At 37.2% G+C, this 1,153,433-nt stretch overlaps 3 protein-coding genes, 1 non-coding gene and 3 pseudogenes across 9 annotated transcripts; 2 read left to right on the top strand and 5 right to left on the bottom strand.

Moving 5' to 3' along the window:
• Nucleotides 1–155,146: 155,146 nt before the first annotated feature.
• On the bottom strand, nucleotides 155,147–155,275 carry LOC122897463 (annotated as a pseudogene).
• Nucleotides 155,276–184,325: 29,050 nt separating this feature from the next.
• Nucleotides 184,326–675,579, top strand: LAMA2 (laminin subunit alpha 2). 2 transcript variants are annotated; one of them, XM_044249149.1, is made up of 64 exons: nucleotides 184,326–184,490; nucleotides 190,928–191,040; nucleotides 238,013–238,255; nucleotides 286,140–286,319; nucleotides 289,398–289,487; nucleotides 290,446–290,563; nucleotides 296,851–297,029; nucleotides 302,307–302,406; nucleotides 315,150–315,310; nucleotides 327,456–327,596; nucleotides 330,167–330,340; nucleotides 384,742–384,843; nucleotides 386,271–386,482; nucleotides 395,683–395,794; nucleotides 401,353–401,466; nucleotides 405,720–405,847; nucleotides 414,138–414,224; nucleotides 422,290–422,501; nucleotides 428,421–428,527; nucleotides 433,584–433,764; nucleotides 437,001–437,137; nucleotides 448,461–448,697; nucleotides 449,933–450,076; nucleotides 450,779–450,958; nucleotides 451,066–451,254; nucleotides 451,335–451,468; nucleotides 455,480–455,597; nucleotides 462,944–463,078; nucleotides 476,850–476,974; nucleotides 483,479–483,565; nucleotides 486,094–486,287; nucleotides 510,772–510,914; nucleotides 514,784–514,882; nucleotides 537,755–537,866; nucleotides 549,164–549,326; nucleotides 550,794–551,004; nucleotides 558,037–558,153; nucleotides 558,854–559,017; nucleotides 560,297–560,435; nucleotides 580,146–580,248; nucleotides 589,149–589,265; nucleotides 591,133–591,315; nucleotides 592,885–592,890; nucleotides 596,027–596,181; nucleotides 602,996–603,139; nucleotides 604,112–604,245; nucleotides 606,123–606,282; nucleotides 609,260–609,384; nucleotides 614,775–614,937; nucleotides 615,622–615,766; nucleotides 622,946–623,084; nucleotides 625,213–625,224; nucleotides 628,024–628,144; nucleotides 630,766–630,942; nucleotides 634,359–634,507; nucleotides 639,757–639,933; nucleotides 640,081–640,249; nucleotides 650,780–650,892; nucleotides 651,227–651,416; nucleotides 653,404–653,559; nucleotides 662,940–663,093; nucleotides 665,386–665,516; nucleotides 667,418–667,640; nucleotides 675,329–675,579. In XM_044249149.1, exons 1-64 carry the CDS (start codon nucleotides 184,400–184,402, stop codon nucleotides 675,484–675,486), a joined length of 9,177 nt encoding a protein of 3,058 aa, XP_044105084.1. In that variant the 5' UTR covers nucleotides 184,326–184,399; the 3' UTR covers nucleotides 675,487–675,579. The 2 variants fall into 2 exon arrangements, with proteins under 2 accessions (XP_044105084.1, XP_044105095.1); XM_044249160.1 differs by lacking the exon at nucleotides 625,213–625,224.
• Nucleotides 284,919–285,450, bottom strand: LOC122906788 (annotated as a pseudogene).
• LOC122916496 lies at nucleotides 519,409–532,922 on the top strand (annotated as a pseudogene).
• Nucleotides 539,780–539,917, bottom strand: LOC122898300. Its single transcript, XR_006382969.1, has one exon. It is a non-coding gene; the product is annotated as a small nucleolar RNA SNORA8 (small nucleolar RNA).
• Nucleotides 675,580–741,156: 65,577 nt separating the features above from the next.
• ARHGAP18 (Rho GTPase activating protein 18) lies at nucleotides 741,157–935,503 on the bottom strand. Of its 5 annotated transcripts, XM_044249128.1 has the most exons (16): nucleotides 820,488–820,572; nucleotides 805,608–805,864; nucleotides 801,606–801,799; nucleotides 797,380–797,615; nucleotides 793,425–793,488; nucleotides 789,442–789,620; nucleotides 779,798–779,963; nucleotides 777,534–777,625; nucleotides 773,054–773,131; nucleotides 769,526–769,685; nucleotides 767,322–767,404; nucleotides 762,105–762,311; nucleotides 761,167–761,307; nucleotides 748,213–748,337; nucleotides 744,032–744,093; nucleotides 741,157–742,671 (listed from the first exon to the last, which is right to left on the bottom strand). In XM_044249128.1, exons 3-16 carry the CDS (start codon nucleotides 801,775–801,777, stop codon nucleotides 742,580–742,582), a joined length of 1,857 nt encoding a protein of 618 aa, XP_044105063.1. In that variant the 5' UTR covers nucleotides 801,778–801,799; nucleotides 805,608–805,864; nucleotides 820,488–820,572; the 3' UTR covers nucleotides 741,157–742,579. The 5 variants fall into 5 exon arrangements, with proteins under 5 accessions (XP_044105063.1, XP_044105046.1, XP_044105036.1 ...); XM_044249111.1 differs by lacking the exons at nucleotides 805,608–805,864; nucleotides 820,488–820,572 and adding an exon at nucleotides 935,110–935,503; XM_044249101.1 differs by lacking the exons at nucleotides 805,608–805,864; nucleotides 820,488–820,572 and adding an exon at nucleotides 871,127–871,321.
• Nucleotides 935,504–988,983: 53,480 nt separating this feature from the next.
• Nucleotides 988,984–1,034,738, bottom strand: TMEM244 (transmembrane protein 244). Its single transcript, XM_044237734.1, is given in 7 exon segments — nucleotides 988,984–989,042; nucleotides 990,717–990,842; nucleotides 994,361–994,463; nucleotides 995,982–996,038; nucleotides 999,666–999,791; nucleotides 1,011,714–1,011,802; nucleotides 1,034,669–1,034,738. Coding segments are annotated over 7 exon segments (630 nt in total).
• Nucleotides 1,034,739–1,153,433: the final 118,695 nt, after the last annotated feature.

Raw genomic sequence — 1,153,433 nt, 5'->3', positions numbered from 1 at the left:
CATGAACTAAGTAATTAACCAAAATTGGAGGCCCAGGCAGAGAGAGAGATCACAGGGTGGGAAGCTGTTGCAAATACATATTTTATCAAAAATCAATTTGAACCAACTGACCAGTTTATTTAATGGTGACTTTTTTTTTTTTTCTTTTTGACCCTCTGCTCAGCGTCATGGTAATTCCATGGTTGATATGAGGTACTTTTTCCAATCCATACAATCTGTTTCTTTGAGAAGGCTTTGACAGCAAGATCTTGGCAGTATTCCCAAATGACAAAGTCTTTGGTGACAAAGTCTTTCTATCTTTGGAAAGAGTTGTACAGTTTTTGAAACTGTTAAAGTAGCTGAGTGGTACTTGGATTCAGAATAACTGGATAGTATTTTTAAAATATTTTATGTGAGCATAAATATATGAAGTGATAAGGTGAATGAGTCCTGGAAGAATGATAGGAAATTATGAAGTATGAAAACACATAAAACAGCAAAAACTATAAAGTTTTATAAGATATTTTTATATCATTTATTAAAATAATTGGAATAATTATAAATAAAAAGTCTACCATCTGATCAATTTATTCCCATCTCTGCATAGTTTCTTGGCTTTCTGAAATGCAACATATGATTGACAAGAAAATTAATCTTTTAAATAGTTTCTAAAACTTTATTTCCTCAGACTAATATTTCTAAATTCAATCTATCTGAACTTATAAAACCTGAAACTCATTATTTCTTTAGTTATCAGTGGCACAAAATATCCATCACTACTGGAAATAATTAGCTTGCTTAATTGCTGGATTTAATGCTATTCGTTAATTAACTGTTTATCATCTGTCTCTTACATTTGTAGTAATTAAAATTTTTTATATTGTTAAATTTTAAATTGGAAAAGGTCTGATATTCTGGGAAAATAATACAATGATTAATCCCATTGATTAATCTTGAAGTTAGAGTTCATGGATTTGAGCCTACTTGTCTGCTAGCTGTTTACCTTGACCAAGTTATTGAATGTCTATAAGCCTTAGTTTCTTAATCTAGAAAATGAGGAGTAATAATGGCATTTACCTCCAAGAATTATTATGAAGAATAAATGAAAATGGATTACTGATTAGTCAATAATTTAAAAATTTGAATTACTACTAATACATATAGCATATATTATAGATATTAAAAATATCTAGGAAATAATATAAATAAATAATAAATAATAAAATAAATAATATTTAGTTGTTTATGTTTCAAACTTATGTTATATAAACTTGATGTTTATGGAACTTAATATTATCATCACAGTATAATATACAACATTCTCATACTCTAGAATGTGATATGGTTACACAATTCAGTGCATGATATCCTAAGAAAAATAGTAAACTCAATATTTTAAAAACTTATTATTTCTCCTTTGCAATTATTGATCTTTAAAGTTATTATTGGTGACTTTTTTATACTGATGACTTTTGATAAAGTTTTAATATTGCGTAGTCCATCTCTATATCAAAACACAATAACAATAATTTGGGTGAATTTTTGGAGGGAAAAAAACCCATAAATGTTAGAGGAGTTGCCCCTAATAAAATTCGAGATATTCTAACATATTAACATCTCCACTTGGTCTTTCCATCATTCATGAAGCACGTGGTATATGTACATATAATCTCCAAGATAGAGCAAATATCATATTGCCTTTCAACAACAATAAAGTGAATTTAAAAGACATTATTATTATTTCTGTTTATAAAAATATCTAAAAAATGAAGATAAATTATTAGGGTAATTGATAATTTATTTTTTATCACATAAAAATAGCAAAAGACTAAAGCCATTTGTGCCTAATGCCATATTTTAAAAGCAGAAATCTCTAGCAAAAGACATTTCTAGAGACCAGAAATCCATATCAATAGATAATATGACTTGGTTTGTGTACCACATTAGACTGCATTTTTTATTCTTTATGTTACATGTCACACAAAAAAATTCCAGTGAAAGTGACTTAAGGGCCCATTTTTTTGCTTTTTCCTTTCCATTGTCAGTTCATTTGTGCTTTTCTCATATTGATAAAATAGCGGCAGCAATTCCAGTCTTTGAAACCACACATCCTGCAGAAATAGAAGTGTTTTTTTTCTCAAGGATTTAAATGAAAGTCCTAAAGTTTACTTTTTAGAATTTAATTTCTGGCTGGATTCACTAAGGTCGCATCCATTTGAACCAGTCACTATGCAGGAGAATGGAAGTATACCTACTGGCTTAGGTCAACAAACTGCTACTTCCCCAAATTTAACTTTCCCCAGAATACATGAGCCGCATGGTGGAATGGTATATCGACCATTCCAATTGAAATTAATAAATTTAGGGAAGATAAAGAAGCCAATAGGTACCAACTAGATGACTAACAAATGTACTACAGTCACTTTTATCAAAATCAGGAAAAGAATCACAGAAACTAATCTTGAAGCTTTTGTATATACAGCTATACACCTTAAATTATGTCTAGAAATAAATAAAACCACATCTAAGGAAAATACCCATGGATATTCCCGTAATTGCTTGACATTTTTTTCTCACATAGAACCTCTAATCCGAGAGGTTTTACCTACTTTTCTATGTAAAATTTCTTGAAGTTTATAAATCTGGAGATCTAAGAGTCTTAAATGACTATGGTTGTGTGTATTGGGTAATGTGTCCCAAATGAGGGCGTTACCAGGGATGAGAACTGAACACTTGTTTTGAAAATGTACCTTAGCTCTTCATGACATCTGGAAGACACTTGTCATGTGGTTCCATCATGCTCAGTTCAGACAACTTTTCTTCTGGAAGCATGGATGATATTGCATTTTTTTTCCCCCTAAAGATTTTACTTATTTACTTGACAGAGAGAAAGAGATCATAAGTAGGCAGAGGCAGGCAGAGAGAGAGAGAGAGGAGCAGGCTCCCCGCTGAGCAGAACCTGATGTGGGGCTTGATCCCAGGACCCTGAGATCATGACCCAAGTCAAAGGCAGAGGCTTAACCCACTGAGCCATCCAGGTGCCCCTGCATTTCTTGATCTGGTTGAATACTGAATGATTTAAGTATGCCAAAGTATAATGTATATCGGGATTGTACATGGTTTTATCTCTCCCCCTACTTCTCTGATGTCAGCAAATAGTCCCACCTCTTTCTTTCAAATAGACTTCCAGAACTGACAACCAAGTCTAAGGAGGCAAAGAGTTAACATTCTCTTCTGTCTTTTTGGTTTTAGCAAATCACCCTGGCTGAGCTGAGGCAAAACTCCAAGTAGAATGAGCTTAGAGAACATTAAGTCAGTATTACAGCACAAGCTCAGGATGGCTTGTGTTAAAAGTTGACAGTTCCTTTAAATTCTTTAGGGACTGCAAAAGGCAATTTTGTTTACAGTTCAAATAAGTGAAATAAGAGCCCGAACCAAACCTTTTAAGGTTTTAGAGCCAAAATTCTTCAGTATTTTTTATGCATTTTTATCCACATGTCACAACTACACAGAGCAAATAAACATGGGTGTATGTCTGTTTTGGAGGATTAGGGATAAGGAAACATTGTTTAGCCTGGAAAAGATTTTCAGGAAGGACACCTCCATAGTGTACATATCTTCAGGCCAAACCATGCTTAAATTCCCCAGAAAGATTATAGTTCTACTATTTCTTAAAACCCTTGAGAAGGGCAGGCTCAACCCACAATTTGATAGTTGAGATACTGTATACTGTATGTTGATGAAGTCACTGCTTATTCAGGCCTTTCAGGAATTTATTTGCACAAAGGACACAAGACTTAGATGTAGTTTGTACTTGGTTAGGGTGGGAACTTGACACCACGCAGAGACAGACCCATGGACTCTTTCTATAAAGGACTCCATGAACCAAAGGAAGCTCCAGCCATGTTGATTAAATACTCTGGTTTAAAATGTGACAGAGAGAGAGAGAGAGAGACATTTCACTTGTTTATTTTAGCTGAGCAACACAGCATGACACATACATAGTGATAACTGAAGAAACCTCAGTGTCATTTTGTTCTCTAGTGGGTTTATGGCTTTGAAAGCCACAAGAGAAGTTGTTCTTATTCTGAAACAATATTTTCATGGAGGATAAAGAGAGCAGCCCCTATGTGAGGGGCCACTATAGAGTACCTTGGTAGATAGCAAACTTCAGGGAAATGTTGAACTAAGACCAGAAAGTCATTTGTTAGCATCTATGAGGTAACTGATGGTGGGGCACTGGGTGGGGGTGGTGAGTATTTTTCATTGACAGAGAGAATCATGATCCAGAGGTATTTGAAGTATTGCCATTAGTAAGATTATTTCATATTGGAAGAGATGCAGACAAAAGCCCAGTTCTGAGCTCTATGATCTTAAAAAAGTAAATAAACAAAAAGAACAAAACAAAGATGATTCATGAATCTCAAGGCAAAGAATGGTATATTCCACTTATGCTATGTATTTCAAGAGCTATCCCCACATTGTTTTCATTTTAGTTATTTCTGACTTCAGTCATGTAAATAATAGTAAGTTTCTTACTTTAAGTTTGAGGTTAGTTTGATCACCGGAGACATGGAGAATTAAATCAATTAGGAAAGATTCAGAGGTCCCTTTTATGTTATGGGAGGCTAGCATTACATTTGGAAATGTGTAGAGTGTAATTCTTTAGATTGCTTAAAGTCAGTAGATTTCAGAAATACTTACTTGTGAGGAAAACATGTAATGTGTTTGATGGATGGCATGAATGACTTCTCTATCATTGCCCTAATTCTGAAATATTTTTTAATGATTTTAAGTAAAAAAAAATTTATAAAGTAAATTTCAAGTATGTATGTTATACTATAGCTTTTCATATAGCTCTTATTCTGTTTATAGTAGAAATAATAGTTTCAGGTATTCAACCAAGAACCTTATATGGAGCAACAGACATTGAAGTAAAATGGATCATATTTCCTATGAAATTGCTAAAAGAAAAAAAAAACCTATGCAGCTTTAATAATATTATTTTAGAGTATGGAACTAGCTGTCAGAGTTGGACTGGTTCATCAGGCTCTACAATTTTTCTTCTTTCACAATCGTTGTCTCCACCAGCTTTATTCTAAAACTGGTTTAAATACAAGGGAAGGAAGAGTAAAGATCACTTATTCAGTAGATCGAGGCTCAGAATCATCACCATGAGCACTAATCCAGCTCCCACTTCTTTATTCCTGAAAACTGAGATTTTGGCTTGCTTCTGTTGGTAGGGTGCATGAATTAATTAAATGAATTAATTATCTTTATGGGTAGAAACATGTTCTATGAAATTCTCTACTTTGGTAATATCATTAAGAATTCCAATTAAGAAAGTTTGTTATTGTCATTAACTCTGTCCTCTACTTCATATTCTTCATGTAATTGTTCATCAAATTCTATGCTTTTTACCTCAAAAGCCAGTCTCATCTGATTATCTCAATTCTTATTTTCCTAATCTGAGAATTCTATTATCTTTTATCCAGTCATTTGGTACTGTCTCTTCTGGGTTTCCATTGCTGTTGAGTCTCCATTTTTAGTTTGCCGTTCAAAAAACTCCCAGAAGCATTGAAATTAATATGTGCAATGGCAAAGAGTCACAACCCAGATGTCAGACTACCTGCATTAAAATTCTAGCTCTTCCTTTTCAGCCTGACCTTGGGCAAGTTGCTTAACTATTCTGTTTCTTGGTTTCCTAGTCTATAAAATGGGGACAGTAGTTCCTAGTTGCAAGGAATGAAAGAAAATTTACAGGAGGCCCTTAGAAGACAGCATTCTATAATGCTGACGATCATAAAACATGGTTTTGATCTGCACCCTTTGATGACTCTTCTTTAACCAGCCGAGTATATCTGCCCCATGGCATACAGGAATTTTCACAACGATTCCAGGTTACCTTTCCAGGCTTGTCTCTATGTCTGTGAACATACTCTATCTGCTCTGAAATGTATGCTATTTTATAGATGTATACAATATGTTCCCACCACATATTTTCTCATTTTCTCTTTCTAGAATTATCTTGCATTTTTTTCTTTTTTTGATCTTGCATTACTTATTGGTCCAAAAAACCCCATTTGTATTTCAAGGCCACTCAAATTCACCTCTCCTTGTAGCTTTTTCTGACCCTTGCTTTTTGCAATGGACATCATTTGTGTTTTGTCTATATCACCTTGGTTCTGCCATTTCTTTCTATGTACAATAGCCTGATTTCCAATGGTCATTTTTGGGCCTAATGGCAGCCTTTGGGCTGTTGGACTTATTTTGTCATCCTGCTACTCAGTCTACCTCACAAAATAAGAACTGGGAGGAAGAGATGAGTTATAGAAATACCTGGGAATTAACATTCATTGGGAGCAGCCCCTAATTACTAAGTATCATACAATGCTATGTAATGTGGGGATGTGCTTTGCTGGAATAATCTTGAGGTATGTGTTTTACTGTGTTTCCTGGAGAATCTATCACAGATAGCTTAATAGTGTACCCTCTGATGGCTGTGCTCCTTTCTGCAAAAAAACCGTTTGCATTCTAACTCTTGGCTCAGGATCTATTCTTAAAGGAGCTCACAGAAATACACTCCTTCATGTACTTTCCATAGCACTTTATACATACTCTTTCTGTTCTTTAGAGTATTTTATTATAAAAGGTTTTTTAGTTTTTTTCTGTTTTGCCACTTCCCCTGGACAGTGAGATGTTCTAGCAAAGGGTCATATCACATTTATCTTTGTATTTGTGCATTTGTCTTGGGCTGGACTTGGCCCCTCATTGACCTTCAATAAATTTTTCACTACCAAAATGAACCGGAATTATCATTTATGTCATCAAAGTCCCTTAATCACTCTTCTTATCCTCTGGCTCCTCTAGGCTTATGGAGTATTTGATACTGCTTCCATCTTAAACTTCCCTTCGGGGACTGGAATCTTGTCCCTAAAACTCAAACTCATGGCTTTGCCTTCTAATTGATCACTGTTCTGTTTTTTTCTTTTTTCTGTTTCTGATTTCCTGACTTGTCTTTTCTGAAGAAAAAGAAAGGGAGAAAGGAATTAAGAAGGAAGAGGAAAAGGAAGTGAGAGAGAGAAAGTAAAAGAAAGGGAGAAAAGCAGGGAACAAAATGAAAGGTGGGGCTGGGAGAGAGAGAGAGAAGAAAGATGAGGAGGGGAGGAAGAAGTACAATGACAGGAAAAAGTGAAATGGAGATGAGTGTTTAAAGTTCATGTGAGATACTTTTGCTCTTTTCAGTAAGGTAGAAGATGAAATCAACTGATGATATCAAGAAACATGAAAACATATGTTTGAATAGAATGAAGAAGTCTTCAAAACCAGTGGGAAGATTAGTAGTTGGGTAATCACTGATGAGTCAAAGAATTGGCATTTCTTCAATCTACTGATGATCACAGAGCACCTATTACGTACATATCCCATACATAACAAACAGAGTGAGACCATGGCATCTGGGAACTAATGCAACCTTATTACTTTTTATTGGTCTTTTCATTCTCATTTTTTGGCCAAGTTACCTCAAAATGTATATGAATGATACCATTAACCTAAAATATGAAAATACTAAAAAAAAATATAAAAGTGTTGTTAAATTAATGATTTAAGCCTTGAAAGTAGCATCCTTTTGTAATGTATAGTCACTATCAGTGTCAGAATCCATTACTTTACTATTTTGTTGTCCAATGAAGAAAAAAGTACCTCTGGCAATATCTCTTTCTTTATTATCTTTGTGATCCAGAAAGCAGGATATTGAGTCATTGTCCCAAAGCAGAAAAAAAAAAAAAAAAAAGTCTGCTGATTTCTGCTCTGAGCTTTACAATATATTCTAAAGTAAAGTGTAATTTTATAACTAGAGTCTTCTGACCCAGTTTCAGAATCCTAAGAAATTTTAAGCCTATGGCTAAAGTCTTAATCTAATGAGTCAGGTTTAAAATTCAATCATAATGTTACATTCTTCTTTCATATGACATTTCCTTAGCACTTTATCACTTTTCTCCAAAAGATAAGCAATATTGTATGTGAAAATTACTATACACCTTGGACCTTATGAGAAAGTTAATTATGCAATTATAAACAATGCCCGTAATGGGTAAGAAGGTGGATTTGGCATCTGACAGACCTGAAATACATTGAAATATAATTTTTTTTCTCTCAATTATTAGCTGTGACCTCAGAGAATCTATTTAACCTCACTGCATTTTAGTTTCTCTTCAAAAATGGGGAAAATAATGTAAGAATTTAATGAATTAAAAGATAAAAAGCTCAGGGGCATGTGGGTGGCTCAGTTATTAAGCGTCTGCCTTCGGCTCAGGTCATGATCCCAGGGTGCTGGGATTGAGCCCCACATCGGGCTCCCTGCTCATTGGGAAGCCTGCTTCTCCCTCTCCCACTCCACCTTCTTGTGTTCCGGCTCTCGCTCGCTCTATTTCTGTCAAATAAGTAAAATCTTTAAAAAAATAAAAATAAAAAGATAGAAAGCTCATGAAACACTGCCTGGCATTGAGAAGAATTGTTCGTTCATATTAAATTGATATTGAATGGTTGCCTTTCTGTTTGTTTGCTTAAGCTATTCATTATACATTATTCAGCTATCCATTATACCGTTGTGTTATATACGGGAATTCCCTACCTAAAAACCCTGGGGAAGATGGAGTTGATTTTCTCTGTAGAAGTTGATTGGCAGGTATTTATGATGCTCTCATGTCCAGCCTCCTTTCCACGTACTTAGGCTTGGAAACCAAATGCATGTACCTATACTTTGAATTATGGGATAATGATGCAAAGAAATATACAAGGAAGTGAATGTGTTTGGTGGAAGGCAGAGATAACTATAGCAGTAATAACCACCTTCCAGATGCATCAGTGATAGTGAGGAGAGTCCTGGAAGTGACATTCAGAATTGTTAATGGTACTTCCGGTGGCTTGGAATGCTCAGCAGTGGCAAGAGCAGCGTGAGGAGTGGCCAGCTCACAGGGGATGATCTGGCTGCTGCCCTTGGTGTGTGGCCTCTGTCTGGAACACCTTCTGAAACATTCTTTTCTCTTGAATCAGCCAGTGTCATTCTTTGTTGCTTTCAGTGATGATCCCTGACTAATATAAAATTGGGACCAGAAACGGTTGCGATCAGTAAGCCCAAGGGAGAATGGCCTGGGCAGGGAGGAGTACATGAGCACAGGCACTTTAAGAAATCTGGGATTTGTGAACTGGCCTAAAGGCAGAAGAGTTCTAGTAAATATTAAAGGATAGAACGTTGATAGCCAATGGCATGTGGTTCCTGAGCCACTAATTAAATTATCCCCTGGGGTCATCTACTATAGAAAAGTGATTCAAAGTAAGGCTGTGAGAGACCAATGGCTGTTACAGTTGAGTATGAAAGGAAGTTCAGTGAGTATGAGAAATTTTTTTTTTTCTAAATTCAAGGACTCCTTAAAAAGGGCTGGTATGCTCAAATTTCAAAATTCTTGGCTTAAGGTTATAAATAAAACACTGTAAATAAGAGATCGTCTTTGCCCATGTTAAAACAAACAAAAAAAACGTTACCTTTTGTTGCACAGAGCTTTGGGAGAGTGACTGGAATCTAATAAGCACATAATATAAATTAATGATTATTATTATTGCTTATATTGAAATTATCACCTCTATATTAATCGTTTGACCATAGAAAATTCATGTAACTAATTTATGAAACCACCAAAAAAAAAAGGAAGGAGGAAAAATTAGTATGTCTAGAATAGTTTGAAGTAGAATTGCAAAAAGGAAAACAGATGGGCAATATCCAGGAAGAAAATTTTGCTCAGTATTGCCCATCTGCTACTCTTTGCTTGCATGCTTTGCAGTAATATAAATTTTCAAACAGCCAAGCAATATAATCCTCAATCTACTTTAATTTATGTTTGCAGCTCATTGGCTGCTGGCAAGGGGATGGTTAGATTCAGATTTGATGATAAAGCCATATAGTTCCCATGTTTATCCCATGAGAGACAAAGCTGTACAAAAGATTAAAATTAGTAGGAGGCAATTATTCTCCTTATTAATCAATTCTAGACACATTTGGCAGCTTGTCTCCAGCAACAGAAGTGCAAGTCAAATAAAGGTGGTGAGACTCTTTCCAGCAATGTTATTTTAACTGAAAGCATCAAGCTCTTTTTTGGTAAGCCATAACCTACTTTACCTAGGAAAGTGTTAAGATTAGTATTTTTCATATGAAAATTACACAGTTTTCTAAAAGCACCATCAGTATTCCTTATCTTATAATTTAAAGTATGCTTATTCACACTAAAAATAAACAGAAGATTATTTGAGTCAGGAACTAAAATACAATGCATTATTTTTTCTCCTCCTGGGAGAAAAGTTGATACTATTTTGTCTTTTAATAAATGGCCATTCACATAGATCCAGATCAGATGTCAGATGATGGGTTTTTAAGACTAAAGGCAGGACTAAAATAAAGTTTCCATATTTAGCAAGTAGCTACCAGTTTATACAGAAATAAAGATGGTAAGGGATAAAGTCTACATATTACTAGAGCAGATGATCATTTCTCTGTTTTAATCAGTCAATTCAAGCACTAAGGATGAAGTTTTTAAAAGAGTGATTTTTACTTACTTTTAATACAGAAGAGGAAAGTAGATCAAAGGCATTTCCTTTCCTTTCTCTTGATGATTCTTGGTATTTGTAGGGATAGGTATGCTCTAACACAGCCAATAACAACTTTAAACTGTCAAGGTCTGACAACAGCAAATGTTTATATGCCTCATGTCCACCATCATCCCACTCTAAGACCCAGGTTGATGGTATCAGCTTCTCTAGAACATTGCTAGTCCTCATGACATAGTGGGGTAAAGTATGGTGAAGCAAGCAGAGTGAGATATCCTATTTCATTTTTCACTGGCCAAAGTAAGTCACATGACAAGCCAGTGTTCAACACAGTGAGGAAGTGTAATCCCCCCCAATCCTACCCCCCTACCCTACCCCCCGGCAGGGTAGATGAGTATTTTTGCAGTACTTATCACAAATATAACCGGAAGAAGCCTTCTCAAATCCCTGCAGGCTGCTACCTGAAATGTGCAAGGGGAGAAGAATTTTAGTTATAAGTTGGTCCTTTCTCTAATATGGGAAGAGGGAGAAAGGATCAAATAAGAAAAAGAAGCTAAAATTGATTTTTTATCCTAAATGTAATCTCTAGCCATTCCTAAATTACTCTGGTTAAGGTATTTTGAGAATCTGTGTCCTGATAAGAACAGGGTGCTTGAATTTGTAAAGCCTTTTGCTTACTAATTTAAATTAAGAGAGTCTATCAATTCATTTTGTTTCTCATTACCTCTTTTGACATAAATATTCTTTCAGTTGAAAATTTCTGTAGTATTCCACTAGTTATAATGAATCTGTAAGTAGTTTGTCGTTCTTTATATATTGCCTTTTATAATTTTTGCTTGCATGTAGATCATGGAAAAATTTTGATCTCTATTAAACTATGATAGGATATAAAGTAAAATAAGTTGGTGGGAAATTTGGATTCTAAGGGATATTATTTGATACTTAAGATATAAATTTCAACTCTTTTTCTTCTTCAGAGGATCACTGTTTCAGGGAACATCCTATATTCTCAATACTGTAAGTCGAGTTTAAAGATGTATTTTACATTTTATATAAGGGATTTAAGTTTATCTGATACAGAAGTTATATTAAAAAACTAAAAAGAACACATTTTCTTTAAAATGGTAGAAATGGTTCTAAGGTATGCTTTATAAAAATTTATATATAAATTGTACATATATATAGATATATTTATAAATGTGAATTGATTATTCTTTGAAATCTTTCCATTACTTCTGTGACTCTCCTTAATTATGCATTTAAATATCCACTTTCCCTCGGACTCTTTTTAAGAAGAGATGGGTCCCACTTTTGCTTGCCTTCTTGTTCCTACATGAGAGACGGATTAACGCTCCTGCCCTCTCAGTCTTCACTCTCTCCTTCACGAGAGGAGGGAGTGAATAATCTGGTTGGTAAACTGGGGAGTAGGAATAGGAATTGGGCTTGTGAAGCGGAGGCTTTCCTATTCTTGGGATTTGCCTGCTCCTCATAAATAAATCTTATTTGGGTGGGTTCTGTAGGGGTGGGGTGCTTGTAGTTCCCAAGGGTTGACTGTAAGTAGGAAAAATGTCTAACTCTGGGGTCTGGTGTTAAGTTCTCATGGATACGTGGTTGAGCAATGTTCTCCGATACTGTTATCATGTACACTGGTTTTCTGTTTCTCCTCTGCCTTCCTTGTCTTTTAATTGATTCTGAACTCAGGCAAGGAAAGCATTGCTCTTCTTCACACCCTAACCATCTATCCCCCTTTTAGCCATCCCTGTACTTTCTTCCCTGCCGCAGATGTACAGCTCTTCAACACCTGGTTATTCTGTCCAACTTTCATGTTTCTCTTCTCCTGACTGAAGTGAAATTTCTGGAGGTGAGGCTGTGCATCTACAATTTCAGAAAACTGCATGTATTTTTTGGTGTGCTCCCAGGTTAATGAAGATTTTGGTTTACATCAGTTATATTGATTGCATATGTCCTTCAAGTTCATGTATATAGTTTTATTTATGATTTTTGAAAAAAACATTTGCAATTTACTAATACAGGCTATTCATCTTTTTTTTTTTTTTTTTTTTATCTCCCACCACCTTTTATCCTCACTTATCCTAAGAGCTGAAAATTATCTTGTTGATTTTTGGTGTTTGAATTTTAAAGTACATTAGGTAAAAATCACTACAAAAATTATTGATGACTATTTGCATACTGTTTCAAAAAGCCTTACATTGTATAGAAACATATTTACTAGAACAGGAAAGTTCTTCTTTGTTAATTTTGCATCCTTATATGTAATGATTGGGGACAGTTTGGTACAACTAGATTTAAATTTATTTTCCTCATTTTAATCCTAAAAAAAAAAATCTTAAAAATATATATTGCTTAGTAACTTTTTAAATTTAATAAATCTTGGTGAAATTTCCATGCCTATGACTGACTCTATTTCTTTTTGATAGTGGCTTAGGATTCTATAGGATCCTAACATTTTATCCAACCATTTCCCAATAGATAGACTTGAGGTTTCTGATGATATACCATTGTGAATACTCCTGCAACCATCAACCTTGTACCCATTATCTTGTTGTTAACTTGTGCGAGTTTAGGCTTTTTTCTCTAATACTGTCTATGAACTCCTGAAAAACCTCATATTCTTCAAGATAGAGCATAAAATAGGGTTAAGATACCAGGGCATAAAATAGGGTTGTGAGAGACCACTTAATACCTGTGGACCTTTGAAACCAGAGTGCCAACAAAAACAAGTTGGAACTTGGGGAGATTGTGTGGACTTCCCTGCCAAGAGAGCTCTGTGTGCCTGCAGGCTGACACAATGGATATCAAAAATGTAAAAAAAAAAAAAAAAAAAAAATCACTAAATGGAAATGCAGGAGCATTACCTTTATAGACGAAGTCGTGCTATGAGCTGGATGAGTGCCACGAAGGTGAGCACAGGTGGCAGGAAAAACTGCCATCGGGTGAGTGAAATAGGACTGAGGGTGAGCCATCATAGGAGAAGCCTGGGTGCAGGCACTGAGTTTTGATTTTCTAAATGGGAGTCCTGGTACTACTGTATTAGCCCAGCTGTGGACTCTTTCTTTTTCTCCTCAAAGTTTTTATTTCTACTCATGCTTTCCCAGCTTCCTTTGCCTGGAAAAAATAACGTATAAACCTACACAACTTCTGTTTGATATTTGCATTCATCCCCTTATTTATGAATCAAGTATGAGTAATTCATATTCAAGAAACATGGGCTGAGGTAAAACAGACTGTGTTTATGAACCATATGTTTCTGCAAGTGGAATAATTGGGTCAAAGGCAATACATGCTTTGTGAGGATTCTGACAAATTGTTCCCAAAAGGATAATAATAATTTACTATCACATAGTATAAGGATGTCAGTTTTTCTTATTTTTTTTTTTTGTATTTTCACAAGCACTAGCTAGGTATGATTGAGCTTTAAATTTTTTTGATCAACTTACTTTACCCATCCAAATTGAACCAGATTTCCTTATTGTTTTCATTTAGATTTCTAGATAACTATTGAATAAATTTTTCATCAAATTAAAAAAATGTGACTCTGTTCTAGTGTTTATTTGTTGATATCCTTTGCCTAGTTTTATACTGGGTTATTTGCTTTCTCAGTAGTGGTTCATAGAGACTTTTTAAAAACAATGTATATGAACCATGCACCCATTAAACATTTTGAAAAAAAATTCTCAGTCCTTTGTTTATAATTTAACTTTATATGTGGTTTCTTTCTACATGAAATTTTCACATTTTTCTATGATCAATTCTAATTTCTCTCTTGTGGTTCTAAACCTTCTAACTTGTTTAGGAAGAACTTTCAATCTCCCATATTACTAACATATACTCTCATACTTTTATTTATACTTTTCAAGTGCTTTTGTGTTGTTAAAATTTTAATCCATATGGTACTTACTTTTATGTAAGGTATGCAGTAGCAACCTAATTTCAATTTTTCCCCTCAACTGATAGTGGTCACAGTGCCATCCCTTCTCCACTAATTCATGAATATTTGTAAATCTAAGTATACATTATTAAATTGATCTATTTCCTCATTGCTGCAGTGTTTAATTGTCCCTGCTACTGGTGATGGTGGTCATGGTGGTGGTTATTCTTCTCCTCTCCCTTCCCCTTCTCTTTCTTCTTTTTTCTAGTTTCCAAAAGTTTTTTTTTTTAAGATTTTATTTTATTTTAAAGATCTTATTTATTTATTTGACACAGAGAGAGAGAGAGAGATCACAAGTAGGCAGAGAGACAGGCAGAGAGAGAGAAGGGGAAGCAGGCTCCCCACTGAGCAGAGAACCTGATGTGGGGCTCGATCCCAGGACCCTGAGATCATGACCTGGGCTGAAGGCAGAGGCTTAACCCACTGAGCCACCCAGGCACCCCAGGTTTTATTTTTTTAAGTAAGCTCTACACCCCAAGTGGAGCTTGAACTTACAACTCTGATATTAAGAGTCACATGCTCTACTGACTGAACCAAAAGTTTTTCTTTCTTTCTTTTCCTTTTTTTTTTTTTTTTTCATAAATTTGCTTTAGAAAAGGATCATTGATCCTGTTGCTTTCAGATTAGTGGAATGAAGAGCTGTATCTAGGGACATATCAAGTGGTGTCCAAGGAGGCAGATGCTTTGTCTACCTCTTATTTATGCCTCCAGTCTTAAGGACAGACATGTAGTCAACCAATTCTTAAGACTTAAATCATTGGCTGATTTCTTCTTCAGGACTTTTTACTGAATCACTACCACGAATGATGTCTGTGTCAACTTAAATACAAAAGTCCTCCAAAATGGAACCTGCCTTAGAATCTGCTAGATTAGTCACCCAACTTCACTGCATCCAGGCTGTCCCACACCATGGCCACAACAGTCCTTAGTTCCAACCAGCTCCAGAAAGAATGAGGTTAATATAATATTGCTCCAGAGACCCAAAGGAACATCAGAGTCACAAGATGGCATCCCTTTTGCATTCAGACCTTAATGATCTCTTCTATCAGATCTTAATGCCCTCTGTCTTGTTTGATTGTGATGAAGCTGGTGGGGGCTGCTATGCCAGAGCCCAGTCCTGGAAATTTTTTTTTTTTAATCAAATTTTTGTTTTGGAGACTTGTAAGCTTCTTTTCCTTAAAAGAATCTTGGAGTGACAAAGACACTTTTCTTGGCCAAACTTTGGTCAGGACTAAGCCCTGATTTTGGGCATCTATTACCATCTCTGCAGAGTTGGGTTTTAGCAAGTCTCCTGCTAACTCAGTGTAGAGAGACCTCCTATGCCTAATATTTAATCCCCCAGGGTATTTGATCAAATTCCTTTCCTCCAATGCTCAAACCTCAGTATCTGATCACCCTGGCCTTCAGCAAGAATCCTGTTAGTCTGTTTATCCAGAATCTCCCTACTCATGATGTCTCTTCTTAGAAATTTCCTATCCATTTTCCACCTTGCAGCTATAAATCCACATGTCCTTGTGGTATTCAGAGTTGAGGCCAAAATATCTTAGCTGCTTCAAAAACAAATAAAGCCTTTAATAAAAAGATTTATTTAATTTAGAGAGAGAGACAGAGAGAGCAAGCGAGCATGTGCATGCATGCATGTGGGGGAAGGGCAGAAGGAGCGGGAGAGAAAGTCTTAATTAAGCAGACTCTGCACTGAGCGCTGTGCCTGACACAGCTTGATCTCATGACCCAGAGATCAAGACCTGATTGGAAACCAAGAGTCAGGTGCTTAGCCTACTGAGGAACTCCTTGAATCAATTCTTAATTTCCATCTTTAACATTACCAGAATAATTTTTTTTTAACAAGTATCAGATTTCATAAATAATTCTTAAATTCTTTTTTTTTTTTTTAAAGATTTCATTTATTTGACAGAGAAATCACAAGCAGGCAGAGAGGCAGGCAGAGAGAGGAGAAAGCAGGTTCCCTGCAGAGCAGAGAGCCCGATGTGGGGCTCGATCCCAGGACCCCGGTATCATGACCTGAGCTGAAGGCAGAGGCTTTAACCCACTGAGCCACCCAGGCACCCCAATAATTCTTAAATTCTAACTAGCATTAATTTTGAGAAGAATTTATATATTTTAAGTTTGATTCTTTCTTCAAGACATATGATCTGTATGTCTCTATCAATAGATTCTGAGGACTTGCTTTTTCTTTTTCTAAACATCAATTAGAAATCTTTTATTGGGGGGGGCATCTGGCTGGCTCAGCTGGATTGTGAGTTCAAGTCCCACATTGGGTGGGGAGATTATGTAAAAACAAAATCTTGAAAAAAACAGAAGTCTTTTATTTTATCTTTTATAGTTCTAGGAAGGATATATGCCTACACATGCACACACAGGTAAGTAGTTTTAAGATTTAGAAACATCAGAAGTATTACAAACTTAAAAAACACATAATTTAAAAGTTCAATTATTTGAATTTTTAAAACATATTTTATTGATTAATTGATTGATCTATTTATTTGAGAGAGTGCTCACACATATGAGTGGGGGGTGGGGCAGAGGATGAGAGAGAAGGACAAGCAGACTCAGAGCCTCATGTGGGGCTTGATCTCAGGACTCCGTGATGGTGACCCAATCCAAAACCAAGAGTTGACACTAAACCGACCAAGTCACCCAGGTGCCCCTTGAATTTCTTTACATTTATTTTGCAAATTTAAATAATACGCTTTAAATTCTTTTCAGTCAATGTTTCCCATCTTCAATAAGAAAGACTAGAACAAAATTAAAAATGTATGATTCAGAAAGTTAAATGCATATACTGGAAATGTAAATAAATACTTTCAAGTTTGGGGGAGGGTCGATTTGTAGAATCTATACCTCAAAAGTTATCAAAGCTTAAAACTGCACCAAGACATTTGACTACTTTGTCTATGGATTTAGTATAATTTACATGAGATGTCACTTAATGTAAATTCCTTACTAAAAGGTCAATACGTCATTGTAGATACATGGGAAAAGCTTTTATTGGCATTGTATCTTGAAAATAAGACTAAATTTTAAAAATGGAATATCTCTCTTTATTTTATCTAAAAAAAAAAAAGTATCATTTTTAACTGCTCTTATTTTGGGCCTACTAAGGAATGAATCGATAGTGTTTTCCTAGAAGTTTTCTGACAAAGTTGTATAAAAGAATGATAGGAAATCAATTATTTCACATTCGACATTTAAATTCTATGCAGAGTTCGACACAGAATTCTAAAGCAGAACACTTTTGCTCATGCATCCAAGCTCTGTTTGCTAAACATTTCAATCATAAAACCATTTTGTTTAAAGTCTTCATTTTATTACCGTGCTTCCTTCTCTTCTCTTCTTTAAATTGCTAATTTTGAGTAGTCTGGTTTGTGACTTGTGTTGTTCCCCAAATCACTTTAATGGATTTCATGCAGTGTTACAAATTTTGCATGATTTTCATTTTCATACTGCAGTTGATTTACATTGTATTTTTATTGTATTATTTGAAGTCATATCTGATAATCAGTAAGAGAATGACTGACAAATAATTTAGTTTGACATGTAGAGGTAGATATTTCACTTGAGTCCAGGAACTAATTTTAAAATTCAGCTATTAAAATGGACTATTTGGGGGCACCTGGGTGGCTCAGTGGGTTGAGCCTCGGCCTTCGGCTCAGGTCATGATCTCAGGGTCCTGGGATAGAGCCCTGAGTCAGGCTCTCTGCTCAGCTGGGAGCCTGCTTTCCCCTCTCTCTCTGCCTGCCTCTCTGCCTACTTATGATCTCTCTCTGTCAAATAAATAAATAAAAATATTTAAAAAATAAATAAAATGGACTATTTTAATGTCACAGTTACCTAATAATGACTATATTTTTCTCTACCTAACCTCACAATTGTGGGGACTCAGAAAATTTCTACATAGATCAGCATCATACCCTTTTATCATGCAAATATTATTTCCTCATGCATTTTCAGTCAACTTCCTTTTTTGTTACGTATTAGGTATCCTCCCACGTTAGGACCTATGCATATATTCTATTCTTTTACCTGGTGTGTATATTTCACAGCTTTAACTAGTCCTCTGTTGGTGGAAATTAAGGAAACTTCTAATTTTTCAATAGCACAGTGAAAATCATACATAGCCTTTTTTCTAGTGATATGAGAAAATTTCTCTCAAACAAGTTGCAAGTGGATTTGCTGGGCTGAGAAGACAGCTGTTTTACACTTTAATATATTTTATTGTACTTCTCAGTGTATTGACCAATGATATACTTTTGTGGATGGTATATGAGCTCCCTCAATCATGCTTTGTCCAACACTTGAATGTTTCAACTTCTTTTCTGCCAACCTGATGGATGAAAACTGGCATTTCATTGCTATTTATTTTGTGTCCGCCACTAACTGACAAGGTTGTGTGTCTTTTGTGTGGGTATTGCTATTTGCATTTCCCCTAGCTAATATCCTCAGCGTATTTTTTACCTTTTCTTTCCCATTAAGTTGTTCAACTTTCTCTTTGTCACTTAGAAATACCTTCTATATTCTATTTTTTTAAAACAATATTTTTTAAAAATATTTTTAGTTATTTATTTGACAGACAGAGATCACAAGTAGGCAGAGACAGGCAGAGAGAGGGGGAAGCAGGCTCCCTGCCGAACAGAGAGCCTGACTTGCAGCTTTATCCTAGGACCCTGAGACCATGACCTGAGCCGAAGGCAGAGACTTAATCCACTGAGCCACCCAGGCGTCCCTACCTTCTATATTCTAGATACTAAACTTTGGTCTCATCTACATTAACATGTATTTTCTACTTTTCTTTTGCTTATCTGTTATTTTTATTCATTTAATGTTGATATTGCTTATGGCTTTTGAATTTGAGGATGTTAAGAAGGCTTCCTTATCTCTGACTGTAGTTCCTTCTAATGTCTTTCTGATTTTATTTTTAACAGTTTTTTAAAAAAATTTCTTTTCAGTGTAACAGTATTCAAAAAAAAAAAAAAAAAAAGGTTTTTGCACCATACCCAGTGCTCCATGCAATCCGTGCCCTCTCTAATACCCACCACCTGGTTCCCCCAACCTCCCACCCCCCGCCCCTTCAAAACCCTCAGATTGTTTTTCGGAGTCCACAGTCTCTCATGGTTCACCGCCCCTTCCAATTTCCCTCAACTCCCTTCTCCTCTCCATCTCCCTATTTTTAACAGTTTTAACAGCTTCTTCATCCCCTGGAAATTTGACTTTGCAAAAAGTGTGGAGCAAGGAAACCCTGTAGACTCTACCTTTAAACTATGTCCAGAATCTTTTCCTTCTTTCCTCCTCCACTATTACTCCGGTTCAAGCACCATCACAAGCTCTGGATTTATTTCTGCAGTGGACTGCCAATTGATCACCTCATGCCAACACCTGCTCTTGACAGTCTATTTTCAGCACAGCAACCAGAGTCACCTTTTAAAAATGTAATATAGCAATAGCTGCTCTTTTTACTCCAAGTAAAACCAATGTCTTTAAAATGACTACAGTGCTCTGGCTCTATCATTCCCAACTTGTCTCTCTCCACTTTGCCCGCCTCTTCTTCAGTCCCTTGCCATCTTCAAGAGTGCACTGGCTGCAGTTTTTACACCACCCTCAGATTACACACATGCTCTGTGTTCTACAGATAGTAGTGGCTTGCCCTGGCCCATGGGGGTGGAGCTAAGCTGTTGGTGTGGCAACTGCTTCCTTTAGGTTGATGTCCCCACCATGCCTGCTACTCTTCATGCCTCTCCACTGTATGGATACAACCTCTCTCTTACCTCCTGTTTTGAGGTTCCATATTGCACCGACCTTTAAGACAATGGGCACTAGCTATCCGTTTTATTAGGCTCCCGCATGTGCAACTCAGAAGTGTGAGGGGCTGATTCCTACATGATGAAATTTGACAAAAGGGGGATGGGAGAGAGTAGATGAATTCTCCCTTTTCTCTTGTGTTGGAGGCAGAATAGGTTCATGTGATGTCTCTACAACATCTTGTATAACTGAGCAATCAGGGTGCCAGAAAGTCATGTCTAGATCGCTAACACTCTGCCTCAGTTTGTTCTATCTCATCCTCTGTTTTACTCCATTTTCCCGGTGCTCCTTCTTCCCTGCGATTGTACTTCCCAATAAAAGGCTAGCAAAACATGTTTCCTATACAGTCTGTTTTCTAGATACACAAGACTAAGAAAAGTCTCATTTCAAATGTCACTTTTGCATTGAGGTCTACCCCAGCCCCTCATTCACAGCCCTAGCCCCACATTCCCTGACTGCTGCATTTATTACTACCTAACAAGTGATTTACTTAATCATCATGGTTATTATTTTCATCTGATCTCCTTCCCCAGAATAAAAGCTTTATTATTATCATTAATATTTTTATCTTCTTTCCTTCCCCAGAGAAACAGTCTTAAGGCTATAGAGAAACAAACATCGCTGTCTGTTTTATGGACAGCATCATTTCCAACACTAAAGCACATTGAGCACACAATAAGGCCTTCAGTCAGTATCAGTTGAATGAATGAAAGAATGAATGGTGGCATTAATGCTATTGACTAAATGTAACCATCATCACACAACAATGAATTTGTACTTGTCTCTGCTTCTTTATATTATTAGCTGCAGGTTAAAGGCCTGATGTGGTTGAAGCACCTGGGGGCAGTGCTTAGAAGTCTTGTCCTTGGCAGTTTCCAGAAAGCTTGTTGTCTTCTCTTTTGGGCAACTAGGCTCCTCCTACTAGGAATCAAATAATGGTGGGAACCCAAAAGGACAAGTCAAAAAGGAGAAGGAGGGAGAAAAAAAAAAAAAAGATAAACATTCCTTACAGAATTGCATTACATTTATAAATGAATTTGGAGTGCTTCATTATAATGTTGAATAGTCTTCTCCAAGGGTAAGCTAGGGGCCTTGGTAGCTCAGTGGTAGAATTCTTACCCATCAAGAGGATGTTAAAACCCTTTATTATTTTGGTCTTCTTTTTAGGTTATTCTGACTTTTGAAAATATTGTTTCACATATCAGTTGTACACATTTCTCCTTACATTTATTTCTAGATAAAATTTTTCAGAACTTGTTTGAATAGATTCACATTTTCTAATTGATTGTTTTGGGTATATACCACAACTATGTTTATTTCCACAGTATTTTTATATGTATCTTCCTTGCTTTGTCATCATTTGTCATTTTTTACATTTAATCATTAAATTTATTTGGGATTTTATGTACAGCATTTAGTGAAGATATAACTAAATTTTACTTTTTCCAAGTGCTTATCAATTGTCTAGATCTTTATGGCTGGGTATTCCTTTTTTTCTTCTCAATAATTTATGGTGCAAATGAGCATTCATTAAATTATTTTGTATGCTTACACTTGCTTCTAGGCTAGTATTATGTCTTTTTTTTTTTTTTTTTTAAGATTTTATGTATTTACTTGACAGAGATCACAAGTAGGCAGAGAGGAAGGCAGAGGGAGAGAGGGAAGCAGGCTCCATGCTGAGCAGAGAGCCTGATTCGGGGCTCAATCCCAGGACCCTGGGATCATGACCTGAGCCAAAGGCAGAGGCTTTAACCCACTGAGTCACCCAGGTGCCCCTAGGCTAGTTATGTCTTATTATTCCATTCATCCTCTTTCCTCAACTGTATGGAGAAATGTATTCCCTTGACTGTGTGGTGTCTATATGGGATGGCTGAAGTGCCTTCAGAAGAACTAAAAATACCAACTGGGTATTTCCAAGGGCAGTTACCTCAACATATTTGACTGGCACCTGGCAGCCTTCCTGTATTTCCTATCTCAGTTATTAATACAGCCAGACGGCCAGTTGCTCTGATCTGAAACTTAAGAATAATCCTTAAATCCTTATATCCGGTTGGTAAGCAAGTTTTGCTAATTTACTCTCTCAAATGTCATCAAAACATTTTCTCTATTCTCCACTGACACTGCATTCATTGGAGTACTGTGTTCTGTCACATCTCAGTTTAAGTGTCACCTCCTCAGAGAGGGTTTCCTCACACCCTATTTAAAGAAAACTTCATTTAACAATTACCATTGTATCACCTGTTTTTTTTTCTTCATAAGTGCTGTAACAATTTGTAATGACTCATTTGAAGCTTTTTTCTTAATTATTGTGTGTTTCTCCACTAGAATCTAAGTGCCATGACAGCAAGAACTTACCTTCTTGTATTCTGTGGTAGACAGAGTATCTAGTTTCCAGATTATAGTAAGCATAATATAATAATTTATTATAAGAATGAATGAATGACATGATTCCCTCTTGTTATAAGGTTCATTTCCTTCCATTTTCCTTATTTATCTTACCATCCATCCACACTGATAGGATTTTTTAAAATTAAAAACAGAGATCTGATCATGTTGCTTTCCGGCTTAAAATTTTTCAAAATTTTCAGTGTCTTAAGAACAAGATAGACATTAATTTTCTCAGCCTATAAAGAGCGATAGAATTATCTTAATATATTTTAAATGAGGTTTTGAGTAGAACTGAGTGTCCAATATTAGGTCAAAATTATAAAATTCATATTTGGTCTTACATTCTGCATTTTATTTTATTTTTTTAAAGAGAATTTTTTTAAAAGATTTTTTTTTTATTTGATACAGAGAGAGAGAGAGGTTACACGTAGGCAAAGACATAGGCAGAGAGAGAGAGGAGGAAGCAGACTCTCTGCTGATCAGAGAGCCTGATGTGGGGCTCGATCCCACCACCCTGGGATCATGACCTGAACTGAAGGCAGAGGCTTTAACCCATTGAACCACCCAGGCACCCCTCATTCTGCATTTTAAAAAATCTGATTATTTTTTTTCTCTATTTTTAAATTTTTTATTGTTATTTTTTAAATTTTGTTTTATTTTTTTCAGTGTCTCAAAAATTCATTCTTTGTAGAGTTTTAATTAAAAAAACAAATTTGTATAGATTATAGCTAGCCTTTCTTCATAGATGTTTTTGACTTAATATTTCCCATATATTAAATTCTATTTTTTCAATTTCCATGTTTTTTTTCCTATTTTTTAACTTTGTTATTCTTTTTCTATATTTTAGAATCTTAACAGTTAAACAATATCCTTTTTCAGGTAGAGTTATAGAAAGCCCATATCCTGTGGGTTTAGTTTCTCACATGCTCTTCTCCCTTCTCCCTTCTTCTCACATGTTTGTGTGTGGCAGTTATCCAGGAACTTACATTTTAATATCTTTTCCTCTTTAAATGGATATAATTTAAAAATCATTCATAATTGGCATTAAAGTGATGTCTTGGCCATGTAGTTCATTTTTAATAGCTTTCTATGTTATTTTGGCCCTATAATATATTGAGAGTTTTTTAAAACTATAAAGTATAAAACTATGAAGTTCATAAAACTATGAAATATTAAAACTTCATAGTTTTAGAACTATGAAAGTGCTTAGGTGCTTAGGTGACTCAGTTGGTTAAAATCTAACTCTTGGTTTTGGCTCAAGTCGTGATCTCAGGATAGTGAGATCAAGCCCTGTGTCAGCACTCAGCAGGATGTCTGCTTGAGATTCTCTCCTTCTCACTCTGTCCCTCCCCCTAGTCTCTGTCCCTCTTTTCCTCTGAAATTAAAAAACAAAACAAAACAAAACAACAAAAAACCCCACAAGCTATGAAGTTTAATGATATGAATTAATTCCTTGTAAGGTGAACCATAAAATAATATTTCTAAGTTTTTTCTCTTTTTAGAGTTTTTAAAAAATGTATTTATTTGACCGAGAGAGATAGCATGAGCTGGAGGGGCAGAGAGAGAGGGAGAGAAATCTCCAGCAGACTATGCTGAGCATGAAGCCTGACTCGAGACTGGATCTCCCACAACCTTGATATCACCACCTAATCCAAAACCAAGAGTCAGATGCTTAACACTGCACCACTCTGGCATTCCTCTTTTTAGAATAAGTTTTAATAATGTCATCTTGAATTATATTTTGTTCTTAACTGATCTATGCTGTTTTCACTTATATATTTTCTTTTTAAGTCAGTTTTTAAGAATATATAATCAAGATACCTTTTCCTTTGTAGGGTAAGAAGTTTCCTTCCTTGCTGATCAACTCTCTAATTTTTTGACCTTTAATACTGCTTTCTAGTATAAAATGTTCCCACACTTATTGCAATCTAGTATTTTGTGATTAATTACTTAAAGAATACATTTTTGTAAATAAGTACCTAGTTTGTTCATAAATAGCACTAGACTTACACATTATTTATAAGGTCAATAATAAATTAAATAATCTGACATAATTTTTTAGTTTAATAAAAAAAGATTAATTGGGCTAACCACATTATTTTTTTCCTTGTTTTTGGTCTTTCATATTTTCTTAAAGTACAGCTTATAGGGAGCTATTGAAGTATAATTTGAGGGGTGCCTGGGTGGCTCTGTGGGTTAAAGCCTCTGCCTTTGTCTCAAGTCATGATCTCAGGGTACTGAGATCAAGCCCTGAGTTGGGCTCTCTGCTTGGTGGGAAGCCTATTTCCTCCTTTCTCTGTCTGCCTGCTTCTCTGCCTACTTGTGATCTCTGTCAAATAAATAAAATAAAATCTTTTTTAAAAAGTATAACTTGAAATAAAATTAAAAACTGACATATTTTAAAGTCTATATAATTAATATGAAGAGTAATAGAATAGTCTCAGGCTATGATCTTCAATATTGTTCTAGCTCATTACATTTCTTAAATTATTGGGGTAAATCATCATTTTATAGGTATCTAGTCTTTTTTTTATCATTTGAAATGATATCTTTGTGACTTTTGTCGACAGCCATGAGAGACTAATTGGTACTAAATTTATATAAACAACTAGAGTGCTGGAGATATATAAAAATGTTGTTTTAAGATATTAGGTAATAGATAGTACATATCTGTATACTCTGAAAAAGGAGAAAACATTAGATCATTCCAGTGATTGACTGACCCAGCTTTCTCCCTGCAAACTGTCTCTCAGACTATAGTACAGGGAGAGAAAACCTAAGCAAAGCTCAGAAGTTTTATTGAACTGTAGAGATAGAGATCAGAATTTGGGAAGGCAACTTAAATTTGTGAAGCAGAGTACTAGATAGGGTAATTTTGAGAGATAAAGCTCTAGGAATCTATGTGGGAACTCCCCCTGTATTTTTTTACTAAATAGCATACTTGTCATGCAAAAGTTAAAAAACCTGCACAGAATTATGAAGGAATATTCAGCACTGGGAGACATGTCATTTCCAACGAGCCATAGTGAAGAGATATTATTGAGTCCAGACCCTAGAGGGGTCATGCCTTACTAGAAGAGCTAAAGCAAACCTAGAGTAAAGTCTACTTCAGTGATACCCTAACAAAGCTTTAAGAATAACATGGAAAAGATCATGCTAGTCCATAAAACACTTGATTTTGGCCAAAAGGTCAAGAAGCGATTAATTCACAAAACAAAAAACATTTTTCAATAGACAATGACAAAGTTCAGATGCTCAACAGCATAAAATTTATAACACATCATCACTTTAACAATTGACCAATCATTATTAGACACACAGGCAGAAAAATATGACCCATAATCAGAAAAAAAATACAACAGAAATTTAAATGATAGAGATGTCTGAATAAGCAGATAAGAACTTCAATACATCCATTGTAAATATTTTCAAAGAGTTAAAGTTGAACACAAGAACACGAGAAAAGGAAACCATAAAATTAAAACTAATAGAATTTCTAGATTGAAAAAAATTAAATATAAAACATAGAAAATGTACTGGATGGGTTTGAAAATAGATGCCACAGAAGAAAAGGTAAATACAGATAGTGTTATAGGCTGAATGATTATATCCCCTCAAAATTCATATGATGAAACCTGATCCCTAATGTGGTAATATTTGGAGGTGGCACCTTTGGGGGGTGATTGGCTCATAAGAGTAGAGTCCTCATTAATGAGATTATTGCCCTTGTAAAAGAGACTCCAAAGAGTGTTTTTGCCTGTCTGTCATGGAACCTGTTAGGCAGGAGTTGACTTTCACCTGACACTGAGGCTGCCAGAAGCTTGATCTTAGACTTCCTAGATACCAGAACTGTGAAAAATAAATTTCTGTTGTTTATAAGTCACCCAGTCTATAGTAATTTGTTATAGCAACCCAAATGGACAAGACACACAAATACAGTAATATAAAATAAACAAATTGAAGCAAAGAGAGAAAAAATATTTTTTTAAAAAATAAATAGAATGAGAAGTGATCTGAGAAGTAGAGAGGAGACAGAAGATTGTTGAAGAAATTACTTAAATTTTCCCCAATTTTAAGAAAACTCTAAGTTCACAGTTCTAAGAAGCTCAACAATCTTTTTTTTTTCCCAATTTATTTATTTTCAGAAAAACAGTATTCATTATTTTTTCACCACACCCAGTGCTCCATGCAAGCTGTGCCCTCTATAATACCCACCACCTGGTACCCCAACCTCCCACCCCCCCGCCACTTCAAACCCCTCAGACTGTTTTTCAGAGTCCATAGTCTCTCATGGTTCACCTCCCCTTCCAATTTACCCAAATTCCCTACTCCTCTCTAACGCCCCTTGTCCTCCATGCTATTGGTTATGCTCCACAAATGAGTGAAACCATATGATAATTGACTCTCTCTGCTTGACTGATTTCACTCAGCATAATCTCTTCCAGTCCCGTCCATGTTGCTACAAAAGTGAAGCTCAACAATCTTTAAGCAAGATAAATATCAAAGAACTTATATGAAGGAACATAATAAAATTTATGCAAATGAAGGACTACCCAATAATCTTTGTGGGGGGCTTTTAAAGCATTTAATAGGAAGTCATGATCAAACAAAGATGATTCTATTTTTAAAAGAATAAATTTACATACCGTACAGAAGCAGGACAGTTGAAAACTTCCAAAATAGAAACCTGTTTCATACGGCCTTGAAATTCCACATGCTTTGGTTGAAATCAGGAAGCATGATTTACCTATTTAGGTGTGAAAATCTGATGTTACAGTGAACCATCAGGTATGTTGTGGAATGATTTCAGCCACCATTTAGTGATTTTTAGATCAGGGTCTCTTCTGCATATTCTGTTATGGTAAGCACTACACAGTAATCTTAAATTCAGCCAGAATGGAAATGGAGAAAGATAAGAATAACTGCAGACTTCTTGTTAAGAATTATATAGTCCAGAAGACAATGAAACACCTTTAAAATGTTACAGAGGAAAACAACTTCTCAAGCTACATTTCTCTATGAAGAATAAAGGCTAAGTAAAACTTTTTCAGCAAATAAAAGTTAAGATGAATTTCTCACCAAAAGATAATTTATTATTATGGAAAATAAGAACTATTGTGGGGATTATAACATATAGAACGATGATATATAAACAATAACAGTAAAAGGGCAGAGAAAAATGAACGTACTTTTTAACATTCTTACATTATATATGAAGTAATATAATGTGAAGGTATGATAAGTTAGAATCATATGTTATATGCATATACCTATAATACAGGTATGTGTATATTATAACAATGTATGTTATTATTTATAATAATGTTATTTATAATATTGTATATGTATATAGTACATACATGTATACATATTACATGCAGTATATATTTACAATAGTGCGGATAAAAACATAATGCTAAAAAGTAATTATTCAAAAATAAGCAGAAAAAAAGAAAAAAGAGTAAATAATAGGTGGAACAAATAGAAAACATATAAAAAGAACTATATTCAACCCAATTATATCAATAATTCTATTAAGTATAAAGTGGCTAAACCAGAACTCTATGATAGAGCTTTTAGTACAGGAAAACTGTCCCATCTAAATATAGTTTATGTTGTCCACAATGGCTTTTAAATGCTTGAACTGTGGCTATAGTGACTGAAGACCTGTTTTTATTTTTATTTGATTTTAATTCATTTAAACTTAAATTTAAACAGCCATATGTGGCCAGTAATTACTGCATTGAACAGTATATTTCTAAACATTCCAAAAAGATGACAAAAGTTATCAGTCTAGATGAAAAAGCAAGACTCAGTTATATGTTGGCTATGAGAGATATCCTTTATATATAAAGACTCAGATTGAAAAATAAAGAATAGGGGCACCTGGGGGCTCAGTGGGTTAAGCTTCTGCCTTCAGCCCAGGTCATGATCTCAGGGTCCTGGGACCAAGCCCCACATCGGGCTCTCTGCTCAACAAGGAGCCTACTTCTGCCTCTCTGCCTGCCTCTCTGCCTACTTGTGATCTCTTTTTCTGTGTCAAATAACTAAATAAAATCTTTAAAAAAAAAAAAAGAAAAAGAAAGAATGGAAAAAAATATGCCAAGAGAACCTTCATTATCAGAAATATAGAATGAACATAGGAACAATGGAAATTGACTTTAGCAGAAAAACATTAATAAAGAGACATTTAATAGTGATAAAAGATAAGTTTTTGAAGAAGACATTAACAGTACTAATGTATTCATACTGATAGCAGAACTTTATATTACGTGAAGCAAAATCTTACAGAACTGTGGTATGATATTGTGACTTACGAGAAATATATATCTGGTTACTAGATGATCACAGTATATTTCTCACATATATTTGGTCTTGTCCATGGTTCCTCGATCACAACTCCTAAAATCCTTGGCAGTTCTTATGATAAGACAATAAAGTCTTATCATAAAATATGACAATAAATGTGCCTTGTTATTAATAAAGGTGACCTTTAGAGCCCACCCAAGGATGATGACTGGTTGCCAGGAGGATCAACCATGTGATTAATGGGTTGGGACTTTCAGTCCCATCTTCCCAGCCCCCCAGCCTCTGGGGAGGGGGAAGTAGCTGGAGGTTGAAACAGTCAATAATCAATGATTTAGCCATTTGTGACTATGTGAGGAAGTCTCTATGAAAAGCCATGAGAACAGCATTTTGGTCCCTTTCTGAAGACCTTCCATGGTTGGGGAACCATAACACTCACATCACACATGCCATATACCATTATCAAACCAGACTTCGTGTTCCATGGGGACAGAAGTTCTTTTGTTTGGGACCTTGTTCTATTTATCTCTTTATCAGGCTTTTGATTTACATCCTTTAAAATATCCTTTAATGATCTGGTAAATGTGTTTCCTTGACTTCCTTGAGTTCTGTGACCTGCTTTAGCAAGTTAATCTAAAAAGGAAGTTATTGGAATCTCTGATCTGTGACTAGTCGGTCAGAAGCACAGCGACAGCTTGGAGTTTGCATCTGGTATCTGAAGGGTGGTTCTAGGGTTGGGAGGAAGTCTTGTAGGACTGAACCCTTAACCTGTGGAATCTCATGCTATCACCATAGAGTATCAGAATTGAGTTGAATTGAGTTGAATTTTTTGCCTGATGTTGTACATGGGGGAACCCCTGCTTACACTGGAATTGGGTCTAGGTACTCTAAAAGAGGTGGTTTTAAAATACACCCACACAGTTTTGATACTTAATCCTTTAAAAGGTGGAGGCTAATTGTCCATCTCTTGAGTGGGATCTGTATTTTTTAACTTGTTTCTAATGAGTAACATTTATCAGAAGGGATGGTATGTGACTTATGCTACTAGGTCATAAATGGTAATATAGATTGCTCCTTGTCTGACTCCCTCAGACAACATGCTTTAGGGTAAGCCAGCTGCCATATCATAAGCAGCCCTATGGTGAAACATATGTGGCAAAGAGCTGAAGCATTTTGCTGACAACCATTTAAAAATTTAGTCCAGCCCATTATAGCCTGTTGGTAACTATAGTCCTGACTAATGTCTTGCTGGCAACCTCAAAAGAGACCCACCCAAGTGAAGAGAACCATCCAAATAAATTATTCTGATTTCCTGATTCATAGTAATTTTAAAATACTAAGTGTTTAGTATTTTAAGCTTCTAAATGTGGGGAATGATTTGTGGGGAATGAAACAATGATTTGTTATGAAGCAATAGATAACTAATATAAGACCTAAAAGGTAAAATAGAAATATCAAAAACTATAGCTGGAGATTTCAACATTTATCTCTTAGTAATTGATAAGACAAATAAACAGCTAAAGAATAAGTATAAAGAACAATGCTATCAAATAATTTTAGTTAATTGACCTTTATGGACTATTCCATCTAAGAATAACAAGATATAATCATTTTCAATGAATATGGAACTTTCATTAAGATAGATCACATGCTAGAATAAAAAGCAAGTTGCAATGCATTTAAAAATATTGAAATCATACTGAATATCTTCTCTGCCCATAGGAAAACTAAATTAGAAATGAATAGCAATGAGATACCTAGTAAGACCTAAGAAATTTGGAGATTAACAACTGTCTTAATCCATTCTGACTGCTATAACAAAATACCATAGACTGGATGGCTTATAAAGAAGACAAATTTATTTGTCAAGATTTGGAGACAGAAATGCAAGATCAAGGTGCTGGCACATTTTAACACCTGATGAGAACCCACTTCCTGGTTCATACGGGTCCTATTTTTCTGTGTCCTTACATAGCAGAAAAAGGAAGGGGAGCTCTTTAGAATCTCTTATGACAGCACTAATCCCATTTATAAGGCTCCGTCCTCATGAACTAATTGCCTCCCAAAGGCCCCACCTTCTAATATCACTTTAGGCATTAGGATTTCAACATGAATCGTGGGGAGACACAACCATTGAGACCATAGCAACAACACACTTCAAAATAACACACAGGTCAAATAAGAAGCCACACACAAAAAAGAAAAGATTTTGCATTTATTTTTTAAATTCTAAATTGTGGGATACAATAATAGCTACCTAAATTATATAAGAAGATAGGTCTCTAATCAATGAGTTAAACTTCCAGTATTAAAAGTTAAAGAATGAAGTAAACCTAAAATAAGTAGAAGGAAGAGAATTTTAAAGACACAAGGATCAATCAATATAAACAAAAAACAGACAAATAATAGAAGGAAATAAATATAGAAAGAATAGAATAATGAGTAGAAGAATAAAATAGAATGAATAAAGAAAAAATAGAAAAATAAATAAAAATGACAGACATCTATTAAAAAAACCTGATGTAAAAAAAATAGAGGAGACACAAATTACAGTATCAGGAAAAAGAGGTCATCAGTGCCAATCATAAAGACATTAAAAGGATAATAAAGAAATATTATGAATAACTTTATGCCAACAAGTTTGACAACTTAGATAAAATGAATTCCTTAAAAATTACAAGTCACCAAACTGATATAAGATAGAAAATCGGAATCATTCTATATCTACTTAAAACATTGACTTTGTAATAAAAAAAAATTCCCTCAAAAGAGAACTATGGGCCCAGATGATTTCACCAGTGAGTTCTGTCAAATATTTATGGAAAAAATTATACAAATTCTACACAAACTCTTTCAGAAGGATCATATTCCAACTAATTATATAATGCCAGCATTACTTTGATATCAAAATCAGATAGAAATATGATAACTAAATATTGGTAAATGAAAACTAGAAACCTATGAAAGGGGTACTATATCATGACAAATCACATTTTATGCCAGGACTGGGAGATTGATTAACAGTAAAAAATAAGTCACACATTTGTGATTCATAAATCACAAATTTATGCAATCCATCATATCACCCAAATAAAGAAATAAATTATTTATTTAAATAGATATACAAAAAAGCATTGCCCAAATTTAATATGCATTTGTTATGAAAACTCTCAGCAAAAGAAGGGAACTTCCTGAAACTTTATAATAAGATGTATTGAAAACCTCATCATAATTATCATCATCATAGACATCATCATAATAGTCAGTGAATTACTGATTTCCCCTCTGATCAAAAACTAGGCAAAAATATCTACTTTTACCACTGCTATTCAACTTTTTTTTTTTTTAGACTTTTTAAAAAAATTAACATATAACGTATTATTTGCTTCAGCGCTACAGGTCTGTGATTCATCAGTCTTACACGATTCACAGCACTCATCATAGCACAAACCCTCCCCAATATCTGCTATTCAACTTTTTATTGCAAGTCATAGCAAGTGCAATATGACAAGAAAAAAATGTAAAAGCATACAGATTAAAATGGAAGAAGTAACACTGCCTTTGTAGATAACATGATCCTATACATGAGATATACTGAAGAATCTACCTATAGGCTAATTGAAATGACTTTAACAATTTTGCAGAATCCAATGTATAGTACTCAAATCACTTGTACTACTATTAGCATATTAAATTTAATGTGAAACATTAAATTAAAAAATACAGTTTATAATAGCAAAACACAAAACACTTAAGAGGTAAATTTTAAGGTAAATTTTAAGACACACATGTTGAACACTACAGAGCAGTGCTTAGAATAAAGATGTGAATAAATGAAGACAGGCTGTATTAATGAATTGGAAGACTCACTGCTGCTAAAATATCAGTCCCCTCAAAATTAATCTGTAGATTTAATGAAAAGTCCCTACATTATTTTTTGGGGGTAGAAATTGATGAGCTGACTGAAAAATGTATATGGAAATGTAAAGGACTTAGAATAGTCAAAAGAGTTTTGTTTTGCAAAACAAAATTGTAGGGTTTACTCTACCTAACTTTGAAGCTACTATAAAGCTATAATAATAAAGACTGTGATATTGGCATAAATAAATATATTATTTAGAGTCCAGAAATAGATCCACATATGATCAACTTCTGAAAAAGGGACAAGGTAATCAGATGGGGTAATAATGATTTCTCCACAGGTGGTGCTGAAATGAATGGGTATCTGCATGGAAAAAAAGAGTCCTTACCTGAAGTACTTTACTTCATGGCAAACACCAAAATTTACTGAAATAAATCATAAACCCAAATGTAGTAGCTATGATTACAAAATCTCAAGGAAAGAATAGAGAGGATGGTGTTCACCATTTTGGCCCAGGCAAAGATTTCTGAAATGGGACACAAAAAGTATTAAGCATAAATGAAGAAAAAAATCTTCATAAATTGGACTTAATCAAAATGAAACAGTTCTTTTCTTTGAAAGCAATTGTTGGTTTACAAACCAGTGCCGATGGATAGGGGTCAAGGAGAGACAGAAGATAGGCAGAGTACTCCAAGACTGGTAGGTAGTAAGTTTAATGAGCAAGGGAACTTCCATGAGGCTTGTCTTAGGATGCCTTAAGAAGATCTCTATAGCCAGTTGTCAGAATCTTGAGTCTGTATAGAGGTCAGGCATTCCTAGGTTCAGGCATATGTTTTCAACAATACTACTGTCCAGATGTTCTCAACAATACTGCTATCTCAAGGCTGTGTCCTTGAGGCAGCTGTAGTTTTGGGAGGGCAGGCAGAATGCATATTCCAAGGACAGAGGAGGAGCCTCTGGTTTCCTGAATCCATTCCAAAGGTCAGCTGGAAGTCATGTCCTCTTGATGACCTCCTCCAGCATGAGTCAAGAAATTGAAAAGTCAACCCACAACCTGAGAACAATAGGCACTATATAAAGTGTATTAGACAAAGAATTTTTCTACAGAATATATATTAAAATATTACAACCTAACAATAATATAACAAATGAGCAAAAGATCTGAGCAGACATTTCATAAAAAAAGTAATATAAATGCCCAATAAGGACATCAAAACATTTTCAGCCTCATCAGAGAAATGCAAATGGCAGTGCCAGTAAGGTACCACAGTGCAACCTAGAGAAGATAAAATTAAATAGCATCAGTGGTTGGTACACATGCAGACCATCTGGAACTCTCAAATCTTACTGGGGAAGTTTAAACTGATAGAACCATACTGTAAACAGTTTCATAGTTTCTCACATACCCACCAAGTACCCCAATAATATCACTCTTAAGAATTAAGAAATACAAACATATGTCCTTTCAAACACTGTATTCAAATATTCCTGGCAGCTTCATTCTTCATAGCTCAAAACAGGAACAATTCAAATTCCACTCAGGTGAATGTATAAACAACTTGTGATAATCCATGTAATAGACAATATTTGGCAATGAAAAGGAATATACTACTGACATAGAGCAACAGCATCGCCATACCTCCAAAATACTGTGCTAAGTGATGAAAAGACCTTTCTTTTCTTATTCCATTTATATGAAATTTCTGAATAGCTAAAATAATCTATAGTGGCAGAAATCAGAGCAGTGGCTACCTGTCTGTGTGGGAGGCTGTAGAAATTATTGCAAAAGGGCAGAAACATTGGGCAAGTGACAGACTTAATTGGGGCCATTGTCAAATGCGAGTTTACATTTTTAAAAATGTTGTTAAAAGATTTTATTTATTTGAGAGAGAGGGAGAGAGAGTGTGGGTGGGGAGGGGAGAAGCCAGAGGGAGAGGGTGGGAGAGAATCTCAAGCAAACCCCACTGAGTACAGAGCCAAACATCAGGCTCAATCTCACCATCCAGAGATCATGACCTACACCTAAACTAAGAGTCTGACACTTAACTGACTGAGCCACCCAGGAGGCCTGGGAGTTTACATATTTTAAACATATCAAATGGGTGCATTTATTTTGTGTAAATTGTACCTCAATTAGGTTGAAGAAAAATTGCTCTGATAATACTGGTTCTGTATCTTAATTTTTATTAAATAATTTTACATTTTTTCCCCTATGTTGAATCACAAGCAGAGTTGATAGCAGAGATCATAGTCTTATTCTCAAGACTTGAGCCAGACTCCATTTTGCAATTTCCACCCAAGAAAAACACCAAAAAACAAAAAAACCAAAACCCCACCAAAATAAAACAATAACAAAAAGCTATTATAGAGTTTCTTAGAACTAATATTAACAGAACTAAAGAAAATGGATAATATTGAGAGCTATCCATTTCCTTGGGCGTCATTTGACCAGATGTTCTCAATCAGTCCTGGTAGGAACAATACCTCCTTTATTTTGCTGAAAGGAAACTCATAGATAATATCACTTACTTTCAATATAGTATTTAAAAACTCAATATAATGGCTTAAGTATAAAATAAAAGAGGAAAAAAGTAATCTATATAAAACAATGTACATCTCAATACATAAATGTTTGGGTAAAACTTACATTTAGTAGTTTGCCTATATTTAGTAGGCAAAATAGAAGCCTGAACCTATTCCTAGAGTCACCATCAATGCGACAGATGTGTATTGATACTGTCCGGGGGACACTACCATGAACAGACATATTATCAATGATGTGATTTTTCTGAGATGGTAAACACCTCCTGGTAAAGTTCAGAAACACAAAGTATATGATTTCCTCCACTTACATAGTAGTTGCATCCCGGAAAAAAAACAAAACACAAAAAACTGCAAAACATTTTAGGTGTAGCATAGACTTAAATTAGGCTTCAAATATAATTTTTCACCTACATGAATCCCCAGTGGCCCATTCAGAAGTCCCTGGTTAGTAGCATTGTCCCACTCAGTATGGGACAACTAACTCTGGGACCTCATAGTACACTGATGTCATTAGTACTCCCAATCACTGAGTAAGCCAGCAGACAACCTGCAAATCCCATAAAGACCCAGTAAGGAGTTTTCAAGCACAATGGGAACCTCAGATCATAAAAGAAAAAAAAAAAAAAACCAAAAACAATAAAAAAGCTAGCAAGGAGCTGTCATTGGAAGCTGGGGTGGCAGAAAAATTCTGAGGTAAAGAGAAGCAGTTTGGAGCCTGAGAAGAAATGCTGGCTAAGGCCTTTATCCTATTTTAACAAAAGTCCCCTGACTGAACTGAAAACCTTACTTTTAATTTAACCTTTACGTTGGTCATAAGCATTGCAGTGGAGCAATGGAGATTTAAAAATTTTGTTCCACCTTGGTTGTCCTGCCCTCAGTCTATCAAGCAGTAGGTCAGTGCCTTGGCCTGACTTACAGAGGCCCGGAAGGGACTTCAGCCCCCTGATAACTTCGCAGGCACCCCAGGGCCTTTGGGACGGGGCTGTGTCTAGCGTTGGGTCACCTGGGTACACAGTGCCCGCACACAGCTTTGCCAGGCCTTCTCAGGAGGTACATCCACTTGGCTTCTGTCAAGTTCCCAGCTGTGCAGACTTCCCACAAATAATGTTTTCCATGTGTAGAGACTTTACGGATCACAAAGTGCTTTCCTATCAGTTACCTCCTTTAATTTAAAAAACAAGTTCAGCTAACAGATCAAGCTAAGGAATGATCCCTTCTCCGAGGGACGGACGGCTATAGGAAGGGCTGTTTCACCGAGGACCCTTTAAGGGCCTGCGCCTCGACGGCTGCGGGACGAGGGCCTGAGAAAGAGGAGGGAAGGGGAGTGTCCTCTTTCTGCCCCCACCCTCCCGCGGCTGCAGGCCAAAGCCAGGGGGGTGCTGTCTCCTCCTCTTAGCCCGCAGCTGCTGTTCCTTCAGCTCACAAGCCCGGGCCGGGGGGACTGGGCGGCAGCGGCTCCTCGGGCTCCTGAGACTTGGATCCGCTCAGGGCCACCGCAATGCCAGGAGCGGCCGGGGTCCTCCTGGTCCTGCTGCTCAGCGGGGGCCTCGGGGGCGGCCAGGCGCAGCGCCAGCAGCAGCAGCAGCAGCAGCAGCAGCAGCAGCAGCAGCAGCAGCAGCGGCAGCGGCAGTCCCAGGCACATCAGCAAAGAGGTACAGTCGAGGAATGGGCTCTAGATTCCATCCTATGCGGGGATCGGGGCCCCTCACTGGTCCCTTCTTCCAACATTCCCGGGGCAGGGACCGATTTCTGGCTCTGCTCTCGGGTAATTGGGGCGAGAGGCGCTGAGCCGGATGCGAGGACACTTTCAACTCCCTGAGTACATCGTGGTGGGTGTGTTGGGGGGATTGCCTATCTCCCCTCAAAGAACATGAAGCCCTTTCCATTGTTCATTCGTTCTGAGAGAACTTGCTATCGCTTTTACATACTGCCAATTGATTTCCGAAATCTTCCAAAGTGGCAAACTTTTAACCGCTTGAAAAATCAAAAGTTTTTCCAAATCAGATTCCATCCCTGCAGAGAAATGTTTCCCAAGCTGTGGCTCATCTTGGAACTTTATGGAGGGAGGCTGAGACTTTTTTTTTTTTAAGGACTTTGTTTCTAACTATTTGAACAGAGTTTGTAAAGTAGTTAATTAAGTAAGTGGGTTTTTTTCTTTCATGCCAGTGGGACCTCCTCATCTTTTTCCGACTCATCCTATCTCAGGTATCCTTTTTTTTTTTTTTTTAATAGTGTAATTTCTCCTCTGACTTAAATACAGACAAGACTTTTATGTCATGTTTACTTTAATTAAGACCACAGTGACCAGATACACACTTCAGGGGACTTTGGAAAATGGTTTTATGTAATGTAACTCAAATTACTCTCTTCAGAGTGCTGTAGTGTTTTTATGCATATAATTTCTGATGCTCTTGGGAGTCTTTGAAGAGTTATTTTATGATCATGAATTTTGAAAGAAGCACATGTACAGCGTTTTAAAACACAATTTATAATACATCATTTTAGCAAACATTTTTATGAGTGGGAAAACATGTATTAAAGTAAAAAATATTTAAGGTTTGGTTTCAAATATCAAAATATTTACCCTAAGAGTACAGAGTCTGGAGGATAGCAGCTTTTGAAAGTTTTGATGAGACTGAATCTGTCAAAGTTTTGAAATACATGTATCCCTCTTTTTAGTAAACTGGAATAAAGTTATGTCTAACCATTCTGATAGTTTTTATAATCTAACATTTCTAGCAGTACTATTTTATCTTAAAAGGAGTACAATCTTCTTGCTACAATAATAACTCCATAATTAAAATTCCTAGATTAAAAATGACCGTAAGTTCACTATATAACTTTTTTCTTCTATTTTTGCTTTTCCTTCTCTGTGAGGTAAAATGGGATCAGTGTGGCTTAATTAATAGAATTTAAGAGAGTGAGTTTGAGAATATCTCTGGCTGCTGATTTTTAAAAAATACTGCTTTAAAATATTAGCCTTGCTTAGTTACATGATATCTTTTAACAATACGTATTACTTAAATACTGTTAAGCAGCTGGGAGTAAAGAAAAGCCAGGATCAACCCTTCTGTCCCCTTGGAGTGGGGCAGAAGCTAAAAGCATGCAGAAGACGGATCAAGTGGGTCACTGAGAAATTTCCTAGTGTGCTGCCCACCCCTCTCGTTCTCTCTTCTTCCTCTACTCCGTTTCTTTCTCTACTCATCTCTTTTCTCTTTCCCTCCTCTCATCTCTGTCTCTCAGTCTCTTTCTCTCTCTGTATTATATAAGATAAAATTAACTCTGATTTCTGTGGTCCAGGCACTAGCTAAGGTCAATGCAGAAGGGGAAGTTTATACTGCCGTTCTGTTCAGAGATCACTTGAATGATATATACAATAAGGAATTCTGAGCAAAATATTTACAACATAGAATCTACTATAGACTGCTATCTTCTGCATCCTAGAACCTATTAATCTATTATTATAGATCATTTGTGATATATTTCAAGTTTGGCTCAGGGATAAATGGTTGAAAATTGCTAATATTAAAAGTACATGTAAGATATATTTTATAATACCTTAAATTTATATACTGTTTCCTAATTTAAAAATGCCTTGTATACATTAGCTTATTTCACCTTCAACTATTATTATTATTGGACAAATTTTAAACTGGAGGCTTGGAATAGTTGTGACTTAAATTCATGCAGCTGATAATAACTTAATTTTTAACTGCTAAAGACACCTCCAGTGTTGTTTATATGCTAAAGTTCCCTTTTTTATGGTACCAAGATTTCTTTCATTTATTGTGGGGGCCATGTTTTCTTTTTAACGTGGTTCTGTTAAAGCATACTCTATAAGTGAAAATCACTGGATATGAGTATGACTGACCAAGTTTTTGGCTATCACCAACTTTTCTCTTTTTGATTATACTAATGTTGACCTTCTTGGCCAAGCATTGATTGTTTACAATGAGTTCTTTTTTCCCTTATAGTATGGTGCCATTTTATTAAGAATATCGACAGGGGCGCCTGGGTGGCTCAGTGTGTTAAAGCCTCTGCCTTCGGCTCAGGTCATGGTCCCGGGGTCCTGGGATGGAGCCCCACATCGAGCCCCGCATTGGGCTCTCTGCTCGGGCTGGGGGGGGAACCTGCTTCCCTTCCTCTCTCTCTACCTGCCTCTCTGCCTACTTGTGATCTCTGTCTGTCAAATAAATAAATAAAATCTTAAAAAAAAAAATATCGACAAGAAGCAATCATTCTTAAATGTTGTAATTGAGTTAGAAATTTAACCACTTTTTTTTGTTTTTAATTTTTTCTTTAAAATCTTGCGTAGTTTCTCTAGCTCAATGAGTTGTATGAATAGCATTGATTCAGTAAAAACGAAATTCTAAGGAAATTTTTTAACTAGGTATGATTGACAGAATAAAATGGTGTAGTCAAAGTGGTTCTGTGTTTCAGCAAGGCAGTAGATAAAATTTTTTCCTGATATTCTTATGAATAATTTGTGGAAGTGGGAATCTAATGGTAGGTAAATTGCAGCTGATTGGAAGTAGTTTCCGAAGAATATCGTCTAGTGGTTTAAGGTTAATTTGGAAAGATGTCTCTGGGAGTATGATGGAGGTTTTCTTATGTTCATTTGTCCCGGTGATAGCCTGATGGAAAACATAAAATCCAAGCTTATTAGAACTGCTGGTGGTCCAAAATTGATTCATGTGGCTAAACTGGTTAATAAAAGATTCAGGAATTTTGGAGGTCTATATAGCCTGGACCATGAACAGAACCTATGCAGAAATGGTTTTGTTAATTTGTATGCAGGCATTAAATAACTTCATTTACCCTCTTCCGAAAATGTTTTGTTTCCATTACAAATACAGGGATGAGTACAAAAACAGGAGGAGAAAGGGCAGTCTGAATTACAGCAAGTTCAATATGAGCCTATAGTGTGACATGGTGACAGAAAAATGAACTCATAAAAAGACTCATAGAAACAGAGCTGTTGTTCTAGAACACATTGGAGTGCTTCATTGACAAACATAGGTCAATTCAGAGGAGGAAGAAGAGAGTAGTTAGGAGTCTGGAAAGATTTCCAGAGGAGGACTATCTCAACTGAAAACTATTCATTTGGAGAAAGACAGACTTAGGAAATCATAAATGATATCCTGAAATTTGGGGATGGCTGTTTTGTGGAAGAGAGGATAAAATGTTCCTTGTAAATCCTGAACTCAGATCCACAGGAACATATGGCAAAGGGGAAGGTTTGAATTAAATAAAATGAGAAGAAACCTGCTCTTTCTTCTTGCCCCACCCGTTCTGAGCTTTTCAGAAATTACGTGTTGGAGCACCTAACTTCTAGAAATGTCCATGTGTGATCAGAGGTGCGACTGGTCAGGGATGAGTTAGGATGAAATGCCTTTACAGAGACATAGTTAAAACTCATCAAGTAAGTCTCCAGTACTTTTTTAAGCCCCAAATTCTAGTATTAAAGTCTATTGTTTTTGGAGTGCATACTTGCATTTGAACTTCTGAATTCTTAAAGATGTCAAGAAAATATGAAATGTATATAAATGTGTTTTTAGATACCTTCTGGTATCTGGTATCTATCTATAAAATAAAAACATGTTTGAGATGATCCTCACTCATTTTTGGCAAGAACACTTAAAATTTTCATATGGAATTTTTATATCACATAATTGCATGGTTCTGAAACATCCTGTGCTATAAAATATGAGAATGCTTCATGAATTACCTGAGACTTATTAATTTTTTTTGTATCACTTTTGCTACATATGTAAGTTTTGTACATATGTTGGCTTAGTCACTACAGACTGGCCTAATAGTTTAGTAAAAATGGTTCATAACAGAAAAAAATGTAAGGTTAAGAATAAGAACATACTCAACATTAACAATTATATTATAGATGTGGTAGAAGTTTTTTAAAAGATATAAATTTTATATTATATATTTTATCTCACATATCAGTGTATACAAATTGCTGATTGGTCTTATTCCTAAAAGTTTTCTATCCTAGGCTTTCATGCAAAGTAATGAACCAAATTTCCATCAAGAATTGCTAGGAATTATGAAAAAAACTGCACATGCTTTGCCAATTTGTCTCTAATTCATTCTGAAATATGGGATAACTGTCTCCTATAATTTAGTAGCCACAGTTTTACCAATAATAACCAAAGAGTTTATAGCTCTTTGGGATATACCAACTATGACTCTGTAAAGAAAGCATGAGTCTATATATTTATGGCAGAGACTTAGTTAAATTGGAAGAAGAATTTCTGAAGTAGTATGACAGAGTTTTTATACCATTCAATTATATTACAATAGTGATATCTCAAAAAAGTTTACTTTTTGATAGATTTCACATACTTGTATTTTCTTAGTCCCCATTTATTTAAAGCAGATCATTGTCACTATTTTTCTGTTCATACATTTAATAAATTCTGATTATTAATTGACAAAGACTGTTGTGATAGACTTTTCAACTTGTACCTTGGAGACCAGATTGTTGTTCCTCCTTTTAATCCAAACAGATTTAGCATTAAATGATTAAAAAAAAATTCACTGAAACTTTGAGCTTTCATCTTTCATAATTTGCTTTAGAATTATGGGGCCTGAATTCTGGACTACCAGCAAAGAAGAATTGGCAGAATAGGAACAGTTAACCTTGACCTAACCCATGCAGAGCAAGATGAGTGGGGTGGCTAGCTGTCTGAATTAGACAGTGCAAATGCATGCTTGATTTCAGTCAGCATAACTATTTAGTAGGATTCTACTATGTGGGTGTAGTATGGCTGGAAGTTTCCAAGCAGGGTAATAATAATAATAACAACAACAACAAATAATAACTCCAAGTCACCTGTGTAGGTTGCAATAGGTTCTTTTTTAGCAGCTGGAGATTAGGAAAAAGGTCAGGAAGAAAGTGTTGTCACTGATCAAATTGTTTAGGCTTCCAATATACAACATTGGGGTTTAGGAGCATGAGTTTAAACTGGGTAAGTAGGTAGGAACTTAGGCAGAAGTCCAGTTGTGGGGATTGAGAAAACAAAGTAGAGGTTAGAGAAAGACAAAATCAGAGTGTCACATGGCTCTTGAGACTCATGCTGGGCTCCGTGTATACCAGTCAGACAGAAAGAGGATGGGTTCTTCACTGTACCAATTGCTAAGATGGAGTTCAGGAAGTTGTGCAGGAAGTTGGTGGGCATAGGACTATGTGTAATGGAATATGGTTAATGAATGACTGTGTTCAGTAAGTAAAACAGAAAAAAAAAAAATCCCCGCTTTTCTGGAGTTTATATTCTAGTTGGGGTGGAGATGGAGACAAATATGAATATAGAGTGAATAAGTAATGTATGAATACCTATATTTTTAGAATGTAGTGAGTGATGCACAAACATATATACCAGGGTAAGAGGGGTTGGGGTCTAGGAATATAGAGAGATTGGTTGCTATTTTAAATAGAGTGATAAGGGTTGACATCCTTGAGAAGGTCACATCTGAGCAAACCCTTGAAGGTGAAGTGGGCGTGATTCATACAGACACCAAGTTAAAGAGCTGATACCCTTAGTGCAGGGAGCAGGTTTATAAAGGTCTACAGGTGAGCCCAATGCAAAAGGTCAGGGAAACACTGGGGAGCTGGATCATTGTAAAGAATTTGCCTTTTGGTTGGAGGGAGATGGATGGAATTGGAGAGTTTTGAGCAGAGTTAAATGAATGAATGAAACAATAGCTAATATTTCTTTTCCCAGAGAGGCTTTAATCCACTTCACTAGACCAGTAATCCAAATGTAGTATCAGTTGAGATCCATTTCCTCCCCCATACATCTCATTCTTAGAGTATAGCTCAGTGACTCCATTCGAGAGTATTATACCTCAGCAGTCTATCACTGGGAAACATAAAGGTGTTTTGTAAATTTTTCTTTTTTTCCTTTTGGCATCTCCATCCTATTATGATTAAAAGAATTTCAGTATCAGGTGCCTGCATGGCCTAGTCAGTTAAGTGTCTGACTCTTGGTTTTGGCTGCGGTCATGATCTTGGGGTGGTGAGATTGAGCCCCTCAATTCCCCCCATCAAGCCCTGCAGAGTCTGCTTGAGGTTCTGTTTGTCCCTCATCCCCCACCTCATGCTCATGAATTCTCTCTCTCTCTCTCAAATATTAAAAAACAAACAAACAAACAAACAAAAAAATCAACTAATTTTAGTACCTTAAAACAACTGAAGTATAGGGAACTTCTACATATCCCTTCATTTGCCCAGTGTTCTTAGAAATATGCCATTTCTTTCTTTCCTTTCTTTTTTTTTTTTTTTTTTTTTTAAAGATTTTATTTATTTATTTGAGAGAGAAAGAGAGAGAGCATGAGCAGGGGGTTGGGGCAGAGGGAGAGGGAGAAGCAGGCTTTCTACTGAGCTGGGATCCCATTGTGGGACTTAATCCCAGAACCCTGGGATCATGACCTGAGCCAAAGGCAGACACTTAAATGACTAAGCCTCCCAGGTGTCCCTAAGTCATAGATTTCTTAGAGTAATTTTAACTAATGTGGATGTTAAAAACAAAAATATGTATATCTTGGAGTTCTCTTTTATTATTTTCAGTATCAGAGCTAAAGTTTAGATACTATTTTTTTTTAAATTTCTTTTCAGCATAACAGAATTCGTTGTTTTTTTTTCTTTTTTTAAGTTTTTTTTTTAATTTTTTTTATTTCTTTTCAGCGAAACAGTATTCATTGTTTTTGCACAACACCCAGTGCTCCATGCAATCTCTGCCCTCCCTAATACCCACCACCTGGCTCACCCACCTCCCACCCCCTGCCCCTGCAAAACCCACATGTTGTTTTTCAGAGTCCATAGTCTCTCATGGTTCACCTCCCCTTCCAATTTACTCCAACTCCCTTCTCCTCTCTAACATCCCTTGTCCTCCATGATATTTGTTATGCTCCACAAATAAGTGAAACCATATGATAATTGACTCTCTCTGCTTGACTTATTTCACTCAGCATAATCTCTTCCAGTCCCATCCATGTTGCTACAAAAGTTGGGTATTCATCCTTTTTGATGGAGGCATAATACTCCATAGTGTATATGGACCACATCTTCCTTATCCATTAGTCCGTTGAAGGGCTTCTTGGTTCTTTCCACAGTTTGGCAACCGTGGCCATTGCTGCTATAAACATTGGGGTATGACCCAATGATGTACTGATCTAATGACTTCTTTTATAAAATGAACTTTGAAATGTTACTTATTTTTACAATCAGAAACTTATTCTATGTTCTGTTTCAATTTTTATAACTTATTTAAGGATTGCTATAAGTCTTGCAGTAAACTTTGGAGTAAAGTAATACAATTTTGGGCTGACTACATTCTTTTAGTTAGAACAAGAGTTAGGTGGAGAAAATTGCATAGCTTCTCTCTCTCTTTTCTTCCCTCTCTTCCTCCCTTCCTCTTTTAATATCCTGCTTATGAATAAAATGAGGTTTTCAAAGAGATAATTCTAACAAATACAACTTTTAAGAAGATATGGAAGACAAAACTTCACTTAAATCTTATCAAAAGCCAGATAATCACAATCTCATTATAGCTTTGAGGCATAACCTAAATTTACATGGTGAGTTAAAGCTAGACATTTGCTTGTCACAGATACATAATATGGGTAATAAAACAGTGTTTTTTCTGGTCATCTTGAATGTGGATTTTAACATGGAAATCTGATGCTATTTGGTTTTTATTCAGACATGACTTTTAGAAAAAAATCATATAGTGTGTTAGAGGTTATTATTCATACCACTGGCTTTCTGTGACAGTCATAATCTAGTTCAAATAGCAAGTTAATCTACACAAATAAAGAATGACTGAGACCTGAGGAACTATTTAGTGCCGGGCACTTAGGAAAGGCACTTTGCATAACGTTAACAAAGCCTTTCTATGTAAGGTCCTCTTAGTTGACCAACAAGCTGTGCTTCTCTGCAAGGCTCTTTTATATACAACAGCATCTTGAGCACCAAATGATTGAGATTGTTTAATAGTATCTAGCTCGTTGTGGGCATTAACACATGTATTTACCTAGTAGAGTTGTCTAGTAGGTTAATATAATTATCTTCATTTTATAGAAGGAAAATAGATGCCTTGCAACTTGTCAAGGAAAAACACAAAGTCCAGTGCAAGCTTTCGAATTAGAAATTAGGATGGGGTGCCCGGCTCGCTTAGTTGGAAGTGTACAGCCCTTGATCTCAGGTTGTGGGCTTGAGCCCTAGGTTGGGTGTAGAGATTACTTAAATATATTTAAAAAACAAGAAACTAGATATGTTTCTGCTCCCAATTTTTTGGATCCTACATCGTCAACTCTTTTAGACTTTTAAATCCTTCCTTTTATAAAACACCTTGAAATAATCATACCTCCATTTCGGAGTTCAGTTAGTCTAATTAGAAAACAGAATCACTGGGTATTGTGAAAGAACAAGAAAAGTGTTGTCTTTAATGGCTTTTTCGTTTAAATACACACAAAACTATGCAGAAACACACCGATAATGCTTACAATTTGCATAAATGTAAAAATATTTGTCAAATTTTAGTTTTAAATTCTTAGAATTTGGATTATTGGACACTGGACTATAAGAAAGTATTAACTGATTATGGCTTTCCTGAAGTCACCTTATATACATAATGTCAGTGAGCTAGAAACATAATGATATTTATTATAAAATGAATCCTTTAGGGGCACGTGAGTGGCTTAGTGGGTTAAGGCCTCTGCCTTCAACTTAGGTCATGATCCCACGGTCCTGGGATCGAGCCCCACATTGGGCTCTCTGCTTGGCAGGGTGCCTGCTTCACTTTCTCTCTCTCTCTGCCTGCCTCTCTGCCTACTTGTGATCTCTGTCAAATAAATAAAATCTTAAAAAAAAAAAATGAATCCTTTAAAAAAGGTCTATATATATGTGTGTGTATGTGTATATTTATATTTTAGTGAATGAAATGAACATGAACCAAACATGTATACCTGATTCAGAGAAGAATTAATATCAGAATTCCTTTTGAAAGAAAGTAGAGCACTGGCATTTCTGTAAAAAGATCTAAAGAGTTCAATCTGAAATTGAACTTCTCTGTTAGAAAATTTTGCAAACTTCCTACAATGTAGGTGTATGTATGGCAACAATGAGTGTATATGTATGTACCATTTACAGTTTAGAACTCACAGTACCTAGTTAATGTATTTAGTATATTTATATTAGTATATTTAATATACAAAGATATTTAGCCATTTGATTTGTTTTCTTAAATCAGATTTTCAGTTTCATAAAAAATCTTGAATAAAGGAATCTAAGAATTAAATTTGCAGAGAGGTCTAGTTGCCTTTAATAAAAGATTATGAACTACAGAATAAATTATAAATGGGATCATTATATTTTTTTAGTCCAGTAGCTGTATCATTGAAATTCTAAGGTGTACTACATTTTAAGTTGCTTGCAACATATAAAGTTCTATTGTAAAGGGGAAATAAGGTTAGTAGAGTTTGCCACATCGAATATATTTTTTCTAAAGCCTGTATAGCTACCTCAATTTTCTGGCTTATTGCCTGCTATGCCTTTTTCAATTACCCAATAAAGCTGAGAGTATGAAACAGAACATGAAGTAGAACAATTGTCATTTCAGGGAGCTACTTTATCTCATTGGTTTGTTGTGAGGAGTATATAAAACAATGAATATAAAACATGGAGCATCTATTAGGGCCTCAAAAATGTGAGTTTCCAAGATAATTCAAGAAAACTGAACTAAGTTTAAAAACTGTCTTGGTGTCAAGAAATTCTGTCTTAAAGCAGCACTTTTCCTCCAACACTGTGTTATACCAAACTCAGCTGAGGCTGTGTGTGAAGGAATTTGCTTATATACTGGAAAACACAAATGTATGAATTCAGTTTTAACTGGAATTTCTGTTGTAGTGTTTTGCCAGTCTGAACTTTATAGCTTAGCATGCAGAAACTACCTATCAAGATATACCTCTTTATAACTTTAATTGTCATATGCATTCCTCTGCTTTGGAGAGAACTTTGAATAGTAGAAAAAGTGTCTTTGGGAGATGGCAAGAATGGGATTCATAGTCGTGTTATTCCTCTTTTATTGAGATCAAAAACCCAAATCAATGGAGTTTAAATTTCTAGTTAAAGTAGAATTAAATTAGATAATACATGTAAAAATAGTTGGCAGCTAATCAGTAAATATTAGGTCTTCTTTTTCTTTATTGCTTGATCATAAAGCTCAAAAATGATATTTGCAGTACATATGACAGCAGTTTTGCTTAAGAGGAGTGAAACATTCTAGAAGCTTCTTTGAGTAGACCCTAAAAGACTATAGATAGTAAGCTATGTCATTGAAGAGATATGGAAGAATTCTACCAAGGTCACACAACAAATCAGTAACGGAGATAGGAAGAAACATAAGGTCCTATATTTAGCTAATAGTTATGTTGGTAGCTCAATGTGAGAAGTGATTTAGACATGTAACAGGATGGAAATTTTAGCAATACTTTGTGGCTATTTATATTTTAAATATGATATAATTAACATTTTTTCCTAGGAATCTCTCATTTTTGGACATGCATTTATTAGGGTTTGGAAAACTATTTTTTAGAGAAGGGTTTTAATATGTAATAGGTAAGAAAATTGTATAGTCCATAGTAAGTGCTCTATAAAGATTAGTTATTATTTTCAGCAGATGAAATACGTGTCGTCACTGACATCTGCCTGAGTAGAGAGGATAATTCAGTATCTTTGACACACAATGAAAGTTAATGTCGGATGGTCTTCAATGGAAAGTATAATTGAGTTATAGAAAATCTCTCAAAATAGACCCTCTTTATTTGGACTCTTTCTGTTCACTAAGGTTAAAAAAAAAATAGTCTTGGAACACATTATTTAATACCAATCTAGATTGGGAAAAGTTTTAGTGTGTCTTCTTGCACATTAAATCTAATGGTGAAATTCTAAGAAACCAAAGCCCAAACCAAAAACTACCTTAGGAAATCGCATAACTGCAACAGATCTCTAGGGAGACCTGCTTTTATAAACTTGGTAATGTGAGATTTTGAAAAAGCTTCAGACAAAAAAATTTCTTATAGGCCCTTTGGCTCTTCAAAAAATTTCAATCATGCTTAACATGTAATACAACCATCCGGCTTTTCAATCTGGCACATTAGAAAAATCACTGGATTTCCAACTAGAACTCTAGGATACAAGTTTTGCCACCAGCTCTTCAGAAAGATATCACCTTAAAGAGCAGATAAGTCTTCTAACTATTCTGAAGTTCAATTCTCCATCCAAAAAAATATGTATAACGTTCAAATATATCTCCTGGAGATGTTATAAGAGTTAATTAAAATGTACAATATGAATAACATTATTAATAATTCTGTTTATTATTAGAGTAAATTATAGGTTTGGCCAAAGACACTGATGGTTCGTGAAGTTCTGCTTCACCCCCTTCCTTTGATTTTTTTTTTTCCCCTTCCTAGTGGCTCTAAACTGTATTAAGTTCTTCTGTATTGAGAATCATGACACATTTTCCTCCTTTTTTTTTTTTTTTTTGTTATATACCTCCCAGTAACAGAAAAAGTTAATTCATATGGAAGGGAAATATTTTAAAATGCATATCCTATCTTTATTGATTTTGCACATAAATATACTTTATATGCAGACAATATTACATTTAAAAATTCACCGGAGGGGCGCCTGGGTGGCTCAGCGGGTGAAAGCCTCTGCCTTCGGCTCAGGTCATGATCTCGGGTCCTGGGATTGAGCCCCGCATCAGGCTCTCTGCTCTGCAGGGAGCCTGCTTCCTCCCCTCTCTCTCTGCCTCCCTCTCTGCCTACTTGTGATTTCTCTCTCTCTGTCAAATAAATAAAATCTTTAAAAAAAAAAAAAATTCACCGGAGCACCTGGGTGGCTCAGTCAGTTAAGCATCTGCCTTCAGCTCAGGTCATGATCCGGCATCCTGGAATGGAGGCTGCCCTGGGCTCCCTGCTCAGCTGGGAGCCTGCTTCTCCCTCTGCCCCTCCCCATGCTCATAATTTCTTTCTCTCGCATGCACTTTCTCAAATAAATAAATAAAATCTTAAAAAAATTCAAAATGCATTTTCATTCTTGTACAAGATATTTTTTGTCAGGTTTCAAAAACTGATTTTATTCAAGGGTTCCTGATTCGATGCTACCTAAGATAAGCTGAGAAAGTGATGCTGTCCTGCAGTTCATTATCCATTTAGGGTTTGAAAGCTTTAGCTATAATTTTGGACAAAACATTGCCCTTTGAGGCCATTTTCCATATCCTAGGAGATCCATGATTTTTTTTTAATTAACCCATGACTATGTTTGGACTATTCCAAATATAATTCCATAAATTAAGTTAAATTTGGGTCAAGTATATAATGAATCTAGCCTGTTTATGATTTTCATTTATGTACTAAGTGAAAAACCACTCATATTCAGACAAACTTCATGAACAATTGCTATTGCAGAAAGCTAGGAGGGCATTTAACCAGTTAGTTTCTCTTTTATTATTTTAAGCTCTTTAATAATTAGAAATTAATAACATTAAGTTACACACTGATAGGACTGTTTGTCTTTTATTTTTAGCTATTGCTTTATCACCAGTGTCCAGTCTTGCATATGGTGGGCATTTAATTAAATAATTGTAAAATGAATGAAGAAGCCACTCTTTGGTTAGACCCAAAGGGTGCCTTTTTAAAAAATTCCACATGTACTGTTTTTCTTAATGCTTTTATATCTTAGTATTTTTATAAGTTATAAATTTCCATAAGTACTGAAACACAGTGGCACAGATACAGGGTATTGTTGCCAATGACACTTAAGTGACAAATATAATATTTTAGAATGCTTTATCTTGCTTTTAAGATGTACTTTTTCCCCTAAGGGTATTTCAGGAAGAGCTGAGCAATTTTTGAGCTTTGGATGAGGAATGAATATTTCTAGCTTAGAAGTTTTCTGATGTGAGAACCTTTTGGACAAGACTTATAATGGAGAAGATTAAGATATAAGTTCTACTTCAACAAATGGTATTTGGAAAAACTGGTCAGCTATATACAAAAGAATGAAATTGGATGACTTTCTTAATACCATACACAGAAATAAGCTCAGAGTGGATTAAAGATCTAAATGTGAGACCTGAAACCATAAAAATCCTAGAAGAGAACACAGGCAGTAATTTCTTCAAGATTGACTATAGTAACATTTTTCTAGATTTGAGTCCTGAGGCAAGGAAAATGAAAGCAAAAATAAACTATTGGGAGTTCATCAAAATAAAAAGCTTCTGTGCAGTGAAGGAAACAATCAAGGATTCTAAAAGGCAACCTACTGAATGAGAGGAGATATTTGCAAATGATTTATCCAATAAAGGGTTAGTATTCAAAATATATAAAGAACTTACACCACTCAATGTCCCCAAACCAAATAATCCCGTTTGAGAATGGGCAGATGACATGAACAGACATTTCTCCAAAGAAGACATACAGATGGTCAGCAGACACATGAGAAGGTGTTCAATATCACTTATCAGGGAAATGCAAATTAAAACTATGATGAGATATTCCCTCATACCTGCCAGAATGGCTAAAATAAAAAACACAAGAAACAAAAAGCATTGGAGAGGATGAGGAGAAAAAGGAACCCTCTTGTGCTATTGGTAGGAATGCAAACTCATACAGCCACTAAGCAAAAACAGTATGGAGGTTCCTCAGAAAGTTAAAAATAGAACTATCCTACGCTCCTGTAATTGCATTGCTGGGTATTTACCACTAAAATACAAAACCACTAATGTAAAGGGTACATGTACCCTATGGACATGCATGAGAAAGAAAAAGAGGCAAACCAAGAAGCGGTCTTAGCTATAGAGAATAAACTGGTGGTTACCAGAAAGGAGGTGGGAGGGGGATCGGTGAAATAGGTGATGCGGATTAAGGAGTGCACTTGTGATGAGCACTGGGCAATGCATGGAATTGTTAAAACCCTATATAGCACACCTGAAACTAATATAACACTGTATGTTAACCTTATTGGAATTAAAATAATACCTTAATAAAATTTAAAAAAATTGTTTCCTAAAAATGATGTAAGTTCTAGGGATAGAATAGAGAACACTCACACAGGGAGGCTTGGTTAACATGTTTCCATTTTTCTTTGTCTCCTTTTAGCTCACACTGCAATCCTTTATATTTTAGGGGGAAAAAAGCTTTTGAAAAACTGTTCACTAGGCCTCCACAATATGTCAAATAATGTATGTGCTGTGCCCTTAAATGTGATTTCTTTCTTGGAGTTATTAAAAGTCAAAATGGTGACATACTTAATAAAAGATATTTGTAGTCCAAGAAAATTGTCAGCCCGTATTCTTATTTTAGGAATGGAACTCTAAGGCCAGGTGGAGCTGATTTTGTTTCTTAGTACCTTATCCTTATTGTGTAGGACAGAGATTGACATGTAGAGTGATCACAGTAAGAATCAATGATGGACAGAAAGGATGAATACCCATCTTTTGTATCAACATGGACGGACTGGAGGAGATTATGCCAAGTGAAATAAGTCCAGCAGAGAAAGTCAATTATCATATGGTTTCACTTACTTGTGGAGCATAAAGAATAACATGGAGGACATTGGGAGAAGGAAAGGAAAAGTGAATTTGGGGAAATAAGGGAGAGGAAGCATGAGAGACTGTGGATTCTGAGAAATAAACTGAGGATTTTGGAAGGGAGGAGAGTGGGGACATGGGTGAGCCTAGTGGTGGGTATTGGAACACTGGGTATGGTGCATAAACAATGAATCTTGGAACACTGAAAAAAGTAAAATAAAAAAGAATCAATGATAGAATAATAGAAGAGCTAACTTTCAGGAGGAAACACATACTGTTAGGTATTGGGAAAAAATGGAGATAGTTAAGATATGATGCTATCAAAAGTAGGCAGTTAAAATTTTTACTCAAGATAGAATTTACTTTGGGAGGGAGACAAACCATAAGTGACTCTTAATCTCACAAAACAAACTGAGGGTTGCTGGGGGGAGGGGGGTTGGGAGAAAGGGGGTGGGGTTATGGACATTGGGGAGGGTATGTGCTATGGTGAGTGCTGTGAAGTGTGTAAACCTGGTGATTCATATACCTGTACCCTGGGGGATAAAAATATATGTTTATAAAAAATAAAAAATTATTTAAAAAATCAATTAAAAAAAGATAGAATTTACTAAGACATGGAAGAAAGGTGTAAGATCATGGAATGCTAAAACATAATGTTCCAATTAAATGGTTAAATGTAAGTGATGCTTCCAGAAGTTTACCTCCTATCATTTTAAATAGATTATAAAAAGTAATATTCAAGGCTTCCCACCTGTTTCTTTTACAACTTCTCTGTATTTTCCAAGCTCGTTGCTTGGAAAGAATTATCTCTACTTTTTCTAGATTAGTTCATCTTTTGTGAGAAAGATAATTATCTCCCACTGTGCCTTTACTAAGCTGTTTGAGCTATCAAGAAAACTTCCTTTTTCCTTAGCACATCTTAGGTTTCAATGTCCTATCTCTTCTTTTTCTACTTTTAAAATGGAGTTAACAGTTCATTTCGTCTAGGTCCTCACTGGTGAATACACTGTGTCTGATCATTTCTATTGTTATAACCTCCCAGATCATTATGTATAGTATAAAAAGTTATGTCATTTACTTGATTTCTCATTTTTCTTATGTGTTTATGTGCTGATAGGATGGGACAGGTGGAATTTGTGTTGAAATCGTATGTTTGCTTCTTTTTTAACACCAATTGCGGCACCTTGGGATTGAATTCTGTGTGAACTCACTAGGCCACAGCAACATTTTCAATTGGGAATTTACTTAAAAATCCTAGGAATGTGGCATACTCTTTAATTTTTATTCTCTTGGTATGTGTTCTTCATGGATAAAGAGATGGTAAAATGATTGAAAAGATAATAGGAATCAATTAATAAAGAAGTTCTGCAGTCAACTGTAGAATTATTGTCATATTAACAAGTTTCTTTCAAATTAAATATTCCCCCTAACCTAGGAATTAATATTAAACAATTTTTGTGTTCAGAGCTCAACTAATACAACTTTCAGATGGAGCAGATCCTATAAAGCAAATGTCTTTATTTAAGTAACTACATAATATAGTCATGATTTCCATGGAGAGAGAAAATCAAATCCTATCTGATTGTCTTAATTGCAGCCTCCTTTCCACCATGCCATTATCATACGCTTTACATTTGTGTAGCACTTGGCGTCTAGGATGTTTTATCATCACTTCTATGTCTCTACACAAGGCTTTTGAGTATCATGTTGTATAAATGAGTATACTGCCGTGGTTGGAGGGAAGGGGAATCAATACTTAAAATGGATGACTGATAAATAAAAAAAAGATAGAGAATCCCACATTTTCTAAATCCCAGGCTTGCATTTCAATTCTATATACATTTTTGTTCTAATATGAAATGTAACAATTTTTTTTAAAGGGAGAAAACTAATATGAAAATTGTAGCATTATGATATTTATGGATGGTAGGGGTATGATTTTTGAAAATAGAATCTTTGAATAATCCATGACCTGTTTTTTTTTTTTTTATTTAGTCCAGAAATGATGTTTTCTCATGTTCTCCAGAGGAAAACCCGAATTATTTTATCTATGTACTTAAGATATTACTTACTCCTTCCTCTACTTAATTGACATGTTTAATTCATTTTTATATTCCATTTATAAATATGACCAGACACAAATTAGGACATGCAAGTTGTATTGTTTTATATTAACACACACATATTTTCTATCTTTCACAGTGGCTTCGTGTATGGTTTCATATATTAGGGAATTATAAATTGAATTTATGATAATTTGCTTAGTAAAATATTGATGTTAAAATCTAATGTTACTTTGAATATTGCTTTGAGGGCTATGGGAGACTTACAGTGAAATCATCATTTCACCAAGATTTCTTTCTAATAAGTCATTCACCATTACTGGAATTGTATTTTGTGCATTATATTCCATTGACGTAATTTTAAACTTCCATTCTTCTTCACTATAAATGGAATTTCATTATATCTGACTCCACAATAAGTGGGTTACAGTATCGTTGACATTTAGTAGAATTACAGATCTTAGTGTCTTTTTATACTCTGCATTAAAATGTATTATGTGCTCCTTCAATTCTATTTCAAAGAGAGTACTATTGATTTACATAGTTGTTGTATAGAAGACTTCTGTGAAACTCCATCGCTTGATTTCATTGTAGGCTTTTTTTTTCTTCTAAAATCATTTGAAAATATTTTTTAGTGTGTTTGCAACTATTGGATAAAAATGAGATAAAACTTAAGAGATTATAAATATGCTTGTGTGAGTTTTCTCTATTCTCGTTAGCAGTAAGTCTTTATGAAACCTTTGTGGATCTTAAGCTGTGACTTTCTCTTGCAACTTCCTTTTATTTTTATTTTTTTTTATTTTTTATTTTTTTCAATTTATTTATTTTCAGAAAAACAGTATTCATTATTTTTTCACCACACCCAGTGCTCCATGCAAGCTGTGCCCTCTATAATACCCACCACCTGGTACCCCAACCTCCCACCCCCCCGCCACTTCAAACCCCTAAGATTGTTTTTCAGAGTCCATAGTCTCTCATGGTTCATCTCCCCTTCCAATTTACCCAAAAGCACATACCCTCCCCAATGTCCATAACCCTACACCCCTTCTCCCAACGCCCCTCCCCCCAGCAACCCACAGTTTGTTTCGTGAGATTAAGAGTCACTTATGGTTTGTCTCCCTCCCTATCACATCTTGTTTCATGGATTCTTCTCCTATTTTATACTTTATTATGAAAGCCCTTGTAGAAAATTAAGCGTTATATGCAGTGCTTAGAATGCCTTTCTCTTTTAAAGAGTGAAATGAAAATATTTCTTTTGTCTCAAGCTCAGGGGCAGAAGCCTAGTGGGAATAAGCTTTTTTATCTGGAAACTTGTTTGGGACATTTGATGGAGGGGGCTGCTGTGGAGGCTGGGGAAGGAGGGGTGCTGAAAGAGGTAACAAAGACAAGGGACTTCAGTTCTAGGAGGGCACACACTGGGATTGCCTCATCTCTCCCTAGATCTCAGAAGTAGGCATCCAGCTGCAGGTAACCCCTTTTTTGGCTCAGAGGGGCCCTTAAAGGACCAGACCCAAAGGGGAAATATTGCCCTAGAAGAGTCAGAAACTTTAGTTCTAGAAGCATGTCAAGGGTCTGAGACCCAGGAATGAGTAATGCCTGGGCCACATCCACTCTGTCTACTTTGGTAAGAGGAACATTTAAAATTCATCCAGGTCCAGATCCCCCAGTAGGTCTGCACTTGGACCTTACCACTCCTTCCCCTTTCTCCTCTTCCTGCTCTTTTCTGTTCTGGGAGAAAAGGGACACAGAATTTAGTAATGACCTCAAGATACAGCTTTGTATTTCATCATTATGCCACCCACAGTTTTAATTTTTCAGCTTGGTTTGGGGGCATCCTGTTTGTAACTTACAGTAACAGACTTGGAATAGAAATGCCCTTGACAACATTCTTAATGAGCATTTTTAATTCCACAATAAAGTAATTCAGAGAATTGTTTTCCTTTGTATCTATCTCCCAAGATAAGATTATCTGGAGGCCAAATTTCCTGCTGAGTTCTTCGGCATTATTGCTGGGTCAGAAACTAGGCATTTTAACATGAAACATGTTGTTCTGCATCTGGAAGCCAGAATATAATAAGCATTGTTAATTTAGTTAAAAGACAGCTGTTTAAGATTAGCCTTCTTGTATATGTGTGGGAGTTAAACAGAATAATGTCTCTTTCTCAATATGTTTTTCTTTCACTTATATGCAAATTTTAATTGATGAAGGAATTAAGGAACCAAATGAAATATTAAAGAATTTTATAATTTTTGTTGGAAATTAGTTGACCAGTATGCTTCTGAATGGCAATATAAAATTCCAGCAACTAGATAATTTTGAAGATCTTCTATGCTATATGACTTGTATTCTGGGTCATAATTTCCTATAGTATAAACTACTAAGCCAGATAAAGCAACTCTATTTCCAAGATCTACCTTCATGGTAACTATTCTTTAAAACCCTGGCCTCATTGATGCCTTTCAGTGAAAGCACTGTTGTGTTTCAAAATATGTATTTTGATCATTATCTAGGTTCTGCACAGTTCTATAGATGCATGTAATGAGATTTCTTTGGGAAATATGGTTTGTATTTGAGTTTAAACCTCTTATTTTATTTAGCTTTCATAAGCTTTAATCATTTTTCTGATTTTTTTCATTGATTTTTTTTCATCGAAGTAGTACTAATTTTGTGTCAAGCATTTTATTCGCTTTGTTTCCACAATTCCTGAGATCCCTGAAGACTGGTATTATTGCAGGTATAAGTCTATAGTTGAGGAAATCAGGCCTGTCTGATCGTAAGGTAGTTACATAATGACATAAAGTTATCATGTCTTTTTTTTTAAGCAACTGTTTCGAGACATAATTTACATACAGTAGAATTCCCATGGAAGTATAGGGATCAATAAGTGTGTCAAATGTATATGCCCATGTGACTGCCATTCTGATCAAGAAATAGAACATCTCTGCTTTCTCAGAAAGGCCCCACTTGCTCTTTGCAATCTCCTCCTACCCCGACAACCCCTTATCTGATTAGTTTCATCTGTTCTAGAAATTCCTCTGTATGAATCATCAACTACGTACTTTTCTGTGTCTGCTTTTTTTCTCTCAGCCTAATGTCTGAAAAAATCTTCCATGTTTTTGTTCAAATTTTTGTTCTTTTTAATTGCCAAGAGTTTCCAATGTATGAATGGATCTCAATTTTTAATTTAGATGTTGATGACATTCAAACATTTATCAGTTTTTAGATATTATGCATGAATTTGCTATATGCAAGTTATGTACATTTCTTTCTATGAACATATGTTTTTATTTCTCATTTTATCTAGGAGCAGAATTCCTGAGTTGCATGGTAAATATACATTTAATTTTATAAGGAATGGGAAAATATTTTTCCAAAGACGTTGTATCACTTTACTTTCTCAAAACAAAGTCATGATTTTGATCTAGTGAGAACAAACCAAGTGTAAATATTGGACAAGCTAACTTGGGTTGAGGAATGATACTATAATTGATCATTTTTCTTTCTACTCCTTTCTCTTTTAGAGAACTACAAAAAATAAGAGTTGAAGAGCTTTTCTATATGGGAAGATTTTATTCTTTAAGAGGGTTTATGGCAGATTTAAGATTTTTTCTTTTCTTTTCTTTTTTTTATGATTTTGTTTATTTATTTGACAGAGCAAGAGTGCACAAGTAGGGGGAGCAGCAGAGGAAGAGGGAGAAGCAGGCTCCCTGCTCAACAGGAAGTCTGATTCAGGGCTCAATCGCAGGACTCTAGGATCATGACCTGAGCTGAAGGCAGAAAATTAACTGAGCCACCCACTTGCCCCCAGATTTAAGATTTCTATAAAAATTCTACATAGACATAGGAGACAACAGATACACTTTGTTCACCTTTTAAAGCAGGATTAGTTACTTGTTAATTATTTTACAGTATTATGGTCATGGGTAAAGCAATAATAATAATGTGAAAAGAAAAATCCCAATTTATTCATTAGAAAAGAATGTGTTGAACATGTCCTATGAGTAAGAAAAGGTTTTCTATACTGTACATACAGAGATGAGCACGACATAATTTTTTTCCCCTGTAAGAATTGTGTAAGTAGGAAAAAAAAAAAAGAATTGTGTAAGTAGAAAAGTAAATGTTTGTATACAGGGAGATTAATAAAGGCAGTATATAGATGGTGAGACAATCTCACAGAAGTGGTAAATTTGGCTGAACCTAACAGAGGAGCAGAATATTTTTTAATCATGTTATTTTATTTTTTATTAAAATATAATTGACGTACAATACGTTACTTTCAGGTGTACAAAGTAGTGATTTAACAATTTTCTAAATTATGCAGAGCTCACCACGAAAAGTGTAGTTACCGTCTATCATCATACATAGTTATTACAGCATATTCTATATTCTCTATGCTGTATTTTACTCTCCATTACTAAGTTATTTTATGCCTGTAAGTTTGTGCCTCTTAACCCCGTTCACCTATGTTGCCCATCTTGCTTTCTCCTCCCTCTTGCAACCACCAATTTGTTCTCTGTATTTATGAGTCTGTTTCTATCTTTTTGTTTGCTTATTTACTCATTTATTTGTTTTTTACATGCCACAAGTAGCTGAAATTATATGTTATTTGTCTTTGACTTCACTTAGCAGAATACCCTCTAGGTCCATCTACATTGTTGAGATTGTATTCTAGTTTATGGCTGAGTGATATTTCATTGTATGTATACCATGTGTATATTTTCTTTATCATTCATCTATTAATGGACACTTAAGTTGCTTTTTCTGGGCAAATACCCATCAGTGAAATTACTGAACTGTGGTTGGTTTTTTTTTTTAATTTTTTGAAGAACTACAGTACTGTTATCTGCAGTGGGAACTCCAGTTTACATTCCCACCAACAGTACACCAGGGTTCCCTTCTCTTTGCATCCATACCAACACTTTTTATTTTTTGTCTCTTTGATACTAGCTTTTTTGACTAGTGTGAGGCAGTATCTCATTATGGTTTTGATTTGCATTTCCCTGATGATTAGTGATGCTGAGCATCTTTTCATGTGTCAGTGGGCCATTGCTGTGTATTCTTTGGAAAAATGCATATTCAGATTCTTTTCCCATTTTTCATAGATTTATTTATTTATTTATTTATTTTGGTGTTGGATTATTAAGTTATGTATTTTGGATATTAACTCTGTATGGAATATATAATTTGCAAGTATCTTCTTTCAATTAGTCAGTTGCCTTTTGATATTGTTGATGGTTTTGTGTAAAAGCTTTTCATGTTGATGGAGTCCCAGTAGATTATTTTGCTTTTGTTTCCCTTGCCTGAAGGGACTTAGCTAGAAAAAAAAATGTTGCTAAGACCAATGTCCAAGTGATTACTTTTCTTTTAGGATATTTGTGGTTTAAGTTTTAATCCATTTAAGTTTTTTTTTTGTGTGTGTATGGTGTAAGAAAGTTGTCCAGTTCCATTCTATTGCATATAGTTGTCCAATTTTCCAAGCACTATTTATTGAAGAGACTGTCTTTTCCTCATTGTATATCCCTGACTCCTTTGTCATAGATTAATTGGCCATATAAGCATGAATTTAGTTCTGAGCTCTCTATTGTGTTCTATTGATATGTGTGTCTGTTTGGATCCAGTACCATACCATTTCGATAACTTAGCTTTGTTGAATACTTAAAATCTTGGATTGTATTACCTTCAGCTTTCTCAAGATGCTTTCTTTCTCTGAGATTCTTTTTCAAGATTGCTTTGGCTATTTGGGGTCTTTGTCGTTTATATTAATTTTTGGATTATATTTTCTATTTTTGTGAAAAGTACTGTTGTTATTTTAATAGAGATTTCTTGACTCTGAAGATTGCTTTGGGTATTATGGACATTCTAATGATATTAAATCATCTAATCCATGAGCATTGGTGTATGTTTCCATTTGTGTCATCTTCAATTTCTTTCATCAATTTCTTGAAGTTTTCAGTGCATAGGTCTTTTACTTTGGTTAAATTTATTTTATTCTTTTTGATGAGATTATAAATGAGATTCTTTTTTAAATTTATTTTTGTTACTTCATTTTTAATATATAGAAATGGAACAGATTTCTTCAAATTAATTTTGTATCCTGAAACTTTACCAAATTGATTTATTCTAATAGTTTTTTGGTGGAGTTGCTAGGGTTTTTTATATATAGGTTTCTCTCTATATATAACATTCTACATCTGTTATGTCATCTGCAAATAGTGTTAGTTTTACTTTTTTTTAAAATCACTTTGGATGTCTTCTATTTCTTTTTCTTGTCTGGTTGTTGTAACTAGGACTTTGAGTACTATGTTGAATGAAAGTGGCAAGAATAAACCACTTTTTTCTTTCTTTTTTTAAGGTTTTGTTTATTTATTTGATAGACAGAGATTACAAGTAGTCAGAGAGGCAGGCAGAGACAGAGGAGGAAGCAGGCTCCCTACTGAGCGGAGAGCCCGATGCGATGTGGGGCTCAATCCCAGGACCCTAAGACCATGACCTGAGCTGAAGGCAGAGGCTTTAACCCACTGAGCCACCCAGGTGCCCTTAAACCACTTATTTCTGATCTTGTTTCTTATCATAGAGGAAAAACTTTCAGCTTTTCACCATTAAGTAAGATAGTAGCTGGGTTTGTCATATGTGGCCTTTATTATGTTCAGATATGTTTCCTCTAAACTCACTTTGTTGAGAGGAGAGAATAATTTGTCTGGGCAAATATGGAAAAGAACAATTCAAGAGAGGAAGGCATGGGCCATGGGAATGGCTGATTAGAGAAGCAGGAAAGTTGTAACAGGGTTGATGAACTGAGAGAACAGAGAATAAGTTTAGGCTTACTATTAGTGAACAAAGAGGTTAGTTTCTGATGATAAAAGGGAAACTCAAAATTTTGAAAATCTATCCTTCCGAGAGATTATGAACACTAAATTGGAGTTGCCCAGTGAGTACTGAAAGGAAATGCAGAGAATAATCATTGGTTTTGATGAAGTTTGTAAGCTATGAAAAAGGTCATGACTATGTTAGCATTTCTCAGTAGCCGGAGACCCTCATTTTTTATTTTTTTATTTAAAGGATATATATATATATATATATATATTTTTTTTTTTTTTTTAAATTTAAGAGAGAGTGTTTGCGTGTGAATGGGGTGAGGGACGGAGGGAGCCAAATGAAGAGGGAGAGAGAATCTCAAGCAGACTCCCCATGGAGTGCAGAGCCCATTGTGGGGCTTGATTTCACAACCCTGAGATGATGACCTGGGCTGAAATTAGATGCTTAATTGACTCAGTCACCCAGGAACCTCAGTAGCTGGGCACTTTTTTAACGTCCAAATTTCGTATTTTCAGTAATATTTCTAATTTGATTACTTCGGCCAGAAAACAAGCTACCCTATCACTGATTTAACTATTTTTCAAAATGATTTATTTCACTGGTGTATGTTTTCTCTAAATAAGACACATTTGTGTGCGTGCGTGTGTGTGTGTGTGTGTGTATGTAAAAGAGGTTAGTTTTACTCCCTAGAAATCCCAAGACTTTTTATATTGGATGTAAATCTATATAAACTTGAGCTATCTCTTTACTTGTTATTTAAATGATATGAATAATTTGGTTTTACTTATTAACTCAAGATATTCTAATACAAAATTCCTTTTAAAATTGTATACTTGTAACTTAGAGAAAAATAGTGACTAAAGCTACTATTCCCTTTGGAATCTGATTTGTGGGCATTGTCTACACTATATTTTATAACTGCAGTATTAAAGCAATCAGAATTAAGCTCTCAGAGCAGATTAGAGGTACTTACTAGCAATAAAATATAGTAAAAACATGCAAGTCATAAACATATTTTTATGTCATGGAATTATCTCAGCACATTGTTAATCTAAATTAAGTGAGTTTATAATTGAGGTTTGTATGCAAGAAAAGAGAAAATTTATCTGTTATACAGACTATCTATGTTTTTAATATCGCAGATAAAGTCTTATATATCTTCTGAGAATAAGTGTGGGATGCCATTAAATGCAGCTGTCCTCTTCTGCTAGAGTACAAATATATGGCAAACCTAGCCCCAAATTTAGAGAAATAAAAAAAGGATTGTGGGGAAATGGAAAAGAAAAAAATTAGAAGAGAAGAGGAAAGCTAACTTTCTCATCCTTTTCCCCCCCAAGGTTGTTAACCAAAATAATCTAATTGAATAGTTGTGGAAAAATAGAAAGATGGTTTATTCGTATTTAAAAAAAATTAGCCTTGTATGGCTCAAGGTTTGATTGAGTTAACTGTCATGATTCCTAATAGCCACAAAGTTTGGAGATGCTATATTAATTTGACATTTCAAATCAATGGCTTGTGCTCATTGGCCTCCTGGTGTAAACAGGGAAATGAATGGTGCATAAATAGTATTTAGGTGCATTTGATTTTACATTTTAGAAAATATATACACATTTCTTAGAAAATTGGAAGTTGAAATTAGCAAATAAAACGTGAAGTGAGCAAAAAAGAAATACTACTTAAGAGGTGACCTGTAGGGGCACCTGGGTGGCTCAGTGGGTTAAGCCTCTGCCTTCAGCTCAGGTCATGGTCTCAGGGTCCTGGGATCGAGCCCCACATCGGGCTCTTTCCTCAGCGGGGAGCCTGCTTCCCTTCTCTCTGCCTTTCTCTCTGCTTGTGATCTCTGTCTGTCAAATAAATAAATAAAAATCTTAAAAAAAAAGAAAAAAAGAAGTGACCTGTATAATTTAACTGTGTAATCCTCTAATATATGTATGTAATATTTGCTTCAGTTCAGTATAGCTTCAGGCCCCGGTCCCTCCCAGCCCAGTCTCAAGGATACCTGTTTGTTTTTTGTTTGTTTGTTTGTTTTGTTTTGTTTTGTTTTAAGATTTTATTTGTTTATTTGACAGAGAGAGATCACAAGTAGATAGAGATGCAGGCAGAGAGAGGGAGAAGCAGGGTCCCCTCTGAGCAGGGATCCTGATGTAGGGCTTGATCCCAGGATGCTGAGATCATGACCTGAGCCGAAGGCAGAAGCTTTAACCTACTGAGCCACCCAGGTGCCCTGAGGATGCCTAGTTTTGAAATAGCTGTGCGCATCTGAAAAGAAGAATTTGCTTCATTTCTAATTTATTTTACTGTCTTGATTTTAAAGATATACTATCTAGGTAGACAACAAAGCCAGCATTCCTGAACACCTCCATTTCGATGAATCTTAAGTTAATTCTTTTACTCAGGAGTTAAGGTAAATACAGCAAATTCTCTAAAACAAATAGGATTGAACATGGGTTAGTTATTTTTTTATTTCATTACTATTGAATCTAAATATGTTTTCATTTATAATGTCCAAAATGCGTTCTTAAATTTGGTAGGATATTCATATTGTATAGGATTTTACAAAGTTCTAAATTCAATAGGAAACTCATATGGTACTTTTCAAATTAAAGGCAAATTTTTTTTTTTACCATAAACAACAAAAATATTTCCCCCCAAATGTTTTTACACCTTGTGTAAATTACTGATTTTTGAATAACAGTGGGAACACTTAAAACCATTAGTTAGACCCACTTATGAATAGCGTAGCAGTTTGTTGCTAGACCCTACTCCATAGTAGAGATAAGGCTTAGATGGGAGAATAGTTAGACTAATTTGAAATGCTTTGCTTCACGTGAAACTTTGCCAGAATGCCATTGCTATGTATTCAGTATTTGGGCAAGTGCTGAAAATCAACATCTATTTGCTTTTGTCAAAACATTTTGTAAACATTCTACTCAGACTCACATGAAGAAGACAGAATAATGGGGAAAAAAAATACTGGTTTTCTTAAAAAACCTACAGAAACACATACATACATACTTATATACATACATACTTATATATACATATTTTCCCTTTTTAAATTGCTACATATTTTCCCTTTTTTAATTGCTCATCTGCTTTTTAGATTAGTCTGTGGTTGACTTTGAAGAGCTTGTGGGAGTAGAGGGTAAGAGCTAAGGAAAAATTCTACCCAGAGAATTTGTGATTCTCTTAGTATTTTGTGGAACAGCATGAGCGATCTCCTCCAATTGTGTAGAGTAAGTACAGCCCACTGAACAGTGCTTAACAGCAGTTTACCACAAGCCAGTTATAATGTCAGAAGCATCGGAACCTTTTCTTTTCTTCTATATTTGAATAATGATAAATGCCTTCATGCTGTGTGAGAACTATTGAAGTGTGTTTCTCTGCAGGTAGACTTGGCAGTGTCTTATATAACTCTACTCGAAGGGAGTATTACTTAAACAGTGTGAAATACATTGTCTGACAAGAGTTGTATTACAATTTGGAATAATGTTTATGCAAGTGGATAGTCTTCCAGTTATTTGTAGTTTAAAAAAAAAAAATGGACCTCTGAGGCCACAATAATAAAACCCAAGTCTTTATTTGGATATTTGTAGTGAAAACTATAATTATTCTTTGTGGGAGAATAAAGCTCAATGATTAGGCCATAGTCCATCAAATAGGTATGATGAGAGATAACTTCCTTGCTCTTTATTTCTGAAATAAAAGGCATAAAATAATAAGTCACTGTTGTTTTCAAATGTCTAAATATAATTTTCATCAAAATTGAGTATGTACCTGATGGTTGATTATTTGCCTTTGGCTGCTGTTATTTATTTTCTAATTGCTATGCCATTCTTTGCTGTTAGCTTGTCACTATCCAGCTCTCCTGGTGGCTATAGTCCTACTTCAAATGAAAATTTTCAGTAGGGGTTTTGTGTTCCTAGCTGGTCAGCGCAAATAGCCAGGTAACCAAAAAGCATCTTTGGCTAGTAGGAGTATGGGAATGGAAGCCAAATATTCAAAGTCCTTGGTAAATTTTGAAAAGAATTTAATTCTGTTGATTCATATTCTTATTCATTTAGTTTCTAGGCACTTGAGAATAAATGTAATAATCAGAGAGAACTCTAAGTGTAAATACCAATTTTAGCAACTGAAAAAAATTCTATTTGAATCACAGTTTCTGATACATGAATACTTCATTAGTTATATGACTGCTTGTAAAATGGAATATGAAATGCCCTTATAATTGGGAATGGCAATTGAGTACTGAAATCTGAAAAATCTCACCACTCGGATCATGCTTCAGTAAAAAACCTGGTATTTCAAGTTTTGTTCACTTTGTGGTTTCTTTTTTATCCAAAGATTGCGCTTAAGTTAGAATCTTGTTGCATACAACCCCATGATCCTTTTTTTATAGGGCGACGGGGGCGGGGGTTCCAGTTGTTTGGACATTTAGTCTAACAGGCATCACACTACTCTGCCAAGCTGCTGTGTCCTGTCCACAGTGGCTGTAGGGTCAGGCATAGCTTTTCCATCCAACTGCTTTTGCATCCCAACCGTCAGGTAAAAATGGAAACCCATTGGTCCTTCAACTGGACAGTTTCTCTATTTTAATACAAATGATTTCAGTTAAGTCACAGTGAAGATGGTAAGATTAGATCTGATGGGGTGGAGTATTGGGAAGTAGAAATTTTTAAACCTGAGATTTAAGATAGGTGAGGAGTGTTGACCACTCCTCTAACCCAATTGTCCTTGTGTTCACTATTATCTCTTCTCTACTTCAACCCACCTAATTCTTCTTCTTTCTTTCTTCCATTTTCCTTGCTTTGGATTTCTTTACTCTATTCCATGATGTCTCATTATTTCTCCTTACCCTTTTCTTTCCAGAAACAGAACACGAAGTGAAGTCTCCTATTTAAAAAAAAAAAAAAAAATCTGGTAATAGAATAGTATATGCTTATTATTTTTTTCCAATTTATTTATTTTCAGAAAAACATTATTCATTATTTTTTCACCACACCCAGTGCTCCATGCAAGCCGTGCCCTCTATAATACCCACCACCTGGTACCCCTACCTCCCACCCCGCTTATTATTTACTTGAATAATTAGAACTTCATATAAACAAAAACAGAGAAAAATTTCCATCATTCCACACCGGAAGTGAATCAAATAATTTGAAGAATAATAATTATATGGAAGAAAATTCATTTTACTTTACTTCTTTTTAGATATTTAAGATTTTGTTTTATGTTCTCAGTTTAAAAGTAGTTTTATTTTTTTACTTTAATTTCTTCTATACTCCTTTTCCATGTTATGAAAGCTAAACTGAATTTTATTTGTTTTATATATGGCCTATTAACCTTTGTGGAGAAAGAGACTTCCCTCACTTTCTTTAGGATTTGCATATTTTTATATTTGTTTCTGGATGTAAGGAAAATGAGAAGAGCTTGACATCAACATTAGTTCTTCCTCATAGAATTTTGATTGCACCAAAACCCTTTTACAGAATGTGTACCATGTTAAATATTATGTCATTTGCACACATCTATCTCTTTATTTTACTCCCTATCCCTATAACTTCCTGGTTGTTGTTGTTTTTTAATCTCAGTATCCCTCATCTGTCCTCCTTATTCCCTTCCCTTTAACCTCATTGTTACAAAGTGGTATGAGTCAACCCAGAGTTAGTTATTTTCTTGTGAGTGAGAGTGAGCAAAAGTAATTATTTTCCCTAACTCAATGATGTTTCCCAAAAAACCCATCATTACTGTTAATTTTCTAAAGTTATAATTCAGTTTAGGGAAGTAGGAGTTCTGTATTTGATTCTAGAAAATTGGAAATATATGTTTTGAGATCTAAGTAAAGTTGCTAGAAGGAATGTATATATAAACACACATGCACACATATATCCATTCTAGTAATAGTTGTGTTTAACTGAAAATTTAATATATTTCATTATAAAATATATATTGGAGTTAATAAAAGAGAGAATGTTGGAATTTGCACATTTATCATCTCCTTTTCTAGCTCTGCTCCAATAAGCACAATCTAGAAAAGAACTGTCACCCAACCCACTGGCCACTCACAAACCTAGTAAGTCATCCTAATCTTCATTTCTTTCATTCTTATCACACCCAGCATTCCCTTGTAACAGGTGTAAAATTCAGTGTTGTGGGGGAAAAAAAAGCAAATTTTGTATTTCTAGTATAGAACTCGACTTGTGACCCTGAGCCTCTTGTTTGCTTATGGTAACTGACTAGGAGTTTTCAGGTAATTTTAGTTAAATTTAGTAATTTGGGTGACACTTTTTTTTCATTTAAAATTGAGTCATTTCAAGGTTCAGCCTCCTGATCTTTCTCCTGATATGGAATCTAAATGTAGGGGGAAACATGCAACATCATGGTATCAGGACAGGAGGTGAGCATTTTGGATCCTGATTGAATTGTGTCAACATAGACAGTAGATTGCAGTTGCTTCAACTGGTAGAGATTAGGAATCCCTCCTAGTACAGATTCAGTTCTCCCACAGTTAACTTCAGTGTTAGCTTCAACCATATAGTCCATCCGGCCCATGATTTTCTCCTTTGCTGGTCCCTTTGCACTGCGTTCTGGTTATCTTCAGCAGATGCATGGATTTGCACTCTTTTTTCTTCAATAATGGGCTCACAAGAATGTTGGGAGTTTCCTTCATCCCCTTTTGAGAACCATGGAGCTCTTGGGGGTTGTTACTCAGGTTCTCTGCTTGTGCCTATTTGTACATGAGTCATATGCAATAAACTCTTCTGTTATCTACAGGTAGCAATTTTGAATGTTCTGTGTTTTATTTTTGTTTTTTAATTTCAAGATTGATTTTATTTATTTATGTCTTTATTTATTTATTTGAGAGTGTGTGTGAACGGGAGGAGGGACAGAGGGAGAGGAAGACAAACAGGCTCCTTGCTGACTGGGGAGCATGGTGTGGGGCTTATTCCCAGGACCCTGAAATCATGACCTGAGCTGACTGATACCAGGAGTCGGATGCTTAACCAACTGAGCCACTCAGATGCCCCTGGGTATTCTGTGTTTTAAACTTCAATGTACAACTGATGTCAGTCCATCCTGGTACTAATAATGCTCATATTACTACTACTACTGCTGTTACCCAACAAGTTACATAGTAACTGATATTTGCCATGTCCTATGATAAATGTCAGAAATATATTATTTTACATAATTATCAGAACAATATGATGATGTAGATAATATTGTCCTCATTTTGTAGATGAGGAACTGGGGCCATAATATCAAATGACTCACCTAAGTTGTACTTATTAACTGGCAGACCCAGGTAATCTGACATGAGGGTATGCATTTCTAAACCACAACCTCTGCAGGGGACTCCTGTATGTCTGACTTTCCTCTTCTCACCTCTAACAGTTCTTTTGTCCTCTGTGGGCCAAAGCTGGACTAGTCTAAGGATGGTGCTGGCAGATGGATGAACTCATCCAGTGGAAAACATGTTCCATCAGCTCTTAAATACACCGCTGATGCTCACCTGAATTCTGACTTCTAAGATTCAGAAACCGTAGATTTGGGGTCTATATTTGTTGTTCTCTTTCTCCCCTGACCCTAATCTCGGGCTTCCCACAATAAAAGGACACTATTGTATAGTCTAAGATTCAACCAGTGTTGGTCACATGGAAGAAAAACAGAACACATTAATGTTTTAAGTTGTTCACTGTCTACCTCACACTTAAAAAAGAAATCCATTCAGTCTTATTTGTTGCAAATCTGTTAGATGAATCTTATGAAACTGATACTGCTGTGGGTTAAGAATGGTGAATAACAGCAATTTCATATTGTTCAGCCTAATGTTGCATCATCAATTTCCTTGTAGGCTCACAATCATTACAATGATCCAGGCCACCATCACCTCACAGCTAGAAGTGATCACAGCTGTCTTTTAATGGATCTTCCGGCTTCCCGATTCACCCTCTCCCATTTGTTTATTATACTTTAGCTAGAGTAAGCTTTATAAATTATAATAGCACTGAGCCACTCCTCTGTATAAAATGCTGTCATGGCATCTGATTGACGTTAGTATAAAATTCCAGCACCATTAATGTGGTCTGTAAGTCTTGTAGCCATACATCCCAGTTGGTCTCTGACAGCTCCGGCTTACACCTGCTGCCCCTGCCTAATTATTAAAGGACCCCTTTTTTATTCTCCAAAGTGGTCTGTTTCGGTTGATGAATTATATGATCACCTTTACTTATAAGATACCTCATGATCTGGCATCTGCATTTCTCTCCAGCCTCATCTCTCACCACTTTTTAAAGTCATAATCTAAGTTGTAGACATCCTGAACTCCGTTGATTTATGGAGCATGTCATACTGTCTCTCAGTCTCAACTTGGGCCCATGATGGTGTTGCTGTCTACAGCGTTCTTCTGTTAACTCCCTAATTCATGTCAGTTTGTCACACAATTGCATTTATATGCTTCCTGCAAGAAGAACTTCCTCATCTCTAGACGAGCTTGCATTACCCTGTTTTTCTGTACTCATATTTGCTCTGTACCTCCCCAATCAAATCCTCTTCCCACTTAACTGTGTTTTTATATAACTTTTGTGCTTCCTTTCAGACTATTAGTTCTGGCAAGCCAGGACTCTCAGTTTATTCACCACTGTATTCCCAGGGCTTAATAAGTATTTATTGTTTCATAGTGTTGCTGAAACCATACATGTATGTATTGAATGAGTTTATGAGACAAAATTAATTTTAGGGTGACTGTACTTTGACATCTACTCTTGACTTTTTATGTGAATAGACAGATGTTGAGCAAGTAGGAAGCACTATAACAGGGAGAAGAGAAAGGAAGACCAAAAAAGGACCAAGTCTTGAGTATCCAGAAAAGAACAAATGGAAAAAATCCTGAGAGGCTTTGAACTGACAGTTTGGATGGACACCTACATTCCATTTCTGATCATCTGATCCTGGCTTTGCAGGGCTGTTCCCACTTATCTTAGCAGGAGCACTTCAAAAGCTTCCTGGAATCCAGTATATTTTTCTTACCATGTGCAAACTTACTAGAACATCTTATATAGTCACATAATTTTCAGTAAGCACAAAAGGTAATTATGTTTGCATTTGAGGAAGTACTGGACTAAGATAATTTCCTCTTTTAAAAGTTGGTGATAGTTATGTTAAACAAAAACAAAACAGTTTCTGAAATGGTGACTAAAAGTAGGGCTGTCTAAATCCAGCTTATAGCACTCACTTCCAGAATATGAAAGTGGGAAGCTATTTGTAAGCTATTATTGTAAGCTACTATTTGCAAGCCCTTGTCATGGATTGCATTGTGTCCTCCAAAAGATATGTGAAGTTCTAATCTCCAATACCTATGAATGTGACCTTATTTGGAAGTCAGGTCTCTGCAAATGTAGTTAAGGTGAGAGCAGGCTGGGTTAGGGTAGGCCCTAATCTAGTATGACTGGTGTCTTTGTAAGAAGAGAAGGGAGAGAGATACAGGGAGGAAGTTGTGTGAAGATGGAGGTAGAGATTGCAATGATGCCTCTTCAAGCCCAATAGGGCCACTGGTTGAGAAGAGAGAGGTACAGCATAGATTCTCCTTCACGCGTCTAGAAGAGATCAACTCTTCTCTGAGATCTCGATTTTGGACTTCAAAGCCTCTGGAACTATGAGTAAATTTCTGTTGTTTTAAACCACCCAGTTTATGGTAATATAGGTAGCTCTAGGAAACTATATAGTTCCTCTAAAAAGAAAAATAAGTATATTCAATGTATTTGATATGGAGAGATTGGAGCTCGAAATGGTAGAATGATTACAGAAATAATTATTTAGGGTTTAAATGCTTTGCTGTGCTTTCTTATTGCCCTCAGTCTCACTGCTGATTCTTTCAATAACATGATTACAGGTGTCTTCTAGTGGTCTGATCAGTGGCAGGCCATGCTGTAGGAATGCATGACCCCTCAAATCTCAGTAGACATGTATATTACAGAGGTGTAGTCCTCAAGCACGCGATGCCCAGTACAGGTCCATCTGGAGACTCAGGGTTCCTGTTTTGTCTCTAACTGAGCAGGTGGCTTTCGACAGTTGCATCCTCAGAGGCTAATAGGAGGGTGGAATGGACCCTCCAGTTCTTCAGGGCTTCAGCTAGGGAGTCCCATCTACATTTTATTATCACCAAATACTTAGAGGCCCCTCAAAAGTGAGGGGGCTGAGAAGTATAGAGGACCCGAGGGATGTTTGGCATGAACTCTTTCCAAGTATTTCCTTTTTTAAAAAAATATATTTTACTTATTTATTTGACAGAGCAGGAGCAGGGGGAGCTACAGGGAGAAGCAAGCTCTCCACTGAGCAAATAGCCCCATGCGAGACTTAATCCCAGCACCCTGGGATCATGACCTGAGCTGAAGGCTGACACTTACCTGACTGAGCCACCCAGGAACCCCTATCTCTGTATAATTGTAATGGCAAAAGAAAGTTTTCTTCACAATCTGTTACAATTACATGATCTTTTCAAAGATTCTAGCTCCTCCCTTATTTTGGTTTCTCTTTCCCCCTAGTAATAGTCTATTAAAAATTTCTTTTCATATATATATAGCTATTACACAAGTCCTTCACGTCCACAGTGTTGTTTGTCCAGACCAGAACCACTGACAACAGCAATAAAATTCTCCTCCATCCAAAGCCATTTCTTTTTTCCTTTTTTTTAAATAAAAGATTTTTTATTTTATTTGCAAGAGAGGAGGGAGGGCTTGGGTGGGGGAGGGGCTGAAGGGAAGCAGACCCCTCACTGAGCAGGAAGCCAGTCCAGGGCTCCATCCCAGCATCCTGAGATCATGACCCCATTGAGCCACCCAGGTGCCCTCCCGCCAACCATTTCTTATGCAAATGTTCGTTAATGTTCTGTTCTAATATGTTTGAACTGCTTAAGGAGAAGGATGACAGTAGAGGAGGAAATGAGAAGAAGAAAAAAAAAATGAAGAAAACATAAAGAGAAAGAGAACAGAAAGCAGAAAGGGGAGGCATCCACTGAAGTTTTTAGAATAAAAGAAACATCCTGACATTTTAATTGTATTATTTTGTCTATCAACTGAATTACCAGTTACCAAAATTCAAGAAAATATACCCCAGGAGGAAAAAATTCCCTTAAATAACAAACTAAAACTTTACCTAACATTCTCCTTAATCTCTTACATAAAAATCTATATCCTTCCATTAGGTATGTGTAAGAGCTGAATGCACAGGTGGTTAGAGTGCCCCTCTAATTCCCCCCAGACTTCTAGGTGGAGCTCATACAGATGGGTTATTTCCCTGCACGTGGATGTTCATCTAGCTCTAATACCAGCCAGCCACCCTTTCACACCAATCTGATTACAATTGCTCTTTACAGGATTATATCCTTTTTTAGAGAAGAAAATCATTTAATCAGAAATAGCATCAAAAAGCCTTTCACAGAATACATATGCTTTAAGTCCTGTATTCTTAAGATATTTATATGTGTTTGCAAAAGCAATATAGGAATATATTTTAATTTTAAAAATATCAACCCCAGTGTCTAAGTATGGATGAGAGGATAAACAAAATGTGGCATATACATACAATAGAATATTATTTAATCTCAAAAAGGAAGGATATTCTGACACATGCTATACGGTGCATGGACCTTAAACTTCTGGTGAATAAAATAAGCCAGTTACAAAAGACAAATACTGTATAATTCCACTTGCATGAGGTACCTAAAGTAGTTAAATGTAGTGCTAGAAAATAAAATGGGCTGCCCCGGGAGGGGAGTAGGAGGAATAGACCATTATCGTTTGATGGGTACAGAATTTCAGCTTTTGAAGATAAAAAGAGTTCTGGAGATAGGTAGTGGTGATGGTTACATAACAGTATGAATGTACTTGATGCTACTGAACTGTGCATTTCAAAATGGTCAGGATGGTGGGGCACCTGGGCGGCTCAATCAGTTAAGCATCCTACTCTTGGCTTTGGCTCAGGTCATGATCTCGGGGTCGTGAGATTGAGCTCTTCACTGGGCATGGGGCCTGCTTAACATTTTCGCTCTCCCCCTCATCTCCTCATTGCCCCCCTAACCCCACTACCACCTTGCATGTGTGCCTGCTCTTTCTTTCTTAAAAAGTATCAAAATGGCTAGGATCGTAAATTTTACGTTATGTGTATTTTACAATTAAAAGAATTCGAACATAACATTCTTACCTTTGTGTTCTACCCAAAGAAGATCACTGTCTTTATTCTTCAGTTATAAGGTCTTTAAAAAATATATTTATAACAATATATATTCTCATATGGCGGTATATATATATTTTTAATTAGTTTTGTTTTTCACACAGTCCTGTTTTGTGCATCTTTGTTCCAACAATGTTTAAATCCTATTCTGAGAGATGGGACAGGAAATCTTCCCTGGGCCCAAAATGAAGAAGCCTCTCATTCTCTTCTCTACTCTCTTTCTGGTCTTAATTCTTTTGGACCAAGACTCTGTATCAGTCCTTCACTACTGAGCCATTGTGGTGGAATTTTTCATGGTCCAACAGATCTAGGATTTCCACCTATTACTTCTACCATTTCAGTATTGCTTTTCCTACAGTTCTCTTTTATACTGAAGGTTATGCATCTCTCTGTTTATCTAATTTGTCTATCTGGGGAAACGATGGAGTGTTGGACTTCAAAGATAAAATTGGATTTTAATAACACTTCAGCTGTTTTAGGTTTGAATCTGTTCTGAGTTTCTTTAAAAAAGCTTTTTGGTGGTGGTGGGACTAGGATTAGAGGACAAATATTAGCTCTCTTTTAGGTGTCTGATCTATAGATATGAGCAGTTTACAGTTAGTTTCAAGGATCAGAACATCCCATACCCCAAATTTATATCCCCAGAGGTTACTCAAATATTTATGTTATACTTTAATAGTAATATGATTTGTTCTGAGCATATGGAGTGAACCCAAGAGGTAGAATTGGAAAGAGAAGTTTCAAAACTCAAATGCTTTAATAGGCTCTCAAGTTTGATTTGACAAGCTTTGACAGCTTATATCTTGTTTCTTTTTTCAACATAGGGAAATCCAGAATAACAGTGAGATGTTCATGTCTAACCATTATTTAATATGAACATTGTGTCTTGATTAATGCAAGATATTATAGACCATACTTTTGAGTATTTATGCTCCTTTTAAAAATCAGTTACCTTTTCTCAGATAAATAATTCAGGAAGCCTGAACTTTCTTCTCTGTCCCTCCTTTTTTTTTTGAAGTCTATAAAGACCACTTTGCCAATGAGAGATATTTAGTATCATAGTAAAGTTCAGAGTTGATAAGGTATTTTAATATTCAACAGATATAATGTTGTAGTATTATTGGTAAGACTGTGAAACAAATCCCAGTACACTTTAGCTCTGCTAACAAAGATGAAATGGAGAATTAAATATGTAAATGCAGAGTCTGATTAAGGTTGACGCCCAGTTTGAATATATTCATTCTCTAAGGTATAGTTTTGGGTAAAAAATCATCAACCAAACCTAACATAGTGAAGTTGAAAGCAGTAGAACACAAAGGTCTGGTGGACTGTAAGGGACTGAGAATATTCTATGGGTACTGGGAATGTTTCCTCATTGGCAAACATACCAGCGTCCCTCCTCTCTCCTCGACTCCTCACAAGCAGTGGCCTTTAAATTTATTTATTTTTTGTAAGAAATGCATTTAAATTGTGACCAGTTCTTTTTCTCTCTCTAATATATACACACACATACACTGAAAATGTTATAAAATGTCTTCAAGCGATACTTAGACTTATTACATTCAATGCATTCCAGTATTTCTACTCTGTATTCCTTATTTTTAGTACCAGATTTAACCTACTAAATTGAGTTCAATATTCACTCACAGATCATAATAATAATTTAAAAAATCTTCTCCAGTGTGTTTCATTTCATATGTTTGACTTCATTAGGGCAATAATTGAATGTGTGTTGACTGAGTAATGGATCCTTTCATATTTACTCGCATAGACAAGTAAACTGCTTCTTTGAGCTGAAATCTTTCTCCAGATTTGCTTGAAATCCTTCATAATAGATTCACCTCATTACTTCTTTACTAAATGTTCATGTCTGTACATGTTGATGCAAAGGGGAAAAAAGCTCTTAAAAAAAATAGAACTGTTACAATGCCATGCAAAGGATCATTTTGAAGTATGTGCTTATTATCCTAGTGAAAATTAGTAGTCTTCATTTTTATTTATCTGTTGACCTTCTAGGAAAAAGGTACATAAGCTATAAGGTTGTATTAACAAAAAAACTCCTGAAGGATTGAAAATTCATAACTATCACCAGTTTTTTTTAAAGATTTTATTTATTTATTTGACAGAGAGATCACAAGTAGGCAGAGAGGTGGGCAGAGATAGAGAGGGAAGCAGGCTCCCTACTGAGCAGAGAGCCGATAGATGCGGGTCTGGATCCCAGGACGCTGGGATCATGACCTGAGCTGAAGCAGAGGCTTAACCCGCTGAGCCACCCAGGTGCCCCACTATCACCAATTTTAATAATTGAAATAGTAGTGCTCCTTCTTCCTGAACAACTTTGCTAACTCTTTTCTGCATTATTTTTTATCATCAGTAGTTTGTTTTCTTCCAGAAATATGAAGCCAGTAAAATAAGGTCAACATTCTCTCCTATGGGCTCAAGAATGTGGTAAAATCAGTCTAATGATGTATAATTTATAGTCTTATCTAAGCCCATAGATTTAGACATCTCCATCAGTAACTCTAAAATCCTTATTCCTATATTGGAACTCTTCTGTGAACTTCAGCTCCTAATTTTCAGCTGTCCTTTGGATATCCTTAATCATATCTCCCTGCCAGGATATATAAGTTAACATTTGTCTACACTTAACAATTAAGCATTCTCTCTCTGAAGTTCCTTATTCTGCATAGGTTTCCAGTTCTTTTCAGGAAAAAAATGGTCTTCTTTCACTTCCATATTGTTTCAAATTCAACTACACAAGCCCTCATGAATACCTTAAAGTTGAATAAATGAATGAAATTAAGATGACATTTGATTTTAACACTGCCACTCTGCTCTTTAGAAACCATGTGGGTATTGGCAACAACGAGGAGACAAATAACACCAATTAATAATTCTTAAGTTAAAAAATGTAAATGTCATTGTACTCATTTCCTTTCAAATGATTTTCTTAAAAATTATTTTTTCTAAAATCCATTTTGACTTTTACTCCCGTATCTGACTTATTTTGACTTTCAAGCCTGTCTTTGTGACTCTAGTTTTTATGCACTTTAAACAAATAAAAATTACTTTAATGAACTGTTATTTTCAAACTGTTAGTTTCCAAATAGTGCACTTGGACTGTTATTGTAAAATCTATTCTTATTCTTTTCATTTTAGATATATTGCTTTATTTAAGAAAAAATAGCAATTACTATATTTTTTCCTAAGCTGCCTTAAGTGCACCAGTGATTTTTTTTTTTATTGTAATATAAGGACACAAGTCAATGACTATTCTTTTAAACTGTCCTAACTGGAGGCGCCTGGGTGGCACAGTAAGTGTCCGACCCTTGGTTTTTGCTCCGGTCATGATCTCAGGGTTTATTGAGTGTCTCCCCCCTCCCCCTCCGCCCCGCCAATACCCCCTACCTCTCTCTCTCCCTCATATACTTACTCTCCCTAAAAAAAAGCCCTAAGCATTTTTATTTTACAAAATTATACTTAAATATTCCTCCATCTTTTATTATAAAAGTAACCTTCACAGTAATAGCAAAAAGAACAAGATTAGGTCATTCCTCATAACGTATTATAAAAGCTTGGCCTCTTCTGTGTGGTCCCCTTGAGTGATATTCTCACAAGTGGAGCTCTGTGTCATTCGTTGATGCTCTCTGCAAAAAATGCTTTCTGCATTTTTTGCTAATGTGAAATCTTCAATAGGAGTGACTAAGCCTTATGCAAATCTCTATAGTTGTTGTTCCTTCCAGTAGTGATGCCTTGAAGCCTGAGAATCAATCACTCCACAAGTATTTACTAAGAGCTTACTGGTACTCAGGCGTTGAGCTGTTAACTGAAGAGAAGACCAAGACAGGGATATAATCCCTGCCTCAAGGGCTTACACTCACGACAAGACTTACATCCATTACAGAAGAATGTAAGAATAAATTATTAAATTCTAAATTTCACTGTAGAGACAATGAGTGAAAACAATTGAGAAAAAGGAGGAAGCAGTGTAGGACATGGATGATAGAGGAAAGTAGCCCTTAAGTGAGGCTAGAACCAGGATGTGATACTTGGTGACAGCTTGTGGAATCCGACAAGGATCTCCTGGATCCTTGTGGGAAACCCAGGATCCGCTAGAATTAAGATTTCTGACTTCAGAGCCAGGCTGCCTATGTTCTAATTATAGCTTTGGCATTTGCACACTATATGATTCTAAGCAAGTCATGAAAACTCTGTGCCTCAGTTCCTTGACCTGTAAATATGAAGATGATGGTTATAATAAAAATCATATGAGTACCTGTCTTGTAGAGTTTTTGTGAGGATCAGATGAAATTATAGGAAAAAAGAATTGTAGGATCAAATGAAATTACAGGAATTGTAGAAAGAAAGTAATTACTTTCTTTCTCGGGGAGGGAAGCGCAGAGGGAGAAGAGAGGAGCTTAAGCTCCTGATGCGGAGCTTCACCTATGACCCCAAGATGATGACTTGAACCCAAATCAAGTTGGACACAACTGACTGAACCACCTAGGCGCTCCTATGATTATTTTTAAGTAATGTTTTATGAGGTCCTTATAGTGCGAGGGTCGGTTTACATGGCCTATTTTATTTAATCTTTACTACAATCTTATGAAGAAAGTTTTGTTGTCCCAGGTTTCAAACAAAGGAACACTTAGGTTATAGAAGCTGTCACCAGTTAGCACATGGAGGAGATGGTATGCAGATGTTGGGTTTTTATATCTAGCTCACAAACTGAACAGTTCACAACAACATCTCCCTTCCCTAACATGTATAAATGCTTGGATTCCATCAAAATAAGGAAAGATCAAGGCCGTGGACATTAAAGCTTCCAACACAACTCCTCAGAGTATGTTCTTTTTGGTAGTCCTCTTCCTACCCTAGTTAGTTTTTGTTTCTGTTTGTTTGTTTGTAAAAATTCCTGTTTGAGTTTTGTATGTATCATAAAGAAAGCAAGGAAGGTACTGGGAGTGCCAACATTTCAGGATAAGCAGCAGAAGAAGAGCCAGAAGCAAAAAGAAGAGAATTCTGTGATCTGGACTCTGAAACCATTCCATGTCTGGTAGTCTTATTCTCAATGAATGACCCCTGCTACCTGCTCCAGAAACCTCAGAATGAATCCACTCTTTTCTTTCCATCTGTACTGCTTGTTACCTCTTCAGAGTCCAAATATCACAATTTTCCTTGTACTTTCACTACAGACTTTTAACTTGTCTTCTTGCTGCTTAAACTTTTTATTTTGAGAATCCTCCACTCAGTACTAAGTTCAGAGTTATTTTTCAAAAAACTAAAGGTGTGCAACTTTTAATGTCTCTACTCCATTCAGATCCTATGCATGCTCATCACCTAGTCTATAAAAGGCTTTCCTCCGCAATTTGGCTTGGCAAACTCTCCTTTGTCAACACACAAAAATGGGTACACTTCTACCCTCTTGATATTAACAATTTTCTTTTTTGTTCCTGTCTCTGTATCTTAGCCTGTCCTTATCTTGATGTGTTATGATTTATCTTCCTCACTAGAGGTAAGCACCAAGAGATCAACCATTTTTTTTTGTTTCACTGCTGTATCCTTATGCTTAATACACAGCAGCTACTTAATAAAGATGCCTTGAATCAAAGCATGAATCTATTTACAACATCCTCTTCTTCAACTGACTTTGAGTTTTATAAGGTTTGCTACTGCTCATGATTCATTTATTTTTTTTGGTAATTAACAGAATATTTAATACCCAGTACAAACTTAAGCATATGGATAAACAAAAGATTAAATGCATAAAGATTTTAGAGGGAGGCAGAAAGAAAGATATCAGGAAGCCCACCCATGGATGAGAAAGCAAATGGATATTGTAGTTACAGGGAAGTGAGTTCAGAGTGCAGGACATAATCAAAAGCAGAGAACAGGAGGGTCAATAAAAAAAGGAATGATTAAGCAGATTGAGTAGAGACCGGAATAGGTATTTCTCCATTATCTTATTGACCAGTGTCTACTTCTCACAGGCTAATTAGCTCAAGCACCACCTCCTCTGAGAAACAGGTGTTTCTCCTATGCAGATTGTGTTGCCTCTCCTGGTTCTGCTCTGAGCAAGACCCATCATGGCCTTATAAGACTTCTCGTCCCTGTTCTTGCCCATTCTCATCTGTTCTCCTCACAGCAGCCTGAGATGGTTGTCACTCCCCTATTTTAAAGTTTATGGTGGTCTACCATTGTTCTTATAATTAAGACCAAAAAAGGCCTTTATCATTCTGGCATGTGATGGGTTGTGCTACTATTTTTCAGGTGATATGTTGTCCATACTGGATTCCTTTGATTTCTTGAATATGTTCCATTCTCTCCACTGCTTTAAAAAGCCCTTATCTCTGATGCTTCCTATTCTTTGGAAGATTAACCCCACCTCCCCTACTCATTTTTTCAAACTTCAGTGGAAATACCATGTCCTTAGAGAAATCTCATTAGATTGCCACCTACCCCCTCACTAGATCACATTCCCTTGTTAGGGTACTGTTGTTTCCTATGCTCTTCCATTTTTAGCACTCATCATGTATTATAGCTGTTGACTTTTTGAGTGGGTTGATTAGTGTTTCTTTTTTCTCTGCTGTAAGCTTTAAGAGGGCAAGCATATTTCTCTTTTCCTTACCATCACACTCTCTAATCCTTAGCAGACTGTTTTGGCACTGGCAGACACCAAAGAAGCATTTGTTGGAATGAATGGATATTGAGCAAGGGAATATACAGATAATGTATTTATGAATGAATAAAGGATATATCACATTTTTGCCGCAAATATTTTGGTTACCTACCTGGCTACAACTAAGAGTGTATCCTTATCCTGAGATATGACTTGGCAGCTATAGAATCAAAAAGAATATGTTAGATATGCAGAACACGATCATATATATAATATATGTTACTATATACATATAAAAATATAATGTATGTATATTTATAGTATAAATATTAATGAGATATGTGTAATATTTCTAGAAGTACTGGACTACATATTCTATAAAGAAGTCAAGAGCAATGTCATCGAACAAGCATGGGGCTTTTAAGATAAATTGTCTTGCTTTCTTTGGGCAATGGTGGAAAATAAGGCTTGCTGGAGTGGAGAAAGGGAATAGAAAGCTTTCAGAATAAGAAGAACAATTTAGATTAAATGAATTTATCTCAAATTTGGAACAAACACTGACTTAAAGTCTACTAGTTCCCAACCATATAATATGAGATGCTAGGGAAGTTGAGGTAATGAGGTGGGAGAGATTTATTGTCAGCTCTTGAAAAGCAAAATACATAATCAAAATTTGTGTTAGGAAGATTAATCTGAAAGCTTTTGAAAGATGCACCTAAGATAGGTAGTAGATTTGTTGAATGAATGAATGAATGAACAAAATGAAATGAAATGAAAAAGTAGCCATGCTTTTTTATGAACATTCTGTGCATTCTTTTTTTTTTTTTTAAAGATTTTATTTATTTTATTTGACAGACAGAGATCACACATAGGCAGAAAGGTAGGCAGAGAGAGAGAGGAGGAAGCAGGCTCCCTGTTGAACAGAGAGCTCGATGCAGGGCTTGATCCCAGGACCCTGGGATCATGACCTGAGCCGAAGGCAGAGGCTTTAACCCACTGAGCTACCCAGGCGCCCCAACATTCTGTGCATTCTTATTTAGCTTGGTTCTCTTGACTGTGAAATTTGACTTTGTATTTCACTAATTATTTGGTTCTGTAATGTTTTATTTATTTTTTATTATTTTATTTTTTGAGGATTTTATTTATTTATTTGACAGAAAGAGACACAATGAGAGAGGGAACACAAGCAGGAGTAGTGGGAGAGGGCGAAGCAGGCTTCCTGCTGAACAGGGAACCCGATGCAGGGCTCGATTCCAAGACCCGGGGATCATGACCTGAGCCGAAGGCAGTTGCTTAATGACTGAGCCACCCGGGTGCCCCTCTAATTTTTTTTTAAAAGAGATTTTTAAAATACAGTTTTTAAGATTCAGAAACCAAAAAATGACGTGCTAAGCAAATAGATGAGTTTAGAACAGGAAAAAAAAAAAAAGAGTTGGTAAAATATATAAGCGAGAAACGTAATAAGGAGCTTCATTAACAAGGCACACCATTAAATGCGAACATATTCTTATATGTTTGTGTAGGTGGTAGTTTTATTCTGTGTGCCTGACATGCTATCATCTCCTGTATTTTTCAAATACACCATGCTACCAGGGGGTCATCACCTTGTCCACATATTCCTCTGTCACCGAGCAGTTCAGAGGTGGAAGATGAAGGGGGCCAATGTTGGTCTCTGTTCATCTTAGCTTGAAAAGAGCATCTCTTTTCAGAGAAAACTAAAAATTCAGCTATGCTGAAAGTGTTCTACCACACAAGAACAGCAAAACACAATCTCATTAAAACAAGCTCCGAAAACAATTCCAAGATACATGTTTAAAAGCAAACCAAACAACTGAAGCACAAATAGTGTGACCTTCTCTTGACTTCTGCTTTCTCATCTTTATTTATTCAAGATCTGTTTTGGACATTAAGCTTTGTTCATAGCCATAACTTCTGTGGTTATTCACCCATCACATCTATTATTTTTTCCCTTTATTTTTTATTGAATTATTTTAAGTGAAACTTGAAAAAATCTTGATCAACAAAGGTTTTCACTCAGGTGCTTTTAAAATAACTGTATGTCTCCAGTAGCATTTAGAAGTATCTATACTATTGTCATTTAAGTTGCTGCTTTATTGAAATTTTACTGAACTACAGAAATCCTTTTCTTCAGTTTAAAAGGAAAATTAAAAAAAGATGGACAGCATTGAAAAACATTGAATAAATTATTATTCTTTTAATTTAGTTTTTTAAATTATGAATTGACTCATTTAAATTGATTCTAAATTTGTGTATGTGTGTGTCTGAATACTGTTGTCATGAAGATTAAAACTTTTGTTTTCCAGTTGTGTATATTGGGAATGCCAGATTTCTGTAGTTGATGCTTTTGTGGAATAAATGATATAGTTTCAGTAGAATTCTGTAGAGACATGTTTTAATGGGATTGTTCATATTGAGTGTTATTTTAGATGACATTTAAAATATCACTTATATTTTTTTACCCATATATTATAGGGCATATTGAGCAATTATACATCACAATTCTTTAGTTCTCTTACAGTTTTTTAAGATTCTTTTTATCACTGCCTTGGTTGTATTAAGCCCAAGTACTTACCAAAGGGGAACTCACTTGGGTGGCAAGGCATGGAGTTGAGAGAATGTTCTGGAGATCTTTGGACAATGTGCTGGCTAGGCTGTCGTTGATGTGGAAGAGTGCCTTCTGTGGAAGCTTTCCTCAGCCTTGCTCTACAGGACTCTCATTTCATTGCATTTCTACATACTCTAATATATATGTATTTTTTCCTTTAAAAACATAGGCTGTGTACTTTTTAAGGTACCTACATTTTATTAGTCTGTGATCAGAGAATGCGTCTTGGGCAACTTCTGCTTTTTGGAAATAACTCTGATTTTCTTTGAGGGCTTGCATAGAATACATTTTTCCAAACGGCCAGGAGACAATGAGAGTTTCAAAAGTATTTTCTAGTCACTAGTGTATCAAAAAGCAAACAAACAAACAAACAAACACAATATTGGAAATCATATTAGAAAGGAACCACCAAATTCTGTTTATGAATAATGTTGAAGAATACTAGGAGTGCAACTATATGACATAGATGAAGAAGAGAAGGAGAAACGAGTCTACCTTGTCAGAGTACCTATTGCACAGATGTGAAGAAAATCTCAGATGGTCAGATGGGGGCATCTGGTGAAAAAAGAGCCATTGATGTTCACAAAGATTTGGGGAGACCACTTAGATATTTATGATGGCAAACTCATTCGGTACATATTTGTATGATGAAATGAAGATCTCGAAAGCTTTTCAAAGGTTAGAGTGATACGTCTATTGTGATGCAATTTAGTAGTGATATGTCAAAACTCTTGTAATTTGTTTCCCAGAAATTGATCATTTCATACTGCATAGGAACCAGTATTTATAATTCTCAGGGGCTCAGTGAACAGGAAATTCATTAGGTGTCTATCTGTGGTAGGATCACAAAAGAGCTGATGGAATCTTTTTTTTTTTTAGGTCTTTGTATTTACTTTTATTATTTTTTTTAATCACACCTTGAATTTATTACCAGATTTCCTTTTTCTTTTTTTTTTTTTTTTTCTGATGGAATCTTTGATGATTTTTATAGGCATGGTTTCTCAAACAGTGGTGTGTGGTTCACCTGAGTCCAAATCATCAAGGATGTTGAACAATGCACATTCAAGGGGCTCTACCCAGATTAAATGAATTAATCACAATCTGGATTTGAGTACAGAAATGTACATTTTTTACCAGAATCCTTAATGCACACCCAAAGTCTGCAAACCACTGATCTAAAGTAAGAAAGGTAATGGCCCTCGTTTATCTTCTGTTTGCTAAGTTAAATATGGAAAACATAAACTTCCCATGCCATACTTCAGAGGGATATGGGAAAGCAGGTTACCTTTTGAGAAAAGAGTAGACATGGCAGTGAGGGGCATAACATCCTGTCATTTCATGTCATTGAGGGACGGCTGGATGGCAAGTATTTATCATGTATCAGAGCAGGCTGAACAAAGATACATCCATGGTCTTGAAATACCTAAGAGAATACCAGTATGAAGTATATTCATAAATGTGTCTCACTTACCTAAAAGACTTGATTAAAAATGCATTTTAGAAGATTTAATTGTGCCTTTTCCTCTAGTGACCATCTGTTAGAATTTTGAATACCTAGTCATATGAAAAATTTATGTCAGTAAGATATATTTGTTATAGCAAGCTTCTCATTCCTGGACTTTTTAATCAGCATCACTGTTATTAGCTTGACCAACCAGCTTGCCTACTAATCCATCTGATCCATGTCACACTCCTGCAGCTGCGAGTGGGGAACAGCTGCTGTTCTTATTTCATTCTCCTTCTGGCTGTCATGACATCCAGGTACTAATAACTGGGGATAGGCATTTAACTAAAAGCAGTTGTTACAATAGCTTGAGCTTAAATCTCTACTCATTTTCCACAAAATGAAGTTAAAATTAAATGTCAATTTCAATAGCGACATGTAAATTAAATATTTGGGGTTGGTAATTTTTTTATTAAAGAGTTTAATTTATTTTAAAGAGAGAGCATGGAGAGAGGCGCAGAAGGGGAAGGACAGAAAAAGGGAGAGAATCTCAAGCAAACTCTGCTGAATGAAGAGAGAGAAGAGGGGCTTGATCTCATGACTGAGATCTCAGGATTCTGAGATCATAACCTGAGCTGAAACCGAGAGTCGGACACTTAATTGACTGAGCCACCCAGGTGCACATGGAGTTGGTAATTTTTAATCGTGGTTGTTTTTTAAGTGACTAATCTGGATTACTGAGAGCTTTGTGTATACATAATCACTTGTGGGGCAATTTAGGTTATTTAGTTTTAAGGTGACCCCCAAGGATTCCAAAACCAGAGATACAATCCTATATACAGTTAACAGAGCAGCAAAGGGGTGGGAGGGGTGTTAGAGAGGCCTCCCCTGACCCTAGTCCTAGTCAAAAATCTACATAAAACCAGGGCACCTGGGTGGCTCAGCGGGTTAAAGCCTCTGCCTTCAGCTCAGGTCATGATCCCAGGGTCCTGGAACAGAGCCCCACTCTCTACCTGCCTCTCTGCCTACTTGTGATCTCTCTCTCTGTGTCAAAAGAATAAACAAATAAATTAAAAAAAAAACTACATAAAACCTTTGATTCCTCAAAAATTTAACTACAAATAACCTACTGTTGACCAGAAGCCTTACCAATAACATAGTTGATTAATACATACTTTGTATGTTACATGTAATATATATTATAAAGTGAGCTAGAAAAAACAAATCATTAAGATAATCATAAGGAAGAGAAAATACATTTACAGTACTATATGTATATTTATTGAGAAAAGTAGCGTGTAGGTCCACTGGTCAGCACAGGGGATGCTGCGACTGGGAGAATAGCAGCATTGGTGGGAGGTGGGGGGCTGGCCCTGGGATAGCCATGTTCTATATCCTAGGTAAAAGCCGTGGCTCAGCAGTGGTAGCTTCTGGGCAGCCCTCGAGTGGGGATGGCCTGCTGGAGGTGCAGGGTAGCTGCCTCCGTCTACGTGGAGGTGAACACCTGGCCTGTGGTCATCTAGTTTTGGCTACCTGTGAGTGCATTGTCCCTGAAGAAACCATGGGACCAGGACACCAGCGTAGGGAGGGGTCCAGGCCTGGCCTGGGAGGGACCCAAGGCCACAGCTGTCCTTGAAGGGCCCTGGAGCCTGGTGCACAGAGGAGTGGTGGGGGACTGGCAGGGGTAAGGATGGGCACATGGGGCTCCCTGAACAGTGCTGTTCCTCTGGGCACCTTTTAACACTTCAGCCTAGCTTCCTGTCCCTGCCCCCAGCTTGACCTGACCATCCTATTGGGACATCAGGTGACTGGGAGCCCTGGGCCTCCAGAGGCTGCTGACATCTTTGGTGGGGCCTCCCCAGTACTCAGAGGGCAGCAGGCATGACCTCTGAACTAGTAGCCATGGAGACTGGGGTGGGGGTTCTAAGTAAATGCCTTATGACCTTTGCTATCAATTCTTAAAGAAGAAGGCTTGTAAGTTGACCCACCCACTTAAACCCGTGGTTGTTCAAGGATCAACTGTAATCACTTCTCCTTGACTATGAGTGGGACCTTTGAATACGATGGGATGTCAATCCCTTGATTAGGTTACGTTTTATGACAAAGTAGGAGGGAAATTTCAGATATAATTCAGGTGCCTAATTAGATTACTTTGAATTCAAAGGGAGATTATCCCGAGTGGACCTGGCCTAATCAGGTGAGCTCAAAAAGAGCATCTAGGGGCGCCTGGGTGGCTCAGTGGGTTAAAGCCTCTGCTTTCGGCTCAAGTCATGATCCCAGGGTCCTGGGATCCAGCCCCACATCAGGCTCTCTGCTCAGCAGGGAGCCTGCTTCCTCCTTTCTCTCTGCCTGCCTCTCCACCTACTTGTGATCTCTGCCTGTCAAACAAATAAAAAAAAGAAGAAGAAAATAAAAAGAGCATCTAGAGGTCAGAAGAATTCTCATGCTAGACTTGAAGAAGCAAATAGCCATGTTGTGAGAGGGTGCCATGCCAAGGAACTTTGGGGGCCTCCAGGAGCTGAGAGCAGCCCTTGGGTGATAACCAGCAAGAAAGCATAGCTGGGCCAGTGCCCGGTTTGCAGGCTCTGAGCCCCTGAGCAGAGGACCAATCTATGCCAACTCCGAGCCTGCAGAAACTGTGTAATAATAAATGCATTTTCTTTTAAGTAACTGAGTTTGTGGCAATTTGTTATGCAACAGTAGAAACCAAATATATCGAGATTACAAAATATTATCACCAACCAAAAACACATTACTCGAACACTGGATATTTTCTCTCAAAATACATGCAACTCCAGTTTATATAGCCTATAATTATTGGTTAAAAAGAGGATCAGATGATAACAGAGCCGACAAGTTTGAGTGATCATAGGTTTTTTTTTTGTTTTTTTGTTTGCTTGTTTTTACTTTTCCTCCAAATCAGCATCCAGTATGGACATTGCCCACTTTTAATTTTAATTCTCATATTGTAACTTTCTGAAAGTTTAGATTTTCTTGTTGATAATTCTGTTAACATTTGGTAGGTATGCCTCTTTGGATTCCAAAAGTAAAGTATTTAAGAAGATTGGGAGATATACTTTTTAACTGTAGATAAAAAAGGAAAATAGAATGATGATTTATATTTTCTCCCTAATTAAAGCCATTAAATATAAATTTAATGATCTGTACCTTCTGTGGCTTATTAAATTGTTTGGCATCTAGGTGGAAAATAAACTGTTATATCATACATAGCTTTTCTCATTGCAGGCCCATAGGCTTTGTTTATTAATGTTCACCAGCTTTGATTAGGTATTGTCCTGTGCCAAATAGAATGCTAGATATGGGAATATAAGATGAATAAGATTCCAAATCTATAGAATGTTTTAGTATAGTGTGAGGGAGAGAAACATAAAGAAATAGTGTGGCAAAGTATTTTAGCTACAGGTTTGCATATTTTTTTTCCTTAGTTTTCATTTGGATTTTCTGAGCTTCCAATGGAAGCTTGATTTAACTCTTTCATTAAAATTAATTGCTCTTTCTTTATGTCTCTATCTGTAAGAAAAGCACCAAATAAACAGTGGAATCTGATAACATAGTTTTTTTCCATGAGATGCTGAGTGAAGAACAGTATTTTAAACTTGTATATCCAATATACAATCCCAATTTTATATTTTGTACACATATTTATGACATATAAAAAAGTTGGCGGGCACCTGGGTGGCTCAGTGGATTAAAGCCTCTGCCTTCAGCTCAGGTCATGATCTCAGGGTCCTGGGATCGAGGCCCACATCGGGCTCTCTGCTCAGCAGGGAGCCTGCTTCCCTTCCTCTCTCTCTCTTGCCCCTCTGCTTATTTGTGATCTCAGTCTGTCAAATAAATAAATAAAATCTTTTTTAAAAAGAGTTAAGCATCTTGAGAAAAAGATATTTTAAAAAAATTTGGAAGTAAGTTACTCATGAGGTGAATGAAGGGATAAAACCTTGGTGAATTAGGGATAAAACCCCTAATGAGATTGTGGGTAATTAAAAAGATTATATTTTCCTATATAATAAGCATATATTACTTTTAAAGTAAAAATAAACATTTTTTTCCAAAAAAAGATGAGTGAATTCGAAGTGAGGAAATGAGACCATGGTTCTTATATATTTTTAAAAATGTATTGAGAGAGGGAGTGTGCATACTTGAGAGCCCAGGAGGAAGGGGTGGTGAGATGGGTGAAGAGCAGAGGGAGAGAAAGTCTCAAGCAGACTCCACAGTCTCACAACTCGGAGATCACGACCAGAGTGAAAACCAAGAGTCAGATGCTTTAGCTCTCTGAGCCGCTACATGCATGTATGACATATATATTACATATATATATGTAGTATGTACAAATCTTACACACACATATGTATAATATATGTATACATATATATGTACTTGGTTCAACTTGATTGTGAAGGAACAGAGAGAGAAATTGTGGGAGGTGGGGGGAGATGCTGACAGGAGAAACTTTGAGAAGTTGGGCTTAAATATCATCGTAATTTGGGCAGAATGAAGAAATTGCCGGGAAAGGGTGAAGTGCAAAGGAGAAAATAAATAGCACAGGAAGATTTTCCCGGAAGCAGGAATGACTCAGATTTGAACAGGTGACAGGATTACTTTGAGAAGAAGAGAGAAGACCTCTTTTGCAAATGTAGGAGAGGACATTAGAGTTGATGTAGCCATAAAAACACAGAGATGAGAGGGTGGGAGTTTTAAGGGGTCCATGCATGTGGCCCAAATTCTTGCTTTGGATTAGGAAGCCGGGTCATTAGCTAAACTAGAGAAGGATAGGACAGGAACAGTCTTGGGGAGGTGAAGGCTGGGAAAATCTAAACAAAGTACATAACAGGAAAGGGGTTTAATGTCACCGTGGTGATCAGACTTGTGTTTGGATAGGATGGTCACTCTGAGGTTGGGCTACCATGAGCTGGTCTTGGGAACTCTACAGGATTACCAGTTTCCTTCTTCATATGCGGAGATTATACTGCTCCTGTAAAATGCCTTTGACACTTTCCAATGTATACTTCTGGATTATCTTTCTAAAACACAGACTTATTTGTTTTATTCCTTCATCTGACCCAGTCTGTCTGCTCTCATACTCGGCACACCATTGCCTCTTTCCATACATACAGTGTGCATGTGTTTCAGTCATCCCAAATCTGAATATCAGTGTGAAATTACAAAATTATGGAAATTAGAAATTTGGTATTTCCCAGGGCACACTCCAGATCTGGGATAAATAAAGTGAGAATTTTTTAATGTTTTTAAGAAGTAATAATTAATCTTATTTGGTTCTCATGATAACCCCAGTGAGGGCTGTCTTACTTTAATATCATTAAAAATATGAAGAGAAGGTTACTTAATTTCTCAAGGTCACACAGTTCCCAGTGGGAGAGCTGGAACTCAAAACTAGACGAGGCCGAAGGGTCTTTTTTTCCCCCTCTTGTCTCCTCTTGTTCATTGTCTTAGGGCAAACCGGTTGCTCTCTCAATTAAAGTGAAGTAGAGGGAAGAGCGTTTCAAATTGCTTAATGAATTAATCCTGTGGGAGGTCAGAAGAATGCCAGATAACTCACAGGGACAAAGAACACAAGTATCAAAATCAGAAAAAAAGAAAAATTGAAGAAGGGTGGGAACAGAGGAAGGAGGGATGAAGAGACAGTGAAGACAGGAAGGAAGAGAAATATTTGATGAGCTTGTAAAGAACTTTTTTTTTTTTTTTTTTGGCTACTGAATGTATGTATATTTAGATACATTTACTTAAAAAAATCCAATGTGATACATTTATTACTTTAAAATAGGGTAATTATTTTTGCTTTCATTTTAAATGCTTATGTCTTACTTTAAAGTTTTAAAATTTTTATAGATGCAGGTGAAATGCTCAGTTTTCACGAAAATAATCACATCTTTAAACTTAAGGGCATATATTTTATGTGACAGCCTAACATTTACCACCTAGTGTTAAAGATGAACCAATTTGGGGAAAATTAAAAATTCTCCAACAAAAATGTGAACCTTTATTGTTTTATTTCTGATGATTTCTGAAATATTTTGATCCTAAATGAATATATGTGAATGCTACATGGAGAATTTAGGGAATTCAAAATATCACAAAAAATATTTTTTATGTGCTTAAAATATATCAGGTACTGTATACGATGCTTAAAGTTCCAAGACAATGATTGCTGAACTCAAGAAACAGTTTTTAGACAGATGGAGAAATGAATAAAATGAAGTATGACACGATACGAGCTTATTCCTCTAGTGAATGTGGGGTGCACAGAGAAAATGATACCCTGGACTGCAGCCAGGGGAGAAGCTCTGGGATTGGCACAGGCTTGGCAGGAGGGAGAAAGGGCATTGATGGGTCAAGAGAAGTGAGTGCTCTGGGAAAGGGTCATCAGTTTTGAAGCAACTCCTCACTAAGGTTCCAGGAAAGGAGAACACATCATAGGAAGATGGGTGAGGAGCGAGGCAGAGCAGTGCCTCAGAGGAGGCCCTGGGTGGACTTTATTTACAGTGTTTCTCCATCTACACTCTACTCATACTAGAAGTACCATAAGTCTTATGGACATTTTGCTTACTTAACTTTTAGTGGGAAGTTCTTAGTTTTCCAGTCAGTGACATGTGAAGCGCCATTGTTAGAAACTGATTTAGGGGCGTTACAGGGCCATGTTTCTGGGGATGAATACCCTTCTCTCACTTACTAGTTTTGTGACCTCACGCAAGTTACATAATCTCTGAGCCTTGACTAAATTGGGGTAGCAGAACCTTCCTTTTAAGAGTATCGAAAAGGGGGTGCCTGGGTGGCTCAGTGGGTTAAAGCCTCTGCCTTCAGCTCAGGTCATGGTCTCATGGTCTCAGGGTCCTGGGATCGAGCCCCGCATCGGGCTCTCTGCTCAGCAGGGATCCTGCTTCCTCTGTCTCTCTCTGCCTGCCTCTCTGCCTCCTTGTGATCTCTCTGTCTGCCAAATAAATAAATAAAATCTTAAAAAAAAAAGTATCATGAAGATTACATATACATATACCTGTATGTATACATACATATTATTATTTTCCATATATACCTACACTCACTGACATATAGATATGTAGATATATGCATGTGAGGTGCTCAGCAGAGTCCCTGACATCAAGTAAGCACTGAGTAAATATCAGATATTATGATTTAGTTTACTTGAAACACTCACATGGTATAGCACCAAGGACATGGAAAATAACATAAACTTCAGCTATTGAAATTTTGTCAGACTTTTGGGTATTTATGATAGAGAAGAAAAAGAGGGATCTAATAGCATAATATTTGAAGTTCAGCAGATGGTCTCAACCATAATGCGACTCTATTATTATTATTATTATTATTATTATTATTATTTTGGTCTGTGTGACGTTTCACTGATGGCCATTTCCACAGAGCCAGTAAAAAGCATCGACTGTGGAATCAGACAAGTATGAATTTGAACTGTAGTTTTTTTTCCCATCTACTAGCTGTTGACCTTGTGCAAGTGCCTTCAACTCTCTATTTTTTTTAAATCTGTGAAAAAGGGATTCTTTCCTCACAAGATTGTCAAGGGGATTAGATGTGATAACAGGTGACTAGTAGCAGTGGGTGGAGAAAAGTCCTCAATGAATGGTAACTGTTATTAAAAGGCAGATACTACAGGAAATACGGTGCCATTTCCAAATCAAAATCCTGGCTCAGTGTTAGGAGCAATATCCTCTGAAAGAAATCTCCCTCCAGCATGACGTCTAAAATTAAAAGTCTTCATTTATAATGTGTAATAAAGGAGTTATGAAGTTATCAACATATCAAGCACATCCATTGAAGTATAGCTTGAGTCTGAGTTTCGAAGTGATCTATTGTGATCTGAGCGAGAGATGCAAGCCCCTAGGCGTTGATTGTAGGATAAATTCTGCTGGTATTTTCAATCTCTGTCATCAAAGTTAAGTCTCCTTTACAGAGGGAAAACTTTCTCATTGTCCCCAAAGCTCTCCACATGCTATGGAGAGGCTGTTTGTCCATTTTGACTTTCCTGTTTTAAAAATCCTTTATTCTTTTAATTTATTTTTTTAAGTTTCCGTGTTTTATAAGCAATATCAAGCCTCACAACTATTTAAAAAAAAAAACCACTTCAACTCCTAACAATTATTATTTTCTGAATTAGAATATGAAAGACTTTCTTTATATGGAAAATTCTTCCTTATAGTGCATTATATTTTAATAGCTCTTGAAAATTCACCTGAGTGGTCTAGTGTTTATGGTAACCTGGATATTAGCTAACAATAATCGAAATTAATTCCATACATTGCCAACAACAAATATCTTTTGAGCATCTACCATAAATAAGGCACTGTATTAGATGGTCAAGATTCAAATATGAGAAGAGATCATTTCAGCTCTTGACGATCTTAGTTTACTGAGATAATAGGCTTCATTACAAGTAACTGTAGTTGAATTTAACAAAATTAAATTTTGCATATTCAGAGGGTAATTCAGACCTTCTGTAAAAGAAAGAGGATCACTCTTTTATATTAATAGTAATAATAATTATTAACATTGTTGATTTAAAAGGATAGGTAGTTTTTCTTATATTGGTCTTCAGTTGCACATGGCAGAGATGCAAATTTAGCCTCTGTTCACCTTCTGCCCAGAGAGTGTAGAGGAGGTCTGATTTAGCCACTTGTTGACCAGGGGCTGCAATCAGTTCATCAGGACTCTGTCCTCTCTCCTCTTTGTTTACCTTATTTTTTTTTTTTATTAAAGTACAGTTGACCTACAGCGTTACACTAGCTGCAGGTATACAACATAGTGATATAGCAATTCTACCCACCATGCAATTCTGTCACCAGTGTTATTACATTATTGAGTATATTCCCTATGCCATGTACTCCCCATGACTTATTTATTTTATAACTAGAAGTTTGTACCTTATAATCCCCATCACCTTATTTCACTCACCCCAACATCTGCCCCCTCTGGCAACCACCATTTTGTTCCTCATAGTTATGATACTGTTTCTGTTTTTGCTTTGTTTTGTTTTTTAGATTCCACATATAATCGAAATCATATGGTGTTTGTCTTTCTCTCATATAACTCAGCATAGTAACCTCTGGGCCCATCCATGTGTCAAAAATGGCAAGATCTCATTTTTTATGGCTAAGTAGTATTCCATTGTTATATGTATACACCACATCTTCTTTATCCATCTATCAGTGGACACTTGGGTTGCTTCCCTGTCTTGGCCATTTTAAATAATGCTGCAATAAATATAGGGGTGCATAAATCTTTTTGAATGTATTTTTTAAAGATTTTATTTATTTGAGAGAGAGAGCACGAGAGGGGTGAGGGAGAAGCAGAGGGAGAAGCAGGCTCTCTGCTGAGCAGGGACCCCGATGCAGGGCTTGATACCAGGACTCTAGGATCATGACCTGAGGTAAAGGCAGATGCTTAACCAACTGAGCCACCCAGGTGCCCGTTTTTGTTTTGTTTTGTTTTTCTTTTAGGTAAATACTCAATAGTGAAATTACTGGATTGTATAGTATTTCTATTTTTAATTTTTGGGGTAAACTTCATACTGTTTTCTGCAGTGGCTATCACAATTTGCATTTCTACCAACAGTGTACAAGGGTTCCTTTTTCTCCATATCCACACTATTTGTTATTATTTGTTTGTTTTTATTTGTTATTATTATATGTATTATTATTTGTTATTATTATATGTATACTATATGTATTAATAATACACATTGTTATTATTAGAATCTTTTTGATTCTAGCCATTTTGATGGGTGTAAAGGGGTATCTCACTGTGATTTTGACTTGTATATCCCTGATGATTAGTAATGTTGAGCATCTTCTCATGTCTCTATTTTCCATCTATATGTCTTCTTTGGAAAAATGTCTATTCAAGGGTTCTGCCTATTTTTTAATGGAATTATTTGTTTTGTTTGTTTGTTTGTTTTTCCTTTCAAGTTATTTGTTTTTTTTGGTGTTTGTTATAAAAGTTATAAAAGATATTAACCCCTTATTGGATACTTCATTTGCAAATATCTTCTTCCATTCAGTAGATTGGCTTTGTTTTTGCTTTTATTTCCCTTGCCTCAGAAGACATATTCAAAAAATGTTGCTAAGGCAGATGTCTAAACAATTACTGCCTATGTTTTCTTTAAGCAGTTTTATGATTTCAGGTCTTAGATTAGGTCTTTAACTCATTTTGAGTTTATTTTTGTTTGTAATGTAAGAAAGTGGTCCAGTTTCGTTCTTTTGCATGTGGCTGTCCAGTTTTCCCAGCACTATTTATCTAAGAGACTGTCCTTTCCCTCCTGTATATTCTTGCCTCCCTTGTCATAAATTGTGATCTATTAAGGATCTCTCCACAAGGCACCTAAGCAGGCCCTTTCAGGGTTAGATAGTCTTTAGGACTTTAAATCTCAGAAGACAGGTCTCCTACCTCTAAGGTAGCCATTAATCACTGAAGATCCTGCATGGGTTATGTGTCCAACCCTGTCCCTCAGGGACAACAAACCTTGGGTAGCTTAGGTCACATTTCCCTGAATATCACATAGGTAAAACTGCTTGATGTGGGTTCCATAGCTAATAAGTGACAGCTAGGATTAGAAGCTGTGCTCCTTCCAAATGATCATCCTTCTGCTTGAAGTACCTTTCAATTGAAACTGCTTCCTAGTTTGTTTCTTTAATTTTGTGTGAAAAGATATTACCATCATTTTTAAGTAAAAGCAATAAAAAAAAGTCCTATAACATTTTCTTCCCACAAAGAAATTAGCTTTTACATAGAGTGGATTTCATTAGTAGATGTAATCTCGAGGGAGAAAAACAGTTTCTTTAAAATATTAGGATATCTTTTATTATTTAATGTCTCCTGGATTCTAGCATAATTGACAGCCTATGTGGTAATGCATCCTATTCTCCAGATAGGCTCCTTGCAAAAAAACCACAACAAACCTGTGGCTGTATTGTGTAGTCTGCACATAGGAGGGTGTGTGCGCACAGATGTGTATGTTTTATGTGTGTCAGTGTATGTGTGGTGTGTGGGAGTGGGTGTTTGTGTGTGTGTGTGAGAGAGAGAGAGAGGGAGAGGGAGGCAAGAAGAGGGAAAGCATATGTTAGCTTTTTAATGTACTATGATCATTTTGTTGAATGTTTCTTTTTCTATCTTCCAAACTAATAAAGGAGCACTTTTGGGTGTGCTATTTAAAGGAGATGAGCCTTGTTTCTTTTCTGAGGGCACTTTTAAAAGGAGCTCATTTCTTAGATGTTTCTAGTCAAAATGACAACTCTGTGAAATACATTTGCATTATCTTAGGTGTATTTGTTGGCAGTATCCTTTAAATGTTGAGTCTCAGCTGATTTTTTTTCCTGATCTTCAGGAAGTTCAGGGACCAGATTAAATCCTGCAGGTTTTTGTGTTATTGTTGTGCTAAATACCATGTTTCATCTCTTCTGCTTCAGTTCTGTGGGGATGTTAGATCACTGTTGTTTGAAGGTACATTTGAATTTGATGTCTGTCTCCTTGGCCAGTGGATTATTTCCTAATTTTAAAAAAATGTGGCGTGTGCATTGGAGAAGGTACTTACTCTGAGTGTCAAGGTGTTGTCATTATTAGTAGGAGAACACATCTCTCAAAGACAGAAAATATGAGTCTCATAACAGTGCCTTATAATATGACTCTCAAAGGTGGCTCTTATTTTAGCTGTTATGAAACAGGAAGAAACATCACAGACATTAAAGTGTGATATCTACAGTCACCGTAGCATACTATTAAATAAAATGAAGACATGAATATTTAAATTAGGATTTGTTTTTATACTATTTTATTTCAGGAAGAAATTGCAAGCTCTGGAAGTTCTTTGTGCTTTGGTGGAAGAAGAATCTGGTTTTTATAGCTCTTTAAAGGAATATCTGCATCAGCAGGAGATTGCCAACTGTCATCATATTTGATTTTATTTAATATTTCTTAAGTACACAGCAGTTGTTTTTATGAAGGAGGGGTTTGTTGACATTTACATTACTGATTCTTTGATTTAGTTTTTACTCCCAGAGCTGACCTGTCATATGGGATAAATCTATACTACAGCAAAGCTCTGTTGTGAAAAAGTACACAGCCAGATAGAACCCATTTGAATGAAAAAGCTAACAAAATTATAGAAGGGGATCTGTTTACGATCTTTTAAAACAATCCTTTGGCTTAAGGCAGAGAAATATTCTACCACCAAATACTGGATTGCATGAAATGAATCTGTACGCATTCCAGCTTAATTTTCTTTATCATTCTAAGTACTCTACACATGAATTTAAATTTCAGCCCTGTTAACGTGCATTCTTCAGTGTGTCAGGAGAGGAAGATTATGATTTATGAGCTGGATAAACCTATAAGACACAGGTGGGAGCAAGGAAATTACTAAGTGTAAGAATCACTTCACAAGGAAATACTAAATAATAAAATTATTATTGAAAACCTTCATACACATCTTTTCCCCCACAGTAATACGAACTGTCTTGAAAGAGAAAAAGTTCAATGCAGTAATTATTGGAATCATTCTATTTAAGGTAGTGATAAATCTTGTTTGTAGTGTTTTATGTAAGAAATGAGGGCTAATAAAAGTGAAGTCTTACATAATATTTACTCTCTACCAGGAAATATTATGAACTCTTTACATATAATTAATTAATTTTCTCACTGACTGCTACTGTTATCCTTAATTTACACAAGAAAGCAGAGATAGAGGTTAAGTAACACACTGAGCCCACACAGCTGGTAAGTGGCAGAGCCAGGATTTGGGCACATAAAAAGGCTTTAGAATCTGGGTCCTTCGCCACTAGTCTATATGGCTGTGGCAAGTGTGTTATAGAAAATTATATAGAGAGGACAGTCCTAGTTTCATTAAAATTCAAAATAAAAAAGTGAAACTATGTGGAAGCATTCAAAATTAGGAATATTTTTTCAATAGAATAAAATTAATAGAAAATAAAATGTAATCGTTTCATCCTTATGCTACTTTTACCACTCCAATTATGGGTTTTTGGATTCCGTTTGGGCTTCTAAATACAGTTTTTATTAAAATAAAAAGATTTATTTTATTTCTCTCTGACAATTTTGTCAAATTTGAGGAATAAAAATAGAGCTGCCTATCATAGACTAAAGAATTTTAAGCTTTAGTGTTACAGAAACATTTAAAATGCCTCTATTTCTTGGATGAGAGCAACGCAGTGAGGATAGGATGTAAGCAGAGTGCTTCATCAGGAGATCTAAATAGATTCTAGTGTGTAAAAGTTTCGGTAAAGTTTTTTAGGCAAAAAGTAAAAATAATGTCTCAGCTGATCAAAACACCCGAATGCATATGATTCAATATATCATATATTATCATAAATTTCACTGCCACCCTTATAAAAAATTCACACAATTTGGAATGTGGGGAGCAAAAACTGTCAAAAATGCACAGTGCTATATACCATGGTATATATAAAGCCATGAGTACATGGCATCTCAATTTTACTCGGGGGCAATTTTAAACACTATATTTATAATTAAATAAATATATTATGCAGTAGAATAAAATTCATTTGAATTTGTAAAAGATCCAGTCTGACTCCTCAAAGAAATTTCAGAGTTGTGGCTCATAAATGGATGCTATACCACCAGACCCCAGGGTATATTCAATTTATTCTTTTCTACCTGTAGAGATGTTTGGGGGGAAAAGAAGTTTGAGAAACACTGAGTTAATGCAGCTTCCCGTAGATACTCTGTAGATTGGTAGTAACTTTTTGATACTTACTGTGAACCTAAGAGTGGCCATGCTCGTTATTTTTATATACCTTTTATGTACTAGTCTATGTTAATCAGAGAAGATAGATTGATGAATAATGTGGTTAGTGAAGGAAAACAAAGAACAGTTAATATAGAATAAACACAAATTAAAGTTACATGATATTGTACACAGGATAGAATTGAAAAGCATGAGTGCCTAGTAAATTTTTTCATCTTGGTAATTACTGTTTTATGGATTTTTATTCTCTGCCTGTAAAGATAACACATTATGTTATAATATTGTCATCTTTTATTTCTAGTCTGTCCTGTTGTTCAAATTCATGTTCAGACCCCAAGTAATGTTTCAGAAGGCCATGAAGAAGATTTTTTTTTTTAAAGGAACACTGACATGGAATGATGGCAGGGATGGACTTTATGTGTGACTGAGCATGTGTGGAGGAAAGAGAAATGCAAAGTAAATGCTCTGTAAGATACAATGAATAGAAATATCGGAGTGGTGTAACCCTTCCACAAGTTAAAGGTTGCACTTTCATTCTATCTGTGGTCTGAGTAGAATATCTAGGTGGGGACACAATTCCTCAGGCTGCTCTTCTGTTTTTGATTGTGGCACCAAAAGACTGGCCAGGGAGAGAAATGATTTGCCTTCATGGTCTTATTAAATTGGAAAATTTTTCCAAACATTCACTCAAATTGTTGAGTGTTTTTTACAAATAGTTATTAGATGCAAGGCACAAGGCTAATTGCTGGTTGAATATAAAAGGATTTGGACTTGAGTATAGTTCTTGAATAAAATTCTTTATTCTGTGTCCATTGATAAACCATTAAATCCTATAGGTTTATACTTGGAATTGCCTTTTGTCTTAAATTTACTGCACCATGCTTTAAGGGATTATTTGAAGTCCACTGCTGGTATTTAATACACTGTGTCTTCTGTCTTTATGTCATTCAATTGATTTCAAATGTATATTTCCGTTATAGATTTTTTTTTCCTGGTTGAAATATTTATCTTTTAAAAAATTTACTCTGTGGCAGCTGCTCCACTATAATCATTCCCTTTATCCAGACCTCCCAGTAAAGTCAGTGTCTTCTCAAAGTTATGGTTACTTATGAATATGTGAAAGGCACTGTTTTTTTTGGTAAGAAGTATAGAATAATACCTTTTCTCTTGTTTTTAATACTCTCCTCAGTGTTGACCAGTGTTTTAATAATCTTATTGGCTGTCTCAGGTGACTTAGATCTGTTGTCTTTATGAATTCATTTACACAGTATCAACAAGGTTCCTGAGAGCTCATAGCTCAATTTCCATTAAGTATAGTATTTTTCCTAGATTGTACTACTTCATGCCAATTTCCTGCCTATGCTATTGAGAGTTTTTCCTGAAATGTATTTCTTTCTGTGTGTTTGACCATCAAGAAGATATGTGTCATCTGCAAATCTGAGGTTTCACTTAAAAATTTTCTTAGCCCATGCAGGGGATAATTCACTTTATTTTGACTTGGTTCTTTTTATCCCTTCCCTGTTTTCTATTCCTAATCCATTTTATTGCTTTTTAAATTAAATTAAAATAATTAAAAATTTAAATTTTAAAAATTACCAAGCATTCCTTTTTTCTCATTACAAAATATTACAGACCCATACTGAAATTTGGAAATTTCATAAAGGCAGAAATAAGTAATCTCACTAGTCAAGAACAATGTCTTCTAGTATTTAGCATGCATTATCTTTTTATTTGCAAATATACATTTTTACTTATTTGTAATCACTCCTTACCTACCATTTTAAGTATGTATTTCTTTATGGCTTTCAATCTCTCATCTATATTCTTTTATTATCTGAATGTGACTTTTATTCCAAGATTATCAAGTGTTCTTAATAAAATTACCAGGTGAATTAAAAAAAAAAAATCTTTGGAGTACTTAATTTATGAACAGATCCCCTTCCAAAACTTCCAGTTTTTCTGTTACACAATTGTCAGTAGGTTTCAGCCAGATCAGGCTTGGGATAGTTTCACCTTGGTTAAGTTACTTAACTATGTTTATAAGGAATTCAGTTTATTATAAAGTTTAAAAATGCTTACTTACTATTAAAAAAAAAATCAATGCTAAATGTCAAAGCAGTGTTTCCAAATAATTACAGTTGTTCATGTGTTTTGATTTTCATTTTTCAGCAGCTGATCTTTCTGATCTATAACACATTTTTGCATGACTTCTAGATGGTATTATTAAAGTCTCTAGGTTTCTTAAAGCAAAATTCTTATAACTATCATTTTTATGTTAATTTATTTTTATACATTTATTTTGAAAACAGAAGAATAATAGGTTCCTGGGTGCCCATGGGGTTTATATTATTATGAAGTAAAATATTATGTGTACAGTTGAAGCTCATTGTGCTCCTCACAATCACATCCTTCCTCCTTCCTGCAGAGGAAACCAGTTTTAATTTGTAATATGTGGTCATGAATTATTTTAAATAATTGTTATGATAATTGTGTTTATTCTGCACCTTCACCCCCCACCCCCGTTATTATCCTTATAATAGATTTTATAACCTGGAAGTATGAATGTGCTTTAAGTTTTATCATCACCTGCCTGTGGCCCCAGCAAGTTCTAAGGTGTTATACTGTATTCATTCATTCATTTAATCATTCATTCATTCATCTTTGCTTGTTTTTTTACTTTTTTTTTTTTAATTTGAACATAGCAGGTTGACACATGATGTTTCATTAATTTCAGGTGTACAACATAGTAATTCAACAACTAGATATATTTTTGCTTTGATCACTCTAAGCACAAGAGGTTATATGTATTTTCATTCATTTAATTGTATCAAGGAATACCAAAACATTAAATAATACTGAAAAGCTTATGACAAAAAGTTGTAATTCCTCTATCCCTCCTTCACTCTAAGAGGAGTAACTGATCTATCTTAGCTCGTCCTTCTAGCATTTATCTCCAGATTTTTAAATCATATAACAGCCATATCTTAATTTTAAAATTTTAGATACACTGTTTCCTTTCTTCTTATGGAATATGAAGATTGAGCTCTCATCTAGCCCATATGCACACTTCTTCCTGTATCTGTCAACATGTATTTATATTTTGAAGTGTTTAATGTTGTCATTAATGCTGTATGAATATTACTCATAGCTGATCTCTGTGGTGCCCTATGCCTATGTTTTCTTTCCTGTACATTTTTTCCCCTAACAGGAATAATTGACTTTTTAAGAAAAAATTCTTAGTTTGCTATATATGTTTCTCTAATTCTAAACCATGATCTTTGACAGAATTGTAAAACCCCTCTCAATACACTAAATCACACTTGGGACTATATTAGTTGATTTTTTATTTATTTATTTTTTAAAATAATCATCCTGGAACTCTTCACTTCCACATTTTTGTGGATAACACCCTCTGTAGTGTTCCTAGAAAAAGTGAATGAAAAGTAACTCACATGTCTGAAGATGTCTTAATGCTCCCCCTTTTAAATATTATCTGGCCCCAGACTTGATTAGAAAGCATTTCTCCTCAGAATTTTGAAGGTATTGCTTTGAGGCTCCTGACTCACTTCAGCCACCCTGGCATTTTTTGTACACTTGAACATTCAGATTTCCACTTCAGATCTTTTTCACTGACTGGTTCTCTACCTGGTGTGCTTCTCCTCAATATAGCTGCATTACTAACATCCTTTCCTTCCTTAAAAACTGCAAAAATGTACCATTTTCAATGATCCTCCTTTTTACCTTTACTTTATTATGTTATATTTTATTTTATTTTAAAATTATTTATTTATTAGAGAGCAGGGGGTGGAGCAGAGGGAGAGGGACAAGCAGACTCCGATTGTGGAGCCTGATGCAGGCCTTAGTCCCACCACCCTGAGATCATGACCTGAGCAGAAATCAAGTGTCCAGAAGCTTAACTGACTGAGCCACCCAGCACCCCCTCCCTTTATTGCTTTAATTAATTTTACCACTGCTCCTGCCCCCCAGGCATTCTTGATCTCCCTAAATAAGTTCCAGTATTTCTTCTCTTCTTATCCTCTCCAAATCAAATATTTTACTAATGAAGATATTGGATACACCTTTTTGTTGTGTCTGTCTACACTCTCCCTGCTGCTCCTCATTCCCTGACAAAATGTAGACTCTAAAAGGGTATAGATTTGTATCTTACATTTAAAAAAAGGGGGGGGGACATATATAAGGCAACCAGATGTATCCCTAAACATCTGGAAAAGTATATGGTACATGGTAGGAATTTAAAAAAAAAATTGTTGGATGGTTTTCTGATTTCCCGTGTTGAAGTTGAGATGACATGCCAGTTTTTCCCTTCCTACATTTGTGATCACATTTTTTTCCTCTATAAGCTCTTACAATCTCATTCTGATCTACAGTCTTCTGCAATTTGATGATGATAATGCCTTGTGCTGTAAGTTTTATGACCCTGGAAACTCATACCTTTTATTCTTGGGTTTTAAGTTTCATTACTAATTATTTAACAATGTAGTATCAGTCTATGGGTCTTATTTGGATGTCAGACTGATTCTCTAAATTTTCATCTTTTTTTCTAATATTTTGATTTCCTTTTTCTTTTTATTCTATTTTTTCTACCTAGGAAATTTCCTCACCTTTATCTTAAGATATTTTTCTTAGTCTAACTTTATTTTTGGTAACTTGTCTGTGCTTTGAATACCCTTTTAAACATTGTGATATTACCCCTTTCTTCTTTCATTCACGCTACCTAATGTCCTAGTTCTCTGGTGGTATAGAAGAGTTGTTAAAGTTTTTATCCTGTCTTTGCCTTTGTTTACTCTGAGCTCCATTCCCCTTTTCTGACTTGTTTTCTGTCTTTCATGGTAGATGTAAAACGCTTGGGGAAACTTGGCTGTCCAATGACATTTATCTGAGATGCTAAAATTGTTAGATCTGTGGGTGTCAGAAAATCTTGTTAACTCACTCAAATATGATCAAGTTGTCATTTAAATGGGAGACTTCCAAGTAGTGTATCTGTAGACTAATCTATGGATATGCATTTTCTAGTTTCTTACATGCTAGCATTCCTATTTGGAAATAGTGTAAGGTTTAAGAGTTAGAATGACCATAATCACATTATTCAGCATGTAGTTGTATGCTTTTTGTTTTCAATATGGAACCCTACTTTCACCCCTATCTTTTACTGCATAGAGAGTGAAGACTTTCGGGTTCAGTTTCTCTGAAGAATAAATTCCTGGTCTCCTGCCAGGTCAGCAATGGTGTAGCAGCTAGATTTTAGGAAGTTGGTGAGGGCATCTGAAGACCTATCTCATTGTTAAAGACGGATTTTGCAGCTTTGGTTCTTATTCATGCTTTATAAATTATTTGATGCCTCAAATTTCAGAGACTTTCTAGGGCTCAGCAGCTCAAAAACTATTCTTTTTGTTCTGATTTCCTCCTCCCCCTTACAAATACATCCTTGCCCCCGCTTTCTCTACTCTGGGCCACTCCCTCTACCATCTTTCCATCCTCTATGAATTAGTCGACATTTCTTTTCTGTTGTCATCTTCTGTCTAGTTATCGAGTGGCAACATATTTTTTATTAATTTACTCTTACTTTAAAATGTTTCGTAAGCAAGTAGGATTTAAGGGTGTGTATGTAACCATCTGTCATCAAAGCATAAAGTTTTCATGCTTTAATGTGAAGCACAAAAGGATATATTACTTCCATCCCATTACTTTTGAAAGGTTGTGAATCTGAGCCCTGTGTTTTCAATCAAATTACATACAAATAGTGTTAAACTGTTTAATTCCACGTGTGTTACACTACTACGGAGAAGTATATGGTGACTTCACAGATTTTTCAGTGGCAGGGCTATTGTGAGGATTGTGAGGAGGAAGCTATGAGTTATTCTTCAGCTCCATAGAGAGAAAGACAATGAAAGTTGGTCTAAGTACATGAAAAGTTTCGTTGCAAGTTGAATCGTGTTTTTTAATTTACTAAGCAAGTAAAATTTGTCGTTAGCATGTGTTAATAAAGGCAAAGAGTCTTGAGTGATTTAGTCCAAGTGTTCAAATTTGTGTAATAATGACCTCTGGGTCCTAAAGAGGTCTCTGAATCCAAATCAAACCCACAATAATTTCTAAAACATTGTGTATTTAACTGATGGCAGAGGTAAAATGCAAATAAAAATTATTTCAAGGTCAATGGCTCTATTTCCCCTTATTTGAAAGTGGACTCTTCTGAAATGGCAAAGAAAAAGCTTTTCAGCTATCTCTCCTATTGATGAAAGGGCAACAAACAAATATCTACATTTCTCATGCTTCTCAATAAAATAAACTGACAATGAGAGATTATGTTAATTACTTATATATCTTTGTTGTCATTAAATCATTATTTTTTGGGGAAAAAAAAGTACATGGTTGCGTTGGAGAGAAGACTACTGACCTGAGAAACAGATGGTCTTGTTCTGGTACAGTTGTTTCACTAATTGGTGTATTTAGTCTCCAGAGTATGATCACAGATAAGTGCAGGACTAGATAATTTTGAAAACCCCCTCCTCCTATTCTCTCCCTCTTTCTCTGTTGTTGCCTTTCTCCCCTTCTTGATACTAAGATACAGTTGCTGCTTTCAACTGGCTCACATTCTAGGAGTGAAAATATTGGTACAGGTTATTGACAAACATACAAGTAATGTCACATGACCATATTGTTACTACTGTAAAAAGTTGTGTAGAAAACACGGAGGTAATGTGGATTATTTTAAAAACAATTTTATTTCTTACCTAGTAAGGTACCTACCACTTCAAATGTAACCGAAATGTAACTGAAATCCATGTCTCACATGACTGAGATCCTTCACATCTGGTTATCTTTAGACCCTGGGTTGTGTAAAATTCAGGGAGTATTTTCCACTGAGTGCTTTGTTTACTGTTATAAAATCTTAAACTGTTACATCAAAGGAAAACTTTCATCAAAAGAACCTCAGCAAAACCTCAAAACAACCAAACATTTCACTCGTCTGTTTAAACTATCAGCAGAGGCAGCACTGTTATCCCCGCTTATAAACTAACTAGTCCCATCATCGTGGCCCTTCTGAGTATCCTTTTCCCAGGGCCCCAGTTCTGCAAATCACTAATGAACCCTGGCAAAGAGAGAGTTTAGAAACAGGCAAGCCATAGCATTTTCGCTGACAAAACATTTACTGAAGTGCTATCTGTGTGAAGCCCTGGGAAATTCATCATCTGAAGAGTCTGAATTACCATCCATGAAGAAAGTAACCCACTTGGGGGACGTACCTTCCACATTCTCCTAGATTAATTTAAACCAACAGGCAGATGTTTGATATGCTTCTCACATGGCATTCCACATGGTTGTGTTTTTCCTTTTGAGGTTTGAATATGCTGATTACCTTTAATAAGCAGTATCATTCAGTGCACTTAAAAAATAATTTATTTATTTATTTATTTATTTATTTTGTGGAGTAAGTAGTGGGAAAGAGCAGTCATTAGAGACTCGCATCTGGAATTGTTGATCGAAAGGGAATCAAGAGAGTCGAGCCCTGTATTTTTAAAACGGCAGTGATCTCCATTATTACTAAAAGAATCTGCAGGTTATAGGATACCTGACATGGGAAAGGAATGCTTGAAGAGTAGCCAATGATGTTGAACTTCCTGTATTTTCCAACTGACTTGTTTTTCTTACGAAGGCAGCATTTTAGTGAAATTGTGTTTGCTTTTCTTTCGGAGAGGTTCTAATTGAAGTTTGAAGGTTCATTACACAGTGCCTGGGAATATGTTGTCAAATATAATTCACCTCTCCCCTAGTGGATGTTGGCATAATTTTTTAGGACGGGGACTCCAGCGTACTCAGCTGTCCTCCTATTCTGCTCCACTTTCATTCATTGTAGAGAGAATTTCTGCCATGTTTTGAATCTCTACTTTCAAGTGTCAGCACACTGAAGCAAATATGAAAAAGTAGGTTTGAAGCTAAGTAGATGAATATTGGCATTCAGACAACACATGATAGGCTAAAACTTCTGTCTCCTTCAATTATATAACCTTAAGGGTTTCACAGACATAGCCCCCAAAATCAAAGAATATGCTACTTCTTCAAAGTCATCTTCATTTAAGTTTAATCAGAAAAATAAAAATCAGGGGTGCCTGGGAGACCCAGTTGGTTAAGCATCTGCCTTTGACTCAGGACATGATCCCGGGGTCCTGGGATGGAGCCTTGCAATGGGCTCCCTGCTCAGAGGGAAGCCTGCTTCTCCCACTCCCTCTGCTGCTCTGCCTGTTTGTGCTCTCTCGCTCTGTCAAATAAATAAATAAAAATCTTGAAAAAAAAAAAAGAAAAAGAAAAATCAGCAATGTTTGCTCCTATACTTCTCACGTAGCAAGATATGTCTAGTTTTATTTGGGAAATTGAATATACGTGGGGTAGGCTCGGATTGCCCAGTGAAGGAGTCTACTTCAGCGTGAGTACTGTTTTTATTAACAGATTTTATAAACTGGCTTGGTAGTTTCTAGTTCTGTGGCAAGAGCAATCTATCATGATAAACCTGTAACATAAATGTACAGGATACATTCTTGTTTCAAGAGTCTCGAAGAGGAGTCCCCTCATGAACAATTTATATCCGAGGATCATAAAATGGAAGTTCAGCAGTAGCACAAGCAAGTACAGTGAATGGTGTGTCGTTAAGTTCCTTTAAATCATGAAAAAAATATACTTTCAGAGATATATTAATCTTACTCCAAATATATATATTTCTGTAAATAACAATCGGAAGGAAGAGGTTATATTTTTTAGCCGTCCTGAGCTGACCATTTATTAGGAAACTAGGCAAAAGGAGGACAATGGTCTCTGCTCTGAGTGAAGTATTTTGCTGTTAGACACTCGGCAGCAATCATGGCTGTGCTGCTATCATTGTATTCTCTTGTGCATGTTTGATAAAACTCCTTAAATGCTAATATACATTTTGGAAAACACAAACTCTGTTATATTATGTTGTATTTAGAAGAAAATTGGTCAGAGGATATGAATCAATGGTAACATGGTCATCAATCGAACTATTCTGTTTATTTAATTACTCAGAATGGGGTGCCTGGGTGGCTTAGTGGGTTAAGCCTCTGCCTTTGGCTCAGGTCATGATCCCAGGGTCCTGGGGTCGAGCCCCACATCAGGCTCTCTGCTAAGCAGAGAGCCTGCTTCTCCCTCTCTATCTGCCTGCCTCTCTGCCTATTTCTGCCTACTTGTGATTTCTCTCTCTGTCAAATAAATAAATAAAAAATCTTTTAAAAAATCTTTAATTATTCAAAATAGGTAATGATGTGAAAGAAAATTGAGATTTGTCAATTTTTATTATACTCCCATCTTATTTCTTGTATATTTGAATACCTTCACTTTATTCTTCTTTCAGCTCAGATGGGCTATGCTCTAAGGGGCTAGGGAAATGAGAGGTAATCTAGAGTGAATGGATTTCAGAGTTTGAGTGTCTGTAAATAAACAAGCAGTTATCAATGGTATTACATTAATGATAACATTTTTTTTTTAAAGATTTTATTTATTTATTTGACAGAGAGATCACAAGTAGGCAGAGAGGCAGGCAGAGAGGCGGGGGAAGCAGGCTCCCCACTGAGCAGAGAGCCCGATGCGGGGCTGGATTCCAGGACCCTGAGATCATGACCTGAATCAAACCCAGAGGCTTAACCCACTGAGCCACCCAGGTGCCCCAATGATAACATTTTAAGAATGTATTTAAACAGTTTTGGGGCACCTGGGTGGCTAAGTAGTTTAAAGCCTCTGCCTTCGGCTCAGGTAGTGATCTCAGGGTCCTGGGATTGAGCCCCACATGGGCTCTCTGCTCAGCAGGGAGCCTGCTTCCTCCTCTCTCTCTGCCTGCCTCTCTGTCTGTTTGTGATTTCTGTCTGTCAAATAAATAAATAAAATCTTTAAAAAAAAAAAAGAATGTATTTAAACAGTTTAAAAATATCTCCTGGTGAGTTACATTTATTTTAAAATATTTAAAAACGAATCATTGAAATGTTTCCCACTCTTATTCTACCCTTAGATAGCAATATGTGAAACCATCTAAAGTCATTCTTTATTCTGGTTTTCCCTTCAAGGGTAGTTAACAAATTAAAATAATGTAAGAAGTCCTATACTTCTAGTCCCATAGTTCCTCTTTTCTGTTGAAATATAGGTAGCTATTTAAAAGATTAGATACGTAAACCAATCTTTTTTTTTTTTTTAATGCTTAAGACAATCTGACTAATCTAAAATACTTCTTAGTAGTATTAATTGTCAGTAAGGAACATTGAGATCCACAGGTAAACTTATAATAGAAAATTTATTTTTTTAGTAAATTTCTGATACTAAATAGAAGAGATCAGACCTAGATTTTTTAAAAAAAGGCTTTTCAATTAGTAGACTTCACATTGGGTACTACCTGGTATCTGAAATTCAAATGTTCTGATGTACTTTTTGGCTAAGCAGTGGTCTAAGTAATTGGCCACAGATTTAAAAATGTGACTGTCTTAATATTCTGTGTTAGTAGAAGTTCAGAGGTTAGATGCTCATTTAAGTGCAATTGAATCTGAGTTAAATGATTTTTGGAAAATGCACATTTTGTCTACAATTTTTACCTTCTATGAACTTCTGGAAGACTCCTCTGTTGTTCTTGGTTAACAAAGAGACCCTTCAACTTAAAAATAAAAAAAAAAAAGCTAAAACAATACATCAGGACAAAGTTGGAAACAAAGAAAAATAATTTGAACTCAAGGGATTTTCCTTAGCAAGGTCTTAGGAATATGCTAGCTCTTTTTAAGAAAAGAATTGTATATAAAGTCCCTTTAGCTGAATAGATTGAAAAATCCTTATTATTTTGATTAATGATTCAATTGTTATATCCATGCTAAATGTTCATAAAAAGGCATTCATTCACATTTTAAAATGAGGTAAATTAAGGGAAAAGTAGGTCAGTGTGCTGAGACATGAGTTTTTCTTTATCAAATAGTTAATTCTGTATTCTTTTAAAGGAGAAAAGATCAGCTCAGCATATAAGGTACTTGTGATAATGAAAGTACTAGATACAGGAAAACCGCTTTTGTTTTCAATCTAGAATCGATTAATTAAATTTCATTGTAGATGTATTGCATAAAACACCTTTCAAGGGCAAAAATATTTTTCATTACATTCCTAGTTAAGGTTCAAATTTGAATGACTAACTCAAGTGTAGGTGAGGAAATTGTTCAGGCTTTACACAGATTGTTAGAGAAGTAACAAGGTGGTTATGAAAACCATCTAAAAATGTACCCAGGACATTCATTCTCAATCTATTTTTGCTGCTACAAGCTTTCAGGCCTAGGCCTTGTGCAGAGACACAAAGCAGCCTCAGGGAAGATTAGTTACCATCTCCGCCCAACGGGCTTTGTCTGACTGCTAATTAACACATACAGTCAAGTTCTCTACTATTCCCAAAGACTTACAAAATCAAACACTGATGAAAAGAGAATATTAACTAAATCGATTTTTAAAGAAAAAGAAACGCATTTTTTTAAAGGTACAAACGAAAAACATAACAGTCAGTATCAGTTGTTTCATTAAATATTCGTTGAGTAAGATGTCTGTGTGGACCCTGTTAGGTTGATCTCAGGGGCTTTGCAGGAGCGCTCACTTGCTGTAGGTCACATTCAGAGACACACTCCTGACCACTTTTCATGCCACTTATTCCTGTCCGAGACCGTACTGAGGAGACCACCAGAATGTGTACTGACCTGTAATTGAGGAGTATATTTGCCAGACATTTTAAAATTCTCCCTGCTCAAGATTGTAGGGGGATCCCTGTCAATCAAGAGCACGAGGTGTGCCTGGGTTCCCAGAGAGAAGACCCCATTCTCTCCCTAGGGAAGCACAGATTTTACTGCTCAGTGGCTCAGACATGTTAGTCTGAGCTTCGCACTTTAGGTTATTTGTAAATTACTCAATCTCTAAAGATAAAACATTCCTAGTCCCAGGTTCATCATTGCTCAAGGACAACATCCCATACCTTGTGCAAAATCGGTCCTAAACTGTGAGGACCAGTTTTGCTCTTCAAGGATTTGCATTAAAGATACCATTCATTTGGGGTGCCTGGGTGGCTCAGTGGGTTAAAGCCTCTGCCTTTGGCTCAGGTCATGATCCCAGGGTCCTGGGATCGAGCCCCATATCAGGCTCTCTACTCTGCGGGGAGCCTGCTTCCTCCACTCTCTCTTTGCCTGCCTCTCTGCCTACTTGTGATCTCTGTCAAATAAATAAATAAATAAATAAAATTTAAAAAAAGATATCATTCATTCTAGTTTCATTCTAAAGCTGAAATATGTTTATTCACTCAAACAGAAAGATCTCAATATAAGACAACTATTAAGGAAAGGCTTTTCCTCCTGTGTGGGAATAGCTGCCATGCTGACTGGTCTTTATAAAGACTAAAGTGAAGTTGTAGCAACACAGATGTCCTGAATGGGATTGTCTGTTCTGGGCAACTATCTTAGTAAATATATTAGGGTTGAAAGCATGTTCATGTTATTCTTCCATTCATTCATACATTTAACAAGTATTTTGGACTGCTTTTATGTGCCAGCCACTGTTCTAACCAGTGGAGAAAAAAACAGAGTAGATATCTCTCTGTTTTTGTGATTCTTTCATTTTAGTAGGGATAGGTACCGGTGTTGGGGGGGCAGGGGAAGACAATGAAAAGGAAATAAATCAATAAAGTAATTTCATATAGTGATAATGAATGGGAAGAAAATGAAACCGGTTATCTTGATAGTTCATGGGGGTGGGCATCACTTTGGTGGTCAGGGAAGGCCTTGCTGAAAGAGATAATATCTTACCTGAAGTCCCGCTGCGGGACTGTCCAGCTACGAGAGATCTGAGATGCAGGGTATTCCAAATGGATGAAAAATTCAGAAGTTCTCAGAAAATGGATGAAAAATTCAGAAGTCCTAAGATGTGAATGAAAGTCTCATGTGGGGATAACTTCTCCGGTTGGAGGAACAGAAACAAAGCCATGAAGACTAATATGAGCCAGGGTAAGGGTGGTGTGAGATAAAATCAGAAGACATGCAAGGGCCATACTGTGTCGGATCTTATAAACTGTGGGGCTTTGTTTGAATTTTATTCTTAGTGCAGGGAAAACCACTAGATGATTTTGAATCTAATTGTTTTTCAATACTTTGTTGCCCTGCTATTTGGAAAAAATGGATTGTAGGAAGAATTGGAGGCCGGCAGTTATTCCAGTAAAAGACACCACAGAAGACTTGGCCAAATTTGATTTCTATAATTCCCAAACCCTGAAAGAGAGTACTAGGCCTTCTTCCTCAGTTGTTCCTATTCATTATGGGCCAAGACTCCTGAGCAGATACAATTTGAGAACAATTACTGTTAATTCTGGTTACACTTTGGTCAATTGAATAGGATTAATATAACTATAGGGCAGATGACAGAGGGGAAATAATTTTTTTTTAACTTCTTTAGTCTCCATATGATGACAATACCACTTGGTGATAATCACATTTATACAGCTCAGTAGAAATTTTGAAATCTTAGGTTACCTCTGACAGTTCAATTTCTAAAGGCAATTCACATGAATTCCCAGTTCCTTGATAATGTATTTCAACTGTTATATTACAGCTTTCTGTATAGTTTTAGACTTGGGTTAATATTTTCTATATTTTAAAGCAAATTAATATTCTATATGCAGAGGCCATAACACTGTTGCTATTTATATAAAAAAAGGAAAATTAAAAACACTCTACACATGGAAGGCATCATATACTTTGGAAATAACTGATTCCCATGAAGATGGGTTCAGATCTAATGCCGGGTAAAGATCAACACCAAATACCATAATAGCTGATAGTTATTTTGAGGTCTCAAAGGACATAATAAACATCTATGAGAAAACACATTATGGGTAGGTAGTGGTGGAAATAATTCTTATTTTAGGACTAAATAAATTGAGTAAATTAAAGATTCTGGCTTTTAGAGGGAGAAATACATTATTTTCTTTAAAATGTCTAAGTTACAAACTACAAATCACCAGCATTATTATGATTACAAATTATCAAATTTTAAAATTAAAATTGAAATAATCTTCTAAACCCCATGTAATATTTTAGCCACAAGACTTTTTGTTTTATTTTAATTCTTTTTTTAAAATATTTGTTTGACAGAGAGAGAGATAGCAAGAGGGAACACAAGTTGGGGAGTGGGAGAGGGAGAAGCAGGCTTCCCAATGAGCAGGGAGCCCAATGTGGGGCTCAATCCCAGGAACTTGGGATCATGACCTGAGCTGAAGACAGTTGTTCAACCACTGAGCCACCCAGGCATCCCTAATAATCAGTTCTTAAAAGAATGCACACTTATAGTTACTCTTATTATGCTCCATAGTATTTTAAAAAATTTCTGCTGGGATAAAATGGAATCTGAGTTCAAGATGTAAAGGTAGAAATTAAAGTGTGTGAAGGTCCTTCAAATATTCTGTCACTTTTAATAGTTCTCTTCTATATTACTTGACTTACCAATGTTAAAAGTCTGTAAGACTATTTCAGCTGCCTTTGATTTTCCTAACCCCTTGTGGGCACAGTTAAAAAGATGACTTATTTGGGTCTTTCTAACTGACATTGGATAAGGTTCAAAGTTTCAAGTGATACAAAAACAGTTTAAGAATAAATAATATATTTTTAAAAATTCCCTTAGCAGTTTTTTTTCTAAAATTGATTCCTGAATCTCAACATACAAGCTTGCATTATAGAATAGAATATGCAGTTGTTGGAAATCATGTTCTGCCTTATTCTGCTAATTTGTTTCTCTTGTCAGGATGCTTTTACTTAAAACATGTTTTGTGATTAGTGCTAAAATTATCATCTCCAAGTTGATCCTTCCCCGTTGGTTTGTCTACACTACCTGTCTTCTGGTGAAATGAATTAAATTCTAATTTGGAATGACTGTAGCCTACAGCCATGAACACTGATAGCTATGTGTCTCTAAAGAGAAGCGCTAACCTTTGTTGGCATGTCTCTTGAAGTAAGATTCATTTGCAGTAGGGTTGGTTTTATTGGTGGCTGTGTGGGAAGGTTAGAATAGGGGCCCAACCTACTCCTTCTGATCCTGGCATGTGATACCCTCTTTCCCCTTTAATTAGCTGCAGAGGGTATGTGTGACCATGGCTTTGACAATCAGGAAGAGCTCATCTCTTTTGCCCTCCTATGCCTGGCATTGAAAAGGCACAGTGAAGACTGGAGGAAAAATGTTTATTTTCTTACAGAGAGGAAATATTTCAAGCATTTTGTTATCAACATTTATAATTTAACATAATAGTTGAATTAATAATGTAAAATTGAATACATTATTTTAGCAGATAATATTAATATTTTTAATGTGCTTGGTGTTGTCATAGATACCTATCCTACCTAAATACAGTAGGATACTTGCCCTCAAGAAAGTATGTAGTCTTATTATGGACTGAGATAAGAAATGAATGTTGTCACAGGAAAAAATGTATAATTTAATGCTAATATAGAGAACTTAGGCAAATAAGTGATGTGACAATATAGAGGAGGATGGAAATCATTGTGAGGTGAGTAAAGACAGAGAGCATTCTAGAAGAAGTGGCACTTGGAGGATGTGTGGGGATTAAATAGAGAGAGAATAGAGAGAAGACAGGCAGGTCTTCCAGGCAGAGTGTCTAGAAGCAGAGCCTGTAGAAGAGATTTTAGTGTCAGCAATTTCCTGAGGGGGTGCTCTCAGGAGAAACTTGTGACAGCAAAGAAGCAGCAAAGTATGGAAGAAGAAACTGGATGAAGGTGTCCTGTCAGGAGAGACTGAGCCTCAGCCTAACACATGGTGTGATCTGGAGAGAGATCTGCACTACACAAGGGTTTCCTCTGTAAGGACTGGAGTGTCAGGTCAGTCAGTCACTCTCTACCACCAGAGGTGTGGGAATAGAATGAGTGGTATAACTTGTTGTGTGTCCTTGGGCAACATGAATTTCACCCATAGAGGCAGTTCTCAAGAATGGAAGGTTGCCACCAGAAGCCAATAGCAGTCAGCCCTTGGGAAAGGGGTCTGGGCATGGCACCAGCAGAATTTCCTACACTGGGGAAATAATTGTTAGGTGTGAGAGATGAAGCTAGCTTGCTGGGGAATATCCCTTCATGCAGAGTTGTCATGACTTGTAGTTGGTATTACCTTATTAAGCATTAGCTGTTGCTTGTTCATGTTTTGAAAACAATGACAGGGCTTTAAAAAACATCACTTTGTAAAAGATCCTTATCATTCCTTTCTCTGCTGATAGGACAGTAGATTGATTAAGAACACTAGGTTTTGAGTCAGACAGATCTGGCCTCAGACCCTAGCATTGCCCTTGCTGTATAAATGACTATGTGAGTTCCTGAACCAATCTCAGATTGCATGTGCAAAATGTGAGTAATCATGTATGCTTCATAATTGTTGTATTAAGGGCTTTAATCCTTGGGAACCATTCAACATGATGCCTGGTGTATAGTAAGTGTTCAATGAATGGTGTTTAGTAGTTTAAATAAGTCAAACTTTTATTCTTTCAATACAGAATATTTGAGGCTATTGTTGATTATTTTTGAGGGGGTATTGACAAAGATGGGACAGGGGCGAGACATGTGATATGCCTTGGGCACACTTGTGTTTGTAGGATTTGAGAGTGAGTCTGTTTTTAAATTTTATGTCCCAGAGCACTAGCCCCGAAACATCATTGGAAAGTAAATCTTTATGCTGAATTAGAAAAAAAAAATGATACTGGAAATGAAGTTTTATAGATATGTTAGAGCATCCATAAAATCCATTAGAAAGGGAAATATATTAATAATGAAATGATTTTGGTAATACCTTGAGAATAGCTCTAATCCCAAATGATCTCTATGTCTGTGCCTCTTGTAAAGGCTTTTCAATATTCCCTGAAAAGTATTGGTATTGTTTTAGTAATGCTATCGGTATTTCAATTTAATTTTCATATCCTTTTATTCTTGAGATGTTAAATTTCATATCCTTTTATTCTTGAGATGTGAAATTTCAACTGCAAGCATTGAAAATATATAGAAAAATAACAAATTACAAATTAATCAATTTGGTTTTAATATTAAAGCAGTTACTAAAAATAACTACATTACAATGGAAAAAATAGTTTCTGAAGCTGGTAATTCAATAATTACTGCACTAATAGCTGAAGTCATTTTTATGTGTGGTAATCCTAAATCAAAGTCTTCATAGGATGCTCCAGACCTCTTAATAGTTTGGCTCAGGTGCTAATGAATTCAGGACATTAGAGCTCATTTGAGAGCAGGATTCATGATTCCTTTACTGTTCAGTGCTCCTACCTCTCAAAGACATAGCCACATTCAAAAAAGGAGACTGATAACAGAGTTTGACATTCTGTATAATTTTTCCTCTGCCTATCCTTGAATCAAAAAGAACAGGAAGCTATTTTTAAAATAGAAGCTTGATTAGAAACACATTATTTTCTGCCTTTTTCTTTACATGATTTTCTTCAAAAGGCCTTTAAAAACTCCACTGATGATTAAAATATTGAAAGTATAACAGTATTTAGGATATGACTTTTAAATACTTCCTGGAGGGGTGCCTGGATGGTTCAGTTGCTTAAGGGTCCAACTCTTGATTTTGGCTCAGGTTATGTTCTCAGGGTTGTGAGTTCGAGCCCTGGGTCTAGCTCTGTGCTCAGCCTGGAATCAGGCTTGAGATTCTCTCCCCCTCCTTCTCCCTCCCCCTCTGCTCCTAACCCTGGTCTCTCAATCTCTCTCTCTCTTTCTCTTGCTCTCTCTAAAAGAAATACAATCTTAAAAAAATTACTTCTTATAACTATAAACGTGTCTACCTCTGTGGCTTAATATTTGGTCTAATTGTCCTTAGGCAATGTTCGTTATAAGAGTTTGCTGGATTTCTGGGGCGCCTGGGTAGCTCAGTGGGTTAAGTCTCTGCCTTCGGCTCAGGTCATGGTCCCAGGGTCCTGGGATCGAGCCCCACATCGGGCTCTCTGCTGAGCAGGGAGCCTGCTTCCCCCTATCTCTCTCTGCTTGCCTCTCTGCCTACTTGTGATCTCTGTCTGTTAAATTAAAAAAAAAAAAAAAAAAAAAAAGAGTTTGCTGGATTTCTCATAGGAATTTGAGGTTGAAGGAGGGAGAAAATATAGGTGGGTAGATGAAGAAGATAAATAGATTTTTCAGTCTACTGGAGGACTTTGTTCAGACAAGGGACAGTTCATATATAGCATTAACCCTATTATTTTACCTGTCTCCAAAAATAACCACTACAAATGGTCACCAGTCATGGGACTAGATGGAGTCCTTGCTTTGTGGTGGCAGTTCTGTGGGACCATATAGTTGATGGCCCCTTCCCCAGGAGTCTTGAGAATTGCCTTCTAGAACAAATGCAGACTCATATTTCAAGTAAATGCATTTTCCTCCTTCAACACCTTTTTTTTTTTTAAAGATATTATTTATTTATTTTTAATTATTTCTTAGCAAGAGAGACAGCAAGAGAGGGAATGCAAGCAGGGGCAGTGGGAGAGGGAGAAGCAGGCTTCCCCATGACTGGGAGCCCGATCTGGGGCTCAAGCCCAGGATCCCAGGACCATGACCTGAGCTGAAGTCAGATGCTTAATGACTGAGCCACCCAGGTGCCCCTATTCTTCATTGCTTTTAAAGCTTTGCACATGCACCATTTAAAAGGTCTAAATATATCACACAGTAGTAGTCCAATCAAAGTAAGTGGTCAGACACCAACATGCTGTACACAGTACATCAGCTGGCCTGTCCTATAATCCAGGGTATTCCATTTATGCCCAGTCAACTAGCTGGCCTTCTAGTTGCTTTATAAAACATAGACTTGATGGTCAAAGAGCTCACAATAGGACAAAAGCTGCTCCTGCATTCTACTGAAATTGTTGCTTGAAATCATACAACATTTGCTATTAGTTACTAACATCCAATTTCTTTCAAAAGATGTTTTTATAACTTACGAAAAAGTCAATTCTGTATGTAGATAGTATTTTAAACCCCAGTATCCATACCTATTGGGGTGTATATCAGCATGGCAGGAGATAGTCAAAACTGCAAGATAAATGTGACACTGTCTTGTGGAATACAAATTCTACTTAAAGCTTTTGATGAAACATGTGGTAAGAAAAACACTGATTTACATTAAAATATATTCAAACATACAGTGAGATGGTACTGAAAGTTCACATGTAGTTTACAGATAAAGCCCCAAAAGTTAATATTTTCTGGAGGTACTCACTGACATTTTTTTTTGTTAGTACTATTGATACCTGGAAAAAGTTTGAAAAGTACTGCTTTAGACTGTCATTGATTTTGAGAGAAATATTTACAGAATAAGTCAATTAGAAAATCCAGTGGAAATGAGCCTGTAGATTCACTGACCAATCCATCCATCCTTCCATCCATCCATGCAATGTTTATCAAGTCACTCCTATGGACTAAATATTTTGTTATTAACTTTGAATATAAAAATTAATCAAATAAGAATTATATCCACATTATGATACAATCTACTAAAAACAATTTAAAAATAAATAAAATATGGTGAGGTAAGTACAATAAATTAAACAAGATAGAGGAGCATATGACAGAAAAACAACAGATACTTTGAAGAGTTAGGGAAGACTTCCCAGAGAAAGTCACAAAAAAATCTGAGATTTTTCTCCCTCCTTCAACCTCAAATTCCCATGAGAAATCCAACAAACTCTTATAACGAATATTGCCTAAGGACAATTAGATCAAATTAGAATTTGTAGTATGGTTAGTAATGGGTGGATGGGGGAAAATGTTTTAGGCAAATAACTTAGTGTTTCAGTTTATAGGGAAGTTCTAGGTGAGAAAGTGTACAAACTATTCCAGGGACTAAAAGAAGTTTGGAATGTTTGGGATTTAAATGTGGAGACAATGATGGAAGAGAAGGAAAAATCAGGAATCAGGAGTAAAGAGAATGGGGGAAAGTTGAATCATAAGCAAGAATCTGATCATGAACCACTTTGTAAGCCTTACTAAGGAGTTTCAGGAAATCCCTCTGGAGACAATGAGGAAAATGAATCAAATGGATCAGGACAAGAAAATTCATTAAAAAGCTATTGAGGTAATTGAAGGGATTATGATAATGACCTGAACTAGGAAGGTGGCGGTGAAGATGGATGGGCATGAATGGACTGATGGACTTTTTTAGTAGCTTCGTTCAAAAGAACTTGGTAATAGATTAGATGTAAAATATAAGGAAGAAAAGGATAAGCATGAAACTCTAATTTTCAAGTTGGTTAAAAGAAACACAGATTTTGAGGAAAAAAACCCAAGAGTTTCCAGTTGGATATGTTTTTCTTTTCATTTCTGGTGCCTGATAGATACACACATTCAAGTGTCTAAGCAGCAGTTGAATATTTAGAGTCAAAGCTCCAGGGAGAACTCTAGGTGGTGATTATTATTTGGGAAATTTTCACAAAGAAGTAGTCATTGGAACCCAAGGGAATGAGTGATACTGCCCAGAGAAGTTTGTAGGATGAAAAGAAGGTATAGTGGAACACTGTGAAAGACATCAACAGGAGAGGAAGAGATGCTTTGCCTAAGGATATACTGAACATTTTGATTTTTCTGTTTGAGAAATACATTTTCCCCATATTTCAAGCTATTTTACATTGGTATCTTACTAATGAAGAGTGAATCATGTGAATACTATTGACATTCATGAGGATTGTGTCTTGGGACCTTCAAATCTGTAAATAATATCTTGGTACATACGAATCCCAAGATATTCTGAAAATCTTAACTTCATGGGTTTGTGTTGCAAGATATTCTTCAAATATAACACTTATTAAACTGATCCATACGATACCTTTGTGAGCCAATAGAATATATGGCCCCAGATTATTATTCTTGATCTCCAAACTAGGGTTACCAGATGATAGAGTTACCAAATTGAAGACATAACCCATAATTGGCTATTTTTTGCTCTTTGGATATATTCACAGATGCATTCTATTTTGGCAATATCTGTGATGAATATCTTTCTGTCTTACAACCTTTTTCTTTATGATAATCCTTATTTAGAAAGAACTTTACCTGGTCAACTTTCAGCCTCTTAATTTTTTTTTGAAAGTCATATTTTTAAACTATATGAACCAAATTTTGTATATGATAAATCCTGGCTCATTAGCTTCAATACTGCTCTCAGCCTCTGTTGCTTTAGATGAATGATTATATATATATTTTACATTTCATTTGAATTAGGTTTCTGTTGAGACAAGTATTTTCTGAATGTGTCCTCATTTCACAAAATTAATTTATTTTCAAACTCTGTCTAATTTTACCACTGTTTCGATAGTTTTATAGCAGAGGAAAATGTATTGAAACAATTTAAAGACTTTTAAAATTTTTTCCTGTTTGTCAGATAATACGGTTGATTCATTCCCTAGCTATATTGGAACTACTGCAAAATCAATGTTTTACTTTTAAATAAATCCAAATGTATATATTCTGGTTAAATACTCTTAGCCGTTTCAGTTGACTTTCCTTTAAAGGGAACTTCTATTTAAAAAATACACTATTAAATAATTATTTCCTGAGTTATTCTGTAAGAGGGGATGAGTATGAAGTGGCAAGCTGGCAGTAAAATAAGTATCCTAAATGTCCACCAGATTCACTCTGACTAGCTAACTGACTCACGTTAACCAATTTTGAGATTCAAAGCAGGGCCTGAGGAGAATTACCAATGAATGTTTGTAATGAATTATTGGAGTTGGATTGTAAATATTTGAAACTTTACATATTAAGTCCGTGTATGTCAAGTATCCAATTATTTTTTCAGCAGGTTTTCTTTCTTTCTTTTTTTTTTTTCTGACCACCTATCCTGTGCCTTAATCACAGATACTGAACAAAAATCAAACTTGTCCTTTCTTTAAGGGTACTGCTCAGTTTGGCGGGGGAGGGGGAACTAATCAGTCAAACTAACATCAGGATAATTTAATATGAGGTAAGGCAAGGAACAGGGTTCTTGATAGTGTGTCTCCAAGGAATTAGGACCCTGTGACAAACAGCAGTCGGAAGATACTCTCTGAGAAAGTGATTCTTGCAAGAATGAGTAGGAGCTGGATAGGCAGAGTTGGGTGGGCAGAGAGGGTTGGGGAAGATGTTCTGAGAGAGAGAGAGAGATCACATAACCATAGTCTTCTTCCCCTGTACTCAGAGTGCCCTGGAGCCCTTAAAGATCTGAAAATGTCATTGTGACTGGGACACAAAGGTGAGGAAAAGAGAGTTGGAATTGTGGCAGATGTCAAATCATGCAAGGCTTTAAGGATTGTAATAAGGATTTAGAGCATTATACAAATTATGTAGTATTGATTACTTGTCAGGGTTTGACCAACTTATTTTGAAAAGGGCCAGAGAGTAAACCTATTTTCGCAGCTCTTGGAGTCAGCTGTGGTAGGGAAGAAGCAGTCATAGACAACAGGTGTGTGAATGGGTGTGGCTGTGTTCCAATAAAGTTTTATTCAAAAAACAAGTATGGGCAGTACCTTGCATACTCCCTGATTAGATAAATCCCGAAGTTACTGCCTTATTTCCAAGTTTCTCCATTTGAACTGGTGCAAGGATATTTTGGGGACTTTAACAGTGCCTAGTCAGCAAGCATCAATATACTTCATACATTGAAAACTGGGTTAAGAAAAAAATTGGACTCCTTTGATTTTCCTTTGAAGTCATGTCATAAGAAGAAAGCAGCAGGCTGGTTCATCTGCCAAGAGAAAGAGCATAAAAGACAAAATGAAATGCCAGAAACTGGATTACTGGAGGGAATGAGTGCTAAGAAAATGTTAAAAAGGTTTCTTGAAAAGCAAGGATCACTTGGGAGGTGAACTTGTTCAAAGCATGCATTAACTCACCTCTTGCAAGAACAAACTGTATTACAAGGCTCTGCTCCAGCTTGTCTGATATACAGCACCTGTGGTCTCTGTAGACAACAGGCTCTGTACTTGAAAAGGATTGAGTTTAGTGCTCATGCTGTAGAGAATGATATACTGTCATGAAAGTGTTCGGATGAAATCTGGAAAAGCTAAAGAGACTTTTAAAAAGTGAATTTGGCTCCAACTCATAATCACGGTACTAACTTATTTGAGTAATTTCCTAAAAGTTTTTTTTATGCTGAACTGACCAGTTTTCTACAATTTTTATCCAAGTCATATAGGGTATTTAAAAATTGTGGAATTAGTCTGCTGGACACAATTTGAAGAAGGTATTTATTACTCAGGATGGGCTAGGTCATGCTGCATTAACAAGCAAACCCCAAAGCTCAGTGTCTGTAAACAACCAGCATTTTTTGCCCCCACTCACAATACATGTTCATTGTAGTCAGTGGGGGGCTCTTCTAATCATAGTCACTGATGGAGCAGTCATCAGTTCAATTTTGGGGGGCAGTGATAGAAGGAAAGGAATAGCTCTGGAGCAATTAAATGCTTGGTCTAAAGCGACATATGTTCGTTTTTTTCCTCACAATGCAGTAGTCAGAATTAGTGAAAGGCCTCCATTCAACCAGCATGGGCCAGGATATTCAGCCTTACCATCCCTGTGCCAGAAAGCAGAAAATCGGGAATATTTGGCAACTTTGACTGTCACCGACATCCTTATATTTGCATGTGAAATTATTTCATTGATGACTGTTTTGTCAACTTAATGGGGTGGGCTACATAAGAGCAGGGACTATGATGGGTTTTCCTCATTTTCCTCTATCTTGTGTCTGAAATAGTGCCTGGCCCAATGAGGGGCTCAAAAAATAAGTGGGTGAAGTGGTCTATCGAGTTTAGTTCTTAGATAATAGAGTTTGCAAGACAAAGTGTCCCTTCTTGTTGTCAAACTCATCAGGAATGTTCTGTGTAATATTACCCTTCTGTGTAATACTACCCTTCAAGGAGATAGAAAATCACAATTGAAAATAATATCCCCAAATCTCTCTCTCTCTCTCTTTTTTTTTTTTTTAAGATTTTATTTATTTGAGGGAGAGTGAGAGCAAACGAGAGAGAGAAAGAGAGTATGAGCAGTGGGGAGAAGTAGACTCCCTGCTGAGCAGGGAGCTAACTCAGGACTTGATCCCAAAACCCTGGGATCATGACCTGAGCTGAAGGAGACACTCAACTGACTGAACCACCCAGGCGTCGCCCAAATGTATTTCTTTCTTTTTTTTTTTTTTTAATATATATTTATTTGTTTGAGGGAGGGATTACAATTAGGCAGAGAGGCAGGCAGACAGAGAGAGGGGGAAAGCAGGCTCCCCGCTGGGCAGGGAGCCCGATATGGAGCTCGATCCCAGGATCCCGAGATCATGACCCGAGCCGAAGGCAGAGGCTTAACCCACTGAGCCACCCAGGTGCCCTCCTCAAATGTATTTTTAAAACAGATACAGTTTAGGAGGAACTAAGACACATTTTTTAAATGGTCACCTATTTCCTATTGTAATTGGAGAGACTTTTCTCTTGCTGCATATTTAACCTTGGAGGTTTACTCTATTGGTTCATGCTAATCTAAATTACTCTGCTGTAATAAACAACCATCCACATTTTCATGGCTTAATACAACAGGGGGTTTATGTCTCTCGTACTACTTGTCCTATTTTGATTATTAGGGAGGTAGGTAAAGGGGCCGTGCTCCATATAGCCAGATGAGGACTGAAATGAATGGCTGCTCCACTATATGGAACGTTTCTTGTCACTTTGCCTGAGGCAGGGACACCTAGAGGGTCCCATGCATTTTTTTCCTATGCCACTTCTGTCTAATGTGTGACAGTCACTGGCCAGACTCTATCACCTGGCCTTAGCTAATGCAAGGTATCTCAGTGCTGCAGGAGAGCAGGTGGGATGTTTGGAGGGCTCCACTTTTACTAACACACAGATAATCTGGACAGACGTAGTTGAAAGGTCTAAATATTTCTATATAGAAGAGCCCCTTTGCAACTGTGGCAGTTTTAACCTGAATGTGGAACTCACTAGAAAACAAAGGGTATGTTGAGTCCATATGAGATAGAGTAGCTCAGTCATGGTTTGCAAAAAGTATGCATATAACTGATTTGATGATGAAATGAAAGGAAGAATGCCAAAGATGAGACAGATTGCATTCTTAGTGTCATGTCTGGACCTAATAAATGTAGGCTGTCACTTCTGTTATGGTACAAAACAATGAAAGACTGTTTGCTATTAGGAGAAACATTTAATGACTTGATGTCAACAATCATTTCTGATATCAAGTATTAGAACAGTGTAGGAGAAAAATGATTATTTTGCTTTTCTGGATTGGTATCATATACACTAACATTTGGTATGTATTTTAAAATATTTTGCTCGTTGTCCTGTAAACACCTTGACTTTTTGTACTATATGCCACTTGAAATAATAATACTCCACATGTAATGAATAGGTTGCTGATAATAACTTGCCGGGTTCTAGACATTAATACTGAATGAAAGAGGTTCTCTTTAGGATTTAATTTTCTTTGTGGCAAAGAAAGTCCTAGGTTTTGTTTTGCTTTGTTTTTTTTTTTAATTTTTTTTTTTAAGAGGGACATTTCTCATGGAATAATGGGTCATATTAGGTTACAGTGAGGAAAGTTTTGTTTACTGAGCTGTCCACATATCAGTTAAAGGAATTTCACATCTATAAATAAATAAGCTTATTTTTCCATGGTGCCAGAGAGATAATGAAACTTTTATATAAAAATATTTCTACAAGCTGAAATATAACGATTGTTATTCTCGTACTCTGCAGATACTTACAGAACTGTGTGTCTGTTTTAGAATACTGGGGTAGGTGTTTTAATTTTTCTTACATCTTGAGAACTACTTACAACAGCAATAGATTTGATTTTAATATGTATATCTTAAGATGTCTTTGAACCAATACTAATAAAATGAACATAACTCTGGGAAACCAATCATTGGAAAATGTATGATTTTAATTTAAATTTAAATTGGTGCAAGATAGTATTCAAAAGGTCTTAGTACTTATCTTTCCAATTATGGTTGTGATTACCACTTGTTCCAAACCAAGCTGCCTACTACACTTTTGCATATTTCCTGACCAGGTGAAGGGCATCATCATCATTCAGATGGCCAAGTCAGAAACCTGGAGCCATCTTCTCATTCTTTTTGTCCCTCACTGTCATATGTAGTTAGTCCTGTAGTTTTCAGTCCCTAAATACCTCCTAAGACCCTTCCCTCTGCCCTAGTGTTTCTCCATTAATTCAGGCTATTGTAAGCCTATTGTAAAGTCAAGCCATTCCATCTCCCTAGGGTGATCTTTCTATAATCTACAGCTGGTAATATTCCTCTAATTGAAATCTGAAATGGCCCCCCATCAGCCAGGATACAGTTCAAACTCCTGCGAGTTGGATCTCAGTCCTCTCATGATCTCACCCTTGTCTGCCTTCTTGCCTCATTTCCTGTTGCTTGTCTACACACCATCTGAACCTGAGACATTAAAAATGACTCGGTTTCCTCCCAAATACCACATTCTCTCTTGTTGGCTCTCCTTTGTAAATACTGTTTTACTATCTTCAATACAGAAACACAACCCCAGCTCTCAGTTCATCAACTACTCCTCATCTCTTAATTGCTAGTAACTCGTTTCAGGAGCCATTCTGTAGTTCCTGGTCAATTAGGCAGTTGACCTCTCTGGTCTCGTCATAGTCTAGTCTTCCAACATGGCATTTGTCATATATTATCAAAATTGCTGTTTTATTTCTTCACTGCATTGCTCCTTGAGGATACCAACTGTGTCTTGTTTATTCATTTTTTCATACAGAGAAAAATTTTTAAATGCAGAAAAAAGAAATGATAAAATAAATACCCACATTCCTATCTCCTGAAATAACAACATTTGCCATGCCATTTTTTTCTTACTAAAGAAATAAAATACAACTAATCCCTATTTCTATCCTAAATCCTAATCTTCTTCTGCCCTTCTTACAAGCAAATAACATCATGGGTTTCTTGTCATTTTGTTTTCCATTAAAAATACCTTTACATACATATTATGTATCTATAGCCAATATTGTATGTAGTGCATATTTTTCCAATTAAAATTTTTATACCTTTTATAAGCTGCTACTTGCAATTGTATTTTGATATTTCCTTGACATGTATAGATTTCACAGACATAATATTGAGTGAATATACCAAGAGATAGAATATTAAAATTTAAATTCCATCCATTTTAAGAGTGAAAATGGGATATCACTGTTACCTTCATTTGCCATTTGATTAATAATGTGATCAAGCTTTTTCCCATTGGCCAGTCAGATGTTTCTGGCTGAACATGATATTCATGTTTTTCTCCAGAAAATGAAAGGGTGAAATTCCATAGGCTTGAAGAAGTGGGACTGTCACAAGATCCATAGGCAGGCAGCTTAGTCAGAGCCCACTTTACTGTTGAAGAGTGGCAGAAGGAGAAGACAAGGAGGGAAGATGATGCGAAGAAGCTTGGAGTTTATTTTCCAATGATGGGAATTTATTAATGGGTTTTAACTAGGGGAGCAGTTGCTTCAGAGCTGTGTTTGAAACAATGAGCTTGTGAAGGATACTTTAGAGGTCAGGGCAGCAGGGATGAGAGCTGGAGCGGGAAAACAACTGAGAAAAACACTGCAGTGGACCAGACAAGAAATGGTGATGGTCTGAAATGAGCAGAAGAAGTGGAGTCGTGGCTGTGCTTGCCATTTATTTGGGAAATTGAATTTTAGGGATTTGGGTTAGATCAAGTATAAAGATTGGTATTTCATGCTCATAGTATAAATATTAATTATATGTACTTAAGGTATACCACTGATATTAGTTATTTTTCTTTCATTAAACTGAAAAGTAAGGTAATCAGACCCCTATTAAACATTGTCCTGTGCTTGTATACTCAGTGCTAGCACGTAAAAAGCAAGCAGTGAATAAATATAATGGACATCTAGACATGACTACCTGTGTTTTGTGGAGTGTGGTTATTCTTGCCAACTCTACCCTTTCCCTTCCTATCTTTCAGTCATCCTTCCTTCCCCATGCCCAAGGTGTGATTCAGCCATCACATCTTTTTGTTGTGTTTCCTGCTGTGAGGCTGGTGCAATTCAGAGCTACTAGCAAATTCTCATGCTTTATTTGAGGGGATCTCTTCCTGTTCATCAGGCAGACATGTTCTTGCCATGGTATCATCACTGTGTATCACCGATTTGACTAATGCCTCCTTTTTCATAGCAGATGTTTCACAACTTATCTCTCCCCATAAGGATGCGCTTATATGTATTTAGGCATGAAGATCATGAAAGCATCCAGCTTTGAACTCCCTCTGCTACTCTCCCTTTCTCTAAATTTCTCCATTTTTTTTTTCTTTCAAAATGTCGTCACTTTCTGGACACTTTTAAAGGGAAAAAAAAAGTTGTGTCTTACAAATTCTGCAGGATCCAAATAACAAGTTTCTCATAGTAAAAGGCAATTTTTCTATGGATGAAACAAAGTTTCTTTGTAGAGATGAGAATTTAAATGGATTTTTTTTTGCAATGGGAAAGGGAGATATTTTTTACCAGTCTTATTGGTTTCCTTCTGGACTTCTCTAATTATGATAGTCACTTTTGATGGCAACAGATACAGTTTAATTAAATTTTACTCCATTCCTCAGTTTCCCTGGGGGAGTACCTGTGGGTGTGTTTTTATTACAAAACAACGTAAGTTGCCTATCTATACCTTGGGAATCACTTGACTGCATTGCATTAAAACAGAAAATAAAGGTTCATGAATACTTCAAAGTTTACTATTATCACTTTCTTACTCTTCTGTGTAGACCTACAAATTAATTAGTTGGTAGATCTGAAATATGTGTTTTTTATTATGCATTCAAAGGCTATATTATTTTTTAGTCCTTTGATATAAATCTTAATATAGTATCTTATAAGCATAGCTTAAAAAAAAACTCTTGTCCTTAGCCTGTCTCATTCTTTTTAGATTTATGTCCATGATGTGCATGGTTCTGAATGTGGAATGGGTCTCTGTGAAGAAAAGTGGGTCAGATGGTTTGCTTGTGCAGATTGGGGAGAAACTGATAGCTTCCCAGGCTCTTTTGAAGGGCGCTGTTTTAAAATACGGATTAGTCAAGGTTTACGGTGCTGTTACCAGCCTGAACACTTCAAACCACTATGCAATTTTCAAGTAGTCAGTGCTTATGGCAAAATTCTGGTCCTTTGATGTCAGGACAGGAATAGACATTTTGTTGGAAAGTGAGGCAAAAATAGAGGAAAAAACATTGTATGATTCTTTTGTTTTTTGGAGGGGATTGACTTTCATAAGAATTTTTTACTCCTTTAAGATCTAGAAATCTCAGCAAAATGGCAAACCAAAACAAAACAAAACTTCAGAACCCACTTAAGGATCTGATATTAAGCTTCTAATGTTAAAAATAAAATGTTATTTAGAAATATTTTAAATAGTACAATATGAGGAATCCCCCCCAGTATACATTACTCATTTCAATAATTAACACTCATCACCTAATTTTTTTTTCTCATCTGTAAACCCCACTGGATTCTTTGAAGCAGTCTTGGATATTATATCATGTAATCTTCAATCTGCTAATATGTAAGTATGCCTTTCTAAAGACAAGGATTCTTTTTATAAAAACATAATTCCAATACTGTTGTATCTAAAAAATGAATAATTATTTCATATCATCACATAGTAAAGATCTAGTATCTTTACTAGACAAACTAGATAAACATGCCTATTTAATAGAGTAGCTGAAATTCTTATATGAAGAAGAGTTTTCCAACATTAACTCTTTTTTTTTTACCCTCACATAGAGTTCACGTAGGAAAACAGGTCGAATACTTGATACTTTCTCTTTATTACACAGGTTTTAGAAATGATGAGTTGGTTGACTAGTATTCTTTAATTGGTGACCAATTGCTCTTTGTGTCTTAAAGAACTCATGGATTTTTAGCATACATGTTTCAGTGGATTACAGTTACTCTTCTTTTCAGTGCTCAAATTGTTCCATCTTTTTGTCTTTTTGTGGTAGGAGTGTCTTCAGTGTGGTTTCCTAATCTTTTCAAATCAGTGTTCTTTGATATTCTCTAAACTTTCTGGTATATTAAGATGTTGCTGGATTGTCTTGCCTATTTCTTGCTCTAGTCTTAGAAATAGTCATTTCTTTGAGGAATTCTGGTTCCTTTAGTGGGAAATGATACTTAAGAAACTCCATCTGGACCTGTAGAGCTGTTGACTGCTAATCAGGGCTTTCAGGGGATCGTATGAGAAATGTATATTTTTTAATAGAGAAAATCCCTAATGAACTTCTGCTGATATATACATTTACAATTATAGGACTTAGAGTTAACTTCTTTAAATTTTATATTTATATCTCTTGTCTCAACCACTGAAACTTTTTATTCCTAATAACTTATTTGCTTTCATGCTCTCTCCCCATACACACAGTTTCAGAATAATACCAATATTATCCTATATAGTGTAGTTCTGAAATGATTTTTTAAAATATTCTAGTTACTATTTTGCATTTCTGAAACATCCTTCTAGCCATATACAGTTAAATTACTTTTTTTCTTACTTTTTGCCTTTTCTTTTCTTTCTTTCTTTTTTTTTAGAGAGAGCATGTGAGCCTGGGATGGGGAGGGCAGGGCAGGAGGGTGGGATGTGGGGACAGTGGGAAGAGGGAGAGGGAGAGAAAGAATCTTAAGCAGGCTCCATGCCCAGCACCAAGTTTTGCTCAGGGCTTGATTCACAACCCTGAGATCATGATCTAAGCCCAAATCAAGAATCAGATGCTTAACTGGCTAAGATACACAGGCACTCCAGAAATTACTTTTATTTTAAATTTATTTTTTATTTTTTAAATTTTTAATTTATTTTTATTGTTTTTTTAAGTAGTCTCCTTACCCAACATGGTACTTGAACTCATGACTCTGAGATTAAGAGTCCCATGCTCTTCTGACTGAGCCAGACAGTTATCACACCATGTACAGTCAACTTAACTTAAAAAAAAAAAATTCACTTGAAATAGTCATTCTGTAGTTAAATCACAGACTCTAATTACAACTTTGTTTCATATGATTTTTGCTTTAAGAAATTTTTAGATTTTCTACATTGTATAATGATACAAAACATAGTTCCAAAGTCAAATCCATAGTAGAGTATATTCAGAGAAGATTAGACTCCCTTTCTGTCCATGCGTTCTGTTTTTTCTCCCTGATATGTTGCCTTTTTAAAAAATATATATTTGCATTATCTTTTTCAGTTTTTAGGAATATATAAAAATAGATTATTCAAACAATCCATTTAAAGTTTTTTGCTAGTTTTCTGCTGCTATAAGTCATCTTATAATCATTTTAAAATATTTTATATGTTTATACATATATTTTATATTTATATATTTACTATATATTTAAAATATTTAAATATATTTTATCCACTATATATTTTATTACATATTAATATATATCATATATTTATGTATTATTTATATTTATTATATAGTATATATATTTTTTATGTTTTATATATTTTCTGTGTACTTGTCAGTGTATCTTTAGGAGAGATTTCTCGAAGTGTGATAAGTCAGAAAAGGGGTAAACATGGAGGTAAATTAGCTAAATATTGTCAAATTCCTTCTATGAGGAAGAGTATTCTGTAGTTGTAAGACCAATTAATGAGAGTGTATGTTCCTCTCCCCACCCCATAGATTCTCTAGCAAATCATGTGCCCAAACTTTATATTCCAAAGCTTCTTTGAGGTTATATCTAGTAGCTGGTTGGGAAGAGGAAAAGGGGAAACTCAGTATGATGGGAAGAGTCCTAGGTCACAATGAGAGACCCAGGTTCAGTATCTGGCCTGTCAGTGACTACTTATTTGACCTTAGACAACTTAGCCAAGTTTTTTATTTGCCCTATAGATCTGTGATGAAGACTGAGTCAGATGACATTTATAGAATATGTGACAGAAGACCTTACCATGTAGTTACTCAGCATGTAGTTTTAAAAATGTAAAGCAATAGAGATTTTTAATATACTTGGGGGTGGGGTGCCTGGGTGGCTCAGTTGGTTGGGCGACTGCCTTCAGCTCAGCTCATGGTCCTGGAGTCCTGGGATTGAGTCTCACATCAGGCTCCCAGCTCCATGGGGTGTCTGCTTCTCCCTCTGACCTCCCCTCTCATGCTCTCTCACTCTGTCTCTCTCTCTCAAATAAATAAATAAAATTTAAAATACTTGGAAATTTTTCTTTTTTCTTAAAGTCAAAGGAAATTAGTTTTTTATTTTTAGCTTTTAAAAAAACATTTACAGAATTATCAGTATTATCTATTGAATGTTTGGGGAAATTTCTAAAAGTCCCTTGGTGAGAACAGATAAGGGGATATTTCTTACTGGTCAATGATGTTTGGATTGTTATCACCTAGATACCATGATGACCTCTGGCATCACCTCCAGGGCCACAAATCCATGTGCAAACATTAATCATAATAGTTGATATGTATTGTGTTCAAACCTACATGCCAAGCACTTTTCCTGCATTAATAATTATATAGTTATAATTATCACAAAACTATAATATAAGGGTTCTTATTATCTCCTTTTTATCTGATAAGTACAGTGGGGTAAGAAAGACTCAGTACCTGCCCAAGATCATATAACTATTATGGTTCAGTCAATATTTGAAATTGGAGCTGTGTGTGTGTGTATGTGTGTGTGTGTGTTTTGTATATTTGGGTTTGAGGGAAGAAAATATTCAACGCCATAAATAGAGACCAGTTCAGTGCCTAATAGGTAGTGTGGCTATATGTCCTCATTTGCCTGGGACTGTGCCAGTTGATTCTTGATACTTTGATACAATTGCAATAGCACCAACTTTCATTCTCAGATGTCACTGTACTGGTGGGTAAAAAGAGGCTCTCTTTTCAGGCAAGTAACAAACTGATTTAATATTATAGTAGTTCAAAGTGTTTAGCGGGAGCATCTTCTTTCCTAAATTAAAGAAAGACCATTGAAAACACCATCCTCCTGCTGTGTGGTCTGCTGACTTCTTTATTGTAGCTAGGAATTGATTCAACCTGCATTTGTAGTAAACATCCCCTTAGAGCTCCAGTACCTCGTGGGGCTCAGTGTGGGGTTGTAGAGAAGAAAAAGAACAGGCTGCTCTCAACACTAGTCTCCGATTCCCTCCATTTTAACAATCCACATGTTCCCAGGCTTAGACCTGTGCCTGGCACTAACTGATCACGTAATGTTTTTTGACTGATCAATGACCCTTACTTGGTCTCTTACCATTGTGAAAGAAGTCAAGAAAGGTAGCTTAACCAGAGTACTCACCTCAGTTGAGGACTCACCTAAACATGTACTTCCATATTACTTCATTCTCTTGTTTCAGAGAAAAATGGCACTGACTACAACTGGAAATTATGTATGCAACTTTTATCACTACATTTTTTTTTTAAAGGGGGGGGACAGGTAGGCGTAGACGGAGAGGGGGAGAGAGAACATGCAGAGACCAGCATGGGGCTTGGTCTCATGATCCTGAGGTCGTGATGTGAGCCAAAATTAAGAGTTAGCCCCTTATCCTATTGAGCCACCCAGGTGCCCCCTACGTTTGTTTCTTAACAGAAAAGTCAGGAACCTGGGCTAAAGGGTCTATCTACCTAAGTCATTGCTTGGCTTTATTTTATTTATACTGTAATTTTTTTATTTATGCAGGTATTGTTGAGCATTTGATCTGATCATCAGCCCCTGAGATTTTAGTCTATTTAGAGGGCACCACGGAAGCACAAGTGAGAGACTTTTAAGAGTAGACATAACCATGCAAACTTAATGGAGAAGGTTAAAATGTCCACTTGATGTTAATAAAACAGGCTTAGCAATGCCAAAAGGAACACAGAGGCTGTGGAGATGTGATCTAGGGTAAATAACATTTAATTTTCTCTATAAAATATATTTTCAGTAAAAAAATAAAACACAGGTAAAATATTTATTTGGGTAAATGTTTTACTAAGGAAATTTTATTTCTTAAGAAAAACCTGCTAAGCCAGTATGAGACTAAGGCATTGGACTAATGTGTACATAAATGCTACCATGGACATGAGAAGGGCTCAGGTAGTAGGGAGCCTAGTCCTACATAAGCATTACCTAGACAATGAAATAGTCAGTTGTTGGGGTCCTCGTATGTTCTTAGAATTTAGACTGAATTAAGAGCTTTTTTTTTTTTAAATCATAGGATAGAGAAATTTTGTTCTTCACATTTATTTTCTATGTTGATGGAGAATGAATTTCATCTGAGATGAGCCAAAGAAATTGAAACTGAGACATTTGATGTAGAAAAATTAGAAATTTCTTCAGGCTAAAGTTGTTCATTTAAACAAGTCTATTAGATTCAATTTAAATTAATAGGGTACTGAATAAAAACGAAGTTATCCTTTCCTAGCAATTAAGTGAGAAAAAAGGACAAAATTATTTTATGAAGTAATATATATTGAGTTTTGAGAACAGCAAAGAACTATTTGTCGTCATGAAAACATGCCTAGAGAATGGCGATGGTGGTAGTATCTGGATTCAGGTTGCTTAAAAATCATGATTCTCCAGAAGTTTGGATTCTGTTTGCATCTGGTTTCTCTAATTCTATAATATGTAGTTGAACATGCTTATTGATTTTCCAATTTAAAAAATGTAAACAAGTGACTGAAAATAGGGCTCCATCCTCCGAAGTTCTAACAACTGAATGGTAGTAAAGCACACACATGTGAAACATTTGTTCTTACATTATAAAAATTATAAAAACCAAGATAATGTATGAGGATGGAGAAATGCAGGGGGGCATCATGTGAGCTTTTGTTTTCATTTGTTTTGTTTTTTCTTAAGTGCAATCAGGCATGATGCTGTTTATGCTCAGTATATAAAACATCAGTTTATAAAATAGGATTCAAATAGCTTGCCTGGGCTATGTAAGCATAGGCCTTTGAATTTGCATGGAAATACTTGATATACATTTTTCAGCCAGGCTGCTAGAAAGCAAGACATTTTCTTCTCATGCCTCAAGTGCTCTGTCTATTAAATCTGTGCCTTGTGGAGCCATCCTGAGGATTGCAGAGAATAGGTACCAAGGGCTTGGCACATAGTAAGTGCTTGTAAACTGTAACATACTGTGTTTGAGTTCACATCAGGCTTTGTTGATATTTACAAATGCCAGTTTTCTAGATAATTTGATGACTAGAGCTAAGAGTAGTTGTAAATCTATATTATTTAAATATGTTCTCTCTTTATTATGGCGCCTGTTAAAACCAAACACAAAGCTCTAGCAGCAGCCAGGATATCTCACATAACTTTGTCTCCAGTGTTCTGTTTACAGGGCTTCCACCGCATACAGTATGTGGTGAGATTTTTCTGTTTTTCAGGTCCTTGGCCTGGTGCTGTTTTAGAAAAAAATATTATCCTCTTTGGTATTTCTTACTGGCTCCCCGAAGGAAGCAATTATTTTAATTATTGATGATTTAACGGGGGACCATTTTATTCTAACTCCTAGGAATAAAACAACAACAAATGAGATGCTTGGGAAACATCTCATAAATGTGTCTAACAAAGAAAACATACATCTTCAAATATGAATACGCATTTAGAGCCTGGCTGCACTCCAGCGCTCCTAACCAGTTGTTCTGTGCTTCAACTTCCTGTTACAGTAGATCCTGGAAATGGAAGCTCTGGGTCCCCCAGCTAGAGGTAATAGTACCCCATAGAGTTTTGCGTCTTGGAAGAAGTGGACTTCTTTGTGGTGCAGCGATGAAATATTTATCAGTTTGCCTTAAGCCAAGCACATAGGAAAAGACTAGTTTGTATTTTTTTGTTTTGTTTTCAAGTAGGCCCCTTCAACTCTTGTCTCTTGCCTGAATCAGAGAGCTTGTTGTTCGTGGAAAAGGTTTAAGCTGAAATACTTTGATTGTGTGAATGTTTATTACCTAAAAAAAAATGAGCTAAAAATGTTTTTGGGCTGCAAGTGATAACGTGTCAATATGCTGTAAGTCACAATATTATATATTGTTTATATAATGAAGAGGATCTTTCAACCAGCATGCATCCCTACATTTAAAAATTACAAAGACTACGCACAGCTGAGAATGTAGGTATTATTTATTTATTTTTTAACCATTATAAAGGGGACGATTCCATTTTATTTCCTTAGTGTTGCACAGAAGAGTGTGCAGAAGATCCAGTCAATTTAAACAAGTATAAACATAGAGATGATCATTTAGGTTGAATTTTGATTCAGAGTTAATTCTTAGGATTTGGGGTATTGCACAATCTGTCCCATGAAAGGGGAAAAAAAAAATCACCTTCTTGGGATTTTTATTATTTTTTTTTCCCTGAGAAGAGCATCCTGCTGGGAAGCTTATTTATTTATTCTTATTTTATTCTCCTAGATTTGTTTCCCCCTGAGTGTTTTTCCCCCTGACAGTGATGACTGGCTTACAAATAGAAATTTGCATCAACTAACACAGTCCCTTTTCCTTCTACTGTTGATCTCAAAATTGTTCTGCAGTTCCGAAATATGAAACACTATTGCTATTTTTTTTGGTAAAACTTGTGCTCCCCAAAATGTAAATGGATGAAACTGCTACAGTCTATTATGGAAGCAAAAACATTTTCATATTTGCCTTACAGATTTTTTCAAAATAAAATACAGTCATGTTTGTAACAGCACATAAAAGCTCCATTTAGAATTCCCCACAATAAATGGAAGAAGATAAAGCAATCTGCTTCTTATATTAAACAGTGAAGTAAAAAACATGATTAAAAAAAGAAACCTCGGGCGCCTGGGTGGCTCAGTGGGTTAAAGCCTCTGCCTTCGGCTCAGGTCATGATCCCAGGGTCCTGGGATTGAGCCCCACATCGGGCTCTCTGCTCAGTGGGGAGACTGCTTCCTCCTCTCTCTGCCTGCCTCTCTGTCTACTTGTGATCTCTGTCTGTCAAATAAATAAATAAAAATCTTTAAATATAAAAAAAAATTAAAAAATAAAAAATTAAAAAAAACCATCTTCCTGTTTTGTTAGGATATGAAAGTCTGTAATAGTTGCTAACTTCTTTAAAAAAATTCTTTAGGTGAGACTTATGGTTGGCAGTGAAATCTATTATAGAACAAAGTAAAATGATATTGGAATTACATATGTAATTAAATGATGAGCTATTTGGGAAAAGTGACCATTCAAATTTTAATTTTCATAAGTATTTCCTCTGAGCTCATGAGGTCTATACATGTTTTTAATTTCCAGTGAACTCAAAATTCTGGAATTAGGCTCTGTTGAGTATTACCCTGGGAAATACATTCATAGTCTAGTAATTTTCTTTTATGTCTACATTATTTTAAATCAGAGCCTAGATTTGCTACTGTGTTTTATGGACAGAGCACATTTATTTGTGCATTTCTTAGCTCTTTTAATATTATAGCACATAGTTTAAGATAATTGATAGGATCAGCTGTTAAAAAGTTATAATATAGTGATGGAGTCTTGGCATTTATAGATTTGGGATTTACAGTTACACCTCTTTCAGTTTCAGAAATTTGTGAGAAATCTCAAAGGTGTCTAAGGCAGTTTGAAATTTGTAGGGACAGAAATCTGTGCTCTGACTTCAGTCAGTCAGCATCCAGTAAATTAGTCCAGCTGACTACCCAGTATTAACATTGCAATATTGCATATTAAAAATTGTTTGCACCTGGCAAGGTATTGATATACTTATCATTTTTGATAAAAATCTTTTTTTTTTTTTTTTTTTTAACCAGTTCTGGGTATGTGGGTATGGGACTCAGGATTGGTATTTAAAGAGAAGTATATACACATACAACCATACTGCATGTTTTTGTATTTAAATTTAGATAAAATGTCTGTGTTCTGTAGTATCCCATTACCTTAACTGTGTAGTGGAGAGAATGAAGAGTTGAATTCCTGATTAGCTAGGTCAGAGTAGGAAGACACAACTATGTATTTATTTTGTGTGGTAACATTTCAGTTTTCCCTTTGTCCTTTCTGTTTTCACTTCTTACTGATGGTTTTATTGTAGATACTTCACTTACGTCATCTCATTGAATATACCAGTATAAAGAGAAAAACCAACCATAACTGAAACTGAGTCCAATTCTCACTTATGAACAGGGATATCCAAAAGAAGAATGGAAAAAACAAACAAACAAACAAACAAAAAAAAAAAACAAAAGAAGAATGGAAATTTCATTTAAGAGAGCTGAGTTTTTTAAGTAAAAATATTTTGAGCATCATCTGCTGAATATATCATGGGCCCTATTTAATTTCTCTACTTGTCAGTGAGAACCATCCCTGAGACACATCATGAAATTTTTCTGTGGATGAAATCACTTAACCCCAGCAGTGAGTGCCACAGATTATTAATTTTAAATCACAACAGCCACATTTCTATGCACATACATTGATCATGCTACAAACATTCTGACTAGAAGGCTAAAGAGAAAATAGAAAACACCCCTCTTTTTCCATATGGAAATGTCACTGACCAGCAGAAATTGGAAAAATATCCATCAAGAATTTAGATGTAATGTAGATAGGTTCTGACTTTACAAGAGTGAACAGTTAATTTCTCACAAATTTCAGTAACATTATCTTGACAGTGGTTCCTGGGGCCTCTGTGTTGCTAGGCAACTCAAAAGGGGATGGGGAATTTACACTCAAATTTACTTGTATATGTTAGATTTTATACATTTTATATTGGGAATGTATTATATACATCATTACAGGCTAGTTGTACATTTCCATTCTGTCTTTTGTGTGGGCTCCTCAGTAAATGCATGAAAGACACTCTACCTGAATCTTGGCTCTCCCTTTTTTGAAAATTAACATAAACCTAATATATGCGTTGTTCTAGTAGACTATTGTGGCTACATGGAGGAAAATAGGTAGCCTTTTTTGATGTAGGATGAAGAGTTTTTCTTTTAATACAAGCTTTACTCTGTGTGTGTGTGTGTGTGTGCGCGCGAAAGAGAGAGAAGCAATGTTTCCAAAACAAGAACTCTATGAAAGAAAGGAATAGTCTCTGAGTTCTAACTGATTCTTTTCATTTAATTACAATAATTAACAGATACAGAAGAAAACTGCCTAGGCAACTTAAATCCAGTGAATTATTAAAGGTCCAAACTGTGGATATTTAAACTAAAGAGTAAACTAAAGAGCAACTGTAATCAACTTGGGCTTTTTGAAAAATACTGTATGATCTTAAGAAACTGGTGGTATAATTTTAAGTGGTTGGGACAATTATACTTGAAAATTGGAGTGGTTTTGAGAACTGCATTTTAAGAGTTAATGGTATATCAATGCCACAAACCACAGAATTACATATCTGTAACAAAAGAACTTAAGGAATAATGCACAATGGATTGTGATGGCTGAAACTGCTGAAAATTGATGGTCTAAATCAAAAGGAGGATTAGGAATCTTTGTAGGATGATTACACATCTGTAATTTTGTTGGAAGGGCAGGTAAGAAGAGCCGGGAATACTAGGGACTTTTATTTCAAGTAGGACTCCAAGGATTTGGGGGTATATATAATTTATTAACTTGGTTTCCAACTAGCTAAATGGTCCAAATTTGTGAAAGAAGATATTTTTAGTTTATCACACCAGGATTATGGAACCACTCCTGGACAGTAGGAAAGAGTTTACATTCTCCATGCTAAAGGGACACTAGGTGGCTAGAATCTGATACATTTAGTGTCTGATACACTTTGAGTTCCTTACAGTAGTTTGGATCAATATTTAATTGAATGTTTTTGTTTGTATTAGTCCCATTTGATTGAATGTATATAGTTTTATCTTTGAAACTGGAGATAAAACTGAATGTAAGTTTTGTATATTTTATTGAGATTATTTGTTTAATTTGCATTTATTAAAAGAATCTAATGTAATATCTAATATAATCTACTCTGTAGAAATTTAGAGATAATTAAAAAGTATCTTAATGGGTATAGTTTTCTGAGCAGAGAGAATGAAAGGCCTGTAAAAGTTTATCACACCAAATTGCATATAGTCAATAGAAGTTATTTTGTGGTCTACCCACAAAAATAACTTTTCATTGATATTATATGTCAGATTACATATTATTAAACATAATTTTATTATACTTAGCATAATATTATATATACTACAATACTTTTATTACACTTAACATAATACTATATATACTTAAGATTTCTGTAGGATGAAGTTGAGGGGTGTTAATAAGAGCTAGATATTTAGTAGAGAAATCCCATGATTGCTTAGATTTGTGAATCTTCAGTGACATATTCAATTACTTAAAGATCTCTGAATCTCAGAATTCATTATAAATAATATGGTTTAGCATTTTTTGTTATTTAATAATTTAAATCTGAGTCTCCTTTGGCTGAGTTTTTGGGCCCTATCTTTGTTTTTCATGCAACTTTGAACTTAGTTTTCTTAAAAATTGAATTCAGATACTATTTTCCTAATTATATGCTATCATCCTATTTTATTGATTATTCTCTTCTTAATTAGCCAATTTTTATGTCAGTTATGACCAGTTTTTACATAAAAATCATTTACATGGTTTAATATCTCTCTATCAACCAAAATAAATCATAATTAGTACACTTAGTATATACCGATTGTTTTTTTTTATGGATGGCTAAATATTACACTTTTTTCTTTACTGGTTTTAGATTTTTGATAGATATATAGCCAAATCATACTCTTCTCTTACTTTCCGTTTATTCTTTCTATTAATCTGTATATGAATTCATTCTTTGCTAATAATATGAAAGTGAACAAAACAGATAAGTCCTTTATCTTTATGTAGCTTGTAAATCTAATGCAGTAGGCTGTCAATCAATAATTAAATAATGTAATTATATATATGGTAAATGCTCTGAAGGAAATAAACAGGGCAATGCAATAGAAGGAGTTGTGTCAGGTTATTTTAGACGAAATGGTCGGAGAAAGCTGTTTGTGGAGGTGACAGTCTCCCTGAAATTAGAAGGATGAAAAAGAGATGGGAAAATAAGTTCATCAGGCAGAATGATGAACAGGTGGCTAGGCACACTGGTAAGAAGGTGGTGAGTTCCAGAATTGGCTAGTGTGGCTAAGGTAAAGTAAGGGAGAGGCATAATATAATGGGACTCAGGTTTGGAACTGTAGACATGAGCTCGCCATTCACCAGTTCATACCTGTGAGAAGAAGTTCACATTTTCCAATGTGTTTTTATGAATGACGCAGCTTTCTTAGAGAAAGGACTGGTGGGGATTTGTAATGCAGATATTTCAGTGATGGATCATGGCATCATTAAGCCAGGGAGGATGGAATCACAGCAGGCTGGAGATGATGCATGACACCAAAAACCCAGACCTATCACATGGTGCAACAGTGAGTGAGCCGAAAGACAGGTGATGTGGATGCCCAGTCTAGGGGGGGGCAGTGAGAGTGGATGTTTGAGATGGACAGGTGTAAAAGAAGTCAACGAGGAAGTCGAAGACCTGAACGCTGGGGTATGTCACAGGTGTAGATTTCGTGGTTATCCAAGGAGAGGTAGGAAAGAAGATGGTGAACCAGCGGCCATGACTATAATCCCTGACTGGAAAGTGGATTTATGAATGTGATGGGGGATATAGTAGATGGTATAGGCTGATGATAGAAGCTTCAAATTAGCTGAGCTTTTTGGAGGGTGGGAACTTATTTGGTAGTAGCATAAAGCCTCACAGCCAAAAAACCCCACAAGGTCCACATGCAACCTATTTCAAAGTCTTGAAGAGTTTTAGAAAATTCAGTTTCCAAATCAGAGGTGTGTTGATAGTGGCCATTTCCTTTCAAATAAAAGCCTGTCTCAGTACTCACTGACTCACAAGCACATGAGTTTCTGCATAATTTAGCAAGAACGTAGCTCTGTGAGAGCAGGGATCATGTTTGTTTTGTGGACTGTGCATTAGTCTGGGACTAACATTGTCTACTCAGTAAATATAAATTGGCTTAAGTGAATGGACTAAATCATAATCTCAGTTTCTTGTTTTTCTTGCTTTCATTTTAATTTGCAAATTGGGAACAATGTAATTTTCCTCTTTTGTGGCCTTATTTCTCTCTGTTACACGCTATTATAGTATAATGCTCATATTTTCAATACTTTCTAATTATTGCCAAGTTTTATTTTTTTATTTTTTTTTTAAAGATTTTATTTATTTATTTTACAGAGAGAGATCACAAATAGGCAGAGAGGCAGGCAGAGAAAGAGAGGAGGAAGCAGGCTCCCTGCTGAGCAGAGAGCCCGATGCGGGACTCGATCCCAGGACCCTGAGATCATGACCCGAGCCGAAGGCAGCGGCTTAACCCACTGAGCCACCCAGGCGCCCTATTGCCAAGTTTTAAATACTATTAATTAATATCCTGTTGACACTTCATAACATTTTGTTAATTGGCATTTAACACATTTCCCACTAAATGTATTTCAAGATATATTTATAGATAGTGCTTATAGACACCAATTCATTGTAGTTTCAATTTATGGGATCTAAATTTTCAAGTAAAACCTCAAAGAATTATCAAATTCCCCACAGTCAAAATGTTTGTAAAACATCCTCTGAGTTTTCAGACATTTGTTTTGGAAAGGAAAAAAATATATACTGGAGGAAAATTTTACTTTGTTTTGTTTTGAATAAAAACTTTTCTTTATGTTGTGATTTTGCTGTTCTTTTTATGTAAAAATGGTATTTTTTCCCATTTTTTTCTCAGTGATTATGCTGGAGCCTGAGGTTAGATTTGTTAAGACAGTGATTTTAAGTACTCTCTCTCTTTTCTCTCCATCCTTTCTTCCCTTTCCTAGTCCCTCTCCTCTCCTTCCCTCTTCTTCCTTCTTTCCTTTCCTTTTCTTTCTTTCTTTCTCTTGCTCACTCTCCTTCCTTCTTCTTTCTTTTTTTTTTCTTTCTTTCTTCTTTCTTTCCATATAACTCTCACACATTTCATAAGAGGAAGGATGGGTAATTATTAGATTACTCTAATATCTAATCCTTAAAATTTTGAAAACAAGTTTATTAACATTATCTATTGTTCTTTGTTTACTAAGATGATATATAAAAAAAAACTTTGCTTATCTTGTCGAATTTTAATACTAATATTTTACCAAACTGATAGATATTGGTAAATTTTTTTCCTCTCACTACTTTCAAATATTTTTAGTAATTTAATAGTAATCATCTAGTTTTAATCAAATTCTAGTTCCTATGCTAAATTGTAATATTATTATTTTGGAAACATTTTTAATTTGCTCTAGAGGTCTATACATTGAGCCCAAGAAGTATAAACTCAGAGTAAGAATATAAATAAAAAATACACACACATACACACACAAAATTTTTGTTTCTCTGCCTTTTTGTATATTTATTTCACTACCTATTAACTCTTATTATTTCTCGTTTGGGAATATAATATTTTCAGGTATTCCCTATTTTTATACTTTTGTTCAGAAATAAGTTTGACAGTTATTGTACTTTTAAGGAAAGTATATGTTAAGTATGATGTAATTATCCCTAGGTTTTGGAAATAAAAAATTAAGAACTCTAAGATTGAAAAGCAATCATCAATGTCTCTTATAGCAAAGTCTACTGGTAGACATTCATCACAAGGCTATGTTAAATAAATATATAAATCTATAATTAAATAACATTGTGGGGCATCTGGGTGCTCAGTTGGTTAAGCGCCTGGCTTTTTTTTTTTTTTTTTTGGTCAGGGCTGACATGATCTCAGGGTCCTGCCTGGGGAAGGAGCCTGCTTAAGATTCTCCCTCTTCCTTTCTGCCCCTCCCCCTTACGCACTCTTTCTTTAAACAAACAAACAAACAACATTGGAAGCAAACATCACAGACTAGATAAGAACCAACTTGTAAAATCTTTAAAATTCTTCAGTTCTTCAATGAGAACCAGAGACATGTCATTTGTCGTTGTTATCACAGGAAATGGTATTGTTTGCTGCATTATGCTTCGTACAGTTTTAGAGTGCTATTTTGAATTGCTTTTCGTTAGACTGTAGTATCTTTTTACCATTTGTGTCAATAGATATTTTAAGGAAGAAATGAGTGATAATCTTAACTTTATTTTGTTTTGTGTGGATCTTCGAGATTGGGCACTAGGCTATGAGATCTCTCATCTCTCCTCTGTATTCCTAATCTCTGATGAACCCTATTTCACTGAGCTCTCCACACCGTAAGCCACTCCATGCAGCCCTCTTTTAATCACCTTCCAAATCAGCCACTACATCCTGGATGTGTTGCATCTGACATCGTTCTAAAACCCATCTGCTTCTTTCTAGTCCTACAAGCAGTACCTTCATTCAGAGTCTAAATATTTCTTCCTGTGATTTTTTTTTTAAAAGATTTTATTTATTTATTTGACAGAGATCACAAGCAGGCAGAGAGGCAGGCAGAGAGAGAGAGTAGGGGGAAACAGGCTCCCAGCTGAGCAGAGAGCCCGATGCGGGGCTCGATCCCAGGACCCTGAGACCATGACCTGAGCCGAAGGCAGAGGCTCTAAACCACTGAGCCACCCAGGCCACCCATCTTCCTGTGATTTTTGAACAACTTCCTACATCAGTCATCTGCCACCTTCTCCTTGCTCCTCCCCTTCTCTTATCACTCTTGCTTCATTCCCCTGTTTCAATCCCCTGAACTCCAATCTAAAATGTATGTTGAAGTGTTCCATAAGGTCTGCATCCCCTTTACAATCTGGTGTTTGCTCATCAGGACAGTGTAATCCTTGACACTTCTCCCACTGACACACTGTCCTCCTGGCAGGCTGAATGAGCTCCTTAGAGTTATTTTGCAGTGAACTTGCCATATGTTTTGTCTTCATCTCTGCTCTTAAACTTCCCAGTACTTGCATGTATAATATGTCCTCACCTTTTAAGAATTTCCTAAAATTTCCCCTGAAATTTGAATCCCTCAACAGTCACCACTTTGGGCTACCGAGTCTTTGCCTTTCTATCATGTACTACATGAATATTATCACTGAGGACTTCAAGTGTGTGTTTCCCATCACGGGCCTGAGTAGCGTGCAGACGGGCTGAGAGGAAGCAGTCTAGTGGAAGGAGGCCAAGGAAACTTGTCTCTAAGATCTCTATTGGCAGATCAGTGTTTTACTTAGATTATATTTATGAAAATATAAATAACCATTTATATCTACAAATTACAGGGAAGTTCATTTATATTATTATAGGGAAGTTCAGAGAGATTACTGGGGAAAAGCAGAGATGAGGGATCCTAGGCCTCTCTTAGAGTACTACTGTTGCTGTTTCCTACACTGTGGAGTGAGCTCCGGAAAATAGGGACTACGTCGTCCCCTGTGTTCCCTGAGTCCCACATAGTGTTTGCAAATAGATTGCATGCCGTGTACATAGTAGGCTTTTAATGCCTATTAAGTGAATTGGGGATTCTAGATGATATCAATGCACCCACGTTAAATGGCTTTTAAAAAGTAATTCCTCTGTGGCATTGAAACCTATTTAAAAGACAAATAAAACTTTTTTTTTCCTCCCCAAATGACATGTCTGATCTATGCTTTTTGATGAAGATGTGTGGCCTCAAATGGGATTAAACCAAACCACTGCCATGTACATGTAAATAATCACAAGTAGTAGCTGGTCTAGCATTTTATTCCTTAATGGAGGTTTAGTGAAAGGAACCTCTGTGGCCAGTGCTCTTCTGATGAAGGAATAAGTTAGAAATGTTAAAAGCCTGCTTTCTCCATTTTAGGCTGCCATTTTTTTCCCCTAAGAGCCACAACACATTAGGCATACCTCAGATGTCTTTTTGAAATGCAAGAACACAAATGTATTGTCAGTAAAATGGTCTGTGTTGATTAGTTTGTCTTTGGGGTGCAGTAGCCTCATCACTGATGGAGATGCTGCTGGTATTTCCTGAAACCTGCTATGGTATGCGGGCTTTATTGGCTTCCCAGCAGTAATGCTGACACCGATTGTCAGATTTTATGGGCAGTTTTAAACCTAATGAAATACATCCTCGAGAAACTTCCTTCACCATTTCAGTATCTGCACGGTGCGAAAGAAAAGAACAAACATTCACAACACAGGATAGTTCAGGACTGCAATCGCAGGAGATGATGGCAACATGCTTATTTTGCTTTTGCACATGGTGTCATTAACTGCACCATGGGACACTGATGCTGCCTCATACCCTGGTATTAATCTTTGTGCCAAAGCTTGCAGAAGCCCTGCGTGCTTCCACTGACGTAAGTGTTGCTGTCCGTCTTTTTGATCTTAAGATTACGCCTTCAGGATAAAAGGTAATGTGAGCCTGCTGAACTTAAAAAAAAAAAAGAAAAGAAAAGAAAAAATTAAAGTTAGTGAAAGGCAAGAGGTGTTCATTTTTTTCCAGTACTGAAAATGAGGAGTATAAAGCCACACAGGAGACAAGAGTTCTATCACTGTTGGGTAATTTACATACATTATCCAATTTAATCATAACCCTGAGAGAGTTGAAATATCGTTAGTCCTATTAAACCAATGAGAGACAGAGAGGTGTGCTGGTATTTGATCCCTCGTCTACAAGAATCCAAAGATACATCCTTAATTAGTAATTTAAATAGCTATCAAAGCACTTGTTTTACTAAATTTTTATTCTTTATTAAACCTAGATACAAAAAAACCATCCCTATTTTCTACAAGCAAAGAGATGCTGGCAAAAATGTATGTTGAAGAATGTATAATCCTTTCATTTTTTTTTTCTACCTCTTTACATATTCCTGAAATGGTGGTATAGTCAGGATCTATGTATTGCCAGGAACTTTGTCAGGATGGGGAATTACTTTTTGGATAGAATCATTTGTAAGAATTTTCCAAATGATTCACACAGAATCAACTAAATCTTCTGGAAAACATTTTAGAGACCACAAACACATATTGTACCCAGGATGTAGTGTGCTTATTACAGTGTGGTCTGTGATTTTCCTTTAAGCATACAAAACCAAAGACCTAGATTAAAAAAAAAAAAAAAAAAAAAAAGGTTGATTTTAGCACTTCCACTATAAAACAGATACTTTCCTATAAGAGAGTATCTTCATTCATATTGAACATACCAGTATCTTTACCAAGTACAATTTAAAAAAAAAAAAGAAAAAAACCAAGCCCTTGGGCTCTCCTCTGGTGGTGATGGGAAACTGATCTCCCTTGAGGGTCTTTAGAGAGGGTAGATGCTGTCTACCTCAAGAAAGACTTAATATAAAAAATGTTTATAAAATGCTTGAGCCACCTAGAAATAAATGAACTGTCTTCCCACCCAAACCACAGTCTCTCAAGCAGTTAGTAATAATTTCTCTTTTTGTTCTTCTAACCACTTTGGAATTAAGGCTCAGACTCTTTAAAAACTGACTATTGTGTTGAGTTTTCCAAAAACCTCAAAATTTTGACAAATATTACACATTCTCTTCTAATTAAAATAGCTATTTTAAGAAATCAAAATGTGCTTAATTCAAAAATCTGGGTTGAAAATAGATATTTGAACAAGTTCAGAAAAATGAAGAAATAATTTTTTGGAAAAAGTGTGACGTCATTAATTAAATATTTGACCTTTTGTGGCTTCTCAAATGTCCATTTTTAAAAAGATAGAAGCAGATAGAAGGATAAGATATGAATGTCCTTTCAGGACAAGAGGAGAAAAGTAATTTAAATTGCCTTGATACATGTTCATGGATTGTAAATGAGGACTTCTTAAAATTTAAACCCTTGAATATGATATCTAGGCTCAGAGTGAGTCTTTCTATATACAATGCAATTCTGACTGCCTGCCAGCTGTGTTCGGATTTCAGAAGATGACCTTCCCTATAAGCTTTATATGTAACTCATAAAATGCATGGCTCTGGAGAACAATTATCACGACAGGGAGTGTGCTTTCTTGATTATATTGGTGGGGTCCTGTTTCCTACTTCTGTTTTTGAAGGATATTAAAGGTAAGATTAAAAATGTTCCAGTTGTTCTGCTTGCCCGATGGTAACAGTGGAGGAGACGAAATTGATTCTAGTTTATGGCTCCGTGTTTCAAAGTCATTCAGCAGCACCTGTTGGCCGGCAGCTGTTGGAGATTATTGCTGGTTTCCTTGTCAGAAACAGTGTGGCAACAATAATAAATCAGATTTAAACTGGTTACTGAAGGGGTTTGTTTAAAAGACTTAAAAGTCTTTTTTATAGCTGAAGATGTTAATTCTAAGTGGTGAACCAGAATGAACCCGCATATATCTTAGTACCAACTTATATTTTCTAAATCTGGATAGTGATCACACATGCAGTGAAGCCAGGACAGTTTTCTTCCAGAAATACAGCAACATCGAAAGCCTCCCTGCCAAACAGGGTTGAAAAGTTGGGAAGGGTTAGGATATTTCTTTATGTTTTTCTTTATTGTTTTTTCTCTTTGGTTCAGGTAAAACGGAGGATACAGCTCTGGTAATTAGAATTTCATATAGCAAATGTTCACATACATTGTGGATTTGAGGAATTAATTTTCACTAATCTAGAAAATTCTCTTCTCAAGAGAGAAGAGATTTAAAAACTTTCATGATCTATTTAAGTTCAATGTGTCTTTCAATGAATAGGGAAAAGTGACTCTGAGGTCATAATGTGGAATTGATTCCTCTCTTCCTAGCATATTATGATATTTCACAGTAAGGCAAACTAGAAACATTCATGGGTGAAGAGGGAGGAGGGGAAATGTAGTTTTTTACTTTATTATTTTCATGATAATACATAGTTTATGCAATCCATCATTCCTGGTTGTCTAAATATGTGTTTTCCCTGAAGTAAAACCTCAAAAAATTCAGAAGATGTTTTCGGGTTCTTTTGGGGAGGTGAATGATCTAGAGTTCAAGCAAGCATTATATGACTTTTTATTTAGTATACTTATTTCCTATATCTTTACCTATATATACAGGTACATCCATATCTATATATTTAAGTGTTTATTTTTGATATTCAGGTTTTATTTACTTATTTATCTATTTATTTATTTATTTATTTTTAAAGATTTTATTTATTTATTTGACAGAAAGAGGTCACAAGTGGGCAGAGAGGCAGGCAGAGAGAGAGGAGGAAGCAGGCTCCCTGCTGAGCAGAGAGCCTGATGCGGGACTCAATCCCAGGACCCTGAGATCATGGCCTGAGCCGAAGGCAGCGGTTTAACCCACTGAGCCACCCAGGCGCCCCAGGTTTTATTTTTGAGAAAAGTAGGTTTACTCTTGATCTTCTTTATCTAACTGGAGAATAGCCCACCTTGCTCATTTTTACTTTGCAAACCTCCTTGCTATTCTTTTTACCTCCCTCCTACTCTTTCTCTTTAGCCTTAATAGCCTTCAGCTATTAAGGCATATTGGTCTGTTTTCAGAAGAGTAACTGAAATTAACCACATACATCATTTTGATGGCAACTTGGTAGGCACTTGGTTTGCAACATCAAGTCTCTGATCTTTCGGTAAAGGGACTAAGAGATGCTACACACACTCTTCATGAGGAGAAGCCTTTAATTTGGGAAACTTGAGGATACCACCATCCCCGTTCCACGTGAAATTACTGTGACTTGTCTTTTGTGTCTTTTCAAATATTCATAGAGTTACTGTAGGCTCCATCGCACAGGGAGGAGTTGCATTCTGTGCACCTGTGGCTTGTCCATCATTGAGTCTTTCCACACATAGAGAGTGACCCTACTGAGCTTGATGTCAAGACTGAGCAAAGAAAAGACATTCACAGAGATTATTCTTAATATCTCCTATTCTAAGATCACCTGTTTCTCCTACAGCTGCTTACTCCAGGACTTTTAGGGTCAGTAGGAATGTTTTTCAACAATTTTTTTTAAGATTAATTTATTTATTTGAGAGGGATAAAGAGCATGAGCAGGGGGAAGGCAAAAAGGAGAGAAGCAGGTTCTCTGCTATGTGTAGAAAACCCATCCCCTGCCACACCACAGCCACGCCCAGGCCAAAGCCGAGACTCCATTCTGACCCTGAGATTACCACCATAGCCTTCTCTTAATTGAGCCATCCAGGAGTCCCAAATATGGTTCCTTTTTAAAAATGTTTTTGATAGGGATGCCTGGTTGGCTCAGTCAGTTAAGTATCTGCCTTCCACTCAGGTCATGATCCCAGGGCCCTGGAATTGAGTCCCACATAGGGACTTGCTCAGCAGGGAGCCTGCTCTCCCTCTACCTGCTGCTTCCCCTGCCTGTGCTCTCTCTCTCTCTCCAACAAATAAATAAAATCTCAAAAAAATGTGTTTTTGGTATATTTGTTACACATGCCTCATAATTTAAGTGGTAAAGGGAGAAAAATGAGTAGACAGAATTCTAAGTGTGCTAAGGCTCTTTTGCCATTCTTCCCCCCCCCACAATAAATTTTAATTTGGTAACATACAAAAATTGTAAAAACCAGAGTAGGTTCGGGGCACTAGGGTGACTCAGTCAGTTAAGCATCTAACTCTTGATTTTGGCTCTGGTCGTGAGTGATCTCAGGGTGGTGAGATGAAGCCAAGAGTCCAGCTCCATGCTCAGTGGGGAGTCTCCTTGAGATTCTCTTTCCCTCTGCCCCTTCCCCAACTTGTGTGTGCTCTTTCTCTTAAAAAAAAAAAAAAAAAAATATTTTCCCAATAAAGACTAGGTTTAACGTTATTGGATACAGAAAATTTATTGAAAGGAGATAAATAAGACAAGAGATTTCCCTACTATTGCTTATTTTCTTTATTCTTTTGTTCCTTTCTACCCAGAACCTACTTGTAAATTCTCAAGATTAATTTTAGTCATTTCATGCAATTATGTACTGTCCCTTGTCTTTCTGCAGAGCAGAGATAATACTGTGGTTCAAAACTCAGCTTTCCACAGCCCTTAGGGAATATCTTTTTATTATTTTTCAGCAAGAACACTTAAAATTTGTGGAGCTATATTTTGTACTTTCTTGCATTCTTAAATACAGATAGATAATAAATTTACCTATCTCTTTAGCTCATTCACTATTATTGTTCTGATTTGAGTATGATGATCAGACTGCACACTGTTGGTTTATTTAGAATGTTTACCTCTGTCTACACATAATCCTAAACTCCTGTACAATCATCACCCTTAATATGATTCTTCAAAACTGTTTTAATTTGGAGTCAAAATCAGTAAAATTGGTACAATTATTTATGAAAAAAAGGATTCTTCAGTGGATATAATACACATTTATTTACACAATAAGGAGACTTCATTTGTTTTGGGAATACTTCCCATTTCTTAGTGGATATAATACACATTTATTTACACAATAAGGAGACTTCATTTGTTTTGGGAATACTTCCCGTTTCTTAAATATCTACTGGAAATGGTCAGTTACCATTTTTATATGTCTCTAAGTTACTATACTTTCATCAGAGATAATGGACTTTTGTCCTAGCAGAAAGATACAGTGGAAATAATGTTTGCCCACTGAAGAATATACTGTAATGCTTGTTTGGTTGGTTGGTTGGTTTTTTTCATTCATCAAGATGATTGTTCATAAAGAAAAAATAAATATTCCATTGACAAAGTTATGTATTTAAGTTTATTAAATGAAATAAATGACAGTGAAAAAGTTATTTTCAAACCTGCTGTGCTTGGCCCTACTAATTATGTTTTTGCCTATGGAATATAGATTTTGGAGAATTTATTTAGAATCAGTGATACACATGCTATTTTTGTGTGATAAAATATTAAATGTTTCCCTTAAATAAGAAAGTACTGTAATTCTCCTTTCCCCTTCAATGTAAACAGAGCACACTCATTCTTTAAAGAGCAGCAAATTCCCATTTCTTCTGGAAGTATTATTTATAGCCATCGGGCTATCATATAAAATTCACTTTTAAAGTTAAAGCAAATATGGCCAAATGTCTCTGGTCTTTCAACTTTTCTCTGTGATTGGCAATTTATTAAATAAGATTTTGATAAATAGAAAAATGTGGTAGCAAATAAGTAGGTAGCTCTTAAGGTTGTCAAAGAAGATTTTGTGGAAGAACCCAGAGCTGCCTGTTGCAGGAGTCAGAAGAATGCTGCTATAGCTGGAGCACAGAAGATATGGGTTAGTAGAATAGAAAGTCCCTATTCTAGACAACAGACTGTCAGAAATGTGGACAGAGCCCCGAGCACGTAGGGTTTAGGAAATCAGGAGAGACATTTGGATCTTCTTCTAAGTAGGGTTTAAGAAGAGATGTGGCACACTTTTGACTTATATTTTTGAAAAATTTCTTTGACTGCCGTATGGGTAATTTATTTTTCAGGTACAAATTTTGAGGTAGGGAGAACAAACTCTGGGAATCCAGGTGTGATGATGGTTTACATAGGGTAGGTTTCAAGGAACCTAACCTTCATAGGGTAGGTTTCTGCTACCCTTCCTACATAGGGTAGCAGACATGTTATGAGATAGTTTAGCAGGTGGAGTCATCGTACTTGAGTTGAATGGAGGTGAGTTGAATGGAGGTGATGAGAAAAAAGGGAGATGGTTAATATGGTTAGGGAAAGAGAATTAAGGATAGATCCTAGATTTTGGTCTTGAGCGTTATGTAGCTGGTGATATCATTGAATATGAGAGAATAGATTGGGAGGAGAGTAAGATTTTTAGGGAGGAAAGGCTAGAGAATAAATAATTCTGCTTCAGCTATATTGAATTTGAGATATCTTCTAGGCATCTACATAGGGCAAAGTCCTTGAGAAGGTGGGAGAAGTTGTGATACAGATTTTACAGACTACATGGGGAGAACTTGGTCTTTGATAGGAAGAGCATGGTTTCATCTCTAGCAACTGGAGGGAAACTAGTGTCTGGGACAGATGCTTGTAGATTGGTAGATTAGTGTTGTGAACATGAGAGGGCTTCTGTCTCTTTGTTTCTAAGTGCCTGAAAGAGTATGAGGCAAGGCCAACAGTGAAAATAAGGTAGGGGAGAGGAGTATCTTGTGCACTTGAAGAACAAGAAAATATGGATACCTCATCTGTGCCTTTTCCAGTTATCTTACATTTGGCTACTGTGTGCTTTGTACCCTGGCCTGGACAACCTAGTGGAAGCTAGAGCTGTGTTTATCCCCTCTGCACTTTTACCATGTCAGTGGGCAGGTCTAGTTCTAGGTTCTGCCATTTGTGGTTCATTATTCATGCATACACCAATATTTGCTGTGTCAACTTCTTGAGTAGCAGAAACTGCATGTAATCATTGTGACCTTGAGTTTTTCATCATTCCATCATCTGGATTTCAGTTACATCAGAAGAGTCCATATATGGGCTGCCTGGGTGGCTCAGTGGGTTAGGTCTCTGCCTTCAGCTCAGGTCATGATCTCAGGGTCCTGGGATCGAGTCCCGCATCGGGCTGTCTGCTAGGCAGGGAGCCTGCTTCCTCTTACCCCCACCCCTCTGCTTGCCCCTCTGCCTACTTGTGATCTCTCTCTGTCAAATAAATAAAATCTTTAAAAAAGAAAGAAAGAAAGAAAAAGAGTTCATATATAAGTGCTACCTGCCAATGAGATGTCCCATCAGAGACACTGAGATTCTCTGAAGTTATATTTTTGGAGTACAAAGCAGAAAAAGGTGCCCTTGGTCCTGTGCACACTTAACTAAGTAGTTGGCCATGGAAAAATTATTTAGCCTCCCACCTTTAAAAGAAGGAATATAAAAATCTTACTATGAAAAACTAAGGATCTAAGGCTGATAAGATGATAAACATTCAATATTGTCATTAGACTCTACCCAAGTGCAAATATATCAGGTATTATTTTCTGTTGGGGAGAATTATGAAGCCATAATTCTTTGAAATATAACTCAGGAATCTATTCAAATAAGAAATTACATACAATTTATTCCAAAGTAGCTTTTTAAAATAACTGAGAACAACTATACTGAACTCAATATATAGATAATTTATCCATAATAATGTAAACATATTAAGTAAGGGTATATACTTACCAATATAGAGGTTGAAAGTATACATGACAATATCTGAAAGTACAAATCAAGAACACAAATGTTAAGTTATTTTGATCATATTAAATCTCCAGGGTTTGGGGCACCTGGGTGGCTCAGTGGGTTAAGCCGCTGCCTTCGGCTCAGGTCATGATCTCGGGGTCCTGGGATCGAGTCCCGCATCAGGCTCTCTGCTCAGCAGGGAGCCCGCTTCCCTCTCTCTCTCTCTGCCTGCCTCTCCATCTACTTGTGATTTCTCTCTGTCAAATAAATAAATAAAATCTTAAAAAAAAAAAATCTCCAGGGTTCTCCCTCAAAAACATAGAGGTAAGTTTAGGCTGATCAGAATTATCAGTGTCTTTGCCCTGAGATCATCAAAGTCCAGTCTAAGAATCATTGGTGACAAATGGGAGCATAAGAGAGCCAGAAAAAGGACCTTACTTATGTATCCCAAGAAAAGGAAATAAATACTACCTAAATCAGTATTTGCTTCTCTGTATAGTTTATCTTTGTGACAGATTGTGAATGTATTTTTTAAAAATATATTGCTCAATGTAATGATATTCATAAGTGTTTCACTATGAAAAACATTGAACACTTTAGATATGTAATATGAAATATCCCATCTTTGATAATTATTTTTATTCACCATATTTTTGCTAACTCTAATTTGATTAAGAAATTTAATGCCCTAAAAAAATAAATAAATAAAAATTAAAAAAAAAAAAAAAAAGAAATTCAATGCCCTAACACTCTGGAATTTGAAATGTTCTTTTAAAAAAAAATTTTAGTATGTTGTCTAAGGATGGTATCACTTTTAATAAGCATAGTATTCCTTATTGCTCCTAAATAAATCACTTCTTTTTATGTAGTCTGCACAAGGAATGAGAACTGATGCATAAAAATACAGCCTTTTACTTTGCAAGGTTGTTTATGCATCCTGGGCCTGCTTATTTTTGCAATCGTGTGCATTGAAAAATCACCACTTGTATTTTGTAGTCTGGCTTTTGACTAGAGTGGAAATTGGGGTTGGAGACAATGGGAAGTGTGATGTGCAATGTATGACCCTGCATCCAATGGAGAAAAACCACCAGTCTTGTCTACGCTTCAGTCGGCAGGAGGTTTTCTCTCAGTTTGTTTAGAAGAACCAGATCCTGTCATCTGCATGGCATACAGTATTTGACAGAAAAAATTTTCTTTTGCCCTGTGTCGCTTGAATGCTGAATGCCACAGAACTTCCGTCTCGCTGAAGAATAGTTTGAAGTATCCTCTGTGACAATGATAACAGTAAAACTAAATACAACTTTAAATTATTATGCATATTAGGCTAAGAGCTATTATCTGAATGCCAAAGGGAGCCAAGAAAAGTCTCTATGATTCAGATTATACAGAAAAACATTTTAAAGACAGGTATATAATACAAACCACTTTGGAAAACTCTTTGGCATTAGCTACTAAAGTGAATATAAGCAGACTCTTTTCATGCTGTTCAGCCTGAAGGCATATACTCAAGAGAAATGTATTCTCCTCTGCATCAAATACACATCCAAGAATGCTTATAGCAGCACAGTTCAATCTAAAGCATGGAACATACCAATGACATCATAGTATGGTAAAGTATTCTGTGGTATAGTCATATAAGGAATACCATAACGCAGTAAAAAAGAACAAACAGCTACTATATCTGACAGAATGAGTAAATCCTCAAATATATTATTGAGCAAAAGAAATTTGACATAAAAGAGTACATACTGCATGATTCTGTATATGACTCAAAAGATATAATTTATCATGTTAGAAGTTAGGATAATAGTTATCTTTGGGGAGGGTAGAGATAGGAGTAGTCGAGAGGGTGGATTCTTGGGTATGGGAAGTACCTTCTCTTGACCTGGGTAATGGTTATAAAGGCTTTTATTTATGATAGTACACGATAATATTATGATAATACACTATATGGTACACTAATATTTTTATTTGTGATAAATGAAATTATATGAAGATAAATGTATGCATTTTCTCTGTATATTGTACATACAAAATACTATGCCATATTTAATATACATAACTTACCTATTAGATACGTAACATACATACTATGTTGATACTTAAATGTACTAATTTTAAAATATTTTTAAAAAGAAGGAAAATCTCAGGTAATAAAAAAGAGTCCATTTTCTCTTCACTGGAGATAAATAAACCAATTATATATAAGTCATATGGAGAATTTATGTATCTGTTAAAATAAACTACACTCCATTTAGATTTTTTTAATGGATTACAAAACAGAACTTATTACATTTTAGTCTCTTTAGGAATTAAAATGGAAATTTATTTTCTTTTCCTGAACAGTCTTCAAGTATATTAACCATCAGCAAATTTAACATAATTTAACATTATTTTAAGGATTCTATAACTCAAGTCAGTTGAATTTTTCTTGGTTTTCATTAGTTCAACATTTCAACTTTAAGTTAAACTCTTTTATTTTGCCCTTCCTATATGTGACACACTATGGTTTCTATATGATCAATGTTTCTAATATGGCCTCCCAGTTAGAAAATTTTGGACATAAGAGTACTATTGATTGTAGCAAGTGAGTAAGCATGTAAGTTTATAGATTACCTACCTACTGCTCAAAAAGTGCATTATTAAAGGTAGAAGACTGGTATAAATGTGCCTGGCACCTGACAACTGAACTTGGTAATATAAATTCTAGCAAAATGTTAATGTTCAAATGCATGATATATTACTTTTTAAAAACTATTTTTTATAATCCCTTGGGATGCATCATCAGGGAGGATGATAAAGGAGAGACCAAGAGCTGCCACTTACTAGGCATATGTGCCATGTGCCAGGCACGTGATTCCACTATTTTTGTTTGTTTGTTTGTTTGTTTTTAAAGATTTTATTTATTTATTTGACAGAGAGAGAGAGATCACAAGTAGGCAGAGAGACGGACAGAGATGAGGAGAAGCAGGCTCCCTGCTGAGCAGAGAGCCCGATGCGGGACTCGATCCCAGGCCCCTGAGATCATGACCTGAGCCAAAGGCAGAGGCTTAAGCCACTGAGCCACCCAGGTGCCCTCCATGATCCCATTATTGATAATACATTTGCTACCCATGTTTCTAAAAAGAGATAATTCAAACAAGATTTTTTTTTTTTCTGCCTTAGAATGGATGAAACCATTATTTAACCTAGTAATGATCATCTTTTACATTGCTTTAAGAAGCATATACCATAACTCTCAGGGGGTTGAAAATGCCAGGAAATTAATTTTAAATTAAACAGGAAAATTGAATAATATTAACAAGCTTGAAGTAGAACAAAACATTTTTATCCACCCATTCCTAATTCCCTCTCAGTCATGTTCCTTTTAGGTGTCTAATGTTAATATTTTTTAAATTTTATCTTCTGATACTCTAGATAGGCTTTGATTCATATTTCTCAGTTTGTTAATTTTAGGTCCCATCAATTAACAGTCTGTTTTTCTAAATAACAATTTAGTTTTCTTACATCTGATCTTCCTTGACTATCCTAGTATAGTTATCAATTAGCAATAATTAGCAATAATCGCGCCTCGGATAAACCTCATTGGCTATGATACTGCCACTGTGCAAAGCTTATCCTAGTATAGTTATATCACAATTTTATTTTTATTTTTTAAAATATTCTGTTTACTTATTTATTTGAGAAAAATGGAGTGTGAGCAAGGGAAAGGGCAGAGTGGGAGAGAGAGAATGACTCCCAAGCAGACTCCATGCTCCGAGATTATGACCTGAACTGAAACCAAGAGTATGATGCTTAACTGACTCAACCAGATGTCCCATCATCAGTTTTTATGTCTTTTGATGTAATATTCAATGTTAAAATACCTACTGTTCCTGTCTTGAGAACTATCTATGTCCTGTCTTGATAGCTTATTTTTCATTTGTTTGTTTCCTGACTTTCTAATTCTTCTTGCACTTCTTGTACTATTATATTGTATCCCCCAAACATATTTCAGTATATTATTCTAAATATCCCCACTTTTTTTTTAAGCTGTCTCTGCTCAAATTCCTCTGTGTTTTGTTGAATTTGGGGTAATTGCTCCCTAGGCTTACTGTAGTGTTTTCCTACATTTAATTCACAACTTCCTCTTTTTTGGTTTATTTATTTATTTTTTTTTCATTTGGCTGGAGCACATCCTCAAGTAGTTTCTGAAGAAATGTTGAATGGGCAATAAATTTTCTGAGTTTTTTTAAGTTTGAATAATTGTATAAAATGCTAGTCACTTTTAGTTTATATACTTAGTCCTATACGTAGTCCTTCAAGTTTGGATAATTTTTCTCTCTGTGTGTGTTTTAATATAAATTCTACCTCCATTCTATTTTTTTTTTGAAGCTTATATTTATCAAATTTGGCCTTCTTGTATTGTTGATCTATGTCATCTTTCCCCATTCTAATTTTACCCTATTTTTCTTCTGTTTCTCTTTCTCTTTTTTTTTTTTTTTTTCCCAATTTATTTATTTTCAGAAAAACAGTATTCATTATTTTTTCACCACACCCAGTGCTCCATGCAAGCTGTGCCCTCTATAATACCCACCACCTGGTACCCCCAACCTCCCACCCCCCGCCACTTCAAACCCCTCAGACTGTTTTTCAGAGTCCATAGTCTCTCATGGTTCACCTCCCCTTCCAATTTACCCAAATTCCCTACTCCTCTCTAACGCCCCTTGTCCTCCATGCTATTGGTTCTGTTTCTCTTTTATAAGCAATATCTCAACTCTGTCTTCCAAAAGTTGTATTAAAACTTTATTTTAGAAATATTTGTAAGAGTCCATTCTAATATTACTCTATTCTTCTTCTCTTTTTAAATTTCTTCAAGAATAGTAATTGGAGATTTCTTCCTTTAAGAAAAAAAATGCTATCATCAGTCATTTGTATTATCTTTTGTCTTTCAAATTTTTCTCCTCTTTAATCTTGGTTCTTCTTTTCTATGAGATACATTTCATTATAAAAAAAATGCATATATTTATTCTCCTTCTCTTTTTTAAAAGATTATTTATTTATTTATTTGAGGGAGAGGAGAAAGCAAGCAAGAGAGCAGGGGGTGCACAGAAGGAAGGGGAGTAGTAGTAGGCTCAGCAAGGAGCCTGACTTAGGGCTCCATCCCAGGACCCTAGGATCATGACCTGAGCAGAAGGCAGATGCTCACCCAACTGAGTAACCTGGTACCCTGCATATCTTTATTCTCTATTAATATTTCACTGTGGATCTAAAATGATGTGATTAAGGAGTTGATTGAGATGATTGAGGAGCTGACTGAGATGACTGAGAGAGGTGTGAGGAAGGCAACAGGTTGATTAGGTAGGGAGCCAGCTGTTTTTGCTAGGGCGGTGTCAAAAGCAAGAATGTGTAGATTTTTTTTTTTTTTTTTTACCCTCTGGTATCGTGGGGTTTCTTGAGAGAAGTAACCTCCATACCTTTCCATGGGGCATAGATGGCTACAAGGATTCAGGGTTACAGTTGTTCTTGACCACAAATGGAAGAAGTATTCACCTATGTAGAAAATTTTTCTTTCTTTTTCTCAAATTTTGTCTTTTAATAGAATAACATTTTATGAATAACTTTTATTTCACATAAGTGATCCATTGAAGAAAACTTCACAGTTTTAATTCCCTTGGTAACTCTCTGAAGTTTTGCCTTTTGGATGTGTATTTCAATGGATAGTAGGCTGAAATCCCAGGATTTGGGAAAAATCCCAGTTTTAAAATTATAGTCCATTTGATCATGTAGAAACCTGGTTGCGATAGGGCAGCATCTCACGCACCGAGCAAAATGTTAAATTATTGAGCGCGTTGTATTTATTCCAAAATATTTCATCTTTGAATTGACTACTCTTCTATGCTGACTTTTCTTTGCACGAAAGTTAAAATAATTTGGGAAAGGCAAATTATTCAGATGCTGAAATCACGTTGTCATTGATTTCAAGTAGATTATAGGCTGGTAGAATTGGATATATGCTTTATGTAACATTTATTTCTTAAAATTATACATGCATACACGAAATTCTGGAAATAAAAATGTTTAAGTGCTGAGAAGCACTTTTTTTTCCCCTCCTTTTGGTACAAATACACATGTATGTATATATAGTGTAGTTAGTTCTGTACCCAGAAGAATTAGTCGCAGCTTTGGAGAGAAAAGGTAAGAGGAAGAATGCCCTGAGCATCTCTTTGAATAGCTCAGGCAAGAACAAGTGTTATTATCCCAGGAGGAAAGTGTAAGTGACTTTTTTGTAATTGGAAGTGTGTCCTGCCCTGATAAGAACTTGTGGATAAGGAAACAAGAGACCAGTAAATAGCCAAAAGGAAGAAAGAAAAGCTTGCTGTGTTCCTCCACTTAAATATATGTCATTTCTCTGGGGACTGCAGGTTTTACAAAGAGATGAGGACTAATTTGGGATGCTACTTACCTCTGTTTCCAAAAGAAAAACTTTCCTTGAGAATATGGTTATAAGTAGGCCACGGACCAAAAATAGGCCATAAGGCATGCCAGGCAGCTTTATGAACTTCAAGGTTCTAGGAAATTTCATCCATTGGAGAGTTCCTCAGTGTTTTAAACAGTTTTAGAAAGGAAACAACAGTAAAAATTAACCATGCTAGTAGAAATCTCTTCTGTAAGAAATGACTCGATGGGAGAGCCCCTACAGTTCTGATGTTGTTTTGTGGTTGGGATGGTTTGCTCTGGCTATTTTCTTCTCGATTTTTAGTATATAAATAAAATTTTGCAAGGCTGACAAAAGAAAATAAAGTAAGCTTTCGGGAGGCTATAAGATAGCATCATACATTTTTGAGGTTTTTAAGGCTGAGATTCTATTTTGTTTTACTTAAAAGGAATGCTATAATATTGCACATTTTTGCTTATTCATGAAACTCAGAAGAAATTCTGTCCATTGACAAGCTCTCATTGTGTATTCATCACCACACTAAACCCTCATTTACTCTAAAATTAAGTGTTCAGTGATATGCATGTTATAAATTCATTCTCAGTTGTACAATTTTCTTGGTGCCTTGGAAATTGAACTTTAATCACTTAGCCAGAGTCAAGCAAAAATAGTACTTTGACATACATTGTCAGCATGTTCTTAGATTTTGATAAATGTGGGCAAAATCAATAGATAGATACAGGGGAGAGTCCAAATAAAATCATCATACTTCAGAAGCTTTTCTTAATGTAACTCAGAGCTGTAGACTTTTCCTTTGAATAATAAAACAGTTTTGATGATAGGAAAGCATCAACCCTGCTTTCTATTCAATGAAGACGTTTTTGCTGGAGGTAAAATAATAACAAAATAAATATAATCACTAACTTTAAAACTCTGGTGCACTTAATGGTAATGTGGGCCCTAAAATTATTTAGTGCATCTAGTTTAGATATGTGGGAATGCTGGATCCAATGCCAATATCAGATTGGCACTTTTAATTTGAATATTTTCTATAATTGGAGTCCTATCCATCCAGTTTCTTTCTTCTCTCGTAGATATACTTTTAACTTACACCTTATCAGCTCTTTCCTTTCAGAATTACACTTTGCTTAATTCTTTCCCTTTTTAAAGATTAAAAAACAAAAATTTATACACTGCCCTCCTTTACATCCATGTCCACACTTGCTGCCTCATATCCACTCTCTCCTCAACTGGTGACAATCTGCCTTCAGTTTCCACCTCTCTATAAAGATCTTCTCATTAAGTTCACCCTTAATTTCTGAATCCAGTGAAGATTTTTTCCTGTGTTCCTTGAATTCTTTGTGGCATTTGTCATGTCTGAGCACTCCTTTTTTGGAGGACTCTTTCGCATTGACTTCTGAGATGACATTTACTTTGAATTCTCTTCTGACCTCTTACGTCAATCCTTCTGGGTAATCTTTATAAGTTTCTCTGTGTAATTCTTCCATACTGAAGTTCTTCTGAATTCCAAACATTAGCTGCTTTTCAGTTCCACAGGCTTTCTCTGTGCATCTGCAAACATCCCCTTGGCATCCGTTCCAAGTGTACTTGGGAGATTCTCAGGTCTAGACCTTCAACCTGACCTGTTGCACTTTCTGCATTACATACCTGAGTGCCAGTAAAGAAACCTGGAGACCACCCTTGAGCCTTCCTTCTCTTTTACCGCCACATATAATGAGTTCTAAATCTCATTGATTTACCTTCTTATATTTCTTAAATTTTTCTTTTTTTTCTGTGCCTATTAGAGTACTCTTTAATCATGGTTATGTCTTGCTTGCATTGCTAGACTAGCACTCAGGTTTTGCTTTTTTTCCCTAGTTTTACCAACCTCATTCAGCCATTCCTTTAATCTCCCTGCCTTTTAACATATATTATATTGTTGTATTTATATTAGATTGTATTATGTATTTGATTTTGCTTATTTGCTTGTAAGTCATGTACTTCATTATTAGCTCACTATGTAACAATTCTATGTCACTATTATTTTTGTCCTTGTCATTCACTTCATATCATAGTCCTGTTATAAATGCTTAATAATTTTCTTTTTGTGACTAGGTACATGAATAAATATAGTCCAGCTGTTCCAAAGCTAAATGATAATGACCAAGTGAGACCTACACTTTCAGTTTGGAAGGGTTTTTTAGCAGCTACTTTAGCAGCATCCTTGGAGAAGTTCTCCATCTCTTCCTTGCATTTTCAAAGTTGATCTGTATTTAAAACAGGGTAATTCAGAAATTTAATATAGAATTTAAATACAACCTCCATGTTGGGTCTACTGAAGAACTATATTATATACTGAGTACGTGAGATAAAAAAGTTAAATGATGTGTAAAAACATTTAGGAAGCATGATAAGTTAATAGTTTCTAGAGGAAATATAGTATGCCTAAGGCATAGATTCAATAAATTAGTGTATAGTTATAGATTTGTCTAAATAAATTCATGTTAGGTCTTGATAGAAATGAGATAGCCAAACTTCTTTCCATTTTTTATTAGGCAGAAGTATGCTTGAAGCCCATCAAAATGAAGTCCAGGGCCATGTGGAATACTTTCTTCTGACTTGTGAAAATTTAAAAAGTAATTTAGTGCTAAATAGTTTCGGGATTCAAAATGTATAGAAATAAGTATTGCAATGACAGCAGCAGTTCTCATTACACATAATGAGGGCTCATATCTGAGTGAATCTGTTGAAGAGTCTAGTTTGAATCATTAGGAAAAGGGAGAACTGAGGTGTTATAGAATGTGAAAAATCAATGAAATGTGCACCTCTGCTATTTTTACATAAAATAGACCTTTCCCTTCCACTTACAAAAAAGCCATTTTTCCCCTCACTCCTGGATTGCTTATTTATCTGTATTAAGTTATTATTAATTTATTATTGATTTCTAAGAAAAGTACACATATCCATGCACATTGTCTTTACATTTAAAAGTGTGTATTCGGACTTACTACGATATAATAGAAGCTTAAAATATGAATATTATTTTTATGAAGGACTTTTTAAAAAAGAGTTATCTGAAAACTTTATTGTTCTTTCATAAAGCTGGAGAGACTGCATTTTGCTATAATAGAGCTACAATTACTCTTTTCATCAATAGCTTCGTTAGTAGGTCAAGGAGAAATCATCCCTAACAAGAAGAGTCCATGGAGAAAAGAGACTAACCATATCAGAATTGAAATTAAATTGAAAAAATTTAAATCAAGGAAACTATTTTTGCCTCTTTTTGGTATTATGTGCAAATTCATGCATTTTAAATGGGAAATGGGAAATTTCATAGCCGCCGAACACCAGTGATGTGTGCTCTGTGGGCAGGGTGGATGCAGGTACAATATACTTGCGGCAGCCTTTGCTCATTTAAGGAAATTACATTTGAAACATTCTGACTACATTATAGAGCCACAAGAAACTTTACAGTGATTTCCTTTTAGTGGAACAAAGTACTTGCTCTTTTTCAGTCCAGAATCATTTTCCAGTCTTGCTACACTTAACAGGCGGTACAGATCCAGTCATAGAAAGGTATTTGCTGTGCACACACCTGCACACACACACACGCAAAATTTTATTAATACCTGTGTACTTCTTTGTGTGTGTTACACTTACTAGAATTTGTGCTTTACTATGAATATTTACCTCATTGATAAAATACCCTTCACTTACTCTCACTGTATATGGGTTCAGGATTTCATATTTGATATGATACAGAATAGAATGATGGGTTATGTGAAAATGAGATCAGGATATCAATGATCTTTCTATGATACAGAATGAAATAGGGGCTTTGAGCAGATAGAAAAAGTACTTATAATAATTAAATACCTTCATATTATATTGACTAAATTGGTTGAATTTCGATTTCCTTGCTAAGTTACATAACATTTTAATTAACCCAAAGACGTTGTCAGGTTGCAAGTAGTACAGTGATATTTTGCATTAAGACACTTGCATGCTTAGATGTGCACTAAATTGAGCCTAACAGCAAGGATGAATGTAGCAGACATACATTTAGAAACCAACTCCAAGAGTAGAGCTGTTTACAAGCAATTAGTGTATGTGTATTTTATTAGAGAAAGGAGAATTTATTATGAGTGGGGGTGCATTAACTTTTTCAGACATAAGGGTTCTAGTTCCCAAAAAGCTGCATTCATGTAGACAACACTTTAAGCCAGTTTTTAGCTTCCAGATGTTTTCTGATGTTGGAAAGTGAAACACTAGGGTTTGAAGTGGTTCTGGGGACACAGCCTTTCCTGTCAGGGATTCTAGCAGATGCTGATATAATTTAATATTCGTGGAAGACAGAGCAAATATAGAATAGCATCAAATTGATTTTTCAGAGTTTTCAAGCCAGATGTCCCTTGGCATTTACATGGAAGAAGTCTACTCTGTACCACGTTGCATATTTTCGTGTTCAAGTTCTCAGCTATAGTATGTAGTCATTGGTGTTTTGACAGCCATCTGCTTAGGCCTTACTTTCTCTATTCAGCCATAGCTAAAATTGAACATTTTTCAAAGTGGAAAATTCCAGGTAGTCTTGATTATAAGAGAACAGAAAGCTAGTATTCAATATTAGAAATAAAAAAGTGGTATATATCTTTTGCTTAGTAATAACTCCTGTATTGAAAGAGAATGTGTTACAGCCATGCAAAAACAAATAATTTGAAATAATTTGAAATAATTTGAAAACAGATACCCTAGTTCTTATCAATAGAGTTTATTTTAATTTTGTACAAGGCTCTAGCTAGACACCGACAAGAGTTACAGAAATGAGTAACTCCAGAGTGATTATTAGCCCAAGGCGGCCTCATCTTGTACATAACAAGAACTCTATAAATATTTGCTGAATGAATGATAAGTTAATATGTTAGAATCCGAATATAATAGTTTGTAGAAATGTTTACCAATAGCTGATAGGTTTTAATATGTGGAGTTGTACAAACACACACAGATGTATGTGTGATATGTATGTTTATATAGTGCAGGTGAATCAAAGAGTTTGATGAGAACTTTTGAGCACTGACTGTGTACCTTTGAACACCACATGCTAGGCATTCTGAATTTTCAAAACTAGTATGTAATATTTTGTTCTAACGTCATGAGTATATCTACATAGAACCAAATAAAATTTAAAAAATCTTTGAAATGATTAATTTTGTGATAAAATTAATTGATAAGGAGTAGGGAAGGATGGGGAAATTTTTTTAATCAAGAGGATGGATTTTTAACTGATTTTGAAGGTAATATTACATTGAGAACTATGGATAAATCAGAAAAGGCAATTAACATAACCTGGGTAAGGCGGGTAGTGAGATAGTGGTTTTTTCCCCCAGTTTTACTGAGATTAATTGATATACAGTACCTTATGTTTCTGGTGTATGGGATAATGATTTGACTTATACATATTGTGAATTGATTACCACGATATGTTTAGTAGATGCAAAAAAAAAAGAAAAAATATGGCTTTTTACTTATGATGAGTACTCATAGGATTTACTCTGTTAACAGCTTTCACCTACACTGTGTAGCAGCGTTAACTATAGTCCTCATCCTTAGTGCTAATCTAATCTTAGAGAGGTAGTGTTGTCAGATTAAGATAATGAAATCTTTGACTAGAACATGGAGTTTTAACTGAGAATAATGAGACAAATTCAGAATAGATTTAGATAGGGAAGGGGGTTAGGGTCAAATTACGGGCTACTTGGAATACCTAGATGAAACATTTGTATTTAACTGAAGAGTCAGGTGAGAGACATCAGGGGATCCAGAGAGGGCCAAGAACGTAAAGAAAGTGGATTTGAATTTTGAGATTGTCGCCAGCTCAGTGTAGATTAAGGTCTACAGTGTCTTCAGACCTTCATCTGACCATAATGCACAGGAATCTAACAAATAATGATCTTTTCTACCTTGATTAAAAATGGGGCTTTAAACTGCATCAATACTGATCGAAGATAATGTGAATTTAAAGCAGTTTTGAAAAACAAGGATTAAACCTGATAATTAGAAGTTGAAAGAGAAGGATTTATCTCAGCTCCCTCTAAAACAATAGGCACCACAGATTCACATACAAAATACCATGTATTACTCACATTTTAAATGACATACATTTCTATTGCGCTTCGCAGTGTAATTTTTTTGATTCATATTGAAAACCAGACTTTTATGTTGTATTTATGCATTAATTAATTTATCAAACATTTCTTGAACACTTTCTTGAGTCCATCATTATATTAAGCAGATATATTATTAAACAAGTTTTCAATTTAGTTTAGAGAAAGACAAACAAATATTATTACGAGTGTCTAGAAATCCTAACGCCCTAAATCCATCTATCAGTTTCATAAGCATGATTTACAAGCCTGCTTCATTACTGACAGGGTAGACAAAATATATATCGCTAAAGAGTAACACTTTGCTGGGCATGCTTGTGGGCGCCAAGAAAATATATAGCATTCTGAAAATGTTGTTTATATTTCTTGTTTCAACATGTTTGGGACTAGTTAATGTTTACAGTTTTGTGAGTGAATAAATCTATATACTGAAAACATTTCATTCAATAAGTTGACCTTTTTGAGTTTTGAATAAATTTTGCAGCCTGAGGGAAAAAATATGGTCCTTAAATTTAATTTTCTATGTGTGTCTAAGTTGAAGAGCCTTGTATTATCAACTCTTTATTATTATTGTCATATTTTCAATAAATGAATTACCTTTTGAAATAGTCTACTCTTCCCAGTAACTTCTAGCCATCACCCAATCTGGTGACAATCTCGAGATTCAGTGCTAATAATGAAAAACGACCAACCTTTGGCTATCTTGACATGACTGAATCCACCAAATATATATTTCCCTTCCAAAATAATCCAGGATATATTATCTAGATATGATTTTAGATGATACAGTATGTTGTTACATTTATCAGTAGTAAAAAATGGATAAAATATTGTTAGATTAAAGGAGAGAACAATAACTTAGAGAAATGAGCAGATACCAATCTGAAGTTTCATCAATAAAACTGAAGAGCAATTTACTTTGAAAGCAAAAATCTCATGACACTAAAATGAGATGACGGAAAAATTACACTATGTGCAAGTGTGGAGAAAAAAATAGCTTGTGATACTGTAGTGATCTGAGAGCTCATTATGCATCAGTAATGAAGAGTGCTAACTACTATGCAATTAAAATACTAGAGTATAAATAAGAATGGATCATGTGTGGTGGCATAGAAAAACTCAGAAGTGGATGGAATTTTAGTAGAGTGATCCTCTTGAAAAAGGAAACTGATTAAGCATATTTAATTAGAGAACGGTTACACAGCCACCTTCTATAGTATCTTTTTCACAAGAATGTCTCATTTTGGATATTATTCTTATAATAAGATTGATACTCCAAAGACCAGTCTACCCCAGATGCTTGTAGGGATGCTCTCCTTCAACTTCAATATTCTATATCGCAGAGCCCATCAATTTCCCTCTGTCAATTTGACTGCCCGTCAGGATCGGGAACTGAGTAAGTTTTGATGTAGACAACCAGTAACCACTGCAAGTTATAATGAGTCATAGTAATACCTCTCTTCTCTATTTGTGTCCCCAACTCACTGATTCCAGTGAAGACGAAACACTTTTTTAAAGATCTGGAATTAGTGGCAATGGTGTTTATTCTGGGGGGAACTCTAATGAAAATTAGAAACTTTAAAGGTGACTAAACTTATTACAGAATGTAAACTTGATGATGAGGAGCTGTTTCCTTACTGCCTGTTAATAATTGGAAAAAAAGAGACATGTTCCCAAATAGATGAGTTGTGAGAAAAACTGGGGGTAGGGGTGGGGGAAATACCCCCCAAAATCAAGGGAAATTTTTTTGAAATCTTTAGTGAGTGGTAGAAAGCAGTTTTTCAGAAATTTTTGAATTTTTGAAAATCTCAAGTTGACGTTAGGAATGGCATGGTCACTTTTTTCTTAGACCAACCCATTGTAGAGTCTTCTTGCTTCTACCTATTGACTCAGAAGTGCTTGCCTGCTGAAGATGACCTCTGACTCTAGGCTAGAATATGAGTTTTTCTTTCTGCAAGCTGCTGACTCAGAATCAGACCCTTTCTCTAATACCCTTATCTTTAATTTCATCATCTCCAAACCCAGATTCCAGGTCTTTATCTAGGTATGCAAGATAAAGATTAGCTTAATCTGATTTCTCTGGACTCACTTCCACAGTTCTCTTAGCTTCATCTCTGGACTTGACTTCCCGCTAGACTGTCTTTGAATATCTCTGAAATTTTCTTCTTGTTGCCTGCTGTCACCCCCTACTTCTGGTTTTTTATTTATCATATCCAATATGGAAATGTATCATATAATTCTCTTACAGTGGTTTGAAGCTCTGAAGAGAGGTGTCATGCCTGTTTTTTATTCTTGTATAATTACTGCCTAGCTGAGTGCCTTATGCAGTTGGAGGCGTTCAATGAATATGTGTTACATACAGTTAAAGAACTGGAATTGAGTTTGAAAATTCCCTTACCTAGAGAATTAATTACTATTACTGATCTTCCATTATTTTATCTATAAAATTGAGTTTATATTGCCTATCCTATATCTTAGAGTTTCTTGAGATTAAGGAGATAAATGAAAGTATTTTGTAATGGACAGTGCTACACATATATTATGATCAGTGAATTGCACGGCTCAAACAAACATTAATGGTACATGCCCCGTGACAAAGGCGCATGGTTTTTGTTTTTGTTTTAGATCAGATGTTCTAGAACAAATACACTAACTCCATGCAGAATTTCTAAGAAAGAAGTTCAAATTGGTATGACTAAATAAATTCACAGAATCTCATTCACTAGTGAGACTCATTAATTTTAGGAATATAAACTGAGCACCCATTTGATGTCAGTAATTCTATTTGTCTCTGAGAATAAAAAAGATTAATAAGTTTTAGTCTTTGTCTTCAAGGAACTTAGCAATTAGTGGTCATTGAATGTTGATAAAGTAGTAAAAAAAATTTTTTTGACAAAATCTCCTTATACCTGAGAGTTTCTATGTGCTTGGTAAATAAGAAGTATTATTAGCAACACTCTGCTAAATAACTGTAAAATGCTGATTTTTCACTTCAAGTATTTACAAGAGCAAACAGAATATTTGTGAGTTTTCCTGCATATTTATGTGTGTGTTCAAACAGCTGCTAGAGAACAAAGTGTTTTGCTATAAACACTGTCAAACCTCACTTCAAAAAAAATTTGTCTATAAAACAAGTATTTCCATAGATATACTGAAGCTGCGTAGAATTTGCTTTTAAAGCATAAAACAGAATTAGATGCTTGAGTCAGCTGTGGAGCATTTTTTTTATGCAACTCTCATTCTAATTCTTCACCCTGCAAAGCAGGCTGAGACCTGACACAATTTGAAAGTGATAATGCAGTATGAAATGTACAGGGGCAGTCCAGCGGTAGGTCTAACATTAACATTGTATTTATTAGAACAGTACATTTTTATCCTTCAAAATTTTGTTTTGTTTTGTTTTTGTTATTGTTGTTTTCATAGGAAAGTATTGGGGGGGGATGGGTGGGTGGAGATAGGGTTTTGGGTAATACATCAATCAATCAATCTAACTCCTAAACCAAAAATTTACCCATTGAACCAGCCTAATCCCAGTGAGAATTCAAGGTGACTTATAACAAAACACAAAAGATGGTTTTGTGTATTTTCTAAAACAGAAGCTGAGAAACTACCCAGAGGTAGGGATTTGAGTTTAGGAAAACAATTAACAAAATAAACTTTAAAGGAATTAGCCCTTGATGCTAATGTTATCTCTGTGTTGTCTAATCACCAAAACGATGAAAGAACTAAATCTGTGTGGGTGTTTTGTTTTGTTTTCCTTTGTTTTTGTGGGTTTTCCCCCCCTTTGGTATGTTGTTTGTTTTGCTTTTTTCATGTTTTATCCTTTTTATATTTTGACAAAATGAAGTTTTTCACTTCTTCACAAGAGGCACGCCCTGTATGCCCTAAATTCTAAGGTGGATTTTTTCCTTGTGCAGTATTTTGGAACACCTTTTTGTGTCTGGCCCTTGCTGGATTCTGAGAATATGATGATAAACAACGTAAACAGAGCAAACATAGCTTCTTCTGTCAGGGAGCTTCTGTTCCAGGAAGAGAGATAGACCTAGGATAAATAATCACTACATAACATTACAAAATATGATCAGTGCTAGAGAGGAAAAGTAAGGCATAGTCAGGGATTTTAATGGGGATTTGGAAAGGGTTAGCAAAGATCTCAGAGGAAGTACGCTATCAGGAGGAAAAGACTCATGAAAGACAGGAGGTATGAAGAGTAGAGGAAAGTTAAGGAGCAGGGATATCCCGGCTAAGTCCTGAGGGAGGAAAAAGCAGAACCTTGTCTAGAAACTGACTAAAGACAGTTTTCCTTGAATGTAGTAAGAGAATATTGTAAACCAGGATAACTTTGATTTTAAACCTAAATTATAATCCATTAAAATATTTTTAAGAGCAGTGGCTTAATCACATTTGTGCCTTTAGAAAATCCAGTTTGTTTAAAAAAAGAGTCAAAAAAAGGCAGAGGGTAATAAACAGGAGTCCACTTGAGAGGTTCTTGCTGAAGTCCAGATGTTAAAAATGCTGTAATGTGGCCCCAAGTGTTGGTAGTGGCACTAGAGAGCAGATATATCGGAAATTAATTTTGGAGTTCCAGTAGTATTTGGTGGTGGTGTGGCGGCAACAGTGGTTCCTAGCTTTCTGTATAAGGCACCAGGTAGGTAAAGTAGAATGTGCTCAGCAAGAGAGAATTTAGGAGTAGCCAGTTGAGGACAGGGCCAGGTGGGGGAGGCATGCTGTGGGTATCCTGGTAGTGCTGGAGCATAAGAAATCATGAGCTCTGCTTTGGGAAAAGTTTGAGATGTTTGTGAGATGTCCAAGGAAGGTATCAACCAGCATTTGGATAAGGAGGCCTGGAGCTTCAAAAAGATATCTGGCCTGGAGATAGAACTTGGGAGTTGTTGACTCTGCAGATAGTATGTAAATGGCTTCCAAGCAGATGAGATTATTTGGGGAGGAGAACAAAATGAGTAAAGGATACAGGATCAAGCCCTGAGGAACTCTTACACATATTAATAAAAACAAATAAAAAGAACAAAACAAATGAATGTTAACTCTTCTTAACTTTTTTTTTTTCTCTAAAAAAAGAGAAAAAGCCAGGGGGAACACAAGATAAAAGAGTGTTTTAAATCTGTTTCAGGGCACCTGGTGGCTCGGTGGGTTAAAGCCTCTGCTTTCAGCTTAGGTCGTGATCCCAGGGTCCTGGGATTGAGCCCCGCATCAAGCTCTATGCTCGGCAGGGAGCCTGCTTCCCTCTCTTTCTCTGCCTGCCTCTCTGCCTACTTGTGATCTCTCTCTCTCTCTCTCTGTGTCAAATAAATAAATAAAATCTTAAAAAAAAAAAAAACAAATAAAATATCTGTTTCATCACTGGAGATAAGAAATTGTCTAGCAGTCCTTAAAGATCAGGGTCCATGAGGAAAAGCGTCTTTCCTGCTGCTATTGTATGCATCAAAGCTTACATGAGCCCCTTCTGATATTTTTGTTTGAGGGATGCAAATGCAAGCTTATGCCCCTTGCATAGCAATTAGCTTCTAGATTTATCATATTTTTATTTTTACATTTTGAATGGTTAACCGCAGATAGACACAAAGTTTTCGATTTGTTTTCAATGGTACAAACACCTCTATTAATGGGTAATTGCCAATTTAAGGCTCTCCATTTCATTTTCAATGACTTAAAAGTGTTTTTGCATTTCCTTTTTTTGCCTTTTTGCTTCTCATTTTGAGTTTGCTGGCAGACCTGCCAAAGAGACATCTAGTTTATAGGTTTGGTTTTGTAAGCCAGGCAGAGGAGAGCAGATACTGAACATATGTTCTGCTGATATTGATGAAGTGAGGTTGGAAGAAGTTGGAAGCAGTCTATTTCTCCCCAACTGCCACCCCCTCAAGGAATATTTTGGGTATCCTTATGGTAGAACATTCTAAATAAGTATCCTAGCTATAATAATTATTTTTCATTATAGGATTTTGAAAACCTTTAGGATGAGTCAGGATTGTTCTACAAGTAGAACACTAAAAAACAAAACAAAGTAGTTTGTAGATTCTAATTTTACATGGATAGTGCATAAGACTTCCATGCAAAGTGAAAGGACTAGAAATTTTATGATCAGAGCAGTCCACTGGATACTCAGTAAGGATGGAAATGAGAGTACAGGAACCTGTATTTTAGGGACTTGAATTAAAAATGAGATAAAGAATCTTTTCAATCTAGCCTGAGAATGATGGTTTGCTAAATGTGATTTTGATGTTGTTGTTGTTCTGTATTTTAAGAAGTCTTTATTGATCAAAAGTAGTGTGCTCAATTTTCATTTACCAGGAATCGGATAGATAGAGTTGGTTTTGAGAAAAAAAAAAAAAAACTATTTGGAGGAGTTTGAAGAAGTTTGGGTACAAATGCCTTACTTGAGGTCATTGTCATGGAGACACATTGTTAGGCCCCTTCCTGGTGTATCTTTTAGTGTTCTTACCAGAGATCTGGGTTACAATGGCAGTTATTATCTTGTGTATGCACAAGCTTTAGGTTATGACAAATTAATGATATGATCCTATTTTTATAAGATAAATGATACCCTTATGAGGAATTTAATAAAATCATACAGTGCTTGTCAGGGCCAAGTTCATAATGGCCCTCATAGTCCTTAGTCTAGTAAGAATATTTGCTACATAGAGTGATATTGTTACTCTACAAGCAAAACAGGCTTAAGAACCATTGGAGTACATATGGTTACATTTGGTTTATTTTATTTCCAATGATAATGAAAATACTTACATTTTCATTTTAATCTCTTTAGACAGAAGGGTATACACAATTTTTAAAATTCATTCCACATAGGATCATGTACTCTTTTCTTATTTAAAAAGAAGAAAGGAGACCAAACCAACTCAGAAGTCTCCAAAAATATTCTTTTATTTTGGAAGCTGGAAAGGGCAGAACTAAGCAACAGTACAAGACAAATTTGAAAGGCCTATAAATGTGAGTCTGGACTAGAATACATGCTCTCCTTGTTTCTTCTTTCCTTTTTCTTTCTTTCTCCCCCCCACCCCCTACCTCCCCGAACCACTGGATTTAGCATTATTATTATTATTATTTTTTTTTTTTCCAGCTTACAAACATTGTTGTGTCTGGATGGCTATTAGTTCAAATTGGACTGATTTTCTAGTTCTCTAAAACTCTTCATCTGCATCACATATCAAGAGCATTGAGTTACTTCCTGCAGTGCACAGCTGGAAATCATTCTCTTAGGCAACATTTTGTTTTATCCCATTTTTGTTTTATACCAGTGTGTTCCCACACACCCACGTAGCTCAGAATTTCAACAGACAAGTATCTCCTTTTCTTCCTTGATGCCTCTTAGAACATTTTAAATTGGCAGGTTCTCTTTTGTCTTTCAAATACTGAACCACTTGCAAACAGCTCTGTTTGCTTGCATGAATATTTTTAACAAAGCTCTACAGACCTGAAAGACTTAAATGGAAAGTTAGAGACATTCAGTTTCCTCTTACTCTTTGAGAGGTGATAGGGGCTTGGCATGAACAAGCAGGAGAAATACAATGTACCAAGATTAAGATGATTAAAAGGGGAAGGAGAGAGAGACACGTAATGGATTGTTGTAAACAATATGTGATGATTTTTTAAAGTTACTAAGAAATTGACTATATTATATTAAAGAGAAGTCATTGACTGGATGACTTTTCCATAGCAAATTTCTACGTACCACCTGTTATTAATTATGTTAGTGGGGTCTTTGCAAGCTTGACTATAGATGTTAACAAGAGGCATGATTTGAGAAATTAAAATACATATATTATGAATGCCAAAATATAAACATATATATTACTATCTCTGAGTAGTAATAACAAACTGTAATATGCAAGGCACAGACAATGAAGACAACTACTGCACAATATTCATTTAGTTTAATATTTAGGCTGATGAAAAAAAGAAATATAATTTAGAAATTATTTTTGCCAGACTGTATTAGAAAGATTTCCTTTAAAAACATGAGTTAGGGGGCGCCTGGGTGGCTCAGTGGGTTAAGCCGCTGCCTTCGGCTCAGGTCATGATCTCAGGGTCCTGGGATCGAGTCCCACATCGGGCTCTCTGCTCAGCAGGGAGCCTGCTTCCCTCTCTCTCTCTCTGCCTGCCTCTCCGTCTACTTGTGATTTCTCTCTGACAAATAAATAAAATCTTTAAAAAAAAAAAAAAACATGAGTTAGGTTATCATCATTTTAAAGTGATGGTTTACCAAACTTTACACAGTTCAAGGTAATCAAAAAGGAGCACACAAAGAAGAAAAAACAAACAAACAAACAAGAAAAAACCTTCCATTGTGAAGCAGAATTTTTAAAGTGACCACGTCAGATTATGATCATTGTATAAGCATGGGGTCTTTGTGTAAATAATTGTGATGGCTGTCACTACTATTGTTCCTTCACATTTTGTCCTAAAGATGTTTAAGTGAAGCGACTGCCTATGTATCTATTTAGTTAGTTATGATAAAATTACCCTTTTTGTATATGTGCACACTTGCGTGTGTCTGTGTATGTGTGTATTTATGTACATTTGTGGGTGTAGGAGAATGTATAAACATAATGTAGGGTCTTTGTATCCATGTGGCTTCTTGACCAGAAGCAGCAGAAATCTCTAACACTGTTTTACTTAGGCTCAAATGTATTTATCACATAACTTGCAGAATTGTTGGAACGTTCTCAACACAAGACTTGAGAGATGGTGTTTATCAAGGCCATTTCCAGGTTTCACTGCCTAAATGATCTAGTCAGGGTCTTTTTACAGACATTGCCCTTAACACCTTCCTTCTCCGCCACCACTTTTATCTCGGTCACTATTACCTTATTTTTCTTATTCCCCAACCCTGTTCTTCAAGGGCTTGATATGTAAAGCCCCAGGCTGAAGCCCTGTGCACATGCACGTGCCCCAGCTGCTTCCTTATCAGGATACCTTATCTGCATACCCTCTGTGCTAAATACAGTGGCAGTTACTTAGGAATGGAAATAGAGGCTGGATTTGGTCAGGCAAGAAATGATAGATACTCAGTATTTTCAAATCACTTGGGTTCTTTGCATTATTTCACTGAGCTAGAGTGCCAAAACAGAGTCTTAACATTTCTACCAAATCAAGGAGCTGATCAATTTAATGGCTTTGGTTTGCGAGATTTCTTTCTAGAAAGATTACACATATCTGTATCTGTTTCTTTTTATTCTATAAATTTGAATTTGAGTGTTGTTACAGTCCAGTGTTCTCTCTACACTCAATGATGTTATAGAGTAGAAATCCATTTTGTAAAGGATATTAAAGTTTCAGTATGATGAGTGTTATAATAAAATAGCAATGAAGTACTGTGTAGACACCAAGAAGAAAACGAATTCTTTGTGGCAAAGTCAGGAAACACGTCCACAGAGCAGGGATATTTGAGCTGGGTCATGAAAGATGAGTGGGTAGCCCTTGTACAGAAAAAGATATTGTAGAAGGGGCGAGATAATGGATGACATCATGCATGGCAAAGAATTTTCAAAGCACCTGATATAGTTGTAAACAGTAAAGTGTCAGTACACTTGACATGTACAAATAAGTTTAGAGAGGTAGGTTAGGGGCTGACTTTAAATGTCTGGAGGACTAAGGAGTGGCTCCTCTACTCTAGGCGACATAGAGGTCTTGAAAAAAAAAGTGATGTGATCAGACTTAATTTTTAGAAAGATAATTTTCATGACACCATGGAAGATGAACAGAAGTGGAGTTATACAGAAAGACTAGTTAGTGGGCCACTACTGTAGTAGAGGTAAGATCGGATAGGCAATCCTTATATAAAAGTATAGACCGATGAGGAGAGAGAATGTTAAACTGGAGACAAAAAAAAAAAAGTAAAAAAATAAATTGGAAGCAGAAATCTTAGCATGGTGAGAAGTAAGACATATTTGTTCTCAAAGTACCCTTTAACATTTTCTGGTTTCTGTGAAATAACATTAAAGCTGGCTTATGTTCACCTTTTGAGTAAGAATGGCAGAAAACTGGGGGATAAATATAACTGAATCAGTTAGTAATATTTTCATGGTTGGGCTTCATAGAGTCAGCCAGTAATAGAGATGAGCATGTGGAATGGGTGGATGATTTGAATTATTTTTTTTTTAAGATTTTATTTATTAATTTGATAGCAAGCCAGAGAGGGAACACAAGCAAGGGGAGTGTGAGAGGGAGAAGCAGGCTTCCTGCTGAGCAGGGAGCCCAATGCGGTTCTCAATCCCAGGACCCTGGGATGGTAACCTGAGCTGAAGGCAGACGCTTAATGGCTGAGTCAACAAGGCGCTCCTGAAATTCTTTTTTTTTAAAGATTTTATTCATTTATTCATTTTTTTGACAGAGGGAGGACCAGAGCACAGCAGGGGGAGTGGCAGGCAGAGGGAGAGACAGAAGCAGATTTTCCCCTGAGTGGGGATGTGGGACTTGATCCCAGCATCCTGGGATCATGACCTGAACCAAAGACAGACACTTAACTGACTGAGCCACCCAGGCGCCCTGATTTGAACTTTATAAATAAAGAAGATACAACTGACTAGAGGAACTGATTCACAAGTAGCAGTTAGAAGCCATGAAGACGATACTTTTCCTCTTCCAGTGGTTCTTGGGATCCACCAGGGAGAGCTACAGGGTATCACTGTCAGAGGAAATCAAGGCTTCAATTACAATAAGAAGGCTGAAGAAGTGTTTTCTTAAAACAGAGAAATTTGGGAATAAGTGTCAGGATTTACAAAACCAAGATGGAAGTTGGTCTGCGAGGATACATATGGACGGGAAAAGGACAACTGGATAGCACCAGACTGAGGAATGGTGTAGGAGGTGGAAGGAATTTTCCTTTAGAGCAGGGAGGGAAGTGAGGCCAGTGGGTCTCATTAATTTCAATTCATTTGGAATTACAGTAACTGGGTCTGAAAATTAGCAGTGACATTTAGGCTCTGGGAATTATTTTCTTCATTCATAAGATTAAATTCTTATGAGGCTTCTTTGAACTGAATCCTTTTTGCTACCAGATAACAGCCTTCCAGCTCGTCACTAGAGAAATGTCACCGACAGCCACAGAAACTAGTCTGAACCATGCTACACAGCAGATTGCTTACTAGCGCGTTGAAGGCATTCCTCTCCAGCTCACTTGTAGTTCTTCAAAAGACAACATTATGTATTAAATATGATTCAAAGTCAAAGTTCTTCATTTTTATGAACTAAAAGCTGGAAGGATTGGAAATCTCTACAAGGGAAAACAGTCACCTGCTGACTGCTGGCCTGCTGGGGTCTTGGAGAGGCTTTCAGCTGTTTGGCTGATACTATGCTTTGCTCTTGCTTGTTTCCACTCATTCTGACAGGGATTGAAAAGATAGCTTTCCTCTGTGGTATCCAGAAAACGTTGTCACATTTGATTTAAGAGATGTCAATTTAAAATGTTATTGTTACTGGTATTGACAATTTATAAAAGACAAAAGATTATATAAATCATATATATATGTATATCTACATATATGTGTATATGTATAGACAGTTCTATATAGATATTTACATATACACATATATAGGCACATGTAATACTTCTATAGATTCTTTGCCAAATTTTATTGAAATTTCCTCATATACAGAGAAGTTGAAAGAATCATATAGTAAACAGTCATATACTCAGCATCTAAGATTCTAAAATTAGTATCTCACTATATTTGCTTTATTATACATCTATCCATCTGTACATAACTGTCTGTCTTATATTTTGATTCCTTGCAAACGTCGTGCCTCAAGTCTTCATCATGAATATCATTAACTAGAATTCAGTATTGGTTCACTTTATTTTTAAAGCTAAAACTTAAACAGTGAAATGAATAAGTCCTTGCTGGGTGTAGCATGCACTGATTGAGAGTAACCTTCAATAAGCTTTAACAGATGTGCACACTTGTATAATATATTACCATCACCCCAGAAATGGTCTTAATGCCTCTTTCCATCAGTCACTACCCCTCAAATCAACCAGGTTTCTCTATTTTATTTTCCCATTAGATTAGATTTGTCTGTTCCAAAAAGTCAAATAAATGAATAATAGAATATGCACTCTTTTTTGGTAAAGCTTCTTTTGTTTGGCATAATGCTTTTGAGAGTCATGGTGTTGTTTTATGTATCAGTAATTTGTGCTACTTTAATGCTGAATAGTAGTCCCATTTTGTGAATAAACCACAGATTTTGTATCAGTTCTCCCATTGATAAAAACCTGAGCTGTTTCCAGACTTTGTTATTATAATAAGAACTTCCATGAACATTTTGCATATGTCTTTTTCATGGACACGTACTGTTATTTCTAAGTGTGGAATGTGGGGTCAAGAGGTAGGTCTTGGTTTAAATTTATTAAAAAAACAAAAACAAAAACAAAAAATTTTTCTTTTCTAATGTAGTTGTACTAATTTACACTCCCAATAGCAATGAGGTGGTGTTCCAGTTGCTCCACAAACTTTCAAACCTTTGAAGTTGTCAGTCTTTTTAATAATCTGCCACTTACTGTGAAACATAAGAACCTTGGAAATATATAGGTCTACTTACCATGATCTCTTCATCCATCATAACTTTATCAGTTATAACTTTCATAACTTTCATCCGTTTTAACTTTTATAACTTTTATAACTTTCATATGGTTTATCATCATAACTTTCCTCAGTATTACATTAACATACATTGTAATATAACCCTCATTGCCCCCTTCAATATTATAATTTTTTCTTTAAACATTAAAATGTACTTAAAGACTTAGGAAAAAAGTCACTTTATATTCAAGTTTGTTTACACTATTTTTTCTCTCATCTCCCATTTATTATTAATCTCATGCTATGATTTTTTTTAATATTCTAGATACTATATTTTTCAGTTCTAGGAAAAAAAAAATATATATATATTAGTTTCTATTCCTCCACTGGGATTCCTCCACTGGGATTTCCTATTTGTCTTTTCATTATAACCATTTTTTTGTGTGCCTTTGATCATAGGTTTAAAGGAGCTTAAAAATATTTGTATGCTAACTCCAACATTGGGTTGATATCAGTGTTGGTCTTTATTCATTGCTTTTCTTTAAATATGGGTAGTATTTTATTGTTTCTTTGTATGTATAATATTTTTTTAAAAATACTATCTGGACATTTGTGAATGATACATTGTAAAAACTCAAAGATTCTGTTATGTTTTTCTGAAGAATAGTCCTCCATTTTTTATTTTTGTGTTATATCAGTTAGCTAACTTGTGTGGATTCAAACATTAAACTGTAGTCTCCCCTGTGGAATGCAGCTAACTTAGATCTGTGTTTTGTTCTTGTAGCCCAACTTGGAGTATAGGCTGAGCCAAATTCAGTTCTCGTATTAGTGAAGGATTTGGGAAGAGATTATATACATGTTTTTGGTTACTTTATATGGTTTTCTCTTTTCCAGCATTTTTTTCTCAGTTTATTGCAGCTATTGTTGTTCTTAGTTCTGTTCTCTGTTTTTTCAAGATTGTTTAGAAAAAGATAGATGAGAGGAACTGTGGAATTCTAGTTGAGTTTTCACCACTGTGCCTGGTGCAGTCTGAAACACATTCAATATCTTCCTTTTTCTAAGCATATGTATCCTTCCCACCTTACCTGTTTTGGGTGGTTCTCCATTGTTTTCAGGTGTTTGGGGTTTTTAAAAAAATATATTTTGTTCAGAATTCATAGCTATAATCTGTGAAGGGTTTGATTCACTGGGAGCCACTCCACAATTATTAAAAATAGAACCTCTATATGTAGGTTTTAAAAGTGCTTCTGCCCCCTGAAACCAGGGTGTGGGATTTTGAGGTTACAATCAGCACAATTATGCATATGTGTATGAACACACCACAGTATTTAGATTAGCAAATATAGTATAAAAACATCCAAGTAAAAATTTGGTGAGTTTTCTAAATATTTGCCGTATTGTAAAAATTTTCTATTCTTCACATGCTACAATTTAGCTTTTTCTAGATTATTTATTAAATGTCTACATTATATAACAGAATATTATTTTCTGTATAGTGATCATATTCTAATCTCTAATAAAATATATAATAATATAGGGAGAATAAATGTTACATTTTTTTTTCAAAGATTTGTTTATTTATTTGACAGAGAGACAGTGAGAGAGGGAACACAAGCTGTGGGAGTGGGAGAGGGAGAAGCAGGCTTCCTGTTGAGCAGGAAGGCTGGTGCAGAGCTCCATCCCAGGACCAGGATCATGACCTGAGCTGAAGGCAGAGGCTTTATGACTGAGCCACCCAGGTGCCCTTAAATGTTATTTGTTTTTGTTCAGACTTTTTTCATTATGCCACAAATCCAACTAAATTTACTTAGTTTAGATACTATTCAGAAAGAAAATGTCAGTCATAATCGTATGGGTAATGATGACTGGCTTTTATGTCATTAACATTACATGACCTTAAATTGAATTAAGAGGCTCTAAGTCAATACTCTATAAAGGTTCACTATCTATTTGTAGTTCATTTACACTCACAGTGTTTACATAATCTTAACCAAGCCACCCACATTGAATATAGCAATAAATATTGCTCTGCTGCTTTTGAAAGGGAATAAATAGGTACAGCTTAATAGATTTAACATATAATGAAAATGGGCTGCAATCTATAATACAACCTGCTGAAGATTCAATAAAAACTCAGCTATTGACTGACTCTTCAAATTGGTTGTTAGCAACTAATTGGATACCTTCCCTGACCAATATAAATTACTGATTTTTAAAAAAAAATAAACATCAATATAGCTGATAAAATTTCAAAAGGCAACTGTTCTTGGCCACAAAGCAGGGCAATTAAATTGAAAAGCTTAATTTTCTTACATGATCAATAAGTTTAACAAACAAGTCAATGGAAAGAACTGAAAGATAATAAATGTAAATTTTATTAATATCTTTGTTTATGAGTAGAAAAGTCTATGAAGCAACAAAGGGGTGGCAACGGGGCAAGTTGTTTCTTCTATTAAATATGTAAGCTGATAAGCTGAGGGTCAGGTTTTGGCTCTTCTTCATGCCCTGAGAAGAATAAGTCTTCTATATTAAAGGGCTGAGTTCAGATCTTAGTTATCAATCTTACTAAGTCTTATTTTTGTGTGAATTGTTTATCTTCTCTGAACTGCAATTTCTTCATTTGTAAAATGAGACTGATAAGATCTACACATGGGGTGACTGAGCAATTAAGTCCTATCACTTAATGAACATGAAATAGCTTGAATCGGTGTTACTTCTCTACCCGTGATTCTTTTATACCTATGTCATTTTGCTCACATTTTATTCATTTAATTCTGTGTGGTAATTGGGACGTAATTCAATTCTATATTTTCAGACATCACAATCACAATATACAGTAGAAAATTTTCATCTGCCATCTTTCCTTTCTGGTCCCCTTCCATGATTACTCAGAACCGAGAATGTGCTGGTCGAGCCAGCTCAAATCAGGCCCCACACAGGCTGCACCAAAGCAGGGCATGGGGAGTCTTACACATACCTGTGAAACAGAGAAACAGACTCAAGGTCAGGGTCAAAGATGGAACTAGGCAGAGTTGAGGAAGGAAGGAGACAAAGATCACAGAACAAAACTGACAGTGTCCTGGGGCATTAGAGTTGGATGGCCACTGCTTGAGATGCCTTCTGTAAAAATAAACTGGCTTTGGAGGACTTATAGAAGGGGTTGAACTCCCTAAACTTATTCTGCAGGCCAGCAAGACCAGAGGTTTTGACCTGAAAACAGGATGCCTGACATATGTCTTCCTTCTATTTTTCAATTTTGTTCTACACTGTACACTAAAAGCCTGGGAAAAAATCCCACTAAAACAAGTTACTAACAGTGACAAATAGGCAGTGGGTTGTTTTGATGTATATGTGAACCATTATGTATACTCTGTGTAATCTATATGTGTCTAGATCTGCAGCCCTATCTGTATCTGTATATCTTTATACCTGAATCTGTATCTGTCTCTAAACAATCACCTAATCTAACTGGTTAAAACAACTATAGGGGCACTTGGGTGGCTCAGTGGGTTAAGCCTCTGCCTTTGGCTCAGGTCATGATCTCAGGGTCCTGGGATCGAGCCCCACAGTGGGCTCTCTGCTCAGCAGGGAGCCTGCTTCCCCACCCCCCTCCCCCACCTCTGCCTGCCTCTCTGCCTACTTGTGATCTCTGTCAAATAAATAAATAAAATCTTAAAAAAAAAAACCAACTATAAAGTCAATGACTCCATTAGTCATTCAAAATTCACATAAGTTTTCAGAAACAAGTCCATACTCCTATGCTGTTCCCTCTGCCTGCTATGTTCACTCTTCTCTTCTTCCTTTTCTCTACCAGATAAACTACTATTTCCCCTTTGAGATTCAGCTCAGATCTCTTCTCACAATAAGCCTATTTTAATAGTGTTTTCATTCTCAAATCTTTTATGGTATCGAGTATATCATGCTCAGTGCATATTTGGTGAAATAATAATTGTACAGTTAAATGCAAAATGGTGATGAATGACAGAAGAGAAAGACAAACTTTATTTAATTGTGTATCTCTTTCCAATCTAGAGAATAAAATAATGCTTTGGGAATGATCAAATTATTTTAAAATTTGTAATGTGAACCTCACAAAATTGAGGTAGTTTCCAATAAGCCTGCTATATAAGTAAAACTAAAAAATAAAGATAATAAATAACATTTGTATTTACAGTACTTTACCATTTAGAAAGCACTCTACATTTCCTCATGAAATATGTAACAGTATCTTTATGAATGGCTAATATTTTTCTGACCTGTGATCATCTGATCGTATTAGCTGTATTCATGTCACATTGGTAGAATGTCTTATTGAGTGGGGTCAGAGCATACAGATGAGGAAAATGAGGGGGTTGGAGAAATAAACTTATCAGGAAGAATGAATACGATAGTGACTGCAGCTGAGTAAAAAGGTAAGTTCTGTCTCCAAAGTCAAGAGAAACAAAAGTAAAAATGAACTATTGTGACTCAGCACAGCAAAGGAAACAGTCAAAAAACTGAAAAACAACTTACAGAATGGGGGAAGATATTTGCAAATGACATAAAGATAAAGGGCTAGTATCCAAGATCTGTAAAGACCTTCTCAAACTCACACCCAAAAGCAAATAATCCAGTCAAGAAATGGGCAGAAGACATGAACGGACACTTCTCCAAAAAAGACATATAAATGACGAAGAGACACATGAAAAAATGCTCCACATCACTTGCCATCAGGGAAGTGCAAATCAAAACCACAATGAGATATTACCTTATACCAATTAGAATGGCCAACGCTAGTAAGACAAGGAACAACAAATGTTGTCAAGGATGTGGAGAAAGGGGAACACTCTTACACTGTTGGTGGGAATGCAAGCTGGTACAACCACTTTGGAAAACAGTATGGAGGTTCCTCAAGACATCTATAATAGAGCTACCCTATGACCCAGCAATTTCACTACTGGTTACTTATCCCAAAGACACAAAGGTAGTGAAAAGAAGGGGCACATGCACCCCAATGTTCATAGCAGCACTGTCCACAATAGCCAAATTGTGGAAGGAGCCAAGATGTCTTTCAACAGATGAATGGGGAAAGATGATGTGGTTCATAAATACAATGGAGTATTACTCAGCCAGCAGAAAGGATGAATGTCTACCATTTGCACTGACATGGATGGAACTGGAGGAGATTTGTTAAGTGAAATAAGTCAAGCAGAGAAAGACACTTATTATATGGTTTCACTAATATGTGAAATATAAGGAATAATGCAGAGAACCATAGGAGAAGGGAGGGAAAATTGAATGGGAAGAAATCACAGAGAGAGACAAACCACAAGAGACTCTGGACTCTGAGAAACAAACTGAGGGTTGTAGAAGGGAGGGCATGGGGGGTTGGGGTAACAGGTGATGACCATTAAGCAGGACACATGATCTGATGAGCACTGGGTGTTATATGCAATTAACGAATCACTGAACACTACATCAAAAGCTGATGATATACTTTATGTTGGCTAATCAAACATAATAAAAACATTTCTTAAAACAAAATGTTCTGAACATCTGGCAAACATGGAAAAATTGGAAACTCCAAGTAACTATTAGCAGAAGAAAAGCACAAGTCAGGTGGGCCGGGAGGGCGGGGCATGGACATGTTGGAGCAGCAGAATCAGACAGATTTTAGAGACTGGTAAAGTGTGTGAAGGAGGGGAGAGAGAGATCGTTTGGAGTCAACTTTTGGGGATACCCTGAGAGTGACTGAGATGATAACTGTGGTCTTGCACGGTCTTTTGAATTCACTTACCTCTTTGAAGGTTTGAAGCTTTGAAAGTGATTACAAAAGAGATAAAAATTATTTAAAAATCTTTTGTATTTGATGTGCTGTTATTTCTTTCAGTGCAGTTCTAAGATCAACCAGGACCACAAGTTAACACTATATGTAGTTTCATATGATATAGTAGAGAACATGCAGTATAGTGATTAAGAGGATAGACTCTGGAGCAAGATTTCTTGGGGTCAGATCACAGCTCTGCTATTTGCTAGCTGCAATCCTGGGTAAATTACTGAATATCTCAATAAAATAAGGGTATTTATAGCATATAACTCATAAGGGTATCTTTTGTGCAAATTAGTCCAGGAAGATAGAGTGCTAGAACAGTGCCTGCAGAATATTTCCTGAAACATTATAAACATTCAGTAATACCTATAGTGATGATGAGGATGAGGATACAGAAAAAGCAAAGAATATTTATGTGGCCAGTATTTAAAATCCATTCATTTTACAAATATATTAGGTATTCACTCTGTACCTAGGATGTGCTGAGGTTTGAAGATAGGGGAGAAAACACTTATGAACTCAAAACCCTAGGGATCTCAGTAACACATGAGGACATAAGATTTAGTCAATAAAGAACTATCAGGGGTTAAATTAATGTAGACCTACTTGGCATGTGTATAGCGCAGAGACCCCCTAGATGGTTAGCATGTTCCTTATACAAATTGAGTCAAATTATCTTTTTTTTTAAGATTTATTTATTTATTTGATAGAAATCACAAGGAGGCAGAGAGGCAGGCAGAGAGCCCGATGTGGGGCTCAATCCCAGGACCCTGGGATCATAACCCGAGCTGAAGGCAGAGGCTTTAACCCACTGAGCCACCCAGGCGCCCCAAGTCAAATTATCTTTAATCTCAAATGTACTTTCTCCAAGACAAGTTTTTCAGTTAAAGAAGCTTCTGATAAATGTCTTTAATATATTGTTATTGAAAAGAGATCCATAAAATACAAATACTAGTCATGTATGAAGCAAAATTGACACTGAGTTGTAGAACTTGTAGATCCAAGTTCACATGGAATGAAAAGACTTCTCAACTCTACACCAAGTAGGTCTCTGTGATTTTATCTGAGCAGGCTTAAACTTCTATTGTATCTAAGAAATAAGTGGTAGTATGATCATAGACTACTATACTTATTGTTTCTGATAATATATTGCCATGTAATATGGTCTTATAGCACAGAAGACCGTAAAGAATGGTTTTCCAAAATCTTTTCATCATTTGCTCTTTTCTCCATTTTTGTTATAAAGAAATTATAACAACTTAATGCTAAATAATAATTGGAGCATAAAAATGACTACAAAAACATAAATGCAACTTGTACAAAATCTTTACATATGATAGTTTACTACTAGATATAAAATAGCTGAGAAGGAAGAAGGATCTTTTGCCGATAACATGAACAAGTTTTTTTCTTTGGGTTTTTCTTTAAGTGTGTGATAGAGATAGGACTTTCTTCCTAATTAAGTATTAGAGGTTAAAAATTAAGATAGGTTTAGATTTTATATTTAAGACCCAAAAAGAAATGTTCATTTGAGAACACATGCTATTTGTATAGAGTACTTAATTAAGTCAAATATTCAATTTTTGAATACTGATTATTTAATTTTAATTAATGTTCTAAAAAATATTCTATCTTAGCTTCATCTTAAAATGCAGCAAAATCATAACCATGTTGTTTCTGGCCCACAAATCTTTCATTTGTCCTTCTTTTCCAGGTTTATTCCCTGCTGTCCTGAATCTTGCTTCTAATGCACTTATCACCACAAATGCAACATGTGGAGAAAAAGGACCTGAAATGTATTGCAAATTGGTAGAGCATGTCCCTGGGCAGCCCGTGAGGAACCCCCAGTGTCGAATCTGCAATCAAAACAGCAGCAATCCAAACCGTATGTATTTGCATGACACTGGCTAGGCTCTGTAATTGAGAGATTTTGAGTTGAAGTATCATTAAAGTCAAGGGTCTGTGGTCTCCCAAATTTCTAGAATTTTTCTTCCATTGGGAAATGCTTTATACTTCTTCTCTGACATTGTCAGAGTTCTTTATATGTACCATTGTCAGAGTTCTTTATATGTACCAGGTGCATTGCTTGAGGAAAGTTTTCTAGCTGAAGACCTGTGTCAGTCATTAAGTTTACTGCCTCCAGAATAGTATGTGGATGTGTTGTTAATCCAAGCTTTAGTCATTCATGGGCCACTTATGTGCTAGGTACTCCAGTGAAGATCCAGCAGGAATAAGGTGTGGTCCTTCCCTTCAATTAATGAAGACATGGGCAAAAAGTACAAAGTAAAGAATCAGTATAGGGGCCTGAAGGAGAGACAGAAGTGTCACAAATTCAGACCTGGTACAAATGAAAGCTAACTAAAAGAAGGGTTTTGTGCAGAGGTTGGAATCAGATTATGGAGGTTCTTAAACACCACAGGAGGAGTGTTTTAGGACAGGTGTCATACAAAGCCCTCTTGCTGGCTTCTGTGAACTACACGAATATCTCAGATTCATTTATGTATTTATTCAGCAAGCATTTGAACACCTGCTACTAGCAATGCATTGTATTGAAGCATCATGGTAAATCATACATAGCCTTTGACTTAACAGACTTAGAGGGGAAATAGGAGAAGCAGAAAAGTAAAGTGAGTGTTAGGGGAACACGAGAGAGGTTATTTAACTATTCCTGGGAGAAAGTGACCCATGTACTGAAAAAATAAGAGTAAGATGAAAAGTATAAAAGAAAAAGCATGTGCAAGTCTTGGAGGTATGGAAGAGCAGGATACATTCAGTTAATTATGAGTAATTTGATTTAACAGGTAAAGAACTTATATAGAGAAGGAAAGGATGGTGTGCAAGAATTCTAGAGATAGAGATTGATTTGGAGATACACATTGGGAAATTATCAAATATATATATTGGGAAGGTTAGTAATGTAAATACGTGATGTCAATGAGGTGAGTTATAATGGGGATAAAACTTCACAAGCATATTGTTTTAAAATTTGCTTAGTTTCCTTCTCCTTTTAAGTTGCAAAACTTAATAAAATGAAGGAAGCTTTCTCTCACAATCTACATTTTTTTAATCTCAAAACAAAGTTGGAAGGTATTGTGCATTCTTTATCAGAACGGGTTAAAGGGAAGAATGCATAGTCACCTCTCTATTGTATAATTTAGAGATGCTGAAAATATTTTATTTGGAGAATTGGGGGCCTTTGTGATAAAAGTTGGTCGTCCTGTGTATCAGAATATTAAAACAAAAAGGTTAAGGAAAAGAAGGTGACCATCAGAAAACTTCCTTGCCTTTTAACAGCTCTGGTTATTTCTATAATGTAGATTATTATGATATGGGCATAGGAGTGGGGAGCGATGGAACACATCTTACCTGTCTGCTTATTTCTGTATAGAACAATAAGGATAAAGGACCCAAGTCAAAGCCCTGTGGAAACATCAAAAGCTAAGGGAGGTAGGTTAAGTGGAATCTAGAAAGTCAATAAAGAGAAACAGAATCCAAGGAAGAAAGTCAGAAGATTCAAGTACCATGCATGTGAGGAAGGAAAGAATTATCAGGAAGCATGAGTAATCCTCAATGCTTCCAAGAAATTGAGTAAGAAAAGTGCAATTGAGTAAGAAAAGTGCCATGTAGATTTTCCTTGATTTTGACAATATGGGAACCTTGTTAAAGCAGTCAGTGGATTGATGGTGGCAAGTCACACCACAGAGTTGATAAATGAGTGGTAAAGAGGAATGAAAGGATTATAGGAATATTCCCTCAAATATCTTTGATGTGAAAGAGAATGGAGGACTTCGACAGAGGAAAATGTCGTTTATTGAAGGTTTTCAGAGTCAGGAAGCATTTGAGCAAATTTCAGTGCCAAAAGGAAGGGCCAGGAAAGTTGAGGATAAAGTTGAGGATAAAGGTGGGGACGGTAATTCTCTAGAGGTAAAAACAGATGAGTCACTAAACAGGTGGAAAGCCTTAAATTAGGAGACACATACCTTTTAACTGATCAAATCAGAAAGAGGGAGGATGAGTAGAAGCAAATGGAAGGAAATATTTAGGAGGGAATTTTTATTTAATGCTCTTGATTTTCTCATTAAGATATGTGTCTGGGTCTTCTGTTAAGGAAAGAAGTAAAATTTTTATTAACTGCTTTCAGGGAATAGGAGAATTGTTGAGCCATGATGAGAATAACATAAGAATTCCATATGGGGTAAAATGGAGGAATCAAATATTTGTACTGAGCCTCATGGAGTCTTATATATGTAGTGGTTACATATTATAAGTGATGTAGGAAAATATTAATGGGAACTGAAGTATCAAGAGAGGTTTCCAAGAAGGTGGTGAGACTTAGTTGGGCATTAAAAAGACTAATTGCCTGAGATTAGAGGGAAAGGTATTCCAGGAAAGAAGAAAGACAAGAAACTATGTACAGTCATGAGACAGAATAGAAAGCAGATGCAGAGATTGGGGTGGAAAATAATTGAATGGAGACTCTTGGCTGGAAAAATGGATGAGATGCATTTGCGAAACTGAGTCCAAGAGCGACTCTGTCACTTCCCCCTTCAGTCTTGTGTCTCAGTTGGAAGACATCTGCATTTAGGCAACCCCATCCCATAGCTTTATATTGAGACAAAGGTGAGCAGAATATTTTAGTAACTAAGTAAGCTGTAAAGGAGGTAGTCTTTCTGTTTCCTCATTTTTATTTACCTAAAGTGTTCTTTAAACTTACAGTCTGGATTTACTTTGTGTGATTAATTTTAAGGTACCAACTTCATTACATTTCAATTTCCTGTTTTGAAACTAGAAATTTAGAAAGAACAATACCCTGTAAGATTAAGCAACTAGCAATAAACTACATGAAAATATTTTAGGAGAAGTTGGAGCAACAGATGATAAAGTTTTACAAATTCATTGAACAGCTAGAACAAATCTGGCAGGCCTGTACTCAATTGCCATAAAGAGAAAAGGAAACTTGAACTTCCTGTTAATAGATTGTGCTTCCCAATTAAAAACTAGCAGTTTGAAAGATTTACCTCATCAATGATTCCTTTGCCAATTTTCTGATGCAGTTAGTCCTTAGATTGACTTGTGTAGCTCTCCCTGTTGAGGATGTTATAAGTTTCTATCTCATTCTAAATAAGGGACGTATGCCAACAATTAATCAGTATTTGCAAATTAATTATGATTAAACTTTCATAATGGGGATTATAGTTAATTGTTGATTCATCTCCCAGTCTTCATTTTCGTGACTAATTCTCATTTCAATTTGACCTGAGATGGCCGATATCAAAATTTCCAATTATATATCTTCTCTCAGAATTACCTAAGAGCCATAAATTTGATTTGGAAATGTGGTTTTGTGTGTGTGTTTTTCGATCACATATTAAACCCACAGTCTATAAAGAAGTTTCCTGAGGATGTTTAGGGAATGTTTGCTGTGATATTTATTTTTCTTCAGAAGCAATGTCAGAAATATTTCACTCATGGTTCTGACTTCTAATGTGCCAATTTCAGTACCACTGATACCACAAGGGCATTTATCTGATATTTGGTTTTGCTTATGGTATTTGCTGTCGTTATGAAGACCTGACACGTTTCCTAGCTTCAACAGAACAAGTGCCAATTATTAAATACATTCAGCAGTTTTACTTTTCAATAATGAGATAGGATGCCCCATCTCAGTGGACTGCGAATATGAGAAGACTTGATACAAAACAAAATCCATCCAGTTGCTTAGCTGAACTAAATAATTTATCAATAAAAATAGAATATTTTTGTCTTGTCCTGTGCTCTCACATTCCCATAAGTAACTCAAGGACATAAGCCTCTACGATTTTAATTAAAAAAGTCATAATAGGCTATTGTAATAAAACTAATATGGTCAAAGTATTTGCTCTAAAAATGGCAGATTTAGTGAATATGCAGTTTTGAATAAAAATTTTTCTTTTGAAGATGATTTCATTTATTACAAAATTCCTGTTGCATTGAGGACTTCATTTTGCTTGATTTTGTTGTTCTTTTCATATTTTTTATTAAATGCATTTCAGCTCTAATTAAGATTCAGAACAGCGTACATTTTGAACAGATGTATAATTTATTTTATGTATGTGCATAATGGTTAGAATATTAATAGCTGTAATGTTCCTCTGGTAACCATATTAGTTTAGAGTTCTCATCCAAGGTATGTTTACTGGTCCATAGTAAAATGAGATAGTGAGAAATTCTGAATTTTTAATGACAACAATGAACACATTTTAAAGGACTGTTCTTCATTTAGAAATTATATTTCTTTAAAGCTTCTGTTGGTTTCAGTTTTCATTATTTGATAAAATAATAGTGATGGTGTATTAAATGACAGTGAAGGTTACTGTGGTTACTGAAGTTTACTGTGACTTGCATCATTGAAGAGCCGGGAGTCTCATCAATTCCACACATCTCTCATCTACATTTTTTCAGTTTTTTTCCTGAAAATTAATCTGGGAATCACTGCTTTGGAGTGGAGTTTTGTTACCCCTATTTCAGAAATTGCACACACAATTTAAATGAGATGCCAAGGTTAAATACCAAATGGTGGAGCCAGGAGTAACATCTAGCTCCTTATCTTCCAACTCTCCATATTCCAGATCTCGTGCTTTTTTCATCACCGTTATCATCAGAGTGCATGTCTACATTACTACATCATGTAGGCAAAGGGAGGGTCCATGATTATTGCTTGTAGTGATATGGTTTGCTCATTATTTGAAATATTCTTTCCATTTACAAGAAAGATTGTGTTCTAATCTAGAAGGTTACTTTTAGGCCTTTTATTTGAAACATCTCCCCAGAGAAGTAGTGTTAAAAAGTTCTCAAGACTGACACCCCAAGGCATACGTAATCCATAATGTATAGAAGTAGCAGGGAAGCTAGCCTCCAGTTTGTGTACATTTCTGTGGTTAAATATATTGGCTTTCAAGTGAGAATTTAGGATGTTAAGTAGTTTAGTGCAGCCCTTGGGATAGAAATAAGAACATCTCCATCCACCTCCAATCCTGCCATCTTCACCTGTGAATGAGCTGGGCCTATTTAGAAGAGAAGAAGAAAAAAACCCAAAAATCTAAAATGGAATTTTTGTGTTACTTGGAAAATAAGAACAGATTTCAGACAAGAACCCATGACTAAGAACCAAAACAGAATGAGGGCTTTGGCACTTTAGGAGTAATGGCTGCTGTTGTGAGAGGCACAACGCTAAGTTGGAGGAAATGTGAGGTTTGAGGTGTGTAAGAAGGAAAGGGATGTCAAGAAAAGACTGCAGGAGTGGGGTGGGGTGGGGTGGCGTGATTGTCCACCCTCCTGTCATCTGTCTCCAGTCTTCCTTTTAATTTGCACACTGAGTTCTGGTCTCATCTACCTGGAGTAAAGGTGAGGGAAGATCCACATTCTGTTGGTAGGACAGAGTTTCGTGTGCTATTCTCTGTTCTCCATTGAGTTAGTGATGATGGGGATGGGCAAATGCTAGATGGGACGTTTGGAGAATCTTTCATTTTATATAAAGATATACTTATTTATGAGAGAGATAGAATACAATGTGAACAGGGGGAGGAGCCAAGGGAGAAGGAGAGAGAAGATCTCAAGCAGGCTCCTGGCTGAACATGGAGCCCCATATGGGGCTTGATCTCACAGCCCTGAGATCATGACCAGAGCCAAAAGCAAGAGCTGGATGCTCAACAGACTGAACCACCAGGCACCCCATCTTTCATTATATTTTTAAATAGTGCTTAGAAGTTGGCCAGTAAAGGACTGACTGCAAAAAGTCTCATAGGATGGATTTGACAGCATTTTATATTAAACCCATATAACCCCAGAGTTCCCAAGTCTTGGTAATAATGAATGTGTCAGAAGGCTAGATCTTTAAGCACCTTTCAGCCACAATTTAGGATTTTTTGTTTTGTTCACAAAGTGGATGGCTTACTAGAGCTGCCTCAGACAGTAGAGCTTTGCTTCTTTGAATGACTGACACATCCATTAGATCTCAATATTATTTCCTCACACTTAATTTCTGTAGTAATCTTTAAAGTTCCCTATTTGAATTGATGACCAGAGTGTTGAGCACTTCTTCTCTTACAGCCTAACTATTAAGGCATTTCATGCTACCTTATAGAGTGCTGTGGAAAAGTTGGCATTAATGAAGTCTGTTGAAGATATGAATTGCTCTCTTTTTATGTTATTTTGATGTTTGATATTCACATGATGATGCTTTCAACTTAGTTTTTACTTTTTTTCTTTAAAGAAATAGCTATACATTCATTATATGATTTTTTTTTTTTTTTGTCCTTTCACATATTGCTGCTGATTCAAAAGAGAGACACCCGATTACAAATGCTATTGATGGAAAGAACACTTGGTGGCAGAGTCCCAGTATTAAGAATGGAATTGAATACCATTATGTGACAATTACACTGGATTTACAGCAGGTATAGTGCCTTTCTTTTTTTATTGTTTTTAAATCATTTTCCACTTTTAAAGTTGTATCTTGGATTTACTATTTGTTTAGTTAGTGGCTCTTGGGTGAAAGGATCCTTTTCTTATTGCCCTCTGTTATTAATATGAGGCACAAAGGGGCCTCTTCCTTTAGGATATTGTTATTTAGAAATAGTTGACATTTATTTCTAAAGCACAAGGAAAATGAGTTCCCATGAAGAGTTTAGAACTGAATTAGGAGCTGATTCTGTTTTGACTAATGAGAGTGAATGATGAAAATATAGATCAACAAAATTTTACATAAAGAAAATATATTGGTGCCATTTTTAACTTTTAAAATAACACAGTGCTCCTGCTCTGCTCATGGTGTGTGCTCTGAAAGGTTCTTGGATAACAGAGCTCTTGAGTAAATTGCCTCTCATTACTGAGAGTTGAACAAGCTGTGACAGTTGATTCTTAAATTAAACTTGGGCCACTAAACGAGGTAACAAGCCTTGTAGTTGTACAAAATTGATGTTGAAGTTATTAGAGTTTGTGTGGCAGAGGCCTGGGTGCCTTCTACACTTAATCTCTTTCTTCTTTCCATTCACAATATTCAGGTCAGGTTGAACTTACTAATCAAGAATTACCATCACCCCAAATTATTTAGGCTTGAAAATTGGATAGAATCTGGTAAAATGTTGCCATATTTTGCTGGTATTCCAAACACGAAAGCTAATTTAATTGACTGAGGGCTGAGACTGGGGGCGTTTAACTTGGATGGCTTCTATACCTTCCTGTTTCTCCTTCCCTGGAATCAGTGTAGGAAAGGCTCTCAGTCACTCCTCCCATACCCAGTGGAGTCAGAGCAGCAAAACATTGTGGGTTAGTGAAGGTGGAATGGCCAAGATAATTAGTGATAGATACTTTGTATGATTGTAGATGTTGAGAATCCACTGGTGGTCATAGTGAAGGGAGGCACCAGCCAATGGGCTTAGTCACATTTCCAGGGGACCAGATAGCTACCAATCACTTCACATATGGATGCTTTTTGTCATCAACAGGAGTATAATCCCCCCCCCACCTTTGCCCTCCCTGCCAGAGTTTGAGTCCATTTTTTGCCAGGGTAGACACACTCAGGAACTACAAATTGCCGGCTGATGAGTCTCAAAGGAAACCCTCCTCTTACCATCTAGGACAACTCAGGTCCTTACCAAGGTGACAGCAGAGCTCAGGGCTGCAGCTAAATTGCCAGCTGGCAAGGATTCATGTCTACTCATTCTAACAGTTAATGTCAGCCTTGAGTTAATGGCATTTCTCAGGAAGTCTGAGTACTATCAAGGAATAACAGGGCAAACTACAACACTGATCAATCATGCATTAGGTCAATGAAGAGTTGTGCATGAATACCCTCAGGATCCTACCCTCAAAATGCACTTCATCCCTCTTCTGATAAAGACAACTTGGCCCTTTATCAGTCACCATGCTTCTCCTTGTTCATTAGGTTATTGAAATTCAGCCTCCCCAATCAGAAGTAAGTCTGCTGTCTGTTGCTTTGTGTCATGTTCTGGGATAGGGAATTAATAAATAGTGATGGTCACTTTCTCTAGTTAACTCTTGACTTACTCTTTAAATGCACATGGAGCACATATCCACATATCTATATATTTTTAGCATTTTTGTTTTTAAAATTTCTTATTTAAATTCAATTTAATTAACATAGTCTGTAATATTAGCTTCATACATAGAATTTAGTGATAAATAAGTTGTATACAACACACAGTACTCATTACTTCAAGTGCCCTCCTTGCTGCCCATCATGCAGTTGCTACATCCCCCCACCACCTCCCCTCTAGCAACCCTCCATTTGTTTCCTATAATTAAGAGTCTCATGATTTGCCTCCTTCTCTGTTTTCGTCTTATCTTATTTTTCTTTCTCTTCCCCATACTATATTCATCTGTCCTACTTCTTAAATTCCACATGATTGAAATCTTATGGTATTTGTCTTTCTCTGACTGACTTATTTCACTTAGCATAATACCCTCTAGTTCAGTCCATGTCATGGCAAATGGCAAGATTTCCTTTTTTTTTTAAAGGTTGAGTAATATTTGTGTGTGTGTGTGTGTGTGATGTGTATCTCCACTCATCTGTTGACGGATATCCGGGTTCTTTCCATATTTTGGTTATTGTGGATAATGCTGCTGTAATATTGGGGTGCACATACCCCTTCAAATCATTATGTTTGTATCCTTTAGATATATACCCAATAGTACAATTGCTGGGTCATAGGGTAGCTCTAATTTTAACATTTTGAGGAATCTCCATACTGTTCTTTAGAGTGGCTATACCAGTTTGCATTCCCATCAAGAGGGTCCCCCTTTCTCCACATCCTTGCCAATATCTTTTGTTTCCTAGCTTGTTAATTTTAGCCATTCTGACAGGTGTGAGATGATATCTCATTGTGGTTTTGATTTGTATTTCCCTGATGGTGAGTGATGTCGAGTGTGTTTTCATGTGTCTGTTGTCCATTTGTATATCTTTGGAGAACTGTTTGTTAATATCTTCTGTCCATTTCTTGGCTGGATTTTGTTGTTATTGTTTTGAGGGTTGAGTTTGCTAAGTTCATTATAGGTTTTGGACACTAGCCCTTTATCTGATAAGACATTTGGAAATGTCTCCCAGTCCATAGGCTGCCTTTCAGTTTTGTTGACTGTTTCCTTTGCTGTGTAGAGGCTTTTTATCTTGCTGAACTCCTAAGAGTTAATTTTTGCTCTCATTTCTCTTGCCTTTGGAGATGTGTCTAGCAAGAAGTTGCTTCTACCAAGGTCACAGAGGTTGCTGCCTGTGCTCTCCTCTAGAATTTTGATGGTTTCCTGTCTCACATTTAGGTCTTTCATCCATTTTAATTCTATTTTAGTGTATGGTATAAGGAAATGGTCCAGTTTCATTCTTCTCCACATGACTGTCCAATTTTCCCAACACCATTTGTTGAATTGACTTTTTCCAATTGGATATTCTTTCTTGCTTTGTTGAAGATGAGTTGACCATAAAGTTGAGGGTCCATTTCTGGGTTCTCTCTTCTGTTCCATTGAGCTATGTGTCTATTTTCGTGTCAGTACCGTACTGTTTTGATGATTACAGCTTTTTTATTTTTTTAATCCCCCCATTGACTATCTTATCCTATTTATTTATTATTTAAAAAAAATTTTTTTATTGTGTTATGTTAGTTACCATAAAATACATCATTAGTTTTTGTTGTAGTATTCCATGATTCATTGTTTGCTTATAACACCCAGTGCTCCACGCAATCCGCACTCTCCTTAATACCCATCGCTGGGCTCACACATTCCCCCAACCTTCTCCCTTCTAAAACTCAGTTTCCCAGAGCCCATAGTCTTTCATGGTTCATCTCCCACTCTGATTTCTCCTCCTTCATTTTCCTCTATTTCTGATGTCCTCCATGCTATTTCTTAGGTTTCACAAATAAGTGAAACCATATCATAATTGACTTTCTCTGTTTGAATTATTTCACTAAACATAATCACCTCCAGTCCCATCCAAGTTGACACAAAAGTTGTGATATAACTTAAAGTCTGGAATAGTGATTCCTCTAGCTTTGGTTTTCTTTTTCAACATTGCTTTGGCTATTTGGGGTCTATTCTGGTTCCATACAAATTTTGGGATTGTTTGTTGCAGCTCTGTGAAAAACGTTGCTGGTATTTTGATAGGGATTGCATTGAATGTGTGGATTGCTTTGGGTAGTTTAGACATTTTAACAATATTTGATCTTCCAATTTATGAGCATGGAATGCTCTTCCATTTCTTTGTATCTTCCTCAATTTCTTTTGTATGTATTCTGTAGTGTTCAGAGTATAGATCTTTTTTACCTTTTTGATTAGATTTATTCCTAGGTATCTTATTTTTGGTGCAGTTATAAATGGAATCGATTCCCTTATGTCTCTTTCTATTCCCTATGTCGCTATGTATAGAAATGCAACTCACTTCCATGCATTGATATTATATCCTGCCACTTTGCTGAATTCAATGAATGAGTTCTAACAATATGTTGGTGGAGACTTTCAGGTTTTCTACATAGAGTTTCATGTCGTCTGCAAAGAATGAAAGTTTTGACTTCCTCCTTGCTGGTTTGGATAACTTTAATTTCTTTTTGTTGTCTAATTGTTGAGCCAGGACTTCTAGTACTATGTTGAACAACAGTGGTGAGAGTGGACATCCCTGTTGTATTCATGACCTTAGGAGAAAAGTTCTCAGTTCTTCCTCATTGAGGATGATATTTGCTGTGGATTTTTTCATGTATGGCTTTTATGCTATTGAGGTATGTTCCTCTATCCCTACATGGCAGAGAGTTTTTATCAAGAAAGGATGCTGTATTCTGTCAAATACTTTTTTACATCTATTGAGAGTATCATATGGTTCTTGTCCTTTCTTTTATTGATGTAGCATATTACATTGATAGATTTGCAGAGGTTGTACCACCCCGCAGCCCAGGAATAAATCCTACTTGGTCATGGTGAGTAATCTTTTTAATGTGCTGTTGATTCTTATTAACTGTATCTTGGTGAGAATCTATGCTCATTAGGGATACTGGTCTATAATTTTCATTTTTAGTGGATTATTTGGTTTTGGAATTAAGGTAATTAATGCTGACCTCATAGAATGAGTTTGGAAGTTTTCCTTTCATCTCTGTTTTCTGAAATAGTTACGGAAGAATAGGTATTCATTCTTCTTTCAGTGTTTCAAACCTATCAATATTAATTCAACAGATCAGAGTCTACCTGAAAGCCCATTTTACACTGAAGCCATTTTATATTTTTCTAGGTTTGCTTTGCATTCCCCACTCATGCATTCTCAAATGGTATCTAAAGAGTTATGTGGATTTTTTTTCCTACTCACTCTTCTTCCTGTTTAGTTTAATAGCCTTAAGATGAGTGAATAATCCAAGACATCTTTTATGGTTCAGTCTTCATAGCAAGTTGTAGGTTTGTATTTATAAGACAGTACTATCTAACTCCAAAGTCTAGAATACACCTAGTGTAAGTGGTACATCTCCTATATCTCAGGGTGTCACTGCTGCCCAATGTCCTCATTTGCTTTGGCCCCTGCCTACTTCCTGCAAATCAACCTACTGTGTGTTCAAGAGAAAGGCAGCCCAATTTGCAAAAAAATAAATCTTTATTTTTACTTGACTTACAATTTTAATTTAGTCAGTGTTTTGATGATGTAAAACATTAAGAAGGTTTTGTGATATTTTTATAATGGAATTCCTCAAGCAGGAAGAGCTTGAAACCTCTTATTTTGTCTTAGGCTTTGGAGTAACAAACTGGAATGTGTTCCTAGAAATTTTTTAGCTAAGGACAAAGTTGTAGGCAGGCATATTTCAGTGCATTGACAATACAGAAAATGTAGACATCCTTATTATTTATTTACTTCTCACAAAAATCTTAAAAGGGCGGCTGGAATTATGATCCTTATTTAATAGTTAAAGAACACTTAGGTTTAGAAAAGTCAAGTGACTTGGCCTTTTTACAAAGCCTATTTCGGGTGGGGCTGAGAGTTCAACCTAGGGTGTTTGAATCAAGACCCTGAACTATACCAGATTTTTCTGAACTGGGATCTGAAGACTAGCTTAGGGAGGTCAAGAGAACTTTTGGTATATAATGTTAAGGAATCTATACATTGTTTGGATTCTAGAAATACCACACTATGATATCTTGACTTCTGTGAGAGAGTGCAACCAACAACTATTTTGTTGTAAAACAGGAGACCAGAGTTTTCATTTTCTTGTATATTTTAGTATGCCTCTAAAATGGCATAACTTCTGTCTTTTCCACCTATAGCATGAAAGATTAATAGGTTATTCAGCATAAAATGAGCTATTACTCTACCGGGAGTCAAGGACAGCAGTTTTATAATGAATAGGTAAATATCACTAAATGTTTGTTTATTGTTGATTCAGCAAGAGAGTTGACCACTCCTTAGTTCTCCCTTTCATTTTGAGCTGTATGATTTCAGCCAGTGCCAGTTTTGTTATTGTTGATATATGCTTGGCTCCTCTGTGAAATTGTTTTATTTTATTTTATTTTGAATATTCATTCATATATTCACTCATTCATTTAAATTCAAGTTAGTTAACATATAGTACTGGTTTCAGAGGAAAATTAAGTGATTCATCACTTACATATAACAGCCAGTGCTCATCCCAACAAGTCCCCTCCTTAATGCCCATCATCCATTTAGTGCATACCCCCTATTTTCTTCCCCTCCAACAGCCCTCACTTTGTTCTCTATAGTTAAACTTCTCTTACGGTTTGCCTCCCTCTCTGCTATTATCTCATTTTATTTTACCTTCTTTTCCCCATATTCATCTGTTTTCTTTCTTAAACAAAGGGGGCATGTACCCCTTCGAGTCAGCATTTTTATATCGTTTGGATATATACCCAGTAGTACAATTGCTAGGGCATAAGGTAGCTCTATTTTTTAACCTTCTGAAGAAACTCCATACTTTTTTTTTTTTTTTTTTAAGATTTTATTTATTTGACAGAGAGAGGTCACAAGTAGGCAGAGAGGCAGGCAGAGAGAGGAGGAAGCAGGCTCCCTGCTGAGCAGAGAGCCCGATGCAGGACTAGATCCAAGGACCCCGAGATCATGACCTGAGCCGAAGGCAGCAGCTCAACCCACTGAGCCACCCAGGTGCCCCTCCATACTGTTTTTTTGAGTGGCTGAACCACTTTGCATTCCCACCAACAGTTCAAGAGGGCTCCCCTTTCTCCACATCCTTGCCAACAACTGTTGTTTTCTGAGTTTTTGATTTTAGCCAACTATCAGGTGAGGTGGTATCTCATTGTGGTTTTGATTTGTATTTCCCTAATGATGAGTGATGGTGAGCACTTTTTCATGTGTCTCATAGTCGTTTGTAGGTCCTCCTTGCAGAAATGTCTGTTTGTGTCTTCTGCCCATTTCTTCACTGGATTATTTTTGGGAAGTTGATTTTGATGAGGTCTTTACAGATTCTGGATAGCAGCCCTTATCTGATACATCATCTTCAAATAACTTCTCCCATTCCATACGTTGCCTTTCAGTTCTATTGTTTCCTCTGCTGTGCAGAAGCTTTTTATCTTGATGAAGTGCTAATAGTTCATTTTTGCTTTATTTCCCTGCCTCCGGAGTTGTATCTAGTGAGAAGCTGCTGCAGCTGAGGTCACAGAGGTTGCTGCCTATGTTCTCTTCTAGGATTTTGATGGTTTCCTGTCTTGCATTTAGGTCTTTCATCCATTTCAAATTTGTTCTTGAGTATAGTATAAGAAAGTGGTCCAGTTTCATTCTTCTGCATGTGGCTGTTCAGTTTTCCCAAAACCATTTGTTGAAGAAACTGTCTTTTTTTCAACTGGATAGTCTTTCCTGCTTTTTGGAAGATTAGTTGACCATAGAGTTGAGGATTCATTTATGGGTTCTTTATTCTGGTCCACTTATCTATGTGTCTGGTTTTGTGCCAGTACCGTGCAGTCTTGATTATTACAGCTTTGTAATACAGCTTCAAGACTGGGATTGCAGTATCTCTCACTTTGCTTTTCTTTTTCAAGATTGCTTTGGCTATTTTGGGGTCTTTTGTGGTTCCACACAAATTTAAGGATTGTTGGTTCTAGTTCTGTGAAAAATGCTGGTGTTATTTTGATTGGGATTGCACTGAATGTGTAGATTGCTTTGGGTAATAGAGACATTTTAACAATATTTGTTCTTCCAATTAATAAGCATGGAATGCTTTTCCATTTCTTTGTGTCCTCTTCAATTTCTTTCATTAGTGTTCTATCATTTTCAGAATATAAATCTTTTACCTCTTTGATTAGGTTTATTCCTAGGTATCTTATGGTTTTGGTGCAATTATAAGTGGGATCAATTGCTTCATTTCTGTTTCTGCTGCTTCATTATTGGAGTATAAAAATGCAACAGATTTCTGTACATTAATTTATATCCTGCAACTTTGCTGAATTAATATATCAGTTACAGTTTTGATGGAGACTCTTAGGTTTTCTACACAGAGTATCATGTTGTCTGTAAAAAGTGAAAGTTTGACTTCTTCCTTGCTGGTTTGGATGCATTTTATTTCTTTTTGCTGTCTGAATGATGAGGCTAGGACTTCCAGCACTATGTTGAACAATAGTGGTGAAAGCAGACATCCCTGTCATGCTCCTGACCTTAGGGGAAAAGCTCTCAGTTTTTCCCCATTGAGGGTGATATTTGTTGTAGGTCTTTTGTATATGTTCTTTGTGATGGTGAGGTATGTTCCTTCTGTCCCTACTTTTTTTTTTTTTTGAGAGTTTTTATGAAGAAAATATGCCACATTCTGTCAAATATTTTTTCTGTATCTACTGAGAGGATCATATGGTTCTTATACTTTCTTTTATTAATGCATTATATTACATTGATTGATTTGCATAGATTGAACCACTCCCCAAGCCCAGGAATGACCCACTTGATCATGGTGAATAATACTTTTAATATATTGTTGAAATTGATTAGCTAGTATCTTGAGAAATTTTGCATTGGTATTCAGGGATAATGATCTGTAATTCTCCTTTTTTTTTTTTTTTTAAGATTTTAAAATTTTATTTATTTATTTGACAGACAGAGATCACAAATAAGCAGAGAGGCAGGCAGAGAGAGAGGAGGAAGTAGGCTCCCCACTGAGGAGAGAGCTTGATGCGGGGCTCCATCCCAGGACCCTGGGATCATGACCTGAGCCAAAGGCAGAGGCTTTAACCCACTGAGCCACCCAGGTGCCTCTGTAATTCTCCTTTTTAGTGAGGTCTTTAGTTTTGGAATCAGGGTAATGCTAGGCTTATAGAATGGGCTTGAGACTTTTACTTCCATGTCCATTTTTTGCAACAGTTTCAGAAGAATAGGTATTAATTCTTCTAATTCTTCTTTAAATGTTGTTAGAGTTTCCCTGGGAAACAACAACATTGTTGGTTGGGAGATTTTTGATTACTGATTTAATTTCTTTGCTGCTTATGGGTCTGTTCAGATTTTCTGTTTCATCTTGTTTTAGTTTTAGTTGTTTATATGTTTCTAGTAATTTATCAATTTCTTCTAGATTGCCCTGTTTGTTGGAACATAATTGTTCATAATACTCTCCTATAATTGTTTGTATTTCTGTGGTGTTTGTTGTGATCTCTCCTCTTTCATTCATGATTTTATTTGGGCCCTTTCTCTTTTCTTTTTGATAAGTCTGGCAGGGATTTACTAATTTTGTTAATTCTTTCAAAGAAACAACTCATAGCTTTGTTGATCTGTTCTACTGTTTCTGTTTTTTTTTTTTTTTTTTTAATTTCCGTATCTTTTATTTCTGTTCTAGTCTTAATTATTTCCCTTTTTCTGCTGGTTTTAGGCTTTATTTACTGTTCTTTTTCCAGCTCTTTTAGGTGTAAGCTTAGGTTGTGTCTTTGAGACTTTTCTTGCTTTTTGAGGAAGGCTTGTATTGCTATATATGCCCCTCCTATCAACACTTTCTTGTATCTCAAAGGTATTGGACTGTCCTGTTTTCATTTTCATTTGCTTCCATATATATTTTTTTAATTTCTTTACTTTCTAGGTTGACCCATTCATTCTTTAGCAGGGTGTTCTTTAGCCTCCATGTATCTGTGGCCTTTCCTAATTTTTTCTTGTAGTTGACTTCAAGTTTCATAGCATTGTGGTCTGAAAATATGAATGGTATGATCATAGTCTTTTTGTACCGGTTAAGACCTGATTTGTGAGACAGTATGTGATTTTTCTGGAGAATGTCCCATTTGTACTCAAAAAGAACATGTATTTTGCTGCTTTAGGATAAAATGTTTTGACTACATCTGTTAAGTCTATCTAGTGTAGTGTGTCATTCAGAACCATTGTTTCCTTTTTATCTTTTGCTTAGATGATTTTCCATTGCTGTGAATGGGGTGTTAAAGTCCCCTACTGTTATTATAGCATTATTAATAGGTTTCTTTAAGTTTGTTATTAATTGATTTATATATTTTGCTGCTCTCAAGTTGGCATAAATATTTACAATTGCTAAATCTTCTTGTTAGATAAACCCCTTTATTATGATATAGTACCCTTCTTCATCTCTTATAGTCTTTGGTTTAAAATCTAGTTTGTCTGATATAAGTATGGCTACTCCAGATTTTTTTTTTTTTTTTAATGTCCATGAACATGAAAGATGGTTCTCCACCCCTCACCTTGAATTGGACATGTTTGGGGATCTAAAATGTATCTCTTGTAAGCAGCATATCAATGGGTCTTGTGTGTTTAATGCATTCTGATACCCTATTTTACTTGGAACATTTAGTTCATTTACATTCAGAGTAATTATTGATAGGTATTAATTTAGTGCCATTGTATTACCTGTGAAACTGCTGTTCCTGTAGATTGTCTCTGTTCCTTTATAGTCTTTGTTGTTTTGGGCTTCTCTTTCCTTCTCAGAGTCCCCTCTAATATTTCTTGCAGAGGCTGGTTAAGTGTTCTCAAACTCCTTTAGTTTTTTTTGTCTTAGAAATTATCTCTCCTTCCATTCTGCATGATAGCCTTGCTGGATAAAGTATTCTTGGCTGCATATTTTTCCCATTTAGCACATTGAATATATCATACCACATTCTTGTCCTGCCATTCTCCTTGGACAAGTCTGCTGGTAACCATATGTTTGTACTCTTAAAGGTTAAGGACCTTTGTCCCTACCTGCTCACAGAATTATCTCTTTATCTTTGTATTTTGCAAGTTTCACTGTATGTGTTGGTGTTGGCCTATTTATGCTGATTTTTGAGGGGAGTTCTCTATGCCTCTTAGACTTGAGTGCCTGTTTCCTTCCCCAGATTAGGGATTTTCTCAGCTGTAATTTGTACAAATAGACCTCCGGCTTCTTTTTCCCCACTTTTCTTCTAGAACTCTTATGATACAGATATTATTGTATTTGTGGAATTGCTGAGTTCTCTAAGTCTATATGATCTAATAGTTTCCTTTCCTTCTTCTTTTAAGCTTTATTATTTTCCATAATCTTATCTCTTAAATTACCTGTTTGTTCCTCTGCTCCTTCCATCCTCATTGTAATTTCATCCAATTGATTTTGCATCTCACTTACAGTATTTTTTATTTTAGGCTGACTAGTTTTTAGGTCTTTTATCTCTACAGCCAGGTTTCTCTGGGTTTTCTATGCTTCTTTCAAACCCAGCTAGTATTCTTATGGCTTTAATTCTAAATTCTTGTTCAGTTATATTGCTTATATCTCTTTGAGCAAATCCCTAGCTGTGAGAATTCCTCCATCTTGTCATTATGTCTAGGTTTCTGGCTTTTGTGTGCAGTGAAAGTTTGTTATGTTTCCTGCTCCTATAGTAATACTATTTTAAGAAGGGGTCCTGCACTGTCCAGGGCCCAGCACTTCAGGAAGTATGTCTGGTGTATGCTGTGTGCACTCTACTGCTGTGTTTTGGCTGCTCTTTCTCACAGTCAGTCCTTCGCAGAATTCCTCCTTCCTTGCAGTGGGGAGTGTTTAGACCTTTAACTAGGTGTGCTTTGATTTCTTTGTTATGATAAGTTGGGTTTAAAAAAAAAAGAAAGAAAGAAAGAAGCAGCAGCAACAGCAGCCTGCTCTGAGAAAAGGAAAAGGAACAAAAAGAATGAACAAATGGACAAACAAAAAACTTTAAGTCTGATTCCAAAGAAAAACAAAGAAAGGAGGAAAAAAAAAAAGAAGCATGACCCAAAAAAAAGAGAAAAAGAAACAAACCAACGTATGGGCAAGAAACTATAAGCCTGATTCCAAAGTGAGAAAAAAAATAATTAAAAAGGATAAAATACAAAATACCAATAGAAAGCAAACAAGCAAGCAAGCTGGTCGTAGTTCCACCAAAACTGAAGCCAATGCTTTGGAGCATCAATAGACTTGGTACATTCAGCGGTACCTGTGTTGGTCTTCTGGGGATGAGGCCTGCTGAAGTGCCTCATAGTCAGATCTGCCCTGGTAAATATGCCCTTGCTGGGCATAGGGGGATGGGGTTTAGTACAAGTGACTCCAGCCTCCCCTGGAGGTGTTCCGTTTTCTCTGAATTCCAGCTATGCAGCCCTGAGGGGTGGTGGTGATGGCACCACCCTGCCCTCTCATTGCCAGGGCGGGGAACTTGTGGCCAGGGAGGGGAACTTGAAATGACCAGTGCTCAGGAGGCCCTCATAGAAAAGCAAACTGTCTTCCTTCCCCTGTCCGAGGCTTTTGTCAGCTCCCTGCCATCAAACTGTCTGTGCCCACGTTATTGGCTCATCCAGTGCCACAGTTCTCTTGTGTTTTCTTTCCAAATGATGCCTAGGATTCCAAACAATAAATATGAAAGGACCTAGCAAGGTGTAGACACACTCCCTTCCCCCAGCAATGTACCAGGCACTGTTCTGTCCCAGAAAAGCAGTCACGTGGTCACCCAGGTGCCTGATCTATGGTGATGCATAGCAAAAAGCTGCAACTAGGTTATCTGCCTTTTGCGTGTGCCACTGTCCCCCACTGTAGAACTGTCACTCAGTGCCACCTGGCAGGTTTTTTGTCCTTGGAGAGCAAAATACCCTCTTCCAAATGTACTTCAGAAAGGGAAAAATTCTTTCCCAGTGTGACCTGGGGATCCCCACACCATGGTGTCTTGCAGGAACCCTATGCGCTGCTCTGTCTCCCCCTTTCTCCCTCTATCCCTGACTTCTCCCCAAGGAAATGGCTCCCTCCTTACCCTCACAGCACCGCAGCTTTTCTCTTCCCCCATTTACATCCCTGAATCTCACATCTGACACATTCTCTCCCTCTAGTTGTACAGACTGTGTTCTTAATCTTTAGATTAGTTTCCTAGCTGTTCAAAATGATTTGATACTGATTTGGCTGGGTTTGGAGGATGAGGCAAGCCCTGGGTCCCCCTACTACTATGCTGTCTTAAGCTGACCGAAAACACTTCTTAATAAAATTACTATTTTAAAAATAAACAGCCACCATTGAATTTTCTTGATCAAATCTTTATAGATTACACAGGGAAATTCCTTTTACATTTTAACATTCAAGATGAGCTCTAAAAAAGAAAAATAATAATAATTTATTGAGAAGATAATGGCTATTTATTTTATACATAGGTTGTTTTCAGATTTTTATTACTGAGGGATTATTAACTTTTCCCAATTCTGTTATTTACTCACAGTCTATCTTGAGCAAATGATTTAATCATGCTGTGCCCCAATTCCTAGATTAGCATAATAAATATTACAATATCATGACAAGAAATTTGAAGTGATGCTAACAACAAAATAGCAGTTTTGTGTATTGTGAGGTCCTGGTATCAGCATAAACTTGAAGAGAAACTTAACTGCACCAATTTGTACGCAAAAATCCATATGATGGCAAAGAAAAATATACAATAATTTAGAAGACAATAATGAGGACTTGAAGTTTAATAAGTTATCCAAAATATCCACTTTTAGCTCCTTTTCAACCAGGTTTTTACTGCAGTATGTTTTATATCTGATCTCAGTTTATGACTTAAAAAAAAAAAACTGGCCATTTTCTCTCCCTTTGATTTATGTAGGAAGAAAGCAGATTATTAGAAAGAAAGTGGCAAGTCGGATCAGCTACAGAGGGGCACCTTTATGAAAGACTTTGTTAGCATAAATTGAGGTCATTTTCATTCCTGGGTAATCCAGGTATGTCATGAAATTAGTTATGCCCATGTGTAGGAACCTCCTTCACTTTAAAAAAAATTCACTTCTCTTCCTGGTCCATCCCCCAAAACTAAAAATGCATTTATCAAGAAAGATTATTTTACAGCTACAGAGATCTTGACCTAAATATTTTACTCATTTATTTTATAGAGACATATTTAGTGAGTTATATTAACAATGTTAAATGAGGCTTGGAAGGAGGTTGAATTAGCATTTCTTTGCAAATACCGTTCTTTTAGAATCCATGTGAGTAGCATAGAAACATATTCTCTAAACTGTTAATGAAATGCTTGAACACTTTTGTAATAATAAAGCATGAAATATATTGAAGTATTTCAATACTTTCCATTTTTTCATATATTCAGTATTTTTTGTTTAAACATAAGCAGGATGGGGACCCTGGGTGGCTCAGTCAGTTAAGCAGCCAACTCTCGATTTTGATTCAAGAGTTGTGATCTCAGGGTCCTGGGATTGAGCCCTGTACTAGGCTCCCTGCTTAACAGGGAGTTTGCTTGGGGATTCTGCTCCTCCCCTGCTCATGCTATTTCTCTCTCTCTCAAGTAAAATAAAAATAAATCTTTCAAAAAAGAGACATAATAAAGATTATCAGATTTTCAACCTCAAAGGAAAATTGTTATTCTTTAATTGCATATTCTTTCCTGACACTCTTCTTTCTCATTCCTGTTAAAAGAATCTGTTGTTCTGTAGCTTAAAGAACATTAGCTCTGCCTATTAAAGCATGCAAGAAAGAAAAAGTGTGATAGATATAGTTCGTAGTTCATTATTCAGGAGGTTGAAAAGTGTGTAAATGATGTACAGTTAATATCTCATTATCTAATAAGCAAGGAAATGTACACATACCATATCTTAAAAAAACATACAAAATTTAAATAGAGTTAAATATTGTTAAATAGTGTTAAAATTGCTTCTGTTCAACACAGTCTATTTGACGTAAGCGTTTCCTCCTGGAGACAGATCTCTACAAAGGCATTAGCCTACAAAGTGGTCATCAGATGTTTATTTCCCACTGTATACTCCCACTCCATTTTGAGTCCTTGAAGTCAGAGGTTTCTGTTTATTTCCTCGTGGGGGTTGGCATTTAGCAGGAACTCAGGAGATTTGATGAAAGAATTGTCCATGGCTGTTCTTCAAATCACTAAAGTTTTTCTTAGAGGTGTGTGGGTCAGTGCTAAATTGATGAATACAAAACTAACTGTAGAAGAGATTGAAATCTATGCATTCAAGATGTCCTACTTGGATACATCTTGTTTAGAATAACAGAATATAATTAAAATCACTGTTCTTTACCTACTTCAGTTTTTTTTTTCTTCCTTTTAAGATCATTGATTCAATGTCACAAGTAGGATCTATGGTTAATTAGAAAATGTATTCTTCTACTAAATAAATTTATGCTGACCTTTTAATCATTAATGAAGGTGACAACCATCTTTAGTTTCTATATTGTGTAGTACATTAGTTATAATTGTCTTTGCTTTAATCTACATTCAACACTATAGTCACATTGATCTTATTAGTGCAAAATCAGGTTTTATTACTTCTTCCACTAAAGCCTCTAATGTCTTTCCATCCCGCCTAGTGAGAAAAGCATAATGACTCATGAGGATTTATAGGATCTTTACTTTACCCCATTTCATTTCTGGACTCATCTCCCCTCTTCAGTTGCCCTGCTGGTGTTCTATCAGGTCTTAAGGGTTTCTTTGTACTAATTGTTCCTGCCTCAGGGCCTTTGCACTTACAGTACCTCTGACTGGAATAATTTCCCCCAATTTACATTTAATCTTTTTCCTCATGTTCTTTCAGTTATTATTCAGGTGCCATCTTCTTAGTGAGAACCACTCTGATAATACTATTTAAAATTGCAAACTCCTCTCCACTTCCTTGATGTATTTTTCTCCTCCATAAAATATATTGCAGCCTAACTTACTATGTATATGTTACTATTGATGCTTAATGTTGTTTACCTCACCTTCCTAAATATAATTTTCATGGGAGTGGATATATTTGTTGTTGTATTTTTTTAATTGCCATGTTCTAAGCACTTAGAATAGTGCCTGACATATGAGGCACTCAATAAATTTATGCTAAATGAATAAAGGATTAACTGAACAGTGCAAAACAATCTATGTGGTAAGAAACCTATTAAAGCTAAAAATTAAACAAAGGTAATTTTTTACCCAATGAGGTAATCCTATTGTGATATTATGATAAAATATGCTATATATTTTTTAATCTGAATTTTTCTTTAAGTCTCATACTGAATAACACCAAATAAATTTTCTCACTAATCCTTTTCCCATATTCTAAACTTCAGTCACATTTGTTATCCTGTATGACTTTACCATGTTTATAGCTTTATGTAGGAAAAGCAGGTTTTAATAAATTTAACTCTTCTATTGTAACAGAAAAGTCTAGGGCTGTAATTATTTAAATTGACATTTTGTTATTTCTTAGTGAAAAAGAAAAAGTGGGTCTAAAAAGGGGGAAAAATCTACCGTGATGCTATGTAAATAAGAGTATAGACATAGGATATATGTATTTTGATATAAAATACTGACCAGATAAATTCTAGCAACATCATGGTAATGGGAACTTTTTGGAGATACAAATCTTATTTCAAGTAGTCTCAAGCTGACTGCCTTGGGAAATGGTTCTTGAAACTAGGGAATAATAGACTTGCTTATTTAAAAACATAAATAACAATACATAAGGAAAATATCTCTTAAAAATCTGTGGGAAAAGATATGTTAAAATTTTAAAATCATACTAATAGTACTGCCTAAAATAGACTGAATGTGGGCACTTTTTCACAGCTTTCTGATGGTTTCCACACATAAAGCACAACTGCATTTCATCATGTTGGTCTATACTGTGTATTCTCTCATTTTATTCTCAGAATCTAAGTTATATATACATATATATACACACACATATATATATGTAAAATATATATATGGCTTTACTTTATGTATATATGATCTCTGATGTGCTTTATGTACATATACTTTATATATAAATATATAATATGTTAAAATTATGTATATCATTATGCCTATATATGTTTACATATTACATACACATATATTGTATTTTTTTCGAGATTGACTACATATTTAAATTATATGATAGCATGTGTGTTTTAGTTTGTAGATAATACATGTTCTCAATATGACCCCAAGTCTCTGAAATACAAAAATGGCAAGAAGGATGAGATGGGGCTAAGGAGAAAGGAGTAGATGTAATTGGGCTCAAGCTCCATTTCCTGACATACCACTTATCAGTTCATTTGCCTGTGGTAGATTGCCCCATATTTTTGCTCTTCAATTTAGTCACATGTAGAATGGAGCTAATAGTACCACTTCTTGCTGAAGAAGAGTGTTAAAAGGATAAAGTGATGTAATCTAGGCAAACAGTCTAGCATACTGCTGCACATTACATTACTGGATACTCAGTAGATATTAGATCCTAGATGCCTGCTGAAAGTAATGCTAGGGGTGCCTGGGTGGCTCAGTCAGTTAAGCATCTGCCTTCAGCTCAGGTCATGATCGTAGGGTCCTGGGATGGAGCCCCACTTTGGGCTCTCTGCTCAGTGGGAAACCTGCTTCTCCCTCTCCCTCTGTCACTCCCCCTGCTTGTGTGTACTGTCTCTCTGTCAAATAAATAAATACATAAATAAATCCTAAAAAATTAAGAAGTAATGTTAAGCAGAGAACAAATGGGCTTGAATTATAATGGGAGTTATGTCAGAAAGTAAAATGAAAGCTAGTTTAAGCCCAAAAGCAGTTTAATTACTGAAACATTTAAAGTTTCACTCGGCATATTACTTAAGAAAATTATTGTATTTAAATAAAGTAATTTATGAAAATTAATATTTAAGTAGAGAAGTCCTAAAAAGTGTCACTTGGACATTGAAACTCTTTTATGACACTTTCTGTACTATTTTGTTGTTTGATTATATCCTCTTGGTTACTTCAATATTTAATCATTAAGAAGTCATCTTATTCATTACTAGTATGCTCTTTACTTAAAATCTTTATCTGTCTGGTATTATTTTACTTATATCAACTTCAATTTGTTATTCATGGGATTTTAAAAATCTGTTTATTAAAAAAATAAAAATCTTTTGATTCATTCCAACTTTGCTGCCTCCTTCCAATTTAGCTACGGTTTTCTTATAAATACCATGTAGATGAGTTTTGACATTTTATCTAGTCTGACAGTGTCTTTTTAAAAACATTTATTTTCCATGTATATGTATATGTCTAACATGTTTATCAAAGTGAAGTATGTACACGAAAGAGCTGACAAATCCTAAGTGAAAAGCTTGGTGAATCTATGAAAGTACTGCCTAGATAAAGATAACCAGCAACCCCGAAACTACCCTCATGCCTTCTGCAAGTTCTTCTTTCCCCTCTTCCTGTAAAGATGATGAGTGTTATAACTTCTATTCAACAGTGATGCCCTTTGACCCCAGGAGTTTTCTCTCTGCATAGGATGTTAGTTGAAGATCAATAGCTTTAATACATCAAAAGCCTCTTCAGAGTTTTCTTATTTTCTCTGTTTAGTTGAGTAGAGCTTTTCAATAAATTCACCCATTTTCCCTGTATTTTCAAATGTATTGCCATGAAGTTGTGAATGATATATTGTTACTACCTTTTCAATGTATAAATGATCTGTAGTGATGCCCTTTTTCTTAATTCGGGACATTGTTTTGCAAACTTTTTTGTCCTTGACAGCTTTAATAGGTTTTTTATAATTCTATTAGTCTTTTTGAAGAGTCAATTTTTTTTTTTAGAAGACTTTATTTATTTGACAGAGATCACAAGTAGGCAGAGAGAGAGAAAGAGAGAGAGAGAGAGAGAAAGAAGCAGATTCTCTGCTGAGCAGAGAGTCTGACGCGGGACTTGATCCCAGGACCCTGAGATCATGACCTGAGCTGAAGGCAGAGGCTTAACCACTGAGCCATCCAGGTGCCCCGAGAAGTCAATTTTTGATTATTGCATTGAATATAACATTGAATTCTGCTTTAATGTATCTTTTTATCTTCTAATTTGTTTTATTTTAGATAACTTTTTTCTATCTTCTTAAGTTTCTAAATTATCGATATTTTAGACTTTCTTTTTTCTAAATACTTTTATTTAAGGGTGCATATTTGCCCATGCACATGATTTTAATTGTATAATTTAAGATTCATTGTGTTGCATTTTTCGTTATCATGGATTTTAAAATATTTTCAATTTCCATTGTCATTTCTTCTGTGACTTATGGGTTATTTAGAAGTAAAGTGCTTCATTGCCCAACTCTTGAATATCTTTCTCAGCTTTTTGTTTTTGTGTCTATTTTTTCTCTCTTAATTTTCCCATGGTCATTGTATTTTCAATTCTTTGAGACTCAGTTTTTTGAGCCTTGTTTTCATCTAGCATATATGGTCAGTAGTTTTGCACTACTGAGGATATGTTAGAATGCGGATTCTGTAGTTGTTGGCTGTGGTGTTATAAATATGTCAGTGAGTTATGTATGTCTTTGAAAATATATATTGAGACTGTTTTGTTAGGAACACACAAACTTAGGATTGGAGCTGAATTGGTCATTTCCCATATTATTGCTAGCAATAATTCTATCCTTAAGGTTGACTTTTGTAACTTCATTAGGCTTCTGTTCTGTTAGTATTAACATAATATAGTTATTTCCATCCCTCTTGATATCTTTATATTTAAGGAGTATCTTTTGTGAGCATGGTGTAGTTGAATTGTTTATTTAACCAGTTAGACAATCATTGTCTTTAAATTGGATATATAATTTATTTGTGTTTAATATTACTACAGATATTTGGGCTCAAAGTGCCATATTCCTATTTTTTTTAATTGGGGTACTTTGATGGATTATGAAAAAAGTAAGAAAGAATATTTAAGATTGGGATCATCTTGGAAAAACTGGCATGCATGAGTTTGTCAACTAAAGCAGTCCTAAACAAAGTAGGTACAATCCCAAGCAAATAACACCATGTCCTTTATGGAATCTATCCTGAAAAATATATAAATAAAATAATTTTATGATGCATTTGAAAAATGTTAATTGAACAATTGCTACTTGACACTCACTGTTTTTAGCTAGGACATCCAGCCATGAAAGAGACAGAAAACCTTGTTTTTCAGGATTTTACATTCTAATTTGAGGGTGGGGGGCTATGGTATTTTCCTGGGGTGAGAGGAGAGACATGGAAAATTAGGTATATAATTACAATAGTGAAAGTGTTATGGAACAAAAAGAGCAGGATAATATAATAGAAAGTGACAAAAGTAGCTACTTTGTGTGTTCTGTCTATGCATTTTTCAGAAAGTGATACTTGAGCTGAGAATTGAATAATAAAAAGTGCCAGTCATGAAAAAAGCTAAGGTATATATCAGGCAGGAATAAACTTGGTGTGATGAGGAATGGAAAGAAGGCCTGTGTGGCTGGAACACAGTGAACAAGAGCAAAAGTTATGAGATGATGTCCCCAAGGTATCTAGATGTAGTTAGTTCCTGGAGGGAGACGTCAGTCCTGATAATGAGTTAGATTTAATCCTGAGTGTAATAGGAGACCTAGAATGAGATTTAAGTCAGGAATAATATGATTTCATTTATCTTGATAAAAATATTATTCTGCCTGGTAAATGGAGGATGATTGCGGTGAAACACGTGGGAAGTGATGTGGCAGGTAGGAAAGCACTGAGGTGCTCTAGCTGAGAGAGAGAGACAAAGGAGACTTGGACTCTTGTGGTATAAGGAGGGATGGACAGAAGTCATAGGTTGAGATTTACAGCAGAGGTTGATATGGCCAGAGTTGATGGCATAGAGAGAGTGGGGCAGAGATGTTGACTCCTAGGACTTTGGCCTGAAGAAATATATTCTACTAAGATTGTATGGACAGAAGGAGGAGCAAGATGGGGATGCTATGTAGTAAGTAAGGGCTCTTTAACATGCTTTGTTTGAAATGTACCTTATCCCTCAAAGTGGAAACATTAAAAGAAAATTGGATTTATAAGTCTAGAGTTTAGTGGAGAGACCAGAAGTAATGATATGAATTTGGATATCCCTGGCAAGGAAATTAAACACAACACTAAGGCCTTGTTTAAGATCACCTAGAAAGAAAGTGTAGAGTTAGAAGGATGTGCTAAAATGAATCATGGGCACTTCCGATATAGAGGTGACTGGACTAGAGAGGAGAGGAAGGTAAAGTTGGAGGAGCGCAGATAAAAACCTATCAAGAATGAGGGAGTGATCAGCGGTGCTGGTGTGAGCGGGATGAGTTAAGGAACTTTGAAATTGGAAATATCAGAATATAGAAAAACAAACAAACAAACATTAAATTTCAAGGAATGACAGTCTTTTAAGAGATCCTTAATAAAAGGTGAATGACTCCAAACACAGATTTATTTTGGAAACTCCCACCACAGCAACACCTTTTAGTGTTCAGTTTATTTATTTAAATAAGCACATACTGATACTGTAATTTTTGAATTAAGGTAACAGCTAATAAAACTGTACAGAAAAAAAGTAGCATCCTTTACTTATTAGCCAGATTGTGTCTAAATATATAATTTATATGTATATGTATATGTAATATATATTCCCTGTCAAAATACCTCAGTTTTGCTTGCTTTTACAAGTATTTTAATGTGGCTTTTCAGCCAAGTGTGCTGTCAGTAGGTTATGGTAGATTAATCTCAAATTAGCTGAAACAATAAACTGAACTGAAGAAAAATTGGTCTTCTAATGTACTACAGTCAAGGAAATCCAAGTCCAAAACACTAATGAGCAGTTGCCTCTCTGCATTGGGTTATTATGATTATATTAATTTAATAAGTCAGTTTGGGAAGCAAAGATGAATAATCTTCAAAATACAGAGTAAATACTTAATTTAGCTGTCTGCCTTCATAGAGTTCACTTTTTCTGTCCGAAAATCTTACAGTAGTGGGCTGGAATATGTGATTTTCTCTGCAATACTATTTAAATACTATTTGCAGTTTTGTTGCATCCTCCTCCTCACTGCCACCTACTCTCCATTAATTCATTTCACATGCTAAGCTTTTTCATTCATCAATGTTGAGAATAATTTATTTAATTAATGGTTCTGAAACTGTGGTAATCTTTATAAAATAATAAATAGGAATATCAAGAAATGGAGTAATAAGGAAGTAAAAAGATGGGGCACCTGGGTGGCTCAGTGGGTTAAGCCTCTGCCTTCAGCTCATGATCTCAGGGTCCAGGGACAGAGCCCCGCATCGGGCTCTTTGCTCAGCAGGGAGCCTCCTCCCCCCTGCCTCTCTGCCTGCTTCTCTGTCTACTTGTGATTTCTCTCTGTCAAATAAATAAATAAATAATCTTTAAAAAAAAAAAAAAAGATTTTCCACTGATTTTAGAAACACTCGATCATTAAAACTAGCCATAAAATAAGTTCTAACCTAAGATTACCATTTACTTTATTTTTTTATAGTATGTATAATTGAGGCTTCACACAATTTTTTTCATAAATTATATGACATCCTGATGTCATGATTAGCATGGCTCCACCTGCCATTAGGGGACTTCAAGTAGCCCTGCCACCGTTTTATTAATGTAACTAGATAAATATGGGCATGTACGAGAAACAGAGAAGATATTGAGTAGGTGTGTGTCTTAGTCCATTTGGACTGCTATAACAAAAGGTTAAGACTGGGTAGCTTATAAACAACAGAAATTTATTTCTCACAGTTTTGGTGGCTTGGAAGTCCGAGACTTCTCATTGTAGCCTCATGTGGAAGAAGGGGCTAGGGAGCTCTGCGGGGTCTCTTTTCTAGGGCACCAGTTCTAATCATATGGGCTCTGACTTCATGAGTTAATCACATCCAAACTCTCCACTTCATAATGCTATCACCATGGGAATTAGGATTTCAGTGTATGAATTTGGTAGAAAGGTATGGACACAAACAGACTACAGCAGTGTGTTATTCTATTGGATTATGGAATATAGAATACCCTCTGTGATACATAGTACCCTATATATCTTTCTTTTAAGAGAACCTCCTGGGGCTTCCTAATTCATCCCTGAAGTTACCATTTTTTACATTGTGTTTTGATATGTTAGAAAAGTTCCCTTTCTGAAAGCTGTTGTTTTCATTTACATCATTGTATTCTTTGGCAATCAACATAATGTTTTTCACTTTCTTTAAGAAGAGACTCTGTGTTCCTGAGTTACGTTTCATTAAAGATTATCTTTTTTTTTTTTTTCCCCCTTAAGCTCAAGTAGTATTTAACACTTTGGACCATATTTTCCTTTACAGTTAGCCTCTCAGACAGAGGCTATGGTTCATTTTTCTTAAATTTCAGTAAAATCCACATAACATGAAATTTATCATTTTGACCATTTTTATGTTTATAGTTCATCACCACCGTCCAGCTCCGAACTTTTTTCATCTTATGTAATTGAAATTCTGACCTATTAAATAATAGCTTCCCATTTTCCCCTCCTCCCAGCCCCTGACAACCACTATCCTACTTTCAGTCTCTATGAATTTGACTACATATGTCCTATCATTGGTATCATGCAATATTTCTCTTTTTAAAAAATATTTGTCTTTTTGTAACTGGCTCTTTCATATAGCATAACATCCTCATGGTCCATTCATCTTGTAGCAAGTGTCAGAATTCCCTTCCTTTTTAGGGCTGAATAATATTTCCTTGTTGTATATACCACATTTTCTTATCCATTCATCTGTCCATGGACACTTGGGTTGCTTCCACATTTGGGGTATTGCAAATAATGCTGCTATGAACATAGGTGTATGAAAATCTATTTGAGTCTCTACTTTTATGACTTTTGGGGTATATACCCAGAACTGGAATTGCTAAATCATACCCAAGTTCCATTTGTAATTTTTTTGAGGAACTACTGTAGTTTTCCATAGTAGCTCACCATTTTACATTCCCGCCAACAGTGCATAAAGATTCCAATTTTTATGTCCCCTTGCAAAGACTTGTTATTTTCCACCCCCCTCTTTTTTTTTTTTTGATAGATGACATCCTAATGGGTGTGAGTGGCAATGGTTCAGATTTTCTTTTATAATAACTTAAGACCATATGCTGTCAGAAAGAATAGCAGTAATGAGTGCCCATGTAAAATTTGAGAATCTAGAAACATGACAGGTACAAGAATTACATTAAAGGAAGTTAAATCCTGAATAATTTTGCTCAGTTTGCTAAAATGACTCATCAACAAAAGGCCAGTGATAACTTGAAGAGTCAGGAAATACACAGTTTTACTTATTATTGGTATAAATTATGGTTTTTATAATATAAATCATGTAAATATATAGAACACTTGTGTCTAGAAATACAACACAGGTACTTTTGTCTCTAGGGATTAATTACTGGCACTTTTTGACAATCAAAAAGTGTTGTCCTGAGCACTGGGCAAAATGATTTACATGAATCATCTTTTTTTTTTTTTTTTTTTTTAACTCTGTGAGGAAGATGTTGTTACAGATGAGAACATTTTGTATCAAGGAGATTTAACAACTTAATCTGCCAAGTAATAGAGCCAGAGTCCAAATTCAGTTCTAACTGATTTCAGAGGCTGCTGTCTATACTCCAAATAGACATTCATGCAACTTAACAAACTCCTTACCTGAACCTTGCAGTAATTAAAAGCATCAGGACTTGTCTGTATATAGTATATACATTGGCATATATAATGGCATGTGTACATGCCAATAATTGTGATAATCTTACTAAAAACAAAAACACATTAATATAAGGAGTGTTAACTTTAAAAAAAATGCCACCTTTAAATTTAAGCATTTATCAAAAATACTACTAACCTCTGATATATATGTGGAGATATAACTTGAAATATTGAATTGACTCTTTAAGTGTCTGTGTTTCTGATTTTTTCAAATGTTTTGGAAGGAGTTATCACATTATTAAATGCTATTTATTGGTCATCTTAAGTACTTTTAATGAATCATACATAATTTGTGGGTCTTTGGTAAGAAAATTCTTTGGGCAATTAAAATTACAGTAGAGTAAACATTCTTCTAGAAGACTTGAGAAAAATCATCATTGATCCAACTTGGTCAAAGAGATTTCCAGAAGTTTAGATTCTTATTTCTTCACTTTTAGTATGATTCATAGACTTTCCTAAGGAAGGGCTTTTAAACTTTTCTTTGGTAATTATAGTAAAAGTCTGCCTCAGTGTGTCCATATCAATATAACTTCTTTTTGCTTTTATTTTTTTAATTTAATTTTATTTTTTCAGTGTTCCAGTATTCAGTGTTTATGCACCACACCCAGTGCTCCATGCAACTGTGCCCTCCCTAATACCCACCACCAGTGTCACCCAACCCCTCACCCTCCTCCCCTCCAAAACCCTCAGTTTGTTTCTCAGAGTCCACAGTCTCTCATGGTTTTTCTCCCCCGTCCTATTTCCCCCAATTCACTTTTCCTTTCCTTCTGCTAATGTCCTCCATGTTATTCCTTATGCTACACAAGTAAGTGAAACCATATGATAATTGACTTTCTCTGCTTGACTTACTTACTCAGCATAATCTCCTCCAGACCCGTCCATGTTGATACATAAGTTGGGTATTCATCTTTTCTGATGGAGGTGTAATATTCCCTTGTATATATGAGCCAAATCTTCTCTATCCATTGTCCGTTGAAGGGCATCTTGGCTCTTTCCACAGTTTGGCGATTGTGGACATTGCTGCTATGAACATTGGGGTACATATGGCCTTTCTTTTCACTGCATCTGTATCTTTGGAGTAAATACCCAGTAGTGCAATTGCAGGGTCATAGGGAAGCTCTATTTTTAATTTTTTAAGGAATCTCCACACTGTTTTCCAAAGTGGCTGCACCAACTTGTATTCCCACCAACAGTGTAAGAGGGTTCCCCTTTCTCCATATCCTCTCCAACACTTGTTGTTTCTTGTCTTATTAATTTTGGCCCTTCTATCTGGTGTAAGGTGGTATCTCAATGTGGTTTTGATTTGAATCTCCCTGATAGCTAGTGATGATGAACAATTTTTCATGTGTCTGTTAGCCATTTATATGTCTTCTTTGGAGAAGTGTCTGCTCATGTCTTCTGCCCATTTTTTGACATCATTATCTGCTTTTTGAGTGTTAAGTTTGAGGAGTTCTTTACAGATTTTGAAAAGCAACCCTTTGTCTGTAGGGTCATTTGTGAATATCTTCTCCCATTCTGTGGGTTGCCTCTTTGTTTTGTTGACTGTTTCCTTTGCTGTGCAGAAGCTTTTTATCTTGATGAAGTCCCAAAAGTTCATACTCACTTTTGTTTCCTTTGCCTTTGGAGACCTTTCTTGAAAGAAGTTGCTGTGGCCGATGTCGAAGAGGTTACTGCCTATGCTCTCCTCTAGGATTTTGATGGATTCCTGTCTCACATTGAGGTCTTTCATCCATTTTGAGTTTATCTTTGTATGTGGTATAAGAGAATGGTCAAGTTTCTTTCTTTTATACATAGCTGTCTAATTTTCCATATAACTTTTAAAGTACTTATTACATAAAGACATTAAATAGAATTCCATACTCTAAATTTTACAAAAAGAAACATTTCTGAAGACATAGAAAATAAATATAACATTTTAAACACAAGAAATAACACGTTTTTTATATTGTTCTCAAAGGTAAAAAATGAAAGTTAAGGTGCTAAAACAACTTGTTGGAAAAATGAAATATTACTAACTTGTTTACTCTGTATGTCAAATATCTGGGGTTTTTCAAAGTCTCATATCAATCGGAATGTTCTTAAAAACATAGAAACTTGACTAACAATTTGTGCTTGAAATGAAATTTGTACTGCAAGATTGGAGTAAAAGACATCATTTCATATTATATTATTTAAGTGTAGAAATTTATGAGTTCTTGGTAATTCCTTTACACATTTTCATTACTTTTTGAATCTATGTGGTGACTGGCACAATAGGTGCTGAATAAATAGCTGTTGAATTGATGAACAGCTTTGCTGAATTTGCCTCTTTCTTTTTTTTCTTTCTTCTTTTTTTTTTGAATTTGCCTATTTCTGAGGTTTTTTCTTTGTGTTGCTATAATACTACTTTCTTAATTAAATTATTTCCTTCCTCTATAGTTATGTAAATTATTCCTCACTCAGGAATGGGGTAAGTGGCTAATCCAACCTCCTACACTTAACTTTTCAGTAATCTAAATTTTATAAATATTCAATAAACTTAGGATGGAATGTCTTTACTTTTCCAGTAGGAGGAGCCTGTCTTGTAAAAGATTCAGTTTCAACAAAAAACACTTGTAACTTGGGTGCTGAGTTTCAGAAGTTTTTATAGATTTTGGATACTAGCCTTTTATCTGATAAGACATTTGCAAATATCTTCTCCCATTCCATCAGGTTGCCTCTTGCTATGCAAAAGCTTTTTATCTTGACGAAGTCCCAATAGTTCAGTTTTGCTTTTGTCTCTCTTGCCATAAGAGATACTGAACTCTAGGAAACAAACAGGATTGCTGGAGGGGAAATGGGTGCAAGGAGGGGTTAACTGGGTGATGAGCATTAAGGAGAGCACTTGATGGAATGAGCACTGGCTGTTATATGCAACTGATGAGTCACTAAGTTCTACCACTAAAACTAATTTAAAATAACCACTTGTATCTATTGATTACATAATATGGGGATTCTTTTTTAAGAATGCAAGTTATAGCAGATGATATTGTAAATTGTAAAAATAAGATTCTTATGTAAAGTCCTAAATTTAGCTATATTGTCAGTTTCCTAATAATCTTTGAACCTGTCAGAATACTGACCATATTGGCTAGCTTTAATTCCCTTGATTTTCATTTAAAAATCCAGTTCCAAAATAATTTGTGAACGACATTCTGCTATAAAAGTGTAATTCATCAAACATCTTTTTCTTTATCTCTTAAAATCATCACATTTTACCATTTCCAGTATGGTTTAAAATGAGTATTTTTAAATTTAATGGCTTTTCTATTGAACTTTCATATTATTTTTTTTTCATACACATCTTGGGATTTTTACCTAGATTTCATAGCAAGTATAGCTATATTTATGGATTCTTTTCTCATGAACTAACTTTTTGATTGATATTATGCTTTATTGTCTTACAAAGGTTTATTAACAGCATTAATATTTGGGTTTATTTCCTTTCATTTCTCTTCTCTCCCCCCACACCAACACCTAAGCACACATACAAATAGATACACATTTTAAAAAATTTTTATTTATATTCCAGTTAACATACAATGTAATATCAGTTTCAGATACAACATAGTGATTCAGCACTTCCCATATAACACCCAGTGCTCATCACTAGTGCACTCCTTAAGCCCCATCACCTATTTCTCCCATCTCCCCACCACCCTCCACCCATTCTGGCAACCATCAGTTTGTCCTCTATAGTTAATAGTCTGTTTCTTGGTTTACCTCTCTCTCTCTCTCTCTCTCTTTTTTTTTTCTTCTTCTTCTTTGCTTATTTGTTTTGTTTCTTAAATTCTACATATGGGTGAAATCATATGGTATTTGTTCTTCTATGACTGACTTATTTTGCTTAGCATTATCCTCTCTAGCTCCATCCATGTTGTTGCAGATGGCAAGATTTCATTTTTTTTTTTTTTGTAGCTGAGTAATATTCTAGTTTATATATATGCCACATCTTCTTTATCCTTTTGTCAGTCAATGGACATTTGAGCTCTTTCTATAGTTTGGCTATTGTTGGTAATGCTGCTATAAACATTAGGTACATGTATCTCTTTGAATTAGTATTTTTTTTCCTTTGGTTAAATATCTAACAGTACAATTGCTGGGTTGTAAGGTAGTTCTATGTTTAACTTTTTGAAGAACCTCCATACTGTTTTCTAGAGTGGTGGCATCACTTTGCATTCCCACCAACAGTGCGGGAGCGTTCCCATTCCTCCACATCCTCACCAACATTTAATGTTTCTTGTGTTGTTGATTTTAATGTTTCTTGTGTTGTTGATAGGTGTGAGGTGGTATCTCATTGTAGTTTTGATTTGTTTTTCCATGATGATGAGTGATGTTGAATATATTTTCATGTGTCAGTTCGCCATCTGTATGTCTTTATTGGAAAAATATCTGTTCATTTCTTCTGCCCATTTTGTAATTTGATTATTTGAGTTTTGGGGGGTATTGAATTTTATAAATTCTTTATATATTCTGGATACTACACATGTATTTTAAATTGGTAGCATACTGTAGATAAAGTTGTATGTCCTTTTCAACTGTGTTTTGTTAACTGGATATTATATTATGAACATCTTCCACATGTAATTATGTGGTCTTTGAAATTTAGTTATTTAAAAATTAGATCTCAGACATCTGGTCTCATAGATTATGTTTCTGCTTCCAGACCTCCTTGGAGTTGTGGACTCCCTAAAATGTAAAGGTAATATAAGGGAGACAGAACACCTAGCAGGATCTCGGGAAATACCTTCTATTTTATAGTACTTGCATGTATCATAGGAGCAAGTAATGTGCCCTTTCAAAACAAGGTATAAATCAATAATTAAATAAATTTAAAGATGTATTCTATTGTTGCATTATTTACTATCCCTTTTCTTCATTCTATCCATTACAATAATAAAACCAAACCAATCCCAAAAATTCAAAATCAAATATGCTATTGGCTGGTGAATTATAAGGATAGATGGGAGTGAAGACTTTACCCTCAATTAGAAGATACTTACTGTCTAATCTATTTTTTTTTCTGTCTCTCTCTTTCAGTTAAAAGTTTCAAAATAGATCCTCTTGCCACTTGATAGGCAGTGTTCTTTCCCTTTCAAGCTGATATGGAAACAAACAACTTATATCTTGTGTATCAGCTAGGAAATAGATGAAAGTATTGCTACTGATTATAATAACTAATATTTAATGAGTGCTTAACATGAGCTGGACATTTCTCTAGCACTTCATGGATGCTATGTTTTGTAATCCTCACAACTTTGTGATGAGTTGTATTATTATTTCTGTTGTCCAGGTGGCAAAAAAAAAAAAAAAAAAAAAAAAAAAAGAGGCATGGAAAGGTTATGAAATTTTTACAAGTTGCCAGAGCCCATTTATTGCTATACTGAGTCTGTCTTTCAACAACTGCACATAAACATCTAATGAGGCATCCCATATTGTATACCTCAGAACAGCAGTCTTGATGATTTCTCAGCCCTTAACATGCACTTTCCCAGTGACCACCACTCTTAATCCAGTTATTGAAATAAATAAATAAATATAAATAAGAGCTCTGGGAATTATCTTGGATTATTTCCCCTTCATACCTCTTATTCAAGTTCAGCAAACCTGACCTACAAAATATATCTTGAACCTGACCATTTATTATCTGCACCTCTCCCATACTATTCTAAGCCACCATCATCTTTTATTAAGACTAGAACAACCCCCTGAATAGTCTCTTTGCTTTCACATCTCTTCTCATAGCCTAACTACCAAACAGAAGCCACAATAATCTTTGAAAAATAGACATTGGATTTTTTCATCCCTCTGCTCAAAATCCTTCCATGGCTTCCTGACATACCTAGACTAATGTCCATACTCTGTGCCACACCCTGCAGAGCTTGCAGGACCTGGCCCTTTTGTACTTCCCCAACACTGTAGCTAGTCACTGTTATGCCCCAATAATGGGTCCATGATTAAAGGAGGGAGACTGATGTAAAGCGAAGGTCAAGCAAAGCTTTATTTTGCGCCAAGCATCAAGAATCTAACCGAACGTTCGGGGACGCACCTCTTACAAGAGAGGGTGACACTTCTCTGTTTTACAGTCTAGCTTTTAAGGGCAAAGGCCATGCGGTCGGGCCTGGCCATGCACAGGTGACCAATGAGATTGTAACACACCCAGGAAACTCCACGGTGATGCTAGGTGACCAATTGAGTTACAATTTACCCTAGTAGACATTTGACCCAGCCTATTACACCTTGATTGGGATTGGCGCCAAAAGGGTTCCTAAAGGGCTGGAGGGAGGGGCATACTCCTTGGTAGCCAGGGAGACAGTATGCATCCCCTCACTGATCGATGTCTCCACCTGGCCTGACCCACCCTTGTATCTGGGCTTTGTTACCTGGAGCTGGTTTCCAGGACTTATTTTTAAGTGAATGCCCTGGGGGAAGGGGAGCAGGGACAGTTTAAGTGTTAAACAACAAGGTTTTTGTTTAACCTCAATGGAAGCCTCTTGCTAAAATTTAAAAATATAAAATAGGTTCTTACAGTCACAATCTGTTGATCCTGTTTCATTCTCACTATATTGTCCTTGAGATGAACCAAATTCATCCTTACGCCAGGCTCTCTGTACTTGCCATTTCTTCTGCCTTCAGTGCCCTTTCCAAGATCTTGACATAGTGCCGTCTCTCATATCACCAAGGTTTCTGCAAAAGTCACCTTCTCAGAAAACCCTTCTCTGATAACCATCTATTGTAGAAACCTCTACCTAAAATTGTATTATTTATTCTCTTACTTGTCTGGTATAGTGGGTTCCTGGCGAGTGTTTAACAACTGACTCTCCAGAACGTAAAGATAAACAGCCATGATTTATAGTGATAGCCAATTTCCATGATATAAAAACTCCAATCAGGACTGATTTCAAATTTCCAATATGATGTCATATTGAACAAGGAATTGGGAAGAAATCCATACAATCAGCTTTTTTTTTTTTAAAAAAAAAATATAACATTGTGAAAATTTAAGTTATACAACATGTTAGGCTGACACATTTCTATCTTGTAATATGATTGCCACTTAAGTGATAATTAGCACCTCTATCACATTATGTAATTATCATTCATTTTTAGTGGCTAGAATAATTCAATTCTAGTCTCTTAACAAGTTTGACAATTATAATGCAATATTATTGTCTGAATTTGCCATATTGTTCATTAGATCTCTAGGGTTTATTTACTACTCATTGCAGGTTTGTACCTTAAGGCATCTGTCCTATTCACCCCACCCCCATTCCCTGGTAACCATCATTTTATTCTCTGTTTTTAGGAGTTTGGCCTTTTTAGATTCTATATAAGTGAAATCATAACTTGTGCTATTTTTCTCTGTATGACTTTTTTCAACATAATCTGCTCAAGGTTCATCCATGTTGTTGCAAATGACACTACATCCTTATTTCTCATGGCTGAACAACATACAGTGTGTGTATGTATATACATATGCATTCATCCATTGATGGGCACTTGGGTTGTTTCTGTATCTTGCTTATTGTGGATAAGCCTACAGTAAACATGGGAGTGCAGATATTTCTTGAATATCTTATTTTCAGTTCTTCTGGGTATATTCCCAGAAGTGGAATTGCTGGGTCATATGGTAGATCTATTTTAATTTTCTGAGGAACCTCCACACTATTTTTCATTGTAGCTGAACCAATTTACATTCCCGCCAGTAGTACACAACTGTTTCCTTTTCTCCACATCCTCACCAACAGCTGACTTTTGAAAGCTGGTGTAGGCTGGCTTCAGCACATCACGGGTGTATTGCCTGCTTTTCAGAATATAATCCCCAGGAGAAAGCTATGTTGTTATATTTACCTCTGTATTTTAACACTTAGTTTAAAGGCTGGCAGAATAAGTAGCGTGTTACTCAATAAGATATGTAGAATACATGAATCGATGAACTAATTAATGTAACACTTTGTGGGCCTTTAAAATATGTATGGATGTACAGAATTTTAGAATCTATAATAGGAATCTTGGGGGAAAAGGTGAGAGTAATGCTAGTCGAAGCAAATTTGACTACGGGTATAATTGACCTTCCCATCCTTAATCAAGGAACTCCTCCCCACCCCCATTTGAATATTCTCTCTAAACCTTTCTAAAGAGATTACTGAGAATGTAGACATTTAAATGTATTCTATTCCTATTTAAATAATGGCATTTATGTTTAGTCTGCAAAAATTAATCTGAAGTTTTTCCAATATGTTGTATACCTTAAACATTTGATGCGTGTCTAAACTGTTGTTTATGTCAAGAATATCTACAATTTAAATTATGACCTTCTTTTGATTGTGTTATAATTTTAAAGTGACCTAGCCACACAAAAAATTAGATTCAAGAATTTCAGTAGTGATAGGACTATTCTTCACTTCTGTTGATAATGATACTTGATAGTATATTGTGCTGATGGGGGCAGACGATGAGAGAAGAGCCTCCTCCACACAAAATGTGTGTAAAGTCTGCTTCCAAAAAGTGACTGTATTTACTACCTCTGTTTATGGCCACCTGATTGCAAGACCATTCTTATACTCCCTGCGATAAGGAAGGAGGCCTCATTCTTCACACCTCTTGTAGTGCTTTGCTAACAGCTACAGTTACTTTGCAACAATCCACAGCATGTTTGGGCTTAACAGAATCTTGGGTTCATGATGAAACACTTCATTAAACTGTTGTTTATAGTGTCTCTATTTACAGTTATTCCTTCATATTTTCTTATGGTGGAATTGTATAGATGTTCTGTTGTCATCATTCTCTGCTCTGTAGATGGATTCAATTTATAGTGTCAGATTTTACCACTGATGACCTTGCAGCTTTACCAATTGATGTTGAGTAGTGATAGTCAGTCACACTGTTCAAGAAGCCCTATGGGTTATCTCGTATGCTTGGGTATCACACGAGATAGAACTTGATTCCACGTTGGTGAAATACTATGTCTGTTTCCCACAGATATATCATTCTTTGTGATTTATTTCTGGATATTGTGATTAAATATTCTATTAGGCAGTGATTTCAAAATCAGAATAGAATGATAACACTTTGTTGTACTTCAAATGGAAATGTGTATGGGTTTTTTCTAGTGAAGGATCCTATATAAATTAATCATGTTAAGAGCTAATAGGCTTCTCACAGGAGGACATTAGTTCTATAAAGTATCTGAAATTATTTGCTCTTTTTTTTGGACAACTGTGACCATGACTTTTTGTGATGTTTGTAACCTGCCTAGTTGGAAGGATTTCAATGTTAAAAAATTATCCTATGTCACTTTTTAATCATTCCTTTTCCTTTTTGTACTGTAAGCCCTATTTTGATTAGTTTTGATTTTTTTCCAGTGGAAAGGGGTTTGTTTTCTTTTTAAAAGAGCTTTTTATTTTGGTGTAACCAACTAATTAGTCCTACATGGAGAGCTTTGGAAAGTCCATAGGCAGTCAAACTTGACTCCAGGGCAAAACCTTTATTGGTGAGGGCAGCATAGAGAAGACAATAAAATCCTCTATTTACTCTGTGGGTGTATTGTGGATCTTCTTGGAGCTTTAGAAATCCAGCTCTCAGCACTCCATAAGTCATTTCTGAGTTGATATCAGCAAAGTTATACCATGATTTGGGTGCATATCTCACTCAAAAAGAATCAGCATAAATCTAGGCAGAATAGAAAAAATGAAGAATTTGCAGTATGGTTGTTATAAGAATTTTATTATATGTCCTCTTAAAATGGTAGCCTTTCAGACATATTTATCATAACATTTTGGCACTCAGTCTTTAGAAAATGTCTACATAGTTATATGAGTGTCATCTCCTACCCTTAGTTTTAAATCACAGCCAGAATGACATCAGGCTCCACAGATTTCTCATTTTTCATTTCATTTACACGCTTCACACTTCACTGGCAAGTGAGGTCACCTCTTTAAAATTTGGGGTAAAGGCCAGCTTGACAAACTTTGGCAAAATGTTCTCTTTTGCAAATTCTCATTTCAGAGGGAGAATATGTGATTCAGGCATATTTCAGATTGTTTTCTCTCTCTCTCTCTCTCTTTTTTTTTTTTCTAGTTTTATATTATTTTTTTCAGTATTCCAAAATTCATTGCTTTGCACCACAGCCAATGCTCCATGTGATACGTGCCCTCCTTAATACCCACCACCAGGCTCACCCAACCCCCAACCCCTCTCACCCCCCAAACCTCCATTTGTTTCTCAGAGTCCATGGTCTCTCATGATTTTTCTCCCCCTCCGATTTCCCCCAACTCACTTCTGCTCTCCCATCCAAGTACTAACCAGGCCCGACCCTGCTTAGCTTCAGAGATCAGACGAGATCGGGTGCGTTCAGGGTGGTATGGCCATAGACTCACTTCTGCTCTCCATCTCCCAATGCCCTCCATGTTATTCCTTATGCTCCACAAATAAGTGAAACCATATTATAATTGACTCTCTCTGCTTAACTTATTTCACTCAGAATATTCTCTTCCAGTCCTGTCCATGTTGATAAAAAAGTTGGGTATTCATCCTTTCTGATGGAGGCATAATACTCCATAGTATATATGCACTATATCTCCTTTATCCATTTGTCCATTGAAGCACATCTTGTTTCTTCCCACAGTTTGGCGATTGTGGCCATTGCTGCTATAAACATTGGGGTACAGGTGGCCCTTCTTTTCACTACATCTGTTTCAGATTGTTTGCTTGTTAATATTGTCACACCTCTCTGTCAGTGATGAGGGGTGTGTCATCTGTACATACTAATGTCATAAAATGGTTAGGTAGGTTCACCCTGTAGGTCCTTGCAGAAATCACTGCAGAGGCCCCTGGAATTATTTCAGAATTGGCATGCTATTTTTTTTTTAAGATTTTATTTATTTATTTGACAGAGAGAGATCACAAGTAGGCAGAGAGGCAGGCAGAGAGAGAGGAGGAAGCAGGCTCCCTGCTGAGCAGAGAGCCCGATGCGGGACTCGATCCCAGGACCCTGAGATCATGACCTGAGCCGAAGGCAGCAGCTTAACCCACTGAGCCACCCAGGCGCCCTTGGCATGGTATTTTTGATCGCCTGTTCAATTGATTCAAAACTGAGAGTCTATTACATGTAAGGCATTAAAAGTCATTTATAAACTGTTCTGTAGTTTCTACTATTAGCAACATATAACTTAGTTTTAAAACAAGGGCAAGATTACTTCTTTACAAAGCAAGATTAAATTGTTATAAGAAATAGTAAGTTGTTATTTTGAAATATTTTGAAATGGGACTTGAGAATGTGGCTAGATTAAAATTTGAGCTGTGGGAAATATCTGTATTAAATGAGTTATTTGAAATATTCTTAGACATAGAAAGTATTATGCAGAAAGCAAATCAGGCAAACTGGATTTATAAACTTGCTTTATAATTTCCTAGTCATGTGAAGTAGAACAAGTTACTTAGTGACTTGGTTTCCCATAGCTGCCATAACAGATTACCACAGATACAGTGGCTTAAAACAACACAAATATATTAATTTTATAATTTAATAGGTTAGAAGTCTGAAATAACCCTTGCTAGGTTAAAATCTAGGTGTGGATAGGGTTGCATTGATTTCTGGAGGCTCCAGAGAAGAAATCATTTCCTTGATTTTTCCAGCTTCTACAGGCCACCTACATTCCTTGACTCATGGTCCTTTCCTCCATCATCAGAGGCAGAAATGGGTTGAGTCCTTCTCGTGTTCGATTACTCTGACCTCTTTTGCTTTCTTCTTCTATTTTTAAGGATCCTTGTGATTACATTTGGCCCACTCATATTATCCAGATTATATTGCCATCTCAAGGTCTTTAACTATATCATATTTGCACATTAGAAATTAAGAAATGGGGGCGCCTGGGTGGCTCAGTGGGTTAAGCCGCTGCCTTCGGCTCAGGTCATGATCTCAGGGTCCTGGGATCGAGTCCCGCATGGGGCTCTCTGCTCAGCAGGGGGCCTGCTTCCCTTCCCCTCTCTCTGCCTGCCTCTCTGCCTACTGTGATCTCTCTGTCAAATAAATAAATAAAATCTTTAAAAAAAAAAAAAAAAGAAATTAAGAAATGGACATCTTTGAGGGGTCATTATTCTCACTACCATACATACCCTCTCTCATTTTTTTTAAGACTTTATTTATTTGAGAGAGAGAGAGAGAGAGTGAGCTCAAGAGAGAAAACACAAGTGGGGAGGAGAGGGAGAGAAACAAGCAGACTCCCTGCTGAGCAGGGAGCCCAACATGGGGCTCCATCCTGGGACTCCAGGATCATGACCTGAGCCAAAGGTGGATGCTTAACTGACTGAGCTACCCAGCATTTATACACCCTCTCATTTTAATTTCCTAATCTGTTCCTACTTATCTTGTAGGGTTCTTGGTTGCAGAAACAAAGTTCTGCATGCTGAAGTGCCTTGCAAATGCTAGGCTTTAAATAAAATGTAACTTTCCCCAAGGAAAAAAATTTTTAAGAAGTAGAACATTGGGTCATTCTTTTGTTAAGGAAACTTGAATTAAAAAGAACCACAGCAGGTAGACCCATACAGAGTTTGGAGAGAAATTCAGGACATGCTATCTTCTGAAACACTTTCTGTCTTCACTCCCTCTCCTATTGTTTACTTTCCATTTTAGGTGAAGAACTGTATTAGGACACTTTTTTTTTTTTTGATCCCTAAATTATAAATAGTGTCAATACCTTTTTTTCCCCCCAGAGATAAAGAGAGTTCCCCAAGGGGGGAGAACAGAAGTCAAAAACTGTAGAGACTTCAAAGAAGATGAAGATAAAGAAAAAAAAAACATGAATTTTTCAACCAGGTTTCTGGTAACTCTTCTGAAAATGATTAAAGTAGGTGGGCTGCCAGGTGTTAACTAGAGAAGGGATAATAAAGTTATAAACAACAGAGGGTACAGAGTACACTTAAGAAAGTCCCTAAAGAAAAGCAAGAAAGTGGGACAGTATATCAACATGGGAATAGTTCTTTCTATTTCATTTGTAATAGCTAAAATTGAATAAGTGTTAAGTGACTCTGATCTGTTGAAAGAATTCATGAACCAAGATCAGAAAGTTTTATTCTGTCTTTGATTTGTTATTCTACACTGCTAACGTTATATTTCTAACTCTTCTCATCACTACAAATCTTTGCTATTATTCCCCAAATGCTTTGAACTAGAGTGATTCATTCATGTCTGCAATGTCATAAATTGGAGAATGTGTAGATTCTTCTCACCCGGCTAACTATAGAAGCACAAAAACAAAGGCAATGCTGGGTATTTCTCAAGGGTGAATAATTTTTAGAAGGCAAGCTTTAAACTGTCACATTTCTTATTGTCTGTGATTCACACCAATATTGTGCTCTGTGATGGCTTCATTGAAAGGACTGTCATGTTCGATGGGGGACCCAGCCTACCTGCTCTTTTACCAGTAGCTGGTGTGAAAGCCATGCTGTGCCAATGGCTTGTTCACAGGAGGCAGGTCAATCTTTGAAACCATAGATTGTTTCAGATAAGAGAAAAATATGTGAGGAGAGAAGAGATGTGAAGGGCAGTGCTAAAGAGAAAGAAAATGCTTGTCTGAGTTTTACCTGCAGCTAACATTGTTAAAAATGATAGCAACTTAATGAAGCATGAAGTAGTAAAGGCATTAATAAGCTGGGGGAGGACCTTAATTCATTCCAATTTGGGTTCCATTCACTCATGTTACTAGTTTTCTTAAGACTGAACTAAAATTTTGATTCCTTCTAGGCCTCTAATGCCCTTTAGAGTTGATAATTAATTTGAAAGAATTATTAAGATATATTTATTGAGCTTAGGATGCTGTGTAGTCACAGTATAAAGCAGAGTTCACATTTATCAAGATAATAAAGAAAGTGCATTAAAGATTTGCTCAGTAAGAACAAGCACTAAATTACCGGTAGTGCTAAAAACCACTGTGTAGAAGATAATCATTTGTTTATTAAAATATGATGCAATAATAACATTTTAAATTCTGATTATTAAAATTTCCCAACATACCCCCAAAACATTATAGAAGAAAGAATATCATAGACCCACGTGTACCTGATACCCACCTGTAAGAATTAACCCATAGCCTTTCTTGTGGCAATTCTACAAGAATCCTATCCTGCCCTGCAGATTCTTTAGAAGCAAATTCCATATATATCACTCTCTCTATAAATATTTTAATATGTACCTCTGAAGAATGCAACTCTTCTGTAAATAAAACCATTGTCACATCTAAAATTTAGCACTATTACTACTACTTTAATACTGACAAATATCCCTTCAGTATTCAGATTCATCACAGTTACTTCCAAGTTTGTTTTAACAGCTGTTTGGTCGAATCAGGGTGTGCGTGAAGTCACATACTGCATTCAGTACATCTCTAGGGCCTCTCTTAATCTATAACCTCATTAGTTTTTATTTCCTTGCAATTTTTTTCTTCTTTTTTAAACTGAAGTACAATGAACATCCAGTGTTGCATTAGTTCCAGGTGTACAATATAGTGATTCAGCAGTTCTTCACATTACTCAGTGCTCATCAAGATAAGTATACTTTTGATCACCTTTCTCTGTTCTATACATCCCCCTCTTACCTCTCCTCTAGCAACCACCAGTTTGTCTCATTTTCTTTGTCTGTTTTGTTTCTTAACTTCCATGTATGAGTGAAATCACATGGCATTCCTTTTTTTTGACTGACTTATTTCGATGAACATTATCATCTCTAGTTCCATCCATGTTGTTGGAAATGGCAAGATCTCATTTTTTTTTTTTTTTTGTGACTGAATTATACTCCAGTGTGTGTATGTGTGTGTATATGAGAGAGAGCTTCTTTATCCATTCATCAATGGATGGATTCTTGAGTCCCTTTTATATCTTGGCTATTGTAAATAACACTGCATTAAACATGGTATTTTCATTTTCAAATGATCATCTTTTTGAATTAGTGTTTTCATTTTCTTTGGGTAAGTCCTCAGTAGTGGTATTACCGGATCATATGGTAATTCTATATTTAATTTTTTAGGAATTTCCATACTGTTTTCCACAGTGACATATTAATTTGCATTTTCACCACCAGTGCATGCGGGTTTGTTTTTCTCTACATTCTCCCCATTTATTGTTTTCCATGTGTTTGATTTTAGCCATTTTGATAGGTGTGAGGAGATACTTCATTGTGGTTTTGACTTATATTTCCCTGATTATTAGTGATGTTGAGCATCTTTTCAAGTGTCTGTTGGCCATCTGTATGTCTGGAAAAATATCTAATCAGGTCTTTAACCCATTTTAAATTGTATCGTTATTATTGTTGTTAGTGTTGAATTGTAGAAATTCTTTATATATTTCGGATATTAACCGCTTATTGGAGGTATCATTTACAAATATCTTCTATTCAGTAGGTTGCTTTTTTATTTTGTTCATAGTTTCTTTGCTGACCAAAGTTGTGGGGTTTTTTTGTTTGTTTGTTTGTTTGTTTTGTGAAATCACAACTGTTTAATTTTGCTTTTCTTTTCCTTGCTTGGGAGACCTATCTAGAAAAATATTTCTGCAGCTGATATCACAAATCACTACCTATGTTTTCTTCTAGCAGTTTTATGGTTTCAGGTCTCAGATTTAGGTCTTTAATCCTTTTTTTATTTGTTTGTTTGTTTATTTTGTGTGTGATACAAGAAAGTGGTCCAGTTTCATTGTTTTGCATGTGGCTGTCCAGTTTTCCCAGTACCATGTGTTGAAGAGTCTTTCCCTCTTTGTATATTTTTGCCTCCTGTGTCCTAGTTTAATTGACCATATGTGTGTGTGTTTATTTTGGGCTCTCCGTTCTAATTTATTGATCTATATGTCTATTTTTGTGCTGTTAACATACTGGTTCAATTAGTATAGCTTTGTAATATGTCTTAAAATCTGGGATTATGATACCTGCAGTTCTGCTCTTTCTCAAGATTACTTTGGCTCTGGGTTGTTTGTGGTTCCATGAAAATTTTAGGATTCTTCATTTCAATTCTGTGAAAAATGCTATTGATGTTTAAGTAGGGATTGCATTAAATCTGTGGATTGCCTTGGATAGTATGGACCTTTTAAATATTTGTTCTTCTAATCCATGAACATAGAATGTCTTTCTATTTGTTTTGCCATTCTTTCCTAGTAAATAGCAGTATCCTATATAACTGCAATTTTTTCCATGTTGCTTTTCTCATTTAATAATATATCCCCCCATTTAGTACTCTTACATCTCAGGTTTTCTTGGCTTTTCTTGCTTATTCTTCCAAGTCAACTTTAAATCAACTTGTCCAGTTCTAGGGAGAAAAGAAAAGATGTTTTTAATTAAAAAAAAAAAGAAATTTCTTAATATTTATATATAAATTTAGTAAGAGCTAAAAAGTAACTCATTATTTTCCAGAGCTAAAATTTGGGGTTTTCCTTTTTGGAGAAAGAGGAAGAGAAGTCCTTCAAATAGTTGCCCATGAATGGTTAAGCATTGATTAAAACCCCTTTAAAAACAATTTCAACATACAATTGAACATTTTATCTTCAAAGGATTACTCTTAGTCATTTAGTTAGATTATTGTTTCTTAGAAATTTAGAATGGTAGTGTAATTCATTTTAAAATGTATAAATGCAAGTTTAATGTTAGTATATTTAAAAACCTGTTTCAGTTGAGTACCCAGGCTTTCTGTTTCTGTCATGATGCAGGAAGCACTTACCCCAAGTTGAAATTACACATTCGCTTACCTATAATTCATTAATTTGACGCTCAGCAATTATAGTATACACTGGGTGGGAGGGTGAGTGGAATAAATAGGCTCTATAGGACCACTGAGTGACAATTACAAATCATTTTAGTACGTAAAATGACTGTAAATGAATTTGTCTGAAAGAAAGTATAAACAGGCCAGGGGGGCATCCTTCTGGACTTTATCACATTACTCTAGGTTTCGTGAAGTTTGTGCAAATTTATAAGAGACATAAACTTACCCAGAAAGTAATAATTACTGGTATTTCTAGGTTAAATTTTTTTCTTTAAGTTTAGAGCAACACTTAAAACCTTTGCTTTTTGGAATTTGATTTAAGCAAGGTCTAGTAATAGTATTATCAAAATCTGTAGAATAATCTCTTCAGAGCATTTTTAATATTATAATAAGCTACTTCTCTGTAATTGCCTAGAAGTTTTTGCTGGAGAGTAAGGACTCGGTTTCCCATGGTATGATGAAAAAACCCAGTGGGTTTTTTGAGTGAATCCTATATGGTACTCAAACTTTTGATGAATTCCCTGGATTCAGCCCCACTTTTTTTACCCCTTCTGTTCATACCAGCCTCTGTGGGTGGTCTTCTCCAGGGCTACATCAGACCTCTTTTGAGGTCTCAGGTCAAAGAGCAGATAATCATATGAACTGCGTTTATCCACTCAAACACAGAGACATGTGTTCCTATCTATAAAGCTTCCCAGACTATTCTAATGGATACTAAGCCTGGAAACATCTGATTCTTAGGACCTTTCTGTTTCTGAAATTGTGTAGCTCTCAATGCTTTCTGAAAGCCAATATACCTGTATAGATAAATGAGAGAACTTGACAGACTCATTAGTAGAACTAAGAATACAGATAAGTTTTTAAAATATATCAAAGTTGACATTACAGCATTTAGAAATGCTAAAATCCATAACATTGGCAAGAGCAGATGCTAGAATATGGCAAAACCTCCTCAAAATTAAGCAGTTTTGTTAAGTGAACAACTGCTATAGGAAGTACACAGACAACAATGTGGGAGGGAGGCAGGGGGCAACAGTGAGCTGATGTAAGATAACCACATGCTGTCTTCTTGAGAGATTAGGAAAGAAAAAATGGAAGAGAGTAATTTAGTCAAGTCCTACTAGAAGTGTGAAGTGTCAACCTCCATGGAGAGGGACCTGTATTAATATTTTTATAGGTATCATGGGGATCAGGCCTCTAGGAAGCTGAAATTCTATGGCCTTGTTACATTAAGGAGCCATGCTTTGACCTAGCTCTCTTATCTGCATACCAGTGACATTCAAAAGTCTCAATAAAATTCACGAAATGTAGTGCTCTTTGGTAGCCTTTTCCTAGATCTGTGATTCTTCTGAACACAAAGCAGCTGGGATACAGTGGATTCCGGAGAGTCATTGCAAAGAATATTCAAAATAAAAATCCAGACCTAACAATTCCTGTGTTAGAGATTAGTGGTACATGTCAGACTTATCCACGTGGGTTATAGGTGAGCTGAGATATTCAGATAGTCTCAGATATACTCAGATATTTTGAGATAGCCAGAGTTACTAGGTTGCTCACTTCAGTCTGTGAGGTTTCCTCTTTTACCCCAGTGCTATTCCAGTGTCATCTTATCTCAGCCGTGATTGTAAAAAGCATTGCTACATGTGGTGGTCATATATGACTTGTTAGTTTGGGACTGAAGGATTCTTCAGAAAGATTTTGTCCTCCAATTCTGCTCTATGAGATCAAGTTCTTAATACTCTGTGCATGATAAAAGGAACATCTAATTTAATGCTGCATCGGCAAAGTAATTACATGATATTTTGCTAGGTGACATATGAATGGAATATGAAATAAAAAGCAGTTATCTCTGTTACAGTAAAATGTCAAATATTTGATATTATTTCAAAAGTTATTTGAATTTTTTTAAGGCATGAAGTTTGTAAAAAAATGTCCACTAACAAAAAGAAAAAAAGTTGGGGTATTGTGTGTTGCAATATAAGGTTCATCAAAGCCTGGCTGTCGTAGCATTTTTGTACTTCTTATAATGAGGCATTTGCTTTCCTTGTTGTACAGCACAGATTAGGGTTTTGTTCATCTGGAAAAAAAGGTTTTATAATTACTGATTTTTGATGAGTCTTTTTATGAAAACACAAGACATAATTAATAGAAGTGACTTAGGTACATGAGAGAATTATTCTATGAGAGTCATTAAAATTTTGTTGTACTTAGAACATCACTGTTAAAATTTTATGCAGCATTCTCTTATGCCTTCAAAGAATACTTCTATTCATTGTGTTTTCAATAATGCTGTCTACCACATTTCAAAAAGTTTATTCAAAATACTACATGCCAACTAATTTAATCAATTTTGCATGAAATGTGAAAGAGTCCATAGAAAATAAATGAAAGAGGGATATTGTTTTGAAATGGGGCTCTTCTCTAATATTCTCTACGGCAGTGCCCACTTTTCCATGTCACTTAATGCTGGCTGTTATACTGAATTATGGAGAGAATCTGTGGGTTTTCTAGTATAACTTTGTTTCATGGATTTCATCTATTATTCCAGAGCCACCACAGAAGTTCCAAAGTCATAAATCCACATTGTAGCTCAAAGAAAATTTGGCCTCTTCCTATATTTGCTTGCTGAACTGCTTTCTGGACAAAGTTCTTTATCAGTTACCTCAGTGTGTATTTATTTTTATATTGTGTACTTGTGATACCTAAATATGCCTTTTTACTTCTATTTTTGTGTTCTATTAAAAATACCTTTGTGCAATTTATTTTTTTCTGGATGGAAACTCCCTAATTTAAAATATTTATATAGATTCTTTTCCAAAAACCATGCAGTGTTTTGTTTTCATCATCTTATTATGTCTTCCATGGTTTTGATGTTGGAAAATAAACACTGTGAAACAAAGGGTAAAAGAGTTTAAGTAATTTTCTCGGCTCATAGAGACATACAGTATGATGAACAACACCCAATGTCTTGGTTCCTGCCAGTGAGAAAAGATGCTGGTGTTGACTGGGAATCAAGATATAACAGGAAAAAATATGTTACGCTAACAGAAGTAGCATGGTAATGTGTTGCAGAGACTGGTTATGCAACTAAATGTAATTAATATTGAATGCCCACTGTTTCAAAAGAGTTATTGTAAGGATTGTAACATCTTCAAAGATATAAAGCTATAATATCTGCTCTTTAGGAGCTCACAATTAAGTTGTACTTTTTTTCTTAATCATTTTACAAACCTTGCCACAAATACTTTAGGATTATCAGAAATTGAGATCAGGGCTTTATGTCTATGGTAGAAAGAACTATCTCCATGTTATATCAGATTAACCCAATTGGTATGTTCTTCACTGAATTTATATATAAAAGATTCCACATACTTCAGTTGTTCAATATGGAGTGTCTAAGAGAAATAATTCCTTATGAATAAAATAAAAAATGCAGAAACAACAAATATTTCAGATAAGGATGAATAGATTATGTTCCATCTTACTCCTACTCTTTTTCTTTCTCTGATAGAGAATTTGGTTTTAATTTTTCTTTCTTTTAAAAGTAACTTTATTGGAGCACCTGGGTAGCTTAGTGGGTTAAAGCCTCTGCCTTAGGCTCAGGTCATGATCTCACAGTCCTGGGATTGAGCTCTGTATCGGGCTCTCTGCTCAGCAGGGAGCCTGCTTCCCCCTGTCTCTCTGCCTGCCTCTCTGCCTACTTGTGCTCTCTCTCTCTCTCTTTGTCAAATAAATAAATAAAATCTTTAAAAATAACTATCAAAAACTAAGAGATATATTTTCATACATTAATATAGCTAGATATTGGATGGAAAGTCAAATCTCTCCTCCTCCTGGAGTCCTTATTCTCAAACCTCAGAGGTGGTAATAGCTTTAACATGTACATGCATGTTCTTCCCCAAAATATCAAAGCACATACACACATACATAGATATGTGTGTCTATTTGCACTTACACTTATCTGTGTCCCTTTGTAAATATAAATTCATGATATTTTCCACCTGGACTGATGGGCAATAAAACAGAACCATCAAAGCCTGACCAATCCAAGCAGATGTCTTAGTGGTTCCTCACTATACTGAGGTTCACAAGATGGGCTCAGAGGAGAGGAGGCTTTTGGGAGGCTTGGGCAACAGTGATTTACCAACAAGTACAGAAGTTTTACTTCAGAATTTTAATAAATAGTTTTTCCACAACTGTGCTTAAAAGGCCAATACCAGCCCTATTTTCAATCATTTGATGGTTCATGTTCCCCCTCACAGTGCACCTGTGCCCGTGTTCTTGTAAAGACCACAAAAGCCCAGCATCAGAGTTATTTATGTTGCCCCTTCTCTACCAGGTTTTTCATATTTTAAAGTTTGGTCCCTTGGAGTTGACCATGGACCATGGAGTTGACCATGGACTACATGCATTAATGAAGATCTCATGTCAAAACTATGAAGCGGTTGAAGTTTATTTCTAGAACATTCCTTTCACAATTCCCTCTGTTGTCCAGTGGGTCCTTTAGTCAAATTTTAGTGGGTCCATCCTCCCACTCAACCATTTCAGTGACTTTAATTATGCATAGCTTAATGTTTTTAGGTACCCCATATTTCATAGTACTTAATAAACAAAAACATATCATGTTGCTTTATTATTAGTGTACTTTTTATGTGTCTCTTCATTACAATATATTATCAACCCATGGATGGTAGGACTATAATTTAAACTGGTTTATATCTATCTTTCTTCCCAGGGCATTGCATATAAATGTCACTTGATAATGTTTGTGCATTATTCCTTCAGACTACATTGGTTATGCACTATCACAAAGCATCTGGAACGTTTACTTTTTATGCCTTCATATTTAAGTAGATTTCAAAACAAAGGATTTTGCACATTCCACTCAATTGTCACTCTGTTGATATATAGTAACTTCATGTCTTTCTCTTTATTTTTCTTTTTTTTAAATACATATTTACTTCTTGTACAGAAAGTGTAATCAACCTTCACTTAATATGGTCTAGTTTCAATCTGTTGTCTGCAGATCTTAAAATTTCTTCTCCATTATTTTCCTTTTGGGGGTTGTAGAATAGTGGGCATTTGTTGAATATTTACAAGTCCTTTGCCAGGTAGTTTGCATATATTATCTCACTTAGTACTGTACTTATTACTTATCTTAATTTGGAGGAAAGGAAGCTAATGTTAGAAAAGTAAAATCATCTGTTCAAGGTCACATAAATGCTAAGACTACAATTTGAATATAGGACTGTGCCTCTAAAGCTCTGTGTTTTTTGTTTTTTGGTTTTTGGTTTTTTTTCTTCATAAGAGCACTTAATTCTACCTACATGGTACTTTTCTTAGGGTTAGGTGATATAAATTAATATATTTTCTAAACTCTCAAACACATACCCGCACATGGAGTTTCTAACTCATACTTTATACTTTCTAACACAGTAAGGTGAATAAATTGGTGTGTAATGAATGCTTTAGGTGATCATGATTATAATGGAATTTTAAAAATCAGATGAAATGATGTCAATGATTTGTTAGAGACCTAAAATCTAATCTTAACCCATTTCCTTTAAAGCCATGGCTGTCAAGATGAAACATCTCGTTTTAGCAAAAGGTATTAAACATGAACATGTAACAGTAAAATCATTTCAGGGAACATAATAGGGTTATGGAATAAAATCTGAAATAAAATCTACTGTAGCATTAAGCCTTATTATTTGCTAAAAAATGGTGAGAATCCTATGGAATTCAGAGTTGCCTATTGTTGTCGTCACTTTTCCCCAGGTGTTCCAGATTGCATATGTGATTGTGAAAGCAGCGAACTCCCCTCGGCCTGGAAACTGGATTTTGGAACGCTCGCTTGATAATGTTGAATACAAGCCCTGGCAATATCATGCTGTGACAGACACTGAGTGTCTAACTCTCTACAATATTTATCCCCGCACTGGACCACCATCTTATGCCAAAGACGATGAGGTCATCTGTACTTCCTTTTATTCCAAGATACACCCCTTGGAAAACGGAGAGGTAAGAGGAGAAAACTCACCATAAGTACATTTAAGTAGGCCTGTCAGAAAGATGTGAATATATTAGTAATTAATGTCAGGGAGATTTTAAAATAGGATTTAGCAGAAGTACGCTTAAATGAGTTATTAAATTAAAAGGAAAAACCCAAGGTGATTGGAATTTTAACTACCTTCATCCAGTATGTGTCTCCCAAACCCAATAAAGATCAGAAAAGTGGAAATGGGTTTAAGTGAGAAAGTCAATGATTAATTTCACATAAAGAAACTTTTTTTGACAATGAGATTATTAATAATTGGATAAAGACGAGACTTTCACAGAAGCCTTAGATCTGTGTGTACTCTGGTCTCAAGAGGGGGACAAAAGAGGTGAAATTTAGGGAGAAATATAGTTTATATGAAGGGCCTAAATGAAAGGGAATTCTGTTGGGTTTTGCATGTTTTTTGATTCTCATCACATAAGGCTAGAGTTGGGCTGTTGTTTGTTTGTTTGTGGTCAGACTTCTTATTACATGCTTAATTCAAAAGTGTTCAGCTTTTCTGTAGTGTCTCGGACCCTTCAGTTAAGATTTTACATTTATTCAAACTATGACTTCACGTGTTACCATCTGTGTGATCTCGAGCCAGTGACTGAGATCCCTTGTGCCTCAGTTTCATCTCCTAGAAATTGGGAAAAGTAATAACAGCTCTTATTTCATATGATCATTAAGAAAATTAAATGAATTATTACATTTGAAGCAGTACAACAGTGTTGACAGACCTGTACTAAATGTTCTGTAACCATTAACTATTTTTATAGTTAAATAATGAGAAGAATAACCATTATTGTTCTTGGTAGTAGGAGTCAGTTACTCCTCTCAAATACCCAAACCTTGACTTAGTGATTCTCTTGGATTCCCTAGTATTTCCCTAATTTGTCTCCCTTCAATAGGTGTACTCTGGCTCCTTTTGTCCTACATGCTTATATACATCTCAGTTTATGCTCAAATCTGGTTGTTGCTCCGCACGTGTACACTGGAAGCTAGTATCATTTTTTATATTCACATTTCCAATAAACCCATATTCATATTCTCTTAGGCCCACGTCAGTCAGTCGAGGGTTATCTTTTTCAACACTTTACAGAAAAGTTAGATTTTTGACATAAATTGATCACACTCCCTTTTGGCACTATTATTCTATGAATGTATACTAGTGCCTGACTGAATTTAAAATTCCATGTTCAAAAATATCAGTTTCGGGAAAGAAAAATTCCAAATGGTGCTCTCAGCAGAAATTTCAATCTGCCAAATGACAAGGAGTCAAATGCAGTGAGTCAAACAGCTGTTCAACCTGCTTTGTGCCCAGAGGCATCCGGGTCCTGGCCAGATTGGCCTGAGTATATGGGAGTAGGGAGGAAGTGCAGAGATAATATATTTGAGTTGAATTTTTATTATTTTTCCCCCGGATCTAGTGCTTACCGGAAATAATAATTATCTAATATTTATAAAGCTATTTTTTTACCTTGAAAAAATGGTCCAATTCAAGAATTGGTTAAACAATATAAAATGTACCTACATGGATATATAATCTACAAGTTTACATGCATATCCCCAAAGCATGCTCTCCCTACATTGATGGTGGTTCTCCATCCTTTAGACCATGTCAGCCTGCAACATGGAACAAATACATTGTTTGTTTGCTTAGCTGGCTATATTGTTTTCATTCCTAGACATTCACTAGAAACCCTTGGCAATGGTGGCTATTAGGAACAGGTTACTCAAATTTCTCCATGACATTTAAGTCTATTTCTTTCTCATAAGAATGTGGATTTTATTGGGGAGGGTATGTGCTTTGGTGAGTGCTGTGAAGTGTGTAAACCTGGCGATTCACAGACCTGTACCCCTGGGGATAAAAATATATGTTTATAAACAATAAAAAATTTTAAAAAAAGAAAAAAGAAAAAAAAAAGAATGTGGATTTTAGGAAAAGAAAGTAATTCAAAATATTTAAAATGCAGTGGTAGTATTTAAGAGTAAGAATTAAATTCAGACCTCTCCTAAAATACCTGTCTCAATATATATAGCTTTCTCTGTGAAATATGTTATTTTTTGGAATAAATGGATCCAAGGAAGGTAGGTGAGATATATTCTTCCAGCTCACTGATAAAAAAGCTGAGATAAGAATCCAGGTGTCTAGGCCCCCTGACCTTCCAGATTGATGTTTCTTACATATTCTAGAAAGACTGGAAGTTGATTTATTTTTTTCTTTTTTTTTAAGTTGGTAATTGATAAACTCATGAGTTTAGAGGAGATAGAGATGCTGGATCCACAAGTAGAAAGAGTCCTAATTCTGATTTGGACTAATTCACAATATAGAAGAACACATATGAGATTAGAAAACTGGGTTCTGGTCTTACATCTAGTTTTTGTTGGATCTTGGGCTGGTCACTTAATCTTTCTGAGAATGGATTTCTTTAATACATGAATTAGTTTAATATATAAATTATCCTAGGACATCTTTGTGTTTTAAAGTAATACGGTTTTGGAAATCATCTACAATATAGCATGTGGAAATATTCTAAAATTTTTGGATGTTGGCCTCCAATATTTCCCAGATCAGTGACTATGAAATAAATCTTACTATTATTAACTTTTCCTTGCAAAATGATGCTTTTTAGATACCACCTGAACCTGAAATATAATTATTAGTGCTTATGTTCAAAACTTCCCAGAGAAGTGAAGTCATATTCAAGTAAGAAAAACAAACATACAAATTACAAAATTTGTAAATGCAAAATATATATGCATGTGTGTGTGTATGTGTGTGTGTGTGTGTGTGTGTATACACACACACTTATAAATCCTACAACAGAAATGTTTACAGAGAGTGACAAAATCCCCCAGGTGAGCCAGGGGAAGATCACTTCCCAGAATAAAGGTAAGCCAGAAACAACTTCTGGTATCTCACAATTTCAAGGCCAGTATGCAAATTTATTTTCAAAATAAAGTACGGGTTAAACTAGGCATATAACAGAGTTTACCTCTAATGTTGATGGATATTTTTATTAGGTATAGAATCGTAGGGTTGCAGCTTTTTCTCTTGTAGCACATTTGGTCATTTTCTGGTTCCCATTGTTAATATTAGAAAAGTTAGGTATTGCATAATTATCTATTTTCTGTTTTCTTTGATTACTTTAAAGATTTTTATCTTTGTTTTTCAGTAGTTTTATTATGATGCTCCATATATGCACTCCCCAATACAATAGTCACTAGCCATGTGGAGTTATTTAATTTAGATTTCATTAACTCAAATAGAATGAAAACTCGGGTCCTCAGTTGCACAACCACATGTCAGGTGCTCAATAGCCTGATGTGACTAGCAGCTACCACACTGAATTATGCAGAATAGAACATTTCCATCATTGTACAAAGTTTTGAGCAGTGCTAATATAGATACCTTTTTATAACTGCATTAAGATTTATTTGGTTGGTATATTTGCAAAGTTACATCTTTCATCAGCTCAGGATATAATTCAACCATTAACTCTCCAAATACTTTTCCTTTCCATTCTGTCCCCTCTATAAATACAGTTAGTAATTTGGAATTTCTCACTGTATATCTTACACTGTCTTTTGTATGCACTCATCCTTTTTGCCTTTGTTCTTCATTTTAGATATTTTCTCTGGCTTATTTCCAGTTCACTAATTCTCTCTTTAGCTATATAAATTTGGTATTAAAACTATTAATGAGATTCTTAATTTCATTTATTACATTTATCAGTTCCAGGATTTATCTTTTTGTTTGTTTTGTTTTGTTTATTTTTCAGATTTTTATTTATTTATCTGACAGAAAGAGAGGCAGCAAGAGAGGAAATACAAGCAGGGGGAGTGGGAGAGCAAGAAGCAGGCTTCCTGCTGAGCAGGGGACCCGGTGTAGGGTATGCGGGGCTCCACCAGGACCCTGGGATCATGACCTGAGCCAAAGACAGAAGCTTAACAACTGAGCCATGCAGGCGCCCCATAGAATTTATCTTTTCTTTTTTTTTTTTTTTTTTTAAGATTTTATTTATTTATTTGACAGACAGAGATCACAAGTAGGCAGAGAGGCAGGCAGAGAGAGGAGGAAGCAGGCTCCCTGCTGAGCAGAGAGCCTGATATGAGGCTTGATCCCAGGACTCTGGGATCATGACCTGAGCCGAAGGCAGCGGTTTAACCCGCTGAGCCACCTAGGTGCCCCTAGAATTTATCTTTGTTTCATTTTCAAATAGTTCAGCATCTAGTTTTATATTGAAGTATTATATATTTATATATATATTTAACAAGACTATATTTACATTTTTAGTATTCTATCTTTATCTCATTGAGCATAAAGAGACAATTATTTAAGAGTTTTATTTGATAATTCTATTATCTGGCCTCTGTGAATGTATGTTATCTGATCTGATTTTTTTTAATGATTCTTACATCCTCAAGTTTCTGATTATTTTTGCATAACCGAAGGTATATTTTTAAATGTGTACGTAGAAATAATTTGAGACCTAAGATATTGTGAGGATTTTCTGATGCTTCTGCCAGGCAATGGCAGTACAGATGACCTTAATAAATATCAGATGAGTTACTTACGTGTGGAATTTAAGAAATAAAACAGATGAACATAGGGGAAGGGAAGGAAAAATTAGTCAGAATCAGGGAAGGAGACAAACCATAAGAGACTTTTAAGTCTGGGGAACACACTGAGAGTTGCTGGAGGGGAGGTGGGTGGGGGATGGGCTAAGTGGGTGATGGACATTAAGGATGGACTTGATATAATGAGCACTGGGTGTTATATGCAGCTAATGAATCACTAAATTCTACTTCTGAAACTAATCATACACTATAAGTTAATTAAATTGAATTTAAATAAAAAATGTAAAAAAATACAGTTTTAGTGAGTAAAATTCCTAGGACATAGATGATTCAAAGCTGTGCTGTAACCCTGTAACAGCTGCTTTAATTCCAGTTTACTTAAGGCTTCCTGTTTTTGGAGTCTAAACCAAAGTATGTGGGATTTACCAAAGTCCCACCCATACAAGTCCTGTCTTTCTAGTACACTAAGGCCAACAAAATGCTGCTTATTCTCTCAGCCATGGCTTCTAGACAGGGAAATGCCCACCAGATAGAAGCTGTCACAATATGCCAATTACCTCTTTAGACGTCTTTCTTCTTGATATTGAAAAGGTGATTTTGTACCCTCTTGATAACTCTCTAATGACTTTAAGTCAATGTTTTGACATTTTTCTTCACTTGGTCCAGCTGTTATCATTGGGTGTATTAACCCTAATTACAGACTCTACCATAAAAAGAAACATAGTCTCATATGCATTTTTTAAACAAATGTTTTGGAATCATTTTAGATTTACATAAATGTAAGAAGAGTGTAGAGAATCCCCATGTCTACTTTACCCTGCTCCACAAATGTTCATGCCTTACAAAGCTACCATGCATCTGTCAAAAACCAAGAAATTAATATTGATACATTACCTTGATACACTGATACATGATTTCATTCATGTTATCATTAGTGTCTTTTTTGTTTTTTGGGATCCAGTTTGGGATATCCAACTGAATTTAGTCATTGTATCTTCTTATTCTCCCCTGATATATGAAAATTTTTTAATCTTCCCTTATTTTTCCCTATCACTTTTTATAAAAATAATGTTTATTAGCATGTAATGTATTATTTGCCCCAGGGATACAGGTCTGTGAATCATCAGGCTTATACATTTCACAACACTCACCATTGCACATACCCTCCCCACTGTCCATAACCTAACCACCCTCTCCCTACTCCCCTACCTACCCAGCAACCCTCAGTTTGTTTTATGAGATTAAGAATTTTTTATGGTTTGTCTCCCTCCTGATCCCATCCCTATCATTTCTAAGAAGACTGGTCAAGTGTTTTCTGACGTATTATTCATTTTGAATTCTCTCGTGTTTTCTCATGATTAAACTGGGCTTCTGGGGAAGAATATCACAGAGGTGAAACACCTTTTCCCTGTATCATGCCTCTTTCTTTGTATTTGTACATCTTTTGTCTATTTCCTTTTAATTGACTTATGAGTCTTACTGTGATTTTTGTTTTGTTTTGTTTTTGTTTTTTTGTTTTGTCTTTTCGAAAGAGAAAGGTGGGGAGGGGCAGAGGGAGAGAGAGCATCTTAAGCAGCTCCATGCCCAGTGAGGAAGGGACCTGATGTAGGGCTCAGTCTCAGGTCCCTTGAAATCATGACCTGAGCCAAAATCAAGAACAAGACACTTAACTAACTGAGCCACCCAAGTGCCCCAGTCTTATTGTGCTTTTAGGTAGATTTTTTATTAGTGTCTAAATATTCGCTATTACTGGAAATACATTTTTTTGACTAAGTGTTGGTGATCATTTGCTCCCAGTCCTTCACAGTACCCTTTAAATATAAATTTAAGTCAGAGAATAAAAGAAGTAAGAACAAAGTATTTTTAAGACCCACCCATGAAACAAGGCATTATAAAATAAACATATCTCAATTTTATCACACTAATTAAGTAATAATGTTTATGTTATAGGTATAGAATATTTATAGAAAATATTTCCTATAACAAATATCAAATCTGTGTAGTCTAAGGTTTATTACATTGTTACTTGTCTGGAGAATTTTGGGGATGTGTCAAAATGTTTAGAAAATTTTAGAATATTATACTACAGTTGAAAAGTCCATCGTTTGAGACCTGAATAGTACCTTAGGTAAATTCTTCATTGGTCTATTAAAATCCTTTAATAGTATCTTTGAGTATCATAGTCCTCAACTTCAGCTTCTTCTGTATCTATACTTTAATACTGCCCTTTGTCCATGTCATTATTAGAAACTATTTGACTTTTCCTTCTGATCTCTTGAATTTTAGCAACATCGTCTCTGCTTATTTCTTTTACTTGATTTGTTTTTCCAGCAACCCCCACTCTTTTCCCTCCACTCTCTGCTCTGGCTCGGTCCCTTCTCTGCCCTCTACTTCACATTTCCTGAAAGAGATAAAAATATGTTGATCATGTGGATTCACCAGAAGGATACGTTAGGGCATATATTCTATCCCCTAGACAACTAGATTCAACTACTTCCAAAGAAGAGATTAGTCCTGCTGTCTAGCATCCTGGGCTTGCACCCAGAGGGAGAAGAGTTCACTCTGAGCTATGAGATGATCAAGTCTCAGGGCCTGCCAAAAGAGAGATAATAGAGGACAATGGAGGTATAATAATTTGACCTAGTATATTGTTACCCAAACTGTAAACAGAAGGCTTTGAGCAAAAGCCTTTATGAATTTTTATTTTAGAAAAATTGTTTATCAGTAATGCCAAGAGAGGGCTTAGAAGGCAGTGCCTTGCCTTGTTTTGAGAATGATCCTGAGCTTCCTAATAGGAGTTGTAGGGTATGAAGCAACAGACTCCAGGGGCCCTCTGTTACTCCATTACTTTGAGGCCAAAGAGAAAAACTTTGGTGGGAACATCTACATAGGTATACTTCTCGGGTGCAAGAGGGAGTCAATTCCATCAAGAGCTATTCACTTAAGTGTTGCCTTTGCTGGAAACATCTCTCCCAAGTTGCTTTTGAGACCTGTTAATAAGAACCGCCACTTAGAGACACTGCTAAAGACCACGCTTGCAGCACTTGTCCCCCCCAACCTTGGCTTTACTTGGACATCATCACGGGGGGCATTTGCAAGAGCTATTTCTTGGTTCAGGCTTTATAATTCAGTAGATTTGGGAAGGGTTTAAGAAACTGTAGGTATTTTTTAAACAAGTAGTCCTGGTGATTTTAGTGTTCCTCCTCCTCACTTATTGTTCAGCTATTTCCAGCCTTCCCAAACCTTGGAGAAGAAATGATCATCAGCTATTTATGGAAAGACTATCAGTCATTCTAGCTGCAATACTTCTAACTAAAGAGACTTGTGTTTTTCTTTCAGGAAACATGATTGGCTTTGCCTGACTGAGTCTCTGGGTGGGTTCAAGGTGGGTAAATAAAATTTGAGCTGTAACTAGGTTGTGGATGGCTGAAGAAGTGGCTGAAAGAGGAGAATCACATAACTACTATTGACAAGGATAGGGCACTACTTTAGGAGACCTAGGATTAAAATCATCATAAATTATTTTCTTTTCTATGAGATTCTCCCCTTTCTCCAGCTGGGATTATTCCTTTTAATTTCTTGGGGTTGTCAGTAGACTGCTAACTAAATATGCATGGTTACCATAGTAATTTTTGCTTCAATTTCCTCATACAGAGGAAAAGTTATTTACATATGATTTCCTCTCCTTACCAGTCTTCTGGACTGCAACTCAAATGGAACTTAGATTAACTTTGATTCTGCTTTTGAAACATGGTAGGCTTACATAAAAATCCCTGAGAAACCATCATTAATTCTTCAAGAGACTTTTTTTTCCCCTGTAAACTATATGTAGAGCTTTGATACAATTCTGATTTCCTATGTGACAGAATTTTATATACACAGACAGAATATTTTTCTTCCTCTTTTCATCACCTGACATTATGGTGGTTCTTAGAACTGCAAATATTGGAGGATGAAGAAATGAACTCAATCACGTATTTAAAACTGTTTCTGAGATCGTTCTTTGATGTAGTATTGTTGAGACTATAGCATGATTGTCTGACTCAGTTTTGGTGAAAATGAGGAACAAGCCTTTCACAATTATCCTTGGAGTTGTTTCTTTTAGGAAAAGCATCCAGATACCACTAATTTGTTATGAATAGAAATTTAGGGAAGTACTTATTTAGGGTTTCAGACTCCCTTTCTCTAAAAATAATTCTTGTATTGACCAATATGGTGCCAGTTAGTATCTTGAACAACATGAGAAAGTACGTTATTACAGTGAGGTTCACCTGGCATCTTCCAAAACAGCAATTTTCAACTCTAGTTAGAATACACAGAGTACTTGAAATATTTTGGAATTACACACACATAAAGTTCATAATTTATTTTAAAAAAGACATTTGTAATAAAGATTAAATTGAAACAAATGTGTTCTTCCTGTTGATCAGTTTATAGTCTCCCCTAGCAGTGTTGTGCTTAGAAAGTATTAGTAAATCCTTGTCAAGTTAATACGCTATTATTGAAAAATCATGAAGGCCAGAGAAATCAAGCAAGAATGGCATCTTGAGGAGGTAACACCAAGTTATAACATGATATAACACCAAGATATAACATGGCAAGTTATATCAGTGTTATGGAAGAGAATATATCAAGATGTGTTAAAATGAATAAACAGAAGAAATTTATCCTTCTGTTAAGCTAGGTTAGGTAGCACAGGGTTGTAGTAGAAGGGCTAAAGTATAACTTGCTGTCTTTTAGGGTATTCACTAGATTTGGCTTTCAGATACAGCTTTGCCATTGATTAAACATGGCGCTCAGACAGATGAGTATCCGGTGTGTCCCAGCCAGTTCACCTGATATAGTAAAGATCAAAGTAGGTCCTTTATGATACTGCCTCCTTTGTCTGCAGATTATGAGTCCAAGTTCTCTCGTTCAACCATTAATATTGGCTTAAGCTCATCCCTGGTTGTGATGTGTCTGAGCTGGCTTAGCTGGCTTAAGACTAGGGTGCATGGAAGTAGCAGAGCCCTGCTCTGCTGTTTTGTATGATCAGCACTGTGGGCGGGGGGTGGTAACTAAACAGGAATGAAAGAATAAGCAGTGCAATATCCATGAGCTTGCTGGAGTTGAAAGACACAGAAGAATAGATGAAGGTCTCAGGTGCTGACATGGGTTAGTCAGGGGCCTGGGAGCTTATGATAAAAATAGCTAACATTGATCGCACGCTTGTTTTATGGCAGGCACTACTCCAAGGGTTTATAAGTAAAAATTCATATGTGCTAATACTTATTTTATAGTTGAGGGAAATGTGGTATAGAGAAGTCAAATAATTCTCCTAGGCTTCCAAGCTAGTAATTTTTGGAGCTATGATTTGAACCCAGTGTATCCTCTGAGAACCAGAAAGGCACAAGAACAAAAATTTTCTTCTGTGTCCGGGGTTTTCTTGGCAAATCTGGGCACTGCAAACCCAAGAGGCCACCTCCTAGCAGACTCTGCTTCTCTCCACATGGGTTCGCACAGACCTGGGATTGGGCTGCTGCCTTGATTTTAGTTTGGAGGGATTTAATCTTTTAATATTTTATGTTATGAAAAAATTCTGCACTCTCCTTTTTATCTTTTTGATAGTAACTTACTTTAAAGAGTAGACTTTTTTGAAATTTGCATTCTTAGTTTTGTAATCTTTTTTAAATCTTGATTAATTTTTAAACCATTTTAATGATTTTTAATTTCTAGTTTTAAGAGTTTTATCTTGGTATATTTACATTTATCATATATTGTTTTTCTTTTTTAAGCTTTATTCCTGTAAAATTTCTTTTATATTATCTCTTATACACACACACACACATACACACCCCTACACCTGTAATTATTGTTTTTAGAATTTGATGGGTTCCGGGGCATCTGGGTGGCTCACTTTGTTAAGCAGCTACCTTCGGCTCAGGTCATGATCCTGAAGTCCTGGGATTGAGTCCCACATCTGGCTCCTTGCTCTGCGGGGAGCCTGCTTCTCTCTCTCTCCCTCTGCCTACTGTTTTCTCTCTCTCTCCCTCTCTTTCTCTCTCCCTCTCTGTCAAATAAATAAATAAAATCTTTAAAAAAATTTGATGGGTTCCAATTGTATTATATACTTGTCAGAATTGTTTTCTTGTTTTTCATTTTTTTTTAAATCTGGCTTTTATATCTCAAGTAACTTTTTAAAATAATTTCATCAGTTTTATTGTAGTTTATATTTTATTTTTAACTTCTTAATTTTTTAAAAGATTTTGTTTACATATTTCACAGAGAGAGAGAGAGAAAGAGAGAGAGAAAGAGCATAAGCTCAGGGAGCACAGGCAAAGGGAAAAACGGGCTCCCTCAGCAGGGAGCCTGATGTAGGACTCGATTCCAGGACCCTGGGGGATCATGACCTGAGCCAAAGGCAGATACTTAACCAACTGAGCCACCCAGGCGTTCCTGTAACTATACTTTAAAGTATTTTACATTATTTTTGATCATTTTTTTAAAAGATTTTATTTATTTATTTGACAGAGAGAGATTACAAGTAGGCAGAGAGGCAGGCAGAGAGAGAGGAAGGGAAGCAGGCTCCCTGCTGAGCAGAGAGCCTGATGAGGGACTCGATCCCAGGACCCTGAGATCAAGACCTGAGCCGAAGGCAGCGGCTTAACACACTGAGCCACCCAGGCGCCCCTATTTTTGATCATTTTATTTTGAGGTTATTTTGAGCTTATTTTGTACTTCTATTATTTAAATACTATTCTGCATGTCTTCATTTAGTTGTTTTGGTACATTGTGTTCACATGGCCCACAGGAAGTGAGATCATACAGACCACAATGAGGGAAACCACACTAAGAGGGGCCTTGTATCTCTTATCCCCCAGTTTAGATCGTTAGTAGCCCTTTCAGCTGTCTGAAAGGAGTTCCTCTAGAACTTAGAGTTTCCCTTCAAAGCTGAACCTCAAAAAACTGATAGCAATGCAGAAGATCCACTGACCAATAGAACTCTCAAGATAATACTATAAATTTATACACATGACTGTGAAAATTCTCCAGGATCTTAAAACAAGTTACTCTAAAATTTTACTGTATGAAATGGCTAAATAGTGAATGAATATTTTAAACACATAAGGAAGATGGTACAGGTTTTACTAACAGAAGAATCCTCAAAACATATCTGGTTTGATTTTAATAAGAATCACATTTCAGGACACCTAATAGAAACTATATTAAGACAGTTTTAGAAAAAAAATATTAATTATAATTTCTATACATCATGGCATTAGCTATTCCATATAACTTGCTTCCAGGTGTGGTTATAGACTAAGTGTTCTAGACTGTGTCCCAGAGACTACCCCATATTAAATAGGTTAGTGACAAATGGGTAAAAGTAAGATACTCACCAGAGTATCTTAGGGGCATAATTCACTGATTGTACATGGGTGTCTTAGTTCAGTCTGCTATAACAAAAACACCATAGACCAGGTGGCTTAAACAGCAAACATCTCTCAGTTCTGGGGATAAGAAGTTCAAGATCAAGGTGCCAGGATGTTTGGGTCCTGCTGAGAACTCACCTCCAATTTCCACACGTGCTAGAGAAGGCAGAGAAAGAAGCTTTTTAGTGTCTCTTCTTATAAAGAAAGGCACTAACCCTACATTATGAGAGCTCTACCCCTGATGACCTAACTATCCTCCAAAGGCCCTATCTCCAAATGCTGTCACATTAGGGTTAGGGTTTTAACATATGAATTTGGGTGGGACACAAATAGCTCATAACAGTGCGTTCCTCTCACAAACAACAGAGTATTTCAAGCATCATACAGGTGTTTGTTTTCAATCATATGCTTTAATGCCCCATCAAAAGCCCTCCGAATATAAGAAACTTTTACTTATTTTTCCATTTCCGTAAGAAAATTCACAGTGCTATACTAGATAGACTTGAGATCCATCATAATAAGTTACTTTTTAAAATAAAATTCTCAAATATCCTAATACAGTAATCCTTTTATGAAGCCTTTAAAATTGACTATTAACATCAATAATAAAATTATATTCTTTTGAAAATAGTTACCAATTTCATCCACATTATAAAAGAGGTAATAGAAAACAGGGTTTTAAATAACTCTGAAGCAATTCATTTCACCAAAGTATAGACAATTGTTTCAAATATTACATTTGGCAGAGATACAGCAATTCCCCATCATACAGGTAATTGTATTAAAAATATTAAGGAAAAGACCAGGTGAATTATTTTTTGGGTTCATCAAAACTTTCAAAAATTTGTGTTCTTCTTTTATTTTGATTCATGATAATTCTTTAAAACTGTTACTTTTATTATCAGTTAGGTAAAATCCAATCTGGACTTAATTGACATTATGTATCTCATTGTTAGAAAAAAACCTTAAATTAGCTAACCTCTTAGTCTTTTAGACATTTCAAAACTTTGTTAGTTTCGGGATGCCTGGGTGGCTCAGTCAGTTAGGTGGACATTTCTAAAACTTTGTTAGTTTTGGGATGCCTGGGTGGCTCAGTCAGTTAAGCGGCTGCCTTTGGCTCAGGTCATGATTCCAGCATCCTGGGATCGAGTCCAACCTCAGGCTCCTTGCTCGGCAGGGAGCCTGCTTCTCCCTCTGCCTCTGCCTGCCACTCTGCCTGCCTGTGCTCTATTTCTCTGACAAATAAATAAATAAAATCTTAAAAAAAACAAAAAATCAACTTTGTTAGTTTTGATCACTTTATATTTTAGACAAGTCATATTTTTTGTATGAAAAACAGTATTTTCATACACTCCACTTTTGGTCAGTGCTAAAATCATTATCATGTAAGGAAATTCGCAAAGGATGGAATAAGATTTAATATTATACAGAACTTATAGCTTATACATGTACTAGTTATTTTATTCCATGTAAATATTATGGAGATATAAGTGCATGAGTATTTAATTATGGTAGCACATTATAGAAGAATTTTGGAAAAGTTCGACTTGTTATATTAATTGCAACTTATCATAGGAAACACCTATGTTAAAGTTCTCTGAGCTGAGAATTATAAATGTTGTCAGTTATTTGAGCCTCATTTCTGAAGCATATTGAGATTATAAAATTATGAAGTAGGAATAATATTTATTGTGTACCAAAAGAGGGAAAAATAACTATTAAATGTGCTGGACTTTAGAGGAAGCATTTAAGAGCACTGAAACTCATCTGTGTCTTTTAAACCCAGGAGTGAAGTCCTGAGCAAACATTCCGTGATGGAATAGCAGGTCATGCTTGATTTGATGATGTCATAGGGGCTGAGCTTTTCGGTTAAAATGTAACCTCCATGGAAAGGAAGAGGATTAGTGGGTTAACTATTATTACTGTTACAAGTAATGTTGACTGTAATAATTTTGTATATAGTACTTCATTGATTACAAAGCATGTGTCAAACACTCTGCCATCTCACCTTCACCAAAGCCTTGAGGACGCTTGAAGCCAAGTATTTTTTTATTCTCATTTTGCAGGTGGAGGTTAAATAACTTGTTTATGGTGGTATAGTGGTGAATGTTCAACATTAATCTCTGGTCCAGGTCCAGTTCAAATCTTCTGATGGCAAATCTCATAATCACTTCATTTCCTAAACTGAACCCTGGGGTCCAATAAGACATCTTCTAAATATGTATTTGCCATTGGTCACAAGGGCTGTGTGACACTGTAGATAATTAAGTGCCATCCCCCATCTTTACTGAGAAGAACCTAAGGGTATATCAGAAAATCACTCTCACATGGGAAAGATAATCTATTATTATCTTTATTGCAGAAGTATACTTGAAAATCCAACAAAGGATCTTGAAGCTAATAGAATAAGCTCTGAAACTATTTCTACGCTAGAGCCATCGTCAAAAGTCCTTGAGACAAATAACCCAGGAGTGGAATGGTTATGATTGCACTTTACAAGCAAACCTAAATAGATACCAGGAGTTGCTTTATCAGGTCCCCTGCTGTGAAATAAAACAGGAGGAAAATCTACAAAGCATTCTAGCCTGAGGATGTGTACTATTTTGTATCATGGCAGACTGACTGCAGCCAAATATGTATTTTCATTGAAAATATGTAAATGAATAACTTTGCTGAATTTTGCTACCTGGGACTCACATAAGACATGCAATTTAAATTCTAATCATGGGTAGCAAAAGTCCTATGATACTCATTTTGCAAAGGAGAATGCCAACCTTGGCAAGATTACAAGTTAGAAAATTATATTCCCCTTGTGTAAATTTGCTCTTCAGCTTCCTTCAGTAAGAATTATTTATTTTCTTATTCAACAGATAAGTGCCTTCTAAAACCAAGCCTACTATTAGGTTGAGCCATGTGGAATTGCCAATATTTGACTATTTTTAGACAATAAATATGCAGTTTCATATGGCTTAAACTAATATAGGCCAAAGCATGAATAGAAATATTTGCAGAAGTTTAAATTGACCTCAGCATAACCTCACCTGTACACATTATTTTAGCAAAAGCATTAAAGGGAAATTGAGTCTCTTCAGCGAAATTAAAGTTTATAAGTATAAAATTTATACTAATTGTTTTTTGAAGGTTTTTCCTTACTTTGTTAGTGATATGGGGAATATTAAGCTAAAAATGGGTCACCCTATGTTTGTTTCTTAAATTTTGGTGGAGGGGGTAATAGCAAATAGCATTTTCATATGAATAATCAGGCATTATTTAGGAGCCATGGAGAATTATGTGGAAGTTGAAGGTATATTAGTTACAAGTAAGAAGTTTGGGAACCAGGTTGTTTTGGCTCCTAGAGTGTACAGCATATATGCACACGTCTGTGTTTTTACATCTGTACATTCCAGTACCCTTATATGTGCTGAATAATCAAATGGGTAGACAGTAGTTGTATTGGAAGTGCTAGCTGCCACTTTCTTAGAGGCATTTCAAATATTTTTTTAATTTAAATTCAATTAGCCAACACATAGTACACCATTAGTTTCAGATGTAGAGTTCAGTGATTTGTCAGTTGCATATACATCCAGTGCTCATCATATCACGTGCTCTCCTTAATGCCCATCACCCAGTTACCCCCTCCCCTCACTCCCCTCTCCTCCAGCAACTCTCAGCTTGTTTCCCAGAATCAAGGTTCTCTCATGGTTTGTCTTCCTCCCTGATTTCTTCTCATTCAGTTTTCTGTCCCTTCCCCTATGGTTCTCTGCACTATTTCTTATATTCCGCATATGAGTGAAACCACATTTCAAATATTTTTAAACTTGACATCTAGTTTATAGCAGTTATTCACTATTTTGTTCAGGATGAATTACCTTATTGCAAGACTATTGGTGAAAATTTTTGAAAATTATGTTAAGGGGGGAAGATCTTTTATTGTTTTTTTGAAGAGAAAAATCATAGTAATGATTTAATTTTGCTATTTCTTATCTTTACATTTGTTCTATCAGTGGATGAAAAACATTGTGTTCTTCCTTCTTATGATTTGTTATGCTCATTCCATTTATCTTATAATAAGATAAACTCCAGTGTTGAATTAGCTGTGATACAGTGGCTCACACATTAATCATTCTTAAGTAAATGCATTATTAAAAAGATAGGAAATCAAAAATATGGCTGGAATACAGTTTCAGTTCAACCACCAAATGACTTGGTATTACAAAGAAATGTTATGAGTTTATGTAACCAATCAGTAGTGCTCCGGATTTAGCTCCCCCCCCACCCCTTAACAAACACTGAGCACCACCTGTGTAGCAAAGTCTATCTCAGGTGCAGGGGACAAAGGACATTATATTTGGGAGGGATAAGATAGATTAATAAATCAGGGAAAACATCTTAAAGTCTTGGACAAGGTTGTAAAGGCATGTCTAGGACAGAAAAGCCTTGGTTACTGGGGATTGATTTAAAGGAGGGAGGAAGGAAGAGACAGGGACAAAGAGATATTGAGAGAGTAAGAAAATGGCAGGGACCTGGTTGGGGAACGTGAGGGTTGCCACACAGGAAATGTGAAAGCAAGTGATGGGATATCCATTGTGTTCAAAACAGTTGCTTGATTCACCATGATTTTTTTAGTTATTTAGTTACTGCATATTTGAATAAGTTGAGTAGAGAGGCTATCTGTACAGAACTATAAAATAGTTTCAGAATGAGAAAATTCAATTTCATTTTCTTTATTTTGGGGGGGGAGGGGTGAAAGGAGAGGGCAGAGAGAGAGAGAGAGAATCTTTTTTTTTTTTTTTTTTTACTTTTTTAATTTTTTATAAACATATATTTTTATCCCCAGGGGTACAGGTCTGTGAATCTCCAGGTTTACACACTTCAAGCACTCACCAAAGCACATACCCTCCCCAATGTCCATAACCCCATCCCCCTTCTCCCAACCCCCCTCCCCCCAACAACCCTCAGTTTGTTTTGTGAGATTAAGAGTCACTTATGGTTTGTCTCCCTCCCAATCCCATCTTGTTTCATTGATTCTTCTCCTACCCCCTTAACCCCCCATGTTGCATCACCACTTCCTCATATCAGGAAGATCATATGATAGTTGTCTTTCTCTGCTTGACTTATTTCGCTAAGCATGATACGCTCTAGTTCCATTCCTGTTGTCGCAAATGGCAAGATTTCATTTCTTTTGATGGCTGCATAGTATTCCATTGTGTATATATACCACATCTTCTTAATCCATTCATCTGTTGATGGACATCTAGGTTCTTGAGAGAGAGAATCTTAAGCAGGCTCCACGGATCATGAACTGTGTTGAAATTGACAGTCTAGTGCTTAACCAACTGAGCCACCCGGGTGCCCTGAGAAAATTCAGTTTTAAACTACACTTAGGAAAAGACTCAAACACCTGCCTTACAGAAACATTTCACAGCAACAGCTTTTAGAGGAACAGAATTTCTCCCTGTATGATATTTATGACTAAGTGCTTGTTAAAATTAAAAAATAAATAAATAAGGGTGTTTATCAGCACAAGGAATAAAAGCATTTCGGTTTTTTGGTTTGTTTTTGTCTTTGCTATAGTTTGTAAGATGTATCTTGTTTTTTAATACTCTCCTCTGACAAGTCTCATGTCATGGGAGATTCACTTTGTAACATAAGGAACCTGTTACTAGAGTTGCAATGTGTAGTCCTTTATTTTTTCCTAGTGTTTTGGTCAGTCTTTCTATTGAGGTAGCTTTGTAAGAATTCCCCAGGACAAGCACGGGGTAATATTTGTTTCTATATTACCATCACAGATGGAGTGGGCTACCTGGTAGAATATGCGTTCCATGATAAAAAAAAAAAAAAAAGCATACACATTTTCCTTGAGACAATGACTAGATGAAAGCATTAGAGAACTGATGGAAAAGAGAGAAGGGGTAGAACTATAGAAAGAAAAGCCAAGAGCAAAGTAACCCATTTTGCCAGCAGTTACATTATGCTGTCTGGGTGCTGGGACCTAGTCTTAACTAGTCCATTCCATTAAGTAGCTGATGCTTGCTAACAAGGCTGAACTACTTATGTGGATGATGTTAAAAATAGGCAAGGAACAGATAAAAGCTCCTCTCTGTGACCACAGAAAGGGTATCTCAAGTTGGACAGTGGATTGCAAATGATGTTCTCTGGAAGCTAAATCATTAATTAGGACAGTAGCAAAATGAGGGCAAATGGTGTCCCGGACAACATAATGTGTGTAGACCCATCTTCTTACCCACAGAGCCATGCAGCTGAAATTTGTCAAGGCTCACTAGTATCTTCTAAGCTCCCCAGGGAGGGGAGCCCCAGATTGCAGTCACCCTCAGCCCTGCCCTGGTTAAGGCCCTATATTAGGACTGAGAGGAGAGATGGTTCTGGGCATTTTATCCCTAATTCTGGAAAAATTGCACAGTTGGTGCCTAACTTTCATTTCTAAAAATAGCACAGATAATTTTTCATCCCAATGAAATTTTTATTTAAAGAGGAAACAAAGGTAGACTATAGAGAGGAGCTAATGTCAGTGCCTCTGGTGATACTAAAATTTCTTTTACAATAATAAAAGAAATAGTATCTTCAGGCCCTTGAGGTTTCAAAATTGGAAACAGATCAAATAATGACAAAAAGGATATATATATATATATATATATTTACACACATATGTGTATATGTATGTGTGTATATATATATGGGAGAGGGAACTGTAAAGCATAAGGTAAATGCAAATCAAGGTTGAAAAGATACAAAGCAATTAGGTCAAGAACAATCAGTAAAATCTGTTCCAAACTAAACAATACTTTGATATTCTGTTGTGGAACAAGGACTTGGGGTTATTTTGAAAAATCACATCACTACGACTCCGTCCAGAACTCCCAGCTGCAGAAAGAGAAGTAAACAAGTCATCCTGTTGGAAGACTGCAAGGTTAAAGAACAAGCAAAGACGGAAGCCTCAGTGACATTCTTGTTGCTTCCCAGTGACATGATTATAGCTCATATAATTCCCTAAAGGAAAACTACAAAAGGATGTTTCTAGAGATAGGAATACAAATACCATTTGCTTGTATGTTTTAGAATCAGATAACAAGAATCAAGATTAGCTAAAGGAGGTTGTCTGTATTTGCTTTCAGAAAGTATTTCTATATCCTGTATGCAGTCATTTGACACAGAATTTTTCCTACTGCCTTTTCATAGATTATCAAGTGGCTGAAGGATGCTATTTAATAGGCATTGCTAAAAGCTAGGTATTGAGTCCCTTGAGGGAGGGAACAGTGACTGACTTCTTTTTGCATTTCTCTACTCCTCAGCTTCCATCCCATAAACATATGTGTAAAGTCTTCCATGCCAACAGCCAAATCAGATCATTCTTGCCTGGGAGTAGAAAGTGGGACTTGAATTACCTAGTATGACTATCCCGATGAATCAGCCAGCTAGCCTTTAAATTCGTGACAGAAAGGTAACACTTAAGAATTTCGTAGGTATTTTCATGTGTCATTTATGCATGTGCTGGGGTGACAGCGAACCCTCAGGAAAATCAAGGACAAAAAGGCAGTCAGTTATTTTGGATTCAAATATAAATATTCATGAAAGAACATGAATGGACAAAATGTATATGCACCATAATAATTTTTATTTAGTCCCTCTCATCTCTTGGGATACCTAAGAGATACATACTGTTTCAATTCAAAATAACACATAAACAAAATGCTACAGGGGGGAACAAAATCTTATCTCAAATTCTGTGCATTCATTACTCAAATCAAGAAACACTTCTGTATCCCCAGTCCATCATTTAAGAGATCACTTTGCAAAAAACAGTGAGAGAACCACTGTCCTTATAACAACGCACAAAACCAAATTGGTGTCTCCACTTTGATTTCTCTTTTGAAATTAATCTCCAGTTTGATTTTCTTTTGCCTCTGGTGTCCTAGAGGATCATTTGGTAGCATCTGGATAATTTTATGTTAACATCTGGAATTAAGATTTTTTTTTATTTGTCTGATGCATATAGAATACTTCTGTAAGAACTGTATTTTCCCCAGCTGCTGTTTATTCATTTCAAAGAGACATGGTTAAGTGAGTGTAACAGCCTTTAAAATTCCTGAGGAAATACAAAGCATGTTTAATACAAAGTCCTGCCAGTCTGTTCTCTTTCCTACCAGCTTTTCCCATGGCAGAAGTGGTAGAGAGCTGCATGGAGGGAAGAATTTTGAATGGTAACAGGTGGTGGAGTTGAGTGCATGGACCTTGGAAGTCAGGCCTGTTTTGGAACCATTAGACTGTTAGTCAGTGGCTGTGTAACCTTGGGCAAAATCTTTGAAATTAGTTATTTGATCTCAAAATGGAGAAGTATAAATACATGCCTTCCAACATAGGTCATACTAATGAAACAATTTACATCAAATATCTGGCTCAAGGTGGGGACTTAATGAATGGCAACTCTTACTATCATTTATTTTAATGTATTATGTACAGAATGCAACTTCTTTTCCTGACTTTCTAAGGCTTTTATTATGTGACTGGCAGTTTGGTGATTTGTATAAGGCTTTTCAGAGCTGCAGCTGAATCTTGTCTTTTAAAAAACTTACTCTTTGAGTGGAAGGAGACGAAGGACTCAAGCTGGCTAAAGACATTGTAGTGGAAGCCAGAGAAAACTTCCTTTGTGAGCTTCTCTAGCAAAGACTGTGAAGTGTGTGTGTGAAGAAACTTGACTGTTCAAGCCTTCGGAATTCACAAACATTTAAAATAGTATCTATAAGCTTCAGCTCCTGTTGTGGTGGGAATAAAAGAGTTCATTGCCATAAGTGAAATGTTCCAAATGTTGTGAAACTCTTCTTGGAAGAGGCTAAACGGCTTGGTTTATCCCCCACCCCCCAGTTATTCACCTTCAAAAATAAAATTTGTAATATTTAGTTAGAGGAATACACTGAAGGTTCTGAATACAGCTTTGAACAGTTCCAGAATCTCTTGCATGTTGTTGGGATATGTGTAGAACTGATGCAATTAATGCAAAGGGTTTTTCATTTACTTGATTTTACAACTTTTGATATTTTTGTTTTTTTTTAATTTTTTGTTTTTTTTCATTTTACATTCACAGATTAGGCATTTTTCAAGGCAACATGAGTTAACAGTTTCAGAGAAATGATTTTAATAACAGGGATTTCACATATTGAATCTGAAAACCCAATAATTTTCTTAAGTATATACTTTCCTGTGTTCTTAAAGAAATTGAGGGTTTGTAGATCGTCTCATTCTTTCCTCTTTCCCCAATACTTAGCAGGGTTGGTATTTAATAGTACTAGATAATACTATGTGAATGAATGAATGAATGAATGAAGAGATGTCAAAGTAAATGAATTTATTACTGTTATTTATACAAAAATATCCCTTTTGTCTCCACTTATTCCCAGGAAAATTATCAAGGTGGCATACATAAGAAAACATGTAAAACTGACAAAAATGAAAATTTAACTGAACAACAAATTAAAGAGAAATGCGTATTTACTGCTCATCTGGATTAAGTTACTGTAGTTTAACTCTTAATTTAATTTGGAATTTTTAGACAATTAGGACAAAAAAAGGAAAATGTTAAATTATGTAGTTTCCTTGTCTAACAAAAGAGAGCATCCAAATTTGCAAAACAGACATTTTCTTGGCAGAGAATTCTCAGAGAAAATTTTAATGAAATCCGTATGTAAAGACTTCAGATAGCAAAAAGTACAAGATTTTCAAGGATAAAACTAACACAGAGAATAATATCACTTGTTTATTTCTACCACATAAGAAAACTAAGGATATAAATTTAAAATTTTCACTCAATGATGATCTGTGAGTCTCTTAGCAACTAAGATAATATGATTTAATTCCATAACTTTGTGATAATATAACTCAGGAAGGAGCCTGGAGGATGGATGGGTAGTTTGTCCATCTTGATGTCCCTCTCAAATGTCAATGCAAAGGCAAATCCACAGGACTGAATTACTTACAGGGACTTAAGCATCAGTATTCCTTGTTGCTGTGTAGTCTTCCAGGTGATTACCATAGAGAATGTATTTCTAACCAAATGAAGAGCTAGCTCACCACCATGCAGAAGTGCATTGTTGGGAGACCTGTGGTTAGAACATTTTACCCAACATTCATTTTAAGTAACAATAGCTAACATTTAATGATGACTTGCCACATGCCTGATACCATTCTAAGTGCTTTGATTCTCTTAGCCCATCAAACTTTCACAATAAATACATGTAGGATATATTATCAGTGTTCCTGTTTTATGAATAAGGAAACCGATGAGCAGTATTACTTTGCTCAAGATTATATAGTAATAAATGGCAAAGCCAAAATTTTAAAAGCACAGCCTGAACACTCAGCCATAGGCATGAGCTTACCCTCAACTTGCCTATGAATTTATATCAGCTGTGGACTCTGCAGAATGGATACTTTACACAGTTTCATGGAGTACAGAAGGACATGAACAGTGATAACAGGAGCAATAACTAAAATCTGCTTGCTTTAACTATTAAAGAACATCAGTGTGACTTCCTGCCAAGTATCCGATTGTGAGGAAATTGTATTGTGATCAGCAGGCTAAAGTGAAGACAGTAATAAATCCTTTGAAGTAGGTGAATGAATGGATTAACCTTTCGCATGGTATCAGATGGGAAAATAGAGCTCATTTTATGGAAGTGGTTGTGGTCTATGGGAGAGGGCATTGGAATAGACAAATGGATGAAATCAGGGTTTAATTTCCCACTCTACCTCTCATATTCTCTTCGACTTCCTAGGTTCTACTTTGAATGTACCTTCTTAGAGACTTGGTTTTTTTAACCTGTAACTTGGTTTAAAATTTTTGCTCTCTCTGTCCCCCACCCCCAGCTTTGTTGTGATGCCAAATAAAATACTGTAAGTGCATACCCCAGTGGATTCTAAAGCAGTCTACAGATGCCCAGTGTTCACACATACTTGCCGTGGGTGAAAGACATGCATCCAATTAATGTACAAGCTGTACCGAGTTATTTTAGTTCAATTAAAAAGACAAGTAGCTTATCTATAGGCCAATTTCATGGCATTTCAAGTTGGAATTTTGTCTGTTATAAATCTGTTCTTAACTACTCTCATTCAGTCTTTGAGGAAACTTTAATAGACTGGAATATATTCAAGAGTAGATAGGGTCAAAATCTCTCTAAGAGTAAAAAGCTAAGGAGAAACTTTTGAAAGCCATGAGGAGTACCTTATTGTTTTTAACCATGTCCCTCAAGAATGGAAGTGAAGCCAGGACCGGTAGTAATGCTGATGGGTCGTTGCTCCTAATGGACAATGCGTAAGAGTGAGCGACCCAGTCTGAAATTCCTTCAGGGAACAAAAAGTCTTATAAACACTTAAAGTTTTGTTTTAATATTTTTGAATAACACTTAAGAAAGAAATGGTATAAAATTATATAAAGTAATTATACGAGGAGAATTGCACCATGATCAGTAGGCCAAAATGGAAGACAAGAGTCCTTTTTCTCCCTCTGTTCTTTCCACTGCTGACGACTACTAATAGTTTGGTATGTATCTTTTCTTCTAGATATTATTTTTAGTGCATGTATGAGAAAGTGTATAGAAGTGTATTATGTAGTCTGATTTTTCTCACAAATAGAATTATCCTATACATAGTGTTTATGATGTTGCGGTATTTTTCCCCACTTCGGTATTGGTAGATTTACATTGTTTTTATTTTAATTGTCATGTGCTACTTCACTGAAATGTGGGTGTCCTAGAATTTATCTAATCATATCCAAACTCTTGGCCTCTTAAGCTATTTCTAGCTTTTCATGATTATAGGCAATTCTATAATGGACCTCTTGTATAAACATGTTTATGTTCTCCCATGAATATTTCTGCAACTAAGTCTGGTAAGAAGAATCTTAGGTCAAAGGACATATACACATTTAAAATATAATTTCCAGTATCTATATACTAATGTCATAAACAAGTTTTATTTATAACCAGAAACTGTCACATTCATAAGAAAAACAAATATGTTCAGAACATTTTTTTAAAGTTGTCAGAGCAGATTTCAGGATGTTCCAAGCCTCAGTCTCTCAGATGTATATTTTGGTGCATTCAAGGGAAACAAACAAACAAACAAACAAAAAAAAGAGAAATTAAATAAATATCCAAAATCACATTCTGTCTACCTCTCTATCCTCAAGAATTTCTGTATAAGAGTCATCTTTGATACAGTAAGGTTAGATTGAAAATTGAGTTTTTTAAAAATGTTTGAGGATTTCTGAACACAGTTAGCATTCACAGTGTAATCATTTGTAAAATTTTAATAGTTATTATTCAAAAAAAAAAAGAAAAAGTCAGATTCAAACAAAATAAAACAAGTAAGCTTTGCTCCACGGAATATTGCCATGCATAAACATTGACACAATTGGACTAATGAATTTTTAAACTTACAGGATTTTAGGAGAATCAAAGTGAGTAAAAATGTGCAATTACTGTGTAAATAAGTATATGGGATTTTAGATGAAAAAATCTAAAAAGTGAAATAGTTTTACAATGTTTACTAAAAGATAATAATTAGTATGTTACAAAGCATTTGACTTTAGATATGATCTATTTGTGCTTAGAAGTCAGAACCTTCTTTACAGGTGACTTCACTTCTGTCTTCAGAGCTATTTTGTTTAAAGGCTATTTATCCTCCGTCAAGTGATCCTTCTAAAGCTTTCCAGTCTATCTGTTCCGGTTGGGTTGGGAAATCTTCCAGGAAATTATTATCCTCCAAAGTCTTTTGCTATTGCATTTGCTGTGACTTAGAACACAGGCAAACTATACAGGAAAAGTAGAAGTGAGCACTCTAGAATACAAAGGTACCTAATGTCTTATGCCACTTCCTTACTGCCTTTAATAAAAACTTGTTTCTAAATTGCAAGGATTTTTTTTTTAAACCACATAAATCAGTGTGCTCCTTCAGGGGGACTTTTCTAGAAGACTTTTTGAATACTGAAATGATTAACAATATCTGAAGCAAAATTGCACAAAATGTCTGGTGTGGCAATTGTGGGTGGGAATACTAGAGGTCCCCTGCTAAGTGCAAGACAAAGACCGCCTTCCCCATTGTCCCTCACCATGATGGTGGGGCCTGGGATGTGTTTTCAGAAATAATTACTTGCAGAGCACTTATAAAAACCCATGAATCACCCTCTTCACTGTGCTTGTTCCCTTTTGGGAAGTTTGTCTAGAGGCTGTTAAATTGGGAGATTTACCAATCTAGTAAGAAAAATATTTACTACTTTTTTGAAGACCTCAGAATCTTTTGCAAATAACTCTTTTATTACAAACCCCCTTGATGCTGTTGTTTACAATGCAATTTTACTTTGTTAGTTTAATTTAGCATGAGTCACTCCTATGGGTTAACAACTTTCTCTTCCAGTTATATCTAGCTATATCATTGAGTTTTCAGTGACGTGCTTGCCGCTCCAAAGATTTCCCTGAAGTTTGCACATGAGAACTAGCTGAACCCCATGATACCTGGAGGTAAAAGCTGGAATCTCTGGGAGGAAATGCTAACAAGTAACCTCAAAGCCGGAAACTATATACTTTAGAAAAAATAAAACCATCTTGTTAGTGACTCTTGAGATAAGATTAGAACCTCTAATACCGTTATAAATGGGTTTTAAGAAAATTATATTGGAGCCTCTGCAAACTTCGGAAAAGGTCGTGGAACAAAGAAATTATAAGGCAGCAACAAATTGTAAATAATATATTTTGAAGTTATAATTAAAACTAACCAGAGTCAATTTTCTGAGGCATTGAGCTATTAAAGATTTATGAGTTGCCTAAAATCTCAAATCTTTCCTGAGGTAATCGCTTCAGTGGACATAAAGGAAAGGTATCTTATTTGCTGCTTCACTGCTTAAACCAACAAGAAAAAAAACACATTTGTGATTATTACTCATTATGAGGATGTTTATTGCAATAACAGTTAGCCCTGAAAATTTTGGGAGAAAAGATCACTAAATGTTGTTTTAAAACTAAAACTTACAATTAGCAAAACTTACAAGTTACCCTAAACCAATTAAGCTCTACCTGGATATGTAGGTAAATATCCTACAGAAACTTTAGGCTTCCCTCTGTATAGATCTTTCATCCTATCAACTGATCATTTTTAAATGATTAATCGAATATTGAAAGGAATCTTTTTTTTCTAATCACATTTGTGCAACCAACATTCAAAATAGGATTTTTGAAAAAATCTTATATCAGAATTTATTCCATTTGTCAAATGCTCCTGTCTGAAATGGCACCAATGTAGACTTCTGAGTTTCTGGATTTCTTTTTGGGGAGCTTCAGTGTATAAATGTGCTCATTATCCTAAACACAGCCTTATTAATTCTTGCGGCCCAAAGTGAAAATTCAGGGAAATAGAACCCAGAATGCCTTCATACTATTCTTTGCTTCACGCCTTTGGAAATCTGTGGGAGGCTTTACAGCACTAGACGGAACACTGGGAAATAGGATTATATATAAAGTTTACCACCAGATTTTTTCCAAATGGTGCTTATGTGAGCACTTGTAACTTGTATTTTTATGAAGATTGAATGCTCTCTGGGTTTGCTGGTTGTGCTGAGTGGTTGTATCTGTGGCACATTCATTCCCCGACTCGGGTTGGTATAGTCCAACTTACCCACATAGCCCCACCACATGCATTTACTGTGGGTCTTGAATTCTGGGCTCTGTCGCTTTCTACCTGTTTGCTCATGGGCAAGTTCACTAACCTCTCTGAGCCTGTTTCCTCATCTGCAAACATGAAGAACAGTAATATGTTCTCGATACTTACAATTAAATGAGATAAACCTGAACGATAAAATCAGCATAGAAGTGCCATATTTAAAAAATATTGCAGCTTAAAGCCATCTAATTCATGTGATGTTTCTTGAAATAATAGTTACATTTTGGTTCCTGGTTGAGATCCAAAAGCTTAGGCCTGAATTGTCAGATGGCAAAACTGATTGTCAGATGACAAACCTTGGCCAGTGGTTATGAATTTTGAAACCAGAGGCACTGATCATCTTTGTTCTGGACTATCGTTTCAAGGCTATTATTTACCAAGCGAACAGCCTTAGCAAGTGAAGTTAGTGTCTCCCTGTGAATCAAGGCTCGGGTTTGCATATAGTCTTGGAAGATACAGATGGTATCTCCCCTGGGGTCTGCGGGGGGCATGTGTGCTTTTTGCGGAAAGTAAAAGATTTCTTTACACTAGAGTTTCCTCATCCGTAACACAACCCCCTGGAGTGCACATATCCACGGATCCTGGATCCTTGATTTATGTCTCTGCAGGATGGAGTCTCTGAACCTCCCACACCAAATACACTAATCCTGTGAAGTAAGGAATACAGTCATTTGACCCTGTTATAAGAGTGTCACATGTTTTGCCAGTAGCCATAAAATTATGTCAGGCTGATTTGTTATCTTGAAAATCAGGTAATATTTCTGACCCTTCCTAGTCTTTTTTTTTTTTTCCTTTTTAAATAGCTTTGGGGCACCTGGGTGGCTCAGTTGATTAAGTGTCTGTTTTCAGCTTAGGTCATGATCCTTGGGTCCTGCGATCGAACCCCACATAGGGTTCCCTGCTCAGGAGGAGTCTGCTTCTCTCTCTTCCCCTGCCCTCCCCCCACCCTCGCCTTTACTCTCTCTTGAACACACTCTCTCTGTCAAGTAAAATATTTTAAAAATAGCTTTAATAAGACATACTTCATATACCACAAAATTCAGAAATCTAAAGTATATGGCTCAGTAGCATTTAGTATATTCATGGAATTGTGCAACCATCATCATGATCTAATTTTAGAACTTTTTGGACATCCCCAAAAGAAACCCCATATCCATCAACAGTCATTTCCCATTGCCTGCCTTCCCTCCCTTTCCCAGCTGCTTTGGGCTGATGTTTGAGGGTAGGAGGGGAGGGTGGAAGCAGGATCATGGTTAAGAGGGCTTTGTAGCACTTAGCGAAGGTGAGAGGTGTCTGTAGAGAAGCTCTATTTTAGAAGTACAGCCAATAGGATTTCCTGACCAACTGCATCTGCCAGAAGGATTTGCTGATGGATTTTCCATGCCATGTGAGCAAATGAGTAAAGGATGAGTTGGCCATTTTTCGTCTCAGCAGCTGGAAGGATTAAGTTGCCATGCAGTGAATTGGGGAAGACTGTGGGTGTAGCAGTTTTTGAAGGGGAGGAAAAAGAGTTATGCTTAAATGAGATTAAGCTGAAAATGTCTGTTAGACATTATAGTGAGGTTGAAGAGACCATAAATAGTATCCTAGAGCTCAGATGAGAAATACTGCTTAAAGATATGAATTTGGGAATTTAGAGCCATGAGACTGCATGAGATCACCCAGGAAGTACAAGAAGAGAAACACTCCTAGGACTGAGTCCAGGGGCACTTGACCCTGGAGAGGTCAGACGGATGAGGTAAGACTAGTCACATCAAAGAGCAAACACACAGTTTTGGACAGATATTCTTGTGAGAACATTGCAAGTGTTACAGATTCTCTTTGTTGCCGGATGTGGAAATAATCTTCCAGGAAATGTACGCTCAGAACTTGATGTGATTTATATAATAGGCAACTGACTATTTGCTAATTCCATTTGCTTCCTAAGAGAAAGAAAAAATAATGATAAACAATTATAGGAGAAGGGGCTTCAGACCCATCAAGAACTAGACCAGGGTTTTCCAGGTAGGGTGTAGAGAAGGCCAAGCTCTGGTATATATCAAGCAAAAGCGAACAAAGGAGTGTATACTGTTTTATGGGACTTAATGGACATATAAGTTCATTTATGATATTATAAAAACCTTGCTAATTGAATTTTACATATTGAAAAGAAAATGAAGTACCCACCACTTCATTCATATCCCTTGCCTCCTACTATACATGCCAGAACTCCAGAAATACTTTATTTTTATGTAAAACTAAAGTGGTATCTTATGGGTTGCCAAACCTCTGGGTGAAACTAAAAAAAAAAAAAAAAAAAAAAGTCAATCATCAATGTTTATTATTATGTGGATGTTTGATGTCATAGAAATAATAAATCATAATTAGCATTTCAATTTGTCAAACAGATGTTCATTGAAATACAAACACAACCTATTCTGCAAGCTGGAAGGACATTTTTAGGTGACCCATAATTGTTCTGCTTCTCAAGTTAAAAAGAAACACAATTTATTAACATAATCCATTCAGTGGTGTGTAAAGTTAGGGTGTATTACTTTATAAATTTGAGATTTTGCACTGAAATGATAATGTGTTGAAATTGATTTCCCCAGTTGTATTTTAATTCTATTAATGACTGAAAACAACAGCAGGCAAGATTATTAATTAGACTTAGGTTTCAAGTATTTTCATATTTTCCCCAGGTTTGTTTGCATTTTAACTCTAAATCTTTTCTCATAAGTGACATTGACATAGTAAAATCCTGTCCATAGTGTATGATTATTTGTCTTCAGTGGGCTGCAAGGATTTGATTTTATGAGTGAAAGGATTTCTCAAGTAAACTATCTCTGGGCCCCAGTTCCTTTCCCAAATCTTTAATATTTCCCAATACTTCCCTGTGGTTGATCCTAAAGTATATTGCAGCTGATAGGAGTCCTGGAATTCTGGGTGGTAGAGGAAGTACGCGGGCAGGCTCTGTAGCTGTTCCTTATTCTATTTCCAGCTTGCATTTTCTATTTTTATTCTTTTAATTTCTGTGACCTATTTTCCTTTCCCTCAGTGATCTTTGTTTTTGAAATAGTCTTCCTCTTACCACTTAAGGCAATTCTCAGGAATAATGAAAAATATGAGGAGTATTAAAATGGCTAGAGATAATGCAATATTGCTATAAATAGTGTACCGCAGAATAATCATTTTGAGAAGGAACAATACTCAGTTGGAGTTATAAATTCTAGGATGCTTATTTTTGAATTTTTGAATTGTTCACTAATTTGTTGACCGACATATGTATTTGCATTTTTCCTTGAAAAAGAAATAAGATTTTTGGCATATATGTATTTCTCTATAATTTGTGTAACTTGATATGATGTTTATGTCTTAAGAGAATTTTTTCCTTTTGCTTTGTCAGTATCATGTTGTTTGTTAAATATACCACTGGAAGGAAATAGGAATTAATAAATGGGAGAGAAGAAAGTCAGGTGTATACAACACCTGGTGAATTAGACTTGAGAATAAGTTGAATTTTTATTTAAAAAATACTTTAGAGACTCAGTAAAAGAATTTTAAAGAAAGAGGGATATAGATGTAGCAGTAAGATGAAGGATTATTTTAAGTCCAAACACATTACTGGAGGATAGAAGGTCATGAGATACATTAAATTATGTATAATTATACTAAAGAAGAAAAGGTGAAAAATAGAAAAGAAGGTGAATTATCAGAAATGAAGTTAGAGAAGGGACAGAATATTGATCAGATTTTCAGAAGAACTTACAAAGAAATCCATTCCATACTAACACTAGTCATAGGTCAAGATTTTTCAAAACCAGATTTCTAGGGGTATAATCTAGTACACTGTGAATAAAGGTGGGCTTTGGCACATGGCCATTGTGGTCTCTGGCCCCGTGCTACAGAGTGAGATGATTGGAAATAGAAAAGTCTATACATCCTCTTTCCACGAGGTAATCAGCCCCTTGTGAATGCATATAAATAGGAATTCAGATCTTCTAACTGTGTTTCCAATGGTACTGCCATACCCAGACCTTTAATAAGGAATGGTGTCTCCTATTAATGTGTCTGTAGCTTTAATTCACAACTTATCAGACTTAAAGATACTGAGAAATGGCCCAGATGCTGAAAGTGGTAGGATATGGGAGGCCAGGAAAAGATGAAGGGCAGGAAAGTCTGAGATGAGTGAGACGTGGAGAGATTGAAACCTTTGTGTTCTGACCCATAAATATTCACTGGAGTTACATTCTACCTTCTTTTCCAAGGAACCACATTCACAGTGTTACAACCACAAAAGGCAACATGGACAGTCATGACATATACTTATTGTTAACATTGTATAGATGTCATTATTATAAACTACCTTCAAAAGGGATTGTTAGCTTCTTATTGTGGAAATAAACATAGCAAAAGGGAAGAAGAAATGAAACCATCTTCTTGCCATTACTCATTGGAGCCAGCTTAGAATGAAAACAAACCCAAACACTCTTAAGCGCAGCAGCAACATTTATAACAATTTTCCCAATTTAACTTTTTTTTTTTTTTTTTTGCTAAGGAGAAACAGTTGTATTTTTGTCATTAATAGCAAAGGGAGCAGTGCCTAAACAGCCTATTATAAATTCTTCTGGGAAACCGTATTACAAATAATTGAAAACAAACCTGATTCAGTGAACTTGGCAGCAAATGTATAACAGAAAGCAATTCAGCCCCGGCCCCTGGATGATTGATTAAATGTTTGATTCCCTTTACCTTTCATTCACACTGTGTTTGTCAAGAGGAAAGAAAAAAGGGAATGTTGTGAACCAAAATCCACTTTAGACAAATAACTTACAATAATGATCAATGACCTCGTATCAGCTGTTTATTCATTTTTTTCCAGCTTTAATGTTTCTAATATTCACGAGTCTGCATGAATTCCTGCAGAAAATGAGAACCTGGCTTTCAGCATGTCCCCACCCCCTGCCAGCTAACCGGCATCACGAGCTGTATCTGAGCTTCTTTGAGGCCAGGGCCCTGCAGCTTCCTGTGGTCAGTTATTAGTGTGAGTCCAGCAAAGGAACAAGAACACTGTGTACTCAGTAAATCTACAGAAAACTTAATCGCCTGGTTGTGTGGGAGGAGAGGTCCCTTGGTGCACTCTGTTTCTTTGAAGGGACTGGAGATCCGTTGGTGCTGTACAGATGTCTGGGCTGTCCAGAGCCAGTATCCTATAAACCCAGTAAATAAGTGATTACAATCCAATACTGTACAGACTAATGGGAGGAAGCTGAACTCAGGAGCCTGTGGACACAGATTGTGTTTGTGGGGCTTTTGCTCCAGAAAGCATTCAATGTTCACGCTGAGCCTCCTGGATGAAGCCCTTTTTGCAAACCTTGATTTTTTTGAATGTTCTGTGCACATCACAGTGTGTGCTGCGAGCCCGGTGACTCCCAGGAGATCTTCAGTATGATGTCAGATTTCCAGAGTGTCCCTTCCCATATCCCATCCTTTTCTTCGTCTTTGTCTTCTCACAAACAACTGCCCCCGTGTCAGGGGTTCCATAGCCTTTTCTAACTGAACCTTTGTGTTGGTACCTGCTCACCTACAGTGTCGTCAGTGACCATTGTGTCAGCCGATGGAAATACAGGCCATCCCCAGAGCCACAGCCCAGCCCGGAGCTGAAGGGGATGTGACCTGGCAGCCGTCTGATCTTTCTTTGTCTTTGTCCCTGGTGTGAAATTGGTTATAAGTAAGAAGGCAAAATTCAGGCACATGTCCTACGCTTCTTGATGCCTAATCTCCCACAGATGGGTATCCTTCTTAGCATTTCCAGAATCATCTTTCCATTGTAGGAGGGAACCTTGCCACCACTGCTTACATTGTCTGAGGCTGTCCAGGTGGGTAATAGGTAATTTCTATAAAGGGTGCAACACATCCTGCTTAGCAGAGATACACAGAACCATCTGTATTATTTTTTCTTACTTTCTCAAGAGTAACAACAATGGGCCTTAATGGTTTTTCCTATGTGCTAGGCATTTTTCTCTTCAGGTTTTATGGATTATCTCTTTTAATTCACCAAACAGCATGTGAAGTTAGTGTTTGCCTTTTACATAGGAAACAGAGACACAGAGATGACAGTGCCTAAATTCATAAAAGTAGTTAGTAACAGAGCCAGAATTTGAATCCAGGTCATCTGTCCCCAACATTAAAGTCTTAAACTGTAATTATCTATCTGAAAACACACAGAGACACACATATATACATACACAATTGTGTGTGCCAAGCATCAGGCACAAGCTTAGCCAAAATTAGGAAAACATACATGTACAGACATCCTTACCATCTTATAAACAGACTCATTGGTACTCAGATTTAAAAACCCACTGAAATAAAAATCCCCCAGTTATGGAAAGAAGAAATTTTGTTCTGCAAAAAAAAATATTAATTTTTTTGTTTATTATTTTACTCTTTGTGCAATGAAAAATCAGAGGGGAAACCTGTAGTTTCCTCTTACAAAGCTAAACTAGAGGGCATAAAAACACATGATTTCACTTGAAAGCCTAGAAACTTGACCAACCATGGATGTACAATTTCACTCTAAAGGTAAAATGAAATGAAGCAGGACAAGAGCTTAAGAGAGAGACAGAGAAGGAGTGAGAGAGGGAGAGGGAGGGAGTGAGAGGAACAGAGAAGTTAAGGTATGGATGGGGAAGAAGACAACAAAAAATTAATAACGTGAAAGCAAAAGGAAGATGAGAGAGGAAGGTGGCAAAGAAGGGAGCAGTTAGAGAGTGAGCCTGCCCCTAAATTGGTGAGAGTAGGGAGGGGATAGGCAGGTGTCCAAGGGTGAAGGCACGTGGGCAGCCACCACAGGGAGTCCAGTTTGCAGACATATTTGTGAGGGATGTTAGAAATACAGGTAGCCTAGGGGACATGCTCAATCCTGAGAACCTTGTATCTATGTTCAGACTCTTCTCTTAAATATTAGTGTGACTCCATAATCTAAAGTTGTTTCTATCTTGTTGTTTGAAGTAGCACCTTTCAGAACGATAATCTAGTTGAGGTCATCAGTGATCACCCCAGAATGCTGCTTTTTTATGGGAGAAAAAAATCGAAATAATGTATTTATACACCTTTTCATTTATGTACTTGCAACACACACACACACACACACACAGACACACATACAATTGCTCTCTGAGAAACCCTTGAGTCAGAGAATAAGAATGGAGGAGAGAGACTGAATTTCTTTGTCAAGCACGCATCTAGGTTTTGTTCCAATCTAATGACACAGGATCTGGCGCAGTATTTAGACTTCCCGGTCCAAGATTTTATTTTAATTTTAAACAAGTGTTCCCACACGAGGTCTGAGTACAAAACAGGAAAATGTTGCTTAAGTTTTCCTTTGTGCTCTTATTATATGTCTTTCAAGTGTACTGATTGTTCTGTCCTACCAATGTGGGTCACCGTACTCTCAGTTGCTTTTTTTTTTTTTTTTTTCTGTCTGGGACTTTCTCTGAGAGCTCGCCACAATAAATAAAAGCATGTTAGTTTCACAGATATTTGTTTTTGTTAGTAACATGTTATTTTCCCTTTCTTCCTATAATCTGAGGTTTCAGTCTTTCCTACTTAGTAGATTTTACTATAAACTATAAACTAATTATTTTGCACACCAGTCCATGGTTTTTTACTTACTCAAATACTTAAATACTAAACCTGTCAAACCAATTTCATTTATTATGATGTTAGTAAGACCTTGGGGATTGTTAGTTCTTTTCTGGATAATTGATGCTTGAGACTTCAGCTCTCAGACATGTTCTGGTTCTGGTTTTGAGCTTTGCATCTGTTTACCAGGAGGATCTCTCTTGCTATGGTTCAACGCCAGGGGATGTTAACGAGGTCTAAGACTGGCCTTAGCTTAGTGACCCTTTGTCCTTAGGCGAATTCAGGAGGTGGGGCCTCCAATCTGGTGATGGGTCCAATCTGGTGGTGGTGGGTCCTGAGTGGGGCCCTGGAGCATGGTTCACAGTCTACCTCAGAAAGTCCAGAGTGGATAAAACTACTAGGATAAAATGGATCCAAATTTATAAAGAAAAGCCAAGAGCTGGGGAAATCAAACAGTAGAGATAATTCCAGAGTCCAAGAGGACAAAAAAGAGAAAATGTAATTAGGATCCTTGTGTCAGTCACAGATCGGACCAGAATGGAAGAAAAAGAAAATAAGAGAATGGAGAGAGGTGCATGGAAAAGTTCTGTCTGCAGTGGTGAGCGTCTTGTTGCTAGGAGTCTGCAAACAGTGGCTCGATGGCTGGCTGTTATTTCTTCAACAAGTGCTCACACAGCCCCTACTCTGTGCCATGTTTGAGCTATGGAGTTCCACCAACAGTGTTAGACTGGAACTGGAACAAAGCCTAGCTATATGAAGTTAGCCCTACTCATTAGAAGGTTCATATCTGTTTTATCTTCTTAAAGAGATAATAATAACATCAACTTCAAAAACAGCTGTTGCAAGCTTTAAGTGACTTACTACTCTATGAGTTGGTATACACAGATCACGGGCAAGAGTGTCCGTATTCAGTAAGGACAGAGTGATAACTATTATTTTTGTGCAAGGTACTATATATTGCAAAGACATTTCTGAAATAGCTATGAACTTGGAACAGATGATTAATGAAACTATTCTCTTAGTCTCTCTTGGGTTGAGCCACACCCCAAACAAAATTTGGAGCAAAGCAAATGTTAGAGGAAAGTTAGAGAACTTTCCTTCTGGTGACTTTCCCTTATGGCCTGCTCTGAAGTGACTCCTCTTAGATTCTTTCCTGGCTATGAATTTCAGATGATGTGTGTGTCCCTATATAGTCTGTGTTTGACAGCACAAAGATTTAGTAATGGCATGTGCCTTTGATAAAATTTAAATGAGAAGCTTTCAAAAGAGACTGAGAAAACCTATTTTGACAGTTCTTCTTTTATCCTTGCAAATATTAACTATTTCAACTAGAAAAAGAAAAACACAAGTAATAAAAAATTTTTAACTTGGAGTAGTTTTAAAAGTTATTATTTGAAAAGAATTATAAATTTTTAAAATAGATGTACAATGAGCACCCCCATGTCAAGGTTCTTTCAGAGCAAACAAAAAAGGGTGGGGGGAGTTATATTTATATTTAGTAATAGTTTTCTCTCTTTGAAAATTTTGGTGACTTAGTTGTCATTATTGCTTTTATACATCATGACCAGTGGGAATGGTATCAGGATCTTTCATTCAGTTATGATGAATTATAGTTCACCCATCTGAGCATGTTTCAGATGAAGGTAACTTAAGCTCATTTTGAGAAAGTGGATTAGAGATAAATGTTTTGCTGGATTGCTTTGAGTTGCACAAAGCAAGAAGACCACCAGAAACTTTTTTTAAAAAAGGACCACACCAGTTTTGAGACTTTGAGAAAATCGAAACTCCTAAAGCAGCGACTTTGCTTCAATTTTTTATTTTTCTAAGAAAGTTTACCCTTCTATGTCCATAGGAGTCAGATGGTGCTGCAACATAAGATGTGCTGTGGATGGAAAGGATAAGTAACCGATACAACGTGAGAGAGAGAGAGATGAGAGGGAGAAACCAGTAGAGAAGCTATGCAAACCTTTGGAGTAAAAAAAATTTTTTTTTTTTTTTATTTATTTGAGAGAGAGAGACAGTGAGAGAGAGCATGAGCGAGGAGAAGGTCAGAGAGCGAAGCAGACTTCCCATGGAGCTGGGAGCCCGATGCGGGACTCGATCCCGGGACTCCAGGATCACGCCCTGAGCCGAAGGCAGTCGTCCAACCAACTGAGCCACCCAGGCGTCCCTGGAGTAAAAAATTTTAACTAGTTTCACAAGGAGAGAAAAAAATAAAAAGAGGATAAATACTCTTTGGAGAGAACTGATTTTATTATTATGCTATAACTTATTCATGACTATTGTTTTAATAGTGAAGAATTTGTTTAGATGTCATGGAATTATGAAAGCTTTTATCCCGAAATGACAAATGTAAGAAATGTAATTCTAAGAAGAAGGAGAAGGAAAAAAAAAAAAAAAGAAGAAGAAGAAACAAAAACAGTCTACGTTTTAGGGGCATTTAGAAGCAAGTAGGTGTCAAAAGTAAAATATTGTCTTACAGGAGAGTAAAAGACCGGTTAAGATTAAGTCAAGGGTAGAATAGTCAATGATACAGTCATATTTGTTAAATGGTTCATTAAGCTGACATTTCCCTGTATTGAAATAGGTTAGTTGAGGAAGTTAAAGTCACACACAGTCCTTGACATTTTATATATTAGAATATTACTTTTCAAGTAGCTCAGTGGTCATTAACCATGGAGAGTTGTTGTTTTGCTTAGGTTTGTAAAACGTGAAACTTATAATGGTATGGGCTACTTATTAAGGACCTTCCAAACTAACTCACTGCAATGTTCTATGCATGGAAAAAGTGTTTGCACTTCTTTTAAGTAAAAACATTGAGATACCTGAAGGGATGCACACCTTTATACAAGTATATCCTATTATTTTTCTCTTCAGTGATGGCTCTACTAGTATCTTAAATAATTGTCCATTGACTTATCCAAATATTAGAGCTACAGAGACACTCATATGTCTTTTTAGGTACTTGGACTATTGCAGCTCTAGTGAGATTTATTCAGTTATGGTAAGCAAAATTCACACTAGAATTCTTGATGTATATACAATAAATGGATCTTAAAATATAGGTAAAACACATACAAAATCAAATTTAAATGACATACATAACACTCAGTTTGTGACTCTTTGAGGAATTAACTCATTTCAAGTTCTATCATAGTCTCTAATATTTGGGCTTTGTTATTGATTTATTCATTCAGTAAGTAATTATTGAGAGTCTACTGTGTACTACTCACTATGTTCAAGACTGAAACTACATTGGAAATAAGACAGAGTTCCCATTCTCATTTTACTTACAGTATAGTAGCAGACACAAACAAGTAAAAAGGCAGTGATAATAGGGAAGAGTCCCGGGAGCTCAGAGAACCCACAGGAGGGGCTCCTAGACAGGACATGGAGGTGTTGGTGGAAAGTCTTCAGCTGAGACCTGAAAGGTGTGTAAAGTTCTATCTGTGTAAACAGGGAGCAATGAGGAGACAGAAAAGGAGCTTGGAAAAGGAGCCCAGAGATGAGATAGACCATGGCACAGAAGGCGAAGTGAAAATGACTCAGTGATTTGGTATTTAGTAAGTAGCCAATAAGTATTTTCAAATAAATGACTAAGTGAATGAATGAGAAATACTGAAGTATGAAGAGGCAGACCAGAGACAAAGCTTTGTAAGCATATGTTATAAGCCTTCAAAGTACTTCATTTTCTGGATGCACAAATGAGCAATGTTTGAATTAATAAAAATAATCATAAAAGTGCCAGCTCTTAGTTGGAGCAAATAACAAAATGTGGAGTAAAGGAAACTGGAAAGAGGACTTCAATAAACTGTGTCTGATAGAACTAGAAAAAAATGGACTGGAAAAACATTGATTCCATAATGCCCCATTTCCTCATTAAGTCTCTAAAGATTCTTGATAGGAAAGTCTCTAGTCTGAAATGTTTGAATGTTTTATTAATTTGTATTATAAATGATATATTATGCCTCATAATTATCTAAAGTATTTTTATTAGCTAGGCTTTAATTTTCATATGTCATATATTTTCATATTTTTGAGACTTTAAAAATAATGCATTGATTTGAAAAGGCTTTAAAAAGTTGCAGTGAAACTTTTTGATAAGGTAAGCAAGGTTATATGTAAGTAATGAATCAATAAATTCTATACCTGAAATCAATTTTATCATATGTCAACTAACTAGAGTTTAAGTAAAAACTTAAAGAAAGATAAGGAAGGGTATTTTTAAGTATCTATTCAGTACTGTATAATAAAACCAAACAATTTGTAAAGATGATTATACAGTTTAGTAAAAAAAAAGTTTCTACTAGAAACAAGGTACCGTGTAACTTTGAATTCTTATTGATTGTTACTGCATGTCTGTGGAGTTTAAGGAATTTATGATTTTAAGATAGTTTATTGTTTTTCATGTACTCTTTGTAAATAATAGTACATCAGCTTTATAAGTTGGACACTGAGATAGCCAGATACAATTTGCACACACCAGTGGATAAGGTCTACCTTGGTCTGGCTAACAAAATTGAGTTAAGTAGATCTTAAGTTTAAATACTTTGTCTTGGGGCGCCTGGGTGGCTCAGTGGTTAAATCCTCTGCCTTCGGTTCAGGTCATGATCTCAGGGTCCTGGGATCGAGCCCCACATCGGGCTCTCTGCTCAGCGGGGAACCTGCTTCCTCCTCTCTCTCTGCCTGCCTCTCTGCCTACTTGTGATCTCTGCCTGTCAAATAAATAAATAAAATCTTTAAAAAAAAAAAAAAAAAAAAAAAAAAATAATAAATAAATAAATAAATAAATACATTGTCTTATGATTCGGAAAAAGCACTTATGTATTTTCCTCAGCTGAGAATAATAATCTGTCAAAATGAAATTTTGGTGTAATAGAGAATAAAGTTAACTAATGTTTAACTAATATTAAAAAATGTAGTAGACTTAGGTATAAGGAAATCATGGATCAAAGCAGTTAATTTCCTAATTTTCTCTAAATCAACTTAGCTCAAAATGCTTCGGCAGAACATGATACAAAGGATTACTGACTTTAATTTCATTTTGTGGAAATAGCGTACTCAAAGATTTATTCATCTGATGTGAGAAAAATCTGACCATTTTATGAAATTGCTTTTTAGGTAGAAAGCTAGTTGAATTTGCTAAATATTTAGGATTTATGTAAGTTTCATGAATTCAGAAATTTTTACTTAGCACTTATTTTTTGCTAGATACTCTCCTATATGCTGGGGATTATATCAATTAACAAGATTCCTGAATTCTTGGGATTTATGATCCAAAGAATGGAGAGAAATAATCATTATGATAAATAGGCAAAGCATAATCATGGTGAGTTAGAGAAAAGTACTAAGGAGAACATTGAAGCAGGTAGGAGGAATAGTACAAGTCAGGCAGAAGTTTGCACTGTAATTAGATAGTCACTGAAAGACCCACCAAGAAGACCTCATTGAAGCAAGGTTAGAAAGAGATGAGAAACCAAGCGTTGCAGTACTGGGGAAGAGAACATTCCAGGCAAGTGAACGAACCCCTTGAGAGAAAATCCTGTCTGGAATGTTCTAGCCAAGATGGCAGTCTGGCCAGAGCAATGTGAATAGAGAAACAGCAGGAAAAGAGCTCTCGAAGTTAATGTTTTCTTTGGCACTGTTTCAGGGTGGAAATGGCATCGAGGTAATTTAGGATCTCATAGTTCATTGCAAAAATTTTGGCTTTTATTGGTTGTGAAATAGAAAGGCATTGGAAAGTTTTAAGGAAAAGAATGATGTGAGCAGAATTATATTTTCAAAGGTGTTTTCAGAAAGCTCCCTGAAATGGATGCTGACCTCAAGAATCTGCAAGACAGTTGTTGGGGCACCAGGTGAAGAGGCGTCACTGAAAGCTTTTGCTCCTGTTCAGGAAATGATGACTTATGTGCAGTCTGCTAATGATGAATGTGATTATGGCATGGGGCTCAAGTTGGGAATGGACCTTCTTTGTGGTGGTTCACACTATTTGCAGTTAGTTGCTGGCCAGCTTTTGCTTCTAGCATGTGATCTGTTGAAGAGGAAACTCTGCCGAAATTGCTAGAGATCATCTGGCAAACAGCAGTGAAGAGAATACAGACCAACTTTGCAGCATAGTGCGAGCTGGCTCTGGTGCACAGTATTTTACATCATTAATATTAAACTTGTGATTTTTGTTTTTAGACAATACAGGGAATAAGTCAATGGAAACATTTACTAAAGACTAAAGACTAAAAAACAAAAAAAACCACAAAAACAAAAAAACAAACCTCAGCTGCAATGGCTGCAAATACACTGTATAGAAATAAGAGTGGTGGTAGGGAAAACTGCTGGGAAGTTACCGTGGTGCCTGGGGCGGCGGGGATGGGGGAAGGTGATGAATGTTTATTCCAATATGGTTTTAGGGAAGGTGGTAAGAAGCGTTTGGATGCTGGATATATTTTGAGGGTAAAGCCAAGAGGATTTAGACAAATTGGTTGCCCAAAGACAGAAAACAAAAGCAGTGAAACAGGACTGCAACTTGGAGTCCTGAGTAGAGGAAAGGATGAATTTTTTTTTCTTTTCTTTTAATTTAGATTAAATTAGCCAACATACGGTAAATACATCATCAGTTTTTGGTGTAGGGCTCAGTGATACATTAGTTGCATGTAACACCCAGGGCTCATCACATCACATGCTCTCCTTAATGACCATCACCCAGTTTCCCTATACCTCCACCACCTCCCTTTCCGCAACCCTCCATTTTTCTCCCAGAGTCCAGAGTCTCTCATGGTTTGTCTTTCTCTCTGATTTCTTCCCATTCAGTTTTCCTTCCCTTCCCCTATGATCCTCTATGCTATTCCTTATCTTTTCTTTTTAATTTAAATTCAATTAGCCAACATACAGTAAATCATTAGTCTCAGATATAGAATTCAGTAATTCATCAGTTGTATGTAACACCCAGTGCTCATCTCATCACATGCCTTCTTAATGCCCATCATGCCATGACCCCCTGCCCCCACTCATCTTCCCTCCAGCAGCCATCAGATAGTTTTCCTATAGTTGAGTCTCGTATGGCTTGTCTCTCTCTCTGAAGACTTCCCATTCCGTTTTCCCTCCTTTCCCCTCTGATCCTCTGCCCTGTTTCTTATATTCAGTGAGGTTAGGAAGATTGTGGGGATGAAGATCACCAACTCAGTTTGAGATACCTATTTGGCAGCCACATCAGTATACTGGATTCTGCATTCTGACCTTTAGAGGAGAGGTTAGGCCAGGAGATACAGGTGTGGGAGACATCAGTATAGATGGTCTGTATGTATGTATGTATGTATTTTTGACATGGGTGTGTTTTACTTTCATTAATCATAAAAAGTTATAGATGGTATTTACTTCGGTGAGTTTTGATGGGATCTACTTACTAAGTGATGGGATCTCACTTACTAAGTGAGTACGTGTGGGTAGGACAAGAAAAAAAGGCCAAAAACTCGATACTGTGAAGCTCCAATATTAGAAAGTCAGAGAGGAAAGGAGGGAGGTAGTAAGCAGTGAGGGAGAGTGAGAAAGGCAGCCGGAGGGATAGGAAGACCAGGACAGCGTGGTGTCCTGGAAATCATGGGAGTAACCCATTGTTTTAAATGCTACAAACAGATCAGGTATGGTGAAGACTGAAAATCGATCACTTGGGGGTTTCTCTTGACCACCCAGAGCCAGAATCAGAGCCTTTACTCTGCACTGGAAACACAGTGACGAATTATTGCACTATCTCCTTTTCCTAAGATTCACACAGCTCACCCCCTTTCTCCAAATATATGCTTTTTTTTCTCACCGGATAAAATAAAAGTGATTAGGCTCCCTTTTCCAAGTTAATAAAATCTTACCCTCCATCTCTAAAACATTACACACACACACACACACACACACACACACATATATACATATATATATATATATATACTTTTTTAAAATTCTGGAGGTTTTTCTTTAATTAGTTTTTTAAACAATTATATTGGATGATTGAGAATTCTGCAGCAAGGTACTTTGCTTTTTTAAAATTTAATTAATTTATTTTTTATTGTGTAATGTTAGTCACCATACTGTATACCACTAGTTTTTGATGTAGTGTTCCATAATTCAATTTTTACATATAACACAAGTGCTCCAAGCAATCTGTGCCCTCCTTAATTCCCGTCACCAGGCTCACCCATTCCCCCCACCCCCTTCTCTTCTAAAACTCTCCATTTATTTCCTGGAGTCTGTAGTCTCTTATGGTTCCTCTCCCATTCTGATTCCCCCCTTTGTGTTTCCCCTCTTCTAGTGTCCTCCATGCTATTCCTTATGCTCCACAAATAAGTAAAACCATATGATATTTGACTTTCTCTGTTTGACTTATCTCGCTCAGCATAATCTCATCCAGTCCCATCCAAGTTGATACAAAAATTGGGTATTCATCCTTTCTGATGGCTGAGTAATAGTCCATTGTGTATCCATACATCTGTTGAGGGGCAGATCTAAATCTAAAGCAGATGCAGTAATATAAATAGAGAAACATAATAATAAGGGACAATTATCCATACTAGAAAATTGTTTATTTGCTGTGAAAACTATTTTTAAGTTGTATTCTAATCATGAAAATAAAAGCACCATAGAGGCACAGAGATCTGATCCATCTGCAAAGGAGATGTGATTTAAATAGTATGCTTACAACTAATAAAAGCAGAATTATTTGGATGGGTAGAGTATAATATTGATTTAGACATTTGGTTATTAAAAAGATATTTCTCATGAGTTTTTACTTTCTTTTTATTTATCTGTGAGAACTAATTTCAAAGAAGAGTGCAATTTTAAAATCTAAAAAGCCGGCTGTTAATCAGGCTAATATTTTCAGCTGGAATGAATTCCTTTGACAGCATGAACATATACTCTCCAACATGTCTGTAATGAAAATCATTTCAGAAGACATCACACCACCACAGACTTCCCACGGCCTCTCAGCAAGGCAGCGGTGGTCTTAAGGACTGACACTTTTCATCTTTTTGAAGAGAGACACCCTCCAGTTGTTACCCTCCCCCAGGAGATCAGGAAGTATGTAAAGCTGTCCCGTGGACTTGGAATTACATAGCAAAGTGCCAGTGGACATAACCTATCTAATATTAGAATTTATTTTGAAGGAGAGTGGGAAAAATGACGGAAGAAGGCTGCACACAACATGGCCAAACAGCTGGTTTTATATTCCAGAAACAGCTTGGGACTAACTCTACTCACAAGATCTCTTGGCAGAAGAAATTGATGAAAATACCAAAGCTGTGAGGAGAAGTGTTCTTTTGCTGAATCCTTTATGTCACTATCATAGGGTGAATAGGTTTATTAATCTAAATGAGAACACGTGCATAATTTTTAAAGTTCCTGTATGTTTAAATGAGGAACTTACTGATTCCATGTACAGTACAGATATGGCTCCCACAGCATCCACACCAAATAAAACCTTAATAATTTTCAGAAACATGAATCCTGACATGTGATGATGTTTTCCTTTCTTCCAAATAGCACTTTCGGAAGCAATGAAGGGAGAGCTTGATAAGATACAAAAGTAAGCATTAATCCAAGGGCATGGGCGATTTCCTGGATGCCAGAATCTCTAAAGGGAACTCATTTTAATTGCTTCATCCATCTATTTGTTCTATCTTTGCATTTAATTGATACATTCTTAAGTAATAGAGACAACTTAATTTTAAACCTATTTCTGGCTCACCTGCTAGATACCAGAACTGTGGAATATGCAAGACCTACTTAAGTCTTCTAGAATTTCCTACATTAGAGGGAGGGTATTTGGTATAGTGAGATTCAGTGTTTTAGAATACTTTGCCTTCTATCCTTCTCAAATGTGTTAAGTGAATTTATTCTCTACTAAATATCCAAGGTAGACTCAGTTAGCTGGAACATTTCATATTTTTATCCTGAACCATTTTGAATTTATTCTTTGTGGCATCAGAATTAGTTTCTCGTCTCAGAGTTTGCTATATTTATTTTTCTAGTGATTCGGTAGTTTATTGGCAGTCAGTTTGTAAAATCTCTCAGGGATTATCTAAATGCAGGATGTTAGGAATGGAAACACATATCATTGCCTCTCCTGTCAAAAAACATAATTAACACACATGATTTATCGTCTTGAAAAAGTAGATGAGAATTCCATTGGGTGACCTCAAGTCACAGTTGTTCAGTGTTGGTACAGACTGTGGTGTTCTGGGACAGTCCTCAGCCGAGCACACATTCTTCTCTGGTATTCCTGTCTCTTTAGCCTCCTGTAAGTGTGTGTGTCTGATTGTGTGTGTGCGTGTGTGAATCTGTCTCTCTCTCTCTTTCTCCGTGTATATGTTTTCTGCCTAAAACCTGCCAGTTTCAAGGTTTTTTTTTAAGCATTTTGGTTTATCACATAGGGAGTACTTCATTTACCAAGGAGAGAAAAAGTAAAAATACTATATTTCTTCCTTTGAGTATATCAAGAGTTTCCTCATTCCTTTTTATCATGCACATAATTCATTATATAGATGTATAATTTATTTAATCAGTCATGCATTATTGACAGATATTAGATTGTTTCTAGTCTTTTGCTATTACCAAAAAATCCCATCGGATTATATATAATATATGTAGGATGTTTCCCAGAAGTAGAATTTCTAGGTCAAAATTCTAGGCATTGGTAATGTTGATAGCTTTGCTGAGTTCACCTTCCTAATGGTTTGTGCCACTCATGCCTGTGCATGTCTGAGAATGCCTGGATCTCCTAAGTCTTGCCCTAAGGGAATATTACAAGTATTTTGAGGTTTTGACAGCATTACAAAATGAAAAAAGTTTATTACTGTATTTTAAATGAGCAGTTGTGGAGCTCCTGGTGGCTCGGTTGGTTAAGTGTCTGCCTTCGGCTCAGGTCACGATCCCAGAGTCCTGGGATGGAGCCCTGAGTCAGGCTTCCTGCTCAGGGAGGAGTCTGCTTCTCCCTCTCCCTCTGCCCACCTCCCAACTCATGCTCGCTTGCTCTCTCTCAAATAAAATCTTTAAAAAAACTTAAATGAGGGACGCCTGGGTGGCGCAGTTGGTTGGACGACTGCCTCCGGCTCAGGGCGTGATCCTGGAGTCCCGGGATCGAGTCCCACATCAGGCTCCCAGCTCCATGGGGAGTCTGCTTCTCTCTCTGACCTTCTCCTCGCTCATGCTCTCTCTCACTATCTCTCTCTCAAATAAATTAAAAAAAAAACAAAAAACAAAAAACAAACTTAAATGAGCAGGCCTATTATTATGAGTGAGGTTCACTGTCTTATTGGAAGCTTAACAGCCACTAAGGAGTAGTCCCTTTATATTTTCTGTGTTTTTGTGTTAGTTGCTGGTTTTTTTTTTTTGCTGTTGTTGATTTATAGGAACTCTTCAGGTATTAGGAAAATAATTTCTTTATCTATAATAGAAGTACTTTTGATTCTATCAACTTTCCCTCATCAGAAATTCTCTGTTCTCATGAGATAACTGTGAGAGAATATGGGCTTTGTGCATCTCGAGAGGGTAGTTCTTTGCTAATTTCTCCATTTTTTACATGATTAGTTTTTTTTTGATTTGTGATTGTTTTTAATTATCTTAAGCCTTATCACATAATTTACAAATTTGTGCTGATGATGTATCTCCCATTTTAACCCTTGTAACGAGTTGGCAAAATAACCATTACCAATCATACATATATGGTATTTCCACAGTTGTCTCTCTGAATAGCTATTTAGAAGACAATCCTGAATTATAACTTAGTCTGACTTAGTAGATAATTCACAAGACATGTCTGCTGTTATATCCTGTCACACTGAATTTTAAAAGCATCTGACCTTAGATATCTATAAAATGAGAAGTGTTAAATACTCTTTATTTAATATTATACATAAACCACACTAAAATGCCTTTCATTAAGCAAAAGGCAACATTTTAATGCAGGAAATTTTAATTAAATTGGCATAGTTAAGAAAAAAAAATAGTGGACACTGCCAGCTTTTCTTCAACCCTTGCCTTTAACAGGCTAATGAACACAACGTGAAACACAGCTCAGTCTTGCTGGTTCTGAGACAGTGAAGGGACTTCCTCAGTATTTAAATATATTAATATAACCAGTTATATAAATCTAAATATAAAACCAATCTCCTATAAGTTTAGAGATGGCATTTACCACCTCTGTGAAAAGCTGAATATTACTAATCAATTCCGATCATATTTTTAAAAGGGGAAAACTGACAGCACTTGCTGAACCAGAATTACTACCAAAGTTCAAAAAGCTGATCATATTCATTTAACCACAAGCCAACCTTATTTAAATCAGGACTGTCCAAAAGAAATATTCTATCGGCCATTCATGATCTGAATTCTGGTGTATGAGATCAATTGAACACATAAAAAAAAGTCATGAAACATTTTTGTTTTGCAATAAATAAGGCAATGGCCAATTATTACTCCTTAGTAGCTTTTTTTGAGATAAGCTATCAAGTCTGCTCTTTCCCCTGTCTTCTTAATGCCAGCGAAGATCATTTTTGTCCCAGGGATGTACTTCTTGGGATTCTCCAAATACTCCATCAGTGTCTCCTCTCCCCAGGTGATGCCTTTATTCTTGTTGGCATCCGTGTAAGAAAATCCAGGGGCCTGACCGGTCTTTCAGCCAGATAAACCATGGAGATTTGGCCCAGTCTTGTTCTTGCCTCCCTTTTCCACGGTATGGCACTGGGCACACTTCTGAACAAAAATCTTCTTGCCCTTCTCAACATCACCCATTTTTAAATCGCTCTTTCCTAGCGCGCGAAACGAAGGTGTCCGCTCACAAACCGGACGTCCTGCTTTCTCTACATGATTAGATTTTTATTTCTTCTGGTGTTAATTGTGCTAAATTATCCTCCTGAAAAATTTACCTTTCAATTCAGGTTTCAATGCACTTTCATAGAGTATATTTTTTCATAGAATATGTTGAATCTTTGGTAATTTTTTTGTCTTCTTTCTCTCACTGTGATTGTGGATTTGTCTAGTTTTCTTCTATGTGTCAATTTTTGCTATATATGTTTAAGGCTGTGTAATTAGATACTTTCAGCCTTAGAAGTACTTTAATTTCCTGTATTATCTGAAATTTTGTAACTTATTCAAAAACCAAGTTTTCTGGTTTCCCACTATATACCAGATTCTTAAATAATTTTAGGGCATAACATTTTTCAGAAAAAGAAAGACTGACCTAGGATTTTATGGAAATCCTAGCAAAATCAAGTAGAGGCAATGCCTTAGAACAAAAGAATATAGGGAATTGCAGTATGTAGAGAATGCCTAAAATATAAACAAATGACTTGCTTATACATCTATTAGAAAATCCATAAACTTCCTTAATTACTTCACTATATTCCAGTGAGTAAATATCAACCAGCATGTGCCTAATTGGGAGGCATGAAGCTTAATTTTATTTTCCCAAGAAAAATCAGAAAAAGCCAGATATTTCATTTTTGGTAACCTTAATTGTTAAATTGTTTCCCGTATTGTGTAGATTCACATCTCTTTGATCAATGGGAGACCAAGTGCTGATGACCCCTCTCCTGAACTGTTAGAATTTACCTCTGCTCGCTACATTCGCCTGCGATTTCAGAGGATCCGGACCTTGAATGCTGATTTGATGATGTTTGCCCACAAAGACCCAAGAGAAATTGACCCGATTGTCACCCGAAGGGTAAGTTATGATGAATCCTATTGCGGCCTGTAAGTGATATTGGTAATTGTTAAGTAACATTTAAAAGTCCCTTTCAGTGATTCGTAGGAGTGGCTGTTGCCAGACACCTATTGAGCATAACCTCCCTTTGTTCAAAGTCAACCTCTGCCCTTTTCCGATATGGAGCATTTCTCAAACTTTTTAACACTTCTAAACTTTAATTTCCTTATTTGTAAAATGAGCATGACAGTACCTAGTTCATCATCTTATTTTTGATGACCGAGTTTGTTATTGTCACTTGAGGGGATCTGAACTCCTATCACAATTGGCACTGGGGGGTTACTACAGGAGGTGCTATGACTTTGAAATATTTTTGACCACAGTCTTTACTAAGAAATGTATTTTCTTTCATAACTCAGTACACACATATGCACATACACATCTCAGTATGTCTTACACTTTAATGTGAATAGAATTAGCTGGTCATATTGTGGAAATGAACATTCTGACTTGGTAGGTCTAGGGCAGACTTGTAAAACAGTAATTCTAACAAGTTTTAGGTGATGTAAGTGTTGCTGTTCTGTGAACCATTTTGCCCAATCAAATAATTTAACTTTATGTTTCATTAATGAATTGCAACCCATAATTTTAAAAAGTGCTACTGTGGGGGGAAACCAATCATGTACCCTATTTTATTGTCTTTTATAAATAGGAGATCAGGGGGAAGAAAGGTGATGGCATCCCTTTTAATAGATCTTTGAAAACAGGAGCTAAATGCTGTTTTCCAGGGTTAACCTAAAATTTGTGGATTATGCCATAGGTGGGCTGATCACCTGGGACAAAAATGATATTTACCACTGAAATGGTTATTTGGATTCTATAAGATAATGTACTCTCATGATTACAAAATGTTATATGCATATTAATTAAAATTTGTATATAGTCCAATACTATCATTGTAAATTATCTTTAAAGATAGGTGGGTAGATTAAAATAATTAATTACCTATATTTACTAAAGTAATAATTGCCTTTTTTCCTACCTAGCACTCACCACATCCCTAGTTTATGTCCCATTCCTGAGAAGCTGCTGTACAACTAAGACATTGTTATAATTCAGCTATAAATCCATAAAGCAAATCCATGCTAAGAGAATATCTACTTTATGACTAGAGGTGAAAGCTGAAATCAGATTATAGAGAGAAATGGAGATCGTGAGACAAAGCACTTAATTCTAGAATGATGCACTTCGTTCTAAAAGGTCTGACTATTCCACCAGTTACAAATGGCTGAACAAGCAGACTGAATATCAAAGGACACCACTTTTCACAGTTCATGAATACCCCTTATGTATATTTTCTTCTCATTACTTAACTTACCCACACCTAACCACTCCATCATCCCAAAAATAACTTTTAAAGTTTGAATATCCCCGTACAACACACATTGGATGTTTTAGTGCCCTGCATTTTCCGAACCTGAAATAATTTTATCTTGCACTACATTTCAGCATATTGTAAATAATCTTATGCAGAAATATTATTTTACTGAAATGTTTAGATTCTTTACATGTTTAAAAAATCACCTTTAATTATCATTTTGACATGACTTAAAAATATACACTGAGGAAGACTGAGTAATTTTGAAGAGAAATTTAATCTTTTCCGACAGTATATCTAATGGAGGAAAAAAAAACCAATGTAAATAAATATGTTCCTTTTATCATCTTTTGCAGAAGGCAGAGGGGGGGTTGGGATGCACATCTATTATTTATAACTTCATTGTACACGAGCCTTTAAAATAGTGCAATAAAATGCAACATAAAAATAAGCTTTTTGAAAGTGCTCAAGTTCAGTAAACACTACATATAAATTTAAATATATAAAAATAGGATATTGAATTTCAGCTCTTCATGACTCAAAAGTGAAGCATTAGGCATTGATATTTAAAGAAAATTTCCCAGTTTTAAAAGCATCTGCAAAATACTATATCAGCTTTCTGACCAAATATCCCTATTCGTATCTATATTATTAAGAGATGAATTTAGTGAAAAGCAGACTTTTGCATTCCTAAATTTCTGGCAAGTTTCATTTCAAGTTCCAGGTCTAAGTATATCAAAAAACAAAAGTGACAAAAAATATTATAAAAGATACTCTATATAAACAACAAAAATAAATAGGAAAAAAAAGAAGTAAATGGAAAAAGGAAATTTGTAGCTAGGGAACTCAGATTTATATTTACCTATTTATTCTTGCTGGGTTTTGTAATGTGAATAATTGGAATAATAGAACTATTTACCACTGAAATGGTTATTTGGATTCTATAAGATAATGTACTCTCATGATTACAAAATGTTATATGCATATTAATTAAAATTTGTATATAGTCCAATACTATCATTGTAAATTATCTTTAAAGATAGGTGGGTAGATTAAAATAATTAAAAACATAACCTTATGTTAATTTCCAATAGGAAAGTAATCATAGGGACTAATTTTAACATAATAATGAAAAAAATAGCAAGTGTCCCTCCCATGTAGTTTACTCCTTATGTTATGTTAAATCAGTCCTGCAGTTCATTACATTTTATTTCCTCTTAATATAGTTAAGAAACGTTTTGTTTTGAGCATGATTTCCTCTAAATATGTTGAGTTTCTTCAAATCCATCGCGTAAGACAGTCCGCATATTGTTAATGAACACTGAGCTTCCTATAATGGCAATAAAGGGAGTTTTCTTTCACAAAAGTGCATAAAACAACTTTTATGAAGAGTAATTGCCCTGACCAACCCCCACCCCGCCGTAAAAACTTGCTCTCAATAGTAAATACTCCAGCACAGACTTTGTATGTCTGTCGGAAGGGAATTTCTCAAATGCCCCCCCACACACACATGTAAATCAGAGGCGGTCTTTCTCTAGGCTCTGATCACAGGGCAAGGAGTTAACTTGATATTTTTGTGAGCCCTCCATTGTTCCCGTTGTTCCCTCTGCTTCAAACTAAGGATGAAAGCAGAAAGTAATGTTTTTAAGCGAATGTTCCCTTTTGTTACTTACACCTTGCAGTCATCTTAACAGGATTTCTCTCTGGATTGCTTTTTGCAGTATTACTACTCGGTCAAGGATATTTCGGTCGGAGGGATGTGCATCTGCTATGGTCATGCCAGGGCTTGTCCGCTTGATCCGGTGACAAATGTATGTATATTTATAGGATACTTAGCAAGATGAAACTCTCAACTGTCAAATGCTTCGTGAGCCGCTTTGCTGACAGGGATGCTGTGAATGGGTGTCAGATCCTCACTTAGACGGTGTAATAGAAAACCATGCCAGGGTGAAATAGAGCCAGCAGTTAGGATGGATAGACTTTGAAGTCAGCCACTACAGTATCAGAAAACGGATTAGTTGGGATTTTTTTGTTGTTGTGTTCTTTTTTTCCCCCAAAAGCCTCCCAAACTGGTCTATTTTGAAACCTCTCTAGCCATGACAGCCTGCTGTATGATTTAGCTTTAGAGGATGCCTGCCATCAGTCAACCTGACCATTTCTTTTAAAAAGTTTTTATCAAAGAAACTAATGCAAACAAATGAAAACTGCGCATGGAAGTAAGTAGGAATGGCCGCGGAACCGGAGGCTGCAGTAGGGCCTGGGCAACAGGGTGCAGAACTGAAGAGCATCTTCAAGAGAGTGATGAAACCACCGGGTCGGAAAATGCTAGAATGCTTTCGGCTTGAATTTTTCATTAATGCCCTTGTATTAAATAAGCACCACCTAAAAAGAAGATGAATGGATATCTGTTTTTCTCAGTCATAAACTGTTAAAATACAAAATCATCTATTGTATATTATAGGGAAGAAACATATTCAGTAGTAAGATCAGTGAGCATAATTACTTATGTAAGGATTTTTTTTTCTCCCTTTAAAACCAGGATACAAATGGTATTTCTCTCAAAGCTGGCTTTCTGACTAATGCGTTATAATGTTACTTCCTAGATCCACTCCTTAGGCTGGTACTTCTTCCTTTCCAGATGGACAGGAGTTTCACATTTTGGCACCTGTGCTCAGAAAAGTTCTCTCTTCCTTCTACCTTCTATGGAAAGCCCTTACTTAATGGTTCCAAAAATACTAAAATTATGATTTCCCCCCAATTTTTGACTAGAAATCCCGCTGTGAGTGTGAGCATAATACATGTGGAGACAGCTGTGATCAGTGCTGTCCAGGATTCCATCAGAAACCTTGGCGAGCTGGGACTTTTCTGACTAAAACAGAATGTGAAGGTATGATCCCTAGAATTCAATGTCTGTTCTTCCTTTTCTGGGACACAGGTAATATAAGCATGTGGTGATTTTAGGTAAGTGCACGTTTCCAGTTAATGTATTTTATTCAAGGCAATAGCTGGTAGGCTCTTTTATCCTATGGTTTTACTCAGTTTTGTTTTGTTTAATTTGATAAAAATTACTAAACACCTAGCCTTTACCACTGTGTGGGAATTACGAGAAATAGATAAAAGCGTAATAAAAGCATACTTTTTACAAAAGTACACTTACTGTCATCAGAGTAAATCTTAAGCTTATAGCATTATATGAACACACACACACACACACACACACACACAGAGTTGACCTCAAATAATATGGAGGTTAGGGATGACAACCCCCACACAGTCAGAAATCTAGGTATAACTTCTGATTCTCCAGAAACTTAATAATTACTAATTATTATCTGCTGTTGATCAAAAGCTTTACCAATAACAGTCAATTAACATGTATTTTATATTTAATATAATGTATAATATACTGTGTTCTTACCATAATACCTAACTTTTTCATATTTTTATATTCCTAGGCTACATGGATCATTTTTAAGTTTTTTAAATGGTCAAAAATCCCCCCAAATTTTTCCAATATATTTATTGAGAAAAGTCTATGTATATGTAGATCCACACAGCTCAAAAACCCATATTGTTTAAGGGTCAACTATGTACACACATACACACACTCCACTAGAAATGCAAATAAACAACAAAACCTACACTATATAGAGACTAATTTTCTTTTTTTTTTTTTAAGATTTTATTTATTTGACAGATGGAGATCACAAGTAGGCAGAGAGGCAGTCAGAGAGAGAGGAGCCCAATGCAGGGCTCGATCCCAGGACCCCAGGACCACGACCTGAGCTGAAGGCAGAGGCTTAACCCACTGAGTCACCCAGGCGCACCAAATTTTCTAATACATTTATATGTTTGTAAAATGGTTCTGAAACCAGTAGAGCTCCAGATTCTTCTGCCTTCTCCCTTTGTAGCTCATTCCCTAGTAAACAGCTCTAGCATACCAATCATCTAATGGAGGAAGAAACAGAGGGGAGAGATTACACCTTTCCAACTAGAACTATATCGTTACCTAAAAGACAAAACAAAAACACTCTGATTCATTAGTTATACTTATTAAAGTATACTTATAAATTATACTTATTAAAGTCTTCCCATTAGCTGGGAAGAATATGAGACTAAAAGGTAACAGAGAAGGCAAAAGAATCAAATTTATAGAAAAATATTTATTTTAATAGTAACAATATTTTAAATGTATGGTTTCTCATTAATAATAATATAAGATACTAATATTAGAAATGACACCAATGATAATCATTAGCATAAACTAGGCTGTAGCAATTATGGGATGGTGACAACCAAGAAAAAAAGCCAGTGATGAAATACAGTAAAACAACTGGCTGTGAAAACACATGTCAACAAACACGCATTCATACTTGAATGTTAGCACTTTTGAAGACAATTGCATATGTCCAGTTTTTTCAGAAGGGAAATACTCAAGAAGTATAGCAGATGACTTTGTAACCTAAAATTGTCAACTGGCCCAGCGTGGTGATAGGGATGTTAGAGACACCTGCGTTCTGGAGATCTGCTCAGGCCAAGATGAGACCTAAAAACAAAGACTTGTGCTGAGCTATAAATACAAAATAACCAAGATGCCCAATTTAGTTGAATTCAAATATTAATATTTTATTGAGTCCTAGCTACATTTTTTTTTTTTACTTTCATAAGTATATATTGCCCCCAAACAGGCTTGGTAGACATTTTAACCTAATACCAATTTTGTATATTTATTAAAAAGAATTTTATCATGTATCATGTGTCAGTTATGGTAGATTCTTAAAACTATTGAATTATAGCAAACATTCATCATAAAATCCCCCCATCATAAAATATTTTCTTTTGAATTTTTAAGATTCTGCATATACTAGTATACTATCAATGTCTTGAGTCCCTCCATTTTCTGTACTCACCTTTTTTGCCCTTTTATAGAAAAGATTTACTTACTTATTTTAGAGATGGGGAGGGGCAGAGGGAGAGAGAGAATGGCAAGGAGACATCGTGCTGGGCACTGAGCCTGATTGAAGGCTCCATCTCACAACCTTGAGATCATGAGCTGAGCCAAAACCAAGAGATGGCACTTAACCAACTGAGCCACCCAGGTGCTCCCTTTTTTTTTGCCTTTTGATTTGTGTCTGCCTGGTTGTGAAGATGTTTTGTTAGAAATCACCCATGCTTACTGAGCTATAGCTGTAGAAATGGGCCACCACCCCCCACTGTGGTAAAAGGAGCATCCAGAGTCCCAGCTTTTGTTTTCTTTGCATATCTCCTACCCCCTTCCTGACCATCCCTCAGGTTCTCCAAAGCTGCTCCCAGTGAAAGCAGACATTCATTCCTAAGAGTGAACTTAAGTGCAATGCCACTCATGTTCTCAAACTTCTTTCAATTTAATTATATTTCTCTTCTTCTGGTGAATATCAGCAATCACAAGTGGGAGTAGCATTTGAGGGCAGGTGTTCTTCCTGTTGCCCCTGAAATTCTCCCACACAGTTCTAATTTTATAAAGTGATCTGCAAAATCCTTTAGTACATCCACTTGTGTATGTGTGTTTACACAAGGAAACAAAAAGTTTAGCTTAAATTTGTGAGGAACAGGGATGGGTAAAGCAATACAAAAGCACATCACCACTAATTACTATATATATAATTTTAAATAGTGGAATTATGAAACAATCATCTTTTCTCATGGAACAGATGGAAGGCGGTATTTCCAAATTAAAAAAAAAAAAAAAAAGTTGGGGCGCCTGGGTGGCTCAGTGGGTTAAAGCCTCTGCCTTGGGCTCTGGTCGTGATCCCAGGGTCCTGGGATCGAGGCCTGCGTCTGGCTCTCTGCTCAGCAGGGAGCCTGCTTCCTCCTCTCGCTCTCTCTCTCTGCCTGCCTCTCTGCCTGCTTGTGATCTCTGTCTGTCAAATAAATAAATAAAATCTTAAAAAAAAAAAAAAAGGTTTTCTTTTTGTCCACAAATTGGACACAAGAATCCAAACCTTAGAACCTTGCATAAATATCATGTTTTTGGCAATGCATACATTCCTAAAAGCTTATATGAAAATTTTCTTTTCCAAGTTGAATTGTGTTCCAATCACCTTAAGATATAGAAAACCCCTTCTGTAACATGACAAATCCTTCTATGAAATGAATAATTACCTATTAATTCATTTGAGTTTAATTTGGATTTTCATCAATCTGGCTTACTGAAGGCAGTATATATCTCTAAAAAGCAAAGAATATTTCTTCCCTTGCTAAGCCTATACTAAAGACCATTTCTATCATGTGTCTTAGTTATTCTGTGAAATAGCAAACTGCTGATGGCAGAGTGGAAAATTGCTCTTTGTGACTGGGAACCATCCGTGTTCTCTAAGGCTATGCATAGGGAACTTTGCAGGTGCAGTGCCTTTAAAAGAGCCATGGGAGCTGTAGGCAGAGGGCCCTGGCATGGAATGTGAAAAGCAGGGCTCCCCAAGCATCCGTGTTTTACCTACTTAGCTCACAGTTATAAATACTAAATCTAAATAATGTGTGAATCAATTTGCATTCCTCTATATTTCCCTTTACTTACACTGGAAGCAGAAATCTTGTCTGTTTCTTGCAATATATTTTTACAACAGGATTTGTAAGAATTCTTGTTATTGTCCTAAAGGTATAAAACCGCTTATAATACTTAGAGATTTATATTTATGACTATAGGTTCCCTAGAAAAAAGTTTGAAAACTTTCCATCAGTATAGCAAGAATCCTATATTCTAAACCAAAGTCAATAGACCAGGGAAAGTATTTGCTACAAACAAGACAAGGAGATAGTATTCTTACTATATTAAGATGTCTTCTATAGCAATAAGAAAGAATTAAAAAAAGAGAGAGATAATTCAATAAACTGGTTAAAAATGAGCAAAGATTCAAACAGGAAAAGAAAAGACTTAAAACCATCTAAAGAGATTCTCACACTTACTCATAATAAAAGAAGTACCAATTAAAACAATGAAAATACTCTTTTCAATTTGGCAAAACTTACCATTCATTCACATAACAAATACCTGAATGCTTACTATGTCCAGGAACAAATAAAGAGGGTTGATAATACATAGTGTTGGTGAGGCTACGGTTGAATTTTTATCATATCTGTTGGAAGGAAAGTAATCTGACATCACATTTTTGGAGGGAAATTTTTCAAGTTAATTGAAGTTGAAATTTGACTTGAAATTACACTTGTAGGAATTTAGCCTAGAGATGTGGTTGTATAGTAGCAGGACTATTTCTCGTGTCCCAGCCATTCCACTGGGTGTTTTGCACTCTCACAACATCCAGAAAAGGGAAGCATAAAAATGTCACCAAGTGGGGCACCTGGGTGTCTCAGTAGGTTAAGCATCTGCCTTTGGCTCAGGTCATGATCCCAGGGTCTGGGATTGAGCCGCATGTTGGGCACTCTGCACGTTGGGCTCTCTACCCAGGGGGGAGCCTATTTCTCCCTCTCCCTTTGCCTGCCACTCCCCCTGCTTGTGCTCTCTCTCTCTCTGTCAAATAAATAAATAAATCTTTAAAAAAAAAAATGACACCAGGATTTAAATTTTCTTCTCAGAGTCGCTCAGCTGGCAAATGGGAATCGGTATGACATTAGAACCCCCAGTCTTTCCCTACCTCCTTGGGCTCCTATTACCTACTCAGTGTTACTTATAAAAGAGAAATCTGGAAACAATATAATTACCCATTAATAGGGTATTAAACACCCCATTCAAGAAGTACCCTGTGTAGCCATGTAGGAAACATGCTAATAGAGAAAGAGCTATACTTTTTACTGTTAGTAAAATTTGGGAATAGTTCAGAACAGTTTACAAATGTTTCCCTTTGTGGGGTGGGAGAGACTAAGCTGTGTGCCCCACACATAAACCTGTATACACACATGCGCCCCTCCACACACGTATGTGGAAGTCATGTAAGAACACCTGAGAAACTCCGCATCTGTGGAAGGAGAGTCTGCATATTTTTTTCCCTAGTACCCATCCTAAAATAAATTTTACCCATTTATTTTAAAGCCTTACCCAATTCTTTCTGGGGGGATAATTTTTTCACATCTCTAAACTCCTATAATATGACATGAAACAGAGAAGGAGGAAGAAGAGAAGGGGATTGGAAGACAAGGAGGATCAAGGGGAAAGGGTATTGGAAAAATCAATTAAGAACTTATTTACAAGGCATTGTGTTAATGATTCTGCAGGCATTTTCTCACTTAGTGCTTTTAAATATTCCAATCTGGCAATTACCGTTGGCCTCTCCATGTTTCGGGAAACAGAGCCTTAGTGAAATTAAGAAGTTCCCTATATCACATGACTAAGTACCAGATAGCCATGACTGGTGCAACACAGTGTGATCTCAGGCACTAAGCAAACTGGCTCTCATTTTGCCCTGGTTCCTTGGCACTTATGATAGAGTTCATCTCTCTTATCAGATAGAACTTGAAGGAATTTGCCAGTGTTAGTCCTGTAGACTCAGGAGCCTGAATTCAGAGTGAGGTTGGCAAGACTGATTTGGTTAGTCTATAATTAGTTCACTTCTGTCTCCGTCCCTGGTAGATGAAAAGAGGTTAATATGAGCCCCTAACTGAGAAAGCTATTTTGAGAATTAAAATCTATGGCAATAGATATAAAACACTTAAAACAGAATGTAGAATATAAAAAAAAATCCCAAGGTTTAGTTATCATCAGAAGTGTAAAAAAGCAAATGTGTCGTAAGTGTCCTTTTTTACCCATAGGATCTAACACTGAGATTCACATATAATAATTACCCATTGCAGATTACCTGGATTTTAATCATTCAGTGCCATAGGTCAATAATTTCTTATTTGTTATAATAGGAAATTACTGGTTGAACCATGAGGAATTTCAGTTTTATAAGATAAAGTCAGTCAAATATCGGCAATTTCATATGATTCAGCTTAATTTATAGGTTTTAATTATTTCAAGTTCTATTAAAAGGTATGAATTTATTAATACATTCAATAAACCCAAATACTTTCTGGATACTTTATATATATATATATATATATATATATATATATATATATATACATACACTAATGCAACATAATTTCTCATAGAATATAAAAATGTTATATAACAGAAAATGATTTTTCAGTAAATATGAAACCTGAAATTAATGTTTATGAATTTATTTTTCCCTAATGCAGCATGCAATTGTCATGGGAAAGCTGAAGAATGCTACTATGATGAAAATGTTGCCAGAAGAAATCTGAGTTTAAATATACATGGAAAGTACATTGGAGGGGGTGTGTGTATTAACTGCACTCAAAACACTGCTGGTATAAACTGTGAGACATGCATTGATGGTTTCTTCAGACCCAAAGGGGTAAAGTATGCTTTTTCTTTCATAAAGTGTTATTTTTGGCCTTTTCATACAGAGATGTATTATATAGAAAAATAATTTTGAAAGCTTCTTCTCTTAACAGTTTGACTGCAAATCTGAGAGGTGACTAGGAATGTTTCAGAATGGAAACTGGATAAATCTTTGAGGATGTGGAATAAAACATTTCCATCTCTCTAGAAAGTTCTGTTGTGCCCCATTCCTGTCAATCCTCACCCCTTGGCAAACTGATTGTTAGAACGTTAAATTAGTTTTGCCTCTTAGTGAATTTCATGAAAATGAAATCATAAAATGAATATAATTTTGTTTTCTTTCTTTCACTCAGTATAACATTTAAAGAGTTATCCATAGTGGGTGCATCTGTAGTTCTTTTTTTAAAAAAAAATAGTACTGAGCTTATTATTCATTTGCGTGAACGTACTACAATTTTTAATCCATTCTGTTGGTAGGTATTTGTGTCATTTTCAGTTTCTGGCTAGCTCCTATAACACTGCTTATATTAAATAAAATATGACCACAGAAAGACATATTTTATGTAAGCGTGTTTGTGGTCAAGTTTTATTTACCTTGCTTGCATAAGTATCTAGGGATAGAATACTTGTTTTATAGGATATTAATATATCTTTATATGACTTTATAAGAAACTGCCAACATTTTGGCTAAATAAGTAACAGTATTTTACCTATTCACCAAAAATGTGTGAGTTCCAGTTCTTCCATATAATTTTTGATATATGTTTTTTTTTTAAAGATTTTATTTATTTATTTGACAGAGAGAGATTACCAGTAGGCAGAGAGGCAGGTAGAGAGAGAAGGAGGAGGAAGCAGGCTCCCTGCTGAGCAGAGAGCCTGATGCGGGACTCGATCCCAGGACCCCGAGATCATGACCCAAGCCGAAGGCAGCGGCTTAACCCACTAAGCCGCCCAGGCGCCCTAATTTTTGATATTTGGTATAGGACTGTCTTTCTTGTTAGCAATTCTAGTGGGTACAGCATGTGTGGAGAGTGGGTATTTGGCAATCATCAATCATTCCCATCAATGCTTGGTGCTACCACAGATCTTCTATTATAACCTTACAGCTGATCCCATTTTGCGTGTAATTTCCTGTTAAGTGCTTATTGTCTATTCCTATATCTTGTATTGTGAGCTTTCCCTTCAAGCCAAAGTATTTTTTTTTTAATTCCAGAAACATTATAATTTTAGCTTTCAGATCTATGCCCCATCTCAAGTAGATCTTTGGATGTGGTATGAAACTGTGATTGAGATCCACATGGTTAATGTTGTTCCAGAACCATTTTTTAAGTTCCTTGTTTTCCTCTTCCTTTCTCTCTCTTTCTTTTCCTCCCTCCCTTTCTTCCTTCCCTCTCTCTCTCTCTCCATTTCTTTCTTTATTTTTTTCTTCTTTCTTTCTTTCTGAGACAGAGAGAACAAGCAGGGGAAGAAGCAGGCTCCATTGGTCTAAGAGACCAATGCAGGACTCTATTCCAGGGTCCTGGAATCATGACCTGAGTTGAAGGCAGACACTTAACCCACTGAGTCACCCAGGCATCCTCCCGCCTTTTTTTAAAAAGATTTTTACTTACTTATTTATTTATTTATTTATGATTTTATTTTTATTTATTTATTTGTTTATTTTAAAAGATTTTATGTTCTTTTTCTCCTTTAAATTGCTTTGAGGCAGGGCACCTGTGCTCGCTTGCTCTCTCAAATAAATAAGTAAAATCTTGAGAAATAAATAAATTGTTTTGAGGCATTTGTTGCAAATCATGTGGTTTGATCAGGTGGGTCAGATTCTGGAGCCCTAGATCTGTCCCATGACAGATCTATGTCCCATGTTTGTCCATCCTTGTATTAATAGCATGGTATCTTGACGAATTTACCTTGAATAAGTCTTGAATTCAGAAACATAAGTACACTAACTTTAGTCTTCCTTTTGAAGATTATTTCGGATCACAATTTCTTTTCATATTCATGTACAAATCAATGACAGAAATATTAGTTGAGAGTCTTATATAGAATCTAAATTCAAGTATGGAGAGAACACTAATATTGAGTCTTGTAATCAATGAACATAGTATGTCTCTCCGATTATTTATATGTCCTTTAAATATTCATAGCAGTGTTTTTAGTACAGAGATCTTGCATGTCTTTTGTTAGTTCTCAGTGTATTATAAAAAATAATTTTAAAATTGTTTAATGTTATTATCAAGATTTTCAAATATTGATGTTATATCCCATACCTGAGTTCCTTTATTTGTCCTAGTGATTTTAAGCTAGATTATTTATAGGCTTGCTTTACGCTGTGTTAGGACAGATTAACAGTAAACTCAAGGTGGTTGTCTAATCTTGGCTAACTTGGTAGACAACTCCAATCTCTGTTTACTTGATGGGATACAGACTGGAAAACTCTACTTCATCATTGAGCTTTCTAGCTGTTACTTTTTGCTGGATTATTTGGAGTCTACTGAATGGATGTAAGATTAAGGGATCAGTTAAGCATTTGAAGGGTGTCGATATGCAGATTCTGGTGCTCCCCATCTTTGAACATAGATCTCAACTAATTTTTTTTTTTCAAACTCAAATTTGTCTAGGTTCTGCCTGCTTTTGATTAATATTCCAGGCCCTTAAATATTTTACTTTCATTATTTTATCCAGAATTAATAATTATCTGAGAGTAGATTAGACCATACAAGACACTGCCATGATCAAACCTGGAGACATCATATTTTTATTACAAGAAATTAAGTGAATTGGAGCCTAGATTATGGGGTTTTAATACTTATAAAAATAATTTTGTGGGGTGCCTGGGTGGCTCAGTGGGTTAAAGCCTCTGCCTTCAGCTCAGGTCATGATCTCAGGGTCCTGGGATCGAGCCCCACATCGGGCTCTCTGCTCAGCAGGGAGCCTGCTTCCTCCTTCACTCTCTGCCTGCCTCTCTGCCTACTTGTGATCTCTGTCTGTCAAATGGATAAATAAAATCTTTTAAAAATAATAATAATAATTTTGCTACACTATATGTTAAAGATTTAAATCACTCAAGTGCCAAATATTTGGGTAGAAGTCCATTTCATTTTTTTAAAAGTTTTATTTATTTATTTGAGAGAAAGATAGAGCTCCTGAGAAGAAGGGGCAGAGGGAATACGAGAGAAGCAGACTCCCCACTGAGCATGGTGCCAACACAAGACTGATGATATCATGACCTGACCTGAAATCAAGAGTTGGACGTTCAACCGACTGAGCCTCCCAAGGGCCCCAAAAGTCCATTTCATTTTTAAAGATAAAAAAAGAAAAATTTTTTGCATTGAGGTTTTCAGATAAATAACATCTCTACAATATTTTAAAAGTTATTGTTCTGAAATTTGATTTAAGATTTACTTACTAAATCCATATACTTAATATTTAAATCAAATATATATAATGTATTGTTCATTTTGAGTAATCTAAATTATTTTAATTGTTATTTTAATAAATATTTAATAAAATTATTTTAATAAATTTAAAAATCATGTGCAAAGTTGATATATTTATAGGATCTCATGTTAGAAGATTTCCTGGTCAGCAATCTGGCAAGTTTCCCCAGTTACCACAAAGAGAGATAATCAATTAGGGGACTTTGATTTACCCAAGCTTATCACTGGAATCATAAATCATATTTATTACAGCCAAGTTTCATTGAAAAGAATTTTTTTTTTATTTTAACCCACAGAGGGTTTTTTTTTTCATTTTTTGTTTTCATGTCTTAGTGTTTTGTTTTGTTTTGTTTTTTTCTAGTAGGAGAGCCCTTCTGCCATCCCTACTCTGAAACTGTTACTCATACTTCAAGCTTCAGTCTAAATTTCACTTCCTGTGAAACATTGTTGACTTCATTGTGTTGTGTTATTGTGCCCTAATGCTCTGTTTGTATGTCTGTTTTATCATGCACATTCTACTTAATCAGTGTCTTCCAAGCTTGTTATTCCTGTATGCTTATTTAAAGCAGACACCAGGCATTACCTATCTGTGCTTTGTGCAGTTCTTACTTCATAATGGGGAATGAATAAATGTATCTTTAAAATGATTATTTTAAAACTGATCTATGAATATAGTTGATTGATATTCTATCAGAAATGTAAATAACTCTAGTTATAACACTTTGATTTATATTAGTAAACAAGTTTCCATTTCTAAATGAAGCATAGATATATACATATGTCTGGCTACGTTTTATGGGGGAAGTGTATATATTTATGTGAATAGACTTATTTATATGTAGAGAGAGACAGAGAGAGAGCATGTGCACAGTATTTAGGTATACCCTAGGCAAATGCTTTTTTTTTTTCCTTCTTATCCTATTGCATCTAGAAACCAAGTGTTGTAATTACAGCATATTTTCACAGTCTAGGTTTGTTTAATTAAAATATTTTAGCATTAAAATTAGTTGTATTGAATAATAAATCTGAGGAATCTTATCAGAACATTTATTTGTTCTTCCTTTTAATTTTAGCTTAAGAATGTTACTATAGTTTTTACTGATATCCTCATATCACAAGGAAGTAGAGAAGTTAAATGAGGCCATGTAGTCAGCACCCACACTGAGATACGAGCTCACATTTTTCTAATTGTGGAGACGGTACATTGTGTGCCCTTGGCTGACGCTGCCTCTCAGGAAGCCAAATGGTTAATTTGCCTACTTAATATTATCTTTTTTTTCAGCACCAAATATAAATTTCTGTTTAGTCAGTCACATCATAATCAACATGAACAAACTTCCTAAAAAGTAAATTTGGGGAAATTACTAATTTTGAACTGTGGTATAAGAAAAGAAAAACATACACAAAAAACAATCAGAAGAATTTTGTTAAGGAATATATATATTAGAGACTATCAAATTTTTTTGTTTATTATAATGATACCATGATTATAAAAAAAAAGATGCATCCTGAAATGTCTAAGGTTTAAAGTACTCTATCTGAAGTTTTCTTTAAACTTCAGCAAAGAATGAAAAATCATGAAACTCATATGGCCGAATCTTGAGAATTCCTGAATATAGGTAGCAAATAAATACAAGTGTATTTTACTATCTGTTTTAGGTTTGTGGCTCTATTTAGAAGAAGGGATTTTAGAAATTGCAAATATATATTGAAGATAATTTCCTATACTGTTTTCTCCATATAATTTATTATTATGTATTATTAAATTTATTTTGTCCTTAAAAGTTTGCCAAATTAAAAAATACTTGTGTTTTTATTACATTTGACTAAGAGCCCTTTAATATTCTTGTTAGGTATCTCCAAATTATCCAAGACCATGCCAGCCATGCCATTGTGATCCAATTGGTTCCTTAAATGAAGTCTGTGTGAAGGATGAAAAACACGCTCGACGAGGTAAGAGCAAGAACAAAGAACTGTTGTTCTGATAAAAGGACAATGAAAAGCCAGATATGATTATTTTTAGGGTAATATTTTACAGTAAATTTTACTTAGTAATTTTATTCTCATATCTATCAATGTTCCCTCCAGGAAGCAGTTTTTTATTCATCTCAATAATTATTTCCTGTAAATTAATTACAACTAATTAATTATGCTTTAAAAGCAAAAAGAGTTGAATAATTTATTTTGCATTATAAGCATATGTGTGTATATTCATAGTGTATATTCATATATATATATTTATATAGCTATGCTTGTCTATCTTCTGGTTAATCAGAAATCTGTGATATATGTAGTTTTTTAGTATCTCGTTATTTATTGAATTGTTTATTGTAGTTTCTGTGGTTTCTAGTGTGAAAAGACAGCATTCACTGAGGGATGTATGTGTTGCAGGGGAAGGAGAGAACAGACTTCTTACACTGAGATGTAGTCCATAGTACAGAAAGCAAAACGTGTACATAAAGGACTAAAAATAGGTAGTTGTCATAAGTTAATGAAGGGAAAGAAGCTGATAGAAATTTAAGCCAAATACTTTCTTTTAGGATTGAACTCATGATGCAGTCCAAACATTGAAGAATCAAATGCCAAAATAACTCCTTGATAAAAAATGTCAAGGAGCTATGTCCAGGAGAGTTGCTTGCCAAAGTTAAGTAGAACATTAGGACATATCTGAAACAGTTTTTTTATATCGCTAAGAGTGGATTCTTCTCTTGGGAAAAACTAAAATAAATCATGGTTACAATATAGGGTTTTTCCTCCAATGGCTTTCAAGTTAAAACACTGGCAATGTTTCTTTGGCATGGCGTAGCTTACCTACTTTCTTTATAAAATGATAAGATTAGCAACCTAAGCCCTACAGTCTTAAATCTTAAAAGATTAAAACTCTGATTATTTTAAATCTCAAATGGTGAATTATTGAGGTCGTTTTTCATTTTATAGCTCCTTATCTTTTTGTAGTAACAACTAAATCATGTTATTTTCAGTAATGTCTTTTAACTTTTTTCTGTACTTATTTTTTTTTACTTTTTTTACTTTGTAAAGAAGTATATTATTTTTGAAAAACTGATAAAATATTGAAAGGTAGAAAAATAAGCATACAATGCAGTGGTAATTCATTATAAATACTCTTATTAACATGTTTATGCTAATTTCACATGAGTTTTTCCCCAAACTATTGAGTATTTTTCTGAAATCTGGTTTTAACACCTGAATCATTATTATGTGGACATACCATAATTTATTTACCCACTCAACTTTATATAGCTATTGATATTGTTTCTAATTTTGTTTATTGTAACCAATATTTTAGTGAGGATTTTTGTGTATAAATATTTTTCAATTATTACAAAAACCATACATAGTAAAAACAAAGTTTAACAGTAGGGAAGAGAATAAAATAAATAGCAATAGTATCCTCTTCGATTTATTCATCCCACAATCTCATTTTCAAATTTAACCACATTGGGCCATTTCTTCTATTAAGTTCTGGAAAAACACATCTTCCAGACAATATCTAAATAATATTCTTAGTACTTTCATCACCATTAAATATTGCCCACTGACTCTCCATCTTAAAAAGAAATGTTTCATTCATTCATTCATTGATTCATTCATTCCTTTTCTCCACTATTTAGTCATTTTTCTTAAGTACGGTATATTTATCATGTTAAATAAAAAGTTTAAGTTATGATTTTATGATTTTATGATCCACTAAATTTAGATTCCTCTTTTGAGGTCCTACTAGGTGCAAGTCCCTATACTCTCCACTGGTCTTCCAACTCACTTGACAATGTCTGCCAATTGCATCTTTATCTTTTCAAAAATCATAGTTATATTTAATTTGAGACCTAATTCTTCTAATTTTAAAATTGAAATGTAAGAATCAAAATTTATAATTAGATATATATTACTCAATATAGACCTGAGTTACCAAATTAGACACATTTCCCATGATACATTTTTATCTTCATGTTTAGCTTGGTGATTTCTTAGGAAAGAGTCTAAGTTACAGTGTAATGCTTTGGTCTTCTTAGTATGAGTAACCAGATAGTGGGAAATGGTATTTTATGACATTAACTTGATTACTAAAAAACTGATTACTTTTGGTTTAAGGTGATTTCCCCCCCAAAGATTTGTAAGAGTGCTTTAAATATGAAAAACAACTGTATGTTAAATTTGTTACAAACATTCCAGATTTTGTGTCTCACTAGTGTTAAGATTATTTTATAAATGAAACTTTAAAATGTTTTATATAATCACCTATTACAACTTAAAGAACTTTAGTTATAAAACATTATGCCAAGATTATTGTTTTAATATTTTAATTGAATTTTTGATATGCCTTTAGAATTCTAAAACTCTCATCTATTCCAAGATCAGACAGATGTATTCATTTTCTTAATTCTTATTATTTCACTTTTTTAAACTTAGTTTCTTAATCAGTATGGAATTTATTTGGCATATTTTATAAAGAAAGTTTCTAGCTATATTTTGTTTTTCCAGTAGTCTCTTCAAAATGATCTATATTTAATACAATTTTTTTCATTAAACATATTAAGTATATTTATTTTATATTCTGTATCTTTTAGCAGCATTCTCTGCTGCTAAATATATATATAGGTATATATATATATATATACCTATATAAGCCTAATCCTGGGGGCTGATTTTTCTTCTAATTTATTCATTGGGGCTCTATTTTCTTGTGTGTTTGATGATTTTGTGTGTGTGTTTGTGAGTACACATACATGCACATACTCATGCATGTCTGTGTAAAGGTTCTAGTTTATCCTTTTAGGATCCTTGAGTTTGTATAATCTCTGATACTATCTTCTAACTTGAGTAGTACCTACAACTTTTCTTTCGTTCCATAAAGACATGCTCAGTTAATTAGTCAGTCAAATCCAGGAAAGGATACTGGCTAAGAGATAACTTATTTCTTTAGAATATCCTCTCTCTCTCTCTCTCTCTCTTTTAAATTTTGTAGTTTATTGTAATTTTGTAATAAGGAGTTTCCTTATTTTCAACCAGCACAGTCATTCTGTCTGTCTGTCTCTCTTTCTGTCTGTAACTTTATCCTGTGTTGTCATATATTCTGAACAAGAGGGGATGTTTGGGCATCTAGTTCACAATATTACAACGTTACAACATATAGGATGTTAAGATAGACATTGTCGTTATATGGAATACATCTACACTCAGTCTTAATGGGGATTTTAACACAAGAAGTGAATGTTAATTTCTTGGAATGCTTTTCAGCCTTTATTGAAATTACTAGATTTCTTTTTCATTTGATTTATGAATATAATATGTTAAAATATATTTTTAATATGAAACAATATTTAAATTAACAGAATAAAATCTTCTTGGTCCTTATGGAAAATCCTTTTAATGTACTTTAGGATTCAGTTTGGTGTTTATTTTATTTAGGATTTGTTCATCTGAATTCATATGTAAATTGGTTTTGTCTAGGACATCTGCTAGCTGTGCTATCTTGGCAAACAAATTAATTTCTCTGTGCCTTAGTTTTCTCATCTGTAAAATGGGAAACATTATAGTACTTATCTCATTTTGAGGTTTTGAGTATTAACTAAATTAACCCATGTATCATATATAGTGCTAAGCGTAATAACTAGCATAAAATGAGTGCCATTTAATTATAAGCTGTTATTAGGTTTATTTAGGGCTACCTTAGTTAGATTTTGATACTAAGTTTTACTAGTTTCATAAACTAAATTACATAGCCCTCCATGTTTTAGATACTCTGTTAGAGTTTCAAGCTTTGAAAACACTGTAAAAACTAACTGCTACTAAAATACTTTTATGATAATCTTTGACCATTTGTCCTCTTTTGATATCTTTGATTATTTTTAAGTTCTCTTTTACCTTATTTTCTTTGTTTATTTTTCAAATCTTCCTTCTTTCCTGTGGTATTCATTTGTTTTTCTCTTTTTTTTCTTATAATTACATGGATTAAATTTTAATTTATTCACATTTTTAATGTATTTAACCTTTGGTTACTGTTCTTTTTTATATCTCATAAACATTAAGTTCTTTTCTTACTGCTGTTTTATATATACTTAGAAAACTATTTAATCACAATTGAAGTCTTTATTTCTCTTTCACTCAAGAGTTAAAAGGGGAAATATTTTTCATTTTTAGAGTGGTGGAATTTTGTATAAGACTTTATTATCATGGTTGATATTTCATATTACCTCAATCCTAATTTATAATGACTTTTATTACACATACAGAAATAGTAATTTATGTTAAGAAAAGTAGACATAGATTACTTCTGCTTTGGGAAATTGAGCATTTTTGTAGATTAATGAACTACAATAAGTATATATATACAATATGATGTGTAATTCAACAATAGTAGATGATTCATGTTTTTCTATGTCTTTTTTTTCTAATTCATCTATAAATATTAGAAAGGAATAGGTTAATGTCATTCTCAGCCACTAATTTTTGGCCACTTTCTCTTTGAGCCCTCAAATCTTTTGTTGTCTATCTATATATTTTTGTACTTAAAATTAGTGTTCTTATGGAGTATGAATATAATATCTTAAGTCGTGTTTTTTATTTTATTGTCATCATTGTAAAATGAGGTCTTGTCCAAATGAATCTATTTTTTTTTAAAGATTTTATTTATTTTTGAGAGATAGAGAGCATTAGCACAGGGTTGAAGGGGAGAGGGGCAGAGGGAGAAGGAGAAGAAGACACCCCACTTAGCAGGGATCCTGCCCTGGGGCTCAATCCCAGGTCCCTGGGATCATGACCCTAGTCAAAGGAAGACAATTAACCTACTGAGCCACCCAGGAGCCCCTTAGTGAATTTGTTTTCATTGGATTCTACATTGTTCATTACTAATATTACAACTCTATATGCTTTCCTAATGTAGATTTACATTCCTTTTTTTTAAAAAACTTTCTTACCATTTTGCATATCTCTTCTAAACATTATACACACATAGTTTTTGTTTTGTTTTTTATTTAAATTATTTTTATTAACATATAATGTATTATTTGTCCCAGGGATACAGATCTGTGAATCATCAGGCTTACACATTTCACAGCACTCACCATATTACACACCATCTCCAATGTCCATAACCTAACTACCCTCTCCCTATCTCCCCACCCCCAGCAACCCTCAGTTTGTTTTGTGAGATTAAGAGTCTCTTGTGGTTTGTCTCCCTCCTGATCCCATCTTATTTCATTTTTTCCTTCCCTACTCCCTATCAACCCTGCTCTGCCTCTCAAATTCCTCATATCAGAGAGATCATATGATAATTGTTTTTCTCTGATTGACTTATTTCGCTCAGCATAATACCCTCTACTTCTATACATGTCATTGCAAATGACAAGATTTCATTTCATTTGATGGCTGCATAGTATTCCATTGTATATATATACCACATCTTCTTTATCCATTCATATGTTGATGGACATCTAGGTTCTTTCCATAGTTTGACATCAAGTTTCTTTCCATACTTTCCATAGTTGTAGACATTGCTGCTATGAACAATCGGGTGCATCTGCCCTTCAGGTCACTACATTTGTATCTTTAGGATAAATACCCAGTAGTGCAAAGGCTGTGTTGTAGGGTATCTCTATCTTCAACTTTTTGAGGAACGTCCAGCTATTTTCGAGAGTGGCTGCACCAGCTTGCATTCCCACCAACAGCGTAGAAGGATTCCTCTTTCTCCTCATCCTCTCCAACATCTGTCATTTCCTGACTCGTTGAAATTTTAGCCATTCTGACTGGTGTGAAGTGGAATCTCATTGTGGTTTTGATTTGTATTTTTCTGATGCCGAGTGATGTGGAGCACTTTTTCATATGTCCGTTGCCCATCTGGATGTCTTCTTTGCAGAAACGTCTGTTCATGTCCTTTGCCCATTTCTTGATTGGATTATTTGTTCTTTGGGTGTTGAATTTGGTAAGTTCTTTCTAGATTTTGAATACTCACCCTTTATCTGATATGTCATTTGCTAATATCTTCTTCTATTCTGTCAGTTATCTTTTGCTTTTGTTGACTGTTTCCTTTGCTTTGCAAAAGCTTTTGATCTTGATGAAGTTCCAGTAGTTCATTTTTGACCTTGCTTCTCTTGCCTCTGGGGATGTGTCTAGGAAGAAGTTGCTGCATCTGAGGTAGAAGAGGTTGCTGCCTGTGTTCTTCTCAAAGATTTTCATGGATTCCTGTTTCACATTGAGGTCTTTCATCCATTTTGAGTCCATTTTTGTGTGTGGTGTAAGAAAATAGTCTAGTTTCATTCTTCTCCATGTGGCTGTCTAATTTTCCCAACACCATTTGTTGAAGAGACTGTCTTTTTTCCATTGGACATTCTTTACTGCTTTGTTGAAGATTAGTTGACCATAGAGTTGAGGGTCTATTCCTGGGCACTCTATTCTGTTCCACTAATCTATGTGTCTATTTTTGTGCCAGTACCATACTGCCTTGATGATGACAGCTTTGTAACAGAGCTTAAAGTCTAGAATTGTGATGCCACCAACTTTGGCTTTCTTTTTCAACATTCCTCTGGCTATTCAAGGTCTTTTCTAGTTTCATATAAATTTTAGTATTATTTGTTCCACTTCTTTGAAAAAAATGGATGAGATTTTGATAGGGATTATATTAAATGTGTAGATTGCTTTAGGTAGCATAGACATTTTCACAATATTTCTTCTTCCAATCCAGGAGCATGGAATGTTTTTCCATTTCTTCATGTCTTCCTCAATTTCTTTCATGAGTACTTTACAGTTTTCTATGTAGAGATTCTTTGGCTCTTTGCTTAGGTTTATCCCTAGGTATCTCATGCTTTGGGATGCAATTGTAAATGGTATCAACTCCTTAATTCCTCTTTCTTCTTTCTTGCTGTTGGTGTATAGAAATGCAACTGATTTCTGTGCATTGACTTTATATCCTGACACTTTACTGAATTCCTCTATGAGTTCTAGCAGTTTTGGAGTGGAGTCTTTTGGGTTTTCCACATAAAGTATCATATCATCAGCAAAGAGTGATAGTTTGACTTCTTCTTTGCCGATTTGGATGCCTTTAATTTCTTTTTGTTTTCTGATTGCCGAGGCTAGGACTACTAGTATGATGTTGAATAGCACTGGTGATAGTGGACATCCCTGCCATGTTCCTGACCTTAGGGGAAAAGCTCTTAGTTTTTCCCCATTTAGAAAGATACTCGCTGTGGGTTTTTTATAGATGGCTTTGATGATATGGAGGTATGTACCCTCTATCCCTACACTTTGAAGAGTTTTGATCAGGAAAGGATGCTATACTTTGTCAAATGCTTTTTCAGCATCTATTGAGAGTATCATATGGTTCTTATTCTTTCTTTTATTAATGTATTGTTATCACTTTCATTGATTTGCGGATGTTGAACCAACCATGCAATCCAGGAATAAATCCATTTGGCCATGGTGAATAATCCTTTTAATGTACTGTTGGAACCTATTGGCTAGGATTTTGGTGAGAATTTTTGCATCCATGTTCGTTAAGAATATTGGTCTGTAATTCTCCTTTTTGCGTGGTCTTTGTATGATTTTGGGATCAAGGTAATGCTAGCCTTGTAAAATGAGTTTGGAAGTTTTCCTTCCATTTCTGTTTTTTGGAACAGTTTCAGGAGAATAGGTATTAATTCTTTTTTAAATGTTTGGTCAAATTCCTCCAGGAAGCTGTCTGACCCTGGGCTCTTGTTGGGAGATTTTTGATGACTGTTTAAATCTCCTTACTGGTTATGACTCTGTTCAGGTTTTCTATTTTTTCCTGGTTCAGTTTTGGTGTTTATATGTCTCTAGGAATGCATCCATTTCTTCCAGATTGTCAAATTTGCTGGCATAGAGTTGCTTATAATATAATTGTTTGTATTTCTTGTTTTTGTTTTGTATTTCTTGTTCTTGTATTTCTTTGGTGCTGGTTGTGATCTCTCCTCTTTCATTCATGATTTTATTTTGGTCCTTTCTCTTTTCCTTTTTGATAAGTTTGGTCAGGAGTTTATCAGTTTTATTAATTCTTTCAAAGAACCAGCTCCTAGTTTCGTTGATTTGTTCTACTGTTCTTTTGGTTTCTAGTTCATTGATTTCTGCCCTGATCTTTATGATTTCTCTTCTCCTGCTGGGTTTAGGCTTTCTTTGCTGTTCTTTCTCCAGCTCCTTTAGGTGTAGGGTTAGGTTGTGTATTTGAGACCTTTCTTGTTACTTGAGAAAGGCTTGTATCAGTATATATTTTCCTCTTGGTACTGCCTTTGCTGTGTCTCACAGATTTTGAACAGTTGTGTTTTCATTATCATTTGTTTCCATGGATTTTTAAATTCTTCTTTAATTTCCTGGTTGACCCATTCATTCTTTAGTAGGATTCTCTTTAGCCTCCATGTATTTGAGTTCTTTCTAACTTTCCTTTGTGATTGAGTTCTAGCTTCAGAGCATTGTGGTCTTAAAATATATAGGGAATGATCCCAGTCTTTTGGTACCAGTTGAGACCTGATTTGTGACCCAGGGTGTGATATATTCTGGAGAATGTTTCATGTGCACTAGAGAAGAATGTGTATTCTGTTGCTTTGAGATAGAATGTTCTGAATATATCTGTGATATCCATCTGGTCCAGTGTGTTATTTAAAGCCTTTATTTCCTTATTGATCTTTTGCTTGGAAGATCTTTCCATTTCAGTGAATGGGTTAGCGTCCCCTGCTATTATTGTATTATTGTTGTTATGTTTCTTTGTTTTTGTTATTATTTGGTTTATATCATTGGCCGCTCACATGTTAGGGACTTAGATACTTAAAATTGTTAGTTCTTCTTGTTGGATGGACCCTTTAAGTATGATATATTGTCTTTCCTCATCTCTAATCATAATCCTTTGCTTAAAATCTAACTTATCTGATAATAAGGATTGCCACCCCCACTTTCTTTTGATGTCCATTAGCATGGTAAATTGTTTTCCACCCCCTTACTTTAAATCTGGAGGTGTCTTTGGGTCTAAAATGAGTTTCGGGGCACCTAGGTGGCTCAGTGGGTTAAAGCCTCTGCCTTCAGCTCAGGTCATGATCCCAGGGTCCTGGGGTCAAGCCCCACATTGGGCTCTCTGCTCGGTGGGGAGCCTGCTTCCCTCTCTCTCTCTGCCTGCCTCTCTGCGTACTTGTGATCTCTGTCAAATAAATAAATAAAATCTTTAAAAAAAATAAATAAAATGAGTTTTTTGTAGACAGCATATTGGTGAGGCTTATTTTTTTTATCCATTCTGATGCCTTGTGTCTTTTGATTGGGACATTTAGCCCATTTACATTCAGGGTAACTATTGAAAGATATGAACTTAGTGCCATTGTATTGCCTGTAAGGTGACTGACTTACTGTATATTATCTCTACTCATTTCTGGTCTACTACTTTTAGGCACTCTCTTTGTTTAGAGGATCCCTTTCAGTATTTCCTGTAGGGCTTGTTTGGTGTTTGCAAATTCTTTTAATTTTTGTTTGTTCTGGAAGCTTTTTATCTCTCTGTCTATTTTCAATGACAGCCTAGCTGGATGTGTTCTTAGCTGCATATTTTTCTCATTTAATGCTATGAATATATCATGCCAGTTCTTTCTGGCCTGCCAGGTCTCTGTGGATAAGTCTGCCGCCAATCTAACATTTCTACCACTGTATGTTACAGACTTCTTGTCCTGAGCTGCTTTCAGGATTTTCTCTTTTTCACTGACTTGTACGTTTTACTACTAGATGACTGGGTATGGACCTATTTTTATTGATTTTGAGGGCAATTCTCTTTGCCTCCTGGATTTTGATGCGTGTTCCTTTTACTGTATTAGGGAAATTCTCTGCTATAATTTGCTCCAATATATCTCTTCCCCTCTCTTTCTTCTTATGGGATCCCAATTATTCTAATATCATTTCATCTTATGGTACTACTTATCTCTTGAATTCTCTCCTCTTATGGTCCAGTGGTTGTTTTTCTCCCTTGCTCAGCTTCTTCATTTTCTGTCATTTGGTCTTCCATATCACTAATTCTCTTTTCTGCCTCATTTATCTTAGCAGTAAGACCCTCCATTTTTTATTGCACCTCATTAATAGCTTTTTTATTTCAACTTGGTTAGATTTTTGTTCTTTTTCCCCACCAGAAAGGATTTTATTTCTCCAGAAGGTAATACTCTAATATCTTCCATACCTTCTTCGGGCCCAGCTAGCACCTTGATAATCATCATTCTAAACTCTAGTTCTGACATATTACCGATGTCTGCATTGATTAGTTGCCTAGCCATCAGTACTGCCTCTTGTTCTTTTTTTTGTGGTGAGTTTTTCCTCCTTGTCATTTTATCCTGATAATAATATATGCATGATAGAATAAAATACTGAAAGGTTAGCAAAGACCCCAGAAATATATGTACACTAAAATCAGAAGAGACCCAAAACTAGGGGGAGAAAAAAGGGGTAAAATGAAATAAAAATTATATATATATATATATGTATATGTATAGATATATATTAGACTGGTAAATAGATCAGAGCCACCCACTTGATTTTGGGTGTATTTTTGTCTCTTAGAAGATACTACCTTCCAAAATTTTAAGGAAAGAAAAATGTATATATACACAAAAATAAGGGAAAACATGATGAAGGGATTGAATATGACTATAAAGATGAAAAATTTTTTAAAAAGTCTATAAAAGGAATTTATAAGATAAGTTGGTTGGAAAAAGAAAAAAAATATGAGGAGAGACTGTGATCAGGCTGGAGACTAGAACAAAGCCATGTGCTAGATTTAGGGTATATTTTGATTTATTAGAAGAAATTGTATCCCAAAATTTTAAAGAGAAAAAGTCTATATGTATACAAAAAATAAGGTTAAATACAATGAAGGGATAATATGTGGCTATAACAATGAAGATTTTGTGAGATTTTTGAAGATTTTGAAAGATTTTTAAAAAAAAGTTATTGTTAAGATAAACTGGTTAAAAAACATTGAAAGAGGAAAGAGGAAAAGTAAAAAAAATACATATATAATAAGAAAAAAATAAAATTAAAAAATTTAACTTTGCAAGACTGAAGTATCATGGGGAAAAAGCCATGAATTCTATATGTTGCTTTCCCCTAGCTGTGGAGTTCCGCTGTTCTCATAGTTCAGTGCACTTGGTCTTGGCTGGATATTCTTGCTGATCTTATGGGGGAGGGGCCTGTGGCTGTGATTCTCAAATGTTTTTGCCCGAAGTGGTATTGCACCACCTCTGCCAGGGGCCAGGCTAAAGCAATCTGCTCGAGTTCGCTCTCGGGATCTTTTGTTCTCTGAATGCTCTCCATACTGCTTTGGATAATGGGAATGAGAATGGCGGCCTCCCAATCTCTGGCCCGTACGAGCCAAGAGCTTGTGGCCCCACTCCTCAGGATACCCTCAGAGAAAACCAGTCAGTCCCTCCCATCTCCCTGGTCTCTTGCCATGCTCTGAGCTCACTTGTCCTGTGACTGAATGCTTTTATTTCTGGCACACGGCCCCATTTGGTGTCTTCAATCCCAGCAGATCCTTGCCACGCACTCCCTTGCCTCTCCCTATGCAGGAGAAAAGAGGAGGTCTCTCTGGATCTGCCACTTGTGGGGTCCCTGCTCAAAGAGCAGTGGTCTGATTGTGACTTAAATCACAGCTTAAGGTAACCCCAAGCTGAGAGCTCACTCCTTGGCTGTCTCTGTAGTCGGCTTCCCTGCTCCAATATCTAAGAGCTCTGCCACACTCAGACACTTTTTGTGTCTTTCTGTGACCCCATGGATCCTGAGAGCACACTGTCCCCACAAGGGTTCCACCCTCACTTACCCGCTGGAGAAATGCCCTTCAGTGAAGTAGACTTCTAAAAGTTCTCCACACATAGTTTTAACAGAAGCAGTAAGACCACGAACATATGGCATAAGATTAGCATGTGGGTTTGACAGTCTTCTTCCCATCCTGCTGTGTGTTTCCCCTTGTAATGCTTCTTTCTTCCCTCCTTTCCTTTCTTGTGTGGGCTATATTTTGCTGTTTTGCTCTTACACTCTTCCAGATTTTGAAAGTCAATAACTTTACTTATTCATCTGCATATTCCATTTTTTTAATCAAAGAGAAGAATAGAAATTGTTTTTTGATGATTTAAAAAGGAAAAGTAAATTTAAACTGCTTTCATTTTTCTCTATATCTTGTTCTCAAAATATCTATTCCCACAAATTGTCAGTCTTTTTGTTGTTCTTATACCCAGTGATGTCATATTTAGATGATTGTTGTTTAATTTTTGGCTTAAGCTGTATATTTTTACCCACCAGGCACTTTTTCCATCTCATGGTAGTCTAAACTATGAAGCAACATGTATCACAGGTTGCTGCTTATTCTTTGAGTATCATTAATCAGCTATGAAAATAAGTCCTTGATCATTGTGACAGTTTTTCTGTGGCCTCAATTTTGGTAGGAGCTTCAAGATTTTATCTTTCTTTTTTCATTCTTTATATTTGTAAAGATTTGTAAGAGATGCTGTGTTAGAGACTTGTAGTCAACTTTTAATTAAACCTTATATCCTTTGGGTTTAACTTTTCTTTATTAGTTTTTGTGTCAAAAAAGAATTATAAATATTACTATCATGAAAACTTTAGGAATTTGTGTGTGTTAATATGTGGTTAATATGTGGTTGTTGTTGTTAATATGTTAATTTGTTGTTAATACGTGGTTTGTCGTCCCATAGGTTTGGCACCTGGGTCTTGTCATTGCAAACCTGGCTTCACAGGCGTGAGCTGTGACCGCTGTGCCCGAGGCTACACTGGCTACCCAGAATGCAAGTCATGTAACTGCAGCGGTGCAGGGAGCACAAATGAAGACCCTTGTTTTGGACACTGTCACTGCAAGGTGTGTTGTGTTTGCTGGTAATGTCTGCTCTCAAAACAGAAGGTCCTTTTCCCTTTCTTTTCTGTTCTCTTCTGTCCGTTTGACATTAGGTCAATTGTAACAGCTTCTCCTATAAATATCCCCTATCTATCCTACCATTGGCCTTCCTCTTAAGTGTCATTACAACCAGGATGTCCAGACATCCACCATTTGTCTAATTCTACCAGCTCAAGAAGGACCAGTCACTCTAGGAAGAGGTGTCACTTCATAGCAAAAACCCCTTTCCCTCATTACCCAGCTAGTCTGTAAATTGAAAAATAGCATTACAAACAGCAGCAATACACTCAAACCTTCCATAGCTTTGCATCTACCTCTGAAAATAATCCTGCCAAGGGTTACATTCTAAAAAAACATACGTTTTAGGTAATCTTTTGAAGTTTAGACCCAGATTGTCTGAAAATACTATATTCAGATTCTTCTGTTTTATTACCAAAAATGTAAGAAACCTAGTGGAATTGATTAAAGTCTCAATTTTTCCTCCTAAGAGTACTTTCAGAAATATGACTTTATTTGTGGTACATACTCAGCTAATAGCTCATCATGTGAACACTGAGGGAGGCATTACAACCACAGCTTGTATGCATAGAGGAAACAGAGGCATGCACAAGTCTAAAATGACAGAACTGATTTTATTTAGCTGTGCTAATCAGTTCCAAAACACTGGGGTTAAGCTGTGTTATCTACATTAGTTGACAGAATACACTGAAAAAGTTAGAATGCCATACTGATATAAAAATGAATGTTACTTTTTTTTTTTCCTTTGCTCTCAATCATGGTTGGAACCTTTTTAAGAACCTTTATTAAATCATTAGTCTTATCTAGGAAGCTATAAATTACATGAAATTATATACTTCCATTTGTTATATGTTTATGTGCATATAAACATTAAAGTATAACACAAGAGGTAAATATTAGTATTAATGTGAAGTGTATATTGATTGGGACAAGAATGTCTGACATAACAGGCTAAATATTATAATAGTTACATAATAAGTGTATCTGTATCATGGGTCATTTAGGTGTTTTTTCTGCCTACTGAAACTACACAACTCCTGTCTCTGTAAACTGGCAGAAAGTCCATAATCTATAGTAAAAACTGTCATATACTGGAACATAGTAAATTTCCTAGATATAGGACATTTTATTCCAATATTACTTGAAATAACAAATTGCTGTAGCACAGACCAAGACTGTGTTGCTGTCTGTGTATGATCACTTGTTTAAGGAGACCTCTGCTCTTCACTCTGTGTGTCTTTTTGGACAATCCTATAGGCTTAGTTCATCTTCTCTGATATTTACCAAAATGTTGCTTGTGTGCATTTTATTTCTCTTACAAAACTCCACGGAAATCTCTGAGTTTTATCACTTGTTCAAATAAAGGACAGGCAAAGCTGAGCTTAGAATGGAAGGGAAATCTCTGCAGTCTCTAGAATACAGGACATCAAATGGGAAAAAAGAAAAGGAATGTTTTTATATACCTACTGTTCATACACTGGAAATGTCTAGTATTTGCAAGGAAAGAGTAACAAGTGAGGGAAAGATGCAGGCCTCATTTTTTTCCTTTCTTTGGTAAATAAAGAGAGAAAGGCTAGAAGAAGAGCTATAGCCACTAGGAGGACTCAGAGGGAGAACTTGAGCCGCTGCCTGCACTCTGCTAGCTCTCTGTCTGCCTCTGTCTTATACTGAGCAATTACAGTCCCAGTTAAGAACCATCCCTTTTGAGGTGCCTGGGTGGCTTAGTGGTTAAATGGCTGCCTTGGGCTTGGGTCATGATCCCAGGACACTGGGAATGAGTCCCACATCAGGCTTCCTGCTCAGCAGGGAGACTGCTTCTCCCCCTTCCACTCCCTCTACTTCTGTTCTCTCAACATGTCTCTCTCTGTCAAATAAATAAATAAATATATATTAAAAAAAAACAAAAAAGAAGAACCATCCCTCTTACAAACACATCTGAAGCTCTACACAGACAGTTAAAAGACAATAAATAGCAATTAAGAAATAATAAAAGAATAAATAAGTAAGTAGCATCATTAAAAGAGTTGCCTTTCAACTGTGTGACATTTTAAATAGATGACTATAACCGCTTAGATAAAACTTAATGTTTTTTTTTTTTCTTTTAGGATAAAAACTTGCAGAAAACAGATTTCAATAGACATCCACATAGTTTTAAAAATCACTAATTATATGCATACAGAATGTGAATTCTATCATAATATGCATGCATGTAATGCACTATAATTAAGTACCTATAATCTCTTGTTTAAAAGAATAATAAATACACAGTATTCCAACAAAATATGTATGCAATTTAAATACTGAACAGACATTTATTAATGTAGAGAGAAATGTGGAAGGCCATTCTTTTTTACAAAAACATGATGAGACATAAGTGTGTCTGCTGGTTATTTGAAACAATATGGATCTATTAAAATGGTATTTAACAAGTAATACTTCATTGAGAAGCTGAGATACTGGAGACTTAAATTCAAATAAAATGGTATCAATATAAATGCTCATTTCCAAAATGCGTATTAACCAGTAAACACGTACACATTTATTTGGTCACATTATAACATGTAATTTTTTTTTTAATAATTTTCATTAGGAAGAAATTTTGTCCTTACTGACGTATGTAGATACTTTAAGAAAGCACTTGGTTATGAAGTCTTGGGCCTATATATACTTCTATTATAAATTTTAAGTGGGTAACATTCTATCAGGATATACTGAGAAAAAGGGACACCACTTCTTTCACTTCCAATACAAGTATGCTGGATGAAACAGAGTAAATAAATTTGTAATTATGTTGATTCGGAAAGAGAAGGAAATTTCTATATGTCAGACCCAAAAGAGAAACCTAAGTTAACAAGAATAAGCCCAAGCAGAGCTGAACAACAAAGGTCATGGGGTGGGGAAGTAGGACGCTGGTCCTAATCTACAAATGGAAATAAGGTTGGACGTTTTAATGGCCTCTCTAGGACTTGACATTGAGTTTTGTACTCAAGGAAGGAAATTAAAATTGAGTTCACTTACGCTTAGACTCTAGAATTGTCCCCTTACAGTGAAACAGGCACTAAAAAATTCCACCTGCAAGCTGGTGGTGGCAACAGAAATTTTCTTTCTCCTTTGGGGCTCTAGGCGGGGAAAAATTAGTGTGCAGTGAGGAAGCAAACACCCAAACCTCTGTACCACATGGGAATGGGGTCAGTTTTATTCTCCCTTTATGTTAGAATTCTTCAACATGTCAGGCAAGTGGTATTCCCACAGGAAAGAAGGTGCCGCCTCAACTGATGATGAACTTGCCATAAAGCAGTACACTGCACAATAGAAAAATAACTACAAAACAAAATCAGGAGCCACAGAAGTCAGAATATTTGTACACCAAGAACTAGAAGAATAATATAGTTTGCAAGAATTCATATAAACAGTAAAGTATATACTTTTATTGTATTAATCATAAAATACATGAAAATGTATAATCATAAAACATGTGAAGATAAAAGAATAAAAAAGAATGAGAAAACAGTACAAAATAGGGTCCTATATTAAAATAAATAAGCAGCTTTGGAAAATAATTCAATATCATTTACTTCTAGAAATAAAAACTGTATACGGTTGAAATTTAAAATTCAGTGAATGGGCTGAGCAGAAGATTAGAAACTGCTTAATAGAGTATTAGAAATGCAGACTTGAGGATATCACCTATTCATTGACGTAGGAAGTAAAGACATGAAAACATGAGATGCTAAGTGGTTTGGCTCATAGAAGGATAAAATTTAACAAAAGTAACAGGAGTTTCCAAAGAAGAGACTAGATGAAACAGATGAGAAAGAATATCCAAAAATGATGAAAAGAAGAATTGTCAAGAATTAAAGAAAATTCAATATTTTCTATTTGAGGAAGATAGAAAAGAAATCTACTGCCTAAGCTCCCAGTAGGCAACTTGCCCATGAGTCAAGATTGAGAGAAAAAGTCTTATATGTGTTAGATATGTTTTTATTGCATATATCATATCATAATATGTGCAAGAGACAAATATCATGATGTGTGTTTGCCATTGTCAGTCCAACTGTATTGAAAATACTGCTTGATGATGTACATTCTTTAGTAAGGAGAATATTGAAACCAGAAGAGCATTCCAGTGACTCAAAGAATGCAAGAATCTGTCTATAAAAAACAGTAGCATTTCTATGTCAGGGATAACCAATTAGAAAGTAGAATGAAAATATTCCAAATAGGAACAAAAACTATATGATACTTAGAAATAAGTATTTTTAAGTGGAGATACTTTTCAAGAAGATTATTGAAGAATATAGGATAAAACTTTAAATGGGGAGATAGCAAATAATATTAAATCCTGGTGAAAACCAAGAGAAATGCTGCTGTCATTTGGGTAAATTAATACTATGACCTGAGGAGTACAGTAGGGTATCTGGTATCATTAAGATAATGAAGTCTGTCACTCAACAACTCCACATCTAGACATTCACGCTAAAGAAACTTGTACACTGTGCAGAAAGAAGCAAAGAAAAGATGTCCACCATATACATAATTGTTTTAAAAATTAGAAAAAAATTGGGCGCCTGGGTGGCTCAGTGGGTTAAGCCGCTGCCTTCGGCTCAGGTCATGATCTCAGGGTCCTGGGATCGAGTCCCGCATCGGGCTCTCTGCTCAGCAGGGAGCCTGCTTCCTCCTCTCTCTCTCTGCCTGCCTCTCTGCCTACTTGTGATCTCTCTCTGTCAGATAAATAAATAAAATCTTTAAAAAAAATTAGAAAAAAATTGAAATATCCATATATCAGTAAGAAAAATGAAGTGCAATACACTCATGAAATATGATAAAAGAGCTGTTCCAGTGAAAATAGGTCCTCATGCCTAAGCATTGATAAATCTCAGAAACTTCAGGTGAGGTGAGGAAAACCAATGTCATTGTGCTGTCATTTGTGTGACATTGTAAGACATAAAACAGTTTCATATTGTGTGGACACACACTTACATAAATTAAAGATTTTTAAATACACTGATATCTAGAATTTCAGAGACTAGTTAACTCTAGAGAAAAGGGGAAGGGACTAGGATAGACATAAAGTAAAATTCAAATATGCCTAAATATTCCTTTAAAATATATCTGAAACACACATGAGAAATGTTAATAGTTTTCAACCTCAAGGTTATGGGTAGTGGATAAATGTCACGTGTACTTTTCTGGTGCTTTAAAATAATTCCTAATTTAAAATTTCTTTAATCAAAGAAAAAAAGATTTCCTAATTTGAAAAGAGGTAAATGAAATTAGTATGTATCAACTGCTATCGATTTTACAGATATTCTGTTATATCTGTTATATCTTGTTTACTCAATGATATTAGTGAACATCATCCTCATTATATTTCAAAATATGAAAACAATGTTAGCTCAAGACATGAAAATACTTACTAATTTTTATACATTATTAACATTTTTGAAATTTCTCTATCTTCTTGTGAGTTACAAGAGGGAAGCATTCCCAGATATATAAGTCAGTTTAATGTAAATGCTGGTCGGACTTTTGGTATTTATTTAAGTGCCACATGCTAAAAATTGGGCTTTTGAAGTTTGGTGTCATGTTATCCATTCAAAGGCCGTTGGATTACAGACTCTGATACATAATATAAACTGACCTTGATCTAGGTTGTAACATGTGCTTTTATTTTATCAAAGTCTTATAACAGAAAGATAAATAGTGAAGTTAAAGATTAGAAATCAAAGTGTGTATTTTCGTGTGCTTTGCTTTGGGTTTTCTACTGCACTTTCCATTAAGTCCTTACTGGCCAACCAGCTTATGTGATCTGACCTTGGGTTATCTTCCCAGAATGTTCTGGAGCTTCAGTTCCTGTCTTCTAGCCTGAATTACATTCCTTGGGGGCACCAAGCTCTTTCTGGAATTTCAGAGTCTATTTAGAAGGGTGGGAAAACCTTACCCCTGGCCCTGGCCCTTTGCATGCTAGGCAGTTTTCAAGGTTCTTCTTCACTTTCTTAGCAAAGCTGGGATCCTGGTTCCCCTGATAGAAATCATTCTCCTGCAGTAATCACTTGTAACATCTTTGTCTTTTCCTTTATTATCTTCTTATAACTTGCAACTATTTAATATCAGCCTCACTTCTGTTATTTTTTCCATCAATCAATAAGAAGCTGACAGCGACTCATACATAAAAAAGAAGGAAGAAAGAAAATGAAACAGTTGCAGAGATTTGAAAGTTACTAAGATTGGTTGATACCTATTTCTTAATCTATAAAATGATGATATTAAATCTTTCTTGCCTAACTCTCAATAGGTGTAATTATAACATCGAAGCCTTTTAAAAGTATAAGGGATCATCATAAATACGTAGTAATCACATTTTCTGTTTATTTATATTTCTTTTTACGAGTAGAAGTAAGTTTCTACTCTTTTCCTCTAATGGGATTTGCATGGTGTGTGCTTAGATTTTTATTGGTTTTGTATTTCCCTTTCCTATTTATATATAGCAGTGATCACCTCATTAATTTATTAGGCTGGAACGCTGGGTAATTCTACAAAAGGTGTTCAATTTATATGTTTGATCCTGAATCTAAATTACAGATGTAAATTTCCTAGCATGAGAAGTGCATTCCAGAGTTTGTCTCCTGCAGCAGCGACAGTTGAGAAATACTATGTTATTCAATTTTTAATGTTAAAGGCTAAATAAACTTGTGTGAAGTGAGAACTAATTTTCTTCTATTTTTCTTCTTGCTTCTAACCACCAACTACTTATTATTTAGCCACGGAACAGTGTATTTAAAGAGTAAGCACTCAACAAATACTGCTAATTAGCTAATTATCCTTCTTTTGTTAACTTCTTTTAATACTTGGATGCGTTAGAATGAAGGCCATAACAGAGGAAAATCTGTAATTGACTACAAACGCGCCCCAAAAAACAGGCATGACTACAGCATTTCTGGAGCAATTATCACAAAAAATAACTTAAATGTCACTGGAGATACTCCGGGTAACTTTGTCAATAGAATTCCCAGTTGACTAACAATCACGGTTAAACATGTACCACTGGAGTTGTACCTAATTTATAAGAAAGCGACTTCCTGAGAATGGCTACAGGGAAACGATCGTGACTCTATTTCTCTAGAGAGAGCCTTTGCCGAGGGAACTCTAGCAAAAAGAAAATTGGTGTCAACCCAACAGTGTCTGACTCTAAGAAAAAAGAACCTAGTAAGGTTTTTCTAATTAAGCTTTGTTTTTAGAGAAAAAAACTGCCGAAAGAGAAAGGCCAGTTATCATAAATATTTTGTAGGGTAGACCACAACATACCTACTTATGTACTCAGCTACATATGTGCAATAGGATATGTATCTTAAGCACACATGTCTCCGGAAGGGGATGAAAATTGGCTCTAATAGGGGTGAAAATACCGTTTTCATTTTATGCATATGGACACAGTGTACCTGGACACAAGAGTATCAAGTGAGGATGGTATGAAAACAAAATAGGTAATCAAAGAGGCTCCTTAAGGGCTTGAAAATAAAAATCAGGCTGGGAGGCACTGGTCTAAAGGGAAGAGGCACTGTTTATCATGAGCCTATCTTCATCAGATTTGATGAATGAGTGAGTAAAAATAGCAAGTAAGGGAACACTAAACAATAACATAGGTTTTATCAATAATTTGATACTGACAGCATAGTAAATTAAACTGCTCAAGGAACTTACCCATAAAGCAGAAGATTCACTTTCGATCTGAGAATCAAAAATCCAAATCAGAAAGATCTTCCAAAAATGAATCAGGAATATAACCATAGCCACTTCATGTATGGCATTGTTGAACCACAAAGAAGTCTTGAAAAAGTAGTTATGTACCTTGGAACCCATAAAAAGAATTGAGAAGAAAGCTGCCAAGATGTTCTATATGATCAGGTTACTAGAAGGTGGGGAACTGGTCTCCCTAGAAGTTTCAGTAGAAGTCCTGGAACACTATGCCTTTGTGTTTGAATTGTGCCACTCTAAAAATACATTAAATACCAAACTGTGATGTTTTCCCTGTTTCAAAGCTAATATCATTTGAAAGAAAACTTTGGAAACACAATCCTTAAATATGAAATTACCTAGATATACTCTCAAGGAAGATTGGAAAAGGAGGAAGGAAGTAGAACAGGCAATAACTAATTTATTCTCTGCAAGTTGAGGCATGACCAGAAAGCAGAGCTCTAGTGATCTAAAAAGATTTTATCCTCAATTCATGTTCCTGTCAGCTTTGAAAGGCCCTTTTAATTAAGCCATGAGGACAGATACATAAATTGGTACTGTATCCAGCATATTTACTATTTAGTTTTGGCTTAGTATTTGTCTACTGTAGAACCTAAGAACAATCAGAACCAAGCACTTTTCAATCCAATGAACCCAGCTACCACCCACTCAAGAAAAAAATGTGGAGCAGACTCAGGACTAAATAAGTAGGAGTCTAGCAACTTAAAGCTGTGGCATGAAGCTGACATCCTATGCAGTCATGTGTAAGGTCTATGGGGATCTTACAGAAGTTGATCGTTACTTGTGAGGAGGGTTGAAGTAAGCATGGTGGTGTAGAATAGGATTAGCTTGAAGACCTATAAAGAGTTCTAAAATGTTTTGGTTTGAAGATCTGTCACAACAAAGCAAAACTATCACTTTGGGTAGCCTGTTTTTCTAGGTATAAACATCCTATAATCTTTACTATAGTGTGTTGGGGGCCCCCAAGACCACACTCATTATCAGTGATTCACTAGGAGGACTTGGAGAATTCTGAAAAGTTTCTGTACTCACCCTAATGGTTTATTACAGCAAAAAATATATAGATTAAAATCAGGAAAGACAGGTGCATAGGAAAGAGTCTAGAAGAAACCAAATGCAGACTTCCAGTTATCCTCTCTCAACGGAATCATACAGAAAGTATTTATTTCTCCCAGAAACAATGTATGACAATACTTATGAGTTATTCCAACCAAGGAAACTCACCCAAGTCTTGCTATTCTGGATTTTTATTGGGAGGTCAGTCATTGAGGTATGAAGCTCTTATATGACTTGACCCAGTCACCTGTTCCCCAAGAGATCAAACTGATACATTGTGACTCAGGGCCCCAGGTAGACAAAACTATGTATTCACCATAAATGGTACTGTAAGCTGATAAATGTGGTGCAATGTCATGGGGAAACAAAACTAGACATTCACCATAAATGGGATTATTAGCATAAACTGTCTGATGTGACCCCTGACCCCAGGTATACAAAGACACTTTTATCAAGCAGAATATTCCAAGGGCTTATAGGTTATCTCCCAGGAGCTAGTCAAGCAATGGTCTTTTCAGGTTAGAATATGCAGGGTTTGAGCACTCCAGGCCTGTTGAATTAACACTTCACTGCCCCATATGGTGATGAAAGGGTACCAGCGTCTTGTCTTTCTTAGACATTTTACCTCTTCCCGGCAAATTAGGTGCATCAAATATAGTTCATTTGATTTACCTCCTGCTGAATGACCTATAATGATTTACCAATTCCTGAGAGAAAAGATCGATATCTCAGAGTAGCCTTGAAAGTTCATTATATGAGGGCAAAGACACTGGAAGCCAAGTACCAAGTGCAGACCCTAGCACGCAAGAACTATTCAGTGTGTCTGTTTTGAAAAAATAAATAATGAATGAATTATCTACCCTTTGAATTAGTTCTTGTTTCCAATCTCTTTGCTAACCATGGGTCTCTCATTTTATCTCCTCCAACAGATTGAATTTTTAAACCGTTCTTCAAAATTACAAAAGGGCAAACGATGCCACTCCTGTCACAAAGCCTCCTTAAGTCTTTGTAGCACAATTAGTCCTTCCTCCTCTGTGTTCCCATAATATAACTGATTTCTCAGAGGCACAGTCCTGTTCCACCAAGCATTATAGTGGATTGTAAATGTATCATTTTACCTGGCTCTAGATGTTGACTTTTAAAGACAGAGACCTTGACTTGTCCATCTTTAGAGTCCCTAGAATTCCTACTCTATTGCGTTGCTTCAGGTTATTAATTAATTGAATATTGAAATTATTTAATCCTATTTTTTCAAGGTTATATTACCAGGCAAAAACAGAGATAAGGAAAATGTAATGTCTAAAAATTTCAAATTGTTGAACTTAGTCCGAATCTCAGAAAAGTGGTATTACAGGTTCAAAATTAGAGTAAATGAAAAGTAGATTAGACCAAGTGCATAAGAGCACAGTCTACAGAAAAGCTATAGTGTGTCCTCAATGGAATAAGCTAAATTACACTTATAGAGATGTTTCATCTTTCCTGCCTATATACTCTTCTGAGGACTCCCAACTTCAGAGCTTTGGGGAATTATTTGTCACCATAGGTCTGAAATTAGTTTGATTAGTTTTGCTGACATCAATCATATGAAAATATCTGAAATCTACTTTAGAAATAAAAATTAGCAAGAATGTCTGTGGCAATAATTCAATTTGTGTATTTATCAAGTTGCTAAAAATTGACATTTGAAATGGGCCAGGAGACAGCCCTTTGTTTAGGTTCCCAACAATATAGAAGTGACTGTGGTCTCTTAAGTGGGTCATAGAAATTAAGAGTCAAAAAGTTAATTTCAAATAAATTATTCTCTCAGATATAAGCAGAAACCTCTTTATTTATTCTTATAATTTTTTTTATTTTTTCACACTCTTGTTCTTTCTCCTATTTTTTTTTCCTGTGTTCTCAGATCTTAACAACCCTCTATCTTCTGCCCAATCTTGGTTTACTAATAAAAATAATTATATTAAACATCTACTATGTGCATAACTCTTTGATGTGGAAAACCAACCACCAAGAAATTTATTTAAACTTAGTAAAATTTTGTTTATCTAGTGCTCAGTGTTATAACAGGAACTTCAGCATTTTCTGGTAATGTAACAGTAAGTAAGGCAAGGCTTCTACCTCTGAATAGATTATGGGGTATAACTAGGATATGCCTAGAGAGAACAAGCTCAGAAGATACAGCTATGTGGTGGTGGTTGTTGTGATATATTATGATATATAGCTGGTATATAACTAGAGAGAACAAGCTCGGAAGATACAGCTATGTGGGTTTTTTTGGTGGTTATAATAGAGCAATGTACAAAGGACTATGGAGCACAGGTGAGAGAGAAGTTCTCTAAGGAGAAGGAAAGTTTCAGAATTAAGGTAGTGAAGGAACTCAAGGAAGAGAAAAAATGTGGAGCAAATCCAGGTGTAGGGAATACTGAGAATCTCTTCCTACAAAGCAAGGAGCCTTCATTTAGAAGTTACTAGTTAAGATTAACTGTTCTTTAAATTGAGAAACTGAAGCCTTCCCAGTTTTTCATTAGATAATCAGCTTTCCCTGACCCGAGTCCACAGTATAGGCCCATTTATAAACAAATGATTTTTCAGTATGTTGGGACTAGGATTAATGATACCAATCTGGAGAGCAGTCACCGCACGAGATTTATATTTCCCATATTATTACTATATGATTAACTGGCTACACCAATGTATTAAAGAAACACTGTGAAAATTAACCAAGAAAACCTTTCCTCTTTTCTTGCTTGGTTGCATCAAGGAAATCTATGGCCGTTTACTCCAGTTTCTCTCCCTGTCAGGTTCTCATGGTTGTCCCAAGTGTTTGTTTTTTTAATATATGTAATATGGAAAGTATTTTGTCCTCTGTATATTGTCAACATGCTGTTGCACATCCATTAGTTTAATTCTCTAATTTTATCATATATCATGTGTTCAAAGAGGAAGTGGTTCAACAACAGAGGTTGTGAAGTAGCCTGTGCGCATTTTAGTCAGTGAAACTCACTGCTGTATTTATCATGGCATTTACACCACACTCTTGATACACATGAAGATCAAATTGTAGCTTTTACGACAGTAGATCAGTATCCAATATCCTTTCGTGTCAGTGTGGCTAGAAAGGAGATAGCTTAACAAGGAGATTTTGAACAGATTAAAAAAAAAAAATCCTATCTTTTAAATATGGTTGAAGGGTAAAATGAAGAATATCCAGTTTATAATTTCCTTTCATGGAACTAATAGAGATGGTTTTTATCTTGAAGGGTATCTCTGTTTTTATTTGTAGGAGAATGTTGAAGGTGGGGACTGCAGTCGCTGTAAAGCCGGCTTCTTCAATTTGCAAGAGGATAATCATAAAGGTTGTGATGAGTGTTTCTGTTCCGGAGTTTCAGACAGATGTCAGAGCTCCTACTGGACCTATGGCCATGTAAGCAATAGCCTTTTCATTCTATATGCTGCTCAATAGAACCTCCTTGCTATTGTTCTTTTGTAATAAATTTTTAAAAAAAATGGTTTTCTGGTAGTAAGTTTCTACTTACCATTATCATGAAGAAGGTATTGAATTTTCTTTCAAATGCTATTTGTGTATCTTTGATCAAAGACTTAAAGCTTTTGTTTGTAACCATGTGGAGCCCGGAACCTCTTAGAAATAGTAAATATTCGTCTTTTCAGTGTCCATGATTACTTTGAGAAGCAGTAATGGGATTAATGTGATTATAACCCCAAGGGCATAGGATTCAATTGAGAAAGCATCAGATAGGCTTTGCAGAATTATGTATTCCATTCTCCAATGTTTTTGGTATACAAATTAAGAAGGATTGCTCCCCATTGCCTTTTCAACTCTGCACAGACTGTGGTTTGTGTCCTGATAGAGGATGTGCGGAGAGGAAAATGGGACCCTCAGGGAATTTCAAATAGCCGGAATGGCAGCTCTTAAGACTACAGAGTAGCCAGATGCAAGCTGGAGAAAGAGAAGCCTAGAGGAGAATGAGAAACTCTACCGCTAGGGTTGCGAATGCTAAGTTAGATTCTTATACTTGGAGAACCACTGGGATATTTTATCAGGGGAGTGATAGGACCAGGGTTGTACTTTACAAATATCACATTTGCAGTAAACTACCTTCTAAACACCCCTTCAACTTTAATCAGATAAGGAATACTTAACATAGCTACAGTATTCTTTTATGCCTGTATTGCTTTTTTTTTTTTTTAAAGATTTTATTTATTTATTTGACAGACAGAGATCACAAGTAGGCAGACAGGCAGGCAGAGAGAGAGGGGGAAGCAGGCTCCCTGCCGAGCAGAGAGCCCAATGTGGGGCTCCATCCCAGGACCCTGGGACCATGACCTGAGATGAAGGCAGAGGCTTTAACCCACTGAGCCACCCAGGTGCCCCGGATGCCTGTATTGCTTTTATGTCAAGTCTAAAATACCATGAGTGATTTCTGATTGTCCTCTCATGTCTAAATCGGAATCTGTACACTATTAAATGTATTTGCTTTCAGAGCAGATTGTATAGAACCAATAGCAATTAGGCATCTAGCCCACTTCCCCTCCTGTTTGTAAAGTTTCACCCCACTCTCTAGACTGTTCCATTAACATCAAAGTTTCATGGCCAGCAGAAGAGCAGAACTGACATTTAGCCTTGTTTCTTAGCAGTTAGGTCCAAATGATATTTGTATTTAAGTAAGCCTTCTGGAAACACCTTCCTCTGAATCTCACTGTGCTTAGAATCCCTGAAGGATGATGTTGGGAAGAGAAGGAAGTAACACATTTCTTAAGGTCTAGTCCCAGCTGCTCCACAATTTTGAGAGGTGGAGAATCAAATGACCTCTACCTGAAAAAAAAATTTAAAAATATGTTATCCACATATTCTCATCATCACTATTCTGCTCCCCATCACCTACAACACCAAGCCACTCACACATATCTAAGTGGGACCCTGGTAGCCACAAACTTCTTTTTTTTTTTTTTTTAAGATTTTATTTATTTTTTTGACAGAGAGAGAGAGAGAGATCACAAGAAGGCAGAGAGGCAGGCAGAGAGAGAGGAGGAAGCAGGCTCCCTGATGAGCAGAGAGCCCGATGCGGGGCTCCATCCCAGGATCCTGAGATCATATCCTGAGCTGAAGGCAGAGGCTTAACCCACTGAGCCACCCAGGCACCCCTTATCTTATGTTTTGTCCCAACTAGGTAGGGCAATCTAAATCAGAATTGTAGCTGTATGCTCTTCCCTCGGCCGGAATGTAAAGATGGAAGAGCAAATCATCATGTGTTTCCTAATTTTTCCTTTAAGGCTCCTTCCTTTTCTGGGCCAAAGATCTAGGCTATGAATTCCTACAGCACTTCAAACCCCACGGGAAGGATGAGGTATAGTATTGTGAGCTGTGGCCATAGCAACAGGCTAGTGGATTCAAATGTCCTTAAGCCTCAAAACTGAAATTTAATTAAATGAAAGGGGTAGAAAAACAATGCAAAGCTACCTTTCAGGCACTTGCATATTTTATCTCTTTTCTTCCTATGTTTTACAAATACATATGTAAAACCTTTTGTAATTATTTTTCTCATAAGCAATAGGAAATTATTAGTGGAATGAAAAATATGCAGTTTAGAGCCCAGCTATCTGATAATTTATATAACAGTATAATCCCTGTGTAACTCTGAACAAATTTCTGTTTTTAAAAAAGAAGTATTTGGAGTCATAACTTCTTAAAAAGCATTGGATCAATAAAAACCGATGGTTAGTTACATAGTACTATCCAAAGTCCTAGAATCAACAAGAACACAATGAGACTCTATGATGAGTGCATATGATAAGTTTCACATTTTCCACAGCTCTCCTATTTTTGTAAACTTGAATAGTTTTGTTGTTGTTGTTGTTGTGTTGTTGTTTTAAGTTCCAAAGATTGGACGCTATACAGAATAGGAAAGAGAAAAAAGTGGATGTGGTTTTTGGTTTTGTTTTTCTTAAATAAGATGATCGTGTGTTTTCTTAAAGATACAAGACATGCGTGGCTGGTACCTGACAGACATCTCTGGCCACGTTCAAGTGGCTCCCCAGCAGGATGACTTAGACCCGCCTCAGCAGATCAGCATCCGCAGTGAGGAAGCCCACCGTGCCTTGCCGCAGGGTCACTACTGGAGTGCACCAGCTCCGTACCTGGGAAACAAAGTAAGTCCGTGCAGTGCCAGCTTCTTGCTGCTTTGCTTTAGCCAATCAATACAGAGAATGGGTTTTATTAAGTATTTTTTTATTTTTTTTTAAGATTTTATTTATTCATTTATTTGTCAGTGAGAGAGAGAATAGGCAGAGCGGCAGGCAGAGGCAAGGAGAGAAGCAGGCTCCTCGCCAAGCAAGGAGCCCAATGCAGAACTTGATCCCAGGACTCTGGGATCATAACCTGAGCCAAAGGCAGCAGCTTAACCAACTGAGCCACGCAGGTGTTCCTTAAGTATTTTTTTAAATAAAGGTCGCAACAAATTCGTGGTGCATCAGGCAGCCAGAAGCAACTAAATCAGTTGAAGTTGGATGTTTCCCCCAGGCCCGCTGGGGGAAGTATGTATACCAAAAGTGAATGGTCTATAGCATCCTTAATATACAACTTTACACAGTTGGTGTTCTATGCTAACTTTTTGGGGGGGACGGTGGAGGGAGGTAGTGTCTAAGTCATTTTATGTTTTTTGAATGACTGAATATACTGAGGAAGACTCTAGGATATTTTTGCAAAAGCTTGAAGATGCTTTTGTGAAACAAATGATGAATATTGGAAGGAACTGTGTTGTGTTTACTTGAAATAGCTGTTTTTTCTAGAGTTGTCCATGGTAGGATACTTACTGAAGTTTTCCTCCTCTGTTCCTATTTTATTTCAAAGCTGATATTCAAGACAGCTAATTTTTCTACCTTGTATGAATGTTAATTGGAAATGAAATTTATTAGATAACTAACTTAATACTGGCCATGTTGCTTATGCAAACAACATATTTTCTGGAGCTCAAAAAGAAAACTACGCTAAAAGAAGTGCCAGATTGAAAGCATCTTTGTTTTTAAAGCCCACTGAAACATAAATAAAAATATACACAGATAAACAAATGCAGCAGCCTCAGAAATGCAGGTCGTTTTTGTTTTTATGTTTTTTTTTTTTTTTTTCTTTTGTGGATGAACTCTACCTAGGTAGAGGCCTTTGCTTTTATCATATTATTTTATTTTGCCTAAGAGTTTGTCAGAAACCATATTTGGTATAGTAGTTCTGAATGGTCTGCTTGTTCTGCAAAAGTTAGTACCTTATCAGCTGATAGTTAAATTACCTACTCACACCAGAAATTGTAACAGTGACAGAAAACTCCCTTAGCAACTTGATGCTATGTAAGCCTCTGAGTTTCACCTATAAGAATACAGTGATGTTTTTGATGAAATCTTCATTGACAAAACAAGCAAAATATATTTATTATTAGTGGTTCTCTTGCACAGAGTATGAGTATCGAGAAAGAAAAACTTAGTAGTTCACATATTCAGTGAATGGGAACTGGTGGTTTTAGCTGATTAAAAAAAAGAATTTAACTAGTGGCCAGCTTCTTATTTTTAGCAGACTTCTAAATGCTATTATGAAAAATGTGTTAATGAATAAAACATGTTTTTCAATGAATATGTACTTTAAAAGAGACAGTGTATATGGCATAAAATTCTACAGCTGTAATAAAAATCCGATTAAACTTGTATTTGTAAGGCCTTTTACAATGAGAACTCATTCTATCCTGTTCTATTTTTGAAACTCCTGTATTCCTAACAAGAATAAAATAACATAAAACAGCTTAAAATTGCTAGAAAAAAAAGATAAATATACAAACTGTTAAATATTTTGCCCCTGTTTTGAGGAGTTCAGAGAAGAGCCTTGGGTCAAAATTGGAAGTGTTTCAAAGGTCTTATTTTTTCTTATAGTGGTGAAATTTATTTAAGAACAGCTTATAATAGAACATTCTTTATGGCTTTTTCCATATTTTTTATTCGGTCATATGCTTTTTCTTTCTGTTGGCTGAAAATCAAACTGACATAAGGAGAGCAAGCAAATCGGATACTAAATAGCACCAGAGCAAAGAATTTGGACATCCTGTTCCTAGTTGTTGGTGCCCAAAGATAACTTCCTTTATCCTGGCTGAACTATTTCTTAGAACCACCCACAATGAAGCACTTCCAATTCCCCCACAGATCATTTCCACATCAAAAAAACTGTATTTGCCTGTGCTTCGACTTCCACTCAGTGAACAAAATAATGGTAACAGGGTGTGCAAATTGTTTGAATATGGAAGACATTTTTTAATGTAATGTGGAAGCCCTTGGTGGTTTACTGTCAGATATTTCAGTATGAATGAAACAATTTGCCTTAATAACTGAACCATATAAATTTTTGATACTACAATAATACTGCAAGCTCTCACAAATTACCTCAGTGCATCTTAACTGCCATGTCACATCACGTAAATTATAGTCATGATGACATGCTTAGTGTGGTTGATTTAATATCTTGCTAAGGAAATGGAAAATTGCAGGGCCTTGTTTATAAATTCAATAAAGCCACTTTCCTAAACAGTTGAGGCTAAATTCTTTACCAGTAATTGCTGTTCAAATCAGAGCCATTGCCAGAATCTGACAGAAATAGTATATCAAGAAACTGGTGCATCTGCTTTGATACTGAATTTCATTTACATCCATGACCAGGAGGCTGTGGGTATATCATCCCTCCTCCGCTTTTTTAGTGTTAATTCCTAAGTCAAAAAATATTTATGGGATGCTATTAGCTTTGCTAAATATTTGTATGACCAATTTTCAAACATTTTCCAAATCGCTTAGTTATAAGGCTACTTAAAACAGAAGGGAGATGGGCTGCTATATTCTAGTATAATGAAGTTGCCACATGGCATCCTTCCTTTTTTTAGAAACCTAACTCCAAATAATGGAACTGCTCCCACATGGGATACACTTTGCTGACATTAGAGGTCCAGCCCAATTGTGATAAAACTCAAGCACACTTGCCAATTTAGCGAAGGAAGATTTCTTAGCCTAAGAAACATTTTTACTGGCTGCAGACTCTTTCTGGGATCATGAGGCACACAGAACTGGATGTCAGTATGTGGAGGGATAGTCCATTAGCCTGGAAGAACACAGCACACTTTAATACTGCCAATCTAAATATTTCCTCTATCTCAGTTATGCATTAATTCTTCAACAGCAATCTTGAAAGTGTTGGGTGTTTTTTTTTTTTCCCCCTCATATATGGGTCATTATTTAGCACAATTGGCACAATCCAGTGTTAATTCCCCCTCACCCCTCACTCAAGAGAGTCAAAGAGGATTTAGTCAGGCACCCACAGGGTTGTATACTATGCAGCATTTCATTTTCAAAATGCTTGGCAAGAGTTAATGCTTGGTTGTAGGGCATCGGTTTAAGCTTGGGACTAGGCAGGAATGGAAGGGACTAGAGGATGGCATCCTGCTGATTTGCTACAGGCTACAGCAACTATTCAGAAACAGTTTGGGTATTTCGGAGTTGGAATAATTTACTGCTTTAGTAAACTAAGTGCTATTGGAACATCGAAATAGTCGTTTACTTAAGGTTACCCTAGTGGTCTGAAATAGTTAGTGCAGCTTCCAAAAACAATTCTCTCCACATCTGTGAAGTTCCCTGAGAATCTGGCTTGGCCTGTCTACTGTTCCCACGTTACCGTTAAGGTTTACAGTCCTGTCTCGGAGCATTATTAAATTAATCTTACGTGATTTGTTCTTTACAGAACAATGCTTGTTTTCTACAACACTTCCTTGCCTTTTTCTGTTTCTAGCTTAGGGAAGCTTGTAAATGGTTTCATGTCGTTGCCAAGAGTACCTAAAGCCTAGCTTAAGATGCACATTATGAGCCTGCTGACAAAATAGCATCTGGCTTCTAAAAGTAATCTCTGGTGCTTCTCTGTTGTGCTTGCTTGACTTTCAGTTCTGTCGCTTGGATCTCAAATTGAAGCTGTGGATTTGAAGGAGATTGATGTTTTAGATTCATAAGACAGGGTGGTTCTTCTTGGCACATAAAAGGAGCTCAACAAATACTTTGTGATTGATGCTCCGTGCTTAACAACAACAACGGAAGTAGTTTTGATTAGTTTGTTCAGAAATGACTCTTGACTTAGGATTTATGTCGGGGTTGAGAAATGACTTCAAGCATGATGAAAAAAATTAGAAACTGATAAGCATGATCCCTTCTCCTCTCAACAGCAGAATGTATATTTGTGACTTACAGTTATTCAAAAGTAAAGGTCAAACCCGATCTCCCATCCTTAACTTCCTCCAGTTCAAGCCTTGGATTAAATTGATTAATTGAGAAGATACTGTGTAGGTGGAGAATGGCATGGCCAAAAAGGTAAATAGGACAAATCAACTATTATTGAATTTTTATTTCATAAATCAGATCTCATTAAGAATGATTTGGCAGTGGAGAAGTGTCAAGAAGATTTGCTGCCTAGAACTAACCAAATGAAGTGTTAGGGGTATATGAAGAAATATATTTATTAAAAAAAAGGGGCACCTGGGTGGCTCAGTGGGTTAAGCCTCTGCCTTCGGTTCAGGTCATGATCCCAGAGTCCTGGGATCAAACCCTGCATCGGGCTCTCTGCTCAGCTGGGAATCTGCTTCTCTCTCTCTCTGCCTGCCTCTCTGCCTACTTGGGATCTCCGTCTGTCAAATAAATAAATAAAATCTTAAAAAAAAAAAAAAAAGCCGAGAACTCACTTGTTGCCTGTAGCTATGGTAAAGTCTGCTATGCAAAATTATGCCAAGGTCCTGTCAAGGACTCAAGGTCTCACAAACTTACCTAATCTTATCTTAACAGTATCTTGATATTTTTCCTGATTAAATGGATAAAGCACTAATTTTAGAATTCAAATTTTGGCATAAAAGAGCACTTTAATATTCATATGGATCATTTTGTTTGCAGCACCTTATAACAAAGTGCAGTGGGGACAAAGCACCTGGGTGGCTTAGTGGGTTAAGCTGCTGCCTTCGGCTCAGGTCATGATCTCAGGGTCCTGGGATCGAGTCCCGCATCGGGCTTTCTGCTCAGCGGGGAGCCTGCTTCCTTCTATCTCTCTCTCTGCCTGCCTCTCTATCTACTTGTGATCTCTCTCTGTCAAATAAATAAATAAAATCTTTAAAAAAAAAAAAAAAAAAAAAGATCAGTGTTTACAACTGAGCTACTGAATATGTACCAGATAGGCGAGCATTCAGTTTAACAGCAAGGAGTTTACTTAACAGTAATATCAGCCTCAGTTAACTTTGGGATATGATTGCCAATAAAAGTAGTCCAGGTCAAGAGAGGTAATGGTTATATAGATTCTGCACAAAAGATGTCAACTGAAATATTCAACTTGTGCATTTATGCTTTCATCTATCTTAAGATACATGACCAAGGTTATCAGCTGATAAGCCAAGATATCCCAAGTAGTATGACACTTAAGACTGGAATCCAGATGTGTTAAGCCCTTTTCTACTAGTTTTGTTTTTTGTTTTTTTTTTCACTCCGTTATGTTATGAGTATTTGTAAAGCGTTTGACTTTGGCATAGAAATGCTTAAGCAGCTTATCCAAAGGGAAGCATAAGGAATGAAACAATAAAGATATGAGTTTATATAAATGCAAATTAATGAAATAGAAAACAGATAGCAATAAAGAGGTCACAAACCCAAAAAAATTGTTTTGTTTTCTTTTGTTTTTTTAAGATTTTATTTATTTATTTATCAGAGAGAGAGAGAGAGTGCACAAGCAGGCGAAGTGGCAGGGAGAGGCAGAGAGAGAAGCAGGCTCCCTGCTGCGCAAGGAGCCCGTTGTGGGACTCGATCCCAGGACACTGGGATCATGACCTGAGCTGAAGGCAGCGGCTTAACCCACTGAGCCACGCAGGCACCCCCAAGAAGTTGTTTTTAGAAGAATTACAAAGCTCTAGCACAATTTATAGGGAAAAAAAGTGGGTAAAGATATACATAAATGATTTTAGAAATGTAAATATGGACATAACTAAAATTACTTCATAAAATAAAAAAAAAAGAAAATCATGAAAACTTTACACACAAATTTAGTTACTTATAAAAATAAATAAATTTTTAGAAAAATAAAAATTAATAAACCTGGTTCAAAGGGAAAATCCTGGAAATCATATCAATATTAAAACAAGTGAATTAATAGTCAAGGAAATCTTCCCAATAAGAGACCACCAGGTCTATTTTGTTTATGGGTAATTCCAATCACTATTCAAACCTAAAAAAAAAAAAGAATCAATCTTATACAAGTTTTCTAGAGTATAGAATCATGGGGATTACTCCTTGAGCAATTTTATGCTTGATATCAAACCTTCAAGAGAGGTATGAAAAAGAAATCCCTATCCAAAGTCACTCATGCAAATAGATCCTAAACAAAGCATAACTAGTCTGAATTTGTAATGTATAAAAATGGCAAAACAAAATTGACCACATTGCTTTTGTCATAAGAGTTCAGGTTGGTTAAATATCAGAAAATCAGTTTAAGTAATTGGCCATATTGACTGACTAAAGAGAGAGAAAAGTAAAATGATTGATCTCAGTAGATGCAGAAAAAGAAATAGGTAAAATTAAATGATTCATGAGGTTTTTAAAAAAATTGCAGGGGCACCTGGGTGGCTCAGTAGGTTAAAGCCTCTGCCTTCGGCTCAGGTCATGATCCCAGGGTCCTGGGATCAAGCCCCACATTGGGATCTCTGCACGATGGGGAGCCTGCTTCCTCCTCTCTTTCTCTGCCTACTTGTGATCTCTGTCTGTCAAATAAATAAGATCTTTTAAAAAAAATTTTAAAAAATAAATAAATAAAAATAAAGAAAATTTAAAAATTGCAGAGATTGGAAAGGCACTTCTTTAGCTGATGAAGAGTATCTACACAAAAAAGAATAGCAAATATTTAATATAAAATGTTGTAAGACTTCTTTAAGATCACAAACATGAAACAATTTTCACTACGATCACTTTTATTTAACATTGTATTGGAAGACCTAGATGGTGCAGCAAGATAGGAAATGAGAGATACATGGAGATTAGAAGGGAAGAAATAAAACCACCATTTGTAGATGATAGGATTATCTGTTTTGTGAACTCAAAAGATAAAATATAAAAGATAAAATATTTAATAAATGAATCAAAAGGGGAACTGTATACAAAATTAATTTATGAAAGTCCATTGTATTTCTTTACATCAGCAAAAAACAGTTCAAAATACTTTTATAATCAGTCCTTTATAATAACAAAAAATATTAAAAGTGCCAATGATTAAATTTATATGGAAAAGCAAAGGAAGAAGAATAATTCGAGAAAATTCTAAAACAAAAACTGGAGATGGATTTTTAATCAAAACTTTTCTGATATAAAGACTTAGGACTTATTTTAAAAAGACAGAATAAGACAAAAGGCAATTCGTGTGAAAAAAAGATAAAAAATGCAAAATAGATAAAATGGAACTGAGAAGGGAGCCTAAATGACTCAGTCAGTTAAGCATCAGGTCATGATCTCAGGGCTGTAGGATCAAGCCCTAAGTGGGGCTCTGGCTCTCTCTCTCTCTCTTGCCTTCTCCCACACTTTTCCTCCCCTTTGCTTTTGCCCAGCCCCTGCCCAAATAAATAAATAACCCTTAAAAGAAAGAAAGAAAGAAAGAAAGAGAAAGCAAGCTGAGAAAAAAAGCCCAGAATTATCCCATGGATACTTGATTTTTGACAAAACAGACTTTGCAGGTGATAATGATACAATAGGGCATGTAATAAGTGCTATTCATGCATTGGTTATCTAAAGACAGAAGAAAAAAAATTTGCATCCCTACATTATACATAAAAATAAATTCTGATTAAAGCAAAGACTGTAATTTCAAAAATCATTCTAAAAATGCTTATCAAAAATAATACATTGGATTTTTTTGCTTCTGACAATAACTGAATAGTAGAATCTCAATTTACCCACCTGCCTTAAATAAGAAAACTTAAGAAAAAGTGTGAAACAACAATTTTTAGACACTAGACAACAAGTTGTATGGGGTCTGTGGTCTCTGAGAAAAGAGAAGCAAATGAAGTAAAGCTTACAACTGTCCCAGATTATTGCATGGGTGCAGTTCCAAGTGTATGGAGGGAAAACCCAATTATCGGGATTTGAAAGGTAGAGACTGGAGGTTAAGGAGGTTAGAAATCATGGAACAGGATATTGGAGAAAAGGGATATGGGGAGAGAGAGGGAGAGAGACAAACAAACCAACAGATATCCAGAGAGAGACGTGCAGAGAGAGAGCTGTAAAGCTATAAGCAAGACCTCCAGCCTGGCTCAGTATTGAGATGGAAGGGAGAAGATCCCTGAAGGCTGGTGAAAGAAATACCAATAAGTAACAAACGGAAACAATTCCTGGAGCTAACACAGAGGTGGTAATAGTTCATTTTCCCACCACCTAAAATGGACCATCTTCATAATGGGAAGGACGTCAGGTAATGTGCTCAGAGACTGTCTTAGTAGAAGGATTAAATTAGCCCGGGGATTACAGACTGCTCTAAATTCACCCTAACAAATCTCGAAAGCAAACCTTAAAAGAAATCAACTTGTCCCAAGGAAAATAACTGCATGCCAGAGCAAAGTCCAATATTACTTAATTACAACAAAATCCAACACCCAACAATGTAAAATTCAGCATGTCTGGCATCAAATAAAAAATTACCAAGCATGTGAACAAGCAAGGGCAGCTGAATCATAACCAGGAAGAAAATCAGTCAATGAAAACAGACCTTAAAATGATAGGAAATCATGCCAAAGCATATATGAATTGAATTAAATGAAAAAAAAAAAAAGAGGAAGACAAAGAGAAAATCTTAGAAGCAGTCAGAGGAAAATAGGTACAACATGTATAGAATAACAAAGATAAGAAAAATAGAAGATTCTTGTCAGCCAGGATGTGAACTAGAATATAGTACACAGATATATTTTTTTTTTAAAGATTTTATTTATTTATTTGACAGAGAGAGATCACAAGCAGGCAGAGAGGCAGGCAGAGAGAGAGGAGGAAGCAGGCTCCCTGCTGAGCAGAGAGCCCGATGCGGGCCTCGATCCCAGGACCCTGAGATCATGACCTGAGCCGAAGGCAGCGGCTTAACCCACTGAGCCACCCAGGCGCCCTAGTACACAGATATTTTAAAGTATCAGAGGGAAAAGAAACAACAACATACAAAAAAGTCAATCCAGAATTCTTTAGTAGGCCAAAATATTCGCGAAAAGGTAGGCAAACAAAGAGTTTTTCAGAGAAATAAAGGCTTAACTACGTTTTTTCACCAACTATACGTAGTTAGAAGAAATGTAGAAAGTTCTTCTGGTGAAAGGAATATGATGCCAGAGGGAAATTTGTTCCTACGATATGAAATTAAGAGTATCCAAACAGTATAAAATAATGTTTTCTCCACTGATTGCTCCCTAACACAGGACCTCAGGCTAGTCATCTCTTTAGCCCTGGGCTTAACACAGTGGTTACTGAATAATAACAAGACACACAGACTTAAATAGAATTTCAAGTACCCTTGATATACAGTTTTCATTGAAATTATGAAAAGGCTGTGCTATAATAAGAATGTAAATGTTCTCCCTTCTTCAACCTCCATTCCTCATCTCAAAACCGAAGAAAGCAAAATCAACACCAATTTGAAAGAGTTTCAATCAAATCTTAATGTAAAACTACATTTTTTTCCTCCATTTTTATTAATAACACTTTATGGGTATTCTATGTGGAGCTCAGTGGAAAAGCACAGGGAACTGATGAATTGTTGATTTTGATACAGTAGCTCAAGTTGGTAGGGAAAGGTGAGAGACAGATACGTGTTAAGAAGAAGATGTCATAAAGACACAGAAAGGATGGCCATCTAGAAACCAAGGACAAAAACTGGAACAGGTTCTTCCATCACAGCCCTTGGAAAAGACCATCCTGCTGACTCCTTGATCATTGGCTAGCAAACTCCTACATTATTTTCTTTCTGCCTTTTCATGAGAATTGATTGAAGGGGATTAATTAAGTAAGAAAAAGTCATGGTCAGTTATTTTTAGTGTTTTGGTCCTTATGCCTTTCACAGATCTGATTCAAATTCCAGATATCTACCTTATTAGTCTTATGATCTGGACACATTCCATAATTTAGTTGAGTCCTTCATTATCTGCAAAATGAGAGTTCCAGCTTTAGAATTATGCAAAGCCTTCTAAAATGCCCTTAGCACCCAAAAGCTGTTCAATAAATGCCAAGTTCCTCAGGACTTTATATAACTGTGCACTGTAGGAATTTATATCAGAGATAGTCTGTATCAATTAAAGATAGTCTGTATCAATTAAAGATGTTTGTTGAAGAACACTCTATCCCCTGTTTCCTACTGTCTGACGGAGCATCTAGTGGTGGTAAGGGACAAGATACCATTAAAGATAAAAATGAACAATCACAGAGAGTTAATTTTAGCAAATAAATAGATTATATGAATTAAGCAGTGGGTTTGCAGATGTGAAGAAATTTGATCAGTTAACTAGATATTTGAGAAGCCTGCAGAATGTTTTATACTTTATCTCGAATGTACCAAAATAAAACTAAAAATCATCACTTCATGTTATTCCAAGCAAATGACTTGATAAGTATCTCACTATTCCTGCTTCACTGAAGGCCTAGTATGTAAAGGAATTTGCAATTTCTGCCCATCAGTAACTGATTAGAGAAGTAAATTTTATAAGCATGATAAACGCAATCAACAGCCTACAGCTATAATATCATTAAGGTGATCATTAAGATAGATCCCAATTCAATAATATTGGTGTCCTTATAAAAAGGGAAAATTTAGAGACAGACCCTCGTATAGGGAGAATGTCTATGGGAGCATGAAGACAGCCAGATACAATCCAGAGAGGGAAACCTAAAACAGAGGCTTCTCCCTCAGCCCCAGGAGGAACCAACCCTGCCAACACCTTGACTTAGGACTGAAATCCTCCAGCACCGTGAGAGAATGAGTTTCCGTTATTTAGGACACTCCATGTGTCCTATGTTCATATGGCAGCGCTAGCAAAAGTATACAACTGATAAGATACCAATTCTTTTTTTAAAATTCCACATTTCCTTCTTATAATTTGCCGAGACAGAAGGCTAATCTAATATCTAAAGAGGTTATTGAAATTGATGAGAAAGGCCAATAGTCCAACAGAAAAATGGGCAACAGATACAGTTTATAGAAAAGGGAATGTATGTTATATGACTTAAACGTAATAGAGTGATGTTTGCCAATTATTACTCCATGAAAATGGAAAGATATGAAACAGTGTTTAACCTGACTCAGTATGATAACTACACCAGGAAATCATTTGTCATCCATTTTAGGAAAGAGGAAAAAAAATGGATAGCACAGAATTACTGAGACTTTAAAAAGACAAAGATCCTGAGGCACTTTGGTGGCTCAGTTGATTAAGTGTCTGGCTCTTGGTTTCAGCTCAGGTCATAGTTTCAGGGTCCTGGGATTGAGCCCTAACTCAGGTTCTGCTTGCAGCTCAGAGGCTGCTTGAGATTCTCTCTCTCTCTTTCTCCCTCTGTCCCTCCTGCTCATGCTCTCTCTCTCTCTCTCTCTCAAATAAATAAATAAATCTTTAAAACAAAAGGGGGCAAAGATCCTTATATATTGGTAGTGAGGATATACATAGATGCAATCCAAGAAAACCAACTTAGAAATCTTTGCCAGAGTTACAAATGTACATGTGCTTGCATATTTCCCTTCTGGAAATTTATCCTACAAGTGTATATAAACATAAGAAATGCAAAGTCATTCATTCATAAATGTTTTTGGTGCCCATTAAAATGTCTTTCATTGAGAGACAAATTTAAATAAGTTGGAGTAAATACATGTAACCAAATGCTATAAAATTTTAAATAAGGAAAGAAATTCTAAATAAGCTAATATGGAATGATCCAAAATATATTGTTAAGTAATTTAGCCTGAAAGAAGAATAGTATATATTTGCTCACCTTTTGTGCAAAAACTAGTGGAGAACAAGAATATATATTTACAATTATAAGGTTAGCTGTTTAGAGTCACAACTAGCATTTGAATTGAGGGGAGTTTGCCTCTAGAGAGTGTCTATGCCCTCTGTGAACAGATTATCAAAGATGTAAAATAAGGTATTTTAAGTAGAACAGTCTTTATTTTTAATTTGATCTGTTATAAACTATTGCTTCTCTATTCTAGACTTTGTTGTAAAAATTACTGCTTTAATGTGATCATTTAAATAAGTATTAAGTGTCCCAATCTTACAAGCTAAAAATGGGTTGACAAGCTTAATTAATCACAAGGGTTGGAATAGTACACTTATCTTTCCAGATACTTTCAGGAAATTCCATTATTGTCAGCAATGCCTACCATAGAAGCATAAAGTTCACATTTTTATTCCTGAGGTTTTCTCATCACTTCCAGCAGTAGAAGTTGAGTCAAGCAGGTGCTGTCTTACTTTACTTTGTTGGAAGCTCTTCTATTACCCAGGTCTCTGATTCCATTTAGTTGAAATCCAACATTTGCCACATGGAAAAAGGAGCTATGTGATAAGACCCCAATCTGAAATGTGATGAATTATTAAACAAGTAGTTTGTTGGGTGATTGAAAATTACCTGCAAAAGAGTGCTTATCTCCTTGAGGCACGTCAAAAGCTAATGGAATTGAGCCAATTAGACTGACTGTCTCTTCAATGAGTTGTGACCTCTCGATGGTAATAGCTTATTATGATGATAAATGAACCCATCTCTCCAACTGAAGCCTGAGTACACACTTCAGCAGTTTCCTTGAATCATGAGGCCATTACCTTTCAACTTGAGATCGACAGCAGTGACAACCGCAGGAGCAGAGAGCATGCATGACTAGACACAGATGATTGTTTTACTCAGATGAATATATTTACAGCTATTTCCAAAGAAATGGGAACTCTTGTATGTTGAGTGTTCACACCTGAAATATTTACCAAGTGACGTTTCCCTTAGTAAGAAGAAGAACTACTTCCTGGCTACCTCATCATTTTGAGATAACAGGTTTTGCTTCCTTCCCCTGCCCCCCCACCCCCGCGCCCAGTTTTTGTTTGCTGCTTTCAATGTTTGAATTCCTTATTCTTGTGGTCTCCTGATGGAGTAAAATTTCGGAATAAAAATATTTTCTTTCATTGAAGATGTTTGTAATATACACACAAGCATATATATATTTTTTAAATTTAGGAGTGTATGTCTTTAATTAATTTAATCTTATTAAATTCTACAGCTTATATTTCATGTGGGCTGGGGAAATCGCTCAGACTCCTTTATTTGTAGACAACTTTCGTAAAAATTGTTGGTTTAGGAATCATGCAAGTATAAATAGTTTAATTTCTCATTTTTTATTTTCAAGAAATGCCAAAAGTTCTTTAAGCAGTTATTGAAGCTTGATATGAATTTTCTTTTTCTGCTGTAGTGATATTTTGGTTTGAAAAGAGTTAGTGGAGAAAGTGTTACTGCATCTATAACATAATACGATATTCCATTCCTCATAAGTATTAGACAGATGTGAGCTGCCAATTTCCCCCCCAAAAATCTGTTGACCAAACCAAATTAAGTTTATGAAGGTACTACAGTAAGGGGAACACCAGCCACCTTGACAGAGTGTTAGTAGTGTCTTAGAGGGTAAACATGTGAGGAGGATATTCACTAGTTTTAAGGGAAAGGTTGGGTAATTTCAACGTGATTTTTTCACAGAAGGCAACTGGGCAGAGTTAATGATACCGTTGCCTTGGCTTTGTCAAAAATGAGTAAGAGTGAGACAAGAGTCCTGAAGTAAATGTTGAAGAGCGTTTAGTTAGTCTATGAGCGAGCCAGCTTGGGTGGATCACAGCCTGTGAACCAGGTTTTCTTGGAGCTTGTTTGGAGAATGGTTTAAAATAGGGGTTGGGAATTATGCTTATTCTTAGCACTAACACAAGAATAGGGGGTTGTGTTGGCTTTCGTTCTCAGAGAAAGGATCTGTGTGAGCATAATGTAGTTGACTTGTTTTCTTCTGTGCCATTTGTTTCTCCTTGTATAAAGTAGAAATAGTAATACCCACTTCACAGAGTTGTTCAAGACAGTGCCTTGTGATAAATAAGAAGCACTCGGTTATTTATGATTATCCTTAACTCCAGAAGGACCTAACTGGAAGTCAGACAGTATTCCATTGAAATTTTAGAAAGGCTATATACACATAGGAGGGAAGGAGAGAAGGAAGGAAAAAGAAGAAAGGAGACATGAAAGAAAAAAGAAAGAAAGAGAGCAGGAAAGGGAAAGGGTAGAAAGAATCTCTTCATATTTATTTAATTTTTAGTGTATTTTAATTTAGAAAGTAACGGTCTATTAGGATCTCTCTCCTTTAGTCCAAATTTATCAAGAGGTAGTCTGGTCTTTGAGTAAATGCCTTTCCTCCAGTTTTCATCTGGGGCTGGGTACGAAGTGATCATCAGCCTCGGTGTTCGGGAAGTAAGTCCTTTATGATGAAATAGCACTGGAAATAGCCGACAAGCAAAAAGCTTTATAGGCCATTGAAGGTCCCTGGAGCCATTTGCTGCTTTAAGCTTATTTTTACTCATCATCACAGGAAAAGAAATAAGCAGAGCATTGTTCTTCTTATATCAAATAGTTTTAAATGAAGATGTGATGATTTCGTATAAAAGTCAAAATGCTTTATTTTGCTTTTACTTTCAAAACACGGAGAGAGATACAATTTGATTATGTTAATATTCAATCATGATGCTGCTCTTGATCCTAAACTCTTTCGAAACTTTACACAGGAAACATTGGAGCAAATTTACTGTATGTCACTCTCTAGCAGATATTTGGAGGATGATGGGTAGAATGAGTGTTTGAAACAAGAAACCATCTTCGGTTGTGCCAAACACGTGAACTCTGTGCTGGGTGAAAGACGTTGAGGCCAAGGCAGGTTCAAGCTGTCCTGTGGAGAAACCTGAGTCAGGTAGATCCTGTAAGACGTAGGAGGAACAGCTTTGATTCCATGTGCCTGACACGCAGTGCCATCTTTTCACTTAAAGCAGATATGTCAGGTTAGAAAGTTCAGACTCACCAATAAGCTAGCCTTGTCTGAGGTCTAGTTATGGCCACAGTAGTCTCTCAAGTCTGGTGCCCCTCTACATCACGTCACCTCTTTATAGCAAACAGATTATTGACCCCCTCCCCATTCCAGATTCACTTAGTCAGAAGACCTGGGGGAGATGGGTGGAAATCTATGCTTTAATAACCTCCCCAAGTGACTCTTGACCCGTAAAATTTTGAGGGCCACTCATTTATGACTCCTTTGAGAAACTACTAATGATGTGCTAAGCATCTCTAGAGGGTTCCTGAACTTAACATTCCCAAGACTTAAAACAAAACAACAAGAAAGAATCATGTGGCATGCCTTAGTCTGAATTCAGACGTTGACTTTCTTGCTCAGTAGTTTAACCTATACAAGGAAACCTTAAAATAACCCCTTCTTTTGTCACCACAAAATATGTAAATCTGAATCTATTTACCAATCTCATTACAAACAGAAACACACCTATAATACACACAACTATACATACTCATGTAGGAGAAAGTGAATCTTAGAAGCCATTTTCTTTCTTTTTTTTTTTTTTAAGATTTTATTTATTTATTTGACAGAGAGAGATCACAAGTAGGCAGAGAGGCAGGCAGAGAGAGAGGAGGAAGCAGGCTCCCTGCTGAGCAGAGAGCCCGATGCGGGACTCGATCCCAAGACCCTGAGATCATGACCTGAGCCGAAGGCAGCGGCTTAACCCACTGAGCCACCCAGGCACCCCGCCATTTTCTTTTTTAATAGGAAATCTAAGCTGTACTGCCATTAATATTTGAAATAAGGACACTGGACAGGACCAGCATATAACATGGGGGTTGGGGACACTTTAAGATTCTAAAGAGGTTCCAGCTCTCCCTGAATATGGGTTAACAGCTTTGCCATGAGAGCTCAGCTAGCCCAGTAGATAGTATAACCACAGGCAGACCCTTCCCTTCACTGGGCCTCCATTCTTCACTGGTGAATTCGGGGGAGCAAAGGTTATAGGACCTTAGCAGCAGAAACTGTTTTTCAGACACAGTCTTAATCAGAACATGCAAAAACAAGAACAGTGGTTTAGGTGGGTGACAGGACAGTGCTGGGTGTGGTAGGATAGGCAATGGTTTTGATGGCAATGGTGTTGCTGGCAGAATTTGTTCTGCTTATAGGGAGTGACAGGGTTAGGAGCTCTGTCTTTATTGACCTCATCTGCAGTTAAGAAACCTAGGATTTGGAGAAACATGGTACAAAACCAGACCAGATGAATTAGAAGGTCTCCTGCAGATTTAAGTTTATGATTCTAACACCAAGGAGAATCATGCAATCAGCTGACTCCTAACAATGACATAGTAACTCTATAAAGTATAATAAGGTGACTACATGACATTAATTGAAAAGAAACAAATGTTTCTCAGCTGAGCTATTGTCCATATCCAGATGCACTGATGATACATAAGCCCAGACATAGAAAATCTGAGATGTGTCAGAGCAAAGCTAGTAAAATGATTCAAGACACTGAGCAGTTGCTGCTCGGCCCACATCATTTCCTACCTAGATTAAAGAAAAAGCCATAGAACTTTCATTCTACCTCAAGCTTTCCCAATCTAATACTTAACTCACATGCCTGATCGAGGTAGATCTTTATGAAACTCCAATTTGATTGCCTCAGTTTCCTGTTTAAAAAATCCTGTTTCCTTAAGGATTAAGTGAAAGCTCTAAGACCAGTCCGGACTTGTAGCTCAGGAGGAAACCTGGGGTCCGGCTAATAAAATGCCCATCCATATCCCATACTCTCTTGTACTTTCCTATTTCACGGTTTTTATTTTTTATTTTTGTCTGAAATTCGCTTCTCCTGTTTTTCCAAGTGACTAACTTCTATTCATCCTTCAAAATGCAGCCCAAGCATCGACTTCTGTAAGAAACTTCTCTCAGTACCCCTTCTACTACTACTGGCTGAATCAGACCTTTCCTGAGTTCTTCCCCTGAGACTTCTGACCACCCGACATGAGAAATAGTCCTCCCTAAACTGTAGCTTCCTGGGGGAAACTAGATCCTGTTCCCTTATGGCTAATGATGATGAACATTTTTTTCAGACACTTCGGAAAACAGTGTGGGGGCTCCTCAAAAAGTTAAAAATAGAGCTACCCTGTGACCCAGCAATTGCACTACTGGGTATTTAACCCAAAAATACAGATGTAGTGAAAAGAAGGGCCACAAGCACCCCAATGTTCATAGCAGCAATGTCCACAATAGCCAAACTGTCGAAAGAGCCAAGATGCCCTTCAGTAGGTGAATGGATAAAGAAGATGTGGTCCATATATACAATGGAATATTACTCAGCCATCAGAAAGGATGAATACCCAACTTTTGCAACAACGTGGATAGGACTGGAGGAGATTATGCTGAGTGAAATAAGTCAAGCAGAGAAAGTCAATTATCATATGGTTTCACTTACTTGTGGAGCATAAGGAATAGCATGGAGGACATTAGGAGAAGGAAGGGAAAAATGAAGAGGGTGGGTATTAGAGGGGGAGACGAACCATGAGAGACTGTGGACTCTGAGGAACAAACTGAGGGTTTTAGAGGGAAGGGGTATGGGGGGATGTATGAACCCGGTAGTGGGTATTAAGGAGGGCACACATTACATGGAGCACTGGGTGTTATACATAAACAATGAATCTTAGAATACTACATCAGAAACTAATGATGTACTGTATGGTGACTAACATAACACAATAAAAAAATAATAATTTTTAAAAAGGATAAAAATTTTAAAAAATATTCTGTTCCCTTTTGTCCCTGTAGAGCCTAGCAGAATGCTCTGGATAGCATAGGAGCTTAAAAATTCCCTGTTGGGTGAATAAACGCATTTTCTGAGCAGATAGTAATTATTTTTGTTTCCATAAGATAAACTAGAGGAAAGAGAAGTAGAAATGGCCCAAATTAAAAAAAAAAAGAGAGAGAGAGAGAGAGAGAAAGAAAGAAACCTTAGAGAAAATACTTGGTTGAATTTTTTTCAGTTGCCTGTCTGAGATTAAAAAAAAAAATCTGGATCATGTAAGGTCATGTCCATTCAGCACCAGGCGAAGGGCCCAAATAGTCTGCCAAATTCTTTTCCAGCTCTCAAATTTTATGAACCTGATAAGCAATATTGTTTGGGTAATAGTCTTCTTCTTTGTGAACTGGGAGGAAGTTAAGATGTTTTGAATATTTACATGGAAACAAAGAATTTCAGAACTGGAAAGAATTTAGGCCATATTCTGTGAAGTGGTTTGCACACTGTGTTCTGTGTGGTCCTTCTAGTGCTAGGGCAGGAGGTATGAGAGAAAAGATAAAGAACCCCTTTTCCTTTCCAACCAGAGTGCCTTTATCTGTTTTGCACATTGAGAATACCTGGAATGGAGTATGGAAACTGAGATCCTGAGGGATTAAGTCACTTAGACAAAGACATAGAGCTTCTCCAGAGATCAGGCTGACATTAAGTTTATGACCCCCTGATTTCCACTGTAGATCTCTTTCCATTTTTTCTTTGCAAGGCAGAGAAAAGAGTAGGCTATTTACTTTACAGTCAAGGTACATTAAAATCATGACTCTTGTTTTCAGACAACAATTTAGAGTTCATGCCTTCAAATTAAAGAAGTTTGTTAACCAAGTTTAATTTGCTTTCACTGGGGAAGCAGCTGCCTTTCAAGATAATAAAATAAACACATGTAATAATATTTGGTCAGCTGCAGCTTTTAATTTAAACGTTTGACTTAGTACAGTTTAGTCTGCTGGATTCCAAAATGTTCTCTGCAAGAGAAATGCACGCATTTTAAAGCATGTCAAATGTTTATTAGAGTGTCCTACATCTGGCTGTCTTTCTAGCTCTCTGCATCCCCTGAGCAGACATGACTTTGCTTTGGCATATTTCCCAGTAGACTTGTTCCTTTCATAATCTAAAATTTTTAGAAGAAATGACAAATAGAGTCTACGTTCTTCTTTACTATCTCCATAGTTTTGCCTTTCCTAGAATGTCATGTAGTTGGAGTCATGTGGTATGTAGCCTTTTCACATTGGTTTGTTCCACTTGGTAATATACATCTAAGGTTCCTCCATGTCTTTTCATGGCTTGATAGCTCATTTCTTTTTAGTGATGAATAATATTCTATTTTCTGGATGGTAGTGGTTTATTTATCTATTCACCTACTAAAGAACATCTTGATAGCTTTCCAAGTTTGGATGATGATGCATAAAGCTGTTATAAATACTTGCATGCAGGTTTTTATGTGAACATAAATTTTAGTGAGGATCTAAGTTTCCAACTCCTTTGAGTCATTTGGAAAGAGAATGTTTAACTATGTAAGAAATGGCCCAAGTGCCCTTCTAATGTGGCAAGACCAGTTTTCATTCTCACTAAAAATAAATGAGAATTCCTAATGCCCCACATCTCTACCAGGATTTGGTGTTGTTAGTGTTTTGGACTTTGGCCATTCAAAGAGGGGTGTAGTGGTATTGCCTTGTTTGAATTTGTGATTCCCTAATGATGTATGACATTGAGCATCTTTTCATATACTTATTTGCCATCTGTATGCAATCTTGGGTGAAGTGTCCATATTTTTAAAACTAGATTGTTAATATTCTTATTGTAGGGATTTAAGAGTTCTCTGTGCATTTTGATTACAAATTCTCTGTCAGTTATGTTTCTTGCAAATATTTTCTCCCAAACTGTGGCTCATTTTGTCTTTCTCTTGATAGTGTCTTTTTCAGAGAACATTATTTTGAATTTTAACAAAGTCTAACTTAAGCAAATTTACTTTCACACGTCACACCTTTGGTATTATATCTAAAAAGTTATCACCAAACCTGAAGTCACCTCATTTCTCCCATGCTGTCTTCTAGGTTTTTATGACTTTGAATTTCACATAATTTATTTTGAGATCTATCATTTATTTTTAGTTAATTTTTGTGAAGGGTGTAAGGTCTATATCTAAATATCTAGATTTTTCTTCTTTTTTTTCTTTTGCATATGTATATCCAGTTGGTCCAGCACCATTTGTTGAAAAGATTTCTCCATTGAACTTTGCTTCTTTTTTTCTTTTTTAAGATTTTATTTTATTTATTTGACACAGAGAGATAGCAAGAACAGGAACACAAGCAGGGGGAGTGGGAGAGGGAGAAGCAGGCATCCACCCAGCAGGGTGCCTGATGTGGGGCTTGCTCCCAGCACCCTGGGATCATGACCTGAGCTGAAGGCAGACACTTAACTACTGAGCCACCAAGGTGCCCTACCTTTGCTTCTTCATTAAAAATCAAATGACTGTATTTGTGTAAGTCTGTTCCTTAGCCCTCTATTCTCTTCCACTGATCTATTTGTCTGATTGACACTATACTGTCTAGATTACTGTAGCTTTATAAACAGTCTTAAAGATTGGTAATGGCAGCCCTTCATCTTTATTCTCCTTCAGTATTGTCTTGGCCTATTCTGGGTCTTTGACTCTCCATATAACTTTAATATTAATATGTTGATATGTACAAAATAACTTGCTAGGATTTTGATTTGGGATTGCATTGAATCAATTCACCAAGTTGAGAATGGATATCTTAACAACATTAGTATTTCTTTGCATGAACCTGGGATATATTCTGAATTAGTTCTTCATTGATTTTTTTCATCAAAGTGTTGTGGTTTTCCTCAAACTCTTGTACGTATTTTGTTACATTTGTCCCTAAGCATCTTGAATTTTTTTTGGGGGGGGGCAAATGTAAATGATACTGTGCTTTGAATTTCAAATACATTTTCATTGCTAGTGTATAGGAAAACAATTGACTTCTGTACCATTTTCTTCTTTAGACAGATGGGATCAAATGACTTAGAAATTAAATATGTTGCTCTAGCTGCAGCGACTATCTTGAAAATTCTCCACTTTGTTGTGAGAAACAAAACCTGTGCATCTCAAGGTTATGGGTAGCATGCTGCCTACAAAGCCCTTGCAAGACTTATCATCTAAAAGAATGAATAAGGTCCCAAGAAACTATTCAAGTCAGAGTTTTTAAGTCCTAGTGAATTCATACAGCGTTATATGTAGTGTGTGAGCTATAAATGTAGCCTACTACCAAACTTCAGACTTAGACATTCCCCTGTATCTAGAAGTTTTTGTTTGCTTGTTTTTAAACTCTAAAAGAAGAAACTAGAGATAATGTTTATCCATTCTATGGCACATGATTGTGTTTCTGGAGATGCTAGGATGCGGAGGGGTATATCTTCAGCCCAGACAAAATGTATTTCTGAAGGCTCTATGGTATAATAGCAAATGTGATGGTGTCATTGTAGATAATGCTGCTATAAACATTGGGGTTCATGTATCCCTTTGAGTTAGTATTTTTGTAATTTGGGGGTAAATACCTAGTAGTGCAATTGCTGGATAGTTGAGTAGTTTGTTTGTTAAATTTTTGAGGAACCTCAATACTATTTTCCACAGTGACTGTACCATTTTGCATTTCCACCAACAGAGCAAGCGGGTTCCCCTTTCTCCATATCCTTGCCAACACCCATTTTTCTTGTGTTGTTGATTTTAGCCATTCTGACAGGTATGAGGTGATATCTCATTGTGGTTTTGATTTGTATTTTTCTGACGATCAGTGATGTTGATAACTTCTCATGTGTATGTTGGCCATCTGTATGTCTCCTTTGGAAAATGTCTATTCATGTCTTCTACCCATTTTTTAATTGTATTCTTCATTTTTGGAGTATTGAGTTTTATATGTTCTTTTTATATTTTGGATACTAACCCTTTTTTAGCTGTATCATTTACAAATATCTGCTGCTATTCCATAGGTTACCTTTTAGTTTTATTGATTGTTTCTTTCACTGTGCAGAGCTTTTCATATTGATGAAGTCCCAATAGCCACATTATGGAAACAGCCCAAGTATCTATTAACTGATGAATGGAAAAAGAAAATGTGATATATAGATCCAGTAGAATATTATTGAGCCATAAAAAAGAATGAAATCTTGGGGTGCCTGGGTGGTTCAGTTGGTTAAGTGTTTGCCTTTGGCTCAGGTCCTAGAGTCCCAGGATCAAACCCAATATCAGGCTCACTGCTCAGTGGGAAATCTCCTTCACCCTCTCTCTCTAACCCTGATCCTTCTCTCTCTCACTCTACACATACATTCTCTCTTAAATAAATAAATAAAATCTTAAAAAAAAAAAAGAATGAAATCTTCTCTTTTACAGTGACATGGATGGAGCTAGAGAGTATTATGCTAAGTAAAATTTTTAGAACCTAACATTTTAGAACATAGCAATTACTAGCTATAAGATTGTAAAGAACTTCTTTCACCTTATTTTTTTTTGCCACTTTAGCTATATAATGAAGATTTTAAATGCTACTTCCTAGAATTATCATGATGATTTCATTTAATAATATAAAACATCTGGTATGTAACAGGAACTGGACAATTCTTTACCCCTTTCCTTCACTTGATATTTCCAGGAAAACAAATAACTTGACTCGGTATCCAAAATTATACAGTGAATTTCGGTTGACTAAATCTGGAGGAAGAGGTTCTGTCACTTTATTTCCCCCCCCTTTATGTTTTCAAAAGTACCTATGAAAGAAATAGAACCATTGACTACCAACAAATTGCAGCCTCCTGATCAGTACAAGCAAGGGCAATAATGGTGGTCTATACCCTGCTGTGCAGGACAAACATGAACTCAATGTATGACAGAAATCAGGAGTCAGAAAGCAAATTCTATGTTACAAATTATAAATAAGCACAAAACAACTATGAAACAGTCTCTAGTTAGAAAACTACTATAATCTGCGGTTAGATTGTATGGAATAAGCATAATTTTAGAGATGGCAACTTTATTGTTGATATTTTATTAAAACTATTCTCCTTTGTTTTCATGTCAGTTTGAGGATAGAAGACTATCCTAGAGGGCAAAACATGCCTTTCATACATTAAGATTGCCTAGAGCATATTCTGGTACATTATATAAATATTAAGTAATCCCTATAATTAAAATGATGTTCCTTGGAATGAGGATGGAGACACATTGTTATCTGAATAGCCTTAAGCTAATTTTAGTAAGTAGATTTTTACTTTTCTAGAATATGTAATGAATAATGCTGTGTTACAAGTAAGTATTAATTAATGGTTGAAATACAAAAGACAATTTGGGGGGGATTATGTAATAATCTACATTACAACGAAAGGTATTTCTCATGATAAAGGCTAGTCAGGCTTGAATCATGGAAGGATATATGAGATCCACTTTTATTCTTGATGGAAATTATTTTCTCAATACAGTGAATAATAACTTAATAAGTAATAAAAGAATACTAATATTAAAGTGCAATCTTAACATTTTATTTACAAGGCATGAATTTGGTTGAACAATTAGAAAATAAATTTATTGAGAATACTTGGAAGACATTTTTATTATCAGAAACACATAATATACGTAAATAGGAACTAAGTCCTTAATTTTGAAATTAGATTTTGAAGCAAGAAAATAAGTGCTCTTAAAATACAGGTAATACAGGAGCACCTGGTGGCTCAGTGGATTAAGCCTCTGCCTTCAGCTCAGGGCATGATCTCAGGGTCCTGGGATTGAGCTCCACATTGGGCTCTCTATTCAGCGGGGAGCCTGCTTCCCTCTCCCCTCTCGGCCTGCCTCTGCCTACTTGTGATCTCTCTGTTAAATAAATAAAATCTTAAAAAAAAATACAGATAATACAAAGAGTGTGATTTGGATACAAAATATGTATTTTTAGAATCTTATGTCCTTAAGTTACTTTTTTTCATATACAAATCCCAACATCTGGTTTCTATATCCAGTCTATTAGGTTTGTAATTATGTCAATTATATGAATGCTAAGTCATTTGGTCAATCGTAGGAGGGTTTTTTTGGGCAATTACCTACTCTTCTTGGTGTTAAATTCAGCCTTCCTTTAAGTTAGAGAAATGAATGTCAATAAACTACCTGTAGTAAGACACCACAGTAAAATGGGTAACTCTGCATTGTTTTACCTTTCTCCTATAAATGGTGTTTGCCATAGAGGTCATCTGTTACCAAGTTGTGAGTAAATTCAAACCTTTCTCCTTTTAAAATACTCTATTCCTATTAAAACGTAAGATGTTTCCTCCTTCGAAACCAGACTGTGAACAGATCTGGTTGGATTCCTTTTAAGTATTTCTCATAGAGAAAAAGGAAAACAAATTTAAATATCAGTTTCTAAGAAACTATAGGATGTGATCTCTTCTAGACTATCATCCATGAATAAGTACCAGCTTCCTCTTTTGAGCTCGGGGTAATTCAGCCTCTAACTGAAGAGGTGGTTCTTAAGCTCAGATACAAATGGATCCTGTGAATTTTCACAAAATATTTTTCAAAGTCCCTTGAGAAAAATAAACTCAGGCCAGTAGCCAGCATTTTATGTTTCGGAAGACTACATATAAACCTAGTACAGGCAAGAAGCATCTTTCATAATTTGCTTCTTAGAAGTGTACAAAGGTGGAAATAATGGTCACTTATAAACCAGCCAACATTATCCCAAAGCCAAAAGCTCTTGGTTCACATCAACAGAAATCATAGTTGTTGTTTTCAATCAGTAACACCAAATTTTTATTGTGAAGGGGTCATGACATGTTCTAATATAAATGTAGAAACTATGAGTAATGAATCAAGGCTTAAAGCCTTGAAACATAAAGTGTAAACTAGATTAAGATGGATAATATCCGTAAAATCATTATTGCAGATGACATTAAGAATAAGCTTGTTATTACCACAGATGGCATAGCAATTAAATCAATATATCAAAATACAACCATACTCTTATAAGTAATGTAATAATGACATTCATTTGAAATGTCTTATTTTATCATGAAAAAGATTCATTTGTGCAGTGTTTTTCCTCCCCTCAACTTTAATCTTCTTGGTAAGAGGGACAGCGTTTAATTTGTCTAGTGGTAACCCTCCCTCTTAATCCTGCCTTTGACATAATAGCTATTCAGCCATATTTACTGTATTCAATTGAATTTTATAAATCTGAGTTTAAAATGTTCATTATATATACAACATACTGGTGCAAATTATAAAGCCATTTTTGAAAACTGGATAAAGCATATTAAGTTGTTAAAATTCTAGAGGAAGAAATGTGATTAGATGTGAACTACCTCCACAATATAAAATAGTGATAGGCTCCAAGTTAAAATAATGATTATCTCATTTTTCAGTACATTTATAAATGTATATTATAATTCTGTACTTTCTAAAAATTGATTATAATAAAGAGATCCTGGCCGTTATAAAATTATCATCTCATCATAGGTAAAATAAATGAGAGAATTATGGCAATTCAAATAAAGAAAGCATTTAAGTTAGAAAAAAGAAGAACTTTTACTTCTAAAACATCTTAGTGTTCATTTTCTGTATTTTGTGTTAAATTTTAATTTGTCGATGTTTAAATTTAGATATATGTTTAAAACTCTAATCATCTTTATTAAACAGTAGTTATTTATTGTTAAATATTTATATGTAAAGCCAAAAATTTATAACTTAAGAGAAGTGAAAAAAGTACCTATGTAGAGTAGGAATTTGCCAATTATTCCTTCAAGAATTTCTGGTAATTTGCTAGTTTTCATGAGTTTAGGGTAAGATACTCTAATAATGCCTTAAATCATTCATGTCAGAATATGTGACTAAAAAAAATATTCTAATTTAGGAGTCTTCAATAACCCAGGAAGTGTGTAATCCAAATAAGTGTTTATAGTAGGAACTTTAGAATTTCAATATACATGTTTTATTTAATCTAAAAAATATTCAATGTATAGATTGTTGCTAACACATTCCCTTGGTGAGGTACCATTCTGAAGATGTTCTGAAGGAAAAATTAGCATTTACAAGGTGAGAGGATTTGTAGTAATAACATCACTTGCTCATTAACTGAAATATTATGACATATTTTACTATAATTTTGCTCAGCTAAGCTGGTTTATACGTTATGTTTCCTATTTTTTTTTTTAACTAATGAAGATTCAACAAATGAATGCATGTTTTTTGTTTGTTTTTTTATTTTGGTTTTGGGAGGGGGCAAGGGGAAGAAAGAGAGAATCTTAAGCAGGCCCCATGCTCAGTGCAGAGTCTGATGTGGGACTTGATCTCACAACCCTGAGATCATGATCCTGAGCCAAAATCAAGAGTCAGATGCTTAATCGACGGGGCCACCCAGGCACCCCAATCATGGGTTTAATATATATTGCTTAAAAAGAAAAACTACAGTGAAGATAATTTAATATGTATCCCTTAAAAGAAAAACTACATGAACATAAAAGTAAAAAACAAGAATATACTCATGCTTATCATGACTCTGTGTAAGAGCTGTTCTGCTTCACAAAATGAAGAGCAAGTAAGGACAACATCAAACCTGACAAAAAGTTGGTCAATGAGTGGGAACTTGCCTTGCAAAATCAGCTTTTATTTTACAGAAACAAACTTGAAAAGAATTGTTCAGAAAGTCTCTATCATTTTGTGGCTCAAATTCATGTTTATTTATCATCCATGAATACACTTCTCTGCACTTTGGAACTAGAGAATGGAATTTTCTAACCTGTTTTTAAAGTCTGATTAACACTAAGTGTTAAATGGAACTTAGAAACAGAGCTTAAAATTTCAGTACTTACTAATATCTCTATATAGTAAGCCAACATTTTCAAAAATAGAAGGACATTTTTAATTATGTTGCTCTTTCTAAAAGAGTATTATATTGTTGAGTAAAGAGGAGTTTTATATAAAAATTAAGTAGTTTAAAATAGTGTTTCATTTATTTCTCATACTTTAAGCTTTTATCTTTGTTTTTTAAAAAATATTTATTGTCACAGCATATTATATAATATATAAATACATAGTGTATAGATACAACATGTACTATAAATGTGCACTCTCATATATAAAAAATTTATTGATAAAATTGTAAAACCAAAAGTCTGGTAACCCCTGCTCTAAGTAACTGAGCAGTGTAGTAAATCCAGTCATGAGAAAAATCTTTGAAATAGATGAAGTTTATGTTTCATGCATAATTAACATTATTCCAACTGTGGCTCTTATTCTCCTGGTGGTCATCTGGGATTCTCTTACTGCTCTTAATTTTACCATTATATAGTCTTAAGTGCTCAAAATAGACATTTAAGGAAAGTACTGTTGCAAACTACCATTTGATGACTGAGGTATGTATTCATTGATTTCTACTATTTGTCAGGAACATTCCAGTCTGTGAGCACTGAATATGACAGACAAAAGTTCTGCCCTCCTGGAACAGTTCCTTCTAGTTAGAAGAGAAAAAAAGTTGGTTAGAAAAGTGCATAAAGTATAATCAGATGATTGTAAATGTTAAGGAGAAAAATAGAGCATGGGAGGGAATAGAAAGAGTGACAGCAGGTGGATGGTGCTATATAACTTTAGCTAAGATAGTTATTCAAAGAACTGAAGATGATATAGGAGCAAAGTATATGGATAGCTTGGGCAAGAAGGTCTTATGGCAAGAGGAAAACAACTACAAATGTGTTAAGACATGAGGATGCTTAGTATGTCAAAAACATTCAGTATGGGATGAGTGAGGGGGAGAGTAGAAGGAGATGGGGAGGAGGAAGATATTGTAGAACTTTAGACCATTGTAATTTTTCTCATATTTTTCTCACAGTGAAATGGGAAGCCACTGAGGTACTTTAAGCACAAAAGTTTGTTTATCTAACTTGTGTTTTAGCAGGATGAACATGATTGTTACATTGATAACAACTAGAAGGGGGCAGGTTCAGAAATTGGGAGACCAGGGGCTTTGCAATCATTGGGTTAAGCAGATAGATTGCTTAGGCTAGAGTGGTATCAGTGAAGGTAATGAAGGGTGATTTGACTGTGGATGTATTTATAGCTAAAGCCAAAACACATTTTGACAGTTTGGCTGTGGAATATTAAAAAATGAGAGAGAGAGAGAGAGAGAGAGAGAGAAGAGCTAAGGGTGGCTTCAAAGTTATCGACCTAAACAACTGAAAGAATAGAGTTGCCACTTACTTAGTTAGAGAAGGCTGAGAAGAGCAACTTTTGATGAAGATCAAGAGCTCAGCCTTGCTAGTTTATTGTTTAAAATGCCTTTTAAACATACAAGGTGATATGTTAAGATGATAATGCCTACAAGTCTGAAGTTCAGTAGCTACTGGGAGAGATCTGAACTGAAAATTAAAAAGAAATTAAGAGAACAGATGTCATTTAAGCTAGGAGACTAGATGTGATAACCAAGAAAACGAGTAAGGGAAGAGAAGACAGACCTGAGGATTGAACCTTGCAGCCCTCCAACACTTAGAGGTTAGAGAAGTGAGGACGAACCAGGATGGAGACAAAAAAGGAGTAGCCAGAAAGGTAGAAGGAACACCAGAAGAATGGTATATTGAAAGCTAATTAATCATAGGGCTCAACTTTGTCAAATACTGTAGTCAGTCAAATAAAATAAGGAATGAGAACTGACCATGGGTTCTAGCGATGAATGTAACTGGTGAGTTTGAAAAGTGTATTTTCAGTAGAGTGATGGGGATAAAAAATTTGGTTGGTGTATGAGAGAACAAGGAGGAAGATCTGAAGACATCAAGCACAGACCCCTGTTTCTAGGAAGAAAATAGGACACACATGTTTGTCTATGAACTGAAGTGGTGCTAGAAAGCACTGGAGTTTTTTGTCGGCATTTACTTTCTTAAAAAAAAAAAAAAATAGTGGCACCTGGGTGGCTCAGTGGGTTAAAGCCTCTGCCTTCAGCTCAGGTCATGATCCCAGGGTCCTGGAATTGAGCCCCACATCGGGCTCTCTGCTCAGCAGGGAGCCTGCTTCCTCCTCCCTCTCTCTCTCTCTCTCTCTGCCTGCCTCTCTGCCTACTTGTGATTTGTATTTGTCAAACAAACAAACAAACAAACAAACAAACAGAAGAGAGTTGGGCGTGAGGCTATGGAAGGAGAGTTTGGAGTTTGAAGAAGAAAAAAGAAAGTATGAAGTAGCATCCAGGATCATAGGAGAGAAAATGTACCATGCAGTATTTCTTCAAATGTGTCCAACTCAACAGTTGCAGGTGCAGAGAAGGTAGAGAAACAGATTTAACTCTAGTGTGGATTAGGCAAGAGAGTACGGTGAAACTAGAGAGGGGCAAAGAAGTCGAGGCTACATACAAAAGAGATTAAAATTACTGACAATGGACTTTGATATGGTGATGGAAAAGCCTCAGGCTATAACAATTTCTCATTTTTCTTTTTTTCTAATGTTATTAATATTTTAGATTTTTTTTTATGGGACTATACAAAGTATTGGAAAGTATCTAGCATCTGGGGCACCTGGGTAGTTTAGTCAGTTGAGCATCCAACTCTGGATTTTGGCTCATGTCATCATCTCATGGTCATGGGATAGAGTCATGTGTCTAGCTCAGTGCTCACCAGGAGTCTGTTTGAGATTCTTTTTCTCTCTCTCCTTCTGCCCCTCCCCCACTCTTCTGCACATGCATGCTCTCTCTCTCTCTCAAGAAAATAGGTGATTTTTTAAACTAAGGTTTTGAGAGAGAGCCAGCAAGAGAGAGAGAGAGAGAAAGAGAGCACAAGTAGGGTGAGGGATAGAGGAAGAAGTAGACTCCACCAAAAACTACCAGAACTGATAAATAAATTCAGTTAGATCACAGGATGAAAAATCAATAAGCAGAAATCTGTTGCATTCCTATACAGTAATAATGAAGTGGCAGAAAGAGAAATTAAGAAAACAGTCCCATTTACAATTGCACTAAAACAATAAAATATCTATCAATAAACTTAACCAATGTGGTGAAAGCCCTGTACTCCAAAAACTATAAAACACTAATGAAGGAAGTTGAAAATGATACAAACAAATGGAGAGACATTCCATACTCATGGATTGAAGGAACAGATACTGTTAAAATGTCCATACTACCCAAAACAAATCTACAGATTTGATGTAACCCCTATCAAAATACCAACAGCATTTTCCACAGAAATAGAACAAATAATCTCAAAATTTATATGGAACCACAAAAGTCCCTGAATAGCTAAAGTGGGCAAGAAAAAGAATAAAAGTGGAGGTAACCCAATCCCAGATTTCAAAATACACTATAAATTGTACTAATCGAAACAGTGATGGTACTGACAAAAATAGACATATCAATGGAGCAGAATAGAAAACCCAGATATAAACCCACACTTATATAGTTAACTAATCTTTGACAAAGGAGGCAAAGGTATGCAATGGAAAAAAGACACTCTTCAAAAAATGGTATTGGGAATAGTGGACATCTACATTGAAAAGAATGAAACTGGACCAGTTTCTTATACCATACACAAAAATAAGATAAAAATGGATTAAAGACCTCAGTGTGAGACCTGGGACCATAAAAATTGTAGAAGAGTAGTCAGTTCTCTAACATTGGCCATAGCAAAATTTTTCTAGATCTGTCTCCTCAGGCTAGAGAAACAAAAGTAAAAATACATTTATTAATACTACATCAAAATAAAAAGCTTCTGTGCAAAAAAGGAAACAATCAAAACTAAAAGTCAGCCTACTCAATGCAAAAGATTTTTGCAAATGACACATCTAATAAAGGATTAGTATCCAAAATCTATAAAGAGCTTATCCAACTCAATAGCAAAAAAAAAGCAAAAAACAAAAAAACTCCTAAATAATCCAATTTAAAAATGGGCAGAAGACATGAACAGATATTTCACCAAAAAAGACATACATATGGTTAACAAACACATGAAAAGCTGCTCAATGTCATTGATCATCAGGGAAATGCAGGTGAAAACTGTAATGAGATATGCCCTCACCCCTGTCAGAATGGCTAAAATCAAAAACACAAGAAACAAGTGTTGACAAGGCTCTGGAGAAAAAGGAACCCTGTGCACCTTTGGTGGGAATGCAAACTGGTGCAGCTAATGTGGAAAACAGGAGGAAGATTCCTCAAAAAATTAAAAATAGAAGTATCATGTGATCCAATATTTCCACAAGTAGGTGTTTATTTACCCAAATAATATAAAACACTAATTTAAAATAATATACACATCCCTATGTTTATAGAAGCATTTTTTCATAATAGCCAGTATATGGAAGCAAATCAAGTGTCCATCAACAGATGAGTGGATAAAGAAGCTATAGTATATATACAATGGAATATTACTCAGCCATAAAAAAGAATGAAATCTTGCCATTTGTAACAACATAGTCTACGGCCATACCACCCTGAACGCGCCCGATCTCGTCTGTAACAACATAGATAGAGCTAGGAAGTATAACGTTAAGTGAAATATGTCAGTCAGATAAAAACAAATACATGATTTCACCCGTATGTGGAATTTAAGAAACAAAAGAAATCACAAAAAGAGACAAATAAAAAGGTAGACTCTAGATATAGAGAACAAACTGATGGTTACCAGAGAGGAGGCAGGTGAGGAAATGGGTGAAAAAGGTGAAAAGGGTTAAGTATGCATTTATCATGATGAGCACTGAGTAATGCGTAGAATTGTTGAATCACTATATTGTATATCTGAAGTTAATAGACACTATGTTATCTATACTGGAATTAAAATAAATTTAAAATAAATAAATGGTAAAATAATAATAGTAATTGAAATATATCAAGTATTAACATGTATATCTGGAATGTATTAAGTATTCATATACATACCTGGCACCATGCGGATTGTTTTACCTGAGCTATCTGATTGGATCTTCACACAGTGCTCTGAATTATGTATTATCATTATTCCTACTATATAGCAAACAGTATTAAGATGTGCTTAGTATTGGGAGAATGGAGCGATGTTTTGCAGTATTATAGTATGGCTGTTCATTTTTCATCTGTATATGTTGACATCAAGTTGTTTCTAGCTACTAATGTAACACTGTAGAGCACATCCTTTTTTTTTCCAGGCATAAACACATTTTATCCCTTTGTCCTATAGTTCCTAAAACTGCTCATGCACTTTCTTCAAATCTTCCCCTTTTACTCTGATGATTAAAATTGAGAGGTTAGACTTTCTTTTAAAATGAAAAGCAAACCAACAGAAAATATGCCATCCCAAATACTGTTTAGTGCATCTTAAACATAAAATAATTCAGTTGCTTAAAGAAAATTATCAACATCTGAAGTGCCATGCATTAAATATTAGTGACATTTACTTACAAAGGAATAGATATCATCTACCTCTATATAGTTGCCATTTCTGTATCAGTACAATATATACAAAGTTCCAAATACATAGCACAAAAATGATGTAGAAGGAATAGTGGTCACTAAGTTCCTGTGATTGAAAGTGTATCATACAATGTTCTTTCCTTTCAGCACAATAACCTGAGAAATATAGCTATTTAAAGAAGACATTTTCTTGTTTGGCAGAATATTATGATTGCAGAGTATATGTACAATATGGTCTTAATTTGTGTCTATCTGTGCTAGGCTTGGGAAAATCATTTTAAGTTTTACTTAATTTATTTTGGAGTTTAACTCTTACTTTTGACATGATTTATATTCTAGGGAGATCGCAGCTTCTTCCTGCTTGAAATTCAGGAAAATGACATTGGATACATAAACCAAGGATATGCTCTTATTATAGCTGTGTCTGCTAGGGCTACAGTCCTTTTGTTAGAAACCTGCCAAAGTTTTCAATGCAAGCTTTCCTTTTCTAGGTGTTATGATTTAATCTGGTAGCTTCTATTGCTCCCTAAAAACTGTACAGACCTGGAACCATAATCTGTATATGCAAGTATGCAAATCTATATACGCAAGTTTCTTTTTCCTTCTCCTTGCTTCTCCTCCCTAAAATATTTTGTTTTTATTATTCAAAATTATTGTCACTGCAACTGATTGCAAATTGTAAATAAAAAGAAATTCCAAAGGGTCTCCTTTGGAATTTCTTTTTATTGACATATTGGTTGGCTGGATGATGATCCCTTTTTTTTTTTTTTTAAAGATTTTATTTATTTATTTGACAGAGAGAGATAACAAGCAGGCAGAGAGGCAGGCAGAGAGAGAGGAGGAAGCAGGCTCCCTGCTGAGCAGAGAGCCCGATGCGGGACTCGATCCCAGGACCCTGAGATCATGACCTGAGCCGAAGGCAGCGGCTTAACCCACTGAGCCACCCAGGCGCCCCGTGGATAATGATCCCTTTAAACATGTCCATGTCCTCATCCTCAGAACCTATAAATATGTGACTTGACATAACAAAAACAACCTCACAAATGTGATTAACTTTGAGGACCCAAAAGTTATCCTGGATTGTCCAGATGAGCCCAATCTAATCACGTAAGGCCCTAAAAGTAGAAGAGGAAGGCAGAAAAGGGAGTCAGAGTGATGTGACAGTGGAAGAAGAGGAAGAACAGATTCAAAGCCTGAAAGGGACTTTGTCCATCATCGTTGTCTTTGAAGATGGAGGAGCCCATGAGCCGAGAAATGTGAATGAGCTCTAGAAGCTAGGAATGGGCATTGACCAATGCCCAGTAAAGTGATGGGAACATCATTTCTACAACTACAAGAACTGAATCTGCCAACAATCTGAATGAGCAAGAAAATGGATTCTCCCCTAGAGCATCCAGAAACAAATGTAGCCCTGCTGACACCAGGATTTTAACCATTATACCTTAGTGAGACCCTTGTTGAAATTCTCACCCATAGAACTGTGAGATAACTTTGTGTAACTTCCAGCTGCTCAGCTTAGTATGTAAGCAAAAAGAAACAATTACAGTATAGATGGATACTTGTATCTTTGGATAGAGGAAAGTGGGAGTTATTTTTGACAAGACCAGGAGGAGACAATGAGATGAAAAAAAAAAAAAATAGAGATGTCATGGGATGTGTCCCTTTTCTCCTATCCCCTCCTTGTAGGGCCTTGAGAATCTGGTGTGAAGCCTCACTTCAACAGGGATAAAGGCAGAGGACTGGAAGTGAGGGTGATATTTTTGTTAAAGATGTTGTGAGAAAGATTGTGACACAGGGTGAAGGTAAGCCCACTCTCCCCCATCTGACTGAGGGCCAAAGCAGCTTTGTGTGAAGCTGTGTCCCCACTCTGGCTCCTGACAGCCACATAACAGAAAGATTTATTGATGAGGAACTAAACTGGATTTACTTTTGAGGTGTAAAGGGGCCTAGGAATTTTTCTTACTGGATATCATTGTCAGGGAGTCTTCATGTCTGTCCATGGATTTGTGAGGCCGGGGAGTATGTGCGTTGTGTTAAATACTATCATTAGAGTAGTCTCAAGTAATTAATGTCCAAATATTAAGCCATTTTAAATGAGGTATACATAATTGTGCACATACAAATGGAAACCCAAAAAGTGAATCATTCATCATAATAATTCTACCAGTCTAGCTATTTGTTATCATTGAGAAGACACTCAGAGCCCACCTGGTCTTGCTGACCTTTATGAGTTTTTCACTTAAATCACAGAGACAGGGTGTTGAAAATAAAACAAAAAAGCGGGAGGTAACTTGAAAGAAGAATGTGTAGTGGTATTTCTTCTCCATACACATGTTACACAGATCTTGCTCAACCTAGGATAGGGTTATGTCCTGATAAACCTATTTTGAGTTGAAAATATCATCGGTCAAAAATGCATTTAAGACTCCTAACCTATGGAACATCATAGCTTAGTCTATTAGCTTAGCCTAAGGCCTACCTTAAACATGTTTAGAACTCTTACATTAACCTACAGCTGGACAAAATCATGGAACACAAAGCCTATTTTATAATAAAGTGTTAAATATTTCATGTAATTTGTTGAATAAAAATGAAAGGGAAAAACAGAATGGCTGCGTGAGGACGGAGTAGTTGTATTGGTTGTTTAATTGTAATCGTGTGGCTTACTGGGGCCTGTGACTCCCTGTTGCTACCCAACATCATGAAGAGAGTATTGTACCACATATTGCTAGCCCAGAGAAAAGATCAAAATTCAAAATATAAAATGCAGTTTCTACTGAATGCATGCATATCCCTTTTGTACCATTGCAAAGTCAAAAACTGTCAAAAGACAAACCATCATAACTCAGGGGCTATCTGTATTGGGGCTATATTTTGTAGTAAGAACTCCATTGACATGGATATAGTTTAAATTGGATCAGTAGACTTCATTAAAGCAACAAACTGTTTACTTAAGAGAGTACATTTATGAGTAGTTGGGAAATCAAAACTGCATTTTTATAATTAAGCTATATTTATGTGAATAAGTTAAAATTCATATGCTCATTGTTAATTGCTTATGTACTTTCATGCAATGTACATGCAATTCAAAAGTGAATGTACTTTATGTACAAGTGAATGTACTTTATGTACATTCACTTTTTTTATTTAGGAAACTCAATTACATAGAATGTATTTTAAATATTCAAGCATTAAACCACCTAGGTCATATACTAGGAAACATAAAACTCATCATTGATTCTGTGTCTTTATGAAATTATATGTATGGGAAAAAATTGCCAGTCAACTCAACTGAATTAATCTCAGGCTCATTTGTAGCCCACTACAGATTGTGGCCTATGTATTTGAGTGAACAAAATGCAATAAATTAAGTTAGTCTTATTTTAGTTTATTTTAGACATAAATGTGTGACTTAAAAGAACTGGAAGTAAATTCTTAAACATGTCTCAGAAATGTTAAAAAGACAATTTCATAATTTCAACCTTTACAAGAACTTACTGACTCATGTGAAAATGTTTCACATTCACTTCTAAATGTTCGAACTGATGTGAATGACAAGCAAGAAAATTCCAGGGACTAGGAAGCTTAGAACTAACTGAATTAGAATAAAAGAATCATTATGTGTTTCAGTGTGTTGAGTTTGTGGACAAAAACATGGGTTCTTTCCAATTGTTGTGCTGCTAGAGCATCCGTAGTTTGGGGTTGTTTTGCTTTGATTTATCAAGCTGTGATGAGAAACCAATGAGCTTTAACAAGATGGCTCAAAGATCCTCTGTGCTCTTTTTCCCCTCACTTGTTGTGTATGTGAGCACCTCTGCAAAAGAGCAAACTTGGCTTCTCCTCACCTTTTTCACCTATTGACAAAACTACCACACTTCCCTAAATTTCTATTTTTATTTTTTAAAAATAGAGATTTTGTAAATTCTACCAAGAGAGAAATACATAATTCTCTTCACTATATCCTTGGATTTGTATTTGCTTTAAAAAGGGCCAAGCATAACATGGAGCCATATGTAAAACTAAGCTTATTAAATTACCTAGTAATAATAAAATTATAACAGAATTTTATTTGGTCAAGAAAAATGATCACATTTTCTTGAATGTCAGGTGTCTAAAAATAAGACATTAGGAAAAGTTAATAAAATGATGAATGTGCTTGCCTGATGATAATGATACACTTTAATATTTCTTCAATTCTCATTAGCTAAATATAATGTAACTCTAAAAATGTCTACTATGATACTAATTTGTTAAAAATTTATATCCAACATATCTTGCATAAAGAATACTTTGCTTGGATATTCCTTATCATTTTTAAACTTTTTAATATATTTAAAATATATTGTCAAATTTGACCACTTTTTTGGAAATAGTGAAATTCCTTGGCTGTTTTAAGTTGTTTAATTATTTTATTCTTTTTTATAATTATTTTATTCTTTTTAAAATTATTTGATTCTTATTTTTAAGTAAGTAAATAACATGATTAAACAGGGAGGCAATTTTTTCTTACTAGTATATTTTCTTAGAATAGGTTGCTAATTAGAAGTGCTCCTATTTTCATCTTATACTTATGAAACTATTCAAACCATTAGGCTTCCCCCAGCAGTTCTTTGTTATTATTGAAGATTATAATAACATATCATGAATTTCTTCTTGCATTTGAATATTCATATTACTGGATACTTTTTATTGCTATGCAAGCAAACAGTGGTAGTAGTAATAGACTTTGATGCATTCCTCAGTCTCTGAAATGTGAGGAAAGAGGAGGTAAACATTTAGCAAATAAATTGTACTAAGATTAAAAACCAAATAATAGTACTCTCATAATCTTATATTTATAAATAGGGCCTATGCCAAAGGAATATTTTAAAAATTAGTCTCATGAGGGAGAGACCAGATACACTCAGGCACACACACACATTTTTCAAACATTCTCAAACCAGAAAATATTTAGTTTTTATTCTGTGACCACAGCCTGGTCAAGTATAAATTAAAAAAAAAAATTAGACCACTTAAAAACTTGAGAACATGTTATAAAATAACTATTCTGGCCACAAGAAATTAAACTTAGACAACTATTATTCTGGCAACAAAGTATCAGAAAGCCAAAACTCTGAGGTGAAGCAAAAACTCTAAAGTCTAAATGCTGAGATGCCTGAGTGGCTCAGTCAGTTAGCGTCTGCCTTTAACTCAGGTCATAATCCTGGGGTCCTGGGATCTAGCCCTGCATCAGGGTCCTTGCTCACTAGAGAGCTTGCTTCTCCCTCTCCCTCTGCTGCTCCCCCTGCTTGTGCTCCCATGCTCTCTCTGACAAATAAATAAATAGAATCTTAAAAAAAAAAAATAAATAAAGTCCCAAATGCTTTCATTATAAAGTGAGAAGTGTAGGAAGAGGAATAGAAAGAGAAATTAAGTAACAGTTCTCTCTCTCCCCTCATCTCCCATCTGAGAATAATTATTTTATTCATATTTGTTCATCTCTAGATCTTTGGAAATATGTCAGTTTTAAAAAACATGGATTATATATTGAGTAAATGTTTAGTGAATGAATGAATTTAAAGAAGAAATTTGACTCAGAAAAGCATTCGTGCAAAGCCATTCTATTCCGTGCTTATAAAAATAATGTATAAAACGATGACACAATTATAGCTCCAAAGAAAGATCATTTAAGAAAAGCCAAGCCTTAGAACCACATAGCTTTTGACTGGAGGTGGCTGAACTTACTAAACCAGCCAATGGTGCTTAACCCATATTTGAGAGAATTAAGATCTTCTAAGAGTTTTCCAGTTATTTTTTGCTGAGTGACAGACCACCTCAAACTTTATAGTGCGTGTTAACTATTTTAATATGCCTACAAATGTTACAGTAAGAAATTTGGACAGGGCATTGCAAGGATAGGTACTCTTTCCTCAGTAATATCTTGGGGCCCAGCAGAGTCAACTTGAATGGTTGTGGGGAGTTGAAGAAGCTGGAGGCTTCTTCATGTACACATCAAATGCCTGGAATACAATAACTCAAAGGTTGAGTTACCTGAGACAGACAACCAGACATTGCATGCATGAACAGTACGTGCAGTTTGGGTTTCCTCCAAGCATGGTGGCCTCAGGGTAATTGGCAGTATGGGGCTCTAATAGCAAATGTCCCCAGATAACCAGGCAAAAGCTCAATGGTCTTTAATGACCTTACTTCGGAAGTTGCACACAATAATTCACAGGTTAAACCAGTCAGAAACCTACCTAGATTCAAGACAGGAGATAAAGACCCCAATGACACTCAATAGGATGACTGACAAATAATTTGGGACCTTGCTTTAAAATCATTATAACAAAATAAAATAGAACAGAAAACATGTTGTTCTAAGCAATAGTATCTAAAAATCCATGGAGTCCTAGAAGTGAAAGCCAACACCCAGAATTTCTGCCATTATTTGCAATTTGGCCTTGGACAGATCGTATATAATCTCTGGCCATGTTTTCTTAATGGTAAAATAAGTGCTTTGGGGATTAAAAACAATTAAGTCTTTTGATAGGTGAGAAAATAAATGAAGTTAGTAAGATTTCCAGTTAATTTCTGTATATATGATTACTTTCAGAAATACTGCTTAAGTTCTAAAGTGATACAAGGTTGTTTATATTATTGAACTACTGCTTATTTGCTATTGAATAAATGACTACCGAAAATCAGATGGTGATGCATGTAGGTTTTTTATTATGCACTTTTAGTGAATTTCTAAGAACTAGCTAATATTTTAAAATGTATAATTTCTAAGCATTACATGAATAACCTAAATGGTATGATTTAGGAGATGAAGGTCAATATTTTTATGTCTCAGGAGCCAGAGCATGGATTGACTCAAGGAGATGATTTTCATCTACCTCAGTTGGCGGGGCGGCGGGGCAGCGGGGGCGGGGGTAGGAGGTCCTGGTAAATGGACCTAAAAGCTTTTGAAGTTTTGCTGTTGCCATTTACAAAGTATACGAACTACTGCCTATTTAATTGAAAATATTTTATATTAGTTTAATAGCTGGAGAGAACCTTCCATTTTAACACAAGTTTTATGCATTTCCACATACCAATATATAAATGGTAGCTCAATGAGAAAAACTGATGAAGAGCTTGAAAATTAATGAGACATAAAAGCTTTTGACTCTGACCTTGAGATGCAGTTTGGTATTTAGGATGTTAAATTACTTGCCTTCTTTTAAATGGAGAAACAGCTGGTCTGTGTGGGAGGGATGTTCAGTTATGATTGAGAAGAAAAAGAAACAACAGAAATGTTAAAACCTTTTAGAAATAGTATATAAAATGAAATACACACTACAAAATTCAATGCAATATGTTAAAGTTCACAGAATGCATGGATGTTGCCCCCCCACCAAGAAGCATACAGTTGTTGAGTTGATATAAAATACATGAAGAAAATAAGTGTCCAAAGCTGCATAAATATGACACCCCCATGAGAGTATGAGAAAGTGTTTCATGTTGTGATTGATAGGACTGCTTTTATGGCCCTCTTTGAACTCTTAGCAGGAACTTTGGAGTGTCCTGAGGGTCTGTCTCCTTTATATGGCAGGAACTCTGTTTTCTTAGAAAATAGTAAAGAATACTATCTGTATTCCCTTTGTACCTACAGTTTATGGGAATTGGGGATCTTAGTAGAAAAATTACAAACTTTCTCATATAGCTTATGAAAAATGCTCAGCTTCATTTTGAAATTTTGGCCATTGTTTTTCCTTGACTTAATAGTATAGTTTTCTTTTCTTTCTGTCTTTTTTTTGGGGGGGGCTTTTTTTGTTTGTTTTATGGTTTTTATTCAGGGAAGTCATAGTCTGATCTGCCTTTAGTAAATGCCCCATGAAACTTATAGAATTTGGTGAGGACAATTTATTCTAGTGATTTATCTACTTTCTAGTAGAAACAAAAAAAGAATGAAGGGAAGAAAAATCTAAAATACCATGTAATATGTTTACTTGAGTGCAATAATTTATGCATATTACAGGGTTACGGTACTGAAGCAAGAAGTCATAAATGTCTAGTTGAAATTGTATGATCTGATAGGCACGAGATTTCTGTTGTCATTTAGGTCAGGAGATTTTAGAACTAAAGGTATCAAATAATAAAAGTGTGAATATCTGTAGTCTCTAGAATGTGTTAATAAATAGTACATTGTATAAATCTTAACACAGTAAAAAAAGCAGGGAAAGTGTTGGAATTTGCACAGTAGAGATGAGTAGACGTAGAGTAGAGCTCACGGAGACAAATATTTGTTCAAAGTCATACTTCCATGAGATTCCCATGAGCTGAGAATCATGTCAGCTCTCTTTACTTCCATAGTCTATACTTTGGATTTGACTTCATTCTTAAGGAACAAATACTTTAAAAATTATACATCTGGTTTGTGCAAGGCTGGCTAACACTCAGGTCTGATCCCCTTTTCACTGTGTTTTCTCAGTATTCCTCCTTCAGAAACCCCAATAAAAATATTTTAAGGCATTCTTTATGAAACACACTTCCTAATATTTTTCAGGTGCTTAAATCACAAATATTTGACTTCTTTTAGATATTCCAGATAGCAATGCTGATTCTATTAGTCATTTCATCTGATAAAATTAATTTAAGAATAAATAATATCAAAAGGGTAACTATCATGTATTTTGGGTTAACTTATTTTCTCTATTTCTACATTTCTGTTTTAATATAATATATATATGAATATTTATACACACACATCCACATACATATATATAATTTTCCCTCACTTTACACAAATGGTTACATGACATACATATTATAAAAGCACATTATATTTGTTTTACTAAATATAATCAAGATGATTCCATATTAATGAACAAAGATTTTCTTTGTGTGTGTATGTATGTTTGTGTGGTATAAATTTATTTGATTGGTTGGTTGTATTTTGTTGAATGGATGCACCCAAGTTTGTTCAGCTGTTTTGGAAGAAGCTAAACATTGACTTTCATGTTTGGCTTTGAGGTTCAAATCCTGGCTTCACCACCTGTCAGCTTTACAACCTTAAGCAAGTTAGGGAATCCATCAGTGCCTCAGTTTTTCTCAGCTTTAAGGTGAATGTGATAATAGTAATATACCTGTTACATCAGGCTGTGTGCATATTGTTTGGGGGATTAAAAGAGTGAATGTATATAAAACCACTTTGCAGAGTGTCATCTCCATCATTACCCTTATTAATATGTCTGTTAGCAATCACTATTAATGGACATTGGTCTATTTTCAATATTTTTCTACAAACATTGTGCAGTGAATAATCATGTGCCTAGCTATATCCCATATGTGCAAGTAGAGCTGTTGGATAAATTTTCAGAGCTACAATTGTTATGTCAGAGTGTACATGCATTTGTAATTTAAATAGACATTACCAAATTGACCCCATAGATTTTGTACCTACAGCCACAAAGGCATGAAAGTACTTGTTTCCCTAATCCCCTCACTAATAGAGTACACTGTCAGACTTTGAGATCTTTACTAGTCTGATGGGGAAAAAATAGTGTTTTAGAAAAGTTTACCTTGTTTTCTTATTATTAATGAAGATAGTATATTTTCATGTTTCAGCAACCAGAGTATTTTTCTTTTCTACACAAATACTTTGATTCAAATTAGCAAACCTATTTTGAATTTAGTGAGTTCTCACAGTAATTAGGAGGGAAAATGAAATAATGTTTCATGAAATTCTGCATGCTGGTTATAGAACATGGAGAATAGGTTTTATATGGTTCCTCTAGTGAATTCCTTATAAAAACCCTTGAAGGTGGTATTTTCATTCTTTTTTTGACATAGCACAGAGTGACTCCAGAATTAAATTAATTTGCTCAATGTCACACTGTAAATATATGGACTGAGATTCTCGGTCCATATTAGTCTCTAATAGTTAATCTTATTCTGAAGCACATGGTCTTTGTGTTATAGACACCTTGCACACTGAGAGTGAGTGAGAATGTGTGGAGTGTGTGTGTGTGTGTGTGTGTGTGTGTTTGAGAGATGTCTCGAGGGGGAAGTATTTTAAAAAGTAAGCATAAATCAAGAATACATCTCAGTATTGCCAAAGTAACAGTGTAACTGTAAAACTTAAACTCTTGAGGCCTCAATTTCCTCATGTCTACAATATAATAACAATAATCATAAACCTACACTATAAGATTTTTGGAGATTCAATAAAATGATGTAACAATGTTATTTCAATTCTAAAGTTCAATATAAATATTATCTGGATTTTTGTATGGCTCAGTCCCCCTAAATTTTGAAACATACCATATTTTTATGTTATCTGTATCTTGCTTTAAAAAAGTGGTAAATGTTTTTATCTTCAAGCTTAAAACATCCAGATCATATTGATGTGTCCCAATGATATGGTGGTAGTCAGAGAAACTTGCTCTGAATAGTTGAAAAATTTTGGAGATTGTTTTTCAAAATGGCAACAAAAACAGAACAATGGTAGCAACTGACCTTTATTAAACATTGATAAAGTATCAAACACTATTCTAGATTGTTCATTTGAGTTCTCACAACACCCCTATGAGTCATTTACTATTGCATCTTCTCCATTTTCCCGATGGCAGACTTGATACAAAGAAAGATTAAATAATTTGCTCTACCTAGTTACACAAAGCTAATAAGTGGAGATCTGACTACTCCCTGCTTTCCCAAGAAGACTAGCTCTAGAACCTGTACTCTTTCGCACTATGCCATTCCGAATTTCTGAAATGTCTCTGCAAGTACTAGTCTCTTAATGACATATGTTGCTCTGTCACTTAAGTATTTTATCTCTAAAACCACAGAGCAAGGAACAGAGATATGTAAAGCTAATTACTATCTTGGTACTGTACAATAGAAATTGAAAAGAGTTACCCTGATACTTAATTAACCAACTATTAGTAAATTAGCTGTAAAATTTAACATGGTGGAATTGCAAATTGCCGGTGATATCAAATCTAATCCAAACTCTTAGCAGATGTTGGCATTCTTTCTCCAACACCCAGACAGTTGGACCTCTATTCATATATCTATAGAGATATGGACACCCTACAAAGCTCATTCCATTTTCAAGAGTTCTAGATATTAAAAGTTAATTTTTATGCGGGATCAAAAAATATCTCCCCCCACTTCCTTGTATGGACTTCAATTTTATGTGACAAACAGAGCAAGTTTTCTTTTTATTATACAAAATAGACCCTTAGACATTCGAAGAAAACAATCATGATTTCTCTATGTCTTCTATTTTTAAGGTTAAAGATCTCCATTTCCTTTCTAAACCTCTTGTTCTGCTTTTTGAGCCATCAGCATCCTGGTCACACCTCTTTGGGTGATCTCTAATTTGTCAACTTCTCCCTTAAACGGTGGTGTCAAGAATGTGCTCTGACTAGTTATAAGCATTTGGCTCATTGCTTCCTGGAATCTGTATGCTAGGTGTCTTTTTAATACAGAGAGTACATTGTTTGCCAATATATCAGAACATAATCGAAAATGTATTTGTAACTTATAAAATATGTATTAGTGGGTGCTGGAATTTACACTATTATCCTAGCATATAGAATCTGGTGAAAAGTAATGACATATAGTTGCTGTATGTGTGTAAATGTCTAAATGACTTAAATATTGATTTTTCCTTCCAACTTCAGATCAAACTTCCCAAATGCTAAAGGGCCTTATTTTAAAATAAACGCACTTAAGAGTTTGCCAGTCAGCAGTACGGTAAGTTCCTGCAGTAGGCTCAAATCACCAGAAAACTCAAATAGACGTATTTCCTTTAGTCTGTTTTTAGGACTGACAAAAATAAGAATAGAGAAACCAATAAAGGCCTATTCAAATAACAACCGGCAAGTTATCTCATGAGGGTAGTACAAATTTGTCCTGGTTTTTTATGCCTTCTCCATCTATAATACATTGAAATGATATATGGTGTGGAATTTGATTAAAATTCAGATGATATTTATGCAATATCTACTGTCTGTAAGATGCTTATGCAAAGTACCATAGGGAAACATTAAAACATGAATAAGGTCTGAATCCTGCCAACAGTGTGATCTCTTCTAGAAACCCTAGGATTGCAAAGTACATTTAGAATCATGAAATACATATCATTATGATTATATTTTTAGTGTGAAGTTTGTATGTATTTTAATTTTGAAAATTATCCTTATTAAGAGAGTATGATTTACAATATTTATTGACTATATACTATGTGCTAGGTACCAAGTGAGAACTTTGTGTATATTTCCTCATTTCACCCTAAGATCAAACTTCACAGGTGGGTGTAATTCAACTCATTTTAGGGAAAATTAGTGGAGACTCTGAAACCATAAATTCCCAAGGGCCATACAACATTTAAAGGCAGAACCAGAATCCAAAACCAGGTCTGAAAAATCTTCAGGAATGAACTTGATCTTTTGTGTGATTTATATCTGATTTCCCCATTAACAGACATGTTAGATAACTAATGCAGATTTTTATCTGTTCATTCTGGAGGATGACACTTGAATATATTTTATTAGGCTATTGGTTCTCCTCTGGGGTGTGACTTAGTTTCCATTGCATCTTTGGGAACCTTTTCTTCCCAAATTCATAACCACCTTCTACTGCTGTAATAAAGAATCACCTGCCGAGTTCATGAATAAGGGAAAAGAGGTAAGAAAGAGTCGTAGATCAATTTTGAATGAAAAATTGTATTCCAGGACTAGCATTCTGGCATCTGCCTTTGTAGGAAGTTGACTGTTATTTCAAAATAACCTCTGTTGAACTAACATAATCTGGAATTAGTTGAGCTTATTTAAGCATACAGCCCTTCCAGCCATATTTAATATTCCTGAAAGTATAAATATTGAGATTGCCTATGGAAAGATAGAAATTCTGTTTATAACAGAATTCTGTTTATTCCTGCTTTTGCAATTAGAAGGGAAAGGCTATACAATAGCCATATACTATGCAAAGTTAATAATATTCTTACAGGACAAAATGCTTAAGCACTAAGAGAGAGTTAGCTAAACTTTGAATTGAAATAGAAAATAGCATTATTGATCTCCTTTTTACAGTGTTCTTACAAGTTTTTTTTACCAGAATTTGTGTGCTTAAGTGTATAAAATATGTATATTCATTTATCATTTATTTGAAAATAGTAAGCCTGTTTCTCTTTAACTTAATAGAACTTGGATTAAAATGTATGTTGTTATTTTAACCAACATTCATGTTGTATGTCATAAGCATGCAGTTTTCTGTTTTCTTGGCAGAGAACTTTAAAAAAAATATTAAGTTCCTAGTCAGTAAGAAACTTACATATATAAAACCATAATTTACAGCTTATTTGATTAGATCAATGCATAATTATGGATTACATGTATTTTTTTGTACTGAATATTTACACATAAGTTAATCCAACCCATAGCAAGAGTACTAATGGAACATTCCATCTAAACTTAAGTAAGTAAACAGAAGACAAGCAGCTGTTGCAAAGATCCTGTTTTTGAGTCTGGGCCTGATAACAAAAAATAGTTTGGAGAATTTGGCTACTGCCATTTACTTACATCTGTTGAGATGGTGTTATTTCAACTCAACACTTATCAGTGCATGTCACAAAGTAACGAGTAGTTCTCTCAGTCAGAAAACCTAGAGGAAACACTAAATCTTAATATGTTTACGGGATACCGTACTCCATCATCTTCTATATGATGGTTAGCAAATCTTTTTATGGAGTGTTTATATTTTTAAGTGTTCCCAAATGGATTTAAGTGTTTGTAGAAATATGTGAAGTTGGGGGGTGGGGTGTAGGAGGGAATAGTCTGTTTGTTATATTTAAAAACTTGATCTGTTTAATTCTGGCCCTCTTGTTATATAAGTACCACTAACAGTCTGGCTTTCAGTTAAAGCAGAAACATTCTTACCCGATCAAACCCTTACAGTTCCATTTGCTTTGAATCATAACTGAGTATAGAGAACGTAAAATCAGGCCTTACTTTGTTACATGGAAGACATGAAGCTTACGCTGAAGAGAGGTTGACGTTATTTTATTTTTTACAAATTCATATAAGAAGCTGATACTGATTTCTCCATTAAGCAGTTAGGAGACTGGGCTCCAGGGACATTGACTAGTCAGTTGGTGTCACACTCCGAGAATATCTCTGATGGGTGCCTGTCATAAAACTGCTCTTGGCACAGTCACATTGATCATTTTCATCCCTATTTTGGATACTGAAGAAATTTAGCTGATAACAAAATACAAAGGAATGCAAAATTATCGAGTTGGATGTGGCCATGTCTAATGGTGAAAAAATAACCAGAAGGAGGACGCGTTGGAGCTGGCAAGGCAGGGAAGAGAAGGAGAAGAGTGGGGAGGAGAAGGGGAGGAAAAAAAAGAAGGAGATTGATAAAAGGAAAGAAGTAGGCAGGAAATCCAGGCAGATAGGAAGAAATGAAGGAAGGGACGAATAAAGGCAGGCAGGCAGGAAAATCCTCAAGATTTTCCTCTTTGTATCTCCTAGACTACCTAACTTGGCCTTCCGAGCCAATGTTTCCAGAATGCATTGTTTCTGTTTGACCCTCAAAATTCGTACTCCTTTTTCTATGCATTAAGGTGATGTGAATTTAGGACCTCCTATGTAAATTATGCCCATTCTCTAATTTAACATCCCCTTACACACGTTCTAATTAACAAACTTTGAAAGAAGAGAAACATGCTCTTATCTCAATGTTATAAATGTACAGAAAAATATAACAAAACATGAAGTTTTGTTTTGATGTTAAAGGAGAGTTCCATGAAGAGATGCATCAATATACACTTTGGAGGGAGGGACACATTTTCAGAGTTTAAGGCTATGGAGCTTCAAAACCTAGAAAAATGAACCACTCGCCATGTTTGTGATGCTAAATTGAAATTAACATATACATTTCATTTATCCTGCTCCATATTACAAAGACTTTTCCTCTCTGATTTTTGTATATCCCTCCTGAAATATTTGCTCTGGTTAGTGAAAGTAAATGTTAGATTTTACACCCCATTTAATGGAATAAGAGAGATGATGTTCTAATAGCAGACAACCGAATAATCCAACCCTATTTTAAGAAAGAATTTCCCCCCATATATAGTATCCACCATAGATCACCCACCCTTCACCCTTCAATTCATATTTCTTGAGATTGGGGGTAGGGGAGGCTACAACACAGGTAGCCTAATACTAAATACTGATGTAAAGCTTAGCTTTATGAATTACCTTTAGCCTTTTCCACTCATGAGGGAGAACTTTCCTGCCTCATTAAATCTTTAATGCAATGTGCTGCATGCACACTACATTATTATGTGTGACATTAGGTTATATATCGCATAGTAACTGTAATGTTACTTGCAAACAAGCTGTTTCTTTCCCCTGAAGGTAGAATTAAAACAGGTACTCGTGGGAAACAGCTACTTATGTTGCTCTTTTCTTAATGGGGTGAATTTGAGGATCAGGAGAGTGAAGGACTTAGAATTAACCATCGCTGGGAGTGAATGACTCCTTTTCCTTGCAGTGCCTCTCAATTTGATAACTGAATCTTCTTGAAGAGAATTTTGCTTAATGGATATAAAGAAAGGCAAAAAAAAAAAAAAAAAAAAAAGAGGGGCTCCTGGGTGGCTCAGTGGGTAAAGCCACTGCCTTCGGCTCAGGTCATGATCCCAGGGTCCTGGGATCGAGTCCCGCATCGGGCTCTCTGCTCAGCAGGGAGCCTGCTTTCCTCTCTCTCTCTCTGCCTGCCTCTCCGTCTACTTGTGATTTCTCTCTGTCAAATAAATAAATAAAATCTTTTAAAAAAAGAAAAAAGCCCCCCCAAACAAAAAACACAACACTAGGTCTTTGGAGACCTTCATGAAATGAGCTATTCTCATTAAATTCACTTTCTCTTTGTATTGAAAAGGAACACAACTTCATCTCTGATAAATATAATCTATCCAGTAAACGGGAGAATTTCTAAATGTGAGCTGGAATTACACTTACTTCTGTCTGTGGAAAACTATATTTCTTTGGCCAATAGAAGAGTGACAGTTTTGTTCCTCAGTAGCGAGAGAAAATGAAATGTTCTATTGGCAATACAAGCAGTGCTCTAGTGTTGGCCCCAAAATGGATGAATTTGAAATTCTCAACGATAAAATTTATAAGTTGAGTCTACAGAGTCCAAAATTGTGGAAAATTGAAGTTATACATGGTACACGTAACTTACCAATGTGGTGGGACGTGTTGTTAGAACGCATTCTCCAGCATTAATGGATGATACAGTTGATGCAGAGCTGTTCCTGTTTTAGAGTCCTTTAACTCTCTTATTTGCTGTGGTTGCCCCTGAGTCTTTGAGAAGACCACTGAGAAACCCTTTTTTCCTCCTCAGTCTTCTGACCAGTGAGACAATAGCCAACCAGAGAAAGAAGAGCAGCATTTTTTTTTAAGATTCTATTTATTTGACAGTCAAAGAACACAAGTAGGCAGAGAGGGAGGCAGAGAATGAGAGAGGGAAGCAGGCTCCTCATGGAGCAGAGAGCCCGATGTGGGGCTTGATCCCAGGACTCTGGGATCATGACCTGAGCCGAAGGCAGAAGCTTAACCCACTGAGCCACCCAGGCACCCCAAGAAAAGCAGCATTTGAATAGTCAGAGAGCTGCAGGAGTGAGAATTTCAGCAGGAAAATGAGTTGAAGCAAATCAAAGTAGGAGAATGGGTAGATACAAACAGAAGTAAGTCAGAAGTCCCAAAACTTCAATTTGTGGTACGGTACTCTTACTATCTTTGTTTTGTTATTGTTGTTGTTGTTTTGCAGTATCTCCTAGACCAATTGAATATGCCACAATAGTGAGGGCCAAGCAACTTAACAAATATTTGCATTTTAACAACTGAGCAACCACCTAAAAAGATAATGCACAAAAGTTCAAGCAATATAATAATTTTTTTTTCCCCATAAATAACTAGGATGACTTACTAAAGGGGATTTGTGTACCCACCAGGTAATATACAATTTGTTAAACCTAGAAACAAGTTTGCTATCTTTAATTCCTGTTTCGCACTGATTTTTGTACAATATTTGGTTTTTATCACAGCATCCACTGAAGACTTCCCTTGACAAAGATACAGCATGGCTGAAAGTGCAAAAACAGAGCTTGATGTTTTGAGAATATCACTGAAAGGAATATAAAGTTTTCCCATGTTAAAAGTGTGAAGTACCTCAAGCTAGTTGTTTGTGTGGTATCCAACAGATACATAGTATTGCTTATGTTTCCTTTAAATATTGACAGTATCCCACAGTGCCTTTGTGAGTTTACCACAGTGCCGTGGGCCACCTCTGCACAGAGCTTGTGAAAAGGGGCTAGATAGATCCTAGAGAGTATTGAAACTCTGTAGAAACTTGAATGAAATGTAGAAACTTGAATGAAGTGATCCCAGGACCACTAGAGGTCCTTCATTAGGGGAGGCAATAACAGAAGTAATGAGTGAGGTTAGAGAATTGAATTCAAACATTTAGTGACTACTTTCACTACTAACTGTGATGTAGTAGTGAAAATAGAAAGTTAGACAAGAAATATTTCACTAGAATAAGATTGAGACTAATTTAATACAAATAACACAGAGAAAACAATATTATGTTGTACCTATGGTTTCTAATTTGAAATAGAGAAAGAAAACAATTGACCTGACCTAGTCATGGAAGTTGGGAAAATAATCAAGTTTGTTTTCTGGAAAGATCCAGATAATAAGATTAACTGGGTATATTGAGTGTTTCAGACATTATTAAAAAATCACTCAGTATAAAACTGTCATAGGCTGAACTGTATTCCTGCCCCTGAATTCATATGTGGATGTCCTAACCCTCAGAATCTTAGGATGTGACTATTTGGAGAAAGGATTTTTAAAGAGGTAATTAAATTGAAATGAGGTGGGGCGCCTGGGTAGCTCAGTGGGTTAAAGCTTCTGCCTTCAGCTCAGGTCATGATCCCAGGGTCCTGGGATCAATCCCCGCATTGGGCTTTCTGCTCAGTGAAGAGCCTGCTTCCTCCTCCTCTTTTTCTCTTCCTGCCTTTCTGCCTACTTGTGATCTCTGTCTGTCAAATAAATAAAATAAAAATGTTTTTAAAAAATTAAATAAAAATAAATTGAAATGAGGTAGTTAGGGTGGGTACAATTCAATATGACTGGTATCCTTTTAAAAAGAAGGAATTAGAACACAGATGAACACAAAAAGAAAACCATGTGAGGACACAGGATAAGGATGGCCATCTATAAGCCAAGAGGAGAGACTATAGACGAAACCACTTCGCTGACGCCTTGAACTCAGATTTCTGTTGTTTAAGGACCCAGTCGGTGTTTTATTATGGGAGCCTGAGTAAACTAACACAGACACAGCACAGCACAGGATAGAAGATACAGATTGAGGAACCAGGTATAAACATAGTTAAATCTAATGGAGGGGGCACCTGGGTGGCTTAGCTGGTTAAGCATCTGCTTTCCACTCAGGTCATGATCTCTGGGTCTTGGGATGGAGTACCATGTTGGGCTCCCAGCCCACTTCTCCATCTGCCTGTTGTTCCCCACCTGCTTGTTCTCTCTTCTGCCTCTTTCTCTCCCTCTCTCAAATAAATAAATAAAATCTTAAAAATCCACTAGAGGAAAAAATAGTCAATAAGAAACAGTAACCAAAAGAGTAAGAGTCTTGGAGACATCCATACATGGAGTATAGAATTAGAAAGAAAAATGTATCTACAAATGAGACAGTGATACAACCCAGTCAGAGGAAGGAGTATCACAGAAGTTTGGTGCAATAGAAGAAAAAGGAGTTGAGAATTTTAAGAGTGATTACACGCCACATACAAATAAAGACTAAAACTGAACCAAAGGTTCATTCGTGGTTGCTAGATAAAGCTGTAAAATGACCTTTCAAGAAACTCTTTTAATGGAGTACTAGGGGTGAAAGGATGCAGTAGGTAAAATAAGAAAGGTTGGATGGGTAAGGATAAAAAAAATGAATGCAATATCCTATATCTGAATTTGACAGTGAAAATAATAAATAACCATAGATCATAGATAATACTTAGGAGAGACAATAAAGTTGGTTGATGATTGGCATTTCTGTGTATATTGGATTTGATGGAGAGATTGGGGATTGGGATAACAAAGGGATTATAGGAGAGTGGGAAAGCAAGGACATGGAAGAGCCAAGTGAAGGTGATATTTGTCATATGGAGTGGTGGGTAGATGGAGAAGAGGCAGAGACTTCTTCATCCAAAGCTATAGGAAAGGACAGTTTATACTCTGAATAGTCTCACAGGTTTTTCCCCCAAATCCCAATATCCCTTAGAAAAGAAGATGCTATCTTATAGTTGACTCATTACAAAGACTTTCATATAATGGTGTGTACTTGTTGGGAAAGACAACTTCTAAACCGTGGTATGGCGTCTTAAGCAATCCTTTTTGAAAGTAACTTAAATAAGGAGTTGACAAAGCTGCCATATAGAAATGGCCATACGCCAGGGTGGCTCAGTTGGTTAAGTATCTATGTTTGGCTCAGGACATGATCCCAGGGTCCTGGCACTGAGTCTCTGCATTGGGCCCCCTGCTCAGCGGTGAGTCTGTTTATCCCTCGCCCACTGATCGATCCTCCCTCCTCTCGTGCTTTCATTCTGTCTCAAATAAATAAATAAATATCTTAAACAAAAGAAAAAGAAATGGCCATAAATAAATAGCTTTAAAGTGAATGAAAAAGACAATGATTCTAATACTATGGAAATTGATATTTGTGACTCAGAGAAAAAAACAAAGCTAATAACATCATCATACATCTTTTTAAAATGGTCTGCTTCCACATAACGTAGGTGGAAGGAAAATGGATTCGCTCATGCAGATTTTTAGATGATTCAAAACTGGTTCTAACAGTACCGAAGTATAGGTATCAAAGATACATGGAAGAGTTGGGGGAAATTTTGCTTTATTAAATGTGAGTGAAAAGTCAAGTTTTCATTTTTATTACTATTATTATCATAAGCCCTCAGAAGAACAGGTTGAATTAATTCTACTCCTTAGTTCTTGTTTTATATTATGATTGACCTGCCGAAGGGCCCTTTCTTTTTCTGTATTTGTTTCTTTTTCCCATTTCCATCCTCATTCTTCCCTTATTATTTTATATGTTATTTTACTTTATAATTATTATGAGTAGGTATAGAAACAACATAAACAAATGAAGTGTTGTAACAAATCAAACATTTTTCTATTTCATCTAAAGCCTCAAAAGCTTGGATATTCTGGGGCTCCTGGATAATCTCAGTTGGTTTTATGTCTGACTCTTGATTTTGGCTCAGGTCATGATCTCAGGGTCATGTGATCAAGTCCCCAGTCCACCAAGCTCAATGCAGAGTCCCCTGAGATTCTCTCTCTTCCTCTCCGTCTACCCCTCCCTTGCGCATGTGTGTGCATGCTTTTGTGCTCTCTCTCAAACAAATAAATAAATCTTTAAAAAAGAAAAAAGCTTGGATATTCAAATTACACTCCCTTTGGCGCTTATGAGAAAAATAGGCATTACCTTTCATTCTGAGTTCCTCACATTTGTGTAACTTTAGATTAAGAAATTATGAATTAAAATTGATCTTTTTTCCTTTTCTTTTAGGGGAACACATTCCAATAAATAAATAAATAAAAGCATGTTGTCCAAATTTTAAATGATCAAAATATATTTGGAAGCTCAAAAGTTTTTGCAACATTATAAATCTACATCCTGGTGTTTTTCCCAAACTCCAACCCTAGGTCCTACAAAATATTTTTATAAATGAAGAAAATTCTAAATAGTTCAGTCTTTGAAATCTATAAAGCATTCTTTCCTGCTTCCTGTCTAGACTTTTCTCATTGAGAAAATGGTCTGGCTGATTTTGAACAAGTATGCAAGGTAATATTTAGGATGCTTATCTTAATAGAACCAAAAACCTTTTACATAGATTCACCCTTCATTACTTACAATACTGCCAAGTGCTATAGTCCAGGCAGATATTTATTATTTTATATATGAAAAGACATTAGAGGAGTGCTATTTCTCAGTGGAACAGGGGAATAAAAGTTTTCTGAATACCAGTTCCTACTAGAGCTCCATGTAATGAGCTCTTAGAAGACATTGCAGAGCTGCAATTTGGAAACCCTGTTTAATCAGCCATGGCAAGTTATGTGCCATTCCCCTCGAACAACTCTGAGAGGAATCCGGGTTCCTCCTCCTCCATCCTGTGCATCGCCGGGAATTGCTTTGTGGTCGGGGTCCGCAGTAAGAGGCCATGGAGAGCCAACGGCTGCTGAGCTGGGGCTCTGTGTGTCAGCATGGAGGAAACAGCAGAATACAAATCATCAGCTTTGTTTTATGAATGTCTTTATTTACAATGCTGGAGTGGAATTTTTAAAAAAGGACTGCAGTATTTGCATCGAATCTGTCACTCAAGCTCCAGTGTTGATTCCTGTCCTATAAATGATCTTGCTTTCCTATTTTTTTTTCCCTTTCTGCAAGGTTACTGTCAATGTCAAAGATGTAAACCTCAAGCATCCATTATATGGGACTTGGCATGCATAGTGGAAGAAAAGAAGTTTGTTTAATGAAAAGGGATAATAACATTCATTCCAACAAAGTATATTTGATTGCACAGGGAAAAGCATATCTTCCTTGGGAGTTTTGATTGAATTGTATCATAATATAAAATTTGCTGCTACTCTTGTTTTGCTCTGACCCACAGCATTTCCAAGTTTAGCTTATAGTCTATGGAAAGTTACTGTCAAATGGAGTGATGTCTTTGTTGAAAGTGTTCATACCAACAGAAAGTGAGTGACCCTCAGGGATGGGTAGAAATCTCCCAATTTTGACAAAGATCCTTCTCTGCTTGGGAATTGTAAAGCTTAAGTTATAGACGAGGAAAATGACAGGAGGGGCTGTGTTTGGTTTCATGGAGCTTAACCTATTTCAGCAAGCCTGCGATACTGGGAAAAACAATACATGAATTTATATTTATGTCAGGCTTGCTGTTGATGGGTAAGGTTCCTATAAAGGTTACTGCTAAAGAAATGTCTATCATTCTCACTCTGCACTCCTGTAATTTCTGTTTCTTCCAAATTCTACCCTCTAGAACAATAAAATGATTTAAAAATAATAAGTAAAATATGAGTTAATAGCCCATCTCCTATCTTGTAATGATTACGTATCTCCTCTGTTGTAGCTTACAGCAGCTGGAGGACAATTGACATTTACCATATCATATGACTTTGAAGAAGAAGAAGAAGATACAGAACGTGTACTCCAGATTGTGGTTATCTTAGAGGTAGAGTATGGAGCAGATCATTTATGTTCAGCTGTTTCACACTCTTAAGTTATTCCTTACCTGATTGGTTTTGACATTAATTTACATGTGACATAGGGAATCTTTTATCTTGGGAAATTTTTTTATGCCCATGTTATGTTTCACCCTGAGATATATCTAAAAGACTGAGCATATTCATTAGGTTCCAATGATAAGGTAGACCCTCAGACCAGACTTAGAATTTAAAATAAAAACATACTGACCATATTCCCAAGATTAGAAGTATGATCAAGTGTTTAGCCAAATGCTGATTTACATAGTTCAATTTTTTTCATCTTTCCTTGCTTCCAAATAGATTTTATAATCTACTTCTTTGTTTATATTAGGCAGAGGCAAATGGGGAAAGAAACTGTTTATTTAGATATAGTTAAATCTTGACTTCAAAACTCTTAATTTAGATAAGAAAGACATAGGAGAACTGCTTTCAGGATTTGTGGGCCATGGACAATTTCAGAATGCTGAAGGCCTAAAGATATCTTAGAGGCTCTCTGCCCCTTTTCTCATACTCTTCCTCCAACACTCACACAGTCTCAAAAGCACACACTTGCATGCACATTTGTGATTCCAAATGGATTGATGTTGATTTAGTACCATGCCTTGTTGTTCTTTGCCTTGAACATTTCATGCATATAAATCAGTGACAGAATTCTTCCCCTAACATACATATTTCCAATATTAGGTGAAAAGATTTGGGTGATACATATTACTACATATATATGTATGCATGTGTGTGTGTCTATGAAACTAGAAGTGTGTCTAGGAATTCCTTCAAGATAAAAGGGATTCTCTAAATGTAAAATGTCGTGAAGTTCTATATTATTAGTATAAATGAACTCAGAGAAGAAGGATAACCTAAATGCCATAGGTCAGTCCATACATTCCCTGTAAGGATGCGTTATCTTCTTGGGAACACTAGAGTCCAGAGCTTTTCAGGTTTGTTTTTGTTTTTCCATAGAGAAAAGTTATTTCAAATGAAAGCTTATGACACTAAAATGTGGTAAGTTTTCTTCCCTATTTTTCTATACAACCCACATTCACCATAAAAAATAATATATTTGAAATATGCAGTTACTGCACACTTGCGTAAAGTCAAAGTATTTGTAATCACACGTTTATGTATGAGTTGCCAAGAATCTTTCAGTTAATGGTGGAAGCAAGGTCATGCATAACAAATCTTATACTTAGTCCTTCATCTGGTTAAGGCTAACAGCTAATTTGCCTTCTCTTACTTTCAAGTATGCCAGAAATATACTGAATGAAAGGAAAGCCAACCTGGAATTAAAAATCTACTGAGAATAAGTCACTAAGTGGCAAATCCAAATATGCATACTCTTTACCCTTTAAACCTTTTACACTTTTGCCCTTTTGTACTTTATTTTTCCCTTTAGGGAAATGACTTGAGAATTAGCACAGCCCAAGATGAGGTGTATCTGCAACCGTATGAAGAACATACTCATATATTGTCACTTAAAGAAGAATTGTTTACCATTCATGGCACAAATTCCCCAGTCAGTAGAAGAGAGTTGATGACAGTGCTTGCGAATTTGAAGAGGGTCCTCATACAAATCACGTACAGCCTTGGGATGGATGCCATCTTCAGGTAAACTCAAGAATTACATCTCCCAGTGTTGGCACAATTCCTTTAGACCAAACAGGCCTTCGGTAAAAAAGTGACTTTGAAGTCTGTAGGTTTCCTTCAGATAGTAGATAAGAGTGGAGCACTAGTTTTCTGAAAGGCGTTTCTAGTAAAACTTTAAAATTGAAATACACAGAGGGAATGTGTTTTTGGAATGTGTCTTTTCTAGTAATGACAATTCCTTCACAGTTTGGCCAGAGAGTGTGATGAAAAATAATCCACATTCTGAGAAATTCTATACTGGAAATTAAAATCTCCATTATGATGACTCAGATTGTGGGAAACTAAAGACGTATAACTCCAGGGTAGTCATATTCAGAAAGTAGTTTGTAAAGTATTTTCTTCCATGAATTGATTAACATGTATCTAGCTTAATAGTATATACTTTGTAATAAGAAATCTAAACATTTTCCTCTAAATAAACACAAGTCTCTTTATAAAAGGCTGGGATGGCTGTGTGATGTAAAGGAACAAGTTTGAGCTTTGGAGCCAACCTAACTAGGAATTCAGTGAGCTCAATTGCTTATTTTATGTGTGACCTTTGGCAAGTGATTGGTCCTTGCGGAAACTTGGTTCCTTCGAGTGTAAAGTGGAGATTATAGTGTCTACCTTTCAGGGTCGTTGTGAAAATTATATGTGGTAATTATGGAAAGTGCTCATTAACTGGAATTGGTTGTTTTCCATTCTTTTCTTTAAAGAGAGAACTTCTGACTGGAACCAAACATGCTCATATCTGACTAACTGTAGGCTGCTATGCTTTTCATTTTAAAAACAGTGATGTATTTATCCAATGAACTGTGAACTTCAACTATGTCTGAATGAGCTATTTTCCTGAATACACACAAGATAGCATGCCAACTTCCCCCCAGATGAGATTGAGTTAGATGATGAAACATAACCCGAAACTGACAACATGACATAATTAGAATCAAAGGAATGTCCCCAATACTGGTTTACCTACAGGAGGGTATGTTTTTTGTTTTTTGTTTTTAATACTGATGTTCCCCCACTCCCATCATTTGCTCATGCTGCTGCCTAGTTTGTCTTTCACTTGTACCATTTCAACTAAGTGTAATCATCATTAACATCTCCCAAAGGAGAGGACTGCAGATTCATAAACAGAACTATTGTCAAACAGTGTACCTCTTTTGCATAGGCAATTCTGCTGGAAGCGGGGTTAAAATGCCATGAAGATGTGAAGCAGCACTTAGGAATTAATTATGTTTTCTCCCATTTAGTAAATAGAGATTGTCATGATGTTTAAACAGTACAGAGAGATGAGTCCTCTGGCTTTCAATGTGAATGACAACCAAATTGACAAAAAGCAGCTAGGGGGCTTATTTATTTTTGTCAGCCTTGCTTCTCAGACTAGTTAATCCAAAGGCATTTCCTCCTGATTTATATCAGGTAATTTCAGTGTCTACCGATCAAAATCATCAGCTTCATTGGATGCCTTGCGAAGTGTATGAGTGGCATGTTCACAGAGCAAGGGTACGGGAACAACACTGGAGCTAATCCAAGTAGGTGGCTGCTTTCTGCAGCCACGTTACCTAGAGCACTGTCTTTCTAGAAGGAAAACCAAGGTCAGATTTGAAATGCTTACCCATTTCAGGTAAACAGTCAACCTAAATCCCCACTCCATGAACTTGTTGTATTTTGTTTCTCTTTGATCTCCAAGTGGATTGAGTCATATTTGTGAAACATCACTTGAATTGATTTCAACTTGTCTTGCACAGTAGGCTTCAGACCTGGCATCCAGCTTGTATGTAAGCACGAGTAAATTGAAGCCATCCCCACAAAACTTGGTGTTTTTGTGGTATGTAAGGAAGATTTATTTCCCTGGTAGTTCTCAGCACAGGGGACTTCCCTTCCTCCAGCTGTGTGGTTAGATGCAGATGAATAGTTGAAGGAGAACTAGCTTGCGGGTCAGGATTTTGACTTCTGTTTTCAATTCAGCTATTTAATAGTTGTAAACACAAGTGTAGCTTTGACCTCTTTGAATTTCAATCACCTCATCTGTGAAATACAGAGGAGGACAATTGCCTTGCCAACTTCCAAAGGTCACCAGGAGAATAGAATTAGAGGGCTGCAAAAGCATTTTGCTAATGGTGAATGGGCGCACAAATTGTAAGCATTTCTATCTGACCTTAGTCACTGCAAGCAGTAACATTTTCTCCAAGTACCATTAAGACTTTGGAGACATGGAGAATAAAGCATACAGTGATAGCTCCAAAATGGTGACAATTTTTACTGTCATTCTTTTCCAGAATGCTGAGAGGCTCATACAATAAAATTAATTGATTTCTTTCTCCTTGCCCTCATTGGTAAGATGAAAATAAAAACAGAAAAATTTCATCTTTCTGTTAGAAAGAGAAATTAACCTAACCAAATCATACATCTTTCTCCTCTAAATTGTCTAAATGTTAGCTTTAGTAGCACCCTTGAGATTTAACTCAAGCCAAGGAATCTGTTCAGCTTTTCTTAAATATCTCAGGTGTTAGCTCTGTGTTTTGTTTTTTTTTCTTTTACTTTATGGCAGACATTAGTTCAATTCATCAAAATTTCCAGTCCCCTCCCTTTTTATTTTATTTTATTATTTACTTAACTACTTTTAAAATCTTCATTGAAGTGCAGTTGACATATATTATCATTAGTTTCAGTTGTATGACATAGTGATTCAGCAATGATACACATTACAAAATGTTCACATTAAGCGTAGTTACCATCTCTCACCATACAAAGTTATTGCCATAATATTAACCATATTCCCGATGCTATACTTTTCATCCCCATGACCTGTTGATGTTATAACCAGAAGTTTGTACCTCAGTTCCCTTCACTTACTTTGCCTATCCTCTACTTCCCTCCACTCTGGCAATCACCTATTGGTGCTCTGTATTTATGAGCCAGCTTCCATCTTTGTTGTTGTCATTTGTTTATTTGTCCCTTTGCTCTGTGTTGCAGATTCCACATATAAGTGAGATTATATGGTATTTATCTTTCTCTGTCTGACTTTTTTCATTTAGCATAATACCCCCTTGGGCTTCCTATGCTGTAACAAATGGTAAGATCCCATTATTTGTTATGGCTGAATAGTATTCCATTGTGTATATATTACCACATCTTCTTTATCCATTCATCTGTTGTTAGACACGTAGTTTGTTTGCATATATTGACTGTAGTAAATAATGCTGTAATAAACATAGGATTTTTACATCTTTTTAAATTAGTGCTTTTATTTTCCTTGGGTAAATACCCAGATCCAAACAACTCCTTTCGTAGTATTATATTTCCCTAACCTCTGAGGGTGGATATGGTCATATGACTTGGTTTGGCCAATGGTACGTGAGTGGGAGTGAGTTCCCCCTGCTGCCTTCCTCCCTCTGCCCCCGACACACACACACAAGAAAAGCATTGAATTGCTAGTATGAGACTCTCTGGAGCTTATCCACCTACCAGAAGATAAAAATTACCTGAAGTATTGACAGCAAATAGAGGTCAGCCACCCTTAACCATCACTCACTCAGAACTGTGGAGGATTTTGCATGAGTAAACTTTTTGTTTTCTGTTAAGACACTAAGAATATGGAGTTGTTACCACAGCATAATTGAGCCCCCATCATAACTTTATCGTGATATACTTTATGTGTTTTTATTCTTTGAAAGTGAATTCAGAATTGTTTCAAGGCAAGATATCTTCATATGACTTCATATGAGTAAATGTGTGTTGGGGGGTTGTACCAAAAACATTACACAGAATTTATGTAATAAATAATCTAGAAAAACTCTTATAAATAAAGAAGCCTCTTGATGATTATAGTAATAGTGTTGATAGATGCATAGTACACATCTACCTTTTGAAATTAATGATACAGGTATCATTTTTTGAGGAAATTATACTGATAAAGCCGTTAAAATTTTAAAAAAATTATGCAACTCACTAGGTGTTGGGCTCTTGGTAAAGGGTTTAAACCCACCTGTGTTTCCCCGCTATTGTCTTGGACTACCAGCCAAATCAATTCTGTAAATATTGGATTCATTCAGTCTGCCAGCATGACAGCATTTACTCAGTGCCTTTTATATATATCTAAGTCTCAGTCTCCTCCTCTGTATAATAGCAGAAGCAATGTCTAACTTTCAAAATTGAAGGCTAGGTGAGAAAATCATGTACCAAAAACACCTGACACACTATTTAGCAATATGTTGGGAGACAATGTAGGATCACAAAATGATCATTGGTTTTGTAGTCATGCTTGGGTTTGATTCTGTGCTGCACTGTTGGTTAACTGTGTTATCTTAGACACAACCCTTCTCTGAGTCTCAGATTCTTCGTTTGTAAATGCAGACAATAACACAATTACCACACTGCATTCGCTCATAGTTAAATGAGATGTCTGTCAAGCCCCGTTATGGCAGACACTCAGTAAGCAGTAATTATTATGATTTGGTTGTTCTAAGCTAAGCAAAGAGGATATGATGGTGGATAAATGATCACTGAATTAAGAAAAGGCATACTCCAGAATGGAAAGCAGACATGTGCATTTACGGTAGTATAATAAACAGTACATTAGAACTATGCACAGTACATACTGGTAGAGCTAAGAAGGAAGAGATGAATTATCATATTATCATTTAATATAATGTCTGTGAATGGCTTCAGTGGAATCCAATCCTGTCAGTTATTTCCCTTACTTGATGGGGAGCTAAAAATGATGGTAGGAATGTCTAGGTCTTGTTCAGATGGCCCACTCAGATATTGCCTGGGCCACTAAATGGCTCTTTGCCTTTTAAGGAGTGGAGTAATATTTATCAGTTCCCCCTGAGTGGTGCTTGATGGAACTTCCACAAGGTAGAGACTATGGGAAGTTCTGAGTCATCATCTTAGGTTTTGACAGAAATGAAATAGAATAAAGCACCTGAAACAGCAATAAAATTTTCCTCTGGTGGCTCGCCCAAAGTTACATTTATTTAAGTAAAATTAAATGGATGCCTTTAATAGAAAAAAAAAAAAGATAGGAAAAAATTATTTGAAAGAATTTTATGATCATAGTTTCATAGTTCTTATTGCTTCAAAGAATAATTTGTTTTATATATTATTGTTACTATTATTTTATTAAAGCTTAACCTATCTAGCTCTGGTGGAAATATAGTGAAACAAAAATACTGAGAATGATTTTTAGGTCAGTAACAGGATAATGTTTCTGATATGATTCTAAAATTTTCAGTACAAGCTTATATAATTGTGTCTTTTCTCTTCATCATCTTATCCATATTTCCAAGTCATAAGAATAAAGGGAAAGAGCCAACTAAAGCATGTGACTAAGTTGACAAATCTTTGATAGTCCATGCACTTCTAAAATTTAGTACCTTATTCCTACCAGCATTATGTATTTAAATGAATGCAGCCTGGTATCAAGAAAAGAACATGTCCATATTGAAGGGGGAAAAAAAACTGCAGCCTTCTTTATGAGTAACACTTAAAACTGTTAAACACATTAAAATCCCATTTACCAACAGCAGAACCTGATGAACATTGGGTCTGCTCAGTGAATGCTAATGTGGGATATTGCTGGGAAAGATGTTTGAATGTTGAAATTTCTCATAGCTCAAAATGGTTACACAGATTAAGGAGAGGAACATCTGTTGTTCAAAAGACAAATGAAATTTGGCAATTCATTGGAAATATTTTTGTTTTTGTTCTGTTATATGTTAAATTCTCCCTTAAAGTAATCTATTAGTCACTTTTCTATTTTAAAACATTCCAATACTCAATTTTATATTGAAAATCCTAGGACTGTATATACGATTGACCAGTCTACTGTTTAGTAAATTGTGGCAGTACTTTATGTGATAGTAAACTAGTATAGCAATCCTGAAATCATCTAATTCTGAAATTAAAGTGATCAGAACTCTAAGTCAATCTTGTGACAGTCCATTAATTGCAGCCAATAAGATGTCACAATTTGTTCTGTTGTGTTCTGACCTCTGACCTCAAGTTCTAACTCTAACATTTTTCTATTTATTTATTTATTTTTGCCAGATCAAATGAGTAATTTGTCTTTTACTTCTCTGACTTTATTTATCTGGAGGGTTGATATTAGGCTTTAGTCTATCATTTATTTGGGAGTATGTTAGTATTTATAAAACAACTACATTCCATTCACCTATTCATTAACCTACCCATTCATCTATCCATCTATCAACTATCCATCTATCCATTCATCCAATCAACAAAAATGTATTGAGCATGTATTGAGATGATCTGGTGAGGTATACAGATGACCCAACAGGGTCTTTATGAGAAGTAGCTCATAAGCTCATGTCGACACAAGCGAGTACTCTCCTTAGTAATTCAAACCATATGTTGAGTGGTATTTATACAGTAGAATATTACTCTGCCATAAAAAGGAATGATACCCTGATACATGCTACAACAAGGATGGACTTTGAAAACATACTAACAGAGAGAAGCCAGACACAAAAGTTCATGCAATGTATGACTCCAATTATATGAAATATACAGAATTATCCATGTTAAATCCATGGAGACAGAAAGCAGACTTGTGGTTTACCAGGGTTACCTTTCTACCAGAAAGGCCAGAATAGAAAGTGACTGCTTAATAGGTATAGGGTTTTCCCACGGGCCGGTGAAAATGCTTGGAACCAAATGAAGGTTACAGGTATACAACACTATGAATGTACTAAATGAACATGTTAAAATGGTTAATTTTATGTTATATGAATTTCACCCCAGTGGAAAAAACAAAGAAGAATTGCCAGTGATACTTCTTGTCCACGTTTACTTGGTGGTGGTTAGAAAATGAACATTTAGGGATTTTCCTAAAAATCTCTACATAACCTGAATATTGTAAGAGAGTGATTTTTAATACTTAACATTTTAGGACCTTCTACTAGGTTGTCCAGACTATACCCCCAAGAAGAAAGCATTGAAGAAGCAGTGTTCAATGAATTAATCTGTGGCTAAAGATAAGTCTCTTACCTTTAGTAGATACCAGTTAGTACTCAGCACCCAAGAAGATTCCATCCAATTGCCTTGATTTTTCTTTTCAACTTCTTGGTTATGTCTGAGGTCATACACATTCCAAGGTGCCATCAAGTGTCTGGTATTAGTAAAGGGAGACTAAACACAATAATTACTTTAATGTATTTTTTTTTAATTTTAAGTAGACTCCATGCCCAATGTGGGGCTTGAAGTCACAACCCTGAGATTAAGAATCTCATGCTCTATTGACTGAGTCAGCCAGGTGCCCCAAAACAGTAATATTTTTAGAAATTTATTAGCTGAAAAGTTTACAATTTGGTTAAAGTTTGTTACTTTTGAAGATTCATTAAATGAGCCTATTAGCTTTGTTGTCTGGATTGATTACAGCATAGATTTCCAAATCTCTGAAGTTCCTTGGTAAACATGAATCACTGATTAATAAAAATCTACCACCACTCTTTTGGAAAGCAACTGAAAATGCAAGAGTTGGTTACATCTTTCTTACAGTTAAAAGAAGGCACATAATGTTGTGTTAGGGGAGGTTATCAATCATTTTAAGAAATAATACTTACCACTAGTCAATAGCCATCAATTTTGTACCCTTGAAGTTTACTTAAAATTTGTTTTAATATATTAAAATGGCAAAAAGCTAGATTTGGAGATTCAAGTAGTATTTCTTGTAGTACTCCTGTAGATATTTTCTATACCCTCTCAACAGTCAACAAGAATAATGTTAATAAAATGCCTACTATTTAATAATCACCTACTATGTGTTATATGTTAAATCAAGAACTTTATATTCATTCATTATATATTCATTGTATTTCATTTAATTTTTAAATCAAGCTTATGATGTATGAACTCTTATATAATCTTCACTGCATAGCGGAGAATACTGAGACCTAGAGAAATTAATAATTTTTTCTAGGCTACAGGACTGGTAAATGTCAGAGACAGGGTATGAGTCTTGGTCTGTCTGACTCCTGAGTCTGTGTTGTTAATAATGAAGCTTTTAAAATTTCTTTTATGGAAAAAAGCCAATAAGACAACAATAACATTTATTTAAATTGTTAAGTTTTCATATTTTTGGAAAGAAATATATATGGGAAGTACATAAACACATAATGTACATAAATGCCACATATAAAAATAAAAAGCAAATATAATGACATTTTTCAATTTGGCCAAACCAGCTTTTCCCCAAAATAATGAGTGACTCCAAATCACTCTGCTAAAATCACTGGATTATACAGAGTGCTGATGAAATGAAAACCACAGATACAGAGAACAATGCCTTTAATTGAGGCCAAAAACAAATTTAAGAAAAATAGCACGTGGAAGTTTCACCTTGTATATAACACCCAGTGCTCCAGTTGTATGAAAACGAGAATCTTGGAACACTACATCAAAAACTAATGATGTACTGTATGGTGACTAATATAACATAATAAATTTTTTTTTTAAAGAAACTTTTACCTTTAACTATCAGTATGCAGATTTGTTTCTGAGAAAAAAGAAGTCAGACTAGCTTCCTTCTTTTCTTCCATCTTACCTTCCAATTTATTTGTTTATTTATTTTTAAATTTTTATTTATTTGACAGAAAGACAGCCAGAGAGGAAACACAAGCAGGGGGAAAAGCAGACAGAGGGAGAAGCAGGCTTCCCACTGAGCAGGGAGCCTGATGTGAGACGCCATTCTAGGACCCCGGGATCATGACCTGAGCCAAAGGCAGAAGCTTAACCAACTGAGCCACCCAGGCACCCCTTTCCTTCCAGTTTAAAAGCTCGCACTGGATAATTAATATTGTCTTCTTTCGATTTTTCTAGTTTAAATATTAAAGTGAGTCGAACCATCATGTGAATGTTTTCTGTTTTAAAAACACCTTCAACTGTGTTATTTTAAACTATCTCCTCCCAAAAAGGAAATAAAACACATCCAGAACTCAAGACGGGAGCAGGAATGTTCTTGTACCTTTTCAGCATTCGAGAGTGGGAGTGCTGGCAAGCACTTTGCGCTGGACAGACTTAAGGAATGACCAGAGCTTCAAGTTATGGATATTTTTGGGCTGTCTTTCTCAACACAAACAGTTTACCTATGTTTCCATTCTTATTTCTCTAGGAGTCCTCAAGCTATGTACCGTCTCTTTTCCTTCCCACTATAGGTTAGGCTCGGTGGGCCTTGAATCTGCGGTGCCCTATCCTACTGACGGAAGCCTCGCCACAGCTGTGGAAGTTTGTCAGTGTCCTCCTGGATACACGGGCTCCTCTTGCGAAGTAAGTTTGCAGGAATAAATTCTCAACGCATTCCAAGTTCCTCGCACATTGCTTTCAATACACTGTTTTATAAGTAGTTTCGCTGTTCCATCAGTGATTGCACAAATAAATGATAGTGTTTTCCTTAAAGAAGAAACTTGAGTGTCTGCCAAAAATCATGGCTTTCAAATCGAGTACTGCTCACATTATGTCATCTTGAAATGATGTTTCTGTTTTGGATATTTTTACCTTACGACAGCTGAAAATCTGATCATTTCCTGAGTGTTTATTTCCTATTTAATTGGTTGATAAAATAAGATGAATGATAGCAGAATCATATTTAATATTTCAAAATAATTTCCCTTCATTTCTATCTCCATACTTACCAGGAATTCGCACTGTTTTTTTCCCCTTGCCTCCAGTTTTTAATCTTGTGTATCACACTCCTTCTCTACTTTATTTCTAAGAACACCAAACTGCAAGCAACTGAAGGATGCAATCTTTAAAATGCCAAGAATATAATATATGGAAGAAATACTTTGATCTGGAAATTTTCCTACATGGCTTTGATTTGCTTAACACCTGAAATTTGAGATATTTGTTGCTGCCCCAATATTCTAGTTTTGTAGTAAGATTAACATTTCTTATTTAATACCACAATGTGTCATTTTAAAGTAATCATTTTCCTATACTTATATGTATTTTTTTCAGTAGTTTGAAATTGGCTTTACCTAAAACCTGGTCAAAAAATTTTTCTGATAGAGGACATGGCTTGCAGATAAATAGAAGCTTAAATTCTTTAAAAATGGTGCCTTTAAGGAATCATTTGAGTGTACCAAGATGTTCCACTTCAACACACTATCCCATTAAACCATTTATAGAAATACTCTAGGCATTGCTCTGTTAGTTCTTTTGTGCTCTAAAATAATGCATGCTTTTAGAGGATATACAGGATTTAGAGTCATATTCATGACAAATGTGTTTTCTTTAACGAGGCTCGGATTCACCTATCTAGAAATAAAACTAAATGAAATTCATTGACATACTTGATTTTTACAAAATTCATCTAAAGAAGAGAAAAATAACTGTGGAAATAAATTTGTTCTGTCAACCTAAATTTGATTTTACATTTAAAACACATGCTGTATTTGATGAAACATATTCTTTTATTAAGAGCCTACCAGTTTTTATTCAAGCCAGAAAGCTCCCTTTGAACCTTTAAGTTCCTATTTCAATTGGAATAATAAATACCTTGATTCTATTCTTCCTTTAATACTTATTCCTAGATTCATTATTCCGTGTACTCTTCTTCATCTTTATGAGTGCCAAACATCCATTGATATAAAACTGAATATTAGAATTGTTCAGTTGGCTATGTTTTTTGCTTATTCGTTCCTCTCTTCAAAGGTATTTATTGTGAATCTTTAGTAAATTCTGTACTAGATGCTGAGGGGATTATCTGGAAGGTTACATCATAATCCCTGTCCTTAGAGAACTAACCATCTATTTAGAGAGCCAGAACAAACACCTATGAAAAATTGGATCTCAGCACTATATAATTAAAGGACCGGTAAGTGGTACAGAATGTAAGTGCAATAATCATTGAAAGAGATGAGCAGTTCCAATACAGCGCAGTGTCACTGAAAGTATCCCTGCGTGCAAAAACCTCAAATTGGATGCTAAATTAATGGTAACAATTAGGTAGAAAGAGAGAAGCATGAAAGAGTCAAAGAAACAGAGGAGGGAAAGTGAAAGCTTCTTGTGATTCTTACACAATAATTGTTTGATAAATAAAGGTGTTTGGAAGCCCATAAAGGAATTTAGTTGAATCAGGAGAAAATGAATTCTGGAACTCCAGGATTTCTCTCTCTTTCATTTTTTCCATTAACAATTCCTTCCTTTCCTCATCAAAAGGCCCAATTTTTAGACTTGCTATTATTCATTCCTATCCTTTCCTGATTTTATTTGCTTTTTATTGAGTTCATAAGGCCAGTCACACTAGCTTTGCTATCACCAATATCCACAAACCACTTAAGAGCTGAGTAAATTACAAAGACTAGAATGTCATAATTCTTGGTTGCCAAAAAACAGGTCAAACCTCTCGTTATAATATCATTCTCTTTTACTTTATTTGGGGCCAAAATGTTGATTTAAAATCTTGTTTTCTCATTTCTACCCAACTTCTCATAAATCACTCCACAGTTTAATCTTTCAAATATTTTCTAACTTTCCTGGTACCATCATAATTCATTTCATTTCACAGGTGAGACAGGTGAGCAAATCAAAGCAAAATGGGATACTGAAAAAGAAGTACTTTAATTCAAATCTTAGCTTTCTTTTCTATAAGATGGGAATAATATTAACTATGTCATGAAAGTGTTAATATATTTTTTAACTGATACTGATAATCATATATTTTGATACAATCAAGACCCTTGATATGAATGATAAGGTGATGAATAATACAGATATGGTCCCTGCCTTCAAGGACATTACCTTGAGTGGTGGCTAGATAATATGCCAGAGAACAAATTTAAATAAATGTAATAAATGCCATGAAGAAAATTCACAAGGTATCTTGATACAACTAAAAGGAAGAGTGTTGGAGGAGTAGATGAGTAGGGCTACTTTATGAAAGGTGGTCAGGAGAGGCTCTCTGAAGTGGAAATATATAATCTGAGTGTTGAAGAATGAAAAAATCAGCTTCGTAGAAGAAGCTGGAAGTGTATGAGGAGGGAGTGGAAAGGAGCTTTTTGGAGTCCACAAGGACCTGAAAGATGGCAAAGATGCCTAAACCTTAGTAAGAAAGGGAGAGAGTGATATGAGACATGATTGGAAGAACCAGACCATTCAGAGCGTGGCCTGCATTATAACAATGTAGGATTTTATTCTAAGTGCAATAGAAATTGATGAGAATATTTTAAGGTGGGTAGTTGCATGATCTGTGTTTTATTATATAAGGAAGTTTTTATGGCTCCAGTCTGAAGAACACAAAATAGGAAGGCAAGAATGAGAGGAAGAATAGTTCATATGCTACTGTGGTAGAGCATGCTATGATGGTAGACTATACTGTTGTGGTTGGTTGTAGGCTAATGGCAGAGGATGGAGAAGGATATGGGTTTACTCTGTATATATTTTGGTGGTAGAACCAGTAGGATTTATTGATAGTTTACATACCAGGGGAGAGTTTAAAGAACTGAGGAGTTTAAGAATGAGTCATAAATTACCAGCTTGAACGATTGGATATGATGTCATTTACTGAGCTGGGGAAGACTGGGGAGGAAGAGCTGTGGGGAGAGGACAGAATCAATAGTCCATCTTAGAAATACAGGGTTTGAAAAGTGTAAAGTATAGATGTGAATGTACAGTTAGAATATGCAGGTCTTGAATTTGAAATACCCTTCGGGTCTAGAGATACGTATTTGGAAGGGATCATCAACCAGGGGACTGAATAAAATTACCTAGGAGACAGTGTGATGAGAAAGAGAAAGTGATCAAGAGAAAAGCTCCTCGGAACTCCTGACAGTGAGAAGTTGGGTTAAAGCGGAGGAGCTAGCAAAGAGCTACGGCGGAAGTGGAACTGTGATATTGTGGAAATTGAGAGAAGAGGGCATTTGAAGGCGAGAGGAGTCAGCTAAGCCATGTGTTGATGAGAGGTCAGGCAATCATAGAATTGTCCACTGGCTTTGGCTACCAGAGATGTGGTAATATAGCCAAAGTGTTTTAACTGAGTGGCGACAGCACAAGACAGAGCAGAATGAAATGAAGCATGAGAGTGAAGTAAGGAAGAAAAGACCTTTTTATTAGTTATACTAAAAAGAAAAACAGGTGGGTAACTGGAAGTTATGGGATATTAAGGAAATAATTTCATCACATTAGGGAAGTAATTTTGTCACTCTAGTTAGTTAATTTTTAATGCGGATACTGGATCATATTTTTGAGCTGATAGTAGTGATCTGGTAGAAAAGAGAGCTATTATTGTTGCAGCCCAGAGAGAGAGAATACTGGAAAGACAACGATAATGGAATGCAGATTACAAGTATAGTAATACTCCTTTGAGAGGCGTAAGAATCTCACATGCCCCACCCCATGGTTCTAGAGGAGAAAATGGCGAATGGAGATACAAATGGAGATATTGTTGATGCTTTTGTTCTCAATGAGGATGTGATATGAGTAGTACATTTGCAGAGTATACAGAAAGCTTACGAATGACAATTCAATGAATATATGTCCTAAAACAGTTAATCAGTTATCTCCCTGTTATCAACACCCTTAATTTCTACCCTTTCTGGGTCTGCTGCTTCACCAGTTTTTAGAAATACATATTACAGAAGGATATTTCTTCTACAACGAAGCTAGGGTGACAAGGACTTTAATGAGGAGAAATTATAAGAAAGGGATAGAAAATCAATACCTTTTTTGTACTGACCAAATTGAGAGGAAAGTCATTTTTGCTTCCCTTTCAGATGTGAAGTATCAGCAGACCCTTTTTTTATGTGTTTGTTATTGATGTTCATTTAAGACTCTTCATACCCTGAGGCAGAAAGAACATTTCCAACAGTACACAACACAATTTTCTATACTTTATTACTTTAGTGGTTTTTCTCATTTCCATTTTCAACTGGAAAAAAAAAGGGAGGTCTTTTCATGATATATTACGTTATGGTTAACCATCCCGTAATATAATAAATAACCCACAAAATGCAGTTCTAACAAGCTTCTAGAGGGCAGTTGTGTTTGCCGCCCCCCCCATTTTGCATCCTGTACAGTTCATATCAACCCCCATGGAAGGGAAACTTCATCAAGGTTGATGGTGGACCTAGAGTTGGCACTGACACCAAGTTCTAAGACCCAAATATTTCTTTGAATCAGAATTCCATTTTTGTATGATACAGTATTCCACACTTTAAAAAGGGAATGATGAGTATAACTAGAGTTCTGGTAGAATAATGCAATAAAATATCAAGGGAATATATGGTAAATAAATCCTGAATTATTTAATGTCATTTGGAGAAAATGTACTAGGATGTGGGGAATTGAGAAGGAAAGAGGTGAATTCTTCATGTATAGAAGTCAGCTGTGTATGTGATCAAATATTGGGGGCGGGGGGCACTACCTTTCTTCCAAATGATTGCCAGGTGACCAAGTTTAGGGCAGTTCTATGTGGGTAAAGGAACACATTCCAGGAAAATCGACATTGATTGGGATGACATTAGGTGCTCTCTTTGGCTGAGGTTCTCTGAAAGTCCTTTTGTGTCTGCTGCCTTTTTTCAGTAATTTTTCTCCTATTTTCCTATCTGTGCTTTTTACTTTGAGACTGTCACATTTCAATTCTTTATATCTCTTCTTTATTTTACTATTTCAGAAAAGATACCAAGTTAATGCTTCCTCTAATCTCATACCTGCCAGTAACACTAAGGTCAGTAACAAGTCCCAAATGTCAGATCTAGCTCTGTAACAATGTTTCAATAATGGCAACACTTTGGTGAGCATGTTTGCTGAATTTGCTACTAAAAAGGACAAAAAAACAAAATTAAAGAAAAAAATCCCTGAGACTTGGAACCCTACCTTTCTTCCAGTCTTGTTGGCCTCAGCACAGACGAGTGAATGGAACTATTTTTGGTGGCATCTGTGAACCATGTCAGTGCTTCGGTCATGCTGAGTCCTGTGATGACATCACCGGGGAATGCCTGGTAAGTGCTTTCTCCTCTGGGTATGCTGACTGACAAGGCTAAAATCAGCTTAGTAGGCCCTGCAATTCAACTGTTACCAGTGGGACAAACTCTTGAGTTAAGAAGTGACTCAACAGGAGTCTTTATATTGAACTGAGTTGACAGCTGACAATGCTCCTTCATATGTGGTCTCCCGGACTAAAAAGTATTAGGAAATGTTTATCCATAGTAGTCTAAGAATTGAATTAGAATTAGATATATTATAATAAAATATAACGGACTGGGATACCTATCTACCATGAAGATATATGGCTTCAATCCCTTCCATAAATCGATCAAAGATAGTCTGTATTTCTATAACAGGAAATGATTTGTATCCCCATATCAAAATATAAAATATAATTTTTAAAATAGACATAATTCAGTTTTTTCCACAGTGAAAAAAATGAAGGTATGCTGCGTGTTTTTTTTATTTTAAAATTTCAACAATTAAGTAAAGAAAAAATATCACATATAGATTAAGAAATAATAAATATATGTGGTACATAGTCACCAGAGCCTCTTGTCCTTGCTACAATTAAGTCTAAACTTTTCAGCAGAAGAAAATCTCTGCAAAGGCCAGACCTTCCCATCCTGCTAAGAAACTTCTAGATTGGAGAATGTATGCTACATAGACCATTCTGGTGAACTCAAGGGCATGTTCGTTTCATAATGTCTGACATGGCATGAAGCTTGAAGCGACATTTCTCATTTCATCAGTCTTGCAGAAACACAATTTGAAACAGTGCCAATTTAGGAGGATATCATATTCTCATTTCCCTGTAGAATTTAAAGCAGACTCTGTTATCTCTATTTCTTAATATTTTCTCTTCCTCTTGCCCAGTTTTACCCCCTTTCTCATCCACCTAAAAGCTTCTGGGAAAAACCCCAAATGAAAATTCAGGGCTTTTGTTTTGATGCAATTTGGCATTTAGATTTATTGATGCTCTTTCTGTTTTCTTTCTACAAGATTTTGTTTAATTGCATCGCAGTATAAAGCATGGTAGCCTTAATTTTTGGATCAGTAGATTTTCCTACTAGAAAAATAGAGAAACTAAGCAATTTTCATTTTAATTATACCACACGTCTTTTAAAATGTACCATGGGAAAAATGTTGAGTTACCTTTAAATGCTTTGCTAACATGCTTTAGGTACTATTCAGCCCAAAGCTGATATGGATTTGCTTTATTTAAATCTAAAAAGACAAACTAAACAGATCACAATACCAGACTTATAATGTTTTCAATAGTCCTAGTTCATGTTTAGTTGATGAAGAGTAAATCAGATCATGCTTTTGGTCCATTTGGTTATGTGATGTTTCTGAGAATGGAAGCCCTTTTTTTTAGAATAAAATAGTTTCATTCAGCATAATTTGGGGAGGAAGAAAGGAGGGAGCAACAATTATCTGAGATCTTTTGTTGAAATCTTGTTTATTGACTCCGTTTCATGGAGAAAAAAATAGGAGTCCACCTTCAAATAACAGAGGGAATCCTAGGGATTTCCTAGGATTTCCTAGGATTCCCTAGGATCTTCCCAATAGAGATCTTGCAATAGAAGAAGAATCTGGTGTTTTCTCGGTTTTCCATTATGGCTGGTTAATATGTGATCATGTAAGAAGATACTTAGGGAGAATTTCAAATGCCTTTTATCTGAAATTATGTTGATAATGAAGTAAGTGCTAATACCCCATTTTGAGCATATTGTTTCTAATATGATTCGCAGAGAAAAATATTTGTTGTGCATTAAAGACCTTTTTAATGTTTACTTAACATGCATTTTATCTCCTTTTTTATTATGTATTTTTCCCCTAGCATTAAACAGAGAATTAATGAAATTTACAGGTAAACTGCTTTTCGATTGGCTTGGTCTGAAATATAATTAGAAATGAACTAAATTTTTTTTTTTATATCAGATCAAAATCTAGACCTCTGTTATAGTGTGGACCTATATCAAAAGGTCATTTTAACTTAAAGTACATTTGAAGTGACCCAGGAAACATTCAAAGCCACGTGGGAAGATTGTATACTTGCCCCTTCTCATTGTTATTGTCGTAAGTGCTATGAATGGAAATTTGGAAAGCATTTTAGATCTGGACACCTGTGAAAATATCCAGCCCATCAGAGAATACTTCTCATCTTTTTTCAGTTCCGATTTCCACTGTACTGTTGTCTAATGCTGTTTCATAGGCTCACTTGCAAAAACACTCAAGTGTGAAGACTGATTTTATGATGTCCTCTAGAAGAAATAGGACATCAGTAAATATAAGCAACTTGTAGATGTTCTTTTTCTTTTAGATCAGTAGTTAAAGAAAAGGAGGCTGTCTGCGTTATGCAAGATTTTCAGTGGAATTTCAGAAATACCCCTTGAAACATGGTTAAGACAATCAGTTTCATGATCTTGTTTTTTAAAACACCTAAATCTTCGAAAGTTATAATTTGATCATGACAATATGAAAGAATATTGCAAAAAATACACATTTTTTTTAAGTAATAGCCAACCTTAGTTAAGCTTGAGGTTGAAAGGAATTAATACAAAGGAATTAATACTGAAAGGAATTAATACAAAGATGAAGTCAAAGAGGACAAAGCCTTTCTTCACATTGGTCCGTGTTCTCTACACTCCATCTGAATACGTGCTATTTAGAAGTTAGCCTCTGCTCTCTTTGAAAAAAGACTTGCTATATGTATTTGAGAGAGAAATTAAAGTACCTTAAAGAAAAACCTATTTTCAAGTATCACCAGATACTAAAGAAATATCTTTTCACTTGTAGCTGATGAAATTGTCATGGGATTTCAGAGCTTGAAAACTTAATAAATCATAGGATTTAACTCCCTCATTTTACAGAATGTGAGAGATTCAGAGCTCTAAATGATTGGATTTTGATTTAATATCTTCTACTCAATAAAGAAGTTGTCCCTCTCCCCAAGGAATTTAACAAGTTCCATTTAAAACCATGTATTTATTTGTATGTTTTTATTATCCATTAATTAAATGTAATTAAAATGAGCTTCTTTAAAAAATACACTGATGTAATAATATTTCAGACCTTTCATTAAATTAGGCTGGTCTTTCCAGTGGTCATCCAGATTGATAAATAATTTGCTTTATCCTTAAAGGGAATTTACATTTTCAGTATTTCTTCTGCATATTTAATTAATGGTCATAAAGATAAAGATTTTGTACCCCTAAGCTCTGATGAACTCGTTTTAACATGAGAAAAATATTTTAATTTTATATGGTTATAAAAATAAAAATGTATTTAAGTCATAATAAATCCATATTGGACATTTTTTAAAAGCAATTACATACATTTTATTGTGCCATTGGAGGGGAAACATGGTGCCAAAACATAAAAATTTATCAAATTGTGCTATTGAAAGCTTTATAGACAACTCCAGTGTTTGGTTAACTGGATTGTTCACCCTTATACCAGCCTTTTGTAAACACAGCCTGAGTTGATAAGTATACTTTAACTAATATGAAGAAATCTAGATATAAATTATTGTAATTTGATTTTTTTGGAAAGGACATTGGACCCAAAATTACTACTTTGTAGAAAAATGCCATTTCACTTAAAAAAAAAAAAGTTCTGGAGAAATTATGTGCCTTGTGGTTTCATTACATATTGATGTGTTTAAAAATCTTTCAGTATTCTCATTGTTTAGTTAGGAGCCAAGCAGGCCCCTTATAGATGTAATATGTTAGTGTATTGTCCAAATCATCAGAGCCCACTGAGGTCCAAATTAATCACTGAGATAAGAGCATCATTGTCCCAGAGGATTTGTACGAGTAGCCACTGTTCTCATTAAATCTACAGTTTTAAACTGAACAATTGGCTTTTACCTAGAATCAGCTACAATTTCTATTAAATATATATATTATTAGGACTCTGTAACTATGCATATGTAACACACATATGCACAATCACATGTATTTTCTATGAAAAAAATTGAAAACTAACAGAAAAAGGAAATAAGATTTGTATGATGAAAAAAATTATTAGGAACTTAAGTTGTTTTTTGTTAAGTATGCATATGCTGAAACTGATATGCAGTTTATAAGCTACATATTAGATTAATTTTCAATGCTATTTCCCAGCTGCGAAATTGACTATTTAATGAGGAAAACTCTTCTTCCTAACAGGGAATAGACTAATAACTCTGTAGATCTATTTTTGGTAATATGTTGATGCTTGAGACCGAAATAATAATCTTTGATGTGCATTTCTTCCTCAGAACTGTAAGAATCACACAGGTGGCCCATACTGCAATAAATGTCTCCCTGGTTACTATGGTGATCCTAGTAAAGGAACCTCTGAAGACTGTCAGCCCTGTGCCTGTCCACTCAATATTCCATCCAATAAGTGAGTAACCAACTTACTTCTCTAATGATTTGGGCATCCAGTTCTGCAAGCACATTTTTGATATAAAATGTTTCTTTCTCTCGTCACACATAAATAAATAATAAATGTATGCATGAATTTCTCTGGAAGGTAATATGAGTTTTTCTAAATATAAAATATTTAAAGTTACTGCTAGTTATTCGGCAGAATTTTTAATATCTTAGTTCTAGCTCTGGTGATTTAATATCTAAGCGACAGTACTCAAATAGAATTTCTAAAATAACTGTAAAGGACAGACCTATTTTATACAAACGTATATACATGCCTACATGTACACACATACACACACACATACACATATCTTCATACAGTAATAAAAAGACCACTAGTAATGGGCAGCTGGCTGACTCAGTGGTAGAAGAATGTGACTCTTGATCTTGGGGTTAGGAGTTTGAGCCCCACATTGGGTATAGAGTTTACTTAAGTAATTTTGGGGGCACCTGGTTAGCTCAGTTAAGTGTCTGCCTTCAGCTCAGGTTGTGATCCCAGGATCCTGGTACTGAACCCTGCATTGGCTCCCTACTCAGGTCATGATCTCAGGGTCCTGGGATTGAGCCCCATATGGGGCTCCCTGCTCAGCGGGAAGTCTGCTTTTTTCCTCCCTCTATCCTTCCCTCTGCTCATGTTTGTTCTCTCTGTCTCTGTCTCTCTCTCTCAAATAAATGAATAAAATCCTTAAAAATAAAATAAAACAGGCTGCTATATTCTAGATATAGCAACATAAGTCCAATAAGGTGAATATTACCCCATTTAACAGATTAAGAAAAATTCTTCAAGTGGAAAAATAGCATTATGGAACCAATTTTGGAGCTAGAATTCCTTGATACAAATTTTGAGTTCTATACTTTCTGGCTGTGTGACTCCAAAAAAGCTACTTAAACTCTTTGCATCTCAGTTCTTCCAACATTAGTTGTGATAATAGGACCTTCTTATAGGGTTGTTGTGAGAATTATGTAAATTAAAATTCACCAAGCACTTGAAACAATGATTGGACATGATGAGTCCAGTCCAAGGACTGATTATTATTAATTTGCTCAGAGTCCTAATATTAAAGTATCAGAGTTAGAATTTAAGTTTCAAGTCAATGTGTTTTCCAGTCCTCTGCAGTCCACATTGAGAACTTCCTTGAAGAGCACACTGAATTTTAAGTGATACCGATAAAAGCAATTAAATGGAAAATTGGGTCAATATATGTTAGTGATCAAAATATTTCCAGAGTTCAGGGCATGAGCCTGGATGGACACAAAACTGAAGATCCTTTGGCAACAAAAGGTGTCAGAAAAAGAAGCTAATAGGAAATATACTGGAAAATAACAAATATAGAACAATTAAATTTCTTCATAATCTATGGTTAATCAGTTCAGTGTTGGCCATAATATGGCACAGCTCTTGCTTGCTGGTGTACTTGTAAAAGGGTTAGGCCACAGAATGGAGAACCTGCTCATTCACTGTGGCTGAGAGAATTCTCCAGAACCATCCAATATACGCAAAACTCAGTGTTCAATGCTCACTTTCACTGAGGAAAACAGAGGGACCGCGCATTTGGCGCCTCACTTCTTTTGCACTCCTTCTTTGTCAGGCAAAATGTCACAGTCACCAGCAGAGCTATCAATCCAGCAGAGCTGCCATTGACTGTACAGTGTCAATCCTAGCGTAATGCATTTGGAGAATTATGTAATTGATAGGATACGTAGATCTAATGGACTTATCCTCAAGTCTGACCAACATTACTATAAATGCAGAGGGACCATTAGAGAACTTTGCTTGGGTAATTATAGGCATTCATGGCCCATCCTTCTCTGTTTGCTGTGCTTCTACTTTAATTTTAATAATGGGTTCTAATTGTGTTCCGGAAAGGAAAGAGGATGTCCACATCACCATCCAGCAGCAACAAAGGGATTAGGTCCTAGTTCCAAGGATGGTATTTCCTCAAGTATATATATTCCAATTTTGTAAAATTATGTAGATCTTGATTTAAAAAAAATAGACAACTCCATAACATCTGTGACACCAAGTATTTAAAGATCCTGCAATTTTTGAGATGTTTCACTTATATTAAATAATTATTAAATAATAATTTTATCTTTAGAACAGAAAATAGAATAGCAACCAGTTTTAAATTCCAGCTTCAAATACCGCTTTTTTTTTCTTCCAGGTAGAAAGAGGAGACAGTGATAATCCACTTAGTTTAAAAATGCTAGTTTTGGGTTTAAAGTTATAAAGACTTTTAAATTTAAAACAACATGAAACAATAAGATTGTTTAGCTGTGCAATTGTGATTAGAAAAATCCTCCGTAATCTAATGACCTGAAATGCTTTATTTTGAAATCTCTAAATAATGAGACAGGGAAACTCTCCATTTAAAAAATTTTTTTCAAAAAGTCATTACTATTATAATCTGAGTTGAAAACTCTGAGGAATAAATTGAATGTTCACAAATAATCCAGAAGGTGGGATTCAAATTTTCACAGGTTATTAAAAAAAAAAAAATCAGCTAAAGATCGCTGTAACCTTCATCTAGAAGTATAAGGCTTAGTGATAGTTTTGCTTTGGTGATTTATCTATTTAATCCCTGATCATAAATCTTATAAATCACAAGCATTTTGGCTCTAAATTTCTTAGATAATATTGCTAAATAAATCAAATATGTAAGGAGATAAAGATAAATTGGTATAATTATTATGATATATGAATACAGACAAGCATATAATATTTAAATTATACATATATATCAACTTCATCAACTATTCAGTGTCCACTGTTTGCTTAGGCCTCTCATCTAGGTGATGTATATATTTTAGTTATAGATTGTAACTAGGTAGTGAAATTTATCTCTAGAGAAGCAAATAAATATGCAAATATTTCAAATGTTTTATACTCATTAATTTCCAGTATCACATAACTTATAAATTAAATATAATATGAAAGAGACACATGAATGTCTGCCCTTGAACACTCAGAATGTGTTTGAGTAGATAATATCACTGAAATCATTTGTATAGTAAAATTCAAGATATTCTTTGCACAAGACTGGACAGAGGGTAGGCCCTCAATAGTGGCCTATTTACTACTACCGTTTTGAATACCACTTCTTTGTGTGCATCAGGAATGCTAGAATTTCAATTTTTAAGAGAATGGAACACTCCTAGAACTGACTTCAAATTATTGCTGTTGTAATTAGTACTTTTTAAAAAAAGATGTTTATTTATTTATTTAACAGAGAGAGGCACAGCAAGAGAGGGAACAAAGCAGGGGGAGTGGGAGAAGGACAAGCAGCCCCTCCCCACTCCCCCCCACCCCCGCCACTGTGCAGGGAGCCCCAGGGGCGGCTAGATCCCAGGGTTCTGGGATCCTGACCTAAGCAGAAGGCAGACGCTTAACTACTGAGCCATCCATGCGCCCCATGTAATTAGTACTCTTAATAGAGAAATAAAACTGTTCCAAGACAGAAGGTAAATTGAAGAAAATACTCAGCAACATTCTTTAGAAATCTTTGGGTGTGTTAGATGTTTCAGAGCACTTTTGTACACATTGTTTTATGTCGCCGTGAGCAATTATGATGTATTTTACCAGGCCATCGTATGAGAAGGGAGAGCTAAACTCCAGAGAAATTAAATGCCTTGATCATGATCATTACAGCTTGCTTGTGGCAGAACCACTATTAGAACCCATATATTCTGATTCACCTCTCCATGCTTCTTCCAAGGGGGCTATTGAAATAAAAACAATTACAGAGACATTGAAGAGAAGCAAGAAAACAAAAGGAAAGAAAAGAAAATTAACACAACTTCATGTTAGACACACTGCAAATATTCCTCATAGGAAAGGATCCCAGGGTTTGGCAACAGTTATGCTAACACAAATGTAAGGGATTAGGCATGATGAGATAATGCAGGTTTAATTAACAAGTAATGAAATACCTTAAAATGGAAACAAATCAACATATTTTGCCAAGAACAATCTAAAGTGTTATTAAATGGCAGCTACAGTTTATTGTGGCACTTTGTGACGTGCTTGCTTTCATACTTGATCAGTGTGAAAGGCTTTACTAGGTCGATCATGTTCTTTCATTTTGCCAAATGAGAAACTCAAGTTCAGAGGACAGAGAGCATCCAAAGATATAGAAAATAACCCAGTTCTAATGACAAAATTCAGGGATGGACATTAAATCAGATTTCATATCATCTGATTATGATATATGAATACAGAATAAAATTATTAAATTAAAGGTAATTAAAGAAATACATGTGTTTGCTCAATGGTTCTCCTGAGAATTAAGACAGAGATCATTGACCTGAAAGAAGAAAACCTTACAGAGATACTTCAGAATTTCATGGGGTCCAAACCACAGTCACCATGTAAAGGAGTTTTCCCTTTGTTTTTCTCCCTTCGCTCTGTGTCCTTTACTCCTTGGGCAGCTGTGACTGGTCATTCTCACTGCCCTTCCTGCACCTTCCCTCTAAGACACACAGCATCTTCTTCCTTCTGGGTTTTCTTTCCCTAACCCGAATGTTCCAGGTTGCAGTTGGTTAGCAGGAGTCCTGCTCCCCTATTGTATACACAAACGTAGAAGACGCCCTGATTTTATGACCCTGATTTTATAGTGCTGGAAATTTCATGCTGGTGCCGAAAGGGGTGGTTACTTCATATCACATCACAGTCCCAAGAGGTGGTGCAGTTCCCTCTTGCATTAGCTGTGAGAAAGTTCAAAGCTATATGTTGACTGCCACTTTCAAAAGAACATACCTAATGATATGTATATATTTTGTGTTTTAAATATACCCTTGATTTTATCTAATTTTTAAGTGTTTGTTCTCTTGAGCCTTAAAGTACCATTTTATCTTAATGTACATATTTTGACAGGTAGAATTAAATTCTTTTTGGAACAAGGCCAGTTGTATTTTTATGTATATATCCATGTGTGTTAACACAAACACCTGTATTTGCATAGATATTCATATATATATATATTTATATATATATATATATATAAACATACACAGATTACATACTTATAAATGGATCATTATAAATCTAAGAATCTATAAGTGGAGAAAGACAACTATCATATGATCTCCCTGATATGAGGAAGTGGTGATGCAACATGGGGGCTTAAGTGGGTAGGAGAAGAATAAATGAAACAAGATGGGATTGGGAGGGAGACAAACCATAAGTGACTCTTAATCTCACAAAACAAACTGAGGGTTGCTGGGGGAAGGGGGGTTGGGAGAAGGGGGGTGGGGTTATGGACATTGGGGAGGGTATGTGCTTTGGTGAGTGCTGTGAAGTGTGTAAACCTGGCGATTCACAGACCTGTACCCCTGGGGATAAAAATATATTATTTGTTTATAAAAAATTAAAAATTAAAAATTTTAAAAAAAATCTAAGAATCTATGTTCAGCCATTAAAAAGAACTATTTCCATGTGCAGATCCTTATTAGGTAGTCGACCAGTAGCTTCTCATCTTCCTCCTATTTGTCGAAAACGCCTGCTGTTCTTAGATCCCATGTGTCTTCTGTGGCATGAAGTGGATAATTCAGGAAGCAGAACACAATCTCTCTTCTGATGTAGAGCTAGCCAGCTAGAGTGAAGTGACATAATCTTGGAATCACTGGAAGTCAACAATGATCTTACAGTTCCCTCTTTCTGTCACAGAATAGTTAGCTTCATATTTTGGCCAAAATCAGTGTCAAGTTGCTTGCTACCTTTGCCAAAATAAACTCTGTAGACATTTTCTGTTGTACATGTTTAATTCCCATTCTCTTTTTATTTTTGTTGTTGAATGTCCTCTTCCCTATAGTAGTAACTGTAATTATAGCGGCAAGGGAGGAAACCTTCAGTTTATGTTGTTCAAAGAATATTGAATCACAAATACATAATTTATGAGGATGTTTTATTTAGATGCATCATGTCAAGTGATGTATTACCAAAAGTTTAAACTTATTTAATTCTTACCAGTAGAATGAATGCTGGCTGGTTACAGGGAAAGGAGAATGTCAAATTAGAAATGAGAAGTCCAATATATGTTTATAAAAAATAAAAAACTAAAAAAAAAAAAAAAAGAAGAAAAGAAATGAGAAGTCCTAGATTCCACACTAAAGGCTCCTAGATATTAGCTATGACCTTGGGCAAGACAAATGATGCCTGCCCCAACCTGCTTATAAGATTTTTGTGCAAATGTGATAAAATTATTTGTAAAAAGTCCTCTGAAAATGTAGAGAGCTAGTCAAATCCAGTATATTGTTATTCCTTATTTTTTTTTCCTGAAAAATTACTGATTTTTGTCAGTAGGTGCATTTTACTTTACTCCTGTTGGTTTTAACTGACACATGAGTATATTTAAGAATTTGAAATCTATTTTATAGTTTTAAAGTGTCAGAAACCCTGTCAAGCACCTTTGACATGACTTATGATAAATTGATTTAGGATTTTAAAAAATAATTGGTATGGTTTTCTTTCAATCACTGGAGTCCCATATGAGTGAGACCTGGGGCTTTTAGTTAGAGTCATTTTGTCCCTAGACAATGAGACAGTTAGAGAATGCCAGTTTTAAAATAAGACATACATGTATTCCAGAGATTTGTCAAAAATCCAGTCTCCTCTTTTATGTCTGGAAACAATAGCAAATCATGGGGTGAGGAGGGGGAAAAAAAAAATCTATTTCCATTTTTACATGGGCCTTGTTTTCTCCTATCCAGTCATTCACCTGCCAAGAAAATCACTCCTGGGGAGGTCCTTTTGGGGGCAGGTACCAGGCTGCTCTCCAAAAGATAGCCCTCCTCTCCCTGAGCACAATCTGGTTGACTTGGTTCCGTTGCTTGTGGCAGCCTCCCCAACCCCTTAACATGGTGTTCTTTTATCCGGGTGATATTTGTAATTCAAGGTAGCCCAACCCAGGCTTCCCCCCAACATTACCTCAACAGATTCATTTTGACTTTTCCACTAAGTTGAAATGTTTTAAATGATAGAAGTCCTTGGTTCTAATAGCTTGCTACTACCAAAAAAAAAGTGATTATTAAATCTTTGCAGGACTGCTCTGAATTAAGCCAGAGGAGTAATATTCAGAAATGGTACCTGTGATCTGACCTGCACAAAAGTCAAGGAAGGATTCCAAAGGCATTCGAGTGTCAGGAGCAGAACGAGATCAGGACTTGCAGCGTTTAATTTGTTGTTCGCTCATTAACATTCATTTAGCATCAAGCAAGCCTCTATAGAATTGTCCTGTCATATATAAAACAGAAAAATAAGTCTATTTAGGGAAAATATAATGGGAGAGAGACTAATGGGGGACATTTTATATTAAAAAGGTAGAGCAGCAGAACTCACAGAATTCAGAAGCGTTGATGGCCTTTCAGAGAACGAGCATGTCAGTCTTGGGGTAGGAGTTCACGCATGAGGGGTGCCTCTCACAAGGCAAAGAAGTATGTCTAGGCTCGTACATGTTTTTGAAGGCTGGCATGTAATTCTGTAATCAGTCTGCTGGATCCTAATTTGGTCTTCAGATCCATTACTTCAGACCCAAACTGGAAATATGTACAAAGAGAGTGATCAACTTCAGAACACCAGATGTGTGATGGCAAGGTTTTGGGGGATGGCTTAGTTGATTGTATTTTTAAGCAGAATCTGCATGCTTTGTCTCTTCTGAAAACATTTTGAAAGATTTCACCTGCCTTAATAGCATCCCCGTGGGTCCACACAGGCAGCCTCTTACGCATACGCACGCATGCTTGCACACGTACCCGCACACCCACACACACCTCCACACACAGTACCAGGACTGAAAGTAGGAGACCCATCACAACCACCACTACCACCACTACTTCCAAGATCACATATTGAGTTTTTTCAGGATCTCTAACAGAATTTTCTGAGCTGCTTCAAATTCAGAAGGATTTTGGCTAGAAAGAAATTATATGATGCCATGTCTTGCCAGGCCTGGGCAATCCGTACAAAACGACTCTATAGTGCCACTTGCTCCTGATGATCACAGACCCAGAACAGTCAAAAGTCAGTTAATAACATGCCACAAGGCTCCTGCTCTCCACTGGGCTATATTCCCGTCTGCAGAAATACAATGTCATTTCATCCTCGATTGGCCAGGCCCTCATCTCCATCTGTGAGACAAGAATGACCAGCCTGTGTACCCTTTGTCACAGCAGTCCTGGAGACACAGAGATGAAAACATGCTGCTAATGACTTTGTGTATATGCTTCTTCCTTGTCTCTGTTGTTCCCCGACAACATCAACACAGCTTTAGCCCAACGTGCCATTTAGACCGAAGTCTCGGAATGATCTGTGATGCTTGCCCTGTTGGGTACTCAGGACCACGCTGTGAGAGGTAAGCATGGACTGCACCGTCTTTCACGAGGATTTCTACCTTGGGAGGTATAAAACCACAGGCATTATCATCCTTCCCACTATTTCAGAAACGCCGCCACACTTGGCGAGGTGAAATAAAGTTTCTCACTGTTGTACTTGTCAAACACATGCATTTTATTTTTATAGTTTATTTATTCTCTAGAAATTGCTCTATAAATCTCCATTCACTCAGAGAGTGTTTGATGAATGTTTTAATCTTAAAGGTTAAGCATTAACCTACAATCTTTCTAGAAAGTACTGCTCAAGTGGAAAGTCATGCACTTTAAGATTTATCTCACTGTCCATGTTGGCACCATTTATTTTTCATAATTAGTTTTTTGTTCTTAAAATGTGGCTTAAATGTGTAGTTCATAGTTCAGCAAGGGGTCCATAATTTACCTTAAATGTATTTGAAAATAGAAAGAAAACGTGATTTATTATCATGATGTCTAGCCTCTTCTAATTAATTCTAAGCCTGTATTTTAATTCCTGTTGATTTTACTAGGTTGTTTTGCAGTGAAACCAGGAATATTATTGTATGTAATTTGTGTGGGGTTTTTTTTCCCCTGAAATATTTTTGAAGGAAACGTTCTTCTGTATTTCAGTCCCAGTATAAAAATGGCACAAAATTCTCCCATGGTATCATTGACAAGTACACCAACATCTCTCCAGTTTTAGCCCTGGGAGTCATCCCTTTTGCTGCCATTACTGGGGGATGCGGGAAGCAGAGGAGGTGCCCTGACCTGCTTTTACCAATTATCACCAAGGCAGACACCACAGAGGGCTATTGCTGCCTCTCCTTTCCTGTCCTCTTGTCACCCTAGTTCAGCCAGGGTGCATAAAGTTAATGAAGCAGGACCCAATCACCAGAAGAGAGAATAGAGTTTAGCCAATAGCTAGCCATCTGTGTACGAGGTGCCAGGGACGGTTCCTAGCAGCAGCAAGCATGAGTGAGCATGGCAACATCTGTAAATGAGTAAAGGAAGAATAGAACTGAAACAGGGAGGATTTATATGCAACTGAGGAACTGGAGGTCTTTGTATTAATAAGAAAAGAAAAGAAAAACCTGGAGGATACGTGTATATTACTTGTATGTTACTTACTATAATCGTAGGACACATCATTGCCGAAGACAGACTTACATCAAATGCCTAACCCCCTGGCTCACTACGGGCAGTCTTTTTTTTTTTTTTTTTTTTTTAGCAACTGGAAAATGATAGCTGCTCTGTCACACAATGCCATTAAATCACTTATCTAGGTGAGCATAGTCTCTGATGTATTTATGCTTTGTGCTCTGTATTTTCTGTACATGGTAGACAACCCTTTTTGAACCAGGTACAGCTGAACGTTCTGCATTTTATTTAACAAAACATCAGTTTAGCAACTATCATGTGCCAGGCACGGGGCTTGAAGTAGGATACAAACAGATGCCTTGTACTGTCCTTACCTTCAAGCAGCTCACATCACTAAAGTGAACGAGAATGGTGGAAGGTATTCTGGAGACAATTCTAATCGGAATAATCAAAGTTGCTGAGGAAAGAAATACCTGACAGTGAGCATGATTTTCTGCTTAAAATCTTTATTAAGCGGCTTTAAAAAAAAAAATGGAAACGGACATATGCTGCTTCTAAAATGGCATATCTTTTCTCCAGTTCAAGTTTTTTGGTCAAAAATCATCTTAAATTATTAGAATAGAAGATGGAATATTGTTTTTTTTCTAGCCAGAATTTAGAATAGGGTTTTCCAGGAATATTTAGGGTTTATCATTTCTGTGTATTCATATGAGCTCAGAAGTCCATGATTAGAGGAATTCAAAATATTAGGGGAGACATTTTTGAGGATGTGCAGGGTGAGGTGGAAGGCGAGGCAAGTACAGCTCAGAGGGAGAAGAGGAGCCTGGTTGCATTGAAAATCTTGTAATCAAAACTATTCTGCAAGTGATTGGTGTAATCAGTCTGTGCACATCATCTACATAAAATCAGCATTTGGAAAAGTAGAGCAGTGTTTCCCAAACTGTAGATGTTTTTGAAATAGAGTTCCATGATCACATAAGTATATGAAGTATCTCTTAGCATGTTAAAAGTTCTGACATGTCCTGGATGGAAGACATCTGTTTAATTACTTTAACTCAGCATTTTCTTTTCTTTTCTTGAAGTGGAGCTGACACCCAGTGTTAATTAGATTCAGGTATACAACGTAGTGATTGGACCACTCTACACATTATGCTAGAACTCAGCATTTTCTAATCTTGTGTGACTATATATTATATATATATATATATATGCGCATCTCAGACTCAACTCAGGTGGTGGACAGGAATTATAACTTTATATTCTTTATCTCAATTTAATTTCTATTTTGAGACCAAATCTCTATATGTGGGAGCTGTGAGAGCTTAGAAACATAATTTCAGTCAAGTATACTTTAAATTCACTCAATGTTATATGTCAGTTATATCTCAATTTAAAAATTTTGGGTTTTTTTTCCTTCCTCCCCATCTCTCAGGCTTGAACCAAATTCTAACAAGCTTAGTTAGAACCAAGAAACCTGAATGCGTGAGTGAGTGAGTGAGTGATTATGTGTATGGTACTGTTTGTGTGTCTGTGAGTGTATATGTGACTATGAGTGTATGTGTGTATCTGTGGCTATGAGTGTGTCTGTATATTGCTATGGGTGTGTGTACAACTATGAGTATGTTTGGCTGAGTGTGTGGTGTGTCTCAGTGAGAATCTGTGTCTGTGAGTGTGTGTGTCTGTGTGACTATGTGTGTGACTCTGTGTGAGTGTGGGTGTATGGCTCTGTAAGTGTATGTGTGGCTGTGAGATTGTGTGAGTGTGTGGCTCTGTGTGTATGTATCTGTGTATTGTGGGGGGCAATGTACAGATGGTGGTCCAAACATCCAAGGATGTTTCTGCCAACCTCTTCCTTTTTCTGGTCCTCCCAACTGCCTTTCCCTTCAGGTTGAATTAGTCTGCACTACTTCCATACCACTGGTAGGGGTGTGGGAATCATTCTGCTGCCTTCACTCTCCTGGGACCCACCAACACTCTACTCATCTCTTCTCCATCTGCCTTTTCTAACTTCATCCCATTTTCTGTTGAAGATGCATTGCAGCAAGAGGGGCCAAATTCATAGAAACTGTGACTTCTGAATCCCAAAGTCCAGAAGATTCCTGGATTTTCTGCTTTCATCCTTGTCAGATCTTTTCACTCAGTCATGTAGCACAAGATGGTCTTGCTGCTAGAAATGAGGGAATAGAAACAATCATGAAAAAGAGAACGGCAAAACAAGATATGACAAAATATTAACTAATTTTTTTTTAGTTGACTCACAATGTTACATTAGTTTCAGGTGTACAACATAATGATTCAGCAACTCTATAGGTTATCCTATGCTCACCACAAGTGAAGCTCCCATCCGTCACCATACAATGCTATCACAGTACCATTGACTGTATTCCCTATGCTGTGTCTTTCATCCCTGTGACTTATTCATTCCATAACGGGAGGCCTGCCTGTATTTTCCTCTCCCTTTCAACCTCCAGCCCCCACCCCTGAGGGCAACCATCATTGTGTTCTCTGTGCTTATAGTGTCTGATTCTGCTTTTTTTTTTTTTAATTCATTTAAGATACTGACTGATAGTCTATAACATGTAGAACACTAGTTACACTTTTCAGAAACTTTTTCTGGGGGCCCAAGCACACATACTTTCAGATATTGCTGCTTTCCTCTGGGGAATATTTTAAATAAAAGAGAAACGGAGAGAGAATGAGAGAATGAGGTATTCATCATGGCACTTTTCTAAGATTCTGGGCATCTGTCACTGTCAAGGAGGAGAAAAGATAGAAAAACAAAGAAAATACCTTGAAGGGTAAAAAAGGATGAGTGTTGGAGCATCAGGAAAAATTTAAAAGAACGTGGAGAAAAAGTGAGCTAAATGCTGGTCACATTTGCTCTACTGGTCACTAAGCTACTTCCAGAATCTTATTCTGAAAGTATGTATCATATATATCATACTCAGCAATATATCATACTTAATGGAGAGACACTTAAAAAGACTGTGGCAGGGCGCTTGAGTGGCACAATCAGTTGAGCATCTGACTCTTGGTCTCAGCTCAATCATGATCTCAGGGTTGTGGGATCAAGCCCCATATGGGCCGGCTCTGAGCTCAGTGGGGAGTCTGAGGTTCTCTCTCCCACCTTCTTACACCTCCCCTCCCCCCACACACAAAATAAATAAATAAATCTTAAGGAAAAAGAATGTGGCAAGTTGACCCAGTAGGATATATTGGACCACGTGAAACTTAATGAGGTACAGGGACCCCCAAAGCCCTGTCCCCTTCCTAGCTGGCAAATTTTTAACAGCTCCTCATGTAAGGAGAGAGAGGTCAAAGTTAAGACTCATTTCACAATGGCCACTGAGAATGCAGAAGGTATTGGAACCCAATTGCTTGTAATTCGGAAAATTCACCTATAGTTTTATACGTATGATTCATATTCTAGGTCAGAAAAAATTCTTATTGCTTTTTAAGTTTCAGTTCCAAAATCCTATTTAGATATTCTCTGCTTCATAAATTCCTGACTTTGAATTGAGTCTAATTGCCGTATTACCATGATACTGCTGAGAATTTCTACTCATGCCTGAGTCTCCTTGAGCCCTTGAGTCTCAGACGTGGAGTGTATAGTCGGAGAAATAGAAAAAGCAAGATGGTCATACTTAACTCAGTAATATCATTAGCAACATTGTGACTCCAAGTAAGGTTTCCAAAGTCTGCTCCTATGTGGTTGTACAGGTTGTAGAATGCACAAAAATACTCAGCTGAGAGGGAGTTTAGGAGCTTACAACCCGGCTGCTCAGTACGTCCATTCTCCGTTTTTCTGCGTATGCTCAAAGAGGACCCTTTTCTTCTCCTAATTTGCAGAAAGGAACCACATAAACAGGCAAACCCACCCAGTCTTTAACTGATTTGGTCACAGGGAAAGTAGTAAGAATGCATACCTATTGCATAGCCACTCCAGCCACCCTCCTCTGTGCCTTCACCAATACTGTTCCTTCTGCAGCCCTTCCAGCTCTCCACGTGAGATTCACCCTGCTCAAGTTTTCCAGTTCAACCCTATCATCCTGAAAGTGTCCTTGATGATTCCTAATATGAATTGGTTGCCCTTTTCTGTGCTTCCGTGAGGACATTGGCATATCTGCAGTAGCTCCCTGCTACATTTTTAAGTACGTCTTTCTTCTCCATGGGCAGCAGCATCAAGGTTGTGCCTTATTTATATTAGCCTGATGAAATGTTCCATAGGTATTTGAGTAAGGGCAGGAGAGGAAAAGAGTGAGAGCTTTTCTAGTATGCTCATAGATATCGAAGTACTGTGTTTAGTCTATAGGTACTGACTGAGACTGTAGGCCACATATTTTAGCCAAAAGTTATTGAAAAAAATGATGCAGCGGAGGAAAAGAAATCTTGCCAGTGTTGCTCTGCACTTCTCATTGCCATTTCTCTTCACTTTTGCTATCTTCCCTCTCCCTCTGTCATCTCTCACTGTCTAATATTGTTCCTGAGTCATCAACAGAAAGTACCATATTACATAATGGCATGTGGCATCTAGAATCTCATCTACATTAAAGGTTCTCTTTCTAAAATATTGCAGTTTGGTATGAAAAAAGTTAGCATATGTGGAAAGAAACAGTGACTTTGTATTGTCAGGATGTCCATCTGTAGCAAGGAATCCAATAAACTGCTAAGAAGCGTCCTCATTCTGCCTTACATATGAAAGTGAGAGACCCTGAGATTTCAAATTACAATTAGTTTTTGTAGAGTGAAAAACTGAGAGGCTGGCAAGGTTTAAAGGGCTGTTATTCACACTAATTTTAATTAAGTGACTCCAACTTGATCAGACTATAAAACACTTATTAACAAAAGTTATATGATTAGCAGTATTATAGTCCCTGACCCTAGAATTACATTTTAATTTCTACTGACACATTTTTATGTCTCTCAAACTACTATGCTATATATGGAAACACACATGCATATACATACCAGTAATAGAACCTGAATGCACACTTTTTATAGAGCAGCATATGAATTATCTATCATGTATATTCAGTATGCTTTCTTACATGTTCTACAATAAAAAGGAAAAGATGCTTCTTCTCTTAGTCTACTTGATTGTTATTATTTTCTCATGAACAAAGGGTTCCTTTTTATTGTGGAAGAATTGGGGGCTTACTAATTGGTATCCGTGTTGAGAAAAATTCCCAGATCTTATTATATAATGCCATCTCTCCTGAGAGCAGTAAGTCATTTTGAGGAAACTGAGCTGAAAATAATGGGTTTTCGTTGGCTGCGATAATGATCATTGTATATCATTATTCTAGTGGAGCAAAGTCTGTCTGTTAATGGTAAACAAAATGAGATGAGAGTATATGTGGATGTGATCATAAGCTCTGCATATCAAGTAAGGCAAGGAGAATTGGATTAAAATTCAAAAGTGTCTTCCTATTATCTTTATGGAATACCACTTCTGAAGAGATTGTGGGGAAATTATATACACTAAAATGTTAGTTCATATTTTATAGTAGATAATTAATAAGCAATTATATTTGTGGATGATGTATTCTTCCAAACAATATTTATACTATGGCTTTTGCAATTTATACAATATTTTGTGAATATAATTAAAACTAGTAATCTCATTTTTAAAAATTATGGTAAAAGGTTAATCCTCTAAAAAAAAAACAATTATTATGGCACTTTTAAGTGTTCTAGAAAACTCAGAGTCATTAATGACTTTGGTCCATAGTTGTGATGTTATTAAAATACCCTCACATGATGTAATGGATTTAAATAATTTCTATTTTGAATGGTAGAAAGCATTTCTCTACACAGTGGCTTATATATCTGCAAGTCGATGAGCATAAAAGTAGTGTACTATTGAAATGATATTCTCCCACATTGTTTTTGTTCCCCTTCAATTTTGATCTTTACCGCAAAAGACTTTTTATTTTGCTAAGATGGCACAGATGACAGAGCCAGCCTGACTGTAAGACTAGAAAGGCCCTGTTTTGCTTCTCCTTTGGCAAGTGTGGTTTAATATGAAGCGTGAACAAATGTAACTGAAAGAGAAGACAGAGCAGAATATAAATAGATGCCTCCTGAAACCCTGTATCTGTGCATCTGTGACATTAAGTCGCATTTTGAAACAACATATGGATAAAGGGAAATTTAATACTACAATTTTAAAATCATCTCTGCTATGCCTCATAAATAAACAAATTTTTTCCCAATAATATGTAAAATAGTATTTAGTCCTTAAAAAAAAAGAGAGAGGGAGAGAGAGAGACCTAGAGTTTGTTAATACGAGTTGTGGGCACAATTAAGCATCACCTTACAGCTTGTTACCCCAAGATGCTGGCATACCTGCTTCTTGGGAAAGGCTCTTCAGTGAAAATCTGCCTCTTTATGGAAATGCAAATATATACAAACCTTTTATTAACACAGACATACCCACAGCCCCCATCTGAATAATAATGAGACTCTTTGGAGTCACAATTTTCTATTTAATAAATTCTGAGTTCTCACTGCTGAATTTCCTTGCAAGTCTGTTTCCTCATAACAAGCTTTTGTTACAACAACAACAAAAAATGTGAACCTTACATATTTGTACAGAAAACAACCAATTGGAGTAGATACATATGATGTGTTGCACTACAAAGGCTTTCCAACATGGACCTGGATTCCTCCGGAGTGCCAACAGCAGATTTCTTATTATGCTTTGGTCTCGTCTTCGGTGCCAGTGACAAGATTTTTTTTTTTTTTCCTGGCTGAAATCTAATTACTAGTGGGGCTGGCAGGATTTCATCTTGTATCTACACTACAGTTATAGAAAAACATTTTTTAATCACCTTGCATTCGAGAGAAGGAACACTTAAAAGGAAAGCTTATCATCCTGGGAGAGGGTAGCGTGAAAAATATACAAACATTGCCCCCAGTGGGTTTTGTGAGTTCCTCCCAGATACTCACTGATGAAATTTTTCCCCGTAGGTGTGCAGAAGGCTATTTTGGACAACCTTCTGTACCCGGAGGATCATGTCAGCCATGCCAATGCAATGACAACCTTGACTTCTCCATCCCTGGCAGCTGTGACAGCTTGTCTGGGTCCTGTCTGATATGTAAGCCAGGTACAACAGGCCGCTTCTGTGAGCTCTGTGCTGATGGGTATTTTGGAGACGCCGTGGATGCAAAGAACTGTCAGCGTAAGTCCTGAACTACTGAACTACTGACAGAATTGATGCATTGCACCTCAAAGCAGCTGATGAGTTCTTGATTGGGGATTGGAGGGAAGGAAATGAGGTGGATACATGTATCATAGAAGCAGAGCCAGTACACAGAGTCTGCACCTCCTAAAATATTTCTTTGTACGAGTAGAGTCCATCCTTTGAAAATTGCTGCCTTGTCAAAGGGTTGTTGTTTTTTAAATGACGCACAGATTTTTGTAGATGTGTGCAATGAAGATTAGTAAAACAAACTTATGCCCACAATAGGAGAGAAGACTAGAAATTAGGTAAGCCCCATTTATCCCTATTGTGTATCTCAGTGATAATCATTTTCTTAAAATGAATTTATCTGTCCCTGTGATTGCTTTGGTACCTGTTTATAGGTGTTCATCTGTTATGCTTTCACATGTGAACTTTACATTCTTGCATTTCATAATAGGTGTAAAATTCTGCCCATATTTCTATGCAGTGGCATTTGTAATTGTTGAATGATTGACCTTCACCTTAAGACTATTCACAGGATGCTATTTCCGCATTTCCTTTCACAAAATTGGCTATTGTAGGGCCTCACCCATGTTAATCAGTACATTTCTCCTGTCACCTCCTCCTCCTTAGCTGTCTTATTTGACACTGCATATAATTTACTAATGCTTCATATTAGCAGTAACATAATAGGCAAAGGAAAGCTTTCTGTGCAGAATCCAGTGGAAGGTGAGTCCGTGTCTGCACCTGAACAATTTTATACCATCCTTGACTTCACCTGCTGCCATAATCTGTAGGTAGGTCAGGTTATGATATCCACAGTTCACTTCTGCCCACTTCATCATATAAGAAGGGGTTCTTCCAGTCATTCAGTTGGGACCTAGGAGCTGTAAAATTATAGAAACCACTGTAGTGTCTTGTTATTGTCCCTGCTCTAAGCACCAAAGACCAGGTAGGAGACCCCATTTCAATAACAAATGTGCCTTTCTTCTCATAGGTTTGGAAGATGAGTGCCAGATTTTTGTACTTTAAAAATGACAGTTTGTTAAATTAAAAACAAATCACTCTCATACTCTGGTCTCTTCAGATCAAGTAAATATTTCACCTTTTATTAAAAAGCCACAAACAAAATCCATAAATCGCTCTCTAGAACAATAAGCATTGATGACTATCACCTATAAATTGGAATTTTTTTAAAGCAAAATTTCCAACAGGCACATTGTAGGTTTTCTTGTGTAAAATCATAGGAAGCTTAAGAAATTCTCCCATTCAAAGACATTATCTAAGATCTACAGTTTCTAGCTACGTACCCTGGACAAGACCGTTGGCCTCATGGAGATTCAGTTTCCTCATTTACATAAAAGGTCATGATTTTGTGTGGGGTGGGGGGGCAGGGGGGGAGGGGGGGATTAAAGGATCTAGCCACAGGGAGTACCCAGTGCCCTGCTGCAGGGGTGGGGGGTGGGGCTGGGAGGCTCATATGGTAGGTAGCTCCTTTGGCAGTAGTGCTCGTGGTAGTTGTATCTGTGGTTGCCTCATTTTAGGGCTCTTTTTCTATCTTCCAGTAGTTTCCTCAATAAAGTTGAGGAGATCTTTCTACTCATTTTATTGTGGTAAACTGGGGATCTGTGGAATAAGAACATGTAGGAGAATATGGTATAAAAACATTCTTAAACTATCACCAATTTTTATACCACTTGCCATGAAGTACATATAGAAATGATTAGGGTTTTTAATGTTCTTCAGCATAAGAAATATAAGAAATATATTATCTATTTTTATAATTTTTCATATATTTGATAGCTCATCTGTGCATAGGTAGTAAACCCTCAAGAAGAGAAAATTCATGATAAATCATTATTTTAGTTTTCTTTAGGTTTGTTCATGGAAAGTATACCACTACAAAGAAATACATTTTTTCTTTTTAAATATATATGTTATAGTTTGGGTCATATATTTCACTTAAAAATGCTAGTGCTTCTATTTTTAACTTTTTGAGAAACCTCCATACTCTTTTCCAGAGTGTCTTTACCAGCTTGCATTCCCACCAACAGTGTGAGGCAGTTCCCCTTTCTCTGCATCCTCGTTAACATTTGTTGTTTCCTGTGTTGTTGATTTTAACCATTCTGACTGGTGTGAGGTGATATATCATTGTAGTTTTGATTTGTGTTTATCTGATGCTGAGTGTACTAAGAATCTTTTCATGTGTCTGTTAGCTATCTGGATGTCTTCTTTGGAAAAATGACTATTCATGTCTTCTGCCCATTTCTTAACTGGGTTATTTATTTTGGGGGGTATTGAATTGATAAATTCTTTATAGACTTTGGATCTAACCCTTTATCAGATATATCATTTGCAAATATCTTCTCCTATTTCATAGGTTGCCTTTCAGTTTTGTCAATTGTTTCCTTCACTGTGCAGAAGCTATGTCTCGATGAGGTCCCTATAGTTCTTTTGTTTCCCTTGCCTCTGGAGATGTATCTAGTGAGAAGTTGCTATGGCCAACATCAAAGAGATTCCTGTCTGTGTTGTCCTCTAAGATTTTGATGGTTTCATGTCTCAGTTTAGGTCTTTCATCCTTTTTTAATTTATTTTTGTGTATTGTGTGAGAAAGTGGCCCCATTTCATTTTTCTGCATGTTTCTGTCTAGTTTCCCCAACACCATTTGTTGAAGAGACTGACTTTTTTCCCTTGGATATTTTTTCCTGTTTTGTTGAAGATGAGTAAACCATATAGTTGTAGGTCCATTTCTGGGTTTCCTATTCTGTTCCATAGATCTGTGGATCTGTTCCAAAGATCAATATGTCTATTTTTGTGCCAGTACTATACCATCTTGATGATTATTACAGCTTTATAATAAAACTTGGAGTCCAGAATTGTGATGCTTCCAGCTTTGCTTTGCTTTTTTTAAGATGGCTTTGTCTCTTTGGGGTCTTTTGTGTTCCATAAAAATGTAAGGATTGTTTGTTTTAGCTCTGTGAATGATGCTGGTGGCATTTTGATTGGGACTGCATTAAATGTGTATTTTTTTAGGCAGTGTATCTATTTTTTAATATATTTAGCTGTTTATTTTTTGCTATATTTATTGCTATATTTAGCAATATTTGTTCTCTCATTCCATGATCATGGAATGTTTTTCCATTCTTTGTGTCATCTTCAATTGCTTTCCTAAGAGTTTGATAGCATTCAGAGTACAGATCTTTTACCTCTTTGGTTAGGTTTATTCCTGGGTATCTTTTAATTTGGGGTACAATTGTCAATAGGATTGATTCCTTGATTTCTCTTTCTGCCATTTCATTACTGGTGTACAGAAATGCAATAGATTTCTGTACATTGATTTTGTATCCTATAACTGCTTTTGTTATTTTATTTATTTATTTATTTATTTAATGTTTTTATTTATTTATTTGACAGAGATTACAAGTAGGCAGAGAGGCAGGCAGAGAGAGAGGGGGAAGCAGGCTCCCCACTGAGCAGAAAGCCCGATGTGGGGCTCAATCCCAGGACCCTGGGATCATGACCTGAGCCGAAGGTAGAGGCTTTAACCACTGAGCCACCCAGGCGCCCCCTGCTTTTATTATTTCTAAGGTGATGTTAATTTATGGTAAATTTAATCCTATATTCTTCATTCTAAGAAAAAAATAACTTCTAGATTATGTGGAATCTTAAAAATTGAACTATAGTATATATGAGATTCAGATAAAGAAATTAAAATTATATTTTAAAAGGAAGTATGGGGAAAGATGGCAGCTACACTTGTAGTGAACATAGTATAATGTATAAACTTGTTGAACTACTACGGTGTTCACCTGAAACTAATGTAACACTGCATGTCAACTACTCTCATTTAAAAAAATATTAATTTAAAAAAGAAATTAAAAGTATATTCAACATTTCTACTATCAAATGAAATAGGTATTTACAGAAAATATTGTGTTAGCTTTCCTCACATCCCTGCTATCGAGTATGCTTTAGCGATTATTCCCTAGGGAAAATCACAGCTGCTAATGGCCACCAAACTTGTATCAAGTTAGCAGAAACTGAAGGCCAAATTGCTGGGAGAAAAATCCAGCCATTTTTAGGAAAGCAGTAAAACTAAGCAGAACCTTGAGTCAGATGAACAGGAAAATAGCATAAACAAATGGAGTAGCTATTTATAATGTATTTATAAGTTGTGCTCAAAATCAAAGTATCCAGAGACACGAGGCATTGCACAAAATTTACCAAAACCACCTATGAATATTCTAAATTCCTGTGTCGTCTCCCCTTGTGTCAGTGCATTTATAGGTACCATTGAAAATACACTTGTAGAGTACAGAGTGAGCCATTAATTATGTTCTGTTTGTGAAAACACCATTTAATTTTTAGACTGATTTTTTATATATCTCAGAATAGCATCAAACAACTTCATAACACAGAAAAGACAAAAGAGTACTTAAACCAAATGTATTGAAAATAGAATATAAGTTGCAAAACAAAGTGACTTTTAAAAATTATAATGGTATTTTCCTAATAGACTTAACACAGTGTTTTCATCTTATACTCTTTTTAACTGGATATATTTGACATATAACATTGTGTAAATCTAAGGTATCCACATGTAACTTTGATATACCTATATATTACAATATTACAATATGATTGCCACTGTAGCAATATTTATTCTATTACACAATATACACAATATTCTCTATATTCCTTATACTGTGTATTAGAGCACTATAGCTTATTTACTACTTATTATTTACTACTTGCAAGTGTGAACCCTTAAACAACAGCAGTTTTATGCCCCACCATCCATCCCCTGGTAAACCACCATTTTACTACCTGTTCTTTATGGGTTTGATTTTTTTTCAGATTTCATGTATAGGTGGTATCATGCCTTAGCTGGCTTTCTTTGTCTGACTTATTTCACTTAGCATAATGTGGTCAAGGTCCATCCATGTTGTTGAAAATGGCAGAATATTCTTCTTTGTCGAGACTGAATAATGCTCCATTTATATACACCGCACCTTTTTCTTTTTTTCAATCCTTTCATCCTTGATGGACATTATTTCCAGATCTTGACTATTGTAAATAGTACTGCAGTAAACATGAGAGTGTATATATCTCTTTGAAATTCTGTTTTCATTTCCTTTAAGTATACATCCTGTAGTAGGATTGCTGGATTGTATGGTAGTTCTAGCTTGAATTTTTTAAGGAAACTCCACCCTGTTTTCCCAAGTGGTTGGACCAATTTACATTCCCACCAACAGTGTGCAAGAGTACCCTTTTCATCACATTCTTGCCAGCATCTGTTGCTTCTTGTCTTCTTGATAACAGCCATTCTAATAGGTATCAGGTGATACCTCATTGTGGTGTTGATTTGCATTTCTTTGGCGGTTAGTGATGTTGAACCTCTTTTCCTGTGTCTGCTGGCCACGTTGATGTCCTCTTTGGAAAAAAGGTCTGCTTAGTTCCTCTGTCTTACATACTTTTCTAATCTTAAAGGTGTGTGTGTTTGTTCATATACGTGTGTCTATATACACACACAATAGATATAAAATAATACAGATTATATAACATTTATAATTTACTCTCAAAATTGGGATAATAATGATTACAGTAATGTTTTAACAACATATTATATGCCAGGCATTATGATATAGCTTTATATGTATCATCACCAAAACTCAATTCCAGCGTTACCATCTGGGGGATATTATTATTATTATTATTAAGATTTTATTTCTTTATTTGACAGAGAGAGATCACAAGCACGCAGAGAGGCAGGCAGAGAGAGAGAGAAGGAAGCAGGCTCCCGGCGGAGCAGAGAGCCCGATGTGGGGCTCGATCTGGGGGATATTATTATTTAGTAAGCTTCTTAATACTCCAGGAAGTGTTTTCCCAACCACAGATCACTCTTGTTTTTTGCAGCTTGTCGCTGTCATGTCAATAGCTCCTTCTCTGAGCGCTGTGATGCCAGGACGGGACAGTGTGAGTGCAAACCTAACGTGCAGGGACGGCGGTGTGATGAATGTAAGGTAAGGGGCAGGAGCTGATGAAGAATCACTTCCTCCTGGAAAATGTTCATGAGCCTTCAACGATGTGCATAGTAAATATATGGAGAGAGGAGTTCAGGATCATCCAATTCTTTATGTACCAGCACTGGGATAATCGAAATGTTTTTTCCAAAATAGAAAAAAAAAATCCTGAACTTTAGCTTTTGACCTTCAATGTATCTTTCCTTGGCAGTGAATTTGTGGAATATTTGTGCAATTCAGATGTTTTTGAAACAAATAGCGCATCATTTTAGTCCCAGTCTATGGTGAGTAAAACACTCTTTGCTCTTACGCTGGCAGAATGAAATGCATCATACCCTTTGTTTTTAGCAAATTCTACTTAACTGAAGTTTCCAGTAGAGAAGCTAATCCACATATTTTTAGAGACATTGTTTTTTCTAAAAGGAAATAAAAGAGTCCAAATATGTTGCTCTCTGTTCTTGAACATATCACCCTGCCTTCCGGATGGCAAGCACCTTCAATCCCTCCGCGAGGGCGACGGAGTCACACTACCTCTTTCTTATAAATATGTATTTTGGTGATAAAGACTGTTCAACAGAAGAAGCACTTCTCAGATGGCAAAGTGGCCTCTCTGTAGTCAGTTTGAGAATATCATCTGCGTCAATCTCCTGAATAATATCAAATGCTTTTTTGTTCCTTTGTTTCTTTCTATTTTCTGTTGGCTTTTAAAGCCCAGTATGTGGTGGGAGCCAGAGAAGCAATTCTGTGTGCTGTGTGACTGCAATCCCGTTGGCTCTGTGACGCCGTGGTGTGATGGGACAGGAAGATGTGCGTGTAAATCTGGCTTCGTAGGGCGACAGTGCCACCTCAGCATGCAGGCACAGCGGCAGGAGGAGCGGTCACAGAGAGCGCAGCGGGTGCTGGGGCCTCCTCAGAGGTGGTTTGTCAGCAGCTCCAGCGGGTGCCCTCGGGGAGCCTATCGGGCCCCCGCTCCGGTAATCCCCGAGGCAGTGCATGGCTCATGCCTCCGCATGTTGTGTTCCGTGTGCTGCAGCGGACTTTACCCGACGGCCTTGCTCCCCAGTCGTGGTTGCTCAGTGTGCCAGCTGTAAATGTAAACACTAGGCAGTTCCTGCTTCCAGCCTTGCCTTTGGAAGGAGGTATATCGGTGTATTTTTAAAAAATATTTTATTTATTTATTTGACAAAGAGATCACAAGTAGGCAGAGAGGCAGGCAGAGAGAGAGAGAGGGGAAAACAGACTCCCTGCCGAGCAGAGAGCCCAATGTGGGGCTCCATCCCAGGTCCCTGAGATCATGACCTGAGCCGAAAGCAGAGGCTTTAACCCACTGAGCCACCCAGGCACCCTTATTGGTGTATTTTTAAAAGTATATTCAAGTTTCATAAAAGTCTCAACTAACCATGGATCTGGAAAAATGAAAGCTTATTTGTAGAAGCCTATGATCTTAGAAGTGGGAGGAATTACAGGCATCATTTGGAGCAAATTGACTTCTATGAATGAACAAATAAAGGGAAATCTAAGCAGAGAAAGTGATTTTCCCAAGAAAATGTAGCCCATTGGTTTGTTATCCTGGTAACATTTCATCATAATTGATGGCTTTGAGACTTTTCCACATCATAAGTTTGCCCATAGTTACCACAAGTCACACATTTTCACATCCGACAAATATACCACATACATAAAGTAAGGAAGCTTGTTTTCTACTACAGAAGTTTAGCACCCCACTGCCCCCATCTTAAAAGGCAAAAGAAAGCAAATACTGAGAGGAAGAGAGGAAGGGAGGAAGGGGAGGGAAAGAAGGAAGAAGGAGGAAAACTAGGTCCAGGACCCTGCTGCAGAGTTACAGGTCACAAGACTTGCCAGAAAAGAATGACAGCCTGTGGGGGGAGCAGCAGGAAATGGATAGAAGAAGGTGAGAGTAATGGAAAAAGCAAAGGAATAGAAAAGGAAAAAAAAAAAAAGCATTATTTCTAGGTTCTTTGTTGATATTTTAAGAACACTAGTTCTGACACCCGACTGCCTCAGGTCCAATCCCAGTCTTACCACATCCTAGCTGTGAGACTGTTCCTTCACTCTTTCTGTAATTCACCTGCTTCATCTATAGTGGGACCCATTGTGTAGGGTTTTTGTCAGTTGGATCCTTCAAGAAGCAGATGTGAAGAGATTTTGGGAGGAAATTCCTAAAAAAGATGAAGGAGGCGAGAGCATGACGAGCAGGGAGACTTCTCCTGTGGTGCAGCCCAGATGGAAGTGAAAGGAGAAAAGGAAGGATTCTTCCAAAATGCCAAATGCTTGCCTGGCCAAAGGGTAGTGCCCGAGCACCCTTTAGCCATTAGAGAAGCATCCTGGATTGGGCAAGAAGGCTCTAGTAATTTATTGTCATCAGTCTTTGACTTGGAGAAGCACGACCTGGGGTGAGCTCTCCAGTGGATCCACAAGAGAAAAACTGGAGGATGTCAGCCCACCGTGTTCCCACTGCATATTAAATTACTTGACCTTTCTGGGCCTCAGTTTTCTCACTCTGTTGAAAGGTGATGGAAATAACTACCTCCCGGGATTGTCTGGAGGATTAAATGAATTCATGTTTGCAAAGGGCTTCAGAACAATGCTTGGCACCCAGCAGGCACAATACATAAGTGCTCATTGTCATTATTACCCCAAGTGAAAATAATTTCTAGGAGTCCATCAGACTTCTCATTGACACTGGGTAGGGCCTGTTTCTCATGTTCATTCTACCTCATTAATCTCGATTACTGACTAGGAATGTCTACTTTTTTAATTTGTTTACTACAAAAATTTTCTCTAGTCTCTGAATTAAATTTTTTTACATTAAATTCATTAAAATTTTGTTGATGAAATTTGTTTCTATAGTGTAACTTAGCTCTTCAAAGTTACATTATTTAAATATTTGAAAAGTATGGTAGAAATATTTTTTCTCACATATTTTTTACATAATGAACTTTGAAATTTTCTTAATAACTATGACTTGAAAGTTTATTTAATACTGTATAGATATATCCATTAAAGATACATAGATATGCCAAGTGAAAAAAAATTTAAGAAATAAAGATGAACTTAACGTATTTTCTCTACAATTCAGATATCTAAGTTAAGAAAATTTAGGAAATATATGCAAAATACTTTGCATAAGAAATGCAAATATATTTATGATTTGAATTTTAAAAACAATTTTAATGTAGTATATTCTAGCCTTTTTTTCTATGTACATATATTTCTAGTTGTGTGTGCCTGAATGGTATGTGTGTTGTTAAAGGTATATAATTGGAATAATAGTGTGTATATAATTTTGTATTCTGCTTTTTGAAATTTTGCATAATGCTATGTTCTAAGCATATTCCTATCATTAAAACTGTTTCAAAACAGGATTTTAATGTTGGCATATTATTTTATAGCATGACTGCTATAAATTTAATTTAATTCATTCAACTTTCTAACACTGAGAAGTTACTCTCATAAATAATACTGTAATGGGCATGCTCATACTTTAACCCATTTTCTCAATTTCTGATTATTTCTCTAGGTCAGGTATCTAGACTTCTACAGCTAATTGCTTTTTATAAATAAAAAGCATATATGTCTTAATCTTTCCTTATCTAGTGAAATTTAATTTCAAAATTGTATGTTAAGCCATTTGTTAGAACTGATACTTTCTTCATTTATTTTTTAAATTTTGTTTCAGTTATCAGTAGAGTTAACAATAGTTTCAGGTGTACAATATAGTGATTCCACAAACACAATTTCTTCTTTAATAATATGATGACATCTGAATTTGAACTGGAAATAAAAATAAAGCCAGCAGTAAAGACAAAGATTAAATGATTATTAAAGTCTATCAACCCATTTTATACTTAAAAACCAAAACTGTTCTTAGCTATACTCATTTTAAGAGAGTAATTTTCAGTGTGATTTTGTTTTCTAGAACTGTTTTTCATACTGTTAACAATAATGGCAAGAATATATAATGAGCCTTATTTGTTTCTCTTTGGGTGGCTCCCATTAAATAGCAAGATTTATTCATACCAGGAAGTAACTGTTAAGTCTAATAATCCCAAATAGGAATTATTTTTTACAAAGAAGTAATTACCAAGACTAATTTCCCAGATTAAAATACCATAATAATGTGACACACTTCATATTTTAAAATACAACCCTGTTGTACTTTAAGTAGGATATGCACTTTTCATTTTTCTAGTAGAGGTAATTTTTAATCCATCCACACTTTCTAACATCGTCACTGTAGGTCAGATAACATGTACTTCAAGCCAAAGCTGGTAATGAAAACCGATCATAGAAAGTTATTTGTTATGCACAGATAAGAGATATGCCTAAGAATAACTCAACAGAGAACAAAAGTTTTCTTTCATCTACCTAATCTGGTGCTTTGACGTGTGCCCTCTCAAATCAATTTTAGTTGTTAAAATGAAATCCTAGAAACTAGATGTTCATAAACCAATTATTTTGTCAGCATAGGCATAGATCTCTAAGTTATATCTATAATGTAAGCCCTAGAATGATAATTAGAAGTATTTATGGAGAGATGACAAAAATTAGATCAAATATTAGAGGAAAAACATTAATTTTAACTGTAGGCTTCTGGTCAATAATATCGAAAACATTTTTAACAAGCAGAAGGAGTTCATAAGGTCTCAAATTAATCAATTCAGATTATTAGGAATGAAACAAGTAAATGTTTCACTTAAAATGTAAGTAACACCCCCTAGATTAGTTCCCCACATTGCTGTTAAAATCTTGGAAAGTATAGGAAAGACTGGAGAAAACATAGAAGACAGGAAGGATAATACCCTAATTCTGCTGTAAACTCTGATAAAATGTTAAAATAATCATACTCTTCTTTTTGGATTTTGTAGAAAAGAATCCATTAGTCAAATTACAACCTCATTGTCCTAACATCAGTGAAGAACCTCAACAACCCATAGGTTCCTCTTTCCTACCTTACCTTTCCGTGTTGTGCATCTTGTTTCATAATGAGTTAATTCATTTAAGTTTAATTTTTCTCTTTCCTTTTCTATGCCAGCCTGAAACCTTTGGCCTACAATCGGGGAGGGGGTGTGTTCCCTGCAATTGCAATTCTTTTGGGTCGAAATCATTCGACTGTGAAGAAAGCGGTCAGTGTTGGTGCCAACCTGGAGTGACAGGAAAGAAATGTGACCGCTGTGCCCGTGGCTATTTCAACTTCCAAGAAGGAGGCTGCACAGGTCTGTAAATAAAACTAAGCCCTACACGTTCATTCTCTGGTTTTGGCATTTTGGCAACTGTAGCAATTTGTTCCTCTGCATTCCCAGAGTTGAAAGCAAAGGCACCTTGACAACAAATACATGATCCAAAATATTTAAACTAATAAGTAATGTATATTTATTTTAAATAAACTAAAAGTATATTGCAGTGGGAAACATTGCCCTATAAATAACAGCTTGCAAGTACTCACAAAATCCATCAGCAGGTCTCAATTCTGCTGTATGCCTCCCTGTCTGTGACCGCCAGTCACTCACTCAACGGCTGCTATAGCCTAAAAGTCAAATGTTCAGTTTTTCTTTTGCCAGCATTCTCTTTGTTTAAATTTCACTCTCAAGTTAATGCAGTTCAATGTTCCCTTTCCCTATTGCAAAACTGGTACAAGGATCAGAGAAGTGAATACCATTTTCAGGTACAAAAAATACATTTTCATCTACTTTTATGTTCCTTGAAATCTATGATGGTCCAAGAAAGAAACAGATTAGTGCTAGGTATTTGCTAGTTCTTGGGGAAATGCAGGAAGATTTGTAACCATGATTTCCCACAAGAAGTGTTCTCATGTTCTTTCCACAAATCATGAATTAAGAAAATAGGAATTAGCATACTACGGATGAAAGTGAAGATTGAACATTAGCCTTGATTTATATGCCACTAATTTGGAATTGACTCTTATTCCAACATTCACTAGGTGAGTATCACCTTTGCTTACTAAACTCACTCATTCAACACTGATGCTACTCCTCTCAGTACCATGATAAATGCATGGTAAGATTTTACAAAGATTATTGACCATTGTAGCAAATTTATGTAAGAAGTGGCAGGAATAATATCTCACATTGTTGTTGTTTTTTTTTTTTTTTTAGATTTTATTTATTTATTTGACAGAGAGAGAGAGAGAGAGTGAGAGATAGCAAGCAGGCAGAGAGGCAAAGAGAGTAAGGGAAGCAGGCTCCCCACTGAGCAAAGAGCCTGATGTGGGGCTCCATCCTAGGACCTAGAGACCATAACCTAAGCTGAAGGCAGAGGCTTAGCCCACTGAGCCACCCAGGCACCCCTTTTGAATTGTTTTTAAAACCATACCTTTTGGATATTCTCAACCACTTTCAATATATACTTTGTATCATAAAGATAAGCCATTATGTTATTCTGAAAGTTATAACTGTAGATCTTCTAAGAATCTATATATGATCTCTAAGTCAATATCTATATATACTAAAAATTAAAATGCTGTATTTTAAAATATATTGCTCTTTTTTAAAGATTTTGTTTATTTATTTATTTGAGAGAGAGAGAGAGAGAGCCTGAGCAGGAGGAGGAGCAGAGGGGAAAGAAAATGGGGGGAGGGGAGAATCTCAAGCAGCCTCTGAGATGAGCACAGAGCCTGAGGCAGGGCTCAATCCCAGGGCTCTGAGACCACAACCCTAGCTGAATCCAAGAGTTGGACCCCCAACCAACTGAGCCAACCAGGCACCCCTAAAATTTACTGTTCTTTAAATCCAACTCTTAGTAACGTGTTCAGTTAATGTGATTTAATGTAATGATACTGTGCATTCAAATACATTCACTACCAGAAATTGTAAGACAGAGAACATTATCCAAAATCATGAAATGGGGATAACATTAAAAATGCAAACTTAGTAGCATTCAAATCCAGAGAAATAAGATAGAAAATAGCCCCAAACAGACAGGATAGCATTCTGGTTGAGGATATGACTTCCACCAAGCAGCTTGGATTGGTTTAGTGGCTCCCTGGGTAACTAGTTATGTGACTTCAGCTGAGTGACTGGGTCCTGCTGTCTCTCTACAAAATTCATCTATTTAATCAAGAAAACAATGACATCTAGCTCATGCTTTGTTTTTTTTTAGAATTAGTTGAGTTAATGGCTTTAAAATATTTAGAGTACTGCCTGGCATGTAGGCATCATGTAAGTGTTTATCACTATTATGATTATTATCAGTATTTAATAGTATTCTGAATTGTGGCAAACATTCTGTTTGGGCAGGGAAAAACTAGCTAATCATTCAAATCTTCTCCCTACTCAGTTTTATGATTCCTCTGAGGAACTGCTTAAAGAATTTTTTTTTGCTGGTAATGAATAGAACCATCCCAAGACTTTTTTTAGCACATAAATTTGAACATAATGTGAACTATTTTTCTTCTTGATAAATGGTATATACAAACTAAGTCCTTTGGCACGAAATTATCAACAACAATAATAATAACAAAAACAATAGCTAACCTTTATTTGGTGTTTATGTCCAGTATTATACTAAACATTTTTCACAGCTGATATAGAATGCTGTGAACAATGATAATTGTGATCCCTTAAAAACTGAACTTACTCAAATATTCTAAATGTATTTCATTTAAAGATTTAATCATCATATAATCAATACAAAGTTTTCTTAAAATATTCGTTTCTTCTGTCTTAAACCGAATATCTATGGTATTTCTCCCTTTCACTTCAGTTTGAAACACTGCACTAAAACATACTTACTGAGTCAACTGTAGCTAATAAGTGGCATACGATGCTCATCTTAGGTGAGTTTGAAGCGCCTCTGAAACAATTTTTTTCAAATCTTAGTTTTGCATTCTTTGAAAATTTGTACTCTTCATATCACATAGCTAAGAAAATGAAAAATCTATTGAAAAGAACGGGCTGGTGGTAAACAAAACTCAAAAATATCTTCATATACACACACAAGCACACACACACACATAACTCATCTGTTTTAAATTTTTACAATATCCTGATGTATGGCAATTATAACTATATACCTGATACACTGAGTTTCAGAGGGCTGTTGCGCTTACTGGTTTTTATTGCAAAAGAGAGTCATCAGCAGGAAGGAAATATTAATCTATACAGCATAGAAAAATTAGTTTTGAACTTAGAATAACTATAGAACAAAAATTTAAACTTTATAGTATCTAGATACAGTTAGCATAGGATCTGATATTCCATTTCTTTCTTTCTTTAAACTTAGTTGAAAAACCAAGAATATGTTACTTTTTGAAATTATTAAAAACAATACCATATAATTTTATTGATCAACTGTTCTGTGGAAAATACTGTGATATACAAGATAAATGAGGATCCTTACCCATGATATGGAAAATAAAACAGCACAAATTCCCATATAAACTCAGTACTTTCTATCAGATTTTTACTATTTTCCTATTCTTTCATCCATGAAGCTTGTGCCTGTTCCCATCTGGGAAATAATTGTGACCCAAAGACTGGTCAATGTATTTGCCCTCCCAATACCATTGGAGAGAAATGTTCTAGATGTGCACCTAATACCTGGGGCCACAGCATCACCACTGGCTGTAAGGTGAGTTAATTGATTGCTTTATTTTATCCAATCATATTTTAAGAAATTTATTTTGTTGGGCGCCTGGGTGGCTCAGTGGGTTAAGCCGCTGCCTTCGGCTCAGGTCATGATCTCAGGGTCCTGGGATCGAGTCCCACATCGGGCTCTCTGCTCAGCAGGGAGCCTGCTTCCCTCTCTCTCTCTCTCTCTCTGCCAGCCTCTCTGCTTACCTGTGATCTCTCTCTGTCAAATAAATAAATAAAATATTTAAAAAAAAAAAAAGAAATTTATTTTGTTAAAGCTTTATAGGCGGGCATTTCAAAGCCAATACTATATTTTAAAACAGTATAGAACTATCAGCAAAGAGTGATTGCAATCACTATCTCACATTTTACCTGTGGGAGATATGATGAAGTAAGTACACATTTATGAATCTTCATTCATGATTCTTACCAAAAAAGAGGGAAAATTATAATAAAACCAGAAATAGCAATAACTTCATACCTAAGCCAGTGAACTATCTGCAAAGTACAAGGAAATTAGGAACCAATTAGTGGAATTCGCCAAAAATCTATAGTAATTGCCTCCCCCAGTTAGGACTAGGTTTTAATTTTTTTTTAATTTTATTTTTTTCAGTGTTCCAAAATTCATTGTTTATGCACCACACCCAGCGCTCCATGCAATACCTGTTAAGTAGGTTTCAGTTTTTAAGAAGCAGTTGAGAGGATTCTGTGGAGTCCTATTAACAGCCTTGAGCTTGAAAGACTCCTCATTTTGCCCATGGGCATACCATAGAACATGGCATGAGCAGATTCCATAATGTTATGTTATATATATAAAGGCTGTTGCATTTATATCGGTGAGAGATGATCGAAGTGTGGACCCAGTCGGTGAGTCTCCAGGAAGACGGAGTGGGCTATGTTACGGCTGGGCTGACTTGATAAACTCATAGATCTGCAAGCTAGACGGTTTTTAAGGGCGAGTCCTGGGATTTGCTTTTCAGGAAATTAGACGATATTATTTACTGCTAGAAGGATTATAGGAGACTCAAGTTTAGGTAGGAAAGTTGATGAGTTTAGGATTTTTGTCAGTGTTTTATGAAATACTAATTAAATACAACTCACTTATTTAAAGTGGTAACTTTTGATCAGTGATTATAGTTGTAGAACCATGCCTTGTGTCCCCTTATAGTCCACTTCCCCTTACCCCTCAGTCAGCACCAGGAAACTACTGCTTCTCCTTCTATCACTGTAGTTCTGTTACTTCTACAAATAAATAGAAATTGAGCCATATTCCATGTTGTTGTTCGAGTTTTGTCTTGTTTGCTCGGGGGAGTATTACTTTTGGTCTGGCTTCCTTTACTTCGTATAATGCCTTTGTGATTTATCCACATGGTTGCATATTATCAGTGGCTTATTATTTTTAATTGGTATTTTTAATTTTAATTACATTAGCTGAGATTCTATGCTTATGTATTTACCATTTAAGGGGCAATTTGGATCATTTCCAGTGTGAGGTTATTACGAGTAAGTTTGCTCTGAACACAGTGTATAAGTCAAAAGTATAGGTGTAGATGTATGATTTCATTTCTCATCACAAGAATACTCCACATCCCTCCCAACACTTCACTGGGGTGTTTATTTACATCTTTGCATTGCTTTAATGTCCAATGATATTGGGAATAATTTTATTTATTTTCCATGTATATATCTTCTTGGGGAAAGTATCTATATAAATCTTTTCTATTTTGGATTATTAGTTTTCTCAGTAATATGCTATAAATGTCCTTTATGTATCCTAGATATAAGTCTTTTAACATATATATGGTCTATAACTGTTTTTTCCCACTATATAGCTTGCATTTTATTCCCTCTATAGTATCTTCATCTAATTTTTATGAAGACTAGTTTTTATTGTCTTTTCCTTTCATGGCATGCTTTTTATTTTCTAAGAAGTACATATTCGCTTAAGTCAATATCTAAAGATACTTTTCTTCAAGTTTTAGAGTTTTGGCTTTTACATTTAGGTCCACATTTCATTTTAAGTGTTAATTTTTCTGTATGGTTTGAGGTAATGGTTACAGTTCATTTTTAAATGGATATCCAATTTTTCTAATATCATTTTTTTAAAGACTGTTCTTCCCCATTGAATTACTTCAATCAAAATAAAATGACTGTATATGTCCTTCAGACATTTCTGAACTCTATTCTGTTTTGTTGACCTATGTCTGTCCTTGGACTAATACAGTACTGTCTAGATCACTGCAACTTTCTAGCACAGTGTGAAATGAGGTGGCATAAACTCTCCAATTGTTTTTCATTTCCAATATCTTTTGAGTACATTGGATCTGTTGCATTTCCATATAAATTTTAAAGTAGCTTATCAATTTCTTTATTAAAAGCCTTCTAGGATTTGACTGGGATTACACTGAATCTATAGGTTGAATTGGGAAAAATGAACATTTAAGAATATTGTATCTTACAATGTATGAATATGATGTACTTTTTAATTTAGTTGCCTATAATTTTTTTCTTAGCAATGTTTTATAGGCTTTGGTGTGTAAGTTTTATACATCTTCTGTTAAATTTATCATTGTGCTTCATATTTTTTTTACAAAATGTTATTTGTTTCATTATAAATGCAATTATTTTTATGTTTAACTTTTTATGCTGCAACATTGCTACACTTATTCTAGCTATTTTTGGTAGATTCATTAGGACTTCCTATGTAGACAATCATACCATCTGCAAATTGAGTTTTACTTCTTCCTTTCCAACCTGTATAAATGTTGTTTCACTTTCTTGACCAATTGCAGTAAAATGTTGACTTGCACAGATGGGAGCAAATAACCTTGCCTTATTCCTTACGTGAAGTAGAAGGCATTCAGTCTTTTACAATTCAGAATGTTGGTATGTTGTTAGCTGGGTTTTATTTACAGATGCTCTTTATCAGTTTGAGGATATTCCTTCTATTCCTAGCTATTAATTTTATCAAGAATATATGTCCAATTTTAACAAAGTGCATTTTCTATATCTATTAAGATGATCATATGATTTTTTCTTTTTCAGCTGTTAATATGGTAAATCACATTATTTGCTTTTCAAATGTTGACCCAACTTTACAATCCTCAGATAAATCCTGCTTGATCATGAGGGATCATCTACTTTAAATCATTTTAGATTATGTTTGCTAGCATTTTGTAAATGATCTCTGGGTCTCTGTTCATAAGGAATATTGTTTCATAGTTTGGGGCTTTTTTGGTAGTTTAATATATAATTTTGTTATTGGGGTACAGCTGGCCTCATGAAATAGATTGGGAAACTTTCTCATAGTTTATGAAGGAGTTTGCATAATTAGTGAAAAACAATAAAAACAAAAATACTTGAGAAAAAAGACAATGAGACCAAAAACTGGTTCTTTGAAATTATTCATTAAATTGGTAATACTCTAAGAAGATTGATCAAGAAAGTTAAAAGGGAGGAAAGAAATAATCAAAATCAGGAATAAAAGAAGGGACATCGTAAGGATCCTGCATACATTAAAAGAATAATATGAAAATAATATGAGCAACTTTAATTAATAAATTTGATAACTACGCAAAATAAAAATTCTTTCTTTTGTTTAGAGTTGAATTTTCTCTTGTGTTCCAGGTTTCTTAAGATGAAAGCTTAGATTGTTGATTTGAGATCTCTCTTCTTTTCTTTATTGGTTTGTTAGTCACCATACAGTGCATCATCAGTTTTTGATGTAGTGTTCCAAGATTCATTGTTTACATATAACACACAGTGCTCCAGGCAATACATGCCCTCCTTAATACCCATCACCAGGCTCACCCATTCCTCACCCTCTCCCCTCTAAAACTCTGTTTGTTTCTCAGAGTCCACAGTCTCTCATGGTTCATCTCCCTTTCTGATTTCCCCCCGCTTCTCTCTTTACTAATACAAGCATTTCATGTTATAAATGTCCTCCCAGGCACTAATTTAGTGGCATCCCACACATTTTGATATGTCGTTTAAATTTTCATTGTTAAAATATTCTTACTTATTTTATTATTTATTTGTGATTCATTGATTAGAAGTATGCTATATCTTTCTGTTACATCTGTATTATAATACATATAACATATTTTGTATAATTTCATTTCTTTTGAATTTCTAGAGATTTGTTTTATGTCTTACAATTGTGTCCACTTTGGTTAATGTACTAGCAAATAATGTGTATACTGGTATCATTGGATGAAATCTATAAAAGTCAATTATCCTTAATAATTTTTATGTGTACATATTCTATCAATAACTGAAAGTTTTAATGCTTATGATTTGTCTCTTTTTTTCTTGAGTCCACTCAGGTTTTGATTCATGTATTTTGGAGTGATAATGTTACTAGGTGGATACTCATTTAGGATTATTGTATCTGTTTGAAAACTTGTTGCCTTTATGAATATAAAATGTCCCTCTTTATCCCAAGTAATGTTTCTTCTGAAAATTTTTTCTGATAATCATATAGCCATGGTTCCATCTTTGTTTTGTTTTGTTTTTTTTAAGAAACTTTTTTTATGATGTTCAGTTAGCCAACATCTAATACATCATCAGTTTTTGATGTAGTGTTCAATGATTCGTTAGTTGTGTATAACATTCAATGCTCATCACAACATGTGTCCTCCTTAACACCCATCTTTCTTTTGATTGGTATTTGTCTGGTTTACATTTTTCCAAACTATCATTAATTCCATCTCTTTTCTAATATTTTAATGTTTCTTTTATATAGAATACATTTAAATCTTTGTTGTTGCTCTGATCTTAATTGGATTATTTAACCTTTCCGTTTAATGTAAATATCAATATCATTGGGTTAAGTCTACATTTCACTGCTTGTTTTGCCTTATCTGCTCTTGCATTCTTTTTTTTTTCTTCACATTTGACTTATTAACTCTAAGTATTTTATGTTTTTTGTCTTTGTCTAGTGATGTACATCTTAACTTTTCATAATGTATCCTAAAATACTAATATACACTTTATATTTAGCATCTTAAAACTTTATAAGAGTAGACCTCTAATTTCCCTTTTTTATCCTTTGTTACTCCCTTTCTTGTCCTTTGTCATACATTTTACTCCTATATATTATATATCCTACACTATAATCTTGGGATTTTGGTTTAAATAGTCAGTTATCTTTTTAAAAGGCAAAAATGCTGCTTTCCTGTTTTTCCACACGTACCAATTCCCGTGCTCTTCATTCCTTTATTACAGACAAATTACTATTTCATATCATGTTTTTTTCTTCCATTAGCTACATCCCAGTTATTGCTATTATTACTTCTAGTATTTCAGGTCTACTGACAATGATTATTTCAATTTTGTGTGTTCAAAAACAGTATTTTTCCTTCAGTTTTCAAAGATATTTTTTCTAGGTTTAAAATCCTAGTTCCTGGTTTTCAGCAATTTGATTATGCTGTCTTTTTGTGGTTTACTTGTTTATTTCTCATGGGGTGAGTTGCACCTGTTAGATCTGTGGGATCACAGTTTTTACTAAATTTGGAAAATTTCCAGCCATTACATCTCCAAATACTTTGCTGTTCTTTTCCTCCATGTCTCCTTCTGGAATTCATTATGTGTATGTTGGTCCACTTTATATTTTCCACAGCTAACTGAGATTGTGTTTATTTTTTTCATTATTACTTTTTCTGTATTCTTCATTTTTGATAGTTTCTATTGTTAAGTGTCCAAGTCTACTAATATTTTTTCCTGTGGTGTCTAATCTGTTTTTAATATAGTTGGTTATATTTTTTTTCATTTCACATTTTTTATCTGTAAAATTTCCAGTTGGATATTTTTATATCTTTCTTTTATTTCCTTATATTCACATTTCCATTTATTCTCTAAAATATTTAATAATATTTATAAATATTAGCTTTTACAATGATTGTCTGCTAATTCCACAGTTTTTTTTATTTTAATACTATTCCTAATCGTTGATTTTTCTTCTGATTATCAATCATATTTTTTACTTCTCTCCATGCCTGATAATTTTGACTTAGATGCCAGATGTACATTTTTCATTGTTGCATATTGGTTTTCACTGTATTCCTTTAAAGAGTATTGAACTTTACCTTGGCAAACAGGTTAATTACGCACTGATACTTGGACCTTTTTAGGCTTTGCTTTTAAGTTTTTGGTTTAGTTGAGTTTTGTTTTGTTTTAGAGAGGGTCTAGAGCAGGCTTTAATCCAAGGGTCATTTAGTTCCACTACTAAGGGGCTAAGTGCATTACTATGTCTTTCTACTCTGACTGTTGGGAATAGGAATTATTTCAAGCTTTCTGTGAGTTCTAGGAATTTTTTCAGCTTATGGCTTTCCAATTTCTTTTCCCCCTCATCCACATATACACTTATCCCATGATACACAGATCGGTACTCAGCCAAAGATTTAAAGGACCTTCTGCAGATTTCTGGAATACTCTCTGTGTATGACTTTCTCATTTTTAGAAAAATATTCTATTGGCCCCATCAATTCTATCTCAGCTTCTCCAAACTCTGGGTTACAGCCTAGAAAATTTTTCCTGCCCTGCTTCATTTGCTTTCCTTCTCTAGAAATCACAGTCCTGTGCTTCCTGGCATCCACTGTCTGATAATAGTTGTTTCTTAGTTTTCATTTTTTAGCTTTTGGTTTTGTAGTTTGACAGCTTAAAAAAAGAAGATAAACCATGTAAGTGCTTTAAAAACTAAAAGACTGTTTAAAAAGAAGGAATGTTTTTTCATATTAAATGCAAGACAGGCACATATTGCATGGAGCACTGGGTGTGATGCATAAACAATGAATCTTGGAACACAGAAAAAATAAAATTAAAAAAAATTAAAAAATAAAACAAGACAGAGGTCAAATAAGATTAGGGTTGACTGTCCATTAAGAGCACGAAATAAGGTCATTTTGATGTTACTGAGAATCATTCTAATCAGTCACATTGGGCTGAGAAATATTATAACATGATGGCCAAATTTGGCCTGTTTGACTCCATAGTAGTGCCCTATAGAGCTGTAAATCATTTCTTTTTTCTGCTGACTTAGCACACATGCAGACTCTAATCATCTTTACATATATGATAAAGCATTTGAATGCACTGGTCCAGAATACATAATCTAGAGGAAAATAAGAATATTGATGATTGTTCAAGGATTAGTCATATGATTAAATAAAAACTATATAGGACACATTTTTTTTAGTGCCAATAGCACTGTTAAGTTTCAAGTACATTTTTGGAAACAAAACAAAAACTTCTCAAGACTTCCAAAGCTTTTTGTGAGTATGAACAGTGCTGTCAGTTTCTATGACTGACTTTTTGCATGTTCAACTATGAATCCAAGCATCTGTCCTATCCCTCGGACTCATGAATAAACCCTAAAGAAACTTAAGAGGGTTCCATTCTATCCACAAAATCCTGTGATGTGGCCAAATCTAATAATCTCCTGAAATTAAAGCTGATGCCTTTTTAAAAAGGTTTTATTTATTTATTTGACAGAGAAAGATCACAAGTAGGCAGAGAGGCAGGCAGAGAGAGGTGGGTGGAAAGCAGGCTCCTTGCTGAGCAGAGAGCCCAATGTGGGGCTTGATCCCAGAACCCTGAGATCATGACCTGAGCCGAAGGCAGAGGCTTTAATGCACTGAGCCACCCAGGCACCTCAAAGATGATATCTAATCAGGATATAAATCAAAATGGAATATAGACCAAGTTTTCTTTAAAAAAGTAGTTCTGTGTTTGATACCATTATTTTTACTGGTCGTTGAATAAACATTATGTTGATTGAAGTTGATTGAAAATTTTTGATTACCTTGAACCACTGTTAAAAATCTGAATTTCTGAATAGCTACACACTTCATCATTATTAACAATTACAAAAAAATTCATAGAGTCCTCACAAATATTTATGAGCATGTACTCTACTACTGAAAAATTTGGGTGATTATAATCTCAATGAACAGTGATTTGAGATTTATAGCTTCTTTTTCTTTGTTCATGGGTAATTTCTCTGTGCTGAAGTGTGAGCATACACATCATTTGAGCTTTCACTGGAATAGAATACAAAGCCTGCCATCTTTCACTAGCAGGGGAATAGTGCATAAATCCTCTATTGCTAAACAAACATTACATCTAATTATGATTTAAGTTTGATGTTGGCTATAGTGCTATCTAAACATATGGTTAATGGTCCCTTTTATTCTCGACTATAACTTCCTGAATAAACTTCCTGATTTGAAAAGGCCCCAATGTCTACTTGGACTGTCATCTAGTCTTTAAGAATTAGTGCTTTGGTGTTATATAATAAATTGGGTAGCAGACATTTCATATTTTAGTTAAAGGATAAGAATGTCTCATGAGACATTTTAAAATGTATTGCATGACTATAATTTCCATAACATATCATACTTTTCTGTTTCTGATTGTGGCCCATTTTCTTTAAATGAGTCAAAGAAAAGTCATTTAGGTGAAAGAACTAATTATTCTTATTTTTTAAAGATTTTATTTATTTATTTATTTATTTTAGAGAGAGAGAGTGAGAGAGAATGGGTAGGGAGAGGGACAAGTCAGACTCTACACTGAGCATGAAGCCTGACACAGGGCTCCATCCCATAACCTCCGAGATTATGACCTGAACCAAAATCAAAAGTCAGTGCTTAACTGACTGGGCCACAGAGGCACCCCTAATTATTCTTATTTTGAAATCTCATTCTACATCTGATGTTCCTATAAGGATGAGTTACTTATGGTGACAGCAGTGGGTTATACTATGCTTAGGAAACTATGTCCATGTTTATAATTTAATAAATAATCACATTTTGGATTTTTGGGGTTAAAATAACTTAGAGTAGCATTTTTTTCCCACTGGATAGCACTGAAGAAAGAAAAATACTTAATCATAAAGACACCAAAAATAATAAGGCCTAGTGATTATTTTAATATCAGAATCTGTGAAGGTATTTCAGCAAACATTTGGACAGGAAAGAGAGGATAGATGGAAACTGGTGATTGTACATCACATCCTAGAAAGAGTTGTCTCATAAGTAGACTACTGTTGGCAAAAGCAGAGGCAGAAATATCCCTGGTAGTAGTGGATATAGGGATTAAGCTGCACAATGAAAGTGTGAGAAATGCAAAGGGATATCCAGCCAGACTTGGATCTGGGAATCTGGCAAGTTGTAATGCATGTAAGTCTGCTATAGAGCTACACAGATATAGATCTGAGAAGGATAGTATAACAGTACCAAAAAGAATCCAGTCATTCATGACAAACAAACACCGCATGGTGGAAAACTCGGACACAAAGAGAGATGGTACCCATGTGGATACCAAGTCAGGACTTCCTTGGAAGACAGAAGCTGTAACAGTTATTTAAAAAGGGAAAGTATTGGGGCACCTGGGTGGCTCCATAGGTTAAGCCTCTGCCTTCGGCTCAGGTCATGAACTCAGGGTCCTGGGATTGAGTCCCGCAACGGGCTCTCTGTTCAGTGGGAAGCCTGCTTTCCCCTCTCTCTCTGCCTGCCTCTCTGCCTAGTGGCGATCTCTCTTTCTGTCAAATAGATAAATAAATTAAAAAATAAATAAAAAGGAAAAGTAGAATATAAAGAATTGTTAACTGGTTAAAGGAGCTTAGTTACTCAAAAAGCATAAAAGAAGGATATAGGGAGACCTGAAGTAACAGGTATAAAAGAGTAGCTACTATTTTTAGGCTGAATGAGGGTGAACAGAGTTTTTGGACAAGGGCTGGTCTGTAGATGCTGTCCACCATTGCTGTAGGATATGAGCATCCTGGAGCTACTTGCCATGGTCAGAGCACGTGTGCAGACCAAAGCTACTCAGAAAGCTGCCAGTGGGGAGAGACTGGCCAGCTGAGATTCTCTTTGGACTACTTGGCTCTCATACTAAAAAGTAAAATAATAATAATGACAATGGTAATGATGAACCAGAAACTAGAACAGAAGACCTCAATGGCCTTATTAGGTCTCCCCAGGACCCACTCTTGACTAAGCTTAACATTTTGCTACCTAATCACAGAGAAATGTCTACAGGGACCAAGGAGAGTATCATCAAGCAGGACAAGGAAGGAGGGAATTTAGAGCTCAGAGACAGTAGATTGATCTTTGCTACTGCTGATCTCTGAAAATCATTTATTCCAAGATCCTAAATGGCATTTTAAAATGTGCTTGGCATTTTCATTAAATCGTAATGAGAGATGAGCTCTGTAAATCAAGAGCAGAAAGACTTAAAGAATATAGGACGAAAAGACACACAGAGGAGCACAAATTGAAACTGAGGGAGGTGAAATAAATTATTGAAATTCAGTTAAAAATGCAGTAGTGTAATTAAAAATGCATTGGTGGCAAATACATACAATGGAATTTTCACTGTGGAAAATGCGCACTATAAAATGGTCAACAGGTCTGAGTGGCAAGTAGGAAAACGGCTGCAGAGAACATGAGGATATCACAGACTGGGCAGACAGACCAAAGCAGTGCAGTTTGAGAATTGTAGGTGATCCTGAAGAAGCAAATGGGAAAATGAGGACAGAAGCAAAAACCAAAAATAAAATTAAATGAAAAAATACTGTTGTTCTCAAACTGAAAGAACTCATCAGATTCCAGTATATTAGTAAAAAGACTCAAACTTTTAAAAATTCTAGCAAAATTTTGAATTACGTAAATAAAGAGAATAATCCTATGCAGGCCTAGGAAGAAGAAAATAAGTTACCAGCTAAGCACCTCAAATCAGGCTTGTCTGCAAAACAAAATGCCAGAAACCAACATTCTAGCTAGATGTCACTTTCGTGAGTTCTCTTGCCTTCCCCAAATCTAGTTTGGCGCTCTTGGTATGTTCTCAGAGACTTCTGCACTTCTCCTATTATATAATTCTTATTTCGTTTTGCTGTATATGTATTTACTCGTCTCCCTCTGTTAGACTTTGAGAGAAGTCTCTTTACAGCTTAAATTCTGTAAAAATGAGATCATGAGGTAAAATGACTCTGGTCTAAAGTTCAGTCTTCGAAACAAAAAGTGGTTGAGGAAAACCCTATCTACCTCCTCCTTGCCACAAAGACAGGAAAAAACCACGCATTCTCTCTCTTATTCAATAGGATTACGGTTTATGGACCCTCATCTATTTTAGTAAATGCAGGAAGCAGTTTTAATGTTATGTTCATTGGTGTTTCCCAAGTGACTAAACTAGCACAGTACAAAGCATGTAATAGACACATGATGAATATGTGTTTAATGGAAGCATAGAAACATTCAAATTAAAATTTTAAGCTATTTCCCATGAAGTGGTGTTAATGGTTGCTGTTTTTATCTCCTCCATAGGCTTGTAACTGCAGCACAGTAGGATCCTTGGATTTCCAGTGTAATATAAACACAGGCCAATGCAGCTGTCATCCCAAGTTCTCTGGTGCCAGATGTACAGAGTGCAACCGAGGTCACTGGAATTACCCTCACTGCAGTCCCTGCGAGTGCTTTCTGCCTGGGACCGATGACAGGACCTGTGACTCAGAGACTAAAAAGTGCTCCTGTATTGATCAGACTGGGCAGTGCACCTGTAAGGTGTGGTTGTCAAAATACACTAAAGGAAAAACCTTCCCTGGGTTCTCTTTCCATTGCCCACTTTTGACTTCACTTGGTGGTCATGACTCATGCTTCACTACATTAAAGAAATAGATAAACAAAAATTCATTGCCAGACACAGTTTTTATTCATATATGTTCATTTGCGTACAGATAAGCACCACTCTCTAAGAACTTACTTTCAACCCAAATCCAACTTTATTTCCAGTCTATAGAGATGATATATTTTTAATGATAAAGTGAAATTTTTCTTTACATATTTGCTTTGCTTAAACAAGAATAATTTGGGAAGGAAAAAAATGAATGTTCTCTTAAGCATCATCAGAGAAAAATCATAGATAGATAATAGGGCTTCTAAAAAACCATTTCTCTTCAAATTAATCCATAATCACTGTACACTGAAAAATATATTTACTGCTGCGGAAGTTCAGTAAAATTTCATCACATATAAACACTGACATAACAAACAGTGACTACGTGCAAAATTCAGCTCATTAATATTGTTAAATGATGTAGAAAAACAGCCAATTAAAAAGGATAAGAGGGATTTTTCCCCCTTAGATATTTCTAAAAATCAGTCCAAGGATAAATGCAGTGAATACTGTGTCAGAGGTATCTTTTCATGAAAAAAGTCTATGCTAGAGGGACGGACAACATAGGAAAATGAAATCCAGAAAGTGATTATTAAAATAGTCTTCCAAATTTAGGGAAATGGCAGCATTTGCCATTGAAGCCTCCAGACAAAACACAAAGTCCAATGCTGTATTATTACATATTATAATTATAAATCGTATTTAATATGCACTTGGTGTACATATATACACTGCAGAATGATAGTTCTATAAGCCTATATTTTAACACCCTGTCTGTTTTTTACAACTTTGTATCACACCACTGGGAATCAATGTCTCTATTTTGCTTTTGAAATTCTCCTGACTCTTTCCTATTGTTCACAGAGGATATTAGGAAATGTGTTGTTTAGATCTTAAAACCAATACACAGTAGCCTCTGCAATGTATTTACGTATAAACAAAGCCCTTTTTAGACTTCTGAAATCCTAACAATGAAATTAACTTAATTACATGTGCCATTTGAGATGTAAGTCTCCTACTCAGTGTTTCTTTTTGGTTAATTAAGAAGAAGCATTACTCATTCTCAAGCTTATTTTTCTCATAATCTCATTATGGACCCTGAGGAACTCTGCTCTCCCTTCAGGTGAATGTAGAAGGCATCCACTGTGATAGGTGCCGGCCGGGCAAATTTGGACTTGATGCCAAGAACCCACTTGGCTGCAGCAACTGCTATTGCTTCGGGGTTACTACCCAGTGCTCTGAAGCAAAAGGACTGATCCGCACGTGGGTGAGTAAGGAGCCGCTGAGCCATGTAATGGTACAATGTCAGTTCCTGCTTGTATCTTTCAGCCAGGCACTGAGGGATAGGATGCAATAGGAAAACAACTACGTAAGCCTTTCCCATGTGCACATTTAGAACTGGGGCCTGTGACATTAGACAGTTGGGATAAATGCCGTTTTTTTTTTTTAAAGTCCTAAAAATAACTCACTTATTGTTGATAAGGAAATAGATGCCGAGGGAGAAAGGAGATGTTGCAACTGAGGCATTATAGTCTAGGGATGGGCAGAAGCTGCATCCTGGAGAGTGAGGGCCCTCCGAGCATGAATGCGGGCACGTGCTAAGGCAGTCACGAAAACCAGAACTTGTTGCACGTTCCCTCGAACCTGCCTTAGAGAATCGCAGCCTTTTAGGGGGGCAGCGTGTTCATTCCTACTCTTGTTTTTCTCTAACTCTTCCCACTTTTAAGTTCTACCTTTTATTAGTGTAAAAGACCAATTTTCGCAGATGTTGTAGTTCTTACTGTGCAAACAAGGCAGAAAGACTCATCCCCTACCCTGGTGGTTCATGTGGCACGAGTTTTGTTTCTCATCAGAACACCTCCTCAGATCAAGAGTGGGGCTACAGAGAGACACACTGTCCCTAACTTGGTTTTCAAGGAGTGCAAAGGATTGGAGCTTAGCCCCCTGCTGTGTTTTGATGCCCTTGTAGGTGACTCTGAAGCCTGAGCAGACCATTCTGCCCCTGGTGGATGAGGCCCTGCAGCACACCACTACCAAAGGCATCGTTTTTCAACACCCAGAGATTGTGGCACACATGGACCTGGTGAGACAGGAACTCCGTTTGGAACCTTATTATTGGAAACTTCCAGAACAGTTTGAAGGAAAGAAGGTAAGGACGAGAATTTTGAAGTCATAGGAGAACAAAGTAAGATATGTTTTGGAATCATGCCATTTGGGGCTTTATCTGACATCTCACTACTCATTTTATCTTGATAGTTGATGGCCTATGGCGGCAAACTCAAGTACGCAATCTATTTTGAAGCTCGGGAAGAGACAGGTTTTTCTACCTATAATCCTCAAGTTATCATTCGAGGTGGTACCCCGACGCATGCTAGAATAATCGTCAGACACATGGCTGCTCCTCTAATTGGCCAACTGACACGGCATGAAATCGAAATGACAGAGGTGAGCTTATTAGTTTGGTGCAAGGATGCCAGTGGTTTTGCGTTTAGTTTCATCAAAGTGGTTTCTTTTCCTATTAACAGAAAGAATGGAAATATTATGGTGATGATCCTCGAATCAGTAGAACGGTGACCCGTGAAGACTTCTTGGATATTATATATGATATTCATTATATTCTTATCAAGGCAACCTATGGAAATATCATGAGACAAAGCAGGTAAACTGTAATAGAATCAAAGTTCAATTCTTATTTTAAAGTCTATAGGTAAGATCAGTAAGACACCTGATGGAAAGATTTAGAAGTGTTTGGTTTGGGAGTGTGATGATAGAGGACAAGTCAAGGATGGCTTTCAGGTCACCTGGCAGAAGAAACTACTGATTCCCACCAACGTAAAATAGGATGAGAGGATGTTTAAGTGGGGAGAAAACATCAAAATTACCTTTGACCGGGAACCTGGGTGGCTCAGTGGGTTAAGCCGCTGCCTTCAGCTCAGATCATGATCTCAGGGTCCTGGGATCGAGTCCCGCATCAGGCTCTCTGCTCAGCGGGGAGCCTGATTCCTCCTCTCTCTCTTCCTGCCTCTCTGCCTACTTGTGATCTCTCTCTGTCAAATAAATAAATAAAATCTTAAAAAAAAAAATTACCTTTGACCTGGTGAGTTTTCGGTGCCAGTCAGAAATTCAGAAGAAAAAGCCCTGCAGAGTAGAGATAGATAACTGTTGTGCTATAAACAGATTACAAGATTGCTGAGAAAGTAACCCCCTTCAACCTTCTGGGGAGCCAGGCAAGGTCAAGTTGGTCTCGTCTTTTCCAACTGTGAGCAATTCTCAAGGTTCATCCCAGTGTGCCCTACAATATTTTCCCTTTCACTGTGCATCATTATGTGGAAAGATTGGGAGTCACACAAAATGAAGAAGAACAGAAGAATAGTAATAATAAATGTGATGTCATGGAAGCCAAAGGATAAGAATATTACAAGGGACTCTAGTTTTCTCTAACCCAAAGAGGCCAATTAAAATGAAGCTTTTGAGACTGACACTTGGGATTACAATGGTGCCATTCATCATACCAATTTCTGTAGAATACTGGAGCAAATCTCAAAGTTTTAAGCTATGAATGAGATACAGCGACACTAAGAGTATGGGTATAGACTATTATTTTCCATGAACAAAAATATAAAAGGGAGGAATGAGATAATAAGGAGTAAACATGTTCACAAACCCTGAGGGAAAGGGGTTTATAGCAAGATATACATCAAAAAGAATAGGATAAAGAAAAAGTAGATAATGGAGAAGCCAGATTTCAACATGAGCACACATGATCATTTTCTAGAGCGGAAGGGACAATTTAACCAATGAGTTAAAATGAGGAATTGCTCACATGTAGCTAAATTTCCTTTATTGGAAGCAGAAAGTTGAGTTCCGACACATGGTCTCACTTTCTCTGGCATGTCAGTTTCGCTATCATTTTCTGCTTGAAAACAGTATTATGTAATAAATTTGTAGATCAGTTTAGAACAAAATAAAACAAAGTAGTTGTGAAGTCCCTTATTGGCAACCAGTGAATATATACATCCCATATTTTGGATGTTTCGACTACACGAAACATAGATTTTTGTTCTTTGTTGCAAAAGATCCATATCGTTCTTCTGATTGTACCATAAGTAGGGACTTTGGGTAAGAGAATAAATCAAAAATCAAAATTCACTTTCAAATTTGTATCTCTTTCATGCTTTTTTCCTATTTCTCACTTCTAAGATTATTTTATGTGAAATAATTTAAAAATAAAGGCATGCATCAAAAATATACTGTCATTAATATCATTAATTATATGAAAATATCAAGTGTAAATCAGGTGGCAGAAGCCAAGGCATGTTTGTATGTCCTGGAAGACAGCAGATAAATTTGTGAGGGTGGAAATAATTATTTTGCAAATTCTTCCATACCACAGTGAGTTTGGTAGCACGTGGAACATTTGGTAAGTGGAACTGATAGAAAATATATTGTCATCCGTTTTTCATGTTACTTTCTTTGCTTCCCTCATACTGATTCCATTTTATGGGGGAAAGACCACCTTTATTTTGGTCTTCCCCCACCCAGCCCCATAAGTCCTTTCTCTTATATGATTCACAGACCTCCCTAAAAAAAATTCTTTGGTTTAAGAGGTCATTTTGTGAAGCTTAAGGATCAATAAATAAATACATCACTTGTTCGAAGCTTAATAAAAATTAAAGCCATTGTCTATCAACAATAAGAATAAAGAAAGCAATGGATCAGCACTTAATTTTCTAATGCAGTAGAATTGTGACAATATATAGTCAAATATAGTGAAATATATATATTTATATATAGCAAATATATAGTCATATATGTGCTTATATATGCATATATATAGTCAACATATAAAAATATATATATAGTCAATATATAGTGAAAAATATATTTGAATCTTTCCTCTAAGATAGTTGGAACATAACCCTGCATCTTTGTTCAGTTACAAATAAAATAGTCTCAGAAGCAGAGCATTTGAGAGTTTTACATGTAGTTTGAGACTTACATAATGTCAATTGCTGACATTGCCTTTTTTTCTTCACTTTTGTCTTCTCTTACATTCAAGGATGTAACAACTTTGCATTTCAGTATTTACTTAAATAGAAGCCTGAGTTAGCCCAAATCCCTGATTCAAGCAAAATAATTGCTCTTTTATCCCCTGAGAAAAACCAGGTGCATTGCAGAAATATCTGTTGTTGACACACAATTCAAGTTTTACTCAGTTTTTTAAATACTCACTAGCCTGTTGTGTGCGTGCGTGTGGGAGAGAAGGGAAGATGATGTTAGCAACTCCTCATGTTATGAAATACCACACGATGCCGACAGAGAGGACTCACGAACAAACCTCAAGTGACCTTCTCACTCCCACAGAGAATCCAGGGGGACATGAAGGTAGAGTCTTCCTTACAGGAGAGGCGTGGTTTGTTTATAGATCAAACAGCTTTGTGAACTAGAAGGAGGGGAGAGTGAAATCTGAATTTTAATTGAACATGTGTTTCATAAAGGCTGGCTGATCTTCAGAGTGCAGATTACAATCTACAAAGTCAGGGTGTGCATTCATAATTCATTGTCAATAAAACCTACCTATGCTTGTTATAAAGTTTATGATTCAAGCTCCTCAAGCTATTGGAGGTGACTTTTGGTGAAGAAAAACTATTCATTTTCTCATTTAAAAGTTTATTTGCAGAACATTTCATGTTACCAGTTAGTCAGTCATGAAATAGTCTGAGTTTATGGACCGCATATATTTTTTAATGCTTCATATCAAGTGAATGTAAAAGGTAACAACATTTTCACTAGGAATATATTTTTTTCAACTATAAGGACCTTCCTACCAATAGGAAGGCTGAGTTAAGTTAGTTGAAGGATTTATTTAATAAAATGAACAAAGTCACTAATCTGAAAGTTTCCTTATCCTTTATCCAGTAAGATCAATATTACTGGATTATCTTCAATCGTTGTTTTCTTTACAGTTTTCTAAAGTTCTTGAAAGGACAGCCAGACTCAAGAGGAAGAAATCGGGCTAGTTCTAAATTAAAAGCAATTTCACTAGTGACCACGGGAGATATTCTAATGGGGAATGACCTTGGTTTGTCTGTTTGAAGGAATATAAATGTCTAATTAATTGCCCATGTCTACCTGAAGCCACTCACATTTTAAAATGTGGGGGAAAAGATCCTTATAATAACTTCTCCACAGGACATCAGACATCTAATTTACTAAACTCCTTATGATTTATGTGAATATTTTGCTAATGTGTAATCCCAGCCTTTGAGGAAGGCAAGATGCAGGGATATGATGTTGCGTGTGAGTCCCTGGATTTAGGCAGCTTGAAAACCATAAGACAGGCTTGAGGTTATTGTCAAAAACCCAAGAGGGGCGCCTGGGTGGCTCAGTGGGTTAAGCCGCTGCCTTCGGCTTGGGTCATGATCTCAGGGTCCTGGGATCGAGTCCCGCATCGGGCTCTCTGCTCAGCAGGGAGCCTGCTTCCCTCTCTCTCTCTGCCTGCCTCCCCATCCACTTGTGATTTCTCTCTGTCAAATAAATAAATAAAATCTTTAAAAAAACAAAACAAAACAAAACAAAAACCCGAGAAGACTCTTTTTGTAGGATTGGGTGTTTACGACATGAGCTTAATTTACTGGTGTGATAATCTAAGTATACTCACTGTTTGCAGGATTTCTGAGATCTCGATGGAGGTAGCCGAACAAGGAGGCATAACAGCGGTGACGCCTCCAGCTCGCTTCATAGAAAGATGTGATTGTCCCCCAGGCTATTCTGGTTTGTCTTGTGAGGTAAGCTGACTACTGCTAACCTGCATAAGCTCAACTCACCTAACCAGCCAAACAGAAATAACTTCCAGAACTATTCTGGGTGCAATCAGTTTTCCTTGTTCATTGCATATCCTTAACCTATTTTTTTTTAAACTTCCACTCACAGCATGAAACACCATGAGCTGAGTATGGTGTTATTGTGACCTAGAAGTAGGAATCACATCTGAAGGGTAATATTTGATGAAAATTAAAAGATTTGTAAAAATACAGAGCTGTTAAGAAATAAGAATGTTTTCATAAGGCACCTTTATTATATCTGAGCCATTTTCTCACCACCTCTTCTGAATGGCTAAAAACATTTAAGCTGCAGTGATTATGAGATAGGATTATATTGGGTTTTGAAAGATTGTTTTTATATGGAACATGACAAAACACAGGCACTGAATAGCAGACTGTTCCCTTCAACATAAGCTTCTCAGAAGGACATGTACTGTTCCCACAATGCCACTATCATCCAGTCGTTATATATTTTTTTAAATTGCTTTTGCTCTCTGAGAGTTTCCCCTGATTATCTTTAAAACTGGCATATTTTCAAGACCTTTATCCTCTGGAAGTCTATTTGACTTTTGCAAATATTAAGTATTAATAGGAAGAATATAATATAGGGGAAAGAAGAATAGATGGGAAACTGGCCTGAGTTGGAATCTTGACTTCACTATCTACCAGGACTGAGACCTTGCACGATTTACTAAAACTCTTTGGGCTTCAGCTGGTAAACCTCCAAGTCCTTTACTGCCATCACACTCGTCCATCTCCTGCAGACCTGTAGTCCTCCCCGAAGTGCAACAACCAAAAGCAGAGGAAGGGCAACCAAGATCTTCTCCAGCCCTGCAGTGGAGATGCCTTCCTGGTAGGCACATTGATTGAGGCCCATGGCATAGCTGGTTAGATATGCTTAATACCTCTCCCACCAGCAGCTGATGAATCATATGAAGACAAAATGAGCTATGGCCCTAGAGCACTATTACAGTAGTAGTCAATGCTGGTTGATGTTAATAGTATTATTGTGGAATAATTAGTTATATATCCATGCACTGATTTCTTTATAGAAAACAGTATGCATCTTTTGTAAACAGGATTTGATGAGTTTTATTGAGTATGGCTCATAAGGCAGGTGATGGCACCAGCTCAAAACTAAAGTAACTTAAAAATAATATAATTTTCTGAGATGTAGCGTGCTACAATGAAAAGAAAAGGAGTTTGGTTTCAGTGACTCCTCCCTAGCTCCATAGCTGGGACAGGGCATTCAGGGTTTGTTACTGGCCCAAGTAAAAACTTGTAGAATCATCATGAGGATTGATTTAAATGAGAACATGTATTGCATGGAGCACTGGGTGTTATACATAAACAATGAATCCTGGAACACTACATCAAAAACTAATGACGTGCTGTATGGTGACTAACATAACATAATAAAAAATAATAATTAAAACAAATATGTGTGTGAAAGCCCTATTATAAACTGAAATGCTATTCAACTTCATTACTGTTATATAAATTCCATGTTGTTCAGAGAACAATTTCATAAGAACAACTGCAAATATCTGTGAAACATACTTGGAATAATTTTATAACTTTGTGGCTGCTCCAAAAGGCAATATTCATATGACTGTGTCTATTTTGATGTAATAAATAATCAAATAATCTACCTCATTTTGAAATCATAACTCCTACCTATACATATAGGCACTTGTACACATACATATCACAGTTAGATGCGTAACAAACCAAAATACGCATATGCACACACAGCGTAGATGTAAACAATGAGACTGTGAATGTGGCTGCCTTTCCAAAGAGCATGAAAGAGTTAAAGGAAGAAGACAGAAAGAATTGAGATTTTTCTACACAAGTGGAATTTTTTCCCAAGAAGCATATGGCTATACCTTTGGTTTACTGTTTGACCTCGGTCAATTCTTTAATTGTTATAGGCCTTCTTTGCTCTATAGTTATCCAATCTATAAAATAATAGGTTGGGTTTGTAGTAAAATTCTCTGGTTCTGCTATATTATTTAGCTATGAAAGGTACTGAGTAAGTAGTCAAGATTGATCTTTAACCATCTTGAAGAGAAAGCTATACCGCAGCTATATTTTTTTCTGCATGTATTTAAAAAGAACACTGTTCATTTACAAATAAAATATGAGTAGAGTAGCAAAGTATTTTAATGCAGTCTGCCTTCCATTCCAGATTTTAAATGTTAAAAACTCTTTTTGCTGTGATTGGTAGGCTTTTTCAATAGCATATTCTAAAACATGCTTTTCCATTAATCTTGGTAATTTTCCATCATTATGTGAAAATACATATTAGCACAAATAAAGAAACTTTAAATGAAGAAGATTAAGAAAACTAGGAACACATACAAACCAGCATCTGCATTGGTGGCTTCACCTATGTCCTGTGAATTTCACTTAAGCTCCTATTTACAGACAATAATTACAGTAATATCCTAGTGTTGAGATTATGGGGATAAAGGCCTATCTCTCATAATAAGGTGCCTGAGGTGTTCTCCACATCCCATTGCTTCTAATCCATTATACATCTTATTTATAATTCATCTTGATTCTAAAGTGTAATTACCCAAGCATAAAATCTAATCATCGAAGCAACAGCTAAGGACAGTTCTGAAATAATACCTCCCATTCCAGTAACATATGCTTTGGGTCTTGAATACACAAAGCAATTCCTTTACAATATTTTTGCCAAATGTATGATATTCTAGAGACATTTGTATTTACAAGCTCTTCATTTCCTGTTTTCACCCAAAATGTGGTTGCAAATAAATAGAATTAAGTGTTAGTTATGGCCAATAATAGCCAATTTGAAGACACTTACCCTTTGCCTGTTACCTGTCATCTCATGATGCTTCGGCATCCTGTTCATTGAGAATGTTAGTTCTAGAAATACGCGTTTATTACAACCTATGATTTAAAGTAAAGATCAGATTACCTTTAGAAGTCAAATAAAGACTCAGTTTTCTTACCACATTTGTTGGTGTGGGAGCCACTGAGATTATAGCCGGTTCTCACCATTGTCTGAGTTCACATGATTGTCCAACTGACTTAAACTGACCTAAACTCAGGTTAGGTTGTATGTAGAACTGGAAATAGTCAGCAGTGAGTATGTGGTTCTGTATAATTAGATCATGTTGATCAAATACTTGCAGATGATCTTTAGATCATATGTTTGCAGTTCAACCTCTCTCTCCTCACCCTCATGTTGTAACAGGGCTTCTGGCTCACCGTTGAATGGCTGTTGTTACTGGGTCACCACTGAGAAGCTGTAACTTTTGGTTAATAAAAAATAATTTTTTATATCTCCCCTAAATGTACACCTATTATCAAGTCATAAAACTCAAAAGACAAAATAGTGAAAATAGACATTTTTTCTTCCATATGCACATTTTTCTTGGGATACCTTTTACCAGTTTTATTATACATGGAAGACCCAAAGATTGCTTTCATGTGCATAAAAATATTAAGGCACATGGTATGGATAAGTAGGCAGACATGGATATTCTGTTACCCAATGCAATGTAAAACAGTTACTGCTGTTTTTATTTTTAGTCTGTCTTCAATGACTGTACTTAAAAAATTATCTGGAATAGAGGCATCTCTGTTGATTTATTGTATGTGAAGCTCTGAACATACCTTACCTTCTTTAATCCTCACAACAAGCTTATGAAAGAAAAACCCAACTTACCGTTTACTGAATGCTTACTGTATCCTGCAAAACACCAAGCACTGAGTATGTATTATGATCCCCATGTTATGGATGAGGAAATGGAAGCCCAGGCAAGTTACAGAAACTACCCACAACCACACAACTAGAAAACAGCAAAACTGCAATTTGAGCACGATTAAGTCTGTTTCAAAAAACCTAGATGGGCTTACATCCTTAACTCTAAGGTTCTCCAACATCTTCATATCCCAGTTGAGGAAACTGAAGCCTGCAGTATTCAACACCTGCATAAAATCATATTAGTAAGTGATAAACAAGAATGAAACTGAGGATTGCCTGATTGTGAAACCCCCATGAGGATATAAGATAGGGTTTCCACAGGCAACAGGCACAAGTGTTGTTCTTGTTAAAGTCTGAGGAGAGAGGTGGGAGATGTTGTGTAACTCTGCACCTGGAGCTGTAGGTTCTCTATTCTCTTTGTCTCCATACTCTCACATTTTTATGCAAATGAGATTTGAACATTTTGATGAAATGCCATATTATGAAAATAAAGATAGAAGGACAGCAGAAGACAATTGCGCTATGAATAACTCTAGCACAAGCAAAGAGAACTTTGTGAAAGTTTGAGTTAGGGAAAAAGGAACAGTGTTTATTTGTTTTTTTTAAATTCTCCATTTGTTTCAGAAAGGATTGTAGCTAGGACTTGAAAAAATGCTATTATCTTTCCTCTTTTTATTCGGACTCAAGCATGATCATTTCATAAATGTTGCCTCAGTTCACTGAGAACATTTGATATTGAAAGACTCAAAAATACCAAAAAGTGGAAAGAATAAATACAAAACAAATCCAAGAAAGGAGGGGATTAAGATGGAATAAATATATCCAATTCCTTTAAAGAGTGTTTTAAGGTTCTAACTCTTGCATTGTCTCTTACTTTGCCAACTTAGGAATCTGATCTACAGTGTTAGCACTAAAAGATTCACAAATCATCGGAGTTAATACACCTGCTCATTTTTCGGGTGGTGAAAACCACATTCTCAATGATGCCATGCAACTTGCCTGTATCCCTTAGAAAAAAGTTAACTTGTAAAATCAAGGCTTCCGTATTCATTTGTGTCACAGTCTGTGTCACAGCCCTTTAAAAGGCACACATTACTCGCAGAGTGAGGCACGTGCCAGTGATTCTCCATTCTGACTGCTTATTACACCCATCTAGGAGTTTTGAAACAAACCCTGACCCTACTCTCTCCCCATTTAGTGAGAATTTCTAGAGGTGGTTGTACCTGCGTGGCTCAGTTGAGCATACGACTCCTGGCTTCCGCTCACGTGGTGATCTCAGGGTCATGGGATCAGGACCCACAGGAGGCTCCTCACCGGATGGGGAGTCTGCTTGAGATTCTCTCTCTCACTCTGCCTTTCCCCACTCTCTCTCTCTCAAATAAATAAATAAAATCTTTTGAAAAAATTAAAAGTTAAAAAAAAAAAAAAAGAATTTCTGGAGGTGGAGTCAGGTGGCTTTTAAAACTCCTCGGATGATTTTATGTGCATCAGGGTTGGGAACCACAGAGACAGGTCTAGAAGCTTCCGTGCAGAGCTCCACTGGGAGCTCAGGTTCAGACTCCTATCACAGGTGCTTTTCTGCTTCATCCTGCTCTCTTTCCTGGGAAGAGTCATGGTAATAAGGGTAATTGGGTGTGTTAGAGTAAACTTCACCTGCCCACTGACCTTCAGATTTCAGTTTATAACACTGAATTATATGTAATTCCTCAATGAAAATTCCTATTTCTGAACTTTATTCTTCCTCTGAGACTTGTTTTTTTTTTTTTTTTTAAATATTATTTATTTATTTATTTGACAGAGAGAGAGAGATCACAAATAGGCAGAGAGGCAGGCAGAGAGAGAGAGGAGGAAGCAGGCTCCCTGCTGAGGAGGGAGCCTGATGCGGGACTCGATCCCAGGACCCTGAGATCATGACCTGAGCCGAAGGCAGCGGCTTAACCCACTGAGCCACCCAGGTTTAAACTTCTTTTTGAGGTATAAAATGGAGCTACAAAAACTCTCTGTGTGATTTTCACGTTTACACACACAGACACAAACACATAGACACACATACACACCAAAGCAAATACACCAGTAAGATAACAATAATTATATAGGTATCCAAGGATGAAATCCAGGTAAAGAAAATCCAGTTTTATTCTTTAATCAGCATATCAAAGAACGGGAGCAACTCATACTGTGAAATATCTCTAAATATACTTTGAGTGGTTTCTTCAGTTTCTTAAATTAATTCCTCAGCCATAATTTCTAGACCTTATTTGGTAACAATAGAGCGATATGAACCTTGATTTTAAATAATATGAATAAATATTAAATATATGTTGAAGTCCACCATAAGACAAATGAGACTCAAAATATTTTGAATACTCTCCCTGACTTTCTTTATCAGCTTGCTCAAAGGGATATTATTTAATCTCATTAAAATTTCTTGTAGGCTGTGATAAAAGCAGAGAGACTCAATTGAATGCTAAATTGAGGTACTTTTGCAGTATCTAAATCAAAATAAGCGAGGGAAGACTGACTATTGATCTTTTTCTTTTTCCAAGGAGCCTTTTTGCAAATACAACTCTGGAGGACCTAGGCCACAACCAAAAGAAAACAGGGGCATTAGGAAGTTCTTAGTGCATATGGTTTTTTCCTGCTTATTCAGCGATCATTCTTCCATCAATGGGAGTAAGATATGCTATTTAAAAAAAAAAAATTCCTACATAGCCAAGATGTTAAAACAGACCCTTTATAAACTTCATTAGGATCTGAGGAACTAAGTCTTACTTCTCACTCATAAATCAAACAATGTCTAATAAATGCAGTAGCTTTGCATATCAAGAGGACTGAGCTTGGAACCAAGACCACTCTCATTACCTCTTCAGGGGCTACAGGCTTCCTTCCTGAAAGCCAGAGATTTTTTTTTTTATACATTTGCATAATAAACCCGAATGAAGATGGAAGTCTTGATTCTGCATATGTCAGCTTTGCCAGCAGTTTTCTGTTTGCTCTAGGATTTTTATTGCAAAATGAAAAAAATAGATCAGGGAAAGATAAATTTTATTGGTGGCCTAATATTCCCAAGACATGAGGATTTTAAGTTTCTTGCTTTTATCGTCTTTAAATTATATCAATATAAAAAATGCAACCATGACACTTTTCTATTTATTTAATACTTCTCTGAGTCTCATTGGACATTAGCTAGTTATCCATCAAGCATAGCAGAAGCAGATTTTAAGTTGTCAAGGACATTGGAATTCTCTCTGTAGTCCAAATGACAATTTTATTAAAAAACAAACCTCTTTCTCAAGAAAAAGACTATTTGAAGCTTTTTCAGATTGAGTGGTATATGTAAATGACAGTTCTCCTTTGCCAAGATCTGAGGTCTAGGATGCCTTCTGTATACGTTAAGAACCACACAGAAATACACATTAGGAATCAAAACTGGTCCTTGTGTTTAGAAGTGATGTTGCCTTTAATTCAGGTAGAAGGAAAGAAGTCCTTTTTCACCACCAAGGAACCCAAGTATTGCTAAACCAAGATTCATAATTAGACTGTCCTAATTGCTTTCCTTTTCTTTTAGACATGCATGCCAGGATTTTATCGCCTGCAGTCTGAGCCGGGTAGCCACACTCCTGGACCAACTCTGGGCACCTGCGTTCCATGTCAGTGTAATGGACACAGCACCCTGTGTGACCCTGAAACCTCCAAATGCCAGGTATTTACCTGTGTCTTTCTTGAATAAGGTCCATGTGCTCATTTATCTTTACACATGTTCAGAGACCATGTGCAGAGGCGAATGATCTAAGTGACAGGGAACTTGTGTGTGTGTGTGTGTGTGTGTGAAATAAAACATGGGAAAAAAGACATTAACCATATTATACATTTTTTAAAGTAATTAAAAATTGATCATTGGAAAAGCCACTGCTCATGTCAAGAAATAAAATATTAACAGCAGTTTAGGAGAACACCGAGGACACTACGATTTATTTAAAAATCATATGAGGGTTTTTTTTTTCTGATTACATGCAAAAATAAACTTACTAAAAATTTGGAAATGATAGAAAAATTTTGAAAAGATAAAAGTCACCCAAAATTCAACTAAACATTTAATATTTTAGGTATTAGAGTTCTATGAATTTTGTGCATGTGTTTATACATAAGATTTATATAATATCATAGGTGCTGTTTTATGTTCCGCTTTTTAAATGTACCTATTCTGAATGTGTTAGGTTGCTTGATGTTCTTTGAAATGTTTAGTCTTTGATTAGATAGCCCATAATTTAACCACTTCCCATAGAATTCCAGCTACTCTTTTTTTGTTGTTGTTGTTATATTCTTGCTAATAGCCTGCCCTCTAACACTGCTAATCTACTTTGAAACAGTCAGGACTCTCAAGAAATTTAGGTTTGCCATGTCACCAGACAGAGTTACCCAGACTCTAATCCTCACACAGGTCTGGACACCAGATTTGCTAAACCCGTTTCCCACCTCTGCTCATCTACTGAAACCCCTCCAGTGAGGCTTCTGGAACTCAAAGTGGAAACTCAGCAAATTCCGCTACATATTCTCCCTCTTCCTTCAGTGTTCTCTTCATTTTGCTGTCCCCGACATACTGCTCCCCCTAGAGCCTTCCAAGGGGTAGCTCTTGCCTCACACTCTGCATTTACCGGAGTCTGAAAGGAAGCAGGAGTCCTTACTCCCCACCATCATTTCCCTATCATCTTCCTTTCTCCCCCATTACAACACATGGCTTTGAATCACATGCCCCTATCTATTTGCCCACCACACCTGCTCATCCCTGTTCTCTACTAACCCTCAGGGCATCCACTTCATTCATTCCTTGAAGATTTTTCCTCTTTATCATTGCCATTCTCTCTAGCACTATTATCATAATCCTTCGAGATTTTAGTGTTCATGACATTAACTCTTCCATACCCTTAAATCTGCTTCTTGTCCTCACTCTATAGTGCTGCTCCTGAACTTATCATTACAAGAAAGTGCAATGCCTCCACAGTCCCAGGTCAACTGTCTTCTTCTTCAGCCATCATCTGTTTTCTCTCCAGTTCACTTCTTCTTGATACATCAGTGCCAACGTTTTTGGTGTCACCGTTGGTGCTCACGTCTTTTCATTGCTCCTTGGCTCCCTCAGGTCCTCCCCTTCTCAACCAGCTTAATATTCATGACCCCTCTTTAGTATCACTTCCTTATAATGTTCATTTCTCTGGCAACTCCTTTACTTGTTTTCGTTCAGTTAATTCTAACACTCATGACATCCTCCGGCTCCATACCTGTGCCTTCTAAGCTGAATGTGGCTGCTGAGAAACAGGCAACTATGCTGTCTAGTCTCACCATAAATCGATGATTGCTCACTTCAGGTTGACCCTTTGTGCTACTCTGCAATTATATCACTCTACTTCAGTCCATTCCCTCTCCCACATTTCTGGATGATTATTTCATACCTTCTCCTTCGAGCCCTCAAACCTCCCCCAACCCTTTTCCAGCCTTACTCTCAATAGATGGTCATGCTTTCATTTCATTGAAAGATTAGAAGTAGTTGGAAGAGAACTAATAGAATCCCCCGTTACCACATGTACCCACCATTCTGCATCTGTGTGCAGTTACTCTGACTCTTCATCATTTTGGATGAGCTTTTCTTGTTTCTAGACCACATCTGCGCTTATGCTCTGGATCCCAGCCCTTTCTCTCACTCAAGGGCATCATTCTGCCCACCCCTATTTCCTCTTCTCTCTTGCATCATCACTTTTTGTTTCTTCTGATATCTTAAAAAAATAATAAAAATGTGGAAACAAATAAACAAACAAAAAAACCCAAAAATAGAGGCACCTGGGTGGCACAGTTGGTTGAGCAACAGACGCTTGGATTTTGCTCAGGTTAAAATCTCATGGGTCATGGGATCGAGCCATGTGTCTGGCTCCATGCTCAGTGGAGAATCTGCTGAAAGATTCTCTACATCTGCCTCTCCCACCATGTGCATGTATGTGCACATGCTCTATCTCTAAAATAGGTGTATGAATTTTTAAATATTTAATTTATTTATTTTAGAGATTGAGCATGTGCAGGGAGAGGGGCAGAAGGAGAGCAAGAGAGAATCTTAAGCAGATTCCAGAGTGAGCACGGAACCCCACTCAGGGCTTAATCCCAGGACCTGAGATCATTACTTGAGCCAAAATAGAGTTGGATATTAAATCATTTGAGTCACCCAGGCATCCCATAAATGGATGAATCTTTAAAAACATAAAATAAAAAAAATAAGAATAAAAACAAACTCTCTTGACTTCACTTTCCCTATTGACTTCTACTACTTCATTCCTCTCCTTATATACAGTGAGGAGTTATTTATACTCCTTCTGTAGTTTCCTCCATTCTCTCTTGAATTACTAAAATCAGGCTTTTACCCCTGCCACTGTACTAACCAGTTAACTAATATTCAGATATCAGTCTTCATCTTTCTTGATCAATCAGCAGCATTTGCTACTTTAAATCATCCATTCTTTTTTTTTAAGATTTTATTTATTTATTTGACAGACAGAGACCACAAGTAGGCAGAGAGGCAGGCAGAGTGAGAGAGGGAAGCAGGCTCCCTGCTGAGCAGAGAGCCCAATGCGGGGCTCGATCCCAGGACCCGGAGATCACGACCTGAGCCAAAGGCAGAGGCTTTAACCCACTGAGCCACTCAGGCACCCCTAAATCAGCCATTATTCTTAAAACTTTTTGTTCACTTGATTTCCCTGGACATGCTCTTCCAGGGATTTCTAAATCATGTGACTACTCCTTCTGTCTTCTTTGCTAAATTTTCCTCCATACCTGAGATCTACATACTGGGGGTCCTAAGATTTAATCCTTGAAACAGTTTGCTTCTCTAACTTATACTCATTTGCAAGGTTATCTTACCCAAGCACATGCCTTTCAGTACCTACACTGAGAAACCATGTTTCTGTGATTAAATTTTAGACCAGGTATTTAATCTCTCTAGAATTTATCCTGGTATGAGGCAGTATCTTTCTTCAGATATATATTACTTTTTTAAAATTTTATTTATTTTACTTATTTTATTTAAATGCAATTTGTTAACATAAGTATATCATTAATTTCAGATGTAGAGTTCAGTAATTCATCAATAGCATATAACACCCAGTGCTCATTACATCATGTGCCCTCCTTAATTCCCATTACCTATTACTTTAAAGAAACTTTTATGTATTAACATTTCCTTTTCTCCTTAATACATCATAGTATCTGAATTTATACAAATTTGTTTTATCCATATTAAGATATGCTTAAAGGATCATCTATTCTGAGCTATTAACCTTCTAGCTCTTATTATAGTGCTCTGATCAACTTCATTTTATACTAAGTTATAATATCTGGCAAAGTAGGGGTGCTTGGCTCAGTCTGTTAAGCATCTGCCTTTGGCTCAGGTCATGATCCCCAGGTCCTGGAATCAGGCCCCACATGGGGCTCCCTGCTCAGTGGGAGTCTGCTTCTCCCTTTGCCTCTCCTCCACCCCCCCTCCCCCTACTCATACTCTCTCTCTCTCTCTCAAATAAATAAAATCTTTTTTTAAAAATATGGCAAACTAAGGCCTTTCTTCTTTTTCTAATTTCTTGACTAGATGTAATTATGTATCCTTCCAGACAACATTCTGATTCACAGTTTCAATCTCTTCACCAAAAAATGTTACTGGAATTTTTATTGGAATGACATTAAACCTATATGTAAAGAATTGCTGTTTTTTTTTTTTAAAGAATTGCTGTTTTTACACTAATCAGTTATCTTCCCTCAACCTCGGAGTATAATATTCTTCTCCATTCAAAACATTTTGTGTCTCACAGTATACTGTTTTTATTATTACCTATATAAATTACACGTTTCTTATATTAAACTTATTTCAATATATCTTACATTTTTACTTCAATAGTGAACGTTACATTTTTTTCTGTTTCGATATATTTACTAACTTGTCATTACTGATAAACATTAACAGAATTGATTTTTGATCTCCAACCACTTTTTTAGTTTTAGAGATTTCTCAGTTGATTCTTTCAGTTATTTTTATATTTATAATAATATTATTTACAGATAGTTATAATTTTGCTTTTCCTTGCCAGAAGGTGTACCTGATATAATAGGTTATGTTTTTGCCTTAAGTCTTCTAAAAATGTTAAATAGAAGGGTAATTAGTTTCCTATTTTATTCCTAATTTTAATATGAATGCCTCAAGTCTTTTGTCACAAAGTATGATGCTAGTGGTTAGCTGAAGATAATTATTCTTTACCATGTTTAGAAAACTTCTTTTTATTCCTGACTTAAGGATACTCCCTTTCAGTCAAGATAGGATATTAAAACTGATTATGGGCTTGTGAGGAGTAGAATAAAGGTAAAGATGCATTAAAGATATGCATTTTAGATATGAGCATATATTTCTTTTTACCTTAAACAGAATGATGAATGATATTATTGACTAGATGAATAACTGAATAATATTAACTATCCTTGAATTCTTGAAACAATTACTATATGCTCAGTGTAATAGTCTCTCTCTAATCTGTTGGCTTGTAAAATTCAATAAATAATTTCAAGAAAAGGGATTAATTTATATATCTTAAGTGAGAATTAAATGCATTGTTCTTCCTTCTTATGTAATCTTCACTGGTATTAACAGGTTATGTTTAATTCATACGATTTTTGTTGTCGTTTTAAGATTTATTTATTTTGAAGAGAAAAAGAGAAAGTGTGAGTGAGGTAGAGGGAAAGAAAGAATATCAAACAGACTCCATGCTGAGTGTAAAGCCTGACACAACACTCGATCTCAACACCCTGAGATCATGACTGGAGCCAAAATCAAGAGTTGGACCCTTAGCTGACTGAGCCACCCAGGCACTCCCATATGATTAATTTTAAAACATTCATAAAGGATACCGTTTAACTTCATTTTTTAGGATAAAAATTGTTTATACTGTCCTCTTTAGAACAATTGGTTATTATAGCTATTTTTGTGCTATAGATTTATTTTTTTGAGATATCCCCAGATGAAGTAAAAAATAAATACATGTGCACATCAGACATGGACAGATAGTATAAGTTGCTATGCTCTGAATTCTTATATTTTCCTTCAGGGAGCATGTAACTTTTGAATTTAGGCAACTTTGTTCATCTTTGTAATAGCCCCAGGAGACATATAGGAAATAGCTATTATTACTCTGATGCTATAACTGAGGGAAACTGAAGCGTAGTGATTTCTTTGCTATGTGTAGTATGGATCCCAGTTTAATATGAACACCATTACACAGAGCAATGCCCTCAACTTTGGGTCAAGTGATCATAAGCATGACTGTGTGGTCAGACTCCTTTGGTTCCAATCCTCACTTCATCTTTTACGGACTGTGGGAGACCAGTCAGTTATGTCACATCAGTGGGGTCTTAGTTTCTTCATTTATAAAATGGAGATAATTATCGTAGCTACTCAGAGTTTTTGTAAGGATTCGATGAAATATTGTATAAAGGGTACGGAACACTACTTAGTGCATGGCAAGCTCCAGAGAAGTGATAGTGATGACGATGATGAAGATAGTAATTATCCTACCTGTTATCCACCATTTATAGTCCAGAATCAATCGGGTGATAATTAATCAAAACATGTAAAAATCACTATCAGTGCTATGCTAGAATTCCCCACTTTTTTTCTCATATCTTTCTTCAAAAATATGGAGTAGAGAAGAATAACACTATAGAAAACTTTACAGTCTAAGTATTTCACCTTTTAAATAAAATCCACATTACTTAGTAACTATTCTCTTCATAATTCCTAATAATACTTATCAGAGAACTGTTGCTTCACTCTAGGCATTAATATCTCCTACACATAAATATGTTACTACTAATAGCCCAGTACTATTGTCCCGTAAGGAAAATTTTCCTTAAGGAAACGTTTAAGGAAAGTGGAAGAGCAAAACCTATGTGGTATTGAACCCCAAGCCAGGGGGAAGCGGAGGTGAGGAAACAACTGCCATTCAGGATACACACATACACCTAGTAGATAATCTCAGGTAGTAGGAAGGTAGATAGGTAGATAGATGATAGATAGATGGATGGAGAGATATACAGATAGGTAGATAGAAAGATAGCATTTCCAAGTTAATATAACACACACATCTGTATCTGTCTATATCTATATCTACAACTCTCTGTATATATAAACCCTGTGGTTAGTATTATTTTTGAAAAAATTTTAAAGGGAATGTTGAATTCTCCTCAAGCTCAGATAACTATTTGCAGACCAAATAATTTGTGAAAATATTATTTTCATTCTATCATTTCTTTTTTTTAAATGAAAAGGAAAAAACAATCCTTGTTGATCAGCTCTGTTGTCTGAAACCACCAGCCTCTGTGATTAAGTAGTTAGCCCTATATTTGGTAAACAGACTCATAACTAAAATCTACTATTTTTAAGGTACTTTATAAACCCTACCTTACTGAATTTATCTAAAAATCTGACTAAAATAGGGATTGTTAGCATTGTATTACAACTTTGAAAATTAATGCTTAGAAAATTTAAGTAACCTACAAGAGCCTTAGCTAAAATGTATTAGAATCAGGTTTCAAATCCACTATAAAATGCTATCTACAGAGTGTGAGAGAGCATAAATACACTGTTATCTGATTAAATGATTTGATTTTGAAGGCTTAGGTGAATTCTATCTTAGAGTACTGATAAAATCTGCAGCATGGAAAATATTTGCAAAAATCATGAAATATGAAATTTACCATAGGATGAAATGCCACTCCAGGTTTATAAAGGAAAGTAAAATGTAGCAAGCATTGTTTTTTTTTTGCAAGCACTGATTATGATCTCCAGTAAAACTTAAAGATTGCTTACTTAATATCTGTCAAGTGTAGAAAAAATAAGTGCTCATTAGAAATCAGTATAGGTTCACTCAAAATAAACATATGAGACTTATTGCTAGGGTTACTGTATGTAAAATATCTGAGATCCTTCCTGAATCCCATTATGATATTAAATTCATCAGAAAGTGTGATATATCATATCTCAAATTCAGCAAAAATAATAATAGCCCCCAAATGTTCTACCCTATTTACCTATGTGCCAGGCCCAAAGCTGATCCCTGTAGATAGATTTTTTTTTCTCATTTATTCTTATAGGAAACTTATATAAATAGAATTGTTCCCTCTTTTATAGTTGATAAACTAATGCTGACAGAAATTAAATAATTTGCTCAAGTCATAAGCCAGTAAAGATCAGATCTATGATCCAAACTCTGGTTTGTTTAAATAGGCATTTGATAGAATGTTTCTTGATATTTTCACAATCAAGTTTGAAGAGATGGGCCAGATAGTAACTTGTTAACAAATTTGATGACTGTAGAAGGTTCTCTGCACCCAAGAATGTGTGCTGGGTTGTAGATTCACATCTCCAATGATGAGACATAGGCTTTGTGTTTCAGCCAGCCCTGTTCAAAATCGTGATCAGTGATTTGTATGAGATATATCAAAGAAAGCTGGAAGTGTTACCTAATGTATTAGATGGTGGTCAAGAAGCTAAAAGAGGGGTTCCTGGGTGGCTCAGTGGGTTAAGCCGCTGCCTTCAGCTCAGGTCATGATCTCAGGGTCCTGGGATCGAGTTCCACATCGGGCTCTCTGCTCAGCAGGGAGCCTGCTTCCTTCTCTCTCTCTCTCTGCCTGCCTCTCTGCCTACTTGTGATCTCTCTCTGTCAAATAAATAAATAAAATCTTTAAAAAAAAGAAGCTGAAAGAGCCTGACAGGTAGACATCTGAACCACAATTAACAATTAATATAAAAGATTCTGAACTTACATAGGCTCATTTCATTCTTCTTGTTCATTCATTCTTGTGGCACTTAATAAATATTTCCAATGTGCAGGTATTGCAGTAGCTGACAAAAAGATACTGAGATGAAGAATGCAGAGGACTTGCCCTCTAAGAGCTTATATTCTAGTGTTTAGGGAAAGAGCAGAGGAAATGATGTGTAGTAACAATTCCTGTGAAACAGGAGTTTTTACTTGACTGGGGAGTCATGTATACAAGATCCAGATCAGGGAAGGGAGTACAGTCACTGTATTTTCAAATCACAGGTAGAGACTTTAATATCTGTTTTAAGAGAAATTCTGAGTGATCAAGATTATTAAATGTTTAACTTGAAGAGATTTAGGAAGTAATTGTATTTTATAGATATTTGAGGACTTTCCTTGAGAAATGGTAATTAGACTTAATCTTCGTAGCTTCCCAGGGTAGAACTTGGATCATTGACTGAAAGTAAGAATGAGATGTGTTTTCATTCAACATGAAGAAAAACTTCATAGCTTATAATTGTACAAGATGAAAAGGGCTGCCTTATAAGTATCCATTCATTCAATAATATATTGAAGAAAAAGTGGGTAGGCATCCCTTTAAAGAAAGAGAGCTAAGTTAAGCAACTTCTCACCTCAGATCTAAGGTTCTATATAATATTAATGTTATATTATTTTGATTTAGTAGAGGAATATATACCACCAGTTTTCCCATGTGCAAAAAACCCCTACCAGTATCATATATTCTAATCTATTATTGAAAAGGTACTAGAAAGTATACTACCACTTGAGAATATAATTAAACTTCTTATCAGACATCTAAAATACAGAATATTTTCCTAGAGATTAATTTCTATACAAGGTGAATATTGTGCTTCAAAGTAGACAGGAAAGTCATATGAAAGGTCTCTGTCAAAAAGTTTCAAAAATAGCATCATGATTTATGTGTTGTGTTTGTGGACCTAAACAGAACATTTGATTTTGTTAACCAAGTTTAGTATGTCAGCAACTCTGTAAAAGATTGACTGTCCAGAGAAGGCTAAAATATTTACTCAATCTGTGAAGAAATTATATAGAGTTGTAGGTATAAGAGCAGCAAACCATATTTTTGTATCTCTGTATTTCTGGTAATGATCAACATTATCGTTAAGTGTTTTGAGTCAATTATTAATGTTATGTTAGGTTATGTAAAATAATTCATTATGCAGTGTGTTTATTTTTAAATGCAAAATGCTGGGACATCTGGGTGGCTCACCCAGTTAAGCCACTGCCTTCAGCTCAGGTCATGATCCCAGCGTCCTGGAATCAAGTCCCACATCGGGCTCCTTGTTCAGTAGGGAGCCTGCTTCTCTCTCTGCCTCTGCCTGCTTATGCATTCTCTCTCTCTCTCTCTCTGACAAATAAATAAATAAAATCTTTAAATGCAAAATGCTGATAATTGTATAAGATCCTGCCTATTCTTTGGGGACATAGTTATTCACTTAACTGTAACATATGTTCTTAAAACACTCTCCAGCTAACTCACAATTTGACACCTTGCTGAATGATTTAGACTGGAATTTATGGGTAATTTATCTCAGAACCATTATCTCTTGCCATGCTGTTCTTAAATATGGAATGGCTATTTTATTGCTAAAATACTGGTTCTTTTGGATGGCCGAACAAAAGAAGATCATGGTACTTATAAAACCAATCCTAATTCAGAATACAACAGATTATCTTGTTCTATTAATCATATTTCTATAAAGTTATTAGACTGAGATTTGGCCTTTTTCATCTTAAGGAGACCGACCAGTTTGATCTATACTTCCTATATTGTACATTCAGCCATGCAGAATAGTCATCAAATGACTACCATGATTCAGTCTAGTGTTGAGCTAGAAGGAGCATTTAGCCCAGACTTGGGACATCAGGGAAAGTTTATCAGAGAACACAACATTTAAAATGTGAGCTGACTTGAGTAGCTGCTAATCAGGTAAGTGGATGGCTATGCATATAAGAAGTCCCGGAGGAAAGAGAGAGCATGAAATATGAGAATTTCAAATGGTCCTCTATGGCTTTCACACAGCATACAAAGGTGGCAGTGGCTAAAGGTAAGGCTGGAGGGGAAAGCAAGCAGATGAGAAAGGTATTTCTTGCCATGCTGGAAAGTGTATAATTCATCCTGAGGGCAATGGAGAACTAGTGCAGACTTTCCAGCAAGAGAAAGGCATGGTTTGAAAAGCTCTATAGGATGATCATTCTGATTGCAGTGTGGGGAAATCATTGCATTAAAAAAAATAAAATTAGGGGCGCCTGGGTGGCTCAGTGGGTTAAAGCCTCTGCCTTCGGCTCAGGTCATGATCCCGGGGTCCTGGGATCGAGCCCCACGTCGGGCTCTCTGCTCAGTGGGATCCTGCTTCCTCCTCTCTCTCTGCCTCTCTCTCTGCCTCCTTGTGATCTCTGTCTGTCAAATAAATAAATAAATAAAATAAAAAATAAAATAAAATTAGAAGCTGGATCTTTAGCTAAATTCTGTTCCAGCAAGCCAGGTAAAAATGAGACTAGCCCGATAAAAAATAGTAGGGACAAGGAAGTAAACAAACAGAGAGTAATAGAATCATGGAACACACTGATCAAATAGGCTCTCTGGGATGAGAGAGGCCTTTCAATAGTTGGCTTGGGCAATTGAGCGAGTGATAGTGACCCCAGATGAAATGGACAATACAGAAGTATTAGCAGGTTTAAAGAGAGATGAGCTTAATCTTTGATATTTCAAATTCAAGGTGCTTTTGTTATGAAGTTAAGATCTATCCAGGAAGCATTTGGAAATGTAAGTCTAGAACTCATTAGAGACATCTGGCCTGAATATATAAAATTTAGAGATTTTGGCAAATAGGTGATAACCAAAGTCATAGTAATGGGTGAGATCACCAATGTAGAGTGTGTAGGGAAAAGGTGAGAAAAGAAAAAAAAAAAAAAAGAAGTGAGAGCCAAAGTAGAATCAAGAACCCAATCTTACGACACAGGAAGGGAAGAAAGAGTCCATGAAGGAGCATAAGAGACAGTAGCCGAAGAGTTAGAAGAAAAATCAGCAGACCATACCATTAAAGAAACCATAGGAAGAGAAAATTCAAAGAGTAGCCAGAAATATTAGCTGCTGCAGAAAATTCATGTATCATAAGGACTTACTATTATCATTAAATTTGGATTTATCAACAAAGACCTTATCAGTGAGCCTGGAGTCAGGGTAACATGAGAAGACTTTTTTAAAGTGGGGAGTGCTGAAGGGAGATAAGGAAATAGAGATCAGGAATGTAAACAATGCTTTTTAAATGCTTATCAAAGATAGGATGGAAATTTCCAGAGATCTGAGGCCCCAGAGATATTTTTGAGCTAGAGAAGTCTGGGCCAATCTCAAATGCTAATAGGAAAAATGAGCAAAGAAGGGAAAAATGCAGATGCTGGTGAAAGGGGGAGGCAGAAAGGCAAGGAATCCAGTTTAGGAAGAGAATCACTTCAGACAAAGGACAAACACCACTTCCTGTGGACAGAAATAAATGTTAAAAGGATGGAAAGTACTGCAAGACAGATGGCAAGTCTTTCACAGGAATCTGAGGGAACACTCGAATGAGTGCTTCCTCTTCTCTGAAAATAGGGGACTGTCGTCTGCTGAGAGGTGGAGATGGAGCATATTTGAAGTAAATATCCTATTATATAAGAAACTGGATTCATTTTACATTATTATAAAAGACATCTGTAAGTGGTGTAATGCATTTTCAAATATAGCCCCCAAATGTAAAAACCAAAACAATGGCCTAAAATTCATCATGGTAATGTCATGATTTCACCCTATGCAAGAGCAGAAACTCTGAAAAAAAAGTCAAGAGAAGTCTTAAAAAAATTTATAATTCCAGTGTGGATGAACTGACCTCAGTTACTGTGTGTTACGATGACCACACATACAGTACCAAACTTTGTCTGGCCATTAGAACACACATGAAAAGTAAATATGTGCTTCTCTTTTGAATGAAGCCAAAAGCCCAGCATAGGGGATGTGGGCAAAGTTCACTATGGAGCCTACAGGTGTCTCTGTAGCTCCAGCTGAGTTGCTCAGATCAGTTCCATAACATAGACAGCTATTTTATTACTGACTTTTTTGCTTCTCAACTTTTCTTCTGAGATCCTTTATAAGAAGTCATTTTTATAAACCACTCCAAACCCTGTGTTATAAAAATCAAGCAAAAACGCAATCCATATTCCTCCTTTTTCCTCCATTTTCTCAACTCCCCAAGTCAAGTATCACATTTCCTCTACATAACAATCAGTATTGCATTCCTGCTGCCTTGTTTCTTATTTGGCATTTTTTAAACTAATTTTCCCAAAGTAGAAGTAAATTAGTATAGAGTTGGATGTCATTTTACCTTTTTCTCTTGCTTGATTCCTCTCCGTGCCTGACATATAGCTCTCCCTAAGTCCTCATTGCATGAATTATTGCAATGTGTTAAGTATAATTTTGCTTTATGGGAACTTTAATTACAAAACTACACAGTTTTCTGAAACTATTCTCATTTTCTTTTGGAAATGTCTTAAAGCACATAGCCCAAGTGCCTCTTGCTATGCAAACATGAAAAAGAAAATTTTGACCTGGGATGCCTGGTTTCAGATTGGGTCCCCTCTATTTATAAAAAGTTATCAAAATCTGGCAAGAATTAGATGGATAACATTAGTAGTAGTAACATTAGTAGTAACATTAGTATAGTAACTGGGGTGACCTTTGTTCTGTTTTGTTTTTGTTTTGCCTCTTGTTGCCTCTTAAAACATATATGCTTGGTTTGGTTTCAGAAAGTCCATTGACAGGCATTCTCCAAGGTCCCAGGATTTTTAGTACTTATCTAGCACCATTCTAGAAGAAACATAAATGGCCAGATAATGTAATAAATTATAGAAATGTGTGAAGTAGGGACACCTGGGTGCCTCAGTTGGCTAAGCGACTGCCTGTGGCTCAGGTCATAATCCTGGAGTCCCAGGATCAAGTTCCACATCAGGCTCCCTGCTCAGCAGGGAGTCTGCTTCTCCCTCTCACCCTCTCCTTGGTCCTGTTCTCTCTTTCTTATTCTGTATCAAATAAATAAGTAAAATCTTTAAAACAATGTGTGAAGTATGTTCCCCAGATTACAGTAAGAGAAAAATTTACACAGAGATTGATACAGGAAAAAAAAAAGAAAGAAAGGAAATTCTTATTGTCAGTATAGCTATGACAGCCTGATATTGTTTTCTTTTATGAAAGAACTTCTTTAAAAATATGTATACCAAGAAACGCCTGAGTGGCTCAGTTGATTAAGTGTCTGACTCTTGATTTCAGCTCAGGTTATGATCCCAGGGTCATGATCTCAGGGTTGGGAGATCGAGGCCTGAAGCAGGGCCTGTGCTGGGCATGGAGAATGCTTAAGATTCTCTCTCTCCTTCTGCCCCTCCCCCAACACCCCGCGGCCCCACACACACCTCTCCCTCTCTCTCTAAAGTATATATATATCAAGAACTCCTTCAATGATATGTGTATGTTCACAGGAGAACACATACTATAGGTGAAGAGCTGTATGACAAATTACATTCTAACTCTCAGTAAATAAAAACAAACTTCTCTCTTTTCCTTTACAGAATTGTCAACATCACACTGCTGGTGACTTCTGTGAACGATGTGCTCTTGGATATTATGGAATTGTCAGGGGATTGCCAAATGACTGTCAGCAATGTGCTTGCCCTCTAATTTCTTCCAGCAACAAGTAAGATTAAGAAATATTACCAAGTTTCCCAATCAGTAGTACCATCTGCGTAGCACACGGGCTTCTAGGATTTAACTATTTTTTTTCCATATAGACGAAATCTCTGTTTAAGATAAACATTTTTTTAAACAATTTAAAAACATGACAAAAGTGAGCACATAATGCTCTGTGGTTTATTTTCCACTAGAAAATAATGAAAATAGCTACTGTCCCAAGTAATTAATATTAATTAAAATGGAAATACTAATATTGACATAATTTATGTTTATGCAATAAGTGATACATATGTACACATGTTTGTAATTTTACACACTTTTATAAGTATCTTGTATTTGCATATGGTTCTGACACAAACTCAACTATGAAGGATTGTTTAGGTGCATATTTTGTGACTTTGGTGACTCCTTCCACTTGCTTTGTGGGTTTAATTCACAATTTGTAAGGAATTATTAAGAAAATAATTGAAAAAAATAGCTAAAGGAGGGTGACTTATTTTTACACTCCAAAATAAGCCCATATTTCCCAGAATCACAGTCCCATTCTGTTAAGATGGTCTGAGCTTGGTACCATGGAAACACAGCCATAAGGGGAAACAAAAACCAGAATATCTTATTTCAGTGCTGTCTGCACATTCTGCACTGGTTTATCTATTGAAGAAAACCCTTGTTGCAAAGTCTGTCTATACTTGAAAGTATAAGTGATTTATAGACTTCAATCTCTCCCTGGTAGGGCAGTTTTCTCCTCTAAGAATTTACTTTTGAAAAGAATATAGGGCAGTTTGTTCAGAATTAGAATCCTGGACTCCTTTTCTTGAGTATATGAGAGCCACAAAGCAATTGAGATAGATGATTCCCACCTGCTGACTCAGTTTTTTAATTTTCCCCTTCATCATTGGCTTTATATACATTCTGAAAACATTTTCATGTAAATTGTCTCCCTTTCTTCTGAAAGCTCTTTTTTTTTTCTGCTTATGAGAATCAAAGGTATTTTTTTCAAATGTGAATTTTTAGGCAAGTGGGATATAGACGAGGATAAAATACATGTTCTTTTTGTTCATGCAAGCACCAAGTGGTAGGTGTATGAAAAATAACATTATTTCTATTTTCCTTTCCCTAAACTCCCTCTGATGACTAGATTTAAACAAAAGAATGTTATTTATTATATTGTTATTAAAATGTGAGTCATTGGATTAGAAAGATTCAGTAATTAACTGATAATTTCTTTGATAACAATGAAGCATAACATCTGTTGAAAAGGCTCACAATAAAATGTGTCTTAAGGGAAGTCAACCTAAATGTAAAGGGACTTCAAAGGTACAAATACCACACTTAATTTTGGAATCTTCAGGAACATATTGAATGAAGTAGTAGCATTTATAATAGATCATAAACAGTAGATTAAACGGTTTTTACTAGTGGAGATAGCAGGAAATTACATGAACAAAAGCTTAGAAAATAGAAAACACAGTTCTTCATGTTTAAGAACTAATAAGTAAGAGTTTGGAGCATGGAGTTCAAATAGATGAAAATGAGCAGATCAAATGAACAGGAGAATGGAGGCCATGTTATAGAAATCCTTGAATACCCATCTAAGAAATTGCTATTTAATTCTCTCTGTAATGAGGAAACACTGCAAGTTTTTAGTTAGAACAAACAAACAAAAAGGTTAATGTGGCCAGAGCCACACTTTAGGAAGACTATTAGGAGAGAGCTGTGTAAAATGAATTAAAACAGGCAAAGAAAAAAAGCAAAGAGTGCGATTAATATAAGCTATTGCACAAACTTAGGCAAAAGATAATGAGAATATAAAGGTAGGTGGTGGTAACAGGAAGGGAGAAGAGGGGACAGGTGTGAGAGCACTATTGAATGCAGCTCTCCAGGAGTGCTAACTAATTAGACATGAGGAGTTCAGGCCAGGCAGGAATTGAAGCCAAAGGTTGTTAGCCAGGTTGACCTCAAAAATGGTAGTGCGATTAACCGAAATAGGGAAACCAGGAAAGAGCTGCTCCAGAGGATAGACAATTTATGTTCCAAATAGGTTAAAATTGATATGAAAGATCTGTCCAAATGGAAATATGCAAATAGCTGCAGAAAATGGAAATAGAATTGGAAGGGCAGATGAAGGAAGAGATATGTTAATAAATGAATTAAAATTGAATAGGATTTCCTGGGGTTATGTCTCCCAAGGGGATCGTGTGGAAAGAAGGAAAGACAGAATTCCCTACACTAGAGAAACCAGAAAAGAAAGATGAGCCACAGGGAGGCAAGGGAATGGAGACCACATGGCTAAGGATACCCCCAGGGAGAAAAGCAACTGCTCTCAGAGAAGTCTGAGTATACAGGGGAGCCATGACCTGTGAGGGTCACAGAAGAGTTTTGACAGTCAATCCAGGAAAACAGACGTTATGTTACAAGGATGGCAGTTTATAGCTTTCAGGGTTTTCAGGAAGGAAAAAGAAAGAGTGCTACCTTGATCGGTTAGCAGGATTAATAGAAAGGTGTGTTTTCATTTTTGTTTTCTGTGATTTGTATAATTTAAGTACATTTTTATGGAAAGGACCCTCTAAGAATCAAAATACCAAATCCAAGTGGCTAGTTCAATGGTTTTCAAACTTTCTTAACTGCAACCATTGTAAGAAATCATTTTTTAATATCCTAAGTTGGTACATGCAAAACTTCTGTGTATATAATATAAAATATGTTTATAAATATGTATATATCCTGTAACTTTTATTCAATTTCATTCTCCCACATTATTAGAAGAAATTTTATTCCAAACCTACTAGAGTGATTTCATGACCACTCATATGACCACCTAAAGCTTGGCACATCATTTAACAAAGCAAAGACCTGTGTGTGCTCAGAAGGGAAGAGTTAAAATACAAAGCAAAGAAACAAGCCAGGGCAAAGAAGAGAGGCCCTTCTTCCCAAGATACAAAAATAAATTCTGACTATGGAGGAAGCTGAGATCCCCTCTTCAGTGGCTTGGATCTGAATGAAAAGTAAGGAGTAAGTCATGGTTAGTGATGATTAACTCCCTTCCCCACATTCATTTTTCAGTATTTCTTACCATGACAAACTGTCAACTACCATGACAGTGCAGTGTGGCTCAGGGTTTTCTGCCACCTACTCAAGGAAAAGTTAGATACTTTTCAACAGAGTAGAAGAAACTGTAAGCCCTCTGGAGTCTGACCGCTTTTCCCCTTCAATGCCCTCTCTTCCCTTCTATAATGTCACGTCGGAGTACCCTGTTCTTTCCCAAACACGCCAGCCATCTTTTGCCAGACAGAGAAAGACAAGAAACTGTGTGGTTTCATTTACATTGGGAATTTTTTTTTAAAATATGGTCTCATAGAAACTGACTGTGGATGGTGGTTACCAGGGTGTGGGGAGTGGGGGAAATTGGGAAAGGCTGGTAAAAGGATATAAATTTTCAGTTATAAGATGAATGAGGTTTTTTTTTTTTAATATTTTATTTATTTATTTGACAGAGAGAAAGAGAGATCACAAGTAGGCAGAGAGGCAGGCAGCAAGAGGGGGGAAGCAGGCTCCCTGCTGAGCAGAGAGCCAGATGCGGGGCTCTATCCCAGGACCCTGAGACCATGACCTGGATGCAGGGCTCAATCCCAGGACCTGAGACCATGACCTGAGCCAAAGGCAGAGGCTTAACCCACTGAGCCACCCAAACACCCCAACATGAATGAGTTCTAAAGATCTAGTATATAATACGGTAGTTGATAATATTTATTATATTGAAACATATTATATTGAAACTTGCTAAGCAAATAGAACCTGTGTCCTCACCCCCCAAAAAAGGCAGGTATGCAGGGGTGACAGATGCATTAATTAATTTGTACATCTATGTATATCAAATCATCCCATGCATACTTTAGTTATAATTTTGCTTGCCAGTTACACTCCGATAAAGTTGAGCAAAACACAGGAGGTGCATAATATCAAGCAGTGCAAGTGCCTTCACGGAAAATAAAGCAGCTTCAGTGAACTGAGAGTGGCTGGGGTGCCCTGTTAGCCAGGGGCCTCATGAAGAGCTTTGTAAACAAATGCTTATGCAGAGACGAAGGGAGTAATGGAGAGAGCCACATGACTGCCTGGACAAAGATTAGTCCACCAGAGGAAAAAGCATGTGAGTACACTGTCCTGGAGACTGGCCCATGCTTGGCAGACAACATGGATCCAGGGCAGCTGGTGCAGAAGGAATGGTGTCGGGAGAAGCATGACCAAGGTATGTTTCAGGGAATCTCCAGTGGCTAATGAAATGTCCTAACTGCTAACAGTCTTCCAATAGCAAGGGGTGCCTTGGAACAGGGATATGCAATGATGTTAGCGATGGCAACAGGAGCAGCAGTTTCAGGTAGAGTGGATGGGGAATGTGAGAGAAAGGAGACAGCTGTGGCTTATGGCCAAACAAATGGAAGTACAGAATGATCATGGTTGAGACAGGGAAAATTATGGAAAGGTCAGTGGGATTGTTTTAGAGGGGGGAAACTCAGTTTTAGATCTGTTAGGGTAGATGCAAAAGTTTTAAGCCTGAATGAGATCATTGAGGGGAGAGAGGGCAGGACAGGTTAGGAGAAATCTGAAGACTGAAGTGTAGGGCACATAAAAAGGTCAAGGGCATGATGTATATTCAGCAAAGGAGACTGAAAAAGAACAACCAGTGAACTGGGATAAAGACAAGAAGAAGGTGGGATCCAGGAAGCCATTTCATCTCTATAGTATCCACAGGAACAACACAGACTAGCAGACTCTAAATCTCAGAAACTCTCTTGAGGCAAATTTGGAGTTAGCAGACATAAGGAAATGTCTAAGACGGCCGCCAACAGAAAAACACAGGATTTCTGAGTGGCCCTGCAGATAATATGGGAATGGAGGGTAGATGAGGGAGTTGTGAGCCGAAAGAATCAACTCTAACTTAAAGTAACTTGTGATCCCTGTACCCTCCTTCATAAGTCCTTACATGTGATTTAAGGAAAGGATTCAATATACCATAATATCATAATTCAGAAAAGTTTATATCTACTCTTCAAGGAGAATTATAACATTCTTGCATAGTAATTGAGACAGATATATTACTATAAAGGATTATAATTTAATTAGGTTGGCTCTCTAGAGTTTCACTTGAAATGTCTAAAACTTGTTTCCAAGTGCCTATATATATACATACATATATACATATGTGAGTTCAAAATGTGATATATGAGTGTGTGTATGCGCACGTATGTATGTGTGTGTACAGATTCTCTCAGCATCAAGCTTTAACTGAGAGAGCTAAAAGCTTGCCAGAATGTATCAATTATGTATTTGTGGATCTATTTTGCAAAGGCAAAAAAATAAATTTGTTGGATAATGAGTTTGTGAGTAGTAGATCAATTTGTTCACGTACCTCACAAAGGTTAGAGTTTATGACTCATTCATGTACTATTGATTCCATGCACTAGAAGACAGTTAAAATAGGGTCATCATGGCCCCTGACTGATAGGAGCTGTGGTCCTGGTCTATACACAACATATCTTTTTCAACATCAACTTCTTTAGCAGACCAACACAAAGAAAAAGAGTGTTCCCAGTGTCGCAGTGCTACCATCTTGCAACAAATGTGTTCTTTTTCTTCCTTCCAAGTTTCTGATGCATCATACAGTTTTATCTAGTGGGAATTCTGTACTTACATTTGAAAGAAGTTTGTAACAACCTAAAATTACATGTTAGTACAGGTTAGTTTTCAAGTCTTGCTAATTGTTTCTTTTGTAGAGAAAGATGATCAGAAAACCTGGCAAAGCCTGGCTGGCTGTGGTCTATCAGTTCCAGAGTGAGAACAGGGCAAGTTATATAAGACCTACTTAGTAGAAAAGATCATAAAATTGTCAGAAAATCTTATTCATTTTCATGTAGAGAGCTTTCCCATCATTCCTCACACAAAATCACATTCCTTTGTGTTTAAAATAAATTTAATTTTAAATTCATATGTAAATTAGAAAAAGCACTCTTACTTTATGTGAAATATTTACTCACAGTTCATGTGTTGAAGGGCTAGTGGCAATTTGGGCTGAGTTTTCAGAAATAAATTATATAGCTTCTAGGACCAGTTTTTTTAATTGAAAAATAGTAATACTTATTCTGCTATGAGACAAATGTGTGTGAATGCTACTCCTATTTTTCTTTCAATTCATGAAAAACAGGACACTTGCCGGATGTTTAATATTTTTATGGTTGCCATATAATGATTAATATTTCAAAATGTTTACATAGTATGAGGCATTGCAAATTCATTAAGAAACAACCATATTTATTTGTCAACTATTATTGGTAATATTTTGTTGTGATATCCTACTCTTGACTAGAAATGTATACATAAGTATAAATATGCCATTTATAACTACCCCCAAATAAGTTCCAATCATCTGGATAATGGACAAAATTACTTAAATACATAAAATTAATAGGTTAAAAGATTTTTTTACCATGTTTTTTTTTTCTTTCCAACTCAGTTTTAGCCCTTCTTGTGTCATGCAAGGCCTCGATGATTACCGTTGCACCGCTTGCCCACGGGGATACGAAGGCCAGTACTGTGAACGGTATGCAGTCATGAAACCTAGAGATCATCTAATAAAGGATCACAGTAGAAATGTAGTCATTATTTTCATAATTTATTTTCATTTTCTCTAATAGTTCATATGCTTTCCACACTTATTTTTTATTTTTATATCTGTAGAAACATTCTCCGAAGATAGTCATTTATTTCCACCATATATATATATATATACACATGTATGTATATATATAAAAATGTGCTTTGGTATACATGGTTAGGCTAATATTCATTTCATGCCCTTGTAAATACCAGAAGGATGATGACTAAAAGCATCCCTGGACACCAAGGCTGTTATCTGAAGTAATTTATGAAAAAAAATGTTCAGTAGTATACTACATTTATCTATGTAAGCATGTAAATATCTATGTTCCCACTATCTATGAATACAGGTATATAGAAAAGACTGGAAGGGTACAGTGAAATGACAGTTACTGTCTTAAGCCAAAGTGATTATAGAAAATGTATTTTTTTCATATCCATTAATGTTTAATCAATAGGAGTTGACAGTTCATATAGCTTATAGATGAACAGGGCATATATTATCAAATATGAATGTCCTGAATTATTTTTGCAGTTCTCAAATGTTGTTACAGCTTTACTTTCATCATCTCCAACATATAAATGATCAAATTATATTTTCCTGAAAAATTGCTTTTATTCAGCTAATTAAACCAAAGGTCTTGGTTAAATTTTTATTGTAACTTTCCAAATGAATTTGTTCCACTTCTGAGAGCTTCTTAAATCATTTGAATCACCTTATGACCTGCCTAAGCTCATCAGCTCAGGTCTAAAATTGCTTACATGTTTTGAGTGTCCCTGTAATGTAGGAAACCCCTCCCCATGTTTTATCGTTGTTACTTTTGTAATTAACTCTTCGAGCATTTAATCAATCTCAGTCTGCTTAGAATAGAATTCTTTCACCTGCAAATATTAAGAAATAATTTAAGTAGACTTATTTAAATGGTCGAGCATTTATAATCTTACATTGAAAATAAAATAACAACTAAAACCACAAATGTGTAAAAGCTTAGTTACGGATAACTTTTTTTTTTTTACATTGCCTTTTCTTTTCTTTTCTTTTTTTTAAATTTATTTATTTATTTGACAGAGAGAGATCACAAGTAGGCAGAGAGGCAGGCAGAGAGAGAGAGAGGAGGAAGCAGACTCCCTGCTGAGCAGAAAGCCTGGTGCGGGACTCGATCCCAGGACCCTGGGATCATTACCTGAGCCGAAGGCAGTGGCTTAACCCACTGAGCCACCCAGGCACCCCTGCATTGCCTTTTCTTACCAGCACAAGATATATTAATTTTCACAATTATCTGTGCAAATTTCCACTGAAGGTAGTTTGGGATTATCTGCCTAATGTTTGTAATTTTTGGCTTCAGCCTCCTACTTACTGTCTCTCAACTTCCTCCCATGCTTGTCTCTGGAACAAAAGCTGTGGGTGTTGATTAGAGTTAGCTGACCGTATATATAATTTATTGTCCAAACCGGGATATTCTAAGGAGAGATAGGAAGTGTTTTAATAATTAAACTAGGACAACAGGTAATTTGGGACCATTCTGGGCAACCCAGAGCATATGGTCCTGCTAGAATCTTGTTATTACCAGGTTTCCAGTAACATAACCCACAGTGATATATATTTAGGTGAATGGATGTATGAATGAGTGGAAGAGTCAATGAATTGATTTCATATTGGGTTCATCCAGTTGGATTTTCTTTCTAATATCTCAAATTAATGTTACATAAATTATTTCCATAACATTAACCCACTTCAAGATGGAATCTCCATCTTGAGGATGATATGATAGAAAGACCAGTAGAGTTAAATAGAAAATCTAATAGTTTATTGCCACTTAGCTTCTTTTTGTTCAAAATTAGTGGGATGAATTATTTGGTCATTTTGATCTTTAAAATGCATGAGTCTAGGATAGCCCAGGTGTCAATATATAATTTTATTTATTTATAATTTTTAAAAAAGAAGACTTCAAAGCAATGTTTATGATCTAGAGTAGTGGTAGGCAAAGTGACCCACAGAATTTGGCCCATTGCCTGATTCTGTATGGCACTATAAGCTAACAATGGTTGTTACAGGCAAACGTTTACAATCAGTGTGATGATAGGAAGCACTAAACTTGACACTTTAATAAGAACTTCCTTCTTGTTAGTACATTGATTTTACATTAATACATTACTATTACAAAGTAGTTTGTACTCAAATATTGTTGTTCTTGTTGTTATTATTATTAATAATTTGAATTCCATCTTGAATTCCATCAGCAAAAAAAAAATGCTTAGAAATGTATTTATTCCTCACTGAATGGTTTTGATTGCATCTTGATCTGGAAAAGTATAAAATCAGTACTGGCTAATTCTTTACAAGAAAAGTGTACTGGCTCCTGATCTATTGACTCTTGGTATCACTTTGGTTCCATCCAACACAACACAAACACAATAATTGAGAGACGTGACATATTATTAATCCTCTGCTTTTTTACTGTTTAAATTCAGATGTGCCCCTGGCTATACTGGTAGCCCCAGCAGCCCTGGAGGTTCCTGCCAAGAATGTGAGTGTGACCCCCACGGCTCGCTGCCTGTCCCCTGTGACCCCATCACAGGGCTCTGCACATGCCGCCCCGGAGCCACAGGGCCGAAGTGTGACGGCTGCAAGCATTGGCATGCACGCGAGGGCATGGAGTGTGTGTGTACGTACGCTAACTTCGCCATTCATTCTGGGGGCCCTTTTCCACTTCGGTCTCGTTTCCAATGAGAACTACTGACTCTTTTATTTTTTCTTTTTCTGCAATAGCTAATGCTACTCGTCATTCCTCCTGACACTATCTATCTACCTTATGCTGTTTGCCTGCTGTTTTTGTCTCTGTCCCATGGAGTCCAGAAGAGCTGAGAAAATCCTCAGCATGCTTTAGTCAGTGCACAGAAGACCTACGACCAAGCTTCTAGAGGCATATTTTATTTTATTTTCTCCAGCTCAGAGTTTGCAGTTTTACGCAGGGTTGGCATAGGCTCTATGACAGATTTAAAGACCTGGGTTCATTCAATTTTTCAGAATCCTCCTGAATTTGTAATCCACTGGACAGGCACTTTAGGCCTTGAATTACAACTGACTTTTCTTTCCTAGCTTGTAGGGAAATCCACGGGCATACTGCTTCATAACTTTCTCTTGAACTGCAGATCCTGAAAGCAGTGACAGTGAACTCAAGTATTTTTACTCACAGGTGCAATAAACAGAAAACAGTGTGCTTTTTTTTTTTCTTTGAAACTGCTGCTGCTGACTTTAGTAATCCCATAGGCCATGTAGAAAGTACATTGACTATCAGTAGTTAAATATAATTAGATTATATAAATTCTAATCTAAAATTAGGTTATTTATAAATTTAGGAGGGACTGTTACATTCTTTTTTGTCTTGAGGGAATTTACATTAGTGGTCTTAATTCTTTTTAAAAAATAGAAATATAAAATATTTGAGTAGCTTTGATTTTAATACTTACCTATTTTAGTGTATTTATGCATGCCAATATTTCTAGTTTTCACATCTTATGTGTGTGTTAATCTTAATAGAATTTTAATTAGAATTTTTATTTGTGTTCCAATTTTTTAAGAGTAACCTCAAAAGCTAAGGCTGGTCAGCATGGATGTGTGTATGGATGGGTTTGAAGTATAATCAACATACAAAGTTATATTAGTTTCAGGTGTACAACATAGTGATTCAACAATTCTGCACATTTCTCAATGGTCACCGTAAGTGTAGTCACCATCTGTCACCAAATGACTATATTCCCAATGCTATACTTTTCATACCCATGACTTATTTATTTTATAACTAGAAATTTGTACCTCTTAACCTATTTCACATTTCACACAACCCCCACCACCTCCTTTCTGGCAATTATTAGCTTATTCTCTGTATTTAAGTGTCTAGTTTTTCATTTTTTTGTTTTGCTTTTTAGGTTCCACTTACAAGTGAAGTCATATCATCATTTGTCTGACACATATCACGCAATACTCTCCAAGTCCATCCATGTTGTTGCACATGGCAAGATTTCATTCTTCTTTATGGCTGAGTAGTATTCCACTGTATACATATACCACACCTTCTTCACACATTCATCTAAAACGGACATCTGAGTTGCTTCCATAACTTGGCCATTGTAAATAATGCAATAAACATAGAGGTACATTTACTTTTTGAATTAGTATTTATATTTTCTTTGGTTAAATACCTAGTAGTGGAATTGCTGGATTGTATAGTATCTCTACTTCTAATTTTTTGAGGAAACTCCATACTGTTTCCACAGCAGTTACACCAATTTACATTCTCACAAACAATGAACGATTCCTTTTTCTCCACATCCTTGCCAACACTTATTTCTTGTCTTTTCAATTCTAGCCATTCTAACAGATGAAAGTGGATAGATCTTGCATCATGGTTTTGATTTGCATTTCCCTAATGACCAGTGATGTTGCACATCTTTTTATGTGTCTGTTGGCCATCTGCAGGTCTTCACTGGGAAAATGTCTATACAGGTCCTCTGTCCATTTTTAATTAAATTATTTGGGAATTTAATTAAAAATTAAATTTTTTAGAATTTAATTTTATTTATTAATAATTTGAATTCCATCTTGAATTCAAACTGTTGGGATTGAATCCCAACAGTTTATTTTTGCTTTTATTTTCCTTGCCTGAGAAGACATAGCTAATAAAATATTCCTAAGGCCAATGTCAAAGAAGTACTGCCTGTGTTTTCCTCAAGGATTTGAGGTCTCACATGTAGGTCTTTAATCCATTTTTCGGTCATTTTTTGTATGGTCTAAGAAAATGGTCTAGTTTTATTCTCTTCCATGTAGCTGTTCAGTTTTACCTACATCATTTGTTGAAGATACTGTCTTTTCCCCACTGTATAGTTTTGCTTCCTTTGTTGTTGATTAATTCACCATATAAGCCTGGGGTTTTCTTTGAGACTCTTTATTCTGTTGCATTGATCAATGTGTCTATTTTTGTGCCAGACAATACTGTTTTGGTTACTACAGCTTCGTGATATATCTAGAAATCTGGGATTGTGATACCTCTGTTCTTCCTTCTCAAGATTGCTTGGGCTATTTGGAGTCTTTGGTGGTTCCATGAAAATGTTAGTATCATTTGTTCTATTTCTATGAAAAATGCTATTGGTATTTTGATAGGGATTGCATCCAATCCATAGATTGTTTTGGGTAGTACAGACATTTTAACAGTATTAATTCTTCCCATCCATAGGCATGGGATGTTTCTTTGTGTCACCTTAAATTTCTTTCATCAATGTTTTATAGATTTTAGAGTACAGGCCTTTTACCTCCTTAAGTTTAATTCCAAGTATTTTATTATTTTTGGTGCAGTTGTGAATGAGGTGGTCTTCTTAATTTCTCTTTCTTCTACTTCATTATTAGTGCATAGAAATGCAACATATTTCTATATATTAATTTTGTACCCTACAACATTACTGAGTTTATTTACCAGCTGTAGAAGTTTTTTGGTGGAGTCTTTAGGTTTTCTATGTATATAGCATCATGCCATCTGCAAATAGTGACAGTTTTAGTTCCTTCTTACCAATGACTACCTTTCATTTTCTTCATGTCTGATTGCCATGGCTAGGATTTCCCATACGATGCTGAATAAAAGTGGTGAGCATGGACATCCTTGTCTGTTCCTGGTATTAGGGAAAAAGTTCTCAGTTTTTCACCAAAGGGAATGAAAACCTGTGGGTTCTTCATGTATGACTTTTATTATGTTGAGGCATATTCTCTCTAAATAAACTTCATGAGAATTTTTATTGTGAATGAATATTGTATTTGTCAAATGCTTTTCCTACATCTATCAGAATGATCCTGTTTTTTTTTCCTTTATCTTATAATGTGATGTAGTATTCTGATTCATTTGTGAATATTAAATCACACTTGTATAGTTGGAATAAATCCTGCTTGATTCTGGTGAATGATATTTTTAATTTATTATTGAATTTAGTTTGCTAATATTTTGTTGAGAATTTTTATGTTCATCAGAGATATTGGCCTTTTTTTCTTTTCTTTGTAGTATTTTTGGTTTTAATATCAGGGTAATAACCATTGGCCTCATAGAATAAATCTGGAAGTTTTCTTTTTACTTCTTTTTTTTTTTTAATACTTTGAGGCAAGTAAGCATTAACTCTTCTTTAAATGTTTGGTAGAATTCATCTGTGAAGCCATCTGGCCTTAGACATTTGTTTTTTGGGAGGTTTTTTGATTACAGATTCAATTTCATTACTAGTAATCAGTTAATCAGATTTTCTATTTCTTCCTGATTTAGTTTGGGAAGGTTATATGTTTCTAGGAATTTATCAATTTCTTCTAGGTTGTCCAATTTGTTGACATATACTTTTTCATAATATGCTTTTATAATTCCTTGTATTTCTTCAGAGTCCTTCATTTCTGCTTTTGTTTATTTATTTGGGTTCTTTTTTTTTTTTCTTGATGAATCTGGCTAAAAGTTTATCAATTTTGTTTATCTTTTCAAAGAACCAGTTCTTGATTTCATTGATAATTTCTGTTGTTTTTTCTTTGTCTTATTTCTGTTATAATCTTTATTATTTTCTTTCTTCTACTACCTTTGGGCTTTGCTTTTTCTTCTTTTTATAGTTCTTTTTTAATCTTTTGTAACATTTTTTTTATTACTCTAGCTACATTTTCTTTCTTTTTACTTAAATGCAATTAGCCAACATATAGTACATCATTAGATATAAAGTTCAATAATTCATCAGTTGCATATAACACCCCATGCTCATCACATCATGTGCCCTCCTTCATGCCCATCACTCAATTACCCCATCCCCTAATCCACCCCCCCTTTAGCAACACTCAGTTTATTTTCTATAGTTAAAAGTCTCTCAGGTTTTCTTATATTCCACATATGAGTAGAACCATATGATGATTGTCTTTCTCTGACTGACTTATTTCACTCAGTGTAATACACTCCATTTCCATTCACATGGATGCAAATTGTAAGCATTTGTCCTTTCTGATGGCTGAGTACTATTACATATATATATGTAATATACATATATATGTATATACACTATATATATATAAACACTTCTTTATCCATTTATCTGTCGGTAGACATCTCAGCTCTTTCCTAACTTTTCTATTGTGGACATTGCTGCTGTGAACATTGGGGTGTAGGTGTCCCTTCAGATCACTACATTTATATTTTTGGAGTAAATACCTAGTGATGCAATTGCTGGATCGTAGGGTAGCTCTACTTTTAATTTCCTGAGGAAATCCATACTGTTTTCCAGAGTGGCTGTACCAGCTTGTATTCCCACCAACAGTGTAAGAGGGTTCCCCTTTCTCTGCAACCTTGCCAAAATTTGTTATTTCCTCACTTGTTCATTTTATCCATTCTAACTGATGTGAGGTGATATCTCATTGTAGTTTTGGTTTATATTTCCCTGATGCCAAGTGATGTGAGGCATTTTTTCATGTGTTGGCCATCTGGATGTCTTCTTTGGAGAAATGTATGTTCATGTCTTCTAGCCATTTCTTGACTGTATTATTTGTTTTTTGGGTGTTGAGTTTGATAAGTTCTCTGCAGATCTTGGATACTAGCCCTTTGATACGTCATTTGCAAAACATCTTCTCCCATTCTGTAGGTTGCCTTTCAGTTTTGTTGAAATTTTTTTGCTATGCATAAGGTTTTTTTTTCTTTCTTTATTTCTTTTTTTGTTTTGTTTTGAAGAGTTTATTTATTTGTTTTGACAGAGGGACCAAGAACAAGCAGTGGGGAGCAAGAGAGGGAGAAGAAGTACATTCCCCACTGAGTGGAGTGTATGATGTGGGGCATAATCCCAGGTCCCTGGGATCATGACCAGAGCCAAAGGCAGACGCTTAACCAGCTGAACCACCCATGTGTCCCTGTGTAGCTTTTTATCTTGATGAAGTCCCAATAGTTCATTTTTTAACCTTGTCTTTGAAGACATGTCTAGCAAAAAAGTTGCTGTGGCAGAGGACAAAGAGGTTGCTGCCTGTGTTTTCTTCTAGAATTTGTAGGATTTGTAGATTGCTCCAAGTAGCATAGACATCTTGAAAGTATTTTGGTCTTCCAATCCATGAGCATGGAATGTTTTTCCATTTCTTTGTGTCTTCCTTAATTTCTTTCATGAGTACTCTATAGTTTTCTGCTAATAGATCTCTTGCCTCTTTGGTTAGATTTATTTCTAGCTATCTTATGGGTTTTGGGGGCAATTGTAAATGGGATCAACTCCTTAATTTTTATTTCTTCTGTCTCCCTGTTCGTATATAGAAATGCAACTGATTTCTGTGCACTGATTTTATATTCTGACACTTTACTAAATTCCTATATGAGTTCTAGCATTTTGGGGGTAGAGTCTTTGGGTCTGCCACATAGAGTATCATGTCATCTATAAGGAGTAAGAGTTTGACTTCTTTGCTGATTCAGATGCTTTTCATTTCCTTTTTTTGCCTGATTACTAATGCTAGAACTTCTAGTACTATGTTGAACAGCAGTGTTGATAGTGGATATACCTGCCATGTTCCTGACCTTAGGGGAAAAGCTCTATTTTTCCCCATTGAGAATGATATTCACTGTGGGTTTTTCATAGCCTTGATGATACTGAGATATGTACCCTCTATCCCTACACTGTGAAGAGTTTAAATCAAGAAAGGATGCCATACTTTGTCAAATGCTTTTTCTGCATCTATTAAGAGGATCATATGGTTCTTCTCCTTTCTTTTATTAATCTAGTGTATCACATTCATTGATTTGCATCCCACTTCGTCATGGTGAATAATCCTTTCAATGTATTCTTGGATACCGTCCTGTTAGTATTTTGGTGAGAATTTTTGCATCCATGTTCATCAGGAATATTGATCTGTAATTCTCCTTTTTAGTAGGGTTTTTGTTGGTCTTGAGATCAAGGTAATGCTGGCCTCTTAAAAAGAGCTTGGAAGTTTTCCTTCCATTTTGACTTCTTGGAGAGTTTAAGAAGAATAGGTATAAATTCTTCTTTAAACGTTTGGTAGAATTCCACCAGGAAGCCTTCTGGCCCTGGGCTCTTGTTTGTTGGGAGATTTTTTTTTATTACTGCTTCAGTTTCCTTGGTGGTTATGGATCTGTTCAGCTTTTCTCTTTCTGGTTCAGGTTTGATAGTTTATATGTCTCTAGGAATGTGTCCATTTCTTCCAGATTGCCTAATTTGTTGGCATGTACTTGCTCATAATATGTTCTTACAATTATTTGTATTTCTTACGTGTTGGTTGTGATCTCTTGTCTTCCATTCATGATTTTATTTGGGTCCTTTCTCTTTTCTTTTTGATAAGTCTGGCTAGTGGTTTATCAATCTTCTTAATTCTTTCAAAGAACCAACTCCTAGTTTCATTGATCTGTTCTACTGTTCTTTTGGTTAGTATTTCATTGATTTCTGCACTAATCTTTACTATTTCTCTTCTGCTTAGTTTAGACTTTGTTTGCTGTTCTTTCTCCGGCTCCTTTAGGTGTTAGGTTAGGTTGTTTGAGACCTTTCTTATTACTTGAGAAAGGTTTGTAGTGCTATATACTTCCCTCTTAGGACCACCTTTGCTGCATTCCAAAGGTTTTGAACTATTGTGTTTTCATTTTCATTTGTTTCCATGAATTTTTTAAATTCTTTAATTCCCTGGTCGATCCATTCTTTCTTTAATAGGTTGCGCTTTAACCTTCATATATTTGAGTTCTTTCCATATTTCCTTTTGTGATTTAGTTCAAGTTTCAAAGCACTGTTGTCTGAAAATATTCAGGGAATAATCCCAATCTTTTGGTACCAGTTGAGACCTGATTTATGACCCAATATTTTGGAGAATGTTCCACGTGCACTCAAGAAGAAAGTGCATTCTGTTGTTTTACGATAGAATGATCTGTATATATCTGTGAAGTCTATCTGGTTAAGTGTGTTATTCAAATCCCTTGTTTCCTTGTTGATCATCTGCTTAGATGATCTGTTCATTGTAGTGAATCAGGTGTTAAAGTCCCCGACTATTTTATTATCACCAATGTATTTCTTTAAATTTGTTATTAATTGGCTTATATAATTAGTGGCTCCCAAGTTAGGAGCATAAATTTTTATAATTGTTAAATCTTGTTGTGTAGACCTTTTAAGTATAATATAGTGTCCCTCTTCATTCCTTATTATATCTTTGGTTTAAAATCTAATTTGACTGAAAAAAAAGTTGCTACCCCAGCTTTGTTTTGATGTTCGTTAGCATGATAAATAGTTCTCTAAACACTCATTTTCAATCTGGAGGTGTCTCTGGGTCAAAAATAAGTCTCTTGTAGACAGAATATGGATGGTCATGCTTTTTTATCCAATCTGATACCTTGTGTCTTTTGACTGGAACATTTAGCCCATTTACTTTCAGAGTAACTATTGAAAGGTAGGAATTTAGTGTCTGTAAAGTCCTTGTTTCTGTAATTGTCTCTGTTTCTTTCTGGTCTGTATTACTTTAGAGCTCTCTCTTTGCTTACAGGATCTCCTTTAATATTTTTATAGGGTTGGTTTCATGATCACAAATTCTTTCAGTTTCTGTTTGTCCTGGAAACTCTTTATCTCTCCTTCCATTCTGAATGACAACCTTTATGGATAAAGTATTCTAGGCTACATGTTTTTCTCATTTAATACCCTGAATATATCAGGCCAGCCCTTTCTGACCTTCTAGGTCTCTGTGTATAGTTCTACTGCAGTCTAATGTTCCTACCCTTGTACTTTAAGGACCTCTTATCTCAAGTTGCTTTCAGTATTTTCTCTTTATCTCTGAAATTTGCAAACTTCTCTATTAAATGTCAGGGTGTTGACCTATTTTATTGATTTTGAGGGGAGTTCTCTGTGCCTCCTGGACTTGAATACCTATTCCTTCCCCAGATTAAGTACATTCTCAGTTATGATTTGGTCAAATATATATTCTGTTCCTCTCTCCCTTTCTTCTTCCTCTGGGACCCCAATAATTCTAATATTGTTTCGCTTTATGGTATCACCAATTTCTCAAAGCCTTCCCTCATAGTCCATTAGTTGTTTTCCTCTCTTTTCCTCAGCTTCCTTCCTTTCCATTATTTTGTCTTCTATGTCACTGATTCTCTCTTCTGCCTCATTTACCCTAGCTGTTAGAGATCCATTTTTGGACTGTGTTTCCATAAAAGCATTTTTAATTTGGCCTGATTAGATCTTATTTCTGCACTAAGAGATTCTCTAATGTTTTTTGTACTTTTTTTTAAAGCCCAGCTAGTAACTTTATAATCATTTATTCTGAATTCTAGATCTGACATTTTATTTATATCCATATCGATTAGATTGATGGCAGACAGTATTACCTCTGGTTCTTTCTTTTTTGTGGATTTCTCCTTCTAATCATTTTGTCCAGAGACTAGATGAACGAGAGTACAAAATAAAACTATATCCACACACTAGACAAATCTGAAGAAGTCAGAAACCAAAAAAGGAAAAAAAAAAAGAAGAAGAAGAAAGGAAAGAAAAGAAAAAGGAAAATGTAGGGAAGGAAAGAATATAATCTCACAAGTGGAAAAAACAGGGTGATACACTTGATCCTGGGTGTATTTTGGTTTGTTTGTTAGAAGACACTAAACTGCAAAATTGTAAAGAAAGAACTTATATATATACAAAAATGAGTATAGTGAAAGGAAGCCAGAAATTAAAAATATACCTGTAAAGTGTAAATATCAAAATGGGGGTGCCTGGGTGGCTCAGTGGGTTAAGCCTCTGCCTTATGCTCAGGTCATGATCTCAGGGTCCTGGGATTGAGCCCCACCTTGGGCTCTCTGCTCAGCAGGGAGCCTGCTTCCTCCTCTCTCTCTCTCTCTCTCTCTCTCTCTCTCTACCTGCCTCTCTGCCTGCTTGTGATCTCTGTCAAATAAATAAATAAAATTCTAAAAACAAACAAATAAATAAATAAATATCAAAATGAAGATTAAAAAAAGTCTTTTTTTTTTTTTAAAGATTTTATTTATTCATTTGACAGAGAGAGATCTCAGGTTGAATTTACAGGAGTTCAGAATGATTTGATAGATATCTACCTCAATCCAAGGGACCAGATAAATGCAGGTCCTCTACTTTCCACCATCTTCCCTCTATTCTATTTCTTTTAGTTCTTTTCACTGTAAAGAACTGTTGCTTATTTGAAATTTCTCTTGTTTCCTGAGGTAAGCCTTTATTGCAATGAACTTCCCTCTGAGAACTGCTTTCACTGTATTCCAAGGATTTTGTACCATCTGTTTTCATGTTTATGTGTCTCCATGTATGATTTTTTTTCCTCTTTGATTTCTTCATTGATCAGTTCATTATTTAGTAGCATATTGTTTAGTCTCCATGTATTAAGGCTGGTTTTTAAAATGTGCCAGAAAAAGTGAAAACTGAGTATGTATGCTAATATGTTTTTTTTTTTTTTAAAGATTTTATTTATTTATTTGACAGAGAGAGATCACAAGTAGACGGAGAGGCAGGCAGAGAGAGAGAGAGAGGGAAGCAGGCTCCCTGCCAAGCAGAGAGCCCGATGCGGGACTCGATGCCAGGACCCTGACATCATGACCTGAGCTGAAGGCAGCGGCTTAACCTACTGAGCCACCCAGGCGCCCCTAATATGGGTTTTAAACCATTTTTTCAATGTATTTCTATCATCTTTAATAAAAGTATATCACATTAAAGTAAAAGTAAATTTCAAGGTTGAGGAGAGAGAAAGATTAAATGTAATACATGATATACATGTACATTGTCATATTCATTTATTGGTTATATGCATATACATTCTTTTAATATTATATATTTTAATGATAATTATAGTATACTTCTAATATAACCAAATTAGTTTTATTATTATTTTCAAGTTATATTATTGACATTGATGTACTTAACTAGATAATATATCGATGCTCCAAATACAAACACTAATGTAAACAGTCCTTGAATTTTAAATCATTGATTTTCTTAATTATCTAGAAGTAAACTTGAAATACATACACCACGTTTGATGTGCATCACCAAAAAAATACAATAACACATTAAAGACTGTGAGAGATAAAATAATGAGATTACTTTCTGATCATTTATTTTAAAGGGAGTTGTTATTCTTCCCATCAACAACAGTGGCTCTAAGTTCTTATTCTGTTGATGATTAATGCTTTATATATGTTTAAATAGCTTTATAAGAAAACTCATTAACAAAATTTTAAAAAGCTCTTTTTTCTCCTTCACATCAGTGAAATTTAAACCCCCCAGAGTCCCAGGTGGTAGCAAAGGTGCTAGTCCTTCAGTGACAGACTTATTCCAGCCTTATAAAGTTCATTTGCATTTTTCTTGTTCCACAGAGAAATGTACATCCCATTGTTATACATGATATTCAGGTCAGTTGCTATATTCAGGAAATTTAATATTCTTCTATAGGATTAAATAATGGATTTTTTTTCCTATACAAAAGAAGTGCTAAGTTATGGGGATTTTTTTATGTGTACATTTTTTCTTAAGTGTTTATAATTACTTTATAAATATTTCTTTTATATTTTTAAGATATTTATAAGAAATATTTTATTTTGTAAATACTATGTAGATTTTCTTCTGAAACATTAGTGATTTCTATTTCTAGTAATGTTTACTCTTTACCCTTTATTAGATTAACTGTTAGAATTCTTGCATAGATTATCTTTAGACTTCTCTACTTTTCTCATATTTTAAAATTTCTTCTGTTTCAGAAAAATATGCCGTATTTCTACTATATTGACCTTTCCCAGGACTCAGTTTCTACTTCTAGTTTTGAAAGAAGATAATTAATCAAGGACATAACTGACTTATCTTCAAATCTCTTTTTAAGATCTTTCTATATCCTTAAGCTAAATAAGAGCAAAATATGAAAGAATGATTCACCTGGCCTGTTTGATCTGCAGAGTCTGTTTTAACACATGTGACTATAGTAGAATTGTGTAAGGCCTGTGGGTGGGTGTGGATTAGGGTAGTTTGGGTAGATGAGCCTGGTTTTGGTAAGAGAATATGTATGTGTAGTAAGAGAAATGTCTTCTGAGAAAAATCTCTTCTGAGCTTAAAGCACATGTTACATTGACAAATCAAAGAAATAAATTCATGCTGCTTGTTAAGATGGTGCTGACTATAAAAATTAAAATATTTGTCCTATTATGTCATAATTTAGCACTCTGGTTAGTAGCATCCATTATATAGTTAATTTTTCTCTCTTTGATTAATTCGCTAGAAAACATGACTTAATTTGGCCCACATTGTGAATTTGTATATTTTTAAAAATTTTTTAAAAACACAAAAAATGGTGTAGGCATGATCATTTCATTATCTCAAGAGAGCTGCATACCTGTGGAAAGAATTTATATACCTCCTGTAAAACTAGTTACACAATTAATTTATTTAACAGAGGATATGAAATTGTGCTTTAGAGATTGTGCAGTAAGAGCAAATGCAGAAAAAAAAAAAGCAAATGCAGAAATTATGGAAGAGTTTCCCTAGAGCACCTAAAAGACTTATAGCTGCCATGGACAATTGCCAGTGAGCAAGCTAGGATTTAATGAGACCCAAAATGGTAGATTTCTTGTGAGACATGGACTTTTATACATAGAATTTCCATTACTGTCATGAGGAATTTATACAAATAATATATGCCCTTAATAGGTAATGTTTAGACAGTTGAGCCAAATTCAACCCACCAAGGTTATCAACCTTCCCAATCTGAATCAGTGCCTTCCTAACCAATACTTCTCTCTTCAGATTCTAGGCATTCTCCAAAGCCCCTTTTACCACACCTGTTTAATCATAATAGTGATTCCTTAAATGTTCACCTGTATTGAGAGCTTACCATTTATCAGACACTATATTTAGCACTTTATATGCTTTTAAATGATTGTAACGTCCCTATACACTATTGTTGCCACTGTGTGATAACAAAACTGAATTAAGTGATTTAAGTCACTGTATCTTATAGTGACTTTTCCATAGAGCTATGATTTGAACCTGGGTGTGCCTTGCAAATCTTACTTTCTTTTACACTGACTGCCAATTCAAGACACCTAAAGCAGACATGGTTTCCCCAGTATATTCAATATTAATTAACTCAGCTCTTTATTCATTTACTTTTTGTGCTTAAAGCCCATGCTACCTCAATAAAGAATAAAGATAAAATAGGCTAAAAGATGAAAAATTTTAAATTATATAATGTTAATAGGTACATACTTTCCCCCATACTAACTGTTGAAACTCTTTCCTCTAAGATTTAAAATATTATGGTGGTTATATAGGAGTTATTATAGATTTTTATACATCAGGGATTGTCAAGTAGAGTCCTACTTTCTATGCAAGTGAAAAACACACTAGCTAGGTGCTCAGGTTTCTTTCTAAATCATTTTATTTTTTTCTAATAGGAATAATTTGGGGTAACTCTCTGTGTCTTCTTCCCTTCCAATTGTTGGTGAGTTCTGAAGAGATATTTTTGTTAGACTTTCCAAAGCGGGAAGGACTTCTTCTTAGTACATTAGGTTAATACAAATTCAATGTCCTCTTCCAACCCTCATTCACAATTTACATCTCATTTTATAAAATGAGAACAATCACCTGCCTTTCTGAAATTTGAGAATGAGCAAGAAAGACTTTATTTATTTAACAGTAAATTTCTGTATGGTGAATCACAAAACTTGGATTTGTTCATGTCCTATTTTCTACAGATCAGTAGTTAGTACAAAACAACTCATGTAATGTTTAAAATAGATTATGAGTAGCATAGTAAAATATATTACTCTTACAGAGAACAGAAATTAAAATTAGGGGCTGTTGGCAAGATGTTATTCCATGAAGAGTACCTGAAATAGCATTTTGTAAATATCAAATTGATACTTCCTATTTTTATTCATTGCCTATGAGATAATAAGAATATAAGAGCTTAATTGCTTATAGTCATCTTTATAATATAACATTTTTGGTAAGGTTTTGCTTGCCAGTGTTGCAAAACCAGTTATGAAGTGTGTTTTTTACCTGCATCCTAGCTAAATGTGATAGTGCAATCTAATTTTGTAAAATATGCACTTTTCAGCCACTTGGTGAAAGTTAATATCTGAAGTTTTATCCTACCTTGACACTGATCTTCAGAGATAGCCAAGATTATTGTTTTTAGTATCTGGTTGCCAGCAAGTGTCTTTTTTATTAATTTTTAAAAATTTTTAATTTTTTAAATTAATTAATTAATTTATTTTTAGCCAGCAAGTATCTTATCACAATAATGCAGTGACCCTTGTATATTATCACTAGAACACTGTTGTACTCTTATAAATCAAAGATGATTGCTAATGGCAATTATTGCTCCCTATAAATGAGAGCAGGAACAAAATAGTGCAATGGGGCTGATCACAGTAAGGAAAATGAGACTTTCCATAATAAAAGATGACGATAAAGCAACAGTGGACCTCCAGGTGCTGTTTAATGAGCTTTGGCTTTGCTTCTGGGACATGGAATCACCCTTCATCCTTACCTCTTAAATGCCATTCTCTTTCTGCCCCCATTTAATCCCCAAATGCTACTTCCTATCCAAAGGCCAGTATATCTACTCTATTTTTTTGCAACTCCAAGCTGTGGCATGTTAAACAAATCTGGATGTCCAGAATCTATAAAATCAACTTCTATTCACCCTGTTTGCACATTATCTGCATCTGTTTTGTTAGTAAAAGATGCTTTGAGTTTTTTGTCAACCTTCTTAGCATAGGTCCAGGATTATAAAATTGTAGAACAGCAACCATCATTCTGATTCTAGGTAATTTCCTACTTATTGGCACTCAGTCCCAGTGATTTGATTATCATATTGAGAAAGCCATTCTCATAATGAAAGAAAGAGTTGAGCTGTTTTGTTTTCTGTCATGCTCTATTTTAAGAGTAAACTCCATTTTATATATATATATTTTTATTAACATGTAATACATTATTTGTTTCAGGGGTACAGGTCTGTGATTCATCAGTCTTACACAATTCACAGTGCTCATCATAGCACATACACTCCCCCATGGCCATCACCCAGCCACTCCATCCCTCCTATTCCCCTCCACTCCAGCAACCTTCAGCTTGTTTCCTGAGATTAAGAGTCTCTTATGGTTTGTCTTCCCCTCTGGTTTTACCCCGTTTCATTTCTTCATCTCTTCCTCCATGATCCTTTGCCTTGTTTCTCAAATTCCGCATATCAGTGAGATCATATGATAATTGTCTTTCTCTGACTGACTTATTTTGCTTAGCATAATACCCTCTAGTTCCATCCATGACATTGCAAATGGCAAGATTTCATTTTTTTGGTGCCTGCATCATATTTGATTGCATTTTCTTTATCTGTTTATCTGTTGTTGGACATCTAGGCTCTTTCCATAGTTTGGCAGTTGTGGGCATTGCTGCTATGTATATTGGGGTGCACATGCCCCTTTGGATCACTACATTTGTATCTTTGTAGTAAAAACCCAATAGTACAATTGCTAGGTCATAGGGTAGCCCTATTTTCAACTTTTTGAGAACTCTTTATACTGTTTTCAGAGTGGATGCACCAACTTGCATTCCCACCAATAGTGTAGAAGGGTTCCCCTTTCTCCGCATACTTGCCAACACCTGTCATATCCTGACTTGTTCATTTTAACCCTTCTGACTAGTGTGAGGTATGAGGTGGTATGTCATTGTGGTTTTGATTTGTATTTCTCTGACCCCAAGTGATGTTGAGTACTTTTTCATGTGTCTGTTGGCCATTTGGATGTCTTCTTTGCAGAGATGTCTGTTCATGTCTTCTGCCCATTTCTTGACTGGATTATTTGTTCTTTGAATATTGAGTTTGATGAGTTCTTCATAGATTTGGGATACTAGCCCTTCATCTGATATGTCATTTCCAAATATCTTCTCCCATTCTGTATGTTGTCTTTCCTTGGCTTTGCAAAGTTTTTATCTTGGTGAAGTCCCAATAGTTAATATTTGCCCTTGCTTTCCTTGCCTTTGGTGATGTATGTAGGAAGAAGTTGCTGAGGCTGAAGTCGAAGAGGTTGCTACCTGTTTTCTCCTCAAAGATTTTGATGGATTCCTGTCTCACGTTTAGGTGTTTCATCCATTTTGAGTCTGTTTCTTTGTGTGGCATAAGGAAATTGTCCAGTTTCACTCTTCTGCATGTGGCTATCTAATGGTCCCAACACCATTTGTTGAAGAGACTGTCTTTTTTCTATTGGACATTCTTTCCTACTTTGTTGAAGATTAGTTGAACATAGATTTGAGGGCCCTTTTCTGGGCTCTCTATTTTGTTCCATTGATCTATGTGTCTATTTTTGTGCCAGTACCATTCTGTCTTGATGGTTACAGCGTTGTAATAGACCTTGAGGTCTGGAATTGTGATGCCACCAGCTTTGGTTTTCTTTTTCAACATTCCTCTAGCTGTTTGGGCTCTCTTGTGGCTCCATACAAATTTTAGGATTATTTGTTCCATTTCTGTGAAAAAAAGTTGATGGTATTTTGCTAGAGATTTGATTTAAATGTGTAGATTGGTCTAGGTAGCACAGACATTTTCTCAATATTTGTTCTTCCAATCCATAAGCATGGAACATTTTTGTGTTACTGTGTGTCTTCCTCAATTTCTTACATGAATATTCTATAGTTTTTTTGAGTACATATTCTTTGCCTTTTTGGTAAGATTTGTTCTTAGATATTTTATGGTGTTGGGTGCATTTATAAATGAGATAGATTCCTTAATTTCTCTTTCTTTGTCTTGTTGTTGGTGTTATCAAGCTTATTAATTCTTTCAAAGAACCAGGTCCTAGTTTCATATATATATATATACACACACACACACACACACATACATATAAAAATAAGGTTAAATACAATGAAGGGATAGAATATAAAAATGAAAATTAAAATGATTTTATAATCATTAAATGAAATATAAAAATGAAAATTAAAAATGATTTTAAAAAAAGAATTGATAAGAAGTTGGTTGCGAGGGGAAAGAAGAAAAATCTAAAAAATAAAGAAATAGAGAAATAAATAAAGAAAATTTTTAAAAAATCAATTTTGAAAGACTAAAGAATCATCGAGAAAAATCCATGAGTTCTATGTGTTGTACTTCCCTAGTACTGGAGTTTTGCTGTTCTCATTGATGGGTAAATTCGGTCTTGGCTGGATGTTCCTGCTGACCTTCTGTTGGAGGGGCCTGTTACACTGATTCTCCAATGTCTTTGCCTCAGGTAGAATTGCACTGCCCTTGCCAGGGGCCAGGCTAAGTAATCTGCTAGGAGTTGCTCCTTGGTAGCTTTTGTTTGCTGAAAGCTTTCTGTATAGCTTTCGAGAACAAGAATGGAAATGGCAGCTTCCTGATCTATGGCTCCAGAGGAGCTGAGAGTTCAGGGTCCCATCCTCAATGTTCCCCCAGAGAAAAGCAGTCAATCAGTCCCTTCTCCCTGGTCTCCAGCCACACTTCATGCTCACTTGGTCTGTGACTGAGCATTTCTGTCTCTGGCCCACGACCTCATTTGGAGTCTCTAAACCCAGCAGATTCCTGCAGTGTGCTCCTGTGCTGCTCCTCCCGGGGGAGAAAGGGGACTCTCCCGGATCTGCCACTTTTTGGGTCCCTGCTCCAAGAACAGGGGCCTGACTGTACAATGGGTCACAGTTATGGCAACCCTGAGCTGAGAGCCCACTCTTTAGCTCAGTCTTTGCAGCTGACTTTCCCACTCTGATTCCTGGGAGTTCTCCCACATTCAAGGCACCATCATTCTTTTTGTGACCCTGAATGTCCTGAGACCACCATGTCCCAGAGAGGATTCCACCCCTCACTTCACCATTGGAGCAATGTCCCTCCACCGGACCAGACATCTAAAAGTTCCAACTTTGTGCTCCCCTACTCTATCCCTTGTCTATAGGCAGCTGATGGAGACTCCCTCCCCCACAGTCTATCTTCCTGTATCATTTCTTCTTCAGATCATTTCTCCATCTGTCCTACCTTCCAGGAAGTGTTCGTTTTTCTGTTCATAGAGTTACTGCTATTCTTTTCTTTGATCTCTTGTTGAGTTTGGAAATGTTCATAATGGTTTGATAACTAGCTGAATTCCAGGGGCCACATGAAATTTAGGTCTCCTACTCCTCTGCCATCTTTGAGCCTAAGAGTAAACTCCATTTGATTACAGTTTTTACTCTGTGAGATCCAAGATTCATTGACCTCAAAGAGCAATAGAATCATAAGATCTTCAAGTCAAAGGAAGTCTAAGTAAGATAGTGTAATTGCCTTTTCTGTGGCATCCTTGAAGCAGGCCATCTTCTGATGCCAGGAAGCATGCTGTCATGATGTGTCTCCAGAAGGTTCAAATCCTTGGCTGGCCACATACACGTTGTGTGATGTCATTTAGTCAACTCTTCTAAACTTCATTAATCATCCATCAAATGGAAAAAAAAAATACTATATACATGTATGTGAAGTACCTAAACAAATAGATGCTCAGTAAATTCTAGGCATTATTAACATCATGGTTAATATTTGACCACTTTTTACCAAAAATATATTTTGTACAGCTCATCTGTTTCTGATGAAATATTTGTTAGTCTGATATGGTTTTCTGTAATTCTGTCTCATTCTAGGCTCTTCAACTCACTGAAAACCCCTTTTATGACCACCTTATATTTTCTCCTAAGTTTTCACATGGCAGTATTTATAGACTCATATATATAATTATTTTGACTATTTTACTCATCTTTTAAATGAGGATTTTTTTTTTTTTAAAGATCTTATTTATTTATTTGAGAGAGAGAGACAGTGAGAGAGAGCATGAGCAAGGAGAAGGTCAGAGAGCGAAGCAGACTCCCCATGGAGCTGGGAGCCTGATGTGGGACTCGATCCTGGGACTCCAGGATCACGCCCTGAGCCGAAGGCAGTCGTCCAACCAACTGAGCCACCCAGGCGTCCCTTAAATGAGGATATTAATAGCACTTTATAGAATTGCTGTGAACAGTAGATAAGATAATGGAGGCAAGAAAGAACATATTGCCTGCTATGTAATGAATATTATATAGATAAAAGTTACTATCCCAGTATTATTATATTATAGTGCTTACAAAAGAGTTACCCTTTTTTTGAACAGTTATGCCATACTTAAACATATTGAACTTGTGTTTTATACATATCTATATATACATACAGGTATAAACAACACACACTTATGTACAGCATTTAACATATATATTAAATAAAATTTATACAAAATATTTTTAAATTAAGTTAAAATAAAAAATTTATATTATGTAACATATATAAATATATTTATTATAAATGTTTATATTATGTATTCTATATAATTATACTTACATATTACATGATATATTAAGTATACAAATTATATATAATATATAAAACAACTTGATACATGAACAGGTTCATCAGCTTCATCTAAAGCCTACAGAATACCTTTCCCTTTACTCAGAGAAAATAGGCAAAAAAAAAAAAGCCTTCTTAATCAGTTTCAAACCAAATTTTTATTTTAGAAGATATTTCTACACAATAATAAACCCTAAATATATCCCAATCTAAAAGTTTCTTCTTGAAGGGGAAAAAGAAAGGAGAGAAATATAAAATCCATATCCTAAGAATTATGAATGGCCTTCATATAAAAGAGTTAAAATAAACATGAATATAAGTACACAAATTTTGTCTTTTGTTAGAAATGAATATTTACTCATTTATCCCTATTTTATTAGAGCAGACAATTTATGTATCTTTACCTAAAATTGGTTAATGGGTTTGGCCTTTTCAAAAACACTCAATGCACTCATTTCAGCATCAGCTTCTTTGGTGTGGGCGTAGTGTGTGACTTTTTTTGTGACAGTAAGCCAGTAGTTATTATGCATGAGGGACTCTGGTAGAAATGCAGTATTTTGTACTAATTGCTAACAGAAAGATCTGTAATATCAGCTGCATGATTTGTCCTTTACATGTGCCTAGCTATAACAATCTGAATTTAGTACTGCATTTGTTAATATTAGACACAAATTTATCCTGACACTTTTATAGGCAAAGCCTCAGAAACATTTAGTCATGTAAAATATAATCATAGTCTTGAAATATTTGCTTTTGTTCCCATGCCGATTAGCCAGGATCTCACTTTATAACCTTATCTCTTGCTGAATAGAATGGTTGGACGAGGTTCTTTGGGGGTCCTGATTATAAGATAGGTATTAATTTTCACTGAGCAGTTACCGCACCCTTATCAAAGAATAACTGTTTACATAATGTGAATATTCTATGTCTCTGTACACTCTTCAAATCTTCCCTCTCATAGTAAATTAAATGTGGTTTTAATTTAAATCTGTGTTTTTGCCAGACAGTCCCGACTTTTTTTTTTTTAAGATTTTATTTATTTGACAGACAGAGATCACAAGTAGGCAGAGAGGCAGGCAGAGAGAGAGGAGGAAGCAGGCTCCCTGCTGAGCAGAGAGCCCGATGTGGGGCTCGATCCCAGGACCCTGAGATCATGACCTGAGCCGAAGGCAGAGGCTTTAACCCACTGATCCACCCAGATGCCCCAAGTCCATACTTTTTGAGGACAAATAAAAGTAGCCTGTGGTATAAGTAAAATATTTTGTGTCAGAATAAAATAGCAAGCCATTATATAAAAGGCACATTTCCCCATGTGTTTATTGTCTAACTGCATGAACTAGACTTACACAGAAGCTTTGGGAAAATCCCCATGGCTGTCATATCTATCCATAAGTCTTTCTGACCCACTTGGACAGATGTTAGTGTATTACTTGGAGCATACTATAAAACTTACCTTTCACTTAGGGAAATGCACTTCTACTTTGTTCATCAAAAAGCAAATACAGAGACCATGAGACATGGGACAATAATAGACCTTTGGACACAGAGACATAAAATGGGATGTATGAGTCCTTGAAAGAGCAATTAAATACTTTTTTATTTCAACAACTGAAGATGAGGAGCCAAACAGATGGGCAGGGGATTGAATGAACAAGAGAAAAGTCAGTATTCATCATGTTTCTTGGCATTCTAGCTCACCAATTTACTCTGTAGTGTATTACAGTAAATCAGATCTAGTTCTGCATTCCAGTGCTTGATTTATTCTTATATGAAGTAAAAACTTAGAAAACATTTCCCTGGAAATTTCTGGAGCCACCAGTGAGGAACCTCTAGCTACACTATTATCAGTGACCTGATTCAATTTCTTTTTGGAAATAGGTAGGTTATAAATTATAAATACCTTAGAGAAAGGGCTAGCAAAAGATTCCTGAAGAACACACTGCCCTAAAAACCATGGTGAGACATCCTGTTATGAAATATCTCTCAAGATCTTGAAAGTAAAAACAGCATATTTTTTGCTTATATCCTGGGAACATCTGCCCAAAATCCATCTTCACTAGAAGTTGAATGGAACTTTATAACAATGATAAACTTGCCCTCAGTGGGGAGGAACCTTTGTATCCTTCCTAACTTTTAATAAAATTAAGAATTGTTACTAATACTTGTTCTTAGCCTGTGAATTGCTACCTGTAATTCTGATCTGAATTTGAATTCTAAATCATATTTGCAAAATTTGGGAAAGTGCATTAGTTATGTATTGCTGCCACTCCAAAATTCAATAGCTTAAAACAACAACTGGATATATCCTCGTTTCTGTAGGTTGACAGTTTGGGCTGGACTCCAATGGATAGTTCTTTTGTTACCATGCCTGGGGAGTCTCAGATAGCCCCAATCACATGATGGGGCCTCAGCTGGAATGGTCAGGTCTCCTTTCTCTTGCTCGCAGCTGCCTCTCTTCCTCAAGAAGACTCATCTGGGATTATTCATAAGGCAGCAGGGTTCCAAGAATGTGAAAGCAGAAAATGTTGAGCCCCTTGAAGCTGAGGCTCAAGAGTCATACAGTACTCCTCTGAGACACTCCTTGGGTCAAAGTGTGTCAAAATCCAACCCAGATTTAAGGGATGGGAAACAGACTCTACCTCTTAATGAGAGAACAAGAAGGAAGTGGTGTTGCTTTTAATCCTCCCCAGAACTGACCATTGCCTTTATCTGGTCAATAACCCATCTGTGCTTCTTTCTTGATAACATTTTGTAACTTTTTTCTTCCCCTCCCTTCCTCCATTCCAATAACTCTTTCCTGGTTCAAAACTAAATTACCTCAAAACAAACAAACAAAGAACCTGAATTACTTTTTACAGGTATCATCACAGCCGTATCTTGACATTAGTGAGACTCCGCCTCTCCAGTCACATGACAATTTTCTCTTACCATTGTTTTTATTCTGTTCTCCTGTTCCTCACCTATCAGCGTTGTTCTCCATTTCCTTTCTCATGATCACTTCCTCCCATTTAGACACTTCCTGTTTGACCACTCTTCTCTCACTCCCTCCCTTTCCCTTGCTACCTCTCTTTTTCCTCTCCTTCTAGTACTCTGCTCTACTCCAAAATATTTTTTGTTCTTCTTTCACAAAGATAGCAGTAAGCACATATTTTTTTATTATGCTTACTCTGTGCGAGACACTATCCTAAACACTGTGACCAAAGGTGTTTAAGGTCTCTTCTCTGGTGTGGAAGAAGCAGTATATAAATAAAGTAATAAGATAGCTCAACACACATGAGTGTTAAGATAACAAGACCAAGGGAATGCAGTAGTGACTGGTGGAGACAGTCATTTCTGAGTCATCGTGGCCTTCCTCTATGAGGAAGTGACACTTGAGCCCTTGATCTGAACATCCAGGAGCCACATAGGGGAAGGTGCAGGGAGAAGTGTCCAAGGCAGTGGAGACAATGAGCAAAATGACACCTTTGATCTTTAGGATTGAGCATTCCTAAAGCTTATCATCTGCAATGGTGGTTCAAAACCCTAGCTGTATGACAGAACCATCTGTAATCTTTAAAAAATCCTGATGCCTTGGCCTTACCCCAGACCCAATAAATCAGATGCTCTGAAGGTGGGGGTGGGAAGTACCTGGATATCTGTATTTTATAAATCCCCACAGGATATTAATGTACAGACAGAACTGAGACCAACCAACCTGTAGCAGTGCTTCTCAAACATTAACATGTGTAGGTCACATGAGAATCTTTGTAAAATGCAGATTCTGAGCCACAAGATCTGGAGTGGGTCCAAGATTGTGCACATCTAAGAAACTCCCAGGTGATGGAAACGCTGCCAACCTCAGTACCCCCCGAACTGTGTCATACAGACAGAAGTATTAGCGTTCACCTGAGACAAAAAAGCACATTCTCAGAGAATCGGAAGCCAGCCAACTCAGTTGCCCCTTGAATCAGAAACACTGGGGGTATAGCTCTCTCCTGTAATTTAAGAAAATTCTCCAGATGATTCCGAGACCCACTAACGTTTGAGAACCAGACTGTGTCTTGATGTTTAGACAGACTCAATTCAACACCTAATTGTGTTGCATGTTGTGTTCCCTGTAATTGTTTCACGTAGACAGGTGTGTTAAATCTTCTTAAGCACTCGCATTGAACTGGGAGCAGGAAGGCACAATGCTCTATTGTCTTTACTGAGTTTCCATGCAGAGCAAATTCCCTTTCATTCCCCTTAGCAGAAGAGGAAGAGAATACAGCTCTAGTTCCACATTTGGGCTCCTGCCTCCAAAGCCTCTTTGTTCACTCAGCTGGCGAAGCTCCTGCAGGTGACACTCTACAGTTGCAGGTAGCACCTGTGCAGGGCTGATTTACTGAAAGCCCTGCTGGGGCGGTTGAACCCCTGCGTAGGGATCTTGTAACTCACTTCTAACTGCTGTCCTATCAAAAAATCACCCACTGTACTACTTCTCTTTGTTTGCAAGCTTTAGTTAATGGCTTCCTCACCATTAGGCAGCTCAGGGGAGTGCTATTGAGAGGACTAATTAAATTCTTGACAGTTTGGGGCATGGTCCAAAGCTACTCCAAGTCTTGGTGTTTGCCATGTTACGCATTTACCTCTCTTCTCGTGTGCATAGTTTTGATACCTCCTTCTGCTGAATATATGCCAGAAATTAAAACTGTCTACATGAATGCATATCATAAATATGGTAGCTTGTGCTCCTTGGCATGGAGAAGCTACACCTCATTGCTCTGTTGCAAAGAGTTAGGGAAAAAAAAAAGAACTGAAAACTTCAAACTGAATATGTACATATTTAAAATCCAGAAGAATTTGTGTACTTTTATTTTAGAAATTCTATTGTTTATGAAATTAATCTAATAGTGAAAAAAACTATCAATTTTTTTTCTCTCTACTTACTCTACCAACAGTCCCCTTCCACCACACCAAGCTTGAATACTCGCTTTTCCTAATTATCGAGAAGATTATACATAGAGCATTAGCACTTCTGGCTACTTAAGGAATAACATTTTCCTGGCCCTTAGCAATTATTTATCCACAAGACTGAATGAGGTAATTAGCAAAGCAGGAATTTGTGGGAGTGCGTGTAATGATAGGCAGTAACGTGTTGAAAGGCTAAAGAGGAAAAGTTGGCAAGTAAGTCAGTAAGTAAATAAATCCATACATATCATGAGCCAAAAAACACAAATTATAAAAAGATAAGTTCTTTCTTTTGACTTTTTTTTTTTAAATAATTCTTTTCAGTGGATGTCAAGTGGAAAAGTTGTACAAATTTGGGATAGGCGGCATCCATGGTACGTGAAACACTTGAAGACCCAATTACTATAAATGCTCTCCAGGGCACTCCCGGGGAGCAATATTTGAATACAGTTTTAGACACAGGAGCATGGTTTATTCTCTAGTTACAGATGTCCTCTAGATTGCTTATGTGGGAATTGCTGAAGCATTTCTAATGTTCTGTCCCGTGTCTTACCTCTCGTACTTCTGCAATATGCTTATCCCCCTCAAAATCCATTTGCTTCTCCTCTTTGGTTCCTCAGCTTATGTCCCTGTTCCTATCTCAGCTTCTGGTCAAAGGCATGTCTTCTCGTCTGTTGGTCGTTTCCTCTTTTTTCAACCATCATCTATTTGAAAGTATTAATTATCTAAGATGGGTAGTGTCATCTCTCACGGAATTATACGTGGGCCATAAAATATTTCATAGCTGAGATCTTTGAATATCTGCTAGGGATGCTTAATGGAAATAAATATTCCTTGTTGTTTCCCTTTCACAGTTTGTGGAGATGAATGCACGGGCCTTCTTCTTGGTGACTTGGCTCGCCTGGAGCAGATGGCCATGAGTATCAACCTCACTGGCCCACTACCTGCCCCATATAAAATGCTGTATGGTCTTGAAAATATGACTCAAGAACTAAAGGTAGGTTGGAGCAGTAATGTCAAGAGCCCAGGAAGAGATGATAGAAGCTTCCCAAGGGGCAGTGGCCATAATTGCAAATGTTCTTCCCATTGCCCCAAATCAAAGCAAGCAGCCAGGTGGAAATTCAGAGACTTTCTAAACCAGTGTTTTTGAAATTTGAGTATTATACTATAACAGATTGCTATTAAGGGAAAGAGGCTTATGTGCCCTCAGTGCTTGGCCTAAATCAGCTTTATTATGTTATTTAAATATGTACCAACATAAAATCAGGTATAGTTCCCTATACTTATAGCTCTATAAAATCAAAACACATTAATCCTCACAAAAGCCTAAAACACCAATAAAATAAAAATTAAAAACATTAATATAAAATAACAGATGATTTTTGTTGAGAGCAAATTGCTGCTTGCGACAGGAATATGCCCCTAACTACTTCCACACAGGTTCTTTCATCAGTGTGTATGTTACATGTAACCCCTACTGTTCCACGGTATGAACTACAGAGCCCCTCGCAAGGGGTCCTTGGCATCACTTGAGAAGGTCACATGATTTACATGTTCAGTCCACCACACAACCAGACATGCGTGCAGAGGCGGGTTTTGAGATCAGGTGGCCAGATCCATCTCTCGGGGGCCCAGCCTGACTTCCAGAAACGCTTACATTAACATTTAAGCTTCCTGTCAAAATGAAAACTCAAGATTAAAATTTTGTACTAGAGAGCTAGGAGACCTTTGAAAACACTTCACTGAGAACTAATTTGAAAAACACTGTTCTAAAACATTGTTAAAACTTTTGGTAGTGGGTGGGAGTGGAGGAAATGTTAGGGAAATTGAGATTTCATCTGATGAAAAAAGAGGGAAAGTGACTCCAAATACACCATTGGTCAATGATCACGTAGTTTTGAGAAGTCCTGGAGAATTTCGGTATTGTGCTTGATTCCCTGGGAGTTTTACAGCTCCTATGCTGTGGTCACTACCCTCAGTCTATGTGGTTATAGCAATAATTTAAGAATCAGGAGAATCGGGGCGCCTGGGTGGCTCAGTGGGTTGGGCCACTGCCTTCGGCTCAGGTCATGATCTCAGGGTCCTGGGATCGAGTCCTACATCAGGCTCTCTGCTCAGTGGGGAGCCTGCTTTTTTCCCTCTCTCTCTCTCTCTCTGCCTGCCTCTCCGTCTACTTGTGATCTCTCTCTGTCAAATAAATAAATAAAATCTTTAAAAATCTTTAAAAAATCTTTAAAAATCTTAAAAAAAAAAAGAATCAGGAGAATCATCATGTGTTTTACACATTTTTGACTTACCGTATTGTACAAAGATTGGAGAAACAGGTAATATTCAGTTACCACGGGATGCATTATGAATGAGAGTGTAATTCATGTTGGAACTTGAAGGATAGACACAATTTAATAGGCAGAGAAATGTTGGCAAGGACGGTTTATTCACTAGACACTGGAAGACACTCTTCTAGGGAGTATATTTTGTAATCTGAACCATGGCCTTCAAGGCAAGTATTATTAGTCCTATTTTCCAGAAAAGGAAGCCAATAATGATGACAGCAAAAATAACTAACACTCATTGATTAGTATCTCTGTTCAAAGCAATTAACTGACTAAAGCCTTACATGAATTATCATACATAAATCTTATAGAAACTCCAAGAGGTAGGAAAGAAGAACTGTATCATTCATGTTTTTTTCAGGTAGGGAAACTGAAATATAGAAAAGTTACATATGGAACCCAGGATCACACAGCTATTCAATGCAGAGCCAGGATTTGAGTAGGGAAAGGTACTATGACCCTAGGGCCGGGAGAATGAAACTACCTTTGTCAAGCTCAGAGAGAGAGAAAGTAACTTGCCTGGAAAGGCCCAGCCCAGCTTCCCTGGCCCTGGGCTTGTACTCTTGCCATGGAGTCTAAGAGAGTGTGTGAGCCAAAGCAGAACTGTGAATTCACAGGACTTGTCTATCAGACATGAGAAGGCAGGCAGGCTAGTAAAAGTTAAGGCTAGAAACTTGAGTGGGGTAGGGTGATGTGAAGGACAACCTTGAAAGCTAGACAGAGGAATCTTGAGTTTACCTTGTAGTAACAGGAGTTTTAATAAGGAAGATGCTGACTGGATGTTTTCCTTAGTCCCCCCTTATTCATTCTTTCATTTACCCATGGTCAGCAATGGCTCACAAGCAGATGATCCTCCTTCTGACTTACCATCAGGTCAGTAGTAGCCTCATGTATGCCACAGTGCCTCGCTATGTAAGCATTTCATCATCTCACATCATCACAAGAGGGGTGCCTATAGTCCAGTAGCATATTTTGAGAGAGGGAGAAAGTATAGTCACATGATTTTTATTATAGCATATCTTTATAATTGCTCTATTTTATCATTGTTAATCTCTTATGGGTCTAATTTATGAATTAAACTTTATCCTAGGCTCATATGTATAAGAAAAAAACAGTATATCAGGGTTCAATAGGATCAGTTTCAGGCATCTACTGGGGGTCCTGGAACATAACCCTCCAAGGATGAGGGGGAACTGCTATACATAGGAGGATTACAAAGAGAGGAAATTGAACTAGAAAAGCAAATACTTCAGTAGGACATAAACAATTTTGAAAATACTACCTAAGCACCAGATGAAGTAGTGAAAGGCCCTAATGGAAGAGCTTTTCATCTGTGACCACCACCTAAGCCAAGAGATACAGTCTTCTACCTCCTGAGCGCTGGCTGAGTGTTGGTCAAAACCACCTTGATTTTCCTTCCATTCCAGTCTTCCTTGAATCTGGGTTTGTGTCCTTTTTTTACAATTTACTTAATACCTGGGTACTTGGGATCCTATCTTAATATTTTAAAAATAGTAAGCAAGTTATTTTACCTCCTTGTTTATTTCCTATCTCTGTGTTAGTGCTATCTGGTTCCAGCCTGAGATCACTGAGAAAAGAGTTGAGGTTCTGAGCTCATTGCAACAAGGCAGACACTGCCCACCATGGGGCATGTGGGCATGTCTCCAAAGGTCATAGAAAAGACTCTGAGTATTTGGGTTTGTGCTGGGTGTTCTGGGGTAGCTTTAAAGAAGCAGGGGTTTGGGCTGGATTGGGTGCTATTAGGAAGTGGGGGTAATGGATGATTCTAGTGAATCTTATGGAGAAGGAGGGAAGAACACAGGTTAGCTAAGCTATAATGACCAAAGGGACAGTGGTCACTCAGATTCAACAGCAAATGGATCTTTGGTATCTTTGAGACCATGGCTTTGTCTGTGCTTAGAGAAGATTGTGACGTGATCTTATTTTCTTTCATAGATCCCTGTCACAGGGTGACCTTGTCTAATGTTACTGTTCTGTGACATTGACTATGTTCAACAAGGAAATTGGCCCCTCTGTGAGTGCCTGGCCAGGCCCCCTCCTCTCTTTCTTTTCTGTAAACTGTATCTCTGTTCATTGAAATGGGAACCTTGAAAAATTGGGCAGAGTTCATCTTGACTCTACCCCTTACTGGCCATGTGATTTTGTGCAGGTTTTAACTTTCTTTGAACCACAGTCTCCTCAGACACAAAACAAAATAACATTTACCTCATAGAACTGTTTTAAGAATTAAGTGTGTGTGTGTTGGGGGGGACCCTGGCACATACTAATTTCTCAGTAAATGACTGCAACTTGCATTGCTTGCCAAGATACTCTGCATAGCGCTGGAGATATATAGATATAGATACATATATCTATGTATCTTTTCTAGTTGAACCAGTTTCCTTATCTTTTCTTGGAAGATAAGAAGAAGAAATACTTTGTATATAAAGGAAAACTGTTGTGTTAAATGTGCAACCCTATGATCACTGCAAAACCATTTACTAAAATGTATATGGGATGAAATCTTTTTCAGCACCTGCTCTCACCTCAGCGGGCCCCAGAGAGGCTCATTCAATTGGCAGAAGGCAATCTGAACATGCTCGTGTCGGAAATGAATGAGCTTCTGACCAGGGTAAGTTGGGAGGGTCATGAATCTCCTTACAGCAGATAGATCATGTGTATTAAGGAAAATTACATCAAATTTCTGAAGTGCAAATCTTTTTGTTTCTAATTCCCAATTTGGGGAAGAAGTAGATGTATCTTGACCTGATACTTCTGCCTCAAAGAAAATCCTGAAGCTCGGTAGCATCTACAGAAGTTGTGATTCTTGGGCAGTGTCAAGGACAAGGGCTAAAAATATCAGTGACAGTGTATTTTGAAAATTCTATCCAGTCACACATAAAAGCTTTTATCAGTTTTAAATTCCAACAACACTGTCTTTGACTATGTAAGGAAAAAGAAAAACAAATGAAAATACTTAAAGGCGCTTTGATCTTATCACAGGATATTTGCATTTGTATAGAAATACAGTCGAAATCAGTATTTCTAACAAAAGAGGAAATCTTTATTGTGAAAATCCAAAGTATTTAAGACACTTTGAAAAGTTAAAATGTAAAGTCCCTGTTACATTTATCGGACTTTTTTAAGGAATTAGGTGTTTTAAATTTTAAAAAACCTGAAGAAGGTCATTTCTTTTTGCTGTTAGAGAATGAAGAAAACAACACAAAGTCCGCCATCTTGTGGCCAGAAAAATGTATGAGCAGAAAACAGGCCTGTAATTTAGGGATCCAGTTTGATTATTTAAGAGCTTTAAATGATGAAGAATATTGAAGCTAGAATGTCCTTACATATTATCTAGTTCATTTTTTTGTTTATTTGTTCAAGAAGAAATACCTCAGGTCGTGACAATGAAAAGAATTACCACTGGCCATATAATTCACTAAACTCAAGAGACCTAAATAGAACCCAGTCTCCAGGGGCACCTGGTGGCTCTGTCAGTTAAACTTCTGCCTTTGGCTCAGGTCATGATCACAGGGTCCTGGGATTGAGCCCCATGCCGGGCTCCCTGATCAGTGGGGAGTCTGTTGAAGGCTCTCTCTCTCTCTCCCTCTGCGCCCCCTACTCCCATCTCGCGCACAGGCACTCTCTTTCTCTGTCGTAAGTAAATATGTATATATTTTTTAAGATTTTATTTGTTTCTCAGTGGGAGAGAAAGCACAAGCAGGGGGAGAAGCACGCAGGGGGAGAAGCAGGCTTCCCACTGAGCAGGGAGCCAGACGTAGACTCGATCCCTGGACCCTGGAATCATGACCTGAGCTGAAGGCAGACACTTAGCCGAGTGAACCACCCATACATATGTATGTAGATGTGTGGAGGGTAATATGGGACAACTGCATGCAAATATGTAATAAAACATGAAATAAAATAAAGGAACAAGAAATGTACCTGAGAAACATAAATGGAATGATTTAATCTATTTAAGGGTAATTAGGGAAAATTCCATGGACCAGGAAGTGTTTCATTTATTCATTCATTTTATTAATACTTATTGGGCAGATACCATGTTCTTGGTACTCTGTCAAAATGACAGACACTGGGAATAGAGGAATAGGAAAAACTGACATAAGCATTGCTCTCAGTGATTTGATTATAGCTTAATTATTTAAACCTAGAAACAAGAGCTATTTTACTAGAAATTTCAGACCTTTATAATGTCTTAGCCTACATCTTTTTTATCTTCTCAGCAGAAACTCCCATACTGAATAATTTTTTTAAAATAGGCTTCATGTATTAGAGAAGTTGAAGGTTATAAGAAAAGTTGATTGGAAAGTACAGATAGTTCCCATAAACCCCCTAACCCTATATATACATAGCTTCCCCATTATTAACACCCTCACCCCAGAGTGGTATGCTTATTACAATAAAGCTACACTGACAATCATTGTCATTCAAAGTTCATAGTGTACTTTTTGGTTCATTCATGGTGTTTTACATTCTTTAGGTTTTGAGAAATGTTTACTGACATGTGTACACCATCATAGTATCATACAGAGTAGTTTCACTGCCCTAAAAATGCTCTATGCTCCACCTACTCAAATCTCTCTCCTCTCAAACCCCTGGAAAAGGGATCTTTTTATGGTCTCTATAGTTTTGCCTTTTCCAAAGTACCACTTAATTGGAATCATACAGTATGTAGCCTTTTCACATGGGCTTCTTATACTAGGTAATATCCATTTAAGTTTCCTCTATATCCTTTCATGGTTTTATTACTCATTTCTTTTTTAGTACTGACTGATATTTTCCGTTGTCTGATTGTACCACAGTTTATTTATCCATTCATCTGCTAAAGGACATCCTGGTTGCTTCCAAGTTTTGGCAACATGAGTAAAGCTACTATAAACATTTGAGTACATAAGTTTTCAATTCATTTTTGTAAGTAACAAGGAGCTCAATCAGTGAATCATAAAGTAAAAGCATGTTTCGTTTTGTAAGAAATCACCAGACTGTCCTCCAAAGTGGGCAGTGCCATTTTGCCTCTCACCAGCAATGAATACGAATTCCAGTTGCTCCACAACCTCACTAGCGTTTGGTGTTGTCACTGCTTTGAATTTTTGCCATTCTGTTATGTGTGTAGTTGTAGCTCCTTGTTTTAATTTATAGTTCTCTAATGATATATGATACCAAACATCTTCTCATATGCTTATTTTCCATCATTTGTGTATCATCTTTGGTGAAATGTCTGTTCAGGTCTTGCTATGGACTGTTTATATCCCCTCCAAAATTCCTGTGTTGAAATTCTAACTGCCAGTGTGTTGATAATAGGAGGTGTGGCCTTTGAGAGGTGATTAGGTCATGAATGGAATTAGTACCTTTACAAAAAGAACACTTATAGAAAAAAATATTCTTTTTTTTTTTTAAAGATTTTATTTATTTATTTGACAGAGAGAGATCACAAGTAGGCAGAGAGGCAGGCAGAGAGAGAGGAGGAAGCAGGGTCCCTGCTGAGCAGAGAGCCCGATGCGGGACTCGATCCTAGGACCCCGAGATCATGACCTGAGCCGAAGGCAGCGGCTTAACCCACTAAGCCACCCAGGCACCCAGAAAAAAAGATTCTTTTCTGCCTCCTGACCTTATGAGGACACAGTGAAAAATGATACTAGGAAGTGAGTTCTCACCAGACATCAGACCCATGGGGGACTTGATCTTGTGCTTTCCCCCAAATTCCAGAACTATGAGAAATAAACTTTAGTTGTGATAAGCCACCTAATGTATAATATTTGGTTATGGCAGCCCAGATGGACTAAGACAAGTCTTTTCTCATTTCCTTTTTATTTACATTGTTTGTTTTCTTATTATTTAACTTTAAGAGGTCTTTGTCTATTTTGGATCATAGCCCTTTATCAGATATGTCCTTCATAAATATTTTTCCCCTGTCAGTGGCTTGCTTTCTTATTCTCTCTCATATCTCTCACAGTGCAGAAGTTTATAATTTTAATGAAGTCTAGTTTATCAATTGTTTCTTTCATGTATTTGACTTTGGTGTTATATCTAAAAGTTGTCACCATATTTAAGGTCATATAGATTTTCTTCCATGTTATCTTCTAGGTGTTTTATAGTTCTATATTTTACATTTAGGTCCAGCATCCAATTTCAGTTAGTTTCAGTACTATTTTTAAATAAATTTGTTATTTTAGATTTGTTATTTTAGAATTGTTTTAGATTTACAGAAAAGTTTTAAAGGTAATATAGAGATTTCATCTATATTCCATACTCAGTTTCCCCTACTAATTTCTTGGTACAGTGTATCTGTCACAACTAATGAATTAATATTGATCCATTATTATTATTTTTTTTAAAGATTTTATTTATTTATTTGACAGAGAGAAATCACAAGTAGATGGAGAGGCAGGCACAGAGAGACAGAGGGAAGCAGGCTCCCTGCTGAGCAGAGAGCCCGATGTGGGACTCGATCCCAGGACCCTGAGACCATGACCTGAGCCGAAAGCAGCGGCTTAACCCACTAAGCCACCCAGGCGCACCTGATCCATTATTATTAATAAAAACTGTACTTTATTCAGATTTCTTCAGTTTTCACTTAATACTTAACATCTGTATTATTCCAGAATCTCATTCCAGGATACTGCATTACATTTAGTCATCATGTCTTTTAGGCTATGGACTGAGATTTAGACTTCCTTGTTTTTGACGATTTGGTAGTTTTGACCAGCTCATGTATTTTGTAGGATGTCCCTCATTGGGGCTTGTCTCATGTTTTTGTGGTAAGTATAGAGTTATGGGTTTTTGTGTGAAAGGCTAAAGAGGATAAAGTATGATTTTTATCATTTTATCATTTTTATTATATCAAATTAAGAACCCATGTAATCAGTGTGTCTTATTATCTTGATTACCTGCCAAGGTAATGTTTACCAGATTTGTCCACTGTAAATTTACCCTTTTTCTAAGACCATTTTTATCTGTGCATTCTTCAGATTTTATAACACAAAAAGCCTAGAAATAAGACTACTGAAAGCAAAGATCTCTTCATTGAAGTGGGGATGAGGAGGAAATGAAAATCCTCATTTATTAATTAAACTTGTCTCTATCACATTTATAATTAGAAACATAAATATCATGGAAACTTTAAATACTCAAGTCAACATGATCAATTCTTCCCTTGTGGTCAAGCTGCATGAAAATCAAAAGGTGAATTGATACATATGGAATCATCACAGAAGGCTACATTACGGAAATATCCAATAGTATTATCCTGAGACCACCAGTACCTTAATCTCATGACCTTGAATGATCCAGCATTGGATATGGTGGCCATGACTTTCATGGCTACATTAGAGGAGACATTGCCTTAAATTAGGAGCCCATATAGGAGTTACTTAGGGCCAGGTCTCACTTCCAAAGGTTGTGATGTAATTGTTCTGAGGGGGGCAGTAAGTGCACTGGGATTTTCAAGAGCTCTTCCAATGATTCTGATGTCAGCCAAGGTTGAAAACTGTGAGCTTATACTCACCTGATAATTTCAGCTACCATTCTGCAGGAGAGTTCTTTCACTGGTACAGCCAGTCTTTTTTTATTATTAATTATTTTTATTCACATATAATGTATTATTCGCCCCAGGGGTACAGGTCTGTAAAATGTCAGGCTTCTACATTTCACAGCACTCATCATATCACATACTCTCCCCAGTGTCCATAACCCAACCACCCTCTCCCTACCCACTTCCCCCAGCAACCCTCAGTTTGTTTTGTGAGACTAAGAGTCTCTTATGGTTTTTCTCCCTCCCAACCCCATCTTGTTTCATTTTTTCCTTCCCTACCCACCAAGTCCCCCAACCCCGCCCCTCAAATTCCTCATATCAGAGAGATCATATGATAATTGTCTTTACCTGATTGACTTATTTCACTAAGCATAATACCCTCTAGTTCCATCCACGTCGTTGCAAACAGCAAGATTTCATTTCTTTTGATGGTTGCATAGTATTCCATTGTATATATGTATGACTGCTTCTTTATCCATTCATCTGTTGATGGACATCTTGGTTCTTTCCATAGTTTGACTATTGTGGACATTGCTGCTATAAACATTCGGGTGCACATGCCCCTTCAGATCACTACATTTGTATCTTTAGGGTAAATACTGAGTATTGCGATTGTTGGGTTGTAGAGTAGCTCTATTTTCTACTTTTTGAGGAACCTCCATGCTGTTTTCCAGAGTGGCTGTATTCCCACCAGCAGTGTAGGAGGGTGCACCTTTCTCCCCTTTCTCCCCATCATTTCCTGACTTGTTAATTTTAGACATTCTGATGGGTGTGAGGTGATATCTCATTGTGGTTTTGATTTGTATTTCTCTGATGCCAAATGATGTGGAGCACTTTTTCATGTGTCTGTTGGCCATCTGGATGTCTTCTTTGCAGAAATGTCTGTTCATGTCCTCTTCCCATTTCTTGATTGGATTATTTGTTCTTTGGGTGTTGAGTTTGATAAGTTCTTTATAGATTTTGGATACTAGCCCTTTATCTGATATGTCGTTTGAAAATACCTTCTCCCATTCTGTCAGTTGTCTTTTGGTTTTGTTGACTATTTCCTTTGCTGTGCAGAAGCTTTTGATCTTGATGAAGTCCCAATAGTTCATTTTTGCTCTTGCTTCTCTTGCCTTTGGCAATGTGTCTAAGAAGAAGTTGCTGCAGCTGAGGTTGAAGAGGTTGCTGCCTGTGTTCTCCTCAAGGATTTTGATGGATTCCTTTCTCACATTGAAGTCTTTTATCCATTTGGAGTCTATTTTTGTGTATGGTATAAGGAAATGGTCCAGTTTGATTCTTTTCCATGTGGCTATCCAATTTTCCCGACATCATTTCTTGAAGTCACTGGTTTTGTTTTGTTTTGTTTTGTCCATTGGACATTCTTTCCTGCTTTGTCAAAGATTAGTTGACCATAGAGTTGAGAGTCTATTTCTGGGCTCTCTATTCTGTTCCATTAATCTGTGTGTCTGTTTTTGTGCCAGTACCATACTGTCTTGATGACAGTTTTGTAATAGAGCTTGAGGTCCAGAATTGTGATGCCACCAACTTTGGCTTTCTTTTTTAACATTCCTCTGGCTATTTGGGGTCTTTTCCAGTTCCACATAAATTTTAGGTGTTTTTTTCCATTTCTTTGGGGGGAAAATGGTGGTATTTTGATAGGTATTTTATTAAATGTGTAGATTGCTTTAGGTAGCATAGACATTTTTACAATATTTGTTTTTCCAATCCATGAGTATGGAATGTTTTCTGTATCTTTGTGTCTCCTCAATTTGTTTCATGAGTACTTTATAGTTTTCTGAGTACAGATTCTTTGCCTCTTTGGTTAGGTTTATACTTAGGTATCTTGTGGTTTTTGGTGCAGTTGTAAATGGGATTGACTTTTTAATTTCTCTTTTCTCTGTCTTGTTGTTGATGTAAAGAAATGCAACTGATTTCTGTGCATTGATTTTATATACTGACACTTTACTGAATTCCCGTATGAGTTCTAGCAGTTTGGAGTGAAGTTTTTTGAGTTTTCCACATAAAGTATCATATCTTCTACAAAGAGTAATAGTTTGACTTCTTCTTTGTCGATTCAAATGTCTTTTATTTCTTTTGTTGTCTGATTGCTGAGGCTAGGACTTCTAGTATCATTTTGAATAGCACTGATAATAGTGGACATCCCTGCCGTGTTCCTGACCTTAGGGGAATAGCTTTCAGTTTTCCCCCTTGATAATAATATTCGCTGTGGGTTTTTCATAGATGGCTTTGATAATATTGAGGTATGTGCCCTCTATTCCTACACTTTGAAGAGTTTTGATCAAGAAATTATGCTGTACATTGTCAAGTGCTTTTTCAGCATCTATTGAGAGTATCATATGGTTCTTGTTCTTTCTTTTACTTATATATTCTATCACATTCATTGATTTGCAGATGTTGAACCAACCTTGCAGCCTTCCTTGCAGGAATAAAGCATTCCTTGCAGGAATAAATCTTACTTGGTCATGGTGAATAATCCTTCTTATGTACTGTTGGGTCCTATTGACTAGGATTTGGGTGAGAATTTTCACATCCATGTTCATCAAGGATATTGGTCTGTAATTCTCCTTTTTTGGTGGGGTCTTTGTCTGATTTTGGGATCAAGGTAATGCTGGTCTCAAAAAATGGGTTTGGAAGTTTTCCTTCCATTTCTATTTTTTTGGAACAGTTTCAGGAGAATAGGCATTAATTCTTTAAAAGTTTGATAGAATTCCCCTGGGAAGTCATCTGGCCCTGGGCTCTTGTTTGTTGGGAGATTTTTGATGACTGCTTCAATCTCCTTACTGGTTATGGCTCTGTTCAGGTTTTCTATTTCTTCCTGGTTCAGTTGTCATAGCTGAACAATACATATTGTTGAATAATACATATTCCTCTAGGAATGCATCCATTTCTTCCAGATTGTCAAATTTGCTGGCATATAGTTGCTCATAATGTGTTCTTATAATTGTTTGTATTTCTTTGGTTTTGGTTGTGGTCTCTCCTCTTTCATTTATGATTTTATTTATTTGGGTCCTTTCTCTTTTCTTTTTGATAAGTCTGGCCATGGGCTTATTAATCTTATCAGTTCTTTCAAAGAACCAGCTCCTAGTTTCATTAATTTGCTCTACTGTTCTTTTGGTTTCTATTTCATTGATTTCTGCTCTGATCTTTATGATTTCTCTTCTCCTGCTGGGGTTAGGCTTTCTTTGCTGTTCTTTCTCTACCTCCTTTAGGTGTAGGGTTAAGTTGTGTACTTGAGATCTTTCTTGTTTCTTGAGAAATGCTTTCATCACTATATACTTTCCTCTCAGGACTGCCTTTGCTGTGTCCCAAAGATTTTGAACAATTGTGTTTTCATTTTCACTTTTTTCCATGAATTTTTTCAATTCTTCTTTAATTTCTTGGTTGACCCGTTATTCCTTAGTAGGATGCTTTTTAGCCTCCAAGTATTTGAATTCTTTCCAACATTCCTCTTGTAATTGAGTTCTAGCTTCAGAGTATTGTAGTCTGAAAATACACAAGGAATGATCCCAATCTTTTGGTACCTGTTGAGACCTGATTTATGACCCAGGATGTGATCTATTCTGGAAAATATTCCATGTGCACTAGAGAAGAATGTGTATTCTGTTGCTTTGGGATGGAATATTCTGAATATATCTGTGATATCCATCTGGTGTGTCATTTAAAGCCTCTATTTCCTTGTGGATCTTTTGATTGGATGACGTGTCCATTTCAATGAGGGGGTTAGAGTCCCCTACTATTACTTTATTATTGTCAATGTGTTTCTTTGATTTTATTATTAATTGGTTTATATAATTGGCTGCTCCCATGTTAGGGGCATAGATATTTAAAATTGTTAAATCTTCTTTTTGGACGGACCCTTTAATCATGTTATAGTGTCCTTCCTCATCTCTTATTATAGTCTTTGGCTTAAAGTCTAATTGATCTGATATAAGGACTGCCACCCCAGCTTTCTTTTGATGTCTGTTAGCATGATAAATTGTTTTCCACCCCCTCACTTTAAATCTGGAGGTGTCATTGCATCTAAAATGAATTTCTTGTAGATAGCATATCAGTAGGTCTTGTTTTGTTTTGTTTTATTCGTTCTGATATCCCGTGTCTTCTTACTGGAGCATTTAGCCCATTTACATTTAGGGTAACTATTGAAAGGTACAAATTTAGTGCCATTGTATCCCATAAGGTGACTATTACTGTATATTGTCTCTGTTCCTTTCTGATCTACTACTTTTAGGTTCTCTCTTTGCTTAGAGGACCCCTTTCAATATTTCTTGTAGGGCTGGCTTGGTGTTTGCAAATTCTTTCAGTTTTTGTTTGTCCTAGAAGCTTTTTATCTCTCCTTCTATTTTCAATGACAGCCTAGCTGGATGTGTTCTTGGCTGAATATTTTTCTCATTTAATGTTTTGAATATATCATGCCAGTTCTTTCTGGCCTGCCAGGTCTCTATGGATAAGTCTGCTGCCAATCTAACATTTCTACCATTGTATATTACAGACTTCTTGTCCTGAGATGCTTTCAGGATTTTCTCTTTGTCACTACAACTTGTAAGTTTTACTATTAGATGATAGGGTGTGGACCTATTTTTATTGATTTTGAGGGCAATTCTCTGTGCTGCCTGGATTTTGATGTGTGTTCCTTTTACTGTATTAGGGAAATTCTCTTCTATAATTTGCAGCAATATACCTTCGGCCCTTCTCTCCCTTTCTTCATCTGAGATCCCAATTATTCTAATATTGTTTCATCTTACGGTATCACTTACCTCTTGAATTCTTCCCTTGTGGTCCAGTAGTTGTTTGTCTCTCTTTTGCTCAGCTTTATTCTCTGTCATTTGGTCTTCTATTTCACTAATTCTCTCTTCTGCCTCATTTATCCTAGCAGTAAGAGCCTCCATTTTTTATTGCACCTCATTAATAGCTTTTTAAATTTCAATTGGTTAGATTTTAGTTCTTTTATTTCTCCAGAAAGGGATTTTATTTCTCCAGAATGTGTTTCCCTAATACCTTCCATGCTTTTTTTGAGCCCAGCTAACACCTTGATAATTGTCATTCTGAACTCTAGTTCTGACAGTACTAATATCCATATTGATTAGGTCCCTAGCCATCAGTACTGCCTCTTGTTGTTTTTTTGGTTGTTTGGGTTTTTTTTTTTGGTGTTTGTTTGTTTGTTTTTGTGGTGAGTTTTTCTGCCTTGTCATTTTATCCAGATAAGATTATATGCACGGGAGAATAAAATACTAAAAGGCTGGCAAAGACTCCAGAAAAATGTATGCTAACTAAATCAGAAGAGACCCAAAACTGGGGAGAGAAGAGAGGGGAAAAAAGAAATAAAAATTTTAAAAATTTTAAAAAGCATATATATACTTATTAAATACACACACACACACACACACACACAGGTGAATATTATAGAGCCAGCCACTTGATTTTGGGTGTGTTCTGGTCTCTTAGAAGAAACTACCTCCCAAAATATTAAAGAAAGAAAGAAAAAAAAAATATATATATATATATACACACACACACAAATAAGGGTAAACACAATGAAGGAATGGACTATGACTGTAAATATGAAAATTTCAAAAAAATTTTTTTAAAAGAATGGATAAGATGGTTAGAAAAAGAAAAAAGAGAGAGAGAAGAGAATGTGACCCAGCTGGAGACTAGAACAAAGCCATGTGCTAGATTTAGGGTATATTTTGATCTATTAGAAGAAATTGTATACTAAAATTTTAAAGAAAAAAAAATCTATATGTATACAAAAAATAAGGTTAACTATAATGAAGGGATAAAATACAGCTATAACAATGAAGACTTAGAAAGATTTTTTTAAAAAAGTTATTGTTAAGTTAAACTAGTTAAAAAAATTATTAAAAGAGGAAAGAGGAAAACTTAAAAAAATGGAATGAGAAAAAATAAAATTAAAAAAATTAACTTTGCAAGACTAAAGGATCATGGGGGAAAAGTAATGAATTCTCTGCATTGCTTTCCCTTAGCTCTGGAGTTCTGTTCTTGTTGATCGGTGAATTTGGTCTTGGCTGGGTTTTCTTGCTGATCTTCTGGGGGAGGGGACTGTTGCCATGGGTCTCACATGTCTTTGCCCAAGGCGGAATGCACCACCCTTGCCAGGGGCCGGGCTAACGCATCTGCTCGGGTTCACTCTTGGGAGCTTTTGTTCCCTGAATGCTTTCTGTAGACCTCTAGAGAACAGGAATGAAAATGGCAGCTTCCCAATCTCCAGCCTGGAGGAGCCCAGAGTTTGCAGCCCTACTTCTCAGTGTGCCATCAGAGAAAAGCAGTCAATCCCTCCCATCTCCCTGGTCACCGGCTACACTCCAAGCTCACTCAGCTTGTGACTGAGTATTTATATTTCTGGTGCACAGCCCTGTTTGGAGTCTCCAAACCCAGCAGATTCCTGCCACAAGCTCCTGCACCACTCCTCCTAGAGAAGGAAGTAGGGGGTCTCTCTGATCTGCCACTTGCGGGTCCCTGCTCAAAGAGCAGTCCTTTGACTGTACCTTGGATCTGGTTTAAGGTAACCCCAATCTGAGAGCTCCATCTCTGTAGTCAACTTCCCTGCTCTGATAGCAGGAAGTTCTGCCACACTCAGACACCCCTGATCCTTCTGCAACCCTGTGGGACCTGAGACCACACTCTCCCCACAAGGATTCCACCCTCACTTAGCCTTTGGAGCGATGTCCCTCAGAGGTGCAGATTTCTAAAAGTTCCAATTTTGTGCCCGGCTTGCACTGCATGCCGGGAGCCAGCCCCTCCCCCTCCCCACGGTCTATCTTCCCGTCATTTCGGATTCACTTCTTCACATGTTCTACCTTCCAGAATGTCGTCAGTTTTCTGTTCGTAGGATTCCTGCTCTTCTTCTCTTCTATCTCCTGTTGAGTTTTCAGGTGTTCAGAATGGTTTGATAACTAGCTAACTGAACTCCTGGGACCTGATATCATTTCAGTCTGCTACTCCTCTGCCATGTTGCCTCCTTCCGCATAAAACTTTTTTTCACAAAGTGTTATGAATAGTTGTGAAAGCACTCTCTTATTGGGGAAATCATCTTTTAAAATAGCTTAGAATATGCTGATCCTTGAAGAGCTTTATGACTTCTGAATAATTAAAACGTTATGTTTTGGTAGTTGAATAGACTGATCCTTGGTCCAGCTGATGGTAGAATGCAGGGAGACCATCCAGTCTTTTTGATGCTTTTTCTTTTCTTCTTTGTTTGTTAACTAGTTGCTTTATGAATAATGCATTTGTTAGATTTGTTAAAGCATTTGGTGAGTCTCATCCTACATAGCTGGTGTAGGAGCTTGCCCTTTCTCCTACAAGTGCTTTTATATTTTATGCTCATTTTTTCTCTTAGAGCAGTCTAGTTCTCTAATACTGTGATAAAGAGAATCACATTCCTCCCCGAACTAACACTTAACATACATTTTGTATAATTTATAGCGCAAATATTACATAGGCAAAATATTACATAATCACATATCTCTTTCAGTGTATTTTGATTTATTGCCATCTGATTTCCCTCTTGAAATGTAAGTTTCTTGAACATAGGAATTAAATTCAGCATATTTGAACTGTCCTACAATGTGGGTAACTACTGAGATGCTTTTTGATGCCAACTCCTCATACCTCCATAGCTACTGTTCTTAGTTCTCTCTTCTGTTTCACAGCCAAAGTTTTTGAAAGCCTTGGAGACAGTTCTGCATTCACTTCTCACTCCACTGCAATTTAAATTTCCTCTCCAAGCTTGCTACTAAAGCTATTTCTAGATGATAACCAATGACAAGTTGGTCATTAAATCCAATGAAAACTTTAATTTACTTGAACCCACTTTAGCAGTTGTCATTTTTGACCCTTCCTTCCTTCTTGACCTATTCTCTAGTTTACTCTTAATTCTCTGTCCTTTTATTCTCAGGCTCTTACTCTGCCCATCCCTTAAGAGTTGGTTTTCTTGGGGTGCAGTCATCAATCTGCATCTTTTCTCACTTGTAAATTCTTTCTTTGGGCTTTAATTGCTATGTATATACTGATGATTCAGAAATCTATATTTTCTTTTTTTAATATTTTATTTATTTATTTGACACAGAGAGAGATCGTAAGTAGGCAGAGAGGCAGGCAGAGATGAGGGAAAGCAAGTTCCCTGCTGAGCAGGGAGCCTGAATGTGGGGCTCGATCCCAGTACCCTGAAACCATGACCTGAGCTGAAAGCAGAGGCTTAACCCACTGAGATACCCAGGTGCCCCCTAAATCTATATTTTCAAGACAGACATTATTCTGCTTCAGTCCCAAAAACCTAGCTGCTGATTGGACATCTCAAGTTAAACTCATCATCTTCCTCTTAAAATCCATTCTTTCTCCTGTTTAGAGCATCTCAGTAATTTGTCCTCCAATATGTAGTCAATTTCCCCCCCCAAATTAATAAGTTACCCTTTACTCTACCTTCATTTTCAACCAAATCCAGTTCAGTTTCCTTGTATGATCACTCTTTCTAAGCCATATCCAACTCCAACCAATTATTAATCATATGACAGAGTAAACTCCAAATCATGGATCTCATCATGTCACTCTCCTTCAAATTCTACAACAGCTCTCCATTTTGTTTAGTATGACATATGATGCTCTTCCATTGTGATCTGATTCTTGCTTAACTGCCCAGCCTCATCTTTCTGGTTATCTGGACCCTGATGCATTTAACATATAAGCCAGAAAGCTAGAAATTTTTCTTGGTCCTTTATCTTTCTCATGGGCCTCCCACTTATTCAACCCATTACCAAATGCAGAGGATTGCTCTTATTGTACAGATCTCCTCTCCACTACCCAACTCTCATTCCAGCTCCATAATCTTTAGTTTGAAATGACCACAGTGGCTTTCTAGCTACTACTTCTGCTTTTACTCTTGTTTTCCTTCCACTCTGTTCTCTACAGTGTATCCAGAATACACTTTTGCTATTCCAGATGGGAAGATGTCACCTGAGTGCTTAAACTCATCCTCCCAACTTTTCATTGCTCTTAGGTTAAAGCCTCAAATCCTCTTGCCAGCCGCGTCTCCTACCTGTGCTTCTGGCCATCTGCATTCCAGCCATACTTCCCTTCAGTTACCTCATCCCACCACAGCCTTTCCACATGTTTTTTTAGCCTTTGAAGTAAATCACCTTCTCCTGTATCTTGTTAACTTCTATTCATTCCAGTTCACCTTTCAAACCTCAGCTTATGGAACCCTGCCCTCTGAGAGACATTTTAGGTGTCTTACACTACTGTCTCATACTACTGTACTTTTTCTTCAGTTTGTAATTATAAACTTATTTTCATGATCACTCAACAAATACTTCTCTACTCTATCAGACTATAGGCTTGAAAAGTGCAGGAGGTATGTCCTTTAATTTTTTTTTTTTCTCACCACAGTGTCACCGATGTCATGCACACAGTAGTTCAGTAATTTGTTTAATTAATTAACTGTGAATAATTTAATAGCATTTGAACAACTAGATGACAAGTAGAAAAACTCAAAATAAGCACTGATTTTTTTTAATGTCTCAAAAATACACTAAAATCAGGCATGTATTTATAATTATATTCAGTTGGATGTTTTACTTCTTTGATAATCATCTCCTAAATGTTTATCCATAAGGTAAGAATAATATGTAATAAACTGAACTATATAAAATATCAGAATTCAGCTTTATTTGCATTGTCGTTTACTGCCTATTTAAAATCAAATTTAAATCAAATTATTTTGGAAATGATGAACTACTTTTTAAATGACTTAAGTGCCAACAATATTGTATGTTTACCTTATTTATAGTGTTAAGAAGTTAAGTTGTCAGCAATGTTTTTTATTTCTGCTATTATATTTTAAAAGAGAGATAAAGAGAATATCAAGCACATCACACTTGTTCAGTTTGTAACTCTTAAAACTAACACCTGAACTATTTAGGGAGAAATTGTATAGAAGTCACTTATTACCATTCCAGAGAGCCACCTGGCTTCTCCCTATCGCTTTCTTTGTGTATTGCCTAATAGCTTGCCCGAGGAGTACTTCACTGACACTTAGATATAGAAAACTGGTAGTTTTTGAAGATGACCCTTGAGAATATCACATAAATGATTAGATCTGAAATTTAATTTTAGCAGGAAGCCATATAAGTCTGCAAATGCAAAAGCGAATGGCATCTAAGCAATGTTGTCTATTCACTAGTTAGTTTTGCCCCATTAAATTCTAGTTTTAACATAAAGAAAGCAGAAAATGAAAGACACTAGTAATATCCAACCAAGAAAATTATGTGCAAATTTCAAGAGGCACAGTGAGAACTGCTTGAACTAAAGCAAGAAAGTAACAGCTACATTGTTCAGAAGTAAATTAATGCATGCCTAATGGTAATGCATGCTGTCTAATATAAATACTCCAAAAAAAAAGGAAAAAGAAAAATAGAAGGAAAAAATACCCAGCTTAGTGAACTTGAATTTAAAAAAAGATAATCAAAGGTAAAAGAGATACACAAGGTACTGCTTAAGGTATCAGTTAGAAAGAAACACTGGAAAGATTGTAGAACTGAGGTAAGAGGATTTAAAAATAAGAAAATCAAAGATAGAGAATGAACGGAAGATTGTACAACATAGTAGGATAAATGAGAAGACATTTGTCAAATACTCAAAGGACAAGATAATAGTGAACAGGAGGGAATATGATTAAGGCATAGAATGGCAATTTAATAAGATGCAAGGAGAGCCAAACTGAATCAGACAGAGAGCTCCTATCATGTAGTAGTTAGCATTCATCTGTAACATTATCAATAGCCTGTCCTGGGTGAAACTGATTGTCATGAATTTCACCATGATATGCTATCTATCACCACTCTGCATAGGTGATCGTGCATTTGTCATAGGCTTCCTTTATGGAGTCTCTCATGGGTGGTTTTGACAAGGGTGACTCTTCAATTTAATTACTGTGTAATAAGACATGACTTTTAAAAATGTCTGTATATGATGTTCTGCCATGGATTTTTAAATATATTAATTTACTAAAGCCTTAAGGTGATACACTTCAAGTACTACCTGAGCTCAAGCAGCATCCCTCCTCCCATCCAGAAGGCTCAACTTTTTCATGTATTTTCCTAGTCTTCCCGGATATTAGCGTAATATAAGTTAGTGCTTGAAATGGACAAAATATAAAGCTGAGAGAAAATTTGTGTTTTGTCCCCAATTCCCTGTCTGTATGAGTTCAGAGGAGGCACTTACCCTCTCCATAACTACTCTTTCGTCAGTATAATAACAGGGATTATGCCCTCTGTGTATCTATAAAGGCAGGACGAGTAAATGAGACAAGAGAATATTACAAGCCCTTCTGAACACACATATCAATCCAGGGTGTGGTTGAATCTGACATTATCACTCACCTTTTAGAGAGCTAATACCATGAGTCAATGCCTTTTTTTTTTGGCCAGGAACCTCACATTTCCTCCGCTTCTGGAGCACCGCCGAGAGGGGCGGCTCTTCTTATCTTTGCAGGGGAAGGCTACCTTCTCCCACAGTAAGCACTGTGCTGGCCCTAAAGAGTTCTGCCTCATCCCAACCCCAACCCTGCCCGCACCCATGTGCTCTTTGGTGTGTAACTGCAGGTTAGTGTTTAATGACCATGAGGCCAGTGACAAGAAAGAAGTGTAGTTGGGATGGAGGGTCTTGTGCCTGGCTGTCCTCCTAAACAAGCTTCTGAAACAAGGCTCTGAAAAGCACTCAGAAACTGCCCAGCTATCCACATTTACTGACAAGCCTAGCACCTGGCAGAAGGCCAGTTTACATGGTATTGGGAAGGCATAGAGATTTTTTTTTGTTGTTTGTTTGTTTGTTTCCTCCAACAGATGTTGGAACTTCAAAGGGATTTGTAGCTAACTCAATATACCAGCTAATCACTCAATATCTACTATGCCTGGCACTCTGAGGAATGAATGAATAAATAAATAAATAAGACCTAGCCTCAGCCCCAAGGACAGAGATAGACAGACATGGCAAAACACCAAACAAAGTAATTACTCAACATCGTCATGAATGGTGGTAATGATAGTTGTTTTTAAAAATCTAAGAAAGGGTCCTACCCAGTGGCCAGCAGACCCAGTGTGGAGCTGCCTGGTTGCACCAAGCACGTTACCCTTCAGACAGTTCAGCAACAGGATTGACATTGACCTTAGAAAGACAATGAAGTCACCAAAGAGAAGGTTGAGTCTGAAAAGGGAGGAAGATGTCTTTCCTATAGTAGGCCAAAAATTAATTTATTCTGGCAAAGTCCTCCATGATGATACTGGTCTAAAAGTATATCAAGTTGATGAAGAAACCTGGAGGTGCTTAGGGTGCCAACACCTAAAGCTGTCACAGCACAGTACCAGCTACAACCCAGCCATCACATCCTGCTATGGCACCACTGTTAGCTCCTCCCTGGTGTGGACTGTTGCTTGGGGCCCCACCCATGCCCCTGCTTCAGCTCCTTCTCCCACACCTGCACCTCTCGGGACAGTGAAACAAGAAAACCCTACAGAAAAGACAGCAGAAGCACCAGTGGCTATAAGCCCACCATCAACAAAGGGTACATCAGGAGAGTGTTCTTGGCCAAACTGTTTGAAGACGCAACAGGTGTATGTGTGTCACAGGGCAGTCTTATAATAACATGGTAACCAAGATCATGCCCATGGGTCATGAAGGCCAGCAAATGATTGCAGCTCTGAGAGTCTGTTCTAACTACCCTGACAGAGTAGTGGTGCCTCTTTCTGTGGAAATCCTGGAGATAGAGAAAGTCAGACTGTGGTTGATTCCCTCCTCAGCAGCTAGCACGAGGTCTGGCTCCTCAGTCTTCAGTGGCTGCAGCTGCAGCAACCCTACAACAAGTTCTGGAGAAGACCATTTGAATTCCTATGGATCAGCCTCAGTTTCAACAGATGAGACAAATGACTCAACAGAATCCTTTTCAATGCCTCTAGCATTGCGGCAAGAGGCCAAGAACATTCTCAACTCCTGCAGCAGATTAGCCAAACCCAGGAACATTTGATTTTGGTGTTAAATGGACCAGGTTAAGAAGTAGGTGGGTCGGGGCGCCTGGGTGGCTCAGTGGGTTAAAGCCTCTGACTTCAGCTCAGGTCATGGTCCCAGGGTTCTGGGATCAAGCCCCACATCAGGCTCTCTGCTCAGGGGGGAGCCTGCTTCCTCCTCTCTCTCTGCCTGCCTCTCTGCCTACTTGTGATCTCTGCCTGTCAGGTGAATAAATAAAATCTTTAAAAAAAAAAAGAAGTAGGTGGGTCACGGAGCTGGGGGAGCCCAGATGGGGAGGCGACAGTGGTCGAATTGCAGTAGGTGGAAGTGAGTCTGTGAGCTACACTCAATGAGCACCTCCAGACTAAGAAGCCACGGAAAGATTAAAGGCACTAGGATTTCCTGAAGGACTTGTGCTACAAACATAGTTTGCTTCTGAGAAGAATGAGAACTTGGCTGTCAATTTTCTTCTACACCAAAACTTTGATGAAGTTGGAAAGGGACTTTTTTTTTCTCTGATGTTTCACAGCAGGTCACCACACTGCATTTACTGGTTGTTTCCGATGACTTGGGCTCCTATGCATGATAGCTGGTATAAGGTAGGAGGTGGTTGGTGGTGGGGATACAAGGCAGGGGTAAATACGTACACATCTGCTGCAGTTAGCAGATGCCACAGATCTGTACAGTGTGTAAAATTCATACAAATCAATGTCATATTTTGCAGGTCTCTATTTCTTCTATAAAATGTGAGGAAACTTTTCCTAGGTTTCACTTTTTTTTTTTTTTTAGTGTATCGAATCCAAAAATTAAGTGTAATGCCCTGCTTCACATTTCTTTGACTAAACATTGATTTCAGAATGTTATGTTGGGTGCCTGGGTTGCTCAGTAAGTGTCAGACTCTCGGTCTCAGCTGAGTTCATGATCTTGTGGGTTGTGAAATCAAGCTCTGCATCTGGCTCTCCAGTGGGCAGGGAGTCTGCTTGAGGTTCTCTTCCCCTGCTCATGTTCTCTCTCTCTCTCTCTCTCTCTCTCTCAAATAAATCTTAAAAAAAAAAAAAACTTTGCTACCTAAAATCTACAATCTCTATTTTGGAGCAACACTGGAAAATAGCTTTGTGAAATTAAAAAAAAACTATTGGAGCTACTATAAACAGAAATGCCAAATTATTGATAGTTCCTGCTGCTTCAAATATGTATAAAATTAACATGTAAGAAAGCCTATTCTTTCAAGTTAAATGCCTGGGGCGTGGGGGAGAAAAGGGGGACATCTTAAAATGAATACTGCTATCTGATCACTGACTTTGAGACCCTTCTAACATGATTGGAGGAACTGCAAAAATAGAGATATCTTCCTGTTTACATTTTTGTGGGTTTTTTTTTGTTTTTTAGTTTGTTTTGAGGGAAAAAATTGGTAGGTGTTTAATTACTGTTTGCTTCATTGTTGTGATGCAGTGAAAGTTTTAAAATCATTGCGTGTTTGCTTTGGAAGTATCCCTTTGTGAGATTTAGCACTTTGGGGCCAACAGAGAAATGCAGCATTAACTCTCCTTCCCTTGGGTTTCTGATGTTTATAAATATTTTTCCTCATTAGATAAAAATGTATGACCATTGATGTCATCAGGATGATACTACTTTCAAAAAGAGAAGGAAGGCAGAAGTATAATACAGAATCTTTTATTGCATTGGAAAGAAAGTGAAGTCTTTGGAAGAATTGGAAGATGCAGCTGGGAAAGTTCTTTGAAAGATATATAATCACGATATCCCATGGCATATTAAAAGAAAAATTTTAATAGGAAAGAAAGAAAAGGGAAAAAATATAATAAAGCATAAGCCAAAATAATCAAGGATGGCTTCACTGAGAAGGTTGAGTTGGAACTGACTCTTGAAGGCTGGATTAATTTTGGTTAATTGGAGAGGAGTTAAGGAACAACATTATAAACAGGGAGTGTTCATAGAAAGGCAGGCAATAGGAATGGTAATAAGGGACACCTGGGTGGCTCAGTTGGTTAAGTGTCTCCTTTTCAGCTCAGGTTAGGATCCCAGGATCCTGGATTCTGTCCCACCTCAGGCTCCTTGCTCACCGGGGAGCCTGCTTCTACTCTGCCTGCTGCTTCCCTGCTTATACTCTCTCACTCTCTTTCTCTGGCAGATAAATAAATAAAATCTTAAAAAGAGAGAGAGAATGGTAATAAGATTAGCAAGATTCATTAGGTAATTGCTTAATCACTTATGGAACATTCATTGAATATTTTCTCTCAGGCATCACACTAGGACACTAGGAGCTGGATATAAAGTGATGAGCAAAGCAGATGAAGTTCCTGCTCTCCTACAGATTACCCTTTGTGAGGGAGGTTACCGATAAATAAGGGAGTCCTAAGTAACTCTAAAATGCATGGCGCTATGACGAAAATGTTCTGTGGAAAGTCTGGAATCCTGGCTAGGCCCTAGAAATGACCACAGCTAGAAGGGACACTGAAGCTGAAAGATGACAGAAGACAAAGGAACCAGCCATTGAAAGGACAGAGGGGAAGTTGATTCCAGGTAAAGACAGCAGGATCCCAGCCTAAGAAAGGAAGAGTTTAGCATATTTTTACATACTAAACAGAAGCGGGGGAGGTTGATTGCGTAGTGTCTTCGTGATAACTCTTCTAACTTGTTTCTTACCATGGATCATTTAGAATTCTTGACATCTTACTATTGCAGTGTTCCTATAATCAGTACCAAGTTTATTAATGATGACTCATATATTGTTGTATAAATTAATTAAGGAAGAAGAATTAAAGGCATGACCAGTTCATGATCATCCAGAATTTAAAAGAGGCAGTGCCTCCGGCTTGCATGGAGCACTGTGTGTGGTGAAAAAATAATGAATAATGTTTTTCTGAAAATAAATAAATTGAAAAAAATAATAATAAAAAAAATAAAAGAGGCAGTGCCTCAATATACATTTATTTTTAAAAAATAAATGCTTTTGGCTATGCATCAGAATTTGTAGCCTTTCTCATGTGAATATGTAAGTTATGATCTTTTAGTAGTATAAGATATTGATAAAGCAAGGAATACATTTTAAGTTAAATTATAATGCACACCATGTGTGGCACTACAGTACTGGTAATACGTTAATAATTTAAGATAATAAAAGTGACCATAATGTAGATCAAATCCCTTAGTATAGTCTGTGATATGTGAAAATAGGAGTGATCTTGTAGAGTACAGTCAGTTCAGTCTAGATAAACATCTATAATAGCTTAGAAGGCCAATATCTTAAGCAGCTGACTTTGGTAATTTTCAAATAACATTTAAAAAGTTGTAGGTATGTGTATATGCATGTGGAATGTATACATAAAAAGTTACTTGACCAATTGGTTAGCACCCTCCAAATAATTTCGGATATTTACTGCAGACTATTAAGAGAGTTTTTTTTTTTTTTAAAGATTTTATTTATTTATTGGAGAGAGAGACAGTGAGAAAGAGCATGAGCGAGGTGAAGGTCAGAGGGAGAAGCAGACTCCCCATGGAGCTGGGAGCCTGATGCGGGACTTGATCCCGGAACTCGGGGATCATGACCTGAGCTGAAGGCAGCTGTCCAACCAACCGAGCCACCCAGGAGATTTTTAAAACTTGCCATGGATCTTACCCTTTCATCTTTTTATTTGTGATGGTAACACTCACAGGTTGAGAAACTAGTTGATGATGGTTGGCCTTTATAGTCTACCTTTCATGTAAAATCTTGAAAGTGGTCAGGAATTAAACCTCTTACTGCCCCCTGGGAAATCAAAAAAGGCAATATAATTTCTATAGCATCTCTTACGATGTTCTGTGTTGGCCAGACATATAGTTCTATTTTAATTTCTATCTAAAATCCACTTACGTGTAAGAAAAAATTTAGAATCTCTGGGCATGTCTAGAAGGCAAACACTATGTATGGGATTAGAGAGAATTAATACTCTGCCAATTTGGAACTTTCTCAAATTATTTTAAGGCAGTTTGTAATTCTTTGATCCATTATCTATAGTTAGATTATCTTTATCTTTTTAGTTAAAAAAAAAAAAGTCTATTAGCATATGCACATGCATCGAGAGAGAAACTGTACACCTACTTCAAGGTGCTCTAAACCTTGTATCTTTTAAGAAACTGAATGTTACACATGCCCCTTTTATTTAACTAAATATAGCATATCTTAACTATAAACACGTTAAATGGATTCCTTTGTGTTATGTGGCATCTTCAATGTGAAGGAAGGTGCAAATGCGTGGGTACATTCTTCGGGAGGTGAAGCTATTTGTGGAGTTGTTTCACTTTGTTGACCATGATGTGTGGTACTGTGATTAACAGCCGTCTTTTCTGGTGATGATGTATGGGAAGAGTTAGCCTTTATTCTTCTTTAATGTTTTCCTGGCATCTTTAGAGTGTTATAAAATAAGCATTTACTACTTAGCAGCTAAGCATTTCTCCTCTTTGTTTCTTTAATTAACGTATTGATCTAGACTGCATCTATAGGATCAAGCTTATTGAGACAGACTGCCTGGGCCTCCTCCAGAGATCATTGCTACGCTCCACACTTTTTCAGTAAATAAAATATGGACAAAACTGCAACATGTGGAGGCTAAAAAATCCATTAAAGACTTTTGGCAACTCTACCTCAAAGATACTTCAAAAATAATTGTGTTTTATCGCTTCTTCTGTGTCATTGCATAGAGCAAGGGTTCTAAAAAGACCCAGTACAGCTCTCTGATTTCCATTTAATGGAAGAAGTAATAAAGTTTAATTGTATACTTGAGCACGGGGTGTCATTTCCAGTATATCTGATCAATAATTCATCGATTGCCTTTGGCTCAGAGTTATATTTGAAGGAAAATGTAGCTAGTGGGAGCTTATCTCGCTGTAGCTTCATCATCTCAATTAATTATGCTTTTCTTGAATTTGGATCATTAGGCTACCAAAGTGACAGCAGATGGCGAGCAAACTGGACAGGATGCTGAGAGGACCAACAAGCGAGCAGACTCCTTAGGAGAATTCATTAAGGAGCTTGCCCAGGATGCGGAAGGTATTAGAATCCTTTAATTTAATCATTATGTCTCCCACCAGAAAAATAGAAAAAGGGATTACACAGGACTGGAATTTCCCTAGTAAGAAATGCCATTTCTCAATCTGAGGGTAGGGTCAGGTTTTGAAAAATACTTTGGTTGGGATTGTCAAGGTCATGATCTGCGGAGCATCTACAATCTACAGTGTTAAATAAGGGACAACAGGCAGTGAGTTAGTCATTATGAGGCCAGGGTCTTGGTGAATTGAATGTGGTCCCTTGGGAATGCCTTAATTTTTGAGCAATGGCTATTATGAATAGATAATCAATAAACTTATGCTTTGCTATTGTTTGTATTCAAAACTACTGGAAAGATTAATTTTTTAAAAAGCTAATTTTATCCTTTTACTCAGTATATTAAAGCAGCCCTTTAGTTTTTCAAAATGGCTTTTAAAATACTTGGTTTCAGTGAAAATCTGTTGCTTAGAGTCTGGACTTGCTATATTACCAGAAGCTTCACTGCATTTAGTCCATAATTCTAAAGGAATTAGTGCTTGACATCTACCGATGTGATGGAGGATCAAAGTAGAAGCCATTTGGGGGCTAAACCCCAGATTAAGAACTCTTAAAGAAGATATTTTAAAAAAACTCTAAATCATAAAGTTTCTATTATTAAACAGTAAACAAACATGCAGGTTTAAAAAGTAGGAAAAATACTTTGGGCTTTTTCTTTTTAAAACATTTTGATTACTCTATAGTGTTACGTGTTTTAGATATTTTGCTTGGAAATATAACCAAATAAATCATGATGTGAGATAACCTTCAAGGCAGATCCTGACAGGTAATTCTTAGGGATCACTAGCCAGGAAGAGAGAGAAACTCCTAAAGATGCCCCACTGCAGGAAGCAACAGAGTTTTAATCTGAGGCGAAACATATCAGGATCTGAAACAGAAGTTACACCTACTACAAAATTCTTAATTAACTCATTATGGTTTATCCTCTGCTATATGGAGTTTTTTGTGCTTTCCCCAGTTTTATTTCCCATTAATGTGACTTGAAATGTTCTCCACACAGCCCTCACAGAAAAAAATCCCATTACGGGTAAAACAATTTCTGCCTGGATCCGTGAAGGCAGTGGTCAAAACCCAAGTAATTTCCCTTTTCCTTCTACCTCAATCTCAAGCACTCAATATTTATAGCCTCAGTACTTATAGCCAATCCTGGAAACTTATTTTGAAATTATTTCAATCAAATATCCATGCTTGGAGGAGTCAAGATGGCGGAGAAGTAGCAGGCTGAGATGACATCAGGTAGCCGGAGATCAACTAGATAGTTTATCAATCCATTGCGAACATCTACAAATTCAACAGGAGACCGAAGAGAAGAACAGCAACAATTCTAGAAACAGAAAATCGACCACTTTCTGAAAGGTAGGACCAGCAGAGAAGTGAATCCAAAGCAACGGAAGATAGACCGCGGGGGAGGGGCCAGCTTCCGGCAAGCCACGGAGCAACGGAGCACAAAGTCAGGACTTTTTTTTTTTTTTTAATTGAAAGCCAATAAATTTTTATTTAAGGAGTTTTTACATGTGATTCCTTCCACTGCCAGTCACTGCTAATCACCATAGTTCCTCCAAAGTTAGAATCATAATCTTCAAAACAGCCCTTTTAAAAAGAACTTAATCAATCCACGGTTGTCACTGTCACTCCAGAGTTCTTTCAGCTGGGTTTCTTGTATCTCCATTTGAATATGGACATACTTTAAGAACTCTCCACCTGTAATCTTTGGGATCCAATGTCTTTACTTCAGGGCCCTGTTTAGGGTCTGAGTGTGGATCTGCCTGGTTCTCAATTTCAAACACCCTAGAAAAGGAGAAGCATTACTTCCTCTTGAAAATTATCTCAAGCTGAGCAGTATGAAAAATCGTTAAGAATACTGTTTCAATAAAAATACCAGGTTTAACATGCACGAAGCCAAGAAAACCAACGATGCCAGATACTGAGTTTCTATTGCATTGTCCTTTGAACACCCAGCAGGAATGAGCTGCTGAGGGCAGATACCATGCAGTGTGAAAAGTCAGGACTTTTAAAAGTCTGCTCCATTGAGGGACATCGCTCCAGAGGCTAAATTGGGGTGAAGCCCACGTGGGGTCAGCATGGCCCCAGGTCCCATGGGATCACAGAAAGATTGGGGGTGTCTGAGTGTCACAGAGCTTACAGGTATTAGATCCGGAAAGCAGCTGCAGAGACAGAGCTGAGGAGTGAGCTCTCAACTCGGGGTTACCTTGAACTGGTCACAGGCTGGGTGAGCTTCGAGCGCGGCCAGAGGCCAGTTACATGGGAGTGATTGAGCGCTTGTCTCTGAGAGCACACTGAGGAGTGGGACCCCAAGCTCTCGGGTCCTCTAGGCCAGAGATTGGGAGGCCGCCATTTTCATTCCCGTCCTCTGGACGTTACAGAAAGCGTTCAGGGAAGAAAAACAACCGGAAGCAAACCCGAGCAGATAACTTAGCCCAGCCCCTGGTAAGGGCGGTGCAGTTCTGCCTGGGGCAAATACACTTGAGAATCACTACAACAGGCCCCTCCCCCAGAAGATCAACAAGAAATCCAGCCAAGACCAAGTTCACGTACCAAGGAGAACAGCAGAATCCCGAGGAGGAGAAAGCAAAGCATGGAGTTCATGGCTTTCTCCCCATGATTCCTTAGTCTTGCAGTTAATTTAATTTTTTTCTTCCTCTAAATTTTTTTTAACTTTTACCCTTTCTTCTTTTAACATTTTTTAGCTAGATTATCTTAACAATACCTTTCATTAAAAAAATAATAATCTTTTTGAACCTTCATTATTATAGTTATATTTTATCCTTTATTGTATCTAACTTTATTTTTTGTATACACATAAGGTTTTATCTTCTAAAAAATTTGGAGTACAACTTCTTCTAATAGATCAAAATCTGCCCTAAATCTAGCTCCAGGCTTATTCTAGTCTCCAGCCTGAGCAAAATCTCTCCACTTTCTTTATCTTTATTCTACCAACCAACTTACTTTATCAACTCCTTTTTTTTTAGAAATTAAAAAAAATTTTTTTCATCTTTATAGGCATATTCCATCCCTTCATTGTGTTTACCCTCATATATATTTTTCATTCGTTAAAATTTTGGGAGGTAGTTTCTTCTAAGAGACCAAAATTCTCCCAAAACTAAATGGGTGACCCTGTTCTAGTCACCAATCTAATAAATACTTATTTTTTTCTTTTTTATATTTTTTTAAATTTGCTTTATTTTTTATTTATTTTTTTTTTTCTGAACTTCTTTTTATCCCCTTTGTCCACCCCATGATTTGGGGTCTCTCCTGATTTGGCTAAAGCGCATTTTCCTAGGGACTTTGCCACCATTTTAGTATTTTACTGGCTCCTTCATATATTCTTATCTGGACAAAATGACAAGGCAGAAAAACTCACCACAAAACAAAGAACAAGAGGCAGTACCGAAGGCTAGGGACCTAATCAATACAGACATTGGTAATATGTCACATCTAGAGTTCAGAATGACGATTCTCAAGGTTCTAGCCAGGCTCAGAAGAAGGCTGGGGTGGCAATCCTTATATCATATCAATTAGACTTTTTTTTTTTTTTTAGACTTTAAGCCAAAGACTATAAGAAGAGATTAGGAAGGACACTATATCATACTCAAAGGATCTGTCTAACAAGAAGATCTAACAGTTTTAAAAATCTATGCCCCTAACGTGGGAGCAGCCAACTATATAAACCAATTAATAACAAAATCAAAGAAACACATCAACAATAATACAATAATAGTAGGGGACTTTAACACTCCCCTCACTGAAATGGACAGATCATCCAAGCAAATAGGAAATAAAGGCTTTAAATGACACACTGGACCAGATGGACATCACAGATATATTCAGAACATTTTATCCCAAAGCAACATAATACACATTCTTCTCTAGTGTACATGGAACATTCTCCAGAATAGATCACATCCTGGGTCACAAATCAGGTCTCAACCGGTATCAAAAGATTGGGATCATTCCCTACATATTTTCAGACCACAATGCTCTGAAGCTAGAACTCAATCACAAGAGGAAATTTGGAAAGAACCCAAATACATTGAGACTAAACAGCATCCTTCTAAAGAATGAATGGGTCAACCAAGAAATTAAGGAAGAATTGAAAAAATTCATGGAAATAAATGATAATGAAAACACAACTGTTCAAAATCTGTGGGACACAGCAAAGGCAGCCCTGAGAGGAAAATATATAGCGGTACAAGCCTTTCTCAAGAAACAAGAAAGGTCTCAAATACACAACCTAACCCTACACCTAAAGGAGCTAGAGAAAGAACAACAAAGAAACCCTAAGCCCAGCAGGAGAAGAGAAATCATAAAGATCAGAGCAGAAACCAATTAAATAGAAACCAAAAAAACAATAGAACAAATCAACGAAACTAGGAGCTGGTTCTTTGAAAGAATTAATAAGATTGATAAACCCCTGGCCAGACTTATCAAAAAGCAAAGAGAAAGAACCCAAATAAATAAAATCATGAATGAAAGAGGAGAGATCACAACCAACACCAAAGAAATACAAACAATTATAAGAACATATTATGAACAACTCTATGGCAACAAATTTGACAATCTGGAAGAATTGGATGCATTCCTGGAAACATATAAACTACCACAACTGAACCAGGAAGAAACAGAAAACCTGAACAGACCTGTAACCAGTAAGGAGATTGAAACAGTCATAAAAATCTGCAAACAAACAAAAGCCCAGGGCCAGACGGTTTCCCAGGGGAATTCTACCAAACTTTTAAAGAAGAATTGATACCTATTCTCCTGAAACTGTTCCAAAAAATAGAAATGGAAGGAAAACTTCCAAACTCATTTTATGAGGCCAGCATCACCTTGATCCCAAAACCAGACAAGGATCCCATCAAAAGAGAATTACAGACCAATATCCTTGATAAACACAGATGCGAAAATTCTCACCAAAATACTAGCCAATATGATTCAACAATAAATTAAAAGGATTATTCACCACGACCAAGTGGGATTTATTCCAGGGCTGCAAGGTTGGTTCAACTTCCGCGAATCAATCAATGTGATACAACATATTAATAAAAGAAAGAACAAGAACCCTATGATACTCTCCATAGATGCTGAAAAAGCATTTGACAAAGTACAGCATCCCTTCCTGATCAAAACTCTTCAAAGTGTAAGGATAGAGGGCACATACCTCAATATCATCAAAGCCATCTATGAAAAACCCACAGCAAATATCATTCTCAATGGAGAAAAACTGAAAAGCTTTTCCACTAAGTTCAGGAACATGGCAGGGATGTCCTTTATCACCACTGCTATTCAACATAGTACTAGAAGTCCTAGCAATCAGCCTCAGCAATCAGACAACAAAAAGAAATTAAAGGCATCCAAATCAGCAAAGAAGAAGTCAAACTATCACTTTTTGCAGATGATATGATATTATATGTGGAAAACCCAAAAGGCTCCACTCCAAAACTGCTAGAACTTGTACAGGAATTCAGTAAAGTGTCAGGATATAAAATCAATGCACAGAAATCAGTTGCATTTCTCTACACCAACAGAAAGACAGAAGAAAGAGAAATTAAGGAGTCAATCCCATTTACAGTTGCACCCAAAACCATAAGATAACTAGGAATAAACCTAACCAAAGAGGCAAAGAATCTATACTCAGAAAACTATAAAGTACTCATGAAAGAAATTGAGGAAGACACAAGGAAATGTAAAATTGTTCCATGCTCCTGGATTGGAAGAATAAATATTGTGAAAATGTCTACACTGCCTAAAGCAATCTACACATTTAATGCAATCCCCATCAAAATCCTATCCATTTTTTTCAAAGAAATGGAACAAATAATCCTAAAATTTATATGGAACCAGAAAAGACCTCAAATAGCCAAAGGAATATTGAAAAAAAGCCCAAGTTGGTGGCATCACAATTCTGGACCTCAGACTCTATTACAAAGCTGTCATCATCAAGACAGTATGGTACTGGCACAAAAACAGACACATAGATCAATGGAACAGAATAGAGAGCCCAGAAATAGACCCTCAACTCTATGGTCCACTAATCTTCAACAAAGCAGGAAAGAATATCCAATGGAAAAAAAGACAGTCTGTTCAACAAATGGTGTTGGGAAAATTGGACAGCCACATGCAGAAAAATGAAATTGGACCATTTCTTTACACCACACATGAAAATAGACTCAAAGTGGATGAAGGACCTCAATGTGAAAAAGGAATCCATCAAAATCCTTGAGGAGAACACAGGCAGCAACCTTTGGCCTCAGCCGCAGCAACTTCTTCCTGGGAACATCACCAAAGGCAAGGGAAGCAAGGGCAAAAATGAACTATTGGGATTTCATCAAGATAAAAAGCTTTTGCACAGCAAAGGAAACACTTAACGAAACCAAAAGACAACTGACAGAATGGGAGAAGATATTTGCAAATGGCATATCAGATAAAGGGCTGGTATCCAAAATCTATAAAGAACCTGTCAAACTCAATACCCAAAGAACAAATAATCCAATCAAGAAATGGGCAGAGGACATGAACAGACATTTCTGCAAAGAAGACATCCACGTGGCCAACAGACACATGAAAAAGTGCTCCACATCACTTGGCATCAGAGAAATGCAAATCAAAACCACAATGTGATAACACCTCACACCCATCAGAATGGCTAAAATTAACAAGTCAGGAAATGACAGGTGCTGGGGAGGATGAGGAGAAAGGGTAACCCTTCTACACTGTTGGTGGGAATGCAAGCTGGTGCAACCACTCTGGAAAACAGCATGGAGGTTCCTCAAAAAGTTGAAAATAGAACTACCCTATGACCCAGCAATTGCACTACTGGGTATTTACCCTAAAGATACAAATGTAGTGATCTGAAGGAACACGTGCACCCAAATGTTTATAGCAGCAATGTCCACAATAGCCAAACTATGGAAAGAACCTAGATGTCCATCAACAGATGAATGGATAAAGAAGATGTGGTATATATACACAATGGAATACTATGTAGCCATCAAAAGAGATAAAATCTTGCCATTTGCAACAACGTGGATGGAACTAGAGGGTATTATGCTTAGTGAAATAAGTCAATCAGAGAAAGACAACTATCATATGATCTCCCTGATATGAGGAAGTGGAGATGCAATGTGGCGGGTTTGGAGAGGTAGGAGAAGAATAAATGAAACAAGATGGGATTGGGAGGGAGACAAACCATAAGTGACCCTTAATCTCACAAAACAAACTGAGGGTTTCTGGGGGGAGGGGGAAGGAGGTGGGGTTATGGACATTGGGGAGGGTATGTGCTATGGTGAGTGCTGTGAAGTGTGTAAACCTGGCAATTCACAGACCTGTACCCCTAGGGATAAAAATACATTGTATGTTTATAAAAAAATTTTTTTAAAAAGTATCCATGCTTAAGGATAAATGCTGGGCCATGTTTTCCATAGACTCTAGCGTCAGCACTGCTCATTGGTTCACTCTGCCATGTACCCACTATCCAGTCTGTGCACTGCACAAAGGCACCAGGAAGGGCATGTGGAGATGGGATTTCATCCAGGTTTTACTCACCACCCACAGTCCATCCATCAGAGAAAAGGGTTAGGTATCATCAAAGGTGTCTCCCTTCTCTAAATTATGCATCTGTCAGGCAGCCTGGTTGTGTCTGTCCAGACAGGACAACTTTTTCCTAATTTATATGGAAGTCCATGTGGGATAGCTGTGCTCCTGTACCAGGGAGAAATGTGGACATTGTTCCCTTCTTCCGGCAGCTACTGAGGTAAATGGTAACACACATGATATGCATAGCCCTTTATAAAAGAACTTTAGCAAAACTAATCCAACTGTTAAAATTTCCTGAATGTTTAAATCTGAACATGCCAGAGGCAAATGAAACCCTGACTGAGATGTTTATATGTATTACAAGTCTTGGCAGTTCAGGAGATTTTTCTAAAAGAAAACTCCCCAAAAGCCATGAGTGGGTTATACAACATAACCACACCCATTTTTTTTCTCTTAGAACTATACTAATTGGGGATAGTATCAGTACTTTTAGGTTTTATTAGTGACAATAAATTGCTGTGGGAAAAATGAATGTGTTTTCCTGGCATTAATCTAGTTTTATTTTTAAATAGATGGGATACCTTACTCCCTCTATCTTCCATTATAAGTAATGATCTCTTCATAGGTTATCAAAGTCTATTAATCTAAGGCATTCTAATCTCCCTATAATTTTGAAAATCTACTTTGGTATAACTCCAGATTAGATCACAAATACTCTATATTTTGTTCCATGAACTACTAGAATTAATGAGTGAACACACACACGCATACACACACACGTATGTATACATAAAAACAACTCATAACATTATCATATGTACTAAGGTATATACTAGGGCTTAATAAATGCTAGACATCTTCTTTCCTGTTTCTCAGGTCATAGTAGTATTTGTCATTCATGATGAATTTATCCATCAGAGGATATTTTTTTGGTTCAGCATGAAAAACAACTTTGTTTCTTCTGATGGATTAATGTATTTGTATGTTACAGATACTGTATATGTCTTAAGTGTCCCTTTTAAATTCTCTTCTATGCTTTGGTTACTGAGATACTATTAATATGTCTTTGGATTTACATTATTTTTTATCTTTACTTCATTTCCTTTTATGTTAATTTTATCTTGTTTTTAAAGATATTTCAAAACTACTTAAAATTTTCTCTGAAATAAAGTAGAAATAAGTAAATTTCAGAGCTATATTAATGTCATAATTATTTTCAATTCTGATGAACATGTACTGAGCTGATAGTGTATACCTTTGAATCTAAAAGACTGACATGTTCATCTTCAGTTTAAAAATATTCAGAGAATTTCCAAATTAATATAAAAGGGAGAAATCACATCTCTCCTACTAAAATGATGCTTTCTTTTTTAATGCAGTATCAGTTTGCTAACATCATTTTTGTGTGACTTAATAATTTCTTCTAGTTGCTTACCTAGTGCTTTCATTTTTGAAAACATGATGTTTATGTTTCAAAAGATATAGCCATCTTATTCTTTTCCTTTCCTTTCCTCTCTCTTATTCTTTTTCCAGCAAGTTCTTCTCTGCAGAAGTTTAGTTTTGAGAATAGACCACAAGTGAGTCTGTATCTCTCACATTACCCCCTTAGAATTATGCAGGCCCAGAACCTAATTCAATCAAATTTCAAAAAATATCTCTAATCAAAGTTCTTTTATATACTCACTTTATAAGAGAAAAAAATAACATGTAGGCCCAGGACCTGTATTCAATCAAATCTCAAAAAATATTTCTAATCAAAGCTCATTTATATATTTGCTTAATAAAAAAACCCCTACACCTTTAACAATTTGAAAAGTGGGATTTATGAATGCAAATGAGGTCAGTGGTTAGTTACATGATACAATTAGTTAAAATCAACATACTTCTACCACCTTTCCTGAAATCTAAGAAGTATAAACCTTACATTTTAATAATTAGCATTCTGCCATAGTTCTCACAAATACTACTGGATCAAGGAGCTTTCTAGTTAATCAGTCCATCATCACTGTTGTTCCTTAAGAAACACAATGCAGCCTAAGTGATAACTTAGCAACTGTAGTGGTGAAATCTTGAGAAGGTTCTTTGGTGTGTGTCAAAGTAGGACTATTAAGGAGTTGACAAAGAGCAAACTAGCCTCCCTGACTTCTAGGAATATGGCACCTGAGCAAAAATTTCTACCACAGGGTTAGGAGTGGCCATGTTTTTTCTCTAAAACAGCTTATTTAAATTGTTCTGCAGATTGGATTATGACTGTCAGAATAAGTGGTTGACGGCAGCAACTTTCTAACCAAATACCTTAATCATGAAAAGAGAATTTGAAACATGCATTTTGGGAAGGGTAAAATTCAAGATCAAAACCCAATTCCTTCTTCTAAACCATGATTTTCAAACTCTAGTGTAGAGGAGAAGCCGCTGGCAGGCTTGTTAAACCAAGGATTGCTAGACCCTAACCCTAGAATTTTTAGCTCAATAGGTCTGAGGTAGGGCCTGAGAATCTCCAATTCTCGTAAGTTCCCTGGTGAGGCTGATGCTGCTTATTTGGGGACCATAGTTTGGAACCACTGTGTCACACCCTTTGTGGAGGCTCTGTTCAGCCAGTATGCACCTATTAAAGGAACCTGGAATAACTACCCTTGGAACAACTCCAACCAGTGCTAATCAGAAAAGTTTTTCCAAGAGTAGAAGTGAATTTTCAGTACTCCTTATGCCATGAATGACATCTTAGGATATAGCATGGAATAATAAAAAATGTCTCTTGGCCAATGCAGGGCCTTATTCTAAGGACATTCACGGGTGATATTACAGAGATAAGGGATTGGCACACGAGAGTTTGAGAAAACACCTCCCTTCACCTTGTTAAGTTAATGCATCATAAAGCACAATTCTGGAGAAGTTGGCCTAAAACCAATGGTAGAATTGCATAAATGCTTCAACTCACCAGTTTTTCTGACTTTTATTTGAAATAGGATTCTTTTTTCAAATGAAACTTGCCCAGAATGCTAACCTATCCAATAGGTACTTGACAGAATAGACATTGTTTGTAGAATATCTGAAGCACCCAGAGAATCCTTAAATTCTGAAGAGCCCAGTTTGAAGCTTTCTTTATTCAATGCATAATAAACACAGACTCTTACAATGAATGTTCTGGCTAGAAGGTAGCTTTGAGCCCTAATGTAGAACCCTCATCCCAAGTCCCGTGCTTCCTCCCTCATTCCTTTAAACAGAAACACAGAATGGTGTGGAAGAGCGAGGGCAGGTTTGTTTTCAGAGACCTCATCACTGAGAGGTTTGTCTGTGCTCGGTATTTGCAAATTGACTGAATATGTTTGTGTCTTAGCAGTAGCACAGACCTTGTGTTTTCATCTTCCAAGGGGTAGGCTTTGTGTCTCATTGTTTACTTCTTACTTGAAGAAGGTTTGGGCCATTTCTTTATTAGCATGTTTTTCCTTGTGAGATAGAAACACCATGCTTCAATTACTGTGCCCCACAAAGGAAATATAATTGGACAAATATGTCACCTTTCCCTGTTTGTTAGGGATCGTTATTAACTACCTCTCTGTTCCCAGCAGGAACACCCATGGCAAACTACATTTCATTTGGAGATCGTGGGGAAGAGCAGATGCTTGCTGCCATTTTTGCGTGTGGCACTTTTGTTTACTAATTTACAAAATTTGTCTTACCCCCTGCAGCTGTAAATGAAAAAGCTGTAAGACTAAATGAAACTCTCGGAACTCAAGACAAGGCCTTTGAGAGAAATTTGCAAGCGCTTCAGAAAGAGATTGATCAGATGATGGCAGAACTGAGAAGGAAAAATCTAGACAAACAAAAGGAAGTTGCTGAAGATGAGTTAGTGTGAGTAGATGCTTTATTATTTTTTCATTTGATACAGTGAGCTTTCCAGATTGCTAACAGTTTTCTAAAATTTTCATCACACTTTTGAGTAGAAGAGACTTCATTATTTTTTACTTAGTTATTATTTATCTTGTTCTAAAATGGATTAAAAGCATGTTTTCCTATATTTAAACAATTAAATGAATGATCTTTTCTAGTGCTATCCCTTCCATAACTAGGACTTGCTTTATTAATCGCTTGCGTTAGGGACTTTTAAACCATCAATAGTTTTTTGTTGTTGTTGTTTTAATGAAAATATCTCTGGATAAATAAAGTTGTGAATTTGGCAATCCATTTTGTGCATTTTGTCATTTTAGGAAATGATGAATAGAAGAGTCCTCAAATAATAAATGCCTACTACTTTGAATTTAGGGCTGAAAATTTGAGATTGAGAATAATAATTGTGATTTTACTAATGCAGATGAATTATGTGACCATATATTCAGTAAAAAATAGCTGTTTACTTTTATAGTCACCTAACTTCAAAGTGATGATATTAATACTTAAATAACATATATGTTATGAATAGTATCAGCAACACTTGAGAACTTGTTACACATATAAATTATTTTTATAAAGATTTTATGTCTTTATTTGAGAGAGAGTGAGCATATAGCAGGAGGAGCAGAAGGAAGAGGGAGAAGGAGAAGCAGCCTTCCTGTGAGCAGGGAGCCAGATGTGGGTCTCTATCCTGGGTTGCTGGGATCATGACCCAACCAAAGGCAGACACTTAAACCACTGAGCCACCCAGGTGCCCCTAGACATACGAATCCAGAGATTTGGGGATGGGACCAAGCAATTTGTTTTGGTAAGCGTGTTGGGGATTGTGATGCCGGTTAGCTTGGGAACTACTGTTATCCAAGTGTTTGGTCTTTTTTTAAAGGCTCCGAATATTTTCGCTTTAGGAAAACCATTAAGTTAAAATCAGGAAACTCCCAGATCAGTCAGCTGAAAGAAAAAAGAAAAGTAGATCAGCATCATGATATTGTATTAGCACATCAAGAATGGTTCTGTTCACAATTTCTAAACAAATATATCAATGTTCATACCTTATATTCAAAGTAATGGAGAAAATGTATCACTGTGGTAACACTGGGGGATTTTGGGGCGGGGTATGTGAAGTGGATCATAAAATTTACTTTATCAGTCAGATTATGAGAAAAACATGACTTTCAAATTTAAAATGCTATATTACTAATACACTTTAAATGTGTGTATTTTTGTGCTTTAATATTAATTATAAATGGTCTTACCACTTTTCAGGTATCCATTTTCATCTTGATTTAGTATAGTCAATCTGCTTTAAATCCTGTCTTATTTTTCTGTTCTTTGAATGCTAACATCTTTTTGTAACACAGTTTTAATACCAATAAACCATGAGGCAATGATAAGGGCTTATTGTCTGTTATTGGGCTGGGTTGCTTGCAGAGCTGCCGAAGGCCTTCTGAAGAAAGTGAAGAAGTTATTTGGAGAGTCCCGAGGGAAAAACGAGGAAATGGAGAAGGGTCTCCAAATGATATTGGCAGACTACAAAGACAGAGTTGATGATGCTTGGGATCTGCTGAGAGAAGCCATGGAGAAAATCAGAGAGGCTAATCGCTTATCTGCAGCCAACCAGAAAAACATGACTGCTTTGGAGGTGAGTCTTAGGGATTCTCACCTGAATCTGTAGGGATGGGGTAGAGGATTGGGGGCTGAACCTGGCTGATTAGTCAAGTTGATGCACATTTACCCAAATCAAGAACAACTCTGAAAGGAAACTTCTAAAGAGCAGAACAGGTAATGATCTTTTTTTTTTTTCAAGAAAATTCAATGACCATTTCTATAGAATCAGATAAAATTTAGAAAACAAAATCTTAAAGATTCTGAGGACAGTGTGATATAATGGGACCTACATCTTAATGACAACTTATCACTTTCTAGAGTGGCAACTGAATTCTCAAAGCTTCAGTCTTCAAGCTACCCAAAGAGTGCATTATGCTAGAGCACACCCAAGGTATCTCTGAGTACTGATCTCATATGATTTGGTAGCCCACACACCATTGTTTAAACATCTGGCTGCCATTGGTCACAAAAGTGTCAAGTATTCCCTAATGGAATCTGGCACATGGAGAGTCCAGTGTTTGGGAAGATTTTGGTTCTCTTTTTCTTTGTAATGTGTTCTATGCAAATGAAATTTTAAATGGGACCACCATGAACAGATCAATTCAGTGATTTTTCCCTCTTTTTCCTCACAGACAAGAGTAATTCTCTCCTCGAGAAATGATGGGCAGCTTCTGCCTTTTTTAGATAACTGAGGAGGCTGGAACTAAAATAGATTCTTCCTTTTCTTCTTCTTCCCTTCCTCCCTCCATCCCTTCCTTTATCTTCCTTCCTCCCTCCCTTCTTTCTGTCCTTAATACTTGACGTGGCAAATTGAGCAATTTTCCCGAGAAAATTCAGCACATTTCACGGTACAACCTGGATTTGGTATTGAAACAACAGCACGGTACAACCTGGATTTGGTATTGAAACAACAGCAACAATTTCTCTCCAGGAACAAACCTACCTTGGCTGTTTTCAATGTGTTTAACCCCAAAAGATCTGAAAACAGCAGCAGACCTCTATCTCTCCTAGTGTATCATCTCACCCTCAACTATAAATGAACACTCTCTGGCATTTATTATGCTCAAAAATGTTATTGAATGGTGGTTGAATAGAACAAATCTGGATTTCTTTTCATCTCCTCATTTCTTTCCATTTTCCTTTAGATTAAAAAGTAAAAGATTAAAGATTTTATTTATTTATTTGCTGGGAGGAGGGCTAGAGGGAGGGGGAGAAGCAAGCTCCCAGGTGATCAGAGAGCCGGATGTGGAACTCTGTCCCAGGACCCTGAGATCATGACCTGAGCTAAAGGCAGATGCTTAACTGACTGCACCACCCAGGCACCCTGATGAGTTAACTTTTTAAAATGTTTTTCCCTAGTCCCTCTTCTGGGATTTATCCTTGTCATTCTGATGGAAGATTGAGGAGGTTCACTTTTTTCTTGACTGAAGTACCTAATCTTACCCAATTTGGAGTTGACTGACATGCTGGAAATATTAAAGAAAAAGTACTATCTTGTAAGGCAGGATGCTGGGCTACTGTCATGTCCCCAGCACCGGCATGATTCATCCTGCTCAGTGACACACCAGTGGTGTAACTTACCCAGAGGTGCACCTCTCCATTTTATGGCAACAGTTTAAGAAATTAAAATTACCTGTGTGGAAAGCATAATAAGCATTTGGGAAGTATTTCAAGAAGAATTATAGTGGCTCAGTAAATGGTCCTTTCAGCTACTCCTTCCTTTTAGTGATGTTTAAAACCAGGAGCCATCATTCTTGGGCGCCCCTAGAGATGCCTGGAGCTTATGTAGTCAGTGTTGCAATGGATTCTAAGCAGTTCTTTCTGTATTTTCATTTTGTGTGTCATGCTTAACTAAAGGCTTGTTAAAAACTTACTGGAGTAAATAGAAAAACTGACTAAATGACCATGAGTAAGACACAGCTTACTTAAGATTGCAAGGGCTGATTAGGTTGCTTACCAAGTTTCCTGGTAGACCAGCTAGCTGAGAATCACCTGAAAAGTGTGTTCAAAGGCAGGTTCCCTGAGCTCCTACAGAATGTGTCTTTTGGTTAGTCTGGGCTGTAGTCCAGGGTTCATATTCTAAAACTCTCCATAGGTTAATCCGTTGTGCATATTGGTTTGAGAGTGACTGATACAGCTTATTATTCAGTCAAACAATGGTTACAGTGTATTTTGTACAGTGTATTTGTGCCTGTGTTCATAAAGAAGGTGCTATAGTTAAGGCCCAGCTCAAAAGTTATTTTTTTATTTTAAGGAAATAAGCTTTTTTTTTTTTTTAAATTAAAAAGGCTTATTAAGCCCCTACAAGTTCAAGAAATGTGCCAAACACAAAAATTGATTATATCAAAGACTGGTCCTTATGGTGTGGTCCTTAGAACGGTAAGGTGAACATCAGCTAGAAACTTGTTAAAAATGCAAATTCTTGAGCTCCATCCTAAACCTACCAACTCAGAAACTGGGAGTGGAGCACAGCAACTTGTGTTTTAAAAATCCCTCCAGACATTTGGATGTAGCCTTAAGTTTGAGAGCCAGTGATATAAAGAATAAGTCGCCATCTCTGATGGCTTCAGGTGATTTGTATTTAGTGAGAGGTACACATAAGTAAGTCACTGTTTATACGCTACAGTAATTATCATAGAGGTAAGCAAAAAAAGGGAAACTAAATCACCTGTGGGTTAAGGAGAGCTTCACAGATAACATGATAAATGTGCTGAGTCTTGAAGGAAAAGCACTACTTAGTTAAAGTAGAAAAAAGAAGAACATTTCAAAAACATGGAAAACCATTTGTAAAGACATGGGGGGTGGGGAAAGAAAACACAAGACATTTGGGGGGAATTCAGTTTATTGATAGGACTAGAATGAAGACTGCATGGGAACAAATCAGGGATAGAGCGCCAGAGAAGACAGACAAGGTCCAGAACTTGAGTCATGAAAGACCAAGTGCATTCTGAGATCAAGTTAAGGTATTTGAGTCTTATCCTGAAAACTATCATTAACAATTGAAATACTGGGGTCATGGATTAGTTACATTTTGGAAAATGTGTGAGTGGTTTATATAAACTGGAGAATTAGTTTTGTGTTAGGAAATAGTGCAGTATAGGGTTAGGAAAGTAAGCAGTAGTAATATTAAATATCTGTCATACCTATCACAGCAAGGTGCTGTTGGTAACCATGATGTTTGACATTAACTAGGAATGATTCCTGGCCTCATATACTTTACAATTCAAGCAGTTGAACCTTTCACAGTACATAATACTGTGATTAATATGGGCTAGGAGCATCTGCAAAAGAGTCACAAAAATGATGGCGTCGTAGCAGTGTCTAAGAGAAGTGTTGGAGTCACATGAGCCCAAATGCAGAAGTCTGGAAGCGCAAGGTCATCCTACAAAATGTCAAAGAGAGCCGTAGAATTCATTGCTCAGCTCCAGAAGTGTGTGGCAGGAGATGACTCTGGAAATAGCATTTGGATTGTAGAAGACTTTGAATGCAGCCTTCCAGAGGGGCACGGGCTTGGAGGGGAAATTCCAGAGATGCAGAGAGAGTAGAGGGGACTGTGCACCTGGTGGACCCTGAGATTATGAGCTATTCAGTTTTGTGAGGTAACATATGCTCAAGAGTCAGTCCCCAAATCGATCATCAGAAGGTTGCCAAAGGAAGGATTCAGAAAAAATAGTTAGTTGCTAGATAGGCAGGGAAATAAACTTTTGGGTATTCTTAATCCTTCTACCACACCCAGAAAGGTTTTCTATTTACAGAGCTCTGGAATGAATTAAGATCTGATTAGAAGTTAAAAATAGAAATATAATCAACTTTGATCTTAAGTGGAAAAACTTAATAGTTATGCTTATAGCATACTTTGGGAGAAGAATTCCCTTTATTCATGGGCTCCCTTTTTGTTCCTTGAAGCTTCCTACCTTAGGTATTTCTTATCTTAAATCAATCTCTATCCATTCCCTCTCTTTATTTACATTTGTGGCACTCCGAATTATTTTTAAAATATTAGTATATTAATTTACTCATTCATTTACTCCCTCCTCCAGGCAAGCCATGAGGAACACTTCTTTCCTGCCCACTGTACCCTCGGGGCCAAGAATAGTGTCTGGCACAAAGACAGAACAGATTTTTTTTCCAGTGAATAAAGTGCCATAAAGGAAAAAAAAAAGTTGCATCAATACTTTCATTAATATTTGGGAGCTCCAAATAGTTCGGAGCTAGATTCCATTAGTGTCTAATTTGAAAATTAGCCACCTCTGAAATCTCCCTAGTCTCTGGATTATCATTTCTGCTTTAGGATGATAAAGAACACGTTTTTACCTCTGCATAACAGTTGGTTCCCTAAAGTGACTCAAATAGAGCTTTTAGGAAGATTCTCATTCACTACTTAATTGAAATCAGAATGAATTGAATTGAAATTAGCTCTTCACCTAACTTATATGTGGAAATATTCTCTCCCTCCGATTGGTACAACATTTTAAATTAGCTTGATTCATGAATACAAACAAGTCAAGTTGAAAAGATTATCAAGTGTCAGAATATAGCATGACTTTAAATCAGTTCATATAAAAGCTAGGGGTTAAAATTGATAGTTAGGGGAAAGAATGTTAAACCCTTGGAATAAGATATGACTTGTAAACAGCAACACCAGGAGTACCCTACCTACCTGTGTTGTCCATGAATAAGAACAGTATAGGGAGACTTTCTCTGAGTTAACCAGGGGTGGGCCTAGCTGAATGATCCAAGTGTCACCAGTGGAGGAAGTCCCAGCAATGGACTCTAATTTCATTTATTCATTCAGAAATGTTTATGGAGGAAACTTTTCTAGGTCCTGAAGGTACAGTGATACACATAGACTGTCTTTATGGCATTTATATTATAGTGAGGGAGAGAGTCACTAGACCAATGAGTATATAATATGCACGTAAAGTCTGGAGCATGGATTACTATATATACTAAGTGATATGTTCAGTGATCTAGCATGGTGTATTCAGTATGTTATGATTCTTCGGTTATGTACAGTTCAACAGGCTGTGCATTTCCACTGGTTCCTATCCTGTACATGCATCTTATGATGAATTGGTGTCCCTGATTTTCGTCAAGTAACAGTGCTTTCAGCAACTCCCAGAAGAAGCAATCAAGATGGTTCAATTCACAGAAAAAATAAAATAATATTATCTATGTTTCTATAGTTTGTGGCCACCCTGTAGAATAGAATTCAGATTAATGAGGGCTAAGACAAAGAACAAAATAAAGTATAAGTTAGCAATTGTATTGTGCTTACTGTATGCTAGGCAGTGTTCTAAGCCTGTTCTTCTCAGATTGTGCTCTGATCACCTAAAGTTCTTGTTAAAATGTAGATTCTGAGTTGGTAGTTCTTGAAAAGACAGATTGTGTATTTCTAATACCCTTCCAGGTGTTGCTGCTCCTGCTGGTCAATGGGCCACATTGGAGAAAGGACAGACTAAATAACTCGCCGAAGTTTTGCATAGCTCGTGGATGGGTAGAGCTGGGATGCGGTCTCAGGCAGGCTAGTGCAGGCATCTAGTTTGTAATCACTGTGCTGCGGCATGTAGAAAATAATTGGGATGAGGATGACTGCTATTTTAGAGAGGTGGTCAGAGAAGTGACCAGGAACAGAGTGTGGAGGAAGAAACAAGACAGAGGACTGGGGGAGAGCTCATGGGGAAAGGAACTGCCACACGAGGGTCACAAGTCAAACCCAGATGTGTGTGCTCATAGCCCATTGAGGTGGTTGGTGAAGAGACAGGAAAAGAAGGTATGAAATCAGTGTTGTCCCAGCGCAAATAAGACAAGTGATTTCCATAAGAGGAGAGACCGTGCTTTGATACACCAAGACCCAGCTTTATCATTAGCTAAACCAGGGCCCAAACCTCTACTGCATAGTTAGTAGAGCAAATCATTTGTTCAGTTTCCTATTATTTGAAAAGGTGTTAAACACAGGACCTCATGAGTTATTGTAGAATTTAATGATAAATAATCTGGCACATCTTGAGATATAAATGAATATAAAACTAACATTATTATTGGGGCGCCTGGGTGGCTCAGTGGGTTAAGCCGCTGCCTTTGGCTCAGGTCATGATCTCAGGGTCCTGGGATCGAGTCCCGCATCGGGCTCTCTGCTCAGCGGGGAGTCTGCTTCCTCCTCTCTCTCTGCCTGCCTCTCTGCTTACTTGTAATCTCTCTCTGTCAAATAAATAAATAAAATCTTTAAAAAAAAAAAAACTAACATTATTATCTATATAAAGACATAAAATGACAGTGTTTTAAAAATGGATGCTGTTAAATGCACAAGTGATTGAGAAAAGGAGTGAGATGTATCAAGGGGAAAAAAAAGAGAGAGAGAGAGAAGAGGCAAGGTACACGCCAAAGAAAAATAACAATATTTCTCTCTCGTTGATTTTACCCTTCTAGGCTAGGAATGAGTTCCATGTAGTTTTGAGACAAGCTCCCAGCATCAAGGAAAAATCAGAGCTTGCTCTCTTTTTATGGAACAGTCCATTAAATTTATTCTTCCATGTGTTCGTTTCTCTTTTTTTGAAAAGCACTTCCCTTAAGTTCCCTTAAAAGTCTCACTTCTTCCAATTTTTACAGAACTCCCCTAGACTAAATCTGCTTATGTTTATGCTCACAAAGTACTCATTTGGACCTTGATTCTGGAATGTAATGTCTAGTTCCAGTGTAATTCAGGGTGCTACCACATGCTCAGGAATTTATATTTGGCACTTACACTGGAGTTTAAAATGGGTGTCCATCTTGCTTCAAAAATAGTTCTTCATTCCTCAACTAACATCACATAACTTTTCTTCTCTTAGATGACTTTCTCACACTGGGAGGAAGAAAGTATCTAGATAGGCATATAAATAAAATAATTCTTGAAGGACCAGCCAGGTAGTTGATATCATTCTCATCCAGCCTCATCATCAACCCAAAATGCCTTGTTTGCAAATCCTGTATTTAGTCCCCTCAGGGAAGTCGGAGGAAGGAATACCGGGCTGGATAGGGTTTCGTCCAAAGGGCATTTTGATGTTTTGTTCATACTGTACTACAGAAAAAGAAGGAGGCTATTGAACGTGGCAAACAACAAACTGAGAACACTTTAAAAGAAGGCAATGACATACTTGATGAAGCCAACCGTCTTGCAGGCGAAATCAACTCAGTCATAGATGTGAGTATTTCATAAAGCCAAAGTTAAAAGAAAATAATAATGGCATATGCTTTCATAAGTGGGAAGCAGTGATAAATCTCAGCAACGTAACCAAATACTATTTTTTTTTCTTGTGGGTGTCAGATCGTTTCTGCTTGATTGCATTGTGACCGTGTGAGCTCTTGGCAACAGTTAAAAATCCACATTGTTCTCCCAACAGACATGATTGCCTGTGTGAGAGTACTCACAACACTCCTAGAAACCTTTATTTTTTCTCCATAGTGATGAAGGGCATTTCTTGTTCCCAGGATAGCTCTTAAAATCTGCTTCAATATTTATATAACATTGGTTAAAAGAGAAATGTAAACCTGTAAGCAGACTTTCAGTACAGTGCGTAATGCAGTAGACACTGTACTATATGGCAATAGAAACACATATGGTCTTAAAAATTCTAATGACTATCATTTATGCATTTATACCTACGAAGAAGCATTTTCTTAGAAAAAGATAGTTAGGTTCTTCTTGGTGTAAATTGGCTCCATGTATTTCCTAATCTCTCTCATTAAATAACAGCTTTTATTCTGTATTCTCTTTTTGCTATATTAGTAAAATTGAAGTTTCATTAAAAAAAGCGTGTGTAATTTTATCTCTGAGAGAAATTAGTAACGGAGAGGAAGCTTGGATTCACTTACTTAAAATGCCCTCTCTTCTTATATATCAGTATGTTGAAGACATTCAAACTAAATTGCCACCCATGTCTGAAGAGCTTAAAGATAAAATTGATGACCTTGCCCAGGAAATAAAGGACAGGAACCTGGCTGAGAAGGTGTCCCGGGCTGAGAGCCATGCGGCTCAGTTGAATGACTCGTCTGCTGTCCTTGATGGGTATGTCATTTGTTGGAAATGTCTGTGTATCTTGACACTTGTCCAAAAGTTGTGACGAGCAGAAATGGTAGAGCATTTCTTTCAAATCTTGATTTCTCTAATTAGGAACATACGAGCTACATGGCCTTTCTGTGGGAGAGCCTAATTAGGAGGGTCTGGGCAAAGCTCCACTGAAAGCAGCATCAAAAGTCTGAGTTAAAAGTGGATTCAAATAAGGCTGGGTAGGGGGAGCGAACATAGCCCTAGGCTATACTAAGAAAAAATACTTTCTGTTCTTTATTAAAGAGAGCACAACACTTGCTTTATTAGCGCTTTAAATAATAATGTATAAACACCCATTCTGCTTCAAATTCTAGTTTTATATTTTTAATGAAATCAAAACTATTGCTAAAATAGTGGCTTCTGACAATGTGGTCCCATAAATAGTGTTTAAGTCTTTTTTTTTCCTTTTTCAAATTCCAGGGAAACACTATATATTCCCCTGTGAAGTAACAACTCACTATAGCTGGGACTCTTAATGGGTCAGAGGAGGGAGGGTCAAGTGGCAAAGTGTGTTTGACCTATAAATCGCCTTCTAGGTATAACTGGTATGCTTCTGCTAAAATTTTGGGATTGTCATAATAAATATCAGTCCTATAAACCCCAAGAATAATTGCCTCAGATCTGTTATTTAATATATAACATGTATAAAGGCTCTATTCCAAGACTCAATATCACTGATACAAAGGAGAATATTGATGTTTGAAGACCCTGGCCACAATTTGGGCACAATTCATTTTATAATAAAGTTTTGCCAATTGAGCTTGTAAGCTAAAAGTCCACAGATGCAGGCTCCAGGTCCTTAGTCAGGGATGTGTTGGCTATGTAATCTGAGACAAGTCATTTAACCTTCTGAGATTCATTTGTCTTCATCTGGGCAGTACACCGCCCCTAAAGAGATTGTGTGAAGTTCATTCCAGTACTATGGTACAGGTGCTCTCAAACATATAGCATGCTTTACAGATGACCTAAAGGCTCATCTCCCTGCTCACAGTTGCCTCGTGCATGTGGTTGCAGAAATTTTTGAAGAACGCTATGGGTGTTTAAAAATATATTGGTCGTATTTCATAGCTGAAGTTTAAATTGAAAACTATAATACAATAAGTAGCTACCTCGTTATGACTTGGAATCATGGTGATCTTGGCTGTGATCCTTTGGAAGTCATATTGGTTATAAGTGGAATGTTCTTCATTTGAGTACCAACTGCTCTGATGTTCTTTTTTGGGGGCAATCCCAACAGAATCCTTGATGAGGCTAAAAACATCTCCTTCAATGCCACTGCAGCCTTCAATGCCTACAGCCATATTAAGGACTCTATTGATGAAGCTGAGAAAATTGCCCAAGAAGCTAAAGGTCTTGCGCACGAAGCTACAAAACTGGTAAGAACTGAATAGTGTTATGTACTAAGAATGCAGGTCAATTCTTTTGAAATAAGGGTCTGAAAAAAATTGCTCAAATTTAAATGAACTCAGGAAAAATCCCAGCAAATTAGAATATTTAGTTTGAATTCTTTTTAGAGGCTCCTTTAAAATCGTATCCAAAATAACTTTCAGTGTGCTGTGATGCTAGAACTCTTTTCTCAGTTTCTCGCTGCTTTGCACTACTCATGAGGGTCTTGAAATTATTGCAGCAGCCCCCACAGCTTTTTGCCACCAACTCACAGAAGACAAACAGTCCAACATAAGACTCTGGACAGGGACATTTATTGCTATTGTTCCAAACATCATAAAAAAGAAAGTGCCCTGAAAATTAACACCACTGCTTATACTCACCCACAACTTGGTTACATGCGAAGCTCGACTAGGAAGCATACATTTTACAAAACACGTGAGATCCTATGCTTCTGAACTATTTATACCATTTGTATCAGTTGGAACTGGGTACCTTCAAAGGACCATTTGGCTGCTGTCATTCTTCAAAATACATTTGGAAATAATATTTCAGAATTCAGGGGCTGAGTATAGCACCTTATCTGAGTATCTTTAGTACTGAAAAATCTTCATTCCTTCCATGTAGAGCAACATTTTGTAAATAAGTTATGTGATACACCTTCATAATACTATTTGAGGCTAAAAAATATTTCATGGGAAGAACATGCTGAGTTAAAATGTTCTGAACTAAATGTTCTGAACTCCTTTGGTCTTCGCATCAGAATTTCAGGGGGAAAAAAAAAAAACTAGATTGGACCTTTGTGGATGAAGTATACATAAATAATTAGTGTTAAAGAAACAGATCAATGTTTTCTCTGCTTTGGTATGGGTCACAAAGTGTTTTTTTGCGATCTCTGGGATAATAAAGATATTTACCACACTCTTAAAAAGTTTATAGTGTGGTCATAGTGAAAAAGTCATATTCCATCAGCAGTTACTACTGTTTTGGTTCCTCTGGAATAAGTGATAATACCATATGTTGGGTTTATTTCTTATTCAAAAGTGTGATACAGTTTTTGCAGAAACTTCCTTATGCCTGGTTATCTTTTCAAAATGAACTTATTTTTCAAATCTAAATTCTTTATCTTCTCATCTTCTGTTTTAAAGGCTGAGATCTCCAAGTTCATCATTTTTATGTGACCTCTGCTTTATTGTAGGACCATTTTTAGTGTCTAGCACTGTACCTGGCAGATAGTAGGCACTCATGAGGGAATGAATGAATGAATGTTATTCTAAGTAATGTTTTTCACCTCTATCTATAATCATTTGTACCAGTCAAAACCTCACTGTTGTTATTGCTTCATCTTCATAAGCTTCTAACATTTTTTGTTATAGAGCTGTTTAATTTCACCCAAATCTAATACTGGCACTTTATATGTAGAATGCTGTCATTTTTATATAGGCAGAAAATGTTCTCTTTCCTTAACACTGATGCTTATACATGACAGTCTAGTCAGCCTCAAGCATAGAGCTGGGATGAACCGTAAGACATTGCCATATGTCCTCTTGTTATCATCATTCCTTCTCTTTTTTCCGTATACCACATAAAAAATAATTAAATATCTGAAAAAGTACAAACTAAATCCTAAAGAGAGTCACTTATTGATTAAATGGCTATCTGTAATCTCAAAGACTTGATTTGTCCAAGAAAGTTTATTGGACTGAACAGAAAGTTTGTTGAAACTTTCCAAACAGAATAAATAAAGTTTTAATTTTAATATCCTAATAATATAGTTCTGTTTTACTTAATAAATATATTTGCCAGTCATTAAGTTGACTAGAAAATATATATATTAAGTTGAGCAATTACATCGCTAGGACTAGCATTCTGTGTATGTAATATCTGGTATTACTGCTGGATAAACGTAGAACAATGAGACTAAGTTCATTATTTATGTATGAAAGAATTCAAGGATAAAAATACAGAAGAGTACTTTACTGATTTGAGTCTCTCCCTAAAAAGAAGGAAAAATGTTTTCAGTGGATCAGAAAGAAACGACAAAGAAACAAAGCAGGAATTTACATGAGGAGAGATAAGACCTGTTAGACAAACAATAAAACAGCCAATTACTATTATGAAGAAAATGGATGTGAAATAATGTGAGAAGAAAAAAAAAGTATTGAGAATAACCTAAGGACAAAAACAAATGAATGATAGAAATAACCTCAAAGTATAATTGACAGCATTTTGAAAGCAACTTCCAATTTTAAAAATCTGCTTAAGTTTACGTATTTATAATCACACACACACAAAATCAAGAAGGTCTTTGAAAGGAAAATATGAGTGAGAGAAAGTCGGTCATTTAGCTAAGTAATAAGCAGGTGGAGGTTTTATACAATTAAAGACTGTTGAAGAGCATTCCTCTATAAAGAGTAACAGGTACGTGTCTTGCATACATCATTTATTTAAATATCGAAATAAAGTGTTTTGGAAATGTAGACATTATGAAGAAACAAATACTATTTTTCTGTTAGTGTCAGGTGGAATAAATACTATAAAGCATCTGTTTTCCGACACACAGTCTCCAAGATAACGTCTCATTTAGTACTTCTCATTGGTGGGTTCAAGGAAAGGAAAAGGGAAATGTGTCACTTAGAAAAGAAAATGTGAAGATTATTTTATTCTAATCTTAATTGCTTTGGGGCTATAAAGAGTCCTCTGATGCTAAAACAACAGAAAATTAAAACTTTTTAAAAAAAAATTTCTAGATATGTGAACTTAAAACCTATGTTATCAGCCAGATCAGGTTTTAGAAGTAAGCAGACAAATAGATTTCTTATGCTATTGGATGCTTGGAATCACCAGCAGAGGCAACAGACTTCTGGCGCATGAGGTCCTTTGCATTTTCTACTGGAAAGGTCTTAGGTACCGTGCACTTGAATCTGGTGCCTTCCAATAACAAACAGCAGCAACAGTGAAAAGAAGGGTTATATAGAGTGAATTCCATAGTTCTGGTTCTCGAAGATATCTCTCTTTCTCTCTCTCTCTCTCTCTCTCTCTCTCACACACACACACACACTCACCAGCAATATTCACTAATACACTCTAGCCCAGGTTCCCCCTTCTCAATTAGTGTCAGTGTTCAGTCTGATCTTCACAGAATGAGCATTAGAAATAGAAGAATTTATACTAGGTTTCAACTCTAGTACACTGTGTTCTTTCTTTTTAGTCTCCAAATTCAAGTTCTGTTACTTGCTACAATTACTCATCATTTGAGGGAGCCATAATTCTAAAAATCTTTAGTGTGGTATTTTCCAGATATTTCTAAAAAAGTAATATAAAATACAGAAGAAAATGAAAGCAATTTGTAAGTGACATTTTTTTTTCATAGAAACAAGAAGAGTGAAGTAGTAAAAAACAGTGCTGCATAAGCAAGATGTAGGCTTTAGATAAACTACAGAGATGAGGGAGAAGTCTAAAAAATATATATTTTATAGAAGGAAGTATACCTAGGAATTAAGTAAGTTTAAAGCCTTGATTCTAATAAATACAGGAACTGCTGTTGTAAGTGATTTTTTAGTGTTTATTCCTTTAACATGAAGAGAGTAGAAATCCATAGAAACCTCAAAAGAAGTTTTTTTATTGCTTTTAGGGTCAAGAGTCTAAGAAATGAACTAGATTTTTGTAAATTTACTCTTATGTGGCAGATCAGTGGGGAGAAAAACCCTGATAGGAAGCAAGGACACTAGATAGGAAAGCCAGAGATTTCTGACAATATGTAGCCTGAGTTGATTCAGGTCGATCCTGATGTTAGAAATTCATAGAAATGCTAAATAAATTATAACTCCCCAAATTTAATGCATACTTCCTATAAGAAAGAAGAAACAAAAGAAAATCTAAAAGTAAAGAGGGAGGTTAAAATAAAATGGCACAGTCTAAAGCTGCCACTTTAGTGGCTCAATGCAATTGGAACGTAAATATGCATCATAGTATCTAGGGGCTGGGATTTTAAAGACCAGGTAGGGAGAGAAGTTACCACAGATATCACCTTGAACCTCTAAGAGAAGTCTCTAATTGAAGTATACAGAAGCATGAGACTCTAGAACGATTATCTTCATTGATGAGCATTCATACCTTGCAGCCCAGGAACATTCTGGAAGCTTGTTTCTTTTCATGCTTCCAGTTGTGAAAAAATGTCTTGTAAGATGCTAAAGTCACAAGCCTATGGATTGACGTCCAAATTTATACCATCCATATAGTATAAGACTTTACAAGCTGAGAAATTAATGGCAGGGATACTAGTCTTTCTTTTTATTTTTTTTTCAAAGATTTTATTTATTTATTTGAAAGAGAGAGAGAGAGAGACAGAGTGAGAGAGCATGAGAGGGGAGGTCAGAGGGAGAAGGAGACTTCCCACTGAGCTGGGAGTCTAATGCAGGACTCGATCCCAGGACTCCGGGATCATGACCTGAGCCGAAGGCAGAGGCCCAACCAACTGAGCCACCCAGGGACCCAGGGATACTAGTCTTGGCTCTTGAAACCTCTAGGGCATCTGGGAAGATACAGAGAACTACTCTGTTCTGATATACTATAAATAATCAAGTAGAAGTGAGGGTAGACTGGCAAAGTACTTAACATGATCCTGAGATTACTGAAAAATCTGAAAGAGAATTTAAAATTATTTAAATATTAAAATTTTAATGAATATAAAAGAGGGATGGAAGAGGGACTAAAGACTATGGAAATTTGTAAAAGAAGCAAATACAGTTTCTAAAAATGAAAAATATAGGAATTAAAATTAAAAATTGAAGGGGAAGGCCAAATAGCACATTAGTAAGAGATGAAAAGAGAATAAGTTAGAGTTGACTTGTCCAGAATGTAACAAACATGGTAAAATATAAGAGGATTTTAGGAGGCAAGGAATGCGCATTGCAAAAATGTAAGTCTATGACTTACATTGCAAAAATGTAAGTCTTACCAAAACCTGTAGACATAGCCTTTCCAGAAATTGAAAGAGTGAAAATAGGGAGGAGTAATGGTCAAAGAGATACTGAAAATTTTCAAATATTGGTGAAAAACATGATTCCCCAAAGTAAGGAAAACCATCCCATTAAATAAAAATAAGTCTGCACATGAAAAGATAACTGTTAAACTTACAGAAACCAAAAAGAAAAAGAAAACAAAATCTTAAAATAATCTAGAGAGAAAATGCAGATTATCTACAAAGGAATAAGATTTTACAGTTAGCATACTTCCCACTGAAGTCACAATGGAAGCACTAATATGCTCATGGTATATTATATAATTATATGATATGATATGCCACTCAACTCAGAATTCTGAGGACAAAATAATGGCATCTTCAGAGAAAAACTGAGGGTTTACCAACTATAGACTCCCATTGAGCTACTATAAAATACACTTCAAAAGGAATGTCAACAAAAGCAAGGAAATTGGAGATTAAGGAGACAAAGTGAACAGAGAAATAGTAAATTTGTACAACTTAAGCATAGTGAAAATTTTAATGAAGATAATTACTAAATGTGTGTAATTGTTTTAAATAGTTGAGCCAAAAGAACAAGAGAGCAACAACAGGAAAATGGACAGATGGTCAGAGTTAGAAGTTTTTAAACTCTGAAATTTTGGGAGGAGAGTTAAAGAAAAAAACTGATTAGATTTAAACTTCGTTAAGTATATGTATTAAACATTGAGGATAATCATAGAGGAGTAAAAATAACAATGTTAATCAGAGTTTTCCAGAGAAACAACCAATAGGATGTATATATATATATGTATGTAGAGAGATTTTGAAATTTGTTTTAAGGAATTGACTCACACCACTGTGGGGGCTGTCAAGTGTGAGTTCTGCAGGACAAGCCAGCAGGATGGAGAACCAAGGAAGAATTGATGTATCAAGTTCAGAGACAGTCTGGAAGCACAATTCTTTCTTTTTAGGAGGATTTCAGTCTTTTCTCCTAAGGCCATCAACTGATTAGAGGAGGTCCACCTACATTATGGAAAGTACTCTGCTTTACTCAAAGTCTACTGATTTAAATGGTAATTACATCTAAGTGATACTTGCTTGACCAAAACCTGTAGACATAGCCTCGCCAGACTGACACACAAATTTAACCATAACAAACAGCTATACTTTCCAAATAAGCGAAGAGGAAAAAATGTGGAGAGTGGAATTTTCTATCGATCCTATAAAAGACAAAAAAAAATAGAAAAAAAGAAGCCAAAAAAAAGGTAAATATAAAACATGAAATATAAAATTTAATCAAAATACAGCAGACAGAGTAATTATGACTAGCTGCCTCAAGAAATAAGCCCTGAAAAATCAGTTGCTTACCACAATCCAAATTTCTTTCTCATATCCTACCCAGTGTGTCAGAAAACCCTTCTCTGTCTCATAGCTACACCATACCGTGGAGCCTCTGAGGCAGGAAAGAGAAAGACAAAAGAGACATGCCTGCTCTTCCCTGCCTTGGCCTGGACTGTTTCTGGTCTGTTGATCAAGAATAGTCACATACCTCCATCTAACTGTAAGAGAGACTGGGAAAAATAGGCACATAGAATTTTTGATGAGCATTAACTGTCTCTGTTTCAAGCTGCCTTCATAATAAATGCAAACATTAAAATTACTAGTTAGATGATAATAATATTTATATTGGTTTAAAAATGTTGAACAAATGCAGCCATCAGTATATGGTGTATACAAAATATACCACTAACTCTAAGGGTACAGAGAACTGAAAAAGAAGGGAGGCCAAGAGATAAACCAGGCTAACACTAATCAGAAGAAAGCTGGTGTACTAATACTACATAATAAAAATAGGCTTTATATATTTTTTAAAAAGAATTATGAGAGATACCATCATCACAATTTAATAAAAGGATCAAGTTAGCAGGAAGATTTTTAAAAAATTGAACCCACAGAGATAGAACTACAAAGCTAAGAATGAATAAAGGCAAATGTTAGAATGAGGAAATCAGCATATCTATAATAATAAAGGAGAATTTTGTCATTTCTCTCTTAAAAATTGGTAGGTCAAGTGAAGAGATATAAGGGTGCAGATATGGAAAGTACACTACACAAGTCTGCGTTAATGGTCTTCTAGAACTCTGTATCGAATAGATAATTCTATATGCCCCATTAGATAAAGGAATCATGAAACTTAAAAAAAAAAAGGAGAACCATGAACTTGATCACAAAGCAAGTATAAGTAAATCCCAACACTCCAATAGCACCTAGATTGTAGTCTCTGATTGCAGTGCAATAAAATTTTAAAAATTATGCTTATTGTTCCCCAAAAGTGTTTTAAATAAAAATCACACTTTAAAGTAATTCATACATCAAAGAAAAATATATCTTGAAATTACAAGAACAAAATATGTTGTAACAAAATGGAAATAAAACTATGCTTCACATCCAGTGGCACTAAAAAGGCAAGTGGAAGTTTGAAATGCAGTTATTAGGAAAGGGTGAGAACTGAACCCAATTATCTAAAGTTTCTGCTCAAGAAGTTCAAAATAATATAGAAAGAAAGGAATAAAAATAAAAGCAGAAATTAACAGCCTAAGGAAAAGATTATTAGGAAGCTGATTCTTAGAGTAAGAAGGAAGAACAGGACTAAATAAGCAGAGTTCACGCATTACTTACACATATGGACAGGATTAGGAATGAAGAGTGGGACATAATAAGAGAGATAATATAGATTTAATATGGGTATACTCAAATATATGAGCAACTTTTTAAAAATAAATTTGAGTGCTTGATGAAGTGGAAAATAAATTTAAATGTACTCAGAAAGAGTAAACCTGAGTAGAAGTCTAGTCATTCAATGAGTTGAGTCAGTTGTTAATCCACCCATAACAAAATAATAATGTCTACCAAAATTTCAAGGATTCAATATCCAAAACATTCTACAGAACAGAAAAACAAATATTCCCTGGCTTATTTTATGAGTCTGATATAATCCTGATGGCAGAATGCTGTACGAGACAGGATCAGAAAGCAAAACTGTAAGTCAATCAAAAATAGAGATATGAAACTTTAAATAAAATATTATCAAACCAAGTCCAAATCTATATTTTTAAAGATCTTGACAAATGCGTAAAAACTTAATATTATTCAAATATGGTTGATGGGGATACAGGTATCTATATTAATTTCTGTTCCTATCAGTATAATTAAATTATTTCCTACTTAAGTATCTTAACTAAAATGAAGGAGGAAATTGAACATCAGTTCTGCAGGAGGAGCTGTCCTGAAAAATATAAAGAAAGTGGTTCTTAAAGGTTCCCGGAAATTAAAGAAGCAACCCTTACCCTTCACACCAACAAGAGGTCCTACATTTCTCCCTTTCTTTTAAAATTCATGATTGCATGCATATTTTATTTCCTTTTAAATTGAAAAGAGAAGCAGGAAATTTCAAGCAACAATCAATCTCCTGACCTAACTTTGCTCACCTCTAAACTCACACCCCCAGGGACAATCTTTGCTAAATCTTCCAACAATTTCTTCTCCTTCTCTCTCTCGGTATTATCATTATCATGCTATCATGTGATTTATTACTTTAGGGCATTATCTGTTTTCATTCTCATGACTGACTTTCATCCTCCGCCTAACCTGTGGTTTTTGAGCTGGGTTGTCTTCAGGTTCTACGTGCCTCCTTCCTGGCTTCTCCGCTCCTGAGTCAGTTGAGGACCCAGTGACTGCAGTGGGTCGAAAGGGAGGAAGTGTCTAATGACCCATGCTGATGTGGTGAGGGTGGCGTGTCTATCCTGCTAAAGTGAAGATTCCTCTGCTGAAGTTACACACATTGTCTTACCTCCTTTTCTTTACATCGTATTTTGAATTCCCTCCATCTCCCCTGCACAGTTTTTCCTTTTATCTAGTCTCTTGGTACTGTTTCCTGAGAACAGTATCCTTTGCTCAGAATTCAGGTGTTAATTTTTTTTTCTTTTTCAAAATTTTATTTAAATTCAAGGTTGTTCACCTATGGCGTAGTTTTCGTCTCGAGGTAGAACTGAGTGAAAGTTCAGATTTTAAACGAAGTAATTTCTATGTCTGAGGAGTCTTTTGCTCTCTTCCTCGATTTTACTTCCTCGTGGGAGGGGTATGATTGAGGGTCTCCCCTCACCCATGCAGCAGTTGGAAGAGTCAGAAGAAGTCATTCCCAATGGGTGAGATACACCGGGCCACATGGTGTGGCTAGCAGTCAGCAGGCCAGTTCCCATGCCCCACTGTGCAAATCTTTGGGTCAGACGCAGTCCTCACAGCCCCAAGATCCCTGGGCTTTGGAAGCTGTCTAGTTTCTCTGATTGCCCTCTGCTGTGCACGGTGAACTCCCACGCTATTTCACTGTGATGTTTTGGTTTTTTCCTATTTGCTTTTTCCAGAAAACAATGTTCCCAGAATTAAAATGTAAGCTGATAGTAGACCCCCTAGTGGACAGAAAGGTGTAGCACCACAGCTGGCCCCCTGAGTATTTTGCTCTTCACTATTTCTCACCCAGGATCCCGTGATTTTCATACAGGTAACACCCGATACACAGTAGCTGATCACTAAATGCAGGTTGTCAACCCTCCCATCTCCAAACACTAATGTCAGAAATCTAGAATAACCAGAGTGCGTCGGAGTTTCAGAATTCACAAGATATTGGTATGGTCACGAGATGTAGGAAAGTTGAAGAGAGGAGACCATTGCAAAGGAAAAATAAAATTACTTTCTTTCCCTATTTAGTTTGAGATAATGTCTGAATATCTGTTTGAATGTACATGTCATGTGGGATTTTTTTTTAATGGGTTGGAATTAGGTTCTACTGGTGTGCTAGAATTTCTCAATCAGGCTGGGGAAAAAGATAGCAGGATACAATTTGGGAATTAGAAGATCTGCCTTCAAATTGAGTGCTTTGTAGGATCTATTCTGACCCACCCCCTGACTTGATTCTTATGGTAAATATAGTCCATAGAGCCCAAATCCTTTCATGTGATTTAATATTTTATCTCCAAATATGTAAGATCATTGCTTACTCCTCATTGACCTATTTATGGTACTTATAAGAGGTACTCATGAGCTACTTAGCCACATTTTACATTTTCTCTTTAAATTTTTAAAAATTGTGACCATATATTTAATGTACTTAATGTGTAAATAGCATTACAAAATACAACACACAGGGTAACCAGAGATAATTAGAATTCTTACCTGTCCACAAACTAGCAATAATCATTACATGTTTTCATTTGTCATGATAGTAAAAATAATGCATTGACTTTTACCTAGATAATTTATTTTCCTTTATTAAAAGTTTTCCTTTCTTTCCTACTATTATTCTGTCCTTTAATATTATTAATATTATTCCTAATAATTTCTTCTTATTTATTAGTTTTTGAGTCCTTATAGTAGCAAGATTCCTTGACATCATTGCTATTGGTGTATAAATCATAAGGGTAAACACTATGAATCTTGCAATAGTATGATTAAACATTAAGGCATTTCTAATGAGTGTTTGTTTAAAAATGTGGTCATATCTTCTCTTCAGTCTGTCTTATTTAGTATTTGCTTTGTATAATTGGATGAACCAAAATGCATAAAGAATACTTGCCAGGTCATTTTTGAGTTTTTATTTCCTCCATAAAGGACTGTGCAAATATTAGCAGAGTACATATTGCATTCCAAAGGCTCAATAAAATGTGGTGTTAGTCAAGTCATACATGATAAATCACATTTTTTTGTGATTTTGTATTTTATTGTGTCAGCCACTGTTTTAAAGTCATTCACATAGTCATTTTAACTTTTTATTAATACCTACAATCATTGGGGGTGACTGGGTGACTCAGTCGGTTAAGTGTCTTCCTTTGGCTCTGGTCATGATCCCAGGGTTCTGGGATAGAGCTTCATGTCAGGTTCCCTGCTCAGCAGGGAGTCTGCTTCTCCCTCTGCCTCTGCCATTTCCCCCACTTGTGCTCTCTGGTCCTATCTCTCTGTCAAATGAATAAATAAAATCTTTTAAAAATATATCTACAATAATTGGAATTTAAATTTTATATCCGTGTAGTATTAATGGGAAAATAACATAAGCTCGTAATTGATATGACAATTAAATCTGCCGATAAGATTGGTGAACTTATTTTCTCCATCAGCAGTTCAGCAACTTATCTAACAACTGAGTGATTCACACAATAGCAAATATGAAAAAGTCAGTGAGAATCAAAGTCACGTAGAAAAATATTGAGTCAGTATGTAAAATGAGTGTTCATTAAGCTACCCTGATTTTAGTGATTCTCTATGTATATGATATGCTCATTGGAGTCAATAATTTAAAAAAAAATAGATTAGAAACAAAAAAACAAACTTCTGTTTTATGACCCAGCTTTAGACATATTAAAAATTCAGGGCATAAAATGTTAAAAATCAAAGGGTTTGTATCATCAGTCCAAAACATGGCGACTCCTTGGGGGGATGCTATAAGGCAACGTATGTGAGAATTATTTTCATTCAAGACAGTTGTGCTCTCAGACTCACCTTTTAGGGTTTCCACCTATAAGTGCAGTTCTCAAGAGGTAAAATGGCCATGCTGGATTGGACTTTGGACATTAACTAGAAAAAAAAATTAGGTCCTCTGAGCATGTTCTCCAACTCCATAGATGCTTCTCTATTGCTTTGACTCCAAATCAAGATTTCTTCTACTTTCTGCTCATTCTGCCCCCATCAGCTTGTTCACTTCCTGCCTCCTTGCCGTAGGCTAGTGGTACCCACAGGTGCTGGGGCAGGGACTGTCAGGCTGTAACTGGTGAAAATCTATTCTCACTTAGTCATAGATTTTTAAATTCTCTCTTGATTGTCCTACTCAGTGTTCTCATCAAGCTGAAATTTCCTAATCACAAATTCTAAACTTGCAATTTTGAGGATTCCTATTTCATCCCAGTCTCCTCTGTATGCTCAATGGCTGTCAGACTTCTGCAGAGATTCATCTAATCTCATTCCCGTCTTAGGGCATAGTGTGCGAACTACAGAGTGTATCAGGATCTACGGTCTTTCCACAGATTTCTGACCAAGGCCATCTCCCTGGGTTGTTTGTTCCTCACTTTTTATTTACTATTTCATTTTAATATCCTGTAGTATTTTTAAAATATAGGTCCTATTAAAATAGCTTTAAAATCAAGAATAGTGATTTCCTTATTTTAAAATAATGATTTTTAGTCACAAAAACAGTTCTTAGCTGTTACAGAAAAGTGGAAAATACAAGCAAAAGGAGAAAATATAAAATGTGCAAAAGTCCACCAAACACAAATTTTCACTTTTATAATGTTTATCTGCACGAACTTTTTCCTGTGCAAACAGCGTTTTTGCAAATGGATAATTTTTACATAACTGTTTTGTAGCTTAACATATAATTGTATCTAGTTATTATCACATGTACATTTTTTCAGAATTCTCGAAAATTACATCTTTTACAATGTGTATAGGATTAGATTCCACCATTTCTTCTGAGAATTTGTTTTATGAGAGTAAGAAATTTCTCCCTGATTCTTAACAACAGTCTAACATACCTGAATATAAATTTCTTCTGATAAACACCTCATACAAACACATTACATCTAATCACCAGCCCCTATATGTGTCCCTGCACATTCTGAACCATTTTCTTTATTAAAAATTTTTTTAAACTTAAAATCATTTAGGTTATGTAATATCTTTGCACAGTATCTCCTTTAGAGATACACAGGACTTGACTTATCTTTTAAAATAAATTATTTCGTAAAGAGGGAACAATGGAATAAGTCATAAACCATGCTGATGAATTTTCAATTACATATCTAACAAATAAAAACAAAAGCAAAAAGAAATATTCTACATCTGTCCTTAGAGCCCAGTCTTTCAAATGAATTCAGAAATTCTGTCTCTGATAAACAAGTTATTTGAGGACCATTTAGAAAAGTAATAAAAGTATAATACAGATGGTAATATAAACAATAAGTTCTGTAATGCTTTTTTCTTAAGATTTTATTTATTTATTTGACAGAGCACACAAGCAGGGGGAGCAGCAGACAGAGGGAGAGGGAGTGAAGATGTAGGCTCCCCACAGAGCAGGAAGTCCTGATTCAGGACTTGATCCCAGGACCCTGGGATCAAGACTTGAGCCAAAGGCAGACATTTGACCAACTGAGCCACCTGGGTGCCCCTAAACAATAGCTTTTAACTTTGCTCTTTTATATAATAAATCACTGGGAAACAGGTAGACCATCCTGATAAGCTTAACTTCAGGTCTCATATTCACATCTTCTTCGCCTAATAGATCTTCCTCTGTCAATAAAACACTGTCATATTTCCATGCTCCATTATGGTAGCAACCAATTTCTTTTTTTTTTTTTAATTTAATTTTTTCTTTCAGTGTTCCAAGATTCATTGTTTATGCAACACACCCAGTGCTCCATGCAATACATGCCTTTCTTAATTCCCACCACCAGAATCACCCATTCCCCCATCTCCTTCCCCTCTAAAACCCTCAGTTTGTTTCTCAGAGTCCACAGGCTCTCACAGTTCATCTCCCTTCTGATCTCCCCCACTTCACTTTTCCTATCCGTCTCCTAATGTCCTCCATGTTATTCTTTATGTTCCACAAGTGAAACCATATGATAATTGACTCTCTCTGCTTGACTTATTTCACTTAACATAATCTCTTCCAGTCCTGTCCATGTTGATACAAATGTTGGGTATTCATCCTTTCTGATGGCTGAGTAATATTCCATTGTATATATGGACCACATCTTCTTTATCCATTTGTCTGTTGAAGGGCATCTTGGCTCTTTCCACAGTTCGGCTATTGTGGACATTGCTGCTGTGAACACTGGGGTGCATGTGCCCCTTCTTTTCACTACATCTGTGTCTTTGGGGTAAATTCCCAGTAGTGCTATTGCAGGGTCATAGGGGAGCCCTACTTTTTATTTTTTGAGGAATCTCCACACTGTTTTCCAAAATGGCTGCCCCAACTTGCATTCCCACCAACAGTGTAAGAGGGTTCCCCTTTCTCCACATCCTCTCTAACATTTGTTGTTTCCTGACTTGTTAATCTTTGCCATTCTAACCAGTATAAGGTGATATCTCAGTGTGGTTTTGATTTGAATTTCCCTGATGGCTAATGATGATGAACGTTTTTTCATGTGTCTGCTAGCCATTTGTATGTCTTCATTGGAGAAGTGTCTATCCATGTCTTCTGCCCATTTTTTGACACGATTATCTGTTTTTGGGGTGTTGAGTTTGAGGAGTTCTTTATAGATCTTGGATATCAGCCCTTTGTCTGTACTGTCACTTGCAAATATCTTCTCCCATTCCGTGGGATTCTTTTGTCTGTTCTTCACAGTTCAGTGAGGAAGGCAGACTATCTCCATCTTTGGATAATCAGAGCTTACTTTGGTGCTTAAGACAGCTAAAAACTTTTGTTGGCTAAATCAATCAATTCCTTCATCTATTAATCAGTGACATACTTTAACAAGAGTTACTGTGAATATATAGCAAATAGTAGAAAGGTGAGTCTAACATGTACTAAAAGCTAATTAAATGCCAAGCCCTCTGTAAAATCTTTGTAGACTTTATTATCTCATTTTTTTCTGTATCTTTCCTTCTCTAAAAATATCTTAAATTATATCATATTTTCTATAAATAAGTAATAAAAACCTACAGCAGCCTATGTATAATATTTTATTGTGTATGATGTATTTTCATAAACATTTTTACATAATTTATATATACACATATATACATGGAAAGAACTTATTATTTATAAAAATACAGTTTTTAAAAAGCAAAAAACAACATATCTTGCAACTCTAAGAACCTCATTTATATTTCACATATGCCATAGACACAGCTCAGAAACTCAGATGCGATGCTTATGAATATGTATGAAGTATAATTAGCTTGGAAAGTGCTGCTTCATCACCTGTCCTGATATTGTTGATGTGCTTCGGTGACTTACTAAGCAAAGCTGGAAAGGAACTCTGCAAATTCCAATGAGTTGAAACAGTTCCATTCATCCATAACATGTTAGTAGTTTTCATTCTGTTATCATATGAAAGGCTGGTCTTTTAAACCTGGGTTGTGGATATACTGTTTATGACTGACAGTTATATGTCATCAGCCCTATATTTCAATATTTTGGATGCCTCTTGGAACACTGAAAACCTATTCCTCCACATCCCTTGAACGCAAACCTCTCATTTCCACTACCCTCGCCTGAAATGACAACTCTCTTTTTTCTAGCTTATACGATTATAATAGTATAATGAGTATCTCCTTTTTCTCCCACATACCTGCCCATTCATCTTCCTGGACTAAAGCGCTGTCCATACAGTCTTACTCAGAAGCTTTCAATGGTTCCATGTTTTATATTGCCCAGTGTTTTTAGCCTGACATTCAAGTTTTCCAGAAATTGACTCTAACCTACATAATAGCCTTAGTTCTTCATACTGCCCTTCATAAACTGTACAGTCCTTTACAACTGAAATACTTGTTCTGTTCTCCATGCATCAAAATTTCCTGCCTCCTTAGGGCACTGTGTGGCTCAGTCTGTTGAGCATCCAACTCTTGATTTCAACTTGGGTCATGATCTCAGGGTCCTGGGATCAAGTCCCATGTCACACTCCATGCCTGGTGGGGAGTCTGCTAGAGGAATCTCTCCCTCTCCCTTTGCCCCTCCCACAACTTGTGCTCTCTGGCTTTCTCTCTCTCAAATAAATAATAAATAAATCTTAAGAAAATTTTTCTTGCATCCTTGCCTTTCCTTTCCTTACCCAAGCAAGAAATGGTTGAACAAAAATCCAGGAAGAGGGGCACCTGGGTGGCTCAGTGGGTTGGGGCCTCTGCCTTCGGCTCGGATCATGATCCCAGGGTCCTGGGATCAAGCCCTACATCAGGCTCTCTGCTCCACGGGAAGCCTGATTCCACCTCTTTCTCTCTGCCTGCCTCTCTACCTACTTGAGATCTCTGCCTGTCGTATAATAAATAAAATCTTTAAAAAAAAATCCAGGAAGAAATCACTGACTTCCTGAAAACTAGGAAAGACTAGATGCTTGGGAGCAAAAGAGAGGACATTCATAAATGCAAAAAGATGGGAAATTAGAAGAAGGAAGTCTGTCAGGAGATGGACTTCAGTTAGGGGTCATTCATGTTGTAGTATAAAGGTGCCAAGGTCCAATGGAAGATCAATAAGTTGGTAATCAGACTAATCAGTAAAAAGTCAATATCCGGTATCCAGTATCAGGAATAAAAGAGGTAAAATCAGTACAATTTCTGTATACAATAAAGAATTTTAAAAGGTAGAGAATTATTAATGACTTTATGCCAGAAATTCAACAATTTGAATGAAATGGACAGCCTTTGAAAATTTCCAAATACCAAAACTCAAAAAAAAATAACTTGAATGCCCATTAAAGAATTGAATTTGTGCTTAAAAAACCTTTGTGTGTACACACACACACACACACACACACACACACATTCAGCCCCAGTCGATTTCACTGGTGAATTCCAACAAACATTTAAGGAAGAAGTAATAAATTCTTCAGAGAATTGAAGAGAAGAAAATATGTCCCACCTCATTCTATCATTCTATGAGGCCTGTATAAATCTAATACAAACGGAAGATATTATGAAAGAAAATTATAGATCAATATCCCTCAGAGATGTGAAAATTCTTGACAAAATCATTACAGATCAAATCTAACCATTTATTAAGATAAGTTACAAACTAAGGGAATGTATTTGCAAATTACATGTCTGATAAAGGATTTGTATCCAAATTATGCACAAATACCTTTTAAAATTTAGTAACCACAAACAACTAAATAAAAATTGGGCAAAAGATTTAAACAGATGGAAAATAAGCACATGAAGAGGTGCTCAAGATTGTCACAAGGAAACTGCAAATTAAAACCAAAATGTTACACACACCTATTAGCAAGTATAAATTTTAAAAGACTGACTACATCAAGTACTGCAAGGATGTAGGAAAACATAATTCTCCTACACTGCTGGGGGGGAATTTAAAGTAGCGCAAATAATTTAGAAAATAATTTGGTAGTTTCTTAAAAAACGTAAACATACTACAATATCATCTAGCCACTCCACTTCTAGGTGTTCACCCCAGTAGAAAATGAAGGCATATGTTTATCTAAAGATTTATACATACGTACACCTTCAACTCAGTTTCAAATGGTCAGTGCTGGAGATGATCCAAATGTCCATCAAGAGGTGAATGAGTAGATTGGGACATATCCATTTAATTAAAAAAGGACCACATATTGATACAAGCACAATGTGGACAAAGGTTGAAATAATTATGCTGAGTGAAAAAAAAAAAAACAGACAAAAAAGAGAACTAGATGAGCCCATTTATATAAGATTTTCTAAAATGTAAATAAATATTGATGGAAAGAGGAGCAGTGTTTGCGTAGAGATACAAGGAAGGGTGGAAGGGAGAAATTAAAAAGAAATGAATAGTTCCTCGATCTTGATTGTCTTGATGGTTTCTTGGGTGTCTATATGTCAAAACTTACCAAATTATAAATTTTAAATATGTGAAGCTTACTTATACCTCAATAAAACTGTTGGAAAGTGGAAAAAAGCAGATAAAAAAATTGATATTGGCCACCATTGTCCATAGTGCCGCAATTTCCCTGCATCAGACTTTAGCCTCTTTCCGTGTTGTCTGACCCTTTTTCCTCTTTTCCTCTCACTTCATTTGATTATTTTTTTCCTTGCATCAAATCAACTTTCTCTCCCTCCTTTACCCCCATGACTCACTTTGCATATCCAAGATTAACTTTAAAATTGTGGTTGTTAAATGCTTGCCAGTTTATATTCTTATCGAAAGACATTCACATCTCAAAGCTGTGGGAAAAGCTGTTTTTCTTTCTTCCTCCCTCCCTCCCTTCCTTCACTTTTCTCTTTCTTCCCTCCCTCCCTCCCTCCTCCTTCCCTTCTCTTTCTCCCTTCCTTCCCTCCCTTCCTTCCTTTCTTCCCCATCTTTGCCTAATTTCACCTAGTACTCTGAGTGACCCGTATCACTGTGGTGACTCAGGATCATCAATACCAACATTAATTATTTTACTGCAATAACATTGGCATCTACTGAAATCTACTTTATCCCTATCCAAATTGATCTGGACTCCTGAGCTTTACAATTTTTTCTCACCTGATTTCTTCTCCTTCCTTATTGTAAGATTGTCAGCTATCACTTCTGCTGTTTTCATGTGCCTAGTTAGAGATCTTTGCCCTTCTTTCTTTGTAACTTCCTTCCTCTGATTGCTTTTGATCCAGAGAACCTGTAACCAAAAGAGTAAGAATGGTGTTTAGATTTGGAACAGATAGAACCTGAGTACATACCTAAGGCTTGTTTGTTTGTTTGTTTGTTTTTAGTAAGGTACACTGCATTTGTGCCACTTATACTGATATTCTTCCCCCCCCTTTTTTTTAAGATAAATGACACTTTGTGTTGTTAGTATATCTAATTTCCAAAGGAAACTGTAGGACTAAAAATTTCTTGTTCTCAGTTGAAGAAACTGTCCATTTTCCATAGAATGATTTTCCAGGGTTGTCAGCTCTTTTTGCAAATGCCAGCTATATATGCACAATGTCCCTTTTTATTTATGTAGATGTATCCAATATGTCCTTTTGTAGATATCTTAATATTACATAATCAATCTGTTCTGTGAACAGTAGAGCTGTTAGTATAACACCTGAAAGTAAATTTCACCACAACAGTCACAGATTTTATGATCTTTCCTAGTTTAATGCTCAAATAATGTGACTGATAAAAAATAATGTGACAGAGGCTTCACAGGTGTCATTTGGAGAGTTATGTCTGGGATAACCTGAATTCAGTTTTATAACTTGAACAGTAGGTTTAGCATTCTCTAGCTCTTCTTGCACCTGAAATAATTTTTCCAATTTAAACTTAACACATAAGATCCTATTTGATTTATCTCTTGGTATCAATGTATTATGTGATGATTGCTGGAAAGCAAACACTATTAAAATGGATCACGGGACATTAAGTTAAATGATCCCTTTCCCATATCATTCTTCTATCTTTGTGTCACCTTTTTTAATCCAAACCCCAACAGATGCACCTTTGCTAGGAGATGATTGTAGCTCTGAGGTGGTTATTTGCCATCATACTTGGAGACATGTTTTCAAAAGGAGCGATGTTCTTCCTCACTGGAAGAGGACAGTAACGGCTCCTCTACTTATCACACAACTCAAGTAAAATGTGCTTAGGGGTAAAGTCAGTGGATGTGTTCAGTTCTTAATTTGCTTGACCGTTCTCCAGCATTCAATACTGACCAACTCTGTCTTTGCAACACTGCCAGTCATCATGCTTTGAGCCACTTCTGTATCTCTTGGCTTCCATGATATCAAGCTTTCCTGCTTTCTCCTTGCCCTCTAGAGTCTCAGTTTTCTTGCCAGTGCCTCTTTCTCTACCTGCCCCTTAAACATTGAGATCCCTAAGGTTTCCGTTCTAGTTCTTCTTCTTTCCCAATAAACAGTCTCCTGACTTAGTTGCCAGTATGTGCTGATAATTTATGTCTACGTCTGTAGCCCAGAATGCTTTCCTGAAGGTAAGCTCTTTACACCAGCTGCCCACCAGATAGATCTACTCCATAATTTTGTGGGTTTTGATATGTGACACTTCTTTTTCCGTCCACAGGCAACAGGTCCTCAAGGTTCACTAAGGGAAGGTGCCAAAGGCTCTCTTCAGAAAAGCTTTGGGGTCCTTAATGAAGCCAAGAAGTTGGCAAATGCCGTAAAAGGTTAGTGTCACCTCACTTTGTTATTATTTTCACAACTGATTGTAGTTCTATTTGGTAGGATATTTTATTACACTATTGGAAAATTGGAATTGTTTCACTAGGGTTTTTATGATGCTTTTTATTATTGGGATTTAATGCAAGTAAATTATTTCACCAGTTTTATGACATTTTATCATCACGTCTCATTTTGCATTGGGTAATATTTCATAATTTTTAGACCTAATTTATATAACATCATTTCACTTATAGCTGAAGTACAGTGACTTTAAAATTAAAGTATAATGAGTTTTAAAGGGTACCAAACCCCACTTGTTTTGGCTTCAGAAATGACAGTCACAAAGTAATGAATTAAGCAGATATAGTATAAATGTCCTTATGAAATTTTCAATTTGTTAGTGGTCACATTTCCTGAAAAGTTTTCACACTTTTTAAATACATTTTTCTTGTATTTTCTTCCTAATTCAATCATCAAAGTGCATAAAATATCTCCTCTAATCCATTAAGGGTTTTGTATTAAAAATGTATTACTCAATATAGCTGCACTCTAGGTGTTATTATATTTATTATTTTATTCAAACATCTCCTGTTTCTCTCTGCAGCCTCACCCCTTACCATTTTCTGGCTTGTATCCATCTCCCCAAACTTCCTAAAATATTCATGGTCCTTCCAAAACATACTACTACTATTCCAAACCTCCATATTTCAAAGTGTTAATCCTTCTCTTTGGAATGCCTCTCCATCTTTCATTCTTTTTGATATAATTACCTTTTAGCAGACCTTCAGGGTTAAGCTCAGATGTCATCTTCTCCAGGAACCTCGACACCCCATCTGAACTACATGCCCTTTCTCACTGCCTGCCTTTCTCACAGACTTGTCCAACTGCAAGCCTGTACTTAGATTCCATCTTCTGGAGGACAGACACAGGGTCTTCTTCTTTTTTTTTTTTTTTTTTTTTTAAGATTTTATTTATTTATTTGACAGACAGAGATCACAAAGAGACAGAGAGGCAGGCAGAAAGAGGAAGGGAAGCAGGCTCCCTGCCGAGCAGAGAACCTGATGTGCTAGATCCCAGGACCCTGGGATCATGACCTGAGCCAAAGGCAGAGGCTTTAACCCACTAGCCACCCAGGCGCCCATGGTCTTCTTTTTAGCTTTGTTTTTCTAGGGTCTAATTTCACAGGGACTGGCTTAAATCAGGCAAGAAGCATATTTTTGAGAAGAATGGAATGATATGGGTCTTTACTAACTTCAGAAAGAAAAGAAGTTTTATAAACATTTATATTTGTCATGCTTTATCTGTGGTCTCTAATAGAGGCTGATGGGAAATTACTACTACTGTTGTCCATGTGATGGTATTTGGATAGTAAAATGCTTTGGACTGTGTGTCACAGGAGGAAAAAAAAAAAAACCCTGTGTACACAATTTTGTGGAGGAGCTTGCTCTTATTCTAGGGCCACTCCTTCCCATCCAGTGTCTTTGCGCAGAGCTAGGAAGGATTAAGGTGAGGTGAGTGAGGTTAGGTTGTACAAGCACAGGGTTAGTCCTGTTTTATTTAAAAGTTTACTATTTTGTTCATCATTAATCTTTTTTTAATCCATTTTAATTTTTTTAAATACTGCATTAAAATATTTTTGATTACTGTTTTGGTGCCCCTTTAAATTTAATACCTGAGGTGAATGCCTGAGTCACCTCACCTCACTCCTTGCTCTGCCCTCACCTCTGTTTCCCCCAAAATACTGGCATTATAAAAATGGAGAAAGAATTCCATTTTCAGAGATTTCTTTTTTTTTTTTTCGGAAGAAAAAAAGAAATCTAAAGACAGTCCTGGTGGAAAGGGTTAGGAAACAGAAACGTTCATTATTTTAAATGTCTTTTTTTGTACTTCAGGTAGTACATTATTTAAAGTAATGGAACCCCACAAACTACTCAAGTAATAATTTCTCCAAAAATCCAAGCCAAGGCTCTGACGGAGATGGGAATGTTTTCTTGCTACATTATGACATTCCCCTGATTTGTGGCCAATTACACAAGTTATAAAATGACTGTTAATCAGGGAAATGCCATATATTACCACTAGGAACTGCTGAAATAGGCCCTACAGAGCAAAACTCTTGACAGCAGCTATTAAAATAGAGATTTAGTCATTTCCCTTTCTCTGGTGCCTGGAGTTAGAAGGAATAAAAATGGTGAGGCCAGTCTTCCCTCCATATTTCTAATTTTTGTTATTTGGTTCAATTCAGTATAATCCGGTGAGTTCAAGCTTTAGTCATGAATGACTTAGTGCTGCTCCCTGCCAGTTTTATACTGTCCTTGCCTTGAGGGAGTCTGAACTTGCCAGGAGCAATCTGTTTTGCTTTTTAATTTTTGAGTATACATTTGTTAAAAGTCAATTTGCCCTTGTATGCTGTTGAAATTTGAAACCAGTCTACATTGCACTGATTGAATGTCTATGAAGGTAAAAATCATTTCCTTGATGGATATGGAACTTGGGACAAATTGATGATCAAGAGAATTAGAAGATGAATTAATACCAGCAGGTGAATTAATGCTCCTTTGCCATTGACAAGAGAGCTTGTCAGTCAAACGGCCAGTTGGGGTTCTCATGGAATGTGTACAAGGCAAGGAATGAAGCAGAGGTTGGTATATTAGAAACCTGAGAATACTAAGATTTTACAGTTTTACACCTTTATATAGAATAACTTCTCAATATTATTTACTTCTCAATTTAGCCCTAATTTCTATCTTCACCCCAATAAGTGAAATCATTCAATTTCCTATGACCCTGCAATTTCACTTAGGAACAAATAGATAATGTTTCTATAAACTGGATGACACTTCTAAGAAATAGTAAGATCAGTTTCTGAACCCATAGACATCGACTCAGTGAATTGCATGATATGAGGTACAGTCCAGCATGAAGAACGATACCAAAATTATTCCACTTATTATCTTTTATCAAATTAATCAGTGCTCTTTTCCTATACTGGGATATTCTAAACACCTTATCATTCAGTCCAGGCAAGTGTATGAGAAAGATTCTGCCTTCATGAATTTTGTTAATACAGTAGCATTGATTAACCTGGTAAGATTCTGTTGTTATTTTAGATTAGAAAAATAAATAAATAAATAAACAGGAATACCGCAATGTTAAAGTATGATGCAAGAGTTAAACTTTTCCCAAAGCCTTCTTTCATTATTAAAGATAGACTCCTTTTGACTTCACATACTACCGTTTGCCAGAATCAGCCTTTATGAAGATAGGCATGTGAAAGACAAACAAAATCTATTTCATGGACAAGAAATAATGTTGGACTAAATGGATGAAATCAAGCTTGGATATCCTAGCTGACTGTAGTCTGGAGAACAAAAGAATCTTTCCCCACAGATATTGCTGATTCCTCACACAGAGCTGTACTACCTCCTTTGGAGTGTGAATCAAGAAAATGAAAATAATAAAACCAGATTGGAGTTGGTTTAGGAGTTAAAATGGAAAGTGACAAAGTAGTGGCAAACATACAAAGGTAGGAACTATTGGACCAGACAGTACTTGTCAAGTTCTTTTAGAATACCTTGCTGGCCAAAGCACAATGAGTCTACAGACCCACAGTCAGGCTCCAGAGCTTATCCTAGTGGAACTATAAGTGGGTTTCAATGTCTGTCCATTTTGGTTTCTCATTACATTTGTTGAGGAGAGGATTCCCCTCTATTCTGGTGTATAAAGTCTTTGGAGATCCTGCGCCAGAGAAGCCCCCTTTCCCTCCTCTCCTCAGACTTCTCACTATGACCGTCTCTCTAGAGGAAGGAAGAGTATATTCAGTGGCAGCTGATGGTTACTGAGGGCCTCTCAAGCACTGTCCCCATGAGGAACAAGACTGAATTTGACCATTTGGGATCAGGACAAGGTTTCTCAGAAACATGCCTCCCTATAAACCTGCCGACTAAGTGATCTCAGAGATTCCCATGCATGGCCACTCTAGTGCATGTGTCTGGGCAGAAAAGTCAGTGAGAGATAGGACACATTCCAAACTTGTGACAGCAACGGGAGAAAGGGAAGCTTGGGAGTAAAGTCATGAAATAAGGCTAGGAATACAAAAAAGTGGCAAAACTGGGCATAACGGTCTCTTCAAGTCAATTGTCAGGAGGCTGGGGACAGAATCCAGTCCTCACTTTTGCCTGGCTTCCTTCCTTAAGCAGCACTCCTGCCTTCAGCAAGGTCCCAGGTTCCTGCCCTGGGTTGTGGGGTTGACTTAGGGGACAGACTCTTCGGAAATTTAAAAATCTGGAAATATGAAGCAGGTAAAGGACTACATAGGTGGGTGAAAAATTGTAATAAAGAGACTTGAGGTAAATTGTACCTCTTATGTTCTTAAACTATCCCAAAATGACAATATATAATATAATACAATAAAATTGAAAATTGTGTAAAGCAAACACAAATTACATAATTTAAGTTTGGCCACCTCACATGTCTAAAACAAAATCATTTGCTTTGAAGAAACACCAAGAATCTGAATGCACCACATTTGTATAGTGGGACCAACACTTTAACCCACATTAGTCTGGCTACAAAGCTAAGGCTTTTACCCTCTGCTGGGCAAAACCACTGGGCTTCAGCCATAGTCCAGAAGGTGGCACAGTGATGGTCATGATCCTAACACATAATTGGTAAATGAATAAGTGGTTGAATAACCAAGTGTAGCCAAAATCTCTCATTATCAGGAGGGTCACAATCAAGATACTTTATGTGACTTCATGCCAATCCTTTGCCTATTTCAAACCGTCTGCTTCAGAACTACACAGAGAAATGCTGCAGAGTTTAATCTGGTCTCTAGTTCAGAAGGTGCCTCGACAACAAAACATGAAATATATTTGTAACAAATGGAAGTTATGTGGATTAAATTCTTCTTTTACAAAGAAATCCTAAACAGAGGATATTCCTTCCTGTTTTGGTAAGAAGCAAATCCAAAGTGGTAAAGATTTCATCAGAGTATTAATTCACAATAAGGCAAATGTCACAATATTCAAGGAGTTCACTGCAAAATATTATCTGAATGGCAGTTTGGCAGGAGATTCCATTTAATCAGACCCATTTAACAGCCTTTCTATGAATTTCACCCTTGTGAATGAGAGATTCTTTCAAGGTATTTGTTTTGTGCCTAAACAAAAAATAAAAATTGAATTTGAAGAACTTAACTAGATGAGTTTCTTTTCTTAAGATATTATTTATTTATTTATTTGAGAGACAGAGATAGTGAGAGAGAGCACAACCAGGGGGAGCAGTCGGCAGTGGGAGAAGCAGTCTCCCCACTGAGCAAGGAGCCCAACGCAAGGCTCGATTCCAGGATCCCGAGATCATGACCTGAGCTGAAAGCAGACCCTTAACCAACTGAGCCACCCAGGCGTCCCTAGATGAGTTTCAATAGTCAAAGAGAATGTTTCATTAAAATCTATAAAAAGCATTCTTATATTTAGTTGAAACCTGTTTCAGCATCATTGAAAACTGGCAAATACACCAGCGCAATCCTCAAGCCAGTGTGAATTATTTTGTTACCATTTACTGCCTGTTGTAAATCCAGCACTTTCCCATACATCCACAGACTTATTTCTCATATCAGTCATATGAAGGGAGGCACTATCTTTATTTTACACATGTAAAAAGGGAAAGGAATGGCATGTGAACCCACCTCGTCTTCCACCTCTGAGTCTTAAGAGGAGTCCGTTGCACCACACCACAGTTTTAACAACAAGAATTTTGTACAAGAAGACATTATTGATGATGAAAGAAGTGACGCAACAGCTTTATTTTGAGATATTACATCACATAGTTCCAAGTTACCAGTTCTGATTTAACTGAACTGTAATTCATAATCAGCACGGCGTGGTAAATGAGTAAATATGTGCTCTGAGTAGCAGTGACTTACAACCCTGGTGGGTTTCAGTTTGAGTCTGTCTACCCTGCACAGTCAGTGCCTGGGAAACATAGGAACTGCTATCGCCAGGAATGTTCACAGTCGACCCTTACTGCTCTGCTTCTTTCTCTCAACTGTACGAGCTCTGTGTCTGCCGAACCCATTGACTTTGGTGTTCTAATATGTGAGGACAGGATGGAAAAGGGAGAACCAAAGTGGAAAAAGCGTGTGTGTGTAGCTTTTAAAATTTGGTGGGTGTGATACCTGGAGAGAAGTTAAAGAGAATGTCTTCACTACAGCTACTGGGTATGAGAGCTGAAGAAGTGAGAGGAAATCCTATAAAATGTTGCTATGAATTATAAATCGGATCCTTCTCTTGTTCTCCCAAATTTACAACTAAAGGATCAGGTTGGATGTTCTTTAACTATTAATAATTCTGTTTCTTTGGTCATGTTACAGTTCAAACTAGGCCAAATGCCGTCTCCCTTACATGTCAGCTACAGATACACTGGGCCTCATATCTCTTTTCATTTAAAGCCGAGTTTGGAGGGCTGCTTTTTTGAGCTATTCATTGCTATAATTTCCCAAGTATTCCATTTTGAAATCCACGGTAGGTTTCTGTACACGCCTTCTACTCACCTAATTCTATTGACAAAGCTATGAAGTGTTGAGATTTGGCTTTGTGAAATTCCAGAAACTACTTCAGAAAAAAATTATCACAGTGTGGGAGAGGATCCATCAAGAAGGAATCCAAATCTAATAGGTGAAACCTAGAAATCCGAGTGCGGGCAGAATATTCACATTCTGACCTCCAAGTACAGAAAGCAGAGGATCAAAATTACTGCTTTGGAACTTGAAAGACAGAAGCAACAATGTTCTTCAGATCAATCTCTCCTCTGAATAATTATCCTGACTGTTCAGCCAGTATTTGCGATTTGAATGCATGAAATAATATAAACCAAGTGATGCCCTTTAAATTAATGTTTTTTTCACTGTACACGAAGATCTTGCTTGCCAGACCAGTTTGAATGCTTCATTATTTAAAAAATCAAATCTAATCAAGAAGCTAAGAAATAAAATTTGTACTGTTCCCTTTCCTTAATTGATGAAGATGTCCAAGGCAATATCAAAAGAACAGCCCTTTATTCTCAAGGAATTCATATAGCGATCACAGTCATAATCAGACTGGCTTTCCCTCTGAAAGTAGACTTTCAATAACCTATCCAAATATTTTATTTTAGTACAAACACTAAGAATAACAGAAGTATTAAAAGAAAGATGAATCATGATTGACAGAGGAGAAAATCTAATTACTTGGAAAATATATTTTGAGGCACTTAGAACTGAAAATAATAACATCTTAGTGACTGAAATGGACATATTGATGTTTTTGAACCATGCTTTGCTAGGATATTTTATGCTTTGTTTTTCAATGATGTCAGGTCTTTGGCTTGGAGCTTAAAGGCAGATGTGTTAAACTGTAGTATGTGCTTACATTACTATTGTTTAACAGTGCTTTAATCTGCCTGCCTATAAAAGCCTTCTATGAAATGAAGTGGATCATTAATTAATATGTTCAGTCCTCTTTTTCACATCCAGAATACTGATAGCTAAGAATCCTTCATCCATCTTCCTTTCCCTTTGCTATTCTTTCTGGATGAAGGCCGATAAAGGCAGGGATGCTTCTCTAGCTGACAGTGGTCTGCTCAGTTCCCCTGAGAAGCCAGGTGCGCTGCCTCTGGGGGAGTATGCGGACAAGCAAATCGAGACCACTCTGGCTCCGTTGTGTGAGACCTAGTCTCTCCTGCTGCCCAAGCTGGGTACCAGGAAAGTGATGAGAACAACAGTCTTAGTGTTGACAATAACAAGTTGCCCCAGTTCTGGTTGCTTTAGATGTTTGTTAATTGATTGATTGACCGATCAATCAATCAATCTGTCACTCTTTTAAATAAGAGAATAGAACTATCTGCCCAGAGGAAGCCCAACCACCATGGTGGTGCTCACGCCACCATGAACTCCCTTGCTTCTTCTGTTCCTGGTTTTTACCTGCTGTAGGTACCATCAGGGTTCTCTCGTATGTTCTTCTCCACCCGCCCACTGCCATATCCCACCCTGACAAACTTTTGTCTCTGTATCACCATATGTATTGTGTCCCTTGTTTGTTTTCATGAAAAAGATCTTAAGGATCTTTTTTTTTCTCATATCTGTACCTCCAATTAAAGATCTCATGAACATTCTGGAAGATACACATTGATGTAGTGTCACAGGTATATCTGTTTTGGCAATGTTAAAAACTAGTGGAATATAGCTAAAAAATTTATACTTGTAATATTGAATTATCTCCAGTAGGTGATTTTTTTTAACATTAAAGAAATCATGCTAAGGTAGCAAGAAAAAAAAACCTCTGAAAAGCCTATTTGAGAGCAATTTCTAAAATATTGTTCTCTATATATAACAAAAAAAACCATTTTATCAGAAATGCACTGAAGTTTTTTTCATTCATTTTCAACTATGTATTAATGCGATATTTACCATAGTTGGAAGATTCTACTTAACAATCATATCTATTTGAGATTTTTAAAAGCTAATCCTGTGATCCATTTTGGTGATGAAATTTTTAAAATAAGTAACATTAATGGGAATAATGCCAAGAGTGCATCATTACAAATGCAGTAAGAGATTGATTCTTTTGCAGTTTTTTTCTCCATAAAAAAACATAAAATTAAGTCAGATACATAACAGACACCAAGAGGAAAACATAGCTATTGAACTTGTTGAAGAGTGAAATGGTCATTTCATAAACACCTGTTTTATATTATGGTCTGAGATGTATGTAGTGATAGATGCTAATAAATTAAAGGAATTAAATCAATTCTCCTGCATTTTGTAAAACTTATATTAAAATAATCTGAAATTATGTATCCATATCAGAGATGTGTAAACTCTGAGATGATTAAAATTGTTTCATTCTTTTTTGTTTTCCCTTCACAGAAAATGATGACTATCTGAATGGCTTAATAACCAGATTAGAAAATGCAGATGTTAGAAATGAGGATCTCCTGAGAGCTTTGAATGACACTTTGGGGAAGCTGTCAGCCATTCCAAATGGTAAGCATTTGGGACATTGCTAACTGTGTCAGCTGACCTGAACTATTAAAGAATGTTCTAACGTTTATCATCTTTTCTGACATTACACTTGGACTGTTGTCAGGAAATTAGATATTGGTTTTCTTACTTGTGAATTTTTCTTTGTGAGAATGAGAAACTAAGCCATACTCTCTCTCCTCGGATTTTTCTTATGCTTTGTTATCCTAGAAGACATCCATTGGTAGATGTTGCAAAAAGGAAAATATAACCATCTTATATACTTTTCTTACATGTGTCAGCCCAGGAAATCTTCTTTCTAGTAAGATTCTTCTTATTATTATAAATAATATTATTTGTAATCTCATGTTAATGGGAAAGTATAGAATCGCATGGGTACCGTTCTCTACAATGTTGTTCTACTACAAACTCACAGGTGATTATAATACCTACATGACAGAGGAGAGCCTTTCCCACTTCATTCTTTACTTCTTTTTCTTGTTGTTGTTGAGTATGGTTGACACACAATGTTACATTATTTTCAAGTGTTGAACACAGTGATTCAACAAGTCTATAAGATTATACTATACTTAAGCTCAGTTGTAGCTCCCATATGTCCTGATATGACACTATTACAGGATCATTGACTATATTCCTTATGCTTGATTTATTTCTATGATTTACTCATTCTGTAACTGGAAACCTATATCTCCCAACGCCTCCTTCACCCATTCTGCCCCTCTCCCCACAGCCCTCCCCTCTGGCAACCATTAGCACATCTTTCTTGGCAAAGTTCAGTTCCTTAAATGTTTCATCTTTGAAAACATCAACAGCTGAACCATGTCTGTAATATCTTCTTATTTATTATAAGTGCTCGAAGTTATTGTTTGGTATTAGTTCCTGAAAGTACTATCCTTTATATTTTCATAATGTGATACGATAATAACAAAATCTGCTAATGTTTATTGAGTGTTTACTCAATATGTGTGTTAAGTGTATGTAATCCTTATAGTAATCCTACAAAATTAATAGTGTTCTTCCCATTTTACAGGGAACAAGCTGAGACGCAGTATCATGCTAAGGCAAATAAGTCAGTCAGAGAAAGAAAAATACCATGTGATTCACTCGTATGTGAAATTTAAGAAATGAAAGAGAATGCTGAAGGCCATTGTTAAAAGTGGCATGTATGAGATTTGAACCCCACAGTTTAACTTCAGAGCCTGTGGCTTTAACCATTAATCTACACATACTAGTAGGCACCTATATGTTCAGTATATGTTTTTATACAAATTATGATCAAGTAAACTAAACATACATTTATATAACACTGGAAATATTAATGATTTTTACTTTTTTAATATTAAAAAAAAAAACTAACTGTCCAGGATTGCTTGTCATCTCCTTCAGTAGTAAGGACATAATAGAAAATTTCCAATGCTAAAAACTAATATAAGTACATAAACACATAGTCTAAAATACCCAATAGAGTCTCTACCTTTAAGCTGAAGTACATTCATTCATCATTCACCTTTTGGAATGTTCAAGTTAAATCTTAAATCTATTTTTGATGAAACTATGACTTGGGGATAAATTTCTCTCTGTAATGTGTTTGGCAGCAAATTACAGTATACCCTTATACAATGAACATTTAGAATAATCACTTTGCTATCTTAGGAACTAATCAGGTATTCATAGCAAAGGTCCCTGAGAAAATTTAATTTAGCTAAAAAATTACTTCATTTGCTATAATCAAGTGAGACAAAGTTCAGCCTCTCCCTCTGTGCTTGTGTCCCCGAAGTGGGCCAGCCACAGCCTGCCTTTGACTGGCACAGAGTAAGCCACTAACTCTGGACCCTTTGCTTTTGTTCCCCATACCCTCCCCTGCTAACAGACACAGCTGCTAAACTGCAAGCCATTAAGGACAAAGCAAGACAAGCCAACGACACTGCAAAAGACGTATTGGCACAGATTAAAGATCTCCACCGGAACCTTGATGGCCTGAAGAAAAACTATAATCAATTAGCAGACAGCGTAGCCAAAACAAATGCTGTGTTAAAAGATCCTTCGAAGAACAGTAAGATCTCCTTTTTCACTTTGACTATGTCATGTGCTTCTTCATACTATAAAAGGACCCTAGACTCCTAACTCTTAGAGGGAGAGGAGACCCCACAGTGATGTTGTCTGCTCTCCTCATAGACTAGGCTCAGGAATGGAGTGGCTGCAGCTCCAGAGCTAGAATCCAAGTCCCCAGGCCCTCTCTAGTGCTTTCTTCATCCACATTTTGTCCAGGAATTCTCAAAGTCTGCATGATTTTTGGTATAGGGGTGCCACATACTTTTTTTTTTAATCCTTCAGTGTAATTGAAAATACAGTTGTGCTTGTGAAATTACATTCTCTGAGTTTGTGAAGTTCCATGGAACATAGAGGTCAAGGAGCACACTTACCAGCAGGCCCGTTAGAACAGGATATTAAAATGTTATCAACCTGAAACACACTAGAATTTAAAAATATTAATATTTTATTATTTAAATGTAAATATTTAAATTACTTAAATATTTTCAGGAAATTAAAGTATCTAGTTTATTAAGAATATTTCTTCACATCTTTTGTATATTTCATTCAATTATATCAAGTTAATAAGGATTTACTGAGAAAATATGGTAGAACTTAATATAATGATAATTTAAATCATTAACTGTAGTCAATAAGCATTATGATTTTTATCTTTTTTCCATCTTATGCAGTGATGCAACATTATCTTAGTATGTGATTTCACCAAAGGAGATGCTTGATTTTTTTGTACTTGTCACTCTGAAGAGACTAGCCCTCTGTTTATATACCAACATTTCCATTGGGTATCCAAATGTTGCTAGGGTGTAATAACAGAAACAGTTATTGACATTAGGTGTTCTGTAATTCGGGTGCTGATTTTTCAGCACCATTGCCTCAAAAGCTAATGATGCTACAAAATAATAAATACTACTAGCATGATTCGTTAAAGAGCAAGGAAAAGTGAAAACATATATAACATGCATTTCAGGACTAGGGAGGATTTATACTTTGCCATTTCTTAAAAAAAGAAAAAAAGGCCATACAATCTTTTTTTTTTTATTTTTTCTTATATAAACTCAGAAATAACTGCTGTCTGTCGTTCAAAGATTCCATCCAAATAAATGGTTCCAATGCATGCCAGATCACAATATGTATGCCCCCAAGTGAAAATAAGTTTTAAAATAAATATAATTCTCTTATTTTACAATTGATGACACTACTTCATTCAATTTCATATTGATTCTCAACTGATAGTAGTCTCTTCATAATATTTTTCTCTAACTTTTCGATCTTACACTCCATCTAGAGATAGTTACCTGTAATAGTAATTAAACTGGGTCTGTTTTCTATCTTATTAGAACATCTTAGTACAGTTTCTTTCAGTATGAACAATAGCCTGCTAACTGACATGTGTTTGTGGATTTTTATTTAATCACAGTTGTTGGACTTAAAATAGGATGCATTGGTAATTAGCACCTATTGTGAAAAGTACCATTTTTTGATAATCACTGCTTTATAAAACTCATAAAACTATTTCCTCATGAATTTTCTCATTTCTTTTTGTTTTGCTTCCATATGAAATTACCTGCAGAAATCAGTATGTATATGTTTACCGGCATACTTTTCCGTAACTTTAAGCTTGACTGCCTATTGCAAATGCTTCAGCTTTGCATGTTACTGTGTTTGGGTATTGCTTTAACCTTCTAGAGCTATTCTTTATTTCTGTCACATATTATTTATGTCACAGTATTAATACTAGATATATTTTAAAACGACTTTTTTTTTTCCTTTGCAAAAAGTTCGCTTATAGATGTATTTGATATAAAATGCTTTCAATTATGTTATAGAAATCAGTGAAATACCTGTATGGTACCAATAGAAAAATGGAACATAGAATTCTTCTATAGACTGAATTGAATTGTGATTCTTCTGAGAACACAGATTCAGCCACTGAAGTTCAAAAGACTTCTTTGCAGTAGGATTAAAATAGATTAAGTATACGTTGTTGTATCGCTTCCTCCCCCACCCCATGCCCATTTCCCTCCCTCTTATGAATAATTATTCTCAACTTCTAGAGAATTATACCTGGAGAAGCACAAAATAAAACTAATAAAATTAGATCTTACCAAATAAGTAATTATTGGGATATAATAATATTCTCTCTTAAATATCTCATAGTTTAAATTCAAAGTCAAAAATTAAACTTCAGAATGGAAAATAATAATAGTAAAACCAACATATTGAAACCTGAGAAATACAACCAAGGCTGTCTTCAGTGGAATATGGGTGTGATTATATTACTAAACCAGCACTGAAATAAGCAATTTAGGTAATCAACCCTATAAATGAGACAAAATAAAAATAAGATGAAAAAAATGGATGAATTAGAAAATGAAAAATAATACACTTGATAAATACAAGAGGTGAATCCTTAGGAGTGTAAAGATAAAATATTTTTAATGCTTGGCAGACTTGACCCAAGAATAATAAAACACAAATGGGCAAAGTTCTAAAGGAGCTATAACTAGATACAGGGGGGAAAGGTAACACATAAGAACGTACTTGTCAAAATATGCTAGGAAATTTTAGAGCCTAAAAGAGATTGATAATTTTCTAGAAAAACATTGAATAATCATAATCTATATTGAAAAGTGATTTTAAAATCTATACACTCAAATAATTATAGAAGAAAGTCACAAACTTTTAAAAAGCACTATTTTTTTTTTTAAAGATTTTATTTATTTATTTTACAGAGAGAGATCACAAGTAGACAGAGAGGCAGGCAGAGAGAGCGAGGGAAGCAGGCTCCCTGCTGAGCAGAGAGCCCGACGCGGGACTGGGTCCCAGGACCCTGAGATCATGACCTGAGCCGAAGGCAGCGGCCCAACCCACTGAGCCACCCAGGCGCCCTAAAAAGCACTATTTAAGAAAGTATCAGACTCATTATCACAGAGGTTTTATTTTTAAAACCGCCAAGAAGATAATTTCCAAAAGACTTCAACTTCTCCAGAAGATAGAAGGGGGAAAAAAAAGAGAGAGGGAGGTAGGAAACCTTTGGATTTCATTTGGAAACATTTGATAAGAATATGAGAGCTTTCAAAGGAAAGAATGCATTCTTGGATGAAGCTGAAATAGTCTGCTTTACCCTTTTCCTTTTTCCCATGAATCCAATTCTAAATAGTTTTTTTCTTAATTCTAGGATAATTTGTAGAATATCAGGATAATATTGGGGAATTAAAGGAAGGAAAAAATGGACAAATGGTTTATTAAGAGTATTCAGAACAAAAGGGCAACTATGTCTGCTGAATATCCAGTTATGTAGCAAGAGCTTTGACCCCAGGAACCTGCATACCAGGCTTTGATCTAGGAACTCTTTTAATTAAATTTAATAATACACTTATGTCCTTTTAAATACCCTTACAGTATTTTTCATATTTATAAGCATGAGTTCAAAATACTCAATTCAAAGCATAGTTTAAAAATAATTTCCTGGGCTCCTGGGTGGGTCATTCAATTATGCAACTGGCTCTTGATTTTGGCTCAGGTCATGATCTCAGGTCTGCAAGATCAAGCCCTGCCTCGGGCTCTGCTCTGGGTACAGAGCCTGCTTAAGATTCTCTCTCTCCCATTCATGCTACCTGTGTGTGCGTGTATGTGCCAAATAAATAAGTAAATAATACACAAGCAAGCAAGCTTTGAAAATCATAATGTCCTTCCTTTTGAGCACCTTTGATTCCTTCGTGAGGATTAGTTCTCAGTGGTTCACTGACTACCAGAGTGCTGATTGTTCATAGCTAAGCAAAGCGCTCAGCCTTGGTCCTTAAGCAGTTTCCCTTTTTCATCAGAGTCACAATGACAGAAATCAGAACAATACATGCTCAATCAGATAATAAACGGCATAGTTTAGGTAAGATGACCAGCATCCTTGAGATAGAGTAATTGATTTCCATCTGTCATTTGCCCTCAAATGTACCATCAAAAAGCTCATGCTGAAAGTCTGTGGATCAATGATAACCTTCAGTTATTTTAGGGTTAAACCCCTTTGGAAATCATTGATATTCAAACTTTTTTTTTAACCCATAAGAATGGCCATTTAATATGGTTCAACCTAATATAGAGATTAGGATAATCTGTTCTTCTTCAAAATGAAAATGAACTGCAGCATGAAAGATTTAATTAAATTTTAACATAGGCCTTCAGTCTAAGGGTTGTTCAACACCAAAATGTTTTCAGAAGACATTTTGATAGCTTCCCTCTATAAGACATACAAAGACAGACCGTGAGAAAAAGAAAGAAAATCAGTTTGGGGTGAGAACCCTGATTTAAATACGGTTCTGGCTTGGACAGATGAAGTGACATTTTAAAACACTTTCATTTCCTTGATTCTGTGACTAAACTTCTATAAAGGTAAGCTTTGGGCCTGAAGCTAGAAATTAGTCATCGAATTAAGGTCATCATATTCTTTACCTTCAATGCTAACGTTCACCTTGATCACAAAACCAGAGTGTTGGTCCTCCGTCTCTAACCCCTCCCGTTTGGCTTGCCTGAGTCCCAACGGAAATTTTCCATTTGCCATCACACACTGTGCTTCTGCAATCATGGCCCTGCTTTATCATGTGGATAAGATGAGAGCCTTTCAATTATTTAATGAAGCATACTACTATTTTCATGTGTGTGTGTGTGTGTGTGTATGTGTGGTGTGTGTGTGGTATGCACTCATTTTTTCAATGCAGTTGCAGATGCTGATGCCACTGTGAAAAATCTAGAACAAGAAGCTGATCGTCTGATAGATAAACTCAAACCCATCAAGGAACTTGAGGATAACCTAAAGAAAAACATCTCTGAGATTAAGGAACTGATAAACCAAGCCCGGAAACAGGCTAATTCTGTAAGATCTTTTTATTTAAAGTATCAGTGATTGATTGTAATTTGGGGTATTATTCCCAGACGGAATGCCCTCCCCCACCATGTATCCTGTTGACTGATCGCTGGCTATTTTCCTTTATCCTGAAGCAATTTTATGGGGAGGGGAGGAAAAAAAGGTTGTTTTTTTTTCCCCATAAATTTCAAAAGACATCTCATAAGACGAGTAATCACCACTGGGGCACCTGGGTGGCTCCGTGGGTGAAGCCTCTGCCTTTGGCTCAGGTCATGATCTCAGAATCCTGGGATCGAGCCCCACATCGGGCTCTCTGCTCAGCAGGGAGCCTGCTTCCTCCTCTCTCTCTGCCTGCCTCTCTGCCTGCTTGTGATCTCCGTCTGTCAAATACATAAAATCTTTAAAAAAAAAAAAGAGAGAATAATCACCACTTCCTGTTTTAGAAATGGGAATTTTGGTATATGTCATCATTGTTTGAATAGAGTAGCACAAATAGCAAGAATGGAAATCTTACTATTGTATGTTTAAAAGGCATGGATACTTTTTATAAAAGCAAAAAAGGCCAACCAGCGGGGTTGTATCAGCAATGAGTAAACAAAGTTATATAGAGTAATAGCAAAGAACAGCCATTATTCTCTGTAGTTTTTGTCTGAGTACAACACCACAAATTATTTTGGTTATAGTTTCTGCAGGTTTGTTTTTGTTTTTGTTGTTTTCTTTTGTTTTGTTTAGTTTTTGGAGGGTTTTTTGAGGAAGAATAGCGAATATCTTACTTGTATCAAAATTTGGTTCTTTACTAACCCAATTAGAAAACTCATAAGAGAAAAGAACTTTCTAGAAGATAGCAACCTGGTGAACCCGGGTAGAATTGCTAAGTACCAATGTGAAACTTTATCTAAACTAATAAATTTCATCCCATGGTGACTTTAGAAATAGAAGGAAAAAAATAACAGTTTATATTGTCAGGTTTAAATAAAAATCTTTTTATATATCCAAGTTTTCTGTCTCGAAAGTTCCATTTTCTGAGCAACTTTGAAACTAGAATGACCAAAAATGCCCTTTCTTAATCCATCAACTTATAATTTTTTGAGTAGTGGCCAGGAATATGAGACCCAAGGAGCAGTATATCATTTCTCCTCCTTATACATAGCTGATACCTCTAAACAAGGTTAAGACAATAAGTTCAAGGTGCACTTTAAAAAGGAATTCATGCCTGACTAAGGAGAAATTTAGAAAATGATAAATTCATCAAGGTGATGTACAGAAGCTCCAAGTGAAAGAAGCAGATAGGGTTGAGAACATATATATATTGAGTTACAATCTGAAAACCAAGTGGGCAGTATGATGACATACAATTATTGTACATATGAAGCACAAAATGAAAAGAAGTAGATGTTAGTTTGAGGTTTGGGATTTTAGCTAAGATTTAGCCCATGTAGAAAAAGCATCTCCTACATTCAAGGCAACTTCTACTTACATGGTTTATAACATTATAGAAGAAATAAGACATGTACATAAATAACTCCAAGGTAATGCCAAATAGTGTGTTACATTGCCTGACCGATGGGAAATGCTATAAAGTTCTGAAAGAAAAGAATTCCTCTAATAGCAGCCAGAGGATTTCCCAAAGATAAGAATTTGAGCCAGGCCTTGAGTGGGTGGGGAAGTGCTTGATTTGGATGGGGAGAGTAAGGAAGGAGAGCATTCTGAGAATGACCAAGGCAGAGAGAAAAGGAAGTTTCAGGCTTGTCTCATGAGCAAGTGGTCTAGTTTTCCAGGATGACTGGTCAAGAGAACATTGAGCTGGAAAGGTCCTTGGAGGCCAGGTCTAGTTAGGCCTTGGGTGGCAAAGTAAGCAATTTCATTTAGCCAGAATGGTTCCTGAGATGAACCTTATTAGTGAGGAGAAGCTGAAAGTTCTCAAACAAGAAATGTAATATTCTCAGAGCTGTGTTTTTTTAATATGAATTTGGAAGTTGTTTGGGGTATAAATGAGAGGAAACTAGGAACAAGACAACTTCAATAAGAGTCCCACCTGTAGCAGGTGAAAGTAGCAAGAGAAAGGGAGAGCTTGTGATATCACTCCTATCGTTTGCAATGCTAATTAAAAAAAAACAATAATAGTGGGGCGCCTGGGCGGCTCAGTGGGTTAAAGCCTCTGCCTTCGGCTTGGGTCATGATCTCAGGATCCTGGGATCAAGACCTACATCAGGCTCTCTGCTCAGCGGGGAGCCTGCTTCCTCCTCTCTCTCTCCCTGAATCTCTGCCTACTTGTGTTCTCTGTCTGTCAAATAAATAAATAAAATCTTAAAAACAAAAAACAAAAAACAGTAACAATAAATATTCTCTGGAAAACCACACACTTAGCCTTATTTTCTTAGTCATCATGTGGGGAAATCTGGTCATTCTTATTATTTCTTCTTGTAATGAAATCTAAAAATATGCCATATATTCATCAGTTTTCTGTGCTCCCTCCGACCCCTCTCCTCCCCCAGGGAGAAAGAGAAAATTCTGGCATGTTAAATACATAAAACCTGTCTCAAAACATAAAATGAAAGACAGATATAAAGAAATGATACCAAAAAGTAACCCTTGTCCATGCCTTTCAAGGAAACTTTCAATCATTCTTTTGAAAAGGAAGTTAAAACAAAGTGTCTTATTTTTTATAAGATGTTAGAAATATGTAAGCAAGGCAATTTTTTTTTTCAAGTGAGTTTTATACTAACTTAAGATGACATTTGCCTGATTTTATAAATGTATGTGTAGCCTGGCAGTAGTGTCTGGATGTGGTCCTGACACATATTCAATATGACCAAGAAATTAAAGACATTTCTTTGAAAGTAGCTTTCTTTAGTTTGTTGACTCTGAAATGGAGCAGATGATACTCTTTTGAAACAAATGACCTAGTTACGGGATGAGAGAAATGCAGTGAAAATCCAATAGATATAATAATGGGATCCTCAATAATGTTTAATTGAATTCATAATGATTCATTGGTAATGTTGTATGAGGAATGCCTTAGAGATAACCAAGGCTTAGTGATTTTTGTTTAGAAGTCTACAAAGGGCTCACATTAGAAATAACAGTAATTGATAGAACAAAACATTCTAAGACATGTTTGTGTTTCAGAAGTTATTCCCTTTTCATGAGAGGGAAGTGTCCTAGCAGCTTCTTCTGGAGAAATTTATAAATACTGCATTTTGATTTACCTGTTTTAATTTGTTTAAGAAGTCAGTAATTGGAAATCAAAATACAAGGTATTTAAAAGGAGAGATTAGTAGGTATGGACTGGTGACCAACAGTGCGGGCTACTTGAATTTTTCAAGTACTGAGGGTATATTCAAAACCACAAGCCAGAAAACAGAAAATCCAGAGAGTTTTTCAAATAAATGTGTAAGAATTGAGCAATAGGCTACTTTACAAGATCAACTGCTGGCATTTAGATCATAACAATGTCATTTTGTTCAGAGAACCCTATTTTTTAGATATGTAAAGTATGCCATAAAGTAGATTAATTTTAACTCCTACTGCCATTAAATATCCTTCGTTTTAAAATGGCTACTCTCTTAGACTTTCAATTCTCAGATACGGTTTCATCAGTTCAGTTTGGCTTCAGTACTCAGTGCTCTGTCATCCACACTTTGGTAATCCCCTTTTCAACACACCATCATGTAGGTCCCTATCACTTCTACCAGGTGTATCCAAGCAAGGGCAGAAACCAATCCTGTTACCAAAGAGTCATGTATTCCACCAAATTCATTATTTCTTCTCTAAAGAGCAACCAGGGAGTATTATTATATTATATTATTTTTCTTTTTTAAGATTTCATTTATTTACTGGAGAGAGAGAGAGCAACAGAGATAGTGAGAGAGAACACAAGTGGAGAGGAGAGTGTGAAGCAGGTTCCCCACTGAACAAGGAGCCTGATATGGGGCTTGATCACAGGACCCTGGGATCATGGCCTGAGCCAAAGGCAGATGCTTAACCAACTGAGCCATCCAGGCACCCCACACTGTATTCTTTAAACAAAAATAAATTAGTTTTGAAAGTTAGTTGTGATTAAATTAGCCATAATACAGCTCAGTGGCCAAGCCCATAAAGCATTTGTGAAATAAAGATAAAACAGACCCCACACACAGTTGCTTTTGATTACTAAGCCAACCCCACTAGGAATTTGCATATGATTTCCTATAGCTCCTATAGCTCAATGTACCACTCAGCTCCGCTCATGAATTCCAGGCAGACCTTGACTTCTTCTCCTTGATCATCTTGTGATGTCAGTGGTGTTTTTACCCTGCCTCCGATACTGAATTTGCTCAGTGTCAAGGCCTTTCCTGATGATGGTTTTGGTTTACTTGATGTCAATTCCTAAAACTCACCATATCCTATACCTTTTCCTGAACATTAAAAGCATCTGAAAGCAGCATTTCCCCTATCTGCCCTCTACCATATTATTTTTCTCTTGTTTTGCTCTATAACTTTTTTTTTAAGATTTTATTTATTTATTTGACAGACAGAGATCGCAAGTAGGCAGAGAGAGAGAGAGAGAGAGAGAGAGAGAGAGAGAGGAGGAAGCAGGCTCCTCACTGAGCAGAGAGCCCGATGCGGGGCTTGATCCCAGGACTCCAAGATCATGACCGGAGCCTAATGCAGAAGCCTAACCCACTGAGCCACCCAGGCACCCCTGCTCTACAACTTTTATCTCTAGGCCCTTGGATAACCCTTTGTATAGCTGCTATTCTACCATGTAACACTTTCTGCCAACCTTCACTGCACATGTGCCCCTGAGTATGAACATCCGGCGTATAAGTTGCACATTTCCAGCAACTCATTTTGATTCACCGACTCTCAGCACCTTACGTGGAAAGAAAATCCCATCGTTTGTGGAGTAAAGACCTATCTTCCTGGTGGGGAACCACACTTACCAGGAAGACTGTCTCCCCCAGAATGCAGAGCAAACACTCTGGGTACCAGAGTTATAGTCTGGGTCCCAACCTTAGGAGGAAGACAAGGACAAGGAAAACAGTCTAAATGGTAGACTTTGAGGTTATTCTAGCCCTGGGCCACCATCCTGGGCTCCATTAGGCTGGCCCCTGTTTCTTTCCAGTACGTGTTTCCTCTGCAGAGGATGCAATTCGGTTAGCAGATGAGGTGATGAAACAATAATGTACAAATGCATGACATCTGCAGAGTCTGCAGGAAAGGCAACAGATCTGCTGCATTCCCAGAAGCTTTCAAACACATATGAATTTACATATTCATCAGAACCATAAACCCCTCCTTAGCTTTCTTTTTAAAACTTAACCTGTTTTTCAAAACAGAGGATCATAGGGGAAAGGAGGGAAAAATAAAATAAGATGAAATCAGGGAGGGAGATAAACCATAAGAGACTCTTAATCATAGGAAACAAACTGAGGGTTGCTGGAGGGGAGGGGGTTAGGGGGCTGGGGTTACTGGGTGATGGGCATTAAGGGGGGCACATGATGTAGTGAGCATTAGGTGTTATATGCAACTGATGACTCCCTAAACTCTGCCTCTGAAAATAATAATACACTATATGTTAACTCATTGAATTTAAATTTAAAAAAGGTTTTTTTCATCCAGCACCTCTTCAATGTAGTCTATACCACCCTTGGGGAGGAGTCCAGGGGCTGCCTATACCCATTCCCTAATGAGACTTTTGGAGATGCTTCCTGTGTCGCCATAATATAGAGACTGGCTGTCTTGTCTGGAGTCTGCGGTACCCTTCATGGGAGGAGCAATAAAACCAGTAGATTTTCTTCCAAGTACAAAAGCTATCTGAGTAGCACAGAGTGCTAGAAAATTCAGGGCTAGTGAGAACCAAGAGGAGTCTTTCTGAAGCTGAGCTTATAAATCAGTGGCAAAGGAAAGTTTTGCATCTTTCCCTGCCTCTGCTTCCTCCTTTGAGCACACTCATGGAGCAAAGCAGCAGCTTCTTCCCGAGTTCAAGCTATGCTGAAAAATGCCCCTGTGATTGTAAACCTGAAGCAAAGGAAATTAAATCATATAATCAACTAGTGTTATTTGTGGTTGAAGAAAGGCTCCCTAAATGTAAGTAAGAATCGATATGAACAGTTTCATTTCTGTTCACATAGGAATTCCTTTCTTAGCAATTTATAGTAATTTTAAAAATACTAGTCAGAAGAAAAAGGAGCTGTTAAATACATTAGTAGGGATAACCATTGAAAATTATTTCCATTTCATTTCCTGGCAACTTAATAAAAAGGTATAATTTATTCTCAAATGTATGTCCTGAGTGGCATGATTAATATTCTTCGTATTGTCAGAACATCTAGAACAAAATCTATTTGGCCTCTTCCAACTGTAAGAACATGAGAGGGTAGGTAATTTCCTCTTGAAAACAGAAAGAAAAATGGTGTCCTACTTTAAGTGATACTAGAATCACCAAAATTTGAATTGTAAAATTTCATCAAACAACCTTAATGAAGATCATTATCATTAGCGTCATATAAAATCACCTTTTGGAAAATGTCCTCACATTCATAAAAGAGGAAGGTATGAAGGTAAGAATTTGTTAGTTGCATGCTTCGAAAAAGAGTAACATGGTAACAAGATATGGGACTGTGAACAGCTTATTGTCAAAATCCTGGCGGGAAGCTGATCATCCGTGCCCTCCTTAATGAGTATAATGGTGTCTGCATATGGGCATTTAATGATTCTATTTGATGATAAAAAAATAACTTCAAAGAAGAGATGATGATGGTTTTGTGGTTGTTTGGGAAGTACTTCAAACTTGCTGAGAGATTTAGTCTTGGTTCTTTGTACCTTGTTTTCCTTGAAGATCAAAGTATCTGTGTCTTCCGGAGGTGACTGCATTCGAACATACAAGCCGGAAATCAAGAAAGGAAGCTACAATAATATCATTGTCAACGTAAAGACAGCTGTTGCTGACAACCTCCTTTTTTATCTTGGAAGTGCCAAATTTGTAAGTTTGATGTTCAGCTTCTTCAGCCTCCTGGATATGTGAATACACAGAGGTTAATCTTCATAGTAAGGGAAATGTATAGAACCTAATAACGTGGTCCCAAAATTGTGTGATGTAGCCTTTCAGATTTGAAAACCTCTGAATCTTACCTCACAAAGTTCTGAAGTGTCAAATTAAGTTAGAAGAAAAATGAATATTTAAAAGAAAACTGTTTGCAGTATTTAGGCACATCTGCTTTCATTTATGAGTAGTCAAGCATTTATTTAGAATTATGTTTTCAGATCTGGCTATTTAAGAAGGAGGACTAAGAGGAATAAAGCTTTGTTTTAAAAAGTTTCTAAGAAATTACAACTTCCTACCACTGAAAAGTCTTTTGACTCATGCTGAATTTATGACTCAAACTGAGAAACCAGAAGTTGTTATCTACCAATACTGCCCCCCAAATTTTTCATTCCTTTTATTTGGACATTTGACTCATTATGCATGAGAATCTTCCAAAATGAATAAAATTTTCAACAGACCAGTCATCACTTAAGTCAATACTTGTTATTCATTTGAGACACTTTAGGTAACCTTGAGCTAAAGAAAAAAAAAAATCACAGCTGACCCCTTAAAAATGTCAGTGTCCTTGGTAAAAACAATAATGAATTCTACCTCCAAATATTTTCTTTTGTCTCTTCCACAAGAACCAGAATGAGAAAAGACTTTTGTTTCAAAAGTAAAATTGGTTAAATTAACACATATGCCTCAGCAGTATGGACACTTGTGTTGCCTTAGAGACAATAATAAAACATAAGGATTGTTTTGTATTGTTGGGAATTTAATAATAGATTGTATTGTTTGGGAATTTTTATTGTGACACTTCTAATTATTTCACATATCTATAGATAGCACCTTTTGAAAAGAACTCTATTGGCCTCCTTGGGCTATCTGATATCAGATAACTGTTGTTTTTGTGTTTCTCTGAACCAGATTGACTTTCTGGCTATAGAAATGCGTAAAGGCAAAGTAAGCTTCCTCTGGGATGTTGGATCTGGAGTTGGACGTGTAGAGTATCCAGATTTGACTATTGATGACTCTTATTGGTATCGTATTGAGGCATCAAGGTAACTAACTCCATAAACCTTATAAGACAGTTAAATGACAGAATTTGGAAGTAACTTCCCAATTTATAAGAAAATCTTCTTTCCATTTCAAGGAGGTCGCTACGTATGCATGTGTACAAATTTTATATATTATACGTACATGTACAAATGTGTTTTAATGGGTGTCTTTGTAGTATGCTTGAAACCTACACACCTCACACGTATTGATCTGAGTGTCCCGTCCATTTTGGACTATTCAGCTGGTTGTGTCATAGCCGTGCTGTCATACTCTCAGACATGCTATCTCCCCTGAAGAAGGAGCCCTAAGACTGGCCTTATTACGCACAAGCTAGTGTGTGAGGGCTGCCACTCATGCTTAGCTCCTCTTCTGGTCTACACAGCAATCTTGCCTACAGGCAGGTGCATATCTAAATGCTGGCACAAATATATAAGGTGTTGTATCCACGCTGCTTAAAATGGTTACAGGATATTGATTCATTCTGTCTGAAGCTTTGATTCCATTAACTTCTAGCAGTGTGAAGACACCATAGAGAACCCATTCCTGTCCTCAATCCTTTCCCCTTGTTTCCTCCTCTTCTTTACCTAATTCTCAACACCTATGAACCCCAAAGCAGCTAACAGTTAAGAGAGTATGTATAGTTAAGGGCTGGGTCCAGAGCTGGATAGAGCAGTTGTTGAATACAGATGATGGTACAGAGAGTTTTACTCTGTGTTTGTATACGCTTACATTTTTTCATCATAAAAGCTTAAAAAGAAACTTAGTAAGAAGCAATATTTTTAGTTCCTTTTTAAGATCTTCAGAAAAGAAATGTGAGCGAGACAGAGAGAGAGAGAGTGAGTGTGTGTGTGTGTGTGTGTAGAGAAAGAGAGAGAAAGCAGCAGACAACATGCTTCCATGCCAGAGAGTAGGGGAGGGATTAAGTACTTTTGTGACTTTAAGAACATTTATATTCACAAGGGTCGATTCTTTGATCAGAAGAGATACATTCTGGTAAGATGAGGAAGAACCTTACTTGACAAATTCATTCTCTTGTTTCCATGTGCTTCAGTTCATACTGCACCATCAGAGACAAAAAGATTACCTAAGTGAGGCAGCGGAGAGAGACAGAGACACTCAAGTTTTGTTATGACTGCCTGTCCCAGAAGACAGACCAGTTTTTCATATTTCACAACTCACAGACATCAATCACTTCAGAAAATGAAATGAAATAATAATAGCTTCCAAAATCCTATTAATTTAGTGTAAGACTGCAGTTCTTCCATACATTTGGTATACACAGCTATGAAGACGAGATGTTACACCGTCTACACTGAGATGGGATGCCAGCAGTAAAAGATGCACAATCCAGGAAGACTACTTCAGCAAATTTGGAGCCAGGATATAACAAGGGATTTTAGGAGAAATGATGCAGCTTATCATGCAGAAGGGTGACTCATTTGGGGTTCACTTGCTGAATTAAATTAGACAAAATGCCCAAGGAAGTAGTACCAGCTCGTTTAAAGAGCATGTGCTGGTAAACAGTAAATTGTTTTGCAAGCCAATGGGAACAGGCCTTCTGTTTAAGCAGGGGCCATTCCATACGCTCATAGCTGCTGTGTCATTTCACCTGGACTCAACTGTGCAGGATCAGACTCTCCTGTGGCTGACCGGTTCTGGCCAGATCTGCCAGGACACAGCCAGCAAAGATCAGGCTCTAGGTCTGATTTGCAACTTAAATGAATCCAGATCTTTGGAAGCTCAACACCCAATTAACTCTTAGATACTCTGCCACACATCCCTACATTTCATACCTTTAAAAACTAAAGTTACTGTAAACGTGGTATGTGTTTTATGTTCTGCATTTTCTTTCGCTTCATTTCAACACGCGCCCCTCAAGAACTGGGAGGAATGGGACCATTTCAGTCAGAGCCCTGGATGGACCCAAAGCCAGCATCGTGCCCAGTACCTACTACGCAGCATCTCCTCCGGGATACACCATTCTTGATGTGGACGCCAATGCGATGCTGTTCGTTGGTGGCTTGACTGGGAAACTGAAGGTAGTGTGTTCTTTCCCATGCTTGTTTATTTCATCTCTGTCTACAGTTCCTGATAGAATTGCTCTGGGGGAAGGCATGATAAAGCTCTCCAAAAACTCAGCAACTTTTTACTTAATTTGTTTATGAAAACATACATTTCTTTTGAGTAAGGATTTTTTCTTCTTTCAATATCCAATCTGCAAACACATTGTTTTTAAGCCTGTGTGTATTTACTTAAAACAGTTGTTTTGCCCTTATCTGTGGCACCAGTTTTTTCATAGTCTTGTTTTAGTTGCCTCAAGAGCAAAGTGTTTTTTAAATATACCCCGTTTTCTGAATCAGTTTATGATTTATTGATATGAAGTGCTATAAAGTTCAGACTCACATCTAATTAAAAGATTTATGAATACCTTGGGAAATACCACAGGAATCATAAGCTTTCAAATCATGGTCTGATTTTTAAAGTTTTCAAGTTGCTCTTCTCCTTATTCTTCTAGAGCAATGCACTTAATATTCATAATTGCTTCATGACAGGTCCTTGTGCATTTCAAATTGCTAAGTGCCTGCATTTTAAAGGAGCTCATGTTGATTAAATGAAATTAGGTGTTGGAAAAGGACCTGTAGGTGAGATGCGAGAGCACAACCAAATACGACGGATAATCCTGGGCTTGTCAGAATCATCCTGGGATGAGATTAGTCAGTAAATGTGAAAAGCCAGGGTGACCCCAAATTTATGAGAACTCAACCTTCATATAGAGTGAGGTTGTTTTATTTGCTTTGTGTATGAGATGTGACTCTAAACTCTTGGAATTGATTCTACAATTACACACTAAAACCATCCACATTTCTTAGAACCGCATATAAATATACAATGGTGCATGGTAATATATAGTCATAGTGCCAACTTTCTCTCCTCCCTAGGAAGATAAATATAGGGGTAGCACAGAGTAGTGTGAAAACCATGAATTTTGAAATCAAATCCAAGTTGAATTCCCTGCTCTCTCACATAATAAAACATGACTTTAGGCAAGTCACTTAGCCCTTTGGGCTTCAGTTTTCTCAACTAGAAAAGGGAGTTAAACTATCTACTTTGCTTTGGGGACACCTGGGGTGCCTCAGTTGAGCATCTGACTCTTGGTTTCAACTCACGTCACAATCTCAGGTCCTGAGATGGAGCCCCTGCATGGCAGGCTCTGTGTTCAGCAGAGAATCTGCTTGTCCCTCTGCCCCTCCCCCGTTAGTGTGCGCTCAGGTGCTCTCTCTCTCTTTCTATCTCAAATAAATAAAATCTTTTAAAAAATACATCTGCCTTGCCATGAAGGATATAATAATAAACCCTTATAACATACTATAACCCTATGGTATGCCAAGTAATATTATAAGTAATTTACATGAATTAACTTACAACTCCAAAAGGTAAGTAGTATCCTCCTTGTTTTACAGTTAAGAAATCTGAGTCAGAGAAGAGTTAAATGACTTGACCAAGGTCACACAGCAGTTAGTGACAGAACTGGGATTTGAACACAGGTTAACAGGCACAAAAGCCTCCACTCTTAGTCACCACGTTTCACTGCCACGGTGAGTGGTGAGAGATTATGTGCATAAAATGTACAACAAATGCCTAAGACGTGGTAGTTACATCTTAAATCGCATCTCAAATAATTCTTATTATTATTCAGTTGTCACCAGATGTAAAGAAACTTCTCTTCTGCGAGTCTCAGGGTAAAAGAGCAGACGCCTGAAATCTACAGAAAATCTTCATTTTGGCCAAAAGTGTCAAGGCTCCTGCTGTATCAGAATAGAAACCAGAAGCTGAAAACAAGTAACTAAATCAACATGCTGATGAAAATTCAAAGGAGCAGGAGAAGATCCTAAGTCTAGTTTTTAGGATGCGAGAAGGAAAAGCAAAAAGCCAAGAGAATCCACAAGTAGAGTAATCAACCTCTAGAAAAGAGACTCCAGCTGATAATGGAGAATTCCAAGGGCCGTTCTGACTTGTAAATATGAGTGGCTTCCTGCAAGGCAGGAAGATTCCTCGAACACAGCAATAGAAAGATGCACATGTTGAGTTTAACCTGATACTGTAACTACAAACGTTAAGCTGTTCAAGAATCATCTTCCCACATTTCTTCCAGAACCCAAGTTGTCAATACATTTTCTTAACCCTTGATTACTCAGATAATTGTGGCCTTTGGGAAAGCATTTCTAAAGTTATAGGTACCAGAATATAGAATTTATCAGTAATGTGTCAGTGCCAAAAGAAATAGTTGTTTAAATTACAGCAAGTTTCTCTAGAGTGGACAAGGTCATTCCCCTCCTTCATGACTGTGTTATATATCAAGCTTAAGACCTTTCCCTGTGAAAGTGACACTGGAGCTGTCATTCAACAAATATTTATTGAGCCCTAATAGGCTCTGTGCTGTGTATCCGCAGACAATCACAATATGGTCCCTTCTCTTACAAATTCACTGTTTCCCTTCATTCTCCTGCATTAGAAACCTGCTTGGGTATAGGAGGAAATGAAAAATTGGGGACAGCACTATCCTTAAATTGTCTACATATAAGCTTTTTTCCCTCTGTGTAGTCAATATGTGTGCCTTCTCAAGATCTTTGAAGAGATGTCTCCTTAATCGTACATGAAGACTAGCATTAATTAAATGTCTAGGCACCGGCTGTGGTTCCATAAATAAATAACCCAATTTAATACTAATAATCCAACCCCAAGACAAGAAGATAGAACCTCGGAGTGGATAAACAGCTCACCTCAAGTCAGAAGCTAGGAAGTGTTTATTTACAAATGGTGTTACCAGGGGTAGCACATAAATAACCAGGGTCTGTGAGGATAGAATATAGTTAAAAGATGAATAGATGCAAACCACGAATATCACAAAGAGTAGACAATAACTACCCCAGATTTCACGGCTAGTAACTCTCCTGGATGCTCTAAGACTCCTTGTGAAATTGTAAATTCTAACAAATTTCACGTTTCTCTCTGCAGAAGGCAGACGCCGTACGCGTGATTACGTTCACGGGCTGTATGGGAGAAACATACTTCGACAGCAAACCTATAGGCTTGTGGAATTTCCGAGAAAAGGAAGGTGACTGCAAAGGATGTACTGTCAGGTGAGCTGAAATGAGAACTCCCCTAAGGTCTGGCCTGTGCCTCACAAAATCTTTAATTTTGTTGTGCAATATTCTATTATCGTGCGGATGGTATGGAGTGGAAAGGATGGGACTATGTCTCGGGGGTGATTTACCATGAAGCTGATAAAAAGGTCATATCCTTTCACGCATTTGTACAGGAAATTTCCAAGGCCCTGGGAGGTACCCTGGCAGTAGTTTCAGTGTTTCTGTAAGATCTACAAGGAAAGGTATTTTCTACTCAATCAGTTGAAACTACACTCTCTTTCTATCCCAATTTCCCTCCATGTCCAGAACCAGGAGGTTTTTCATGGCTGTAGCTCTGCTGTCATCATAATTTCTTTTTTTCTCAAAGAGAGTTTTCCTTGAACTGATTAACCTTCAGGTGTCACGGAGCCTGGATTCACTCCATTTATGTTTATTAAAAAATATAGAAGCCTAGGGCAAGTTTTATCTCTGACGGAATTTTCCAAATGCCACATAGGGTCTTGGCAGCGTTTCAGGGGTAAACCCACTGGACTCGAAGATCCTGCTTAAGTGGAGAAGGATAAGAAGGGACCAAGATAGGCCAGGAGAAAGGGCCCTAACACATCATCAATTACTACATACAGGTTAGAGTTTAGGAATCTAAAATACTTAACAAGCAGACCAACCTGAAGAGAGGATATAAAACAATTAGCTAGAAGGAAGGGTTTCTCAGCATAAAAAACTTGAGGCCAGCTAATCAACCAAGCCTATTAGAACTCTAAAATTTAAATTAAATATCTGGATGCTTAATAGACACACCTAGCAACTCCAAATCATTAGATGCTACGTGGGTCATATTTTTTATATCCAATTTAAAGAGCACATGCACATTGCTAGGGCCCCAGATTCCCCATCAAGGTAGCAGAGAACACTTTACTTCCAGTTTAACTTCCAACACTTTATTTCTGTCATCATGGACTTGTCAATGCAGCATTGAGGACAGTTTAAAAGCCTAACCCATTCATAGTTTAGAGAAGTTTGGTGAATAATCTTCAACAAAATCTAATATGGAATGTTTTCTATAAAATGTTTTCAATACAACAAGGACAATGAGATTCCTTCACATTAATATCCCCCTACTCAGAAATTAATGCCAACTTTTCCCTCAATATTTATTTGGTAAATTCATAAAAAGGATTTTCAAAAACCTATCATGAACAAAACATCTAAGGATTTAAATGTCCACTCAGCAGTGCATATAATGTGTTAGGACTATCACAGGCTAATTATAAATTCTGCAAAGATCTTGTACCTTAGTATCTAGAGTATTATATGAATTAATATAATTATAATAGCATATATGTGTGCATACACACATACATACACACATTTGTAGGATATTTTTCAGGTGTCAGAGATTCACACCTAGAACTTCCTGATACAGAGATAAATACAGTCCAGGGCTAGCAATCAAGTAATTTACAGAGAAGAAAAAACAAACCCTAAAATAGTTAAAATACAAGGAATAATCAAAAATCCCTTTAAAAAAGACACTCTCAAGGGCACCTGGGTGGCTTAGTGGTTAAGCATCTGCCTTCTGCTCAGGTCATGATCCCAGCGTCCTGGGATTGAGCCCCACATAGGGCTCCTTGCTCAGTGAGAAGCCTGCTTCTCCCTCTCCCACTCCACCTGCTTATATTCTCTCTTTCATTGTGTCTCTCTCTGTCAACTAAATAAATAAAATCTTAGGGGAAAAAAAAGGCACTCTCAGTATACTATGATTATTCACATAGGGTTAGATCCGCTTCATGTAGGAGGTAGCTTTTGAGGTGGACGATGCCATGGAGTAAGACTCCAAAGGAGGGGCTAGCAGATAGAAGGTGAAGGGCATTCTAGTCCCAGGGACCAGTGAGAGCAAAGGTAAGAAGGCTGGAAAGCCAGAGTATTTTAGGAAGGGACAAGTAAAATCTGTTCTGCTTCATAGAGGTGAGTTCACTCGGGCAGGATTGGCGAAGGGGAGAATGATGTCAGTAGGTATGGAAGTCAGGTCTATATAGTTCTTTGCAGTGTGTAAAGGTTTTGCACCACTGAACAAAGGCACCTGAATGTAAAGTCTACTGACACAACTGAGTATACCAAGCTCAAGCCTGCACACACTGCCTCTTTACCCATGAACTTGCCCTTGGTTTGGCCAAGTACCTTGTTTTAGAAGTTCATTGTTCTGTTCTCCCCCAGACATTGTGCATTTTACCACCTCTGTCATTCAGCACTGTCAACCCTTCCTTAAGCTCCTTGCTATCAAGTTACCTTCACCTATTCCTTTGAAGGTAAAGTTCTATATTTACTGAAAAAATTCTCCAATTTAAATTTTATAGCATATCTTTTTGAATTATGCTGCTATTTTGATCAAGACTATGATTGTTTCTGTGAGTGCTCTGATTATAAAGTTGTATAAGTTTTGAGTGACCAGCACCAACACTGCTTTCCCATAAGTCTTGGTATATATGTGTAGGAATAATTTTTATAGAACTCCTGGTGTTTGTTAGGTGGTGTTCAAGAGAACACATAGCACATTTTAACATAAAGACCCATCGTTCCAGTTTTAGAGCAGAAATGATTATATGTGGGGGATGTAAAAAAGAAGATTGTAAGACATAGACTAAGAACATGTAGATCTTAGACTGTCCATTTTAGAAATTTGCATTTATTCAGCAATCAGAATAAAGGAAAGAATTGTTGTTATGCTTTAAAAAGAGTTATCTGCCAGGACAATAAAAAAAGAAGTATATCTTGTTTTTTCTTAAACTTCTAAAAATCACATTAAAATTAAAATAGAAAAAAAATTGTTGCAAGTTTAATGTATTTAGCTCAACATTGAAACAATGATGAAATGTACTACATAAACCCCAATATACATCTAGCTCTGTAGTTAACAAGTTACATGTGGAAGAGTGTGGCTGTTCCAAATAACATAATGAATCCTTAATAACTTGACCAGACATCAAGTTTCAAAAAAAAAAAACAAAAGGAAAGTTTGGCAAATGTTAATTATAAAAATTATAAATGTATATTGGTAAATGTATTCAAACATGAATAAGAACATTCTAATATAATGTTAGAAGTTGAGATATTATAAACTACACCTGGAAGGAGTAATTTTTTTTTCCATATCTCGAAGTCACCAAGTTAAATCCAGATGTACTTGGGTTTGGCCAATGAGTTAAGGGAAGTAGACTGATCTAACACCTGTGTATTTAGCTGGTCCCAGCACAAAACCCTTCCCTGAAAATTTGCCTTTTGCTTGAAAAGGAGAATCTTATAAAATGCTGAAGTAGGAATAGACCATAGAAATCATTCATGGATCTCTTTTATCTCAAGGTGACACCCAAAAGGCTAGGTAGCTTGCAGCAGGGTCTCAGTGAGATTCCACATCAGACCTCAGGGTACCTGCCATCTACTTGGCTATTCTTTTATTCATGTTGAAGGAATTAACAGATTAAGGACATAAAGACATCAAGTTATAAACATCCCAGAATTCTTATACCAAAACAATTGTGTGGTGAGATTTTGTGTTTGTTGGTTTGTTTGTTTAAATTATAAATAACAGGGGTGCCTGGGTGGCTCAATTGGTTAAGCAATTCCTTTGGCTCAGGTCATGATCTTGGAGTCCCACGATCAAGTCCTTATCAGGCTCCTGCTCAGCAGGGAATCTACTTCTCCCTCTGGCACTCTTCCCTCTCATTCTCTCTCTCTCTCTCTCTCTCTCTCTCTCTCTCAAATAATTAAAATCTTTAAAAAAATAAAAATTAAAATAAATTATAAGTATTAGTGCATTGGGTCCAAAGCATCCAGAAAACTCTCAACAGTGACTTCCACAACCATCTTCAGGGCTGTCAATGATAGTGTGACAGCATATAATGCAAAACCTTAGTATTTGAGAATTTCTCCTTAGTAGACTCTACACAACATTATCTTCTCTCTAATGAAGTGACCCAGAAATTAATGGATTTATCATAATAATGAAGAAAGGCCAAATCATAGTCACTTTACTCACTACCAGTTATACAGTTAATAGCCTGATTTAGTTCCTCAAACTTTCAGTTGGCACTTTGCAGGAATATTGAAAAGCATTTTTTACGTTTATGTTAGAAAAAAATTCTGACATCATCTGATCTTATTCCAAATTATATATAACTTAAAATTACAAAGATCTGACCATGCGTGATGTAAAATAAGACTCTTCCCTTCTTTTTTTGTCTTCAGTTTTATTTCTCTCTGATCCAGGAACAGAGAGAAAGCCCACTTGTCTAAGATGTGGAACAGTTTTTCCTTCATGAACCTGTTAATGTTCATACGCTATCATTTTTCTCATTTAGCAAAGATATCACGCAAATGATATTCTAGGCTCTTGTTATCTTACAAAGACATTGTTATAATATTTCTCCATATCTCCTCTCTACCCTTAAGTTAACATAACACTCCAATTTCAGAGATTCAAATATATGCTAACATGCAGATTTTTAAAGTTTTAAAAACGCTCCACAATTTGAGACTTATTCTGTAATAACGTCATTGTGTGGATTGATTGATAGATCATAGGTAACTGCATTTGAAAAAGAAATGTTCTTAAATGTTATTTTTACAAGATTTTTCTTAGATAGTTCTTATTCAACCAACACTTTCATACAGTCTCTGTGAGGCAATCTACTATGCTAAAATCTCCTTCATTCTATATAACCATAATCTATTATGAGCCATGTGCCCCCCTTGTGCTGAGTTTGTGCCCGACATAGAGCCTGGCCCATAATCTCTAGTGGGTCTTATAGAGCTTCCAATCTATTAAAGAACAATAGATAACCACTGAAACAGATAAAGGCATCCTTTATTGTCTTAATCTAATTTGTCCCAGAAAAATCTATTGAACAGCAAGTAATCAGGGGATAGGGATCTTTATTCCACTTGGGTTTTTTTTTTTTTTATCCCTATAACTCGAAGTTTGTATCTTTTGACCACCTTCACTCATTGCACCCAAGCCCCCCTCATTATGTTATGTATATGCGAACTGTAATAAGACAGTCTCAGTCCGTCCAAAACCCCGCCACTTCACACCACGAAGGCATACTTAAATACCAGTGTAAATACCCATCAAGTATTTTAGTAGAATATAAAGCATTTAAAACATCAGTGACTTAGTTATTGAACATCAAATAAATCCAGGTAAGAGATGATTGCTACTTGGTCTAGAATGATGGCAGTGGAGATGGAGAGAAATGGAAAGATTTAAGATCTATTTGGGATAGCTCCTGTCCTCTAACAGCTCACAATCAAATCTCAGAAGATAATTTGATGTGTTTAATATTGACGGATAAAGCAGAAATTGGTTCATGTGAAATGTCTCTCTTCAGTCCTCAGGTTGAAGATAGTGAAGGGACTATTCAGTTTGATGGAGAAGGGTACGCATTGGTCAGCCGCCCCATTCGCTGGTACCCCAACATCTCAACTGTCATGTTCAAGTTCAGGACATTTTCTTCAAGTGCTCTCCTTATGTACCTTGCCACACGAGATCTGGTAAAGACATGCGTGACTGATCTTCCATAACTAAAATTGTTTGCCTCTTTTCCATAGGATTCTAGTACAATTATCAGTTATTGTTAAATTTTCAATTATTATTAAGAGGATTCTAGGATGCTGTGTTATAGCCAAGAGTAGGTGATACAATGAAAATACGTAACATATTTTCATTGGTAAATTCAATTACAGATGCAATTTAATTATTTATTTTCAGTGCAGCTCCCCATATAATCCTTTAAGAGAAGCACCCAGTAGAGTTTCCTTCAGTATGGAATCATGCAGCGGCAAAACTACTCCCTTAGTCTTCTTCTAAAGACTTAAGTTGAAAGATGGTTCTAAATGTCCTCATTGTTTTTTCCAGGTTAATATTTCTTAGTAAATTCTTCCAGAGAATGTACCTTTTAGTTGACTTAATATGTTTTTAAAGGAACCTCCTTTATTCTCCTGTTGTATAAGGATATATCCTAGTAATGTGGTTGTGACAATTTGCACTATAATGTCATACCCACAAACATTCACAAAGTAGTAACACCAATTCTGTTTTCAAAATGGATGTCATTTATGGATCAGCATATTCAGTAACTTAGCCATAAGGCCCTGCTATAAACCACACACACAAAAAGTGGATACCCATATTTTTCTGTGTATTGAATCACTGGTATATTTTTACTTTATTAATAGAAAGATTTCATGAGTGTGGAGCTCACTGATGGGCATGTAAAAGTCAGCTATGATCTGGGCTCAGGAATGGCTTCCGTTGTCAGCAAGCAAAACCATAATGATGGGAAGTGGAAATCCTTCACTCTGTCAAGAATTCAGAAACAAGGTGAGTTTCTATAGGAATAGTGCACTGTGAACCTTAATCATGCTATCCAAACTCTGTGTACCTAATCATGAGGAGGACCTTGTCTGTAATTTAGGTACTCACGAATTCTGCGAAAAATGGATCCCGTCATTTCTTTAGCTTAGATTATAGGTGACTTGGGTTACACATGACTGATTGAAGAGCCGAATGGTTCTCTGTCATTTTCTTTAGAAACTGAGAGCTTAATTTGAAAGCATAAAACTGTCCTACAACTTGTAAAATTATATCCTGTACTAGGTTTGAAAAGGTTGTGTGCTTTGCTTTCCATCTTGTTTTACCAAGATGTTGCCTTTAGAATGGCCCACTCGTCGAATTTGTAGGGGTGGTAACGCAGCAACTAGGTCTTTGCTTTTTAAAAATGCCAAACTTTTTTATGTGTGCAAGTAAGGAATTGGATAATAATAATGTAACATTTTTACAGTCCAGGAACTCATTAAAATATACTCACAAGCATTACTTCATTTGCTGATATAAGCAGGTATTTTGTTCTGGTGTTAGAGAAAAGGAAACATAGGCTCTAACTTACATGAGGTCAAAAATGTATCTATGTCAGCTCTCATAACCAAGGCAGAAATCCAAATCTGTTAGGTCTTCGTGTGCTGCTACTGTTATTTCAGTATAATTCTCCTAATTCTGTACACTGTACCATTACCAGTATCTGCAAATGAAATTTGATCCTTCTGTTTATAAAATAAAACCTAATTAGTTTTGACCAGACCAGTGTGACATCTCATGAGAATTTCAGTTTAACATTGCACCACCGGTCACTTTCTGCATTTAACAATTAGCCAGTAAACACCCACCTACTATTGCACCAAACCTGAGTGAGGTCTGTGACAAGTCATTCCCTTCAAGGAACGTGTCATCTACAAGGGAGATAGATCAGTACGTAACTCAATGGTGAGAGGATAGAAAGCAAATGGCTATGTCAGAATGGGTACAGTAGGCTAGGAATCTCAGGACACAGATGTTGAAGTCACACCCAGAGGTCAGCTCCCTGAGGAAGGGCCCTGAGGCACAAGCAAGAGTTGAGGGCTTCACTGGATGGACAGCACGTTTGGACATTTCAAGGGGCTGAAAGTTGTGTGAAAGCCAAGAGGCCTCAGAGAACATCATCCGTCATTTTCCAGTTGATCTTCCTTGGAACGTGGAGGCTTGGAGAAACTCTTCCCATTTTAACAAAAACCAGTTAGCGCTTATAAAAGCTGAGTTCTGCCTTATACATTGTTGCCACGTAAGGGAGACACAGGCATGTTTGCCTGGGAGATGCTCCGCAGAATAGTTAAGAAGAATGTTTAACTCCATTTGACCAAACATTTCCCAAACTTTACAATCTCCAAAATCTCTCCATTCCTGCAAGACCAGCATTCTGCTGAACACATTTTGGGAAATGCTTTAATTCATGCTGAGGAGTGAGAATTTCCCATCCCTTTCTGGGTCCTTCTAGCCTGATTCAGAATCAAATTGACATGAGATAGATGAACAGAACAAAATCAAATTAAATTTTGTGCAGGCAGGGAATACACACACACACACACACACACACACACACAGAAATTCAACAGACAGTCAGGCAAAATGAGATATGTAGGTCATTCTGAACTAAGAAGAGGGTAGGGGTCTGGGACTTCAAAGGGAAGAATGCAATTTGTAGGAAGATAAAAACAACAAAAGAGGATAAATGATTGGTAAATAAATGTTGGTTGAGCCATTCAATGGATAAAGGGGCTTTGGTCAAACAGGCCTTGCTGTTTTTCCCAGTCTACCATTGTTCACAGTATCCTGTAGTTATCTGTGATGATATTGCTCTGCCTAGGGCAGGTCCTCTACCTAAATTCTTTTTAGACATTGGCTGGGAAGGTAAAGGGCTCTTCCCCAATACTGGTTTTCGTTTGTTTGTTTGTTTGTTTTATAACTTTTTAATTTTTTTATTAACATATAACATATTATTAGCCCCAGGGGTACAGATCTGTGAATCGCCAGGTTTACACTCTTCACATCACTCACCATAGCACATACCCTCCACAATGTCCATAACCCAACTACCCTCTCCCTACCCCCCAACCCCCGGCAACCCTCAGTTTGTTTCGTGAGATTAAGAGTCTCTTATGGTTTGTCTCCCTCCCGATCCCATCTTGTTTCATTTATTCCTTCCTACCCCCCAACACCCCCAACATTGCCTCTCAACTTCCTCATATCAGGGAGATCATATGATAATTGTCTTTCTCTGATTGACTTATTTCACTCAGCATAATACCCTCTAGTTCATCCACATCGTCGCAAATGGCAAGATTTTATTTCTTTTGATGGCTGCATAGTATTCCAGTGTGTGTGTGTGTGTGTGTGTGTGTGTGTGTGTGTGTGTGTGTATAAAACATCTTCTTTATCTGTTGGTGGTGGACATCTAGGTTCCAGTACCCAATACTGGATTTTGATGGCTTTTTTTTTTCCTTACAAGGTTTTGTTTAAATTCCAGCTAGTTAACATACAGTTATTTATATTTATTAGTTTCAGGTGTAGAACTTAGTGATTCATCACTTACATCAATACCCCAGGGCTCATCACAGCAAGTGTCCTCCTTAATACCATCACTTATTTAACCCATCCCCCCACCACTTCCCCTCTAGTAACCTTCAGATTGTTCTGTATAGTTAAGAGTCTATTTCTTGGTTTGTGTCTTTCCCCCTCCCTGCCATGTTCATTCGTTTCTTGAATTCCACATGTGAGTGAAATTATATGGTATTTGTCTTTCTCTGACAGACTCATTTAGCTTAAGCATAATCCTCTCTAGCTCCATCCATGTCATTGCAAAAGGTTTTGATTGCTTTTTAACTCAAATTAATCTTCATGTCAAAGTGGTCCATCTTGGGGTAGCCTGCCCCTGGCCTCTATAGTTACAAGTAAATCCATAGCCTAACAGGATGAATGTTGTCAAAAGAATTATTGGATGAGGCTAGAGATAATAGAGGCCAGTTCATAAGGGGTCTTGTGAACTAAGCTAATAAGTTTCAACTTTATCCTGAAACCTGTAGGGAACTACTAAGAGTTTTAATCAAGGATGTGACAAGATCAGATTTGTGCTTTAGTAAAGTTTCCTTAGAAAACCTTGGAGGGTAGATTTATGACAATTTCAAGTGCTACTGCAGTCTGTAGTAAACCAAGTGAAGAGTGAGGAGAAGGAAACCATGAGAATGGAAAGTAAAGAGTAGAATGGAAAGATATTAAGCATTTTACAATCAAGGAGCTTTGTGATATATTCAGTGTGGAGGACAAATGTTTTAAATGGGAATGTCAAGAATAATTCCTTTCCTTTCCTTAAATAACAAAAATAGTTTAGTGTAATCACATGGTATTGAAAATAAAAAAAAAACAAAATATGTATTCTGGAAAAGATTCTGAGTTCTATTTTGGACATATTGTAGAAAAGCACCCTTAATATCTTTAGCAGCGTAGGCAAGCTATGTAATTGGCAGGCGATCAGTTGTGTGTACCTGAGGTTTAGCAGAGCTGTAGGAGAGATAGACAGTTCAGAATCATCATGCCATTAGTAGTTAAAGCTGAATAGGGATGAGAAGAGTCATTTCTAGAGTGAGGTGATCCAAAGCCCTGCAGCAAACAGCAGTATTGAAAGGGTATAGTAAAGGTAGATCCCACAAAGGAGGCTGTAAAGAAATAATCAGAAAAAGGAGAAATGAGGAAGCTAAATTTTCAGAAGATCAAAGCAAAGGCAGATTGACCAGTTAGGTTCAAGAATAGTCCAAGCAGGAGATGAATGATGGCTTGAAATAAGAGTTATAATGGGCTTTGACACTAGGGAAATGCAAAATAAATCCACAAGGTGATACCACCATACAGTTACTAAAATGCCAACAGTTAAAAAGACTGAACATACCCAGGGCTGGCAAGTATATGGAGCAAATGGAATTCTTACACTCTGCTGATGAGGATGGAAAATGTATAGCCACAGTGGAAAATAGGTTAGCAGTTTCTTAATAGGTTAAATGTATGTATGAACCAGCCATTCCACTTGTAAGCATTCACCCAAGACACATGAAGCATATATCCATACAAAGATTTGTACCAGGATGTCCACAGCATCTTTATTCATGACATTCAAAAAAACAAAGAAGTAACTAAAACATCAATTAACAGGTTAGTAGATAGATTGTATGTTGTCAGAATGAAATATTATTTAGCAATAAAAATTAATGAGCTCTTAATATGCACACAAAATGGATGACTAGCAAAAAAAAATCTTAGCCAAAGAAGGCATATGTAAAGGAATACATTTATGTCAAATATATAGAACACATAAATGAACCAAGAGTCACAGAGAGCAGATAGAGGCTACAGAGGATGAGGTTATGTAGGAAGACACAGGAAGGAGGGATGACAAAGAGGCATTGGAAGACTTTTGGGATGATGCATAGGTTTAGTATTTTGACTATGTACTGGTCTCATGGATGTAGACATATCTAAAAATTCATTAAATTATATACTTTAAACATAAGCAACTTATACTATGTCAATCACAGTTCGGTAAAACCTTTTAAAAATAGGGTAGATATCAGTGTTAGGAGATGAAATTAGGGCTGTTGACTGATTAAATGTGGAATGGTGAGGGCACAGGCAGGATGAGTCTCTAATGTAGGAGTCTGGGTGGGCGTCATATTGTCACCAAATAAATCATATAGATTCAGGAGTAGAAAAATAATCATTTTGACTTGGAGTATGTTTAGTTTGAAGTACTGAGAAGGTATACAGATGATGCTGCCTCATCTGTGGAATGTGGGTTTCTAAGCAAAAGTCAGGTCCAGGCATATATATTTCTGAATTGACAACATATAGTAAGTAGATATAAACTAGAGGTTACCTGAATGGCTAAAACCCGACAAGTGGCCAAATGAAGACACATTAGGGAATAGAACACTTTAGAAGTGTTCAAGGAAATTAGTCACAGAGAAGGAAATTGAGAATGAGGCTGGAAAGGTACAAGAAGCCAGAGAGCCTGGCATTATGGAAGCCAAAAGAGGACATTTCCTGAAGGAAGGAATTGTGAACAATATCAAATACTGCATAGACAGGGAAAAAGATAAAGACCAAAAGACTCCACTGGGTTTGGATGTGGGGGGGTCCCTGCAGATTTGAGCAAGATTAGTTGCTTGGAGCAGTAGGATAGGAATTCAAATAAGCCTCCAGCCATGCGACCCTTCCTTCTTTTTAGTGCCCAGGTTAGTTGTTTTATATGAGTTGTTCTTAGGGGCGTTATAGAAGCACTGTCCCTGGTAATTCAGAAACATTCCATCGGGGACATTGGGCACCTTCCCAAAGAGTCAGTTTAGTAGATCCACGGCCACCACGTGGGGTGCGCCATATCTCTCAAGTGCGCCAATATGGACACAAGATGGAGAATGATCATTCGATTTTCACTGAGCTGAGAGAAAAAAAAGGAATTACCAAAGTAACAATTCACTTACAACAACTCAGCATTGATTACAAAATACTTGCTAAGACCCTACTCTTTGTCTAGTATTTAATAAAATCCTTATTTCCCTGCTTACCCATAAATGATGTCTGAGCTCATCAACTCTGAAATCTTATGTGAACAGCTATTCTGTAAGGGGAAGAAATAGGGCAGGAAATAAGAGCAACTGTTAGCATTTCACAGCAGAACCCACTTCGTTGCTCTCGAAGGAGAGAGTAAAGTCCTTCCTTTAACTCAGTAAAAATATGCCATCCTGTGTCTCTCTGCTGGAGCTAACACTTGGGCCAGTGAGTTTCAATTCAAGGTATTTTCTGCTCTTTAATCAGTTTTTCTTAGAATCGTTTCTAAAAATGCATATATTCACTCAGGGATAAGGGGGAGAACTACCTCCAGTCACTGGCTTGCCTGTGATAGAGAGCAGAATCTCATTTTCACAGACACCATTAAAATATGCACCAGATCTGTAGAAAGAGGCTATTTTCATGTCCCACTCAACAGCTCCATATGAAAACTTCTTTGCTGATCTGGATAAAAAGGAGTATGTTGAAAAAGTCTTAAAAATGGTTTTATAATTTTTTTTAAATTTGAGCCACTGGTCTGATCAAAAACACATGTGCAAATAAAATTAATATATATATTAAAATAATTAAATTTTAAATCTTGACTTGCTAAGTATTTTTTAATTGGACAATTATTTAACAACTTTTTTTGTTGTTTGTTTTTACAAAGCTCTACTTTGAGGATTTGAGGTATTCATTGGTTTGGTATTTTATTTTGATCATTTATTAATAAGATAATTATGTTTGATTTTATTGAAGATACTTTCTACAGATTACAGTGGAATTTTAGAGTTTGATATTTTTCTTTGTCTTTCAAAGAACACTATTCTAAAAGATGATGTGTTAATTAAGGGGAAAAATAATGCTCCATGGTCAAATAAATTTGGGAAATACTTATTGCTCTATATCCCCCTGTTGGAGCATTACATTGAATATTGGTATGTTGAAAGATCTGGGTAGTCTTAAAATTAAAATACATATTTAATTTTGCCTAACCCAATGTTTGTCATATTTATTTGAACCAGGAACATCCAGGAATCTAGTGTTCCAAAGAATAAACATTTAGAAATACCCTCATAATCCACTGGTTCAAATAGCCATTTTCAGACCCTTGCTAATTCAGATTCAATACCAGGCAAAGATTTAGAGACCAAATCTGTCATGTTAATGAACTGATGCCTCAATATTCATCCAGGGTCCAAAATATATAAAGCAGTTAAAGGCTGGGCCTAAGCAAATATTATGCTGAGAAAGCACATAGTTCAGAAAGAGTCTAGCCTGACTCTTAAAAATGAAGGGGAGAAAATCAATGAGATAAGGGGTTCCTTTCTGCTTTCTGAACAAAACAGTTTAAACAAGGAAATGCCTCTCTTCTTTCCTTTGCCTGACTGTTATTTTTATGCCCTTTTTGTGGCTGGTTTAATAATTTATTTTATCAATGTCATTGTTTCTGCAGCTATTAAACAGATGTGTATAGTACAGATGCTTGAAAACATCCATGTCAATTTGAGAATGAAAATAAATTTATCTTGAAGTAACAGTGATTATACAGATGTGGTTGGTCTTTCTCAAGTAAGCATTTTCTTTCCTTTACAGCCAACATATCAATTGTAGATATAGATTCTAACCAGGAGGAGAACATAGCAACTTCATCTTCTGGAAACAACTTTGGTCTTGACTTGAAAGCAGATGACAAAATATATTTTGGTGGTCTGCCAACACTGAGAAACTTGAGGTAATTTAGTGTATATTTAGAGCTCAGGATTAAGTTTTAATTAAATGGCCACTCTGCTCACTAGAGTTCTGAAGTTTAATTACAGCAGGAATGTCACATAACCTTTAGTTGCAGAAAGGCTTAATTAAAAAAAAAAAAATTCATGTTACATGTTAGAACAACACCAGGATTTAGAATCCCAAGGATTAATTTGATCTCTTTGTTGAAGAGATGGATGGAAATCACTGTTTCCCTCATAGTCACCTGATGAAAAGAATTATAAAAGTAATTAAAGGTGGAAACTAGAGTTGAATGTGCATCTTGTAATTGTCGTTCTCCTTGCACAGTCGCTGGAGGTAATGGCGCACTGACACTACTTAGTGTTCTAAAAATCAGTCAGTGTTCCAGGATACTGTGGGTATAACCTATTTTATTGCTAAGCATTAGCATGCTAATGGTATGTTGGAGCTTTCCCATATGCCTAATGCTAAGGCTATATTAGGTATTCTCGCACCCATGCCAACATTTTTTTTTTTAATTTCACATATGTTTTATAGATAGCAGGATGGGGAGATAAAATTAACTCATAGTTTAATTCAAAAAATAAATGTAAGTAACTAAAAAATCTCAGAAAATGTTTCATATGGTATTTAATTAATTTACAGCTTGTTGTAAAACATCTCATAAGAAATAAAAGTTATAAAGCACTTGATGCTCAATAAATGTTAATTGAATTTAACTAGAATGGAATGAATTGATTTGAGTAAGAGTTTGCTGCAAATGCAGACTACCATGTTTTAAGTTTTTGTTTAGTTTAGTTAGTTTGTTTTTAGGGGTTATAAAAGTCCTATCTCGGTGTTTCTACTCTAAAAAGACACACCACAATTGAAGGGCATGTCATAATAATTGAGAAGTAGGGTAGTCAGTTTTCCTATCTTCCAAATGAGTGGAGGAATTTTAACCTCATTTTATGACAGCTAGCATACTTGGTGGTTCTCCTATTTTCCAAATGAGCAGAGGAATTTTAACTTCATTTTATGACAGCTAGCATACAAACAGTTTTACTCTTCTCCCTGTCCCTAAACTCATAGACCAGGCAACTAATTACCAGTCTTTCCAGGTTTACATTAATAAGCTTCATGAGGTAGATAAACTGATTCTACATTCATCCACACTATAACGTACTAGGAATGTAAACTTAAAGTGTCTGGTCGGAAAAATCATTGCAGAGCAAATATATTTGAATAGTGACATAGTGATTGCTCAAAAATCTATGTATTCAGTCAACAAGTGTTTGTTGAACATTTATTCTGTGCCCATCGGAGGGATCCAACAGTTCCTTAAGTCTAAGATCTATTTTGCAAGATCATTAAGTAAATTCCCTATAAGTGAATTAAATATAGCCAAAATAAAGCTATCAAGGTATTGCTTTATGTATTCTAGTGATGACTTGGTTTTAATTACCATAAGGTGATATTTAGGAATTATCTATAAAGGTGTGTATGTTGACTACGTGGAGGTGGGTTTATGTATTGGTTTTCAGACTACTTAGCTAATGAGTCTGTCACTAAGATGTTTTTACTTGCACAGTTCAGCATTTTATAATATTTCTATGGCATGGCACATTATTCCAATAGAGTCTTTACACATATATCTGTGATTAAGCAAAGAGCCACGCATTCATAGTTTGCTATTATTTTGCCCACAAACAGGATCTTAATATGGTGAAGTTCAAAAGATGAGGTAAACAGAAAATTATTTTTACATCTATTACGTTTAAGCTCCTTGAGAGGCAATGCTCATCAGCTACTCAAGAATACTACGGCATAGCAACGTGTGCATTTTCTCATTCATAAACTAGATTAAAATTAGTGTTTTTCAAAACAAAAATTAAAATTAGTGTTTTTCAAAATGAAAATTTTCCCAAGAGAATAGTATGGATAATGGTCATTGGATTCTCATTTCACTATGATCAAGGGCCTATGTCTATCTTCTGTTCTGTTGATTTTGTTACATTCCCTTTTAAGATCCCTGTGAGATATTTTTTAAAAAGACTTGTGATTAAAATTTATTGTTTTACTAAACAAAAATGCAATTATGATTAAATCGTGTTTTGTTTTGTTTTGTTTTTCTCTCCCCTTTGACCTAGTATGAAAGCAAGGTAAAATTTAAATTATGCATGCCTTCCTCAAGTGCATGGGTTGGGTAAATGTGGCTTCTTAGATAAAAGCAGTGGAGAAGAAGAGCAACACCTGTATAGCTTCATTCCTAGTACATTTCATGAGCAAGTAATGCATTCTGAGAGTCCTCATGCTGTCCTTTACTTACAAAGATGCTGCTGTTTCACCAGCCACAGCCATGAGGACAGATTTCGCTCCGCTTTTCTCAGTGACCCGCGCACAGTGCCCCCTGGCGCCGATACGCAGCAGCACACACGCAAAGGGCAGCTGGTCAGGTTTAGGGGCACAGCGTAGTTCCGTGGAACAGAACAAAGTATCCTGATGGGTTGAATCCTGGACCCCGATCTCTGTAGCCCCATGCTTTCTGCTGAACTACCAGCCTGTGCTCCCAAATGCTCACCACTGCCTTGCTGCTTTTTGCCAGCCTGCAAATGCGCACACGTTTACAGGGCCCTTGCATCACTTGCAAAGCTGCTTATCTATCGTTGTGTTTATTTAGAATGATCTATGAAATCAGATAAAAAGGAACCTCTGGAACTATTGTACCTAAAACAAATATTTGCCTTAATGGTGAAGAGATTTGTGGACAGGCTCCCCAGCTTCCCAGGAGCATTGTAATTCCTGTTTGCAGCTAAGCATTAGCATGAAAGTTATGAACGGCAGGCCTCGGTAAGCGGCTGATCAAACCCCAGAGATGTGCAGGGATGGCACACTCTGGCTAGAGCCTGGTGCTTTGGTATTTTAGAGCCTAACTATGTCATCCTTCTGGAAAGGAGCTAATACAGCTGAACTTGTCCAAGAAACTTTTCAAGCAAAGGCCAGACTTCTAATACCAGAACATAGAATATTCAGAAATGAAAGTATATACCAAAAAATAATCCAAGTTGTTCTATTACCACCTAGCAATGAGCCCAGTCCTGCTGTTTGCTGAGATGGCTCCAAGGCAAAGGCTGGCTTTCAGTGGAAGAATATAAATGTATATATAAATATAAAAGAATATAAAACTCTGGAGTGACACTCTGTCGCTTTGTAGGCAAACAGAGGAAACAGAGGCCTGTGGTTACCATTAGGAGGCTGATCTCCATATGTGATTGCTTATCCCCCGTGCTTTTCCTAGCATCGAGCCGCTAAATCATCATGTTTTGAAACAGTTCCTTGTATGTCCATGAAACAGTGGAGTACAGAACTTTGAGAAGTGACTTACTTTATTGATAAGACCTCTGGAAAAAATGGCAATAAATCGTTCATCCTCTAGAGGAGAATGAACACCTGGAATGAAATTCACCCAATCCTTTCGCTTTATAAATAAGACTCTAAGCAAGATCCTCACTCACCCTCCAGCTGGGTATCTTCTTCATAACAACCAACTGACTGAGCAGAAGGACAAGACCTTGGGAATAAAGGGAAATGATCCAAGAAAATGAAGCAGTTCCAGAGACAGAGAAAAAAAGAAGCAGAACAGATACCTGGCTTGACATAAATCACCTGCTACACTTGCCAGGGTTTGAGTTCCTTTCTCACCTGTTTTTCCTCTTGCCCTGTGTTCTATATTGAGGCAAAAAAGGGAATCCTGTCATCATGGGACCATGAGGAGAGAATTAATCATTATCCAAATAATTACCTTGATGTTGGTTGGACGGGTTTTACAGATGCTTATTAACAGAAAAAAAAAGTATTATTTTTTAACCCAATAGACCTGTACTATTATTCAATAGGGTAGCCATCAGCCACAGTGTTCAGTTTCAATTAAATACAATTAAATAACAGTGTTCAGCTTCTCATTGGCATAAGCTTCATTTCAAGTGCCAATAACCACATGTGACTAGTAGCTACTAATTTGGAGAATGCAGAAGGGAATATTTCCATCTCCACAGAAAGTTCTCTTGGACAGGACTACTCTCAACTAGCCAAAGAACTATCATCACTGACATTATGCTAGCTACTGTTTATTGAGCACTTACTGGGTGCTAGTGTGTTTGCCTTTTCCTAAGAACTAAAGAATAAAAAGAAAACAATCAAATGTGATTTGGGTATTAAAGCCATTTTTAATCTTATTGGGAAAAATATATGTTCTGTACCTTTGGTGGCTTCATTTTGTTATTGCACCTCTATAAAATAAGGACTCTGGGGTCAGTCTGTAAATCCAGCGTTGAAGCATTTTTCTGCATGGTGTAATCCAAAAGGATGTTTCCTAGGCTTTGTTTTAGTTAAAAGCTTTAAAGAGAAATACAATATTATCTTAATCTGCAGCTGCCCCTTGTCCCCCTAAAAAAGTCTGAATGACAAAAATATTTTCTTAAAATAAATGAGCCCAGATTTTTTCCCCTAAATTTTGAGCAAGGTTTTTTTTTTTTTTTTTAACTTTTTTTGGTATGTAGTTTTATTATGCTGCCTATACAATTGTCTACTCCTTGGTACAAAAAAAAAAAACAAAAAAAAAAATAAAATAAAAACCTTTTCATTACGCATATGAAACATTTAAGAAATCCGTTAATTCCTGTACCTTGAATTTAAATTCTGTGCTGAGATTATTTAAAAGAGAGCAGGAAGAACTATATAAAGATTCTTTCTGCAGGATGGGGGTAACATGCACTTAATCTAACCAGTACATAACAGAAGCCGAGTTTGCTGGGTACGTGTGTGCCCGTGTGCATGGGTCGAAATACGTGTGTATACCGTGTGGCCGTTTGCTGTATATGGCTTTTGTCCCGTAGTCACAAACACTATACTGCCATTTCCCTCATAAAGTTGCTTTTCTTTTTCATGTAACTTTTCAACAGACCAGAAGTAAATTTGAAGAAATATTCTGGCTGCCTCAAGGATATTGAAATTTCAAGAACTCCATATAATATACTCAGTAGCCCTGATTACGTTGGTGTTACCAAAGGATGTTCACTAGAGGTTGGTTTGTTTTTAATGGCTTCCTAACACTTTTGTCTCTGATTTCATCTACTTAGTTTGGGGACTCTTACAGGGAGCAGTCCCTTGTTAATATATTTTAAATTCCTACCGATCCTAGTCCTAGCTATGCTTAAATAACAAAGCAAGATTGAAGCACTTCTATAAATTACCAAAATCGCATAAATGTAGGAAATGGTGTGATAAAGACCCAATATTGTGAACCAATTCCCCACATGTGTAATACTCCATAGCATGCATTTTTAATTTAATCTCTCTTCTGGTTCTCTCTTCATTTCCCATACTACTTTTCCTTTTTCCTCATTTCTGTCATCTCTTTTAGATTGATCTTATCTTTGTGGCTTACATGTAACATTATTAGCGGCCTCCAATTTTTTTTCCAGTTTTTCCACATTCCACATCCGCGTTACACAAATAACAAGTAGCCATTTACACCATAAACATTAGTGCATAACATCTTGTCTAGTTTGAAAGTTTGAAAGTCAAACCTCCTTTTCTTTGAAAATGGTATGGATTAGGAACCCTCTACAAAGAACATCATTGACAGGACCGCAAAGTTCCCTGCTGTCAGGTATCTTCAGTAACTTTTCTTTGTTGCTGAAGCAGCTCCTGAGTTCCATTTAATTCCTCTGCCCTGACTCTTCACTGGGGTCTGACTCACAACAGAGAGAAACACACGTCCAGCTCCACTCTCTTAAAATGTCCATAAGTAAGAGCCAACAGTCGTCAGGAAATACTAGGAAGAAGTTTATGGGCATCCTAAAAGTTTGGGTTTTTTTTTTATGTTAAATATATCATGTTTATACATTTTAGATTACCTTGATTTGACAGAACTATCCATTTTAGTGTTTTCCCCAACTGGAATCACTGTAAGGTATGGCTGTAGAATGCAGGGAAATGAAGGGAGAATGAGGAGAAAGAAAAAGTGAATCCATCCCTGAGACATCAGGGGTCAAGGCTGAAACTGAACATTCAGGGTCTTCATAGTTAGAATCTTCAATTTAGAATCAGCCATAGAGATCCGCTGTGAGAAGCTTGGGGATAAGAAATAGGGAAATACAGAACTGAAACTAAGGATCCACACCGGCTTCTTTAAGAAAGTTTTACCGAGACTTTTAATCTTCTGAAGCCTAACTTTTATCCGTGTCCAAAGATATATGCATGAGGATGGAAAACTGTCCAGAAAATGAATAGCCTGTATGTGTGAAAATGATAATTCTGTAAAGGCACTTTTCAGTCACCAGGAATTATTTTACAACTGAAATATGAGGCAGAAATGATGTGGATAAATATTGAAAAGTCTGCACAGTAGTTTTATCTGAACTACCCAAAAGTCTATGATTTGAAAATTGGAAAAGAAAATAGATGATACATTTTACAGTACTTATGTCACTTAACTGGGCCTGGAAGACTGTGGGGGGAAATGTCCTCTGTGAGAGGATGCCTTGCTTTTGCTCCAGCAAAATCCAGGACTTTTATTTATTTTTTTTTAAAGATTTTGTTTATTTATTTGACAGACAGAGATCACAAGTAGGCAGAGAGGCAGGCAGAGAGAGAGGAGGAAGCAGGCTCCCTGCTGAGCAGAGAGCCTGATGCGGGGCTCGATCCTAGGACTCTGGGATCATGACCTGAGCTGAAGGCAGAGGCTTTAACCCACTGAGCCACCCAGGTGCCCCAATCCAGGACTTTTTAAATGAGCATTTGAAGCCCTCAAAATGACCAGCAACATGGGCTTGCTTAACTGAATCCTAGCGCATTCCTGCAATGGAATGTCCTCCTGCCATTAAATGTGATGAGAGGATCTGTTTTCTGAGAGAGATAGCTACTACATATGCAGTGAAAGAAAGAATTTACCAAAGAATGTGCCTGTCAGGATTCTGTTTAAATATGGAGGGGAGGAGAGAGTAAGAGGGCAAGGTTATGAAAAATAAATGAAAGAATGCATGCGTAATGAACAGGTGAATGAATGAATGAATGAATGAATGATAAAAGCTATATGCTTCTACACAGCTTCAAGATGGGGTGATTTTGGCTTTCTCTCCATAAACAATTAGTTGATAGATGGTATCCAAGGAATTATGAGAGTGTTTTCCATAGAGATTTAGAAAGATAGATTTAGACCAAAAGAAAATGTTGTCTGTCAGTGACAGTCATTTGTATTTTAAATCAAAAGTGCTCAAATAAAAGCAGAGATCAGGGGCAACTGGGTGGCTTAGTGGGTTGAGCGTCCAGGTCATGATCTCAGGGTTCTGGAATGGAGCCCTGCATTGGGCTCTGTGCTCAGTGGGAAGCCTGCTTGAGGATTCTCTCCCTCTCCCTCTGCCCTTCCCCTGCTTGCTTGCGCTCTCTCAAATAACTCTTAAAAGAAAAAAAAAGGAGGCCAGAATTTTTATTTCAACCCAATCTGCTCAGAAAGTTCAGTTACACCTGGAAGTATGTCTTCAGTTGCTCCCAAGCTCTCCATGTAACTGTGAGTTTCATGCTTTCCCAAACAATTTATTTCATGGTGACCCTGAATGCCTGGAGGAGGGTAAGTGAGACAGAGAAATTAACTTAAATTTTCATTTCTGATCTTTTCTTCTGTTTTTCCCTTTTACCCACAGAATGTTTACACAGTCAGCTTCCCCAAGCCTGGTTTCGTAGAGCTGGCTCCTGTGCCCATTGACATAGGGACAGAAATCAACCTGTCATTCAGCACCAAGAATGAGTCTGGGATCATTCTCTTGGGAAGCGGAGGGACACCAGTACAACCTCGGAGGAAACGAAGGCAAACTGGACAGGTACCCTCAGACCTCGCTGATGTTGCATTTTCCCTAGTACTTATATAAAACAGTTATTTTATAAGGAGTCTGGTGAGACATTTAGGTTGTATAAATTGCCTTTGTATTTTTAGATTTGCATCATTTATTTCCACTCTCGTCTTTTTTATGGCAGTTCTCTCCACGAGGATTTTCCTTATTGGTCAGCTCTAGGTGTGCAGATACTTGTATTTGCACCTATATTTCGTATGGGCTTAGCGTATCTATGTTTAAGGAGAGAAAGCTTAAAATAAATTCAGATTATAATACTCTTCTCTTGTCTGAGGGTCCAATTACTTACTGTATCTGTAGATATTCTGCAAAGGTCCCTTAAATTCTAATTTGAATTCCTTCTAGGATCAATTTCTCAGTTTTGCTAGCCGATGTGATACAGTCTATTGAAGTCTGACCCACTCCAGCCTCTCTGGACACAGAGAAAATGAACTTGGGGTAGGAGAAGGCAAATAGAGCCCAACCCACGCAAGCAGAGACAGTAGCCTAGGCTCAGGTTCACTCATGACCTGAAGAGAAAGCCCATAGAGTAAGGTGTGAACTTCAATTTTCATACCCCATAGCCATTTGGTTCTGTTAAAAGCAATCTCTAAGGCATCATAACTCTTTACTGCCTTGATATCCCTCCAGCATTTTTGATCTTATGTTTTTAAGTATATGTGTTATTCCATTCAATCTTGTTTTTCTGAGTGAAAGAGTTTATAGAAATTATCTAGGCTGCCATTACCAAAGAATGGAATGCTTTACAAATATGTACTTAAATATGCATGCATCCTTATAAACCAGGCTGTGTTGTTTGTGATTTTATGTGTTTTAAAAATCACATTTATCCTTTAAAACCGAGTAGTCAGTAATATGGTTGACCCTTCAACAATGTGGGAATTAGGGACACCAACCCCCTCACTTGGTCAAAAATCCACATATAACTCTTGACTCCCTAGTGACTTAACCACAAAGAGCCTCCTATTCACTGGAAGCCTTGCCCATAATATACTCACTAGAGTAACATATATTTTTTATGTTATATCTATTATATACTGTGTTGTACACTGTACTCTAAAAGTAAGCTCGAGAAAATAAAATGTTATTACATCATAAAAAAGAGAAATACATATACAATACCATGCTGTATTTATCTAAAAAAAAAATCCACATATAAGTGGGTCCACACAGTTCAAAGCCATGTTATCCAAAGTATTATATAATAAATCTTATTCTTCTCCTCCCAAAAATAAAGCCTAAACAAAATAAATTTCAAAGGTGTATAACCACGAGTAACTTGGGTTATCTCAAAATAAAGAGTATTTCATTATCAGAAAATCTAAAAACTATATAAATATCTCAATAGCTGCTAAAAAAATTGGCAAAAATTAATACTCATTCCTGATTTAAAACAAAAAAACAAATATAACAACATGGATGGATATTAGAAATTGAAGAGAAATGAGGGGAAAAATGTACTACACACTGTATGATGCCATTTTTACAGACTTCTAATACAAGTAACACCAAACAGGCGCTATTGGCCGGCTCAGTTGCTAGAGCACGTGACTCTTAATCTCAGGATTGTAAGTTTGAGCCCCACTTTGGGTGTAGAGATTACTTAAAATCTTCTTAAAAAGTAACACTAAACAACATATTGTTTACAGATATATATGTGAGTTTTCAAAAACAATTTTTAAAAAGCAAGGGAATGATAAACATAAAATCCATGTTAGTGGTTACCACTGAGATGGTGAAGCTGGGGGATGGTTTGGGGAGGAAACTCACAGGAGATGCAATGGGTTGTTTCTTAAATTGGATGTAGTTTTACTGGTATTCATTTAATTGTACAGTTGTGAACATGGCTTCATGATTTACATGTATGTCTCTTATATTTTGAGGAATGTATCAAATAGTCATAATAAAAATGTCCTTTAAAGTAGGGAGGGAGGAAAAAGTGTTATTTTCTCTCATTTTTTAATACACATAATAAGCACTGAATATCTATAATATTTAAACTTTCTCTTAAATGCCTTCTCTTTAAATCCTGAAAAACAAAATTATTTTCTCACTATTATAAATGATAAGCTAGTTATAAATTAAAGGACCAGATCAAACATTCTGAAGTAGATTTTCACTGAAGGTTATGTGTTTCCTAGGTCATTGTCAGATGGTTAAGCACCACCCACTGTCTCCAAATTTCTCCTGCTGGACACTAAGAAATTGGACTTAAATCACCAGCTTTCAGGATTGGTCTTAAAATAGACCCATTAAAACAATTAAAAAGAAAATATTAAGCATTGTAATGCAAAGTAAATTGGAAATAATACGTTAATGTTTCAACATTTTAATGATAATAAATACTCTTTTTTTTTTTTTTTAATCTCAGTCAGTGCTATTTAAAAAAGGAAACAGTGTTAAATAGTTCCTGTCTGTTGTAGAACCAGTACTGGTTACACTGACATATTTGCTTTTCCAAAGCTAAAGTTTTGATGCCATAGGGTTATCTGTGACTGTTCTGCCAAAGAAGTTCATTATCTCAAACAATCAGTCCAGCTCAGAAAATCTTAATGGAGTGAGTAGTTTGCAGTTGATTACCCCTTTGGTGGACGGTAAGCACTAGTCCAGATCCTCTGGACCTTCTGTGTTGGACACACACTGCCTAGATGATTCAGTAAGTCATCGATAATATTCTGATGTTGGACTGAAACGGTCTCCACCAGCTCAGGTGACCCAGGGAGGATGGAGAGATCTTTGTACAGCACGTGTTCTCCCGCTCCACAAGAAAGGGAGCACGCATGGCTTCGGCTTTGGGGATGAGGACTGCATTCAGGCTCCCTGGGGTTCATAATCTGATCTCAAAACCATCCTGGTTGCTATAGTAACGGTAGCAAGAGGAAAGCAGTCATGTTTGTGGATGAAAAATTGTCTTCCTTCTCTCTAAGTGTGGGAGACAGGTTACACGTGGGTGATAGCAATCTATTCAACCAGCTCCGAGAACAAATTGGAGTCTAAACACTCAGAATGCCAGGAGATGGGGAGTCAGATCTGAGGTCCGGACGCGAGCTGTCCGCTTGCGAATATAAGGCAGAGAGGAGGTATTGACACCCTTTGTTTCCAGTGGGTTTGGTGAGTTAGAGACCCCCGTGCAAGCACAGCCGTTACCTGCAGCGTGGCAGATCTGCTTTGCAGAGACCTCTGTATCACACATCTGCTTTCCACATCCTCTAACAAGTAAAAATGGTCGATGACTCAAAAGCTATTTCCAGCTCTAAGAAAATATTGGGTCTTAAGGTCCCAGGTAAGATCTCCGAGCCAAGGAATCTGCAGTTCTGTCCGGGAACCTGTAAGGCTGTCCCGGTTGAGACCTGTCCTTAACCTTCCATGACCCCTTGCTCTTGCAGGCCTATTACGCGATATTCCTGAACAAGGGCCGTCTGGAAGTGCATCTCTCCACAGGGACACGAACGATGAGGAAAATTGTCATCAAACCCGAGCCAAGTCTGTTTCACGACGGGAGAGAACATTCCGTTCACGTGGAGAGAACGAAAGGGTAACAACGGCTCTAGACAACTTATCCTGACTCCCATCCACTCCCCTGCTCACACGACTCTCTGGACCTTTGCGCGTGTGGTCCTACGGTGCATTGCAGAGCTGTTGAGCAGCGTAATGTCATCTTCTTGACATTTCATACTTCCGGGAACCTCATTTAACTTGGCCCCTAGGAATTCTCTTCACGTTTTTATTCAGTGCAGTTCTCCACTCTCGCTTTGGAGAAACCGACTGCATCTTCTGAAGCTGTAGATAAGAAAAATCCCTCCCTCCGCACCTCTCAAATATTCTCCTCTCAAATAAGGTATGTGCAGAGTGAGGCCCACGGAGGAGCTCAGCTGGAACTGGCCACCTTTGGCAGCTGCTATTTCGTTCAGGTTCCAAAGCAGTTATGGCAGCTGCTTAGAAACCTGTCACAGAGCCAGAGTGTGGCAGGCAGCTGCAGGACCTCCTGAGAGCCGCTGAGTGCGTGCCTCATCCCTGCACCCTCCCCCCAAGACCAAGGGGTGCTGGGGTCCCTGCAGAGTGGCTTCAGGAGGGAACAGAGCCCCAGAGAAAGACGGGAACAGGCTGCTGTCCCACCTCCCCCGTGCACGGAGGCTGCCTTTCTGAGGGGCCAAGAGAGCACTTGCTTCCCAGCCCTGAGTCACAAAATTGGCAATACCCGCGTCATAAACTGATCTCTCCTTTCTCCAGAATTCTGGGGCACTTAATATTTCCTTTATTGGGTAAGTCGTCTGTATTTTCATTGAAATGTTGTATGGCAACTCAGGTAATTAATTTAGAAGGACAGTTAGAGAAAAGGAAAACAGAAGCCCAGAAACTTCAGCCCTCGAAGACTTGAGCAAGCCATTTCATTAGACTGAAGACATAGAAAAGACCTGGAAATCAAATGTGAGAAACCTCAAGACACAGAGAATATTTTTTAAAAAACAACAGTAAGAATGTATAGCAATCGTTCAGTGAGCAGATGCTATTCTATATAGACCTATGTTTTCTAATTATCCTCTTGTGTGTAGAACAGTTTAGATAAGTAATAAGAAGGCTTTATCTTCTAAGTAAATGATAAAGCTTTCCTTGGCTCTCTTTTTTTTTTTTTTTTTAATAGAGAGCATTAGGTGGTGGGCTGAATTGATACTAAGCTTTCTTGCAGAATGTCTACCAAGTGAGATGTTTAGAAACCATGATTAAGAAAAATAAGGGATGGATGTTTGGACAAACTAAGAACTTTTCCTAACCTAATAGCCAGATATTGTGGACATGGTCTCTGAGAAGGAATGCAGACTGAATTTTCTCATTTGAATCTTAGAGACCTCTCTAAACTATTGTTTTATGTGTCTCCCAGACTAGATTTCAGGTTCTTTGCAAAACGTAAATCCTTCTCATTGTCAGAAGGACTTTGTAACATCTTTAAAATTTAGAGAATCTTGATAAACAAGTGCAGATTTGAGAAATATGGTTGACAAAAGGAGTCATCCAGAATAATGTTATTTTGTAGAGAAAGTATTCTGCCATTCCCCACTGCATTACGATGTTGTGCTAAGGTGTCCTTTTAACAGGTGTCTCTTCAGGAAGGGCATTTTATTATGCCAACTTCACAGCTGTTGGCCATTAATCCAACCTTTATTTGATTAAGTTCGATGCATAGTACATCCCTGAAAACTGGTCATTCGGTTAATTGACCATATAAACAAACAGTTTTGCCATTCGATGCTAATTAAAGGATAATGCATTGGACGTATTAGTGGGTAGTCACTGAACTCTGTGGCAAAGCAAGAACACATTTGCTACCATAATGTCTCGTTCAAAACTCTGAGGTCAAAACACAATCATCACCTATCCTTTAAGCAAGTGCTTCAATTAACTGAGTAACCAGAGATCGCTAACGACCCTAAGAACTTCACCTAGAAACATTTTTTAATGCTCCATGCCTATTCTGTGGCACTCCCTGTGTCAAACACTAGACACTTTCTTTTAACACCAACATCTGTGCTCGCCAACTACCTACTCTTACCCTTTTGTGTGACTTCAAAGATTGTATTATTTCGCGTTGATTATGATACTCTTGTTAATTTGGAAATACTTGCTTTCTCCCAACACTATTCAGATCATAAATGTCAATTATCACTTCTTTTCCTAAAATCCTGGATAAGACAGTAATTTGAATACCACCTTATAAAATGATTGGATTTTTATCAAATGTGGAGGCAAACTTTTCAAGATTGTTCTTGTCCTATTCTATCTCCCTCTCCCTCTCTTTACCCTCCTTCCCTCCCTCACCAACTCCCCTTTTCTACCCCTTCCTCTGCAAAAATTTCACTTAAGTCACTTTGATGTCTAATTCTGTGGTAATCCAGTGATCCCTGCTTTCTATAACTGTTTTGCCCTCTGACCCTTCTGACCCTGACTCCACCTAAATGGCCAGTACAGGACAAAAGCATTAACCCCTACAAGTCTGGAGTAGATGCATAGGCAAGTATTCTCCTCTGTGAAAGCATTCTTCATACAGGTACAGAATTAGGCTGAAAGCCACAAAGTTAGATCAAATATTCCATGAATAATTTGGGATTTCCAGAATGGGGATCATGATTTGGACACTGCAACCCAAGTATTTTTTACCATCTGAAATATATTCAATCAAGACAAAATTACAAGGTTCCCTGGGTGGCTCAGTCAGTTAAGCATCTGCGTCCTGATTTCAGCTCAAGTCATGACCTCAAGGTCATGAGATGGAGCCCTGGCTCGGACTCCATGCTCAGTGGGGAGTCTGCTTGGGATTCTCTCTTTCCCTTTCTCTCTCGCTCCACTCCTCCCCCTTATGCACACTCACACAGACTCATGTGCACGCTCACTCTCTCAAATAAATCTTTTTTTTTTAAATTGCAGATTTTGTTCTTCATGTAAATTACAAGTGTCTAGGCACCTACTTCTCTTAATATCTTCTTGCACATATATAACCCAATTGGTGGTCATTGGAAAACAAACGCTTAGACCCATATTTCAAACAAACAAGAAACTGAATATTAGAAATGAGATGTTTAATCATGAAACTCCAAGAATCAACTGTTGAAGTTGTAAGAAGATATAGCTAACTTGTCATAATACTAATAGTAATGTTTCTTATAGTGCTTTTTGCATATAATAGGTCCCCAGTAAAGAGTTACAGAATGAATACTTAAAAAAGAGGAAATACACCAGAATCATAATGAACACATTAATAATGTTCCTCTTTACAAAAGAACTAAATGCATAATCTAGTTTGATGCTCCTAGAATGTAAAATACAAGCAGGATTTAGCTATAGTCTTCCAGCGATGCCTTTATTAAGTAATATAGCTTCCATCAATTCTTTAATTAATGTTTTCCATGGCTTAAAGTAGGTATTTTTATCCTCGTTTTATGAATGAATGAAGTGAGATTGAGCAAGATTAAAAAAATGGTCCAGGTCACACAGTTAGTAAGCTTCTACACTAATACTTAGTTCCAGTATCTTCCTTCCGGAAGCTCATTCTCATTCTCTATCTCCCCTACTGTGATCTAGTAAGAAAGGACCACTGTAATGGTCCTTGGGGCAGAACCTGATCGGAGAGTCTACATCAGAACCATGAGGGCCTCTGGCTCTCTAAAACCTAATCGAGATCAGAGATTTGCTCTTTCTGAACATTCTTTAATAGTGGCTCAAACCCCTCATTAAAACTCTTAAACATTGCTATGTCATGTTAGTAAGAAATTGCTTTTAGGGAAAAAAAAAAAAAAAGGTGTTGGGGTTGCAGGGCTGCTTCTCAGTGAGTCACACATGCCCAGAAGTGAGTGTTTTTCTGAAAGTCTCTTAAACCACTCACATTCTTAGCAATAAAGTTTGAACCTTCTGATTTTTGCCAACACACTCTTCCAGAGTCTGGTAAAAAACCAATATGTCATTTCCCCCCCATGTCCTTTGAAAATAAATCCAACCTGCTCCCTCTATACCCCCTGAACAATGACATTTTGAGCACCGATGACATCCTTTTTCTTCTTCTTCTTCTTCTTCATTCTTTTACATCTGAACCATCTCAAAGTGGACCAGTTCCTCAAGGCCATTTCAGAACATCTTTGCCCTGGTTTACTATTTGTAGTTCCACATGTGGTTTTTGGTTTTTATAAAATCAAGTGAGATGACATTTTAGGACTGAGTTTTCCATCTAAGTATTTGGTTTTCTGCCCAGATATGTAGTAAGTTTTCAGTAATCCATTCGTGATCCTCAGGCTAGTGACTAATACTTACTAATAGCCTTGTGCTCCTTGCGTGGGACTGAAGTTCAAAATCTTCCAGAACAAAAGAAAAAATGCCTTTGGTCATTTTCATCATCAGAACTCTTTGTCTGCCTTGATTCTTTGCCCCAGGATCCAAGGATTGTTGTGAATAAGTAGCATGAGATTCTCAATGACTAGTGTGTGACTTATCTCTCCTAAGCAAATTAGGGAAATGAATGAAACACTCACTAAGGAAAATCATTGCAAGGAACAAGTAGCATGATTCTCTTGCCGGCCTCTTCTATTCCAAAAGCTAGCAACTGGGGCTGGATGCCTGGATGGCTCAGTTGATTAAGTGTTTGCCTTTAGCTCAAGTCTTGATTGCAGGGTCCTGGGATCTGCCCCATCTCAGTGTCCCCCTCTCAGTGGAGAATGTGCCTCTCCCTTTCCCTCTGCCCCTCCCCCCACCCCTGCTTGTGTGCTCCAGCCATATTCTCCCTCTCTCTTAAAAAAAAAAAAAAAAAGCTAGCAGCTATGTTTTTTATAAAATGCCCTGTAAGTGTTTGCTGTGGTGTCCTGGGACTCTCGGGAGCAGAGTTTGTCCCCCAGCAAGGAGATAATAGCTATCACAAACCAAGAAATAAAGAACCAAAGAGCATATGCACCCCCTGCTGTGCTAAACCCACTGAGCCTTATCAGATTCCACATAACCACACTGTACGGAAATCTCAGCTCTACAGGCTTCTGTGTGGGGCCGCTGTCACCAACAGAACCAAGGGTGGGCGTTGCAGGCCCACCATCGCCTTCTTAGTCACCTCTCAGGAAGGTCTGACGAAGGAGGCAGAGGGACTAGATGCTGAGAAACAGTATCTTTAGCTTAGGGGAGAATTCCTAATTCTCAAGGGCTGGCTCCCTTAAAAGCTCCTAGAGGAAGGGGGGAGGGGTAGCAGGAAAGATTTGACTTTCCAAGGATACTGGAGTTTTGTGCTTAATTCTGCTTATTTTCATTGTTTATCAGCATCTTTACGGTTCAAGTCGATGAAGACAGAAGGCATATGCAAAACCTGACAGTAGAACAGGCGATCGAAGTTAAAAAGCTTTTCGTTGGGGGTGCCCCACCTGAGTTTCAGCCTCCCCCACTCAGGAATATTCCTTCTTTTGAAGGCTGTGTATGGAACCTTGTTATAAACTCTGTGTAAGTACATCTGTTGGCTACTATTTTTTTTTTTTCGTATGAGGATCATCTACACTCTATCTAAAACCAAGGCAAGGTGGGGAAACAATGAAGAACTTCTCATTAGAAAAATAATAAAAAGTACGTAATTTTAATTCATTCCACTAGCCCCATGGACTTTGCACAGCCTGTATCCTTCAAAAATGCGGACATTGGTCGTTGTGCCCACCAGAAGCCCCGTGAGGAGGAGGAGGGGGCCGTTCCCGCTGAAATAGTGACTCAGCCAGAGCCAGTACCCACCCCCGCCTTCCCTATACCCACCCCCACTGTGGCACATGTAAGTGTTTATATCCTATTGCTTTCTAATTTTAACCTGTATTTTTAGTTGTTTTCAGAGAGAAGATAATTCAGGATAGCTGGTATGGTCTACTTCTAGAATCAGAGGGAGGGTAACTGGTCTATGAAAACCTGTCCTCCTCACATCTTCCTTGGATTAATTTTATTTACTTATTTGTTCTGCTTAAATTTCCCTCCCTATAAAATGGCATGTGTTTTCAGCTGAAAAGTTAGCATAGCACAGAAACGTCTACGGAATCAAAAACAAGAACCCTGTGTCATATCAACGCACGGAGGCAGCCATATTGATTTTCAGTCCCTTTTATTCACATTTTAAATAGTAGATCTCATAGCATGTATATCATTTGGTATTCTGTTTTTTAAAACTGGTAATACATAATTAGATATCATACAAATGTGTGTGTCTGATTATGATGCTGACGGGCCATGTCCACAGACCCAGAGAGGGTCTCACAGGACCAGCCAAGAGAGTCCTTGGCTTCTTGAAGGACAGAAATCAAACATAAGCCAGCAGGCAGTGAGAGTGAGAGCAGAGTTTACTGGAGATACAGAGAAAGCAGATATATTCGGAGCATCTGGGAGACTCAAAAAGGAAAGGAGTATGAGTCTCATTTGTTCGGACATGGGGGTTTTTTACTGAGAATTGTGGTCCAATGTACATGTTCTGTCCTCTCAGGCATCCAGGAACTGGTTAGAACAAAGACAAAGGCCCAGGTGTTTCCCCTTGGAGCCAACAGGCCCTGGCGTCAAGGTGTCTAGGCTGGTGATCTGCAATACAAAAATGATAGCTTTGTCTGGTCGTTCCTACCTGGTCCTTCCTTAAATGTTATCTGTTCTAAAGAAATGATTAACTCTTTGTCCCTTACAAGGGGGGCACAGACTATTTGCATCCTGAGGCACATGCAGAGTGGTTGCGGTCACAGTTCTTAGTGAGGAGAGAGGAGCAAAGGAGCAGAAAGGAACAAAAGCAGATTTTTATAGAATCCTTCAGTTTCCCTAACTCAAGGACGTCTGTGTCTGTGTGAGTGTGTGTATGTGTGACACACACAAAGAGACACACAGGTTATTTCGTTGTATGGGAGGTCATCATTTCATTGATGAGAGCATGGGTCCCTGAGTAGACAGTCTGGGTAGCAATGCCTGCACTCCAGTCTACCATGTGTATGAATTTGGGGAAGCTACTTCGCCAGTCTATTCCTCAATTTCCTCATCTGTGCAATATTAATACCATGTGAGTCTAAGAGTTAACATGAAGACTTAAAAATAATGTTGGTTAAATGCCTACTATATAGAAAACATTTAATAAATGGCATAATTACTATATAGTGATGATCATAATGACTGCTTCTAAGCTCTTACTGTGTGCCAGTCACCACCTAAACAATTGGCATTCAAGATTATATGTAATTGTCATAATGGCTCTGGGAACGATACAACATCCCATCTTTAGTTGAGTTGATAAGAATTATCTGGCCTCAGTCACCCACCTAACCACACAGCCAGTAAATGGCAGGATGGGAATCCCAATGGATTTTCATCTATTAGGTCTAACTATACAGTCTGGCTTCATATGACTGCACTGCTCTGTCTTTACAATTTATTCTCTTTTTTCCTCATCATGGGCCATTTAGAGTGCTTCTAGAAACCATATCTCCCTATACCAAACTTTCTTGTTGTTTATGTTCTTAAAATAGATTCTTGGATGGATAATTATAAGACTAAATGATGAACATACCTAAGGTTCTTAAATTGTATATCTGAATTGCTTTTTCCAGCATTTCCATCAATTTACATTTCCTCCACCAATATATCCAAGGGGGTGGATCTCTCTATATACTGAACGGCACATGCATCCTATGTATCATGCTTGTCAGTGGGTGAGCAGAACATGCTGTCTTGAGCAAAGAATTTGAAAACCCTTGAACATCTCATTTTCTTCCTTAGTTTCCATGATGGAACTGGTTGTTCTGTAGAGTAGTCTGTGCCTTGTCACTAGAAATATTTTGAGCTTATGGCTTCTCTAGCATTTCTTCCAGGATTTGAAAATAGCAAAGTCCTTACACTTTCAGTGAGCTCAGCATAACATAAAGACTTGTCAAATCCCTATGTTGTCTACCTAAAACTAACGTGACATTGTATGTCAATGATACTTCAATGAAGAAAGAAAAAAAATAGCAAAATATTTTCCCCCAGGGTAAATAGTCAATAATCTCGGCAATCTTCATGTGACCTAATTTCTTTTTTTTTACATTTTTTAAAAGATTTTATTTATTTATTTGAGAGAGAGAGTGTGCAAGAGAGAGAGCACAAGTAGGGGGAGTGGCAGAGGGAGAAGGAGAAGCAGACTCCTTGCTGAGCCGGGAACCTAGCGCGGGACTCAATCAGAGGACCCTGTGATCATGACCTGAGCTGAAGGCAGACACTTAACCAACTGAGCCATCCAAGAACACAATATTTTATTTTATTTTTTAAAAGATTTTATTTATTTGAGAAAGAGAGAGAGACAGAGAGAGCATGGGTGGGAGGGTAGGAACAGAGGGAGAGGGAGAAGTAGACTTCCCCCTTGAGCAGGGAGCCCAGCATGGGGCTCGATCCTAGGATGCTGAGATCATGCCCTGAGCTGAAGAAAGATGCATAACTGACTGAGCCACCCAGGCACCCCCTCATGTGACCCGATTTCTAATTCCCATATATGCACTGATCAATATTCTTAAGTTTGAAATATACCTTTCAAAATGCGGCACGTAGAATAGACTATATTCTTCAAAGTGCCCAGTTCAGGGGACAGCAGTACCTCTCATTCCATTGGTCTGTCCTCATATTTTGTACCTGAAAATACTTCAATGTTTTATTTATTTTTTTTAAAGATTTTATTTATTTATTTGACAGGCAGAGATTTCAAGTAGGCAGAGAGGCAGGCAGAGAGAGAGAGTGGGGGAAGCAAGCTCCCCGCTGAAACAGAGAGCCCGATGTGGGGCTCGATCCCAGGACCCTGAGATCATGACCTGAGCTGAAGGCAGAGGCTTAACACACTGAGCCACCCAGGCACCCCTACTTCAATGTTTTAAACTGATGGATCCCGCTATTAGCTTATCATCAGGTCCCCTATTCAGTCAACCACAATCTTGGGGGCCTTTGAACCACTCGAACTTCTCTCGAGTCAGGTGTCTAAACCAGACCATCTTGCCTTGGTCCAGTTAATTGGTGGAGAAGCCTGCGGACCCCCGGGGATCACCTTTCTTTTGAAAGGGCCCACACAAACTTTGTTTTATAGGGAGTCTCAAGCATATCTATCTCTCCGTGGTTTCTCAAGATCACATCTTTTCCCTTTTTCTGAAAATAAAGATACTTTCCCATCTGGGACTGGAGATTTTAACTCATTTAAGTTTTCCTGTAACCTTCTGTTCTAATTCCAATTTCCATTTTCTCTCAGCAGTGTATGTTTTAACTTCTCTGAAACAGAGCATGCACTTAGACAAGACAAAAGCAAAAGAGAAATGGAGTGACAGTCCTGAGGGCTCGTGTACAAAGACTCAGAGAACATCAGGGCTAGGAGAGAATTGAAGATTCTGACTCTTAATTTACACATGGGGAAAACAAAGCCCTAGAACATACCTCATGGGCTGTGATCACACACATTTTTGATAGTTGGCACTAAAACCCAGGTATCTAAATTCCAACAGCTATCTCCCCTTCTTTTTTTTTTTTTTTTTAAATTTATTTGACAGACAGAGATCACAGGAAGGCAGAGAGGCAGGCAGAGAGGAGGAAGCAGGCTCCCCGCTGAGCAGAGAGCCCTATGCAGGGCTCGATCCCAGGACCCTGGGAACATGACCTGAGCTGAAGGCAGAGGCTTTAACCCACTGAGCCACCCAGGTGCCCCGGTATCTCCCCTTCTCTTGCACATTATAGTTACTTATGCCATGTGGTCATAATTACATTTCTTAGAATTTCCATCCCTATTGAGTTACATTTTTACAGTTTCAGATCCTGGAAGTATACATATCTTTTAATTTGATTTCTTTCTCTTATTTTAGTTCTTTGTGTGGAGAGAAGTGTCTGCTTTTTAAAGGTGACTAATAGTTAGAGGTTTGACAATTTATAACAAATAATCTTTTAAGAGCCTCCTAAATGAAAAAATGAATACGATATCATCATTGCTAGCAAGGGAGAGATGGAGAAGCAGATCTGAGGAATCAGACATTAATGTAAGTGACAGAGTGAGCAAGTATGTGTGGAGGTCAGTCAGGAAAAGTGTGGAGTGTGGGCTACAAACTCACCCCACTAGCTTTCAAGATTGAAAATTGGAAACATGGCAGGGTCTCCCATTAAACTCCATTCAAACAAAATGATTAGTGGTACCTAGAAGTGTAAAAACAGGTCTATAAGATGCAAATTTTAATATGTCATCACACTCTTGTACATAAAATCTTTCCGTTGAAATAATACAAAATGATGATGACATACGACATTACGTGACATGGAGAAAACAGGATATAAAACCATACACAATGCATAATCACATCTACATCAATAGATAGAAAAACGCATTAAAAAACCCTTGCAAGAAATATATCAGATGCTAGCAGCAGATGGAGTATGGACTAGAGATGATTCTCATCATCTAAAAAAAATTCTTACATGTATTTTGTTTTCATAACTTTTTTAAAAAGATAAATGGAAAGGCTTTCAACCTTTATTTCTCTGCAGCATCCCATTGGATAGCTGATTTCCCCTCTGAGCAAGTGCGATGTGGCAAATGGCCCCCCTCAACCCCTCCAAGTTGGGGACCACTAAGGACGCATACTGAGCCTTTACTCCAGTGATCTGAGAACTGGGCTTGCCGGTCTGCCCTGCCATAGCCCACCTACTTTTACTCAGCGGACTCTGACAGGTTACCTGTCCTCTCTAAATGTAAGATGACCCATTGAAAAATAAGGAAGATGCTATCTACCTGCAAGGATTATTCTGAGGGAATAAATGATACAAAGCACCCAGCACATTGTGTGGCTCACAGTAACACCCCATCATTCTTCTGTGGGACTAGTTAGCCTGTCACACTTTCAGTGGGAGAGCAAATGCCAGGAAAAGAAGACAGTGAGGATTCCATGTTTCAACCATTTCAGACTCCAGTAGTGACTCCAGTCACATCATTTTCCATTCTCACCATCTTCTTCCTTTAAAAAAAAAAAAAAAATTATTTATTTATTTGACAGGCAGAGATCACAGACAGAGAGAGAGAGAGAGGAGGAAGCAGGCTCCCCATGGAGCAGAGAGCCCGATGCGGGGCTCAATCCCAGGACCCTGGGATCATGACCTGAGTCGAAGGCAGAGGCTTTAACCCACTGAGCCACCCAGATGTCCATTCTTCCCTTTTTAAAATCAGAATTTAGACTGTAAGAATGTAGTTAAGAATTCAAGCTTCCAAGTTAATCCCTGACATAGGAATTATCCTCTCTTTGTTCTAGCAGAGCAGACAGGAACCATTCCCTATTCTCAGTTCCTTTCTTCTCCTTTACACCATCACATCCCTCTCTGCCAACATCTTACACCATGAGCACAGCATTCGCTAGACCCCAGCGCCCTTTCAGAGTTCCCTGAGAAAGCCCCGCCCTGTGAAATGGACCATGTCAGCCCCATCATAATATATGCCAGAATGTCATTCATCAGACGACGTTGTATGTACCTTATCTCATTTGATAGTGTGGTAGCCCATCTTTCCTTTATGCTTTCTCTTCTTCCTTGGCCCATTTAGAGCTGCATTAAATATGCCTACATATTGTATTTGTGGAGATTTCTCAGGGAGGATGGTGGGTGTGGTTAGAGAGGACTGTAGACGTCTACAATCACCATCTGCAGATGTATATGGTGTTTAGACCAAGTCTTTAGAGCCAGCATGGCCCATGCGGATGTATATGGTGAACTGGCTCCATTTTTTTATTTGAAGCTCATTGGAAAGTTGAATTTTGAACCTTGAAATCTGAAATGTGAACACTAGAAATAGCCATGAAGAGTTGCTGTGCTATGAAAGGCTTTGGAGAGTTGAGGGAAAGAAGCAGCAGAGAAGGAAAGAATAGACCAAAGGAAAGCTATTTCTCTAACAGCTTTAACACTACAACTTTAAAAGCTAAGCACAGTCCATGCCAAAGGATGAATCAGTTGGATACTGATACGTATTTAAAGGGAAAACCCCTATTTTTCCATACCACAAGAAAACTCTGTTCGGGTGTTCGGGTGTAAGGATTACTGCAAATGCCCAATATTTACCAGAAGAGCTCGCATGCAGGGTGGTAACATAATTCACTTTCTCAATAAACAGCTTGAGCAGGGATTTTTTATTTCAGAACATTAAAGTCAGTGCTGTAAAAAGTGTCTTCCACTTAGTATTCATCCATAAAAAGGAGCATCACAAAGAAACCTCCAACATCTCAGATGTGATTTTAGCCCACATTTGTTAGAGGGATTACTGACTCGTGAAAGAAGAAAATGATGCAATTTTTATGATCATTCATCACTCGTTGCTTTCAAGAACAAAGATGCCAGTTTTGATAAATGCAATTTAAATCCCTGTTCTCACCAATCTGAACTCAAGGAACGCTTGCATACCAGCCACAGGCTACCCTGACGCCAGTAACTCATGTCCAAATATCAGCCAACAAACAGCAGTTTGGAAATGACCACTGCTTTATTTTGACCTGACATGGAGTAACTGTGAGGTGAAAAAGTTTTCACTGTTATCCATTTGCCTACGTGCGGATTCCCTCTCCCACTGGGCCACTGCTCTGATCAGCACGCGCACTGCCACCATCAGACTCCGCCTCCATCCCCCAGCAAGTCCCGTCCGCCCACAACTTGTCCTGGGACAAGCAGCACACCATGTTCTCCAGATCACATTTTTCCCCTTATGCACTAGCAGTACTTCAAAGAATCGCCACAAGGTGGCAAGATTGTAACGTCTTGAGATTGATGAGCCTGTGATTTTTTTTTTTTTCTTGTTGTTTTAATACATTTCAAAGACAACTGTTTCCAAAATAATGCAGGTAAAGTATCACCTCCATAGAGATGATGCCTTCCCTCAAGCTCACATTAGCTTGAAGGAGGAATCTGTCTTGCAACCATCATTCTTTTTAAAATCTTCTTTGGAAGGGCACCTGCTTGGCTCAGTTGGTTAAGCATCAGACTCTTGATTTTGGGCTCAGGTGGTCATCTTGGGGTGGTGAAATTGAGGAGCGCCCCCCCCAAAAGACTCTTGTTTACCAGAGAGTCTGCTTGTCCCTCTCCCTCCCTGTGCTTGCACTCTCTTAAATAAACATATAAAATCTTTTTAAAATTTTAAAAAAACAAAAATTTTCCTTGGAATTATCTCATTAGAAGACCCCTCTTCTTGGGGCGCCTGGGTGGCCCAGTGGGTCAAAGCCTCTGCCTTTGGCTCAGGTCATGATCTCAGGGTCCTGGGATCGAGCCCTGCATCTGGCTCTCTGCTCAGCAGGGAGCCTGCTTCCCCCCTCTCTCTCTGCCTGCCTCTCTGCCTATTTGTGATCTCTGCCTGTCAAATAAATAAATAAAATCTTTAAAAAAAAAAAAAAAGAGAGAGAGAGAGAGAGAAGAAGAAGAAGACCCTCTTCTCATATCCCTCTTCCTTAGCTTGGATTTTGCTAGGAAGCAGATTGAAAAAATAAGATCACCTTATTCGTGTGCAAAGCACAGGGCACTTTCTGTTCCATCTTACAAATTCCCTTTAAGATATTAGAGGGGAGAAAAAGATGCTTGAGCAGCAGGAGGAGCAGCTGGACCTTGTGAGGGGCACTAGGGAATAGAGGGGAAAGTAGTCCCAGGCAAACCACAAGGGTCTGTGTCCCAAGTCAGGCCTGGTTTCAGACTCACCCTGGGGAAAGTGAGGCAGAGCAGGCAAGATCCAGTCCTTTTTGTCTTTAACCAAGTGAGAGGAGAGGGCTACACCTGCACCAAAAACATGACCAGAAAAGAGGCTGGGAAATTGTCTTCCCATTTAAATCCAAAAATGCATACGTACAAAATTCTCCTCTCCTAGCATTTCTCAGTCTTCTTCCAACTGCGTATTTTGTGAAGGAAGGTGATAGATGATTTATTCAAGAAATATCCTTAATATTCATCCTATTGAAAATTGATAGAAAACCTCAATTTGGGTGTCCTTAACATACAATGGACTTAGCATATGGGATTTAAACTTCGAGGTTACTGAGTAGAGTGACCCGTTTGTTACCACTCTTTTCCACAACACTGGACGGTCTGAGGACACTGTTTTATTAGCCACCACTTTTACCTGCTGCTCAAGGTCTAATTGTTACAAAAATGAGGCTGGGGCCCCTCGGGGAGGTAGTCTTTTTCCTCAGTTTCCAGTGGCCATGTTATGTAGTGCTTCTTACTCTCACAAAGTCCCTGTCCTTTCCTCATCAAAGATTTTCCTAAAATAACGTAAGTAGAGTCTTTAGCCTCTTGAAGATCTGACAGGTTGTGACAGAAAACTGCTGATCGGCTCAGGACCCATGTTGGAAATCTCTGTCCAGCCCATCAGCAAGCAAGCTTCTCGTGGCGTTGAGGCAAAATACATAAAGACCAAAGTTCTCCATGACCTACAGCTACTGCCAATAAAATACCTAATCTCTGTAATTCCACTTGGATCATTAAAAATTCTATTAGAAAAGTTCAATTAATATTTATATGTAGTAACAAGACAGGTGACCACAATGTTTAACAATAACAACCTGCTGGTGGCTTTCTTTTCGGCCACATGTCATGGTTCCCTAATTCCTCAGCATCCACTGACCTTTCCGATTTCCCAGATTTCAGAGCTGGCAGGTTAGAGATGTTTTAGCCAAATTTTGCCCCAGAGGGACTCACAGCAGGGAGGATTCTCTTAGAGATTTCAGAGGAGGACTGCAGGCCACTAATGTGGGTGCCAGGAAATAGGGTAAGAGGCTGATAAATGATCCCAATTCTATTAATGACATCATTGCCAGCTGAGACATTAAGCTACCAAAGCCTTTCCATTTGGGCTGTTTTTACAGGCAGTGTAATAAGAAAGGGGCCACATGTTGATTCCAAGAGAGGCCATTCAGCTGTGTGAATAAATAGCATTTTCCTGATCTACCCACTGGGTTTTTGCATATCCGTGTGAATTTCTGCCACAATCTGCTCTTTATAACTGACCATCTCCTGGGGAAGCAAGAAGGGAAATACTTCCATGAAGACCAATTTTATAGCATTTCAAACACTTAAAGCCTTTTACCTGCTGTGGCAGAGTGCTCCGTCTGACTAAGCTCCAGAGAAAAGAGAGCAAGGCCTTTCCTCATCAAGTAAGAATGTCCTGTGCACTGATGATTCATCTCATCTTCTATTTGAGAAGAACATTCTGCATCAAAAGCCTGCCTTGGGCGGTTTGGGAACCTCTGCTGAGTCAGCGTTCACTGGGGCACTGGCCCATTCTGAGCTATTAAGTGCAGATCTTAAAAACAGATGTGTTGTTTGAGAGTATGCAGGTTATTTATTTTCTCATGTACGGCGTGTTCTCAAAGCCTGCAGAAGCAGCCTGTACTTCAAGTGCTTTTGTGAAAACAGAGAACAGAGGAAGGAATTACAACTTCAGTCATTTGAGGAGCCTTGATTATCTACTGAGCTAAGGGTAATGCTGGCCAAAGACAGTCCAGCCAACCAGGACTGGCTATGTCATTTGCAGGGCCGGGAGCAAAATGAAAATACAGGGCCCCTTTTTCAAAAAAGTATTAAGAAACTCAAGATGGTGACAGCAGAGCATTAAACCAAGTAAGCCAGCCCTGCGCCGATCTCTCCCTCCTAAGAGCCCCAGGAAGTGGATCTTTGAACAGTGACAGTTGAAATGGTATATGGTAGGTTACATTAAAAATGTACTGGGTTGCCTAGCAACTGGCTCAGGGCCCGAACGGCCTGACTTGCAAGTTTAGATACACCATCTTGAAAGTCTAAATTCATGGAAGCCTTCTAGTAGAGTGATAATTTTCGAGAAAAAGTAATACAGTGGGAGAGAGAAATGGGGAGGGCCAGAAGGAACACATTTTTCTACTCTTCTAATTTGGTGGCTAGTTTGTCATTTTCTCCATCCCATCTTTGAAGAGTATAACTCTTCGTAAGTAAAGTAAACCTGAAAAAGAAATTCCAGTTTTTTTCATAAACATCAACAGTTTGATTTTTTTTTTTTTCCTTAGAGGGTAATGAAAACATGAACTGTTTCATAAATATTTGGGGGCACGTTGATTTGGCAAGTCAAGGGCGCAGTATAAGAAGATGGATTCCCACTCACTGAACATTTCACAGGAAGTGCCTACTATGTAGTAAAGTACCGAGATATTTAAGAGACCAGTTTTCCTCTTAAGGAGCTTCAGTAAGATTACACAAGAACATTAAGCGAAAATAGAAGAAACAATTAGATAACAGGATTAAATTTTTAAAGAGCGGAGTCCATAATCTCCTCTTTCTCTCCTGGATAATTTTGCAGGGTCCTTGTGGAACAGAATCAGAACCAGCTCTTTTGATAGGGAGCAAGCAGTTTGGGCTTTCAAGAAATAGCCACATTGCAATTGCCTTTGATGACACCAAAGTTAAAAATCGGTATGTATTTTTCCAAGATATTGGGAAAGAACTGATAAACACAAGGACTGAGAATATGCGCTGATTCAAGTTTTAATCAACTATGCGTATTCATTAACGCGGTAAGCCTTTTAATTCACAGAGTACAGTAGAGAATCCAATTCTATTGTCCTGAGCCCGAGGAGCTCGGGTTTGGAAATCAGCAGGAAAAGTGGATTTGGAAATCACCTGGAAAGTCCTCCTCTCAGAGAACGTTTTACTGGCCTTTATGAAAATTCACCCACGGAGGCAACTTAATCTCAGAATAAGAATGCTTTTGTTTCTCTGTTTCATTTTGCACGCTTTCATTTCCCAGCCTCACAATCGAGTTTGAAGTGCGAACTGAAGCTGAATCTGGCCTGCTTTTTTACATGGCTCGGATCAATCACGCGGATTTTGCTACCGTTCAGCTGAGAAATGGATTGCCCTATTTCAGTTATGACTTGGGAAGTGGGGACACCAACACCATGATCCCCACCAAAATCAACGATGGTCAGTGGCACAAGGTAATAATAGCCCGTGGGAGGTCGGCAGTGTCCCCTGAGGGGGAAGCTGGGTGGCATCCTTTGGCATTCCCCTGGTGCAGATACAATTTTGCCAGGGCCGATCCTGACTCCGATGCTACTCTTATGCTGCTGAGGCTAAAATTAAAGCTGGTACCCCAGAAAACAGCCCAACCTTGGGAAGTGTAATCGGACCTGGGCAGGTTTATGTTCAATCACTCACAGGCTTCATCATGGTACCACAAGATGCCATTATTGCTATACAGCTGTGGTTCCCAAACATCTGTGCCTCCCCACTGCAGCACACCCCCCCACCCCTCAACCGCCCCCCACCACCACCAGGTCGTTGAAGACATTTTTGCTACTCTCAGTGAGAAATGGGAGACGATGGAGCATGTTAATCTTAAAGCTCTATGTCTTCCATGTAAAGGAGTAATAGTTACTCCGAGATTGCCTTTTCTTCCTTTTGAGGTGCTAAAATGGCCTCTCTTTTGTGAAATAATATTTGACAAACTTAAAAGTTGGTAAACAAAAATGGGCACTAATACTTGGGTTCCCCTCCCCCATCATACCCCATACTGGTCTGTGAAAACCAAGAGTCTGAAAATCTGCTGGATCAGGTTTAAAGGGCTCTAGGGCTGCATTTCCATCGATAGCCATTTGGAACAACTTTTGAAACATTGGCCTTACACCCAGAAACTGGTACTATTATGGGCACAGAAGGCTCATCTGCCAGTTTACTGTCCTCTTTGGCATGACTGCAAATAGATAATATACTGCCTGATGAAAACGAAAACTCAGAATTTCTTTCTGCACCTGTGATCGCCTATTCAGTAAAGCTTCCCTCGGCAGACCAATAAAATGTTTAATTTTGAGAGTTTGATATTATTAGGTGGTGGATTTTATATATTAACATACTGTGCCTTGGCATATCCTATAGAAAGGCAGAGAACCTGAAAAAATACAATAAAAATGCAAAGTCAATCAACTTGTTATCTTGGAAATAAGAAACGGAATCTTCCTGTTTGCCTGGGAACTTATAAGTGGCAAATACAGATCTTCATGAAGGAGCTCTCATTAAGGCTCATTCTCCTCTCTGGCTAATAGAATAAACTGGACACTTGAAAAACTGACATATTGTTGGTCCACAATGCCTGTGGGATTAAGAAAGGAGGGATTTATTTTTGAAGATTTGTTTTTTTAACAATTGCTTCCCAAACCAGAATAGGTAAATGTAAAATGAGGTCTTAATTATTCTAAGCCTGATGTAGATTCATTTTAAACCATTGTTGTACTCCAGCATTAGACTGGGTCACTCGTTCCTTTCCCTAAACTCAGATTCAAGTTTTTTTTTACACCCAAGCCAGTCTTGACAGCCCCGATTTTGCCCTGCCCCCAAAGAGAATTCACCCCACTACTGAAATTTCAGCATCAGGGAGCTGGCCATCTTCCTCCCTCCCTTTGTACTGATCAAGACTGCTGTGGAAACGGATGTGCAGCCTTGATGTGCTCCTTCCATTCTGAGGGAGAAGTGCCTATTAAGGCAGAGGGACATAGCAGGTCTGAAATTGTATGGGGTGGGGGTGGGTGGAGAGCAGGCTTCGCTCAAACGAATGCATGTTTAAAACCAGACATGATTTTTGCAACCCACTTAATTCAAGACAGGGCTCCCAATCGGCAAGGCTCCTGGCAACACGCATGCCTCCTGATACATGGGCTCCCTTGGCAACCTCTCAAAAAGTCTTTAATCTAAAACTCACCCAGGATGATTTTGTACCCTTTTGGAGATGGTAGTCATGGAAAAGACAGAGTGTGGAATAGTCTGTAAAAACTGGTTTAATTTCACTTATGGGTTTCACACATATTAGGCACTTAGTAAATTCTTTCATTTTTTTTTCCCTGACAAAGATCCAAAAAGTTCCTACATTTACACTCTGCGTAATTGAAATTTATCCTTGATTGGCTTTAAGGACTCCTCTTCTTTTTGTAGATTAAGATCGTGCGAATTAAACAAGAAGGAATTATTTATGTGGATGATGCCTCCAACAGAACCATCAGCCCCAAGAAAGCGGATATCCTGGATGTTGTGGGAATGCTGTATGTTGGTGGGCTACCCATCAATTACACTACCCGAAGAATTGGTCCAGTAAGGGTCTAATTTATTCATTGTGTGTGTGTGGATTAAATAATTACTTGAGTCATGTATGTATGTTCAATTATTAGATCATATTGGCCCCTGACCACTTAGAGGTGAATAGGAAATCGTTTTTTCGGAGAAGTGACAGGTTTCCTAGACAGATTTGACTAGGAGAGGTAATATCACCAAGGAGTGTGGACCCTGTAGCCAGACTCCCTAGGTTTGAACACCTACTTAATTATTAACTAGCTGTGTGGTCTGCAGCAAGTTATTTAATTTTCCTTTGACACAGTTCCTTCTTTTGTAAACTAGGATAATAGTACCAAACAAACAACGTTACTCTAAAGATTAAATGGGGTAATACACTGAAAGTGTTTGGGAGAGTACGAAGCATATAGAAATACTAGAAAACAAGGAAGATAGTGTTGATAATATTGTTTCAGGACTAGAGATTTCACAAATATTGAGAGATGCAGTTACTTAAACTGCATTTGTGCAGTATTGCACTGCAGTGTTTAGAGTACAGTACAGGATTCAAAATTTAAAGTTCTCACGTTATAAACCAGTGTTCACAATGTGTTTTGTCGGCCTATGTGTCCTGGTTTCCTTTGGAGAGCATGATTTTAAGAAACAAAGGGGGATCAGTGTTTTTGGAGAATATATTAAAAAGAAATGTATTACATTTCTATACTTAGATCATGTGATAATGCAGCACTGTTCTTCATCAAAGACCTCTGTTCATCATCGTTTTAATTCTCAGCCTTTGGCTTCCCTTGTGGGTGATCAGGAGTATGTTCCTTTCTTACTTTTTGGATATGCTACCCAGGCCTATCAAAATAAGAGTCTCTGGAGGGTGGCAAGAGTGATTATCATGTGTCCCTAAAACCAGATGAAATAGAGTGGAGCACAGTATGATTGCATTATTTTTATGGCCCTTAAACTCTAAATGCTTCATGAAAACTTACAAGTTCTAAGTGCATGTGCTTTTTCTTAGAAAAGAGTTCACTGCTTTCATTAGATTTTCCTAAGGAAGAAGCACTAAGCCGAACTTAATGCTCCTTCCCAAATGGAATTGGAAATTAGATTATGACAAAATGTATATTTAGTAAGGTTACTAAACTATTAATAGAAACATATGGGGCTAATTAAAATTTTATTTAATTGTATAGTTGACACACAATGTTGCATTAGTTTCAGGTACACATGTATTTCGACAAATTTATGCATTATGCTATGCTCCCAACAAGTATAGAACCATCTGGCACTATACAACGCTATTGTGATATCATTGACTATATTCCTTATGCCATACCTTTTATTCCCATGACTTCTTCATTCCATTCATGGAAGTCTATACTTTCTGTTCTTCTTCACCCATTTTGCCCATCCTCCAACCTCCACCCCTCTGGCAACCATCAATTTGTTCTCTATTATTATGAGTCTGTTTCTGCTTTTTGTTTGTTCATTCATTTATTTGTTTTGGGTTCTTTTTTTTTTTTTTTTTTTTAGATCTTACATATAAGTGAAATCATATAATATTTGTTTTCTCTACTCTATTTCTTTTAGATAGTACCCTCTGGCTCCATCCACTTTGTCACAAATGGCAAGATCACGTTCTTTTTTATGGCTCAGTAATATTCCATTATATTTAAATACCATCTTCTTTATTCATCTATAATAGACTTAGCTTGCTTTCCTGTCTTGGCAGTTGTAAATAATTCTGCAAAAAACATAGTGTGTGTGCTTGCCATCTGTATGTCTTCTTTGGAAGACTATCTACCCATATCCTCTGCCCATTTTTAATTGGATTATTCTTGGTGTTGAGTTGCATAAATTCTTGATACATTTTGGATATAACCCCCTTATTGGCTATATCATTTACAAGTATCTTCACCCATTCGATAGGTTGCCTTGTCATTTCCTTGATGGTTTCCTTTACTGTGCAAAAGCTTTTTATTTTGGTGTAGTCCTAATAGTTTATTTTTGTTTTTGTTTCCCTTGCTTAAGGAGACATATCTAGAAAGATACTGCAGTGGCTGATGTCAGAGAAATTACTGCTTCTAGGAGTTATATGGTTTCAGGTCTCACACTGAGGTCTTTAATCCATTTGAAGTATATTCATGTGTATAGTGTTACGTGGTCCAGTCTCATTCTTTTATATGTTGCTGTCCAACTTTCCCAGTAACCTTTTTAAAGAGGCAGTTTTTTCCCCATGGTATATTCTTGTTTGTTTTAGATTAAATGACCATATAAGTGTGGGATTATTTCTGGAATCTCTGTTCCTTTCCATTGAACGATGTGTCTACTTTTGTGCCAGTGTCATACTGCTCTGATTACTAAAATTTTGTAGTATCCTTGAAATCTAGAATTGGTACTTACAGCTTTGTTCTTCCTTCTTAAGAATGCTTTGGCTATTTGGAGTCTTTTGTGGCCCCATACAGTAAATTTTTAGTATTATTTGTCCTACTTTTGTGAAAAGTGACAGGGATTGCCTTGAATCTGTAGTATTTATTTAACAGTGTTAATTCTTCAATCCATGAATACGGAATATCTTTCCATTTGTTTGTGTCATCTTTAGTTTCTTTTATCAGTGCATTACAGTTTTTAGAGTACAGGTCTTTTACCTCATCAGTTAAGTTTATTCCTAGGTATTTTATTCTTTTTATTGCAATTGTAAGTGGAATTATTTTCTAAATTCTCTTTCTGCTACTTTTTTAATTAGTATATAAAAATGCAATTAATCTCTGGGTGTTAATTTTGTATCCTGTAATTTTACTGTATTCATTTCTTCTAATAATTTTTTTGGCTGAGTCTTTAAGGGTTTTGGGGTATTTTTTGGTTTTTTTTTTTGTTTTTTTTTAATGGTATGTGATTTGCAAGTAATGACAATTTAACAATTTAACTTCTTCCTTACCAATTTGGACACCTTTTATTTCTTGTCTGATTGCTGTGGCTAGGATACTCAGTACTATGTCGAATAAAAGTGTCAAGAATGGACATCATGGTCTTGAACCTGATCTTAGAGAAAAGCTCTCAGTTTTTCACCCTATGTACCTTAATTCTGGGTTTCTCATATATGACCTTTATTATGTTATGTTGAGGTATGTTCCCTCCTAACCCACCTTGTTAAGAGTTTTTATTAACAGATGTTGAATTTTATCAAGTGTTTTTTCTGAATCTATTGAGAGGATTAAATGATTTTTATTCTCCATTGTGTTAAAGGTAGTATATGTTGGTTTTTGAATGTTGAACCATTCTTGCATCCCCAGAATAAGTCCTATTTGATTGCATTTTTAATATGCCATGAAATGTGGTTTGTTAATGTTTTGTTGAGGATTTTTTGCTTTTATGTTCATCAGAGATAATTGGCCTATAGTTCTCCTTTTTTCTGTGGCATATTTGTCTGGTTTAGGTATCATGGTAATGCTGGCCTCATAGAATGTATTTGAAAACGTTCCTTCCTCTTCTACTATTTAGAATAGTTTGAGAGAAATTATATATTAATTATATATCTTCTGTATATTATATTAACTCTTCTTTAAATGTTTGGTAGTATTCACCTGCAAAGCCACCTGGTCTAAGACTTTGTTTGTTGGTAGCTTTTGATTACACATTCAATTTTGTTACTAACAATTGGTCTCTCCAGATTGTTTGTTTCTTCTTCTTTTTTTTTTCTTTCTTTTTTTTTCCAATTTATTTATTTTCAGAAAAACATTATTCATTATTTTTTCACCACACCCAGTGCTCCATGCAAGCCGTGCCCTCTAAAATACCCACCACCTGGTACCCCAACCTCCCACCCCCCCGCCACTTCAGACCCCTCAGATTGTTTTTCAGAGTCCATAGTCTCTCATGGTTCATCTCCCCTTCCAATTTACCCAAGGTCCCTTCTCCTCTCTAATGCCCCTTGTCCTCCATGCTATTTGTTATGCTCCACAAATAAGTGAAACCATATGATAATTGACTCTCTCTGCTTGACTTATTTCACTCAGCATAATCTCTTCCAGTCCCGTCCATGTTGCTACAAAAGTTGGGTATTCATCATTTCTGATGGAGGCATAATACTCCATAGTGTATATGGACCACATCTTCCTTATCCATTCATCCGTTGAAGGGCATCTTGGTTCTTTCCATAGTTTGGCAACCGTGGCCATTGCTGCTATAAACATTGGGGTACAGATGGCCCTTCTTTTCACGACATCTGTGTCTTTGGGGTAAATACCCAGGAGTGCAATTGCAGGGTCATAGGGAAGCTCTATTTTTAATTTCTTGAGGGATCTCCACACTGTTCTCCAAAGAGGCTGCACCAACTTGCATTCCCACCAACAGTGTAAGAGGGTTCCCCTTTCTCCACATCCTCTCCAACACATGTTGTTTCCTGTTTTGTTAATTTTGGCCATTCTAACTGGTGTAAGGTGATATCTCAATGTGGTTTTAATTTGAATCTCCCTGAGGGCTAATGATGATGAACATTTTCTCATGTGTCTGATAGCCATTTGTATGTCTTGATTGGAGAAGTGTCTGTTCATATCTTCTGCCCATTTTTTGATGTGTTTGCCTGTTTCGTGTGGGTTGAGTTTGAGGAGTTCATTATAGATCCTGGATATCAACCTTTTGTCTGCACTGTCATTTGCAAATATCTTCTCCCATTCCGGGGGTTGCCTCTTTGTTTTGTTGACTGTTTCCTTTGCTGTGCAGAAGCTTTTGATTTTGATGAAGTCCCAAAAGTTTATTTTCGCTTTTGTTTCCTTTGCCTTTCGAGACATATCTTGAAAGAAGTTGCTGTGGCTGATATCAAAGAGATTACTGCCTATGTTCTCCTGTAGGATTCTGATGGAAGATTGTATACTTCTCAGAATTTGCCCATTTCTCTAAATTGTCCAATGTGTTTGCATATAATTTTTCATAGTAGTCTCTTTTTTTTTTTTTAAGATTTTTATTTATTTATTTGAGAGAGAGAGACAGTGAGAGAGAGCACGAGCGAGGAGAAGGTCAGAGAGCGAAGCAGACTCCCCATGGAGCTGGGAGCCTGATGCGGGACTCGATCCCGGGACTCCAGGATCACGCCCTGAGCCGAAGGCAGTCGTCCAACCAACTGAGCCACCCAGGCGTCCCTCATAGTAGTCTCTTATAATCCTCTGTATTTCTGTGGTATCAATTGTTCTGTTTCATTTCTGATTTTATTTAGGTACTCTTTTTTTCTTGGTGAGTCCAGTTAAAGGTTTATCAGTTTTGTTTACCTTTTCAAAGAATCAGCTCTTGGTTTCATTGATTTTTTTTTTTAAGATTTTATTTATTTATTTGACAGAGCACAAGCAGGGGGAGCAACAGGTAGGGAGAGGGGGAGAAGTAGACTCCCTGCTGAGTAAGGAGCCTGATGCAGGGCTTTATCCCAGGACCCTGGGATCATGACCTGAGCAGAAGGCAGACACTTAACTGACTGAGACACCCAGGCACCCCATGATCTTTTCTATTGTTTTGTCTCTTTCATTTATTCCTGCTCAGATCTTTATCACTTCCTTTCTTCTCTTCACTTTTATTCTTATTTGTTCTTTATCTAGTTATTTTATACATAAGGTTAGATTGTTTACTTGAGATTTTTTTTCGTGAGGTAGGCCTATCAATTGCTATAAATTTCCCCCTTAGAACTGATTTTGCTGTGTCCATTGTATTTTCATTTTCTTTTTTATTAAGATTTATTTATTTATTTATTTGACAGAGATCACAAGTAAGCAGAGAGGCAGGCAGAGAGAGGGGGGGAAGCAGGCTCCCTGATGAAACAGAGAGCCCGATGTGGGGCTCGATCCCAGGATCCTGGGATCATGACCTGAGCCGAAGGCAGAGGCTTAACCCACTGAGCTACCCAGGCGCCCCTTCATTTTCATTTTTAATACCTTCAGTAACCTGATGGTTGTTTAGTTGCAAGCTGTTTAGTGCCCACATTTTTTTTCCAGTTTTTTCTTGTGACTTTTTTTTTAGCTTTATACCATGTGACCAGAAAAGATGCAAATGATGTCAGTCTCTTCAGTCATATTTTGTGGCATAACATGTGATCTATCCTAGAGAATATTTCATTTACTCTTAAAGAGAGTGTGTATTCTGTTGTTTTGAGATGGAATGTTCTGTGTATATTTGTTATGTCCATCTGATCCAGTGTGTCCTTCAAAGACACTATTTCCCTATTTTCATCCTGGATGATGTATTTGTTGATATAAGTGGGGTATGAAAATCTCCTGCTATTATTGTATTGCTGTCAATTCTCCTTTTATGTCTGTTAATATCTGCTTTATGTACTTAGATGCTATGATATTGGGTGAATATATATTTACAATTTTTATATCCTTTTGCTGGGTTGATCCCTTATCATTGTGTGATGTCCTTCTTTGTCTCTTGTTAGTCTTTGTTTTAAAGTCTGTTTTGTCTAATTGTAGACACCCCTGCCCTCGCTTTTTTTTCCCTCTTCTATTTGCACCACATAGCTCTTTCCATCTCTTCACTTTCAGTCTGTAAGTGTTTCTAGGTCTGAAGTGAGTGTCTTGTACAAAACAAATAGATGGATCTTGCTTTTTTTACTCATTTTGCCATTCTCTGTCTTTTGATTGGAGCATTTAGGTCATTTATATTAACATAATTAAATATGTACTTAATGCCATTTTGTTAATTGCTTTCTCATTGTTTCCATAGTTCTCTATTTCTTTCTTCTATTGCACTCTTTGTGATTGACGACTCTTTGTAGTGTCATGGCTGGCTTTCTCTTTATATTTTTGTGTATCTATTATATGTTTGGGGTTTGTGGTTGCCATGAGGTTCACATGTAATATTCAAGTACATAGCAGTCTCTATTGATCACCATTTAAAGTCAAACATATTCTAAAGGAAAATATTTACTCCCTCCTCCACACTTTATGTCTATGCTGTCATATTTTACCTGTTTTTATTCATAGTTTTCTTACATCTAATTATGCCCTTACCCTTCAAAGAAGTCCATTTAATATTTCTTACAAGGCCACTTCAGTGATAATGAACTCCTTTTTCTCTCCTTCAATTCTGAATGATAATCTTGCTGGGTAGAGTATTATTATTAGTTACAAGTTTTATTTTTCTTTCCACACTTTGAATATATCATGCCACTCCCTTCTAGCTTGCAAAATTTCTACTAAAAAATCAGCAGATAGACTCATGGGATTTTTCTAGTACATAATTTTGCTTCTCTCTTGCTCCTCTTAAAAATTCTCTCTTTATCTTTAATCTCTGGCATTTTAATTATTGTTTAGAACTATCTGTGTTTCTAGAACCTGGAAGCCTATTTCCTTTCCTTGGTTAAGGAAGTTTTCTGCCACCCCTATAATGCAAATGTTTATTTGCTTAATGTCGTCCAAGAGATCCTTAACCTATCCTATTTTTTAAAAAATTCTTTTTCCTTTTTGCTGTTAGCTTAGGTGTTTTCCATTACCATCTTCCAAATTACTGATCTGCTCTTCTGCCTCTGTTTATCTCCTATTAATCCCTCTAATGTATTTTTCATTTCAGTTATTATATTCTTCAAAATTGATTTGGTCCTTTTTATATTTTCCATCTCTGTTGAAGTTTTCACTGAGTTCTTCTCCACTCTTCTCTCCAGTCCAGTGAGTATCTTTACGATCATTAGTTAAAACTCTTCATTAGGCATCTTGCTTATCTCTGTTTCATGTAGTTCTTTTTCTGAAGTTTTGTCTTGTTCTTTTGTTTGGAACATATTTCTGTTTCCCCATTTTGCTTGACTTTGTGTTTCAGAACAGCTACTTCTCCTAAATTGTAAGGAATGGTCTTATGTATGGTCATCCCCTGTGCAGACTGTGTGTTCCTGGTGACTCTTGCTGGCTGGCATGGGCTTGGGGGTCACAAGGCACTCTGTGCTGGAGCTGAACTGAGTGCTGGGGTGGTCCTGAGGTTCTGTGCACAGAGGCTATTCTGATAGGACAACTGAAGCCGAAGTATGTACGATCCAGAGTTCCCAGGGCTCTCCGTGCTGAGGACACCCTGGCAGGACAGCTATAGCAGGTATAAGCTGGGGGCCTTTCTGCAGAGGGGGCCATCCTGGGATGGCTAGAGCTGAAGTTGGATACAGGCTGGAGAGTCCTGGGGTGCTCCCCATGGGGGGGTCCCCTAGTGGAATAGCTGGAACTGAGTCAAGCATGGCCTGGAGGTTCCTGGGGCACTCAGTGCAGGGAGCACCCTGGTGGTGCTCAGTCAGGCATCAGTCAGAAGATCGTGGAGTGGTCTGTGCTGGGGATGCCCTAGCATGCCATCTGGAGCTGAGGTAGTGCAGGCCTGAAGTGTTTCAATATGCTTTGCTCCTGTGTAATCTTGGTGTGACTGCTGGAGCTAGAGGGAGCACTGACCAGTGGTAGCACTGACCAGGTGTGTATTACCCTGGGGTCACCTCAGTGGGACAGCTGGAGCTGGTGTAATCTATGGGCCTGGGGCTTCATGGAGGCAATAGGCCAGCAAGGGCTCCTACTGTGCTCCATGCTATCAACATGGAAGGGGAACAGGAGCACCGGGGTGGCTCAGTTTTAAGCATCTGCCTTCAGGGTGCTGGGATCAAGCCCCACATCAGGCTCCCTGCTCGGTGGGAAGCCTGCTTCTCCCTTTCCCTCCACATCTCACTCTGTCAAATAAGTAGATAAAATCTTTTAAAAATGTTTAAAAAGGGTAGAGGGGAACATAAACCATGGCTCTCACTAGACCAGACCACTGATCCAGAGAGTTCCAGCAGCTCCCCAGCCATTTGGCAGCATTCTGGAGCTGAACCTTTTAGGTACTAGTTGCTCTTTTTCTGTAGAGGAATCTGTTCTCAGTCCCTCAGCACTATCCCTCACCACTGCTATTCATAGTGTTGGGGGTAGAGGTTCCCTTCATTGCTATATCTCTTGCCATTCTCTTTACCATTTGTTGTGCTATGCTTCGATTCTTCTACGGGAGGAATTGCTTCAAAAGCAGTTATAGATTTAGTGGGTCCACGGAAGTGAGTTCAGGATCTTCCTACATCACACCATCTTGGACCAGATCCAGCATAAGAGACTAATTAAAAGTTATGATATTCACATGGAGCACATAGTTCTGCAAACCAGAGGTCGCATTAGAGATACAGTGTACACTATTTAGAATATCAGAACAATCTAGACACAGGCAAGATACATCCTAATGGAAAAGCACAGCTCAGGATTCTCTGTACTTTTTGTGGGGAGCTTGGGGTGATAGTACAGCTCCAGGTAGTTTGGGGGCTACCTTAAGACAACTGGCCAATGATTGCAAGTACACAGCATCCCCACAAATTGCTGAGTTCCATATAAAGGCAAAGATCTGGTAAAACCTGATATTTGTTTTTTTCTGACCTGAATATTTAGGTGACCTACAGCATTGATGGCTGCATCAGGAATTTCCAGATGGTGGAGGCCCCTGCTGACCTCGAACAGCCAACCTCCAGCTTCCATGTTGGAACATGTTTTGCTAATGCTCAGAAAGGGACATATTTTGATGGAACAGGTTTTGCCAAAGCAGGTAAGGCACTCCCATTTTTTTCCTGTTGAATATTAAGTATGTACCAGTATTAACTTCTTGCTTATAGGGAAAATAAAAGCCCTAGATTTCTTAAATTAGTATACCTAAACCAGAAATAAAAATGTACAGAAGTAATAAAAATGTCAAACATTAAGGTATCTTATTCTTAGGCAAACTAATAGAAAAAAGAAAGTAAAAGGCTATTTGGAAAGTTTATTTCATCTTCTTCCCTAGAGATCAATATCAAAATAAATTTAGTTCTACAAGAAGGTCTGTATGTTTACACATGTAATTTATCTACTTTCCAGTTTTCCCTGTCTACCTTTCTGAAAATGAGATAGCATTTTTCTTTCTTCCTCTCTTCAATTCTTTGTGAATCTTCATGTCATAATCACCCACTCATACACCCAATACACACATACTAGTGTCTATGTCTCATTGATGGTGATGATGGCTCGTCCTTTTCCCCTGACTTTAAGGATCTGCCCCTTCTAGTGAGCATTTCCAGACTAAGTCTGGATCTCTGATATTAAATGCACAATTTGGAAAAAAGGAAAGAAAATAAATTCTATATAATAACCAAAAAAGGCATTAACATAGACTATTAACATAGCCTATTTAGTCCTAGGGTTACCATAGATACATGCATTTATTTTTAGAAAAGAATTAATGCACACATAAAGAAATCATAAGAAGTCAAATAAAAAATATTTAAAACTATAAAAGACATACAAGCAATTTTCTGTGGATATTTAGAAGAAAAATTAGTCTTGGTTGGGGAAATCAGGAATTACATTTGAGTTAGGCTTTAAAAGTGAGATACGTACTCACATGCAAAAATTTTTAGAGATGGAAGGGCAGGGCCCTCGAACAATGAGTAAAAGTGGGACATTTCACCTATAGTAGAAGCAGAAAAGAAATTAAAAAAGGATACGTTAAACATTAAAACACTGGGAGTAATGATGAGTCCAATATTGCACGTGCAGTGAAAATCCAGTCTTCCCCAAGAGTTCTGCAAACTCACAGATGGCTGGTATTCTCTTAGTCAAATTTGATGGCAAGTTTCAGTGGTTGATATACTGACTTGCCATTCTGCCTGGGCTCTTTTGGTTCTGGATCAAACTGGACCAGAAAATGAGGAGCTTCCCCAATTTCCAACAACTCCTGCCATCCCCTCAACAGAGAGTGTAATACAATTTATGTAAGACTTGGACAGTTAGAAAAGTTTATGTCACTGGAAAGATACAACTTCAATTAAACCTTTAAAAACTTTTCAGCTACCCAATCACTGTGGCTTTTGCTGGCCACTTCACTCTCTCTGTCTTCAGCTGAACTGCTTCATGTTGTTCCTTACTTCTCCCTTTCAGGGATAAAAACAAGCACTTTCTGTTTTATTTTGCAGAACAATTGCTTCTTTTTCTCTTGAAATCTGCTCCAAATCCACCTGTTCACATTGCAAAGCCATCAAGGTTCTGAGTAGAACAACAAGTTTTTCACATAAGCGACACTACCCTTCACGAGAGACAATTGTGGTTACACACAGCACTTATTTCTTGCCTAATAAATAGAAGACATGCAGAAAGTTTCCATGAATTCTTCCCTAGCACTCCATGCACTTAATGTGGTCTAGCCTGCTCTTAATGAATGATTTTGTTTCTAAGAGGCAGGTCTTAAATATTCTCTAAATGATTAAATAATGTATCAAATATAGGAAATTATAGAAAAATCTTGCCTGGATGAACTGGAAACATCTATTTGTGTCCCAGATTCTATTCCTTCAAAACTGTGCTTGTAATTCCTTTCTTTATTAATAAAATGGGAAAGTTGGAATCCTTTCAGATCACTGTGGCACAGTAATCTTAGAGTGACCTGGTAAAATCTTACTGAATAATCACTGAAATACTTGACTTAATCTAACAGTAGGACTTCTATCATAACCATATAGTGCTATGAGATTCTTTGAGTTAATCTCAGTGTGGGTTCACCCATTTATTTATTCAACAACTATGTATTAAACCTCCCCGTGTGCCAGATACTTTGGTAGGCACAAAAATAAAATTGCCCTCCCAGAACTTACATGCCAGGAGGGAAGGCAACCAAGAAAATAAGCAATAACTATAAAGTGTGTCATATGATACAGTAGTTGGAAGTATGGGCCATAAGAGAGTCTGAAACTTATTATAATAGACTAACATCTGAACTGAAATCTAAACCATGGCTTTGTACGAGTTTGAATTAACAATCCCTAAACTATAATTCATGATTTAAAAAAAAAAAATCTTCATTTTACAGTTGGTGCATTCAAAGTAGGATTGGACCTTCTTGTAGAATTTGAATTCCGCACAACTAGAACCACTGGAGTTCTTCTGGGAATCAGCAGTCAGAAAATGGATGGAATGGGTATTGAAATGATTGATGAAAAGGTGAGTGTCAGTTTTCGAACTGTTTCTGATTTCCTCACAACAGTGTTGTTCATATATAGGAACCTCTTTGTGAAGCCCTACTCTGTTCTTTGTGGGGAGAAACTAGATTATATTTTTCCATCCTTTTAGATTATCTCTAATGTGTGTTTTCAGCATCCTTACTCTGTAGACCAGTGTAAACTCTTGATGTGCTAATTCTACAGTAAGCCAACTGTGTTAACGAATAATGGGTTAGATGGTTTTAGATCTCTCGCTCTTACTGTGTTGTTAAAGGTACATGAATACCCTGTATGTAAAACTATAGATTCCAATGGAAAAAAGAGGAGAGGGTCTGCATTGTCTAAAATCAGTCTTTGCCTCTACTAACCCAGTAGGCACTTCTGAGAAGTCAAGGTGGCCAACTGACATACCACTTTCTCAGTGGTTATTTGAAAGGATCTTGATACCATTTCAAAAAAGTGCAGATTTATACTAAATTTATATTAGTAAAACAAATTTTGTCAATTTGCTTACAATGGGTAAGCTAATTCTAAACACATCTCCAGTCCCTGGCTGCCTTTGAACAGCATCCTGCAACGAAATGACCTGTGTATATACTTTGTACAGGCAGCAGGTAAAGAGGCAGACAAAGCAAGAAGTTACCCAAGTTTTCTCTCTGGCTCTTAAATAGGAATCATACTACATCTCTGGTCATATTTCCACTCATACAGTGTTGTGGCCTCCCAAGAAGAAAGACGATATGGTAACCTCAGATAGGCTTTCCATTGCCTCCTCTCCCCCTCCTGTCTTTAAACCATCATCAGAGGCAAAAAAGAAAAACGTGAAGGGGGGAGGCTAATAGCTTTGCAGATTTTCAAACACCTTCACTATATCTTAGAGTAAGCTTCATTTCATCACTTGCTTACAACCACTGTTATTATCAGTTTGTTGGGGTAACAAGTTCCAATACGATGCATGTGTATTTCTCACCAAGTCCTGCTATTACAAACTCTGCCCAATGTAGTAAAATCTTAATCTTTACATTACCATTTAATTTACAAACTTTTCACCTATTGCAGTTTGTCATCTTCTTTTTAAAACCCTTGTGTCTTTCTTTTACCTTGTCAAATGTGTTGCCAGACTGACTGTTTTTAATGTTTCAATATGTTTCTTTCCTTCATCAGCTTCAAAAGAATTCTGTCATCTCAAATTTCAGGGACTGTGCCATGTTACTGAAAACAGATTTTTCTCATTTAAACATGAACTTCCAATCTAAATTTTTCATTGTTAAGAATTTAACTGGCCTTCTGGCTCAAAGTCTTTGGCACTGTGACATGAAGCCTGCCCAGGAAAGTAATTGATGTTATTCTCAATCCTGCATATAAAATGGAATCCATGAAGGAAAAAAGAATATATGCAATTAAAACATCAAAAGCTTACATTTAAAAAAAAATAATCCTCTAAAATGAATTTGTAAATCGAATGAATGAATCACTCTAAACATCTTTTAAGAAATTTTGTAAGGTTCATTAAGAACTCTCACACTCTATAAAGATCTATGGTAGGATTTGTCCCTGTGCATATGAGGTCCTTTTTTTTTTTTTGGTCAGCTAGCCTCAAATTATATGTCACATTTTCTGAAAGCAGAATTATTATGAGTCTCACACATCTTGCCTATTGCTCCCAATAATGCCCAGAAGCAAAAAACACAATTTGTGACTTCTGGTTATTAAATTTGTATTTTAACTTCGGCCAACATTTTTTTTTTAAGTTTTAAAATGCCCCAGATATATTCATTTCTAACTCTTCTGGCTGATGACTCTCCTAGAAACATAACAATTTTTGCTATGTGAACCATCATGACATCATGATACCTTTCTGATGATACCATCTGTGACTGTTTGATTTCCTACATAACATAGCTTATGTTTCATGTGGACAATGGTGCCGGCCGATTCACTGCTGTCTATGATGCTGGGATCCCAGGGCATTTGTGTGACGGAAAGTGGCATAAAGTCACAGCCAACAAGATCAAACACCGCATTGAGCTTACAGTAGATGGGAATCAAGTGGAAGCCCAGAGCCCAAACCAAGCCTCTACATCAGCTGATACAAATGACCCTGTGTTTGTTGGTGGTTTCCCAGGTGAGTCTTATCTACTCCATCAAGAATTTCTTTGCTGTTACTGGATTTAAAATATTTATTTTTCTGTAAATATGTCCAAGAATGTGTGCTTAAGTATACTTCCTAGCTTTAGAATCTATTCCCATAAATAACACCTTACCTAAACTTCCAGTGCGTAAAATGAGCATATTACTTATATAAACCACATGGGACTGAACTTTACATGATAGCCCCCAAAGTTTCGTTCATGGGCAGATGGGGGCTAGAGGAAATGAATTTGGCTTATAAAAGATATGAGGCATTTAAGAGCAATGAAGGCCCGAGTTGGTGTTCTTTCTGATTTTTTGAAAATTACCAAAGGAATCATAAAATGTAATGGAACTTATTTCCTCAAGTTCTGGAAATCATTGGGTTAAACCAGCTAATTTCCCCCTTAGGTTATTATAGAGTTTATATTACAAAGAAACCCAAGCAATAAATCTGCATTCAAAATCCCTAACCAGCACATGAATTATAACATCAAAACCACAGAGAGTTACCAAAAGTGACCATAAACAAGAGTGCCCAACTTGATGAGAAATAACCCAACTGCCTCTTTACAAATACAGCTATAACACATTCTTGGAATGGTCTTTCAGCATTTTGGCAAGAGAAAAATGGTTTCTCTATACATAAATTCCCATTTATGTAAAGCTCCTCTGCTTAACAAAACAAGCAAAATGTATATTCAGAGGTGGTTAATGAAGAAAAAGATACAGGAGCAATGGGGACCAGTTCACAACTCCTTTTTCCAAAATTGCTTCTAAGTTTGAAAAGAACCTACTTCCGCTTCAATCAGGATAACCCCCAAATATTATGAAAGAGACAGTGTATTTCTGCATTCATGGTCTATGAAATGGGATCCTAGTTAGCACCTGCAAGGCCTGCTGAAAGAATGGAGTTTCTTCTTAGCAACAAAAACAAAATCTGTGTGAGTTTTCAACCAACTTAACATTTGGGGATGTATTTTTACAATGTAAAAAACTAATAAAGTCACCATTAAAAGCCCATATCCTAATTCAGGTCAATTGAATTCTTTCATTAAATCCCATAATATATCACAGCTATAAATTTATTCATTCCAAACCAAATTGCTATCTTAAAATACACAATTCTACAGGTCTCCAGATTTCAGAACACATAACTATAGAAATGCTATAGGTTTAACTGTGAGCAAAGCTAAGAACAAAATCACTAACTTTACCTAAAATGTCCAGCTAACAGCTGACTTTAAAACATTCCCTTAAAAACCTTTCAGGGAAGATGGCAGAAAAGACTCTAAGCTCACCTTGTCCCACAGACACACTAGATAACATACACATCGGTGTAAATAACCCAGAAAATGAACTGAAGACAGGAAGAAAAAACTCCACAACTAAATGTAGAGAAGAGGCCACACTGAAGAAATAGGAAGGGCACAACCCCAGTGAGGAGCTGGGTTTGCCATTGGCAGAAGGGAGGGAGGGAGCTACAGGTGTGGAGAGAGGAGAGAGTAGACTATCACACTGGAGGGTCTGCATAGGGAAGACAAATTCTTATAATATCTGGCTTTGAAAATCAGAGAGGCCAAATTTTGTCACTTCTTAACAACCACTAGTAGGATGTAAAGCCTGGAATGTTAAAAATCAGCAGACCTGACTCTGGGAGAGCCAGAAGGATGGTAAGAAGTCCCTACCCATAAAGAGAGAGCACAAGAAAGATCCTGGGGCGGGGGGGGGGGGAACAGCAAAGAAACAGCAATTTAAAAAACACGTGGGACATAGAAGAGGGAGTTATTTACTGTTCCAGAGAGACAGAGATTGCTAGGAGACTATTCCAGGAAAAAAGAAGCCAACAGATGCCGTTTCCCTCCCCTGTCTCCCACCACAAACACACAGCCATCAGCAGGAACCAGGGCAGACCCAACATTCATTACCTAACTTGCTTACATTAAGCCCCATACACTCCAGCCTGGCCTGCTTCAGTCTTGGCTCTGTGACCTCCCTACCTCCAAAGACCAGCACAAACATTGCCAACGCTGCATCTCCCAACTTCATGCTTTGCAGGGCCTCCATGCCAGCAGCAGTGGCCAGTCACAGAGGGCATGTGTGGCTTGTTAAAACTGTGCACCCTGCTTACCTGCATTTGGCAGATTGGCGTGGTCACAGCCACAGAGGCACATTCCCTCTGGCAGGTGACCAGCTCTGCCTTGTTAAAAGGGCATACTCACCCACTACTTTTGAGAGCAAGAGACTTAGCTGACTTTCCTAACACAGAGATACAGAGAGTTAGACAAAATAAGGAGACAGAGGGAAATGTCCCAAATGAAAGAACAGGACAAAATTACAGCAAGAGACCTAAGTGAAATATAGATAATATGCCTGATAGAGAATTTACAGTAATGATCATAAAGGTACTCACTGGACTTGAGAGAACAGTGGAGAATATCAATGAGACTCTTAACAAAGATTTAAAAAAAAAGAACCAATCAGAAATGAAGAACACAATAATTGAAATTAAAAGTACCCTAGATGTAATAAATAGCAGATTAGCAGAAGCAGAAGAACACATCTGCAAACTGGAGGACCGAGTAATGGAAAGTAATCAACCTAAGCAGGTGAGAGAAAAAAAAAATTATGCAAAATGAGAATAGACTTAGAGAACTCAGTGACTCCATCAAGAGTAAGGACATTTGCATTATAAGGCTCTCAGAAGAAGAACAGAGATAAAAGGGGGCAGAACACTTATTTGATGAAATAATAGCTGAAAACTTTCCAAACCTGGGGAAAGAAACAGAAATTCAGACCAGGAAGCACAAAGATCCTCAACAAAATCAACCCAAGGGGTCCACATCAAAACGCATAGTGATAAAAAGAGAAATTTAAAAGAAGCATGAGAAAAGAAAATAGTTATATACAAAAGGAAATCCCATAACGCTATCAGATTTTTCAGCAGGAGCTTTGCAAGCCAGAAGGCAGTGAATAATATATTCAAAGTGCTAAAAGGAAAGAAATCTGCATCAAAGAATTTTCTGTCCAGTAAGGCTATTATTCAGAATAGGAGAGAGTTTCCCAGACAAACACAGGTTAAAGGAGATCCTGACCACAAAATCAGCCTCCAAGAAATGTTAAATGGGACTCTGAGTGGAAGGGAAAGACCATAGATAAGGGTAAGAAAAGTAGGAAGTACAAAGCAGTAAAAATACGTGTATCTGTAAAAATCAGTCAAGGGACTCACAGAATAAAAAGATGTGAAGTATGACACCATATGCCTAAAATGTAGGGAGGAGAGGAATAAAAAATGGATTTAAACTTAAGTGACTATCAATTTAATATAGATTGCCATATGCAGATGTTATGTACAAGCCTATGGTAATCAAATAAAATACCAGTAATAGATATGCAAAACAAAAAAAGAAAGGAATCCAAGTATATCACTAAAGAAAGCCACTTATGGTGAGAAAAGAGAACAGAAAGAAATGAACAGAGATCTGCAAAAACAAATAACAAAATAGCAATAAATACATACCTATCAGATATTAATTACTTTGAATGTGAATGGACTAAATGCTCCAATCAAAAGACATTGGGTGATAGGATGGATTTAAAAAAAAAAAAAGATAAAAAGCAAGATAAAAAAGCAATATTTATATGCTGTCTATAAGAAATTCATCTGAAATCTAGGGACACCTGCAGATCAAAAGTAAGGGGATGGAGAAACATTTTTCATGCAAATGGATGTGAAAAGAAAGCTAGGGTCGCAATACTTATATCAGACAAAATAGACTTTAAAACAAAGACTGTAAAAAGAGACAAAGAAGGACACTATATGATACTAAAGGGAAAATCCAAAAATAAGATATAACAATGGTAAATATTTATACACCCAAATACATTAAAAATTAATAACAAATATAAAGGAAATAATAATAATGCAGTAACAGTAGGGGGCACTTTAACATTCCACTTACATCAATGGACAGGTTGTCTAAGTAGAAAATCAACAAGGAAAAAGTGGCTTTGAATGACATAGGGGACCTGGTGGATTTAACAGATATAATCAGAACATCCCATCCCAGAACAGTAGGATACGCATTCTTTACAAGTGCACATAGAACATTCTCAAGAATAGATCACATATTAGGCCACAAAACAAGTCTCAACAAATTCAGAAAGATCCCAGTCATATCATGCATCTTTTCTGACCAAAATGCACTGAAACTAGAAATCAACCACAAGAAAAAGTCTGAGAAGACCACAAATACATGGAGGTTAAATAGCATGCTATTAAACAATTAATAGATCAACCAAGAAATTAAACAAGAAATAAAAAAATACATTGAGACAAGTGAAAATGAAAACACAATTGTCCAGAATCTTTGGGATACAGAAACAATCTCTGGGATACAGTGGTCCTAAGAAGGAAGTATATAGCAATATAGTCCTGTCTCAAGAATCAAGAAAAATCTCAAACAACATAACCTTAAACCTAAAGGAACTTGAAACAGAACAACAAACCCAAAGCCAGCAGAAGAAGTGATAAAGATTATCATAGAAATAAATGAAATAGAAACTTAAAAATATATATATAACAGATCAATGAAACCAAGAGCTGGTTCTTTGAAAATTAATAAACCATCAGATTTTTAAAGAAGACTCAAAATCAGAAATGATGTTTATACCACAGAGATACCAAGGATTCTAAGAGAATATTATGAAAAACTATATCCCAACAATTGGACAACCTAGAGGAAATGGATAAATTCCTAGAAACATATAACCTCCCAAAACCGAGTCAGGAAGAAATAGAAAATTTGAACAGACCAATTACTAGGAATAAAATTGAATGAGTAACCAAAAAATTCCCAACAAACAGAAGTCCAGGACCAGATAGCTTCACAAGTGAATTCTACCAAACATTTAAACATTTAAAGAGTTAATGCCTACTCTCCTCAAACTATTCCAAAAAACAAAAAACAAAAAAACTATTCCAAAAAAAAAGAAGAGGAAGAAAAACTTCCAGATTCATGCTATGAGGCCAGGATTACCAAAGCCAGAATAAGACTCTACCAAAAAAGAGAACTGCAGGCCAGTATTGCTGATGAAAATAGATGAAAAAATCTTCAGCAAAATGCTAGGCATCTGAATGAAACAATACATTTTTTAAAAATCACCTCTATAAAGTAGAGTTTATTCCCGGGACGCAATTTTGATGTAATAACCACAAGTCAACTGGTATAACACATTACATCAACAAGAGAAAGGATAAAAACTATAGAATCGTTTCAATAGGTGCAGAAAAAGCATTTGACAAAGTACAACATCCATGTATGATAAAAATCCTCAACAAATAGGTTTAACCGCAACATAATAAAGGCCATATGTAAAAACCCCACAGCTAGCATCATGCTCAATGGTGAAAAACTGAGAGTTTTCCACTAGGTAAAAAACAAGACAAAAATGTCCACTCTCATCGCTTTTATTCAACATGGTACTAAAAGTCCTAGCCATAGCAATCAGGTAAGATAAAAGGAATGAAAGCAATCCAAATTGATAAGGAAGAAGTAAAATTTTCACTATCTGCAGATGACATGATACCTACATATAGAAAACCATAAACTCCGCCAAAAAACTACTAGAATGGATAAGGAATTCAGTAAGGTCACAATACAAAATCAATGTACAGAAATCCATTGCATTTCTGTACACTAATAATGAAGTGGCCAAAAGAGAAAATGAGAAAACAACCTCATTTATAGTTGCACAAAAAATCAAATACCTAATGGAGGTTCCTCAAAATGTTGAAAATAGAACTGCCCTATGACCCAGCAATTGCACTACTGGGAATTTACCCTAAAGATACAAACGTAGTGATCCAAAGGGGCACGTGCACCCGAATGTTTATAGCAGCAATGTCCACAATAGCCAAACTATGGAAAGAACCTAGATGTCCATCAACAGATGAATGGATCAAGAAGATGTGGTATATATACACAATGGAATACTATGCAGCCATCAAAAGAAATGAAATCTTGCCATTTGCGACAACATGGATGGAACTAGAGCGTATCATGCTTAGCGAAATAAGTCAAGCGGAGAAAGACAACTATCATATGATCTCCCTGATATGAGGGAGTGGTGATGCAACATGGGGGCCTAAGTGGGTAGGAGAAGAATCCATGAAACAAGATGGGATAGGGAGGGAGACAAACCATAAGTGACTCTTAATCTCACGAAACAAACTGTGGGTTGCTGGGGGGAGGGGGGTTGGGAGAAGGGGGGTAGGGTTATGGACATTGGGGAGGGTATGTGCTTTTGGGTAAATTGGAAGGGGAGATGAACCATGAGAGACTATGGACTCTGAAAAACAATCTGAGGGGTTTGAAGTGGCGGGGGGGGGGTGGGAGGTTGGGGTACCAGGTGGTGGGTATTATAGAGGGCACGGCTTGCATGGAGCACTGGGTGTGGTGAAAAAATAATGAATACTGTTTTTCTGAAAATAAATAAATTGGAAAAAAAAATCAAATACCTAGGAATAAGTTTAACCAATGAGGTAAAGACCTATATTCTGAAAACTACAAAACATTAAGAAATTGAAAATGACATAAACAGATGTAAAGATATCCCATGCTCATAATTGGAAACACAAATATTGTTAAAACTTCCATAATACCCAAAGCAGTCTTCTGATTTAATGCAATCCCCATCAAAATGTCAACTGCATTTTTCACAGAACTCATACAATCCTTCAAATTTATATAAAACCACAAAAGATTCCAAATAGTGAAAGCAATCTTGAAAAAGAAACACAAAGCTGGAGGTATCACAATTTCAGATTTCAAGTCATATTACAAAGTTACAGTAATCCAAACAACATGATACTGGCACAAAAATAGACCCACTGATCAATGGAACAGAATAGAATATATATATTACATATATATATATGTAATATATAGATTATATATAGAATATATATATATATAGAATATATATATTACATATATATCATATACACTGAAATATTACTCAGCCATTAAAAAAGAACGAAATCCTGCCATTTGCAGCAACATGGATAGATCTAGATAGTATAATGCTAAATAAGCCAACCAGAGAAAGAGGACCATATAATTCCACTCATATGTAGAATTTAAGAAACAAAACAAATGCACAAAAGAAGGGAAAAAAGATAAGTCAAAAAGCAAAAATGCAGATTCTTAAATATAGAGAACAAACAGATGGTTATCAGAGAGGAGGTGGGGGGGATGGGCAAAATAGATGAACAGGATTAAGGGTACACTTATCTCGATGAGCACCAAGTTGTATATGGGATTCTTGAATCACTAGGTTGTACACCTGGAAATAATGCAACACTATATGTTTACACTAGAGATTAAAAATTTTTTAAATTTTTAAATTTTTAAAAAATTCCATTAACAAAGAGGCGCCTGAGTGGCTCAGTCTTTAAGGGTCTCCTTCTACTCAGGTCATGATCCCAGGGTCCTGGGATGGAGGCCCACATAGGGCTCTGTGCTTGGAGGGAAGCCTGTTTCTCCCTCTACCCCTCTCCTTCCTCATGTTCCCTCTCCCACTGTATCTCTCTCTGTCAAATAAAAAAATAAAATCTTTTAAAAAATACCTTTAACATAGAAGCTACATTTTAAAACTGAGCCCATTTCTCATTTTTTTCAGATGGCCTCAACCAGTTCGGTCTGACAACCAATGTTAGGTTTCGAGGTTGCATCCGATCTCTGAGGCTCACCAAAGGCACGGGCAAGCCACTGGAGGTCAATTTCGCCAAGGCCCTGGAGCTGTGGGGTGTTCAACCTGTATCATGCCCAGTCAACTAGACAAATAAGTTTAACTCCAAGAAAGGTCCTTCAAGTATATCAAGTAAAACAAATGTATCTTACCTATATCTGCTATTAAAACTAATTTGTGCATGTGTATTGAATTCTTTCTGTACTCGGTGCTAATTCAGATCCCAGACTGAATTTAAATTCAAGTTTCCTCAAGCCCATAAATATTAAACCGATTGTTTCATTCTAAATAATTGCTTGTTGTGTGTGATATTAGAAATGAAAGACAAATTAATGAATTTGCAGCATGACTTGGAATCCTCTCAAGAAGAGCTCAGATGTTATTTGTGAAGGCAACTTTTTTGTTTGTTTTTACTAACTCCTATTAATACATCTACCATCCTTTTTCATGTACGTCAGTCTTGGCTTTCTGTTCAGGCCACTGAAAACAATAGTGGTTTTGGCTTGTTTGATTGGGAGGAAATCAGCTCCTTTACTCCCTATGTTTGAGAAGGCATTAGCAAATCATTTCCCTGAGGCAAGTTCATTAACAGGAGTTTAACTAGCCAGATGAGTGAATACTTTTTTATGCCGAGCATATATTTAGAGAGTATAGATCAGATTCAGGCCAGAGAGCTTAATTACTTGATTTTCTTGTTTGATAATGATTTATAGGCTTTGGGGAGACCCCAGAACCAAGTTCCAGAATGACAATTAAGCACACATTTGATACTACAGTGTTGACACTCTGGGCTCTTCCAGTTTGCAGTGAATATCACAATATACATAATCACAGAGGAATAATACTGATATGCATTTTTACTTACCAGGAAACAATAAACCGAAAATGTAATAGCAATACCTCCCTGAGTCTTTTTGAGTTGTAATATAACCTGACAAATTCATTTCCTTAAAAATGTCTTTTTTTGTTCTTCTTTGATCCACTGTTTAAATCATCTTCAAAAGGGTCTGTGAGAAGACCACTCTAGATTTTATTCATCAGCTTAAAAAGGAAGTGTTTCATTTGCCCTCTTCAGTAGAAATAGATGGAGTCTAACAATGCCAATCCTTCAAAGGAACAGTTCACATGGTAGCTTCAGCAAAAGAATAATAATCATTTCTGACAGTCCTATCTATGAGGCAAAAGAAGGTGTTGTTTCTAACGGAGGAGATATCTAAACACTCTTAGCATTTCATCATTGACCAGTTGCTTGTTACCGTTTGCCTACACAGCCTCATTCTAGAGCAAGTGATTCTCAACCATGGCTCCATTTTGGAATTACCTGGGAAGCTTGATTTGATCTAGGATGTAGCCTGGGCATGAGGATTTTTAAAAGTCTTTCCAGGCAATCCTGAAGTGCCATCAGGAATGAGAACCACTGTTCTAAAGAAGAAAATTATCCACTGTGCCTCAAGTTGTAAAGTCATCTGAGAAACCATTATTGACTTTGTTTTGGCCGTTTTTTCACACACAAAAATAATATTGAATCAAGTTAATGCCTTTTGAGCCATCTTTAAACAATAAAACTCTTTGAAAACCAAGGTGTTTTGAAAGTGAAGGTGTTACTTCTGCACTGAACACTGATAAGATTTGGTTTTATCTGGAAAATAAGTGGATAAAAAGAAATAAAGATGCTAAGTTCCTAAATTAAAAGTTAATGCTTTTCTTTCCTGGAGCCTGAACAGAAAGAAATATAACAAATTTGAAATAAAGGTACCTAATTTATACTCCTGTGAGAGTCAAGCCCTGCTAAAGTCAATTTGTATATGAATACCTTAGAATGGTAGAGTCCTCGGGGCACCTGAGTGGCACAGTTGGTGGGGTGACCAACTCTTGGTTTCAGCTCAGGTAGTGGTCTCAGGATCTTGGAATTGGGCTCTATGTCAAGCTTTGCACTCAACATTGATTCTGCTGGGGTTCTCTCTCCCTCTTCCCCTTCCCCTACCCCCTGCACACTCCTATGCACTTGCACTTTCTTTAAAAAAAAAAAAAATTGGTGGAGTTGGAAGCGCCCTTTGAAATCAATAAATACAGTGATTCTTAACTTTGCTAGACATTGAAATTGCCTTGGGTACATAAGAAAAGAATCAAATCTGGGTATCACTCCAGACCTTAAATCTCTGGATAAGGCCCTGGTACTGGCATTTTTCTAAACATCTCTAGCTGATTCTAATGTGTGAGCAAGGCTGAGAACTCAGGTTTCTACTGCCTCCATATTTTATGGGGAGGTACTGGAGGAAACCTACGGAGAGCTGATGGTGTGCTCAAAGTCCCACATTAGTTAAGTATGCCAAAACAGTCCTAAGAAAGCTAATCTGGACCCAAGCAGAATTTATGGAATCAGGTTCTGGCTATATGTGTCCCATACGAAATCCCTATTCCAAAATGGATCATGAATTTGTATGGACAAAGTTTGTCCAAATTCTAAGATGAGAAATAAGGAAATTTTAGGAACAGGAAAAATTTCTCTAGCGTATTTTAAATAAATTTTCTACCTCAATAATCAGATTCTTAGCCCAAAACAAAATGTTTCTTTCACCCAATCTTATCCCCTCAATAATTTCCCCACCTCCTTCCACCCACAGCAATCATGAAGAGAGCAGAATACTTTTCATTTATTTTTCCAACACCCACTCCTCCCAGGTTGCCAGGCTTCTTTAAGAAGGTGCTTTGCACTTCAGAAGAAAAACATTTAGGAGGGGAGTTTTATTGAGGTTACCATGGTGAACACGGCTGACAAAGGAAAATAAGGAACTGAGCAGATTTCAGCCCCAAAGCACTAGAACACTGCCAGACACTTAAAGCTTCAATTAGTGGTTTTAAAAAATCATAACTATTTTCTCCTTTGATTTAGCCTATTATCTCTAACTATAGAACTCTCCTAGATTTTCTGCTTAACAACAGAGGAACTGACTACTTAAGAATGGAAAATCTCAATTTTATGTTAATTATTTGCTGAAATATTTGGGAATGAATTGGTATCTACAATTATTATGGAAACAAAGCAATAGTTTTCACAAGTGCTGAAGATAGTCTTTCACTACCACTTGCAAAAGATACGACTTCTTCTTGATGCAACTTAATCTCTGTTTTTCAATGTCTTGAAAACCTCTGTTGAATCAAGAAAGGTACAAACTTAATGTACTGTCCTCATTTGCTTGACAGAGATTAGGGCATCTTCAGAACCCAGCGGGTACCTGCAGGGAAAGAATGCCTCCGGCCGGGCCTGAAATTCTCTTATTTTGGAATCTTGATAATGCACGTTAGTTAGTGCATTTGTGCCAGATACCCAAGTGAGCAGGAAATTTGTGTCCATTGTCAAAATGAGAGCGTTATGACACAGTGAACTGTGGTCCCCCTTCTCCAAACTCATTTGTTGAAGTTCTAGCCCACAGTACCTGAAAATGTGACTGTATTTGCAGGTGGGGCTTGAAAAGGGTCATTAAGGTACAATGAAGTCATGTGGGTGGGCCTGCTCCAACATGACAGATGTCCTTATAAGAAGGGAAGAGACATGGGGTGCCTGGGTGGCTCAGTGGGTTAAAGCCTCTGCCTTTGGCTCAGGTCATGATCTCAGGGTCCTGGGATCAAGCCCCGCGTCAAGCTCTCTGCTCTGCAGGGAGCCTGCTTCCTCCCCTCTCTCTCTCTGCCTGCCTCTCTGCCTACTTGTGATCTCTCTCTCTCCCTCTCTGTGTCAAATAAATAAAATCTTTAAAAAAAAAAAAAAGAAGAAGAAGAAGGGAAGAGACACAGGGAAAAGACCATGTGAAAACACAGAGAGAAGATGGCCCTCTAAGCCCAGAATAGAGGCCTCTAGAAGAAACCAACCCTGCCAACATCTTGAACTCAGATACCTAGCCTCCAGAATTATGAGAAAATAAATGTCCGTTGTTGAAGCTCCCTATTTTGCGGTACTTCCCTATGGCAGTCCCAGCAAACTAACACAGAGCTTTTCTGCATACATACATACATACATATATACCACATCAGAATATTCTATTTCCTTCAGAATGACCTGTACATCAGAGAAACCAATTATTTTGAAGAGTGGCCATTATCACTTACATAAATGAAAAGAAAAAAAATTGAGACTAAAAAAAAATAGAACTCACAACATACTTAAACAGAGGAAGGTATTGTTATATGTGCCTAGGGATATTAGGAATAGCTACAGAGTAATTATAAATCAAAGAAATAATGTTCTTCTCAATAATACCACTTATTGAACTTTTCAGAAGAATGGATTCTCTGGAGAGCTTTTCTGGTTTGTATATTCAAGTTTATAGAGAACTACTAATTTACCCTTGGACAAATCAAAGCCCTGCTTTATTTCAGAAAGTTGTCTCTCTGGAGTTCAGCCCCCTGCAGGGACATAGCTAATAATATAAAAGGTGGTAGAAGTGGAGGTGGTGAGAAGTAATTAGATTCTGATATATTTTGAAGATGGATTAGTGTTTCCTGCAGGATTGTCTATGGAGTATGAGAAAATAAGGTATGGATAACTTCTGATCATCTGAAAGAATAAAGTAGCCATTATTCAGAGATGGGGGTTGTAGTTGAAGTGGACTTTTTACAGAAAGGAAGACCAGGTGATCAGTTTGAGATATATTAATTTTAAACTATCCACTAGGTATCTTAAGGACATTGTATCATAGGCAGTTGGAAAATGAGTCTGGAGTTCAGAAAACAGGTCTGAGCTGTAGATAGAACATGGGAGTCATCAGAATATTGATGTTATTTGTAGCCACATGACTGAATGAGATCACCAAGGGAGTGAGTGTAGACAGAGGACTATGGACATGCCAAAATTATGTGTATTAAGAGTATGGGTATCATAAAAATTACTCAGAACTTAAAAATAGGAAAAAGAAAGTATTGTTCTTTCAGTGCATTACTGGGCTTGACTTTCTATTGACTGGACTATTTTACAACTCTGTCTGGTTAAAGGTATCCTATAGGTTTTTGTCTCAAAGAAATGTAAATAAATTGTCTGGTTGAAGGTAACAATTTTTTTCTAACTGAATAATCTTATCCTAATATCCCTTTATGTGTGTGTGTGTGTGTGTGTGTGTGTGTAAATTCTCAAATGTGCTTTAGATGTGTTCATCATCTTATTTCTTCCCTCATTGAGTTAAATAAAATCTTTGACATGTGTTCACATTATATTTGCCTGAGAGTCATAAATACTTAACCTTTTGAAAATTTTACTTCAGCAGGGCAGAAGGGGAGGAGGAGGAACCAACTGAATATGTCCTGCTTAAATCAAAACCAAAAATCAAGTCACACAATTTGTTCACTTAAAAGTGAATTTTCTCAATTCCCTAACGCTATGTTTTCATTGCTACATTTCTTGGGAAGTAATTACTTTAGAAACTTAAATAATATTAAGAGAGGAAAAAAAAGCTTAAGAAAAGAATTACAGGGTTGCCTACATGGCTCAGTTGGTTAAGCATCTGCCTTCAGCTCTGATCTCAGGGTCCAGGGATCAAGCCCTACCTCGGGCTCCCTGCTTCTGCTTCTCCCCTTGCATTTCCTCTGGCTCTCTGGCCCTTTGGCTGTCTGGCGCTCCTGCTCGCTTGCACTCTCTCTCTCTCTCTGTCTCTGTGGCAAATAAATAAATAAAATCTTTTAAAAAAAAAAAACAAACAGTTAACATCTTCTTTTTTCACTTTTTATTGATAATTTCTCTCTCCTGCTAGTTCAGCCTCTGATTTTTACACACACACACACACACACACACACACACACATCCAGTCTTACCTATTTAATAATGTTGGAGCCAGGAACAGATTCTTTGTGGCCAGATACACTATTGACTTTAAAATTCCTTTATAGAGGCTCTCTGCTCAGCAGCAAGCCTGCTTCCTCCCTTTCACTCTGCCTGCCTCTCTACCTACTTGTGCTCTCTCTCTGTCAAATAAATAAATAAAATAAATTAAAAAATAAAATTCTTTTCTAGAAGTGTGGCCTAAACTTTTGACTCTCAAACTCTTGTATATAACACCTAATCATAAAAACATGCATATAATCTTTTAATCATTTTGTTACTTTTGAACTACATAAGATAAATCAAACACTTAAATTAGATCAGTACATTAAAATCCCTTTAGACAATTATACAATATTTTCTAATAAAGTCCGTTATCTTACCTATAATAGAAATCAAACTGACCGGTAAAAATCACAAAAGAAGTATTGGAATAGACTGACTGAATTTGAAGAGTATGTTTTGAATTAGCTGACTTAAGCTATGCACCAACCCCAGAATTCATCAAAGGTACTCTAATAGGCACTTTAGAGAAATGGGCAAATAAGCTCTAAAACTAAAATATCAGGGAGGCCTGGGTGCCTCAGTTGGTTGAGTGCCCAAATCTAGATTTCAGCTCATGTCATGATCTCAGGGTCCTGGGATCGAGACCCATGTTGGGTTCTTTGCTCAGTGGGGCATCTGCTTGAGATTCTCTCCCTCTCCCTCTGCCTCTGCCCGTTCACCACTCTCATGCTAACAAGCAGGGGGAACAGGAAAGGGAGAAGCAGGCTCTGTGCTAAGCAGAGAGCCCAATGTGGAACTCAATCCCAGGACCACAGGATCATGACCTGAACGGTAAGCAGATGCTTGACCGACTGAATCACCCAGGTACCCCCCAAATAAATAAAACTTTTTTAAAAAAACTAAAATATCAAGGCACCTGGGTGGCTCAGAGGGTTAAGGCCTCTGCTTTCGGCTCAGGTCGTGATACCAGGGTCCTGGGATCAAGCCCCGCGTCAGGCTCTCTGCTCAGCAGGGAGCCTGTTTCCTCCTCTCTCTCTGCCTGCCTCTCTGCCTGCTTGTGATCTCTCTCTATCAAATAAATAAATAAAATCTATAAAAAAAAAAACTGAAATATCAACATTAAAGACTGCTGACTGTAGATGGAGTAAGACATGCCACATATACAAAACAGGATGAATAAGAAAAACACATAATATCAAGTATGAGCCCCAAATCAAAACTGACCAAACGATGCTACAAATTTCAGGTGACAGTATTTCATCAAGATGTATTTTGCATTGGAAACACTATAGAGTATTTTCAGGGTTAAAACTGTCAGGATTTATTTAATTAAATAAATGAGTCTTCTAAGAGGTATCAAATAAACCCAGCCAGCCTTTCTATATAAACAGATGGAGATGGAACAAGAGAAGGAGAGAAAAAGAGAAGGACTGAGACTTTTCTCACTTTGAAGGCAATTTCCACTTTAAATATATAGTAAAAGTAAATTTATTGATAAATTCCTTTTGTTGGACCTTAATATACAGAATTCATATTAATATTTTGATTAAAATTTCAGCAGTGTTGTGGCATCAAAAATGGATCAAAACCATATGCTCTAATGTTTGCAATTTTTATATTTTTGTAGTATAAAACATCAATTGGTTCATTTTAACATTTTTCATTATTTATTTCTCAATTACAATTAAAAAAGTTTTCCACTACTACATGAAGTCACTTCTTAAAAGTTGAAAAATATTATTACTGCACATAAATTAGTGCCGGTAAGTAAATAGTGAACTAGACAAAATTTAACAATTTATTTTTTCTTACAAATTGGTTTCTAATTTATTAGAGATAATTATGATATACCACAAATAATTTTTTATCAGATGACATAAATTAAGAATCTGATGAGGAAAATTTGCACAAATTAATTTCATTACAGTCACAACATCAAGGTGCCCAGCATCTCTTTATTGGGTAGTAAACCTACTGAATAATTGAAAACTTAAAGTAGGTATTATCAGAAACAATAATGTGAGGATAAGGGGCGCCTGGGTGGCTCAGTGGGTTAAGCCGCTGCCTTCGGCTCAGGTCATGATCTCAGGGTCCTGGGATCGAGTCCTGCATCGGGCTTTCTGCTCAGCAGGGAGCCTGCTTCCCTCTCTCTCTCTCTCTCTGCCTGCCTCTCTGTCTACTTGTGATCTCTCTCCGTCAAATAAATAAATAAAATCTTTAAAAAAAAATAATGTGAGGATAAAAGAAAGGGGATTAATATGGAATTTTTTTCAGGGAGATTAAAATAACAAATTTATTAAAAATTATGTAATAATCTAAATAATATTGGTTTAAACCAATGTAATGTATATAATTACACTGAATTCCTAAACCATGCCAGAATATTATATTTAAAAGTATAGGATAATAAATAGCTTCACAAATGTGATTGTTCTGACTCTACTAGGTACCAATGGGTTCAAGTGTGTCCAGAAGCTCATCTCTACAGTAATGATAAAGAAGAGTCATGGGAGGGTGCCTGGGTGGCTCAGTGGGTTAAGCCGCTGCCTTCGGCTCAGGTCATGATCTCAGGGTCCTGGGATCGAGTCCCGCATCGGGCTCTCTGCTCAGCAGGGAGCCTGCTTCCCTTCCTCTCTCTCTGCCTGCCTCTCTGCCTGCTTGTGATCTCTCTCTGTCAAGTAAATAAATAAAATATTTGAAAAAAAAGAAGAGTCATGGGAGAACAAAGTTCTTGAAGAAATAACTGAACAAAAATACAACAGGAACCAGAGATATCAGGATCCAGATATTAAAATCAAAGGAGCCTCTTTAAATTAAACATTGTCAAAATCCCTTTTCCTTAGAAGACTATGGAGAATAGACTCCTATAAAATAAAAAGACAAAGAACTATTTGTTTAAATCAACCTTTCAACTAAGAATAAATTATTCCCATGCTCATGGATTGGAAGAAGTAATATTGTTAAAATGTCTGTTCTATCCAAAGCAGTCTACAGATTTAAAGCAATCCCTAAGAAGTTATCAATAGCATTTTTCATAGAAATATAACAAACAGTCCTAAAATTTACTGTATGGAATCACAAAAAAAAGCCCAAATTGCCAAAGTTATCTTGAGAAAGAACAAAGCTGGAAGCTCTCAGATTTCAAGATACACTATAAAGCTATAGTATTCAAAACAGCACGGTACCAACACAAAAATAGATCAATGGAATAGAACAGAAAACCCAGAAATAAACCCACTCTTACATGGTCAATTAATCTATGACAAAGAAGGTAAGAATATACAATGGGGATAAGACAATTTCTTAATAAGTGGTGCTGGGAAAACTGGATGGCTACATGCAAAAGAATGAAACTGGGCAGCTTACACAATACAAAAATAAAGGTGAGTCCTGAGATCATAAAACTCCTAGAAGAAAACATAGGCAGTAATTTCTTTGACACCAGGAACAATTTTCTAGTTGTTTCTTCAGGCAAGGGAAATAAAAGAAAAAACTACTGGGACTACACCAAAATAAAAGCTTTTTGCTTGATGAAGGAAATCATCAAGGAAAAAAAAAGGCAACCTACTGAATCAGAGAAAATATTTGCAAATGACATATCAGCAAAGTGTTACTATCCTAGATATATTAAGAACTTCTACAACTTGACACCAAATAAAAACCCAAATAACCCAATTAAAAAATGGTCAGAGGACCTGAATAGACACTCTTCCAAAAAAGCCATACAAATGGCCAACAGACAAATGGGAACATTCTCAGCACCACTAATCACCAGGGAAATACAAATTAAAATCATAGTGAGATATCACATTATTCCCATCAGAATAGCTATAATCAAAAAGACAAGAAATAACAAGTATTGGTGAGAATGTGGAGAAAAATGAACCCTTGTGCGCTGTTGGTGGGAATGTAAATTTGTACAGCCACTCTGGAAATTAGTATGGAGTTTCCTTAAGAAATTAAAAATAGGGGCGCCTGGGTAGCTCAGTGGGTTAAAGCCTCTGCCTTCGGCTCAGGTCATGATCTCAGGGTCCTGGGATCGAGGCCCGCATCCGGCTCTCTGCTCAGCAGGGAGCCTGCTTCCTCCTCTCTCTGCCTGCCTCTCTGCCAACTTGTGCTCTCTGTCAAATAAATAAATAAAAATCTTAAATAAAAAAAAAAGAAATTAAAAATAGAACTATCACATGATCCAGTAATTCCACTACTGGGTATTTACCCAAAGAAAAAGAAAGAACTAATTAGAAAAGATATATGTACTTCTATGTTCATTGCAACATTTTTTTAAAATAACCAAGATATCGAAACAGCCCAACCGGCCATTGATAGAAGAAAGGATAAAGAAGTTATGGCATATATATATACAATGGGATATTACTCAGCCATTAAAAAGAATGAGATCTTGCCATCTGTGACAATATGGATGGACCTAAAGGGTATTATGTTAACTGAAATAAACAAAAAGCAGAAACAGATCCAAATACAGAGAACAAACTGCTGGTTGTCAGGGGGTGGAGGGGTGGGAAGAGAGTGGGAGATGCAGGTTTCCAGTTTTGGAATGACTAAGTCATAGGGATAAAAGGCACAGCAGTGAGAATATAGTCAATGGTATTGTAAGAGCATTGTGTGGTGACAGATGATGGTAGTAGCTACAGTTGTGGTGAGCGTAACACAGAGTTGTCCATTCACTATGTTGTGCACCTGAAACTAATGTAACGTTATGTCTTAACTATACTTTAATAAAAAAAGAAATGTTAGGGGCACCTGGGTGGCTCAGTCAATTAAGTATCTGTCTTCAGCTCAGATCATGATCCTGGGGTCCTGATATCAAGCCCCGCATCGGGCTCCCTGCTCAGCGGGGAGTCTGCTTCTCCCTCTCCCTCTGCTGCCTCCCCTGCATGCACTTTCTCTCTCCAACAAATAAATAAAATTCTGAAAAAAAAACCTTTTTAAAATAAATAAGAAAAATTTTTAAAAAGAGTAAGTTATTTCTTAGCATCCATTTCACACACTGAGACAAAGTAATGAAAGTTTATGCAACAACTGTAAAAACTCATACATAACAAAATATTGGGGAAAATAATATTCTATTTTGTGTAGATTTTTAAAGTCATTCCAAAGGTAAAAGGAAAGTACATTTATTGAACTTATGGAGCTGTAAAAGACATGTATTCCAGATTTATTCCCCTTGATTCTGAAAAGAAGTCCCTACATTTTTGGAGGGCCTATCCCTTCCACTACCTCTGCATCAGAAACGGGTGCCAACAATTCAATCAGGAAATCCTATCACATCCTCTGATCTACAGTGACTGGCATACTCAGGGATCCAATTAGATCCAGTGAGTTTTCTGTGGGGCTTCTGCGAAAAGATATGCCCCTCTTCCAAGTTAATGCATAGTGTGCATAAGGATGTGACAGCCGGGATGGTTGCGTCCAATTTGCTACTAAGCGGAGAGCGCCCACATCTGCCAAGGGACGTCAGGATGGAACCCAAGGATGAAGCTGGTATTGCAAAAGGCAGAGTAGATGGGGTGCCTGGGTGGCTCTGTGGGTTAAAGTCTCTGTCTTCGGCTCAGGTCATGATCCCAGAGTTCTTGGATCGAGCCCCACATCAGGCTCTCTGCTCAGCAGGGAGCCTGCTTCCTCCCTTTTCTCTCTCTGCCTGCTTCTCTGCCTACTTGTGATCTCTCGCTGTCAAATAAATAAAATCTTTAAAAAAAAAAAAGGCAGAGTAGAGAAATCATGTCTTCGGTGAGTTAACTTCAGCTGAAGACTGTCACAACTCTGTCCTATTCAGTTACGTGCACTAGGATAATTTTTTTTATTATTATTGTTAAAGCCAATATTAGAGTTTTTCTCTCACTTGGAACATTCAAGTCTTACTGACAGACATGCTAACTATATGCTACCCTATATACACATTCTCCAAGTTAATCCTCTCAACAGCTGTTCTGGCATCACTGTTATCATTCCCATTTTAGATATGAAAAAACAGAGGCTTTAAACAATTAAGGGACTTGCCCAAAGTCACCCAGGCAGGAAGTCTGGAACCATGAATTTTAAACTGAAAACATTCACATAAGGCTCAATACTTTCTGAAAGGAAAGTCTTATTATTATTATTCTTGCTTATATTATTATTTATTATTATATTTATTATATTATTTATTATTATTTATTATTACTTATATTATTATAACATATTATTTTTAATAAGTGGAATTTGAAGATTAAGTTTAAGAAGTAGTTATTGTGAGCCCAGTGCTGTTCTCTTTGAGAGGAGAGGTAAAGCTATCATTCCTGAAATTTCTTCCCACAAATACTTTAAAATCCTAGAATATATAGTCACTATTGAGATGAGAAACATATATCTTTTCCAACTTTCTCAAGTATATTAAGACTGTCAAGCCAGCCAAATCAGAACAAGAGTATTTATTACCACAATATCAGGGTTTTTCATGGAACGTAAGGAAAGAACAAAAGCCTGACCTCATAAGGACGTGCGATCAAGGATAGATAACCATCGGGTTCTACCCCAGCTCTTTCACCTGCATCTGTTTCCCATCACGTTGCTGCTCCAGTCTTCTCTCTCCAGATGGAATCCCCTGTTAGGACGGCATGTAAATAGACAACTTCCAATTACAAAGTTATTTTCAAGGAACCCACAGAGAAGGACTAGCTGTTCTCCATCCAAATGTTAAATTCCCAAAAAGAAAGTATGATGGGCTGGTCAGGAATAAAGTGTTGACCTCTTGTGATCAAATCAATATTACATGGAAAGGATTGGTTAGTACAAACATATCTGTGTAGTAACAATACTCCTTAGTGGCCCAGAGGTAGGAGCAATTATGGAGAATAGAATTACACCAGAAACCCCAAAATCTGTTCCACTATAGCACAGAAGCAAGACAAAACCAGAAAAAGTCAGTGCTCAATTTGGGGTACACAGAAGTAAAGGAGAGAAGGGACCTTGTGGGGTTATCAAGAGAGACTTTGAGTCCCTGGCAGGACTTTAAGATTCTAACTCTCATCCCATTTCCGATCATCAACTATGATTCCACACCCAGTTTCAGTGTGTAAGGATTTTTTCCACATCAGCTAATAATTCTCAGAGACCAGCTAGCTCTCCTATGATTTTATACAATTTTGACTTTGTCTACCTGGAGATAGCATCAGATCCCACAGGCTAAGGGCTCAGTCCTTAGACAACAAACTGTCCCTCCAACTTTAGGTGCCAATCATAAGTACAGGATGTCACCTGTGCTTATGACCAACTGGCGATAGATCAGAGGTTCCAATGGCCCTCTCCTTAGGTTTGGTTAACATGCTTGAGTCACTCAGAGAACTTAGGAATATTTTGCTTACTAGATTACTTTTTTATTATGAGAAGATGTAACTCAAGAATATCCAGATGGAAGAGATACATGGGACAAGGTATGGGGTAAGGTTGTGGAGGTTTTATGTCTTCTCTAAGTGGGCCACTCTCCACCAATCTCCAAGTGATTGCCAACCTGGAAGCTCTCTGAACATGACATTACATAGGCATGTATGATTAATCATCAGTCATCCGTGACTGATTCACCATCCAGCCCCTCACTCCTTTCTGGAAGTCCAGGGGTGGGAATGGGTGGGGTGGGGGGACTGAAACTTCCAATCTTCTAAGCACAAGGTTTGCTTTGGTCTCTTGGCAAGCAACCCCTCATTAGGTTACCTAAGTGCTTTGAAAAGTCACCTAATTAACATAATAAAGGACACCTTTCCTGTACTTATCACTTAGGAAATTCCAATGGTTTCAGAAGTTCGGTGCCAGAAATCAGAGGAACACCAAATGTATATTTCTTCTTATAAATCACAATATCACAGATTTGAACTTGGCCATGAGGGATTTGGGATGGAGAAGGAAAAGTAATACTAATAGGGAAACCCGAAACCTATATCACATTTTAATAAAATATTTATCAACAGAAGCTACACTGAAAAGAAATAAATTGTCATGTTGAAACTAGAGATTCTCTGATATTCCCAAAGAGATTTTTAAGAATTATGTGATGTTTCTTAGAATCTTTCCAGAAGGACAGCTGATAAATGAATTTCTAAACTAGGTACCGGTTTTGAAATGAAAGTTTTATCACTGCAACTAAAAAATACTTAGTCATTGATTAAATGATAATGAGTTTTTAAAATTCTTCTTCTTTCTTCCCCTGCTTCTAAACAACCTCATCTGCTTGATAAATCAATCTAAATTGCTCCATAATTTAAAGGCCTAGTGTCTACTCAAAATGTTTGGTTTCTGTGTTTATTGTAGCCCACATAGTGCAAATATGAAAAAAAATCTAATTTTCTTAATGGAAGGGCTATAATTGACTCACCTAATGTATTTCTGAAAGATTAATAAAGGTACTTTTCCTCATGGCAATAACCACAGACATTAAATAAAAATGTTTCTCAAGAGCGAATAATAATCCCAGTGACCTCTTTCTCATTATCTGCAAGCCCTTTATAAACTCACACAAGACACTGGATTCACAGTCATCTCTATTGAACTAAACTAGATTGTTTTCCCTCTCAAATGAAATAAAAGTTGTAAAACTTATATAATGACTTTTATTTATTCTCTCTAAATCCAATATCTCAGAAGTGAGAATTTTCAAATTCTAAAGTGAGATACTAATATTCATAGCATATTAAGTTATAAAATACCTCATCTACCTTTTATTTTTAACTGTCTTTTCCCATTTTCTCTGCCTTTCTACGCTCACTCTCCTCAAAAAAAAAAAAAAAGAATCAAAGCTTAATAAATGCCAGATTAAGATCAATAGACATGGCTGTTAAAAATAAGAAAAAGAAACAAATGAACAACAACAAAATGGACAAAAAGCAGACTCATAAAGAACAAACTAATGGTTACCAGTTGGGAGATGGGAGGAATGGGTAAAATAGGTGAAGAGTACACTTTAAGTGATGAGCACTCAGTAATGTAAAAAACTGTTGAATCACTGTTATACGCCTGAAACTAATATATGTTGTATGTTAATTAGACTGGAACTAAATAAAAGAAAAGTTTATTATTATTCCTCTTTCATCTAACACCGAATACTGCATCTTATATGTAATACATTGGCTAGGAGCTGGAGACATGCGGAACAAGACAAGGGGAATCCTTTATCTCTTCCATTCTTGTGGGAGAGAGAGGTAAGTAGGGCAGTAAAATAAATAAATAAACAAACCTTGCAATAAGTGCTGAAAAGGAAACAAGAAACTAAACCAGAGAGAAACAATGGGAAGCAACTTTAGAATAGGTATTCAGGGAAGGCTCTTTTGAGCAGGTGATCCTTATGCTGATATTTAAAAATGTGAAGAGAGAATTATGTAAACTGCATATGCAAATGTGTGAGGAGGCAGAGCATCATGTTGGAAGGCAGTCCAAGCAGAAGGACTAGAAAGTGCAAAGACCCTGAGGTAGGTCAGATATCTTCTAGGGCTGGGAAGCAAATCAGTATGGCGAGAAGATAGCAAGCCAGTAGAATGGTAGCATGAACTGAGTTCTGACAGTGACAGAGCCACATCAAGCAGGGTGTTATAGGCCACGGTTATGAATTTGGATACTGGTTGGGGCGCCTGGGTGGCTCAGTGGGTTAAGCCGCTGCCTTCGGCTCAGGTCATGATCTCAGGGTCCTGGGATCGAGTCCCGCATCGGGCTCTCTGCTCGGCAGGGAGCCTGCTTCCCTCTCTCTCTCTCTGTGACTGCCTCTCTCTCCGTCTACTTGTGATCTCTCTCTGTCAAATAAATAAATAAAATCTTTAAAAAAAAAAAAAAGAAGAATTTGGATACTGGTTTAGGAATGATGCAAAGTCACTGAGGACGTTAAACATAGGGTCTGATTCTATTTCTGCTGCTGCTCTCTGGAGATACTATTAGAGGGGCCCTGGAGTAGACAAAAGAGGATCTTGCAGTAATTCTGACAAAAAGACAATGGTGGTTTGAAGTAAAGTTTGTTTATAGAAACAAAGAAGAGGATAAACTCCAGAAAGTTCTGAAGAAGCAATTGGTCTTACAGATAGACTGGGTACATGGAAGGTGTCTGAGGGAGTAAGGAGGGAGGGAGTATCTAAAGACAGCTTTTAGGTTTCTGATTTGAATGACCATGTAGACAACCAGATGTCATTTCCTAGAATGACATCCTAGGGAGGGTAACAATTAGATTACTGTTGGCTAAAGAAAACCCAGTAATTTGTTTTAGAACTTATGAAAATGTGTTATCTGATATAACCAAGAAGTAAGCGGGGCAGGATCCAGGTGCTGTCCTTTAAAGCTCCAAGTTTACTTCTCTGTGGTCCTCTGAGCTCTCTCCTGTTCCTTACATAGGATCTATCCTCAGCCACAAAATCTGTAGCAGTTTTAGGCATCAGCATTTAGAGAGATGGGAGTGGCCATCTCAATCATTGTCTCCTTCCTAGCAGTGAAGAAAGATTTTTCTGGGAGTCTTACAGAAGTCCCTATGCAGGTGTTATCTGCAGAATATGACCACCTGAACCCAGCTGTATGCAAGGAGAAAGTGATCTCCGTATCGTTTTGTATTGATCAGGATATTTCCCTGAGACTGAGGACAGAATCCTGTCTCCAAATTAAGTGAGGAAGGTGCAAATAATAAAATAAAATCAGAACCTAGTAATTTACCTAAATGTCTTGCAAATGTATGTTCACCCAAAACCTACATAAGAATGTTTATACCAGCTTTATTCATAATTGTCAAAAATTAGAAGTAATCAAGGTATCTTTTGATGAACCAAAAAACTGCGGCATAGCCATATATTTGTCAAGGAAGGAAATGGGATTTCAAGCTATGGAAAGACAGGAAGGAATGTAAATGGTTAACATTTCTTAGTGAAAGAAGCCAGTCTGAGTATGGGATCCTAACTATGTGACATTCTGGAAAAGGTAAAACTATATAGACATTAAATAGATTGGTGGTTCTATTTTTAGCTTTTTGAGGAACTTCCATATTGTCTTCCATAGTGGCTGCACCAGTCTGCATTCCCACCAACAGTGCAAGAGCCTTCCCTTTTCCCCACACCCTTGTCAACACCTGTTGCTTCTTGTGTTGTTGATTTCTGCCATTCTGTCAGGTATGTGGTGATATGTCATAGTAGTTTTGATTCGTATTTCCCTGATGATTAGTGATGTTGAGCATCTTCTCATGTGTCTGTTGGCTATCAGTATGCCTTCTTTGGAAAAATGTCTATTTGTGTCTTCTGCCCATTTTTTAATTGTATTATTTTTTTTTTGTTCAGGTGTTGAGTTTTGTAAACTTTTTGTTTATTTTGGATACTAACTCTTTATTGGATACGTCATTTGCAAATATCTTTTCCCATTCTGTAGATTGCCTTTTAGTTTTATTGATTGTTTCCTTCACTACACAGAAACTTTTTATTTTGATGAAGTCTCAATAGTTTATTTTTGCTTTTGTTTCCCTTGCCAAATGGGACCTATCTAAAGATTGCTATGGCCAATTTCAACAAGATTATTGCCTGGGTTCTATTTTAGTATTTTTATGGTTTCAGGTCTCCCATTTAAGCCTTTAATCCATTTTGAATTTATTTTTGTGTATGGTGTAATAAAGTGGTCCAGTTTTGTGGAGTTTTTTGTTTGTTTTTTGTTATTTATTTATTTATTTATTGCATGTTGCTGTCCAGTTTTCCCAACACCATTTATCAAAGAGACTGTCTTTTCCCCACTGGATATATTTTCTTGCTTTGTCAAAGCAAAACACACACACACACACACACACACACACACACACAGGAATAAAATAGAATGAAATCTTGTAATTTGCAATGACATGGATGGAGCTAAATGAAATAAGTTAGTCAGGGAAAGACAGACATCATATGATTTTACTCATATGTGGAATTTAAGAAACAAAGCAAATGAGCAAAGGGAAAAAAGAGAGAGAAAGAGAGAGAGGCAAACCAAGAAACACACTCTTAACTATAGGGAACAAACTAGTGGTTACCAGAGGGGAGGTGGGCAAGGATGGGTTAAATAGGTGCTGGGGATTAAGGGACAAAACAAGCTGTGATGAGCACTGGGTGTTGTATGGAAGTGTCAAAGCACTATGTCATTCACCTGAAATTAATATTACACTGTATATTAACTAACAAATTTAAATAAAAACTTAAAAAAAACCGGGTGCCTGGGTGGCTCAGTGGGTTAAAGCCGCTGCCTTCAGCTCAGGTCATGATCTCAGGGTCCTGGGATCGAGTCCCGCATCGGGCTCTCTGCTCAGCAGGGAGCCTGCTTCCTTCTCTCTCTCTGCCCGCTCTCTGCCTACTTGTGATCTGCGTCTGTCAAATAAATAAATAAAATATTAAAAAAAAAAAAAACCTTAAAAAATCCCTCAGTGGTTGCCAGGGTGTCAGGGAGGGGGAGATGAATAGGTGGCATGCTAGGGATTTTTAGTGCAATAAATCTATCATTTGATACGATAATGGTGGATACATGACATTATCCATTGGCTAAAGCCAACCATGTACTGCACAAATGCAAACAGTAATGTAAACTATGGACTTCCATTAATAATAACTTATCACTTTTGGTCCAATTATTATAAATGTACCACACAAGATCTTAATTGTAGGGAAATACTGTGGGTAAGTGGGGGGCCAAAGGAGGACTGTATGAAAACTCTCTGTACCTGCTTAGTCTTTCACAAAACCTTAAATTACTTGAAAAATCATCTAGTGAAGTAAAATAAAATCAGAGTTTTGCCAGCAACACATATAAGACGAGCAGAGGTGCACAGGTGGCTAATAGTGTCTATAATGGAGGAGGGAAAGAACTCCTGTTCCTTTTCATACATATTGAATTTGAGATGGGAAGCATCACATGAATATGTTAAGTAGACAGTTGGATGTATGAATCTGACAATAAAAGGAGAGATCTGGGTGAGATATGATGAACCTGGGAGGCAAGGACTCAAGAATCCATGGAAATCAGTAAGATCTAAGGAGAGAGAGAGGGTTCCTATGACCAGGTTTAAAGAATCAACCACATTTAGAGGTTGGACATATAGGAGCTGATATCAACAAAGGAGAATGAGAAGGAACAGAAAACGAGATTCTCAGGAAGATGTGATATCAGAAGAGACAAGATAGGAGAGTGTTTCAAGATACAGGTAGTGTTGATGTGTTTTTCAAAGATAAACTGAGTAGACAACATGGTGACCTTGACAAGTGTTGCTTCTGTAGACTGGTAAGAGGAAGAACAGGTTTGAACAGTGAATTGAAAACAAATTAAAGAGAGAATTCTAGTCAATTAATTTTTTCCTATTTTTCTGTAAAGAGATTATTCTGTGTTAGCCCCGTGTCTTGCATATAAATTTGTCCCACTCACCAAAGGAGTAAAATGAAATAAGAACATTAAATTATGTGAACATATAGATGTTGACACAATTCTGGTAAAAGATGCTGGCACACTGAACAAGCTTATACCACTCCATAAAAGGCACTGGTTCTCAGAGAGGTACAGCTCCAGTATCTGTGGTCAGTTGGAATTATTCAAATATAACCATATGTCAGAGTTATTTCAGAGTTTCTTTTAGAAGTGAAGGAAACATTATGGCTTGGTGAGATAGAAAAGAAACCTACCTAAAATGCTGAAGACCAGAGTTTGCTTTTCACCACTTAGATGTTTGATTTTAGGTAAATCATTTAAACTCTTTGAACCTCATTTGCCTCATGCACAAATAATAATACCCCTCTTCTGTGCTCGACCCAAAGGTTTTGATTTTTTTTCACCCTTTACCTCTTCTTTTCTTATATGATATTGAACAAATACTTTTCCCTAGTGGTTCTTCAATTATACTTCTTATTTTTATTCTTTTTTTTTTTTTTAAGGTTCTTCTTAAAAAAAATTTTTTTTTTTCTTTAAGAGAGAGAGAGAGAAAATGCCCATGTGAACAGGGTTGGGGAGGACCAGAGGGAGAAGAAGAGAGAATCTTAAGCAGGTTCCACACCTAGTGCAGAGCCCAATGCAGGGCTTGATCTCACAATCCTGATTAAAGTTAATTATTTAACCTGAAAGATATTCAGCCTCAAGTCTAAATTTGATTCATTAAAAAAAAAGTCTAAATGAACTTAGAATGCCTCATCTTTATCTTTTCCATCTTTTTTTTCTTTTTTTTTTGAAGATTGTATTTACTTACTTGACAAAGAGTGAGCATGCACAAGCAGGAGGAATGGGAGCAGGAGAAACAGGCTCCCCACTGAGCAGGGAGCCAGATGAGATGTGGAACTGGATACCAGGACCCTGAGATCACGACCTGAGAGACGCTTAACCAACTGAGCCACCTAAGCACCCACATCTTTTCAATCTTATATGTTTGGTTTTTTTTAATAGTGTGTCATTTCAAAAAACAAAACAAAACAAAATAGTGTGTCAGTTCTACTTTATTTCCAAACTCACCAAAATTGGGTTTGGGGTATTTTTTTTTTAATTGTTGTTTTGGGTTTTTTTTTAATCTTTTATTATTTTTTTTAATTTATTTTAGAGAGGAGAGAGCAAACACACATGCATATGAGTTGGGGGAGGGGCAGAAGTCATCCCAAGCAGAAACCACACTGAGTGCGAAGTTCAACTTGGGGCTGGATCCCCTGCCCCAGCAGATCAGGACCTGAGTTGAAACCAAGAGTCCCACTCTCAACCAACTGAAACACCCAGGCACCTGGGTTGGTTGGTTGTTTTGTTTTGTAAATACCTCAGTTTTAAAACTTTTCTTTGTTTACCATTTCTTCCTGGATTCTACTTCTTCCTTCTGATTTCTTTGGTTTTTCTTGTTGAGCAATATTATTTAAGTAGCTCATTCAGTGAGCGTCAACCTCTTTGTTTTTAAGTTTGCTTCCCTCTTAACATTGAAATCTAGAAGTCTAAGTTAACTTTTTTTCCTCAGCACTTTGAAGATATAGTTACACCACCCTCCTTTATCAATTGTCACTGATTCCAAGTCTACTTTTATTCTGATTGGAATTCTTATAAATTTTTAAATTCTTATAAATTTTCTTTCTTTTTTCTCTGGTTGTTTTTAAATTTTTTTTTTTTATGATAATCTGTGGTTTCACTACAGTGTATTTAGTGAAGGTTTTGGTTTTCCTTGTGCTGTTCCTAACTCAAAGGACTGTTAAGGTATTGGAAAACTTTCTCGCAATTTGGGGAAATTCTCTAACATGTATCTTTATTGCCTTTTCTAAATTCTTCTATTCTCTCCATTTGAATTTTACTTATTAAACTATAATCTTTCATTTTATTTTCCATAGCTCAACCTGTCTTTCCTACTTATATGGACATATCCAGGCTTTTGAGAACCTACAACTTACAAAATCTGGGAGTTTTTTAAAGGATGGCTATAAAGGATGTCTGGGTGGCTCAGTGAGTTAAGCATCTGACTCTTGGTTTTGGCTCAGGCCATGATCTCAGGGTCATGGGCTAGAGGCCCACATTGGCTCTGTGCTCAGCAGGGAGTCTGCTCTAAGATTCTCTCCCTCTGTCCCCTCCCCCGCTTGCACTCTCTCTCTCAAAAAAATAAATAAATCTTTAAAAAAGTAATAAAGGAAGAATACAAAATATGAATAGAAAATTAGACATGAAATGAATTTTTTGAATGAGAAAGATAAAACACAAATTACAAATTGTAACAAGTATATTGAAATAAATGCTATAAATATAACATACTCTAAAAATCTATAGTAACAGTTAATGTATATTAACTGATGGAGTACCTCCATAATACCCGTTTTCTCCTTCATTTTTGGATACATATTCTTCTATGACAATAATTATATCATATTTTTTTCAGTTGAGGAAGTAGATATTTTGGGCTTGAAAGACAAAATATATTCCACCCCAAAATAGGCCACTTCGGTACATTCATTATTCTGAATTAAAGTTATTTAAGAAATAGCCAGTGTAAGAACTGATACTCTGACTCTCCTTTTTTTCCTTAAAAGCAGGAAATAAATCTCCCATGTGAGGGTACCCTCCATATACCACCAGGGTAAAGGGCATCCACGAGGATGCCAAGGGAATCCACGGCTGAAAAAAGTGTATAAACAGAGCTGTTGCTTCACTAGTTTGCTACCCTAAGCCCAATCCCCATTGTTTTGTCAATTTTTCATAAATGTATTGTTTCTCTGCCCAAAAAGTATGAAAGCTGCCTGCTTTGGTCATTTTGGGGAGTCTCGTGTTTTTTGGGGCTCCTGTATGTATGCAATTAAATTTGGGTTTTTTCCCCTGTTACTCTATTTTTATGTCAAGTTAATTATTAGACTGGCCAAAGAACCTAGAAGAGAAGATTTTGTTCCTACTGTTTATTCTCTAGTTTGAGTCTTATTATTGATAATTTGTCTTTAAAAAGGTATCCTTTAAGGGCCACAACTCATCATTGGTAATATCTGTGTTTAAGATTACTATCAAATTTGGGGAAAACCTCTAGGAAGTTACTTTCATATATAAACTATAAGAACACCTTCTGACTCTAGATGTATAAAACTCATTCTTGGTTTTGGGGCCTGAGAAGATGCCAGAATAGGAGGACACTAAGTGCACCTTGCTTCATAAATATACCTAGATAACTTCCACAACAATGCAACTACCCAGGAAATACCCAAAAACTGGAAGGAGAGACTCTCCACATTTAAACCTAGAGAGGAGGCCACATGGAAAATGATAGGAAAGGCAGAAACTCAGGAACAGACACCATACCAGGCACCCAAGACAATAAGAACCTACACTGGGAAGACAAGTTCCCATAACTTTGGCTTTGCAAAACAGTGGGCCTTAAGGTCATGAGTTTTTACAATCAGTGGGGCCTAAATCTGGTACTTTAAAAACCATCAGGATGGGCTCTGGGAGACTGGAGGGTGATAGAAAACTGAGTCCTTGCCATTAAAGAGGTAGCATAACAAACAACCTCACTGAGATATAGCACAGAAACCCAGTTTGAGAAGTGCCTGGGATAAACCAGAAAGTGTATTTATTAATCTCAGAATGTGCAATGGAGGAATAATGATCCTTAGGAGATCTTTCCAAGAACAACAGAGTTCATGGTCACCATGTCTCTTCCTCCAAACCCCAACTCCCCTTCCCTAGCCTAGATACTAGGACACCTACAGAAGCCAGTGAACACTTCCCACCTAGCTTACTAACACCATATCCCCTGCTCAAACACTCTCTTATGGATTTGCCTCATCCAACCTGACCCACTGTTCAGGAGTACCTCCAAAGTGGTGTCTGATGTGTCTCATTCTTTAAGCAGCCCCAGTAGTGGCCAGCACCACTCCAAAAGTGACTCTCACCTTGGGGAAAGAGGAAGATAACCACACACACTGGCTCAACTCTAGCCCTAAAAGTCATCTGGGGGCATGTATATGATTTGACTACCAGTCCCACCCACTAACAAAAACCTCACAGGGGGAAGAATAAAGACCCCTGGTGTTTGGAGTCACAGACAGACTGAGGACAGACATTGGATCTGTGGGCCCTCCACACCAATGAAAGCCTCTCAAGGAATAATACAGCAAGAGACTGAGGGCAAGCATCTGGTCTGACCCAATTACAAACCAAGGTGGCCCCAGACTGACCCCTTAATAGCACAAAAAACAAACCTTGCCCATAAGAAGCAAAGAGGCCATTGCAGCTGACTGGACTAAAGGCAAATGCAGGTCAACCACAACAATAGTGCATATGCAACACATGCAGGAGATACTTCTCAAGCTCCAGGGTCTGGTGAAGAGGCAACATTGCACTACAGGAGCTCTTCTTCATAAGGCCAATGCAATCAAGACCAAGAAACATGGCTGACTTTCTCAATACACAGAAACAAACACAGTGAGCTGGACAAAATAAGGAGACAGAGGAATTATTCCCAATTGAAGGGAAAAAAAAAGACAAAAATCATACTAGAGCTAAATGAAGTGGAAAAAACCATATGCCTGATATAGAATTCAAAGAAATGGTCACAAAAATACTGGGCTTGAGAAAATATTGGAGGATCTCAGTGAAATCTTCAACAAAGAGATAGAAAATATTAAAAAGGACCAATAAGAGATAAAGAATTAAATAACTGAAATTAAAAATACAGTAAGGGAATAAATAGTAGACTAGAGGAAGCAGAAAAATGGATGAGCTAACTGGGAAGAAAGAGTAATAGAAAGCAACTAAGAGAAGCACCTGGGTGGCTCAGTGGGTTAAGCCTCTACCTTTGGCTCAGGTCATGATCTCAGGGTCCTGGGATCAACCCCTGCATCAGACTCCCTGCTCAGCTGGGAGACTTGTTGCCACTGCTCCGGCTCTGTCTGCCTCTCTGCCTACTTGTGATCTCTGTCTGTCAAATAAATAAATAAAGTCTTTTAAAAAAAAAAGAAAAGAAAAGAAAAGAAAGCCACTAAGATGAGCTGCAAAAAGAAAAAAGAATAATAGAATAGGTTATGGGAACTCAGAGACATCACCAGGCATAATAACATTTGCATCACAGGGATTCCAGAAAGAAAAGAGAAAAGGTGACAGAAAATTTATTTGAGCAAGTAATAGCTGAAAACTTCCTTAAACTGTGGGGAATAAAGCAAACCATCCAAATTCAAGAAGCACAGAGAGTGTTCAACAAAATTAACCCAAGGAGATCCAAACCAAGACATACAGTAATTTAAATGGCAAGAAGTAGTGACAAGGAGAAAATTTTAAAAGCAGTAGGAGAAAATAGTTACAACAGAAACTCCCTAGGCTATTAGCTAATTTCCAGCAGCAACATTGTAGGCTAGGAGGGAGTGGCATGATATTTTCAATGTGCTGAAAGGAAAAAACCTCCAACCAAGAATGCTATATCCAGCAAGACTATCATTCAGAATAGAAGGAGAGATAAGTAATTTTCCAGACAAACAAAAGTTGGATTTATCACTACCAAACCAGGCTTATAAGAAACATTAAAGCGGACTCTTTGGATGAAAATAAAAGGTCATAATCAGGAGCAAAAAAAATTAAGAAAAACAAAAAACATTAAGAAAGGAAAAAAATTCACAGGTACATACAAACATCATAAAAGTAGTAGATTAATCACTTATAAAACTGGCATGGAGAGGCACCTGGATGGTTCAGTCAGTTAACCATCTCACTCTTGACTTTGGCTCAGGTAGTGATCTCAAGGTCATAGATTGAGCTCTATGTTGGGTTCCCTGCTGGGTGTGGAGCCTGCTTAAGATTCTCTCTCTTCCTCTCCCTCTGCTCCCCACCAATGCTCATGCTCTAAAAAACAAAACAAAACAAAAAACTGGTAAGGTGGTCAAAGTACAAAAGCAGGAAAATCAATTATAATATTCAAGGAATTCACAAAATAAATGGATATAAAATATGACATCATTGCATGCAGTATGGAGGAAGGAGTAAATATTTAGTGCTTTTGGAATTGGTTCAAACTTAAGCACCCATCATCCTAATATAGACTGCTATATGCATTGGATATTACATCTAAACTTAATGTTAACCACAAAACAAAAACCTTTAATAGAGATGCAAGCAATAAATAGAAAGGAATCTAAGCACATTGCTAAAGAAAGCCATCAAACCACAAGGGAAGAGAACAAGAGAAGAAAGAAACAGATAAGGAAACAAACAACTAAGTAACAAAATGGCAATAACTAGATACCTACCAATAATTAATTTGAATGTAAATGGGCTAAATTCTTCAATCAAAAGACATAGGGTGACTGACTGGCTAAAAAGCAAGATCCATGTGTTTTGTGGGTTTTTTTTAAGATTTTATTTATTTGAGAGAGAGAGAGAGCATGGGCTGGGAGAGGGGCAAAGAGAGAAGGAGAAGCAGACTCCCTGCTGAGCAAGGAGCCCGACGCAGTGCTCAATCCTAGGACCTCAGATCATGACTTAAGTCAAAGGCAGACACTTAACTGAATGAGCCACTCAGAAGCCCCAAAACTCGTTTTTATGTTGCCTAGAAAAGATTCATTTCAGACCTAAAGATGCCTGGAGATTGAAAGTGAAGGGATGGAGAAACATTTATTATGCAAATGGAAATGTAAAGAAAGCTGGGATAGCAATACTTACATCAGAAAAAAATAGATACTAAAACAAAGATTGTTAACAAGAGACAAAGAAGTAAACTACACAATCATAAAGGGAACAACCTAACAATAAAATATAGCAATTATAAATATTTATGCACCCGACATATAAACATCCAAATACATAGTGCAACTATTAGTAGACATAAAGGATGAAATCAGCAGTAATACAATAATACTAGAGGACGTTAACAACCCACTTACATCAATGGCTAGGTCATCAAGTTAGACAATCAACAAGGAAACAGTGACTTTGAATGACACACTGGACCAGATGGATCTAAGAAATATATTCAGAACATTTCATCCCAATACATTAGAATACACATTTTTTTCAAGTGCACATGGAACAGTCTCAAAAATAGATCACATGTTAGGCCACAAAATAAGTCTCAACAAATTCAAACAGACTGAAATTATGGCATACACCTTTTCCAACCACACTGATAATGAAACTAGAAATCAATCACAAGGCAAAAATCTGGAAATAGCACCAATACATGGAGGTTAAATAACATGCTACCAAACAATGAATCAATCAACCAAGAAATCAAACAGGAAATCAAAAAAATACATGGAGAGAAATGAAAATTAAAATACAATTGTCCAAAATATTTGGATGCAGCAAAGGCAGTTCTAAGAGAGAAGTCAGGTATGAAAAATTATATGACAACAAATTGGACAACCTAGAAAAAAATGGATAAACTCCTAGAAACATAGAGCCTACCAAAACTGAAACTGGAAGAAATAGAAATTTAAAGACTGATTACAAGCAAAGAAATTGAATCAGTAATCAAAAAACTCCCAACAAAACAAAGGTTCAGGCTCAGATGGCTTCACAGGTGAATTGTACCAAACATTTAAAGAAAGGTTAATACTCTTTTTCTTAAACTATTCTAAAAATAAAAAAGGAAGGAAAACTTCTAAATTCATTCTATGTGGGCAGCATTACACTGATATCAAAACCAGATAAAGACACCACAAGAAAAGAGAACTATAGGCCAATATCTCTGATGAATGTAGATACAAAAATCCTCAACAAAATATTAGCAAGCCAAAACCCAAAAAACATTTAAAAAAAAATCATTCACCACAATCAAGAGGGATTTGTTACCAGGATGCAGGTGGTTCAATATTCCCAAATCAATCAACATGGTACATCTCATCCAAGAGAAAAGATAAAAACCATATGATCATTTCAACAGATGAAGAAAAAGCATTTGACAAAGTACAACTCCATTTATCATTTTTTTTAAGATTTTATTTATTTATTTGACAGAGAGAAATCACAAGTAGATGGAGAGGCAGGCAGAGAGAGAGAGAGGGAAGCAGGCTCCCCGCTGAGCAGAGAGCCCGATATGGGACTCGATCCCAGGACCCTGAGATCATGACCTGAGCGAAAGGCAGCGGCCTAACCCACTGAGCCACCCAGGCGCCCCTACTACTCCATTTATGATAGAAATTCTCAACAAAGTAGGTTTAGAGCGAACATACCTCAACATAATAAAGGCCATATATGAAAAACCCACACCTATGGGCGCCTGGGTGGCTCAGTGGGTTAAAGCCACTGCCTTCGGCTCAGGTCATGATCTCAGGGTCCTGGGATCGAGTCCCGCATCGGGCTCTCTGCTTGGCAGGGAGCCTGCTTCCTCCTCTCTCTCTCTGCCTGCCTCTCTGCCTACTTGTAATCTTTCTCTGTCAAATAAATAAATAAAATCTTAAAAAAAAAAAAAAAAACCAAAACACCCACACCTAACAACATACTCAGTGGTGAGAAACAGAACTTTCCCACTAAGGTTCAGAAGAAGGATGTCCGTTCTCACCACTTCTATTCAACATACTACTGGAAGTCCTAGCCACAATAATCAGACAGGAAAGAGGAATAAAAGATATTCAAGTTTATAAGGAAAATGTCAAACTTTCACTATATGTTGATGACATGATACTTCATATAGATAATCCTAAAAAAAAAAAAAGGAAAGAAAATCCTAAAGACCAACAAAAAGCTGCTGGAACTGATAAAGGAATCCAGTAAAGTTGCAGGATATAAAATCAATGTACATTGCATTTCCACACTAATAATGAAGCAGCCAAAAGAAAAAGTAAGAAAACAACCCCACTTAAAACTGCACCGAAAATCATAAAATATCTAGGAATAAACTTAACCCAAGAAGGTGAAAGACTTGTATTCCAAAAACTATGAAACACTGATGAAAGAAATTGAAGATGATGCAAAGAAATGGAAAGATGTTCCATGCTCATGGGTTGGGGAAAAAAAATACTGTTTAAATGTCTCTATTATCCAGAGCAATCTACAGAGTTAAGGCAATCCCTATCAAAATACCAACAGCATTTTCCACAGAACTCTGAACAAACAATTCTAAAATTCATATGAAACCACAAAATACCCTGAATAGCCAAATCAATCTTGAAAAAGAAACATAAAACTGAAGGTATCACAATTCCAGACTTTATTACAAAGCTTCAGTAATGAAAAGTCAGAGAAAGATGAATACCATATGATTTCACTCGTGTAGAATTTAAGAAACTAACAAAGCAAAAAGAGAAAAAAAAAAACAAAAATAACCCAGACCTTAAATACAGAAAAATGGTTTTCAAGGGAAGGTGGGGGTGGGGAATAGGTGAAGTAGCTGAACGGGGTTGATGAGCCCTGAGTAATGTATAGAATTAGTGCATCATTATACTATGTACAACTGAAACTAATAAAACACGGTATGTTAATTATGCTTGAATAAGAATACAAGAAACGGAAACCTTGTTTTAGTGCCTCAGTGACAGGGGCTATAGGACATTTTCCTATCATAAAACAACCACTAGCCTTGCCTTTCTGTGACATGATGCCTGGTATTTTGTCCTAGTGGTAGTAAAGTATTCCTAGAAGCTGTTCCTTCCTTAAGATCCTCACAGTAATGTAGCAACACAGAGAAGTTACTATACACCACATAAATACATCCCACCAAACACAAACCAAATATTCCCAAGTCAACTTTCCCACAGATATACATAGCCGTCCCAGTGCTAACCAACATGCAGAATGCGGGACAGGGACGCAGAAGAATGGAAAGACACAACAGTGTTTTTTTTTTTTTTTTTTTAAGATTGTTATTTATTTATTGGACAGAGAGAGAGATCACAAGTAGGCAGAGAGAGAGGAGGAAGCAGGCTCCTCACTGAGCAGAGGGCCCAATGTGGGGCTCGATCCCAGCACCCTGGGATCATGACCGAAGCCGAAGGCAGAGGCTTAACCCACTGAGCCACCCAGGCGCCCCAAGACACAACAGTCTTAACCAATTGTAGTTTAAAATCCCACTTTTGCTAATTTTATATAAACCTGTAACAATGTAAACAGGTAAGAAGAGATATATTTCTCCCATGCAAGAAGGAGAGAGACTACAGTACCATTATTTCATGATAAATTTGGTAGAGTTTATGTATTTCCCATTTCTTTATCTCCTTCCATCATATTCTAATTTCTTCACTTCTCATTTGCATTTCATCAGTTTTCTTTTTGTTGCAGTTAAGGTACCATTTATCCCATCGCTTCACTTTTTCATTTCAATTTCTCACTTCAATTTTTCATTTAAGTTTTTTTCAATTTTTTAATTTCTAAAATTTCCATTTTGTTGTTCTCATACTTTCTCCTAATTTTTATTTACCTTTTAAGGATTTTATTTATTTATTTATTTATTTGAGAGAATGAGAGAACATGAGAGCAGGGAAAGGGGAACAGGGAGAGAGAGAAAGAGAATCCCAAGCTGACTCCAAGCTTAGCTCAGGAGCTCAAGGACCTCAGGAGCTCTCAGGACCTCAAGGACCTCAGGAGCTCTCAAGACCCCAAGATCATGAACTGAGTCAAAACCATGAGTCATATGCTTAACTAAGTCATCCAGGCAACCCATTCCCTTAATTTTTAAAAAACAGTATCTTATGGTCATCTTATACATTCAATTTCTTCTTCTGTATTTCTAAGCATTTAAAGATATTTATATTTTAATTTATTCCAAGTTTCCCTAATATCTATAATTCCTTGAGTAGGAATGCTCCCAACTTCTGTGCCACTTAACAACTTCAGGACGGTAAAGTACCTTAAGTGTTTTTAGTTTTGGACTATGTGCCCATCATGAGAGTCTTACGTGCCCTGGCTTATGGAGGCATCCCCATGAGGCAGTTCTGTTTATCTTTGTGAACAGAGCTCAGAGCTCACTCTACCACATATGCTGCCTGAAGCCTCAGGCCATCTCTGCACTGGTATTGAAACCCATTCCCCTTGTTGCAAATAGATACGGCACAATTGACCATTTAAGCAAATAGAAGATTTGGGGGGTAAATGCTGCTATCTTCCTGTAGGTGGAGGTAGGTAGCAGCTGATACCACACATGGCCGCAAACATACACCACATGTATGTAACCTCAATAACTGATGGTGTGTCACCAAGAAAGCAAGTCCTGAACCAAATTCTGCTCACCAGCCCACCCACAAAAAAAAAGGAAAACATTTATTAGCTAGGAAGTACAAAAATAGTTACATGCTTGTGGTCTTTGCTTTGTAGCACCTTGCATGAAAAGCTTGCTTTAATAGAGAAACAATATTTTCATGGCAAAACCACCTAAACTCACAGTCAGATGAGATGACTAGATCCCATGAACTGCTGGAACTTAAACTGATGGCTGTAGACCTCAAGGACTACAATAATTGTAGAAGTCTCCTGAGCTATCTGAAGTTTTATACTTTGAACCTTCACAATGTTCCTAATCAAACGCGTCAGTCTTGAACATGGCTCATTTTGCCAATTAAGAAATTATTTCTAACACCGCTTAAACTAATAACCCTTCTGGTAAATAATTTGATACTATTTGAAATGCTAAGCACCCACAGGTAACAGTACAGATTCTTGATGAAGGTACTTCAAATACGGACAAGCCATACCCATCTCTGTATTTGTTGACTTCAGTCTTCATATTACAGAATAGGACCTGGAAATGGTCATCAGCACCTCCTAGGATCACATTGCAAGAGCATCCTGACTACTTTCAGCCTGAGAATTCCGATGTTCAACGCTCCTCTTAAATGTGGTGGAAAGTACCAAGCAACCTGGTGTAAGGCAAACATAATCAAGGAAAACACGACTCTTAAAGCACAGAGATAGACATTCTAATTCTGTTTACATGATTGCAAAGATTTCCAGCAGCTATTTGGCTGATGTTAACATTTTAATCACCCATTGTGTTCTTATACATGTGCACAGTGTTCGAGGTAGGGTTCCTCCATACTGTACTTCTATGATTCATCTTTCATACCTAAATTCCAGGTTTCATGTATTCTTTTTACATTTAATCTTACAACTTTCCCTACATAATATCCATGGAGTTTTGGCTTCTTTTTTTTTTTTTTTTAGAATATTCATTCTGCCATCTGGGTGAACAGATGGATGGATGGATAAAACATCTAACATTACTCCACTCAGTAGACCATGTTTTACAGTCAGCAATGCTGTCCTAAAATTATTTCAAGCTCTGGATCCTGCTTCTATTATTTCCCTGTCATTGCCCCACTTTCTCTCTTTTTGGATATTAAAAGTAGTCACCATAAGTAGCCAAGAAAACTGCAATGAAGAGAAAAGCTTACCATGAAGAAATAGTAATTTACGAAATGGTGCCCTAGTGGCCTGGATTATTACAGACTCCCAGGGAGCCTACCTCCCTTTGGGGCAGCAGCATATGCAGTAGGAGAAGCTGATTCAATGCATTTTTGATTCTGCATCCTCTCCTGATATAGGGTGTGCTATAACCAACTCTGCTAAGGGATCAAGTTTCATGGAACATGTAATGATATCACAGCAGGACCTGAGCAAACAACAAATATTAGAGGTAGCTAGGGAAAGCAAACAATTATGGAAAGTTAAGGATCAGAGAGAGTTCCTAAGGCAGAAAATTCTTCCTGTTTCAGGCTTGAGTCTAGGGAAACATAAATACAATGGTCTATTGTACAGCTGTCCAACAGTAATGGACTTTGGTCACTACCAGCCTGGGAATATGTGTACCAGGCAATCTTAAAAGTAATTCAGTTGATTATTAGTCCCTGAACTCATCCTATCATTCTAGGTTAAATAATAATAGTAATAATAATAATTTTAAGTCCTGCATGCAGTAAGCTTTTAAAAATTTTTTACACTCTAATTCCTAGAAAAATAGAATGTGATAAGGGATACAGTATCAGATTACTCATCACTCAGAAGCTCTTGAGGGATTAGTGTTATTCTGTTGGGTATCTGAGACCAGTTTCAATTAAATGAATTATCTCCCTAGAGATAAGTTTAACGGGTGTTAAAGACTTCATTTTTTATTCAGTGATGTTTTCTTGAAACTTTAAGGTCTCTTGTGTTTGTATTGAAACTCTAAAATTAGTTATATTTCCGAATTGCCCTAAATAAAAATTAGCTATAAAACCTACTAGAGTTCTCTTTTTGTTGTCTTTATTCCTATGGATGTCCCGTCTATATCTCCAAAACCTTCCTACTCCAAATTTTCCTTTCATTTTCTTTTCATTTCATATTTACTTTTTCATATAATGAAAACCTGTTTGTTAGTTTTCTGGTGATATTTATTCCATACTTTCTCTTAATAAAGTGAACATTCAGAATGAGAAAAGAAATCACTACAGATTTTAAAAATGCTCACAAAACCAAATGTTGTAAAGAATACAACATTATTATTAACTGGCAATAAGGTTATCATTTCTTTTTTAGTTTTCTTCATTTTTATTGCCTTTTTCTTTCATAAAATCTATACATAACTTAAAATTGACCATGTTTTTAGGTGCTAATGCACCATTTGTCAATTGTCTATTTGTCTATTGCTACATGCTGACCAACTCCCTCATGGTTCCTAGTTCATGTCTGAAAGATGCTAGTTGAATTCTCTTCTAAGCAAAAAGGAAATCACTTCTTCTCCCTTCATTCTGGATTATGTTCTTCATCCTCTTTAGGAGTAGTGAAAGCAAAGAAGCTGAAAAATCAATCCTTGTGTGCAGATCAGAGGAGCCCAAATCAAATAGAACTCGAAGCTCCAGTTCTGATGGCCTTCTTGCTATCCCTCCCAGGGTGCTGTATTACACAGTGAGAACATGGTGCCTGAGCCATGGGACCTCCTGCTGTGGCAAACATCTCACCTGCAGGTTTCTTATCAGGGTAGTAATGACTATAGCTGCACTGTTTTGTGGGCATGGGAATGTATCAGAGCAGGGTACATGGAGGGGAGATCTTTAGCTCAGAAAATGACAGACCAACCAATCTACCACATCTGCCAAAGAAGAGGTCCCTTTCCTCAGTAGATGATGAAGTATAGGTTCTGATTTGATTTCAATTGACTAGAGTCCTATTAAAAAGACTAGATTTCAGTTTTCCTGTGTTAAGACTAAATGTCTTTTTCTTTTGTGCTGTTAAGAAATATACGCAGAAGACAAATAAATACGAAAACTGTGCTGACCTAAATAACTATTTGCCTCGTCTTCTACAGATGTAATTTGAAGGAGCTGATAAAGAAACTAGAGTCCCTTAGAGGCCTCCGTGTAATTACAAAGGAAACACTCCAGAAAGCTAAAATGGCAAATATATTTAAGGTAATTCCCTGTGAATAGACTTTGGCCGCCACCATCCATTTTATTATTGCTTTTCTAAATTGCTTTCTTGCTGTTCTCTACCAGAGCCTCAGATCAATCTCTGGGTATTGTTGTGAGGGCTTGTCCAAAGTAATGACACCTGGCACAGAGCTGTAATTGTTTTATGTGCAGGGCATGTTAGGCTGTGCACTAAGTCTTTTTCTTCATTAAGAGACTTTGAATCTCATAGTTGGCTCTAAGCACCAAGAGGGCACCTTGCAGCAAACATTTTAGTTTAAATAGAATTTTCTCCAGAAAGCAGGGAGCACAGGGTCACCCTCATTCAGAGAATGAGAGGTGGTAGGGAGACATCTAGAGCACAGTGTGAGTTATCAATATATTACCTCTCAGCTCCAAATCCACACGTCCTTCCATGCTCTGCAATAACAGAGACAATTTCTGCAGATCTCTCTCCTTTGCCAGCTGGCCCAACGTTTGTCAAGAGAGTGATGCTGGACAAGGCAGATGCTTCTCTGCCTGGTTTACAGTACTGAGTTTGTAGGGCTCCTGCAGTGTGTGTGATTTTCTCAGCAACGCCTGTAGGCCAGCAGCAAGTGACCCCTTTACTGGAACACCCCCCTCAGACATGTCCATGACCGTAGGTCTCACTGAGGCTGGATTTTCAGCACGTCCCCTTGCCCCAGGCAGTTTCCTAGGGGAGAGCCAGTGCTTAGCACCTCTCCAAGAACAGTTTCCCCACACATACCCCTGGACAGACTTCACAGAAGAAGGTTGGCAGATATGGCTTCTCCCCTTAAACAGCTCTCCCAGACCTACAGTCTACAGAGTTCTGAGGCATAGCACCACTGCCATGAGGACAGCTTCTCCCAGCACTCTAGAGAGAATACGTCTAACGAACTTCACATACCCACTGAGCCACGACAGCGCCCTCTCCAGGAATGTCTGCATCTCCACCCTGGGAAACGTGGCATTCCGCTGGGGTGCTCCACCTCAATGCCAGGGGTGATGCTACTGCTACCATCTGCTATTCTTGTATTTCTTAGCATTCTCTTGGGTCGGGTTTGCCAATCCCCCATTACTGAAATCCCCTGTTAATTCTTTATGTTGAATTTTCCCTATTCAATTTGTTTTCTGTTTCCTATTGGACACTGGCTGATACAGTCCCTCAGAGGGGCTCTCAGTGTATCATAGAAAGAAGAGTAGCTTCACCCCTGGCATTTCTGTCCCATGTACCCATCTTCCTAACAACACCCTTGCTTCCATTGGCTGCCCTCAGCAAATGGTGATAACTGGCCTACACCCATTGAATGCTAGCCTCCTAGAGACTCCTACCTCCCTCACTTCAAGTTTCCCCACATCTCTGCCATCTTAGACACATCTAAGGTGGGTAAGAAGAATCACTTTAATTTCTACATGAAATGTACTATGGTAAAACCTGTACACTGACCTTTAAAAAATTCACAACTTGATATTTTATAGCAGATACTTGAATAGAACTCTGACTTGATCAATATTGCAAATTGCCAAGTTAGTGAAAGTCCTGGGAAATCATGCTGAGAAACAGCAGAAATCTGTTCATAATGTGAAGGTCAGTCAAGAATTTCTGAATTGCATTGGACAGTATCACAATCAAAGTAACCTGATCTTGACACTGTAATCCATCTCTGCCCTAGCACACAGAAAATCAGTGCTCATTATGTCATTTTCCACTGCATGACCAGAACAGTGACAAATTGACTTCCCATGATGACTTTAAATAAAAGAAATGCACAGTAAAACTCTAGTCTAACAGTCTAGAGATAAGTAAGACATTACAGTTAGAGGTTCTGGGAAAAAAAATACTACGATTATGTCTTTGGTCTGATACCCCTAGTGGCCTTTCTCTTCTTGGCCCAAATAAAAATATGCTCTGATTATTCCTATAGTTGTAGGTAACTTTTTTTTTTTAGCTTCAGGTGTACATCGCCATGATTTGATATTTTTATACATTACAAAATGATTCCCACAATAAGTCTAGTTACCATCTGTCACCATACATAGTTATTGCATTGTTGTTGACTATATTCCCCATGCTGTATATTACATCCTTATGACTTATTTATTTTATGAAGTTTGTAACTCTTCATCTCCTTTACCTGTTTTGTCTGCGTCCCAACCCCTCTCTACTTGGGTAACCGGTAGTTAGTTGCTTGTATCTATGAGTCTGTCTCTGTTTTCTTTTTTCTTTTTTTAAATTTTCACATTTAAGTGAAATAATAAAGAATTTGTCTTTCTATGTCTCACTTATTTCATTTAGCAAAGTACCCTCCAGGTCCATTTATGTTGTCACAGATAACAAGAGTTCATTCTTTTTTATGGCTGAGTAATATTCCATGGTATATGCTGTACCATCTCTTTATCCATTCATCCACCAATATACACTTATGTTACTCCCATATCTAGGCTAGCTCTTGTAAGTAATGATGCAATAAACGTGGGGGTGCATGTACACTTCATATTTCAGGTCACTTCAATCTTAGTTAAAAAATCATCTGAAAAATTAAAATCTAGGCATAAAATATGAAGCAAACAATGGATTTTTGTTCAAAAGCAGAAATACATGACCAGATTCTGTTCCCCAAGCATGCCACAAAAGGTGTAGAGTAGAGCTGGGTGTTTATATTTGAAATTCATTCATTTAAGAGTATGGCACAAGATCTGGTTCCTGAGGTCTACACAGATACTGTACTGAGGCTTGGCCTTGACAGTGTTTAGAAATACAGGTTTCATTTTTAAGTCTGTTATATTCTTATTGATCCCCAATTCAATTCACCTCAGGCACGTCGGGCTCTTCACACTTCTCTCCCTGCCCAAGGGCCCACAGGGAGGCATCCCACCTGACACAATTGTGAAGGGCACCATTAATAGAAGATACACTTGAGTGCCCCTGGAATGGCAGAGGGACTAAAGCAGTCTCACAGAGGGGATAATGGTAATGGAAGGCAAAGAAGAACAATCTGGAAATTACCCATTCAGACACATACTTCCATGGAAGGGGACAGGTTCCTCCTCCTATTAACCATCTACTTCCCTATATCTAGGACTTCATTTCTACAAATCCCTTTGAATAAGGCTGTTCAGTTGGCAAATCTAATCCCCTCTCCTTCCAGATAGCAGTATTGAGAAGCAGCCATTTTGTCATCCTCCCAGCAGAAACCATTTCTACCAGAAGGGAGAAGAAAAAAACTGTGTGAATGGGGGCAGCAACTCACAAAAACAATAGCCCCTGAGCAAAGGGGTACCCAATCCTGTCTTTGTTCCTTCTCCCTGCTTTCTCAAAAATCTGCTGTCCTTCATACCATAGCTTGCTGGCCCTCTGGTCCAAACAACCTAGTATCTGTACCTCTTAAAGAATAACTTCCCATTTCCCCCTCTCCCCAGTCCCTGGCAACCACCATTCTCCTTTGTCTCAATACATTTGACTATTCTAGGGCTCTTAACTCTTTCAGATTCCACCTCATACAGGGGGAGGGAGTCAGTGAGTGCTGGTATTTTTGTGGCTGTCTTACCACAGTGCCTTCAGGCTCATCCATGTTGTGTCATGTGTCTGTATCTCCTTTGTTTTTAAGGCTGAATAATATTCCCTTTCATACGTGTACCGTATTTTGTTCATCCATTCATCTGTTCATGGACACGTTGGTTGCTTCCACCTTTTGGCTCTTGTCATCAATGCCACGGTGAACATGGGAGCACAGATCTCTCTTCACAACTCTGTTTTTGATTCTTTGGGGTATATGCCTCCAAGTGGCACTGGTGCTTCATAGTGTTTGTTGTATTCTTTGGCAAAACTATAATTATGATGAAATCTTGATTTTCTTTCACTTCCTAATTTAATCCTGCACTCATGCAGCTCTTCCTGACTGCCGAAAAATAACCCCGTCAATGTCTCTCAATTCATGACGAAACATTAACCTGAATAACCATCATGGTTTGCTCAGGACGATCCCAGTTTTAGCACTGACGGTCTAGGTCCCAGGAATCCCCTGAGACCTGGGCAAACCAGGACAGTGGGTCATCCAACCAGAAAGGGACTCATTAGGGACCTTGCGATCCCACAGTACCTCTTTCGTCCATTCAATCTCCTGCTCTGCTGTTGACTATTTCACAACTACACACTCCCACTGCCTAAATTTCCAACACTTCCTCTCTCTCCTCACTTTCAACTGATGACCTGGGTTCCCACTGCTTCACTAGAACCTTTCCTAGGTTCTAGGAAAGAACCTACCATCCAGAAAAGAACTTCCCAGATTTCTACCACCGCCACCTTCCCACTGGCCGGCATCTGCACTCACATCCATTAACTTCCCTCCTAGTATGCCCAAGGAACACTTGTTCCTCCATCCATGAACTTCTCCACAGCCAGTCCCTCTCCAACTACATCCCATTCCTTCCCATCTAGCCGTTTTGTGAACTATATCCCATTCTTTCTGTTAGAAGATAAACCAAAGCACATTAAAAATTTTAGGAATTTTTGAGCAAACATTGATTCTAGCTGAGCAGCATCATACTGGCAGTGGAAAAGCACTCTTGAGGAGAGCCAGGGGCAAAGATTTTATAGAGAACACAATCAAAGCCAGAAGATTATTTGATTGGTTATAGTTTAAACTACAACATTATTTGGGAAAGCCTGGTTAGCTGCTTGTGAGTGGTAGTTATTCACCCTGAGGCATTTATAGGGAGTGACTCTGGTTTAGGTTTTGGCTTGCTTACATAGGCTACCAAAGTAGTAAAGTTGCCTTGGTCTTATGACCCCTTCATTTGCTTGCTTTAAAACTTCTCAGTTCATTGCTGGAAAATATGTCTCCAACAATTCTCCCCCTACCTGCACCATCAATTTCTCTGTCACTGGGTCATATCCTTTCTGTTATTTCTCCCATGTTTAAAAAACAAAAGAAAAAAATACTTTCCTTTGGCCCACTTCTCTTTCCAGCTATCACCCCATGTCTCTTATCTTCTTTACAAGCAAAACTCTCTGAACGTATTTTCACATATCTCCTCTAATTCTTCTCCTCTTCCTCTCTCTTAAACCATCTTCAACCCAGCTTTCCTCCCTGCCTGCTATTAAATCTCTTCTTGTCAAGATCACCAACGATCTCCTTGTTGATAAGTTCAATGATTAACGGTCAGTTCTCCTGTTAACATTTGATAGGTTACATCTGATAGGGTAACATAGTTGTTACACTTTTTCATATGGCTTTAGGGTGCCTCTCCCTGAATTTCTTCCATCTGTTTCATTTTTCCTTGACTTCTTAAAAGCTGAAGTGTTCTGGGTCTATTTTTGGCTCTCATCTCTTTTCAACCATACTCAGTTCCTTTGGTGATCACACTCAGTCTCCTGGCTATAAAGATGCTGATGACTCAAATTTACACCTTCAGGCCAGACCTCGCTCCTGAATTTCAGATTCACATGTCTTAACTGCCTAACATCTCCACTTGGAAGATAACAGAAGTCTCGAAAATAACATATTCCGAACTCAAACATGATTTCTACCACTTTATTCCCCTACTTTCTCTCCCTGAAGTCTTCCCTGTGTTAAATGATGGCAAATGTATCATCCCCAGATTCCCAAGTCATAATCTTTGGAAGCATTCTTAAATCTTTTATTTCTCTCATGCTTCATATTCAACCCATCAGAAAATCCTGTTTGCTCTACCTTCATAATATACCCACAGTTGCATTTTGCTTGTGAATTTCTGCCATTCTGTATGTGACAGCTGTAACACTTGCCTGGCACTTCTTCTTGGCAGTTTCTCTCCTTCAGCTTCAGTATTTTCAAATAATAGAAAAAGAAAGAAAGCTAATAAATAAAAGGGCATGGTGTGGGTGTGAAATTCTAATTGCTCCTTAGAATGTCTTTGTTTTCAAGGAAGTTATGCTTAGAAACACAAACACGTAATAGAAAGAAAAATTAGAAGCAGAGTAAGACAACAGATCTTATACAACGGTTGAATACTGTGTTCTGTACGGAGTCTATCACATTCAGTGTTTAATGAATGTTCACTGACACAAATAATACTCTCTTATATTCATATAGTGCCTTACCATGTGCAGTGCTGTTAAATGCATCTCATAAACCTGTTTACTTTTTACAACAACCCTATCATTCAGTCAGCCCTGAAGTCCTTGTGGGCAGAAACCACTTTGTACCCACAAAGGCTAGCACAGGGCCTGGCACTGGTGGTTGCCCAGGAAATGTCTGTTGAGTGGGTGGACTCATTGACATGGGCCAATTATCCTTATGTCACAGATGAAAAAAATAAGATCCGATGACTTGCTCAATATCATGGAACTAATGAGCAGTCTTCTAATTCCTAAATCAGTGTTCTCCCAAATATTAGATTTAAAGTTTCTTAGAATTTTGGTTTCCTCTTCTTTATACAGAATAAACTTTTTTTTTTTCAGAATAAACTTTTAAGAGGATTTTTAATTGCCTAGTATTATGTTCTTTCACTACCTTCCAGCTTAATCTAAGTAAATATCAGTTTTCCATTATTTTCAGTCACAGATAAACCTAAGAAAACAATAATACAGGTATAGGCTCCTTGGTGACTCAGAGAGTCATAAAGTGTCCATTTACTGCTTTCAGGAATATCCTACTTTATTTGGGTTAGGCATGCTGATTATGCTAAAGCGATAGTATTCTCAGAAAACATATATACCCTGTATATAACTATCTATTAGGGGAGTGGGAGTTAGAATAGGAATCATATAACAATATTAACTCTGAGTTTCCAAATGCTCTCCCCACCAACTAGCTCACTTCTACCAAATTATTCTCTTTAATGGTTACTCCTGAGTCACCCTGTCACCAAACTCTGACATCTTGTTTCATTCACATGGAAGCATCTAACTAAATATATCTAGATGCTTTCATGTGGGGTATGGTATTTCCTCTCCAATTACATATATATCTTATTGATAAGCTTCATTTCCAGATCCCCACCTCCCTCTGATGTCTTCTAGGTATTGAGTTCCCAGCTACCAGGCCTAGCTTTATTTATCCTATCCATTTTGCTCCCCAAAGCCTCCCCTTTCTTTCAGTACTCTAAGGCAGTCTTACACTTCTTCATTTTCATAAAGCCAAACCTCTCAATGGCAGCAAATAATTAAGTTAGAAACCTACCCCCATGCCAACTTGTTTATAACAACAGTGGTATCACCCACTTCTAATAGTATTACTTCTCCTTCTCACAGTACTCATAAAATCTATCCAAAAATACCTAAAATACTGCTTTTTAATTCACAGTCACATGGTACAGACTTTAGTGTCGCCCTCGGCCCGCAAGAACGACAACCAGCCTGGTATGGTGTTAATGCTTCGTCTCTTTATTTCGACAACTTTCTTAGCTTATATGTGTCAGGGTGACCAATAAGGGGCCAAACAATGGAGAGAGCCAATGAGAGTCCTGTTACTATGCTGATTAAATTTGAAACAGCCAATGACTATGTCCTCCTTTAGGCGGGCTTCACCAGAAAGTTCGGTGTTCACTTGCAGCGTATTTTGCTGGCAGTGAGCCAAGCGCCATCGTGTAATGGTGGGGACTTTCCTGGCCGGAGGCGGTCCCCGACATCTCCCCTTTTTTTGTTTTATGGCAGAGATCGTGCCTGTCTTAGGTCGTCAGTAGCAGAAAACATCCTTACCCATCATCAGACACAAGATATCGATGATCTCTGTCCTGTCTTAGGTTGGTATGTTTCTCTACTGATCTTACCCCTCTTTGACTACAGATCTAGCATGCTTAATCATATCTGGAGAGATGTCCCAGCCTCTATTGACATAAGGGCTTGTACTATAGCTCGGCTCTGCTCTCGCTGCTGTGTTCTCCATTGGCGAACTTTTCTGAATAGAAGCAGAATGACAGCAAGGAGGAGGACAAGAAGACCAATTGTGCCAGCCCATTGTTTGGTAAAGTGGAACATATTGCTGAATGTTTGAAATAGCTCTGGGTGGGAAGCTGGTTGCACATGCGTACTCGTATGAAATTTTGAAAATCGTCAGACCAAGCACCCTGCAAATACTGGGAGAGCTGTTGGGAGACATTCTGTAAGTCACTCATATTAGTATAGGCTATGGGAGTTACACAAATTGCCGGGAAGGGTGCTATACATCCCAGTCCCAATAGGGCCCCCAATATGTCCTCTTGTTCTTGAACCAAATCCACTCTCTGGTTGACTATCAGGATTCCTGCTTGCAGATGTGCATTGATCTGAGTCTGTGTTTGAAGGGCAGCTGCATTCCTTCTGCAAGGGTGTTCACAGCTTCCGCAGTGGGTCTAGTTGTAGCAAGCGAGACTGCTGCTGCTGTGGCAGCTGCTGTAGATATAGCCAATGCTGTCACAACGGCGGCTGTGATACCAAAATCTCTCTTCTTTCTGGATAGCACCACCAGTAACTTGTCCTCTGGAATGAAAACTGGGATAGGAACATGGGTAGGGATACGCATAATCACAGCCAGCTTGAAGGCCGTGACATTCCAGCACTGGGAAAGATAGCAATTCTTAGTGCAATTCAACATATCATTCAGCTCGCTAGCATTTGTTACGAGGAAAAGGAACGGTGGCGAGACCCATATGGGAGTGGGCTGATAAATAATATTATTGGGACAAGACACATTAACTGTTGTCTCAAAGGTACCAGAGTCATTTTGTTTATAAGAGCAGTTGAGGAATTTGCCACCATTTAACATGGACACTGCTGAGATATCAGTACATGCTCCTAGCAAGTTACAGACCTGCCATGCATCAAAGGGAGAGGAGGGAATATGAGAGAAGAGTTAGTCACTGGTAAAGGATATAGCCATGCTTTAACCACTGCTCACAGCTCTCTGGCTTGAGTCTGCCGCAGGAGGTGTAGCATCCTCAGAGTTATCATCAGCATCTTCAGCATCATGACTGGTGTTCGGAGGCAAGGCTGCACGCACCAGCCGCTCTGGGATCCAAATTGGAGCCTCTTTTTCCTGTGGAAAAACACATACAGACCCCCTACTCCATACTAACACTGGATCTGGTCCATTCCACTTTCCTGTGAGGATGTCCTTCCAAAGTACTAAAGGCTTAGGGGGAGCAGCAGCAGCACTTGCATGTCTGTCTGCAGCTGATTTACCTGTTTTGTCCAAAGTTAAAAAAATTCAAAATAAAGAGAATGGTGTTGAGCTTATCTTTAGGGGACCTGAAGGTGTCCCCTATTCCCCCTTTTTGTTTATAAAGCGCATTTTTTATTGTAAGATGCGCGCGCTCCACAACACTCTGTCCTTGTGGGTTATAGGGTATTCCATGTATCAAGTGAATGTCAAGTTGTTGTAGGAAGGCTTTAAAGGGTTGTGAGGTGTAGGCTGGACCATTATCTGTCTTTAACTGGCATGGCTTTCCCCATGCCGCGAAAGCCTGTAGGCAATGGGCGATAACATCTCTGGATTTTTCCCCCGTATGCACTGAGGCGAAAATTATTCCAGAGCAGGTATCTACAGAGACATGAACATATCTTAACTTTCCAAATTCTGAAACATGTGTGACATCCATTTGCCATATATGATTAGGTAACAGACCCTTAGGATTAACCCCCAAGGACGGTGCAGGTAGTAAAGTCACGCAATTTCTGCAAGAGACTACTATGTCCCGTGCCTGTTCTTTTGTTATGTTAAATTTGAGGCGAAGAGTTAAAGCATTCACATGGAACAGCTTATGATAATGTCTCGCCTGTTGCACCCGGTCCTCAAGGGCAAAGACAAATTCTCCTCTGGTTAAGGAGTCTGCTAACCGATTACCTTGTGTCAGGGGGCCTGGTAAGGTTGTATGAGCTCCTATGTGGCCAACATAAAATGGAGCCTTCCTGTCCCAAACTAATGTTTGGATTTCTTGTAATGCCTTAGAGATAGTAGACCTGGCATTAATAGAACCCACATTTTCAATGATAGAGACAGCTTGCACCACATATCTACTATCTGATAAAAGGTTGAAGGGTTCTTGACGAAACATTTGAAATGCTTTTATCACTGTGAGCAGCTCGGTTTCTTGGGGAGAGGAGCTTTGAAATAGGGAGGTCCAACTCTCTTCTTTGGTAACTATAGCTCCTACTCCTTGCTTAGATCCATCAGTGAATATAAGCCTTACATTACTGAGGGGGTTATGGTGAGTGATCCTAGAGTATATGATTGGATTGGATAAACTGAACTGTAGCCATGGATGTGATGGGTAGTGGTTATCAAATTGAGCGCACGTTATAGTTATCAAAATGGCCCAGTCATCATCACAGGCTGCTAGGCACTTTATTTGTTCCTGCGTATATGGTGTTATTATAGTATCTGGTTGTTTATCAAATGCTACTATACTAAGTTTAATCCCTTTAAGTATAATTTGTGCAACAGCGCTTCGGTACCAAGGCAAGACCTTCCCTGGAGAGTGGGCCAAACTAACCCATGATATGGGGCCAGATTGCCAAAAAACTGCAGTGGGAGCTCGTTTTTCGGCAAGGACACAAAATAGCAAAGGTTTGGAATAGTCAATTCTGTCTATCTGAACAGCTTCTAGCCTTTTCTGGATCAGATTGATGGCTGCTTTTGCCCCCTCAGTCAACTGATGAGGAGAGGTGAGGTTAGGGTTTCCTTTAAGTGTCTCAAATAAGGGTGACAATTCCTGATCAGTGAGTTTTAGATAGGGCCTGATCCAATTGATATCTCCTAACAATTTTTGAAAATCATGTAATGTGTTTAGGTGATCCATCCGCAGGGTTATCTTTAAAGGTCTGACTTCAGTATTCTCTAACCTAGTTCCCAAATACTCTTTAATGGGCGTCATTTGGACCTTTTCTGGTGCTATGTGTAATCCGAATTTCTCAAAATGTTTGAAAAGAAAGGAAAGGGCCTTCTCAATATATTGTTCTTCTTTATGGCACATCAGAATATCATCCATATAATGATACACAATGTGTGGGGGAAATTGTGTTCTCACCTCCTTCAGGGCTTGATCTACATATAATTGGCACATTGTAGGGCTGTTGGCCATGCCCTGAGGCAATACCACCCACTCATAGCGTTGATCCGGACTAGAATGATTAATGGTGGGTACTGTGAAAGCAAAACATTGGGTGTCCTCGGGGTGCAATGGGATGGAAAAGAAACAATATTTAATATCGATTACCACAGAGGGCCAACCAGAGGGCAGGGCTGAGACTAAAAGCAGCCCCAGCTGTACTGCTCCCATGGCCACCATCCTTTCATTAACCGCTCGTAAGTCATGTAACAATTGCCATTTCCCCGACTTCTTTTTAATCACAAAAATAGGCGTATTCCATGGTGATGTGGAGGGCCGAATATGCCCGGCGGCAAGTTGCTCTTTTACCAACGTGTGGGCAGCTTCACATTTTTCTTTAGGCAGGGGCCACTGAGAAACCCACACGGGTTTACTGTTTTTCCATTGAATTTTTAGAGGTTCAGTGGCCCCTAAGAAAAACCCAGCCCCGGCCCACCTATTCTTTGAGAGAAGTAATTAGTCAAGGGAATAGGTTCAGGAGTGCCCTGCAGCTGTTTCCCGAGATCTCCCGTTCCAGGATAACCAGACTTAGTCACTAAGGCTTGAGCTTCCTCACTATAGAATAATTCTGTAGTCAACTTCAGGTTCATTTGGGCCAAAACATCCCATCCCCACAGTGAAATGGGAATCTTAAGGACATATGGCTGCACAAGTCCATGGTGGCCTTCATCATCCTTCCATGGCAGTGTAGCTGCACTGCACATGGGGTTATGCGCAATCCCTAATCCTCGAAATGTTTGATCAGCCTTTTGCACAGGCCAATCCTTAGGCCAATCAGCTTCATTGATGATACTGCGATCCGCTCCAGTGTCCAATAAGCCTATGAATTTCTTGCCTCTTATCCAAAGAGAGTAAAGGGGTCTATTTTCCATGCCTAGCATGACGCATGCTAGAGGAGCTCCAGATGAACCGAAACCCTTTTGTTCCCGTGTAACCTCATGGCTTCCAAAAAGCTTATGACAACTAGGCACAAGCTATCTTATCACCTGGACTAATAGCTGTAATTCCACGTGGGGAAGATACCAGGATTTTCACCGTTCCTTTATAATCAGCATCTATAACTCCGGGGTGAACAATGAGTCCTGATAACGCCATGGAGCTCCATCCTAGCAAGAGGCCCACGGTGTCCTCAGGTAATGGACCCTTAAAATCTGATTCGACTACCTGGGTCCCCATCTCTGGAGTCAATATGAGTCTGGTGGTGGCACGGATGTCCAATCCTGCACTCCCTGTTGTGGCTCGCCTTGGCTCGTCGGCGGATAATGCGAACGAACCACCTGTTGGAGCACCCCATAAATTTGAGGGCCCTGGGGTGTGGGGCCCCCCTTCCCGTTTTCTGACCCTCTTGGAAGCAGAGAGTTTCCTCGTATATCCCTTATTGAGTGACATTCATTTGCCCAGTGGGCACCTCTCCCACATCTTGGGCAGATACCTGGTTTTTTAGGCTCTTAATAAGACACCTTTATTTCGGGGCACTCACGCTTAAGGTGTCCTGGCTCCTTGCAGTAATAACAAACTCCAGGAGTACCCCTATGTTTATATTGTTGAGCTCCCTGTAATCCTTGTAAACCTTGAGTGATAGCTGCAGCCATAACCTGCCCTTGAATAACACTGTCATTGATATCCCTGCAAACTTTAAGATATGTACTCAAGTCTTTGCTTTTCCAAGGTCTGATGGCTTCTTTACACCACTTATTAGCTTGCTCATAAGCCAGCTGTTTTATCAATGGCATGGCTGCCTCTACCTCCCCAAATATTCGACCAGCTGTTTGCATCAGCCTCGCTACAAAATCAGCATATGCTTCATTTGGTCCTTGTATTACCTTAGACAGCTGACCCTGTAAATACCCACTGCCTTGAATTGTTTCCCATGCTTTAGTGGCCGCCGCAGCTATTTGCAGATACACCGCAGGGTTGTATTGTATTTGGGCCTGCTTTCCCATGTACGGTCCCATTCCCATTAACATTTCTAGGTCCCACTGAGGATTTCCAGCCGCTGCATTATGGCGGGCAGTGTCCTGTGAGTATTCTTGCCAGGCTGTTTTCCATACTAGATATTGCCCTCCCGACAAGGTTGCGCGGGCTAGATTACCCCAGTCTTCAGGGACTAAGTTCATTCCCGCTATGGTCTCCAACAAAGATACCGTAAAGGCTGCCTGAGGGCCATACTGCATGACTGCTTCCTTTAATTGCTTAACTAGTTTAAAATCAAGAGGCTGATGATACCGCTGGTTGTTTTGGTCCTCTAAAACTGGAAAGGCAGAGGCCAGGTCATGATCTCTCCAGCTCGAAACCCTGCCACTACCGCATGTGGTGCAGCAGCTACAAGCTCCTTGGCACGCCATAGGATTATACGGCGGAGGGGCACTAGGCGTTGCTGGAGTCGACAGTTTCAACTGTTCAAACTTGGAGTGCATTTTACGGTCTAACTCCTCCCCTGACATTTCTTCTTCCTCTTCACTAGAACTACCCCCCTCTGAGGCACAAGAAGACCGCTCCTCTTTCACTTCCTCCAATGCCTCTGCTCCCTCTTGTAGAGCTGATTCACATTTGGGTTTAGACCCCACCAGGCATCCCTGGACTAAGGTCCATATTGCCAGGGTCCCGGGTGGCAAAGGCGCTTTATTGTCCTATCTCTTCAAATCCTCCCCTAAGTGGTCCCATTGAGGTATGTTTAGCAAGCCTTCATCTAGGAACCATGGAGCCGCCTTTTCCACTGTATTCAAAAAGGCCCAAGCAGTTTTTGCTTTTAGTGGAGTTCCATTGGCTTTCAGCAGGTCTTTTTTTTTTTTTTTTTAAGATTTTATTTATTTATTTGACAGAGAGAGATCACAAGTAGGCAGAGAGGCAGGCAGAGAGAGAGGAGGAAGCAGGCCCCCCGCTGAGCAGAGAGACCGATGCGGGACTCGATCCCAGGACCCCGAGATCACGACCCGAGCCGAAGGCAGCGGCTCAACCCACTGAGCCACCCAGGCGCCCCTTTCAGCAGGTCTTTTAAGGACCCTTCCAACTGCACTTTAGATACTTCAGATCCCATTATGAACACACAGACAACAGACGCGGACGTTAAAGACACTAACACACACATTAACTTTTTACGCACATATACTTCAGTTGACCTTTACTCCCCGCTTTACCACGGAAGAAAATCCCGGCTCTATGGCCGCCTCGCTTCTTGTTGCGGTCTTGTACAAGATTCCCACCACTTTAATCGTGGTCCTTTAAGAAAATCCCGGCTCTATGGGACGCCTGGGTGGCGCAGTTGGTTGGACGACTGCCTTCGGCTCAGGGCATGATCCTGGAGTCCCGGGATCGAGTCCCACATCAGGCTCCCAGCTCCATGGGGAGTCTGCTTCGCTCTCTGACCTTCTCCTCGCTCATGCTCTCTCTCACACTCTCTCTCTCAAATAAATAAATAAAATCTTTAAAAAAAAAAAAAAAAGAAAGAAAATCCCGGCTCTATGTCCGCCCCGCTTCTTGTTGCGGTCTTGTACAAGATTCCCACCACTTTAATTGTGATCCCTTCCCCGCTTACCTGCGTTTTTTCTCCTTGCAAGGTTTACTTACTCGTTAATGATTCCCGGGTCTCAGCACCATTTGTCGCCCTCGGCCCGCAAGAACGACAACCAGCCTGGTATGGTGTTAATGCTTCGTCTCTTTATTTCGACAACTTTCTTAGCTTATATGTGTCAGGGTGACCAATAAGGGGCCAAACAATGGAGAGAGCCAATGAGAGTCCTGTTACTATGCTGATTAAATTTGAAACAGCCAATGACTATGTCCTCCTTTAGGTGGGCTTCACCAGAAAGTTAGGTGTTCACTTGCAGCGTATTTTGCTGGCAGTGAGCCAAGCGCCATCGTGTAATGGTGGGGACTTTCCCGGCCGGAGGCGGTCACCGACACTTTAGGAAACATAAGAGAAGAGTGACAGGAAATTTCAGACAAAATGGGATAATGAAGATGATTAGCAAGCCCCATTTTAGGGAGCCAGGGCACAGAACTGGTCTCAATGGCCATTATATGATGTTTTCTGATTATGTTCAATCTAAAGGCAGCTTTGGAATAATCAAGGAACAGTTATGCCCTATAGGTTAAGTCATCTTTGCAAGAGAAAAGAACACAAGAACTAAGAAAGTGTAATTTCTAAGGAGAAATTTATAATACCTTAATTTTCTTTAGATTTTATATAATCTTAGACTACTTTTTAACAGATAGTAGACCACATCTAATAAGCCCAGAAAATGTATTTTACCTTCTTTCTTAACATGAACTGATATATTTTTTTAAAAACTTAATAATTTAAAGATTCTCATGTATCTTAATGAAGTAGGAAAAGAGCTGGTGGTTCTAAGTTTTTGTCAAATCTAAAATTTACTAGTGACCGTGAATAAATTACTTTGCCTCTTTAAGCCTAAATTTCCTTATCTATAAATGAATATAACATTATCTGTTTCCTAAGACTATTGTGAGGAATAAATGAAATCATACATGAAAGGATTTCAAAAAATATGAAGGGGCAAACATCTGATAAATGTTATCATTCAATTCCAGCAAAAGAGCAGAGTAAAACAACCTGTCAGATGAGGGAGGAGACAATACCACATACACTTGGGAAACCCATTTCCCAAACGGCAAATTTATTCTTGTTTCTAGTCACCATACTGATTTTTCACTTTTTTTTTTTTTTTTAATAAACTCTACACCCAATGAATTCAAACCAAGATCATGAGCCACATGCTCTACTGAATGACCCAGGCAGGTGCCCCTGATTTTTCATTTCTTAAGGAGGAGATATCTTCAAAGATAATCTGTGGAGATTTATGGGGCTCTGGAAAATGATACTACTGCGGTAAGTATAAGAAAAATAAATGCAAATGCTGACACTTAAGTGGACTCAATATATTGCATTTTGTTAGGGTTAATTAAAGAAAAAGAAACAAAAAATTTGATGTAAAAATGTAGGGTTTTTACAGAAAATTAATATCTTCCTCTATGTAAAAATAGGTAACTAATTTTCTTCTTTTTTTATTTTTAAGATTTATTTATTTGATTTTAGAGGGGAGAGGGGCATAGAGAGAGGGAGGGAATCTGAAGCAGACTCTATGCTGAGTGCAGAGCTCGGAGTTTGATCTCATGACCCTGAGATCACAACCTGAGCAAAACCTAAGAGTCAGATCCTTAAGTGACTACGCCACCCAGCAGCTCCTAGACAACTAATTTTCTGAGGTAAACTATATTATATTTTCCTACACATGTTCCAATCATTTCTAACCTAGAGTTCCCAATCACCTGTCATTTTTTGTATTTTAATCTGCATGGGGGAGCCTCTGCATGTCCCCAGTCTGCTTCCACCCTCTATGCTTTCCATTTGCTTGATCATTTAAATGCCATCCACATGCTGTCAGCTCCAGTCCAGATCTCTCTTGATGGACAGATTTTATTATCCAACTGCCACTCATGACCTCCACTTGGATGTCTAACAGGACTCAAACTTAACATGTCCCTGATCTTTGCCCTCAGTCCTACTTACTCAGTTTTCCCCATCTTTGCTAAAGACTATTCCATTCCCCCTCCGATTACACAAAACATATTGGAGTTGCACTTCCATATCCATTTGGCAGGAAATCTTACTGGCACCACCTTTTAAAGCATATCCAGAATCTTACCACTGCTCACCAATCCCACAGGTACAACTTTGAATTGAGCCAACAATATCTCTTGCCTAGGTTGTTACAACAGCCTTCTCACTTGTGTCTCTACTTTCATCCTTGTTATCCCTATCCCCACCCTACCTCTGGATTTATTTTCAAAACAGTGACAGAGTGATTCTTTCAAAAACCTGCTTCAGTGCATTTTTAAAAAGTAGCCTCCATATCTGGTGTGGAGCTTAATGTGGGACTTGAACTCACAACACTGAGATCAAGACCTGAGCTGAGATCCTAAGGTGAAATCAAGGGCCAGTCACCCAACCAACTAGCCACCCAAGCGTCCCTTTAGTACATCTTATGCCTTTGCTCAAAACCCTTCAAGACTAACCCTCTTTATCCAAAGAAATACCCTATAAAATTGGCTCTACTATTATGTCTCTGACCTCATTATCCTACTACTCTGCTCCGGCCTATTTTGCCTCAGCTGTACTGGCTTCTTGTCATTCCACAAACATGCCACGTACATCCCTTTTCATGGTCTTTATACTGGTTTGTCTATCTGCCTGGAGAATGCCCTTTCATATGTCCATATGTCTAACTCTTTCACATTACTCATTTTTTCACTGACTCTCATATTGACCACCTCATTTAAAATTATAATTCTCCCATTCTTTTTTTCCTCTCTCTAAATACAAAGCACTTATAATTCCAACAAGCTATTTATTATTTATTTTCTATCTCCCTCTGTTAGAATATAAAGACCATTAAGGGCAATGTCCAAAGTAGGGTGCCCAGTACTCAATAGGTATTTGTTGAATGAATGACTTCTATTTCTTGGTTATGAAGACTCTTGAAAGTTGAGTGTGTACTGTGTTAGTTTCTTACTGCTACTTTAACAAATTACCATAAACTTAGTGGCAGAAGACAACACACATTTATTCTCTTAGTCAGAAGTCTAAAATCAAGTTGTCAGCACAGATGTGTTCTTCTGGAGGGTTCAGGGAGAAGCTGGTTCCATGCCTTTTTTCTGGCTTCTCGATGTTGCCTATAATCTTTGGCTCCTAGTCCCTTCCTTATCACTCCAACCTCTTGCTTCTGTTGTCACATCTACCACTTGCTTCCATCTCCTGCCTCCTTTCATAAAGACTCCTGTGATACCTTAGGGCAACCCAGATTATCCAGGATAATCTCCCCATCTCAAGATCCTTAATTTAATCACTTCTGCAAAGTCTTTTTTGCTATATAAAGGAACATTCATAAATCCTGAGGATTGCGATTGGACATCTTTGAGAGGTCATACTTCAACCTTCAAGCACATGAGGAAGATGCTTTTCTGGGTTGGTATGTGAAACAGAGCATTATCAGCCAGCTGCTGAAGAGACATGATAAAACTGCTGTATTTCCAGTATATCAGGCACAATAAGGGATAGCCAAACAGAAGCTCAGGCTTGTTTTCAGATAACTCGAAAGCCAGACAATATGATCTCTACTTGAATAGGCATATACTAGGGATGCCTGCATGGCTCAGTCATTAAGTGTCTGCCTTCTACTCAGGTCATGATCCAGGGTCCTGGGTTCGAGCCCCATTGGCTCCTTGCCTCTTCCTCTCCCTCTGCCGCTCCCCCTGCTTGTGTTCCCTCTCTTACTGACTGTCTGTCAAATAAATAAAAACTTAATAATTAAAAAAAAAAAGAATAGGCGTATACTAGAGATGGGAAGACAACCCAGCAGAAGAGGGCTAGAGAAGTTTTGAGTTAAGAGGTGACACACAAGGCTGAGAACTTAGTCAGGGGTAAGACATAACAACTCTCCTAAACCACATTCAGGTTTCTGGACCTGGTTCCAAGGGAAACTGGAGACCCCTCAGGGGACTTACACAAGGAAGTGGCCTGATCAGATTTACATTTTAAAGCCTATCACTCTTGAAATAATGTGGAAAAAGAAAGTGAGAGTGTGAAGACGTGCGAAATGACCAGTTGGGAGAACGTACAATAACAGGTGACAGAGGTTTGCTATTATACTAAGCTGTAGTCTCTTTTCTGAAAATGAAGATCGTATTATGACCAGCCTTTCCTGCGTCTTACAATGATCCACTGAGCACACATCTAAAGCAGTGAGCTGACCGTGCAGATTGTACTGGCTCCTGCGTTGTAACACTGAGTCAGACTTCAGCTGCCTGTTCCCATCACAAAATTACAGAGACTGCTTCAAAGGAAGGAAAGGTACTGATTATATCTAACACAACATATTTAAAAAACAATAAAATATTGACACAAGCACGGTGAGATAATCTGTAGAGATAGTAGCTAACCTCTGCACTGTCTTATGAGGTCTGGAAGACACATCTGTCCAATACCTCTTGCTAAAGGAGATAAGACATGATTACGAGCTCAGAGAGAATGTTGGCTCCTGGATTTCGGTGACAGTGAAACGAGAAACAAAAATCACCACTGGGACTCTTGGCTGCCGAAGACCAAATACTATGAAAATGAGCAACGTAGATCATTCTCCAAAGTGTTTTTCTTCATGTCCCCAAGCAGTGAGCTATCACAGTACTGTGTGTGGAAGCGTCGATGTGGGCAGGACACATGGCTTCAGGTCCTGTCTCTGTCACTTACTAGGTTTACCAGTGGGAAAGTCACGTGAACTCTTGAGTCTCGGTGACTCTGAAAATTGAGATAATTATAGAAATACCTCACCATGGTTTCAGAATTTAAGGAGAAAATGCTTATCAAGGGCTAACATGGGAGATGAACTAGAATAAATACCCAAAGGCCTCTGTTATTACTAATGTTATTTATTGCTCTTTTTTTTTTTAATTTGACAGACAGTGATCACAAGTAGGCAGAGAGGTAGGCAGAGAGAGAGGGGGGGGGAAGCAGGCTCCCTGCTGAGCAGAGAGCCAGATGCAGGGCTCGATCCCAGGACCCTGAGATCATGACCTGAGCCGAAGGCAGAGGCTTTAACCCATGGAGCCATCCAGGTGCCCTCTGTCCTTTTTTTTTTCTTATATGTTCATCAGTTTGATACCTTTCAAAGAATTGCAAAGAGCACCGTGAAAGGTAAGGGAGGCAGAAAAGAGGCCATCAAGGAAGCAGCACAGGGAATGTTAGGGTCAATACCAAGTCATCTTTATCAAAGACAGAACATACTCGCCTGTGACTCAAGCATGGATGGAGGAATTGTGTTGCAGTCAACGTGCGTTAGCCAAGAGCAGCCTGAGAGCAGGCAAGGGTAGGTGAAGGCGGGAGCCAAGGGGAGAATGACAGGATTGATGTGCTGAGAGCAGCTCATCTCCTAGAGTGTCTGGCTCCCTGTCACCAGGAATCTGACAGCACACGAGGAGGAGGATAAAAGGGAACACTGGCCATACTCTTGGGGCTGCAGCTGTCCTCTCTGTGAAAGCATAGGCACATTCACCCTCCTTAAATGAAACGTGGGAAGAAGCTGTCTGCAGCCTTCTCCAGAGGGCATTGTTGGAGTATGAAAAAGAACCACTTAAAAATAACAAGACCGCCATTGTCAACAAATGAAATTCTGCAGATAATCTCATTAGATATTATCAAGACCCAGAGAGCCCAGGTTTCCGAGCTTTCCAACAGATTTGGACTGCCACAGCTTTTAAGTCGCACATGATTAGACCCCCTCAAAAAATAAATAAAATAAAATAAAAGATAATCTAATTCTCCAAAAGCAAAGGGTAAGTGTAAGTCAAGGATAGGAAAAAGAAACATGTCTACATGACCAAGCCTTGTCGGAATGGAGGGGAACTGAAGAATCGCTTACCTGACATTCTTTGTTTTTGATGCCCCATAAACTCAGGCTGGGCTGAGTGCATTTAATCCTATGGAAAAGAAGTACTTTCGTTTCATTTCAGCAAAGTACATTAAAGGAGGCACTTAGAATGGCTGACATAAGATGAATTTAGCAATTTTCAGAACTAAGAAGGATTAGATGTCTTTGGCAGACTAGACAAGATTCATTACGTGCCACCCTCATACGAAAAAGATTTTACCTCCCCATTACCCACCCTGATTTTGAAAAACCTCCCCTTTCTCTGCTCAGTCCCCACGATGGGATAAGGAAACCCTAAGTGTCCCCAATACAACCTCAGTTAGGTGTGGAGACTAACAAGAAGATGCTTGCTCTAAATTCTAAAGTCCCAGGAAAAAAACAAAACAAAACAAAACAAAACTTGTCCATCTCAAATCAAGTGTCCACTCTTGGTCCAATTAGACATGGCAAGTCTCACACCACAAAGATGCCTCAGGGAAGGGAAACTGGAGATTCAATAGGGATCCTAAAGTGTGTCCAACTTACCTTTTCCTTCTCTCTCTCTCTCGTTCCCTACCCATGGCCACAACACACCACTTGCTATTCCTTCTGCTTCCTTTTTCTGGGCCTCCTCATGATTTCCTCAGAACGGAATGCCCTTTTTCTAAGATCTAACTGTTGGAAAAAGAAATCAGACACAGGCCTCAAGAACTTGATTTGGGAACTGGTCAGAATACATGCTCAGACTCCCAGATCTTAAATTAGATTTTAGTCTGGGAAGCTGAAAGGACATGGATCGTAGTAAAGGTTACAAGATGATGTCCACTTGGGGATGTTCAGAGTGGGGCTTCTCTGGTATATGTTGGTTCCTTACCAGAAAACACATGTGGATATTGACATATGTCTCATGGAAGCCTGGTATTAGGGAAGTTTGAGTCTTTTAAATCCCAGCCAGGCATTTGGAAATCATAGCATTACTGCCTTAAAAAGATCACCAGTGCTATATTGTTGAATTAGTCCCAGCTGACATAATATCTCATAAATAGAGTCACAGAATGCTCGCTGGCTGTGAACGATCTCTTATCTCCAGAGCTACAAGTACCCTTGAAGGTACTAAGCATGACCGTCTTGGCCTGCCAGGCACCATCTCATGAGGATGTCTCTTCTCTCTCCTCTGAAGTGACATAGGACTTAAACACTGTGGTTTTACCTCCCAGATTGGTTTGTAAACATTGTGCCCTACGTTGAGTGGTATGCGCTCTGTCATCAGTTTCAATCCCAATGCAGCTGCTTCACTGAACTTGCTGGAGAAAGCTCCTCACTGACAAAACTGGGGACAAAAATATCACCCTCTTAGAGGGACTGTGAAAATTAAATAGCAATGTATATAAAACACCTGACACATGGCCTGGTATGAAGGAAGTACCCAACAAATGCTAATCACATCGTTATTTCCTGCAGGAGCAGGCTGTATCCTATTGACATTTGAGTATGTTGTCTGTATCTACGTACAAAAATAATAAATGAATTAAATAGAAAAATGGCTATGTGAGGACATTGCCTCCCAGCACCTGACCCAGAAATCTGCCAAATGCCTAATGGGGTGACACGGACCTCTTCCATGATGACAACTTTAAACACGACAAAGATACCAGCTTCTTTAAGCTAATTATGCCTTGGTTGTGGCTAAACCTGCCTGTCTTCTTTGAAGCCTTTTCAGTATCCTACTTATGTTACATGTGCATAAACTCGAGGTGTTTATGAGCCCCCAATATTCACTGATCACCTACCATTTGCCAATTACTGCATTAAACACTGCAGCTACCAGATGAGCAAAAGAAGCCTGTGTTCTAACGTGTTGACGGTCTCATTCCTGGATAAATTATCTACTTTAACACTTAGCTTAATGCTCGCCGCACATTCACCAATCCACAACTCATACAACATAATGATTTGTAAGGTTTTCACCTCTTGGTCTTCATATTCTTGAGCTGGAGAATCATGATCTCTTCCACAGGGGATGCTGCCACTACAAACCCAAGTGCAGACTTGCTCTGCTTACATTAAAACAGCATCTCCCCCACTGCCATCAACATAGCTGATGTTCACTAGATAAGGTGTACAAATTTACACAGTGCATTCACAGAAATGGCCACACTTACAGTACCTGGACTTCGCATAAGAGCGGGTTTACCAAAGCTCCATGGAGTATAGTCTCTGCTGGGTTTGGGGTTTTTTTCTGTATTTGATAAGCCTACCTTTTGCTCAGTTTGCTTTTTGGCCACAAAAAGATCCCTGGGTCTTTGTCTTCATGGAACAATCTTCAGAGTGTCTGCCAAGTTTCTACTGTAGGTTCAGACCCAAAGCAATATATTTTACTTTTTAAATGTGAATTAATGTTCCTCCTAAATCTTTGTCTTTGTACTTACCATCCTTGGAGGTCATCTGCTACCTTTGCACCCATTCAGAGATATGCGAGTTCTTCTAACCGTTTGAGGTCAGATACCAAAGGATCCTCAATCTGGAATGATCGTATGTTGTCCTGAGGCTGAGAGGTTTTTTGGTGCTTTTTGTTGATCGTATGTTGTCCTGAGGCTGAGAGGTTTTTTGGTGCTTTTTGTTTGTTTTACTATTTTTTTTATTTACTAACCACATATCTCTGGAATCTTAGTCATTGTATTTCTCTACCTAGAAAGTTCATTTTCCTTATTCTTTATTATTACCTCCATAATTCCCTAACCAAATGAAGAACAGTTCCATAAAAATTGCATTCAGATATACCCCACATTTAAATACATGTTGTTTTTTATAAGTTTGAGAAACCACATTAACATCTCAAATATATATACTACTCTCCAAATACTCAAGTGCTTCTTAACCCACATTTGGCCTAATTTTCAGGTGATGTCACCAGTCCGGTGCAAAATTAGGTCTGCAGTGAAATACCGTATCTATTCTGCTGTGTCAGTGCCCATGCCACACTGGTCATTAAAATTTGAGACTCACTCCTATGCCCATGAGTTTATTTGTATGTATTTTTGATATAGGATGTCCCAGTTTTAAATATTGTGTAACTTTATAGAAAAGGACAGATAGTCAGGAAACCTCAAGTTGAATGCAAAATAGCTGAAAAGGAATTCCTAAAAAAGGAAATCCTCTTTAGCAATTCCTACACTCAAATCAACAAGTTAAAGGAGATGGAGAGGATCATCATTATTCTAAACACTATCTTCCCAAGGATGGACAATCTATATTTCTAAGGAAACTGTCTTTGTTAAATAATGGCCTCTCAGTTCAAAAGAACTCAAGAACACCTAGATAAACAATATGGAAAAAAAAAAAAACAGGAAGATTTCTTGTTTTAAAAAAATCAAATTATTCAAACCCAAACTAAGGAAAATATTTCCCACTGGTGATAATGATGACGCTGATGCCAATGACATTTATATTACTTACTATGGGTCAGGTGCCCTTCTATAATATTTATATTAAATATTTACTACACATTTATTTTCATTTAATACAAAAATGTCATAAATCTAAGTATCCTATGTAAATAGATTAAATATTATAGATCCACATACCTATTTCTATAATAGAGGAACAAAGACTATATAGAGCTACCTTTCCTGATTTTGCGAATTCACAATATATGACACATAATTAGATATAATTACCCACAAAAGGTAAATTAAAGCAGTGAAATACAACTTCTTCAACCATGAAATTAATGAAAGTTAAAGAAAATAGTGGTAGGGAGAAGACATTGAGATTATCAATTGACTGCCATTGATAGAAGTACATAAATAAGTACAACTTTCCTAAAAATCTGTTTGACAATATATACAAGAACCTCAAATATTTTTATACTCTTTTCTCAGTAATCATTTTCCGGCATACTTCTCAGAAATTGACAAAATGAATTACTGTAACAACTGAGCTAACAAATCAGTATATGAGTCAAATTGTTCCAAACCATTTGCTTTCAACAATTATGAAGAAGGACCAATTAGCTGGTAGATCACAAATAATTTTGGTAAAGATTACTTTTTAGCATATAATGAACTTTAAAGGAGTTTTAAAAACTGTATCACTGCTATAACTAAGTTTTAAAATTCTAATTTACATGTGTATGTTAACTTTCTCAATGCCTACATATTTATATATGTAAATAAATAAATAAATAAATAAATAAATAAATTGAAAAATAGAATTGAGTTAAATTTATTAGGAGTAAGTTATATCTACCTATTGACAGTTAAGAAAAAACTAAGAACTTTTTCTCACTAAGAACCCCATTTTCAATAAAATTGAAATTTTGTATTTATTAATTTGTATTAATTTGTAATGATTTTTGTTATTTGATCTTTTACTTCAATATATACTTACTGTGCTGCAGAGAAATGTAATTAATCTATGCCACTGAATATATTACATTAAGATAAATTTCTAAGGAGGAAGTACAATGGAAATAGGAAAAAAGCAATGATGCAGAATTTCTTGCTATTAACCAAGAGCTTTTATGTATTTTTTTAAAAAACAGATAACTGTATCAAATCACTATGGCACTAAATTTTACCTGAAACATGATAAAGTATTAGAATTCCTTCACAGTTATTTAAGCTTATGATAAAAATTTTAGTTTCCTATGTAAAAATATGTAGTACTTTGTAAAAATCATTTTAGAGGGTGAGTAAAAACTTGAACAGAATTATATATCACTTCAACACATTCTGTTTCTCAAGAATTAAGATTTGGAAATGAAGCTTATAACACTTGTCTTCATCTTGTTTCAGATAGCATCATGTTTTCCAATTTATCTAACATATATTTCCCAGGTTTTGCTATACAGATTATAGTGGGCAGAGCAATGACTCTTATTACATGCAGCAATGCAGAAAAGCAGTGAGAGAGAGAATGATCTCTTCCAACCAAGGGTATTTTCAAAGTGCTGCTCACATGGGACAAACTCAGTATATCAAATCATCAGCCTCTTGGACACCAGCTTCCAAACAAGCTTATTTTAAAAGCATCTGCTTTAAAGAATCAGACCTATAGATATAGAGAACAAACTCCTGGCTGGTGGCGGGGGGCAGGTGGAGGTGGGAGAGGGATACAACGGGGGAGGGTGAGTGGGAGACCCAGGCTTCCACTGTTGAAATGAATAACTCATGGGAATAAAAGGTACAGCATAGAGAATACAGTCAGTGATATAACAGCATTCAGTGGTGACAGATGTTAGCCACAGCTATGGTAAGCATAGCATAAGGTGTAGAGATATGGAATCCCTATGTTGTACACATGCAACAAATGTAACACTATGCATCAACTATATGGAAAAAATGAAGTAATGTTAAAATAATCATTGCCTTTCAATTTAGGAAAGAGCCTTAAATTTAAAAATCACAAAAACAGGGGCGCCTGGGTGGCTCAGTGGGTTAAAGCCTCTGCCTTCAGCTCAGGTCATGATCCCAGGGTCCTGGGATCGAGCCCCACATCAGGCTCTCTGCTCAGCAGGGAGCCTGCTTCCTCCTCTCTCTGACTGCCTCTCTGCCTACTTGTAATCTCTGTCTGTCAAATAAATAAATAAAATCTTTAAAAAAAAAATAAAAAAAAATCACAAAAACAAAATTAATGGCATCTCATAAGGACAAACAACGTTCTTAGGGATTTTTTCACGTTTATCATGGTAAGTTTTCTTCAAAAGTTACTCAATTATTTTGAGTATTATTTTAGATAATAGGAGGCAAGATGTTCTTGAATTAACTATAGAAAGAAATATGGGTAATATTAAGTATCAGGAATTACGTGTGAAAACTATTTTATGATCAAGGCCCTCCCCTCCACTCCACCCAGACAAAATATGAAAGGGAAAGAAAAAAAAGAAAAGAAAACCGCAATAAACCTTATTGTTTTGACCCTTCCCCAACAATCCCAACTAAATTCATAGCTTCTGGTTCCTATGTACATCTTGGCCTATTACAATGGGCTTCTGTCTTCCCATCATTCCAAAACAACTTGCTTTCTAGAAGGTCAGCCAGCCCTGCACGTGTAAACTTCAGCTTTATTGGTTTCTACTGGGTCTTCATCTGGTTCACTTCTCTCAATTATTTGACAAAACTGACCATTTCTTACTTGTTAAATCTCTTGTCTTCCCTGACCTCTAATTTTTACTCTTCTGGATTGAACCATCCCTTCTAAGTCATCTCTTCTATTTTGCATCCCTGAAGTGGTGGGATACTTCAAAGTTGTTCTTAGCCCTCTCATGGCCCTACATGTCCGGGGGATGATTCCTTGGCTCCAATGGCTTTAACCATCACCCCCAAGCAAATATGTTTTAAATATATATCTCTCAGGGAAATATTTCTTAAAAGAGACCTCATTTCTCTTTAAGCTTTTCATACATCTCAAGTTCAACATATCCTCATTGTCTCTCCCTATCACACTCATAATACTCCTTTCTCTCTTGCCCCAATCCCTTCATTCCGAACCAGTACTTCCCATTCTGGGGTACAATGCAAAACACTATCATCTTCTCCCAAGGGTCTTTTTTTTTTTTTAAAGATTTTATTCATTTGAGAGAGAGAAAGAACATAAGAGCACAAGCAGGGAGAGAAACTGAGGAAGAAGGAGAAACAGACTCCGCATGGAACAGGGAGTCCATTTGCTGAGAATACGTTCCCTATCACCAGCCCATATTAATGGTATCCACAAATCTAAATCTGGTGTTCTCTGGCCATGCATCAGATGATTGATTTTTACATCACTGACATATAAAGCACAGTGTAGCAGATAGCAAGCACTGATATATTTGGAAAGAAAAGGAGGAAATTGAGAACCAATGGAGAACCATTTTTTTTTCTGAACCTTTCAAATATTCCTTATAATAACATTTTCTAAGGAACTCACAGTATATTTTAAGGCATTATCTAATAATGTCTAATAATTTAAGAATAAAGAATGTTAATCCCTTCCCCATTTTTAACCTGAAGACAAGTTTGAAGATGAAAGAGGCATGTCCTAGAATGTGTTCCCAGGTTCTTGGACTAAAGGTGATGCATAATCTCCCAATAGTTAATTCTTCCTATTCTCAGAATTTTCTCTTGCCTAAAAGAAACTGGGTGATACAAGCAACCAAAGCTAAGATGCCCTAAGAGTTCTCATATTGAAATGAGAGTTTTAAAGACACATGTAATGATTAAATCACTTCCTTTTTGTGAAAGACTATTCTCAGGTGAAAGATAGAAAACGTTAACTGATCTGTTCAGAACTGGGCCACTCTCTGCGACTGTCCTTATGTCCTTCAGTCCAGGGTTAAGTTCTTTGTTCACTTTGGCCCTGGCTGAAGGGGAATGGGACTTAAGGTAGAGATTACATGAAAGCCGCCATTTTGTAAAAGCTATAGGAGATGCCACAAGAACGGAGATGTTCACATGCAACAAGGGGTGAACATCAAAAGAAGAGTAAAGACAGCGGAGAGTAGACTGCTTTCTCTGAAGCTTATCGGAGTTCCTTTGGTTGAGAAATCAAGACTTGAAATCTCAAGATAAAAAGCTCGCTTTTGACAAAGTCAGTGAGTACTGGCTTTCGCTGGAAATATCAGAGAAGTGGCTTTTCTGGCAACCAATTTGTTTTCCTTATTACTGAACGCAGCTATGTGTGAAAATAGCTCATGAAACCCTTCTCAGAAATCTTAAGGAGTTTAAGAAATAGATACATGGAGGGAGGGGAATTCTAATGTTTTATGTAATACCCTTTGTATCAGAGACAAGTTACACCATGTAATGCTTCAGGTTAGAAGTGAAAAAGAAGCTGGATGCCAAGTCCAGATTCTAAGATGTCAGGCCAAGTGAAATGGAAGGAAAATTACTATTGCTAGATTAAATATAAAATTTGAGAAATCACAAACCCAGAAAAAGCAAAACAGTGGAGTGGGACCTCTGTCAGCAGGAGCAGCTAACACCAACTGCAGATGCCCAGGATTATCTTTTGGGCAAGCAAGGTATCAGGTAAGAAAAGAAACTAGGTAAGAATTTGTTTTCTTCTGGGATCTGGCCTAAGGGGACAGGATTCTTTGCATCTCAAACCAGTTTGTTTTCCTCTTGGACTTCCTGGTCCGAGATGCAGAGAGAATTCTGTCTCCCAGACCAGGTTACTTTAAATGAGACAAGTCCAATTTAAAATTGCTTTCACCTTTAACTAGAGAAAACTTACTATGGAATTATTTTTGCCCTTTACAGTATCACAGTTACCCTGACAAAGTATTACAGCCAGTGATTTCTAGGTGGAAAAATAATATGACTTTGAAGTCAACATCCCCGAATGAGATAGCAAATTATATTGTATCTGATAATACTGACTGCTATACTCTTAATAAAACTAGTCATGCTGCTGGGCCTACTGTGCCCTTTTTATGAATTGATTCTGTAAGCTGCCAAGAAGTAAATATTCCTATTATTTTCATTATACAAAGTAGAAAATGAGATCTAAGTGACTTATCTTAGGTCACATTAGCCAACCCAGGTGGTCTAGCTCCAGTACCCATGTCACTTCTTAATGTATTATATAATTGCATAAATTCCAAAAACTATTTAGCCCAGCATTCAAGGCCCTCAGTACACCACCTACTTCTGCTAGCTAATGTCTCATTTGTTTGCTCCCTTGCATCGCAGAATTTTAAGATTTGTCCAATACTCACTCTTGGATTTCTCTCTCATTCTCTCTCAACCTGGCTATAATCTGTCTTCCACCCTATCACTTTACTGAAACTGCTCATCAAGTTGGCAGTGACCTCTACATAGTAAAGCCAGGGGGTCAATTCCCGGCCATCTCCTCAGGTCAGTTGTAAGTAGGATCTGACATGAAAATTTCTCTCCTCTGTTTGGTTGCCTTTCTTCTCTTGGTCACTGGTACCTCACAGTCTCTTCATTATCTCAAAGGTCATTTCTTTTCAGTGTCTTTGCTGGTTCCTTCTCCTCTTCCTAACCTCTAACATTAGACATCTCCAAGGCTCACCTCTTGGTGATTTTCTTTACTATATTCACATTCTCTCCTTTGGTGATCTCAGGCAGGCTCATGGTTAAAGTTAAAAGTCCATGTAGATGCCACTGACCCTAGCCCAGACCACTTTCCTACCATCTGCACAAATAACTGCTTATTCAACATTGCCACTTGGGTGCCCAACAGGCATCTCAAATTCAACACACCCACGATGGAAGTCCTGAATCCTGACTCCCTCAGAATACCCAATTTGCCTTCATCTTCCCTATTTCTGTGGTTGGAAGCTCCATACTTCCAATTGCTCAAGTAAAAAATGTTGTGATTTGTCTTGATTCACAATGCATTTTCTTTCTCTCATACCAGAAAGCCTACAGACTCAACCTTTAAAGCTATATCCGGAATCTGACCACTTCTTATCACTCCAGAGCTACTACCCTTACCAATGGTGCCCGGTTTCATTCTCAACACGGTCTTAAACAATGAATTATAGTTGTCCTAGCACAAAGCGTTGATCTCATCACCCATCCCTATCCCAAGGTCACCTCTCTGATCTCATCCATTAATCTTCCCTGCTTCACTCCACTCCAGCCCTACTGGTACCCTTGCTAACCTTCGGTAAGCCAAGCAGACAGCGGCTTTGGGGCCTTTGTTATAGTTATTCCCTCTGTCTGGAATGCTCGTCTCCCAGATCGCCACATGATAATTTTCTCACTTCCTTCAAATCTTTATTAGAGGTGCAATGAGAGATTGTTTACTCCAACAGGGAACCTTTCTCTCCACTTGGAATCTCTCTGCATCTCAAACCAGTTTGTTTTCATCTGTTCATCTCTTGTCTGTATCTACTCCACTTATATCCTTCCAACATATTAGATAATTCTACCTATTAAATCATGTTTACTTGTTATTTTGTTCACTGATGTATCTCAAGGGTAGAACATATCTGGCACATATCTGTAAATGCCCAGTAAATGCTTGTTGAATGAAGAAACAAACACATATACACTAACGACAGATGTCACTATGCCTTCTTAATCTTTTTTTCTTTGCTGGTTCATGGTCTTTCCTCTTGTCTTGATCCTTCTGCTTGAGATAGACATCGTCAAAATGTCTCATCTTTGGTTCAAAAAAAAATCCCTCAGCTCTCTCCCTCCCCATTCACAGGTTAAGAATAGAAGCAGACTAATAAATGAAACACAGAAACTCTTAAATTAATTATTACTTACAATTCTCCAAAAACAGTGATTAAAGTGAGAGATCCGTGATGTTTCTACCGAACTGCCTTTAAATGCCTGGCACTGAGTCTCCACCATTTACCTCTGAACTCAGGTTCACTTTTAAACTTCCCATAGTTTAGACGCAAAGGAATCCCTGACCAATACTGCCACCTACCGATCAAGAGGATGAGCAATCAGTATGAGAGAGAACAGGAAATCCAGTTTAACAAAAATTAGGAAAAGAAAATCATGAAAAAGTTCATGAAGTCAGTAAAATAAATCGCTTTTCCCAAAGAGTGCTAGCAGGGAGTCTATGTTGAACTCTACAGCAGCAGTGAATATATATTATAAATAATTATAACCCATTTCAGAAGAGAGGAAACATCTTTGAGATATTAACAGGGCAACACATCTTCTATCATAAACGAGCTCTTCAACTTTTCAACAGTAACTCTCTTAAGAATTAAAATGTCTGAAACTCTTAACAAATATATTTGTTGCTTTTTTTTTTTTTTAAGATTTTTTTCTTTATTTATCTGACAGAGATCACAAGTAGGCAGAGAGGCAGGCAGAGAGAGAGGAGGAAGCAGGCTCCCTACAGAGCAGAGAGCCCGATGCGGGGCTCGATCCCAGGACCCTGGGATCATGACCTGAGCCGAAGGCAGAGGCTTAACCCACTGAGGCACCCAGGCACCCCTATTTGTTGCTTTTATGGTTCCTCACATACAAACAAAAATTAATCCACCACAAGATTTAAAGTTCATTAAGAAAAAAAAATTACAGAAAAAACATTTGGGTTAATTCCAGGCCATTTATATTTGAGGCTCTACACTAATAAGTTACTCCTCTTTAGAAATGTAGAGAGACCTCTTTCTTGATTGTGTAAAAGCAACATTGTTCAAGATCAAGGATTATGGGTCATGAGTTCTAGGGACTTAAAATGTAATGGCATCTTTGTATTTATTTACCAAAATCTGGCATTCTTTTCATCATCAAAAGCCTCTTGTGTCTGCCCCCACCCCACCACTGCCATCACCAATACACATACTGGGGGAATAGAAAATGGTAAAAAGTAAGTTGACATATGCTTTAGAAGGTCATTTATCTAAATCATTATATTCACTCTTCTTTTTTTGAAGTTGTGCAACCCTATAATGTATTAAGCAGTTAATTTCAAGTTTATATCATTAATTGCTTTCATTAACTTAAACTATTACTAAAACATTTAAGGAAATTAATATATATTGTCAAAATCAAAAACAGAAGACAATGTGTTTTTGAAAAATCCTAAAGAACAAAAGTTTGCCTAAGGAAAAAACTAAGGCGGGAACAGTTTTTTATCTTGCACATGTCTTCCCAATTTAAACATTACACAGGAGCAACAGGAACAATAAAAGAAGTGGCTTTTAACAAAAACACAAATACAAACAAAAATGTAGTACATTCATAAACATAGAGGATTAAAAGTAATAATTCAAAGAGAAGATACTTTAGAAAAACGCTTTTAATTATAAAAATTTTTTAAATAAAAAAGCAATGGCACAAATCACAACAATGTTATTTAAGTGATCATATCCACAGGCTGCTCCTATAATTACAGGCTAAAAATTTACGACTGTTCTCATTAACAGCATTTTCCCTCCTAACTGGAATGACATCAAGAGCTTCTGAGAATGTGTAATTTTCCCTAAAATACTACTAAAAGTATCATGAACACAGTGTGTGCAACACTCATTTACATCACCTTTTATTTACTACACGCTAAACTCATAAAATATTGAACATTTCTCACTTCTTTTCTCTAATTTACGGTTCAGAGGCTCATCTCTTGTCACAATATGGTTTGTACATTAAACGCCCTGGGAATAGTACTTTCCACAGCATTTTAATAAATTTACTCTGATTATCTAAAATACACAAACAAAAACTTGTTCATATGACTGTGTCATACCCAGAAAAAAATAATGCTTCCTGCAGCCTTCTTTAGGAATTAAAAAGAAAAAAATAATCCCTCTTTCAGGAGAATGCATTCTTAATCATTACCGGATTATACTATCATGCATATTTATACGAATAGGACCATAGGTAAAGCCAGCTAAGACTTCATAAATTTCACTCAGGAGAATACAGCATACATGAAGTGATTTGGCTTTCACTCTTTTGTTACCCATAATCCAGTTATTCCACATGGATATATTTTATTTATTCTTAATATAGAATTATTTAAGAGTTCAGTAATGGCGGTTTCTGACCATTTATTTGCTTGATCGCCGATACGGTTCTGCACACATACGTCAGATGAACTGAAAACAATGCGAATCACTTCGTGTGATACAACAGCAGGGAGAAATGGGATGTTATTGTTTGAACAAATGATTCAAAGGGAGGAATATTAATATTCGCTGGTGACAGGAGTACTGTTGAATTCGGTCTATTTTAAGATGCATTGTCTTCACGACTTGCCAAATACCTGGTATTTGTGATCTTTTCGGTTAAAAAGCAAACCTAGTTGGGGAAAGGCAGACGTGAGGAGGAGAAAAAGGAGAAGAAGCACGTATTACCATGTATATGATTTTAGGGGGAAAAAAAAAAAAGTGAGAGGGAAGAGAGTATGTTTTCACATAAAACAAACTGTCATATCCGGGCACCTTTCACAGAGTCTAAGAGCCGCCAAGCTAATTAACCCCTTTTCCTCTGACTCTAGAGATCTTTTGTTTGCTCATCGTATTATTAATGAATGTAATTCTGGCAGCAGCACAAATCTGTAACTTCTTAAGGCTTCAGAGTGTCACTATTCATAAGTTGGGTACATGTGAACAATAGAAGAGTCCTGCCGTTTCTTTTATTTGCTCTCTTGCCCCAGCAAGGAGCCTCGGGAGGTCCTCATGGTTCTCTGCAGCTTCAGTCTCCTACGATGGCTTAGACTTGATGACCCACTCGGCGTTGGGATTGAGCTGATACAAGTCCTTCATGTAAGTGTCGTCGTCAAGGCAGCGTTCTCCTATCAAAGAGACACTGGATGAGGCAGAAACGGTGCAGAGGCTGGGATGCAATATTAAACTTACTCCTCACGGCTTAACTCTGAAATCCTAGACTTCAAAATAGGTCTCATCCTTTCCCATCTCCCAGAACATTATAAGACTTGGCCAAAATACTGCAAAAGTCAGTTTCATAGGCTTTCTCTAAAGGAATGGGTTTCAAATGAATTTAGGAAGTTGAAAATACTTTGTGTGAAGGGCTCTGCAATGGCTCCTTAAAAGCTTATGCACCTTTATTAAGAGCGGCAACAGTCTGGGGTCTAAGTAAGAAACAATACTTCATTCCCAATATCTAAGAGTAAAAATGCAAGATCAAATAAATAAATAAATTTTATATATATATATATATATATATATATACACACACACACACACACACACACATATATATTTAAATAAACTTTGCTAACAGAGTTGACATTTCCAGGCTTCTAACAGAGTTGCAGTTTATTTTTTATTTATTTTTTAATTAACATATTATTAGCCCCAGGGGTACAGGTCTGTGAATCGCCAGGTTTACACACTTCACAGCACTCACCAGCAGTTTATTTTAAGAGTAAGCCTTCATATGCCCATGTTCAAGTTTCAGTATTTACTAACAATTTTGTGTCCCAGGCAACAACTCCACAAAACTTAAAATCTTAAAATATTTTCAATTATTATTCTGAATTAAACACTATTTCATTTATTTAAGTTTCACCTGTACCATTTTCATGGCCCAAAATAAAGAGAAAATATTACTTTAAATTTAATAGAGGTGAGTACAACAGACTGGTAACTGGAAATGGGCATCTGAAATACAAGGCATGGTAAGAATCAATCCATTCATTCTATTTCTATTCCTTAAGTTACCAATGTGCTTGTATTCGTATGTGTGTATATCTGTGTTGGTCTTTGTGCGAGTGTGCATTATTTAGAAGGCAATCAACAGTGGCAAAAATAACTTCTGCTTTCACTAAAAATATCTAGTACTGAGCCATAATAAAAATGTAATCCTAGCCTTAAATAAGCCCAGCTACTTCCTTTATTAAGATGTGACGTAAGCATATAAAAAAGAAAGAACTTTTGAAAAAGTTCATTACCATTCTAGAAGCTCCTACTATTTTAAGGCAATTTGCCCTTGCTGAGGTTTAACACAGATGGGCATTTGTATGGAGGAGCTCAAATAGAGTCTGAAAAGTCGGGAGACCAGAAAATTCATCGACTATCTAAAGCATGCTATATTTAACTTCTGATTTTTTTTTCTCTTCAAAGATATAAATAATAACCATTGGCAATGTCAAATCAGCATATGTAACACAGAGAGAAACAAAATGTGCTTACCAATATTTCCTCCAATTTCATACAAAAAAACTTCTCCTTTCTTAAGAGTCTGGGCAATCCCACTATTAGGGACAAAACAAACTGATTAGTTCTATCATCAAGCAGCTTGCAAGTAAATCACTTTAATGTGCTTGGGGAATTCTGGCTTGTATGGGAAATTCATAACTTAGACACACTGTAATTATCTAACGTTTGTATTTTCCCATCTGTTAAGTGTGCCAAATAGGTAATAAAAATGTCACACCTGTAAATTAAAATAAACAAATGGACTCATACATCTGAGGGCAAAATAATACATCAGCATCTAAATTTGTAAAATCAAAAAGAAAAGTAACATAATGTTGTAGCTGCCAATATAATTATCAATTTGATCAACTACTTTGCATAGGGGCCAGAAAGAGCCTCCTAAAACTACAAAAAGTAATATTTCCACCTCGGTTTTCACACTGCATTTATTCAGTAAGTATCTATCATGTGTTTGCTGACAACTGCCCCAGCATACAAGATGAATGTAAAGAATAGGACATGGTTCATAACCCTTCCGGTGCTGGCCATTCAGGTACAGGGGTTACACATACTCAAAGTAGGAAGCAAATAGTCATTTTGAAGGTTTCAAAAGGAAGAGATGCATTTACAGAGTTACGTTCTTCAAAGAATAAACTCTTCTAGAACTTTGGGTTCAAATAATAAAAATCAGTAAAATTCAGTGGTTTCCAAAATGCTGTATACAAATTGCCTGAGAAACCTGCTAAAAATTCAGACCCAGAGCTCTAGAAACTGATTTTTTATGTCTAGATCAAGCCAAAGAATCAGTTTTTCAAATGCTCCTAGGCAGACTGTGATGCACAGAAGGGTTTGTGAACCACTTCTGTAAGGCCCCGAAGACCTGGAACTGTGAAGAGAAAAGCAGATCTGACTTTTATTCAAACCATTACATATGGCACAGTAAAAGCTCTCCTAACCCACCGATCCCATGACTCTTCCGGGTTATCCAACTCAACTACTCTGCTGTCTGGAACATGATAGACACTTGGGGCTGCACACGCCCCCATAGTTAAAAGCCACCTGCCGAGTTGTATGCTAACCAAGAGACAGCTCCCTTTATTCCAAACCGGTGTATGCTTGTTTTTAAAATTAAATAATAATTATTTTATTTGTAATATAGCACGTAATGCAATAAACTTTGAATATAAAAAGAGTCATTATTTCTATGAAAAGTAAGCTGAATGTTTTGGGAGACTTGTGTGGGGGGTGAGAATGAATTAGATATTGCTCTCAGATTGTTTCTCCAGTATCTGTGTTCTTGTTCTACTTTAAACACACACACGCACACGCACACGCACACACGCGCGCGCACACACACACAAAACTGGATTTCCTGGGAAATACAAGCTTTGCATAATGCTAATGAACAAATCCATAATTAAAGAAATGGCAATAGCCTTTTTAAAAACTGGTGAGTAAATGTGAAATTTATTGTATATTCACTTTATGTCATTCATGTGTTCTTGTCTTTGGTGAAGAAAGTAGGGGAGGGAAAGGATGAGGGAGGGAGGGTTTCCAACTGCCCCTGGGCTGATGGAATGTGAGTGGGGGGAAGAAGAGAACGTGGTGGGAGAGAACATATATATAAACACTTATGGAGAACTTCACTTATATGGCCCAAATAGATAGTGCTAATGCACTTCATGGTCATTTTCCTGGTTCATTATGACAAGATTATAATGCAAGTCCTGTTATGGTCCACTCTTACAAATAAAAAGCTTGAGACTTAAAGAGATTATAAATCTAGCTTAAAAAGAACCAGGAAAAGCTGGGGCACCTGGGTGGCTTAGTGGGTTAAAGCCTCTGCCTTCAGCTCAGGTCACGATCCCAGAGTCCTGGGATCAAGCCCTGCATTGGGCTCGCTGCTCGGAAGAGAGCCTGCTTCCCTTCCTCTCTCTCTGCCTGCCTCTCTGCCTACTTGTGATCTCTATCTGTCAAATAAATAATAAATAAAATCTGAAAGAAAGAAAGAAAGAAGGAAGGAAGGAAAGAAAGAGGAAAAGCTGACATCCATTAAAGCTGGATCCAAATCCTCTGCCTTCAGCATCCCCAAGCATAGAGAAAGGAGCTGAGGAATGTTTGGGGGTGGGGGGTAAACAGTGGACAGAGATGTTTACCAGATGTCCCTCTGGGTAGAGCAGGATAGGGCAAAGGGAGGAGGTAGAAAAACAGATTCCATTCCAGGGGGCAGCAAATGCTTACTTAATAACAGCACCCTGAGCAGAAAATCTAAATATGCAGAGAATTATTGTCACAAACCTGGTGCTTTCTACAGCAATCGTGCTATACCCTAAATATTATAGTCACAGTCGACTCCATAGTCACCTCTTCCATCATCCGCAAGGACAGCAATAAACGTAGACTCAACTGAACACTTGGGTCCTTAGAGTAAATGCTGTGTAAATTAACTATGTCTAGGCTGAAAGACCTGCTTAGGCATCTGAAGTCTGGCCAGACGATCTTCAGGTAAGAAGATCTGGGAGAAGATGGGCAGTTATCCCTGGTGAGCAGATTGGCAAGAGTTGGTATTACTAGGTCACAGCAGGAAGCAGAGAGGAAGTGGACTGATTTCATGAAGCAGAGACACCCTTTAGGGAGCAAAGACCTGTAACTGCTTCAGGGCTTTATTTCCTAAAATTCCATCTCCTCTGAGACTCTGCTCCAATGGCCCCAGATCCATGACGGTTGCTAGACCCTGGCTTGTAGGGAGGGTGTTTAAAGGGCAGCCTTTGGTAATGGAAACCACCATACATTTGGAATTTAGCTCCACCACCTATCAAATGCATGACCTTGCAAAGTCTCGGTTTTCTTCTCAGTAAAACAGGAGTAGTACTAGTGCTTACTTCGCAGTACTGTTGAGAGGGGAGTTGGTGCTGGCTTACCGAAAGCTCAGATACGACCAATAAGCTTCTTTTCTATTTCCCCACCATCTGTTACTGCTCAGGCTCATCTCTTCTCCCAATTTATAAACCCTGAGGGAAGAGACTTTAAAATACATCTTTATACCCCTTCTGACATCTAGCAGAGGGCCTTAAACAGAGCAGAGGCATATTAAATACTCGTGGTACTGTATTCACACTGGAGAGGTTTTGGCAGAAAACTTCACTGATGCCCTTGAACGTTACAATGCAGACATGACATTCTATCGAAGACTAATTCATAAGCTAAGAGGCCAGTGCCCCAGATATCCCTTTTGAAAAGTTTAATTTTCAATGAGCAGAAATGAGGGAAGAAATCATTAAAATAATAACTTCAGTTTAAAAATAATAAGAATTACTAGTTTCTGATGTAGTATAACACCCAGTGCTCCATGCAATATACACTGTATGGAGACTAACGTAACATTAAAAATTTAAAAATAATTAAAAAATTAAAAAATAAGAATTAGAAGGATAAAAACTGAAAACCTTGTTAAAGGTTAAACCTTTTACTTGTTAAACCTCTAAAATTTAAGAAAAGCTATTGTAAGATGTCAAAGAAAGCATATGCTCTAATATTATCAGGAATGCCAAAGGCTACCAGAAGACTCCTCCTACCCCAGCAGCACCAGAACAGATGAGAAGGCTCGGTTGTCCCTAACAGGGACAGTGTGCTCTGTGTCCAGAAGACCTCAAAGCTCCGGGGACTGCCTGTCCTCTTTCGATTCTTCAGACCTTGCTTTTCAATTTCAGCATCTCTTTCTATTAATTATATTTCAGAAAAAGTTGTATTTTGTTTGTTGGTTTTAATCCCACTGTATCTTATTTAGTTATTTTCCTAACAGTCCCCACAGAGTAATTAACCTCCAATCCACACCTTCTGGAAAGAATATTGAGTGCTCTCATGTGCCAAGCCCATTGCAGGCACAGTGAAGGCAAGCTCGGACAGCCTGAGCCCAACAGGGTCAACTTGCCCACCAACTACCTCACATGAACCCAGCTCGTTCCAACTGTCTAATTACTAAGTCTGTTCTTCTTTTCTGTGGGGAAGACAAAACGGTGAAGTACCTCCCATCACCCCTAGTTTTGTGTGTGTGTGTGTGTGTGTGTGTGCACGCCTGTGTGCATGTGCATGTGTGTGTTAGAGGGGGAAGGGAGACCGCGCACATGAGTGTGTGAGTTATACTATGCAATGATTAAAACAAAACAGGCCTCTACCTTTCTTGGCTGAGAAACCTGGCAAGTACATCACTGGCTTTCAGTTCTTCTGTTAGCTGTATTGCCATGGAAACTTTCGAAAGATGGGGAGCTTGCACTCGAATCACTCCCTCAGGAACGTCAGCCTGCAAAGCAATGATGACACTGGAACAAAGCTGGCAGCAGCTGGGACATGTAGCTCCGTACAAGGCATTATATGGGAAGTGTGCTTAACTGCTACGCATTTCACTTCACTACATAAAAACCTTAACTACTGTATAATGCAATTTGCTAAATTACATCAAACCTCAAATATCCTCTTAATGGTGATAGGGGAACTTTATAATGCCTATGCAGTAATGCTTAATTATTTTTAAAGATGTAAAGAATGACAGCAATAACCATTACTGCCATATTAAGTGCTGATTTCTGAGTATTATCTACTAGAGAGTGCTTCTTCATGTAGCCATTTATGAAATTGAATCAGAAAGAAGTTACTTTGTGTGCTACTGCAATGTATGCATTTAAAAAAAAAAATCTTCCCATGCACTGACCAAATCTGACAGAAATTTCTGTTCCTGAGCATCCTTGAAAAAAACATAACATGCTTTTCTATCCATCTGTAGCATGTCTGCTTCTGGCTTGGCTGTGAGGCTTACACTGGGACCACACACTTTGAACTTCAGATGACCAATTCCAAATCTTATGCCTATAGATGTTAAGAACTGTTTGGGTGTTTGGTGAGATGTCCGTGAAAGACTTTGAGGACTGCAATATCAAAATATCGTCTAGGGCATTTGAAATACCAGGTTTAATTAATTCCTAATCCTTCCACTACAATATATAGTAATTTATTATTTACAACTATATGTCATGAACAGACCTTAGGACAAAGAGCATGCACAAATTCTGCTTAAAGTGAATAATACTATAAAACTCTGTTTCATTAAACTGAAATTTACCAAGTATTAACTGAGAATCAAGCATTGGGCTAGGTCTACTTACCTGGGAGATAAGTAAGACAGAAGTCTTTTAGTACCCACTATTATTTTGTGCTCACAATACTTTATTTTTTTTTGTAATGTACATGATCTTACCCCCACCCCAACATAAAGCATGGATATACCATGAATAGAATTAAGGTGATTCCTCTCGAAGTTCAATAAGAACAACATGGCTTTAGAATCAGATCACATCAAAAGGGAGGTGGTTCTGAGAGAGCTACACTTTCTTCTCAGTAACCTGTGGAATGTGGTGCAAGAGTAACAAAGAAGCGGTACTCATCCAAGACCACACAAGGAAGTGTGGGATCATTTCAAACCATGGCTTTGCTCCCCAAAGTGCATAAGCACCTCTTAAATCTGTGGAGACATGGCAGAGGGCCTCACACCCATGTGCGAGACTCTGCTGTCCTCCCCTGAGCCCTCAGGGAAGGGACACAGGAGCATTCCTTCCAGCCAAAGACCGACAATGCTTCCAGGAATGCCCGCTGGCCATCCTGGTGGAAGAGAGACCCCGTTCCTAACGTCCTTTAACTTCCCTTCCTGAGGGTTATGTGCTCAACCCTATCCCTGAAGGACGTCCCAATCCCAGTCCATTCCCAGACCCCTCGACACCTGCTTCCCTCCCATTCAGCCGGCCCCTGGGCTTGCTTTGCTGACTTTCCATTTTGGGGGCATATATCTTGATCTGATAACAGTCTAATCTCTCACCTCTGGCTCTCCCCTATGATGCAAATCTAACTTCCTTTTTTCTTTGATTCTGTGACAATTTATTTTCATTTCTAACACTGAAAAATGAGCTTCTTCTTACAATGGATGGGGCACCTTCAGGTGGTCATGTACCTTTTTTTTTCTTTCACAAGCCGGGATTAAATCAATGGTGTATCTTCTAACTCAGGGATCATGCTCCATGCCCTGTTGCCTTGGGTTCCGTCACTAACCTAGATCCCACTGTGCTCATTCTACCTGCTGGCCTGGTCTCACCTGTTTGTTTCTTCCTAGGAGATGGAAAACAATAAGCTGGCAGAAAACACAAATGTTGGAGCAGAATTGTAATATCAACAGTTGAAGCACCAAGTCTGTGTCCATAAAACCCTAATCCACTTTGTCCGTTCAATTAAGATACAATTATTGGTATTTTGGATCCTATTAGTCTATTATTACATTATGGAGGGCCCTGAATGGCAGGCTAGGGTTTGCGGACACCCAAATACTTCACACTCGTTTAAGAACGAGAACTACTTAAGTCATAGAACCAGGTATCCTTACATACACATTTTCTTTGGCAAAAAAAAAAGTGACAAAAACTGTCTCCCATAATTACATCTTCTCCAGACCTAAAATATCAAAAAGGCAGGCAACTCGAGGTTGACATATAAAGTGAAGTAGAAGTTGGAGCGCCTGGGTGGCTCAGTCATTAAGCATCTGCCTTTGGCTCAGGTCATGATCCCAGGACCCTGGGATCGAGCCCTGCATTGGGCTTTCTGCTCCATGGGAAGCCTACCTCTCCCTCTCCCACTTCCCCTGCTTGTGTTCTTTCTCTCACTGTGTTTCTCTCTGTCAAATAAATAAAAATTTTAAAAATCTTTAAAAAAAATAAAGTGAAGTAAGAGGATAATAATTAAGTTTTTGCATTTAGAAGGTCCCCAAGAAATGAGTTACAAAACCCAACTGATCTGGAAAAAATACACTGCCAGAGAATTCAGGGACATGATAACCTATCTCTGCTCCCTGCCTTCCCCCACCACACTGTTCCTGCACTACGTTCTATGGTTTGGGTTAAAAAGGCCAACTGAAATTTGCTATGAACACCCAGGCTTTCTTATCTTTATGTATGTTCTACTCCTCTCCTGTGATATCTTCTAGCCCAACTCAAATATATCAAACTCCATAGAACCTGCCACGATCCACAGAGTCAAAAAGAATTTCCTCCTTCTCCTGAAACTCGCTTATGATGGGATTCTACTACACGACACCTGCATGCTAGTTACATACCACACAGCTGAGTCACAGCTGGAGACTCGTCTGTGATGGGATTCTACTACACGACACCTGCATGCTAGTTACATACCACACAGCTGAGTCACAGCTGGAGACTCGTCTGTGATGGGATTCTACTACATGACACCTGCATGCTAGTCACACCCCACACAGCTTAGTCACAGCTGGAGACTCGTCTGTGATGGGATTCTACTACATGACACCTGCATGCTAGTCACACCCCACACAGCTGAGTCACAGCTGGAGACTCGTCTGTGATGGGATTCTACTACATGACACCTGCATGCTAGTTACACCCCACAGCTGAGTCACAGCTGGAGACTCGTCTGTGATGGGATTCTACTACATGACACCTGCATGCTAGTCACACCCCACACAGCTGAGTCACAGCTGGAGACTCGTCTGTGATGGGATTCTACTACACGACACCTGCATGCTAGTCACACCCCACACAGCTGAGTCACAGCTGGAGACTCGTCTGTGATGGGATTCTACTACATGACACCTGCATGCTAGTCACACCACACACAGCTGAGTCACAGCTGAGACTCGTCTGTGATGGGATTCTACTACATGACACCTGCATGCTAGTCACACCCCACACAGCTGAGTCACAGCTGGAGACTCGTCTGTGATGGGATTCTACTACACGACACCTGCATGCTAGTTACACCCCACACAGCTGAGTCACAGCTGGAGACTCGTCTGTGATGGGATTCTACTACACGACACCTGCATGCTAGTTACACCCCACACAGCTGAGTCACAGCTGGAGACTCGTCTGTGATGGGATTCTACTACATGACACCTGCATGCTAGTCACACCACACACAGCTGAGACTCGTCTGTGATGGGATTCTACTACATGACACCTGCATGCTAGTCACACCCCACACAGCTGAGTCACAGCTGGAGACTCATCTGTGATGGGATTCTACTACACGACACCTGCATGCTAGTCACACCCCACACAGTTGAGTCACAGCTGGAGACTCGTCTGTGATGGGATTCTACTATATGACATCTGCATGCTAGCTACACACCACACAGCTGAGTCACAGCTGGGGACTTGTCTGTGATGGGATTCTACTACATGACACCTGCATGCTAGTCACACCCCACACAGCTGAGTCACAGCCAGAGCCAGCCAGCAAACATTTATGGATTAGATGTATTTCTCAAGAATACCTCTAAGACAGCGATGCCAACACAGTAGTTATTTCTCTAGAATAAAATAACATACACCAATGTGTATCTCCTAAACAGCAAAAAAGGCCACCTTAGGAACATTTTCTAAAATGTTTCTAAAAGAAACAAGTAGCCTCCATCTATCGCATGGTATTTCCTCTCCTACTGAAAAGAGAGGAAGGAAGGAATTAAAGATGTTACAAGAAATACTTCAGTCACGTACTCCCACCCGCAGGGAGTCACCAGTCACCTGCTTGAGGATGCTGCCACTTTTCCCAGAAGGCCCCCAAGAAGAACTGAAGGCCTCCAGGACTGTGGCCGTGGCCCACAGCTTCTAAGTGAGTTCAGAGATTGTGCTTGAGAGAGCATGACCATGCTTCTCCTTAAAACACCACACTGAGGTCGGTGTAGTGTTGGGGGTTACACCCACGCACAGTCCACGTGACCCAGGAATCCAGAGTCTCTCTGATAGGGTTTGGAAGGAAGAGGTTCAGGGACAAGCTTCTGAGGACACTCAAGAGTTCCCATGGCTGTGTGATGTGTCACGGGATCGCCGTATCGTGGCTCTTGCCAGCAGATGGGGACAAGCATTGGGGCCAAGTTCCTTCTGGCTGTGAAACTACACTTTCTCACACCTTCCCCTCAGTGAGTAGGGAGAGAAGCTAGGCCAGTTCTGGATCAGCTTTAGCCCTTCCCAAACTATGGACTATACTGCTATTTTGACTCCTTTCCCATAGAACTGGAGTATCAGTGCCTGTGGAAACCTTCCCTCTGGGCCAACAATGGCAGAGTGCCTTTCCAGGTTGACTGGCCACATTCCCTGACGACTAAGGAGACTGTTCTAGTGGGGAAGGTGTGTGTGCGATTATGTGTGTGTATGTGGGTTCATGTGAGCATACAGACAGGAATGATTCTTGAGTGTTCATTTCTGTTGTAACGCTATCCCATCCAAATATTTGCAATAGTGCACACATAGAAGGGTGTGACTCACCTTGAATCTGCCATGCCCTTCACTGTTGGAGAACTGTGTCTAACTGACAGATAGAACGATTAAAGACGAAGAGTTTAGAAGTTGTTTCTGGAAAATTTTCCAGAAAACTTGACAAGGGTGGCCAAATGATATTTGCTAAAGACAGTAAACAAGAAATGACGCCAAAGCTCCAATTTAAATGGTGTATGACAACCACCATTAAGCATCAGAATCATGCTGTATCAAATACTCTAGCTATTAGTATACTGATTACACTGAGCTGCCAAGCTTTGAAGAGAAACAACATGCTTGATCATTAAGCCACTCTGTTCTTAACTTGAGCTATAGTAATAACTGAATCTGTGAATAGTATAATCTTTGTAACCTTCTTGTTTTTTTGTTTTTTTGGTTTTTTTTTACTTAACAGCTGTGACTCTCTTATTTTTTTAATGTATTTATTTTTGGCATGCTGGTGAGCTGAAGTTAAGTGATATACAGCAAGACTAGAGAAGAGAAATATTTCACTAACACACCATCAAAATTAGTCACAAAGGATTTTACAACTTGCAAAATAATAATCTCTTATGCATACAAAAACTGTTATAATGGAGAAAATAATCTCATAGGGTCCTCCGATGTTTTATATATTGAACTAAAGTATATTTTTAAAAATAAGATTTTATTTCTTCTTATTTGGTCAAATAGAAAATGATTTTAGTATTTCTTTGTAACATGTAGATGAAACACCACATTGCTTGTATTTTTGCACTCTAGAAATTCGAGGTCAGACCTTTAAAAGTGATATTATTCCTTCTATTTGTCATTAAAAGCTAAGTTAAATGTAAAGCTGACATTTTTAATGCTACAGAAAAATCTTTTATCATCAAAAGGGCCAACTGGAAATACAACTTTCTTAAGAAAAAGAATATAACACATATTTTAGGAAATTAAACAAGGACATTTTAGCAAGGTATCTTAAACTAAAATGGCATATTCATCACCTTAGTCTGATTGGAGATGGAAATATCGAAGGCATTCTCCACTATCTTGAACTGCCTAAGTCCTGATTATAACTGGCTCTTTATCATTCAAATGCTTAAACTTTTATCCAACTCAGATTCAAAGACTTTTAAAGAAGAACCTGAAATAATTTCTAAAGTAGGATGCATTTAATTTACAATGAAATTAAGTTGATATTTTTCTCTTTTAACTGGTATTTTTTGCACTATAAAAAAATCACAGAATATCTTAAAAAGAAACAAGATTTTGTGCTTGATATTATAATTTGATTTTCCATGTGAGTCCCCAAGTAAATCCAGACACTGTTTCCAGACCTAAAGCAGATGCTTTAAACAATACCTACAATGATGTTCTGAGCTCAGAGCTGTTAAGTGAAACCAGAGATGGAATTCTAGACAGAGTTGTGACCAAAGCCATGCACCTCTAGCTATAAGCAACACAGACTCAACATTACACTGCTGCCAACTCTGGGATTCTTCTGGAGAAGAATGGCAGAAAGCAGCAGCAACAGATTTCTTTTCCATGCCCGAAGCCCTAAATGTTAAAATGTTATAAGATCATCTTGGACTTTTAGCAAGTCATGTAAGCTCTCTAAGAATTGAGTTCCTCAACAGTAAACTAAGGGTGTGACGTGAGATCATCCTAGGTTAAAACTGAAGTTGACCACAGAGGGAACATTCCCTCCACAAATGAAGGAAAATGTGAGAAACTCGGTTTATTTTGTAAAATCTCTTTCTCATAAATGTACAGCTTCCCAGGGTGCCTGGGTGGTACATCAGTTGAGCACCCAGCTCTTGGTTTCGGCTGAGGTCATGATCTTGATCTCATGGTGGTGAGATCAAGCCCCATGTCCTGTTCTGTGCTGGGTGCAGTCTGCTTGGGATACTCTCTTCCTCTCCCTCTGACCCTCCTGGTCATGCTCTCTCTCTCTCTCTCTCAAATAAATAAATGAGCCTTTAAAAAAGTACCACTTCCCTTTACTTTGAAAGATGAGCCTGAATGACAAATGACGATAGAAAAATTATACAGATCGAAGTCCACAATGAACTTGAAACCTGCATGATTCAGCAATTTATAACCAGCTGCTCATCAAAGCTGCCCTAGATCCTTATTGGGCAGAGATGCAATTTGAGGTAATTATGGGGGAAATGATGGAATGTCTGTGATTTCCTTAAAAATACTAAAAGGAAACAAGTTATGGGAGACAGAATGGGATGAGATTAGAAAAACAGGTTTGATCATTGGTGATAGGTTTATGGAGTTCATATAGTACTCTGTTTTCATGTATAGATAAGAAAAATTCCATGATACAATTAAATATATGTTTATACACACATACATACCAAATGGTGGGGGATCATACTTACAGTTTTTATACAAGGTTTTGCTCTGAGAGATTCTGACTCAATGGGTTCAGGGAATGGCCCAGTCATGTTTTATAAAAAATACTTCTACCAATGACTCTATAGCAAACTTTGGATGAGACAGCATTAATCTGGTCTTACCCCTCATTTTATAGAGGAAAGAAAGGCCCAGAGAGATAAAATGATTTGTCATTAATGTCTCACTAATGGCAGAGCTAGAACCAGATCCTCAAGCCACACGACTTCTGGTAGATGATGTGGTGTGTATGCATGGGTACACAGGCTTGTGTGTGTGTTTGTATGCGTAATAGCAATCCCAACTGCAAGTTGAAGGCTATCACAAAATGATTATGTTTTTGTTGTTTTCACCAAGTGTTTCCTCCTGCTGCAATTGATGTGTCTTTAGTACTCAAGAAAGTCACATTTGTATCAAGCAATTAATACACTGTAGTCATTAAAAGCATCTGCCTTATTAAGTAGATTATATCCCTTTCAACCTGGTTCAAACTATTAATTTATCTAGTCAAGCAAGTCTCAAAAGCATGAATCCTGATTATGTGTAGTTAAGAATAACAGCATGCAGAATGCTTTAAAAAATATTACCTTGGTGAATTTTCATGATCTACAGTCTCTTGTCCTCAATGCCTGGCAATCTGGCTTCTTTCATCAATAGTTACTGACAATGCTTTGGAGAAAGTCAGAAGTGACCTTTCAAATGCAAAATTCACTGGACCTCTGTCCAATGTTTACCTTCCTCAACCTCTCTCTGGCATGGGGTACTACTAACCAAACTCATTTACCTCCCTGGTCTCTCATCCTGGGCTTCTAAAGACGCTATAATCTTCCACTTTCTCTGACTTCCTATTATGTCTTGCCTCTTTTACCAGCTCCTCTCCCACGGCTCACCACTAAAATATTGGTGTCTGTGGCTTCAAGGACAATCTCTATGCTAAGTCCCAAAAGCACACCTCCAGCTCTGGCTGCCTTCTGAGCTTCAGGCCCATGTAGCCAAAGTACTTTCACACCGGCAAGTCAATTACAAATGTCCAAAACTGACTTTCTCATCAAAGCCTGTTCCTTTTCCTTAACGCTTTCTCTCAAGGATAAAATCACCCAAGGTAAAATCAGCGAGTCATTCTAGATTTCTCCCCATTCTACATTCTTCATATCCAATTTGTTTCCACATCTGGTGGGTCCTCGTGGCTCGCATTTAACACTGTCTTCTGGTGCCATTGCTGGGTGTTGGCAGGGCCCTGGACTGTTTCAAGCTATCTATTAAACACATGTTAGTAATGGCAGAATACATGTTCACTCTGTTACTCCACACTAGCCCAGGACTGGGGTACATACCCTTTTCAGAGTTTTTCTGTCCCCCATAAGGAAATAGAGGCTAAGAGTAAAGAGACCAGATTTAAGGTCCTCCAGATTCGGTTTCAAATTCCAGCTCCCCACTTCTTATCCAGATAACCTTCAGTAAGTTATTTAAGATTGCTGATCCTCACTTTCCTCATCTATAAAAAATGAGACAATAATACCGTATACTTCAATTAAACTGCTGTAAATATTAAATGAGATGGATGTTTGCAAAATGCTTAGCACCGTGCCTGACCTCAGGACAATTATCACCCCTTAGGAATATGGCAATATTCACGGATTTGTAGCTTTTCTTTAACATACTAGGAATATCTTCCAATGTCAATATATACATTTATATTTCTGTGATATTTCACTACACAGATATACTATAAAATATGTTAACTGATCGTATCCTTTTGGGACTATTTCTAATTCTGGCCGGAATAAAGAATATGACAATAACCTAAGCATAACTCTTTGCACATCATATTGTTCCCATTGAAGGGATTTTTGAATACAACGAGGAGCATGCTTTTCAGGCCTTGGCCAGATGCTAACTAACTGCTTTCCGAAGGGATCCTACCATTTTATACACTCCCATCAGCAATGAAATTAGCTGGCATCTCCCATGTAACCTGCTATTTTTCACTGCTCCAAACTTTCCTTCATCTGATAGCACAGCAATTTTTAAATTTTAAAATGCAAATATAAAAATTTTAAACTTTAAAATGCGCCTGGATGGCTCAGTCGGTTAAGCACCTGCCTTCGGCTCATGTCATGATCCCAAGGTCCGGGGATCGAGTCCTGCGTCAGGCACCTTGCTCAGAAGGAGCCTGTTTCTCCCTCTGCCTGCTACTCCCCCTGCTTGTGAGCTTGCTCTCTCTCTCTCTCTCTCTCTCTGACAAATAAATAAATAAAACCCTTAAAAATGCAGAAATAATCCTGTAGCTCCTAGGGTCAAGACTTCCCTCAGCATAGAAGCCTGCCTCCCCCTAGAGACCCACTCTGGCCTTCCTTCTGCCCCTGCCACTCCATGCACCTCAATGGCCCCTATGACCTCATTTTCCCACCAAACACCCTCAAACATCCCTACTTTCTTTTCTAACACAAATCTCACACTCAACACACCCTAACTGAAAACCGTGATCTTCCCCATTGAAGGAGCAACTCTGTCCTTCCAATTTCTTGAGCCAAAAACCTTGGAGCCACTTTTTACTTCTTTCTCTTACAACTAGTATCACTTCAACTCGAAGGAATTCCAATGGCTCTAACTTCAAAAGACACAGAACCTGAACACGTTGCCTCCACTGCTAATATCCTGGTGTCTCACTTGGTTTAAAACATTAAGAATATCCTGGTCTCTCCTCTTTTATGGTCTCCCCATCTATGCTGGCTCTCCTAGAGTCTATTCTCAACCCAGTAGTCTAAGGGAGCATTTTAAAACATAGATTTTCAAGCCTTTGCTTAAATCTTGCAATGGTCCCACTTTGCTCAGGATCAATTCAAATTCCTAAAAGACGGCCTACAAACACTACATCCCTATGTAATTCATTGGTCCATGGTCCCCGTGATTTCATCTCATACTCCCGTCCCCCTTGCCAGCTCCGCTGGTCCTCAAATACCCCGAGCAAGCTTCTGCAGGCTTCAAAGGCTTTTGACAGACTACTCCTTCTGTGCTTCCTGAGAAAAACATCTAGCACAGCTCTCTATCCCTCCTTCATGTCTTCATATAAATGATACCTAGACTACCCAACTGAATATTGCAAGGGGCTCCTTCTCTCAATCCTCTTTTGTCTGTGCTATCTTTATTATTTTAGAGCACTTACCACATACTAACATACTAGGTAATTTACTCATTAATTCTTATTTACAGAATTTAAGCTGCACAAGAACAGCAATATTCATCTATTTAGTTTAATAACGTCTTTCTGGTGGCTAGAGCAGTGCCTGGCACATGATAGTCATACACTAAATAGTTGTTTAGCAAATAAATAAAATATCCCAGTAAGTCTTGTGGTCCATAATTTCATGCTACATATTCAAAGGATATGGGGGGCAGCGGGAGTAAGGAAACACAAACTACCAAGACAGAATGGGATTGGGCAGCTAATCAACAAAGTAGATGGCCCATGTTCCATCCAATAACATCGTTGTTTTTCTATAATCGCTTTCTGTGCATTGTTATTCTCCCTAACAAAATGACAGTACCTTGAACAAAATTCTGGCAAATGACTAAAATTTTTCAACCAAAATGACAGGTCTAATGAACCACCATCACGGGTCATGATTACCTAGGGGCTACCATTCTGTCAGGAGGCCTCCTCGGCCAGTGAGACTTCTCTATTCAATTTGCTGCCTACATAATACCTACACGTTCTTCACGTCTCAGCTCTGCTTCCCAGGGAAGCCTCTCTCATGCCCACTTCCTGTTTTGTAGTCCAGGGTACCCCAGGCTACAGGATTTACTCCCTGAGTAATACTTAATACATGAGTAAATCCAGGTTTAAATTCCAGGCCTTAAAATGGCAATGTGGCCTCTAACTAGTACAGAAATAATTCTCAGACCAAGTCTCATCTAATTAACTCAAAGTACAAACTAATGAAATCCAAGTTAACACAAATTCTCTATAGATAACAAAATCATGTCAACGTCTCATATCCAAAATACAATTTTTTAAATTATTCTGTCTATGGTTTCATTATTTAAAAGTACAGCAGCCTAAATGTTTCCTCAGACAGATAATGTACCTCAGAGAATCATGTTATAAAAGACAGGGCTATAAAGTCACCTAAGTTAATATGAATAAGCAGAGCTACAAAGCAAGATGACACATATGTATAATGGTTTTAGAAGAAATAAACTGTTCTAAGTTAAACAAAAATGGTACACCAAAAATCCTTTCTAACCCATGACAATACCAAGCCCTTTCTCAAAAAAATATAACACAATTTACAATTCCCCTTTATTAAACTTTATGTTCTTAAAGGTACTTAAAATGAACCAAAAATATTCATGCCAAAAATACATTATTTTGTAATGGTGAGAGCCATAATATAGAATATGTATTATATATAAGATACATATCTATCCATATTTATAGAATATGTATAGTTATAGATATATAGACATATTTATATTTATATTCTATATTATAGAATGTATATATTTTTAAGTTATAAATTATTATATATATATATATTTTACAATTACTGGTTTTCTAAGTAGGCCAAAGCCCAAAAAACCCCAAAAAACAAAAAACAAAAACCACAAGCTGATAACTGCACTTCCATATTATTCCACAAGATGTCAGCATGTAACCGAATAACCTCAATGGTGGTGTGGCTAGAGGGGGTTGTCTCCACCATAAACAGAACAATAGAAAACCTTTCATTTCAGGATCTTAAGTTAGAGCTTTGGTAAATGTGTTCCATATATGTGTTTTCACACATATTTTATTATTTTAAACCTATTCCTTATATTCCTACAGCAGGTTGTAAATGGTGGTATTTAGGTATTTCCTTTTAAAACATCTCAATTCTTTTCATTCCAACATAAATCTCACCAAATTCTTCACATGATCTGATGAGGAACTGTTTCCATACTTACGGAAACCCACAAAGGATGCTAGGCATAACCAACCACTGACCTATATGCTGATCTGAGTTTGTTATTTTTCCCCATTTTACAGATGAGAAAATGGAAGAAAAAAGATCAGTGGTTCACACAGGGACTCTTTACTGCGTAGAGATTACACATTCGGTGGGCACCTGGAGTCTCCTCAGAGTCCTTTGTGTGTGTTTGTGGGAGGGTGTGTGTTGAGACACTCTGGTCTTGTTATTTTCCTTTGTTCCCCATTAACAGCTCTTATGCTGAGTCACCAACACCTGAGCAACTGTTACTACTGATTGTTCATAGGAGCACAGTTACCCTTATTGAGGCCTTTAACTTAGCATTAGCAAAGGGCCCAGTAAGTGTGTAGAAAGTTCTACTACAGAAACATACGAAACTCTTTCTCGTGCACATGATCGTAAAAACAAAAATCTGCATAAATACATATCTTCAAGTTTTTCTTACATCGCTTGTATTCTTATCTTGCTTTTCATATTTCTCTCGGTCATAAGCCATTTTCTTCAGCAATTTCTTCATGGCTTTTTTGTCTTTTCTATGATTTTCACTGTTTTGCTTCCTCACTTGGTTGACAATAAACTTGGGAATCTATGGAGAAATAAAATTAAGTTTGGGGAGAAAAGAGAAGTGGTTAAATTATGAACTATGGAAATAATTATCTTTATGTTTTAAATGTGGAGAAAAGTCAAGGTTTTGTCCATATCATAAGACTAGGCTATTTTCCATGCACTATTCATTAAATATGCAAAAAATGCATCATAATATTCATTCACTATGAGTACAGAGCACGTACATGAAGTAATTTACCTCCCATTGTGTAAGTGAGGTTCAAAAAGAGGCTTGGTAATGTTCAAGGATGTAGTGGCCACTTTCTATTCCTTATATGCCAAGATTAGAGACTGCCTGAGGTTTCGGGCATTAGGGTCACGACCTTGTCGGCTGCTCCTTTAGCAGCCACCTGCCAACAACCCAGCTTTTAGCCAACCTGCAGTCCCTTCTACAAACCAGCTAGCCTCACCTCAAAAGAGAAAGAAAAACTCACCAATAAAAGCCAATGGGGTTCTAGCAATAATCTAGGAAAAATTGATCCTCAGAAATTACGTTAGCAAAAATAAATATTTTAGGAGTTAGCAAATTGAAACAATGAAATAATACTGTTATTTTAAAAACTGAGATTTAATAAGTGGACATTATTTTATTTTAATTCCAATGTCGTTAACTTACAGTGTTAGATTTGTTTCTGGTGCATGGACATCCTTTTTATTTTTTTAATGACACTTGCAATCACCTCTATTGGCTTGCTTTTTTAGAAAATCTAAACCTAAAATGACTTTAGAAACTAGATATCACCACTCATTAACAGAACTTAAAAAATATATACTTACTGTCCACAGGACTTGTTGACACTTAATCAATAAGTGCATGATATTAGCTGTCCCAGCTGCCATGACGAATTCTCGCTGTTCGTTGGACTTCAAACCCAGTGTGTGACACATGAAGAGATTCGGGGCCATGACCATGGCTACATTCATGGTTGTCATCTTATTTTTCTCTCTATTGTCTATTACTCTTTGGAGAAATTCAAGCAGGGCCTGAAACAGAAAGGACTCTTCTAGATTTGTGTTTTCATGAAGATAAGAGATGGAGAAACACTGCGGTGTATGGGATTTTTTTACTTGGTTAAAAACAAGTAAGTTGGGCATAATAACCACAGTTGGCTCGCTACGTTCAGTGGGCCTCAGCATCAAAGCTTCTCCATTCGGTTAGCACCCTGAGGTGGTGTTTTGTTCTGTGAAGGGCTACGGCACAGGGGAATGAGGCAGACAGGAACCCATCTGAACCAGGCAGTGGGGAGAGGAATGGAGAAGCGTCAAACATAGGGCCTACGGAGCCATGGAGCACTGAAAAGCAGTTTCAGATATCCTACAAATATTCACTTGCTTCAGGAAGTGCTTCACTTTTATCTTTAGGGGTTAAAAAAATCCCCTTAGAAAGGCTCATTTAAGCTCAGTTTCATTTGCTTTAAGGTACTCAATAGCTAGCTGACAAGAAATCTAGAAAGAATGGAGACTATCATGTGGAAGGATGAGGGGGTGAACAGAGACCAAGGAAGAGTTTTTGAAAACTGAATGTGTAAATAAAAAGGAACTTTTCGCCAGAACAGGCTGTTTTATGCTCATTTTGATACCACCCACCGCCCACCTCTATTGCCGACACTCCTGGGTCCTCTGAGCCTGCGCTCCGTAATAGCCACAGGCAACTTAGATCGCCATTCTCCTGACAGGACTTGGGCTTTAAGTTCTTCTTTTGCCTTCTTTCTTGAATTAATTTTGGTCTAGACCAGTAACAACAACAATACAAGTATTCGATGTTCTCTAGGGGTGAGGCCTGGTTGTAAGCACATCATAGACATCATCTCACTTAATCCTAACTGGAGAGAGAAGCTATAATTATCTCCCTTTTACAGATGAGGAAATAAAGTGTAAGAGGATTTAAATAATGTACCAGAGACCATAGAGCTGGCAAATGGTGGAGAAGGTCTCTCTGGCTTTTGCTTCTGAACTCTTTTTTTTTTTTTAATTTTTTATTTCTTTTCAGCGTAACAGTATTATTTTTTCACCATACCCAGTGCTCCATGCAATCCGTGCCCTCTATAATACCCACCACCTGGTACCCCAACCTCCCACCCCTTCAAAACCCTCAGATTGTTTTCAGAGTCCACAGTTCACCTCCCCTTCCAATTTCCCTCAACTCTTAACTACACAAAGAATCGGGGTTCCTGGGTGGCTCAGTGGGTTAAGACTCTGTCTTCAACTCAGGCCATGATCTCAGGGTCCTGGGATCGAGTCCCGCATCAGGGTCTCTGCTGATGAGGGAGTCTGCTTCCCCCTTTCTCTCTGCTTGCCTCTCTGCCTACTTGTGATCTCTGTCAAATAAATAAATAAAATCTTAAAAAAAAAAAAGTACAAAAAGAATCATGTTTTCATATTGAGCTTAAAATCCCAATCAGAAAGAGGTCAAATAAATGATACCGAAATAGAAAAAGAAAGAAACAAAAAGAAGCTGTTCATCTCTCCCAAGATTTTGGGGGGGGGGGGAATTCCTATGTTAACAGGTGGATCTTAAATCAAGTTTAGCTGCTATATAGACTTCAAAAATTTGAAACAAACTAAAGGCACAACCTCAGTATCTAACCATAAGATTTATGTATCTAATATCTGGTACAGCTCTCAGAAAGCTACACTGTAATCCAAGCATAAGGTTATATAGTAACAATACCTTCTCAAACGAGGACAAAAGATTAATTGGTGAGGGTTGGGGGAAAAAATTTAATTTTGTTCCAGAGGCCAGAATAATTAGTCAGGGAGCAGTGTATCTCTTTCTTTACAAAGCATAAATTTTAGAGATTAGGTAATAAACCACCTTAATCGTGGTGCACATATGCAGTAAGATTATTTAAACCATTATTTAAACCATTTGAATCAGAATATTCAAATGTGTATATTTCTGTGTATGTAGATTATGAAATTTAAAAAATGTTAACCTGGCCCTTACTGAAAGCACTTCATCTTCAGATATATTTTCTCTTTACCTGAAATAGAAGAACTGACCTTTTTCAAAAAATATCTGGGCACGTGGGTAGCTCAGTCAGTTAAGCGTCCGACTGCTGACTTCAGCTCACGGTCATGAGATTGAGCCCCACATTGGGCTCCACAAGGGGGCATGGAGCCTAGTTTATGATTCTCTCTCTACCTCTCAAAAAAAAAAAAGTATCACTAGTCTCTATTTCATAAGTCTCACTGGATCTATTCCCTGAAAACCAGTTTGATTTCCAACACAGTCATTTATTAGCTAGGAGAGATCTTAGGGTAAACTTCTGACAACTCTGTCCTTTAAATTCTTCCTACTCATAAAACAGGAATACTAATCTTCCAGCCTGCCAGGACTGAACAAGACAATGTGTACAGCTATCTTCCTAAAAATATAAATAAATAAATAAACAAATACCAATAATTATATTAATGCAGATATGCGGATACTGGTCTTCGTTGTTCCTCCAAGTAAAAAGTATCCAAATATACAATAATCCAAGGTCAAAAAGATCCCCCCCAAGCAGTTTGTCTAGACATCTGTCTCTTTAGGCTTAAAGTAGGACATGGTGCCTCCTAACCCTTCAGTGTGCCGTAGTTACAGTCTACAAAGTTTATACACCTGATCCTGTTCCTCCAAACAGCAAATGCAAGAGTGGCATTAGGCTCATAAAAAACTGGAGAAGTTTGCATTAAGCTTCCTGAAATTATCTTGTGACAGAGTTTTCCTTCACTTTGAACTAAATGTAAGTGGTTTATTTTCTTGTACATATGGCATTTCTGTTTCAATGTTTCTATTATTAGAGTTCTAGTTTGAAACATCCATCAAGGCTAGCTAATTAAGCTCTTAAATAAAGCTTAATTATTAAATTTATTTTTTTGCATTTTCCAATATTTTATTCTAAATGAGTATTTCCTTCTTGATGCATACAATTATACTCCTAGTAACCTTATATGAAAAAATTAAAGCTATTCTAAAATTTTAAAAAGTATCTCTTTCAACAGAATTTTCAAAAGAGTGTGCCGGGGACTCTGAAGGCAAATTCTAAAACTGAGTTGTAGACCAGCCTTGCCCCAATAGACACCATATTGGAATAAATGTTTCCTCTCACAAATATTTGAACTCATTTGAATGCAGACATGTTCTAAGTAAATCATGTGTCTTTCAATGCCTGCCTCATACTGGTCAGTCACAGAGCTATCACGGACAGGTACCTCTATGTGAATAAGAAAAAGATGGATTAAATTTCTCTTTCAGGGCTCAGTGTCAGGGCATAGTTGACAAGAAGACTGGAAATCAGTCCCCACGCTGTCCTATTTCAGCCACGATCTACCCTTACACAGCCAACTCTGGTCACACAATGTTCAAATGTAACCCTTTCTGGTGCTGGCCTCCCTCTTCAAAACACCTCCACCTAATGCACAGCCTTCTCAGCATGTAACAATCGGTGAAGCAAAAGAACTTTTTTTTCCCCTGACTTAGTAAAGGGAATAACTCTTTGGAAGTTCTCCTGTAGAAATGCAGGGATTTTACTCCAGTAATCCTCATAAACTCTTTCATCCAGAAAAGTTCAGTATTAACATTCAATTCCTTGAGCCGAAAGAACTCTCACCTAGTTTCAGTTCAAGGAGTCTTAATGAGGTACAGGAAAAACTTCCAAGATTTAACAACTGGCTTTGTTTTCTCGACATGAAATTTCTTGGCATGATTTTTCATTTTAAATAGAAAGAAATATAGAGGGTAGAGGGGCAAGGGTTCTGCCACTGGCTATATAAAAACAATTTTTTGAGGCAATGACAAAACTTAAGGTAACTACTCTTTCTAAACTATATTTTAGAAGTTTCCTTTTTCTTTTGTAAGTTTATAACTAAACCTTTACAACTACTCTGTAAACTTTTGCTGTTAAGAAAATAAATCAAGGGACGCCTGGGTGGCGCAGTTGGTTAAACGACTGCCTCCGGCTCAGGGCGTGATCCTGGAGTCCCGGGATCGAGTCCCACATCGGGCTCCCAGCTCCATGGGGAGTCTGCTTCTCCCTCTGACCTTCTCCTCGCTCATGCTCTCTCTCACTGTCTCTCTCTCTCAAATAAATAAAATAAAATCTTAAAAAAAAAAAAAAAGAAACTAAATCAATATGGAACAATCCACTGATTATTATAAAAGCCTCCAATAATGCTTATAATGAATGGTATTAAATCATATAGACCAAATCACTTTGAAATGCTGATGTAAATCAAAAACTCAGGGCAGCCATTAGAGAAAGTACTAGAACTTGTTTGAGTCAGTCTATCTTTTGGCTAACCAAACATTTCAAAAATCATCGTTGTTACTTATTTCAAACTCTACTGCTTAGCACTACAAATGTAACATCTTTAGGCAACAGTAGGTTTTATTTGATGAGCCTTACAACTTTCTTTTTAAACATCCATTTCTTTTTTTTTTTTTTTTTAAAGATTTTATTTATTTATTTGACAGAGAGAAATCACAAGTAGATGGAGAGGCAGGCAGAGAGAGAGAGAGGGAAGCAGGCTCCCTGCTGAGCAGAGAGCCCGATGCGAGACTCGATCCCAGGACCCTGAGATCATGACCTGAGCCGAAGGCAGCGGCTTAACCCACTGAGCCACCCAGGCGCCCTAAACATCCATTTCTAACTTACATGTTCATTAATTAAATTTGGAAAACATAGAAAAATAAAAAGGAGAAACCAAAAGCACCCAAATTTCCATAAAAAAAAAAAAAATGAACCTCACTCACTGGTTTCGGTAATGGCATTCCAGCAAAAATTAAACTAATAATACTAAAAATTAAACTGATAATACTATTAACATGACTAGTCTAGTACATACACTAGTGAAGAGTTAAAAACTTCCATATTTATCTTTAAAAGTCGGTCTTTCCTTTAGACACTTAACTAGGAACATTTCCATGAAAACATCACTTTGTTTTACCAAATAATGAGAAATTACTCCTCTGAGTTCTGAGGGATATTTAACGTAAATGAATCTGCTGACCTTAAGTGTGTCTCTGTTTGCATCAGGCAGGAGGATGACAAGAAGGTTCAAAGCCTGTAGTTGTTGCTTCCTGGTTGGAAGATCTGCAGACAGATTAAATAAATCGGAACTCTTTTCTTTACCAAACATTTTTTTTTTACTTCCTTTTTTCATTTTGTAAGGAAAAAGTTATTTGGCATAAACATCCCTGTGAAATTTAAGACACAACAACTGAGCAGCGAGCATTCTTGAGAGTGTGTTTAAGAGAGATCAGGAGAAGCAGCTGCTGCGTTAGAGCTTCCTCTCAGAATGCTCACTTCCAACTGTGATCATATGATGAGCGGCCTTATGTTTGCAGACACACAACAGTGCTTTGGAAATAATTTTAACTTCTGCGTGATAATTATTCCCCAAATGAAGAGACACAGAAAGTTAGCCCTTCCACCGTATGGTATGAGGGTGCCTCTGTAACAGTGAAGGTTGTTTCTTCACCAGTGAGTGGACAAATCATATGCTAAGAGTTCACTGATTCCAATAGGAAGAAGTAAAATGGAGCCTGGAACACAGTAAGTGGTAGATAAATATCTATGGGATGAATTAGAAAATCAACCAGTGATGACTGAGTCAAAGAGGTACACGATGATCATTGACAGTTATCACTTTTAGTAACTGTCGACCCACGGAAGTAATACTCATGGATATTTGGAATCGTTCTGGTACCTTGTTCCTAAGGAGTGGATTTGTCCTTGAATCCATATCCAAAGAATGTATGCAAAAGAGCATAACTTAACCATTACAAATATTTTAAACACAAGATGATTTTAGTCATGTCTCCCCAAGAAATTCTGAAGAAATGTTATGATATGAGAAGATACATGAGAATCATCTTAATATTACATGCTTTAGATAAACAATGGAGTATTACTCAGAATATGCTGGAAATAATGGAATATTACTAAGTCATAAAAATAGAAATCTTGCCATTTGTGACAACACGAATGGATCTTGAGAGCATTATGCTAAGTAAAACAAGACGAAGACAAATATATGATTTCACTTATATGTGGGATTATAGAAAAACAACAACAACAAAAATCATCTTATAGAGACAGGACAATTAGTGGAAGCTAGAGTTGGGAGGGGTGTGGGCAAAATAGGTCAAGGGCATCAAAAGGTACAAATTTCCAGTTATAAAATAGTGAAGTCATGGGGACATAAGGTACAGCATGGCGACTACAGTTGACAATATATTACATATCTGAAAATTGCTAAGAGAGTAGATCTTAAAAATTCTCATCACAAGAGAAAAAAATTCTGTAAATATACATTGTGATGGATGTTAACCAGACTTACGGTGATGATCACTTCACAATACATAAAAATATTGAACCATTATGTTGTACAGAATGTTGTAGTTCAATTATATCTCAATAAAAAACATTTGGAAGGACCCAGAAGAGTTCTGGTGGACACTGTAGCTCACCATAATCATCAATAGTGGCACCTTTTCCCTCTCAAGGTGTCCCAGTTGGGAAGTTAAAGATATGGTCATTAGAATGCAGCGATGGGATTTTTCCTTTTTTGATGGCCTCTGGGACTAAAAGGAATAATCACACCAGTATGCAAACCTTATAAGATCTCTGTGTTCATTGGAAAAGAATCAAGAACTATTCGATACATTAATTTGGAGCTTGCACAATACCACAAAATGGCAAGGTAGAAGAAGTCTGTATCCCTCCTCCAAGGAGGCAGCCAAATAATTTGTTCCACGTTTCTGCATGACAATTTCAGAACTTCATTTTTCGGGAAATAGTCACAGACTCTGCTCATCTCCTTGTGCGTTTATGATAACTGTTAATCCACAGCTTCTCCATAAGTGTTGCTTTTAACACTTGGCAAGAAAAATGTATCAGATCTTACGTGACTCATTCTATTAGACAAGAAATGCGAAGTTCCAGGTTTTAACAAGAAAATATAGTGCAGGGCTCAATGGGCATGCAATTAATCTGTCCCTGAGGAGAACATCCTGTCATCTGTTTACTCAGAGATGTATATTTGTAAAGGAAAAGGACAACAATGTATGGCATTTGAGCTGCCGTTGACAGAGAGTCAATATGTCTCTCCGAATGTATCCAGTTATACTTTCTGTGAGGCAAAGTGTCATTAAAACAATTAACATGGATGGCACCAGCACATGGGCTGCCTCAAAGAGAGACGGCACTTACTCTGGACGGCCTGAAAGGCTTTGAGATATTCTACACTGAGCAGCGGTTGGGGCAGCTCCCGGATGAAGAGCTTCAGCAGGCTGGCGGCATCATGCTGTTTGACACTTTCCCAATTAAAAGTCCCTTCATAAAACTTTGCTTCCAGTTCTTGGCAAAGATTCTGAAAGGCAGAAGAAAAAAAAAAAAAAAAGGCAAGAAAGAAAAGCTACCAGTAAGTGCATTTTTTTTTTCCCTGCTGAGAGTGTGATACACTTCCCACTTTCCAAGAGATTCTACTCTGTAGAAAAGAATCCAAAAGTACTAAAGGCCAACACTTCTCTGTCACTCAGAAAAATACTACTCGGCCAAGTACACTTTTTCCGTGACAAAAGATAGCCAAGGCCACAGAATTCAAAAACTGCATACATTTTCCTGCATCTGCAACAGACCGTAAGCGGTCAAGGTTTAATCAGGAAAAGATTAGTTAAAATCATCATTCTGTGTGGGAGCTTTACTTCAGATGCTGTAAGTTTTCCTTTGATTTTAAAACTCATCTTTTAAGGGCCCCTGGGTGGCTCAGTGGGTTAAAGTCTCTGCCTTCGGCTCAGGTCATGATCTCAGGGTCCTAGGATCAAGCCCTGCATCAGGCCCTTTGCTTGGCGGGGAGACTGCTTTCCCCTCTCCCTTTCTGCCTGCCTCTCTGCCTATCTGTGATCTCTGTCAAATAAATAAATAAAATCTTTTAAAAAAATAAATTAAAAAATTATCTTTTAAAAAGTCTGTTTTAAATTATTTAGAAGTACATTACATAACAAAATACATAATCAATCTCTGGGCCTAACGTAGGAGGCTACCTCTTGGTTAGTCACCTCTGGGAAATGGAAAACCAAATTCTAAAGCAAATGAGGCCTGAAAATACATCAGCACCTGTCTTGGGTGCCTGAGCCATAAGTGGCACAGCCATCCGGCCACCAGCTGCAGAGAACAGTGTGAGTCTCCGCAGAATCAGAAATACCTAGTTTGTCTACCTCAAGGACTCTACAAGATCTGCCAGACAAATTATTAGTAATCAATTTAGTTTCACAATTACGATTTTCCAAGGACCTTTTCACTGTGGCCTAAACACTATTAGGTGAGAAATCCTTTCAAGTTTCTGTCACTTCCTTATGTTGAACTCTTCTCCCAAAGATTGTTCTTTGTTTTTCTTGGGAGATGAATTTATTACACTTTCTCTTCCCTACACAACTCCATCCCTCTCCTCCAGTTATTTCTGTAATTGGTGAAATACATAAAGGGGGGTAGGGGAAAGAGAGGTGAAGGGAGAGAGGAATGAAAGAAAGGAGAGAGGGGAGGAAGGGAAGGAGAAGGAGGAATAGAAGAAGGAGAAAGAGGAGACAGGAAAGGGAGAGGGAAAAGGGAGGGGGGAGGGGGAAAAAGGAAAGAGAGAGGGGGAAGGAGAGAAAAGAGTACAAAAAATTGGGTGGGACAGAGGAGAAAGACAGCCAAAAATTTTGCATATTATCTTTAAATTATGTGTAATGGATCAGCTGCTGCATAATTTGGGATGTGACAACAGGCCAGATTGAAGAGTTGAGCCAATAGAATCCACTTAATTGACCTTCTTAGAAATTACATTTAGCTGAACTCAAGCTTCTGCCAGCTATCCAGTCAAAAGTGTAAAATATGCTTTCTTTTCTTTTTTCTTTTTTTTAAGATTTTATTTATTTATTTATTTATTTATTTTGTTTATTTATTTGATAGACAGAGATCACAAGTAGGCAGAAAGGCAGGCAGAGAGAGAGGGGGAAGCAGGCTCCTGGCCAAGCAGAGAGCCCGATGTAGGGCTCAATCCCAGGATTCTGGGTTAATAACCTGAGCTGAAGGCAGAGGCTTTAACCCACTGAGCCACCCAGGAGCCCCTAAAATATGCTTTCTGTTCACCACTGTGTACTCAAGTAAATGTGTTTATGACTGTTAGGCGTTGGCCCTTACAGTCTGCTAATCAGTGCTGTGACCAGTGGACTCAGAAGGGGTATTCTTGTCCATGTGGGTACTATGAAGTCACGTGACCAGCTTCTGAGGGATTTGTTCTCGAATGCACCTCTCAACAGGACTTACCTCAGAATCCCACATGACGCCTGTGTTTGACTGTTGGTAAAATCGCCCTAAATGTTAACAAGTGGAATGAGACAATGGCAGCTTATCAAACTCATGCGGGCCCCAAAAGGGTTTCAGGGACCTCTGTGTACTAACACCGAACCCAAGGGACACAAGCTGAATGAACTGTGTGAGCAGTCGCTCCATGCAGTGAGAGCCTAGTAGGCGGGAACTAGCATTCCACAACGAGGAAACTCATCAAAATAAGCAGGGGCTGTAAACTGTGCAAGGTCTCAATAGTAATTCCAATCCTGGCAGCCCCACGGCCACAGTCACAAGCCCGGGGCGTGTGCACCCACCAACAGTCTGTTCTCTCTGATCCAGCTCTAAAAATGTCATACAGAATAGGTCTTAAGGAAATGAACAGAAAAAATCTCTTTGCCCTGTCCTATTTTCGAGTGGATTTGCAAATTCAAGAAGACAATAGGTTGGACAAAGGCAATCATTTGCGCCACCTCAGTTGAGTTTAGAGGGTCAGAAGCTGAATTTAGAGGCTTCGGAGGCTGTTAATGGCAGTTAACCAAAGCCTTCTCCTAGATACGTTCTCCAGATAGAGCTACAGTTCCAAGCGTGAGGCCCCTGTAAAATGCAAATCCCCCGGGGCACTTATGTATTATGCATCCTCTGAAGGGTAATTCTACCTTTGCTGTGCATTTACTGGATGCTTTATTCCCTAGAGCAGGAGCTGGGCGCCAGGGAGAAAGGAGGAAGATACCAGCATCCCAAGACAGTGGGAACAAAATGCCAGCTTGCCAGAAAAGGTGGCAGCGGGAGAGAGAACGGGAAGTCTGGGCATCGCCTTGCCTCTTTCACAAGCCAGACTCGGGCTACCCTGCAGTGGGTGTGACAGGAACGTGAAAGTCAGGAAAGGAATTGAGGCAAAGTCTCATTTCCTCAGTTCCTATAGACGGGTATATGGAGACGAAAGTCACATCCTCCTCTTCTGCTCACCTAGTAGAGTTTCTCATCCACATTTTTTTTTTAAATTCAATTGCTATTAATCACACTGACAAAATCTATCACCAGTCCCTTATTAATATTTTGACTCATTGTGTTCTCTTTTCACCAGAAGGATGGAACTACTCTCGGCTTTTGCTTGTTGACTTTTGTTCCTGTTTTACCTCTGCACAGCAGAGAGATTAAAATCATTTGCTTCTCCATCATAATAGTTTTATAGTTAATACAGTGATTTTGAAGAAAAATGAAAACTTACAACCATCAGCAAAGACTCCAAAAAAAACGAAATGTAAACTGAAGGTTCAGAGGTTTTGTCTTTATATTGTACCTACTTGACTAACAGTGGGGGAAGAAGGGGTTGGGAGAAGTTAGCTTTTAAAACGAGAAAGCGTAACTGAACAATCAAGGGTGACATGAGTAGAACCAAGAGATTACCTTGATTCTACCAGCAGCTCCAGGTATTCTCAAGAGGCCTTCGGTTTCCAAACCTCCCTCTTCAATTCGGGAAATCAGCTGTGTATAAACAGAAGAACATTCTGACTTGAGGATTCCTAACAGGTACAATTCCAAATTGAACATCTGCTTCACACAGAGATAAATGATTACAATGATGGGTAAGCAGGCTTTCATGAAGTTTTGAATGCTACTGCACTAGCACTAGCCTTTCAACCAGAAAGTCTCAAAACTTAACTTCTAATTGAGAAGAAGTGGGGTCTTATTCTCCTTTGTTACAGAACTGTAATTATTTCACACAACAGCTGCTGTACTCCAAACAAATGGAGACTGAAGCTGTTCACTGCTTAAAAGCAACTAAGACCATCCGTGTCTTCTGCTTTTCCAGAAACAGACATTCGGCAATCAAATAAATCTTATGAAATTCCATTATTTGCACATTTACATCTCATTTTTAGTTTGTTTAAAAGACTTGTTTATGGTATGAAGGAGGGGAAAAAAAAAAACCCTGTTTGTAAAAATTCATTTTTAAGCTTTGCAGCTTTTAGTGGTAAACCAAGACAAAAAATAGTTCTTGTTGAGGGCTTCTAAATCATTTCTGATGCCCAATGAATATACACAGATCTATCTCTAGAACTCCACTAAAATACCAAAAAAAAATTTTTTAATAATGCAGAAACCCACAAAAATAGGCAAATGAAGAAATTACAATGACATACTGTCGGAAGCTAGGAAGATGATAAAAAAAAAAGTGGTTAGTTTCTTGGCCGAGTGATCTTCCAATTGAAATATGTATTCCCTGGGAAATGCACACAGGCTTTATAGGGGGTACTCTGCTATTTTAAGGAAATCAATTTCTTTGTCCTCAGGCTAAATATAAGGCAATTACTAGCATCGCATAGGTTTTCCTTCCTACCACCCATCCCCATTCACCACAGCCTTCTACTTTATAAAAGACAGACCTACTCTTCACTCATCCCCAAACTTACTATAATCTCTCTGCACACCCTAAGACATAAAATCTTCCAGAGTGCCAAAGGATGTAAAATTTTATTTTTTATTTTTTTTCAGGGAAACCTCCTTTAATGATTTACCAAGGCTCTATAAACTACATAAAGCTGTTTCTTCCATGCTTATAAAAGTGTCTATTAGGAGCAAAGCAAGGTATCATAAAATGAGGTCTTTTGACCTTTGTCTAGATGTTCTGAAATCAGATATATTGTAGCGTGGAGACACTGGAAGCGAGGCAATTTTTCTTTAATGACCTCATCTCTCCTATCCCCGGATTAAGGCCAAAGAATGCACGGATCTTCAGGGAGTCAGGTAACAATAAAGCGAAGAGTAGTCTCAAAATTCTCCTGAGGATTTATTATTAGATAAAGTAAGAACCATCTCTGACCAGTCAAAGCAGTGCATGATTTTTAAAAATTCAACTGGAATGTTTTCCAAGACTCCATTTTTCAAGGTACACTAGATAATGAACCCACAGCTAAAAAACTTACAAAAGCTATTTTAGATTAGATGGGCATTACTCAATAAAGGATTTAAGACTAAACTTAACAAATAATACCATGCAAAATTTTTCAATGTCTGAGCATTTTTCATTTTTATTTCATCTTATAAAATGTTTAAAACGTTCCATTAGCAAAAAATAAAATTCTTTGCTGGCTACTAGAGCAAATTAGTTTTTCACAATAGTACATGCCTTTCATTTTCATCAAATACACAGGATAAATGGAGATTTCTAAACAACTGAATAAGAGTAAGATCTGAGTCTTTATATTCAAGTTCTTTTTATTCCTCTCAAATGTGGAATACTAGTATCCAATAGAGAAATGTATATATAATGCCTGAAAGAATGTCATGTGGTTTTTCATATTTCTCACTTTAAAAATAATATTTTTGGCCACCACATTATATTTCATTATTAAAATATAAATAAGAAATACTTTATAGCTCTTTTATTTTCAAGACTTAAAAATGGAAAATAACTATATAGTTCTATATATTTTAATCATGCTCCTTTTTAGTAATTTATCTTATATGACACATTGCATAATGTATCAGTAATGTTCACAACATCTCCTAAGAAGGATTATATGCTTATATGAATTTATGAACTGAAAATGAAGTCAGAAGTTTGACACAAAGTGTCTTTGATTTGGCTGATTAGTCTGACAGTGAGAATAGCATTTGCTAATTTGTTAGAAATTTTCTATAGATAGAAATTAAAAGTACTTTATTTTCCTGATGTTTTCTAAGAATATGGTTTAAACAATGTGCCTCTGAGCAAAAACAAAACAAACAAGAAAACAACACATATAATTTACAGATCTGAGATAAGCTTTGTTAAAACACTTTTTTGGGTATAATTCTTAATAAATGAGTAAAATCCTCTAAAAACTGGTGATAAACCTTTTTGCAAATGAGCGATTTCCAGTTCTTTGTTTTGTACAAAACTGAGAAATACCTAATTGAGGTGACAGTTGCTCATTGAAAAAGTATTTTTCAATGCCAGATCACTGTCATTTTTTTGCTTATAATTCAGAGGGGATGCATATAGATGAGTGTTATCTGACAGTAAACTCTTTATACCCTCTTTTATTTTTTGTGTGAACAAGAGTCTTTAAGGCTGTTACCAAACAACTTCAAACTAGTTGGAAGCCCAAGTCTTCTGAATATTGAAGAGACCAAAAAGGTAAAATAACTACACAAACAAAACAATTTCAAGAGAAAATGACATGGGACTGCGTGCAGCCCTCAGCCTGACCAGGAGACATCTCTGAATTTTTGTGGAGACCAAAATGGACTCTTCACTGATGTGATGGTGAATTTGATAAAGTCAAGCATGACACATCATTGGTTTTTGGTCAAACGCCAGTCTAGATGTTGCTGTGAAGGTTTTTTTTTTTTTAAGATGTAATTAACATTTAAATCGGTACATTTTGAGTAAAGCAAATTACTCTACATGACGTGGGCGGGTTTCATCCAGTGGGTTGGCGGCCTCAGCAGCAAAGACTGAGGTTTCCCAAAAAAAGTGGCAATTCTGATTCAAGACTGCAACACGGAAAACCCACAGGAGTTTCCAACCTACAGATTTTGGACTCAATACTGCAGTATCAGCTCTTGCCCAAGTTTCCAGCCTCTGGACTGCTCTATTTCAGACTTGCCAGCCCCCACAATCACATAAGCCAATTCTTTAGAATGAATCTCTTTCTATGAACATGTGTGAACGTGTGTGCGTACACACGCGCACACACACGCACACACACACACACACACACCCCTCTTACTGATTCTGTTTCTTTGGAGAATCCTTACCCACTTGGAAAAGATGCTGATGAGATCCTTGCCTTGCACAGTCATCTGTGGTAGTATACATTTTACTTAATTTAAGTAAATTACGTTTACATTTTACTTAATTTACTTAAATTAATATGAATATCTGACCCACATTTGTCAGCACTTCCCAGCTCCTCACAGGCACGGCGGGCAACTATCCATACAGACACAAGTTCTATAGGCAGTGGCTGGCAGAAGCTGGTGAGAAGAACAAACTCAGCAGAATGTAGCTTATCAGGAGAAACAATGAGATACATGTTTGGAAGCGATGGTGATCATGAGAAATAACGGGGCCCGAGGTTAATAGGTAAGACAGCTGAGCATGGGTTTGGAATAGTAGAATCAGTCCCAAGGAGCTTGGGCTTTGTATTGAATGAGTTGGTTGAGCCGGTTGATGGGAAAGTTCCCACTGCCACTCTTCCTATCCCCAGAGCTTCCAGAAAGTGTGACGTGCTGGGGTTGCTACAAAAAAATCTATAGCTCGGGTAGTCCATGACTGATCTGCCTACCTTCCTCACTGCACATTCCTGCCTTTCGTCATGTATAATCTGTGTTTCTGAACAAGGATGGCTCAGAGATTAGACTGAAATTTTTATATTGCCACAGATAATCCCCTTATGAATAACTGAGTGTTGATGACACCAGTGACTTGATAGTTTAGCAATCACTTTCTTATTCTACTTTATGGTTTCTTGCCTACTTTGGAAGTAGGCATTGGCAAATTAAATTGGACATCCTCACTGTAAATAGGAAAGCTTGGGAAACACACACAGGCATGAAATATTCATGAGGATTCAATTCCCTAGAAATTTATAAGCAGTTCCCGCTCCCGTGTATTATAGAACTGAAATCTCAATTATACAAAGCTAGCTAATATAAGACAGGAAAATGATGCCAGGTAATCACAGTTATAGTAATAACACAGAAAACATCACCATAAAATAAAAATTATGAGCCCTTGAAACAAATTTGTTTCCTGAATAGAAAATCAAAGTACAAAATAAAAGAGCACATCAATTGGAAAACTATATTATAATATTATGAATGCCAAAAAAAAAAAAAAAAACTTCTATTAGTTCAAGTATGTTCTCTCTGTGCTGACCGATTTAGGCCTACTTACTTTTTGAAATATCAAGGGTATTCGAGTTCCTGGTACTTTCCTCTGATCTTGTTCTAACAACACTGTCAATGGAATACAAAAAAGGCCGGAATCTGCAACAAAAAAATAAAACTTCTTAACTTCCATCCATCTATAAAATATTAATGCAAAAATATTAAGGCATCGGATTTCTGATACTGTCATTCAAACTAATAACTATTTATTGAGCACCTATTAAGTGAATGACACTGTCTAGCCATTAGGTCCACACATCGCCATAGGAAAATCTTGACCCTATCTTATATAGCAATCTAGCAAGGAAAGACAGCTAAATAAATGATTGCAACGAATCACCAAAATGATTAGAGAAGTTATACTGTCATGTAAGAGAAATAATGCCATGGGAGTATGTGAAATATACAAATAACTTACTAAAGGTAACAAATTAAAAGTTTTGGCTAAAGCAAATATTACTTACTCATCTCTTTCACATGTAACTGACATTTAACATTCTATATATAATACAGCAAAACAGAAATGTTTGCTCTTCGAGAAAACAGTCAACCTCATGATCTTGTTTTACAAGAGTTTTGCTTTAGAAAGTACAGACACTTGGTAGTTCTTAAATTGTGATTTGTAGTTTCATATATTTGGGAACAACTCCAGAAGAACTGAAAGGTAATAACTTAAAATTTTTCTAAATTAAATCCTATGCCTTCAGTCTGGTGTGAGCATAACTTCTGCTTAGTACCTCCTACCCCACCCCCATCACTGAAGGAACAATTAGCACAGAAGTGTAACACACGTCATCAGGGGAGATGTAAATTATTTGTGAATAGGAAACGGGGCTTTATATTGTGGAATGAGGACCTTGAAAACTGACACTCAATAGAGATGCCAATCAAGAGAATACCAGTAACCTAATAATCTGTAGCTTAAAATTGTCCAAAAAAATGTAATCTTTAAAAATGTCAAGAGTCTAGTTTATGAGATGAATATATTAGAGGAGCTACAAAAATATTTAAGAAATGGAAAGAAAATCTATTCTGTTAATAGTTCTACTGTAAATGAGAATGGCTTAATACTTCTCTCTCTACTAGGAAGCAATTCTAAAACACAAAAAGCCTCTCTAAGCCATTTCAAAAGTCCTAAGCACTGAGTCACAGCTATTTAAATTATATTTCTATTTTATATTTGGAAAAGGCTTTGTGACAAGCTTCTGAAAAAACATCTAAAGTCTTTCATTATCCATAATGGCCTTGCGGAAAATCAGAAGCACCATTTAACTCAGAAATTCACCATCCCATGCCTTAAGCTATAATACTCAAGAGGAGCTGAGCACAGAATGGGGTCTTCTGGGGCCCAGCATGGGAGAGAGGACCTTGAGGGAAGGTATACGTCAGTCCTACAGAGATTTTGCCTCTATAACTTAAATCAGGTGAATATGTGTCTTTATTAATGTTACCATAGCAACTCAGTAATCCTCATTCTTGGTGTTTCTTTAGGAGAGAACTTAAAAGTTAAATAAGAAGCCAGAGATTCCTAAAGAGTTAAACTTTGTTAAATTAATAGATAATTATCTGAATTTCTAGACCAATAAAATCTTGGATAAAAACTAAGAGGTGTCTGTTTTCTGTAAGATTATAAAAAATAAAGTCTGTCTATGTAATGGGTATAGCAAGTTGCTTACAAAAGAAAAACTACATATATCCATGAGGAGTACAAGTTGGTGGTATTATGTGCCACAATGGCATTATTTTCTTAATAGACTGAAGAAGGTTTTTGCAAAACAGTTATAAGTAGAATGTAAATGAGCAAAGGGACAGGCTACTAACTACTCTATGTACTTCCCATCAAATAAATAAGCAAAAGCAATGAACTAGGATCAACTATCCTAAAGTCATTTTTCAAGATCTCATTTTGGAAAAAAAGAAGTTTATGTACCAAAAGTATTTCTTACATGTAGTTTTCAAAGGAGAGTGCATTTGAGTTAAGATTCCTCAATACAAAAGAAGAAGAAGAAGAAGAAGAATCTTTAATTCAGAATTTCCTTCCAAGGTAATTAAATACTTTATTATCTCTTTATTTTTTATAGTCTAAGAGAACAGTCCATGTTTATCAAGTTACAAAATTTTTGAAGGCAATGTTTTAAATTCTGAATTTTAGAAGTATTCAAGTATTGGTTTATTTTGTAGGTATTCCCCCCGCCAAGAATACTGCTCAGAAGCCAAGTTCATCTTTGCTTCTTTTGAAGTAAATCCAACGGTTTTTCATTTCAAAATTACCTTTTGTTTTGATTTTCACAGCTTTTTGTTGCTTCAGTTCAATACCCAATACATCATAGAGGGCAGTCAGCTCAATGAGGGCTAAACGGCAAACTTTCTTCATGTCCTGGGGTGCTAGGTCACCAATCCGGGTGATGCCTGTTTTGTCTTTTGGGCATCTGAAATTCTAAAATAAGTACCATTAATAGATTAAGGATTTATAGGGTCTAACCCCATTTTTAGTGAAACAAAACAAAACAATTACTATAGAAAGAAGCTGTATTCAGAGTAGTGACTATGAAAGCCATGGCAAAATCACTTCAGTCCGAATGAGGAGCCATCTTGTCATGTTGATGATCCTTAAGACTGAGGGGAGTCAGTACATGAAGTCCAACAGACAAAGGGACCAGCTGTGGGCCAGGTGTACTAATCCCAGTGACTGAGAGCACAACAGAGACAGTACAACTGAAGGAGAAAAAGAACTCTAGTTACTGACCTTTGACAATAAAGAAAGATTAGGAGTCCAGAGAAACCATGAGGAGGAAGAGGAATAGTAGCCATGAGTGAGTACTTAGAATGTGCAAGGTACACTTTACCTATGCTACTGTCACAAATATGTAAAATATGATATGAAATATTGAATATTTATAACATAATATATATTATAACGTTGTCCTAGAAGGTCTGTATAGCATTGGGGTGGCAGGGAGAATGGAAGGAATAGTAACAGCATGGACTTTAAAGCCAGAATGCCTACCAGTCATCTTGCTACCAACCAGCTACTAACAATCTGGTAATTGATTAACTACTCTTTCTACAAAATGGCAGAAGGGGAGGGGGGAGGAAGAAGGAGCAGGGCATACCCAGAGGGGAGAAGAATGAAGGCAGAACAGATGGTGGAGAGCAGGGAGAAGGTGGGGAAGAAGGCCACCGAATTCAGAGGACTGTTGTGGGGTTTAATGCCTGGCACTTCCCTAGTACCTTTATAGGGTTGCTATTATTATTACTTACAGTGCTAAATAAAGAGACTTAGAGATACTACTACTACAGGCAAGTAAAGTGGTATTTTGTTGTTTTCTGCCAATATTTGCCAATATTTCTGCCAATTTATTGTTTTCACCAATATTATCTACTACCTATTCAGCCACTTTTAATATTAAATACATTAAATATAAAGAAACAAACCACAAAGTAAAAACATGAATTTCTCTAAGACACTAAATGCAAATTATAGTCCCACTGTATTTACTATGATCATTCTCTAATGGTTTGATTAAAAAAGTGTTATAAAGGCTAGATCTTTTGGGTTTACCCTTGACTTCCTCATTTAATGGTCAAGGATGTTTAACTGGTTCCCTTTTACTCCCTTTACTTTGCTCATTTTTTCACCATCTGATTAACACTTCCTGGCCTAAAATCTAGTACAAAAGACATGTCTTCAAGCAGCCTTTCTAAAAGTCAGATCCAGGGGACCAAGAAGTTACATAATGCCATTTCAAGGAGCCTATGAGGTCAAAACTATTAATAATTAATCCTAAGACATTATTTGCCTTTTTCACTCCCATTCTCTCATGATTGCACACTGGAGTTTTCCAAAGGTATAAGATAGGTGCTTTTCCAACAGATTAAATACAGACGTAGATGTGAGAATCCAACTGACTTCTACTGAAGTAAGATGCTAGGAATGTTGAAATGTAAAACCATGGCAAATTAATAATTTGTTTTAGAAAATAGGGCTATTTTTCATTAAAAATGTTATTTATGCTAACTGTAATACTGTACTTCAAGTGGATTAATAATTTTTTAATTTCTCAATTTCAATTTCCAATATGGTAAATACCCATAGGTATAACTGATATAAACAAAACCTCTACTCCCACTATCTCTGTTGTTTACTTATCACAAGAAATAATTCCTTAGTCTACATATTCATGTTCCATAGTTCAAGAACACAGGCCAGTGACAAACTTCCATGGAACTCAATCCAAAGAAATTCTTCACATTCCAAAATCACAGAAAGCAGTCTTCTTCCTCTCCTCAAAATCGTTCATGAAATCCTAATTTCTATAGAACTATGAGTATGCTTTCTTTCTTGGTTCAGCTACAAAACACTTCCACAGAGCTGGACGACCAGAGAGACAACAGAGGCCCCAACAGCAGGAAATCAGATTCTTGGCCAGAACGCTGCGTATCCAGGGTTTTGTCGAAGTGCTGGAAGCCGTGGTAGTTACTGGCCTCAATACCAACATCCTTCCTGATTGGTGAAACAAAAGCTTTGTGAAGTCCTCCATGCTTTTTAAGAAGCTAACAGGGTTTTGAGACCAAATTGTTTAAGTATCATTGTTTTAGTGCATATCCTAAAGCCTACAAATTTTGGTAACTGAACAGCTAAATCCTTTCCAGCAAACTCCACTCAAAGAGAGAACCTCTTTACATAGTTCTTTACAGAAACTTCTTCTATAGAATCTGCTATAGCTTCAAAAAGAGTTCACTATAGGAGAAAATAGGTCTTTCTTAACTTTTTGCAATATGTTTTTTTTCCTGATGAGAATATGAAATAAAACAGCAATTAACATCATTAAACATCCAGTCTAAGTGAATTTCCAGTGTGTTAATGGGGCAGCACATGGGGATGAGAACTTGGAGCCAGAGCACAGGTGGCCCATCCTGTCTCCATCCCTTATGAGCTATGTGGCCTTTGGCAAATTACATCACCCCTGCGCCTCCTCAGCCACGTGACCTGTAAAATGGGAATAACAACAGAACCCATTCAGAAAGGGTTAAGTGTTACTACTACTTTTCTTCACAGAGCTTTTCAATAATTTCAAGACCTCATGCTTTCCTCTTCTCCTAAATATTACTGTAAGGTAAGGGAAAAAAACAGCACTCTTATTTGATAAATGGTCTTTTGTCATATCCTGCAAAAGTCCCCACAGATGAGAATTATTATAGCACATTCTCAGTGGGGAATTGAGACTTACTAATAGACTAAATATGGCCACACAGCCAGTGACAAAATAAGGATGCAAATTCAGATATTCTAGATGCTAAATTCAGCAATAACCATTCAGCTCTGCTCCATTTTCTCTCTCCACCACAGCACGCAGGGAGGAATCTGGATTGCTCAGTAGTGATAGAGGAACAGGAGCCCCTCAAAGAGAAAAGCCAGGTCTTAATCATTTCCGTAGCCATACTGGACCACAGGCCTGCTGCACTGCAGGTGTTCTGATCCAGGCTACTCAGTGAGCAAAGATATACACCCTACAGGGAGGAAAGCCCAGAATCAAGCTCAGTGAGGTATGGAGCCACTGGCTGGATGGATCCCCACTGAGCCTCACGTTCAAAATCACACAAGACTTTTCACATTTTCTTCAGGTCTGGTCCCTGAGTTCTGCCCATTGCATTGTTTTCTAAATGGCTGAACCAATCTTATTTACCAACTTTTTTTTTTTTTAAGTTCTAAATGTTTTATTAAAATCAGTTACTATTGATCTCATAAACCAAACATATGTAATATAATTCTTTAAAGCATTAGCCAAGGTAAATGTTTAGAGAAACCTAAAATAATACTAGTTCAAACATTTGATTTCCCTAGCAATCTCTGTCATGAGCTTTATTTATTTATTTATTTAGCATTGTGCTTTAATAAAAGGAGTTAGTTCTTTATCCCAATGTTTAATTCATAGCAGCAGCTTTTAAATATTTATGAAGTTTCCTGTCATTTTTGTTTAGTTAATAGACTGGATGGTTCAGTTCATTGGCTAAGAGAAGGCAATGCAATTTCAGCAAAAGAAAGGCTCTTTGCCTTTTGAAAAATGTGCTTCAAGAACGAAGTGAAATAAAATTTTTCAGAAATTATAAGGTCATCAGATCCCATTTGTTACCATAAATTAACCAGGTAGCTCTCTCAGACCGCACCCCTCTTTTGTGGATCTCACAATACAAAGGGCCCCTTAGGTACTTCATCAGTAATGACAGACACTGATGGACTTGACTTTAATATGTTAAGTCACTTATAGCCTCAACTTGGAAAGCAAGAGAATCTATTCTCACCTGATCAATTTCCACAGATGACTTTTTTTTTGATCTGCTAGAAAATGCATTTCTTTCCTAAGATTTTTCTACGTGTAAAATGTGATTTTTTGACAGTATTTCATTCATTGTTATTTCCAGAGGATGAATACTTTTCTAGACAAATGAACTTTAAAATTTACCTTTTTATATTTCTTGCATTTTTTTTTTAATGGAGAGCAAAGAGCCATAATTTAACCTTTTCTTGACAACTAAGGACCACAGCCTAAACATCTATTTTGGTATTGTGTACAAATGTGTATTTGCTATCGATTTTCAGTGTCTTCATTCAATCCCGAAACGCCACCTCTTCCACTGTCCTTCAGCTTCCTCCAGAGGTGTTCTGTTCTCTAGCAAACTGCCACCGTGGGTCCGCATGCCTAGTTTTTGGCCTTTCGTAGCCATGAAACGGTGTTACCAGAAAACCAAAGTCATTATAGAACAAGAATTTACTTGAATTAAACATAATTCAGTAAGAATCCAAAAGATACTAAATGAAGACTTAAGAATTAAATATAGGATATAGACTTAACCAGTTATAATTTTAAAATTATGATCTTAAAAATTTCTGCATTAAACCCTTAATGTTCAGTCTCCAAAGCAGGATGAAAGAGTATTATTAAATTTCTCTTGTATATTATGGACCCAACAATTCAGAATCTTATTTATATAATATCTCAAGCTATCCTGAGCAAGTTGTCAGCAGCACCAATAGAGTCACTAAACTCACACCTAAATTAAATGCATTTATACCTTCAGGGCACATTAAGTGGAGTCAACATGGTCTTCCAGAAAAAACTCCAGATCCAAAAGCTGAGTCACTGAGTCATCTAAGCCAAGCCTTAGCATCCCATATAGAGTCTAACCTGTTTCCCTGTATGAGAAATAGGAATTGAAATATCTACCTCATAGAGATCATTTGATAAATAAATACAGAGCATATTTTCTGAGATACAGTAGGTACCTAAAACACAGTAAGTAGTGGCTACATTTTCAAACTGAAGCCCCTTAAAGGTTATGAAACCTGAGCTCCACATTTAAGAGAAATTTGAATCTGCTGTGAGAGATCATAAAGAATTAACAAAGACTACCCGATGCTGTACGAAAAAAGGAAATGAATGAAAAAATGAAGTGAACAGAGAACAATGTATTTCATAAAGCTTATTGCTTATTTACAGAAGCAGGGGAGCATAGAGTAGAAATGGAATTTAAGGTTTATCTGCTTAGACACCTGCCTCAGAGCGATGAATATAAATATTCATTCCATCAACCATGCTGAGGACTTGTGAAAAGCTTACACACCCATGCCTTCCAGAAGACATATGGATAAATGGTTGTATAGATGAACAGATGCATATATGCAGAAATAAATACAAGAATACATTGACAATAATTTTCAAAAGCATGGCATCCTAACAGCTTAAAGTACTGTAAGATATACTGTATCTGATGTAAATTCACAGCCAGAGAAAACCTAATAATAAACTTAGATGCTGAACTAGACCCCAAAAGATGGGGTAAGATTCCTTGGTAAATAGAGAACAACAGAGAGGTAAAAAAATGGTAAGGTCATTTCAAGCTTGGGGTACAACATGAATGAAGTCTAGAAGAGAGGTCAGCATAAATGTTAAGCAGAGAATGAAATAAGAGAGTAAGTCTTAAGTCTCTGAAATAGGAACTTATACTTCATTCCACTTTTGAATTAACAACTTAAAAGTCAACAAGTCTTCATTTTTTTTTTTTTTTTAATTAGACTCTCCCATCCTTCCCTTACAACCCCTTCCATCTGTTGAGATACAGACTGTCACTATTCTGAGAGTCTGGGACTGTAGGTCATCTCTTCAAGTCAAATGGTATGTATTCCTCTACTTTTCCCATTAGGTATATAAATAGATTCCTAATAATATATGGTAAAACTTGGAAACAACATAGATGTCTACCATTAGGGAAATGGTTTAATAAATTTTGATGCATCTTCACAATAGAATATGATGTATCTATAAAAAAGAATGAGAAACATTTCTATATACTACTATGGAGTGATCTCCAGAATATACTAAGTCAAAATAAAAAACTTCTAGGTTGAGAAAAGTGTGACTGTGGGCTACCATTTACCTAAGAATGGAAGGATAAACCATAAGATTCAAATGAAAAGGAGTTTACCTAGAAGGTAAACTTACCTGTGAGGGGAGAAGGAGAATAGAAAGTGAGGGCTCAAAGACAGAAGCCAGACTTTTAATACATCTTGGTTTTAAATCCCACTTCTGAACCACAAAAATATTTTACATGTTTACAAACAAAATTGAATTTCAAAAAAGTAATGCCTAAAAATTGAAAATAAAATGAAACCATTAAGGCAACCCAGTATTCAGTTGGTAGCTTAACCATATGGAGAAGTATTATCCTATGCAAGCTCAAGCACAGTAATTTTATTCTTACAGTCCTTTTGGGGTAGATCTCAAGGACACAAACAACTGACGAAAAGAAAAACAAGTTTAAGCTGTTTTTCTAGTAAGGATACTGTTGATAGCAAGGGGTAGTATTGTTATTTGGAGAATACTGGGCATTAACTGAGGATATAACACACAGGTAATTATATGTGTTCTAATTATATCACCTGGGGTATCCGGAGAATGACTATTCTCAGAATGGAAGAAAGAACATACAGATGTACTTCTTGCCTCGGGAAAGGCTTTCAGCAATGACCAACCAATGGAAAAGGAAAAGTCCCAGATTCCTGATCATAGTTACAAAAGTATGCTTTTACTAAATGGAACCACGGTCTCTTGGAGAGACAGATGATTGTAGATCTAGAGCAGAAATTGTAGCAGATACACATGGGAAATTGTGTCTAGGCTACATCTATGAGCTAAATTCTATTTTTGCAAGAAAATTAAAATACAACAACACTAACTGTTCACTAGTGAAAGACGCTAAGGAATCAAAACAATTAACAATGAAAAATAAACACAGTTTTGAGAAACTTTTTCTTAAAATAAGTATTCAAGTTAATAAATGAATAAAAGAAGAAATGAAAACATCATCTTGTCAACATTAATAAATGAATGGATCAAGCATTAATTAGCAGTGGCTGCTAATTTCAAAAAAAGAGAAAGATGATCAGATATTTTGTGTCTCTTGATACATAATCACATATGAAGTGATCCTGATTAAAAAGAAAGAAAGAAAACACACTGAACCGGATAAATCTATAGTCAGACAATGTAAAAGAAACAGAAGAGCATGAGGAATTATATGGGAAGATTCTCGACAACTCAATCATCAGGTTTCTTCAACAAATAAATGTTGAGGGACAAAGAGGGAAAATAACAGATGGAGAAAGAGAGGGAAGGAGGGAGAGACTGAAAGTCTCAAAAGACAGATCGACCAACTGCAATGCATAAACCTTCTTTGGATCTGGATTCAAACAAATCTGAAAAAAAAATGAAATTTGTAATACAATTTGAAATTTAAACACTGGATACTGAAAGTTAAGAATTGTTAGCATTTTTTTAGGTACAGTAAGGGGAATCTGGGCACATTTTTAAAAACCCCTCTTTCAGAACTACATACTGAAGTATTTATAGATGACAATATATAACTCAGAGATGTGTTTCAAAATAACACAGAATGGAGCACTGTTTGGGGGTACGGAGAGGTGAGGACTAGCCATGGATTAATGAATGTTGGGGCAAGTGGGAAAGTACTGGAAAGTTCATTACACAATTTTGTTTTGTTTTCTTTTTGCAGAGTGTGAATTTCTACAAAATAAATAAATACATGGAATTTTTTAGAAGACTTTATTTATTTGACAGAGATACAAGGAGAGAAGGAATACAAGCAGGGAGAGTAGACTCCTGCTGAGCAGGGAGCCCAGATGCGGGGCTCCATCCCAGAACCCTGGGATCATGACCTGAGCCGAAGGCAGAAGCCCAACGACTGAGCCACCCCAGGCGCCCCTAAATACATGTATTTTTTTTTAAAATGTAAGACATGTTTTGTAGTAACAAGAACACTCAGTACATGGAGCTTGGTTTCTAAATACTATCTGCTACTAAAAGAAACCAGGGCTCCTTGAAGAAATGGATTCCCTCAAGTCGGGGAGAAGAAAAGTACAAAGCGAGCCTGGGAGCATCTTATATAAGAAAGCAAAGAAGTAAAAGAACGAAGGCATGTTAAAATGATACAGGAACCAACCTGAAGGGCTCCCACGGGTTAAATTTAGACAAATTTTAAAGAAAAACAATAATGATTTATAAAACACTGAAAAAAGGTAGCCCTCCATCCACAGTGATTTTCAAAAACAAAAAGAGAAAAGGAAGGGCAATCAACAATTACAGAAGATTGCCAACCACTCAAAATAGAAGGAATAAGAAAATTAGGAATAAAAGAATAAGAAAATAGGAAAAAATAGGAATAAGAAATAGGATAGGAAAGAGAATAGGAAAAAAAGGAATAAGAAAATTCTCAAACACAAGTTTAATTACTATTTCAGGCAAGAATCACAAATGTACGGTAATACTAGTGGGCAATGGGTTGTTACTGACGATTAGAATATCCTCCCAGTCCTAAGGATCACAAATCAGTATTAACTGCACAGAGGGAAAGTTATCTTTCTAACAGGGATATCTGGTGAACATCTCCCTAACCGAGAGGTCAAATTTCCATCACCAATAAAGGGACCATGTGACTCCATGACCCTCTTCTGATGATGCAATCAGACATCAACCTTATCTTGCAGTAGTTTGGCCAAAAATGTGTAGCTTGAATCCAGTCATGAGGAACAAAGTCAGAAATCTGATTTCCACTCTTCAAAATATTAAAGAAAAAGCAGGGGATGTGATCTAAATTCAAGGAAACCAGAAAGATACGAACTCAAATGCAATATTGGACCCCTATTTGAATTCCAGATGGGGTTGGAGAAGATGGAAGCTATACATGACAATATTGTGGCAATTGCGAACATTTTAATAAACCATATGTAAAATATAATTATTGTTTTGGTGTTCAATTTCTTAAGTATTATAGCAATGTTCGTATGTCTTTGCTAAGCTTAAAACAAAACAAAACCAAAAAAATAGAAAAAGTTGGGAGAGAGTGCCTGGCTGGCCCAGTGGGTAGACCATGGGACTCTAGTAGGTCATGAGTTTAAACCCCACATTGGGCATAAGGCTTACTTTAAATAAATAAATAAATAAATAGTGAGTGGTGCCTGCGTGACTCGGTTGAGTGTCCAACTTTTGGTTTCAGCTCAGGTCATGATTTCAGGACCGGAAAATGAAGCCCCACCCGCGGCTCTGAGCTCAGCAGGGAATCTGCTTGAGTTTCTCTCTCCTCCCTCTCCCTCTGCCTTCCCTCCACATTCTAATAAATCAATCAATCTTTTAAAAAAAGTGAGTACGTAGCTGACAACACAACATATAAAAAGATAGATGCAGGAGGAGAAAAGCAAAGGTTGTAAAATATTCATTGTTAAATGGGTCTACGTGACTCCTGCAGGGGTGTTTGCTGTACTCTTCTTCCAGCTTCTCTGTGGATCTGAAATTTCCAAAATAAAAAGCTGATGAGTGAAATCTGAATAGTGTACTACGTACAGATAACGGAGCATCACAGTCTTTGCTCTTCTGGGCCTTCTCCTTGGAGCTCTCTTTCTGATTGACGGCTTGCTCTGCAAACGATACATCCAGGTTGATATCGGTTTCAGAGGCAGGTGCCTCTTCAGGAACCAGGGGAATCAGCTCTTTTTTACCCACAACTAGGCTAGATGCCTGGTCTGGGACAACAAAAAACAAAAAAACAAAAACAAAAAGGTTCAATTAATATATTTTATTTCTTTTTTTACTTCTTTACTTCTTTAAATCAACTACATAAAAACCTTTGGGGAAGATATTATTTACTATGGTCAATAATTAATGGTTATTTTAAAGGCAAACATTTACCCCAAGAATCCTACCAATGGTGGATGGAGGGTATAGGAGGTATAGAAGCCATAGTTCAATTATGGAATCTGTCTGTGAGGTCACAGTGCTTAAACTGGGTCACAGTCCAACATGGATAGATGACCTCAAACTCTGAATAAGAAGCCTCACAAAAATTTAGTAGACTTAATTGTTGTTTTATTTTACAATGGGAGATGAAAAGCAAAAGCAAAAAAAAAAAAAAAAAAGGTGGGGGGAGGGGATTTCAAAGAAGTTAGTTTTACTCTCTCTTAGAACTAGTAATACACCATTTCATTTTCTCACGGGGAAATACATTACTGGAATAGACTTCTTCCACACCCTGTGTTTCTTTTCTGGAATGTTATTTACCTATCAGAGGAAGAATTCCAAAATAAGAGTTAGGGCCAAACACTTGCCACAGAGGGAGTCGGGTCTGGAAGTACCTGGTACAGGAACCAATAGGCTTTGTACCCAATTATATCAAAGACTATTGAGGTTCTCACAACTATAAACCTAGTCAAATAAATTCTGGCTATTTACATCAACATTTCAAAGGTATATAATAAGTTCAACATTTTTTGTCTGTTGTTAATCTCCTAGGAAAGAATTAACACTGGAAATCCTTGTTGCCTAAAACACCAGCTTTAGAGCTTTGGAGAAAATAGTTCTAATTGACACAATTTGTTAATAAGTTTTTGGTTTAAACATAACTCACATTAGAAAAACCTTGGAACCAATGACAGGATTACTGGGGGTTTTTTTGTTGTTGCTTTTTTTTTTCTCATTGCAGACTTTTAATTCATGGTGAGCCGCTCTGAATTACAAAATAAACTTACATAGTGCATTTACACACTTCTGCACTAACACAGCAAGGTGCTAGAAGGTCAAGTTATTTTAAAAATTCAATAAAGGCATGCCATATATGTGTATGTGTGTGTGTGTGTTATTAACACTGCTTCCTTCAGAAAAATCTGTTTATAGTCATTTAAATTTTAAAAATATGTTTCTGTTTCACCCAATAGAAAATTAGGAATAAACATAACTCTAGACTCATTAATTCCGTTTGATAAGCAGGGCAGGCTTCTGGGCATGTGACTGACTTGTGAAGTCTCAGGCCTCAACCCTCCTGGGTTTAACACTCTGCTGTTGCCACCTTGGAATCTGAGCAAGAAGTCCCACATTTGCAGTTTTCACTGGGCCCTGCAGACTACCTCAGTGGCCTGGTAGCATCTCCTAGTTAAGAGTAAGTAAACACATACCAATGCCAATTCCAAAAATAAGAATAAATGTGATGTTCCTTGATGGTAATTACCTACTGCTACCATCTTTGGCACATTTGTATATTATTTATGTTGCTATTCCAATAGCCTGTGACATTTCTTTTAATTAGAATAACTAAACCATTTTACAATTAATTTTTAAAGTATTAACTTAAATGTCAAAGCGCAATTTTAGTTTTCCTTCTCCACCGGCTTCCACTGCTGTATGTTTTACTGTGAATATGTATGTTGGTTTCCTAGGAAACCAGTTTAAAGGGGGGAAAAAATGATTAGCCATTTTCTTAAATTAGAAGCTACCTTTCCAGAAGTAGTGTGTTTATGGACAAGAATTTTAAAACTACTCTTTTTTCTCCCTCAATACTGCCATATCACCACTGCTCCACATAGAAAATATCCTGTGTTGGTTGCTGGAGGGGAGGGGTAGAGGGGTGGTATGTGGTATGGTATGTGCTGTAATGAGGACTGGATATCATAGAAGACTGATGAATCACAGACCTGTAACTCTGTTTAAAAAAAAAATGCTCTGTGCTAATTTCAAAGCTGAGTAGAGAAATTATAATTAAGGTAAAATATATTTACAATATATGAATTTCCTCCCAACTGTGGCAAATATTTAAAACAAAAATCAAAAAACCTAGAGTATAAAAGCCTGAGTTCAAATGGTAGATCAAGTAAAGGTAGACAGTAGGAAAAATAGTTTCATTTGTAGGCACTGCTGCAAGAAACAGATGGTAAATTTACTAATAAAAATAATCTATGAATCAATGATCTACTCTCATAGAGAAAAGTTAACAGAGAATTCTGACATAAACCTTTCGACTCTTAAAGTCCTAAAGTGTAAATAGTATAACTTCTTTATTCTCCTTTGGTTTTGAAGTGAACAATAGCCCTGGGTTATAAATATTTTACACAACTCCTTAGAGTTTTTCAACTGTTCAAAATATTCCAAAGTGCCTTTATTTTTATTTTATTTTTTTAGTGCCTTTATTTTTAAAAAGAATTATCCCTCTTTCACTGAAATCAAGAAATCAAGAGAAAATAAGTAAATATACATACTAAGATGAAAGTTTGAAAAATTATTTGGGCATTATTAATGTTTCTAATTGTATGTATAAAAACAGTGGGCCATTGGCATAGAGTTTTATAATTTAATAAAAAGAATAGTACTTAGCCAATTAATTAATTTGAAATGGGACAACCCTTACAACATTAAGACTTCTGTGACTTTTTCATTTAGAATAAATCTCTTTCATTGAACATATATAAAAACCCAAGTGTAGGAAACAGACATAGCCATGTCTGTGTCCATACACATACACGCACACGATTATTTACTTATTTCTAAAGTCAAGGGGTACAGGAGAGAAGTTCTTAAAAAAGCATGGTAGGAAAAATAGAGATACTGATGTTCCAAGACTCCAAGACATCCCATGTAATCTTGGACTAACCCGATAGTGAGGAGAAGGCAGGAAACCCTTCCTAGTCCTCCCCAAGTCTGCCTTACACTCCTCCCCTACTACCTCTAATCCCAGTACAACACTATGAATGGTGTGGGCACTCCAGGTGCCAGGTCTGAAGATCATAAACAAAACAAAAGGACAAGTCCCTGAGCCAGCATCTGGCAAACACAGACCACCTCTGTTAACAGTTTTTAAATAATACAGTACAGATTAAATTTTTAAGCTTCATTTGGAATACTTTTTTCTTTTTGCAAATAAGGGAGAAAGCTAAAAATTCTTTCTTGATTAACTGCTAATGAAGTCTTAATACTTGTTTTCACCCATGCCATGAATTTCTAATTCGTTTCAGAAATAACAGGTATAGAAGAGAAAAAGTATGATAAGAATGATAAGGAATTGCTCCCAAAATTATTTTTTAAGTTTTTATAAACTTTCTAAAAAGGAATCCACTTATGAATTAAGAACTTATCGATTTCAGAATGAAACTCCAAATTCTTTGGCTCCACTCAGTAGCTGTATGGCCTTGGGAAAGGCACTTAATATCTCTAAATCTCCATATCCTCATCTGTAAAATGGGTTCAGAACAGTATCTACTATGTGGAGTTCTTGAGTAAATTAAATTAGGTAAAATAAACATCTTCACAAAGTACCTGGCACATGGTAAACAGTTGGGAAAATTGATTAGGCATAGAGATGTTTATACAGAGATGCACAAACATTTAAAAAAAAAATCAAAGGCCCACTATATTTCCAGGCTTATGTAATTATCTACTTGGGAACTTTGTATTAGAATTTTAATAAAATTTGCTTCCTAGAATCGAAGGTGAATGTTTTAAAAGGTTGTATCTGCTTGTTATGCTAATAAACAGGAAAATACAAGAGAACAGGTCCAACATACCATCTTTTCCTTGATATTTATCTTCATTTGTTCTGACTGACTGTGTGTCGATGCCATCTGGAGCCTAAAGATAGAAAGTAAGCCAGTGAGTCATCTCCAACTCACAACCGGGGAAATGGTATTGTACATAATTCCATTACCAGCCTTCAGAGTATAAGAAACATACTCAGAATTGTAACCACCACAGGAAAAAAAAAGTACTATATTTATAATCAACAAGCAATCATCCAACAAATATTAGGTTGCCCCCAATTTGTAGAGACATAATACTAACCCCTATAAGGAACATAAAAAACACTAAGAGTCTTTGCCATGGGTGAGTCTGTCTTGGGTGGCTCACTGGGTTAACTGGCTGACTCTTGATTTCAGCTCACATGGTATCTCAGGGTCCTGGGGTCAAGCCTAACCTCAGGCTGTCAGGCTCTGTGGTCAGCGGGGAATCTGCTTGGGGATTCTCACTCTCCCTCCGCCCCTCTCCCCACACTCTAATAAGTAAGTCTTTTAAAAAAAAAAAAAAAGTTTCCTTGCCATCAAGCACACCACTATTTAGTTGAGTGGTAACGACAAGCTTAAAAAAACTGCTAATATCTAGTAACAGAGTAGATAAAGAAATTGTGGTCTATCCAGACAATGAATATTATTCAGCAATAAAAAGAACTGAAGTACTGATACAAACTGTAATGTGGATGAACCTTGAAAACACTAGACTAAGTAAAAGGAACCAATCACAAGACAGGATTCCTTATCTACAGAATGTGCAGGATAAGCGACTGAGATAGAGATACAAAGTAGACTAGTGGTTGCTTAGGGGTGAGGAGGGCAATACAGGAATGACTGCTAATGGGTTTCTTTGGGGAATAATGAAAAAGTGCTAAAACTGACTGAGGTGATGGTTATAAATCTGTGAATATACCAAAAATCGCTGAACTATAGATTTTAAATGGGTGAATTAGATGGTATTTGGATTATATTTTGATAATGCTGTTATAAAACAAAATTGCAAGTTGACATGTAGGAAATAAAATCAAAATTCTTCAAATTAAAAAAAAAAAAGCCACTAATAAATGTGAGCTAAATTAAAACTAAATTACCAAGCAGGTAATATGAGCTCAGATCGTCAAAGAAACTCTTTTTTGAAGGGGTTGGGGCAGTGACACCTGAAAATAAAATTGTAGACCTCCAAGGGTTTATAGACAGGAGAACATGGCTGGCTCCCCTCGCCAGGAAGTGCCGCCAGGTAATACTTCCTCCTTCCAAGAAAGTCTTCAGAAGGAATTCAGGAATCAGGAAAGGCAGTCTAGTTCAATCATACACAGAGGTAAGTTTGAAAGAATTATTTTTTAAATAATCACTCTATTGGATTTTTATCTCCAGTCAAATGAAGTGTTTGAAAGGATGACAAAAGCCTTCATTTCACCTCATGCCGTTGACCAGAAAGGACTCTCCCCTTCACCGGCAGCTACGAAGAGTCTAGAAAAGCATGAGCCCACTGGTGCAGCTCGTAGAGGACAGTATATAGTGACTACTCAATCACAAAAGTGGCATGAGGGTCGTGATGCTACTTCAGCTCCCCTCAAGACAGAGCAAATACCGTCTTCCTCTCTCTGCCCACAAGCCTGGGAAGGCCAGCCCTCCACAGCACAATGAACACAGTGAGCAGAGCTAATCTTCCATACGAACACATATTTTGGAGCATGCGGTCAGAACTGTTTTCCTTAGCAAATGAAGATACCAGTGCCGACGGTATTCCTTTCTGTATAATATTTCCTCATGTCAGCAAGGGCTTCGTGAGGAAGCATTTTATTTTATTTATTTATTTTTAAGATTTTATTTATTTATTTGACAGACAGAGATCACAAGTAGGCAGAGAAGCAGGCAGAGAGGGGAGGAAGCAGGCTCCCCGATGAGCAGAGAGCCCGATGCGGGGCTCGATCCCAGGACCCTGGAATCATGACCTGAGCTGAAGGCAGAGGCTTTAACCCACTGAGCCACCCAGGCACCATGTGAGGAAGCATTTTAAAATGGAAGAGCCAAATTTGTACTTCTTTGAGAACAGAAGAACTGCAAGTGAAGATGTCTGGCCCCTGTTTCCTTGAGGAATGGGAGACGTATCTCTAATGGGTGGCAGTGTTCTGATTAAAGGCATGCAGTGTTCGCAAATTAACGTGATTTTAATTTACTTGTGCTGTTTCTCTCTTAATGGTGCCATCAGATGATACAATCCACCCATTACCTAGGAATCAAACCATGTGGCTTAGATATTACCGAGAATTTGCTGAAAACTGCTGCTTCTAGCAGTGAGTAGCAACATCCTCTTGGAGACTGGCAGGAATCCCACAGCAGACATTTTACTTAGACTCCGTTCTCTCCCCCTCCCCCTTTTTGCTTCCTCTTAACTCCCTTAGGGAGGGTTCTTTAATTGGGAAGGAAATGTCATAATACTGTATTTCCTTACCATTCGTTTTCCTACATCTGGAAACCTAGTCCAGTCCTTCAACCCCAGTGGCTGTCCCAAATAACCACTGGGTGGTATGCAAGTGTTTAACTGCCTCACAGCAGCGAGAGACCTGCCTCGAGCAATCCAGTGACCCCAAAACTCCTATCAAATAGACTGGAGTTGATCCAAAATTGCCTATGCAAACAGAGTAGCAATCTGAAGCCATTAAGGATTTCTCGGAAGAATAAAATGTTTACAGAAAGAAAACCTCTATATTTAAAGAAAGATACTTTAAATACAAGGTATTTTTCTTTTTTAAGAATCATATGATTTTTGGTACCCTTCATTTGTAGTATAAATAGGATATCCTGTTCAGATAACTTAATATCAGAATCATATAGGGAAACCCAAATACAACAGGACACGCAGTGGTTAAAGGCACCTACTTCAAAGTCACACAGATTTGGGTTTACTATCTACGGGACATTGAGCAAGTTACTTAAAGTCTATGAGCCTCAGCCATAGACTGGAAATGGTAATCCTCATTCGCAGGACAGCTGTAAGGATTAAATGAAATAAGCAAGCAAAGTAGTTAGCACAGTAAGTGTTCAGTTGTGGTGGCAGGAATTAGTACTACTATCGTCACCGTTCAAGATTCCTTTTGTTTGTTCTCATTCCAAAACCCTCCTGGGTTTCTAGGCCAGGACTATTCAGTACACCTAAGAATAATCCAGAATGTAAATCCAATTTAACCTTAAGAATACCATTTAATTCAGCTAACTTTTTTTTTTAGAAGATTTTCTGATAAAGGAAGAGATTATATTAATTTACATTTTGTGTAAGCTCCTTGCATCCTCATAGATGAGTACAAAACAACCCACCAAGAGGTTGTTCTAAGCAACCGAGGTCTCTCACTTTCACCATGCCTGCCCTGTTATCTCTTCATCCATCAGCCCCACAGTCTCCTCACCGATTCCAACAGCTTCCATTATAAATTAATCATCCTGACAAATATTTACTCAAATCTCCTACATGCTAGGCACTATGTTAAGGACTCGACACAAAGGGGAAGTTATTTCATATTTCAGGGTTCCTGCTTTCTAATTATACTGCAGTTAGCTCCCTCACCAACCCTCCCCCCCCCACACACATACACATGCACACAGACTTCAGTTCATCCCCAAATGAGTCTCAGGAAAGGCAAATATTCAAACAGGAGTTAATAACTAAGGAAGAATCCCTTACCTCCTACTTTTCTGTAAGTAACAGTCAGTAGTCAGGACAACTAACACAAGGATTATCACACTGAATTTTAACTTGTTTAATTTTCTGCCCCAACAGTGTAACTTCTAGAAGACAGGGACTAGGTCTCTCTCGATCCCTGCCAGCACAGAGCTTTAGTGCCTGGTATACGAGTGCTCATTAAGTTTTTAATTATCTGAATTAAACTGGATTGGCCTAACCGGTTCAAAGCCTTTATTCCTTTGCTTTAACATCAAAAAAAAAAAAAAAACCTACTTTTTCTTTTGACTCTCTCTGTTGAGCAAATATGTCTCTGACGTCAGGAATCTGGTACTGTTTGTTTTTTTTCCTCAAGGTCTGGGAGACTGTCTCTACTCGTTTCTGAACAGCAGCTGCCTGGGTCCGAGTCAGTGTTGACAAAAACACCATGCTTTCTTGGGAATCTCCAGCAGACTCTCCGAAGAGATTGGACAAACCAGCTTCCTTAAGCCACTCTTCTTCCAGTTCTCCCTCTAAAGGCAGTAGAGAAAAATGGGGTTTAAAAATCACAAGATATGAAAACTTTCACATTTTTTAAGCTTTCCAAACATGCTTGCTGACATTCTTCTGCTGAAGTCAAAATGCAGTGCTAAGAATCATTATCTGAAATTGGACAACAGCCATCAACTCCCGCCACAAAGATATCAAATTTTAGATCCATTTCGTGTATACTCAATTGAAAGTTTTAAATGACTTCACAAGTGATTAACCTCTATAACATCCCTGCTGATTAACTAGGGCAAGATAGTACTGCTCCCTTTCTGGAGATGAGCAAGCAATGAAAAGATAACTTACTTCCATCAAGTTACAGAAGGAAGTCAATGCTGGAGATATCCATTAAAGCCTTGTTTCTTGGCTTAAATTCAGCACTGCCCTAGAGTCCAACAGTGATTGATGGAAAGGCCTGTTTTCTCTGTTCACTGTAGCTGACATGGACTATTGCAAAGAAGTAAAGAGTATCTAGACATCAGGAACTAATCAATTTCAAATCAAGTTTTTAATGCCCATAGTAAGCACATCAGATTCACATTTTTTACAAATTAAAAAACAAAGCACACTATTTTAAACAAAAAAATATAGCTTATTATAGGAAACTAATTACATAATAATTCAAAACACTGAAAGCAGAAAGTAAACAGTAAAGCAAATATTGTATAAGATCTATGAAAATTACAGAAAAACAGAAAGATAACAGAATAGATTCCCTCCAAGCACTAAGTTTATAGAGGAAAGTGAAACACCGATGACCTGAGACCTCAAAGACCTTCCTCTACACACCACTTCTCCACGTTGACAGCCACGTGACTTTGGACAAGTCACTCAGCCTCTCTGTTCTCCCATCTGCAACATAAAGAATAATTGTCCTGGCTGCCACGTAACCTTGAATGAGAGAACGTTCCAAGGGAGGAGCTTTGTGGAGCTCTATTACAGCCTCTGTATCCTTCCACATTGTATAAACTCCTTGAGGGCAGAAGTCTAGTATATCCTCAGTTTTAAGAAACATAAGGTAGTGCCAGGCATTCTGCACACTGGGTAATAAAAACTGTTTATGGACGATAAAAAGCCAGCCACTATTATGAATACGATTAAGGTAGAATGTGGTATACATGTATGAAAACAACCTGCTGGGGCGAGGGTAGAAAAAAAAGCAGATATTGACATGCTAGGAAAAGAAAACAAGATCTAAATACAGAGGCACTTGACCCATTAAAAAGTAGAGGTAAAATTCAAACCATTTAAAGTCAAACAAAAGGCACGGGCCTTCTTTATAATCACATTATGAACAACAATCTATAAATTCATTTTATTCTTGGAAAATTATGAAATAGATAATGACACACGGCTATGTATCAGACCTGAATGCTATTTTCTGGGAAATATTTTCTCCTTATTCAGCAGACCACAGCTACGCTGCTTCCATCCTGAAACTCTGAGCCCGAGCATTTGGGCCATGCACTGATTATCACAAGTAAGCTCAACTTTACAGGAAAATTAGAAAGACTGAGAGTAAAATGAAGAACCCAAACAAAAGAATGATTTGACTATAATTTTATAAATCTAAGAGACATTAAATTATCTTGACAAAGTCCCAAAAGTTCATTTTCTCTTTTGTGTCAGAGACAACCCATGGAATGGGAGAAGATATTTGCAAATGACGCTACAGACAAAGGGCTGATATCCAAGATCTATACTGAACTCCTCAAACTCACACCCAAAAAAACAGATAATCACATCAAAAAATGGGCAGAAAACATGAGTAGACACTTCTCCAAAGAAGACATGCAAATGGCTAACAGACACATGAAAAAATGTTCATCATCACTAGCTACCAGGGAGATTCAAATCAAAACCACACTGAGATACCACCTTACGCCAGTTAGAATGGCCAAAATTAATAAGACAGGAAACAACAAGTGTTGGAGAAGATGTGGAGAAAGGAGAACCCTCTTACACTGTTGGTGGGAATGCAAGTTGGTGCAGCCACTTTGGAAAACAGTGTGGAGATTCCTTAAGAAATTCAAAATAGAGCTACCCTATGACCCTGCTATTGTACTACTGGGTATTTACCTCAAACATACAGATGCAATAAAAAGAAAGGCCATATGTACCCCAATGTTCATAGCTGCAATGGCAACAATCGCCAAACTGTGGAAAGAGCCAAGATGCCCTTCAACAGACAATGTATAGAGAAGATATGGTTCATATATACAAGGGAATATTACGCCTCCATCAGAAAAGATGAATACCCAACTTTTGTATCAACATGGATGGGTCTGGAGGAGATTATGCTAAATGAAGTAAATCAAGCAGAGAAAGTCAATTATCATATGGTTTCACTTATTTGCAGAGCATAAGGAATAACATGGAGGACGTTAGGAGAAGGAAAGGAAAAGTGAGTTGGGGGAAATCAGAGGGGGAGATGAACCATGAGAGACCATGGACTCTGAGAAACAAACTGAGGGTTTTGGAAGGGACAGGGGTGGGGAGATGGGTGACCATGGTGGTGGGTATTAAGTAGGGCACAGATTGCACAGAGCACTGGGTGTGCTGCATAAACAATAAATCTTGGAACACTGAAAAAATGAAATAAAATTGAGGAAAAAAAAAGAAACATGAAATTAAGAAACGTCTCCAATTTTTCTTTTTAAAGTATTATTGGTATTTTTTTTTTTAAAGAAATGTCACAGCAAGGGGGAAAAAATCTATGTATGTAGATTCTCTTTAACAGTTCAGTGCTAGGTCATTTGCATAAGAAGTACTCTGCTGAAAAGGAGATCAGTATTAGTGGGTTAATAGGCACTGACTCTTTATTGGGGCATGCTGATCAACTGACACCAAAAAACATACTTACAAACATATGGGTGGCACAAGACAGAGAAAGAAAGATAAAATGGGATGCCTAACTGGCTTGGTCAGTAGAGCAGGCAACCCTTGATCTCAGGGTCATGAGTTCAAGCCCCATGCCAAGCATGGAGCCTACTTAAAATAAAAATTTAAAAAAAAAAATTTTTTTTAAGAAGAAAGCAAATATAATAGATGCCAGAATTGGTCATCAAAAATTTAGTGACTGCTTGAATTTACGAGATTGAAAAAAAAGTATAAATTTTAAGGGAGAAAAATGTTTTATATGTTTCTTCTATAATAACAAATATAGTAATAGAGATTGTGGGAAATATAGCTAGAAAGAAACTGGAGACAAATTATGGAACAAACAGAAGAAAAAAGCAAATATGGAGGCTGAAAATGCTAATGGCATACACTGTCCAAATCTATACCCACAGGCTAGCTGGCTAAACCTGCAGCGTTATACCCAGTCGGGGGTACAAAATGACCAGGGCTGAGAAAGGTCCAAAAACCACCAGAGGGGCTGGTAGGCAAATCTTCTTTTCCTTCTGGAAGGACATGGTGAGGAACAAGATAAGCATCTTCAAACATTTGAAAGGTTATTCCGTAAAAAACAGAACTGGCTTGTTCTGATCTTCCAAAAGCCAAAATGTCCAAGGTAGAGGATGACAGATTGTGAACCAATGAGATAAAGTACATCAAGACAACTCAAGGTGACTGACCAACAGAAAAACAGCATCACTGCCAAGTAGTGAGATTTCCAGTCACATTTATACTCACTAGAGAACAATCGACCTTGTGGCTAGAATACCACAGAATGAAGGTTAGATCACTTCAAAGACCAAGTCGAATCCTAGGGGGTCTATGAAACGGTAAGTCTAGCCAACAAGATTCTAGCCATCTCTCAGACCAAGTGAATTTATTTACTCATGCTACATAAACGTGGCTGCTGCATCCATAGATCTGTTGCAAACAAGTAATTGTCAAGTTGAAACAACTAGCATTATCTTATTTTGGTTGTCTTATCTTTAATTTTTGTTGAGGCTGCCGTCCCCTTTATCCCCATGTATCATCTCCCAGAAACATGCACACAAACGAAGTTTTATTTTAGTTACTACCATCAGGTTCTTTGACAATGACCACTTCTTGATCTTGTCTGTTTTCACTTGATTGCTCGATATTTTCTATTTCCGTCCAATAGGGCTCCATAGATAGTTCATCCAAAGAATCCTGAGAGCTTGATCGGTCAAATGGCGGTTTTTCGCGAACTTTGGTGATTTCCTGGTTCATGGTATACTGACCATACTTGCGGCTGTAAATTCAAAAGGAGACATGGTTCATTTTAATATATGAGGAAGTAGTACAAATTCTAAGACATCAGGGTACTGACTTAACAATTTGGAAACTCCATAAGTTCCCCTTAATAAAACCGAAGAGATATATATTTTGAAGCTATTTACCTAGAGATACCAATAATTATAATATGCCTGCAGAATGAACAAAAATTTTCACTAGCCAAAAAAAAAAAAAAAGGCAGTGTGATAAACCATTTTTCCTTTCCATTTTATGTGAATTATTTTAAGATTTCTTTAAACCTATAACTGTTCTTAGAAAGCAACAGGTTAAATCTTGATTAGAGCCCATTAGTTAATTGAGATTTTTTAATACAGCATTTCATATTTGTCATTTATATCTACAAACAAAACTCAGTGAGCCCTTACATAACAAATATCTGCAATCAATAAATGAAATACTATTTGAATTTCTTTTTATTTTTGGAACCAAAACATAAATAGGAGAATGTCATATTACATTTGCTGTTATATCTTACTATAGAAAGCAACTCTTAACCTTTGTTTGAAAATGTGCCCATTGCTGATATGCATTTTAAAATATGGCAAAACATTATCGGGAGAAAACATTTATGGAAATTCTGAATAAATAGCTAGGAATTACCTCTTAAATACTGATCTCAAATACTATCTATGAAGAAAAGGATAAATTGAGTAAGTGAAAGTATTTTTATGACTTGAAGTTAACTATATTTTTTATAAGTCACATCCCAAATACTAAAGTGAATTAAAAGATGCTATAATAAATAAGCTTATATGTGTGTGTGTGTGTGTGTGTGTGTGTGTATAAAATCCCATATACAATAGAAATACTAAATTTTTATTCTAATTCTTTTTTATATTCAGATGGGGAGCCTATTTAAAAAAAGAAAATTTTGAGTATGGCACTTCCTCTTTGTATTCAATTTTTTTTTTTTTTTTAAGATTTTATTTATTTATTTGACAGACGGAAATCACAAGTAGGCAGAGAAGCAGGCGGAGAGAGGAGGAAGCAGGCTCCCTGCTGAGCACAGAGCCTGATGTGGGGCTTGACCCCAGAACTCTGGGATCATAACCCGAGTGAGCCAAGGCAGAGGCTTTAATCCACTGAGCCACACAGGCACACACACACCCCCTTTTTTTAAATATAATTTGAAAGGCGTCTGGGTGGCTCAGTTAGTTAAGCATCTGCCTTCAGTTCAGGTCATGATCCCAAGGCCCTGAGACTAAGGCCCATACTGGGCTCCCTGCTCACCAGGGAAGTCTCCTCCCTCTCTCTTTGCCCTCCCTGCTCATGTTCTCTCTCTCTCAAATACATAAATATTTTTTAAAAGAAAATATAATTTGAGTGGGGACAATAATCAGGGAACTAGAGTTTTGTTATTCTAATTTCAAATTGCTCTTTTATCTCCCAGGAGGATGTTAAGAAATAATACTCTGCTACACGGGTTTTCCTACTACACATATGAAAATAAAAAATACCATAAAACAACATTCTTTAATACTATGTGAACACTTTCCACATTTAAACTGGCCTTTCCCATAATTATTTAAAACAGAAGGATTTAATACTACATAACGGAGAGGGTCACTAAACTTTGGTAATTTCTACCTGTTTAATTCCAACTGGTTTCTTAGAAAAAGCAAAACACTTGCTTGTTGCTACAAATGAATACAATATAACTGACTACTGAACTGTAATATGCTAACAGGCCAGTTTTGCTCCTTTGAAGATGGTTCTCCCTGCCCTACTTAGGAACTTGAATAATGCAGGTTGCATGAGTGAACAATCGCTCTATCTCCCCAGTAGAAGTCTGGGGTGGTGATGGGTTGGCGTTAGGAGTAGGGCCAGCAGGAGGAAGTCTAAACATATTAGTGTGTTTCTCTTTCCTTCAGTCTCCATTGTCCATTGTTTGCCTCCCCCATCCCTTAATTCAAGGGACACTTCCTCCCTCCCTACCCAAACCGTCCTGTTTACATCCCTATATCCCATCCTGGTCCTTTGGCCTTGCCCCACTGGCCAACCTTCAACGTTGTCATTTTAGTGACTCTTAAATTAGACTCTTAATTTATCAGACTTAATAAATTAGACTCTTAAATTTAGACTCTTAAATTAAAATGTGAATGGGAAAGCTATCTCTCTCTTAAAAATAAAAACTTCAGGGGTGCCTGGGTGGCTCGGTGGGTTAAAGCCTCTGCCTTCGGCTCAGGTCATGATCTCAGGGTCCTGGGATGGAGCCCCACATCACGCTCTGGGCTCAGCAGGAAGCCTGCTTCCTCCTCTCTCTCTCTCAGCCTGCCTCTCTGCCTACTTGTGATCTCTGTCAAATAAATAAGTAAAATCTTAAAAAAAAAAAAAAAAAAAAAAAAAACCTTAAAAAAAAGAACATAAATTTTATTTTTATTCCTGTGATAGCAGCTCAACCTATCCACACATTCTATTCCTTAATCCTGCTTTACCAGGATCGTTAAACTAATTGACAGAATGTCTACCAGATTCATTTTTGGTTTGCTTTGTGTCAAATATGTAGATGCCCCATCCTTGTTTTTGTCTTCTTTCCCATTATAATAGAAGACTGTGGTCGACCTAATTCCTATCTCCTGCAACCCTCAATTCCGTGGGCGACCACAATAAATACTGTGGAATGTGTGAAGTGTAATGACCGATGCCAAATAATTTGGTTTATCTGTTCACAGAAAAGAGGTGCAGTTGAACGAAAAGTACATTAAGCTTCTCACTTCTGAAGGAATGTGTTTATTCTGGCAAGAATTTTCCAGTAAATTTCCATTAAGATAGCATGTGCAGAAAAATGCAAGGGCATTGAGCAACAGCATTGTTACGTAAATATACCTTCTATATCAAGCCCTGCTTTCAAAACAGGCAGAAAGCAAAAACCTAATCGCCTAGTGCTAATGAATAGACTCAATATTTTTACTTTAATAAGATTCAAAGCTGAATAGGTTTTTTATAATAACCTGATGATACAGAGTCATGGAATGGAGGATTTTTTTTTTTTCTTTTTTGGATCATTGGTAAATGTTGGAAGAAAATGTTTTCTTTTTTAAACATTAAGCGTATGGGGTTGGAGAGAGGAGGCAAGCATTCAGTGGTAGACTGCCCTCCTTAGCGTGCCATAGATGTTACATTTTCTCTAAAAATGTAGCTGAACGTCTTAAAATTACAGTTTACATCAATAAACCGGTTGTGTCACTTCTTTTCTTAGAATGTACTCTACTTTTGAACCCCAGACAATGGCTAAAAGTGTGGCCCTTCTTAAAACTGTCCTGGTTCGAAGTCCGTTAACTCATTCCTTTCTTCTGTTTCTAGGACTACGTTATCTGATACCATATCTATTCTCCAAACTGGGTTCAAGATCATAAAGTAACATCTGCTAGACATAATGAAGTGCAGAGCAGAAATATTTTTATATTCCCAAAAGACCCAAGCCAACAAGTGGTGCTGAAATTAAAGAAACACGCAGTTTGTACCACAGGCAACTACCAATCACCCTCTCCTGACTTACTGGCAAACAACTGTCCTATGTTAGTCTTCCTCACTTGCCCTCCAGAATCCCATGTGCCAATCATCCTAGGGCCACTCTTCAGAGACTCTCACATTTCTCACCTTTGACAGCTCTAAGCATAGAACTAGACACCGTCATCTGAAAGAAGTGGCTTCCAGCAGGCTGCAGACTTGTGCCCTGTGTTGCGAGCATTCCCACAAGTCACAATATTTTCGCCATGTCTTTTTTTCCTGGGTACTAACATTATTAGCTAACTGACACTTACGGGCCTGCGCGGAACGAATATCCCGTCTTTTTCCTCTTGCTTGCATGTTCTTACACTGGGTTTAAAAAAAGTGGGGTTTTGTTCTATTTTCTTGAAGTATATTTTTCTGTGATATTTTTCCCCCGGTCAGTGAATTTCAGACATAGTGCTACTATTCCTGCCTCTTTTTTATTTTGTCATAGAGAATGTTAAATTGGTCTGACGCAGTTTGTTCTTTTTGGGGAGGTGGACAGTGCCATCCATTAGACTGTGGTCTGCTGGAAAAAAAAAAAACAAGCTGATTGATGATTAATCCTAGGACCAATGCAGGAAAATGACACGCAGTTCTATGGGGCTGGGAGTCTTAAGTACCAATGACTCAGGTTCTACTTAACTATCTCTATGATTCTGGAAAATCATGTGACTTCTCTAACCCAAACTTTTCCTACCCATAGAATGGGAAGAACACCAGTGTAGCCTTGACTGCTATGTGTCGTGAGTTACCGAGTGAGAATTCCTCCTGAAACGCCTCCTAGGTAACCATAAAGAGGGCTTGCAACCTAGTACCACTGTTAAAATGTAAAACCGCTAACTATAAATAACTATCCCTCCCATAGTTTAATAAGGTCACCTTTGCCCTCTTCTAAGGTTCAGAAAAATTACTCAACCTTTAGGACAGAAATTCTTGAACAGTCCTGGTCTCAGGACTCTTTTATACACTTAAAAATTTTCGAGGACCTCCTAGGAGCTTTTGTTTTTATAGGTTATGTCTAATGATGTGTACACTATTAGTTATTAAAGTTGGAAAGAATAAGTAAAATACTAATTCATTTAATGAGAATAATCAACATCTTAACATAAATAACTTCTGGGAGGTGGGGGGAGAAAACTATTTTACATACAAAAAAAAAAAGTAGTGAGATGAGTGGTATTGTTTTATATTTTTTGAAACGGTCTTTAATGTCAGGCTTAATAGAAGACATCTGGATTCTCACATCTGCTCCTGCAGTCAATCTTTTGTGATACTGCACATCACGTAGTCTCTGGGAAACTCCACTGTGTTCTCACGAGAGAATGAGATTGAAAAAGGCCAATACAGTCTTTGTGTTATTATGAAAGCAGTTCTGATCTCCTAGACCCCTAAAAGCGTCTTGAAACCCCCAGGTGTTCCAGGACCACACTTTGAAAACCACCGTTCTAGGATTTCTCAAAAACAACACCTAATGGATCTCAAAAAGCACATTTCAATTCTATGGGCAATGCTCCAGAAAGCCTTACTGAAAGAAAGAGCCATGCTTTCCTGGTGACTCTTGACCTACCTCTTTGTTTATTTTAGTTTAGTTTTACAGCCTTTCATCAAAACTGGGACTTAGTCCAATGATATAACCATATTTAATTTATATTTCAATGACAAAAAATAGAACATCATTTAAAAACCCCTGCCTTGCCAAAGTCTTTCATCATTTGCTTTTATTTATCATGTATAAGGGGCAGAAATTCTCTCTAAGCTTCCCTCTGAACCAGTGCATTTGAAAATGTGCATTTACCTTAACACTCCTTTGTCACCCATACCTCTTCCTCAACCATCTCAAGGCAAATTTATTTGAAACTAGGATGTTTCTTTGAACTCATATTTAACTATGTGGTCCAATCTCTACTTTCCGTACCCCTTCCACCCCATCAAGAGTCCTCTTGCTACACCCATCCGTCTGTGTCCTGTTCTGACCCTTCTAGAGACATTTTTATGGCCCAAAGTTGCTTTCTTCAAGTCCTTTGATGCTAGGATTCAGTTCTGTTTGTTTTACTTCATTACAAGATCCTCTCTAAAAGAACTACACTTTCTTTCATGTTCCTTATCCCAACATTCATTTCCAATGCACAGAAAGAAGTGACTGCATTGGGAGACACAAAACAGAAGAGTAAGGTTTATTTTTGTTCCATTTCTTGTTCTGTTTTGAATGCACCAAAAACAACAATAAAAGTTCTTACACCATAACTTACCATTAACCATAATGACCAGGATATTTTAGATAAAGCCATATTTATTGAAGCATAAACTTTAGAATGTTAACGGACCCTAGGGATTTAGACCTATCCCATCATTTTCTAGATGAGGTAATGAGGCCCCAGGGTAAAATTTTCCCCAAAGTCACCAAGTAAAGTGACAGTAGAGCCAAGATTAGTGTCCTTACTTCTTCTTCGGTAGTCATTTTATTATAGCCAAATAGAACAGAGAATTTACTTTTTTTTTTTTTTTTTTTTTGCATCAGGCGCTCCAATCTTCCTCTTCGTACAGCACACAGCAAAACCCAAAAGTGATCATGTTGCCACAGTCTATAATTAACATTTTTAAACGACCAGTGTACTCATCTAGAGAAAAAAAGCATTTAACAATCAAACCATCTCTCTTTAAAACCAAGAGACATCTTTGCCAAGGCACTTGCTAGAATATGCTTTGTGTCACTCTGGGATGTGACTTCAAGTACACCTGTTTTTAAAACACTTTGTTTTGAAGAAGTTGGAAATTTTTCAAAAATGTTTAACTCACTGTGCTTCTCCATTTATATTATCTCTGGGTTAAAAAAAAAAAAATACAAAGAAAAGAAAACGAAAACCCTGTTTCTGCTGTGTGGATTTTTCTTTCAAGGGGCCAGTGGCATTAAAGAAGTAATCACTGCCATCAGGAGATGGTGAAGCTATTAATACTCTGTAATGGCGTGTCCATCAGAATACACTGAATTTGAATGACTATGAAGAGCTGCAGTCTATGAATGACCTAAGTCATTTTTTACCCTAGGACGTGAATGCCTACTATTGTTCAGCTGAAGCAGTAATTATTAGAAGTGGTGCTGACATCCAGGAAGAAAGAATACTGAGGATGCCCAAAGGCAGTAAGAAGTTGATTAGAAAGCACTACCCCATGGCCTCTCCCCACACCCAGGCAGCCTTCAGAACCCAAGGGATCCCACATCTCTTCTATCCATCCCAACTGCTATAGTTTTAATAATCTATTGAAGTCGAATTTCAGATTTCAAGTAAATTTACTTTTCCCCTTTGTATATATTACCCCTTTCCTTTGGAGAGAGGGTGGGCTTAAAATCCATCATTATTTCTTTCAGCATTCTTTTTCTTTAAACAGAGGAGTCAGTATCTGTACAGCACATTTTAGTCTCCACAGAGCATCCTCCACATTCCAAGACACAGCAAAACAAGGAGTGAAAGGCACGGATTACCCTCTATTGACACAACGTTGCCTAAGCAGAGCTGAGGAGAGAAGCCCCCTCAGGCACCCTGTGAAGAGATAGTTTTCAGAACTTGGCTTTATCACTTTTACAGAAAACTAGGGCAAAAACAACTCATGTGCGAACCATGCTAAAGGAACAGGGATACAGGCGGCTGCCACCAGCCCATCTGGTGGAAAGGAGTGAGGACACAGGAGCGAAAGGCTTGTGGGAAGGTCAGGGGTCAGCCAAGGCATATAGGAAGAACCCCTTTGGTTTCTCCATACAGACACAGGCAGGGTACACAAAGGGGAACTCACAGGCCGTGGTTACAGACACAGGCCTTTCCTCTTTCAGATCTGGTTCTGTGTGGAAGTGAGATCCCCTGGGTTCCTGAGTTTCCCAAGTATCTTTCAGGAGGCACGTCCTCTTCCTCACTCAGAGGGACAACTCAACAAGTAACCAAATGGGAGGCGCAGAATCTCAACGCCAAAATCATTTTCCCAGACAAGGGTAGAGAGATTTGCTGTGGGGCTTGGACATAAAACATCAAGATCTTGGAACAATGGCACACAGCACATCAAACTGAGTTTCATGTCTACACTTCATTCCGTTATCTACCCGCATGGCTTCCATCTACCCACAACATCTCTACTCCAGGACGCTTTCCTTTTCCTGTTCTAGTTAGCAGTAGAGCTACCTGGAGATTCGCCCCGAGAATCCACTCTCACTCTGGTCTTTTTTCCACTTGTTGGTTCTCAATGTCCTATCTCGGTACCTTTCTCCCTGGAGGTTGGAATGAAAGCATTTCCCTGCTTCTTCGGTCTCCCCACAGCCCTTACCTCATCCTGCACTATGATGCTCATTCCTCGCGTGTCTACCACTACACCGTGGGTTCCTTAGGGCGATAATTTGTGTTTTGTTTTGTTCACCTGAGTATCCCTAAATTCTGCAACTGCTTGCCCTAGTAAAGGCCTATAAATAGTTTAATTATTAATTAATTGTTCAGTTACTGCTGCTGCCTCTAAAACCACCACCTCCTTTTAATTTCTAAGGTGGTTTTTATTTAATTGCACAAAGCTACAAAGGAGCAAGACAGGAACATGAAAGGTAGATGGTGAAGAAATTAGTCATTAGGAAACCCTAAAAGGCAATTAATAAGTAATTATTCTATGCCTCTGTAGTTCTTGAATGTTTTGTTAGAAAGGAGCCTTCCTTATGAGGGAATAGAGGTTACAAAATAAAGACCTGATTTCATATTAAACTGTACCTGATATTAAATCATAAATAAGCACTGGTTTACATTTTATTAAGCTCACATCTCCTACTTCTATCCTGTCAACTCAATCTCTCAAACAAGTTTTAAAATACTTGTTGAATGCGTAGCTTATGTCAGGTACTTTATCAGAGATGTCTGTTCAAGCAAGCTACTCAAACATTTGTCACGAGATAGATTATAAATGACACCAACACCAAATAAGGGTGGAATTTTCCAGTTCCTCACTAAGCTTGTGGCCCAGACAACTCTCCGGCATGAGCTTCTGGGTCATGACCTTGGCTTTAGCCCGGTACCGAACACGCCTCAGGTTGTGTGGTTCACCATTCCTTCCTCAGACAGAAACTCACTTCCTCTCGGTCACTGCTATCAGCTCACCTCCATCTCATGTCCCCCACCACTCCCGAAACAAACATTTCTGTAGAAACCAATAATTTGAGGTCACCTCCATAGCCATCCTGGGTATCCCTCCCTCTCTCTCCTGCTCTGTCCCTCACAGTCCTTGTGGGCTTCCTGGAAACCCACTCACCAGCCTGTCTGTAAGGCTGTCTATTCCTGAGATGGAGGCCAGCTTCCTCCTCGCTACTGTCTAATACCTGGTTCTTACCATACAACAGTCATTGATTTCAACGGTAGTTATCAGCATCCCCAACTTTTTGTCAGACTTTTATCCATTTATTTTTATGACTTAACAAATCGAAGTTTTTGCCTTTTCTGCCTCAAAGTTGTGCTCCTCTTCTCTTTCTGAAGAATCCTTCAAGCTCTCAACACATTTCCAAAGGTGAAATGAAGAAGAGGATTCACTGACAAAGGTCCAAAGTCCTCTCATCCTCCCTGATACTCTTGAACTTGTCATTCAAAAGCTCCCTAGCAAGCCTTGTACCGGACAGAATCTCATCATTACACTGTACCAATATGCCTTAAACATACATTAACATACGCAGATAAACTTACACCAATGCGCAACGGTCATATACGAAACTTAACAATGTACTTCGGAATCTGGGATCCGGGAGAGATGTTCAACCGTTGGCCAGCTGACAGACTACAACTTCCCAATATCATCGAGTAGGCTGCTCTTGATACAGTGCCTATCATCACACAGGTACTAACAGAGTATTTGTTGCTATAATGCCGAACTACGAACTTAAGTAGTTTGAATTTAATGTTGGAATAGTAAGGAATATAATATTGGTTTTACTTACTGCCTAAGGGCAAACCTCTTGCCTTTCATAAGACTTTTATATACATATTAACATCAACTTCCTATGCTAATAAAAACATGGGCACAAGGCATAGTAGGATTTAGAAAAAGAAAAAAACGTGTTGGACAAGGCATAGCTCGAGTTAAAAAAAAACAAAACACCTTTTGATAATAACTAAAGACAAATACTGGAGCATATTCTGGAAAAAATGTGGGCATTATTATTAAACTCTTCTTGCTTCTTTCTGATTTCATTTATTTATTTTTGAGGGAGAGAGAAAGAGAAAAAAAAATACAAGGTCACATGAGCTGGGGTGGTGTACAGAGGGAGGGGGGAGGGAGAGAGAATCTTTAGCAGACTCCACACCCTGTACACAGCCCTACACAGGACTCAATCTCATGACCCTGAGATCATGACCTGAGCAGAAATCAAGAGTTAGACGTTTCACCAACTGACCCACCAGGCTCTCCTCTTTGTGATCATTTATTGAAATAAGATAGAGAAATCATCTCATATTTCAGTGAGGCTATAAAAATATAAAACCAACCCTCCCCAGCTGGCAGAAGAAAGGCCACAGACACTGGAAGAAAATGTTAAAAGTGAAAGGATCTCTTTGTGTTTATGCTATATACAATAAACAGGAGGAGGATATGTATACATTATTTCACAAGAACATTAATGAGTAGTAATGAAACAACTGAAAACAGCAGCAAGAGTATGGCAAATACTTGGGTAAGAGAAAAGAAATCTGCTTCACGTAGGCTACAACCTGCAATTTTATGGAGAGTTCTGAATGACCTTCAGATGCCATAATGTTCTGCAGATAAGTACTGAAGGCCAGGAAGTATTTTTATAAGCCAGGTGCTAAAAGTCAGCTCTGCTGAGGAGATGGAGGAGGTGGAGAAATAATTTCCAGCTAATCAAATAATTTAGCCAAGCTTAGAAACAATCCATCCATACTGTTTTCACTACAGGTCTTCTGCAATCAGTTACAAAGTAGAGTATGTGAATATTAAGGGGCAATTTTTTCCTCTTTAAATGAGATTATCTAAGACCCCTTTTTTCCTAGTAGGTTTTAGAATCTCAGCTGACCCAACACAAGACATGTGAGTGCAGGAAACCTGAAAGACATATGAGAAATAAGAACACAGGGAACTAAAGGGCAATTCGAATTGTAAAATACTGCTTGTGGAGGGGCATTTTCAGCCTAACATCTGAAGAAAAACAAAACAAAATAAAAATCCCACTAACAAACATTAAGTATTTTCAGTAAAAGCAACTGAGCTCTGTTTGCAGGTCAGCAACAGAGCTCAGGGGGCAGTGAGACCTAATGTGACCATGAGGGATAGGTAAGGGTTTTACGAGAAGAAATTAAGGGAACCTTCAGGGGTTGAGCAGAGGAAATGCAGAAGGTAAAGAAAAAAAAAATTTAATATGAATACATAACAAAAGCTATTCCTTAACATTACCTCATCATCCAGCAGAGCCATGGACCCACTGAGCTCTGGTAAATGCCACCCAGAGGCACATCCAATTCTCAGAGGGTTAAATCCTCCAAACTGCAAGTATATGAATCTGGCCTAATTTAATTGCTGTCTTGAAAGGAATCTGAGTCTCCTGCTCATCACCAGGCTTAGGCTAGCCTACTTTTTACTTATCACTTGTGTGGGGCAGCAAAATTCCCACTTAACCAAAAGCAAAATGGCATCTGGTTCCAAAATTCCGCTTCATGCAGGAATTTTTTTTTTTTTAAAGATTTTATTTATTTATTTGACAGAGAGAAATCACAAGTAGGACAAGTAGGCAGAGAGGCAGGCAGAGAGAGGAAGGAAAGCAGGCCCCCTGCTGAGCAGAGAGCCCGATGTGGGACTCGATCCCAGGACCCTGAGATCATGACCTGAGCTGAAGGCAGCGGCTTAACTCACTGAGCCACCCAGGCACCCTTCATGCAGGAATTTGAAATGGGCCAAGAAGTCCACAAGAAGTTAATGCCCTAGAGAGTTCCCTCCCTGGACATAACCAAGGCCACGGGCACTCTGTAGAAACTGATACTAAATCAATGTTCAGCTCGAGGACTCCCACCTCTAGTCTTCCACTGCCATCCCTCTTGCTCTCTTCTACCCTACCCATTGCTCCAGTCCTGGGTTATCCTTTCTGCATATTTCCTACAAAGAAACAATCCAGGTTGACTGATTTCTATTTTTTTTTTTTTTCCCCAAAAGGCCACCTGCTGGACCACCTCTGTGAATCCTGCATTCTGCACTACCCAAGGCTTCCAGGACCTCACATCCCAGCTGGTCTTGTACCAAGGATGCCCGTTGCCAGAAAAGAGTGGTAGAAGACAGAACTCTTGTCTCAGGAAGGTAACTCTGTAGAAGAGATTAGCCAATGAGCTACTGAACAAATAGAGCCTCTAGACACCAGAACAGAGTCTGAGTAAGTTCTAGAAGGAGAATATGAAAGGATGAAGGGGGTGTTGTTCCCACCAGAGCAGAAGGCAGTATTTGTGCAGTGAACACCGAAACACTCAGGATGAATGATGGCATCAAAGATGAACTTCCTTTAGTATCTTAAGTCTTTAAGAAAGACTTAAGTTGTCAGATAATTTATATTAAAGAACCACGACTAAGAACTGTTTTCTGTTGTTTTTTTTACTTTTATTTTTTTTTTTTTCATCCAGGTGTTTGAGGGCCAACTATTAAAGGTTCCCACCTCCTGGTGCCTTGGCTGCACAGTCAGTTAAGCACCTGACTCTTGGTTTCGGCTCAGGTCATGATCTCAGGGTTGTGAGACTGGGCCCCATGTTGAGCTCTGCACTCAGTGTGGAGTCTGCTTGAGATTCTCCTCTTCCTATCCCCCTCCCACTCCTACACATGCTCTCGCTCTCTCTAAAAGTTAATAAATTTTATTTAAAAAAAAAATAGGTTCCCACTTCATAAACAACTTCAGTTATTTGCTGAAGCAAGTTCTATAAAGTAAAATGCATAGGTTTTTATAAGAAACACTTGTGAAGCACTATGCATATGCCAACTATCCTAATACAAGAACGTTAATTTCAGGGGTACCTGGGTGGTTCAGTCAGTTAAGCGTCTGCCTTCAGTTCAGGTCATGATCCTGGGTTCCTGGGATGGAGAGCCATACTGAACTCTCTACTCAGTGGAGAGTCTGTTTCTCTCTTTCCCTCTGCTGCTCTTCCCTCCCCTATTGCTCATGTTCTCTCTCTCAAATAAAAAAAATCTTTAAAAAAAAAAAAAAGAATGTTAATTTCTTAATCCAATAGCTTTATGAATAAAAATTTTCCTGGACAACAATGCTTACATTTATTAATTGATCTTCCTTCATTACGGATATCAGAATTCTGCACTTATGTTTTATTTTTAAAAATCCCTGTGACTGGGTGCCTGGGTGGCTCAGTGGGTTAAGTCTCCACCTTTGGCTCAGATCATGATCAGGGTCCTGGGCTCAAGCACTGCTTCAGGCTCTCTGCTCAGCAGGGAGCCTCCTTCCCCCTCTCTCTTTGCCTGCCTCTCTGCTTACCTGTGATCTCTCTCTCCGTCAAATAAATAAGTAAAATCTTTAAAAAAAAATAAAATCACTGTGACTATAACTTAATAATGATATCAATCCCCATGATGAAGTGTATTTTCCATTTCAAGTAGTAAAGTAATACTAAGAAGAACAGTGCAACATGAACAAAGTCTGTACTTCAGTGTTTTGGTAGAATGATACTCCAGAGCTTCGGTTCCTGCTTATTAATAATAAACCGATCGCAACATTGTGAGCCACACATTCGCTCAACAAATACCAACTGCCCATTGACTGCAAGGCACTATTCATGTGGGTACCAAAGAAATGCAGGACTTCCCCTCCGATCCTCGAGAGACACGCATTCTGAAAGTGGACATAAGTCGCATCGCCAAATAAGACCAGGCAGCACTGGCCCCGCGCTGAGTGGTGTTGCTAGTAGGTTGCGTCGTGGAGCTCACTTCCGGTGAAACAAAGACCCAGATGCCAGAAAGTGTAAGAAATCTTTGCAGCACAGTGAGCGTAGGTAAGCAGGAAGATTGAAATCTCTTGCTATACCTCATTCTAATTTTATAAAGCTCTCCCCAGAGCCAACCATGTCTTCCTGTTATGTGATTGGAATTTACTTCCCTCTAATTTAAGCCCATTTCCTCTGAGCAAATAAAGGATTAATCAGTGTCCTCTCTGTATTAACCCCTTTGCTGGGAATAGTTTTCAGTCCTTACTATATACATTGATGAGACCACCAAATAGCATTCCTTTACTTTTTCTGCCTACAGTTTAAACGTCCATGTCTTAGACATATACCCTATCGCACACATATTTGAGAGCATCTGAACAGTGAAAAACTACCCACAGATAACTCGGTTTCATTCTAAAAATTTCCCGTTGGGCCTTTTGCGGATTTGGCTTTTGCCTGCAACTGAAACCTCCAAACTGATGTTGATTTTCGGAACAAGAACCTTTTTAGGCCCATATGGGTGGTCCTTGGCACAGATACCAAAGTTAAAAACCTAATCATAAATGTTTTCTCCTCACCGAGGCAAGTGAGCACTGTTATTAATTGCTTTCCATGGTTCTGCTTTTTTTAAAAAAGCCTTTGCTGATCATTTGCATTAATATTATGCTAATAAAAGTAAGGGAATGCTAACTAATTCAGTCTCTTTAGTAATAACTAAAGATCAGAGAGAGAGAAAGGTAATTTGCATATTTTCATGATTGGAGCGAATTGGCATTTAAATACTCATAACCATTTTTGAAGAGAAATAATAATACACGTAGGGCCAGCCTGAGCAGGAGTAATTTCTCCAGTGGAACCATCGAAAACCTAAGTATTTCAGGATACATTCTGCTTGACTATCAGATGACAAGGATGAGCCTTCAAACACAGGGCAACCATCTGCATCATAAATACATTTCAGTTCCTCTCTGCAGAAGGAATTCATTTACTGTTGAAGGCCATTCACTTCCACTTCTGACTGCTTATTCCTCAAAAAGCTCCCAAGTATCGTGAGAACAATGATTCAAAGAAGATCTTTCCATCTGCACTGCATTAGGCTGCAAGACAGCCCCTACGGCAGAAACAGCTTTTGCATAATTCATTGTGCCATTTTAAACCCTAATCAGGGACTTGCAATAAGTTATGGAGAGAGGAGAAAAGACAAACACATTCACTGGCTACTTCCTAAGCATTTGCCCAGTCCTCACTTCGGGATACCGCTCTGTGACTCAGCGTGTGCGCGAGTGTGTGTGTGTGTGTGTGTGTGTGTACTTCACCTTACGCCCAGTAGGTTCTCACTCCCTCCTGAAGAGCTGTCATCACTCCTAGGTCATATTAATGTCCCAAGAAAGAATATTTCTTAGGTTATTATCACAGGACAGTTTAGGAAAGAAGATTCTACCAGCAGACAGAAGTTGGCCTCTCTCCAGCTCGGCTGTTCTTTGTGTGAGCCTGACAGATAACTCACTCTACAACGTGAAGAATAATATCTCACATCTCTTCCAATTTTAAAAATTAGATAACTCTAATCTGATTTTCCACATGTAAAGCCTTAATTGAACCTGCCACTTTGCCTTAGTGTTTCATTTTCCAAACCAGGGCAAAATGAGGTGGTGGGGAAGGGCCTCTCTGGGTCCCCCACTTACCCATCAGCCACAGAGGCGTCTCTTTGATTTGAGATCCATTTAAGAATGCACTAGAAAAAGTATTTTATGACTACAGAAAATTAGAAAAACAACTGCCTTGGGCATCTCAAGTCTTAAAAACACTTTTATAGAATCCTTAAGCTTTAAACACTGAAAAATTAATTAGGCAGAAGTTTTTAATGTTGGTATGCAACGTACATGATTTTGATCCAGCACAAGTAGTGAGAAACTATGTAGGAAGTAGAGGTGAGGACATGGATTGCAAGTTTTATAATAAAATTTATCACTTTCCGGGGCACCTGGGTGGCTCAGTGGGTTAAAGCCTCTGCCTTCAGCTCAGGTCATGATCCCAAAGTCCTGGGATCGAGCCCCACATCGGGCTCTCTGCTCAGCAGGGAGCCTGCTTCCCCCTCTCTCTCTGCCTGCCTCTCTGCCTACTTGTGATCTCTGTCAAATAAATAATTAAAATCGTTAAAAAAAATTTATCACTTTCCATTTATTACTCCACAGACAATGGTAAAAAAAAAATAAACATTGAGTTTTCATGGATAGGTGACACTAATATACAGATGAAATATGGTAAAGTCCCTGAGATTTAGTTTGGCAGTTCAGTAAAGAATCAAGAGAACACTCTCAAAAGACATTACAACTTAAAAGCTGAGTTCAGTAGTAGTATATTTAAATGAATTTTTTTTTTTTTAACATAAGCTCTGTGCCCAACATGGGGCTTGAACTCACAACCCCCAAGATCAAGCATCATATGTCCTACTAGCTGAGCCAGCAAGGTAACCATGATTTTATTTTTAACTAAATAACTCATAATGATTGAAATTTTGATCCTAAACTTTAAATACTTGACTGAATCTTGGGAAGCACAGTTGGAGGGTGGTAGGAAACCTTCTCATATTATTTTAAATGTCACAAATTCTTATACAAGCATTGCTACCCAGCTAAAATAAAGGCAAGCCACAAAATTAATTTAAAAATTTTCTAGTGGCCACATTAAAAAAGGAAAAGAGAGAGGCACCTGGGTGGCTCAGTTGGTTAGGCATCTGACTCAATTTCAGCTCAGGTCATGATCTCAGGGTCATGGGATAGAGCCCCACAACAGGCTCTGTGCTCAGAGAGGACTCTGCTTGTCCCTCTCCCTCTGCCCCTCCCCCTGCCTACTCACTTCACTCTCTCCCTCACTCTCTCTAAAATAAATAAAATCTTTAAAAACAAAAAGTAAAAAGAATCAGACAAGTGTAATAGTATACTTAATTTAACAAAATATACCCTAAATATTATCACTACAACATGATCATAATCAATATTAAAATTATTAATGAGATCTTTGATTCTTTTTTCATTCCAAGTCTTCAAAATCCTGTAACTTCCATTTGCATTCAGTTTGAACTAGCCATATTTCAAGAGCTCAACAGTCACAGGTGGCTGGTGGCGAGCCTCTTGACATCGAGGCTGCAGAACGAATGAGACAGCAGGCAGGTTCTCTTTGTATAGCCCAATATATACAAGTGATGTAATTCCCCCTCTTTCCCACATGCAAAAGTCAATGCCTGCTTGTCTATAGAACATTCATGTTTTCATGGACTCAGAGAATATTTAGTGAAAAACTACTTTACCCCACACTATGCTAAGATATTAGAGTTCAGACACAGTATCTCAGACACAGTAGATGTAGAATTTAGTAGACAAAAAGACCTGAGCAATGGGATCTCCAGAAACAATTGCAAGTGATAACTGCTACGGAAACACAGATTGCCAAAGTCTTAAGCCCTAGGTTGGTGACTTGGTAAATATTTCACACCAGAGTGATGGGAGCTGGATCCTGAAGACTAAATGGGACTTTGCTAGGGAGAACAGGACAAGAAAGACATTCAAGGCAGGATAACCACATCAGCAAAGCAAGAGAAGACTATCCAGTGAGGCTGGGAAACTGAATAGACCAATGCAGACAGACTCACTGACATGCAGGGAGTTGCAACTCATTGGAAGGGTTGGGGGTGTGTGTTAGGCACTGGGGGGCAAAAAGGCTACCGCCAAATTGTGCTGGACATTGCCTGTCCTCTAGAGACACGTGAAATGCAATGGTAGAAGGTTTTTAAACAAGCAAATGTCCCTACCAAATTAATGCTTAGAAAACAAAGTTTAAGAAGTAAAATACACAGAGACAGCCTGATGTTACAATGCTCTGGAGTCTAGGGGTCCCTGGGAGATGGTAAGGATTTGATTCTAGCGGTATGGGTAGAAGGAGAAGTGAAAGGACAAAGTTGAGAAGTTTCTTCCAAGGAGACTCAAAGTTAACATAAGTGGATGAAGGAAACAGAAGACATCAAGATGATCATATAGTTTTTTCTCTGACACGCAGTGGACAGCTGTCACTCACTGGGAGAGAGATGACAGAGCAAAGAGCAGGCTTGGCAGAACACGTGTTCAGTTTGGATGTGCTGGATTTGAAATGTAAGAGACGCTTCGCTGACTTCAGGATTCGTATGGCTCACACCCATGTTCTAGGAGTTTCACTTGCCTTCACAGTCTTACTCACTGGTCCTTTGGTACAAAGCATGTTCCCAGATCCAGCAGCATTGGCAGTAAGCTTGTCAGGAAGGCAGAATCTCAGACCCCACTCCAGACCTGCTGAATCCCAATCTGCATTTTACCAAAACTGCCAGGCAATTTCCATGCATATCAAGTTAGAGAAAAACTGCTGGAATATCTGAAAATTGAGATCAGGAGCTCATGAAAGAGGGACTGACCACTGACCGAAGGGAGGATCGTTTTAGAAGTCAGCAGCACATACCTGAGTTGAACCACGGGGGTAAAAGGGAGTGTACAGAAAACAGAGAACTTTAAATAGGACAGAAGCTGTGTGCTGAGGAGGAGGCCACATGTTTGGAATGAAAACAATCAACATAAAGGAAAACAATGGTGCTCTCTTCTTCAGTCCATTTAATAAAAACTGAACCTTCACGAGGAAGAGGAAGAAGAGAAAAAGGAAACAAAACCATTAAAAATAATGAAAGAACCACAATGGTGAATCCCCATTAAAGCTATGAAGAACTTCTATTTATGATTAAGAAGAAATCATATTAATGTTCCTTAATATTCAAAAATACTGAACAAATTTGTTGAAAAACAAATCTGATGTGAGTGGAGGCAGAATTCAATGGACACTTTGGGGTCACTTTGTGCTGGGATAGAGGTGACCTGAGAGAGTGACAGAATCAGGAGGCCGGGATTCCGGGCAGGGTTCACTTCATCCCACCACACCAGGCAAACATCTCACCCCCAAACATCTGCCCTGCCCCGCCCCCCCTCCCTACCCCACCCCTCCCAACATGCCTGTCTCCTCAGCCTGATAATGAGGGGGACTGAGAACAAGACCTTCTCCTCTAAAGAGATTTCTGGCTGCGACCGCCTATTACTTACACTGGTAGGAAGGTGAGACTTACTTATGCCCTCCAAACACTCCCTAACAAGAGCATGAAGAATATTCCATTCCCCACCCTCAGCCCGTCCCAACTACCTCATCCCACCATCTCACGCAGGGAACAACTTTCCTGAAGTTTCCTCCAGACTCCAGCAGCTGTGCAGAGCTGATTTCAAGTCCACCCAGCGCTCTTCTGTGTCTTGTTTCCCAGGTGACACTGACGTCGCTGCCTGGTGTTGCCACAGACACACACCCAGAATGCTAAGGCCTTGCAACCAAGAGCCCCTCCCAAGACCCGTGCCAGCCACTGCTCCTCTCAATGCCTCGCGATGGCCAAATGATTAAACACCACTGTGTGCAATTACCATCCCATGTATATCAAGCCTTAACTTTTTTATATGTATATACATATATAATTATTATATATAATATATATTTATAATTTATTATATTATAGAATATATAATAATTATATATTTCTATATTACATCTAGAATATATATATATATAAATAAATAAATATTTTAATTTGGTTTTCCTGCAGGTCACAGAAGCAAAGCTAGGAACAGCAAGCTGTGCTTTTATGTGGGAGCCAGTGCCCATGAATACAAATACGGCAGAAGATGAAAGTGCAGCAGACGCAGACAGGCTGCTCTTCGAAGCAGCAACAGCAGCCCCCGTCTGAAGGGCCCAAGAGGGCACGACGCCTGCTCCTGGGTAACTTGGAACAAAACTCACTGTAAACCCGACCTCTCCTTCTGGAGTGGGCGCAATTTGTCTTCTCATCCTCTTGCCTTCGATTAGGCCCCAGTATGGATCTGAAGACATGTTTTGTTCCTCCAGTGCAAATACCCTTCCCATGAGAACCAGAAAAGCCACCGCAGCATCTCGTCCTGTAGGAAGCTCTGCTCTCGCAGCCCGGGGACCTCAGCGGGTCTCCTTCGGCTAACACCCAATCCACACAGGAAGCCTTGGGTTTCACAGCGCAGGGGTTCACGGGCACACCCGCCCCGCCACAGGTCCCAAAACGCAGCTGGTTTGGTTAATGTCAGGACACCCACACTGATAAAAGACTCATGTGACTCTTCCTCCAGCCTTCATCCATCTGCGTTCTTCCAATCCCAAGGGGCACGAGAAGCACTTTTAACAGCCCACTTTGAATTCCAACACATCTCGGCTCCCACAGAGACACTTAAAGGGTCCAAATCTGCTGGGAAAGGGGGGATAATTCTCACGCTGTATTTCAAATGTAATATTAAACATTCTCTACCCGTCCTGCACAGTCGCTCCATGAGAAGAATAAAAAAGGAGTGTTTGATAATTTGCCAGGAGCAATGATCTCAGCAGTAAGACTATGAGGTGGTCACCAGTATCCTCATCCCCATCTCAGGGTTAGAGAAACTGGAGCTTAGTGAAATCAGTCAATTTGACCACGAAAAGCCAGGCTACACCCCCGTAGGGCCCCCAGGACACACCCGTGCTCTTAAGCTCTAAGTCTCTACATGATTAAAGCCTCTCAAACCTGTCCTCAAAAAGGGCAATTCAAATTGTAGTGGAATTTGGAGCAGGAACGACCCTAGCAATCACTAGGTCAAATCATTCTCAAATCTATCAAGCCTCGGGGTCAGCACAGGAGAGGAACAGCAGCAATCCCCTATAATTATCAATGTCCTTACACACCTACACAATATAAAAATGATCCATTCCCTGTCTAACATGGGATTTTCTTTTTTAATATTTCTAAACATTTTATTTATTTATTTGAGAGAGAAAATAAGCAGAGAGGAGAGGGAAAAGCAGGCTCCTTGCTCAGCAGGGAGCCTGTTGCAGGACTCCATGCCAGGGTCCCGGGATCCTGACCGGAGCAGAAGGCAGACGTTTAACTGACTGAGCCACCCAACCACCCCAACAGAGGCTCTGTTAAGAGACAAAGACAAAGAACTGAGTTCACATCCTTTGCTTCCGAGGCCTCGTAGGTCCAGCCCTTAAGGATTCAAACATGAATATGGCAGAGCAGGAAAACTGGTGATGTGTCCAGTGGCATACGCATGGTTAATAGCAGTGCCAAGTCTCTAAGAAAGTTTCTTGATTCTCAGTCAGTAAGTAAATAGCATAACCAAGTACCTTCCATTAGGACAGATGGTATTATGACAGAGAAAACACATTACTCTTCAACTTTATCACTAGGGCAATAAAGATGGGCAATAAATAGTCTTTTATTGATACTTATTTTCCCTCTGTGAACTTTGACAGCCCAACCCACTGATCCTTTGGCTGGTCTAAAGACCAACTAACTACAGTGATAGTACTTCACATATAATCTCCAACATCTTCCCACTTACTGAAATATACTCATCTGAAAAGGGAAAAAAAGCTATTCACACTAAAACTAAAACTTCAGCAGTCCCCACACTGGGAGCCCACAGGCTAGACCTGGCTGGTAGAGGTATTTTGTTTGGTCAGCAAGGTGTTTCCAACATTGTTAGATTCATTTACCACATCTTTCTCTTGTGGCGTTTTCTCTGGGTGGGCAGCAGGTACAGTGAGGCTGGCCCCTTTGATCAAGGGATATACTTCCAGCTTGACAGAGTTCCCACTAGTGCTACCAGGAGGTTATGCTATCTGCTGGTCCCTGTGGTTATCTGGTTCGCGGTCTCCATTTTACTGCATTAATATTAAGGCACTGAAATAACGGGACCCCATTATTTCAAAGCCATCATGGGTGACGGATATACGAATTCTGCATCAAAATGGGGCTCATTCTATCAAGAAGAAAGGGACCGCAGCAGGGTGAGTGGGGAGATGAACTGGAGACTGGGTATCATGATTCTGGTCCTTCCTCCATGAGTACAGTACAGTATCGTTCTGATCAATGCACCCAACCTCGACGGATCATGGTTATTTCCTCATTTGTAAAATCGGAAAGTTGGAATGGCTACTTAAGATTTCCACACCCCTCTAAAAACATCCTGTGAGAGGTCTCTGATTCTGATCGTGTACAAATAAATGTATTTTTCCCAGAAGGAGGGGTATTAATAAAAGGGGCACCATGAAAGATTGTAGGAGCCCCATAAACTGGAGTTTGATATGTTATATCATTTTCCATGTGATCTTAGGCAAATTATCTAAAACTCTGAGAGTCAAAGCTTCCTCCCCTTCATTCATCTACTCAAAGTGATTTATTGAGCATCAACTACATATTAGGTACCTTCTAAATGCTGGGAATTCCATGGTGAACAAAATCAAGTCTCCACTCTCACAAAGCTTACATTCTGGTGTTAAGGAGACAGAAAATAAACAAAAATATTTATAACCTATCAGCAAGGGATGGGATGGGGAGGGAATGCTATGCAAATAAATTAAGTGGGTTAAGAGGGTGGGGGAGGGGAGGGTGCATGTTAGAGATGGGAAGAGAAGACTTCTCTGATGAGACACATGACCAGAGACTTGAATGGAGTTGGGGTAAGGGATAATTAGCCATATAGATATTTGGGGATAGATTGTCCCAGATAAAACACACAGGGGTTACTAAAATGTAATGATGTGACAAGCAGAACTCTTAACAGAGCAGTGATAAGCTCCTTTCTCCTCCATCTCTTCCCCTTCTAAAGGGGCATAGTCTTCAGGACCTGCTGCCACCCTTTGTATTAGCACCAAACATATGAAAGCAAAGCAGGTCAAGGACGAGAAAGCCTCCCCTCTAATTCATGTTAAACCACTGACAACCTATGCCTGTTAAAGCCTGTTTTTTGACAGCCAAGTCAGAGAGCCAAATCGTTCAACTGCGTTTTGCAGAAAATCCTTTCATAATAAAGTATATTCCCAAATACATACAGGTAGTAAATATTTAAGTTCTGCTCTCCTTAAAGGACGGGTGGCAGAGTATAGAGGTTAAGTGCATAGTCTCCTTATCAGAAAAGCCTGGGTCACATCCCAGCTCCCTGTTTGCTACCTGTATGACCTTGCTCAAGTTACTTAGCCTCCCTAAATCTCAATTTTTTTCACTGTAAATTGGGGCCCCACATCACTACCTCCTTTCAAAGTCAGAGTGAGACTTGAATGAGCTTATGTCCACAAAACACAAGAAACTTTCTCGGCTTAAAGAATAGGGCTCAATAATGTGTATCTATTTCTAACAGAGTTTTTGATTATAAGCTACCGATGTCAGCTCTGATTAAGTCCAAGATAATTTTATAAAAAACCTACTAGGAGGTCCCCAGAACATCCTGCAGCCAAGAATCATGCCCCCAAATCAGGCCACAGACTGGTCCAAGGACACAGTGGAGGATTAGGTGACGCAGCTCACACTGCCAATACCCACTAGACCCTGTCCCACATTTCAGTGAAAGGAGAGCCCTGCCTCCCACCTGGCAGAGCTCAGAAAGGAGTTCCCTAAATCAGAGTGGATGCTCCCACATTGAGCGGCCAAAAGAATGGCAGGTGTTCAAGTACACCACTATCACATTCTCATTGAACCCCTTTGGAGCACCCACTAGTTTGTTCACACCGCTTCCCTCACCAAGGAAGCCCCCAGCACCCCCATCCTAGAGGTTCGCTGCCCTGGGAAGCCTTCCAACCCGACTTCGGTACCTGCTTCCTCTCTTCCCCAGCTAATTCTCTTACAAGGTACCTCATTATAAACTGATTTACACCTAGACTATAAATACTCATCTACAAACAGACACAAATCCTTTTGGGAGCACATGGGGTAGAGATTAAAAACAAATGCACATGCAGTTATAAATAACACTAGCTGGTGCACTAGTCATTTCCTGTGTGTGTGTGTGTGTGTGTGTGTGTGTGTGTGTATCTCAATGCACAAAAGAGGTTATAACTCCTTTTTGACAGGAAACACCATCCTTTCCTCCTGTACCTGTTGGAAGTCTTATTTCCTGTTCTTTGCCATGCTGAATATTTCCTCCCTTAAGTCTGAGAGGAAGAACAGTTTTTATTCTGAGGGTCAAAAACCTAATTTACACACAAATATTCTTTTGTTAAGAAACATAGATTCGAGGGACTCGTGGGTGGCTCAGTGGGTTAAGTCTCTGCCTTCAGTTCAGGTCATGATCCCGGGTCCTGGGATCCAGTCCTACAAAAGGCTCCCTGCTCATCAGGGAGCCTGCTTCTCCCTCTCCCTCGCACTCCTCTTCCTTGTGCTTGTGAACTCCCTGCCCCCCAACAAATAAATAAAATCTTTAAAAAGAAAAAAGAGAAATAGACTCAAACTCCCATACAGAATGGAGAAATTAATCAGTGTCAATTTCAGAAAAATAATGAAACACTCAAAAATTATAATAATCATTTTTAAAAAATCATTTTTACTTCTTAGTTTCAGATTTTAAAAAAACACTATCTCCCACTCTGAAAAGTGGGAATCGCACACTGCCCCAATTTTACCAAGGGGGGGAAAAAAAAAAAAGCTTTTCCCCCTCATAGAATAACATCCCCATCTTGTGGGCACTACTGTTTAATGTTTTCAAAAGTCATGGTGACATCTTTAGAGCTATGACGTCTCTATAGTTTTCAGGGGTAAATAAAATTAAACTACAACCCCTATTTGGTCTATAAACCAGATGGTCCCTAAGACTTTAATAAATGCTTTCTGTACAGAGCACCTATAAATTTAAAATAACTAAAAACCTGTAATACCGAGTCAGGCATCAACCAGATCTACAGAAAAAGAAATATATATTTAGATCCACAGACACCTAAGGAGAAAGTCTTCCCATGAAAGGGGTCTCTTCTTCCAGTGAGTCACAAACACATTCAGGAAACCTCTCTTGAGATCCAGAGTGGTTTGCACAGTATTGGCTACTATCATCAGGTCAGGGTCTGCCAAGCAGAAGGCAATATATATGTGAAGGGCAAAGAGAAACTGACAAGAACCCAGTGGTTCCCAGCAGGCTGCTGGCCAAGGACTAGAGACTGATCATGTCTGCCCAGGCTCCTAGCCAAGAGGAGGAAGGTCACCAGGCATCCTGAAATATGTGTGTGCAAAAGAGGCAAAAAACAAGAAGGGAGAGGCAGGTAGAGAGACAACGGAACACTGGAAAAACAAGAGGAGGAAGTATCATTGGTATGCTTTCTTCCAGGGGAAAAAAAGACATGCACATCTGTTAAAAAAGAAGTGCAAACAGAGAATGAGAAAAGAGGCGAAGAACAGTTCCCATCTCTCTTCTCTTGCTGGCTTTCACATCCACCCCTGGGAATTTGAGCACAGGGGCAACATGCAGACACCACAGACATTGGAAGTCCCCTAGTCACTACCTACCTTCCTTTTGGAATTATCATACAACAAGTTTATTTGGTGTTGTTACATTCATTTTTCCTCATTCCTTTTCTAGAGGTAGAGGGAATTGTGCTTTTCAGGCCAAGACACGATTGCAACACACTGCTTTTCACCATCATCTATTTGAGAACAACCTTTTGGTTATTGAACAAAGTCATCGCTGCAGGATAGAGCCCGTGGGCACTATCAATGTAGCAGCTTCAACCATTCAACCTCAAACCGTCGGTTTATCCAAATATTCACCCCAAACTACGGAAAAACATTTTACAGATTCAACAGGTTTTGTCATCTCCAAATTCTCTTCTAACGCTCTTTGGAAACCCTAAGAATAGTCAGTACAGGAGCAATCTGGCTTTTATTCAGTCTCCAGACCCTGGTCTCCAGACCCTTTGGTCTGCCATTCAGGAGTTGGAAGCTGAGACCCTGCGAGCTCTGCTCCAGCTTCTCTCCCCACTCTGGACTCAACCTACATCTTCCTTCAAAGACCTTACTCTGTTCAACAGCACTTGCCAAGCCCATCTGACTCAGGCACCTTTCCTTTCCCACGTGCCTTGTCTGCACACTCCTCATCCTATCTCACACTCCCTACATTCCGTGACATCTATCACGAATACATGATACAATCCCAGATTCTGATAGGAGTCCTGTCCTGAGACAGTCCAGTGCTATGGGGACAAGTGCAGCCTTGAATCCAACAACCCTATCACTTGCTGCATAGAGAGCCTGGGGCAAACTGTCTAACCTCTTGGAGCATCCCTTCCCTTACCTGTAAAATTAAGCACAAATATCTACCTTGCATGGCTTATGAAGACTAGAAATAATATATGCAAAGGGCCAAATATTACACAATAGAGACCCAAGGGGCGTCTGGGTGGTACAGTTGGTTAAGCATCTGACTCCAGGTTTCGGCTCAGGTCATGTATCTCACCGTCATGAGATGAAGCCCACACTGGGCTCTGTGCTTGAGATTCTGTCTCTCTCTCCTTCAGCCCTTCCCAGTTGTGCTTGCTCTCTTTATTAAATAAATTAAATCAATCAATCAATCAATCAATCAATCCTTGGGGGAAACAAAAAGATACTCATTCAACTAAGATCATGATTCAAAAAGGAAACAACACTAAGGACTTCAAGTGCAGAGAAATACAGCCATCACAAGAGGGGCACCAGCTTTCAGTCCTTAGGGAGCAGGGGCAGTGCCCTTCTCTCCCTCCGTGAACTTAGGGTACCATCCACTGTGCTTCACATTTTTTTTTAATTTATTTATTTGACAGGGAGAGAAAGAACACAAGCAGGGGGAGCAGGAGAGGGAGAAGCAGGCTCCCAGCTGAGCAGAGAGCTGGATGCGGGGCTCCATCCAAGGACCTTGAAAAATGACCGGAGCCTAAACCAAGAGGCAGATGCTTAACTGCCTGAGCCATCCAGGTGCCCCCACTGTGCTTCACATTTAATGGCACTTTTTAAAAAACAACAGAAAAATATGACTAGAATAATATGCACCAAAACATTAACATAATTATCCTCAGGCGCTGGCGTTAGAGGCAATTTATTTACTCATTTTTTAAATTTGTGCTTTCCTCTATTAACTCAATTTTCTAGAGTGAGCAATATTACAAAAGCCATGCTCAGTGTATTCAGTATCTCACCATAAATTTGGAGCCCCAACCCCCTTACACATCGCATACAGAAGTTGTATCAATTGTTTCCATTTTCACTCGATTTTAAATCTATCTATCCTTTCAAACTTCATCTAATTTTTCTCCTCAAGCACCTACATTAAACAACTGGACTCAAATAGTTGTTAGTAAATTTGACTCCAGGAGGGCCTGGGTGGCTCAGTCAGTTAAGCGTCTGCCTTCAGCTCAGGTCATGATCTTGGGGTCCTGGCATCCAGCCCCCACATAGGGCTACCTGCTCAGTGGGAAGCCTGCTTCCTCCTTTCCCTCTGCCCCTTCCCTGCTCATGCTCTTTATCTCTTTCAAAGAAATAAAATCTTTAAAAATTTTCGAGTCCAAAAATATCCCCTCAGAATTTCACTTGTGATCACAGCGAGCATTGGGTATCAAGTTCAAACTTTCTCTAGTTTCAAACCAAGTTAAAAAAAAAAAAAAGCCCATGGTCCCTGAATGGGTAAAAACTATGTGGTCTATATATACACAAAGAATAGAATACTACTTAGCCAAAAAAATAATGAAATCTTGCCATTTTCAACAACATGGATAGATCTAGAGAGTATAATGCTAAATGAAATAAGCCAGAGAAAGACAAATGTCATGATTTCACTCATATGTGAGATTAAAGAAACAAAACAGAAAAAAGAGACAACCCAAAAAACAGACTCCTAACTACAGGGAACAAAGGGATGGTTTTTCCCAGAGAGGAGGAGGGTGGGGGGCAGGGGGAGGCTGGGGGAAACGGGTGATGGAGATGAAGAAGGGCACTTGCTGTGATGAGCACTGGGTGTCTAGGGAAGTGCTGAGTCACTGTATTAGAAACCTGAACGCTTGTGCACTGTTGCTGGGAATGCAAATTGGTGCAGCCACTGTGAAACATTATACCGAGGTTCCTCAAAAATTTACAAATGGAGGGGCACCCGGCTGGCTCAGTGGGTTAAAGCCTCTGCCTTCAGCACAGGTCGTGATCTCAGGGTTCTGGGATCGAGTCCCATGTCGGGCTCTCTGCTCAGCGGGAAGCCTGCTTCCTCCCCTCTCTCTCTCTCTCTCTCTCTCTCTCTCTCTGCCTGCCTCTCTGCCTCCTTATGCTCTCTCTCTGTCAAATAAATAAATAAAATCTTTTAAAAAATAAATATATAAATAAATATATAAAAATTTACAAATGGAACTACCCTATAATCTAGTGATCTCACTATTGGGTATCTTCCCAAAGAATAAGAAAACAGTAATCCTAAAGGATATGCGCATTGCTATGTTTATACAGTAGCCAAACTATGGAAGCAGTCCCAACGTCCAGTGAGAGACGGATGAATAAAGAAGTTGTTCTCTACATATACAAGGGAATATTATTCAGCCATAAAAAATAAAATCCTGCCATTGCAACAACATGGATATCTTGAGAAACTATAAATGCTAAGCAAAGTAAGTCACTCAGAGAAAGACAAATACCATATGATGTCATTCATATGTGGAATTTAAAAAAACAAGTGAACAAGGGGTGGGGGGGACATACCAAGAAACAAAAACAAAAACCCAGACTCTGAATGACACAGAACAAACTGAGAGGAGGTGGGTTGGGGGATGGGTAAACTACGTGACAGGGATGGAGAGTACACTTATCTTGATAAGCACTGAGTAATACATGGAATTCCTGAATCGCTACATTGTATATTTGAAAATAATATAATGTTGTATGTTACCAATACTGGAATTAAAATTAAAAATATAAATTAAAGGGCCGCCTGAGGGGGTTCAGTCAGTTAAGTGTCCAACTGTTGATTTTGGCTCAGGTCATGATCTCAGGGTCATGGGATCAAGCCCCACATCGGGCTGGCTCTGTGCTCAGAGCGGTCTGCTTGAGATTTTCTTTCCTCCTCTCCTTCTGCCCCTACCCCTGTTTACTTTCTCGCTCTCTTAAATAAAATCCTTAAAAAAGATATAAATTTTAAAGAAAAGGAAATAAACCCAAGAAATCCAACACTGTATTTTAAAGGAGGTTTCATTATTTTGACATTTATATTTTTTCTTATGGCAGGTATCTATAATCACTTGTAGTTTTACTCTTTTATGTATTCTTTCATATACTATTCAAGTTTACAAGTGGAAGATAGAGAAATTCTCCTTTTCAAACTGAAGTGGCAATAGTGGGCCTATTGAAATAGAAAGGAAGATTGCAGATCATGGGTAACTTTCTTCCTGCCTTCCAGTAGAGGACCTTCACGATAATGACTGACGGTTCCATGTCATAATGTAAAAAAATAAACTTCCAAAAAAAGGGGATACACACTGGAGGGTAGCTAAATTATTTGAAAAACTTCCTCCACCATGTACTTCATATTAAAAGGAGAATCATCCAGATGAAGCTAAAAAAATGAGTGTGAAGTCATAACTCCTATATTTTAATGCCCTCCCCTCCCCCCCTCCTCTGCTGTAGGCTGCCAAACCAACACACACTCCTCCCCCCTCACCCCATCTGCCTACAGCAGCAGGAAACACTCTCTCCCCAAGGACCCATCATGCGCTTCCCCTCCAGATAGATCTCAACCTCTTCAGGACTTCCTGGATTCACACGGAGTGGCTGCTTTCCACTCAATTCCAATCCTGATGCTGTCACTTTTCAAGATTTCCCAGTACAGAAAACCTACCTCTTCAAATCATAACATTCACAGAGCCACAGTGTTTCAGAGATGGCAGAAGTTAGAAACTCTGAAACCTCTCTAGTTAAGTGGTTCTCAAACTTAACAGACTTGCTCTTAAGAGAATACATATTTTATCGTCTCTGCCTTTACTGTAGTAGAGAGAAATTTTGATCATAAAATTAATAAGATACATGTGTATGTGCATATGCCCTTTTATCATAATATTAAGAAAAAATAAATTTAAAACATGATATATTTCAGTAAGTGGATGTCCAGATATTAAAAGACATACGGAAGTAGTCAACTGCTTAGATCTGCTTATAATGAGTGAGTTTAGATTGGGGGGACAAAAACAAGATCAGAAAAATTTCCCCTTTAAAAAAAAAAAAAAAAAACAGAAAACAAGAGATCAAAAGGATCAGTGGCACATGGAATTAAACACTTGAGTTAAGGTAAGCATAAATGAGAGGGGCCCGGGTGGCTCAGTCAGTTAAGCATCTGAATCTTGATTTTGACTCAGGTCATGATCTCAGGGTTGTGAGACTGAGCCCCTCGTGGGGATCCGCACTCGGTGCAGAGCCTTCTTGACCCTCTCCCCCTTCTCCTCTGCTCTCTCTCTCAAATGGATAAATAAAAAAATCTTAAAAAAAAAATTAAAAAAAAAGATAAGTAGAAATGAAACATTTTTACAGGACATTCTTCAGAAATGCCAACTGGGTCATTCTAAAGGCATGAAGGCCACCAGACCATTCTGTGTTAGGCAGGACTGTCCTGAAACCGCAGGATATCTACCACGAGGGCAGCCTGCCCTACAGACCAGGAGATGGTAAAAACAGCCCCACCCATTTTCCAAATGCCCTTTAGAGGGCAATACTGCCCCCACTGAGAAGCACAGACACAGTTCCACTCTCTTCACCCTCATTTCGTCTTGGAGAACACAGAGGCCCTGTGAGGCTAAGTGATTACACTCACAGCAGGTTACTCACAATGACACAGCCGGTTTCAGAAACTAGTATCACAATCAAGGCATCTGCACTTGTTCCCCTCCCCTCTTTCTCCTGCCACTGGCTCAGATTTTTCACCCCTACACTCTGCCAGTCATCAGCCTGAGCATTTCAACAACTGTGTCACTCTGCCCCCACACCTCACACATCCACGCCCACCCCCAAATTCTGTATGCTGACTTGTCCCCACTGTACATCATGTCTCATTCATGTGGTCACAGCCTAAGCTTTACTAACTCAGATCACAAAGATTTCTAATTCAGCATTCCCCATCTTGAAGCAGAGCCAACCTCCTGGCAGTCTCTGGGACCTTCCAGCTCTCAGCCAGCTCATTATGTCAGCTCCTCTCCTCCCCCACCTCCCTCTCAGTGCCCAGGAGAACCCATTCCATGGGGCTCCCTCTGTCCAGCCAGGCAGATGTACCTTCAGTCTTATTTTAATGCCCCACTTACCCTGTGGGCTTTTTCCTTTCCTTACTTCATAAAAATGGGAAGTATGTTAAAGTCCACACCTAAGCAGATCTGCGATCCTTCATATTCATCAACTTCAATATACCTCTATTCAAAGCAGGGTGTTCTTACTGATGGCTTGAAAATTTCTTTCAATGGCTGCCCCAAATCTGCTGTAATCCCTGATCTAATCCCCCTACATTGTCAATGCCTACTGTTTGCCCAATAATCAGGCAATAAGTTACGAGGATGCCCCCTGCCGATGTCTCTGTTCATGCCCTATGTCCAAGAGAAATGCCCTCTTGAGGAAAAAGGAGGTTTAGATTTCCTTCAGAATCTGGTTCCTGTTAATATCCTCAAGGAAGCCTTCAAGCTCTGGCCCATATTGATCTCGAAATTCTTCAATTACTGATAGTGTCAGATTATTTGCAGAGATGAACGCCATCTTTAGATGACCTAGTCAAATCACTGTATTGTTCAGATGAAGGAACTGGGATCCATGGAGGTAAGGAAACAGTCTCCTGTCCTAGAGCTAGTGGTTTTCAGACAGGCTGCAGCTCCATTCTGTCCCTTCCTGCCCACTTTCTTTCAAATACACCTATGAGTAACATTTACGCAACTTTCCCCATCTTCTCTCCACACCCCTCCGAAAAAAATAAAAAAACTTTTTTTGTTTAAAAACATGCTTTTGGATAAATTTAAGATTATTTTACTTTGCTTCATACTGTCATTCATTCAGTACTTAAAATGGAAATGTGCTTATTTGTTACATATTTTCATACTACATGGAAATTGCATGCAAATATCTAGTTCCTATTTTCCCTTGTTCATTTCATTTTGGTTTTTTGTTTGTTTGTTTTTTTTTAAGTCAAAACCACCTCCAGTTTGCTTTCAAGGATAATATAGCCATGCCAAGTGATCTTAAATGGAGCACCCAAATGAGTATTTCAAATAAAGCTTTTTTTTTTAAAGTTTTATAACATTTGGTTTCCAACCAGGTTTATTTTACATTTGTTTTTCCTCTATTTTATAACTATATAGGAAGGATGAAGTACAGAAAATCATAATATTGAATCTGAAATCATTCTTAAAGTTCCACGGTGTGGCTTGCTTGCCTTAACCACTATTAATTAGTCAGCAGTGATTCACATAGCTCAGGATAGCTGTCTCCTTGCAATTTCTCAGCCCTCAGTCATTTCGGTGATAAATGCCTTAAATGACTGGATTATTTCCATTCTTTCCAAAAACTTCTTTTCACCATTTGCTTTTTTAAAATTAATGTGCCATCCGTGGGTTCGTTTTAATGGTATCTGAAGATAACCAAGCCAAAACCCAGAAGAACAACCCATTTCAGACATGCTGGTAAATATCACTCTCCTGAGTGCACTTCGTCAGCCTTAAAAATCTGATGTTTCGATCCTTTGAAGAACTTCTATCCTTCGAAGCTATTTTATGCTCTATTTTAAACACAATCAAAATGTGGAAAGAGAAAGTGATAGTCTCCCGAAGCCACTCAACTGAATGACAAAATAGGAAAAGGTTTCAAAGATACTGGCTCAAATTTCATTTTCTTAATCTCCAGACCCACAGAATAATTCACATTCACTCCTCTCTTTGAAAGAGGTTTTTAGTCACTGATCTGTTTTTAGCTTCTTCTCAACCCTGCTTCAAGCTTTTCATCTCTCCATCATTAAGGAAATGCACCTTATTGAAGTATTTTATAAACTGTCTAAAAATTTTCAATTACCTATTTTTATCTGCATTGAGAAGTGTTCAGCGAAATTCTCATTACAACCATCCGCTATGGAAGCAAACTAGTGTCAGATGCTAACTAAGCAGGTGATACTCATGAAAATCTGTAAAACATGTCTCTGACACAAAGCAGCGAGGCCACAAGCTGCCTGCATAGCTCTATTATTAAGTGTAATCTTGAATATGTCACTTACCTCTCTGACCTACTTCTTTCCTTATAAGTCAAGGGAGTAGCAAATGTGAACATCAAATTTATTTAAATTTCCAAACCCTACGGTGCTAGGAAATTACCAAACAAATCAACATTTTTCTGTTACATGCCTAAATGAAGAAAATGTATTTTTCTTAACTACACACACACACACACACACACACACACACACAGTTGGCCTCTCATGAGAGCTCAACTATGACTCTCTTTTATGTATAACATCAGCACACCATTGCATATTGCAATTGAATCTATAAATAATCCCTTTCGTTTTCATAAGGTGTCACTTCTACTTTTCATTTTTTAAATGTTGACAAAATTGCTAGTAAAAGAGCAAAATAGCCAAGAGGGAATAACAATCACAATGACGCCAGTAGTTTGCCCTTACTGAGCTCTCACCGTCAGCTGAACTTGGCTTAGCATTTGCATGGTGTTTTTGCATTTCCTTCTCACAACAACCTTACTCTTCTGATTTGCCAGTTGAGGAACAGAGGGACAAAGTGGTTAAGGAACTGGACAAGGTTATACTCTATGCAGAAGACCTGGATCTGGACATGCATCTTCCGCTCATGCAGGCGGTGAACCCCTTCACCTTCCAACCTCGAAATTAAAGAGGCTGAGGGACAATATGAAGGTTAGTTCAGTCTGACAAGGGCTACGGGTCCCTGGAACTCAACGTCCACATCTACAATGAGAATGGATGTTGGAGCAGCTTTAGCACTCCACTACCTGGTGGTGTAACTGGACAACTCCATGTAAGTATTTACCACAGACATCTAAAAAGGTTGGCATTTCTCTCAGGAGCTTCTCTCCCAGCACAGCTACCTGCTGCTCTTTTCCTTAATTTATACAAATGGATCTATAATCAAGGAAGCAGCCTTGGTTCCCAGACCTAAGAGATATGAGAAAGTATTTCAGAAGGAATGAGAAACAGAGAATTTTTTTTCCATACCTCTTGTTTCTTTTATGATATGGTCATCAATCCCCTTCCCTATGTCCTGAGGACTACCTGTACTGCCAATCAATGGCTCTCAATCCCAATCCAACTCCCACTCCAAGTTCAACCAACAGCTACCCACACCACCCTATGCCACTCCACTCTGCTTGTGCTTGCCCCACCACTGAAGAAGCAATCAGATCCCATCTAAGGACTGACCAATAAGGGGCCAGAGTTTTTTTGTTTTTTTGTTGTTGTTGTTTTTTTTTTTTTTTTTTTTTTGAGAGAGAGAACACATGCACAAGCAAGCGGGGGAGGAAAGGGGTGGGAGGAAGGAGAGAAACTCCATGCCCAGCATGGAGCCTAACATGGGAATCAATCTCAAAACCCTGAGATCATGACCTGAGCCAAAATGAAGAATAATAGATGTTTAACCGACTCAGCCACCCCAGCGTCCTGCCAGAGACCATTTTTAATGGCAGCTCTCATTTCTGGTACAAGTATAAAACAGATCGACCCAAAAAACCCTGGTTGATACCACTGAGGTCGGGCACTTGATGTGGTATATCAAGTGTGAGGCTCTGATTCTCTCCTGGCTACACTCCAGAGGGTGTTGCTGAATGGTGAGAAACATGGGAGAGAATGGAGAGAGCAGATGAGGCCAAGCTTCCTCACACCTGACATGGTCAGTCAGTGTTTCTGTGGCAGACGGGAAATACAGCTATGGCAATTGTAGTTAATGTTTGCTTACACATGAAAGTGGTAAGTACTGTTCATTCTGCTTTCTGACCACCTGTAAGTGTTCAATCACACACACACACCCACACACCATGAGCTGCAGAGGGACCAACAGGTCAAATACTACCTCTAGAAACTATAGCATGGAGTCATCCATTAAATACAGCTTAAGGTACTCCTTGAATCTTCACAAGTGTGTGAAACCACCAAACTATCCCAAATCAACCAGCAACTCAAAAAAAAAAAAAATTGTGTGCATGCCATGAACCTGCTTATCATGTCCTTGCCATCTCCCAAGTCAGAGCTCATGTTAAAAATAGTCCTTTATGATCTTTTATGAAGATGGGCTCATCTGTGTGGTTCCAAATAAGTACTATACTTTGTAGAATTTCAATATTAGACTGTTGCAGTAATATCCCCCCCCTTTTTTTTTTAAGATTTTATTTACTATTTGAGACAGAGAAAGAGAGAATGAGCAGGAGCAAGGGCAGAGGGATAAGCAAACTCCCTGCAGAACAGGGAGCCTGACATGGGGCTCGATCCCAGGACCCTGAGATCATGACCTGAGCTGAAGTCAGACATTTAACTGAGCCACCCAGGTGCCCCTGTTGCAGTAATACTTTTCGGAATGCCTGAAAAAGAAAAGGCATGCAGCAGGCACTTTACTTAAAAACACTCATCAGGGATTCCAGGTTCTGTTTCTTCCATCACCAGCTGTGTGTGAGTAACCTTGACCGCCATTAAACATTCATCACTTGGGGGGCGCCTGGGTGGCTCAGTGGGTTAAAGCCTCTGCCTTCAGCTCAGGTCATGATCCCAGGGTCCTGGGATCGAGCCCCACATCAGGCTCTCTGCTCTGCGGGGAGCCTGCTTCCTCCTCTCTCTCTCTCTCTGCCTGCTTGTGATCTCTGTCTGTCAAATATAAAAAAATAAAAAAAAAAAATTCATCACTTGGGGTGCCTGGGTGGCTCAGTCATTAAGCATCTGCCTTCGGCTCACGTCATGATCCCAGGGTCCTGAGATGGAGCCCCAAATCGGGCTCCCTGCTCAGCGGGAGGCCTGCTTCTCCCTCTCCCACACCCTGTTTATGTTCCTTCTCTTGCTGTCCTCCTTCTCTGTCAAATAAATAAATAAAATCTTTAAAAAATAAAATAAACATTCAATAGCAACTGTAGGTTCTGTTCTTGGTTCCATTACCAGCTGATTGTGGGTTCCCTCCGACCACCATTTTAGCTCCCAACCTCTGTCTGCTCATGTGGAAAAAGAGTTAAGCCAAATGACATTTGAAGTCCCCAGGTTTAAAACGTAAAAGCATCATCCTTGAAAATTATTTAAGAAACAGTTATTTATCTGAAAACAGATGAAGAACTGCTTGTGCCTTTTTTTTTAATTCAAAAGTGGTGGGGGCTGGGGGGAGTACCTGGTGGCTCAGTCAGTTGGGCATCCAACTCTTGAGCTCAGCTCAAGTGTTGAACTCAGGGTCATGAGTTTGGGCCCTGTGTTGGGCTCCACACGGGGCATGGAGCCTACTTAAAAAAATTTTTAAAAAGGAAAATAGAGTATTCAGAGGCAATAATGCCACTGAATTTTTGTATCTCTGAACCAAATAAGTAAATCACAAGGCCAGATCTGAAACTCTATTAAGAGATTATCAAGGTCCTAGTGCCAAAGGTTTAATTTAAATAGTTACTTTCACTAGCCAAAATATTTATCACCTTTTTTACTCATAAAAGCCATACTCACTTTTAATTATGAGTAGCTAGTTTTAGCTGTTCTGGTGAACTCTTAGTTTCACTAAGCATAACGACTTAAAAATTCTGGCTCTAAGAGAAATAAGGCCCTGTTTTAAAGCGCTTAGAGCCTACCTCTTTGTTAGATTAGACGTACGTGGCTATTCTTCAAACTCCTAGAGCCAGCCTAAAATCAAATGTTGAGTGCTTGGGGAGTATTCGTTGACAGACAAAAAAAAACAGCAATGATGAAAACACTGTTCAGAATCTTGTTACTAATAAGAGAGAGACTCTCTGGTTCTTTCCCTGGACACACATTCCCCATCTTCCGGTCTCTTCCCAAGGCCATTCAGGATTTGCTTCTTCCTAGGACCATGATTCTCTGTCCCTGCAAAAACCTTTGCTTCCAAACTCCAAAACTCCATCAAAGCTAGGAGTAATTTTAATGTGAGAAGGGAAAAAGGAATACAAGATAGCAGGAGCTTAAGGATAAAACATAAAACTTCTGTATGTGGAGCACCTGAGTGGCTCAGTCAGGTTGTCTTTGGCTCAGATCATGATCCCAGGTCCCTGGGTTGAGCCCCCACCCAGGGCTCTCTGTTCAGTGGGCACTCTGCCCTTTCCCCTCCCACTCACACCTGTGCATGCACTCTCTCTGAAATAAATAAAAACAAAACAAAAACTTGTGTAGGAGTACTATCCATATTTTGTTTACCAATTATGTTTCACATTCCCACAAAGTAGAATTAAGCCCATGGAGATAAGAAAATGAAAAGGTCATCTGTGTATACAACAACACTAGGCTCCCCATGGGGGAGGGAAGGCATTCCCAAGGGTGGGAGAAGGCAGAATCAAACTATACCCCACTGAACCCCAGGGATCCATATAGGTGGGCCCTTTCCCATCTCTCCAGCAATGTTTACACAAAGCACGAAATAAAATTCCACCTTACTTCTCTGGGCATGTATTTGAACCTAAATATATCATTGGCTGAAAAGCTGCAGTTCTCCATCAGCCTTTCTTCTAAATCCAGGGTGACGCATCTGTGCTGAAAAAAACTGTACAGGTAGGGGCGTCTGGGTGGCTCAGTGGGTTGAGCCGCTGCCTTCGGCTCAGGTCATGATCTCAGGGTCCTGGGATCGAGTCCCGCATCGGGCTCTCTGCTCAGCAGGGAGCCTGCTTCCTCCTCTCTCTCTGCCTGCCTCTCTGCCTACTTGTGACCTCTCTCTGTCAAATAAATAAAATCTAAAAAAAAACCAAACAAACAAAACTATACAGGTAAAGATGTTGCTTACAGACATCCAACGCACTCAACAGAGGCCCAGAAAGAGGCCGGAGTCACTGATGAAACTCCTGCAACCTACACATCTTCTGATCACCTGCTCTGCACTAGTCTCTTTTCTAGGCACTGGGGATACAGCAGTGAACACAACAGACAAAAATCCCTGTCCCTGTGTAGCAAATACACTAGAGTTTGGAAAATGAAACACCTATAAAAAGGAACCTGGGGAAACACCGTGGAAACTTTAATATGGACTGCGTAGTAGACCATAATTATCGCTGGTGTGACCATAGTCTAGTATAGTGGTTTCCAAACTTGTCTGCACGTTGACGTGCTGGGAGATGCAGCCAGTCCATCAATCAGTCAATCCAGATGCCACGGACCTATCCGAGAATTGCAATTTAATTAGTCTGGAGTATGGCTTGGGTTTTGGAATTTTAAACTTCTTTAAAATTAAACTTCTGAATCGAGATGTCGGATTTATGTGTATTCATTTGTCACTTTAAAACATTTCTAAGTGCTGACATATTTCACCAGAAAAGTGGGGGAAACGGAATCAGTCATTGTGTTCATTAGATTGTCTTAGAGAAGCTATTGTTCCTGAGTACAAGATTCAGCAGTTCCCAAGCACAAAACTACTTCCAGAGGCCAGGAACGGTTCAAAATTCACCAAGTGAATTGTTCATTTGAGCTTCCTACAATCATTTTACTATAAACTCCTTTTGTTTCAGCACTTGTTTTACAATGTTTTTAAAAGTTTTAGTTCAAAACCATCCCATCTTCGAAGGAACAGTGCCTCACTGATGTTATTCTGAGTATCAACTGCTTCCGTAGAAGGCTGGAGGCACAGAATACATTTGGATTTTATCTATACTAATCCAAAAAACACACTTCAAAGTACATTTTTAAACAAATCTTTACATTTAATCTGCCCTAATTTGCCTCTTTCTCCTAAAGATGTAATGAAATGTTCCAATTAATATTATAGAATCAGTCCATTCTCGTGCCATCTGTCATCTGGACAGCTATTATTCATAAGGGAAACTGTCGTTATAATTCATTATTTATATCTTACCAACTTGATTTTTTTTTTCTTGGCAAGAACATAAAAAGGAATAGTGAGAAATATAGCTGGAAAAGCAGACTGGAGCCCTGATTAAGAGACGGCCACACTTAAGCATGTGCTCATCTGTAAAGTGCTTACTAAGAACCTACTAGGCACCCAGCCTTGTAGATAGCATCAGGAACAAGCCAAACAGGTTCCCCAGTGTGGTCATGCTGGGAATACAGACAAGCATGCATGACACAGTCAAGAATGTTGCTTCAGGGCGCCTGGGTGGCTCAGTGGGTTAAAGCCTCTGCCTTCGGCTCAGGTCATGGTCTCAGGGTCCTGGGATGGAGCCCTGCATCGGGCTCTCTGCTCAGCAGGGAGCCTGCTTCCCTTCCTCTCTCTGCACCTGCCTCTCTGCCTACTTGTGATCTCTGTCTGTCAAATAAATAAATAAAATAAAAAAAAATTAAAAAAGAATGTTGCTTCTGAAAAGTTAATAGGATGATCAGAATTAAAATAAACTAGACTAGGCTTGCATCAAAAGTGTAAAATGTACACAATAAAAGGAGATTCTTTCTGGAAACTAAATTTAATGGTATCGTCCTCCTGGCCCAGCTGCTTTCCATTTCACTTTTCTTCTCCCTACAGCCCTAGTTCCATGTGGCTGTAAATTACTACAACCTAGTGGCTTAAGATCTATTCTTTCATAATGGTGGAAGCTAGGCATTCAAACTGAGGATCACTGGCACCAAGGTGACAATGAAGCTGTACTCCCTCCAGATCCATTCCTTGCCTTCTCCCAGCATCTGTTGGTAGCAGCTTTCCCTGGCTCTTGTCTCAGGATGCATGACTTCAGTCGGGACCTGCATTTTCACGTGGCTTCTGGGCGTGTCTGTGAAGTTGCCCTCTTCTGTCTTTTCTAAGGATGATGGTGATTGCATTTGGGGCCCGCCTGGATAACCCAGAGCATCCTTCCATCTCAAAATCCTTAAAGGAATTGCATCTCCAAAGACCCTTTTTCCAAATGAGGTAACATTCACTGATTCTGAGAATTAGGGCCTTAAGTCTTTAGGAGTCTTTATCAGAGGGCCACAACCCACATAGAAAGATAAAGAGAGGGAGAAAAAGAGGGGAGAAAAGCCAGCTTGACTATAAAACAGAGCATTTACAGTGTGCTCTGTTCCAAACACATCTGAAGAGTTCTCAGGCTTCTCTATACAGGTCCCGAAATGCAAGGCTGTTTGCTCCTCTGCTACATCCGTGTATTTATAGGGATAATTTAGTTAAATGAGATGGGAAAGGACCATACACACTAAAAGTAATATTTACCATTTTTCTCTCTTCTGCCTCCTTAGTCATAACCTCAAATATCTTGGCAAAACAGCTCCTTTAAGTTTCACTTACCCATTTCAGGACTCTGGCTTGTTTCTTTACTATATTCAGTATGGGGAGAAAGAGCCCAAAAATGTTCAGCACGGCACCCCACACAGAGCTGGTTCTTTGGAATCTTTAGAACCATAGCTCTGGTGGAACTCTGCAGCCAGAACTCACCTAGTCTCTAGAATAAGAAAAGTGACATGGGCATTCATGCTGGGGACATTCAGTTATAGCCACTCTTTTAGAACTACAGAAGTCTTGGCTGCAGATACTTAAGTCTAAGGTCAGGGGAGCCCGGCTGGCTCAGTTGGTAGAACACAGGACTCTTGATCTCAGGGTTGTGAGTTTGAGTCCCATGCTGGGGGGTAGAGATTACTTTAAAAAGGAAAAAAGTCTAAGGCCAAAATCATATGGACAAGAAGAGTAGAAGAGAGAAACCTCCAGATTTCCAGGAAAAGGAAAAAAAAAAAAAAGATTACTGTCAAATCACCAAGGAGGTATTACGCCTTTTGTACTTGAGCAATTCCACAGCTTGGAGGCTAGGCCAAATCTTTGCTTTCCTGACCAAGCCATTTGACTAGAACAATAGCACAGACCAACTTAATCCTGCCCTGCCTCATTATCTGGTCACCCAGATAAGGAAAAATTGTTATTCTAGAATCCACTAAGTCAGTGATCCTTAGCTAAAATTCTCATTCAGAAGTATTTAAGATTAATACATAAGGTCGAACCCGAAAAATGAAAACATTTTGATGTAAAATATTTCATATGAATTAATAACAGCGTGTATACAAGCCCCATCTCCTTTCTTCCCACTCCAGACCTGCACCCATACATAAATGCTTAGCCTCTCAAGCAGGAATAAAGACACACCTCATATCCTAGGACACTATTACAAATATATCTCCACTTTATTTAAACTAATAACATTTTTTGCTTTCATAAAAAGATTAAACAAAACATTTCGCTGTTGCAATTGGCTGAAAATACAGCCACAAGAAAGCAAACGCAAAATGAATAGTAAACTAAAACCCACAGTTTACTCAAGGGTTACCTCATGTAGGGCAAGCACCATGGGACAGTCTAAAGACATAAAAGAAAAAAAATTTAAATTTCACTCTCTTGTGCTCTAAGAGTATGGTGAGCAATCTCAGGGCTTACATAATCTATATATGATAATGGATTATCATTTGTCGGCTGGCCTCAGACAGCGATGTGACAGGCAGGAGCTACCTAACGGGTACTGTGTCTCCTCCACTCTCGCATCATGCAGTATCTTTCCTCGGCAGTGAAAAACCTGCATTCTCTTACAGAACTCGTTGTAACTTACTAAATTTAAAATGCAACAATTGTGCCCATAGAACACACTGAAATTACAGAATCACAGAATTTTTGAAAGGCAGGGCCCCTGGAGATCATATGAAAGCAGACACTCCATCAATCCCTATCATACTTTCTGGACCAAAGTCGTCCTGTCCCTCCTCTCCCCTCCCCAGTTTTGGCTGAAGCGAGGCCAGGACAATGTTGGTGTAAGTATGAAGGCTTGTCAGATCACCACCAAGAGAACCCCAGCTCTGGAATATGAAGCAATCTGTCCAATTTCTCTTTGCAGAGCCAGAATACGGTAACAGGACTACTGATGCACACTTGTCTCATTTCCATGTGGCCTTGGGCTACTTCCCTTTGGCCTTGGGCTACTTCCCTTTCTGGCCCAGTCCCCAAAGCGACAGAGGAGGTCTAGGAACCAAACAGCAGCACAAGAGGAGTGAGACTCGATCTGCCACCAACACGGGGTGCAAAGGAAATCTCCTGGACAACCGCATGCTGTTATGTGTGGACAGCAGTGGAAATACGGATCGCTGATGCCCGTGTTTGAGAGTCAGATTCTTTCATATTTGGGTAACACCTTAAGCTGACACCTTAGGGACACAAAGAAAGATGATTGTGCCTGCGAATACTGTCACATAACCAGCAATCGTGGACTGATTGTACAGCATGTACAGGGCATGTCTCACATTAGTGAGATGTGGAGATGTGGGGATAGAGAAAACATCACGTCCGGTGCTTTTATGGTTAACATTCTAGACACATACAAGAAATGTACACCTGTAGCTGAGAACACAAGGGACTACACAATAAAACACAAAGGAGAATGTGGTGTTCTTGAAGACCTCGCTTGCATAAAGCATTTTATCAAGGAAAAACATACTCATAATAACACATTTTTATCAAAGGACATAGCTCGATAATATTACTATCTCCCATTGGCTGTTCTATTTATCTCTCTCCTGCCTCTGCATCCCCTTTCCTTTTTTTTCCTTTTTTCTATGGTTTAAAGTAGTTATTTCCAGTCTTGCATACTCCAGGAAAAAGAAAAAAATCACTTTGGGGTGAAGAGAATCCACGCAAGAGTTGCAAACTTTTTATTTGCCAAAGAACAGCATTTTCAAAAACGCTTTCACTAGCTGCATGCCAGCAAAGACACTTAATCACATAAATGAAGGTGATCACATTCATTTCAGTATAAGCCACCAATATCAAAGCCTTTCATATTTGGTAAGAAGTGTGAATCATAGGGGCATCTGGGTGGTGCAGTTGGTTAAGGGTCCAGCTCTTGGTTTCAGCCCAAGTCGTTATCTCAGGGTCATGGGATTGAGCCCGCACGGGGCTCTGAGCTCAGCACAGAGTCTGCTTAAGACTCTCTCACCCTTCCCCCTCAGCCCCTCCCCCCTCAAATAAATCAATCAATCTTAAAAAGAAATACATAAAAAGAAGTGTATATCACAGAGCAAGGAAGACACCACATAACAAACTGGAGAGAGAAACACTAAGGGACCAAAAAGTAATGAAGACCAGGCTGGGGATGATAAAGGGGCTCCCTGCTTCAGGTTCTCACCAGGGCCAGCCCAGTTTACGTTTAACAACGCCATACAAAGAAGCAAGGCGTATCTCTGTCTGCGAAGCCAGGAGTGGATGAGGGGAAGGAGGACCGCACCAAGAATCTTAAAAACAATGTTGGGAGAATTGGGAAGTAATACAGAGGTGTTACCATGGGAGGGGTTTTGCTCAGAATGCAATGCTGAGAAAACACCGGTGAGAAAATAACTTTTTAAAGTGTGGATTGGAAAGTGCAGGAGCTAGAGGCCAAGAAAGAGGCAATGACAGCGTGAGATGGTTGAAGTACAGATTAGGGCTGGAGCAGCTAATAAATAAAGTGCCTATCTGAAAAATTTTGTGGGGCAGGGGCACAACAAAGCTCAGTAATGGGCTCCTTGAGCAGGCCTGGGGAGGGAGAGGTCAGTGATGACTCAGATGTCACAAGTGGAGAAAATGCAGGCCAGCAACAGGACTGCCAGTAGCACAGAGGAAGTAAGAGAGGAGGAAATGATGCATAAGATAGCTAAGAACCACTATAAATAGCTCCGTGTCTGTGGTCTCTCCAGCAAGAATGCATGTGTGAAAGAGTCTGCATTCTACATCTTGGTTAAAATTTAACTGGGAAAATAACAACCTATTAATGACACAAACTGTTGCTTTCCACAAACTGTTGCTTTAGCATGAATATCTAGGAATGTGCCTGTAGGGGAAAAAAAAAATACCAAGGGAAAGTTAAGCTCAGTAGTGCCTAGCTGTGGAGCAGTGGTATAAAGGACCTTTCATTTTCTTCTTTGCACTTTTATTTCTCCAAATTTCCTCTAATGAGAACGCTATTTTGCTGGTAGAATTTTTGGAACTTCTTAACTAAATAGGTTAGAATGCTGTGTGTTCATTTCTAAGTTTCTTGGACACACACACACACACACACACACACACACGACGTGTCCACCTACTTTAGATATCATAGAGCTTTTAGCATACTGGGAGCACTTCAAAACAGCACGAATACACCCACAGACGTTAACGGTCTGCCATCTGGTAACTCTTACATACGCCACAGGTATCAGAAGTACGCTGATTCACCACCATACTTCAGCCACGCAAATCACTAAAGCCAAGAGATTTCTGCCCACTATGTAAGTTATTTAACCTAAAGTCTGACACTCCCAAGGACCAATCTCACAAAGAATTTTTCACTGAGATCTGTTAAAAAAAAAAAAAATCCTTCTAGAATTATGTAAGATATCAGCCCTTAAGATTTTCTAGTATTAAATAAGGCACCCCATGGTGATAAAGAAGTGAAATGGATATTTCCAAAGAAAATTGGGCAAATCCAACATGCAGGGTCACTGAAACAGACAACGGTCATTATTCCTCCCCCAAACCCCGCCCATGGACTATGGCCAGCAACAGTGATTAAGACAACAGGCTCTGGAAACCAGACTGCCAGCATTCTAAGCCTAACTCTACTACTTTCCTAGTGTGTTGCCTTGAGCAAATCTCTTAACCTCCATGCCTCAGTATCCTCAACTGTAAACAAAGACCATGATGACCCACCTTCATGATACTGTGAAATATACAGGAGTCAAAATTCATATACAGGACATTGTGAAGCACACACTACAGTACTAGGCAGTGACAGGACACTGTACAGAAGTTAACCAGTATCTTTTCACCCTAGAGCGAGGTGCTGAAAAAGCCTCATCTTTCTCAAAACGTATACTTAGATGCAACCAAAGACTGTGCAAATGATGTTGGAAATCATTGGACAGTTTTGCTATATTCAAAAATACAAAGTTACTTTTTTCCTTCCCACTTCCTCTTATTTTTCCTCCCGACCTACATACAGCGATGAACACATCCGATACTGGAGTTCCGCAAAATTAACGGCATCCCAAGAGTAAGAGGCCTGGATGGGTTTTTTTTTTTTTTCCTCCAGCTATATCATGCTTCTCCCTGCTCAAGCCCTCCCCTAGGACACCAAGAAAAATTCTTTACTCAAAAACCCAATGTGTTGACAACGACTTTTAAAATCAAAAGCAAGCTGACTCACTGTGAAGAAAAAAGTCTACAGTAAAGGAAAATTAAATAAATGTATATTTCACAAAAGGCTCTAATAACTAGATCTCCCATCGTGCAACCCAGTCTCTAGGAGCCCACACTCTGATTATTTCCTCAAGTCACCTATTGGGATAAAAAATCTTTTCTCAGCAGGGCCAACCACTTAGGGACGAAGTGTCAGCACAAACTGAAATACATACTTCCATGAGAGCCAACCCCTCCCAACCCCCAGCTGTGCACATGCACGTGAGCGGACACACACACACACACACACACACACAGTGTTAACTGCTATCTCCCTGGACCATGGTGTCCCCTATATTTACCCTCTGCAGACTGGGTTGCTCATCTCCCAGATGAGAGCTTGTCTTTTCCCAGTCATTCACACAAGCTTTCTGAGAATTCTACTTTCTATTATTAGGGACCCCTAGAAAGCCCACCCGCCATTCTGGGCAATGACTTTAGCTTCTACCTTAGCACGCTAACAGTAAGATGTCAGGCCAAAGTTTCCCCTGTTGGGTAAGCTGGCACATGCCAGAGGCGTATCCAAAATTCTCTTGGCTCCTCATACAAAACTAACTTCTTTCAAGCTTGGCCTTTTCTCTGGGATACCAAGAAAGCCAACCACCTGGATAGTCCAGCAAAATGTGGCCTGAGAACTTCCCAAATTCTCAGATTTTCAACCTTAAGTATTTATAACAAACTTCTGCTTTTCTCCAGATTCCCATTTCTTTCAGAAGTCAGGGGAGTTGCCTTGTCAACTTTCACTAAATCATCTCCCTTAAAAAAAAAAAAAAAAAGATTTTTAAGATTATATTTATTTACTTGAGAAAGAGGAGCATGAATGGGGGGGCATGGAAGGGGCAGAGGAAGCAGGAAAAACAGACTCCCCAACGTGGGACCCGATCCCAGGACCCTGGAATCATGACCTGAGCTGAAGGCAGGTGCTTAACTGACAGAGCCACCCAGGTGCCCCCAAAAAACATTCTTTCTAAGCACATGGTTTCATCACTTTAAGATGCAAGTGCTAAGGGCATATTATGCTCAATTGTTTGGCATCGGCTTGTCTATATCACACCCTCAGGACTTGCAACTCTAGTTCACAGGTCTTGGAGAAACTGTAAACTACCACAGTTCCCCAGCTTCCCTATTACTGGGAATGGTAGAAATTACAAATGCCAACTCTGGGTATGCAAAGGTCTGAGCGTCTACTGACAGAGTTTGCGGCTGAAACCTCTCTCCCAGGGAGTTAAGAAAGCGCTTCCTGCCTGTCTGGCACTGACAAGCCCTACTCTCTTTCCTCGAATATCGGGCAGTGTTCCTCAGGACACCCCAGGCACAGGCTCAAAGCCCACCAGAGTAGATCACGCCTAAGGATGTTTCTTTCGTTCTCTTTTCTGAGCTCAGGAAGGAGGCAGACAAGCATTTTGTTCTGGGAAGGCAGACTTCACTATAGGAAATGAACTCGTAGGTAGGTACTGACATTCACAGGAAAAACCACCCTTCCTTCTCCCCTCCATCTTTACCTGTGCTAACCATCTCATGTGTGGTCACGTAGCTCACGGTGCTACATTCACACTAGGACAGATGGAGAAGGCTCTCTCGGATAGCCAAAGAAGTTCAGTAGGGACCAAACGTTTTTCTTTTGTTGCAGTGAGTTTATGTGTTTTACCTAATTTACTCTTCATACCACCACTGAGGCACAGAGGTCACAACTTGCCCAAGGTCATATAAGTAGGAAGTGATGGATTCAAGACATGAAACCATGCTGTCACACAATCTAGAACTCCCTCGTTTCACCACAGTGCCATTACATTATACCTTTCTCAGCTCAGTAGATCCAAAGATCCATGGCCAGTTGGGTATTCAAAGTGGGAAGGTCACAAGCTAACACTGGTCAAAAGAAATCCCAGTTCTTCAGTCAAGATTGAGCCTTGAGGCTTGCCACAAATTGGCCTCAACCTCCCATTCCAGCCGTCCCTTCCACCTCTCTCCAGCATCCTGTTCTCTAGCCAAATTATAAGCCTCATACAATCAACACCCACCTTAGTACCGAAGCGGAAACTTTCCTCTAACCTACAGTCCTTTTAGCAGGACTTAGAATCAAATTGACAGGAGACAGATTAACAGGAGAAAATCAGATTCAATAGGTGTGTATCCACACAGGCCTGAAAGTCTGAAGACAATGAGGCAACAGGATGCTTATAGGAGCTAAGGAGAGGAGTAGGGACCTGAGGATACAAAGGGAGAAAGCTCATTAGCAAGAAGGGGAAAGGAGATGTTTGGAAAAACAAGGTTGCCCTAATATGCAGATGAGTTCCTTAGGTAAAGGGGAGTCTGTTAATTGCTTTCTCCCTGGTACAGGCTCTTTTTTCCAAAGTAAATTTAGGCAGCCAAAGGGGAGGTAGAAAGCTTTTCCTGCATTTACAGGGTTTGGGTTACTTTTAATTCAAAATAATCTATACCAAAGTGTCCCATCTTAAGGCTAGCTGCCCTCGATCCCTACAGGAAGCTCCTTCGCCTCAGAATGCTCTTTCCCCGAAACCAAATCCTACCTAAACCACTCTAACAAGGTGAAACTTGAAACTTGAAACTTGCTCTGATCCTCTTAGTTGAATGTAAGATGTCCTTCCTCTGAAAGTACCCATAACAAGACTGGGTTTTCGTGACCTCTACTACAGTGATCGGGACTTCCTGCCCTGTAGCACGGATATGTGATAGGGCATGTCGTCCTTAGTAGAGATTTGCAAACTCCCTGCAGGGGGTTAGCTCTGAATAGCACGGTGTGCATGAAGCATAAGACAGAATGCAAAGCTCCCATTTGATCAACTTCAAGGAGTTAGGACAGCACAGTTTGCTTGCTTGTTTGCCTGTGTTCTAAAGATGTCCCCTTGTTAACAACCGCTGCACTAGGTAATGAAAACAAACGTAGCTACTACTGCTAATGAGGATCTCATCTTGCGGAGATTCAGGAGACTAAGGCGAAGTGCACAGCATCTCGATACTGTCCGATATAGGGGTGCCTGGGTGGCTCAGTGGGTTAAAGCCTCTGCCTTTGGCTCAGGTCATAATCCCAGGGTGCTAGGATGGAGCCCTGCATCCCGCTCTTTGCTCAGCAGGGAGCCTGCTTCCCTTCCTGCCTCTTTGCCTACTTGTGATCTCTGTCAAATAAATAAATAAAATCTTAAAAAAAAAAAATACTGTCCGATATAAAAATCTTTTTTTCTTTCTACCTCCTTGAAGATCTCAGTGTCACAAGACCAAAAAGAGGTAGATTCTCAGTACTTCCTTAACATCCAAAAACATATGTGCTTTTCTTCCATGTCTGGAATTTACAGAGCAAACAGAACCAGAGCGGCTGATGCTACGTTTCCCACTGCTGCCCCCTTCCCAGCCGAGCCTCTGAGGTCTCTTCAGCAGCTTGGGGATGAATGAAAGACGAGAAATCTGACAGCTGAAACTCAAGGATTCTCCTCTCTGATGAAGAGGAGAGTGGCCCCGAGGAAGCAGAAATCATGTTCTTGCATTTGAAAAACATCACCATAAGACTTGGAGGAAAGCCAGAGGATGGTGCACGTTATTTTGCCAGAGATGCCCCCTTTTGGCACAGTTTCAGAAATCACTGCAAGTGTGAAGGCAAACAAAGCACATACATATAGAAATCTTTCTGGTCCTCCGTGTCATCCCTCAGAAAAACTACACGTTTCCATTTGCTTCTCATGGGGACTTAAGAAAACAGAATCCCTGGAAAAACAATTCTTGCCAGACCTCCCTCACTCCCGGTGTCCCAGCCTTCAAATTTCTATTTTGATTTCTGGAACTAGCAGAGGTTCGACTATTTAAGTCAACTTGTCATTTAAGTTTAAAAGGGGACTAGTTAGTGTCTGTTTTTAAAATGATTACATAAACTGGGGCACCTGTCTGGCTCAGTTGGTAGAGCATGGGACTCTTGATCTCAGGGTCCTGAGTACAAGCCCCATATTGGGCCTACAGTTTACTATAAACAAACCAACGAACTAACAGAAATTTAAATTATGAATCTAATGCTAGTAACCAGAAAACATGCTTGCTTTACCCAAACAGTCCATTTGTAACATTTTATTCATCATGAAATCAATACAATTTCCTGTACATGTAAATCCACATGTACACGTGTATACAAAATAATCTGCATGGAAATTATAAATGAAAATAAGCCAAATGACTTATTCATAAAGCACAAATATCATCCTCACATATGTGCAGTTTCTAAAGTGGCACATGCTGTTAAAATGGATAAAACCACTGCTTACCAGATATAATCCTAAAAAGGTGCTTACCAGATATAATCCTAAAAAGGTGATACATACTTAAAATAAAAAAGTCTTAAATATCTGACATGGCTGATGCCAAAATGGGATATATTTACCTTAGTGTCAAGTAATCTATCCCTACATACAATATGTAAATTCCCCAATTAGAAAATGATTCATGTTTCAAATACAATAAAACATGACGACAAATCAGACAGTAAAGAAACAGTTGACTGTTTACATTGCTCTCAAGGACAATTTTAGAATCTGTAGATAAGGCTCATTTTCAAACAAATTAATACTATCCTTGTTCACTTTTTAATGGAGATGTAACGCAAACAAAATATTAAATAGCATAAATTCACCTTGAAAATACTGACGCATGGGAAAGAGGATACATATCTACAGTTAAGCACTAGGTAGATTTGTAGCATTTACTATTCCTCTCCAAAAGAAGGAAAACATTTCCTCCTATGATTTCATACATGTCACAATTTAGAAGATTAATTAGGTATCAAATCAATCTTATATGCTTTCACAACATTTGGAAGTTTTCTTAAAATCTCCAAAACTGTAAATTCACTTTTTATTCAATATAAACTACTTTTGAGTTACTGAAAAAAAAAGATGCCAGTGATACGCAAAAACACAGTGGAAAAATCACTTTGCACTTTCAACATCTGTGTATTAGACACCATGTAAGCTGTTCTTTGATGAGTTATGTAAGACGTGTTCTATTACAACACAAAACCCTCACAATTTAACAGGCTGTTCAATCATGACTTTAGTTCACTAAGAAAAAACGAGGTGGGGGAAGAAGTAGGGAGAACGTGAGGTGGAGGCAAGGCAGTGAATGACCGAGAAATGGTCACCTACAGTACAAAGATACCAACACTTTCCTTATGCCAGCTGATAAAGGACTGCCCAGACTTTGGCCCTAGCCCTTATCAGCTGAGGCCCTAGGCACCCTGGCGATTCCACTCAAAGAGCCAGCAGATGGGGATGGGGGCAGGGAGACCTTGAACAAAGCAGACCCCTTGCTCTAGCCATCACTGCGATAATCTCTCTCCACCCTACAATGAGTTCTGTGAACTTCCCAGTTTGCTCAGTAAGCTGGCTTTTCCTATGAAATTCACCTTTTCAATAATTCCTTCAAGATGCTTGGATTTATTGGACTATCCGGTGGAAACTGGAAGACTGGCTTTCTCCAGCCTTTCAAACTCACTGGCCAAGGGTTCCCAGGTCAAAATCTAATAAGAGACATTTTTCATCTCAGGGCTATCAATTAAAAAACAAAAGAAGGGGGCGCCTGGGTGGTTCAGTGGGTTAAGCCACTGCCTTCGGCTCAGGTCATGATCTCAGAGTCCTGGGATCGAGTCCCGCATGGGGCTCTCTGCTCAGCAGGTAGCCTGCTTCCTCCTCTCTCTCTCTCTCTCTGCCTGCCTCTCTGTCTACTTGTGATTTCTCTCTGTTAAATAAATAAATAAAATCTTTATAAAAAACAAAAAAAAAAACAAAAGAAGGTACATCAGAGCGGGTGCTTCCCTGGCCGCATACCCAGGAAGCATAATGGACAGGGTGTCGACTACCCGCCACACACAACAGCAGCAAACAAATGGTCTCTGGCAAACAGCTCATCCATGTAATCACACCCCCCCGCCCCGCCCCCCCACCCTGCCATAGTCTACCTTCAGGCCCAGAAGGCTGCCAAGTGGCCACATACATGCCTCCCTGTGGCCAAGAGCTCCAGTAACTTCTGTGAGCACCAGCATGATGCTTCTGCTGCTGGTCAGCCTACAGCCACCTTCCTGGGTCCTTGGCCGGTCCTGCAGCCCGCCTCCAGTGCCTCGGGGGCCCCAGGCACAGCCTCGGGGCTGACACAACCTGACACCCTGTAAGGTGACAAGAGCCACTGTCCATCACTTCCACAACTGCTCTCCTCTTCCAAGCTCTAGGCCTACTTTCTTTTTCTTGACCCTGAAGACCCTGAAGGCCCACCTCTCTTCCCTAGACTGAGACCACTGAGCCCACCAGTCTCATAGGAGGGCTGGGCCGCCCCGGCTTTTTTGTCAATTTTCTTTGTATATCGTGAAAGGTTTACTCTTTACAAAATGCAGGCTCCCTTCCCTCCTTCTCCCCAGGGGGGCAGGTTAGGAGGAGGTGAAGCCGGCCTCAGGAGGCCTCCTTCTCAAAAGCACTCCATCATGCGTGGGCTCCTCAGAGGCACACAATTCCCTTCTTCCTTCCCTCTCTGTTCCTCCCATACTCGGATCTGCACACTGGGCGCTTAGATAAGACCATTCTGTGCAAACCATTTGCCTGGGTGCAGAGACAGAATGTGATGTCAAGTTGCTCAAAAAGGCACAGACCGCTCATAGACAAATAGGAAAGCAGGCAGACCTCCCCCAAAGAACTCTCCCTGGTCAAGCGACCTGGGGATGGCATCCTAGGAAAGGGCGAACACTCGGAGAGGACACAGAATTCTGTTTTTGCTAAGATTAGCGATTTGTGGCAGCGGGACATTTACAGGAACATGTCATGCGGGGACACCTTGGCCTGGAAATCAGCTATTTATAAAACAGGTCTAGGTTTAGGACCAAGGATTAGGCAGTCCCAAACCTGCAGCTTTCTGGCAAGTTTCAAATTACTTTGCCTACAAAGGAGAAGCTCCAGAGAGGGCTGTGGGGAGGTGGTCATTTGGTTAATAGTTATAAACTGAGAAAACCTGTTTGCTATGAAAAATACCCACGGCTAAAAGATAGTTACAAGCATATGTTCCCCAGCCAGCCAACCCTCACTCACCACCGTTTTAAATATCTTCAGTAATTGAATCAAAAGTGCTTTTGAAACACCAAATAGGACATTTTATTTGGAGACTTTTGAGTCTGTGGTAGGTCAAGGCTTTAATGTCCTTGCAGCCCCTTGAAGTATTTGAATGCCTTGAATTGTTTCTTAGCAACTGTGAGAAATTCCACACTTTCACAGCTAGAGAGAATGCTCATTCGGATTTCAGAGGAAATTTCTCATGCAATAGAAAGGGTCCTAAGACCATCTAGATGGCCCTGTCCTATGTCTGAGGCAAAGGAAAAACTGATTATTCTCCTTTTCTAGAAAACTAGAGCCACTAGGAGCGCTTAGGAGGCTCAGTCAGTTAAGCATCAGCCTTTGACTCAGGTCATGTTCTCAGGGTCCTGGGATCAAGCCCCAACAAGCTTCCTTGTTGAGCCTGCCTCTCCCTCGAGCTCTGTGCATGTTCTCTCGCTCTCTCTCAAATAAATAAACAAACAAATAATCTTTTTAAAAAAAGTACAACCACCTAATGGCAAAGACCATGGTGGTGGTGGCAGTGGTGTTTTCACAGAGGCATGTCTTGTTACTGTGTCATCCTGCCTCTGAGAGATTCTCAGAGCACCTGAAGCCAGTTTCAGGTTTATAAACACCCGCTGAGAGAGAGAGAAAAGAGCCCCCCCCTTTCCCCCCTCCCCCCTGGCTTCCCCACCCAGGGCTTTCTCCTCTACTCTATCTACAGGAACCTTCCTCCCCCGTGAACCCCTGTGGCTCCTACTACATCCCTAGCATGCCCAGGCTACTGCTTTAAAAGACCTGGATCAAGTCTGCCACGGAAGAAATCCTTCCCGAGAATGAAGGCCTCACAGTCATTCAGACACACATGCCTTAAGAGAGAAAAATGAGAACTGCACTTACTCTACGCCTCTCAGGAGAGAGACAATGACCAGGCTTCACCCTGGAACTGGTCTGCGCACCGTGTGATCCGAGACTAGTTATTCCACGTACATGAGCTGCCTTTTGTAAGAAAAGGATAATAATTCTCACCTTATGAGGATTAAACAAATTCCATTTTAAAGGGCTCTGCACATAGAGTACTCAATAAATATTTGCTTTTCTTTTCCTCTGTGATTTAATTTGCCCCAGTTACATGAATAGCTGACCAGAAAATGCCAAGAGACACCTCAAGGCCACACAAAATTATTTACTAAATGGAAGAATTTAGTAAAACTATTTATTTACTCCTTCATTGCAGCAGAGGGTATCTGAGGGCCTGAAAGTAGCTTCAATGATCTCCCGAAGTAACTATTTTATTGTCAGAATTGCTTTAGACTCCAGATTGGCATAACCTTATCTCAATATCAAAAAGGAAAGGGTTTTTGCTATAAACATGCCCACAAACTACTAATCAAGTGTTCTACTAGAGTTTAACTTCCCCTGTCTATGATTCTAGAAACCACATTCCGTGTACAAAAGTTGGAGCAAGTCATCTCTCCGAATGGCCAAGTGGTAAAGACACTGGCGCCAGCCTGCCTACGTCCGAATCCCAGCTCTGCCGCTTACCAGTTACCTTATCACTTGTAAACTGGGGCTAATCCTGCCTACTGCTTGGGTTGTTATGAGGAGTCAATGAATTAAGCTAGCCTCTCTAACTTACCGGTAGTAATCCTGACATGAAGAAAACCGATGTTCTGCAAGAAAACACGGAGATGGTCCTATTCCTTGGAATGGAAAAAGCAACATATGAGGGTCTTGGATAGACCCTCATATGTTGCTTTTTCCAAAATGTAACACGCAGTAAACCTCCAATACATAATTAACAAATCATGTTACGTGGAACATGCTTAAAACACTGTTCAACGAAAATCAAATGATTAGTAGGGTTAAGTGCTGTTTCTAGGCAGTGACACGGCACATACCCCTGCAGTGACACTGGATATGTTTTCCAAGATGGCCACATCATACTACAAATGTAACTCAAGATATTTCCCCAATATATGTGTTTAAAATGACATACTGGGTTTGGAGGCATACATACACATTTTCCCCATCAACACATAAACTAAAAAATGTTGTATTAAAAAACTTGCGTTCTGTAAAGCTTGTATATTAAGAAACAAGAAACCAGGGTGCCTGGGTGGCTCAGTGGTTTAAAGACTCTGTCTTTGGCTCAGGTCATGATCCCAGGGTCCTGGGATCGAGCCCCACATCGGGCTCTCTTCTCAGCAGGGAGCCTGCTTCTCTACTTGCCTCTCTGCCTACTTGTGACCTCTCTCTCTCTGTCAAATAAATAAATTTTTTAAAAAAGAAAAGAAACAAGAAACCTTCTTACTATGGAAACATGTTCACCAAGGAGAGATTCTGCAGGGTATGACTGTATTGGTAAAATGAATTGTGTCCAGCAGAAGCATGATTTAAAGAAGTCTCCTTCTCCTCCTCCTCTCTTTCCTTTTTCCCCCTCCTCCCCTTCCTACAAAAAAGCCCAAAATGTATGACTAGTTCCAGGGGTGCCTGGGTGGCTCAATAGGTTAAGCATCAGACCCTTGATCTCAAGGGTCATGAGTTCAAGCCCTGCACTGGGCTCCTTGCTGGGTGTGGAGCCTATTTAAAAAAAAAAAAAATTGTCTCCATATTACTAATTCCAAAATATACAATTTTTAACCTTGTTCTACATATAAAGAGATAGCAATATTTTGAGATTTCACAAAGTGTGTTCCCTAGAACACTGGTAATAAGTGTTGTCCAAAAGAGAAAGAACTTCTAGGTCAAATAAATTTGGAATATGCTTCTTGCTACAAATGTTTTAGGAATTCATAATGCATGCTAAGATATTACATGCTATAAGACATCTCATAGCAAACGTGGCTTACGCCAAAACATTGCCACCACAAACCCTTCTTATTTTTTCTAAGTTTTTATTTATTTATTCATTTAGAGAAAGAGAGTGCACATGCATGAGTGGGGGAGAGGGGAGGTGGGAGAGAGAGAATTCCAAACTGACTCCCCACTGAGCACGGAGCCTCACTAGGGCCTCAATTCCACATGCCTGAGACCAGGACCTGAGCTGAAATCAAGAGCCAGATGCCCAACCGACTCAGCCATACAGGTGCCCCTACACAAACCTTTTCTAAATGGAACACCTAGTGTCTAGATTCTGTACACAATTTCAGAAACAGAGAGCTAACACTTTGGCTTATTTATTGAAGAAATCTGCTTTACGCAGATTAACGAAGTATTAGTCTCTACTGAAATGTGTAAAAAGCTATTAGAACGGGCTTTTCGTTTTAAGGACACCTAACGTGGACTCTGCTTTCAAGTTTCAAGCTGCAAAGTAAGCTGAAAAGGGATTAGTCTCTTTCTTTCGCCTGAAAAAATGGAAATGATACAATTTCAATCCATCATCTAGGGACGGGAAAGTGGGTGAAAATGTATTTCTCCAAAACGATTCTAAAAATCTTAGGAATTCAGTGACCTGACAAATAAAGCATTACCATCAGTTGTATAGACAAGTAATTTGAATGTATGCAGTAGGTTCTCACAAAAACAGGAGCAGCCCTAAGTAGAAGATATGGAGTATTTTTAAAGAAAGAGAAACATTGTCTACTCTTAAAGTACTGTTTAAAAAATCTTTTTCCTTAAGAGAAACACACTCCACACTCTGAGTTCATAAGGTGTCCTGGCCACTTATCTTCCTCCTTGCTTTGAAGAAAGTGTGGCCAGAGGCCAAGAAAGTTTAGTAATATATTAGTAAAGCAAAAGTCTCTAAACAGGAAAAGAAATCCTACAGTGATGCTGTTTGGTTATGTTAAGTCTCGATGTTCGGAGTTACTGGACAGTCAAATGTAACTAACATACTGGGACTAGAAAAAACAAGTGGCTCCAACACTAGCAATTAATTTCAATAGCGCCTCTGGGAGGTTTTCCGTATGTACGATGTGATCTCAAAAATATTATGTACTCCAAAACACTACATCTGAGCCCAACAGCCCCTTGGAGAAAATACCATTGGATGTAAACAAACAAGGGCCTTTGGCAACTCTGGCGATATGGAAGAGAGGGAACACATTCTTTACAAGGATGCAAAGGACATTTCTCAGCACTATATTCCTCTCAAATTCAAATTCACTTGTGCCTAAAATCAGATTCAAATTTGGATCCTATTTTGAAAATCAGTTTTTGAGAATCGAGTTTTGTTTTTGTTCTTGTGTAAAAAAGAAAAGCCTGTATAATAAATTGTCCCCCACACAATAAAATCTAACCCTCCCAAAATATCAAATATCCGTCAATTCACAAATATAGTTGAATGCCTATCACATACAGACCACTGGATCCATCTAGTGCTTACTATAAGAAAAAATTAAGTTCCCCCTTAAGGCATTCACAGTCTATGAATATAAAAAGATTCTCTAAAATAAACTTACCTAACAAGGCAAGACAGAAGGATAAATACACAAAGAATGTGTATATACTAGTGAAGAATTATAAAAAGTCAAGCTCTAGGGGACAGAGATTTCTGTGTAAAAGTATTAGGCAGTAAGACCAAAAGGCAGGGAGGGCCAGGCACAGACTGGGATGTTATCGGAGTGGTTTACTCTCAAAGATGGCCTCCCTGCATGCAAGCCATTGCCTCACTAAGAGGTAACGCTTATTCCTCCATGCTCTTGGACCACAGCTGGCCTAGGATTAACCGGCCAATAGCATATGGCCATGTGGCACTGAGTAATTTCCAAGACTAGGCTCTAAGAAGCCTGGCAGGTTCCCCCTTCATGTCCTGGAAGGCTCACTCTGGGTAAGCCGGCAAGAGTGTAGGAAGTCAGATCCGCCTACTACCCCTGCCAGGAGAGGAAACCCACGCTAGTCATGCAGAGGAGAGGCTCACAAAGAAATGACCCACCAGCCCAGGTACCAAACCTGTATGTGAAGAAACCTCTGGTGAAGTCCACCCTCAGCCCACCCCGCTTAGCAAACTTCAAATGCCTATTAAATTTATTTTAAGCCACTAAATTGTGGGGTGGTACATTATAGAGCAACAGACAACTGAAACAACCACCTTGATTTTTAGGAGAGAGGTCACAAATCAGCGGTGCTGGAGTCAGATCCAACCTACCAGCAGGATATTGCGGGGGGCTCAGTATTTTTTTTTTTATTTCTAACTAAATTTTCTACCCAAACCCACATTTTTCTGAGGCATGTACTTTCTAGTCATCCTCTTCATTCGATTATTATATAACCGGCCAACCCTCTCTTCTCTTTTTTTCTTTAAGATTTTATTTATGTGGGGCGCCTGGGTGGCTCAGTGGATTAAGCCACTGCCTTCGGCTCAGGTCATGATCTCAGAGCCCTGGGATCGAGTCCCGCATCGGGCTCTCTGCTCAGCAGGGAGCTTGCTTCCTCCTCTCTCTCTGCCTGCCTCTCTGCCTGCTTGTGATCTCTCTCTGTCAAATAAATAAATAAAATCTTTAAAAAAAAAAAAAGATTTTATTTATGTATTTATTTATTGGGCACGGGAGAGTGGAGAGAGAGGGGGCCAAGTAAACTCTGAGCTGAGGGCATTTCCCGATGCAGGGCTTGATCCTACAACCCTAAGATCATGACCTGAGCCAAAATCAAGAGTCAGATGCTTAACCAACTGTATCACCCATGGCCCCCCCCCCACTAATTCTTAAGTATATAAATCTTGGAATTCTTAAGTATATAAATCTCATCTTTAAAATCCAGAGCAAAGCCTTAATACACTTATATGATCACCTAAACACGTCCATGGTGATAACATTATGTGATTAAACTATAACAAGGAATGACTCAAACTGTTGTAACTCAAAAGAATTTTAGTCTGCAAATATTAAAATATACATATATACTCATTTTCAATAAATTTTAACAGTTAACAGTGGTTGTTTTAAGAAAATGGAACACTATATAAATTTACTTCTACCTTGACCCAAATAACTTCTATCAGATGGTGGATTGCATCCTTGACCATATTATTTGGATCAGAGAGAAATAACAGACACACACTTAGTAACTCTAGTAGAAACATTAATTATAGACTAAGTTGATCGAGTTACATGTTTCTAGACCACCTATAAATAGCCCAAGTTCCTTTCAACTTTCAGTTGCCAATTTACCTTTTCTTACTCAAACCAAATTTCAATTATTCAACAACAAATTATTTTACAGTTTTATACTTCACACCAGAACTTCCTAAATAGGATACTGAAAAAAAATTATTTTAGAATCCATCTGAATTATATCAGAAATTCCCTCAGAGCAGGAATTCTTTTTTTTTTTAAAGATTTTATTTATTTGACAGAGAGAGATCACAAGTAGGCAGAGAGAGGGGGAAGCAGGCTCCCTGCTGAACAGAGAGCCCGATGCAGGACTCGATCCCAGGACCCTGAGATCATGACCTGAGCCGAAGGCAGAGGTCCAACCCACTGAGCCACCCAGGCACCCCCAGAGAGCAGGAATTCTTACATTTATTTTATTCCAGGCTTATCATTTACACCCAAAAAAAAGACCTTCACAGCTTAGCTAAAATATCTATTAAAATGTTTAAAATAATTCAAAATTTAACATATTAACATACTAACATATAACATATTAACATATCCTAATACCTTTCTAAGTTACCTGAATCTTTCTAGGTAAGATTTCAATTTTATGCTTATCAGTATCATTCCTATGACTTTCCTCAGATGATATCTGATAGACAGTAACATGCAGAGATAAACCAGATCCCTACAGCCCCGCCACCCAAACCAAAACATACATGTTAATAAGAATCCAGTATCCTACCACATAATTCCAGTTTCATAGCAGCATGACATTAATCCATTTCCCACTTAATCATATTTTTTTCTCACCTGATTCAACTAGGATCACAAGAACATATATCAATTTCCACCTTCCTAACTCTTCCAAAATAAATGACAAATGGAAACAAGAGCATAATCCCTAACAGAAGACAGGCACATGCATAGGAGATGTGGAAAGTTTTTTTTTGCAGGGATGTGTGAAGCTCCTGTGGGCCTTGCAAGGCACACTGTCCTAGACTAAGACAAACCCACAGGCAGAAAATAAATACGTAAGTAAAATTTAAAAATGCAAGTCTCACTTCTCAATTCATAAAGGTCCTGAGAGGCACCAAAGAAAATATTGAGCAGTAACCACCAACTTAGTTGAAGATTTTATTTGAGTTTGAAAAATGTATTTGGGAACCTGTTGTTGGAAGCTCAGAACACATTTTCCCCATGGCAACAATGCTACAAATAAATAGTGTGTTGAGTTGTGTGGCTAGTGAAAAGAAATCTACTAAACTATGAAATGCCACAGTTGGAGAATTTACAGCCTGTGCAATTTAAATATCATTTATGCTATCGTTTCCCCACGGGAAACAGCTTCTGCCTTTCTAACGGGTATCCGTCTCTCCCCTCCCACAGATTCACCCTCCCATTTCTTCCTTTAATATCGCTACTTCCACCAAAAAGTCCCCAGTCTCTCAGAGGTGGAACCAAAACCATCTGCTCTTGTGAGCCTTGGGTGAGCAGGAGCTGTCGAGTTTTTAGCAATTGGAAATGCAGGTGCAGGGAGGGGTTGGAGAACTGCTGAAGAAGACAGTTTCTGGCCTAGGGCCCAAGGCCCAGTAGGCATTTAAAGTAAATTTATTATGTATGACACAGATGAAGAGAACAACCAGCAGAACAGTTTTCAAATTTGTGTGCTAAATGGGAAAGGGGATGGGGAATTAAGGCAGGGAGAACACATTCCCCACCCCCAGATCTGTGCCATGGATATCATACCCTCAAGAGACCTGCTCCATGAAACATCACTTCCTTTTTTTTTTTTTTTAAAGATTTATTTATTTATTTGGGGGTGCCTAGTGGCTCGGTCATTAAGCATCTGCCTTCAGCTCAGTTATGATCCCAGAATCCTGGGATCAAGTCCCTCGTCAAGATCCCTGCTCAGTAGGAAGCCTGTTTCTACTTCTCCCACTCCCCCTGCTTGTGTTCTCTCGCTCTCGCTGTGTCTCTCTCTGTCAAATAAATAACTAAAATCTTTAAAAAATATAGGTATTTGCTTGAGAAAGAGAGAGAAAGCAAGCACATGGTGGAGAGGGACAGAGGAAGATGGAGAGAGAAACTCAGACTCCATGCTGAGCATGGAGGCTGATGTGGGGCTGGATCTCATGACTCTGAGATCATGACTGGAGCAGACACCAAGAGTCGAGGCTTAACCGACTGTGCCACCCAGGTGCCCCCATCTGTTATGAAATCATCAGTTGTTCATAAAGCACATACATACAACGTTAAGGGGGAAAAAAGTAAAAAGTATTCTTTTCTCAAATACTTTGCTTTAGTTAACAGTAACATATCAATATATTTACCTGTAAGTATTCAAATAATGTGAAGTCAATTTGCTCTTTGAGAAACATAAGCAAATATGTTCCTTCCTCTATATGAGATGATTTCACGTATTAAGAGTAATAAATGATTTAGAAATGTACATCTGCCCAAATTATAAAAAACTACTCAAAACAGTCACCTGAGCCCAAAAAGGGGTCAATACCTTTAAACCCTTAAGATATTTTTTGTATTCTTAGGAGTCATTAAAATTATTATAATCTGAGATATTTTCATAACTCATTCCACACTTATTTTTAATTTTTTTCATAATTATTTTTAAAATCAAGAAGTTACACTGTCTACCAAAGCAAACATACTTTCCCCAAGTCATTTACAGATCAATCTCAAAAATGCTTTCTAAGAGCATTTCCAAATTAATTCAGCAACAGATAATTTGACTGTCCTACATCATCATAGAAAAATTGTTGTGCATTTAGTCAAGCACTCTTCTAAGTACATTACATATATTAACTCATCCAAATCTCCTAACTCTTGAGTTAGGTATTTTTTTCTCCTGTTTGCAGAAGGGAAAGAAAAAACTGAGGTCCTGTGACATTTAACAACTTGTCCAAGGTCTCCCAACTTTTAAATAACAGAGCCAGGATTCCAAGCCAGACCACATAGCTCCAAAGTCTGTGTGTATAATCACTACACCTTATTTGCTCTCACACTCATTCATTCATTAAAACTTTTATTACCTTCCTGAGGCACTTTGCTAAGGCCTAGGCATAAAGAGACCAAAAAAAAAAAAAAAAAAAAAAAGGCAAGGTCTCCAACTTCAAAGAACTTACATTTTGGTACACAGCAGAAGTAAAAAGCAAATTAAGCCAAAAAGTTCAGTATGACAATTCTAATTAAGTGAAATGTCTAGGGAAATTCTAAGATATTGTTTTAAGAAGGATTAAAGTAATATTCCTCATCTACTTTTTTAAAACTCTCAAAAGCCTCATAGTTGATCTTTATAATTAACCCTGTGAAGAAGACAGAACATTATTACACCCATTTCACAGAGGAGGAGACAGTGAAAGGTAGGATGCCCTCGACAGCTTAGTAAAGATGCCGTATCCCTTCTGAGGTCTGCTCTCCCCACAGAACCTGCTTCACCAGAAAGACCCTCAGGGGTCAAACCATAAGAATCATAGGCTTCCTGAGGCAGCTCAAGAAAATTAACCCCGCACTTCGAGTCCCCTTTCAAAACTTTGAAACTAGGAAATAGAGAGATGATCAGTTTGCTATGAGACACAAGTTGATAGAGGGCAACAAGGCTGGGCATCCATTAGGATCTGAGCTCGAGTTTAAAATGATGAGATAATAAAGCCAGCAGACAGAAAAGAACAAGAGAATGTCCAGAGAGAGAGAGAGCAGACATACCACATGACCCCTCAGTGAGAGAAAAAGACAGGCAAAGCCTCCTCTCCCCAGGAACCAGCTGCTTGTAATAAACCTCATTTCCCTAAGGACACTGAAGGGTTCTCTGCGAACCACCAAACAGCATGAGCAAAGGACATGACGTCTCGCATTCTCGCTCAGCACAGAAATTCAGATACTTAGTGCACTTGAGTTTGGAAGAGATTCCAGATGTAGTAACTGGCCACACCGGTCTCCATGGTTTCTGTTTACTTCTTGAAAAAAGCGGGACAAACTTGGCAGGCTCACAGCAACAAACATAGCAGTCAAAAGAATGTATCTTCCAGATTATCCAGACATCATCCCTTCTGCCCCATCTACCCTAATTCACTCCCAACACCTTTATCCGTCCCCACTCTCCGCAAGTAGGGAGATTCGTGCTTTATCTCCTATCGAAAGAGCAAAGAAGTCGAGAAATACCAATACCCGCTAAAACCTTACAGCAATTTCTTCTCAGTATTTGTTTGAAAGGAAGCATCTAGATCAGAAGTCATCTAGAGGAGAGAGTTCAGGAGAGAATTGCATCACACCTAATCTAGTGCCCCCATGTCCCCAAACCAAGCATGGAGAAGGTGCTGTTTAGGCCTTAAGTTTCTGCTGTTCCAAGCTCTCTCCCAGGAACACCACAGGGTGACAAGCAGAAAGGCTTTTCAGGATGCTTGGGCAGAGCTGGATGAAAGAAAGGCAGGAGAGAAACATGAGAGAAGGCAGCAAAAGGAAGTAAGACATCACGAATCCATGACCACGGAGCACAGAGAGCCCCCGACTTTCGACAATGCAGGCTCAGCCCTCTAAGATGCAGGTCTTTTTTCTCATGTGTGAATGCTACTCATGTGTGCAGATGACAAGGAATTTAAAGAGGAAAAAAAATAAATAATTCATTTTGGAGGTCCAATTGCTAAAACAACTAAAGCCTAATGGGCACGCAATCTGGTAGCGATTAAGTCCATCATTAATCACATCAATTTTTGTGAGGTCGTTTTGGGGCAATACTCCTGAAAGCGAAAGCAAGACAAATACCAAGAACTTAAAACATAAAAAGAACGTAAGCCTTTATTTTATAAAAGATTTTATTTATTTTATTTGAGAAAGAGAGAGCAAGGGAGGAGCAGGAGAGGGACAAGCAGACTCCCCGCTGAGTGCAGAGCTTGATGCGACATAAGGGGCTGGATGCCAGGACCCTCTCATATCATGACCTGAGCTGAAATCAAGAGTTAGCCGTTTAACCAACTGAGCCACCCAGGGGCCCCAAGAACATAAACCTTTCAATAAGCACAATTCCCACTCAGAAAAGAGAGACAAGAGTAGACCGTACAGGTAGACAGTGAAATAAGTGTCTCATGGAAAACAAAAGGTTTTTGGCAGGGCCTGGGTTTTTTGTTTGGTTTTGTTTGTCTTGGTTTTTGTTTTGCAAGTGGTTAGGGGAGAGGTTCTTGAGATTTAGAAATTCTCATATTTGAAAGACATAAACCTAATATAAGTCCCACGAAGATCACTTTGGACAGGCCCAAAGAAATCACAAACTTCACAAATGAGGGCAATTAAAAGGCAACTATCAGGGTCACCTGGGTGGTTCAGTGGGTTAAAGCCTCCGCCTTCAGCTCATGTCATAATCCCAGGATCCTGGGATTAAGCCCCACCTCGGGCTCTCTGCTTAGCAGGGAGCCTGCTTTCCTCCTCTCTCTCTCTCTCTCTCTCTCTCTCTCTCTGCCTGCCACTCTGCCTACTTGTGATCTGTCAAACAAATAAATATTAAACAACAACAACAACAACAAAAACCTTTAAAAGGCAACTATCACATAACTTTAAATAAAGGTGAGAGCAGCCCTTTGGAGTATGAGGTGTGTCTTCTAACAATTCAAGAGAAAATTATAGATAAGGCTTCTAAACTACACAGTAAAGAAGTTTTCAGAAAGTACTCTAATGTCATGAAATGGATGACTAGATTGATCTAGAAGAAGTTATCCATATGGTCAGGTAGAAAGCGCATTTGGGGGCACCTAGGTGGCTCAGTCAGTTAAGCCTTCGGCTGAGGTCATGGTCCTAGGGTCCTGGGATTGAGTCCCCCATCAGGATCTCTGCTCGGCAGGGAACACTCTTCTCCCTCGGCCTCTGCGGCTCCCCCTACTTGTGCTCTCTCACTCTCTCTCAGTCAAATAAATAATTTTTTTTAAAAAATGCAATTGGAATGCCCTAAAAGCTAAAGTGAGAAAAAAATAAAGAAATGTTATTTCACTTACTACATAGCTGCACTATCAAAATTCTTGACCATCCTTTTCTTCACCAAAAAATACACATAATTTTAGATAGTTCAGAAACATAGATGAGAAAAACTTTACTTATGATACAGTACATAGTTTTTTTGAGTGCCATGTACTCACATAAAAACTTGGAATGCATCAAGAAAGACAACCAGTTCTTCCCTTAACACTTCTTTGAGGAGAAAAAAAATAAATTTCCAAGTTGTAAGTTCAAAACTGAGCTTCGTATCTTACCAGCCCATCCTCTTTCCACTATAGAAGCCTTCCCCATCTAAATAAAATGGAGTTGCATAGGCCAAACCTTGCTACAATTTTTATTCCCATTGGCTCATGTACCAAAACCATCAGGAAATCCCAAAAGCTCTACCTTCAGAATATTTCACCGCCCACCAGACCTACTACCCAAACTGAAACCTTGGTCAAGGCTACCATCACCTTACCCTCCTGAGTCATGTGCCTACTTCTATAGTCCACAATCTACACAACAGCCAGAGACACTCTTCAAAACCAAAACATGCTCTCTCCCTCCCGTGATCACTAGCCTCCCCGATCGCTGGCTTCCCATCTCACTTTTTGCAAAAATTAAATTCCGCAAGTGGTCTACAAAACCATCAGATAGATCTACCTGCCCCACCAAGTTTTCTCCTACTCAGAGCCACTGGCTCCCAACCATTCCAGCTAAGCAAAGCTCTTTGCTCCTCTGGGGGCTTGCTCTAGGGCTTACTCCAGGCTCATTGCTTCTATACCTCCTCCATGGCTCTACCTTAAAAGCTCTTCCCCCAACTCTGGTCCCCAGATATCTGGCAAGGCTCACCTGCTGCTAAGGCATTCACTTTCTTACTCTGTGCCCCACTCCACCACCACAAACAGATGTTTGTCTGTTTTTTTTCCCCCATTACAGCCCCAGCTCTTGGACAACTGCCTGACACACAGTAAGAGCTTAGTAATTATATGTGGAATGACTGAGTGACCAAATGATTACATTATGACATAATTGTATAGAACCACGAAATGGGTAGAATTTGAAAAAGTCTAGAATTAAACAAACATGTGAAGATGGCTACCCTCTTCCACTGGGCACACCAGGCAGTAGTTCTTAGAGGAGGAGGAAGGAAGTTTGGGACCGCAAGGAGTCCAGCTGCCTAAAGAAGACCTGCCCACATTCCATGTTGCCATAAAAGTCAGTGTTTACAGACCTCTGTGGGGCCCATCAATGCCCCAAGGCAGGTTCACTCAAAGCCACTGTCACTAGTTCCAATTCTCAATACTGCTACACATCAAAAGGACATTTCCAAGGTCTTTCGAACATCAGAGGCCTGAACTTTTACATTATGGTTAATTTTCAGTTATGCCAATTTCAGTTAAGCACATAAATCATGCCCATGTTTCAGAACCCATGACAAAACGATACTCGTGAAAATGCTCCTGAAATGAGGAAGAATGCTTTATATGCCACAAAGCTCCATCGTTACCTTACCTAATGTTAGAGAGAGTAGCACCTGGCTATAAAAGCAGACACTGTTCTGTGAGCTTTACAGGGAAAGGCCCACTTGGTCCTCCAATGAAGCGAGTACTATTAATTTCGGTTTACAGGTAGAGAGTTAAAGAACCCCTCCGGGGCCATACTGCTAATGAGCTAGAGAGCTCGAATGTGAACCCAGCCAGGCTGGCTCCCAGCCTGGGGTTTCGGAGCCTAGTCACCATGACACACTGCCCCTTGGTTCTGCCCAATTCCAATGGTCTGCAAATGGGATCAACAAAACAAAACCTTACATGATGAATGCCATATCTTTGTCCACAGAAGACATAAAATACCTGGAATGTCAACTGGAGTTAAGAGTTTCAATAAGAAAATATCATCTGACATTAATAGTTATCAAATATTGATGAAAACCTGAGATAAAGCAAGTAAGTTTTTCTCAAAAAGTCAGGGCAGGGCTGCCTGGGTGGCTCAGTGGGTTAAACCTCTACCTTCAGCTCAGGTCATGATCTCAGGGTCCTGGAATAAGTCCCACATCAAGCTCTCTGCTCAGCAGGGAGCTGCTCTCTCCGCGCCACCCCTCCCACCCCTACTTGTGATCTCTGTCAGATACATAAATAAAATCTTAAAAAAAAAAAAAAAAGTCAAAAGAGGGTGTGCCTGGGTGGTTCAGTCGGTTAAGCAGCCGTTTTCAGCTCAGGTCATGATCCCATGGTCGGTCTTAGGATCCAGCCCCACGTCAGGCTCCCTCCTGGGTGGGGAATCTGCTTCTCCCTCTCCTTCTCTCTCCCGGCTTGTGCTCTGACTCTCTCTGTCAAATAAATAAATAAAATCTTAAAAAAAAAAAAAAATGTCAAAGGAGGGACACCTGGATGACTCAGTGGGTTAAGCCTCTGCCTCCGGCTCAGGTCATGATCCCAGGGTTCTGGGATTGGGCCCCACATCAAGCTCTCTGCTCAGCAGGGAGCCTCTTTCCCCCTCTTTCTCTGCCTACCTGTGATCATTCTTTCTCTGTCAAATAAATAAATAAAATATTTTTTTAAAAAAGTCAAAGGAGAATAATAAAAGTAGACAAAATGCAGTTTTAAAAACTGCTTTGCTAAAGCAAACAGTAAGAAACCGGCTTGAAAATTAACAAGTAAATACTCATAAATACAGCTAGTCATAAAAAGTGGCTTCCTTTGGAAATATCTGTGTATAAGTCAGTCAGAACAACTAATGTTAGCATATTTCTTCAAATCCTAATGTTTTAAGGAAGAAATAGAACAAAAAACTGAAAACAGGATTCTGTAAATATTTGAGAGACTCTAACCAGGAGGAGGAGGAATTCCTTAATCAGTCATCCAGTGAATGTATCCTGATAAAGAGGGATAATGGAACGGAATGGAATGGAAGGAATTTTAGACTAAGAGATTACTTACAAAAATACTAATTCCCTACTACCCCAGCTTCTCCAAAGACCAAAATAAAAGTAAAAAAGACTTGATTAGGCAAAGCTAAAAATCAAACACATTCTATAAATATCCTAAATCATATACATAGCCCTTTATACTTTTCAAGTGACATGTATGAGTTCATCTTATTGAACAAAACATTCGATTAAATTGTTCAAAGTGCCTATTATTTGGAAAAGACATAATCTTGCAATAAGCCAAATTAGACTCCCAAGCTCCCTTCACCAACTGATGAACAGGTGGGAGAGAACAGGGTCTAACTTGGCCTCTTTTTCGGTTTTGTTTGTTTGGGTTTGGTTTGCATTTGAAGAGCTTTTTAAAATAGACATTCCAACCATCAACCCTCCCCTCAGAGCAGCTTCCCAGTGCTTAAGGTCACCAGGTGACCAATCTGATCAGAGTGAAACCCCTGTGGGCCTGGATCCCCTTTTTCAGGGGTCACTCCTGACCCCATCCCATCCTTGAATCGCTCCCTGCCTCCATCCAACCCCCTCCTCCTCCTTCCCTAGTAGTATCTCAACCCTTCCAGGCCCCAAATAACACTGAGCTAAATTATTTCATACCTAATGATAAATTCCATTAAAGACTGTCCCTTCCCCCTCCTTCCTGCCTTTCCCCCAAGCCCTCACACCAGGCCTCCCATCTTCTTCAGCCAATATAAAGAACTGGCTGGCTGGCTGGCTGGCTGGCTCAGGAGTGTTTGGGACTCTTGATTTCAGGGTTGTGAATTCAAGCTCCACACTGGGCATGGAGACTACTAAAGAAGAAAAAGAAAAAAAAGTCCCCACAACTCTAATTCAGTGGTGAAGGTTTGGGGCCAGTATGGACAAGCAATATGGCAGCCCACAGGGGAAGCCGGTGGGAACGGACCTGGTGCTGTGGCCCCAGGGGGAGCATTCACAGCACCTTCAGCTGCTACCCCGCTGCCTTAGCACCTCCAGATTCTGCTTCAGCATAGTCTGAGAGGACTCTGTCCAGTCTTTGTCCTCTCAACCCACTCAACTACAGGCCACAACAACAGACTGCAAAACTCCAAATATAGAATAAAGCCTCCAAAACTAAATATGCAGTCCCCTGGCAAAGGCCTAGAACCATCGGCCTTGCAACACCCTAATAATTCCTGGGGCTTGAGGACTCAAGGGGAAAACGAGAGGTTTGGATTCTATGTCCTGAAGTTTCTTCCTACTCTCAAAACCAAGAACCAAAATTTGGCTCAAATACCCAGGCCACTCCAGAGTAAAGTCAATGCAGAATGAACTAGGTTTGTACTATTCTGGCAATTATGACTCTGATGTGGACTCCCAGTTAGAGAAGACACAAGGCTGGTGTTAAAGGCTGCTTACTGCTAAAAGATCACTAATACACTGGTAAACCACAGAAAAAAATGAAAGTACTCAATGATCTCACACAAAACACTAAAAGTGACAGAAAATAAAATGGGAACACATCTAAAGCACAAGTAGCAATTCCCTTTTCTCTCCAAAAATGAATTCAGTCAATGGAATACATACTGTGGCAGCTATGTGAGGAAAAATTCTGGTCAGCCTTAGAATCTAATAGAGTACTACAGCCATTCCTTTGATTTATATTCCCCTCCCCCACTTCTGAGGGTTTTTAAACAAATGAAAGAAGGCATTATTTCAGCTGTAGGCATAAGCATAAGTCATATAAGAACAAAGAAGGTTTTATTATCACACTTAACATCAAGGAGGAAATATGCTTACCGACAACTAATTGAGGTTATGTTACATTACCAGGTTAAGCATTCACTTTTTGCAAGCTTGTAAGCCAATATTTACTATTTATATCGAAGTCTGGAGGTAAAAATGTTCAGCTAGGAAGAAGGTCATTAATAAGGAAAAAAGCCCTTGAAAAATCAGAACAAAGTACACAGAGAAAAAGGTACTCTTTTTGCCTCAGTGGTCTATAGAACACTTGCCCTTCTGCGTCTAAAGTGAGTCAACATTAACCACATTTCACTCTGGCCCCAGCGAACTACCTCCTGATTAAAGCAAACAAACAAACAAATAAAAAAACGCTCCTTTTTGAAAGTTCTGCCCCATGCTCACACATACACAAAAGAATGTGAAACACACTGCCACAGGCCAGTGTCTTGGGCTTTTTGCCTAAGAAGTTTGCTTTCTGCGAGAAGAGGGAGGGGGGGAAATCCTGCACTCTAACAACAGACTCTACAATGAACAGCCTCGTTACTTGTTGGCACACTTCCCCAACTAGCAGTTCCAACGGCTGTGCCTTGAGCCCATTCAAGAATTCCGTGTCACAGAAGTGTTTCAAACACAGTCATTTGATCTTTCAACATTTGCAAATGCACCTGCTAAGCAGCAAGCCTGACAGCCACAGCCCCAGTTCCTTCCCATCCATCTTCACCAGGAGTCATAGGGGCTACTGGAGGCGTGGACTAGAGGAGACGCAAAGTACACAAACCCCCCCGGGCCAAACACTTCTTCCGCAGCAGGACATTAGGCTTTCCGTTCTCCCGGCACCAACTTCCCTGTCACTTTTTTCCTGGAGCAGGTAGGAGGTTTTGTTTTGCACCGGAGCTTTCCAACGCCGGGGCTTACCTTGCGGTGGCTTCCTCCCCTCCCTTGCCATGGTCCCCCCCCACGGCCTGGTCCTTGCCGCTGGGGTGGTAGGCAGTGAGGACAACTCCCTGGGAACTGGAGAGCCAGTTCATGGTGACAGAAGGGGCATAATTTCTGCGATCCTGACACGGAGACGGGGAATGAAGTTCCTCGGGGCTGCTCCGCTCATTAGCATTGGCCGGCTCCGCCTCCCGAGGCCGGTGACTGGCAGGGGAGGGGCGGGGCCTCGCCGGCGAAGGGCGGGCTGGCCGGCTCTCCAATGAGAGCAGCTGTGACTCAGAGTATTGTTTCAACTCGGGGCAATTCCAGTCCCGGCGGCTTTAGTTGAGGAAGGGTGGGGGCGCGGTGGCGGGGAGAGGGGTATTGCATTTGCCCCCAGCCCTGAATCATTTCGATGAAACTGCCGGGTTGTGAACTCCGCTCATTGATGCGAGTACAAGCCTTCTTGGTCAGACAACAATGAGTTACTACAGAGCCATCCCCTCCACCTTCCCAATTTCTGTTTCCATCTGATAATTTCTGCCACTTCATGTAACATGAGTAAGGGCATTTCTTAACCCCTTCATGTTCAGTGTCAAAATGAACCAAAGCAAAAACCAATGAGCCGGGAGCAGAAGTGTGCAATACAGGTAACAAGCAAAGCTTTACCTCTGCGTCTGGTTTAAAATGTCCACGTGGAATGATTGTGCATCCTGGAACCTCATCTTCTTTCACATAAAAAGCCAATGCCAACTTTACCCCTTGCTTTTGTCAACAGACCCTTCCAGGCTAGAAAGAAACATCTACCAATACTCTGTTAAATGTTACAGCTGAGAATAGCAGCCGTTCTTAGCATTTGCTGAGCATTACCATATGCCAGGCCCTCTGTGACATGTGATTCCCGAGTCCTGTCCCTTCAATTCATTTCAATTGACTCTCTCTCTCTCTCTCTCTCTCTCACACACACACACACACACACACCCTACACACCCTATCACCTAAGAAAAGTAAAGCTGAGGGGTCAGGTTAAGGAAGTTCTCTTGGCTAAGAAAACACATTTGTTCTGTGCCACAGGCTGTCTTTGAACAGATCTCTAGACTAAATTCCCTTCTTTTTAACCAGCATGCTGTTCTTTATCTTGTAGATTAGGAAACAAGCTCAAAAGTTATGAAACATACAAGGGATGTTCCTGTTCTTTCTCCCCCTCAAAAATATGGCTACTCTCTTCTCCATACCCAGGAGCCTGAACTGGATTGTTGCTGATCTTGGTGATCTATTAGTCGGTGTATCTAAGATTTCCTCATAAGCAAGTTCTCAACATCATCATTCCATAAATGTTCTGTTTACCCTTTTTTCATTATTTAAAGTCATCGTGAGAAATAAGTACTTTATTCTTACTTATACAGTCTTAAAGTATTTTTAAAAAATTTTAAACCCTCACTTCCCTGTCTACAGTGAACTCTTACTTACAGAAGTCTTTCTAAAAAGTGTGGGGGGAGGGGGTATATCTGCATCCCTCCCCCTCCACAACCTTTGCATTTCCACCTCCAAAGGCTCTACCTGCGGTCTTCTTTCTGTCTTCATTGCCTGAGTCCCTACTGGGCCCTTATAGTTAGGTCTTAGTTCTAATATTACAACAGCCCTTTTAGCAACTTCTTTGCCTTCTCTTCTAAATTATTTTGCACATTACAGTTGACCCTTGAATGATATAGATTTGAACTGCAAAGATCTACCTATAAGTGAAATCTTTTCTATAAATACAGTAAATATATTTTCTCTTTCTTATGACTTTTTTAGTCTTTTTTTATTCAAATAGAGTTGGCTCTTCCCTATGAATTTTTTTTTAATTTTTTTTTCTCCCAATTTATTTATTTTCAGAAAAACAGTATTCATTATTTTTTCACCACACCCAGTGCTCCATGCAAGCTGTGCCCTCTATAATACCCACCACCTGGTACCCCAACCTCCCACCCCCCCGCCACTTCAAACCCCTCAGACTGTTTTTCTGAAAAACAGTCTGAGGGATTTTTTTTTTTTTTAAAGAGAGAGCAAGTAAGTGAGAATGAGAGTGAGCAAGAGTGGATGGAGGGCAGAAGGAGAAGGAAACGAACACTCTTAAGTAGGCTCCACACCCAGAGCAGAGCCCAGCATGGGCCTTGATTTCATGACCCTGAGATCATAACCTGAGCTGAAACCAAGAGTTGGATGCTTAACTGACTGACCCATGCAGGTGCCCTTTCCTCATAATTCTCTTAATTTTATTTTCCCTGACTTACTTTATTTTAAAAATATAGTATATAATGCATAGAACATAAAGTATGTGTTAATCAACTATGTCATTGGTAAGGATTCAAGTCAACAGGAAGCTGGTAGTAGTTACGTTTTAGAGGAGTCAAAGTTATATGGGAGTCTCTGATTGCAAGGATGAGGGTGTGGGATCAGTGCCCCTAACGGCCACCCACCCCTAGTTGTTCAAGGCTCAACTGTATTATCACATCCAAGCACAGCCCTGATGGTGTCTCTCCTTGCTTAAGAGCTTTCACTGGCTCCCCTTGGCTAACAGAACCAGTTCCAAACTTTTTGAGCAGACCACTGAACATTCCTACTACCTTATCCACATACACACCTTCCCATCTCATCTGTCTGACACCATTCCCTCTGTTCCCACTGTCATTTTTGTTCTCTTCCTTCCACACCTAACAGAATCCTTCCACATAGTAGGCCTTTTTTTAAAAGATTTTATTCATTTATTTGATAGTGAGAGAGATCACAAGTAGGCAGAGAGAGAAGGGGAAGCAGACTTCCTGCGGGACAGAGAGCCCGATGCGGAGCTCAATACTAGGACCCTGAGACCATGACCTGAGCTGAAGGCAGCGGCTTAACCCACTGGGCCACCCAGGTGCCCCATAGTAGGTCTTTAACAAATGTTAACTGAATAAAAAACTGAATTTCTTGTGTCCTTCAGAAGATTACTGGGACTCCTTGGTGGCTTAGTTGGTTGAGCATCTGACTCTTGGTTTAAGCTCAGATCATGGTCTCAGGGTTGTGGGACTGAACCACAGGGCTCCGACTTAGTGGGAAGTCCGCTTTGAATTCTCTCTCTCTCTCTCTCTCACCCTCTTCCTCTGCCCCTCCACCGAAGCTCACTTGCTCTCACGCTCTCAACATTTTTTTTAAAAAGAAAGATTACTAAACATTTTAGTCAAAATTGGTAATACTGAGGCACCTGTGTGCTTCAGTCAGTTAAGCATCCAACTCTTGATCTCAGCTCAGGTCTTGATCTCCCGATCATGAGTTCAAGCCCTATGTTGGTCTTCACACTGAGTGTGGAACCTAGTAGAAAAAATGGTAATATTAAACAGTTGATTGGGAATACTAAACAGAGTGAAGCTATGATGAAATATTGAAGAGTTAAGGCAAAAAGAAAACTGCAGGAAGAGAGGTGAAAGGTAAGTCAATTAGAACATATGAGTTTTGTTTTTTTAATGTCCTTATGTATGTAAAATATAACATGAAATATAATATATAATAATGATTAATACCCCCACAGTCACCATTCTTTTTTTAATCTGTCTTTCCTCAAATACAAAAATGGACAAATCATCACCTTCTACAATTACTGGTAGTAGGCCGTACATTCTATCTTTAGAAATACTTTTCCTGTCTGTTTTTCTTGCCAACCTACTCCTTCCTTGCCCTTAATTCCCTGGACCTCCTTTTTATCTTCTTCCTTTATTTTTTCTGATTTTCTTTCTTCCTTTGCTATATCATCAAGCTGTCAGTCACACATACTCACTGGTAGCCATGAGCATTACCATTTCTCAAGAAAAATTCATGATAGAATCTTTGCCCAGTTTTAACCAAAATGATGATTAAGTTGTGTCTTTGTCTAATAACATTCTCTTCACTGGTTTAATTACAAATAAATCACAATATACACATTAACATATAACTATTTCATAAATTCAGAATAATACTTGGGTTGCTAATAACCATGGTTTTTTAAATTTTTATGAGGCAGAAAACGCGGCACAAGTTGATTTACATAGTTTCGTGCATAAGATTGAATCCTATTAATTTAATTGCCATGTACATGTAAATCCTCTTGGCTCTTTTTTTCATCCCACTAAGCCCTGTCATTACGAGTTTAAGGATATTGCTTGTCACAGGCGACAGTGGTAGAGTTGTGCGCATGCGCGCGCGCACACACACACGCATACCATGCCCTAGTGCACGTGGCCTCAAATACAGGCTGAAGTAGATATAAAATGATTTTCAGATTTTCTTATGACCATCACAGAAGCAAAACTCACTACCAATATGTCCCCTTGAAAATGCTTTTCTTATTTCATACCTTAAGCCCTTCCAAGTTTTAACCAGAGTCCTCCGTATACCCCATCACCCTTCCTGCTAGAAGCAGATTTTATGGGGGGAAAAAAAAAACAAAAAACAAAAAAAAAACTATTTTCCTCCCTTCTGCAATCACTTTAAACAAACACTGAGAACCTAATGTCCTTGAAGATGTTAATATTCCAGGCTATTGATTGCATGCCAAACACTTTCCTGTTATGAAACATCTTACCAAGTAATTAATAACATCAAGACAGTTTAAACATTCATTTCATTCATTCTCTTTAAATGGGACATACTAGATGGCATAAGGAGGAAGAAGGAAGCTGTGACTTTTCAAACCAAATAGGTTGTTAAAAATAGGGTAGAGATAGTACCGTAGCCTCTGACAATTTGACAGTTAATGTTAAAAAAATAATGGAAAGAAAAGTTATTATATTCAGTGATTGTAATATGAAAAAGTTTACTAACTGGTTTTCATATTTTGATTTAGGGGCCTTTTTAGTAGTATGGAATTAAAACTGAAATACAATCAACATATTTGGGACACCTGGGTAGCTCAGTCGGTTAATCGGCTGCCTTCAGCTAGGGTCATGATCCCAGGGTCCTGGAATCGAGTCCTGCCTCAGTCTCCTTTCTTAGTGGGGAGTCTACTTCTTTCTCTCCCTCTGCCTGCCACTCTGCCTGCTTGTGCTCTGTTTGTCAAATAAATAAATAAAATGTTTTTTAAAAGATTTTTAAAAAGAATCAACATATTTATCAATAAACAAAATTTATCAAAATTTTCTGTCATTTCTATTGCTTTAAATGGAATTAACTAAGGAGAATGTGTACCCTCAAACACTGTCAGATTATTGAAAGCCTATAAACAGACCCAAGGCCATGTAAAAACTGACCTTTCAATTGGCCAAGTAAAATTCAATTTACAATAATATAATAAGAACTTGGATAAATTAATCAACTGTGAAGTTAAAGTTTTATGTAAGTGATAAAAATCAGATTTACACGCTAGCACAGACTAATTAAGAGTGTTCCAATCTCCCCTGCCTGATGTTTTATTAAGCCTTTGTATGAATAGTTCTTGTGAGCTTGCAAGAAAGTCAATTCTGGGGGAGCCTGTGTGGCTCAGTGTGTTAAAGCCTCTGCCTTCGGCTCATGTCATGATGTCAGAGTCCTGGGATGGAGCCCTGCATCGAGCCCCACATCGGGCTCTCTACTCAGTGGGGAGCCTGCTTCCTCCTCTCTCTCTGCCTGCTTCTCTGCCTACTTGTGATCTCCATCTGTCAAATAAATAAATAAAATCGTTAAAAAATAACAAAAATAAAAAAAATCCTATTATCAAAAATAAAAATAAAAACCTATTATCAAAACTTGCCTAATCTGGAAATTAGCCAAGAAAAGAAGATGTAATGAACCTAACTTTTCCTTTCGTTTTTCTCTTCATTGCTGAATACAGTAAGACCCACACTGCATACACTTCCAACAGGAAGTATGAAGTCAGGAAGACTGGAATGTATTCTCTGGAGGGAAGTATGTTCTGGATAGGTAGTATTTTGATTGTGAATAAAGGATCAATTTGAAACATCTGGAACTGTATCAATACCCAGGCTTGCCTTAATACAAAAGCCTTGCTGAAGTAGATTATGAAGAACACTTATTTTTCTCATAAAGTAAAAAAAGCCAGTGTGACTGGGGAAGACCTGATGAAGTGGAATATCTGAGGAACTCAGGTGATTTGTGGCTTGGAGAAAAATAAGGAAGTAGAAGCTGTAGTTCTACTGGGAAAAAGAAATGGCGGTTATCCACTCCATAATGAAAGCGGATCTTCTAATATGTTAGTATAACTACTCCAGAAACTACTCTATTTTTCTTGACCAAAATACTTGATAAAACTGCACAGAGATAGGTCATCAAAGAAGAATTTCTATTTTGTGAGCCATTGGGGAAATTGTTAAGGCTAGAAAGGACTTCAAGAATGATGAATCATAATTTTCCTGGGTGGGGGGAAAAAACGCAAAACCCTGTTACCTTACTTGCAGATGGAGCACCTAAAATGTTGAGCAACACCCCTGGGTTTTGCTTCTCTGGTGAAGAAATTAGATTCAAATGTCAAGGTAGAAATTAGATTTACATGTTGTCTGCAAGTGAGCCCCTGAGGGCAAAAGCAAGGCCTCTAGAAATAGGCAGGTTCTCACAGTGATAAGAGTTTGGGCCTTAAGCACTGTCTTTTCAGAAAGAGGTGTAAAGAAACAGTAGAAAAACATCAGTATGCTTTTGATTACACATATCTTCCCTAGTTTTCCAGAGGATGTTGACCTATGTCTAATTCTATTTCCTGGAGAAGTTTTAGTTTTTAAGAGAAAAGAATAACCCTCAAAATAATTTTAAAGAGGTATTTAATCAGGGAGTTAGGCTCATTTAACAATAATTCTAGCTGGCTAGTTGAATGAGTAAATCTTTTCATTTTTAAAGATATAGATAAGCAGAGTTGTTTTAGACAAACAGCTAACATGCTAGCAGAGATCAGAAATTGAAATACTAGAGAAATGTTTGAATGCCATAAATGAATGCTGGTGTAGAAAGGATCTACTACTCAATTTTGCCACATGCAAAAATCTCAGGAGAACCCTTTTTCAAGTTTGCCTCTACTTGGATGAATGGGACAGTAACAAACAGTCTTTGACTTCCTAACATGACTTCAACTCAGGGCCTTAGAAGATTCTAGATAGGCCTGCCTTAACATAGGCTGGTGTCTAGCAAGTTATATGAATTCTAACTTTCTCTGCTACTACTACATCTACGTACCTCTGGGAATCAGCATTTTCAGGAATTTCAAAATGAAATAAATTACATAAAATAAATTATATATATAAATGTATAGATATATACATTTACAAAATACACAAATATATATTAATTATATATATAAATAAATTATAAAAGAAAATGTACATATTACTTTGTGGAAAAACAGCCTTTCATTAAATGATGTTGGGAAGAATTTACTTTGTTTTCCATTTGACCATTTTATTCCTTGGAAATAATCATTATTATTATTTTTTTTTCCAAATAAGTGAGTCACGGTTCCTGGTTTTAAAAAAATTATACCATATTCTCTCAATTCTAAGACACAGTTTTAGATATCAACCAGGCTATTTCATATGGTGGCAACACTTTTATTTCCTAAAACTCTACTACCTTGACTTGTTTTACAATAAATGGCAATCTAGTATCATGAAAATATTCAGTCTCTGCAAATTTTTGTATAATATACTTACTTCATTGGGTATGATATATGTGCTTCATTGGTTACAATTTACTTATTTCATTGGAAATTTCTGTGTGAAAGAATAAATTTCTAGTGAAAGGAGTAAATTATATGCAAATTTTTCAGTATAATTGTTTGTACTGATTTTTTTTTTGAGTTAGAGTCTATAAATTTCAAAACATTCTCAATATGCCTCCACAAAAAATGGAGAACCATTTTCACCCCAATGCCCCATACCTCACTCTGAGAAAGTTCTCCTTACATTAGATCTTGGCTCTGAACTGTTTGTGTTCCTGAAATATTTTCTGAGAGTTTTCTGGGAGTTTGTTTGTATTCATTCTATTTAATAATTTGGCTAGCTAGTTTGTTACAAAACCTCAAAGAACATAGCTATACTCACAAAAAGTGTGGTCTCCTGAAATTTTAAAACCTAAAATTATAGGGCTGATGTTGTCTAGAGGTTATCTATATCTCATCCAAATGACTTCTTTTGTAGAAGCAGCTGCTCTAAGGAAAGGAAGGTTACACAAAAGCTGCTCAGGCAGATGGTAACAGAGCCAGGACTCAAAGATTTGAGGAAGACAACAAATCCTGGCACCAGGATACTTCCTTGCAGTCCAAATGGCTCAAGTTCAGAGACCGCCTCAACACACAGTCCCTGGCTCAAAGTGTCTATTGTAAGAACTGATGTCTAGCTCTTTTGAATCGCTTCTAAATAATGTCTCCAAAATGCCTACTTTACCCATCCCCCCCCAAAAAAAACCCCATAATGTTCTCTACTATTCAATTTTAGGGAAAAAATTAGAATTTCACTACTTAGGGCAGAAAATACATTCTTTTCCATCAACCTATCTTCCCACTATGCTTCATTTTTTAACATTTCTTTAAAAATATGTAAGATACCTATTTTCCTTTCCTGATAATAAGATTATATGTTTAATATCAGATGTCAAATTCCTACAGGTAAGGTTAAGTAACAACAAACACCATAAAAGTTCTTTCAGGCATCATTCTTTCACAACAAAATAACCACAAACAGTGTAGAGTAGAAATATTTGCAAGGAACAGCTTTTATCATAAATTGGCATGAGACAGAAGAAAAGCAGGAAGAGAAGTGCCTCTGTGTGACAATGTTAGATTATTTTTTCAGCGTTTCCGCACACACACAGTCTATCACATTGCCTCTTCCTCTTAAACGAAATTAGTTTTTCAAAATGTTTCCGACGGTGAATATAACTTGCTGAGTTTTTTAGTTTAAATCCCACTCTGATGTTCTGGTTATTTATACCACTATAAATGATCAAGGATTCGAATCAAAGCAGTAGGTCCCCATTTTTGGTCATGAAAATGAGACCTATATCAGCATATCCCTTACTGTGTGTCCTCCCCTGCAAAAACGAATGTTTGTCTTCCCTGTAAAGATCATCAAATGGTGAAGCAATGACTAAGTCGCTTAGAGAAAACAAAGGGACAAGGGCAGAGCCCTCTAGGAATTGCTTTCTTTCAAGAGAGACTATGCTCTCAGTATTGCCTGCACTCTGAGCACTCACATATTGGAGGGATATAGAGAGAAGCTGGATAGTGTTGCCATCAAACATAACAAAAATACTTGCAAAGATTTTCAATCCAGAGCAAACTTTCTAGCACCTTGATGTGATCTGCAGGCACAAAAGGAGCCCTCTGGAGATTCCCTGAATGTCCCAAGAGCACATATATGGCCTGCTGGGCCCTTGGAGGGACACTAGTAGTTGCCTCTCAAAGAGCAAAATTTTCCAAAAGCCTGTGGTTTCACCACTGAAGTCACATGTGGGGTCATACTGCATGGCCACTGGCTCACTTCAAACAGATAACCTGAGGGAGGTTCAGGTGAGTCAGACACAACCCAGCCCCAGGAGGGTATCTTTAGTTAGGATGGACAAATACATATGTATTCGTAATAGAAAGCATTACATAATAACTGCAAAATACACATACACACACACACACACACACACAAATGCCAAGGGAACAGCTAGAACAACTAAAAGGAGGTATACAATTCCAAGATGGATGAAGATTTCAAGGAAGAGGGCGCGACCCAAGTAATATGTATGTGTGATTTTCTTCCCCCCAAGTTTTCACTATTAAACATTTATTATTTTACAACTAGAGAACTTGCTAGTAAGTAGCCATCAAGTAATAGCCATCCGTTAGGTCTGTAATCAGGCAGGGTGGGGCAGGACTTTCCACTGGGGAAGGGAGAACAAAAGCAGAGAATCTCAGAATCCCGCTGACTGCTTCCCCAAGTCAAGGCATGTTCACAGCCCCAGCGCTAGGAGGAATGCAAATCAGGGAAGGGGAGACAGGAGAGGAGGAAGGAACCTACAAAAATATAAATCCGTGCCAGATGTTTAAAGACTTCTAGCGCCTTGCAAGTATGTAGTCTCTATTCCACAAACAGCAAGGGATAATCAGACTACTGAGCGAGATAGTAACATAATCAGCTCTACCAGGAGAAAGAACACTCCAGTGGCTGTAAATAGCATGGAAGGCAGGAAAAAGATGAACAAAGATCTGTGCTCAGACCCTATCAGTGAGGAGGTGCTGTAATATTCCTACAGAATTACAGCGGAGGCAGCCCTGTGTGTTCTTCATCTTTCCATTCTTCATCTACATTCGCAGTCCATACTGGAACGCAGCCGTGGCAACGCACACAGACAGGACAGTACAATCTTCAAGAACCTGGCAGATGTGTGGAGGCAGGAGCAGAGAAGGGAGGAGTCCAAAGTTACCCACCATCGCTAACCCTGGTGACTCAAGAGATCTAACAAATGGTTAAAAATAACTAGGAGAACCTGGGTGGCTTGGGGATTGAGCCTTTGGCTCTTGATTTGGCACAGGTCATGATCTCAGGGTCATGGGATAGCCCTGCACTCAGCCTGGAATTGGCTTGTTCCTCTACCTCCCCACACTTTTGCTCATGAGTGCCCGCTTTCTCTCTTAAAGAAAGAAAGAAAGAAAGAAATCAATCAATCAATCAATCTAAAACAAATACAATACAAAACAAAACTCAAAGACAGGCTCTCATGTGTTCCCACAATAGGAAAGCCAAAAGCAACATTTGGCCATGAAGCACCTGGAGATAGCAGGGAGGTCAAGAAAAAAAAATGATAGAAACTTTGTTTCCATACTTAAAGTTTGGGATTCCCTAGCCAGCCCTCCCCAAGAGAACTAGTAGTCCCAGAGTGTCTTCCTGTGTCTGCCTCCTTATGGAGTATAGCCTTTACTCATTTCACAGTGGCCCTGGGCGTCCACTTAGAATACTTAAGCCTGAAAACTGTTTCAGACAATAAATATTTTAAATCAGGATAAAGGACTGAAAAGGAAAGGAAGAAGAAAGATGAGAAAGGTGAATTTATTGAGCACATATCAAGTTCCAGACACCACTGGCTCAACTCTTTAAATTTGCTTCTCTCTCTCAGTCCCCCATTTTCCATACAGGGTCTCCAAGCTTTTAAGATCCATCAGTGCAATGCCCACACCGGCCAGCCAGCCAGCCCTAGAACAGTCTGGAAGCAGACCAGGCTCATTCAGAAACCCAACTGCAATTTCAAACAACAGACACCCACTCATCTCCTCTTCATTTAAGTTTGATATTTTATTCCTCAAATAAGATTATTTTCTTGTTATTTGATCCATTTGCAACCTAATTAAAAATGTGATTGCCAAATAGGAAAGAGAAATGCTGAGGTGAAGAAAAGAAAACCCTGTAATTAAAAATTCTCAGACAAAACTGAGAAAGCATAAAAGCAATTTCCACAGCTCCTCTGTGATTCCAGCCTGGATTAGGCCTGGAGGTCTAATATCCACTGTCTGTTTGGTCTATCACAGGACAGAGATGATAAGTTGCTTTTGGTTTTGTACCAAGCCCTGAGGTTTTAGGATTGATCTTTAATTTCAATGCATCATTTCATTCTAGCCAAACAAAAGAAAAATATGAATTGATTTATGGATCACAGTATTTTTCAACATTTGGTTTATACCATCTTGAACCAATTTTCTGTGAACAATGAGACAAGGAAAACATCTGCTCCCAAAAATGTTAGGCCAGGTGATATAATATCCTTTTCCCTCTTCCTTTTCCTCTTCTTTAAATAGAAACCCATCCTTGTTTACAGGATGAGGGCAAGAGGTAAATTCCTTTCCAAAAAGGATGTAGTTGAGCGACATTGTTATTAAGGTATTGTGTAAAATTGTTACACGTGCTGCCTCCAGAAATTTATTAACAAAAAAGTAGCTAAGCTCTCCCCTACGTCAATAGTTACCTGTGAGAAGCCTAATAGAGCTAGGGGAATAATGGAAAATCAAAGGCTCCAGGGAGGTCTTTCTCTTAACTCACTCATGCTGCTAAACCTCTGTTTCTAAACCTGTAAAATGGAAATTACACATTCTTACCTGACAGAGCTGTCCCGAGGTACAAATAGGCTGATGGAAAAGGTAGAGAGAAAAAAGGAAAGGCATTCAACTAATTTTCTTCATTGAATGCCTTTAGTGCAAAACCTTAATATGAATACTTTATTCCCATTATACAAATGAGAACACTGCAACCTAAAGATTAATGTCAGGCCAAACTCTTTGCTCAGGTTTAAAAACAAATAAATAAAAGGGAAAAAAGGCAGAACCAGGATTCACAATAAAATTCCTCTGATATAAAAGTCATGCTTTCCCCCATTAGCCTATCCTTGTATAAAGCAACAGATACATTATGAAGGTGAAATTTGTTTAACCAGTGCTTTGCAAACTAATGAATGGTGAGTCAAAAACGGATAGAGTTCTTAGATATGATAAACTATAATATACATATATATAATATATATGTATATTATGAACACCACTAACTCTAAGTTGCATCCAAATTTCAGAGATGTTTAAATGTTCATGAAATACACATTTTAGAATCAATAAAATACAGAAATAGAATAATAAAGTAGAACTAATTTTTTTTAATTTCACCAAAAGTTCACAAATTTGTTTCTTTAAAGATCAATCAGGTATTTCAAATTTTTAATAAATGATTCTGATACAGTCATGTAATCATGAATTTATATATTTATTTAACTACATAGTTGTGCTTAGCACTGTCTCAACCCTCAAAGACATATTACCAAAAAATAACAATCGGGTTGCTAAACATGTTATCCGAAAATAGCAATGTTACCTAAAATAGCTATCAAGAAAGTGCTCAGGGTATGGAAGTAGAAGATTGCAAAGGTGGGGAGGAACACAAAGCAAGAGAGTCGCCATCTCTTTCAGGGACGAAACAAGTTCTCAGTCTTCGTGGGGAGCACGAAGGCTAAGTTACTCGCAAGCAATTACCTTCTTATCTCTCTGAAAATACCTGGCTTCAGAGGCAAAGTTCTCATCTTTAGTATGAAAACCCCTCTCTGGATATATGTGGTCATCTGTTTATCTTTCTTCATCTTTAAAAAGGCTCATGGCCTTCCAGAGTGACACAGAAGTCCCAGCAGTGGGGCATGGTTTCATTGGAACCTGCCCAGGCCTGGATTCTTTCAGACTTCACATTTCCCCACCTGTACCTATTATATTCCCTGGCTTGTTTGATGGGCTCCAGGAAAGACTCTGGGACTGTCCTTTGGCTGACTTCTACTTCAGCATTATTGCAAGCCAGTCCTACTGGAAGAACTTCTGGGTTTTCTAGGAGTGCACATGAGCCTCCCAGGGAAGTCCTAGAAACCATCTGATGTACCCTGGGATCACTTGGCAAGGATATGGCTCACTTCCTTTTAGATTTCTGGTTTATGCCAAAGACTGAACTTACTGTAGCCTGAAAGATTTCAGAAATAAACATTTTTCAACAGCAAAACCACTTACCTGTCCCATTGATTGGTACTGTAAACTTTACATTCATTAGTAAAAGAGGAAATTTCCTAAATACCTGTTGAGTAGAGCGTAAAATTCCCTCTTAATTCTCCACTTCCTGGATTCACGTGAGGGTCACTAGATTGGCCCCAGAATATCACTCATGGCATAAATACTGTCAGTTCATTTGTTTATTGTTCTATGAGGATGTGTTCCTTCGCTACTCATCAGTTTATTCATTCAGCAAATACTATGGGCCGCACCTAGTAGGGTAATGTACTGTAACTGTAGATGGTAATAAACTGAAGAATGAGATAATGAACTTGTGAAAAGCTAATGGGTCCCAATTCTTAGATCCACCAATTGGAAAAAAAACAACAACAACCATTTATTAAATGCCAATTATATGCTACTCTGCTCTATTTCATTTGTATGATCTCAGATAGCCTCACTTCTTTGCTTCTCTTTGACAAATGAAAAAACAGAAAGATGAGTCAGAAAGATTAAGCAGTTTATGAGAGAGAGAACTAGTGGGGTTCACATCTGAACCCAGGTCTCCTGACTTCAAATCAATCATACAGTCACAGTCTTTTTACTAAGGCATGTTGCTCGCAGCATCTGGTGAAAGGAATATTTGGGTGCTGTTAGAAGTTCCCATCTCAAGCAGATTTGCATTTTGTTGGTTTGAGCATTACTGCATCATTAATGGAAACTGAGAGCACAAATTACTAGCAGCTGAGCACAGTACTAGAGCTATAATACTCGAAAGACTATGATGTCATTCAGCTCTCATATTTATTTTCACTTGACAAAAGAAATACCATGGATCCATATTTTAATCACCCAAGTGTGAGCTAATCTTATCCTTTCCAGGGAAAGTGAATTTATTAATATTTCTCAGACTTTGTCTATATGTAAAGTTATACTATAGTCCTTGGAACCTCGTAACAATGAATCCTGGTTCATAACAAAGGATTGTTCCAAAGGTGACACAGATAATAGTTCCAATCACTAAACCCCCTTGGATTAGAGTCAGCTCTGTAGCAAAACCCTGGTTACTTGTTTACTTTCCTTTCCTCTCTGTACCCTATCCTACTCTAAGATGGAGTGGAGGCTGTTCTTCCAGACATTTTAGTTAAGTGTGTACTGTAAGACATATCCATAGCCTAGCATATTAAAAAGTAAAAGCCTTCGTTTCTCACAGGGAAGAACTAGGAGATATTAATGTAGATCTCCTTTGGACAGTCAGTAGAGAGGCTGAGTTACTGAAATAGGACTAGTGCAGCGGTATATGGTAATTTCAGCTAGAACATGCTCCCAAGAAGGATGTCTGGCCCTCGAGTCTGCCACTCATCCTCTTAACACTGAAGTTATTTATTTTCCTGACAACTCCCTCTCCTACACACACACACACACACACACACACACACAAACACATCCTATACATTTATAGGTCCTTGAAGTACTCTCAATATATGATACTCTCGGGGCGCCTGGGTGGTTCAGTGGGTTAAAGCCTCTGCCTTCGGCTCAGGCCATGATCCCAGAGTCCTGCATCAGGCTCTCTGCTAAGCAGGGAGCCTGCTTCCTCCTCTCTCTCTGCCTACTTGTGATCTCTGTCAAATAAATAAATAAATAAAATCTTGAAAAATATATATATGATACTCTCAAAATTTGGACAGAGACACTCATTAGTATTTACTAACTGGATATGCTGAAGTACCCCAGTTAAAACCACTGACCCAGCCAAGGACATGAGTAAAAGCTTCAGCAGTCCAGCTTCCCCACAGACGGGCTGGAGGCATCAGTATGAAGGCTGAGAATGGCATTCTAACCACATGCTATAGATTTTGATCCCTGCTACAACAGTTGCTTGTCTGATAAAATAAATGCTGGAAGTCTGTGGTAAAAATAAGGTCTTGTATTGAATCAGTCATTGTTAATACAACCCTATATCACCCATGAAGCCATGCCAACTATGCATTGTGAAATGGGAAAGGAAAAAAAAATCATCATTTTGTTGTATCCTTTTACCTTCCTTTTCCCAAAGAAAGCAGAATCACGATCACACCAGAATTGACTAATTTGTCAATAGTCTCAGCCAGTCTTGATCTTCCTGAGCTTTGGGATGTGTGATAAAAACGCAGGGAGAGAGCAAAGTCCGTAATTCCCCACAGCACAGCATTAAACCACCACCAGCGTCACTAATCAACAACCATAATTAAGCCTAATTATAAATTACAAGTATCTAATTTTAGAAGACCTTTGCTTTATAAATCCTAGACATTAGAGACATTATTAACTTAGCTACTTGAAATGATGCCAGGACCAGAAACCTTTCGTGCATTTTTTCCTCACGTATCTAGAACCAGTCCTGTAACTGTCATCCTTTACCTCGGGCTTCCAGGGGTCAGCAGCAGTGACCATTTGGTAAGACGGGAGCATCTCTGAGAAGCGAATTGTATGCTACTCCCCAGATCTCTCTTCCTCTTACACCTGAAACATCCCTTTGGGTTTTAGATTTTTTTTTTTTTTAAGATTGATTTATTTATTTGTCAGAGAGAGAGAGAGTGACCTCACAAGCAGGGAGAATAGCAGACCGAGGGAGAAGCAGGCTCCTTGCTGGGCAAGGAGCCTTACACGAGATTTGATCCTAGGACCCCAGGATCATGACTTGAGCCGATGGCAGATGCTTAACCGAAAGAGCCACCCAGGCATCCCATTTTGGATTACCTTTTAATAATCTTGAGCCCCTGATTTTTGGTATGAATAGTCCCAGGAAATGTGGTATATCCAAGCCCTATCAGTTTAACAAAGAGCTGACAAAGGGAGGACCCTGACAGGAGAAAAGTGTCAGAAAAGGAGGAGACAAGCCTTTTGCAGACCATACCTAAGTGCATGTCAGAGTCCCGAATACATGTAAGCCCTTGCTCCTAGCTTTGATCCACTACCACTTATATTTTGGCTGGGTTTGAACACTTCTAGTTAGAACTGAGACAACTAAAGTTGTATCTTTGCCAGGTAAAAGTACTGGGGTAAGAGAGAAAGGAGAACCCATGACAGGTATTCAGGATAGGACGCCCAGTGATGTCCCGCTGAGTTTTTGGACTTGGAAAATGAAGGGTTACATGGCACATGGGGACTTCTGTTCTCCTTCCGGCCCCAACCTCTCAGGTCTGTGGTTTGTCAGTGCAGGACTTCCCCTGACCGTGTGACGGACCGCACTCCCACACTGGCAGGTTACATCGAAACGATGGTGCCTTATCAACTGATTCAAGACAGTGTCCCTAAAATCCCCGACCTCTAGAGCTACTGGATGGCAAGAGTGACAAGCAGCCAGAAAGGTTTGCACCTGTGGCCTTCTACTCCTCCAAAGGCCTTTGGAGGAAAATGCGGATCATTAAAGGGAGCTGCAAGGTAGCAGCTTGAGCAAAGCTAGTGCCGCTCTTTTTTCTAGAACGTGGGTGGTGATGGTGCTATTAGCCATTCCTGACAATCCTAGGATGCTGAACAGGATGCATATAACAAGTACAATGGCTCGATGGCCTTGCTGCTGAGAGAAAGGGGGCACAGTGGGGACTTGCTTTGGGAAAAACAAAACAAAACAAAACAAAAAAACACACAAAAAAACTAGTAACAGGGGTTCATTTTCCTATTTACTATTTAAAGTTAACTTTTCTCAAAGCATAGCAGCAGCATGTATCGTGTGGCTGTGACTTGATCCTGACGTTTCTTGTAAATGCAGCTATCACAGCACCTGCCATTCCCGCTACATTGCCCCCAGCGCCTAGAAAAGGGGTAGCCAATCCTGGGCAGCCCTGCTCTCTACCATCCACCTCCAGCCAGAGCGATGGATTAATCCAGGGGTATTCATGTTAAAAAGAACAGTGGCTTCAGGGGATCTTAGAGAACGTAGGCCCCCAGAACCCTCCCACCTCTAGTGATTCTGTGATAATATAAATCCTCTATATAGCACCATTTATTATGTCTGCTTACTGTGAGCTAGGCACCAACTAAGTGCTCTTCACAGCTCACCTACTTTATTTTTTTTTTAAGATTTTATTTATTTATTTGAGAGGCAGCGATCACACGTAGGCAGAGAGGGAGAGAGAGAGAGGGGGAAGCAGGCTCCCCGCTGAGCAGAGAGACCAATGAGGGGCTGGATCCCAGGACCCTGAGATCACGACCTGAGCTGAAGGTAGAGGCTTTAACCCACTGAGCCACCCAGGCACCCCTCACCTACTTTATTTTTTATAACAGTGCATGGTATCACCTCCACTTTATGGATTAAAAAAAACAACAACAACTAAGACTCGAAGGCAGGTTTACAAAGTTTCTGTCTTGCCTATGCCTTTGAAAGTCTTTTTAGTTAAAACATGTACCTGTTTAAAAATTTTACACAAATTCATAGAGGGCGAACCAAACAAAATCCTATACAACCAGACTGAAAAGAAAATGAGATAGTTATTTTGATAAGCGCTCTATTTTATCAACTGATGGCTTCACTTTTTACTCTGCTTTTTAAACTGCCAAATCAAGTGAATGGATTCATTATTTTAAACACAATGTTGCATAAATCTTGATGATTCCCCTGACAAACTTCTAAAAAGATGTACGGCTGGGATGCATTGGTATTAGAATCAGAAGCAGCCGTAAGGGAACTAATCTGTATGTGGGGCTCCGTGTTAAAAATGCCTTAGCCAGGGGTGACTCCGCTTCAGAGGGAAATGTTTCTCATCTACCTGTCATTTCCATCATGCATTAATATGAAAAGGCAATATTTTTACCAGTTATCATAAAGAGGTGAACTTTTAGCTTTAATTTGGTTGCCACCTGCTGGCTAAAAGACAAAAATCCTCCCTCTACAACAAAACCAGCTTGGTTACTGAGGACAAGTGTAATATAACAAACGAACTCTCTATCAACTGCCAATCAAGTCTGGGTGACATCAGGTTATTTTCTAAAGGGAAACTAGTATTTAGTGTTTACGGTGCATGAGACGCTAGAGATCTATTATTACATATAAACAGCCCCCAACCATGTGGCTGGTCTAAGTATCAATGCCACTCTTTTAGAGAAAACAGCAGACTCTGGACTGCACAACCGAAGAGTGGTAATGAATTCAAAGCCAGGTCTCGCTCAGACATCAGCTTTTCTTCATCAACCCACGATCTTTCCATTATGCTGTGATTCTCCTCTACGGCTGCCTCCAAGGAATCCCATACTATATACAAAGAAAATTCTGATGAGTTGATGCTTAGAAACAGAGCTACAACTCACTGCCTCGAGTCACAAAACCTTTGTGCTGTTTCACAGTTTGAGAAGAGACAACCCAGATAAACATTTTGTAAACTTGGCAGGAAGACCCAACAATGATTAGTCCAAGTAAGGGAGAATGACTATACTGTGAGAGCCATCAATAAAAGCAACTTCAGGGGAGGAGAAAAAATAGTGGATTCTATTTCTACTTTTCTAGAAAAGATTTTATTTTATTTTATTTTTTTAAAAGATTTTATTTAATTTGACAGATAGAGATTGCAAATAGGCAGAGAGGCAGGCAGAGAGAGAGGGAGGAGGAAGCAGGCTCCCTGCTGAGCAGAGAGTCTGATGTGGGGCTTGATCCCAGCACCCTGGGATCATGACCTGAGCCGAAGGCAGAGGTTTTAACCCACTGAGCCACCCAGGCGCCCCCAAAAGATTTTATTTTTAAGTAATCTCTATCCCCAGTGTAGAGCTTGAACTCATAATCCAGAGATCAAGAGTCACATACTCTACCAACTGAGCCAACTGGGCGACCCCAAAAATAATCAATTGGAAATTATAATTTCAAATATTCAATCCTTCAGCCAAAAAAAAAATTTTTTTTAAAAAAGGAGGGTTGGGTATTTTTCATTCATCCATTTAGGAAACAGTCATCAACACATCCATCTCCTTGGTACCACCTGTGCTGGGTGCCAGTGGGACACACATACAGCCTACCTCCCAGCCTCAAGGAGCTCGTGATCCATTTAGCCAAACACCAATATAAAGAGAACTTCTGTACTCCAAGCTGCTTTCTCAAGCTCCTTTTTCATCTACCATCTCATTCCTCTCTGAGAAGCACTAGGCACTATCTTTAAAAACAACAATGGCTAGTGTTTTGAGTGCTGATTCTAGGCAGTGCTCTAACTTCACAAATGTTAGCCAACTTAATCTTCATATAATGGCATGTGATAACTGCAATCTTTGACCTCTCTTTTACTCATGCAAGGGGACAACTGGCCTAAAATCACAGAGATCTCTTCAGTAACACAACAGTGTTCAAACCCAGGCACTTTACTCCATAGTTTATAAAGACAAGGCTATACAGCCTCTAAGAGATAGAGGATTGTCCTGGTTTCAAGAATAGGAACATAAAATTCAGGCAACTTATCAGATGTCATACAGGTAAGCAGTCAGCAATGGAACTTGCTCTCCAACCATTGGTCCAGTTCTCAACTACTACCATCCTGTTCTCCTGAAAAAGGAATAAGGATACAACAAGCATGGAGAAGATTCATCCACATCAACTAGAGTAGTTCAAGGTCAGGTTTTGGGAACAGAATCGGTAATGGTGATGGAGTGGGCCTATTCCAAGTGAGGCTGCTTGGAGGCCATGAGTGATCACCCACTGGGCTGTGAACTCCTCCTCTGTCTTGGTAGCTCTAAAGGGCCTGACCCAAAGTCACATTCTGTGGGGAGAAATGATTAACTAGACATCTCAGATAGACCCTATGCTTTGAGGAAAGACGTGAATGCCCATTACATGGTTTATCAAACTAGAATATTCACCAACTAATCACCAACTTTGGGGGAAAATTTAAAAGTCAGCTTTACATTCTGGAATCAATTGGGAAAATACAAGAATTACAATCTACTCCAAACATCACTCCAGAAGGAACACCTATACAAAATCATTATTCTCGGATGAAATATTACTTACAAGTTTTGGAAGGAATAATATTATTTAATAACCATTTCTCACATTCATCTAATACTGGTATAATTAGAAAATACAGTTATAACTAGTATTTACCACAAACCAAAATGCTGACACTGAAAGCAGTATGTATATAACGAGATACACAAATTTGGAAAATAATCTGTACAGAATTAGAAAGGCAAAGCCATGGCTAATTGTCACTGACAAGTAGACCTAAAGGAATTTGTTTCTTCTTCTTCTTCTTCTTCTTTTTTTTTTTCCTTTTTAAGTAGGCTCCATGCTCAACATGGGGCTTGAACCCATGACCCCAAGATCAAGAGTCACATGCTCTAAGTCAGCCAGGCACCCATCTTCTTTGATTCATTTTATTCAATTTCTCATGGAATTAATATTTATAAAGCTCCATGTTTTCTTCCACTCCCTGCCTTTATGAAGGCTACGGGGGAACGTGGGGGAAGAAAAATGCAAGTGGAGAAAAGAACAATATACTCTGGTAAATGTAGGTGATTCCATAGAGAATTTTACAAGTGAGTTATCATTTTCATTGTTCTAAAAATCTTTATAATCATTGCCAATAGCTTGAAGGTAGATATATCATGCTCTGTCCCTAAGCTAAATAAACTGTATTTGTTTTAAGCACTAATGTCACATTTCAAGAAAAATGTGTACCTAGAGATGACGATTGGGATGGTATAAAAATCCCAAATGTATGAGAAAAAGGAAGTAGGGATTCTAGTCCTCAAAAGGAAAAAAATATTCAGAAACAATAATAGCAAACTTTTTTTTTTTAACTGAATGTGTATTATAGACCAGGCATTGTGTTAAAGAGTTTACATGCATTATCTCATTTATTTCTTACAGCTACTCTACTAGATATTATTTTACAAGGAAACCAAGAATTAGAAACATTCACCCAAGATCACAAGCTCACAAACGGAGAAGGTAAAACCTCTCTGTAGGTCTGCCTTACATTAAAACCTAACATCTAGTTCAATCTGCTATAGTGACTAAAATTTAAGAGACAATGTCCCAGCCTCTCTTTTAGAGGATGTTGTTCTTGTAACACTGTGGCCATCACCTGGGAAATATGACTTTAGGTAAATCATCACCTCAATACATGACTGTCATCATCTATGGGAGTTTGGGTGATTTGCTAAAATCTCCTATAGTTCAAATTCTGTAACCTGAAATATTGGAAAATATATTGAACAGAGAATGTATTTTGTATTGGTCTAAATGGCAGAACTAGAATGAATGGGATGACTCAGTGACTGACTAGATATATCGGTGTTTCTGGTACACCTCAAGAATAAAATGGAGAATCTCAGCATTAGAGAATATGCAAATGAAAATACAAATCTCAAACTTATTCAGTGTTGAATACATCCACACTATAGCAGTACAGAATATTCTTTCCTAACAATGGTAAAGTAGAACCACAAGTAGACCTGGAATTCAACTATTATAAAATTTTAAAATTATATTTTGTATTTTCTATTTATTTACTTATTTATAATTTAATTATTTATCTATTTAAATAGAATTTACTATTCTATTTATTCTGTATTTCTATGTATATTTCTATTATTCTATATTTTTACTCTATTCAAGGTAATGTCTTTTCTTTTTAAGATTTTATTTTTAAGTAATCTTTACATCCACCATGAGGCTTGAATTAATCACAATAGTTCATATTCCATAGACCAAGTCAGCCAGGAGTCCCAAGGCAGTGTCTTTCTTTTCTTTTCTTAGGCTCAACTTTGTTTTTACGTATCATCCTTTTCATGTATTACCAAATTTGGTGTGCTAGCACTTTGTTAAAGACTTTTGCATCTGGTTTCACAAGTAAAATAGGAAAATATGCTGTAGTAGACAAAATAATACCCACCTCCCAAAGATGTCCAGAGTCTAGTCCTTGAAATCTCTGAATATGTTACATTACACAAGAAAGGGATATTAAAGCTACGGGTAGAATTAAGGTTGCTAATCAGCTGACCTTAAAATAGGGAGTATATATCCTCAATTCTAGGTGGGCCCACTGGAATCATAAAGGTCCTTAAAAGTGAAAGAAGAAGACATAATAGGAGGTCAGAATGATGCAACAGGATACGAATTCAACTGTTATTGTTGACTCTAAAGATGGGAGAGGGGACCAAGAGCCAAGGCAGGCTCGCAGTCTTTTAGAAGCTAGTAAATGCAAAGATTCTCCCAAGAACTTTTGAAAAGAAATGCAACCTTACTAACACAATTTTAGACCAGTGAGAACAGAATTGGATTTCTAATCTAAAGACTGTAAGTCCATTTGTTTTAAGCCACCAACTTTATTGTAATCTGTTACAGCTACAATAGAAAACTATTACATGAGCTTAGGTGGAATTCCACAAAGAAAAGCAAATAATCATATTATCATATTAGTTTCTTATAATATCCTTCTCAGTGTTTGATACCAAGGTTCTTGTGATTTCAAACAAAATGTTGACCATTCCCTCTTTTTCTCCTATCTCAAAGAATTTGAAAAATACTCATTTTTTCTTAAGTGTTTTGTAAAATTCATCACTGAAGCTATCTGGGCCAAGGGTGTTCTTTGTGTGAAGGTTTTGCTTGATTTGTTTTTTTAGGTAAGCTATACACCTACCAAAGGGTTTGAACTCTCAAATTAAGAATTGGCTTAAAAAATTCTTAGGTTATATTTTTAGAAATTTATTTCAAATAATTTTCAAATACATTTATATTAAGTTGTTCATGAGATCCCTTTATCTAATGTCCTTACAATTTATGGTCATGTCATTTCTTTTTCTTGATACTGTTTTTGGTGCTCTTTTCTTACTCTTAGTATTGCAAAGAAGTTACTACATCTCATTTGTCCCTTTAAAGAATCTACTTTAGGATATGTAATTGTTCTTTACTGTATGTTATTCTTTGTGTCATTAAATTTATATTGCTAGCTTTATTTTTTCTTCTGTGTTTTGGCTAAATTTTCTAGCCTTTTTCTAGTTTCTCACCTTAGATGCCTAGCTCACTGATTTTCAGCATTTCTTCTATTCTAGCATATACATATCAAGCTATCCATTTCCTTCTAAATAGGACTTAAGTTTGCCTGTATCTCACAAATAAACAATACATAGTATTATATTTTTATTATCATTGTAAAATATTATATAATTTTAGATTAGGTCCAAATATTAGAGTATTTATTTCCAAACATAAGAGCTTTTTCTAGTATTTGTTGTTGTTGCTGTTCATTTCCAGCTTATTTTTATTGTGATCAGAGAATTGAGTAGGATTTGAATCCTCTGAAATTTTAGGGAACTGTCCTTGATTCAGCATACAGTCAATTTTAATGTTTTGCATATACTGAAAAGAAGGTCTATGCTGCATTTGTTGGGACCCATATATTCTTATTAAATCAGTTTTGCTGATCATATTGTTCACATTTTCTACACATTTATGGTGTGTGTGTGTTTTAATCTCCCTGCTTATTCTAGTAGTTATTCAGAAAGATATGTTAAAATCCCACCTTTGGTTCTGGATTTGTGCATTTCTCATTGCAGTTCTATAAATTTTATGTGGCAGTTACTTCTTATTGCAAATTAATGGACTGGTATTTTAATCTTTACTTCAGCCTTCTGTGAGTGTTATTTGGATAGAGTGAATCAGGCTCCTAAATGGCCCAAGTATCCACAAGAGTCAGAGGTTCTCAAACATTGTGCCCTGGGTCCCATTGTGACTCTAGTGAAATTTGTGAGCAATTTTTCAGGACAATGTTTTTGGATGCATTGAATAAATACAAAAACAAGTGAAATTACTTTAAAATGTAGTTGACTAAGTGCTAAAAAAAATAAATTTGGAGGACATACCAAAACCAGTTCTAAAAGTTTACAGCAGTATATAGCTCTATCTTAAGAAGCAAGAAATCACCAAAAATTAACCTTACAACTAAAGGAACTAGGGGAAAATAGGAACAAAGCCCAAAGTTAGTAGAGGTAGGAAATAATAAAGATCAGAGAAGAGACAGACTAAAACAAAACAAAAACCAAAAATGAAAATAAAAACAATTAAAAAAGACCAATGAGACTAAGAACTGGTTCTATGAAGACAAAATTCATAAACCTTTAGCCAGATTCATCAACAAAAAAGAACACTCAAATAAATAAAGCCAGAAAAGAGAAGAATAACCAACACCACAGAAAAATAAAGGACCATAGGATACTACTACGAAAAATTATGCCAACAAAATGGACAAACTAGAGGACATGGATAAGTTTCTAGAAACATATAATCTACCAAAACTAAAGCAGGAAGAGATAGAAAATTTAAACAGACTGATAAGTAGCAATAAAATTGAATCAGTAATCAAAAAATTACCAACAAACAGAAGTACAGGACCAAGTAGCTTCATGGGTAAATTCTACCATTCTTCTTTAAAGAAGTAGTACCAATTCTTCTCAAATCATTCCAAAACATAGAAAAGGGAGGAAAACTTCTAAATCCATTCTACAAGGCCAGCATTACCATGATACCAAAATCAGATAAAGACATTCAAAAAACAAAAAACAAAACAAAACAAAAACTGCAGGCCAATATCCCTGATGAAAAAAAAGTGAAAATTCTCAACAAAAAATTAGCAAATGGAATTCAAAAATGTATTAAAAGGATGATTCACTATGATCAAGCAGAATTTATTCCAGGGGTGCAAGGATCATCAAGCCAATATACACAAATCAATCAACATGATACATCACATTAACAAAATAAATAACAAGAACCATATAATCATCTTAATAGATACAGAAAACACATGACATAATTCTACATCCATTTGCGATAAATAAAAAAACAACTCTCAACAAAGTAGGTTTAGAGGGAATACACTTCAACATAATAAAATGCCATATATGAAAAACCCAAATCAAACATCATACTCAATGGTGAAAAACTGAGAGCTTTTCCACTAAGAACAAGACAGGGTGTACACTCTCACTACTTTTATTTGACTAAGTACTGGACTTCCCGCCCACAGCAATCAAACAAGACCTGAGAGGCATTCAAAATGATAAGGAGGAAGAATGCCTGGGTGCCTCAGTTGGTTAAGCATCCAACTCTTGATTTCAGCTCGGGTCATGATCTTAGGGTTGTGGGAGCAAGTCCCACATCAGGATCACGCTCAGTGCAGGGCCTGCTTGCTCTGTTCCTCCCTCCACTCACACTCTAAATAAAATCTTTAAAAATTTTTTTAAGGAAGAATTAAAATGGTCACTGCTTTCAAATGATAAACTGAATATATATGGAAAACCCTAGAGACTCCATGAAAAACTTTTGAATAAGTGAATTCAATGAATTTGCAGGATACACAATTAGTATACAGAAATCTGGACTTCAAGGGAAGATGGTGGAAGAGGAGGATCCGGGCTGAGAATCATACCATAGATACACCTAGATGATACCCACATCAGTGTAAATAACCCAGAAAATGACCCAAAGACTGACAGAACAAACAAGTGGTAGGGAGAGACAGAGGGAGAGAGAATGAAGCAGACTCCCCACTGAGAAAGAAGCCCAACATGGGGGGCTTTATCCTAGGACACAGAGATCATGACTTGAGCCGAAGAAAGATGCTTAACTGATTGAACCACCCAGGTGCCCCACCACCTGGAATTTTAAAAATCATTGAGCTTGGCTATGGGAGATCCAGAGGGCAATGGGAAACTGAGTCCTTACCCTGGAAGAGATGGCACAACAAACACCACCACTGAGATATAGTACAGAAGCAACAGTTTGAAAGATGCCTGGGGTGTACAGGAGAGAGATTTGTCTGCTAACCTCAGTGTCTGTGCTGGAGGCAAGGGGATCTTTGGAATACTTCAAGAACAAATGAGCTGGTGGGTACCATTTCCCTCCTTTGTGTCCCAGCATAGATACACAGACACCTGTGAGAAGCAGCACAGTGTGAACACTCCCATATACCTTGTTAACAGCATGCTAACTCTTGCTAACCCCCACACAATTCAGCAGATCTGTGCCCTCCGAACCAGCATCAGCTCCAAGTCCCCTCTGACAGTAGACTTGTGCAAAACCTGCTAATGCCATGTGCCCCATCCCATGCTCTCCTATGAACCATTTCCTCCCAATCGGCCTCCTCCCACAGCAGACTGGCACAAACCTTGCTAACACTGTGCACACCCACATTCTCCTGTGGAATTGGCAAGAGTCCATCTGAAGTAGTGCCACAAGTGTGGCAGGGTGCAAGCAGCCCTGACTGGCATCAGCACCACCTGAAAATGACTCCTGCCTCCAGAACAAAAAAAGATAACCACATACACCAGTTAGACTGCAGTCCAAGCAGTGGGCTGGGGCAGACATCTGCTCTGACTACAGGGCTTGCCTGCCAATAAAAGCTTCTCGGGCAACAACACAGGGACAGTGCCCTGTAGTTCAGTGCTACTGCATCTCTGGCAAACAGCTGGTCTGCCCAACTCCAGCCCAAGGTGTCCCAGACTGGCCCACTTACAACACAGGGACAAAACGCTGCCCACAACAGGTAATGAGAGCCATTGCAGACAAGTAGATTGAAGGTACATGTGGGAGCACCACAACAGTAGGGCACACAACACACACATACACAGGAGATACCTGTGAAGCTCCAGGTTCTGATGAACAGGGGTCATTGCACCACAGGCACTATAGGACCTCTTCTTCATAAGGCCATTACTTTTATGAGTAGGTGATGTAGTTGACTTTCCTGACATATAGAAACAGACACAGAGAGAAAAAATGAGGAGACAGAGGAATAAAATGAAGGAATAGAACAAAATCAGAGCAGGAGAGCTAAATGAAATGGAGATAAGTAATATGCCTGATAGAAAATTTAAAGTAATGGTCATAAAGATACTCAATGGAGTTGAGAAAAGAGTGGAGGACTTCAGTGAGCTTTTCATCAAAGCGATAGAAAACAAAAAACAACCCACTGAGCCACCCAGGCGCCGCTGCCTTCGGCTTGGGTCATGATCTCCGGGTCATGGGATCGAGTCCCGCATTGGGCTCTCTGCTCGGCGGGGAGCCTGCTTCCTCCTCTCTCTCTCTCTCTGCCTGCCTCACTGCCTGCTTGTGATCTCTGTCTGTCAAATAAATGAATAAAATCTTTAAAAAAAAAAAAAACAACCAATCAGGGATGAAATTAAAAATACACAAGACAGAATAAATTGCAGACTAGAGGAAGCAGAAGTATGGAGACGCGACCTGGAATAGAGAGTGAGGGAAAGCAATCAAGCTAAGCAGGAGAAAGAAAAAAAAAAAATACAAAATGAGAATAGATTACCAGAACTCAGAAACAACATCGAGTGTAATAACAGTCACGTTATAGAGATCTCACGAGAAGAGAGAGAAAAAGGGGCACGAAATATATTTGAAGAAATAATAGTTGAAGGGGCACCTGGGTGGCTCAGTGGATTAGGGCCTCTGCCTTTGGCTCAGGTCATGATCCCAGGGTTCTGGGATCGAGCCCCGCATCAGGCTCTCTGCTCAGCAGGGAGCCTGCTTCCCTTCTACTCTCCCTGCCTGCCTCTCTGCCTGTCAAATAAATAAATAAAAATTAAAAAAAAAAAAAAAGAAATAATAGCTGAAAACATCCCAAATTTGGGGAAGGCAACAGAAAGCCAGGTATAGGATGCACAGAGAGCCCCCAGCATAAACAACACAAAGAGGTCCACACTGAGATAGGTGGTGGGTATTAAGGAGGGCATGTATTGCATAGAGCCCTGGGTGTGGTGCATAAACAATGAATCTTGGAATACTGAAAAAGTTAAATTAAAAGAAATGTTAAAAAAAAAAAAAAGATACATAGCAGGGTGTCTGGGTGGCTCAGTGTGTTAAAGCCTCTGCCTTCAGCTTAGGTCATGATCTCAGGATCCTGGGATGGAGCCTTGCATCAGGCTCTCTGCTCAGCAGGGAGCCTGCTTCCCCCACCCCCCGCCTGCCTCTCTGCCTACTTGTGATCTCTATCAAATAAATAAGTAAAATCTTAAAAAAAAAGTTAAAAGAAAAAGATACATAGCAATTAAAATGACAAAAAGTACTGAAAAAGAATTTTAAAAGCAGGATGTGTAAAGAAAAACAGTTACATACAAGAGAAATCCCATAAGGTTATCAGCAGATTTTTCACCAGAAACTTTCCAGGCCAGGGGAAAGTGGCAGAATATATCCAAAGTGCTGAAAGAAAAAGCCTGCAACCAAGAATACTCTATAGAACAAGGCTATCATTCAGAATAGGAGAGATAGTGTTTCCCAGACAAACAAAACTTAAAGGAATTCATCACCACTAAATGAATCTTATAGGAAATGTTAAAGGGGCTCTGAGTGGAAAGGAAAGACCAAAAGCAGCAGAAAAATAAAAAGCACAAAAGCAGTAAAATTTTCTATAAAAATCAAAGGATACACACACACACACACACACACACACAAGTAAAGTATAACACCATCTACTGAAGATGTGGGGGAGAGGGAGAGGAGTAAAAATTTAATTCTTTTAGAATGGGCTCAAACTTAGGTGACCATCAACTTAATATAGACTGCTATATGCACAAGATGTTACATATAAACCTAATAGTAACCACAATTTAAAAGCCAGTAATAGATACTCAAAAGATAAGGAGAAAAGAATCCACGTGTATTACTCTAGAAAACCACCAAACTGTGAGAGAAGAGAGCAAGAAAAGAACAGCAAACGACATAAACAACCATATAACAAAACGGCAGTAAGTACATACCTACCAATAATCACTTTTAATGTAAATGGACTAAACACTCTAATCAAAAAATAAAAAGTGATGAAATGGATAAAAAAGCACGACTTAGGGTGCCTAGCTGGCTTAGTTGGTAGAACATGTGACTCTTGATCTCACAGTCATGAGTTGGAGGCCCAGGCCGGGTGTAGCTATTACTTAATTTTTTTTTTTTTTTTTTTTTAAAGCAAGACCTATGTGCTTGCTTTTTAAAAAGCAAGACCGATATGCTGGCTACAAGGAACTTGCTTCAGACATAACACATGCAGATGATTGAAAATAAAGACATGAGAAAGCATTTATCATACAAATGACAGTGAAAAGAAAGCTTGGGTAGCAATACCTGTATCAGCTAAAAAAAGACTTTAAAATAAAGACTGTAACAAGGGACAAAGTAGAACACACATATTCATAAAGAAAACATAAAGAAGATATAACTATAAATATTTATGCACCCAACATGGGAGCACCCAAATACATAAAGCAGTTAATAATAAATATAAAAGAAGTATTCAATAGTAATACGATGATGGTAGGGAACTTTAACACCGCAGTTATATCAATGGGTAGATCATACACACAGAAAATCAAGAAGGAAACAGTAACTTTGAATAACATTGGACCAGATGGATCTAACACATGTATTCCAAACATCCCTTCTTTTTTCAAGTACGCATGGACTATATATTCTTTTCAAGAACACATGGAACTTTCACCAGAATACATTATGTTCAGCCAAAAACAGGCCTCATTAAATTCAAGATTGAAATCATTTCATGTATCTTTTCCAGCCACAATACCATGAACTTAGAAATCAATAAGTAAAAAACATAAAAAGACCACAAATACTTAAAGGTTAATTAACATGTTACTAAACAGTGAATGGATCAATTAAGAAATCAAACAGGAAATTAAAAAATACATGGAAATAGATGAAAATAAAAACACAATGGTCCTCAATCTTGGAGAAGCAGCAAAAGCAGTACTAAGAGGGAAGCTTATAGCAGTTTTATAAGTCTACCTCAAGAAGCAGAAAAAAATCTCAAAAACCCTAACTTTATACCCCAAGGAGGCTAGAAAAAAAAGAATAAGCAAAACCTAAAGCCAGTAGACAGAAGGAAATAATAAAGATTAGAGCATAAGTACTGGAATAGAAACTTAAAACAAAACAAAACACCAAACAGTAAAACAGATCATTGAAACCAGGAGCCGGTTATTTGGAAAGATTAATAAAATTGATAATCCTTTATCCAGACTCATCAAAAAGAAAAAAAAAGAGAGAGAGAGAGAGAAACTCAAATATCAGAAATTAAAGAGGAAAAATAACAACTCTCACTACAGAAATACAAAGAATTGAAAGAGGATATTATCAAAAAGTATACAGCAAAAAATTGGACAACCCCCCAAAAATGATTAAATCCTCAGAAACATATAACCTCCCAGAACTGAAACAGGAATAAAATTTGTACAGACCAATTACCAGCAATGAAATTGAATTAGTAAACAAAAAACTTCCAACAAACTAAAGTCCAAGAACAGATGGCTCCACAGGTGAATTCTGCCAAGTATTTACAGGGTTAATACTTATTATTCTCAAACTATTCCAAAAAACAGAAGGAGAACTTCCAAATTCATTCTATGAGGCCAGCATTACCTGGATACCAAAACCAGATAAAGATACCTCAAAAAAGAAAACTATATCTCTGATGAACATAGGTAAAAAAAATCCTCAACAAAATATTAGCAAAGCAAATCCAATGATACATTAAAAAAAATCTTGACCACAATCAAGTGGAATTTATTCTTGGGATGCAAGTTTGGTTCAGTATTTGCCAATCAATCAGTGTGATGTATCACATCAATAAGGGAAAAGATAAACACCATATGATCATTTCAATAGATGCAAAAAATAGCATTTGACAAAGTACAACATCCATTCATAATAATAACCCTCAAGCAAATTGCTTAGAAAGAACATACCTCAACATAACAAAGGCTGTATATGAAAAACCCACAACTCACATCATACCCAATGGTGAAAAAGTGAGAGCTTTTCCACTAAGACCAGAAACAAGATCAGGATGTCTACCCTCACCTTTATTTAACACAGTACTAGACATCCTAGCCACAGCAATCAGACAAGAAAAAGAAATAAAAGGCATACAAATTGGTAAGGAAGAAGTTAAATTTTCACCATTCATAGATGACATGGTACCACATATAGGAAAAACTGAAGACTCTGCCAAAAAACTACTAGATCTGATAAAGGAATTTAGTAAGGTCACAGGATCCAGTATGAATATACAGAAATCAGTTGCATTCCTATATACTAAAAATGAAGTAACAGAGAAATTTAAAAAAAAAAAACATTTCATTACAATTGCACCAAAAATAATAAATACCTAGGAATAAACTTAACCAAGGTAGTGAATGACCTGTACTCTGAAAGTCATAAAACACTGAAGAAAGAAACTGAAGAAACTGATACAAACTAATGGAAATTAGTTTGTATCAAACATCAGAATTTATATAAATACAAAATTAAAATTTATACAAATAAAAATACAATCCAAAAAACTTCTGAACAGCAAAGGAAACCATTTTTAAAAAGACAGTCTACTAAATGGGAGAACATTTTTTTTTAAGATTTTATTTATTTATTTGTCAGAGAGAGAGAGAGCAAGAGCAAGAACAGGCAGACAGAGTGGCAGGCAAAGTCAGAGGGAGAAGCAGGCTCCCTGCGGAGCAAGGAGCCCGATGTGGGACTCGATCCCAGGACGCTGGGATCATGACCTGAGCCCAAAGGAGCTGCTTAACCAACTGAGCCACCCAGGCGTCCCTGGGAGAACATATTTAAATGATATATTTGATAAAGGGTTAGTGTCCAACAAAATATATTAAAAAACTTCTACAACTCAATTTCAAACAAAACAAATAGCCCAAGTAAAAATGAGAATACATGAGCAGACATTTCTCCAAAGACCTATAGATGGCCAGCAGACACATGAAAATTTGCTCAATATCAATAATCATCAGGGAAATGCAAATCAAAGCCACAGTGAGATATCACCTCACACCTTGTCAGAATGGTTAAGACCAAAAACAAAAGAAACAACCAGTGTCAGCAAGGATGTGGAGAAAAAGGAGCACTCATGTGCTGTTGGTATAGCCACTGTGGAAAACAGCAAGGAGGCATCTCAGTAAATTAAAAATAGAGTTACCATATGATCCAATAATTCTACTAATGGGCATTTGCCTAAAGAACATGAAAGCACTAATTCAAAAAGATCTATGTACCCCTATGTTTACTACAGCCCTATTTATAATAGCCAAAGTATGGAAACAACCCAAGTGTCTTTTGATAGATGACTGGATAAAGAAGATGTGGTATGTGCACAATGTTATATTATTCAGCCACACACAAAAAAGGATGAAACCTTGTCACTTGCAATATCATGGATGGATCTAGATAATATAATGTTAAGTGAAATAAGTCAGAGAAAGACAAATACCATGATTTCACTCATATTTGGAATTTAAGAAACAAAACAAGGAAAAAAGAGTCCAACCCCACCCCCCAGACTCATAAATATAGAAAACAAACAGGTGATGACCAGAGGGTAGGTGAATGGGAGAGGCAGTGGAATAGGGAAAGAGGATTAAGAGCACATTTATTGTGATGAGCACAGAGTATTGTATAGAATTGCAGAATCACTGTATAGTACACTGGAAACTAATATAACTCTGTATGCTAATGATACTGGAAATTTAAAAATAAATGCATAGCAAAAAAAAATTTTTTTTAAAAACCTGTTATACTTCTATACACAGATAGTGAACTGCCAGAAAGAGAATTAAGAAGCAATCCCATTTACAGTTACACCTGAAAGAATAAAATACCTAGAAGTAAATTTAACCAAGGAGATGAAAGATCTGTACTCTGAAAACTATTAAGACACTGATGAAGTAAACTGAAGACAACACAAATGGAAAGACATGCCATGCTCGTGAACTGGAAAAATTAACATTGTGAAATATCCAAAACAAATATCTAAAATATCTAAAACAATCTACAGATTCAACATAATTCCTATAAAATTCCAATAGTAGTATTCACAGAACTAGAAGAAATAACCCTAGAATTTGGGTAGAACCCCAGAAGACTCAGAACAATTGTCGAAGCAATCTTGAGAAAGAAGAACAAAGCTGGAGGTATCACAATCTCAGCTTTTTTTTTTTTTTAAGATTTTATTTATTTATTTGACAGACAGAGATCACAAGTAGGCAGAGAGAGAGAGGAGGAAGCAGGCTCCCTGCTAAGCAGAGACCCCGACGCAGGGCTTGATCCCAGGACCCTGGGATGATGACCTGAGCTGAACGCAGAGGCTTTAACCCACTGAGACACCCAGGCGCCCCACAATCTCAGCTTTTAAGATACCCTTCAAAGCTATAGCAACCAAAATACTGTATAACTAGTACAAAAATAGAGTGATCAATGAAACAGGGTAGATTGCCCAGAAATAAACCCATGCTTATACAGACAATCCCTGACAAAGGGGGCAGAATATATTATGGGGAAAAGACGGTCTCCCTTACAAATGGTGTTGGGAAACCTGGACAGCTACATGCCAAAAAATGAAGCCAAACCACTTTCTTACATCATACACAAAAATTACCTCAAAATGGGTTAAAGATCTAAATATGACACCTGAAACCATAAAACTCCAAGAAGAAAACATAGGCAGTAATCTCTTAGACACTGGTCTTGGCAAAATTTTTATGGATTTCTCCTCAGAATTTTTAAAATTTCTCCTCAGAAAAAAAGAAAAAGAAAACAAAAGCAAAAATAAACTATGGGGACTCTACCAAAATAAAAAAGACTTTTGCACAGCAAAGGAAACAGTCAACAAAATGAAAAGACAACCTACTGAATAGGAGGTTATATATTTGCAAATAGGTATTTGCAAATAGATATTGCAAGGCCTTTCCAATCTGGTGTTAATACAAAGAACTTATACAACTCAACATAAAAAATCAAAACCAAAACAAATACTCTTAATTGAAGAATGAGCAGAGGACCCTAATATTTTTCCAAAGAGGATGTACAGATGGCAAACAGACACATAAAAAGATGCCCGGGATGCCTGGGTGGCTCAGTTGGTTAAGCAGCTGCCTTCAGCTCAGGTCATGATCCCAGCATCCTGGGATCGAGTCCCACATCGGGCTCCTTGCTCAGCGGGGAGCCTGCTTCTCCCTCTGCCTCTGCCTGCCATTCTGTCTGCCTGTGCTCGCTCTCTCTCCCTCTCTCTCTCTGACAAATAAATAATAAAAAAAAAAATCTTTAAAAAAATTATATAAAAAAAAAGATGCCCAATGTCACTCATCATCAGAAAAATGCAAATCAAAACCACAATATTACCTCATACTGGTCAGAATGGCTAGTGTCAAAAAGACAGGAAATAATAAGTGTTGGTGAGAATGTAGAGAAAAGGAAAGCCATGTGCACTATTGGTGGAATGTAAATTGGTGCAACCACTGGGGAAATAGTCTGGAGAGTCCTCAAAAAACTGAAAATAGAAATATCTACCAACCAGCAATTCACTACTGAATATTTACCCAAAGAAAGCAAAAACACTAATTCAAAAAAACATTTGCATCCCTATGTTTAGTGCAGCATATTTAAAATAACCAGACTACAGAAGCAACCTAAGTGTCCGAGATAGATGGTGTGTACACACACACACACACACACACACACACACACACACAGGAATATTATTCAGCCATAAAGAAAGAAAGAGCCCTTACCCTTTGCAAGAACATGGATGGAACTAGAAGGTGTTGCACTAAGTGAAACAAGACAGAGAAAGACAAATACCATATGATTTCACTTACATGTGAAATCTAAAAAAACAGAAATGGATTCATAAATACAGAGAACAAGCAGGTGGCTGCAGGGAGTGGGGGTTGGAACTGACAAAATAAGCAAAAGAGATTAATTTGTACAAACTTTCAGTTATAAAATAAGTCACAGAGATGAAAATACAGTGTGGGGGAAAAGTTAATACTATTGTAATAATGTGTTATGGTAACAAAGTTTATGGTGTTGATCATCACATAATGTATAGAATTGTCCAATTACTACATTGTACAACTGAAACTAATATGCTGTATGTCCACTACCCTCCAACAATAATTTTAAATGTTAAAAAAATTGTGATACTGTAACACAATTCTTTCTTTACTGATGCTTTCAATAATAAGACCTAAATGGTGGTTTTTATCACCTCCAAAATCTCAGGCTAATGACAAGCACAAGCAGTTCTTCAAGATCTCTGCAACTGTCATGTGATATGAAATATCTGTGATATTAGTGAAAAAGTAAGATTCTGTTAATGCTATAGTGGTTTACTGCCTATACTCTTACCAAAAAGGAAATGTTCAAGATCAATGAGACATTAGTGAAAACGAATTTGCAATATTTTTTTTCTGCTCCAATTCACAGGGACACTGAATTCTCTTAAGAGGTTCATGTTTCTGGACCATAAGCTTAGAACCTCTGCTTCAGATTGTCACATCAAAGGTGGACCTTTCAGAAGGTGCTTTAATGGTGTTCTCACTTCTAGGCCACTAATTCCTGCTTATGCAATTCTCATTCTTGTATTTTCTCCCCCCTTTCCTCATTCTTGCTAGTTCTCATTCTTCAGTTTATAATAAAAACAAATGCATAATTTTCCCCATCCCTCAAGCATCTTTTTCCCCAACTTCACTATTTTAGTAAATTATGTAATTTTTTTTAAGAAATAGGACTGTTTTCCTTCCTCAATCCATATAGCAATGTATTTCTATTATTGCATTTATCATATTATGTTTGGCCTTATGGATATTGGTGTACTAGTCTTACCTACATTATTAAATGATAAGTTAGTATAAAGCTTTACTCAGCTTTGTATTTAATGCAGTATAAATATGTGTTCAATAAATGTTTGTGTACTTTGTAGCCAAAGAGCCTTACCTTCTAAAATTTTTTATCTTTAGACACTAATTGAGTAAATGGGGGAAAAAAACTGCCTCTGACATTTCCTTTTTATTGTCCTATTTCTTTCTTGAATTACCTAAATCTAGATGAGATCCTGATTTTATTCATATTATCTAATTTAGATGCATATCTAAATTTTAAGTGGAAACCACCTAAATGCCCATTTATAGAAAAATGGACAAACTATGGTATTTTCATACAATCAACATTTTTAAAATTAGTTTTTGATATACAAAACAACATAAGTGCCTTTCAAAAGCATCATATTAAGAAAAAAACCAGATAGCCCAAAAGATAGCCAGACACAAAGGCATGTATGCATTTCATTTTAAATCAAGTTCATTAATGGACAAAATAATCCATGCTGATGGAAATCAGAATAGTGGGAGTGGCAGGATCTGACTGAAAAGAGCATAGGGCACCTTTTGGGATAATGGGCTTGACTTTATCTTAATCTGAGTGGATGGTTACACAGGTGCATACATCTGTATTCATTCATCAAGCTGCATACTTAATATGCTTCCATTTGCCATTGGTAAATTATACCTCAAAAGTTAAAGGAAAAACTAGCTGCAGTATATGTAAGAAAATGTACTAGGCACTAGTCCATGCACTGATGATAGAGCAATAAACAAAACTGTGTGATAAAGAAGAGAAAAAATGAACAATACATTGTGATTTTAAACTTCTTTGACCAGAGTAAAATACACAGCTAACGTAACTTGAATGACAACCTTTTGAAAGGAGTCCTTGTTGATTTCCTATTTTTATTATAGCTTAATGTCTTTATTAGCACATTTTCTTAATATACAAGTAGTAAATGCTCATTTTAGAAAATATAGAAATTCCAAATAAGCATAAAGAATATTATTTGCCCATAATCCCACCACAAAGATTATTCTCTTTTTATAATGGCTAAATAAATTATTTATTCTATTGTGGGCTACATGCAAGTTAACAAGGAGTTTCTAACCATAAATTCCAGGATCCCTTTAACATTGAAATTTTCCATACTGATCAATTCATCTCTCATTAAAGAAACAAACAACAAAACAAGAAACTCAACTGGGACAGATATTATGTATAGCTTTTCACAACAAATAAAGGAAATAAGGATCTATGCACATTTACAAAATAAATTTCAATCACATTAAAAAAATACACTAAGTTGGATGGAACATTCTTGGCTTTGAGGATCCTTGATTTTAGTCACTGGTTTTGGAAATTTTCAGTACGTAAAGTGCTTATACCCAGCCTTATAGAGACAATGGGGCAAAAACAGAGTCAGTCTTAAGAATAAAGTGTTTCCATAGGTCCCCATGGCATGCAGCAGCAGCATTTCCCAGTCAGGAGTGGGAAGAAAGTCAGGCATTCTCTGGTCAGTGTATTTAGAAAACAAGCTAGCGTCACCTTGGGTGGCTCAGTCAGTTAAGGATCCAACCCTTGATTTTGGCTCAGGTCATGATCTCAGGGTTGAGATCAAACCATGCTTTGGAATCCATGCTTGTTGTGGAGCCTGCTTAAGATTCTCTCTCTCCCTTCCCCTCCCCAAAATTATTTTTTAAAAAATAAATAAAAAATAGGAAACAGGCTATGTCATTTCTTACCCTAGGAAAATTTACACAGTAGAGTGACACTCCCAGATGTCCTACCATGGGAAACAAAAACCTTCTTTTTGTTAAACATTTCCAAACGTATTTGCCTACCTAAGCCACACTTCCCCACTCTCAACAACTAAGAATGTCAGAGTAAGGCCACACCTTGGAAACACTAGCATTATCTGTTCATCATGATGATCCCCGTTAGCTTTCCACCCCCACCTCTACATTCTCCTAGGTACCCCAGACTTCCACCACGGCAAGGCCACTGCCACTCCCTGTAGACACCTTGGTGTCTCACGAAAGCCATACCTTGGAACACGCCATTTCCAGAGTGGGGACACGCTACTCTCCTTCAGAATCCTAGCTGGTAAATGCATTTTCATCCTTCACACTGCTCAACTCTCTGCCTAGTGAGGGAGACAGGGCCAAACCTTCCTTTAGACTTCCATCTTCTGGTATAATTGACATCATCACGGGCCTTTCTGCAGTAGATTATATTTTGTCCTTTGTTAAGGGAGATGGGCAGATGGGTTCGTCACAAATATTAGCTCAACAAATGGTAATTGAATAGTAGATTACGACACCAGCTCTTTTCACAGAAGGGAATCAAAATGAAATAACTGTTAGATGAAGGTACCTATATTCTTATTTCAGCAACTGATTTGTGGAGGCAGAATTCCTACAAAAAAGTATCCTTCGGAATGGCTCCAGATTCCTCCATTTTTCATCCAGTGGGAATGCAAATGGTTTTAATGGCACTAAAGTGTATGCTTAAAAATGGTTTTTTAAAAAAGCAATCAATTTTATATTCCATATAACTTGCCACAACTTTTAAAAAGCAAATGGAAATATGAAGTATTTATACTCTCCCCCCTCTGATTGTTGGGCGAGGAACACCATTAACTACATTAAAAAAAAAAAACAAAAAACAAAAAACAAAAAAAACCAATTTCTTTGGAGAAACCAGAAATTTTAAGATGTGTTGAGCTGACATTGAAAACAAAACTGAGGGTAACAACAAACAAAACCAGAAGTGAAAAAGTCATATATGCAAAGATAGGAATTTTTATTATGTAATTAAAACACAAAGAGCCCGTTAACTAGAGAAAACAAAGAATCACTTCTACAAATGAAAACCCCATTAGTCCCACTTAAGTTGCCAGGGACAGCTTACAGCTCACAAGTGACTATAAAGTAAGTCCACCGGCTTTACAATAAAACACATTCTGATACCCCAGAAGAACTGTCTATGCGAGAGATTTTTATGTGGCTCATAAGCCTATTCCAAAGGATATTCCAGTAGAGAGGTTGCTGGCGGACTTTGATCCAGGACACGCTTGTAATAACAGGACCCCAAGGCATTTTCTCATAACTTTTCTTCAAAGCGGACAACACTTCTGGTTTGTTTTAGAATAATCTATGCTAACTTTATAGGCAAGCTACTTTGTTATTCTAGAATCTTAATCAAAATCTCCAGAATTTATAATATATGCAGAAAAATCCACTACATTTAAACTTTAATCCATTATTCACATGACTTATAAACACACAGATCAGACACACTCTGGTACTTTTACTTTTGCTATCCCTAAAAATAAAAGACTTTTGAAATGGGCTTAACTAAGACTTTCCAGGTTTCCCCTATAAGAAGATAACATGTAACTATAATGAAAAGTGATCAGTGAAGAAATACAATTCGTCCCATACAATGTACCAACATCCCTAGATGCTTTCCCAGAAACAGTTAAAGCTTTGCAGGTAAACAGTAATAACAACCACTTTGTAGAACACAAATAATTCTAAAATTTTCTGTTCATATTTTGTAGCTATTTTCTTAAACGTGAAAAGACAAAGAAAATGATAAAGAAAAATGATAATCTATTTACTTTCATGATTTTGCAGGAAACAGTAAGTTTAGTATATTCTCTCACCTTTTTTTATTGAAACCAAGGCCAAGAATTTATGTACTTTATAGTCATTCCCCCACAATCTGCTATAGGCTACACACTGAATTAATCTTTTCCCTTACTTTTTGCAGATTGATAATCCAGGTTTATAAATGAGGAGAAACCAGTTCATCTAGAAAAACTAAGGACAGCCAAGTGGCCACCAGCTGCTTCCTCTTTGCCCCACTGAGCAATTAACAAGCCTCTGAGCTCTAGGACACTCACTGAAATCACCACCTCTCATCTCTGTTTTTTGCTCTGACCCCTCGAAGGCTATCCAGAGACGTAAACTTTGCAGGTATCTAAATAAATAATGAGATGAGTATTTATCAATTCTGCATGACCTTTCATGCTTGTTCCCTCATCATGGGAACATAACTTTCCTCAAATGACTCCAGGATCAAGTGCCATTTTATTGCTGCTCCGTGATCTGCTCCTAAAGCCTAGTGTTGAGATGCTGACACACGGACTCCTCAAAACAACCTCCTCCCTGCTCATTTCTCTGCCTGGTGCCATGGCCTTCTCTCCATGGCATTCTAAACTTGAGTTTTTGACTCATTTCTCTGTGGATTTCTTGGAGTTGACAGTTTGTTTTGGACTGTGGTCCTGGCCCATCCCTCCCAGTTTGGTCAACTTGCCCCGAGCTTTGACTCCTTAAGTGCCAGATGCCCAATAACAATCAGCCTGTTTTCTAGCTGACTCGATTCCTGACGTTGGTGCCCCCAGCCTGTCACTCTCATTGGGACTTCTAGACAGAATAACCCATAAAGTAATGAGCACGCATTTATTTTGCAGCAATGTTCCACGCTGCTTTGGCAGGTGGGAGAAGGAGGAACCAAAGATGTAGACATCATGAAAAGGACTCCAACTCCAGAAGTGACATATACCAAGGGGAAGACTACACCTTCTTAGCAAAATGTGAGCCATGCAGGAGATTCACTAGAGCTCTAATATTTGACATACTGAATAAGGTTGATCATCAAAATATCAGTAAAGGCAAACGGGAACTGGTATCAGAACACTGTATATTATTTAAAGTACACAAAATTAGGGCACCTGGCTGGTGCAGTCGCTTAAGCATCAGACTTTTGATTTCAGTTCAGGTCTTGACCTCAGGGTCCTGGGATTGAGCCCCAAGTAGTTGGGCTCCCTGCTCAGCAGGGAGTCTGCTTGTCTCCCTCTCCCTCTCCCTTGCTTTAATAAATAAATCTTAAAAAAAAATACAAAATTAGTAAATTGGGTGCAAGTTTGGTCGTTCTCAACAAAGCTTTTTGTTTTCTTCATACAATCACAGATTTAAAAGAATCTCTGAATATCATGGGGTAATGGTGGAGACATCACCGAATGGCATGGAAAGTCTCTACCATTTCATGCCAAACATGTATACGTCACTTCTCCCAACCCCACATACAGCCCCCTGGCAGAACCAGAATGCTGGAAACCTGCAGGCTTCTGTCTAGGTTGGTGAAGCTCCCTTTTTACCATCTGAGTTACATAGGATATGACCAAGAGCTAGTAAGCTATTCAGACTAGTTGGACTTGTTATCTTAATTAAGGACTCGAACTACATATTATTCAAACTGGTGAAATAGAAGTTCAGAAAGAACGGCTTCTATTAAAAAGCAAACCCAATGCCTTGGGAATCCTATACAAAGGCAGCATGCCAAGAAAAATGCTGGTGCATTAGGTAACAGGGAGAAAGCCATTAAAAAAAAAAGAAAGAAAGAAATAGAGGGAAAGGGATAGAAATCCAGAATTCTAGAATTCTACATTAAGAAGAGATTCTAAGCTCTAGTATCATAAGATTCTTAGTTTTATAAAACACACCTCAAAATACACAACACCCATATGTTTCTATACGATTACACACCAGGTTGTAAATAGGGATTTCCTGTTTTTGCAGTATTTTGAAAGCAGTCATGGGAGCAAGAGGAGAGAAAAAAGGCTATGAGAAAAAAGTTACACAATAAACAACACTATGTATAAAAAGAATCACAAAAGGATGGTCCTTAAACTATTAATAGTAGTTATCTTGGAACAACTTTAGCTTCCAAACATTTCTTTATGTATTTAAATATTTTATGAGAGCTTTACATAATCACAAGAAAAAAGAGGCTACTTTTCATTTTGGAATTTTTGTTCTTTTGGTTTTTTTTACTATCAAAAAAAGAGAAGAGACCATAAGACTAATTTTAGGGGGGAAAATCAATAATGATACATTGCATGAAAATTACTTTTGGTCTTTGCTGATCTCTTCTTACAGCAGAGAGAAGGGACCACACCTCTACCACCCACTTCCCATCACCCAAAATTCATTCTTCAAGGAACCAAGTGATCTGTTGTTTTAAACCTCTTCCATTCTCAGTTGGCAATACTTGACCTCAGCTCCACATTTTCTAATATATACGTGTTTGTGTGTAGATCTCTCAGAGCCCTACTTGTAATTTCCAAGTCAGTTTGCCCTCTGGTGGATTTTCAGTATTTAACCTTGAGACAGTGTTTCATTCAAGCAATCTGTATTAGATATCACAGTTTATTGTAAGCCTCTGACAACCCAATAGATAGGGAACATCACATAGGAAGGTGTTAATTGCAAGGGTTAGGGGACATTAATTCCAATGATGTATTCCCACATAAGGGAAAAAAATCCTAGGCAAATCTTATTTTTTTTTTAAAGATTTTATTTATTTGAGAGAACACGCATGAGAGAGCACCGCAGGGATGGGGAACATGGAGACAGACGTAGAGGGAGAGGCAGGTTTCCTGCTGAGCAGGGAGCCCAATGCAGGGCTTTGATCCTAGGACCCTATGAACATGACCCAAGCAGAAAGCAGACATTTAACCAACGAAGTCACCCAGGCACCCCACCTTAGCAAATCTTTTTTTTTTTTTTAAAGTTCACCTAAAAGAAAAAGCTAATAGGGAACAAATTCTCAAAGATAAATTATAATTTTGTAAAGAAAGACAAATACCATATGATTTCACTCATATGTAAAATTTACAGATGAACAAAGAAAGAAAAGAGACAACCCCCCCCCGCAAAACACACACACACACACACACAAAAAAAACACAAAAAACCCAGTTTCTTTAAATACAGAGAACTGGTGGTTGCCAGAAAGGAAGTGGGAGAGCTAAGGAGGAAATAAATAAAGGGGACGAATAAGAGTGCACCTATCTTTATGAGCACTGAGAAATACATAGAATTGTTGAGTCACTATATTGTACACCTAAAACTAATGTAACACTATGTCAAATAAAAGAATTTTTTTTAAAAACCAAAACTTTATTATAATGCAAACTAATAATTCAGCAAGATCTGGGACCAGAGAGAAGAACCCAGCTCCTCTTACTATGTTATGTTCTAGCAACTCTTTGGAGTTCTTGGGAAGTGACCATTCATGTATTCTTGAACACTTTTTTCTAACATTTTCCCTTTTCCAATAAATCTCAATCCTTAGATTTCAGTGCTGTTTAAAAACAAACAAACAAACAAAAAATACAAAACCACAGCTTTTTCACAGTATTTTTTCTTCTCTAATTATTTCTTAGGCAGGTAACCTAGCAGTTCCCATTTACACATATGATGTGTATCAAATCCTATACCTAAGATTAACCTATATACAGGGGGAGTTCAGGCTCACAGGAAGCTACCAAACTTGTGTTTCTATGTTACAGATATAAGTGGTCAAACTGGAATTTGGACATATCTGGAACCGCCTGGATTCTACATGAGAGCAGGTGCAATGTGTCCAAGATAGGGAGACGAGTCCTCCAATCCTCTGTTTTTACTAATAGCTCAATTAATCCAAATCTTACTTAGGAGCAGATTCTGCAAGTTCAGGTTTACCGGGCTAGAGTTCCATCACCTTGGTTGTGATTCTAGAGCTGTTTGATTCTAAATTTCCCCGAAGGGCATCTGAGAAATAAAAATGGAATATTCTTGAGCAATGCTGGACTGACATCAATTTTCCTAGTCCACTGCAAAAACACATCCAGGCACTTGGAGTTAAAAGGATCACAACTGAGAAGAAACCTTCCTGATAGGGTGCTTTCACTCACACCAGACTGTAATGGAAGCCATTTCATTAAGAGGCTCCTGGCGGTAGAAACTGGAGTGTCTCTCAGTGCTGCTGCTTGGCTTATGCAAGAGTCTTGACAGACGCTGATCAGGCATGGCTGTCCTCAGCCTGTCTCAATAATTCATTTAGTTTTACTTTCACTTACACAAAAACACGCACCACACAAGTGTATTATTAAAAGTCACTGCTATATTTAATATTAACATCAAGAGTATGTATTCTAAGCCCAACAAAAAATACAGTTATTTCTCACTGGGAAGAAAATATGGTTAACTCCACATACCTTTTCTCCTGGAAGTAATAATGAGATTATTCAGACGCCACGCAGTCTGTAACGCATGAAACCAGAACTTTCAGTCTCAGTGTCAAAAGTAGAAGTCAAACACAAAAATAACTAATACAGCAGGATTACACAGTTTGCAAATTCTCTGCTTTCCATTATTCTTCCCCATATCAAGTGACTGTAAAGACAGGCAACAGGGTGGGGGAGGGGAGGAAATCTGAACTTGGGCACCAGGAATCCTGGATTCTAGTCCTGACTCTAATACTAACCTGTCAGAGGACCACAGACACGTGCCTTAATTTCTCTCCTTACTTTCCTTACAAGGGGAAAGGGAAGAAAGGTGAACCCAAGAACTTCTAAAACCTCTTCCAGTCTAACCCCCTCCAATTCTAGCTTCTGTGTTGAAGACCATGACCCAACCTATAATAATACTTCCCTACTTTAAACTTTTTCTTACTTGACACTTTTATTTGGAATTTTTGGTATCATTGTCCAGCATCCTCTTTAGAGAGGCTGGGGGGGAAGACCACTCTGTTGCAGGACTGACCAAACATCTACTCTTACTTTCTTCCCCCCAGTTTTACTCAAATAATCAATATACGGTATCATATTAGTTTAAGGCACACAGTATAATGATCTGATAGATGTATACATTGTGAAATCAATACCACAAATTTAGTTAACATCCATCACTTCACAGTTATATTTTTTCTTGCAATGAGAACTTTCGAGATTTACTCTCTTAGCAGCTTCCCAGTAGACCACACAGTACTGTTCCCTATAGTCACTGTGCTATACTGCACATCCCAAGACTAATTTATCTTATGCTTGGATGTTTGTACCTTTTGACCACTTTCACCCATTTCCTCCACCCCCAGCAATCACCTCTGAAGTACTTTTTTTATTTTTTTTTTTAAAGAATTCTCACATAAGGGGCACCTGGGTGGCTCAGTAGGTTAAGCCTCTTCCTTCAGCTCAGGTCATGACCTCGGGGTCCTGGGATGGAGCCCCACATCGGGCTCTCTGCTCAGCAGGGATCCTGCCTCCCTCCCCTCTCTCTGCCTGTCTCTCTGCCTATTTGTGATCTCTCTCTCTGTCGAGTAAATAAATAAAATCTTAAAAAAAAAAAAAGAATTCTCACATAAGGGAGATCATACAGGCACTTTGAAGAAATAGAGAACTGAGGAAGGAGAGATGGAGAATGACCAACTCCTGGGTGCAGTGAAATTTGTGGTTCGTTGATACAGTTGACAAAGGATGTTATTAGACTTTTCAGAATTACAAATGAGGTTAGAAGTACTATTTGATATGAAACAGATTCTATTTCACAATAATTAACAAGGGGAAAACGAAGCATGCTAAATCACATCAGAAATTTCCTTGGGCTCCGCAAGGAAGAATGTGAGTCGCTTTTATTGCTTTTCCTATTCCTGTGCTCCTGAAGCAGGAGGAAGAGCCTTAGTCATTTGCAATTAATTACTCATTGAATTTTCTGAGCCGTGATCATCTTTCCTTTTGAGCTTTCATCTAAGTATCTCTAAGAACTTTTGAATATTAATTATACCAACAGTGTCCTGAAATAATTTGGGGCTGTGATTAAAATTACATGCCCTACATTTGTTACTCTCTTCAGGTGAAGCTTACCCAAAAAAAAAAAAAAAATCTTAGAAGGTTAGAGCTTAGACAGATGTTAATACCCATCAGGCCCCACTTCACGTTTATAGATGAGGTTCTAAGATTACAGATGTTAAGGGGCATGCCGGATTTCACCTTGCTAGCCACAAAGCAGACTCAGCATACAGTAAACCACATCCTCTTCTCCAAGGCCTCACTTGAGCTTGTGCCACAATAACATACTTCATACTCCTTTTTTACCCATTCACCTGAGTTACTAAAAAAACTAACTTCCAGATAACTTTCTTAGAGACAAGGCCAGCTTGTAGGTGGGAATGGTCTGGGAGCCTAAACATATTTTTCCTTCCTGAAATGTTTGATATTTGTCTCACCTTTTCAAAATGAAGGTAATTACCATGAGGTCAATTATCTCCATGTAATGAGTTGCATATAATTTTGGAGTTAGAGGAGATAAATTATGTTTGAGCCCAAGAAAGCAGCCTCCAAACATCAAAAAGTCTGCTTGATCTGGCTGGTAACATGACAGCTGGGTTCAAGCATTAGGCTACCTGTTAGGGGTCATGATAACTGGTGAAGTAGATTTGGTACTGTTTTGGTTTTTTTTTTTTTTTTTAAGTGATCTATAGTCCCCAAGGTTCTCTGGGAAGAAGAGGCCACCGGGGTGGGAGGTAAGGACACGAGAGTATAACTGAGAGAGAAATAGGGCATCACTTAAAGCATATCTAAAAAAATTCCAATTAATGGGGCCCTCAGGTGGTTTAATTGGTTAAGTGACCAACTCTGGGTTTTGGCTCAGGTCATACCTCAGGGTCATGACCTTGGGGTCTGAACTTGAGCCCCACATCCGACTCTGCTCAGTGCAGAGTCTGCTTGAGACTCCTTCCCTCTTCCTCTCACTCTGTTTGCCCCCTTCCCCACTGTCCTTCTCTCCCACATAAATTAAATCTTAAAAACAACAACAAAAATGCTTTCCTGGAAAGAAGAAAAATAGTAGAATTAAAGGCATGCCTCATGAGTGTCTTTGGTCTTCACAACTGCATAAACCAGTAAGGGCTGAGGGCTTGGGCCAAAGATAGTCCAGTTATTTTGAAGCATGTTTTAGAGTTACCTTATTGGGTACTTACCATGTGCCTAACATTTACAACCATTTGTATTAGCTCATTTAATTCTCCCAATAGTTCTGTGAGGGGGACTCAGTTATTATCCCCACTTCACAGATGAGAAAACTGTGGCTTAATGAGATAGAGTATCAAGCACAGGGTCACATGGTTACTGAATTGGAGGAGTCGGGTCTGAATCTTAATATCCAGCTTTGAATATCCATGTGGTCTTCTTTGAGGTAAGTGTGCCATTTGAGTGTCAGACTTATACCATGGTGTGGACTAGTTGGAATAATTTATTAGATTTGAAAGAGAGAAAGAGAGTAAGCAAGCAGGTTGGGGGTGGGGTGGTGGGAAAGTCAAGCAGACTGGGCTGAGCACGGAGACCAACATGAGGCTTGACTCCATGACCTTGAAATCGCCAGCCAAGATGAAATAGAGTCAGTTGTTTAACTGACTGAGCCACCTAGACGCCCCTCCAGGGAAGCTGTTTCTAAAATTAACATACACTAGTGTACCCCTTCTCAATGTATTATTTGAAGGTACAAGGCTGAAACTCATATTTCTGTCCACCATTATTTCTCATTTCTTCAGAGAAATCCAGAAAATGTGGTAAAATGGTATCGACCTGGGTCACATAAGAGAATCTAACCTGAATAGTTCATTCTTTATTTTTACCCTTGTAATTTCTTTCCTTTGTTTTCCACCTTGTACTTTATTCTATCTCATGAGGCTCTGCAACTCCTCAAAGAAAGCATAGATGATCAAAAGAGAAACAAAATAAATTTGGTAATATTAATATTCAGGCTAATAATTTAGTACTAGTTAAAAATATAAACTAATAGAGGCCAAAGTCTAAAAGCTTCATGACCCCACAAAAGATCTCTAGAAATAAATATGTACCCTTTCTGGCTATTTTCTTGTGCCTTGCATAATGTCACAAGCCTGTGTTCCTGGTAACATATATTGTAATGTCCAAAATAGCATAGAAATTCATTTTATAGAGTTCACAGGAGTAGTTCTTGACTATACCTGCTTTTTCAGATATTCAGTTTAATTTAATTTTGCTACAGTAGAGCCAGAGTTACTTAAACGAAATAATGCCAGATTGGTTTGGTTAATGTTCTGCCAAAAATAGAGAACTGGTTTTCTGTTAGATTTATCAAAATTCTACTCCAAATTGGAGATAAGGCAGAGTTTTGTACTGGCAAAATATCAGGTCAGGTGTTCCTTCTGTTAGTTCTCGGTAGTCTGAAATCCGCAATGATTCACTTCAGAAAATGAATTCTACCGCAATTAGAAATAAGGGTTGCATGTGTCCTATAAATGTCTTCTATCTCTTTTGTTCTCGTGCGCCATCTAGTGTTGTTTAAGGGAATATTCAGCTAAATTTTTATCCTTCTGGGAAGATGAAAGCCTTAGTGTGGAAAGAGACCATTTAGTCCAAAGCCCTGCCCTCGTTTTCTGCATGAGGCATTCACCCTGCTCTATGGAAGTGAAATGCAGATAATTGCTGATATATATGGGATTTGATTGTATTCTAGAATAGTGGGGGACATAGTATCCTGTTGACTGACTTTATTGTTCATAATCATATGAACAGTTTCAGTGGCACACAACTGAGATTACACAATATTCGGAATAGAAACTTAGGCATTACAGTGCGTTTGGAGACAAATAACTCTAATTTGGGGAAGGTCATACACTTCACTCAGACTCAGTTCCATCACCTGTAAAATATACATCATTATATCTATCATCACATCTATCTCAGGGGGCTATTATAGAGAAAGAAAAATGGGTGCAGTCGCTAGTAGAGTTTATGGTTATGGATGTAGTCAGCTAGTGGCAACTATTTTTTTTTTAAATCTTTATTTATTTGACAGAGAAAGAGAGATCACAAGTAGGCAGAGGCAGGCAGAGAGAGAGGGGGGAAGCAGGCTCCCTGCCAAGTAGAGAGTCTGATGCGGGGCTCAATCCCAGGACCCTGGGATCAAGACCTGAGCCGAAGGCAGAGGCTTTAACCCACTGAGCCACCCAGGCACCCCTATGTGGCAACTATTTTTTTAAGATTGTATTTATGAGAGAGAGAAAGAGGAACCAAGAAAGAGGGACAAGCAGACTCTGTGCTAAGTACAGAGCCTGGTGAGGGTTCAATCTCATTGCCCTGAGATCATAACCTGAGCTGAAATCAAGAGTCGAAGGATTAACTGAACCACCCAGGTGCCCCCAAGTGGCAGCCATTTTTTAAAGATTTTATTCATTTATTTGACAGACAGAGAGATATCACAAGTAGGCAGCAGGAGGGTGGGGGGAAGCAGGCTCCCTGGGGAGCAGAGAGCCCAACACAGGGCTTGGCCAGAACGCTGAGATCATGACGTGAGCAGAAGGCAGAGGCCCAACCCACTGAGCCCCCCAGACCCCCAGTGGCCACCATTTTTAATATTGTATGAGTATCCCTATAAAATGGGCTTCTCATAAGCCAATATTTCATTGGATCAGCTCCCATCTTGGCAAGTCAAATTTGGATCTGTAGAATAACTAGAGGATCCTTTCTACTAGCAATCTGCCTCTGGTGGTATACTCCGTATAGTGTAATGTGTGAGATTAGTGTTCTAGTGCTCAGGTAGGTCTAAACCCCACCTTCACCTATTGGCCAAGTGACCTCAGACTTTCCACTTGACTTCTCTGTGGTAATGTTTTAACACATGTCATATAGTGATGATGATAATACCTATCTCATTTTTTTTTTTTTTGGTGAGGATTAAATGTGTTGCTATATGTACCTGACATATAGCAAATGTTTTATAATTTCTGTTAAGAACTAGCTATAACTTAAAACAAGTCATTTATTTGGTACAACTGCTATCACACTGTCATAGAACTGATATTTAACTAAACCTAAATTTTCAAAAAAAGATTAATATAGAGGTTGATTTCCTTCATCTGAAATAACTAGGAACATTTCTATATTTTAGGTGCTTCCAATATTATTGTTTAAAAATGTCCTCTTGAAAGATCTGTTTGATAGAAGGATTTCTGGGTTGGGTTGTTGTTGTTTTTTTTTTTTTTTTTTTGGTTGGTTTTGAAGGATGTGTCTTATATAATAATAATTTCCCAGGGTACCGGGTGGCTCAGTTGTTAATCGCTGCCTTAGGCTCAGGTCATGATCCCAGGGTCCTGGGATTGAGCCCTGCATCAGGCTCCCTGCTCGGAGGGAAGCCTGCTTCTCCCTCTCTCACTCCCCTTACTAGTATTCCCTCTCTCTCTGTCTCTCTCTCTCCCAAACAAATAAACAAATCTTTAAAAATAATAATAATAATTTCCCCCAATTTCTTCCTCTATGCAATATAAGTGTACCGAATGCTTATCCCTATTGTTTACTCAATCCCCAGGACAGTGCTTCCAGGGGAAGGGCATGACCATTTTCCAGAATGTACTGATGAGGAACTAAAGCCTTTAGAGAAATTTAGTAACTTACCCAAGTTTACAGAGCTGGTGTATATGGAAAACAAATAAAACAAATGAAAAAAACCCAGCCAGAATCCCGATCAGGAATGTTTATAACTACTATGTAAAACGACCTTTCTACTTAAAAATGGTTGAAACCAGTTTCCGTTAACACTTCAAAGTGAAATAATCCCCTGATCCTAAAGCAAATTGTTATACTTCTCCAAGTCCCTGTTTCCCTCCCATATAGGATGACAATGATTAGATCAGGTGGTCCAAAATACCAGAAACACCAGAATTTAAAGCACATATTTTTTACTTAATACATCTGGCTGATGAATCTAGAAATGTATTTATTTAAAATTTAAAAATATGGGGCGCCTGGGTGGCTCAGTGGGTTGAGGCCTCTGCCTTCGGCTCAGGTCATGATCTCAGGGTCCTGGGATCGAGTCCCACATCAGACTCTTTGCTCAGCAGGGAGCCTGCATCCCCCCCCCCTCTGCCTGCCTTTCTGCCTACTTGTGATCTCTGTCTGTCAAATAAATAAATAAAATCTTTAAAAAAATAAAATAAAATAAAATTTAAAAATACATCTACTCATAATTTTTCTGTTGTATTGTCTAATTGGTGTTCTAAAATTTAACAATTATCAGTATCAGTTCAACAGAAGTTTAAATTTGATATTATCTAATTCAGAATTCAAAAAGTATAAGGATATCTGTTCTTATGCATAAGGCATTTTAACTCTGTATTTAGTCATTTTGATAATATCCAAATTTTCTATAAGCCCAGAATTTTAAAACACCAATTATCCCACATGATCTGACTTGCTAAAATCTACAATATATTGGGGCACCTGGGTGGCTCACTGGGTTAAGCCGCTGCCTTCATCTCAGGTCATGATCTCAGGGTCCTGGGATGGAGCCCTGCATAGGGCTCTCTGCTCAGCAGGGAGCCTGCTTCCCTCTTTCTCTCTGCCTGCCTGTCTACTTGTGATCTCTCTCTCTCTCTCTCTCTGTTAAATAAATAAATAAATAGATCTTAAAAAAAAATCTACAATGTATTAAATCTGTCTGAAAGATATAAAATATGATAAAACTGGTTTGTTGACTTATTTCACATATTCTCTCATTTTATAGTATATAAATATTTAATGGTAAACATGTCACCTCTTTAATCATTGGCCAGTCTCAATCTCTGTATTTTGGTAAACACAAAACAATGGGGAAATCTGCCACAAGTCAACCTGAATATTAGCAGAAGAAAACATTACCTGCTGGCATTTTGTTTTTATTTTCAAGTCAGCCAAACGTTAATAATAGAAAGAAAAAATACTTAATTAGTGAAACTTACATTCTTCTTTTCATTTATTTAAAAAAAATTTTTTTAAGTAAGCTCTACGCCCAACATGCAGCTTGAACTCACAGCCCCAAGCTCAAGAGTCCCATGCTCTCCCTACTGGGCCAGCCAGGTGCCCTGAAACTGACATTCTTTAACGCTCAGTTAGTATATGTTCAATAATTGGAAAGGGGCTACTTGCTCTTATGGTACTGACATGACAGCACTAATCTAGACTAAGCCCCCATACATCGTCCCATACCGCCAAGCCTATTCAGTGGCCTGGCCAAGTATGTAAAATCAGTAGTGGTTCATAAGAAAAAGGAACTGAGCCTATGACAAATTAACAGGTTACTGCAGAAATTGTATTTGGTGTAGAAGGAAGGAAAGGGAGGACTCTCCCCATCCCTGACCATCAACTGTGAGCTCTACAGTCTTTCACATAATACTCTCTGCATCCTCTTCACAGCACTCACAACTCTGACAAGTTTATACAGGCTGTCTCTTTCCCACCAAAATTCAGGTTTCCGGACATCAGGAAATATCCTGCCTTCTCACTCCCGTGTCCTATTGTCTCCAGGAGCACCTGACACATTAAAGATGCTCAAAACACAGTTACTGAGTAATGAATGAAAGCAAGCAAGTGGTTAAACAATGACCTTGTGTTTCTACACATTCTTTTTTATCCCTTGCTATTAGTTGTTGTCCTTTCCATGGCTCCACCATGGAAATTTCCTCTCGCCTTGGTTAACAACAATGCCTTCGTCTCAACACTCTTCCCAGCCAAGGACGGCCAGGGATTATTTGGAGTTGAGCTATGAGAAGTCCTCTTGAGCCCGAGCTCTAAGGATATCTGCACTTGAACAACACAACTTTCCTTCTGGGTGAGAGACTTGAGAACAGTTCCACCTCTCTTTATGAAACTTCTAAGGTGTTTTTCATAGACTAGATGCTTTCACTGAATAATGTTAACTTTGCAGTCTCTAGCATGTCCAGAGTTACAAGATTCTATACATATGAAGAGACTTACCTCTTAGAAGCACCGTCTTTCATGAAGGGATGTATATTGTAGCCACCATTCTGACCCATGACTTGGGTAAGATGTCCTCCTACATGGGATCCTTGCTTTCTAAATGACAAGCCAACATCCAACAGACAAGCTGACATCCAACCCACAGCTACCTGCAGACCTCTCTGCTCCACCCCAAGCCTCCACAAATCTGTAGTAGTTCTGGCAAGGCCCCATGCAAACTGCACATGAAGGCACCAGGCTTACCATCAGGCCTTCCATATTCCTTTCCCCTTTAGTTACTTCCACTTGGAAGTAGGCCTCATGTGGCCAAACCTGGGGAGGGGGCAGTGACTACAGTAGGTGCTCTAACATGGTTGTAAGGCCAACCTTCACCTCATGCTTTGGGAGTTAAACTGCACAACGCATCAGATCCCTTCCAATGGAGGCATAAGCAATCAGACAAATGGTAGCCTTGTTGGTATCATAGAAGTATCATCGGGGACCTGGGTCTGTTATACTAATTTTAAGCCCAGCCATGCCCTGCTGTCTTCTAAACTGCACTTGTTGTCATTTGAATCAGGCCCTTTTTTATTGACAACCCAGACAAGCCCGAAACCTATGCCCCCAGCAGAACAGACCTACAGACCTTCCAGAGCTCTATGGGAGAAGACCATACTCCATGCACAGGCACAAGAGTACCCAAGAAGCTTTTTGAATTACAGATCCCTGGTCTATCTTCATATAGAAAATTTTGATTCAGGAAAATTGAGGTCAAGCCAGAGAATCTGTACTCTTTCAACATTTATTCATTACCCCTACTTCTACCCAACCATTCAAGCAACCGCCTCATGGTTTCTGAAAAACACTCATTTTGGGAATCCACTGACTGACCTAGACTGCACTCCTATGAGCAATTCGAAAAGCAACACTATCTAAGTCATTTTGCTCTCAGAACAAGGGGAGCACTCCTTCTTTCACTCATTCATTTGCACATCAGGCACCAGGCTAAAAATATGCAGGGAAATAAAGATGAAAAAGATACAGTTCCTGGGGGCAGGGCTAACTTCACTACTGTGGGGTCCAGGACAAAATGCAGGGTCCCTTGTTCAGAAAGTAGTAAGCATTTCAAGACAGTGACAGCAGAGCATTAAACCAAGCATAGGTCCCATCTGAATGTGCACAAAGCATATTCATATTGGGAACCCCTGGACGTAAAGGGCCTTCCTAACAGCAGTGCAGAAAACAACTACTCATTTTGCTCTCAAAACGAGAGCTCTGAGCTCTGCCTAGGTCACTGGCCTTGTCTGTGTGTAAGGCGGGAATCTGGAACATTCCCACCTGAGAAATGACATTCAAACAGACAAAAAGTGATGAGATAACTGAAAAACACTCATCATCATGAAAGAGTCTCCATTTCAATAAATTCTTGTAGTTGAATGAGTAGCCCTAACACTTCCAATGAAGGAGCTTAAAATAACCACAGAATAATGAATTACTATTCTCTATTACTTTCAGGTTTTCCTGGGTACTGCTATTTTCTAGAAGCTACAAAAATTAGTACTTAGGAATAAAGGCCCCTCTTTTTTTTTTTTTAAGATTTTATTTATTTATTTGACAGAGAGACACAGCAAGAGAGGGAACACAAGCAGGGGGAGTGGGAGATGGAGAAGCAGGCTTCCCGCAAGCAGGGAGCCCAATGTGGGACTCAATCCCAGGACCCTGGGACCATGACCTGAGCCGAAGGCAGACGCTTAATGACTGAGCCACCCACGTGCCCTTTAGGGCCCTAAAGCCTCCTCTTTGTAGAGCTGACAGAGGCATAAGTAAGTGATATTCATGAGTTCATGAAAAGGAAAAAAATTACAAGTCTTCATTTCTACTTTGCTCACAATATCTTCCCAATATTCTTTCTAATCTTCTAAGGAAATGCCAAAAAAAAAAAAAGAAGTGAAAATTTTCATTCAAGACAGCCAGTTTGAAACTTGATTTAATTCAAATGCACTAAATAAATGAGCTCTTCCATACTTTAGAACATTAGCCTTGTTAAGTCATTTGTCAAACTCATATTCTGACATTTCACGTGAGTAACCATCATGATTTCATAATATAGAATTATGTAGTTTAAGACATTGACGACTGCTTTGTTGTAAGGATTTGGGGATCTATAAACCCAAATCTAGGTATTTCTATTCCTATCCTTTTAAAGGTCAGAGAGAGGGCAGAAAAAAGTGCAAACCAAAAGCATGACCAAAAATGCCTGTCCCTTCATAAACACAGTACTTCAAAGGTCTTTGTACGGCTCATGACGGTTGAGGTTACTACATTAGCTGTCAAAGTGCCAAAGACTCGGTTCTTCTACATTTACTATTTCATGGTTGCTTTGCTTTATTTGCATTCTGACATAATACTCAGCTTCAGAACATTACAAATAGCAATCAACAGAATTAAAATGAACACAGCTTTATAGCATGCTGAAATTGTGGCTAAGGGGGACAAAGTTCTCTGAGCAAAAGCACATATGGAGGAATGGGGCTCTGTGTTGTTTTAAAGACACCTACCCAGATGTTAAAGAATGTGTTCCCCCCGCACACAGAGGAGGAAGAGTCAGGAAAGGAGACTTTCCATGCCATTTCCAGCAGGCACTTGTATACTTCACCTTGCTATCGTGAACCCTTAGGTCACGGAATAGGAGTTGTTCATGCCCCTATTCAGAATGAAACCTCACTTTCAAGAAAAGAGGTAAAGGGAATCATCAGATACTGATTTAAAATTAATTTTACTCAGGGAAAGAAAATTTACAAACTCACACATCAAGTTTGCTAAGGAAAAGAAAAAATTATCTACTAAATTGAACACAGTGTACTTTTTGGACTTTTTTTTTTTTTAAAGTCCACTGATAAATGTAACGTACATACACAAAACCAGATTCCAGTTTAGAGTTTTTAAAACTGAGAATATAACGAAATCTGTATCTCACTGTTATTTCAAGCTTTTTAGTCAAAACCTCTTAGATACACCTTAATCAGCAAAGCCCATAGTATAGTTTCAAAAGCATGTTGACTAAATAAGTTTTCTTCAAAATCATTCTTTTTAAAATACAGACCAATGCTGGGGATTCTGACTTGGTAAGTCTAGGGTGAGACTCAAGCTTTTTTTTTTTTTTTTTTTTTTAATAAAATGTTTTTAAATTCACTAGATGATTCTGAAACAGAGAGCTAAGTCTCAGGACTCTTGTTCTAAACCAATGGTTCTCAAAGTCTGGCCTCCAGGCCAGAAGTATCAGCAACATCTGGGAGCTTGTCGGTAAGGCCCCTTCTGGATCACCACCCAGACCTACTGAATTAGAACCTTACTGGGGGAGGGGCGCACACTGCAGCTTAGCAAGCCCTCCAGGTGATTCTGATTCATGTTCAAGTTTGAAAATTGCTGTTTAATTAAAAAATAAGGCCACATCATTTGTCTTGTAATGCCTAAAACAAAGCAACCAGACCTTTCAGCAGGTTTTCTTTTTATAGTTTCTTTATTCAACACACAAATCAAAATAAATCTCAGAAATGTATTTCTCCCTAAAAGAACCTAACAGCTGCTACTTTGGACATGTTTCTATAAGCAATCACTCTGACTACCTTGAGCTCAGCCTCCAGCTCCTTTCCTGGGTTAGGACAGAGGTCAGCAAACTTTCGCTGTAAAGACCCAAAGAGTAAAGGTTTTCAGCCCAGCAGGCCACATGGTCTCTATCATAGCCACTCAGCTCTGCCGTTTACCATGCATAAAGGACGGGTGTGGCTGTGTTCCAATAAAACTTTACTTACAAAAACAGCTGTCAGGTCAGATTTGGCCCAAAGGCTATAGTTTGCTGACCCCTGAGTTTAATAAATAATGGCAGACTAGTTGGGGGAAGTGGACTGTGGAGAGGAATGAAACATACCATCTCTCACCCAAGAATGCATATTCTCTCATGAGCACAGACTTAGCCAATCTGGAAGCTATTCCAGGTGAAGGAGAACAGGCTAGAAAGAAAAAGTGGCGTGTCTCTTGTTTATTTATAACTTATTCTCACAGAAATACTAATTAGGTGCATTCTAGGTGCCTGGCACCAAACATCAAAACCCTACCCCCATAAACCCAAGTCCAACAGAAGAAAAAATAGAAATTGGAAATAATGCCATGTGAGACAGCCACACAATGAAATATTTAGTGTTCCAAAGAATGAGCTATTATGTCATGAAAAGGCAACAGGAAAACAAATACATATTACTACCTGAATGAAGCCACTTTGGAAAGACTACATACTGTAGGATTCTAACTATAGGACATTGTGAAAAAGGCAAACGATGGAGACAGTAAAAAGATCAGTGTTGCCAGGGATTAGGGCAGAGGGCAGATGAATCAAGAGAGCACAGTGCACTTTAAGGGCAGTGAAACTACTGTGTAAGATAGTATACTGGGAGATACATGCATCATAGATTTGTCCAAACCCACAGAATGTAGGAAACCCAGAGTGAACCCTAAAGTCAACTATGGACTCTGGGTGATGATGATGTGTCAATGGAGGTTGAACAATTGTAACAGATGTCTTCCTCTGGTGAGGCATGTAGATAATGGGAGAGGCTACGCCTGTGTGGGAGCAGAGAGTACCTGGGAAACATCTTGACTTTATTTTGTATTTAGAAGTGCCAAAGATTTTTTAAGAAGTCCATTAAAAAGCAATATTCTCTACCATAGAGTGAAAAAGAGATCTGATCGGAATATCAGTAGAGGGATAGTAGAATGTAAAAATAACGCCAGTGAGACATCTGATATGATAGTGTCGTTCTAATCATGACGGTTTGATTCCATTAAGTCACAACCTGACCCATTAATCCATGGACCTCAGCTCATGGTTTCAGGGCTCAATGTACTAATTGCATAATGAGCGCACAAGGCTGAAGAAAGAAGCCTGGTCCAAAGACCCCCCCAAACTGTGTAATAACTGTAATAATGACCCCAACCAGCATCCCCCTTTTCTCCCATCATGGCCTCTCTCTTTGTAGGTATCTTGCCATTAGGCTGTACATTCATAGAGGGCAAGTCCATACTTTATTCATCCTTGGGTCTCCAAGAACTAATGCATCGGGAACATGGAAGGCACACAATAAATACTGTATTATAACAGGAAATGAATAAATTGCCGTTTATTGAGTGGCCACTAAAAAATGCTTTAAAATGGATCAGATTGCTCTGGGAAGATATAAGGGATGACTGACAATCCCTGAAGGAGCTATGAAACAGACAGTAGCAGGTCCAGGCCTCTGGGAAGGAACAGGATTATGCCACTTGAAGAACAAGGAGAAACATATTCCAGGTAGAGGAAACGGCAAGTGCAGAGGCAAAAAGCTGAAGACTAAACACTGAGGAAATGAAGAGAAAATCAATATAGCTGGCCCACAGGGTAAACCAGTGAGGAAAAGGAGATTAAAAAAAAAAAAGAAAAAGATGATGAAGGAAAATTTAGATGATGTACCTTATGTCTGAGAAATTCCGAGATTATCCAAACATACGGCATTGTACCATATAATCTGGAAACTGTTATGATCAAATACTTGAAAGTAGAAAGTCCCAATAAATCACTCTCACTGTAGCACAGAGGCCCGAATCAGGGGTTATTGCTGGAGCATGCTTAATGGACACAGTGAAAGAAGCTGACCACAAAACAGTGACCAGTGGAATGGGTAGAAGAAAAAAAAATTGAGAGGCTTTTCTGATTTTGCATAGCTATTCTTTCCTATTAGATGGGGAAGAAAGAGCAAAGGAAGATTTCTCCCCTGTCTCACTTGGGAGACTTTAGAACAGGTAAGATCCTTACCTGAGTCAGGAGACAGAGCAGGAGAAGCAAGCAAGCTTGGAATAAGACCCTATTCTTTTGTGGATTTGTTGAACTTCAGACATTTGGGGAAAGATAAAGTATAGTCTCAAATGTTTGTTTAACAGTGTAACTTACATGAAACCACTCTGAAAACTTGAAAACACAATGCAAACTACTAATATTTTTAACAGTAACCAATATGTGATGCACCTGTAAAAGGTAATGCATGTCAAAACCAGAGTAGGGGTCAAATGGTCACATTTTTAGGGAGCCACAGAAGAGGAATGCCAGATTGCCCCCCTACCAATAAGTACCTCGGGGAAGTGAAGGCCTATCAACACATACCTAGAAAAATAAACGTCTGGTCCTCTCAGCTGTAAGATTACTCTTGGCCCAGGCCACGACAGGCCACGCCTCCCTCCCAAAATCACTGGACTAATGTTAGTGAAAAATAGTCCAGAAACAGCTAGAAAGTTCTAGTACCATCTCCTCAAAAGCAGGGAGAGTAAACAACACAATTTACATCTAAGTTCAAAGGGTCAAATTCAGCTTTCCTAATCCCAAGGGGTGTCAAGGAATTGATTTGAGACAAGGGAGGGGATGGTTTATTTTTTAAGATTATTTATTGAACAAGGGGGAGGGCCAAAAAGAGAGAGGAGAAGGGGAGGTAGGGAGTGAGTGGGGTGGGGAGAGAGAGAGAGAGATTGATTCTCCTACAGACTCTCCCCTGAGCTTGGAGCCCATCACTGGGCTTGATCTCATGACCCTGAGATCACCATTTGAGATGAAACCGAGAGTGGGACACCTAAACAACCGAGCCACCCTGGCACCCTGGCAGGGGATGGTTTATTAAGACAGCATTCACTGCAGATCATAGAGCCCCAGGATCTGGGGTACAGTGAAATATTTAATGAAAAAAGAAGGGACTGACTCTATGGCACAGAAACTGATTGTTTCATTCAGACTTAGACATTTTCTAGTTTATTTAAACCTACAGCTGTTTTATCAGAATACCCAGAATAAACTAGTTTCCTAAAAATAATATACTGGCTTCGAAAAGGATTCAGGCAATAGATAACAAAAATATTCCATGTCAAATTGAGTGGTAAGATTGTGGAATATTTCATTTCTTTTGAAAGCAGGTCCCTGTATTTCCCAAGTTTGCTATAGGACACCTACCAAATATATTATAGGGATTAAACTTCGGTGGTAGGATTATGATTTCATACTTTTGGGAACATTTCTGTGTATTTTTTAGGTTTTTCTATGGCAAAAATACATCACTTCTGTAATCAGAAATAAAATGTAATTTGCAGAGGAAAGAAAGTCATTCATGCCGGCTTCTTCCTCCTTGCCTCCTTAGTTCAAGCTACTTATGACACCTCCTGTCTGTGACATAAATTCCAGCTTTCTCTCTGGCCCTACGGTGACTTCTCCATTTAGCAGCCATCGTGCTCCTTTAAAATGTAGAGTCCTCCAGTAGGTTCGCTGCACAGAGAATTCATCCTCTGCAAGACCCATGCACCTGGCCCTGGCCTATCCCTCCCTCTGATTTTATCTCCTAATTTACTCCTCCCCCCACACCTGTCCCTAATTCCTATCCACTCCTACCCCTGTCCACCACCACACCTTTCCCTAACCCTCTCCCTCCCCAATGCCTTTCTCCTCCCAGCCATACTGTTTTACATCTGTCTCTAGAACAAACCAAGCAACCAGGAACAGATCCTCAGACTTCACCTCCATACTCGTCCCAAATCAAAGGCTGTCTCTTCAGAGAGGGCTTCCCTGAGTGCCCTTCCGGGAGACACATTCCATACTATTTCTTGTTCTGCTCTTCACAGCACTTACAAGGACCTGGTATTATTTTATTTATGGTCTCCCTCCCCATTTGAACCACCATCCTCTCCCTTTATAAACCCCTTGAGAACTGGAACCTTATTCATCTTGTTCAAACATCTGTCCTGAATATCTCCACAGAGCTTGTCCTATAGATGCACAATGAACTTTGGTAAGGGGGTAGGGGTTATCAGCTGGCAAAATTTTATCTGCACACTGCCTTCAAGTTTATTTTATGCTGTATTTGAGGAACTGATTAAGATGACACATTTTCTTTCTCAGCACACCATGACATCACCATTGCTAGACTGTGTGATATACGGAAGTAGAAGCAGAAAAAGAAGGTTATCATTCTTCTTTCCTATGCTTTTCCCAGGGGCTACTTGGAACTGAACTAAGAGATTCGCCAGGTTAACTCTGCAATGGCTTACAATTTTTTTTTTTTTTTAACATGTGCTCTAACCAAGACATTCAAACACAATAGCGCAAGAAACTTCAAGATAAAGGAGGGAGTGGAATGTAGATACCTGTATATTCCCAAAAATGCAGATATTCAGATAAAAACTAGATTTGTACTCTTATCTTCCCATTGCTGAGCTACTCAGCAGAACACAATGTCACAGAGAAACAAAACCAGACCTATCCTCACACCTTAGGATGTCTTTGTATTCCCAAATTAAGTTCCTGGCAGTGACAATCTGAAAGTTGCTGGCAGGCCTAGAAGCTAACTATGCTCTTGAAAAAGGCCCAGAATCCCTGGGATTTGGTACATAAATATATGAAGTCTAGAACTAGTTTGATGTCTCGCTTCTTGTCTGGATTCCAGTTAATATTGAGAAATTCTAGTTCTGTATGGTTAGTTATCTTCTCCTTAAGTTGCTGAAACCCAAGCTAAACATTGTCCTAAATAATGGAAAACACGTTTATCAAATCAAAAGCAATCAGTGACTGACCCCTTTCATGGCCCTCAAAGATAGTTGACGAGCTCTTTTTAAACTGCCACAGAAAATCTGACAGGAGGGATAGCTGAGAAAGTTCCATAAAATTATTAAAATGAAAACATTTCTATGTGGCTCCTCTATCGAAAACATGTGAGATTTATCCTGATCGAGGTTTTGAGAATCAACATGTTGCAGCTGAAGTGGGTTCGAATCCTAAACACTACTTGAGCCTGTCTCCAAAACAGGGGTAGAAACGGAGAAGCAGATAGAAGTTCTTATTTAATGAAGGAAAAGACTGGAACACATACCTACTAGGGCAGAAGTACTACCACTATTCGATTGTTAAGAGGAAAAATGAAATTCATTACATTTCAAGTGCTTCCTTCACAGACTGAGGGAGTTTGTGACTGCCCACCTGTTTCCTATCTGATATGGAAGAGCCATTAGCACTGGGTAGTGAGACAGGGACAGGTTAGTAACAGATAATAAAAGGGCGGGATGGCCTACCACCATTCTCAACTCTTCTAAAGGGGAACACAATGACTGGCACTGGGATCCACAGGGGAGAGAGGAGGAGAAGAAACCGAATGGCCTACCTAATATCCAAATGTAGAGTAACTTTGTTTCCTGTTTTCCTGTTTTCTTCTTCCAACTGATCATTAAGACACTGTACCAGGCGATGGCTGACAGGAGTCCTGAACTTTCTGTCTAGCTAGAACCAGAATGATCACTGCTAATTAGGTAGGGGACAAAAACACCTCTCAGAAACCATCCCACAGAAAGACACCAAGAACGAGAAGAGGCGGGCCTCCGATGATAGTTTCTCTCAATAAAATCCCGGGTCTTTTGGAGCTTCTGAAAAGGGCGCTTCTTACGTCAACTCCACGGAGGGACACCGGGACTGGTGCTCAGCTAGTGTGAATCTACAAACATGAGAGGCCAGACTTTTACCCTCAGAGTCCCTGGGCAGCTTTTGTCTTCCCACAGGTCAGCTGTGAGTTCAGAACTTCGGGGTGTCAGGACTGTATAGAGCCGTGAAGTTTACACCAGAAAAGGGAGGAAGAGATGGATTTCTCCCAGTTCCCAGGCTCGTAATGGGACTTTATAGAACTCTGTAGAGTTCTTCTGTAGAACAAAGCCTGTTAACTCAAGGCAGTTGGTTCCAGTCCCTACACAATAAACTCGAAATAGGAATGTGTAGGTCTGGGTGGCCTAGCTCCCTCACACTTTCGTACTAGAGGTTGTTCACTTGTTCAGAGTTAAATGGGCCCACGAGGGAATGCATCACACACACCTGTTGTTAAAACGGAAGGTGGCTTTAGGGGAGGATGAAATAGATGCAGGAAATTAAGGCACTCATCGTGATAAGCACTGAGCCCTTTGTAGAAGTGTTGAATCACTATACTGTACACCTGAAACTAATATACCACTGTATTTTAATCATACTTGAACGTAAAACCTTAATTAAAAATTACTGACTAAACATCACCCCCTACTAAAGAAGGCCTTAAAAGCAATAATCTGTCCAGAAATTCTAACTTTTTTCCAAATATTTCCATTATTTCCTTATCTTTTTCCTTCCTCTATGTTTGGGTCCTTTGCTGTCATAGAGAAACAGCATACTGTTTTTAAGTGAGTTATTAATAAATTTATCTCTAAATTGAAGAAGTAAATTTAACAGCTGATTAGAAAGAAAACATTTTTCTACCCCATTTGATTTCCATCACTCTATGTTATGGAATACTTGTGGACCTCCTCTTGCTTAGTAGGTTGGGGTTAATTGAGAAAAGAGACCCTTTCTCTCAAAACCTCCAGTTTAATTAACAGTAATGAAACTGTAGCCACTATTCCATGACATTTTGGACAGTTTCTTTGGTAGTGCAGGGCTTACATTTATTTGAATGCTCTCTTTATGTTGTGAAAACTTTCTTCTTTTACATGAAGATCCATCTAAAGATGTTGACTCCAGCTTTCACCAAAAATATCATTTGCAACCACGAAGTTGATTTACATGTTTTTTACTCTTTAGCTGATGCCTCTGTGGAGAAGCTATCCTATTCAACACCCAAGGACATGAAGGGTGCTAATTTTTTTTTTTCTTTAAACTTGTGGACTCCTAATCATCTCTCAGGAGTAAAACGCTGAATATTTTGTTTTTACAAATAACCTGATACCTGTAGTATGAATGTTTCCTTTCCAGTCCGCTGAAGTTCAATGCTGAGCAAGGTTGATGTTGAATCTTAATATGACTCTCCCTCGGCTATAAGTGAAATTTAGAAATTTCACTTACATTTTCATTTTAAAAAGGCTGCCAATTACAACATCCACTTGCCTATATGTATCTGCCTGGAATATGCCAGATTTTTTTTTTTTTTTGTACTTTTAACATCATTTTGTAAACAGAGACCCAAATTTTACCAAGCAAGTGGGGGACAGGGATAAAAATAACAAGAGGTAATAAAGAACACTGACGTTTATTTCAACTTCATCCTGTAAGGATTTTTAAAATCACACAAAAAGTCCTTTTTCTCAGTTTTCGTTAAAAGCAAACCTGCAATGTGAGAGCAAGGCTAACAGTTACAAAACCCTCCCCAGCTGCGGATTTCAGAGCTAGCAAAAGCACTGAAAAGAGAAAAGCATGCAAAGGAACCCCCCCTTACCTGAAGTGAAAGCAGTACACCAGCTTGGTGACTACTGTAACCATCTTTCCCAAGTCAAGAGCCGGCAATGCCAGAGTGACAAGAAGTGAAGAAGGACGCGAGGCTTGGAGCCGCTGCCAGAATCTTGCCAGGGTCCTTTCTCCCGGGACACACCTCCCCTCTCTGGCTCCGAAGACAAGCGGCTCTCGCTCGCCCTTCACGGTTAATCACAAGCCCGTCGTTTCTGCTCCATCATCCAGCAGCTGCTGGAAGCACCGGCTGCAGCGTGCACGCCGGGGTGCTGAGAGGAGCCCCGCGCGGAGCAGGCGGAGTGCAGCCCGGGAGGGCCCAGGGCTGCGCGGTCGCAGCTGACGATCCTAAAGCCGCATGTTACTGGGCAGAGAGCAGCTTTCCAGGAACGAGGACCAGCTGCGGCACAGCCCCGGCACTTCCCGGAGCCCAGGACAAGCCGGAGCAGGCGGGGAGCTCAGGAAGCCGCCCGGCTACTGAGCATGCTCGGCTGGCCCAGGCGCGGCGAGGGCCTGTCAACCGGTGACTTCTCTTCCTGATTTGAGAAGGGGAGAATGCAGAAGTGTGCAGGGGTGAGATTGAGTGGAGGTGATTTCGTCAACGTGGAGATGACCTGCTCCCACCACCCCCCAAAAAAGAGATATATTGCATTGCAATTAGCAAATATTATCGATTAGATTGATAAAGATGTTTGGAAGCTATCAGTACTGTTTAGTCTTTCTGCACAGTTAAGCTGTCTCTGGGGTCAAGTATGTAGTGTAGGCAGTGAAAGGATTTTAAACCTAGAAAATCATTGTCACTCAAAGGTTTGGAATGAAGTTGCCTGCATTTGAAAGTCTGAGTAAGCAATGTGTCATAAATCAGTTGACATGTACACAATAAAATCTGCCTAAAGACAAGGACCTTCTTAAGAAAAACATTTTATAAGGTGTACAATTTTTGAGATTTAAATGTTAATTTATATCATAATAACTTACATTTTGAAGTTTAAACCTTTCAGATGGCAAGCTTCAGATACCAGGGAGTGTTGCTTATTCACGACTGTAAACACAAATCCTTTATCGGTGTTTGGTAAATGACAAGTACTCCATAAATGCTTGCTAGAAGATGAGTTATGGGTTAATCTGTAAATGGCATAGGCAGGCTGATGTCCTTGAATTTGATATGAACTCTTAACCTTCTCAGCTTCGTGTTTTGGGCAGAGCAAGTATTTGAAAATAGGAATACACAATGTTTGTGTAAGTGTCCAACACATAAGCAAATTAGTTTTAAAAATGATTTTCATTTTCGTGTTGTTGTTTTGTGTGTGTGTCTTCTTTTCTTCTCTTTCCAGCCCTCTAAGATAACTCTTAGGCAGCTGAGCCAAACCCAAAGCATGTTCTCTCTGCTACTGTTGAAACCAGGGACATTGACTCTCCATGGTTTTGCAGATAACAGAATTATTTCATTTTGAAAAACTTTAAGCCAGTCATTCCTGCCAAGTCTGTGGAGGATGATTCCAAGAGGCACTCATGGCTCAAAGCTAGGCCTGTGAAAATCCATACAGAATACATGGGTTAGCTGAGAGTCAGGTATTTCTGGAATCCTTACCAGGTATTACCTCGGCCCATTCATACAATCCCTTAGGCAGGAAAATTCCCTCTCTCGTTACTCCCCCTTCCTCTATCCTTCGACCACCTTTTCTTAAGTTAAGAGTCCTTGTCTCCTGAGTGCTTCTTGAGTCCAGAACATTTCCTAGCTCCCCTCTCCTATGTCTCTCCAGTGCAAACTTTTATAACCAGGCTTCCTGGATTGTCCTCAGCTAAATCATGCCTCACCTACCACCAGTGGTGAATTTTTTTTTTTAAAGATTTTATTTATTTATTTGACAGAGAGAGATCACAAGCAGGCAGAGAGAGAGGAGGAAGCAGGCTCCCCACTAAGCAGAGAGCCTGATGAAGGAGTCGATCCCAGGATTCTGAGATCATGACCTGAGCCGAAGGCAGAGGCTTAACCCCCTGAGCCACCCAGGAGCCCCCAGCGGTGAATTCTTTAAGGACTGAAACAATGCTGGCTATTGGCATCTATACAGTTGTCTACATTTGCACAATTACTTGTTTTTACATGTTTTCAGATTAGTTGAGGTACCCTAGGGAGTCCTTCTAATTGTACTGATCAATTACAAAATTGGCGGAGTTAATTTAGGGATATTTCCTAAAAGTGATTCCAGAAGGAAAAAAAATAATTTTTTCAATCAAGCCAAAGACTTCATAGCTGGAAAAGCAGATGTAGGCCTATTTGTGCAGACCTGATAAATATAGATAACTAGGGTAGAGTAGTTTGGTCTTTAATTCCTGCTTCTCTACCCCAAATAGTAATAGAGATGGAGGCATATCTATCCTTACCATGGGTCCTATGGATACACACATTTTATTTCATAGCAAAGACTCCTTATACCGTCTTTCTCATTAATGCCCTACATTTTTTTTTCTTTTTGCTATTCATCATTTTGCAGTGAATCTTGTTCTCAAAAACTACCCAACCAGCCCCTCTGTTTTAGTCCCTATCATATGATCTCCCTGATATGAGGAAGTGGTGATGCAACATGGGGGCTTAAGTGGGTAGGAGAAGAATAAATGAAACAAGATGGGATTGGGAGGGAGACAAACCATAAGTGACTCTTAATCTCACAAAACAAACTGAGGGTTGCTGGGGGGGAGGGGGGTTGGGAGAAGGGGGGTGGGGTTATGGACATTGGGGAGGGTATGTGCTTTGGTGAGTGCTGTGAAGTGTGTAAACCTGGCAATTCACAGACCTGTACCCCTGGGGATAAAAATATATGTTTATAAAAAATAAAAAATTATTAAAAAAAAAAAACCCCTACCCAACCACTCCCTCTGTTTTAGTCCCTTACTCTTCAATTCTTTTTCCATACTTCCCCTAAATTCTCTTGCTAAAATTCCTTTATCATTACAGTGAATTTTGTTAGGTGTCTTTGTAAGTCCTCCCAGGTTTCTCCTAGTAGATCTCCAATTATGATTATTTATTCATTCATTAAATAGTCCATTTGCCCAGTAATACCTTGACTGGTCTAACTGGTCTAATTTCCCACACCTTCACCATTCATTGGTTAAGAGATGGGTATGTGACCCAATTTTAAGCCATAAAGATGCTAAGAAAGTTTGCAACAGATGTCAGAAGTGTTTTTATTTTCTCATAAGTGAGAATTATGAAAAACACTAATGTCTCATTTTCAAACAGGTAAGCATGCAGCCCTTAATGTTACTGGGAACCATTCTTCTACCTTGAAAAGATGGTACTTGTAAAGAACCAATGCTGGGGGCGCCTGGGTGGCTCAATGGGTTGAGCCTCTGTCTTCAGCTCAGGTCATGATCTCGGGGGTCCTGGGATCGAGCCCCCCATCGGGCTCTCTGCTCGGCGGGGAGCCTGCTTCCCCCTCTCTCTCTGTCTGCCTCTCTGCCTACTTGTGATCTCTGTCAAATACATAAATAAAATCTTAAAAAAAAAAAAAAGAACAAATGCTCTACAAAGCAAAAGGCAAAGATGAAAAACCCAGGTCCTTGATGAATATCATTAAACTGATCCACCTACACAAATGTCTTCCTTACCTCACCTCTTGGAATGTGAGCCAATAAAATCTGTTGAAAGGCACTTTAAATAGTCAAAAGCCTCCTGCCTGAGATAAACTTTTTTTTTTTAATTTCTTATTCAAAATCCTAAAATGATTAAGAAATAACTAAATTTCTTAGCATAGCATTTGGAGAATGTTCTCCTGGTCCCATTCACATCTGTACATTTGTTTCCCATTATTTTTGGCTAGGCATTTTACATTTAAGCTACTAGCTCTAACCATGTCATTTGCTGTCCCATAGCACAGCCTGTCTTCGTCCTCCATTTTCTCCTACCAGTAACCAACTCTTCCTTCAAGGTCCAGATTAAAAGATGCTTTATCTGAAGTGGATTTTCAGAATTAATATTTCAACCTTCTATATTTTCATACATGTCACGTGTACTTCTGTGTGTAACTGTGGGTCCCTCAAGAAGCCGAGCCAAGATGAGATTAAATGTGCAACAACTTTTTAAGGAAAATATCTGAAAAAACAAAATAGAAAGAGAGCTGGACAAGACGGGGAGCCATCAGACTACAATCAAGTCTGACCCTGAGTGGAGAGAGAAGGAAGGGAGGAAGCTGGATGTGGTGTAGTTCTGTGGAAAGTTCAGCGAGGCTGTTGATGAATCCTCAAGCCAAAGTCTTCCCTTGGAGGGATCCAGCTTCTCCCAGAAGTGAGCTGCTTCAATATCATTGACACCATGAGTGGTTGCCTAGGAGAAGCCTGTAGGATATGGGGCTTCAACAAAAGAGATGTGTGACTGTCAGGGCATAGGAGCTGTGGCCTTAGTCAACTATGCTCTCTGTGTCTGGAAGGGTAGAAGGCACTTTCCCATGGCTGCTGTGCTTTTCATTTATCGCTCATTCGATCTTGTCCTACATTCTATCTGTCATATAGATGAGTCTCTTCACTAGATTATAAATTTAAGGGCAGGAATTGGGTCCATCTTTGTCCCATTATATGTTTCACATAGTAGGATCCCAGCAGATTGTTACTCTGTTACTCAAGCTGAATTCTAGAATATGTGGCCTCAAACTTCTGTAATAATAACTCCTTACAAAAGTAATAGGGAACGGGGCGCCTGGGTGGCTCAGTCAGTAAGCATCTGCCCTAGGGTCAGATCGTGGTCTCGGGGTCCTGGGATCGAGTTCAGTGTCAGACTCCCTGCTGAGGGAGGGAGCCTCCTTCTGCCTCTGCCTCCTCTGGTGCTCTCTCTCCTCTCTCTCAAATGAAATAAAAAAATAATAGGGAGAATGCTCCCCTAAAGTCTATGAGAATTTGCTTCCAGAAGATATTAAATACTATTCCATGACTAATACTTTTAAAGAGAATGAACAGTCTCAGTCCCCTGGCTACTAAACCCTGCAGGTCCACAAGTCTTCACACAGAAGTTCTACTCTGAAACTTAAGGGCCACGAGGCAGGGAAGTTGAGTACCTGCTGACTAATGCCCCATTTTTCACAAACTCAATCCCCAAGGCCCATGGATTCCTGAACTTTTAGGTTATATTTATAATGCGCTTGGGTTCTTGACTGGGAAAATAAATTCCTCTGCCAGGTTACACTTTGTACTATTTCCTCAACATTCATTTTTAGGTGATATGAGAATGAATCTTTCAGGTACCTTTTCCACGCAAAAATAAGTTAAAAGTGATTCACTAAAGGGGGGAAAGATTAGAAAAATCTGTGATTACTGAAGGTAATTAAAAATTATAATTAAGCAAAGAGGAAAACATGTAAATATAGGTATTTTGGCATATCATTACACTCCATGTTAATAGTGTCCTATGTATCGTTGTTAATTTAGGGTCAACCAATTTACTTATGGTTAGATAATAATAGTAATAATAATAATAATAATTAATAATAATACTTATAAGTCAGGGTCCAGTAAGGAGGCAGAAACCTCAATAATTTGAAAAGAGAGAGCTTACTATAAAGAATTATTATTGATTTTCAAGGAAAACTATTACAATGGAATAAAGAGCACTTTAAAGAATATCCTGTAGGAGACTAGGGCAGGCTGCTCTGGAACAATGATTATTTGGAGTTAAAAGTAATCAAAACCCTGTAAATGCAGGAAAAGCTCTCTTGCCTCCCCATAACTGTCTAAATTTACATAGAAAAGGAGAGTTTGCACCAGGAGCTATTAACAAAGGCTTCCCTTTACCTAAGAAACTTATCTGCATAATAGGACAACTTGTTTTTCCAAATACCTCCTTTCACCTTCTTGCTAATGAGATTTCTTCTCTTTGTATCCTCAAACCACCCGCCCCCACTTAGCCCATACAAGCTTCCTGTTGCCTCTTTGTCTTTGGAATTTCATGTCTGTGTGGATTTCCCATATGTACACCCATTAAATGTGATTTTCTCCTTTTAATCTGTCTCATGTCAATTTGATTCTAAGTCCACCTAGACGGACCATAGGTCAGAGGAAAATTTTCCACCCTGACAACCCCTAGGCTGAGGGGGTACCCTAGGAAGGAGGTCCTCCCTGAGACAGGGACCCAGCCTTTTTAGCATAGCTGTTGCCCACTGGAGGGTAGAGGAATTTGCTGCACTTCCCAGGCCACAGTTGGTCCACACCAGCGAGCTAAGGCTGATGGGCATGAACCATAGCGGCTCATAGGGATTCCCATGCTGGAAGCTTCCTGCAGCAGTGCCAATGAGCTAAGCCTAGTATAAGGATCTCAGCATTGCGCACTGGGATACTGACATTTACTGGGAGGCTGTGTCCAGACGCTGCTGTTGAACAAAGTGAGACAGATACCAGCTGAACTTACCAGAAAAGTCACCTGTAAGAGGTTGAACTCTCTGAGTAAGAGGTTGAACTCTCTGAGCACCCACACAATCCAACTAAATCCACAGGGTAAGAGTGCGCCACTGAACTTCCTGATTTCAGGCTAGCTGGAGTGCCTGCAGAACTCATCCGGGAGACGTTGCCTGGAGATGGCGAGCTGCCCCTGGATGATGGAGAGCCTGCTCCTATGAACGCAGAACTCACCTGCTAACACCTGGGGGGTACCGCTGTACTTACTGCTAGAAAGCCTAGTGAGACACTTTGGGAACATACTGCAAAGGTTTTTATGGGAATGTTGCTGAAACCTATGAGCTTCCCTTAAATGCTCTGCATGCCAGCCTAACACTGGAGAGCAAGAACAATGGAACACACACTTCCAGGAGTCCACAACCCAAGAAGGGACCTCCCTACCTCCTGCAGTGTCCCTCCAGCACCCTCTACTGACTAAGTTTAACAGATAGCAAGAGACAAATGTTCCGGTGTCACAAGCAGGCAATGAAGGATGGATTGGGAGCTGAGAGATAATAAATTAATAACTGACTGGCACGGTGCTTTTGTCAAAATCACTACTTTATATTGAGATTATCTCTTTATTCATTTATCTCTTCCACAGGCAGCACATGGGTGTCTCAAAGGTAAGGATAATTTTTATATTTTATGTGTAGCATTGTGCCTGGCACATACTGTGTGTTTAACAAACATTTGTCAAAATGTAGTACTGCATATATAAATATTACATCCTGCAATAAAAGACTCACTTTGTCTGACAAGCATTGGGTCTACCCAAATTTATTTGGCATGAAGGGAGACCATTACTTTCATTATTTGGAATAATGCAATAGTGTTAATTGACACATTGCTCACCTGTAAAGTCACCATTTTCTAAAAAAGGGATTTTTGTAGTCCCTAGGAATTTTGGTTGGGATTTACTGACTGGAAATCCTCCTCCATGAATCACTAGAGAGAAAGAAACCTCTTCTCTTTATAGGCAGATTATTCTATGCAGAAACTTACTGAGAAAATGAGAAAAGTAATTATACTTGTAAGCTACATGATGTCCACCTTACATAGACACTAGTAAAATGGAAAAATAAAAACAAAATGATTCAGATATATAACAAGTTCATTGTGCTTAGGTATGCATCAACAAGATCCATTTTTTGGTGATGTTCTAATTAAAAGACTAATTTCGTCTTATGTTGAAGATAGTATCTGTACTCAATGAATCTGGGAGTTGGATTGAGACATGAATTTACTTAGTTAATATCAAGTAGTAAATCAGTGCCTCCTATAAAACAGGGACCAAAATATAACTAAGGTATAGACTTAGCTATTGTAGTAATGGGACCCAATGGAACCCAAAAAATACAATGACTCAGAAAAGATATAAATCAATTTCTTTCTGGTTTTTATGGGGTAGATTTTGTTCCATAAAGCCTTCCAGGACTCAGGTTCCTTCTTTCTTGTTCTTTGACCATTCCTTAGAGTATGGTCTTGTCCCCATGGTAGAAAATGGATCAGTGGGGCGCCTGGGTGGCTCAGTGGGTTAAGCCGCTGCCTTCGGCTCAGGTCATGATCTCAGGGTCCTGGGATCGAGTCCCGCATCAGGCTCTCTGCTCAGCAGGGAGCCTGCTTCCTCCTCTCTCTCTGCCTGCCTCTCTGCCTACTTGTGATCTGTCTCTGTCAAATAAATAAATAAAATCTTTAAAAAAAAAAAAAAAGAAAAAAAGAAAATGGATCAGTGGCAAAAGTCAGACCATGCTTTGCTATCACACTGGCTTAGGGATTAAATGAGAGACACAGCAGCTGTTTATCATGAGTCCATCCAAAAAGATGATTTTGTAAATCATCTCTGCAAGGTGAGTGTTTTTATTTAGTTCAATGACAAAGCGAGGGCATCTTCAGTTTCCCAGAGCGGTCACTTTTTAAAAATTTGAACAAAGATATGCTGTGTTTATATTGTCTTGAGCAGTGTCTCTTGGTTCTAGCCACCTAAAACAGAAAAGAAAGTGGAGGATAATAATTTATATATTATAATAGATACATATTATATATCTATTATAATATAGTAATTTATAATCCCCTTGGAGAGAAATGATGTTGATGTTATACTTCCACGCAATTCCCTTGACTAGGGACTCACATGGTCCTAACTCTTCAAGGCAGAATGGGAAACGTAGCCTCTAGCTGATTGGGGTTTGTCTTAAAAGGGAGGGCAGAAGAGAGAAAGAAATTTAGCAGTCTCTACTACACAGAAATCTTTACTCTGATAATATTAAAATTGTTGCTTAGTTTTAAATACTTCTCACTTTAGAAACATGTTGAATACTTCTGTAATATTAGCTATTCTGAATATGTTAAATGGTTAGAGAATTGAGGTCAGCCTTTATAGTTCCTATTACCATATTTCATTAAATTAATATATATAGTCCACTAAAAAATATAAATCATTCACCTTTACACAATAAATTATAGTATTGTGCCAGGAAATAAACAAGCATATTAAAAAATAAATTTTTAAAAATTGGATATTTTGGGCGCCTGGGTGGCTCAGTGGGTTAAGCCGCTGCCTTCGGCTCAGGTCATGATCTCAGGGCCCTGGGATCGAGTCCCGCATCGGGCTCTCTGCTCAGCGGGGAGCCTGCTTCTCTCTCTCTCTCTGCCTGCCTCTCCATCTACTTGTGATTTCTCTCTGTCAAATAAATAAATAAAATCTTTAAAAAAAAATAAAAAAATAAAAAAAATAAATGAAAGACAAAAATTATTTAACAACAGCAAAAAGTACACCAATATGGAGGAATGGGCTATAACATCATTCATTAATGTTTGAAAATTCTCATCCAGGGGAAAACAAAAGATATTAAGAACTAATAGGAACAAAGATACAATGTAAAATTGTTTTAAAATCTCACTCTGATACAGTTAGTTTGAGTGAAAAAGTAATGACAGTAATAACCACAATTGAAAAAGCAGCATAAAATATTATATGATGATAGTTTAGAGACCTATGCAAACAAATGTGAAAACTTGAAATAGATGATTTTCTAGAAAGGTTAAAAAACAATAATTAATGACCCCAGAAAAGAGAGAAGACCTAACAGATGAAAAACCACACTAGAAACTCAGAAATTAATCAGATAAACTCCAAACAAAAAATGGTCCCATGGATAATAATATGTTTCAAACTTTCAGTGTGCAAAGAATTTCAGTGTTACTTAAATTGTCTCAGATACAGAGAAAGAAGGTAGTCCTCTACATTATTCAAGGTTCTCCAGAGAAATAGAATCAACAGGATGTATGTATTAGTCAGCTCAGGCTGCCATAATTAGATACCATGGACTAGATGATTAACTAGAGCCTGGAAATCAGAAATCAGGGTCCCAGCACTGTCAGGCTCTGGTAAGAGCCCTCTTCTTGATTTACAGATAGCTGCCATTTTGCTGTGTTCTTATATAATGGAGAACAATGATGGAGAGAGTAAGCTTTTTGGTGTTCCTTCCTTAAGGCCACCAATCTCATCATGATAGACCCACCCTCATGACCTTAATCTAAACCCTGTTACTTCCCAAAAGTCTCATCTCCAAATATCATCATAGTGAGGGCTTGGGAGGGTTGGGTGGAGCATACAATTCAGTCCATAGCAATGTACATGGGGAGGGGGTGAGAGAGGAGAGAGAGAAAATGTTAATGCCAAAATCCTACACAAAATATTAATATATAGAATTTAAGAGAACATTAATGGTTATGTAAAATAATATAACCAAGTGGAGTTCATTGAATGAATGCAAAAACAGATCAAAAATAGATATTTAATCCCATTTATAGGTCAAAGGATAAAAAGAAAACAAATATGATGATCTTAATAAAAGCTTAGTAGGACCATTTTTTTCTGGCGGGAAAAACAGAAAAGGGGGTCTTAGGCGCCTGAGAATATCGAAGAATCTCTGAAATGACAGAGCTGGAAAATGAGACTCCCTAATTATGTGTCTAGTTTAATACAAACCAAGTTCACACCTGCTCTATGTACAAAACAGATAAAAAGAAACACAGCAAGGGCTGTGATGATATAAAATAGCACCCAATCTCCAGACTGGCCCATGAGTGGTGTGTGCATAGGGCCGACCATATAGCATCGCTTAGATTTGAAAACTGAACTGACAGTAGAACCACAGCCCACGAATTGCAATAGAGCTTTCAATCTACGTTGACCAATTCCAGTCAACATTGTCCACAGGATTTTAAGAGGACCCAGAGTCTCACAGCATAATGTTCAAAATACCCATGATCCAACACAAATTTATAAAGGGTGCCAGGAAAAGATACGTAAAGGATAATATGTAAAAGACACATAAAGGAAAAGATACATAAAAGATAATCATCAGGGACGCCTGGGTAGCTCAGAAGGTTAAGTGCCTTCAGCTCAGGTCATGATCCTAGAATCCTGGTATTGAGTCCCACATCAGGCTCCTTGCTCAGTGGGGAGCCTGTTTCTCCCTCTGCCTGCTGCTCCTTCTGCCTGTGCTCCCTCTCCCTCTCTCTCTCTGACAAATAAACAAAATCTTGAAAAAAAAAAAAAAGATAATCATCAGATGCCAACCCCAAGACAATGAGATATTGGAATTAATGGACAAAGACTACTACTCAGGGATGAAAACAAACAAGCATAGTGAAGTATGCAACAATGTGATGAATTTCAACTGCATATGTTAAGTGAAATAAGCCAGACTCAACGGAGTGGGATCTGTGTGATCCCATTTATATGGCAGTCTGGAAATGCAAAACTACAGGGATGGTGAACAGATCAGTTATTGTCAGTGGTCATCAGTAGGGAGTGGGATCCTCCACAAGAGAGGGGCACAGTGGAATTTTTTGAGAAATGGAACTGTTCTGTGTGACTCCATGACTCTATGCATTTGCCAAAGCTCAGAACTAGACAGCGAATTGTGTGAGTTCACACTTTGTATATTAAAAAATTTTCAAAATATTTTAAAAAATTGCTCTGTTTTTCTACCCAAAGAATAATTTAACTGTAATGATCCCACTGTCTTATATGCGAATATTGTCCAGAATGTTCATGTTCATATCACATTGTTTTTACAGCTACAAACTGATCACTGTATTTAGTGTTTTATATACTCAATCCCCCTTTTTAATGATTTACCAAAATGTAAAAAATGTTTTTTTCCTTCTCACATCTTATTGCCTTCTGCAATTACTGTTCTTCTGAAATGCTTTCCTTAAATAATTCATTCAACAACTTTTGTTAATAGTAAATTCCCTCAGGTTTTATTTATTTTAATAGCCCTTCATTTTGACCTTACATTTGAATAATAGATTGAATCTAGCTTCTCAGTTATTTTTCTCTGAACATTTTGAATATATTATTCCACCATCTTTTTGCTCCTAATGATGCTGTTTGTAAGTCGGTTTTTGGTGCCTCAGTGCTTAACATCTTCCTGTTTCTGACCTTAACTGATTACTTGTTTGACTTACAAAGGGTGGATTCCTATGTACGTTAAATTTGGAAAACTTCCTTATATCCATTATTTAAAACCTTGCCTCTCTTATATTCTCTGTAGTGTCTTCTCATGGAATACCAGCTATGCATATGTTAAACATTCTCATTCTCTATGTCTATTCACTACTCTTTCACAGCATCTCTTTTTTAATTGTGTTGCTTCTGGGATAGTTTTCTCAGCAGAATCTACCAACTTGCCAAATCTCTTTCTATACTCATAAATCTTATGTTTAATCCATTTAGTCGTTGTTAAATTCCAGTGACAATTTCTTTTCTACGAACTTGGTTTTTTTCTTTATAAAATTTGTTTGGCAATTTTCATAGTGACTTATATAGTTTTCTTATGTTCTTGTTTGTTTAGTTTATAATACCTTAATTATTCAAACATACCTAATTTATGCTATGTACCCGATAACCCTATTCTTGGGGGTAGGGTCCAGTCATCTTTTTCTCTGCTAATGTCTTTCATGGTAGATTTTGTCCATGTGTGTTTCACAATTTTAGATTGTGAGCTTATCTTCCCAGGACTTTATGGATGGTAATCCTTGTGACTTGATCTGAGGTATCTTGGGATTATAACTAGTCTAGAATGAAAATTTATGTTGATTTATTGGATATAGTTACCAGGCAACAGATGGTGGTAATTCACATCTCAAACTTGTGTGATCGGGTTCATGATTATAAATTTTCAAGGGATTGTCCATTTTTTTCAACTAGAGACTTAGCTGAGTTTTTCTTGTCACGTACCTACGATGAGGATGGGTAATTTTTAGTCCACCCTTTCCCATATGCGTATATGAGTTCTAACGCCTTATCCTTCTGTAGGACCAATTCCCTACATGCTATTTCAGTATGGATTTATGCTCAGTTAATTTCCAAGCCTCTAGTTTATCAAGAGTGTAAAGGGTATGGGGATTGAGTATCAAGCTTCAGTAGCAACTCACAAAAACAACTTGTTTTTGTGGTCAGTTTCCTTCATGTTTTTATCCTTTGAAGATTTTCCTCTTTCTTGTGAATATTGTTGTGCGTATCAAAATGAGGTTTGCTATATTTATAATTTCTATTATATTTTATAGGAAAGATTTTCAGTTTATCTTTACTACCTTAATTTTCAGGAAGCCTTTTTTATATGATATTAAAATGCATTAATTTTCTCACATCTTTCAATCTCCTCAAAATATTTTGATATTAATTTTGAAGATATTTTAATGGTTTTGGTTAAAGATGAAACCATATAACATGACCAATAAATAGTTAATGTTAAAAGACTAAAATGCTGACATTAGTTTAATAAACAAAATGGTAATCTAGAATTTTTGCAGCTGATTTCTTTTAAAGAAAACTGTGAACACAGAGATGATTAGGAAGGGATAATTGTGTAAATAACTTGAATTCTTCTCAGGCAAAATTTTTCATTATGAGAGTCTAATTCTAGGAAGAAAATTGACATAGAAGTTTGAAAGTCCAGTGTGCTAAATTAATGGTCCTGGATGTTTGCTATGCATCATCAATTCTTAGAGACATAAAAATGATTTAGTTAAATTGTTGGCAGGGCTTCAAGGAAATGAGTAAATGCTTTTATGACTGATGGTAATATAAATGGGTACCACTTTTTCAAAGAGCAAAAGGGCAATATGTAACAAGATCTTAAAAATATATTTATATTATTAGACAAAAGTATGCTACCTCTGATTATATAGCTTTCTTCCATTTTTATCCATTCATTCCTTTCTTCCTTTGCTCATTGGCCAATAGTGTTTAGGGAGCCAATTATGTGTAAAATATTATGATTATTTGGTGAATAGAAAGATAATCTAGACATGATTCTTTCCTTTGGGAAACCACAGGCCTAATTATCTAACAGACTTCATCTCCTACCTTACACTTATACCTTGCCCCCAAGGAGAAGCATTACATACAAAGATATTAAAGGCTTGATAATTTATAATAGCAAATTTTTTCTGTATAAGTTGCTCTATCACTACAAAGCAATACAATAAAAACATGAATAATGAATGTGTGGAATTCTGTTTCTTCTATGAGGGAGTAATAGAGTAAAATTAACTTCCAGCCATAAATATCTAAGTAGTTGAAGATTATAGGGGAAAACTATTTTTAAACATTGGAAAACTGCCAACAGAGGACTGTAAATTCCGACGTGAAAAAAACTGATGTTAAATTTACCATCACCTGTACTTTCTGCCAGAGGTAATTCTCTGTAGCATAGGTAAGGGAAATTTTAAAAGGTCTGACAATCATTCTGAATTGGGTAGACCAAGGTTGATGGTCTAAGAGGATGAATTGAATAGAATTCATGGACAGCTTACCCTAAAGAAAGAAGGTTCACACACAAAAAAATCTCCAGAAGTCTACAATAGGGAACCCTTGAGTCTTTATCTGAATACCAAGGTGTCCAAACATAGGGGGAATGCGCCTAAAGCCAGACAAAAATAGCTTTCAAGAAAAAAGCAATTATTGAGAATTTGAAAGACAGACAATCCTCAGAGACATAGAGTCAGAAATTATTGAAGTACTGAATGGAGAGTTCTCATTGAAAACATGAGACTAGAAGGACTATACCTTAGAAGTAGAGCAAAATTGTTCTTAGAATAAAGTTTACTCTAAACTTAAAAGAGCTTAAGAACAAATCTCACAAGGAATAAACTTATCTAATGGAAATTTGTCTTCCAGAAACTAATCAAATGTTTTTTGAAAAGTACAAAAAATCTAGTAGTCAATGATATAAAATTCATAACATTCAACATTTTCTTAAAATTCGCTAGATGTGAAGAGGGAAAATGTAACCCTTAACCATGAGAAAGTCAGTCACTAGAAATAGAAAAGAAATGACAGAGATGACAGAATTTGCAGAAAATTATATTAAAGCATTATTGAAAATATGATACAAATGTTTGAATATGTGAAAGAAAGTAGGATCATGAGGAGGAAAGAAACTGAAAGTGTAGAAAAACAATGAAATTCCTAGAGATGAGAAACACAATCTTTGAATTGAAAATACAAAGGATGGAATGAACAGCATATTTGACTTTGCAAAAATAAAAGATTAGTGAAATGAAGGACCTAGTGACTATCTATTCAAAATGGTGTACTGGGGTGGGGAGGAGGGTGAGGAGAATGAAGTACAGAAAGATAAAAGAAAATAATAACCAGAGCACAGTGACATGAGGAAAATTATTGGTCTAACATGTTTGCATTTTGAGTCCCAGAAAGGGCAGGATAAACAACAACAGCAGCAACAACAACAAATCAACAAAAATTTCCAAATTTGATGAAAACTGTAAAACCACTAATCTAAGAAATCCAACAGACTCCAAATAGAAAAAAATAAATCACACCATATAATATTATAATTAAATTGCTAAGAACCAGTGATAATGAGAAAATCTTAAAAGCAACCAGAAAAAAAAGGCATGTTACATAAAAAGGAATGATGATTAGAATTTCTGCAGACTTCTTGCCTAAAAACAATGTAAACCAGAAGATGATGAAGGGACATCTTAAAGAGCAGGAGGAGAAGAGGATACTGTCATCTTAGAATTCTTTACTCAGCGGAAAGAGTTTTCAAAAATAAAGGCAAAGTGGAGCACTGGGTGGCACGGTAGATTAAGTGTCTGCCTTCTGCTCAGGTCATGATCCTGGGGTCCCAGGACTGAGTCCCTCGTTGGGCTCCTTTGAGCAGGAAGCCTTCTTCTCCCTCTGTCCCTTACCCTGCTCGTGCTCAATCTCTCTTGCTTACTCTCAAATAAATAAAATCTCAAAAAAAAAAAAAGGCAAGGTAAAATCTTTTTTAGATGAGCAAAAGCTAAGAGAATTTATTGCCTGCAGAACTTCATTATAAAAAAATGTTAAAGGAAGTTCTTCAGGTAGAAGGGGAATAATGCTGGACAGAAATTTGGATCTATACAAAGGAGTAAGGACACCAGAAATTGTAAAAGTATGAGTAAATATAAAACACATTTCCCCATTTTAAAAAGAATCTAAAAAAAATTGATGCTCTGAATAAAAAATAATATTGTGGATTAATAATATATGTAGAAGTAAAATGTATGTAACAGTACTTTCCTATAAGGGCTAAAAAGGCAAGATGGAAGTATACTATAATAAATTGTTATTTGGAGGTATACTGTGACTAACTTAATATGTTGTAAACTCTAGAACAAATACTTGAAAATACATTAGTGTTAATAGATCAATAGAAAAATAAAATGGAATCTTGAAAATTATTAAATTAATCCAATAAGGAAAAGAGGTAAAAAGAAATGAAGATCAGAAAAGACAAATAGAAAACAAAGGGCAAAATGGTAGATTTAAACCAATGTATTGATAATTTCTATAAATGTAAATGGCCTAACACTCCACTAAAAAGCAGAAATTATTTGATTAAATTAAAAAAAGACAATTATATGCTTGAGTGTGAGAAAAACTTGCTCTAAGTATAAAGACATATGACACTTCTCTTTTTCTTTTTAAAGATTTTTTTTATTTATTTGAGAGAGAGAGAGAGAGTGAGTGCCTGCACACACACAAGTTGGGTGGGGGGGAGGGGCAGAAGGAGAAGCAGACTCCCTCTGAGGAAGAAGCCTGATGCAGGGCTCCATCCCAGGACTCTGAGATCATGACCTGAACTGAAGGGTCTTAACCTTAACTGACTTAACTGACTGAGCCACCCAGGTGCCCCACAAATGACACTTCTACCAGGTAAAAAGTGAAATGATGAAGAGAAATATATCATGCTAACATTTTTCAAAAGAAAGAGAGATATTTTTCTTTTTTTTAAAGATTTTATTTATTTATTTGACAGAGAGAGACAGTGAGAGAGGGAACACAAGCAGAAGGAGTGGTAGAGGGAGAAGCAGGCTTCCTGCTGAGCAGGGAGCCCAATGTGGGGCTTGATCCCAGGACTCTGGGATCTTGATCTGAGCAGAAGGCAGACCCTTAAAGACTGAGCCACCCAGGCACCCCCTAGAGATATTTTTCTATTAGCTAGATTGCAGAGCATGGAATATAATAACCAAGGATAAAGGTGGTTATTTCTTAATGATAAAGAGAAATATTTTTATGTTCATCAAGAACATATAAAATTTTTGATATATTCATTTAAACTCAGAACTTCAAAATGCACAAAACAAAAATTGATAAACCTGAAAGAAAAAATACAAAACAACAACTATACTTCTCTTCCACTGTTGAAAGTACATAGACAGATGGTCATAAGGATACAGAATACTTGAACAATGCTATCAGCCAACTACACTCGACAAATAGAATACACATTCTTTTCAAGGGCAAATGGGACAGTCACCAAAATAGATTATATTCTGGGCCATATAACAAGTTTGTTTGTTTGTTTCTTTCAACTTATTTGTTTATTTGAGAGGGAAGGAGGTAGAGAGAGAACATGAGGGTATAGAGTGACGTGTCGGGGGGTAGAGTGGAGTAGGGAGGCTCAGGTGGGTTGGAGGGGCAGAAGCAGACTTCTGGTAGAACAAGGAGATAGACATGGGGCTTGATCCCTGGACCCTGGGATCATGAACTCAGGCAAAGTAATAAATTATGGTATATAAAATCAAAGATATTAAACTGGAAATCAATAATTGAAATACACAGGTAGAATTTAAAAACAGATTTCTAAAATTCTAATAACCCATGAAACAAAAAGAAGTCACAAAGATAATGAGAAAATTTTTGAACAAAGTAAAAATTAAGATCAACATCAAAATTTGTAGAATGTAGTGAAAGTAGTGCTTAGAAGAAAACTCAGAACATTATACGTTTACAGTGGAAGAAAAGAAAGATCTGAAATCAATTATCTAAAACACCACCTTAAGAAACTAGAAGAAGAGTGAATTAAATCTAAAATAAAGAGAAGTAAAGAAGCAATACAAATAAAAGCAGAAATCAATAAAATAAAAATGAAGACAACACAGAAAATCAATGAGATCATTATTTTTTAAAAAGATCAATAGAATTGCAAACTTCTAGATACATTATTTAGGAAAATAGAGGAGAGATGACAGAAATTGTCAATATTCAGAATGAGAGACACCATTCCATGTGCTACAGATATTAAAAAGGCAGTAAGGAAATATGATGAAAAATATAACACCAATAAATTTGATAACTAAGATGAAGTAAATTTGTTCATTGAAAGAAGCTAACAAAACCTACTCAAGAAAACATAGATTACATGAAAAGCCCTACAGATGTTGAAGGAATAAAATTCATAGTTGATAACGTCCCAAAAAGAAAATTCCAGGTTCAGAAGTTTCTTGTTGAATTTCATCAGGCATTTAAGATACAAATAATCTAATTGTAGCAAACACTTCCAGAAATTAAAAGAGGGAGGAATGCTTCTTAACTCATTTTATGATACCATCATTATCCTGAGACTAAAATTAGACAAAGACATTATGAAAAAAGAAGACATTTTAATATCCCTCATGAACATAGACTCAGAAACATTAGTAGAACACTTGCAAAAAAAAAAAATTTAGCAATGTTTCAGAAGGCCATCATGATGCAAGTTAGGTTCATCCCTGAAAGTATGGTTTAGCACTCAAAACTCAATTCACCACATTAACAAACTAAAAACAAACGAAACTGTCATTTACATACACCAAGAAATTCTTTGTTTTCTTTTATTTGATTTTATTTCATTTATTTGGGGGAGAGAGAGCATGAACAGAGGTGAGGGGAGGGGAAAAGGAGGGAACAAGCAGATTCCCCACTGAGCAGGGAGCAGGGAGCAGGTTGCAGGACCCAGACCCCTGGGATCCTGACCTGAGCTGAAGGCAGATGCTTAACGGACTAAGCCACCCAGGTGCCCTAAGAAATTCTTCATTTAAACCACTATTGTTCCTTTTATTTTTTTGATGACATGGAATGCTTTGGGAAAAATGGACAGACTTCAGCATGGTATAAAATGTCCAATGGTGTTTGTGTAAAAACCAGAAATGTGTATTGAATACATTAAGTACTCACAAAATTCAATAGAACACTATTTTTATTAATAAAATTCATGTGATTTTTAAATCAGTAGAACTTAAATACAGATGATAGCAATAGCTAAATCAAGAAAGGAGATGATACACTGCCCTCAACATCACTATGACCTATTATGACTCCTTTTTTTTTTAAAGTATGCTATCTGATTTCTTTTCCATCTTTTTTAATTGGCTAAAATGATAACATAAATATAACTGATATTTGGACACTTACAAAATTAGCAAATTTCTGTAATTATTCATTAACAGGTTTTTTTTAAACTCCTCTAAGTGAAATGAGATAATTATTTTAATAAAGTGCTTTATTGCTATGATTCCAAAGATAAATTGCCCTCAGAACTGGAGTGACCTAAGGTCGTCAGTCAAGAATTTTTCTGCACTGAGGCAGAAACTTCTAGAGACGGGGTACTGGGTAGCTTACAAAACAATTTAGGGTGTCCTTATTCTATCTCACGTCATGTGTAATGTCAGAGAACGAGAGTGAATTTCACAAAGGCATTAGGGTCACAATCTCTTCAGTCCCTTGAGAACTATTACCTAGAATGTGACATGTAAACAAAACATTAATTTCAACAAAGCACTGACTTGAGATGACTCATATCCTCTAGTAATTAAAAGAATTATTACCGTTTAAGAAAAAACACACTGTTGTAGCATTTGGGGAGAAATTTTATTAATGTTACCTTTTTTAGGTGGGAATCTATGAATGAAACATTGAGTGGTACATCATTATCACTATAATTCGTAATTATTCGTATTATTATTACCACTTGAGGAACTAACCTTTTAAGTTGGGTATCAAGATGCAAGCTAGGGCGCCTGGGTGGCTCAGTGGGTTAAGCTGTTGCCTTCGGCTCAGGTTGTGATCTCAGGATCCTGGGATCGAGTCCCGCATCGGGCTCTCTGCTCAGCGGGGAGCCTGCTTCCTCCTCTCTCTCTCTGCTTGCCTTTCTGCCTACTTGTGATCTCTCTCTGTCAAATAAATAAAATCTTTAAAAAAAGATGCAAGCTAACTAGATTCTCCCTAGTTGGTGTTTGAATCAGCGGTGAAGATACAACAGGTAGGAAAGAAAGCATAATGAGTTGCTTCAGATACAGAGGACCATGAGTTCCTGCTAAAATGCTTTATTGGTATCTGTTTGCAGAAGCATATATCTCCCTTCATAAATACTTTCCAGATGATTCCTCTTCGTCGTAATCTAAAATATGCCCGTTTCAAGAAAAAATGTGAATGGGGTAACATCTTAACTAAAAATGATATCATACTACCATTTATTAAGAACCTAAAATGTAAAGCAGGCTACATATACTATTTATAACTATCACAGCATCCTCGCAAAGCAGATAAATGACCTTCCTTGCAGCAGAATGCAAATACTTCATCCATTCTGCATCTTGAGTCTTATTACAGTCTCTGCCTCCACATAACTAACTTGCTGTCCATTCTGTAACTTTGTCCCTGTGTTTCGCAGTCAGTTTCCTCTCTCCTGACTCAAAACATTGGCTCGGCATCTTAGTTATGTCTTGACTTATTTGTAGGCTCCCTTCAGTTACCCCTCCTAGTGTAGGCTTGCCCTTTGCTGGACTTTTCCCAATCACAAGTAGTATTTGTTCATTCAGTAAACTGGAGGACAGGTCTGTCATCTGTTTAAGAAAAGTCAGCTCCACTCCTCCATTCCATGTGGCTCAGCAGCTATCTCTCACTTACCCTGAAGAAATATTAGAGGCCTGTCCCCTGGAGAGAAGGTTTCTGGACTGGAGACACCCAAGCACAGCTAAGAAGAAGGAGTGATAGAGTCCCAGTTCTGGCTCTGCACTCAGCAAGGAGTCTGCCTGTCTCTCTCCCTCTCCATCTGCCCTTCCCCGTGCTAATCACAAGTAGTACTGGCCATCCAGTTTACTGATTTGGCCTTAAAAGCAGGCCAATTAGAAGATATAAGGAGATTGGATTCCGAGACCTGGTTATTTTATTCTCCACTCCTGGAGTGTTGAAAGCCAGGTGTTTGTTCATAAGGCAGGAAGTGCAATGGCCTCCTTTTGGAAAACTTCCTGGCTCCAGGAAAAGTCCTAAAAATACCATCATTGTAGGCTCCATCATTAAAAGGCCCAGTCAGATCTCATGACAGATGAAGTTCACAATTTGTAAGCCCCGCACATGGACCCAGAGCTTCTAATCATCCCTCTTTCACCAACACACACAGACAAGCAAGTGTTAACAAATCTGATATGAAAGATAAAGACAAAGGGGCGCCTGGGTGGCTCAGTGGGTTAAAGCCTCTGTCTTCGGCTCAGGTCATGATCTCAGGATCCTGGGATCGAGCCCCGCATCGGGCTCTCTGCTCAGTGGGGAGCCTGCTTCCTCCTTTCTCTCTCTGCCTGCCTCTCTGCCTACTTGTGATCTCTGTCTGTCAAATAAATAAATAAAATCTTAAAAAAAAAAGAAAGAAAGAAAGATAAAGACAAAAGAAGTAAGAAAGGGGAGAAAAAAGAAAAACAGAAACCACTTAAGAGACATATATGTTAAATAGGAAGAAAAAACCTACCATTAATATTGTCAACTGTGAATAACCTTTATTTAGTTTTAATAATGTACAACACTGAATATCAATCCAAAAATATCAAGCCAAAATTATGATACAAGAGTTTTGGGGTGGAGGGGATGGCACAGGTATATATATGAGTAGGGAGCAGAGAAAGGAAGCCAAGTCCTCATCCCTTGCAGCGGGAAGTCAATAGGAAATGCCTAAAATTGAAAAATAGCAAAGAGTAGCAATATACCATATTAGCTGGGAGATAAATGCCTAAATAATCAGTTAAAATTGGTGGTGGTAGCTGCCTTTAGGGAAGTGACAGAAGGATGAATAGGGGACAGCTCCTGGCCTTCATAACAAACCTCGTGAAAACTTTTGTCACTTTCTGTACATGTATCACTTCAACATATTTTAAATTAAAAATAGAGGACAAAAGAAAATAAATAGCAGCCAAAAGTTATGTATTAGTAAGAAAATATTTTTAGAAGTCTATGCAAATGTGTTGTAGGCTTGACTTAAGATCATGCTGGAGGTCATCTCAGAAATGGACAGATGAGGGGCCTCTGGGTGGCTCAGCTGGTTAAGAGTCTGCATTTGGTTCAGGTCATGATGCCAAGATCTAGGATCAAGTTCCACACCAGGCTCTCTGCTCAGCCAGGAGCCTGCTTCTTCCTCTTCTTCTGCCCCTCCCCTGCTTGTGCTCTCCCTCTCTCACAAATAAATAAATAAAATCTTAAGTAAAAAAAAAAAAAAAAAAGATGAGCTATCAATTGATTTCTAAATTTTATACTATTGCAATCAGAAAAGATTTCGATGGATAACTATTTAAAAGTCATAGCACCTGAAAATCACTTAAATGTGGTTGTCTCTCTAGCTGGGGAGAAGGAAGCATCCAGGATGACTACTCAGTAGCTGGCTTAAGCAGCTGGGTGGCTGGAGGTACCATTTGCTGAAGGAGAGGATCGAGAGGGAGAAGCAGATTTTAGGAGAGAATAATGAGTTTGTTTCTTAGGAACTGTTTAATTTCCTTATATATATTTTTTTTTAAAAAAAGAAAGATAAAAAAATGTAGGGCTACAAAGTTGTTGGATGTAAAGTTCTAGAGTTTAAAACCCATAATTAAGCTAGATATAGAGGCAGGAAAATTACTGACAAAAAATGATAAGGCAATGGGTGTGTATTTTGTTTTCTTGGCTACTGTCTCTTCCTCTTCCTCAGAGGACCTGTGAGGACACTCAGGCGTTTTGGTTGGGACTCACTCTGCGCTATACCTACCACAAGCATGGGACCCAGACTGACTGTCTAAGTACCCCATCACTCTGGCCACAGTACTTGGTTCAGGGTGAGCGTGTGCCCAAGTGAATTCATCAGAACTCTCTTGGGAAGAGCAGGAATAGATACAAGAAGAATGTAGGTCTCTTCCCTTCTAGAATCCTGGGCCATGTATGTCTGGAGCTGCCAGTGACTCTCCTGGCTCTTAAGAAAGCCTGGCTGAGAATGAAGACAACATTGTGGAAATCAGGGCCAAAGAATGGAGAAAACAGTTTCTTGCTATCACTAGTCACCCTCCTGGATAAAGCTAAGTTTCATCCTTGGAAATCCCTAGGCATGTGAGCTGATAATTTCCCTTCCTAAGAAGGTTTGGGTTGCCCCTGACAGTGTCTTGCCTTGGGGGCAGGAGTCGGTAAGGTTCCTATATAAGAACGTGAGGGGTAAAGTAGAAACATTATCGAGAAAAGTACCCTGAAGACCTTGGAACCAAGTAGATGAGAAGTTGCCAGGGGAGACAGAATAGACACTGCTGGGTAGATGACAAAGAAGGTAAGGCAATTCCATGAAAGTCATGAGAAGACTGTTTTTTTTGTTTTTTGTTTTTTAAGATTTTACTTATTTATCTGAGAGAGAGAGAGCAGGAGCAGGGGAGGGGCTGAGGGGGAGGGAGAGACAAGCAGACTCCCTGCTGAGTGAGGAGCCAGATGTGGGGCTCCACACCAGGACCCGAGATTATGAACAGAACTGAAGTTAGACACTTACCCGACTGAGCCCCTCAGGAACCCCAGAGAAGACAGTGTTCTAAGAAGAAGAGAGAGATCAACAGTATTAAACACTGCCCAAAGTCAAATCAACACCTTGAAAAATTAGCTTTGGCACCATGGAACTGCCTTGAAGATGTTGATGAGGACAGTTTTTGGTAACGTGGAACCTGATGGAAATGGTTTGAGGAATGTGTAGGAGATGGAGAAATTGAGACAATGAATAGAGACAACTCATTTAAGAAGTAGATTTGTAGAAGAGAGAGAACATAGATGCTAGCAGGTGACAGGTCTAAGCAGTGTTTCTTCTTGTTTTTTTTTGTTTGTTTGTTTGTTTTAAGAAAAGAGAAGCATGAATATAATTAAATAGTGATGGGACAAACCTAATAAGAAGAGATATATTGAAGTAATAATAAGTAATAAGAAGAGAGATATTGAAGTAAAGGGATCTAATAATTTGTGATGAGAAATCCATGAAAAATCAGGAGAAGTGTGCTCAGGAGCAAAAGTAGAAGGGGCACTTAGATAAGAAGTCAGAAAGTGGAGACATGGAAGGGTACAAAGAAGTTAATTTTATAGGTTTGGTGAGAGAGTTCCTATCTTATGAATTTGTTTTCTTCATGAAGTAAGGCTGAGAATGAGGAGGGGTAGAACATCTGATTAAGGCAGACAAGATCTGAAATAGTCACTGGGCTAACAAGAACTGTTGGCAGGATTGTTGGTGGGGTTGAGCCTAGATAGCTTGAGTCATGAGTTTAAAGAAGTAGGCTCTGCTGTGTCAAAGGAGTTGCTCCAACAATGGGGGGCAGTCAGGGTGCCAAGGTTGACATAGAATGGTAGTCACTGATTTTCTACAACTTGGGGGAAGCAGAATGACTTCCTTGGGCATGGAATTTCCTTCTTTAGAAAACAACCCATCTATTTTTCTTTTCTTAAATCTGAGGTTATGTCAGAAAGAATCAATGGAGCTTATTGGTTAAACAATGGGATAGAGAGTGGAAGGATAAATTTTATATAAGGAATAATGAAAATAGGTATCAGACAGTGAGCAATTTATTTTATGATTCATTAACGCATTTAATCTTTATAACAACTCTAAAAAGTAGGTTTATTGAGCCCATTTTATGGCCGAAGAAACCAAGACTCAGAATTAGTGGGTTGCCTAAAGTTTCTCAGCAGAAAAATGGCCGAAAGACTGTTGCATCATAATAGAAAAGCACAGTGTCTGGTATCAGACACATATGTAAATCCAGTTACTTCACGTTCTTTTCCCCATGGAAGAGCTACATTTGTCATTGTGTTTGGTCCCAAATATTTCTTGGGCCTTGGCCTCCCCCTTCATAGGGCCCCTCAGATCACAAACTTCTGTGAAGAAGGACATGGTCACTGCTTCTGTCACTGGCGATCCGTGAGGCACTCAGTGCTGACATGGTAGGACGCAGAATCCTAAACGTCAGCTCTGGGGACTGACACTTTTCATCCTTGGGTAAACACTTCACATCTCTTTTTTTTAATATCCTTGAGACAAATGCTGATGCCACTGGATGCCATGAAGTTTTGTGCTTTGTGTCGCTGACACTGCTTCCCAGTGCACTGAAGACTGGGGATGTGGAAGCACTCAGGAAATAGAAAAGACAAATTAACCAGTTTGTTAAAACCTTCCTCTCAGATAAAAAGAAAGTGGTATCAAATACCCATATCTTTTCCTAGTCTTCTGCATTCATGGCATTCCTAAGTAATTCGTTGTTGCACGTGGCATGATGGCGACATTTTGTAGTAGTAAACAGTGTATATTACTCTTATATTCATGAGTGTATATATCTATATTTATAACCACGTAAGTCTAGATGTGAGCAAAGCAATATCTAAATTTTCTAAATGATGACTAGATGGACATTAAATGCAGGAATTGCAAAATAGTATTGTTCTTGTAAAAGTATTTAATGAGAGTTTATTAATTTTTACCAAAATAATCTAAGACTCATTTAAACAAGTCACATTGAAATTTGTATTGTTATAATTTTGTTCTGCTTTTTAGTTTGTATAGACCATTCTGAATACTTTAGAACAGAACATTTTTTAGAAGATTTTATTTATTTATTTATTTGAGAGAGAGAGAGAGAAAGAGAGAGAACTCGAGCTGGGGGAGGGGCAGAGAGAGGGACAAAGGGAAGGAGAGATGCAGACTCCTGACTGAACAGGAAGCCTAACATAGGGCTCAATCTCATCACCCTGAGATCCTGACCTGAACTGAAATCAAGAGTTGGATGCTCAACCAACTGAGCCACTCAGGCACCCCCATATAAATAAACTTTTATTTTACATTTTTAATGAAAATACATTCAAATTAAGTTCTCTTTGAATATAATTGCATTTTATTTCTTAATCCTTTAGGTTAGTGAGAATGAGTTCATGCTGAGATCATAAGAGAAATAAAAAATACCAAAGTAGAGCTCAGGGGGAAAAAGCTGAAAAACATAAAGAAATAGCAAATGTTCAAAGAGATAACTTGCCTAGGTTTTTAAAAACTGGAAACAAAAGTGAAATTTATATTGATCATGACCCACATAAAATTTGCAAACAGGACATTATAAATTCTTTATTAGATTCAGATTTAATTGTTGACCAAAATAATGCAAATGAACTAAAATTTTTTTTTAATTTAAAAAATATATTTTATTTATTTGAGAGAGAAAAAGCATGCGAGAGAGAACAGCAGGCAGGCGGAGCAGCAGGCAGAGGGAAAGGGAGAAGCTGACTTCCTGCTGAGCAGGGAGCCTGAGATGCAGGACTGAATTGCAGGACCCTGAGATCATGACCTGAGCTGAAGACCAGCTGCTTAACCAACTGAGCCACCCAGGTGCCCCTAAAATTATTTTTACTAGACAAACAACTTGAACAAATCAAATGAAATCCTTGCAATTTTATATAAATTAGTGAAGATAGTACTCTGAGAGACAGTGAAAATCATTACATAATGGATAGACATTTACACAATGAAAATATTTCATAAAATTTTCTTTAATAACATTTACATTTTGTAAAATTTTTGTTTCATTCCCAAACATATAGACTGCACATAACTTTATTGGCGATTCCTCAGCTGAGCAGTTTCTAATTAAAAATAGTCTAAGAGCTACAATGACCTGATATGACATTACTGCTAATAGAACACAAATTATGAGAAAATCCTGATTTTAATAACCAAATGAATATTTTTTTTTCCTGGAATGAAGGCAATAAATAAATTATATAGAATACTTAATAATGATTAATGAGTAATGAAATGTTTTCATTTTGTTACTCATTCAAATATTTCCAGCAATCAACAAAGCACCCAAACTTGTCTAACAACAATAAAATTACATTTTCTTGAAAGCTTCTTCTCTTTTAGTTATATAAAATCATGGTTCACATATTTTGAAAAACTTTATTGTCAAGATATTTTTGTCAAGATAGGGAGTAAATATGCTGAGCTTAACAGTTTGATAACTTGATTTTAACATTTAAATTAGTTACATTGTATAAGGGTCTTCATTTGCACTATTTCCACAGATAGTTGAATAGTTAGCCTTGGGCTAGGGACCGGTCCACAGTTATTAAGTCAGAATCCATTAACTTAACCACATTAATTTAACCATCATTAATTTAACCAAGGGATTCAGGAAAACTACCCAATAACCACCCTTAATACCGCACCAGGATCATTTGGAAAGCAGCAATGCAAGCAAATTAACCTAGGAGATTCAGCTAGGGTAAAAGAAATCAGAAAGGAAGAACGCATATAAGATGATCTCACAATCACTGGCTCACATCAAAACCTTCATGAAACACTGAATCAAGTTGACAGGACTCCTTACAATTTTCACCTGGAAAAGGTTTGGGCAAATTATTTTTAGATCATATGCAAATCTGGAGTCGCAATAAGTTGCTTATTTATTTTTATTTCCCCTTCCCCCCCAAAAAGAAAAGAGGGGTGCCAGGATGTGGAAGCAATTGTTCGAGGGCATGCTAGATGTGTCTTAGTGGAATCATCTTCTCATTGAAAAATACCCCAACCTCATCCTATCTGTAATGGAAATAGAGTATTTCTTTAGTGCCTATAATGGAAAAAAATTACAGCTGTCAAAAATGATAGCCTGGACTACTCTTATAAAGCATTTCCTTAAAGCTGTAAATCACCAGCGTTAGCACAATGTCATAAATTTTCTTCTCATTCCTTTTCTTTTCTTCTCCCTGTTTACATTTCCCCTCCTCTTTATTTCTTTTTATTGTTCTCCTTATGAATGTTTATCCATGCTGTCATTTTGAGTAATACTTCTCATTAAAAATTTAAACTTATTCCTCACATTTGAACGCATTAGCCCTCAAAAATTTGGGGTCCTTGTGTAATAGTAATTTCTGTTTGGATTTAAAACATGTTCAGGGGAAGGATACTTTCAGTTCTGGCATTTGAGAGAGTTTTTACCGTGATTAAAACATGTGTGATGATATTTATTGGGATTTTTATATCAACATGAAAAAATAAGAACAAAGAAAACAAAAGAGCAGCCTCAGTGGAGAGCACTGGTTTAGGTCAAATAGACCTCAATTTGTGTGACATTGGACATTGGCTTAATCTTCATACAACTGAATCTTCTCATCTGCCAAGTGGGTATAATAATGTTCCAATCTCATAAAGATGTGAGAATCAAGGAAATTTATCTGTGTCATGTACTTAGAACTGTGTGAGCTGCATTGACCTTCTTTTATAAAATAAAGGAGTGTCTTAGTGGAATAAGAGATACCCACAATAGAAAATGTAGATAAAATAGTCTTCTTCCCTTTTCTCTGCCATCCCCCACTCCATTAATAGTCTCTCATATGTCCTGCCCCCAGATTAGTTTGGGAACCAGGGTATTTGCAGTCCTTTCTAAAACTACACAGAAAGATCCCATACCCTTAAACTCCATCTTGTACTTTCATCACTTAATATTTTATCTTGAATGTCTTTCTCCATCAACACCTATACATCAACCTCATTCTTCATAATAACCGTGTCATGTTGCACTCCATAAATGTACTGTAAGTCATGTAACTGATCTCTTTTGCATTTTTTGTTTTTGTGATTGTTTGTGAGGAAAAGTCCTAGCAGTAGAGTTTCTGAATTAGTCCCTGTGTGTTTTTTACTTAAGTGAAGTACTTTGCTGAACTACCCTCCCAAAAAATTTGCACTAATTTACGTATTGATATTTTATGTATTTGGATACAGTCCTGAAGACGTGTATATAAATATGTTGTTTGAAATAGTTTTTTAATAACTAAATGTACCGGGAATATAGTTTATGTTTTTGCAGGGTCCACGACCCTTTTTGATCATTTCAGAAAAATGTGGTTGATGTGCATTCAAGAAAATGGTCATGTGCAGGCATATTAGAGGAAACCCGTCTATGGTAGGCTGAACAGTAGTTTCCAAAGATGACCATATCCTCTCCTTGATTTTCACCTAATGAAACTTGTCTCTCTCTCTCTTGGACTTTTGACATCCCCAAAGAAGATACTGAATTTGTGTTGTGTTAAGCACTGTTTATGGTCATTTGTTATAGCAGCAATAGGAAACTAATAGACCATACATGTATCCCAGATGAGGCTCCAGCTATGTGGGGACTTGCAGTGTTGCAATAGATGAGGGCATAGTGTTAGAAAGCAAAATAAAACAAAATCCTTTAATACACAAAGCAATAGAAATGTGAGCAGGCCACTCCACTTCACCGGTCCTCCCATTGGCATAGCCCTAAGCATCTTGATGGAATCGCCAGTGTTCCAAGAAGCAGATTAAAAACTACTGCTTTAGAAAGTGAAATAAGCTTTCCTCCATGATTTGAGAATGTATATATAAATCATATCTTTAAAAAATATGTATTTTTCAATTAGTAAGTATTTATTGCCGGGTACTTCAGAGTAGCTACTGTGCTAGACCCCAGGACACAGCTCTGAACAAGATAGACTTAGTCCTGCCCGCAAAGGTTACAGTGTAGTAGTGAAGGTAGCCAGTTTCAATGTAATGTGACAAACGTTTTGATGGGGAAAGACTAGGGAGCTGTGTGGATGCATAGAAGAGGCACTGTCGGTAGTCTGATATAAGGAGCTGTAACATTTGGGGAAGGGACAAACAAACAAACTAAGAACAAGCAGAGTTAGGTAGCCAAAAAAGGAGCCTGTGTAGCTGCAGAGGAAGGTGTGGGGTAAAGATAAGAGGCATGGCATGTGGAAAATCACTCTTTTAGAAGGCACAGCATTTCTAAAGATATAAAAGTGAGAGAGTGGGATAAATTTGGAAAACTACAGGTAGTTCAGCATGGATGAAACATAGAATACCATGGAAAAATGGAAGGAAATGAGGCTGAAGCTCTTGAGGGGTCTTGCCGTTCAATCTCTAGTCCAGGCAGAGACACCCCAACAAATCTAGGAGGGAGATCCATTCAAATTTAGGAGATTTGCACTGGCCAGAATATGGAGGACAGATGAAAAGGCGTAACACTGGAGGTTATTGCAGGCATCAGGGCCAGAGCCGTAATGGCAATGGACATAGACCTAGGAAGATGAACTGAGTTATTTAGGTCACCTGCTTGATGGGTGGATATGTGGGGGATGTGGCAAGAAGAGAGAGAGGACTGTAGAAAGATACTCAGATTCCTGGTTTGACAAAAAAGCCAGGAAGCTTCCGTCCTTAAGTGCTGAATTTGAGGACCAGTAAGGTTTGTCTTGGAGAGGTCTAGTAAATGGATGCATAAATAGATCTTGAGCCCCAGAAAGTAATTTGGGAAGGAGCTAGAGATTTGTGAGTTACTACTTTATAGTTGTTAAGTGTTAAGTAAAGTGAAGGGAGTGAATAAAATCTCCCAGGGAGAGGGTGTGAGATGGGAAGAAGGTTCAGGACAGGACCCCGAGGAAAACAAATCTTAAGCAAGGAATGAAAGAAGAGAAGTCCACCAAGAGGCTGAAGAGTTGCTGTCAGGGAGGGAGAAAGAAAGGCAATCAAGTGTGAGAAAGTGGTCAGCCTTGCTGATGCAATGCCATGCAAGGTGTAAGTGAAATTGTTGCTAAAAATGTCTCTTGATTGTACAATCGAAGAGGGTCTTAGGCTTCATTAGAATAGTTCAGTAGTGTGATGATTGCAACAGATTGAAAAGTGACTGGGAATATGAAATCCAGACCCACATGGAAGGAGGATCCTCAGATGAGAGAAGGAAACATGTCCCATTGTAGAAGAAAGAAAGAAAAGATGGATGCATGTGTGTTTTTATAAAGAGAACCTTTAGGCATGTCTTTAAGTATTAGAGAATGATTTTCTGATACCTAAATTATAAGAAAGAGCAATTAGAACTCTTGAGTTGTCTCCCAGGACAGAAACAGGATGAATGAGGAAACTAAGGAGGAACTTGCCAATAATTATAGATACTCAAAGTGGAAGACTGGTGTTAGTAAATTGTTAGTTCTTGGTCATCTGTATGATTGAAGTGGAGACAATAGCTACTTTAATAAAGAGTAAAGAATAAAATGGAGGGTAAGGGGAGGGTAGGAAAGAATTAACCCCATGCTTTCAAATACTCTTTTCTGTCCTTGATATTCAACTCTGTAAACTACAGGAAATCTATTATATATTGAGTACTGCCCCTCAATTCCTTTTTACTAGAGTACTGTCCAATTGTTGTTGGTAAAAATTTCATACTGTAGACTCAGCTTCCAGATCCAGAGGCAGTTCCAAATATATCAGACCTAGGAACTGCACTGCCTCCAGAGGGGAGAATGGAAAGAGTTTTTTGACCCATGCCTAGTTTTCAACGTGTCTGATTGAGCCATGTTGGTTCCTGAATGGCCATGACTCTCCTCTTAATTGTCATATGCGCCCCTTACAACTAAGCATCTTTTCATTTGTTACTGAGCACTTGCTATTCTTCAGGCATCATGTTAGGTGCAGAATGTATAATAATGAAAGTACATTCCATAATGGTAGAGTTTTGTCTGAAAACAGTTCACTAATGTATTCCTAGCACCTAAAACAGTACCTGGCACAATTCATGTCTCAATAAATATTTGTTCAATGAATGACGGACTCTGTCTTTAAGTTGCTTGAATCTAATGTATAAGACAAACATACAATAATGACCATTTCAGGATAATGTTGCAAGTACAGTTATGGAAAATTGCACCGGAAGCACACAGAGAAGGGGCACCTTCCTTGGCCTGGAATATTTGATTTCCCAATCAGCATTAAAGTTCAGCCTGACCTCAAATCTGTCAATATTTGCCATTCTTCTCTACCTGTAAATCTGAACCATATCACTCTACCCCAAACCACTGGCTGGGACTCTAGTTCAATCAAGCTACTTCCACCATGATGACCTTGAATGGATATTTCTCCTAACAAGAGGTAGAAATTACATCTAGCAGGCCATAGTTTTTAGAGAGGTATATGTCAGTCACAATTGTACCTTATTAAACATTGTGCTTTGAACAGCTAGACAAGGTCTTAGAGGCCGAGGCATGTTGCCAAGACAGTGTCTCTAGGACTGTCTACACTTCTGCCCTCTATGCTGGCTGCCTTCGAATCCCAGTATGACTCACAAGGTGTTCAAGCAAGTTCTCTAGGAATTAACAACCCAGATGCTAGCCTAGATCATTCCCTCTCCCAAACGTATTACTACAGTACAGAAATGTCATCACAGAGAGTCGGAGAGAAGTATGCTGGAAAGCGCATGACTCTGAGCCCCAGAAAGCTTCTTTGCTTCTTTTGTATAATTTTGGACAAGTCACTTAAATTCTCTGATTATCCATCTCTCTTTCCTTTTTTAATTTTTTCCCTATTTTTAAAAAGATTTTATTTTTAAATTTCTACACCCAACATGGGGCTCATACAACCCTGAGATTAAGAGTTGTATGCTCTACTGATTAAGCCAGCCAGATGTCCCCCATATTTTTCTGTTTTTACATATCAGATTCACAGAAAATTTGCAAAATAATGCAAAGTGTTCCATATACCCTTTATCTAGATTCCCCCAATGTTAACAGCTTCTAGTTTCTTTACCCTTTTCTCAGTCTCTGTGTGTGTACTTGTATATGCACATACCATACATATCAAATTTTTCTGAAATGGTTAAGAATAATTTGCAGGTACTATGCTCTCTTTCCCATAAATACTTTAGTGAGTATTTTCTACAAACAGGGAATACTTTGTTTTCAAACAAGGAATTCTTTAATTACAGCACAATGATCAAAATCAGGAAATTAACATTGAAACACTAGTTATTATATAATCTATGGACCTTATTGAGATTTTGTCAGTTGTCTCGGTAATGTTCTGTATAAAAAAGAAAATCCCAGATTATATCTTTTATTTATTTTTTTAAAGTGAAGCATAATTGAGATCTAACATGATAGTAGTTTCAGAGGTACAGCATAATGATTCAACATTTGTACGTATTGTGAAACATTCACCACATTAACTATTTACCATCTGTCACCACACACATTTACAACATTATTTCTTGTGATGAGAACTTTTAAGATTTATTTTCTTAGAAGCTTTCAAATTTGTGACACAATATTATTGACTATAGTCACCATGTTGTACATTACATCTCCATGACTTTCTTACTTTACAATTGGAAGTTTGTACCTCTTGATCTTCAACCATTTCCCCCACCCATCAACTCTCCTTCTCTCTGGCAATAACCAATCTGTTCTCTGCATGTATGGGTGTTGTTTTGTTTTGTTTGTTCTTTTTTTTTTTTTCTTAAGATTCTAGATAGAAGTGAAACATGGTACTTGTCTTTCTTTGACTTATTTCACTTAGCAGAGTAACCTCAAGTCCCTCCATGGTGTGACAAAAGGAAAGATCTCATTATTTTCTATAGCTGATATTTATATATCTATATAGCTATATATCTTCTATAGCTGATAAATATAGTGATATTTAATTATATATGTATATTATATCTTCTTTTTAAAAAATATTTATTTATTTGACAGACAGAGATCACAAGTAGGCAGAGAGGCAGGCAGAGAGAGGAGGAAGCAGGCTTCCTGCTGAGCAGACAGCCCAATGTGGGGCTTGATCCCAGAACCCTGGAATCATGACCTGAGCCAAAGGCAGAGGCTTTAACCCACTAAGCCACCCAAGCACCCCCTGTATATCATATCTTCTTTATCCATTCAACTATTAATGGACAGTTGGATTGTTTCCATATCTTGGCTATTGTAAGAATATGGCAATAAACATGGAGAACATAGATCTCAGATTACTGTTTTTGTTTTCTTCAGATAAATGCCCAGCAGTGAAATTGCTAGGCAATGTTGTTATTTATATTTTTAGTTTTTTCAGGAAACTCCATACTGTTTGCCATAGAGACCACATCAACTTACATTCCCCTTAATAGTACATGAAGGGAACTCCCTTTTCCCTACATCTTCATAACACATTTTATTTCTTCTTGTTTTGATAATAGCCATTCCAGATGTGGGGTGATATCTCATTGTGTTTTCAATTTGCATTTCCCTAGTGATTAGTGATGTTAAGCATTTTTTTATGTGTCTGTTGGTCATCTGTATGTCTTCTCTCGGAATATGTCTATTCAGATCCTCTGCCAATTTTTTAATCAGATATCTTTTTTAAAAAATATTGAGTTGTATGAGTTCTTCATATATTTTGAAAATTAATCCCTTGTTGGATATATGATTTGCAGATACCTTTTCCCTTTCAGTGGGTTGTCTTTATTTTGTTGATGGCTTCCTTCTCTGTGAAGAACCTTTTTAGGCTGATGCAGTGCCATTTGTTTTAGGCTGATGTAGTCCCATCTGCTTTTTCTGGAGCCAGATCCAACAAAATATCATTAAGACTAATGTCAAGGAGATTACCACCTAACTTTTCTTCTAGGAGATTTATGGTTTCAGGTCTTACACTCAAGTCTTTTTTTTTTTTTTTAAAGATTTTATTATTTTATTTGACAGCGAGAGATCATAAGTAGGCAGAGAGGCAGGCAGAGAGAGAGAGAGGAGGAAGCAGACTCCCTGCTGAGCAGAGAGCCTGATGCGGGACTCGATCCCAGGATCCTGAGATCACAACCTGAGCCGAAGGCAGCGGCTTAACCCACTGAGCCACCCAGGCGCCCATACACTCAAGTCTTTATTCCATTTTGAGTTAATTTTTGTATAAGGTGTTAGATAGTGATCTAGTTCCTTTCTTTGAAACTTTGTGGCTGTCCAATTTTCCCAAAACAATTTGTTAAAGAGACCCTCTTTCCCTCGTTGTGTTTTGTTGGCCCCTTTGTTGTAAATTCATTGACCATATATGCATGGGTTTCTTTCTGGGCTCCCTATTCTGTACCATTAATCTATGTATCTGCTTTTGTGTAAATACCACACTGTTTTGAATACTGTATCTTTTTAGTATAGTTTTAATCCAGTGAATGTGATGCCTCCTCCCTGTCCCTGCCCAGGACTGCTTTCGCTATCTGGGACCTATATCAGTTCCATACAAATTTTAGATTGTTACATTTCTGTGAGAAATACCATTGGATGTTTGATAGAAATTGCATTGAATCTGTAGATTGCTTTGGGTAATATCAACATTTTAATAGTATTAATTCTTTCAAATCATCTTTTCAGTATCTTTCCATTTATGTGTGTCTTCAAATTTTTTCCTCAGTGTCTTGTAGTATACCAGCCTTGGTGTACAGGTCTTTCACCAACTTGGTTAAATTTATTCCCAGATATTTTATTCTTTTTGATGCAATTATAAAGGGGATTTATTTTCTTAATTTCTCCTTCTGATAATTCATTGTTGAGGTACAAAAATACAATAGATTTTGTGCCCTACAACTTTACTGAACTCATTGATTAGTTCTAATTTTTGGTGAAGTCCTCAGGGTTTTCTAGATTTAAAATCTTGTCTTCACAAATAGTGACAATTTTACTCCTTCTTTTTCAATTTAGATCTCTTTTGTTTCTTTTCCCTGCCAGATTGCCCACATTATGTCTTTTAAATCTTTTTTAATCTGGAAACATTTCTGAGTATTTCTTTGAATTTTATGAAATTGGCATTCTTGAAAAATACAGCCCATTTATTTTATAGAATGTGTCTAAATTTTGGGTTTGACTCTTATAACCTTAAGATTAAATCCAGATTATTCATTTGTGGCAGGAATGCCAAGATGTGGTGCTGGTTTCTTCCTGGTGCATTATAAAGGAAGTGCATGCTATTAATTAGTCCTGTTAGTAGTAATTTTAACTTGGATCTCTTGTCTAAGGTGGTATCTGCCAGTTTTCTGTATTTTAATTATATTATACCCTTTGCAATTAAAGAGTGATCTTCTGGGGATATCTTTTTCTCCTTAAACTAGATGAATCAATTATTTTTATGATGGCTGGCAATGGCAATTTAAAAATTCTATCAATCCTTCTAGATTTATGAGTTGGCTTTCTCCTGCAAAGAAGAGTTTTGCTTTTTTCCCCAGTTTGTTTGCTTGCTTTTTGGTTGATTTTACTCATGGAATCTTATTTTATTAAGAGTGTATAACCCCAGGATGCCTGGATGCCTCAGGGGGTTAAGTGGCTGCCTTCAGTTCAGGTCATGATCCCAGGGTCCTGGGATCGAGCCCTGCATCACTATCTCTGCTCAGCGGTGAGAGAGCCTGCTTCTCCCTCTCTCCCTCTGCCACTCCCCCTATTTATGTTCTCTCTCTCTCTCTGTCAAATAAATAAATAAATAAATACAATCTTTTTTTTTTTTTTAAGAGTGTATAATCCTTAAATCTGCTATCTTTAGTTTGATACTCAAATTGTCCTGGATTTTGACAGTGGGAGCTCCTTCAGGCTGGTTCTTGTGTCTTGCTGATATCCCCATCCTCTTTTGGTTACTTTCTTATATTTTGGCACCACAAAATGTTTCAGGCTTATCTTATTCTTTCTCTGATCCAGTCCTTAATCAGCCATTCCCTCAAAGAACATTGCTTTCTTTTAGTGAAGAATCGTATTTAGAAAACAAGATCTGGGCAGTGCCTGGATGGCTCAGTCAGTGAAGCTTCTGCCTTTAGCATGAGTCATGATATCAGGCCCCTGGGATCAAGCCCCACATTGGGCTCCCTGTTCAGCAGGAGTCTGCTTCTTCCTCTCCCCCCTGTTTCTGCTCTTTCTCTCTCTCACTCAAATAAAATAAAATCTTAAAAAAAAAAAAGAAAGAAAGAAAACAAGATCTGGTGCTAAGTGTTCTTATTGCTATTATAGTTTTGCTGCTTCTAGTCATCTTAGGGGATAGAACTGGGAGATATACACATAGCATCACACACACACACACATGCATGCACAGTTTATCATATCATATATACATACAGTGTGCATTTATATGCACAAGACATGCACATATACATATACAGATCCATACATAGCTATACCCATTCATATCGATTTATATCCCCATAAGTTCACACTAATATCTACAGTTCCAGTTCCACACATCAGGGTTTCTTCTATCATTTCCCTTCTGCATTTATTGTTATCTTCTACAACAGTGAGAAATCTGGCTTTTACTATAAAAAAAAGTGTGTGTGTCTGTGTGTGTGTGTGTGTGTGTATATGTATGTATTTAATCCTAGAATATATAAAAAGTAATTTCAGAATTACTAACCTATGTTTCTGGGGAAAAAAGCAGCAACTATGGTCACTAATTAGAGTTTAATATCTTGCATGTTTATTTTTATATATGAAGTTTATTGATATATTTTATTGAGATTGAGTTCCACTTATGAATTTGCATAGGGGACTGACAATTTCATAATGGTGAGACTTACCATCCAAGAATAAGATTGTTTCTCCACTTGTTCAAGTTTACATTTACGTCTTTCTTTTTTTTTTAAATTTTTTAAAGATTTTATTTATTTATTTGACAGAGATCTCAAGTAGGCAGAGAGGCAGGCAGAGAGAGAGAGAGGGGGAAGCAGGCTCCCTGCTGAGCAGAGAGCCCAATGCGGGGCTCAACCCCAGGAGCCCGAGGCTTTAACCCACTGAGCCACCCAGGCACCCCTACATTTATGTCTTTCAAGAGTGTTTAAAATTTTGCTCATATAGGTTTTGAACATGTATTTTTAACTAGAGGGTATTAAACTGAGAGAAATAAGTCAATCAGAGAAAGACAATCTATTCTTAAGTATTTTATCTTCTTTGTTGCTATTGTAAATGAGGTTTTCCCTAATAACACCTTCTCTTCCTGTCATTTTTATAAATAATTGTTATTGATTTCCATTTGTTAATTTTATTGCCTGCTAAATTCTTTGGCTGTTTATCATTAGTTGTCTAGAGTTTTCTGGTTATAGGATTGTAACACATGCAAATAGAGATAACTTTTTTTCTTCTTCAATTCTTATACCTCTGATTTCTCTCATCTAATTGCTTGACTGACATTGCTGGCACAATGTTGGTAGCAGTGGAAACAGTAGCCAACTTCTCTTTGTTCCTCTTCTGTAGTGTTTCCTCTTAAGTAAGATGTAGCTTTGGGACCAAGGAATGTATATTTTATCATCTTAAGAAGGTATTTATCAAATCCTATTTTTTTAACTATTTTTATCAGGAAAAGGTGTCAGTGGTTTTCAAGAGCTTTTCTTTTCTTTTTTTGACATCTATGGACATAATGATATAATTTTTCTTCTTAAAAATTTTGAATGGCACATTATACTAATAAATTCTCTACTTTTAAAACAACCTTGTATTCCCCAGATAAATTTTACTTGGTTGTGTTGTATTTTTTAAATGTGTTTTAGATTCTTTTTGCTAATATCTAGAACTTGTGTATCAATATTCATAAGTCATATTGGGTTGCAATTTTTTCTCTTTGTACTGTCCTTCTTAAGGTTAAGTGTTAATGTTAAACTTGCTTCATAAAAAATTAGGCTGTTTTCCTTCATTTTCTTTTTTTTAAGATTTTTATTTATTTGACAGAGAGAGAGAGATCACAATTAGGCAGAGAGAAGAGGGGAAGCAGGCTCCCTGAGGAGCATAGAGCCCGGTACAGGGTTCAATCCCAGGACCCTGAGATCATGGCCTGAGCCAAAGGCAGAGGCTTAACGCACTGAGCCACCCAGGTGCCCTTGTTTTCCTTCATTTTCAATGCTCTGTAACATGTAACAATGGAGCATTGGGATTATGTGATCTCTGAAGTTTTGGTGGTGTTTTTCAGCTCTCTAGCACAAAATGAGATCCGTTATAATATTTCCTTCCAGAGAGTTATGAAATCAATTGTTTTGATGAACTTGGAAATGCTTTGCAAATAGCACATCACTAGCCATATGTTAATTATTATAATATGGGTAAGAACAAAGTGTAATGCAGAATGGGTAATTGAATCTGGCTCAGTTGGGAAAGAGATAGATACTTAAGAAGGTTTCATAGAAATTGTGTCTTAGTTCAGTTTTGAAATAAGATTTTATTGAACTAATAAGTAAATAGTCTAGGCAAAAGAAAGAGCATAAGAAAAGACATTGAGTTTTATGACTGTAAAATTTACCAATTTTATGATATATAGTAGTGATAACAATAGTTGACACTTCTACATATCGTTTCTTTGATTCTAAGTAGGAGATAGGGTGGGTGTTATCTCAGTCTTAAGGTCACAGAGAGAAATGACTTTATGAGTAAGCGACAGGTCCTGGCACAGAATGTGTGTTTAATCAATATTTGGAGCATTTTCTGATGATACAAAACTACAGTAGAATGTTCGGGGGATTTTTTTTTTGGTAGTTCCTTCTGTTCCTCTATTATTATACATTTCATAATTGAACAATTATTACCAACATGTAGTATTGTTTTATAATACTATATTGTCCACTCATTGTTTCATTTATGTTTACTTTATATTTACAACTAACCTATAGCTCCCTTTGCTAGGTAGGCTACATATTTGCTAGTTAAACTTCTTATTTACAAAAACCCAATTTTCATTCTTGTATTCTATTTCCATCAAGTAGCTCATGAGTTTCAAGGGAAGCTGACACTCTTCTTCAACTGCCCTATTCTCCAATGGTGAGCTCAGATTGTCTTATGCCAAACAATGCATCCCATTGCTCTGGCCACAGTGATTGGTTCAAGACACAATGTGAGCCCATAAGACTAGAGATTTCTGGGAAAGAAACATCCTTGCTCTGTCCCACCGTGTCTAACAAGGAAGAACAACCAAATAGGAAACATGAGGTGAAACCTGACAAGAATGGAGCCTCTACAAGGGAGCAGATGAGAAAATAGAGAACAGTAAACTAAATGTTAAGCTACAATTTTAAGCCTTACCTGAAGCCAGCATAGTTTTAGATTTTTCAAATATGTAAGTGAATAAATAACAATTTCCTTTGTGACCAGAACTCATTTGTAGGAAAAGTATCAATTAATAACCATGAAAAGGAATTCACATGACCAATCCAAATGACAAAGTCCAAACTTTGTACCACTTATCCAACCCTTTTCATTACATAAGTTGGAACACACACACAAAAATTAACATTTTAATTTAAACTTTCATAAAATTATCAAATCAGATTCTGTTTGGATTTTATAAGTGATCAGAAAAATACCCAAGTCTTTATACTTTATTATATTTCATTTATACAAATACATTCTGTAAAAATTGAAGTGTGTTTAAGCCTGGCTTCATAGGGTCAAGCAATATATTTGTCCTCATAGCAAAAGAGAATCACATGATGATGACTGAGCTTCCCATGATGATGATGAATTTCACCTATGTTTATTTTAAACAATATGACATATAATCTACCTTGTTTGTGTCATGATATTTTGAAGCTGTATTTGGAACAGAAATTCCAAAGAATTAGAATCTTCAGTGAGTCGATAAAACTAGTAAGTTTTCAAATTATGACAGACCCCTGTGAATTGTCTTTTTATTATAATAGTTTGATCATTCATTATTAACTTTAGATTCACAGGCAACATTAGAAATGCTCTTTGAAAGAGGCTACCTGAGACTTAACTTCATATGCCCAGTCACTAAGTATTTCCATTTGAAAATCCTATTTTCATCAACCTCATAAATTTAGTCATTAAAGAACTTCATTAAGTATGTGCAATGTCTTGTGCAAGCTCTCAACATCATTCTCCATGGGGTACAATTAACAGGGAAATGGAGAGGCATAACTGTTGGTCAGGATGTGGGGGCACAGTCACCTTCATGTGTTGTCAATGACAGTGCAAATTGACATTGATGTGCCATTTGGCCACGTCAAGCAAAATTGAAAATAGACTTTGATTATATCAAATTTTTATTTAAGGCATTTATTCATTTAGTAAGAAGTTATGTTTTATAACTATTTAAATTTACTTTTCCTTGATTTTCCTTGATTTCTAATATGGTTGGATATCGTTTCATAGGCATATTGGCTTTCTTTCTTTCTTTTTTTTTTCTTAACTTCCAGTTCATATTCTTTTTTTTTTTTTTTTTTAAGATTTTATTTATTTATTTGACATAGAGAGACACAGCAAGAGAGGGAACACAAGCAGGGGGGAGTGGGAGAGGGAGAAGCAGGCCTCCTGCCGAGCAGGGATCCCAATGTGGGGCCTGATCCCAGGACCCTGGGACAATGACCTGAGCTGAAGGCAGAGGCCCAATGACTGAGCCACCCAGGTGCCCCCAGTTTATATTTTTTGTTCATTTTTTGTTAGGCTACTTGTCTTTCTTTCTTTCTTTCTTTTTCTTTCTTTCTTAAGTATGTCCAGTGTGGAGCCCAGTGCAGGGCTTGAACTCACAACCTTGAGATCAGACCTGACCTAGCTGAGCTCATCAGTAAAATGCTTAACCAACTAAGCCACCCAGGTGTCCCTGAGTTACTTATATTTTCTTACTCAAATGTACAAATGTTTTCTATATTCAGATACTATTCTTTTGTATTTTTATAAACTACAAGTAACTTCACATTGTATTATTTATGTTACTAGATACATCTCCAGAGGCAAGGGAAACAAAAACAAAACTGAACTATTGGAACCTCTTTAAGATAAAAAGTTTCTGGGGTGACTGAGGGGGCTCAGTCCATTAAGCATCTACTTTTGGCTCAGGTCATGACCATGGGGGTCCTAGGATTGATCCCTCCATGGGGCTCCCTGCTCAACGGAGAACCTGCTTCTCTCTTCCTCTGCCACTCCCCCTATCGTCCTCTCTCACTTGTGCACTCTCTCTCTCAAATAAATAAATACAATATATTTTTTTAAAAAAGATAAAAAGTTCCTGCATACCACAGGAAACAATCAACAAAACTAAAAAGCAGCCCGTGGAATGGGAAGAGATATTTGCAAATGACATATCAGTAAAGGGGCTAGTATCCCAAATCCATAAAGAATTTATCAAAATCAACAATCCCAAAATAAAACATCCAGTTAAAAAATGGGTAGAAGACATGAACAGACATTTCTCCAAAGAAAACATAAAAATGTCTGACAGAACCATGAAAAAATGCTCAACATCACTCATCAGGGAAATACAAATCAAAGCCACAATGAGATACCACCTCACACTGGTCAGAATGGCTAAAATTAACAACTCGGGAAACAACAAATGTTGGTGAGGATGTGAAGAAAGTGGATCACACCATTAGTGGGAATGTATTTTTTTATATTATTTTTTTAATTAAAGATATTTATTTATTTATTTGACAGACAGAGATCACAAGTAGGCAGAGAGGCAGGCAGAGAGAGAGAGGAGGAAGCAGGCTCGCCACTGAGCAGAGAGCCTGATGCGGGGCTTGATCCCAGGACCCTGAGACCATGACTTGAGCTGAAGGCAGAGGCTTTAACCCACTGAGCCACCCAGGCGCCCCCATTAGTGGGAATGTAAACTGGTGCAGCCACTCTGGAAAACAGCGTGGAGGTTCCTCAAAAAGTTAAAAATAGAACTACCTTATGGCCCAGCAATTCTACTGCTAGGTATTTATCCAAAGGATACAAAAGTGTTGATTTGAAGGGGCACATGCACCACAATGTTTATAAAGGCACTATCCACTATAACCAAAACATGAAAAAAGCCCAGATTTCCATTAACTGATGAATAGAAAAAAGAAGATGTGGTATATATAAACAATGGAATATTACTCAGCCATCAAAAAATGAAATCTTGCCATTTGCAACAATATGGATGGAACTAGATGTATTATGCTAAATGAAATAAGTCAGTCAACAAAAGACAAATGCCATATAATTTCACTTATATGTGGAATTTAAGGGAAAAAAAAGACAAACATAGGGGAAATGAAGGAAAAATAAAATAAGATAAAGACAGAGAAGGAAGCAAACCATAAGAAACTCTTAAATATAAGGAACAAACTGAGGGTTGCTGAAGGGAAAGTATGTGGGGGGATAGAGTAATTTTTCAGTGCCTTTTAAATATACTTCAGTATAATTTTATAAGTTTTACACATAATTGTTTAGTTTTATTCCTGATAACTTAAGATTTTATTATTATATTATTTATTTTGAGGATGGGGGAGGAGAAGTAGAGGGATAGGAAGGAGGAAAATCTTAAGCAGTCTTCATGCCTAGTGCAGAGCCTGATATGGGGCTCTCTCTAACAACACTGAGATCACAACCTAAGCAGAAATGAAGAGCTGGATGCAAAACTGACTAAGCCACTCAGGTACCCTGATTTTATTGCTATTTTAAAAAAGATCTTTATTTGAAATATTTTCTAATTGGCTCTTAGAGCCAATTCATAAAATTCATAGGGCCAAAAATTCATAAAATTTCATAAAATTCATAGAGCCAAAATTCATTTAAAAATGATTTTTTTTATGTTTATCTTGTTTCCTACAACTTTGCAGTATTCTTTCAGGGGTTCTAATGGAGCTTTGTGGCTCCTAAAAATGAAAAGTTTTCATTCACTTCAGGTTCTTGGGGGATATCCCAAATGACACACCCTGGGTGATTGGAATGGGGGAAGGTAGATTAACCCTTTCATGGGACTGAGACAGGGAGGCAAGCCAAGGTCTTTAGAAGGTTCTGTACCTACAGAAACACCTACAATGATCGTCCATTAACCGCCCATTCTAGGTAGAGTGAAGCTGTTGATATGCAACTAGATTTGTCCCAAATCTACCGGTGACTTTTGCTAACCTAGATTGTCAAAGGCAGTTTGTTCATAGTTCTGCTCTTGGTGCCAACATCCTCCTTTATGACTGGAATTTTCCAAGGTGGCTGAGATCCACTGCCGGCTTTGGCAAAAGTCTTCCTGGCATTTTCCAAGACCAGAAGCAGGCATTAATCTACTTGGGAAAGAATAATCTTGCCCCAAAACCTGGTACTGAAGGATGGAATAAAGAAGAGGTGAACAGTAGTCACTCACTGCATCAAATAAATATAACAGTTCCACAGTGGAAGGATGACACACCTTGGGTTAGAAAGCCCACCTTGGTCCTTGTATCTGTCTATAAGCAAGTACTTGTGTCAGCACACTTATCAACAATGTCAAAAATGGTATGTTGTATTCAGTGCTTACCATATTGTACCATTCTGGTAGTATTTTTCAGGAAGTTTTTAAAAGCACCAAATACTAATTTTTCTGCCTAGTGCCAGCCCTCATTCTATTAGTATCTTAGTCACCTTATTACAGTACTTTCCTAGAAAGAGATGCCTATAATTTACAACTAGGTACCACAGACACCCTCATTACAAGACTGGCTGACTACTTCGGATTGCTAGAAAAGAAACTGCAAGTCCAACCCGATAGCTCCGATATAAATCTTAATTTACTAAAATTCTTTTTTAGTGTCAAATAAAAGACTGAAAATATCTGATCTAAAAAGACTGTAAGAGCAAATTAAGAAAATGTTATAAAACATTTTGGAGGAAAGCAAAGACGGTAGTTATTACAATGGGATCAAATATATTTGCCAGTCTTCTCTGGAAACAACCACTTAAAACCTAAATTATTCTCAGAGCTAATTTAAGTTCTCAAACCATTCAAGATATAGAATGATACATGGTGGTGAAAGCCATGGTGACCATAAAAATAGTTACATAATATGGTATGCCATCCCTCATCCAATTTCTATGCAGTTTTTTCCATGACTTTGTTAATCCAATTGGAAGCTGATAGCTCGTAATACACTGTTACTAAAGTGCTCCTCACAGTCTGAAAACATGGTATTAGTCATCCAGGGGAAGATCAAGAGGCCTTTAAAGGGAAGGGAAAGAGGAGCTAGGTTTCCAGATTACACATTTCTGTGATTATTTTTTTTTTTTAAAGCGTGGCCAGCACAGTTCCACATTTAACAGTTGCTGATACTAGACACTCATGAAAGGACAAAAAAAAAAAAAAAAAAAGAGAGAGAGAGAGAGAGAGAAATCAAATTTCAGTCATAGCTCCAAGACAGAAGTTACATTTTTTATATGAAAGAATATATAAACACCAACACATTGTATATGACTGAACAATGTACACACGGCCTTTGCGTATACTGGCCTGGATGACAAACCCTGGGCTTTCTATACACTTTCTCCTTTGGTTCATCCTGAGTTCCAGCAAACTGGACTGGGTTCCATTCCCATTCCCACTTAGACTTTGCTCATTCACAGTGCTCTGAAAAATGTAGTACATGATGGAAAATGAGTTTTCATAAGCACCTTTAAGATTGTTTGGCAACCAGTACATTCATACCAGACCATGGCGGAGAACATATTCTCCCCGATACCAAGATAGGTTCTGGTTTGTATATTTCCGTCTGTTACTATGGAACTGATGGGTTACTTTAATCCTCTGAATTCTCAGTGGAATCAAACAGTTGATTATCAGAGAATTGTGGACATCAGATCTAGTGATAACCACGGAGGGAAGCATGTCCTTTACCTCTAACACTTCTTTTTGTGAATGGATCTTTCTATCCTTCATAATAACTTAAAACTCAGCCTGATTGGGGCACCTGGATATCTCAGTTGGTTAAGCATGACTCAGTTTTAGCTCAGGTCATGATTTTCAGGGTCCTGAGATCATTCCCCACATGGGGTTCCATGGTCAGTGGGGAGACTGCCTCTCTCCCTCTCCCTTTGCCCCTCCCCTCACTCCTGCATGTGCAAGCTCGCTCTCTCTCTCTCTCTCTCGTGGGCTCTCTCTCTAAAATAAATTAATAAATCTTAAAAAAAAGAAAAAACTTCAGCCTGATTGGGAGTTATAATATCTGCAGATGGTACTATTTTCCCCTTGTAAATGGAAAGGAGAGAGATCTACATTGTCTAGTACAGCTACCATTAGTTTAAATTTAAAATAATTAAAATTAAATAAAAAAAAATCCAGTGCCTAGATCTCTGTAGGTATATTTGAGAGCTCAATATAACATGTAGCTAGCGCCTATTGTACAATTCAGCACTGATCTAGAAATGTTCATAGAACATGGAAATGAAAATTTTTGTCATTGCAGAAAGTTGTTGGAACAAACACTCTAAAACATACATACAGCATTTCCTTTCCAGCAGCAAAATTTGGCCATGAGGAGAGATTAGATGTCTTCTGATGAAGTGAAGATTTTGCAAAGCCATTTAGGAAAGTTTAGGGTGATAACCAGTAGAAACATGTGAGGAGAACAAAGGATAATTGTTCTCCAAGTAACAACATGGATTTTATTTTGATTGCTGGTATATATTCTCCGTGATGAGAACCTGACTGGTATATTGGGCATTTTTAGAGGCTCTGTGGAGATAAGGTGAGGAAGAAAAGAGAGACCTAGTCATTGGCAACAGATAGTGACAAGAGCCAAGATGTCTAACAAGGGGATGAGTAAGCGTGCTGTGGTGAGTGACATACAGCCCTCTTCTCCACCTCCTCCCAAAATCTCGTATAAAATACACATTACTCACCAATACCTTGGGAGTTGAAAATGTTTTTCTGAGTCTGCTCTAACATGAGTCTGGTGAGGGTGTAATGTGTCCAATTATGTTCAGCTTAAACATTTTATTCTCTTGCTACTGGGTATCCTCTTTCTCCAAGGGCAATCTGTGGACGTCTTTTCCTTTTGACACTAAAGACTTTGGCTGGATCAGTACATCGATCAATCCCACCACAGGTGTGCAAGTGTTGGACACGTTCCCAAAGTCTTCCAACATGCAACTAATTTGAAATGAACTTGTTTTTTCCTTCTCATTTAACAAATATTTATGTGCACATGATATGTCTGATACGTCCCCAACCCTATTCTAGTTGCTGGCTATAGGACATTGAACCAGCCATATCCCTGCCATCAAACAGCTTAAATCTCCTCTTCTTTGGGCTGTCATCTACTCAACAACAGTTAAAAACATAACAAGTGCTAAGTATGTTGCTTTACCTGTACTTCATTTGATCCCTTCTAGTGCCAAGCATGACAATCCCAAGACCTAGCAAAATATTTGTGGTCTGGTTAGAGGAAAGGAGAGATAGCTGTGTAACTGGTGTCCTGTACCCAGCAGACATTTGATCTATATTGGTTGTTAAAGGCTACTCCAAAAGTAGGATGAAATGAAATTCCTCTAAATTGGAATTGGTTTACTGATTATCTTAATTTAGATCTCAATGATAGAAATAATTTTGTTGTAATAACTGAGGCATTGATATGCACTGTAAAAATATCATTTTAATAGGCATATACTAAATAGTGTAAAAATGAAAACTTTGGAATTGGAGGAGTACAGCAAAATTGGGACTATAGTCAAATACGGACTGCGTAGGAGTAGAGGAAAATAGATACATATTAAAAGTATAAAAATGGGGACGCCTGGGTGGCGCAGTTGGTTAAACGACTGCCTCCGGCTCAGGGCGTGATCCTGGAGTCCCGGGATCGAGTCCCACATCGGGCTCCCAGCTCCATGGGGAGTCTGCTTCTCCCTCTGACCTTCTCCTCGTTCATGCTCTCTCTCACTGTCTCTCTCTCTCAAATAAATAAAATAAAAAAATCTTAAAAAAAAAATTTAAAAGTATAAAAATGACTATTTTTGTGTCGGAAGAGTTAGTTGGAGGAGTTAGTAAAATAGGGCTTTTGGTGGGAGAATAAATAAGTTCAGACTTTCTGAAAGGCAATTTGGAGATATTTTTCAGTAATTCAAAGACATTTATCCTATATGACCTAATAATTTCACTTCTAGTGACCCAATTTAACAAAATACTATGAATGCAAGTGAAGGTCTACCTATTTACTCAATGTGAGAGAGAATTATATAGAACTTAAGCATCAAAAAAAAAAAAAAAACTTAAGCATTGATAATAAAGAAATGGCTGTTGGGGCACTTGGGTGGCTCAGTCAGTTAAGCGACCGCCTTCAGCTCAGCTCAGGATCCCTGGGTCTTTGGATCTAGCCCTGTGTTGGGCTCCCTTCTTGGCAGGGGGTCTGCTTCTCCCTCTCCTTCTCTCCCCCCACCCCACTCATGTTCTCTCTCTAACTCAAATAAATAAAATTTAAAAAAATAAATGGCTATATAAGTTTTTATTCACCTATATTACACACACATACACACACACACACCAAATTCTGAATTGAGATTATGAATTATCTTTATTTTCTTCCTTCAACCTTTTATATTTTCCTATTTTTCACAATAAATAATATACTACAATGATAATTTATAAGAGTGCTAATACATAAGAGATATACAGGAATAATAAGAGATAATGAGCTCAGTTTTAAATAACTATGATACCAGCTAGATTAACAAACTGATACTTTGTGCAGGTTTAATTTAAGGTAATTATTGGAGTAATATTTTTAATTCCTTCCTGTTTGAATTATTGGTCATATGGAAGAGGGTGAATTTTCTTCATCAAGAGGAGACACAAGTTCGTAATTAACTGTGTTTTTAAGGATGCTTTGGTCCTCTTGTTACTAAGTACCAGAATATTTAGATAGGATAAAAGAAAATCTAAAAGAAATCACTAAGATAAGTAAACCATAATACTTGGAAAATTTGTAACTTTATTGTCCTCTATTTAAAATGTGAAACATTCTCACATTTTTACATCTTTTATGAAGCCTTTTTTATGTAGTAGAAAATTTCCGTAGAAGAATTACATTATCTTCATACGAACCAAACTTTCCTCCCTTTTCTGAGATTTTACCACAACCATATTTATGATGCTCTTGTTACAGATTTATTTACCTAGCAATTCAGGTTTCCAAGGTTTACGGAGCAACAACTTTAGGAAATGCCTTTGTTTTTCCTTAAGATGTTTGTGATAAAATTCTCTATTTCATAGTATATATGTTTGTATTTCTTTAAATAAATGAATTTATTTATTTATTTACTTACTTATTTACTTATGATGAGGGAGAGAGGAGGGGAAGGGCAGAGGGAGAGAAAGAATCTTAAGCAGGCTCCATGGCCAGTGCAGAGCCTGACATGGAGCTCAATCTCATGACCTTGAAACCCTGACCCTGAGATCATGACCCTGAACTCATGACCTGAGCTTAAATCAAGAGTCAGATGCTTAACCAGCTGAGCCACGCAGGTGCCCCATTTGCATTTCTGTAGAATAATCCTCATAGATTTATTTATTTTTTTATTGTGTTATATTAGTCCCTATAGATTTAGAGTGATAGCAAACAGCTTTTGAAATTATCAATTCAGGTGCTAGGGTACATTGGCTTAACAAAGCCCATTAAATTGTAGATCAGAGTAATCTTTACACTAGAACTATGAAAATAGTCCTTGTTTATGTAAATTTTGAGATCTTTATCAGCAAAGGTAAATATATTGTTCATTCATTTGGGAAATAATTCTTTAAAGTAAAACATTATTAAAAGAATATGCAAACTGATTTACATTATACCACAGTGGTGTAATAACTGTAAAGGATGTTTATGGAAAGGTTATGCATGACATAAAAGTATTACCTTTTAAAAAATATTTAAGTAATTTCTGGGTAGGATTTCACCTTCTTATGATTCTGTGAGGGACACTGGAAAAGTATGTTATGTGGGCATGACTCTTGGTCTTTGAATTAATATACAGTTCAAAGCAAGAAAAGCTAAAGTGGATATTTAGTTGCTGTGTCTGATATACAATATATTTAAGCTAAAATATGTACTCTAATTATATTTTTAATTTTTGTGTGTCAAGTTGTGTCATCAAATAGATAATGATAATCATTTTAATGAGTAAGAGAAGAAAACCACAGATTATTCTTGTGATCAGGAGGAAAAAAAATAAAGAGAAGGATTCACACAATAGTAATTACCTGAGCAGATGGATTCCTAATCCTAGAAATAAACATGCTAATTAAGCTACACTACAGAATGACAAGATATTATGGTCTTCGGAGTCTGGAGAGATTGTTATTCTAATTTACTAGTGTAACTTAATTCTCAATATATTAAAAAGTACTTAATCAACCAAATCTTTTTTTAATTACCAAATTTACTTAGGCAGTTTTAATGTTTCCGCAAATTTCTTCCATGTGTGAATTTCTATAGGGTCAGACTTTCTAATCAGTGATTCACTGTTTGATATTTGTATTTTTCATAGAGCAGGACTGAGTTTTGTTATATATATAACAAGATACTCTTCTGCATGCTGTTGGTGGGGTTTTAATTGAAGAATCAAAGATCATAATGCTGACCTGTTCATAGCTATCCTATGCTGCCTTCCTTTAAAGATGAAAGTCTCTATTAATAATAGGAATTTATAATGGTTTGATTTAGATGAGCTACATATTTTGTTACTTCTATGACTAAATATTTTGGAAGAGAATAATGGGAAGATTGAGAATAATGGATGGAAGACAAAAGTTTGTGGAAATAAGTAAATATGAGAAAGAAACAAGGAAGGAAGTATCATTATATTCATATTTACATATGCATGAGAAGTTTGAATTATCTAACCAGTAACTGATCAACACAAAGTTGTTTTTGGAACGTTGTCTGGAATATAAATAATTAGCTTGACATTTTTTATTGGTTGGATGCAAATCTTTATGGAAGACATAGATCTTTTTTTAAAAGATTTTATTTTTAGGTAATCCTACACCCAACGTGGAGCTCACAACCACAACCCCAAGATCAAGAGTCACATTCTCTCCAAATGAACCAGTTAGGCAACCCAAGAGAAATAGATTTTAGAGTAAAAAGAGTCATCTAGGAAAAAATTCCAGAGCTGGTTTAATTTAGTTTTTAATTGTTTCCTAAAATGTTAGTATGTGGAAATATATGGATGGAGGGGAAGTGGTGTATGTTATTTTCCTATCCTTTTTCCTATATTTATATTTTAGTTGTAAACATGGTATGCACTTCTTCTATATCAAAAGGTATTTTAACTACATTTAAAAGTGGTAAATATTTAAAACAATTAAGTAAGTGTAATTCGCCTCAGTTTTAATCTAATTCAACAAACATTTATTGAATAAACATAGGACTGGCAATACAGAGCTATATAACCTTAAAAAATATCTGGTCCAACCACTTAGACCTTTTACTTCAACTGTGGTCCATGGACCAACAGCACAGGCATTTTCCAGGAATTATTAGATATACAGAATTTTAGGGGCACCTTGGTGGCTCACTCAGTTAAGTGCCCAGCTCTTCATTTTGGCTCAGGTCATGATCTCAGGATCCTGGGATCCAGCCCTGCACTGGGCTCCATGCTCAGCTTGAGGATTTTCTCCCTTTTCCTCTGTCTCTCCCTCTATAAGCTCTCCCACTCTCTCTCTCTTTCTCTCTGTCTTTCTAAAATAAATAAATAAATCTTAAAAAAAGAAAAAAAGATATACAGAATTTTCGGCTCCATCCCAGCCCTTCTAAACCAAAATCTGCATAGTAACAAGATTTCCAGGTGATTCAAATGCATACTAAATTCTGAGAAGCACTTTGTCATAAGAACACAATCTGAGGAAAGAAATAGACACGAATATTTTTTAAAAGGTAATAATTTTGCAAGCAATGTGCTACCAGAGAAACAAAGACTGTGCGACAGTAATAGAATCTAATTCTGCTTATAGAGATTTGTAATCGTTTTAACTCCATTCTCTTCTATGTTATACCTTCCACAGGATACATCAGCATTTTCTAAGTGTGTCCCTGGGTCAAATACATCTGAGAAATGGTGCACAGCTTTGAGATGCCCTGTTCATAATAGTATGTTAAAGATTTTGAGAGGTCCCAAAATAAATGTCTGTTTTACGTAAACCCAGGAATCCACAATATACTTAAACAAGCAACTTTCTAGTATCACCTTGCGTGGTACTATTAACATACTACAGAACTAGTGTTCTATGGAGAGCACTTTGGTAAACACTGCCTTTTATGAATTGACAACATTTGGCTTATGAATCCCTTACTCGGATTCTTCTGCTCTCCATTAACATCTCTTTTTCTTTTTATAGTTATCAAGGATCTAGAATAAATTCAATCTTGAATATAGGTGTGAACAAAAAATACAATTTAACTCCAACACAATGTATATAATAATATAGAAATTTTGAGGCAAATTAATTCAGCTGTTCTGTTAAAACTCATCCAGATCTGGATAGATAAAGCTGTCTTTGAACAAACAGTATGCAAAAGCCTGGCCTCCACATATCATTGAAATTAAGCCGGATCCTGCAAGTAATGAAAGGGGAGTTTTGGTTAACTACCAATAATGAATAATTCATTGGTGAGATTATGAATAAGAACAATTGTCATGACTAAAATAATGTTCCTGAAACTGACACAGCATTTGAAAGAGGGTAGTTTATAGATTCAGCTAAGAGACAGTAGGTATATATTCTGTGCTGATAAATTGTCGAAATTCAAAACTTCCTTCAGGGAATAGATGCGTGGTTCTGTCAAATTAATAGTAAGGAGCTCTTAAAACTCAGAAATTCAAAGGCAATGGAGTCAAAGCACATGCCAACAGTTTTACAATTCTCAATTCTTTTAGCTCTTCAGACCTGCCATTTGTTTGTGTTGTTGTATTTAAAAATATTTCATAAAGTATTTTCTCTCTAATTATAAAAGGAAGATATGCTCTCCTCTAACTTGGAAAATATTTTTTAGTGTAGAAAAGATTTTGAATACAGAAGTCTACCTACCTGGGCTGTTTGGTTGTATGAGAACACCTTTAGCTCTGACTTCATTGACCCAATGATTCTTCTTTTTTTAAAATATTAATCCAGCCTAACAGGGCTTTCATAAATCTGTTATTCCTTGTGTGGCAGTAACAGTGTAACTCCCATGAAAGGTAAAGGTCCCTGAGGTAAGAGCCCCTAGTGGATCAGAGGCTTGGCAAGATTGCACAATTTCCTCACACAAACGTGTACATCCAGTGTGAAACCAGGAGATAAAATTTCCAATATGTTTAGTCACTATTATTTTGTATCTAAATTTTTTGACTCAAAGAAAATCAAAGAAGTTTACCTCAAACATCATTTGGCAACCCCTTTTTTGTGTAATCTAACCCTAGTTCTTAAAGCCGAAATAGTGACCAAACTATTTTAGCAAATTGTAGTGGCCACTCCAGTATGCCAACACCAACTCTCCTTGTCATCAAGGTGGCATGTGCTAGGTAACTGAATTGCCTAGGGCTTAGTAAATTTTGGGGTATTGTGAGGAAAATCCAAGGGATAAGTTGTTTTCATTTCTACTTATACTGGTAACCTGTCTTTCAGGTATCTTCTTTCTGATTCATTAAAAATGTGCATTTTTGAAAGCATCATGCAAAATAAAATAGTACATTCTACATGTGTTTCCTGTATGAACCAAACAATATTAGGGAAGAGTACACACTAAGACTTATGTATATGTAAGGTAAGTAGAACACTAACCTGTAGTGAAGGGAGCTAATGAGTAATATAAATAATACTGACCTATTAAACAGATAACTTAACTTTCAGGAAAACAATGTGGTGAAATGTTGCCTTTCCATTTCTCATCATTAAGCTTGACAATACTTAAATAAAAACTATTGCTAAATTTACTGAAAAGGGGAAATGTAAAAATATCTGTGGTCAATACCTAGCTTAAGCTAAAGAAAAAGCTTTAGAAAAGTCCACCTCAACTTGGTTAGTTTTGTTACTAGATGTATAATTGATGAATTCAGTTGTTCCACTTGTGGGGAGAAAAAAGTAAATGAAATTAAATAGTGCTACGATAAAAATAGTAAGATTATTCATGTTGAAAGAGAACCAAAAGAATAGGTCACAAATATATATTGTGTTTTATTCCCTATAATTGTAGAATTAAAATATATTTTATTTTATTTTATTTTTATTTATTTGAGCAGTCTTCTAGTCCAATTACCTGACTCACATAAAAATATTTTGATGCTCCCACTTTACGTATAAATTTTATGCTGAACATAATATATATACACATCCGTGTATAATATATTTGGATATCATGTGTATATACCTAAAGCAGCCCACCAATGTGATGTCAAGGGGAATTCCAACATAACTGGAAAAGAAAAAAAAAAGAAAGTGTTGTTCATTTTTTAAAATGCATTATTTTTTACACATGAAGAAATATTTGTTTTGTCAGATCATATCCACATGACAAAGAGAATTTTTTTTCACATTCATGAAATCAGCTAGCCCCAAAGCTATACTTAGATCATAGTTTACAAAGTCATTTATTAAATAAGATACCTGAAACTCCTCCTCTAGGAGATGTTAGGATGTTATGAATTGTCAGGTTCTTGGGTCAGCTCACAGAATTGATTTGAGTGTTATATAAAAGATAATCCTAAGGCCATCCCGAATTCTCAACACCTGACTTTCTCTGGAGTTCTGAGCCACTTCACTCTGAACTCTGTTTAGCTGTATTTATTAAGTATTTTCTATGTGCCATGTGTTAGACAATTACCTTGTAACTTTTCTGGGTCTGGAACCTATGCCTTGTCTCAACCTTGAAGATTCAGCCACCCTATGCCTCAGAGCCCTTTTGCAAATATCCCATGGTCGTCTTTCATGTAAACTTAGCCCCCAAGTAAAATAGAGAAATTGAGATATGGGGTTTAGTAGTTCTGAAAGTTACTAAAGGGGAGTGTGTGTCTGGGGACAAGGAGATTGATGCACGAGAATTCTCTAATAATAGTGATGCTAGGATGTAATAATTCACTGGGAAATTGTGTATTCTTAAATTGGAGACTGATGAAGTCATAAGTAGACCACAGCACTGAAAAAAAAAAGAGTAATTTAAGTTGCTAATAAAAAAAAATAACATTTAATTTTAGCTTGTGGTTGATTCCCACCCATCATTTGACTAGTACCTTTTTTTTTTTTTAAATAATGGAAGATAGGAAGGGAGAAAAGTTATGACAGAAGAGTAAGTTTTGAATAGATAAATGAAAGAATGGATTAAACTGTCATTTATTGAGTAATTATGATCTGCTTAGACACTATGTCAGACAATTTCTCATTCTCATGGAAATGTCCCTAGGTCTCCCTGCTCCATAGAGCAGGCAACTAATGTGAATGATGTTGTGACTTCCCTTAAGACTACACACTTCATAAAAAGGTAGGATTGGAATTTGAATCCATTTTCCTTTGACTCCAAAGATCGCAGGAAGAAATAAAACCCCTTGTTTAAGAACATAGTATTCTTGGTAAAATAACTATTGTTGGAAAGTTCGCAAGCCTGCCAGTATGGGTTTCCTTGGGGTCCAGTTCCCAGTCTTTGGTCAATTTCTGCCTCAAGGAAGGTTCTGGAAGAAAAGTATTCCGAACGGAGGCAAACTGTGTACAAGCTTATCCCAAATTTGGATAAGAACTTTTTAACATATTCTGTCCCTTAATAATCCTTTGACTCACAGAAAAATTACAGTATATAATTTGTTTCACATTCTCTGTATTTACCATTATTAAAGAAATTTTATTTTTTTCGAACATGAGAGAAGAATAGGAAACATCTACATTCAGTACAGTTTTGAATCGGAAGATGCAGCCAATCAAAACCACTCCCAGGAAGTACGGAACTTAGCTGGGGAGAAGGGTGGGGAGGGAGGGAAGAACTAGCATCAGTTTTGATGATTAAGCCATCAGAGGACACTATGCTAACAAGTTTTACTCTTGTGAAGCAATTTAGGTACAAAATCAGATTTAACATATTTTCTTTGTTTATTTTGCTTACCAGCGGAAGTGATGACAACATGGAGAATAGTTACTGAAACAGCATAATCCCAGACCCATTCTTCTACAACTAGAACGAAGAGCAATCCTCAAACAAAGTAGGTGACTTGTGTTGAGACTAGAAGAACTGCAAATAGAATAAGGAATATAATTATTTGGGACTTAAAGAAACTAACAGTTCTGAAACACAATTAGTAAGATTGTGCAAAGAAATTTTGGTAAGAATTTCCAAAATATCCCATCTCTTAACAACCCCCAAATTTGGATAAGAACTTTTTAACATATTCTGTCTCTTAATAATCCTTTGACTCACAGAAAAATTACAGTATATAATTTGTTTCACATTCTCTGTATTTACCATTATTAAAGAAATTTTATTTTTTCAGTGTTCCAAGAGTCATTGTTTATGTGCTTATCAATTTAAAGGTAAAATTCAATGAAGAAAAGTTACTATGTAACCAATACATGCTGGTCTGTAATTAGATTTGCAACTCTCTATTTAATCTATATTAAAAACTAATAAAAAATTCAGTTCTGAGTTTTCAGAAATGAAAAAAGAAATGTAAGATTTCAATGACTTTTAACATTTCTTTGGTCCCAATTATTGCCTTTCTTGGAAACGAGTTCCTTCGTGTCTTTATAACAAAACGGCATGTTCAGATAGTCATCTGGGACACATAACGAATAACCCTGGATGAAAGGAAGCCTCAAAAATGAGTTGTGTGGATGGAGACACTCTTCTATATCCACTCAGTTGTCTCAGAGTGGTCTCCACAACATGTATCAAGAGCTAGTAACTTACAGGTCAGGACCACAAATCTCTAAGAGCCTTGAACATGTGAAGGGTCAATGTTTAACGTCTTGGCTTTGATATGGATCTTTAAGACTATCGTGGTTTCAAAGGAGAGACCCATCAAACATGTGCAAGATATGTATGTGGCATACTATCAAGGTCCCTTTGTAATGGCTTGACTTTCTGTAAAAATTATCTTTCTTTTTTTAATAATAATGCAGCAAATGATTAGTATGTTCTTATAATTCAGGGATCAACGAATCTAGACAGGCAAACTCTCCATTTTTCAAAGCAAGAGGTAAAATAATAATATTCTATCCTTTTGTGCATAAATAATTTTATTAACCAGCAAACCAGTGATTGTTTTGTGCTGAGCTAGGCACTAACAAGTGAGCAAGTCCCAAGTGCCATCCTTTTGAAAAGCCTTACAGTTACTGCTCCTCAATTTGATTTAATTTTACTTACCGGGTTTTAAAAAGTTGGAGGGAGAATTCATACCAACTCCTTTTTTATCATATGGGAAGAAAGTTCAGTTCAGCATGTCCTGTTCCCTAAAATTGAAGCTGTGGAAGGAACTCCATTGCTGTTTCATACTGACACCACCTCTTCCCAACACGTTTTCACTTCTACCTCTATCAGTGGCTCACAGAGCCTCCAGATTATTATAGGGAAATGGAGATGCCTGTTTTATCAGGATTGACAGATTTTATAGGTTAACTCACAGCTGCTTGAAGACATTGATTTTAGTCTTGAACAAGCTGTATTTGCATATATTGATGAAAAAGGGTTATGCTTTGTTTATAATATGAAAGAAAGCCTGATTTAAAAGAAGTAATACAAAATTTAAAGTCAGGATACCAGTGTTATAGTCTTGCCTTTGAGCTTAGGAGTTATAAAACCTTGAATACAATTTTAACCTCTGGGTCAGTCTTGTTTTTTTCTCTATAATTGGGAAGTGAAGTGCTTTCTTATCTACCTCAAGAAATTGTTGGGAGGATTTTAATTTGAAATGAAAGCAATTTGTAGCCCATTTTCTGCCATGCAAAGGAAAGATATTAGTAATCAAAATGTCTTAACTAGACTTAAACTTTCCAGTGTCCTTGCTAAACCTATTCTCCTGGGTGATGAAAATCATTGAAACAGACAAGAAACTTGACCCTAACTACATGCCCAAGGCTCTGAGATTACTCTTACACTTTATCTCTGAGATTAAAGTCTAAATTCTCAAAGTAACAACTTTGAAGAGTTATGGCAGTTATCTCCCCAAGCCCAAAATTAAAGATCTAATGGGCTAAGGCTTTATTGATATCTTTGTACAAATGTTAGTGTTTTGTGAGAGGAGAGAAGAATATAAACTGTGCCAGACATCCTGGGATCTTCACTAATCTCCACTATGTAAAAACACAGCCTTTCCAATAAGCTGTGTCATTCCTATCTTTCATGGACTGACCCAAAGGCAAGAATTAAATACTAACAGTTGAGTTTTCAATCCCCTCCCCAAAAACACACATATAGCTCTTACTTAACTCTTTATTGTGACTATTCCCTTATCAACTGTGGACAGTTTTGATAGAAAATAAGTTAATTCTATCTTCAATAGGAAAGCATATAAAGAGAAACTTAAGATGGACTGTTAGACCTCTTGTGTCTCATTAGAATGAAAGTCTCTTTTTCCTAACATATTCCTTGTCTATCTAAAATTCAATTGATAATAGTACCAAACAAGGTTACCCATTTGAGGAGGTTGTTCTAAAGCTTTTTAATTTGAATTCAGTAATTTTAACTGACCAAGTTTCCTGTGCAAGTCATATTAAAAAATCTGGTTTCTCTGGCTTGAGGCAATTTTTGTACATTTGCATATCTGTTCCAAAAAAAAAGTCCAGTGGTTTTCTAAAGAATTGTAATGTTTAAAAAATCCACAATTTATTAAAAAAAAGAGTAGGAAGAAATTTGATAGACTGTTAAGAATAATTTTGTTTAGAAAGTAAGTTTGTGATTGAATTTCTTCTTTTTCTACTCTCTACTTGTGGGTATTTTATAAGCTTTCATTAATTTATGTGTATTATTTTATAATGGAAATAACATTAAAATCTCATTTTTCTAAAGATGGGATGAACTCACCGTGAATCCCCCCAAACAAGTATGTTTGACATATATTCAATATAAGTAGCTGTTATTATTAACATATAAGACTTATGAATACAGTAGGTATTAATTAATAATTATTTTTTAACCAATATTATGAATTTTAAAGAGATAATTTTTTTCTTAGTATACTCTCACATATTACTTTTCCTTTGGAACATTTCCCCCCTACTTTGGAAAGAAAAATCAAGCTAAGCAGAAATGTACAAAGCAGAAAATGAAAGTCCTCTGTCATCCCAGCTGGGAGATAACAGTTTGTTGCATAATTCTCCAGATTTCTTACCACTGACACCATGTATTTTACTCTGTTCTACAAAAATGAATAATTACACTACACAAACACTATCGTCATCTTCATTTTCCATGCCATATCTCATGAGCATTTCTCTATATCAGTATATTAAATCAGTCTTCTTTGAAAAATATTTAATGTACAAAAAATATACCTATAAGATCACCAAACAGAAATTCCTATAATAATTCTATTCATTTATTCCACTACTCCATTGTATCCCATCTTTCAGGAATAGCCACTTTAAAATTTGGGATGGCATTTTTCCACATTAATTTTTGAAGTCAGATATAAGATACAGATGGCTGAGAAGAAGGCTTGATATGTTGTAAATTTTTACAAAACAAAAAATATTTTGTTTTTTTGAGGCATTTAACTCGCTAATTGACAAAGATGGGAAATTAAAACCAATTACCTTTATAATTTGTGTTGTGCCATGAGGGGTTTGTTTTGAAATCAAATGGTGCCAGGACATCCAGCTCATATACCCTGAAGATGTTACAAATGAGAATAGTTTACTCCGGGGGAGGCAGTTCATAACTTCCCACATTAAGGCTTTGAATATTGCTCTTCACATGATAAGTCATTAGCTTTAGCCACCTTGTGGCACATGTAGAAGCTGGCAGCCAAATAATCTTTTTAATTCTGTTGTCTTATTTGTCTAGTGAAGTCTCCTGGGTGGGGGGGTACTTAGCCCTTAGCTATCATCTTGAAAGTCCTTTCCATCAAACATGGGAAGAGGACGTAACCCAATCCTGTGGCAAGAGCATCAGCCCGGAAATCAACCAGACCCAGGTTCTAAACCTGATGGGGTTGTGAAACTGGGAATTCAGGCAAGTTAGTTCCATTAGAAGCTGAACTTTCATGTCTTCTCTGTAAATTGAAAAGGTTAATCTCTGAGATCTCTTTTGGTTGTAAAATCTGAGTCTATAAATATACACCCTCTATGGTGCCTGTTTGTAGTTGTGTGCAGCTGGTCAATCAGTTAGCTGCCTCCTGGAGCTTTAAGGCCCAAGAACTTAAAATTCCTCTCCTCTGAGTCACGTTAACTACAAATCCCTGAAATCAGGCTCAGAGAGCCCTGAAGAGTCTTAGCTCTTCCCTGCTCCAGGCATGGCTTCACTGTCTCCAGTCCCAGGAAGAGCTGAGGCTGTATGTGAGCACAGATGCTTCCTCAGTGGGTTTGCCTGCAAGCATGCTGAAAAACATTATTCCCATTGCAAAACTTGGTATAATTATTTTTGGTTACTAATCTGCATATTGAAATCAAAGGGTCCTAACTCCTTTCTTGCACCATAAAATTAAACTATATAAACACTCGACTTCTGAGAAATTATTTGTAAATCTACATAATGTATTTCAAGACAATCAATTTATTGGCGACCTAAATTTGTAGAGGCAAAATGCAACCATAGCAAGACAAAAAAAAAAAAAAAAAAAGCTCTGAAAAAAATGCTTCACATTTACATAGAAACAATACTGAAAATACATATTTTACTTTGTCTTTATAGTAACTCTCTTTTGCTCAATTACTTCCATTTGACAAATGAAGACAATTAAGAGAAGCTCTATGGCTTAGTTAAAATCTTTCCAGAAAGTAAGAACCTGGGCTAGAAGATAGGTCTCCTGATTTGGTACCAAGAGGTATTTCCAGTACATATTAGAAAATATTTAAATTGGATGTAGATTATCTCTAAATCCCCTTCTCATTCAAATCTGCTCTGTTTCAATACCAGCTCAGGGAGTAAGAGCTTCACTTTCTTTCCATCACTATCTTCCAAAGAAGAGGAGCAGTCCTGTCTGGTCCTATCCAACCACATCATTTCATGGTTGTGGCTTTTATCATTTCGAAGATGACACATTTGCTATCTTTCCTTTAAAAAGGTGTGAAAATATACCATTTTTAAAATATTGCACCGTCTATTCCATAAAGGCACATTGGGTGTCAAATATAAACTCCTTTCAGATTCACTCTTAGCTTTTTAATTCTGTTGGAAAGCAACTTACTTGAGCATCATGCCACACGTGCCCAGAACTGCGTAGTACATGGTATAGAAGAGGATCACACATACAAGAAGATTCTGCAAAACAAGCTGCAGAGAACACAAGCGTGAGCTCCAAGAGCCTAGGCTTTCTCATACTGTTGTTGGTAATGAGTCTGACAAACAAGAGACGATGGCCGCCCAGTCCATGGTGTTGGCTGGCTTTGTTTTGCTTGGAGACCCATGGGGTGGGAAGGACTTCAAAGTCCACAAGGAAAGTTTCTCTGACTGGAGAGGCTAGCGTGGTCCACATTTGCACCAAGGATTAATGCAGTAGAAAAATCCGTATCACTTGCCTTCCCTCTCCCACAACACACTTCCTACATGCTAACATTTACAATTGAATTTGACAAAATGATCATAATTACAGCTATCATAATAGTCAAAATAGGAGAACAGCTGAGAAATTTTGAAAAGTATGAACAAAAAAGTACATAATAACACAGTAATAACAGAACCTGTGTGCAAGAGTTTACAGAGCTATTGACTAAAACACAATAGATGGTCCTAAAATGGCCTCTGCCACATATGAGACTTTGGAAGAAAGCGTTGTAGATTAATGGGGACCAGATGGATTACTTAACAAACAGTGTTGTGAAAATTGTCTAACTTCTAGACAGAAAAGCCCCATTAGATTCCAGTCTTGTACCAGACACCAAAATAAACTTGAAATGGATTAAAGGCTTAAATGCCAAGAGGTAAAATGGGATAAAATATTTGCAATATATATTAGGAGCAAAGGATTGATATCCACAATACATAAACACATACAAATGAAAAAAGACTCACAAACCAAGAGAAAAATGGACAAAGTATATAAATAGGCAGTTCACATGAATAAACATTTAAAAAGCCAATAAACAATTGAAAATGTCTGAACCTCACTATTAATCTTCTGAAATATATTCTTATGAATATAATAAAAATGTCAGCATTTCACATGGAAATTTTCCAGTGTATTCTTTTCTCTTTTTATCTTTTCAAAAGTCTTCTTGTTTGGTCAATACTTAAACACTTTAGCATTATTCGTTTTCTCTGAATGACCAATTCACCAAATTTATCTGATCTTTTAATTGGCCTAGGCACAGAGGAGCCCTCCACTAGATGCAAGAAGAGAAGAGAGTTAGCACAGAGCACACCACAACCATTTGGCTGAATGGACTAAGTTTACAGACTTACCAAAACTTACTTCTTCCTTTTTTTTTTTTTTTTTTTGTCTTTATGGAGCTTATATTTTTTTCTCTTATTTTTTAAAAAAACTTTATTATGTTATATTAGTCACCATATAGTACATCACTAGTTTTTGATGTAGTGTTCCATGATCCATGATTTGCTATAACACCTAGTGCTCCATGTCAGACGTGCCCTTCTTAATACCCACCACCAGGCTCACCTAACACCCCATGCCCTTTCCCCTCTAAAACACTCAGATCAGACGAACCATGAGAGACTATGGACTCTAGGAAACAAACCTACTTTTTCCAACTATTTAAAAATGGGTGAATTGTCTGGCCTAAGCGAACCAGAGGAAACCAGGACTAAAAAGTTCTAACACCTTCAGGATTCCAGCCCCCCAACCCCCGCACACCGCTGTCGTCCCTAGCCCCTCCTACTCTTTGCCTGTAGTCTTCCCTTGGCCAAGTCTCTTCTCCTTGTGCCCATCATTCTCATCTCCCTTTTACCCTTCTGTATCTCCCACTCCAGTTTCCCTCCCTCATGACCCTTTGTCTCTTCCTAGCCTTATTCTTTTATTTATCCATTTATTTTATTTTATTATTTTTAGTTGAAATATATTTGACATAAAATATTGTGTAAATTTAATGTGTACCACATGCTGATTTGATACATTTATATACTATAATTGGGTGCCATTGTAGTGATAGTTTGCTCTTCACCTTGTCTCATAATTATATATTTTTGCAGTTGGAACAATTAAGATCTAGTCTGTTAGAAAATTTGATGATTATAATACAATATTGTTGTCTATATTTTCTTATTCTGTGCACTCAATATCTAGGACTTATTACTGGTTGCAAATTTGAACGCTTAACACCTCAATCTGTCTTTAATGCCTGCATAGCCTTGTCATTTCATGATGGCTGACACAATCCTTTTTAAGGGAATAAGTAAAAGCATGAGATCTTCTCATAGCTCTCTTTCTTTTATTAGAGAATAAAAATCTTTCCTAGAAACCCCCATCAGATGTCCCAATATGTCTCACTGACCATGACTTGGGGTCATGTGCACACATCTTTAACAATCACAGACAAAGAGTAAAGGGGTCTACCATGATGGATTTAGAACATTGGGACTTTGCTCCCAGGGCTTAGCACCGATTGCTATAAAATAAAAATTATTAGCAATTATTAGCAAGGAAGGAAAAAGGGGAGTGGGATCTACTACAAGGTAGGCAACTCATGATGTCTTCCAGGTGGTGGAATCAATATGGAAACATTGATTTGTAGAGAAGATTTTTTAAAGGTCAAGAGAATATGTGAAAGTTTTACCTAAGTTGAAGGTTCAACTTCCATGCCCACATTTTTTTTTTAAGATTTTATTTATTTATTTGACAGAGAGAGAGATCACAAGTAGGCAGAGAGAGAGAGGAGCAAAGGATTGATATCCACAATACATAAACACATACAAATGAGCAGAGAGCCCAATGCGGGGCTCGATCCCAGGACCCTGAGATCATGACCCGAGCCAAAGGCAGCGGCTTTACCCACTGAGCCACCTAGACGCCCCTTCCATACCCACATTTAATGTGCCCAAATTCCCAAATGTAGGGATAAGAATCTGCCAATGGAAAATGGGTATGTGGTAGGGAACAACACTGGTGCTTCTACAGCCTTAAAAGCTTCTTAAGGGTAATGTGTCCTTGGGATTGCTTTACTCTTTATTCTACTTATTAACATCAATTTGTTTTTCTTTTAATTTGAGCATTAATAGCCTCTAGTTGAAATATTTCTAGATGATTCCTATATTTTAATTCAATCTTAAATAAGATAAATAATATACAGTTTCTATACTAATATACTAACATGAAATTATTTTTCTTTCTATGTTAATATAAAAATTTAAATATTTTAAAATACACTCACTTGCTTTAAAATTTTACTTTTGTAATCCAGACATTTGTGATACATATGTATAAGACATTTGTAGCTATTCTTTTAAAAATGAAATCATAATTTATGGGAAAACATATTTATTGACAAATTTTACATATAGGTGTGTCTACTTTTCCCCCAAATTTACAAAACAGTATAAAACAGTATACATAAATAAAATTACACATTATAAAGTTATTTTAAAAGAAATGCTTTGAAAAGCAAGGCCTAATTTTTAAAATAATTACTTTTTTCCCACTTGAATACTATATTTAGATTTTCAAATAATAATTTTCCTATGAGCAAATTCAATTGCCTCTAGTAATTTCTTCCTATAATCTCTACTCTACGCAGCTTGCAAACGTAACTTTCTAAAAGGTAATCAGACCATGATATTCCCCTGCTGGATATCCTCCGATGGCCCCACATCATCAGGATTCATTCATCCATTCTTTCATTTGACAAATAGTCACTGGACTGAGTGGCAATGCAGAGTGAATGGGATGTGGTCCCAAGCATAGAAACTCAACCTGGCAGTGTTTTTCAAATGGATAAGTATCAGACTCACCTTGAGGCCTGCTAGGACACAGATTTCTGGGCCCCAGTTCTGGAGTTTCTGATTCAGTAGGTCTGGGATGGGACCCAGAAATTTGTGTTTCTGAGAAGTTCCCAGGGGATGCTGGATGCTCTGTTTCTATGACCACACGTTGAGAACCACTGATCTAACGGCAAGAATGATGAGTTGACAGATAGCTACCTACAGAGAGAGCTCTGGTTGGGGGAATTGACAGAGTGCTGCTTTAATATTTTATTTAGGCCAGTATAACCCAACATATTATACTGTCAACTCATACTAAAGATTAAAAATTATTAATGAGATGTTTTATGGCTTTTGTTCATACTACATTTAGAAACTCGGAGTACTTCTGACAACACAACTCAATTTTGACTAGCCACCTTTCAAGTGCTCAGTAGCCATGTGTGGCTAACAGCCACTTTTTTAGACAAGGCAGTTCTAACCACTGCTATTGCCTTTCCTTCCAACCTCATCCCCTCAACCCCATCCCAAATGGTTGATAGTGTAACTCTATTTGCTATTTATTGTTGGATTACTATGTCTCAAGCCCTATCACCATAATTTCTCAATTCATCCACCCTTCCCCATTCCCACCATGATGTGCACACATGAAAACCTTTGTGGATATGTGGAACTATCATCTGCATTTCACAGATTTGGAAACTGAGGCAAGAGAGGTTAAACTTAGCTCAATGTCCTATCTGTGGCAGGGCTCCAGCTCAGAGCAGCTGGATGCAAAGCTCTTCTTTGCCCTGTACTGTCCTTCCTCTCACCTGCTAGGTTCTTGATAGAAGAATTTTGAATAGGCAATTCTACTTCAACACTTTCTTTTTAAAATGATGGAAACTGATTCTTGACTAGGTTGAGTGAATGGCCCAACATCATACATTTATTTAGTGACAGAGACAGAAAAATAACTGTATTTAACTACCAAAGGAAAGATAATGCTACCCAAATGACTGAATATATAACTTCATTATGATACAATTATTTTTGTACTTCAGGAAAAACTAATATACAAGAATCAGAGTTCATAGAAGTCTAGATATTTAGCAAGTGCCAAAGTCTTTATTATTCCTTCAAAAAACATATTTGGGTCCTGAACCAAATAAAGCATAAAAAATATGACATTTGGCTCTTCGAACTTGACTGAATATCTGATGATGTTAATATTTTAGGGTGTTACAATGATTGGAGGTTTATCATATGTAAATACAGATCATTATAAATGCAATTACTTTATTAAAGAGCCCCCATGTTGTTTTATTTATGCATAATAACAAAACTATTTTGAGAATAGAATATATATGCATAAGTCTACAAAATGTGCAAATTTAGGATATGGTAAATACTTTATAATTTGCTTTCAAAAACACTGTCTGCTAAAAGTCATCTTTACACTGCCATCTTTTTTGATGCAAAATATTGTGATGCCATCTTTCCTGCCATTGCCCTAAAGACAAACTCTTTTAGTTTGAAGTCTCTGAATGGCCCAAACCAGAACTAGTAGATCCAGGTGGTGACTTCTGGGTTTCAGAGCTTCCGTGGAGCCTGAGTGCCCCAGCTGCGTACCTCATTCGACTCTCCTGCCAGTTTCCAAACTGGTTTGACTGGTATAGGAGTGCTGACAATACTGACTCCATCTTTGGGTCTCCATCTTGTTCATGCCCACCCAGTGACCTCCCTCAGGGCTATGTGGAGGTTAAAGCATGCTCGGACCAGAATGTGGGAAGGCTTGTTTGGATCTCCCCTTGGGTGCACAAATGGCGCCATGTTATATAACTACCCTTTGCTCTATAAAGTCTGTGGGTGAAGGTCTGGCCTCGGTGGCACATAGCAGTGTAGCACCTGGATTGTTACTCACCTGATCCCCATGGTCAGTAGGTTACCCGGCATAGCACTCAGTGTGAATGTTATAGAGTGGCTTGTTTCATTGTCGGTCTCAAAGAAACTGCCTGGTCTGGAAGAGACTTTGTTATTCCTTCTCCACCTTCTAACTCTGGGCTTAATTCAGAAAAGGAAAACCTGAGGGCACCTGGGTGAGTCAGTTAAGTGTCAGACTCTTGGTTTCAGCTCAGGTCATGATCTTGCGGCTGTGGGATCCGGCTCCGTGTTCAATGCAGAATTTGCTTCAGATTCTCTCTACACCACCATCCCCTCTGCCTCAAATAAGTAAAGAAAATCTTTAAGAGGAAAAAAAGGAAAATTTCATATTCGTTCCATTCTTCTGGAGTCAATAGCTACCTCTCATCCTTCTCTTCATTATTATCTTTTGAAATTTTCTTGTTATGTCATTTCATAACACCCCAGAGGGATCTCTTCCACATATCTTATGGTATTTCTTCAAGGAATTAGCTAAAAGATATGGAGTCTAATTGTTCTATGATACTTAACCCCATTTTATCTGGAGGAACGGGGTGTGTCCCGTATGCTCACTAATGAGTATCTGGTCTGGTTCCTGGCACACAGTTGACTGACTCATTACAGTATTAAGGGTTGAGGGAAGCATGGCTGATTTTCAGACTGCAGATGAGTTAAGGAGTATCCATTATGACAGGTCAGGCAACACGGAACAACACCTCATATAAGAGCAGTCTTGGCTGAACAATAAGATGGTAATCAGTCACCAGATAGTTATGGAGTGTTGACATCATGCCCAAAGTTATCACACAACAAACAATTAGAACAAATAAATATATCCAATATTTACATGACTGTTTAAAGTATACATGTATAGATTAGCTTACCCCTCAAAATAAACAGTAAGATTGACCTAGGATAATAATCACCTCTTTTCAGATGAAGAAACAGAGGTTCAGAGAAACAAAGTGATGTTCTCAAAGCTGTTGGTAGAAAAGTTGCAATTTGGCATCATGTTTATTAACTCCAAGTCAGAAAGTAAGTATTTTGGTTCTCGTCATGAGGGCAAAACTACTTCACAGAAGGGAGATAACCTTGGCTGCGCAATGACACAGAGCTGTTAGTAAGAATCACAACGAACGGTCCACACTCTTCATATTTAAATCAGTTCACACGACCTATATGTGAGTGGTTTTCAAATTTCATTATTCTTAAGAAACACCCAGTGTTTGCCTATGAAAATACGAAATTCCTCACACTCCATGTCTAATGTTAGCATTCTGTAGATACTGGGTAGAGCTCAGGTAACTGGATTTTAATGATCCTCTCAGATGATTCCAGTGCAAACAACTACTGAGGACGTAGGAACAAGTCCAGGTGATAATCAGAACGTGGGTTTCTCCTATAGTCTCCTCCTCAGGTAGAATTTCTAAACGGGAATTGGACGAATAGCTGGGAGACCCGGATTCCTGAGCAAAATGGGCAAGATGGATGAGAGAGAGATTTCCAACAGGAACGAACCAATACAATCTTCTACTTCACAGATAATAAGGAAATGCGCACTGAAACAACAATAAGACACCATTGTTCTCCTGTCGGCAAGATATATATTTTTTTAAAGAATCACTTGTTCTGGTGAATATAATAGACATTATTCTAGACTGCTGGTGTGAGTGGAATTTAGTACAAGTCTAATGGGGAGCAATATATCAATATGTGGTTTTCAAAAGTGTGATTCTGAACCTAAACACATATTTCTGGTAGGAAATAGAAAAGTCTTAAAGGTGTCTGTCTTTACATGGTGAAATCATTGATGATCTCTCACCCTTTTTTTCTGTATTTTATAAATTTTTAATGGAAGATGGAGACCTAGTTTCTAGCAGTAACAACTTATATGATTACAGGAAAGTTACTCCGAGTAATGTTTTTATCTGTAAAATAAGGCAATACTGTCTTTAAGCCTTGGGGGCTCATTATTCTGTGGAATGTCTAATGTAAACTATGGACTATGCAGAAAAATAGATATGCTCACAAATATGCAAGACGTGGTGTGCAATGTCAATGTTCTCACAGAACCTCTGAAGTCCATGCATGGATCCCAGGTTAAGAATCTCTAATCTTGGGGTGCCTGGGTGGCTCAGTGGGTTAAAGCCTCTGCCTTTGGCTCAGGTTTTGATCCCAGGGTCCTGGGATCGAGCCCCACATTGGGCTCTCTTCTCGGCGGGGAGCCTGCTTCCTCCTCTCTCTCTGCCTGCCTCTCTGCCTACTTATGATCTTTGTCTGTCAAATAAATAAATAAAATCTTAAAAAAAAAAAAAGAATCTGTAATCTTAATGGATAATTCCAAGTCTAACTAAGTGCACTTCAAATCCTAGCGGGAAGAGAGTATCCCCATTCCCATTAGAAGAGCTAGAGACCATCAGTCTGGTCATCGTATCTACAGCTAGGGCAGATGCTGAAAACTCTAAAAATATTATCTGTAGCATTGGTACTCTAAGTCATATTTCAAATTTCTATATGTTCATTAGACTCCTCTAGTTGAAGGGATCAGAAACGCTCACTCTCTTAATGGTGATAATGGAAACAGTGTCGGAATCAATTAAGGGAACTGTCTCAACAGCTGTTCAGCTGCACTTCGCCACCCACCATTCAGCGGCCACAGGAACTCGGTAGTTAGGTACACTGTGAGGTTGGAAATTAACATGACCACACCGAATTTCCCTGTTGGGACGAACCTCTTCCTGTCTTTGTTTCTCTCTTTATTTCTTCTTTCAACTCTTCTCCCAGTTAACTACTTCTCTCTCATGGGCAAACACACACAACAAGAACTTGATTTGATAAAATAATCACTATCTGATATATGCACCTGAGTTGGATAGAGCTAAATGAACGGGGGCTATTCCACCAATGACTTCACCATGCATGGGTGGCCATCTTTGAGTCAGCTGAACTTCTCTAAGGCACCAGGGATATCCCGTTAGAGATTTCACCGTGCACAAAACATGGGGACCTATGTAAAAGGCATCCCACAAATTGGGTTGAGGGAAGGGTCAGTACACCCAAAAACTTCTCAGAAGGACAAGGCTGCTGGCTTATTTCCTGTTATTAAACTATGAATAAGATAAACATGGGGCAACCAAGTTCAGATGTAGGCTCTATTAAAACTAGTACCATAAAGTTGGTTATGAGGATTGGGGTAGTTCTGGGGGTGGGGGAAGATGAAACAAATTCTCTTGTTTCCAGGTACTGGTTAACGGTTTCCAGGTATTGGTTAACAGTTTTCAGTCAGTTCGGGTCTTCAATACTTCTCTAATCTCTGAAGTTCAAAAGGATCGCAAATACTCTAGGACCTCAGTTGCCTTTTTGGTTTTCTAAATCCCAGCTATTATTAAAATAATACACATTCATTAATTCAGTCCCCAAAGTATTCAGCGCAAAAGATAAAAATATAAACAAATCTGACTTTGAACCTAATGGTCATTGTGGAAATTTTGGAATACATAAAAACATGAAGCACCAAAAAAGTGAAAATCACCCATAATCCATTATTCAAGCAAATCTCAGTTAAATTGCTACTCGGAGCTGTCAGGTTCTTTTTGTCAACATCTATACCTTCCAGAGATTAAAAGTAAGTGGAGGCTTTTACATTTCCCTCCCATACCCTCGACTCAGTTTCTAAAACCTGCAAATCTGATAGGAACTACAAACATCTTAAGAGTGTTTGTCTTTAGATGCTGAAATCATCTAATGATGATATTTCCTTCTTCCTTTTCTACATTTTATAAATTTCTAATGAAAAATAAAAGACTAGGATTCTACATTGTATGCTACAATCATAGCAAGTCATTCATTCTTAAAATTGTGCCAAATATACAAAAATGTATTAGCCGATAAACCTCAGGGTATTTATACAACCTGCTTTTGAAAATTTAGGGAGTTCCCACTCCCTATCAGCACTTTTGATAAATACTTCGTGTTTGTCAGATTTACTTGGAGGCTATTGCAATGATATCCCGAAGTCAGGATCAGTTACGCTGACCAAATCAGTCGACAAATTTCTTCATGAAGTGTGTGTGTGTTGAGGGAAGGGATAGTGCTTGTGGAGGTGGTGGGAGGGTGAGGACAGGGACAGAACAAGAATATGGGTTCTAGACCGGGGGTGCTCCTGTGATGGTATTTAGGTGGCCGAGCTTCCCAGATTCGGATATCTTGTTCACGTAAGGATAATGACAGGTATTCAATTTTGCATACTTTGAACAATGCTCATTTCATCAGTAAAAAAATAAGTTCTTTCTTATGCTCATTGACAAAGTCTCTGGTATGGGTTTCATTAATAACTTTTCTACTGCCTGAGAAGAGCTTCAAGTGTGGATTCCTGATAAGGATATTTCAGATGCTAATCAACAGCTAATAGAATGCAGATTGGCGTTAATCTACACACACATCTCTCACACTGCATTATACCGAAGTATTTTACATGAAATACACATTTTCAAAATAAGTCTTTTTATTAATATTCACATTTTTGCCCCCTTAAGTGGCTTAAAATTTAACTACAGCCTTTGCAAAAATGTTGAGTAGGGAAACTCTGAAAAGGTAATGTGAAATTGTAACATATTTATTTCTCAAGGACCGGAAGTGAAAACAAAATTTTCAGGGACGTCAGGTATTTTTTTCCCCAAACTCTCAAAAAGAGCAAGGACAGTTCCTATATAATTACAAAATTATTATTATACACAAGAAATTTTACATGGATACACAATATTATTTACACAGAATTCATATTCAAATTTCCTCAATTGTCCTTAAAATCTAGAATTAATTAAATTTTCACGTTAAGTTCAATTGTCATATCTCTTTAGTGCTATACATGAGATTTGTCTGATGATTTCCTCATGATACTAATGAAACATTGAACAGTACATCAAAAACAAATGATGTATTACTCAGTGGCTAACTGAACATAATAAAAGAAAAAAAAATCTCTGGGGAAGAATTCTAATTGGTAATCTTGTATATTTCCCACTGTATCTCATGAGGAGACACATAGTATTATTTTGTCTCATCATGGGTGATGGTCAGTTTGATCACGAGGTAAAGGTGATGCTTGCTGATCTATTTTATTTTATTTTTTAAATTTATTTTATTTATTTTTTATTTTTATTAACATATAATGTACTCTTTTCCCCAGGGGTACAGGTCTGTGAATCATCAGGCTTACACATAGCACATACCCTCTCAATGTCCATAACCCAGCCACCCTCTCCCTACCTCTTACCCCCAGCAACCCTTAGTTTGTTTTGTGAGATTAAGAGTCTCTTGCAGTATGTCTCCTCCCTGATCCCATCTTGTTTCATTTTTGCTTTCCCTATCCCCCAGGACTCCCCGCCCTGCTTCTCAAATTCCTCGTATCAGAGAGATCATATGATAATTGTCTTTCTCTGATTGACTTATATTGCTCTGATCTATTTTAATTGCAGTATTTATCCTTTGTTATTAATAAGTAATCTGTGTGGTGACACTTGAGATTATGTGAATGTCCTGTTCCCCCCAAACTTTTCTATTTACTGACTTTAGCATCCATAGATAGACTTTGAATCAATTATTTATGTTGGTGTTATAAAATGGTAATTTTCTCAAATTTTTTTTTCTTCTACATATTAGTATATTCTTTCATAGAGAGATTTTCCTTCTTACCTTGAATTTGTGTATTTATTATTTATTCATCTATTTTTTGGTAATTTGTGAGGTTTCTTTATTTTCCATGTGTTATAACACACTAATGTCATGCTTCTTGTTGATGATACTAAGATTGTCCAAAATTTGAGCACCTATATTTCTTGTGTTCTTTTCAGACATGCCCATCATTTTCTTTGTATACCCTTGCCCTTGTATGTCTTCTGTCACACAACTTGACGTTCCAATGAGATAGCGCCTTTTAAAACTATATTTCTTTTTTTTAAAGATTTTATTTATTTATTTGACAGACAGAGATCACAAGTAGGCAGAGAGGCAGGCAGAGAGAGAGGAGGAAGCAGGGTCCCCGCTGAGCAGAGAGCCTGATGTGGGGCTCCATCCCAGGACCCTGGGATCATGACCTGAGCCGAAGGCAGAGGCTTTAACCCACTGAGCCACCCAGGCACCCCTTTAAACTATATTTCTATATGTATTTTTGCCTATCTGTGAGATTTCTATTCTCTTCCAATGACTTCTCTGTCTTTCTATCTATTCAGAGATCAATATCACACTGTTTTAATTATAGAAGCTTTGTAGTATGTTTTAATATAGGTGCCCCCACGGTCCTTTGTTAGGGATACTATAGCTATGTTTTATGTTTATGTTTGTTTCCAAATAAGCTTCAAAATCTACTTGAATATCTTCGTAAAACAACTTTATGCTATTTTTATTGGGATAATATTAAATTTATTAGTAATATGGGAATAAATGATAGCTTTATAATGTTCACTCCTGCTATTCAAAAATAAACAAGATCCCCCAATTTATTCAAATTTACTTGTGTATCTTTCAAAAGCATTTTAATTTTTCTTCACATACCTTTAACACACTTCCTGTTAAGTCTGTTCTTAAATAAATCCTACTTTTGTTACTAGTGTTAACAGAAGATTTATCTTGTGGTATCATCTAACTAGCTATTGCTTATGTACATAAAGACTTCTGGTTTGTGTTTTTAATACTGTATCACTTTACAGAATTTACATAATTTTTTTATTATGTTAGTGCTTTTAGTGATCCTCTTCTATTGCTCAAATACACTACAATATCATCTGTAAATATAGTTTCACTTCTTCTACTCCAATTCTTATGGCCCCGTTGCATATTGCAACCTGATTGCATTGGCTAGAACCTCTGTATCATGAGACTCTTCATCATAGGAAACAAACTGAGGGTTGCTGGAGGGGAGAGGGGTGGGGGGATGGGGTAACGGGGGGATGGACATTAAGGAGAGCACATGAAGTAATGAGCACTGTATTATATAAGACTGATGAATCACAGGCCTCTACCTCTGAAACCAATAATACATTATGTTAATTAATTGAATTTAAATACAAATATTTTAAATTAAACATTCTAATAAAATTTATTATTAAAAATAATAATTTATTTTCATATAGTAGTGGAGTTAGTGAGTATCCTTGTCTCCTCGTTCTTGGCCTTACTGTGTGAATGCTTCTAACAGCCTCCATCGAGAAATACACTGGCTTTTAGGACTGCAACGTGTGTGTTTGTGTGTATGTTGTTATAGACATATATTGTTACCAAAGAAGAAATAATCAGTTCCTCTTTTATTCAGTGTTTTAATCAGTAATGGTAGTCAACTTTTGTCAAAGGCCATTTCAGCATCTATGAAGATGATTCTATGATTTTCTACTTAGATTTACAAACATGGTAAATTATGTGAATGGATTACCTAATACTGAACCACCTTTACATTTTTGGAATAAATATTACTTGCTCATATTGTATGTTATTTAGATTTTTACTTTTATATTCCTAAGTAAGATTGAACTATAGTTTATTTTTTGTATGATCTTTAAAAGGTTTAGATGACATAGTAATTCTTGTTTTATAAAATTATCTATGGCTTTTCTTTTTTTTTCTATACTCAGAAATAATTTAAGTAGCATTGGGGCATATGATCTTTGGAGTTATGGAATTCACCTATGGGAATTCTGGGTCTAGTTCTTTTATAATAACTTTCTCTATTTATTCTGTGAAAACCGGAAACCCTTATGTGATTTTGCAGAGCAGAATGCTACCATTAAGTAGAAGAGCTTTACCCTTCTCTACAGAGCAAATATATGTATATTCTTCAAGATCTAGTTCATATATCATATCACGACTCCATCCCTTACTGTAGGACAGAATCGATCCTTTCTTATTTCTTCTGCATCCACAGCATTGTGCATATTTTTTACATAATCACATTGTTTGTAGCATTCCTATTTAGAGAGGTTCCCCTTTCTCCAGATTTTCAAAGAGAGAGACATGGATTTAATCGTGTTTAATTCTTCAGCCTCAAAATTATTGTTCAGTTCTTGGTTAGTAGGCAATAAATTTATTTTGAGTAATGATGAGTGAAAAGAACTAAAAATAATAATGAAATTTCAGTTCAGTATGGTCTATAGTCTATTTGTAAAACAGGTAGATTCCAGGATCAGAAACAGTAGGGTTTCTTTTCCAGTTTCTCATTGGCAGGTCTATGACATTGGTCAATTACTCTGTGTTTTGTTTTATTCATCTATAAAATACATGTAAAATCTCATGGAGGTTTTGTATTCAGAACATGTGTAAAACTCCTAGCATTGGCTACTGTATGTACTCAACAGATCATAACTTGCCCTATTCCTCCCCGTGTGAAAGTTTACTTTTTAGTTCTTTGGGCAATTCCAGAGAAATCATGAAATACGGCTCTCTCACTTGTAGGACCACAGTGTCTGATCCAGACTTCTGATAGTTGTTCCCTTCAAAAGTATCTGTATGGATGAAATTCTCTAGTTCATGTCAATGGTCACATGCAGGAACAGTGTTTCTCTGCCATTTTAAAATTCAACATTTGCTTTACAGTTGTAACTTTGCATTTAGTTCAATGTAGTTATGAAATATGTATCCTATTGGAGTTCTGAACAACAATACATTGTATTCTCAACAACAATTTAGCAGTCCTCATACCTGGGCTTTCTTCCCAGTTCCTGTGCTGTTTCCCCAGACAGCAAATTAATTAAATGGCCTTTGGCCATGGCTCTTTCCCTTGAGTCAGCTTTTCTCTCACTTAAAGTATATGGACGGGGGGATTTAATTAGCCCAATGCCTGGCACATTGCATACACTCAATAAATGTTTGTTAAGTCTTGGAATTCTCTTTGGATAAAGGTCACTTTTGCTATTACTATTAATTTATGAGTATCTGAATAGTTCCTGAGATGATGATACTGACAATAAACAAGGACTTAAGGAAAGTTAACTCATAATTTACAGGGATGTATCATGAGATCGACTTTTCAGTAACTCACCAATTTTGAATGAATTCAATGTTGGCTTAATGTTCTATAGCTGTGATTTGACACAAAAAGCTCTGGGATTCTAAAAAATTGAAGACCTGCAGCAATTACCTGAATATTTACACTGGAAGGAGAGTGTGTATATGAGCGTGTGTGTGTATGCGTGTGTGTGTTTAAGCCCAAACTAAATATAGAGTCCTGATTCTTTATGTAAGCTACTTAAGGAAAAGTGTATTACCTTTTAATTTTTTTTTCTCTTCAGTAAAAGTTATTATTGCTTGTTTAATTCCCAAATTCTATATAAATTATGAATAGTCTAAAACACTTTTAAAATAAATTTTTAAAAATATTTTCCCTGAAATAATGTTTTTACTGACCTAGAAAATTTTTCTTAGCTGTTGCCATACTTAACATTTCTAAGTGATGATGTATGTTGTGATGATGGCAGTGAGCAGAAAAAGCTTGAGGAAACACACACAGAGCTGATATTTTACTAAAATGAATGGAGCACTAATTCATAAAACGTAATTTAATTTTTAAGTAAAAATCTGACTTTCCAGAGTGTCATTCTCTTAAGGCTAGATCTTTATAGGCCCAAAGCCTATATGAATTTACACAGCTGCTTTGAGGCTTTGCAAATTTCCTTGTTTTAGGTGCTTTGATTTTTTTTAAAGGGGTATTTTTATACTGAAATAGAACACAACTATTAATACTAGCCTCAAGGGAAAAAGAAAATAACAAACGACCAGCTTAAAATGTTTCAATACTTCTCCTTTAAAATCTTGCACATCTTTTAGAGGTTGGAAAAATTAAAGCCATTCCCTGCCCCAAAAAAGAGGAAAGACAAACTGTCATGAGTTCGGAACCCGAGAGGCTGAGGTGCAGGTGTTCCTTCTAGAAGGTTTGCCTGGGAGTGACACAGGGTCTGCTAAACGCCCCTTATCTGAATGCTTTAGTATCTTTTCTTGGGCACCGGTGTCTCGAGATTGCCACCATCACCCCAGGATGCCAGGAGGGCTGCAGAATGTTTTCTGCCTTAGCTCCCAGCCAAAAGTGAAACGAGTTGCCTCCTGACAGAGACACCATTTATAGAACGTATTTGCTTACACCCGTGGGAGGCGGTTACAGGAAGCCAACGCCAAGAAGTCATTCCTCTTTACCTTGCTCGGAGCGACTCTGGTCTGGAGAGCCATGGGCGCATCCTCTGTCAGAAAGGTGGCGAAAGGCACGCTCTTCCTACTGACGACATCTGGAAGAAGAGACAATTGCCGCTGTGAGCTTTTCAATTACTCCCAGAGACGAAGTGTGAGACGCAGCCGTGCAGGATGATTGGATTACACAGAATGAGACAGAAGCCATCTGTGAGCCACACGTAAGCTGCTGAGTGCCAGGACGAGCACCCTTCGGAGACGACCGAGTCCTCATTCCATTCGTAGTTTGGTCAAGTTTGAAAGATGAGTTGATTGTTTTTAGACGGCGTTGCAAATAGGAAGGGATTTGAAATACTCCCTGGCTGTAGGAGCAATGACTGTCTCCTACTTAAATTAGAAACATGGATTTTCGGTTAGGAGGTCCCGAGACGGTCTCCAAAGAATGCTGCTGGCATTCGTGTTGAAGCATGGCCCGTTCTCTCGCGCGTTGGGCCTGCTGAGGAAAGAAATCATTCGCCCCTTCACGTCAGGGTGAAGCAATACATGAGTTCTGGTTTGGGGTTGGAGAAAGAGAGTGAGCCTCGTGCTGTACAATACAGGCCTGTGCCCATCAGTGACGGGTTTTCACGAATTACCAGGATGCATGTGATACTGGAGCTCTCCCTCTCTGTGCCCTGAGGCTCTGGAACGAGTCCTTCACTTCCATCACCACATCTTCGGACGGGCACCAGCTTCCAACTTATAGATGGGGATTTATTTGTTTTGGGGTCCTTTGCCAATGATAACACCTTCTTTGCCTCTTCTCAATCAATCACATTCTGCGGTACATACCCCCATTCAGAAGAGCATGGGCTCTGCTAAAAGGGAAAAGATTGTCTTAGCAAGCCCAGGGTTTGGTACCTTTCTTATGGAAATATTCTTAAATTTGACTTTCCTGGCGCCCAAGTGGCTCAGTCCTTAGTTGTTGGCCTTCCGCTCAGGTCCTGATCCCAGGGTCCTGGGACTGAGCCCTGCTCAGCAGAAAGTCTGCTTCTCGCTCTTCCCCCTGCTTGTGTTCCCTGTCGCGCTGTCCCTCTCACTCTGTTAAATAAATAAATAAAATCTTTAAAAAATAAAATAAAAGAATAAATTTGACTGTCATAATACATATTATTAATATTATCAATGCTCTTGTATTAATAGGACTTGGATAATTCCTTTGGTCCATGGGTGCCCTGCACGTCTGTTTGCATTATGAGTTCTTGCAGAAGAAAGTCCCTTTTGCCTGTCAGTAGGTTTGTAACAGCACCCAGGATCTGCTGTCAGATTTTGGCAAATGGGGAACCCTCAGTCAAGGTTTGACTATTCCAGTCCTGTGCTTTGCCCTGCTTGTGGCAGCAATGAGTGAGGCTTTCTTCCCGAAAAGCCCAGAGAGAGCTTCCTGGGAGTCACAGTCCAGTACAGAGTAAAGGACCTATGCCTCCAACACTTTCAGTGTTTTGTATACAATGCTATTCCATCAGAATTATTCAGAATTATCCAAACCTATCCTCTCACAAAGTTGGCCTGGTACACTAGGAGCCAACACGAATTTCAATAATAACCACTCCACTGGATTAAAATACTGAAACATACTAATCCTCTATAATGACACTAGGAGAAGTAGGTGGCCAATGAAACATACTGTGTGGAGATGGTGTGTATGTGTGTGTGGTTCCACCTAAAACAACAAATATCTTTTATTTGAACCACTACTATGATCTCTCGTAAGTGGAGAGTATGATATAGAGACACACACACACTCAATAGCTCTAACTCTGTTTTCCAAGTTTGCTATTAGATGGATAAAATATATCCACGTGTAGTATTATAAGTATATGCGTGTGTATTCCTTCTCATTAATTCATTTCATTACATCCATGTGGAAGGTAAGGAATAAAATGTGGAAATCTTTTCACATTCTTGTATTCTGACTTGTGTCCCTTGTTATTTTTTCACGTTTGAAAGTAATCTTCCTGTCCCTTTGTGTAACTTGTATTCAGAGTTCTTTGCTGAAACCCAAGTTAGAAATTTCCTTCATAGTAGAGACATTCAGAAATGTCGAGGTGTTTAGATATTTTCAAGACAATGGTATATAATTGAGAGCTGCTTTCTGATAAAGTTAGAGGAGAAAATATGTTCAGGTTCATGATCCTGAATCTTCTGGGCCAGATATGTTTTCAAATTCAGAAAATCTAAAATTTTAAACAGATAATAGAATCCATATAATACATTACATCATATGCCCAAGGGGTCTGGAACTTCCTTCTGTGTTCAAACACATTGTTTGAGCAGCTCAATGTATGAATATTCACCCCACAGGGGATAAATATGTTGGTTTATGTCAGGTTTTGATACCAAATTAGTTCAGGTCAAGTAATATTCTACCACCCTAAGAATGCTAAAGCATAGTTTTCAGAAATTTTAAATTTAAGGTTGATAGATAACAAATTATAGACAAGTACCAATTTAATCATAAGAATCTGAAGACTGAAGGTTGCCTGTCTGGCTCAATCAGTGGACCATGTGACTCTTGATCTCAGGGTCATGTGTTCAAGTCCCACACTGGGTATAGAGATTACTTAAAAATAAAATCGTCAAAAAAAAAAAAAAAATCCAAAGACGGCTGTTGATGACAGAATTGCAAATACAATTCAAATACAATTTTAAATGATATGATGAAGCTGGAGATGCTGCTTTAACACCATCATATTATCCATAGGAAGTAAAAAAAAAAAAGTACAATTCCTTTGCTCCCAGTGTCAGAATTAAATGAAACTGGTTCCCGCTAATGCTTCCTGCTCCTTCTATTTTAGCCAGCTTGGCTTTGGAAGCCTGGTGTTGTATATTTTTAGTTTGACTGATTTTCTCTAACCCATTTCTCCCTTTCACGGCCTCCTACCACATCTGTTGTTCAGCGTGTTCTTGAAATTAAAATAAAGTACTCTACAGGATATCTCTAAATCATAAAAACATATTAAGAACAAATAGGCTCTATTTTCTTTCAGGGAGCCATGGAAATACCAACCCAAGTTGAGGTAAATTTCTTTCTGTTTATAGCCTTCATGGAGTTTCCTTTAGGTTTGGGCCCATGTTAAAGAGAAGATACATGGATACATGCATAAGTACACACTGATTTCATTGTTTCAGATTTACTAGGTAATAAACTGTGTCTTGAAAGGTAAAGTCACAATAAGGGACAGTAACTCTAAACAGTTATGGCACAGAATCCAAAAACAGTTGGCACGAGCAAGTTGTTATGTCCATATTTCCTCCCGTAGACTTAAGCCAGGGCTACTAGTAACTGTAAAGGTGGACACATGAGTTTCACTATCTCTCGATTCCCTACTTTTAAGCTGGTTGACCACATATCTGGCCCTACGGACATTAAAGAGTGGAAGAACATTGGGAGAATGAAGGAAAAACATCTGGAGAGAAGATACATTGTATCAACCTGAGATAATGCCTGGAAAAGACACCTACAACTTAGGGCAAATTCAATACAGTGATTACAGAGTTAAAATAAATACCGGATGATAAACTTAGAGTCCTGACTCAAAGAATGCGAACTGGATCTTCAGTAGGAAGGGGCTCTAGAGCAAAGAGGAGAGGGTGGCCATTCTGAAAAGAAAAATGGAAAATACAGAGGAAGTGAAAGGAAGCCAATGACAGCATCTTTGCCCGAAAGGGAAAGAGCCCAAGGCCACTGAGGAATGCTGGTTGCTGGAGGCCTCAAAGGATGAGCCAGAGAATCGTATTTTGGCTCAAAATAAAATAGCACTGTTCTGGAGCAGCGGCATGGTCGATAAAGTCAGCACAGAAGGAAAATTATTCTAATTGCAGTGTGGAATCAAAGACTTACAGAGAGGATAATGGTTGGTTTATTGGAAAAGGCCTGGGATTTAAGTTTGTTTAGATCTACAATACGTGAGGAAGATTCGATTTCTAAACACACGTTGGTGACAAAATGGGCTGTCCCAGTGAGAGGGGCTGAAGAAGAAGGCAAAACAGAGAAGAGGAAAAATGGCTTCCAGGTTTTGACAAGAAACCAAGGTGGTTGTGATGCTGTTGATAAGAATGCTGAGTGAAATAAGTCAAGCAGAGAAAGACAATTATCATATGATTTCAGTCCTATGTAGAACATAAGGAATAGCAGCGGACCACAGGGGAAGGGAGGGAAAATCGAATGGGAAGGAATCAGAGAGGGAGACAAACCATGAGAGACTCTGGACTCCAGGAACCAAAATGAGGGTATGGGAGGGAGTGAGGGGGTGGGGGGATGAGGTGACAAGGGGATGGGCATTAAAGGAGGGTGTGTGGGGATGAGCCCTGGGTGTTAAACACAGCTAATGAATCGTTGAATACTACATCAAAAACTCATGATGTCGTAAAAAAACAAACAAACAAACAAACAAACAAAAAAAAACTCATGATGTACTAAATGCTTGTTAACTGAACATTAAAAAAAGGAGGGAGAAATTAAGGAAATATAAAATTAGAAACAATGTAGCAACGTATTGGGAGTCAACAGGTGACGTTTCAGGGCCTGGGCAGGCTTCAGGGGGCGTCAGAGTCACCTGAAGTGCTTGTTGAAGTACAGGGGCAGGAAGTCGCCCTTGGAGTTTCCCATTCAGTAGGTCTCGGATGGCCCCAGGACTTGCATTTCTGGGTATCACATGTTGAGAACCATTACTTTAAACCACATACTCAGGGACATCTGGGTGGCTCAGTGAGTTAAACATCTGACTCTCAGGTCGTGATCTCAGAGTCCTGAGATGAGACTAGGTGGGGAGTCTGCTAGAGATTCTCTCCCTCTCTCTGTGTGCATCCCCTTGCTGTGTGGGCTCCCGCGCTCTAAAATAAATAAATACATCTTTAAAAATCCATCAATCAGTCATGTACTCAAAGGTACATCCAGCGATGATGGAGGCAAGGATGGAGGGCTGGGGCCAACGGCACAAATGTGGGAATTATCCACACCCAAGTCATTGGTGAAACTATGTTGTGGGGATTTCTGATTTACAGCACCTTCCATCATTTTTATGCTCTCTATCATCTGTTTCCTTAATTATACTGCACGCATTAAAGTGAAATAAGTGTTGGGTCTCTGGCAGCTGGAATAAAAGGGACTGAATGTTTAAGAAATAAAAACACTTGTTCTGAAAATAGACAAGGAGCGCAGAAGGGAAGATTCAAGCATAGCTTTTGAAGGAGGCGACAGAAAGAGATTCGGCAGCAAATTGCAATCAGGCGTTTCATGGAGGTAGGAAGAAGGACCTCTAGGTGCTTGACAGTCTACTGGAGAAATGTCCTCTCCCTCTCTGTGAAAAAGCAAAAAGGCAGAAAGTTTGAAAGGAAAGTTAATAAGTCTACTTTGTATTTTAATTATTGTCAAGTACCCAGGTGCTTCAGTGAAGAGTTTCGTGTACATATAAATTACTTCTGTGCCCTAGCATATTTGCAGAAATCTAAATGAGATGTTGTTCCATTTAAAATTTAAATAACTCCCTTGAGAAAATGCCAACCAGATTGCTTCAACTAGAAGCCAATGCATAAACATGTATTTGTTATTTACTTGTTAATGTGTTCGGCATCTTTACGTATTTTGGTTTTTTTGCAGAAATCTGAAGTCCTCTGTAATGTGATTTGATGACCCTAAAATGAAGTAGAAAGAACTAAGCAAACAATATTATAGTAGATGCAGGGGACTATTGAGAGGCCCCCCACCACCCGTGCATTTCAGAGGTAATGATTACAAAGTGTGATATTCCATTGTTCCAAAAGAGTTCAGACGTGCATCAGCTTGCACTGTTTGCAAAATGGCAGATTGTGATCCACAAGTGCAATTTTTTTTTTTTAAATGGTGACTCAGCTGAGGGAAGTTCGCCTGAGACCTAAGAGCTCTGAGGGCGATTAAGGGGCGCCCTTGGCTTTGTTCAGCAAATTCAGGCTGACTCAGCCTCAGTCCTGGCAAGGCGGCAGCTGCTGGCAGAAGTGTGCAGGCATTTTACATGTTGTCTTCTGACTGGAACTTACCTCTTACAGGAATAATTTGAAGTTAAAATGGGGGTGGGAGGAAGTTCAAATTCAATGCTTAGTCCTTGAAAATGCACAGCTTCCATCCTCCAACTGGGAAAAAATTGGACTGAAGACAGATTATACTAAAAAAAAAAAAAAATGCCCCTAGGGTTTCTTGGATATAAAATTGTTTTTTGAAAACAACAATATGATGAGTAAGAGTGAATGAATCAGAAACATACGGATTAAATTTTCCCAGAATTTGCATGGATTTGAAGTCATGAAGAAAAGGGCACTTGGCAAGATGCGTTTGAGATTTTACCCAACCAAAAACATTTGGGAAATAATGCGAGGTGCTTTGGTGGATGCAAAGTTGTGCCAAATTCTTTCATTTTTATAAACTGCACTACCATAAAAAAAAAAAAAAAGGAAGAAAAATGACCTAATTGTAATTTAATGAAGACATGGAAGACTGTCTGTAGAGCAGCGAGCAAGTTCTACAGATAATCACCCGCTTTCCAAGGGATTAGGCTCAGGGAGTTCAAGAGCAAATCTCAGTCAAACGGGGACAAGTAATTGTGTGAAATACATATGTTCTCTGCCCACGGATACCCAGGAAATACACCTGATGCTGCTGAAACGGTTTTATTGGCGGGCCATTTTTCTCCCTCACCTGTGTGAAATTAAAATCAATGATGAGGACAGTAATTGAAGCATGATTTGAAGAAAAACACATGGTAGTGTTTATCTGTATGTATTATTAGCATTTTTTTTTTTTTTTAAGTACACAGCATGTCATTCGCTGACAGTCTTGGGCTGAGAGTGCTGTAAAGGCCTTCTGGTACATCTAATATCAGGTAAGACAGCCAGATTTATACAAGCTTTGGCACTTCAGCAGTCCAAATAAGCTTCAAGTTGCTTTATAAGCATTTACAAATTCATTTACAAATGATTTATGGGAAAAGTATGGTTTTAAAAAAACTCAGTTCTATTGTCTTCATTGTGCTAAATATTTTTGGGTCTTAGAAGAGTTCTCAGGGTAAGGTTTTTATTTTCCCCCCGTGTCTTTTCTGGTGGATCAGATAAAAACATAACAGTCATGTACGATCTTATTCATTAACTACTTTCATGTAATAGCTTAGAGAGTGGCCATGTAGATAAAGACATTTTCCAAATATTCACTGTTTAACTGAAAAAAAAAAAAAAAAAAAGAGGTAAAGAAGAGGAACACAAGGCACAGTGAGTGCTTCTGTAGAGCTAGAGACCAGAAAGTATGAGCATCTTGGTAGTATTTAATCCACAGACTTAACATTTAAGCTTATACCACAGATACATGCAAAGATATTTGAGACATAGACCTACTCCCGATTTGCTCTTAACTCAGGGTAAGGGGGTTCCTGATTTCCTTACTTTGCAGATGGGCTCTTGCTTCCTGGAAGGAAGGTTTCTACAGTCCTAACAGCTATCATAAGCACTTCATTTCCCGACGAACAAGCTAATAGAAAGGGCAACTTTGAAGTGAAATGCAAGATGAGCTGGAGACTCAATCATAGAGCAGGTCTTGCTGGGGTGTCCATTATTACTTGAGTAAAGTACACTGCTTGTGGAAATAATATTTGAAATAGACAACAGTCCCTCCGTCTGGCTTCTTAACTTGGGCAATATCATATGCATGGAAGGGGAGTTTGAAAGGGCCAACAGCAAAGCAAAAATGGGGGCATCTACTCAGGAGATGTTAAGAGAGACCCAAGACGCAAATGTTGGGTTTGTTTAAGTCTTTCTATACAGAAAATATCTATCCATTCAAAGGGGATTGAGACCTTTATGATTCCAGAGAGGAGGTCCTGAACGCTTCATGAATGTCCAAATTCGTAAATTCCACCAAAATATACTATTTTCCTGCAAACAAAATAAAACCACAAGTGAACATGTATGTACCTCTTCAGACACATGATTTATTTTTCTCATTAAATGAGCACATTTTTACTATTTCTGGGACTTTCTGAATCAGTTTTACAATTTGCTTTTACTTGTTTCCACATAGAACCCACAGGGAAACTCAGTTGCCTCACAGAGCTAAGCTATTGTGAACCCTAATACACCACTTTTCAATATATCAGAGATTTCTATTTTTTTGGCTCAAAGTCATTAATTTATCCTATCAGCTTACTTCATTTTCACTTTCATCATTGGCCTTCACAATTGACTTTTTCTCCCTCCGGGCCCTTTTAAGAAACAGACACAGTTTTTCTCTTTCTATCAGACTTCCTACATGTGCCATGTTAGAGAAATAAAAGATGCTGTGTTCAGGTGTGGCTGCTGCATGAATGGCTGGTTGCCCCCTTAGCAAAGTGGCCAATGCATACAGATGAATTCCAGAGCATCTGCAACTTAAGTTGGGCACCTCAGCCTGGAGGTCACCTCCTCCAGGGAGGCTTCCAAGGCCTACCCCAAGTTATGCAACTTCTTAGATATTATTTCTACATGTGTGTTTCTCTGGTACCCTGAACATTGCCCGTGATCTTGTCACTGTCCATTGTGATTACCTGGTTGCTTATTTTTATACCCATTAGATTGTAAGCCCTAGGAAGGCAAGTACTGTGTCTGACCTAGTTTGTTTATTTCTATCTCCAAGGCACATGGAAAGGTTCCCAGAACATAGCAGGAACTCAATATGTCCACATTACATACTGAATTCCATTCAGATTTGTACAGTCCTTCAATAAAATGTGGTATTTGCTAAAGGACTATGTACATTTGAAAGCATAAATAAGATCAAGAATGTGCAAAAGTTGGCCAATAGACTTAAACATGATACAAAGATTTCCAGACTAAAGATATTCTAAAAACTACTTTAAAGTGTACCTTTTCTTTTGGAAAGAATTTTCAGCAATGCAATGATGTATCTTACACAAGCTTTCATTTTCTTCTGTTCTCGAACATCGAATACTCTGTTGGCCGCTTTAGATGTCATTGAGAAACCAATGGACACTGAAACTTGTTGCTTTCCAAATGCCTAATGATATCCATCTTTGTCTTAAGGTACTCCATTCAAGAGACCCGTCCTTTTTGTCACAGATACCAACATTTTCACTTTTTCCATTTGCATCGTTTTATGAAATAATAAGGGGTAGGCCAGTGATGATTAAAATGACTATTTCAACAGTGGTGGACAGGCCAGAAAATCTCCAGGGCCAGAAGAGCTGAGGTCTGGAAGGCCAGACCTCTGAGAGGCCCCCACCTGCGGTCAGTCCATCAGCAAGAATGTGCTTGCATATATCAACTTCCCTCCCTCCCTGGGACCACTCCGCAGCCGACAGCCAGCGCCCCTCCCTCTCCTACTGTACCAATTTCCTAATAACTCCCTGCTCTGACTTTGGCCCCAGACAGTACCCCAGTTTTCACAGAGCAGCAGGAAGGATCCTTTAGAAATAGAACTCAAATCACTGGTTTAAAATCCTCCTTTGGCTTCTCGTCGCTTTTAGCACAAGGTTCTGATTTCTTATTCTAGTGCACAAAGGCCTCCTGGACTGGGCTGGTCTATCTCTCTGACCCCATCTTGTACCACCCGGTGGACTCTTACCTGCCCACTGGCCTTCATTTCATCTTCAATACACCAAGCTCTCCCCCACCTCATGGCCTTTAAAGTCTGTTCCTTCCACCTGTGTTTCCTTTCATTTGTGATTTTTCTTTTTTTCCTCCAGATCTCAGGCTATGTGTCCTTTAAAGCAGCTGTCTGACGACCTATTTTGCATCTTTGTGTAGAAGTCACTGCTCTGTGGCAATTTTCTCTCTCTCTCTCTCTTTTTTTTTTTTTTTTTTTTGGTGATTATCAGTTTCCTCTCAAGAATGAAGCTCTTTTGAGAGCAGGAACTTATGTCTCCTGGGGAAGCTGAAGCTATTGGTTAATGGGTAGTTCTCAGATTTTCTTTCCCCACACCAAAAGCTGATTACATCTTAAAAAGAAAATCATGTCAGGAAGATTCTAAATGCTAACAAACTCCCTTTGTCCCTGAGATGACCTTCTTCCCGAGTGCAGTGGGTTCTTGGGAAGATCAGATGCATAGGAAGTACTAACAAACGTGCTGCACGCCCTCAAGGGGGGAGGTGGTGGGAGTGGAGGCACGGAACACAAGCCGAAAACATTCGACATGGTACCTGATACATGGTAGGCAGCAAATGTTCATGGGCTCATGTATTTTTCACCTATTATTCCCTAATCCCTTTATTCATTTCATCGCTAGACGCGTTTCACCACACCCCGGGGGGCACCAGCAGCGACTGATTGTAAAAGGGACCTGTCTTCAGACAGGGATAAGAATTAAATCCACTAAAGCAGTTAAAAGGTAGAGAAGTTGGGCCTGGAACTGGCTGCTTTGCAGCTTTCAGTATTAGGCAATATCAAAGGCGGCAAGGAACTTAACGGCCCAGAACTGAACATGCTCAACAGAGAAACTTTCCTAAGAAGATGAATTTGATAAAACACTGTTGGAGGATCTCAGTTTGTACTTGATCTTAGAATCACTATAGACTTTTCTGTCCTTACAGGTAAGAGTTAAATCTACAAATTTGCCAAATACATTGACCGTTAGATATCACTTTACTTACTGTGATTGTGTATGAAGAACTCTAAAAATTCATGCTATAAAATAATAAATTACTATGCTTACAAATTCTAGGTCAGCAATTCAAGAAGGGCACCTTTGGTTAGTGGTTCTCACTTAGTACTCTCTTGTAGTTACAGTCAAATTTTGGTTGAGGTGATGGTCCACGGTCTTCACTGGGGCTTGAGAATGTACTTCCAAGAGGGCTTCCATCCTCCAGAGTGAGTAATCCAAGAGATCGGGATGGAAGGAACAACATCTTTCACGACTTCGACTGTCACCACTGTCACTTCTGTACTCTATTGGTCACACCCAGTCAGCTTGGATTCAGTAGGGGAGTAGAAGCTACTGGGGTGTGAATACCAAGGGTGAGAATCATATAGGGTCATTTTGGAAGCTGGCTAATGGACATATCATGGAATACTAACATTTGGGGTAAATAATATGACTACAGAATGCCCAAGGACCAAAAAAAATATTTTTTCCATGACTAAAGTTAAGAAAAAATAATCAATTGTAGCAATTAGTAATATAATTTGTAACTATTGTGTATACTTTTAAGTTTTAAAATAAAAAAAATTAAGGTAGGATTTTATTTTTAAAATGAAAACATATGATTGTATATGAGAATACAAAATTGTATTAATCATAGAAAATTCCAAATATCTTTGTAGACAAAATTATTATTAATCCATTCATTCATCCAAATTTATTGAATAACTGCTATATATACAGTCTTATAAAAGCAGCAATGAAAGAAGGATTTCTTTTAAAGCAACTTAGGCCAATAAAGATATTGGTGCTTTGACCAAGAAATTTCAGAAAGGAATAATTCTCTGCATAGATCGCTGCCTTAAAAAAAAACTTTTTTTTCAAAAAAAAAAAAGATTTGGAACATTTGGATCCATTTCCTGATAATTTTCCACTATTCCTTCCAATGCAAACCCACAGTCAGTGTGGGGTGGGAGCCTGAAAACTAGGTTTCAATAATCACTAGGCTTGACATATAGTTTGTTTTTTGTTTAGAGACATATATTTTTATGTACACACATACCAGCATGCACACACACGCACACACACACGCGCACATGCACATTCCCACAAAGTGCTGGGCTGACGTGAAGTCGTGCAGCTGAATTTTGAACTTCAGGTTCTTCCTTCTGAAAATCAAGTCCAGATGACTCTAAAAAAAAGCTAGCCGTAAGAATGAGAGAACAGGTTTTACCAAATTTAGAACCACTCAAAGCCTCATGGAATCCACGTTTAAATAAACCAAGTTTCCAAATTTCTCTGGGTTTTGCTTTGCTGAGCACTAGTGGGCCCTTCCAGTAACTTAAAAGAAGAAGGAAAGGAGGAGAAACAGCAGCAGTGGTTCCTGAAATAAGTTCTGCATCTTCTTAGAAACTGAACGGGGACGATAAAACACCACGCTGAGAATTTGACTGTTGACTTCACTCCCAGATACCGAAGGATTCGGTTACCCTTTAATGTCTCAATAGCTCCAAACAGGTGGAGGAAGGAGGATGTTTCTTTTGAGTTTTACCAAACCCAAAGCATTTGAAAGGTACCTGGAAATAAATGAGACCAAACTACCCCTAGATTTATAACAGATATTCTGTTACAGAGTTGGGCATATTCAAAATTCATGAAAAGAACCATTCAACCACACCCTTTGAGACTGCCGTGTTGCAGACAGGTGTTCCATAAACAAGTCCGTAAGCTCTGTATTTACATTTCTAGCCTGGTGTTCTTGTGAAATTCAACCATAATGGCTCTTGAATCCAACAACTCAGCAGAGCATAGTTGAACAGATACAAATTTACATAGAAAGTTTTGTGCCAACACAGGATATTTATGTTTGAAGATAGCAATGACATTCCTGGAAAATATGGAGTTTTGCATAAAAACCTCAGGTGAGATAACACTTGATATACTAATGAAATTGAGCCAGCTTGAACTAATTGCTATGGTATAAATTCACATAGTTTCTTCATCATGGGGTAAAAAAATAATGATCTATTACAGGAAGTGAAACCTGATTGCATGAAACTGAACCCACGCAAAACTGAAGCTATTCAGATAAACAAAATTTCCTCCAAGAAGCACGACAGTGCCCTTCTCTAAGACATTAAATGTTTAATACTACATTTGAGATTTAAACTTACCCATCAGAAAATTTAAAAATAGGTACTTGGTTTACAAGAAGATTTTGTCCCTTCTTTCAATTGCAAGATCACTTTGATCTTCATGCCTACTCATTTGGGGCAGCACATTTATTATGTAAGAAAGAGATTTTGGAGAAAGTTTTATTATTATATTCACCAGTCTCTTAGTCAATGTTAATGTAAATGGTCATTCACGGACCTGGTCAGCCCCATGACTTACTGTACCTGACATATATAGTGCTAGTAAAAATGATTTGAGGAAGATTTTTCTTATTTTTCAGTTGCTCCAAAGTTTTGCTTTGAATAAATTATTAATCACTTAACTCACAGCGATGAGTAAGACGCTCAGAGACTACTGAAAAGAAAAAAAGACTTCTTTCAGGATTTCCCCTTGGCCTTACCAACAGAAGAATGATGAAACAACAGAAACCAAAACCAAATCCAAACCAAACAGGTCACACTGAGAGCAGGCAAGAGAGGGATGGGTCCTCATTGCCTAGGACAGGTGCAAGGGCAACAGTGCCTGGCCGGGGTGGGAATCCAGAGGACGTAGAAGCCAAATTTAATGGTAACTTAGAGTCAGGACTTAGAAAGAAATAAGACCAGGAAATGTGTCAAATTCATTTAGGAAGTTAGGGGAACTTGGAATTTCACAAAGAAGAATGTAAAAATCTATGCAAAATTTCACCCCTCAGATATAATCTTGGTTAAATTTCAGAGTATTAATGTAATGGTTTTGGTTGTTGTTTTGTAACAATAGAGATTATATTTTATAACTTTTACTAAGGTATAATTGATGTACTACATTAGTTTCAGGTGTACAACATAAGGAGTTGATATTTGTACATATTGTGAAATGATCACTACAATAAGTCTAACATCCATCACACACACAACTACAAAAAAATTTTTTTCTTGTGATGAGGACTCTTAAGATCTACCATCTTAGCAGCTTTCCAAATTGCAATACATGACTATTAACATTTAGTCATCAGAAATGTACATAACATCCCCACGAGTTATTTATTTTATAACTGGTTTGTACCTGAACCCAAATTCTGTAAACTTCTTCTTAACATTTCCATGTCCCAATAGCTAATCTGTGTTTCCATACCATACATGGTATGGAAGTCTCATTCGCCTTAACAAATCCTTAATTGCTGGATTGACCACATAAGACTGTGGCTGGAATGGTTGCTCTTGTACTATTTTAAATGATGCTATGATATGGATTCTTTTGTGTTTATGAATAAATCTTTGCATATGGTAGATCACTAAAAATGGAATTTCTGGGCCCATGGGCTTGCACATTTTCCAGACATCCATGAGGTACTGAGTGTTCCTCTAGAAAGACTGTAAAACTGATAACCAGCAGTATAGGCAAGGTGAGGCTGTTTTCAAACCTTTAGATCCAGTTCTTGCCTCAGTGGGTCTTACAGGGACAATACCTGGGGCCTAGAATTTGGGAGAAAGAAGGAAAAGCCCAGCTAAAATTGGCAATGTGTGCAGCCATGTTTTGTCCATTTTCTCTGCTTATTTCATACCATCTTTTTCTCCTTTTTTAAAAATTTAAATTCAGTTAATTAGACTGTATTATTGGTTTCAGAGGTAGAGTTAGTGATTCATCAGTTGTATATAACACCAGTGCTCATTACATCACGTGTCCCCCTTAATGTCCATCACTCAGTTACCCCATACCCCCACTCCCCTCCCCTCCGGCAACCTTCAGTTTGTTTCCTATGATTAAGAGTCTCTTACGGTTTGCCTCCTTCTCTGATTTCATCTTGTTTTAGTTTTCCCTTGCTTCCCCTATGATCCTTGCTTTTGTTTCTTAAATTCTGCATATGAATGAGATCATATGATAATTATCTTTCCCTGATTGAGACTTATTTCGCTTAGCATAATATCCTCTAGTTCTATCCACTCATAGCAAATGGCAAAATTTCACTTTTTTGATGGCTGAGTAGTATTCCAGTGTGTGTGTGTGTGTGTGTACCACATCTGCTTCATCCATTCATCTTTTGATGGGTTGATGGACACCTAGGCTCTTTCCATAGTTTGGCTATTGTGGACATTGCTGCTATAAACATTCGGGTGCAGATGCCCCAGGTAAGTAACCTAGTGGTGCAATTGCTGGGTCACAGGGTAGCTCTATTTTCAACTTTTTGAGGAACCTCCATACTGTTTTCCAGAGTGGCTACACCAGTTTGCATTCTCACCAACAGTACAAAAGAGTTCCCCTTTCACTGCATCCTTACCGACATGTCCTTTCCTAAGTTGTTAATTTTAGCCATTCTGACTGGTGTGAGGTGGTATCTCATTGTAGTTTTGATTTGTATTTCCCTGATGCTGAGTGATGTTAAACATTTTTTCATGAGTCTGTTGGTCATTTGGATGTCTTCTTTGGAGAAATGTCTGTTCATGTCTTCTGCCCATTTACTGATTGAATTATTTGTTTTGTGGGTGTTGAGTTCGATAAGTTTTTTATAGGTTTTTTGGATTCTGGCCCTTTATCTGATAAGACATTTGCAGATATCTTCTCCCATTCTCTCAGTTTTCTTTTGCTTTTCCCGACTGTTTCCTTTGCTGTGCAAAAGCTTTTTATCTTAGGAGAACACATTACACATAAGAGCACCATTGGGCAGTGCTAAGTAGCAGAAAGCAGGATAAAATTAAGCTTCATAATTTTTATCTTAAGACTGGGAGAGATTTATGGAATTTTTGAAGGTTATACAAGCAACTCAAGACATGACCTAAGAATAAAACACAGACTAGTGACTATTCAGATAATTATCAAACCAATTTTTTTCTAATAAAAGTAACTCAGTTTAATTTCTAGGTTAATTTAAAATTAATAAAAGATGTCAGATGAATAGCTCAGAAGATTCCTACCTTCTTAATCTATGATCCAAACAATAGCATGCTTCTAATAACATCATTCACAAGTGAGCTAAAATTGTGTCCTCTCCGTGGCCATAACTCAGAACTATGGCAGAATTATATGTGTCTAAGAAACTTAAGTCAGTATCTTGAGACTTTTTTAAATGCCCTGATGAATAGAAAACTGGGGGTGGAGGGGTGGCACCATGGCAGGGCAGAAGCCCTCACACAGGAAATGTAAATTGAAATGATTAAATCACTTCGGTCATGTTTAATTATTCTGTGGTCATTTTGCCACAGATTATCTTTCTAAATTAACTTTCTGGCTTTCTTCATATATCACATAACTGGGAGGCAGCACAGTTTGAGGAGCACAGTGGACGGGGAAACCAGGGTTCTTGGCTTGACTACTAACTAACTCAAAGACTTGGGATAATTCCCTTACCCTTTCTGGTCCGCAGTTCCTTCACTGTCATGTAGCAACTTATATTTATGATAAGCAAAGACCACTAATGAATGTAGATATGAGCCAGCTGAGCCTATATGGTGATTAAGGTATTTGACTATGAAGCCTGATTGCAGGTTCAAATCCCATCTGCCTACCGCTTAATAACCACGTAACTTCGGGAAATTTGCCTAACCTCTCTGTGCATCAGTGTTCTCATCTATAAAACATGAATAGTAACAGCTCCTACCTCTGACAGTTCGCATGAGAATTCAGTTATAGAGTTCTTGCCTGTCCTATGGTAAACACCCACTACCTGTCGGCTGTCAATAATCCATACTCATCATAACATGGCAGAAATTTATTACATAAGACCCTTCCATTCACGTGGTTTAGGAATCCTTTGGAGATTAATCTTTTTATTGCTTCTCTTTGCGCACTAGTGTAACTCCCTGTCTTTCTAGCAGTAATGATTTTTTTCATTCTCATGGCTTGGTCTTCATTTTCTGAATAACTTTTTTCTACTTACGGAGGCCTTCATTTCCTCTTTATCTTCTCATTTGGGATCTGCTTTCAGAAAAACATGAAAAGAGCTGTTTTTATTGATGATTTAATTATATTCAGTTAGTTCTTAAAATACGCTGCAAATGTCACGAGAGCCTCAAATTTGTTATCTTGGTTTTTCAAAGTTATTTTGAGTCACATCAGTCATTCTGTTGAATGAAAATTCAGATGAGGCGATCGACTACAGTGTTGAAATTTATCATTATGTGTCTCCATTTGGGTCCTCCTCTAAGGGAGCTTAGTTATTAGAGAGGCAGAAAAACCTCATGACAATGTGATTTAGCCTGGAGAGCTCCTTCAGTTGCACCCAGTGGTGAACTGGACTAACAAGCAAGACTTTTGTGTAAAAAGAATTTTTATTAGTATCCTAAGTTTATTACCAAATATGCAACTACTTTAGTTCTCATGTGATAAAAGCAAAATTAAATAAACATAAATTCAGATATGGCCTTGCACAGGCTATGGTATTTTCATGGTGGAAGAGTCTTCCATGTCAAGGAAAAATACGTAAAACATACAAGATGTTAAAACGCTCCATTATTTCAGTTCATGAAAGGGTGACAAGCAATAAAATATATGCAAAAGAGCTCTATCTATGTTCTCTATCTATGTATCCATCTATCATCCACCATACCAAAGATGCAAAGATTGATCAATCGCTATCTCAAATTTGTGATAGTTTAGGGAGTTGCAGTTTTTCTTAGATTTATATTAATAAGATAAAGAAACAAAACCATTCTTGGAAAAAATCAATCCTCCTTGCCCCCACTTTTTAGAGAAGAGATTTTTCTCCAAAATATTGTGATGCTCATTTTTAAGATGAGTTATTGAAGTGGTTGCAATTTATGATTATTTGTTTCAATGCAAATGTTAAAAGGGGTCGCTTTTTAACATACCTAAGTAAACTTGGGGATTATTTTAAATTTCAGATGTAAAAACACACAATGTAGGGAAATCAGAGCAACAACTAAATTTTAACATCAAACAGTCTGATGAGGATAGCACCTCATCAATTTGAAGTGTTTTCTAAATATGCAAAGTGATTGGGAGCCATAAATTACCTTTCAATCCCAGTTTTTGATGGCGAAGCGTTTCTGAACTTCCCGCAACAAAGGGGTTCATTTCAAGAATGAGCAATGTCTCCATTTCACTATATATTCTAATTCCAATCATGTCTGACTGTCCTAAAGTCAGGGGCTAGGGCCATGTTATTTTACTGACCCATGTTATTACCTTGCTTTTCACTAAGAGCCATTTCAAGAAATACTACTATGAGGCACCATTTCGGAGAGTACTGCCGGTCTTCTTTCCAACTGGCTCTTCATGTGAGGAAAGCTCTTCTCCCTCAGACATCTTTTTTTTCCCCCTTCTAAAGAAAACAAGATTTTTATTTCTTTTTTTGCTTTGTCTTCCTGGAAGCTCAGAGGCAAAATAAAATATGACAGCTCTGTTGGATTTTAGGATATGCTTACATGTGTTTCCACGTCATGTTCTTTTCTTTATGTCCTGGATCCGTTTTTACTTCAGTATTTATAATTCCTAATTTCCTCTAAATATTTGCTGTATGCTACTTTAAATTCTTTGAGGAAAAAGGTCATGGCTGGATAGCTAGCTAGCTAGATATGATTGATAGATCTGAGGAACATGAGAGGAATCTTAGTTGGCTGAGGTTTATAAACAAGGAGGGAAAAGATTACTTAAAAGTAATCTTTTATGCAGATGGCAAAAGTATACATTTGTTAATGAAAATGCAGACGAGTTAAAAACGAAAATAAAATTCCCACTATGTCACCTGCGAGAGACATCTGCTGCTAATGCTTTGGTGTAGTTCTCCTCAGTATGTGGTCTCCACACAGGATATGCCACGGATGAGCACTCACTCTGGGCAAGCTCTCCATGTAGGCAGTTCACACACAGCATCACATCATCCTCACATCTCGGGGGCAGGTGCTACCCTCCTCCCACCAACCACGAATGAAGAAACTGAGACACGCAGAGACTATATAATTGGCTCAGAGTTAATTATATTAACATCCCAGTTTGGTTCCAGGCCAACTAACCCGGAAGTGTGTGCCTCACCACTGTTCTGGGCTGTCACTGAGAATAAGTGTCATTTTTATTAAAAATCCTTCCAAGTTGAGGGGCACTTGCGTGGCTCCGTCAGTTAAGCAGTGAACTCTTGATTTCAGCTCAGGTCTGGATCTCAGAATTGTAGGTTCATGCCCTGCCTTGGGCTCCATGGTGGGTGTGGAGCCTACTTAAAAAGTAAAAATTACTTCAAAGTTGAGTGTACTGAGCTTCCTACAAGACACTTGATTGGTTGGAAGCTCAATTTTTCCTGAGATGAACCTCATGACATGGTCCCTCTAGGAAGATTCACCAAGATGCATTATTGCACATACACCGAGTTCCCGCCATGAACTGTGTTCTATACTCTAACGTTACCATGACTAATTCCCTTGTTATGTCTTACTGCTCATATGGATGCCTCGTTGCCAAAAGTTTCCAGACCACTGATTCCATAATGCTCACTTAGCTGACACTGACTTCTTCCAATCTAGGGAAATATATATTCACTACATATGACAGACAAGGGCTAATAACCTTAAAAAACAAAAAGCACATGGTAATCAATAAGAAAAAAACAAACTCACTAGAAAAATTGGTAAGGGATAAAAAGCATAAAATAAAATAGAAAATACTACTGTTCCATAAATAAAAAAAAACACCCAGTCTCACTTTTGGTTTTTAAAATAGTGAGAATCTGAGCTCAGCTTCCTCCCTTCCCTATTGATAAATTGGCAAGTAAAAGGGTGTAAGGGAAATAAGCATTCTCAGAAACCCTTAACAAGAGAAACTTTGGTGCAAACTTTTGTGAAATAATTTGGCATTATTTATTAAATATTCAAAGGATTTGCCTTTTGATCTTGCAACATCACTGTTAAGCACTTACACTGAGGCTATATTGCACATTTGCACAGAGATAGAGGATAAATTATTTTTGTAACAATTTGTATAATAAAAATCTGTAAACAACCTAGCTACTTATATGTAGGAGATTAGATTTACAGATTGTGGTCATTCATACAATGAAATATTGTTCAGTGGTTAAGAAGGATGATATATCATCCTTCTTAGCCATATATATATATGGTTAAGAAGGATTATATATATATATGTCATATATATATATGACAAGATATAGATACACTATGCATGCCAAGCAGCAGCTTAGCTTAGTGATTATGAGTAGTTCCCAGAGGCTTAGTGCCTTAGTGCAGACTCTGGAACCATACCTGAATTTGAATTCTGGCCCCACCACTTAGAGGTGGGATTTTCTATAGCAAGTATCATAATCTCTGTATGACTCACTTTGCTTATCTGCAAAGTAGACACAAGAACCATCCCCATCCCTTATGCTGTGATGAGGATTAAACAAGTGCTTATAGGAGGGCTTGGCCCTTACAGAGTAGAGAGCATTATACCATTTTTAAAAAATAAAATAAATACTGATATGGAAGGTTGTTTAAAGTATATGAAGTAGAAAATGAAATGAGACAGAACAGAATAATTCCATATATTTTTTTAAAATATTTTATTTATTTATTTGACAGAGAGAGAGATCACAAGTAGCAGAGAGGCAGGCAGGAGGCGGCGGGGAGCAGGCTCCCTGCTGAGGAGAGAGCAGGGCTCAATCCCAGGGCCCTGGGATCATGACCTGAGTGGAAGGCAGAGGTTTAACCCTCTGAGCCACCCAGGTGCCCCATAATTCAAGATATCTTTTAAAAAAAAATGATGGAGGTGGGTTACATGTTCACACAAGAACGCAATATTTCAGGAAACCACAGCCAGAAATGTTAAGTTTACTCCTGTGATATAGACAGGAAGTAGATGATCTCAGAGCCCTTTTATTTTCAACCTCTGTACACTTTGAAGTGCTTCTATTTCTATTTTGTCAGGAAATAAAAGAAACAGCAGCAACAGCTCCTGGAAGATTCTGAGAGACAGAAGCTTGTTTGCCCCAAGCTCACAAAGGACCTCTGCAGGGGGTAGGTTGAATGCCACCAGCCAGGCTCACATCTCACCTCTGACTCAGCCAAAATACCGGCTCAGTCTTCCTATCTCTCTATCTCTGTCTTTCTCTCTCACACACATGGGCACACACACGCACACACATACACACAGACACATAGACAAACTTGGCCAAAGTACTATCTTTTCTCTCTCTCTCTCTCTCTCTCTCACACACACACACATTTACACACACGAACGCATGCAAACTCATGCAAAAGCGCGCACGTGCACATGTTACAAAATTAGAAATAAGCACTATTTTTGTTCCTATTTTAAATTAACGATATTAAATTTTCTTCAAAAATGGGATTTTAGCAACTGCACCATCTTCTACCACATATGTGTACCACATCCTTTCCTGAATGGCTTTAAGGAACTAAATCAGCCTCGTTAAGCAGAGAATCAAGTCAGGGTGTCCTGTGACCTGCACGAAGCATCTATGCAGCCTCTCTTTTCTTTTTTTTTTTTACTGTCCTTGACATTTTCTTCCTCATCATTATAAAAATGCAGCAAGGATCTGGCAAGCTCATTCACTGTAAGGCACAAATTACTAGAATGGTGGAAAAAAAACTGATACCGGTAGGAGAAAAAAAAAAAAAAAAACCCACAACTCTGCATTTTAACAAGGAACAAACCATTAATCCAAAGATTTAATTTTAGTGGTAGATTTTCAGTAATCAGCAAGAAGAGTAAGGGAAAGATTGAGTGGAATGGAAACATTTAGAGCTGCCATTAGCAGTTTGGACTCAGTAAATGTTGGTTGAATTGGAATATTCGGAGCCTGGCTCAAACAGGCCTTCACTCTGTCTTCCCTTCTTCCCTTTATTGTTGCAAATCACTACAGCATATGAACCGTAGGAAGTCAAACAAGTCACAACAATAATAGGAAACAACAGAGACTTCTGGAATATAAAATACTAGCTTTCCAATTTTGTCCACTCATGATTTTTAGCTTTGTTATAACCTTGAGCAAGTTCACTCAGCATCTCTGTGCCTCACTGTTCACTACACAAAATGGTCTACCCTGTAAAGATGTCATGAGAAGCCATTTCCCACGATACTCAGTTCTGTGCTTCTTGCTCTCATCCTTTCCTGATCCCGGCTCACAGGGAAGGATGGATGTCAGAAGAGACAGCATTTCAAACCCTTGGCACTGAACATGAATGCAAATCTTGCCTTTAACCCATACCACCTAGATGGGCAACTTAACTTTGCTTTGCTAATCAATATGCATAGGCTAAGATATATAAATTTATCTTTAACTTAATTGAATATTAAGGGGCACCTGGGTGGCTCAGTGGGTTAAGCCTCTGCCTTTGGCTCAGGTCCTGATTCCAGGGTGCTGGGATGGAGCCCCACATCCGGCTCTCTGCTCCGCAGGGAGCCTGCTCCCCCTGCTGTCCCCCTGCCTGCCTCTCTGCCTACTTGGGATCTCTCTCTCTTTCTCTCTGTCAAATAAATAAATAAAATCTCTTTAAAGAAAAAAAATAAATAATTGAATGTTGAGACCTATTGTGCCTACTGCCTAACACTTTCAAAATCATTGGGAAGAGAGTCAAAAAGATAAAAATACATTTCACATTTTTGAGAACATAGTTTGAGTTAGGTTCTTTGGTGGATTACTCCCTTTCATCCTCAAAATAGCTGTTTAAGTTAGGTACTTTACACATAGTAAGATAAAAGTTTAGAGCTTGCTCAAGTGCACACACCTCAGGAGGAGCATAGCTGGCATTACGATTCTAAAGCTTCTATTTGCTCCGCGCTGCCTATGTGATCTTCAGACGTCTGTAGAGGCACATACAAATTAAGCATTACTATTATCATATTACTAAAAAGGTTATAAAACCAAAGGAGTGTGAGTCACCCAAATGGGGTGACTCACCAACATCTCTATTGTGAGAACTTCTTGTTCTGAAAATCTTCCCTCGATATGGAAAGGACTAATTTATGATGAAGTGTTTCATAAAATAAAACCATGATATGTCAATGACTATAACTGCGTATGCCAGCAATAGCTGGATTTTTCGACACAAAAAAGTAATTTTCTGAGAGGTGTATAAAGTATATTTTAGATAGATATTTATATATGGATATTACATATGTAGGATAATATGTACATGTATTCTATATTAGACATATATACACATATATTTACATATATCTATATACTTATATATATGGTTGGACTCTTCATACCTGACCTACTAAGAGCTAAGACTTTTGTCAAGTGAGCTGTACATCTTCCAGCTACTTTCCTGGAGATCATTTTCGCATTATATCCATTCTTTACTTTGCCTTCCCAGTCGTGTTATTGCTGTGGAAACCAAGGAAGCACATCTCGCACACCTGCCTCCTCTTCCCCCTTGAAGGCGGTAAAATGCCTCAGCGTCCGTTCTGCAAACATTTCTGAGCTCTATCCTCACGCCAAGAGCTGGCCGGTTAGCTCAGTTGGTTAGAGCGTGGTGCTAATATCCTCACGCCAGTCGCCGGGCCAGGCCGGGCAAGGGGAACACCACCCAGGCAGACGTGAAGTCACTTCCGATCCAGGCACTCACCAGTGGAATGAGATGAGACACGTTGGGATTCGGTGTCAGTGACCCAAGAGAACTGCAATGGTGAGGAACTGAAGAATAGAAAGTCCTTTCCGAAGACGGTGTCCACGGGGAAGGTCAGTGATTACTTTTTGAGAAAGGATGAGAAGACTGCTCAGGAAGTGGAGAGAAGGTACCAGAAGAATGTAAGCTTTCAAAGGGTTAAGCCACATGGTTTTGTGGCTTTCTTTGATGGGCTTTAGCAGGACAGAGATTGGAAAACAAGCCTCACCTTCAGGTAGAAATGCCAGGGCATGAAGGCATCCTCCCCATCTTGATATTGAGGTCCCCTGTCGCCATGCTACTGAAAATATCCCAGAAGAGCTTGTCCCAAGCCATGCCGCCTGGTCCCCCAGGTAAGATTCATTGTGTCGCCTTGCTTTGCCTCGTGTGTCCACTGAGCCTTGAGCTATGTGGTGATCAGCGGGGGCCTGTCGTTCCAGTCCGATGGAGGGGGCAATCAACTCTGCCTGCCATTTGCTGGACTTGTGGCCTCTGCCTATTTGTTTGAATTGTCTAATCTTTGCCTTTTGCATCACTGTAATGGAGATATTAATACCCATCGCACAATATTTGTGTGTAGGGGCAGTTAGAATTAAAGAAAAAATATATGTAAAATATTTAGCCTAGTTCCTGGCATATAGCACATGGTCAAACATTGTATTTAATGTTGTTTTACTTCTACACCCACTCGTCATCTTCCTGCCTGATCTTTTCCTTATAGTCATGGCTTCTCATTTTCTTTCCTTTTCTACAGCCTGACCCTCACCCTACTTGTATTTGAAACTGCCTCTTGACTCCCTCTCACTAGCCAGATCCACATGTCCCTTAGCCTAGAGCAGCTTTGGTCCCTCGCCTAATAGGCTAGCTGCGTGGGCTGGGTTTGCCCTGCTCCCCCATCCTAGTACGAAAACCTGCTCTCAGGACTCATGTATATCCCCACTCGGGTATACTCCGTGGCTTTTTAAAAAAACACAAGATACCTAATATGAGTGTACTGACAAGGGGGAGCAGTCTAAGATCTCTAACTGAATGGAAAAAGTGAGGTACAGTTCAGGCTGCATGGTAGGATCTCAGTTTTGAAATAAAATCTAATTTATTGTTCAAAAATTTTTCATAAGCATGTACTACTTTTACCATGGTGTATGGGTATTTTTAAAGAAATTGATATTAGTTACAGGCATTACAAAGACTCAGATGAGATAGAAAATACAAATTAAAATGGAGTAATGTTGGTAAGGAGTTGCCTGATCTCATGTTTTCCCAAGTGCTTGTGGATGGCAAACTTGACAGATGTTGATGGCTTTTTTTTTTTTTTTTTTGATAGATGCAAAGATGAGCCTAGTCAAGTAAGTCAGAGAAGCACTAAGTTAGGTGAAGTCAACAGGTTCTTTGGTTACTCGGGGAAATCTTTAAGGCTCTCATGTGCTCATGTTCCCTGTGTCTGCATTGTGAAAGATGGGTACTCACAGCACCATCTTTTTCTATGGAATGAGCCCAGCATATGGTGTTCCTTGGGAGAGGAAACTCCCCAAATTTGAGAAATGCTGACCTAAACTATTTCTCTCTTTAAATGTCTCTATTTTTATCTTTGTTCGCTTTTACTCTCTTTCCACTTACTCCCCACCAAGTATTTGTATCAGACTATTACACTTAAGCTCAAAACTTTGTCCACTTAATAACTATATTCAAAATCTCAGTGCCCAGTGAACCCAAAATATAAATAACTTCAGGGTGTTTACAACAAGCTCCAAACAAAAATCATCTAGCTAAAGTAAGTCCTCTCCTCTTGCTGGGAGAAATATCTCCTTTACTTAGGAGAGAAATTTTTATTTTTTTTAAAAAATCACTTTTACATTCGATTCTTAAATTTGGCACATTCAACATTATTATTTGGGTCTTTGGTTCAGAGACTAAGCTGACCTTCAACAGCACTGAGTCCTCAGTTTAAAGGACATCATCATCAAGGGTCTTCACAAGGCCCTTTCTGGTGTTGTTGGTTATTAAATTGTTCCTCCACTTATTCCTTTTTGTATCCATCCCCCAATTCCTTTTCCTTAATCCAGTCATTCTGATGCATATAAATACACTGGATACAAATTTGGGGGATTTTACATTTGTGTACATTGTAGATTGTTATATATTATAGTATTTTAATTTACAAAATGATAGATGTTGCATAATTTCTTTCTGTCTTAACTTTTACACTCTGCACTATGGTTTTTTTTTTTTTTTGAGTTTCACTATGTTGCTAAATATATGCAGCTGTTACTTTTAACTATTGCATCATAGTTCATCATGAAAACTCATTCATTTTTGTCTATTCACTTGCCCAGTGATAGACATCTAGAAATCTTCCAGCTTCGTACCTCGACAAACAGCACTGTGATGATCATTGTGTATATCCCCTTGAACCCATGGGAGATTTTGGAGTGCATACCAAGGAGGAGGTATATACTGGGTCATAGGATAAGATATTCTGAAGTGTTGTCATATTGCTGGTGTGAATGACTGCACTTATCTACATTCCTACTGGTAATGAGTGAGGCTTTATATGATACCACATTCTCTTTTATTTAAGTTTTTATTTATTTATTTTTTTAGTCATCTCTCCTCCCAACATGGGGTTCGAACTCACTGCCCAGAGACCAAGAGTCACATGCTCTTCTGACTCAGCCAGCCAGGCGCCCCTGATACCATGTTCTTGCCAAAATTTTTCATTGGCCAGATTCTAATTTTTGCAAGTCTAATTGACATAAATTAATACCTCACTTTTATTTGCAATTTTGTAAGAATTATTCCAACCCTGCTGCCCAGGATTTTATAAGATTTTGACTGTATTAAATAGTCAAATAGGAACAACCATGAAATTCTTCAAGTCACACAGGCCAAAATGTGCATATGATAAATCTATGAGTGTTGCAACTATGTGTGTATATTTTGCTAAGCAATATTGAATGAAAAACAGAAAGCCACCACATTCAAAGAACATCCTAGTATTATTTGCTAAAAATTGAAATGTTCGTTTTATCATTCTCTACATTCTTCTTGTAACAGGAAATGACTTCTGAATACACTGCCTCATCTGTCATTGTCAAGGATTAAATATGAACCAAATTTGCAAGGTATTTTTTTTTAGTTTGCTAGAGCAGAATAATGTGATTGTCAACACTTTTAAACATTTTATGACTTTGGAATCTTTCCTTAAAAAAAAAAAAACCACACACACACATTGTCAAACTAATTAAAATTGGTCATGAATATTAATGTTTGAGTTGAAAACAACTGCCACTAGGTGGCAAACAATCTACACATAGAATTATACAAAAGAGAAAATTATAAATACACTATCATATATGCATATTATTCTAGGCAGTGAAAAAATATATAGTTAATACAGTATCTTCTAGGTATTGTTAATAATATCACCACTGGAAACAAAGCATGATGGTACAAATAGTAACAAATATTCTTGGTGAAAAATTAAGTGAAAAAAATTTTTTTAAGAGAATGAGACTAGCAGACAGTTAGCTTTACATCTAACATTTGTCCTTAATGTAGAACTGGCACGTGAACATTTATTATTTATCTTGTCTGTGCTTTCCAAGTAACGCATCTCCCTATGGTTGAAGATACATTGATGATGAAACACTACAGCCCTGAATGACCTTGAACTTGTCCCAAGGCCTCTTGTTTGGTTTCAGGGTTTCTATATAGTTACCAGATTTTATACCATGTTGCTTGTAGGAGAGGAGTACTATGAGGATTTTCCTTTCACCATTTGATTCAACCATCTTGGAAATGGGGTAGACAGGCAGTGTTGGTAAAGAAGGTAGACTCTTGCTAGACTGCCATGTTTGAATAGTAGCACAACTCACAAGTTGCATAACTGTGGTAGATTGCATTATTCTTCCCAAATAATAATTTTCTCTTCTGATGAGAGGATGATGTTCTGTTTCTCATCCTATTGCTCTTGGGCTTGACCAAGTGTGTGTTCTGGCCAGTGGAATGTGAAGAAACACAATGTATACCATACCTAGCAAGCAGCTGTATGAGTTGTTACAGGTTTCCATCACCTCTCTTACTTGTTCCCTCTACTAAGAAAATGGTATGTACTTACTAAGGGTTGCCTACTTCTTTAGCCTAGCGTCTGCATTGAGAAGAGTCATAAAGAAAAACTAAAGAAAATGACATGCAAGTACCAAAATATAATGTGAGTGAAAAATAAGTATGCATTGATATAACCTATTGGAATTTTGAAGTTAGTTTTTTTTTAATCACAGCATTACCTACTGAAAACTGACTATTCCAATCACTTTGGGCCTCAGTTTCTTCACCTATAAAATGGAGCTGATAATATTTTTCATCTCATATGTCTTGTGGGGAGATTGAATGAGCTAATACATATAAAGAATATAAAATAGTACATTGCATCATAGTGGATTGATATCTTTATTAAAATAGTCTAAATGTATATGTAATAAGAGCTCTCATTTATTGAATGACTTACAGTCTAGGAATGTCTTGCTTATGATTTCATTTAATCATACAACATCTTTCTAAAATTTTGACATTCTTGGTGGGGGCGGGAGGTTGCGTGAGCTTGGGGGTGGGTATTATGGAGGACAGGTATTGCATGGAGCACTGGGTGTGCTGCATAAACAAAGAATGCTGGAACACTGAAAAGAAATAAAATAACAAAATAAAAATGAACTAAATAAATAAATATTCACTCTAAAAAATATTTACTATAAAAAATATTTATTTTAGAGAGAGAGAGAGCGCACATGTGGGTTGGAGGGGTAGGGGTAGCAGTGAGGGGGTGGGGCAAAGGGAGAGAGACAAGCAGACTCTGTGCTGAGCATAGAGCCTAATGTGGCATTCCATCCCATGGCCCTGAGATCATGACCTGAGGAGAAACCAACAGTCAGCTGCTTAACCACCTGAGCCACCCAGGCGCCCCTAATGTATTGACCTTCTTACTTTATAGAAGAGGACACTGGCAATCAGAAAGACCTCTTAATTCAGTGATTATCCACTCATTTGTGGCTAAGGACTAATTTTTGGGTGTGCTTTTCCCCAGTCACAGACTTATGTTTTTGGAAAACACAATAAAAATGAGTTATTAAAAAATATAATGAAATTAACAAATTTAAAAAGACATACAAACTAGAATTCCAATTTTTATTATTAGATTCAATAAATATGAAATTGCATTTTAATTAATATCATTAAAACAGAATTTTAAAAAAATTATTAAAATTAGCCACATTATTCAGTGAAAATCAATGACTAACATGGAAAATCACTATTTGACTCCTAATTTTGTTATCATTTCATAGTTGTAACTAAACAAAACTTGTGAATGAAAAGGAATTTCCCAAATTATATATACATACTTTAAACTACACGCAGTTTCTAATATGACGAATAAGCTTGCTCCTTATTTGGTAGCTCATCTAATCTACTTTCATTTTAATAACACTCAGAGTAGAGTCACAAGTCTCACAGACCTGTGTTGATGGCAATGGAAGAAGAAATTTTGAGGCAATTTCAGGCTATTTATTTTTGACTTTAATCAAATTGAAGCAAATGATGCAGCATATTTAGAACCTACATTTTGTCAGGAGGCAAATCCAACAATGTATCTTGAAGAGTTATGGTAGTTCCTTCGCCCCTTATCTGCAGTTTTGCTTCCAGTGGTTTCAGCCACCCCGTCAACCGCTGTCCAGGCACAGAGGATCTCCCTTCTGACGAATTGTCAGAAGGTCAGGAGAAGCCTAATGCTGCGTCACAATGCCTACATCATTCAGATGAACTTACCGGAAGGTCAACAGACGACCAACACTACCTCATTATATCTATGTCATTTGCCTCACTTTATGTCCTCACGTAGGCATTTTATCATCTCGCATCATCACAAGAAGGGTGAGGACAGTCCAGGATGCTACTTCAAGAGAGAAAGTGAGAGAGACCACATTCGCATAACATATTACAGCATATTGTTGTGATTGTTCTCTTTTATTATTAGTTATTATTGTTAATCTCTTACTGTGTCAACTTTACAAATTAGTTTTATCATAGATGGGTATGTATAAGAAAAAAACATAGTGTCTATAGGGTTTGGTATTATCTGTGGTTTCAGGCATCTGCTGGGGGTCTTGAAACCTCTCTCCTGCAGATAAGGGTGGGACTATGATGTAATTGAATTTAAATTATTTTTTTAATGAAACAAAAAAAATTCTACGTTTAACACTTCTGGATTGCGGTTGACAAACTAACCCAAAAATACCATGTAATAACCAGGTCCTCCTGGGGACAATGAGTAGGCATCTTTGAGTTGATGTAGGGTGAATACATGTAAGATTCAGCATGTGACTTCAAGAACTAAACTGTTCAGGACTTTCTTCACTGAGATTTAGCAATACTCTCAAGAGACTGAGCATATTATGTAAACCATACTGCACTTAAAATAAAAGCTAAAAAGAAAAGAAAAGAAAAGCAACAGGGGCACCTGGGTGACTCAGTAGGTTAAAGCCTCTGCCTTCAGCTCGGGTCATGGTCCCAGGGTCCTGGGATCAAGCCCCGAGTTGGGCTTTCCGCTCAGCAAGGAGCCTACTTCCTCCTCTCTCTCTGCCTGCCTCTCTGCCTACTTGTGATCTCTGTCTGTCAAATAAATAAATAAATCTTAAAAAAAAAAAAAAGGGCAACAAATAAAAAAGAGACTGAAACTATTGATCACCCTCAAATGTTTTCTCCTATCGTTTTAAAAATTGTCATTCTATTTGTGTTTTTATTTCAGTTTTTAAAATTGATATGTGATAGATATACAGCATTTTATTAGTTTCATGTGTATGGCATAGTGATTTGGTATTTGTATATATGATGAATGAAATGATCACCACAATTAATTCTAGGTAACATCCATGACCATACATGGTTATGATTTTTTTCTTTGTGATGAGAACTTCTAAGATCTACTCTCCTAGTACCTTTAATATGTACCATACAGCATTATTAACTGTAATCACCATAATGTACATTATCCTTTTAAATATTTTAAAATCATTTTATTATATTGGATATTATGAGTCTTTTTAAATGCAAAGAATATCCATAGATTGAGAACATTAGCATTTTAAAATAAAACGGTTACTTTGCTCTTTTAATTGTATTCAATACAAGTTTTTATCAAAGAAATTTCATCTACCCATATAAATGTAAAAAAATATAAACAAGCTCTTTCTTAAAATGTAAGACATTTTATTTTATTTTTCTTAAATTACTTTATTTCTTTTCTTTTTTAAAAAAGATTTTATTTATTTATTTGACAGAGATCACAAGTAGGCAGAGAGGCAGGCAGAGAGAAGGGGGGGGGAGAAGACTCCCTACTGAGCAGAGGGCCTGATGCGGGGCTTGATCCCAGGATGCTGGGATCATGACTGGAGCTGAAGGCAGAGGCTTTAACCCACTGAGCCACCCAGGCGCCCCTTCATTTTTTTTTTTAAAGTAGACTACACACCCAACATGGAGCTCCAATTCACATCACCATGATCAAGAATCACATGCTCTCCACTCTGGAAAACAGTATGGACATTCCTCAAAAACTTAAAAATAGGACTACCTTGCAGTTCAACAATTTCACTACCAGTTATTTACACAAAGGGTATAAGAACACGGACTTGAAGGGACACATGCATCCCCATGTTTGTAGCAGCATTATCAGCAATAGACAAATTATGGGAAAAGCTCAAATGCCCATCGACTGATGAATGGGTAAGGAAGATGTGGGGTGTGTGTGTGTGTCTGTGTGTATGTCTCTACACAAAATGTGTATATATATATAATATATATATTTATATATATAAAAAGTGGAATTATATATACATATACATAGATGTATATATATAACAGAATAAACAAAATATTTTTTACATTATTATAGAATATACATATATATATAAAACATATAACAGAATATTACTCAGCCATAAAAAGGAATGAAATCTTACTATTTTTACAACAACAGGGTTAGAGCTAGAGTGTATTATGTTAAACAAATTAAGTCGGGCAGAGAAGGACAAATACCATACGATATTTAACTTATAAGTGGAATTTAAGAAATGAAACAGAGGAACGTAAGGGTGAAAAAAAGAGAGAGCAGGAAACCCTAAAACACATTCTTAACTATAGGGAACAAACTGAGGGTTGCTGGAAAGGAGGCAGGTACGGAGGTGGGCTAAATGGGTGATGGGTATTAAGGAGGGCACTTGTGATGAACACTGAATGTTATATGTAAGTGAAGAGTCACTAAATTCTACTCTTGAAACAAATTTTACACTACATGTTAACCAACTTGAATTTAAATAAAAACTTTAAACAATAAGTACATAATATAATAAATACATAAATAAACAAAATCATTCAGTTCTTTAAAAAAAAAAAATCACGTGCTCTACTGACTGAGCCAGCCAGACACCCATAAAATGTAAGATATAGTAAATCTTTCATTTTTCTCTTTTAAAATGTACTTCTAATTCTTGAGAATTTTAACATATATATTTATGATGCATATTTATTCTTGAAAATCTTGTATTAGTCTCTAACACTTTATGTATATAACATATTTTAAAATGCTATGAACAGAGGCTATGCTAAAAATTCCACCTGGATTGAGTTATCATTATGATTTTTAGTGTATAATTGAGTCAAACAGCATTTATTATAAACCTTGATAAATATGCATAAACATTAACAGAGTTCTGGAAATAAATCTTGTAATGAGATAAATGAGACTTTATTTATGTATGAATATTACTTATTATTAAAAATGTATATTTCCAGTATTCATTGTTATAGATGTAAGCACTGAGAAACAGTTTGCCTGAATAAGTAGATGGAACTGGGAAAGAATTTGTTATGGCCCTGTTATTCAATTCTTTGAACTCCTTTTGAGTTACGTAACAAAAATCCATAGTGATCTATCATCAAAAATTCATTTATAATGATCTATTGGTTAAGAACTCAGGTTCTCATTGAATTTTGATTTTAAAAAAATTAAAAGGGAACCTCTCATTTAGAAGGCTTTGTTAACCAATCATTTGAATTATTCACCTTCTCAACACCACTAACCGATATTTGAAATTGACCTCTTTTTTTTTTTTATTGCTGAAGTTTTTTCAACCAAGGAAAATATAAAACAGTAAAATTCAGTTCAGGAGAGGTGGGTCATGAGGGATTATAAAAGCATACTAGAAAATGGGAAAGCACAGAAGAAACTTTTAGCAGTTTTAAGGGAGCATATGTATAAAGTTGAAGATCTGGAAATTGATTTCCTTAAAAATCACAGGATTTTATATAGGCCTTGGAAAGTTTCCAGGTGCTCCCAGGTGTACACAAGCCCCAGTTTGAAGATTACTGCTCTATTGTCAGGAGTGTTCTTTCCCGAGATAGATGAAGAGGGCTTTGCTTTGTAAGTTTATCAAAGTCCACTTTCCAGTCAATAGACTTAATATCATTATTTTACAAGTTGCTCTTTTGAGACAGAATGGACAACTCATTAGTTATGGTGTGTAAAGAGAAAGCTCTTGGCTAAATTAAGTCATATAAATGATCATGGTCTTGCCAAAAGACAAAGCCATCTTTAATTCTAAAACTACCTTTCCTGCTAGGCTGTTTAATCAGAGAAAACTTTTCTTTAGATTCTAGGGACACTGAACCACAAGAAACAGGTGGAAAGTTACTGAGAAAGCCTTCCCTGAAATCTCAGGCTTGACTAAGGACCCCTGTTTTGGGTATCCATAACTCTTTCTGCAGACCTTTATCTAAAAAAAGATATTAAAATCATTTTCTTATTATCTGTTTTCCCCACCAAATTGTGAAGTCCTTGGGGTAAAAGGATGTCATATTCATTTTTGAACCCCCAATTCCTTAATAGTACTTGTTATATAGAAGTTCTCAATAAGTACATATTGAAAAGAACCACACTGAATGAGGTAGAAATCATTTATTTACATGGTGTATGTGAGATACAGATAAAACTTTTCTGCCCTGAAATAGTAACTCTACCAGTTATTCTTTCTTTTTTTAAGATTTTACTTATTTATTTGACAAAGAGAGAGATCACAAGTAGGCAGAGAGGCAGGAAGAGAGGCAGGAAGAGTGGGGGAAGCAGGATCCCCGCTGAGCAGAGAGCCCAATGTGGGGCTCAATCCCAGGACACTGAGATCATGACCTGAGCTGAAGGCAGAGGCTTTAACCCACTGAACCACCCAGGTGCCCCTCTCCCAGTTATTCTTAATTCCTCTGATGAAGCCTCTTGCATCTCCTAGAATCCTAATACTAAAAAATGAAATCTGATGAAGATTTAGCTAAGAAAATCATAACAGAGAGGAGAGAAATTATTTCCTACAGTGGGAACCATCTCTGTAACAACATGGTGGAGAGAGAATGTTCTAGGAGAACAAAGAGCTGGACACACCCATGACCAGCAAGGTCAGAGATGAGATTTGGGATTTGATCCTATGGATGGTAAATAGCCATCAGAGAATATTAAGCAGAATATTGACATGATCTGGTTTGGTTATTAGAAGATTTCTCAGGCAGATATCTTTTCCTGGTTAAAAAAAAAAAAAAGCCAAGCTGGGATAATTATACAACTCTCCCACTAAAAACAGCCAAAACTTCTGGAAAACTTTTTTTAAATGTCTTTAAAACACTGAAAAGACAATAAATGGGTAAAGAACTTGGAAACCAAAACCAATAAAAAATGGGAAGCCTGAATGTTCAAGGAACCCAGTGAATTCCAAGCCGGATAAATTAAAGGAAACCCATAGTTAGACATATCCTGCTGAAGCTGTAGAGCACCAAAAAACAAGGAAAAAAAAATTCTTAAAGCAATCAGGAAAATTTGCACATGCTAGTTTTCTTAGGGCTGCCATAACAAATTGCCACAAATTGGGTGGCTTAAAACAACAGAAATTTAGTCTCTCCTATTCTGGAGACCAGAAGTCTGAAATCAATGTGTTGGCAGGGTTAATTCCCCCTGGGGCACCACAGGAGAATCTGTTCTCTGCCTCTCTCCCAGCTTCCAGTGGTTTCTGGAAGTCTTTTGCATTCCTTGGCCTGCAGCTGCATCACTCCAAACTTTGCCTCCTACTTCACAAGACAGCATCCTGTGTCTCCATGTGTCCTCCCCTCTTTTTCTAAGGACAAGATATTCAATTTAGGATCTACCCTAAATCCAGGATAACTCTCGACTTGAGATTCTGAACTTATTACATCTGCAAAGACCATATTTCCAAGTATGGTCACATTCTGAGGTTCTGGATAGACATGAGATTTTGAGAGCCACCATTCAACCCAATATAGTTAGGTTACCTTCAAAAGAAAAATGGTAGACTGATTTTCCTACAGTAATAATAGAAGTTAAAAATACGAAATTATATTTTCACTATGCTGAAAGAAAGTGATTTTCAACCTAAGTGCGGTGAAAGTATACTTTAAGAACAAAGGCAAAAAGAGTCATTTTCAGACAGATGCTGGGCAAATTTACTACCAGGAGACATTCACCAAATTAAATTATGAAGGGTACACTTCAGGCAGAAGGAAAATAGGCCTATGTACTGAAAAAAATGAAGAATGTAGATAAAGGTAAGTGTGTAAGTCTATATGAACAGTGACAATGTAAAATAATAATGATAATAATAATAATTATGGACTTTTTAAAAGATAAAAGTTAAAAAAAATGACAGCTAAAATATGTGAATCAGGATGGGGTAAAGTAAGATAAAATGTTCTAAGAATTGTGGATTGTCTGAAAGCAAGGTAAAAGTAATCATTACCTTTTTTGTTGATTTCATGTACACATTTTAAAATTTCTCAGGCAACCACTAAAGGAAGAGGGAAAGAGTGAATAAACTCCAAACAAATAATCAAAAAGAATGCATAGTAATTTAGATACACACACTCTCACACAATCAATCCCAAGGCAAACTGGGAAAAAGAAAAAGTAAACAGAATAGTGGGACAAGTATAAAGTACAAAATAAGATGCTAAATTTACACCAGGTATATCAGCAACAATTCTGTTAAACAAAACTAGATAGAATGAACTAAAGGACAAAGATTGTCAGAAAAATAAGAAATACAGCTGCATGATATTTGTAATGAACAGAACTCAGATATATATATATATACAAAAGTTTGAAAATGAAGAGATACAAAAAAAGAAATGAAAGTATTTATACTTCAAACTTTAAAGCAAAGTGCATTATTAGAGAAAAGATGATTACTTCATATTTATTATAAAGTTTCACTTGCCAGGATGATATAAAATTTTTGTATTTGTCTTCAACTAATAATAGAACATCAGACTCCATTTTTCAAAACAATAATTAAATGAAATAAAAAGAAAATCAATAATTATAGGGCATGGTTTTAGTATACTTCTCAATAATGGAAAAACTCTCAATAATGGAAAAACGAAATGAGTGAGTATAAGATTTGAAAAATAAGACTAGTAGGGCGCCTGGGTGGCTCAGTGGGTTAAGCCGCTGCCTTCGGCTCAGGTCATGATCTCAGGGTCCTGGGATCGAGTCCCACATCGGGCTCTCTGCTCAGCAGGGGGCCTGCTTCCCTTCCTCTCTATCTGCCTGCTTCTCTGCCTACTTGTGATCTCTGTCTGTCAAATAAATAAATAAAATCTTTAAAAAAAAAAAAAAAAGAAAAAGAAGACTAGTAAAATTGACCTAGGGCACAAATTCAAATACTACTGAATATACAGTCTTTTTAAGCACAAATGAAACATTTTCAAAAATTGATCATATATGGAGCCATAAACATATTTCATCACATTTCAAAAGACTATAGAAATAATCGAAAATGTATTTTTCTAGTATTTTCTGATCATACAAACTAGATGTCATTTTTTAAAAAGTGTATCTAAAATAGTCCCATGCTTATAAATTAAGAAATATCTTTTTACCAACCCATGGGTCACTTCTAAGTCTTTTAGAATGTAATTAAACTTGTTCTTAGAAGAAAATTTATAACTTTAAGTGTGTATGCTAACAAAATACGAGCTAAAATTTAATGACCCAAGTATCTCTTATAAGATGTTAGACACAATCCAAGCAAAATAATTTCAAAAAGGGAGAAAGATGAAAATAACAAGGATAAGAACAAAGATGAATTAAATAGAAAATGTATAACGAAGAGGATCAACTTAACCAAAAACTGGTTCTTCAAAAAGTTTAAATAGTCAGAATTCTAGTACTGCTGAATGTGAATGTGTGTGTGTGTGTGTGTGTGTGTACGTGTGCATGAGAGTGAGAAAGAGAGAGAGAGGCAGAATTCAGAAATTATTTCATCAGGAATGAAGAGGGAGGCATTACTAGATGTTTTATGAAGTTAATAAGAAAAAATTAGAAACAAATTATGCCAATACATTTAACATTTTAGACAAATAGACAATTACTAGGAAAAAATGCATCTTACTAAAATTGACTAGAGAAGAAATAGAAAACTTAAACAGTTCTCTTATACAGTTCTTCTAAGAAATTTGAATCAGTGAAGACTTTTCCACATACACACAAAAAATCCCACACCTATATGACTTTTATGGTATGTTCTATCAAATGTTCAAGAATAAATCATTTTCATCTTACACATAGTTTTACATATGAAAAACATCCCCCAAATCCATTTAGTAGGCTAACATAACATTCACTGAGAAAACAGATCAGCACACTACCAGAAAGAAAAAGGCCAATTCAATTCATGAACATAGTAAGAAAAATCTTTAAAAAGATAATAGAGCATAAAGAATTGAAGTTTAACCCACTAAAGTTATATTTATCTAACACTAGGAAATAAACAAATGCAATTTATCAGAAGTAACAAATTGAAGTATAATCACATGAGTATTTCATTTGATTAAAAATGTTTAATTACATTCGGCATTCATATATATATATTTTTTTAAATACCACTTGACAAGCTAGTAATAAAAGTGGAATTCATTAATCCAGTAGAAGGTATCTACCGAACCCTACAGCAAAAATTTCTAATGATGAAATATTAATATCTTTCTCTTTAAAATTGGGAATGAGATGAGAATGCCTGCTAGCACTACTTTTATGTAACTTTTTTTTTTAAAGATTTTATTTATTTATTTGAGAGAGAGAGACAGTGAGAGAGAGCATGAGCGAGGAGAAGGTCAGAGAGCGAAGCAGACTCCCCATGGAGCTGGGAGCCCGATGTGGGACTCGATCCTGGGACTCCAGGATCACGTCCTGAGCTGAAGGCAGTCGTCCAACCAACTGAGCCACCCAGGCGTCCCTTTATGTAACATTTTATTGGAGATTTTAACCAGTACAAGTAGAGAGAAAATGCAGATATATATATATAAGTATTAAAAAGAACTAACACCACTGTCATATTTTCAGACAATGTAGTTGAGTAAACACAAAGTCCAAAATAATCTAGTTATAATTTATTAAAATTAATAAGAGAATGTAACAAGATTGATGAATATAATCTAAATATACAAAAGTGTATGGTATACTACTACATATCTGCAGTAATCATATGAAGTGAAATTAAAAGATATAATTTAAATAATACAAAACAGAATTAAATATAGAATTAAATATAGACTATTATAATACTAAATTATTATTGTATTATAGTATTAATACTATAAATATAGTATTTATAGTATTATAAATATATATAGTATTATTTATAGTATAGTATTAATACTATAAGTTATTAGTATTATAATACTAAAAGTATTATAAATAAATACTTAGAATTAAATATATTAAAAGATGTATACACTCTCTCCAGCAAATTTATAGAATATTATTGAGCACAGTTGCTTGTTGGAAGGAATACCTTCTGGTTACAGTTACGACAATTTTGAACACAAAATGACAAATGACACGCTGATAGCAAAAATGTTAAAGAAGCGTGAGAAGTATGGAAAGCTCTTCTTTACAAAAGAACACTACCTAATTTAAAAAAGAGTGATGCACTTTCAAGTCACTGTTTTGTAACCTCCATAGTAATAATTGATCATCAGTGGATGCCAATATCATTAGGTGAAAGACTACCAAGGAACAAGATATGTATACAATTTTATAATATCATCCAGTAGGTTTTTTATTAATTTCAAAGGAAAAAGTTACCTTTTCAAAGGTGAAATCTGGCAGACATCACCTTAATGAAGAAATCAAACTTGACATCAGCAATAACGAGACTCTGAATCGAGTGTGTTCTGAGGTGAACACTGAGGGGAAAACATCACCTCTCCCACAGTACTGCTGCCAAAAACCTTAACCAGAATCTAATTGCGAGGAGACGACTTATCTATGTTGAGGATTTATAAAACAATTGACCCAGGATCTTCAAAAGGTCAAATTCAAAAATGCCAGTGTCATGAAAGACAAAAGAAGGAAGAGGAGGAGGAGGAGGACAATGAACTACCTTAAACTTAATGAGACAAGACACATGACATTGTATGGTCCTCAATATTTTCTGGTTTGTTTGTTTTTTTTAAATGCCCAGGCAGATAGGGCATACCGTTTTGGGCTTGCCAGAGAAGCAGTGCCATTATGAGTGACTTACTATGGAGGTTAGACCTCATGCAATTCTGGAAATTAATGGAGTAGTCTATGCAGGCCACTGTTTCTGGGTCTAATGTTAGACCAAAAATTGCTTTAGGTCAGCCAGTCTAGCTGTCGGGAAAGAAAGATGGATTTGGACAACAGGAAAGGCAAACTAGCATCTGAGTCTGTTTTCTCACAACCCCAACCTCAGTGTTGTGGGAGACGTACAAGAGAAGGTGCCCCCTCCCTATGGAGCTGCACATGCACTAGCAGAAGCTGAAGGAGATCTGGCAGGAGCTGGAGGGGCGATGGGCTTGGGTGCTGTCCCACACCAAGTGAGCTAGCAGAGCCCTGACAGTGTGTGTGAATTGCTACAGTGCCTGGTACCCAACACTGACCTTCAGAGTGTTACAAAATGGCTGCAGCTTCACATCTACTTTCCAAATCTTATGCAAGTTTCTCTTACAAACAATGCTAAATCAGAACCAAACAGAAAAGGGAATACTGAGAAACATAGTTCATCTTAAATAAGTTATAGTACATAAAACTACCACAATCTACTCTTTACCAAGGTGGCATCTACATATTCCTCATTTGATCATACTTTTCTTACAAATATAGACAGTAACAAAATCCCACTTCTTCCTAACCTGATGCAAATATTCCCTAGGCAACAAAAAGGCATGTGGACTCTTTCCTATAAGTCAGTGCAAAGCCCTTTGTCTATCTTTGGGTGGCATTCATACCTCTTCTAACTAAGCCCCACTCTTTCTTTGATATCTTGTAATTTAATACTGAGAGGTAAGGTTAATTACTATTGACACATTTTATTTTAGATGGTACAGGAGTGGTAGAGGGAAAAAATTCAAGCAAGGAAGAAGTACTTAAAACTATTATAGTCTTTGTTTTTGCAACTGGTCATGTGGTCATAACTGGTATGTATAATTATCTTCTTGTAGTCCCCATTCTCTCTTCTTGCCCTCAGCAAGAATTTCATGGTTCCTTGCCTGGTGGGTGACTCAGACCTTTATTCCTAAAGGATCTGACCCATCAATAGTCCTGCCTGTATTCAGTTGATGTAATTTTCCATTGACTTTATCACAGGATAGGGAAGTACTAAGAGGCACCCCTACAGGATCTCCTGCATCCCAGACATGCTTGTTCCAACCCCTCATGGTGTAGTAGCAGTCTTTGAGAGTTGAGATCAATCATCATAGTCATACAGTCATCTAAAACCCTAAAATTAATTTGTGTCCTTTGCATTAGTGTCATAAAGATGTTAGCAAAAAGAATATTGATCAATCATCATGGGTGGAAGCATTATGGAGTGAGGGGAGACACAGGGAATGGAAACAGTGAATATAGAAAACATTTTTAAAGAAATTTAATGGGAAGGAGCAAAAAGAGACAGCCATAGCAACAGAGATATGAGGTCAAGGGAGATTGGAGTGTGTGCTTATGTCTGTGTGGTTGCTTCTAAGTGGGAGCTCTTGATACCTCTCCCAGCTCAGTAAGTGTAAAACCATGCACTCATTTATTCAAACCATAAACTTGGGAATAATTCAAGTGCACTTCCTTTTTTCTACCTCTTATATCCAGTCTATCAGTGAGTCCTGATGTCTGTCCCTCCATAATAAACCCAAATAAAATCATATTTTACTACTTCCACTTACTATTCACTATGTGAACGATTGTAAAAGCTTCCTAACTCCTTCCCTTGCTTCCATTCTTGTTGCTCATACCCCGCCCCCCAATCCATTCTCCACAGAACAGCCAGAGAGATCTTTTAGGGTATAAATCAGAACAGGCCCCTAGAATACAATAAGCCTCTTAATAGCCTTGCTTTTTATTTACCGACCGAGGCCTACACAGCAGTCCTTGATCTGGCCCCTATCTACCTCAACAACGGCAAATTCTACTTTCATGCTCCAACTAGTGTCCTTTTCTCTGATCCTTGAATATTTCAAACTTATTCCACCCCCAACCCCCACCCCCACTCTCAGTCTTTACATGTGCTCTTTGCTCTGCCTGGAATGTTTTTTTCCCTCTGTGTCTCCTTACATGATTTTTTCTTAACATCTAGTCTCACTTCAAATGACCCTTCTCCAAGACACGCCTTCCCCCCATCTAAAATATCATTTCCCTCCCAATGCATCATCTGTTGCCTTCATAGCACATGTCACCATCTAAAATTATCATATATTGTTTTATTGTTTGTTCATTTTCTTTCTTTCTTTCACTGTATAATAAACTCCCAAAAGTCTAAGACCTGTTTGTCTTTTTCAAGTTCTAATTCTAGAGCTAAGAAGAGTGGCTGGCACATGATAGGTACTCAGTGAATATTTGTTCAATACAAGTGAATGAATAATTTCCAAAGGAAAAAAGAGATAAACAAAACAATGGAGGAAATAATTTAAATTATTAGGGTGTGGTGCTAGATGTTCTCCCTCAGATGCATTGTCCACCCTTCCTGGCATTGTTCTGGGTCTTGGGAAGCTGACTACCATGGGACTTCTACATGGCGGTCCCTCTGGTTAGTTTCTGGTTAGGTTGTGTCAGTAGCAGGTACTGGCATGAGACTGGAGAATAGTTAGGTCCAGAGTATTCCTTCTCTACTTCCTGGTTGCTTCAGGGCCACATCTCTGACAAGGACTGAATTTTCCTAAGATGACAGTACCCTTTCCCCCACCATGACACTACAGTTCTCACTGAGCTCCAGTAACACTACTTCCAACTCTTGTTCCACACTCTACCATCTCTTCTATTTCCTAACCTTGCTAAAATTTCCATAAGTGGTCTCATTAAAAGTCTCTTTGTTAGAACCATTTAGAATATGCTGGATATCTACTGCCTGCCTTTCTGGACCCACTCTCCACCTTTATCCACCATGTTTTGTGCCCTGGGAAGCTAAACTACATAGACTTAACCAATGGCATCCCTTGACCAAAGGCTTCCAGTTAAGTTCAGCTAAAGGGAGATATCAGCATAGGTATCTTAAGAGATATTTTAAGTGAGGGAGAGAAAGGAAGTCAGGGTATTTATACCTGCTCTCTATCTACAAGGTTGTCCTCATATGAGTGCCTTCCCCCCTGCCAAAAGGACTTAGTTCTTGTCAGAAAGTTCACTCTCACATCCAAACTGTACATTCTTACTTGTACCTTTATTTTTTTTACTAACATACAATGTATTATTTCCTTCAGGGGCACAGGGCTATGAATCATTGGTCTTACACAATTCACAGCACTCACTGTAGCACATACCATGCCCAATGTCCATAATGCAGCTACCACATCCCTCCCACCTCCCTCCCCTCCAGCAACCTTCAGTTTGTTTCTGAGATTAAGAGCTTCTTATGGTTTATCTCCCTTCCCAGTCCCATCTCATTTCATTTTTATCCTCCCTTCTCCCTACAACCCCCCACCCTGCCTCTCCAATGCCTCATATCAGAGACATCATATGATAATTCTCTGTCTGATTGACTTATTTCGCTCAGCATAATACTCTCTAGTTCCATCCACATCATTGCAAAAGGCAAGATTTCATATTTGATGGCTTCATAGTATTCCATTGTATATGTATACCACATCTTCTTTATCCATTCATTCATCTGTTGATGGACATCTAAGCTCTTTCCATAGTTTGGCTATTGTGGATATGGTTGCTATAAATAGTCAGGTGCACATGCTCCTTCAGATCACTACATTTGTATCTTTAGGGTAAATACCCAGTAGTGTGATTGCCGGGTCATAGGGTAAATCTATTTTGAATGTTTTGAGGAACGTCCATGCTGTTTTCCAGAGTGGTTGCACCAGCTTGCATTCCCACCAACAGTGTTGGAGGGTTCTCCTTTCTCTGCATCCTTGCCAGCATCTGTCATTTCTTGACTTGTTAATTTTACCCATTCTGACTTGTGTGAGGTGGTATCTCACTGTAGTTTTGATTTGTATTTCCCCGATGCTGAGTGATGTTGAGCACTTTTTTCATGTGTCTGTTGGCCATCTGGATGTCTTCTTTGCAGAAATGTCCGTTCATGTGTTCTGCCCATTTATTGATTGGATTATTTGTTCTTTGGGAGTTGAGTTTGATAAGTTCTTTATAGATTTTTGGATACTAGCCCTTTATCTGATATGTCTTTCGCAAATATCTCCTCCCATTCTGTCAGTTGTCTTTTGGTTTTGTTGACTGTTTCCTAGGTTGCACAAAAGCTTTTGGTCTTAATGAAGTCCCAATAGTTCATTTTTTGCCCTTGCTTCCCTTGCAATTTGGTGAAGTTTCTAAGAAGAAGTTGCTGTGGCTAAAGTCAAAGAGGTTGCTGCCTGCATTATCCTCAAGGATTTTAATGGATTCCTGTCTCACACTAAGGTCTTTCATCCATTCTGAGTCTTTTTGTGTGTGGGAAGGAAATGGTCCAGTTTCATTCTTCTGCACGTGGCTGTCCAGTTTTCCCAACATCATTTGTTGAAGAGACAGTCTTTTTTCCACTGGACATCCTTTCCTGCTTTGTTGAAGATTAGTTGACCATAAAGTTAAGGGTACATTTCTGGGCTCTCTATTCTGTTCCATTGATCTATATGTCTGTTTTCTTTTTTTTTTTTTTTTTATTTAATTATTTGACAAAGGGAGAGAGACATCACAAGTAGGCAGAGAGGCAGACAGAGAGAGAGGGGGAAGTAGGCTCTCTGCTGAGCAGAGAGCCCGATGCGGGGCTCAATCCCAGGACCCTGAGATCATGACCTGAGCCGAAAGCAGAGGCTTAACCCACTGAGCCACCCAGGTGCCCTATATGTCTGTTTTTGTGCCAGTATCATACTGTCTTGATGATTACAGCTTTGTAATAGAGCTTAAAGTTTGGAATTGTGATGCCATCAACTTTTATTTTCTTTTTCAACATTTCTCTGGCTATTTGGGGTCCTTTCTGGTTCCATATAAATTTTAGGATTATTTGTTTCATTTCATTGAAAAAAAAAAAGATGGTATTTTGATAGGGATTGCATTAAATGTGTAAATTGCTTTAGGTAGCATAGACATTTTCACAATATTTGTTCTTCCAATCCATAAGCATGCAACGTTTTCCATTTCTTTGTGTCTTCAACAATTTCTTTCATGAGTACTTTATAGTTTTCTAAGTACAGATTCTTAGCCTTTTTGGTTAGATTTATTTCTAGGTATCTTATGGTTTTGGTGCAATTGTAAATGGGATTGACTCCTTAATTTCTCTTTCTTCTGTCTTGTTGTTCGTGTATAGAAACACAGCTGATTTCTGTGCTTTGATTTTTATATCCTAACACTACTGAATTCTTGTATGAGTTCTGGCAGTTTTGGAGTGGGAGTCTTTTAGGTTTTCCACATAAAATATCATTATCATCTGAAAAGTGTGAGGGTTTGACTTCTTTTTTACAATTCGGATGCCTTTTATTTCTTTTTGTTGTCTGATTGCTGAGGGTAGGACTTCTAGTACCACGCTGAATAGCAGTGGTAATAGTGGACATCTCTGATATGTTCCTGACCTTAGGGAAAAACTCTGTTTTTCACCATTGAGAATGATATTTGCTGTGGGTTTTTCAAAGAAGCTTTTATGATATTGAAGTATGTACCCTTTGCCCCTATGCTGTGAAGAGTTTTGATCAAGAAAGGATGCTGTACTTTGTCAAATGCTTTTTCAGCATCTATTGAGAGTATCATATGGGTTCTTGTTCTTTCTTTTATTAATGTATTGTTTCACATTGATTGATTTGTGGATGTTGAACCAACCTGGCAGCCCAGGAATAAAACCCACTTGGTGATGGTGAATAATCCTTTTAATATACTGTTGGATCCGATTGGCTAGTATTTTGGTGAGAATTTTTGCATTCATATTCATCAAGGATATTTGTCTGTAATTCTCCATTTCGATGGGGTCTTTGTCAGCTTTTGGGATCAAGGTAATGTTGGCCTCATATAATGAATTTGGAAGTTTTCCTTCCATTTCTATTTTTTGGAACAGTTTCAGGAGAATAGTATTAATTTCTCTTTAAATGTTTGGTAGAATTCCCCTGGGAAGCTGTCTGGCCGGGTTTTTTGGGGGGAGATTTTTGCTGACTGCTTCAATCTCCTTACTGGTTATGGGTCTGTTCAGGTTCTCTCTTTCTTCCTGGTTCAGTTTTGATAGTTTATATGTATCTAGGAATGCATCCATTTCCTCCAGATTGTCAAATCTGCTGGTGTATATTTGCTTATAATATGTTCTTATAATTGTTTGTATTTCTTTGGTGTTGGTTCTGATCTCTTCTCTTTCATTCATGATTTTATTAAAGTGGGTCCTTTCTCTCTCTCTTTTTTTATAAGTCTGGCCAGGCATTTATCAATTCTTATTTATTCTTTCAAAAGATCCAGGTCCTAGTTTCATTGATTTGTTCTACATTTCTTTTGGTTTCTATTTCATTGATTTCTGCTCTGATCTTTACAATTTCTCTTCTACCACTGGGTTTAGGCTTTCTTTGCTGTTCTTTCACCAGCTCCTTTAGATGTAGGGTTAGGTTGTGTATTTGACACCTTTCTTGTTTCTTGAGAAAGACTTATATTGCTATATACTTTCCTCTCAGAACTGCCTTTGCTGTGTCCCAAAGATTTTGAACAGTTATGTTTTCATTTTCATTTGTTTCCATGAGTTTTTTTAAATTCTTCTTTAATTTCCTAGTTGACCCATTCATTCTTTAATAGGATGCTCTTTAGCCTCTATCTATTTGAGTTCTTTCCTCTTGTGGTTGAGTTCTAGTTTCAAAGCATTGTGGTCTGAAAATATTCAGGGAATGGTCCCAATCTTTTGGTACTGGTTGAGACCTGATTTGTGACCCAGGATATGGTCTATTCTGGGGAATCTTCCATGTGCACTAGAGAAAAATGTGTATTCTGTGCTTTGGGATGGAATGTTCTGAATACATCTGTGATGTCCTTCTGGTCCAGTGTGTCATTTAAAGCCTTTATTTTCTTATTGCTCTTTTGCTTAGATGATCTGACCATTTCAGTGTGGGGGGTGTTAAAGTCACCTACTATTATTGTATAATTGTATTATTTATGTTTCTTTGATTTTGTTATGAATTGGTTTATATACTTGGCAGCTCCCATGTTAGAGGCATAGATATTTAAAATTGTTAGATCTTCTTGTTGGACAGACCCTTTAAGTATGATATAGTGTCCTTCTTCATCTCTTATTATACTCTTTGGCTTAAAATCTAATTTATCTGATATAGGTATTGCCACCCCAGCTTTCATTTGATGTCCATTAGCATTGTAAATTGTCTTCCACCCTCTCACTTTAAATCTGGAGGTGTCTTTGGGTCTAAAATGAGTTTCTTGTAGACAGAAGATTGATGGGTTTTGTTTTTTAATCCATTCTGATACCTTGTTTTTTGATTGGAGCCTTTAGGCCATTTACATTCAGGGTAACTATTGAAAGATATGAATTTAGTGCCATTGTATTGCTTATAAGGTGAGTGTTACTGTGTACTGTCTGTTCCTTTCTGGTCTACTACTTTTAGGCACTCTCTTTGCTTAGGGGACCTCTTTCAATATTTCCTGTAGGGCTGGTTTGGCTTTCACAAATTCTTTTAGTTTTTGTTTGCCCTGGAGGCTTTTTATCTGGCCTTCTATTTTCAATGACAGCCTAGCTGGATATAATATTCTTGGCTGCATATTTTTCTCATTTAGTGTTCTGAATATATCATGCCAGTCCTTTCTGGCCTGCCAGGTCTCTGTGAATAGGTCTGCTGCCAATCTAATATTTCAACCATTGTATGTTACAGACTTCTTATCTCAAGCTGCTTTCAGGATTTTATCTTTGTCACTGAGACTTGTCAGTTTTCCTATTAGATGACATGGTGTGGACCTATTTTTATTGATTTTGTAGGGGGGGTTCTCTGTGTCTCCTGGATTTGATGCTTGTTCCCTTTGCCAAGTTAGGGAAATGCTTTGCTATAATTTGCTACAATATACCTTCTGCTCCTCTCTCTCTTTCTTCTTCTTCTGCGATCCCAATTATTCTAACATTCTTTTGTCTTATAGTATCACTTATCTCTCAAATTCTTTCCTTGTGGTCCAGTAGTTGTTTATCTCTCTTTTTCTCAGCTTCTTTATTCTCCATCATTTGGTCTTCTATATCACTAATTCTATCTTCTGCCTCATTTATCCTAGCAGTAAGAGCCTCTTCTTTTTTTCCTTGCACCTAATTAATAGCTTTTTTATTTTTCATTTTTTATTGCACTGCATTTATAGCTTTTTTAATTTCAATTTGATTAAATTTTAGTTCTTTTATTTCTCTAGAAAGAGATTCTCTAGTGTCTTCCATGCTTTTTTTGAACCCAGCTACCACCTTGATAATCACCATTCTGAACTTCAGTTCTGACATCTTACTAATGTCCATATTGATTAGGTCCCTAGTCATCAGTCCTGCCTCTTGTTCTTTTTTTTTGAAGAGAACTTTTCCGCCTTGTTATTTTATCCAGATAAGAATAGATGAATGAGAGAACAAAATACTAAAAGGGTAGCAATAACCCCACGGGAAAGAGGAAAAAATTTAAAAATGAATAAGAAAAAAATAAAATTTTAAAGATTTTTAACTTTGAAAGACTAAAGAATCATGGGGGGAAAGCCATGAATTCTGTGTGTTGCTTTCCCCTAGCTCTGGAGTTCCACAGTTCTCGTTGATGGGTGAACTTGGTCTTGGCTGGATGTTCTTGCTGATCTTCTGGGGGAGGGGCCTGATGTAGTGACTCTCAAATGTCTTTGCCTGAGGCAGAATTGCTTCACCCTTGGCAGGGGCCAGGGTAAGTAATCTGCTCGGGTTCGTTGTCAGGAACTTTTGTTCCCTGAAAGCTTTCTGTAGAGCTCTGGAGGATGGGAATGAAAATGGCAGCCTCCCAATCTCTGTCCCTGTAGGAGCCAAGAGCTCAGGGCCCCACTCCTCAGTGCACCCTCAGAGAACACTCAATCACTCCCATCACTCCCATCTCCCTGGTCTCCAGCTATACTCTGTGCTCACCTGGACTGTGACCGGAGCGTTTCTATATCTGACGCACAGCCCCGTTTGGAGTCTCCAAAGCCAGCAGATCCTTACTGCACATTCCTGCACTGCTCCTCCTGGAGGAGGATGGGGGGGGGGGCGTCTCTTCAGATCTGCCACTTGTGAGATCCCTGCTTGAAGAGTAGTGGCCCAACTGCACCTCGGATTATGGTGTAAGGTAAGCCTGAGCTGAGAGCCCACTGCTCGGCTCTGTCTCTGCAGGCAGTTTCCACATTCCAATACCTCAGAGCTCTGCCACACTCAGACACCCCCAGTCTTTCTGTGACCCTGTGGTTTCTGATACCACACTGTCCCCATGAGGGCTCCACCCCCTGCTTAGCCTCTGGAGCAATGTCCCTCAGTGGACCAGTCTTCTAAAAGTTCTGATTTTGTGCCCTGCTGCTCCACTGCTTGCCAGGAGTGCACCCCCCCAGATTCACTTCTCTGCACATCCTACCTTCCAGAAAGTGATCGATTTTCTGTTCCTGGAATTGCTGCTCTTCTTCTCTTTGATCTCCTGTTGAGTTTGTAGGTATTCAGAATGGGTTTATATCTATCTAGCTGAATTCCTGGGACCAGACAAAATTTAGATCTTCTACTTCTCTGTCATCTTGTTCCTCCCCCTCCTTCCTTGCACCATTAGACCTAGAGGTGTGGAAGGCTTTCTGTGGCTACAAGTTGTTCTGTCCCTCCTTGTTTTTCCTAAACTCTGCTCACATCTTCACATACAGTCCCTTTATTAAACTCTCTTCAGATTACTCAATTTAATTGTGCCATATGTTACCTGCCAGGACCCTGACTGGTAAATGATGTGAGGCTCCCCCATGACCACATGGGATGATGTCTCTCCCATTGAGCTGTCTGTGCATATTAACTTATTCAGTGGAAAGGACTGTGCTTGTTATTCTCATTCTTTCCTCTCCTGCTAACCAATAGTGACTAGATCAAACTCAAAGAACAAATACCTATGGGGAGAAGGGAGAGATGAGGCAGTTCTGCCTCACATGAGATTTCTCCTAACCCAGGTTCTGGTCCTTCAGTGTCACTGGACAGTGTAGCACGCTGTATGACATCTTAGTGCTCTACCTGCTGTGCTGAGCTGAAGGGAGGGTTGTTGCAGACCACAGGTCTGTGTTGGATGGCCATTTCCTGTTGTGATGCTGAGAATTTTCCATTCTTGTCTGAAACTGCTTAAGGTTCATGCTGACTATAGTCATCAGTTAAAGAATGATGTTATTTGGTGTAGTGGTGTGAACATAGGCATCAGATACACCTGGATGTAAGTCGAGACTCAGTCAGCACAATGTGCTAACAACGGCCTCCCACCAATACTGCTGCTACCTGCTGAAACAGAAGGCCATCCACCCTGTGACAGGCAGAGCACAGTTTCCTTATAATTAGGACTAACTGCTCTCTTTCAGGATTTCCTTTGTGTTGTATCTGTTCTGCTCTAATAATGGGAAGTTCCAGTCTGAATTTGGGGGAAGAAAACAGCTTCCAGGTAGAACATTCTTTGAAAGTAGATTCTATCCACCCACCCCACCCCACCCCTGTTTGGCAGAAATCACTGACTGTTACTTCCTGTGTTACACTGTGGAACAATATCGTCTGCTTCAAGCAACCCAAGTCATAGGCAATTAACATTCATACACACCATCCAAAGGCTATATTTAGGCAAAGACTTGGGGTGTTATCAAATGTATGTCACATATGGGTCTATTAATGTATACTCTTCCACATTAAAAAAAAAAAGTATCACAAGTACAGAGGGTCCTGGATGACATTCCAGAATGGAGCCCACATTGCTAAACACTAAACACAGCTCGCAGCTAAAAAGATGAAGAATGAGTAAGTGGAGTCAGTGTGGCCTGTGTCAGTCCCTTCTGGACTCTGACTCTGCTTGTTGTGAGACAAGGTTCAAAAGAGGAAATCTTTCCCTCTGACCAGCTTTTGGCATAACTGGAACTTCTTGTGTATCAATATTTGTTTAGATGTCACCTAATAAGAAGCCTGGTCCAGAAATGTGCAGCTATGTGAGAAAACTGGCAGGGACCTACACTCACACATTTCTGTCCTGCTGTGCCTAGATTTTAACTCTAATCAGCACAACTGCAAAATGACTGCTCTGACCAGACAACATGTCTGCATTCTTGGCAGGAAGGAGGAAGGGGCAGAAAGCAGAAAGAACAAGTCATCTAAGTTTCCCCAAGTGATTTCTGATAGCACATTGTTGGCCAGAACTGTGCCACATGACCAGCTCTAGCTGCAAAGGAATCCAGGAAAGTATTATCTAGCAGAGCATATTGCTATCATGTCATAGCTCTGTTTCTTAAATTACTAAAGAAGAGATGAGATTGGGAAGGCAACTAGCAGTATCTGACACATGGTAACAATTTCTGTCCCTCTGTCTATTATACATTTTCTTCCATCTTTGTAGGTAGTCACTTTCTTCCTCTGGAGGCACATCTTATGTAACCTGGAACAACTACTCTCAGTAATTGTATGATACTACAACGTAGGACTTTTGTGTGTTGGGAGTGAGGTGGGAGTAGACTCTCAATTATAATCTAAATCAAGGTATCTTGTTATTTCTGGCCATTTATTTTCTTTATTTCTGCCCCCAGCCAAGTTCACTATATTATCTTTACACTGTTGTTATAAAATTCCAAAATATAAACAAAAAACATTTAAGAAAACAAAATGATAATCACTAATAGCTCTGTTAGTCTAATACTTCCACTACTAACAGGCTTGTTTTGTTTTTTTGTGTTTTTTTTTGCCATTATGTTTACCAATGATTTTTTTTTATCAGAGTATTCATTGGATTTTTTATCCCAGTTTTCCAATTAGAAAATCATTGTCATTCCTCTATATTATTACAGCAATAATGTCATTATATCATAAATTATATGTGTATTACATATACATGTATATATATGACTAAATACTAAACACCAATACATTCTATCTGATAAGATAGTTGACATTCAATTAAGGTAGAAATAATGTTCATCGCTTAGTGAGCACTCACCATGCTCACTAAAGGCATGCTTTGAGCACACTTCAAATCCATGTTCTCGTTTATCCCTTCCAAGAGCCCTATGTACAAGGCACTATAATCCTTCCCATGAACAAGTGAGGAAACTCAGAGATGGTTATGTAACCTTTCTTAAATCACACAGCTAGCATTCATTTCATTTTAAAAAATAATAATACATATAATAATAATGTTTAATTCTGACAACATATCATTAATGTAAAGTTTATCTCCAATTCTAACATCTTTGTGTTTCCCTGCTTCACCTTTATTATGGAAATCTTATTTTGAAGCAGGACACATAATTCTACTGGAGAAGTCTTACTGTGAGAGGCAAAATGTGTCTATGTGGTCACTTGGAAATTAATGATTTGAAAATTATCCTGTAAAATTAATGAATTATGTCTGTTTCATCCAATTGGACCACTATTATAACCAAATTTCTACATTACTCTAATGCATGAAAAGAAGTGAGTTGGGTAAAATCAGAGGGGGCGACAAATCATGAGAGACGGTGGACTCTGAGAAACAAACAAGGGTTTGGGAGGGGAAGAGGGTGGGGTTTGGGTGAGCCTGGTGGTGGGCATTAAGGAGGGCACGTATTGCATGGAGCACTGGGTGTGGTGCATAAACAATGAATCTTGGAACACAGAAAAATAAAATAAAATAAAAATTTTTTAAATTCCTAAATATTTGACAATTCTCTGTATTTCAGCTTAATCATGTCACATTTTCCTGCTCTGTTTTGCAGTATTTATTAAAATAATGGTTACCCATATCAAGGTTCAAATAGTTTTACCACCTCCTTTTAAGACATAACATAAATGTATTTGAAGTATGGAGGTTTTGATGATTTTCACTCTTGTCAGAAAAGGCAGAGTCAAAAAAGTGAAAAAAAAGTCAGCAAAGTCGGTGTCACTTAGGACATTTTGGGATTGTAATGCCATAAAGTGGCAAATTACCAAATGATTGTTGTGGGACGTTATCAGTACATTACTTTCATATTTTTCTTCATCTCTTTCATGTAATAAGAAAGTTCATCTAAGAAGGTATTTAAATGTTCTTATTCAAAATTAGGAAGGAGTAAGCACTCTTCTTGATCTTTCATTTAACTAAAACAATGAAAAGAAAATGTGGTTCTTCTCAAAATTTATTTAGTTTTTATTTTTAAAAGGTAACACATTCAAATGATAAAAAAAAAAAACTAAGGAAAAAAATGGCTTTAAAAATGCTACATTGAGAAGACTTCTTAGCACCTCGTCCTTATCCACCTCCTCCTCTGCTCCCCCTGTGGTTAACCACTTGTACTAATTGCTGCTATTATTTCCTCTGTTTCTTACACAAAATGTGCCATATCATTTATCCTCTTCTGCACCTCGCGTTTCACATTTGGCACTATTTCCTGGAGACCTTTCCTTACCAGCGCATCTCACACTTTCTCATTGCTCTTTACAGCTACCTAATATTCCATCATGTGCATGTACAGAGTATAGTTAACCATATCTCAGCTGATAGGCACTCAGATGGTTTCCGATCTCTTGCTCTTGTAAACAAAGTCACAACAGTAAAGATAAACATAGTAAGATAATAAAGATAATAAATATTCTGGCATGGGTGGAGGAACTGCTGGGAGAGGACTCTTGTAGGACTTCTGTCTACGGGAAAATTTGGCAATGGTTAGAAGAATGAAATTCATATACACTTACACATACATGTTAACATTGAGTGCATGTATATGTCACTTTTAGGATTGTCGTCTTTAGATACATTTTATCGAGTACTCAAGGACACATGCATAAAGTTATTCATTGTCACATTGTCTGTGATAGCAAATGATGAGGAACAGGCCAAAACAACCTTCAGAAGGGGCTGGTTAGAAAAAAAAAAAAGTTGCTCTACACAAGGGTTATTATGTAGGAGATGAAAAAGAATGAGCTAGCACTCTATAAATGGGTAAGGAATAGTGCCTGGGATAAAGACTAATGAAGGGGGGAAATGAGGAAAGAATGCTTATCTGGAAATCACATCTGGCCCAGCAGGTGATCTCTAGTACTTGGATCTGAGGCTTAGGGGACAGACAGGAGAGCTGAGTTTTGTCAATACATGTGTGTCTTGAGTCCCATATCTGATGCATGCATTACCAAGCAATAAGGGCCAAGCAATAAGTTAATAAAAGGAGAAATACTGAGATTAAAAGATTACCAACTTATTGTATGACTTTAATTTGCTCACCTGTTTTATGTTTATAGTTTCCCTTGGTTCTTGCACTGAGATAAACCCCACTTGGTCAAAATATATCATCCTTTATATATATTTCATGATTTGGTTTACTGATACTTTGCTCAAGAATTTTGTGTCTATGTACATGAGGAATATTCATCTGTAATTTCTTTCTTTTTCTCTATTGTTCTCCCTCCCTTCCTCTCCTTCTTTTCCCCCCTCCCTCCCTTCTGTCTTTCTCCCTTCCTTCCACCCTTCCTTCCTTCCTCCCTCCCTCCTTTTTTCTTCCTTCCCCACTTCCTTTCTTCTTTCTTTCTTTCTTTCTTTTCCTTCCTTCCTTCCTTTTTCCTTCCTTCCTTCCCTCCTTTCTCTTTCAAATCCTGTCAGACTTTTTACCAAGATTTCGGTAGCCTCAGTGCATCTGTTTGGCTCAGTCAGAAGAGAATGTGACTTGATCTCAGGGTTATGAGTTGGAACCCTACGTTGGACACGGAGATTACTTAAAGATGAGTACACTTAAATATTTTGGTAGCCTCATAAAACAACTTAGAAAGTATTCCCTCCTCCTCTATTTTCTTAAATAGTTTGTGTAAGTGTTGTTATTTCTTCCTTAAATGTTTGATGAATTCACCAATAAAACTATCAAGGCTTTTGGGATTAGATGCACTGATAAAGCAAATAATTTTTCTCTGTATCATTTGAAGGCTTAGCTGTATTTAGAAAGCTCTCTGCTTTAGTTGTTATGTTTATTCTATTAAATTATAGATTTTAATCCCCAGAGATGGAGATATATCAAATTTGTTTCTGATAATTAAAAATTTTAGTAGACATGGGACAATTCAGATTTTATACTTATAATTCTTATAACACTATATTTATCATTATATTTATGTTGTTTAGTAATGTTATGCCATAGTACTTTTAAAAGTTTCCATTTCATCTTGTGGCAGTTTGGTAAGCTTTTTATTTTTTTTTTAAGGAAGTTATCCATTTCTTCTAAAGTTTTGAATTTATTGGCATAAGGTTGTTCCACTATTCCTTTATCATCCTTGATGTTTGTAGAACTAAAATAATATTACTTCTTTCGTTACCAATACCAGTGATCTCTCTCTTTTTTTTAAGCACTATAATTATTGCTTTATCAATTTTACCTGTCTTTTTAAAGCACTAAATTTTGCTTTTATCAATTTTCTTTATTTGTCTTCCACTTTATTGATTTGGGCTTGTTATTATATCTTTGCACTATTTACTTAAGGTTTACTTTTCCATCCTTTTCTTATATTTTTGCTTGAAGGGATGGTGGAGCTGTAGGTACATGGAACATGGTTTCTGAAAGACTGCATGGAACATTTTCTACCCTGCCCGCCGCCCCCCAACCCATACCCTGCATTAAACTATGTTATGAAAGAGAAGTAAACCTTTATTGTGTTACACCTCTGAGATTTGGAAGTTGTTTTACAACAACATATCCTGCTGGAGGCAGGAGGTGAGGAGACTGCTGTAGGAATCTGGGCATGAGATGGCACAGTCTTAACTCACAAGGGGGCCCTGGAAATAACATGATGAGAAAGATGTAAGAAACATTTTGAGTTAAAAATCAGCAAGCTTGGTTCTAGCTGGATGTAGGAGGGAGAAAAGTCTAATAAACAGTTGTTATAAGGATCACATTTTTTAAAAAAAGTTTGTTACAAAGGTTTTAATGGTGCAAGATGATGGTCACACATCAGGAGGAGGTAATGCTGTGTAGTGATAAGCAGGACTCAGGAGTTCATCACAGGCAGCCTTGGGGTGGTCAGCCATCTTATATTCACCTTTGGGTGAATAAAAAATGGTGTGACTGGGAGTTTCTGTAGCTAGTTATGGGCCTCTCCATGAAGTTGTTTGCTTGGTTTTGCTTTACTTATTCTATTAAGAAATAAAAATTATCATGGCTTATGTTTCATAATTTATGTAACTGATTTAACTGTATGTTTTTTATTTAAGCACTTTTCCAACAAATACTAATTTATTTTATTCCCTTGGGACATCAAGCCATTATGCGATGATGCCAGATGGACATATTCTAATGTATGTGTATGGGACACACTTTGTGACATGACAGTTATATATCTTCCCATGTTCTCCAGAACTATACATACACTTGTTGTCACCACCCCTTCTTTAGGAGTCATGTAATTGCTTGATTAATACCCCTCCCTTCCCTTTTCCAGAACCTAACTTTAGAAAGAAGTCTAAAACTCATTTATTCTAGGAAATAAATAATTATTAACAGTTTAAATATGACTCCAAATATATGTTTATAATATATACATGATATAAACTACATTATAAAATATATTATAAAAATATATATGTATTTCTTAAGTAAGCTCTACACCCGATGGGGTACTTGAACTCATGACTGAGATGTTCTACCAACTGAGACAGCCAGATGCCCCTCCAAATATTATTCACATTAGTGAGAATCACAGTTTTAAGTTAAAAAATATAAAGATTAAGGAAAACTGCATCAGGAAATGGAACAAAACAATAAATACACTAAGCAAATCCAAAAGTTGATTATTTGAAATAATTAAATGGAAAAGAAATTAACTAGTAAAACCAAGGTAAGAGGGGAGAAATACACCAATTAGGAAAGAAAATGGGAAAGTAATGCAGTAAACACAGAATGAATTTAAATAATTGTAAGGGGTTATTTTGATTAACTATATAAAATAATTTTGAAACCTCTGTGGGTTGAATAAATTATAAGAAAATATAAATTATCAAAATAAACCACCAATGAGGTAGAAAATAAAAATAGGGAAAATGCACAAAGAGCCATCTTGTTCTCTCTTTCCATCCTAAAAATATATAAGGCCTAGGCATTTCACCAGGGTATTTTCTGAAACTTTAAGGAACAGAAAAGTCCAATATAATGCAACATAAAAAACAGAACATAGACAAGTAAGGAAAACTTCAAAATTCTCTTTAAGGAATCAGAATAATATCATGACCAAATCTGACAGAGATATAATAAAAACAGAAAACAGATCTATTTCACTGATAAGAATTGATTTTTAAACTTCTAAAAAATTAGTAAGTAAAATTGATCATCTTTTAAAATAATGATAGATCTTGCCTAGATAAGGATCATATCAGAAATGCAACTGTTTTGGTATTAGCAAATCCAATAATGTAGTTCACTATATTAATAAATCAAATGAGAAAAATAGTATCTTCATGAAAGCTGGAAAAAATATTTGATGAAATACTAACTTGTGATAAAAGCTCTTAATAAAATAAGACCAGAACCATTAAAAATATTTTTCTTCATAATAAGATAACTCAGTATTCATTGGAATATATCCTTTCTATATGTAATGAGTATCCAGATTCAAGGTTTTAAACATAGAAAATGTAACAGTAACAAAAAGAATATCTGAGAACAAGCTGAAGAAACATGCAAAACTCTATGAGGTCAAGATTAAAATCCTACTAAAGGCCAAAAGAGAGGTTAATATGCACAAGGTAAGAGCTAGTCTTAAAGAGAAACGTACATTTTAAATATCTCTACTGTGCCAAAAGTAATCTATCATTGTTCTACGATCTCAATAATATACCAATAGATCTTTTTCACCCAAAACTGTAAATATCACATTGTGAAAATAGGCATACTAGAACGGTTAGGAAAATTCTGTGGAAAAAAAAAAATTCAGCTCTGGGAGAAGATCAGCTTTATTGTGAAACTGTGTTAAGGAAACTTCACTCAAAATTGGAGTCGGGAAGCGGCGAAGGGAGGACTCTAATTGTGTAAGACTGATGAATCCCAGACCCGTACCCCTGAAACAAATAATACATTATATGTTAATAAATAAAAAATAAAAAGAGAAAAAACCAACACCCCCCCCCCCCAAAAAAAACCCAAACAGCAAAAAACAAATGTACCAAGCATTGAAGCTTCTTCCAGCACTAAGGAGGAAGATTTCCTCTTAGCACAGCAACAGCAAAGTGCAGGCACGGACCTGGGCAAGCAGCCCCTGCCTGCCGAAGCCCCCAGCACTTTGAACTCTCATTTTTGTCCAGTGAACTTTTGTTCAAAAACCCCTCCCGAATTCCTCCTTTCTTATATAAAAGGACGTTCCTCTCCTTTGTTCTCTGGACTTGCCTAGAGTTCTTCCTATGGTTCTGAATTGCAATTCCTTTGCTATTCCAGAATAAACTCCAGTTTCCTGGCTGAATCACTTACCTTTTTCTTTTAAATGGTTGACACAATTAAGGTAATTAAGATAGTGTTGTACTGGTACCTGTAGGTACCAACAGACCAGTGAAATGGCAGAGTCGTTTTACAAATAGAATCCCCTAATAAAAGCTAATAAATGCCTAAATTGGAATTTCCCACCATTGAGGAAAAATAGAATACTCAATAAATAATTCTGGGATAATTGAATATTTGAAAAAATAAAATTGAATGTTCACCCCATCCCTTACATCAAAATAAATTCCAGATGGAGCAAATATTCATAAATTAAAATAGAACTGTAATACTATTATAAAGAAAATGTGAGGCCTTTTATATAAACTCAAAGAGGAGAAAACTTTTCTAACCTTAAATATATTTTTTAAATCTGCATGTCAAAAATTCTTCAGCCAATATTCAGGGGTATATACAAACTGAGAGAAAATACTTGTGTTATGTTACAGACTAAATGTTGCATGTTGAAGTTGCTACAAAAGAATCTTTTAGAAAGCCCATAAAGCATAAAAGGAAAAAGACACAAACCGACCAGCAATGAAAAAGCAAATCGCTATCAAACATTTGAAGAGATGTTCAACATCACCATCAGAAAACTGCCAGTTAAAATGCATCTCACTTATTTCACGCTTATTCTAAAATCAACAGATTTAGTAACACACTGTTTTGGCAAGGGTGTGGAGTAACTCATACATTGTTGTACAGAATCTCTGGAGCCTTTAGCACGCAGTAAAATGAAACGTGCAAACTCTTGGGCATGTCATTTTCATTTCCAGGAATTAATTTTCAGGTATACTTGTGCATGTGGATGAATACACATGTGTGAAGATATTCACCGCAGCATTTCTTTCACTAACAAAAGACTGGAAACATCCAAAATATCTAAGAAGAGTGAACTGTTAAATAAATTGTGATACCGGAGTCCAATGGTTATTTTAACATAATGAGGCAATTCTCTGTTCTGTCACAAAAAGGTCTCCAAAATACGTTGTTACAATTTGTGTACCAAAAAATTCCATATATGCAAATAAACTTGCATATGCAATCACACATACATAGAATATCTCTGGAAATCTGCAAAAGAAACTGGTATCAGTCAAAGCTTTTGGGGGAACCTTTGGGAGGTAGGGGGTTGAGATCAGAGGGAAAATTAGTATCTGTTATTTATTATCTCAAATTTTGTACTATGTGTATGAATTACATATTCAAAAATTAACCAACAGTAGATTTTTAAATATATTCAAGAGCACACAAGATTATTATTGTTGACGTAGAAGGCTTTTATCTGTACTCCTTATGTCAAAGCACAAATGGTTCCTGTCTATTTTTCTTTAGATTCTGAGTTACTACCAAGAATAAGACTAATATTGGGACTACAAACAGGGATTGGAAAGAAATATCAACTAAACCATGGTTTTGGAAATTCAGGAGATCTACAACAAATGTATTAGTTGTCATTGTCACCATCGTTATTCTTTGATAAATTATCTGATGACTTTTCTTACATAACTTTAAAAATAAAACCTGTTTCCAAGTTTTCTTAACTCTTGAGTTATCTAATTCTAGACCATTATTTTTGTAAATGCTATTTGAATCTTCCTCAGACCACACTTAGAAATCAGCAAAGCCAGTAATCAGTGTATTCAGAAAGGCAAGAAGATAGTGGAACATTTAAAAATCATGTCAGATGAGAAATGATTGAAAAATGTACTTTTATTCTGAATAGCTTCAGAGGAAAGAACTAGGATCAGTGAATGTCATTATAGGAAGCAGAAGGACCTACTGTAAGAGAGACACTTCAGTGATGAGAACAATTTGAAAACTTACTGGGCTCTTTTATTGTTATTCGAGTGTTCTCTCTCTAGAAATGCTCAATCAAACCACATTATAGCAAGAAATAGCCATGCACATTAGAAGTATCATCAATCCACAATGTAAGTGTGTCTTTGAGCAAGGGTTTAAAAATAAAGTCCATTCTCTGCCCAAAGTTTCTTATTCCATTACCTCATCTTCCAGGTCAAGGTATCCAGAATTATGACAATTCAGCAATGAAGCCAGTAAATTTAATTTACTCCTTTGACCTAAAAAATGCCTGCTGAGTGTTATTATTGACACACTAGAAGTTCAGAGACATGGCTGGCACAATCTGTCATTTTTGCACGACCACTAAACTTTCTGGCTAAGAAGACAGAATATCATTTACCTAAAGTTATTTAGCAGTAAGAAGGATTTTACTTATTCATAGTTGCAATTGATTTAATAAGTAAACTTTTATCTACTGTTTGACAAATCCAAAAAAGAAGAATGTCCCACAGGTCCACATTTACGATTTAGTCTTGCCTCAGGAATTCTATTTATTTACAAGAAAATACTGACATACAATATCTTCACACTATTCTCTAAAAATCAATAAACTGACTCCCCATATCTCACAAAACTGACTCCCCTATGTCCTTTCCCTATTTTGGCTAATGATACCACTTTTTTTCTAGATAGCTAGGCTTTAATTCTGAGCCTCCATATAGGCAATTGTCAAGATGACAAGGAACCATAATTGACAAGATATATTTGGAGGCATCTGACCCTTTTCCCCCAATCCGTCACAGTCTCTGAAGAAAGGGGCAGGCCTAGACTATTTATGTTCCATATCATGTGCCTGTCACTGATCCTTGAACCCACCACGGTCCTGACCTTAGCTTTGTAGAGTCATTAGTCCACCTTTATAAAAAAACGGCCCATCCACAGACTGGCCAGTGATCTGGGGAGGAAAGGCAAATCAGCTGTCACTTGCAGGAATGTTAGAGCTGGAAAACTGAGAGACTATTGCCCATTAATCAGACGAGCTGCAGCTGAGGACTTATATGGCCAACTCAAGGCTGAAGAAATCTGGGGCAAACATGCAAGTTAAAGTTTGGGACTGGAAACCTCTAGGCAAGTATAGGAAGATAGTCAAAAGAGCTGGCCGGACGAGAGAGCAGACCTGCAGAGAGACATAGAAGCAAACAATGAGGCATCTCCTCAGACTCATTTAAAGCAGCTTTGGGACAAAGTTTGGGTTTTCAGTTCCGATTGCTAGAAGGCTCATCTGAATTTACAGCTGTCTTGAGTTCTCACCAAAGGTTCCTGTACCCTAAAACACTCCTACCCACTTTTGTTTTAGCTGCCTTGAATGGCTTTCTCCTTCTTACAACAGAAAAAGGCCTAATTAAAATAATATCTTTCATAGCTATCCCCTACTTCCCCTCTTGGTGACCATCACTCTATTTAAGCCATCATGATTGCTCACCTCCTCATCGAGAATACGTAATAACCTTGACGCTATTCTCCTGTAGATGACGAACCTCCATGTCACCATTTTCCTGCTTCCCACCACCAAACAGATCTTCAAAAAGGGCAACCAAATCACACCACTCCCTTGGTGAGAAACGTTTTCCCTATTGTCTTGCATATAAAGCACAAAAAACTGTCATTTAATGTCATATCTGGAGTTTTGTCTTCTACTATTTGTAAATACTATTTGTTTTGATTTTGCTGTCTGGACAACTGTCAAAGTACACTCTTGTGAGTCTCTTTCACTCAGCTGGATACATATGTGTTCCCTTGCTTGTAGAAGTCTCTCACATTATACTTCATTTTTCCAAGAACACGGTGATATACTTCATTATTTCAAATGGCATAAAAGTAGCTATCAATCTTTTGTCTCTGTCATTACTCTTAAAGAGAAATGCCCCCAAATCCTTAAGAAATACTTGGTTAGAAAATAATAAAGCCTAACACAAATGAGCTATTTGAAAGTTATTTATCTGTAAAATCCATCCTAAAATTTGCCTTTTCTTTGAGACTTTCTGATTTCTCTATCTGCTATATCTCCATGTTTCTTTTTCTGTTATGACACTTATTTTATTTTCCTTCCCAAACGCTTATTTTCACAGCTCTCCTCACGCTCCTCTGAGACTGTAAGCCCCTAAAGTCAGCCCTTTTGCTTTATTCACATCGATGCTCCCCTGAAGTACTTATCACAGCTCTCTGTCCATCATAGTAGTTCAATACATGTTTTGCTTTTAATTTTTTTAAGCCCATGTTAACCAAATAGATAGGAGATTGGGTGGTATATTGCTAGTTAACAAAATTGATGCATCTACATCTCTGGGGATTAAAATCTACTACTTAATAGAAGGAACATAGCAACTAAGGTCAGTTATAGCACAGAGCTTTCTTTCTTTTTTTTTTTTAAGAATTTTGTTTGGGGTTCCTGGGTGGCTCAGTGGGTTAAGCCTCTGTCTTCGGCCCACGTCATGACCTCAGGGTCCTGGGATTGAGCCCCGCATCTGGCTCTCTGCTCGGCGGGTGCCTGCTTCCCCCTCTCTCTCTGCCTACTTGTCGTCTCTCTCTCTCTCTCTGTCCAATAAAAGTAATTAAAATCTTTTTTTTAAAAAAAGAATTTTTTTTAAGTGATCTCTACACCCAACATGAGACCCAAACCCACAACAATGAGGTCAAGCGTCTTAAGTCCACTGACTAAGGCAGCTAGGTGCCCTTGCAAAGAGCATTCGAAGTATGGTCAAGACTTCAAATGGTAACCAGAAAAATTATTTGGCTTATCGATTAATTTGAATCATATTTTTTGAAGGGTAACTGTCAGAAAATGAAAGTAGGTCCCAAAGAATCTGATCTGATCAGCAGAGCTAAAGATAAATTCCACATCTCCTCTAAAACCTTTGCTGAAGAGTGTGCTCTCTTTCCCTGACTCCAGAACACTTGCTTTTTGCATGCCAACAGACCTCTTTCTTTTGTACCTACCAATCAGGATGGTGACTACTTTGCAATAGAAATATCTGTAAATTTGCATCATGTAAGAAATATTTATTACTTAATAACTGTTTATAAGGCATTGGGTTGGATCTTGTACAGAATATAAAACATTCAAGATATGAGCTGTATGCTGAAAAAACGTGGAATCGAATTAGACAAACACAATACAGGTACCTGAAAAGATTGCAAAATAGCTTAGAGATATGATTGTTTCACTTATCTATTATGATATAATAAACCACCTGTTATATAAATAAGCCAAGGATGACCCCTGAATATTGGCCTCTATGTTGTTTGTTTCTTACAGTATGCTGACTGTTAGCTCAAAGCCCACTGGTACTAAACTCAAATTTGACACATCAAAAATTATTTTAAAAACTTATTTGTTTTTTGGGAGTGCCTGGGTAGCTCAATTGTTAAGTGGCTACCTTCAGCTCGGGTCATGATCCCAGGGTCCTGGGATTGAGCTCCACATCAGGCTGCCTGCTCAGCAGGAAGCCTGCTTCTCCCTCTCCCACTCCCGCTGCTTGTGTTCTCTCTCTCACTGTCTCACTCTCTGTCAAATAAATAAATGAAATCTTTAAAAAAAAAAAAGACTTATTTGTTTTAGAGAGACAGAGAGAGAGAGAGAGCACAAGCAGGAGGAGGAGAGGGAGAGAGGATCTGAAGAAAACTCCACACTGAGCATGGAGCCCAAAGCAGGGCTTGATCTTATGACCACATCCTGAGCTGAAATCAGTAGTCAGTGACTTAACTAACTATGCCACCCCTGAACCCCTTACACATCAAATTTTTAAAAATATAACCCAAATAAGCATATATTTAGCCATTTAGAGCTTGTTTTGCATGACCCATAAAGTGTACCGAATATCTGCCCACCATATATAAGACAAAGACTGAGGTTTTAAAACACTCCAAGTGATTATTGCTCTTTAGAACAGCTGAGAATATCACCTAATGCTCTCTGATTCCCCTGTCTCTTGGAAATGTCTGTGTCCTCTTTCCCTTTTGGGTGGTGACCTCACACCTGCTGTCTCTTGGAAGGTCTTCTGACATAAAGGACTTTCCCCTTGACTGTCCAAGTACCACGCAAATAAAACTCATTGTGTGCTATTGCCCCTGCAGGACTTTGGTGATCTTTTCCTTGATGAACTTTGAAGTTCTCAAACTCACTACACCACCCCAAAACATAATGGCTTAAAGAAATAACAGCATATGTTGGAACCAATTTGCAGTTTGCAATTTGGGGTGGCTTATTTCTAGCTAAGTGGAACCACCCAGAGACATTCAACCAGAGGTCCCCTTCCAAGGTGGCTTCTTAATTCATCTGCTCCTTCACTTCCTTCTGTCTCTCCACATGGTGTCTCATTGTTCAGAGCTTTGCCACGTGGTGTTGATTTCTTTAACACATAGCAATCTCAGGATTGTCAGTTGTCAGTCTTAATACATGGTGACTAGCTTCCCTAAAACAAGCATTCCAAGAGGCCAGAGGGTTTTTTTATGACCTAGCCTCAGAATTCCCAGAATGACCCTCAAACACCTGTTGATCAAAGAAATCACTAAAAGCAATTCCAACTCAAAGGGAAGAGAACTAGACTAAGAATTTATTGCCATCTTTAATTTATCACAGTGATTTTTAAATTTGTCAATGCACACTGGGTAATACAGACCAGAATTACACAGGGGTTGGCAACTACAGCTTGTGGACCAAGTCTGGCCCACTATTTGTTTTTGTAAGTAAAGTTTTGTTGGAACACAGCAACACCCATTTGCTTACATATTGTCTATGGCAACTTTTGGGCTACAACCACCCAGTGGAATAATCAGAGTCAAGACCCTGATACTTGCACAGTCTAAAATATTTGTCATCTGGCCCTTTATAGGATAAATTTGCTAACCCTTGGTCTAACATGTAATCATGTTCTGCTAATGCTTGATTTGAATTGCTGTTTAAAAGTGTACCTGTTAACTGCAGAAACTCCTTAGGAAAGTTTTTCTTATGAACCTGCAACTTCTGAAGAGCAAGAGGTGCACACAGAGCTCCTTCCAGGAGCAGTGGTCAGTCCGTTTTGCCTGTCACCAACATGTGGTATCAACAGTTGTGCTGTTCATTTTAGTCTTGTTTACTGTCCTTGTGCATTTACTGTGTGTTTGCTGAAAGTATGTTTAGTTTAGTTTTTTTTTCTTTTTAAGATTTTGTTTATTTAATTGAGAGAGAGAGAGAGAGATGGAGGAAAAGCAGAAGGAGAGAAACAAGCAGACTCCGTGCTGAGCCGGCAGCCTGACTCTGGGCTGGATCTCAGGACCCTGAGACCACAACCCCAGCCAAAGTCAAGAGTCCAACACTCAACCGATTGAGCCTCCCAGGCGCCCTGTGCATTTAGTTTTAAAATGTTTTCAATTAGTAATTACTCTTTTGTGACCAATAAGTACAAAAAAGTGATTGATGTGTTAAAAGTGTAAGTAACAAAAGGCATGTTTATGACAAAGAGGAAAAATAACTTTAAAAAAGTGAAAGTGACACGAAAGCACACCTGTTAGTTGTGCATATGGGATAAATCACAAGAATGGTAGGGGCTGAGGAAGTACTGATGAATCATGCAACACAGAAGTGCTTCACCTCTCTGAATGACCATAATTAGCAAAGTATAAAAATGTAAAGTGTAAAAAAGTATAAAAATGACAATGACAAAACATAGGTGAGGCTACAGGAGCAATCTCAGAGGCTTCTATCTGTTATTCTAACGTCTGACCAGGAGACAATTACGAGTGTTTGCAAATTCAACGGCCATGTAAGCACAGTGAAAAGGACGGTCTTGAAATTTGTGATGAAAGAAAAATCTTTCTCCACAGGTACAAGGCCGGTCGGAAACACGCACAGTTATCAAAGTGAGGAAACTGTGAACTAACTCCCTACATTTGCAGATATCAACAAGGTGGAAATTTTCCCACCTCAGCGGACTTTCAGGGTAGATGAAACTGATCTTTTTTCTTGAAGCGGGGGTAGGGATCTGACAGCATGCATGGAACCAAGGAGGAAAAAAGAATGCCCACTTTCCAGCTGCAAAGAACCAATCAGCTCTCATTTGGTGAAAACCCTTTTAAGAAGCTTTGTACAACAAATCTGATCTTCAGTATTTTTAAAAATATATTTGCTGAATTCTGAGTCCTGTAGTTGAAAGAAACAAGGAAACGGACAAGCAAAGCTGCCACACACTCAAATGTGTGATCTATTACTTTCAACCCAGTGACTTCCCTCAACACCTCAACTTGCAGTGCAAACCATGGAGTAAAGTTTTTTTTTATTTATTTATCTATTTTAAATTTTTAATAAACATATTATGTATTATTAGCCCCAGGGGTACAGGTCTGTGAATCACCAGGTTTACACACTTCACAGCACTCACCATAGCACATACCCTCCCCAATGTCCATAACCCCACCCCCCTTCCCCAACCCCCCCCCACAACCCTCAGTTTGTTTTGTGAGATTAAGAGTCACTTATGGTTTGTCTCCCTCCCAATCCCATCTTGTTTTATTTATTCTTCTCCTACCCCCCAGCCCCCCCCATGTTGCATCTCCACTTCCTCATATCAGGGAGATCATATGATAGTTGTCTTTCTCTGATTGACTTATTTCACTAAGCATAATAACCTCTAGTTCCATCCACCTCATCGCAAATGGCAAGATTTCATTTCTTTTGATGGCTGCATAGTATTCCATTGTGTATATCTATATATCTATATATATATATCACATTTTCTTTATCCATTCATCTGTTGATGGACATCTAGGTTCTTTACATAGTTCGGCTATTGTAGACATTGCTGCTATAAACATTCGGGTGCACACGTCCCGTCGGATCACTACATTTGTATCTTTAGGGTAAATACCCCGTAGTGAATTGCTGGGTCATAGGGTAGCTCTATTTTCTTCTTTCTGAGGAACCTCCATGTTGGTTTCCAGAGTGGTTGTACCAGCTTGCATTCCCACCAACAGTGTAGGAGGGTTCCCCTTTTGGAGTGAAGTTTTGATGCAATTTGTGATTCATTATGATGGTGAACTTGGCTATTAAAAAGACTTCTATAAACTGAGATTTTCCTCAGACCTATGAAACCAAAATAAGATACAGGAATATGTTGAGAGCTGAAGACTTCTGTGTCAACCATAATACTCCCTTCTTTTCCCTTTTGTATACATCAAAATTGCCTCATGGTTTTTATTGATTGACTTTATCATAAGTTCTCATAAAATACTAGCTTTATCTGTTTTTTTGTTTTGTTTTGTTTTTGTTTTTGTTTTTGTTTTACATGGGGATTCCAGATTTCCTTTGGGGAAGTGTTCTCTGGCTTAAAAGCTTGAAAATCATGACTATAAATAACAGAATCTATTGAAGATTTTTGAGCAGGAAAGTTACATAATGTAAGTGGTGTTTTAGGAATATATTAATCTGCCTGTATGTCATATGGATTGCCCAGAGACCAGTTAAAAAGATACTGTGAACAGTGTCCTGTGAAAATAACCATTATAATAGAATAGAAAATGGAACTAAGACCTATTATATCTGTCGGAAATCATGAGAGGCATAAAACAAAGTGGCTGAAAAATTATGTTTACATACCAAATAGGCATACAGAGAGGCTTTTTCACCTTCAAGCTCTATGATTTTTTCTATTTTGTGTTCAAATAAAAAAATGTAAAACAAGGACAGAATGATACTGCAGAAAGTGTTCTGCTAGCTCCCTAATAAAGGAAAAAAGCACTTAGCAATTGTTACTCTACTACATCTAAAATGCCTTTGATTGGTTTAAGAGCATTGACTAGATATGAAAGCTTCTTTGACTCAAGTTTTAATAATAAAATCTCCCCCGGCTCCATTTTTAACCTCAAAAGTATTTTTTTCCTGATTTTAGAAAATTATTTTCAAAGATAATAAATATTCATTGTAGAAATATTATAGAAATGCACATAAGCAAAAAATAGAATTACTTATAATTCCACAACCTAGATAAGGATGGGTTTGGAAGACTATATGCTTTTTAGTGTATAGTCTCTCCAATATTTTTCTATACAAATATATACCAATAAGCAAAAAAAGTTTCAACTAAAGTACGATTATACTCTACATTCAGCTAAATGTTTCAGAAATGAATGCCTTGTAGATTATTAGTTAAATATTTGGCAATCAGGGAATAATTATTTAATAACTATCAATAGCTAAAAATCTAACATGTAATTTTAAGCAAACTCTCTTGGAATGTAAATTTAACTGAAATTATGGTCATAAAATGTGCATGATCTGTAAAATAAAATAAATTTCATTTGTAGTCTATCATAGGTTTTGAAGTTAAGTGTCTATAAATGCAAGCCCCTTTTTAACTACAAAATTGCCTTGGCCTCATTTTAAGCAGAGTTCAGTATCACATGAGTTCATCTGAGCATCTCAACACATTGGAACCAAAATGAACTTTAAATTATGTCTATTTCATTCTAACAGATGATCACTAGTCCTGGTTTTCCTGCTGCTATCACCCAAGATATTTTTGCTATCTCAAATTTGTATCTTCTCCTATATTGCTCCCTCCTCAACAATAGTCATTAAAACTTTGTTTCTTGCGGGCGGTTGAGTGGCTGAGTCAGTTAAACTTTCGACTCTTAATTTCGGCTCAGGTCATGATCTCAAGGTCGTGGGATCGAGCCCAGCGTTGGTCTCCACACTGCATGTGGAGTCTGCTTAAGATTCTCTCTCTCGGGGCGCTTGGGTGGCTCAGAGGGTTAAAAGCCCCTGCCTTTGGCTCAGGTCATAATCCCAGGGTCCTGGGATCAAACCCCGCATCAGGCTCTCTGCTCCACAGGGAACCTGCTTCCTCCTCTCTCTCTGTCTGTCTCTCTGCCTACTACTAGAGATCTCTGTCTGTCAAATAAATAAATAAAATCTTAAAAAAAAAAAAAAAAAAAAAAGATTCTCTCCCTCTGCCCCATTCCCCTCTAAAACACAAAAACAAAAAACGTTGTTCTCTCCCAAAACAGATGAACAAAGGGGAAAAGAGAGAGAGAGAGAGAGGCAAACCAAGAAATAGACAGTTTTTTAAATATTTTATTTATTTATTTATTTTGCGTAATCTCTACCTCCAGTGTGAAACTTGAATTCATGACCCTGAGATCAAGAGTTGCACACTCTACTCACTGAATCAGCCAGGGCCCCTGGTTACTGATAGGCACTTGGATTTTTTAAGTTCCAATTTTTTTAACTATAGAGAACAGGGACACCTGGGTGGCTCAGGGTTGAGTGTCTGTCTTTGGCTCAGGTCATGGTTCCAGGGTCGTGGGATCAAGTGGTACGTTGGGCTCCCTGCTTTGCTGGAGGCCTGCTTCTCCCTCTGCCTCTGCCTCTCTCTCTGTCTCTCATGAATAAATAAACAAACTCTTAAAAAAAAAATACAGAGAATAAATGGATAGTTACTAGGGGGGAGATGGGTGAGGGGATAGGTGAAATGGGTGATTGGAATTAAGGTGGACACTTGTGCTGAGCACCAGGGGCATATGAAAGTGTGAAACCACTATATTATGCATCTGAAACTAATATGACACAGTATGTTAACTAACTGTAATCTAAATAAAAACTCAAAGAAAACCCCAAATCTTTCTCTCCTTTTCTGTTATTCTTCTTACTCATACTCTTACCACATGAGGCTATTGAAGTCCTAGTGATGCAATGGCTGGCTCAAAGCACATCATCAGTTATTGGCAGATTTGGGGCTTGACTCTTTGCTTCTACATTTCTCTCCTGACCTATGTTTAAGGGCTCTTTCTATCATACCTATTACCTCCTACTAAAGGGTTAACAATATAAATCCTGGAATCCCTCATGAACACCGTTCCACATACAGCACTGATATGGGGACATGAGACCTGAAGACTGTGTGTGGCAAAGACAGGTTACACCTAGAAACAACAACAACACAACACCAAAAGCCTCTTTTGCATGACTCAAAATAGCATTTTTCTCTCTGTGATTTAAACCAGACTGTACTAACCAACAGCAGTTTTTTCATTGACCATCTTGGCAACAATCAATAAGTTGAACAGCATTCTACTTCCCAGGCTAATGGGTAATAGGTACTCATACATTGCTAGCTGGACGACGCAAGGATAGGACCGGACCCCCACAAAAGACAATTTGGCAATATTTTTAATAGTTACAAGTGTACTTACTCTTTGACCCAGGAATCTTCCTTCTGGTGTATCCTACTGACACATCTGTACACATCAAAGTGACTTAGGTCCAAGGTGATTCACCATGGCATGGTAAAAAATACTTTCTCACTGTCATCTTAATTAATAACTTCTCCTTTTATGAGGGAGTTGAGTATCTTTTTAAAGAATATCATGAAATAATATCAATAAATAATATGACTATAGTAATGAACATAGCATTATAAAGATTATACACAAAAATGTTTTTATATATAAGGATGTATATATGTATCCTTTATACATAAAAGGTATTGTAAAAAATAACATAAGCACACACCACCTGGCTTACAAAACATAATCAGTCAGATGAAGACCACTGAGTGATGCTCTCTGATCGAATTTTTCCATTTCTTCTTTCAGAAGTATTTGCTGCCTGAATGCAGTATTTATCATTCCCCAGTATTTTTTTCACATCATTTATTTATTTATTTTAAAAGATGTATGAGAGAGAGAGAGAGAAAGGGGGGGAGTAGAGAGAGAGAGAGAGAATCCTAAGCAGACTCCTTGCTGAGCAGGAGCCCCCACAGGAACCTCAATCTCAAGATCCTGAGATCATGACCTGAGCTGAAACCAAGAGGTGGAGGTTTAACTGACTGAACCACCTGGGCCTCCCTCCCCCACCTTTTATTTATTTTAGAATGCTGTATAGTTGCCATATAGTTTTGTCCACATTTCAGGTGTACAACCTAGTGACTTGACAGTTACATACATTGTGAAATGCTCACAACAGTAGTGTAGTTACCATCAGACACCCTACAGTTATTAACAATATTGTTGACTAGATAATATCATGTGTTTCTTGCTGTACCTTTCATCCCTGTGACTTATTTGTAACTGGGGGTTTTGTACCTCTTAATTCCCTTCACATACATATTCCCCGCCCTCCCTTCCCTCCAACAAACTTCAATTTGTTCTCTGTATTTAGGAGTTTGTTTCTACTTTGTTGTTGATGTTGTTGTTGTTTGTTCATTTGCTTTGTTTTTTAGATGTCACATATAAGTGAAATCATATGGTGTTTGTCTTTCTCTGTCTGACTTGTTTCACTTAACATAACACCCTCTAGGTACATTCACTTTGTTGCACTGGGTATGATTTCACACTTTTGGATGGCAGAGTAATATTCCAACATGTATATATACCAACCATATCGTTATCCGTTCTTCTAAGGATGGACAGGGACTGCTCCCACATCTTGGCTATTATAAATAATGCTGCCCGAAACATAGGCATGCATGTATCTTTTTGAATTAGTGTTTTCATTTCATTAAGATAAATACCCCAGGGTGCCTGGGTGGCTCAGTGGGTTAAAGCCTCTGCCTTTGGCTCAGGTCATGATCCCAGAGTCCTGGGATTGAGCCCCACATGGGGCTCTCTGCTCAGCAGGGAGCCTGCTTCCTCCTCTCTCTCTGCCTGCCTCTGCCTACTTGTGATCTCTCTCTGTCAAATAAATAAATAAAATCTTTTTTTTAAAAAAAGATAAATACCCCAAAGTAGAATTACTGGATCATATAGTACTTTTACTTTTAGTTTTTTGACTGTTTTCCAAAGTAACTGCACCAATTTACAACACACATACGTATTCCCAAACTATGTTTGTGTGTATATGCTTTAAGATTTCACGTAAATAATGTCACTTTCATGTATTCTTCTTCAGTGTGCCTTTTATCGTGAACACTACTTTGTGAAAATATATTCATGATACATATTAGCTCTGATGTATTCATTTGCTTTACTGCTTAGTACTCCATGGATACATATATCACAATAGATCTATTCTACTATTGATGTCTGTTTAGGTTTTTCCCAATTGTTGCTCTTTCAGACAACGCTCTTGTAAATGTTTCTTTATCAACACACAAGTGGGCATATACCTGGGAGTAGATCTGCCATAGGGATTGGACATCTTCAACTTTGCTACATATTGTGAAATCGCTTTTGAAATTGATTGCCAATCCAGTCTATACTCTCATCTGCTGTACAGAAGAGTTCCTGTTGTTTTGCATCCTTGGCAAACCTTGGTATTAGGATATATTAATTTTTTGGCCAATATTATGAATTTGAAGTAGAATTTCAATGTGGTTTTTAATTTGTATTTTCCTGATTACAAATGAGAATAAACATCATTATGTAGAAGTATTTATGTTTTTCTTTTATGTAAAAGGCCTGTTTGGACTTAGCTTATGGCTCTTAGCTTTTCTACTAGGCTGTTTATTTTTTATTTTTTATTGCTTTTTAGGAGGAATATTTTTTTGATATTTTAGATTAGTTATCTTTGCTGTCATTTTTATCACAAATAATTTTTCCAGATTTTCAGTTTCTTTTCCTTCACTTTGCAGTAAATTTTAACTATCCTTATAGTAAATTTTATTTTTAAAACAAAGTATTTAAATGTATATATACATATATCACATAAATATAATTTTTTATAAATGCATAAATGTGACCACAGTTTGAAATTTTGTGTGTGTGCAGTTTTTTTTTCCTGCTTTGTTTAGCTTTCTCCTCATTCTCTCCAACTTTTCCTCTCATGTGGATCTCTTTCTTTTCCCTGCAAAGGTAACTCATATTAAAGAATTAGTACATCATTCATATTTTTATGTTGTATTCAAATAATATATTTACATTTACATTTGTATACATACTACACAGAATATTTTAACATTTGTCATTATTTGGTTTATAAACATGGGATTAAGCTAATATAATCCTTTTTTCACTTATTATATTTTCACTTAACAATACTTTGTGAAAACCTATAAAATGAAAACCTCATTTCATATAGTTTTAATTCAATGGTTCCTAAATTGTCTCACATCAGGAAAAATCTTGCAAAGCAAAAACCAAAGTACTGAAACTTTCAGGAACCTAAAGAAAGATAATTGTATTTAATCGAGAATTTTAATAAATTTTGGACATTTACTCAGATGTATGAATTTTAAAATGACATTAAGAGTTGTATTTTCCTCCATGAAATTTTGTTGTTGCAGAGCTGTATACATACTGTAGCTCAGGATGGATGTGTATATGGATGGCACAGAACCAAATGAAAGCAAGTATATTCTACTCTACTCCTGGCTCAGTAGTAGACCCTTGTGTGGATTTGGGAGGATTAATTTACTTTTCTGGCCTCCAGTAATTTCATTTGTAAAATGAATGATAGAATTAGAATATAGGCTGTGTTCCTGATGAAGTCATGTAATTCACCAGTCAATTCAAGACTAATCCAAGGTTTGCCAAGGCTTTACATTCACCAGCTGATGTGGCGCCACCATGTGGTAGTAAAGTAAACACAGTTTAAAATGCATTGTGTCTTCAACTTTCCAATTACGATGCTTCATCACTTTTTAATTTGAGGAATTAACATTAGTTCCAATTTTGTATATAAATTGAGACTTTATTAACATGCATATTTTGCACCATTTCAGGTTTGCATAAAAAGTGACCACACTCCGTAATCAGAATAATTTTGATCTCTAACACTATTTTTATACCATACAGTGGTAGTCCATCACATGAGAAAATGGGGGGAAATGCGATAATCAGAGAATATTATTCACTATGAAAGTGTATTTTAAACAAAAATATACAGCAGCTTAATGGTCAAATGGCTAGAAAACTTTTCAAACGCCTGTAGTCCCTAGAATCACAAGATGAGGGGAACCAGAGAAATTGGGGAGTTAGGTACAAAGGTACAAGACCATGTATTAGAATACTGTATTATTTTTTTAGTCTTCAGAATATCTGGGATGTACACTAAGGAATACGAGATGGTAGAGAGCTTCAAAGTAAAAGTCAATTTTTATTATTTAATCAAACATTTGTAAGTCTATTGTTATTTACAAAAATAATTGTGTCAACTTTTCACTGGTTTTAGGTATTTTATTTGTCTGTATTTAAGTCAGTTTTAAATTTTAGAACAGTTTTAGATTCACAGAAAACTTACAAAGATTAGACAAGAGATTTCCCATGTACTCTGTATACAGAGAGAGAATCCCAAGCAGGCTCCATGTTCAGTGTGAACCTGACATAAGACTTGATCCCACAACCTTGAGATCATGACCTGAACCAAAAACAAGAGTCGGGTATTAACCAACTGAACCACCCAAGCACCCAAAGACTTTAACAGTTTTGAAGAGTAATGACCAGGCATTTTGCAAACTGTTTCTCAATTTGTGTTTGTTTTTTTTTTTTTTCCTCATGATTAAATTGAAATTACAGTGTTTTTGAGAGAAGGCTCACAGGCACAAAATGCCATCGCATCACATCAAAGGTGCATACAATCTACATGACTTATCGCTATTGATCTTAATCTTGATCACCTGGCCAAGGTGGTTTTCGCCAGATTTCTCTATTTTTTCTTTTCTTGATATACGGTACTTTTTGGAAGGAAGTGACAATGCAAAGCCCACACTTCAGGGGTCAGGAGTTGTACTTAACCTCTTTAAGTGGGAATCATGCACATAAAACATTTGGAATTCTTCTATATGAGATAATTGTCTTTTTCCCTTCATTTATTTATAAGTCATTTATTTATATCAAATGGACTCATGGATATTTGGTTATAATCCCTTACTATGTTATTTATCCTGATCTCAAGTTGTTCTAGTTTTGGCCGTAAGGAATTCCTTCAGGTTAGTTTCTGCATCTCTTTGATATGCTCCCTCATTTTGTTTTGGACATTTTCCTATTTTCTGGTGCTACTAGGTCCTCCAAGCCCATCTTGTAGATTTCCTGCCCCAGCCTCAAAACCCACCATTGCTCCACGGAGCTCTGATTGCTTTTATTGGAGAATGGTATTAGAAACCTAGATCTGGGCACTTGATGTGATTTTGGTTTACTTTGAATCTTTCCTCTGTAAGTTTTTGCATCAATGTTTTCCTCTCCATGTCTTAATCATCTTTGAGATGATTCTAAAGAGCTTTGAAAATTTAGGGATTCGATTAATAAAATTTGCTTCACTCTTGTTAACTATTGTTTTTGATTATTGCCACTGTTAACACAACTCCATCACTATTTGTAAAGTTTGTCACTCTCAGATATGAATTCAGGATAAAAGCTTTTTGGCGGGAAATTATAAATTATGTATACACTTTTTCTCACTACCTCGCTTTTCACTAAATCAGCAGCCAACAAATATGTTTCCGTAGTGAATAAATAGAGCTACATGTATATATGCATACAGGTGTTTCCCTTTAGGCTCCTTATTGGATCACATTTCTAGGAGAAATGTGCCAAAATTACTAGACTATGATTCACTTGAAAGCACCACCTGTGTGTTCTCTCCATCATCTTTACATTTTCAGGGTTTAGCTTTTGCTTGACACAATCCAGGGGTTTCCTAAACATTTGCTGAATAAATTGCAGAGACTCCTAGAACATGGTGAAGCTTACCATCAATAATTTAAAGGTGTCTAAGGTTTTGGGGTTTGTTTTGTTTTGTTTTGTTTCGACTTTTTATTTGTTTTTGTTGTTCTTTCTGTGCTTGCTTTTTTGGGGATGGGCTTCAGTACCACTAAAGAATAGTGGTCACCTACAGCTTTTTGATGGAAACTATTTTATCCCCACTTTTAATGTTTCATCATGAGCCACGGTAAATTAATCAGGTTTAGGCTTCTTTTCCACTTGTAAAATAAAGCCCAAACTGTTCAGTTAAGAGAAAATGCTTGCCCACAGAAAGCCTATAAAATTGGAGTGTGTTTTTCCTTGATTCACAGTAAAACATGAACTCTTTATTTGAGCTCTCTATTACATGGAAAAGCATTTCTATGTATCGTGTTGAATAAGCTATTCTTCCACTGGATGGTATTGAATTTAATTAGAAGAAAATATCTTAGTGAAAATAAGGCTTTAATGATATACTGTTTCGTTTTCAGACCATAAGTCATCATATCCTCTAAATGGTGGGATAATGATGCCGAAACAAAACCCCATAGAAGAAAAAGCATTCATTTGGTGTTGAGCCTTTCTGCAGGAAACATGTGCATTTTTATTCTTTATCTTTCTTACATTCTTACTTGCAGTTTCCCATTTAAAAGCTGGTTCTCTTGTATGTTTTATTTTAATTCTACTCTAGATTCAGTACAATTTTTGTAAAATGAAATTCATTTAAATATAATTCAGGAACCAAGCAGTCTTGAATGGAAGTATTTGAGACAGCACTCACGGCTTCAATATAAACACCACTACGTCCGTCCATTCATTCATTCATCCGCTTATCAAAACTGCTATGTGTTCATTGCCGTCACAGTGCAGGGGACACATGGAAGGGAAAGACAAATTCATGCTTTCAGAGAATAGCAGGGGAGGAATAAAAAGAAACTGAATAATGTAGCAGGATGGTCCTGACTGAGCAGTGGAGAACGGAAGACCAGGATTTGGCTTGATGTCTGCTTACGTAAGAGTTTATATAAGGTAGCCTGTGAGGACAACGTGTTGTGCACAGGTACACAACAAAGGGGCTGGGTAAGAACTGGGACAACCTGGAGTCTTGTCCCTGGCCCCAAGTTCTTTGATGTTTTTCTTTTCAAATAATAATTAACATTGATCAAGTGTTTGCCTGAGCCTGGAAACTGTTCTGGGGACTTTGTCTTGAATTCATTTTCCACAAAGTCCATCCCAACAACTAGCACCCCATGAGAGACTATGTGGTCTGGAGTAGGCACTGTAACTCTCATTTCTATTTTGAGGAGGAAACAGAAGCACAGAGAGTTTAATTGATTTAACTAAGATCACACAGCACCGAGTGTCACAATCAGGATATAAGTTCAGACAGCACGTTCCAGACACCCCTTCCACTGTGATGATTATCTGCCCTATTTTTTTGAACCTTAAGGAAAAAGTCACAGTAGGCAGAGGCTGAAGAAGCTGTTTTTCAAACGGTTTCCATGAGACAAATAGAAATGGTGAAGAGGGAGGGATTTGGGGGAGCAAACAGAGCTTCATAGGTACTTGTAGTGGCAAAGGTTGACCTAGAGTCTGGGAGAGGGAACCCAGCACGGCTCCTTGAGACTAATGGAATCAAGAGCTGGGAATGGTAGTCATGTCAACGCAAAGACCATCGTTCTCATGTGGGGCACCAGCTGCCCTGAGGCATCCCCTGTCACTTCAGAAGCTGAGGACAAGGATGATGAGGAGGCATGTTGGGGAATAGAGGGAGAGGCAGAGTGGAGCAAGAAAAGAAGTGTAACCTAGAAACTACGTGGGGACCATTTGTGAAGCCAGACATGGCACACCTGAAAGGCTGTTGCAATGCCGGGGACAATTTTGTGGCCCATGAAAACTGTCAAATCTGTTTTGTTTCTTCCTGTTTATTTTCTCAAGCAGGCGTAAACATCCCTGAACCTTATTCTACTTGTTAGATACACCAAGATTATAATTGATTGATGTTTTCTCTTTCATTGGGTGTGGCTGGAATGTTTTGGGATTTGTAGATTTTTTTCCCTATAATTTGTTAGCATTGGGTCAACTTCTAAGAAATAATAGTTCTGTCCACAAAATGCATTACTACTAATAAAGTGTTACAATAGTAATTATGCTTTCTTTTTTTTTTTTTTAAATTTTTTTTTTTTTTAAAGATTTTATTTATTTATTTGACAGAGAGAGATCACAAGCAGGCAGAGAGAGAGAGAGAGAGGAGGAAGCAGGCTCCCTGCTGAGCAGAGAGCCCGATGTGGGACTCGATCCCAGGACCCTGAGATCATGACCTGAGCCAAAGGCAGCGGCTTAACCCACTGAGCCACCCAGGCGCCCTATGCTTTCTTAATATTACTGAAACAAATGTCAGAAATTTAATTGACCATTATCATGGAGTCTTGTCCTAAGAACAAGGGATTGTACACATGTACCAAGCATTCACCTCCCTAGTGTCTTTAACTTTAGGGGAGAGATGAAGAAGTTATATGAAGCTCATTCAAGATGCAAGTGAATTCTCAGAGATGAGCAGATGCTTTGCTTGGGATGATTGATGGCCTCTTCTGAGATGGGCAAGCACGAAAAACAAGATTTTGTGATCATGTTTCAGCCAGGGGTTCCAGCGCAGTTCTCTTCTGATTGTTGGCCTTCCTCCATCTTAGAATGCCCCCTGTTGGTAGAGGGAAAATTGGGTAAGTTTCCCTGTGTATGAGGTAAAATGGTTTGGTATTACCTAGTAATACAAAGTGTTTTAAAGAAAAACCAAATTAAGACTTTCTCCAAATACCTCACCAAAATGTGCCTGCCTTTGGAAATATTGAGCCAACGTGACAGTTTCAAAGCCTCTGAAATCACAACGGCTGCATCATTGTGGCTGCTCCAAAATGGCTGCACCAGAATGACTGTGAGAACAGCCACATCAAAATGTCATGAGAGATGCTCTCTCTATACGTCCAGGCATAATGGGACCAAGATCTCCTAACATGTTCCCCTCCCTGCCTACAGACCCTTGAGGCTTTGAAATATTGTATTAAAGGTATCACATGGGGCACCTGAGTGGCTCAGTTGGTTAGAGATCTGATTCTTGGTTTTAGCTCAGATCTCAGATCAGATCTCAGGTTCCTGAGATTGAGCCCTGTGTCGGGCTACTCGCTCACTCAGTGCAGAGACTCCTTGAGTTTCTCTCTCCCTTTCTCTTTGCTCCCCACTGCATATGCACTCTCTCTCTCAAATAAGTAAATTTTTTTTTTTTTAAAGTATCACACAACCTAGGTGTCAGGAGAAAAGTAAGCATAGGGTTTTAAAAGGGAGACCCTCCAGAAGGCAAATGTTTCCTGAAGGGGAAAGAAGTGGTCTGGGAGACTGGAGAGAAGGGAGTGCCCTGAAGGAGGGGCAAGAAGGAGGAAGATATTTTAGGTGGACGGGACAATAAAAAGTAGACACAGGGATAAGAAACTGCACAGAGGATTGCCACAAACTATAGGAATTTTGGTTTGCTCGTGATCCAGCCATTATTGAGCACCCATGGTATGTGTCATCATGCTGTCCTCATGATTTTGGAGAGGATATAGTTGATCTACAACATTCAATCTTTTTTCTTTTTCTTTTTTTTTTAAATAAGATTTTATTTATTTATTTGACAGTGAGAGAGGGAACACAAGCAGGGGGAGTGGGAGACTGAGAAGCAGGCTTCCCGCTGAGCAGGAAGTCCTTTGTGGGGCTCGATTCCAGGATCCTGGGATCAGGACCTGAGCTGAAGGCAGATGCTTAATGACTGCGCCACAAAGGCGCCCCTCAATCTTTTTTCTTTTCTCAACCACAAGAAAATACATGTAGTTCCTAAACAAATTTCAAAAATCTAGATTGATTTTAGTGCTCTATGTTTTCCTTCAAACTTGTTCTGCTTATTTTTTAAGTCACTTTAATCTGAATTAAATAATTCAGAAAAAAATAATTTCTTCTATTTATATTTCTTAAATCACTATAATCTGAATTAAATACAATAAATTACTTGGTTTATTTTGAAAAACACAATTATGTGAGAAATACAAAAAAATTGCTGACCAATGAAGTTATTAAGCATTCATTTGGTATGCCATAACTTCTGAAAATACCAGCTAATTATACAATTTTAATAATAATAGTCTGTGCTCTATGGGCTAGAATAATATGCTGAAACATTTTAAATACTCTATGTTAATCATCTTAAAAAATGAATCTTATATGTGGGTTAAGTACAGATTATTTTTCTGTAACATTACTATTAACCTGAATGTTTCCATGGCAACAGGAGACATCTAACAACATATAAAACAGATCACTATTAATATTTTATTCACAATTCATAAATAAAAACATATTTGTAGTGTTATGAAAGTTACACATTAATACCATCTATCAGAGATTCAGAAATCACCCTTGGAGTCATATTTTCAAAAATTTTATGTTAATATTTTGTGATTAATTTCTTTTTTTAAAGACTTTTACTTCTCTTGAGAGGGAGAGAGCACACAAGTGTGGGGAGGAGAAGAGGGAGAGAAAGACTCTCAAGCAAACTCCCTGCTGAGCTGGGAGGGGAGGCAGGGCTCCATCTGACAACCCTGAGATCATGACCTGAACTGAAATAGAATCAGACACTTAACTGACTGAGCCACCCAGGAGCCCCTAATTTCTGATTATAATATTAATACATGCTTTATTTTAAAAATTGAAGACACAGATCAAAAAGAAGAATTAAATAAACTCCAAGAAGAGAACCATTAATATTTGTTTATGTTGCTTTATTTATAAATTTTAAAAATTTAGATAGGATTATAAATTTGGTTTTGTATCATTTTTTTTAAGATTTTATTTATTTATTTGACAGAGAGATCGCAAGTAGGCAGAGAGGCAGACAGAGAGAGAGGGAAGCAGGCTCCCCATGTGGGGCTCGATCCCAGGACCCTGAGATCAAGACCAGAGGCTCAACCAACTGAGCCACACAGGCACCCCGGTTTTGTATCATTTTTTACTTCTTGCCATGGCATTAACTACATTTTAAATTTGTTTTGTAGGAGGCGGCTGGGTGGTTCAGTCAGTTAGGTAGCCCACCCTTGATTCAGTTCAGGTCATGATCTCAGGGGCATGGGATACAGCCCTGCATTGGGCTATGCACTCAGTGGTGAGTCTGCTTGGAATTTTCTCTCTCTCTCTCCATCTACCCCTCCCCCTCACACGCTCTCTCACAAATAAATAATTATTTTTTTTAAAAAATAAAATACATTTGTTTTATAGAGAGTAGATTTGTAATAGTCTCTACATGTAACAACATACTTCATGTTTAAGTGTTTTTTTTTGTCTTGTCCATACTACTCTAATACCTGTAATTGTGAAGTCCTACTCCATCCTATCAAAAAATAATGACTAAAATGGTGTTAAATTTCTTTATGTCCTTTTTTACTGATTTTACAAGGTGCTTTCTAAAAGCACTCAAAATTGATTGAGGATGTTTCAGACTAATTAGCCTTCACCAAACACATTTTGTGTGTGTGTCTAAAATAGAGTAATTGAGCTCTTGTAAGAACTCAATTATAAAACACCTAACTTCTAAAAGAGAATGGGGGCAGTTGTTGTATATTCTGGCATTTATAATAATTTCCCAGGAAGTGGGAATTACAGTGTGACATTTTAAATATTGTTTACTACTTTGGCACATGAGGAAAAAATGATAGCCAGAAAATGCCCTGCACAGAGACATTATTCATTTTAAATACACCCATAATTCCATTATTTTAACTTTGAAATACTATCAAGTAGCAGATGCTATCTACATAGGATAGATATAGTACAGGGACCATAAAATCTGACAAACCCAATTTACTAGAATATATCTTCATGGTCAGAAAGGGAAATGCTGACATTGCCTTTGGTTGCAAGTAGCAGCAAGGAAGAGAAATTTATAATAGGTTAGAGAAGGCCTCAGACCAAGAGGAGAATGCAGCTGAAGACCAGGAACTTTGGAGATCAACATTACCAAAGACTGGGAAAAATCTAGGAAGTTCACTTCTCTCCCAGAAGTCTCAGTTGAACATGTCTCTGTCATGTGATTCATGTTTCTTTCTCTGCCGAGATGCCTTCTCTGCTCCTCAGCCCACAGGGTGAGGGAAAATGAATGAACCCTGCAGCACCAAGACTCACAGATTATATTCATGTCCCACCACATGGAGAAACGGATTCTCTCTCAGCCCCATTTATAAAGTGCTATGAACTTAAGTTTGTGTCCCCTCGAAATTCAAATGTTGAAACACTAATTCCTAATGTGATAGTATTTGGAGGTGGGGGCCTTAGGAGGTAATTAGGTCATGAGAGCAAAGACCTCCTGTGGGGATTAGGGCCCTTATTAAAAGAGACATTAGAGGCTCGCCTCCTCTCTGCTCTTCACCACATAAGGGAGAAGACAGCCATCTGCAAATCAGGAAGTGGGATCTCACCAGTCACCTTGGTATTGGACTTCTCAGGCTCCACAACTGAGAGAAATAAATATTCATTGTTTAAGCCACCTAGTCTAAGATATTTTATTACAGCAGGCCAAACTAAGACACCAGAGAATTGTCCCAGCTTGGCTTAGGTGCCCAGCCCTGTGCCCAACCAAATACGTAGGTGCTTTGAATTCCCCCCCACTCCCATGACTAGGACAAGGGACAGCTGATGGTAATTTTGCACATTGCAATGTGGTAGCTGAACAGTAGGGTCTGAATTCATACAAAGTATTCTTTTTTTTTAGTGATTTTATTCTTTTTTGTGAACTATATTAATAGCATATGAATACATTTTTCTCATATCAGATATATAAAACTTCCACACCTTATTCTTTGGGGGAATCTTACTATAAATATTGCTCTGCAATTTGTTTTTGTATTGTTGCTTAACAATATATCTTGTATGTTAAAGTTATATATTTTCAATGAATTTTTAAAGTTATATTAGTAATACATGAATGCATTTTTATTGTAAAAAAAATCTAGTAATACAGCTCATACCACTGGAAGAGTCAAAATTCTCCTTCACAGAACTGAATTATCTTTTTTTTTTTTTTTTTTACTTACTAAGATCATGGCTTATATATATGGCTCTGAAACTTGATTTAATGCATGAATATATACTCATTATTTAAAAATACATATGCAAAATAAAAATGAAGAATCTTCTTTTAATAATCTCTTCCTATAATAATCCAACTTGCTTTCTCAAAATTACTATTAACAATGAGTTATGTAGGAGCACCTGGGTGGCTCAGTCAGTTAAGTGGCTGCCTTCGACTCAGATCATGCTCCCAGGGTGCTAGGATCGAGCTCCACATTGGACTTCCTGTTCAGCAGTGAGTCTGTTTCTCTCTCTCCCTCTGCCTGCTATGCTTTTTCTTTCTTCTCTCTCTAATAAATAAGTAAAATCTTCATTTAAAAAAACCAATGTGTTACATATAATTCTGGATTTTTTTCTATGTATTTACATATATACATTTATATAAAAATACATAATCTGGAGTTATTTTTTAATATAACTGGGACCAAAGGATAACAATTAAATAAAACTTTGCTCTTGTAAATTTACTGATATGTGTTGCACATGGATCCACATCACTATGTATGGACATCTTATTAAGTTGTACATAACATTTCATATTATAGAGGTATTATAGTTGAAATACTCTATTAGTGGGCATTTATTATTTTCAATTTTTTACTATAAAAATATTGTAATTAACATATTTGTACATATTTCTTCATACTTGTATGAGGATAGTTCGTCTAGATCAAAGAGAAAACAAATATTACAAGAAAAAGCTATAAAAACCCCATTCCCACCAATAGTGTATATATACATAATATTTAATACACTATGTATAGAATGTCCATTCCCATACCACCTAGCCAACTCTGGATATCAACAATTCTTTTAAATTTTTGTTAATTTGAAGAATAAAAAATATAATCTCTTTTTTAAAAATAAATTTCATTTATTGAAATCCCATTTGATTAGCATATACTGTATTACTAGTTTCAGAAGCAGAATTCAGTGATTCATCAGATGCATGTAACACCCAGTGCTCATTACATCAAGTTCCCTCCTTAATGCCCATTACCCAGTTAACCCATCCCCCAATGACCTCCCTTCCAGCAAGCCTTAATTTGTTCCCCACAGTTAAGGATCTCTTATGGTTTGCCTCCCTCTCTTATCTTACTTTTCTTTCCTTTCCCCTAGGTTCATGTGTATTGTTTCTTAAATTCCACATATGAGTGAAATCATATGGTATTTCACTTTCCCTGACTGACTTATTTCACTTAGCATAACACCTCTGCTTCCATCCATGTGGTTGCTAATGGCAAGATGTCATTCTTTTTTGACGGTATAAAACATGAGAAAATGTTCAACATTACTCAGCATCAGGGAAATATATATCAAAATCATAATGAGATAGCACCTCATAATCTGATTTTCTTGTTACATTTTTTTTTCCTGGATCATCCATAAGAATAGACATCTCTTTATATATTCATTAGTTGGTTATATTTCCTTTTTAATTTGTCTATTCATAGGATGCCTGGGTGGCTCAGTCAGTTAAGCGTCTGCCTTCAACTTGAGTTATGATCTTGGGATCCTGGGATCCAGCCTGCATCAGGCTCCCTTGCTTCTCCCTCTCTCTCTGCCCCTTGCCCCCATTCATTTTCTCTCTCTCTTTCTCTCCTTCTCAAATAAATAAATAAAAACTTTTTAAAAATTTTTCTATTTATATGTATTCTTTCTTTTTTCTCTTGGAGTTTTTGCCCTATTTTAAAACATCATTTGCAGGAACAATCTATTTATTTGTCATTGTATATTTTGCAAATATTTCCCAGATTTAACTTTGTTTATGGTGTTTTTATTATATGAAAATCTAATTTTTTAAGCAGTCAACTCCTTTAGTTTTTTCTTTCATGGTTTCCAGACATCGTATATTGTTTAGGAAGTCTTTACCACACCAAGACCATAAAAAATTCTCTAATTTTAAGTATATTGATATCCCTTTTTAAAGATTTAACTTTTAAAACAATCTTGTATTATTTGTGTATCTCAATGTTGTAAGTTGGGAGCAAAATCTATTTTTTTCTAAATGCATAGCCAGTTGCTTTATTAATTATCAAATTGATTAATATTTACCCACTGATTTGAAAATCTATCCATCCTGTAAATTAAATTCTCGTACATAATTTGTTTTTTTCCAAATCTTATTTCCTACTTCTTCTTTTTTTTTTTTTTTTTAAGATTTTATTTATTTATTTGACAGAGAGAGACACCACAAGAGAGGGAACACAAGCAGGGAGATTGGAGAGGGAGAAGCAGACTTCCCACTGAGCAGGGAGCCTGATATGGGGCTCCATCCCAGGCCCCTGGGATCATGACCTGAGCCAAAGGCAGACACTTAATGACTGAGCCATCCAGGCACCACCTCCTACTTATTCTTTTATATTCTATTCACAATGTTACACTATTTCAGTTATATAACTTTGTGTTTTGATATTCAATTGTTCTTTTTCAACTTTTCCTGATTTTTTTATACATTTTCTTTTTTAGATGAACTTAAGTATTTTCCAATCAATTTTTTTCAATAGGCATCTTTTTGGATGCCTTTCCAATTTTCTTACAATCTTCTGCAGTAATTTTTAATGTAATTATATTGAATATGGAGATAAATATGGAAATTAGAAGGGTTAGAAGGATTAGAAAAACTCACCTGTAAAACCATCTGGGACTGGTGCCTTTTAAAGGCTGATCTTTGACTCCTTTCAGTCTCTTCCAAGGTTATTGGTCTATCCAGATTTTTTATTTCCTCTTTAGCCAAATGCAACAATTTCCATTTTCTAGAAAACCTCCCCTTTTACCTAAAATTTTATTTTTTATATAAAACAGTTTTCTTATTTTCAATGTTGGTTTTTATGTTTTCACTTTTTTCTTAATCATAGATGACAAAAATTTGTTGACTAGTATCCAGGCAGCTGGCTAAGGTTTCCTCTGAATTGTGTTATTTTGCTTTCCCAACTAGCTCCTTCTCTAAAAGGGAGACTTAATTGTGTTCTATGTGAAGTTGACAGGGCATGCTGACTGCCACATTTCATTCTAGACAGAAAGAAATCAGGAGGACTGGCAACCTCTCCCATCCTCTTGCCAACATTTGGAGTGGATCCCATAGTGTATTATATATGTGTTCTTTTATCTTCTCTCTGTATCTGTGATGGAGTTCCAGAGGAGTACCCCAGGTCTGCCCAGTTTCTCCAAGGCAGGGTCATTTTCAGAGAAGCCTTCATTTTCCTGTAACAAATTATTCCCCTTCAAGAGAGGGTCTTTCTGACTTTATTCAGGGGCAAACACTACTAATCCCTGCCACTCGGAATAAGTAGGAAGGGAGAGAGGGAGAAGGTGACCAACTGGCCTATTTCAAGAATGTATTGACTGTGAGCTTAGAAAAAATCACTGAAATTCCTTCAACACTGTAAAATTTTCTTTTCCGTGTTATAGCTTGAGGTTTTCTCTAACCTTGCTTCTTCACCAACCTGATTCCCTTTGGTTTCTACTTACTTTCCTTGAAGCTTTAATTTTCTGGGAACTTTACTCATTTTACAGCACTGATGCAGTTTTGTTCCTGAGAAACAAACAAAATATTTCTCATCATTTCCTTAAGGGATTAGAAATGAGAAAGAATGTATACATGTGTACTCTTCCACCATTTTTAGCCCTTCTCTTTTAAATTTGTTTACACTGAACTAAAGAAGATGGTCCAAAGAAGTAAATAACTTGATGAGCAAAATAAGGACTGAATTAGTCACCTTTGTCCCACTTTCATGCCACTCTGCATTTTCTGTGTTGTTTTCAATAGTTCAACCTGTGTTACATTTATTTAGGTCATTACTTGTGAAAATGAGAATGGCGTCTCTCTTATGTGCTATTTGTATTGCTAGCGAACAAGCGTGTCTCCATCACAATAAGCATTCCATAAATATTGGTTAAGTGGATATGTGAATAAATTATTTTACATGCAAACCAGAGATGTAGAAATTCAGTAACAGGATCTCTGGAGGATTTGGTGCAGATTTGCACAGGTAGGGACAAGACCAAGACTAGGACCAGACTGATTTTTCCTGCACTGCTCTTTGTACTAACTTTCTCAGGCTGTTTGCTTCATTAATGTCTTTCTTGCAATCAGCATTTAGACAAAGACAAGTGAAAAGAAGTCTGACTTCAATTGGTGATGGCAGAAATTGTCACCCTCAGTGACAACTGACATAAACATCACTTCTTAAATTAACACTTCAGGACATCAGCCTGACTAGCTTCACCCCTTCTTCCTTTGCTATTGTGTCCCTTATTAGAGTAATAAACTGAAACTGGTATCACCTCTCTGATTATGTTGTAAACTTTATAAGCATTTCTGGCCTTTAGTGCCTTTGCAGAGAAAACAATGTTGGTTAGATTCTTGTGTGGGTGTGTGGATTAGTGGAGTAGGTATGCATGTGGGGCTTGTTTGTTGTTTCAAAATTTAACATCAGAATTAGGGAGAACTGTGAATTTGCAAGCCCCAGGTTTCCTAGAATAAGATTGTTTCTTTCCAGAGAAGGGTAAAATGGTCCTTTTCTATTTTGTTCCAGCAACATAATAACCATGGGTCTTTGAACCTAATAGCTAAATTGTGGTGATCACAGAAGACCTTTCTAAAACACACTTTGATATTAATCCATTTGTTCACCAACATCTTACTATAGGTAAACAATATTATTATTTTTTTTTTTTTTTTTTTTGCCAGTGATTACGTTGCTTTTATGCCTAAACTAGATGATAGGCCAGACTTAACAGAAATATTTGTTTGCTCTTGTTGTAATTTATTTTCTTACTCTCTTACAATGTAAACTATAAACTTAAATTTGTGAGTTAGATGTTCATGCTTAGATTTTTTTTTTTTTTTTTTGGATAGGTGTTGTATATAATCTTTTTTTTTCAATTTATTTATTTTCAGAAAAACAGTATTCATTATTTTTTCACCACACCCAGTGCTCCATGCAATCCATGCCCTCTATAATACCCACCCCCTGGTACCCCAACCTCCCACCCCCCCGCCACTTCAAACCCCTCAGATTGTTTTTCAGAGTCTATAGTCTCTCGTGGTTCACCTCCCCTTCCAATTTACCCCAACTGCCTTCTCCTCTCTAACACCCTTTGTCCTCCATGCTTTTTGTTATGCTCCACAAATAAGTGAAACCATATGATAATTGACTCTCTCTGCTTGACTTATTTCACTCAGCATAATCTCTTCCAGTCCCGTCCATGTTGCTACAAAAGTTGGGTATTCATCATTTCTGATGGAGGCATAAGAGTCCATAGTGTATATGGACCACATCTTCCTTATCCATTCATCCGTTGAAGGGCATCTTGGTTCTTTCCATAGTTTGGCGACCGTGGTCATTGCTGCTATAAACATTGGGGTACAGATAGCCCTTCTTTTCGCGACATCTGTATCCTTGGGGTAAATATCCAGGAGTGCAATTGCAGAGTCATAGGGAAGCTTTATGTTTAATTTCTTGAGGAATCTCCACACTGTTCTCCAAAGAGGCTGCACCAACCTGCATTCCCACCAACAGTGTAAGAGGGTTCCCCTTTCTCCACATCCTCTCCAACACATGTTGTTTCCTGTTTTGTTAATTTTGGCCATTCTAACTGGTGTAAGGTGATATCTCAATGTGGTTTTAATTTGAATCTCCCTGAGGGCTAATGATGATGAACATTTTTTCATGTGTCTGATAGCCATTTGTATGTCTTGATTGGAGAAGTGTCTGTTCATATCTTCTGCTTAGATATTTTTTATATAGATTAATATGAAGGTGATTTTTATCACAGAATGATAATGGATTATTACTATACCACATGAGAAGACCTACTGAGATTTTCATGAAAAGGATTCTTATGAATAACATTTTAATTGAGATATGTTGTAATTTCCTCTTACTATTATAAGAAATCTACAATGTTCAGGTTGCAGGTTCTGATAAAATAGAATCTATCTACCCCATATTAAGTAAATAGTTGCCAATAAAATTTTTAAAATTATTATAAGAATTGGCTTTCACCAAGGGTGCCCAGATGGCTCAGACTGTTGAATGGTCAACTCTTGATTTCAGCTCAGGTCATGACCCCACGGTCTGTGATTGAGCCCCATGTGAAGTCTGTTTGTCCTTCTCCCTCCCCTTTTCCTCCTCTGCCCCTCTCTGCACACACACATGCACAAATGTGCTCTCTCTCTCTCTCTCTCAAATAAATAAATACATCTTAAGAAAAAAAAAAAAAGAATTGGCTTTCACTAATGTCTGTAGAGAAGGGCTGTATCTGAAAAATAGAACTTTTTTTTTTTAATAGGGTATATAATTCCAGTTTAACCAGAAACTATTCTACAGAAAACAGGATAACCTACTGCTGCATCTCAGGTCAGGCTCATCAGAGCGGTATAACATTAGGAAATCATGAGATGGCTACAGATGGAAATAACCTTAAAAACTCTTAGTTCCATTTTATATGTACATCTGTTGTGGATTTGCTCCATGATCCTTGAATGTAAGAAAAAAATAGTACTTCTTAATTTTTCCAAATCAAATCTTGCTAGGCCTATAGGATTGTTGAAAATCTATTCTTTACCCTTTTGGAAGGTGGACCCCTCCTTGATTCAGGATCATACACAGACCAGGAAACACTGGAGAGGACTTCTGGCCTTCCATCAAGGTTCCTAGATGGTTAATTTGTCAACTTTTCTAAGCTGTGGTGTCCAGTTGTTTGGTCAAGCCCCAGTATAGATGTTGATGTGAAGGTATTTTTAGGTGTGATTAATATATAAACCAGTAGACTTAGTAAACAGTTTATTGTCCACAACGTGAGTGAGCCTCATCCAATTAATCGAAGGCCATAAGAGCAAAAACCAAGGTTTGCCAAAGAAGCAGCAATGTGCCTGAAGGCTGCAGCATAAAAATCCTACCTGAGTTTCCAGGCTGCTAGCCTGCTCTACAAATTTCAGACTTACTAGCCCCTGTAATATATATATATATATATATATATATATATATATATATATTCTGTTTCTCTAGGGAACCCCAGTTAATACTTGATTAATAAGCCCTTGAGCCATGGGATCAGTCCCCCAGTTGGCTGACGCTCAGCGGGGAGTCTGTTTGAAGATTCATTTCCTCTGCCCTTCTCCCCACTCAAGTGAGAGTGCTCTCTCTCTCTGTCTCTCTTTCTCTCTCTCTCTCAAATAAATAAATGAATAAATCTTAAAAAAAAAAAAAGCCCTTGAGATAATTGCTAACCATGTGTTGCATTCAAAGTTACAACTTTCTGCTTGTCTTGACACTGTCTCCCTCTATGCTGCTCTCAAATCATGATGATGCTTGCCTGGTTCTCAAAGTACAGCTCTTAGTCTTCAGTCCCAGAAATCCACACACTGACAAGTTGGAGGTCCTGCTATCACCCCGGCTACATGGCAGCAGAACACTGGTCTGCCATATTGGGGTCTCATTACACTCCTCTGCTTTCTTGGCATCTGGAAATGCAGCTCTGCCCCATGGTTTGGTCATTCTCCCAAAGACTGCCGTCATGTCCAAGAATTAGAACCCAACCTTTGCCACCCACCCCAGCTCCCACATCTTGGGCAAAAACAACTACTTTCCGCCAAAGACTTAAATGGGGATATATTTAAGAAGGTTTCTAAAACCCAGAAAAGCCATTTATTTTTCCTTGGACGATAAAACTCCAGACACAAAAGCTTGGTTTCCTGCACTAAGAAACTACCTCTTTATTCCTTGAATTATCATACATCAGTGGGATTAGACATGAACTATGTTTCATTGAACTATCTTACTTTGTATATTAGGATCCAAGACCGAGAGAAGTTAAGTGGCTTCCTCGAGTTTCCCAGAACACTCAAAAAAAAGAGTACGATGCTATCCAATATCATATTCCTCCTCTTCCTGCCTTCTCCCTTGTATCTGACTGTAAGCTGCTGCATATTTTTGCATGAATTCATGGAGGATACCTGTGTTGGAACTGCTTTGCGCCTTCAGTATAAAATGGCACGTTGAAATCTGATGCTTCAAGTGATCACCATGTCTGTGGCTATTGGCAGCCACAGCTTGCTCCAGATAACTTAGCCACAGGCTTTGGAGTGAAGACGGTTCCTTCTGAAATGTGTAACTTCGTCCAAGCTTGAAATTCAGTGGGCACCATCTGGCATCAGTGGTTAGAAAATGCTACAGAGTGTCAGTGCTCCTTTTCCCCCCTCTTGATGAGTAATCTTTCTGTGTGTTCTTTTTTTAAGTTTAGCAGTGCGTCGAAGGGGCAACGCAAAATGGATCTTTGGGCTGCAGCTTCATAACTTGAGCTCTTCCCTATCGATCTCATGGGCTCATTATGTAAGCGTATTTCTTCTGCAGATACAGGAGCAAAAAAGGCTGACTTGTGACTTTTTTCCTATTGCACTCAGTTGTCCAAACATACTCAGACATTCAACAGTACATGAGTAGCCAGCCATTTGGTCTTTCAGCCAAGGAAGCTGTGGCTGGGGGTTGCTTGAGAAAATATCTGCTTTTGATCAAAATAAAATTTAAACTGTAAACCAATATAATTCATTGCCTACAATATGCCTTGTCCCTTAGCGTCATAATAAAACTGTCAGCTTCATATCATCTCTCCTTCCTCCTTCTCTTTCTCTCTTGCTCTTGTGACATAATTTTGTAGATGATGGTTTCTATATTCTAGTTGTTTTTTCTAGAGATCTGCTTTCTAAAGAGGTTATCATCTGTGTCCTTGAATATATACCTAATTCTAAGAGAGAACCATGTGTGTGGAAAGTCAGGCAGCTGGAGGACCTAGAGTCATTTAAAATCAGACTATGTCCCCCTGGCTTGGTACCACTAAATACACCTGCCAGATATGGAGAACTTAAGATTGCTTCAAAACCTGTATCTGCCAGATTAGCACTTGTGATCACTGCCTTACTGTAAGAAGCAACCTGTGCAGACTCTATAACCAGGATGCCAAAATTCAAACCCCAGCTCTCTTGCTTGCAGTGTTTAACAAAACACGTGTAAATTACTTACTTTCCCTATGCCTCAGTTTCCTCACTTGCAAACCAGAGATTTTAAAACAAAGAACCTTCAACAGAGAGTTACTACAAGACTTTGATGAAATAGTACATAAAAGCCCTCAGAATAGTACATGGCACATTATAGGCATTGAATTAGTGTTAGTTTTAATAACCAAGTTTTGGAGAGACCTTGTTCTATTTTACTAAAGACTAGAACAGAGCTTATAAGAAAACAAGGTGTGTGTTTTATATTTGGCTCTATTATGAACACTGATCTATGACACTGTGATTTTCTATCCATTTCCTGGATAAAAACTGTATACCTGTTCTGGAAAATAATAATTTTTCTAGGCTTCTACATTTGAGATTCACCTTGAGCAAATGAGTTTTTGAGATCTTACCTAGGAAATTGTTCAGATCATTGAGATCCCCACTCATTTACTTATGGTTTACAAAGAAATATAAGAGGAGGTGAGAGTAATGGACTTGGCTTAAAAAGGAGGAGGTTTAAATTTTAGGCTTTATTGGACTATGCAGAAAAAAACCTCTGAGATTTGTTTCCTCATATGGAAATTGAGGGTGTTCATGCAAGGAAGCTATTTTGGGATTAATTCTGTTGAAACATGAATTTATAACATATATAATTTTGAGTTCTAGATATAGGAGGAGTTAAATGTAAAAATACCTTTTAAAATATCAGCACAAAACATAAATGAATATCTAATATCAGCATGAAAAGGCTCTTCCTAAGACATCTCAAAAAAGGAAAAATTGAGTTGATTACTAAAGTTTTGAAAATAACTTCTATAAATCAAAACCTTAAGAAAATGTAAAGGCAAATAGCACAATAGAATTCTTCACACTATAATAGGAACATTGATGTAAAAATTCTCAACAAAATATTAGCAAACCACATTTAACATTACATTAAAAAGATTATTTACCAGGATCGGGTGGGATTTATACCAGGGATGCAAGGATGATTCCATATTTGTATATCAATCAATGTCATACACCACATCAACAAAATGAAGGGTAAAAATCATATGATCATATCAATAGATGCAGAAAAAGCAGGCAAAATATTCAACATGCATTTATAACAAAAAACTCTCAACAAAATGGGGTTGAGGGAAACACACTTCAACATAATAAAGGCCATACATGAAAAACACAACTAACAGTATACTCAATGATGAAAAACTGAGAACTTTCTAAGGTTAGAAACAATATAGAGATGTCCACTTTTACCACTTTCACTCAGCATAATACTGAACGTCTTAGCCACAGCAATCAGACAAGAAAAATAAATAAGAGGTGTTCATACTGGTAAAAGAGAAGTTTAACTGCCATTATTTGCAGGTGACATGATACCATATGTAGAAAATCTTAAACACTCCATGAAAAATCTACTAGAAGCGATAAACAAGTTCAATACAGTGGCAGGATACAAAACGAATACCCAGAAATCAGTACTGTTTCTTTTTTTTTTTTTTTTTAAGATTTTTATTTATTTGTTTGACAGAGAGACACAGTGAGAGAGGGAACACAAGCAGGGGGAGTGGGAGAGGGAGAAGCAGGCTTCCTGCCAAGCAGGCAGCCCAGTGTGGAGCTTGATCAAAGGACCCTGGGGTCATGACCTGAGCCAAAGGCAGACGCTTAAGGACTGAGCCACCCAGCCACCCCCAGTATATAGAAAACAGTGTATAAAACAGTGTAGAATCCCAATGTATAAAACAAGGTTTCTATACACTAAATAATGAAGTAGCAGAATGAGAAATTAAAAATAAAATAAAATAAAAAATATATATATACACACACTTGCACCAATAAGAATAAAATACTCAGGAATAAACTGAACCAAAGAAGTGAAAGATCTGCACTCTAAAAACCATAAAACTCTGATGAAAGAAATTGAAGGTGACACAAACAAATGGAAAGATATTCCATGCTCATAGATTGGAAGAATTAATATTTCTATAATGTCCATATTACCCAAAGGAATCTACAGATTTGATGCAAATCCCTATCAAAAACCAACAGCATTTTTCACAAAACTAGAACAAATAATACTAAAATTTGTATAGAACCACAAAAGATCCCAAATAGCCACAGAAATCCTGAGAAAGAACAAAGCTGGAAGTATCACAATACCAGATTTCAAAATATACCACAAATCTGTAGTGATCAAAACAGTATGGTACATGCACAAAAAGTAGACACAAATATCAATGGAACAGAATAGAGGCTCCAGAAATAAGCCCATGGTTATATGATCAATTAATGATATAATTAATTATATGATTTATATGATAAATTAATCTATATAATCAATTAATCAATTAATCTAATGATAAAGGTGCCAAGAATATATAATTGGGAAAGACAGTCTCTTCAATAAATAGTGCTGGGGAAACTGGACAGCTACATGTTAAAAAATGAAACTGGACAACTTTCTAACACCATACATAAAAATAAACTCAAAGTGGATTAAAGACCTGAATGTGAGACCTGAGCCTATAAGAATCCTAGAAAAGAGCACAAGCAGTAATTTATCTTACATTAGCCATAACAACACTTTTCTAGATGTATCTCCTAAAGCAAAGAAAACAAATCCGAAAATAAACTGTTGGGACTATATCAAAATTAAAAGCTTTTGCACAGAGAAGGAAACCATTAACAAAATGAAAAGACAACCTACTGAATGGGAGAAAATGTTTGCAAGGAATAAGGGGTGAGTATCCTAAATATACAACGAACTTAACACCAAAACAAGCAAACAAGGAAAGAAACAAAAAACAATCCAAGAAAAAAATGGACAGAGGAACTGAATAGGCATTTTTCAGAGAAGACATACATGTGGCCAACAGACACATGAAAAGACGCTCAACTCACTAACCAGCCAGGAAATACAAATCAAAACCACAATGAGATATCACCTTACACCAGTTAGAATGGCTAAAATCAAAATGACAAGAAATAACGAGTTCTGGCAAGCATATAGAGAAAAATGCACTCTTGTGCACTGTTGGTGGCAATGTGAATTAGTAGTTAATGTGGAAAACAGTATGGATGTGCCTCAAAAAATTGAAAATAGAAATACTGTATGATCCAGTAATTTCACTACAGGGTTTTTATTTAAAGTAAAAGAAAACACTAATCGAAAAGATATATTTACCCTTGTGCTTATCACAGCATTATTTGCAGTAGCCAAGATATGGAAGCAACATGAGTGTCTGTTAATAGACAAACGGCTTAGTAAAGTGTGAGATATATATATATATATATATATACACACACGCACAAATATATATAGATATATATATGGAATATTGTGTAGTCATGAAAAAGGATGAGATCGTGTCATTTAAGACACATGAATCAACCCAGAGGGTACTATGTTAAAAGAAATAAGGTCAGACTGAGAAACACAAATATCATGTGAACTCACTCATAAATGGAATTTTTTTAAAAAAAGCAAACAAAAAGCAGAACAAGGCCTATAAATATAGAGAACAAACTGATGGTAGCCAGATGGTGGGGGGTTGAGCAAAATGGATGAAGGGGAGAGGGAGATCCAGGCTCTCAGTTATGGAGTGAATAAGTCATGGGAGTAAAAGGCACAGCATAAGGTAGATAGTCGGCGATAGTGTAATAGTGATGTAATGGGACGGATGTAGCTACACTTGTGGTGAATACAGTATAATGTATAAACTTTTCAAATCATGAAGTTGTACAGCTGAAACTAGTGTAACACCAAGTGTCAAATATACTCAAATAAAAAAGTAATAAATAAAGATGATAAGCATTTAAACATCTTCACATGGATATAGGAATGTTAGTTTTGTGGCACGTCTGCACGTGTGTGCAAGCACACTTGTGCTTGTGCAAATGAAGCTTATCTCTGGAGAGAAGAGAGGAGGAATGGGGTTAGGAAGGAGTCCTTGCAGACATCAACTCTACTGTTAATTTTAATTTCTTAAACTGCATACAGCATAAAGTGATGATTGACATTATTAATTTAATTTTCTGCATCTGTGTTTTTCCCTCATAGCTAAAGACATTTCCCTAAACTGTTCTGTCTCCAATGTTTTTTAAGAGGCAAAAACGTGTTTTTTAACAGAAGAAAAAATAAAGCTGACCAATACTTACAGGGAAAAATATTGAAACTTGTTTTTATTAAAAGAAATATGAAATTAGATAATATAAATTTTTTTCTAACAGATTGGATAAGATTAAAATGTTATAGTAATCACTATTGGCTGAAGTATAGAAATTGGCCATGCTTATACACTGCTAGACATAAAAATTATTTCAAACTTTCTGCAGGGCAATTTGATGTCCAGACCTAGACAAAGTAATTCTGTTTCTAGGTATTTTTTCTGTAGATATAACCACAGAGAAACAAAAGGTTTTTATTTTTATTTTTATTTATTTATTTGCTTGTTTTTTATTGAAGGGTGTTCATTGCCATTATGATTTACAGGAAAATTCAGAACTTCCATGGCTAACGATAGCAATCTAATTAAATACATGATGACTTGTTCATAAAACAGAATTTTGGGTAGGAATGAAAAGACCGTGTTTTTGAATGACATGGCAAATGTGCGTGACATAGTACTAAATGTAAAAAAGCAAGATAAAGACTATGTAGAGCATGATCCCATTATGAACAGCACAGAGATCTGTGTAGGACGGTTTCTCAGTTTGAGATTCTGTGTCACTTTCCTTCAGAGAGGTAAGCAAGTCTGAGCAGGCCTAACAAACCGGGGGTGGCCTTCTGGACTTCTTTCAATTCACTTGTGGGAATGAAGGAACCTCCTAGAAAATAACTCATTCTAGGTGGAAGGGAGTTGTGGAAAACCAAGTCGATTATGAGATGATGCCGGGGATGAGAGGTTGCCGTAATTCTGAGCCCAGGAGTGTTTTCCCCAGATCTGCCCCAGGGATCAGTCTCCATGGACTTGACTTGGAGCTGATGAGTGGGAAAGAGCACTTTATGGGAAGGTGGGAAGAGCTGCTTCACTGAAGACCTTCAAAACACAGGAGTACCAACAGCACTGTTTCAGGGTGCACATGACAGGTTGGAAGCCAAGATGCCTTCACAAGGCAGCAGACCAGAGGTGACATTGCTCAAGCGGTCCTCTATTTTCCGTCACACTGGGGTGGCTTGAGGAATAATACAGAGGCAGAAGAATGACCCCACAAATTAAAATGATAATTATTAGAGGTGATTTCAACTTTCCTCTTTTGTGTTTGGGTTGTGGTGGTTAAATATTTCAGTCACTAAGATTTAGATATGACTGAGTGTGCCTGAGGAACATGGTGGTGAATGTTCTGTGAATGTGGTGACAGCATGAGCTTTCTAGCTCGAGGAAAGTCTGGGGATTCCTCTAAGAAATTTTACTTCAAAGAAATAGCACATTTCTTTCTCTTTTCTTACTTTTATCAAGAAAAATATTGAATATGTTATCTCCATTCCCTTTTAGGCCAAATATTCTATATGATTTTGTGATGCAATAAAAACACTTGTAGGTCCTTGATTAAATATCTTTGACTCATCTAGGAATATGAACACATCATAAATAACTTCTATTGTCGTGTTGTATTTTGCTGACAAGATTTCAATTATCTCTTGGTGGAATTCCCAGAAACAGTCATAGAGACCCTTGGTTTAAATTCAGTAAGAGCTCCAAGGGCTACGAATGTCTACAGCAAAGAAAAACAGTAAAAGAATTTACTTAAATTGTATTTTTATTTATGTTAGTCTTTTCAATCCTTTATATATATGATAGAGGTTTTGTCTTTATTTTAGCTAATGATACACTAAACTGTTTTCTATTTCTCAGTTAAGCTACAATATGAAACTAAGGCTTTTGCATATATCAGGAACCAAGCCCAACTCAACAAGCAGCTTCATGGGACAACAGGTAATAAATGCATAAAGGTCCCAAGAGGTGGAGAAGGTGGAGTTTGTCATAAATTAGGAAATGTGAAAAAAGGCAATTTGAAAGGGATACTAACAATATATATTGGAAAGGTGTCAAAATAATACATTTAGGATATATAAAGTACTCACAGTCTTTGTCCAGGGGAGTACCATGTGAAAAATCTTTACAAGGTGAGATTTTTAACTTTCAGAATATCTGTTGATTACAGAGAGACTGGCCTTTTCATTAAGATTATTCTTACAGTTGGTACCCTTCATTGGCTCAGCTGGCTAAGTATCTATCTTCAGCTAACGTCATGATCCCAGTGTCCCAGTGATCAGGCCTCACCTGTGAGTGAGTGGGAGTCTGCTTCTCCCTCTTCTTCTCCCTTTGCCTTCCCCACCCCATGCTCGCTTTCTCTCTCAAATAAATAAATAAACTCTTTTTAAAAAATAGATTATTCTTACAACATGCCCAATTTTATTAATATGATAATCATGTTTATTTGGGTAGAGAGCCTGTATCATATTTCAGTAATTTTTTAAATTCCTATTTTACATTTAGCATGAAGAGGTTCTTTATAAAAGTATTTCTAGCATTTATGATATATTCATGGCTTTCTCCTTTAATTTATTGATGTAGTGATTATATTTGAATCATTCACCCATTCCTGGGACAGACTACTTGGTTGTGTAGCATTCTTTTGATGTACTGCTATTGCATTTGTTAATAATTTATTTAAGAAATTTGCATCTATAGATATTCCTCAACTTATGAAGGGATGCATCCCAATGAACTTACCATAAATGACATAAATGTAATAATAAGTAAAAAATTTAATAAGTAAATAAGTAAAATTTAATAAGTAAAATAATTTAATTTAATAATTTAATAAGTAAAAAAATGTATTTAATGCACTTAAACTATTGAAGATCATAGCTTAGCCTAGCCTACATTAAATGTGCTCAGAACATTTACATTAGTCTACAGCTAGGCAAAACCAGCTAACATGAAGCCTATTTCATCATCAAGTGTTGAGTATCTTATGTAATTTATTGAATTCAGTACTGAAAGTGAAAAACAGAATGGTCCTAAGCATATCAGTTGTTTACCTTGTGATCACATGGCTGACTGGGAGCTGCTGCTTCCTGCTAAGGCCAAGAGAGTAGTGTACTGTGTATCACTAGCCTGGGAAAAGATTAGAATTCAAAAATGGTTTCCACTGAATGCCTATTGCTTTTGCACCACTGTAAAATCAAAAAAAATTTTAAGTCCAACCATACTAAGTCAGGGACCATATATAGATCTGTTAGTAAATTTGGCATATATAATTTTTGTTCTAGTTGTTCTATAATCTGTTGGGGTGTTGGTATTAAGCTTAAATTAGTTTCATCAAATGAACTGAGAAGTCTTCTTTTTTTCCCCATGAGTTGCCATAGTTAAAATTAGTACTTATGAATACTAATACTAGAATAAGTGCTAAGTATATTAAACAATATTAATACTAAATAAGCAATATTGATACTAAAATAAGTATTAGCATTAAATAAGACTAGCATTAAATAAGACTAATATTACCTATTTTTTAGATGTTACTATCAGTTGAAAATCAATAGGGACTCAATGTTTTTTCCAATGGTGAAGTTTTGTCATCTTTCCAAATCCTTGTGGAGGCTCTTTTTATTTTGTTTTGTTTTGTTCCTGTTCAGTTTTCTATTTCTTCTTGGTCAACTGTGATAGATACATTGTTAGTCAGAATAGGCAATGTTAGGCTATAGTAACAAAACCTATATATCAACAACTTAACACACTTCATTGTTTTCTGGCTCACATCACAATCTGAGATGCTTCAGAAGAGCCATCCTCCGGCTTGTAGCTCTGCCACCTGGAATACGTGTGTTTTAAGATCATTTAAGAAGGCTACCAGAGGGGCACCTGCGTGGTTCAGTGGGTTAAAGCCTCTGCCTTCAGCTCAGGTCATGATCCCGGGTCCTGGGATCTAGCCCTGTATTGGGCTCTCTGCTCCGCAGGGAGCCTGCTTCCTCTTCTCTCTCTCTCTGCCTGCCTCTCTACCTACTTGTGATCTCTGTCTGTCAAATAAATAAATTTTAAAAATCTTTAAAAAAAAAAAAAAAAAGAAGGCTAGCAGAATGAGCAAGATACTTTTAAGTGCCAGGACTTGTAAATGGCGTAATCACTTGTCTTCTACTCTTTGGGCCAGATCTCAGTCTCATGGTCTCAACCCAATCATGAGAAGTTTCTGTGTCCATGAAGAAAAGACAGAATGTAAAATAACATCTCCCTGTCACTGAAGTAGTATTTTGCCAGGAAGTCATCTAGTTTCTCTAGATTTTCAAATTCATTACCGTACATTACACATCATATTCCTTTATAATCATTTAAATTGTATTCTTCTAATTATATCTTCTTCATCATTTTTAATTTGGGGTAATTTATTTTATCCCTTTTGTCCTAATTTGTGCTTACCTGATATTCATCTATTGGCCTTTACAAAAAACAAGCTTTTGTTTTAATTTTTCTTTCTATTGATATCACGGATAATTACTGAATGCTAGTCTAAATAAATGACTATTTTGCAGCAATAAGCAAAAGAAAATCCCCACTCCTATGAAACTTGTAATTCTCCTTTCTTTCAGTCTATTTTGCTGTTCCTTTATAATATCATTTTCATTTTTTTATTTATCTTTAATCTGTCTTTCTATTTTTAATAAAAGCTTCTAAAGCTATAAAATTGCTTTTTAACTCTTTCTTTTTTTACACAGCTTTTGGTATAATGAGTTCTCATTTTCTTTGCTTTTTAGATTTTTTTTCCTTTACTTTTGATTTCTTCTTTGATTTAAGATATTTTTTTTAGTGGCATATTTTCAAGGAGTTAACTTTTTCAGTGATTATTTATTTTTTTATCTCTAACTATGTTGAATTATTATCAGAAAATGTAGTCTATAAAATCTCTATTTTTTAAAATTTATTTTCTTTATAGCCAAGGACATAATTAATTTTTAGACATGTTCCATGGAGCTAAGCATAAAATATATGCTCTCTGATATAAGACATAGTTTTTTATAGCTTGTTGATTGTATTATTAAAATAATCTATGACCTTACTTATTATTTGTCTACTTGAGCTATCAAATTCTGGAGAAGGTATATTAAATTCTTCTACTATATTTCTTTTAAGATCTAGCTGCTCTTATAGAATCTTTTTTTATGTATTTGATGGCTCCATTGTTTTGTGCATATATTTTAATGCATCAATTATGGGAGCAAACTTTCTAAGTCTAGTTGAATTGTATGTCTCACCATTAAATAATTCCTCAATTCTGTTTAATGTTTTTGGTCTCGTTTCTTGGTGGTATTTTCACACCTGCCTTCTGTTGGTATCTACCTTGCATTTATTTGTCCATATCTTCATTTTGAATATCTCTTTGCAAACTTGCTTTAGATGAGTTTCATTTTAAAATTATTTTTAATATGGCTGTGATAAAAAATTTAATAAGAATTGATACTCTTAATTTTATGCTTTCATTATGTCATATGTTTTCCTTATCTTTTACTGTCTTGCTACTATTTTCTCTTTATTACCTATTCTGTCTATGTCAAATTTTTCTTCATTGCTTTTTCAAATTTGGTAATTTAGAATTTTGTCTCCTTTAGATTATGCTGGTCATTAAAGCTATAGTTAAGTCTATACTTATTTATTATGGTATCAGAATATATGAACAACTATGTTGAAGCCTACTTTTTTTTTTCTTAATATTTTATTTATTTATTTGAGAGAGAGAGAGAGTGAGCAGACAAGTAGGGGGAGTGGCAGGCAGAGGGAGAAGCAGGCTCCTCCCTAAGCAAGGAGCCCAACACAGGACTTTTTCCCAAGACCCTGGGATCATGACCTGAGCCAAAGGTAGACATTTAACTGGCTGAGCGCCCCAGGTGTCACTGAATCCTACCTACTTTCTGTGATCCCTTCTCTCCTCCCTACACCTGAGAATTAGAATGTTTTTACTTCCTTCATCTCCCAGATGTCCTGTTCTTTCTGTCTTGCAATTTTTTTTATTCTTAAATTTTAGGAATTTCAATATGATATTCAAACACTTTCTAGGCAGTAAGTGGGGACATTCACAGAGCTCAGCTCATTTCTTTCCTTTTTCTCAGTGATTGCTGTTGCACAGATGTTGTCTGGTGTTGTAATTATTTAATGTGGGAGGGGAAATTGAATCCCTCTAATTCCAGCATGGCTAGAAGTGAAAGTGTGTCTTTTTTTTTTTTTTTTTTTTTTAAGTAATCCTGCCTAAAGTTTGGTGAACCCTGTTCATTCATACGTTCAAGTCTCTTGCCACTCAGGGAAATTTTATCTCCTAATTTAATTGTTGCTTCCAATCTGCCTTCTTCTGAGTTCCAGGAGGAGTCTCACATGTTGAATTAATCCCTTGTTGGGTTTTCTGGATCTGTCTCCTATTTTCTTTTCCCTCATTAATTCTACCTCTTTGTATTTTGTTCTGTGTTCTGACACATTTTCCCAGTAGATTTTCCGCACGACTAATTTGCTGCTCAACAGTAACTGTATCCTACAGTGAGTTGTTGGCCTGATTGCGTGTTGGGTTTCCTCAGCACCCATGCAGGTCGGGCTGTAGGATCTAAAGAGCAGTGAAAAACCCTCAGATGGTGTGAGGCAGAGCAGAAGCTTTCTGTCATAGGAAAGTAGCAAACAACTCTTTTCCAGACAAGGAAGAATAAAGAAAAACTGGATGGCTGTCATTTTAGATGCATTAACTTCCTTCTGAAAACCTGTGGTATCCAGTCTTATGGGAAAAGTAAGGCTTTGGATTTGTACTGTGGATGAGGAAATAAAACATTAAAAGGTTTTGAGTTAAGAACAAATAAGTGTGGTGTGGCGATTCCATATTCCGTAGTAAGCCCCGAGCCAGCCCAGTAATGGGGATCGCAAGGGGTGAGAGGGGTTGGGAAGATTTTATTTCAGAGAAGTAGTCAGTCAGTGGAAGACTCTCAATTAGAGTGACAAAATTTACTCACAATAGCCAAAAGGTGGAAATAACCTAAATGTCCATCATCAGCTGAATAGATAAACAAATTGTGGCATATACATCGGTGGATTCAACCTTTAAAAAGAAGAAATTTGGGGGTGCTTAGGTGGTTCAGTCAGTTAAGTGCCCGACTCTTGATTTCCGCTTGGGTCTCAATCTCAGGGTCATGAGTTTAAGCTCCATGTTGGGCTGCATGCTGGGCATGGAGCCTACTTAAAAATACATAAAATAAAATAAATAGGAAATTTTGAAACATGCTACAACAAAGGAGAGCCGTAAAAACATTATGCTAAGTGGAAAGCCAGATGCAAAGGACAAATATCATCTCATTCCACTTACATGAGGTACCTGGAGTAGTCAACTTAATAGAGACGGAAAGTAAAATAGTGGTTACCAGGGCTAGGGGAGGGAAGAATGCAGAGTTATTGTTTCATGGATACAGTTTCAGTTTAAGGATGGTGAAAATTCTGGAGATTGATGATGGTGAGAATTGTAAAACGTATGAATGTACTTAATGCCTCTGATTTGTACACCTAAAAACGTTTAACATGAGAAATTGTATTATGTATATTTTATCAGCGTATATATATATTTTTTTACCTCTCTCTCTCTCTCTCTCTGTACATACACACACACACACCTGTATGTGTGTGTGTGTATATATATATATATATATATATATATATATATATAAAATTTTCAGGGAGTATATGGGAAGTCCCTGTACCTTCTGCTAAATTTTGCTGGGAACCTAAAACTGCTCAAAAAAAAGTCTATTTTTAAAAAACAAAGTTTATCTAAATTTTAGGTTGTAGTGGCAAAGAGTATGCATATGAGGGCCACAAAAGACAGAAAAATGTGCAGGGAAAAAGCCTGGCCATTCTAAAACAATTAACTGGAAAAAAGAACAAAGTGAAGTAATTATGTAGTTACATAGTCATTCAAGGGTATTTGACATTGTTTCGAAGCAATAATGTCAGATCCCTGGTATGAATAGGAAGGAAAGTAGGATTAGAACATGTTTTCTTATTAGTCTACAGAGTTCACTTTGAGTAGGTCTCATTTGTAAAAAATAGCTTTATTGAGATATAACTGGGATACAAAAAAAATGCACAGATTTAATGCATTCAATTTGATAAGTTTAGACACGTGCATATACCCCAATTAAGGTAATACACATATATGTCACCTGCAGAAGTGCTGTCCTCCTCTCCACCCTCCTGTGTGTGTGTTAACAATACTTAACAAGAGATCTCTCCACTTAATACATTTTTTTAAGTGCACAATACAGTTCAGTTAATGGTAGACTTTGTATTGGACCACAGATCTCTAGAACTTACTCATCTTGCATAATTGAAACTTTATAACCACTGAACAACAAGTCCTATTTCCCTCTCCCCAACCCCTCAAATCACCATTTTATTGTGCTTGTATAAGTTTGACTATTTTAGATACCTTGTACAAGTGGAATCAGACAGTATTTGTCCTTCCATCCTCGGCTTATTTTACTTAGTATAATGTTAGTACGGCTTATTATCGAACGAAACAAAGACAACGGAAGGGGAGGATGTGGCAAAAGTGGAACCCTCTTACACTGTTAATGGGGGATGGGGGTAAAATAGTGCAGCAACCATGGAAACGGTACAGAGATTTCTCAAAAATCACTTCGGTAAGTTTATGACTTCAGGGGGGTAATGGCATAAAGGTTTAAATAATTGGTTTTTATAGGGATGGTCTAGCACCTCCCCTTAGAACACAGGGATTTGGGAAATCACTGTTTTGTTGTTGGCCTTTATTGCTTCAGCCCAAACTATTACAGATGGTTAAAAATAAAGCTTCAGCACCAGCTCTCTCCACATGAAGTAGAATATTTTGGTGTATATTATTTTTTAAATGATTGGAATTGATAATAGATTTGAAATCATGTTATTGACATTTTCTGCCTCCCTTCCCTCCCTATAGACTTTATGGCTTAGTAAATGTCTGAAAATTTAGAAGAGTAACAGGAGAATGCCAATTATCTCATTGCAAAAGAACAAAAACGAAAACCTCTTTATCTGTACCTTGACAAATCATTCAAGAACTCTACTATATGAGTAAGAACAAATGTTTTATTAGCAAATACAAACATAAGACATAATTAAATCTTACTTACCTGGCACGTTTTGAATGAACTACTTTGCTTAATTGAAGGTTAAAGTTAAGCAACAACCCCTTTCTGTTTCCGTGTTCATCATTAAATATCTTCCTTACATTCCTTAGCTGCTTTAAATTCCTTTCGGAATCAAGCAGTATATAAATGAAATCAAATTAAAATATATGTCATTTTCCACCTTAGTACGGATTATAGGAAACATAATTTAATATTAGACAATTGTAAGAACTATCAGATAATCCTTGGACCTCTGACCTCCCTCCTCTGACTTTATTACATAAATATTCATACTCTGAGGATACGTACACTGCGTAGAAAAATAGGCAGCAGGGCAAGGTAGGCATTATACCTGAGCAGATGGGAATAAAGTCAAATGCTTAGTCTTAAACCAGGTGCTGCTTTATATGTGAGAATATGGAAAATCCAACTTGGAACAGAGACCAGAATCCATCCTTTTGGGGGATACCTAGATGAGGAAACTAGCAAAATAATATACCGACACAGTAATTGGCTTTTTCCCCTATAGTTTTTTCATACCCTATTTATGCAAGTAGCTAGGCTTTTTATTTTTTTACTTTTTAAATTTTTTTTTAAGATTTTATTTATTTATTTTTTTGACAGGCAGAGATCACAAGGAGGCAGAGAGGCAGGCAGAGAGAGAGAGAGGGAAGCAGCCTCCCTGCTGAGCAGAGAACCTGATGCAGGGCTCTATCCCAGGACCCTGAGATCATGACCTGAGCCGAAGGAAACGACTTAACCCACTGAGCCACCCAGGCGCCCATAGCTAGGCTTTTTAATCCCTCAATTAGAAATTCCAGCAGAAGATGCCTGAGGTCAATAATATTTTAGTAATGCTCATGGAAGAGATTTTGCTGTGTGGCTACAGGGGAGAAGGAGAATGATTCTGAGGGACTGACAAGAAGGGCAGGAAATTCTACAAACTGTGACAAAGAAAGGGGCTGGTGAGTTTCTGAGTTTGTCAGGGGAGGTAAAAGTCTACAGAAGGTGTGGCTGTGTGATGTGCCTGGGGAACGACGATTCCAGTCATAGGTGGGTAGCTTAGGCAAGATGTCCGTACTTCCTTCAAGATAAAAGTAGAACTTTCAGACAGAATGGGACCATACGTACAAAGATAATGAATATCTTGTACCAAAAAACCAATCTAGTCTGTTGACTAGAAGGGCTTCCAAATGCTTTGGTGACACCTTGGGCTCCAACGCCCGTGGACAACTTAGAGTATGAACGTGTGTAGTCAGGAAAAGAGGCACTGCAGTGACTACACCTAGTAAGATAGATGCTTGCCGTCAGGATTAAGTATATTTAGAGAACCCTGATATTTGTTTGCACATTGAGTTTGTGGTGTAAGATTTCTCTGATCCCTGTGTCGAAGTTCAGGGAGCTTAGGATTTGTGGCGCTTTTATTCACCATTGAATCACCTAGCCCAATGCTTGGCACCTAGAAAATGCATAGGAAAGTGGACATACACAAAATCTTCATTAAAATCTGCCATTGTGTGGTGTTGAATAAGAGATTTAGCAATTAATTTTCTAACTTTAATATTCTTATCTCTAAAATACTGAAAAGAATCTCTACCTCAGAAGGTTGTCGTGCGGATTAAATGAAAAAATAAATGGTCATTGAGCAGGCCAGGTGAGGTTCCCTTCAGGTCCCCTATACTTTTTTTTGAGGCTCTGAAGTGCTTTCCTTGTCCATGGCCTTCTTTGGAGTCTTCACAGATAATTGTAATAAGATCTCACAAATGTCTGAGGGCTGCATTTTCCTTTCTCTAGGGTTTCCCTAGAAGCTACAGTTTTTGCAGGCAAAGTTCTGAGGTAAGTGCCAATGTCAAAAATGGTGGTCTACATGAGTGAATGACTAGATGACTAGTTAGTAGTCTCTGGTTGCCTGGAACTAGACAACCACCCAGAAGGGGTGCATTTTACTGGATGACGACTAAGCCAATTGAATTCTCTGTCTTAGGGTTTTTAATTATGAAGTACTGTAGTCAAGTACTATTAGTAGTGGAGGCAGAAATTTATACATTGATATATTCAACAAACACTTCTTGAGCTTCTACTACTTTCCAGATGTTCTTCTGGATGATGAGAATATAGCCAGTGAACAAAATGAACCAATTTCCTGCCTTCCTAATATTCATACTCTGGTGAGAGACCTAAACATATTATTGCATTTAATTGATTTGAAGACATGCATTTTTTCCATATTTTTAGATTTCTGAAAATGGAATGCATCTCACAGTCACTGGCATCTTATAAGTACAGTTGGGTAGGCAGCAGACACAGAGTTGTTTTTCTATGTGATCTTAGTTATATGTGTTTATAACTATAAACATGATTGAATCATGTGCACTGATGGTATTGTAGAGGCAGAATGGAGATACTGTTTAAAGTGTCTCCAAAGATGGTATTCTTATGAAAAAGAAGTTATTGTGTAGACAGTCAGCCTCAGAAGTAGTTAGAAATGAGACATAAATTTGATATTAGAGAAGCAAGTAATATCATTTAAAGAATGACCACAATTCCATATTTCTTGCTTTACAGGTTTGAAGAAAGGAGGTCACCCACAAGTAGATGAAGCTGTGTTCCATTTTATTAGTGAGATATTGTGTGGAAAAGCACTGACATTGAGTATGAGTTGAAGACTATATCAGAACATTAAATTCTGAATGTAAAGATGTCTTAGATATAATTTAACTGATTTATTTTGCTTATAGTTTTCTTTTTGTGTGTGAAGGATATATAGTTTTTTAAAAATACCTAAATAACTCTGAAAGAGTTCTTTCAATGAGTATAAAATAAAAATTCCAAGTGATAAGAAAGATGATGTGAATTTTATTTGTCAGAGTTTCTCTTTCCTGATGGGTGTATAAAATAATGGCACATGTTTCAACTGATAACATCTCAGAGTTGCTGAAACTCAGTAGCTATATAATGTCAGTGCTAAGTGCCATAAAGAAAAATAAACCAGATAAGGGGATAGAGAGTAATGGCCAGATTATGTTATTTTTGGATGTGGTGTTCAGGGAAGGCCTTTCGACTGAAGAGACATTTGAGCAGAAATCTGAAAGAAGTGAGAACGTAAGCCGTGCAGTTATCTAGGGAAGGGCTTTTCCACATGAAACTACAAAAGCAAAGGTTCTGTGGAGAGAGAATGTGTAAAGTGTTTGAGGACTCGAAGAAAGTTTCCTGTGGTTGGAGCATAGTGAGAAAAGGGGAGAGTGAACTCAGAGAGGTAGTGGAAGGTGCACATTATGGAAGATGTTGTAGAACATGGCAAGGACCTTGGATTTAATTCTGAGTGTGATGGAAAGTCATTAAGGATTTTTAACACTCTGAATACTGCATGGGGAATAGAATAAAGGGCAAGTCAGGAGATAATGACAATAATCCAAGGAAGACATGAAGGAAGCTTAGAATATTTGTGCTGGAGATAATGGTGGATTTTGAGTGCACTTAGGAAGTGAAATTCATAGGATTTACTGATGGGTTATAGATGGGGGTGGTGAGAGAAAAAAGGAAGCAGGGATGACTCCAAGGTTTTTGACCTGAACTCCTTGTTAATGGTGGTGACTTTATTGAAGTAGGCAAGACTATAGGATAGATAGAATATTTGGAGGGTTTTGGAGAAGGAATTAGGAGACTAGGACTTTGATTTTGAACCTATTAAGTTTAAAACATCTAAGAAGAAAAGGCAAGTACAAAATCATATACAGGAACTCTTGATCGGGAGAAGCTAAATATATTTAGGAAACATCACAGTATGGATGGTGTATAACACCATTAGATAGGATAAGCTCACATGAGAGTGAATAAAAGAGACTGCAGAAAGGCAGGCAGCCAGTGACTTGGGGGAAAATAAGGAGAATTTGGAAGCCAAATGAAACAAGCGTTTTTGTTTTAAGATTTTATTCATTTACTTGACAGAGAGAGAGAGATCACAAGTAGGCAGAGAAGCTGGCAGAGAGAGGGGGGAAGCAGGCTCCCGGCTGAGCAGAGAGCCCGATGCGGGGCTCGATCCCAGGACCCCAGGATCATGACCTGAGCCAAAGGTAGAGGCTTTAACCCACTGAGCCACCCAGGTGCCCCGAAACAAGTGTTTTGAGAAGACTAATTAACCATGTCAAATGTTGCTGAAAAGTCAGTTAAGATAAGGACTCGAGAACTGACCATTGAATTCACCAATGTGAACGTCATCAGTGACATTGACGAGAACAGTTTCAGTGGAGACGTGGGAATACAACCTGACCAGAGTAGATTCCAAAGAAAAGAAGAGATGGAAGTTGAAGAAAATAAGAATGTGAAAAGAAATCATACATGTGACTTTTTGAGGGAGAAAAAAGAAATGAATGGGTCAGGTGATGGAGGGAGATGTGAGATCAAGGGTTTTTATCTTTCTGCCTTTTTTTTTTAATTATGGGAATTATTACAGCATAGGAGAGTGGTTGATGATGTGAATAATTCAGTAGAACAAAGAAACTGAAAGAGAGATATTGAGGAGTAAGCAAAAAAGATGGGATTCCATCTACAAGTAGAGAACTTGCATGAGCCTTAGATAAGAGTACAGACAGTTCAGCCAGAGGAAAGGGAGCGATTATTGTCCTGACCCAGGTAATACTGAGAAACAATTCATGAATCTCTTGTGGTTTCCCACATCTTGCAAGCAGAGGTGCTGACTCATTTTGTTTCCAAATATCTTTTTGAGGATGTTGGTTTAATGAACAACCTTGGAAAACAAAGATACTGTCTCCCTCTGACCGAAGAGTAAGCCTACTTAATGCCTATGATAAAAGATACGGGTCTCTCATTACATGGCTCGCTCCTCTCCTGTAACATAGCCTATAGCATATACAAGCATCCATCTGAGTTCCATCCATCTGTGAGGGACGTGGGGAAGGCGGAACTCACAATGAATATGCTGAGGGTCATGCTGCTTGCTGTGCTATGAGTAATAAAGTCCTCTGTCCCTGAACCAGGAGGCCTGCATTTTTTGCTTGCATTCATGGCACTATGGAAGGCTAACTGGTTAGCTTTCATGTAGGGTAAAACCTGAGACTATCCAAAGTCCTTGGCATATAAGGTGGTAAATTGGGTGATGGGATAATGAGGACATGTCCTGATAGATAAAATATAAAGCAAAGCCATAGGCTTTGCATGAGACTGGGAAAGATATTTTGGAGTTAAAAAGACAGAAGAGAAAGCATGAAATAGTCACTTGAGGGTGTAAAGATATCAAGGAAATATAATAACATCACCAAGTCATATTGGGGGTATATTTGAATATATTTGGACATAAATATTAAGTGCCAGCAATCTGTACAGCCATTCATTTTTCTCTGGCCACTTTCAGCAAATACAGAGGACAAGAGGCAGAACATCAGATTTAACTAGGAGGTAGAGTTTTACCCAAGGTGGGAAAGCTGAAGGAAGAGCTCAGCTGACTCCAAGAATGTTTTGAAATAGACTTGCTATATGGCATGATCTGGAAAGGTAAAAGGAGTGGTTTAAAAGCAAGATGTTTGAAAGTGATTGGGGGTCTTGGAGGTGGTAATGGGTCTCTATATAGATGTTGATGTCACCAAGAATGATGAACAATGTAGTGCCTAAAAGGTTATAAATTTTATAAAATTGCCAATGAATGAGGGGAATACAGTAGTTAACTACAAGAAAGGAGGTGATGTGGTCTGATCAGGGTGACTACTAGCCCATTCTGTGGGTGCCTTCACAGAAATTAGAAAATTACCTTCTAGATGAATGCAGCTTTGCTTAAACTTGACTTGGCAAATGGTTTATGTCTTGGTGCACCTTAGAAATGGCCCCCTTTCTCTGGTCACTGCCATTATCCACACGGCTTTGTACAGATCCTGCCTACACAACATTGTTGTAACTATGAATCAGATGGCATAGATTTACCCCCAAAACTGGCCTTTTTTTTTTTTTTTTGGTATTTTTACATATTTGTTTCAAAGAACACTATTTTTTTTTTCTCTTTGAGAAATGGTAATGAGAAGCAAGGATGTGGACCTCCACCATACCCCAAGGCCAAGTGGTTTGTGGAATACAGGCAAATAAATAAGCATCACTTGTCCGGGCTCTACAGGAAGCTGAGTCCTCAAAGAAGAGTCAGGCATAATGAGAGAAAGAAGGTTCAGAGAGGAGGCAAAAGATGTAGAGTATCTAACTGATGACTGACTATGAGTACCAGAGGATACAATAGGTTGACAGATCTGGGAAGGGGAGAAGACTGGGCAAAATTAGAGTGTTGTATGCAGATAAGAATTCCAGAGATAATAAGGGATGATCTCAAAAGCTTGGCGATATAATGAGATATAGAGTCTTCTGAAATTAGTCTCGGTGGTCTCTTGAAGCTTTCAAGCCTTTTGACTAGAGCAAAAATATGTTTTACACTATAACCCAGGACACACAGACACACAGACACACAGACACACACACACTCGCAGTAAAAATTCCATAAAACTACTTATCTTATTTTTTCTATCTACAACTCAGGCTGGTATTTGCTATCCGATTTTATTCTATTACTGGAAATACGTGAACCCCTCTGGGAACACTAAAGATGGTCAGGAGTAGAGAATGTAGAAATTCCGAACCAGCAGAAACCCAATGGTGAAGCCATTAGCTGAGGTTTAAGCATCACGTCATTCTACAACAGCTTTCCAATCAACCAGAGCTTCTGGGGACCAGTAGTGCTGCTTTGGGGTCTCCAAACTATAATAATGCCTCCCACAGATCTTTGTGAGAGCTGAGATAGTATCTCGATCCTCCTTCCTTCCATGGTATTCTTACAATAAAGTTCTCTTGTTTAGGTTAGGTTTAACATATTTGTGACCTTGGAAAACAGAAAGAGCCTAATTGACAATGACTATGAAGCTCATTGCCTCACTCATATTGGCAGTGGATAAATGGTAACAAACAGTAACAAAACAAGTCAAATTTATCTTCTCTAAAGCAGATGTGCATGAGAATCACCTGGGAATTCTCTAACAATGGAGATTCTGGTTCAGGAGATCAGGAATGGAGCCTTCGGGCTAGTACACACATGACACTTTGAGGAGAAATACTCTAGAATGGGGGAAGGGATATGGAAAATCTTCTGTGAAGTGTCGGATTAGGAATATTTTAGCCTCTCATGACCATACAAGTGTCTCCATATAAAGTTATCATTTCTCTTCTTTGTAATTAATAAGTCATCTACAGGAAATACTCTGGGACTATGTACTTTTCCTCTTTCTCCCCTTCCCCAATATCAGGTTTTTTTTTTAAAGATTTTATTCATTTATTTGAGAGAGAGAGAGACAGTGAGAGAGAGCACGAGCAAGGAGAAGGTCAGAGAGCGAAGCAGACTCCCCATGGAGCTGGGAGCCTGATGTGGGACTTGATCCCGGGACTCCAGGATCACGCCCTGAGCCGAAGGCAGTCGTCCAACCAACTGAGCCACCCAGGCGTCCCCCCAATATCAGGTTTTATATCTCCTTTCACCCACAGTGAAAACCCTGACTCCCAACAAAATCAGTACATTTACTCATCTGCTCTATTCTATAACTACATCCAATAGAATTTTATAATTAATACACTAACACCACTAAGAGCAACGAAGTTGTTACTAAATTAAGTTCAAGAATTCTTTATGGCTGGGGCCCCTGGTGGTTCAGTCAGTTAAGTCTCCGCCTTCCACTCATGACCATGATCCCAGGGTCCTGGGATCAAGCCTCACATCAAGCCCCACATCAGGCTTCTCTCAGGAGCCTGGTTATCCCTTCCCTCTGCAGCTTCCCCTGCTTGTGCTCTCTCTCTCTCTCTCTCTCTCTCTCTCAAATAAATAAATAAAATATTTTTTGAAAAGAATTCTTTATGGGTTTTTTTAATACTCTATATCCTGTTGAAGATATATAAAGTACTGTGTTCAAAGTTACTTAAAATATGGTGGGTATTTTAACTTTGAACACAGTACTTTATATATCTTCAACAGGATATATGGGGGGTGGGAGGTTGGGGTACCAGGTGGTGGGTATTATAGAGGGCACGGCTTGCATGGAGCACTGGGTGTGGTGAAAAAATAATGAATACTGTTTTTCTGAAAATAAATAAATTGAAAAAAAATATGGTGGGTATTAAGGAGAGCACGGATTGCATGGAGCACTGGGTGTGGTGCAAAAACAATGAATACTGTTAGGCTGAAAAGAAATTTAAAAAAAAACTTAATTGGGGTTTTTTGAGTGTTATTTTATTATTTTGATATTCATTTAAGTTTATTTGTTTCTGTTTACATATTAGTTAATGATTTACTTTTTTGCCTTTTAACTTTAATATTTTGAATATTTAAAATACTAAATGATTCATCCAGTTCCCATCAACCTCTAAAAGAAACCAATTTTATAAGTTCGTAGTTTGTTTTTCCTGTGTCTCTCTTTGCAAAAATAAGCAGAAATGTGTATTTATTCTTATTTTCCTTCTAATACAAAAGGTAGCATGCTATACAAACTTTTTTGCACCTTGCATTTTTCATTTAAATATGTTCCATAGAAATCTATATAGTTTCATAGAGATCCTTCCCACTTTTCACAGCTTCATGGTTCACCATTGCATGGATGTATAACAGTTTATTCAACCAATTTCTTATATATGGGCATTTTAGGTCATTTCAATATTTGCCAATTACACAAAATGCTGCAATAAAGAATACTGTATGCATGACTTTTTAAAATTTTTTGAGGTGTAACTTTAAGATGAGTTCTCAGAAGCTGTATTTCTGCAACAAAGCATAAATGCATCTGTAGTCTGTAAAAGATATAGCTGAATTTTCCTCTCATGCTGTTTTGCATTCCCATGAGCAATACATGAGAGTGTCCTAGGCCAACATTTGAGACAAAGTTTCTTTCCTATCACCTGAAAAATATAGTCTACTACTTAAAGAAGGCCAAGAAAAGGAGTTGGAATAGGCAGGCTTCCTCTGGTGGTCTCTACTGGGAGTCATGAGAAATGGAAGCAGTAGAGAAAAAACTCAGAAACAGCCCAGTGTATTTGTTGAGTAAAACATTAATATGATATTTGAAACCTGTGTGGAAAAGATACATTTTTCAACAAATGTTGTTGACTAAGTGGTTAAACATTTGGAGGGAAAAAGTGGTCAGGCAGCAACTGCAGATTGTGCTATTCAGACAAACTCTGAATAGATCAACTCCTGATGGAAATAACTGAAGAGCCTGGATAAAACGTAAAAAATAGCTTTCTCAAAGCATAGAAGATATGATGAGACAGTGAAAACATTCTAGGCCCGAACTAAAAGAAAATAAGAACCAACATAATTTCATTAACTCAAAAATGCCTTTGCTCTTAGAGCATGTTCTAATACTTGAAATGTTGCTTGATTTTGACAACTCATGGGGTAAGGAGAAAGGAAACCAAATCCTATAACTCATCCAAGATAGGAACTTGCCCCAAAATAGACTGGCACACCCATGGGTGGGCCAGTACACAGCACCAGCCTGTGGGTGGGCTATACCATCAGGGTAAGGGCGAACCAGAAGTTAAAATAAAACAAAACTCCAAAGTAGAATTAAAGCCCAAGTTCAAATTATTTGAAGTGGTTTAATGCAGCCATAGTCTGGCAGTGCCCCCAAGTGTTTGTCAGAAGCAAGTGTAAATCCTCTCTGGAAGAAGGTACCTTTATCATAAGTCTCGGACTATTTCCACAAAAGCTTTGCAAGTATAATTCCATTCACAATGTATGATTAAGAAGCAAATAAGAAAATGAAAATGAGTGCCAACCAACAGAAACAACAAACAACAGAAACAGATGCACAAAGACTTCACATATTCGAATTATCAGACACAAAATCTAAAACAATACTATGTTTAAAGAAATTTAAAAAACTTGAAGATGTCTGTAAAGAGAGAAAGTTATAAGTAAAATGAAGATTCAAAAAAGATAAAATAGGATCTCTACAAATTTTTTAAAAAGCAAAATTAAAACTAAATAGATATCATTTCGCACGCCATACAAAAATTAGCTCAACATGGATCATCAGCTACACACAAAAATCAACAAAAGATTTTAGAGTTTTTTTCCTAAAAACTCTAAAAAATGACAACCTTTGTAATTTGTTGGTAGGCAAAGTTTTCTTAGGTCATAGAAAATAACAAGCATAAAAGAATATGTTGACCAAATCTTAAAAATTACTGTTTACCGGGACACCTGGGTGGCTCAGTGGGTTAAGCCTCTGCCTTCGGCTCGGGTCATGATCCCAGGGTCCTGGGATCGAGCCCCATATAGACCTCTCTGCTCAGCAGGGAACCTGCTTTCCTCTCTCTCTCTGCCTGCCTCTCTGCCTACTTGTGATCTCTGTCTGTCAAATAAATAAATAAAAACTTAAAAAAAAATTACTGTTTACCAAAAGACATTATTAAGAAAATAAATAGACCCAGGTGACTGGGTGGTTCAGTCAGTTAAGCTTCTGCCTCTGGCTCAGGTCATGATCTCAGGGTCCTGGGATTGAGTCCTACATCAGGCTCCTGCTCAGTGGGGAGCCCGTTTCTCCCTTTACCTGTGGTTCCTCCTGCTTGTGCCCTCTCTCTCTCTTTCTCTTTCTCTCTGTCAAATTGATAAATAAAGTCTTTAAAAAAGGAAAAGAAAAGAAATAGACAAAGCCACAAACTAGGGGAAAATATTTGCAATTTGGTAATCATCATCGCTAAATAACTCTTACAACTGATAATAAAAAGATAGTAAGCTCCATTTTTAAAATGGACAAAGAGTTTGAAAATAAGACAGCTAACAAAAGGAGCTAGATGAATGGCCAACAAGTTCGAATCTACATCCAGTAAAAATATTTAACATTAAAATAAACATATCTATATAATGGAATGAAGAATGATAAAAATTATAAATGTCAGTAAATATAAAAGACTTTTTTCTCATTTTTATATTCTTATAATAACCAACTAGTTAAAGCAAAATTAATGATAATGTATTATGATGCGTCTTGGACAAATCTTTTAAAAAAAAAACAAGAAAAAGTGGCATGCAGATTAAGAAGGTAAAGCAGTCTTAATTCTCAGATGATTTTATATTCATATATGCAGAAATTCTTAAGGAACACATCAAAAATTTATTAAAAATAATAGTTTTATGTATCAATGAGGCAGGATACAAGGTCAATATGCAAAACTCAATAAAATGTCTCTATAGTAGAAAGAACAATTGAAAATAAAATTTCTTAAGTTCAATGTACAGTAGCATCAAAAAAAAAGTGAAATACTTAGGGGTATATTTTACAGAATATATACCAAATCTGTATAGTAAAATCTGTAAAACATTACTGACAGAAATTCAAAAGACCTAAATATATGCAAAGATAACCATGTTAATGGATTAAGAAACCAAGTATTATTATGTTAATTCTCCCCAAACTGATCTATGGATTTAATGCTGTCCAGTAAATACTTCAAAAAATTTTTAATTTAATTTAATTTATGTGTGTGTGTGTTCCAAAATTCATTGTTTATGTACCACACCCAGTGCTCCATGCAATACGTGCCCTCCTTAATACATACCACCAGGCTCACCCAACCTCCCACCCCCTCCCTTCCAAAACCCTCAACTTGTTTCTCAGAGTCCACAGTCTCTCATGGTTTGTCTCCCCCTCAGAGTTCCCCCAACTCATTCAAAAAGAATTTTATAAGCTAATTCTAAAATTTATTTAGAGATAAAAAAGTTCTAGAATAGCCTGAAATAATTTTGAGAAATGAAAGAAAATTAGAAGGCTTCTACTTCCTGGTTTCAACATTTAATAATAGTTCATCAAAACAGGGAGGAATTTGTGTAAGGATGGACATATAGATTAATGGAATAGAATAGAGTTCAGAAGGAGAGCCATACATATGATTAGTTAGGTTCCCAAAGTAAGTAGTTTAATGGAGAAAGAATAGTCTTTTCAACAAATTATGTTAGAAAAGTTAAGTATCCATCTGGGGGGAAAAATGAACTGTGATCCTTACCTAGCACCACACACAGATATTAACTTGAAACACATCAGAAGAAAACCCAAAATCACAAAACTTCTGAAAGAAATCACAAGTGCAAGTCTTCAGGATCTTTTGGGTAGGCATACATGACAAAAGATAAAGAACGCACCAACCATAAAATTTAAAAATTATAATAATTTAAACTTCATCAAAATTAAAATCTTCTGATCTTCAAAAAACATCATTCAAATCAGTTCCAGCTCTGCAAAGACAATGTACATCCCCTAAAAACCCATCTCTTCCATTTATAACAAAGATAAACTATAAAGAAAATATTTAAAACAACTACCTGAGAGCTCTGAATAGTAAAACAGCTCTGAATAGTAAAACAGGCATAGTATGGAGAGGAATCAAACTTAAGTGCTTGGCACAGGGATTAGCTTACTGTGATGGTTGTTGTTGTTTACAACTTTCCCAAAATAGAACCACAGTCATGAAAGAGGGTGATCAACTAAATTTCCCAGAGAAACTCTGACTTATTTCTTGGTAAAGGAAAGATGGAAAATAGCCTAAGCAGGCTGGAGAATGAAAAAGAATCTTGAACAAAAAAGATCTAAAAAACAAAAAAGATCTAGAAAAGAGAACACCTAGTTTTGCCTATGAATACACAAGGGCTCTGCCAATCCTCATATGTATGAAACAGAACAAAACAGCGTGACAAAAGCTCAACGGAATAAACTGAGATTTGGACTACCACTCAACGTAAAAAAGAGGTTACCATTTGAACCCAACTAGGTTAACTGTCTGCTAACATAAAACTATCAATATTCTCCAGAGGTTTAGAACAGAACCCAAAATCTACACATTGAATGAGTCATGATGTCCAGGATACAATCCAAAATTACTTGGATTTACTTTGGAAAATAAGGCCCATTCTCAGGAGAAAAGGCAATCAACAGCTGCCAACTCAGATTCTCAAGATATCAGAGTCATCAGAGAAGACTTTTCCAGTATTACTTATTATAACTTTCAATGAAGCAAAGAATGAACACACCTGAAATGAATGAAATAAAGGAACTCTCATTGAGAAATATATTACAAAAAAATAACTAAATAGAAAGTGTTAGAAGTAAAACATAATAGAAATAAATATTTCACTGGACAGACTCAATACATGACCAAAAAAATTTATTGAACTGTAACCTAAATCAACAGAAAATTTCCAATATGAAGGACAGAGAGACAAAAAGATAAAAAAGAAAGAGCCTCGGGGACCTGTGGGAAAATATCAAAATATATAATTGGAATCCAAGGAGTATACAAAAAAGAGATCAGGATAAAAAAAACAAATTGAAGCACTAATGGTCAGAAAGTTCCTAAATTGTATGAAAGATGTAAATTAACAGGTTCAAGAAGCTCAGAGAACTTCCAGGAGGATAAATTCAAAGAAAACCATGCTTTAAAACATCATAATCAAACTCTGTAAACACTTAAGACTTTGTTTCTTAAGTTATCAAAAAGGACGTATTCATAAGGAGTAGCAGTGATTTGAATGACTGCAGATTCATCATCAGAAACCATGGAGGCCAGATGACATAGAACAACCTCGAGCTGAAAAGATGGAAAAAATTATCAACCCAGAATTCTATATCCAGCCAAAATATCCCTCAGGATTAAGGCAACATGAAGATCTTCTCACATAACAGAAAACGAAAAGAATTTGTTGCAAACAGCCCTGTACTGTAAAACATGCCAAAGGAAGTTCTCCAGACTGAACAAGTGATGCTAGAAGGAAATTTGGATTTCAAAACAAATGGCAAATATTAGAAATGGTAAATATCTGAATAAATATAAAAGTCTATTTTTCCCCTTTAGTGTTTTAAGATATGTATGATTTTTAAACCAAAAATTATAATATTGTCAAGTCTTTTTTTCTCAATGAATATAAATATAATACATATGATATCTGTAACATAAAATATTGAGGGGAGAGGTAAACAATCTATATTGTCAAAAGGTTTCTATATTTTACATAACATTGTTAATAAAATGTTAACTTTAGGTAGTCTGTGGGAGATGATAGATAGATAGATAGATAGATAGATATCCCTAGATCAACCCTAAGAAATATGCAAAGAAGTATATCTAAAAAGCCAATAGATAAATTAAAATGGGATACTGCAAAATACTGAAATAATCCAAAATTAGGCAGAAAGGGGGAACAGAGGAATTTTAAAAAGAGCAAGAAAAAAAACAGAGAACAATAAACTGGCTGACTAAATCCATCTACATCAATAATTTAATTGAAACCTAAACACCTCCAACTAAAAGAAAGATACTGTTAGATTGGATAAAAAAAAAAAAAAAAGATTCAGCTAGCTCCTGCCTATAAGGGACACATTTGAAATACACAAGCATTTTATAGAAATATAAAATAAGGTTGAAAATAAGTGGAAAAAATATAGTGTGCAAAGAATAAGCATAAGAAGACTGGAATGGTTATATTAATAACATAAATAGATTTTTAAGGCAAAATTTGCTACCAGAGATAAAGAGAAACATTTTGTAACAATAAAAAAGGACATTTCAGGAAGAAACAAATATATATACACCCAAAAACTGAACCTTAAACTATATAAACATACAAAAATGTAGGTATGTTCATGAACTGTAACACTACTTAATAATTGTAAAAAGATGAACAGATGGCAGATAAACATTCAAAAATGTTTGCCATCATTAGCCATTAGGGAAGTGCAAGTTGAAACCACAGCATAATACTATTACATATCCACAAGAATGACTACAGTAATAAAGACTGATGATACCAAGCATTTAGAAAGACAGAAAATAAATGCAGCTCTCATGTAAATTTGTACAACAACACTAGAAAAATAGTTTGATAATTGCTTATGAAATTAAATACATACCTACTATATGATCTACCAATTCCACTTCTAAAAATTTAGCTATGAAAAATGAAAAACAAATGCCTATATAAAGATTACACATGAATGATTATAAGCAGCTTTATTAATAGTACTTCAAACCTTGAGCTAATCCAGATGTTTGAAAACAGATGAATGGATTTAAAAAAAGGTATGATATATTCAGTAAATGTAACACTAAGAACAAAAAAAATTTGAATTGTTGATACTTGCATATATGCATGTAAACCTATGAAAACATCATACTGAGTTTAAAAAGCCAAACACAAAGGGACATACGCCACATTATTTCATTGATATAAAATTTTAGAATAGTCAAAAGTAATCAAAAATGACAGAGAGTGGATTAGGACGAGGAACTAGGAGTTAATGAAACTTAAAAAATACACTTTTTTGTATTATGCCTCTATCATAAAGGATGAATACCCAACTTTTGTAGCAACATGGACGGGACTGGAAGAGATTATGCTGAGTGAAATAAGTCAAGCAGAGAGAGAGTCAATTATCATATAGTTTCACTTATTTTTGGAGCATAACAAATATGGAGGACAAGGGGTGTTAGAGAGGAGAAGGGAGTTGGGGTAAATTGGAAGGGGAGGTGAATCATGAGAGACTATGGACTCTGAAAAACAATCTGAGGGGTTTGAAGTGGCAGTGGGGGGAGGTTGGGGTACCAGGTGGTGGGTATTATAGAGGGCACGGATTGCATGGAGCACTGGGTGTGGTGAAAAAATATGAATACTGTTTTTCTGAAAATAAATAAATTAATTTAATAAAAAAATACATTTTTTATTCAGGTTATGGCTATACAGGTAATATGATTTGTCAAGCACATTAAATTATAAACTTAATGTGAAACATTTTATTTTATTTAAGTTATCCTTAATAAAATTGATTAAAATTAATTGACAAATTTAAAAAATTGATAAAAACTGATAAAATTGATAAAAATTTAAAAATAAAGTTTGGTCTTATAAATTCTAGATTTTAAATAGATGATAGATAATAGATGATAGATAGATAGATGATAGATTTAGACTTTAAAGAAACTAGTATAATTGTATTCCTCATTCTGTCAGCCACACCCAAAATTAGTTTGAGTTCAGAAGTCTAATAAGTAGGTAAGTAACATTTTCTCCTCACTGTTTTAAAAAAAATAGCCCATCAGAAGGGGGAAAGAATATGCAAGTCCCCAGATTTGGATTCAAATCCCATCTGATATTTATTTATTGTATAACTCTACACAAATCCTTTGTTCTTTTGGAATTCTTATCTACCTCCTTATATGTAAAATTATTATAATACCTGTTTTCCTGGGCTGCCAGAAGTAAATGAGACAAGGTATATAAAGTACCTGACACAAAAAGGAAACCTGAAAGAAATGATTGCCCTTGTTTTAGAAGAACCAGGTTTTTTAAAAACAAGGTTACTTCCTCATGTCCCATTCAGCCTACCCAGGGTTACCTCAGAGATACATTGCAGGTTCAATTCCAGACCACCATAAGAAAGTAAATATCACAATAAAGAGATTCAAGTGATTTTTTTGGTTTCCCAGTGCATAGAAAAGTTATGCATACATGGGATACTGTTTGATAGCATTAGTCCCACAGCAGAACTTCTTTCAAAACTGGAGTCAATCCTCTCAATCTCTGTTGCTGCTTCATCAACTCAGTTTTTATGTCGTATTCTAAATCTCTTTGTTGTCATTTCTGCAGTCTTCACAGTTCTTCACCAGGAGTAGATGCCATCTCAAGAAACCAATTTCTTTGCTCATCCATCAAAAGCAATTCCTCATCCGTTCAAATTTTATCATGAGATTGAAGCAATTCAGTCATATCTTCAGGCTCCTCTTCTAATGCCAGCTCTCCTGCTAGTCTACCACGTCTGCAGTGACTTCCTCCACTGCAGTCTTGAACCCCCCAGAGTCACCCATGAGGGTTGGAATCAACTTCTTCCAGACTCCTCTCAATGTTGATATTTTGACTTTTGCCCATGAGTTACAAATGTTCTTAATGGCATTGAGGCACTTGGGTGGCACAATCAGTTAAGTGTCTGACTCTTGGTGTCAGCTCAGATTGCGATCTCAGGGTCATGAGATTCAGCCCCACGTCAGGCTCCACATTCAACACAAGGTCTGCTTAAGATTCTCTCTCTCTCTCCCTCTGCCTCTCCCCTCTGTGATTTCTCTCTCTCTTTCTCAAAGAAATAGACAAATAAATCTTTTTTTTTTAAAAAAATGGCAAATCCTTTCCAGAAAGTCTTTGATTTACTCTGCCCAGATCCACCAGAGGAATCACTATCTATGGTAGGTACAGTCTTACTACGTATATTTCTTAAATAATAAGATCTGAGAGTCAAAATTACTCCTTGATCCAGGGACTACAGAATGAATGTTGTGTTAACGTGTATGAAAACAATATTAATCTCATTGTATATCTCCATCAGAGCTCTTGGGTGACCAGGTGCATTGTCAATGAGCAGTATTATTTTGAAAGGGATCTTTTTTTTTTTTTTTCCTTCCTAAACAGTAGGTCTCAATAGTGGGCTTAAAATATTCAATAAATCATCTTGTAAACACATGAGCTGTCATCCAGGCTTTGTTGTTCCATTTATAAACCACAGGCAGAGTAGATTCAGGATAATTCCCAAGGGTCCTAGGATTTTTGGAATTGTAAATGAGCATTGACTTCAATTGAAAACGACCAACAGCATTAGTCCCTAAAAAGAGAGTCATCCTGTCCTTTGAAGCTTTGAAGCCAGGCATGGACTTCTCCCTAGCCACGGAAGTCCTAGATGGCATCATCTTCCAATCTAAAGCTGTTTTGTCTATATTTAAAGTCTGATGTCTAGTGTAGCAAGCTTCATGATTGATCTCAGCCAAATCTTCTGGAGAGCTTGCTGGAGCTTCTCCATCAGTACCTGCGACTTCACCCTGTACTTTTCTGTCATGGAGATGGCTTCTTTCCTTAAACCTCATGCACCAACCTCTGCTGGCTTCAACCTTTCCTTTATGCAGCTTCCTCCCCTCCTTCAACCTTCATGTAATTGAAGAGACTTCGGTACATGCTCTGTATTAGGCTTTGGCTGAAAGGAATGTTGTGGTTGGTTTGATCTTCTATCCAGACCACTCAGACTTTCTCCCAATCAGCATCAACAAAAAGGCTATTTCACTTTCTTATCATTAACGTGTTCACTGGACTAACACTTCTAATTTCCTTCAAGAACTTTCTCTTTGCATTCACAACTTTGCTGTTTGGCACAAGAGACCTAGCTTTTGGCCTTTCTCGACTTCCAACATGCCTTCCTAGCTAAGCGTGATCACTTCTAGCTTTTTATATAAATGAGAGATGTGTGACTCTTCCTTTCACTTGAAGACTTAGAGGCCATCGTAAGGCTATTAACTGGCCTAATTTCAACATTGTTGTGTCTCAGGGAATAGAAAAGTCCAAGGAGAGGCAGAGAGATGGGGAAAGAGCTGGTCAGGAGAGCAGTCAGAACATACATATTTATCCAGTAAGTTCACTGTCTTACATGAGTTCACTTCATGGTGTTCCAAAATAATTATAATAATAATGTCAAAAATCAATAATCACAGATCACCATAACAAATACAATAATGAAAATGTTTGAATATGCTGTGAGAATTACCAAAATGTGACACAGATACATGAAGAGAGCAAATGTTGTTGGAAAAAATGGTGTGAACCTGCTCAGTGCAGGACTGCAGCAAAACACTCATTCATAAAATTCACAACATCTGCGAAATGAGAGAAAATGAGGTATGCCTGTAAGCTCATTCATACTTCATATATAATGCATCCTGGGAGTTTTGTTTATTTGTTTGTTTGTTTAAAACATAGATGACTATAGTTTATAAAGGGAGAAATTTAGGTGTCACTAGGTTTGTCACTCAGCAGTATTTATTAACCTCCCCTTGTGTATTAGGTGTTTTTCTGGTCTCTGAGGGCATATTGGGGCAGTAGATAGAGAATAACTGAAATGTTTCCAGTTACTGATACCTGTACTCATTGTATGAATATACAGATGTAGATATATACACATGTATTCACACACACACATATGTATATACATACACACAGATATGTACACACACATGCATACACACACACACACACATGAAGCATAGTGAACTTACACACAGTTTTGAAACATCTTGGAATATTTTGCATAGTAACAAGACCCTAGGGGTCTACTTCAGTTCTGCAAAAACTGATGCCACATGGGACAAGTAAATTAACATTAGCTTTCTCATCTATAGAACAAGAGACTTGAACTATGTTTCCTTTTAGCTCTAAGATCTATGTACAGAAAGACGTCTAAAGTCCTTTCCTGATTTTTTTAAAATATTTTATTTATTTATTTAACAGACAGAGAGAGATCACAAGTAGGCAGAGAGGCAGGGAGAGAGGGTGAAGCGGGCTTTGTGCTGAGCAAAGAACCTGATGCAGGGCTCAATCCCGGACCCTGAGATCATGACCTGTCCTTCCCTGATTTTTTAAAATCACTCATTACATATATTATTTCTTCCACTAATTCTGTGTGTGCATTATTAATCAATTATAGGTCTATAGGTAAATGAACAGTTTGGATTCTGAATTATCTCAGAAAAAAAATTCATTCATTCACTCATTCAACATTCATTGATCACCCTCTGCATACAAATGACTATGCTAAGTTCTAGGTATAAAGTGGTGACCAAAAGAATCTTGGTCCCTACAAACAAAATAATAAGCAAACAAAAAAACGTATCTTGGTCCCTGACCTCATGGAATTTACTAGGAAAAGTTTCTCAATTTGGGGGGAAAATAAAGAATTCAGTTCTTATAAGCTAAGTTAGAGATGTCTGAGATGCATCCCTGCAGAAAGTGCATAGGGTAACCTAGGGAGAAATTGCCAGATTGATAATATTTAAATCCACGAAGCTAGATGTGGTCAAATTTAATGAGCATATATAGTGAGAAGAAAAGAAATCACGGGTCTAAATTTTTAGGAAAGTTCTAAGATTTAAGTCTTAAAGATTGGGCATAAGAAGAGTTGCTAACAAAGCAGACTAAGAAGAGATAGGAAAGACATAATGAAAACCAGAGTGTAGCATTCCAAGTAGAGAAAATGGTCAACTCTATCAAATACATACTAAATGAAAGAAGAGCCCATTGAATTTGGGAAAACTAAAATCATTGGTGCCCTTGGCAAATGCAGATTGGGCGGGTTGGTCAAAGCGGGATTGGGATGTGTTGAGAAGTAATGGTGGGTAAACACGTTGAGACCATGAGTGGAGAATATCGTACAGTGAAGCTCTGGTAGTTGGAAGGAAACACAAGTTCGGCAGATTGAGCAATGTAATCCAAAGGAGAATGGAAGGATTGGTGTCTGACACGTTTAAGAGACTAAAAGTAGTGGAAGTATATGATGGGTTTAGGATGGATAAGGGAAAGAGGCAGAGTGGTAGAAAGGTAAGGGGCCCGAGTATGGGATTGGCTCAAATCCAACTTCTTCCATTTACTAACTTGCTCAAGTTATGCTATTTCTGAACTTCCAATTTCTTCATTTCTAAAACAGAGGGAAAATATTACCTATGTCATAGATTTGTTTTGTGAATTTTAAGTGAGTTAACACATATAAGAGCACTTAAAAATATCTGGCGTAGACTAAGTGCTGAATAGGTCATAGTTACTACTGTCTTTGATGACCTCTACCTTCTTCATGATATGGGACAAATGTAAAAACATTGTTAACCTCTCTAAGGTTAACGACTCTCAGAGTCGTGCAAATAAACAATGAGAAAACTTTTTTTCCTGTTAACTTGCTAAAGATTAAAAAGATGTCATATCCACTATTGGCAATGGCAAGTCAATCAAGCCTATCTCTCCATGTCTGGTGAAAGCAGAAGGTGTACATCCCCTCCAGGAGGCAATTTAGTCATATGAATCACAAGATTTTATTATGCTGGTAACACAGAGGTCCTCAGAGGAAGAGTGTGTGGTAAGGAGGGGGTAGGAAGTCCTGCCCAGAAAAGCTAGTTAGTTACATTTGACTCCATCCCCAGTTCCCTGATTGGTGAAACTCCCGAGTCCTCCCCCTGGATCCCGTTAATTCCTAGGTTTATGCTCTGTGGTGTAATTGGCCTCAGGCTCCTGTGTTTGTATGCTGTCTTTGTTTCTCTTTTTCAACAATTCAGCTTCTTCATGAATCTCCAAAGAAATCCACTAAGAGGGAGGGGTCACATCCGTAGAGCACCGTCTTACATCTTATTTCTCTCTTATTCCCCACTGCTCATTACCTCAGGGGATTCAGAATTCTTCTCTGTTGTGCTGAGCATTTCAGCTCTTCCAAATTTCCAATTCCATAGTTGCATGCTAAACCCTTCAGCACATCCACGTGAATATTCTAAGATCTCCTGTTACGTGAGTATTCTAAGATCTCCTGTTACTGGAAGCATTATCAATGGTAAAATTTGACTACTACCTCAGCGACTCCTCTTCCAGAACTAAAGAAATAATCAAATACTTATTTCAGATTATAATCGCCAAAACATTGTAAACAATTTAAATATTCAACAAAAAGTGTTAATAAATCATAATATATGTCATATAATGGAATGTTAAACAACTATTAAAATACCATTTTGAAAAGCATTTATATAGGTAAATTCTAGCAATAGATTTTTATTTTAAATACATTGAGGTACAAGGAATAAAACAAACAAAAAGAGGTAACCTCTAATCCCCCTTCCCATCAACACTTTAATAAAGAGTAATGCATGTATAAGGTTATAAAATTTAAGCAATGCAGAAAGTTACAAAATAGAAAGTGAAAAGCCTCATTTCCCTCCTTCCTCTCCCCTACTACCCTCTCCAAATGAACAATTGCTTATACACTTCCTAATTTTAAAAAGCATAAATCTGCATAAATTCACATCTATCTTTATTTTAATTTTACACAAAAAGAGAGTACAAAATTTACATTGTTTTATAACTTTGTATACTTATGATACATTTTAGAGATCTTTCAATAATCAGCATATATATGTATATATACACATTTTAAATTATGACATAGATACTATTCTACATTGTTCCATCATATCGATATATTCTAATTTATTTGACAAGTACCCTATTTTGGGAAACTCTGGGTGCCATATTTTCTTCCAGAAGATTGTGCCAATTCACACTCCAATTTATAGAGTTTTCCCACATTTTTATTGCATCCATACTGAGCATCATTAAAATTTACAATATATATTTAAAAGGGGGGAAAACCCAATATAAAAATGTAAATAAAGTCATTCAACTTCCAGTTAATGAGCAACTACTATGTGAACTTAAAAAGCATGACACTGTACTACACTGTAACAGAGAGATTAGGGAGATTAGGGAGATATGGGTCTCAGTCTCTAGCTTCAATCTAATAATCCAAAGGGGAAGGGAAGATATAAAGAAGTGACAATAATATGAAAAGGGAAAAAAGGGAGAAATAATTGCCATCTTAAAACTAAAATGAAGAGTAGAGCATGGAGGAAGAAATAATTTCTCTCCACTGGGTTAAGGAAAAACTTCCCCCTAAGTGTGTCCTTTTTTTTTTTTTTTTAAGATTTTATTTATTCACGTGAGAGATACAGAGAGGGAGGGAAAGCACAGAGGGAGAGGAAGAGAGAGAAGCAGACTCCCCGCTGAGCAGGGAGCCCAACATGGGGCTCCATCCCAGGACCCTGAGATCATGACCTGAAACATAGGCAGACACTTAACCCACTAGGCTACCCAGGGGTGCCTATAGGTGCCTTTTTACTTGGGGTTTAAAACAATTTATTGATGCTTTGCATGTACCAGGCACCGTGCTGATTTACTATAAGTGCATTTTCTAATTTAATCTCCATAACAATCCAAGGGGGGATAAGATTTGCATCAGCATTGTATACATATGGAAAAGGAATCTGAGCGAGATTAATTGCTTAATGTCACACAGTTGTTGCTATATACCTTCCATGTACAGCTCATTTAATTCTCATAATGTTCTTCTGAGGTAAGCACTGTTATTACCCCTTCTACAGGTGATAAAAATAAGGCATGGAGGACTGTAGTTATTTGTTCAAGGTCACAAGACCGATAAGTGGCCTCGCAGCAACACACAGAGGCGTGATCTGATTCAGAGCTCCTTTGTTGATTCCCTGTGGGAGGGGGTGGGCTAGGGAAAGGCATCTGAGGAGGAGAGCCCTGCATGAGTTTTTGTGTGGGGATCATCACCAGACTCTGGAAGCACAGGACCAGTAAGGGAGTTAGTGGTTCACTGCTGACTGAACTGGGCTGTTGTGCGTGGGAGTGTAGTGAGTGAACAGGGACGAGACTCCGTGCAGAGGTAGAATAGAGCCTCAATCACAGCCCTCTCAGCCTTCACCTCTCTACACTAAAATCAGAGCTCTCGGAGGCGGCCTTAACATTCCTTTCCTCTGGGTTATTTTAGAGGCCTGTTTAGGGATGCTTCTGTTAGCATCACAATCATTCTTGTGAAGTGTGGGCTTGAGAAATGATGATGCTCATGAGCTCTGCAGTTGAAATAGCTCTCCTCTCTCCCTCAATCACGCAACAGTCATGAGGTCAGGGGGATGGGTATCGAGCAAGTTCAGGACAAATAGCCTCCTACCCTCCAGTAGTTTCTAAAAGGAATGAAGAGGTATGTCTTACTGACATCATTTCTGGTTATCCTAACACTTGTCCAGCAGCATTTGACAGATGGGATTATTCCCTCCCTGAAATCCTATGTGCAATACTACTTTTGCTGATTTTCCTCTGTGGAGAGCAAGATGGAGTCACTCACGTCAAGCCGTGACTTGGGTCGAGCAGTGACATCAACAGCCAAGGGCACTGCTGCTAAGACCCGATGTCTCTGAAAGCAGCCTGGGCTGATGACACCCAGATCAGATCACCAGCAGAACCAGAGGAGGATGGCAAGGGCCTGAGACTGATGAAACTCCTTCAGGAAGGGAGGATTTTTGCAGCAACTGTCACCATCTCCAGATGCAGACCATTTTACATTTGACCACATCATTTTTTAAAAATTTCTTTTCAGTGTTCCAGAATTCATTGTTTATGCACCATACCCAGTTCTCCATGTAATACATGCCCTCCATAATACCCACCACCAGACTCACCCAACCTCCCAGCCCCCTCCCTTCCAAAACCCTCAGATTGTTTTTCAGAGTCCACAGTCTCTCATGGTTCATCTCCCCTCCAATTTCCCCCAACTCACTTCTCCTCTCCATCTCCCCATGTCCTCCATGTTATTCCTTATGTCCCACAAGTAAGCAAAACCATATGATAATTGCATATGATAATTGGCTCTTTCTCCTTGACTTATTTCATTCAGCATAATCTCTTCCAGTCCCATCCATATTGATAAAATTGGGTATCCATCCTTTCTGATGGAGGCATAATACTCCATTGTATATCTAGACCACATCTTCTTTATCCATTCATCTTTTGAAGGGCACCTTGGTTCTTTCCACAGTTTGTGCAACCGTGGCCATTGCTGCTATGAACATTGGGGTACAGATTGCCCTTCTTTTCACTACATCTGTATCTTTGGGGTAAATACCCAGCAGTGCAATTGCAGGATCATAGGATAGTTCTATTTTTAATTTCTTGAGGAATCTCCACACTTTTTTCCAAAGTGGCTGCACCACCTTGCATTTCCACCAACAGTGTAAGAGGGTTCCCCTTTCTCCACATTCCATCACATGTTGCTTACTGTCTTGTTAATTTTGGCCATTATAACTGGTATAAGGTGGTATCTCAATGTGGTTTTGATTTGAAACTCCCTGATGGCTAATGAACATTTTTTTCATGTGTCTGTTAGCCATTTGTATGTCTTCTTTGAAGAAGTGCCTGTTCATGTCTTCTGCCCATTTTTTGACTTGATTATCTGTTTTGTGTTTGTTGAGTTTGAGTTCTTTATAGATCTTGGCTATCAGCCTTTTGTCTTTACTGTCATTTGTGAATATCTTCTCCCATTCTGTGGGCTGTCTCTTTGTTTTGTTGACTGTTTCCTTTGCTGTGCAGAAGCTTTTGATCTTGATGAAGTCCCAAAAGTTCATTTTTGCTTTTGTTTCCTTTGCCTTTGGAGACATATCTTGAAAGAAGTTGCTGTGGCTGATGTCAAAGAGGTTACTGCCTATGTTCTCCTCTAGGATTCTGATGGATTCCTGCCTCGCATTGAGATCTTTTATCCATTTCCAGTTTATCTTTGTGTATGGTGTAAGAGAATGGTCAAGTTTCATTCTTCTACACATAGCTGTGCAATTTTTCCCAGCACCACTTATTGAAGAGACATTTTTTCCACTGTATATTTGTTCTTGCTTTGTCAAAGATTATTTGGCTATAAGATTGAGGGTCCATATCTGGGTTCTCTACTCTGTTCCTCTGGTCTATGTGTCTGTTTTTGTTCCAGTATCATGCTGTCTTGGTGATCACAGCTTTGTAGTAAAGCTTGAAATCAGGCAATGTGATGCCTCCAGTTTTGTTTTTCTTTTTCAACATTTCCTTAGCAATTTGGGGTCTCTTCTGGTTCCATACAAATTTTAGGATTGTTTGTTCCAGCTCTTTGAAAAATGCTGGTGGAATTTTGATCGGAATGGATTAAAAGTGTAGATTGCTTTAGGCAGTGTAGACATTTTAACAACGTTTATTCTTCTGATACATGAGCATGGAATGGTCTTCCATTTTTTTGTGTCTTCTTCAATTTCTTTCATGAGTGTTCTGTAGTTCCTCAAGTACAGATCCTTTATCTCTTTGGTTAGGTTTATTCCCAAGTATCTTATGGTTCTTGGTGCTATAGTAAATGGAAATGATTCTCTAATTTCCCTTTCTGTATTTTCATTGTTAGTGTATAAGACAGTAACTGATTTCTGTACATTGACTTTGTATCCTGCCACATTACTGAATTGCTGTATGAGTTTTAGTAGTTTGCAGGTAGAGTCTTTGGGTTTTCCATATAAAGTACCATGTCATCTTCGAAGAGAGAGAGTTTGACCTCTTCATTGCCAATTTGAATACCTTTTATTTCTTTTTGTTGTCTGATTGGTGTTGCTAGTACTTCTACTGCTATGTTGAATAAGAGTGGTGAGAGTGGGCATCCTTGTCATGTTCCTGATCTCAAAGGGAAGGCTGTCTGTCAGCTTTTCCCCACTGAGGATGATATTCACTGTAGGTTTTTCATAGATAGAATCAATAAAGAAACAAGAGCATTGGATGACACATTGGACTAGATCCTCATGGATATATATATAGCACATTCTACCCTAAAACATCAGAATACTCATTCTTTTAGAGTGTACATGGAACTTTCTCCAGAATAGACCACATACTGGGTCACAAGTCAGGACTCAACTGAAACCAAAAGATTGAGATTATTCCCTGCATATTCTCAGACCACAGTGTTTTGAAACTGGAACTCAATCACAAGAAAAAGTTTGGAAGGAATTCAAACACCTGGAAGCTAAAGACCACCCTGCTTAAGAATGTTTTAAGAATGCTCAGTGGGTTAAAGCCTCTGCCTTCGGCTCAGGTCATGATCCCAGCATCCTGGAATAGATCCCCACATCAGGCTCTCTGCTCAGCAGGGGGTCTGCTTCCTCCTCTCTCTCTGCCTGCCTCTCTGCCTACTTGTGATCTCTGTCTGTCAAATTAAAAAAAAAATGTTGGATCAACTAGGAAATCAAAGAGGAGCTTAAACAATTCATGGAAACTAATGAGAATGAAGACACTTTGGTCAAAAACCTATGGGATACAGCAAAAGCAGCCTTAAGGGGGAAATACATAGCCATCCAAGCCTCCCTCAAAAAAATTGAAAAATCCAGAATACTCCAGCTCCTTTACACCTGGGAACTGGAGAATCAATAAAAAATTAAGCCAACCACACACACACAAGAAGGGAAATAATCAAGATCAGAGCAGATATCAATGAGATAGAAACTAGCGATACAGTAGAACACATCAATGAAACTAGAAGCTGATTTTTTGAAAGACTCAATAAGATCAATAAACCATTGGCCAAACTAATCCAGAAGAAAAGAGAGAGGACCCAAATTAATAAAATTATGAATGAAAAGGAAGAGATCACAACTAACACCAAGGAAATAGAAACATCATCAGAAATCATTATCAACAGTTATATGTCAATAAGTTAAGCAACGTAGACAAAATGGATGCATTCGTGGAAACCTATAAACTTCCAAAACTGAATCAGGAAGAAATTGGCAAGCTGAATAGACTAGTATCTAGTAGTCTAGATACTGCTCTTGTTTGCAGTGATCCAAAACCTCCCAAAAAACAAGAGCCCAGGACCTGATGGATTCCCAGGGGAATTCTATCAAACTTTCAAAGAAGAAATAATCCCTATTCTCCTGAAATTGTTTCAAAAAATTGAAGCAGAAGGAAAACTTCCATATTCTTTTTATGAAGCCAGCATTACCCTGATACCCAAACCAGGCAAAGACCCTACCGAAAAGGAGAATTTTAGGCCAATATCCCTGATGAATACAGATGCCAAGATTCTCAACAAGAATTTGTTTCCGTGGTGAAAAGATCCTAGCTAATAGGATCCAACAGTACATTAAAAAGATTATCCGGGGCACCTGGGTGGCTCAGTGGGTTAAGGCCTCTGCCTTCAGCTCAGGTCATGATCCCAGGGTCCTGGGATCAAACCCTGAATCAGGCTCTCTGCTCAGCGGGGAGCATGGCTCCTCCTCTCTCTCTGCCTCTCCGCCTACTTGTGATCTCTGTCTATCAAATAAATAAAATCTTTAAAAAATAAACATAAAAAATAAAAAGATTATCCACCATGACCAGGTGGGATTTATCGATGGGAGGCAGGGGTAGTTCGACATTCACAAATCAATCAATGTGATAGAACAAATCAAAAAGAGAAGAGAGAAGAACCATATGGTCCTCTCAACTACTGCAGAAAAAGCATTTGACAAGATACAGCATCCGTTCCTGATTAAAACAATTCAAAGTATAGGGATAGAGGGAACATTCCTCAACTTCATTTGACCACATCAAAGAGACAACTGCTACCGAGGGTTCTGCCCGATTGATCTCTGAACATCACAGAGACCCACCACTGCTTGAACAGACAAAGCAGCACCCGCCCACCCGAGCTCACCGGGACAAGATGCAGGCCTTACCTCAACTGCACGCTCATGGACTGACTTCATGTTTGGTTCCTTGATGTCTTACCCCTTGTTGCATCTCGTTTGTTGTGTGACTTGGTATTGTGCTTCTCTTGGTGGGATGTATATGAAGCCAAGTTAAATGCGTAGCAAAATGCCATGGAGTTTGGAATCCAGAATGTGCTTTACCTTCACCTTGCTTTATGACTGAACAAAGCTGACCCTCTGGAAAGATGCAACTGGCATGTCCGCATTTATAGCATGCTTGCAAGGTCCTCCTCCCTCTCTGACTTGCTTTTCCCCTCCCCTTGCACATTATCCATTCCTTGCCTCCCTCTTAAAGGACCACGTGCCTCTACGGTTTCTCCAGGAGCTTTCAGTTCTTGCCCTGTATGTTTCTGGTACAATCTCAACCAGATTCACTTCATTTAGGATCTTTCAACTGTCAATTCATGGAAATAAAAGGACCTGAACCTCTTTACTTATTTCACTGTTTTCATTCAGGAGAAGATCATTAAGCTTGTAACATTCTTACAGCTTGGCTATGACTCATTTCTGAGAAGGTCACTGGGTCAATGTTACCTACCTCCTCTTCTCAGCATATCTGATGATTCGTTCATTGACTATATTCATCCGACATCTGACTGCCTACTTTTGGCTACTATGTGTAAGCACTTCATTTGACCCCATCTAGTTATTAGTAATCTCCATCAATAGTTCCCAAATTGCACAACACATTGGAAACACCTAAGGATCCTTAAAAAACTACTGACACCTTGCCTCTACTCCAGACAGGCTGATTTAATTGGTATAGGATGGGATTTAGACACTGGACTTTTTAAAAGCTTACCATATGATTCTAATATTCAACAAATTTGGGAACTACCACCTTCCTTGGCGGTTCTCACACTGAGTTACTCATTGGAAGCACTTAGGGAGTTTCTTTAAAAAAAAGTATGGATCTCTGGGTCCTACCTTAGGCCTCAGCCAGTGGGACTCAGGACCTTTACTTTGTCTAAGTCTCCAGGCGAATGGATGCTGAGACTAACTCCCTGCTGTGTACACAGCTTGGAGTGGACCTTTACAGCGATTACTACTGCCTTCCTTCTAGTTTCTTGAATGGCACCGTAACATAATTGGCCCCTTATATCCTGAGAATGGTCTAGAGCTTCTGTTCTGATCCACGTTTTGTGCTCCAATCATATATACAAGATCCCAAAGACATCTGGCTGTCATCCCATGTACACTTCATTTTCAACTATGGCCAAAATTGAACTCATCAATTGTTTTTATTTTGTGTCACATTTCTCTTCTCTGCCTCATCCAAGTGAGCTGATCACCCTTATCTACACTGGTGTACAAGACCCAGGTCTAGCCCCCATCTCTGAATTCTCTTCTCTTAAGCCTACAGCTAATAGTAACCAAGTCTGCTGCCTAAATTCTATCCTGTTGGTTCTCTCCATTTTGTAGATTTCAGTCTAGTTCAGATTCATGTTATCTTCCAACTGGAGTACTGCTAATAACCTAACTGATCTTACTGCCACTGATGTCCAGATTGCTAATTTCAGTTTTCTTCCAATTCTTTAGGGCTCCTTGAATGAACTTTAGAAAATGCAAATCTGGTTTTATCACCATGCTGCTTAAAACCTTTTAACGACTCCACCTTACCATTTCACAGAATTCAAACTTTTTAGCTTAGAGAGCCCTTCATGGGTTTTGCCTCTAGCCTCAGTCCCTCAGGACAAAGTTTTCCTTTTGTGAGTCACCTGGGGCCCCTCTCTAGACCTGAACCACATTCTGTGGGGGAAGAGCTCTAGATATCTAATATTTAACAAGCCTTAGGTGATTCTGCTGATCTCAGAAGATTGAGAAACACAGCCCTTAGACATGCCCATTCCACTTGTTTTTTTTTTTTTTAGAAAGACAATTTGGGTGAACATTCCTGAATAAACTGTACTTACTGTGTCATTTGTCTTTGCCTTTCCACCTGGCTCCCTTCTCCTTATCCCTCAACGTTCCCTCATGGGGTGGAGTCTCCCGGCTTGTCAGGTGGGACTCTTCTGTGCTCTTTTTCTGTATTTCTAGAACACCTTGTGCCCCTCCCCATTCCATCATTTCCCACCTTGTTATTTTCTTATCTAGCTTCTCCACTAGAATTTGAAGTCCTTGATGGTAAATACTATGTCTTGGGTTTTTTTTTTTTCTTTTTATCCCAGATTCCAGCACAATGCTTTGCATAATAAATGTTTGTTGAATGCATTGTGAGAAAATGGAAACAGAGGAGTCCATTATTAAGTAAAAAGGGCTGTCAAAAGCCTAGCAGATTTAGCAATACAGACAACTACCAAAATTTGAATTTAAGGCTGGAGCTTCTATACTAACAATCTAAAATACACGTAGATAGACACAGAGGGAATCATAGTGTAAGTACAGCATCAGTCAAAAATTTTAATTGCAAGTAGTAGACACTGATATAGGCTGATTGGAGTAGAAAAGGAATTTATTGAGAGCTTATTGGGAAGCCCACAGAATTTCCAGGAAGACGAAAATGCCAGGCTTTGAAAACAGGCAGGAACAAAGGAAGGCTAAGCGGCTAGAATCACAGCCACGGCTGAACAATGGAGGCTGCCGCTCCCACCTGTCTCGACCAGCACAGGGCACGACGCTGCCGTTGGCACAGCTTCTAGTAACTGTTGCTGCGGCTGCTGCTTCTAAAATGAATTCTCCACTTTCCTCTTCTTTGCCTCCCTCATTCCATATTCAAATCTCAGAAGGGTTCTAGCGACCGGACACGTTTCGTCTGGGTGTGTGGGAGAGGGGGTGCAACAAAATCATGCTTCTGGACTTCTTAGAACCCATGTGTGTGTGCAGTAGAGGTTCAAATCTTGGAGAATTCTTCAGATAAAGGCAGGAGTTCAGATACCAGATATACCGTTTAAAAAAGAAAAAACAACCTTGTTTCTAATTTTATACAGTATTATAAAATAGTAAAATTAATTAAAATCCTAGGGCTCTGTTGGGTTAATTTCTGAGTAAAATAACAACATGCATTACATACGGTGTGTGACATCAGACTCAAGTCTTCAGGTGGCAAAAACTGCAGCACAGACTTCTAGGACTCCTTGAGACTGAGTAGGAATCCAAAGGTAAAAGGGAGGTTCCACATCCTGAGGATAGAGAGGACAAGGGTGGGCTCAAGGGTGTGTGTCAAGAATTTTTAACAGTAGGGACGCCTGGGTGGCGCAGTTGGTTGGACGACTGCCTCCGGCTCAGGGCGTGATCCTGGAGTCCCGGGATCAAGTCCCACATCAGGCTCCCAGCTCCATGGGGAGTCTGCTTCGCTCTCTGACCTTCTCCTCGCTCATTCTCTCTCTCACTGTCTCTCTCTCTCTCAAATAAATAAAATAAAATGTTTAAAAAAAAAAAAGAATTTTTAACAGTAACTGGAGATGGAATTGAAGCCAAAGAGTGTGAAAGCAAGCATAGGTTGAAGATGAATGCCTCAGACATGAGGGGAGTAGTCAAGGTTATTTAGTTCATTTAAAATGTTGCCTCTTTGTTTTTATTTAAAGAAACATCTTCTTTGTAGAAAGAGTAATATAATTTTTAGAATGTAAGTGATATTGAAAAATGCAAACAAGAAAATTTAACTAATCATCTCAAATCCTGCTGCTGAGAAATAACCCTTAACACCAGGGGCACATCATTCTAACCATTTTTCTCCACATGCTTACAGAAAGATACAACTGGACTGCTACTTTACAGCTCCAGGGGTGACCATTCATGTAGAAAGGTAGAATGGCCAAGGTAGACAACAGGATGGATGGATGGATGGATGGACTTTTGTTACAGGATCCCATTTGAATAAAAGTAGCAGTTTTAATTAATAGGGAAAAAGTTAAGGAAATCGAGGGCTTCAAATAGAGTTCTTTATCACAAAATATGCAATTTCTTCTTTGAAACAAACCTAACATTAAAAAATAAGAGATGGAAATTGTTATTTTTTTGTTTCAACCAAGTGTTTGGCTTTAGACATGGTCAGCAGACTCACTGTGAGGAGAGAGGAGAACGTCAGCACTCTTAACCCTTCTGGTAACCAGCTCCTCTAGTTTTGCCATGTCTTTTATACTGCCAAAACTTCCTGTGGTTATATTTGGTTGTTATTTTCCAGTACTCTCTGTGGAAATGGATTAATTGCTCGGCACATATCCTACCATCTCTTTATCCATTCCTCAGTTTTTCATTTGGTTCCTTTTTTATACAGTTCAATTTTTGTCACCAAATAAATATATTTTTCTTTACAAGAAAAGCTAAGGGTGTTATATTCCTGAGGTCTTTCTTATTTAAATATGTTTGTTTTTACTTACATGACACCATGCCTGGAAAAATATTCTTTGGTCCTGCTTTCTTTTTCTTCAGAACTCTTTACATTTCTCCATGGTCTCTGGCATTGAATACTGCTGTGGATAGAAGTGTGATGACAGTCTCTTTCTTTCTTTCTTTCCTTTTCTTTGTAGACTATTTGTTTTCTTGGCCTAGATATTAAACTATTCATTTTTATACTTTCAAATTCAACAAATAGACCAGAGGTTTCCTAGAGCTGAGAATTCCTTATCTAATTATTCTTATTACAGTTTAGGTACAGCTATTGCTCTCATGACTCTGGCAGTCCTGAGAAACAGTCTTGTAGCAACCTTGAAATGTTAGGGATGTGAATGTATCAAGAAGGATACATTCTGATCCTGATCCTAATTTTGTTTCCAGGTACATTCCCTTTGGGTTTTGTTCCTTCTTATATTCAAGCGAGTTCCGGTTGCTCTTCTTGGATAGCTTGAAGTGATTCTCTGCACTTGAAAGTTTCTGGAAAGATGGTGATATAAAGAAGTAACAGGAGTAGAAATTATTATTACTGTGGAAGAGAATGCTCTTGGTGGAGGGTTGTAGTGAGTTCTGCACATAGCAATTGTGGTAGACCAGATGTATTGTCTAGAAAATGAGTTTTATGAGATTCTGCCTGGTCAATGGTCTGTGATTTGCCATAGATAGATAGATATGGATAAAAGGGTCTAAAACAGAGTTTTCTTTCTATAAGTAGTAGATGAAGTAGTTGGGAGTCCATGAATAAAAAATACTTCTGCATAGACCTCCCATGCAGTGTGTCATTTTGGTGAGAAAATCTACTTCCACCAAGATGATCTTGTACCTTAGGAAAGAAAAGGGAAGCATCCAGTGATAAAATACCTGGTGATATTATCCCAGAGGTGCTTCTGGATCAAAGGCATGGAAATAATCTTTCCAGACCCTCAGATCTACCTTCCTTATGTGTATGTGACATAGGAGTTCATGTATTGGCTATGAAAGAGTCACCAGAAATCCCAAAGGATCATTTCCAGTGCACAAAATCTCTGGAGGTGCAAGTCATGCCCTCACATGTATCTAGTTGTTTGGGTTAAGGATTCTCTCAACTATCCCTGGACGATGCTGTGGGAGGCTCTGGATCTCAAGCCAGTTCTGTGCATATGGGCATGGGTTGATTACCCTCAGACTGTCTTCCTTAACTTTGATTGGGGTTGAAAGGTCACAAAAGGTTTGTATTGGAGACTTGTGATAGGCTGGTCTTGTGCTTTATAGAGCAGTGTGTCTGTGTGGTTGTCAGAGCAAAACAGAACTCCCCTCCTCAGAAGCAAGTTGAGTTCTCAAGGTTGCCTGAGGTACAAGTGAGGTGAGGTCCTATCTCAGGGTGCTAAATCTCTTTCATTTCGTGCCCTACCAGAGTGCCTTTAATTGTCAGTAGCTCCTTTTCCCTCACTGGGGAGCTAGCCTTGCCTGGCATGAGCTTCCCTGAAGAAGAGAAACAGGTCAGCTGCATTGGAATCCTCTTTATGCCCAAAGAATATTCACAAAGATACTAGAAAGTGAATTTAGATCAGAGATGTCAAATTATAAGCCTATAGTATGAAATCAGCCCAGAGGCATAATTTTTTTGATCAACATAGTGTTTGTCTCTATATAAAGACTGCATAAGGGGTACCTGAGTGGCTCAGTTGGTTAAGTGTCTCCCTTCAACTCAGGTCATCGTCCCAGGGTCCTGGGATCAAGCCCCACATCGGACTCCCTACTCACTGGGGAGTCTGCTTCACCCTCTACCCCTCCCCCACTCATGTTTTCTCCCTCTCTTTCTCTCTCTCTCTGCCAAATAAATAAACTCTTTTAAAATGTTCATCATCACTAGCCATCAGGGAGATTCAAACCAAAACCACATTGAGATACAACCTTACACCAGTTAGCACGGCCAAAATTAACAAGACAGTAAGCAACATGTGTTGGGATGTGGAGAAGGGGAACCCTCTTACACTGTTGGTGGGAATGTGAGGAGGTGCAGCCACTTTGGAAAACAGTGTGGAGACTCCTTAAGAAATTAAAAATAGAGCTTCCCTACGATCCTGCAATTGCACTGCTGGGTATTTACCCCAAAGATACAGATGTAGTGAAAAGAAGGGCAAACTGTACCCCAATGTTCATAGCAGCAATGGCCATAGTCCCCAAACTGAGGAAAGAACCAAGATTCCCTCCAATGGACGAATGGATAAGGAAGATGTGGTCCATATACACTATGGAGTATTATGTCTCCATCAGAAAGGATGAATACCCAACTTTTGTTTCAACATGGATGGGACTGGAAGAGATTATGCTAAGTGAAATAAGTCAAGGAGAAAGTGTCAGTTATCATATGGTTTTGCTTATTTGTGGAGCATAAGGTATAACATGGAGGACATGGGGAGATGGAAAGGAGAAGTGAGTTGGGGGAGCTTGGAGGGGAGACAAACCATGGGAAACTGTGGACTCTGAAAAACAATCTGAGGGTTTTGGAAGGGAGGGTGGTGGGAGATTGGGTGACCCTTGTGGTGGGTATTATGGAGGGTACATATTGCATGGAACACTGGGTGTGGTGCATAAACAATGAATTCTGGAACACTGAAAAGAAATTTTAAAAATAAATAAAAATTTTTAAAAAATCTCTTTTTTTAAAAGACTACATAATTTTTAAGTTACTTATTTTTAAAAATCTGGAAATTCCCGTAAATGTTCAGCTTTCTATCTTTTCTAATAGATAAGAGCTATGATGATCACACCAAATGTACATTTCCAATGGCAACACCAGATCCAGAGCTGTGAAGGAGAGCTGAGAGGCAGGTGTCCTCTTAACATGGGGATGTGCTCTCCAGGTCACCAGGGTCCCAACCAGTTATTACCCTTCTGACATAGAGGCCAGGTGCTGGTTCCCATTTATTGTTAGAATGGAACTTTGTTTTTCTTGCAGTGAAGTAAAGAGGAAAATGACATAACTCTTGGGTTTTACCTCTACCATAAATGAAGACATGCAAGATAAACTGAGAGGACAATAGATTTCTTTTTCTTAGCCTGCTTCTCTCATTGATATGACCTGATGGGAACCTCTGAGCATCTGAGTTTACAACTGTTGCCTTAGAAAGTCAAGGTGGATCAGGTAGACCAAGATCAGGATATACTTAAAAGTGAAGATTCCTTATGGAAAAGCACAGTTCCTTTCATGTGGCCAGTATTTACTTTTGTCATGTAGATTTATTGCTTAGGAGTAGGGATGAGACTCCTGGGGGGGAAAAGTCAATGGTAATCAGGGACTATTGGATGTCTTTAATTGTTTGCAGTCACATCTAGCTTTCTGAGTTTCTTTCCTGAGTTTTATTATTATCAAATTATGATGTGATTTATTGTAAATTCCCTGCTTACTCTCCATGCCTGATCTACTATATCAATTAGCAGTTTTATGTGAGTCTCACCAATGACTCTGGGCTAAGCATCCTTACAAGTCATGATTCTAAAATCATCTGAGTTCTATACCAGCCAGCCACTTAGCAACTATGCAGCCATGCAGAATATTATCCTTGTATAAATATGAGTTGTCACCTCACTTTCCTTGGTCCAGCTTTCAAGTTTCTTATGGTTTTTAAAATCATTTTTAAATTTATCTTGAAATGACTAATACATTCCCTTGGTTCAAATTCAAAAAGTAAAAAGAGTATATAGTGAAACATCTTCCTCCCACACCTGTCCCTCAATTATCCAGTGTTCTTCATTGAAGCCAAATAATATTACCAGTTTCTAATACATTACTTCAAAAATTATTTATGCAAATACTTCTCCAGGTATTTGCATAATACTTGGTCTGTGGACACCTGGGGGTCCCTGAGATGCATTGAGGGGGTCTGTGAGATCAAAACCATTCATAATGATAAGGAGATGACATCGGCCATTTTCACTGTTGGCTTTTCCCCTGGTGACGCACAAGCAGGGGTGGATAAAACCACTGGCACTTTGGCATGAACCAAGACAGTGCAGTCACCTGTACGAGGAGTCACTGTAGTCTTCCCTGCCACATACTCAGAGATAAAAACGTGCAACTCTCCCTTTAGAATGTCTTTGATGAGCAAGAAGAGCCAATCATTTTATTAAATCGTGACTCTTGAATCTGTCTGATGCAAAAGGGAAGTACATATAAAGCACTTTTGATGCATACCGAAGTACTGGTTTATCTCAAGGAAACACACTTGCTGGTAGTCTGAGTTGCAAACCCAACTAGTTACATTCTTCACACAACACTATTTTTACTTGAAAGAATGACAAACAAACTATGGTTATTCATACAAGTGTTTGGCGAACATTCCCTTGAAAATGAACAAAATGTGCCTGTTACTTCCAGAAAAACAAATGATAGTATGAGCTGCAAATCACAAAATTTGAGCTTTTAAATAGAAATTAGAATTTTGGAAAATTTGTACCCACCACTGTGAGCTCAATAGCTTTTCAGTACCTAAAAACCTGTTCTGATGAACTTGGTGGTGATACAGCAAATGCAATTTTTTCATATTGTAAAATGAGATGTATTAACATTTAAAAGATCTGTATAACTCAGTGGACCAACACTTCCCAATGACCAATGTGTGATCTTAAAAAGTCATGCATGGGTAGGAGGACCCTCCGAAGGGAAAGGCAGACAAATGGATTTTAACATAACAGGGTATGAATAGCTCTTTGATAGAGTTTCAGATACTGTATTGCAACTAACCTCTAAGAAACTACTGGTTGTTGAGTTTTGGTGTACTATCAAAGAAGAATAGTTACAATTATCTGAAAAAACTTAAAATCCTGTTTTTCAGTCTCTTATCTGTGTGAAATTGGATTGTCTTCATACACGTCAATCAGAATAACATATTACAATGGAATGTATGCAGAAGCAGATATGGTAATCTAGAGGTCTCCTATTAAGTCAGACACTCAAGACCTTTGCAAAAAAT

Source organism: Neovison vison, chromosome 1 (genome assembly GCF_020171115.1).
Source record: "Neovison vison isolate M4711 chromosome 1, ASM_NN_V1, whole genome shotgun sequence".
NCBI classification, from domain to species: Eukaryota; Metazoa; Chordata; class Mammalia; order Carnivora; family Mustelidae; genus Neogale; species Neogale vison.
This window is presented reverse-complemented; position numbering and strand designations above follow the sequence as displayed.

Excerpts from the sequence above, each read along its gene's own strand:
- ARHGAP18 (XM_044249101.1), bottom strand. The coding sequence starts at position 871,239 with ATGAACTGGCTCTCCAGTTCCCAGGGAGTTGTCCTCACTGCCTACCAC. Across the intron at positions 801,800-871,126 it reads GGGGAGGAAGCCACCGCAAG|CCGCAAGTATGGTCAGTATA; the intron begins GTAAGCCCCGGC and ends TTGAATTTACAG. Across the intron at positions 779,964-789,441 it reads ACTGTGATGCTCCGTTATCT|AATTTCAGATGCCCAAAAGA; the intron begins GTACGTAGTACA and ends TACTTATTTTAG.
- LAMA2 (XM_044249149.1), top strand. The coding sequence starts at position 184,400 with ATGTATTGCAAATTGGTAGAGCATGTCCCTGGGCAGCCCGTGAGGAAC. Across the intron at positions 650,893-651,226 it reads GACACCAAAGTTAAAAATCG|CCTCACAATCGAGTTTGAAG; the intron begins GTATGTATTTTT and ends TTCATTTCCCAG. Across the intron at positions 651,417-653,403 it reads ACGATGGTCAGTGGCACAAG|ATTAAGATCGTGCGAATTAA; the intron begins GTAATAATAGCC and ends TTCTTTTTGTAG.